General features: G+C 42.4%; 157 protein-coding genes, 1 long non-coding RNA gene, 1 other non-coding gene and 1 pseudogene across 245 annotated transcripts; 76 read left to right on the plus strand and 84 right to left on the minus strand.

Moving 5' to 3' along the window:
- The first annotated feature begins 13,043 nt into the window (after positions 1-13,043).
- On the plus strand, positions 13,044-14,058 carry LOC117140358. Its single transcript, XM_033303213.1, has one exon. It carries the CDS (start codon positions 13,150-13,152, stop codon positions 13,990-13,992), a length of 843 nt encoding a protein of 280 aa, XP_033159104.1. The 5' UTR covers positions 13,044-13,149; the 3' UTR covers positions 13,993-14,058.
- A 1,876-nt stretch (positions 14,059-15,934) lies between these two features.
- LOC117141853 lies at positions 15,935-16,325 on the plus strand. The gene has a single exon (XM_033305529.1). It carries the CDS (start codon positions 15,935-15,937, stop codon positions 16,274-16,276), a length of 342 nt encoding a protein of 113 aa, XP_033161420.1. The 3' UTR covers positions 16,277-16,325.
- A 27,008-nt stretch (positions 16,326-43,333) lies between these two features.
- On the plus strand, positions 43,334-44,632 carry LOC117140188 (5,10-methylenetetrahydrofolate reductase). The gene is made up of 3 exons (XM_033302963.1): positions 43,334-43,924; positions 43,990-44,090; positions 44,154-44,632. The coding sequence occupies exons 1-3, from the start codon at positions 43,417-43,419 to the stop codon at positions 44,592-44,594; spliced, it is 1,050 nt and encodes a 349-aa protein (XP_033158854.1). The 5' UTR covers positions 43,334-43,416; the 3' UTR covers positions 44,595-44,632.
- Positions 44,633-52,543: 7,911 nt separating this feature from the next.
- Positions 52,544-53,503, minus strand: LOC117140337 (androgen-induced gene 1 protein). The gene has a single exon (XM_033303186.1). The coding sequence runs from the start codon at positions 53,492-53,494 to the stop codon at positions 52,784-52,786; it is 711 nt and encodes a 236-aa protein (XP_033159077.1). The 5' UTR covers positions 53,495-53,503; the 3' UTR covers positions 52,544-52,783.
- A 9,152-nt stretch (positions 53,504-62,655) lies between these two features.
- Positions 62,656-64,045, plus strand: LOC117140160. The gene is made up of 2 exons (XM_033302933.1): positions 62,656-63,166; positions 63,230-64,045. The coding sequence occupies exons 1-2, from the start codon at positions 62,789-62,791 to the stop codon at positions 63,917-63,919; spliced, it is 1,068 nt and encodes a 355-aa protein (XP_033158824.1). The 5' UTR covers positions 62,656-62,788; the 3' UTR covers positions 63,920-64,045.
- Positions 64,046-74,331: 10,286 nt separating this feature from the next.
- LOC117141585 (ketohexokinase) lies at positions 74,332-75,725 on the minus strand. Its single transcript, XM_033305099.1, has one exon. The coding sequence runs from the start codon at positions 75,594-75,596 to the stop codon at positions 74,460-74,462; it is 1,137 nt and encodes a 378-aa protein (XP_033160990.1). The 5' UTR covers positions 75,597-75,725; the 3' UTR covers positions 74,332-74,459.
- A 51-nt stretch (positions 75,726-75,776) lies between these two features.
- On the plus strand, positions 75,777-76,918 carry LOC117141587 (ketohexokinase). The gene has a single exon (XM_033305100.1). The coding sequence runs from the start codon at positions 75,878-75,880 to the stop codon at positions 76,844-76,846; it is 969 nt and encodes a 322-aa protein (XP_033160991.1). The 5' UTR covers positions 75,777-75,877; the 3' UTR covers positions 76,847-76,918.
- Positions 76,919-80,873: 3,955 nt separating this feature from the next.
- On the minus strand, positions 80,874-82,650 carry LOC117141699 (probable fumarate hydratase, mitochondrial). Its single transcript, XM_033305306.1, has 3 exons — positions 82,446-82,650; positions 81,352-82,360; positions 80,874-81,295 (listed from the first exon to the last, which is right to left on the minus strand). The coding sequence occupies exons 1-3, from the start codon at positions 82,587-82,589 to the stop codon at positions 81,036-81,038; spliced, it is 1,413 nt and encodes a 470-aa protein (XP_033161197.1). The 5' UTR covers positions 82,590-82,650; the 3' UTR covers positions 80,874-81,035.
- Positions 82,651-90,551: 7,901 nt separating this feature from the next.
- LOC117140390 (V-type proton ATPase 16 kDa proteolipid subunit) lies at positions 90,552-91,278 on the plus strand. Its single transcript, XM_033303257.1, has 2 exons — positions 90,552-90,641; positions 90,691-91,278. The coding sequence occupies exon 2, from the start codon at positions 90,704-90,706 to the stop codon at positions 91,178-91,180; it is 477 nt and encodes a 158-aa protein (XP_033159148.1). The 5' UTR covers positions 90,552-90,641; positions 90,691-90,703; the 3' UTR covers positions 91,181-91,278.
- Positions 91,279-92,195: 917 nt separating this feature from the next.
- On the plus strand, positions 92,196-92,771 carry LOC117140408 (V-type proton ATPase 16 kDa proteolipid subunit). The gene has a single exon (XM_033303280.1). It carries the CDS (start codon positions 92,271-92,273, stop codon positions 92,745-92,747), a length of 477 nt encoding a protein of 158 aa, XP_033159171.1. The 5' UTR covers positions 92,196-92,270; the 3' UTR covers positions 92,748-92,771.
- A 17,094-nt stretch (positions 92,772-109,865) lies between these two features.
- LOC117139546 (protein charybde) lies at positions 109,866-117,780 on the plus strand. Its single transcript, XM_033301934.1, has 4 exons — positions 109,866-110,934; positions 116,337-116,979; positions 117,091-117,201; positions 117,269-117,780. The coding sequence occupies exons 1-4, from the start codon at positions 110,874-110,876 to the stop codon at positions 117,345-117,347; spliced, it is 894 nt and encodes a 297-aa protein (XP_033157825.1). The 5' UTR covers positions 109,866-110,873; the 3' UTR covers positions 117,348-117,780.
- Positions 117,781-122,098: 4,318 nt separating this feature from the next.
- LOC117140766 (salivary glue protein Sgs-8) lies at positions 122,099-122,490 on the minus strand. The gene is made up of 2 exons (XM_033303849.1): positions 122,434-122,490; positions 122,099-122,364 (listed from the first exon to the last, which is right to left on the minus strand). The coding sequence occupies exons 1-2, from the start codon at positions 122,459-122,461 to the stop codon at positions 122,162-122,164; spliced, it is 231 nt and encodes a 76-aa protein (XP_033159740.1). The 5' UTR covers positions 122,462-122,490; the 3' UTR covers positions 122,099-122,161.
- Positions 122,491-122,992: 502 nt separating this feature from the next.
- LOC117140976 (salivary glue protein Sgs-7) lies at positions 122,993-123,380 on the plus strand. Its single transcript, XM_033304224.1, has 2 exons — positions 122,993-123,066; positions 123,137-123,380. The coding sequence occupies exons 1-2, from the start codon at positions 123,039-123,041 to the stop codon at positions 123,331-123,333; spliced, it is 225 nt and encodes a 74-aa protein (XP_033160115.1). The 5' UTR covers positions 122,993-123,038; the 3' UTR covers positions 123,334-123,380.
- A 1,961-nt stretch (positions 123,381-125,341) lies between these two features.
- On the plus strand, positions 125,342-126,199 carry LOC117140133 (salivary glue protein Sgs-3). Its single transcript, XM_033302899.1, has 2 exons — positions 125,342-125,388; positions 125,463-126,199. The coding sequence occupies exons 1-2, from the start codon at positions 125,361-125,363 to the stop codon at positions 126,044-126,046; spliced, it is 612 nt and encodes a 203-aa protein (XP_033158790.1). The 5' UTR covers positions 125,342-125,360; the 3' UTR covers positions 126,047-126,199.
- Positions 126,200-126,485: 286 nt separating this feature from the next.
- On the plus strand, positions 126,486-131,589 carry LOC117141256. Of its 2 annotated transcripts, none has more exons than XM_033304625.1 (6): positions 126,486-126,645; positions 127,537-127,709; positions 129,856-130,170; positions 130,257-130,335; positions 130,392-131,159; positions 131,226-131,589. In XM_033304625.1, the coding sequence occupies exons 2-6, from the start codon at positions 127,560-127,562 to the stop codon at positions 131,531-131,533; spliced, it is 1,620 nt and encodes a 539-aa protein (XP_033160516.1). In that variant the 5' UTR covers positions 126,486-126,645; positions 127,537-127,559; the 3' UTR covers positions 131,534-131,589. The 2 variants fall into 2 exon arrangements, with proteins under 2 accessions (XP_033160516.1, XP_033160515.1); XM_033304624.1 differs by having other exon boundaries at positions 126,487-126,645; positions 131,217-131,589.
- On the minus strand, positions 131,587-133,606 carry LOC117141257 (putative alpha-L-fucosidase). The gene is made up of 6 exons (XM_033304626.1): positions 133,311-133,606; positions 133,120-133,261; positions 132,946-133,052; positions 132,329-132,805; positions 131,853-132,268; positions 131,587-131,787 (listed from the first exon to the last, which is right to left on the minus strand). Exons 1-6 carry the CDS (start codon positions 133,546-133,548, stop codon positions 131,683-131,685), a joined length of 1,485 nt encoding a protein of 494 aa, XP_033160517.1. The 5' UTR covers positions 133,549-133,606; the 3' UTR covers positions 131,587-131,682.
- Positions 133,607-133,747: 141 nt separating this feature from the next.
- LOC117141329 lies at positions 133,748-135,394 on the minus strand. 2 transcript variants are annotated; one of them, XM_033304732.1, is made up of 2 exons: positions 135,267-135,394; positions 133,748-135,179 (listed from the first exon to the last, which is right to left on the minus strand). In XM_033304732.1, the coding sequence occupies exons 1-2, from the start codon at positions 135,275-135,277 to the stop codon at positions 134,111-134,113; spliced, it is 1,080 nt and encodes a 359-aa protein (XP_033160623.1). In that variant the 5' UTR covers positions 135,278-135,394; the 3' UTR covers positions 133,748-134,110. The 2 variants fall into 2 exon arrangements, with proteins under 2 accessions (XP_033160623.1, XP_033160621.1); XM_033304730.1 differs by having other exon boundaries at positions 133,748-135,215; positions 135,267-135,393.
- Positions 135,395-135,577: 183 nt separating this feature from the next.
- Positions 135,578-174,680, minus strand: LOC117141324 (MOB kinase activator-like 2). 5 transcript variants are annotated; one of them, XM_033304719.1, is made up of 5 exons: positions 165,020-165,292; positions 154,177-155,245; positions 139,794-139,954; positions 138,234-138,330; positions 135,578-138,174 (listed from the first exon to the last, which is right to left on the minus strand). In XM_033304719.1, the coding sequence occupies exons 2-5, from the start codon at positions 155,070-155,072 to the stop codon at positions 137,142-137,144; spliced, it is 2,187 nt and encodes a 728-aa protein (XP_033160610.1). In that variant the 5' UTR covers positions 155,073-155,245; positions 165,020-165,292; the 3' UTR covers positions 135,578-137,141. The 5 variants fall into 5 exon arrangements, with proteins under 5 accessions (XP_033160610.1, XP_033160611.1, XP_033160613.1 ...); XM_033304720.1 differs by having other exon boundaries at positions 164,986-165,292; XM_033304722.1 differs by lacking the exons at positions 154,177-155,245; positions 165,020-165,292 and adding exons at positions 140,064-140,425; positions 146,908-146,922.
- Positions 174,681-175,052: 372 nt separating this feature from the next.
- On the plus strand, positions 175,053-175,879 carry LOC117141330 (mitochondrial import inner membrane translocase subunit TIM14). 2 transcript variants are annotated; one of them, XM_033304734.1, is made up of 3 exons: positions 175,053-175,155; positions 175,278-175,517; positions 175,653-175,879. In XM_033304734.1, the coding sequence occupies exons 1-3, from the start codon at positions 175,153-175,155 to the stop codon at positions 175,764-175,766; spliced, it is 357 nt and encodes a 118-aa protein (XP_033160625.1). In that variant the 5' UTR covers positions 175,053-175,152; the 3' UTR covers positions 175,767-175,879. The 2 variants fall into 2 exon arrangements, with proteins under 2 accessions (XP_033160625.1, XP_033160624.1); XM_033304733.1 differs by lacking the exon at positions 175,053-175,155 and having other exon boundaries at positions 175,212-175,517.
- Positions 175,880-177,084: 1,205 nt separating this feature from the next.
- LOC117141332 (protein new-glue 3-like) lies at positions 177,085-194,691 on the plus strand. Its single transcript, XM_033304736.1, has 2 exons — positions 177,085-177,117; positions 194,199-194,691. The coding sequence occupies exon 2, from the start codon at positions 194,205-194,207 to the stop codon at positions 194,490-194,492; it is 288 nt and encodes a 95-aa protein (XP_033160627.1). The 5' UTR covers positions 177,085-177,117; positions 194,199-194,204; the 3' UTR covers positions 194,493-194,691.
- LOC117141331 (protein new-glue 1) lies at positions 177,101-177,546 on the plus strand. The gene has a single exon (XM_033304735.1). It carries the CDS (start codon positions 177,124-177,126, stop codon positions 177,421-177,423), a length of 300 nt encoding a protein of 99 aa, XP_033160626.1. The 5' UTR covers positions 177,101-177,123; the 3' UTR covers positions 177,424-177,546.
- LOC117141326 (EF-hand domain-containing family member B) lies at positions 177,634-179,475 on the minus strand. 2 transcript variants are annotated; one of them, XM_033304726.1, is made up of 4 exons: positions 178,909-179,475; positions 178,677-178,850; positions 178,183-178,618; positions 177,979-178,118 (listed from the first exon to the last, which is right to left on the minus strand). In XM_033304726.1, the coding sequence occupies exons 1-4, from the start codon at positions 179,415-179,417 to the stop codon at positions 178,068-178,070; spliced, it is 1,170 nt and encodes a 389-aa protein (XP_033160617.1). In that variant the 5' UTR covers positions 179,418-179,475; the 3' UTR covers positions 177,979-178,067. The 2 variants fall into 2 exon arrangements, with proteins under 2 accessions (XP_033160616.1, XP_033160617.1); XM_033304725.1 differs by having other exon boundaries at positions 177,634-178,618.
- Positions 179,610-181,654, minus strand: LOC117141325 (EF-hand domain-containing family member B). Its single transcript, XM_033304724.1, has 3 exons — positions 181,027-181,654; positions 180,626-180,802; positions 179,610-180,429 (listed from the first exon to the last, which is right to left on the minus strand). Exons 1-3 carry the CDS (start codon positions 181,638-181,640, stop codon positions 179,625-179,627), a joined length of 1,596 nt encoding a protein of 531 aa, XP_033160615.1. The 5' UTR covers positions 181,641-181,654; the 3' UTR covers positions 179,610-179,624.
- LOC117141336 (protein new-glue 3-like) lies at positions 181,867-182,124 on the minus strand. Its single transcript, XM_033304739.1, has one exon. The coding sequence runs from the start codon at positions 182,122-182,124 to the stop codon at positions 181,867-181,869; it is 258 nt and encodes an 85-aa protein (XP_033160630.1).
- LOC117141333 (protein new-glue 3-like) lies at positions 182,963-183,226 on the minus strand. The gene has a single exon (XM_033304737.1). The coding sequence runs from the start codon at positions 183,224-183,226 to the stop codon at positions 182,963-182,965; it is 264 nt and encodes an 87-aa protein (XP_033160628.1).
- On the minus strand, positions 184,393-184,515 carry LOC117141338. Its single transcript, XM_033304741.1, has one exon. It carries the CDS (start codon positions 184,513-184,515, stop codon positions 184,393-184,395), a length of 123 nt encoding a protein of 40 aa, XP_033160632.1.
- LOC117141337 lies at positions 185,534-185,679 on the minus strand. The gene has a single exon (XM_033304740.1). It carries the CDS (start codon positions 185,654-185,656, stop codon positions 185,534-185,536), a length of 123 nt encoding a protein of 40 aa, XP_033160631.1. The 5' UTR covers positions 185,657-185,679.
- On the minus strand, positions 186,531-186,911 carry LOC117141334 (protein new-glue 1-like). The gene has a single exon (XM_033304738.1). It carries the CDS (start codon positions 186,789-186,791, stop codon positions 186,531-186,533), a length of 261 nt encoding a protein of 86 aa, XP_033160629.1. The 5' UTR covers positions 186,792-186,911.
- LOC117141328 (EF-hand domain-containing family member B) lies at positions 187,058-188,790 on the minus strand. Of its 3 annotated transcripts, none has more exons than XM_033304727.1 (3): positions 188,205-188,790; positions 187,967-188,143; positions 187,058-187,871 (listed from the first exon to the last, which is right to left on the minus strand). In XM_033304727.1, the coding sequence occupies exons 1-3, from the start codon at positions 188,726-188,728 to the stop codon at positions 187,097-187,099; spliced, it is 1,476 nt and encodes a 491-aa protein (XP_033160618.1). In that variant the 5' UTR covers positions 188,729-188,790; the 3' UTR covers positions 187,058-187,096. The 3 variants fall into 3 exon arrangements, with proteins under 3 accessions (XP_033160618.1, XP_033160620.1, XP_033160619.1); XM_033304729.1 differs by having other exon boundaries at positions 187,696-187,881; XM_033304728.1 differs by having other exon boundaries at positions 187,696-187,887.
- LOC117141323 (protein O-mannosyltransferase 1) lies at positions 188,815-192,376 on the minus strand. Its single transcript, XM_033304718.1, has 4 exons — positions 191,321-192,376; positions 190,633-191,195; positions 189,765-190,544; positions 188,815-189,705 (listed from the first exon to the last, which is right to left on the minus strand). Exons 1-4 carry the CDS (start codon positions 191,920-191,922, stop codon positions 188,984-188,986), a joined length of 2,667 nt encoding a protein of 888 aa, XP_033160609.1. The 5' UTR covers positions 191,923-192,376; the 3' UTR covers positions 188,815-188,983.
- Positions 194,692-195,303: 612 nt separating the features above from the next.
- LOC117141051 (protein new-glue 3-like) lies at positions 195,304-195,662 on the minus strand. Its single transcript, XM_033304338.1, has one exon. The coding sequence runs from the start codon at positions 195,641-195,643 to the stop codon at positions 195,359-195,361; it is 285 nt and encodes a 94-aa protein (XP_033160229.1). The 5' UTR covers positions 195,644-195,662; the 3' UTR covers positions 195,304-195,358.
- A 5,805-nt stretch (positions 195,663-201,467) lies between these two features.
- On the plus strand, positions 201,468-209,805 carry LOC117140192 (mediator of RNA polymerase II transcription subunit 15). 4 transcript variants are annotated; one of them, XM_033302974.1, is made up of 4 exons: positions 201,468-201,536; positions 207,298-207,901; positions 207,978-208,129; positions 208,198-209,805. In XM_033302974.1, the coding sequence occupies exons 2-4, from the start codon at positions 207,373-207,375 to the stop codon at positions 209,098-209,100; spliced, it is 1,584 nt and encodes a 527-aa protein (XP_033158865.1). In that variant the 5' UTR covers positions 201,468-201,536; positions 207,298-207,372; the 3' UTR covers positions 209,101-209,805. The 4 variants fall into 4 exon arrangements, with proteins under 4 accessions (XP_033158865.1, XP_033158862.1, XP_033158863.1 ...); XM_033302971.1 differs by lacking the exon at positions 201,468-201,536 and adding an exon at positions 206,082-206,153; XM_033302972.1 differs by lacking the exon at positions 201,468-201,536 and adding an exon at positions 206,104-206,146.
- LOC117140194 lies at positions 204,356-204,982 on the minus strand. The gene has a single exon (XM_033302975.1). The coding sequence runs from the start codon at positions 204,818-204,820 to the stop codon at positions 204,497-204,499; it is 324 nt and encodes a 107-aa protein (XP_033158866.1). The 5' UTR covers positions 204,821-204,982; the 3' UTR covers positions 204,356-204,496.
- Positions 209,806-210,392: 587 nt separating the features above from the next.
- On the minus strand, positions 210,393-214,056 carry LOC117140191 (OTU domain-containing protein 5-B). Of its 2 annotated transcripts, XM_033302969.1 has the most exons (9): positions 213,876-214,056; positions 213,271-213,783; positions 213,132-213,199; positions 212,258-212,789; positions 212,041-212,197; positions 211,742-211,944; positions 211,132-211,679; positions 210,853-211,067; positions 210,696-210,790 (listed from the first exon to the last, which is right to left on the minus strand). In XM_033302969.1, exons 2-9 carry the CDS (start codon positions 213,430-213,432, stop codon positions 210,696-210,698), a joined length of 1,980 nt encoding a protein of 659 aa, XP_033158860.1. In that variant the 5' UTR covers positions 213,433-213,783; positions 213,876-214,056. The 2 variants fall into 2 exon arrangements, with proteins under 2 accessions (XP_033158861.1, XP_033158860.1); XM_033302970.1 differs by lacking the exon at positions 213,876-214,056 and having other exon boundaries at positions 210,393-210,790; positions 213,271-213,432.
- A 475-nt stretch (positions 214,057-214,531) lies between these two features.
- LOC117141064 lies at positions 214,532-214,973 on the plus strand. The gene has a single exon (XM_033304352.1). The coding sequence runs from the start codon at positions 214,629-214,631 to the stop codon at positions 214,926-214,928; it is 300 nt and encodes a 99-aa protein (XP_033160243.1). The 5' UTR covers positions 214,532-214,628; the 3' UTR covers positions 214,929-214,973.
- A 223-nt stretch (positions 214,974-215,196) lies between these two features.
- On the minus strand, positions 215,197-224,899 carry LOC117141101 (mucin-22). Its single transcript, XM_033304423.1, has 2 exons — positions 220,752-224,899; positions 215,197-220,280 (listed from the first exon to the last, which is right to left on the minus strand). The coding sequence occupies exons 1-2, from the start codon at positions 224,897-224,899 to the stop codon at positions 215,270-215,272; spliced, it is 9,159 nt and encodes a 3,052-aa protein (XP_033160314.1). The 3' UTR covers positions 215,197-215,269.
- A 460-nt stretch (positions 224,900-225,359) lies between these two features.
- On the minus strand, positions 225,360-229,275 carry LOC117140727 (aldo-keto reductase family 1 member B1). Of its 4 annotated transcripts, XM_033303795.1 has the most exons (7): positions 229,175-229,275; positions 229,029-229,113; positions 226,864-227,006; positions 226,315-226,798; positions 226,046-226,254; positions 225,752-225,933; positions 225,360-225,492 (listed from the first exon to the last, which is right to left on the minus strand). In XM_033303795.1, the coding sequence occupies exons 1-6, from the start codon at positions 229,258-229,260 to the stop codon at positions 225,888-225,890; spliced, it is 1,053 nt and encodes a 350-aa protein (XP_033159686.1). In that variant the 5' UTR covers positions 229,261-229,275; the 3' UTR covers positions 225,360-225,492; positions 225,752-225,887. The 4 variants fall into 4 exon arrangements, with proteins under 4 accessions (XP_033159686.1, XP_033159687.1, XP_033159688.1 ...); XM_033303796.1 differs by lacking the exon at positions 225,752-225,933; XM_033303797.1 differs by lacking the exons at positions 229,029-229,113; positions 229,175-229,275 and adding an exon at positions 228,439-228,598.
- A 187-nt stretch (positions 229,276-229,462) lies between these two features.
- LOC117140728 (1,5-anhydro-D-fructose reductase) lies at positions 229,463-231,074 on the minus strand. The gene is made up of 4 exons (XM_033303799.1): positions 230,813-231,074; positions 230,514-230,656; positions 229,754-230,455; positions 229,463-229,683 (listed from the first exon to the last, which is right to left on the minus strand). Exons 1-4 carry the CDS (start codon positions 230,879-230,881, stop codon positions 229,635-229,637), a joined length of 963 nt encoding a protein of 320 aa, XP_033159690.1. The 5' UTR covers positions 230,882-231,074; the 3' UTR covers positions 229,463-229,634.
- Positions 231,075-231,435: 361 nt separating this feature from the next.
- On the plus strand, positions 231,436-232,719 carry LOC117140310 (PCI domain-containing protein 2 homolog). The gene has a single exon (XM_033303155.1). The coding sequence runs from the start codon at positions 231,482-231,484 to the stop codon at positions 232,667-232,669; it is 1,188 nt and encodes a 395-aa protein (XP_033159046.1). The 5' UTR covers positions 231,436-231,481; the 3' UTR covers positions 232,670-232,719.
- Positions 232,720-233,027: 308 nt separating this feature from the next.
- On the plus strand, positions 233,028-235,593 carry LOC117140311 (acyl-protein thioesterase 1). 3 transcript variants are annotated; one of them, XM_033303156.1, is made up of 6 exons: positions 233,028-233,139; positions 233,346-233,504; positions 233,566-233,597; positions 233,955-234,498; positions 234,592-234,609; positions 235,471-235,593. In XM_033303156.1, the coding sequence occupies exons 2-6, from the start codon at positions 233,457-233,459 to the stop codon at positions 235,525-235,527; spliced, it is 699 nt and encodes a 232-aa protein (XP_033159047.1). In that variant the 5' UTR covers positions 233,028-233,139; positions 233,346-233,456; the 3' UTR covers positions 235,528-235,593. The 3 variants fall into 3 exon arrangements, with proteins under 3 accessions (XP_033159047.1, XP_033159049.1, XP_033159048.1); XM_033303158.1 differs by lacking the exon at positions 235,471-235,593 and adding an exon at positions 235,233-235,464; XM_033303157.1 differs by lacking the exon at positions 235,471-235,593 and having other exon boundaries at positions 234,555-235,000.
- Positions 235,594-236,456: 863 nt separating this feature from the next.
- On the plus strand, positions 236,457-247,866 carry LOC117142044 (ATP-binding cassette sub-family G member 1). Its single transcript, XM_033305915.1, has 7 exons — positions 236,457-236,606; positions 239,599-240,135; positions 244,975-245,104; positions 245,631-246,169; positions 246,235-246,747; positions 246,807-247,063; positions 247,126-247,866. The coding sequence occupies exons 2-7, from the start codon at positions 240,045-240,047 to the stop codon at positions 247,465-247,467; spliced, it is 1,872 nt and encodes a 623-aa protein (XP_033161806.1). The 5' UTR covers positions 236,457-236,606; positions 239,599-240,044; the 3' UTR covers positions 247,468-247,866.
- Positions 247,843-251,079, minus strand: LOC117142042 (aminopeptidase Q). Its single transcript, XM_033305913.1, has 4 exons — positions 250,408-251,079; positions 248,977-250,339; positions 248,229-248,911; positions 247,843-248,163 (listed from the first exon to the last, which is right to left on the minus strand). Exons 1-4 carry the CDS (start codon positions 250,992-250,994, stop codon positions 247,914-247,916), a joined length of 2,883 nt encoding a protein of 960 aa, XP_033161804.1. The 5' UTR covers positions 250,995-251,079; the 3' UTR covers positions 247,843-247,913.
- Positions 251,080-251,163: 84 nt separating this feature from the next.
- LOC117142045 (serine/threonine-protein kinase RIO1) lies at positions 251,164-253,439 on the minus strand. Its single transcript, XM_033305916.1, has 4 exons — positions 253,342-253,439; positions 253,196-253,275; positions 251,814-253,136; positions 251,164-251,751 (listed from the first exon to the last, which is right to left on the minus strand). Exons 2-4 carry the CDS (start codon positions 253,253-253,255, stop codon positions 251,374-251,376), a joined length of 1,761 nt encoding a protein of 586 aa, XP_033161807.1. The 5' UTR covers positions 253,256-253,275; positions 253,342-253,439; the 3' UTR covers positions 251,164-251,373.
- Positions 253,440-253,685: 246 nt separating this feature from the next.
- LOC117142047 (DNA-directed RNA polymerase III subunit RPC8) lies at positions 253,686-254,723 on the plus strand. The gene is made up of 3 exons (XM_033305919.1): positions 253,686-253,892; positions 253,950-254,432; positions 254,492-254,723. Exons 1-3 carry the CDS (start codon positions 253,782-253,784, stop codon positions 254,618-254,620), a joined length of 723 nt encoding a protein of 240 aa, XP_033161810.1. The 5' UTR covers positions 253,686-253,781; the 3' UTR covers positions 254,621-254,723.
- Positions 254,724-254,796: 73 nt separating this feature from the next.
- Positions 254,797-284,780, minus strand: LOC117142043 (F-box/LRR-repeat protein 16). The gene is made up of 6 exons (XM_033305914.1): positions 284,416-284,780; positions 278,841-280,239; positions 272,983-273,156; positions 272,743-272,860; positions 258,910-259,105; positions 254,797-256,239 (listed from the first exon to the last, which is right to left on the minus strand). The coding sequence occupies exons 2-6, from the start codon at positions 280,053-280,055 to the stop codon at positions 255,942-255,944; spliced, it is 2,001 nt and encodes a 666-aa protein (XP_033161805.1). The 5' UTR covers positions 280,056-280,239; positions 284,416-284,780; the 3' UTR covers positions 254,797-255,941.
- On the plus strand, positions 256,250-258,569 carry LOC117142046 (mast cell protease 1A-like). 2 transcript variants are annotated; one of them, XM_033305917.1, is made up of 7 exons: positions 256,250-256,330; positions 256,514-256,704; positions 256,772-256,817; positions 256,972-257,126; positions 257,180-257,763; positions 257,822-257,861; positions 257,921-258,569. In XM_033305917.1, the coding sequence occupies exons 1-5, from the start codon at positions 256,287-256,289 to the stop codon at positions 257,659-257,661; spliced, it is 918 nt and encodes a 305-aa protein (XP_033161808.1). In that variant the 5' UTR covers positions 256,250-256,286; the 3' UTR covers positions 257,662-257,763; positions 257,822-257,861; positions 257,921-258,569. The 2 variants fall into 2 exon arrangements, with proteins under 2 accessions (XP_033161808.1, XP_033161809.1); XM_033305918.1 differs by lacking the exons at positions 256,514-256,704; positions 256,772-256,817 and having other exon boundaries at positions 256,256-256,330.
- Positions 284,781-286,382: 1,602 nt separating the features above from the next.
- On the plus strand, positions 286,383-288,175 carry LOC117139251 (general transcription factor IIE subunit 1). Its single transcript, XM_033301466.1, has 3 exons — positions 286,383-286,582; positions 286,655-287,761; positions 287,830-288,175. Exons 2-3 carry the CDS (start codon positions 286,666-286,668, stop codon positions 288,021-288,023), a joined length of 1,290 nt encoding a protein of 429 aa, XP_033157357.1. The 5' UTR covers positions 286,383-286,582; positions 286,655-286,665; the 3' UTR covers positions 288,024-288,175.
- A 262-nt stretch (positions 288,176-288,437) lies between these two features.
- Positions 288,438-294,636, plus strand: LOC117139250 (major facilitator superfamily domain-containing protein 6-A). Of its 2 annotated transcripts, XM_033301465.1 has the most exons (6): positions 288,439-289,082; positions 290,543-290,681; positions 291,202-292,033; positions 292,097-292,564; positions 292,624-292,810; positions 293,599-294,636. In XM_033301465.1, exons 1-6 carry the CDS (start codon positions 289,019-289,021, stop codon positions 293,670-293,672), a joined length of 1,764 nt encoding a protein of 587 aa, XP_033157356.1. In that variant the 5' UTR covers positions 288,439-289,018; the 3' UTR covers positions 293,673-294,636. The 2 variants fall into 2 exon arrangements, with proteins under 2 accessions (XP_033157355.1, XP_033157356.1); XM_033301464.1 differs by lacking the exon at positions 293,599-294,636 and having other exon boundaries at positions 288,438-289,082; positions 292,624-293,305.
- LOC117139253 (biogenesis of lysosome-related organelles complex 1 subunit 6) lies at positions 294,110-295,872 on the minus strand. Of its 3 annotated transcripts, none has more exons than XM_033301468.1 (5): positions 295,764-295,872; positions 295,496-295,705; positions 295,353-295,437; positions 294,705-294,791; positions 294,110-294,588 (listed from the first exon to the last, which is right to left on the minus strand). In XM_033301468.1, exons 1-5 carry the CDS (start codon positions 295,787-295,789, stop codon positions 294,493-294,495), a joined length of 504 nt encoding a protein of 167 aa, XP_033157359.1. In that variant the 5' UTR covers positions 295,790-295,872; the 3' UTR covers positions 294,110-294,492. The 3 variants fall into 3 exon arrangements, with proteins under 3 accessions (XP_033157359.1, XP_033157361.1, XP_033157360.1); XM_033301470.1 differs by having other exon boundaries at positions 294,519-294,608; XM_033301469.1 differs by having other exon boundaries at positions 294,532-294,618.
- Positions 295,873-296,097: 225 nt separating this feature from the next.
- LOC117139252 lies at positions 296,098-297,249 on the plus strand. The gene is made up of 4 exons (XM_033301467.1): positions 296,098-296,306; positions 296,368-296,827; positions 296,883-297,027; positions 297,080-297,249. The coding sequence occupies exons 1-4, from the start codon at positions 296,162-296,164 to the stop codon at positions 297,095-297,097; spliced, it is 768 nt and encodes a 255-aa protein (XP_033157358.1). The 5' UTR covers positions 296,098-296,161; the 3' UTR covers positions 297,098-297,249.
- Positions 297,250-298,568: 1,319 nt separating this feature from the next.
- LOC117140811 (2-(3-amino-3-carboxypropyl)histidine synthase subunit 1) lies at positions 298,569-301,437 on the minus strand. Of its 4 annotated transcripts, none has more exons than XM_033303914.1 (3): positions 301,339-301,437; positions 299,333-300,101; positions 298,668-299,267 (listed from the first exon to the last, which is right to left on the minus strand). In XM_033303914.1, exons 2-3 carry the CDS (start codon positions 300,095-300,097, stop codon positions 298,668-298,670), a joined length of 1,365 nt encoding a protein of 454 aa, XP_033159805.1. In that variant the 5' UTR covers positions 300,098-300,101; positions 301,339-301,437. The 4 variants fall into 4 exon arrangements, with proteins under 4 accessions (XP_033159807.1, XP_033159805.1, XP_033159806.1 ...); XM_033303915.1 differs by lacking the exon at positions 301,339-301,437 and adding an exon at positions 300,882-300,985; XM_033303913.1 differs by lacking the exon at positions 301,339-301,437 and adding an exon at positions 300,818-300,940.
- Positions 301,438-301,613: 176 nt separating this feature from the next.
- Positions 301,614-303,804, minus strand: LOC117139682 (dynein intermediate chain 2, axonemal). Of its 2 annotated transcripts, none has more exons than XM_033302165.1 (5): positions 302,609-303,804; positions 302,371-302,549; positions 302,080-302,317; positions 301,801-302,020; positions 301,614-301,716 (listed from the first exon to the last, which is right to left on the minus strand). In XM_033302165.1, exons 1-5 carry the CDS (start codon positions 303,677-303,679, stop codon positions 301,667-301,669), a joined length of 1,758 nt encoding a protein of 585 aa, XP_033158056.1. In that variant the 5' UTR covers positions 303,680-303,804; the 3' UTR covers positions 301,614-301,666. The 2 variants fall into 2 exon arrangements, with proteins under 2 accessions (XP_033158056.1, XP_033158058.1); XM_033302167.1 differs by having other exon boundaries at positions 301,617-301,716; positions 301,797-302,020.
- A 93-nt stretch (positions 303,805-303,897) lies between these two features.
- LOC117139683 (F-box only protein 32) lies at positions 303,898-312,975 on the minus strand. 2 transcript variants are annotated; one of them, XM_033302168.1, is made up of 5 exons: positions 312,793-312,975; positions 311,682-311,950; positions 305,905-306,194; positions 305,661-305,842; positions 303,898-305,597 (listed from the first exon to the last, which is right to left on the minus strand). In XM_033302168.1, exons 2-5 carry the CDS (start codon positions 311,786-311,788, stop codon positions 305,121-305,123), a joined length of 1,056 nt encoding a protein of 351 aa, XP_033158059.1. In that variant the 5' UTR covers positions 311,789-311,950; positions 312,793-312,975; the 3' UTR covers positions 303,898-305,120. The 2 variants fall into 2 exon arrangements, with proteins under 2 accessions (XP_033158059.1, XP_033158060.1); XM_033302169.1 differs by having other exon boundaries at positions 312,777-312,975.
- A 396-nt stretch (positions 312,976-313,371) lies between these two features.
- On the plus strand, positions 313,372-313,765 carry LOC117139686 (cytochrome c oxidase assembly factor 3, mitochondrial). The gene has a single exon (XM_033302172.1). The coding sequence runs from the start codon at positions 313,477-313,479 to the stop codon at positions 313,738-313,740; it is 264 nt and encodes an 87-aa protein (XP_033158063.1). The 5' UTR covers positions 313,372-313,476; the 3' UTR covers positions 313,741-313,765.
- On the plus strand, positions 313,736-314,957 carry LOC117139684 (dimethyladenosine transferase 1, mitochondrial). Its single transcript, XM_033302170.1, has 2 exons — positions 313,736-313,828; positions 313,891-314,957. Exon 2 carries the CDS (start codon positions 313,891-313,893, stop codon positions 314,881-314,883), a length of 993 nt encoding a protein of 330 aa, XP_033158061.1. The 5' UTR covers positions 313,736-313,828; the 3' UTR covers positions 314,884-314,957.
- Positions 314,903-315,780, minus strand: LOC117139685. The gene is made up of 3 exons (XM_033302171.1): positions 315,616-315,780; positions 315,400-315,540; positions 314,903-315,343 (listed from the first exon to the last, which is right to left on the minus strand). The coding sequence occupies exons 1-3, from the start codon at positions 315,671-315,673 to the stop codon at positions 315,066-315,068; spliced, it is 477 nt and encodes a 158-aa protein (XP_033158062.1). The 5' UTR covers positions 315,674-315,780; the 3' UTR covers positions 314,903-315,065.
- Positions 315,781-316,599: 819 nt separating this feature from the next.
- Positions 316,600-319,692, minus strand: LOC117141296. Its single transcript, XM_033304675.1, has 2 exons — positions 319,423-319,692; positions 316,600-317,230 (listed from the first exon to the last, which is right to left on the minus strand). The coding sequence occupies exons 1-2, from the start codon at positions 319,520-319,522 to the stop codon at positions 316,974-316,976; spliced, it is 357 nt and encodes a 118-aa protein (XP_033160566.1). The 5' UTR covers positions 319,523-319,692; the 3' UTR covers positions 316,600-316,973.
- Positions 319,693-325,407: 5,715 nt separating this feature from the next.
- Positions 325,408-327,809, plus strand: LOC117141251 (mitochondrial uncoupling protein Bmcp). Its single transcript, XM_033304618.1, has 5 exons — positions 325,408-325,671; positions 325,798-325,945; positions 326,480-326,893; positions 326,957-327,017; positions 327,074-327,809. The coding sequence occupies exons 1-5, from the start codon at positions 325,605-325,607 to the stop codon at positions 327,293-327,295; spliced, it is 912 nt and encodes a 303-aa protein (XP_033160509.1). The 5' UTR covers positions 325,408-325,604; the 3' UTR covers positions 327,296-327,809.
- Positions 327,810-328,137: 328 nt separating this feature from the next.
- LOC117141417 lies at positions 328,138-331,744 on the plus strand. The gene is made up of 10 exons (XM_033304844.1): positions 328,138-328,213; positions 328,272-328,719; positions 328,793-328,901; positions 328,973-329,096; positions 329,154-329,368; positions 329,451-330,000; positions 330,063-330,426; positions 330,482-330,888; positions 330,957-331,327; positions 331,382-331,744. The coding sequence occupies exons 1-10, from the start codon at positions 328,172-328,174 to the stop codon at positions 331,608-331,610; spliced, it is 2,859 nt and encodes a 952-aa protein (XP_033160735.1). The 5' UTR covers positions 328,138-328,171; the 3' UTR covers positions 331,611-331,744.
- A 57-nt stretch (positions 331,745-331,801) lies between these two features.
- Positions 331,802-333,180, plus strand: LOC117140570 (vacuole membrane protein 1). Its single transcript, XM_033303569.1, has one exon. The coding sequence runs from the start codon at positions 331,890-331,892 to the stop codon at positions 333,090-333,092; it is 1,203 nt and encodes a 400-aa protein (XP_033159460.1). The 5' UTR covers positions 331,802-331,889; the 3' UTR covers positions 333,093-333,180.
- A 2,047-nt stretch (positions 333,181-335,227) lies between these two features.
- Positions 335,228-365,630, minus strand: LOC117140571. Of its 2 annotated transcripts, none has more exons than XM_033303571.1 (8): positions 365,297-365,630; positions 358,988-359,475; positions 343,207-343,430; positions 337,401-337,545; positions 337,196-337,318; positions 336,891-337,049; positions 336,404-336,829; positions 335,228-336,321 (listed from the first exon to the last, which is right to left on the minus strand). In XM_033303571.1, exons 2-7 carry the CDS (start codon positions 359,256-359,258, stop codon positions 336,612-336,614), a joined length of 1,140 nt encoding a protein of 379 aa, XP_033159462.1. In that variant the 5' UTR covers positions 359,259-359,475; positions 365,297-365,630; the 3' UTR covers positions 335,228-336,321; positions 336,404-336,611. The 2 variants fall into 2 exon arrangements, with proteins under 2 accessions (XP_033159462.1, XP_033159461.1); XM_033303570.1 differs by lacking the exon at positions 365,297-365,630 and adding an exon at positions 365,044-365,265.
- Positions 350,655-351,839, plus strand: LOC117141455 (gustatory receptor 68a). Its single transcript, XM_033304909.1, has one exon. It carries the CDS (start codon positions 350,655-350,657, stop codon positions 351,837-351,839), a length of 1,185 nt encoding a protein of 394 aa, XP_033160800.1.
- A 1,035-nt stretch (positions 365,631-366,665) lies between the features above and the next one.
- Positions 366,666-370,928, minus strand: LOC117139106 (flocculation protein FLO11). Of its 3 annotated transcripts, none has more exons than XM_033301240.1 (3): positions 370,904-370,928; positions 369,737-370,846; positions 366,666-369,682 (listed from the first exon to the last, which is right to left on the minus strand). In XM_033301240.1, exons 1-3 carry the CDS (start codon positions 370,911-370,913, stop codon positions 366,912-366,914), a joined length of 3,891 nt encoding a protein of 1,296 aa, XP_033157131.1. In that variant the 5' UTR covers positions 370,914-370,928; the 3' UTR covers positions 366,666-366,911. The 3 variants fall into 3 exon arrangements, with proteins under 3 accessions (XP_033157131.1, XP_033157133.1, XP_033157130.1); XM_033301242.1 differs by having other exon boundaries at positions 366,666-367,963; positions 368,192-370,846; XM_033301239.1 differs by having other exon boundaries at positions 366,666-370,846.
- Positions 370,929-372,817: 1,889 nt separating this feature from the next.
- Positions 372,818-373,273, minus strand: LOC117139138 (mitochondrial import inner membrane translocase subunit Tim13). Its single transcript, XM_033301289.1, has one exon. It carries the CDS (start codon positions 373,168-373,170, stop codon positions 372,892-372,894), a length of 279 nt encoding a protein of 92 aa, XP_033157180.1. The 5' UTR covers positions 373,171-373,273; the 3' UTR covers positions 372,818-372,891.
- A 147-nt stretch (positions 373,274-373,420) lies between these two features.
- Positions 373,421-388,827, minus strand: LOC117139102 (phosphatidylinositol 4-phosphate 3-kinase C2 domain-containing subunit beta). 3 transcript variants are annotated; one of them, XM_033301235.1, is made up of 16 exons: positions 388,374-388,827; positions 386,012-387,078; positions 385,891-385,943; positions 383,235-383,948; positions 383,088-383,176; positions 382,393-383,026; positions 381,761-382,331; positions 381,057-381,696; positions 380,715-380,960; positions 380,217-380,653; positions 379,763-380,155; positions 379,505-379,705; positions 375,126-375,322; positions 374,974-375,065; positions 374,763-374,912; positions 373,421-374,702 (listed from the first exon to the last, which is right to left on the minus strand). In XM_033301235.1, the coding sequence occupies exons 2-16, from the start codon at positions 387,043-387,045 to the stop codon at positions 374,523-374,525; spliced, it is 5,631 nt and encodes a 1,876-aa protein (XP_033157126.1). In that variant the 5' UTR covers positions 387,046-387,078; positions 388,374-388,827; the 3' UTR covers positions 373,421-374,522. The 3 variants fall into 3 exon arrangements, with proteins under 3 accessions (XP_033157126.1, XP_033157125.1, XP_033157127.1); XM_033301234.1 differs by having other exon boundaries at positions 374,974-375,322; positions 388,374-388,498; positions 388,762-388,812; XM_033301236.1 differs by lacking the exons at positions 373,421-374,702; positions 374,763-374,912; positions 374,974-375,065; ... (8 more) ...; positions 383,088-383,176; positions 383,235-383,948 and adding an exon at positions 384,881-385,437.
- Positions 375,733-379,200, plus strand: LOC117139111. Of its 2 annotated transcripts, none has more exons than XM_033301248.1 (4): positions 375,733-376,063; positions 376,120-376,313; positions 377,022-377,115; positions 377,241-379,200. In XM_033301248.1, the coding sequence occupies exons 1-4, from the start codon at positions 376,036-376,038 to the stop codon at positions 379,133-379,135; spliced, it is 2,211 nt and encodes a 736-aa protein (XP_033157139.1). In that variant the 5' UTR covers positions 375,733-376,035; the 3' UTR covers positions 379,136-379,200. The 2 variants fall into 2 exon arrangements, with proteins under 2 accessions (XP_033157139.1, XP_033157140.1); XM_033301249.1 differs by having other exon boundaries at positions 376,123-376,313.
- A 245-nt stretch (positions 388,828-389,072) lies between the features above and the next one.
- On the minus strand, positions 389,073-392,073 carry LOC117139108 (trichohyalin). Its single transcript, XM_033301245.1, has 2 exons — positions 390,639-392,073; positions 389,073-390,573 (listed from the first exon to the last, which is right to left on the minus strand). Exons 1-2 carry the CDS (start codon positions 391,961-391,963, stop codon positions 389,118-389,120), a joined length of 2,781 nt encoding a protein of 926 aa, XP_033157136.1. The 5' UTR covers positions 391,964-392,073; the 3' UTR covers positions 389,073-389,117.
- A 288-nt stretch (positions 392,074-392,361) lies between these two features.
- Positions 392,362-394,263, plus strand: LOC117139117 (spliceosome-associated protein CWC27 homolog). Its single transcript, XM_033301260.1, has 4 exons — positions 392,362-393,000; positions 393,174-393,557; positions 393,628-393,834; positions 393,899-394,263. The coding sequence occupies exons 1-4, from the start codon at positions 392,411-392,413 to the stop codon at positions 394,224-394,226; spliced, it is 1,509 nt and encodes a 502-aa protein (XP_033157151.1). The 5' UTR covers positions 392,362-392,410; the 3' UTR covers positions 394,227-394,263.
- Positions 394,264-394,457: 194 nt separating this feature from the next.
- Positions 394,458-397,651, plus strand: LOC117139110 (kinesin-like protein Klp68D). Its single transcript, XM_033301247.1, has 3 exons — positions 394,458-394,540; positions 394,700-395,463; positions 395,522-397,651. The coding sequence occupies exons 2-3, from the start codon at positions 394,799-394,801 to the stop codon at positions 397,209-397,211; spliced, it is 2,355 nt and encodes a 784-aa protein (XP_033157138.1). The 5' UTR covers positions 394,458-394,540; positions 394,700-394,798; the 3' UTR covers positions 397,212-397,651.
- Positions 397,652-397,676: 25 nt separating this feature from the next.
- LOC117139122 (2-amino-3-ketobutyrate coenzyme A ligase, mitochondrial) lies at positions 397,677-399,653 on the minus strand. The gene is made up of 4 exons (XM_033301269.1): positions 399,506-399,653; positions 398,954-399,150; positions 398,031-398,892; positions 397,677-397,968 (listed from the first exon to the last, which is right to left on the minus strand). Exons 1-4 carry the CDS (start codon positions 399,540-399,542, stop codon positions 397,811-397,813), a joined length of 1,254 nt encoding a protein of 417 aa, XP_033157160.1. The 5' UTR covers positions 399,543-399,653; the 3' UTR covers positions 397,677-397,810.
- A 595-nt stretch (positions 399,654-400,248) lies between these two features.
- Trnaq-uug lies at positions 400,249-400,320 on the minus strand. The gene has a single exon. It is a non-coding gene; the product is annotated as a tRNA-Gln (tRNA).
- A 445-nt stretch (positions 400,321-400,765) lies between these two features.
- Positions 400,766-413,099, minus strand: LOC117139101 (cubilin homolog). The gene is made up of 17 exons (XM_033301233.1): positions 412,545-413,099; positions 412,093-412,199; positions 410,137-412,040; positions 409,789-409,973; positions 409,407-409,732; positions 409,236-409,348; positions 408,956-409,154; positions 407,574-408,891; positions 406,633-407,515; positions 406,419-406,576; positions 404,582-406,356; positions 402,158-404,504; positions 401,885-402,064; positions 401,692-401,833; positions 401,487-401,638; positions 401,129-401,426; positions 400,766-401,075 (listed from the first exon to the last, which is right to left on the minus strand). Exons 1-17 carry the CDS (start codon positions 413,097-413,099, stop codon positions 400,864-400,866), a joined length of 10,854 nt encoding a protein of 3,617 aa, XP_033157124.1. The 3' UTR covers positions 400,766-400,863.
- Positions 413,100-413,773: 674 nt separating this feature from the next.
- Positions 413,774-414,936, plus strand: LOC117139131 (alpha-ketoglutarate-dependent dioxygenase alkB homolog 7, mitochondrial). The gene is made up of 4 exons (XM_033301281.1): positions 413,774-413,909; positions 413,982-414,175; positions 414,244-414,411; positions 414,476-414,936. The coding sequence occupies exons 1-4, from the start codon at positions 413,849-413,851 to the stop codon at positions 414,818-414,820; spliced, it is 768 nt and encodes a 255-aa protein (XP_033157172.1). The 5' UTR covers positions 413,774-413,848; the 3' UTR covers positions 414,821-414,936.
- A 269-nt stretch (positions 414,937-415,205) lies between these two features.
- LOC117139128 (NADH-cytochrome b5 reductase 3) lies at positions 415,206-420,043 on the minus strand. 3 transcript variants are annotated; one of them, XM_033301276.1, is made up of 4 exons: positions 419,960-420,043; positions 416,454-417,107; positions 416,288-416,387; positions 415,206-415,535 (listed from the first exon to the last, which is right to left on the minus strand). In XM_033301276.1, exons 1-4 carry the CDS (start codon positions 419,981-419,983, stop codon positions 415,363-415,365), a joined length of 951 nt encoding a protein of 316 aa, XP_033157167.1. In that variant the 5' UTR covers positions 419,984-420,043; the 3' UTR covers positions 415,206-415,362. The 3 variants fall into 3 exon arrangements, with proteins under 3 accessions (XP_033157167.1, XP_033157168.1, XP_033157169.1); XM_033301277.1 differs by lacking the exon at positions 419,960-420,043 and adding an exon at positions 417,991-418,120; XM_033301278.1 differs by lacking the exons at positions 415,206-415,535; positions 419,960-420,043 and adding exons at positions 415,637-415,858; positions 417,991-418,135.
- On the minus strand, positions 418,474-419,983 carry LOC117139126 (serine/threonine-protein phosphatase 4 catalytic subunit). Its single transcript, XM_033301272.1, is given in 3 exon segments — positions 418,474-419,579; positions 419,582-419,597; positions 419,960-419,983. Coding segments are annotated over 3 exon segments (1,026 nt in total). The 3' UTR covers positions 418,474-418,593.
- Positions 420,044-421,150: 1,107 nt separating the features above from the next.
- LOC117139132 (60S ribosomal protein L10a-2) lies at positions 421,151-422,557 on the plus strand. The gene is made up of 3 exons (XM_033301282.1): positions 421,151-421,237; positions 421,547-421,702; positions 422,005-422,557. The coding sequence occupies exons 1-3, from the start codon at positions 421,233-421,235 to the stop codon at positions 422,495-422,497; spliced, it is 654 nt and encodes a 217-aa protein (XP_033157173.1). The 5' UTR covers positions 421,151-421,232; the 3' UTR covers positions 422,498-422,557.
- LOC117139119 lies at positions 422,547-424,498 on the minus strand. The gene has a single exon (XM_033301265.1). The coding sequence runs from the start codon at positions 424,067-424,069 to the stop codon at positions 422,642-422,644; it is 1,428 nt and encodes a 475-aa protein (XP_033157156.1). The 5' UTR covers positions 424,070-424,498; the 3' UTR covers positions 422,547-422,641.
- A 505-nt stretch (positions 424,499-425,003) lies between these two features.
- Positions 425,004-431,873, minus strand: LOC117139118 (G2/mitotic-specific cyclin-A). Of its 3 annotated transcripts, none has more exons than XM_033301262.1 (7): positions 431,202-431,873; positions 430,369-430,562; positions 430,046-430,295; positions 426,738-426,961; positions 426,472-426,676; positions 426,154-426,401; positions 425,004-426,080 (listed from the first exon to the last, which is right to left on the minus strand). In XM_033301262.1, the coding sequence occupies exons 1-7, from the start codon at positions 431,394-431,396 to the stop codon at positions 425,927-425,929; spliced, it is 1,470 nt and encodes a 489-aa protein (XP_033157153.1). In that variant the 5' UTR covers positions 431,397-431,873; the 3' UTR covers positions 425,004-425,926. The 3 variants fall into 3 exon arrangements, with proteins under 3 accessions (XP_033157153.1, XP_033157152.1, XP_033157155.1); XM_033301261.1 differs by having other exon boundaries at positions 430,369-430,565; XM_033301264.1 differs by lacking the exon at positions 431,202-431,873 and adding an exon at positions 430,783-430,866.
- LOC117139123 (RIB43A-like with coiled-coils protein 2) lies at positions 427,493-429,076 on the plus strand. The gene is made up of 2 exons (XM_033301270.1): positions 427,493-427,791; positions 427,848-429,076. Exons 1-2 carry the CDS (start codon positions 427,666-427,668, stop codon positions 428,865-428,867), a joined length of 1,146 nt encoding a protein of 381 aa, XP_033157161.1. The 5' UTR covers positions 427,493-427,665; the 3' UTR covers positions 428,868-429,076.
- A 1,189-nt stretch (positions 431,874-433,062) lies between the features above and the next one.
- Positions 433,063-435,251, minus strand: LOC117139121. 2 transcript variants are annotated; one of them, XM_033301268.1, is made up of 2 exons: positions 434,874-435,251; positions 434,714-434,806 (listed from the first exon to the last, which is right to left on the minus strand). In XM_033301268.1, exons 1-2 carry the CDS (start codon positions 435,100-435,102, stop codon positions 434,736-434,738), a joined length of 300 nt encoding a protein of 99 aa, XP_033157159.1. In that variant the 5' UTR covers positions 435,103-435,251; the 3' UTR covers positions 434,714-434,735. The 2 variants fall into 2 exon arrangements, with proteins under 2 accessions (XP_033157158.1, XP_033157159.1); XM_033301267.1 differs by having other exon boundaries at positions 433,063-435,233.
- Positions 435,252-436,561: 1,310 nt separating this feature from the next.
- LOC117139137 (BTB/POZ domain-containing protein 9-like) lies at positions 436,562-437,331 on the minus strand. The gene is made up of 2 exons (XM_033301288.1): positions 437,062-437,331; positions 436,562-436,993 (listed from the first exon to the last, which is right to left on the minus strand). Exons 1-2 carry the CDS (start codon positions 437,242-437,244, stop codon positions 436,658-436,660), a joined length of 519 nt encoding a protein of 172 aa, XP_033157179.1. The 5' UTR covers positions 437,245-437,331; the 3' UTR covers positions 436,562-436,657.
- A 392-nt stretch (positions 437,332-437,723) lies between these two features.
- Positions 437,724-438,199, minus strand: LOC117139275 (alpha-ketoglutarate-dependent dioxygenase alkB homolog 7, mitochondrial-like). Its single transcript, XM_033301501.1, has 2 exons — positions 437,972-438,199; positions 437,724-437,903 (listed from the first exon to the last, which is right to left on the minus strand). The coding sequence occupies exons 1-2, from the start codon at positions 438,077-438,079 to the stop codon at positions 437,724-437,726; spliced, it is 288 nt and encodes a 95-aa protein (XP_033157392.1). The 5' UTR covers positions 438,080-438,199.
- Positions 438,200-439,649: 1,450 nt separating this feature from the next.
- LOC117139280 lies at positions 439,650-441,587 on the plus strand (annotated as a pseudogene).
- Positions 441,588-448,294: 6,707 nt separating this feature from the next.
- LOC117139139 lies at positions 448,295-448,733 on the minus strand. Its single transcript, XM_033301290.1, has one exon. The coding sequence runs from the start codon at positions 448,617-448,619 to the stop codon at positions 448,419-448,421; it is 201 nt and encodes a 66-aa protein (XP_033157181.1). The 5' UTR covers positions 448,620-448,733; the 3' UTR covers positions 448,295-448,418.
- A 3,143-nt stretch (positions 448,734-451,876) lies between these two features.
- LOC117139107 (putative dipeptidase NECHADRAFT_87110) lies at positions 451,877-538,600 on the minus strand. Of its 2 annotated transcripts, none has more exons than XM_033301243.1 (3): positions 537,224-538,600; positions 455,608-456,236; positions 451,877-454,001 (listed from the first exon to the last, which is right to left on the minus strand). In XM_033301243.1, the coding sequence occupies exons 1-3, from the start codon at positions 538,598-538,600 to the stop codon at positions 453,104-453,106; spliced, it is 2,904 nt and encodes a 967-aa protein (XP_033157134.1). In that variant the 3' UTR covers positions 451,877-453,103. The 2 variants fall into 2 exon arrangements, with proteins under 2 accessions (XP_033157134.1, XP_033157135.1); XM_033301244.1 differs by lacking the exon at positions 537,224-538,600 and adding an exon at positions 463,714-464,862.
- LOC117139135 (mpv17-like protein 2) lies at positions 470,515-471,430 on the minus strand. The gene has a single exon (XM_033301284.1). The coding sequence runs from the start codon at positions 471,370-471,372 to the stop codon at positions 470,782-470,784; it is 591 nt and encodes a 196-aa protein (XP_033157175.1). The 5' UTR covers positions 471,373-471,430; the 3' UTR covers positions 470,515-470,781.
- On the plus strand, positions 479,084-481,161 carry LOC117139115 (E3 SUMO-protein ligase RanBP2). Of its 5 annotated transcripts, XM_033301258.1 has the most exons (4): positions 479,160-479,456; positions 479,511-480,164; positions 480,219-480,665; positions 480,717-481,161. In XM_033301258.1, exons 1-4 carry the CDS (start codon positions 479,222-479,224, stop codon positions 481,004-481,006), a joined length of 1,626 nt encoding a protein of 541 aa, XP_033157149.1. In that variant the 5' UTR covers positions 479,160-479,221; the 3' UTR covers positions 481,007-481,161. The 5 variants fall into 5 exon arrangements, with proteins under 5 accessions (XP_033157146.1, XP_033157148.1, XP_033157149.1 ...); XM_033301255.1 differs by adding an exon at positions 479,084-479,140 and having other exon boundaries at positions 479,202-480,164; positions 480,219-481,161; XM_033301257.1 differs by having other exon boundaries at positions 479,159-479,456; positions 480,219-481,161.
- Positions 481,379-483,554, plus strand: LOC117139114 (myosin-9). The gene is made up of 6 exons (XM_033301254.1): positions 481,379-481,457; positions 481,516-481,958; positions 482,038-482,732; positions 482,785-483,037; positions 483,102-483,357; positions 483,427-483,554. The coding sequence occupies exons 1-6, from the start codon at positions 481,388-481,390 to the stop codon at positions 483,552-483,554; spliced, it is 1,845 nt and encodes a 614-aa protein (XP_033157145.1). The 5' UTR covers positions 481,379-481,387.
- Positions 487,517-488,653, minus strand: LOC117139125 (peritrophin-44). Its single transcript, XM_033301271.1, has 2 exons — positions 488,624-488,653; positions 487,517-488,571 (listed from the first exon to the last, which is right to left on the minus strand). The coding sequence occupies exons 1-2, from the start codon at positions 488,628-488,630 to the stop codon at positions 487,547-487,549; spliced, it is 1,032 nt and encodes a 343-aa protein (XP_033157162.1). The 5' UTR covers positions 488,631-488,653; the 3' UTR covers positions 487,517-487,546.
- Positions 521,824-522,882, plus strand: LOC117139130 (thioredoxin-related transmembrane protein 1). Its single transcript, XM_033301280.1, has one exon. The coding sequence runs from the start codon at positions 521,906-521,908 to the stop codon at positions 522,725-522,727; it is 822 nt and encodes a 273-aa protein (XP_033157171.1). The 5' UTR covers positions 521,824-521,905; the 3' UTR covers positions 522,728-522,882.
- On the minus strand, positions 522,909-525,063 carry LOC117139113 (succinate dehydrogenase [ubiquinone] flavoprotein subunit, mitochondrial). The gene has a single exon (XM_033301253.1). It carries the CDS (start codon positions 524,982-524,984, stop codon positions 523,029-523,031), a length of 1,956 nt encoding a protein of 651 aa, XP_033157144.1. The 5' UTR covers positions 524,985-525,063; the 3' UTR covers positions 522,909-523,028.
- Positions 527,986-536,344, plus strand: LOC117139112 (T-related protein). Of its 2 annotated transcripts, none has more exons than XM_033301251.1 (7): positions 527,986-528,322; positions 532,364-532,712; positions 533,633-533,753; positions 533,907-534,050; positions 534,118-534,916; positions 535,236-535,620; positions 535,699-536,344. In XM_033301251.1, the coding sequence occupies exons 2-7, from the start codon at positions 532,369-532,371 to the stop codon at positions 536,000-536,002; spliced, it is 2,097 nt and encodes a 698-aa protein (XP_033157142.1). In that variant the 5' UTR covers positions 527,986-528,322; positions 532,364-532,368; the 3' UTR covers positions 536,003-536,344. The 2 variants fall into 2 exon arrangements, with proteins under 2 accessions (XP_033157142.1, XP_033157143.1); XM_033301252.1 differs by having other exon boundaries at positions 535,667-535,791.
- Positions 538,601-542,377: 3,777 nt separating the features above from the next.
- LOC117139134 (26S proteasome regulatory subunit 10B) lies at positions 542,378-543,859 on the plus strand. Its single transcript, XM_033301283.1, has 2 exons — positions 542,378-543,013; positions 543,086-543,859. Exons 1-2 carry the CDS (start codon positions 542,396-542,398, stop codon positions 543,662-543,664), a joined length of 1,197 nt encoding a protein of 398 aa, XP_033157174.1. The 5' UTR covers positions 542,378-542,395; the 3' UTR covers positions 543,665-543,859.
- A 65-nt stretch (positions 543,860-543,924) lies between these two features.
- LOC117139127 (peritrophin-48) lies at positions 543,925-546,550 on the minus strand. 2 transcript variants are annotated; one of them, XM_033301274.1, is made up of 2 exons: positions 546,142-546,550; positions 543,925-545,008 (listed from the first exon to the last, which is right to left on the minus strand). In XM_033301274.1, the coding sequence occupies exons 1-2, from the start codon at positions 546,143-546,145 to the stop codon at positions 543,993-543,995; spliced, it is 1,020 nt and encodes a 339-aa protein (XP_033157165.1). In that variant the 5' UTR covers positions 546,146-546,550; the 3' UTR covers positions 543,925-543,992. The 2 variants fall into 2 exon arrangements, with proteins under 2 accessions (XP_033157165.1, XP_033157164.1); XM_033301273.1 differs by lacking the exon at positions 546,142-546,550 and adding an exon at positions 545,071-545,482.
- A 1,350-nt stretch (positions 546,551-547,900) lies between these two features.
- Positions 547,901-549,469, plus strand: LOC117139120 (chondroitin proteoglycan 2). The gene is made up of 2 exons (XM_033301266.1): positions 547,901-547,975; positions 548,036-549,469. Exons 1-2 carry the CDS (start codon positions 547,954-547,956, stop codon positions 549,436-549,438), a joined length of 1,425 nt encoding a protein of 474 aa, XP_033157157.1. The 5' UTR covers positions 547,901-547,953; the 3' UTR covers positions 549,439-549,469.
- Positions 549,470-549,995: 526 nt separating this feature from the next.
- On the plus strand, positions 549,996-552,529 carry LOC117139109 (fibrillin-1). Its single transcript, XM_033301246.1, has 2 exons — positions 549,996-550,046; positions 550,105-552,529. Exons 1-2 carry the CDS (start codon positions 550,019-550,021, stop codon positions 552,483-552,485), a joined length of 2,409 nt encoding a protein of 802 aa, XP_033157137.1. The 5' UTR covers positions 549,996-550,018; the 3' UTR covers positions 552,486-552,529.
- Positions 552,530-552,691: 162 nt separating this feature from the next.
- LOC117139129 (chondroitin proteoglycan 2) lies at positions 552,692-553,673 on the minus strand. Its single transcript, XM_033301279.1, has 2 exons — positions 553,587-553,673; positions 552,692-553,531 (listed from the first exon to the last, which is right to left on the minus strand). Exons 1-2 carry the CDS (start codon positions 553,650-553,652, stop codon positions 552,758-552,760), a joined length of 840 nt encoding a protein of 279 aa, XP_033157170.1. The 5' UTR covers positions 553,653-553,673; the 3' UTR covers positions 552,692-552,757.
- Positions 553,674-554,597: 924 nt separating this feature from the next.
- LOC117139283 (chitin-binding domain protein cbd-1) lies at positions 554,598-557,043 on the plus strand. Its single transcript, XM_033301513.1, has 2 exons — positions 554,598-554,604; positions 554,660-557,043. Exons 1-2 carry the CDS (start codon positions 554,598-554,600, stop codon positions 557,041-557,043), a joined length of 2,391 nt encoding a protein of 796 aa, XP_033157404.1.
- A 91-nt stretch (positions 557,044-557,134) lies between these two features.
- Positions 557,135-557,984, minus strand: LOC117139140. Its single transcript, XM_033301291.1, has 2 exons — positions 557,907-557,984; positions 557,135-557,845 (listed from the first exon to the last, which is right to left on the minus strand). Exon 2 carries the CDS (start codon positions 557,783-557,785, stop codon positions 557,135-557,137), a length of 651 nt encoding a protein of 216 aa, XP_033157182.1. The 5' UTR covers positions 557,786-557,845; positions 557,907-557,984.
- Positions 557,985-558,706: 722 nt separating this feature from the next.
- LOC117139141 lies at positions 558,707-559,096 on the plus strand. Its single transcript, XM_033301292.1, has one exon. It carries the CDS (start codon positions 558,722-558,724, stop codon positions 559,094-559,096), a length of 375 nt encoding a protein of 124 aa, XP_033157183.1. The 5' UTR covers positions 558,707-558,721.
- Positions 559,097-559,146: 50 nt separating this feature from the next.
- LOC117139103 (collagen alpha-2(IV) chain) lies at positions 559,147-566,662 on the minus strand. Its single transcript, XM_033301237.1, has 9 exons — positions 566,591-566,662; positions 565,669-565,807; positions 565,371-565,429; positions 565,205-565,308; positions 564,979-565,143; positions 561,329-564,916; positions 560,729-561,269; positions 560,539-560,664; positions 559,147-560,164 (listed from the first exon to the last, which is right to left on the minus strand). The coding sequence occupies exons 2-9, from the start codon at positions 565,741-565,743 to the stop codon at positions 559,393-559,395; spliced, it is 5,430 nt and encodes a 1,809-aa protein (XP_033157128.1). The 5' UTR covers positions 565,744-565,807; positions 566,591-566,662; the 3' UTR covers positions 559,147-559,392.
- A 1,238-nt stretch (positions 566,663-567,900) lies between these two features.
- On the minus strand, positions 567,901-572,936 carry LOC117139105 (mucin-5AC). The gene is made up of 2 exons (XM_033301238.1): positions 568,106-572,936; positions 567,901-568,044 (listed from the first exon to the last, which is right to left on the minus strand). Exon 1 carries the CDS (start codon positions 572,911-572,913, stop codon positions 568,108-568,110), a length of 4,806 nt encoding a protein of 1,601 aa, XP_033157129.1. The 5' UTR covers positions 572,914-572,936; the 3' UTR covers positions 567,901-568,044; positions 568,106-568,107.
- Positions 572,937-573,023: 87 nt separating this feature from the next.
- LOC117139136 (peritrophin-1) lies at positions 573,024-573,741 on the minus strand. Of its 2 annotated transcripts, none has more exons than XM_033301286.1 (2): positions 573,691-573,741; positions 573,024-573,634 (listed from the first exon to the last, which is right to left on the minus strand). In XM_033301286.1, the coding sequence occupies exons 1-2, from the start codon at positions 573,695-573,697 to the stop codon at positions 573,105-573,107; spliced, it is 537 nt and encodes a 178-aa protein (XP_033157177.1). In that variant the 5' UTR covers positions 573,698-573,741; the 3' UTR covers positions 573,024-573,104. The 2 variants fall into 2 exon arrangements, with proteins under 2 accessions (XP_033157177.1, XP_033157176.1); XM_033301285.1 differs by having other exon boundaries at positions 573,682-573,731.
- A 905-nt stretch (positions 573,742-574,646) lies between these two features.
- On the plus strand, positions 574,647-575,795 carry LOC117139284 (endoglucanase). Its single transcript, XM_033301514.1, has 3 exons — positions 574,647-574,651; positions 574,910-574,935; positions 575,003-575,795. Exons 1-3 carry the CDS (start codon positions 574,647-574,649, stop codon positions 575,761-575,763), a joined length of 792 nt encoding a protein of 263 aa, XP_033157405.1. The 3' UTR covers positions 575,764-575,795.
- Positions 575,796-575,801: 6 nt separating this feature from the next.
- LOC117139285 lies at positions 575,802-583,702 on the plus strand. The gene is made up of 12 exons (XM_033301516.1): positions 575,802-575,816; positions 576,119-576,173; positions 576,233-576,498; positions 576,577-578,403; positions 578,523-578,687; positions 578,747-578,926; positions 578,997-579,164; positions 579,216-579,404; positions 579,472-579,654; positions 579,712-579,903; positions 579,962-580,711; positions 581,118-583,702. Exons 1-12 carry the CDS (start codon positions 575,802-575,804, stop codon positions 583,530-583,532), a joined length of 6,405 nt encoding a protein of 2,134 aa, XP_033157407.1. The 3' UTR covers positions 583,533-583,702.
- Positions 583,703-585,213: 1,511 nt separating this feature from the next.
- Positions 585,214-590,343, plus strand: LOC117140845 (anoctamin-4). Its single transcript, XM_033303969.1, has 13 exons — positions 585,214-585,233; positions 585,913-586,118; positions 586,181-586,362; positions 586,422-587,372; positions 587,428-587,573; positions 587,646-588,226; positions 588,282-588,499; positions 588,558-588,722; positions 588,786-589,139; positions 589,202-589,301; positions 589,364-589,760; positions 589,817-589,907; positions 589,972-590,343. The coding sequence occupies exons 2-13, from the start codon at positions 585,941-585,943 to the stop codon at positions 590,296-590,298; spliced, it is 3,690 nt and encodes a 1,229-aa protein (XP_033159860.1). The 5' UTR covers positions 585,214-585,233; positions 585,913-585,940; the 3' UTR covers positions 590,299-590,343.
- Positions 590,344-590,655: 312 nt separating this feature from the next.
- Positions 590,656-591,892, plus strand: LOC117141182 (tubulin polyglutamylase complex subunit 2). The gene is made up of 4 exons (XM_033304520.1): positions 590,656-590,801; positions 590,863-591,030; positions 591,087-591,355; positions 591,428-591,892. Exons 1-4 carry the CDS (start codon positions 590,729-590,731, stop codon positions 591,791-591,793), a joined length of 876 nt encoding a protein of 291 aa, XP_033160411.1. The 5' UTR covers positions 590,656-590,728; the 3' UTR covers positions 591,794-591,892.
- A 2-nt stretch (positions 591,893-591,894) lies between these two features.
- Positions 591,895-593,078, minus strand: LOC117141183 (viral IAP-associated factor homolog). The gene is made up of 2 exons (XM_033304521.1): positions 592,957-593,078; positions 591,895-592,790 (listed from the first exon to the last, which is right to left on the minus strand). Exons 1-2 carry the CDS (start codon positions 592,960-592,962, stop codon positions 592,074-592,076), a joined length of 723 nt encoding a protein of 240 aa, XP_033160412.1. The 5' UTR covers positions 592,963-593,078; the 3' UTR covers positions 591,895-592,073.
- A 394-nt stretch (positions 593,079-593,472) lies between these two features.
- LOC117140369 lies at positions 593,473-598,095 on the minus strand. Its single transcript, XM_033303232.1, has 5 exons — positions 596,992-598,095; positions 596,777-596,930; positions 596,351-596,715; positions 594,001-596,291; positions 593,473-593,939 (listed from the first exon to the last, which is right to left on the minus strand). The coding sequence occupies exons 1-5, from the start codon at positions 598,015-598,017 to the stop codon at positions 593,711-593,713; spliced, it is 4,065 nt and encodes a 1,354-aa protein (XP_033159123.1). The 5' UTR covers positions 598,018-598,095; the 3' UTR covers positions 593,473-593,710.
- Positions 598,096-598,379: 284 nt separating this feature from the next.
- LOC117141437 (CCR4-NOT transcription complex subunit 7) lies at positions 598,380-602,820 on the minus strand. Of its 2 annotated transcripts, XM_033304891.1 has the most exons (5): positions 602,502-602,820; positions 601,660-601,798; positions 600,683-601,023; positions 600,206-600,623; positions 598,380-598,937 (listed from the first exon to the last, which is right to left on the minus strand). In XM_033304891.1, the coding sequence occupies exons 3-5, from the start codon at positions 601,018-601,020 to the stop codon at positions 598,812-598,814; spliced, it is 882 nt and encodes a 293-aa protein (XP_033160782.1). In that variant the 5' UTR covers positions 601,021-601,023; positions 601,660-601,798; positions 602,502-602,820; the 3' UTR covers positions 598,380-598,811. The 2 variants fall into 2 exon arrangements, with proteins under 2 accessions (XP_033160782.1, XP_033160781.1); XM_033304890.1 differs by lacking the exon at positions 601,660-601,798 and having other exon boundaries at positions 602,502-602,819.
- A 287-nt stretch (positions 602,821-603,107) lies between these two features.
- LOC117141435 (sodium-independent sulfate anion transporter) lies at positions 603,108-608,302 on the plus strand. 3 transcript variants are annotated; one of them, XM_033304887.1, is made up of 6 exons: positions 603,108-603,230; positions 605,230-605,834; positions 605,893-606,168; positions 606,469-607,141; positions 607,196-607,375; positions 607,469-607,683. In XM_033304887.1, exons 2-6 carry the CDS (start codon positions 605,241-605,243, stop codon positions 607,483-607,485), a joined length of 1,740 nt encoding a protein of 579 aa, XP_033160778.1. In that variant the 5' UTR covers positions 603,108-603,230; positions 605,230-605,240; the 3' UTR covers positions 607,486-607,683. The 3 variants fall into 3 exon arrangements, with proteins under 3 accessions (XP_033160778.1, XP_033160776.1, XP_033160777.1); XM_033304885.1 differs by having other exon boundaries at positions 603,109-603,230; positions 607,591-608,302; XM_033304886.1 differs by lacking the exon at positions 603,108-603,230 and adding an exon at positions 604,183-604,506 and having other exon boundaries at positions 607,591-608,302.
- Positions 608,172-661,140, minus strand: LOC117141434 (protein TANC2). Of its 9 annotated transcripts, none has more exons than XM_033304881.1 (8): positions 655,783-656,009; positions 654,742-655,270; positions 628,599-628,781; positions 626,885-627,024; positions 612,885-613,368; positions 612,383-612,685; positions 608,834-612,186; positions 608,172-608,770 (listed from the first exon to the last, which is right to left on the minus strand). In XM_033304881.1, the coding sequence occupies exons 2-8, from the start codon at positions 654,983-654,985 to the stop codon at positions 608,453-608,455; spliced, it is 5,025 nt and encodes a 1,674-aa protein (XP_033160772.1). In that variant the 5' UTR covers positions 654,986-655,270; positions 655,783-656,009; the 3' UTR covers positions 608,172-608,452. The 9 variants fall into 9 exon arrangements, with proteins under 9 accessions (XP_033160772.1, XP_033160770.1, XP_033160771.1 ...); XM_033304879.1 differs by having other exon boundaries at positions 612,885-613,371; XM_033304880.1 differs by having other exon boundaries at positions 612,885-613,371; positions 655,768-656,009.
- LOC117141440 lies at positions 632,420-632,937 on the plus strand. The gene is made up of 2 exons (XM_033304893.1): positions 632,420-632,489; positions 632,541-632,937. Exons 1-2 carry the CDS (start codon positions 632,420-632,422, stop codon positions 632,714-632,716), a joined length of 246 nt encoding a protein of 81 aa, XP_033160784.1. The 3' UTR covers positions 632,717-632,937.
- On the plus strand, positions 640,441-643,879 carry LOC117141436 (trichohyalin). 2 transcript variants are annotated; one of them, XM_033304889.1, is made up of 3 exons: positions 640,441-640,737; positions 640,836-642,770; positions 642,827-643,879. In XM_033304889.1, exons 2-3 carry the CDS (start codon positions 642,129-642,131, stop codon positions 643,877-643,879), a joined length of 1,695 nt encoding a protein of 564 aa, XP_033160780.1. In that variant the 5' UTR covers positions 640,441-640,737; positions 640,836-642,128. The 2 variants fall into 2 exon arrangements, with proteins under 2 accessions (XP_033160780.1, XP_033160779.1); XM_033304888.1 differs by having other exon boundaries at positions 640,441-642,770.
- On the plus strand, positions 644,249-644,992 carry LOC117141439. Its single transcript, XM_033304892.1, has one exon. It carries the CDS (start codon positions 644,395-644,397, stop codon positions 644,761-644,763), a length of 369 nt encoding a protein of 122 aa, XP_033160783.1. The 5' UTR covers positions 644,249-644,394; the 3' UTR covers positions 644,764-644,992.
- Positions 661,141-666,917: 5,777 nt separating the features above from the next.
- LOC117139883 (semaphorin-5A) lies at positions 666,918-681,121 on the minus strand. Its single transcript, XM_033302551.1, has 12 exons — positions 680,661-681,121; positions 680,103-680,266; positions 679,260-679,359; positions 671,182-671,389; positions 670,905-671,078; positions 670,394-670,525; positions 670,126-670,328; positions 669,233-670,051; positions 668,260-669,170; positions 668,038-668,193; positions 667,767-667,969; positions 666,918-667,700 (listed from the first exon to the last, which is right to left on the minus strand). The coding sequence occupies exons 1-12, from the start codon at positions 680,663-680,665 to the stop codon at positions 667,482-667,484; spliced, it is 3,294 nt and encodes a 1,097-aa protein (XP_033158442.1). The 5' UTR covers positions 680,666-681,121; the 3' UTR covers positions 666,918-667,481.
- Positions 681,122-687,983: 6,862 nt separating this feature from the next.
- On the plus strand, positions 687,984-688,658 carry LOC117140345. Its single transcript, XM_033303193.1, has one exon. It carries the CDS (start codon positions 688,059-688,061, stop codon positions 688,425-688,427), a length of 369 nt encoding a protein of 122 aa, XP_033159084.1. The 5' UTR covers positions 687,984-688,058; the 3' UTR covers positions 688,428-688,658.
- A 30,849-nt stretch (positions 688,659-719,507) lies between these two features.
- On the plus strand, positions 719,508-721,419 carry LOC117141252 (trihelix transcription factor ASIL1). The gene is made up of 4 exons (XM_033304620.1): positions 719,508-719,859; positions 720,156-720,562; positions 720,642-720,769; positions 720,830-721,419. The coding sequence occupies exons 1-4, from the start codon at positions 719,632-719,634 to the stop codon at positions 721,237-721,239; spliced, it is 1,173 nt and encodes a 390-aa protein (XP_033160511.1). The 5' UTR covers positions 719,508-719,631; the 3' UTR covers positions 721,240-721,419.
- A 254-nt stretch (positions 721,420-721,673) lies between these two features.
- Positions 721,674-723,015, plus strand: LOC117141279. The gene is made up of 3 exons (XM_033304649.1): positions 721,674-722,030; positions 722,092-722,315; positions 722,376-723,015. Exons 1-3 carry the CDS (start codon positions 721,710-721,712, stop codon positions 722,944-722,946), a joined length of 1,116 nt encoding a protein of 371 aa, XP_033160540.1. The 5' UTR covers positions 721,674-721,709; the 3' UTR covers positions 722,947-723,015.
- Positions 723,016-723,570: 555 nt separating this feature from the next.
- Positions 723,571-724,721, plus strand: LOC117139896. Of its 2 annotated transcripts, none has more exons than XM_033302575.1 (2): positions 723,571-724,093; positions 724,148-724,721. In XM_033302575.1, the coding sequence occupies exons 1-2, from the start codon at positions 723,602-723,604 to the stop codon at positions 724,565-724,567; spliced, it is 912 nt and encodes a 303-aa protein (XP_033158466.1). In that variant the 5' UTR covers positions 723,571-723,601; the 3' UTR covers positions 724,568-724,721. The 2 variants fall into 2 exon arrangements, with proteins under 2 accessions (XP_033158466.1, XP_033158467.1); XM_033302576.1 differs by having other exon boundaries at positions 723,572-724,093; positions 724,160-724,721.
- Positions 724,722-725,515: 794 nt separating this feature from the next.
- On the minus strand, positions 725,516-728,676 carry LOC117139895 (Y-box factor homolog). Its single transcript, XM_033302574.1, has 4 exons — positions 728,224-728,676; positions 726,329-727,066; positions 726,161-726,258; positions 725,516-725,652 (listed from the first exon to the last, which is right to left on the minus strand). The coding sequence occupies exons 1-4, from the start codon at positions 728,396-728,398 to the stop codon at positions 725,605-725,607; spliced, it is 1,059 nt and encodes a 352-aa protein (XP_033158465.1). The 5' UTR covers positions 728,399-728,676; the 3' UTR covers positions 725,516-725,604.
- Positions 728,677-728,967: 291 nt separating this feature from the next.
- LOC117140357 lies at positions 728,968-731,040 on the minus strand. Its single transcript, XM_033303212.1, has one exon. The coding sequence runs from the start codon at positions 730,913-730,915 to the stop codon at positions 728,990-728,992; it is 1,926 nt and encodes a 641-aa protein (XP_033159103.1). The 5' UTR covers positions 730,916-731,040; the 3' UTR covers positions 728,968-728,989.
- Positions 731,041-731,538: 498 nt separating this feature from the next.
- Positions 731,539-731,943, plus strand: LOC117140849. The gene is made up of 2 exons (XM_033303975.1): positions 731,539-731,630; positions 731,687-731,943. Exons 1-2 carry the CDS (start codon positions 731,601-731,603, stop codon positions 731,903-731,905), a joined length of 249 nt encoding a protein of 82 aa, XP_033159866.1. The 5' UTR covers positions 731,539-731,600; the 3' UTR covers positions 731,906-731,943.
- Positions 731,944-732,940: 997 nt separating this feature from the next.
- On the plus strand, positions 732,941-735,260 carry LOC117140810 (larval serum protein 2). Its single transcript, XM_033303912.1, has one exon. The coding sequence runs from the start codon at positions 732,972-732,974 to the stop codon at positions 735,075-735,077; it is 2,106 nt and encodes a 701-aa protein (XP_033159803.1). The 5' UTR covers positions 732,941-732,971; the 3' UTR covers positions 735,078-735,260.
- A 455-nt stretch (positions 735,261-735,715) lies between these two features.
- On the plus strand, positions 735,716-737,389 carry LOC117140157 (differentially expressed in FDCP 8 homolog). The gene is made up of 2 exons (XM_033302929.1): positions 735,716-736,538; positions 736,591-737,389. Exons 1-2 carry the CDS (start codon positions 735,785-735,787, stop codon positions 737,307-737,309), a joined length of 1,473 nt encoding a protein of 490 aa, XP_033158820.1. The 5' UTR covers positions 735,716-735,784; the 3' UTR covers positions 737,310-737,389.
- On the minus strand, positions 737,325-740,253 carry LOC117140155 (protein KRI1 homolog). The gene is made up of 4 exons (XM_033302928.1): positions 740,074-740,253; positions 738,506-740,007; positions 738,280-738,443; positions 737,325-738,218 (listed from the first exon to the last, which is right to left on the minus strand). The coding sequence occupies exons 1-4, from the start codon at positions 740,189-740,191 to the stop codon at positions 737,432-737,434; spliced, it is 2,571 nt and encodes an 856-aa protein (XP_033158819.1). The 5' UTR covers positions 740,192-740,253; the 3' UTR covers positions 737,325-737,431.
- A 234-nt stretch (positions 740,254-740,487) lies between these two features.
- Positions 740,488-741,124, plus strand: LOC117141267 (autophagy protein 12-like). The gene is made up of 3 exons (XM_033304636.1): positions 740,488-740,646; positions 740,714-740,850; positions 740,908-741,124. Exons 1-3 carry the CDS (start codon positions 740,571-740,573, stop codon positions 741,028-741,030), a joined length of 336 nt encoding a protein of 111 aa, XP_033160527.1. The 5' UTR covers positions 740,488-740,570; the 3' UTR covers positions 741,031-741,124.
- Positions 741,108-742,076, minus strand: LOC117141266 (NADH dehydrogenase [ubiquinone] 1 beta subcomplex subunit 5, mitochondrial). The gene is made up of 4 exons (XM_033304635.1): positions 741,910-742,076; positions 741,609-741,838; positions 741,392-741,498; positions 741,108-741,333 (listed from the first exon to the last, which is right to left on the minus strand). The coding sequence occupies exons 1-4, from the start codon at positions 741,992-741,994 to the stop codon at positions 741,195-741,197; spliced, it is 561 nt and encodes a 186-aa protein (XP_033160526.1). The 5' UTR covers positions 741,995-742,076; the 3' UTR covers positions 741,108-741,194.
- Positions 742,077-742,438: 362 nt separating this feature from the next.
- LOC117139802 (rho GTPase-activating protein 68F) lies at positions 742,439-746,800 on the plus strand. Of its 3 annotated transcripts, none has more exons than XM_033302423.1 (6): positions 742,439-742,541; positions 743,613-743,763; positions 744,888-745,013; positions 745,078-745,113; positions 745,171-745,366; positions 745,433-746,800. In XM_033302423.1, exons 2-6 carry the CDS (start codon positions 743,727-743,729, stop codon positions 746,466-746,468), a joined length of 1,431 nt encoding a protein of 476 aa, XP_033158314.1. In that variant the 5' UTR covers positions 742,439-742,541; positions 743,613-743,726; the 3' UTR covers positions 746,469-746,800. The 3 variants fall into 3 exon arrangements, with proteins under 3 accessions (XP_033158314.1, XP_033158317.1, XP_033158316.1); XM_033302426.1 differs by having other exon boundaries at positions 745,081-745,113; XM_033302425.1 differs by lacking the exon at positions 742,439-742,541 and adding an exon at positions 742,585-742,661.
- Positions 746,801-746,842: 42 nt separating this feature from the next.
- On the minus strand, positions 746,843-749,253 carry LOC117139801 (eukaryotic translation initiation factor 3 subunit L). Its single transcript, XM_033302422.1, has 4 exons — positions 749,104-749,253; positions 748,154-748,632; positions 747,127-748,099; positions 746,843-747,067 (listed from the first exon to the last, which is right to left on the minus strand). Exons 1-4 carry the CDS (start codon positions 749,134-749,136, stop codon positions 746,933-746,935), a joined length of 1,620 nt encoding a protein of 539 aa, XP_033158313.1. The 5' UTR covers positions 749,137-749,253; the 3' UTR covers positions 746,843-746,932.
- Positions 749,254-749,656: 403 nt separating this feature from the next.
- Positions 749,657-759,483, plus strand: LOC117139262 (neurexin-4). 2 transcript variants are annotated; one of them, XM_033301481.1, is made up of 12 exons: positions 749,657-750,100; positions 751,955-752,071; positions 754,964-755,160; positions 755,322-755,463; positions 755,525-756,703; positions 756,768-756,893; positions 757,096-757,299; positions 757,359-758,288; positions 758,348-758,527; positions 758,591-758,935; positions 758,997-759,134; positions 759,194-759,483. In XM_033301481.1, exons 1-12 carry the CDS (start codon positions 749,995-749,997, stop codon positions 759,382-759,384), a joined length of 3,855 nt encoding a protein of 1,284 aa, XP_033157372.1. In that variant the 5' UTR covers positions 749,657-749,994; the 3' UTR covers positions 759,385-759,483. The 2 variants fall into 2 exon arrangements, with proteins under 2 accessions (XP_033157372.1, XP_033157371.1); XM_033301480.1 differs by lacking the exon at positions 754,964-755,160 and adding an exon at positions 754,343-754,539 and having other exon boundaries at positions 749,658-750,100.
- LOC117139263 (L-aminoadipate-semialdehyde dehydrogenase-phosphopantetheinyl transferase) lies at positions 752,300-753,472 on the plus strand. The gene has a single exon (XM_033301483.1). It carries the CDS (start codon positions 752,508-752,510, stop codon positions 753,378-753,380), a length of 873 nt encoding a protein of 290 aa, XP_033157374.1. The 5' UTR covers positions 752,300-752,507; the 3' UTR covers positions 753,381-753,472.
- A 670-nt stretch (positions 759,484-760,153) lies between the features above and the next one.
- On the minus strand, positions 760,154-767,245 carry LOC117139264. The gene is made up of 3 exons (XM_033301484.1): positions 766,962-767,245; positions 762,269-762,794; positions 760,154-761,481 (listed from the first exon to the last, which is right to left on the minus strand). The coding sequence occupies exons 2-3, from the start codon at positions 762,701-762,703 to the stop codon at positions 761,122-761,124; spliced, it is 795 nt and encodes a 264-aa protein (XP_033157375.1). The 5' UTR covers positions 762,704-762,794; positions 766,962-767,245; the 3' UTR covers positions 760,154-761,121.
- A 1,016-nt stretch (positions 767,246-768,261) lies between these two features.
- LOC117139992 (opsin, ultraviolet-sensitive) lies at positions 768,262-771,841 on the minus strand. The gene is made up of 3 exons (XM_033302702.1): positions 771,588-771,841; positions 770,684-771,009; positions 768,262-770,316 (listed from the first exon to the last, which is right to left on the minus strand). The coding sequence occupies exons 1-3, from the start codon at positions 771,818-771,820 to the stop codon at positions 769,424-769,426; spliced, it is 1,452 nt and encodes a 483-aa protein (XP_033158593.1). The 5' UTR covers positions 771,821-771,841; the 3' UTR covers positions 768,262-769,423.
- Positions 771,842-783,062: 11,221 nt separating this feature from the next.
- Positions 783,063-786,586, plus strand: LOC117141213 (carbonic anhydrase 2). Its single transcript, XM_033304571.1, has 4 exons — positions 783,063-783,365; positions 784,934-785,406; positions 785,467-785,694; positions 785,752-786,586. The coding sequence occupies exons 1-4, from the start codon at positions 783,308-783,310 to the stop codon at positions 785,998-786,000; spliced, it is 1,008 nt and encodes a 335-aa protein (XP_033160462.1). The 5' UTR covers positions 783,063-783,307; the 3' UTR covers positions 786,001-786,586.
- A 2,514-nt stretch (positions 786,587-789,100) lies between these two features.
- On the plus strand, positions 789,101-790,551 carry LOC117141470 (inositol oxygenase). The gene is made up of 4 exons (XM_033304933.1): positions 789,101-789,209; positions 789,275-789,449; positions 789,668-790,244; positions 790,306-790,551. Exons 1-4 carry the CDS (start codon positions 789,192-789,194, stop codon positions 790,412-790,414), a joined length of 879 nt encoding a protein of 292 aa, XP_033160824.1. The 5' UTR covers positions 789,101-789,191; the 3' UTR covers positions 790,415-790,551.
- A 1,395-nt stretch (positions 790,552-791,946) lies between these two features.
- LOC117140008 (esterase 6) lies at positions 791,947-793,719 on the plus strand. The gene is made up of 2 exons (XM_033302723.1): positions 791,947-793,375; positions 793,426-793,719. Exons 1-2 carry the CDS (start codon positions 791,995-791,997, stop codon positions 793,671-793,673), a joined length of 1,629 nt encoding a protein of 542 aa, XP_033158614.1. The 5' UTR covers positions 791,947-791,994; the 3' UTR covers positions 793,674-793,719.
- An 85-nt stretch (positions 793,720-793,804) lies between these two features.
- LOC117140007 (esterase P) lies at positions 793,805-795,593 on the plus strand. Of its 2 annotated transcripts, XM_033302722.1 has the most exons (3): positions 793,805-794,398; positions 794,519-795,253; positions 795,310-795,593. In XM_033302722.1, exons 1-3 carry the CDS (start codon positions 793,867-793,869, stop codon positions 795,555-795,557), a joined length of 1,515 nt encoding a protein of 504 aa, XP_033158613.1. In that variant the 5' UTR covers positions 793,805-793,866; the 3' UTR covers positions 795,558-795,593. The 2 variants fall into 2 exon arrangements, with proteins under 2 accessions (XP_033158613.1, XP_033158612.1); XM_033302721.1 differs by having other exon boundaries at positions 793,805-795,253.
- Positions 795,594-795,601: 8 nt separating this feature from the next.
- On the minus strand, positions 795,602-796,818 carry LOC117140010 (THO complex subunit 6). Its single transcript, XM_033302724.1, has 2 exons — positions 796,629-796,818; positions 795,602-796,573 (listed from the first exon to the last, which is right to left on the minus strand). The coding sequence occupies exons 1-2, from the start codon at positions 796,739-796,741 to the stop codon at positions 795,634-795,636; spliced, it is 1,053 nt and encodes a 350-aa protein (XP_033158615.1). The 5' UTR covers positions 796,742-796,818; the 3' UTR covers positions 795,602-795,633.
- A 4,039-nt stretch (positions 796,819-800,857) lies between these two features.
- On the plus strand, positions 800,858-802,133 carry LOC117141568 (brachyurin). The gene has a single exon (XM_033305079.1). The coding sequence runs from the start codon at positions 801,006-801,008 to the stop codon at positions 801,870-801,872; it is 867 nt and encodes a 288-aa protein (XP_033160970.1). The 5' UTR covers positions 800,858-801,005; the 3' UTR covers positions 801,873-802,133.
- Positions 802,134-803,430: 1,297 nt separating this feature from the next.
- LOC117140632 (adenylate kinase isoenzyme 1) lies at positions 803,431-807,168 on the minus strand. 2 transcript variants are annotated; one of them, XM_033303656.1, is made up of 5 exons: positions 806,769-807,168; positions 804,815-804,898; positions 804,425-804,547; positions 803,746-804,123; positions 803,431-803,682 (listed from the first exon to the last, which is right to left on the minus strand). In XM_033303656.1, exons 1-5 carry the CDS (start codon positions 806,769-806,771, stop codon positions 803,581-803,583), a joined length of 690 nt encoding a protein of 229 aa, XP_033159547.1. In that variant the 5' UTR covers positions 806,772-807,168; the 3' UTR covers positions 803,431-803,580. The 2 variants fall into 2 exon arrangements, with proteins under 2 accessions (XP_033159547.1, XP_033159548.1); XM_033303657.1 differs by lacking the exon at positions 804,815-804,898 and having other exon boundaries at positions 806,769-807,152.
- Positions 807,021-809,625, minus strand: LOC117140631 (adenylate kinase isoenzyme 1). 4 transcript variants are annotated; one of them, XM_033303652.1, is made up of 7 exons: positions 809,540-809,625; positions 809,372-809,487; positions 809,124-809,311; positions 808,321-809,064; positions 807,877-807,996; positions 807,677-807,819; positions 807,021-807,618 (listed from the first exon to the last, which is right to left on the minus strand). In XM_033303652.1, the coding sequence occupies exons 1-7, from the start codon at positions 809,599-809,601 to the stop codon at positions 807,324-807,326; spliced, it is 1,668 nt and encodes a 555-aa protein (XP_033159543.1). In that variant the 5' UTR covers positions 809,602-809,625; the 3' UTR covers positions 807,021-807,323. The 4 variants fall into 4 exon arrangements, with proteins under 4 accessions (XP_033159543.1, XP_033159546.1, XP_033159545.1 ...); XM_033303653.1 differs by lacking the exons at positions 807,021-807,618; positions 807,677-807,819 and having other exon boundaries at positions 807,905-807,996; positions 808,235-809,064; XM_033303655.1 differs by lacking the exons at positions 809,124-809,311; positions 809,372-809,487; positions 809,540-809,625 and having other exon boundaries at positions 808,235-808,326.
- Positions 809,626-809,869: 244 nt separating this feature from the next.
- Positions 809,870-824,855, minus strand: LOC117139080 (palmitoyltransferase app). Of its 2 annotated transcripts, XM_033301196.1 has the most exons (9): positions 823,650-824,855; positions 819,987-820,147; positions 819,216-819,400; positions 817,536-817,647; positions 817,313-817,467; positions 816,989-817,110; positions 816,728-816,932; positions 816,275-816,389; positions 809,870-811,581 (listed from the first exon to the last, which is right to left on the minus strand). In XM_033301196.1, the coding sequence occupies exons 1-9, from the start codon at positions 823,838-823,840 to the stop codon at positions 810,746-810,748; spliced, it is 2,082 nt and encodes a 693-aa protein (XP_033157087.1). In that variant the 5' UTR covers positions 823,841-824,855; the 3' UTR covers positions 809,870-810,745. The 2 variants fall into 2 exon arrangements, with proteins under 2 accessions (XP_033157087.1, XP_033157086.1); XM_033301195.1 differs by lacking the exon at positions 809,870-811,581 and having other exon boundaries at positions 812,537-816,389.
- Positions 824,854-873,179, minus strand: LOC117139081. 7 transcript variants are annotated; one of them, XR_004459356.1, is made up of 4 exons: positions 873,034-873,179; positions 871,008-871,292; positions 844,546-844,567; positions 824,854-824,939 (listed from the first exon to the last, which is right to left on the minus strand). It is a non-coding gene; the product is annotated as an uncharacterized LOC117139081 (long non-coding RNA). The 7 variants fall into 7 exon arrangements; XR_004459352.1 differs by having other exon boundaries at positions 871,008-871,297; XR_004459357.1 differs by lacking the exon at positions 873,034-873,179 and adding an exon at positions 872,970-872,984 and having other exon boundaries at positions 871,008-871,297.
- Positions 873,180-873,893: 714 nt separating this feature from the next.
- LOC117140388 lies at positions 873,894-876,143 on the plus strand. Its single transcript, XM_033303255.1, has 2 exons — positions 873,894-874,013; positions 874,113-876,143. Exons 1-2 carry the CDS (start codon positions 873,993-873,995, stop codon positions 875,553-875,555), a joined length of 1,464 nt encoding a protein of 487 aa, XP_033159146.1. The 5' UTR covers positions 873,894-873,992; the 3' UTR covers positions 875,556-876,143.
- LOC117140389 (delta-aminolevulinic acid dehydratase) lies at positions 875,884-877,710 on the minus strand. Its single transcript, XM_033303256.1, has one exon. It carries the CDS (start codon positions 877,621-877,623, stop codon positions 876,640-876,642), a length of 984 nt encoding a protein of 327 aa, XP_033159147.1. The 5' UTR covers positions 877,624-877,710; the 3' UTR covers positions 875,884-876,639.
- Positions 877,711-877,992: 282 nt separating this feature from the next.
- On the minus strand, positions 877,993-883,596 carry LOC117140532 (spermine synthase). Of its 2 annotated transcripts, none has more exons than XM_033303517.1 (4): positions 883,238-883,596; positions 881,373-881,484; positions 879,813-879,935; positions 877,993-879,375 (listed from the first exon to the last, which is right to left on the minus strand). In XM_033303517.1, exons 1-4 carry the CDS (start codon positions 883,520-883,522, stop codon positions 878,792-878,794), a joined length of 1,104 nt encoding a protein of 367 aa, XP_033159408.1. In that variant the 5' UTR covers positions 883,523-883,596; the 3' UTR covers positions 877,993-878,791. The 2 variants fall into 2 exon arrangements, with proteins under 2 accessions (XP_033159408.1, XP_033159409.1); XM_033303518.1 differs by lacking the exon at positions 881,373-881,484 and adding an exon at positions 880,319-880,427 and having other exon boundaries at positions 883,238-883,594.
- A 396-nt stretch (positions 883,597-883,992) lies between these two features.
- LOC117140909 (inositol polyphosphate 5-phosphatase E) lies at positions 883,993-887,847 on the plus strand. 2 transcript variants are annotated; one of them, XM_033304082.1, is made up of 5 exons: positions 883,993-884,079; positions 884,566-884,624; positions 884,691-886,214; positions 886,284-887,198; positions 887,259-887,847. In XM_033304082.1, exons 3-5 carry the CDS (start codon positions 884,995-884,997, stop codon positions 887,365-887,367), a joined length of 2,244 nt encoding a protein of 747 aa, XP_033159973.1. In that variant the 5' UTR covers positions 883,993-884,079; positions 884,566-884,624; positions 884,691-884,994; the 3' UTR covers positions 887,368-887,847. The 2 variants fall into 2 exon arrangements, with proteins under 2 accessions (XP_033159973.1, XP_033159972.1); XM_033304081.1 differs by having other exon boundaries at positions 884,566-884,620.
- Positions 887,848-897,301: 9,454 nt separating this feature from the next.
- Positions 897,302-902,336, minus strand: LOC117140360 (LIM homeobox transcription factor 1-beta). The gene is made up of 6 exons (XM_033303215.1): positions 902,079-902,336; positions 898,569-899,277; positions 898,167-898,381; positions 897,923-898,110; positions 897,588-897,858; positions 897,302-897,529 (listed from the first exon to the last, which is right to left on the minus strand). Exons 1-6 carry the CDS (start codon positions 902,113-902,115, stop codon positions 897,324-897,326), a joined length of 1,626 nt encoding a protein of 541 aa, XP_033159106.1. The 5' UTR covers positions 902,116-902,336; the 3' UTR covers positions 897,302-897,323.
- Positions 902,337-917,316: 14,980 nt separating this feature from the next.
- LOC117139034 lies at positions 917,317-917,487 on the plus strand. The gene has a single exon (XM_033301135.1). The coding sequence runs from the start codon at positions 917,317-917,319 to the stop codon at positions 917,485-917,487; it is 171 nt and encodes a 56-aa protein (XP_033157026.1).
- A 22,491-nt stretch (positions 917,488-939,978) lies between these two features.
- On the plus strand, positions 939,979-946,669 carry LOC117140679 (LIM homeobox transcription factor 1-alpha). Its single transcript, XM_033303734.1, has 3 exons — positions 939,979-940,967; positions 944,999-945,877; positions 945,941-946,669. The coding sequence occupies exons 1-3, from the start codon at positions 940,187-940,189 to the stop codon at positions 946,198-946,200; spliced, it is 1,920 nt and encodes a 639-aa protein (XP_033159625.1). The 5' UTR covers positions 939,979-940,186; the 3' UTR covers positions 946,201-946,669.
- A 690-nt stretch (positions 946,670-947,359) lies between these two features.
- LOC117140681 (U6 snRNA-associated Sm-like protein LSm2) lies at positions 947,360-947,962 on the plus strand. The gene is made up of 3 exons (XM_033303737.1): positions 947,360-947,432; positions 947,494-947,561; positions 947,630-947,962. Exons 1-3 carry the CDS (start codon positions 947,430-947,432, stop codon positions 947,844-947,846), a joined length of 288 nt encoding a protein of 95 aa, XP_033159628.1. The 5' UTR covers positions 947,360-947,429; the 3' UTR covers positions 947,847-947,962.
- Positions 947,963-949,859: 1,897 nt separating this feature from the next.
- On the minus strand, positions 949,860-958,607 carry LOC117140680 (gonadotropin-releasing hormone receptor). 2 transcript variants are annotated; one of them, XM_033303736.1, is made up of 6 exons: positions 957,671-958,607; positions 953,153-953,336; positions 952,882-953,087; positions 951,830-951,981; positions 951,663-951,742; positions 951,163-951,209 (listed from the first exon to the last, which is right to left on the minus strand). In XM_033303736.1, the coding sequence occupies exons 1-5, from the start codon at positions 958,442-958,444 to the stop codon at positions 951,685-951,687; spliced, it is 1,374 nt and encodes a 457-aa protein (XP_033159627.1). In that variant the 5' UTR covers positions 958,445-958,607; the 3' UTR covers positions 951,163-951,209; positions 951,663-951,684. The 2 variants fall into 2 exon arrangements, with proteins under 2 accessions (XP_033159626.1, XP_033159627.1); XM_033303735.1 differs by lacking the exon at positions 951,663-951,742 and having other exon boundaries at positions 949,860-951,209.
- Positions 958,608-978,745: 20,138 nt separating this feature from the next.
- On the minus strand, positions 978,746-1,001,796 carry LOC117141856 (solute carrier family 12 member 2). 5 transcript variants are annotated; one of them, XM_033305532.1, is made up of 19 exons: positions 1,001,694-1,001,796; positions 989,353-989,853; positions 986,655-986,834; positions 986,228-986,342; positions 984,534-984,792; positions 984,203-984,456; positions 984,031-984,145; positions 983,828-983,970; positions 983,603-983,768; positions 983,388-983,530; positions 983,217-983,326; positions 982,911-983,046; positions 982,038-982,848; positions 981,817-981,876; positions 981,320-981,367; positions 980,602-980,702; positions 980,304-980,533; positions 979,455-979,690; positions 978,746-979,334 (listed from the first exon to the last, which is right to left on the minus strand). In XM_033305532.1, the coding sequence occupies exons 2-19, from the start codon at positions 989,625-989,627 to the stop codon at positions 979,090-979,092; spliced, it is 3,627 nt and encodes a 1,208-aa protein (XP_033161423.1). In that variant the 5' UTR covers positions 989,628-989,853; positions 1,001,694-1,001,796; the 3' UTR covers positions 978,746-979,089. The 5 variants fall into 5 exon arrangements, with proteins under 5 accessions (XP_033161423.1, XP_033161424.1, XP_033161425.1 ...); XM_033305533.1 differs by lacking the exon at positions 1,001,694-1,001,796 and adding an exon at positions 1,001,085-1,001,316; XM_033305534.1 differs by lacking the exon at positions 981,320-981,367.
- A 2,410-nt stretch (positions 1,001,797-1,004,206) lies between these two features.
- Positions 1,004,207-1,009,726, minus strand: LOC117141855 (RNA polymerase II-associated protein 1). Its single transcript, XM_033305531.1, has 13 exons — positions 1,009,550-1,009,726; positions 1,009,169-1,009,476; positions 1,008,883-1,009,111; positions 1,008,381-1,008,822; positions 1,007,841-1,008,326; positions 1,007,472-1,007,781; positions 1,007,329-1,007,414; positions 1,006,288-1,006,525; positions 1,006,055-1,006,212; positions 1,005,462-1,005,999; positions 1,005,012-1,005,150; positions 1,004,514-1,004,926; positions 1,004,207-1,004,447 (listed from the first exon to the last, which is right to left on the minus strand). Exons 1-13 carry the CDS (start codon positions 1,009,674-1,009,676, stop codon positions 1,004,274-1,004,276), a joined length of 3,648 nt encoding a protein of 1,215 aa, XP_033161422.1. The 5' UTR covers positions 1,009,677-1,009,726; the 3' UTR covers positions 1,004,207-1,004,273.
- Positions 1,006,551-1,007,339, plus strand: LOC117141858 (general odorant-binding protein 69a). Its single transcript, XM_033305537.1, has 5 exons — positions 1,006,551-1,006,710; positions 1,006,772-1,006,850; positions 1,006,907-1,006,998; positions 1,007,061-1,007,163; positions 1,007,217-1,007,339. The coding sequence occupies exons 1-5, from the start codon at positions 1,006,579-1,006,581 to the stop codon at positions 1,007,315-1,007,317; spliced, it is 507 nt and encodes a 168-aa protein (XP_033161428.1). The 5' UTR covers positions 1,006,551-1,006,578; the 3' UTR covers positions 1,007,318-1,007,339.
- Positions 1,009,727-1,009,912: 186 nt separating the features above from the next.
- LOC117139281 (SET and MYND domain-containing protein 4) lies at positions 1,009,913-1,012,254 on the minus strand. The gene is made up of 5 exons (XM_033301508.1): positions 1,011,648-1,012,254; positions 1,011,246-1,011,588; positions 1,010,656-1,011,192; positions 1,010,375-1,010,596; positions 1,009,913-1,010,319 (listed from the first exon to the last, which is right to left on the minus strand). The coding sequence occupies exons 1-5, from the start codon at positions 1,012,216-1,012,218 to the stop codon at positions 1,010,001-1,010,003; spliced, it is 1,992 nt and encodes a 663-aa protein (XP_033157399.1). The 5' UTR covers positions 1,012,219-1,012,254; the 3' UTR covers positions 1,009,913-1,010,000.
- A 1,874-nt stretch (positions 1,012,255-1,014,128) lies between these two features.
- Positions 1,014,129-1,025,396, minus strand: LOC117139282 (probable calcium-binding mitochondrial carrier CBG00135). Of its 4 annotated transcripts, none has more exons than XM_033301509.1 (8): positions 1,025,271-1,025,396; positions 1,023,999-1,024,653; positions 1,022,884-1,023,010; positions 1,022,739-1,022,826; positions 1,022,564-1,022,675; positions 1,015,405-1,015,563; positions 1,014,766-1,015,339; positions 1,014,129-1,014,693 (listed from the first exon to the last, which is right to left on the minus strand). In XM_033301509.1, exons 2-8 carry the CDS (start codon positions 1,024,467-1,024,469, stop codon positions 1,014,458-1,014,460), a joined length of 1,767 nt encoding a protein of 588 aa, XP_033157400.1. In that variant the 5' UTR covers positions 1,024,470-1,024,653; positions 1,025,271-1,025,396; the 3' UTR covers positions 1,014,129-1,014,457. The 4 variants fall into 4 exon arrangements, with proteins under 4 accessions (XP_033157400.1, XP_033157401.1, XP_033157403.1 ...); XM_033301510.1 differs by having other exon boundaries at positions 1,025,267-1,025,396; XM_033301512.1 differs by lacking the exons at positions 1,022,564-1,022,675; positions 1,022,739-1,022,826; positions 1,022,884-1,023,010; positions 1,023,999-1,024,653; positions 1,025,271-1,025,396 and adding an exon at positions 1,015,742-1,015,840.
- A 193-nt stretch (positions 1,025,397-1,025,589) lies between these two features.
- Positions 1,025,590-1,028,107, minus strand: LOC117140977 (ADP-ribosylation factor GTPase-activating protein 1). The gene is made up of 5 exons (XM_033304225.1): positions 1,027,694-1,028,107; positions 1,027,081-1,027,628; positions 1,026,816-1,027,020; positions 1,026,499-1,026,558; positions 1,025,590-1,026,436 (listed from the first exon to the last, which is right to left on the minus strand). Exons 1-5 carry the CDS (start codon positions 1,027,751-1,027,753, stop codon positions 1,025,894-1,025,896), a joined length of 1,416 nt encoding a protein of 471 aa, XP_033160116.1. The 5' UTR covers positions 1,027,754-1,028,107; the 3' UTR covers positions 1,025,590-1,025,893.
- A 4,690-nt stretch (positions 1,028,108-1,032,797) lies between these two features.
- On the minus strand, positions 1,032,798-1,042,908 carry LOC117140867 (paired box protein Pax-7). Of its 2 annotated transcripts, none has more exons than XM_033304005.1 (6): positions 1,042,294-1,042,908; positions 1,037,762-1,038,016; positions 1,035,605-1,035,745; positions 1,033,983-1,034,438; positions 1,033,732-1,033,916; positions 1,032,798-1,033,556 (listed from the first exon to the last, which is right to left on the minus strand). In XM_033304005.1, the coding sequence occupies exons 1-6, from the start codon at positions 1,042,529-1,042,531 to the stop codon at positions 1,032,930-1,032,932; spliced, it is 1,902 nt and encodes a 633-aa protein (XP_033159896.1). In that variant the 5' UTR covers positions 1,042,532-1,042,908; the 3' UTR covers positions 1,032,798-1,032,929. The 2 variants fall into 2 exon arrangements, with proteins under 2 accessions (XP_033159896.1, XP_033159897.1); XM_033304006.1 differs by having other exon boundaries at positions 1,033,081-1,033,539.
- Between the last annotated feature and the right edge of the window lie 21,582 nt (positions 1,042,909-1,064,490).

Consider the following 1,064,490-nt stretch of genomic DNA (forward strand, 5'->3'; position numbering starts at 1 on the left):
GGATTGTTAATATGATTTTAAATATCTGACTATGATATAAATGTCATCATTGCACTGTTTTTGAAACTACAAAGTATAATGTTATATACCGATTTATGAGATGTAGTATCTTATATATGTCTGTATATCTACACTACTACATTTTTAGCTAGTTCCCGCTTGTCATCACTATCTGGGTTACCTTTGCTGAAGGTAAGGGAGTACGCACAGCAGTACAATAAATGATGAGGGACGGAGGGCAGGAGAGATGACGCTGTCTTCTCGGTCGCTGCTGGTACTTAAGTTTATGATATGAAGTGCCACGTCCCCTGTCCCTTCGGAGCCCCCTTCTCCGACTTCCCCCCGGGAACTGAGAATCAACCTTCGCATTGTTGTGCAACAAAAGCGTTGAGAACTTGTTAAAAAATGAGTGGAATTTCGCGCTGCATTGCACTTGGGGCACCACCGCCAGCGAAAAGGGTCTTGGTTGTTTATGTGGATGTGACCGAATCATGCGGGCCAGGATGCCAGCTGAGGCCCATCCAGTGGATGGATGGGTGCACTGGGGGAAAAATTTAAGCCTACTTTAGTACTATTTTAATGGTTTGTCTGAGGGGCAGAGAGAACAATTTGTTAGGAACACTATTCTTTACACCAATCTTAATTTGTTAACAACACTATTCTTTACACCAATCTTAATTTGAATAATTAATATTTGATATAATGATTTGGTTCTTGTTGCTCAGCTTTGATCTTTCTTTATCTGCATGGCTGTACACTGGATGTGGATATTCTCCGATCCCTTAAAACGATCCCCATCTGCACAAGCCGCTGTCATTGTTGTTGCAGCAGCTCAAGAACCCGAAAAGGGTTGCACCCCAGCCTGATGATACGGCCACAACCACGACCACGACCCATATAATAAGCTTGATAAAATCAACGCTCTTGTTCAGGCGCAGAGAAGAATAAAAAATGCAGCCATAAAGACAAGTAATCTAGAAACAATTACTAGGCGCACGGAATACCCATTAATAAATACGTTCATAAGTAGAGAAAATGGAAGTTATAAAATTAATACATTGAAAATGTGTACATTTACAAGAAAGCAACCATAAAGTTGTTCTTTTGTAAGATTGATTAGCAAAAAATAATAAATGCAGATTCAAAGTTAACAATGCTTAATATTTTTCAGAATTAGGTATCAAAAATATACCCCGTATTCCTTTGTCCAAATCCATTTACAGGGTAGGGATATAAAGCGTAGGATACAAATTGTTTTCATTGCGTACGGGAATTAGCCAGCGCCTGGGGGCAGAGGCTCTCGAAAATCTGGGGTGGATGAGGCGATGTCAGGACGGCGGACTTGTCTGTCGGCCCATGAAAAACAATTTGGAATTTAATCTGTTCCAGAGGAGCTGCGCACCGCAATGGCAATGGCAATCCCGCCGAATCCCGAATCCCAAATCGCGAATCGCAATCGCAATCGGCATCGACGTTAGCCTGTTTTGTTGCCAGTTTACTGGTGCTTTTGTTTGCTTGTTGTTTCGCTTTTATTTTTGGGTGGATGAGCCCCGGCTTATGTGCAGCCAACTTGAAGTTGAAGTGCAGGGAACTTGCAGCGGGATTAGTGTCACAGGAAAGTCGAGAAGAGCGCTAATAAGATGGCAGTTCCGCTCCCCAGCGACTTGGGCAGATTTGGCGCAGGAACTTTTGCCGGTCTAGGGGCGAAAGTTTGAAGGATTTGCGCAATTTCCTATAATTGAAGCAAGCCGCCGGTGGAATCACATCATCATCGTCCTTGATGCTGTCAAAGCATTCTGTGGCTTCCTCTTGTTCAGCCCGAACAGAAACTCCGCTCCATCGATGGCTTTGCTTGGCTGTTGGGAAAACTGCCAGAGTGGCAACTTTAATTGGATCCACGTGAATGGGCCGTGAAAGCAGACTTTTTCCATGGTTTCTGCCAAGAACAAAATAGAAAGTTCGCCATCAACTAAGATCAGCCAGATTGATAAGCTTTAAACTTGGGATGTCTTGCCTGCCATTCATTTAATAGAATATAATGGGACATACAAAATAGATGGGTTTCTTTCTGGAAAGGAAAATTATACCACTCAAGTCCGCCGAGCTTGCAATTTTCAAATAATCTCATTTTGAACAAAATGTGGTAAAAGTTTAGCTGAGGAGAGGAAAAATAATAACTTTTTATACTTTTTTATTTGAAAAAGATAAAATTTGTTTTTATTTAGTGATGAGAATTTAAGTAAGGCCGTTAAAGGAGCACATATTCGAGCATTCATCTCCCAATGACCCACTACCCACTTAACTGGGTAAATCTCGACCATATGCTCGAAGCCAACGCCACGGTCATCGGATCCACTGGCCATCAGCTGTCCAGAGCCCAGTAACTTGTTCTCGAAACGGGGCATGCATCCACATTTACCAGCCGGCCATCCATCCGTCCATCCATCCATCCATGCACCCAACTAGTAACATGGCAAACACTTCTTTAGTTTTGTGTACTTTTCGTGGTATGTTAATTTTGAAGAATGCCAGCGGTTGGGGTGTCTCCATTTCTGTGTTGCCAAGTGAAAAGAGCAGAGGCAAATACAAAAAAGAGCCAACGCACGCATAATATATTGTATTTTAGCCGTGCCCGTGACCATGTCCAGGGTCGTATCTTGTATCTCATATCTTATGGCTCGTATCTGTATCTTGCGGATCTCTCTCACACACACACACTCACACTCCCGCACACCCGCAGCTTGTGTGTAGCAGCTCCAGCCTCAGTATATCCGTTCGTCGTAGTCGTTAGCTTCTGGTATTTTATGCCCTCCATCGCCTCTTCCTTTCCAGAACACCTTGCCCTTTCTTTCCCAACATTTTCTGGCCTGTCGCTTGGACGGCTTCTGTTGTTAAGTTGGCATTAATGTGTAGTCGTTTGTAGTTAATTCGTTGCCTGTCTCTTGCGCTCCCCGCCCCGATCCACTGACCCCGCAACCTCAACCGCCGCCGTCCGGAACACCCAACCCACATCTACCCTCTTCAGCTGTTTGGCCGTTTGCGCCCGGGATGTCTGCACTGAATGACTTTAAATGTATCTGTCCGCTGCAAAGTACCGAAAAAATATATTACACTTTACATGAGTCGAAAAAAAAGAAATGTAAGGAACGAGCGGAAAAGACGACAAAAAACGCACCCAGATACACAAAAAACAAATGCCGAAAAGAAATAGATGGCAAAGGGGACATGATTATAGAGGAAACCTAAGAAATACACTGCAAAAAAATATGTATGGAATCAAGTGGGATATAAAAGGATTATAATATTATTTATATATATAATTTAAAGTAATATGTATTAGGAAGAGACAATAATAATATCTCTTACAGTACTGAATATTAGTAGAATTAGAATGAAATATTATACAGTTCCGAAAATTAGTAGAATTAAATTATTCAATTTTTTTTTGTTTAACTACAAATTTTTTTAGATTGTAAGAATTGGTATAGATTAATGACGAGATATATAATATAAGCAGAATTTAACAGATTGAATACTTAAGAGAAGGCCTCTCGTTAATAATTTACTCAATTGCACAGTCACTTTAGTTTCCCCAACTGACAGAGCTTCGATCATACCCACTGCCCACGCTGTCTCAAGGGTATATGGTACCTCTGACACAAAAAATAAAAACGATTTGCGACTCAAAGTGAAATTAAATGAAAACAGAAAAAAGCATTTCCTCGACCGGGGTGATTTGGTATGCTCGCTGTCCACCAGCTGAGACTCATTATATGTATATCCCATGCCATATAGTGCTGGCCAACTATCATTTCCACTTCCCATTCGTCCTCGTTCAGTTGACTAAGTGTACACAAATTAGAGCAGGTTTATCTGATAAGAGTCGGAAATTCTCCCCTCGCACACACTGACTGCAATCTATTGACGGACATTTAGCATTGTTTCTTTCGTTACCCCCTCTCGTTCAAAGTAGATTCCTTTCGCGTTTTTCTTTCGTTTTCGTGTTTTTTGGTGGTTTTTCTTTCGCCCCAAAAAATTTCGTTGAGCTTGGATTGCGTTAATTTGGTAAATGTTTTGACGTTCTTGCAATTAAAAAGGCACAGGGTGACTGGCGGACATACTGGCGAACGGACGGACGGACAAACGGACAAGCGGACGGACAGGGGCCCTTCCTTCCGTTTGGTTTACTTTGTTGAACCCGTGACACCGGGCGTCTGTTTTACTAATTAAAAGCAATGTTCCAGAAATGTGTTTACCTGCTGCTAATGAGTATCCACAATGAATTGCTGTCGTAGATAGTCAGTTCCTCCAACTTTATCCGCCGGTGGCCACCGCCAGGGAGTTTCTATTCTATCCACCAAATGTTTCGCTGCCGCATTGCGGATTTCATTCTATACAAATGTATATTAAAATATATACTATATATGTATGTGTGGTCAAGGAGCGTAACAGCCGCAGGACTCGTTTTTGCTGGCTGTGCTTAAAAGCGTTAAGATAAGGGCCAACACCAAGGGAAACGAGTTTTTTGCGCTAAAAATAGCAGTTACATTATGTAAGTTACATGGTAAACGCAGGCTGATCCGAGCGATCATTCCAGGTGGCTTTTTAACGGAATTATCTTGCCGGTTAATTTAATTATTTTTGCGGTTTCCCTTTTATCGAGCTGTGGTGCCAAAGGTGTAGTAATTTTCATATTAATGCGGGAATTAATGAATTGCTAATGGAGTTATTCATACAATCTTGTGACCTGATGACATGGGCTTAAAAATTTTGAAGGTAATGGAGTATTTTTATTGACTTGGTCACACTGACAACAGATTTTGTGATTAGCTTCAAGCTTTTGAGTAAATTTAAGTAAATAATATTGAATATCTGACCCTAATCCCCCCAAGTAAGGATCCATATACCATAAAAAACTAAAAAAAAGAAGGTTACATGTAGAGGGAGGTAAGAACTCTTGGCATATGTTATCCAATCTAAGCATCAGCAGATTCAAAGAAAGTTGCTGCAATTGTGTTGTCAAAACTAAAAGCACCCGTACATCCCGGGCACCATAACTTTGATATCTTATTGGCCCCGAAGATTATCTGTTACCTATCCAATTGTCCAACCCCCCGATGGCAGAATATCCCGGGCGAATGGTAAAATATTTACCCGGCAGCTGGAGCAGCTGTTTGAGTGCCAAAGTTGTCATGGGGAAAAAGTGCATAAATATAAAAACTAAGGACGAAAAGCTAAAGAAACGCTTCCACTCAGGTTGGCATCTTCATATTGGTTTTCCTCCTGCCGCTTGATTTTTGGTTTGTTTTCTTGGCTCAGTGCGTTTCAGTTGCTGGCGTTGCAGTTTCGGGTGCCAGTTGTGGTATCTGAAAGATACAAAATATGCTCAGCAATTTACCTTTTTCAAGTTTATTGCATCGCGTGTGTGTTTGTTTGTGTGTGTGTGGGGCAGCTTGGCCAGTGCCTCAAACTCGAACTCAAACTCAAACTCAGAAATCAATGTGTGTAACGAAAGGCAGCCGAAAATAAATGTTCTGTGAAGGAATTTCGACGGTTTTTGCTGCCGTGTGTGTCTCTGGCATATCCATTGCCATTTCCATTTCCATTCCCATTTCCCTTAGCAATGCCAAACCATTTACTCCGACGGTCTCGGTTCAAGCGGTTTCGGTTTCGGCCTTATTTGTTTGCCAGCTTGTGTTTATACCTTTCGACTTATTTAATGCCTTCACTTCAAATGGGAAACAGAACCTAAACGAACCGGCAAAGGGCAACGGGGAACAGACAATGGAAGTTGTTTTCTTTTGTTTTGTTTATTGATTTAAGTTTATTGCATGCACCCGAAGAAAAGCCCTTCAGGCGATTGTAGTTAGAAAACCAAATGGGGTATCTAAAAATTCATTTACCATTCTAAACATAATATTGTGACTATAATAATGCAAAAAATGAATGATATATCTCATATATGCCATTACAATTATACTAAAATCACCTATACCTCTAGTCTCTGTATTTTGATAACTAACTTTAAGTAAATAAACAGTCATATTATTTTCTGAATCAGTTTTTAAGAATGTTGTATCTCTTTATCTCAGCAAGACAATTTCCATATTTTAACCATTAGTTGCTACTACTATGTAAACATATTTTCTTTTCTCGGCAGATTCGTAAGATCTTGCCCTTAAAGTGTTGAACAATTTCAAATAGACCTTGTTCAACTTCCTTTTAAAAAAATACCAAGATGATGTCAGATAGTCAGTACATCTGTTTTCGGTCTTGTGTTTCCACGAAATGTTGCAGACTGACCCTAAAAATATCAAGCTTTAAAGCATACCGCTGTGTTAAATGTTTTTGACCCACAATTTCTCACAGTGTACGCATGAACGGACATCTACAGGAAATAGGTGTAAGTTTTCCTCTTCTTGTTTTCGTTGTTTTCCCTGTGTGTTTTTTTAGTGTTTTTTTTTTTGCCAACATTTCGTTATAATGCGTTTGTTTTGTCTGCCGGCCGGTCAGCGATGGGTGTGGGCAGGGGCTGGCGGGGGAGCTCGGTGGTGAAGGTTGAGGGGGCGAAGGACGGCCAGGGGTCAGTCAGGGGGCGGGGCAGTTGCAATTGCAGTTGCAATTCATGCAAGAACGACAGCAACACGACCGAGAAGCAGAACGAACTCAAATGTGAATACGTAAATGGTAATGGAATCATATGTTATGGGGGGCGGAAAAGTAACATGGGGGCGTGGCAGCAGGCAAAGCACACAGGGAAAAATTTCAGCTAACTTTGCACACTATTTCTTAACTAATAATAAAAAAATACTTTATAATAAATAAAAAGAAAAGGTGATAAAAATTAATAATTCATATGTTTCTTATTACATTTTTATGAATCATGAAAGTAAACAAATATATAATATGTTCTGATCAGAAAAAGTTATAAATATTGTTGCTGTGCAACTGGAGCAACACAAAAACACAACAGCAACAATCAGCGAACAAGCGCGCGAATAATAAGTTGGGAAATTCTGTGAAAGCAGCAGCAACAATAGCCCCAAATGCCGAATGCATAAAAGTATAAACAATTGACAGATTCATAAATATGCAATTTACTTCACTTTTTATTTCGCTTGCTGCATTTCCTGTTTCGGGTTGTGTTGCTGTTTCTGTTTCAGTTTCTGTGGCGATGTTGCTGTGTGTTTTGTGTGTGTTCTGTGTTTTGGTGGGCACTAAAATTACCCAACGGCAACCAAATGGCAACACATGCCCATAAATTAGCATTTAGAAAAAAAGGAGGAAAACCGAAATAAAAATGGAAACGACCAACCGACAGCAGCAACAACAACAGGCCAAAATGCAAAGAGAAATGTAATTCATTCCCCAGCAACAACAGCAACCAGAGCAACCAAATGGACCGAAAGGCAGAGGAACAGTCAGGAAACATGGGGCACAGTGGTTTAAAGCATGCTAGATATCATATATATTATATACATTTTTAATATGCAAATTAATACGAAAGGTGGCTTATTAGCAAATGTGTAACATATGCTTATCAATTAAATGTTAAACTAAATATTCATATTAAAAACACAAAATACCTTTGGTTATAACTATTTTGAATATTATTGAGTTTTCAAAATACTTATAATACTGCCGCACAAAGTTCACTTAGAACAGTGAGTTTAGTGTACTTGCACCACTGTAGATATCCAACTACTGGGCCGCACATCCACCGGCACACAGAGAGAAAAAGCTTATGTAGATTTAAGCTTAATTCGATTTGGTTTTGCTGCCTTTTTGTCTTCGCTTTGAAGTAAAAAACCAAAAATAAATTGGACTTATGCAGCAGGAGCGGCAACAAAAGCGGCAAGTTGGCCAATTTGCGGCAAGTTTACGTTGCCGGTGCGGCTCCGTTTCGTTTCGGCCAAAAAGAGATAAGTCGGGTCAACAACAACAAGGGGCCAAACTGCTGTGCGGTTTAACATGGCCAATTTGACTACGATTTCGGGTTTTGGTATTGGGATTGAGATTCAGATTCAGACTCTGGGTCGCAGGAGGAGAGTGGGGGAGAGGCTGGATCCTGGTCCGGATAATACTCGGGTATAATTTAGCTTACTAAATGGCCTTCTAAGTGCGATAAAAGGACTTTTTATTAAAATTTCAAACGGCTGTCCGGCAAGGACAAATCCGGAAAAACGAAGAACTTACGGGGGGTTGTGGGTTTGCCAATTGACTTTTATTAAGAGCCCCGAATCCCCCCCTACCCCCACTCAACCCCCTTCACATAGCCCGGCTATTTATTATGTCAAAGTTGGAAGCGCTTTTTAGTTTACAGCGATTGCCTTGTGTTTGCTCTCCGATTTGTGGCGATTTCTTGTGCCATCGTTTTAATTTTTTTTGGCTTAGAATTTTATACTTATGCGTATTTTATATGGACAAAGGGGGGATAACATAACATGCTTTATGAAGGTTGCTCATAGAAAGGATAATAACTATATTAAAAACACCCCAAGCTACTTTAGGTTTCAATTTATAAGATTTCTTATAGGAATTTGCTGATGAAGAAATGATTAAGGATGATTAAGGAATGATTAATCTATAACTTAACTTTCCTATTCGACAAATTTTAGTTTGCATTAAGTGTTGTATTTTATGCTATGCTATTACCATATAAAACTACAAGAAAACACTATGAAAAACTTGTTAAATCATATAGAATAAATTCACAGTATTGTGGCCAGCATTTTCTCGCAGTGCTGGCCTCGTCCAATTGGTATTCCATCAGGGCGTGCCATCATGCATTGTCATTACCCGAATCGCGGGGCCTTCACCTCGCCCGCGCCAAATCCCAGCGAAATAACCAAATTTAATAATAGCGTGAAAAAGCATTCACCTCTTTCATATGCAATCAGAGTCGGGAGTCAGACAAAAACGACGGAGCTGCAAAAAAGTAAACTAAATTCTGAATAATGATGGCCACGCGGAACTGAACTGGAACTCGAACTCCAACTGGAGCTCCAGCCCAATCCGAATCCCAAACCCAAAAGCCAGATCCAAACTCCGGTTCTCTACGCTTTCTGATTACGCCGCGTAATGGTGGGAGTGGGAATCGGTATGGAAATCGGAATGGAAATGGGATTGGAATGGAGATGGGGCTTGGAGGTGGGAAAGGAAGTGGGTGAAATTTCGCCAGCTGAATGCTGAATGCAAATCGTAATTTGGGGGCTTAACGTTTGATGGGTTTTTAATAAATGTGCAAAAGGCTGAAAGCGAAATCGCACAGATTCGCTTGGCAGTAATTTAATGATTGACCCCTGAACTGGCTGCAAAGGAAATGATCAAAGCGAAATTTATATAAAGTATGGATTTCAATCGAATACAACTAGTCACTTTGAAGTATTTATAATACCAATTAAAATGAGATTTTTGAAAAGCAGCACCAATGATAAATAACATATTTTAACTCATTAATAATGAGAATGGTCATTCTATTGTATTTTATTTTTATAATTAAAATTCCAATCATAATTCGCAGCTTACCACTTGATGTGCGTTTAATGAGCTCGTGAGAGTCAGCGGAGTGCCTCACTTGGAAATTTGTCAGCTAATCCAATGTGGGATTGACTTGTGACTGGACCCGAAACTCCTTGACTCAAACGGAAGCTGGCTAATAAGGGGATTCCCCGGCTAGCTGCGATTGTCTGTGCATGAATCATGCGCAGCTTTGACATTTATGGCCTCAATTTATTTGATAAATTTCACACGCACGTTATCAATTGGCAGACGACAGTGGCTCCCCTCGGTGGTGGGCAATAAATTTTGACGGATTAGTTCGCTTATGAGTGGCATCGGCAAAAGGACTCGAGGAATCCCTTGGCATCCAAAAACGGAGCGAGTGGGCGAAACTATTCGCCATGGGATAAACTGTAATAATGGCCATTATTATTTATTTTTATTTTCCTACCCGCTGTGTGTGCGGCGTATCAATTTTCATAAAATATCGATGCCTGGTTATTGATAACCGTGGCTAAAGTCATATTATTTCCCGGTGCCCGGTTCGCTGCGGACCGGATCCGGCGTGAAAAAAACCCTCGGATTGATAAATTTTCACATTTCAGGCCTGCTCAGGCCGTGCATTTGTCAATTTGGAAGCAGCTCGGTGGAGCGACTTCTGATTCCCCAGATTTCGATACCGGGAGAAGTCATCTATGCCATGATTTTGGCACAAATGAGATAGTCATAAAGATTATAAAATGGGGGGTGGAAATGGAGGTAATGCCATGGGATGGGATTGGGATTGTCAAAGGGAATAGATTGCACACATTTAAACTTTTAAGAAAGAGTCTTCTTGGAAAATAAATAACCAATGATAGATTCTTAAAATCATTTTATTTCTACTTCAATGGATTTAATATCTGCTCATTGAGGGGTATATCTCTTAGCTGAATAATATTATAAAAGTTATGATTTGAATACCATCATAACACATAGCTAGCTTTTAATGCACTTGAATATTTTAAGCGGAGCAGAGGAGTAAATAAACAATTAGTTATCCCCATTGTTGAATTGAACCCCTTAATGAGCATTTTCCAGCACACCATAAGCTGCGTTTAACCAAATCATGATAATTGCTCCAATCGAGACAATTTGCCGAAGCCAATTGATTAATTAATAAGGTGCTCGAGCTTATTCGAAGCTCGGAATAGAAACCGGGAAATGATTTTGGGTGTGCCGGCAGGCCACCAGTTCTCCTCCAGTTTCTGGGCTACCTACCTAATTTAAAGCTAATTAATTTTCCTGGCGCAGCTCATTCGAAATACATCAATCAAAATCCGAGCTGGGGGCTAATTGCATTTACCTGATGACGGTTTTCATTTTGGTACCGCCCCTTCTTCAGCTTTTCCATCAATTGGTGACAAATTATTCACGCTGTCATGTGGAACACTTTTCCTGTGTGTGTGTGTGTGGTGTGTGTGGTGTGTGCTTTGCATTGGTTTTTGGATTTGGCTTTGGATCGACTGAATTTGGGGGCACATTTGGGGTAGTTTGTTGCCCTCAAAATAAATAAATAGAGGTGAAAGAAAACGCTGATTAGGTATTATAATTAGTGGTTTGTTGGTTTTAATATTTCCCGTTTATTTGAATGGCATCAATTACCGAACACAATCAAGAAATTACGATTTTTGTTTTGACTTGATGTTTGAAGGGAACGTTGATGTAGACTAAAGCTCATTAACCCTTTAAAAAGGCGATGGGTAATTACTTATTTATTCTAAATTTCCTGTTTAACACAGTCTAGTAATTGTGATATTATTCCCTATATTATGTTTCCATATTAGTTATGCCTACAATGATGACATATTTATGCATGAGATACCATTCTTGGTACTGAACCTTATTTGATATGCACCTCAAATCCTAGTTCTTTTTTTTACACCTAATCCAAGTCATACGACCCTATTCAATTATTAATTTCGATGTGTTGCCCTCTGGTGACCCACAAAGAAGACGTCGAGTTAAGATGGCTTGTGGATAGATAGGGTCTACGAACGTGTTCGTCTGACCCCTCGATATGAGAATTATGGGACACGTTGCTATCGCCAAAATCTAATGCCTAATCCTCGAAATTAATTACCTTCGCTGCACCTTTGCCGCATTTCATTCAGTCTGTTCCTATGAAATTAAGCGAAAAGAAAGAAAATTCCATGTAGCTGAAAGCGATCCTAGTGCCCAGATACGAGTAGCTCTCCAGACACCGTACTTATGCCCGTGCACGTTCCGTGGTGAGAGCATCAAGATAGTGTGGAAAACAAAACGTGAAGGCGGAGGCCACTTGACGCTTCCTTCGTGTACACACTGTACTTGCACTGAAAAAAGAAATGTATGAATAAAAGAGGAGTTTCCTTTTTGCATAAGCTACGGTCTCTTGAAATAATTGCTACTTCTATGAGATATGGTAATTATAATAAATATATATGCAATTTATAAAGAAATTCCATCTAGAATAAGTAGAATTATAATTACGAGAATGAATGCTATTCAAAGTGTTAATGGTTATGATATAACCATGTTTTTGAGTGTGGATTCCCTTCGAGTGGAACCCTGTCTGTCTATGGCTTGGATTATAGATGACCCAGGCATCGTCAACTTCATCGTCATGTAAATTTTTGAAATATAATTGGCCTAATATTTTAGCCTGTCCGCTGTCTGTTGGTAATACCCGGTCCCAGACACGTACTACGAGTGTGGCCCGAGGCCCCTGGGCCACTCGCACTTGGCTGGGTTACTTGGTCCGAAAGCCCATAACACTCGTACTCATGCTGCAGGCCATGATTTTTATCAGTTTACCTTAGTTTGTGTTTGGCCAACGCACCCAATTTTCCACGGAATATGGGTGTAGCCCGTTGCCAGTTGCCTAATGTGGAAACCTCCTTCCATCCTCGCTCGTTTCAGCCCAACCCAACCCAGCAAACCAACCGTACCGAACCGACCAAACTAACAAACAGCAAACAGAAAACGACACAATCCGTGCATTAGCCAAACTCAAACTCAAACTACGACTCCAGCTCAACTCCATGCCACTTGTTTGCTGAACTTTTGATATTTTCCACAACCAACTCCGATAGTTGCCAGTTGGGATCCGCGAACCTTGGCATTTGTCTGGTCGATGGTCGATATATGTATAACTGAATCTGTGGAGCAGGTGCTCCACTGAATGCGATCCGCAGCCTGGGAATATTCAATCTAGCTTTTTGCCTGCTCCACCAACTATAATTATTCATTGACAGAACGCGAAAAATGCAATTTATTGTTCAAGAATTAAACTTATGCTGAGAAAATCACTGAATAGTCATATATGGATGGATAGCAATCATGATTTTATCCGGATTTAAGACATATCTTTCATTTGTAAGTCGAAGGATCAATAATTAGAGTTCATTATCACCGGGAAATATACACGATTCAAAAATATTCGCTTAATATAAAATAAAAATCTTCATAATTCAGTAACTCCTTTACTAATAGCTGTAATATTTAATGTTCAAATTGGCATTGCTTTTTGTAGCAGAAAACATTCCCAGTTTTCAAGGAAAATACACCCACATTCTCATTATATCAAAAATACATATATTCTTTATTTGTTGGTAACTGGTGGCAAAGATGTCCAAGTCATCGCGTAGCTTCAAGTTCCCACCAGTCAGCTCCTCTTCCGTGTCCTCGGTTTCCGGCAGCGAGTCGGGGCTCGGAGGATTGGAGGACATGTTGCACGTGACAAAGGTGCGAACTTCCCAGGCGGACAACGCAGAGCATTTCTTGTACGGCGATGGGCCAAAAAAATCGAATTCGGATCTGCAGAAAAAGGTCAGTACACCCGATCCGGAAGAGGAGGTGACAATGGAGCCACCATTTGTGGCATTGGTCAGCAATTTGCCAATGGAGTGCACTGAAGGCGAGTTGCGGAAAGTGTTCACTAGTTTTTCGATCCGTTCCCTAACCATTCCGAAAAAGGGAAAGCGACCCAAGGGATTTGCGTATGTGGAAATGGATTCCCGGGAGGATCTCATTCGTCTGCTCAAAATGGATAAGCTCAAGTGCCGTGGTCGTTGTCTTATGTCCAAAATAGGTCAATTGCCACCCGAACCACCGACAAAGGCAGCTGGAGATGGCTTTTTACTATTTACTGGACGTTCAGGCAGCCAATTTGATATAAACTCTTGCCACTATTCGGCCAGTATCAGTGATCTCAGCAGCATCGATTCGCCAATCTCAGCGAGGAACTCACCATTGTCTCCGGAAAGTGAGTCGTCCTTTTTCGGCAGGGATAATCCTATAAAAAGGATACCAAGTAGCACTGAGGAAGTGGAACGCCGCATGGAAATTCGTCTTCAGAAACTGGCCGAATTCGAGAATTCTCAATCGGAGAGAATTAAGAGTGAGTGCGAGGATGCCTTCATGTCCTGGAGCGATGCCCTAGACGAGATTAGAAAATCTGAGGAAATTTAGTTATGTTCACAAATTTATATCAGTTGAAACGGATTCCTCAAATCATACCGAATCCTAACAATAAAAGCATAATAATTGGTTGTTCAAAATTACAAATGTTGGTGTTTTTGTAATAATTGAACTTAAATGCACTTACAGAATATTTTTGGCATAGCCAGAAAAGTCATTAACTGCTGCTTATGAATTATTAAAACAATAGATTTTCGATTTATTTTCCATTTAAAACCTGAAGCCGGGAAACCCGTCCAATGTGCACAAGAATTATGGATCCAAAGTGAGCCAATTAACAAAAATGAAATGCTGTTAATGAGCGGTGAAGTGTTCATTTGCCCCTTGGCAACAGCTGCAGGTTACCAAAACCAAAAAAAAAATTAAGCGAAATTAAAAGAAAACAATTAATCAACAATATTGACTTAAAGCTGTCAACTGAATTAAATTAAACTGATTTATTAAGGTGGCGACAGTTGGGCGATCGAACCGCTGACGTCTAAAACGCGATGGTGACTGTGATTTCGACCCTTCGCCACCCAAAAGGCCGTCCTCTTTGGACCAACAAACAAAGAGCCAAAAACAATCCAGTAAGCATACGCTAATTGACCAACTAATTAGCGCATTTAATGGCTGCCATATAGATGTACTTTTTGGTGTATGTGAATAAAATACGGTCAACGAAACAAGAAAGACAGACTTGCTAATGAAATTAACGTAGCGTGGTTAATAGTTTTGCCAAATTTGGAAAATTGTTTTCATTAAATCGGTCGGCTTTAGTTTCCAGTTCTGCTCTTGGCGTCATCTTTCTCATGCATTATCTTTATTTCTTTATTAATTTTATTTGTCTGTTAATTCCCGGTCTGCACTTAATGACTCGGCCCTTGGAGACACGATTTTTGCCAGCGGAAATTTACTCATAGCCCCAGAGACACCATGGCGATGACTAACTTGGCGTCATAAAAATCCAGCCCAGTTTGAATCACCGAGAGTGGAAAATTCGGAGCTTGTGAATACATAGATAGGAAACTAGGCTACTAATTAATATGGGAAAAATTTTTCATTAGCTCTGATACGGTTCATTTTGGATGGTAAAAAGCCGAGTGGTTGCTTTACCTAAAAGGTTATTTTTACTAACTCGTTTGATTTACAAACACTGTTAATAAAACTATGATTGCTTTTCAAGTCCTTGGCTTATTTCACTTTAAGGGTGAATCGAATTTATATTCTGGCTTTAAGGTACCTCATAAATTTCCCTGCTCAGACAACTGATGAATCTAACTTATTTTCAATTCAACTTTATCTAAATTTATACGTTTCTCCGTTCCAGCACTTTTGTTGCTTCAATTCATCGACTAATTGCTTGAGTTCGCTTCAATTAGACTGGCCGTTCTTCTAACAATTCGGCCGGTTGCACATAAAATGTCTGTCGACGGCTTTCTCCCTTTTGGCCCCGTCTATCCTTTTTTCTTGCCCTTTTCTCTTCTTCTCTCGACCTCTGTCTCTTCTCATTAACTCAACGGTGCGGACAGCCCTTTCAAATTTGGTCAGAAGCGTGGCCAGAACCGCAGTGCCACTCTAAGCTTCATTTTTACACGGCGAAAAATATTGCAAATTAAAACCATAATTGGATAAATAAGATTGGATAAATATCAGACTTAAAAGTATTAAATCAAGCTCTTAAAATATATTTTAAAATTAAATTCCGTGGATTAAGTAAGTTCAAGAATACTGCCATTATAAATAGTTGTAAAAAGGGACTATAAATTTATAAAAAATATAATATATATGTTTTTCTCCTTGTGTACATTCAACTACCGGGCCAAAAGCCAGGGGCCACGTCCGGAATGCGGAATGTTCTGGCCATTGCCGTTGCCAATTTCCGGAAAATGGCAATGGGCATCACGAGCAGCAGAAGCGCCGGCCGTTGGGCGTAAATTAAAATTAAATTCAAATGGAAAAGTGTCGTCGCCGCGACCTGGACTCTGATCCGCAGTCGGAGGCAGGGACAACCGGCGACGGTGTTGGAACGGGAGGCAGAGTCGTGGGCATTGGCCATTGGCACGTCTGTCGGTTTATGCAACATTTTAGCAATTATATTCGCGTCGGGCGACATTACAACGGCAATTACACGCAGGAGCCGCAGAACATGCCCGTGGGCGGATGGCCACGGAGTTTGTGGAGGGGGTGTGGCACTCCGTCCGGCACTCTTGCATTCTGGCATTCCGGCTTACTGGCTTACTGGCATTCTGGCATTCCGGCGTCCCTGTCATCGTCACGTGGAGCGGCAACGTGATCAACTGACGCACGGCTCTGATGGAAGACAGTCGCCGCCGCAGAGGGTCCTGTCATTGGCAGACTGGCTAAATGTCTGACTGCCTGAATGGCTGGCTGAATGGGCCACCGGCCGGTTGACTGACTCGGATGACAGGACATGGAGTGCAGGACAAAAATATTTCAGCTTAATAACTGAAGTGACGGCACTGAGCAGTTCCTTTCGCACAGGGGAACAGTTTATATCTTTTAAAAACAAGTTAAAATCCCTTGAATGTGTATTAAGTTTATGTCGGTCGTTTTTGTATTCCATTAATAACGGATAATTATAAATGTATTAAAAGGAAAACATTTAGCATTCATATTAAAAAAACGCCACAATTAAATGTCATATGAATGGTTACTTTGTTGGCAGATAAGTGACGTTTTTATGAAATTCCACTTTAATAATGTTTATTTAATTATACCTATTCTAAAATTAAACCAAACACAGTTATTATTAATAAAAAAACGTTTTTCCAAAACTATTTAATATGATAGAGTATACCAAACAAGGATGTTCAAAAATATTAATTTCGCCCGTGTGGGTGTTTTTCTGTGGGGTTTGGGTAAATGAAATAAAATAAATGAATGGAAGCAATAACCGACCGACATTACATAAAAATCTACTTGGCCAGGACACATAATTTGTGTGTGTGCGACGTGGGCCTATTTAGGTTGGTTGGTTGTGCGTGTGTGCTTGTGTGCGGAATATGGCCGACACTTCCGTTCGACATGTTGCACATGATGCTCCCGTTTCCGCTCCGCCCAACTCAACACAGTTCGGCACAACTCACCTCGTCTAACCCACCGTCAACGCCCACTTTACACTCGAAAAAATATTACATCAATTGTCTTTTTTTTAATAATTATATTGGGTAAAACCTAAGAAAATACATTAATATATTTCAACTAGAACTTGTGATTACAAGTAGTATCTTTTATTTTAGTTTTTTAAAAATTAGTTTTTGGAGATGGAGTCCAATTTTTCCTATTTCTTCGAGTGCATACCGACCGTCTCATATAAAATACAATATTACTAAGTCGCCATATATTGTTGTTGTCGCTCGGGATGTTCCTGTAGTTGTTATTGTTGGTCACGCATGGTGTTCCTGTCGCTTGCTGTTTTTATTGCCCGGGCTTCCTGCCGTTCGCTTGTTTCATAATTAATATCCTTTCACACATTATTATAACGGAAATGAGTGGGGATATTTTTATTTTATTTTTGCACACACACACAAACACTTTTTCCATTTTATTTTCGCCCGTATGTGTGCCCGTGTAAGTGTGTATGTATGTCCTGCGGTCGGGCAGCAGGAGCTTGTTAAGCATTTTATGCGTTTGGTTTTTCATAAATTTCATTCCGACACAACCCAAACAAGAAGTGTGTAATTAAAAGCTCATGAAAAGTGATTAAAAAGTGAGTTGCGGCTTCGCTCGGTGTCATATATTAAATGTTTTCGCCTCCTCCGCCCCTCATAAAGTTGTCAAAAACACAAGCATAAAAAAGGAAAATAAAATATTACAATTTTTCAACCAGCTGATGCTGAGGTCAGAAAAGTCCAGCTTGACTTTATGGTTGGGGAAAAAAATGCAGAGTGATGAGTTTGATCGATAAAATCCTAAAATGTGTTTTTAACTTTTATGTAAACCAGATCTTCTCTATTACAAGGCCTTATTTACATTTTGCTCTCTGAAGTAATCTAGAAAAGTCAATGCCATCTTGTAGAGCCATTTATGGCGTTTTCTCATGGATATCAAACTGGTTTTTCCCCAATTTCCGTCAATCAAGAAAACAAGCAAAGCGTTTTAACGCGAATTGGGCTCTAACAAATGACTACCAATCAACTAACAGGTTTGAATCGAATTTGGATTTACAAGGGCGGCTGATTCTCATTAGAAAAAGAATGGGTAAATGTTACATTGAAAGAAAAAACCAGGAAATTAACAGTACTTTGTTACAGACATAGAAATGTCTTGAATTATCAAGGCTTTTCTTTCAGTGAGAATATATATATGTATATATATGTTGAAAATGTCCAGCAAAGTTGACCAGCTGAAGTGATTGATCCTTTTCCTGCCACTTACCGCAACCGCAACATTTCCCAGAGTTTCCTAGAATTCTCTAGGCTGACTCATATATTCTGGGACCTGTGACGCATTTCGTTGGGTGGGAATGGCTCTTTGGGGGACGACATTTAAGGATTAGCATTTAAGAACATATTTATGGTATGCATAAAGATATTTAAAGTGTCCTGCTGCTGGCAGGCTTTTCGGCCGATAACCGGCTTACACGCATGTCCCCGCCAAGGATGACGCATGACTTAATGCCACGGATTTCTGGTGGGGCAGGATGGTGTTTTCGGACTCCGTACGCCGAGCCACGGACTACGGCCAACGGAGTGCCGGATACGGGAACTATCGCACATGCAGGCAGGCACAGGGCACAGTAACAGGCACACGAAACGGAACGGAACGCATGAGTGGCATTCCCGCGTCATTTCCATACGCGACCACTTCGCCCGATTCGCGTGTTGCGTGCAATTTGCGTGTAATTCTTGAAAATTCTGGAGGAGGTGGTTAAGGAAAATGGATGGCATGGGGCGTTTTCAACTGCAGCAGTGTCCTTTCGCAGTGCGTGTGTGTGTGTCATCGCTACGCGCGGCACATAAATCATAAGCAACAACGCAAACTGCGTCGCTGCAAACAAACAGAGGCAGGGGAAAAGCTAAAAAAAATGAGTTACTGAAATACACAGGAACGCATCGACTATCTAATACCTCTCTCACGTTCTAAAAACATATGCAAAAAGTTATGATGGTAGATTATGCATTACGTAGTTAAAAATTATCATAAAAGTTGTATATATTTACCAATATATACTTTAAAGAGCAGCAAGTCAAAGAGTTATCCCAGATTTTGTACAGTAAGGTAAATGTAGCGAGCATATCCTTTTTACCACACGAACAAAGGGTATGAAAAAAGGACGCCAAAGTGAATTGCGTAATTTATGCTGCGCAGGACGCGCAAGGAAGTGGCAGAGTGCAGGGGCGGGGCGAGAAGGCCGGAAGGAAGGAAGTGAACACGGACGCACTGTGCCAGGGATGACTGTACCACCGGCAGAGCATGCAGTTTTCCACCCAAATGGAACTGCCTTCGGGAAAATGGCTATTCGAAGTTTCAGCTGCGACGCAATAAGGAAAACTGCGATTGTCTTTAACTCCAAAGCAACCCTCCTACCGAACAGAATCCCATCGCTTTGTACTTTCCCCCGGTAATCCAGCTTTGAATTCAATCAAAGGAGGGTGAAAACTGAAGGAAACTGCGCAGTGCGTCGAGGAAACTCCATCTCGAAGCCCTAAGCGGAAAGTTGCCGTGGAAATCCTGAGAAGTTACATATGTTGTGGCTGAGTTCAAGAGATGATCTTTATCGTAAATCCTTTAAAACAACAACCAGTCCTTTAGCAACCTTCGGGCCAAATGGGAGTTAGGCTTATAGAAATATATTTGATGAGATAAGAGGCTTGCAATTACTACAAGGTTTTTCCTTTATAACCACAATTTATTAATAATATTCTTATAATCTTACGACCTACAAATAATTTGTATACATTTTACAATAGTATGAATCCAAACTAGTACAAATTTCAGCTTAACTCTAACTAATTCATATAAAATAACCAAAAAATGTAGAACGAATTATTTAGAGCCCAATTCAATTCATTAAAGAATATAAAAATAAAGTTCAAAATATATGAACGTAGATGGCAAAGCTTTTGCTTTTGAAAGTTAAAAGCACCTTAAATAAGTGCCTTGGCCATGTACTTTGTTACCCACACATTTTTCATTACTTATTCTCTCCCAGTCCAATCCAATCCAATCCAATCCGATCCGATCCAATAGAGCCCGCCCCTTGGTTGCGTTTTATTTTCACATTTTGCTGGGGTCGCTCTGACACACACAATAGTGACAGGTCGGTCAGTGGAAAATATGAATACCACTTGAGCATGTTAACCCCGAAAGGCGTTTATAAAACTGTCCAAGGCTATTAATATCAAAATTCCGCACACAGAGCAACCGCCTCGGGGCGGCAACTGCGCAGTGTTTTGGTATCGGTCGGAACGGAGTCAGGCGAGAAAAAAAGTAAAATTGAGCAGGACACTGACACGGACACCCAACTAGCGAAGTCCTGGTCAGCCTATCAAGCGCAACGGACGGACGAAAGCGACAAACGGACATACGGACAAGCGAACGGACGGACAGATGGATAGACGGACGGACACGGACAGGCCGAGAGAGAGTGGCATGTTTGGCGTCCATGAGGCGGAAATAAAAGCGCCTGGCAACAGGGCGTAAGGGGGGGTTCTCGGTCAGTGGACGGAGGATTATCAACAGGCAAGCACACTCACACACTTGCCCAGATACCTAATAAAAACGAGAAAGAACGCAGGGTGCGGTAATTCGGCTAAAGGATACTCATTTTTCATCGAACTCAAAGTTATAAAATTTAAATCATACAACGATGCAATCCAACGTTGTAACTATTTGTGCATTTACAAATGCAGCACTTTAAAGTTCTTTTGAGACATTTTTCAAGAACTTCCTTAACAATTATATATATCCTTTTTGCTTGTGAGTACTGGGTATGAGCATATCCTTGGTCAACTCCGTGTTGTCGGGCGGAAGGCTTTTGTTGGATAAAGCTAAATGCCGGGCCCCTGCCGCCATGTGTCCATTGTTATTTATGATTAAAAGCGCAAGGACTTGTCGGTGGGCGACCACCATTGCGCCCCCACATATTTACATGCGAACCACCTCCTTTCCGAAGCCCGTTTGTGTATGCTAAACATAACGCTGCATGTGTCCATACATGTCCATCACTTAATCACGCCACCAAACACAACCCACCAACCTTGTTTTCTTTTTTTTTTTTTGCCAGACTCCCTTCTCGGATCGCGAAGGATATGCTGGAAACTTTGAGAAAAATATAAGGTTGTCCATTCTTGATTACTCTATAACTTTGATTTTGTTTAAGGATTTTGCATTTTAAGGATATAAGTCCTTTAGTTTAGATCCATGCTTCCATACTATTCATAAATTCGCTACATCAATGTAATTTTTAATGGCCTTTAAAGCATAAAGGTTCCGAATCGTGTCCGAATTTGAATATGTAGTGCATGTCAGTTTACGCTTTGTTAGTGAATCCTTTTTCTGTTTGAATGTTACCATCTCTGCACGTTTTTAGAAAATCTTCGGGATCTCAACCTAAGCCCGCCTGTCAGCCGAAGCTGAGTCCTTTTCTCGCCCGCTCACTGAATAATATGCAAATGGGTTAATTTTTATTTATTTTCGTTGGGCATTCCTTTTGCATTTCAACCGACTCGCTTGGATGATTCACTTTATACATGTGTATACGTATATGTATGTTAGGGTCCGCATCAACAGAATTTATGATGCAATCGCCTTACGCATTCCGGTTCTGGTCTTTGGGGCTCGGGAAACAGGACTTGGCAGGTATCCTGCCGCGTATCCTTGGCTTCAAGATTTCCCATTATTATGATCTCCTGCTTCGGCTCCTTTGGTCCTTGTGAGTGTTTTTTATGATGCCTGGAATTCCGAATGCGGAGAGTGTATATAAGGCTGGTGGCATCTTGGGCTTGATACGACTGTATATATAATATAACCAATTCTGAACTAAGCTTGCTTGGTTTGTAACCATCCAAGAGAAATAGTGGCTTCTGTACTTATTGCTCATCATTCCAATTGCTATGAGGACTGTGATTACCAGGTATCTACCAGTCGTGTCCTTCGATTAGAGGGTTCTTCCTTGTTTGGTTTTACTTTATTTGCAGCAGCAGCAGCAGTTGCCAGGCGGCATCTGGGTTGTCCTGCATGTCCTTCCGCCATTAAGGGTGGTTCTTCCGCCACAGGCGGTTAGTTAGGCTTTGTTCCCTGCCCGCCGCCGAATGGACAAAGCATTTTATTTGAGCTTTTTATTTTGCTCAATTCCCTTTTTTATGCGCCGCATTGCCAACTCCTTTTTCCAGTGTCTTTGTGTGTGTGTGTGTGTGAGTGTGGCCTTTGTCCTTTGTTTGCGAAATGTGTGTCAGTGCGTCAGTCGGTTGCCAGGCACTTGGTTCGACTATTTCCGGTTTCAATATGCGCACTGCCTTTGCTTTGCCTTTGCCATTGCCATTGTCCTTGCCGAGTGGTAATGGTACAGTAGGTACAAGTCCTTCGGCCCGCTTCCTCCTCGAATTCCAGTTCCAGTTCCATATCCAGTTTTATTATCCCTTTCATTGGCACAAATTAGAAGTGCCCCTTTGCCGCTGGCTACATGTTATTAACTTTTGCTATGCCTTGTCGACTTGTCGACAAAAAGGTGTCAGCGTTGTGGGGTCCTGATTTACGACCACAATATATATACATCGCACTTTGCTGGCATAAATGAATATGTTGGGCCAGGATCGATCCTCCTCACTTCCCTGCCACCACCCATCGAATTGACAGCTGGTGAATGAGTCCTTGCGATGACTTCAATCCACAAAATACGAAATTCAGATGTGTAATGAGCTGGAAAACTACTTTGTGCGCTGTGCTGAGGCACCATATGAATAAAAGGTAATAATTTCAGAATAACAAAAAGCTGAAAAACAAAAGACACGGGTTAACTTTCCGGTGGAGCGAGATCTTATTATTTTGTTTTTCTCGAAAGCATCAAACCAGTTGGGGAACTTGAGATGTTCCAGTAACGTGACAAGAAGATCGGTCAGGATAATTATTTGCCTGGAAGGCAGAGTGTTTCGAATGTTTCTTTGTTACGAACGTTGATAAATTAAGATTTCAAAATCAACTTCTGATACATCGTATAATTTAACTAATTCTAAGGATCAAATTTTCCTCTCTCAAGATCTGTCAATGCATATGATTACCGCGGGAAATTCATATTGCTCCGAATTCGAAGGAAAAGATTTATAGACCCGATTATACCGTCTATAATTCTAGCTTTCTTTAAGTCAATTCATGCTCATCGAATGTGAAAAGAATGAGCAAAATCAGAATCGAAAATCAGTCAACTAGACAAGATCACTTAATCAGCTGGGTTGCAATGAGATTGGAAATTGTGCAGAGCGATGCATTAGATGGGGCTCGAAATTGGAGCACATCGATCGATCCAACGATCACTCGATCCGATCCATCGATTCGTGGATCCAATCTTTGCGCCAAAGCGATTTCATGCACGACAGCCTGCGATCGCAGAGCGATGAAAAGAAATCATTGAGCTGGGGATCCCGATCTCTGGTTTGGGGATCGCAGTTGATTGCCTCGCCTGATCCAATGTCCACGTATCCCTCTGCGATTCCCCTCCGATTGTGCAGTTGGTGGGGCAATTGCCGGCATGCCATCAATTAAAGTAATTTAAAGGAATCAGTAACGAAGGCAGCAGCAGCAACAGCAGCAGCAGCAGCAACATTGTAGATAATGCTCGAACCGGCTAAAGAACCAATGCCCGTAACTAGATCCATAAGCTGAAAATCAATCAGGCGGAAAGTCAGACGGTCCCGCGGAAACAACAACAAAGCCCAACAAAACACAGAGCGGTACGGTGCGGCATAAAAAGAAGCCTATTAGAAGACAAGCGGCGGCCCAAGGCGAAAACAACAACTGGGCAGTCCGACAATCGAGAATAACAGCAACGAAACTTAAAATTGGATGAACTAGAAAGAAAAAACAGTAGCCACGAAATCGATTGAAGAGCTAAAGACTTGGCGATTGGAGCGCTCCAGCTCAAGCTCGAGTCTGGGCTCCATTTCGATGACGGGTGACGAAGATGTTGTTGTTGATGATGATGATGCGCGATGACGGTGCACAGTGGGTCAAACTTAGCAAAAGGAGGAATTCAAGTTATGAGATACACGGAAAATACTTCAAAAAATAGTAATCCTTCGACATAGAATGCAGCAACATTTAGAAAAATATATATTATATTGTTATTTATTTTTAAGATATCTCAAAATTTAAAACACTTAAATAATATTTATTTAGTTTTTTCTTTAGGCCAAGAAACTTTTTGATAACTTTTCCAAATAGACAAGACCCACTGTGCATGATGACGAGGGCTTTGCTTGCAAGGCATTTACTTAACAATAGCTGCAGCACTGTTGAAAAAAAAAAAAGAAAACAAGAGCAAAAGTCATCATTAACAAACAGTAGCCGAAAGAAAGAGTCGGGTCAGAAAAGCGGTTGTGGAAGTGGTTTGGTTTTCGGTTTTGTATATTGGATTGGGTATTGGAGATTGGGTCTTAAGTCTTAGGTCTGGGGTCTTCAGACCAAACTACGACGAATCAATAGACAGACACGATTAGAGTGGATAAGCGTGTCTGTCGGCTATAAAAGTGTAATATCTGTAACTCATTAATGACAGCAATTTTGGGCAACCGACGATACTCGGCCGAATAGCATAGACCACGGCATAGATACACACTCTGTGGCTCAGCTGGACCCGAAATTATTATGCTAAACTGCGAGTGTAAATCCGTGGGCAGAAACACAAAGCCAGCGACTTAAAGGGGACACAACTCTCGCTCGTCCGAGACCGACTGGTTCCAATCAACTGCCACTTAACTAAATGACTCTGCGTCTTGAAGCCAGTCAGTCGAAGGTGAAGACGAATTCGAAGAGCCGGACAAAAGACCAGACGGAGCCTCAAGACCCAGAGACTCAGAGCCCAGTCTGGGCCCAGGCCAAAATCCGAAAGAACTTGTGTCCCGGTGTGAGTGCTCACCGATTTTATCACGAATGACTGATGAATATGCCATTAAAGATATACGAGTTCGAGTACGGGTATGAGTATGAGCCCTCGACTCTCGATTCTTGACTCTCGATTCTCGAATCTCGAATACATATTCCTCAGACGCCGACAGATAAATGACCAGCTGACCGAATTGAAACTGATGTGTTATTGGTTCTCGGTCGGTTTCTGTTGCGGACCCCGTAATTGCGGACCCCGTGGGGTTTTTCGAAGGCCCTGCAAATAGAAATCTCTTCAATCTGTTAGAGCAACCCGTCCCGATTTGTGATTGTGCTGTTTTCTGAGCAAGGTGAGGTTGTTTGCTTTGGCCCAACCGCAGGCAAACACAGTAAAAACAACCTAAAGGGGAAAAACAGCGTCCATCCAGAGGTAAATGGAAATAATCCAAGGGGAAGTTATGGTAATCTATTCACTCTTCAAAAGCCAGGGTCAATAAATAATGCACTTACTTTGAAGTAGAGTCAAAAGCCAGGGCAGTACTTGCAGTACCATATTTATATCGTTCAGAAATCTTAAATTATTTTTACTAATATTATTTAAGGAATTTATTTAGTTATTCTTGAAACAAATTTATTTTTACAACATTTTTTTTTTAATTTATATATATTTTAAGGCAACCTAACCGACACTATTTGGAGTAGGGCATCGCATCTGCATCTGAATCCGCTCGTAAATCACTCGAAAAGTGAACTTAATATCGGGGCAACCGCAGGCCTCACCCTTCGGTCAGTTTATGATTGCTACACTAATCACGGCCCACTTCGATGGGCCCATACCTCCCTCCGATCGGGGTCTCTACATGTGGATGCACTCGGGAGGAGACTGGGTGTGGAGCTGGCTACCGTGTTTTGCGGTCCACCGCGATTGTCTATCAGCTCGAGTTTGGCTTTTCTTTTGGCCTGGGCCAACGCCTCCATTTACGAGGCACCCCGCCCCCCAAAAGTGAAGATTTAGGTTTTATTGTCTTGCTTTTTTGGGACCCGAGGGCCTTAAAAGTTAGAGTGTGCCATTAATTGTTTGGGCTCTGTGTTTGGACGGAGGTAACTTTCCAAAATTTGGTTAGTTTTTTCTTTGATAAATGCTCAGCTCTGAAATATTAATTACACTTGTGTTCGGGTGTTGAATTTGCTTGGCGGCCATTTCCTCGAAAATTTATTGAAAACAAACTCAAGGCGCGACTCTCCCTTTTTCTTGAGATTTATGCCATTGTTTTTATGTGTTAGGTACAGTCGCAGCGAAATTGGGTTGCATAAGCGGGGTTATCCATTAACTTGGACGACTGACTACTTAGCTCAGCTTTTCCGCCAGATGGCAGTTGATGCATTGCCTCCAACTGGCAACCACTTATCATAATTTTTCCTTGTTTTGGATGGCGAAAAGTACCTACGTTAGACACAGAGATGTTAACTTGTTTAGTTAAATATGATTTAAGGAATCGATGAACTAAATACTGTATACCTTCAGTATGTTAAGTTGAATTTGAGAGCTTGAATCCCATTTCCGATTCCCGACCAAATCACTCCATTAACGTTGACATCATCTCATGACTAACTCACTCGTTTGTGTTTATAGATCAAATCCAATTCCCCAACTTCGAAGAGAGACCAATAATGACTTAACTTATACAATAAACGCACAAAGCAGCGGCTCATGAATCATTTATCAGTCATCGGTTATCAGTGTAGTTCAAGTTTCGAATTCAGGCCTTGAGTTAAAAAGTAATTTTACTGCTCTGTCAGCTTCACGTTGCCAGCACTCCCATCGGGTTTACTAATCAATTCGGGTGGTTGGGGGCTATGTTAATAAAATTTCATTCATTTTGTGGCAGATTGGTGGAAGCCAGAGGATACAGTTGGGGAAATCGTACATCGACAACGTGTCAAATGGCGCAAGAGGATATTTAATGCCGCAAAGTCTCAACGCGTTTCTTTCAGTGCTCTAGTTGGCAGCATACAAAATGTTTATTAATGCTAATGAATGTCTCTCGGCCAGCTGCTGTCCTCTCATCTCATCATTCCTAGCCATTTCTCTGCACTGAGCGAAATAGTTGGGTTTGCCATTATAAATTATAGTCTTGCTATCATGAATTTAAAGTTATTTAAAGTTATATTGCATATTCTTCCAAAATTAAATCAATTTATCATTTAAGATACTTTAATTGTTACTTTGTTTCTATTTTGATGAATTTAATAAACAAATACTGTTGTTTTTATTTAGCCTTTACTCTCAAACATTTTTCCCAAATTTATAGATTTTTTCCAGTGTAGCTATTGCTGTATCTATGCCTGTCCTTCTATCTGTGCACTCGCATTTCGTTCATTTGGCTGGCTTCGTCAATCAAAAGTTTTATAAGCTTCAATGATGAAAGCACTCCGTTGGGGGCCGTTGTCCACTGTCGACGATGCTGGTCCTGCCTCCTGTTGCCAAGGTCCTTGGTGCTTGGTGCCTGGTCCAGGGTCCTTGCATTGGTCAATTACCAGAACGGGCTCCGAGGGCAATGGTCTGGGGGCATCATCGAGTATGCAGCCAAGTGTAAATGAGCAAAATATCACACTGAATTGCAGAATAGAGGCCTCGGGCTGCAAATGAGCTGATCTACTTGAAGCGAAGCTGGGCTGTTGCTTCCTCGGGGGTGGAATATAATTCCCAATTATGTGCACTTCAATCGAATGCAAAATAACGTTTTCAATTTGAACGCCTGCCGCACAACTCTTGACTGCTGACTAATTCGGCCCCTACCCTCAATTGTTGTTCCTGTTTGCCCCCACAATTGCCGCACTCTCCACGTCTTCCATGTTTAATTATAAGTTCAATGCAGAATGTTGCCGCCACCCGCCCAACCGAATTTCTGCCTGGGATTCAGCTCCTGTCTGTCAGTCAGTCAGGCAGTCAGGCTCTCCTGGAAAAGGAGCGTCCGCCTCCAGGGAAATTTACGGAAACTGCCGTGCTCAAACACTTCTAAAAAAATTGGGACAACATTTTGATGTCAAATAAGAAAAAATCTTCTTAAAAATTAAAATATTGCAATAAAATATAAAATAATATAAAATAAATATAATTTTTCAATACATAAATAAATACATGACAAATATATTTAATTTATAATCATAAATTGTTTTCTCAAAAATTTCAAAAAATTTTAATGCCAACCCTTTTTTTTAATATTTACTTTAATCGTGAACTTATCTACTCACAATAAAGTCAGGCCCACTGCTACTTAGATGTCCTCATGCCCACATCGCCATCTGCCTTCCACCGCCATCGCCCCACATCCTTTGAAGCTCATTTCGAACAAGGAGGAAATATGAGGAGATGTCGAGGACCTGGAGGGATGACGATGGCTGCCACGTTGACTGGCAAGTGTTTCGTCTAAATTGAATATTGATTATGAAAATAATAAGCAAAAATTGCGTAACTTTCCGCCTTGGCCTGACAACACGAGCAGGAGCCGAAGAGGTGGAAGAAAATTAGGGTGGTACAATAGAAGCATACGCCAGCTTCCAACTTCCTTGAGGGGGTGTTAAGCAGGGGGGGGGGGGGAGTGGGAGTGGGAGTGGTTCGCGAGGCGCTGCTCAAGTGTCCATTGATTGACTGCCAACATGGCGTATACGTAATAAGAGCGTTTTGTTTTTTTCGGGGTGGGCGGGGCTAATCAAAGAGTGTTAATTTACCCAAAGGACTTGCTAGAAACAACATATTCGAAACAGAGAAAAAAAAAATAATAAGGGAAATTATTTTAATAATTTTATAAATATTAAATATATGAATATTTATGAAAATGTCGTACTACCATTTGTTAGTAAACCTTAGTTGTAATGTTGAAAGGGATGCCCAATGATTAGCCGTACAAATTCGCTATTAAGTTCTTTAAGATATGTTTAAAATATTTTCTATGCAATTGCAGTATTCTTTTTCTTTGTGTATTAGTCCATCCCCGCCCCAAATTCGCCTCATTATTGTACTTATTCGGCTTTGTATTCGAGTTGGTCGAATCTCATTTCGGGGCGTGCCAAATTGACGTTTCGTCCCCGGCATAATTTCGTGATGAAAAACTAATTTGAGCCCGACTCCCGTTTTCACCCCACCCATATTGCCTTTTCGCAGAAGAGGCGACAGCTGCTTGAAGTCCCGCGTCCCGCTCCTTCGTTTGGCTATTAATAAATTAAGCAATTAAATGCGCCGAACGCTTTGTTTGTTTGTTTAATGAAAATCTAATAAATCGCTTCCGTGTCCGAGGAACTACTGCTAAACAAATGCGATTTGGCCCCAGTCACGTGCGTAGTGCATAATTCTCGGTTCCGATTTGTCCACGCCCGTTGGCCTCTTTTACCGCCTGGGATACTTAACTTTGATGTTATGGCCCCGGACATCTGTGGCCCAAGTTGATATGCAAATGCCTAATTAGCAGTATGGCCAAGAAGGTGGAGCCTTTGCTGGGGTACAGGTGGGCTGGGAATGGGTGGATTTTAATGAGTTATCTAGCTGGCAGATGGCTCCTTTATCGATTATAGATTAAGTGGTCTTCGTTCACCAATTCCACTTAAAAAGGATTTACGACTAATTTACACAACTTGATTGAATACGAAATGCGATTATTGTGTTTGCCATTTCTTAACGCCACTTAACCATCGTTTACTAGTTATTAGCTATAAATAATGTGCGTTTTGTTTATGTTTTTTATAAACGGCACGCAGTAATAGCAAATAATACACCTCTATTTAAAAAATGTATATTTTAAGCAGCATTTTTTGTTGGCTTGTTGATTTAATATTATGACATTGAGACTGACATTGAGCTCTTCAGTATGTTGAACTCTAATGTAATATTAAGAGCTCAAAACTTATGACTTTAAATTAATTATAAAGTTTGTCGGCTTGGCAACCAAAAATAATCTTAGTCAAGCCTATGAAGAAATAAATATCCTAAACTTAATTAAGAAACTTTCAAGGATTTCTCGGCTGCCTATGGAATCCTCGGCCAAATTGACAAATTGATATTAACAACCATCGGCAGCTCTCGTCAAATATTTTATGAGCATGTTTCGCTGTATCCAGCTTTTTATGGGTCGTGCAATGCTAATGGGCTTATGTGGGTGCTAAAAGCGACTCATCCCGGTTAATAGGCCATCCGAATAAGGATAATTAGATGACTGGGTCCCGGGCCTGGTCCTCGGCCTCGGCCTCAAACGGCTTAATCGTCTTGAGTTTAACTCGACAAATAACCGGAGGCCAAATGCCATAAAGCTTGGGTTTCGCCTTTCGTCATGTTATTTATACTTTTTTACAACATTTAAATTGCTACGAGCTAATTTCGAAATTGCCGACGTGGCAGCCCAAAAATCCAGCTGCAGGGTATTGGGTTCCATCGTAAATATCTCCTCATACGAAACGCCCAAGAAATTCTGAGGGGCGTCGGGGAAGAAAGTCAATAAAACTTTAAAATAATTTCTACTCAATTTGAAGCTCGGCAACTCTAGAAGCCCATTTGCACGGGGAATCTGGCAGGGAACTAAAATTCTCAAGATCTCAATTACCAGGAAAAGATATGGAATATGGGAAATCGTTGGGAAAGGGAAAATGTTGGGATGCAGAGGGGTAGGGAAGAGGGCGTTTTTAATGAGCGCGCCGCAGGGGAACAATTAAAAAAGCGTAACGTGATCAAAATTTCAAATGTCTTTTTGGTCCTTGACGTCTCTGTCGCCTCTTAGGCTTTTTTGGCCATGAAATTAGGCAAAGTGCTGTGGCAAAAAAGGAAAATACGGAACCCATAAAAAGAGAGAAACTGCTCCGAACATCAAGTTCGTAAAATTTTAATGAGTTTCATTTGGTTTTTCTCGGCTTTTAATGTTTTTCGCCCTCGCCCATTCGCGCTGCCTTCCATCGCTCCCTATGTGAAATGATGCGAAAAAATGTTAATGTAAATTTATATACGAATATAAAGCGTTGAGCAAGGAATAAATGCGCTTATAAATAAATAAATTAAGTCAGAGCGCAGCTCTAGTTCCACGAATTTATCTTTCTTACAACGAAATACAAATTTGTGGGCAGCGAGCTTATGGAACAATTTAAATTCTCATTGCACTCGTTTTTGTACAAAACCAAAAACACAGTCAAAAAAGTATGCCCATTTTTTGCTAGATCATAAACACAAGCGATATCAAGCATTTATGGATCACAATGGCTGGTAATGAACCAGGAATCGAATCGAATCGAATCGCAGTTAACACTCTTTCAGCTCCCTGATAATTTTCCAACCCCCCAAAGCAATTAGGGGTTAAGGGGTTATGTAGTAATTTGTTGTACGTGGATAATGAAAGTCGAGCAGCTTCGAGGGGCGGGACAACGCCCTCGTCAAATGTCAAGCGCATAATTAGCATTCGACTTTAGCTGGAAAATGCCCAAATGTCGGTCCGAGTGGTGCGACTCGAGGAGGAAAACCAGCAGGGTATGGTCAAAAAACGATGGCTACGTGGATGGGGGAATGGTGCGGAGTATGGTGTTGTGTTGATGTCACTAAATACAATGGGAATATGGGACAATGGACCGATGGGAGCTGGGGATGCGTTGGACCTTTTGACCAAAACTGACAACACACAATGACAGAGGGTGAGGGTTCGAGTCGGGTTCCAGTCCAGGGTCCGACAAATAGACCAAAAACGCTGGCCAAAATGAACAGCAACATCGAAGCAGCGACAAAGACAAAAGGTTAATTACAACAATGCCAGCAGCAACAATAACAATGGCAATCATGAAATGATCAAATTAATAAAGAGCAGCAAACAATCGAGAAACGGACCGAAGTCGCAATGCCAAAGGGGGTGATTAGAGCACTGGGAAATGGGTGAGGAAAAGTGTATGGGAAAATTGCAGTGGAAAAATTACAGCACAAAATGGAAACAAATGTTCGACGAAGTTGGCAATAGAGATGGTATGTATGTACATTATGTAACATAACCGCTTTTACAATTAAGACAGTGGTTTGTGTTTATTTAAGTAGCTTACTAAGAGTTAATAGCTTGAATAAAGTGACTATTTTAAGGAATCACTGGCAATTTTGTGTATATTTCTTTAATTTGTAAAGTGCTAATATTACAAATAGACATACAAATTAATATGAATACATCAAAGTTTGGCAATTCAGCATGTTCAGGATATCGAAATTGTTAGAAAATTGACAAAAGTCCCATCCCTAAGTGCCGGCGACTGCATGGAAATGAAAACAAACATAAATATAATTTATTTGCGTGTAATAAACCACAAAACAAAACTCAAGTCTCTAAGTGGCAGTCCCATCCCCATCCCCATATTGGTCCCCTTTCCGCAAAAGCACCGCACCATGCCATATACCACCTATCATACTCGTATAGCATCCCATCCCATCCACCCCGTTTCAATTTCGGACAGCTGCTCTATCCGTAGCCTGCAGCTCGGCTCGGGAAATGCGGTAGTCGAGTGGAAAGAAAATAACAAAAACATTTGATTGTGAAAATTAAAAAGATGATTTCTCACACGCGCTCCCTGTCGTTGGCAGCGGCATCATCATAATGAAAATCATCATTGCTGATGGGTTCGGGGATGACGGCGGCGAACGCTGATGATGATGGCATTGGCACAGTGGGATAGCCAAAGTGTGCATCCTGCATGGCATGCAAAGTGAAGAAAAGTCACAAGCCGTTCAAAAGTCCATTTAATCCAAGTTTGGACTTCTTCATAGAGCTCTTGATTCATAGAATACATTAAATGCTTTCCTGCATGGTCACACTTTCTCGAAAAAGGTGACCAGCTGCATATAGGAAGCAATCTTAAGAGGCTATAGCACGATTAATCATACACGTTTCTTATTTAAAGTTATAAATCCTTTTCGTTTCTGAGTATCCTGAAATTTGTGCAATATTTTCGCACACCACCTTCCACTGTGACTGCGATCCGATCCGAGTGGTCTTTGTGCAGCAGCCGACGCGAAAGCAAACATGCAGGGAGCAGCGTTGTGATGGCGATGGCGACGACGTTGCATGTTGACAGATAAACACAAACAACATTTGGGATGAATAGGTAACGGCCGTGGCAACGGCAACGGTAACGGCAATCCCGGCGAGCACCCCATTAATGCTTATTACACAACAACAGACGTCCGTGCCCGGGCCCGTGATTGCGTGCCAGAGCGATGGATTCCGGGATGTTTCTGCCGGGGATCTCGTCAGCTCTGCAGCTCTCCAGCCCGGCAGTCCTTTCAGGTACCAGGAGGTCCTGCACTCCTTGGGCGCCTCAAGTGTCGAGAGCGTGTCGAGCGAGTTCTTGTTTACCGCTGTTGCAATTGTTTTCGCCGTCATTATTATCGCTACGCTGCGTTGTTGTTACGCCATACCAAACCAAACCCAAACGTACTCCCCTCACATGGCCATAGTCATCCGGGGAAGGTCCTTCGCGTGGTCCTCGTCCGCATATTCATCGCCGTACCCCCACTCGTCATCCTCGTCCTGTTGAGCGCTCAAGTGCTGTGGCAAATTCGTTTTGAACGCCACTCCAGGCGCCCGTTCGGATACGTGAGGGCATCCCGCTGCACTCAAAGAAACTTAACAATTTAAATACAATTAATGCGCTTAACATTGCTAAGTAACCAATATCGCATTCTTAAACTGCTCAAAAATTACCATGGAAAAAATTACCAATCTATTTTCACTTTCCAGAAGATGCAGCAAAGTTTGTTTAGAGTTTACATCGTATCATCATTTAATGGTATATTTTATTTCTTAACTTACGAATTATGTCATGCATTTTTTTCAAGTGCACTCTCCACCCCTGCTTACCACGGTCCACCCTAAAATGTTCGGCTTGCATGTTGATTACACTTACTCCTGCTAGTATGCGCCCTGTCTCACACAAGCTGGCGAACTATGCGCTTTCAAGCACTTAAGAACAGAGTTGAGTTGCAGGGAAAATCGGGAGATGGGAAGTTTGGTGGGGATGGGGAGGTGATCCACGGGGCTTGCTGGGGGGAAAAACAGGGGCCTGCAGAGGAACGTGGGAATGGCAATGCAATTTGTCCCGTGTAGTCTCGTGTCCTTCGGCTGCAGTTGCCTGCACTCGAGTCCTTATCTTATGGGATTACATTAAAATGTCTTCGGGACGCTTGGTGAAGAATCTGAATTGGTGGGCGTAGATGGGCGTGAGTGGCGCATGGTGCACGGTGCTCGGTGCATGTTCCTCGTCAATCTTCATTTTGCCCCCCCAAAACTGTTTGCCGACAACACCGCAGCTTGTATTTCAATTCGAGCAATGGCCAGCTGGGATTAGAATTGCCAATGCTGGCCAAGTTAGCAGTTGGCATATTAAGTATACGTTCAAAAAGCTTCCATCCATCTGGATCGAGTTACTTGGGCACCCAACATATTTGGGCAAACTATCTAATAGCCTTTCCAGCTATAATTTAATGTAATTTCTTTCGAATTGAACGAGTTCATCGATTGTCTATATAATAATGTGTGAAGACGTATTTATATCATCATATATAGTAAATATTATGTAACATTTTCTATATATTGTACTTGTACGAAGTATTGTTCTTGTACTAAGTATCTTAAAGGGTAGACCTGTGCGTGATTTCATGCTTTTCTGTGGGATTTACTTTACTCCCACCCCCAGAACAGCCCACCAGTTCAATATTACCTGCTCCAGAAGTGGACATTTTACTCCTAATTGGATAGTTACACCCACACGGCGAACATAATTACTTTGGTGGAGCGGCAAAGGCTACCTGCAACTAATGTCAACCGAAATGAGCCGAACTCGAGAAGGAAATGAAAGTAAAAACGCTTTCGATTAGCTCTCATTTGGAGGGCCCTCATAAAGGTGCACCCAGGTATGTTTCGTTTCATTTCGTTTTGGGCAATTAAATGCAAAGAAGGCCGGGCCGCAGCCCAAAAAAGGTGTCACTCGAGTGGTTCGGGTCATTTCGCTGCCACAATGGACACTCTTCTTTTTTGTGGGGCGCAAAGAGGGGCAACTGTGGACGCAGGGAATGCCAAATTGGATCAGGCTAATGCTCGGCAACTGTCATGTGCAGTTAGGCAAACGTTAGGCAAAAAATACACACAGCTGCACTGCGAGAAACTACTATCGAAACTTGTAATTTTTCGATGGGAAAATCTGATCTGAAAATCTGACACATGCCCTTTAGTTCGAGATACTTCAATCTAAAACATATAGTGTAGTATTTTTTCTCAAGTGTATATGAACTTTTGTCCAGTGTAGCCACATACACACTGTGTATGACACTTGACGCTGAAAGTTAACGCACGCGACGCCATTAGGCGCAAGTTGGCTTGCAACGGCAAAACACCTAACCTCACTGCCCCGCCCCCTTATTGCTTGCCGCCCCCTGCCTATTTCTATTTCCATTTCCATCAGGCGAGCAATACGACAACAACAGCAATGAAAGCAAACCGAAAGAGCCAAACAACTTTGAACATTTTCGACAAACATGTCACACATTCATATGCGCAACGCACCGCCCCCGCCCTTTGGTTATAAAAATACGGGCGCGGCACAGTGGACACTAGAATATATGACAATAAGTACTTGTTATAGTTCATAAATATTAAGAAATATTGTTTTACTACAAATTTTCTTTCTCGTAATTCTTCAGCGAAATTCGGATAATGTTACTTAATATTTGGTTTACCTTCTTATTTATTTTTGGCCATTTTTTAATGTTTCTTGCCCCACTGTCTGAGCACTTGACACCACATGAACGTGAGCACTATTCGACCTGACAACAAGCCAAGATATCGCTGTCGTTCCTGTCCAGTAAATCCACTGGAAAATTATGCTCAGAAACGGTTTCAAAATATTACAAAAAATTTAAAAAGAAGAATTTTCATAAATAAATTTAAAACAAATTATAGTTTGGACATATATAAAATCGCAGCTGAAAAGTAGCGAGTTAAATTGGTATTCTTATATATATGCCCCATGTTTAACTATGCATGTTTCATATTTTTCAGAATATGTATTAAGAGTAATATCTTAACTTCTAAATCCAATCAATATCTCTAGGTGTACCTCTGTTTTCTAGACACTGTCGCGGCACCACAACATCGATCGAAATCGAATCATACGGCCGTGTATTTCTTGCCGTTGCTGCTGTTGTTGTTGTTGTTGTTGGTCGGGGGCCCTTCAATCAGCTGTCAAATGAAAATGTCAAAATATCAAAAGTGAAAAAGGCAAAGTAAACTTAGGCCCGGGGTCTCGAGCCCATTATTGTGTTTCTTCCTCTGCTTCTATGCTGCCAGCCTTTTAAGAGGTCTCCTGTTCTCTCGCCTTGTTGTTTTTGAGTGTCCATATGTGCGCTTGTGTATATCTCTTTTTGTTTTGAGTGTTTGGCATCGGTCGTTCCGTCAGCCGATTCGTTAGTTTCGTTAGTTTGTCATGCAATCAGTCAGTCATCCACTCGTCGCGTCATTCCGTCACTCAGTCAGTTCGTCAGTCAGTCGCCTCAAAGTGGCCCTAAAATGGGGGAGAAGCCTACCGCAGTGGCAACTGGCATTCAACAGTCCATCGATGACACATCAGTTGATCGATTCACAATCGGTGGTAAGTGTTGCAACAATAAAGAAAAAGTTGCAATAAATAAGAATCTTTTGAAACTTCAAAAAAGTTAAACAGTTATGTAAAATCTAATGAATCAACTTTTTTTGAATTATTTCTTTCAAATATAAACTTGTAGCGGTGTCGTTCTTATGTGAGCTCCACTGTATGTACCGAAAGCAGGCCTATACCTCAAACTGCAAGCAGGTCGTAGAAAGAAAAATCAACAGATAGAAACCAAAGACATTTCGTGCCTTTGCAAGCACTAGTACATATATGTGGGTACATATACTGGGTACTTTGTATACTTTAGATATATCTATATATATATGTACTTGATACCTTCGCATTGAGGCTAGCAAGTTGACGCGTCTCTGTGGTGCAAGGTGTTTGCCATTAAACGGCTGGATAAACAAACACATTCGAACTATTCATAGTCGAGTTAGGGAACCAACCGGGCTCACAAGGACACAAAGGCGCAAACTATCGTATCCTAATTGGGTTTTACGACTCATAAACAAAGGCACACTGGGGACACTATTTCACGTTACTTAGGTTCGGAAAATTATGTGTTTAAACGGTATATTTACGGTTCCAGTGTTTATTCATAATTTATTCGAGTTTTTAGTGTTGATTAATCTTCATACATATACTAAAAATATACAGAACCAGAGCCTTACTATTGAAAATGGTCTTGTATAGATTCTTATTCTATATCCTTGATTACTGATGTGATTAAACAAAGTCCTTTCAGATATTCTACCAACACCTTACATCGAATTGAAAGTGTTTGAAGCTAGATGAGTATCAAAGACAATCCGGTGAATAATGACGTTTGGTCTTTGGTGAAAACATGACCGTGACAATAATCGCATTTCCAGCGGCTGGCTGGCTTCCTTATAATTCGGCACACCTCACCAGCAGGCATCGCAAATCAATGGCTCCGAAGAAACTCACGGGCCAAATGAACCGTGCGAGCCGAAAAAACACAAACACAAACGCAAATGGCCATAAAAGCGCCTAGCCGTTGTGAGATTGTGCGGTTTGTGTGTTGGACACCATTTATGGGGTCTGCCCCATTGTACTATCAATATTTGTGGCTCCGGCTCCTCTTCGGTTTATTATTTTTGGCTTTGTGCATGGCATTACCACCGTTTTACATATTCGGGGCGTGTGGGTGTTGGCGCTGCTCGTGCTCTTAACGGGTTTCTCTGGCTTTAACGGTTACGGCCGCTCTTTTACGACACTTTTTATTGCTATTATTAATGCCCGAATCTTCCATTTTTGGGCGGTGCGATCTTTTGTGTTTGTCCGGGCTCGGGTGTTACCTTCAACTCGACTTGAATGTGAAGTAATAATAATCGACAGCAAGCTGAATGGTATCATTCGGTTTGTATCTTCAAGTGGCGAACATCCCTTGGATACAGATTTCTAATCGCTTTTTTTACACATTCAACTTTATTCGATTGGGAGAAAGAAAAATCTTCAGAATCGAAACCAGTTTGCCGCAGAAGTGGGAATCTGAAGGTTGGGTCGTTAAACAACCTCAGGAAAATGATATTTTAATGCTAAGAAACACCAATGATACATATGTATACCTACTTTATTTATCTAGTATACAAATTTATAATACGATATATATTTAAATTTTCAAATTTTTGAAAGCACACCAACACTTGCTCTTAACGAGCTTCATGCCATTTCAAGTAATATTTCAATCAAATTCGCGTCGCCGCTCCAAATTACAACATAATTTTCAGATCTTTTTGCCTTTTACAATTTCCGCATTACAAATTAATTTCTACGACCCTCCGACCCGCCACGCCCCTCTTCCGCCCACATACCCCAAAAAAATGCCGCCCAATAAACGCTGGAATATTAAAAAATTGAAATCTGTTTAATGTGTTTACTCGACCAGCGCAGGGGAAAATTTCATTAAAAGGGAAAGCTCCGGCCGAAGGATGCGAAATAGGATGTGGGAGTGGGCGTGGCGGGCCTTGATGGGACGGGGGGCGGAACGGGTCGGGGGTCAGGCGGTTGGGAAATTGTGGCGACTCATGGCGCAATCGTCAATTATGGCCAACAAGGAAAGCGGAAAAAATATTGTGTTCGATAATCAAACCGAAAATGTGCACAGCTTGAGTCAAAATAACGAAAGGGGGAAAGGGAATAGGATCGAAAGGAGCGGAAAAAATAACAGGACAACAAAAGGCGCAGAAAGCGTAGGAAAAATCGACGAGGGGCAGGACTTTTGAGCAGCAGGATATGCGTACATGCGACTTCCCCCTTTTCTTACACAACCGATTTAATGACCAGTACTTAAAAAGTGCAAGGGTATATGGTGTTTTCGGTCAACTTAATATATGCCGATATAAGTTTAAGTAATGGTGGAAAGCATTGATTTAAAAAAACTAGTTCTTATATATATACTTCTGAAATTATTCTTAAAGATAATTTTTCTTAGGCAATAGAATATCAACCTTTGATAGTATAGAGTATATCTTAACAGCTTTAAAGTTTGACATGCTTTAATCATATTGTGATTACATGGTATCTTATGGTCTGATCCCAGTACTTTATAGTTTTTTCGGTTATTTTCCCAATTTTTTGTATACGTTTTTTTTGGCAATTTGCCACCCGCCGCACGCGTCGCCATCGCCGTTGACTGAGTCGTTGGCAGGCCCATAATTAAATTACACATATTTTAGTTTGGTGCGTGTGTGCATGTGTGCAGGCCTGCTGACTTGCTTTTCCTTTCCATTGTGCGTCCTGTTTGCCGTTCAGGTCCGCCCGCCACCGCTTCCCTCCCCTCACCCAACTCAGGATCATTTGGGCATGACTTAGACATCCGGAGAAACCGAAAAGTTGGCCCTGAGTGTGAAATTAAATATTTTCCTGCGCAATGTTTGCGCACAGAAAAGTGTGTAATCACCGAAATGTGGCCTAAGTTATTTATGTAATTGCCACTTTTTGTTAAAAAGAATTCTATAACTTATAATTCTAACAGATCTAGGCTTTGCTTTTTACAAAAATTTTTTAGCATTGCCACCTTCCGCGCCGACCACTGGAATTCAAATTCCCAGAACTTAAAAAAAAAAACGATTCAAAGTTGAAAAAGATGTTGGCAGATTGGAATTTATGCAGAAATTGAAACTTTATTCATTTCGCCTCACATCCGCCAGCACATAAACCAAATTTGAATAGCGAAGTTGTTCATTTTAAAAGATGTAATAATTTAAAAGATTTCTGGTTATTTTTCATGACTTCTTTGTGAGCGTTATTTGAATTGATTTTGAAACAATAAACATACTGTTTTATAAACATAGCTTATGGGCTATACTCATTATTTATTTATCGACTACCTAATGAATGCCATTTCTCGCATTCGGACATTCTCAAGTGGTCCTGCAGTAATCTCTCCAAATGATCGATCCAATGGGTTAGGAACAGCTGCGGGCTGCGAAATGAGATGAAATCGAATCGCTGACGACTCACTCGACCGCAGCTGGAATCGGAATTGGATGTGGAATTGTGACCTTGAATATGCGGCACAAGCACATGGGCAGGAGCGGCAGGACTCGGATTACGAATGCGCTGCGCGTGACTTCCAGTTAAGTCCTAATTATGTCAGTAACTCATACGAGATTGCAAAGGATTTCTGGGAGGACGAAGTGGTGGGAAGGGGCACGGCTGCGTGCCTGACACGTTCGCCGCACGGCGGTGACGCAATTTCCAAAAGATTTGCAACCGTAATACACAAAGGTGGCCCGATGTCCTTCGTTGCAGGATACGCTATACTCGTGTGTGCTATACGCTCTATGTGCGCTATATGCTATATGCCGTATGCCATCAGGGGTTGATGCGCCACCCATTGGAAGCCATTTGAAAGTATCTGAAAACAACTGCGGCAGCCGGCTCTCGTCACTCACTCGATGCCCAAAACAGATTTTACACTGGAAAAAACTTTCTAAAGTGCAATTTCCATTTCTATATGTCATTCTTAGGTAAGGCTTTTTCCAAGAGATTATTAAATACACTCATTTGATTAAAATGATTTTGAGTTTGAATTTCTGTGGTACAGTATAGTGAATAAAATTTGATGTGAAAAAATTCCCGATTTCTCCGCGTGCACCTATTATAATGATGCGTTCCAAGCGGGCGTCGGTGGGCGAACAACCCCCGTATGAGCAGGACCTTCACTCATTCATTCATTCATTGTGGCATTCAGTCAGTGAGTCAGTGGGAACCCGGCCAGCCCACTCACCCAGTTATGAGTGTCCTGCGTCGTTTCGTCCTGGCCTAGCAACAAGCGAAAAATTCCACTTCGTGCCATAGGTAAAACGTAGTGGAGTGAACTGAAATCAAATTGGTGGTGCGTCCGATGCTCTGATCCCGAGATGCATCCCCCAAAATCGTCAGTGTTTCAACCCCCGATTTGATGATTCACAGCGGTTGCAAATGCCGTGGAAAATTCCAAGCGTCCTTAAATAAATACGCATCTATGTAATACGCAACCTTCAAATGCGGAAGTAGCTACAAATCTACTAAGCATTTTGATTAAATTAAGTTTTTGAAGTTCTGGTCATTTTTTAAATTAAATATTCAGTTTATTTATCCAGAATTTGTCGATTTCGTTTTCATTGAATGCACTTTCTTGCTATTATTTAAATTTAATCATTAATACTTTACTTATTTAAGCCAAAGCTAAGGAGATTATACCAACGAAAGAAATATTTGAAATTCTTTGTGGTGGTCGCATTGAGACAAGGATTCACCTGGGGAGTGTCCTTCGCGTTTCAGACTGATTACGAAACCAAGACGGAGGCACCTCCTCCACTCGAGTACTTTCTGTTACCATAATCATCTTAATAATTTCACAACTCATGTCTTTATTACATTTCCACCCATCTTCCGGCACCGCCACCGCAATATAATTTCCCAGCTCTCAGAAGAATTTTTTAATTTCAACACAGCAAAGTATCTTATGACGAGGAACCAGAGGCTCCAGAGGCACCAAAAACCCAACAAAAAAAAACATAACCGAAAGGGGAAAGAGAAATTGTATCTTCATGCGTGTGCCCCGCGACGCGTTTTCATTCCCTAAGTAGACGCATTTTATCAAATATTTTCCATCTCGCGTCTTCGCGCCACGTAGTAATTTAACCCCTCAGTGCTTTTCGTGAAAAATATGACTGGAATAAAGCAAGAACCTCCCAGCAGGTGACCCATCAACCATCGACGTTGAAAGGGCAGCTTAGCTAATTTCCAGAAGGACTCTCAATCGGGCGTAAGGATGAATATCAGTGCACGGGGCGGCACAATGTAATATCCCCTAATCCTTCCGAGGCAACAAATCAAGTCCTGTGTAATCCACTGGGGGTACGCCTTGATTGAAGTCTTTACTCAAAGACCTATGTACCTACAAAGGATCTAAGCCCTCTCGGTTTCGGCTCATTCGGCTCTCAATGAGCCGCAGTGAGAACTTTGATTGAGAACGCATATTACCCAGTTTTCTTTTAGATTTACGAAAAGAAAAAGGAAAAGCCTTATAAATGAATGGTTCAACTTAATGACTTTGTTTTAAAATCGCTTACTATGTGAGAAAGAATATTATACAAATTATTATATCTTTTATTGCACAGTCCTGACGAACTTAAAGATATTCCCCAAGCCATCCCCATTTGTATTTTATTATTTTCTATCTTCTGTCGATATATCATCCATCTGTTACCAAAAATACTTGTCGTTGCGCTTGGTAAATTTAAGATATGCTTATGTTTTACTCCCGATATAAAATTATTTCCAGCATATTTTCTCTGTCACATTTATGTGTTTCCTCTTAGTATTATGAACCAAAACGGAACGATGTTCCCCTAAAACGATTTCACTTTTCCGATTTAAATATAGAACGGCCTTCCAGCAAAACTAAGAACAGGTTCCGTGCTGCCCCGCACACATGTTTACGAGCCAAACTAATTTTAGGTTCCATCCAGAACGACGGAAACATTTGAAGGTCTCCATCCTTCATCCAGTGCAGCTGCATGAAATCTTTAATTGGATGGCGTTGGGACCGATTGCCCCGAATTAGAGCCCCTTCTCACAGGGGAAGTTGAAAAGGGTTGGATTGTGGATGCGATCCAGTCCCGATTCCCACGCATCCAAAAGTCCACAGTCGGTGTATGAGGAAAATAAGATTTTATTGAATTGGTTTGGCAATCAATTGTTAACAACTATCTTTTGTTAAACTCTTTTATTAACATTTCCAAATGGAGGATTAGCATTTGTTGCTAAAGAAAATTATGTGGAATATATCAAACTTACTACCACTTTTTCAATTTAAAAAAATTAGTGTATTTCCTTTAAACACAATCCAATAGTATATTATTATTTATTTTATTTGGCTTTATCTATGTAATATACAATAATAAAGTACTTTATAGTACTAACTTGATATACGTAAGTAAACATAATAAATTTGTAAGTATTAGCATGCCATATTAAGTGATTCATTGCCATATTGCGAATTAACCTTTGTCAAATCAATAATGAACTGAAGAAAAGGGTATTCCCAGATTCGCTCAACGAATCCAGTAGTTTCGTATCTGTTAGAAACCTTGCTTGTATTGAGATTGAGATAGATTGCTTATCGTTGATAACCCGCCTGGCAAATGACAACAGCCGGCAGTTTTAGTTGATCTGCCGTTGAGCGAGCGAGGTTCCAAATCGATGCATGCGATTCAAGTGCCCGCCGGAGGTTCGTCGCCTGCTGCTGCCTCCTACATTCCCTGCGTGACCTTTGCCCCCGATCAAAATGAAACCTCAGTGACGGAGCAGCGGATAGGAACGCTCGTGGCCGAGCGGACAGCCCAGCGACGCCTCTTCTACGGCATCGAGGTGATGGCCAGCGATCCGAGTGGCCGGCCAACCTGCCTGGACTTCAATCACTTCCTGCCGCTCCTGCCCACCTTCGTGAGCGTCGTCTGGCTGAGTCAGCGGTACTGGGACGTGCAGCCAGTGGGTCAGGTGGAGAGCCTTCATCTGGCCCACCACCTAGCCACCCGCATTCCTGTGCTGCCCCATGTGTCCGCCTATCGAATGAGTCGGCAGCGACTGGATCAGATTTTGGCCCTCAACTTTAGCAGTCTTTTGGCCGTTCGAGGAGATCAAGTTCACGAGGATCAGGATTTCTCGATTAGCTACCCCATGGTGGAGCACTCCAGACGGCAGAGAGGTGGTACGTAAATTACTATCTATCTGTTATCTTTAGTACAAAATAATCACTGAATATACTCGAAACAGAAACTATATCAGTCTGTGTGGGTGGATATCCAGAGGGATACACTAGTTTAGGCGACATACCACAAAATTCAGCTAAGAACATGGAGTTTCTAAAAGCAAAGGTGCGTTTTTGCTTGTGCTGATATATATATTATATATATTATATTATATATGTATTTCAATAGATTGATGCAGGAGCAGATTGCATTATCACGCAAATATGCTACCGTCCCGAGGTCATAGTGCAATTTGTGAAGGACTGTCGAGCAGCTGGAATCGCGGTGCCCATTGTTGTGGGACTGATGTCGCATGAATCCTTTCGCTCCTACTCAATGATCGAGCAAATAGCCGGCGTCCATCTGCCAGATGATTTGCGAGAGCAACTCGATCATCTGCATAGTGCCCATATGATGGATATGAAGTCTGACCAGGATCTGATAAGAAGGTTCTTTGTTAGCCTCACAGTCCGAACGGTTCGTCATGTTTTGGATGCCGATGTGGGGATTTGGGGCTTCCACTTCTTCACACTCAACCGCTTTAAGTCCGTCCAGGCTGTGCTGCAAGAACTTCGAGATCTGGATTTGTTAAAGGATGCTGAAAAGGATACGAAAGGCTACGAAAAGTGATAATTTGTCAGAAGCTAATAAAATTAATTTGCAAAATATTCTTGAATCTGTATATGTGTTCTATATAGTTCTTTGTTTTTAAATAAAAATCAGCAGAGGGTGACTTGGTGAGCCATTTGCCAGGATCTGCGCAGCTTCCAGCTCCAAAAAGTGCGTGCCACCCCTTTGGCTTGACCATTTACAAGCTGCAGTGGAACAATAGCCAATGATGCGACTGACATACCTAATGACCAGTGTTCGAGGTCTGCAGCTGGCCAAAAACGGAGTGTGATGAATGGATTGGGAAACCCTTTACCGCCTCCCTTCCTTTCATCTTTCATATGCGAAATTTTGCAGCTCCGGTGCGTCATCAACGTCAGTCAATGTGACAGGCGCTTCAAATCGCAGACCAAGAAATGCGTAGATATTTCTTGATGGTTCTCATCCGGAATAATAGAACTGTTGCGTCATCGCACCTTCCAACGGGACTTGCCATTTGGAATCAGGGGGTTGACGCCCCTCCTCCCCCCGCACAAAGACGCACTGAAAGGTCTTTTTTTGACAAAAGCAGCATTTGACATTTGTAACTTGCGGTTGATCGGCCATGGAGAAGGGATAAGTGCTAGAGGGTACACGTAGAAAAATAAGTGTAGTGATAATGTAAAATCAGACTAAATAATAATAATAAGTTTCCAATTTTATTAGAATTACGGAAACAACATCTTAAGAATTTGAAAAACAATCAAAGTCGCGAAACCAAATGTTTTTCGAAATGAGTACACTATTTGTATAGGAATTTCCACTTCGAATTACCTGATCTTTCTTTCAGTGCACTTCCAAGGGGTTGACTTTCACCGGGTGGCCCCCAGATGACACTCAGATGGAATCGGGGCTAAAAGGTTGTGCTGCCACCGCTTCAAATCAGACGTCTGCTTCTTATTTTCGCAGCTGTCGACTGGGCCTGAAAAATGAATTGCGAATGCGAATTTCCTTCCTTTTCTTCCGGCTTTTGAATTGAGTTTCTCGATGCCCGGGGGGTTGTGGGGGGGCTGTAACTCCGCTTTGCAATTATTTATCGGCAATTAAGCCAAACAAATGACGCCGTTAGAATGGACAATGCGCACATTGCGCATACGCCATGTCTGTCAGTCAACATAACTCTTGGGATTTTCGGTTCGTTTTGCCGGCTTTCTGTGCGATTTGAACTTTAAATTTGGCGAGTGCTTTAAAGAAAGTCTTACGATTGTGTACATACACTGTAAGGTGGTTTGTAATACATAAAGTATATGAAATAAATAAAATAATATATATAATAGTACATATTTATTGTTACTTGTTTGAATGCATATATATTTTTTAAATTTTTGATCACTTTATAGTATAAATATATATTTTTCTTTTCTTTTTTAATACTTTTTATAGACAACAAGTGCCGGTCATTTTGCTTGCAACTGCCCCACGGTTTGCGGCAAGCAAAATTGTATCTGGGGAATACGCTCGGATCGATCGGTGAAATGCAATTTGTGCGGCTCATTTGTTTGCCTTTTCTTGGCCCCCTTTTGTTTGGCCGTTTCTTCATTTGCCATGCGTCGTTTAATTTTATTTGAAAACAAATAAGCGTAAAATGGGGAAATCTACGATAAATGAAACCAAACAGCGAGCCTATAAATCGGTGTGTGCTCCGCAGCCGAAGAAAAGCAAAAGATCAGCAAAAAGAGGCAGCGAAAAAGATTGCCAGCGATGGAAATTGGATGAAATGTGCTTCGACTATGAGATATCCTATATTTTTGCATGCTACACTACAATCTATATTTTAGATTTAAATAAATATAATACAATTTTCTAATCAGTCGGATCTAGTCTATTTTAAAATTTAAATTGCTTAACTGTAGTTTATTATACTTTAATACAGATTAGAGAAGAAATAGCAATAAATAAAAAATAAATAAAAACCGGACGGTCACGTTTCTCTGCCGCAGTCGCAGCGGCCAGAGCTAGCGGCAGAGGAAGAAGCAGCGATCAGCTGGACGAACTGAGTTAAATTTTTTTATATATAATGACAAATTTAATCACAACCACATAGACATAGTTCTTGAGCGCTGAGAACTAAGAGATCGGCTTTCTCTTGAGTGATCGCAACAAACTCAAGAGAGTCAAAAAATTTCAAAAAAGAGAGCAACAATTTCCACTCAATTGCTCTTAAATTAGCGTGAAGATCCCTCAAGAGCGAAGTAAAGAGAGTAGAGTCGAATAAAACAAAAAGTACATATATGTACCATTCTACAATTCTGAAGAGCATATGGCTTGATATTAAAACATATGTTCACCAATTAAAAAACTGTTTTAACATTTAATTAAAATATATAAAAAGATACAATGTATATAATAAACATATTTCCTTATTTCAAATAATTTACAAAATCAAACAGTATTAATTGCTAGACTACAGAAGTTTTGTTACATGACCTTTGACCATTAATCACTGTTAAATATTTATGTTATTTATGTTTTAGTGTGCAGCAGTCATTGTCTTGAACATTGTGCTTGTTTTGCACTAGAAGCGATATCTTGCTGCACCGGCAACATTGCTAATTTGCGACCTGCCCCACCGCAATTTGCATACTCCGTGTGCGTGTTCGTGTGCGCACTAAATTCGCCATTCGTAGATACAGATACATTTGCAGATACACGAACTGAACGCATGCAGAGGCGAAAAGCTCAGGCAAAATTTATGGCGAATTGTAACAATTTTTAATTAAATTGCAGCAAGTCCAACATAAGGAAAGTGCCACACACACACACACGAACGGCGAGTAATGAGCCTCTGGAAAATCGGGTTTATCTGCGGACTCAACGTCAGTTGCCATGCGGAAAATTTAAGTTAGCTTAATTTAGTGGTTTATTAACTGCATAATTTAGTCATGCTGTAATAAAAATTTTGAAAATATCTGTGCCTATGAAAAATTCACCTACTCATATTTATTTGATTTTAAAATTAATATAATTTAAAAAAAATTGTAAGATAGATACACCAGTATTCATATTTATGTATGTATGTACATACCATATGTATGTACCGGCACTTGTCCGGCATAAAAGTGTGTAGATGCTGGTGGCAATATTTACCTTCTGTGGAACGAGACACGCACACATGTTCCGTTTGGCGGTATAATTTATGGCCAGACTCAAGAGCGATCAAAAATAAAATGATTATTTTCAGAAGGAAGCAACAGAAATAATAAAATCGAAGCGCTACGCAAATTATAAACAAACGTCAACGAAGAGTCAGCTACGAAAACATCAACAAGCTACGTAAGCAGCCCCATTGCGATCCTATAATATCAATTAGGATATACCGTGGAATCGCAAGGTGAAGGCCGTTGCTTTCACATTTCTAAAGAATATCTTAATTAGCTGCCAATCTATAAACATTTGGTTTTGCCTACACAACACTAAGAACTCACCCAAATCCAAATGAATTTCAAAAGTTAATGACAAGCTTAACACATGGCAACATTCAAATGAATTAGCATTTCATACAGCCCAATATGCCCCATTTACATAGTCTTGAAGGCAAGCAGAACACGATTGCAGTGCGCCTTTTGATCTTTTTTCTCTGCTGCATTTCACGGATAGTCAGATAGTCGGATGCCCAGATACTTGCTTCTACATATACGTACATGTACATACATATATGATATGAAAGGGGGCAGACTTGTGTGTGGCCTGTCAGCGGTGGAATTGGTAAGAGATATGCGGCAAGTGAAAGACGTCCGCAGAATTGGCAAACATAAACCGCAGGCGGCAGGCCAAATCGGAAGCTGCACCGAAATCGAAATGAGTGAAGAGGAAATCTCGACCCAACTTGCGAATCGTAAATTGAATTTGGCATTCGGAGCGTCCATTAGCTTTTCACACAGCCACTGACGCAATTCGCACCCCTTGCCACCACTGATTGGCCATATAGCTTTCGTTTTGGTTTAAATCTCGAGATGGCCGTGCAGCGAAACAGCTGCTTTTGCCAAAATAATTAGTTTCAATATGTGCATACAACAAAGGTAGCGATTTTAGAAAGTTTGGATATTCTGGATTTACAAAGCGTGTTCATAGTATTGTATTTTAAGTCTAGAAACTTTTAATTATATTTAGTTTCATTGGATTGTACCGGGTTTATATGGTCATGTCCTTGATGCTCGTTTTAATAAGCCGCTTGAATTCTGAAAAATTGCTAACATTTTTTTTCCATTTCAAGCGGAAACTGCAAGTCGGAAAAAAAAGCTTGCTGCTCAATATCGCGATGGGAATCGCCCATTATAAAATTGTAATTTCATTTCATTTTGCCGCCTTGCGCGCTTACGTAAGGCCCATAATATTCCCCTAACAACAAAGCAATATTAAAAGGTGCACCCTAGAGATGTAACTAGAATTTAAAAATGCATATGAAGCTAATAAAACTAGATAAGTTTAAGAAATTCCTATTTATATATACAATATTTAGAGCATAGCAGAATTTAAGTGGCATACATATCTTACATTTTTGAATTGCAAAACATTAAATAAATTTATTCAACATTAATCAATGTCGTGTTACGAAGTTCCAGGAATTACAGGATTTTCAGGACACCCTTTCTTTTAGCCAGCTTATAAAAACTGACATAGGTTTTAAATGAAAACCATGCACATCACTAGGGCCAACAGAGGGGGGTTTTCATTTGGATGGAGGGGGGATAAAACGACATTTGTGCCGCCTTTTTGCCTGCAATTACACGGCCAACAACTAACTGCAAAAGTGCTAGAGAAAATACAAAAAAAAGGCAGCAACAAACGCTAAAATAAAATCGCGCCAGACAAACTGACGGCACCGTGTGATTTTATACCCGCTGCGGTTGAACTGCCATGCATGGGCGTAGAAAGGGGGGCTCCTCAAAAAGTAAGTTGCCTGCAAAAGATAAGTTGGCAATGAACAGGGATTTTAAAGCTATACATATATATATCTTAATTTCCTTAAAAGTTGCAAAAGCTTATATCAATTTATAGGGGGTACGCCCATGTTGGCATTAAAAGGCGGTCTGTAATAAAGAAAATTGTACAGCATGTCAATAACGAACATATGCCCTACGAGAAATATTGGCAACATGGAATTACTAACTGATGTTGAATTTTAAATGCTAAGTTACTGACTTTATTACAAGCCTGCAAACCCCTTTTCATGGTTTCCACAGTCATAAATATATAATTTTTACATAGTATTTTTAAATAGCTTTCTATAGAAATTATAAAAAGTTAACTATTAATCTGCTTTGCAAACAAACGATTATTTTTTATAAAATTTATATTTAATGTTATAAAAACTACCATAAAGAAAAAATATACACTTATTTTTTAGCTCAATGCTCTCGATTGCCTAGCCCATTTAAAGCGAATATAGGGCATTTGATCTTCGGCTTGTGAGAGGCCATAAAAAAATCGGTCGAAAGAGCGATCAGATAGAGATCCGTGCAATTGCAGGCCAGATCGTGGCACTTTTCACAACATCGCATGATTGATGATTAGTCATCGACCGGTTTCTCGATCGCCGATCGCCCAGCAACAGCGACAGCACGCGAGTTGAAGGTTCGGGGCGGATGGGTGATTAACTGAGCCACAGCACCGGCCAGGCCAGAAAGTACTGTTACTCACCAGTCACCAGGCAACAGTCACCATTGCCCACAGCGATTTCGAATCGAAGATCGGCTGGCCACAGTCTAGAGTCGAACTATAGCCACAAATATCACTGGAGGCAAAAAAAAGAGCAAAAAAACAAATAACAAAAAAGATTGTAAATGCCAGCAAATTTTCGGCTCAAAGATAAGTGATCAGTTGATGATGATGAACAGCAATCTGTCAGATATATCATATATTTTTAGAAACTCTGTAAAGATTTTATTTCAAATCAAACCATTTTATATACAATCACGCTTTAAATGCATGCCGCTTTTGATATTAATTTATTTAAATTTAAATTTTCAATTTTGGATGAGTGTGCCAGCGGCGCCCACGTCATGGTGATTGGGAGTGACGCCTGATGTCTTTATCGATCCTTCCGGACATGTGTCGCTATAAGGCGGGGGATTCCTTTGACATCGCCGCCGAACTATGAACCGCACGTGTCGTCGTCCGATTTTCCGTTCTACGTCACGGTTTCTTAATGTTCCTGGGTTCTTTCAATGGCGACATCGGAGCAACGTGTCCCATTGCCATATGATATGGCCTACGTGACGTCTGCTACTACGTGTGGCGATCAATTGACCAATTTGGGGAATTGTACTTTATTCTAATTGTTGTATGGCTACTTTTGAATGAATAGGTAGCTGGAAAGTGACTCAAATTCGATCTTGAACACGATACAGCCAACTAATCAGACTATTTTACTAATCCTTAATAGTTTATTTATCAAGCTTAAAAAATAGTCTAAGCCTTCATTGTTTTACAAATGACCTTAGGCAAATCCTGATATTGAAATGATCTTAAAGATAGCTTACTGAAAATATATCCAGATTATAGATTCAGGAGAATATACCAAACCGATGGAAACCTCAAGAATCGTTGTCTAAAACAAGACACGATACAAGTAATTAAACAATTGCAGTCCAATTGATACACACGCTCATTAATTAAATTAAATTGTGAAGGAGCAACAAACAATGCACGCGAATGCGATGACTGATGTGAGAAGTGCGCACTGAAAGAAAAACTATATAAGTACTTACATACTGCTTATAATACTATTATAAATCGTATTTAACAATGCCAATGCAATTGTCGAACCTTCGGCAAAGTTTTGAAAATGATAATTTTTCTGTAATTTAAGCCTGCTTAGTGACCATTGTTTCTCTCAGTGTTGCTCTGTGCACCACGAGGAGCTCAATCAATCAGACCAATTAGTTTTAACGGCCCATTGCCCAGCGGAGTCGGCACGTCGTCTCAGCAATTAAAGCCAGTTCCCAGCCAATGCAATTGGAGCTCCTTCTGCCGCAGTATTCCTAGTGCGCTTTGGGGAAAGCTATTCAACTTTTTTTTAGTTATATACACATACTGTTAGTCACCATTTTAGCCATAATTTTCGGCGGTTTTTTAGCTGTCGTTGACCTTGGTTAGTATGCAACAACGATCTTCAAACGTGCTGCTCCCGAAAATTGATCAAACAATTCAACACAGCTGTTCGCGTGTGCTAATCGAAATTTAACGGCTTGTCAACACAATCCGGCTTCTGTTCAGCCTCAGTTAATATAAAGGTTTATAACCTTTTTAATAAATTCGTAGTCTAAATAACCTTTTCATTCGTTTGGATAGAGATAACCAAAGTTCCAATCAAAAGTTCATGAATATTTAAGGTGTATTTCTAGTTGATTATTGTTGTAGTAACATCTGTATTAACCTTTTTTAAATCTAATTTCATGCATTCTTACGATTCAGGCAACGCTACTTCAATAAGTAAGTAAGAAAGCAATAATTTAGTTATTTGCTAATAATGGCATACAACCAGAAGAATAGAAATGTTTACAACCAGACCGCCTTTAGAAAACACAAACGACTGAATGACAGAAATGGGCTGTTACCCATCTGCCCTTGCAGCAAACAATGGATAACTGTGCCATTCTTCTCTGAGTTTCGGCTGTCGGAGATCACTTTCGAAATATTGGCGCACAAGTGGTGTCCTGAAATATTCGAAATCGGAGAACACGTCCTAAGCAAACCGGAACCTCCCGCTGAAAGGATTGAGTAAAACAATGGATTGGTTTTCCAGAATCAGCTGGCAGCTGTAATTTCCGCACGTGACTATCATATAGTTGAATGAGAATAAGTTGGAATCCATATGGATTCCGCATCTTAGCAGCTGGTTTTTCGATGATAAAAACGCATTTGAAAACCAAAGTAATGTATGCAGAGCGATTTCCGGTTCCGTTATGTGTTGGAAAATTAGATGATTTTGACTTTTATATTGCAATTGACCTTCTTACCGGAAACATGTTTTATTACTTTCAAAATGAATTTTATGGTTTCTACAAAAATGTGAATTAGTTTTATTACTGTGTCTTTGTACGATTTGAATAGTTACATTGACTTGACTTCCACAGTAGTAATATTTAATTTAATAAGAAGCAAATGAAAAGTTGATTATCCTATATACTTTGTTTATGTTCCTATCCTTAAATTACCAGATGTGTTCTTCAATGGGAATCATTGCCAATCCACCTATGGGCACCAGTAGATCGATGCCACAAGACGTTATTAACTTGCTCGCCAAAGAGATAGTAAACGAATCCCAGGACCATGATAAGGACGAAGAACAGGACTCTCAGCTGCCAGGCGATGCCGCCCAGGAAGGGATACACCCAGATGCCGGTCCTGAACCAGACGATATGTATCCACACCAGGTATCCCACCATGAAGGCACCCAGTCCAGTGAATCCTCGACTGCGTTTCGGATATTGGTGTCGTGTGATACCCAACTCCACAAAGGCGTAGATCACGACGAAGGTGTGCATGGTGTGGTTCAGCCAATTGGGATAGACCAAGTCCAACAGCACCGGATATATCGATTCCCGATCGATGGCGAAGAGTGTCCAAAAGGTGAGGCCCACCGTGAGGGCCAGAGGTACGGCAAGGGTGGCGAAGATGTAGTCTCGCAGCTTCCTCAGAGATCTCAGTCGGAGGAGGTCACAGGTCAGCGCCAGCGTATAGTAACCCAACTGCAACAGGCCGCACAGAAACGTCATGTACTTAAACTTGCCCCCAACCGGTGGCTCCAGGCGCAGGGTCACCGCCACTTGTGGCAACTGGGCATACCGCAGGTCGAAGTAGATGGCGTAGCCCAGGTGAACGGTGGCGGACAGGTGGAAAAACAGGCGAGCCCTGCTCGACAAATTAAGTCGCTCCATTTCCGGATAGATACTAACGCATTCGTCGATGGAGCTATGCTAATGTGGTGCAAATCGATCCGGCATAGGGAAATAGCCTATGACCGAAACGGATTGGCTAGAAATGTTTTGTAGAATAGTGATGCAAAGTAAGCTCTTATTTTTAACAAGTTGGGTGAGAAATGTTAAATAAGGTTCATTTATATAAATAATAATAAATAAATAACATATGTTTCTATTTGTGTAATCTTTTTTTTAACTATTTGAAAGAAAAACATAAATGCAGTATCTAGAACTTATAGTTATACACAACGTGTCAATTTCGTTAGTTTAATTATTGACCCACTGCGGAACCGAAAGGTAATGCGATGGGTATTGACTCGAATGGAAATGGGGAGTTTGTTTTCCTTTGTCGGCTGTGCAGATCTCAGTGATAATTAGTCAGGCCCATCACCACCATATGGCCATCGAAAACCATCCGTAAATAGTTAAATTACCTTTTGCCAAATTCGATTCAGCCATCTGACGGCGAAAACTAGCGTAGGTAAAACTATTTGTTTGACAGCGACCTGATAATTACTAATAATACTTTACAAATATAAGTATATAGATTATAATTATAAGTTTTATCTCAGAAAACTGAATAAACCAGGAAGCCAAATATTATAACCTATTAGCATTGCAAAATTAAGGTACATTTTCAAGGACTTCAAGCTTGTTTTTTTTTTTGATTTTTTAATAAATCCAGCACACTTATCGCTAAAAACTAGCTCCAAAGTAAGTCGACATCTGTTTGATTAGTAAGTCTTTGCAGTTCGAATTTGAGTCTGATAGTTAAATAGTGGTCTGTTACTATTTATAAATTCAATTTAAGCGTCTGTCCATGGTGATAACCAACTGGATTTAAAAACGAAAGGAGTCGCAAAAACTCAGTGCCGTGACGCAGGTTTGGATCTTCGGATGCCTGCGAAATATATATACTATATAAGAACGTTGTGTGCCCATACAATTATGATCCGCACTGCCCAGACTAATTGGAGCAATGTTGTTAATTTTTTAAAACCGTTGTCCGACACGTTTCGCTACGGTCATTGCGACAGAGTTATTTAAATATAGGCAGACGTTTCTGGCCGATATTTTCGCACATGAAAACGGGTGTACAATATTTGACAGTCAAACAAATGTATCAATCCCTTTAGGACCGAGTGTTTCAGACTGTTTAGCACTGGTTTGAACTCTGATTTTGGTGTTTTGAGTGCAATTACACTAAGAAAAATCACTTCAGTTTCAGCAAAGAGTCCGTTTAATGATGAAAATTAAAAAATTATGCCAAAACTATATGTATTTCAAGGGCATACATATATTTCAAAAACCCCTTTACTCTGCATTTTAAAGGTTATCAATTTTGCATACAATTTCAAAGGGAATACCTAAACAAATTGTTAAAGTTCTTTATTTTGTTTACCCTCAAAGTTTCAGATTCGTACATAATTAATGTTGGATCATCTTTTCACTGTTCACAAGCTTTGTAAGCACTAACCTCAAAGAATTTGCCGCCTCTATAGAAAATTTCCAAAGCCAGCCAAAAACTGCCGCATAATATATGTATGTATAACTCAGCGACTTTGAGATTCAAATTCTGGGTGCAAAGTTCACCCAACCCTTTTTCTGGTCGCCAAGAATTTTCTCTAATGACTTAAACGCGGTAACCACTAAAACATTTACAGCGCATACGGTCCTGTTGTTCACTTCTCACCACCAAGGTAAAAACCACGACGCCCCATAACAACCCAACCACCACCCGTTTTCCACCCATTTTCCATTCCCCCTTCGGCACTTAAAGGTAAAGAGTCGCATTTTTGCGCAAATTTTCCCCGAAACCGCAAGTAGAAAACTCATTAGACGCAAAACGTTTTGGCGGAAAAGTAGGCTGGGAAATTACACGATGGCTATGCCATCGGTTGTGGGAGCAACTTGGCTGATCTAGTTCAGAAAATGTACATATATGTCGAATATAGAGGTGGTTTAATATTTAAACTAAGCTACAAATGAAAGAAAGATACAGTATAACTTATTTCCAGTCGTTTAGTTTTTGCAGTATATAACTAAGATATATAAAACATGCATGTTCATTAAAATACTTTTCATACAATCATCGGAAAATATACATTTTATTGAATAACTTTATATGTATTTTGAATTTTCCTCAGCCTTTACTTTTCCCTGATGTTTCATGAAAACCCCACACACGATTTTGTGTTGTGTGTGTATTTTGCAAATTTGTATCTTTTAAGAGGGCTCACGGTAATATTTGGATTGCGTGAACCTGTGTTGTTTGCTTTTCAGTCGTATGATGTTGGGTTTTGATCGGCAAGGCAAATGCTTTGCAGACTGTGGGATTTGCAGACTACATAGACACGTGTGTTGCCAAATAAATCCGCCATAAGCCCATTTTCCTTGTTTCTTTATTTTGTATCTTTTTTTTTTAGCGAATTCGACTTATCCCTTTTTTGCATTCGAGCTCGCATACTTAAATTTCGGTTGGAAATATTTGAATTTCGGTTTTTTCCCCTCGGCACATGTCGCCTAATTCCGCAGTCAGGACATCACTTTGTTGTAACATTCATGCAAATTATGTGCATACGCAATTGTGGCATGTAAATAAATCCCCAATATTGAATGCCTCCTATTGGTGGAAAGTTTACGAATTTTATTTACTTTAAAAGGAAGTCACTTTAATAATCCTGCATGCAACAATGGGATATTATTAAAATTAAACACTTAAAACATCTTGGAAATTCTTACAATAATTTTTACATAGATTTTTGTATTTACTTCATACATTTAATAAACATTCGATGTCTCAAGGCAAATTGACATGCAGCTTAAATTAGTTTGGCACTGAGAATCATTGCCGTCCAAGGAGCTTTCCAGCAGCCCTTCAAGGACCTGGCCAGAAGCCGGCTGCAGGATGCAGCTCGCAAAGGTCAGCCCAAGGACAAACAACCAGCAAGATGCACAAAAATCCTGCTTTCCTATTAAAATCGATATTTAGTGCCGCACGCAGTGATGCCAGAAACGAGAAGGAAACAAGGAAAATCCTACAAAAGGACGAGCTCTGAACCGGGGATAATAACCTAGCTATTTTCTAGCTAACACTTTACAGTGGAAAAGGAACCAAAATTTTTAAGGTTTTATTTTTATATAAATACTAGGTAGGTTATCAACTTTCGTGAACTATGTTGTAATGACTTAGAAACAAAAAGAAAACAGCTTTCAAGTAGCACATACTTAGGTTAAGATACATAGTTTGAAATACTTTATGGCATACATTTTAAATACCTTAATATTAATAAGTAGCATATAGCTAGGTAAACTTTTTCAAGAGCTTATTGATAATTTCAATAAGCTACTTTTGTATAATTCTTCTTCTTGGGATCTAAGTTACTTTTTCCAATGACAACACTGAGTCGAATCTGTGGAATGGGGCGTGGTAAGAGTATTTGCATTAAATTATGCGACGAGCTGCGGAAATGTTTGGCATCAAATGAAGAAGGACTGGAGCTGCTGGGGGGCAGATGGATGGAAAATCCGTGATGGAGGCAGCGTTGTGCTGCGCACCGTTAAGTGCGGCGGAAGCAATTTCACTCTTCAGAACAGAGGAGAAAACCAAAAAGGGAAATACAAAAATACAAGTAAAGCAGCCACGACATCGCAGGAACAAAACAAAAATATAATAGAAATCCTTCAAACATCTGCGAACCGCTCACTTCACTTCGCTATGTGAGCACCCCCACCAAAAAACACACAGCATCCTTTGGTCCTGTATTTGAATACACGCGTAGGTGGGCACTTGTGTGTGTGTGTGTGTGCGAGCATTTGTAATTGTTTCCTTTTTTGCTTTACGAGTTTTTCATGTATCGCACAATGTGTCACCGACCCAACCTCCAACTCGTCCAACATTTCACTAGCACAAAAATATTAGCCTTAAAACTTAAAGAAAAACATTTTTCAATTTAAGTGAATTGAATCTTATCTATGTTTCATAATTGGAACTCTGGTTTAAGTTGCTTCTGAGTTAGGTATATAAAATATAATGAAAAGTAAGATTTCTCTAAGTGTAGAACATACATCTGGCAACTGCCGCCTACCACTGCACTTTAATCGCTGTCATTAAGGCGGCACGTTGGGCGCCATTTACGTATTCATTCCACTTTACCCCACCGTTTGCCGGCTTTCAGTGTACAGTCCTTAAAAACTTGCAGGTTCCCGGTGCTTATTTTTGGACCTATTCCATAAAAAAGTACATATAATAAAACACATATATAATATATATATAGAAAAGACTAAACCTAGCGTACTTTTAAGCAATACAGTGAATAGAATGTATAAAATATAGAGAAATACATCAAATATACGCCGACAAAGCCATCTATTTGAATTTAGCAACTTATCTTCTTGTTATACAAACAGTGTAATTTATTTAGGAACTGGCTCTTTGCTAACTGAAAACACTGCTAGAACAAATGTGACCTTTTGATGGGCTCCCTAAAAATAATTATGTTCATTTGTATGGCCAAGCTGTTCGTCATCTCCGGTGGTCATTACACCCTTTCTCGGTTGCCATCGGCAAGTAATACCCTCGTGATGGCCGACATCCCAACATCCCAGCACTCTGGCATCCCACCTTCCGTCCGCTCAGTTCCGGGTGGCATTAAAACAAATCGACATTTTTCGCCAAGAGTAAACTTTATGGGGCCATCGGTGGATATTGTCCTATCGTCCCATCAGGACACTTGGGCATTCGGGTGTGCTCCAGCTCCAGCTCGGGACTCAAGAGTGCTCGCCCAGCGGCGACAGCATTTTTCTCTTGCGCTTATTAACATAATGACCAAGGAGATGAAAGGGACATAAGGCCAAATGGCCAACGCAGGCAGTGAACCAAGAACTAGGAAAAGTTGTCAAATAAACCAGAGCGAAGCGAGTGCTGCTCGGGCAATATTTCTACTCATTATGCTAATAAGTTCACACAAAAACCAAGGCTGGAAAAACGAAATGGTTCTGTGGCAGTGGACACAAATCTCAGGAGTCGTCTGTGGACTAAATCATTGGCTTAAGGATTTTAAGACCAGATTTTGCTTCAGCAAAGAAGGGTATATTGAATAGTATGGTATAGAAGAAATACAAAATTATAGAAGCTACATGGCTGAGTTTCTACCATTTCCATCTGGCCGTCGAATGTAGCAGCTGATCTTTGGCTCCCGATCTGTTTTCCATATGTTTTCACTTATAGCAATTCTTTCCACATCCCTCTTGGATTTCCATGAGGCAGCTGGCAACACATTTGCATTTGATTCCATTGCGGAGCATGATGTAACTACTGTTTATTGGACACAGGCCCCTAAATGATACATTTTATTAAACATTGTGACTTAAATTAAGCGGCCATACTTTGGGCCATTACGCACGTGCAGTGCGCAAAAATATAGATCCATAAAAAATATATTTTATAATTTTTCATCAAAACATCTTTAATATTATTTTGTTGATTAAAAGAATTTCAAAGGGGACTAATCTTATTAATATTTCAGTATTTAAGAGCCTAATTATTTCTTATTTATCTTAATTATCTTTTTTAATTATCAATTTTTTCAACAGACTGGCTTACATATTCTTCGAGTGTACTTTTTATAATGGAGAACACTTTAAAAATGTTTTATTCATTGCCTTCAACTTGATGATTCCAGCTATTTATTTTATGCTTTCTCCCTATCGAACCATTTTCGAAAACAACAAGTGTTTGAATGGGGGACCTAATCTCCCCAAAGTATAATTAAAGCCTCCCCAAAAGACCCAACATTTTTCGGTTCCGCATTCCATATGGACCGCACTTGACTGTATCGTTTGTACAAGATCATCAGGGATATTCATTACAAGAACACCAGAAATCGATTCACACGAGTATTGTATCATTGAATCGCATTCAAAATGTTAATTATTATTATTTTGTAGCCCTCTTAGGAGTATTAATAATGTTTCGAAATATTATTACAACTTTTTTTATGATTTCAATGACGCTGCCCAAAAACTAGCTGCGCAAATAGCAAACAACCAACAGTCGTAGGCGCTTTTTCTGCCGGCTGGGATTAACTTGCCATGAATTTCAATTAGGCAAAAGGGTTCCAAATAGGACAGTGGTTAAAAGGGCTCTGCAAATGGGAACTCATTACGCAGGCAGGCAAACAGCGGATTCGGATTCGGATTCGGATTCGGATTCTATGGGGTGCTCCGCAGCTCTGAGAGTTGCCGGTTTCTTCCCAGCGAACCGAGGAGAATTCGCTGTGCTTTGTGGGACAAAGAGCAGAATGAACAAACAAGTCCAGCGGTACTACTTGAAATAATAAAGCATCGCAGATAAAGACGTCGGGCTGGCGGGGTGGGGAAAAATAGTAGGCACAGCACAAAAACAATATCCAAATATCTTAAGCCCAAGAACAACCAAACAGGCCATCCAGTTTTTCTAGCCCAACCTTTTTTAAATCAAAACAAACCAGCGTGGAATGAAGAAATCCAAGCTAAACGTAAACAACGCAGCGGACGAGGCGTTAAAAAAATAAAAAAAAATATATATATATAAAAAAACTTAAGGGGAATGCCTGGGGTGTACGAGCGGTATTGAGTGTGTGTAACTCCAGTAGTGGGCCTCACCACACTAAAACCAAAAACAAAAAAACAAAAAAAATACGAAAAAACTAAAAACCAACCTCCGACAACCAGTTTGGCCAGTTTTGGCCTCTTCGCCTGCAATTTTCAGCACAATAGCCGACAATCCGCAGATCTGCATCTCTTAGCGAAATGTCCCATAATAGTTGGCTAGTCTTCGAAACAAGCTGATAGATAAATTAAGTTGGTGGCTTTAAACAATAAGTATCTACTCAAAGTGGTTGCAAGTTTCAGCCTGGCCGACAAAGTTTAACTCTTCCAAAGACTTAATATATTTTAGTGATAAGAGTCTAAAGATCCTGGAATGTTAAATTTCATTTAATTCTTAAAATCTATTAGGTATTATATTTTTAGTTACTGTATACATTTAGTATAGAGAACTATAACTAGTTCAACTAATATTACAAAAGTACTAAGCTCTTAGCCAAATGTCTGAAGAAATGTAGTTTTATATGTACTTATAGTTTTAAATGGCTGGAATGGAAAATTTTGGATGACTTGCTGGTTAATAAGAAGTACTTAAGCGTAACGTGTTCTGATTCTGGAGAAAGAAGTATGAAATAGATCGTAGGATATGTTATATCTACATATATGGTAAACTTAAGAAAAATGTTGCTAGTCATCATAGTACGGTTCATTTGTTTAATAAATTTTATAAGCGACACCGAAAGCCAAAAGAGGGTGACTTAATTTATGCTTTAGCCACAATGGGTACTGTCTAATGCCGATTGAAGTTGGTAATTTTCCATAAAAGTTTCACTCACACACCAGCAGCGTTTCACTGGCAAAAACTTCTCCGCTTTGCCAACAATTATAACAGCTGACTCAGCAGCTGACTGACGAACCAGACCGGGCCAAAACCAAACCCATCTTCAACCTCAACTTCAACTCGGAGCTGGGCTGTCAAAATCATATGGCAAGACCCGAACCCATCTGAATGCCTCTTTATCCATCCGCAACAGAGTTGGCATTTCGACTTTAAAATTTAAAAATAGTTATTTCTTAACTGAATTTAAGTGTTTTTATTTAAGTGTGAGATTTCCATTTGATAATAAATATCTATTTATGTTGCATGGCTAAGAACCTCAGCTGATAACCAATAGAAGTAATTTTTGAAATCCTTTTTTATTTTTTATTTATTATACAATTAAAGCTAAACATTTTATTGGTTATTATAAATTTGGCTAGCGAATGGAAAGATTTCTGGCCATTAATATTCGTCATCACTGGGCGGCGGTAAAAGTCGGTTTCTAGAGCCAACTAACTCTTACCCTGCCCAAAAGCTTTCCCCCGTGTCACGTCATGTAGAGAGCATAATGGCACCCAAACAGCGATTGAGGGGCATCGAATGAGTGTGGGACTGGGGGGCTTGGAGTAATTACCGGTGAACCCAACCGAACCGCAGCACCAAGACAAAACTCCACAGCTCCAAGTGATCTCCGCCTGACAGCTGACGCTCGTACCCAGAGCGTTGACTGATTTATGAAGACACTTTTGCAAGTCGCCCAACTTGATTTTCATAAACCGTTACGGCACTGAGTTTTTACATGTCTGATGGAGTCGCTTCGCTATGCCACGACGAATTGAATACCCTTACATTGAGAACTCAAAGGAGAGCTGCCGATTTATTAGGAATTTTTAAATATTGGAATATTCTAAATATTGAATATATTATCATATATTAGATCATATTTGTATTTATTCAATATTAATTTATAAATAATACTTAAAACATCACATTTTCCCAGTAATTCTTTCAAATTTTTGAAATGGAGTTAGAAAAGAGCATATGATAGTGACTATTGCATTTGAGTTGGCTTCCTCAATTTTTGCCTATTGTCGGCTTACGAATACTTACTGATGTGTCCCGTACATTTTGAGCCATGTTTGTTGCCAAGCACCAAAATAGCTGCCTGGCTTGGCTGGCTGATTGTCTGGCTGTCCACGGCTTTGTCTTGTCCCTGGTTGTCTTGTCTCTTCTCGACTTGGCTTGGATTGGTCTGGTGGGTCTAGTGAGTCTAGTGGGTCTGCTTGGCTTACCTCGGCTCGGTTCAGTTCGGCTTGGTTTGGGTTGGTTTGGTAACCATGATCGCTAGATCTTCCAGCTGCTTTCGAACGAACCATGATGGCCCAGTTGCCGGTTGTACTGTAGTTGGGGTCTGGGTGCGGGGTTAATCACCAGCGTAATGGTAATGATCGTCTTTGCTGCTCCAAATCAGCTGATTGCCAATGTCCGATAATGATGAGTAAGCGCTTTAAATCCGCTGAGCTCGCTTCCAAATCGCTTTTTACAATCTGTTCTTGAGTCTGCGGAATGGTTGTTAGAAATTGTAGCAATAAAACAGTCAAAGATTAAAGATTTCTAACATTTAAATCATTTACAATAACAATGAATACAGGTTTTCCTTTGGGTTTTTCCATGGGTTCTTTGATCAAACAGTCAAAATTATCAAAAAATTCAATACTATTAGATGTGTCAAACCAAATTCATATTGTTGCTCACACAAAAGACACGAACAGCATTAAACAAATTCTGGAGCTGCATTCAAAAGTAATTTTATAAAATTAACATAGTGTGTATATACGAATCAAATGCAACCAGAAACTGCAATGCCGTCCTCTAAGCTAAATTGCCAATGGAACCGCCGGCGGTATCTGCTTCACCATGGTGGTGACTTTTCCGATGAGGAGGAGGATCCCAGGCTAAGGGGCATCCTGCGGAGAACCAGCTGCCAGCGTTATCGTGAACGACTGCGTTCGAACCGCCTATCACAGCTCCTCCATGGACTTTCCATCGTGATGACGGTAGCACTGGGGGTTGTCCTGATATTCTTCCTCGGAATGAAGATGTCCACCGAGCAGATGGATTATCCCGAACCACGTGAGGAAGGCCTTTGGTTGGGTTTCCTTAGACTGCTTGGCTTGGAGCAGGAGGATTACCTCTCAGGAGACTTGTATGTGCATAATAAAGTAAGGACTTTGATACCGTTTACTTAAAATAAAATCATGTACTTATAATTCTACCCAACTTAGAATACTTTCTGCAGTCCCGAGGCTCTGAACTTGGAACGCATCTTTTGGTATATGGGCAGGGTGGTCCTGAATCAGGAGCAGGCACTGGCTCGCATGGAGAAGGCGCTGAGCGGTTCGGGTCGTTTCCGGTCGGTGGCTCTACTAGGACCTCCGGGCGTGGGAAAGACTTTAGCGACAGATACACTACGCCAGTGTTTTCCCTGGCCGAGAAATGCTCACTCCTACTCCTGGAGCACCCAAGTGCCGGATGAATCGAGTAAATTCCGACTGATCCGGCAGTTTGCCGATGGACTTTCCGAGTGCGGTGTGAATCTGCTGATCATCGACAATCTGACGACCTGTGATCACGGACTGGTGCCCATCTACAATCGATTGCTATTGGAACGGGAGGGCGAACCAAAAGGAAATCAAACGGTCCTGGTCATTTACGTCTTCAATCTGGAAACAAATCTGTACTGGGAGCAGTTCGAGATGCTGCAGGAACTGCCAGCGGAGACGACCATCGTAAACTTTCGGTTCTTCAATGAGTACGATCTTCTGGATTGTCTGGCCAGTGAGCTAAAGAATGAGCGCCGTATTCTTACCAGCAAGAAGGAGTCCTTTGTCCTTCAGGAAGCTATGAAGACCGTCCACAGTTCAGGATGCAAGCGCCTGCGATTGCTGATACTACAAAATGGAACAATGGCATAAAATTGATATCGTGTATGCACCTCATCTCTCAACCAGCGACATTAATACCTTTGTTTATATGTACATCGTATAATAATGCTGTTTCTGTTAACCTAAACAATATTAATAAACATGCATTGAAATAAATTAAAGTGACTTTAAACTTTTAATGAGCTGAATGGCTAAATTTTAGTTTGATTTTCATACCAATGGTCTTTAAACAATATCAATTTGCAAATGCTTTACAAACGAGAATCTTTTCTGCCAGCCCGCCTGCAAATTTTGAAATATGTGTCTCTCAGAAATGCAATGCAGATAATTATTTTAGCGTGAGACACACACGAGATGCATAAATAAAAGTACTGCACCCATTTATCAAAACAAAAAACTGGGAGAAAAATGCAAAGCAAACAAGCACCAAATTGCATTGCTGTAAAGCATGTTTTGTGTTTGCTTTTTTGTAGAATTTTTAAACAATTTTTTCTGTTTGGCGAGCAAAACTTCTAGGCCGTCGAACGATGTCGTTGCCTTCAAATTGCCAGTTTGAGTGCACTTCTCTACCGAATATAGTTTACTTTACATGAAGAATAAATAATGTATAACATAAATCAAAATATATAAACAAATTGTATGCCATTGTAGTAGAATATTTTATTATATTATACATTTTATAGAAAAAATAAGTAATTCAATAATTTTAGCTTTGGGCAAATAAAAGTTATCTTCTTGAACAAAATATGGAAAATTTCTTTTTCTAAGATGTTGAACTTAGGGAATTACCCAGTCGGCTATGCCTTACAATCAACTTCTGTTGCAATGCAAAACGCACACGTTTTCGGCGCAGTGCGTTTCGCCTTTGCATCCGAAAGATACTTTGATGCGAGTGCTAAAGTGTGAGTGCGGTAGCAAGAGCCAACAACCGCATCGAGGCCATGTTGCACTGAAACCAAAATAAATACAAATAGTGTACTTAAGTGAAATGCCGTACTTCCAGTTAATTATCTCGGAACTAGCTTGTCTTGATTAAATTCCTATGCGAATAAAAGATATTTTCACAACTCAACTCGTTAATTTTTCTAGAAAGCTTTTTCTAAAAGCTTTGCTAATTAAATCAGATCAGATGAATATAAGTGTTTTCAAATATCATATATTTTTCTCAGTGCTGTACAACGCTAAACGAAACGCAGCCAGCGGCTTTTGTAGTTCATGAACGGCCAGCGAACTCGGCGTTCAGCGTTATAATCAAATAAGATTCGACTGCTCAACAGTTCGTGGCAGTTCGACGGAGGAAAATGGCAGGTAAAGGGGTAGGAAAACCGGGAGGAGGGCTGTATCTGATATTTTGCTGTTTTTCTTTTTTTTTGCCGTAGACATTCGACTGGTCACGTAAGCAGCCAATTCATCGGAGCGGTTTTAGTTTTCGTTGCAGTTACATAATCCGCCGATTGATTTAGTTTTTGGCTAGGCGGAAGATGGGAAATATTGGATACCACTTTTGGGGAAAAATCGAAGGATAATGTCAAAAAGCTGTTTTCCTATCTATCAATTCGGGCAACATCAACCCAATCATATCGCAGAAAATGCTTCTCGTTAAAAATTTATATAGATATCTCTTAAATTTCTGTAATTGACTACCAGAGACTCCCCATCCATTGTCTAAAGTTTGCTAATAATAGTAGCGCTCATGGTTTCAGTTTCGAGCAAATTTTAATTGTTGGCAAAAGTGAGTTTGCATAAATCGGTCAGTGTGGCCAGGGTAGATGAACCACCGAATACGAACACTGTACTGTTGATCGATTGTTCCACTAAAATGCAACCCAATATGGCAGCCTTGGTTGCAACAGAAAAAAAAAGCTAAACATGCGAAAGCGCCCAAAGTGCTGCAAATGAATCGCAACTCAAATAAATTAAAGAAATGCAACAAGCCGACATTGTTAGCCTTCGACAGTGAGCTTCAGTTGGCTTCGATTGCAGCCACGTTGCATGAGGAGACAAAATAAATTAAAGAAAAGCCGACGACGGCGACAGAGTCGTCGACTGAGATTGGGATTGGCCCCACAGTCAAGAAAATTATCAGGCACTAATCAAATGAAATGATTTTCTAGCTGAGCATGTAGCCGATATTGAACTCAGATGATTCTAGGGTGACTCCTTGTTAAAGTAACCACATTTTCATTTAGTTATTAGTACTTTTTTTGAAGACTGAAATTGAATACTGTATGAATCGAATATTCACAGACCATTTTCATAGCAACTTATATTTTTTCTGAGTGTGGAATAGATACGCCGGCAAACAGGACTTCGATGGCGACAACGCTCCAAGCGCCAATCGCCAATTGCACAGCAAATACAACTGACCTGGCCAGTGGAGACCAGACCGGGCCAAAAAGCGGACAGGTAAGTGGGGTTCGAGTCGAGTGGTGGATGGGCTGCAATCAGCAGGCGGCGGAGAAAAGTTCTCAACTGGGCTGGGAACAAAATCGGAGAAGGGAAAGCTGCCACTCTCTGCATCCGTATCCATGAGATACTCAGGCCATTTAGCCGCACAAAATGTTTCTAATCTGTGCCGCCGTTGACGCTGCCGATAAATACATCCCGTGCTGCTGCTGCCTGTTCGCATTCCCATTTGTGCACAGAAAGAAAAAAGATATGATTACTAGCATTTAAATTGAAAATACTGCCAAGGGAAAAAGAGCCGAGCATAGGATGTGCTGTACTGCAGTCACTTAAGATAAGCTCATAATTTCTCACAGTGCACTCCCATTCCCAGTCCCATTTCAATTGCTATTCCCATTCTCATCACATCGCAGTACCGTCTTCGTCTCCGTTCGTGTTGGCTAGATTAAATTTCAATTAACACTGAAGATAGTCAGTCGTACGCGTACACGCACAAATGTGGCAGCCAGCAGGCAGAGTATCAGTTTTTCAATTAGATTTCGCATTAATTAAACGAACACAGCCAGCAAGAAGATGCTCGTTCAGTTTGAGGCAGAATTGCGATGGCAAAATGATGCTACGATGGCAGCCAAGCATCTGGAATCTAAATTAGCAGCAGGCTTTTTTCAACGCTTTTCCCGGCCATCGAAAACAATAAAAGTCTCGCCTACTAATTATAACTTGCTTTCATTTCATTTGTTTTTTTTTTTTCAGTTAAAGTATTCAAGCAACTGAATCAAAAGAGTAGCCAGTTTAAAAGCTATTTTACATACTCTGGGCTCTTAATTAAAGTAAAATCCTAAAATGGCTGGGTTGTGTCTCAAGTTAAACCAAAGCTCGCATGCTACGTTTACTTCAACGTCATGCGAGTTGACAACCCTGATGATTACATGTATTTGCTTACGGTAGCAGAGACACGCACATAAAGCATAAATTATACACATAGTATACCTATTTACTGCCAACAGTGATGCGCCACTAAAATGGTCAAAACATGCTTATAGACTATTAAATGTTAATTTAGTCATAGGTCTTGACCACAAAGTAATGGAGTTAAAATGTTGCACACCTCTTTTAATATTTATTCCATTCTATGCTATTTAACACCTTCGCATTTGACCCTCATCTCAATATATAGATCAATAAAAGTTGGCTAGGATCAGCACTGTGAGCTGGTAAAGTATATAATCGAAAAGGTGGGCGTAAAAGGACGAACAGTCAGTAGGGAAAAATCATTAAATTAACATGACAAATGACAAAGAGCTGATAAGACATCCCTGCATGCATGCATGACACCCACCCATATTTTTTATATATGTACATATATGTATATATTTTATCGGGCGCCTGGCGGTGGGTGCAGTTCCGTTGAATGGCAGTCAACACAATAATAAATCCGTAAATATAATGGCCAAGGATACTTTGGTAATTGGGCGAGCTTATGCTTAACGGCGCTTTAATTTATGCCCGAGTGTCCGTGTCCGTGTCCGCGACGTTGTCCGTCCGCCAAAACGCCCAATGGCCACACAACCGCCGGACCTTCCGCCGGCCATTACCATTAACCACTCGGCAAGTACATGGCTCTGGCTATAAAATGTCGCGGTCGCCGTCAATTGTTTACGATTATGACTGCGTTCTATATAGACCATACACATACATATGTACATATGTGCACACACATAGTCCTGTGTGCAAGAGGGGCTATGCTACGTGTATGCTCTAAACTTTAACGGGCATGTGTTCAAAAAATGCCGGCTTGGTCACCCACTTAACAGTGGGACAAATATATAAAAAATATATTAGCAAAAATAATCTAAAAAATCTAAATTTTGTTATAATTTTAAAAGAATTAATATAAACTTATTTAAATAAATTGAATCTTCCTTATTATAATATATATATTATATATATTTGGTTATTGAGTGTGTTTTGCCCACTGTCAATCCTTAGGGACAACCCGCCGATGCCAATGGCGAAGCGGAAACGGAAGTTGGAACACATTTTGTTGTTTTGGTGCTTGGTGGGCACTCGTCTTTTTATTAGAATATTTGCCGACGTAGTTGCCGTTGCGCTTTTTATGAATGCTTTGCATATCGTAAAATTAAATGAACGAAAAATGTTTACGTATTTTTGGACTCTTTTATTACACTGGTTTTTTGGAATGCCGTGGGGTGGCCGTGGTGGCACATTCTATTATCGCATTCCGGGTTGTCCCCGCTAATTTGAATATGGTGATAAGCAGGGTAAAAAGCTCGGCGGGATGAAATCTAGCATCGCCAGAGTTTTCCACCTTGGATTCAATTAAAAGTCACCATCCCACAGGAAAATCCATTAACCCATCCATCTGTGCTGTCGCCAATCCCAAATCCTCGTGGTCCCACTTCATCCTGGGCATTGTTTACTCTGAGTGGCAGCAATTAACCAAGAGTCGATTGCTTTATTACCTTGGCTCTAAAAACATCAGGAGTCCCTCTTAGTGATGGGAAAGTTTCAACATGTTTTTTTTACCTCAATATTCTGTGAGCACAATAGGGATTCATTCATTCATTAACATTCAGTCTGTAGTTTAGTTTATAATGTACACATAAATTAATAAATTTTAAAAAATATATAAAATTCATAAAGTATGTGGCAAGTACCCTCACTTTTCCCATCACTGATCCTTTTCCCCTTTGTACAACTGCCAGCAGAATGAGAGATAGATACTTTGTAAGTGCGCTTAGTAGTTTCGTGTTCATACATAAATTATGTTAATACCATCAAACGAGAGTAACTAGCCATAAAAACACCAAATAAAGCCCTGCAGAGCGAGCAGTTAGTGGACACCAGTCACCAGGTGAGGTGATGACGTACAAAAAAGGCCAACTGGAGGATGCGGACAACATGGCAAGCGGACAACATGGATGGGGAAACGCATCGCTTTATGGGGTCGTTAAAAGGTCCAGGAACATAAAACCCATGAAGGAAATTAAGTTTTGCGAGGCGGACAAAGTGAATTCCTGATCGACACTTCAAGCTGAAGCCGTTCCAGTCCATTGTACGCCTCTGATGATTTAAGTCCCTATTTAAATCATGTAATAGCAAAAGTAAAAAGCAGAAGCTTAAAAATAATGTTGAATTATTGACGCGCTTTTAAAAATGTGTAAGCAAAATCAGTAGCCGTTATATTAGTTGAAGTAACTTCATTAATGAAAGAGCCAATTTGCTTTTACCAATATTGCCAATTTCTGGATGGAAAATTTTACCTTTAAAAACTTGAATGTGCATTTTTGTAATTAAAAAAAATATTTCTAAAGACCCCTAATTTTCGTAATTTTGGAACAGACAAATGTTAGATTTTTCTTTAGGTACTTCTTTCTTAATTTTTGGAAGAGGGCTTGATGATTGATATCCTTGTTAGAGGAAACACATAAAAGCCTGAAAAATAGTACTTTAATGCATTTAAATGGCTTTCCTTTCAGGACATGCTCCTCAACCCAGATTAGTCGACTGCCATTTTTTTGTTTTGATTTTTCTTTTGCTCAACTCTTCGGCGATACCTTCATCAATCATTTCTCGCGAAAGCAAACACTGTCAGGTCCCGGGACCTGTGTCCTGTATCCTCAGTTCTGTGTCCTGGCTCCCGGTTCCGTTTTGGCCTGGGTTTGGGTCTGGGTCTGGGTTCGGGTAGCGCCTGCAGTGGATTAGGCAGCGACTACGACGACATCGGCGACGGTCGACGTCATCCTATCCCTTCCGGGTTAACAAATGAATTTCGCGCGTTGGCCTCTTGCGTCTTGAAAGGATTTCCACGCACTGAAACTCAAACGGATTGAACGGAAGTACATAAAAGGAAAGACCCCCGAATAAGACATACCCTGTTGTTTTGCAATAAGTCGTTGGAATGCAATACAATCAAGTTTGCGATATAGATATATGATATTATTCCAGGTCCTTCACCATTTTCTGGTGAAATCCATTGTGTATACCTATTTCGATATACCCCAGATCCTGACGAACACTGGGTACTAAAAGAAAAAATAAGAAAAACTGCGAGTAAAGGGATAACCAATGACTTTTACCCCACGTGTGTTACGCCCCGTACGTCCGTACTGAAGTTCATTTTAGTCGGCGAACTGTGAAAAGGCAGCCAAGCACGAAAATAATAACAAATTCCTGCACAAAGCTGAGTGAACTGAAGTAAAGTGAAATGTTTTTTTATGTAATGAGCGTAATAATCAGAGAAACATGCGAAAGGATCTGCCACGTTTTTGTTGATTGATTCGAGCACAACAGCGAAAACCTTATTAAACCTGAACACCCCAAAAAGGGTTTTCTTTTCTATCGTCCCCATCGCTGCAAAATCAAAGCAGAGTTAACCAAGACAATAAAAGTGGGGGAAAACCCATTGACGACTAGGTTTTAAGCCTTGTTAAAAGAAGGGGCGATTCCAGCCCATGATGGATGAGGAATGCAAACAGATTTGGTTCCGAAACCATTTTCAGCCTGTGTACTGAAAGTATTTGTTTTACAAAAAGCATTAAATGGCTTAAAGTGCGTTGAATTGAAGTCAAGTCTTTTCACTTATAAATGCCAGTCTTGCTATATTTAAACAGATTTCGGGCTCATGCTAATATAAATGGTAAGCAAACGTACTATGTAATATACGGAAAGGTTAATCCTCCAATGCCACTGAACTACTCTTTTGCTGCTGCGCCACCGATAAATAAGAATAATGTGCGGAATCCAGCAAAGGAAGCCTCCATAATGACCATGAAAGAACAGTTTATGGTTAAATAAAGGCACAGCGGCAAAACTCCATTTTCTAGACACAGTGTCGGGCGTTACTGTAACGCCCCCTTTTCCCTCCGCCCATCTATATGTATGTATAAGTGTGCCACCCGTCGGCGGAAGGCCTCCCTTGGTTATGCAAAGTAATGCAAAATTGCGATGGCGGCCAGCGTCAGCAGCGATTCAAATGCAAGTGGTCCACTTACACACGCCATGTGCACAGTGGTCCGAAAGCTATGAAACCAAAGTTCAATCAGTCCAAGCACCTTTTTTGTAGTCGAAAATAAGGTATCAAAAATATATATTCTTTTATTTAAAATTGTGAATAATAAAAAGGAATCTTTAAATTGTAACAGCAAACGTTAATATTATAAGGCAAACATAACAAACACATTTAATAATTTTCAAACAATTTTTCAGAACAATCGACTAATGCCACTGTGCAAGGTTGTTGTTGTTCCAGCTGTGCGCTGGGCTAAAATGCACGGGTATGTGTGTGCGTTTTTTTATATTGGCCAAGCTTGATAACGCATATTTTTGGCTTATTTTGCAGCTTACTGCTGCGGCAGCAATTTTGCACAACTCGATGTGTGTGTTCATTTCCTGGAGTCGCCAAGCACCAAGGAGTATGTTAGCTCTACATATGTATAAATGTATAAAGCAAATAAAAATCAATGGTCTAGCTCAATAAATGTATTCCGCGAAAACTTGAAAAATGCAACAAAATATATATAGAATTTACATTTCTTGTTTAATGACAGAAGATACCGTTTCAAGGGTATTTAATATTCGAGCTGTCTCCACTTTTGGCTCCTCACACAGTCATTTTTTGTCGCTGCGGTTTGCCCTTCGCAGCCCGTCTGCCGATAATCACGCTATTGCCCCATCAGCCGGAAATGGGCGCGCCGCCATCTTGTGTCTGCACTATGGACGTGTGTGCACGTGTGTGTATGTGTGTGTTCATGCTGTGTTCAGTGTGTGTGTGCATGCCCGACGAAATATGCGTGCAAGTGGCATAAAGTGGCAGCCGGGCGGCCATCTTTTGGGTTGCCAATCTGGTGCCAAAGTGCAGAGCGTATATTGGATTTGCCAATCATAAACTGAAGCCAACTGCATAATCTATGCACCATTGCAGTCACACACAGACATCGCAAATCGGATGCGGGCGTATGGAAATGGGATTGAGCAGTTTTCAAAAATACTAGGGACTCCAAAAAGCATGCAACTGAGTATGCTTTAGCATTCTAGAAGGTTTCATCTGAATCGATACATGGTAACTTTACTTAAATATAACTTCAGAAATCCTTAAAATTCAGAACCATTCAAAATAACATTAAGATAATGACGATTTTTAAAATGTTTTAGTTTGTATCATTCTGCATACTTATAATCATATTTATATTATACCGACTGCATTACCATTGTTCTAAAACGAGGAAATTATAAACGAAAGTCGAAACCAAGAGGCAGCTTTGTATTCTCCTATTTTCCTACCACTATTTCAGTTTCGGCTTGTGTGTGTGTAGCTCGAATAATAACAATAACTATCTTTTATATCTGCTTAACAGCCAATGCCGTTAAAAAAGCAAATGTTTTTCTCAATTGCCACGGCCATTGTCATGACTGTTATTATATTTGCAGCTATTGTTGCTGATTTTGTTGCCAGCGACGCTGCTGGATCGTTGGTTTTGAATAATTCCCTAAAATCTAAGTCTAATAAACCAAATAGAAGCAAAATATAAAAAAATATTTAAAAATGTATATAGTTTTTAAACGATTGTAGTTGATATTCATAGTACTTAGATTGCCGTAGAAAGATGTTCAGAGTAAGCTGTAAATTACAAATAAATATAAAGCCTAATTTTCCCTTTTTTATTGTGAATATTAATAATTGCTTAAGGGGAAAAAATTTGCAATAGTTTTAGAAAATCGTTTTGATTCCACTGGCTCGTAAGGAATAGGGTATTTTACAGTGCGGCACAAAAATGTGGTTTATGGATCCCTCTCCCTTTTTAGTGCGAATTTGCCGACGATGTTGCCTTGCCAAAAACAATTCCCACTGAATTTTTACTGCTGAAATAATTTTTAATTTACATAAATGCCGCTCGCTGTTCACATTGTTAGTGTGTGCAGTCGGTTTGCTCTTTGGCTTTTGCCGGTTGCATTCAACATACAGAAACGAATCCGGAAGGCAAATGAAAGCGTCTCCGGCTCGATCTTCGCCTTTTTCAGACCCAAATTGTGGGTGAAACACTCAGAAAATAAAGCCCAGCTGCAAAATAAAGCTAGCATGCAAAAATATATTATGGTTTTTTCATAAGACTAAAGCTTAAATTAAGAGTGCTCTACTACAATATTTTAAAAATTTCCTCTACTCTTGTGAAAAATATATTTTCTGTGGATATGGCGTTTTATAGATGATGATATGGTGGAACTTTAAGTGCAGCTCTCCCTCAAGTTGGCAGCTGCAATCTTGCGACACATAATTCCGGTTAATATTCGCATGGCGGCGACACAGCAGCCCCAAAAGGAAATAAGTTCCTGCGCTCCATGTTTTTATGAGGAAGTGTCATATCCAGATGCAGCAATTTTTGGAGGATGGAAGCGCTCCCAGCTCCTACCACGTCAAATGGTTGGACATTTATCGATTTGCTGGCCAAGGATTATTTGAGCTGCCTTGGCATCGCCATCTCTGGTAATCTGTGCTGCTTCGCACCGAAATTATCTTCATCGCTCATACGCCGCGTGGCCCGGGAAATGCATGAAAATTGTCACTTATATTCGTGGTAATTGTTGTTGCCTGCCAGCCTGTTGTCCGAAATGATAAATGACCGAGCAGCCCCCAGTTCTCCGCCATTCACAACATTTGTCCAACGCCCAACGTCTACATAAATGTATATCTATTAGCATTTATCTTGGTCTCGGACCCGGACAAGTTTCGCCTGACTCAAGAATTAATCATGTGGCAATTATGCTGTGGCAACAGTTCTTCCACAGCATCCATTTGCACACACATACACTATGAGGCTCCTTTGGCCATTTCCTCTAAGGGCTATCTGCGACATCGTCGAATTGCCACCCAGTGGGAAGCTCAACTAAATCATTGTGTCAGAAAATTATGCCATGCCTTTATAGCCTGCTTATTTATGTATCTAAATAAAGCAGCATGGATTAAATCAGGTATGCCAGCTCTACGTCGCAAAATCGATCCATACTTTTATAATAAATGCTCTATAAAATATTATATATATAAATGCTCCTAAACTCAAAGGTAATACACTTAGATTTATAAACCATACATTAAATGGTGCAAGTTTGCGGAATATTTTGGATGGGCAGTAGATGAAACGCTTTCCTAGCTAGAAGGTTCCGAGGTCTCGATCGGAACTTCCTTCTCAGTGGGCGCAATGGAGGACTTGTCAGGCAGGAACTCAATAGGGCGCAACAGGTGCTTCTTGCAGCTATTCAACTGATCGCCGTTATCCTCATCGTCGGAGGACACCTCATTGCCACACCTCATTCTGACGGGCAACTTAACCGCGTCAATTGGCAAATGACCCAGGCAATCGAATCCCACGTAGCCCAACTTATAGCTGGCCACGGCATTGGCGAAGTCCACGGCTTCGGCCAATCGCCTTTGCCTCACAAAAGCGGCATAAATGAATCCCGCCGTGAAGCAATCACTATCGCCCACCCGATCGATGATCTTTTTGGGCTTGTGGGCTGGCACTTCGAAGTACTCCCCTTCCGTCGTCATGCATCCTGCTCCCAGGCTGCTCCACGGCACAATGATGCAGGGTCTGCGGATCCTGATGTCCCTTGGCATGCGCAGTAGCCCATTGACACCCTCGCAGGCTTCCAGCGGCGACTTCCAGCCCCTGGACTCGGCTATATACTTGGTGACGAACACATAGTCGCACATGGCAATCAGATGCACGACCTGTTCGAAGGAGTTGAAAATCTGCAGCGATACCACTATCCGATCCCGCTCATCCCGCCCGTTGTTGTGATCGAGGATTAGGCGTATCATATCGCACGTTTCACGTGGACTCCGTGCCTCAAAGTTCACCCAGCCGTATTGATCGAGATCCAGTTTGCGGAAATCCGCTGCCGTGACATACGGAAATGGCTTGTCGCAATACACCACCGTGCAACGACGAGTCCAGCGATCTTGGACAATGGTGGAAAAGGGCGGGCTTTCGTCCGTAAATGTACAGTGGCTAATATCAATGCCCCGCTGCTCGAGATCATCCAGAATCATGCGATAGGTGGGATTACGGGTGAGCACACCGAACAACTCCACATTGGCGCCCAACAGACGCAGGGCCGTACTAACATTCGAGGATCTTCCGCTGCGCTGAAGCATTCCATTCTGGGTGCTGCACCTGTCGCACTGGAAGTCCACCTTCTCCATGGTGGTCACGTAGTCTACCTCCGTGCAGCCGACGCAGAGCACGGCCTTCATTACACTGATCGCACACCATTGCGTCATCCTGGCGATTGTCTATAGCTCTTATTTCGAATCCAGATCCACTTCTACTTCTTTCTTCGATTCTCTACCCTTAATTTAAATCGATCATAATTTGTTTTTTGAATTTGAATTACTCTTGACAAATGGTTGAATCGTTAGGTACGGACTTGTAGATCTCAGCTACAATTTGTTATTATTATGAAGTGGAAAGCATTTTTAATCTAAATTTCTGTATCATATCAGCCAGGTACTTTTTGGAAAACTGATTTTAAAAAATTGAAATTTTAAAAGCGCTATTCAATATGACTCAATATGGCCACAAACTGAGCTGGGCTGTTGGCAAAAAGACGGTGTTGTGCATCGGCACCACGACCATTGACTTTGTCTCGACCATAAAGCATTTTCCCGAGGAGAACTCACATCAGAAGGTCATTGGAGGATACTGGATTCGCGGTGGAAAGGCCTCGAACAACTGCACCGTTCTGGCGAATCTGGGGGTCAAAGTGGAGTTCCTAGGAATGCTGAGCAGTTGGAGTGTGTTTCAAGTTCTGGTCGATGACCTGAAGAGTCGGGGCATTATTATCGAGAACTGTCCAACCTGTGACCAGGGTGCTCCCTTCTCATCCGTGATACTCACCAAGGCGACTAAGACGCGGAACATTGTCTACTGCAATAATAACTTCCCGTACGTTAGCATTGATGATTTCCGGAAGCTGAACCTTAACCAATATGGATGGATTCACATTCGGGCACTATACTTTGATAAGTCGTTGCCAATGGTCAAGGATATAGAGGCATACAATGCGAACAGGAAGGACAAGATCGTGCTATCGATGGAGTTTGATAATAACCTGGATGACATGTGGCCTCTGATGGATTACTGTGACTATGCCGTATTCTCTAAGAAGCTGGCCCAACCGAATGGTTGGGTTTCTCTAGAGGATGCCTGCATGCAGCTGGACGAGCGATTGCGTATGCGTTGGGGCCTTAATCTCAAGCGACCGTATGTGGTCGTCCTTTGGGGTGATCAGGGTGCCGGCATCTTGGATCTCAATGGCAACTTCACCCACGTCAAGCCCCACAAGCCCAAACGCATCGTGGACGCCTTGGGAGCTGGGGACACCTTCGTGGGCGCCTTCATCTATGCGCTCTATATCCGGGAAAGATCCGTTTCAGTTGCCGTGGACTTTGGCAATCGCATGGCCAGCTACAAATGCACGAAAAATGGGTACGATCATATTGCCAATATTTTACTGCCTCCGATTTTATGATTGGGTCGAAATTGAATTTCTCATTTGGAAAATTTTGGAGAAAACAAAACAAAAGGCAGTAGTTAAAATAAAATACCCTCTTGGACCTCGTCTTTGTCTTATTTAATACTTTAATCTCAGCCAGCATTCAATGGAATGGAATTTCTGAAAAAGAAATGGCACAGAGAAACTATCGCATGCTTTTCACCCTTTTTTACCCAGTATTTATTACGTATCCGCACCGCTGGTAGATAATACAATAATTACCCTTGCAGACGCTCGGCCAAAAGTGTATCGACCATAAATTGTGGGATAAACACACTTTCGTGCTACCGCCTTTTTACCGGAATTTCCAAATTGATTGCAAAACGAACCTGCAATGTCATTTATTTTTCCTCGCCGAAAAGGGTTCAAAAGTTTTTCATTCATATACGTGTACCTTTTGTTGTCTACCCTTGGTCACTTGAATTATGGCCAGATTATTTAAATAAATAGGAGCCGTTCGTTCACCAAATGGGTCATTTCATATACCTGCGAACAGCAGGTGACCAAACTGTCTCTGTTTCGAGCCGATAAATAAATAAATAGAAGTAATGGATTGCGTACAGATTATGCAAATGTGGGCCAAGGCAAATTCTTAATTAGAGATTTACCGAGTCGAATTCAAATCAAAATCAATAAGCTCCTTGATTTTTGAACTTTGCTGCCGCGCAAAAAATGGCTGTTCCACAAAAATATTCATAAATATTGAAATGAAAATCCTCGCACCACAGCAAGGGAAAAAGTCAAATCGAATTATGTATATATTTCTATGTACAATCCCGTGATTTAAGGAGCCGAGTGGTCAAAATGGGCAACTGGCTGCCGTAAACTTCACTTTTGCCGCTTGATTGAAACTCATTTATCATCATAAATTAGAATTGGGTGGGGGCTTGGAAGAGATTCATCATACTCCCGCCAGCGGACTGTAATCTGGCTCAGATTGAAAATTAATGAGGTCATCAGGCTCTGTATACCCAAATAGCTGTGCCAAGTAATTTAGAGCGAAACGGGCGTTTCTCGCTTTTCTTCCTTCAAATTGTTATTTTTCTACCGTAAATTTTATGCTTTTTGTTGCCATTTATAAATTCACTTAACAGGGGGCCCAGGATTCAACCACCAGTAAGTCAAGTTCCGCATCGTATAATCATCCCCCTGAAGCCCTCTAAAAATCTGGCTACTGTGATTTTTTGTACTGAGATAAACCATTTACAGATTTATTTCATATCTTAAAAACAATTTCACGATTTGCTACTATAATTAATTGAGTATAATTTATTAAAAGCACAAAAGCTGGGGGAAATGAAATGTTTATAAAAAGTGGTTAAAAAACATTACTTCGAGATTAAGCATATTTTTCATGCCAAAACTGACTTTAAAAAAAAATTAAAAAACTCTTCAAATTAATAAACCACCCATATATGATGTAAGGTCATTGAAGGTCATCACTTACAATGTTGTCAAGTCCAAGAGCAGTTTGAAAAGCTCATTTTGAAAAGCTTCCGGTTTATTGGACAAATACGCAACCAGAGCTGTGATTATGCCGCAGTCCGCAATTTTTCAACATTTAATCAAAGAAAGGACATTGAGACCCCCGTCGATGGAGGAGATTGTGACGATGGGGATGCCATCCTGGGACTCTGCCCTTCGTGTGCACTGACCGGACACTTTGGCGATTGGGTGACTTGTTCTCCCCTGAATGATGAAAACCCGGTTCAATGTCCCCTATATGCTAAGCCCTAGCAAACTCTCAGCATTATTATTCATTTTTAGCCAGAGGGTGGCTTTCAATTTGATGCCAACTTGTCCTTGATTGAATAGCTAAGTTTTACTAGAAGTGCGTTTCGTTTTTCTTTTACCGCAAAATTCTATTATTTCCGCCTGAATTTCAGTTGGTATAATAATGCGATTGCTAAGCAAGTTAAATGACAGCAAAATGAAAAACAAAACTATCAGACCCGGAACATATTTTGATTATGTCAAAGAGAAAGGCAGCAATTTGGATTTCAAATGCGACCTTTGGGGTCACTACATTGCTTTTGTATGGCTGGTACTTCAATTTACTTGTCACATTTCCGCCAAAGTCTTGCCCAACTTTTCTCATTTCGGTTGTCGCTGTTGTGGATGCTGTGATTCATTTCTATTTCAATTGCTACATCAAAAAAAAGGACTTCCGTTTCCGCTGGCGCAGCTTGAAGCTTGCAGCCAAAAAGTTTACGAATACCATTTCTACGAAAGCTCCTTTAGCGGCGATCCACACAGACATCGTTGTTAAAAGAATTCGATTTAGCACCAGCAATATAAAAAGTGGTTTATTTCTAATTTTGTATACATATTATTTCTTTTTACAAAAAGAGTTGTTAATATTTTTAAAGATTAAGGGAAAATTCGAAGAAGAAGGTCCAAATAAGATTACAAACTCTAGTAGATCTCTTTAATCCGATTACCAAATTAAAAGTTGTATGTTTTTGAATCTTAAGGTATTTTCTTCTTTTTTACAAAACTTGTAAAACTTTTGTTACTTAATAGCCTTTAATTTGGTTTTTCGGAGAAACTACACTCTGTATCCTTGCCTAAAACCTAACGAAAGTATTCTAGCGGTCAGAAAGTCAATAAGATATCCAACCTAATTTGCATGCACGATGATTGTGTAATCCGAGCGGAAACTAAGCCACTTAAACAAAATGCTTCATTTGCCCACTACGTGGTATTGGGCCACGCTGCGTATACGTAATTAATGGCCCTGGGCCTTGATGAACATGCGTCAATTTACCCAACCTAACCATTTCGCTTTGAAAACTCTTGGTTTCTTAGCCCAATATTAATTCCGACTTGTTTGCTGTTGATTAAGGACTCTGTTGTCCACATCAATGAATTGTGGTAAAGTTTGAAACTTAATAAAACAGTGTAGAACTTGAATATGGCAAAGTTAAGATTGAAAACAGAAAAGGTTCGGTTTTTATGTTTTTTATTTATTTATATTAAAAATAGCTAATATTGTCGTGGACTTTTCTAGGAAACCATTATTTCAGCACAACTATAACCAGCAGTCCTTAACTCTTTGGAATGACAGTTTGCTTATGTAGTAGCAATTTGAAAGCAAAGTGGTAGCGGGTCTGGTAATATCCATTATTCGATTATAGGTAATCGTACCCCTGACTCGAAGACCCTTCCTATTCTCGGTTCGATACGCTACCCCTAGGTAATGATAAACACTGTGCGGATACGACGGCGGTTACCTGGGATGTTATTGCAGACAATTGTAAGCTATTGACATTTCAATTGTCTTTTATTATTGCCAGGACCGAGGACACAAAACTGGAAAAGGGAGTGATACCGACGACTGTCATTTAAATTACAAAAAAAAGAAGGGGGGGAAAACAAAGAAACAATGGGAAAGTAACACACGCATGCAATGAAAGCAAAAATTTGCATAATAATAGCAATTGCACTCGCTTCAGGTATTAAAGATCCTGTCCCCGACCAATCTTCAACTGGATTGGAAATGCGAAAAAAGGAAAAAGTAAAGCAAAAAAAAAAGGAAAATGCCAGGGAAGAGGGGGAGGTTGTATAGAAAGAAATAAGCAAAATGTAGGGAATCCAATTTTCACCTAATGTCGGTGGCAGCTTCAATCCGAGTACATCAACGTCCCCTTCGATTGAAACGACTGCCATTTCCATGAAATAGGAAAATAGTCGCAATTGCTTCGAGCTACTTTTATTTCGCTTTTGTTATTTTTTGTTTCAAAGTATCAATTTGTGTATCATTAAAATAATTTGATTTCCCTTCCACTCGACAAGAGTGCGACCCCAACCGAAAGGTAAGGGGTTTCGACTTTGACTTGACGACCTCATTTGGTACGCATTCAGCTGGCAGGGTTTCTTTCCATCCTCTCTAAAGTTCCCTTCCCATTATCTTCCTTCGATATTACAGAACCCTAATTAGGACCTTCCCAGCGGATATAGAAATGGGTTTTAGTGGCATCTTACGTTTTAAGGTGATTGCTATTTTTATTTGAAATTTAATTGGAACAAAAATGTCCACAACAATTTCATAACTACCTTGTGCTACCAAAACTGTTTACATCTTTCACTCGATTGTATTTCCAACGATTAAATTTTGCAATATGGAATTTATGAATGGGTAACACATGGAACCAGGGCGGAAAACCTAAGAAGGACCCAGCATCTTCTCGGGACGCACCCACTCGTTGAAGTCCTTCTCCGATATGCCGGCGTTCAAGGCCTCCACCTTCAGAGTAGTTCCATTCTTGTGCGCCGCCTTGGCGATCTGGGCCGACTTGTCATAGCCAATGTGCGGATTGAGTGCTGTCACCAGCATTAACGACTCATTCACGATCTTGGCCAGCTTCTCCTTGTTGGGCCTAATGCCCTTGACGCAGTTGCAGTTGAAGCTGATGCACCCATCAGCTAGAAAATACAGCCCATTAAACTATATATTTCCATTATTTTATATAGAATCTTACCCAGCAGCTTGATGGAACGGAGCACATTGGATGCAATCAGTGGCTTGAAAACGTTCAACTCGAAGTGTCCATTGGCACCGCCGACGGAGACGGCCACGTGGTTGCCCATCACCTGGGCACAGATCATGGTCATGGCCTCGCACTGCGTGGGATTCACCTTGCCGGGCATGATAGAACTGCCCGGCTCATTCTCCGGCAGAAACAACTCGCCCAGTCCGCAGCGTGGTCCTGATCCCAGGAAACGTATATCATTGGTGACCTTCATCAGGCTAACAGCCAGGACATTGAGCGCTCCATGCACCTCTACCATGGCATCTCGACAGGCCAGGGCCTCGAAAAAATTGGGCGCCACCACGAAGGGCAATCCACTGAGCTGGGCGATCCGCTTGACACACTTCTCGGCGAATCCTCGGCGGGTATTCAATCCAGTTCCCACGGCGGTTCCACCCAGTGCGAGCTGATAAACTCGCGGCAGGACCGCATCGATCCTCTGCAGTCCGTTGGTCAGCTGCTGGGCATAGCCACTGAACTCCTGGCCCAGCGTTAGCGGCACTGCATCCTGGGTGTGGGTGCGTCCGATCTTGATGATATCCTTCCATTCATTCGACTTGGCCTGCAGTGAATCCCGCAGAGCGGTAACCGCCGGTCGGAGTTCCTTGGTCAGCGCAGTGGCCACCGCAATGTGAATGGCCGACGGGAAGGTGTCGTTGGAGCTCTGTGACTTGTTCACATGGTCGTTGGGGTGCACTGGGTCCTTGGTACCAATACGCCCGCCCAGCAGCTCGATGGCCCTATTCCCGATAACCTCGTTGCTGTTCATGTTGCTCTGGGTGCCCGATCCCGTCTGCCAAATGGGCAGCGGGAAGTGACCCTCATCGTAAAGCTTTCCAGAAATCACATCATCGGCCGCATTCGAGATGGCCGTGCTCAGCTTGGGATCCAAACCGAATTCCTGGTTTGTTTCGGCTGCCGCCTTCTTTAGTATGCCCATGGCCTGGATTATCTGGCGCTGATCAGGGTAGCATTGGGTATCCAATGGTTAGGAACCATATGGATATAATCATATGGATTAAAAGGAGAACCAAGGAACTTACCGGCATTCGCTCCTCCTCGCCGCCAATGCGAAAGTTTATGAGGCATCGCATCGTCTGGGCGCCGTAATAGCGATCCATGGGCACCTCCATGGGTCCCAGGGTGTCGCTCTCTTGGCGCGTCTCAACCTTCTTGTTGGAGCTCATCCTGGTAAAATCAGATATTATATTTAGTAGACAGTACAAAAAATGCTCTGGTAATTTGACAAAAAACAAAAGGAGATTTCGTTTAGTCTCCTTAAGTTTTTAGTTCGTTGGTTTCTTCAAATTTGGCTAGTCATTATTATATACCTGCATGGCAGACTGGCTTGGATGCACTGGAAAAAACGCTAGAGTATATGTAATTTAAAAGAGGATTATAATAATTTAAATATTATTAAAAATGCTTATAGGTGATTTTGGTAAAGCAATACTCCAACTTATAGTTCCATAGAATATAGAGAAATTAAAAATAATTTTCTCAAAGTGTACCCCTTACATAAATTGCCTGTAGTTTTTTGTAACAATTTAATGGAAGGGTGTGTGAGTTTTCTTTGTTTGATTCTAGTGGAAACCATTATACTGGGAACACACGGGATTCTCCTCGAAAATACGTTATATCATCATGCATGGCACTGCGAGCAGTTTTTGTGTTTGGGCCATGGCTTAGACAAGTTGGCCTAGACAAGCAGACATGGCCGACAATCGATGTTGGTTCGAAACGACTTTGCTAGGCGGGTGGCTGAAGTGGAACAAATTAATTTCGTTCGTTTTAATTATTCCTCTTATTCTGTTCTGCTGCGAAACGCTCGATTCCTATTTTCCTGTCCGTCATACAAAGTTGCTATAATTTGAGGGCTATTAACTCGCCGGCTCTTAAGGTCAAAAGTGTACGCGGGAATCATGGTTTAATTATTTAAATGAATTCACGTTGGGATTTCGCTTTTCTTTTCTCACATTATCTGTCCCAAGTCCGTAAATCATGCACATCATGGTGATTTTTTGGTTTTTATTTTAGGTCTTGTAGTTTCTACTTGAAAGGATTTGCCCGCCCTTCGGAGTTACTCATCACTCAAGTTGGGTGTGGCTCCTGTACGTGTGGGGATTAGTATAAATAACTAGGGGTCTTAATATATGAGATATGCAACTAATAGGAAATATAATATTCAGTTCAATTTCTTATCAAGCCAGATGCATCCAAGTGAAGCAAGGCGGAAGTAAAGCATTCTGAGCTGTAATATTGGATTACAAGATATTTGTACGCAGTATCTGAAGTCAACTGTTGACCCCGTGGCAAATCGCGTGTATTCTGGCCGCTTGAAACTTCACACCCTGGCCGGGCACACGAATAGCCGGAGTCTCCCTGTTAGCCGATTTTCATCATGGTTCTTACCATATCCCTGCTGCTGTTTCTTGGGCCCGTCCAGCGAAGTTCTTTCCTTTCTTTTTGGTTTGGCGAACAGCACATGGGCACGCAATGTTTCCGCTGCAGCGGCAGTCTAAAGTGTCCAATCAAGTTTTTGAAATGAAACCTAAATAACATGTCATAATAAATAACCTTCAAGCGACCCGGGGGCCTGCCAGTTGACTCTGACTGCGACTCTGGTTCTGGCCAACGAAGAAATCCAAAATCCTGTAATTACAACGTAAATCCAAAATGTCTCAACGCCGCACAGCCGTTGCAAACTCACCCAAACAATCAAGCACACTCACACACACACACACATATACACACACAGACACACTGAGAGGGCCAAAGGAAACTTAATTCATATATCAAAAAGTTTTTCGGACCGACCAGTGGACGAGAGTAGCAATTTACGCGCAAGTAGCCGGTCTCCACTACCAAGACCAAAAACGCAGACCAAGTCCAAGACGAAGTCCATCACTGAGAGAAAATTCAAGAAGTTATGTTGGGTAATACAAGAAATTCAATTTAATTCCTGAATATATATATTTATACTCCGTGTAACTTGTTTTTAATATTTGGGCAGTAAATGTTGATGGTGTTAATAGTGGCAATAAATTAAATATTAAATTAAATTTGTTTTTTAATATATAAATTCATAAAGATAGTTAGTTATAAAGTTAGTATTAAATAAAGCACATTTTTAAGATTAATTATATTATAATTTAATTTATATTTAATTTAATAGACTTTGGCAAAAACTATACACCAATTTCGGTCAGTGTAGCATACATTGTTCACACTTTACAGGCAGCTCCTCGATTTCGGGCTTGGATTTCTTTAGGGCGCCGTGCGGGTGGTCATCCAGGATCCGGGGGATCTGGCCCAGGAAAGCCGTCGGATACGAAGGAGGCGGTTGGACTGCCTTCTGGGGTCTCGACCCGGTCCTACCACCACCATCCGCCTGTCGTGTCGAATGAGAAACACAGCAATTATGCAATTTGATAATACTTCATTCTCGGGTAATAAATATTAATTATTTTTTGCGAATGTGATTTCGTGTTTCGTGCCCTCACCAACCGCCCAACCGACCCACTGGTCGCTAGTTTGCTGAGATTTATGACCCGCCTGCCTGCAAACGTAATGAGACGGATACGTTTTCCATCTTTCCCCGATTCCATTCGCTCAAGATGATCGCCGGCAACACGGGCTTTCATGTCGGACACGGATTCGGATTTGCCTAAAGTTTCGTGTTACTACAATTGCACAAATGTACAGGAAGGATATTACCGATTCCACTAGTATTAGATTCCACGTTCTGTCTTTGCAGTGTCTTTTGGTCAGTGAGAAACTACTTTTATTTAAAAAAAATTCTATGGTAAAAAGATTGTTATACTGTTGGGGATATAGTACGATACCATAGCTATAACAATTTCGTCCTTTGGAAACTATTTACATTGCTTAATGTGCAGCAGCAAATATTTACTTTGTGGAATAATGCTAAGAATTCGGGTCAATGGGGCGGTATTATTGTAAATTTCTCTGGAGCATGTTCCGGGCTAATATACACATTTGGCGTTAATTAATTTACCCAGCTGACTTGGCTGGCTCCTCAAAGTCAGCCATGGTAACCATGCTACACTTGCGGCCCAAAAACATCCGTGTGTGCGGTTGGCCATATGTATGAGCCCGGGGATTGGAGTCCTCCTCCGATCTCCGCCCCTGGGCATGGATACATTGTCGTTGTCGTCTTTCGCAGGTTGGTTGACTTCCAGGCCGTTAGCTTTCATTTCATTTCGGTTCGGTTCGGTTCGTTCCATCAGAAATCTCTCGTGCATAAGGAACATTTTAATTTTGAAAGGAACTCCGACTGCTGACTCCGGTGGAAATTGCCATAACATCCACATATCACACTTGCACACAGACTTACCGAGCCATATAAAAAAAAAACATATATATATATATGTATAAATAAAAATAACAGAGCTCGGCTAAAGGAATGAAAAAGTTAAATTGAATTGTGTTGGCTCAGTATACTTACACACGTTCGCATTACTTTGGCTACTGCCATTTCAGTGCCAAACATTCCATTCTTGGTCCTGTTTATCCTGCACTTGAAGTTTACGCAACTTTTTCGCTTAGTTCTTGGCCTGTTTTTGCAGGAGCTGCGAGCAAACTGACAAAGTTCCTAGATGTGGCCAAATTGCTTGGGCAGCAGGCGAAAATTGGGCTACGAAAGTTATAAGAAATTCAGCAAAGGCAGTGTAATGGAATATATATTTTGAAACAAAGACTATTAGTTAAGATATGTTGATGGGAAAAACTGATCCTAGATAGATTCGGTATTTGTTTAGGTCCAAGCGTAGGTACTATACATAATCACTTCACATACACATACACACATATGTGTCTGTATCCTTTTGATGGCCAAAATAATTTCGCGTTCGTGGTGAAAGCAGCACAGTAATTTCCTACGCACCACATAACCCAAATGACCAAGTTGTCGCCAGTAAATGGGCCCCTGTCACGTCATAGGTCTGCCATATTCCCGTCTGGATGGTTCAGTTCGGGTGCGGTATAGTGTTTGGCTCTGGTTTTATGTTGGGCTCGGCTGCAGTAATCAATTTTAATATACCTCCCGAAGAGGGCACCAATGCTTGGGGCCCATTGTTCTGGGCCTTGTTAATAAGCTCATGTTGATATTGGTGGCCACATGAAGCCATACGTCGCCACGGCCGGCACATCAGTCAGTCAGTCCGTCTGTCAATCAATCTGCCATTCAGTCAGGATATTGTTGTGGTTTCTTTCCCTTTATCAATATCTGCTTTAGTGGCAAAAGGATTCCTTGACAGTTTGTCAGTAGCAAGTAGTCGAATTATAATTATGTGAAATTATATTGATAATTAATTACTTAAAAACTTGTTTGAAGAAGATGAATTAATACTTTTAGTAAAAGGAAATTTAGTTCAAAAAGATAAAAAACTAATACAAATCATAATGATTACAACTTAAAGATTCATTTGTATCTCAAACTGATACATGTAGTGCACTCAACTGGAAGTCATTGAAATTTATAGGGCTACGTATAGTATAGTATAGTATATAGCAAAGAACGTTTATTTTATTTTATGTCAAAAGTTTGGAGTCTTTGTTTGGTTTGATTTTTCTTTTCTAAACTCAAATTTAATGGAAAACCCTGAAACAAGTATATCGAATTGCCGAACGAAGAATGAAGTGGAAGCCGAGGAAAATATCTAATTCCGGCTCCGTTTTGGTGTGTCAGTGATGTGTCGTTAAACTGTGAAAGACCGTAAAAAAAGACGGACCATAAAAAAATGAATGAGTAGAGAATGGATCAGAGACTCCAAGCGATTGCCGGCCACAAATGAACGGGGCGCAGGCGAGTAAATCATTTTACAATGGGCCAAAGGCCGCCAACGGCTTTATGGCACCCATGAAGGACAATCAAGTAATAGCCGGCGATTTTTACGATGACACAGAACTACATAATAAAAGATATATCAGCTACTGTCCGTCCGCCCATTCAGTCGCCCGGCAAAAAGCGGCTCCGGAATTCAACAAGCTCTGCCTCCTAGTGCCTAAATCGTTACATTTGGCACGCCAATGCCGGCGATGCATGTTGGCAATCACTCTTCCGCCAGTTGGACTCCTCCGACATTTTCAATTTTCCATCCCGTTTCCCTGGCTGGTGCGTTTTCCCTGTCAGCATATCGAAATTGACGCACAGCACGCGAGCCAATAAACCCTGTCAGTCTAGAAACATTATGCATGGAATAAGTCCTCAAAATCACACGCCATCGCGAATTACTTTTGCGAACATTTATCTATTTATCCGTGAGATTGCTACGGAAAATATTTTAAAACTTTATTAACCTAAAGTTTTACTACAAATCTGGTTTAAGTAACATATCTCCTATTTTATAATAATTTTAATAATGTTCTTTGGGTAAGATAAAAGTAAGAAAACCTCCTTTAGTTCAGCAACGCAAATTATTATATCATATTATCAGATCATAGATATTTAAATATTAAGCAGACCCAGATATTATTCAACATCAGAAATACTCCAATTTGAAATAAGAAGTGACAACAATTATTTTCGGAATATATTCAAAACAATCGTGTGTAAGTTGTTGAACTAAAGAAATTAAAAAACTTCAAATTGATTTGCTACGACATCACGGAATCGCGCCTATTTTAAATGAACTTTTCAATTTGTCACTTGTTTGGTGCTTTAATGTTCTTGGTTTTTTGAGGAAAAACCTTTGGCCGACTTGATTGACAGTAATGACATTTTCACGATTCGCCGGGCGGAAAACACTGGAAAGCTAGTGCGCTAGCACGACAACCGACAGCTAGCAGCAGTCAATAATAAAAATTGCATGTTGAAAACACATTTGGGATTCCGAGAGTCACACACAGTCATTCTGTTGCCAGTCGTCCCTGTCTCCGTCGCCGTCTCCGCATCCCCATCCGTATCCGAATCCAAATCCGTATCCATATCCATCGCAGCGGAAGCAACAGCAAGCGAAGCGGTGGAGCGGAGCGCTTGACACTCCGTGCCCAGTGGAATCGGGATTGGGAAAACCCTTTTAGTTCCTCCTTTGGGGGTCGGGGGACTCCAGTTAATTTATTTTCGGTTAATTTCTTTCGTTGGTTATGTTAGTGCCGCCCGCGTTTCCGGGAAAACCCATGGCCCCTCATTTATTGCACATTGGCAGGAACTTTGTGATTTACTTCACTACAGTGAGCAAAAAAAATAAGAGCAAGGACATGCCAGAGGTTAATTCACAACTGGGCTTTTCCGGTGGCTTATTTAGTTAGTTTAGTTACTATTTACTTACTTTAAGTAAGAAAACATTATCTAAAAATATCCAAGACACAATGGCTTTGCCATTCAAATTGTAATGCCATTCAAGTACCCATTTCTTTTTTAGAGCTTGAACTATAAACTTAGCTCAACGCATCATCATCATATAAAACTTTTCTATCTTAGAAAACATTCAATGGGATATAAAAAAGAGCTAGCTTTATCCAAAACCCCAGCAGAAAATCAAATAAAGCATGAACAAAAAATAAGCAGAAAATATATATTAGCAATAATTCGAAACATACATTTTTTTATTGCCGCTCGCAATCATTTAATCATCTGGAGTCATCAGTTTACTCTGGCCAAAATGTGATGAAGTGGGGGGCAGCAACTGGGATTGGGTGGTGTCGAGTGGCGCAGGGTGGTGCGAAGCGCCCTTCGAAAGGAGTCTGAAGCCAGGCAGTGGGAATAGCACATTTTGTCGCGCTTCCCCATCGACCATTTGACACATGTGTCACTTGCAACCGTTCCGCTTGCCACTGAAGTGATAGTGCTGTCAGATCAGCAGTTTTCCAGTCAACTCTAGCTAGTTTTGCAGTTTAGAAAGAACAACTCCTTTTCAAAATGTATTTTTTGGGGCTACAAAAGCGTGTTAGTTTTTATGTTTATTGAAAATAGTATCCGAAAAATTATAAAAGCTATTCTACTTATTTAATTCTGAAGTAGAAGTAGGTAGAAAATTATATATTTTGGAAACTAGTCCCATCTCTATTAATTGTTATTTTAAAAGTTCCTGAATATGTTTTGGACTTCCAAAAAACTTTCAAGCCATAATTTAACCTTGAATATTTAACAGGCTTATCAAACAGTAAAACTTACCGTAGCCAGCGTTTAAAAGTGCTCACCTAACCTTTATCCATCTCATAACTTTGAAATGTTTTTATATAGTCATACATATCAGAGTTATGGTAAAACTTAAAACTAGCTATCTATAGTCCAGATTTGACACCGAAAAAAATCAGCGGCAACTCTGGCGACTGCGAATGGAACTCAGAATGGGCCTGTGAGTGCGACTGGAGCTGTCGCTGAGCCTTCGGTTGACAGCTGTCAGTGTCAGTTTACATAATTTATAGATTTCAGCGCATAAAAAAGTCATAAAATTTACAATGTTGCTTTCAACAAAAACACATTCGGGCGATTCCTCTGATGCCTTATTTTTATGAGGCAAGACATCAATTTTCGCACAGCACAGCACAGTCTAGCCTGCCTATAGCCACTACACACACACACACAACTATGCCATGCCCCATTTATATTTCTCAATTTTCCATTCCTCGAAGCAGGAGGAAAAGATTGTTTGTACTGCCATCGCCATTGGCATTCGAAATGCTTTTGATTTATTTGTATTTATGTGATTCCTTTCTCATACTCAACTCCAGCGATAAATTCTCGCACTCAACAAAATACATAAACGATTTATAGTTGCGAAAAGCGGACCAAACAATAACTAACAAAGCGCAGCGGCAGTGGCAACAATGGATTCGGATTCGGAATGGGATTGGGATACGGATTCATTCCAAGGCGACCCAAAAGTAGCTCGAGATGGCACAGAAGTGAGGATTTCGATGCTAAGTCCCTCAACGCGGCATAAATCTTTAATGGACAACCTTTCGCACTTTTTCCCGTTGGATGTGATTAAGCCGGGAATGGACTCTTTATGGGAATTCAGCGAGATATAGTAGCGAGTATGCAGACAACCATCTCAGTTCTATTACCATTAAACTTCTTTTACTGTATTAAATGTGACTATTATGAAAAATAAAAGAATTATTGAACTATATGATGAATCCCCCAACCAAAAATTGTTACAAATATAAGTTGGCGGCGAATATACAGTAAAAGACTACAAATCAAAAATCTGTCGAGCAAACGAATTGCAAAAATAAGGAAGCATTTCAAAAATAAGGAAGAATTTTAACTAGTAAGTTACTTGGAAATATAGCGCTGCAATTATCCCTTTGGCTTCTCAGAATCAGAATCAAAATGGCAACAGATGCAGCTGACAAGGATAAGCCGGCGTACTCGTTCTTCTTTGGTTCGATGGGAGCGGCCTCGGCCATCATCTTTTCGGCCTTGGGAGCGGCCTATGGAACGGCCAAGTCGGGCACTGGCATTGCAGCCATGGCCGTAATGCGACCCGAATTGATCATGAAGTCGATTATTCCCGTGGTGATGGCTGGCATCATTGCGATCTATGGCCTGGTGGTCTCCGTTCTGATTGCCGGATCTCTGTCGGATTCGTATACCATTCGCAAGGGATACATTCACCTGGCCGCCGGACTATCGGTGGGTTTCGCCGGATTGGCGGCTGGATTTGCCATTGGGATTGTGGGTGATGCCGGAGTGCGGGGCACTGCCCAGCAGCCACGCCTCTTTGTGGGCATGATCCTGATCCTGATTTTCGCCGAGGTCCTGGGTCTCTATGGACTGATCGTCGCCATTTACTTATACACCAAGTAAACTGCGAATTTTTTTACACTCAATAATGTTTTAGCCCTCTTAAATGGGCAAATGTAAACTGAAATGTTTCATAATAAATGTTACAAACTGTTATAGTATTTGAACACAACTAACTTGTTAGTTCATATGAATTTTGCTTAATAACCGGACTAAATCATACCTGTTTTCTAACCAAGAAGCAATCAAGAATCCCCTCTGCCACAGTCCTCATTCACTAAAGTCGCCTGTGACAAATCTGGGCCAACTTAACAATCACATCACACGAACGCAGAGCCACTGACAAAGTTACAAGCTCCCCCAAGGAATTTGCGGAATATGTATTCAAAATGCAAAGCAGCCGAGCTAGGGCCACAAATAAAAACGCCATGGAAAATGGAGGAGCAATTGAAGCCCCAGCCCCACAAACAATTCCGTCCCTTCCGCGCCAGCGGTGGCAACAAATTTCCATTTTAAGGAAAACGAAACAACATCGGGCTAAGGTTGGGGGGACTTTCAAAAGTGTCGCCCTTTTTAAGCTCGATAGTCGAGTCGAGTCGGGCTCATATTTTCCAATTTGTTTAATTGAAACAAGTGGAGGGTAACGAAAAAAGGCGCTGAAAGGCAATGGGGAAAACCACTCAAAGTGAATAAGCAACCGCAGGTTCGATTTTCAATACTGAGAATGGCTTTTGCGGTCCTTCGAGGTTATAAATATCCTAAAACCCGGAAAGTAAGAAGCATTTTCACAAATGTGTAAAGGTTATTTAACTTAAGAAAAATAAGTGCTTACTTTAAACAAGCGTTTAAGCAAACTTAGAATTGTATAAAGTAAAACTGCCAAACAAAATATGGTTAATTATCTTTTCGAATGCCAATATTGTTTATATAATTATGCATTTCATTGAAATGAATTATGTCTTAAAATATAACAGAGTTTTCCTTTAGCAAGGTTTTTTTTCAGCAATAATCAGAATTTATATAAATCTACCATAAATATTTCTGTAAACAAAAAACATAGTACGCCTTTTTCTGAAGTGCTTTGATTGGGATAACATTTACTTTTTCATTCTACATCTTTTCGATTGTTGAATTTCAATCCGATTGAAGCAAGATGGTTACTGCCGCTTTAAGTGAAGAGCCCACGTACGCCTACTTCTTGGGATGCACGGGCGCTGCAGTTGCGATTATATTCACGACATTGGGAGCGTCTTACGGAACAGCAGTTTCCGGTGTCGGAATCGCCAAGATGGCGGTCAACCGACCGGATATGATCATGAAGGCCATCATTCCGGTCGTCATGGCGGGAATTATTGCGATCTACGGATTGGTGGTATCCGTTCTGATAGCCGGATCGATTGGCGATGAATATACGATGGAAGACAGTTATGTGCATCTGGGCGCCGGTCTGTCCGTCGGACTACCAGGACTCACCGCAGGAGTAGCCATTGGAATCGCAGGCGATGCAGGAGTCCGTGGAACCGCCGAACAGCCACGCCTCTTTGTGGGCATGGTCCTTATCCTGATCTTCGCCGAGGTCCTGGCTCTATACGGCCTCATTGTGGCCATCTATTTGTACACTAAACTTTAGATACTTCCTACTTATGTAGCTTGTTTATATAACTTAATAATATAACATAAATTAAAGCTAGCTTGGAAATGAAATATATAACAATATTATTTATAATATTTAAGTCTATAAATATAATTTATTTCCAATTATTTGTACTTGTTATTATAAAATACACTTTAACTAACACGCCATCTAAAAATATTCCATTTTCAGAGCTAAATTAAAAGTTAAATTTGTTGGAAAATGAAATGAGATTTAATACATTCCTTTTACTCACAACCGATTTTTTTCCGTGTTAATTGAGGGAAACCATTTCCATCAGCCCATCAAAGGGCAATCAAATCAATAGGCTGGGATGAAATAAAACCGAATTTCCCTTCGAAGGTGTTGATATGTGAAAAGGTATGCGTTTCAATTTACATTTGAGTCGCTGGCAAATAATACGTTTTGTGTACGCACGTGTGACATTTTTGCGAACTTTCCTCTTCGAAGCGAAGTGTGTTTGCATAATAAAATATGATAACGCAAAATATCGATTCGATTCAACCGCAAATCCCTTGAGTTCCAGACATCGCAAGTAATAAACGAAAATTTGCAATTTACTTACGGATTCGGAGGATTTATGGTTCACCTTCCTGAAGATAATTGTTTTCACTTCCTCTGCCATTCAATGAACTTTTAATGCTGGAATAACAGTAAGTGCGTGAGCAGTGGGTGGCACTCGGGTTCAGTAGGTTGTTTTCACTGGGTGGGTGGTCTTAGGACCCGAGAAGCGGAAGTCCCTAACCCCCCAGTGCCACGCCCACTTCCCAACGCCCAACTGACAAAGTGCTTAGCGAAATGGGTTTATTAAGTGCAAACACTTTGCACAAATGGCTGGCAAACATAAATAAATATGTATTTAGGAAGTAATGTGCGGGGGGGAATTGAACATGTGGAGGAGGTCCTTCCAGGAATTATGGAAATGAGTAACTTGTTCTCGTTATAATTAAAGAAAACCTCGAGTGAAAACTCATATATTCAAAGTCCACAAAATAGACTTTCATTTATTTTATTAATGGTCAACGGAATCGAATTTCGTTTGTACAAATGCTGCATGACCTACATCGAATTTAAATATAAATCAAGAAGCGGTTTGTCAAATCCGCAGACTTGCCCAGAAATCCTCTCCTGTCATACATCAAACGTACATCAATGCCAGGGACTTTTGTTTGTGGGAAAATTTGGGAAAACCATTTGTAAGCTGGTTATGCTTGAGGGGCGCCGATTTATTATTGCCGAAAATGTGGTTTCCATTAAAGCCGCACACATCAATTGTGGTCGAGAGAACGGTCGAAGTGGCCAGAGGCCATTCGACTTTAATTTTAATGTCCCTGGCAGATTTGGCCATTTGCCTTCCATTTTGGAATCTTTATTCATTCATTCATTCATTCAGTGAAGCAAACACTCATTGACCAACTTGCTCGTTTTCGCATCCCATCATCATTATGATCAGCTTAATATGAATCGAGTTCTGAAGGAAAATGGGATTAGTGACCAAATTGAGAGTGTTGTGAGTTTGCAGTATAAGACGCTCTTTAAAAAATATTTCTTAAAAATGATAAAATTTTTTATTATTTTTAATGAGTGCTAGGAAAAGCTACTACTTATTTGCATTATTGCAGCTTCCTTAGGGTAACTAAGATTCGACTTCTTGGCGACTTTTGCCCTGAATGTACTAATTTCATTTTCGTATTTCTGTGGCTGAGTATCCAATGATTTGGAAACAATTTATATATTGTATATATGGCTGGAGTTTGGTTTTGGGGATATGGGGATGGTTATATTATGCTGTGCGGCAAGGACATTTATTTCTTGCTGATTTCATTTTCGGATTCCGACCAACTCCAACCGCTGCTCTCAATAAATACGAAATAAACACTAAATGTGTAGTTGGCTGCCTTCGCTTTTCCGGCCCTGCTCCTTTTCCTCCTTTTTTTTGTATATATATGTCGTGGCGAAAATAATGAGTATGCGTGTAGTCGCTGTTTACTTCTTCTCCAAGTTCCCTTTGCTATTATGCGTGTTCCTATTTATGAACACGTGGCGAAAATAATGAATGCGTTTAGTCGCCGTTTACTTCTTCTCCATGTTCCCTTTGCTATTATGCGTGTTCCTATTTATTGTCAATGTGTGAGGATGAATAGATGAATTATCTAGGATTTTGCAAAAACGAGAGCGATAGAGCTGTTGCTGAACGTGGCCACTTGCGCTGCTTGGTTAGAAAGGGAAAACTATATAATGAAAAGGAAATGCCAAAAATTGAGAAGAGACAAAGCAGGCTGCACGAAACGGGAGTGAGGGCATTAATCGTGGAGAAGCCAAAGCAGACGCAAGTGGACTCGTTGACTGCGCACAGCTGCATAAAAATTATATTGTGAAAAGAGTTATGAGCAACGCTGATATGGACGGACGGACGGACGGCGAGGCCCCTGATATTCTTAACCCGACATCAGAAGTGGGATCTGTGCCACACCCTGCATTTTCTGAGGATCAGTGGCGTGCAGTAGTGGAAATGCCAAATCGGAATTTTGCTGAACTTGTAAAAATCATGCAAGTGACGCCGGCACAGGCAGCAAAGTGGTGTTCAACAACCGATATAATTCTAACTGAGCACCCCCTTAAAGGAAGTAAATTGATCATCGCACTAAGTAACTGCATGGAAGGAACTGCATCTCAGTGGCTAACACAAATCTCGTACCAGGGTATGACTTGGCAAGAGTTCCAGGAATTATTTCTGCAGCGCTTTGAAACCGAAGAGACGCCGGCCGCTACGTTTTTAAATTTACTCAACAGCCGCCCGACTGCCGCCGAATGTTACGCGGTGTATGCGAGTCGGCTGGTGACGACGCTGACTACAAAGTGGCGGAATATGGAAATAGAAGAAATTGCCGTTACAACTGTTCTTGCGCATATGGCAAACATTGACAGTCGTTTGCAGCGCGTACTCTTCACATCCAATGTGCGTACCAGAAGTAAGCTACAGGCGGAGTTAAAAGCGTTTACGTTCGACAAGAAGCGACATGCTCGAGATGACAACCTTGGACCTGACCAGAAGAACCGTAAGGCATCGCCAGTTGTATGCCACTTCTGTTCAAAGCCGGGACATCGAATTGCTGAATGCCGAAGTAAAATGCGACAAGATATAGAGGCGAAACCGCAGCGTGAAAAATCAAATGTTACGTGCTATCGGTGCGGCCAACCGGAACATTTCTCCAACCAGTGTCCGAAAAACGGAAGTGCAGCCAAACAAGATGTGATTCAACAGAAGACTGTTAACCAATGTTGTGTGACTGAGCCAAAGGGAAGCTTGCATCAACGAGGTGAGATCTATCCAATTTGTTTCGATTCCGGTGCAGAGTGCTCCCTTATTAAAGACGACATTAGCAGTAAGTTATCTGGTAAACGTATAAACAATACTGTAATGATAAAAGGCATTGGTGGTGGCAGTGTGTGCAGTACATTGCAAATCTTGAGTGAAGTTACTATAAACGAAAATATTATGGAAATATTATTTCATGTAGTCCCGAACGAGCAAATGAGGAATGATATTCTGATAGGGCGAGAAATACTTAAACAAGGCTTTTATGTAATTTTGGCATCCGATAATTTTAAAGTTGTAAAATCAAAAACTGTTTTGATTGTTCTTACAAAGGCTGGTTTTACCTTTAACCTTGCTAAATGCAGTTTTCTCAAAACAACGGTTCAGTATTTGGGCTATGAAGTGCGAGCGGGAGAAATTCGTCCGAATGTGCGAAAGATAGCTTCATTAAGCTCCTTGCCTCCTCCTCAAACTGTCTCCGACGTTAGACAATTCATTGGCTTGGCCTCTTACTTTCGCAAATTCGTGCCTGGATTCTCGCAACTTATGAAACCATTGTATTCGCTTTCGTCTGGTAGCGGCAAGATTACATGGAGCGCTGAGCTGGAAGAGATCAGACTTAAAGTTGTGACGATCCTCACAAATGAGCCTGTTTTGGTAATCTTCGACCCGCAATATCCTATTGAGTTGCTCACTGATGCAAGTGCCTGTGGATATGGAGCGATACTTTTGCACCGTATAGAAAGTAAGCGCCATGTAATCGAATACTTCAGCAAAACAACTACCTCTGTTGAATCTAGATATCACTCCTACGAGCTGGAAACCTTGGCAGTGGTAAAAGCCGTTAAACATTTTCGCCATTACCTAATTGGCCGTGAGTTCGTTGTCTATACAGACTGCAATTCATTAAAAGCTTCTCGCACAAAAATAGATTTAACACCCAGAGTTCACCGCTGGTGGGCCTACTTACAATCGTTTAATTTCGAAATTCAATATAGAGAGGGTAAGCGTATGGCTCATGTGGATTTCCTATCAAGAAATCCTTTATCACCCGAACACATTTTGTCAATAAACAAGATTCCCGAAAAACGAGTAAATCTGTCTGAAATTTCAAGTACTTGGCTTCTTGCTGAGCAACGGTTAGACCTTGAGATAATAGAAATTGTTAACAAATTGGAGTCAGATGAATTGGCCGAAAACTTGGCCAAAACGTATGATTTGCGAAAAGGTGTATTATATCGCAAGGTCCAAAGACGAGGTAGAACAAGTTATTTACCAGTTGTACCCAGAGCTTTCAAATGGTCAGTAATTAACCAGGTACACGAGTCGATAATGCATTTAGGGTGGCAAAAGACACTTGATAAAGTGTACCAGTATTATTGGTTCGCTAAAATGAACAAGTATGTTCGAAAATTTGTTTCAAACTGCATAACTTGTAGATCAGTGAAATCATCTTCCGGGAAGGTTCAGGCGGAACTTCATTCCATTCCGAAGACAAGTATACCGTGGCACACCATCCACATAGATATAACGGGGAAATTAAGTGGCAAGAGCGATTTGAAGGAGTATGTCATTGTTCAGATCGATGCCTATACAAAGTTTTTGTTTAAATGTATCACAGATAGATGCCGAGAGCTGTGTTAATGCTATGAAATCTTCCATATCCTTATTTGGAGTACCAGATCGCATCATCGCCGACCAGGGCAGATGTTTTACTAGCTCTAAGTTTTCAGAGTTTTGCGTATCGCAGAAAGTTGAACTTCACTTGATTGCTACGGGAATGAGCCGTGCAAATGGGCAAGTGGAACGGGTGATGGAAACACTGAAAAATTTGTTGTCAGTGGTAGAATCAAGTCAACGATCGTGGCAGGACGCACTTGGCGAAGTCCAACTTGCACTGAATTGTACAATTTCTCGTGCCACTGAGGCAAGTCCGTTAGAAATGTTAATTGGTAAACAGGCTCGACCCCTTGGATTAGTCCCCCCATGTGAGACCGAATGTGAAATAGATTTGGCAACTGTTAGAGCTCATGCGACAGAAAATATGAATTCCTTAGCGTCTTACGACAAATCGCGATTTGATAGCAGTAGGGCAGCCGTTGACAAACACCACGTAGGTGACTATGTGCTATTGAGGAAGAAGAAAGACACCAAACTAAGTTAGATCCGAAATTCAGAGGACCGTTTTTGGTAACTGAAGTATTAGAGGGTGACAGGTATACACTAAAGTCGTTGACGAGTAACCGATCGTTCAAGTATTGCCATGAAGATATACGTAAAATGCCGGATGCAGAAATCCCGAATGAGTTAAACGAGAATGTAGAGCAATAGCTGAAATATAGAAACAGTTGAATGAAAAGAAAAGCCCGCCAATGAGTTCTTTTGTGAACGAGAGTTATCCGTCTAGGTGAGACGATGAATTGTGAGTTATCCGTCTAGGTGAGACGATGAATTGTGAGTTATCCGTCAGGTGAGACGATGAATTGTGAGTTATCCGTCTAGGTGAGACGATGAATTGTGAGTTATCCGTCAGGTGAGACGATGAATTGTGAGTTATCCGTCCAGGAGAGACGATGAGTTTGGATTGAAATAATAATCAAGTGTGTGTGAACTGGCGGAAGATCGATATATAGAAATCGATAAATGATAATGTTAAGATAATTTGTAAGCTGATGTATTACTGATCAATGGAACTGAATATGAAAATATAATAAGTTATCCCAGCAACCATGAAATAAAAGCTGTTTTGTTTCTTCACAGAATTAAGATTTAAGAAATACACCTAATAAAGTCAAACTAATGAAATTAAATGTTATTGAATAGTGGTGAAAGTATGTGATCTTGATATCTTGGTATCTCGGTATCAAAAGCTTACACGAGGACGTGTAAATGTCAGAATGGCCGTGTCGTGGCGAAAATAATGAGTATGCGTGTAGTCGCTGTTTACTTCTTCTCCAAGTTCCCTTTGCTATTATGCGTGTTCCTATTTATGAACACGTGGCGAAAATAATGAATGCGTTTAGTCGCCGTTTACTTCTTCTCCATGTTCCCTTTGCTATTATGCGTGTTCCTATTTATTGTCAATGTGTGAGGATGAATAGATGAATTATCTAGGATTTTGCAAAAACGAGAGCGATAGAGCTGTTGCTGAACGTGGCCACTTGCGCTGCTTGGTTAGAAAGGGAAAACTATATAATGAAAAGGAAATGCCAAAAATTGAGAAGAGACAAAGCAGGCTGCACGAAACGGGAGTGAGGGCATTAATCGTGGAGAAGCCAAAGCAGACGCAAGTGGACTCGTTGACTGCGCACAGCTGCATAAAAATTATATTGTGAAAAGAGTTATGAGCAACGCTGATATGGACGGACGGACGGACGGCGAGGCCCCTGATATTCTTAACCCGACATATATTTATACATATATATATTTTTTTTTGCTGATTGAAGCTTTTCCTGTTGGCAACACCTCAGAGGGCTGACTTTTGTCCTTTGCTCATGGCATGTTTGTCCTTTGCCTTTCCGATTCCACGCCCCCGAATTCCGAGCCCCGAATCCAAAGTCCTGAGTCCCATGAATCCCACTACCACTCCCACTCCCAGTGCCAATTCCATTCCCAATCCCAATCCCTGTCCCAGTCCCATTCCCATTCCCACTCCCCTTTCATTCATCAGCGCGTGCTTGTGTTGTGTTGTTTCCTTTGCATTGAATTATTTTCCTCCTGTCGCACAATTTTCCCAACCGCCGGCGAGTTTCCTCTGACCTCTGACCTCTGATATCGTCCGCCTCGGCATTCATATCATTCGCTTTTTTCGGGCGTGTTGAAGCGATGTGTTAAATATCTGCCAAATTGAATCGCGATGGCAACCAGCAGGTGGTCGTCGACCGATTTTGATTCAGTAAGCTAAACACACATGTCGAATATCTCAGCAAGTCCATACAAAGAACCTTAGCTTTCCTTATTGAAAAGTATCATAATAAGTGATATAAATATTAAGTGAAAATATTCTTAATTCCTTCGATAAGTTTAGTGGGCGACATTCACTCTAATGAAGTCTGAATTTTTCGTACCATTCTTGCGCAGCTTTGAAAATCTGGTGTTATAAATTATTATTACGTCAATACGATTTCGGTTTCTTTTGTTAAGGTCTTTGGGAATTTCATTTTGTCCCAGAATTTTCACAATGGAAAAGGTCAACCGAGCGGTCAGAGCAATACAGTGCAATATCCGTGCTCAGCAAAAAAAATGGAAAGCCTGTTCCAAATCGAGCAAGCCAAAAGTGATTTACAGTGGTGTCAGTTGCCCTTTGAAGGCGTTTAAATTTGATGAAATTGCAATAAGTAACTTAGCAGCTTTTGAAATTAAACAACTCAAGAAGAAGGATATTTTATCTAGATTTTATTAGGCTTTAAAAATCCTAAAATTATTTTTGGGCTTTTTGAAGTTGTGACAATTGTATTAGAATTTTAAAATTCTAAAACTATTTATGGCCTTTTTTAAGTTGTGACAATTGTATTAAGATTTAAAAATCATAATACTATATATTGTCTTATTGAAGTGACAATTTTATTAAGATTTAAAAATCCTAAAACTATTTATTGTCTGTTTGAAGTAGTGACAATTTCCACTTGATTTCTATCGCGAACAGCACTTGCATACTAAAATCCATGTGGAGCCAAATTTGCAGTCAGTAAAGAAGACAGTGGCTGCGAGTCAATCCAGGACGATTCGCTCAAAATCAAATTTATTTGCCAACCGCACAGAAATTATGAGACGGCAGCAGCGATGGTGCCCCACATGTGCGTTTTATTGCATTCGCTATGCGTTCCAATTGCGTGATTCGCCCGGAAAGTGGAACCCCCCCATATTCCGTATCCTGAACTGGGAAGGGCATATCCCCCTCCATAACTATTAAGGGGCTCCACGCCCCACAATCTTCGGCAGACAATGGGCGGATGGCTTTTGTACGTTCGAGTATTTTTATTCATTCTATTCCGTTGGCGTTTTTTTTTTATTTTATTTATTTATTTCGCTCGCCGCATGTCCACCCTCCAAACGACGCATTCGAACAAAAATAAGATTTTTATTTTATGCTCACAGTATGTTGTAAATCTTGTCGCTGCTGCTGATGAAACGAAACGAAATTAAGAATTTTTTTTTTTTTTTTATTTGCTCCTTCGCAATTTCTGTAATAAAAGAAATGCCAACCGGGATGATGACGGGGATAGCACAGGACAGGACAGCGCAGCGCAGGACGAAGAGGAGCGCCATGGAACAGGACGAGGACAGGACGAAGTGGGTTGTGCGCTGGTTTCTAGGCGAGTGCCGAATGCCATCCTGCCCGTTCCGACATTTCATTATGAAATCATTTGGTATTTATTATTTCGTTTATGTGGTTCCATTTGAGATATTGCCTTCATTTGCCGCGTTGTTAATGGCGACCGTTGAGAAATCATCGGAGCTGCTTCCGAAATTTCGAACCTTAAAGATGTGAGTAAAATTCCAGGCCTTAGTTGGAGGTCCTGACTTTCTTAATTTGTAAGGAAAAGAAATGAAACTGTTTTCTTTTTTATTAAACTTAAGTGGAGCATGAAATGAACACAATGTTGTAGTTGACTTTCTTGCGGTTGAATACCTGCTAGGGTAATTTTTTGTGTGTACCGTGAATGAACAGAATGCTGATGCTCAAAAGCATACTTTCGAATCGGATGTTAATTCAGGGAAACTACGGCGTTATCCTGCATACACAGGGGAATTCGCCTGCGCATTCCCCCCATCAATCTTATGAAATCCCGCATTCCCCGCTCTTAACCCTTTTCCTCGTCCATTAACCCACATTCTAGCACCCCACTATGCGCCGGGATCAGTCTAAATGTTTTTGTGTAAACACGAAAGTTCGACCAAGAGCTCCATCGTCCTTGCCCAACCACCCACCAGCCAGCCAGCCACCCACTCATCCCAGTAGTGACCCCAGTGGGTGGCGCTGGGCGGACACACTGCTCGGTAATTGTGTGCGCCTTTGTTGCCGTTGCAGCTTTTGCACTTTACTTCCTTCTTTCGGCTTTGTTTTTCGCACAGTGAGCAGAATAAGTGTACGACTCTGCAGCTGGAGGGGATTGGGGTTTTGGTCCAGAGATGCCCATCCTGTCGGCGAAAAGGTTGACTATATCATATCGTAGCAACGAGGTAAAAATCATTGATAAATATCCAAAATGAACATTCAATGTGTGATATCTTAAATAAATAGTAAAAAATATCTTTTTTTAAATGCTACATCTTAGTTGTTTATTTGAAATTTCTAGAAAAATGCATCTATAGTTCTTTTTGCTCTTTTATCAAATAGAAATCGCTTCCTTAGGGCAAGGCAGTATTGCTCACTCATTTGCCGGCTGGTATTACACGGGTTTACCAGTAGGCCGGCGGCATCACTGGTCGCTGGATCCGGGTGTTTGAACGGCGGACAGCTCCGGCTTGCTACTTGTCCGGACTTTGCTTGCCTTCCGTTTTGTTGGCGCTCCCTTTGTTGCTGCTGCCTTACACAATGACTTAAGCTGAAATGTCAATTGGATGTGCATGGCACGACCAGAATCATCGGGAGCGGGAATGGGAGTGGCAAAGGCAGTGGGCTTGGGATTGGCATAGGAATAGGGAGCTGGAGCTGGAGCTGGAGCAGAACCTCGCCGACCATGGCCAGCAATGGGAATGAGTATGATGAAAATACACCCCGGGGTAAACGGCGAACGTAACGCTGAAAAAGTGCTTGTGACAGCAAACTCTGGACCCAACCCAAGCCAACCCAAGCCAAGCAACCAACCCAACCCAGTCCAGTTAAGTTCCAGCTCCATCTGGGAGCCAAAGCACAGAAAATCCTTTCTTGAGCTAATAGAATTCAAACGCATGAAGGCTTTGAATAGGTTCGTTTTCGAAGGACGCCGCATTGACGCTGAGCTCCGGCCATTTTCCGAACGGCAAGTGGTCGGAGGTGGAAAAGTGAAAGTACGTGACACCACAGTGCGCTTGGTGGGCGAGGGTTACTCGGAAAACCCCATCAGTAAATTAGTAAATCACACATAATCACATATATGCTTTCAAATTGAATACATCTTAAAATTGAAAGAAGCATGCAGGTTATATTATATATAGTAAAAGATGCATAGCTTCGTTCTTAAGAAAAGGATTTACTTGTTTCAATTCTAATGCTAATTCTATATCCAAAAATACGCCTTAGAATGCTGCCCCTTAAAGACATAAACATCAAGATCTTGTATTTTTAGAATCCACCCTCGTTGGGCTGGAAGAAGATGTCGTTGACGTGGCCAGCACAGGTCGGGTAACTGGAGCTGAAGGCTGGACAGGATGGGTAGGACTTCTGTGGAGCCATCCTGTGTATAGTTTGTTTCATAAGTTTCGCAAAAACCATTAACGACGCTCCACAGCGCTCCCCCGGCAGCTACTTCGTTGAAATTGAAAAGAAACAAGTGAAAAGCTGAAAACTTTTAAAAGTTTGAATTCTCAGCGCTTTCGGTCGGACCCACCTCCTTTCTTTGGATACTTTGTGTGGGCAGAGCTCCGAGCTGCTCATTTGGTCAGCAACACGCGTTCTGGGGCTTGTCCACTTCTTGACGTGACTGGAACCTGAGCAAAATTGGCAAAAGGACCAACAAAATTTGGAATTCGTTTCCTCGTCTCAGCATTTTCTGGCCCAGCTAATGGCTGTGAAAATGACTAAGTGAATTTCCATCAAGGAGAGTGAGGTTTTGAATTCAGCACGGGTCAGGGGTAACTAATAGCATTCACCAGCGACTTAAGAAACATGAAATTTTAAGCTTAACGATGCGCAGATGGCCAAAAGTGGGTTTTAATAAAAGCTAGGGGCTCTATTAACATAAACTTTTAGCTTAAAGAACTTTCACCTTTCTGCACACTTAGTATTAGCACCGATTGGTATTAGCTGCATAGTTAAGTAGTATATTACTATTAATATTATTAACTAGTCAATAACAAGAGGGGTGTCTTGACAACTGTGGGAACCTGGCAAAATGCTATGTGCACTTACTTTCTTGGCCAAGATAAATAATGAAACGCATTGCGGTTTGGGCCGCCATTTGTCTCCGTCATGGGGAATGGATAATATGTAATGCAGTGGACGGTCGGCGCTGTTTGATTTCTGCATTATTCAGGTACAAAAGTATGGGGCTCAATTAAATGGGCGTCGCGGTTATTCCACCGCATTGTCATTAGCTTCTTGCTCTGTTCTGCATTTTCAAGTGAATATCGATTTAATCAAACACCAGTGAATAGAACAATATCAGAATTTAAGATACTAATATATTAACTGGGATTACAACCCAAATATCTACGCGCTTTAAATTATTATTAAAGAAGCGTTAAACTACTTACATTAAATTAAATTAAAGAAATACTTAATACTTATGATAATCAAGAGTAAGTACACTCCATAGAAGAGGTTGAATATCATAGGATAAGAAATTTAAGCAGATGGCATATATGAGCTAGAAATGCTTCTTAAATATGTACATGCCGTTCCATGATGCAAACAAATCACCATTTTTAGCCCGCCAGTAGTTTATTTAAATGTCCCAGCTCGTATACGGAATTATTAAAATAAATTTGTAATGCAAAAAGCCTGCAATAAATTTGGACACCCGCAAACACATAGCCATAGCGCCAGGGTTGCCATCGCCGCAAGCTGCAAAACAGCCAAATATAAATAGGTTGTGGGTAGTGACAGGAGGGGATTCGTGGGTTCGGCGGATTGGGAGGATTCGGAGGATTCGGAGGATTCGTGGGCTTAGTCCTGGCTGAAAGCGGTGGCTTTGGGTGGCAACTGGGCCGCTGATGTGTGCTTGTCGTCGGCACGGCAAAGTACTTGAAGAATTACACACAATGCATGCATTATTCATGCTTACTTCAGAATTTGCGTTACAAAGTAAAAAATGTTGTAAGGACACTTGTGCCATGCCAGGCAAGTCCTCCTGGCCACCCAAAGGCAAGCAGGCAAGCAATCCCGGCGAATGTGGAGTGCGACCAAAACACGAGCAGGAAGTGTGAATGAGAAAGCCGGGCTAAGGAGCACTCGTCGCCACCAAAAGGAAAAGTGCAAAATATTCGAGGTAAGCGCAAAGCGCACAGACCGCTGATAGATTAGAGTTGCTGCTGGTCGTTGGGCTCGTCGAGGTGCACTGGAAAAAATCTGGACCTCTCACATCAACATTGAAAAATTTTAATTTTATAAAAGGACTCCATTTGTCGCGAACATCATCTTTTCAATTCGAAAACCTATCAAAAAGTTATTCGCAACTGTTGTAAGGAGTATCTGATAGTCGAGTCACTGGAATTTAGAACTCGAACCTCGTTTTTTGTGCTGTCAATTAACTTCTTTCTTCTTAGTTTCTTAAAAGAAACTTACAAACTTGCAGAAAATAATAACCAAATTATGGTTGGTGCTGCTTTAAGCTACTAGTTTTTTTCAGTGCATCCTCTACATGGCATGTAAATTGCGTCAGTTCTTGCGGTGACTTGGAAGGGGCGACATCGCCAGCACCAGGGGACAAATGTACATAATCATGTCAGATGTCAGCCGAAACGAAACGAAATGAGTAACGAGTCCAGGAATCCAGAAATGCAGAAATGCCAGCAGGCCCTTTGATTGCCTTAGAGCACTGGCACAAATAAATGGGGACCATCACTAGATGGCAATTGCCCGCCTTGTTCTTCCTGCTCCTTTCGGAATACTTTACTTTCTTTGTGGCGGGTTTCACGGCTTCCGATTTGGAGAAGGAGAAGAAGCTCATCTTGTTCAATCAACTTTAAATTTGAATATTTCCATCCAAACACAAATTGACAGCCAAATGACACGATGAAAACGTCTTTCTGCTGAAGAATTTGGGCTTACTATTTGGTATATTTTGAAGAATTGGTTTTTATAAAATAACTATTCATTTAAAATTTAAAGTATTCTGTTTGCTGATGCAAAATAAACTCTTTCTGCGGCAGCAGAGATATCAAAGTAAAATACGATTTTGTGTTCCCCTTTAAAATAGGACTGTTTCCCTTTAACGTGGCCCAAACCGGGGAAGGCAGATGAAAGTCAAATGAAATGGAGCCGAATCGCTGGCGTCTTATCAAACCGCACACGCGCCCATCTTGTTCATCAGGAGCAGGACCACACTACCACTACCACCACCACCACCACCACTACCGCCGTCATCATCATCTTGGTGATGCTGCAGGAAAAGAAACAGAAATCTACTACATCATAAACTAGAAAGATGCGGTGTGGGTGGAGCGGAGCGGAGCTGAGTGGTGATGGCGATGCCTGGTGCGGATGGGTGGTTTTCGAAATTATGTTGATAACCTCGCATGATCCTGACATTAGAGCTGCTCGGGTGCTCGGCTGCTGTCGACAACGAGCGACCTGGGATGGAATAAGGACGGGGCAAGATGAAATGGTCCGGGTTGCGAATCCGAATGCCAATGCGGATGGCGAGGGAGCTGCTCCAGGGCTGCTGTGGATGCTGGGAGATGGAGATGTGCACGTACCGACTTAAGTATATTCAAGCATATGGAGGGAATCAAGTGAAAATCAATAAAACCCAAACACGTCTGCACAAATCACATGAAAATCGATGTTCATGGCAGTTACCGCTCCTCCGACTTTGCGCCAAAAACTACAGTGTGGAAAAATTTCAAAATTTTCAAACTATTTGTGAGAAAAAAAATGATAATAATATAAACAATTACTAAGGCATTTTTTAATATTTTAACCATTTAACAATCCTATAAATTGATCTACATTCGGAAACTCTCGCCAGTGTTGTAAACTTGCATTGTAGAAAAAACTACAGTGTGGAAAAATTTCAACATTTTCAAACTATTTGTGAGAAAAAAAAATGATAATAATATAAACAATTACGCAGGCATTTTTTAATATTTTAACAATTTAAAAATCCTATAAATTGAGCTACATTCGGAAAATCCATAACTTTCAGCTCTCTCCAGTGTTGTAAACTTGCATTGTAGAAATATCATCCAACTAATTAGGAGACTATTTTTTTTCTCTGTGCAGCGTTGGGCGCGCGAACTAAAAAGCCACTCTACGGCAGCTCCAGTTTCCTGCTCCCCGGCGATGTATCGAAGAACTTAAAGGATTGCCGCCCGTGTTGTTGTAGCTACTTTATTGGGAAAACGTGCAACGCATTAGAAGAGCCGGCTCCACAATTTCCTCCTGCGCCACAAAGGCTCACTAAGTGGTCCATTCGACGAAGGCGATGGCGATGGCGATGGCGATGGCTAGATGGTTGGATGGCATTGGGCATTGGGCGTTGGGTGTTGGGTTGCACGAAAAGGCGTTCATTTGTATCCCATTTGGAATCCCAGCGAAGCTTCTATGGTTCCGTTCGGAATTCGGAATTGGAAGTTTTGATCCTGCGAAGAAAGGATTGCCAGCCTAAGTGCCCAGCAGGCCGGGCTTTGGTTGAGGCTTTTAGCAAGCAATTCTTACGGCTCCCATTCCGCATCACATTTGTCCGGCGAAGTGCATTTGTGTGTCTGCAAAACGTGAAGGTTTTTCCAGTCGGCTTACCACCTGTGGAAAAGTTTCAAATCATGAGAAAACATCGCAACTAAATGGATATGCCATGTGGGTCTCGCAGCATTTATGGTTGAAAAGTTAGTGCTGCCAGCTATTTTGGGTTGAGAAATAATAATAATACAACCCTTAAGTTATTTCTTAACCCCACATCACGAAGTCAAGAAGCATTACGCTGTAATTTATTTTAAAACCCATTTCTTCTCGTTAGTACATTTTTAAAAAAGCTTTTTTGAACTATACTGCACTCTTTGTTACGAAACTACTCGCTGATTCCTTCAGTTGATTTTTCTAAAATAAACTAGTGCTGTAATCCAATTTTGATTAACGAGCTAAATTCTCTTGGAGCAACTATAATAGTAGTATTTCCGTAATCATTTGCAGATACTTTTGAAAAGAAAAAATGCCAGTTTTTCGTAAAGTAAACGTCTTTGAAATGCGGATGGGTCTATTAAGCGGACTTGAGTTCGGTGGGTGAGTTGTTAGACGCCCTGAACATCTCATTTGGGTGATTCCCGGCGGGACGTATTTAGGTTAAACTCGTGTGGAACTCACTCACATAAATCATGCATTTGATTAATTGTATGCCACTGACTTCTATCCTGTTCGACACTGCTGCAGTGTGGCAAGAAAAATTTCAAAAGAAGATGAGGGAGCGCTGGTCTTTAAAACTTTTTGGCATGCACGGAAAAAAATGCGAGGAAAATTACTAAAAATTATAAATCAATATATAAAGTAGATAGTATGGTATATGTGATTTTGTACCTTTTATTTTGGTTTAATTGGGAAACATATTTTATAGGCTGAATAGCTGAGTTCTTCTATAAATTCCTCCCCCTTTTTTTGGAATATATATATATATTTTTTTTCTCTGTACACTGGTGCGGCAGTAGCCCCATGCTGGGCACTGTGCCACTCCCCCGCGCCCTCCGCCAGGCAATTGTGTTGTGTAAACATTTTTTCAGCATTAACTGACATGTGTAAATCCCCCCAAACGCCTCACACAGAAAAAAAAAGCAGCAGCAGCTAGACAAGGGGAAATGCGGATGCTTTCTCCAAAGCTGATCCAATGGAGAGCGGAGGAGCACCCACAACGAGCCAGTGACAAATAGGAAAAGGGGAGTGGGTGGAGTGGGGAAGTGGGGAACTGGGGGATACGGCATAAGGGATAAGGAGGGGTGCGGGTGGGGTGGCCAAAAGGGGGCGGGTGGTGTCAGCCGGACTGTCCAACGCCAGCGGCGCCATTTTTTATTTCTATTAAGATGAATTGTTAAAACAGTGACAGGCCCTGTGTCCTGTGTCGGCGAAGCATTTTCATCCATTTTCTTGTTTTCCCCTCCATTCCGCTACCAACAGAACTGGAGGCGGTACAATGGGTCTTGTCATCCGGTAAAGGCCAGATATACGAGCATCAACATATGTACTTATGTATCTACTATATACATGTGTATATACATATATGTGCAGTCGGCATATTCCCAAAAAACACCATAAATTTTGTTACGAGATTCAAATGAAAAAGAAAGGAACAAACTAAAATGCCAAATTACAGAAAATCGCCTCCAGGTTTTTCTCTCGCAATTTGCGATTTTCTTTACAGAACTCTATACTAATATTTAGATACTTGGGTTCTTAAGCAAAAACCCAATCTTATTTGTATAAAGCCCTTGAGAAATATATTCGATGTTATAAAATCACTTTACTTTACATGCTCCATTTTTAATTGTAACAATAAGAAAAAACCATTTTCAATTAACATTTTATTATAGGTTAAAAGAATAATTGAATTTATATTTTTTGTTAATAAACACTACAAATAAAAATGTTTTCAAGAAGAAAATCTACAAACTTAATATAAGTAACAAATGAAATAGATAGAAGCAAAGAGAATTAACAATGGATTATAGACTCGCCAATTACTTTTGAAAAAAAAATGTACTCAAAGAGACCAACAGTTTTTGCTCAGCTCTCAAAACAAAAACACTCAAGAGAGCGAGCCGCTCTACTGCTCTTAAGTGTCTTCAACAACAGCTGATCGCCGGCTGCAAAAGAGCGCCTAGCCGCTCAAGAGAGAGTTCACGGCCAAGGAAAAGGAAAATGAAAAGCTGCGACGCCGGCAGCGCAGCCGGCGTGGAAAATTGGTATAAAAGCAGCAGCACGCGAGCCGGCCGGATAGTAGCTTTGGAAAACTGTTTGGAAAACTGCTCCGCTCCGCTCAGCTCAGCTCTCCAGCGTGTCCCGTTATCGAAGTTGTTGCCGTTGCCGCAGTTCCAGTTTTTCAACGTCCTCCTCTTCTTCTTCTGATTCAGCTATTTCCAAGCTCTCTCGCTCGCACGCACACAGAGCCAGAAACAGAAACAGCTGAGCGAGCGCTGAGTGAAAATTTTGTAGTACGCTTCACACGAACTTCTGAAAAAACCCGCAGTCGAAACGCGGCCGCCAAACACAGAACATCGGCACACGAGGGGCAGAACGAGAAGAAGTAGAGCCAGAAAATCGGAAAACCAGAAAAGAATAACTTCTACAAACGAAACGCAGCCATCAGCACTTGAAACTCCGCCATATGTAGGAAAGCAAAGCAAAGAAGCAAAGATAAATACGAAATTAAAATCTCTGTCCAAACAACAACAACAAGAACGTCTTGAATTAAATCAAAACCATGTGCTGTGCTTAAATTTATAAAGGAAACCAGACAGAGCGAGACAGAAAGGGGAAGCGAGAAAGCCCAGAGGAAGGAAAGAGCGAGAGAGAGCTGAACGGGGCGGCAATTTGCGTTGATTTTTTAGCATGTATTGAATTGAAATGTTTAACTAGAATAACAAATTTAGTTGTTGATACTTTTCCAATTGTTTGTTAAAACGCTGTCGCTGGAAAATCGAACTCTCCACCACACACACACACACAACAAAGTAAACACACAATAAAACAACCAACCACACGCGAAGTAAAATCAAATTCTTGTGATTAAAGTGCATTTCTATACGTACGTTAAACTACAACTATTCACACCCACGCAATATATTAAACGCATCGAAAGTCGGTCGAGATCAAAAGCCTATAGCCTATATAATCGCATTCGCATTCGGTGGCAGCAACAGCGGCAGACTTTCATTATAAATCCAACAATCGGCTGAAAACACACAAAATAGCAGTTGCAACGGCGGCTCTATTGAAGATGGAAGTGCTCTCAGTACAAAATCACATTCAGGGAAAATTCGGTGTTAATAAAATTAAAGGTAAGTTCACATACTAAATTTATCTAGATTGTTAAATAGGACAAGATTTGTGATCTATGAATTTTTGCTGGTTTTAATGTAGTTAAAAACACAAACCAAATATTTAGTTACTATACATACTGTGTATAAACGTCCAAGTTCCAAATTCTGAAAATGCTTTTGTATAGGAAAATTTATAAAGAACATAAAATTATTGCAATATTATAAACAATCACCCCTTTAAATAAAACAGTGTGCTGTTTAAGTGTTTATTAACAGAATCCACATATAGAAAAGTACCAAAATTGTTTAAAGAAAAAATCCACTTTGAGTTTGCCCAAAAATTGCCAAATCAAAGAACATTTTTTTATTAAGAAATATTAATATGAAGTGGAGCACAACCATAACAACCGAAATGATTTAAAAACGTACAGTTCGTTGTTATTCCGCCTGATTAATTTTAAAGCTCGGCCACGCATTTAAACTAAATTTAAGGTCGCTGTTCACCTTGTGAACTTACAAATCCATTCGGGTCGTTTCTTGCAAGAATTCTCAATTAAGGCACATTTCGGATATTTTAATGTGCCACGAACATTTTTATATTTCATGTTTATGGCCCATTATTTTGTTCGCTCTTCTTTTTTGATTCAATTAAATTTATAGCGTACGGTAACATCTCATTTGATGTCTTTAGCAAATTTTCCAGGGATTATAAAATTCATTTATTCAAGTTTTGCCCAACCAATGGAAAATTTCTATACAGTTTTCTATGCATTTCAAAGTGCTTCGCGTGTTTTTGAGTGAATTTTGATTTTAATCACTAGCACACCGACTGATAAAATGAGTACAATATATTCTGACCCGAAAATTGCCTGCATTTTTGCATCCCAATTGAGGTGCCCCATTCGGGGGTTGCAAGTATGTAAAGTTCACATTATGCATTGTGCACTCTGTTCCTGTCCGAAGCCAGGCCAGCGTATCCTGTTCATGTGTCTGGCGGGCGGATTATGCAACATCCTGTTAATCCTGTCACTTTAAACTTTGCACCAAGAAGCAGTTGAGTTGGGCAAATTAGACGGGGGACCTCCGTCTGGGCAGCAGGGAGGGATTCCATGTACATACGGCCATATAGCCACGTAGCACGTAAGCCAAAAAACAAAACAAAAAACAGCGAAATATGTAAAATCACCCGGAGGCGAACACAGCACAACAAGCGGCGGTGGTAGCGACATGCAACAACATGTCGCCTCGCATACATACTGTCGCAGATATACCGTTAGCCGCAGTGTTGCCTACTTTAGCGTGAATGAAAATTTAATTGTGCATCTTAATGGAAATCAAAAAGTTTGCTGAGAACGTAGTTTCTAAACAATAAATATTCATTGACTAAGAAAATTGTTGCTCAGTCAGCTTTTATCGGATCACTACATGTTTTAGTGCTACTTTTTTTTTTTATTAAAAATAGCTAAAAAAAAGAAACACTTTTTCCAATCAAAAGACCTAATGGTCTGGAATGGACAGATTTGGCGTAAAAATAGCTGAGGGGTCCGTATTGGTTACATTTCCACCGTGTTGTTCTGCTTGCATCGCGCTGAAAAAGCTCTGCAGACCCCACCAAACCCCCGCCCCTGCTCCACACCCCTTCCACGCCCCTGGCAACGTATGTATTTGCAGTCAATTTAATTTCATGACTGACTGAGCGCATGCAATTTTATTTTCGAAGGACATACGACCAGCCAGCCTCACCAACACTTACATGGCCATTATTCATTTTCCATCAAGAATATTTACCGCTGGGTTAAAAATAATATCAGTTGTGCACAAAGCACTTTTTTTTTCTTATGACTACTTTACAATTACTGAATAAAACACATAAGTACATCAAATGATTACTAGTTTGTTCAAGTTTTGTTATCGTATCTTTTCCATCTAATGTTTCTCAAATCAACTATGTACATCAACTTCCACACTTACATACATAGTTATGTATTTTCCAAGAAAAAACTTTTGAGAGGTTACTTTTTTTGATAAGCCCTTAAATATGCTACCATTTTAAGTAAAAAGGCTGAAATATTGTGCCTCTTAACGAAATTAAGAATGAGATTTATTTTAGAAAGTGTATCAAGATAATATGAGCCATAATTCCTTTTAAAATGATTTTCCTGTTGGGCGTTGCAAGAAGGAGTTATCAAGAAGTTGATATAATATTTATTAACCCCATGCGTGGGTTCGTCGAATTTATATTCGAAGCAATTTCCAAAGATTTCCGTTAGGGGCCAAATGCGAATGACTTCCAAAATTGGTCGCAATGAATTATTTATAACCTGCTTATTGATTCAAAAAAAACTAACATACACATGTATGTAGATAGCAAAAATCATACATAAATACATAGATTCATACATAAATACATACATTCATACATACATATGTATGAAACTCGGTTCATGGACTGTCTTTCAACCAATTTAACTCGATTAGCGACGTTTTATTGAAGATCCAAAATAGAATGGAACTGAACAATCAACATTGATAAGAGTACAGGCGGTTTACTTCGGTAATTAAGTGAAAGATCTAAAAATAAAAGCGTCAGAATTATCAATTCTCATGGTTTACAGTAAATATGAGCTACAGTAGTCACTATTCTGTGCAACAATGAACATGTTAAGTGAACATTGTTTTATAAATTAACATTTTTGCTTAACAATATAAGCCGTTTCAACACTCTTGAATTTGAAATAATTCCTGCTAGGCAGTGCGCACTGTAGGAACATGATTGCCATACCGAAGTGCACGAAAATTGAATCTCAAGGCCAAGCGACGTCACGCATTAAGAGAGCCAAGTAATAAGCCCGAAACTCACCCACACCCACCCTTTCCCTTTCCCACCACCTCTTCGCCAGCTCTGTGCGTCTCATTCACTCGCCCCAGCTGAACAGCAACTGGGAAACACAAGAGAACACGAACGGTCATGTTTGCGGTGTACCGTTAACTTGTATGGGGTGATGCTGCGTTGCTGCTTCTTCTTTCCGCAGGTATTGTTATACATTCTTGTGTTCGTTGTTGTTGTTCTTGTTGATTCCGAATGCACCAAATACACAACCGCAAAGGCTTCATATTGCTGCGGCAAGTAAGGCAGAGATACATATGTACATACATATGTACATACATACATACATACAAAGATGAAGGTTGCGGGTGGCAGAAAGTAGGAGCAGGGAGATGTCTGTTCATCAATATGCCCATCTCTCGTCCGAATGCAAATATGCATACAAATGCAAATACACCACCCACAAGATTCATACATACTTCTACATTTGTATGAATGTACAGAATGTATAGGTTCAATTTACATACATATATATGTAAGTACATACGGTGGCGGTTACAAAAACAATTTGTACTCTCATTTGTACATATTAACATATGTATTTACGAATAAACATATGTACATGCATATGTCCATAAATGTAGTGCGTATGATTTATAACGAATTATTATGTTTAAATATCTATTGATAAACTTACCTTTAAAATGCATATGAGATGTATGTACATATGCGCAAACATTGGTGCGATTTATAGAACTGTTTTTATTGGTTCGTTAAGATAACAAGATTTTATTCATTAATGAGTCGAGTTTTTACAGCTACTAATTTGCTCGCCGCTGTGGCAAAGTGTATCCATGCATCCATAAATACAACGCTCGCATTTGTTTGTGTGCCTTGTAATAAAGTGTGTGGTCGTTGTCTGTTTTTTTTTTATTATTATTCATTTGGTTCTTTTTGGCTTTCGCTTTTTTGACTTTGCACAAACCCTTTTGTGAAGACAACGGCACTTGACAAAATCCAATAACACATACGCAGTGGAAGCGAGATGGGAATATTGAGATGGTGGTGGAGCAAAAGGGAGACACACATATGTGGACACATGCAGAGCCGCAAACATGTGCCGTTAATTTCTTAATTACGCGGGTGTGCCAGGGAGCCAGAGCGAGATGGAAGACACAAGAAGATTCAGGGGGTAACAAAACAGCAAGCGAAGGAGAGTGAGAGAAAAGGGGTGACAGAGAGAGACATGCAAAGCTAACGAGAGCAAATTGTCCATTCAGCGACGTTGCAATGATTATACAGTGGGTGGCATGGGCTGACTTGGTTGAATAGGGTGTACGAGTGTACACTCGTAGTGTGAGGGAGGGATACCCCCTTTCAAGAGTTTCCGCGCTAATTACAAGACGCTGTCGAGACAAGCCAAGTAGTTAATTTGTACTCGCTGCACTGCCTTTCGCACATTATGCGCACAAAGTTTCACGAAAGGAGTAGGAAGTTGTTGCTAGGCAAAAGATCTCCTCGAAGGAAATCAAATATTCAAGATGTGATCAAAATAAATTAGGTTATTTGAAGAATGTTTTATTAGAAAGAATAGAAACTAATTAACTTTTTGTAGATTATACAAACTCCATTAAATCTTCCACTGATTTTCTTAGAAACAGAACAGAAATATTGCCTTTCTTTATGAAATGTACAATGTGTGCACAGTGCACGCATGACTATGCACGTAAGCCCTCAAATCAGTAAAATGAATTGCCTACTTATTTTACATGTTTGTACATATTAAATAAAGAATTTATTGCTTACAAATGTACAATTTCATTTATGTTAAAAATATGTCTCAGACAATTTGCCCCACTGTACCATTTAATTCCCAGCTCGGTAGAGTCGAGTTTTTGAGAGGAGTTTAGCTCCGCTTTTTATCGTCCGTTCTGTCGGGTAATAAAGTAACAGCAAAAGATATAAAAGCCAGTAGCGCAGAGAGGTGTTCGATGGGGGGAACTGAGGGGAAAATAAACTGCTGACTTGGGACACGGAAAGAGAGAGGCAGGGAGAGAGAGAGAGAGACAGAGAGAGTGAGCGTCAGCTGGAAATGGGAAACGGCTGATTTTCCAGCTGTTGTTGCCAGGTGATTTCCCCCGACCCGACACCTCTCCTCCGCCGCTGCCTGGAAGCGGAGTCTGCGCACATTACTCTTTCCGGTTTCCCCAAGCGTGGAACGTGAGTGTGGATCCCGATTTGCAGACATCAGCTGATTTTTTTCGCTTCCATTCCCACATGGAACTCTTTTGCCGGTCGATGTGCCATCCAAACTACAGTTGAACTTCCGTAACTCGAACTTTCGCAGCCGGTTTCCGCATACAGTGATGAAACTGCTTCGCATCAGTGCTAATTTGATAAGTTTTCTTTGAATGCTTAAAGAGCTTATCCAAACATATCAAACATTTACTGTTAGAATTCTGGTGATTCGCAAACTTAGGTACTTCAATATTACAAAATCAAAATATAATGTAATTATTAAAGTAATTAAATGAAATATACATAAATGTTCCACTTGAATCTTAGCTAACACCTTCAATTTCTTTTTTTTTAGACTGGCAAGCTTCGACGGCGCCGTTGGAGGAGGAGGAGGAGCTGAACGCAGGCGTGAACGGGAACACAGCCGCCGGCGAGGGCATTCTGGACGTCGACGTGGTAGATGGCCATCCAGCCTCTGTGCTCCACATGCGACAGCACCAGGCGCTCAACACCCGCCCACCGGCTACGCCTCCATCGGCAGGTGGCGGTGGTCCGTTGGCGGGTGTAGGATCCGTCGGTATGACCACTCCCAAACAGGCCACGTCGCCGGTGGCCGCGGCCAGTTTTGAGGCGCCCCTTAGCGGTGGAAGTGCAGCCGCCTACCATCACGCCTACATGACCAACGTGCTGTCCAGCACCGCCCAGCAGCAGCACCCACTGCCTGCATCGCCGCTGCAGTCGACCGCCGGCGCTCGGTTTGGGGCCGCCGACAACCTGGACGATGTGAGCGCCAGCGCAGTGCGGGAACTGTCGCAGCAACTGCAGGCTCAGCTGCGGGATGCCAAGCGTCGCCACCTGGCCTGCACCGAGGTCACGCTGCCCAACGACCTCACGCAGCGCATCGCCGCCGAAATCATCCGGATGTCGGAGCGGGAACCTTGCGGCGAGCGCGCCTGCACGCTCTTCATTGAGTTCGAGAGCGAGCCCAACAAAGTCAAGTGAGTGGTGGTGATGAGTGTTTCGAATTGCAACTTATTGTAACCTATTGCTTGTTAACCAATTCACGTATGGAACCCCTTTTATTAAAGTGTATTGTCTTTTGCTTACAGGCGCATTGCATACTTTAAGGTGGATCCGGACACCGTGTCCATCTTCGAGCTGTACTTGACGTTGAGGCAGGACAAGAGCGGCTGGAGCTCCTTGGTGCCGCAGTTTATTAAGTGAGTGTGTGCCACTAAAGTTCATTAAAACAGCATTACTAAATATATTTGTTTCAATCTCCGCCAGAAACCTTACTCGTAGCAATACCATCAACATCAGTCCCGACTTCACGCTGACCAAGAAAAAGCTCTACTCATCCGAGTGAGTCGCTCGACGGAGGAGCGGCATGGAGTGCGAACCAGAATCGCTGGGCTGCTCAGAACTCAATCCCTCCGAACAACAACAGTAACAGCAGCAATCGCAATACGAACATCTATTGGTTGTGCCTCCTTCGACGCAATAGCCAAGATTCATGATCTTCATTATGGAATATAGAGAGATGATGTTTAACCCTAGAGGCAAACTTTTGGACCACAAACTATCAACTTACTCCTGCAAATAACAAATCAACTCAACGCTAAAGCAAAAACAATTATTTTGGAACCTAAGCTCTAAAACAAAACCAAAAAAACCAAAACGAAAACAAAAACAAATCAACTGCAGTTGCAGGCAACTCAAAACTCTTATTGGACTGACTTTTTGGCTTAAACAAAAAAGGTACTTTTTGAAAAACGAAAAAAATCGCAAAAAAAAAGAAGTATTGAAAACGAGGATAGAGTGAGGAGAACACAAAAAACCATAAGGAATATTCAAAATATTGTAAAACGTTAAGGCAGACAAGCAGAAGAAAACTTCACTCAGTGAACGGTTGTCGGTGATCCGTTTTAAATTGAATACAAAAGGCAAAACCCCCGGATGGAAGTATAGAGTATTATCCCAATTTGTATGTATGGATGTGTGTACACCATCACCTTGTATCATCAACATAATCCAGGAATCAAATGTAGCTAATATATTATGTATAACTTCAGTGCATAATGTATGGCACATGTCGTTTGTCACGATTCAATTAGGCTATTACTTCTAAATGCATGCAAACATACAAACATACATACATCTATATACCGTGTATTGAGAAACAGAAATCCAACAAATTTTCTATATATATGAGAGCAAACAATAAGAATCGGAATCGATCAATCGAAGCAGTAAGAGGAAAGTTAATAATAACAAATATAAAAACAAAGTTGATGTGATATTATATAATAATTATGAATATTGATAAACGCATACACACTCACGAATACACTCACATACATAAAGAAATCAATTGCAGAAAATTTGAATACCATGGAAATTATTTCGAAATTTTGTTTTTATTTCCGACATTTGTCAGGTCGGTGCCCAGTTATCTTACAGAAAACACAAAATTATTGCTAGTAAAATAGATTCAAACAATTCTCAAAATATTTCCACCTATTTATGATTAAGCTCTGTATTATTATTTTAATTGATTATAATTATTTTCTTGTTTTTGTGCAGAGTTCCAAACTTTGCGGAGAAAATGTAGCCGAGTGGCTGAATACAATATATACATATATAGATATATATGAAAAATATTTCTAATATTTGATGTGTTTCTAATGTAAGATTTTAATATTAAACAAGCAAAACGAAAACAACAACAAGCGAAACTAAACTAAAATCCAGCAGATTTCATTCGATGTGCGTAGCTGTGTGTTTATCCGTAGATTAGTTAACAACAAACAAATGCAAACAACCAACCAACCAACAATAACAACACGATATGACAAACAAATTTGATGAGAAAGACGATGATTATCGATAGGAAGCGGTAAAAATATTTAACTTATATACACGAATGAATACATTTTGGCTAGTTAGTTGGCAAACAAATTGTTTTGATTAACGAATGATCTAAGCAGTAAAATTATTTATAAAAAGAGGAAGCGAAAAAATGATTTAAAAAATGAGTAACTATTGTGAAGAGGCAGGAGCAAAAACTTTCGGAAAATATAAAGTCATCTGTGTTAATAAATTTTAAAATATTTTTTAGCGTAGAATAACAAAAACAAGAAGTGAAATTGTAAAGCAAAGCAAAATTAATGAAATCTGTTGAAAATAACAGATCTCAAAAAGCTCTCACATAAGCCACAAAAAAAAAATACAACCGATCCCAAGTATTTGAAATGTTAATTGTAGATTTTATTCGTGCATAACCTACACACACACACACACACGCAGTGGCTAACAAGAATTTATTTATAAAACCAAGAAATACAAAAAAACATTTGCAATAATATAATTTTAACTAACAAATACTTTTTCCATCAATAATCAATCCCACAAAGATCTCGACTAATAAGATGAAGAACTCATTATATGATAAATGATAGAGCGGAAGGAAAATTACACAAGAGAAGATACAATTTAGGAATTTAACTTGCTTTAAACTTATTTAGGTTAACCAAGGTGTAAATGCCAAGAGTAAAGAGCCCTCTAACGAATAATAAATGTTTTAGCCATCTCAAACTCAAGTATCGACGTTTCCATCTCCATTCGATCACTAAACACACTCACACACATGAGCATATGCTATATGCATATAAATATATAGATATATAGTGTATGTAAATAGGGCCACCGTAGCAGCAATAAATGGAAGAAGAAAACAAAATCTCTAAATATACCTTATTAACTAACTAAATGTGAACATAAACAAAGCAAGTGAAGAAATAGAACCATGAATGTGATCTATTTAATAATAAACAAAGTAATATTAAATACAATTAAATTTGCCGAAAGCATGAACGAAATATTGAAATCATTTACTTTTGTTCCATTTACGAAATTATTAACCAAGTAGTTGTAGACGAATTTGATTTGTAGAATTTTCAAGATTATTTGCCCAACATTTTTCCAAAATAATTGGTTACAGTTTTTCTTCACAATGTTGCCAGCTTTGTAAGATTGTAGAATTCGCAACGCTTTCTGTGTGGTTTTCTTGAGCTTTTTTTTTTCAAATCGTATATCGAATATATTGTATTTTGAAGTAGTGTGAAACTATCTCCAGTTTTCGGAGGACTTTTCTGTTACGTTTTCCATGGATAAGTGTAAACTGTATAGAGATACAAAGAAGAAATGAATCTTAGATCTGTCCAGTGCTCCTCAAAGTATTTTGTAAACAATAATGATAAACCAAAAACAAAAGCGAACACAAAATCGTGACAAGTATCAAGCCCTTAGGCAAGTGGATATGAATATGTATTTTATGCAAGGGTTATGCGAAAAGTTCTATATATGAATGTAAAATAGATGGATATATCTATATATATATTGTAGAATTTTTACACATTCTATTACAGACAACAAAGTTATCGACTAAGGCAAATATTACGACTACTACTACTACGGCAGTACTAATTGTATATTTTCAATGTATGTGTGTGTTGTTTAAGGGAACCAATTAATGCATTCAAGAATCAAATTACAAATCAATTAAAAACGATCGCCTCAAATGAAATCGAAAGCAAATAACTCTAACCTACAATACTAGACGACAGCACCCGAACCCAAATTGAAAAAGAAATTAAAACAATTAAAACTGCATTCCAATTGCGACCGAAATCAGTATGGCAGCATCTTCGATTATCGATAGGAAGTTCAATTCAAACGATTATCCCACCATATGCAATCTGAGCCAGATTTCATTATCATTTTCACGTTCTTAAGTTCCAGTTTCAGAATCTGCTTTCATTGGCGGCTACGCTCAATCAGTATCAGTTATGAGGACTCTTAGAGTCCCATCGTAGAATCCCTCCCGAATTTTGTCCAGTTTAAATCTGCGCCTGTTTGATTTACAACTTAACGAAATAATATTCAAGGGAAAGAGAAATTGTTCTAAATACCGTTGAGGAAGAAGAAAATGTTTGACAAGAAGAAATGTTTATGACAATTTCCATTAAATGTATATGTGGCAGTAGGTCCATAACGAATAACAAGTCTAAAGCGAGATCTGAAACGAAAGAATGAGAAGGGAAAATAAAATATATATTATATATGTATACCATATACTACCTATATGATTATGAGTGTATGTAATGAAACAAATGAAAATAAAACAAATTTAAATTTTAGTAGCGCTTAACAAATTCTAGCAATTTAACAAATTTTAATTAATCAAATTAAACAACAAAAAACAAATGCAAAAATTGCAATTTAATTTTTTTCTCTGTGTAAAAGTTGATTAAAAAATAAAAAAATACAAAAAAACAATAAATTTTTTAAATGTGAACAAATGTAATGTGTTTTTTTCTATTGGTTAACGTGCTTATATAATCTTCTAGAATATTTCGAAATATTTTTTCCAATATTTTTCAGTGTCTTGACATTGAAATTCAATCGTCTTGGGTAAACATCATTGCATACTTTTTGGGGAATAGTTGAGAACAGTAACCTATTTAATTGTTGATATTACAAATATATCAACATAAACAGTCTTAGCTTACTGTTCAAACATTTGACTATTAAATTTTACTGGCTTTCGTGTGATTATGATTATGTTATGGGAAGCAAAAACCATAGCAAAGCGAATGCGGAAATCTGGTTGTTTTGCTATAAAAGCAGTGTGTATGATTTCAATTAATCACAACACCTGATCGTCCAATTCCAGTCGTATCGAAAAATCGAATCTTATTTCAAAATGAAGTACCTTTTCGTGGTTGCCCTTATTGCCCTGGCCATCCAGGTGGCTTCCTCTGCTAGTGCCACTACAACAACTGAAGCCACCACAACAACCTCTGCGGCAACAACAACCACTGCAGCATCAACCACGACGACAACCGCCTCTTCCACCCACAAAAAGCGTTGTTGGAGGGGCAACAACTGGTGCCACACTCGCATCCCCAAGAGGAAGTGCAAGCACCCAAGGAGGTGCCACAAGACCGTCGTGATTGTGACCCACAGGAAGAACTAGTTCCGACACTTTCCTTCAAATCCAACTCAAAATAAATACTAAATACTAAACATTAGAAAAGGACTTCGGGTCGTACGGGAATGATAACAGTTTTATTAGACAGCAGATAATAGGCCAATGCTGATCAGGTTGTGGGCACATATCTAGAACAGCCACATCTGCTCTCCGCAGACGCACTGACGCACCTTCCGCTCGAGATCGCGCATAATGCTGATCAGATCTTTGCAGAGGGGAACCCGTTCGGGGCACCCAGTACACGACTGGCCACCAGGTCCACAAACCACGCAGGAACAATCCTTGGTGCCCGCCGAGGCTAGATCAGCGAATCCGATGAGCAGGATGCACGCTGGGACAGAATGAACGGAAGACTAAGTGGACTTTGGGTCACACAAAACGGAGTACTCTTTGCACTTACCAATGACGACGACAGCGATCAGCTTCATGGTTGTTGCTTTGACAAATTAACTTTACCAGATGGTAACCGTTTATGAGCACTCTACCCCTTTTATAGCAAAACAAATGTGTTATAGGATCAATGGAAATTTCATCGCTTCCATCCAAAAATAAAATATATCGGGCTAACCATTTGTGCTTAAGCAAATAGAAACACGATATTGACCTTCGCCCATTGTTCTCGCCATTTTCTGAGTCATCTTTCAGATGTGCAACTAAAATGTAATATACTAATATAATATATCATTTTACATGTCCTTTTTACTAAAGAAAGTATTAAATCCAAATAATATCTGAGTTCTTTTAAGTAGCAAATATATAAAATGAATAATGAATCTATAAAAAGTTAATTCTATAAATATAGCGCCTGCTGCACAACAAGCCAAAACGTGTTTGGTGTTTTATTTATTTTAATACAATTGGTTTGTCCAGTACTTTTTATTTTTGGATGGGTTCGCTGAAATTTTCCATTGATCCGGCAAACTTTTTGCACTATAAAAAGGTGTCGATTTCTCTGAGTTGGTACCATCTGGTAAAGTAGTCTCAATCTAGATAGAACCATTAACCATGAAACTGGTCGCAGTCACCATCATCGGTAACTACATAATAAGACACCACTCTAATCCCAAACCAACTTCAATATCTCGCATCCTCGATATCCCTAGCTTGCATCCTGCTCATCGGATTCTCCGATCTAGCCTCGGGATGTGCCTGTGAGTGCCAACCATGTGGTCCTGGTGGAAAGGCCTGCAAGAACTGTCCAGAAAAGGCTCAACTTTGTCAGCAGCTCATCGGCGACATTCGCAATCTCCAGCTGAAGATCCGGAAGTGCGTCTGCGGAGAACCACAATGGATGATTTAGAAACCAATCACCAAAGATCGTGAAACTTTCCCTTAATAAAATTGTTATTACTGCTTCAAAAAAAAAGTACTTTGGGGTTATTTTTTATCTTTTATTTCAGTATTTCAGTATATGGTCCAGAAAAGAGCAAAACTAGTTCTTCCTGTGGGTCACAATCACGACGGTCTTGTGGCACCTCCTTGGGTTCTTGCACTTCCTCTTGGGGATGCGAGTGTGGCACCAGTTGTTGCCCCTCCAACAACGCTTTTTGTGGGTGGAAGAGGCGGTTGTCGTCGTGGTTGATGCTGCAGTGGTTGTTGTTGCCGCAGAGGTTGTTGTGGTGGCTTCAGTTGTTGTTGTAGTGGCACTAGCAGAGGAAGCCACCTGGATGGCCAGGGCAATAAGGGCAACCACGAAAAGGTACTTCATCTTGCAATGTGGTGGAATTTAAGGAGTCCGAAGTGAAATAATCGAATTTAGATGCTGTGTTCTGATTTTCTGAAGTTGGAATTAAGTCTTTTATAGGGGAATTTCTGTTTATTTCCTCGTTTTGCGCTTTTGAGTACATTTGCCAAATAATAATTCTAAAATTGATTTCCTTCCTGCAGACAAAATAAGTCTCATGAACTATATCAAATATTTGCAATCAATAAACGCCGATCGATTGGGTTACCAAAAAACTAAGCCAGCTGTGTAAAGGTTTATGATATTCATAACAATGTAACAAACCAAACATGATAGGAGTGGAAACTAAAAAGAGATTAAAAATAAAATAAAAATAGTTGAAATATTTAAGCCCGAATTCGATTTTTTTGTTTTACTTGTATTATAAATTTATAAAAGAAACGGATTATTGCGTTCTTCATGCATTCCTAATAGTTTTTTCCCTGAGATTTTTAATTACGTTAACATACGTAATGAAAGCATGATTTTGACCATATGGATTCATATGGAGGTTCGGGTCGAAAGTGATTTTTTAACAACTAAATGACCTTCAACATTGGTTGAATGGTTTAAGAACAGGAGCCTAAGCACTTAAAGCCTAAGATCTGTCATTTTGAATTATCGTTTCATTATATTGTTTTACATATTGTTAATACTTTAATATATATGTATAACTTCTATATACAATCGGTTTTTCAAATGCAAATATCAATATAAATTTAGATGATCTGGGATTATAAATCTTTGTTGTTCCTTTATAATGCAAATCTAATTATAAGTATATAGTAGTACTTCTAATGCATTTCTTACGAAACAATCAAAACCTTATTGAGAAATATTGGAGTAATAAAGAACCAAGCAAGGATTTTGAAAATGTTATTGCCTTTGAGTCTGGAATTCCATTTAGCTAAGGGTTTGTGTATCGGCTAACATGTAAGGAAGGCGTATGTAAATTCATTGAATCAATGTCAAATTTCCTGTCAAAGTGCAACCGAAGTACCAAAATGTCTATCCTTATTCTAACCCATATAATATATTTTTTGAAAGTGCAATGCTATAAGATAATTTCAATAAAACTCATATTTGTATTGACTAGTTGTATGAGCCTTTTTTTGTTAAGCTAAATTTAACTGTATTTGCATATATTATTATATTTACTCAGCCTATATTAAAGAAATATTATTTATTGATATTAACGCAGTTTGTCTGCAAAACAGCTCTACACACTTATTGATACCCGTTACTCGTATAGTAAAAGGGTATACTCGATACGATATGTTGAAAACAAGAACCGCCGAAATCGACTCCTCAAATTTTTATCGATATTCCTAAAAAATTTTAAAAATTCTAGGTCTCACTTGGACTAGCTAAGTAACGGGTATCTGATAGTCGGGGATATCGACTATAGCGTTCTCTCTTGTATTAAAATAAAGTCCAGGCGATCGAGTCGACCCAAAAGTATCAAACAAAGGGAAAAGGCTTGTGTTTGCATAATCGACACACTGACTCCATTTTTAGAATGGCAGTTTCACTGAAAACGTACCTATAAAAAGGTGAGGACTCCCCAAGAAAGGTATCAGTTTGTGAAGAATTAAGTGACAAACATGAAGCTGACCATTGCTACCGCTCTAGGTAGGTTTCACCGAATGCTCTTGTAATCGGTATTTTGAGCCACTGATGTAATCATCGGTTTTCCTTCTCTGCAGCGAGCATCCTGCTTATTGGCTTCGCTAATATTGCCAACTGTTCGGATTGTGGATGCCCCACAACCACAACTACCTGTGCGCCACCCACGAGACCTCCATGCACGAGTCCTACCACTACCACAACCACAACCACAACTACCTGTGCGCCACCCACGAGACCTCCCACCACAACCACAACCACAACCACAACCACAACTACCTGTGCGCCACCCACGAGACCTCCCACCACTACCACTACCACAACCACAACCACAACTACCTGTGCGCCACCCACGAGACCTCCCACCACAACCACAACCACAACCACAACTACCTGTGCGCCACCCACTAGACCTCCCACCACAACCACAACTACCTGTGCACCCACCACTCGTAAGACCACCACACGCAAACCAAAACCCCCCAAAACACCTAAGCCCACCACCAAAAGGCCGTGTGGTTGCAAGAGCTGCGGTCCTGGAGGCGAGCCTTGCAAAGGATGTGCTAAGAGGGATGCACTGTGCCAGGATCTCAACAGCTTACTCCGCAATCTGGAGCGCCGGGTCCGTCAATGCGTCTGCGGCCAACCGGATTGGTTGCTGTGAAGCGCCGAAGGAGCGCTCTACCCACTCCCGTACTAACCGATGTGACTGCACCCCAGCGAAATGCATTTTGTGGGGGAGCTCGGCCAGGACTTTGACTCCGCTTTGTTTTAGTTATCATCAATTATAAAAATAATAAAATTAGTTAGACTGCATTAATTTGAAAAGCATTTATTATTATTTTATTTGATTATTTGTATGTCGGGTTTTCTAAGCTTCTGGTTCTAAATTAAGGTTTGCCATCATTTGATCGCCCTTTTCGCCTGTATCTGTTGGCTTTGGCTCCTAGTTCTATGTGAAGTCTTAACTCTCCGAGCTCTTATGACTTGGCCAACTCGATCAGCTGACTACTGTTGGCTCGGGTTCGAACTTCGGTTTGGGCCCGACTCGAATCGGCGGCTTTTACGATCCGATCGCCACTCGAGTGCCGTTGCTTGTCGCTGGTGGACGCGTTTCGGTGGATATCGATTGAAATACCTACACACATGTTGAACCGGCGGCGTTTTCTTCTACCCCACATAAGTGACAAATAAGTGCAATTAAAGACGTGAAAATATTTACAGGATACAAAACAAACGTCCGCTATGTGCGATTTATAATTGGTGGGTGGTACATAGGGAACCCATATTGGCTATAACTTGTGCGCTTGTGTGTGTTACCTGATGTCGAGATAAATCTGCTTGCCTTCAAATTGTCAATTGCGCTGGGTTAATGGCTGTGCAATCTCAAGAATCGGCTCTTTTGTTTTGGGCTCCTTGGCAGTGAATAATATGGATATGGATATATGTATGTGCGGCAATGCTAAATGACTAAAAACGAACTCTCATGTAGATGTCTATCGCGGAGTTGGGCATGGCATTTAGGTTCCAGGTGCACTAATCGCCGGCAGACAATCGTCGGCGGCTATGGAGCCTCAGCTCCTCTTAATTGGTGGGACCCCCCCATTCAGGCAAACCCTTTGGCAACAACCACAAGGAAGCATTGTACTTGGTTTGCCTGGCACGGGGGATCCACCTATGTATTTGCCCCTTCGGTAAGCGGAGTTGCCACAGATTTCGCCACTAATCCAGTTGGAATCTCTCGGGGAATTGGCAGTGCCACCCGCATGCTCGCATGCCAAATATCGATCCCTATCGCAGTCATATGCAGCACATGTATGCAAAGTGTTCCAGCGAAGTCGACACTTGGTTGTCTTTTCGCCACGAGATACACTTGAAAAACTAATAAGAAATCGATAAAATTAAAGCCAAATTGGCAAAATTCATGGAAAGAATATATCCGCCGCTGTGGGCAATGAGGAATAGAATCAGACAACTAAGGGCCTGGCGCCGAAACCTGACCTCCGATCGGGTGTTAACCTTTCAAGTTGGTCAAAGGCCCCTTCTTCGCGCAATTCGCCTCGATTTTTGCTGAGTGGCAGTGGGATGAATGAGTCACGAGTCGGGCATTTCCATTGGTATCAGCTTGCGAGCTCACCTCTTCTCCTTTTCCAGCTGTCTTAGTGGTAGACCACGGCATGGAGTCCAGCAGCAGTGTCGTCGCGGAGATGGAGTCCTCCAGTCCAAGTGATCACGGCCAGCCCACCCAGATCACCTCCATCGATGGCTTCTTCAATCGGAAACGGGGGCGTCCGCCAAAGAATCGCTTTGTGGAGGTCTACAAGAGCGTGAGTATTTTTCGAAAATTTTTTTGAAATATTTTAGGATGTATTTTGAAAAGTTTTGAAAACATTATAGTTTATTTTGAATTTGGAACTTTTGTTGCTTCATATGGAATGTTAAGCCTTTTATTTAAACAAAAACATGATCATGACAAGTTTATATAATTATTAAATCATTAAAAAGTTCCTATTCCTGGAAATTTGCTGCCATTTTCCCATTTATTTACGAGCTTCTCGTGAAAATATTCGAGGTCTGATTCGACCCAGTTGCTCGGTTCCTTTTCGGTCTGTCTGCGATCCGATCGAGGCTCGATTGTAATTAGGAATTTGCGCCTATTTGTGTGCAACGTCAGCCATTCAGAGCCCTGCCCCACCCCCTTAGTACCCGCCAAAAGGGGGTAGGGGAGGGGGGCGGTGCTGCCTAATGTGGCATTTTGTGTGCTGTGCGTTGAATTGAGTTTTCGGATTTGGTTTTTGCCATATTCGTCATATTAATATTGACAACGAGTGTTTCCGCATTTATTTCACTTGCTGCCCGTCTAGCGACGTCGACGGCACTTCTCTTGGCACTACACCACCACCTGTCCCACCTGCCCCCCTGGCCACCCACTCCCCCTCGCAACCCAATACCCCCCCTCTGTCCAGGCGACGAGCGTTATGTGCTTTTAACTGTCATTTTCATAATTTCTACATTTTTTCGAGCCAAGCTCATGCACACGCACCACATCGCACTTGTGTGCTTACGATTACCCAGCCCACGCGTCACTCTCCTTGGTGAGCACAATGAACATGGACAGTACACTGAAAGAAATGTGGATAAATTACAGAAATGTTCGCAAAATACAGATTCTAAGAAACAACTAAGCCCTACGAGTTTTGAAATCATTATAACTTTCAATGTCTTTTTAACTACAAATAAATCAATTTATTTTATTTCAAAAAACAGCTTGAATAAAATTCAAAAAGTTTTGATAAACAACTTTGAATTGATTTTTAATATTCTTTATAATTCTAAGGTGTTTGTTATATATTATATGCAAAAAAAGTTGAATATAAAATTAAATAAATATTTATTTATACATATTTATAAATAAAATAAATAATTTAAATATGAACACAACAGTTTCGCCAGTTTTTCTCAGTGTACTTTCTGTGTGAATAAAAAGGCAAATTTGAATAAATATTTTGTCGATTGCCATTTGTGGCATTCTTTTGGGAAGTAAGCCGTGCCAACTCTGTGAGTAAAAGGGGGGCTAAGGTGACCCAAATCGAAGGCAGGAATCAGGGTGGTGCAATGGGTGGATCTCCTCTCGCACCGCCACCCACTCGAATCCCTTGGAACCCCTTCGATAATCCCCACTGCCGATGGAAAGCAATGATACACGGCACTAACAATAGCAGTAAAAATAATAATAATAATAATAATTCCTATACACACTTGTATCAAATAAGGTGTGTGTACTTATGTGTGTGTGAGCCACAACTTATCAGGCAAACTCGTTTCATTGTCTTTCAATATTTTCGGTGTAATTATTGTTATGGGTAAATTTAAGAGTGCCATATACACTGAAACTATTTGAATTCATCAAGAGTCGAAATTTGTGTAAATTGTACATAAGATTTAATTGTTTTTTATAGGACTTACTTCTACTTATCACCCATTTATAATATTATTTTTTTTAATTTTCCATATGCGCCGAAAATATTTGTTTACCATTTTCGTCCGCCTATTTATGGATTGCTTTAGGGTATCCATGAGCTGCACTTGTATTTGATATTTTTAATGGTTTCTCCATTGTTTTTGCTTTTGGCTTTTTCACTTCACTCGTTCTTTCTCTCTTTTTTTCAATTTTATTATTGATTTGATGCGTGAACAAAATTTAAATAGTGACATTTTGGGCCAACGACAAACATTAACAGTAATTTCGGAAATACGAGTAATAAACTGGTTGCGGCCGATTGTTTGTCATAAATCCAAAATGTTAAATCCGAAAACTATGACAATGACGGCAAGTACGGCCCTGCCATGCCAAAGTAATTTAATTCCATGAAAGGCGCCCACATAGCTGCGTGGAATATTGGACACCGATTTCGATTGTCAACAAATTCAGAAATGTACGCTTTTTCGATTTATTATTTTATCCCAAAACAGGCCCAGCACTCGCCGCAGGCCATCTTCACCAGCTTTAAGCTGGAGAGAAGCGAATACGCCGGCCCAGGAGCACCTGTTCCGAGTGGCTCATCGTCAACGTTGGCCACTGCAGAGGATCGTTTGTCTCTGGCGGATCACGATGGATCAGCCACTGATCTCACACCTAGTCGCTACCGGAAACGGGGTCGTGTTTGGGCCCCATCATCATCATCATCTTTGGAGCAGCCTAGCAAGAGAATCGCCAATCAGCCTACCCATTTTGCAGCGAGAAGTGAGACAGAGTCTCGGAGTAGCCGCCATGAGTCTTTAGCCCAGGTACTCCATTCATTCCATTTTCCAAAAATAAACTTATATTTGTTATTTAAAATATATATATTATATTATGTTTTATATTCTTGCAGCCCACCTTACAGCCCTCAGAGCCTTTAGAAGCAATCTCGTCGAAGAATTTATCAAGCAGAATTTTGGATAAAGTTTCAGGTAAGCTGGACTAGTTTTTGATATATGTACGAATCTTAAATGTATATTCAATATAGTTGTTCGTGCGGCGGGAACTTTTTATCCGGAGAATGCGAACTCAGCTGCTCAACGGGAAATGCCGGAAGTGTCTAGTTCGAGATACAACAGTCGCCAGGAGTCGACCGACTTGGAGGTGGACCAGCCGGAGGATCTGAGCATGCGTCCATCTCTGCCGGAAGCCACTGCCACACCGGCGGTAGTGGGACCAGCTCTGAATATGAATCTGTTGCAGTTTAAGCAGCTGATCGATTTGTACCAGCGACAGGTGCTGTTGCCCAGCTTTTTGGCGGCAGCCAGTCAACCGTTGGCATTACCGGGTTCAGCAGCAGGTCCTGGGGCTTCAGGATCCCTTCTGGACATGCGCATTTTGCTGGAGAATGCCGCTCAACAGAAGCTAATGCTGTTGAATGCAGCTGCAAGTGCAACGGCAAGTGCAGTGGCAGCCACAACAATGGACTCCGGTCAAAGGACTGCGACGAAAAGGATACGGGATCACGACATTCCGAGTGGCTATCTAAAGTTCCGCTTCAACGAGGACTGTGGATTCGAGAGGTGTGGCTACCGGAATCACCAGTCGCACTTCCACTGCAACCGGCGGGATTGCCACTATAGTTTCTGCGACAAGACCCGCTTTGTGCAACATACGGCGCGTCATGAGCGAATGGACACGTTGATGGGCGATGATTTCCGCCAATTCCGGGCCAACATGCAATGCGGAGTGGCCAGCTGCTCTTATGCCACTGCAAGTGGTGCAGCCACGGAGGGCAACCACCTAAACAGGATAGGTGAGTCATTCCAGCATAAGTAGAGAATTCCTTGCCTACAGTCCTCTAATTCTACAGATCCCACAGAGGCGGTTACGGCATCCTCCCGGAAAACTTCGCACTTTCACTGCCGCAAGTGCGATTATGTGTGCACGGATTCGAACAAGGTGGTGGCCCATCGAAGATTGCACCTTCGCCAGGACTACGTGCGGAGTGCTGGCTTCCGCAAGGTGGCCGGAAACGAGCAGTGCGATTCTCCCGGCTGCTCCTACGCCCAGCGGCACACCCACTACCACTGCGTCACCTGCGACGGCGGAGTCCTTTCACGAGCACAACTGGCAGCCCACAAACACCGGACAGGCTTTCCCAAACAGGAGGCGGATACCACTCCCTAGAATATCTTAGAAACACATCTAGACTCAAGGAAATCTGAAATAAACTAATGACATGAGTTGACCATGCTTTACTCTGTATAAAACGAATCGAAAGTAACTATGTATGGTTAATATTAATACATTAAGTAATAATTATAAAATGGCTATGACTACGTTATAGTTATTTTGAAAGTCCATGCGTAGTCAAGACCTCTTTTATCAATGTGATTTTTAGGAGGAAACACGATGTGTAGCCGGTTATGATCAGCAGTCCACTAAAGAAGAATGCAAAAGGACACAGTTATGTGGCATCTATTACTTAGTGGCTTTCGTTACGTACCTTAATTTTGGTGTCCTCCATGCCCAACATGACGACCTCAGTTCTTTGCTCATTCAGGATCTCTCCACCCGTGCCCATATCGATTCCAGTCAACATTACATTTCGGAATATATTGATGTCCTTGCCAAGCGGATAGATATCCAGTTCATTGGTGTCGTACGGATACTCCAGCACAAATGCGTATACGGTGATTTTTCCATTGGATGCCTCTTTTTGTCGGGTATACCAAACATTTCGGGTGATGGTATCATTCTGATAAATCCAGGGTACACTGCCGTAAATACCCTCACCATTGAACTTCAGCCAGCGACCCATGTCCCTTAGACGCTCCTCGAAAATGGGCAGTATGGTTCCAAACTTGGTTGGTCCAACATTGATCAGCACATTGCCATTACAGCTCACAGTGGTGATAATCTCTGGAAAGTTTGATAGAATGTAGTATATCTTAAATACTTTGTTGTATTATATGCACCCACCTTTAACTACTTCCTTGGAGGTCATAAAATCGGCCAACGAGACATCGAATCTCTGACCCCAGCTGGTGCGATCCAGGGTGAAGGCATTTTCCCACTTGTGAGCTTGCAGAACTCCGGGATTGAAGCGATCGGCACAATTGTAGAAGTCACCATGCATACACGCAGTCCCGAAGCCCCAGCGATCGTTGGTCACCACCGTATCCCTCACGGGACTATCATTATACAGCCAGGCGATGAACTCCTCGGAGCGCCAGTACTTTGCTGGAGCCTCCCAATCGCCGTCGGACCAGATGATCTCCGGCAGATACTGCTGCACCAGCTCCATTTGCTCCGGCCGCACCTTTCGCTCCACAAAGTGTTGTTGCATTAACAGATGCAGCTTGTCGTCGGTCCACAGTGGGTTGAACCATTCGAACAGAGAATAGTAGAGTCCGAAACGAAGATCCGACTCCTTTCGAATTGCGGCAGCCAGTTCCTCTGGGAGAATAGAAAATAAGAATGTATATACGTTTTTCAAAATATTTTGTATAAAGATGCAGAATCTTCCAAGCTTTTGCCTTTCTATAGATTTCCTTGCCTCTTTTTGTCTGGGATTATCTACTGACAGACCCACTTACTGACTATATCCCGCTTGGGCCCGACATCCATGGAGTTCCATCCGTAGCTGTTCTTCGAGGGCCACAGCGTGAAGCCATCGTGATGTTTGCTGGTGAGCACGACATATCTGAAGATTGTGATGAGGATTAATGATCGGTGGAATTGTACAGATAACACTATATATGTGTGAGTACCTGGCTCCGCTATCTTTGAAAAGTAACGCCCACTTGGTGGCATTGAATAGCTCCGCTGTGAACTGGCTCGCAAATTCCTGATAAGTGAAGTCGGGCTTGTAATTACGCTGCATGAACTGGACGTACTCTGGATTACGGAGATCTGAAAGAGAAGTTATAATACCATATATATGCCAATCAAGCATTCGTACTTTTCCAGTTGGTCCAGAACCACTCGGATCCAAAACTGGGCACCGAGTAAACGCCGTAGTGCAGAAAGATGCCCACCTTGGCATCGTCGTACCATTGGGGCAGTGGTCTCTGGTCCAAACTGGCCCAGTTGGGCTGGTATCGAGTCCGTGGACCCGGCACCTGTGCGTCGACCCCCGCTCCCGAAATCCACACGCAGATCAGCGCCACCAGAAGCGGCGTCCAAGCGGAGATTGCCATTTACTCAATTAGCCGGCAAACTGATTTTTCACTGACTGTGATGCGACCGCCTCGCTTCGTGATTGAAACTCAACTGAGAATTGTTTTGAGCGGAGAACGAGATTCTCTGAGATTGCCAAATGAATTTGCCTTTGTGAGTGTGAGATACAATCACTTTCACAGAGGAATACATCAGAAGTACACAGAAAAACAAATCAAGATCATTCATACTATTTATTTGAACAGAACAACAAGTTTTGAGAATGCTAAAATGGTGATAAAAAGCCAAATTTCTGTTCTCTGCCGATTTGTTTATCAGCATTACTAATTTATAAACACGTTTTGTAGGTAAACAATTTGTGTATTCACAAAAGATATGTTACATATAGATAATATGTACATATAGATAATTTCTACTTTTGCTAAAAGCATCGTGGCATTTATAGAAAAATTGCCTGCTTTGTAAATGAATTTACAGTTTTCATTCAGTTAATTGTAGGTCCTAGTAGTCCACAGCTAGAGAGAAGCTTCAAAATCATATTAAGTATACCTCGGAGTTGGTGCAAATATATATATCTCGAGATTAGACGTCACTTTGTGCTGACCAGGCGCGATATCGACGACTGGGTCGGGAAAGGTAATGCGGGGTAACCGTTGGATCTTCCCTGATTAAGCTGCCTCCCAGGTGAGCTATGCGTCGGGTTTCGGCAGGTTGGGGCTTCTGTCCCGTGGCCAATGCCACCTTCAACTTGAGTTCATCTTTGGCCGCAACGCAGTTCTTGGCGATTTGATACATATGCTCGTACTTCTCAGCCAGGCGAAGGAAATTGGATTTGCCGGGTCCATCGTAGAATTCCTTGGGTGAAAGCTTGCCAAAATCAATCAGTGCAATCAGATCGCTGACAACACTTGGGTTCTTATCACTGCATTCAGTTTCGAGCGGAGCGCAGCTAGTGGATGGCAGCTCCGATTCTTGATTTTCCACTTCGTTGGTGGCGGTGGTGGGTCCAGTTGCATCCTGGCTAGCCACCTGCTCCACACTTTCCGATTCCTCGATACCATTATATTTGAGATACATTTCCAGCAGGCGGAAGCGATCTGCCTCCGATATTTTGCTAGCAATCACTTCGATATAGTGTTTAAATACCTCGCTATTGAACTCGTATACGCCCGAGTGGTCCAAGGTGCTCTTGAAGGTGCACTTCAGCTCCCAGGCTATTTGGTTTATTAACGATTTGCGATTCACGCGATGGGCACACTGGAATAGACGAAGTAACTCTCCCATGTCAAAAGTGTTCTTGCGGATCAGCAGATCCTTCACACAGTCCTCTTCGAGGGATTGCACCAGATATTTGTTAGCAAACTCGCAGAGGCGAATCAGAGTATCAAAGTCGTACTTCTGCAGCTTATCGCTCTCATAGCCGTAGACGTAATCTCGGAATTTCTCAAATACATCCGGTTGTACATCGTTCAGTCTGACAACTCCGCTGGTGGACTCAATGTAGTCGCCATAGAGCATGCGATCGAAAGCCTCGGAGGCGCAGCTGAATAGCAATTTGTGGCAGGGAAAGGATTGATTGCCACCGCTGTCGTCCTCAATTATGAATGTGCAATCCGTGTGGCGATTGGTGCGACCGAGCTCCATTATGCAACTACGCATTTTTGAATTTGGCAATGTTCGAATGGGCCTGCGATTTAGTAATACAGTAATATACACCTTCCTCAGCTTAACCTCTTACCAGATACTCATCTCAGGCAAGGCGATCCAGTTATTCCCGATGATTTCGAACAGAAAATTTAGCTATTTAAATTTAGTATTTCTCTAGGAGTGTCGAAATAGTAGTGCCAACTGAATTTATATGTTGTTTGATTTAAGACTCCAGGAAAATTGATACTCCAACTTGATCAGTAATAAAACATCATATCTCAATTGAACATAACAGTTTATTTTATTATCTTCTCTCATGCTTTGCCGTGTTTGCTTTTATTTGTTTTTGCTGACTTAAAAGGTTTGTCTTTGCATTTAATTCCATTTCCACCTGTATTCTATTAATAACTCGCATACCTACATATAAATACATGTATCATTTGCCTTGTGTGTTTGTTTTGTTTCTTTTTTTCGAGTTCATTGCATCGCATTCAAAGTTCAACAGATTGAAAGTGTGTGTCGTTAAGAGTATAGTTTTGTTTGTAGCTTAGGCCTGGACAGCAGTTCAGTGAAACTGGAGTGGATCAAGTGGCAATTATCTACATCGGGACAGGTGAACCATTGTAATGCACAAAAATTGGCTTCTAATATTCTACGTCGAACGCTTCTGCTTCTAAAGTAAGTTTCCTTCATTGCCATTGGTTCTTGCTATGGGTCTAAAAAACACAACACAATACAGCACAACATACAAGTCCCTTCTGTTTAATTGTTTAGAAATCCGAAGCATAAATCTGTTATCTCCCTACGTGTTTTTATTATTAAGTGTTTCCAATCATTGCAAACTTGGTTTAAAATTGCCATACTTTAACAACGTGTGGATTGTGATTTATTTTCGGAGATTTTTCGGTGCGATTTGTGGTTGTGTGTGTGGGTGTGAAGTGTGGTACGTAAGTTGTGACATATTTGGTGCATACCGGTAGGCGCCATTCTGCAGCTTGTGTAGTTAACTTTTCGGTGCATACTTTCAGGCTGGCTGTGCCAAGTACACTGCATGTAAAATACGGGTGAGTTAGCTATTTTAAAACGCGTTTCACCGCCTAGTAGAATATGTGTGTCTATGTTCCTGAACAATTGAACCAGTACTCGCTCTATTTATAAAATGTGACTCTGCTTAGATTCGAATTACAACAAAATATATTACAAAATAATTTAGTTACATTTCCTTAAATGGCGAACAACTAATTGGCTGCCACTAAAACGCCTAATTGGAAATAAATACGAAAACGAAAGTCGCTACTGAAAGGTATGGTAAACGCTAGAAAATGCTACTTTTAGAAGTAATTATAATCATATAAGTTAGGTTTATTCAACATATATCGTGAGGTAAGTAATGTAAGAAGTTTGGCTTGAAACAATATTTAAAGAAAACCAAGTTGAAATTAAAGCATTCTGTTGCTGTATAATTTTTTTCAAGTGATCTTTTATCAACTTTTGTAGCAGTTCAAAACTCTTTATTATGGTTGCCTTGAAGGCGTTGACTTTGCATTTGCACTCTGGCTTCAGTCAGGACATTTTATTTGTTGCAGAAGAGAAAGGTTAAAATACGTGTAAAGCATAAGCACGCGACAACTCTAAACTCTATGCTTGCAGCTCATCTCTGTCGTTCTATACAATAAGTACATATCTAAATCAACGTTACGGAACTACGATGCCAACTTCGATTAGCTTTTCAATAACTTAGTAGCTGTGTGTCATTTATGTAATGCCTGCTTGTTGTTTGCAATTAGCTGTTTATGCATTTTAATGTTTTCTCTTTTTTTTTTTATTATTTTTACAATATTTTCAACTTTAGGATCATAGAAGTAACATTAAATAACATTTTTGCGTAAATCTAGTATTTCTAATGTTTTTTGTTGTTGCTGTTGCTGCTGCTGCTGCTGCTGCTCTCTTCGTAGCTTTCGCCCCACTATGCCGTGGTGGTCGAGGACGCTGCTGCAGTTGCTCCGCCCGTGGCTACCCCTGTTGCATTCCCTCCGCCGCCCGCCGCATTGCACTGTATGAGTCCACTGTGCTGCTGCTGCTGCGGCTGCTGGGCCGCATGATGGTGGCCATGGTGGCCGTGGTGGTGATGATGGTGGTGATGGTGATTCAGATTATGATTATTGTTATTATTGTTGCTAAAGTTTAAATGTAGTGCGCCAGCGCCGTTGTTCAATGCGGCAGCATCCGTGGCACCGATCGCTGCCCCACCCGCTGCTGCCGCCGCCTGAGGAACTGCCGAGGTGCAGTAGCGCGTTGTATCACCAAATTCGCCGCTGGTCAGGTCGCCCAGTATACCGCCCAGCAATCCGCTGCTGCCCGCTGGCTTGCAGCCCGCTCCCGCCTCTGGTTGCGTGCAAATGGGCGGCGCCACCGCATCGCCATCGATTAGGGACACCGATGCCGAGACGGATGTGCTGCCATTGTTGCTTTGTGAATTGACGTGCAACGCCTCCGCCGAGGAGGTGCTGTTGCTGCTGCTGTTGTGGTGTTGCTGCTGCTGCTGCTGTTGCAGCGACTGATGCTGGAGATCGCCGGAGTGGGAGTGGTCATGGACCGACGACGTCGTGGAGGTAGCATCCTGGCATCCACCGGTGTCGTCGGTGAGGCGCAGGGCCACCTCAAGGTCGCGCAGCACGTCCGTCTCCTTCTCGTCGATCAAATTGAAGCGCCGATGCAGTGCGGTGAGGTGCGCGAACGTCAGATTTAGATGGGTGTGCAAGCCGAGCAGCGCGATTTCTCTGAAATGCGCCGCATACAGATGCGCTATCACATGAAATTGCAAGCGTAGTATCTTCCGCGCAATCGACTCGAACGAGCCGGGGAACTCGTTGGCGTATTTGGTTGGGAATATCGACTCATCGCTGACCGTCTTCTGGGTGAACGTCATCACATAGTCGATGTACTGTGGTGCTGCGACGCGCGTCTTCTTGCCCTTCTCGTCGAACCATAAGTACGTTCTGTCGGAAAGATACACTTAGTAAATACAATTCAATCGAAGTATCTGATCAGGACTCACCTGTTGCCGGGTCCGGTCATGTCAGCGCAACCGGATTGTGTACAAAATTCACTAATAGTTCCATAGACCAAATTCACGTGCTCAAATAGAGCGAGGGCTAAAAAAGGAGGGAAGAAATTTATTAAAAGATTTCATTCCAAGACAATAGTTAATATAACTAAGACTTAACAAGGTTGGTTCGTGTTGAAATTAAAGATCAACAACCTGCTAAATAATGGCCAACTCTTCGGTTAATAATAGCTGGTGCACAGATTAATTTCAAAGCAGAAGCAATCTTATCATCGAAATGAGACAGCTGCGGGTTTTATTGGTTTCTTTCAGTGTCTGGTGATAACGCCCAGCTGTGGGCATACGATGATATATATTGAGCGGAACCACCCGGGGTAAGGTCAATGCCGACCCAATATTTGCACAAGTGTTCCCATTACGTCAGTGGAAGAAGAGCTGCAGTATTTTTAAATGCCAGCAGAATTGGAGCAAAATAAACCGATGGCTTAACTCGCTTTCCTTAGCCCAACCAAGTCCCAGTGCCAGATAAGCTGAGCAGGAGTCGTGGGTCTGTGCCTCTCGAGTCAGCAATTTCAAATATTAAATTTGCATATGAACTTGCAGCTGACGCCATCGGGCGACGTGAAATGACCCTGATCATCGCCCACGACAAACAGTTTGGCTTTGATTGTTTTTCCCAAACGAAGGGAGAGGATGATAATGAAAACGTTGGAGCAAATGGAGGGCTGAGGGATTGCTTCTGATGCCCCCGGGTGCTTATGGTGGCTACAATTTGCTGATACATTGCCAATTATTTGCCTCATTTGAGTCAACCAAAGAACTGTGTAATTTGCATTCTGCCACCCAGAGCACACAGATTATTTACAAGATGATGTAATTTCTCCAAATCGATTCTGTTCTCCACCAGTGATGTAACCAAAAAAGATCCCTCCAGGCGGTGGGGCAACCAGCCAATTAAGCTGTGACTCACCGTATATTGGCTTTAGGCGATGATATTAGACGTTTATTGATATGTAATTAAAGCACTGAGTGGCTTTACTCAGCAAGAAACAAACTCAAGGCTATTTTGCATGGATACACCATGAGGAAAATATCCTTTTATTTGCATTTGTAGTATACGAAGCCTTTGGAAACAAAGAAAACTGCCTGATCTGAAACTTTGCAGGGTACCCTTGCACTTCTTAAACTGCATGCAGATAATGCTATCGCCCAGTCTGAATTCTTCTGTTCAAGTTCATTGGCTGGACGATAATGTACATATAGTGCACCGTGGGCAGCGTTTCGTAAATCGGGGCACTCGAGCGTAGCCACTGGTGATTAGGAGGCTATCAAACTTTTGCCAAACAGCAGCTGACGACGCTCGTTAAACTCATTTGTAAATCACACGATAAAGCTGCTGCCAACAATGGAGGCAAATGACAGATGTGAGTAAATAATAAAGGCAATTTCGAAAGGAATCCGAAAACACAGAGAATCACGTGAACTTCAATTAGCCAGTTGTGGGTGGTAATGGATGTCGTTCTTCTGTATATTTAAGTTTTCGAAACTTACTGTGTGACGCTAGCCATTCATTGTAGTCCAAACCAGCTGGAAGATCCACTAGGGCTTTGAGATCAGCTTCAGGTAATTTACGTTCTAGGACACTTTCCTCCAAATACAATTTGGTGTCTGTTGAATTTTGATCGCCATCGCGTTCCTTGCGACGGGCCTTGCTGTAAATAGAAAAGTAAATGAATTACAATTAAATGATGAGTTTGGCAAGTAATTAGAAATACAAAGTTATATATATAATGGTTAAATAGATCTGTGTCGGAGTCTCACCCAGCTACGCATAGAAAACTATCAACTGAATCCTGAGCATAACGGTACAGGGTACCAATGGTATCACCGATTTTAGAGGGTATTGTCGTCACTTGCCACATAAAACGAGCGGTCTTCAACAGACATTTAATCACATACGAAGTTTGGGGCGGTGGGGGCGATGCGGTTGTTGTTGTTGTTGTTGTTGTGCTTGTTGTTGTCGCCGTTGATATTGTTGAGCTCGACGTTGATGGCGAACTTTTAAACTTTTTCTTTGGATCCGATTCAGATACAAACGTTACTCCTATTCTTGTTGGCACCTTTGAGCTTAGAGTTTCTTTCATTTTTTGGTATTTGTTACGTTGCTTTGGTCATCTTGCCTCCTGCGATCCGTTAAGGAAATTAGCCCATTTATTTAGCCCAAAAAACGAACCCAACCGATCCGAAACAAACCACACCGAAAGCTCCGTAGCGCCCAAGTGACTCGCTTCAAATGTTATCGCTTGAAAAGCATAACGCTCAGTACGCTCCAGAAAAAAAGAACTCGTGGTTTTTTGGTGGAAATCCGAGAGAGAGCAAGAAGACTCTCCCACGAGAACCAAGTCGCAATCCTATGAGCTACCAAACTTTTTCATTGATAAAGAGTTAGGAAGCCTTACAACATTACTATATCTTAAGAAGAAAAGACCTTAGACCTTGAAACTGAGAATTCGGTGGTATCAAAAGGAGACTTACAAATTGGTTGACATCATAATGATACATGATGTTCATAAGCCTTGAAATAATTAAAGGAAAATTAAAGCATCTTGTGTCCCAACAACAATAATATAAGATATAATAACAATATTTATAAGATTTTTCTGGATGATAAAACAAGGTAGTGGTACGCTTTCAACCATAATAACTAGCTGGTGTATCAAAAAATACATATGTATCGTATCTTTTGAGATCACGTGCCTTCTGCTGGTTTCAAAAACCCCTCAAGCCTCAAAAAGAATAAAAAGCATAACGCTTATCAAAGCTAAGAATCAACAAGTCTTTTCATATTTGCCTCCATATTGTTTATATTTATGCAAAGAGCTCGAAAAAAAAGTGCGTAGCCCACGAATGGCCGTGCTCATTGGGCATAACCGAGTTTAATAAACATTTATCAGTCGACCGGAGAGACGGTGGCAAATGCGACTCTTTAGGCATTTAAACAAATAAACTTAGTTGTGATTATAATTATGCCACCCACCCAACGGCGCCCGTTGTGCCCGCACGATATCGGTGGAGCGTGCTGATAAAACTCGGAAACCCAAACACATATAGGTAGATACTTAAATATGTAGGTACACATGCATTGAAGTATATAGTCATCGTGTGTACATTTGAATATCAGACAAATGTGCGCTTTTGTTCACCATTATTTGCTGGGAGGCGGCGAGGCGTGGCGCACAGGTAAACACCAGACAAGCGACTTTACCGTTCAGTTTTTCATTCAGATAATGCAAATCCACCAGCCCGCATTTAAGTGCCAGATGTAGTGGCATGGGGCATTAGCATGGGCATTAGCGGTGGCACTCTAACTAATAGTTATTCCATCAAGTGCCAAATAATGCCAAGGACCTCCACATCGCACATCGATCTGTGTGCCGCCGCCAACACCTTCGCTCATGTCGCCAAATTTGCGTGTCAGGTCAGAGGCGACGAAAGGTCGACGTGAATGGATTGTGCGCTCCGGTTCCAATTTAAATGGCCGGATGCAGTCTGGCACACTACAGATGGCACACTAAGATTGGGCGGAACTCAAGGCGCGTCGTACCCTGTAATCAAGGACACTGGTTTCGGCTGCAAATCCAATCCTTTACTCACGCCAACTTGTATGCGAATTATAAGGAATTTCTTTGCATAACTTTGGAAAATAGTTCTTTTAATTTGTTACAATTGTTACATTTGTTGATTACATTTTATAACATTTTAATTTAATTTTTAGAAGTATTCGAAAAGGGTTAAGTACATTCTGAAGAAGGAAGACTAGGACTCTATGTATACTAATAAGTAACTTAAAAGTGAAGGTCCTTATTGAAATTTCTACAGCCGTGTAACATAAAATCCAGTATAAAGCTACTATATTCGATTTGTAAACTTTTCCTTTCCAGTTCTCAACCTTTCCTTCCCTTTAGGTACCTCCTAACTTAAAAGTGAAGATCCTTTTTGAAATTTCCACAGCCGTGTAACATAAAATCCAGTTTAATCCTACTACATTCGATTTGTAAACTTTTCCTTTCCAGTTCTCAACCTTTCCTTCCCTTTAGGTACCTCCGTCAGTCGCCGTGACCCATTTTTCCAAGATGGTGAACTGTAAAACACGTTCACTTGGAAAAGCTCTTAGCCGATTACCGATTCGTGCGACGACTTTATTGCACCTCCGATCGAATGGGAACTACTGGCAAACAAACCATTAACCCACACACTCAATTCACACACTGGGCCAATCAAAGTGACGTGTTGTGTGGCGCGATAAGTCGACTTCTTTTCGGTTTCTTGCAATTTCACAAGAAGTTCCTTGGAAACGTCACATACAAGTCGCATAAAATGGGATGTTTAATGGGGTTTCCCGTACTATTTCTTCTATTTTTCTTTTATCACATAAACACCTCGCTTTCATATCGCAGAATAGGCCGCAAATATATTTGCACGTTTGGATTTTATAACGCATTTCGTGTGGCGTCGCTACGAGTCGAGCGAAAACCTAAAACTAAAGGCCACAAAAAAATCGAAATGGAAATGGCATGGCCAAAATGGGTGCATAAAAAATTGGTGATAAATAAAATTGAAATTCCAACTCATCATTTCCGTATTGGCACGAAAGAGCGCCTAAAATGTGGGTGGGTTTAGCTGTGGCTTTGACCTTGTCTCGTAGATAAGGCGAATATAGTTTGAAACATTCAGAGTTGGCCCAAAAACAATTAGCCAAAGGAGAAGAGAAGGCGAACAGAGCCAAGGGAATTCAATATATACATATACCATAAATGGTCGAGAACCTGACCTAATGTTATTTATTTATTACTGTTTCGATTCGAAGCATATGGCCCCCCAAAACACACCCAACACCCCAGGGAGGTGGCATTGTGAAGGGACTAGGAATTGGGCCATCCCATTAGAGTGGCCCTGAACACACATGTCCATTTAGCCCCTCTCCGCACCACAACTCCATAATTTTAGATAAGCTCACCGCTCTCGTGTGCCATTTACCCCGAAAAATATTGCGATAGGCCTCGCTCGCCATATGCTACGCACAAAAGCAATCATCGTGATATTGATCTATCAATTAAAAGGCTTTTGCTGTTGCCCCATCGCACCAGATACTAATTGTAAATAGGTAGGTTCATACACATATGCATATCATACTCAAAAATCGCTAGTCACTCGAAAATTGTACACAAAAAGGCAGTCGAGTTTCAGTTGGTTATCTCTGCATTTACTTAGCTAAGTATACATTTCTAGTTGGTTTAGCAAAAGCGTGACTTTGATTTACAACCATTCTTAGTATGAGCAGGTTATATATATATTTTTTTTTTTTCAGCTTCATTTGATTGAAATTGAAATTTTCTGATATTTCATAAACAACATAGAAAAGCAAATATATGTATATGTAAATTAAATGTAAACATTAAAGTATTTCAGCATGACAGGATTTTCGCAAACTTTCCATCCGTATGACACACATATGGTAGGCATAACAAGTTCTGTTTATTCTAACATTTCTATAACGAAATAGCTCTTTATGCTGATTATAATGATGATGAAATCGAGCAAATGGCTCGTCGTACTAACTGGGCTGATTATTGCAGAAGAACAGCGAACGAAATGGAATTGAAAATGGAGCTCATCGGGAGATGTAGTTGGAAATATTGCTTAATATCAAACAATGACTAAACTACGCCCCAGAAACAAAGGCACATCCACGACAATAGACAATGGAAGACGAAGACCCCTGTTTTCCCCGCCTTTTTCCCCCACCGCCCCCAGTGGTTTTCCATAACTGCTATCAACTGTGTGTAAGTATTTAGCTATATAACTGCCTATATATACATATATACGACTGCCATGTGGGTGTGAGGGCGGGTTATTGTTGTTGACGATGTCGAAAGTAACGGCGTTGTAAGTGTCCAAAGGTGTTGAAATTGCCATAACAACAACAACAGTGGCGGAGATATAGCCGAGTCGTACGATAAGTTAATAGCCAGAATGCACACAGCCAATGACAACAACAAGAAAAGAACCACAAACGACTGATAAGATACAGCGAAAAACGAGGAAGAACAACTACCTCACTAGACACTTTGCTATGCCACTTTGAATATGTTCTTCAAAGAAAGATACATTTCCTTTCATTTGAATAGAGCGTAAATAATAAATGAAACTAGAACCAATTGGGAATTATAAGTCGCCGTATAAGGAAAGTGATTCGAACTCTTATTGCAACATACAGGGTTCTTAAAGAAATATTATAGTAATATATTTACAAATTCTAGAAGTTTCACTCTAGGAGCTTTCACTGCCCGAATCATGACACGATGATGGGGATGATGTAATGGCCTGGCCATAACCACGGCCTGTCTAACTAGCTTCGTCTTGGGGTCTGTCTTCCATAAAATATATCTATGTATCTATGTATATTGTTGTGGTCTGACTCTGGCTCTTTGTGTTCAACACTCGCGGCAAAAAGGGCCCAGTTCAACATACAGAAACCGAATGAAAAAATCAACTGCCGAAATGAGCATGGAAACGTGACAGAATAATGGCATCACATAAACGTCTCATTGATACACGATAGCTCTGGGTGCTGTTGAAGTAAATGGCATACATAAAGGCCAGACACCACCGCACAAGCCAAATGTGGGCCAGCAACTCTTTAGACCCCACGACGCAAATGGAGCTGGGTTAAATTACACTGGAGTTTGAGATAAGTTGAATTAAGTATACCAAGTCAGCATTTGTTTGTTGATCCCCAAGCCTGATCTAAGTTAAGTCTTAGAAAGGATCTAGCTTTTGTATAGATAGATACTCGAACATCCAAAGAGTAGCCGCACATACTTTTGATTTATTCTCTGAATCAACAGCTTGATTTGCCCTGGGGGGATTTCACTGCATCAAGATTGACAATCTCAGCGCCAATTTGCCATTGCCATCTCTCAGATGCAATAGCATCTGAAAGTGTATCTGCATCTGAAAACCGGTTGGAACCGTTCACCCGCCAGATATTCATATTCATACAGAATGCATAATAGCGGAGGCGGCACTAGAGGCCACTCAACCGGGCGCAAATTACGTCATACGATCGAGCGGTGCACTTATCCAGTTGGATTCACACCATTCCGCACCGCACTCACCGCAACTGGACTGTTTACTTGGATTGCCACGGATGATCATTATCAAAAGCCCACCTTTGCAAACAGCGTAGTGTAAAAGCAAAAGTTGGTCAATTAATAGAATATCGAAAGGTTTCCCCAAGTGCGTATAAATTATCATGGCAAATCGGTCGCTTAATTAACCACAATTGCGGGCTGGGCAGACATATGTGCATATAGACACACACAAAGACTGGCGATGTGTCTGCCCTCCTTTGATCGATGTCAATTCGTGAGTCAACCGAATGCATGAGGCACCACCAAATGGAAAACGGGAAAAAGTGCACGGAATAAATCGTAGTAAAGCCGATTAAGAAATCGGTGAATGACAAGCCAACCTGTTGCCGATTTATCCATCGATAACGATCGGAATCGAATCGATGTATGCTTGCACATAAGTGGGGCTTATCAGTTTTTCATTTTTGTGTTATCACAGAGTAGCATAGCGTGAGGTCATTTCCGTTCGTGTATTAACTTACAGTTTCACGGATTGTGACTAAGTCTTTAATGATCAGCAGATGACTCATATGAACCAAAAACCACGACACGAAAAAATTCCAAGCCAATCAGTAAGTTTTTTATAAAATTAAATATTATAACATATCAATATTAATTTACTTTGGCGCCAATCATAACTATCAATCAGTGAATCAAGAGCTTTTTGGAACACAACTCAAGATAAGATTATTTGATTGCATGGAAGCTTTTAGATTGTTTACAGAAGCAACACATTAAGCAATTAGTATTATAGATCTACTTTTTATGGCATATATGTACATATATGTGTCACTATGCAATTGTCACAGAAGTGAAGTGGCGAAAAAAACAAACGAGTGCAAAGAAACTTCAAAAAAGAGACGATTTGGCGTCATTCGATGGCGGACTTGGACAAATGACAAACTCATTTGAAGGTTAATCGCGGGCGGGGGCCGGTTAATCGAGTGTCGAACGCGTTTTTCAAGTCCATTGAAACAATCGGGTGAAGCGAACGCTGGAGCTGGCGTTGACGTTCACGTTTGCGTTAACGCTAACGCAGACGCCGGTTGTGGTTCGTTTTTAGGCACAGAAAACAAATCTGTTGAAGCTGCACTATTTTAAATCATTACTTTCAAAATTATTAATCACAATTATTTGGATTTTTAAAATGAAAACAATTTGTTATAACACTTGATTGCTTAGAATGAACTCATGAACTCAAATCGTTCATTTGAGCCATTGAAAATGAATGAGTTCATTTTGGTTCATTTTTAAAAGTGATCACTATGATCAATAATTTGTCGCTGTGTTTTCCTATTTTGTTTTGCTTTGACTGGAAGTTCACCCAGTTGTGGATTTGAGTTGCTTTCGTTAGTTTGCTTCATTTGTTGATTATAACGCGTACCGTTAAACGAAGGCAACGAGTGATCTCTGATTGTTTTTCTGTGTATTATTTTGCGATTTTTTATTGTTTTATTTTTGGTTGTTTTTACTGGCAATGTTCATGGGCTTCCTTTGTTTTTGGTTTTTTCTTCTCTTATTTTTTTTTAACTGCGTGCGTGCGCCCGCCGTTCGGCAGCGGAATCAGAAGACTGTCCGTCTGTCGCGACGCGCACCTTTGGCGCGGCGCAGCGCGCTTTGATTGTGTGCGCGGGAGAGAGAGGGCTCGAGCCATTGCCATTGCCATTAGAAGCGAGAACGAGAGCGAGAGGGAGAGCAGAGAACCCACGGAAATCAGCTGTTCGGACGCTCTCCCGCTCACGCCATCTAATATGTAGCCAGCTCTCTCGTTCTAACGCTGCACTTTGAATGAAATTGGTAACGGCAGTTTGCATTTGAGCTTTCCTATCGCATATTGCACATTGCATATTGCGCAAAAATATAACGAAGCTCACATAAATTTTGTTATGCAAACAAACACGCGTCTCTCGGTTCTTTTCGCAGCCTCTTTCCCTTTCTTTTTTTTCAGCAGCGAATGACGCAGACGAATGTCCCAACGCGATGTCGATGATGAGTGCAGAAAAAGCGACAGAAACAGGCGAAGCATGTCTACAGTGGAACCTGGCTAACGCATCCCAGCATCACTAAGATTAATCGGCTATTAGTTAAATATACATAGCCTACATCAGGGCGCATTAATGCTTCTTATCTTTAAACTATTAAGAAAATAAATAAATAATAAATAATAAGTAATATAAATATATCACTATTTTTATGTTTATTAGGAATACAATTTTATAATTCGTTATGGATCTGAAAAAGCTCAAGTTGAAAATTTTGAAAAAAATTATTTGAAGGACTGTACTGGGCAATAAAACAGCTGCTTGCCAGCGAAATAAAATTCAAGTTGAGATACATAGATGGGCAGACAATGCGAGAGCGGGAGGGAGAAACGCTCGTCAAATTGCCTGTTTGCCCCATCAGCGCTTTCGTTTGCCTTTGCCAAGTTCAAAATTATTTAAAACAATTAATATTCATTTTGTTCCGTGTTGTTTTCAGCCTGCTCGTTGTGGCTTTCAATTAGTCTTGCTCAAACTGATGATCATTCCATCTCCCCCATCTCCCTCTCTTGATGAAGGTGTCACAAAATTGCAGCCATAAATTAATAAAAAGAATCAGAAACGGCCAAATGAGTCGAAATTTATTCAATTATGCCTGAGCAACATGAATGTATAGTTGAATATAACGCAAAGTTACAAGAATATTTCAAAGTGTTGGTAAATGTGGTATGATTCAGCCGAATGAAAGTCTTTTAAGGTATGCAAGTCTTTCTAAACAAATCAGAATAAAGCAATGCTAATGCTTTGACAAAATCCTTAAGTAATTTCTGTACTCATATGCTAAAAGCTCTTTGTTTCTACAAGTGAAATGATTAATTATATTACAAAAGTGCTAGAAATTCAAAAGCATTTGAAACTAAAACACATTGTGCGTCTATTTAAAGCCACATAGCTTTAGTCTGCAGTCTCTATACAGGGAAGTAAATTCCAATTTAATTATATTGTTTTTCTGCACAATAGCAACGGATTGCACATTAGCTGCATTTGTGGGGCAAATTGTGGAGCTTGGGGTTTTATTGATTTTGCATGTGGATGTGCTGATGGCGGACAATGGAGCAGCTGTGGCACAGAACAGCTCATGGCGAACGCATTAATCTATCAGAGCCACGCTCCATTTACGCGGTAGACAAGCTGTGGGAGCGGCTCCAAAGCAAGTTCCCCCCTCCAACTCATTACCCCCCAGCGACCCACTAAATGTGTGCCACAATTAACAATACAAAATTACGCATTAATCAAGCACAAAGACAAAACTTTACCGTCGTACAAATTAACAAAGATAAGTGCACTGAGAAAAGCAAAAGGCTCTTAACTATAAATAAAACTACTTTTTATAACAGATAACACAATTTATAGAGATTTCAAGATAAGTTATGAATACATTCTGCTGTACTAACTCCACTTTTAATAACTACTCGCTAATTTCTCTCTGTGCATCAACACGGACATGGCAAAAAGAGCTTAGGAAATATACATTTTAATTAACGTTATTTTTTTTCGTCAATGGCGGATGTCGGTATCCATCCACCCATGGACGGATGACTGAGGCGGGGATATGACAGTGGATTGAGTTTGGGAAAACGGCCAAAAGCGCCGATATGAATCAGCTTTTGCCGAAATGTGCCTGAATCCCAATCATGTTCCCTCTGCCCCCCATCTCCATCTCTTTCTTTGTGGCACAAGACAAAAGCCCCGCCAATAAATCGAAAAGTACCGTTTTGCCCGTTTGGCAATGCGGCACCCATTCAGCATACGAAACACATTCGCAAACAGTTTGGTAAAAAGTTGCAAACGAGAAGTACTTCGCACATAAGGTGGATATACATAAAAGGCATAAACATATATGTAGAAAGATCCTAGAATTAAGTTTAAATGTTATATTCGGCTTAATCAAGTTATCTAGATCTACCTCTTTCCTACTACTTTCTTATTAATATATGTATCCATAATGATCTTGACCATATATTTGGTGTTCTAAGACAAGCTTCTTATATGAACTTAGAGATCCATAACGAGTTCCCACAATTTATGTATTTGTTTTAATGGCTCAAGTCCAGTATGCCCCATTACATTTTAATAAATGGGTATAACTAGAATCGCCTGCTGGGAGAGCGACCAGTTTTCTTGCTGTGAACGGGTTGGGGTTCAAACTGTTGACTGGTAACTAGCGTCTATTGGCCGAGAGAAGACGGCTTAGACGAGTAACTCTCTCGCACACAGCTGACGACAGCAGCTGTCCAACGTGCAGCTGTGTATGTGTGTGAACTGGGTGAGTCATTTGGCCAAGACCCCACCTCACCAGCTCCCCATCACCCCACACTGGAGCCCCCTGGCAAACCATCGGAGGTGACGACAACTGGCATTAATGTTTCGCTGATGAAGACAAAAGCGAGAGACACACTAAATAATAATAATAATAATAATGGAAAGTATTTAAAAGAGCGACGCTTCAGCTGGACAGGTAGATGGATGGCGGCTGATGACGGGCAATCACATGTGGCTAAATGGATTAAAAAGCGGCCAAGAGAGCGAGCGAGAGCGCGAAAAGCTGGCCGGCCACGTAAATGAGCCACAGCCGGAACTTGGCTTGAAGTCAAGGTAAACCTTTATGGGCTTCGTTACTCACTTTTTCCGTTTCTGCAATTTTGCATGCGGGTGAAATTGAAAACACCATACAATACGCATACACTGTAGAAAACCCATAAAGACTTGGCTTTATGAGCTACCTGTATGTGGTAGCAATTACTTCAGGCAAAAACAAACGAAGATTATAAAAAAAAAACAATGACAAATGATGCTCTTATTTTAATGAACTTTAAAGGGGTCGGGGTTTGTCTCTAATTTTTTAGGTCGAACTTAACGAGGCTCAACTGTTTTTTGTAGCTATATAAAAACCTATATCCTCAACATATTACTAGCATATTAATGTAATTTTAATACGTTTGATTAAGTTGCTCTCTTTTGACCTATTTGCTGTTGTAAGAAAAAAGTTTGGAGGTAGTTTTCCCTAGAATTTTAGTGCAACACCTATTGTTTCTGTTCTTTCTTTTCTGTGGGCACACCTGCAATTATGTTGAAACCAAGTTCATGAGCTTTCCAAGTCGCCCATTGTCATCTTTTTGGCATCAGTTCTGGGAAATGGAAATTTCCGTTGACCTTTGCTGCTTTGGCATTGCTTCCCCCAATTTGACTCCAAAGTCGTGTTCCAAATCTTCAACATTTGCCATACGCCAGCTAATGGCCAAATAATTACGGCCCAGCATCTGGGCAACTAACGTTATCCACCGGCTACCGTTGCACAATTGTTGTCGGCCAACTGCGGCTGGGGGTCGAAATTAGAAGAACCCAGTTGGTTTAATGGCAATTGAACTAATTGTTCTCAACTTTTGATACTGCTGTCAAAGTTCCGTTGATTTTCAGAGTTTTTGGGTCGGATTAGAGGAGACGAATGAACCCAGTTGGGGTTCTTGACCAGGAAAGTGGTGCAATATTACTAATGGGTGGTCTTTATGAATATGCCAAAGAAAATATACTTAAATCCAGCCAAGCGCTTAATTTCTTATACGTTATACAATACACTTGTGTTTTTATGTGAGCCGTGACTTTAATTTGCAATGAGCATTTAAAGGTTCCTAACGCCATATAGCACCTAATACCAAGAAACCTTTGCCGGTTCTAATTCTTGGGGTCCCTGAGAGCTAATTGCCCGTTCTCCATCGCTGACTTGCTGGCCACCAGTCGGGCAATTGTAATGAACTCGAGCTGGATACCTTGATACGCCTGCTGGCTGCACTAATTCGAGCTTGATCCGGAGGCGCTTTGTCTTTGTCTCCTCGACAGCTGTGCCCTTTGTCAGTTAGTCGGTTAGTCAGTCTGTCAGTTAGCCAGTCTGTCAGTCATTAAGTGGTCCAGTGCGTGGAGTGTCAATGAACGGCGGCGACAGAAGCTTGCGATCGCCGGAGCACCTGTTCTCGTTTGAATACCAGCGCCCAAGGTGCTGTGACAGCTGCGGGTTAAGGCCCAGATGATTAGCAGTCACAACTAATGGATGGGAATGGGAAAGCTGCTCAAGTCTAATGCGCCATCTAGAATTATATCTGGAAAACTTGCGCTTAATCTCTGTCACTCTGCTAAAATTGATTGCTCGTAAATCGCAAATCTGCAAAAGCTAAATGGGCAAGCTATAAAACTCTGGCATACAAAACATATTAAACTGGGACAGGAAATTAAAACGTTAGCGACCAGCTGGAGCAGAAACGGTAACAGCCAACGGAGCTCTCCAGCCATATGATAAAGCCCCCAACTTGGGGCCAAACATGTGGAGCGAAAAACCCAACGAGCCAAAGTTGAGCAGCTGGCTAAAAGGGCAGGGGAAAAGTGGTAGCCACCAAGATTAATAATGCCCAGACATGGGGTAAGAAAATGGGAAAAAAGTGCAAGTAACATGTGTATGTATGATGTACCTTACTGGACCTCAAGAAAGGCATTTGTTGCCCAAGGGGAAAATAATAGCCAAGAGTTGGAGGCGGTGTCCACCTCCTTCGTTAATGAGGTGGTGAAACTCTTACAAGAAAGCAAACCAATATTTTAGCTTGCTAGACAGCTTTGGGAATGAGTGGTCAAATAAGGCTAACTTTAGTGTGACCAACAAATGGTATGATGCACATTGTACTTTAGAGTGGCCACATATCTTGAGTGATTCACCTGTGCTATGTACATCCTCCTTTTTTTTAATTAGCATATCGCAAATTGTGCGAAACAGGAAGTTTTGAGAGTGTAAATTGGATTCCTTTGTGTTCAATTACCTCCAAAGTACAGTTGGCCATAAAGAGGTCTTCGTCCAACCGAAAACAATATAACTCATTTACGAAAACCGAAGTTTTTGTCAGTTTTATATTTGTTAAATTTTTATTTGTTTACATACGTTTTTTTTATTCAAATTTTGGGACTTCTTGATGAAAACCAAAGCAAATGAGACAATCAAAACTTTTGAGCATTATTATTATGTAAATTGTGAGCTGAGAGATGGGGTTGTTTTTGGGGCCTGGTAGCTTAGTGTGCCATTGACACTCTCTGTGGGTCTGTCGGCCTGACAGGTTTATCATTATCATTTTCATAATGCGCCCCCTAATCCGGCAACGTCTCTCCCCCCACGAACTTACTTAACAAATGACTGCTGTTATGTATGCGGTTCTACTGCCTTTTCTTACTCAGTTTGTATGCCCATACTGTTAGTCATTGTTCTGGGGGGTTGGGGCTTTAGTGAGTATGTGAGTTGCATGCACAAAGACGACCCTCAAACAAGTGAATAACTTGTTACTCCACCCGCCACTCATGTCCATCTTTCCCGTTTAATATAGTATTCCTATTCTATTGCCATGGCACTTATGCATACTCATGTGTGTCAATATTTGGTTTCCTAACTAATTATCAGTTCAGCGCACTCTGTGAGCTCGGTGGCAGAGTGTCAACGCTTTGCGGTTGTCTCACCTCGGTAATTTGAGAGTTCGTTTAACTTTGCTTTTGATTTTCAAATAAAGCCAGATCACCAGCAAGCAGATAAAGCTCATTGCTGTTGAGAATCGGTTAAGTTTGGGCATGGTAAATAAGGAAATGAGGCAGCATCAGCTGTTGAGTTACAGTTGCCTTTTGCAGAGCTCTGCTGGCGTCGGGTCACCACCTAATTCTGGTGACCTTCGGGGCGCATTTTAGATGCCTTTAGGCCTAGCATATGCATAAATTTAGTTGGCCGCCTTTGTTTCGGTTTGACTGCTTCCAACTCTTGTGATGTTTTAATTGCCGTTTGAACCTTGAATTTGCACCACAGAGTGCTTTTAGTGGTCACCAAAGCAAAAAAAAAAAAAAAAACTACAAAAGCCGCTTGAGAAATGCTCGCAATTAAAGCCATAAAAATGAGTAAATACCACATTTATCTGTAGCTTTGCTCTGTTTTCTGCGTTCTTTATTGTTCAGTTTTTTCTTTTTCGGCTTCCTTTGTTCGACCTCTGACACGGGTATCTTAAGTATTTCCCTAATGCGGACAAATTATAACTTTGTGCAATTCTGCGTGACGTGACCTTAGAAAGTTGATCGCCGTAGAGTGAATGCTAACGAGCGTAATGCTAATACATTAGTGGTAATTATAAAAATTCAAATACTAGTGGGCATTCACAAACTGGATCATAAATCATTCTAGGGAATAACTATTAAGTAATAAACAGATCTAATAGGAAAACTAACGTAGTTCATGCTATAAAGAGATGAAATACCTATGAAGTAAGCAGTCTTATTATTGATTAAAATTTATAGTCGTAAATTTAGTTGTTACTATTAAGTAACAACATGACATGCAGATGACTAGTATAGCCTTTAAATCTGTATTTTTGATTCCAGTTTTTGAGATATGCTAATTGTTGGCAGTGGCTAGGAGCGTGCTATACGAAATTATCCCGAATGGGGTAATTAATAACACGGCGAACAATGTGATTGACGCAACTGACGCATTATAACTGGAAACCTTGGCTACCTAAATGGGCGAAAGATTGGCACGGCTGCCATAAGACCGGATTGTGGAGGGGGGTTACCCTCCGCAGCACTATGATAATCCCACCCGAATCACAAATCATATGGGTTTGTTCTATTGTTAGCCGATTATATTATAAATTCAACTCAAATGTCAGTTGGAAAGAAGGGGAAATAACTTACGCAACCAATCCGCCCAAGAAGGCAACTGGACCGCCGCCGATCAGTCGGATCTTTCGATGACAGGAATCGAAGAGGGAGGTTCGGGTGGGCGCCTGCGAGGTGGGTGACATGATGATATGGCCACCACTGTGGTTGTTGTTGCTGCTGTTGGTGATGTTGGTGTTGTTGGTGTTGTTGTTGGTGATGTTGTTGGTGTTGCTGCTGGGATAATTCCGATCGCTAATGAGCAGTTGTTGTGCTGCACTGGCTTTCCACGCTTGTTGTTCGCTTGTTTTGCAATTGTAATTACCACTGTAGTCGTTGTTGTTGCTACTGTTGTGTCTGGTGTTTTTACTGTTTCTATAATGAGTGTTGTTATGATTGTTAATGCAACTATTAGACAAACTGTGGCTGCTGCCACTGGTGCTGCTGTTGCTGCAGTTGCTGTTGATGCTGCGGCAACTGTCGTCGTCGTCGGTCGAAGTTGCCAGTTGCTGCTGCTGCTGCTGTTTCGGCTTCTTGTTGCGCCTCAGTGCTGCTGCGAAATTGTAGCTGCTCGGCTCCTTTTTCTTCTTCGGTTTCTTCAGCAACTGCTCAGAGTTTGAGTTCAACGCTGTGGCAAGATACAACAAACAATTGTCGCCTTGCTGATAGGAAGAAGTTTGCTGCTGCTGCTGCTGCTGCTTGAAGTAATATTCTGTGTCATGTGTTTGCTCAGCTGCCGCAACTTTTGGCAACTTGTGTTGCTGCTGCCGGAAGCGTTGCAACAGCGTTTTGCGCTGCTGCTGCTGCTTGCCGCCTGGTGTTGCTGCTGCTGCTGTCGATGTTGCTGCTGCCGCTGCTGCTGTTGTTGTTGTTGTGGTCGTCTTCGTTCCGAAGCCGATTTGCACGATGTGCTGGGTGGGCGCTCTCAACATTATTCACTGTCACTTTTGGCTTTTATTCATTTGTCACTATAATTCACTCATTTGTTGTTGCTGCTGCTGCTTCTATTGCTGCTGCTGCGACTGTTAACTGATTTTGCACACATTTTAATCTTATTCAGTTCGTTTTTTTCCATCTTTCACTCTTGTTTAAGCCCAACTTTCTTCTAAATGAAAATAAAACAAACATGGCATTAGGTTTCGGCCCGAACTTTCAACTTTTTTTGGCCATTCCCTTTTGCGTTGCTTTTGGCGAAATGGCCAAAAGAAAAGATTGTAAACTTCTCGTGCTCTGGGTGCTGGCTTGGCTAGTATGTGTCATTCATCGGCTTCAAATTTTTCCACAAGAACTGCACAGTGGGCACCAGCTACAGTGAACCTGTTTCGGTCATATATATTTATTTATATCTGTGGCCAAAATAATAAATAAGCCAGCGAGATGTCATTCTAAATATACGAAATCGATTTGACGAAAGTCTTAATCCATCTAATCCCACTGGATTCGAGTAGGCCGAACTAATTTTGTAATAAATTCTGGTTTCGGTAATCTTCCACAGTGCGATGGATGGCAATGCCATGCCATGTGCCATAAGCTCTTGTATTTATTATTTAGTTTTAATACATATAAATGTGCGCGCTTCCCCGGGCATAAATCCCCCATATATACACATATTTGAATATATATATATATTTGTGTGTACTCATCTAGATATATACATATATATATTTGGCGTTAGAAAACGCGATCGCGTGAGTTTTTCGACTCGTTGCGTAGTTCACACAGAAAAACAAAAACAAATGCAAACAAATTCGCAATGGTGAGTGATTTGAGTAGGCGCGTGTGTATTTGTGTGAGTTGCTAAGCTAAAATCCGCTTATATGTTAATTAGATTTACTAAAGAAATAAATTATAAGTTTCTTCCTTTTTGTGCTGGCTTGAACTTTTGCAGCTTATTTGTTTGACTTTTTCTCTTTCCTGCACTTTAATTAATGCAAATGCTTCCAACACTCGAGGGAACAGCAAGTTTAAAGATTTAATTGTACAAATAAATGGTAAAATAAAACAAACAAAACCCGTACGTTTCTGAGTTCCTTTTCGCATTCAATTCAAATTGTCTCTTATTTATGCGTTTTTTTTTAAGTCATACCTTAAGACTTTAACTCCGGCACAGGCCAAAAGAAAAAGAAAGTAAGAGGCGGCGTCATCCGCCGCTTACGCAATCGTTGGCAAAAAAAAAGAAGCGAAACGACAAAGTAAAATTAAAACACATCATTAAAAAAGAAGCCCGGGCCAAGAAATGGGCTGGGTCTTTAAGAAACTGGAAAACCTGATGTCTCAAAGACGAAGGCGAAAAAAAAGTAAACCGACTGGCGGACAGGCGGTAAAAAACAGGAGTCGGACAAGCGATAACCTTCACCCAAATACCCACATTTACCATAATGGATTGGGTCCACCCTAGTCGTGTTCAAAAGAGAAGGGCATCATCTAGCCAGGCTAAATAGATTGCTACTTGATTGAATGGCGGAACATTTGAAACTATTTGCTAAATGCAAATCGATACGATGATGATGGCAGTGCATTATCCATTATCCCAAAAGGATGTCCTGTGAAATATCAAGCAGCAAGGACGAATTTAGCTTGATGGATGTAAATTTCCATTTATGAATGTGAATGATTGATACTTTTAACATTGAATTTTGATATAAGTTGCTTTCTTTTTTTCCCGCTTAAATATTTATATAATGAATATGATATATTCCTATGACGATTCCTTTTAAATATTTTGCTTACTAATCCAAAGCAATACAAATTCGTTAAAAACAAGCAAATATATATAATAATTTGTATCAAAATTGCAGTACTTTTCCCCACATTTCAGAGATTAAGCCCTCTGCTGGACGTCAGCTAAGCATAGTAAGCCCTGCTCAAGTCGGCGATTACAGTATCGCGAGTGCACATATACGAGTATGACACATGGATTTCAGCTTTATGAATATGCCACAGAATTTCCCGGCACATGACAAACAAGAAAGAGCTTATCTGCCATGAGGCAACGTGCCCGATGAGCGAATTCAGTGATTCAGTTGGCACGAGACAAGCGGGATGACGACTTAGATACATATATACAGATATGGCATGGTATACAGAAAATTATCTGCGACTGAGCCAGCTTGGAAAAGTAAAAGAAAAAGGTGTGAAAAATAGAATGGCCTCGGTTTTGGCACCTCCTCCCCCCCTCCAAAGGTCTTGGGAACTTTCACAACTGGCGAGTAGCCGAGATTAAATTGGCTGGATGATGATGGGTGGTGCCGGTCAGCATCTGGCTAAGAAAATCGAAAGTACGCCCTATGGATCCGGCGACTGTAAGACACTTCTAGTCCACCATTGACCATGGAAAGGAAAACTTTCTATGACACTCTTAATTAGCAAATTACATGCATGCAATTCTGGAAACTTTTCGACCTCGTCATGATGCCATTTGTATTACCATTTTGAAAGCACGTTGTTGGCCATATAAATTGCTAGAATTAAGCCAAGCCGGCAGCCATGAAAGTTTCCATAGAAAGCCGAGTGCAAAAGCGTAAAACAAATCTTCTTTGCGCGATGTGGAGGTGATCACGATGATGATGACACTTGGGATTTTTCGAAACTCCTCTAACCGGCAATTGACACTGCGGGTTTTTTTTTTTAATTTTTTTTTTTTTTTTTTTGTGGAAAATGGGGCGGATAGTTCACTTGAGTGTGCGCAACACGCTTCGAGAATTTTAAAATGAAAGTTCGTGCCCGTTCACGGTTGACAAAGCATGCGGAAATCTCAAAGCCCAAACTCAAGCCAAAGAAATAAGAAATAAATCGCTTAGGAGCGAAATAAAAGTGTGAAGCGGAGATATAAGTCGGTATAAAAGTCTAACCAAGAAAGGAAAAACAAAAGGCAAAAAAAAAAAAAAATAAAAAAAAAATAATTATATTATTTTAATGTGTTTTCTCTGCTCTGAGTGATGCCTTTTCCTCGCTTTTCCCTGTTTTCCTCGCGCTTATCCGCAGAGCAGCTGTCGTTTTCTAGCTGGCATTACTGTGAATTTTCAATTAAGCCTGGCCAAGCTGCCACTGCCAACCATTCCATTCTCCGCCATTCCTTTTCAATCTTGCCACAACCTCTGCTGCACAAATCTGATGATGATGAGGAAAGCTTTCTCCACATTGCCCCTCGCCGATTCTTTGGATTTGGCCCTCGCTCGAAAGGGTTTCAGTCGGATACTCACTTGCTGGGATTGCTGAGTATGCGGTACACGGTACTTGGAACTTGGTACTCAGTACTCAGCGAAGCAAGAAGTGTCATGGAGTGGCAAGGTTATGCGCTGTGCATAAGCAATTAGCTTTGCGGTTTCCACTCTCGGTCGGATGATATATACTTCTATCTATTTATCTATCTGGAGAGTCGGCTAACCAGCTTTGGGGTCACACACACACTACATTATGTGGCTACACACATCAACTAGAAATGGAAATTGATTTGGCGCTACCACTTCGATCATTTACTGGAACAGGGGAATCCGCTTGAAATGGGCACAGAGCATTGCGTACTACATTTCCACATCGCTTGTAAAGTCCACATTTAGCTTTTCCACATTAATGCTGCAGTCATAAAATGTTGCAAAATCTACTATAGCATTTTATTAAAGATTTCTATTTTAAAGATTTCCAGCGCTTGGAATAGAAATCCATTTGTAATGGTTTATTTTCAAAGCAGATTGAATAATAGGTGATATATACTTATTTCTGTCCTAAAATACTTAGTAAAATGGATCACAGTTTATGTCGCTTTTAATCAGTGCAGCTGAAACGAATCTGATATTTCGACACACAATCTAATATTATAAATTCGCCGCAACTCAATTATGGCATATCATAAAGTGGGTTGGAAACAATCTGATTTGATGTGGATCATCGTATATTCTAAATTAGCTGAAGATGGTGATGGAAACCAATAGATTTTCTACAATTCAGTGGCAGTTGATTATACACATTAAAAAGTAGATCAAATAGCTGTGCTTTAGATAAAACTCTGACTCAAGCGCTCCATTGGACAATGGTAATCGGTTTGGAGTGCCTCCTCCATTGACCCTATCCCTATCCGATCGGTAGATTGGCCAAGCCCCCGTTTCAAGGGCTCAGTGCCCCCAGAGATGATGGATCTCCATCCATGTGGATCATGCGTACTTCGTGCGTTCAGCGATTGCAGCAATTTTCACACTCCGAAGGCCACACACAATTGACTGATTGACGCCGATCCAAGCCAAGCCAATCCAATCCAATCCAATCCCGATGTGAGTATCTGAATATGTGAGTATCTGAGTGAGTGAGCAAATGAGTACATGAGTATGCAAATGGGCCTGCGATTGCGATTGCAGGCGAAAGACAAAAGAAAAACTGAAAACGGAAAACCATGGATCCGTGGATCGATGATCTACGTGCTGCAATTGCTGGATCGGATCTCTCCGATTGAACGATTCAATTCGCAGCTGTCATCTAAAACGAAGCGAAACCTGAACGATTGCAACGCCGCCAAGTTCTCACGGCGAGTTACACAAAAAGCCGCACAAACATCACGTTTCCAGCATTAATGGGGTCCCTCGATCCGGATTGCCATACCAACTGTTGCTGCTGTTGCCGCCGTTACTGCTGCTTCACTGTACTCCAACCAAACTGAAGCTCCAAACTCCAATTCAATCCATTCACGACGGCGCTCTCAGGCTGCGCCATAAACTTGTACAGGGCCCAAAACGTGAGAGAAATAAGAAAGGCCAAAACCGAATAAAACAAAATAAAACGCCAAGAAGCGGCCCGTCGAAATTACCGAGGAGAAAAACAATAAAAATAAATACATAGACCCAATTAAATCGTGTAAAAAAATAAACCCGCAGTGGGGCCTCCCATAAATGCACACACTCATATATTTATGAGCGTAAGTCGCGCTAATTAAGCAAATTAGTAAAACAAAATGAAAATATGGAAAAAATTGTGCTGCGGTCAGCGGCGCGTCTGCTTTACCCACTTTTATGTTTTTTAATTTTCTTTTTATTATTATTTTTTTGTTTTAGATGGCGGCGCATTGTCAACACAGCTGAAATTTGACCCATAAAATTTCCCACAAAATTATAGTAATTTTGCTAACTCAATTTGATGAACGACAAAGAAAAACACAGGCCAGCAGCGAGATAAAATTATAGTAAAATCCAGCAGGCGCATTTCCAGGGAAATGCGGGAAACGGCCGACTGTGGGAGTCGATTGCAAAACTAGCCGAAAATTGTTGGCCGCCGCCAGGCAGCGAAAAGGGAAAATCGGGGAAAAAACCAAAACCAGCGCAATTTTCACCAGTATCCAGTTACCGCACTTCCTCACCATCTTCATCAACGGTTGAAGATGCCGCCTTATCCCCCGGAAAAGGGGCACCACTGGCGGGGGGTTTTGATCAAAGGGGCCCAACCGCATAATTATATAGCCCGCTGATCTCGGCGGCCATCATTGCGGGCGGTGGGCGGTCAATTGGACGACAGAAAAGAGGGCTGCATCGCAACTCGATGCTCTTTATATGGAAAAGTACGCTGGATCGCACTGGGAACTTACCAACTTTTACAAACAGCGGGTATAATTACTAATGGGTCTTAACTGGCACCGAAAATTGTTTCTATGCCTCAAAGAAACTAAAAGGTGCAGATGAAATCATGTCAAATTAAAAGCTGACCAGCATTTAAGTAAAAGTTAAATCTTTCAATTTGATTTAAGTATAATAATGAAATAAATACTTAAATCAGAGTAGATTACTAATCTTTATAATATTTTCCAGCTAGCCTAGGGCCTTTCTTAAGTTGAAACACTGACAAAAATGTCACTTTAAGATCTTAAAATATTTTGTATAAACAGTGTATTCAAATATTTCCTTAAAGCATACATAATATGACTTCCCTACGCCTATAAGAAAAATGTCCAGAATATTGCTGATCACCTAGGCTATGAAAATGCATCGGTAGCTTCCTCTGTAAAACATTTGATTACCACTGCTCAAAATGCAGAAGTTGTACAAGAAGTTGTTAACAAGATGCACGAACAACAGCGCTGGGGCAGGCAATAAGTCAAGTTGAACAATAAACATATTCATTTTTCATAGATTTTTATAGCCACAAAGACCACGGTGCCTCTGGAACGAGCGTCTTGGTTTGGTCAATGGGTATGGAGGCTTTTGACAATGTTGTGGGAGCAGAGTCTTCTTCACATACAACATCATCTCGAGTTGTCGAGGCTGTTACAAATCCTCAAAAAAATGGGCGGGGGCGTGATGGAAAAAAACACGATTGCAACACGGATATTTCAGCTGCTCGGTGGCGATTTAGCCCCCAAAATTACATTTTCTTTTGTCTCGATATGTTTGGTTTCGTTTTTTTTTATATTTTTTTTTTGCCGCCACAGTTTTAGCCAGACTAAAAAGTGACGGCTAGCAATTATTTGGGAGGCCTGGTGGCAAGTGTATAAATGTATCTCGAAATAATCTCGCAGAAATGGCTGCACACGCGTGCAATTAGCGGCGCGTGTTTTGCAGTGGGGAAAGGTGAGCGAAGGAGGCAAAAAGTGCCTTTTGTGTGACGGAAACATTTTGCAAATTTTCACTTGCCGCTGCACTGTGCAAATGTATGTATATACATATTCGCTATGTATAAAATATGAACACAGGCACATGTATTCGCGTTTATTTTGGGAAGCTTTTAGTGGCAGCAAGCACAAAAAAAAGGACTAGAAAAGCGGGAAAAAGGCAAACAAAAAAAAAAGGAGGAAAACCAAACACGGGCTGGGAAAATGCCTATGATGGCAATGCCGACAGCTGAATAATAAATTTAGCACGGGTCTTCGATTTTTCCGATTTCACATCGCTTGCTCGCTTTCGATTTGGTTCGCTTCGGTTTCGTGGCTAACACAACCAACAGCTGACATTGACACTTTTCGTGTGGCCTGGCGGCGCAGAAAAATCGTTTAAGGTTATTTATAAAAGCAAAAAAAATATCGAACAGTCCCGAAAACACAGAGATACATCAGCCAAACAGGCAGAAATTTGCCCTGTCATAGTTAAATATTCGCTTGAATGCGAATTTGCTAACGCACTGCAGCAGAAATTCATCTTAGCCAACTTAGTATTGTCATAATGTATCTGAGTAGATCCGAAATCATTGAAAATGGTATATTATATAAGTATTAAGAGGCACCACCATGTACTTTTAGAACTTTGATTTTCTATTGATATGAGAATTTTGTTACTTTCAGCTCAAGCTTGTTCTGTTATTAAAATAAATGTTGAAAAAATGCATTTGTGATTCAAAATTTCAACTTTACGAAACAAATATCCCAAGTTTCTCATGAAACTCTTTGGTTTAAGCTACAAAAAACTTTTAATTACTAGGAAGCCAATAAAATGGTCTGAAGTGCGTGCTAAAAAAAAAAAGTACGAAAATCGAATGATGACAGAAAAGGGGTTAATGCCTATTGTTTTGTTTATTCAGCTCGAAACCAGCTACTGATTCCAATATCCGAATGCTCAATTTCCGCGTCGCTGTCGCACTTAACCTTCAACTCGCATTGAAGCCAATTTGCTGACTCTGGTGTCTTTCCCCCCGAACGAGTATTTGTCTTTTGTGCCCCCCTTCTAGTTTCGTTTTCACACCTCCGCACACAGAACAACTGGCACCACATCAAATTCAAATTTATGATGTGATTCTAGCAACGCGACGACGACTGTTTTTTCTTTTCTTGGATTGCCCATTGCTCGCGTTTTGAATGAGCTTAATTGTTGCCGATTTGAGTGTGCTTTTCATGTATATGCAGCACACCCCGTTAAAGGTCAAACGAGCGATTGGCAAAGTCGAGAGAAAAAAAAAAAATTAAAAAAAAAAAATAGAAACGGAAACCGAAAAAGAAACCCCCTTCGCTCGCTAGAAAAGCTGGAGAATTATGTCTATGTCTACTAACGAAAGAAATGAAAACGAGTTCCACAACTGGCAAACGACGAGCGGGAAGGCGACAGCAGATATGGAAAGGGAGATAGAAGCTGTACGGTGACGTGAGATGTGCGATGCACATGCAATGGATGACATGATATACATAGTAGATAGGTGTATCTCCGTACCCCCACCACCATACCCCATGCCAAGCCGTACAAAACCCATCCATATATCTCCGAGCTGGTTTGGGTTGTTCTGTTCCGTTCGCTTCAGTTTGGTTTTGTTTGGTTTGGATGAACTGACCGGCGGGCAGGCAGAGCAGCATCGCATCATACGTACATATATGGCATAACGGTTCGGTGGAAAGGCGCAGAGAAGTTTTCGGGTCGCTAACTAACCCAGTTACCAGAGATTCATCCGACAGCGCTTATAACTGTGACTATCCTTTTCATATGGGTTAAACGATCGATTGAGATACACGGCGAAAATCGAATGGAAATGGGCCCACCAACAGAACCGAAATGCATATGTATGAACCCGATTAAATGCGCTTGCTTAGTTACTAAATTAGTATCTATACGATTTTGCTGGAATTGCTTAATGGGGAAATACCGTGAGAAAAGTGTTTCATAACGGGGGAAAACGTTCAATAGCAAAAGGTACACAGATACTATTAAATATCGAACTAAAATGGCTAGTTGGGATTAATATCATAGTGCTTCTTTCTAATTAGTTCCTGGCTTACGTAAATCCTTAACATCCGCAAGGCCTACACAGTAAACGAATCGAAATCGGTTAGATAATATCGCACCACAAAGGCTTGGATCAATTTCATTTCCTCTGCCTTCCGCAAAAATGTCCATGGCAATTCAACTATGGGAATCCGCAACTAATTCCAGTTGGTTTTGCAATTTTTAGCATGACCTCAAAAAATCGATGGATAGCCTAGCGCATTTGAGGACCCAAAGGGTTGGCGAGGGGCAGCGGTAGGGAGGCGGGGGGGCGCTCAACGGAAGGTGTGAGAAATAACAAGCTGCTGGTTGAGCCACTCGTAACTGTTGTTTTCTCAGCGTATTGAACACGTAGGCGTCAACGGGGTTGACAAAAAGTAGAAACAACGCAACCAGGATGTGCACGGAAAAAAGAGGATATCCTAAAGGCCCAATAAGATATTTACTTATTTTAAGATTTTCACTCTTTTTATTTTTATAAGGTTTTAAGAGGTAGTTTGAATAAGGATATATTGTATAAAAACCTTTCTTTAAATAGTTCTTGTAAAAACTATCAAATGAACCCTAACAATACCCCCATTTCTTGCTGTGTGGCAGAGAAAACACCTGACAATGAGTTGTGAGTGAGGGGGCGGCAAAAAGGGAGGGTTGAGGGTTGCTGGGCAGACAGCCAGACAGACGGACGAACAGACAGGAAGCCCGTGAGGAAGGAAGTTCCTGCCGCTGCGGCAAAGGAAGTGGTTAAAACAATATGGCAGTGGAGGAAAAAGTAGTGGTGGTGTGGCAGTGGCAGTGGCACACCAAGCAACATTGTGAATGCCCAATGTACCGTTGTTGTTGCTGCCGCTGCTGCTGGAGTAGCAGCATTGCTGCAGCGTTGCAGTTGTTGCTGGTGTGCCAATTCTAAGCGCTGCATTGGCAACAGTCGCGCTTCGCCGGTTTCGCAACTGAACTCTCAGCTGCTATTGCTCCTCTGCAGTTAGTTGCTGTTGCTTCTGCTACTGCTGCTGCTGCATTGCGCGTAATCAGTGAAGCAACAAACCGTGGCAGCTAGCTGCAACAGCAACAATAACACGCCAGCAGTCGCGGCTCTGAGGAAAAACTTGAATGCAGTTTTTCGCAGCGAATGACACAGTTTCACATACACACACAGAGAAGCACTTCTTTTCTTTCTTTTTTTTTTTACTTTTTGTTGGAGAACAGACTCCTTTTCGGCTTACATTTGTTCCCCTTTTCGGGATATTAGTTTGTATTGGTATGCGATTTTATTTCACAATCTAGCATAGCATTTCACGTTGGCAATCGATGTTGCAAATGTTGCTGTTTTGCTTTTAACTGCGACGCGATGCGATGCGGCGCGATGATGTGTGGTTGCAACCGACGGCGGCGCCTCGAAAAACAATGTCAAATAATGACGCGGCGACATCAACAGTCCACCATTGACGACGACCTGCAACCGCTCGAGCGACCAAGCGTGCCAAAGGAAATTTCTACACTGAGCCAAGCCGTCCGTCTTTGACTGACTGCTGCTCGTTCGGCTGGCAACAGCAACAGCAACACATACACAGCGGCAACATCAACACTCACGCAAGTAAGGAGAGAAAAAAGGCAGCAAAAAAGCAGAAACAGAAAACTGGCAACGAAAGCAGAGCACACAGTAAAGATGAAGTGGTTGCTGTTGTTGTTGTTGCTGCTGTCTCGCACACCAACAGCAACATTTGCTCTCCGCTCGAGCGGGAGGAAGAGAGATGGAGGTATCAAATACCAGCTGAGCGGGAGAGAGCAGCGCGTGTACGTGTTTTGCATACAAATGCGCCACTCAAGCGAGACACGCACATCCATACAGTTTTCGACCACTTGTTTGACTGCTTTGGCTTTAGACCTCTCTCTTCTACGCTCTCTCGCATCAGCTGAGCGCTCATGTGTTGATGCTCAGCAGCTGACTGCGCTGGCGTTGCCACATGGTCGGTAACAAGAGAACTCGGCCAAGTGGCAGTAGAATAGTAGCAGAATCTACTACTTTTTTTTAACACATTGAACAAACCAATAACTCTATAAATAACAATTAGAAATTAATTTTCCACGAAAAGGATAATTGTACTGTTTGTATGAAACATTTAAATGAATTTTCCATAAATATATGGCCATTGTTTATTCATTAACACATGGTTTTAATGATCACAGGTAAACGAAATAAATTCGGCAAATTTAATGGCTAACACAATTTCGTACAATTGACGCAAAACATCACATCACTTATGTACTTTTACCAAGAACGCTAATTGGCTTGATAACAATCGGTTCAACTAAAACATCATAGTATTGTTAAAGCGCTAAACATTTAGTTAATACGTCCAGTTGCGTTCACCACTCCTAAGCATGTTATTATTTTGTTGTCAGGTAAAATTAATGCTCTAATTGAGTTTAACAAAGTACCTGGGATTTGGGCAAGCTCCTTCAAACAGAAATACATAAAAACGTAGTTTGATATTTTACTCACCTGAAAGAAAACAGAAAGTTGAGGATTAAAGATATATTCCAATTTGTTATTCTCGAAGGTAAGGACCTCCAGCTACGTGGTTCTTATCAATGAAGTGACCCCAAGCCCGCATGAAATAGCTCCTCCTCTGACCATCAAACCTCTCCCCAGGGAGTAATTATCACGCTCTTTTTCGGCCAGGAAGAAATAAAATCGGTAATCAAATAGAATGGAGCGTTAGAGGAAAACCGAAGAACACAGGAACTGCATTTGCTGCCCAACTTACACAGAATCTAGACCCGAATAAGAAAACATAATATAAACGCATCGTCATTCTGCGTAAATAAAGTTGAAAACAGGAACACGCAATGCACTTAGAGAAATTTGGTGTTCATTAAGCGATAAACAAAAAAGAATGATTGACTGAAAACAAAACAGTACCAAACTAATTTTATATTTTTAAATCTACCAGCAAACTGCATGAATACACTGTTTTTTTCGAGTGTATCCCAAAACAGCTGTCCATTGACGAGCTGAAGAAAAACAAGAACAAATAGGACTGGGGGAGAAAAGGTGAGAAGCGGATAGAGGAAAAGGAATCTTGGCAGCAGAGAACGCGCACCTGTGACCGCCCGCAATGCAACCGAAACGGCGGCAAGTTCATTTGCACCACATCAAAATTTTATCCAAACTATGCTGCACACACACACTCATGTAATGAAACATCTGATCCGTACCGCCGTATCTATGGCCCTCTCTTTCCACCCACACAGCACCCATCTCACTTGCTCCAAGGGTGGAAACGCTCGGCTGCTTTCTAGCGGTCCAACTGCTGCCATTTGCCATTACTCGAATTGCTTTGTGCCCATTACTTATGGCAGCGACTGTTGCAGTCGGACAGCAAAAACGGCACACGATCGCGATCAGCGAATGTGCGGATGTTGCAGCAAGAAGGTTGGAAAATGCTAAATGGTTGTAAACAGAGTTTACAGAGACCACCAGGCTTCAAAACAATTAAATACAACATTTTATAGGACATTTGAAGACATTATGCATATGTTAACTTCTTTCAGAAGTCAGATGACAGTTTCGAACAGTTTGATACAAATACAAAGATAAATAACTTAAAACTAAGCCAAGTTAAAGTACCTTAAAATACAATTTCTATAATTGTCATGTGGCAGGGAACATATGATTTATACCTTTAGTAATATCGCAAAAGTTAGTATTTAGTATTTAGTATTTAGCCGCAAAAGTTCATATTTATACGAGGTACATAGAACAATGAAGATATTATTTTAAAGCAAAAATTGCATTTATATTTACGCTGGAGGAAGATAATTTAATGTTGATAATGATAATAAATAAGAACGTACGGCAGCAAACAAGTAAATGCTCTTTAAGTTAATTTAATTAAACTTAAACACTTCCATTCGTTTTATTTATAAGATATATATTTTATATATATTTATATTTATCATTTTATAAGATTATTGTTAGCATAGTATGGCAAATATATACTGATTTCCATAATTGCTGCATGCTTTTATCGTAGCCATGCTAATTTCTTCTTAATTGTTCAGAAAGTACAGAAAATATTTTTTATCCAAGTTGTACCGACACTAGCCTTCCATATATTCAATTTTCAGTATAAATATTAACTTGGCAAACACCACTTGGTTGTTGCTGCTTATCAATCTTAATATTTGATTTATGATTGCTTGCTGTTACTCCACCCCCCACAACTTCCCTACTTAATTGCAAAGTGAAAGAGTTAAGGAGATTGTTTCCTGGTGCTCGAGAAAAATAACAAACAAACAACACAGCTGCATATGTATGCAAAGAAAATACAATTGTTCAAACTATCGCACATTACACTGAAAACATATGTATCAAACTTGTCAAGAATAAAACCCAATAAATGTTTAGTTCTACATTTTTGGCAAAAATTAAGTTTTTAAAGTTTCTAAATTAAATAAAGAACTTAAGAAGATAAATAAATAAGATATGTGTATATTATTAAATATATTTATAAATTTTATAATTTACTGATTTTATTATATATGATATAAGCAATTCAATAATTCAGTTCAATTGTTCGTAAAAATTAAAGATGATTTAATTATATAGTAATTATTCGAATATTTCTCTAAATTATAAATTCTTGTTTATAAATTTTTTTTATCTGTGTACTTAGTTTAGTGTGATTTGTTTTTAGTGCTGTCGTGCCTGCGATGTTGTTGTTTTTGTTGTTGTTATTACAGCTCGCTTATACGTTTCTAGTTTCGCTTGGGGCTACGATTCGAGGGGGTTGGTGCGGGGGAGTGGCCCCACGATTTGGGCGGTGGGGCAGGGGGCGGGAGTTCCGTTTAGTCGGTCACGCCACCACATAAATAAGACGGAACAACAAAGCGTATCAAGATGTTGTTGCCAGCGTTACTGTAGTTACTGCGCTGTTGTTGTATCTGATGTTGCTGCTGCTACTCTAGTTGTTGTTGTTGTTGTTGTTAGTGCTGCTTCTGCGGGTCATGCGCAATGCCAATGACGTCAGATGTTGCCATCAAATTAGGAAATGCGCAAAAAAACAGCCACAAAAAATGGCAAAACAATGAATTTGAATGAGCGCCACATAAACGAAAACACATACGCATAAACACACAGCGGTAGTTAAATTAATAGCAATGAAACAATTGGCGCTCGTTTTGTACACTACGCTTGAACTTAAGTGGTAGTAAGAACCATAACAAATCTTTCCACTTAAAAAAAAAAAAATGCTTGGTCAGCAGAGGTACAAGATAAATGGGTCACCTTGATAAAAAAAAAGTCTTATACGTGATTAAAAAAATTTTAAAAATAAAATTTTCTTTTCCTTATTTTTTCTTTATTTTGGTGTGTAATTATAATCGAATTTAAGTAAACAATTTATATAAATATTTTTTATAGATCCTTATTAAAGTGTAATAATAGTCATAGTTTGAGCTAGCTGCTATATCCTACATGTCCTACATTTTAAAAAAGTGTCCTATATTTGTGCCCCCCACTGTACACTCAATATGCGTCTCGGACGTGGCGCTGTGAGATTTATGTGTCGCCGTTAAACGAAAGGGGGCGTGTGTAAATCGCGTCGGCGGTGGGCGGGGGAGGTTAATACCGAAATGCCAACAGTAATGTATATGCAGCAAACGTCTGGAGGTGTGAATCACCAGAGACCCAGCAGAGGAAACCTGCCTCCTGGTCGCGCCACCAAAGTTCGCCGGGGTTTCTCCGCAACATGGAAACCCTACAAGAACCAAAAACAAGCAGACCAAGGAAAACTGCGCCGCAAATTTAATAATTTACAAGACGGAGGGGTTGAAGTCGGGCCGGGAAATCCAATAACATAAAAAGAAAAGCGAAAACACCGATAGGCAGACGCAGAAATCAGCTGGCGAACTTTGCCCGCTGTGAGCACATGTGATGCGGCGAGGGAAACTGGAGGAAAATGAGCGAACTTCGAGTCGCAGAGAGTTTTCATCAAACGGAAAGAAAGAGAGAGAGAGAGTGAGTGAGAGAGAGAAAGAGGGTGAAAGTGTAATCATCAGCCAACTCACACACACACACCATTGCCTTGGGAAATTGCCTTGTCCCTAAACTAAACGAAGGCAAAAGAAACGACGCAGTTTTCGCGATTTTTCCAAGGCAATTAAGCGGCTGTCCAACATGAAAGAAAAACTATAAAGCCCGTCAAACATTTTGGCAGTTTCCATCAACCCATTAAGCAGAATAAACAATTCGCCATCCTTTTTAAATGGACTGCAAATCGAATGCAACAAAGAGATTTTCACATTTATCGAAATCATGCTATAAATATTTTCATTTCATCAAAATTATTTCTAACAATTTTCCCGGAAAAGCTCAATAAAAAGTGCGAAGATAAAGAAGTTTTGCATTGAATATTTACAACACACACTTTTTACTAATAAAAAGTGCGAAGATAAAGAAGTTTTGCATTGAATATTTACAAACGGCAAATAGAATCGGCAATAAATAATTCAAGCTGTGAACTTTCGATTAACGAAAATTCTGAGATAAAAGGGTCCGCTTCTTAATGGAATATTTAATTTCAAAGTGTTTGCACATTTTCTATTGACTAGAAAACGTTAGCTGTATATCATACTTTGTTTTGATTTTGTGAAATTTATTAGTGATACTATTGAACTTCTGTAAATGCAAGGGAAATTATTATGATATTTATTATTTATTTATTATATTATGCATCAAAAACTATAAAATTAGATTAGGCGAAATAATTTAATTGAATGCTCTTGCTGATTTGATTAACTTGTCTTAGTGCCCTATTAAATTCCATAACTTGCCACTTCTTACCGACAGAAGCACGTGACGGTCTCCTCAACGTCCAGCGGGAGTGACAGTGGTCCTGCAGCCTGCGCACCCGTGCCACCCGCTACCCCGCCACCCGCGCCACCACCTGCTCCAGAGGCATTTCCCTTCCCGCCATTCTGGCCATTGGCATTCTGGCGCGGCACAGCGCGTCCGGGAATGTGACGCGAAGACGCATGAAGGAAGGTGGCGGCGAAGGTCGACGACAGTGAGGAGTGCGAGCTCGAGGGGCGCGGCGTGGAGGCGGTGGGCGTTTGGGGGGCCGTCGAGGATCCATCGTTGGTGGCATCGGCCAGGGGAACCGAGGAGTAGCGAACGAGGATCGCACGGCTAACGCGATTGCCGCCCGTTAAATTCGAAATGGCCCAGTTCATGGCCAGCGGAGAGTTTTGGCCAATGGAGGAAAACTAACTGGGGGAACTAAACGCTTCCGGCGCTCGACTGCAACTGAGCTGCTGTTGGCCGGGCCAAAAGGCAAAAGGGCCAGTGGAATGGTGGCCTTCCTCGCACATACTAAACATACACAATCTTCGGTTGCAGAAAATTGGTTTTGCCTAGTGATTTGAAGCCACGCCCCACAACTTGGCCAACTGGCTGGCTGGCTGGCTGTCCGTCTTTCTGTCAATCAATGGATTCCCCGTTTCTAAGGCTGCAAAAAATTGGCCAAGTGTCGCTTTTCTCTCTCGCTATTTATGCCTTTCCACACAGCGCATTTGTTTCACACATTTTTGCTGCAGTTTATTTGTAATTTTCCTTTTTCCTTCTTTTTTCCCCCTCCCCCCGCACTTGCACCCGTTGCCGGCTAATTCAATTAGAGTTGTACTAAGTGCGCTTCAAGGCTGGCGGAATGCACACGCCGTCGTCAAAACAGCGAGGGTTGCTAATGAGGTATACTGCAAATTTACGACTACTTGCTCGCAATTACCCTATGCACATATACCATACCATATTTTTTTGCTTGTGCAAAATGCAATTTCCCGAAAGAAAGGCTTTAATTACCAAAGGTAAATTAGCAAAACAGAAACTTTACAAAGTTGTATTTATTTTAACATTTCATTTGCCTAATTTAAACAGCTGCCATACTAACAACCTTACTACTTAATTTGCTTTTATGGAATCATAAAGTTCAGTTCCATAAAGGTATTTATCGGAAAGAGCCAGGTTTAAAGCCCAAAAAATAGTTTTTTTTTTTAAATAAATATTTATATGCCTTGAGTGCTCGTTTTCCCCAGTGGATGTGAAAGCCCTACTCGCTGGTAGAAAATCGATAGCTTTCCTCTTGCCACATTTTTAATTGTTATGCCTGCTCTAATGAAACCTTCCTCCGCTCCATTGGAGGGCGATGACGTCCGGCCCAGTCCGCCCAAAAAAAAAAAAAAAAAAAAAAAAAGTGGAACCCTTTCCCCGGATAAGTCCGTGTATCTCGGATGATGTTGTCCTCCACCGGCAGAGCCATCAACTGATGTGTACTTTTCCCCTTTTTATTTTTATTTCCATTTTTTTTTTTTTTTTTGGTGTATGGGGTGTGACATGTGACACAATTTGTTTGTTCTTTGTTGCTCTCACATCGTTTGTTTTTTTTTGTGTTCCTTTGCCGCTTTGGATGCTGCGACGGTCCACAAAAGAGTGGCCCCCGTGTGTGTAAATATGTGCGGACATATATGGTATATATTGTGCCCTGTTATATAGATTCTACTAACGACTTTAGCATCTGGCGAAACACACACAAAAAAAAAGAGACACACGTAAGCATCAAATTGTCAGTGGGTTGTGCGGACTTAATTTATCTAGTTGACCAGGGAGGCTTTTATTATGCCCTGCAGCCACCAAATGTCTGTTCCTAATCAACTCGATTTCCGCAATTTGCCACAGCTCGATTTTCCTGTCTAATCACCAAATTGTGCTTAATTGTGTTTCTTTCTGGACTTTATGCCTTTAATTGGCGTTGTTTTCCAAGGGATAACATGCTAAAGACAAGGGTTGACAACCCCTAACGAAGATGAAGTCAAAAACAGTTGGCTATAATTAAAGGGTAAACTTAACAAGCTTATTAATAAGTAATCTATGTAGAAATGACAACCCAACTGCACGTCAAGAATTTTTGAATTATTTAAGTTACGCAATAGTAATGTGTTTTAGGATAAGTAGATAACCCATAATCTAAAAAGAACTATGAATTGTTAAAGTTTGAAAATCCAAATAAAACTCAATATAAAACAAAAAGGTTGAAGCCGCAAATTAACTAAAAAGGTTACCTGGGTAACCAGGGTGGAAATCTTAAAGTTGTTTCCAAAACTCCCAGAAAGGAACAATTTGGGGATTTTCAACAACCACCCCAACATCTTGACCGGTTTTTACCTTCACAACCCTTATATACAATCCATCTATTCTTTGAGATTTTCCTTTTGCCTTATTAAAATTCCTTTATTTTTCATTAGATCAAGGACTCAGGATGAAATCTTAAATAGTGGATGAATGACACAAAATGGTTTGCTATTTATATGTGATGTTTCTTTTGAAAACTATCTTCGTGTTTCAAACCAAACATCTTTTGTACATTGGAACTGTTTTTTATTGAATATAACCTAAATATATTTAGGCTGGTTAATCAGGCTACTTCATAAGTATTTTACATACTTCCCAAATATTTCACACTGTGTGTTATTGCATTCCACATTCTAGAACTAAATCGACGGCATTGTGGTAATGAAATTGGCAAGTTCATTAAACCTGCTCTTATCTCCAGAATTCCGACCCTGCTGCAAGGCATAAACAAAAGCAAAAGAAGAAGGAGGAGGAGGAGAGGCAGAGAAGAGGCGGCGAAGACGAGCACGAAAATAAACGCAGTGCAATGCAATCAAAGTGCAGCGATGGCCTTGCGACTCCGATTCGTGGGAAGAAGAAGACGCCGCGGAGGACGATCACGCACACAAGCACACCGCACACTGCACTCACACACACACTCACGCATACACCTATGGATTTTCGTGTGGAGTCGGTGGTCAAGTAATACGAAACACTTGCGACTTGGTGACTTGGTAACCACATTTGAGAAATCGATAAAAAGCCCATTGATTTTCATATGCCCCAATCATAACAAAGAAATGCCTGACATGTAACTTTTTCGTGGAGTGAGTGTACTACGTACTGTCTACAAACACCGTCAAAATAATGGATTATATGTGGGGAGTAGGAAACAGAGAAAGGGTTTTATGTAAGAGGTGCCATTGGAGCGTTACAGAAACACTAAATATAACACTATTTTATAGTGATAACATATGTACATATACTTAGACTGCTTGCTTGAGTTCCTAAGTGGCAGACAGAGGTTCCTTCCTTGGTCAGTTAAGGGCCCTTTGCAGGGTATTTGGGCTTCTACGCCTGTGGCAAGTGCGACGAAAACAGAAATTTTCTGTCGGCGAAAATGCGAAACGAGGCCAATTGGCAAAAGGCCAAATGGCGACGAAAAAGAGCCGCAGAGGCAATAGCAGACGGCAAAAATCAGAGGACATCGAAGACAAAGCGACGCAAGAGACCCACCAAGAGGTCAAAAAAAAAAAAAAAAAAAAAAAAAAACAGAAGAAATACCCTATATATCAGTTATTTTTTCGGGACTAGCACTTCGAGCCATAGATTACATTGTCTGCAGTGGTGTAACGGTACTCACCCCATAAGCCAATCGACAGTGTCGCGCAGATATTCCGGAATTCGCTCCAGTTTGACGGCTGTGTTTGTCTCGGGAACTGCTAATTTTCCAAAAGTTTTTCCCCAGCTGAGGAGCTAACGCACACACTCTCGGCGACCGACGGACACAGACACACGGCACGCACGCACACACGCACGCTCACGATTAGCGGTACGCTGACGATCATTCACGCACGCCACCACGCCACAAGGATGTGGAGATCACCAATTTCGTAACTCTTACTTTCGTCAATCAATATTATTTGGTTTCCAAACTTTGCACATCAAAATTTTTCCTGCTTCTTCTTCACTTGTTTGTGCACTTTGTTGAGTCCCGTTATCGATGCGACGCGATTGTTATCGATAGGCAACGTCTGCGCACACTTTCGATAGCAGATGCGCCGATTTTGGGAGCAGGGTCTCACCGAATTTCTGGAAATACCTGTTTTAATCAGCCATATTATGTATTTGCAGCTGCCAACTGTTGGTGATATATCACCTTCATATAGTTTTAACAACTGCTGTTCTGAGCGTGCAGCCCTGGTTGTTGACAATCAGCTGCTTGGATGCAGAGTCGTAGTATACGGGGATTTGAAATGTAGATATTAAACCAAATGATATAAATGCATCGTTCATACAATCTTATTAATTAGTATTTAAATATAATTTCAACAGCATTAAATTAAAATACCAATTAAATTAGCAATAATTTATTTGCATAGAGCGGCAACCCTGAGTCTATCGATAATCCAACAGCTGACAGCAGGCCATGCACTTCCACTGATTTACAGCTGTTAAAATTACATAAAAATGGTACTGTGTTAAATCACATTGTTTTAGGTAAAAACAAACATAAAATATTGCGAATCTCTTCTGTTTCATAATATCAAATTGTCCGTGCGATGACGACCAATACGAATTATTCCATTCCGAAGGCGAGCTCCGTAATTCTGGCGGGTCTTGGCGTGGCCGCCGTGGGATTCGCCGGAAAGCACCTGATGCGCCGCATGCCCCAGATGACCACCAAATTCAACGAGGCCCTCAAGAACCTACCAAAATTCGATGCGGAGAGCATGGCCGCATCCAAATACTACAAGGGCGGCTTCGATCCCAAGATGAACAAGCGGGAGGCGTCCCTAATCTTAGGTGTCAGCCCCAGTGCGTCCAAGATAAAGGTACAATAAAGCTTGGAATCTCTCAGGCTTATTCACATCCAAGGAACTTGAAAAACCGAACCTGTGTAGTTCCTGTGATCTTGGCTTTAAGACATTCAAATATACAAATATACTTATTCCAATATTTGTTTACAGATTAAGGACGCGCACAAGAAGATCATGCTGTTGAACCATCCGGATCGAGGAGGATCTCCCTATTTGGCGGCCAAGATCAACGAGGCCAAAGACTTTCTGGACAAAGCGAAGTAGTCATCCCTTCCCCGCCATTCGGTGCAAATAAAGTAGTAGTTTGTGATTAGCATGTAAGCTGAAAGTCTTATGCGTTTTATTACGACGGTTGTAAATTACATTTTTGAGAATTATGTCCTGCTCCCAAGGAGTTGTTACTTCAAAAAACAGGACACTTTTTAAAGTTTATTAACAGTTGAGGATGTTTGTGCATATGTGTTGTGGCAATAAAATAGGAGAAGCATATCCACATGATTATATATGAATGAAAGGACGCTTATAGATTTCATAACTTATATTTAAGCGTATCTGATGTGAAGACATCCATATCCGAGTCCCAAGTAAGAGTGATTCGGAAGACAAACGCACCCGTACAGCCAACAGTGAATAAACCTAAACTTACAAGTTAGATGCTCTCCCAAATTACAATCTAAAATACATGAAAATAAGTTTTAGTCCATGTTTTATATAGATACGTCTTAGGTTTGCTCACTATCACGCATTATTGGATTTTGCATGGCATTTGCCACATTGATAAAGGTAGCTAGAAAAATTATAGCGAACTTTGAAAACGTCTCCATGTGGTTTCTTTCGATTTCAGCAAGTGATTGGGTCTGCCTCCAACCATAAACTGATTACGTTTTGTTGGATTTTTAGAAACTCAATATAGTTATGAAGTTCTATTCAGTTTCAGGTGCAATTTAAAGCTTTAACGAAGTTCTAGGGAAATAAACATAGTAACGCGACTTAGGAAAATCGAGTCGATTGCATGTTCAACTTTTTTAACAAGAATTTTATTTGTAAGTGCAGTTCTAGTCCATTTTTTTTGTTTTTTTAGGTTTGTTTTTTGGTTTGTTTTTAGGCTGGTATTAAGTTAGAAAATAGAAAAAGGTCAGTGATGTGATATGATTTTAAACTAAATTTTATATCCATAACAAATTACTGTTGTACTTATGTATATGGTTTTTTTAAAATATGCTTCTTTTATTTTTAACATTTAAATTTAGTAGTCCTTGAAATAAGCTCACTTTCCCCTTACAGTTAACATATTTGTTTTCAGAAGTTTAAACAGTGTATTATTAAAAAGTACGTAAACCAGCATATGAGTGCAGAAACAATTCTTCTATATTTAGACAAATGCTTTCAGGTAAACTTAATTTTTTTTGCAAATTTTTGTTTACTCGACCCTGTTTTACTTGGTGTTCAGATTAGGTGACGCGTTAGGTTCTCACGCTGGTTAGGAAAAGACCAGACTTTCGAGAGCCAGATCATAGTTTGCTTATACCATTGTTGAGTCCGCCAGAAGAAGTATAAATAGTGCTGGCAAAGCACCAGAACAGCATCAGTTGATCACACTCACTTCCCAGTCATCATCACAATGAAGTACTCCTGTGTTCTGCTCCTTTTGGCCACCGTCGCCTGTTTCCTGGTGAGCCTGTCCAGTGCCAGTACCACGACCACGACCACGACAGATGCGACCACCACAACGACCACCGCCTCGTCCTCGGACACCACCACCACCACAGCCTCGTCCTCGGACACCACGACCACCACGGAAGCGTCCTCTTCCAAGAAGAAGAAGCACGTGACCCACTACAAGCGCAAGGTGCACCGCCCCAAGAAGATCAGGAAGATCCGCCGCAACAGGAACAGGAGGAACAGGAACCGCAGCGGTTAAACTGCTAGAGAAAATACACAACCCCTTCCCCGATACCCAAGATCCCGATTCCCGATTCCCAATTAGCTTTATAATTTTACCTTATTTGCATTATGGCATCAATAAAATGATACTTTAAAAAATTATTCTTTTGTTTTGTACATATATGGACCAATTTAAGGATCAGGTTCTCAACTTTCGAACATATTTATACAACTTAAATATTATGCATTTATTATATTATTGACTGTGAAAAATCATACCTATTTGTACAAATCGCTTCCAAGAATATAAACCCATATTGAATCCTTATTGCATGTTCTTCTTCATCTGAGCACGGAATTGTGCAACGGATGCCATTTCGTTTTGATCCTTCAGCTCATCCATTAGACTCAGCCAGATTGTCTGAAAGCCTTCCTTCGACACGATGTCCTTGAATATTCGTTCTATTTCATCCTTGCTACGCAATGCTTTGAAATCACTTGGCCATATGCCACATAAGGTAGGAAATTCTGGATTAATTACGTCGCCGACACGTGTGTCATCCATGTCCTGTTGAATGGGCGTCTTCTGCGAAGTTTTGTAGTCCCTGGACGGTGTTTCATCCATATCCTGTTGAATAGGCACCTTCTGCGGACTATTAAAGTCTTTGAAAGGTGTTGCATTCATGTCCTGTTGAATGGGCGCCTTTTTCGCAGTTTTGAAGTGCGGACCCTCTGGGGGTTTTTTCATCAAATCAGCACACAACTGGCGATAGGCGGTATCGTGGTTGTACGTCACCTTTGGCAGGGGTGTAATGGATCCAATAGAGGGCAGGGACTTCAGGATCGAAAGGAGATCGCATAGTTCCTCGTATTTCACCTTTTCCGAGCAGCATCCCTCGTCCACAAACAACTGAAAGTGGGAGGCTGCATTGCGAATCTTCTCCGCATCTGCCGGAATACTGAGCTTGTGCAACACCTTAATGACCTCGTCCAGTTGCAGTTGACGATGCCCCTCCGGATCCTTTTTTCCAAGAGCCGAGATCACCTGGTTCATATTGAAGTCGTCCCGCTCCTGCAGCAATTTGCGTAACATATTTAGGTGACTCACGGCAATGGCCAATTTCTCGGACTTTATTGAGGGTGAGGTGTATTCTAGCAGAGATCGGACATCGATTTCCCGAGGCAGCGTGAGACCAAAGGTAATATTCTCGGGTATCTGGTAGGGATACCAGCTAAAGTGATGGAATGTTTCAAAATAACCAAAAAAAGTAAGCTTTCCTTTAGACTTACGAATACTTTTTGCCCAAAGGTCCTTTAGTGCGATCTTCTATATCCTTTTGGGGTTTTTTGACTATTTTCAGGTGCTCCTCACCCTCCTCCAAGCAGTGTTTCATCTTGATACCGGACGGATCGAGAGTCGGTGGGATACCGAAAGTGTTAAATCGATTGAAGGGCTTTGAGTATCTAATCCAAAAGGTACAAGACATTATTCTATCGATTTGCAGTGAAACACTCAACCGACCTGCGATTAATCTGTTCAGCTGGAAAATAGTGATTATGACTGATAATGTGCTTATCGTGGAATTCGCCATACTCTCGATTGACCTGCTCGGCAGGTTTTGGTGGCAGAATGATAGAGTACAGGGAATCCTTGCAATCTGATTGGGTGATTTGACCAAAGGTGTGACTCAAATTGGTCACATAGCTCGGTTTTGATTTAGTTTCTCTTGCCTCGCCCAAACCGGGCTTTTTATGGAACATATTCTCGCGAAATTTATTCTGAAGCTCGGCAAAGAGTCCCGGGTTCTGATTGTTCAGAATGTCTCCGATTTGATGGGTGGGCAGCTTGGGAGTTCGTTTGGCTGGCTTGGGTCGGCTTCTCCGGCACAGAGCCCTTATACGATCCTCCGCCTCCTCCTCCAAACTCACGACGAACAGACAGTCCTTGGCGCCATTAAATTGCACGGTGGATTCCAATCCTGCAGCCCGTATTCCAGGATTTCTTTCTATGTAACGACCAACGTTTGCCATTTGTACTGTTTTAAAAAAAAGTCCAGTGAGTATAGGATACTTTTATGTGTTATGTAAATGATTTGATATATTAGAATGTGAATACTCAGATTGCTCTTTAAGCTTACTTCTTTCTTAATTTCAAACTCTTTTGAATAGTCATATGTTTTTTTTTTATTTTCTCACCTACATGATAGATAATATTATGGAAAGTAATTTCACATTTTTTTATGTAGAAGAATGCATATCGTAGGTCATTTCAGCACGAAACTGTGCAACAGATGCCAATTCCTTCTGATCCTGATCATTGGTCTTCTTCCTTGCCATTATACGCTGCCAAATATTTTCGAACGCATCCTTGGACACAATATTATCGAATATCCGCTCTAGTTGATCCTTGCTCCTTGGCCAACTCATGTCACTGGGTCTGAGGCCAACTTTAATGGGCAGTTCCGGTTGTATGACATCCTTCACATGTGTGTTGACATCGTCTGTACGGTGAGCACTCCGGTTGGGCCAGTTACATTCCGGCGACACAGTTATATCTTTCACGCGATCCTTGCAGAGTTTGGTATACGTAGTTTCCTTGTTGTCTATGTTATCCGGAATATGGCCAATACATCCGACATTCGGCAGCGGTTGCTGGACGGAGAGTATACGACAAAAGTGGTCGTAGTTCACCCGCTCCGTGGGACAGCCCTCGTCGAGGATCTTACCAAAGTGCGACAACATGGTACGGATTTTCGCGGCATCCACACGGATGTGCAGTTTGTACATGGTCCCAAGGATCTGCGAGAGGGGCAGGTGACCCGTATGCTCCTTGTCCTCTCTCTCCAGCGAAGCTATCAGATCCATCATATAGAAGTCATTCCGCTTGTGAAGACTCTCACGCAGCCGGTTCAAGTAGGATAGAGCCATCACCAAGGTATTGTCCTCTTCACACGGCCTAATGTCCTCCAGCAACATTCTGATGGTGCACTTGTCCGTATGGGGACGATAGCCAAAGAACACGTCCGGCACTTTGTCTAAGTATCTAGGTAAATTATATTACTCGAATAAATTAATGATATGCTTAGGCCTAATTTGCCACCATTTGCGCAAACAATAACGAACAAACTTAAGTCAAGGTTGCAAAAATTTACTCTCTGACGTAAGCTTTACCACATTTTTGCACAGTTACGATCGAGTGGAATTTGTTTTTAAGATAGTGAAAAACCCAGTGCTCTTACTTTTCATATTTTTTACCCAAAGGAGCTTTGGTTTTTTTAACATAATCCATCCACGGTTTTGAGACCACTGTTAAATGTTCGTCACCCTGCATTAAGCATTTCTTCATGGTCGAACCACTGTGCTCGGCGCCTTGCAAGACTCCATAGGTATTAGATCGATCAAAGGGCTTTTCATATCTACAAAATATTTTAAACTAGAATTAAAGCCAGTTTCGTCAAGCTGAAAATGTTTTATGCAGATAGCTTTCAAGCTAAGAGACTAACTTGTGTAGAAATGGACAGACGGATAAGATAAACGGACGGACAGAACTATAACCTATATTTTATGGTAGCAAGTGAAATGAAATACCCTCGCTAGGGTATAAATATATACATATCATGACTATAAACATACCACCCACCTGCGATTGATCTGCTCAGATGGAAAATAATGGTTGTTACTAACGATGTGACCTTGATGAAATTCGGCGTATTCGCGATTAACCTGATCGACCGACTTTTTCGGCATTATAGTGCTATATAGGGTTTCAGCTGGAGGATTGGCGCGTCCGAAAGTATGACTCCAATTGGTGACATCATCGGGCTTCGAGTGCGTTGGCTGTATTTGACCGGTTTTTCCAAACTTACAGTACATGTCCTCCAGGAACTTCTCCTTGAACACAGCCACACGCGACTTTTGGCCCTCACTGCTAAGAAGTTCGCCCATTTTGCTCTCCGGAAGAATTGGCGACAGTTTTCCGAAGGGCTGTGGCTTGTTTCTTCTGCACTGCAGCTCTATCTGATGCCGAATATCCTCCGACGGATGGGCAATGATCACGCAATCCTTGAAAGAAATCTTATCGTCCCCGAAGGAGGGCAATCCGGCAGCACGAAATGCTCCATTCCTCTCGATAAAGTGTCCTTTGTTAGCCATTGCACACGGTCTGCTTATGTTTCCTATTTTTTTTTTTATATCATGTATTGAGTTTTCTATGAGTGTCTTTAAATTTGTAGGTGAGCTTGTTTTCTTTGACATTTGGGATATGTTAAATTCAGTTTGGTAGTTTCATCCAAAAAGGGTGGCTTTGTATGTGAGTATCGCAAGTAACCAAATTAAGAGATATAGTAGAAATCAATAGTTTATGTGACTATAATCGGAAAGTTACTTTGGTTACTGAAGTAGTATGTATAAAAACACTAGTAACTGGATTATAGGTCTTGTTTATTGTTTTATTTTCTTCAAACTTGTTGATCTTAAGTCCTTAGTTCTTTCTGTGGGTCACAATCACGACGGTCTTGTGGCACCTCCTTGGGTGCTTGCACTTCCTCTTGGGGATTCGGGTGTGGCACCAGTTGTTGCCCCTCCAACAACGCTTTTTGTGGGTGGAAGAGGCGGTTGTTGTCGTCGTTGAAGCTGCAGTGGTTGTTGTGGTGGCATCAGTTGTTGTTGTTGTTGTACTAGCAGAGGTAGCCACCTGGATGGCCAGGGCAATAAGGGCAACCACGAAAAGGTACTTCATCTTGTATTGGGTTGGGATTTTTAGAAACTGCCTTATCAAGGTGGAGACAAAGGGTGTTGTGATCAACTGGAATGAATTAAAAGTCTTTTATAGTCGAATTCGGCTAACTTTGTGTCTTGTTTAGGTCTAGTAAATACATTTGCCAAATAATAATTCATGAAATGAATATATTGTTGTGAAGTTAAATATTTGTATTCCATATGGGCCCTCTTTCTATTGCTACCGAGATGTAAAGACAGCTGTGCCAACCCTACTACATTTTACCAATCCTCATCTGAAAATATAAAATGCCCAAATAAGTAATACATGTGTTGGATTTTTTTTTTATAAATTTAGAAGGTTATGGAAAATTTCGTTTAATTAAAGCCTGGTTCAATTTTTGTTGTAGTTACATTTGATTTATTCTTATTTTAAGTATTTTGCTTATGCCATGTAAACATACTAAAGAATTGATAAAAATAGCATTTCAGATTAAAAGGAAAGTATTATATTTATTTTATATGCAGTATTGAAGTTTGTAGTATTCGAAAGATACTTAGGTCTAGGATCCATAAAAATATATAGGATAGTGAAGTAGGCATATTTTAAGCATAATTGGGGTCATTTAAATTTAGAACAGCGTTTTACTTTAATTATGATCTTTAGATTGCCACTGAGCTAATATAAATACAGATAAATAGTTTCAGATAACCAATTCCATTTCTGAAAATGTTGCATCCAGAAAGTAAATACTCTGTTTATGGAAAAAACTCAATTTGTTGTACTTTTTTTAAGAATTTATTTTTATACGGAAAATATTGTTTTTATATCTGTTAAAACTGAATAGTCAAATGGATTTTTAGTTCTTCCTGTGGGTCACAATCACGACGGTCTTGTGGCACCTCCTTGGGTTCTTGCACTTCCTCTTGGGGATGCGGGTGTGGCACCAGTTGTTGCCCCTCCAACAACGCTTTTTGTGGGTGGAAGAGGCGGTTGTCGTCGTGGTTGAAGCTGCAGTGGTTGTCGTTGTTGTGGTGGCATCAGTGGTTGTTGTTGTGGCACTAGCAGAGGAAGCCACCTGGATGGCCAGGGCAACAAGGGCAACTACGAACAGGTACTTCATCTTGTTTTGTTGGAAATATCGGGAACTGATAATGGAATAAAAATCTTATCGCGGTGGTGCAAGCAAGTGTAGTGATTTACTGGATTGAGATTATGCTTTTATAGTTATCTGTTCAGTTCCGTAGATGCTGAAAACATTTGTACAGAAACATAAATCAAATTGATTTCCTCACAAAATGTAAACCTATCAATCAAAAGCTGTAAATATTTGTTACTTATATTTGTTTTGAAAACAGCTGCTTCATGAAAACGAGCTATCCATTTCTTGGCCAAACAACTTGTATCAAAAATCGGTCAGCTTTTAAGCTTTATTTTAAATTTATCATATAAAATTAAGCAATCTAGGTAAGCATACTTATTTCTTTATTTTTTGCATATCTGTTTCTTCATCGCACTTAAATTAGCTATAATCTTTGTAGAACTCACTTAATCAATGATTTTAGAAAATGTTTTACTTTCGACGGCTCAAGAGCTTATAGAAACTAAAGGTTTGTGTACCCGCTAGCAAGTAAGGTAAATTATGTGTAAAATTGCTGTATCTACTTAAAAAGTTTATTAAAAATAGATTTACACATCTACATGTAGCTGGATTACCATTATAGAACATAACACCATCTGTTTTTAATTCGTTTTCCTTTGCATGGACTTTTAATAAGTTTTTAAGTATCATCTCTTTACTTTTTGAACTGTGTTGTGCTATAGTTCAACTTGTCGACTACGCAATTTGTAAAAGTTAATTAAGATAGTAAATTAAACTTAACTAAATGGAAAATATATTCGAGTTAAACTAAATTTGCGTAAGATGCAAAACATATTAACTTTCCCAATCAAAGAAACAGCACTTATCATATACTTAGATTAACCAAGCCCACCAAGCCATGTCCTTGCAGAAGGGAAGACAGGACTCGCCAGATGTTGGGTGTTTTAAATCGAAAATGGATCGTTTTATCGACTCCTGTACTAATCAATGCGATTTCACCCCTGGAAACTCTATTTAAAGGGGAAGATCGTACAGTACTTTCATCAAAGAAAAGACCCTCTGTTTTTGCTTCTCCGAATTTCCTGACTTAAAGGTTCAGAAACTTAAGTTGGAGTCTTAATTTAGGTAAATAATAAAAGAAATATGCTTTTTTATGTGTTTATTTTCAAGGTATAGAAATGTCCATATTAATTTGCTGTTTTCCTGCGGGTCACAATAACTTTAGTCTTGTGGGCGTGTGTTGAATTGGTAGCTGAAGCCGCCAGTTGGATGGCCAAGGCGATAACGAGGAACACGTAGAGGAACTTCATTTTAAATGATCCTGGATATTTTTGATTACTTCTGAAGCTCAAATGTGGGGCGAGAAACTGTTGTGATCAAACGATTCGAAATCAAAATCTTTTATAGGTGAATTCCATCACAGTTGACTTCCTTATTTGATGTTAATACACATATGGAAACCATAATTAGGGAAATTGATTTTCTTGTTAACATAAACAGTTCAGTTACTTGGTATAGTGTCAATAGTACGATATCAAACATTTGCAACACAGTGGTTTACTGGCATGATAGCACAGCTGTTCAATTACTCAACATTTTAATCAATTTAACCTGAAGTTAAAACCGACCTACAGTAAAAAACATTTCTGATGTATGTAAATAATTATGATTTTTATATTGAATAAATATTTCAATACTCCTAATACCATTATATATAATTTATAATATTAAAATTAGAGAATATAACATATTTTAGTCTTATTAAATATTTATAGTTTCTATATATCAGCATCTTAATATTAGTATTCAATGTTAAATATTTTAATAATGTTTAATACTATTTTATTTTAATTTATTAAAGTAAATTTCACATTTTATCTGTAAATACAAAAGGTATTATCTTAAGCGAAATAAGTTTCTACAGTACGTAGAGTATTATATAAAATATTATTAATATTCTTTATGTATGAAATCCTACAGCTGTCTCATAAAAATCCAACATTATTTTCTACTTCATAGTTGTTATAACATATAAGGGAGTTTTAAAATCAAACTATCTTCTTTGTCAGCACCGAAAAAAATGTATATCTAATACTTAAGGTGTTCGCACCGTTGATCATATGTTAAAAACATTGAATATAGTTTATATTGACAGCAGCCTTTTTAAAAAATGTTGTTTTAATATATAGAACCGAATGTAAAGAAATAAATTAAAATTCTTCTGCCCCAAAATCGTGAAATAACATTTCACATTAGCCAACCAAAATTTAAAAAAAGGAGGAATGCATTTTTTTAAATGTTTATTTTGAAAGTGTAAATATGTCCAGATTAATTTGCTGTTTTCCTGCGGGTCACAATAACTTTAGTCTTGTGGGCGTGTGTGGAATTGGTAGCTGAAGCTGCCAATTGGATGGCCAAGGCGATAACGAGGAACACGTAGAGGAACTTCATCTTAAATGATCCTGGAATTTTTAGGTGATTCTCAAATGGTGGTAGAAACTTTTGTGATTAACCATTGTGAAACCAAAATCTTTTATACCTTAATTTTCTCATAGTTTTGTTATTGTTTGCGGACTGTAAGCACATATGGTTAGTAATCAGTTTGTAATGGTTTCCTTATTGAGATAATATAATATTAATATTAATAGTACAATAGCAAACATAATTAAACAGCTGTTTTACACTTTAAAGTAACCTAAAAATGAAGTGAATAGAAGTGGTAATTCTGATGCATTAAAATGGTTTATATTTGGTTTAGGTAATAAACAATTTAATGGACTTTTAATTTTCTTTTATTTCGATTTTCTTATATTTAGATTGAGTGTTGCCCAGAAAAAAAAAAAAACGTTAATGTTACTTCTACTTAAACTAAGTATTATTTATAAAATTCCTCTACACACATATTAAAATTCATAATAAAACAAGAGAAACCGCTGCAGTCCGTTTGCTCGACTATCAGATACCTTTTACTCAGAGCTTAGCTTGTGGAAAATCAAGTGGGTTGTTGTTATTCCGCAAATAAATGTAAAGACCATTTTTTGCAATTTAAGGGCGATGAAGTGAGCGTGGCCAAAATATTTTTTGATATTTCGATAGAAAATTGGCGACCGACAGACTAAATCGGCTATATATGTATTCTGATAAGGAATATGTATGGAATACAATAGAATCGAAAACTTTTCTAAGTGTTGCCAACGTTGCGTACTCATTATTATGCGAGTAAAGGGTACAAAATCCTCTTAAAATAATTTTACAGATTAAATGAAAACATTAAGTAAAATTCTTTTAAAACGTATTTCTTTATTTCAAAAACTACTATTGCAGATTAATTTTTTCTGTGGGTCACAATCACGACGGTCTTGTGGCACCTCCTTGGGTGCTTGCACTTCCTCTTGGGGATGCGAGTGTGGCACCAGTTGTTGCCCCTCCAACAACGCTTTTTGTGTGTGGAAGAGGCGGTTGTCGTCGTGGTTGAAGCTGCAGTGGTTGTTGTTGTGGTGGTGGCTTCAGTTGTTGTAGTGGCACTAGCAGAGGAAGCCACCTGGATGGCCAGGGCAACAAGAGCAACCACGAAAAGGTACTTCATCTTGGATTTGTTGTTGGTTAGTAGAAGAGCTGGCAATTGATATTAGACTTGGCTTAAAAGCGGCGAAGGCCTGTTGTGATCAACTGATGTTGGAGTCTCCCCATTTATAGTTCTCCAGTAATTTCCGGATTTAGAAAACTAGTATTGAACTGATTTCCTAACTGATCACAGAAATTTAAATATTTGGATGTCAGCTGAGGAAGTTTAATGCTGTAACAAATATTTGCTTCATACAAATGACCGCCCAAGCTTATGCTATAATTTATTATTTATTTATTTGTTTGTCGTGGTAAATTGTTTATGTTTTATGTTGATGTGGCCTCTACTTTGTTGTGCATTTCAGTACGAAACTGCGATACGGATGCCATTTCATTCTGGTCCTTGAACTTAGTCATTAAACTCTGCCAAATGGCTTCGAATTTATCAGTTGGTACGAGACTTCTAAAGATACGTTCGATTTCCGCTTTGGGCCGCAAACAGGTGAAATCACTATGAGTTAGGCCACGTAAAATGGCCAAATCCGGTGTTAAAAGATCCTTGGCAGTTGTTTTATTCCCTTCGAGATTCTGGTGTATTGCTCCCGTATCATTCTTGGACTTGTTTTGAAGATCGGCGCAGAGCAAACGATATGTGGTGTCCAGACAACTAACATCGGATACATTGGTCAAGTTTCCCGTTTTCGGCAGGGAATTCTGAATCGAGAGAAGTCGAAAGAAATCCACGTAATTCACCCGCTCCGTGGCACATCCCTCGTCCACAATCATCCGAAAATTGGACAAAGCCAGACGGATTTTTTGCGCATCCAGACGGATGTGGAAACTTCTGAAAATTTCTAAAATGCGTGCCAGTGGCAAGTGACCCGTTCCATCCGTGTCACTCCTCTCCAGCACTGAATTTAGTACGTACTTGTGAAATTCCAGCGGATTCCTCAAACTATGACGCTTTTTATTCAAATAGCGAATGGCATCTAGTAGCCGGTTGGTTTTGTCGCAGGGTTCGATATTATTAAGCAGCATCTTCACATCGCCATTGCTGCGCAGAGGAACACCGAAAGTTATGTCGGGCACCGCACAAGTGTACCTGCAGATGTCTAAAACTATTAATCAGAACCAAAAAATCCAAGTCATCCAATGAAATAGTTCAGATTTCAATCATCTATATGGCTAATGACTTACTTTTTGTTTCGCATGCCGAGTGGAGCCTCGTTTCGATCCATAAAGTCCACTTGTGCCTTGCCAATAACCTTCAGGTGATTCTCACCTTCCTCGAGACATCGCTTCACTTTCAGTCCAAAATCGCCGTGAGTATGAATATCTCCACAAGGTGATTTTCGATCAAATGGTAGGGCATATCTAAAAATAACTAAGACGTTCAATAAATTTGCACCATATTTGTAGTAACCAAAGGATTAACCTGCGATTAACCTGCTCCGAAGGAAAGTAGTGATTGTGGCTAATGATGTACTTGTCGTGGAAAGCCTCGTACTCCTTGTTAACTTGCTCCGCCGACTTGGCCGGCAATATAACGTCGTAGAGACATTCATTTTGGGTTGGACTCGATGGACTTCCGAAAGTTTGGCTTGTATTGGTCACGTTTTCCGGTTTGGAGTACGTTTTCTTGACCTCACCCAAAGTGGCCTTTTTGAAGTACATTTCCTCGTAGAACTTCTCCCTGAAGGACATAAAGCGCGACTTTTGCAGCTCGCTGGTGAGTAAATCCCGGATGCTGCTGCTGGGCAGAACGGAACCGGCTGGGAAATTCTGTGATTTTTCAACGATCTGCCCGTAATTGCGCCTCACTAGACTCTCAGCCAATTCTTCTGGATTGCTGATACTGAGACAAACTTTTACACCTTCCGCGCCATCTAATCCACTGGTGGACAATCCTGCAGTCGGAATATTCGCGTTTCTGTCTATAAAGTGTCCCTTATTGGCCATGTTTGTCAGTGTATTTATGTATATAGTGTGGGTTCATGTGTTTTCAGAGTGCTTATACATATTACTGAGTGATAAAGCAGGACTTCTTAAATAAATAAATAATTGTATTTATTGGTCTTGTAAATGAGTATGTTTACATGTCAAATAATTTATGGCTTAGTATTAGTTCAACTTTAGCTAGTCGTCTAGTCTATTGTACATGGTACTAGTACATCATTGCACGTCTCTCTGGCCGCGGAGATGGCATCTGGTTTTTCAGTACAGGTGGTGGTTTTTGTGCAGGACAAAGTCCCAGGTATCCTTCCATCGCAGACTGCGAACCTCATTTAAGGTCATTTGTCTCGCACCATAACTGAATGGTATGAACTTTGAGAAAATGCTAAGCACGCCCACCAACCACAGGATTAGCATGAGGCGATACAGGCGCACCAGGTGGACACCGCGTCCGGTACAGAAGCGCCTGAGCAGATAGTCCAGATGCTCCACAACAAAGCACAATAAAAGTAACTTAAACACAAAGGCTGGCAAGTAATTGTGCAGGAAGAGTGTACGATCCACACAGAAATACGGCAGATAGTGCATCACGTAGCCCATAAAAAAGGTGTCACCAGCTAATACGAATCGCTGCCACTCCTGTTCCGAAATATCAAAGCAAAGACGTTGGCGCCGCATGGCGTAGAAGGCGAGTAATCCGGCATAGACAAGTATTCCCATGGTGGCTGTGTACCAGAGCAGTATGTTTCCCAGCAAATAGATTTGCGCACTAGACTGTGAGTCCAACCAGTAAGCGATGCCCTTGTCCATCAGTGGCCACTCGTGCGGCATCGAGCTGTACATGTGACTTGGCACTGACTTCGATTGGAACAGCATCTTGGACTGCAGCTCCAGTAGCTTGGCCCAGAACGAGATGCGCGTCCGCTTTGTGGGTATCATCTCGGCGGTTAGCATCTGGCGCTCTCGCTCCCGATGGTCCTCAGCTATAAAGGATTCAGAATGAGCATAAAGTTTTTTTCCAAGTATCTCAAAGGCGACTTACTCTGCGTATAGCGGTGCTCCTCAACATTCCAGATGGCATCCTCATGTATTCCCTTGTCACGATCCGCCACCACCTCGTGCTGATTGAAACCCCAGTCGGGAAGTTGGCGGCCACTGAACTTCAAGCAGGCATCTGTGGACACGTGTACGAGGCGGACTTCCGACTTGATGGCGTGCCAAATGTCACCCTCCGAATCGCGATTCAGAATCTCCACGCGCCACAACAGCTCACCGGCCATCTTGATCTCGTAATCTATGTAACAGCTGACTTCTTGGCACTGCGGCGTCATTGCCGCAGCCACATCGTGTGAGTTCAGAGCTCGGCTCGTAATTCCATGGACCAACTGAATAATTTCACCGTGCCGAATGATATCCGGCTCATCACCCACCACCAGGTTCTCCTTTGTCGGTCGCTTAACCAGCCACCAGTTGTTCACATCCTTGAAGGAGTAGCAGGTGACCTGCTGCTGGTGAGAGGAGCCTCTCTTGTCCGGATACCGCACCGGATAGACAGCTGCATGCGAGTGCAGCCAACAGGTGCGTCCGTGGGTGTGTCGTAGTGTGATTTGGGATCCATGAACCACTGCCAATGGCTGTCCTTTTGTGATCGATGCCAGTCCTCCATCTAACGAGGCCTGAAACGCGCTAGTCATGATACTATCGTGCGGTCCAGCCCGGTGCAGCGTCTTAAAGTGGACGTAGAAGACTCCCACGTAGACGGCCAATGGAATGCCAACGAAGATTAACAGGCGACTTATGGCATGCATCCATAGCTGGCGATCTTGAAAAAAAATTGTTTTATTTTGATTAAAATTGCGTATACGTAACGTTAGAAAGATTTTTGAATCTCGAGGAAAAGGGTATCTTACCGGTGAGACCGGCGTCGTAGAGCTGTTGCCACAGGTGTCGACACATTAAATAAAAGGCTAGCCCCAGTGCCAAGAATCCGACGTACTTGACGGTTCCGGCGGCTCCCAAACAGACAGCAGCTGTCGTTCCACTAAAGAACCATTCCAGACTGCCCAAGCGACTACGTTGGAAGCGGAGCAGACAGGCGATGCCCACCGTGGTGGCTAGCAGTAGCATTGATTCCATCAGAACAAAACGGGATTGCGTCAACAAGGAGTTGTCCAGGACCACAAGCAGGCCACCCAAAGCGGATGACCAGCGACTGAGCTTCGCCTCCAGCAACAGATTGTAAACGGCGGGGGCCAGTAGACTGCCGCACATGGCTGGTAGAAACCGGAACCAGAAGATGGGCATTTCCGGGGAATAGGGCTCTCCAATCCGATTGAAGGTGTAATTGCCATCGTAGCCAGCCAGGCTGACCAGTCCGGCGATCAGCTGTTTGCCCAGCGGTGGATGTTGATCGAAGAAGAAAATATTGCGCATGTACATGGAAATGTACTTGCCATAGTGGAGTTCATCGAATCTGTTTGGTTGAAAGTATTTTATTATAATTAAATTAATAAACTAAATCTAAGACTTTGTTTTGTGTGTATTTTTCTCCCTCAGTGGCGACCCAATTTGCAGGTTTGTTATTGTTTTTCTACTCACACGATGTGCGGCGGCGTTGCCAGCTTGTAGAAACGCGTGCCGAAGGCCAAGAGAAAGAGTGTCCAACTGAAGAGATCGATGCTCAGGTTAACGGTAAATGGCTGCGAGCTCGCACTAGAGGTTTTTCTCTCTTCTGCGGATGCTGCGCCTGCGCTGTTCTTGTTGATGTGTTTTTGGCAGGAGAGCGATCGAGACCGAGACGGCGAAGGCGAAGGTGAGAGGGAGCGTGAACGATCGGATGTAGGCGAGGGGGAGACTTGTTTTGGCGTCGCTACCGGCGTTGGCGTCGCAGTTGGGGTCGGCGTTGGCGTCGTGTGCCGGTTAACGCTGCCGCGAAGCGGCGCATTCAAATGACAGTTGACGTCGACGCAGCAATTGAGCATTGTTAGAGCACGAGCACCGTTACAGCACAGTGGTGAAGGTGAGTTGCTGATTGCCGTGTGTTGTTGTTGCATCGAGTTTGTTGAACGGCTGCGAAAGTGAAGTCTTTCGTTTGACTCGCCGCTCAAATCGCTGCCCGTCCATTGGTGTTGTTGTTGTTGCTGCCTCACTTTGGCCGTCTTGCGGCGCTGTGTTATTGTATTGGTGTAGGTGGCAGACATAGCGGTTTCGTAGTTTTTGTTATTTTTTTAGTGTGCGATTTGCTCTGCGGAATTTAGCGGGCATTTCTTCCTCGCATTGTTTTTCTTACCCACTTTCACTGATCAATTAGCAATCGTTAAACATGAGATAATCACAACAGCGATCGGTTGTTTCACTTTTTGTTATGTAAATTTCTTATTTTGCCACGTTTTCCTGCTAACCAAAAAACTGGTTTTGCACTTTTTACACTCCACTTGTCTCGCTGGCTCTTCGCCTTGCAGCCTTCTTGGTCGATTTGCATTAACATACAAACGATGGCCAGCTGTTGAAGAAAGTTTCGATGCCGAATTATTCCCACAAACACACTCTCACGGAAGTAAAATAACTATCTTTTCCCGGTCGACCGCTTCTTGGCCAAAATCGCAACCTGCACGGTAAAGATCTCGCGACGCACTGACTTGGCTGAATCTGAATGGACTTGGACTGAATAGATCTGCGATGGCTCTCTTTCTTCTGCGCAGCCGCTGCCGCTGCCCTCGGTGCACAGTGGGTTGACTTCGCACAACTCGCTGCAAAATTACAAAGTGAAGTGCCTTTATGAAGTAAAATTTATTTATGATGCATATGCTCGCATAATATGGAAACAAGTAAATTAAACTACTTATGGTATTATTCGTTTGTTACAAAATAGAAATGAAATTAAATATAGTGTTTATTCTCAGAAGCAGAGACATGTTCGCAAACCATTTTTGCAGCGAATTTTTATAAGTTGTCCCATTGTGCGACTGCGCTGCCTGCGCATGGAATGCGGTTCGGCTGCTGGGGCCCTGTCTCTTTTCCCAACTTCTTTCTCCGCGTCCTCGGACGCCTTGATTCTTAACCCATTTCCCGTTTTGTCTGCCAAGCTCAGTGATGCTGTATTGCAAATGAAAAAAGCTAGATTATAAGGCTGTATCTAATATTTTTTTAAAAGGTATAAAAGTAAAAAGTTAAACCTTAAAATAAATGAATAAAATGAATGAATGAAAATTATATTTATATAGAAATAAGATATAAAATAAGATTACTGAAGAAATAAAGATTTTGTTAATATAAAAGACGCAGTTAAAAAACAACTGAAAAAATTGGTTACTTACCTTCAAATATATTGATAATTTTATATAACTTTGTAACTATAAATATTTAACTTTTTTTGGCTGTATTATATCCAAACCTGCAACACTGTATGTGCATGCAAAAAATCTCTGCCGGTTTCTTCTCTCTCTTTTTCTCTCCCTTGAGTGATTGTCGCCAAACGGAGTCTGCAAAAACAAAGAATAACAACATTACAATTAAACACCATTTATTGGCGGCATAAAAAGCGGTTGTTTGGTATTTAGCTGCTAAGTATGTGTGTAAGTGTATGCTTGTGTGTAAGGGGGGCCGTATAAAGCACGCGTCACAGGTGGAGAAGTGGAAAGGTGGGAACCTGTTCTCTTGCTTATGACCTATTCTACAGGCCATGAAACAAAGATGTGGGTACTCGAATGACCTATTGGCCTTATTTCGTTGCGTCTTTCAATGGATCTCGAAGTTATTAAAAAAATACTTTTTTGGCTTTGCCTCCGATGTATGACATCAGTTGCGTTATTACTGTTTTAATTCCACAGTATTAGCTAAACGGTTTGAAACTGGTTCTACATAATAAGAAATTCACATGAGATGGTGTGCTTGTTCTTCCCACATGGTATGTATGTATAAGTATTTATAAAAATGATACAAATTAGCATTGTGTAACATATGTAGATGTTATTTACTTATTTATTATTTGACCAAGCCCAATATGGAAATTTTGTAAATGATAATGGTAAGAATGGTAACTATATATGACTAAATATTTATCTATATATATTTAGAATAAATGTAGATTCTAGTTCTTATGTTTGGTACAATATATTTAAATTTACTGCACGCTTTATTTGCCGCCTTGTTTTCCCCTTGATATAATAATATATATAGAAAGTGTGAGTATAAATATAAACAGCTGAAACTCTGAAGCACCGTCAATGTGTTTCCATCTAAATTGAACTTCCTAAAATATCTTTAATGTTTGCCCAACTGTTTGTGGTAGGCATAGAAAAATGCGAATTATTATTTGATTGACCTGGTTTTTAAGATAGGCCTAAAGTTCCCACGCTAATGCAAACAAGCCCAGATCCGTCAGCTGTTGGATTTGTCAGCTCCCCCGAGGGATATAAATATGGCACGATTCAGACCAGTTTAGCATCAGTCATCAGATCATATCTAATTACCAGACATCAACATGAAGTACTCCTGTGTTCTGCTCCTTTTGGCCACCGTCGCCTGTTTCCTGGTGAGCCTGTCCAGTGCCAGTACCACGACCACGACCACGACAGATGCCACCACCACTACGACCACCGCCTCGTCCTCGGACACCACCACCACCACAGCCTCTTCCTCAGACAGCACAACCACCACCACGGCATCCCCCTCCTCCTCCAAGAAGAAGCACACGATCCACTACAAGCGCAAGGTGCACCGCCCCAAGAAGGTCAAGACGATCCACAGGAAGAAGAACCGCAGCGGTTAAGGATCTTAGATACCCACAGACCCGCTTCCAACTAACGTGAACTCCGACTTCCGAAGACAACTGCCATATCATTAAGAATACTATATTTATTGTTCTGCAAACCAACTTATATACTATTATTAAATACAAAGAAAGATATTCCAATATTTTACTATTAAATAGATTTGCCTTTGTTACGAACTCTAACTCCTTAAAGTCACTTATCGTGGCACTTACAAGATGTTTAGCTATTATAGTTTAAACTACAATATTTATTTATATATTTTTAAAACAACAATTTATATATTTCATAGTGATTAGTACTACTTAACTTAACGTTGACAAGCTTTACTTTCCTTAAAGATTATACAATAATATGGTAATTGTAAGCTAAATTTAATGAATGCAATTAAAAATCAGGAAGACCATAGATCGCGTCTATACTGGCATGCATCGACATATTTATTAAAAAAGTGTTAAAAACTAGATACTATAGTTATTTTACACGTTGCAATAATATAAGAGAAGAGAATTTCTTACGAAAATCATATCCACACTTGAGGAATCTCTAGAAACTTTGTGAGCTAGTTAAAATAGTCCTTAAGATAGGAAATTGTTTACTATCAGTTTGTTGCTTATTTTTAAAATTAGTACCAGCTGTGATGTTCATACTGCATTAAGAAATTAACGATTGGTGCATAGTATGGGTGAAGTAAATCTGAATCCAGTCCCCGTTTAAATAATAAAATATTGAATTATAAATTTTTAAATTTAATTATTAGTATATTTGCTCAATAATAAATATAGTATTCTTAATGATAAGGCAGTTGTTTTCGGAAGTCGGAGTTCATGTTAGTTGGAAGCGGGTCTGTGGGTATCTAAGATCCTTAACCGCTGCGGTTCTTCTTCCTGTGGATCGTCTTGACCTTCTTGGGGCGGTGCACCTTGCGCTTGTAGTGGATCGTGTGCTTCTTCTTGGAGGAGGAGGCATCCGTGGTGGTGGTTGTGCTGTCTGAGGAAGAGGCTGTGGTGGTGGTGGTGTCCGAGGACGAGGCGGTGGTCGTTGTGGTGGTGGCATCTGTCGTGGTCGTGGTCGTGGTACTGGCACTGGACAGGCTCACCAGGAAACAGGCGACGGTGGCCAAAAGGAGCAGAACACAGGAGTACTTCATGTTGATGTCTGGTAATTAGATATGATCAACTGATGCTAAACTGGTCTGAATCTCGCTATATTTATATCCCTTGGGTGACGTAGAAACACGAACATTTGTATATTTGTTTTAGCGTGAGAACCTTACGCATAATACCATTTGATACAGATCTTTGGCTCTGTTTAATTGGGCTAAGCAAATAATAATTTGCAAAGAACTTAGCTTACCACAAGACAGTTGTATCAACATTAAAGATATTTTGGGGACTAGAATCTGGCGCGTTGTGACGAATGTCTTTTACAGTACCTAGAATACTGGGCCTAACAAATACAATTATATAGGCTTATTATTTTAGCCTGAATTAAAATGATACGAAATTAATGGGCATAAACTTATTATTGCTGTTAATATTTTACATTATTACTTAGTTACTTGATATTTAGAACGACAGTTTTTTGAACTTTTAAATCAGTTGCAACTCTTCTTTATTTTCAATAATTCTCTGGCTCTACACAAACTTAACACAAGTCTCCTCTGTTAATAACATGATGCTGTGAAATCAATCCACTTGACTAACATAAACATGAGATAGAGTTACGTAGGGCGAGAGAGCAAGGACGAGATACATACATATAGGAAGAGAGCATATTGACAATACGGGTGTGAGTCCGAGCTCGGCACCAACCTGATGAGTGTGAGTATGAGTGGCACTGTGGATTGGTTTGTGGGCGGTTGGGTGTCTGTGGCTCGGGGAGTGTCTGCTCCACCACTGCAACTTGGAGCTTGGAGCAGTGCAGGACACACAGGCATGAGGAGCCCCCCCCCCACCCCTTAAAAACCACCGGAGAGGCGAGGGTCGTGATTGTGCCTACAGGAAGGTCCTTGCAACTGCAACAATAAACGGGGCTCAGATGCGGCAAGGCTGCTCTGCTGGCGGCGGATTGGTCGCCGGGCTTAGCGGTGTGGCTGTGAGTCCTGTGAATCCTGTGAGCCCCACCACCCACGCCCACACCCGCCGTTCGCCTCGCGGCCTGCACAAGTGCAAGGATATTGTCGCCACCGCCTGCTCTTGCACTTGCAATAAATTTTGATGGTTTTTAACAATAAAGTATTGTTATTTATGGTAATAGTAAATGCAGGACTCTTTTAGTTAAACTTTAAAACTACTTATTACAATAGAAACTAAACAAGTTACTATAAGTTATTTAAGATATTTTTTCCCTATGGAATACAATTATGAAATTTAATAGAATTTATTTTATAAGGATATTTAATATGGTACCACCATATTAAGGATAGGATATGACTTTTTTTTATAGATTTTCATCGCAGTTTTGTAAAGTTCAAATGCGCAGTCTGGCGTGGATTGTTTTTCTCAGTATCCTGCAGTTGCTGCATCCTGAACCTCCGGCAGTTCCCGTTTCGGTTTCTGTGCCTGCATCGTTGCAGCATCGCTGTTGCTGTTGTGTCTCGTTTTCGCCGGATGGATGGGCGATTGGATGGGTGGGTGCACGGGTGAGTGCTTTGGGTGGGTGGAGTTCACTGGTTGGGTATTTGCTGCCTGCCGTGTGCCACTTTGGCCATGTTCGTGGCCGTGGCCGTGGCCTCGACTCATGCGCTCGTTCTCGTTTCCCTGCAGCTTTCCCAAACACAACTCAACTCAACTCCAGCCAAGGCCAAGCCAACCGAGCCAGCAGCAGAGGACGACGTCGCCGGCGATAATGTGGCACAATGACATTGCCATTGAACTAGGTCGAGGACGTGGACGTGTTCCCTTTTGGCCACCGCCACCGCTTGTTTGGTTAATGTCTGCCTCCGTCTTCGTGGCATGTTTGCCGTGGGTGGCGGTGTTGGTGGCGCCACCATCCGGCACCCAAACCTCAATGGCCCCATCTTGCGGCGAAATGCGAATTGCGGTTTGGGGCCAGTGGCAAGTGGCAAGTGGCATGGCGATGCAGATACTGCGCTGACTTTTCAATTTATGGAGCACGCGGACTTTAGATACCACAGATTAAGGGTTGACTTAAGGAAACATCTTCTTATTTCTGTTTACAACAGTTCATTAATTAATATTAAAAAGATGAGACTTAAAAATGGTAGTTTAACAAGTAAGCATAACATTTATTAATATGTGGATTTGAATATTATATAGAATATATATATAACTATCCTTTAAGTAAGTTTATATTGAAGATAAGTACAATAATAACCGTTTTAAATAGAAACTCTATATACAAGTGGATTGTATTAACTTTAATTTAATCAACGCTTGCGAATAACTTTGAATTAAATGCCAGCTAAGATTGCAGAGGCAGTAAATGATTTCATAATCAGTTTTTCGATTCCTTTGAGGAACTCCATTCAGCATCTTGTTCGTGCAGAAAGATCCTGCAGTTGATGACATTAGACGGAATGTCCGAGTATTGCCGGAGATTAATGGAATTCTGCCAAAAATAGCGACGACAAAGACGGCTGGCAATCAATTAAAATGCATAGACTGCAGTCGGCCTAATGAATGCTTTTTCTTCGATGTCCAGACAGTTTCATCTGCAGCCGTGCCGTCCTGGGGAATTGGAAGTTTTGGTGCTGCGGACTGGTTGGAATCCGACTATTATGGATGTGTCTGCGCTTTGTCTAAGTTCTTGTTTTTGGGCAGACGCGTCGGCTTGGGGACGAGTTTTATTTATTTTAATTTAAATGAAATTTATTTTATGCACACTCGCACGCACACACAGATGCTGTTTTTTTGAGCGGCTAGTCAAAAGCTAAGGGTTGATTTTGTGCATTTATATATGCACATGGATTATGCACCCACACACGTTCGTGCCAAGCGATTTCATTTACGTGTAATTAGGGTGGACCTTCTAAATAACTAACTAGAATGCAAAATATACATTTTTATACATTTTAATTGTTAAATAGATTAAATAGATTGTAAAACGTAATTAAACTGTTTTAAATACATTTTGTATCTCACACGCACTACAGTTCAAAATGTAACATATATTACTCATACGCACTGTTGACGCAGTGCTACTTATAAAATTAATTTAATTTACCTTTATACTTTCTACAAAACTACAAAAAAAAAATGTAAATATCACACAGACTTTATTTTGGTATGTGCAAATCAGGTTCACTCTGTTGCGAATCTTCCATATAGAAAATGCAACTAAAATGTTTCACATGCAGTTTGTTTTTGCTGTTTTATGGCCTGTGTCTGGCCTGTCGCCCCAACTTCTCCACCCACCAACCAGCCCCTCAATCACCCACCGAGGGGGTGGGTCACCCGTTTGCGAATGTGGCAGACGGGAGATTGCAGTTGCAGTTGTTGCAACAACATTTGTTGTTGCTGCCTGCCTGCAGTCTGGCAAAATTTTTGCCATTTGATTGCATTTTGTTGGGCGGCGTTTTTGTGTAGAGCAGAGTTTGTTGCACTTCACCATGAAGTTAGGTGATGCAACACTCACACACGCACACACACACGAGTGCACGATGCAGAAAAACGCACCCACACACGCACACGTGCAACATAGGCCTTAGGATACTACAAAACTTCTACATACGCATTTGTCTAGGCGTACAAACTGATGCAATTGTGTGCGGCTGTGCGTTTATGTAAAAGTGTTTTTTTATTATATAAAATCTCTATACATATTTTATTATGTGTATACATAAAATTCCATTTTTTAGTTTGATTTTGCTTTCTGTCGTCTGCTAAAAATAATAACAAAATGGTCGATGAGCAAGTACAGTTGTGTGCAAAACGTCTCCTAGTGCAATTTCCTGTGTGCGAAATGCATTGCATACTTTTGGGCCATGCACAAGTAACACACATTTCGGGGTACAAGAAACTGAGGATGTTGGCCCAAAGGGGAGTTGCCCCGTAGCAAGTTGGTGCCACAAGGAACACCAAAAACACCTAGAGCATCACTACAGTCAAGCTTCTCTAAGTCATACTGTTCTCTTTCCAAGGAATTATTTCATATTAAAACAAAAACCATAAGAACAAGCATTTGCATTTTCCGAAAAAGTAGTGATTTATAAAAAAAAAATACAGTAATTCTTGAGTTTAAAGTAAAAATAACCTAAGAAATTCGCTTAGTCTAATTCATTAGTAACGAAATACTTTAAATTAAGCGAAGATTAAAGTTTAGTTAGAGACTGCAAACTCATTTGTAAAGAATCTAAGTTTAATTTACTAACAGTTAGTTTCTGTTTGAATCGTTTTGTTGAAATAGGATATATGTACTTGGGGTCATTTGGATAGTGGCCAACATGCAAGCCAACCATCTGTGTGCATCACCAAAAATTGTGGGTGTTTTTTTACGCGTGGCACACACAGTTGCCCAATGGCGGGGCATGCAGCAAGTGGCAGAGGAGCACCGGTCGTATGAGTTCTCCTCAGAAGGCCTCCTCCAGCCAATCTGCCAACTATCCCATCCACCTCCAACTCTAAACTGACTACTCCGCACACTCGGCCGACTGCCGACCGGTTTTGTTTAGAATTTTAGATTTTAGCGCGTTTTAGAATTTTATGAATGAATTTTTGGCGCTCGGCAGAGCTCCGCCTGCCTGCCGCCGGGTAATGCTCCCCTTTTTTTCCACACCACTGCAAATGGTTGGACCACTCCGAATCGTTTGGCTCGATTCACTTTTAGTTTTTGGTTAGTTTTCGGTTCCCCATTTGTTTTTTGGGGGTGTCGATGTGACCTTGCCGGGGTGTTCCGGTGTTGTTTAGATTTAGTTTCTATTGGGCTCCACTTCTGCTGGTCCGTTTTTGCAGTTGGCACAGATTGTGCATACACAAGTGTAAGGGCCTTAGACAAAAGTCGGTCCTGTGCCCGTTTTTTTTTACATAAGAATATTGATTTTATAGTAAATGTACAGATTACGACACTTTAAAAGGGCAATGGAGTTAATGTAAGTAAAATGTGTTAAATATGCGATTTGTATAATAATAATACTTTACTTAAATTGAACTTTATAAAAGCATATTTTTGGCTCCTGTTATAAATGCTTCTCGAATATTAAAAGTGTATTATTTTTTAAATACTGCATATTGCAGTATTAAAGTTGAAGCTACCAAATCCAACCAAACAGTCGTCGTTCTACAAAAAATGTATTAAAATGAATCATTGTTTTTCCAACAATTAATAAATAATTTCATTATTATTATTGTACGCTGTAGACAAAAGAAAGATTCGGCCTAAGCTTCTTTGGCTGCCGTCTATAAAATTTCCATATTCATATATCTACATCTGTATGAATATAATATATTAAATAAATAGAAGCAATATTTCAATACCTTTACATAAAAATTATTTCTTCGTGGTGATTTAAGATATGGCATTGTGTAAACATGCCTCTATGGGAAGAAAGATTGTGCACTCACCGTTGAGAAAAATAAATCAATTTCAGAATTTAATTGCTTGTATGCAGATAGGCAAAGAAATTCATGTATACATATATCATCCTAACTAAAGTTTAACACAACCCATACCCATCAGCAAAACGAACCAAATGCAGTTATTTGAAGACCGCCCTTAAAGCTAAACAAAGAGTGCTTTTTGTGCACATTCATATAAATCACATAAACACATAAGAGCACTTATGTAAATTCTTATGTACTGCAGTATTTTAGTAGGTTTTGTTAGATTTGATGCAGGCAAAAATGCCTATTAAAAATGCGTTTGAAAAAAACTGTTGCATACCTGACGGCGAGCGCTCAAATTAACTAACGGGACACTGAAAGTTGCAATGAGAGAATGTGCACTAAAGAGAGAGAGAGAGAGACGAATTTCAGAGAGCACAGCATCCTAGTGTGAGAGAGAAACCCGAAAGGTGCCGAAGTTAACCAAAGTGAGATGAGTAGTGACGAAAGGGAGGAAACAAGGGGATTTCAGCACTAGATGTAAGGTTATAAAAACGGGGGGGCAGAGATGAGGGGAGCATTCGGCACTAAGCCGGCGAGAGAACAAATACAAAAGCGAAAGCGAGTAGCCGGCATAGGTGCCCGTGTATGTGTTCGAGAGAGGGAGGAGTGTTATTCCTGTGTCTGTGCGGGTGTGTATGTGCACATACATATATTCACACTGATGTGTGTGTCGCCGTTGTCGGCAATTTAAAGAGTAAATAATTGTCTGCCGCCGGCAAACATTTGACCAAACTGCTAGTCCACCGAATGTGCCACGGTATTGGTATGGCTTGCTACTTTCGGCATCTGTATTGGTGCCGAGTATCGGCTCTTCGTCACCAAACTCTACACAATTTTAGGCGCCGGACGAACGCACTTTCAATCAGTTAACTTTATAACGTCAGCGCCGACACTACGTTATCCGGTTCAATCGCATCAAATCGAAACAAATTGAATCAAATCCGGCATTACGCCCCCGGAAAATACAAATTTTGCACTTGTATTCGTTGCCGCGCTGCGATTTCCGCGTCGCGTTGTTACTTTCACGCGACCAATCAACGTCAACAAAATCGCGTGAAATCGTGTGTCTGCTGAGTGTTTTGCAACCTGTATTTAGCATGTTCCTAGCGTGCTTTTTAGCCAAAGAGCCGGCAAATGTGAATAAAGCGCTGAGCAACTGAAAAACTGTGAGTACATAGCACTTTTCGTACGTGCAAATCATTTAAGGGAAATTAATCCAGCAATTGGTCATTTTGTGTAGCACCAAAGTTTAGTTTATTAAATGACTCGTGGCGAATCCCCATTGGTGTACACTCTGCAAAAAACTATTGGGAGAGAAACTATTAATACAAGAAGTTCAGAAGTAGGGTGTCTAGACTATCAGATACCCTATATACACTTAAGATTTATAATCTTAACCTTCCTGCTTAGAAAACATTTATTAACAATAAATTATGTTTGCAGATAATACTGCATATTAAGCCAAAACTTTTTGATGACTGATTAATTACTCCCTTATAAATCCCTTAAATATTTTAAAAACCTTAAAATGCTTTTAAAAAAATATAAACATAAATCGAAAGCCATAGATTCAATATCATGTCTGTAGTTTGTTTATCTTCGACTGAATATAAGTGTATAAAAAGAATAAAGGAATTTAAATTTTTTTAAGAATTAAGAAGTTAATAAAAAAGGATTATTTTAAAGTTTCTCTGTTCAAAATATATTTTTTTCCCAAACACATAACCATTTTGTTGGATATATTCCACTTTCGAAAGTCTGACGAACTTCTTAAATCAGGAAACGCACTTTCGTCAGAATGCCGGCTACTTAATGCGCCACGCAAACGGGCAATAAATCAGCATTTAATGTGCCTGCATCGAAATGCGGAGTCAGCCGACATAACGTCATCGACATCATATGACCGCGTTTCCGAATTTCCCCGAATCTTGTGTACGTGCATTGTGTGTCGGCCCCGGCCCCGAAATACGAAATACGGAATACGGAATGGAATACAGAATGCACGGCGCAGCACAGACGACGGGTCATGGCCACGGCCACGGCCACGAATATGGCATTTCGGCGACTCCGGTTGCGGGGATACAACAACGGCTCCGGCTGCAAACTCCCGGCTCTGCCGTGCGTCGCAGTTTCACTTTCACGGCGCAAACACAGCTGCGAGGGTGGCGGAGATCTGGGCCGTGGGAGTTACGGGTGTTTGGCGGGCGCGACTTGCACTCAGCCTCACAGTTCGTCTTTCCCAAAACGGCGGGTGCACAGCCACGGACACGGACACGGACACGGATACGGATGCGAATACGAATACGGACACGGTTACGGCCCACTCGAACTGCCAGTGACAATGGCCCACAGTGGGAAGAAACACATTTTTACTGGACTAAACTAAACTTTTTACTATCTTGCTAGTTGCTAAACGATATTTTATAGTGAGATCCATCACATTTATTAGAACACTCTGCGTATGCGCAATTTTATCAAGTATACGCCGCGTTAAATACTAAAATGGCATACGAATATATTTTTATCCTTTAACATTTGATAGAATTTAAAAGAAACGCTATTCACTCATAAAATTTATTAACATTTTATGGTTCACCGGCTTGAGAATAAACGCTCTACGTATGCGCAATATTATCAAGTATACGCCGCGTTGTATACTAAAAAGTATCCAAAAAGTAGGCAATCATTTTTTAATTTATCATTCAATGGAATTTTAGAAGGAATGTTTCGAGACTGAACTGCAAAATATAAATATTTTTAAGCTTCGTTTAAGAGTACTTCATATTTAAAAATATTTAAACGCTGTTGAGCGACATTGTCTGCCACTTGTAACACATTCTGCGTTATAAGAATGGAAATGTTGACTGTTTGACCGGCAGGATGCGTCGACTTGCTGCATGTTCGCTTGCCGCAATACCGCAATACCACCGCCATAACGACCACGACGACGATGATGATGGTGATGGTGATGGTGATGCAATGCCTGAATGCCGGAAAGGCGTCGAAGTGCCCACGCACACAATGCCCACACCCATCCACCCATGCACATCCACATGCGCATCAGCGAGTTGCACTAGCCGAGCACATCCGCATCGCATCCACCACCACCCCACATTTTCCAGTCGCCTCTTGCCGCCGACACTCTTACTCTCCGATTCAGAAATGTGCGAGTTCTCGGCGCTTACTCGCCACCGATTGCAGCATAGCACACTGCGAAAAATATTTTCAGAAACAGTTAACTGAAATATATTATGAGGCGTATATGGAAGTAAATTTAAATATTCCTAGTTGTTTTATTGAAATTATTAATACCCAACAAGTATTGTATTTGAGTTTTAAATGATAATTCGAAGTTTTATAGATTGCTGTAGCTTATATCTGACATATCTTCGAAAATGGTTAGCTAGCATTTGTTCGCCGTGTAGGACTGAGTGCAGTTACCTCTGCTTTTGGGTTTGGGAGATGTTCGGGAGTACGAGTGGGAGTGACAGTGTCTCCGGGTCTGGGAAAGCCGGCCTTCTGTGGTAGGCTGTGGCAGGCTGATTGCCGGGGGCATCGCATCGCAACGCTACGTCATCTACATCGCCATCGCCATCGCCATCGTCATCGCCATCGCCATCGCCACCGCCACCGTGTCGGGATTCGTGTGCGTGGCCTGATTTCGTCGATTGGCCTTGTGCGGGTTTCAGTGTCAGGAGCGCAGCATCTTTGTTTTGGTTGCACTTGTTGTTGCTGCGGCTGCTGCTCGACTTGGCCTGCATATATGCAAATCACGCATACACGCACACACACACGAATTGCAGTCCTCGGAGCAGGAGGTCCTCCATGCGGGAGCAGGTCCTTTATGTCTGGAGCACGGTGAAGTGGGCATTTGTGCGCCCTTGGTGTGTTAGATGGCCAAGTAAACAGAGTTCAAAACTGGGTTGGAAGTGATGCCAGTTGAAACGCTTTAATTTTTTGTAAGCCACTTTTATTTGGAGTCTTAGACAATTGTTAACCTTATTAGCAACGCTAATGGTCGCTATTAGTAATAGTTATTTCTACTAATGCGATCAGTGTTGCAATGAATGTATACCTGCTAATATCTTGTGTTTCGTTAGTCGGATTAGTTTTAGGTGGAAGAAGATATCAGAATGGTGAAATGTTAATCCCCAGCAGAATTGAGCTACAATCCTAACTATCTTATAAATTCCCAGAAAATCTCTATCAAGTTGTGGGCGTAGATTGTGAGGAAAATGAGTCAGTTAGTTGCATGATTATTAAATGCCCGAGTGGACAAGAGTGTCCGACGGCAAATTTCTGCTATAATCCCAAGTGCGTTTGCCGCAAAGGATTTCGGCGACTCAATGGAGTCTGTGTACCAAAACACGATTCTCTGCATCTCAACAAGGATACTTTGGAGGCGGCTCTTCTGGAAATGCCCTATAGGGAGCTCTAATGCTGAATAAACTATAAGCTAATAGAAATTATTATTCTATTTGAATTCGCACACGATCAAAAAACATATTGCCATAAGAAAACTTCTACTGATTTGGTTTTATTAACTAAGGTTTGCTTATGTCACAAAATATATCAGATTTTAAGTAACTAATTTAAAACATTTTTATATATTATTAAAAATTAACTAATATGACAATATCAATTCAATGAAATACAGTATCCGTATCTGACAACAGATTCATCCAACAGATACGTTACGCCAATATCCTTGCAAAGTGGCCAATAGAGTGTGTTTTTATTCCAGCCACTTTGCGAGAGTCCCAACTGTTGGCTCTCGCTGTTTATTCTCGCTCCGCTCTCTTCCGCACACGAGCGTAGTTAGACCAACTAATGCCAAATGGGTGGGATCCGACTGTGGGACTGGAGCGGGGTGGGGTGGTGCTTGGAGCTCTATTGTGGCCGTGTGCCGGCTGCGAAAAACCCGAGTGCCGAGTCTATATGTCTCGTGGCGGAGAGAAAAGTCGGAATACTATATCGCCGGGTCGGCGGCAGTCAGTTGTGAAGCTACGCCACATGCCGCCAGGTGGCTCCGTTCGTGGATGCGGCGGGTGTTATTCGCATGTGCATGTGCATGTGCACCTCAGACGGTGAGCGGTACGGAAAATGATACAGCCCCCCCGCCCCAGCCTCCACACACGGAAAAGAGCGCCCGAAAACCCCATCCGGAATACCACACAATACATACTTTTTTTTTTTGGCCGTACTTTTCGCCGCGGAGGAGGTGACCTCCAGAATGGGCTGGCAATGCAATTGGCTGCACTTTTCCTTTGTCAGCCCGCCTTGCGTTTTATTGTGTCACGGGTTCGCGCGCAGATGGGCAAAAATAAACGACGACGGTGTTTTCCCAAGTGAAAGTCTGCTGTTTAACAAGCCGGCGAGAACTGCACTTTGTTATTATTATTACAATTATAATTATGAACGCAACGAGAACTAAGTTATATGCGTGTGTGCTCAATTAGAAACGGCACTAATTTGCGTGCTGAGTGAAAATCGATATGGCGCAGCCTTTGGCTTTTGGCACTTGCGAGTCAGTTTAGAATGTCCCACACTGCGTATGCGTTACATTGTCGTGTTGATTTCCATATCGCGTCGCTTACTTATCACTTTTCAATACGCGAATCCCACGCACTAACGGTTTAGGTCAGCCCTAACCTAATCTTAATGTACCGACACACTAAATCGCTATATAGTGGGTCGACATCGACGAAATCCCCGCTAAAATTCCAGCCCCCTTCGATTTTTATTGCTCCCACCACGGCGCCTCCCTCCCTATGTCTCTCTCGCTCTCGCTCTCATACAGCGCGCAGGATTCGCGCTCTTTTTTTATCGTCACCTCCACGAATGCAAAGTGGGCGGTGGGTGGCAGTTTAGACGGCGGTGTGCGTGTGTGTGTGAGTGAGTGAGTCCTCCGGTTCGGCAAGTCAGCTAAAATAACAACAACTGCAGCGCTGTTTTCACTTTCCATTCAAAAGCCTTCTAAGCTTAAATTGTGCTGCAGTTTTTAGCAACCTTTGGTTTGTCTATTTTCGAAAAATCGACGGATTAATGGATTGTTCTTTGGTTGCCTAGTGTTGGTTAGACTCGTTTGTTTACATAGATATATAAGATTGACTGAAAGCGATTTACATTTAGATACATTTACATTTAAGATAGTTTTTAGTTGGTATATTTAAACATTTTATTTTAAGCAGTAAAAAATCTGCTTAAAACTAACCCAACTTTAAATATCTCATTCTAGTAGCCTGATTCTACGCGCACAAGATCCCATTAAGTTCCCCTGGAATCCCCTGATTAGCTTAGTAACGAACGCACAATGAACTTCACCCCGTTTGGCAACACCTTTCCCGGAAACATACCCGGCCTGCCGCAATTCACGACGAGCACAGCTCCGCTGGTTTCCACCGTTACTGCCGCCGTGACGGATGTGACAGTGACGGGCACCAATAATCCGCAGCAGCAACAGCAGCAGGATGCTGCCGGCAGCAGTAATCGCTACCAGCAGCAACAGCAGCAGCAGCAGGTAACGCATTTTGGCCAGGCCACTATGACTGCGGGCCAGGGCAGCAGTGGCAACAAGTTCCGTGGCGGCCAGGAGGATGCACTCCAGGGTGACAAGTACAATGGCCACTTGGTGGCTTCATCCCAGCAGCAGCAGCAGCAACAGCAGCAGACGCAATATGCAACTGTTGCGTATGCAAGTGCAACAGCGACGAGTGCTGCAGCGGATGCCCTGCAGGCGGGAACTTCCGGCCAGCAGCAGCAGCAGCAGATGCAGCAGCAACAGGTCACCGCACCGCAGGAACTTACCCAAGATCTGTGCAACGCCATCCTCCAGCAGCAAGGTGAGAGACAAATTGATTGAATTGCTTAGCAGCTAGATGAGATGTTAATTGATTAAACAAATGAAATCCTTTGCAGTACTCCAGAATACCTCGTGGCAAACTCTGACGCCGGGCACCACGGTGGCCGACTACCTCTCGCATCTTCCAGCCAACACGCTGCCCCTGTCGCTGCATCACTTCCTCAAGTATTCCGCGGAGACGATAAAGAAGGAGAACCAACAGAATGTGGTAAGTCACTGTAGATTATTATATTTAGGATGTGGAATAATAAGTGCATGGCTAACACTCATTTTCAGGTGCTGCAGGTGCAGGCGGGACCAGCCATTGGGATCAACACCCTGGGCACGACAACCATAAGTATACCTCAGCAGGCAGAGCAGCTGACGCTGCAACCGCAGCAGCAGGCGACGTTGCAGGTGCAGACGCAGGCGGCGGTCACGGCGACGGCGTCGACGGCGACAGCGACGACGGCCGGTGGATCCGCCGCCACTTCCGGCAAGAAGAAGAAGCGCAAAAAGCGTAGCAAGGACCGGAAGACGAAGCTGCGACCCGGCGAGATTCGCCTGGGCACAGCACTCGACGGCAGTCCGCTGTACATGTGTCCCGAATGCCATGTGGCGTATCCGGAACCGGAACTGCTCGAAGTGCATCTGGTGGGCCATAACCTGGAGAAGCGCTATGTCTGCGACATCTGCCAGGCGTCGCTGAAGCGCAAAGATCACCTCACCCGCCACAAACAGTCGCACAATCCGGAAAGACCCTACATCTGCACCGTGTGCCTGAAGGCCTTCAAGCGGAAGGAGCAACTGAGCCTGCACTTCGTCATCCATTCCGGCGAGAAGCGCCACCAGTGCGGCGAGTGCGGCAAGGGTTTCTACCGTAAGGATCATCTGCGCAAACACACCCGCTCCCATATCGCCCGCCGGGTCAAGGCCGAGCTGAATAGCCATGTGCGGCGTGAGAATGGTACCAGTATGTTGCAACCCGTAGTCACGGAGGCAACAACGGCGGCGCTGCAACATGCCAACCAGCTGGCCAGCGCACAGCAGCAGTTGCAGCAGCAGCAACAGCAGCAGCAGCAGCAACAACAGCAACAGCAGCAACAACATCACATTGTGATCACCCAACAGCAAGCGACTCCGCAGCAGCAACAGCAGACTTCGCAGCAGCAGCAGCAACAGCAGCAAATGATAAATTAGCCAAATGATTTTTGTAAAGTCAGTTAAAGCGAAATTCAATTTAGTCTCATCTGAGTCCTCAAGGACTCGGCTGCTCAAAAAAAACTAACAAATAACTCTCTCGGTCCACACAATTTAATTGACTCTCACAAATCGGATAATACAAACTGGAGGATGTTAGCTAATGTCTTCGAGGATTCTCTCTAGGGATCTCTAGGGAATTCTCAACGTTGTACAACTTTAATCGTAAGCTCGCGATGGAATAATGATGGGAACCTTCCACAAACGAAAGTACATTCACTGGGATAGAACTACATTCGATAGGATCTTTTAAAATTTAGCTTAATTAAATCTGAATTCCAATAGTTTTAGTTCCCAAGCAACTTAAGCTATTTATTTTAAAGAGTTATTGATTTAAACTTTATTGCTGATCTCAAATGTGTAACTCACACACACACAAGCCAATTTATAAACTATTAGTTTAGTTAAATAAACTTTTTACACCACGATTTCCTTTATATTTATAAGCAATAATTAAATATGAATCCCAGTGAGGTTGTCCGCCCCAAAACACTCCGTACTTTAGTTTAAGACAAATGTGCAAAGGAATAATAATTTTATACGCAATGTATTTTAGTGAAATGTATTTTTCTACAATTAGAATCAATGTTGTATGGTATGGTATGTATGTCGTCCATATGTACATACACTTGAACACTGTTCACTGGCAGCGAACTATATATTTATATATATATACTATGTAAACAAATGCAATTTAGATTTACACATACTTGTAGGAACAAATCTAAAATTGTGAATGTACGTATAACTTTTTGCTACACCGATAAAACAACCACAAATCCCTGTAAATAAGCAGTAAATTATATAATTTGATCTAAACCGAAGTAAGACTATTTTATTCTTTGATCACTTTTCAGATAAAAAGCAAGAAAGCTTCATATTTGGGATTATTTATTTGCTTTATTTAAAGTACTCATAAATTACGATTATTATGCACCATTTATTGTAGTCAATTAAATAATTAATTAGCGTTATCCGTATTATTATCTGTATTATGTATATGCCCATGTGTTAGTTTTATATCCATTATTTTATGTACGAGCAGTTTTGATTTACCGTCCATATCGTGCGTACTTCACTAAGCTTAACATTATGACGAATTACGAAATAGGCATTATTTTATGGGGAAAAGGAACGTGGCGTGGAGGGAAAATTCATTCATGGTAAAAAAACAACACGCTGGGTGGAGTTGTGCTTTATACACATTTGAATCAAAAAAATAAAAATGAACCTATTATGTTTCATTTTAATTTTGGTTCTAATGATTATACAACGAGGCCTTATTAAAAATATATGTTTATGATATTTATAGGGTTAGTGTTATGTGAGAATGTAAATGTGCAAAAGCGGGTGTGCTACGATGACCATTGCTCGAATCGCAATCTTCGCTTCACGCCCACTTAACATTCTAGATCGATTATAGTATGTAGTTTCCTCGTATCTCGTTTTTGTTTTGGTAAGTTCTGTTTCAGTTTTTTGCGAAAATAACTACTAAATCACTGTACAAAGAACGAAGCGTTTCTGTGCGGCACCGTCTACGGTCCGAAGAGAAACTTTCGTTTTTGGTCCTCCATGTAATCGCGTGTGGACATCTGGATGGCTTGCTGCAGCATCTCGCTCTCGTTAGCGCCTATCATCAATGGGTAGAAATGTTTAGGTATCTTATAGATATCACAGTTGATTCGAACTCACCTTCATTGGCGTAGGATGCCTCGAGCAGCTCCTGATAAAAGCTAGAGTAACTCTGCTCGCTAGGTGACTTGCTATCCCCGTTCTTCTGTGGCGAATGAGACGACTGCTTCGAGGTGGAGGGACGCTGCTCAGCATCTGGCGTGTTAGCTCGTGCCACTGATGGCGCTGAATCGCGCTTTGGACTCTTCCTCAGCGGAGCCTCCAAAGCCTCGGCGCTGCAAGGTAGGAAGGAACTTAAAACCTCAGTAAGCTGCACCACAAGTCGCCACGAACACCAACCTCTTGCTAGCCAAAGTCGCCTCGCGAGTTTCGTGGCGTCGTTTCTTTCTCAGGGCCGTAGCGCGACGCTGAGACTTGGATCCCTTGCCCGAACGTTGGCTTGCAGCTGTGCTCGGCGATGAACTGCCACCGCTGTGTCCCACCGAGCTGGTGCTACTCATGTCTGTAGCATCACTATCGTAGCCACCCAGCTCGTTAACCTCTTGCGGCAGCTTGTGACTAAACTGGGTGAGTGTTTTGGGTGACAGCGAAAACGCGGGACCGGCGCCATCACCACCACTACCGCTGGTCAAAGCCACAGGTGGATTACCGCTGCTGCCGGTGCCCCCACACACCGAATATTTTGAGGGTGAGGCATCGGAGTCGGTAAGCGCTTCGGCAGAGGTAACCGTCGAGGATGTGGCCGATCCTGCCGCCGTATTGCTGTTGCGCGAGCGTTGTGTATTCTCGCGACACCACTGTAGGTAAGACTCGCGAGCAATTTGCTCCTCAATGGCTTCGTTAGTTGCCTCCCAGTCTGTCGTCTTTAGTTTATCTTCAAACATGGTCTACAATTAAAAAGGGGGTGGGTTAATGGATGGTACTTAGAAATTTTGTTTCCATTACATACCTGCTCGATCTCCAACTGCTCGCTGAGACGCACAGCCTCTTTGGTTTGGATATCGGGCTTGTATCCAGCCAAGCCCAGGCCCACGCCAACGGTGGCGTTGTAGGGATCCAAAATAGCATTGTAGTGTGATCCGCGCTGATAGGATAAACGCAGCGGGGGATAGCCCGCCTGTGACTGTTCGGAGTTAAATATATTGATGGGATCTGGATATATTTAATAAATGAATATATATTAGTGTGTATATTACAAAATATATACATATTCTACGATGACATTTATAATCTTAGCTGACCACTTACTTGACTGGTAACAGTATACCTCGACGGTACGGCTGTAGATCTCGGAAATAGCCTGGATCTCAATGTGGTTGCCATGAGCATCACGGGCCCGTTTACGCTGTATATAGCTGTTGATGTCCTCGGTGACAAACTGACCGAAATATTCCCGATTCTCGTGCTGCATAAGTAAGCAAAATTGTTAGGACAAATTAAAAGCTGCATCAAGAGGAATAATTACAATGTAATCCATAGTGTGTTGGCGGATCACGTCGTGCATCTCCTCGTCGCCGTATATTTGAAGGGATATAGAGCGAAACAGGCAGGCGCCATCCTCTTCGACAGGCTTAAGTTCGTAGCCGCGCTGTTCCATACATTTGGCGAACTCCAGGTCACGGCGCTGCCACTCTTCCACTGGAATCAGTCGCTCTTTGGGCTGATGATGCTCATCGCCGCTATTGTAACCGGAAAGGGTTTCCTCCACTGTTTTTAACAAATTGGCGGCCGCCGTGGACGTAGACATCTGGACCTGAGCTGTAGGCACCGTGGTGCAGCCCAGACCCAAATGTTCGGGTGAGTTTCGGCCCACTGCCGACGGACTGCTACTGCCGGAAGTTGAGGTCGACGGTGGACTGTTGCACTTGCTGCCAGATACACCAGGTGCTCCACTGCCCGCCGCTACCGTCGGATGGACTAGTTTCTCGCGCTCCAGACGATCGCGCTTATAAAGATGTGCGTGCGCTTCGTGGTGTTCGCGACGCTTCGAGCGTGTGCTATTGGAAAGACAGAAAACCGACAATATTAAATGCCGAGCAAATATGACTAGAATTTTGAATTTTGAAAATCTGACTGCCAACTATTGTATTAACAAAATCATTGCATAGTAGATGTGACAATTCAAATGTCAATTTCTTTGTATAAGTATCTAATGCAGTCGTTTTTCGTTTAGGATATATGGCCATAAATTTACAGAGGAAACTCTATAGTAGATTTACCATAGGTAATGGTTTAGGAATGTTATGGGACTACCACCCATCAGGCGAGTTAACCAATTAAATGCAGTTGGCACAGGGCGCCACCCCGGGAAATCCAGGTGGCCCAATGCTATAACTTACCTCTTGTGTGGGCTGCAGCGATGGGTGCGTGCCAGTTCGTCGTAGACCTCGCCACGCCTCTGGGGGCTCTAGAAAAAGGGGGCGAAACGAAGGTGCATATTAATGGACAACTCCCAGAAGGGGCTTAAGAACCACGCACCTGCCCATCGATGACGACGTTACGGTGGTTGTGGGCATGGTTATGGGTCTGGCTGACCACCGACTGCTCCACCACAACCACCTGCGCCTCCTTGTTATCGGGATCCACATTTCCAGCCACGCGTTTCGCGCTCGGTGGGGCGCTCACTGGCTTGATTGTCATGATGGTGCGCTGCTATTTTTGTGTCCCTTGCTGTGCGCTCTCTCGCTCTTTCCTTTGTTATTGACTATCAGATGTCTTTAATTATTTGCTTAGGTCGAGAAGCGTGCGTCATAAAGGGACACCTCCTTAATTCTTAATCACGATCCACACAACGCACGGAAAACTATGCCTTCTTTGTCCGAGATGAGATGTCGTCGCAGAAATTGCGACCCCAGTTGGTTCCTTTCACCAACTGAAATGGGAGTTTCTCTTGTCTGCTGCTAGAGATATCGGTGCTCGTTTATCGTAGGTTTAGTGTGTTCTATAGCCAATTGTGGCAGTAAATCACAAAGTCTCCTGAGCAATACAAAACTACAAAAAAATACAATTTCCAGATTTTCATCTGTTTTTGTGCAAGTGTGTGTGTGCGCTTATGTGTGTGCGCTGTGTTCGCTGTTGCTCACCACTGTTTTCGTTGCCTTAAACTCTGCGATTATTAATGTCTGACTCCGGTATATCCGATTTACAGCGAAATTTTGTCAATGAATATAAAATATTTCGGGGTTTTATATTTTTGATATTCCCTTAGTTCGATTTTTTATTTTGTGCACGTTGTCCAGTGTTACCGCAGCTTTTTGCCGTAAAGATACCAACGTCGTAGGTGTAGCAGGGGAACGACGGAAAATTGAAACACAAAGCTATGAATTTATATTTTCTGTTAATATTAGGGCCAAACTAAAACAACAAAGATAAGGATAGTTTAGGATAGATAGAAAATAACGAATAACCGTACGTTTCTAATTTTCTGGTCTACAAGTATATCAAATATACACTCAATAGAAAATCTCCACACCCGGATTAAATCATGAGTTTAGCGAGGACATAAACAATTATGTAAAGTGTCCACTAAAGACATGACCCAATGAAAGATGTAATTTGTAACGAATGTTGATGTATTAGATCTGATAAAACTTTTCAACACTATACAATTCTTTACATACTTGCGAACTGCTTCAGTCCAATTTATATAAACTCCTTTCTGTTTTAAGTTCTGAATTTAAGTTTTTTAAATAATTTTGTGATAATTTAAATGTGAATTATATTATACGAACAACGCAAATCTTTAGTGAACCGCAGAAAATGTTTGTTTTCTTTCACGCCGTCTACTAATTATAGGTGGCTGACTTTTCGTCATTAGATATTATGCTCTGAAACACATGTGTAAATATTTATCGCGGGACAACAACATTCGATTTATTTGGAAAAGGTATAAAACATCTAAAAACGTAGCAAAAATGTTAGTCGACCAACAAACCGCGATGAAGACACAGGTTTTATTTATTATTCTGTTTTTGGCAATGGTGGCAATTTTGCCCGCCAACTCCGCAAGTTCCACAACTACTGAAGCCTCCGAAACCACGACAGAATCTCCGGCTGCTCCACAGTGGTCTTGGACGGAATTTATACGGTTTTTCAACAGCAGCGGAAGTGGAAACAAATTCTACTTCTTCTTCTAGACCAATTTGTACATTTCTAAAATTTATTTTCTGCCAATAAAATGAAAGCACCTCAATTTAAATGTTTTAGTTTTTAATATTAATTGCCCATCAATAGGTGAATCTCAATAACTATCAAAGACCTACTTATTTTTGAGCTTTCCCAAAGACAGTTTCGTATTTATAACAAAAAGTGCTAAAGTCTTTATGCATTTAAAAAGTAGTTTTTTCAGTTAGTATACATGTAAATAACCCAAAAAATGAAGACATTTTATAATATTCGTATGCATATATTTCACAATCGTGTACATTAAAGTCATGAGCCGTTTAATCTGGGCCCTATCCATTCACAAGGACGAACTCTAATATTGATTGTTCCATCCGCCCCAACCGCTTCCATAAGGACGCCATCCATATCGCCAACTGGGCCTGGCTCCAACACCCACCCAACGGCCGTTGCCCCACCAGTATGGATATTGTCCGGTTACACCGACAGAGCCACCTGGGATCGTAGTTGCCACACCACCGGAACTCTCTGAACCCTCCAAATTGAGACCATTGCCGGACATTGCTCCATTAGCCAAGTTTTCACTGCCTTGTGTAGCGCTTCGGGTCCAAGAATTCGAGTTTTGCGACTGAGCATCGTTTCCTGTCTGTCCTCTGGCCAATCGAATACGAATGTCCGGTGATCCCTGGACACTAGAACTGTCACCCGAAAATCCTGAACGTTGAGACCAGGATTCAGCAGATTGAGATCCACCTGCACCGGATCCAATAGAACCGGAAAGGGATGGACCATCGTTGGCATTCGTCTCGGCGCTGTTGGTGCTCCTCTTGATTAGCTTAGACCAGGAACCCGACGAATCTCCTCCGCTAACAGAAATACCTGCGTTAATGGTAGGTAGGGTTAAGCGAATGGGATTGGATATTTTCTTCGACGAACTAGACCAGGAGTATTTGGACTCTGTTTTAGGGACCGATGAAGTCTTCGATGTAGTGGTTGTGGTCGTAGTTTTGGAAGAGGAAATGGATTTCGGTGCTACAAAGTTCTTTGACGTAATCTTAATAGTTTTAGTTGATGTCGAACCTGTTATTCCGCCATCGATAGATATGCCGGCAGCAATTTTCGGTACAGTCAAAATTTTAGACGTTTTACTTCCTTTTGATGATGTTGTTGTAGTTGTCGTTGTCGATGTTGAGCTTGACTTTCCACCATTAACATTTAGGCTGCCATCCAGTTTAGGCAGACTCAAGTCTATCTTTGACAAAATGTTTGTATCTTTAATAGATGCTGAGCGGGACTCATCGCCGTTAACGCTTATGCTGGCATCAACTTCCGGTAGAGACAAGGATGATTTACTTCCCTTTGTGGATGTTGTCGTAGTTGTCTTTGTCGATGTTGAGCTTGACTTTCCACCATTAACATTTAGGCTGGCATCCAGTTTAGGCAGACTCAGATCTATCTTTGACAAAATGTTTGTATCTTTAATAGATGCTGAACCGGACTCATCGCCGTTAATGGCTATGCTGGCATCGACCGCCGGAAGAGTTAAGGTACCTGACTGTTTACTTCCTTTGGTCGTGGTAGTTGTTGTTGTGGTGGTTGATGACCGGGTGGTCTTTCCATCTTTGCTTAAATAAGTTTTCTTCGTTACTTTAACAACAGGGGAAGAAGGTACGCCGACTTGGTTCTCAGATGATGTTGTCGTTGTGGTGACCTGATTTAAGCTTTCAATATCGTTTTGTGGGATTCCCTGTATGATCTTTACAACAGGGGATAATCCTGAGCTGGATTGGCCCTGATCTGAAGAAGTTGTTGTTATAGTGGTCGAAGAAGTCTTGACCGATTTTCCACTATTGGAAGTTTTCTTTGATGAGCTCCTAACGTTGGGTGTTGAGGAAGTGCTTGTCGTTACGGTTTTTGTAGTTTTGCTAGAGCTTATACTCGACTGACCACCATTAGACTTGGGGACCTTGGAGGATTTTGAAGAGTATTTTGTTGTATTTTCACTTGATGTTAAGCTTGATTCGCTGTTCTGATTATCTGCAATAGTATCTACAACAGGAAGAGATGAGATAACTGTAGACTGACCCGAATTTCCCTCATTGCTTAAATCATTTCCTTGGGTGACAGCAACTCCAGCATCTGTTAGTGAGTCAGATGATTCCTGTACAACAATAGTGGAGCTTCCATTGTTATTTTTGCGTGATTTTTTAGTCCACCGCTTGGTCCAATATTTCTTAGACTTGCCACCATTATACGATTTCCTTGAAGAGCTTGACCACGAATATTTGGTCTGTGGCTTTGAGGAAGAACTTGACGTTACGGTTGTTGAAGTTTCGCTAGAACTAGAATTTAACTTTCTTCCTGACTTCGGAATTCTGATAGTTTTTGAAGAGTACGTTTTTGTCGTTTTATTCCACTTAGGGCTTCCATTATCCTTTAAAGATATTTCCTTCGTTGTTGTAGTGGATGACGAAGACTGAGTGGAGCTGCCATCGCCGTTTGTTCCTTGACTGACTTCCACAACGGGGTCAGATGAGCTGGTGGATTGGCCAGCATCGGAAGATGTCGTCGTTGTAGTGGTAGTTGTTGTCGAGGACTGGGAAGAGTTTCCATTACCATTCGAAGAGGATCCCTGAGTTACTTCTACGACAGGAGCCGAAGAGGAGGTAGTTTGGCCCTCATCTGAAGATGTCGTTGTTGTGGTGGATGACGAAGACTGAGTGGAGCTGCCATCGCCGTTTGTTCCTTGACTGACTTCCACAACGGGGTCAGATGAGCTGGTGGATTGGCCAGCATCGGAAGATGTCGTCGTTGTAGTGGTAGTTGTTGTCGAGGACTGGGAAGAGTTTCCATTACCATTCGAAGAGGATCCCTGAGTTACTTCTACGACAGGAGCCGAAGAGGAGGTAGTTTGGCCCTCATCTGAAGATGTCGTTGTTGTGGTGGATGACGAAGACTGAGTGGAGCTGCCATCGCCGTTTGTTCCTTGACTGACTTCCACAACGGGGTCAGATGAGCTGGTGGATTGGCCAGCATCGGAAGATGTCGTCGTTGTAGTGGTAGTTGTTGTCGAGGACTGGGAAGAGTTTCCATCACCATTTGAAGAGGATCCCTGAGTTACTTCTACGACAGGAGCCGAAGAGGAGGTAGTTTGGCCCTCATCTGAAGATGTCGTTGTTGTGGTGGATGACGAAGACTGAGTGGAGCTGTTATCGTCGTTTGTTCCTTGAGTGCCTTCCACAACGGGGTCAGATGAGGTGGTAGATTGGCCAGCATCGGAAGATATCGTCGTTGTAGTTGTCGTCGTTGTCGAGGACTGGGAAGAGTTTCCACTACTATTCGAAGAGGATCCCTGAGTTACTTCTACGACAGGAGCCGAAGAGGAGGTCGTTTGCCCCTCATCTGAAGATGTCGTTGTTGTGGTGGATGACGAAGACTGAGTGGAGCTGTTATCGTCGTTTGTTCCTTGAGTGCCTTCCACAACGGGGTCAGATGAGGTGGTAGATTGGCCAGCATCGGAAGATATCGTCGTTGTAGTTGTCGTCGTTGTCGAGGACTGGGAAGAGTTTCCACTACCATTCGAAGAGGATCCCTGAGTTACTTCTACGACAGGAGCCGAAGAGGAGGTCGTTTGCCCCTCATCTGAAGACGTCGTTGTTGTGGTGGATGACGCAGACTGAGTGGAGCTGTTATCGCCGTTTGTTCCTTGACTGACTTCCACAACGGGGTCAGATGAGGTTGTAGATTGGCCAGCATCGGAAGACGTCGTCGTTGTAGTGGTAGTTGTTGTCGAGGACTGGGTAGAGTTTCCATCACCATTCGAAGAGGATCCCTGAGTTACTTCTACGACAGGAGCCGAAGAGGAGGTCGTTTGGCCCTCATCTGAAGACGTCGTTGTTGTGGTGGATGACGAAGACTGAGTGGAGCTGTTATCGCCGTTTGTTCCTTGACTGACTTCCACAACGGGGTCAGATGAGGTGGTAGATTGGCCAGCATCGGAAGATGTCGTAGACGTGGTTGTCGTCGTTGTCGAGGACTGGCTAGAGTTTCCATCACCATTCGAAGAGGATCCCTGAGATACTTCTACGACAGGAGCCGAAGAGGTGGTAGTTTGGCCCTCATCTGAAGATGTCGTTGTTGTGGTGGATGACGAAGACTGAGTGGAGCTGTTATCGCCGTTTGTTCCTTGACTGACTTCCACAACGGGGTCAGATGAGGTGGTAGATTGGCCAGCATCGGAAGATGTCGTAGACGTGGTTGTCGTCGTTGTCGAGGACTGGCTAGAGTTTCCATCACCATTCGAAGAGGATCCCTGAGATACTTCTACGACAGGAGCCGAAGAGGTTGTAGTTTGGCCCTCATCTGAAGATATCGTTGTTGTGGTGGATGACGAAGACTGAGTGGAGCTGTTATCGCCGTTTGTTCCTTGACTGACTTCCACAACGGGGTCAGATGAGGTGGTGGATTGGCCAGCATCGGAAGATGTCGTCGTTGTAGTTGTAGTTGTTGTCGAGGACTGGCTAGAGTTTCCATCACCATTCGAAGAGGATCCCTGAGTTACTTCTTCGACAGGAGTCGGAGAGGAGTTAGTTTGGCCCTCATCTGAAGATGTCGTTGTTGTGGTGGAAGACGAAGACTGAGTGGAGCTGTTATCGCCGTTTGTTCCTTGACTGACTTCCACAACGGGGTCAGATGAGGTGGTGGATTGGACAGCATCGGAAGATGTCGTCGTTGTAGTTGTAGTTGTTGTCGAGGACTGGCTAGAGTTTCCATCACCATTCGAAGAGGATCCCTGCGTTACTTCTTCGACAGGAGCCGAAGAGGAGTTAGTTTGGCCCTCATCTGAAGATGTCGATGTTGTGGTGGATGACGAAGACTGATTGGAGCTGTTATCGCCGTTTGTTCCTTGACTGACTTCCACAACGGGGTCAGATGAGGTGGTGGATTGGCCAGCATCGGAAGACGTCGTCGTTGTAGTCGTAGTTGTTGTCGAGGACTGGCTAGAGTTTCCATCACCATTCGAAGAGGATCCCTGAGTTACTTCTTCGACAGGAGCCGAAGAGGAGTTAGTTTGGCCCTCATCTGAAGATGTCGTTGTTGTGGTGGATGACGAAGACTGAGTGGAGCTGTTATCGCCGTTTGTTCCTTGACTGACTTCCACAACGGGGTCAGATGAGGTGGTGGATTGGCCAGCATCGGAAGATGTCGTCGTTGTAGTTGTAGTTGTTGTCGAGGACTGGCTAGAGTTTCCATCACCATTCGAAGAGGATCCCTGAGTTACTTCTTCGACAGGAGTCGGAGAGGAGTTAGTTTGGCCCTCATCTGAAGATGTCGATGTTGTGGTGGATGACGAAGACTGAGTGGAGCTGTTATCGCCGTTTGTTCCTTGACTGACATCCACAACGGGGTCAGATGAGGTGGTGGATTGGCCAGCATCGGAAGATGTCGTAGACGTGGTTGTCGTCGTTGTCGAGGACTGGCTAGAGATTCCATCACCATTCGAAGAGGATCCCTGAGTTACTTCTTCGACAGGAGTCGGAGAGGAGTTAGTTTGGCCCTCATCTGAAGATGTCGATGTTGTGGTGGATGACGAAGACTGAGTGGAGCTGTTATCGCCGTTTGTTCCTTGACTGACTTCCACAACGGGGTCAGATGAGGTGGTGGATTGGCCAGCATCGGAAGATGTCGTCGTTGTAGTTGTAGTTGTTGTCGAGGACTGGCTAGAGTTTCCATCACCATTCGAAGAGGATCCCTGAGTTACTTCTTCGACAGGAGTCGGAGAGGAGTTAGTTTGGCCCTCATCTGAAGATGTCGATGTTGTGGTGGATGACGAAGACTGACTGGAGCTGTTATCGCCGTTTGTTCCTTGACTGACTTCCACAACGGGGTCAGATGAGGTGGTGGATTGGCCAGCATCGGAAGATGTCGTCGTTGTAGTTGTAGTTGTTGTCGAGGACTGGCTAGAGTTTCCATCACCATTCGAAGAGGATCCCTGAGTTACTTCTTCGACAGGAGTCGGAGAGGAGTTAGTTTGGCCCTCATCTGAAGATGTCGATGTTGTGGTGGATGACGAAGACTGAGTGGAGCTGTTATCGCCGTTTGTTCCTTGACTGACTTCCACAACGGGGTCAGATGAGGTGGTGGATTGGCCAGCATCGGAAGATGTCGTCGTTGTAGTTGTAGTTGTTGTCGAGGACTGGCTAGAGTTTCCATCACCATTCGAAGAGGATCCCTGAGTTACTTCTTCGACAGGAGTCGGAGAGGAGTTAGTTTGGCCCTCATCTGAAGATGTCGATGTTGTGGTGGATGACGAAGACTGAGTGGAGCTGTTATCGCCGTTTGTTCCTTGACTGACTTCCACAACGGGGTCAGATGAGGTGGTGGATTGGCCAGCATCGGAAGATGTCGTCGTTGTAGTTGTAGTTGTTGTCGAGGACTGGCTAGAGTTTCCATCACCATTCGAAGAGGATCCCTGAGTTACTTCTTCGACAGGAGTCGGAGAGGAGTTAGTTTGGCCCTCATCTGAAGATGTCGATGTTGTGGTGGATGACGAAGACTGAGTGGAGCTGTTATCGCCGTTTGTTCCTTGACTGACTTCCACAACGGGGTCAGATGAGGTGGTGGATTGGCCAGCATCGGAAGATGTCGTCGTTGTAGTTGTAGTTGTTGTCGAGGACTGGCTAGAGTTTCCATCACCATTCGAAGAGGATCCCTGAGATACTTCTACGACAGGAGCCGAAGAAGTGGTAGTTTGGCCCTCATCTGAAGATGTCGTTGTTGTGGTGGATGACGAAGACTGAGTGGAGCTGTTATCGCCGTTTGTTCCTTGACTGACTTCCACAACGGGGTCAGATGAGGTGGTGGATTGGCCAGCATCGGAAGACGTCGTCGTTGTAGTCGTAGTTGTTGTCGAGGACTGGCTAGAGTTTCCATCACCATTCGAAGAGGATCCCTGAGTTACTTCTTCGACAGGAGTCGGAGAGGAGTTAGTTTGGCCCTCATCTGAAGATGTCGATGTTGTGGTGGATGACGAAGACTGAGTGGAGCTGTTATCGCCGTTTGTTCCTTGACTGACTTCCACAACGGGGTCAGATGAGGTGGTGGATTGGCCAGCATCGGAAGATGTCGTCGTTGTAGTTGTAGTTGTTGTCGAGGACTGGCTAGAGTTTCCATCACCATTCGAAGAGGATCCCTGAGTTACTTCTTCGACAGGAGCCGAAGAGGAGTTAGTTTGGCCCTCATCTGAAGATGTCGTTGTTGTGGTGGAAGACGAAGACTGAGTGGAGCTGTTATCGCCGTTTGTTCCTTGACTGACTTCCACAACGGGGTCAGATGAGGTGGTGGATTGGCCAGCATCGGAAGATGTCGTAGACGTGGTTGTCGTCGTTGTCGAGGACTGGCTAGAGTTTCCATCACCATTCGAAGAGGATCCCTGAGATACTTTTACGACAGGAGCCGAAGAAGTGGTAGTTTGGCCCTCATCTGAAGATGTCGTTGTTGTGGTGGATGACGAAGACTGAGTGGAGCTGTTATCGCCGTTTGTTCCTTGACTGACTTCCACAACGGGGTCAGATGAGGTGGTGGATTGGCCAGCATCGGAAGATGTCGTCGTTGTAGTTGTAGTTGTTGTCGAGGACTGGCTAGAGTTTCCATCACCATTCGAAGAGGATCCCTGAGTTACTTCTTCGACAGGAGCCGAAGAGGAGTTAGTTTGGCCCTCATCTGAAGATGTCGTTGTTGTGGTGGAAGACGAAGACTGAGTGGAGCTGTTATCGCCGTTTGTTCCTTGACTGACTTCCACAACGGGGTCAGATGAGGTGGTGGATTGGACAGCATCGGAAGATGTCGTCGTTGTAGTTGTAGTTGTTGTCGAGGACTGGCTAGAGTTTCCATCACCATTCGAAGAGGATCCCTGCGTTACTTCTTCGACAGGAGCCGAAGAGGAGTTAGTTTGGCCCTCATCTGAAGATGTCGATGTTGTGGTGGATGACGAAGACTGATTGGAGCTGTTATCGCCGTTTGTTCCTTGACTGACTTCCACAACGGGGTCAGATGAGGTGGTGGATTGGCCAGCATCGGAAGACGTCGTCGTTGTAGTCGTAGTTGTTGTCGAGGACTGGCTAGAGTTTCCATCACCATTCGAAGAGGATCCCTGAGTTACTTCTTCGACAGGAGCCGAAGAGGAGTTAGTTTGGCCCTCATCTGAAGATGTCGTTGTTGTGGTGGATGACGAAGACTGAGTGGAGCTGTTATCGCCGTTTGTTCCTTGACTGACTTCCACAACGGGGTCAGATGAGGTGGTGGATTGGCCAGCATCGGAAGACGTCGTCGTTGTAGTCGTAGTTGTTGTCGAGGACTGGCTAGAGTTTCCATCACCATTCGAAGAGGATCCCTGAGTTACTTCTTCGACAGGAGCCGAAGAGGAGTTAGTTTGGCCCTCATCTGAAGATGTCGTTGTTGTGGTGGATGACGAAGACTGAGTGGAGCTGTTATCGCCGTTTGTTCCTTGACTGACTTCCACAACGGGGTCAGATGAGGTGGTAGATTGGCCAGCATCGGAAGAAGTCGTAGACGTGGTTGTCGTCGTTGTCGAGGACTGGCTAGAGTTTCCATCACCATTCGAAGAGGATCCCTGAGATACTTCTACGACAGGAGCCGAAGAAGTGGTAGTTTGGCCCTCATCTGAAGATGTCGTTGTTGTGGTGGATGACGAAGACTGAGTGGAGCTGTTATCGCCGTTTGTTCCTTGACTGACTTCCACAACGGGGTCAGATGAGGTGGTGGATTGGCCAGCATCGGAAGACGTCGTCGTTGTAGTCGTAGTTGTTGTCGAGGACTGGCTAGAGTTTCCATCACCATTCGAAGAGGATCCCTGAGTTACTTCTTCGACAGGAGCCGAAGAAGTGGTAGTTTGGCCCTCATCTGAAGATGTCGTTGTTGTGGTGGATGACGAAGACTGAGTGGAGCTGTTATCGCCGTTTGTTCCTTGACTGACTTCCACAACGGGGTCAGATGAGGTGGTGGATTGGCCAGCATCGGAAGACGTCGTCGTTGTAGTCGTAGTTGTTGTCGAGGACTGGCTAGAGTTTCCATCACCATTCGAAGAGGATCCCTGAGTTACTTCTTCGACAGGAGTCGGAGAGGAGTTAGTTTGGCCCTCATCTGAAGATGTCGATGTTGTGGTGGATGACGAAGACTGAGTGGAGCTGTTATCGCCGTTTGTTCCTTGACTGACTTCCACAACGGGGTCAGATGAGGTGGTAGATTGGCCAGCATCGGAAGAAGTCGTAGACGTGGTTGTCGTCGTTGTCGAGGACTGGCTAGAGTTTCCATCACCATTCGAAGAGGATCCCTGAGATACTTCTACGACAGGAGCCGAAGAAGTGGTAGTTTGGCCCTCATCTGAAGATGTCGTTGTTGTGGTGGATGACGAAGACTGAGTGGAGCTGTTATCGCCGTTTGTTCCTTGACTGACTTCCACAACGGGGTCAGATGAGGTGGTGGATTGGCCAGCATCGGAAGATGTCGTCGTTGTAGTTGTAGTTGTTGTCGAGGACTGGCTAGAGTTTCCATCACCATTCGAAGAGGATCCCTGAGTTACGTCTACGACAGGAGTCGCAGAGGTGGTAGTCTGACTTGAAAGTCCATCATTGATGATTTTGGTTATAGTGTTAGTAGATGCAGACTGATCTGTAATAGAGCTTCCATCTAAGAGTGGTAGCTGCTTTTTTCCATTGACACAATTCACATAATTTGGATTGCCGAGAAGTTCTCCGTCGTGCAAAAGAAGTAGTTTTCCGAAAAGCCTGTCCAGCAGCCACAAGCGTATATCTTTTCGTATTTCAATTAGGGTTTGCCGAACACTTTCACAACATGGCTGTGGCTTAATAACTGGAGTGGCCACTGCTGTTACCGTATTTGATTGCGATTGGGCCGCTGCGTAGGCCAAATAAGCGGCCAAAACCGCGACTAGGAACAAGCGCATGATCCTCCAAGAAACCGGGTGTCGGATCAATTAGATCTGGTGGCCAAATTTAAAATTTGAAACCTTTTATACTCTGGTACGGGGGTCTCGTTATTATTTTGACTATTTGCGTAGATGCTTGTCTAGCTTGCAAAATTTTATTTGACAAAGAACATTTGGTACTTCCATTGTTTTCACGAAAAATACAAAAACTAAGCAAATTGTATGAACTATACTATACGTCAAAGTAAATATCTTTTAAATACCTATTAAGAAACAACTGTGCAAAATATTTGTGCTCAGCTTGGCTTAAACACTTGTTAGATATTTTGACTTTACGTAAATCGTTCGCTCGTGGCAAATTTTTACGTCAGAGGTGCATTAACCGATTTTTTAACAATTCATTTAAAGCACACGAGAACCATTTATTTGGTCAGCCAGTTCTCCAAAAATTGAAACAATCAGGTAGGAGACGAGAAAGTTATTTGTATTTTTGTTTATTCGTACGATTAAAGATAAAATGATTATGCAACAAATTATAAATTTGAACCGAGCACTGTGTCGTTTTCTAGTATTCGTCCTTCTCGAAAGGGTGGTGCGGGTGACCGTATTGGCTGTAATTATTTAAAAACAAATTTGATTAGTATATGACTGTTAACTATAAACTATTTTTAAGCACAAGCTAAGGGAACAATTGGTTATCTATTGCAAACTACTACTGCCTAAGCGTATAAATTTGTTTAAATTATTAAAAGAAAGACATAAATATTGTTAGAGCACAAGCGGGGAGAGTAAAATAATAATAAAGCTAAATAAACCAAACTCAGTAAACACAAATATTAAAGAGAAACGAATATGCGCTTGAAAACATACGTTAAACTCATGTTTATGTTTATATAGACCAGTAAACTTTCTTGATCTTTTCTTCGTAAGCGTTTCCCCTTCCAATAGGTATAATTTTTCATTCATTCGAATTCTTCTTGCACTTCAGATATAAGTTTCTTAAGGCCTAATACTCGTCATGGAACGGATAGTACTTATGGGTACCAGCATCCCTAAATAAATACAAATAAATATGTGATTTTATCGAGTAAAATAACCGTAAGCCCACATGTCATTAATAATGTTAATAAATAAACATTACTTAAGGTGCTAGTAGAGACTTACTTGAGTAGGGGAACAAGGCGGCCGTTGCACTCGAAGCTTTCGATGATTTCGATTTCCTCAGGTGTCAGTTCGAAGTCAAAGACCTGGAAGTTGGACTCGATGCGGTCCTTGGTCACAGACTTGGGGATAACAATGTTGGCACGCTGAACCTGGTACCGAATAAGGATCTGTCCAGGGGTCTTCTTTTTCTTAGCGGCAATCTCCTTGATCTAAAAGTTTTAAAAATGCTTAAAGTTAAATTCAACATGTTGTTATAAAAGCAAACCAACCTTAGCCTCCTCTAGGATGACCGGATCACCAGCCTTGGCCCATGGGCGGTTGGGAGATCCCAAGGGGCTGTAGGCAGTGATTGTAATGTCCTTTGACTTGCAGAAGTCAATCAGCTTCTTCTGGGTCAGATATGGGTGGCACTCAATCTGGTTGGTTACTGGTGGAATAGTGGCCACCTCCAGCACGCGCTCGATCTGCCTTCTGTTGAAGTTGGAAACACCAATGGACTTGACCAGACCCTCTTGGACCAACTTCTCCATGGCCTTCCACGTGTCGACGTAATCAACCGGGGAGTACAGCGTCTTGCCATCCTTATCGGTGGGGAACAGATCGCAGCCCTCCTTGTAGCCCATAGGCCAGTGGATAAGATACAGATCGAGGTACTTCAGCTTCAGGGAGCTCAGAGTGTTCTCCAATGCCGACTTGACAAGATCCGGGCGATGGAAAGTATTCCACAGCTTGCTGGTGATGAACAGATCCTCACTGCAAAATTGTGAAATTCAGTACATGAGATTATCCCAACAACGTAGACCAAGTCTAGAACTTACCGCTTGACAACGCCCTCCTTGATCTTGGCCTCAACACCATCTCCGACCTCATCCTCGTTTTGGTATACATAGGCACAGTCAATGTGCCTGTATCCGGCATCAATGGCAACTTTGACAGCCTCGGTGACCTGACCCTTGGGGCTCTGCAAGCAAATTAGCAACATATGGTGTTAAAAAAAAGGCAGCAACTTGTTGGTAACATATAGATTAGGCCTATTCTAAGTAACATTTATCGCACAATTCTGTTATCACACGTTCTCTAATTGGCTTCCGCACTTTCAAGGGTTAATAAATTATTCGCTGGTAATTTTCGCAAGCAATGTTGTGTAAAGAAATGGAAAGAAGCATAGAATATTCGATGCTCTTAACGGAATTTCGCAATTCGTTATCGAGCAAAGTTTCAGTTATGAGGAGCGTGATTTGGAAATCTAAACTTTGAAGTCTCCCCTATCAGACACTTGACGTCACTTATCAGCCCCCTTAGTTCCCGCATCCAAAAAAAGTTTCTAATGAGATCATAAATAGGTCAGTCCATTTTAGTACATTCGAATTAAAAACGTGAATCTTATACTTTTAAAGGGGAACTTTTTGAAGTATACCCTTTAAATTGGTAATCGAATGCCACAGTTTTTAAAATTTGCTGATTTATGTTTCACAAAGAAGAAAGGTCAACGACTTTCATTAAGTTTTGACATAATAACTATACATTACGGCCACTAGACATTTGTAGTTTAATTTATGGGTTTGTCACCAAGCCTCTTCTATTTTTTAATCTACAAATAGTGCACGTTCACTAAATCAGATAAGGCGTTTTTAAAAATACCCTTATAATACCCTTGCTAATTAAACCCTCCTTATCAGCGTCTTTCCCATATTTATTTTTTTAAAAGCTTTTTCATCAACTTGTATTCTACTTGGACGCTCGTTTTCCGTTTTTGAGGGGCTTGTCTTTCACGATTGCTTACACCTTACTTTTGTAATACTTTAATATAAAAACTGGAACAATCTTGTCGGTTAATCTGCCACTCTAGATAAGAATATCAAATGCTGGTTATACATGTACCCACTATGTGCCCTAAATATATAAATGCTTGTGGAGTATATGTATTTGGAAATGATGTGGCACATATTGCGAAAAGTTTCCACTGCCCTAAGAAGGTAGAAAGGGTCACCTTGACGAAAGTTCATGGAGATCTTCAAATCGCAGATCTATTCACCATGGTGTGCAATAATTAACATGAAGGCAACAAAATATCGGTTATTTTTGTATTATAGCTGCCAGATTCGACGCCGCGCAGAAGATATATAGTATTACATGCATATGATGTATATATATACAGACTGACCGGCAAAATACAGCCGGCAAACTATCAGCAAAGCGACGCGTGTCCATTTTTTATCCCCCATGTGTGTATATTCGGGCATCAGTGCAAAACGAGCTGGGCAAAAAACGGGAAGTCGTGGGCAGCGGAAAACTACCCGATTGTGGGAAGCAGCACTCACAAACACAAATGCATTGATTTGCAAGTGGGGTATAATGTATAAAGTAGTGCAATCACTTGATATTCTACTTACGCCCCAGGTTCCCAGTCCAATGATTGGGACTTCCTTGCCGTTGTTGAATTTAACGTTCGGTACAGCCATTGCACTATATTTTCGCTTATAGTTTAAGGATATATATAGTTTAAATATTTATAATACAATTGGAAATCTTTACGATTGCCGCTACTGAACAAACTGAGCGATTCCACTCAGCTGTTAACCGCTTATATACGCACCGCGAAAGCTTGTTCGAAATTCTAAAAAGCTTTCGAGAACAGGGCTGCATAGTCGACACGCCGAACAGCTGAGCGATCGTCAGTTACGCTTAAATATTGAGTTCTCTTATACTCTCTATATAGCATAAAAGAAAATTGGTATTAAGCTTGAATCAATTAAAATAATTAATAATTTTTAATAAATGATACTAAGATGTTTCTGGCTAAATGTAAATGTAAATGTAAACTTAAATGTAATAATACTTTACATATGTTATGATCACTGTGAAATTGCAAAAGCTCTACAACCATTGACATATAGGCTCTTTATGATTGCTATGTAAAAAGGCGATTATTTATCAAAACTATAGCATAAATATGAAAAACAGACATTGATTTAATATTTACATTGAAAGTTCCGAGTCCAATTACTGGAATCTCATTTCCGTCCAAGCAAACCACTTTTGGAGCTCTAGCATACTCCTTCTGACACCTATTGGTAAAATTATTTTTTTAAATGCTTCGTTTGATTCGCATTTTTTCGAATATATTACCACATAAATCGCTCTGCTTTCCCATAATTCCTCAGCGTAATGCGAAAAACAGGCCTAAACAATTGAATTTTCATTAGAGTGTTCATCTTGCACGCCAGTAAATTTTAATTATTTGTATTGACTTCTTGACTGATGGAATGCAAGGACTACTTGGTTTTAGTATTAAAGCCTAAATGAAAAATAGCAAAATAAATGTGTATATAAAAATAAACAGCCACATTTTAAATACAGCTGAAAATGACAACCAATTCAAAAGCTACAATTCGATTATACACACAGCAAAACAGTTTAATTATATTATATTATTATATTGTATAACAATTATTAGTCTAGACTCCTCAGTACAAAGGAAGTACCTGTATATCATCAGTGTAACTCTGGAGATTACCGCATATAATCGTACTTATCACATTGAAGGCAATCAGTTTTATTAACTACTTGTACTTCTAATATTAATTATCTACTTTGCCTGTACGGGTTCAAAGGGATGATGAGGGTGTCCATAGGCCCTAGGAGAAAAATAGAAAGATTTGGGATATTAGAAGGAAATAAAAATAAACTTAAGTAAGCAACACCTACGCCTTCATGGTCATAAAACGCCCATTGCAGTCCAAATCGTTAATGGCCTGTATGTCATCGATGGCCAACTCAAAGTCCCAGATTCGCTTAAAGTTGTCCAACATGTGCTGTTTGCTTACAGATCTTGGGATGACGATTATACCCGATTGTGTCTGGTAGCGTAGGAGCACCTGTGCCGCAGTCCTTTCGTATTTCTCAGCTATAGCCAAGATGGTCGGGTGCTGGAGCAGTGGATAAGCGCCGGGCTTCTCGTAGGGCGTATGTCCCGATCCCAGGCAGCTGTAGGCGGTCACAGCAATGGCATTGTCATAGCACAGCGTAATCAATGGCTTCTGACTAAGGTACGGGTGGCATTCGATTTGAAGAACCACCGGTTTTAGCTTGGCCACACTCAGAAGTCTATTCATCTGCTGCTCATTGAAGTTAGACACCCCGATGGCCTGGACCAGCCCCTCGTCCACCAGATTCTCCATTGCACGCCACGTGTCCACATAGTCGATGTCCTCGAATGCGGCTTTATTGGTATCCGGACACGTGGGATACAGGTTTTCATTGCCCGACTTGTACGCCATGGGCCAGTGCATCAGGTAGAGGTTGAGGTAGTTGACTCCCAAGTTCCTTATGCTCGTCTCACATGCGGGGCGCACCAAATCCGGCTTGTGGTGTGTGTTCCACAGTTTGCTCGTGATGAAGAGTTCATCTCTGCAGTGCAATATATGGCATAGATAAGCGATTGATTAGGCCTAGAAGCACCACTTACCGTGTGACTACTCCCTCGTCCATTTTCTCCCGGAGGGCAGCTCCCACTTGCGCCTCATTGCCATAGATATGGGCGCAGTCAAAATGGCGATAGCCTATGTCAATGGCATCCTTTACTGCTTGGGTCACCACTTCCGGCGGGCTCTAAAATGGCGAATAAAACGTAAAAAGCTGAGGTGCAACAAAAGCTTTTGCTTGACCCCCAAGAGCTTTGACATTGACCGTGAAATATGCAGTGGAAATGCACATTTGAGCTGGCGATTATTTAATAACAATATATAAATGTGTAAAAGTACTTACCCGCCAAGTTCCGAGACCCAACATGGGCATATTTTTACCATTGCTCAAAAGAAAATTCGGTGTCGACATGATCGAATCCTTTTGCTCCTTGTGAAATATCTTGTTACACTGGCTTCGTTTTTGGAGAGCTTCAATTTGTAATTTACTAAGTGAACTATACTCAAAGGCCTATTAAACTGGCTACGAACAGCATGTCTTGTGACAGATGTGCAACTATATGTGCGAGAATTGTTTAAATTTAGAATCTTTTGGGCAAGCAAAAGACCTTCGCGGAATATAATCGATTCGCCGCAGAGGGAAATTTTAAAATTTAAAACAAGAAACCGTTTTTCTGCATTCAAAGGCCTATTTTATAAACCGAATATAAACAACATGTATTGAATGATATTGAAACCATAAAGGCCTTGTTGAAAACGATGCGATTTTTAAATAATAAAATATACATATACAAAAATCACAAATGGTGTAACAGTTACGCTCTCTGTTACACATACATTTTTTTTAATAAAATAAAATAAAATGTAAATAAAACTTTTGAAAAATACTCTTTACATTATCGCGTTATAAAAAAAACTATCGATAGAAGTTTCCGATGAAAACATGGCATTCGCAGATAGTGCCTGACCTACCTACCATCTCTAATTTTGCCGCCTGCGAAAAACACAAACAATGTTCGGCACCGTAAATAACTATTTATCCAGCGTTTTGCACGCCGCACAGGATTTAGATGGCGAGTCCTTGGGCACGTATCTCTCCTTACGAGACGTGCACGTGCAGAACCACAACCTGTACATTGCCCAGCCGGAAAAGTTGGTAGATCGATTCCTGAAACCGCCACTGGACGAAGTTGTGTCTGCCCACCTGAAGGTGCTGTATCACCTGGCACAGGAGCCTCCTGGTTACATGGAGGCCTACACCCAACAGGCGGCAGCCTGCGGAGCCGTGGTGAGGCTTTTGCAGCAGCTGAAGGATGAGAATTGGTGCCTGCCACTAATGTACCGCGTGTGCCTGGATCTGAGGTACTTGGCGCAGGCCTGCGAGAAGCATTGTCAAGGATTCACACCTGGCCACGTGCTGGAGAAGGCCGCCGACTGCATAATGGCCTGTTTCCGCGTTTGTGCCGCCGATGGACGAGCTTCCGAGGAGGATACCAAGCGTTTGGGCATGATGAATCTCGTAAACCAGCTATTCAAGATCTACTTTCGCATCAACAAGTTGCATCTGTGCAAGCCCCTTATCCGTGCCATCGATAATTGCGTCTTCAAGGATTCTTTTCCGCTGCCGGAGCAAATTACCTACAAATATTTTGTGGGTAGGCGGGCCATGTTCGACTCCAACTACCAGGCAGCCGTACAGTATCTGTCGTATGCCTTCAGCAACTGCCCGGATCGGTTTGCCAGTAACAAGAGGCTCATCCTCATCTATTTGGTGCCAGTGAAGATGCTCCTGGGATATCTGCCCAGCAAATCCCTGTTGCAACGCTACGATCTCCTGCTATTTCTCGATCTGGCTATGGCCATGAAGGTTGGTAATGTGAAACGCTTCGATGAGATTGTTAGGGACCAGGAGCTGGTGCTGATCAGGAGTGGTATCTATCTGCTGGTGGAGAAGCTCAAGTTCCTCGTGTATCGCAACCTGTTCAAGAAGGTGTTCGTCATCCGGAAATCGCATCAGTTGGACTTGGGCGACTTCCTCTCCGCCTTGCATTTCGTTGGCTTAAACGATGTTTCTCTGGACGAGACGCACTGCATCGTGGCCAATCTCATTTTCGATGGAAAGATTAAGGGCTACATCTCGCATGCTCACAACAAACTGGTTGTGTCGAAGCAAAATCCATTTCCCTCAGTATCCCTTTAGTGCATTTTGTAATTATTGTGAATTTTTAAGAGTAAAAGACTCCAATTTAATCAGTGTATTAGTTTACTAGATGGGGCTTGTGAATGGAGGGAACCAACGATGAGAAAAAGAACTGAAAACTTTAATTTTAATTTAAAGAACCTTCAACTCTGTTTGGTTATAATTTTATTAGGATTTTCGAAATCTATATGTATCAAAACAACTTATGAACTAATAACATTTTTTGTCATAAATGTTTATTTTTTGACGGTTTTAAAATAAATACCACTTTTTAAACTTAGTCGAACTTTGGAATTGATATATATCGATTTTTGTGCTCGAACCGATGTATCGACAGCGGAATCGGTTTCATTCGCATCTCTAGGTCCACCGACTATCACTCATCTCTGAACTTTTTGGAACGCAGCTGCAAGAATTGTCGTAGTTGAGCGAATTTAAACAAATTAACACAATACTTTTGGCATTACCTGGTAAATGATTAGAGACTCATTCGCGCAAAGTGTACAATAGACAAGTGGCGAAGATTAGATCTAGTTAGACAGTAGCCCTCTTTCAGCCGGCGACGTGTTGTCATTTTCGCAATCGTAAAATCAATATTACTAATTTTGCTTTGCGTTTACAACGTGACATAACTAAAACGCAAACTACAGAGTGTTTCTTTTCCACTGCATTGCAGAAATCCGCTGACACCGAAAAAAGCGACGAAAGCAGCGCCAAGTCGCCGAATCGCAGAGTACCTGGAATAGGAATAGTGCGTCCCCAGTAGAGGCTAAACTAAACAGCAGACATGGCTGCGCCGGTCATTGTCGAGGCCACGGTCAAGCAAACCGCCACGGTGAGTAGTCCGCGGTAGTCCAAATTCCGGAAGCCCTCGACTAATCACTTGTGTATTGCAGCTGATCTTCATGCACGGCCTGGGTGATACGGGGTAAGTGGGGTCATCCTCATTCAAAATAATGCTCCCAACGACTTTATTCACGAAATATTAAAGTATACGAAACTCTATAGAGTTCTACAGAAATATTATTTGTTCATATCAAAAAGTTCTTTAATGTTCTAATTCTCATGGGAAATAAAACAATTTATAAGTTTTTCTAGATTCAAATAACTGATTAGAAGCCTTCAGAGTATTCCCCAGTTAGTCGTTCCAGTTCTCCCTTTAAAAATGATTAGAAAAGTGCAAACAAAACTTACCCAAGTAAATTGAAGTTTTCAAGTAACTTTTTTGAGGGAAAGAGTTATGTAAAATACTTATTATCACATTAATGAATGCCTTTTTCAACAGTCATGGCTGGAGCAGTGCCCTAGCCGCCATCCGCCCACCTTTCATGAAAGTCATCTGCCCCACGGCGCCCACACAGCCCGTTTCGCTGAACGCCGGCTTCCGGATGCCGTCATGGTTCGACCTGAAGACCCTGGACATCGGTGGACCTGAGGACGAGCCGGGCATCCAGTCGGCGCGCGATAGTGTGCACGGTATGATCCAGAAGGAGATTAGCGCTGGGATTCCGGCCAATCGCATTGTCCTGGGCGGATTCTCGCAGGGCGGAGCCTTGGCACTGTACTCGGCACTCACGTACGATCAGCCGCTGGCCGGCGTGGTGGCCCTTTCCTGCTGGCTGCCGCTGCACAAGCAGTTCCCAGGCGCCAAGGTGAACAGCGATGATGTGCCGATTTTCCAAGCGCATGGCGACTACGATCCCGTGGTGCCGTACAAGTTCGGCCAGCTGAGCGCCAGCCTGCTCAAGTCGTTCATGAAGAATGTGACGTTCAAGACGTACAATGGACTATCGCACTCGTCGTCCGACGACGAAATGGATGACGTCAAGGTGAGTGAGGCACACGGAGCGCCATTTGGAATTCCCCTGGCTGAGAAAACGCTAAGAACTTCATTACGCTCACTCTGTTCTTCTCGATTACAGGACATCATCAGTAAATGGGTAAACTAACTTCCACTGAACCTTAGCACTCTTAGAACGTACGAAAGCCCCCGACCCAGCCCGTTGCATTCCAACTATTCACGCAATATGGAGCGCAGTAAGAGAGTCACACTGAGAGTTATACGAGTAGGCTCTCTCGTAGCCCAATTATGGAAATTATCACTGAAAATCAATTCGAAAAGCAATCAATTATTATACACACACGGTAGCTATACCTAATTAAATGCCAAAATACAAGCAATTTGCGAGGGAAATTCTCCAGCGCGAGACGTTTCAGAGTATAGAAGCAACTTACTTTGATATTTGTTCGCTGCTAATTATTTCGGTTTACTTATTTGGGACTTGTTCGTATTTAAATTGAAATTAATAAAGTTATATAATCGAAGAAAAACCACGAAACCTATAGCCGCAATCTGAATTGGATCACAACTGTTTCACCCAAAACCCGATTGCCAGAGGTTTTCAGCTGGCAAACGGGCGGCATTTCAGATAAAAATAAAATAAAAAAAAATAAATCGCACTTAACATTTGTTTGTTCGTTGTAGCTAACATTAAACCCGCCAATTCTCTCGATTCAATTTTGATTTGATTTCTCGTTTCTTATTTCATTTTATTTCGCACAGCAACAGGCAAACAATCATCTGTAGAGCCGCGACCCCACTGGCTATCAATTGAAATTCGCATTCTTCACTTGTTAAACCCAATGGCAATATACGAACCGGTTGTTCAGATTAAACGACTCCCTCGGGCCCTCAAATGCACACCCTCTCAGATTCTTTATAAACACACATATTCCACCTGCTAATCCTGTAGTCCTGCCGCACCACTCACCATCTCTCATCTCGATCTATATATTTGCAGACACAGTGGGATAGCCAGAACATGGCTAGAAAGGCGCAATGCTGCCAGTTATCGTAGTAGCATCCAGTGCTAGTTGTAGTGAAGGTTCCTTCCTCAAATCAAAGCTCCTCAGCCTAGTCAGGACGTCTCGGGCCGCACGAGAATTGTATTTTAGTAATTATTTTGTACATACACACGATGAAGTTGGTTAAGATGATGTTGGCTGTCCCATCACCTGGTGAAGTGACAGGCAATCCATTCGCCGCAGCGAATGGCCAATAAAGTTATTTGAAGCTCTCAACTGCAATCGGAACTTAATCCAGAAAAGGGGTATTTGTATCTGTTTTTTCAAGTTCTACTTTGAAATTTGCTAACGTAACTGATTTTTCAAATTTTGATGGTAGTGTTGCATAACGTTGTTAAATGTTCTTTTTTTGTAAGCCTTGGTATTATTTATTCCATCTAACTTTTATATCGATAACTTTGGCGCGCTGTTGTGTTCCATTTAAATTTGTTATGGTTGTGATATGTTTGTAAAAACCCTAAATTACGTTATTCAAGAATTGAATGTGCTGTTATTGGTTGCCCTTCTATAGTTTTGGATAAAACTATGCTAAGTATTTATTGAAAACTTGTTCATAAACGTTTTACAAAATTGTATTTCGTTTGAAAAACTTATTCGTTTATTGTTTCTGCGATTCCTAAATTGTTTTAAACTTAAATGATTATGAACTAGTTACATTTGTTTATATAAAATTACAAAATAAATGTATTGCTTATGTATGCAAATAAGGATCTTATTAATAGACAACAATTATACATTTTAGGTACTACTTATTCTTAACTCAGTTGTACGTTTAATCTTATTCATATTTATTTGTTCTTTTCAATCTGGTATATGCTAATTTACTGATTCACAGACGTAAGACTCGAGTCGCGCTCTGTACTGCGACCATCCACTGGCACTTGGGGAACCCGTTGGACTGCGACTCCAAGTGCCGACTAAGCGTCAGTTCAGTTGTTTTCACGCCGCCGTCGAGAGTGGACGCGGTTTCGCCAGCTCTTCAAAAATTTAAGTTCGCGTCGCTTTGTCCTCGGCTAATTTCAGCACATTTTTCGCGGGGAAATTTGAAAAGCATTACATAAGCCAAGCCAAAGTAAGGAGTGATCATAAGAAAAATCAATACTATCTAAATCTGGTGTGCATATGCCAATTAAATCAATTTTCGCGAGCAAGTCAATTTCATTGCGCTCTAGTTTGTTTTCGTGCTTTGTTTTGGATCGGCTCTGTCCACAAAGGGGAGCCTTTTGTATTGTGTTTGCCCAGTCGGATGTGCAACAATGGCATAAGAACTACAATAATCTATATGCTCACCCAAATAATGCACATTGCATTCTGTGGACTAGCAATTCATTTTGTGAGATTTCACTAAATAGATTTCCCGACGATCGTAACTTATCTGAAAACAATGAATTATTGAAGCTTTTTATGATTTCAGCTTGTATTGCATCGTGGAGAGTATTAAACAAAATAATGTATTTATTTCTGATCTTATCTGTTAAAAAAAAAAAACAGTATAAATATGGTGAAATAATACCAAGACCATTTTTAATAAATTCTTGCATGCATTTTAAAAATTTCGAATAAAAAGTACGTTAGTTTCAAAGTTTCAGTTTAAAGTGCTGCTCACTATAATATAACTATTGTTATATTAATTCGACATTTGTAGATGAAGCAACTACACTTCTTAACTTGATTTATATTTAATATATATTTAACCCAAATTCACGATTTAAGATAAGCAAGAATCAAGGAATTTAATTTCATAAATTTAAATATATAAATTGTTTCACAATTCACCGCCGCTTTAGTTAACTCAATATTGTTTCCCTAAATTCCCTCTTTTCTATTCCTGCATATCTTTCTATTTTTGTTGTCACTGACCTATGACTCCAATGAGTAATTAAAAGTAAACAAGTGATTAATCACTTTGTTCAAAGTACACGCGTTTCTTTGTTAATTATTCAAGTGTATGGATTGCGCTTCTACGTGACATGGTTACAATCCAATTATTATTATTATTTAAGAGGGAATTACAATGCAACATCCTTAATTGGCCAATCGGCTTGTTTAATAAGCTTATTTAGGAATATCATTATACATTGTACACTATACACATAAAGAAAACAAAATCGATCACCTCTAAAGCCCAACAATAATTAATGCCAAAAACAATAAAATCTGACTAAGAACGTTAATTAAATTCGGTGCTGTTTGTGGTTTGCTAATGATTGTTTTTTATTTTCTACACACAATTCGACTTTTTAAGCGATTAGTTAACTGTCAGGAATTGACGAATTATTCGAATCCAATTGCTGGTTAACCCAAGACTTTTTTTAGTTATGGTAAGTTTTCGATATGCTAAGCGCTCTGTCTGGGGTCAAAGGTCACGCCAATCCGATGTGCTTCCACATTCAGTTGCCACCTGACGTCACGGACTACAGCACATAGAATAGAATGTGAAATTAGCATAAGTTGAGCTGAGCTTAGTTAGATTGGCATGCATATTTAAGCTTTCAATTAGCTAATCTCGTATCAACACATTGGTTATTTCCTCGTTGTGATTTAGTGTTCCTTTGGGATGCACTTGGCCCCATCTTTGTTTGTATCCCTCGGCGTTGCTCCAGGTTTCGATCTCGAATGGCTTCTTCTCCAGAAACCGAAACGGGTTTTCTGGTTTTGCATTTAGCCAGTCGGCGTCTGTTAATGTCGAATATTCAGACGGCGCCGAAAGCATTAAATGTGTAAATAAGCCAAAAACATTTCCGATTTGGCGACCCAAAGATTTCAAAGTATGTTTGCCCAACAAACAGGAGCAATCTACTTAGCTGCTCGGAATGTTTTAGATAAATAATAAATAATAATAACACGTCTTAATACCTGACAGATCTTATTAAAATCTAGTATTGAGTGAGACACAGATGCCTGTTGGCGGCGAGACAGTAAATAGAATTAAATTTTATCTTGTGCAAGTTAAAAGTAATTGTTTAATTTAATCGGGCAAAGCGAATTGCAATTGTGAAAACGTGATAAGTCTGCGATTTGAACACTCAGCTCCACCCAGAAAGCGAAATGTTCGTGATCCGCCTGTCACTTTTTTTTTAAGTCGTCTCGCCGATCAGAACTTGTTAGTTGTGAATAATATAATAATACCCTATGGACGGCTTTTTAAACAAATTTTAACCAGTTTCGGTATACAAGCTTAATAACTTATAGTTTTTCCAAAAGCTTAGCTTTTTTTAGGTCTCATTTAAATATAGCAATTTGTTCTTTCTTATAAGAAATATATACGATAATATCTTAAGTTTATGACACATATAATATTCCCTTGCTACTTCTTTATATTTTTTACATTTTTTACGATGTGATAAAGAAGCGAGTGAGGAGCCTTCTGCTGCACTCTAAGATCTCTTTGGTTTTTTTCTGATTATCATCTGGTTATTTATGCACTTCTTTGTCGTTTCCATATTATGAACTCTATATACAAACAAAATTATTCCTGGATTTAAGCCGGTTTTGCAAAGGGAATGACGCATTTTCCATTCTTGTAAAAAGTGTGCATTCAGTAAGGATTATGAAGATGTTCAGCAAAATGTTAATAACAACTGAAGAGAAGGACTTAAAAGCTTATAAACATGCTAATCAGCTACATTACGTCGTATTCTAACTGAGAAACAAGTTTTTCTCGACTTTTACGATTGGCTCTGCGGGTCGTCGATCTGTTTGCCAATTGAAATACTTGAACTTGAAAAAGATCACTGCAATTAGCTTGCAATTCAAGTTCAAGTTTAAACTTTACCAGAAGAGCTAACTGGTACTGCAACAATATATTTAAACTTTTACTACAATGTATGGCTAAAACTGCTTAATATTTTAAAAAAACATTTGTGCAGTGCTGAATCTGTGCTGAATTGTGCTGAATCTAACAGCCCGAAAAAACCTTTATCAGATTGCTTTTTGAGCTGCGGAACTCAAGGCCACCATAAAAGTTGATAATCGGCATATGCTATATATTAGTTTTTTAGTTTAGCCACGCTTTTTCTTCGCACACATGTCAAAATCTATAATGATTAATTTTTTATTTGCAGCGCGTAAGACGCCAGTGCGATCAAAACAAAACGGGTAATAAATCTGCAATCACACGGCCATGCGTGCATAAAGAGGAACAATAACAAAATCAAAAGTCAAAAAAATAAAAAACACAACAATAATAATCGCGTAGCTGGCAAAAGTACAACAAAAAAGACAAGAGCGAGTGTAAAATAAATATAAATAAATAAGCCAGAGAGATCCAGCACACATTCCCATTCCAATTCCGACTTTGGTGCGGTAGGTAATGACACATTCGGCAGCCAGCACACGTATCTAGATGCGAGCGAGCATAGTACGTATCTGAATCCGTCAGTGCAAAGCCGGGGAGCCACCATAGCCACCATAGCCATCGGAGCCACCCTTGCCACCCACGTCGTTCATTAATATATGAGCTTTTGAAAGCGGCATTAAAAAACGATAAACAAATTCATCAGAAATCGCCATGGAACAGTCGCAGAACCTACTCGCCAAACAGTCCAAAGATGTGGAGTTCCAAGATGTGTACTACACCGTCAAGGAGCGCAAGAACTTCTGTGAGTAATAGTATCTTGCATACATCTAACTAGTATTTATGCAATAACTAATCATTTAGAATGAAATATTCAATCAGAAACAGTGCTGTAAAATGGAAATTCTGACATTTAGTTTGGCTTAGTACAAGTATCTATATCTGGCTGATATCCACACAGTGTATTACATCAGTTGAATAATTAAATTAAATATATATATCTATCTTTATACTAGTTTAACCCTCGGTTGATCGCAGAGTGTTGTAGTGATCATTTAAATTAAAATGGACCCATTTGCTTGCCGCTTTATGTTGCGTTTTATAAGCGTGTTAGTTAATCGAAGTATCTCCCTGCAGCACATTTAGTTTAATGGGTTAACTCATATTTATGCCAGATATAATAGTGTTAATGTGTGATAACGACACAAGTCCTTCATGGCTTGCGATTTCGCAACTTCTGCAAAATGCCAAATATTTGTATTGCACACTTCTTTTTTTTCTTTTTGCATTCGAGTATATGTATCTGAGCATCTGCGTGGACTTTGTTTTTATGAGCTATGTGCAATGTTTCCTCGACATCGCAGCTAATGGTCGTCTTATGGTCAAGTCGTTGTCTGGACAAGTGGCAACTGCTCCATAATCAACAGCTTGTGGGGGCCAGCTCGTTAGCTCTTTTGCTCTTTTGCCCTTTTCCTTGCCTTCATTTCTAATGTCAATTGCTCAAGTGGTTACATTTGTTACATTGGACACACTTGGCTGAAACGGCTGACGTTCTGGGCCACGTTTATGGCCACAACCCCTTCATTTGGCCAAACGAGTTTTTCCCCCCGCCGTGTTTGGGCGAAAGTTCAAACTTAAGTGCGGATTCTCTGACCATGAATGCCATTGACACAAAATCGAATGGATTGAATAATATAATGCATTCGGCAGAGCCCCAAGTTCATTTTGGTTGACTGAATCGAATGAATGGAATTAAATCTGTCGACATTTTGCAATAGTTGAAAGAATAAGTAATATATAAAGATCATCTTGAAGGAAGTTTGATTAAAGTGTCCTTATTTTGTATGCACAATTTTAAAAGATAAATAGTTAATAGTAGTACAATCAGTTTTGTACCTTTTCTATCATTTAATAAACCAACTTAAATATATACGTTTTAGCCTGCACACAATGTAAGATGTAAAATGTAAAACATGCTTACAAAATTATTATAACCCTATTAAGTACTTTATTTGCCATTTTAATACTTGTCAATCTTAGGGTGCTAAAATAGTATTGATTTGTTGTGCCTGATTTATTCGATATTGCTGTAATTGCCGGATATCTACTTTGTAAACCACTTAGCATTTTACTGTAGTAAAATATTTAAAAGAACGACACTAATATAATCAAAAGTCTAGAAAGCAATCCATAATATTAGCAATATGCCCTTGGAAGTATGTATACTCGTGCCATTTCAATTGCGATTTAAATTCAGTCCGTAAGAAGTGTGATGGCTATAGAGGGCATTTGCCAGACACTTGGTGACTTAATCAACAGTTTAATTGCCTGATTTTGAACCGCTTTCGACCGAAGGGGGAAATGCTAACGAAACTGCTCACCAATAACTTAGTTTTCACAGAAGTTGAGCTTCCTCATTGCAGAGTCAAACTCAAGTACGACTGCTGATTAATTATTGCTCATACGCCATGTGCAACGTGCAACTAACAGTCAGCAGCGAGATGTCGCCAAATCTGGTTGCCATGTGGAAATAAGGAATGATAAGCATGAGAACAGTGCTGCCCATGAATATATAGTGATATATTTAATATATCAAAATGTATAAAAATGTATAATCATTAATTCTAGATCAAACCCAAAGTTATATTAGTTATATTTGTAAAACTTCTGTTTTCTATAGTTGTTGTTTCATTTGGGATATCGCGACTTCATAACCCACTGTTTGTGTAAATATATACCCAGAAGTCGGTATGTGAGCTTAATGTTTTGTGTACATATCTATCTCGGCACATGCATAAGTACACATCGCAGATACATTGCGACTTCCTCGATGTGTGTGCCCCGCATCAATGGAAACTACAGTAGTTGGCGACCAAAACATCCACATCCACAACCTCATCATCAGCACTAGCATCACTAGTCCCACTATCATTATCACCATGATGATCATCATCGTGATCGGCAGCAGCAGCAGCAATTGCAACTACAACGACAGCAATATTATGTTGGCGCACAGTGAAAAGCGAAAATTGCCCAACATTGATTGAATAATTTTCCCCTCCAAAAGTCGTCGAGCTCGGGACACGTTTTCTATTTTATTTGTATTTTTTTTTTTATATTTTTGTAACTGTTCCGCGACATGGAGTGCGCTTTTCCATTCCAAGTCAGCAGGGCCATTTTGGATTAGTCAGCCAGTCAATGTCCGGGTTGCATTCATTCAAAGGGGTTCAGTTTAACTTAAGTAGTCAATTAAATTGAATGAATCTTTAGTTCTGGATTTAAGTTAGGGATGCATCTTAATGCAAAGCTATGAAGTTCTTTTTATAGCCTTTTTTCGGGGTAGTAAATTCAAATCACTGTGCGGTAAACCAATAGAAAATAATTAGCTGCCATCATACTATTAGTGCTATAAAGGGCACTGAAAACCAGATAAATAATTCAAACTTTGCAATTTGTTGCAACCAGTGTGATATAAGTTTAATGACTCAGAAGGGCTTGGAGTGGAGTGGGTGATGTTGCATAAGAGATCGAAGATCACAGTTTCCAGGGTAGCATTGTAACAGAACCTATTCCAATGGCTGCTGCTCAGTGCTGCATTATAAGTAGCATTTATCGGACCAAACGCGACGGGCATGCTAATGGAATTGTGTTAATTAGGTAGAGGCGATTCAATTGCATCAATTAGCGAACTCGCCGCCGCAGGGAGCAGTGCCACCTCCTCTGTCCACCCAGTGCCCCAAAAGGTGAGTCCACAATCGATCTGGCTCAAAACCAGAGATTCGTTCGACCAATCAAGAAACGTGTTTGTTTGAGGCGCAGTTTCATTTATCATATGGCATGGAATTTGTATTACGAATTTTGGAATATTTTTCGCTGACAGTTAACAATGTTTGCCTAGCTGGATAATTTGTTTATAATTCGAAAGGAATTTTCTGATTTAATTCAATTACTCTTTATGGATTCTAGTATTATACTATGAATATCCAACCTTAAACAATGAAGTTCAGCGCGTTACAATGACCTGACTTTTGTGGTCTAAATATATTATTCGTTGGATAATTTCCCCAGCGAATTGTCACGCCTCATTATGTGACTCACGTAGAATCGTGGGAGCAGCGGTTTACAATGTTTGAGGTGTTTGAGGTGGGGGAGCGGTACGATAAGTCAGCCAAGCCAACGTACTGTTGATTGTTGGTCGCCGGTTTTGCTGACAGCATTTTTTCGGATTTTTCAGTTTTTTGATTTTTTTCGGTTTTTTTTTTTTTTGAATGATTTACGATTTTTAGACGCTGCGCGTGCTCAGAACGTGGTGACCAGAATATGGAGCTATGGAGGCGTGCTCCAAAGGCAGTGGCAAATTGATATGGGGCTAATTGCTATGATAATAGGATTATCGACAGACTCCGACTTCTCAGTGACCTTCTTGAATTGCTTCGCTATCCGCGATTCCGATGGTTGTGCAATGAATTTTAAATGGCCACTGGCTGCTGTGTAAAAACTGGGTCAGATATTGACTAGATTTCTCATTTACATATGTATGTCAATAATGAAAAGACATAATTCTATAATTCAATTAAAAAAGTTTATGCAAGCATTCAAAATTCTATCGTTTCCTAGATTGAAAGTTTGCACTCTTGTTATCAACATAAATCAATGCTAGCCATGTTTCCAGACAGACATTGACATTGAACAACATGTAACTGAACTTTATGATAAGCTTATATGTTTTTTTGCAAGGCTCTTTTGTAGAATAAAGTGCATTTAAAAGATTAATCTACAACCTCATTAACCCACGTGAGTCGAACACAGACCAATCCTTCTCATTAACCATCCGCCCTGTTGTACCAGACGTTCAGGGAGAAAGTGAAACCTAGGCGAATCCCAAGAAGCGATTAAAGATTAAGATGCTTGATTACGACCTTCGGTAATGCCTAGTAGTATAGTCCAGCTGCACTGCTGATAAGAACGCCGTTGGCATTGGCACATATTAACTCAGTCGAGACTGACAGATCTGGAAGAATGCAGGTCAGGTTCGCATTGCGATAGTGCGTAATTGGCTGCAGGGTATATAAATAAATTGATTCCTTGTGACCACCAATTCCTGGACCTAAAATGGTACCACTGTTACGGATTTTTCCACACCCAAGTCGAATTTTAATTGGAATAAATTATGCCCGTGCGAACACCTATAATTGTGGGTTTCAGACGGACCTATGGAATTTGGTAGACAGACAGACAGGGCGGAAGCTGGTTTCGTTTTATGCCAGTCATGAAATCTTCTCAAGCCCGTCATTTGTCATCCACGGTATCTTTCCACTCCCAGTCCAGTCCATGTCACGAAAATTATTAAAAATATTTAACTAGATGCTCAGCTGTTCTAAGCCATTCTGAGCCCATTCAATGAAAGTGATTTTCCCATTAAAAACGAAACTTGATTTATTCAGTTTTATGTCATAGCCAATCTTCATTATTTCATCTGTCTTATTAGCAAATCCCCTAAACCAGAATCGCAAGCGTTCATACGTAATAGCTAGAATATATTAGCTTTATAATTTCTGTGACTCATTAAGCCATTGAATATTTTCTCAGATGAGATAAGAAATCGCATATACTTAACATATTAGTTTATTTTATTTGATTTCAGGGCGCGTAACCGGTGAGCGTCGAATTCTGAATGGAGTCAGCGGCAGTTTCCGGAATGGTCAACTTTCGGCTATCATGGGACCCTCGGGAGCCGGAAAAAGCAGTTTGCTCAATGCGATTTCGGGTTTCAGGTGAGAACAATATGCCAAACCAGACCCGACTGCATTCGTCATTATGGTTTAAGTGTAACAAAACCAAAAGCCCATATAATTTGATGGAGCCGAAAGCTAACCGGTTCTATGATCCACAGACTGGTGATTAAACGCTGACTTTATGCCAACTCAAATGCGAAATAACTACAGGGTTCTGTAGATTCTGTGAGGGAAGGGGGTTGAGATAAGCAAACAAATATCTCCAGTAACATGATGCCATTCTGGATCAAAACAAACTTTGCCTTCAAAATAAATGTCGTAGTTTTGAATGAATCGAATGCTTCCTCAAAATACGGCGGAAATTTACAGAACTTGCTACATAATCTGCAAAGTCACGAAACGTAGTTTTATAAATAATAATGTTGGAAAGGCTGTTCGAATTGTTTTTTGTAAAATTTTTCACAAACGAAAAAAGGCGAACGATAAGAAAAAAACAATAATAGGAAATTCATTTCCTTGTTCGATGCATAAATAATAACTTTATCTAACTTTTAATGACTTCCAGACGCGACGGAGTCACTGGGAACATTAAGATGAAGCGGGACAACGCCTGCTATATCACTCAGGACGACCACCACCAGACCCTGCTGACTGTCGAGGAGCTAATGAATCTCGCCTGCGATCTCAAGTTGAAGAATCGTCACAAAAAGGCGGAGATCATGACCGATATCCTGGAGAATCTGCACTTGAATCACCGGCGCAATGTGACGGCGGAGAAGTTGAGTGGCGGTGAGCGGAAGCGATTGTCCATTGCCTTGGAACTGGTGGACAATCCCAACATCTTCTTCTTGGACGAACCAACCAGTGGGCTGGATGAAGTGACGGCTGCCCAGTGCATCCGTTTGCTGCAGGCGATGGCCTACGAGGGTCGCACCATCGTTTGCACCATTCATCAACCTTCGGCCACGATATACAACTATTTCGATAGCATCTACGTCCTGGCCAAGGGTCAATGCGTCTACCAAGGCAGTCCCAGAGCCACCATTCCCTTCCTGCGACTGGCCCAGCTCGATTGCCCCAGGCATTACAGTCCTTCGGATTACAGTGAGTTTTGCCAGTTAATTTCATAATTTCTGGGTTTACTTATTAGGATATCTTTTTTGTTGCAGTTATTGAGCTGGTGGATGCGGAGGATGGACACCTGGTGCCAGCACTCAGCGACCTAACCGAAAATGGCAAGCTGATCTATGTGGCCAGTCAGTCGGATCAATTGGCAACTCAGCAGGCGGTCACCACAATGTTTCTGGAGCAACAGAAGCGCCCATTCCTGCCCGCGTTTTTCTCCGGCAGCGCCGCATCCACGGATGGAACGCTAATTGGAGGCACCAGTGCTCTGTTGGAGCAAGTGAAGGCCTTTTCGAAGCGACTCCATACGGATCGGCGGGATATATCTGGGCTGCGTCAGTTTATCGTCCTCATGCGGGTAATGCTTTTGAGGATAACGCGGGCTCGTTTGGCCCTGACCATCCAATTATTCCATCACCTGTTGTGCGGTCTGTTCTTTGGCCTAATATTCTTCCAACTGGGCAACCAAGGTGCCCGGATGTTCGATCATCTGAAATTCTGCATCGGCGCTGTCCTCATGATCGTGTACACCCAGGTGATGGTGCCCATTTTGAGCTGTAAGTGTTTTGGATTTCTATTTCCTACTCGTATACTTAATCTGGAGATTATCCTGCAGATCCCGCTGAGGTGAAAGTGGTCAAGAAGGAGACCTTCAATCGTTGGTATACCCTTACGCCGTACTACATGGCCCTCACAGTGTCGCGACTGCCAGTTCAAGTCCTCCTCAACATCACCTTCATGGCAGTCACGTACTGGATGTCCGGATTGCCCCAACAGTTCTGGCGCTTCTGCATTTTTGTGGCTGTGGGTTTGATGATCTCCTTGGTGGCCGAGGGAATGGGCCTGGCCATTGGAGCCACCTTCAGCATAACGGTGAGTTTCCAAACCGCACCTGAGGTATACTTTCGGGCTAAAACATATCATTCTCTTTGCAGAATGGCAGTGTGGTGGGTCCGATGTTAATAGCTCCTCTGATGGGTTTGGCCGTCTACGGATTCGACTTTGCGCCGCAGATATCCGGCGGAATGCAACTGCTGATGAAGTTCAGCTATGTGCGTGTGGGCGTGGTTTCTTTGGTTCTAGCCGTCTTCGGATTTCAGCGAGAGGAACTCGACTGTGATGCGATATACTGTCATTTTAGCGATCCTCGCGTGCTGCTCAAATTTTTGGATGTGGAAAAGGTGTCGATGCTGCATCAGTTCGGACTGCTGGCCATGCTGATGCTGTTCTTCCGAGTGATGATGTACATCAGCCTGCGAAAGCGATGCTATGCCTGATTTCGAAACCAATACTCCAGATGAATCTTATCCCTAGCTTTAGGCAATGTCAATGCTGTGATGTTCGATTTTAAACAGACAGATAGATACTTCCTGTACATACTTATGCACCATTCCCCTGAAAAAGAACAAAGGTTAACATAAACATAAGATAGCTTAAGTTAGGATATAGTTCACATACACAAATGCCTTTTTAAAGCCAAATTATCTGCAAAGAAACTTTGAGATTAGCCAAATGTATATTGATAACATTTCGGATAAAATCTAAATGATACGACAATCCCCAAGTTGTTTGTTTGCAAGGAGAAGGCGAGCACATTTTTTACATTTTTTGTGGTTAAAGTAATATCAATTCGAATTGTACAAGAATAAAACCCATGTTTTGGCAATTCAACATTATTTAACTTGTATTTTTATTGATTTAACAATTATTTTGAAAATAGTTATCAGGCCGAGTCCGAATCAGAACTGTTTTTGGGACCATCATCCAAAGTAAAATCTCGAATGGCTTTAAGCAGATCAAAGTACAGGTTATTTCGCCAATTAACTCTGTCTAAACCAGGCTCCATTATGGATGATAGACTAGAAATCATTGAGGATGGAAGGTTCCTGTGCAAATGATCGTTAAGCGCCGAAAATTCGGCTTTTGTAGTCATCGCATTGATAAACGGGCTTAGAATCAATTTAAAGTGCCTGCTAGAGTAGTTCGAATATTCATATTCAGAGTTTTAAAGTTATCTTAAAAAATTTTAAATACTTACCTGCGCAGGATTTCCTTAGAATTCTCGATGAGAAACTGTTTGCCCACGTAGTAGCCCAATGGGGATCTCAATACGGCGCTCAGGATACCGGCTGTCAACGTTCTTGGAACCTTTTTTGAGTCAAGGGCCCAGGTGAGCAACTTTTGCATCGCCCAATACTCCGTGGTGCAGCTGAGGGAATTTAGGAGGATACTCTTCTCCTTATCATTCTCGGACTCAAAGAACATGTCCCGCACCATTATCCAATGAACTTCCAAGCCGTTTCGAATGCCCCTGCAGAGCACGATATCCCGAATCTCCTCCGGTATGGAGGAGCTGGATTTCTGGTCCATCGCCGTTTCAAATCGCTGTTGTGCGTCCGTTAGGCATTCCTTGATTTCGAACTGACATGCCAGCCGGTATAAAATCGCAGACAACGACAAATCCGATTTACTTTCGCTTTTCGTGGAATCTGGAGATTTCGTGGTGTCCGGCGATTTGGTATTGTCCGGGGATTCCGTGTGGTCCGAGGATTCCATGGTGTCCGGGGATTCTGTGGTGTCCGGGGGTTCTGTGGTGTCCGGGTATTCTGTGGTGTCCGGAGATTTCGTGGTGTTCGGTGTTTCCGGACCAGTTCTGGCTTTTGTTGGAAGGGAATTTAAGGTTGCTTTAAAAGCAGGCTCAATAAGTTTCTGCATGAAAAGCTGTAAAGGTTAGGTACAGATTAAAGGTATATATTCAAAATTAAGTTGGATTTGGTAGGACGCACCTTAAAGATACGAAAACCCGTAGTCATTCGCATGATGCTCTGTAGCTTCTCCAAATTGAAAAGCGCTGTTTCCCAAACCAAAACGCTGGTCTCATTCGAAAGATATGAGATCACGTTTAAGGTGACGTTATACGGCAATCGACCTGACCACGATAGACTGAGGGCATCATCGACCAACTGGATGCGACTAAGCTCCGGAATCTGGGTGAAATCCTGACGCAGAGCCTCGCTGATCAGCTGCAAGTTGTATGAATCGTAGAAGACACGAATAGGAACTGCAGCATCCACATTTATTAATAGCCAATCTTCCGGATTAGCGACGTGGCTGAGTTCCAATACATCTGTATTATTTTTCTGACAGCCAAGCCACTCCACCTGAGGCAACGTAAGATTCCTGACGATGTAAGCGACCGGGACCCACCAGCAGTCATTGGAACTGTTGTCCATTTTTTTCTGATTATAGCGATTCTGCGTTATGGTCACCATTTGCTTCACATCGTCGCGCTGGACGGTGAGTATTGGGAAACCTGGTTGCTTAACCCATGACTCCATCACAGTGGGTAAACTCACACCGGTGGGCAGCTGGTGACTTCGGCGCGCTCCTCGCTGGAACTCCTCCCACAGTTCCTTGGATGAAGCAGAGGAGTTGGCGTATCGCTTGAAGAATTCTTGCAGTCCCTTCAAGAATAACTTATCGCCGAGGGCCACCTTTAGCATGTGGGTGAGCAGGCACATTTTCTTTTTTCGTTGCTTCTGGTGTCCGGATTCCTTCACATCGGAGGCGATCGATTTTACTTCGGCCAAGGAATCATAATACAAAACATCTTGACGCGTTCGTGAAAGGTGCGTCGTGTTATAGGCCTCTTTGTCCATGGCCATCACCTGGACGCTCAGATAGTAGTTAATGCCGTCCCGCATATATTCTTCATCCGAATCTTCGAGGTTCACCAGCAGTCCGTTCCATTGCCGTGCTACCAGCTCGGCCAGCGTTTCCTGCAGGCTTTCAGGTCCGTTTTGACCTGACTCCACCATATCCTCGCCGTACACCATCAGACCCTGGCCGCTATACATTTCCGTATATCTAGGCAACACTACATGGTCGACCTTTCTACCCCAATCCGGTCCTTTTGGCAATGGATATGCGAACAAGGTTTCGTATTTACTAAACAAATTGGGCGTAATTTCCGGCACTTTTGCCAGTTTCTCAGCCAAGTGCAGCCGTGACCAGACGGTGATATTCTCACCCGTAGCCGCAGGACCACTGTAAACTTTCTGTAGATGATGCAGTGTCCACATGACCTGGTGTGTGGCTAGCGGTGGTGAACCCATAAATGTCGTCGACACAAAGTTTTCAATCTCCTTGCTGCAAGTAAACAAACACATTCATAAGTTTCGTATCCTAAATGTGGTTTCCTTTGAGGATTTACTAACTATGGTGTCTCCCTTATGGGTGGCATATTGCTGAGTGCAACGTATTTCCGGTCGTGCACCAATGTTATGTTGTATGGCGTCCGGAAGCGTGGGTCATCAAAGCAGGGAAACACGGTGTGGGCATAGTCCGGCTCCAAGCGAGTCATGGAGTAGAACACCTTCGGCGTTTTGTCGTAGTAGCCGGCAAAGTAGCCATATTGCTGCCGCCGATCTAGGTCACCCGAGAAGAACATGTTGAGTGTGTATGTCTCGCCACGTCTGAGTGGTAGTTCCATTACTATCTTAATCAAGCTGGGCTTTTTAATATTTCTCCTTATCTGGAGTGCACCGATTTTTCTGCCACTGGCCCATCGCAGTATCCATGTTTTTTGTTTAGACATGGTTAAGTTCAGGGAATTTAAATAGATGGCGCGAGTGGGTTGTGTCGCTTCAATATCGATGGATACGATGCCTTCAAACTGGTGCTGCTCATCTTCACTCCCTAGGCGCGTAAGAATCGTCAGATTGTAGCGCAGTGGTTTCACAAAGGATTCTGCGACCTTTCCCGATAATAATGTGCAAAATAATACAAGTATTCTAAGCAACATTGCAATGGGAAAGACTGCGACGAAACTAAGCGATCCTTAACAACTCCAACTAGCAAATTTACCTAATTGACGATTTCACGCCTTTTTATGGATCCGGTGGTTCTTATAAGGCTGAAATAAATATGTAAGTCATTGACTTAAGATCTCCACTCGTAAAAACCAGCTATACTATTTATTTTACTACAAATACGAGTGAATACTCGTAAAGTAGTGGGTTTAATATTTGATTTATACCTGCGGCGATCCCCGCAGCCATTTGTTATAAGCTACATCGCTCTTTCATCTCATCATATACGATGCAGCTAAGTTACAAAACTTGCATAAAATATTTAGAACTTAAACTCACAGCTATGTATATTAATTCTATTCAGAAAAAATTCTATTTTTTCACGCTGCCCATTTTCTCCTTGCGTTTCTTCACGTGCTTTTTCACTTTAACCTTGCGCTGCTCGGCTTTCGCATCCTTGACGGCCTTTTTGCGAGCCTTTTTACTCTCCGGAGACTCCTCTCGTGGTCTTGCCGAATTCTTAAACTTTTTGGCATCTTCATCGTTGTCGTTATTCTGCGAGTCGTCTTCGTCCTCACTGCCGCTCGTTTGGGCCTCACTACCATCATCCTCTTTAGCGGTCGAGGATTGAAGCACGTCTGGCTTTTGCTGCACGTCCAGATCCGAAGTCAGACCAGTGATCTTTCCGTAGATGAGATTTTGCTGCACTCCTTGTTTGGCCTTGGCTACATCTCTCTCAAAATGACGCACCTAGAAGCGGAATACGGATTTGTAACGTGCCATTGGTTTTTAAAATCACTGCGCAAACATACCTCGTCCAACCTTTTGGGAATGTAGGTGTTCTGCCAAACAGCCTCATCGATCTTCTCCTGAGCCGAGATGGCGTCGAAATCGCGGTCCTTGATTCGCTCAGAGATGCGTTCCAGGCACTCCTCCATGTTATCTGTGGTTATAGTCTGATCGGTGATGAAATCAAAAAGTTCCTTTACCGTCATCGTTGCCACTGCCCGCTTTCGGAAGAACTCCGATATGTTGGTGCAATCCTTGCGCAGAAAGTCAAAGGAATGCGGATGATCGTGCTCCACTGATTGGCTTACATCGATAATGACCAGCTGACCATCCTGCAGCAGGATGTTAAACTCTGAAAGATCCGCGTGCACAAGACGACATTGGTTGTAGATGCGCCACATAATGACTACGCAGTCCCTGTACAACTCTCGAGCCTTTGAAGTGCTGAGCTCAACATCCTTAAGCTTTGGCGCAGGCCATCCGTCGCGACCGCAAAACCGCATGACCAGTACATGCGACCGTAGCAGGATTGGCTCCGGCACAGGAACGCCCGCGTTGCGCATTCGCAAGTAGTTCCGCATCTCCTTCTCCGCCCAGGTACGTACCATTTTGCGCGGATTGTGCTTGCAGTAGCCGTGCCGAAAGCGGAATTCGCCTGACACATATTTGTCGCGGTCCTTAAAGACCAGAATGGACGTCTTGTAGATCTTGATGGCGAACTCTTCTTCACCATTTTTTGAAACGGCATGGTAGACGTTAGCCTCTTTGCCCGTAGAAATGCAGCCGTTGATTTCCTGTATCATGCCGCGATTCAGCAGCTTGAAGAGTATCATCCGGGTACGCGGATCCATCACCTGTTCCGCAGTGGCTCGGTCGTGTTTGTCACGCACCTGGGTCCTATCGCGTCGATCGAAGTTCACCAGCCGGTTGGCCGCCTGCGCGCTCATATTCGTGGTGGGATCGTACTTTTCTACATTAATGCGGGCGGAGTAGCGTCGCAGCAGCTTTTCATTTGGTTGGTAGCTGCTGACGCGTTGTGAGCCACCAGATGCACCTCCAGCTCCACCGCCGGAGCCACCTCCACTGGCATTTGTTAGCTGCGGCTGGACGTGGAGCTTGTTAAAGCCCGTATAGGCCTCCTCATACGTATCGTAGTCATCTCCGACATCGTCGTAGTCCTCTTCATCGTATTCCTCTGGCTCTTCGTCCTCCGGCTCATCCTCTTCTTCGTTGGCGGTTGCTATAACTTGGGCCAGGTCATCGCAGTCGTCTTTGGGCGTCAGTTTAATATCTTTAAAGATCTCGTGCTTCAATGTGAGGTTCTTCAAGTCTTTTGTCCACTCGGACTAAAAAATCGAAAGGTGTAAGAAAGATTTCATTGTAAATTCAAAAGCACTTTGCTTACACTCCGCAGGTCTTCTTCGTCCTCCTCGGCGTCACTGTATTTGTGGCTGTCGTTGCTCATCGCGGGAAGCGCCGTAATTACTAACAAATATATAATTATTCGTTGTATTTATAAGGCAAAAGCTTTTAATGCGGTGCCAGACTTACATAAAGTTATTAAAGCCCAGAATTTCACAAATTTGTACAACCAGCCGCACGTGTTGCGAATGCCATTCACAAAGAAGCGTCGACATTGTTTTGGTATTTTCCTAAGATGGCTATATGCAGTAAGCAAATGTGCGTAAAAATATTAAAGCGATTTTTGTCTTGCCAAACGGGCTTATTAGCGAGCAAAAACATTATTTGTACTTTAATTTTTAACAACCAAATAAAAAGTAAAATAAAGCACTGGAAATCAGCTGGCTGAACAGCTGGCCGATAAGTTAGTTCGGGAGTACCCTATACGATATAAATTCATTTAATTAGTAGTTTTGGTATCTATTGCATGAGCATGTGGTCACACTACGGCTACACATGGTACTGCAGCTCACATTCAAAACAATGAACGAGCATTAGTTTGAAAGTGAATATTTCAACAATTTGGCGACATGTTCGTGCTGGCGGAGCTAAAGGACAATGTGAGGATTGCGCCGGACCAGTTCAATCTGAAGTTGGTAGACGCCGTGCGCGACGAGATCGACCGAAAGCTGGCCAATAAGGTTTGTAAGTTGTGACTTCCATGTGCACGTCCTGATTCTTGATTTTCTACGTGACAGGTCCTTCTTAACGTGGGATTATGCATTGCGCTGAAGGATATTGTTTCACTGAAGGATTCCATCATTCTGCCGGGAGACGGAGCCTCGCACACGGAGGTGCTGTTCCGGTATGTGGTCTTCCGGCCGATGGTGGGCACTGTGATTACCGGAAAGATTCGAAACTGCAGCCGCGAAGGAGTCCATGTGACACTTGGTTTCTTCGACGACATCCTCATTCCGCATGCTGCCCTGCAGCATCCCTCGCGCTTTGATGAGGCCGAACAGGCCTGGGTTTGGGAATATCCGCTCGAGGACGGTGCCAAGCACGATCTCTTCATGGACGTTGGCGAGCCCATCAAGTTCCGCGTATCACGGGAGATCTTCGAAGAAACATCGCCCATTGGACCGCCGAAAGCTGAGGCTCAGACTCAGCAGGGAGCTAGTACATCCGCTGCAGTTGCATCAGCTACCTCCCAAGAAGTGAAGACACCGTACAGGATTATTGTTAGTTATTTACCGCCCCTGATAAGAATCTGTATTTAACAAGTGCTTCTATCTTTTAGGGTGCCATTAACGAATCCGGCCTAGGCGTGCTCTCCTGGTGGGATCAGCAGGGCAAGGACGATGAGCAGGACGACGAGGAGGACGAAGAGTACGACGACGAAGATGGCGAGGGCGCATGCGAAGAATGATCCTGACGCCTAATCCATTGTATGATAGTTGCCACTAACATTAGGGTTAATAATTCGATTTAAGTTGAAGTCATGACTATAAAGATTGATTTAAGTCTGATTAGATCACAGCGTTTTTTTTTTTTTTGTTTTTTAGACTAGAGCAGATACCATACCATACCATAAAAACAATCAAATTCATTTTACCATTTATTTATTTTATCATGTACTTGTAGAGTTGTGTTCTTGTTGGTTTAAGACTGCAGTTTCCACCAATCGCCGTTTGCTTAATGTTCTGGATGAAACTCTCACATTGGAGTTAAAAACAAAGCATTTACATTAGGTTTGAGTGAGGGCTTTAGTTTAATGAGGAGAGCGGCTCTATAACGTAAGCTAGATATATAGAGTATCTTTTGACGGCCAGAAGTCGATTGTTTATGGTTCGCAATTGCATTTTGCAATTTGACAACAATTTGCTAAACATTATGTTAAATATTGACCTCATTGGTAGCGTGCTCATTATGTCACCTTAAAATACTTTCAGTAGCAGTAAGTTAATTACAGATTAGTCATATGGTACAATCGAAGTTAGGTTTCACTGGTCAGGGTATGCAAAAGTCTAGGATTTGTAAATTTCAATTGCAATTTCAATCTAAAGCTGATGGCAACTTTTGCACGTTTTCGCTAAACTCGTAAATATTTTCAAATATTCATCCTTTGTTGTTGTGTTGCTTCTTTGAACTAATGTAATTAATTGCATATTTTGATTCACTTGGTATGTTTTGTAATTTCTATTTGTTCTTTGTTCGTCTTTTGGGCGCAATGTTTGGTTTTCATTTTTTTTGACTTGGTTTTTCTCTGGTTTTCTTTGCTTTCAGTAGTATTTTACACGTAGTCTGCATGTTTAAATACAGCGAGAGTAGTAAATAAAACGTTCGTTAAAAACTACAATAATATAAATAATGTATATTTATAAATATAAATATATATTTATGTATATGTATATTAGACATATTGTATTGCATGTAAATAAATATCATCTTCGGGTCTTTTGTGGTACATCATCGTCTTAAACAGATCAACTTAACTAAGTTCCGTATCAAATCACAGCAGAAATCAAAATAAGTCTAAAACTATAAGGGATAGAGTACAGTGTTGACGGAAAGTTAAAGTCACATAGCACGCGAGGAACTTGCCGACTGGAGGTTAGGTGTACCAAACTAGCATGTTCGAGTGGTTCGCCGCATCGCTCCGAACCCGAAACCGAACCCAAACCGAACCGAACCGAAAATCAGTGCTCCGGGGATCCGTATCCGTCCATCCGATCATCTGCACCCATCGATTATTCGATGATCAGGCAGCGAGGCAGGTGCTCCTTCAGGTAGTCAAACAGCTCGTGCGACGCACCCGGGCAGTTGGTCAGTTCCAGCTCCTGCAGATGCCTCAGCTGGATCAGGCTGGACAGACCCGACGAGGTAAGCAGCGGACAGCCGGCCAGGGAAAGCACCTGCAGGTTCCTCATCGAGCACAGGTGCTGCAGTCCGAAGTCGCGCACCTGGGAGCACCAGCGCAGGAAGAGGGCGGTCAGCGATAGCATCGTGGAGATGTATCCCACGCCAATGTCCGTTATGTGCACACACCTGAAAGGATAATAGATAAATCTATTGTATAAATAGCTCGATGTAAAATGCGGAAACTCGCAGTTTTAGAGCATAAACAAAGGTTATACCAGTGAGTATATCTCAAATAATTAGATTAATTTATATTTTATATATGTATGCACATATAATACAAATACAAATGCTTGATAAATACAAAAATCTAAGAATTCGAATAACGAAACAGTTGATAAGAAATTCATATGAAAGAACCGGTCTCGCATTTTATGTTTCATTCGTTTTGTACCACGCGTAGAATGCAGTCATCTTTAGCTTGGATTCCCTTGTTCACTCTGCTCCTTGGCCACCTGGTTTCAGCCAAGCTTCTGGATGAATCCTGTGGAAATTCCAAGGAGCTGAGCAGGGCAGGATTACAGGCAGCTGCTTGGATGACAGCTGTCAGTAATGCCACGCATTTCCTGTGCGGTGGCACGCTGATTCACGAACGTTTGTATTAAATACATAATAAAACAATAAAACATTCTCAAATTTAATAATACAAATCCTTGATTAGGCATTGTTTTAACCGCTGCTCGGTGTATTGATCAACAGGTCAATCTGTAAGTATCCCCATATAATGTAGATAATGACATATTTTTTTTGAGGATTATCAGTCTTCGAAAAGCACAACTTTTATACCACTTTATCTTTAGTAAATATCAAATTTTAGTTGAAATTAAAGTTAAATTAAACTATTATTATTATTTATTTCAGATTTGTGGAATTGGGGGCGTACAATATTCCCGATGCTGACAGTATGAACTCTAGAATTCCGGTTTCCACAGCAGTTGTGCACCGCTTGTTCTCCAAATTACCCATCCAAAATGATATTGGATTGCTTAAGCTGTCGTACAGCGTAGTTTTTTCGGGTAAGTTGACAATTATATGGAATTGTGATAGCCGTAAAACCACTCATTCACAGACGACATTCACTCAACGTGCATAATTATGGATAAGAGAATCATGAGTTCCGTTCAGGCGATTCAAACCTTCAAGGCCTTTGCCTGGGCCCCAAAAAATCGAGGTTTGGAAAGCGAAAATCTGCACGCGCTTATCTTTCACAGGCTAAATCAAAGCGAGTGTAATATTAATCCCAGTTTGAATCAAATATGTGCTGGTGCCTCAGATGGAGAAACGAGTGGTCTCTATTATGGAAATCCGTTGACTAAAAGTGTCACTATTGCTGGAACTATCAAACGCGAAGTTCAGATCGGGATAGCGAGTTCTAGAAACCCAGACCGCAATGGACCTGTTGTATTCACAGACATTACATCCCATGTGGACTGGATTGCGGCCAATGTGGAGAGATTGAGTTTGGAGAACTCAGTGCAAAATGCAACAGAAGAAGCAGACATTTCAACCGGAAACTCAAATGCCGGAAGTCTTAGTAACCCGGACATATAAGTATATTGTATAAGGATTGTGGTGGCGATACCACAACATCGCTACAAATGGGCTTTGTTATTGGAATCAATTTCAACGCGAATGGAGTTTTTATCACTGAAAGTGAGTAATAGTTTCTAAAAATTAAAATAATTAAATTAATTGCCCTAATTTCTTCTAGATTTTTTTCTTACAATTGCCAGAGGCTTGCCACAAAAAGTGTAAGTAACATTAACTTGATTAATAAAATATGTAGACAAAGCTATATCTTTTTTTGTAGATATGTTCTACTGTTGGAAACAAATAAAACTATCAGCAATCGTCTTCCTGTCGATTCGATCATTAGACATGACAACTCAGGATATCATAAACATGATATAGCACTGCTCAAACTTAAGCAGCCAGTCACCTTAGGTAACTATTTCTCAGAAGGTATCAAGCCAATCTGCATGCTTCAGATGCTAAGGCATCAACTGGAGGTTGAATCTAGTGCGTCTTTAACCAGATTGGTACCAGAACTAAGTGAAAATCGCTTATTCATTACTGAGCACACTGTTGAGCTAATTAGTCACGAAGAATGTGCAAAGCAAATTAATGCAGAAATCGAACAGAATCAAGTTTGTGTCGCTGATTCTACCGGAAATACTAAGCCAAATTATTTGACAGGCGAGGTGTTGGGTAAAATTCTGATGTATTCGGCAAAGAAATGGGTTGCTCTGTTTGGCATTCTTAGTTATTCCACTTCAAATGTTCATGTTTATACAAATGTTATGAGTTATACGAATTGGATAGAGCAAACTGTGAAATCTTATTCATAACTGGCATTACCATTAAAAATGTTAAAAATGTAAAATGTAAAAAGCTGACTTGCTTTGCTTAGATTTTATTTGCAAAATGATAACTATTTTATTTGTACTACTTTACTTGGCAAGCGATGGAATAATAATTGTATAAATAATAAAATTAAAAATAAATATGTTTAAGGGTATGCATTTGAGATCAATCAATTGTTGTTTCTGATTTTAAAATAGTTCTGCTTTTTTTAGCGGCTGTGTTTATGGTTGCTCATAACTTAAGCGGGAAAGTCTGATGATTTTTTGTGTCTGCAACTCGCTGCAGTTTCCGAGGACTAATGGTTGCCCCTGGAGATGAGGTTGAGCTACTCGGCGACGGAAATTGAATTTTACTCATGAATAATTACGCAGCCGGTTGGTGAGGGGCAATGAGGAGACGCGACCTTGTGCACTGGCTCGGTGGACTGGTACTCACCTATCCAGCGTCAGCTCCTCCAGCTGGTTCAGATCACAGGCGATATACTCGAGCGAGGCGTCCGTGATGCGGGGACACCAGGACAGGTCCAGGGCGCGCAGCTTCTGCAGGTTCTCGGCAATCAGCTCCACTCCATCATCCGTCAGTTTGCTGCAGCCGGAGAGGCTCAGCACCGTGAGATGCGGCAGGGAGTGCACTGCAATTGGAGGAGAAAAACGGGCAGAGTTTGGCATTAGTTTTGGGGTATCAGCTGGGACTCCTTCGGCTCACGTAGACGCCTGCAGATGCTCCACTTTGCAGTGAGCACGTCCCAGGAAATGAGTCCTCTGGAGTTCGAATATAAGTATGTTGCTCTACTGAAGAGTTCAGTTGGCCCCCCCGTTTAAATCGAAATTTAAGTTTCACCCCGTTAAGTATACGCAGTGTTGGGTCGAAATGAAGATACATATAATATATAGTAATAAAAAAACTTAGCTGAGTGGTTGATAGAATAGATATGATGATAAATAGTTTACCCCCTGCTTAATTTAAGATGGCTTAAACAATTCAGCAGAACGTAAGCTTATAACTTATAATACAAGCGGAGTGGTAACTAGGCTTTGTGGTTACTCGGCAAAAACCAATTTACCTAAATCTGACTTGCTCCAGATTTGTTACTAAGCTGCATGCAATCTTGAGATAGACAAATGTGTCATGTATCTAATTACCACGGCTATTTAAAGCCCACAGCCTCGGCGGCTGTTCTACTTATTTAAACTGAGGCAGTTCCTCAGCTCGTTCCATTTATGTCGCCTTCGGTTTACCCTGTTCCACATTTTGCCATGTCATTTTCTGGCTTGTTTGTGCAGCTTTGCTCAACTCTCCTTTGCGAATCTGGGAGTATTTGTCAGTTCTGTGGATAAAGACACTACTAACCAGGTTTTGAGGGCTTGGCTTAAAGCATGAGAACTAAATTTAAAGAATATTCTTTTACAATATTTTTATATGTGGCCAGAAAGTCAAAGGGTTAACTGCGCCTGCTGAGCATGGATAACCAATAAAGGATAACTTGTGACCCATAAGGTGTGACGGTAGAACTGCAATTACCATCTGTAAGCCGCTTAGACTTTGCTAATGGGAATTAGCCATATTCTTTGGCCAAATATGTGAGGTGAACGAGTTTGGGGCACGTGCGGCGGCTGCGTAAACAAAGATAAGGCGCCCAAAGACAACAAACTTCCATGTGTTTGTGTTTGCGGGAAACTCCCATCCCCTTGCTACCCAAACACTTCATCCCTTGCCTGAAGTTAAAAGAAGTCGAAAAATGCATGGGTCCGGTTGACTAAGCCGCTTTGTATTCACTACGTACGAGTATGCAAGTGTGGGTGGGTAGTTGGCCCACTTTGGTTACCGACAGCTACTCAGAAACTTGGATACTTGCTAGGAGCAGCGGAGGAGCGCTCCTCTTGTCTGGCTTCTGACCAAAAAAACCACACGGCATACGCGAAGAGCTTTGAATTACAAAATATGCGCCAACTAGCGAATCCACACGAAGATAACCGCGATACTAGCTTCTGGGCCAAATGGAAAACTAACGCAAACAGCCATCTATGAATGGAGGAGGCCTATGAAAACTTAACACAAGCAACTAGCTCTGTTCGGCTGCTCTATTGACTTAACTATGGTGAAACGAGGCTTTTATGCGCTGTATATAAAGAGTTTTGAGTTTTTGGGGGAGTTTTGTGAAGTTTAAAAAGAACTGAAGCCCCATGATGGAAAAACGGATGAAAGGAGATTAATAGGCTATGCTTAATGCGGTTCAAAAACTGAATTCAAAGCTTGTTTGGAGTTGTTTTGCAGTACTTAAAGGGTTCTTTAATTGTACTAGTTAGTAATATTTTGAAATGTGCTTTCAGCATATATGTACATATACCATACATCAAGTTGCAACATTCTTGGAATTCCCTTTTCAAGGAGATCTTAGGTGGAGAAATGGAAAATCCGTTGCTCATGCATATTCAGTCGTAATTGAGGAGGCGGTGCTGCTGCTGCTGATGGGAGGGAAGCCACAGCAGTGACAATAACCGTAACGCTGACGACCAACTTGGCCAAGTTGCCATGCGACGCAGCTCCTCAAGGAGCTAACTGTAATTGTATCTATCAGGCGGCGGATGCAGTACAATCCGCAATGGCGAAGGCAACGGCGACGCCCCAAAAGCTAAAAACCGCAAAAAACATCCAACGACAAAGGCGCCTCTGTGCAAACAAACATCTAGTGCGTACAGTGCAGCCTCGGTAAGGTGAACCATGGACTAATAAATCATGTTGCAAAGCAAAATTCATACATTATACTGGGAAAAACTAAGATAACTTTAGGGATCGATACTGACTAAGCTAGAAGTTACCCAATTTGACTCTAAAGATAAGTGCGATTTAATGGGTTTCTACTGTACAACTGTTTATTTATACCCAGCACAGACGTAGCTACAGTTGCGATGCACTAAGTCGGCTGCCTCGTGATGGAAACTGTGATTAAGAGCCGCCGGCGACACTGGGCAGACCGCAATGCTGTGTGGGATTGGGGATAGTCCAGGTTGGAGCAGGGCGGGGCAGAAGAGGATCGATAGTGATCGCAGCCAGAGTGACATCGATTGAATTACACTCGGAGCGAGTTCAGAGCATGGGCATTAGCGTTAGAAGCCCCTCAGATCGCCCAGATCTTTCAGCGGAATCGTCGCTTATTTATCGCGCCTGCAATCATCGCTGAAATTCATTTCGTTATCAGCGCCCATCGATGCGCATCCGTCTCGTGATTCCTGATCCTCAGTTCTAATCCCTATCCGCAACTAGTTTTGAAACACCACCAAGTGCATTTTAATGTTAATATTGTTAGTTTTAGTGACAAATCCTGTGTTGCAGTTTCGTTTTGTGACCGACACTAACGGGTAATTGTTTGGCCAGCAGGATTACTCGTTTTTGCGATCACAAATCATGAAATTGCAGCAAAATGCAACAAAAATGTGGAACCAGTGAAAATATATAGAAAATAATAAGTTTTGTGTGCTTGCGAACTATAAGTTTGCATTCTAAGATGCATTAATCGAAAAAATTGTGAAAGAGTACAGTATTTATTAAATAAAGTTAAAAAAGAGTGCTGTCAAATTACAATAAATATTAAATACAAAGCAAACTTTTAAGGTATGTTGCATAATGTTATATATGTATATATTTATTTTTTATTAATTTGTATTTTCCTATATATAGCATTATTTACTGTGTGCAGTTTATTGATAAGGCAATTGAATGCCAAGCTAGTAAATATAAGTTAATCTTGATAATTTTACCCTGGCGAGTTCAAGAGAGAAATGCTGATTATAGAATAGGTCGTCAGAAATGAATGTTCAGTGATTGTAAGCTAGTGACGTTGGAACTTTTAACATGTAATCATGCCTTTAAATTTCATTTCTTGATTTCTTTAAATGATAACATTTCTATTCGGGCCAGTATCACAAATTCGTGGTAGACAGGAAAAACCAAATTATCAGCCGCCGAAGTTGGAAATGATTCATTCGTTCTATGAATAAATTGGGTTCATTTTCTGGGAATTTCCGGCGGATTAGGAGTTTGCATAGGCGACGTGAGCAGGGAAAATCCACCTGCCTGCTTGATATGGAAATGGAAATTCGCGCTTGACAAGACAACGCATCAAAAATAGTGGCCCAAATCGTGGGTTTATATTCTTCAGGCACACGCACTCGTTGAGACAGAGACAAGTGTCAATAGAAGGACATGGATGTGCGGAATGGAGCACGGAATGGAGAAATGTCAGGCAAACAACTTGTAACTTGTGTATCTATGAGATACATTTACATTTCCCATAACAACTAGCGACGTTTATGCGAGGCTCGTTTGCCATTCAGCCTCTGTTTTTTCAACTCACACTCAAAGCGCCACTTTCACCATTTTTCACACACAAAGAGTCATAAATATATATATATATATATATATATATTTTGGCTGTCCTTGTTGACGATTGGAACTTGGTTTTGCCCATTAACAAAAAGATTTCGACCATAAGGTTTCGATTGAACAATGGTTCAAACGATTATTTTTATACTTTTCTAAGAACCCATGTTCTATTATACAAAATATAAAGCAACCCAGTTCCAGTTTTGAAAAACCTTATATTCCTGGACTGGGACAACTCGCAAATTTCATGTTTATTGACAGCTCATGGCTCTCGACATGGCATTCATTCTGCTCATTTGGCGTGCCAACGATTTATATTGATTTTTTGGGTTATTTCACATACACATGTGGAAAGTTATGCTCACATAACGGTTAGCATTTGTTTATGACATTCATTTGATGATTGCTGATTTTTCAAATTGCCTCGTTTAGGTCCAATGGGGGAAATTGCATTTGCTCAAAGTTGCGTATGAGTGATATGAATATTGCGCATACGCACTGTATGATTGCACACTTATAGAAAAGTTTTTATTGCCCTCATTCATATATATTTATATATGGCTTTGGATTAATAATTTCAAATTTTAAATATGTTGCTCAACGAGATTTATTAAATAGGCCTTTAATGCTATAAATGAAATCTATTTAATATGTATTGCTTATTGGAGGTGCGAAGTGATTATTTAAACCATTTTAGGCCGAAGAAAATCAAATTTAAGCCGAATAGCAGACTCCGTCCAAGAAAATTGCAATTCATTCAAGCGAAGTCCAGCAAAGCTGCTTAAAGTTTAAGTTCAGTTGGCTGCCAGTGGCAGTGGACGTAGATGGCAGTCATTATGCCAATTACTCGGAAGTGGAGCAGGGGGACGGAGGTGGGGGGAATATGCCATGAAATTTCACTGTGGCAACAAAACTTTTACGAGTATATTAAATAAGGCAGCAGAACAGCAGAACCTGCAGGATGAAAGCATTTCAGCTTAATCTGCCACTGCTGAATCGAAACATACCAAAGTCGCTTTTCAGTTTCTCTGGAAATTTAATATTCGAAATGGTTTCTTCAAAGGAAGCGCAGTAAATAGCTCATTGTTCGGATACTTTGTCTCGAACACGATTTCCATGTCAATAAACACTTTATGAAATTTCGAATTGTTTATTTAAAATTATTCCAGGCATATAAGTCCGTCATTCATACAAAAGCCTGACAGAAAATTAATGAAAGATTCCTGGAATTTCTATTTGCTTCACAACAATTTCATTGTACTTTTTAGTATACTTTAATTTAAATTACGAATTAATAAATTAAATTAATAGACTTCGGCTGACAAGCGCGTTTGGAAGTTGAAGGTAATTAAATTAATTTTTCAGGGAATCCTTTAATGCTAGCAAGTTTAAGTTTTTCTCCACTAAAGATTGTAGGCAAATCTGCGCGGCTAAAATAAATCTTAACCAATTTCCCGGGCTGCCGGGAACTGAGGCTTAACCGCTTTGGGGTTTAAGTGGCCTGCCAATTACCGGCAAACTTTGAGGCCAAACAATGAGTGCGTAAATGAGCAGGGAAAGGTGGTACTGGGGTCAGAGGTCGCGGCTCGCGAACTGAGGCCCCTCGCGATAGGCAAATAATGTTCGAAACGTGCAGGCCTCATTAGGCTGCCACTCATTACTGTCGCCATGGAAATCGGGAAGTGGGCGGAAGGCGAAGGATGGGTGGGTGGCTGGAACTACCGCGAATCGAGATGAGGTTGCGCAATGGCAGATTAGCTCCCCTTCAAGTTTGCGGCTTTGAAGGAGTCAAGGGGTCGCAGCAATTCAAGAGACTGGAAGAATTAAAGCTGGCGGATTTAAAGGACCAAGGCAGGATTTTCTAGCATGAAATTGAAAGTTATATATGCTCACATAAACTAAAGAGAAGATTCCTGATTAAGGAAGCCCTAAGTTAATACGTAATGTAGTTGTTTAATATACTAAAAATATATATTCTTTAATCTTAACTATAAGCTATAACTGAAGCTTTTTGCTTACTAGTCCTAGGCATATTGCTACATATATATCCATCTAATGTGTTTCATAAATTCGGCTGATTTATTTCCTTCTAATGTTTTTATTTCTGCTATCTTTATATAACCATAAATCTCGCACTAATTTATGCAAACGATACAAAACAAATTTGCCACAAAGCTGAAGAAAGAAAATTGAAAGCGTGCCACAGCGAAATCAGCGAAAACAAGATTTAGCTATCATTGCAATTCTTTTGGCAAACTGACAAAACTCACTGCCGTCGAACGATTTCAATCAGAAATAATTTTGTATCTCTTACTTGCGACAAGGTTAGCTTGTCAAACCACTAATTGAGATAACTATGTTTGGGAAAATAAAAAAATATTTATGAATTGATTACTGGCTTTGAAAAAAACCTTAACAAATAAATGTAAAGAATTTATCTTCTTTGATTTCTTTAAGTCTGTAAATAGCAATTTTTTTGGCTATTGAAAACTCGAAATTTTAAATCTTTTAAGTAATATTTCTACTACTTGAACATGCTTAAAATAATAATTATCCTAAACTAAATTGACCTACAGAGACTTGTTTTGGAACATCTCCACTGAAGTGACTCTATAAAAAATGCATTAAAATCGCTCCGCTGGATTGTCGGCTAATGGTCCCCGTGTGCTGGATCCTTCCACAAGCCCCAGTGCTCTGTCAGCGAGAGTAGTTTTTCCCGCTTTTCCCACATTTTCCAGCATTTTCCACGCACAACATTTGGCGCAGACCACCGTGTGTGTGTGTGAATTTGATTGGCAGTGAGCCGTAGAGCTTCTAGGGTCCTCCCTTGTGACTTGGCTCACATCTTTTCCTGGCATTTGGAAAAGCGAAAAAAAAAGAAAACAGAAAATTGTTAACCCAGTTTCGTGCCCTGTTGTCTGTTCGCCTACTTTTCCGCTCTGCTTCTTGAGCATTTCCACTGAAAACTTTAATGACGTCAATTACTCCTGCCCCGTTGAAGTTAAATTGCTCCAGTTTGACTTAAGGATTGCCTCTTAATTGCTGGGAATCGGTGCAGCAGTTTAGTCCAATTTATTATTTGATAGCTAATTTGAGTTTGAATTTAAGTAAACAACAACTTGTAACTGCCATTATTTAGCACAATGCACTCTCTTTAACTCACATAAACAAATTTAAAACCATTTGTTTCATAAATGTAGTCGAATTTATTGCTATTTGAGTTGAATACTAAAATGAAAAGTTTTCCTGTTTTAAAGCCTTTTAATTGGTAGCTTGCAATTGGGTCAGCAAATGCCATAAATTTGTAGTCAACGCCTTTTCACCCATATAGCAAATGTAGAAAGTCTGGTCAAAATTAGCAAGTAGCATGTCCTGTCCCACTTTCCTCATAGTCCGGTGAAAGTGACACAAAGTCCCCTCCCAGATGCCACTTTCTCTGCAGGATGGTGGGCTAATCCCGCCCAGCAATGGCCGGTATAAATAGAGACTTGAAAGCAAAGTTGTCGGCGAAATATGACAACATCATCAACATGAAATTCAGCAGCCTGATGAGATGGCCACCACTGGGAGTTAGCTTGTGTGTGGGCTTTAATGCATTGACGGTAAGTAATTTTCCCTCATACTCTTGTGCTTGATTTTCCGGCTTGCGTCATTGCGTGCAAGCATTTCCCACGTAGTTTCGAGTGCGTGTGGCAGACTCAGCTGACATCAAATGCAATTAAAATTGAATTCCACTCAGAGCCCACACACACAAAGGCTTTTCAGCCCTTTTTTGCCGTCAAACTTGCTGCATGTGGCAGCCTCTCAAATCGCATTACATAAGCCAGCAATTATGTTCCTTGTGCGCTGGCCCTCAACTTTGAACTTGCATGTGTTTGCATTCAAGTTGATGTTATGTGCGTATACACTATACACTACCCAGTGTGTGTGGCATGGAAATTCAGGGAAAATCTTTCGGAAGCGAAGTGCAAAACAAAAGTGTCCTTGCCCTCCATCTCAGTCTATCCAACTCGGATGGAAATGCATGTGCATTTTATATTTATATTTCATTTGGTTTTGGGGCCTGCTCTTGGCAGTTTCATTAGTTATTTATTTTCCCAGCATGCTTCTATTGAATAGCAAATCTAAGCTGCTTACTGCTAGGGTTTTAGCCATTTAAATACATTCTTTGCTGTATTTTGATTGTGTACGGATTTTTAAACATTTTTTAATTGTATGTTTAGACCAAGTTTGCTAAGAAACTTATTTCAACTAAGTTTCAGACAGATTTCCGTAAGCTCCAAAAATTTAAGAAGCTGCATTTAATTATATTAAATTGCTGAGATTGCACTTTCTATATCGTATGCACTGCACTTTAGATATTCCTTAAATCGCGCTGGTTTGTGCGAATTACGTTAAGTTCAAGGTCACTGCCAGCTGACAATTGATCGACAATTTGGCCAAATACCCAGTGCTCGGGGGGGAAATGCGTGCCGGGGGAACGACGGCATTGCCCCCCAAAGAGCTTTCACAAAAATAAAGTTAATTAAAAATTGTTTAGCGCGAGGGAAAGAGAGAAAGATAAAAAGAGAAAGAGAAAGAGCGCAACACAGGAGCAACATCGAGTGCCTTGAAAATGCAAATGTAATTAAATAAACACGACACCCGACGGACGCCCATCAGCATGGGTGGCTCTTGGTCCCAACCGCGACTAGGATTAGATGGGCAAAGGCGAACCGGGGAACACGGAATTCCTACAGCATCGACCCCATCCCCAAAAAAGGGGAGGAGCTTTATCAATTTTAGGGTCTCGGGCGGACAGCTGGCGGATGCTGCTGGCTGAATAAGATGAACACGATGCCTCGGCGAGCAGGAATTTTGTCATTGCCAAAGGCAACGAGGGTAAGAAAATACGGCAGAGGTAAATAAAGAAATTCCCCCTGCTAACAAATTCAAGATTTTGCCACATTTTACTTAACTTTTTAACATCTAGAACTAGAATGAATGTTCAAAATATGTTGAAAGTTGGCAACAGATTCTCGCTAATAATAATTGCTAGGCCAATTATGAATAGTGGGGCGAACAAACTACTCAATATTATATTATTTAAATAAATATCAAGCCCAAATATTCTAGATCTGATTTTTACTTTAATATATAAACATATTATTTATATATAACAAATATTGATACAAATTGATGGTCTGCATCCCACTGTAGCTGCATCGTGAGCACTTACAAAGTGCTAGACAAACAGATTGAGTGGCAATTCACTCTAAATTTGGGGATGGCCAAAAGGAATCGAGGGGTGCATATGCTAGCTGCTTCTGGCTTGCTGCAGTTTGTGGTTAAATTGATGGACATGTCGCTTTCGCGTCGACAACTGCAATTGTTCAGGCGGGAAACGAACCGCAACCATTTCATTAGCAGTGCAACCAGCATTTCAGCCAAGATCCCAACATTCAGGCACTTGGCAATGAAATGGCTTCGACTCCAAAGGCGTCTTGAGTGGGGGTCAGGAATATATACATGTCAAACTTCAAATATAAGGAAACTTTACCGAAAGTTTAAACTTAAATCAATTTAAGAAAATATCAAATTTGCCATATTTATGTTTTATAATTTAAAGAAACTGGCATGAATCTGTGTTGTACGCTCGCAGCAATTTGTGGTAAATATTTAATTTGCATAAATTGTAGACCATCAATGAATAAACTACATTCGTTAAATATTCACATTGAACATTTGCCTGCTAATGGATACACCCCTGTTTTATTCACCAGCTGTTTATGCTATTCACATTGAGCGAAAAGCTTCTAGATTCAGGTACATGAATTTGATTTGTCGCCGGACACGAGGTTTGTAGTTGCCTCAATTCATTATTTCTTCGCGGGATCTGCTAAATGAAAGGCGGCATTTCTGTTGACACTGTTAATTAATGGGGGATTAACTTGTTCATTGTTTCGCTTACATTTCGCCACTCGCAATTCGCTATTCGCAGTGTTCGCTTTGCTCACGTGCGAACTCATAAATCACGCATACGCCCGGTTGAACGACCTCGTCGCCAATTAACGACGCAGCCAACAAGGGCGTCCTGTCAATGTGTCAGCCAGTCATTCAGTCAGTCAGTCTGCCAGTCGCGCTTCCGGTTCCGCCTGCGGAACGGATTGCGTGCCAAATGATGTGTCACCTCGCATTCAAATCCCGAAGTAGCAACTAAAGCCACATGTCCTAGCCAAAAAAAAGCGGAACCTCTCACGGAGAAAAATAGCAGATAAATTGGACAGCTGGTCAAAATTGGACAGCACCTATTTATTTTCTGTGCTCGTTATGGTGTATTGAGAAATATATGATAAATATATATTTTTCATAAATAAATATATACATTTTGTAGATATTTACCACCAATGAGCAATAAACATAAAGTTAAGTTACTTTTCCAGCTTTTAAAATTTGAAAGGTTATATAATGCTGTTAGCTTTTTATATTTCATATTAAATTCTGACATTTAAATGAACAAAATACACAATTTCGCTCCAGTGCTGGTCCATAGAAATGACATTGGCCGAGTGCCAACGGAGTCAGGAGACCTTCGCTGTCTGCTGTGAGCGGAGCCATCACTATCACTCCGTGCCAGAACCTGGAGCCTGGCCCAATTCAATTAGATGCCAAATGCAATTAGCTAAATGGCTTCTCGATGTTGTGATAAGCACCCACCGGCACTTACTCCCCGTTGGCTCCTGTCGCAGCAGTTTTCATGGCCGCCGGGCTGCGGAAGCGGAGGACTTGTGAGTTGGGAGTTGTTATTAAAAGTTTTGCCACCGCCGGGGCCAGAGTTCAGCATCAGGCAGCTGAAAACTGCAAAACTGAAAACTGAAAACTGAAAGCTGAAAACTGTTAACTGCGAACGGGCTTAGCCAACTTCTGACAACGGTTTACAACTGCATAAGGTTGCGCTTTAAATGCGAGTTCTAAACTTAAGCAAACTTTGGCTACCACATTGCGTCAGTCAGGCAATAAAGCTGGCTTACACTGTAATAAGATATATATAATCAAATATAGAAGTTTTATCCATTGAAAGTAACTTTTGCTTTAAAATTAAACTGAAATGTGCTGGAAATGCAAACGGAATTAATTATGTTCAACGATTAATGTGGATATAAATAAATGATTAAAACGTCCCTCGCGTATTGAGTGTTAAGGGTTTTCGAGGCCACTGAATGGCTATTAATTAAACATGCATTTCCGGAATGCGGTCACTTGAGTTAAATCGTAAAATAAATACTCGTTATTTTGTTCTCTTCCCTTTTTTCTGATTTTTATTTATGCTTGCTGGGCAAATAGTTTATGATTGGGCTGCAATTTATACAAAATGCCGCCATTAAATATGGCGCCTATTTGCTTTTGTCCTCACGATTCCTAAGCCACGCCCCCACCTTCCACAACGCCCTAAGCAAACACAAACAAACAGACAGACAAACAGACAGACAGTCAGACAGACAGACGGAACGAAGCCAATCTTTGGTTTACGGGGCGGATGTGTAATATGCTTTGCCTACTTTTGTTACTGGCTTTTTGGGCCTTTGATGCTCCTTCATCCATCAAAATGTTTGCAGACACACAAAATATGCTCAGCACAACGGTTGTTTACATGTGTTTTAATATTTTGTAAATATTGCTATTTCCCTAAGCTGGAATTTAGGCTGTAGTTATGCTGTTTATGTTTAAACTCTTTAAACAAGAAGCTTATGTTTATGATGGTAAGTTATTCGCCATATTAAAGGAGCTGACATAAAAGGACTAAAGGGGTAAACTGTACACAGCAAAATTTATAACATTTTTTCTTTTTTATATATGCCTAAATTTCATTTAGTTTAATGTAAACAAATTTAGTTATATTTTAGCTTGCACATTCACATGTTTTAAATCACCTTACTTATACCTTTCTCTTATCCCTATTTATATACAACATTCTGAATAGATTCCGCTGCATTTTCTTTCTAGGTGCATCTGCGCAAATCACTGTCAGTGGCATTATCCCACCATATCCTCCAGGGCAAACCTGCGACTGCCGCCGCATCTCGATGATCAGTGAACTGCAATAATTCGATTTCGATGCGCAGCTCTGCAGCTCTGAAATCTGGCTGGTTAACTGCTGAAGCCGTAGGAGCAGGAAAATGCAGAGGAAAGCCGGAGGGCGGGAAAACCGAGGGAAATCGAGGTGGCCCATCTACCTGGGGCGCCTGCATCAACCGGCATCTTAATTTGTGGCGCAATGCATGACGAGATGGGGGCAGAAAGGCTGCCATCGCCTTTGTTGATTGCGGAAGAGGCAGGGCAGGAATGGTTGGCAAAGAAAATGACGTGCCATGAAATTGATTGCAAAGTTTTCCCCCTTCCACCCGCTTCCCAGAAAAGCCAGCTCCCTTGAGCGAGCTGAAGAGCCAGCTCCTGGAACTCGGGACTCAGGTGGGCGTCGTCAAAGGTCAAAGCGGTGTGCATAGGCAAGACAGCGCAGCGCAGCCAGCCAACCTGCGACCCTTAACCCTGCTCAAGTGGGGGGAGGGTGGGGTTTATGTTTGCCAGCCCTGTCGATCGCATATTAAATGAGTTTACGTTCTGGCGCCTCAAAAAGCCCCTGAGCACGCCTTAAAATTGCTCAGCTCCGAGGCGATGTGCACGTCAATTAAAGTGGTTTACGGCCAAGTTTATCCGGAGGATGTGTTCCAAGAAAACGGCGCAAGTTCCTTGGGGCTTGGGAAAATTCCTACTTTACAGCATATCACACTCGCAAATATGGGCTGTAATAAAGGTGACTAGCTACAGCCTAGCATCATTTAATATTTGAACTTTAGAGCGACCTTTCTCAAGTGATATTTAATATGGTAATGCTATCTGTAATCACAATTGACATTAGGTGAAAGTTGGTGTGGATTTCACGCTTTAAAAATCAAAAATATGTAAAATATAATCTTCATAACTTTTCTTAGCTTTTCCGCTGCTTTAAACCAATTTTTATTTAAATTTTGTACTAAGCCGCCGCAAAAATAATTTCGTTATACAACTTTTCACATTTTGTGTTTGCTTTCTACTTCCTATGGCCAAAACGAGGAGCTCTTGTGGGGCTGGACCCTGCCAATTTGCGAGTGACAAGGGTTCTTTGGCGACGTTACGTCAAAAGGATGTAAAAATAGCTGCTTACTCTGTTGGCCAGGAAACAGAATCGCACAAAAAGTGTCCCACAAAAAGTTTCAATTAGTTGAGTGCAATGTTTAGACAAGATGACGAGGTCCCACAGACACCCTATATTTTTTTTTTCGGAAGCAGGACAATCCCGTGCGGACTAGGAGGACTCCCTAGCCCCCAGCACGGCCATTTTATTTGCAATATGATGTTCGCATTTCTCCTACAACTCGTGCTCCGTTTGGCATACTCCCGGAGGATATTCTGAACAGCTTTTTTGGAACACTATCAGCACGGCTGGAAGGAGCAACATTACTCGCCGCCACTCGGTCATCCTCAATGCTGGATTAAACATTATTACCGATGGAGGAGCTCAACCAAACTGAATTTGTTGTGTAACGAAAGGCTTTCAATTTCCCATCGATAATTAATTTTACGGATATTATTTACGAGCAACAATTACGTTATACGGTGCAAGACATTTTAATATATTTAAGCATAATTTCCATTATTTGTAGATCTTTTGTTTGCGATATATCTTCGAAATAATCCCCATTTCCTTTCGCCGAATTAAATATCATTCAGGACCCTTCAGAAACCCATGTGATATTTTTTTATAAAATTTTTGTCCGTGCAATTTGTGGGACAAATTGGATCCGCCCGCCCCCTCCATTCGATCCACATGTTATTTGATTAATTGGCAGGGGGCAGAGTGTCGCTTACCGATATTAACGATGCCATGGTTGGTTAGTTCCCAGCACGACTGCAGTCGCAGGATGCTGAGGCTGTGGCTCTGTTTGGGCGAGAAGTAGCCGAGTGCCGCATCCGTGACGTGGTAAGCCTGTTGAGGGGCGGAAGGAGATTCAATTAATTCGATACGGGGTGCGGCGGGGGGTGAGTGGGGGAGGGTGGAGGAGGAGCAGCTGTAGGAGCTGCGGCAGATCCCCATCAATCTGAACTTGCCTGCAGCGAGAACTCGTAGAGGGAGGGCAGGAGCTGGGCCACCGCGCCCACCGCCTCGTCCGCGATGTTGATGCAGTCCGCCAGTGACAGGGATACGATTCGGGGCGTTAGACACGCCCACAGTCCCGCCTCGGTCACCTCGTTGCAGCCAGCCAGCTCCAGTTCAAACAAACTCTGCAATTTAAAAGGAATTGGTTATTGCAAGGACACTGTTCGCAAAGGATTTTATTAAAAATATTACGCATCTACTCTAATATGTGTATTCAATTTATAAAGTCCTAATAAGTTCGACTAATAAGTTATGAATCGACAAAATAAATTGTGTGTTCCCTGAAATGCCATTCTAAATAAATAAAATTGATTAAATTAAGTCAGACTAATATAAACGATTCGATATTAATTCACATTACACAAGCGAAAACCAAAAAAAACCACTTGTAAACAAATGTTTTGCATGGAAATAATTCAAAAAACGTCCTTGAACTAAAGTTTTTCAAAATTCCTGAACAAAAATGTAATAATTCTTCAAATATATTTTCAAAGAACTTTTATTCAACAAGAGGTGTGTTGTTATTCTTGGCAATGAACTTGAAACCGCAAATATGAAAGAAAATTACTTAAGGAATTCATGAGTTTCTCTTAGTCTCAAATTCGATATATTCGTCTATAAGGGTGACTTTTCTGTCATGAAACCGTCAAATGTTTTTATGATCTGCCATATTTAATTCTCAAATAATTTTGGACATTTCACAGCGTTCATAAACGTTGACACTTGGCGAGCAGGAGAAACAAAATCCAATCGGAGGCGAGTGAAAAATAGCAAAACGAAAATACCTCTGCACATATATTTTTACATAAAACACCTATATATATATATATATATACATATATCAATATGGAAAACTTGGGCCTCAGGTGGTTTGGATTTTTAAGTATCTGCTAAAGAACATTTCATATTGCCACATCATTAAACGTTTCTTTCAATTCTCCTTGACGTCTACGAAAATCGCGGCCAATGAAAATATGCTGCTTTTTAAACAAAATGGAAAAGCAATCATTTTAAGTTTTTGAAGTTTAAACTAATCGGTGTGCTTAATTAAACGCCAAATTGCAAAAGGAATGTCCCAAAGCTAGGAACCTAATTGCATTTTTGCATTTACCCCATAAATCATTCGGTGAACCGTAGACAAAACAAGGAAAATTGCACTTTGAAAATCTCGCGATGTGTTGGATTGTGTGCGTGGAATGCGGGAAAATTGAATGGAAAAATAGACCGGAGTGATTCAAACAAATTACAGCTGCCACCTGGTGGGTGCGACGCGAATCCATTAAAAATGAAATTAAATTGCAGCACTGCCAACTTTTGATGCCAAAAATTTACGAGTCAACAAACTGGGCAAAACTTCTCTCCTAGCTGATTTTGCCATTTTTTTTTTTATTTTTCCATGCGTTCTACGAGCAATTTAAGTCCCCATAACAGGATTAACTTTGACCTTTTCAAGAGCAAAACATTGTCGACGAAGTGGAAGCGGGAAAAAAACACATAGCATCTCGATGGAGGCGACCCGATTAGAGTGGCAGACTTTGTGTCGGGATACAGGCGCCATTGCCATTGGATCCCTCGAATTCAACCCATTTGCCTGAAGTCCCCCCCCCCCTACCTTCTCACACCCTCCCAACAACCGGAAACACGGAAACAAAGGCGATAAACAGCAAATGCAGCCGGAAGTGCGATATAAAAAAAAAGCAGAATGAAAATCCCAAGGATGGCCACACAATTTTCCCGCTGCCGCGGCTGAACAACAATTACTTTTGTATTGTTGACGCAAAACTGGAGAAATAACAAAACGTAAACAGCTAAAACAGCAAGATACCAATTTAATCCGTATCCTTAATGCGAATACCCGTGAGTTCGAGTAATAAATCAAAATGAATCCATTCGACATTCATTTACTTTCGCAGCGAGAAGAGCAAATGAAATTCAGGGCAAAAGGTTAGTAAACAACATTAAAGATTTAGTTATAGATTTCTGTTTTATAATATATCTTTGAAGAGGCAAATGCACTAATATATCCTTTTATCCCTTTAGTATCCTAATTCTAATCGCATCTGATGTTCCAATTAGTGACCAGCGAAACATAGGGATCCAACTCATTAGCGAATTAAATGGTCTAATTACGAATGTGTTGAATATACATACATACATGGCTAGTAATTGGATTCTGTACATCGGTTAACTTGGCCAACAATCAGCAAAAGGAAGCCCGACAACAAGGAAGCCAAGCCTTTTGGCATGACTTCATTATGGCTGGTAAATGTTCGCTTGTTGTTTAGATTTCACCGCCAACCATTTTCCGCATTTCGTTTTTATGGACAATTGTGGAACTTTTTCCCCTTGGCTTGTTCAAACCGAACAACACAATACACGTAGCCGTAGCCATGGGAAACTTTTTTCGGTACCATGTGTTGGTCTCGTCGGGCAGGAGGAGTCAAAATCGATAGGAAAAGTCAGCCACGCAAAGGAGAGTTCCACATAGAAATGCTAATGGAAGCACACACACATGCCAGGATGTGTGACTATTTAGCCGGAAAAAGTTTTCCCGTGTTTTCGCCTCGCTTTTTTAAGTTTTTTCGCTGAAACGATGACAATTTATGAGTGGTCAAACTGAGGGAAAATATATTCGTTTGCCAGACTTTTAAATTAGGAACTTAACTGCTTACATAAAATATAATGTATTATGCACTAAATTATATTAAGTAGTGAAGTACCTCCTGCTTTTTTAATAACTTGATTCTGTTCAATTTTATTCCTAGTAAATACTTGGCTGCTTGCTGGCTGATATAATCCCTCAAACGAGCGATGCATTTTAAATAAATTAATAAATTTAATACTGCAACTGCTGGTGAAAAGGAATACGCATTTAAATAGCCAGAGGTGCCAGAGCGTAGCCTAAGTTTCTGGGTCAATGGGGTTGGGTTCAACGAGCTCCGCTCCGGACTCACTTGTAAAAACCCCCCTTTGAAAAGTCTGGAGTGGCAACTTTGGAGCGGCAATGCGGAAATCGCATATATATACACTATATTTGCACTCGCCTGAGGCGACTGCAGTGCATTTCCGATTAAATATGTATGGGAATGCAGGAAAGTCGCCGCATTTCCGCCGCTCATTCAGCAGCAGTAACTAGCATTAATTTAGCGCGTTGCATGTTCGTTCGCTTTTCCTGGAAAGTCAGTGTGCAAAGGGAGGAGTGGGGGGTTCAAATTCCATATGGGCACTTACCATACACTTTCCGCAGAGTCCCCAAGGTCAAATTCCTGAGCCCATTGCGGTTGATCCTTTCGCATCATGGCCAAATCCAACTTGTCCCCAGTGTGTCATTGTTGTTGACATTGCCAGCGACAACAATTTGCAATCAAACCATTTGTTAACGCTTCCTGGGCACCCACACACACACACATCCACATAAATACACACGCACACATGCGAAAATTTTATACCCTGGCAATGGAACTAGGCTCATAAACATGACGTGCACTCGCAGTGGATTAATTCTGACATCAGCACTCCGACGTATGACGTATGCGCAGCAGGGTGGACCTTATTGGTGGCAACTTAACCATAAGTCACTACAACTCTTCTATTTAAAGGGTACTTATTACTGTGAGCAAGATATCTTAGTAGCTTAGAAAGATGTGGATGTTGCAGCTAGACAATATTACCCATACGCAGTGTTGGCTGTTCATATTCAACAAATTTAGAAATATAGAATATGCAAGTGCAATCTAATATAAATCACTCATGTGTTGCTGTTAGATAAATTAAAATAGTAAATTACGAATATTACTACTAAGTAAATATTTCCGCATATGATAGTGAGGATCACCCTAGCAATCAAACAAGCTGAAAATCAAAGGGACTGAATTGTGGGGAAAAGTGATGCAGTCAACCCAATGGGTGTGTGACTGGCTGAGCTGACAGCACCGCAAATTCATGTAGAACGTTCCTTCATAAAGGACTTGGCCACAGCCAGTTCACCAACGTTATCCACTTTACTGGCTCCGCTCGTGTGTATGTGTGTGTGTGTTCTGAGTATTTGTATTTGTGTTGTCTCAAATCCCACTGTGTGTGTGTGTGTGTTTGTGTGGGCCATTTCCGGTCCCATGCTGGGCGCCTGGTGGATTAGGTTGCCCCAGATTGCTCGGGATTGGTCCATGAAATGAATGGATTAGTTTGCCCAGGGCTCTCCCCAAAACAGTTGGCCATCAATTAAGCTGCCCACTTGTTCGTCCAAATTCGATTGAGTTTCCTTGGGATTATTGAGGCAGTCCGGCAAACCGAAAGAGATGAATACAAACCGAGTGGAATGACCAAGGATAAAATGATGGCTTGTTATGAATGAGAAGTGTGAATGAGATTGCTGCGAAAGGAATACCAATCTTGGTAAATACATATAAACAATTTACTTGTTATATTTGGCTCATATTAAGTGGCCACTTTAAATAGTTCTCACATCCAAAAATAAAGTTCTTAAATTGTAAACTTTTATAATAAATTCAGATTTCCATTCACGTCTTCCTGCTTTTATTCTAATAAAATATGGAATTTTCTCCTGCCATCGGAGCGCAACTCATAAATGATTCACCTGGCGGCGCGTAGAAATTATGAATGCACAGTGAGTGTATTCGATTGAGCTACACTCGCACACATTTCGCACAAATTAGCGCAACTAAATAAAAGGCTAAATTAAATGAAATTTATGACGGAGCTTTGATGTGATTTGCATCTGAAATTGATCGCATCAATTCATTATGTGCCGGCCAGTCGAGTCGAGTGACGAAAGTGGAGGGTTTATTTCGGCAAAATTTCGCCAGCCGATGACACACTTTTCAGCTTTGACACGTTTCATTTCTCTGGCGCGCGGCACAAGTCCCGAAATAAAATGAAAATAGTTTTCATTTCAGCGCACAGATACGGATTCGTGTGCGAATCTGTATCATTTTATTTCGGATGTGCTTGTGGCTGTGGCCCAAAAGCGGGACTGACCACTGTCAACTTGCCGCTGCCACTGGCCAAAACTCGAAACGCCCACAGGCGAAAAATGCTCTCTTTCTCAGACATTTTCCGAAACCATCTCCGTCGGGGGTCCCAGAAAAAAAAACAAAAACCAAATCCAGTCGGATGTGGGGCCAAATGAAAGCCAGCTGAGCACCAAAAAGCAGAGATGCTGCAGAGCTGGGAGCACTTGCCCCGGGATGGGATGCCCTTTGGGGCCAGATTTCCGGACATTGCCGTCTGCCCATGGGCCAAGTTGTCTTGCATTTTAAACAAATGACAGCCCATTATTCCAGCTTATGTGCAGACGGCAATTTTGTTTACACATAAATACACAAGTAGTTTGCACTTGTATCTCAAGGGCGCAAAGATACGAAAGCCGTTTGCCAAACATTTTTTGGTCGGCTCTGTCTCACTTTTATCAGCGACATATCTTAATGAGTCGTATGGGTTGAGATGAATAACCATTTTAAGGAGATATAATTACAACTTATTCTTTTATTAAATTAATCTCTGTGCATCTAGGATTTTACAGCATTGATGGAGATTTAAGAGGAAATTTTAAATTGTTTTATGCTCATAATAAAAGCCAGATTGCCAATGCACTTTTATTAATTGGAAATTTCAAATAAATGAACGCATTCATTCGGAAATTGTAAAAACAATTCGTATTGAATTGGTCGCAGGTAAATTAAAGCCAAAAGAGAGAATAAATATAGTGAACCATTGGAATACTTTTTTAATCTACAAATTGTGTCAAGTTAACAAATTTATAAAGAAATTGAAGGAAAAGATTCAAGCTCACCTGCAGGTGGTCCAGCAGTGTCTCCAGTCCCCGGTCGCTGATCGAGGAGCAGCGCAGGCTGAGCGAGTGGACATGCTTGGCGGCGAGCGGGAAGGAGTGGACCACATCCAGGGCGTCCTCGTCGGAGGCGCCGACCAGTCCCAGGGCGTGGAATCCGCGCCGGATGAGCGAGTTGTAGAGCTTGCCGCGATCGCAGCCTGGCATTTGGCGCAGCTCGCGGCACTGCAGCGTGGGCAACAGGCCGCTCCAGTAGCGCGGACTGCGGTACAGTGTGTCCCGCCACTTGATGCACACCTGGGCGAGGATGCGCCGCTCGTAGGGGGAGAAGTACTGGAAGAAGCGGCTCAGAAAGCGAACGTCGAGCATCAGCTGCTCGATGCTGTGGATAGGCGGCGGGTGGAGCTGGTGTTGCATGATCAGCGGCGATGCTGTGCTGATGCCCATACTGCCATACGGATGGTGCAGGTGAGGATTGGGCAGCTGTTTCCGCAGCTGCAGCGGTGTACCTCCAGCACTGGCCGCCGCCTTCTGGGCGGCCACCATGCCCATGGTGCTGAAGGTGGGCGAGCCGGGATTTACTCCGCCACCCGGTATGGTTATGTTCATCTGCTTGGCAATGGACTTCACTGTCGGCGTGGGCGGGGCACCCAGAGGCATGCCAGTGGGCGGGACTGGACCCACCATCACATGGTGGTTGGAGTTGATCAGCGTGGAGGCCTGCAGCTGGAGATGCTGCTGCTGCGACTGTTGCAGCTGCATATGCTGCTGCTGCTGTTGCTGCTGCTGCAGGAGGTGGTGTGTGGAGTTCTGGACCTGCGACTGGCCACCTGGCATTGTGATACCGCCGGGACTGGGGCTGCTGCCCCGTGACGGTTTGTCCGGCGTCTGTGGAGGATTGGCGTTGCTGGCGGGCGAAGTGGCAGCGGTGGCAGCCGCTGAAGAGGTGTTGCTATTGGAGCTATTCGATCCTGAGTTAGAATTTGAGTTGCCACCGCCGCACAAGGCGTTCGTTACGCGCTCCATCACCGACGTCTTGCCGCTGGGCGCTGCCGGAGTGGGCGTGGCTCCTGCCGGGGATGCAGCATCGCCTGCGCCACCAGCACCACCGGATGTGCTGCTGTGATGGTGCTTCGAGCGCAGGCCCAGGCCATTGATCCGCTTCGACAACTCAGCAGATGCTCGCTCGACCACGCCCTGAGCCGAGATCGATGACATCGTGTGCTGGAACAGATTCACCTTGCCTCCCTGGGAAACGAAGCGCTCTGGAAAAGTGGAGTCCTTCGTCCTCTCCTCTCCGTCGTTTTTCAATCGCTTATGGTGTCGGCTTTGCTTATCCTTTACATCCCGTTTGCCCTGTGTATTGCTAACCTTTTTCCACCCGGCAATTAGCGAGTTTCACCTGCAACGAGGCAACACGATACACAATGGGGTTAATTGGCTAGTTTCCGGTTGCAAAGGTGGCTCAGCAAAGGGATCTCAGAAAATATGGACTTGTAAGTAATAATATTAATAGTATGGTTCCTATTTGAAATAACATATAAATCTATAGTTTGCTGTAAAGTATAGGGTATTTTCGGTCTACTACTGTTCATTAGCTTTTGAAGCTTTTAAAAGCAGCAGTTTAAAAAACCCATGAAACATAGGCAGTCATTTCCGGCAAGAACCACAGAAATTACATGATTTGTGGGAAGTTGCCATCTGTGGTTTGTCACTCCCTGTCAATAGTTAATAGTTGCTTGAGTCTTGCCCCATGTGGCATACGCGAAACTTTCGCGTGGCTCCGCAAGACATGACCAAATAAATGGAGGCCACAACCGGACAGATTTATGGCCCACTTTCGTTGGGTTGGCGTGCAGGCCGTAACCTCCGACCTCGATTCTTCCATTTTTGCGACTTGTTGTGGCTGCAGAAAGTTCGCCGATAAGGCAAACAATATTCCAACTGCAAACTAACTAAGCCAAGGTAATCCGCCACCAGGTGCAATGCCTTTTGAGGCGCGATTACGGACCGGAAGTACCTGGTCCCGCGACTTTTGGGCAGAGCCACTGGTCCCAAGGGGCTTGGCGGATTCACTAATGGATTATGGTCAGCATACTAAATAGTAACGTCCTTAGACTAAATCCCTACATTTGGCATGTTGCAAGTAATATGGATTTTCCACTCAACAAAAGAGGCAAATCACATTAATCTCTTTATCGATTTGGAAATCGATAGCCCATTGCTTTCATCCTCGAGCGCATAAATAAAAACTTAAATGGCCAATTAAAGGAAATGGCCATCGGGAAAGCTTTTCTTTGAGTTCGGCTTATCGAGAGGACACGTTGCCCCTTTGTGAAGAGGACCAATTTAATTGCCATAAATGCGCGGATTCGGCAGAGCTCAGTTCCGAATGAGGAACCTAAGCCTCAAGGTGAGCCTCCTCCGCCGAGGAGCGCTTATCGTCGGTCTTCGCCTCGCTGCATCAACATCCTTCATCCTTCGACGTCATCCTTTCCATTTAAGGGCTCTGCCCCAATCTTCGCAATCGTTTCTGCCTTTCCGTTTCGACGTGCGCCCAAACAAAAGGCAGTCATCTCGCCGCCCACATGGGCGTGGCAGAGACATTGACTGAGCTTTCTCTGTCATTTCCGGTCGGTTTAAATGCGGAATGCTTTGCCCAGCACTCTAAACTTGGATAAGAACTTCAACTTTCTCAGCAAATTACATTGAAATTTCATTTCATTTCATTCAAAAATAAGTTATAAGATCTATGTAATAATATAGAAACGATTTTAAAATGCTTTCTCTTCATATTCTCTAATTAATAGTAGGCTTAAATAAACTTTTCATATTGTTTTTAAGCTTGTTTTTAAGCTATTATAAGAGTATTCATTCTTTGGCTTGCCATTTCAAATGTGTCTGGTTTTTATTGTTGAGATTTGATTGTGCGACAAATGCAAATACAAATTTGGTGCTCGAAAGTTGGCATTACCCAAGCGGGCTTCCTCGGTCCTTCCGTCTGCCACAAGTTACACAATCCTCCTTGACTTTGCCAAAAGGACCCGTCGAGCGGCAAAGAAAAAGGGGAAATGGAAGTGGGCGGTCCTGGCGTATTCGGAATTGTGTTACTCGGAGTGGAAGCGAGTGTCCCGGTTGGGTGAAAATTGGCTTGATAATTTTACAAATCACTGTATATGTGCCTTCACAGCACACACTTTTCTGCTTATGACTTGGCTAATTCACGACAGATTTTAAGCCAGCACCAATTTAAGGGCATATGGTATAATTTGATTTGAATTATGATAAGGGATACTGCTCTCTGGCGTCATTTATCATAATTAAAACTTTCATTGCTGATGTCTATCTATACATTTATAGTATCTTTAGTCTCACGAGGAGATCTTTTCACTGAAAACCCTATTGCCCATATTATTTCAACTGTATCTAGCTAGTCGCTAAACTAATAAACAGTTTACCTTGCCTTAGTTGTCCCCAAATTGTTTAAATTAACCGAGCTTTCAAGAGCAATTTGGCACACAGGTGCAGAGCCACATCTTTGCCCTGCCCTAAAATGTTTAATTACAAGCTAAGTAATTTGATTAATATTCCGGAAAGTGCATTTTCCCACACAGTACCACGCCCACCACCTCCTGAAACTACATTTTGTAGAAACTTTGGCTGTTTTCGGGCGAACGACGAGCAAATTTGTTGCATACTGCGAGGCGCACTTGCAGCAAGAAAAAAACTTATATTTGTGCTTCGAAAGCAAAAATAATTTCTGAAGTAAATAACTATTACATTTAGGCAAAAAGTTATGGATTTTATTTTGGGCTAATTGTTTTAGATAAACAAAATAAATAAATTTATATTAAAGCAGAGATATTTTGTTTGTAATCCCATATAAATTGGTGCACTGCATCTATCTAACATATATCAAAAACTTGTTAAATAAAATCATAACCCTTCCAGTTTTTCGCTCTGTGTAGTAGTTAATATGGGTCTTTTTCTGGAGTATGCTCAAGTGCTTGGGGGTGGTGCTGTTTGCCTGCCAGTGTATTTCATTTTTGTGTGCCCTCCGCCTCGTGCGCATTTTCCGCAGCTTGGCTCCATGTCTATTTTTGGAGTTGGTTTGAGTTCGAGTTCGAGTTCGCGTGCTTATTGGATTTTCCACCAACCGCCCGCCACCGGCCACGCCCCCTCCTGTGTCCAGAGCCTGCTCCACATTGCCATAATGCACTCCGCGCCGCCTTCGCCCGAATCCGGGCTTCCAGGGTCCGGGTGGAGAGTCCGTATCCGTAAGCCTGCGTGCTGCCTGGGCAGCAGTATCGATTTTCGCCCCATGGTTTTCCCCGTGCTCTCTCTCCATTCTGCGCTGAAAACAAAACAAAGCACGGAGGAGACGGAAAGGAAATAGTAACCCACCCGAATAGCGAATGTCAATATTTTGCCACCGCATCCCGCTCAAGTTCAGTGTTGTACCATCCCATCAGCTGGGAAATCGTGAAAATGTGTAACAAGAATGGAGCGAACAAAACACGGGAAATGCGAAAATGTTGCACGTACATATATGTATATGTTTGGGGGCTAAAGTTCTTCGGAATAATTGTCGCAGCAACGGACGGACCCTTGGGATTTTGGGATGGGACAACCATTAAATAATTACGACAATGTTCTTTCGTAACTGGCAAATTTCTACTTCGATTTTAGTTTCTTTCTTGGGAAAAGTAGAAGTTTATATTCCAAATATTCCAAATGTATGTATAATTAATTATACAAAATATTAAATATTTTAATGAACATTTAATATTTGTATGAATATATTTTATTATTAAATTTGCTTGCATATTTTGGAGAATGCTCAAATTTGTTGCACATGGACTAACTGAGCGACGCTTTTAGTATGCCACGTATTTTCCAACTGCTTTCGATTTCAAATGATTTATTCCGATGGCATCGGTAAATGCCTCTCCACTTGCCACTTCGTTGCCATGCAAATTGAACTGGCTTATCCCAATCCCCAGGTCATCTCAATCCCAATCCCAATCCCAATCCGAATCCGAATCCCAGCCACGACTGGATTCGCCACAACTTGTATCCGTACGTCAGTGTTCGTTTCTGGGTCACACTGCAACTTTGACCTGATTTGCGGAGTAGGCCGTCTATATACACATCGACTATATGCACTATATAGCATAGAAAAGCCGTGATAGTTGATAGTTTTTCCAGATATCGAGCGTTATGCAAAGAGGAGTTCACAAAGGGAATCTGCAAATCAATGAGCTCAATTAAACGCTGGTGCGAGGACGCGCCAGGATGTCTAAGACCATTATTGCGATTATGCCGATGGGCGGCGGTTGGTGGGTGGTATGACATCACAGACGAGTGGGCGGTGGTGGGTGAGGGGTGGCGCCACCCCCTGGGGGCGGTTAGCGACCGGCTCTCTATCTTTCGAGGGTGAGCCGCGCAAGAGGGTGAAACTGGCCAACAACGGTTCACGTGCAGCCCACAAAAATGATGCACTAAGTCCAGTAATCTTATAAATTCTAAATATTTTTTAAGCACATTCAAATCATTCAAGAGGGCTTAGAAAACCAACCTTCTCCTTGCTCGATTCTTTATATAATGCCTGAACTCTGCGTCTCATACAATAAAAATCAATTTGGCAAAAGTTGCGGCGCCGCGTTTTCCCAATTTTCCTTTGTGTTTTTTATCGTGGCTCTTCCTTTTGCGTTCCGTATTCGCACACAAAAACACGGAAAGAAAACACACACGCGAACGGAAAAACGAAAGCCGCAAGAAAGTCCGCCGTCTCGCAGACAGCAAAGGAAACTGCAGTAAAACGTTGGGAAAGAAAAAACACAAGTTTTTTATTTGCACGCTTTTGTCGCCTGTAATTGTTGTGGCCGCCGTTGGAAAATTGTCGAGCGGAAAAGCGTGGAAAACGAGCGTTAGCGCGCACGACTCAAAATTCAAACTGCAGGCGGATGCCACCAGCGAAAGTGGGAAAGCCTGTTTCTGTTTTCCCCGCAACCAAAGAGAGAGAGAGAGCAAGAGCCTGCGCACTGTCCGCTGCTCTCTCCCTCGCGCGCGGAAAAGCTTTTCCCATGGACGTAGTGCTTTAGGGGCTCCATTGCTTCCTTTTCGGAAAAGCGTCCAAGCACTTTCGACCTACTCCCCTGTCCGTGTCCACTTCTCTCGCTGAGTCTGCGCCCTGTCCTCCGCTGCAAGGTAAACAAGCTCAGGTGGAGTTTCCGCGGAGTAGTTTCCCACCCTTCGAGCGACTGGGCTTTTCCGAGCCATTCAGCCAACTCTGCAGGCTGGACGCCCGTGGGTGTTCACGTGCTGCAGTTGGCACTGTAAACATTTTAAGAGTTTAATTTAATATTTATTTAAATATTTCAATTTGTACAGAAACTGAATTATAATAAGATAAAACATCTTGCAAATAATTGAAGATTTGGTACAGTAAAGATTAAGATGCAACAAGTATATATGTATTTAAAAAAACCCTTTTTAGGAATTTTAGCTGAGAAGAGCTACAAAAATTCAACATTAAACAATAAATGCAAAATTTATAGGTTTATATTTAGTTTTAATACTTTAAATGCTAATTTGATCATTAGTTTCCTATGAATCCATCAAAGATAGAATCTTCTTGATAGGATTTCTAGTTAAACACGAGTTTTTCTTTGAAAAAGTGATTTCTTTGGAAACTCATTCATCGTGTCCCATAAATTTGGCTACATTCTGTCTGTTGAATTGGCATTTGTAAACATGGAGCAGCTGATTCGGACTTAGCATTGTGCGTCCAATTATATCCATGACATTCATCGAGGACAACAGAAGTGTGTTGGCTGCCAAATAAACACGCAAGGAGACGTCTGCGCCCCCGACCTCTGACCCCGTGCAAAGTCCACCCCCGCGGCGGCTGCTTGGCTTCTGCTCCTGTAGCAGTAGGGATTTTTTGTGTGGGAGAGCCTCGTTCCGGGGGATTACACCGGAATGCACTCGAGCGCAAGGCGGAGTTCGCATTAAAAAATAGACGACCCTAGACAGCGGAGCATGAAATATTAAGCACTTCGAGCGGATAAACAAAGGCGGCGAGAGAACGACTTGTTGGATTATTTTCACTCATTTCTGCGGTCAAAAACATTTCAAAGCCAACTGCGCTCATATGCGAAGTTGTTAGTAAAGCCATTGCATAAACATGAAAATGTAGTGCGTTCAAATCTGGCAGATACCTTAGTAGTAAAAGTTGTTAAAGGGTCACTTGGTTTCTAAAAAAAGATTTTGAAATGTATGAACAAATTTTTACAAAATGTTATCGAGTTAACAAAAACATTATTGGCTAAAAGTAAATATAGCCTTCACTAAATTAATGTCACTAATTGAATGTTTTTCAACGCTACGTTTTTGAAATTAATTTTTCAAAAGTTCGGTATGGCAATGCCCTAAATTGTGCGGCCAAAAAAACGGTTTGAATCGTAGCTACCCTTCTAGCAAAGTGTTTCACCTAATGACGAGGCTTATTTAGGGTTTTTCTCATTGCTTCGAGAAATTTCGAAGTAATAACTTTGGCCACATTGCTGCACAAAAAAGAATTTGGCGGTGGAAATTTTACTTTAGTCGTGGAAAATCATACGAAATACGGTCAAACAGGGAGCAGATGACTGCCGGTAGACCCATGAAGATCCACGAACCCACTGCCTGCATTGAATAACCGCAAAGTGCTCTGCTTCCGGAGTTCCGGTTTCGAGAGACTGGTAAGTGGCGTGAGACCACCCGCAACAAAAGGAAAAATCAGTTTATATATGTAAATAATGCCGATCCTCCAGATAAACACACAATGTCGTCGACATCGACGGCTGCAGCGAACGCAGCGCCAGCGAAAACAGAGGTGCGGTACGTGACTGAGGTGCCCAGCAGCCTGAAGCAACTGGCGCGCCTCGTGGTCCGTGGATTCTATTCCCTGGAGGATGCGCTCATCATCGACATGCTGGTGCGGAATCCTTGCATGAAGGAGGACGACATCGGCGAGCTGTTGCGCTTCGAGAAGAAGCAGTTGAGGGCCCGGATAACCACGCTGCGCACCGACAAGTTCATCCAGATCAGGCTGAAAATGGAAACGGGGCCGGATGGCAAGGCGCAGAAAGTCAATTACTACTTTATCAACTACAAGACCTTCGTGAACGTGGTGAAGTACAAACTGGATCTCATGCGCAAGCGTATGGAGACGGAGGAGCGTGATGCCACCAGTAGAGCAAGTTTCAAGTGCTCCGCGTGTTCCAAGACATTCACGGACCTCGAAGCGGACCAGCTGTTCGACATGGCCACGCTGGAGTTCCGGTGCACCTTCTGCGGCAGTTCCGTGGAGGAGGACAGCGCCGCAATGCCCAAGAAAGACTCCCGCCTAATGCTAGCGCACTTCAACGAGCAGCTGCAGCCACTGTACGACCTGCTCAGAGAGGTGGAGGGCATCAAGCTGGCGCCAGAGGTGCTGGAACCGGAGCCCGTGGACATCGACACCATTCGAGGACTGAACAAACCCAACGCTACGCGACCGGACGGCATGGCGTGGTCGGGTGAGGCGACGAGAAACCAGGGCTTTGCCGTGGAGGAAACTCGCGTGGACGTCACCATTGGCGGCGACGATACCTCGGATGCGGTGATTGAGCGCAAGTCGCGCCCAATTTGGATGACAGAGAGCACTGTGATAACCGACACGGATGCTGCCGATGGCGCGGCCGATGCGGTGCAGACGGCAAGCGGATCTGGGCATCGCAACCGCAAGGAAAACGAGGACATCATGTCCGTGCTGCTGCAGCATGAGAAGCAGCCGGGCCAGAAGGAGCCGCACATGAGGGGAATGCGAGTGGGCTCATCGAACGCCAACTCCAGCGATTCCAGCGACGACGAAAAGGACATCGACAATTCCAAGATTCGTAAGAAGCACCAAACATTTCTCAATCTCATCTTTTATGGGTTCTAATATACGTTTTTGTGCTTGCAGCTGATGTCGACTTTGACAATTATATCAACTCGGATTCCGCAGAGGAGGACGACGATGTGCCCACTGTGCTGGTGGCTGGACGACCGCATCCGCTCGACCAACTGGACGACAACCTGATAGCCCAGATGACACCGCAGGAGAAGGAAAACTACATACACGTATATCAGCAGCACTACAGCCATATATACGAATGAGGGCGCCTGCAATTAGCCACGATTTCTACGTTTTCCACGAGTTTCCCATCTCACGCATAGAGTCATTGTAATTTAAGTTACCCATTAGTTCGAGCGAATGTGTACAAATGAAATGCGTATAAAAATGTGCATAAACAAATGACGAGTTGATATTGGAGAATGTTTTTTGCTAAAAATTGTATATTATAATTTATGGAAGCCATTGGAAGTTTTCAATAATCTCTATAGAATTTTGGTTTTAATGACATTTATTTTCAATGGCATGAATTCATAAAATGTAGCAAATAATAACAAATATCTGAACAAATTATAAATATTCTTAAATTAAAGTTCGTTATTTTCTCTTGTAAGCAAGTGTCATCTCTAGCTGGACCAACTCCCATCCCTAGTCGGTCCAATCAGCTGTGTTGGCCATTATTGTTTTTTTTTTAGGTTTATTTAAGTGTTGCTAATAAAAAACCGAGCGGCCGGGCGCCTCTTCTTGTTCGTCGGTGGGCGTATTCAGTTTATAATAATTGGTGTGCCGCAGATAAGGCGGATTCGTAAACAAACGACGGCAAACGCAAGCAAACATGTTGACACTCGGCTCGTAACGCCAGCGGCTCCATTCAGTCGTGTTTTGGATGTCCAACTAGCCGGAGCCCTCGATTTCCGCGGACTGTGCGTGGTGCGGCACTCGATTCGTGCTAAAAATGCGACAAGTTCCCTGGCACTTCGAATAGCCAACGAACAAAAGTGTTGATTCTTCGAAAGGAAAACGTATTGGACCAACTCATCGGATTCCAATTGGAGCAGAAACGTGATCCCGCGTGCAAAAACACACATGCAAAATAAATAACAACACCTGCTGGCCCACCACTTTGCATGTGTTAGTGTGCAGGCACATGCTCTTTCTGCTTGCCCTCGCATTTTTTGTGAATGAACTGGAAAACGCGCTAGTTTAGCAACGATAGTATTGATCTTTGTGTCGCGGGTCATAACGTAATTACGCCGAAATGAAGGCCACCATCGATAAGGAGCTGCTGCCCATGAAGGCGCACTACTTTCTCTTCAATGCCGGCAAGTAGCCCCTCCCCCTCCCCTTGCAAACCTATTAAGTTAAGCACCGCGCATCGCTTACATCAGCCGATAATGTTTTCCCGTTTTCAGAGGCACGCACGTGCTGCAGGTTATATGTATGTGTGTGTGCGTGTATGTTCATCCATATGTACATAAATTTAGCTGTTAATTGCGAACTTTTGATCTGTAGCTTCGATTTCGTCACTGGGCACTTATGCATTAATGAACATATAGAGCACCATGTTCGGAGATAAGCAAAACACCCGGACTAGAAACCATAGAGCAATGAAAGTCCAGTTAAATGGCGATAAGCTAATGCAGGCCGATTCGGGTTACGATTCGATTCTCATCGTATGATGTAGCACTTTGCTGGCTTTTAATTACAAACGGAGCAATTCCATTACGTTTACATCGTGTAATCGAAACTTAATTAGCTGAAACCCTTATAACTTTAAGCTGTTACAAAATATGCAATTATCTTTCAGTACATATGGTACATTTTTGTATTTTACTACTATTTAAACATTCATATTTTACTTGAAAGTACGCCCATATATGTACACATACGTAAACAGTAATTATAAAGAATTTTGGAATATTTCTCATATGATAAGTATTTTTCGTGGAAATAGTTTCCTATTCGGCAGTACCAGTGAAAAACACTCAATTCTCTATAAAATCATCGAAAAATGTTTATTTGGAATCACATCAATTAATATAACTTTTCCATGGAAACGGATGGAAAATTTGAAGTGTCTGTAAATGTCTGGTGTCCAATTAATCAAGCACTTTATTTGAGTTAAGACCACATGGAAACACAATAATACAATTTCCAATCTGGTGTCAATTGCCAGAATTGGCTGACACCATTCATTTTTGGTAGTTATGGGTAAACATAAGATATTATCCCACTGATATGATGATATTCGTACTTGTAATTAGATGTTTTGAAAATCGGGAAGATAGTAATGCTATAAAGCAGACTATTCTTGGCCATGCAAACACAGACGTGCGATAAGGTACTTTATACCCCGAGCTAGACCATGACTAAACCGTTTTCGAAATGATGAGCGCGAACTCAACGCAATTCCACTGTCAGAGGTGTCCAAGGGTTAGGAAACGAGATTTTGTGACAGCCCCATGGCCCAGAGACCTCCATGCCGCGCCCGAAAGTCATCAAAAGTTAAGACGTGCCGACAGGCAAACCACTTTCAGCAATTAAAGCTTTTACTTTTCAATTAAATTAACAGTATGTATGTTCTACTTCGAAGCGAGTCGACGATGTCTAGCTAGTTGCACTTGTTTGCGGTTGACTTTGCTTATCGGCGAGGGAGAAACACCCACTGCTTTCGAACTGCCCATATGCATATCTCCACCCACTCACTCACTCATCTATCTACTTATCAGCTCTAACGAGTCCGCTAGATAATCTAGTGTTTTTCTGCTTTATATTTATTTAGGCACCGCTCCCGTCGTCCCCTTCATGCCCACCCTGGCCGGCCAATTGGGCTACTCCCCCGCCGTTGTGGGCACCATGTACACCATCCTCCCCATCATCGGAATGCTGGCGAAGCCCCTCTTCGGATACATTGCGGACCGGTAAGAAAGATGATCCCTCTGACTTATCTGTCCATGTAGATCCCATTTCCAAGACCCAAACACGTTTGTTTATCACACTTTATTTAATTTTTTAAACGCAACGTCCTACTCAGCAAAATGTTACGTCTTTTTGTGATAAGTTTTCAAGTGAGCTATACTCATAAAGTGTCTATTTATGCATATCCCCACTTATTAAGGAAATTATCAAACCAAAAAAAGATAAAGCCACTTTAGAGTGGCATCAATTATATCTGTTTTACCATAGAATTTGAATATTAACTGAGTAACACTATCAATCAAAAGCCAAAGTAGAAATGTTCAATGACAAAGCTGATAGTTGATTTGCTAATTGATGGATACATTTATTTATTATCGGAAGATAAGTTCAAGTGCACTTGTACTTGTGTTTAGGTGTCACTTGTTGGTTGTCTACCGATTAGAAAATATTAATTCAATAATAGAAAAATAGGAAGACAATTTGAAGATTTCACTAATTAGAATGGTTTTCACCCATCTAAAGGTACCATCGCCATCGACCCCTTTTTCTGGGTGGCCAGGTCCTCACGGGCATAGCCTTTTTCCTCATCATGTTCGTGCCGGGAATGGAGAAACCGCTGCCTAAGGTCGAGTTCCACTGCCATCAGGGCGTATCCGACGTAAAATTCTGCTCGGAGTACGGTGAGTGCGTGGAGAGGAATCTTGAGCGGTACTACGGGAATAGGACGCTGCAGTGTCAACTGAACTGCGAGGCACAGCCCTTCATGTGGGACATTGTGTGTGAAGATTGGCTAAAGAACAACACGGAAAACTGTGTCGCCAATCGAACCAATAGCCAGCTGGAATTTGGAGCCAGCATAACTATGCAAAAGATTGAGAATGATGGCAGCTGCATGTTTTCCATGATTCCGCACGATCAAGGCCAGATTGCAGGCCAGAATGTCACGATGTACTGTCCAAAGGAAAAGGAATACTTCAAATCCAACTGCACCATTGACTGTCGTGAGGACTACCTCAAGGAGCAGCTGGCGGAGAGTGCTGTGATTAACACGAGTAGTGCCGTGACCATGCCGCAGTTTTGGCTGTTCTTCGGCCTGCTCATCTTCAGCTGGATCGGCATGGCGGTGGTGGTCAGCATTGGTGATGCCATATGCTTTGGCATCCTCGGCGATCGCCATCACCTGTATGGCAAGCAGCGTTTGTGCGGCTCCCTTGGATGGGGAGTTTTTGCCCTCTTGGCCGGCCTCCTTGTGGATCACATGTCGTTGGGTGAGGTGAACAAGAACTACACGGCCGTGTTTTGGATGGCTTTGCTTATCATGGGATTTGATGTGTTCGCATCATCCAAGCTGAGGGTAAGCATATCACAGACAGAAAATCCTTTTCTAAAACTAAAGTTTCCGTACTCCAAATTACAGCACACGCCAACACATTTGTCCTCCAACATATTGAAAGATGTGGGTCAAATGTTCCTCTCGGTGCGCTGCGTTATCTTTTTCTTGTGGTGCGTTGCCATTGGACTTGGAACGGCGCTGATATGGAACTTCCTTTTCATATACCTGGAGGAGCTGGACAAGGCGTTCGAGGGATGCGACAGCTCGATTAAGACCTTGGAGGGCTTGGTCATGGGGATTCAGTGCTTTGGCGGTGAGCTGCCGTTCTTCTTCCTATCCGGTTGGATTCTGAAGAAGATTGGCCATGTAAACGCCATGAGTCTGGTGCTTTTTGGATTCGGAGTGAGATTTATTCTCTACTCGATGCTGCAGAATCCCTGGTACATCCTGCCCATCGAACTGATGAACGGGGTGACCTTCGGTCTTTTTTATGCCACAATGGCCTCCTATGCGAGCATTGTGGCACCGCCAGGCACCGATGCTACCATGCAGGTGAGTTCGATGATTGTAGGGAGTGAGTCCAAGAGTAAGCCTTATTGTGGCCATTTCAGAGTCTGGTTGGAGCGATATTCGAAGGCGTTGGTGTGTCAATGGGCAGCCTGATCGGTGGACAGCTCTTTGAGTCGGTCACTGCACGCACCACCTTTGAGATCTTCGGAATTGGTGCCTTCATTATCTTTGTGATCCACGTTTGCATTCAGCTGTATCTTCAGCGCAACAGCAAAATCGACGAAAATGGTAAGGGTTCGGTCGCTTCTGCCTCTGCCACTGCCTCACCCTCTGCACCCTTGGAAACAGACATTCCTAAAAATACTGACCATAAAGACGGTGACGGGTTCCGCGAAGTCGACTTGAGTTGATGGTGACCGTGATCCTCTTCCTGAATTTTGAATTTTGTAGTCTTATGTAAATTGACGGATTTAAACTTATCTAACCAGAAGCTAGACTCCTTAAGTATTAACCATTCAGATGCAGTGGAGCCGGATACGAGTTCCACATGGCCATTGTACTTAAACCACCATATATTTTGTAAGATCTGCCTTAGATTTGATAATAGAATATTTGACGAAAACAGACCTAATAATTCTCAAAATGAATTTATAATATTGTCGTCCTATGAAATAAGCTTTGTAATACTGAAACGGAATGATGATGAGCCATATCATACTTTGTCAATTTAAATGTATGCGAACTGAAGAAAACTTTAACAAATAAAATGGGTATTCAATTTCTTTGAAAAAAGAAAAGAAAAAGTATTTCAACTGCCTATATGAAACCTAAATAATTTATAAGAAGTTAATACTCTTACAGTGGAAAAACAATGAACTAACATGTAGACTAACACTTTTGGCCAGCCATAATTAAATATATCTTTTTTTTTTGGCATTTTAGACAAATCGATTTAGTTCCTGTGTGTAATTTAAGTAGGGTGTTTGTTAGATTCAATCCCCTTTAGCTTTTACTTGTAAATTTATTATTTAATAACATAATATAAATGTTTCACTAACTCTTCTGAATATTTTTAGGCACTGTCAAGTATTTCGCACCGACAGATGCAATGCACATGCTGAATGATCAGGAGTATAGTAGAGTTAGCTAAACAATGTTTGTATTGGACGCATCACCACCCACAACACCAATCACCAACGAGCCAGCCCAAAAACAGCGGCGACAAGAGGCCACGCTTCTACAGTTCAACTGAATGCTGCACTCCAATATATTTCTACTCCCGAGCTGCATGTTGAATCGATGTACTACCTGTATTGTAATCGTGCTTTAATTAAGTAGTAACTTATCTCAGTAGCCCCACACTCACACGGATCGCCACCTACGTGCATGTCGCGTAAGCGAAGCTCTTCCTCATTTTCTCATTTACAATTGAAACCAATGTGAGAACTTAATTATTTGTAGAAATTCAAGCGCAGCTGGTTGTTTGCATGTTCTAGTAGTTAAAAACAATGTTTACCGCGAATTTTAGTATAAATAAGCCGCTGCCTTGGCGCTGTGATTGTTCAACTATTGTTTCTCCACACCATCTTAATGTTAAACATAAATATTTGTATATTTATAAATAATATTTGCAGCTAAAAGTATAGTAGTGTTTGGCTTCCCACACTCATTGGACGCATTTAGCTTATTTTTTGCGAACTCTCTTAAGTGCTTACTTAACTATACACAATATACAATGTAACTAATCGCAGACATACGATAGCCAGGTCTTATAACGTATACAATTACTATTATAGTTATTATTATTATTATTATGTATTCAAATGGTTTAACTTTTGTTCAACTGTTATCTGTTACAATATTGGCTTGTTGTAAACGGAAATCCCAATGTAAATGCGCCTTTACGAGGTGAACTGGTAGCTTGAAGATTCCGGGAGACACCTGGTTAGGTGTTGACTGATCCCCTGCTTCTACTGGCTGCCAATGAGCGACTCCTCGTGCTGTAGCCTCTCGAGCTTCCGCTGGTAGTCACGCTGCTTGCAGGCCGCCACGTTAGCGGCTCGTTTCTGTAATCAGCAATTCAAAGCTAATAAACACTTTAATCAACAGCGGGATTTTAATTTTTGATTACTTTCTTTACTGTTTTATTATGGGCTTTTTCTTTGCTTAAATCATTTCTCACCTTTAACTCTTTGGTGCGCTGATAGACGCTCTGCATTTCCTTCTTGATTTTTGTTAGCTTATCTTTGTATCGCTTTACATCGCTCATCTATAAAAATGGATATGGTAATTGAGCCAATTAATTTAACTCTCTTATGGCAAGTTACTTTGTTGGCTGTTTGTCTTTAGATTAGATTGTGATTCCAGACGTAGGACTGCACCCACTGATAAGATTTCGTTCAACTTAATTAGCTGAGCTATCTGATACTTAAGCTTTGCGATGGATAGTGCCTTATAGAATGGCCCTAATTGGTCAGAATTATTGATAGTGGCCTCGAAACAGAAGTAATATCTGAACGGCTTCAGTCGACTTGGGAAACTCGGGTATACTGGACTTTGTGTTTCGGTCTCTGATCAATACTTATATTTTATAAATGTGTTTTGACAAACTTAATACAAAATAAATATTGCCCTTTAACTTAATTGAAGGTTTTTATGATTTATAATACCTTTGAATATTCTTAAAATAAATACGATTTTCGATTTTCTACTACATATTTTTGTTATTTTAAAAAACGGGGCTATTCTACTGAAAGCCAAGTGAAAGTTGTCCAAAATACCTCACCATTTAGCTACCTAACACTTCCTGAGCTGGCCAAGTGGTACTTACCATGTCATTCAGTCTGGCCACTTCGCTGCAGTCCAGTTTATATTTCTCCTTGGACAAATCGATGTATGTTTTGTTCTGCCTACCGCTGAAATGAAATTTGCAGTTCATTAAGTGATCTTTAAAATCCGAACCACGGTGCTTACATCAATTCCCTAAGCTGGGTGCGCACATGATTTAGTGGAGGCTCCGCTATTTGCAGGACGCCAGCCGACAACTGCAAAGCGGTAAGACTGGCCATGACTTCGTTGTCCTGGGAGGAGCAACAGGTTTCCGCATCTTGTTTTGGTTTTCCATTGGGGTTAGATTGGGCGGTGGGATCCCTTGCTGACTCATTAGGGAGTTCGTTGAGCACACTACGAATGTCAATTTTACAAAAGCACAATGTATAATACACTCAATTATTTAGTTTACCTATTTATATTGCTGCTCTTCAACATAATATCAAATATTTGAAAGCAAAATCAAAACAAGCCAATAAGAGATTAAAACACAAAAACAGCTGATTGTTAAGAAATGAAAGTGTTATCGATAGGCTGAACAAAATTCGTATAATTTAAATGAATTACTGAAACTAGAATGTCATGTGCTAAATAAGTCTATTCTTTTTGTTGCTTAATCACAACTTGTTTTCCATATCCTTAAATAATAAGGAAACGATTACTAATTATCGAATACCCAATCATATCAAACTTATCCATTATCCGCTCGTTCAGCTAAGTTTCAAACCAATTTAGTCGTCACACAATTTACAGTTTGGTAGCCTGATAATCAGCTGTTTGTTTGTAATTTGTTTAACATAAAAATATTAAATGCGCTGCGCTGTGAAAAATTGCGGTAATAATAATCGCATTTCCAATAGAACGAAATGGCGATACTTTCACTTCCCCAAAGAACAGCCAAACCTCCAAAGGTGGATAGATTTTTGCCAGCGAGATAATATAAACCCCAACACAGGTATTGTTTAACAACAACTGTTTAAAAAGTTAACAAATTATATATGCATCTTTTCAAACAGCGTGCATTTGCAATGAGCACTTTGCACCCGATGACTTTGAGCGAAATATGCAGTACGAACTGGGCTTTAGCCGCAAAAATCCAACAAAACTAAAGACCGGCTCATTTCCGAGTGTGAATGGACCCCAAAAGTTGGCGAAGGAACTGCGAGGAAGTATCAAAAGGGGCTCCAAAAATGTTTTCTTAGCTGGGTCTACGAAAATATCCAACATAGGCTTTGATCTACTCCAGGAAGGAACGCAATCCTCGGAAGGCCACGAAACCATAGAAATCGAACTCTGTGATTTTAATACAGATTATGAGGGCTTCGAAGAAACCGAAGATGACGACAGTCTTTCAAGTTCCAGGCTCGTGGAAGTAGAAATATTGGATCCTCTTAACCCGCAGTCAAATGCCAAGGATCATGTGGAGATAATCGATTCGGAAGGGGACAACTATGTAAAGCACTTGGAGCTCGAAATGTAAGACTACATGTTTTTTGTGACATTAAATCATACATTTACTATTCGTCCTTAGATGCTCCTTGAAACGTGAGGTAATTTTCCTCAAAGACGAATACCAGAAGATAAAGGCTGAAATGCGTAATCTCAAGGACACAATTAAAAGATCAGAGGAACAACTCGCAGAAAAACAACTCCAAGGTGTTGTTAAAAGTATAAAGGTTTGTTTGAGATTTTGATTTATTCCTTGAGTAACGTTTTCTATTGTTTTAGAGGAAACCCCAGATTTGAAAAAGACCAGATATCAACGAAAACATAAACGACTGACCAGTTATTAAAAGCTGATATGAAGCGTAATTAGATATACATAAATGTAGAACAAAATAATAATATATTATGTATGACTTATCGAATCTGTATTTGAATCCAACAGAATTAAAAGTTATGAATACAACATAAAAATGTGTATGTTTTCATATTCGCTAAAAATTTGTATTTAATCTGGTGGATTAGGAAAGCCTTTTACTGAAAATATGGAATGCAGACGTCCCGTCTTGTGCGTCCTTAAAACATTTTTGTCTACCTACTTACCCACACCTTTTTCCTTTCTCTATCGACTTGAGCACTTTCCACAAAATCAGCGGGTATTCAAAAATGTTTTGAAGGTGTTCGCGCTTATCTTTCCTGGAAATTTTTGGGTAATCGCGGTGTGGTAATTTTTTGCCAAGGTCGAAGTCATTACAGCAGGCAAAGGACTCTTATCCAGCTGAATTCCCAATTTGTCTACCTGTAGGAGTATATAAAGCAGTGGTCGATTTGGAATCGACCTGCACTGCAAGCGATGTTCTCCGACCGACAACATCCACCGCGGACCGACGTCAGCTCCTGGCGGAGCTTCACGTATCCGGCGCTGGATCTCTGAAGAATCAAAGGACGAGAGCGACGTGGAACACCACACATCCTGGGAGCAACTCTAAGGATCCAATCTTGAAGACCATGCAGTGTCAGCAAATTAGCCGAATTTAGACAATTGTAAATTCTAGTTAATTGTATAGACCAATTGTACATTTTAGTTAATGTCCCATTTCGATTGTATATATACATCATCAACACAATTGTATATACCTAGTTAGTTAGCCAATTTAGTCTAAGTAGTGCAATTGTACATATCAACCTTAGCCAATTGTTAGCCAATTCAATAGACCAAATGTATATACAAACAAACTATAGATAATTTAACAAATTTAGTCAAATTTTTAGTTCAATTGTATATAATTTAGTAAATTTTCAAAATAAATTGTATATATTTTAAATATTTGTGATATTTTTGAAATAAAATGAAATTTAAAAGAACCCAAAACGGAATTGCTACATTTTTTAAAATTCAAATCTACTTTACATTGGACAATTTTCATTAGTAACAAAAACTTCTAAAAATCGAAAAAGATGCCAAAAATGTTATTCAGATAAACATAATTTGAAGAACATTTCTCTAGAAAACCAATTTTATATTTATTAGTTTTTAATAAAATATATCTAAAGAGCCTTTCAATATTGAAATATTCAGGTGTCGTTTTAAACATTATTTTAATGTTTAAAATTGTGTACATTGTTGCTGCTAATTAACAATTGCATCTCTGTTAAGTGTATATTGTAAATAAACTAAAGAACGATATTGCGAACGTAAAAATTATGAACCTATCTGTGATGAACACAAAAGATGCCCTAAAAGTAAGAACTTAAAAACCAAATTTGTACTAACTAAATTAGTTGGTAATCAATATATTTGGGCAGGCGATCGTGGCTGATCGATTGAGATGGAGGGCTCCGTGGGCAGTTGGAAGCGAGCCGAACAAATCGCTTATCCCTTCTTAAAGTCGAGAAGATCGTCCAGAGCCGCTAACTTGCCGGAATCGTCCTTTTCCAATTCCGCTCGCGTGCATCTTCCACAACAGTCAGCCGAGGGCTTGTTCTCACACTCTCCTATCGCTGGTGGCTTGAAGTTTGGAGTCCAGGGTCCCAGGCTGCCGCTGGCGTAAAAGTCCATCGGATAGGCGTTGTTGCGTGGCGACGAGTTATGCGGCGTCCACTCGACATCGCCCAAAACCACGGACAGCTCGTAAGGATTCAGCAACGGTTGGCTAAATGCGGATCCCCAGTCGATTGAAAGTCGCGGACAAGCAATCTGCACGAAGGCGTCGATGTCGGCGAAGAGAGCCAATTTCTGTGGGAAGATCTCCGACAGCAATAATGTGGTAGTTTCAATACCCTTGGCATGAAGTCGCTTCTCCAAAAACCGATGCACTCTTGAACTGCCCTGTCTTCCGAGTGTTCCAAGTATGATGCCAATGCGACGCGCCTTCTTAGCCCGCTGAACAGCGTCCAGGCGCAGATTCTGCATCGCCAAGTGGTCGTACTGCTCTGTGGTGAACTTCTTTTCATAGGGATCGTACTTGTAGGCCTAAAATAAACATAAATATATTATATAAGTAAAAAAAGAATTGGTTTTCAATGTATGATGCATACCTTTAGCAACGGGTTTGCTATCATTGCGGATTCCAGATGAAAACGTCCGTCACCCAAATATATAATCATCTTTGTGGTCTCTGGCAGCTGAGGCGAAGTGCACCCCAGAATCTCTCCAGGACTAAGTGGCTTGGCCTGTGGTACTATCACATCATAACCGGCTGCTTTAAGCTCAGTAGATGCAGCCTGTAGCGTTGTCACGAACTGTATTGTGCTGACTAAAGCTATTTGTCCCACTTCCGGGCGGAAGTTCAGCTTTACAGAGTCCAGGAAGTGCAGCGGATCGATTTTTATGTCCACAAAAATGTACAGCACCTTGATGCCACACGTCTGATCCACGGGAATGAGGCAACTGTGGCCGTAGTGGACCAGCAGATCAGCTCCCAGCGCCTTGGCAGTGTAGTCGTCCACGCAGCAAGCTCCATAAGTCACATCGCCCATTATCACAGTATCTGCGCTGGTGAATCGCTCCACAATGTCGCTGATAACCATGGCGTACATCAGCAGGCCCTCCGGCAGTTGCAAGGCCACACGCTTGGCCTTCATCTCCCGTATGCGCCAGATCGTCTTGTGCATCTCGAAGTTGTAGTTCGAGGGCAGGCGGTCGATGGCCTGCTGCAGCTGTGGATCATCGAGCAGCTCCTGGGGAATCCGATTGATGCGCGCCTTTGGCTTGAACACCTTCTTTGGCCTGGCTCGGACCACCACAACATCGGTGCTCTCGCTGGTCGGGAGGTTGCTGCTGGGTTGGATCACGTCCAACATGGTGCTGCAAGAGCATAGAATAATGGGAATATTTGTAATCGTATTATTTAAACCAAATTGACTTTGATGAAAATGCTTTCTTTTTTGCCTACTTAATTCTCCTTAAGTATTTATGTTTTTGTTAAAAAATATATTTAAAATACTATATTATTCCATTCATATATGAACTAGACACGTTAAGGTCAAGATTGTTTTGATTATTAGAAATTATGGAATCGTATTTAAATTTGTTTGTGCGGCGAACGGCACAATAAACAATAAACAAAGACACAGCGCATTATTTGAACTGGATTTGGATGATGCGACTGGCGTACGTGACTGCTGCTGAATAGCATGGAATGGGAGGACGTGGTCCGGCCCCCTTCGATTGCAGCAAACCGGAAAAGCAAAACCCGAATTCTTATAATTAGCCCACGCCAGGTGGGTGAATCACTGAATGGACAGCCCCACCTTGGGGAAACACTTTGGAACAGGCACTTTCAAATCGGAGCGGCCTCAAGGTCTGAATTAACAATTGTCAATTAAATGGCAAAACAAACTGGCGTTCTACTTTATAGTAAACAGCTTAGTAATAAACTAATATTGTTTAAAATACAGAAATTCATTCCGAACAAAGCACAGACTGATTTAAAAGTAGCACGAAAACTATTTAAACGTCAAATGTTTACCACTCTGTTTAAACATAACTATAGCAACTTCACTGGCTGGCCTTTGTCTTACCCGTTGTATTTGTTTAGTTAAGAAAACACTAATATTTAATAGTGGAACTCGGATCGTTCGATACCTTTATCAGTTGGACGTTAGACGCCGTCTGAGTTTCAGGGGTTGCGTTTGGCGTTTGCCGTTTGCTGCTGCACAGAAATTGGTCACTGAACTTTCCGTTTGCGTTGCGCCATTGATAACTGTTTCTGAGTCACGTAGGCCGCACACCATGCAACATGCAACGGGTTACTTTGGCTACCTGACCAATTGAAAGCCGTTTTTAGAAAGTCGCTTGCAACTAGCAGACCTAAACTCTAGCGCTGGCTTTGTTAATTCGCACTCGGGAACAACTATTATATCACTTGGCACAGATAATGGTTGGTCTATGGCCCTTGAACTTGTAGCCAAGTGTACTCCTGGCACGTTTACTCGCACAGCTGATGCGAAATTGTTGCTTCGCCGTTGCCGTTCTCAATAACACCGTCTTTTGATTTGTGTTTGAATATGCTTTAAGTTGGTCTGTCTTATAAGTTACTTACAATTTTCGTTCTTCAAGCGTGCTTTAAAAACGTTTTAGTTATATCTTTCCAATCCCGCGTGCGAATGTCGAATGACAACAGCTGATTGGGCCAATTGGCTCGTGAACTTGTGAGCCACAGCTGGAACTGACTCCGATCGGAGCAGAGAACTAGAAGCAGTTTTATCCAACACTGAAACTTAAAAGTGTTGTATAGCAAACACCGTTTTTAAATAGATTTTTAAATTTAACTTCTACTTATACTGAATTAATTAGTTATTTTTATTTCCTATACAAATTCCCTATAACGTGTAGATTTAACAAAGAAAGGACACAGTTCACTTTGGAATTTACAGCTTCGAGCTCTCCGCCTCGGACACATCAGCCTCCTCCGCATCCTCTGAAATGGAAGATTAAAGAACACAAATTAGTGGATACTCCCGGAATAGGGGTATACATTTCTAAACCGCCTTCGTTCACCTACGCTTTCCGCCGGGCAGCCGCCTTTGGCGTTCCTGTTCCACGGCCGCAAAGTATTCCGAGGCGGCTTGCTCGCAGGCTGCCTCAAATGGAGCCATGTTGATCTTTCCGTTGACCATCATGGTATCCCCCTGATCCTGGCCATGGTTGGCCTTGACCTTTAGCTTGCTTTCCCGGGACTTGGCCTCTAGGATCTTCTCACGACGGTTCTCACGCTCGAACATCTGCAGATGGAAAATGTGACTCAAGATTCTAGAATGCTGGATTCCCAATGGAGACTTACGGCTGTTAGTAGAGGTTTGTCGTTCTTGGCCGACATGACCATGTTGTCGGAGACCTCAATGAGAAAAGTTGCTCCCAGCTGGCTGCCACAGCTCACGAATTTGCCGTTCTCGTTGGTCCGGACACAATATAGAGGTTCATCGCACACCTTGACCGTGAGAACGGGCTCGTTCTGCTGCTGCAGCAGATCCCAGGTGTCCAAAACGCCATCCATGCGAGTGATGAAGAATTGGGAGACTCTAGAATTGATTATGGAGATTACGTTGAATACCCTTAACTTATGAATACTCACTTTGTGTAACTCCAAGCGCCATCGGTCAGCATAGAGCTGCTGCTCTTGGTCCAGATTATGGAGCTCTCTCTGCAATCCTCGGACCAGATCCGAGCACACCAGTCGCCCACCGTTAGGAAGTTCTTAACAAAGGCCGGATTTCGGGTAATGGCATACACCGGGCCGAGGTGGCACATCATCTGTGGGGTTGCAATACTAAGAATAGTAAATGCCCTGAGATTAAGGCCAAAGAGCATACCCGTATCTGAATCTTCTCCGTGGGCGTCTTGCCCTTTCGATTGCAGGAGAAGAGCATGCCCATCTCAGTTCCCGCCATGAATCTTGTCGGTATGGTTGTCTCGTACTCTAACACCGATATGCCGTAGGATCGGGAGAGATCCTGATCGTCACTCTTCACCGGATCCATGAGCAGACGGTCCAGCGGTTCGGTAAGCTTCCTGGTATCCCACCACAGCACCTGACCATCGGAACCGCCGGAGAAGAACTCTGTGCCGCTCTTGGAATTGTTCCAAAGCACCGAGTTAACCGGATCCCGATGGCACACCTCCCGTTCGCTGATCATAACTGGTAGTTTGCCATGCCGTGTGTCCCAGGCGGCAACCTGACCATTGTACATGCCACTCACGAGACTGGTTGGATCCTTCTGGTTGTACTCGAGACACACGCACGGCACCTTCGGTTCCAGGGTGAGGAAGGGTTCGTTGGGATTCTCCACCTCCCATATGTACGAGTTGCACTTCTGATTGGACTTGTCGCCCTGGAACCGCATGTCGCAATGGCTGACGGCCATTTTGATGCCACCATCCGGTGACCAGGACAAATGCTTCACTGGCACCTTTATGGGATTGGGATCCCGGTACACATTGACCGTGCGCGACTTACAAGGCTCGGGCAGTGGAGCTGGATCGAGATTTTCGAAGTAGTTCTCATAGATGTTGACCGCATTGTTTTGGTGGATGTAGTGCTCCATGGGCTTGGTCAGATTCATCACCTGGGTGATATAATTCTCGTCTTTCTCGATTTTCCGCTTGTATCGCACCGTCTGCTCCGGGTCATGCATGTTGATGTCCTTTGGCCATCCGCCCTCATTGTGGGTGATTCCCGTACTCTTGTACGTTGCCCTTTCCGTATTGGCCACACTCAGTGAGGTTTGTCCGGCGTATTGCGTCACCCGGTCCACGGGATTTTGGAGTATGTAGCTCTTGACTAGCTCCGGATTCGAGTTCTCCGTGAACACCACCTCATCCTTGTCCTCGAAGTGGACACGGGCTCCAAAGGAGCGTCGCTCCTTCTTGAATATATATTCCATTCCAATCGGAAACTTACCAAAATATATGACTGCTCTTCGATTTCACAGCCAGGGATATGAAGAAAATGTTGAGAACCTATAGTGAACCATTGATTTTATCCATGGCAACTGACTGCTTGGTCAATAGAAATGTCGCAATCAACGGCCTTCCGGATAAGCAGACACAAACATATGGCTTTTCATTTTATTCCTTATACTAAATTAAACAATCAAAGTAATCCACAATTATTTGCAATTTTTATTTTAAACATAAAATGAGAGACTTATTTCGCGTAGAAATGTTTGCAAACAAATGATTGAGAATGCTAAAACTTTCGTACTTACAATAGTAATAGTTATAGTAAAATTAATGTGATCAAACTGGTATTTTACAGGGAAATCTTGGGGCTTGGATCGGGGTCTCTACTAAAGGGCATCTATACACGTTAACAATATCTATATTTTGGAAAATACTTGGCTTCCAATCTGTCTGTGGGGTAAGAGGATTACTCTGCTGGCTGGTACGGCATACCATAAAATTACTCTTATTCTGGCGACGATCTCTAGTTTTTGTATATGTATAGCATTGCTTAGCGACAAATCGCTTGAAGATTTGTTATCGTTAGGTAGGTGTATTCGTTTCTAGCTTTGCTTCCTGCAACATCACATGATTTTCCCCACGCTACGCCTTCCACTCGGGACTACAGATCGAATCGGACTGGGTAACTACAAGAGCTGGTTTGATTTGATTTCGTTTGATTGGAACTTATAATACGATTTAGCACCAAAAGCAGCTGATACACGTTAAAGAAACTAGACTTAAACGCTACAATAGATCGCTCAAAAGTCATGCATAAAAGTGTATTTCTCGTTTTGTCTCAAAAAATGAACAAAACGTTAATTATACATACTGGTACATTAAAAATAGTTTCTCGATACACGTTCTGCAATAATCAGTTTGACAAAAAATAATCGCTTATTCTCGTTTTGTGGCAGTTCGTTTTGCGTGTCCTAAATAAGTCTATAACCACTCCGACCCCAAAGATTAGCGACCCAGAATTGGACCCTGGCAACAGACACGCGCGAGTCGATAGATAAATATGTATGTAGGTCTACACAACTAATAGTAATCTTCGGTCCTGCACAGATTGCAGATGTGGTAATACAACTGGTTGGCAAACAACTGAACTGAAACCACGTCCTTCACCGTGGACAAACTGCAAACCAATCGAAACGAGTCTGGCGATTTACGTATAAACGTATGTAGGTATAGATTAGGGATTTCTTTATCACTTTGCTTTTTCTGATCCGCTCCTCGACTATCAACTCCTCTCCTCCTCCTCTGCTCCTTCTCTCCTCTCCAAGGGTAAAACTTTAACACACGCATAAACAACCTATCCACTGGGCCGTAAAAATACTTTCGATCTATCTCTATCTCTCTCCCTTGGTCCGAACATCCGGCTTACAACGAGAAGTACTTAAGAAACTGGGCGGGCGGAACTGGTTGGGCCAGAGCCAACTGGCCACCGGCCTCCTCAAGCCGCTGCTTGTAGTCCGGACTCTGATCGACGATGCACGGGTGTCCATCCGACGGCCAGAACAGGCAGCAGCAGGAGCGGCACAGGGCCAGCACCTCGGCGAACTGGTAATCATCGTTGACGCCATAGGTGCGCCGTAGTTGATGATATATCTGCTTCCAGTCCTTGATCTCGCCCATCTGCTTGAACTTGTCCAGGTCGAGAATGGTGTGAATTTGGCGCTGGTTGAAGTGAAAGCGCGTCAGTTCGCGCCAGATGCGCTGCTCGGATACCAGCTTGGCCATGGTCTCCCAGGCCTCGGCGGCCGACTCCAGGTCCCGATGATCGGCTATGCACAGGATGATCTCCCGCACACACTCCTCCGGCAGTTCGTGCAGCTTTGGCTTGGCCTCCGGATCGGGCTAGGATAAGTTTATAGTGATAATGAGTAAAATCAAACTATAAATATAGATTTCGGCGCTTACCTCGCGGATTTCGATCTGGCTGGCCACGCGCTGGATGCGCTTGATGGTGGCCATGTGCTCCTTCCACAGGTACGTGCTGCCCAGCGGCTTGCCCCAGCACTTCTGGTTCTCCTGGCTGACGATGTGCTCCAGCTTCAGGGCCAGGCCGCGCAGCACATTCGGATGCTGCTGACTGTCATTTACTGGGTAATAGAATAATGTTATTAGTTTAGAATAGTTAATGGTTTGAAAATAGTTAGCTTACCATGCGAGGCCACCTCCTCGACCATTTGGAGCAGCTGGCGCTGAGCACTGCCTGGCAGACTGGCAATGCCCTTGTTGGACACGAGCAGCAGGAAGGCGCATATGTAGTGGAACCGCTTGCGATCCCGCACCGATCGCCTGAAATCCAGACGCTTCACAGCCTCACTGAGCCCATTAAACCCGGCTATCTCTCTGGTACACCGGATGGTGATGTGGTAATGCGGCGGCATCACCACCTCCTCCTCCGAACTGTCGCTGTCCTGGTAGCTGCTGCTGCCCTCTGAATGGTGCCTGCAAAAGGATAGAATATACAGTAAATTAGTTTCGTATATATCTGATAATCTTTAAAAAACTTCTGTATTCCAGAGACAAAGTAGCACCTTATTTTATAACTTCTTAAAGCACAAATCACACCACCTTTTTCCCCCAGTGTAAGCCCATATACCATACCATTGTCAATGCAACATTTCGGAAGTGATTCGGTACAACGCCATGGCACTCCCCTCAACATGGGGCACCATCCTGTTTGGCCAGTTGTGTGTTATGCCAACTCTTGCACGGCAATTGCTGGCAACATTTGGATTTGGTCGGCTTACAAGTGTTAAACGCTCGTGAGCCGATTTTCCAGAGGCGGAAGCTGGCCAATTTCCCACCATCTGATTCACGGCCCTGTCCGGTTATTAAATTAAGCAATTTGGAGAGGAAACCCAGCCGAGTGTCAAGTTTTTAGCCATGTTTAATGAAATTACAAGCGGTGGGTCGCGTAATTTGTGAAATTGTACACATTTGCAATTCCATTTCGAACAAAGTTAGGTGTCACTTGGGAAATTATGTCGTTTAGAAAATGTGTTTTTGTGCATGTGTATGCAATTAGATATGTTCTTCTTTACCTTACATTTATTTTCTATTTATTATCTGCTATATCGTTTTTTATTCAATATAATGCACTTAATGTGTTTGCAGCTATCAATTTTCCAGACAGATTCGACTTAAAATGCCATTAAGCCGAGCAAAACCCATTAACGACCTTGAATATCGACATTTGCAGCATTTGAAAGTTGTGAAAAAGCCCGGACTAAGAAAATGTAATTACAAGGCAATTATGGGGGGGAAAACTTCAATTAGACAAAGTGCAGTCCCAAGAGACACGAGAGCACAGTTTGACCCAGTTTTGGGGTAAATCAAAAACAATTTTACGGCACCCAAGGACAGGACGTGTCCTCGTCGAATCCACCAGCCGCAAATGGTCAAGGCGCATCGATTTGGCTGACTGGTATTTCAGGTGCCCGTCCTGCTCATGGTTGTCCTTCTCGCAGGCAGAACAAAATTTAATTCCACCCCAGAATTAGGTCCGTAATCAGTGGTAATCCACTCACGCTCCAACCAGAAGCTGCGACTAAAGATGCTCCAAGGAGAGCAACAACAAAACAAAGTGGGACGCCCAACGGAAAAACTAGAAAGGAAAACGCACAAAAGCTCCTAGGCGAGTCTAGAGTCGAGAGCCGAGAACCATCGTGGGGTTGGGTTGGCTTGGCCCGGTCTCCAAAGTAGGTCACCCGCTTTTATTGGCCAACGTTTCGTATACGTAATGGGGGAACGCTGATGTGCTGATGTGCATTGTACACCCATGTGTTGCTGCTATGATCTGTTATTGTTATGGTTTTCTTTTCCAGCTTTGGCACTGTATTTTCGCATTTCAATTTAAAACCAATTCAAATGACTATTCTACGCAAAATATATACATATATATCATTTATAGTTGTTAGATTGATGTTTATAACCATTGGGAGAGATAACTCCAAATCGACTGTTGCGAATCGCATTACTCATTATCATGGCTGATAAAAGAAATAAAGAAATCGGACCATTCCAGTCAACACTTTATTATTGCAATTTTCAACGCCAATTATTGTGTTTTGATTATTTTTCAGCGCTTTCCCGTAGTTTTGCTCGAAATTCGTGATGTTGTCGCTGCTCTGCCTGTGTTTTAGGATAAATGTGCAATTACATATCCGTGGATCTGTTTAAAAATAGTCAACGAACAATAAAATTGTTGCGCTTGCACGGGCTGCGGCTCTTGCTCCCTGGATTCCTCCAACTGCGGATCCCCGGCGCAATTGGAGATGGAAAACTCCGGCGGCCCTGCCCACAGCCATCATCCATCCAGGCAAGCCAGCAGACCGAATCCGCGGCCGACGACCACGTGAATCATATAAATCACTCAACGACGTCACCATCAAGCGTTCGTTTACCTTTCTCCAAGCGAATTAAACAAATGAATCGGAGTGCGGGGCCCTTTTCACTGGCTGACTTGAGTGGCAGGCAGCAGGCGCAGCGGGAAAAACTACGAGCTGCAGCGGAAAATTGCTTTTCTATTTATACGCCAGTGACCTTTTTCGACATAAATAATTGGAAACGGAGTTGAGGACCAGAAAGCGCTTCGAATGCTTCTAAATTTATGCTCGAAAATTGAAGGAAGTCACATTTGGGAATGGAAATCTTTGGTTGCCAAAGATATAATTAGGCCGGTGAGCATGTGGTGCGGTTGCATTTTATGCTAGAAATGCAATAAAATTAATTTAAGTTGTTAAAAGTTTGTATTTTTATAGCCAAAAGCAGAGCTCTTCAAAAAATAAATAAAAATGTAAAGAGAAACTAAACTGAGTTTCATCGGGCATCGTTAAGTTTAATAACTTCTTTTCGTGTGAAAAACATTTCTAATAAATATTATTATATTTCCAAAACTATTAATTTTAAAAGTACAGTTTAGATATAGAAAAACTTTTCATAATTTCATAAATTTCTGGACACATAAAAACTTTCGGAAAACCGCTCGAAATTCAAGTCGATTAATCACAAAAATTTTTAGCACTCATATGAGAGGCCATTTTTCGCGACCTCATGCATCTTGATCGAGTGGAAAACCAAAGTAAAGAAAAATAGCGAGAAAAATGAAAAGGGGAGCGAAAGACGGGCGGGAAAATCGATCAAATGGCGATCGTTTGTCCACAGATGTGCAGCGAAGAGTGCAGTGAAAGTGGGTCCGATTCCAACTCCGACTTGGTCTCCGACTTGGAGTGGCGTCCACGTCCGCGTGTGCACTTTGGATTCGCTTTTCCATGCAATCTGGCATTTCTAATTATTATTTTCAGGCATTATCTAATGGGTTCAGTGCCGGGCGACGACCATTTGAATTTTTAATTGACCAGAAAGAAAGTTGGGTAATGCTCAAAACGAGTGCTTAACACGGTTACGAAATGGACACGCAAGTTCGACAATAAAGCGTGTAAAAGCGTTTCAAAATAACTAGGAAATCTATATTGTAATACAATTTCAGTCACGTAAGCCTAGAAAAATGTGGAATGCTCCACTTCCCGAATTATGATCAGCGGGAAATAATAAATGAAACTAAAATTGATGTTTCAAAATCTGCGTAGCTGTCGAAATCGAAACCTTGGGTTGCTGATTAGAAGGCATTACTAAATCGCTTGATTTTGAACTCTAAAAGTTTATTTCCAGATAAGCCGCGGAGTTACATAAGACAGAGCATCGTAAAAACGACTAAAATAACACACAGACGGAATATTGTCAGGGGAAAATCGAGGGAACTTGAAGTGCACTTTTGACAACTCATAAAGAACGCACCAAAATCCATGGAGGGGGGCGATTATTTTTGGCTTTTCGAGTAGTCGTAAATGGGAAAAATGCGGAAATAACGCCGCCACTCATGATCTAGTCGACCCAAAATATACAGCTGAGGCGAAAACTATAGAACTACTATGTATTTGTACACATGAAAATGAATAAATATGCTCTAATCTGGGCTCATGTATCTAAATATTAATCTTAATTATATACTTTCGACTGCAGTTGTGTAAAAAATATAGTCGCCAGAAACTTAAAAGTATTCCAAAAATAGAAAAGCACCCAAGGTGGGCACCCAAATGCATAATAAGACCCATTGGAAGAACTTTAAGTGGCGGGCAGACATTGAAGTGTGACCCCTGCTAACTTCCAAGACCCCAAGGAACACCTATGCTAGTGCTAACCGTTCACCAACTAACCGTAGGCGGAAAACTCGGTCAAGTTTAGGCCAAACTATTGGGATTGTGAGAGAGCTTGCAAACGACACCAAAAGCTCAAGGTTCCGCACCGCCCACTGACGCCCACTTTCGACCTCCCAACTCCGCGTTTCCGCCCAACTTCCCCCTCGAATCGATTTGGTATATGTCAGTCATCAAACGGGTACTTTTCATAAATAAAGGCATATTGAAAATCCATCATCTTGTCAAATTAAAAATGCATTAAAGCTACAATTTGTACATTATATGAAAGATGATTTTTTTATATAAGGAAAGAAAGGAAAATATGTATTGAATTTAAGGTATGAGCATAAAACCTCATGGTTTTTGCATACCCCATTCTGACTCTCACCATCCATTGTCTTAATGTCTGTTAAACTTTTTGTTCCACTCGCAGTTTCCAATTGCATTCGAGCGGACAATAGCAATCAATCAAATGGGCAATCGATCAGATGGCTGAGATACAACTATCCATGGAAACACTCTAGATACGGAACTTCTGCTGCTTTCTCAGCCATTTGCAGTGACTCAATTGTTTTTGCAATAGGAACAGGTCACTGTAATCACTAGATACTCCATTGCGTTTTGAGGAACTTTAAACGTAGCTTCTCAGGGGCATATAACACCTTTAAATATGCAAGCATTGTCACAAAATTCGATGGCATTTTGCTGCCCGGGGGGCTTTAGTTTGAGAAATCATCGATTTGGCCAGCGAAGGGAAGTGGGCTCCATTGTCTGAGCCACAACAATTATTCGCCAGTTTGCTTTGGCCAACTTCAATGGCCCCACTGGGTATTGGACCCAAACGCAGGTCTATTAAACTGAATGATTTAAAGATTTTCGATATCGGCAGTGAAACTGCTAGACAATGGGACTACTAGATTGTCAATATTAGCTTTAAGGTTTAACGATAAGGCTAGCCACTTTCTGATATATATGATGACAATATAGGGAATACTAGGAAAGGTGTCGAGCTCAAATCAGTTCAAGGCAAACCTTTATCTCTGAGGAGATAAGATAATATTTCTGCACGGGGTTTTTGCATATACAACCTTGTTTTGCGTAAAAACATAAACAATACATTTAAAAGCCGAAATCTAGCCATCAATGACGATACGGAAACCATACCTTTGCTCTAATCTCTATAATATTTTTACTAACAGAAACGTGACTTGAAACTATGACTAACTTAAATGTCACAACACAATTTCAGTTCATATACGATTTCCATTACCTTCTGAATTCTATTTAAACAAGAATGTATTCTTTTCGAAACGCACTTTTGACATCAGTTACTGTAGTTTTATATATCTTATCGTAGTTCGAATAAAACTACGTAGTTTATTAATTGGCTGAGTGAGAGCTTACTAACAGATGCCCTTATAAGGAGCGATGAACGAAAGTGCAGTGTTTATCGCATCATACTATTATTATTTACATGGCTTAATGAATGATATAGAATCTCAACCGTATGTTCAGTTTAGCTCCTACATTATTTAACAGATAATAGTCATATCGTTTTTATCTATTTCTTTGAAAAACATCTAGTAGATTGAGCAAACGTTTAAAGAAATGCAAAATAGTGCGTTTAGTTTCCACAGCATCTGAAGATATTTTAACTATTTGGAAATCGCCAATCAAAGGCCTTTTGAAGAAGCTGCCTTGTTGGCCGCTTGTGGAAATGTTGTAAGCTTACCGCTTCCGCTTTCCGCCGCACTCCAGCACCTTGGAACGCTCCCAGCCGCCATCGGTTTTGATCCAAGTTTCCCCCGGCGACCGAAAGTCTTTCGAAATGAACGCCATCTTTTGTGGACCTGGATGCGGATTGAGTTGCCTTTGTCTACGTTGCACTAATTTCCGAACGATCGCTTTATTGTTTTTTTCGCGTGAGATTGTAGATTTGTATTGTTTGTTTACTTTTTACTGCCTAAGCGGACGGCGGTTGACGAAACGCGTTTTATTTAGCTGCAAGAGGGAATTTCATAATTAATTGCAATTTTCAGCTACCTAAGCTGTAACAACAAAGAAATTAGAGCTGTTTGATTGGAATTGAAACACCAAAGGAATAATAATAATAATAATAATTACTTTTTTTTAGTATTTCATTTTAACACACTTTCAAAAAACCCTAATTAAGCAAATTGAGATTAATACACTTTGTAGTGTTTAACGACAAATGAATGAATGTCTCCTTTTCAGCAGGAAAAATGAATATTATAAATTTGGCTACATTTAAGGTAAATATTTTCGCGAAAAACAGGAATTATAAGAATCACGCTTTTAAAAGTCAACTTAAAAGAAAATGAAACAATAATAAATAGAAAAACACACGATGAACCAGAAAAGCAAATCAAAATAAAAACAAAAGTTAGTCCATAAAAGGCGAGAACAATCAGAGAGAGAGAGGGAGCGCGAGAGAGAGGGCTTCGCGACCAGCTGTTGGGCTCCATAGTTGTGGACGGAGGGGGGATAATGGGTCGCGGGGCAGGGGACGGTTGCCCCTCTCTTTCTGTGGCTCTGGTTCGTCCGTAGGTACACAGCTGATTTCTGCAATTACGCGTTTGTTTTGCCTTTGTTGTTATTGGCTGTAAAATTTTCAGAGCCGTTTCCCCAGCACGCAACCGAATTTGTACTTTCATTTCCGCATTTCAAAGTCATCGCCATGGCTCTCGTTACCACATTGAGCTTAGAAGAATCACTGAACTGACGGATCTGCGTACGCTCTTGTGAAAATGGGGCACGTTCTGGTATTGCGGAAAACGCAGTTTTCCCCCGAGCTCTAATTACGCACTTTGCAACGCAATTACCGAGAAATTGCTGTGGCTGACTTGCAGGCAAGTAGTGGCGCACTGTGCCTGGAAAAGCGCTCTTCGCTGCCGCACTTCACGTCGCACTCGAGCCACCAACGAAAGTGAACTGCCAATTCCGCAGGGCCCCAAATCGAGGAAAACTAAACTAAGCACTCGTTGTAACGGACGCAAACGCGCAGCTCGCGCTGGAGTGACCGTACGTGGGGGCGCCAAAAGATACCACGCAGCCACGGAGCTGCAATGCTGCAGCAGTGCTGCCGGATCGAGCCAAAAAGAGGTTGATTGAAGGAATTTAAAACAGGCATTGCTCATTAAGTGCAAAGCATATTCTTTTTTATTAAGGATGAAGGAATGAGGGAATATTTTTTTAATTTTCAGAAATAGCGAAGTTTATCCATAATTTATTTTATCTTTTTAAATTTTGTTGATATATTGCAAAAGGTAACACAGTAATCAGACAATATAGCATTTGTTATTAACACAATGAAAATGACAATAACAGAAAAGTACTGTTCCCAGCAAGCTGTAAACTTAACAGTGCAAAGCCTTGTGAATTTTGTCAGTGTGACCGCTTGTTCCATCTAACGGTCAGCTGCGGCCACACTATTACAGTGCGACGGATTTCATAATTCTCAAATCGGCGAGGAAAGCACGAAAAAGGGCCGTTTAGCAGAGTTTATAATGTCGGCGTCGGAGCAGGGACCTAAGATCAAGTACGGGGAAAGCGCTCCGAAGCTGGACAAGGCGCAGCTGCAGTTCATGAAGCTGATCGAGGAGCAGAACCTGGACCGCGTGCAAAAGTTGAAGCGCATCCGCCGCAACAATCTACTGACCGCCGGCGCTTTGGGTGTCTCTGTTTTGGCCATCTACGGCTACTCCATCTTTTCGGTGCAGCAGGAGAAGTTCCTGGACGACTTCGAGGAGCCCAAGAAGGTGTCTTCCTAGCTACTGTCAGCGTTAGTTATTCCTAGTTCGTAAGCGTTTTCTTCATTTTACAACAGCTTTACACTTATTGAAGTCGTTGCACAACAGGGTGAGTCCGGATATCAGCCCACTCCATTCCATTTTATATTACTTTTTATAATACGCTTATAGATGGCCCAACCCAGTGCCCGTGTGCTCCAGAGCGGCATGCGCCTGCCACCAATGCCCACAATTCGGGAGTTGGTGAAGCTCTACAGACTTCAGGCCAGGAAACAGCTCAGCCAGAATTTCCTCATGGACGAGCGACTCACGGACAAGATAGTCAAGTCGGCGGGACGCATCGATCCCAGAGATTTAGTTCTGGAGGTGGGCCCCGGGCCTGGCGGTATCACGCGCTCTATTCTGCGTCGTCACCCAGAGCGATTGTTGCTTGTGGAGAAGGATCCGCGCTTCGGCGAAACACTGCAGTTGCTCAAGGAGTGCGCCAGTCCGCTAAACATCCAGTTCGACATCCACTATGATGACATCCTGCGCTTCAACATGGAGCAGCACATCCCGGACACCTCACAGCGGATCCATCTGATTGGCAACCTGCCGTTCGCCATATCCACTCGACTGTTGATCAATTGGCTTGATGATTTGGCCGCCAGGCGTGGTGCTTTCCGGCGCATCGACACCTGTATGACTCTGACCTTCCAGCAAGAGGTGGCCGAGCGAATTTGTGCCCCCGTAGGCGGCGAACAACGCTGCCGGCTGTCGGTGATGTCGCAGGTGTGGACGGAACCCGTCATGAAGTTCACCATACCGGGCAAGGCGTTCGTTCCGAAACCACAGGTGGATGTGGGCGTCGTCAAGCTAATTCCCCTGAAGCGCCCCAAGACGCAATTGCCGTTTCACCTAGTTGAGCGCGTAGTCCGTCACATCTTTAGCATGCGCCAAAAGTACTGTCGCCGAGGCTATGGCACCCTGCTTCCTCCAGAAGATCGCGAGGAGGTTGCTCAAAAGCTATTCGAGCGCGCCGAAGTACAGGATACGCTGCGTCCCTTTGAACTAACGGTGGAGCAGTGCCTGAGATTGGCCGAAGTCTATTCGGAGCATCTGGTGACGCGACCCGACGTGGCTGCCTATGATTACCGGGCTCCCAAAAATGCGGAGGTCCTTTAAAGCAACGATTTCACTCCTGTTTATAAATATGGTAAAATGTATTTAATTAGTTGAGTAAACACAAGACTCTAAAAGCTGTAGTCATGTCAAAAGGTTGTACAAAAAGTGTGGAATGTTGGACGGAATTCGTCGTTGCAGAACGAGTTAGTAAGGCACTTAAATTCTGCACTCGGGCGGAGATTCTAGCGTAGAAGCAGAGCAGGAATAAGGGTGAGAAGACCGATTACGGCAGACGTTTGCAGGCCACTGGCGCCATTGCATCGATGATCGAGGAAGCAGAAGCAGAACGTGGTGTCCGTGTAGTAGTCACGGCGCACGTCGTGCTCCTTGATCGTGTGGTTAACATAGTTCGCTAGCTTTTCATCGTGGGCGGCAGGACGACATCCTTCGTATTTGTCGGCGGGTATGTCTTTGCGGAAGCTCAGCGCGCTAAGGCAGTCACGTGTGATTGTTTCCCTGGCTGAAATTGAGTTTTATTTGTTTATGGAGCTCGGATCACAGAGGTTTTTCGCTTACCGCCGCGTCGTTCCGTCACCTTGACGCAAATGTCGTCCGGTTCCGGGCAGTGCTCGCCCAGGAATCCTATTCCCCGCCAGTTGAACTTCTCCGTACAGCCGGGCGTGGCCGAAGTGCAGCGGTAGCACCAAATTGCAGAGCCTGTCAACAAATTGTCGTAAGTTAAGCACATACATATGTAATCATTTGGATAAGAATTTTGAAAACACTACTTACCCTCGTGAATTAGAGCTGCCAGCAGCAGGGCTACGATGAGATTCGTCAGGGAGTGCATGTTTTGTTCAATAAAGCGGGGTTTCTTTTCAAAATAACACAAATACACAACGTAAATAACAAAAAAAGATACGCCCTAGAGAGCAGTGTGACCGCAAATGAGTCAACAAATGTAACCGTGTTGCTCAGATAAAAAATATACCAAAAAAGATAAAATGCAACACCAGTCGTTGCACAAATATACTAAATAAGTGTTAGTCAACACTAAAGTGTGAGCATATGGCGCCAATTCCAAATATTTAAAATACATACAGTCCTTTTTTACGACAAAATACGTTACAATATTCTATTTAAAATATCTAATTTGATTACCTAATTTTTATCTAATATGCTAAAAAATTAAAATTTTAAATGTCCCTAAAATGTAACAGCAAGAATAAAGTTAGAATCTTTGCATCAATTTTATTAGACGTAAAGTTAACACTTTCGCTTAATAATAATGACACATTTAAGATCTATTTAAGAACAGAACCCATTAAAAATAAAATGCTCACAAGCCGTATCAAGCAGTCGGGTTGCAATGGCTTTTCTTGATTGGTTTTAAAAGTCTAAGTTCAACTTCTATTTTCGTAACATCCGCTCATGACAACCTCAATTGCTAAGGCTCGGGCATTTCCTGTTGGGCCTCATAAACCGGGCTATTAACTTATCATTCACATCAGGCGCACAATCGGCAAACCGTAGGACTCTCCGAGCAATAAACTTTTGATCGTATTTGGATCTGCGCTGCGGTTCGTTTCACATGCGGCATGTGCGATGTTTGCCCAACGAGTGGTCCGCAGATGAGTCAGCCGGCTATAATCTCGTGGATTATTGACAAAGTCCAAAAAAAGAAGAGCGCGTAATCCGGTGGACAGCGCAAATAAACCTCAAATTTGGACATGACTCTGCCAATCACGTTTTCAAGTCAATACGTTAAAGTAAACATTTGCATATTTCTGATTTTTTATTACTTCGCTTAAATCTTATGGACTAAACATAGCTGGTGGATGGTGGTTAGTCATACTTGCAAATATCGCATACAGGGACTTTTGAATAAATCAAAACAAAATCGAATTATGTTCACATTTTCAAACATGACGGGTTTTTTAAGGTTTTATGCAGATAATGTGTTATTTACAAATTAAAATAAATAAATTAAGAATGAAACACACACGCACACACAGTCGCTCGCTCTCGCTTTCACTCCATCCATCGTTCTCTCTCTCTTTCATTCAGGTATTACAAAACTACGAATACATTTCATGTAAAATCACGTTTCAGTTGCGGCTATATAGGATGGATCCATACATATAGCCGATCTACAGCGAGACGATAAAGTCCTTGCCGGTCTTGAAGTCGACGCACTTGAACTGCGGACAGCACTTGGGGAACCGCCAGTTGGGGTCGCTGGGCAGCTCCTCGCAGCCAGGTGCCTCCACATAGGGACAGGTCTCGATGCTGATCTCGCGCGCCTCCAGGCTGCAAGTCATCGCCGCGCAGATGCCCTTCGGTTTGTACTCCTTGTCGGGCAGCAGGGCCTTGCGGGTCAGCTTGTCGAAGCACTTGCCAGGATGGGCTGCAAGAAATAGAAAGAAGAAAGGCAAATGAGTACAGAGGAATGAGGCAATTTTCTCCTATATTTCCGAACTAAGCTATAAACACACTACTTGCCATAATAAAAAACCACTTATGTTATGAATTTTCCTGGTGTACGGAAACAATCAAAATGTAATATCTGTTTCCAGTTTGGCAGGGTCAAGACTCTTAAGTTTAGTGCTCTTAATGCAAAAATAATACATTCCGCTGTGGTAAAGCATAAAAATTGTTCTCAGTTTACTGTGCTGCAAGCGGAAGTGGCCAGTCTTCTTTGTTGCTTCCCCGATGCTGTCGTAGTTACTGCGATTTATTTATGCGCTGTCCCCTGTCTTGCGAGCTCATGAGGAAGTGGCTATAAATCGTGATTGTGCCCGAACGAAATTTAAATATGTGCATATCGCAGACTGGACTGGGTTACAAAACAACAACAAAATACCGAAAACAAACCAGCTCAAGGGGGATTTCCGAGTTTAAAGAGTATTGAGAGCAAACAAGGTAATTCCATCCATATGTATTTTCTAAATTTAAAATGGTTTATGAGTTCAGCTGAAGCAATGGAAACTTTTGCGTCTGAAGAAGGGATCTATTTTTGTAACTATCCATGACTTGCACGGGCGGAGAAAACGAAAGACTTAAGGCACGAACTTGACAGTCATTCGACAAGAAAATTGGCACACAAGTGGCGGCTTTATGCTTGCTGGGATAAAAATACATCAGAGACAAGAGGAATGGGCAGCCCGCGGTTGTGGTTACGATTTGGCGCACCGGGAACTGGCATTTATTTTTAAACCTCGAGCACTAAGTCGAGCTGACAGATGGCGATGTAGCGCGCTCGGCGTATGGCGTACTCGTGCTTTTATTTATAACGAAGTGCCTGCGGCGGGGAATTGTTGAGTTGTTGGGTTCAAAAATAAATTACCGAATAGAAGGGTAAGTTTGATTAATGACACTCGCCATTAATTTACCACTCGAAGAGTGGAGGAACACGCATTCCAGCCAATTGTGCAATTAATCGCCGGCCGCGTGAACTCATCGCCTATTTTTAAGCAGTCCGCGATAATTTCTTATAGATTAGTAAGCCAGTCGCCTAGATGCCAGGTATTCCCAGGCCAAAGACGTCGGACGACCTTCACACATGAATAATTCAATGAATTCGGCAGCAGGGAAATATCTGGCGATCTGGCGATTTGGCGATCTGACCGGGGGATAATCGATAAGTTTTCTAACTTAAATCCGCATAGCGATGCAAATTAGTCGAGCGTTTGAATAATAACCACATCAGCACATTTCTTATGCTAATTTTTGGCAAATGCGAAAAACCCAAAAACACAAAATTCATATCCATCTATATTTGTATCTGTATCTGAATCTGTATCTGCTACACAACCGAAAGGGGGCCAATAACTTGACAAATTTCATCTTGTGTTGTTTTCGTTTTCGGCTTTTGCGTTTCTCGTATTTATTGTTTTCTTTTGTTTACCATTTCGATTTGTGTTTGTTGACGTCAGCGAAAGCAGCCAGGTATCACAAACATATCAACCCATAACTCACATGTCCGACATCCTAATCATAAACAAAAACTGCCCGATATCTGACGTCAAAGCTCTGTCTGTGCCCAAAATTTATTCTTGAAATCTTCTCTATGAGTCGATCCACTAGATTGAAATTCCAATTGAGTATGAGCTAACACTAGACCTCGAAAAATAATCGAAACAATCGTAAATCAATCACAAAATCGACTGACTATCAAAGTTTCCTTTTTTTATTGTTTTTCGTGGCTGGAAAAGGTCGCCAATTAATTAGAAACTTAATTGGAAAACTGCCTAAGCATGTATCAAGTTAATGGAATTTTCAATCATCTCAATTCGCATACAGCTTTAATCGAAACTCTAATGGAAAGCTCACGTTTTTCTCAATGTCGCAATAAAACTTATTGTCCGAACAATTTTAACAGATGGGGTCGTAGTTTATATATTATAGCTTTTAGCTTAATTGGTCATTAAATTGGCATATCAATCTGTTTATATGTTGGAAACAATAGCAACTGAATTTAAATGAAGTTAACTCAAACTAAGAGCAAAACAAAAAAACAAACTAATAACAAATTAATTCTGACACAAAAAAAGTTAATATTACAACGATCTCTACTTCATGAATAAATCAAATCCTTACCAGGATGGAAGATGGCGGGCTGGGAGTAAATTGCTGCATCCACAACGCTGGCGAAGATTGCGATGAGCGCGATGGCGGCACAAACTTTATCCACTTGCATTTTGCAGTTGAGTTATTTGTTTGTTTAAGGTTTAAAAAGAAATTGTATAATTGGGTGCGATTCCACTCTCGTATTTTTCTGCACTTGCGGTCTTTTGCGCGTTTAGCTTGAGGTGTTCAGGTTTTTTAGGAGCTGTGTACGGTCTGAGATTCAGTAACCAACTGAAGCTACCTCACTGGGAGCACCCATATTTAAGTCACTTGGAATCGAGAGGCGCAGAGAGCCCACGATCGGGCTATATCTCTCTCCAGATCTGGCTCTCGATACTTGGGCCCACAGCCAAGCACATGTTTTGCTTCTTTCTTCGACGCGGGGGCTTGGGATATTCCGGAGTTGGGCGAGCGCCATAAATCTCACGGACCTCGTCCCACTCCGTGGCTATGGTTTCGCTATAGCCTTTAGAGAGCTATCACCATGAGCTGGCGAAATGCTTTTACAGCTCCAATATGCCCGGCCATTGTTCTGCATTATTTTGCAGTTTTGCTCAATTAATTATGCGGCCCGTTTTGGGGCCTGGTGTCTGGGTGTGCCTAGCATTGGAATGCGGGGTCGCCCACTCCTGATCTTCATATATGGCAGTCCTCTTCGCTCGGCAAGACGAGCCCCACTTAACCGGCAATTGTCGAGGCGCATCGAATGGACGGACTGCTAACTGAGCGAATCACTGCTAAATGCGGCTAAGAGATCTTACCAAATTTGGCAAGTCGGTGCTTTGAAGATGTGCAAAAAGCTCAGGGAAAATGCTGACAACTGATGATGACCTGGAATGGTGTTGAAGATCGAAGAGTAGGAGTTCAAAGAACAATTGATATGTCTAAAACAAGCTAACATGGATTTCTTAAATATTTATTGTATGCAAACTTAAAATCGCAAGGTTTGCTATATTTAACTAAAAAGTACATTTAGCTTAATATATTAGCTTAAAAAGGGGAAATTCATCCAATTCTCTGCTAATTATCCATTGTTTATTGCATTTGGCTTAATGTATATATTTCGATAATTTACCCAAACTGTTTGCAATCAAAAAGGTATAAACATTTAGGTGTCAACAGCATTCTAAATGTTTGATATGAATTCCTCGTGTATTTAATTGCAGCTTGCTTAAATTGCCACACTTAAACAAAAGCCCTAAATGTATTGGAAATATTTTTCCCCGTAGGTTGATGAACCTGGCTTGGAAGCTCAAATTGCTGCTGCCGTTCTCATTATCCCATTTGGCTGACGCCAACTTGTCGCCGTCCGCCACTTTTTTGCGAACAGAAGGCGTAACTCTTAATGAAAACTAGTCGCTTCCCGACTTTTTAGTGCTTTTATTACAAGCTGTAGGCCTGCGCAACAGTCTCTGCAAAAAGTTTTCACACTAGGACATAGATCAAGCAAGCAAAGTTGGTCCTTAACTGGGTATGTTTCCACTAACTTCTGTACTCAAATGTCAACATTGCGTATGAGCAATATATTCAAACGTATACAAAATGACATGAAAACCTTCGGATTTTATAACTATTTATCTGTATAAAGAAATAAGAAATATTTTTCAATAAATAATAACTTACATATTACAGAAATGCGTCAACACTGCGTATGCTTAATATGCAATGCTCAGCTTAGTTATAGGTGCTTGCTAATATCTATCCTCTGACTATCTTTGCATCTATTAATCCGAATATTTTTTATATTGGAAAACTGGAAAACTGGTCAACTTCTCGATCAACCCAATTGTTTCGCGCGTTGTTTTGAAAACCAGGCAACATTTTTGATTAAGACCCCGTTGTTTGTGTTTGCTTGGGATCTTGGGGATCTGGGCTTGAACACTCGAACACTCGTACCCGTTTAACCCGTTTCCATTTCCACCGGCAAGCCTTGATACGTATGTCGCACTTGCCGAGGATCGCCAATATCTTGGGCCAGCGTGACGTCAATTTGTGTTTTGTTTCGTTGTTTCGTGTTTTGTTGTTTGTTTGGCCGCAGCTCCAGCTCCAGTCGAATCCAAAGAGCGAATCATCCAGCGGCGCACGCTGGAATTTATTAATTATGGCCGGACTCGGACTCGGACTGGCTGTATTCCGAGGTATTTGCTGATTTCTTGACACAGGGCTCAGGGCATGGCGATAAGGTCGTTCCCCAATGAACTATGCTAAAAATTCCATTCGTAGCGTCCGATTTGCGCTTGATTTATTGTTGATTCGTTTTGATTTTTATTGCCATGGGACTTGTTGGCCTACGTGCCATAGCCAACTCCGTGTCCATCGATATCCAGTGTAAAATATACAAAATATACATATGGTATCAGGCCATTCTGGCGGCTAGTTGGTTGGAGTTCAGCCGGAGACAAAAAGCCGATAAATATTTATGTGCCTTAGTTTTGTTGTTTTGACGCCGCGCATAATTAGTAATTAATATTGTCTTTTTCCACCTTCAGCCCAGCGGCGCACACGGTAGCGAGCAGGTAATTTCTGCCTTCAGCCAATAAACGATCAATTTATATAAAAATTAATTGTTGATTAATTGCCGCTGGGGCGCGATGCATTATGCATGAGTCCGTCGTAAACATTCACTTCGCTGGAACATGGCACAGGTTTTGGCCCATAACTGGATGGCCGAGGACAAGGGGTCTTAACGCCGTTTTATTGGCCGTCACTACACTTTCGTCCTTGCCATCGCATTGAGTAGGTGATAAATATATTGTCTTATAAGGGTATATATTAGAATGTACCATTTATAATGTCTATATTCTTGATTTCCTTCTTCTGCAGAAATTCATTGACCTTTGAGCTGTAGAAAGAGTATACTTTAAGATAAGTTAATATTACGATTATGATTTCCTAGAAAAAAGCTTGATATGCTAACTTATTCTACTCCTGATAAGACCTAGATACATATATATTTCATATTACCTTTGGGATTCCCGATTGTTCTACATTATGCTAAGGAGTTTCAAACCCTCATCTCCTACCATTGAATATGAATTTATGATGCGCGTATTGGGTTGGCATTTGCCATAAAATCTGTCAGATTCCCAAAATTTACTGTGGCGACTTGGAGACGCGACAGCAGACGTGGTCGCATCTGGAATTCCTGCATAATCGCCGTAGAATGGACATAGGAAAATAGACCGGTCCATCCGGCTATATCTCTATATATCCACGGCGACAGTAGCGAAGGCAATGTGTAATAAAATCTTCACGCCGATCGGCTGAGTAAAAAACATAGCCGTCTATACATATATATTATATACATATATATATCAAAGATAGCCAAAAATCGATTAGCACATGGAGCGGACGTGGAGCTCAAATAACTTGATGGATTGTTGGCAATTTCTTTGGCGCCAGACTCGACTCGATTCAAATTAGCTTCTGCTCGTATGCGGATTTCGATGCTCGGGGTTTTTACTCTCGAACGGTAAACAAAGCCATCGTGTTAAATATGCAAATTCGAGTCGAATTAATTTATCGAGTCTGGGATTAAAGAAATTTCTTTCCCTTTTACGTCGCTAGCCCACCGTTTTGGGGAATACCTGATAGAGCCATTAGCTGATTGATCTTGGATTCAATTTGCCAAATTGGGGCTGTCGAACTGGAAACGCCTTCACAATTGGGCATCAATCTAAATGAAAGTGCTCAACTATTTGCCATATTCTAAAAACCTACAGGTTTTACATAACATGTAGTATTTAAATAATATAGAATTCGAAACGCACGTTAAAATTCATTAAATATGTGCCGGTTTATGCAAAGCTTTCGGATTTTTTTTCTCTTTTAATATAACCAGAACGGAATTTAATTTAATTTGGAATCTAGACTGGAAGCGACTTAGTCATTAACTTTGAATTGGGATTGAATTTAAATCGAATTTTATCGTCTTAAGACCATTTTTTAGAACAGCCATGTCTCGTGATGCTCAAGATTTTGTTAATTTCATTGTTTGCATGGTACTTCCACAAAATAAGCTTCAAAAAAGTCATAAGGAAGCCTTTTCGACTAATTTAGTTATGCCATGACTAAGTTAATTAGATCCACCGCAGTTGAACAAGAATTTCGACATTCCTAGTAATTAACATTGAGTTTAATCTTGTCTTACAAAAAACTTATCTTTAATACTTTTGAAATGAGATATATTTTTTGTAGTGATATTTCGCTTTTGATTAAATCCCGGAATATTCGATTATGCAAAAATCAAATCAAATAAGGAATGGATAATTTTGGGGAATTTCCGCATGCCAATCATGTGACTAACAAGGTCCAAAAGCCGTCAACTGATATGCCCAAATAGGTGTGCATATCATGAAATATTGAATATCTGAGGCAATTTCGTGACTGGCACGCGCTCATTTATTCGTTGAAATTTCGACCAATAATTCAGAAATATTCGTAGGGGAAAAAGGAATTTTATATAAATGGAAAATAAATATGACACATGAATGAGTACCAATGGTGATTATATGCTGCTTAAATATCGAAAGTATATTCCCTTTGAATATTTTCCTAAATTCACCATTAACAATTGATTGATCGCATTCTACCAATGACGTTAATCCACTTTATTATCAAACCATTAAGCACATTCGCAAAAGTTGCTAGGCAAGTTTAGACTATTTTGTAATTTTTAATGCTTCGATACGCATTTTTGTTTCAATTAATCGGATAAGGCACTCTAGAGTGCCTGAATAAATCCGCTAATTTTATTTGCCCACATTCGAAACGCTCAATTTACGCGACGACTCCCCCGCATTTTGAATTTTGAATTCAACGCTCCGCTGGCAGAAATCACTTAGCGCAGAAACCGGCATAAAAGTTGAGAAAAAAATCAAGTAAGCTGGAAACGATTAAATTACATTTATGCCGGCGACTAACAATGCGATTGGGATGAAGAGATTTAAATTACCAAATTCTTTGTTGGCTTTGTTCGGCTCCATTTTCGGGTTTAACCCACTGGATCTCCCGATCTGGCCGGCGACTTTCACGATCCGGTTTCGCGGCAAGTGACGTGAATTAAACATAGAAAACTCGTAGTAAACACTGCCAGCGATTTTCGTTTCGTTTGCCGAAAACAAGCCATAATTATGCGTATTTGCCAGCGAAACAAACCAAACAAATGCCGAGAGAGATGGGCAAAAAGCAAGAGGGTAAAAAACAAATGCGAAATGCCATCTAAGGTCGTCGCCGGAGAACCTGAACCACTGGATCCCCAGATGGACCACGGGGCCAGGGCTATGGGCATGGTCACTAGGAATTCCCAGATCGCCGTTGCTCATACGACTTGTTACCGGTGGCGAATGAAATATTCATTTGAAACTCGTCGCACGACTGAGTTTCTTGGTCCACTTTTCATTTGGCTTGTGAATCGTGAACGATTTGTTTTGATGCTATCGCACCGTTACGATTAATATTTGTCACTGGCTAATCTTTGATCGGTATTTTATTATTATTAATTTCCGAATAAAATATACAGACTGGTCCATAAACTACAGAAGCGTATAATATTTGAATCTTTGGTTAATTCAATTAAATAAATCAGCATATTAATTCTATTAATACATATATTTATACCTGCAATTTATTTAATAATTATAACATAATGCTAATAACTTTAAACAAGACAAGTCCTAAATTTATTTAATATTACCGCAGAGACATTTGAATTCTAAAATTCAAAAATGTAGAATAGCTTATTTCTTGCTTAACGTTTTCCAACGCTAATAATATAGTAGTATTATACATTTAATTAAAATTTTAGTTGTAATTTTTCCCTGTGTGACAACTTTTCTAAAATGTTTTCTTTTTTCAAATTTGGCGGGAAATCCATTTCCCGCTGTTAAGTGTGACCAAAGAGTATTGGGATATGTAACGATATTTCGGTTGCAAAGAGTTGCGACCACACTGAATTATAGCCCCCAGTTGTTTTTGTTGTTTTTGATTGTGTCTCTAAACTTAAGGCAACTTAAAGTATTTACGCGATGGAATCACAATAAAACCGCTTGGTTATCTAATTCGTTGCGCAACAAAGCGGCGAGAGTGAGGCGCTTCCGTGCGGCAAGCGCAATTCGTTTCGATTCCGGACATCAACAGGTGCGGCGCCGGAAATGGGTGAAGTGAAGGATTGGCGGCCCTTCGTTTACGGCGGAGTCGCCTCAATCACGGCGGAATTTGGTAAACAACAAGTACATAGCAGGGCGTACAGCACGCCACGCCCCCTAACTGGGACGTCGGCTATATGCACTGGTAGCTGCTATCGCCGCGATCGAATCTTTGTAAACAAAATTCTATTCATTGCAGGCACCTTTCCTATCGACACGACGAAGACGCGCCTCCAAATCCAAGGTCAGAAAATCGACCAAACGTTCTCGCAGCTGCGATATCGCGGCATGACCGATGCCTTCGTGAAAATCTCCCGCGAGGAGGGGCTGAGGGCCCTCTATTCCGGGTAAGAATCTGTGGGGGTTCTCCGGTTGGCACGTTGTCAAAACATGGTACCATCATGCCATTCTTATCGCGCCAAACGTGACGGTCACGTGTTCGTCCGCTAGGGAGCATAATGAGTGCACGGACAGTAGAAACTCTTTATGGTGAACTAATGAATGAGTTATTCTAAAAGTCGATGAGAATTATACTTAATAACACATCTTAGTGAGCTATTTAAATGATTGTATCAGCATAATTGCAATTTCTTTAACTTTAACTAAACAGCACAACATAAATTGCATACGTAAGGTTTCAAGCTATTGAAATTGTACCGTAGGAGGCATGTATTGATAATGATTACTCACGGCCGGCCAAAAATAAATTGTTTGTTGGGGCGACACGTTTAATCAGTCGGTAAACTTTGCCCGCCAGCCAAATCATTAGCTATCTGATATTGATCCCAAGTCATAGTTCACTTCAATAGATTATATAGTCCTAAATCGATTTTTGCTACTGGTTTTATTGCATTTTGATAATTCTAATAATCTTGTTATAGTATTTGGCCAGCAGTTTTAAGACAGGCGACCTATGGCACCATCAAGTTTGGAACCTACTACACCCTGAAGAAGCTGGCCAACGAACGCGGTTTGCTGACCAACGAAGACGGCAGCGAGCGTGTGTGGAGCAATATTCTGTGCGCGGCGGCGGCGGGAGCGATCTCTTCGGCAATTGCTAATCCCACGGATGTGCTGAAGGTGCGGATGCAGGTGCATGGGAAGGGACAGCACAAGGGCCTGCTGGGCTGCTTCGGTGAGATCTACAAATACGAGGGCGTTCGTGGACTTTGGCGCGGTGTGGGTCCGACGGCTCAGCGCGCCGTAGTTATCGCCTCCGTTGAGCTGCCCGTCTACGACTTTTGTAAGCTGCAGTTAATGAATGCCTTCGGAGATCACGTGGCCAATCATTTCATGTAAGTGGCGTACAACAATCGCGAGCATAGTGCGCTTATATGCCTAATTTTCCTAAATTGCAGCTCGAGCTTTATTGCCAGTCTAGGCAGTGCCATTGCCTCAACGCCAATTGATGTAATCCGGGTATGTAGAGCCTACGGGCCTGTTAAACTTGAATGCTCATCTATTCATCCTTGCAGACGCGCCTGATGAACCAGCGCCATGTTAGCATAACTATGAATGGAGTGGTCACGGCAGCAGCCACACCAAAGCTGTATAGCGGCAGCCTTGACTGCGCTGTACAGACTATCAGGAACGAAGGACTACCCGCCCTGTACAAAGGTTTCATTCCCACCTGGGTGAGGATGGGTCCGTGGAATATCATATTTTTTATAACCTACGAACAACTTAAGAAGTACTAGTGCAGGAGATGGGAACGTCCAGGGAATTCAAGTACAAGACATATTTTAGCATTCAAACCAAAAAGATCAGATCTGCTGCCGGACTTGGCTTAACTTTAAGATCGCAGTCACTAAAGTGCCTGCCTCACAGCCCAATTGATAGCCCTTTAAATACCTGCTCCAGTGTCATTTTGCCTTGGGCAAGACTAAAACGGATTGGTCGCATTTAAAAAAATGTTGGCGTATTCAAGTATTTGCATTTTTGGCGATTTTCTTCACCAAAACATATAAGTTGTTGCTCTGGCATTTAAGTTGCAAAATTTGTTTTGATTTAAAGAACACTGTATTTACTTTAATTTACGCTTCTATTTTAGTTACATATGTACGTAGTGAACATGAAATATTTATAATGTAAATTTTGTATTATTAGCGCATTTCGCTTGCTCGAAGCTCAGACATTTTCGATCATTTTACATGTGCATCTTCGCTGTAAATATATGCATTTAGTAGCATATGCTACTGAATACAGAATGTACATTTATGAATATTTACTAAATAAACTGTTTGTTGGAAATCTCAACTTTGGATTTTATTTAAAAGGGTCTCGATTCGGGGAAAATATTTAAGGTCGATAATGATTTCATCTTCAAACGGATACATTACATTACAAGATCACAACCTAAGAATATATAATATGAATAGTTAATTAATGTACATGTTATGTTTTTAAATTTTATTTTGATGGTTTTGGGCGCCAAAAATTAGTCGATATCCATTGATCAAGCTCATCGATCGATTTTGATACCATTTTCAACACTGGCACTTATCAAAACAAAACGGACGCTTATTGCAAGAAAGTTTTTAAAACTTGGCGTCAGTTTAAGTAACCGTTTTAAAATGGAATTTGTAAGCGCCATTTCGACAGTTGGTAACACGGAAGTAAGTATGTGGGATTATGCTGTTTTATGCTTTTCCGTTGACTAAATGTGGAATATAGACAGTGGCCAGGGAATTCGCCATTGCCTTTCTGCAGGCCGTGACCTCTGACCCAGATAACTGGATTGTGAAGGTGTCACACCAGTTTGTGGGCCAGTGCTTCCGCGTCCTGGGCCTCAACTTCAACGTGAGCGTCCATGCCTTCAGCCAGACGCAAGATCATCCTTATCGCGATGCCAATCCCAACTATATCTTCGATCCGGTGCCACTGGTTATGACCGAATTGGATAAGTTCCTGGATCGCCTGCCCCGTTTGCTGGCCCAAGTCGGCGAACTGCTGGCCAAAGATTCCCAGGGCACCAAGTTCGATCAGCTCACCCAGCCGATACCCTGCTACCTCAATCTGATTCTGAAGTGGATCAAGGTGGTGCAGGCGATGTACAGGAACATGCAGCTCAGCAACAGCACCTCCGTGGATAGATATATCTGCGAACCGCTAGCCAGAATGTGTAGGTTGTATAGTTATCATAGAGTCCAATTCCATATAGCTGTGCTGTCTTCCCACTCGAATACCTTTTCCAGCTTTCAGCATCCTTGGCGGACTGGCCAAATTGCTGCCCAAATATGAAAACTTTTCGGGCTTCAAGGGAATTTGCCTAGCGCTCGCCGTGGACGTTCGCTATGGCATTTTGTAAGTAAAATAAATTTATAAGCTAATATAAATTAATATTGACATTCCTGGTTATATTGATGACCGACTAGCTATCAGGAAACCTGCGATGTGGTGGTTCCGCCCATGCTGGACATTTTCCGGAAGCACTACAAAACTTTCTGTGGCCCCGAGAAATCCGCGTTGGATTTTGTATATTGCATCCTGACGGTTGTGGTAATACTTGCTCCATTATTTTTATCAGTAAATCCATTAAATATTTTATTTTAATAGATGTCCGACGAGGATTGCTATATTAAAGCTTACGAGTTCTTGGAGTCAATGATTAGGAAGTTTGCCGAAAGCCCACAACACAGTCATCATTTGCGTTGCTTTACCAATGAACTGATTACTGTGAAATATGTTGTGCTACAGTTTGAAACCCTCAAGGACAGCAATTCCAAACCCTTGCTCTTGGCCACTCTGAAGTATTTGATGACTCTTCAGAGGTATGCGATCATATTCCATATAATCATAAAATATTCTTTAATTATATATGATCTGTTTACATGAACTGAATCTTCGTTGTAGAAATGTAGCCAGTGCAGAGTGCTTCACAAAACGTTTCCACGAGGAGCTCCTTCATCTTGTCCTGCGAATGTCAGTTTCGTCGGCGACTGTTGCTTCTATGGCAGCCAAGGTATATATTACACTATCCCAGCGACAGCACCAAGAACAGGAAATAGAACAGCACATTCTGGAGACCTACGTGAAGATCCCGCAAAATCCCAGAAAAAATATCACCTACGAACAGTTTCGAAATGAACTGACGCGCTATCTAAAGACGCTCATTCAGTATTTTCCCGCGCTACAGGAGTTCGACTTCTACGCCCGCGTGCTCACTGCTCGGAATGTTCGTATGGAATTGAGTCTTATTGCTGCGCAATGTGCAAGCATTATCTTTGAAATGCATATGGTAGAGTATACCTCCCTGCCTGTGGCTCGTGACCAGGTCAACGAATTACTGCGAGTCTGGCCTCGGATTTTGAAGGCCTCATCAAAACAAAATGGAACTCGACCACTGATCTACGGTATTTATGATTTGATCGATTTTGACTCAGTAGCAGAGTGTGATGCTGAGGTAAGCTATAAAAGTATTCTAAAAGCTATATATTGAATACTTATCTATTACTTCTATTCCAGTTGCTTTTAAACTTGGAGAGCAGCTGTCTAGAAAATTTTCTAAACGATGACACCATCAATGAGTCTGAGTTCCAAAGGCTCTATGTGAATATATCGCGCTCTGTGGATGCAACAGGGAACATTCAGATACACACTACTACGTCGAGGGCTTTGCGAGATGAACAAGCTGCATTGCAGCTCCGGCTGAACAACACCGACCCCGAGAGCCCAGAAATGCAGGAGCTCTTGAAGGAATATGCCTTTAGCTATATGCGCATTCATGCTGTCCTAATGGTTAATAAGCTTCATGTCCGCTATGTGGCAGACATTTACGAAACACTCGCCAAATTTGTGCTAGAAATGCCTACACTGAATGAAAATATAAGTAAGGTATGAAGATTATTAGAAATGAACGCTTGAATAAGGTTTTCGAATTTTAGCTCTTTATGGCTCCGAAAGTTTGGCTGCCACGCTGGTTCTTTTGCACGGAGATCTTAAGGATTCGGACATCGAGATGATCGACAAGATATCTGCATTGGTAAAGCAGCTGCAAGACTTTTGCGTTTCTGAACTGAGAAGGGAAAACATAAACTTAAAAACATCAAAGTTTTTTGTTTGTTCTACTCTCATAATGCACATCAACCAACTGCCATATTTAAGCCTGGACTCCGCTGCATATGACAAGATTTTGGAAGTATTAACCTCACCACCACGTGAATCACCGCCTGAATTAACTTCAAATACTTATTTTGCCGATATGCACTATATGTTTCGTCTTCTCATAAAGACGGATCAATTCGACCTTCCCACCAATCGAATATGGAAGTTACTAATGCAATACAAAATGGTAAGAGTTTCTTTTTTTATGAAATCAAAATGATAAGTAAAACTTTGTTATCGTTTGTTTAATCCTAGTCTTCAATCAAATCTTTGGACACCGAGATAGAAGAGCTTATAAATGTTTTCATAAAGTATCGGATTGAGAGCTATATCCATTATATGTCGGTAATTCAGTTGCATATCTACAAAGATTCCAACGTGAACAAGAAGGGTTCCATTGCCTTGACTGCCCATCTTCGACTGATCGATATGAACTGCAGTGCTTTGGACTCCTGGCTGCTGCGTTATATTATCTTTAAAGAATCGCTTAGTCTCTTGATCAGAAACATGCGTATTAGAAGATCGGAGGTTACAAGTTCAAGTCAACGGAATCGTCTTCTGCCATTGAAGTATATTCTAAATATGGTGGTCAACTTGCGTCTGGATGAAGCCCAATTTTTAAGCATGTGAGTATATAATATTCAGTTGCAAACTCTTATTAACCGGATGATTTTATGCAGTGCTAAAATGCTGCACGTTTTGAAGGACGAGACAATTGGGCCGCAAGAGAATTCGGAAATCGAGAACTTTATCACTCAGATCAGTACATATAAATATCGGGCCGAGGATGAGCATTTGGAGGCTACAAAAAATGAGTACTTCGAGGGTAGGCTAACACCTTTGCCCGCTGGTCCATTGCATCTTTGGCAGCTTAAAACTCTTTTTAATACAATAGATTTAACTGATTAAGAAATCCACATAATATATTCTCATAGACAAAACCTCTACATACGATATAGTAAATTGAATGCAGAGGCTCAACATATGTCTAAAAATACCCATTTACTTTCGACACAATTATGAAAATTATGAAAATATCTGAATACAGAATGTTATTTTAGTAATATTAAAGAAAAACAATATCAAAGTCGACTTTGCTGCTATGGGTGAATATTCTTATCAAAATCTTCTACGTTCTCGATTCAAAACACGATATATATCAGTGCCTAGTGCGGAATAGAGTAAATCATGGCTGCTAGCAACGTCTCTGAAGCAGGAGACACTTCATTGGCTGAACTGGTACAGGATCGGATGGAATGGAAGTCCCTGGTTCTTTGGCGTCGCCCTGTACAGACTTTGAAGTATGGTGGCCTGGAGGCCGGTCATTTGTTGGTATCCTTCACCGCAAAGCTGTTGAATCTGTGGCTAGTGGGCGGTCTGCTGCTGTTGGGCATGTTTTGTTTACTGCCCGGACCTCATGCAGATTTCGTGATTTTCTGCCAGCAGAGGTTCGGATTTGCGGTTTACTGGCTTGGCCTGGGCGTGCTCTCATCTGTGGGGTTTGGCACCGGGCTGCACACCTTTCTGCTCTACCTGGGCCCTCACCTGGCAGCAGTCACTCTGGCCGCCTACGAGTGTCAGACTCTGGACTTTCCCTCTCCTCCGTATCCGGACTTGAAGGTCTGCCCACAGGAGCCGTACAAGCGCAATTACCCAGATGTGTGGCAAATTTTGGCAAAGGTGCGTCCGGAGGCGCTACTCTGGGGCATTGGCACTGCTCTTGGTGAGCTGCCGCCGTACTTTATGACACGTAGAGCACGGCTCTCCGGCAAGGAGTTGAATGGAGCGGAGGAGCAAAAGTTATTAGATGAAAAGCGAAGGTGCGGAAAGCTAGGCATTTTCGACCATGCCAAGCTGTTCATGGAACGGGCGATGCGAAGAGTGGGCTTCCTGGGAATACTATTCTGCGCCAGCATACCCAATCCTCTGTTCGACCTGGCCGGCGTAACGTGCGGACACTTTTTGGTGCCCTTTTGGAAGTTCTTTGTGGCCACCCTGATCGGCAAGGCGTTGGTGAAGGCCACCATACAGCAGTTGTTCGTTATCGCGTCCCTAACCGAGAGTCTAGTCGATAGGTTTGTGGTCGGTCTGGGCAAGCTACACTATGTGGGACCACCAATGCAGCGCATGATCAGGGAACTGCTGCGGTCCACAAAGCAGCAAATGCATGGAACAGTCAATTCCGATTCCCTGGCCTACCTCAGCCACCTGGTTCGGGCGTTCGAGCTGTGTGCCCTCATCATGGTCACCTGTTTCGTAGTATCCTCGCTGAACTGCCTCGCACAAATCCATTGCAAGCGCAAGCAGGAGAAGAGGCGCAAGATGCGAAACCTGGAGATGATCCTCTATGCCGAAACGGAGGCATCATCGTCGGAGGAGTTCAGCGTCTAAGCAGCAGATACTGCTATGAAGCTAGAGATAGCTAATCACTGAATTTGTAGACCTACGTCTTGTAATGTCCTATATCCTTAATCATCAGTCAGAGAAACACTTGAATTTAACGTTTTATATTCTTTATTTTAATATAATTAGTTTCTTTTGGATTTGGGTTCTGTTTTCTGCATGGTTCTGATGTCTGGTGTGTTCTGTGGATGATCTGTGTGTGTGAGTGTGTTTGATGCCATCGTAATTATTATCATTGTACAATTACATTTATATTCAACAGCAATTTAACACAAAGCTAAGCATTACTTTACGCGATCCCCTAGGCTCATTCATTCGATTTTTTGGTTTAGTATGATCTCCCAGTTATTTCCCTCGCTGTATGCAATCATTTTAGTTTGTATTTAACCCAAGGCAATAAATCTAGAAATTGTGATCTTTCTGTGTTTGGAATGCGTGCGGTAAATGAACTGAATCGAGAAAACTCCCTAGAGGAGTTAAGAATCCGGCATTGGTTCTATGGCAAATTATTGATATTGACTAACATTTGCACTACGATTTGCTGTCCGTGGCTCTTCTGCGGGCTTAGACCTAGTCAATCTATGCTTTAAGTAGCCTTTAAGCCCATAGTTATCCTTCGAGGGTACTAATTCTTGGCCATTCCACACGAAAAGTACCTAATTTACATGGATTGCCATCGAACTTAAAGGATTCGTTAGTTATCTGAATCGTGTGTGGATGTAGCAGGAGACTTTAAAATGACATTTTCGGAATATTCGGTTGCTATTACTTGGGTACATACACACATGTACCATACATTTACATATACTCGTAATAATTAGAGTTAGACTAATTGCGGCAAAGTCTTTTCGAGATTGAGAGACAATAGAAGGTAGAAAATGATTCTTAACACATTGTAACACTTACACTGGGAAACGAAAAGCTCTCCCCACCATCCCCAACCATCCAACCATCCATCCAAACTGGCCTACTACTCGTACATATCTTTTACAAATCATCGCGATCCAGCCTGGTCTACAAACTACACGGTATCGATTGCCGTGCCGATTGAATTGTATTAAGGTAAATATGTATATTTTAACTACACTCATATACGGACATGATCTATAACCGATTTTCACCAGTGGGGAGTAGGCATGCGATTACGAGTACAATTACGATTAGATATTACAATACAATCTTGCCTAAACGTTTTATTCACGCATAATTTTTTCAGTATTTCAATATTCCTGTATTGCATAAATTAGCTTTGTGGTTATTCAGTTATTAATTAGTATCATTTATTATCATCGTTTTTAAGTAATTAAGATTCATTTGTTGCCATGCATGAATGCGATTTTAGCCCATACACATAACATATATATCTTCTATTCAATGGCTTTCATTCTCTTCTAAAATTTGACGCCTAATACAATTTGCTTATAATTTTGGTTAAAAATTCAATTTATCATAATACCATTTTCCTATAATTTATGATATAGTATAAGACGCTTGTAGTTTGTCAAATTAAAGAAGGGTCCAAAGAAATGTGAAATTAAATGATATAAATTCAGCGCAATTTATGCCTAGAAGTTAATTAGTTAATTTAGTTTTCGGGTGTTCCGTTACTGCTAAGTACAAAACTAATTTAATTTGACTTAATCGCATTGATCAGGTTGAACGTACACCTAACGCTCTCCTCTCTTCATTTTTATATTTTAAATTATTTACTTAATTTGATATTCTTGTTTCTGGCTTAGCAAAGGATCAAATATTGTTGAATTTCGTTTATTATCTGGGAAATGAAAATTTTGGGAGCCACAAAACTGTTAAACCTTTAAATTAACCCGACCTATGGAAGTATTTCGAAAGACGAACTTTAGCAGCGGAAAATTCTTACTTATTGCTTCTTAGTTTAAGTATTATTATTAAGACTTGCATCTGTATTTGTAGTATGTACGATATATTAAAAAAATATTAACGGCGGGAAGTACTACAATCGTTTTGAAGCATTTTAGTTTGGTTTTTTCTCAAGTTACTCGTACATATCATGTTTCCTCACACACATCGTCGTCAATATATAATAATAATATGATCGTTATCATTCGATTTTGTAGCAAAATGTTTCAACTCTGTTTATGGTGTTTTTTTAGTTTGTTCAATTTTGTGTAGAATTCCATTTGGTTGATTGTAGAAAATTGTATTTCGGACACTTCTTCAGTAGGTTAAAATGCATGCCGCGACACCTTCTCAATTTGGTTGTATCAAAAGCAAAAGATTTCACTGTATTGTCCTTAATGTCTCAGAATATTTCCGTTTAGCATTGGTTTGTTTTCTCGGTTCTTTGATGAGGAATGAGTCTCTCGGCGAAATGTTTGCTTCTATCGGAGATTCTGGATGATCCCCAGTTGATCCGATGCTGATCATCGGGCAAGCGCAGACTTCCAAGTGGACGACAATGGTGAGTGGTAGGTGAAATTGTATAGATGATGACAGTTGCGTTCGAAGTTTCCATTTATTATTATTTTGGTAAGTATATTGTCGACTACTTATGTACATCCCTTGTTTTTGTTGATCTTCTTGTGTCCATTTTGTGATTAGAGTTCAGCTTAAGTTCTGTAAAAACGCCCTGGCCAACAGCACTGCCAGTTGTGTATCTCAAATTTGTAAGATTCGGAAGTTGTATATTAATGACAGTTATCGGTTATCCTTGTTGAGCTTTAATACTTCTTTCGGTTTCTGTTCACAATTCAATTAAATGCTTACGATTGTTTCGCTCAAATGTTAGTTTACCTCTCTGAATCGGCGACTACATCTGATTCGTTATACAATTACTTTGGGTTATCTTAATCCGTGCTATGCCAACTAACACAAGTGTTTAATCGAAGAGCATTAATTCAAATCTAATTGCCATCTAAACATATGTAATTCTCTAAATAAATGCCAACATACTTGCACAAAATTATGATTGAGGGAGGGGAAATCTTCTGTATTACATATCCTTTTCGAGGATATTTGGATTGTGGGATCTTGTGTAGCCAGCTTGTTGTTGTATTGATCAGCCAAATCAAAATGATATATTTATAAACTATTTACAAGTGCATTGGTTATCCGACAGAACTGGCAGGTTCTGCCCAATGCGTTCGAGATTCTGCTTGGGTACGAGTAGAGATCTCTATATAATACACCCTGCGCGGTGATGTCCACACTAATTGTTGTTAATTATAGTCTTACAGTCCTGGAAAGATAAGTGGATTGATCCAATAAAATATCATAGTATATCATATGGTATAATGACTATCACTTAAGCTTCTACTCACTTCATTTAATGCTCTGCAAATATCCATAAATTTACTTAATAAAGTACAGATTATTGTGCTCAAGTCAATCGGTCCTTCCACAGTGTTGCCTGGCCCTAGACGAACCACTCGTCCTTCTGCGCAGCGCCGACGGCGTTGGCATTGGGATGTCCAGTTCCGGCGATATTCGTCTGGCTGAGCCCGGCGGTATTGTGGGAAAGATCTTGACCTAATTGACGGAATTTGCCAAGCACCAAATGGGACGGACTTTGGTGGCCATCTTCAAGTAGTTGTGTGGAGTGCGGTGGTACCCGGATGGTCCCGCAGGGTGATGCCAGTTTCCCGACGTCGGCAGTTGGGTGTGCTCCCGCGTCAGTGTCCCGCCGACACTGATGCCGTGGTAGTGCAGATGTTTCGACGACCCGTTCGTGTCGGCCGTATGGTGCACTGAAAGAGAATCGAAAGGGTCATATATAAGTGGAAAATGATCCCATATACCAGGACTCACCTTGGAGCGCGGTGTTCTGGTTGGCGGCATTCTCATCCTGGCGCCGGCACACACAAATGGCCACTGCCACGATGAGCGCACTCAGGACGAGCAGGACACCCACGACAATGAGGACGAACCAGGTCATGTCCAGGCCGAAAACCGTGCTGCTCGTCTCATCTGCAAATTAGAAGGAAATAATAACCAATTAATGTATATTTTGTTAATAATAAGAAATTTAATGTGTATTTTGTTAATAATAACAAATTGTTTTACAAAACTAAAGGGCATTGTTTTAAATTGCTTAAGGATAACAGTGTACTCACTCTGGCACAGATTCTGCACGGATTCGTCGGAGTTGTCGCCGCAGTGGTTGATGCCATCGCAGAGGAGATCGGGATGGATGCAGAACTCGCGGGTGGCGCAGGTGAAATCCTTGCAGGTGTGCTCTGTAGGGAAATGGAAATGGGTATGGGTATGGGTATGGCAATGGTAACCGCAATGGAGGACTCGTCCTCCGCCAGCACTTACTGGGATCCTTCACCGACGTAATCACCAGCTTGAAGCCGTTCGCATCCGTTCCCCAGCCATCGGTCACGTACTTCAGTGTCACAAAGTTCGTGCGCGTCAGGAGCGCGTTGACGGTGTTCTTTGTGTTCCGACAGGAGATGTCAATCTGCAAGCCAAGGTATCCACAAATTAGTATTTGCTGTCTAATCATCAATTACACTAACGAGCAATATTTACCATACTAACTATGGAATTTGCCTATGATTAATTTATAGCTTGCCATTTGGCATGAAAGAAATTCATATGCATATCAAGGTTGAAGCTTAATCATATGTAATATATAGAAGCAGGGAAAACTAGAGCATCATTTTTCCCAGTGAATGAGCATTCAGAAGCCATCGGTGAATTGGCATCCAGCCGGCAGATGCAGCAGCATGATTCAGAGCAGCAAACCCGCTTAAACTGCGGGCCACGTATTGATGTGCTCTGATTCTGTGGTTAATTTCCCATCAGCAGATGCACCTGCACAGAGCACTGCATTCGGAACAATGAGAGGTGGGCTGGTGGAGGGTGTAGGTGCACTCGAGTGGCATCACATTCCGCTCCCACGACACCTGGCCTTTTGGGCCCGCATGCAAGTGTGCAACAGTCTGCGTGGCATAATGGAAATTAAGACCAATTTACACCCAGGAATTTGCATGCCACACACACACACACTGAAGATTACTTTCAATCGGATATATTATTTTATTATATATTTTCCACATATTATGTGTCCGTAATATAATATAATACAACCATATGACAGCAATTTTGTGCTTTGAAGGATGTTAATTTTTCAAGTGAAAGAAATACATTTTTTCCAGCGAAATATTCGCAAACTTTTCGCACACTCAGGACATTGCATTGCCTCATTGATGAGCCACAAAAGGCATTTAATTTGATTCCGCAATTAAATTGCAGAGCTTGGCAAACTTTTTCCACTGTCGTCTGCTGGTTGGTCACGTTATCGGCATCCTCATTCCCAGGCTCAGTGGCGCCCTGCCACTGCCGCAAAGTGCAAAATGATGATGATGTCGCCGCCTCCTTTGAGGTCCTTGCCACACCCCGGTGCCCCACCGCTTGGCACGTGTATGCGTCACGTCGCCTGGTTCATCACCAGGACCTCCTGCCCAATCCGACCACTCCGCCCTGCCCACCTCCCGCCCGCAGCTGTGTAAATTTGTAATGTTGTTGGCTTTGGCTCATGAAAGTTCCACTGGGGGTTCATCAACGTCCTGCCAGCATCTCCTCCCCCGACATTTGTAGGCTTTGCTGTGGCTGCCTTTCTTCACACAGCAGCATGGTCTTGGTCCTGCCTCGTCCTGTGCCTCGCCCCCCTGTCATGTGTGCTGCTGCATCTTCGACGTGCCGCGCTTTGTGGCATATTTTAATTTTGTTGCAGCCCCGAAAATGCAAACTTTTGCTTGCCTCTTTTTGTGTGTGTGCTGGAAAATTTTAATTTTGGATTTTTGCGGCCACCGCCCAACTTGATGCAGTGACAACTTCTTTTGTCAAAAACTATTTACATATTCGTAACATTGTATTCGTTTCCCCCCGATCTTTTGACCTTTGCTGTGGCCAGCGTGGAGCGAATTTACATACTTTTGCCACTTTGCCACTGCCCCCGAAGTGGCAGCAAGTGGTGTAAAGTGGTCCCAACTCAAGTCGAATTCATAAATCCTGGCCATAGATCCTAGCCCCCCCGCCCACCGAAAAGGGCAGACAACTTACAAAGCTGCTTAGGTAGCAAATACCGCAAGTCGTCTGATTCCCAACTTGTGAATCTTCAAATATGCACAGAGGGACTGCAAAACAAGTCACTCGAAAAATATATGTATCCGCCGAGGTACTTATCGCAACCATTTAGATGCCAACTGAACAGGTGAAAGGATCCTAGCAGGCTTATTAAAAATATGATGCTGAAGGAAATGAGCGAAGAAGTCTCTGCTTTTCAATTTTTAGAGCTTTAACTTTAACATTGTTGAAGAACTTTTATAAATTAATTGGTACCAGTTGGAGTAATGTTGGCTGTATGGCTTAAATAAATTATAATAAATTTATTATATTACTGCAAATATATTTATTGCAGTCGTAGCTGGCAACAAATTAATATCGCTGTTGCTCGATTAGAGTGTCTTCATTTGACAGGCGGCACTGCATCCATCTAATGGCCGAATGAGGCGATTCCGGTGATTCAGTGCCTCATCCATTCTCGTTGTTTTGGCCATGAAGGCGTACGTGCGTGCTGACCTTGTTTGATTTAAGGTTGTGGCCCCGTCCATTCCCATTGCCATTCCCATTCCACCGTGCGAATCCCTCGTTCCCATTCCCATCCTCGTTTCTGGCCCATTGAGTGATGGCGCCTGTTGAGCTCGCTTGTTGTGGTCCTTTTCCATCGGCGTCGCTGATTTGGCAGAACGATTTTACGATACTTTCGCTTTTATGGCCTTCCATTCGCCTGCTAACTTATTTACGATGGGTTCCCTTTCAGTGGAGCGAACCTGCTGGCAATCACTGTCCTCCTCCATGGATAATAACTGTCACATGAACACGGCATCTCGAGCACTGAGCCCTCATAATTAAGGTTAATTTTGTTGCCATCGATATTGATGTGGCATCTTCAAGTGCTGCTCAATAATGTTCGAAGATGGCTCTTATTTTGTGGATGCAAAAACCAACAGAATTACTTTCCTTTACGACCTCGTTTGAGTTGCAATTTCGACTTGCTTCTTAGCTTTAGCTTTTGCAAGAATTTTATTTCGGAAGTTTTACCATATTTTTAATATGCTGCTTTGGATTTAGATGAAGTCCAAATTACGCTCATTGCGAAATATTGATTAAGACGTTTTTTAGTATTGGCAATGATCTATAGATTACTTAGTTAAAATAGGCAACTGTGCGTATACGTAATATTCTTAAACAAATCAGTGTTGCTAACATGGCGTATACTCAATGTGGATTTCTTTAAAGTTCTTCTTTTTTAAGGTCTTCAATGTTCTACGTAGTGTTTTCATTTATTTGAAACTCTTATATTTTCACTTATTTAAGATATGCCTTTGTGCTTTGAAAAATCCCTTAAGCAACATAGTTTTCACCCCCCAATTTGAACAGCCGTAGTGTTGGTTGCACTCAATCTTTTCCCTGGAAGATGACAGCGCTTTGGCAGTGGCCCAGTGTCACTGGCTCCGAAGTCCGGACAAGTAGCCCTAGATCCACGAGAACCACCACTAGAACCATCAGCCAGATGGGAAATTGGGTCGCGCGCCGCACAGGCGACAGAAAGCGGCTGAAACATTTTTGTTTTCAGCTTTGGCACATGCACTTTCAAGGTTTTCCCCAGAGAAAAAATCCAGATAGAGATAGAGAGTGAAAGCGGGCGGGGGGCGTGGCGCTGCCTTGGCTGGCATTTTTCTAATTTTCTAGTTGAACATTTTTTATGCATATTTTTTAGTGCCACTGTCGCAGCTTCCTTTGGCAAATAAAGGATTTGGCTTATGCGCGCTCTATTTGTGGCCACTTTCCTTGGCTCACATTGCACACAAGCCAAGAGCAGTGCATTTGCCATTGCACCCAACCCAAGACCACCCCCACCTACCCCCGCAGACCGCATTAAATAATGCAGTGAGTGGGTGGAAAGGGGGTGAGGGCTGGTGGTGGCGAATGAAAAATGGAAATTGTTGCTGATAAAATCACAGAGCTATCAGCAGAAGAAGCAGCGCCACCAGAAGCTGTTGCCGCATTGCAGCCGCAGTGGTAGCCAAACACCCATCCGCCCAGCCACCCACTTTTCCAACATCCTTGCTGGCTGTCATCATTGCAAATGTTGCAGCGACAAAATTATGCCTGCATGTGTGTCCGGGTATGTGGAGCATCCCATGTTGGCTGAGCGGAAGCCCCACAGGGATTGAACCTAAAATGTCAGAGGCATCAACGTGATCTGGATAATGCGGTGGCTGCGGCTGCCACGCCCCCAGATCTCCGCCTGCTACCCCCTCTCTACCCACAACAAATTGCACTGGATTCATATAGCCGGCAGACCACCCAATCCACCCAAACCGCCTTCGAGTGCCGCAAACTAAGCAATGATTGGCCTTAACTATCGACATGTGATGCCAGCGCATATTTGCATATACGTAAGGATGTGCGGCGACATTGGATTCCTTAAACGTTGCTTAACCGGGATGCAGCTCCAGGGATGTGGCATGTAATCGATAGGGGAATGCATCAATGGGTTCTGGGTTCTCCCTGGCCAATTCCACGCAACTTTGACAAGACATTACCAAAAACTGAGATGTAACTCAGACTAAAACTCAGCAAGGAATTGAGAGATGATCTCTTCAAACAATGAATACATGGATGTGATTGAAGCTGTAAGCATTTTTTATATTTTGTTTTAAACGAACAAATATGTTATGCTAAAATGCAGAATATGAAAATGAGTTTTTTCTGCACATTTGGCCAACAACTTTTTTTTTTTTAGCGCAGTGCATGTATATTAGGCTATTCATGTTTTTATACACACACCTACGCGAAAGCAAATGATTCCATAATGAAAGTAGGTATGCAAATATATGTATGAATATGCGTGCTGATGGCCTGGATGGTATCTTTTCCCATCTGGGACAAATTAAATATACATTACCCGCTCCATGTAAACACATCGGTGTTTCCGATGTTTAAACAAACGAATCAAAAATCTATAAATAAATATTTATATATTTCTGTGGGCTGCTGTTCATTTTTATTGACACAAAGTGAGATAGATGGTGGGCGAAATGTGATTTGCACACTATGCTGCAGGAGAATCAATGACTTTTATTTGATTTCGAAAATGGAGAAGCAACATCACTTAATTCACTTAGCATATATATCCGCATTTGCATACATATCGTTCTGCCTTCTGCCACGAGTGATTCAAATTTGAATTGCCTGTTTCACAGTTCAGTTCCTAATAATTCAATCTACTGTAGCACTAAGCCCACATCCACACATCTCCTCGTATCCATCCAATCCCTCCCCCTGCATATGCACATAATTACAGCTCCGCGCAGATTTCCCATCCTCGAGAATCCGCCGCCCAGGAATTCGATACACATGTACATAGAAGGCACATGTGGCAGGAACTCCGACTGCGTTCCTGCCGCAATTTAATTGTTCACACGGCGTTGGGTGACTCACTCATGTGATTAGCCATTTCCAGGCGAATCAATAAGCTGATGGTGCATCCGTACACTGAGAAAAAACAACTTTGAATAGTTCTCAGCGAGAATTCTGTGGGCAAACTATAAAGACCACCTTTAAACTAGAATCCAATTCAAGGATAGTTAAGATTATGTTTGAATGAATTACCTTGGTATATCAAACTGAACTATCCTTGAAGTTGATAATATAAATTTATAATTATTATGATAATAGTGTTGGTCTAAGAAATCCTTAAAGCCTTTTTCTTATTTAACATTTCGCCATTAAATATAATGAAACCAGCTTTGCAATTTCCTTGAATCAATAACTACGTTCTCATAAACTTCCCCTAACATCTTTGATTATTAAAATTTTCCTTAAATCTACTCATCTATAACGTCATGGGTGTAAAATGCCGCCGAACAGATTCACTTTGCCTTTTCGATTTGCATATGCAAATGCGGAATTTTGCTAATAAAAATGCGGGGCACGTATCGCATCCACAGGCGAGTTTTTCACATTCTCCAAAAGGCAGATGCCAATGTCGGCATAATTACCCCACCAAGAATAAAGGAATTGAAGTCCCTGAAAACCATGTACTCACCTTGGGCGTGGCGACGGCGTGGGCGCCATCGTAAACCAACAGGTGATCGTTGCAGTCCAACTGCAGCATGTCGAAGCGGAGCATGAAGCGCTGCAGCACCGAGTGCGTCTGGAAGGTAATGATGCAGTCCAGATTCCGCTCGTTCTGTGACCAGAGCACGGCTCCATCGATCTTTCGGTACAGCTGCTGGAGGAAGTGGTTCTTGCACAGCGATTGCATGTAATCTGCAAGGAAAGGGAAAAGCATTAATCTTAGTATCGCGAATATACATAAAACTATTAAAACATTAGTAAGATTAAAAATTAGTCAATTAGTTACCAAACATATACATATATAAACATATATGAAACAGTCTATATGGAGTACTCATAAAATTCACCTGTAATATTTATCTCAAAACATTCCTCTTCATTTGTTTAATTTCATGTTTTTAATTTGAAATGTGACCTCTGCACATTGTTCTCATTTACATCTCCATCAAGCTTTGTTTTACATATTTCTTTAAAATAATTCCATAACCCACATAAAGGATAAACTCGACTGCTCCAGCTAGGACCTGAATGAAACCCACCACTTGCCACAGAAATCTGCAGGACGTCTCTCCGTTGGCAACTTCCTTTGGCTTAATGGCGCTGCGGCGTCTCGTGCGCTGCGCCGGAAAATGTGCACTTAAATTTTAATGGAAGGATGAAAAATTCATTTACGCTCCGCTACGCGTATTACTTGCACATGTTTCCGAGCTCACCAGTTGCGTTTATTATGCCCTCCCAGACTGCAGTCGACTGCAGTTTGGCAACTGGATGCGGTGGATTTGCATAATGCCTGATCAGGAATTCAACGCACATGTTAATACCTAATGTACTCGCAAGGGGAACTTAAAAATAAGTGTAAATATCTTTTAGATGTTAGCGGAAGTATTATTTTTCCATCAATCGTCAGTCAATGAAGAAAGCCTTTTTTAAATAAATGAAATAAGGATAGCAAACCCGTTTTTAATTGGCACATATAAAGTAAGTTCGAAGCTATAAACTAATGGAATGGCTTTAAAAAAGGAAAAGTTGCAATGTTTTTCCCCATTCCACTTTTGGCCAGAGATATTCCTATCTTATGATAGGAACTTTTCCCCACTTTTAGTGATAAGTTTGAACGGTCCAAGGGGGACAGTTTTCGCTGCTGAACTTTTAATTTGCCGCGGCTCAATCAAAACGACCTCAACGACCCGAGGAGAGCGCCAGAAAGTCGAAGCCAGCTGCAGGCTGGCAGTCAGTCAGGCAGTCTGGCTATCTGGCAGGCGGCAATGCGAAAATAATATCGCATTATTTAAGCAACTTTTAATTAGTTTGATGGCGCAAACTATGGCGCTTAAGTGCCAAATGCATTAACATGAAACGAGAGCCATTTGGAGGAGCTGCTCTCCTCCGGACATCGTGGCATGCAAATGAACCAGCGAACCCCCGCATCCCACATGCTATGCCATAAAACCAACGCAGGACATCGGCCGGATTTTTAATGAAACACAATAATGTTACTGTGTGTGTGTGGAGCAAGGGGGGAGTGGTTGGTTTGGGACTGAGTTTAAGTGGGACACCCCCCAAGCTTACGTGCGCCTGATTTCAGGCAATTTCCTGCCTAGCAACCGCTTCCGCTCCCGCCGCCGCACTAATTCAATTTCGGTCCCAATAAAACGCACACGAAAAGATGACGCCGCATCCTGGGCAGCTGGGTGAGATGTGGCGTAGCAGCAGGAGCAGGAGCAGCACGCCCAAGGAATTTACTACAAATTCGTTTTACGCCCTCAGTCGCAGGAGGCGGATGATGATGGGGCAAAAAGGACCATCATGTGAGCTCCTGGCTGGTCCTGGCTGCTCCGCCCTGTGAATGCCTCATTTTCGGTCACAAATGTTGTCCTCGTCGCGTTGCCAACTTCAAAATTGAATTCACAATTTGGATGGAATTGCTGACAGACTTGGCTGCCCATTGTTTTAGACCCCATAGCTTTTCTACACAGAGCGAAATTACAAAGGACTGCCAAACGCTCAGTCTATAAAAATATGTAGCATACTTTTTGGGGCACACTGCTTTGTAAACTTTGCTGACCATAAATGAACTTTAATGATGATGTGATATAACAATGCCCCACTTAAACTGAAATTATTTTATGCAACTTATCTAACTTTGAATTTCTTTCTGTGCTTTTCTGCCAAATAAAACGGATCCTAACTCCCTGACTAGGTAGACAGTTTCTTTGGCTTTATATGTAATTGGCAATTTCGTTACACATTTCGCTTTGATCTCCGGCAAAGTAAATAGCCGAGTGTACCAAAGAGCTGAACTGGGCGTATTGTGGGTGGTGGCCAGGGGGCGGGGCGTGGCGTGTTGCCGCCCACCACCTCCTTTGCCACCTGCACAAATTGGCCGCAAGCCACTTGGTAAGTAATTTTCCGTGGCCTTTTCGGTAGTGGAAATTTTTGGCGGTAGCTATTCCGCTTGTGTTCTGTACTTTGCTCAACATTCAACATTCTAGTGAATAAACAAGCCAGAGAAAATAACTCACGAGTCATGGCCCTAACGAGGGATTAACAGATTAGCGTTAAGTAATGGTTAACAATCATGATACGAACGAAATATGGCCGTAACATAGCGGTCAGTTTGTTTTAGGGCTGGCTAATGGCTTTTTCATTACGATTTAAATAAATAAAACAAATTACTTTAAGAACAAGCTGTGCACAATATAAATGAAAGTGCTTTATAACATTTTATTCAAGGAATATTAAGGTTTGTAATTCCATTGACCAACTAAATTGTAAGCTATTTTGATTAGAGTTATATGTATCTATTTTATTTGAAAGAGATTTGAGTTTAATTGTAATATAACAATAGATTAGTTAGCATCATATACTTTCACAGTAGTTAAAAACATGTGAGATAGTTTTGAGAAATTACACGACTCTGTCGAGAAATCTCTGAATATGTATATCAGAAGTTATGCCATCGGAGTTCCTTCTTCGTCCTGATAAATTCACTTCCAGCTGCTGCTGCTTGAATAATTTCACTCTGGGAGTGGAACATCGACAGCGACAAATGGGCCAGCACCGAGATCCATGTGCATCTGTATCTGTATCCGCATCCGTATCTATATCTGCATCCCATACGGCAGCTCGAGGGCGATGGAGGTTTGAGTGGGAAATAGAAATAGAATTTCTGCACAATTTGCCATTGAGATATGTGGGGTCGGGGATCGAGGGAGCGAGGGACAAAAGCACAAGGAAATGAACCGGCAGAGACAATTGTAAAATATCAATTACGTTGTGTGGAGTGAAAATGGAGCGCAAAGTGCTCGGTTGCCGCTTCCGTTATCATTGGCTCCTAGGCGGCCAGAAATCCCTCAATCATTTCTGGACAGGATTGCGAGGCGTGCTGCAGAGTGAAGTGGAGTGGCGTCGAGCTGGCTGTGTTTACCCCCCCGCCATGTACGTATCGGGATTATCATGCATCTGCGCTGATCCCCCCCGGGGATGGGAGATATACCGGATAGATGTGGGGGGCGGCAACATTCAGTGGGTGTGGAAGTGGAAGTGGGAGTTGGGCGAAGGACAAGAGCAAATCGTGGCTGCCTTCGGGCTGTCGGGCTTTCTGTGTGAAGTGAAAGACAAACGAAAGCCGCGCAGGACGTGTGACATTCATGGCAGCCACGGGATGGAGATGGAGTCGTTTCCCATCCAGCAGATACATTTTCTATAAATTAAGGCATTTCTGACACAAATGCTGGCAGCTTCAGGGAAAACAATTCCATTTGCCGAGGAGGCGGCGTCGCGGATCTGTTGGCTGAAATTGCAACATGCTTCAAGTTCGGCTCGTCCATGAGCCAAAGTGCATGCACTCAGAACAAATTAGTACCAACAAGCGGTAGAAATTGAAATATATTAGCAATATATTAACTTTCTGCCTAAGAGTTTCGCAATATTTCTGGCTTTTTAAATGCATTAAATTTCAATATAACCATAAAAGCCTACGTATTGAAATTCTATTAATAAATTATTTTTTTAATATTTTTTTTCAGTGCCCATTCATATAGATATACACACATAAGTATGTTTATCTTCAATTTGTTTATGCATTCGCAGGGAAAAGCGGCAAAAAATAAATGGGTAGCAGCAGAAAACAGATAACGACAAGGCACAGAGCGGGCATAACCACTCGGATCTGGGATGGGATCTCGGACTGGAGGGCAGGGATTAGTTTTGATGGCTGGGCAGCCAAAAAACACAGGAAAATGGCCTGCTTGAAATTAGGGATAAGGCCCGGCTTAAATCCTGAGAGCGTCCCACATCAAAAGGGAGATGGCTTACAAGGAAAAAAAATAAGAAAACTGTTCAATCTGGACGGCGTGTTCATGAAAATATCAAATCCAAAACTGGCTGAGCCTCATCTGCCAGTGAAAGCCAATTTTTCAGTTAATGGCCGGGATTACCCGGTTGGAATGTCATTTGCTAAGACTGAGCCACTGCCAAAAGGAATTAAAATTTGTATAATTAATTTGACAGCTTTGTCGCCCGCCTTATTAATCGACTAATAATGTTTTTCCAGAGTCGTTTAATGTTGCCAATCGAGAAACCTTTCTTTGCAGCTCTTTTGAAAGTTATCGCGATGGCTAAAATCCCTCAAATTGCCAGTGGCAATTCGCAAACAATCTGCAAACGTCCAAGTTGCGGGTCGTCACCATAACTCGCGGCACTCGGAATCGCATTGGAAATGGCCCTTGCTGGCGGAGAAGCCATTCCGCAGCTTAATGCTTCCGGTCGGCGATGGCGAAAGGGATGCCGGAAGTGTTTTGGTCGTCCTAAATGCGTTTTGGCCCGGACCTCTTCGTGCATTTCTATCGCCATTCGCCTCCCTGGACACTAGATGTCTTCGTTGACTCTGGCTGCAAAATTATGTTTACTCTGCTTTCTAACTTTGCGCTCCTCCCGTTTCCTTGGAGCACAGTCACACGCATGAACCGACCTTCGCAAATAAAGCCATCCCCAGTAGCACAGTTGGCGAAACTAGAAAGTTTTATGGACGCTATATTGTAAGGAGCTGGAAACGAAAGACACTGAAATTTCTTTACGTGTAGCTCAGTGCCGTTTTCTCCTTGAATACAAGTCATCGCCAATGAGGACACCTTAAGAGTATCGGCAAATATGGCATATAGAAGCTAGGTGCTTTGAAGGCGGAGAATTATTATATTCGTTGACACGAGTAAACAAGAGAGTTCCAGCTAACGCATTTCCCAAAGGATATTCCCAAGGATAATCACTGAGCATTGCAAATACGCTAGCAGGTGTATGGCATACTACAGACGATAAGTTTATTTGATGAAGTTAACTTTGTGCCGAACTGTGATTAGAGAAAGTTTCGAAGATGCTTTCGCAAATATTTCGCTGGCTCGGCAAAAGTTCGGTTGGAAAAACAAAATATATGAGTAGAACTTCAATATTTATTGACTCTTCATGTTTTAGTTGCGCTAGTTCAATAAAGTGGTTAAATCAGTTTTAACTTTTTCGGAGTCCTCACTTGAATGAATTTGAAAAGTTTTTCAGCTACTTTAGTAGTTGTGCTCTTGGCACCATAAAATATATTCAGTTCATTACTTAATCTATGTTGAAAAGCAGCTAGACAAGCGCTAGCAACATGACGTATACTTTATATTACGTATCCGCCCAGTTTCAACAATCACAGCGTCAACATCTCACACAGATCCAAATCTCGTAGATACAGGCTGTTATAGCTTTGGGGCTTTTATTTATTATAGTTCATCAAGGGGTCTACTTAATTAGCCTTCTGCCCCAAAAATTTTCCCTGAGCCCGGTCAGCATGGTAATGCCTATTTAAGGGCTTATACTTAGCATTTCCTGCTGCTCAAAATTCCCAGACATGGTGATGCAAATTTAATGTAAATATTTTATACTAATTTTCAGTGATTATGCAAAACCACAAATAAATCTGCAGCAATGGAATAAACGAGAGGATGCCCACCGTAAACGTTGGATTTTGGCTGCTGGATGGTGGATGCCACAAGGAGCAGTAGCAACAATGGATGGCTGGCTGGTTGGATGGCTGGAGGTAAAGTAACCGCAACCGAGGCAAGCTTAGTGCGTGCCCCAAAGCGAGGATTGGACGAAAGTTTCGTGGGTGGGTTGCATGGTGGAGATGGTAGTAATGGTAGTGATGGGTTTGAGGGAGGTGGTTTTCGGGGGTCAAAGTTGGTTTTGCTGCTCTGCTCGATGCAGAGTTGTGGCAAAAACTTTGGCCCGAAATCTGTTCGGTTTTCGATCATACCCGCCCACCAGGCCGCCGCCTCTTTTACTCCGGATGTGCCCGGCAACTTGGCTGCAACAAAATAATTTCGCTGGCTCGTTTGTCAAACTAATGGCAGGAATTTGAGCAATTTAAGCAACAAAGGTTAAACAATGAATTTCCTGTGCTCCTATATTGAATTTTACTGGCCCTCGAGTGACCCTCGACGTTCGTGTAAAGTCATTGCCCCCACAACTATACACTGTGGCTCTAGAAAAAATGGGTATGAAATCAAAAAAAAAAAAGAAGAGATTCATTACATGGAATACAAGCTTAAATGGATGGGCTTCAATTTGAAAATATCAATCCCTTTTATTTTCAGCTAAATTTAAATTTGAGAATGGTTCTATAAAGCAATTCAGACACTTGAAAATTGTTTCCAGTGCATTGTGGCACAACCTACGCTCCATCCAGTTGACTAAGCTATAGCTGCTGGCATCGACATCTGGTGCCGGACTCACACGCTCCATTAGCGCCACCAAAATTCGATGGCATCTTGGAGGCACTGGCGATGGCCTGCGCCACAAGGATTCCCAGATGACGCCCCTGGTCTTTGTCGCTGCTGTTGCTGCTTTAATGAAATAATTGAAGTAAATGCCTTTCGCCTGGCCGACTTCGTCCATCCAGCTCATCCATCGAAGGCGTTTGCATAATGAGCATAATCCCCATTCACTTTCCCTGCATCCTGTCGTTTCCCTTGGGCTCCCCGGAATGCCCGTGTCCGTGTCCGTCAAACCATTCACGTGGCCCATTGAGCTGCGTCCGCCGCCGGCGGTTTGTCAAAGTAATTGGGCTATTTACGTGGCGCATTGGACAGAGCTTTTAAGTTTCGCGGATATTTATGTCAGTCGGCAATTATGACAGGTCGCATTAGCTTGTAATTACCCAATGATTGTATTGCTGCCATGCGAACTACTTAGCCCACTCATCAGTCATGATTTTGATCAAATAAATTGGACACTGACCAAGTTAATACGATAATGATGATTTTTCAGCTGTTTATGACAGCTAATTAAAGGTACTAAGAGAACAAGCCTGCTACTCAGTTAATGACTGGAGCCACCAAATTGTTTCATTTCAGTTACTGCCACAAAGCACACCACATCGATATGAAGATCTACCAGGACATTTGGCCTATATCCAAGCCTTCACAGATCTTTGCTATACTACCATTCTATAGCGGAGACGTTGAGGATGGCTTTCGCTTGGGAGGATTGGGTCGCTGGTACGGACGTCTGGTGGCCCTGATTATACTGATCGGTTCACTGACATTCGGCGAAGATGTGCTCTTCGCCTCCAAGGAGTACAGATTGGTGGCCAGTGCCCAGGGTGATACCGAGGAGATCAACAGGACCATCGAGACGCTTTTGTGCATCATCAGCTATACAATGGTGGTATTATCGAGTGTGCAGAATGCATCCAAACACTTTCGCACTCTTCACGATATTGCCAAAATCGATGAGTATCTGCTGGCCAATGGATTCCGGGAAACCTACAGTTGTCGCAACCTGGCCATTGTGGTCACCTCTGCAGCAGCCGGTGTCCTCGCTGTGGCCTTCTACTATATTCACTATAGAAGCGGCATTGGCTCCAAAAGGCAAATCATCCTGCTCCTGATCTACTTCCTCCAACTGCTATACTCCACTCTGCTGGCCTTATATCTGAGGACACTCATGATGAATTTGGCACAGAGAATTGGATTTCTTAACCAGAAACTGGATACGTTTAATCTTCAGGATTGTGGCCACATGGAAAACTGGCGTGAGTTGAGCACGCTTATAGAGGTCCTTTGCAAATTCCGCTACATCACCGAGAACATTAACTGCGTGGCCGGAGTTTCGTTGCTGTTCTACTTTGGCTTCTCCTTCTACACGGTCACAAATCAGAGTTACTTGGCCTTTGCCACATTGACAGCCGGCTCATTGAGTTCCAAATTAGAAGTGGCTGATACCATAGGACTATCGTGTATCTGGGTTTTGGCTGAAACCATCACAATGATTGTGATTTGCAGCGCATGTGACGGCCTGGCATCCGAGGTGAATGGCACGGCACAGATCCTGGCGAGAATTTACGGCAAGAGCAAGCAGTTCCAGAACCTCATCGACAAGTTCCTAACGAAGAGCATCAAACAGGATCTTCAGTTCACCGCCTACGGATTCTTCTCCATTGACAACTCAACACTCTTCAAGATCTTCTCGGCTGTTACGACCTATCTGGTGATTCTCATTCAGTTCAAGCAGTTGGAGGACTCCAAGGTGGAAGACATTAGTCAGGAAGACATTAGTCAGGCATAAGAGCAAGTTTAGCTATAACATTGTTTTAATTTTAATTAATTTAAATGTATCTTAAAATATTTGCTTCATGTATTTTAATTAAAAATTTCACAACATTTTTCTGCCCACAAGGATGTTAAAAAATTGGGTCTCCCTTCTATGGATACCAATACCCCATGTGAAGTGCCCCATTACCTACACCATAATTTGTCGGGATAGCTCGTGATGGAAATCAATTTCAAGCTGACAGCAGCAATATTTCCAATGATCCTGCTCTCGGTGGTGAAACAAACATTGCAATGCGTACAGCTCATCAAATCGTGGGCACGCGGTGGATGCCAAGGGGCATGCCACGTGCAACTTAAACGCATCATTAAACTTTTGTTACTTTTCAGAATGTGGCAACCTCAGACCAGAGGCACTCGAGCGTGCAGCCAAGATGAAGTGCCAAACTAATGAAGGAACTATGGAGCGACCGATGGGGGCGGACCATCCACCAACACGAGCTGGCGAAAAGGACATGCCCCAAATGGGCCAGACGATAAGATTCACCCAAGTCGTCTGCCTGTCGCTCGTCCTTTTCCTTCCATTCCCATTGCAATAATCAAGCGAATTGTCGCTTGTCAAAATGTTTGAATAGTCAAAAGTTTCGGAATTTATATTTCACCTTCTTTTTTTTTCTTTCTTTTGTCCTGCGGCACAGTTCAGCTCCGATAGCTCTGACTTTTGAAGTGAAATTTTATTAAAATCGATGGTAAAACTGAAAAGTTCCGCCAAATGACTCTCGTTAAACATTTAGTTTTGCTACTTCAAAGATGCAGTTGCAAACTAAAACTTTCTGCTTATATCATGATATTAATGATCTACTTTTGATATCAAAACTTAATACATAAATATTTGTTAAAATTAATAAGATATAAGCTAATATTTTGAATATTAAATTTAATTTTTATAAAGAACATTTCTTAATGATTTCCATTTATTTTCGATAAAAAGCATCCATTTCTTGAAACAAAACTATCCTTGCATTCAATCGTCAATTTTTGCCCATTTTTTCCCCGGATTGCTTAAGTTTTCTTTCTGATTGAGTAAACTTTGAGTTTAATTGTGCGCGCTTTTCAACTTTTCATTAAGAACTTGTCAGGGAGCTATCAACTTGTCATGCAGCCATCGAAGGGCTGCTCAATCTACCGCGGAGCAGATCATTTCCGGAACGAGAAGGTAAGCCCAGATGAGCCCCACCGGATATCCGGTTGGATGTACGGTGCAAAACGCCGGCGGGCCTTTTGTTTGTTTATTTTAGCCCTCTCGCAAATTCTTAATTAAATTTCGCACTGCCCTTGTGGGCCGGACTTTGGCTGGTCTTAACTGGCCTACGTACATATACATATATATTTTTCGAAAATCATTTTTCCTCTTATTAATTCCATTTTTGCTGCTGCTGCTGCGAAACAAAGCGAAAAGTTTTTGCATAGTTTTCCCAGCGAGCTTAGCCCTACCGTTAGTTTATTACGCCATTGTTGGTGCTGCGTCTTTTCTCTATTATTTTTTTTTGTATTTTATTCTATTTCATTTAATTTTTTTTTCTTGTTTTTTATTATTGTTGTTTACTTAGTTCGGTGCTATTGTCTAGGCGCTTCTTGTAATATTTTTCCTTCAGCCACCGGCCACGCCCACCGCCCACCGGAATCTTGGCTGCGGAAGATAATTTCGCCGCTTTGTTTTTTCGGGCGGCGCGTGGATTCGCCGTGCAACGCCTAAGTGGATCACGCGCACACTAACTTGGCTAAGGATCCAGGACACAGGACACAGGACACAGATACACACACACCTATATATATATGAAAGTATATCCCTGGCCGAGAATACCCCGCCGATACAATGCCCATGATGACGACACGAAAGAGGTTTGGGACTCGTAGTGGCTTTTTGCTTGAATAGAATACAATTTTCTGTGCATTTGATTACAAAAGGGATTCGTGTGCTTAACTGAAGGCACAATGCCCGGAATGTTCAACTCATTTTATGCCCCTTCGTGGCCCGTTTCATACACTTTCCCTCCATCTTCGTTCCGCCAGGATTCGGAATCCATCAATGCAGCACTCAAGGATTGTGGATGGAGCTTTAAGGTTTCCAAATTAGAAGGCGAAACTGGTTGATCGGATTTTCTGCAATCAAAATCTTGTAAGCTATTGCGATGGCAAATTTGCTCGAGCTTATACAATTTTTTTCTATAATAAATTCCTCAAAATCAATATATATTTTTTGGGATTTACCACAAACATTTATCACTTTAAAATCATTTAGAGTTTATTTGCACCAACATGAAACACACAAATAAATACTGATTGCTTGACAAAAAGTAAGCCTTTTAAAGCCAATTAAAAATGGGTCAAAAGTTTGCCAATTCCCCAAATTCAATTTGTCAAACCCAATTCCCGCAATTGACAGAATGTGTATTGCGCTACCGCTTTTTTTTCTGTGGTAATACATAAATTAAATTTGGAAATCGTTTTGGTTGGAGCAAGTGGAACACGGGTCCGCACTCACTGACTGGCACATATGTACATGTATAGTCGTACATATATGTATTGCATTTATCGACCGATTTCGCATAATAAGCGATTACCTACTACCGATTCCAGCAGCAGAGCGGAAATATTGATAAATGATCCGCCCACGTTCGTGGACAATTTCACAAAACCAATTCGCAGCGAACGAATTCATTGTTCGCTGTTTTGGGGCTTCGCTGCTAAAATGCTCCAGTGCTCCAATGCTTCAATGCTCCAATTGGAAAATGGAATCGGGAGGGGCCTTTTTGGCAATGACACCATGCCGCGGGATGCCAACGCATCAATACTCGATTTGGCATCGCTCCCTCGCAAACTTCGAAATTCGAAAATTTCGCTCCCAGTTGCGAACTACAACAAATGGAATTTATTATGCGTTGCCTGATTTCTATCCGCTGGCTGCAATTTATCTTCCATAAACATTTATCTGCGCATTTGACTGTGACCTGTCCCATTTCTCCAAGGATCGCTGAGCAGCTGAATCATCGCCACTCGGCCAAGATTTATTATTATTATTATTATTAGTGGAGCTGGTCAAAGGTGGCACATAATAATGCCATTTTCAAGTCTAAAGTATGTTAGCTTTAAGTTAGATTCTAGCTTTTATATTAAAGTAAGTCCTTAGATTTTAAATCTGGCATAAAAGGGGTTAAGCGTGCAAGTCAAATAATGCCACTCACAATTAATCAAGATCTGCCAGACAATCATTTCCTCACTTAGGGAAGTTTTTTAGACAGTGAAAGGAAAGCGCCGCCAGATGATTGCTGCGGCTTGTTACAAATCTCATTTCGTATGCGCAAGGATTTGGGGAAAATTAAAATTTATTGCCCATGGAAAGTCCTTGCTCCTTGCCCCGTTTATCCCCTCACCCCTACCCTTATTTCTTAGCCCTTTTGCCTTTGTGAATCCAAGCGCTGACGTGGGAAGACCGCATTGGACTCCTCTTTCTCGGTCGAAACTCATTTTGGAATATTTGTATGTAGGCGACGGGTTGGAGCGTTCTTGCCGCAGTGGACCAGTTGGTCCCATTCTCGCCATTCCCATTCCTATTGCCACTCCCATTAGGATGCTTCTGCTCCCAAGCCTCAAGTCCAAATCCGTTCATTCATATTTATGCCACACAAAGAGCAAAAGTTTTATGCCACTTCTTCGTCCTGCTCGCCGTCGACAGTTGTTTTTCTCACAAATTTATTGGCAGTTGGCCATCAGCTACTGTTTGAGTTGGATTCGGGTGAACATTTTGTGGATCTGGGATTGGATCACGGGCAACGTGACATATTTTCAAAATTGTATAATGTTCGCATTATTGCAAGAATCGCACAATTGGATGCGAGAAATGATGAGGGATTGGGCATCATGGACAAAAACGCATGACAGTATCCCTTGTCAAAATATATACGCATTTTAGCCATTTTCAAAACAATTTTTACATTAAAAAAGTAAATTCTTTTAGGAGTACAACCTTTTGGTTTTGTTGTATAAACCATGCTATTATTAAGCAACATTTTCAATGTTTGTGTAGAAATGAGCTTGAATTAGCTTAGTTCAGCTAACCAATTAGTAAATGAATTTAATTAAAGTGCTAACAAAATGCATTAAATGGCAGAACACTATGTTTTTCCTACTCATCAAGCCCGATCAATGAACGCATGCCCAATTTGACTAAATTGAGAGCAATCCAATTATCAAAAGTGATATACTTGTAACTACATACATACATATATGGTGATATAATTACGTGCAAATATTACGCACATAATTGCAAATAGAGGCCAGAGTTCCGGTTCGTTGACAGTCGCAAAGTTTTTGGTAGATACACCATGAAGAGCTCACACAAAGTAATTATGCAAACCACTTGCAAATGCCTGTGAAAACCCCACAAAAAAAACATCCTTTATATCTATATGTATATATGTGTGTAGGCAAATATCTATATGCCTGAGTACACATTTACTTGCGAAAGTAAGCGCTTGCAAGTGTTTTGCCAGAATGGAATTTGAGTGAGAGCCAAACAAGTTCGTCCCCCGACTGACTATCCTGCCCGTGCGACTCATTATAAGTTACGCTAATCAAGTTGAACGTGCGACCGCATTCAGTGGTGAGTTGGGTGAGTTGGGGGGAAAGGGGTGGAAATGGGGGATAAGGGGGCGGCTGAAGGATGTGGGAGTAGCTGGGCGTGGCCACCAAGCGGATGCCTGGCAGACGACACCAAAGTGGCTGCTTCGAGAGCCGAAGAAAGGAAATGACAATTCAAATTAAAGACACCAGAGCAGGATACTATATTTTTTTTTTTTTTTGGGCCAGGATGGAAAGATGGTAAAATCCAGCAGTAGAAGAATGGGGCTAAATGGAAATATGGGCTGGCTGGGCATAACCACGCCCACCACTCGCATTGCCACTTAACATGAAATTAATTATGAAACTTTTGTGCAAAATTTTGTTGAACGAGTTGAAAAGTCTTCAATGCTGCTGCTCGACAGCGTAGTAAGTAGGGGGTAAAAGGAGTTGGCAGCCAGCAGGGGGGAGGGGGAGCAAGGGAATCAGGCAGTAAGTATGTGGCCGGTAAAAAAGTTAACGGCGATGAGCATGGGAAATTAAGTACACGCCACGTGGGCCACAAGTCTGCTGGGGACAGCGAAGGGATGCCAGGGGAGGCGGCACTTGCGGTTCGCGTTTGTGTCTGCGTTTGAGTTTCACTTGGAGTCGGGGTGTGTGACCACAGCAAATAAGGAGCAGCAGGCGCAGGATCGGGAGCAAAACAAGGAGCAGGACGTGGAGCAGGAACTGAAGCAACAGCGAGTGCAGCTAAGCGTCGCCCGGAAATGAGCAGGAAAAACGACCTCGCAGGGTTGCACAGTGGCACGCGGTGCAAAAGTTTGATGGGGCAACTAAACAGGTTATTAAATAAAATATCTTATGCTTGCAATCCTTTCTAAACTTATTTTTTAAATAAAATAAACTTTCTAGATGTTTCAGCAAATACTAGATATTTTTACCTTGTCTATGATTAATGTAATGCAATCTAATGCAAATTTTACGATATTTTTTTGTATATACCCAAACTAGAGTGTGTTGAATGTGCAGACATGCAAATGCTAGTTAGCATCGACACTTGTCACCCTATATATTCCAGCGGAGGCTGCAATTAGGCTGCGTTGCAATCGCGTGGAGGAAAGTGCGGGAAATGCTGTGCAAGTGGCAGCAGCCGCGTCAGCAGCAAACCGGAAACGGGCCCAAATAAGTATCCAACGAACTTTTTCAGCGCCCTCGACTGGCAAACTTTTGCAAGCAACTGCGTCTGCGACTCCGCGTGGCGCAAAAAGATGGAGGCGGCGCCCCCAATTGCTGGCATGTAAGTTGTTTTACTTCAAATTTTAATTATGATTTAATGCTAAAATACGGAAATAATTTGCGCCAACAACGTTCGTCGCCGCAACGCAAACTGGCACGGGTACGCGGCGCATGGAGTCGCTGCGCCCGAGTAATTCCATTTCATGGGTCGGCAATCGCGGTCACCATTCTCTGTTTAGCCGTATCGGGGAAACCATATATACACCGCTACATAATCGGACTATTTCCGTAGCCAGGCTGGTTAGGCACAAAATACTTTCCTGACGAGACGGACAATATTTTATAACTTTAAGTTTGTTATGTTTAATGGAAATGAAATAGCTAATGTCTCAAGCAACTTGTGTTCGTTTTAAATCTTAGTAGTAGCTATCTGTACCTGTGTAATTTCTCAATTTCTAATTTAGTTGTAGATCCATTCTTATCAAGCAAAAATTCTTCATCCAATTTAGGATGCACATAAAAACGATTGGCCCAAATATGTATGTATATATGTCTTCGCACGTGCTTTTGTACACATGTAAATACTTCAGTGTTGCACGTTGACATTGCATCGTAAAATTGTGTATTTATTTTCTGTTTATTTGCCGCATAAACAATATATGCGGAAAGTGAATGAATTACCACACAATGTTATCGCACCCACCCACATATATGAATTTATATACATTTGCGTGAGTGCGTGGTTTTTATATGTTTATAGTTCGAGGATTTACATTTCTTTTCGGATTTTTTCTTCCGTTCGGCAACATTTAAATGCACTTTTATTACATTTGCTCAAACGAATTTTTTATTGTCGAGCAAGGAAATCGCACAAAAAACATAAAACTAAGCTGTTCACAGATTTCATTGTACAAGACGAGCAAAGTTTATGGACGGTGGATAATGTTCTCTTTGTACATATGCTCGCATAAAGTTTCGAAATGCCAATGCCAGGATATATATATATCTTTTTGTATTTTGTAGCACATATTGGTGATAAGCAAAAAAAGACTACATGGAAAACACTTGAGAGTTGTTAAGGATATTAGTAAGTAATAGTTTAAGAAATAGAAGATGAACAACTTAACAAGTTAGACAGAAAATGTAGAAATGTAGAAAAATTATATAATGAAGTAGTTTTGAAAGCAAAATTTTTGGGAATATATCATATATATATCAAATATCCCGGGGGTATTTTTTCAAATTAGCTTAGCAATTAAGAAACCATAAATCGATTGTCTCATAAATATTTGAAAAGGGTGTACTCACAGTGTTTACTCTTCTCGGCGGCCACCTGGCTGCCTGGTGTCTGGGCGAGAATGGCGAGCAGTCCGATGAGGATTAGCAGCCATTGGGGAATGCCCGACCCCGAACTTTGCCTTTGGGTTAGGGTCCCTGACCGCCGGACCGGTTCATCATCATCTGCCGCTCGCGTGGGGATGCGGGCGCGTTTGGGGCAGGAGGAGGAGGAAGTGGGCAAGGACATGGGGCCGTGGTCGGTGGGTGGACCCGGCCCACAGGATGTGGGCATCAACAGCATCGCCGAAGCTTCGGTGGCTCAATTTTCGTGGCTTTCGCTACTGCTTTCGCCGTCGGGCTGCCTAAAAAGTTGGCTTCGCTTTTGTTCGCTCGCGATGATTTCTTGTCGCGTTTGTCATTCTCCGGCAATTAGAAGCTTTCATTTATGAATTTTCCTTCCCCCGGATGTGTCGCCTCATTGGAGATTAACGGGTTTCGGCCAGCGTTCCAATTTCACTCTGCAAACAAAAAGTGCATTTGGTAAGAAAAAAAAGTGCTATTTGGTGTCTGACAAAATTGCCAAAGCAATTGGCAACAGCTTGCGGCCAACGGATGATATTGGATAATAGTCGGGGAAATTAATTTTCCACTGCTTTGACACTTTCATTTAAAGAAGCCGAAGAAATATGCTGCCATATATATCAAAACTATATTTTTTCTTGGGAATATACAATGATTTCTAAGTAAGAGATCTTAAAATCTGATTATGCTAACTTTCCCCCTTTCATCTTAATCCCCCATCGCAATGCCCATTGGATTGGGTCAATATTTGAAAGCGTTAAGACATCTCATAAATCGAGGCAATCAATGCATAAATTTTGCCACTGGGAGTGCAAAAGCAGTGGCTCGCACTAAAAAGTGCATGTAAAGTGAAATATTACGCATACGCCGTGTGGATGGGTTTATCATGGCAGCGCAGGCCATGAATACATTGTTGCCCCATGCAGATGCCACCCACACGCAAAAGAAAAAAAATAAAGGACGTGTGTGCTGGTGTTAAAATGTAATAAGGAGCTGGCGTTGATTCCCAAGTACTGCCCAGCTGCTCCACTTTGTTCCTTATCCGCTGGCGAATGGAAAACGGCAAAACGCCATGGGGCTTCGCTGGCAAGTTTATCACACTTAGAAATCGTCGCCAGCTGCTCCACATAAAGCGAAATAATAATGAGAAATCAGAGGCAGCCTGCAAAAAAAGAAAATGCAACACTGGGACGCATCCATGGACTCCACACACACTCTTATACTTTCATAGTGGAATGAAACTGGGAGCCGCACTCAAATCGGAGGACTTGGCCAGTGACCGTGTCACACACATTCTGGCGTGCCTGACATCCAGCCAACGCTCCAATTTCGTGTTTAATTAAATCTGATTATAGCTTTTCACTTTGTCCTCCTTTGTGAGCCACTTTTTTCTGTGCCTGGCATCTCCCCACGGGTGGCTTTGTGTACAGCCAGGTCCCATGATGAATTTAATTTCTATAAATTCCAATGCCCAAGCCAAACATCTTGATTTTGTGTTAGACGAGAGCAACAGACATGGGAATAGTTTAATTTCAGAGTAAAGAATCGAAATACTCTAGTGTACAGTTTCTCTAGAAATTTACAGGGAACATATTTTGTATGTGTCCCTAAAATATTGTCAAATTCAACATATAAGCTGTAATTATATTTGAAAACAGCCAGAATTTTAAAGAAAACATATTAAACTAAGCGAAACAAAAAGTACTTTGCAAAACTTTCAGTGATTAAAGTACGATGTGTATCCAAACTTTTTACGAAACAGCAAACAATCGAAAACAAGCAACAAAATGTTGGGCAAGGAAAACTACAATTAATAAAATACCCAAGCGAGGAAATCCAGCTACAGCGATTCGCTTTTCAGGAAAAACACACACACGCTCACACACACACACATGTGAGTGACCTAATATTCACACTTGCACACATAAAAGGAGGTGTATACGAAATACAGGCACATGTATTTCCATGGCTGCTATTTTCCTTTTTTCCTTCATTTTTTTTTATTTGTGTTATTGTCCTGGCCGCCATGGCAACCAATTTTCTGGGCAGTTGAGAAAATCGCTTTCGAAAGGACATTAGAGGATACATTTTGCCAGTTAGCGACGACCAATTTTCGTGCGAAGCGAAATAAAAGTTTACGCTTTGATTGCCCTCTAATTTACAAATTCGGAAATCGGAAAATACAAATCAAAGCGAATAATTTTGACTTGGCCGAATGGAGTTTTTTCCACCGCTCCCTTGTTGCACAGTGGAAATGGTGAAAAATGTGGAAATGGTGGAAAGTGTGGGGGAGTGAGTGGGGTGAGTGAAGCCGCATAAATTACCAGCACTAGCAATTCAACACAAAGAATGCTGAAACGCAACAAAAGCCGCTTTGCCGGGCTCCGGCTCCCTGGAAACATGGCCAACAGTTCCAGCAGGAACAATAACAGTAACAACAGCTGAAACTATGGCCAAAATGGCCAACACAACGTAACTGTGAAGAAAAATTAGGCGACATACAATTAATGGCCCTGTGGGGTTTCATCGTCAAATCGCTTTGGAGCCCACATTCGTGGGGATTTTTTTTATTTTTCTACTTTCTGGATATATGTACAATCTTTTGTTTGATTTTGATGCCCGAGTGCGTCCTACTATTTACCATATTCTATGGAGCCTTTCTAGAATGGCCTAAACAAAAGGATTTGGAAGTAATGATAATATGAATGGAAGGTTTTCTAGGCCGAAGTTGGCGTTGGCTGTCAGATCCATTATTATTTTTGGCCACACAACACAATGGCGATTTGTCATTAACTTTTATTGAGATTGAATTCCTTTAGATAGTAGCCTTCGAAGTATAGCCTTTTGGCACCATTAGGAATAGGAATCCACTAAATATTTAACCCACAGCACACTTTGAACACTGTTTAAAATAAGTTTTGCACGCTTCATTTTACTAAGTTCGTTACTAACTTCGTTCAGCGACATTATTAATATTTGTGCACAATGCATGACATTAAATCCTGTTTGCTCCACACCTGAACCATTTTGGACAGTGCGGTAAAAGCACACAAAAAACGCTCACTTTGGCTTTCAGTAAATACGACGTAGGAAAACATTGGCAGTGGGGGCGGTAAGAGCGGTGGCAACAATGGTCGAAAGGGGCTGTTTCGAGGGGATACCCTTTGTTGTGTTGTCCTGGGGCTGAAATCGCGGGGGGAGCATTCGCCGACACCTCGGCAACACACACACATACACACACACACAATGCAAATGTATTAACTGCAGGACGTTATAAACAAAAGAAATTACGTTATGGCGGCGAAGTGTTTTATGTTGGCAACACTTCGCCAACACCCGCCATCAAATGCGAACGGATTTCGCATTTTTCTTCACCCGCATACACAAAGAGAAAAGACTATCTAATATCAATTTCATTTGAAAAAGCTAAAAAAAAATCATAAAAAAGCACAAACTTTCTTAACAAGGTTAATAAAAGGATAACACTTTGTTCTTTTGTGCTCAGAGCTAAAAAAAAGTTGTTATTATACAATTATTTAAGTCTATAACATTGCCCTACTATATGCATTTTTCTTGGTGCATGCATGTTTGCCAACCGCTTTTCACCCTCTGTCCGCCTGTCCGCTCGTCCCTGGCCTCCAGTGTCCGTCCGTGTCCGTCCGCATCCGCGTCCGTGTCCGTTAGTCTCCGTCCGCGTCTGACTCACGTCTGCAGGGGGCATGTCTATTTGTCTGCTGAAAACGGAACCGAGCTGCCAACAGCGACAGCAGCAACAACAACAACAACAGCAGCTCGAACAGAAACACGTCACTATGGGTAAGTGCAGTCGTGCTCCACGGCGTATGAGTAATTTCTGTGGCATGAAGCGGTCGTTTTTTTTTCGGAGCGGCAAGGAGATGGCCGCATTGTTTTGGCCATCGCTTTCGCTTAGCTCTTTTGTGCGGAACATGCTTGCGTGTATTTTTGAAGTCATTTTCTGCTGCATTTAGTCTTTTTATGGGTTTTCCATGATGTGTCTACAGGATCATTTTACAATGGTTCTTTGCACTTAAATTCAACATCACATGAAAATCAAGCGGGTTTATACGGGTTCGCTACAATTTAAAGATATTCCGGCTGAATTTTCATTAAAAAAAAGAGCCAGAAAACCAAAATATCCGTTCATCAATAAGTATACTTTAAAATTAAGCTTTTAAACAATTTTAAAAGCTATTTTAGAAAACATTTTTCCATTTTGAACGCCACAAATAGCTTTTATGGTGTGTTAACAAAACCCTTCACTCTGCCACTCACGATGCCCATTTCCTTAAGCTGCGAAAGTGCCAAATCATGAGATTGCGCTGCCATGGCGATTGCGATGACAAACCGTGAATGTTGCGGACTGTGGGTAGAATGGAGCCTAGGACATGGCTTACAGGACGGGTGTTGACAAGAAACCCTAACGACTGACAGCTGAGACAATCCCAAGACGCAAAAAAGCAGCCACAATGATGACAAGAGCAATCGGAAGCCGAAGTACGAAAAAATCAAAGCCCTCGATTTGCCTTTTGGCCAAATCCCAGCGACAGATTAATGGTGGCCACCATCCCGAGGGCGAAATTCACGACCAAGACCAGACAAGAAACCGCAATCGCAATCAAATTTATTTATTTATTTTTATGTTTAGCCGTTGGCAGTTTTCTCATTTGTGCCCAGCGCAGCACATAAGCTGACAGCCCCATCAACTTGATTTCGCCATCGGTGGGGCGATGGGGGTATTCTGGGGCTGGTTCCAAAGGGTCGAGGTCAGGCTAATGATTAATACGCCTGGCTGGTCCAGGCACTTGGAGTGGCGTGTCCACCACAACAGCACAGTGGCGTTCTTCCGCTCTGCTGTTTAAATTAAACTATCCGGAATTTCCTTATCACCAAAGAAGTTTGTGGAAGGCAGCACGATAAAATATCTTTACTTTAAGATATTCCAAATTTGCATTTATAATCCATTTGCATTTATAATATAAAAAAAAACATCTCTGCATTTAAACCAAATTAGGAAATAATAAAAATATCTACTTTTTTGTATATTTGCTATCCACTACCGTTCCATTTAATGAATCCTTACTGTTTTTTGTATGGGCCCCTCGAGTTGCGGCAGGGATTACGCTTTGTAGTGAGAACTACTGGGCTTTATGGAGTGCGGACAGAAATAAATCACCTGTCGGGGAGTCATGGCTAAGACCTGGTCGAACAAAAAATATAAATTAGAAAATCCAAAACGGAGGGCGGTTGTGGGGCAAGCAACAGAATAATCCTCCATTACCACACTTCCTGACCTGACCCTGGCATGTGCGAGTGTGTGCGTGTGTGTGTGTTTGTATGTTTGTGTGTTCGATGGCACTACTTTCACACATTCGCCTGCTGTTATAGTATGTACTCCTGCACACGCACACATGTGCATATAAGCCAGGGATATGCGTGAAGGACCTTCGCCATCGACCACACCACAGCAACGGGTGAGCGAGCGAGACAACAGCATTAACAGAAGTCCTTGTGCGCTCACAGAGGCAGCGAGAGAAAGAGACAGGGCAGGCTCTCGCAAAGAGAGCACAAGAATACTACTCGCTCGTAGTACTCGCAGTCGGGGGCGTAAAATGTGTAAAACTCAACATGACGGCTCCGTTTTGCGGCTCTCTGATGAATGAGATTAACCGGCGAGCCAGAAACCACCCCCTTTTTGGGCCTCGCGACAAATGAGTGCAAATGACCTCAACACAGGACGGGGAATACGGCAGCAGCAACCCTCGATCCTGTTCTTATTCCCGTTACCGTTACCGTTCCCGCTTTTCTGCTCCTTTTAAAGCGGTGCCCATCCGCAAAACTCGTCCTTTTTTGTCATTTTTACGACACTGTAACTGAATTTATTATGCACTTGGCTTGCGTTGTTTATTGGTAATTCCGTAAAATTCTAGGCAGTCGCCTTTTGTTAAATCGCATGATATTTTCGCATACCATACAGAACTACTCACTCAATCAGTTAATCACTTCAAATGCACAATTGAACCATTCACTGCTTTTTGTGAGAAATATCCAGCGGACAATTTAGCAAATCAGCTTTGTACATACAAATTGAATAATAAGTTTCATTTTCGATAGTACATTTTACACAATTGCGGGTGTTGCACAGCGCGACGAAAAGCTCCTCACTCAACGTTTCAACTGCGACTGTGACTCGTTTGTGTTTAATAGCGAATATTTTGGCGTCTCGCCTTAAACTTTTACCTTCAAGCACTCGCCGCCGAAAGCTAACAGCTAGAGTTAACAGCTGTCAGCAAGTGGACAGCCCCGCTGTTAGGCTTATCGATTGCCAAGCCGTGTGCGAGCGAGACGGCAATGCAGCTCCACTGAGACTCCAAAAAAAAAGGGTGGACAGCTTGGATTTTTGACTTGGCGACTGGAAATGTTTATTGTTCGCGTAATTATCACTGCGAATTCAGCGCATTGAATGCGTCTTTGGAGTTCCTTTGTATTTGTTTATATTTTCAACGCACTGGCTAGGCACATATTTTCCAAACGAATCATCGTGGTAACCGGAACGGAGCGAAGTTGACGGCGAACTGAAGCCGGCGCCATTGGTGGTAGAAAAAACCTGCCACCTAAAATCAACCACCCCATGCGGCGCGCTCTCTTAGCACACATTGCGAAACTCCCCCTATTTTCTGTCACTCTCTCCCTTAGGCACAGTTCACTGTACTCAAATTTGGCGCCCTATCAGGGTGAAGTTGTTTTTCTAAGTGCCATATAAGCAATACTACATAATTGGTACTAAAACTTGGCACCCGAACGGGAATCATTTTAACATTCCTTTGATTTTCATTCACTCCCAATTAAAAAATATAAAATAGCCCCGTAAATACAATCATAACTTCACTAATAGTATTGGCATAGTTTTTACCCTAAGTGGATCATCTTACTCAGGATTCCACAATTCCAGCTCTGGCTAAAAAGCCACTGAAAAATGGGTGGGTGGTGTCGTGAGCTCTTATCAGATGGCGAGTGTAACATGAGACTGGTGCGTCTGCTGTCTGGACTTGCCTTGGAATCAAATCGATTGCGAGGCCGCACCACCCCCAATTCTACTATCGATGAGTTGGCGCGCAAAAGGAGCCGTGTCCTGTAATTTGTCGCCGCACGACAGTGACGCAAAGTGCCTGTCAGTCTGCCACGGCCACCCACAGAAGGTTCCTCCACCCTGATTCCTGGACAATTTAATTATACCCGAAGACGGAGCGCAGACGGAGTCGGCTTTAAGGTAACCGGAGCTGGAACGCTCCCTACTTTCCGACGCAGTCGAGCCTAAAAGCGCCTACGTCAGAAACATCAGAAACATCAGAGACAGCAGAAGCACGCGTTTTATCTCGTAATTAAATTTAAATGGGATAACTTTGTGGCCGGGAGTCACTTCCGTAGCACAAAGAAATTAGCGACTGTCTGGCCTTAGCCACGCAAAAACACACCAGATAGCGAGTCTGAATTATAATGGGCAGACCTTACTTGATAATCGCATTTCATCGGGCTATTCCTGATTTACCAAGTAATACACTATATTCTTTCCTTACAACTGAAAAACAATAATGAGAATTATTTAAGATTAAATAAAACATTACTTTATTCGTTTTGTATATCCCAGACAGATAAAGTAATTTATTGAACACTTCAACTGGCTAGGTCGTATTAGAGTCTGCTTGTAACTTCTGTGTCAGTAACCACTCTAAAATAGTATAATGCAAGTAATTTTACCCATCAACCCATTGTATATATATACTTATATTCAAAACCCTTTCACCGCATTTCTAAGCCTAGATTATGGATAATGCCTCTAATATGTAGCGAGTGCTTAGGTCACCTTAGCCAGGCGCTGGTCAACGCATTTCTGGCTGCGAAGGTCGAACCAATTTCCCGGACTGCAGTAATGCAAAACCGCTTTACCATTCAAGCAAACATAATACTTGTTATGCTGCTTGACGTCTCCAAATCGTGTATCCTCTTTCACTTTGGTGCAGTCGGGGACTCCCTCCGCCAGTAATGCTCCGTGTGCATCAGCCTGAGATTCCACCAAGGAGCACTGCACCAAGATTGGGTAGTTACAAAAGTTGGATTTTATGTCAAAGTGTAGACCCTGGGGGCACTGTCGAGGTATTGCCCGTCCATTGGCGCAAACATAAAACCTGCTACATGACTTTGGATCTCTAACATAGGCGCCATTCCGCAAGGACTTACAGTCGGGAGGCGATTCGGTGTCCGAGGGCTTTTGAGTTACATTTTCTGGGGAGTCATCGAGTGGACAATCCACTAGACTGGGAAAATTGCAGACTTTCCTCTTAATGTCGAAGTACAGATTTCTGGGGCAGTGGCCAGCAATTGCTTTACCATTTAGACATACATAATATTTATTGCATGACTGTAAGTCCCGCAGAAAGACTCCATTCGGCATCTTGCTACAGTCAGTTCTTTCCTCTTGATGACCAGGGGTCGTTCCAGTTGGGGGTTTTAATGTTGAGGTTCCAGATTTATTACCCTCGGTTGTATATTTTGGAGTCGGATGGGCAGTATACGAACTTGTGGTACTCTTTATTGGTGGATTGGGCGTAGATGGAGTCATGCCTGCTGGCGGAGATTCCGATGAACTGTTTCCGGAATCTCCAGGATTTTCCGGGGCACTTGGCGAGGGCTTAGGGATTGCTGGATTATCGGTCGTATGCGGAGCTCTACTAGTGGAAGTGATTCCGCTTTCAGACCCACTGTTTCCGGAGTCGTCATCATTTTTAGGGGTACTTGGCGAAGATTCTGAGCTTGAGGGATTATCGGTGGTACATGGAGCTCCACTTGTGGAGGAGTTTTCATTCTCAGATCCACTGTTTCCGGGGTTGCCATCATCACCTGGGGTACTTGGTGAAGGCTCAGAGCTAGAGGGATTATCGGTGGTACAAGGAGATCCACTAGTGGAAGTGATTCCGCTTTCAGACCCACTGTTTCCGGAGTCGTCATCATTTTTAGGGGTACTTGGTGAAGATTCTGGGCTTGAGGTATTATCGGTGGTACATGGAGCTCCACTTGTGGAGGAGTTTTCATTCTCAGATCCACTGTTTCCGGGGTTGCCATCATCACCTGGGGTACTTGGTGAAGGCTCAGAGCTAGAGGGATTATCGGTGGTACATGGAGTTTCTCGCGTCGAACTGTTTGGTAAAGACTCTGTTGGCGATGGCACCTCTGTCACTTCTGTAGATGACTCGGTAGACAAAGGACCTTCAGTGCTGGAGCTACTTTCTTGGGTCGTACTATCTTGTGAAGATTCTGTAGAGGAAGATTCATTAGCTGGTTCTGTAGATGATTCAGTAGATAAAGGACCTTCAGTGCTAGAGCTACTTTCTTGGGTCGTACTATCTTGTGAAGATTCAGTAGAGGACGACTCATTAGAAGGTTCTGTAGATGATTCAGTAGTCAAAGGACCTTCAGTGCTAGAGCTACTTTCTTGTGTCGAACTATCTTGTGAAGATTCTGTTGAAGAAGACTCATTAGCTTCTGTAGATGATTCAGTAGACAAAGGACCTTCAGTGCTAGAGCTACTTTCTTGGGTCGTACTATCTTGTGAAGATTCAGTAGAGGACGACTCATTAGAAGGTTCTGTAGATGATTCAGTAGTCAAAGGACCTTCAGTGCTAGAGCTACTTTCTTGTGTCGAACTATCTTGTGAAGATTCTGTTGAAGAAGACTCAGTAGCTTCTGTAGATGATTCAGTAGATAAAGGACCTTCAGAGCTAGTGCTACTTTCTTGGGTCGTACTATCTTGTGAAGATTCTGTAGAGGAAGACTCATTAGCAGGTTCTGTAGATGATTCAGTAGTCAAAGGACTTTCAGTGCTAGAGCTACTTTCTTGGGTCGTACTATCTTGTGAAGATTCAGTAGAGGACGACTCATTAGAAGGTTCTGTAGATGATTCAGTAGTCAAAGGACCTTCAGTGCTTGAGCTACTTTCTTGGGTCGTACTATCTTGTGAAGATTCTGTTGAAGAAGACTCAGTAGCTTCTGTAGATGATTCAGTAGACAAAGGACCTTCAGAGCTAGAGCTACTTTCTTGGGTCGTACTATCTTGTGAAGATTCTGTAGAGGACGACTCATTAGAAGGTTCTGTGGATGATTCAGTAGACAAAGGACCTTCAGAGCTAGTGCTACTTTCTTGGGTCGTACTATCTTGTGAAGATTCTGTAGAGGAAGACTCATTAGCAGGTTCTGTAGATGATTCAGTAGTCAAAGGTCCTTCAGTGCTAGAGCTACTTTCTTGTGTCGAACTATCTTGTGAAGATTCTGTTGAAGAAGACTCAGTAGCTTCTGTAGATGATTCAGTAGACAAAGGACCTTCAGAGCTAGTGCTACTTTCTTGGGTCGTACTATCTTGTGAAGATTCTGTAGAGGAAGACTCATTAGCAGGTTCTGTAGATGATTCAGTAGTCAAAGGACCTTCAGTGCTTGAGCTACTTTCTTGGGTCGTACTATCTTGTGAAGATTCTGTAGAGGAAGACTCATTAGTAGGTTCTGTAGATGATTCAGTAGTCAAAGGACCTTCAGTGCTTGAGCTACTTTCTTGGGTCGTACTATCCTGTGAAGATTCTGTAGAGGAAGACTCATTAGTAGGTTCTGTAGATGATTCAGTAGATAAAGGACCTTCAGTGCTAGAGCTACTTTCTTGTGTCGAACTATCTTGTGAAGATTCTGTTGAAGAAGACTCAGTAGCTTCTGTAGATGATTCAGTAGTCAAAGGACCTTCAGTGCTAGAGCTACTTTCTTGTGTCGTACTATCTTGTGAAGATTCTGTTGAAGAAGACTCAGCAGCTTCTGTAGATGATTCAGTAGACAAAGGACTTTCCGTGCTTGAGCTACTTTCTTGGGTCGTACTGTCCTGTGACGGTTCTGTCGACGAAGACTGGTCTGTCACTGCTGTTGATGATTCGGTAGGCGAGGGACTTTCAGTGCTACTTTCTTGGGTCGTACTATCTGGTAAAGATTCTGTTGACGAAGAATCATCTGTCGCTCCTGTAGATGGTTCGGTGGACACAGGACTTTCCGAGCTTGACCAACTATCTTCCGTCGAACTTGAAATAATGGGTGTTGATGATTCCGTAGGCACGATACTTTCAGAGCTCCATATTATATCATCTAAGGATGCTTCTGTGCTTGAGCGACTTTCTTGTGTGGAACTTTCTTGTATAGAATCAGTCGATGAAGCATCTTCAGGCACTCGTGTGGAGGATTCCTGCGTCGAACTATCTGTTGCACCATCAGTTGAGTATGAATCCAAAGAGCTGAATTTAATATCCTTATCCTTCTCAGCAAGATTATCCTGCGACAAAGGTTCAACTCCAACGGCACTGTTCATAAATTGGAAATGGGCAATTGGGTTGGGTTTCAAGGGCGAAGGCGTTGCCTCATGAGAATTGCCCCACAGACTGGCGAAGAAATTGAAGTTTCCGAAGATGTTGAATATAAGGGGTCTATCCACGCTGATATTTTGCTTGATGTTTACTTCCTTCTTATTATCATCTGATTTTTTGATAGATTGAGTTGCATTGTTCATAATCACACATCCCTGCGTTTGAGCATCGAACAAGTATCCATTCTTGCAGGTATTTTTTATAGGGCCAATGAAACCAAGGCAGAGGTAATACGATTGGGGATCTGCGGAGTCGACTGCTCTGGATCCAAACGATTGCCCCGCACAGAAGTCCTTTCCCAGGGCCTTGGGAAGGATCCAAAGAAAAGCCCAAAGGACTTTCACTGCAAAAAAATTCTTATTAAATATCCGTGGGACTTCTAAATTCTACAATAACGTACCGACTTGCATTTTAAAAGCACATTGAAGAAAATGCAACGGCGTAGAAGAATTTCATCGTTTTTATACTTTAAAGTTCCGCAGAAAAAAACAAGAAAACAATCTCAAGTGGTATGTGTAAGTAAAATGTTAAGTACAAGTATTTTAAATAAATTAGACACTTACAAAAACAGAATGGTTCTCGGTTGCTACAGATGTTCCGTAATGGAGTCGCAAATACATACGTAGCTCTCAAAAAACCGTAAACACAATTCTTGTTTCCAAGAAAACCTACTGATTGGCCATTATTATTTTTAGTTAAATATGGATTTGATACTTATACTTAAGACAAACAGTTGCAGATACTATCTTGTTAAATTCTTTATCAAATGCCTAGCTCTATCATTTTAGAAAGCTTAGCATAGAAATTTCATAGAACAACTTTTTCAAAGATCATCATTAGCGATTATATTGTCTTCTGAATGTTCTCCTAATCTGGACGCAAAATGGGGCTGTCAGCAAGCCTTTATCTCGGCTCACCTTGCGTGGCCGCCAATGTCGACCGTTGGAGGCCTGCGGACGATAGTGTAACGGCTGCCACAACCCACATGGGGTGCCCCCTGTGTGCCCCTTTTGGGGCGAAACCCCCGGCCTGCACCTACATAGGTGGCAGCCCACACCCACCGCCACCCAACGTCCCTCGGCGGGCCAAACATTTCCGATTAGTTGTACAGATAAGAGGGCCGTCTCAGCACTTATCGTACCCGTATTCTTGCAATGATTACTCAAAACCCCGGGGCACTTGCTGTTGTTGCCATTTGGGAAGGGGCGGGACAGGTGGGCGTAGTAACTATTTTTAGAATGATAGAAAGCTCGGGGCGGCAAGCTCCGAACTCCGCACCATATAGCATATAGCAGTGTTTTGGCCCGCACTCTTATCGTAACTTGTGTGGCTTCGAATGTACCTAGTTGAGGAAAAGTCCCGTGTCGGATTTTGTTACCTCTGGTATTCGAGCCAATAAGTTCGGCCACGAATTCGCATTTTATCTTTTTTTGCATTTTTATTATTTTCGATTTTTTGGTTTTTTTTTTTTAATAATTTTTAAATCACCTGCAGCGTATCATTTTTTTTTGGCAGTGCACGGGGTCACCTGCACCCACTAAATTTGCCATAATTTTCAATGTCCCTACGTTCACTAGCAGCGATATCAGTGGATTTTCTGCTTGGTTCTTGGTGAGGTTTACCACTTGGCCCACCAACAAAATTTAATGCAGTCAGGTTAATTTTGATTTAAGTGGCCTTAAATCGGTTTGCCTATCAGGAAGTTGTGCTTGTAGTTTCAGACCTGGGATCTCATGCTTATATGATTGAGGTAATGTGTGTTTTTTTCGTATGACATAATAAAATACAATCTGTAATAATCCTTTTTTGAAAATCATATACTCAAGGGTATTTTACGAAAAGAAGAATGCGAAGAATATTGGCCTCATAAACGTGAACGTGCATTTGTTACATATAATCCTGGTCAAATCGCCAATGTCCAATCAGCAAAGTAAGAAAAAACCCAATGGAGTTGGCAAGAAAATCGAGATGAATTTGCATATTGTGGAAAATGCTGCAATGGATTAGAGTGGTCTCGAAACTACACATTTCAGTGCATGGGCAACCGGCGTATCCGGGCAAACTGCATTTGGGCCAGTGAGCCGAGCACTTGCTCATCCGTTAGCTAACGAGACCATTCCAAACACGATAACGATCAGGAAAAGAGCTCATATCAAGCTGGAAACTATCGGCTTAGATCCATGGACAGCACCCCCAACCCCCGGCAGGGTCTTCACTTGCAATTGCATTCCCTATAATCAGCCAGCTATCTCCTCAGCTGCGATAAGCGTGCAGTTAAGGGCTGGACTGTCAGTAGATTAAAAGCGACTCGGAATTGAGTTGAGATTGGATCACAAACAAAATAAATTCGATTTTAATTGCAAGATGAGTGCAACCTAGCTGCTAGTCCTAGCTGGTCATCTCCACCGATTCCATGCTCCTGTACTGTTCCCGCTGCAGACGATTGCCATAGGTGCGCGACACCAGATTCCAGGCGTCCATGAAGCGATCCATGCACTGCGAAATGCATCGCTGCTCGGTGGAGTCCAGTGATTTGCCCGGCTTCTGGATGCACTTCTTGAAGCACTTCTCCGTCATCTTCGAGAGCATCTCCTGGGCATTGGCCAATGCGATCTGTTGTTTCACCTGGTTCATCAGCTCACCCTTCTCCATGCTGGCAGCCGCCATTTCTCGGTGGCTTGCTCGTTAAACAATTTAAATTTAAAATATCCCAAAATTTGAACGAGCTAAGCCTGTTTAAGTCCAAACAGGGAAAACTCGGACAGAAGGAACACAGCTGACTGTTTGTCCAATATTACAAATGTTTCAACAAAAATAATGCTTCTGCGATTCGTTTTTGCTTGTTAATGTAAATAGGAGAATCAACAGTCTTAGGTAATTACAAACCCACTTTAAAATCAAAACTGCATTGGTTGCATAAATTTTTTATGCTCATATATTTGTGCCAAAAGTGATTACCGCCAGCTAACATTTTTACGATTCCTCAACACTTACAGAAATTTGAATTTTTCCTAGCAATTTTAATTTTATGAAAACATTAGATACCTTTTAGGTAGTTTTTAATCGGTATCAAAGTACTATTTCAAATGCTCAGGCAAATGTAGCTCTTGAATGTTTCTTTTTCTATAAAAATATAATTTGTTATTTGCTGTGTGTGTGTGCTCTTATTATATATTTTACAATATTCGTTTAATTTGTTAAGACACTTTTAGTTCTTGTTCTCTCTGATAGTAATTCCCTATAACTTTCTAAATTTGTTGTTATCAGTTAAGGATCGATTGAAGACCCAGTCAGGCGTTTGCTTTGGACGCCATCTCATTGAGACACTGAAAGCAATTCGGTGAATATTAAGTGAGAAAAAAAATACAATCAGAAAGCATCTGTATCTGTGCGTTATTCTGCTTGCAATGCCTAATTTCTTTAGGAAATTGTAGTTCTCTATTTACTTTAAGTAATTAGAAAAGTGAAAAAAAGTTAGTAATGATTATTCTTCGTGCAAGTTTTAATTTTAGATATTACAGACCAGCGAGCTGCTAGAAGGTTTTTAATAATCTCTTATAGAATTTTAGCCATAATACTGAACTTTTAACTAACTACTTCAAAAGAACAATTGCCAGGTGACGACAACAGAACGATACAAACAAATTACTAATATATTTAATTTTCTGAATTCCAAAGGTGCACAATAAAATTGATTGATTTTTAAATTTATGTGACCAAATGCATGTGCAAAGATATAATTTATAGTTATAATTACATTTAGATGTCCAAAAGAATGTTGTTTGCGGTCGTTATAAAATATTTACATCTGAGGCACACATTTTACGAAATAATACTACTACTGTTTTGTTATTTATAATATTGGTATATGGAATGTACAATCACTTTGAGTAAGTAAGTATTATTGCGATCGAAAGAAGACAGGCACAAACATATATTAGTATTGCATTATCCTAGGCCTGATTGTCGGTAGGCAGAGTGTCCCAAGAGGTTCAAAAGAGCTCGTCCCTCGGATCTGGTCAGTTCCTGGACACCGAGCCCAGGCGATGCCAGTCGACTAGCTCCTGTCGCAGGTCATGCTTCGACAGATCCAGTTCGAAGCCTCCAAGCAGCTCGTTCTCCTGCAGCGTGTCGTGCGACCAAACCGTAACCTGAAGGCGGCGCTCTTGAATAATATTCAGTGGCATTCGGTACTCCAACTAAAAAGATTTATAAATACAAATTATAAAGATAATCCAGGATAATCTGCCTCTGCTTACCGTTTCCATGAAACTGGGCACACAGGTCTTGCGCACCACTTTGGTCTTGCGTTTGGTCTCCTTTTTGGGATCCGGTTTTAGGTAGCACTTCACATATGTGTTGGGCTCCTGACCGCCCTGTAACATGGGCAGTCCTTTGGCGTGGTGTATCTGCAATACATATACGCTCGATTAATATTGATCAAATTGGGGTTTATCTACCATCACCCACCATCACAGTAAGTACGCCGCGTTGATATTGCAGCGATAGTCGTAATTGGCCAATCTCGTTGGGATTATCCCGCGACGGTTGTTGCTTCACCTCTGCAAAATCCATATATAAATATTGCAATTCAATTTGGAAATTAGTGCATTGTAATTTACCCTTTATCTTCGGCATTCCCAGCTTGGCTTCCTGCTGATCGCGCAGCAGCGGGTGAAAGAATGTATAAACGAGCTCGGAATGGGCTATTTCCTCGGACGCATCGAACAGCGATTTCAAAAATCGCTGTATAAGAGGTAGTCGTTTTTCTGCCACGGATTTGATGTTGGAACGGCCCACATGCACACCAGCCGGCAGACTTAAATGGATTGAAAAGATTTAAATTCAAATGTAAGAAAAATAATTATAAGCTGTTCCTTACATTAGAAATAATTAGAACTTGATACTCTGTAATCAAATCAAAATGGTAGTGTAAGCCCATAATTAAATGTTTACACTATCAGATTATTCCCAATTACAAGGCGACTTTTATCGCCGAAAATATGGGGCTGCAGCTGTTAATGGTCAAGTTATTATTACATTTCATGGTGTTTATATAGTCAGTGGTTTGTCAAGGTGCGTTGACAAATCATAGTACAAATTCGCGATTGCTTATCACTGCCGAAGCCCATGTCACTGAGGTAACACCGCTAATAGCTGATAAATCGACGAATGAAGCAGACTGATTTCACCAAATCGGAGAATGGTAGAATCGTACAATCGGAGAACCGGAGAACCAAAGAGCCCGAGAGCAGCAGATACCATATAGTGGGTGAATGAAGAGCGGGCCGAGTAAACGATATCGGGCCGAATCGCTCCGATAAGCGGCGACTACGCTGCCAAAAGCGGTAGCGCCAACGTCAGCGCTCAATCAGTCGACGAGCGAGCTGGTTAGCGGAGCCGAGAGCGGTCCGATTAGCGACGTGGTGAAGTTTCATTACACTTTTGGCCACAAAACAAAGGGCGACTGTGCCAACCAGCGACTTTATCCAGAATGCCGAGCCAACAGATTTGCTGGTGAGACACGCAGACATGGCCCAGCTGAAGAATGTGGGCCAAGGTAGGTGGCCAGCTCGAAAGATGCCCGCACTTTTCACCAACCCCATCATTCCCCAGCAGGTCAACAGGCCGTTGTTGTTGGTCCACTGATCGCATCGGCCATGTTGCTCATGGGGCTGATATTCGCGCTGTTGGGGATCAAGTTCTTCGGCTTCCGGCGGCGGCTGACTTTCGAGCGATCGCAGGTGCAGCGGCAACAGCAGCAGCAACAGCAGCAAGTGCCGCCACGTTACGCAGCTTTCGAATCGCAGGTGCGTATGCAAATCAAAAGAACTTAACACCCGATGCACGCAGTTAATAAAGGTTAATGTGATACCGATACCACCACAACTGAAGCTATACCCATACCAATATTCATACATATGTATATCTGTATGTTCGATTCACAGCGATCCAGCGACGAGTGGTTCTGATAAGGCAGGGCAAATACAAACACAAACATTCGCAGGTGTTGCGTTTATATGATTTTAGAGAGTGTGTAAGTTGGGGATTGAAGATAGCGATGGGGGCGTGAGGAATGCAAATCGCAAGCTTTCACTTATTTGGATCTCAGGTAGAATGGGTGTTCTACATTCAAATTCTTAAGTGTTTATAGTGAGGTGGAAATCGATTGAATAAAACCAATAAATTATGTGCAAAGAGTAAAATTGTTAAATGTATCTTAAGGGAACAGGGTTAGGACGACAGTAGAATCTAAGTTCAATAATTAATGATTCATCTATGAGAATATATACTTAAAGAGAAACCAAAGGCTCCAAAATCTCCTCTTATCATATGAACGTGTTTTAATAAACGTCTGAGCTGGCGTGTCTGTGGTCATGTGTAAACCACTTAGAACGTCCACCGGTGACGCATGCAAGTGAACAGCCCAAACAGCTGTATCCACAGCTGATGTGCTCGATGTTAATATAATTCCGAGTATCGTAATAGCCTAAAGTACAATTTGTGCAACTCCCCAGGTTAACGGCACCGATACCGCTGTCCATGGAGTGTTCCGACGTCGCAATCTCGAGGAATTCGAAAGCCCATGGCCATCGGCATCAGCAACGACAGGTGAAGATAGCAAATGGAAACCATTCAATTGAAACTACAGTCGAAATACTCTGACTAGAGATATTGAATGGTTCGACGACCTTTCACTTTGGAAACTATTTTTTAAACAAAATCCTACCCTGCAGGAAACAACTTCATCAGTGGCAGTGTTCCAAATCTGCAGCTATATGGTGCCAGCCCAAGACAGCCCAAATCAACGGAAGAATCACCAGTTTCCTATCGAGAGAAGTCGGCGGTACAACGACACCAACGACTGGAGGTGCACAGTGAGCACTATGAATTCTATACCGCTCCACCTACCCGCAAGCCACCTTCTCCGCCAGCACAATCAGAAGTACTAGCTGAAACTGCCTCGGTAGTTTCCCTACCTAAGATACCAGAATCCTTGCCTGCTCCACCTCCTAGGACCATGAGAGGAGCTGCTGCATCCAAGCCTTCGGGAGCTGCAGCTTCTGTCGACACAGCTCCCGAGCCTCCTAGCGAACTGGGAATGCCCAACTTCGATCACTTTGCTGAAAAGTACGAGTTGTTTAGTGTAAAACCAACGACTGCGGCCACTAGACCAACACAGTTGCGAAGCAAAAACAGCGGCCGCTACGTGAAGTTCGAGCCAGTGGATGATGTGCCGGAAATTCTCACTCCCGAGGATCCCGTTCCCGAGTTACTGACTCCAGATGACGGTTTGGGAGGAGCGATGTCAGTTACCGCTGTGGTACATAGGGGAGCCATACCCAAGGAAGAAACGGAATCGAAAGATGAACCGCATACACCAAATGATCCCGATCCCTTCCGGCGACCCAGCAATACAGACTCAGCTTTTGTCGTGGAAATCATAGCAGGAAGTCCCGAAGCGGAAGCGACTCCTAGTATACAGTCCACCTTTCAAAATGGCCTATTTGAAAACCTTGAATTACCACAAGGTGAACAGGACAGTGATTTCGTGCGAATACGTTCGTCATTTGTGATGAACGAAGCCGACATCCTGGATTTGGATCAGCTGCAGCTGCCGGCGGCCAGTAGTCCACCAGGATTTGGTAAAAGCATCGACGAGGACTGGGAGAACTTTGCCAACCTAGACGGCATGGTGGAAGTGCCAGAGCCCAATTGGTCCCTGCATCCGAATAGCTTAGAGCAAGTGCCCACTGTGGAGGCGACGCTAAATGAGGCTGCCGTCAGACTGGACAATGTGGAACAGGTTGAGGGTCTGTTCCATCAACTTGAGCTTATAGAGCCGAGAATGGATATCTTCGAGCCTGAACCGCCAGCTCCCATTATAGATCCACCGCCGTACGATCCTGGTCTGCCCTACCTACCAGATTACGAATCCCTAATGCGACTGGATATTGCCAAGAGCGGTCAGAAATTGCCCGACTACACCGAGGTAATGGAACAAAGGTCCAAGACATCCAAATTTGTAAACAGCATTGAGGATCTATACGCGGATCTGGATGTTAATGAGGTGGAGATAAACGGTTCTCAAGTCAATCAGACCAATGAAATCCACAATTTTGAAGCCTTGTGCCAGGAAATGGCTGTGGTGGTGCCATCAGAGCGTCAAGCTCCTCAGCCCGCGCCCAGGTCCACCAAATCAGCCAGATCCCTCAATGTTCGTGGTAGTACTTCTCCCCTTGCGTGCTATCAACCTGAAGAGCTACCCAGCTCCAGTTCCAGTGATACCGATGGGGAGGAGGGAGCACGATCAGCTCCAGAACCTGCCAAACGAGATCCGAAATCGCTCAAAGTCCGCTTTGATGTGGATAATCTGCAGTACTACCAGTCCGCCGAGGTGGTAACATCAGGTGATGAGTCTGAAGAGGATGAGCCAATGCAACAGCCAACTCCCATGCAGCGTTCGATCATTTTTGAACCGAGGAATACTGGAGTGCCCACCCTATTCGGATCCCAGGTATCCCAGGAAGACAGTGATGACGACGATGGCTTTGGACGAGCTATCAGCCAACATCGCTCCATGACTGCGACACTTAGGACAAACGCTGTTAGAAACCATACCGATGCCTAGTCCGAAAACAGGAAACTGCCGCAAGTCTTGACTTCCTTAGTAAATACAGTATTCTATGTGTTAAATTTAGCCAAATGGCTATGACCTATTTATGTACATACATATCACTAAAAAATTGCCATATCATGTTGACTACATAAAATAATAAAGTAATAGCAGGAAATCCATTAAAGATAAAAATGGGTTCAAACTCTCCAATGGGAAGTGAATCAATAGCGAATCACATTTTTGCCATTATTAAATGTCTAGATAATGCGCCTGATAGACACAAGACGTCAGCACGTTGTCATTGTCTTTTGTCTTCTTTCGAAAGCGAATCAAACGAATAACTCTACTTGTAGTCTAAAAAATAAACAAACTAACACTTACCTGTGCAGTTTAACCAGCGGGAAGTGCATGCATAGCTTCTGATGGAATTCGGTGAATTCCCGATATGACCGGAACAAATGTGTCGGATCGGGCTGTCCATGTCGCGTCACTTCCAGAATATACATATAGAACTTTTCCATGCTGTAGTGCTTCTGGAAACACACCACCTTTACAATCTTCAAGCGACCATCCTGCTGCATTCTGCAATCGGAGATATTTGTAGATAAAAGTGATCAACTTAAGGATATAAAAACTTACGTATATTTTCGAGGCACGAATGAAAGCAGCTCTCCTGATCCCTCGTCTGGGGTGAAACGCATCTGGGCCAGATTGTGTAGAAAGAAATTGAATTGCGTGAACCAGCTTTTCAGCGAGGATTGAATCATCTTGGCAAACGTGGCCGCCGCCTCGGGATTCGATTGAGATGGCAATAGCGCGCGACGTACATATTGCACAGCATTGGAGTTAACTCCCGGCATGCCTGCTGTAGCCATGTGGGCCAGGGTGTGCAATAGCAGATCAGCATTTTTCCGCACGATATTGAAGGCTCGACAACATAGGTCCACGAAATAGTGAAAGTGTGTCGAGGGCTTATCGCCGCCATTTATGACATAAGCCATGTCGGAAGTCAGGACAAATGGGGTGCGATCTCTGTGAGAAGAAATAATATGTATAAGGCTTTAAGAATTAAAAATACCATCAATTTCAATACCTCTTGAAGTTTCCAAACATCTGGGCATCGCCAAGAAACTTGCCAAAGTCAATGTGAAACAAGTGACCCGAAGTCTTTAACATGATGTTGTCATTGTGACGATCACAGATGCCTAGCACATACGTGGCCACACTGTATCCAGCACAGGATAGCGTAAAATTTCGCACCGCACTTTGGTACTCGAGCGGACTGGGATTTTGCTTGCCTAGCCACTCGGCAATGGGGCGATCCTTGAAGGACCCCGTCAGACCGCACTCTACTTGAATTTTTCTCAACGTTTCCGCCTCGCTAACCAGCTCAATCATACCGCTCTTGTATCCCGTTGGCACACAATTAAAGGTGACCATCTTCAGGTCCAATCGTTCGGCCAACCACATTTTGTTCATAATCCTAATTAGCTGTATAGTTAACTGATCCTGCTGCAGGTCATCTCCGCACTATGAAAGGTTATAGTTATATATACCAGTTTATACATATAATTTGTAGATGAATATTTACTTTAAAGATAGCCGGTAAGGACTCGGCATCTGGTCCCACAAAGTTGATCTTCAGCGGCAGCGTGTTGGAGTTAAAGTAGCTACAGTTACGCACACTCACTCCAGATACCTCAAGTTCTGGTCCCAGCGGTAGACAAGTGGGCTGCTCCAGTAAGTCTTGGTGAACCTCGTCCATGCCTGCGGCTAGGCTTTTTTGACGCATCGACTCCTTAGCCTCTTTAACCGACTCCGCAATAGTAGTAAGTTTCTGCGAAAGCAAAACATATAATTAATAATCACGAATTAAACAAAGAGCGCAGACTGGTCTCCGTTTTTTCTTTGATATTCTTTGAAATTAAGTTACCTGACACATTCGGTGCTGGTACATAAATCGCTGGAGCATCTTCTCGCCACAAATTGCCATTAAAGCACGCAGCATCATTTTGTTCCGGCGGTAGTAACGGACCTGGGTAACCTGAGACTCGTCATACTCCTGATCCACCATTGCTGCTCCAATAGAGTTGTGAGGATCGTCAGGCAGACTGTGCACAAGCAGCCAATACATATGATGGGCAAAGCGCGGTGACTCCAGGCACTTGGACAGCAAGAATCGAGCCATTGCCGAGCCTTCGTATGTGTCATGTTTCAAACTTTGCACTAACTGAGGCAGAAAGTCGACGAGCTGGTCGTTGGGCATCTTGGAGATCCACTCCACGGCTTTCTCGCGAACCTTAGCATCCGGATATCGTGGCAGAAGTAGCTCCAAGGACTGCAACGGCGAGAGTGGTGCCCAGGAGTGTAGCAGGGCATGCAAATCAATCAAATTGGCATAATCCCAACTGTGGGCGGCATGAAGAACCTTTGGCAGGGCATTGGGATAGTTCTGCAGGTATAGCCGTTTTTCCCAGAACACTTCACGTCGTTCTGTGGCTCCTGTGTAGCCCAGCTCTGCGGTGTCCAGCAGCTCCTCTTGAAGATTGGCATCCAGAGAGGCAAAATCGTAGCTGGCGAGGATTAAAAGATTTCGTCAGAACTATATTTAACCATTTATGTATATTCTGTACTAACTGTGGAGCAGGTTTTGGCACCTCCTGGTGCTCGGGAAACTCAATGCGTCCTCCATACGGAGGTACCTCAATGCTCAAAACAGGGCAAAAGTCGGGTTGCGGATGACAGCCTCGCGCTGGAGCTGGTCCAAGCATTTTATCCGTCATTGGTGGCCATAAAGACAGTAAGTAGGGGCCGCAGATCATCACTCGCTTAAAGTCAAACAGTTGGATCGAACACCAACCCAGTTCAGTGGTCACCTGACGCCTCTCTCCATTCTGTTCAGCGTTGGGTTCGCCTTCACTGGCCGCCTGTTTTCCATACAAGACGAACGTAAGGCGGGCCTCCCTGGGCAGAGTGCAGATAGGATGCTGATCGAAAGTCAGCCAGGCACTGAAGTTAAGACGTGGAAACAGGCCTCCACTTGTATCGTTGGAGCAGGTCAGCACATTCGGCTTCGACAGCAGGCGCGTTCCATAAACGATTTGTACGCACAGGGAGTAATCGTCGAACTTCCAATTCGGCAGCGGCCTGTGTAGGCAGCTAATGCATACCACAATTGGCTTGGACACACAGGAAATGGGTATGGGTGCTGCAAGAGTACGTATAAGTTAAGTAAACAAAGTAAATTAGTTTCCCATCGGCACTCTTACTTGTTGAGTAATCGGGCGTCTTCACAGAGAATGCCACCCGGAAAACATTCGCGTACAACTCAACCAGCTCTTGCACTGCGTCTCGCAGCTCGTTGCACTTGACCTTGATCTGCTCCAGCATGGAGCGCGGACGGAGTACAACTTGAGCGTAATCACCGTAGTCACTCACAATCTCTGGGTTGCTAGCGCCCGTCGAGTACTTCTTTTGCTCCACCTCGCAAATGCGCTTCAGATCGGCAACGCATCGTGCAATTTCCATTGTGTCGATTGAACCGAGCAGTGCGCATATGGCCTTCACTGCTTGAACAACTCCGGAGCAGCTCACGACACTCCGTCCGGGTACTCCGTCGGCCGCCGATTCCAGCTTGTCAATCTCCATTTCGAGCGTTTCGATGAGTATCATCATGTTGTCGTAGGTCACAATCGGCACCACCTCGTTGGGAAGAAGATGCTCCGGCAGCAAATCCGCATCGTGCTCATCATCCCGCTCTGTCCGTGCAATAGCCTGCATGTTTGCCGCCGTACTAAGGCACAGGCCCAAATGTACATCCTTCTCCAATTGGAAGCTATTGTGGACGCACTCTAGCTGACTCAGTCTCGAGGTGGGTGCCAGCCACTCCAGAAGACCAATGGGCTGTGGATAAAGAATTATTTCAATTTTAAGTTTGCAAAAACCTTCGATCTAATGTACCCACCTTGACGGCATAATCTGTGACGGTACCCTTGACTTGTCCCTCCAGCGAGGCCAAAGCTTGTGCCACCACCTGTGCCACAACCGAGTCAACTTTTGGATAAAATTCAAACATTAAAGGGGCATCCAAACATTTTAGTATCATACTTACTATCGCAAGTGAATGTCACTGGCATTCCATACCCCTTCACCTGCTCCTTGCCCATGGACGCAGCCAGGACGTTTGATTGCAGTGTGTTTAGAGCCGGATGCACAATCACTTTGATGCTGGTGTCCATCATGTAATGGTAATTAAACTCGGCGGCCACAACATGTCCCACATTGGTGGGCGCATCGTCGTGCGGATAGCGCGCCCTCACCTCCTTTACCATGTGGTAAAATTCCAAAAGTTCGGGATCATCAGTGCGCTGGTCGCTGATCAATTCGTACAGGCGTGTACAAGTTTTCCGCCGGTCCAGCACCACGTTGGCCGGAATGCTGGAGGTGTAGCTGTCCGTCAAAACAGAAGACTGAGGAGGCTTGGAGACCGGCATGGGTGCCTGGTTTGATTCATAGCACTGCTGGTTCCTGGGCGGCAAGGGCGGAGGAGGCGAGATACTTCCAGATCCGTTCTCCGCAAGCTTCAGACTCTCCTCTGGCGGCGCAACACCATATTGCGATAAAGATGTAGATGGCTTGCTCAGAAAATCTTGGCGCCAACCGATCAGACCGACATTCGGACTCACGGTGGCCACAGTTTTGTCCCACCTGTTGACTGCTTCATACATTGGATCGGAATATTGAGTTCCTGCATCTCCGCTGTACAGAAAGTCAAAGGGATCGTATTCCGCATAGTAGGAAGTGCTGTCGGAGGCGGTGTCGTTGCCTGCAAGTAGTGAGTGCATGATCAGTTCCGGGTTAAATCCAGTTCCCACCGAGAATATCGCCAGTAGTTATGCAAATATGCTCGAGAGCCGAGGCCTACTACTGCGAGAATCCGGGCACATCACATCGTGTGGCCAAAAATAAATGAGACGGCCCCTAAAGTCGCAGCAGTGCGATGTGGATCGGTTGGACTAGCACCACTGGCAATGCGAGAACGCTTCGCAAATCTACGCTAACAAATCCGAGGCGAGTGCCATCGCTAAAAGCTAATTGTGATTGCTGTCATTCGTCGCCCACGCTGACCCAGTACAGTGGAACCAATATCATTCGATATTTGTTTTAAAAATAAGGTCGTATATCGAAAGCACAAAAAGAGTAAATCTAAAAAATGTTAATGGCTTGCTAATTTAAATTAATATCAAATCTTTAAAGAGAAGAACGTATGTGCTAACAATGTATAATCACTGTACCTAAGTGTGTATTTTTAAATCGCTTTGTTTATATTCATTCTAAATCTGTCCCCTCTGGTGCCCATACATCTGTTTCATTTGCCACAAAAGGGAAAGCTATTTGCTAAACACGTCGTAATTTTAAAAGCGTTTGGTTAATACATCTGTTTGAAATGCATTGCTACTTTTGGGGGAACTTTGAAAGCCAGCAAAAATAAGGGTAAGCGTACAAGTAATTTGACAAAAGTGCAACGACTTGAATGCAAATCATAGTAAAGAGTTAGTTGATTTTCCAATCTCCCCAGAATGTAATAAATAAATACATACATATGCTCGAAAAGCTCAAAATCTAATGTCAATTATTAGTTAGAGAAGCGTGAATGTGCGTTATTTAATCTTGTAATGGGAAATAGAAGCAAGCGAATAATAAAACAACAACAGACTGCAATTTGTTTAAGAAATTATTTATTTGTTCTCTCACAATGGTACACGATAGAATTAAACATATGTATGTATTTATTTTTTGTATATAAGTGTATTAATGGATATATGTAGCAGCAAATCACAATGTGTTCATTTCGTAATACATGGTTATAAAAAAGAAGTGATTAAATCTTCTCATTTGATCACTTTTCACTTAAATGACAGTCGATAAATTCTTTTAAATTTTGAAGTTTTTAGTCGCGGGAATATACATAAAAACCAATTCCAAGCATTGCGAACTAGTTTTGAACGACATTTTGGACATCGATATATATGCTGACTTCAAAATTGTTCCGGCAATAGCGGAAGGCACGAATTTCGATATGAGGGCACATATATGTATATATATTTCTTTAGTATTTTCGTGTAATTAGGTGGTTCTAAGTAAGTGCTGTTATAGACACTAATCTGTCTTTGCCTCCGAAACGAACCAATCTGACCCGAAACCCTTTAGATGGTGTAGTTGTTGTGGGTGTAAAGTAGTTGCTTTTTTGAATTTTTGGTAGTAGTAGTACTGATAGTAGTAGAGGACAATTAAAATGGATTACTTTTTCGACACTGCAATATAGAGAAACGGAAACATTCAGTTTAATTCTTAACTAAAAGCGAGCGACAACTTGCTACGGGCAATTCTAAAAATTATCTCCTACATCTAGCAAAACTAATTGTTGCAAAACAAATAATGGGATAAATATAAAATTAATAAAACCTATTAGTAAATACCATACAAATACAAAATCGTGTGTTTGGTCCTATTCAAGTCTTTGGTAGAATGTTTTGTTTCAGTTCTTTTCAATTTATTATTCCTCTATCCTAGAGATTCAGTTGAAAACCAACTAATTTTATTATGCCAATCATTTTTATTTGCAGCTCAAATGAATGCTCTGGCCAAGAATCGCAACACACGAGTTTTCGACTGTATTTCAAGTTTAGTTTACGGTGCGAAAAATTTGGGGGGATTTCAACGAGGACCGGGAGCTACACGTTATTTACAACATTGAGGCTGCTTACCAGTATTGTCGTTTAGCAGGGGATCGAATGCCTCCAGCACACTCACACGGGAGCTGCAAAGCAGGATGTACGAATGTTAAAAACACAAACCAATAAGTTGCTAACGCTAGTGGATACATACTAGTCCTCGTGGTTGAGGTCGATCAAATCGTTGCCCCTGCGTGGGCCAGAGGAATGACCATTGTTTCCGGTGTGGCTACTGGAGCTAACACTACCAGTCGAGAGCACTTGGCGACGCGCCTGGAATGCTACTCCATTGGCCTCAAAGGAGGAGGAAGTGGAATGGTTGGACGGTTGGCTGTGATGATGACTTGTTGTCGGTGCTGTTTGTTGAGGAGCTGGTTGCGATTGGGGTCGTCTTAAATCCATGTGCGTGTAAGCACCTCCAAAGCCATATCCCTGTGCGGGATACTGCGGCGGCATAAAAGCAGCCGATCCGGGAACTATGGGAGCCGTATATGGTGTAACCACAGCTCCGGGATAGTACATATAGGCGTTTGGCTGCGGCACTGGAACCACGGCCATTTGAGCGGGCATGCTGTACAGCCGCTGGAGCTCCTCGTTGTTTAGTGGCCTCTGTTGCTGGACAGCTGGTTGGTAAGGCACCAACTGCAGGTCACCGTAAGCAGGTCCACCCACAACTCCACCTGCCACCATACCGTACGGTGTCGGCTGAGCAGTTGTTGGACGTTGCTGGTGAGGTGGAAACCCGTATTGAGAAGGAATTGAAGCCGACGCAACTGGACCCATTGGCACCAGGGCTGACTGCGGATTGGTCGGCTGCATCCGCTGCAGATCCTCGATAAGTTTGCCAAAGGGACTGCTACTCTCTGGCTGCTTGCTGGTGGGACTTGCGAAGCAGATCAGATCGTTATCCGTCCCCTGGGCCGGCGGTGTGCGCGATCGTTCCACATTTTCCGGACTGATGGCCACCTGATGCACCTCCGAGTGCCGTCGTGGTTGATGTAGGCTCTGACTACGATGCGCCGGCTGGTAATCTCGGCTAGCAAGGGTGGAGCTCTGCTGATACCCGGAGCCGTACTTCTTGTTTCGCCTGTAGTCATCGAGGGCATGCTGCTCCAGACTCAGGGCGGTCGCCTTGGCCAGGTCATCCTGGAATTGTTTGTCGTAGTCGATATGCGCTTGATTTGACATTATCCCCTCGTCTGAAGCGTCCGGTCCGTTGAGCTGCGAAAGAGAACCAGAACAAAATGTGAGCGCTTTCCAAATTTTGTTAAAATTATTTTCGTATTTTCTTTTCCAATGCCTATTTGTTGTTCCCGTGGTGAACAAAGGTGTTTGCTTTTCGGATTGCTTATCTCTGCGATAACGAACAGGCGGTGATAAAAGTGATTATGCAGTGTAAATGGCAATGGTACTATATGAGTACCTGGACGAAGAACAGGTGAGATACCATTCGATGGGGGGAAGACCATTTGCGACAGAGTGGGGGTGGCTATCACTAGGTTTTTTTTAATAAGTTGCAAAGGAATATTCGCGATCGATAATGAGCCGGCGGGCAGTGATGATTCAGAAAATAGGGAAAAACAGATTGATCGCTTTAATAGTTTTGCGAGCTTCTTAGTGGTTGAAAGGATATGATGACTACATTTAAAACGCAATTACTAGGATTTTGGATAGCCAAGGCAGGAATGAGAATTAACTTCCTATTTAAGAAGATAGTAACTTCTACTAGAAAAGTTCGAACATCATTATGTAAGCATGATATTAAGTATGATAAGCAGAGTTTCGACATTCAGTACAAAAATCGGCAAAACTATGTATCTCATTGTTTGTACATACAAATGTGTTAAATACTTGTGTACTTTGCACATAGAAACCATATCCAAGCGCTCCAAATTTGCGATTGCGATACAGCAGAGTGGCGCAAAAAGGCGCAATTGAGTGCGCGATTGTAAATAAATAAATAAAAACAAACAATAGCGGCGGCATCAATTTGCGTGAATGAATGCTGCGAGTACTGATTTCCCAGATTTTACACATATTTACATATATATGCGATATAAACGTACATATATATGTCAGCAAGAAAGCGTTTTGATTTTTTTCCCATTGAAGCCATTCTCGTATGCAGATAGGAAACAGCTGTTTAATATAAACACACCCACAAAAGCACTAGTGTGTGTGTGAGTCCGTGTCGCGAACGGGGACGGAATGGCAGATAAGAAAATGCGAACCGGCTAGGAATGGGAAGCGAGGAAGAGAGAGCACGAGAGAGAGTTCCTTGCGGCAAAGGTTAAGGTAAATCAATAGATTGCAAAAAAATATATAATAATATTAGTGTTATTCATAAACAATAAATGAACCCAATTGAATGCCAATTTATTCCGGAGAACGTAAGAATGAAATTTAAAAACAACGAATATCGGGGGAAGGGCGAAAGCAAATGATAATGGAGATAGTCATTAATATGCAGACTTGACTTCTGCTTTGTGATTCTCATTCGCATATTGCCAACTTACTTGCTTTTTGAGGTGTCACCTCCGCTGCTTTTTATACCCGTTTCTAGTTTCTTTTTGGTTCAGGTATTCCCTTGATTGGGCTACGAACATAGACCATCCGGTAATTAGTTTTTCACTTTTGTCCCCTTGGTTGTTGTTATATTTGACGAATAACAATTGTTTAAACTTAACCAAAGGTTTTTTTTGTTTTTAGGAGAGTTGTCTTATCCTCCTACACACCTATACACCTACACACATACATGCGAAACGAACATACACGAACACATAAATACGAACAGAAAACAGTGACAAAAAACGGAATAGACGCAACACCAAAATACTGAACAAAACGTTATTTTCTTAGATGTTCTTGCACCATCACATATTATGTACAAATCCGTTAATTTACAATAAAAAACAATTCTCTTGTGCGCAAGAACTTCATACACGAACGGCACGAAATAACACAAAACGGAATGCAACAAGCAGTAGCGATGGTACACGAATCGATATTTTTTGGCAACTATCGATACATCGAACAGATGTTTGAGTATTGGCTAATCATTTAGCCGGTTTTCACTTTTCTATGAATTCAAATTTTTTAAATTTGTAACGAATAAAAAATCTACTTAAATTTCGAGCGAAATGCAAACTTGTATCTTCTTAGTTTGTTTATAAAACATATAATAATTGGCAAGTAATACATTTATTTATCTCAGTGTTTTATTGCCTTTATAAATGCTTCCACAAATGTTTCCACAGTATCTACAAAAATGCCTCGTCGAGATTCAGGCCGTGATCCATGGCCACCTTGGAGTCGTCGTCCAGCCCACCAGCCAACGTCAATAGGTAGTCGGGATCGTCGATGGAACTACTGGGCGGCGCATTGTACATCCTGCGGTAGGAGGCTTCGATATTCTCGTCCAGCATTCGATCCACAATGTCACTCTGGACCTGTCCCGGTTCCTGGGACATTTTAAGCAGCAGATCCGCATGACTGGGTGTCATTTGGGGCAGTTGAAGATCGGTGGCTGCTGTGGGATTTCCATTTGCCCTTCGCTGGGCGATTTCCGCCGATTCCGCGCCCATTTTGCAGATGGCACACCTGCTACGAGAAATTCTCTTCTTCAGATTGACCAGTGCCATACGATCCTGCGCGACCAGCATTCGTTCGTGGGCCAGCTGGGCTTCCTTTTCGCCGATCTCCTGGCCCCGCTTGGCCATGATCTTAAGCTTGGCCTGGAGCAGCTGGTCCGCCTCCTTAGCCTTCTGCTCGGCCAAGTGTTGGCGACTGGTGGCCAGGCGATAGGCGCCGGTGGCTTGGCCCAGTTCGTCCTCCTTGAGATTCAGGGCGTTCTCCTTATCCAGAAGATGGCGCTTGCGCTGCTCCATTTCGCGCTGCAGCTTGTGGTAGCGATCCCGCTCCTCATCCGCCCGCCGAATAGCTTCGCGTGCCACCTGCAGTTGGGCCTCCAGTTCCCGGCGATCTCTGTCTGGGTCGCCGTGCTCATTGAGCTGTTGTCTTAGCTCCATCTGCTGGCGTTCCACTGCCAGTTGATTGCGCTCCTGCTGGAGATCGTGGTGTAGTCGGTCCATTTCCGCAAGCTGCAGGGCTTTAAGATCCTCCACACGCTTCTCGTCCCGCTGCATTTGCTCGCGATGGAATTCCTTTTCGCGCTCGAAAGCCTTGCGCTCCGCTTCCAGACTGGACATTCGCTGACGGAGCTGCCAGTTTTCCTCGGCGGACTCCTTGGACAAACGGCCCAGCTGCAGCTCCAAGGTGCTCACCAGTTCCATCAGGCGGCGCTTCTCCTCGTCGGCCGTCTCCTCGTCCATCTTTAGACGCCTTTCCTGGTCGGCGAGGCGACGTTCTCGCGCCTCCAACTGCCGTTCCCTTTCCTGGTTGTCACTCATCCCGTCACGAAGTTCTTGAAGATTGCTGGACGCCAGACGCAGTGTGTCCAGATAATTTCCATGATCCTGCACCGCCGACAACTCGACCATTTTGGCCTGACGAATACCCTCGAGGTCCAGCTCGTGGGATTGACGCAGCTTGCGCACCTCATCCTCATGATCCTGTCGCAGGCTGGAGATCTGCTCCACGTAGTCCTCCTTCTGCTTCTCCAGTTTTTCGATGTAGTACTGCCGTAACTCGCTGTTCTCGTCCTTGAGTCGTTTCTCTACGACGGACAAGTGCTCCTCCAGCACCTTGATTTGTTTTCTGGACATCAAATAAAATTCTCTTACTCATTTGCATTATTCTTCCAGCGGCTGCTTAAAACTTACTTATATGAAGTATCTATCATTTCGATCTCCTGCTCATAGTTGACCTTCATGTTGGCCACCAGCTCATCGAGTCGCTGTTTCTCCAGTAGATTGCGCTTGGCATCCATTTCCAGCAGAAGCAAATGCTCCTGTTCCTGACTGGTCGCCTTGTGGGGCTCCTTCGTTTCCGGTTCCGGTTTCTCCGCGAGCGGCGTTGCGGACACCACTTCCTGGACACGCACTGGCTGCGACATCATCAGCTGGAGGTGCATGTTGATCCGCTCCTGCTGTCCTTTTATGTGCTCCTCCATTTGCTGCTGTCGCTGCAGCTGCTGTTGGATTAATGCCTGGAACTTTCGATCCTGATCCTCTTGGCGACGCTGCATCTCCAATAGAGTCCGCTCTTGACTCTTCATTTGGGCGGCAATCACCAATTGTGCCTCCTGCTGCTGCAAGGCATTGAACTTGTGGCTGCTCTCCAGGTTGAGATTGCTCAGCATGAGGATATTTTGGGTGGCGGCAGTGACGACGGATGGAGCGGGCACGGCGGCCATTTCCGCCTCCTGCTCCAAATCGTTCTCATCGGAGTCGGGCAGGCGCAGGATGTCGGCTGTATTCTTCGAAGGACTTTCACTTGAGGGCTGTGCCTTGGCGGTCTGCGCTTTAGGTGTAGTTGGTCGCTGATCCGGCTCCTGCTCCAGACCCAGCCAATCCGCGGTGACTCCCCGTTTCTTGGAAACGGGAGTGGACATTCCCGAAACAGTAGCATTCGTATCCCTGCCAAAGAGGCCCAACGGATCGGCATTCATATTAATGGTGGCCGATTGCGCCGAGCTTCTTCTGCCAGTGGAAGTCTTCGGCCTCGCCTGCGAGTTGTCCGTGGTGGTGTCCGTGGATTGGCGCGACATGGATGGTTTGCTAGTGGCCGGACGTTTGACGGCATCGCCCGCCAGAATCTCATCGAAAATGTTCTTCTTGGGCTCCGCGTTGCTGGTCAACAGATCATCGAAAAGGTTCCTCTTGGCGCCGCCACTCTTGGGTCGCTTGGGATCGAAGCCCAGGTCATCGTCCTCGACCAGATCATCATCCAGTGAGATAGATGGCTTCTGCTTCACAATTCTCGGCGTGCTGGTGGCATTGGGTGTCTTCCGGGCACCAGTTCCCTGACCCTGCACATCCGCCTCCGTCTCCTCCTGAATTCCAAACAAATCCTCCAGTTTTCCCTTGGGCTTCGCCAATTTGGCTGGTTTCTTGTGACCCACTCCCGCTGGCGTCTCAAAGAAGTTGTCATTATCCAGGCTATTATCGCTGAGCAGTTCAGCCAGCGGATCGTCGTTGAAATTCATTTTGGATTATAACCAATTGTAAAAAGTAAGGACTATTGATATGAAAACGATACGGTTGCCTAGTAACGTATTTTAAATGTCTACAGCAACGAAAATAATCGAACAGGACATAGTAGCCTTTAATATTAACTAAGGGAATATCGTATAAAAATGTTTTAGGATTTCTATAACAACATTTATTTTAAAAATACGTTTAAGTCAGGTTTTACTAATTTTCTTTTCATGAGAGATTATAGCATTTTTAATGAAGGCTTACAGATATGAAACCGTAGAATAAAAAATAAAGTCAAACTAGCTTCACATAAAATTGTTTTATTTTAATTAAAATTATCTTTTTTATTTATATAAAATATTTAAAAAAAAAAGTGTTCGAGTATTCGTTGGTATTTTGTAAAGCGTGGAGTGCGGTCACACTGCCGTTGATATTGTTTTGATTTTTGTTAGAAAATGAGCAATATTTACATCCAGGAACCACCCACGTCGGGAAAGGTGCTCCTTAAGACCACTGTGGGCGACATAGACATCGAGTTATGGGCACGGGAGTGTCCGAAGGCGTGCCGCAACTTCGTGCAACTCTGCCTAGAGGGCTACTACAAGAACACCGAATTCCACCGGCTGGTCAAGGGCTTTATTGTCCAGGGAGGTGATCCGAATGGCGACGGCACCGGCGGCGAGTCCATATACGGGCAGCCCTTCAAGGATGAGTTCCACTCCCGGCTCCGGTACACGCGTCGTGGCCTTGTGGGCATGGCAAATTCTGGAAAGGATGACAATGGCTCGCAGTTCTTCTTCACATTTGCTCCGACGCCGGAGCTGCAGAATAAGAACACGCTTTTCGGCAAGATCACCGGCGACACCATCTACAACATGCTCAAGTTGGAGGAAGGCATCGTTGATCACCAGGAACGACCGATGCATGCCCATCGCATCGTTTCTACGGAGGTCCTCTCGAATCCATTCGATGATATCGTTCCTCGAATTCTCTCCCAACCTTCCACGAAGAGCAAAAAGTCCAAGAAGGAGCGACAAGGAGTCAAGTAAGATTTACGTTCTAAATGGGATACCACATTGTTAACATATTACTGAGTGGAAACAATTGATGTTGGCTTTGTATACTGCATAATAATGCGGCGTATCTGTAACGTATTGATTTATTTACCATATACTGAAGTCTGTAATACCATTGCTAACGCTTTAATATAATCAACAGAAACTTCGGCCTGCTATCTTTTGGCGAAGAAGCCGAAGGTGACGAGGAGGAGACCAACGTCTATGTTAAACAGAACGCCGGTAAGGCGAAATCCCTGCACGACGTCGCGGATGATCCCAAGCTGAGCAAGGAGCCCATTCGTGTACCAAAACTAGAAAAGGCCGACATCAAAGAGCACTTGTCCGACGATTGCCCTGAGGACAGTGTCAAGGAAAAACCGTCCACTGCTAGTACGGATCTCATCAAAATGAAGCTGTCTAAGAGATCAAAGAGTGGAGCAGACAAGAAAGCTCAGCCAGTTGAGGAAAAGTCTGATTCTGAGGATGACGAGGATGTTTTGTTAACACGGGAGGAGGAACAAAGTCGGAAAGTCTCGGAGGAAAAGTGAGCTATAATAAAATAGGTTTTATCATGTTTCATATCATAAATAAATCATATAATTTATGTATTTTAGATCCAAGATCCGTGAGGAAATCGCTTCTCTGAAAAAGCAGTATCAAATGGATAAGCAGAGCAAAGACAAACTAGTTAATGGACAAGAGAAAGCAGCAAAGTCCACCGAAATCAAGGGGTCAAGCGAAAACCATTACATTAACGATTTTATAGAGTCTAAGGAGAAGTACACCGCCAAAGTAAAGCTTCAACCGAAAGGGCAGTCAAGGTGGGATATATATTTTATTCTTAAACCGCTTTTAAAAGATTTGACAAATTTATTGAAATTGTAGAGAGGCATTTACACTGAGCCTACTCTCCAAATTCCGAACGAAACTGGACAACTTGAAGCAAAAGTCAAGCTCTGATGATGGCGAACCGGAACCGAAGGATATAGACGATCGCGTAGTGGAACAGGAAATAATCGGCGACGATTGGTTGTCCCACACCCTAAACTTTAATAGTACGACTCCAGTTTTGGCTAAAGATGCCAATAAAAAGGGCGACGATTGGTACGATGCCTACGATCCACGAAATCCTCTAAATAAACGTAAGCGGGGCGAAACTGGCTCCAGTAAATCGAGTTCGGGTAAATCAAAAAGCAGTAAACGTGACTTGTAAAGAAAAAAAATAAAAAAAAAAGAATGTTTCCAATACATATCGATGTGTTTGTATATATTACTATCTGCTAAACTGGGTGGGAAGTTAATGTTTTGTACATTAATGTGTAGAGTCATATAAACCAATTTATATTTACACATTTGTGTGTCATTTTAAATTGCGCGGTATTTTATTGGGAGTACCGTATTTTCGCTCCATTCGGTGGTGCAGCGTTGGCCAGCCTGGGCACACTGCACGTTTGAGCCAGACAAAGTTAACAGCAGCTGAGACAAAAAAGCAAATTCAAGGTGAAGTAATTGGCTTCAAAATAACAGGTAATAGCAGTTGATTGCCAAATCGGCTTGCTCATTTGCTCGAGTGGCTGACTAGCTTCAAATTGTGCGTGCAAATCGAGCACAGAAGTGCCCAAATCAGAAGGTTGCGTCAGGAAGGAATTATTGATTTTATTCGTCATTTGTTTTCGGTCGCCACAGCTACTCGACTTTGTTTTTGTTGAGGCGGAGCTGCCTGAGTCACCACCGCAAAAAAGAGCCCAGTTAACACGGACCTTGTGGATCTCCGGATATTTGGAGATGAGTGCCAAGAGCAGGAGACCTGGCACCGGCGGCAGCCAGACGCCCAACGAGTGCGTCCAGGTGGTGGTCCGGTGCAGGCCCATGAGCAATAGAGAACGCTCGGAAAAATCGCCGGAGGTGGTCAACGTGTATCCGAATCGTGGCGTTGTGGAGCTGCAGAATGTGGTCGATGGCAACAAGGAGCAGCGCAAGGTTTTCACCTACGATGCCGCCTATGATGCGGGTGCAACGCAGACGACGCTCTACCATGAGGTGGTCTTTCCCCTAGTCAGTTCCGTTTTGGAGGGATTCAACGGATGTATATTTGCCTATGGACAAACGGGCACAGGCAAAACCTTCACCATGGAGGGAGTACGCGGAAATGACGAACTGATGGGCATCATACCGCGCACCTTCGAACAGATCTGGCTGCACATCAATCGCACCGAGAATTTCCAGTTTCTGGTCGATGTATCCTACCTGGAGATCTATATGGAGGAGCTGCGTGATCTGCTAAAGCCCAACTCCAAGCACTTGGAGGTGCGGGAACGTGGATCAGGCGTTTATGTGCCCAATCTGCACGCCATTAACTGCAAGAGTGTCGAAGACATGATCAAAGTGATGCAGGTGGGCAACAAGAACCGCACCGTGGGATTCACCAACATGAATGAGCATAGTTCAAGGTGAGTTTGGGTTCGGTATAAACAGAACTTTAGTTAATAAGTTAAATTTTACTTGCAGATCCCACGCCATTTTCATGATCAAAATCGAGATGTGTGATACGGAAACGAACACCATCAAAGTGGGCAAACTGAATCTCATCGATTTGGCGGGCAGTGAGCGGCAGTCCAAGACAGGAGCATCAGCGGAGCGCCTGAAGGAAGCCAGCAAGATTAACCTGGCACTCTCTTCGCTGGGCAACGTGATCTCCGCCCTGGCAGAAAGTTCGCCACATGTTCCGTATCGTGACTCAAAGCTGACCCGATTGTTGCAAGATTCGCTGGGTGGCAATTCGAAGACCATTATGATCGCCAACATTGGACCATCTAACTACAATTATAACGAAACGCTGACAACGCTGCGGTACGCTTCACGGGCCAAGTCCATCCAGAATCAGCCGATCAAGAATGAGGATCCACAGGACGCCAAGTTGAAGGAGTACCAAGAGGAAATTGAGCGACTCAAACGGCTTATAGGTCCACAACAGCAGCAACGCAGTGAAAAGCAGGTCACAGCCAAGAAGCAGCGCGTCAAGAAGCCCAAAAAGGAGCCCGTATCTAAAGAGATGTCGGACTCTCTGCAAATTTCAACGATTGAACAGCCGGTGGAAGATGACAGCGATCCCGAGGGTGCCGAGTCCGAATCTGATAAGGAAAACGAGGCGGAGGTGGCCAAGTCCAACGAGGAACTGGAACGGGAGCGCGTCGAGAACTCAAAACTGGCGGCCAAATTGGCAGAATTGGAGGGTCAACTCGTTCGCGGCGGAAAAAACCTGCTGGACACGTACAGTGAGCGCCAGATTGAGCTGGAGAAGAAGCTGGTGGAGATCGCTGAGCGCAAGAAGCGCGAAATTGAGATCCAACAGCAGCTGGAACTGCAGGAGGAGACCACTCTGGAAATTCGCGAACGGAATGTTTCACTCGAACAAGAGGTGGAGCTCAAGAAGCGCAAGCTCTCCAAATGCTATGCCAAATATTTGGCTCTCCAGCAGGAACTCAACGATTGCAAGTCCGACCACAACCAGGATCTTAGGGAACTCGAGATGGCTCAGAACGAGCTGGTCAAGGAGCTAAAACGCCAGCTCCTAATCATCGACAATTTTGTGCCCATCGAGGTAAAGCAACGCCTGTACACGCAGGCCAAGTATGACGAGGAGCAGGAGGAATGGAAATTCTCTTCGATGTCGCTGCCCACGCCTCCTGGTGGTGATGGCAAGTTCAGCAGCAAGCGACCGGTGTCGCATCCTCAACGCAGAAGGCCCACCTCCGAATACGCTCTGCAGGAAGCCAAATCGAATTCACCGAGCTCTCTACGCTTCAAGAGCGAGAACATCGTGAACTACGAGCTGGAGATGCCGTGTCGCACCACCCAGGAGTACCGTACGCCCAAGGTGTCCGCCTCGCTGCAAGCGGTGCTCGCCCAAGCCATGCAAACGGGCGGAGATGATATCGACATCGTGGATTCGCACACAAACTCACTGCGCAGCCGTCTAGAGAACATTATCAATGCGAATGCCAATGGAGGAACTGGCCCAGGTGCTGGCACCGCTGTGGGCAGCTCCATACCCAATGTTCGCAACATTAAGTCGAGCCGGGGGCTGCCAAGTGCCGCCTCGAATCTGGACTCGAACCGCCGTCCGCCCACGGGCCGTCTGCCTGCAAAGAAGCCAGCTTCGGCGTATCCCAAAGCCCGCGGCCTGGTCAACAAATAATCACAAACGATTTTAATCGAATTGAATTGCATCTAACCATTGTCGTGCAAACACAACACTAACCAAAGTATTTCATAGTCATCGCAATATGTACACCTCGGTACTCTTAGCCCAATCTACTCACATTTCACGCTTTGTAAAAGTTTCCTTTTGTTTTAAGTCATCTCATGCAATGACCCCTAGAACTATCAAGATTTTTTATTAGCCACGTGCTTTGAGTGACTTGGCAAGCCGACCCCACGCTTCCTTAATTATTTTTATGTTTATTTGTTACTCGACTCGAATTATTGTTATTGATTTAATTGCAAACATACGTACGTTTTGTGTTCGATTAAGTGCAATCTAAGCTTAAGTTAAATCCAGCTGCAACTGTCTATTATTTACTTAGTAAATGATTTTTAGTTTATATTATAAACCAAATAAAGCAACTCCGTAAACACTGAAAGACCTCTAAGGTGATTTCTTTTTGGGGATTGAAAAACTCATAACCTTAACTTCACTTTGTGATGGATAAGAACTACAAAGTTTGTAGATAAATGCAGTTTCGTTTAATATAAATGCAATATTCAAAATACTGGACTCAGTTAGATATCCATTTTTCACTGGATTACTTTCAAAGAGCGACCCACTTCGATGAATGCATTAATGGCCCGATCGATTTCGGCTTCCGTGTGGGCAGCGGAGATTTGGACACGGATGCGTGCCTTTCCCTGAGGAACCACCGGATAGCTAAATCCGATGACATAGATGCCACGGGCTGAAATTAAATATTAGTTTAATATATATGTATATAAAGGTATGATTAAGTTTTCAACTCACTTAGCATCTCATCGGCAAACTTGGAGGCAAGACGAGCGTCACCCAGCATAACAGGGCAGATGGGATGGTTCTCGCCGGCTATGGTGAATCCAGCCTTTGTCATGGCCTGCCTAAAGCGCTGCGTGTTGCTCTGAACGCGCTGGGTGAGCTCGCTGGATTGGAGGAGCATGTCCATTACCTTCAAGCCAACGGCAACAACTGCTGGCGGCAGGGTGTTGGAGAACAGATACGGCCTGGATTTCTGGCGCAGGAACGAGATTAGCTCGGCGGGTCCAGTGGTGTATCCACCGGAAGCACCACCCAGTGCCTTGCCCAGTGTGGAGTTTATGATGTCCACCTCACCCATGACATTGTCGTACTCCTCGGTGCCACGTCCAGTGGCGCCAAAGAAGCCCGTAGCATGGCACTCGTCCACAAACACCAGGGCATTGTATTTCCTAGCAAGCTCAACGATGCGGGCCAGTGGTGCGATGTTGCCATCCATGGAAAAGACTCCATCGGTGGCGATCAGCTTGAGCCGAGCATCGCTTGCCTTCAGCTGCTCCTCCAAGTCGCCCAGGTCCCGGTGCTTATAGCGCTGTTTCTTCGCCTTGCACAGACGGATGCCGTCAATGATGGATGCGTGGTTTAGTTCATCGGAGAACACCGCATCCTCCGGTGTGAGGATGGCCTCAAAGATACCGGCATTGGCGTCGAAACAGGAGGCGTACAGAATGGTATCCTCGCGCCCATGGAACTGGGCTATCTTCTTTTCCAGCTGCTTGTGTATATCCTGCGTACCGCAAATGAAACGCACTGAGCTCAGACCCGCGCCGTACTGCTCCAGCAGCTTCTGGCTGTGCTCCACGATCTCCGGATTGTTCTGGTGGTCAAAGGAAGCTCGTAGGAGGACATCACTGGGATATTGCATCAAGTTCACTTACCGCCAGTCCCAAGTAGTTGTTGGCGCAAAAGTTGAGTATCTTTTTATCGCTGCCTTGCACGGTTATCTGAGTGCTCTGCGAAGATGTGATGATTCGCTCCGCTTTGAAGGTGCCTGCATCCATAATCCCGGCCAGCTGGGTGCCCAGGATCTCCCTCAACTGAGCCTGAGCCGCTGCGCTATAGTGGCGTCCTCCCACTGAGAATCAGTTTGAAAATATATATCCTTATTATATTAAAACAATTTATTTGACTATTTAAAAGATTTCGTAATATGTTTAAGATACATTTTTTATGTACTTAAGGAGAATTCGTCAAATGTTTTCACGTTAAATTATGTAAATATTAAAAAAATTTCAAGGTGTACAGAAATAGAAATGCACATGTTTCAGACACATAGAATAGATATATGTTTTTCCTATTTTCTTATCATTATTTTTCAAAATTAAAAAAATATAAATGGGGCTTAATACGAGTTCTTTATTTGTTTTTTGGAAAGTCATTTAGAAACAACCATATGGAATAAACGAGCTATATACGATATACTGGCTTACCCCCACGAAAGAGCAGCGATTTGGAGAAAATTGACATATTTTCACTGATTTTTCCCACACTTTTCTATTCGCGAAAATGTATTTCTGGCTGTCTGGTTGGTGTCCAGATCCGCTCGACGACTCGTCTGGCTCTTGACTGAATAATAGCAACCAGGCGACGTGGACGGGCATGGAAACTAGTCTCCCTAGTTGGGGGCTCGAACTGCAAGCAGCTGATTTTTGTTTTCCACTTATAAATAGTACATACATATATATATATTTACCTCCCTCACTAGCAAATACATGCCGGCTTTCGTTCAACTAAATTGATTTAATTTACTTTCACTCTGGTTGTCATGGGTGCCATTTAAATAGCATAAACACAATGAGATACTTAGGCGCAAATGTATCTGATATTGCAAATTGCTTCCAAGGTCATGAGCTTCAACTAAATTTAAGTCGAATCCAATTCAAAGATTAGCTGCTAATAGTGAGCGAAGCTGATAGTGTAATGAAATAAATAAAAAAAATAATAGTTTAATAACGCTTCTATAACAAATTATTGATATTATATTTTGATTTTATAAATAAAAATCTCTTGAGTAATTTCTTAAGTCAACCTTTAGAGTACATTTATCATACATTTATTTATATGCACGAAAATTGAATTTAGGGCTTAAATTCAAATGCAATTATGTAATAATTTTTTTAAATTATAGAAATAAATTGATAATAAAATTTCAAAATAAAATACGAAAGACGCTAGGTTCTACCGAGATTTGAACTCGGATCGCTGGATTCAAAGTCCAGAGTGCTAACCATTACACCATAGAACCTTTAATAATTCTTTGTCCAAATAAGCCTATAAAAATAATATATATATAATATATTGGAAACATGTTAAACACAAATTGTTGTTTAAAAACATTCGTTATCAGATTAATGTAATCTAAAACGGGCTTAGGTCAATTTAATTAGATGGAAATGTCAATAGGGGGCTGATAGATGCTTGGTTGCTATAATCTGGATTATTTGAATTTTTATTTGAAATAATTAGTTAAAAAAATAAAAAATAAAGACCTCCAGAAATTAATGGCATTTGTTTTTGACCAATGACTTGTTTAAATATTTCTCCCTAGCACCCTAGCTAAGTAACAGGTATCTGATAGTCGAGAAATTCGAGTTTGGCGATCTCTCTTGTTATATAGAACATTAGAAATCAAAAAGTTATATTTGCATATATTCACATGAATAGATTTTTATTCACAAGAGCATCGAAATACATGAGTAATTAAAATGTAGTATAATGAATTACTTATAACCTGTTTATTATCCGTGATCATGAAACGAAACATTTCCCGAAATAAATCTGAAAGACTTTAGCCAATTTCTTTTATATCCATCCTAAATCCTAATCCATCAAAGTTTTGAGATTTTTTAGCAACTATAATAACGTTATTTTTGGGTATGGTAAACATTTCTGGAATCCTTGATCCACATATTTTTTTCACAAGGCTTTGGTCGTCAACAACGCTGTCATAAAATCGCACATTATCCAGATCACAATTGCTCTCCGAGCCCATGTTGAATTCTATAAGTGAAGCAATTAGTACTGTAACATAAAATCAATGGATAATTATATACCTGCGAAGCTAAATCGCAGGCTTCCGCCGGCTGGTACGGATATTTTCCAAGTGCACAGGGAGCTGTTGCGTCCTTCGTAGGAGGGATTCTCCAGATAGCTGCCCACCGACCCACCAACGGCTAGATCACCACCACATCCACCAGGAAACTGGTTGCTGGTGGAAAAGTAGAAGAACTTGAGGGACGATACTCGACGGCTTTCGAGACGCAGCTCGTTGGTAGATGTAATCAAAGCTTTCGTTTCCCATTGAATGTCCGAATTGGTGTATACGGTCTTGTTCGACTGTACATCTATTACCTGTGCGAAAGCGAAGTGTATCATAGATTTGCTCTTAATTCGTAGAAACCGCAATCATACCCTAAAATAATTATTATCCAAACTATCGAACAGCACAGTCATCACGTACAGCGTTATGCTGTAACCTCTTGGAACTCGGATATAATCCGTGCAGTTGGTAAGATTGCTGGTATCAATCACCTGACTCGGCTCCGTGTAGTTTCGATTGCAGTCTGTATGGAAAATGTTTGAAAAATTTGTTAACCAACAAATAGGGACTACATACTTGACTTTCGGCGTATGATTACTTCAAATCCTTGCGACTCCTCGAGACCGTCGCTGTGGAAATCCAATTGTAAGTTGGATTCATTGACTTCTTCGACTATCTTCAAACTTTTGTCGTGTTGTCCGCAATATGATCTAGAGAACTGCAATAAGATGTTATCAGTGGCGATTTCTTATAAAACGATCTATATTACATATGGTTTGGACAGTTTTATGTAGTCCGTGCATTTGCCTGTCCGCTGAGATATTTCCTTAAGGCGAAGCTTCCGGAAATCTAATTCCACATCTCCTTTGTTCTTGATTATCCAGAGGCACTGAATACTTCCCTCGTAGAATCTCGTGCTGTTGTCATACTGCATACCCAACGTAATAGTCTGTCGGAAAGAGTAAGAAGTAAGTAATGGGTATAGGGTACATTGATATCAGTCAGAAGTTTGCCACATCATAATTTGTTCAGGAAATCCTACCTCATTCAACCCCAAGTCGTACTCCCCTTGACCGCAGACAGTGCGCTCCATTTGCAGGATTAGCTCAAAGCTGATGTTCCTCTGAGCCTGTCTGGTATTTGCGCTCAACTTGAAGGACATGTCCCAAAAGGAACTGAACACCTTTGTCCTATTCGAGGGTTCATTGCCATTTATGCCACCAAAGTACTTGCCAAGATTCTGGCCTTCGACATCTTTGCTGTCGTGGATTTCCAAGTAGCTGCAGGTACGGCAGACGATATCGTTTAGCTGCAGCTTGCGCACCTCCAGAGAAATGCGGTAATCCGGCGGAGCGCTGGCCTGGAAGATGCACAACAGTGGTTCGCTAATATTGACCGCGTATTGTCGCATCACGCTCATGCGGGGTACTTCCAGATCTAAGGCCACATGCTCGTTGCAATTGGGGGTGAAGCGCACACTGGCCAGGAAGCCCCGGTAACTGTTCGAACTGTCCGTGGACAGGACAATGAGAGCTTCATTGCTATTCACCATGATAGTCGCAGGATTGGTCACATTGCCGCATAGGAGGTCCGTTCTCTGCTCCTCGCTAGCCACATGGCCACGATAGATGGTTAGACTGTCGAAGCCACAATTTCTGTTCGACTCCATATCAAAATACTTGAACTCTATTACGACGGCATGCTGTGGAGGCGCGGTGACCCTCCATTCGCATACCGTGTTGTGGGCATATACACCAGAATCCTCATTCTGCGGCGGGCGCAGAGTAAAGGATTTGCTGTAGTTCCCACCGCATTGTATTAGTTGGTATTGCATCTCGAACCAACGCGACAGTTGAGATACATAATGCAAGCGAACTCTGCCATTGCCCTTCACCTCGAACTCGGGACAAAGCCTGCCAATGCTCTCCTCCACAACACCATCGCCATTGCCGCGACGATAAGCCTCGAAGTAGGATCTGCTGCAGGCATACGACGCCCATGGACGTCCTCTGGTCCTCACACTGACCACCACTTGGTGGTGGTCGTCGTGCGCCAAGAATGTGTAGCTGCAATTGAACTTCTGTCCGCGGAACGCCGCCCAACTGGGACTGGCCAGGGTTTGGATCTCTGCTCCGGCCAACAGTAGGGTATCACAGCTGGGAAATACTTGGAAACTGAAACCATCGCCCGTTATATTAGAGTTCGTTTGGAATATCACTCGCATCCGGTCGGATGGCACCAGAATATCGTTAGCTGTTTGCCTGCCGCACAGGCTAGTCACCTCTATAAACTCTTCAGTCGTCCGATCGTAACGCTCCACCGTCAATCGATCGACCGAGCAGTTTGGTGAGCTAACAATGAATATTCGTTCCAGGAAATGTAGCCTCAAAGATAGACCATCATTGGTAACAAACTCCCATATGCGTTGCTTGCTCTGCAAGTAATTCTTGCTACTAATCGTCACCGGTGGCGAAGGTCGGTGGTCAATGCGAACCGCATTGCCAGAAGAGACTGATTTCCATGCCTGGAGGATGAACTTACTCTGCTGAGGGAGTCGGCTCTCCGAATGGTAGAGTATCGTGGAGAACGAACGCTCCAGGAGCGTGCTTTTCATGGCCATACCCCGGCATATACGACCCACTTCCGACTGTCCGCTAAAGATCACAATGTACTCCCGGTCGCACCGATCCGTTAGTGTTACATTGCCCTCCAGCACATAGCCGTTGCTGTTGCTAAGCGTCCACAGGCACTCAACTTCGCCGTAGGCATCATTCAGTGTTGTCAACAGATCCGGTGACTCGATGGTAACTCCCTCAGCCGCCTGCAAACGTCCGCCGCAATTGTGTCGTCTGTATGTGGCCCGGAAGCGTCGCAATTTGACGTTTTTGCTATTCAGAAGCGTTACACTTCCAGCTGAGGTGACCACGGAGACGAAACTATTGGTCACATTAGCGTACATCGCCTTGACCGGAATATTCGTAATGTCGTCTCTGAACACAACTGCTGGGCCGCCGGCTGTTTGGAATAGATACTCCTCCACCTTGAAGGTGAGCGTTGCACTGGCAGTGCCCACAAATTGAATGGAGCAGTGGTAGCTGGGCACTTGTCGGAGACTTTGGATGGAAATCGAGCCCGTGGCCTGATCTCCGATATTCGGCGGGCAGACTGTTGGTTCACTGGAACTGTACCGAGCTCTCAGCGGGGTGGCACTTAAATCCAACTGGTTGGTCATGACAACGACGAGCATAAAGTTGTCTGTGGACTCAATAATTCCGCTGCCGTTGTAGCCACCATCGATCCGGAACTCGGTGATCTTGGATAGTGAGTTAGCGTCGTTGTAAAAGGAGAAGTGCGCCATACTTTCCAATCGAACGATTTGCCTGAAGGATCTGAAATAGGTTTTGTATTTTGTAATATATATATCTATATTGTTTGTTGGTAATAACTTGTTTATTTCCGTTCTTACCGGTTTGTGTCGTTTCGCCTGACAACGCGAATATTAGCCAGATTGAGAAGATTCAGACGTACCCGTTGACCCTTTGGCACACTGATCCTCAAGCGGCAGAATCGAAGCCAGACCGACTGCGGCATTGGCGGAATTATGATGTCCCCTGAAGCTCCATTTATATTCCTTGAGCAAGTTCCCACATACCGCTCGTATTTTATCTTGAAGCCTCGATAATTGTTCACATTTTTGATGGCAACGAAGCGAATGGTCGCCGCATTTCTGTTTAGAGTGAAGAGATCAGAGGTTTTTGTGCTGCCATCCAGCACCAACAGTGTTTGAGTTCGATCCTCATAGTCAACAATTTCCAGGCGATCGCTGGTGCTACTTGAGGATGTTCCATTTGCATCGTAGGGCAAGTGGAGATCGGTGATGTTTAACCGAATAAACATGTTCTTGGGTAAGAGAATGCTATACTCACACACCGACGGCTTGGGATATCCACCCAAATGAGGATAATTCTCCGAGCTGATGAACCCAGACGATGCACTGAACTGGCCACCACATGTGCTTAGTGATAGGTTCAACCGAAAACCTCCAGTGGGTTCATTGAGCTGCGATTGATAGTGGACGAGAAGCAGATTGCCAGTTGTGCGCACCGTGGTCTGCGGCTTGCGACAGGTGCGGAGCAAAAGGCGGGCCAGTTTGGTGGCGCCATCGAAGAACTCCACATTTTCCTTGTCGCAGTGGCGGGCACTCAACTCGAATTGCTCATCAAAATCGACTGCAATGGTCTCACCCGGCGGCGCCATGACCAACCACGTGCATTCCGCGTGGGGATGCGGCAGATACGGATAGCCCGGAGACATAATCGTGTAGTTAGGAGCCTGCTGGTTCAACTGAATCTCCTCATTGCACTCGTTAAACTCTCGGTATGTGAGATTCCAAAGGCAAAGGCCGTTTATTCCTGAACTGCCGATATGGTATTTTATGTAGGCGTGCGAGCCGCTTGTTCGGAATAGTGTCGTTCTAATGTCCTGTTGGTTGCCAAACCTGCTATGTCCCAGCAAAGATGCATGTTCGTCCAAGCCATCGTAGATTAGACCGTATGCCTCACACTTTGCTGTTGGCGGCATATTATTATAAGTAATTGCAATGTCGATTTTTCGTCCTGGTCGGACGTCGATGTGCCAGGCACACTCATCGAAGAGGTTGTCCTGCGGAATGGTGCCTACGATACCCGTCATATTGGAGCCACAGGATGTACGTAGCTTCGCCCGGAATCCAGTGCCGTTGATGGATACATCACTACGGAACTGTAATCTTAGATATGGTGTTCCGTGAACTGGGGCAACCTGTGATGTCTTGCAAGCGTGCAGCTCGTTGTTCCATTTGCTGAGATCACGTGAACTCTGGATACGTAGATAATCGGCACTACAAGCGGGATAGTCCTCGAGATCCACAATTATTGAATGGGCGTATATATGATGTGAAGGGAACTGTGGCTTAATGGTCCATTCGCAATTTAAATTGGGTGTGTAGCCGTGTGGATATCCCGGCGAACTTATCTCAATGTCGCCATGATGGCTTAACGTCAGCTCCTTTATACAACCAGCGGTGGTTAAGCTGAGATTACTCTCCACCAAAGAGCTGTCCAGCACGCCCCACTTTAGTCGAAAATGAGTTAGTGCGTCATTCACAGTCTTTAAGTAGACCACATTGCTGCTGGAGGTAAACCTCCATGGACTGAAGGGGATATTGACCGCCAAAGCGTTATCATCATAGCCATCAAAGAGCTGGAAAAGGGTATGAAATCCATTTTTCATGGGAACTTGTCATCTGTATGATCCGTACTTACTAAGAGGCCTGAAATATATTCCTCAAACTGCAACGCAAAAACCTTCCCGTAGTCCGTAAAAATGCGCCAGGTGAAGGGTTGATCCTCGTTCCTAACGAAGAGCGGCGGAGGGGGCTCGATTGTTCCATTGATGCCACTAGTAATCTCGTTGTTGTGCACTGCGAGTGGGTGTAAGAAGTGATATTAAACAGATTCCTGTTGTCCAGTAACATACCGTAAGTCCAGCGGAGACGGAAGCCCCCAGCGGTGTTGCCTGGCCTGCTGCGGAATTTGATCCATAACCCAGAGTGGACCACCAAGGGAGTCTCTGGGAGCTTCTTGTCGCAGTAGAGGGCCAGTAGTGGACCCTGGACACCAGAGCGTATCTCTAAGAAGTCATCGTTGCAGTGATCGGAGCGAACAATGTCCATGGCCTCAAAGGTGACTTCCAAGGCATTTCCCGGACGTGTCTCGATGGACCACACGCACTCAATGTTGGCCGGATAACTGTCCGGATAATTGGGTGAACTAAGGCTGCCGCGGGCTGATGTGATATTCCCGCCACATGAGTTCTCAAAAGTGCTAAACTGCGCCTGCAGCCTTATTCCGTGGGTCAGGATACGCACATTGTTTGCGGGCACTATAAGATTGGCTGGATGATCGCGACACATTTGGTATAGTAAAACCTGGTCATCGTCGTTGAGCAGCTGCAGACCCTCCGAGCAATTTTGCGAAACGGCAGTGCATTTAGGGCACTCCAGCTGATTAATGCTAAGGCTCAGTTTGCTGCCCTCCGGTGAGGAAACCAGCCAGCTGCAGTCCTCGTCCAGGCGGGATTGCAAGTATCCCTCGCCAGTGGATAGCGGTCCACCACACTGGCGCTCAAAATACATGATGAACCTGCCCCAGGTTCCGGCCTGGGCTTTGAAACGGACTCGCAGCTTTTTTCCGTGAACTATTCGGATCATTGGCGAGTCCTCGCCGCAGGTCTTCTCCAGAAATACTTCCTTGTTGTCCGGTTCCAGTTTCGTTAGTTCCACAAAGCTATGTGAGCAGTTGCCTGAATCCGTAAGGTTAAATTGCTCAAAATGCGGCCTAATGCCATACCCATTAGTTACCTGAATGATTGTAAAAATGATCGGACTTGAATTATTATTCTAATTATTAATGACATACCTCTACAGTCCATAAGCACTCAATGTTGGATGTGTAATTAGCCACGTTTGTGCTGTCCAGGCGATTGTGGAATCCGGGGGTGGTCAGCACACCGCTACTGGCGCTTATGTATCCTCCACAACTGGCTGGCACCTGGACAAAGCTGGCCTTAAAGTACTTCCTAGACGGCGCCGAGCTGCTCACAAAGCGAATCACTAGCTCATTTCCCGGCGAGGTAAAGGTTTGCGTTTGCGTCTCCTCGTGACAACTTCGGAACAGTACTACTGAGGAGTTGTATCCACTGGGTGCGGATACGGAGAGACTAGATTCCGCATCGCGGCACTCGATCTGGGCCGCCTCGAAGTAGACTTCATGGAGTAGGAGCCGGATCTGATTGCCCTCCGATGCTGTGATAACCCAAACGCAGTCCATGTCCACGCTGAAGGGTGCATTCGGCGATTCAAATCTTCCGCCTGATTCCCGAAGGTGCTCTCCACATCCAATGCGCTTGTACTCGGCCCGGAAGCCTTGCATCTGCACCGAAGTATCGCTCTTAAAGCGAAGAAGCAATCGATTCCCGACGGTGGTGATGGGGTCCAAGCCATTGTTGGTGCACAGATGCTGCTCGCTGAGCGTTTGGTCGTCCAGCATGTCGATAAGGGACACATAGTCATTGTCACAAATGGAGGAAAATTCCTCGACTGACAGGTGGGAGAATATGAGCTGTAAATGATTCTTACGCCCACCAGCTCGAATGTCCCATTCGCAGTCTAGGCCTGGCGGATAGTTCTCCGGGAAATTGGGCGTTTCAATTGCACCCTGCAGGCCCTCCACCCGAACTCGACAGTTTGTTTGGTAGTCCAGCATGAAGTCGGTGCCGTCAGGTGCATCATGGCCAACATCGTAACGTACAAGTACTCGATTTCCGGTCGACTGTAGCGGTTGGGCAATTGTTCCATTGCAACGCATCACTATTGGACTGCTGGCGGTGGTGGGTCCATCGTATAAGGTCAGTTGACCACTACATATACGGTTGTCATTGCTCCGCAGTTGCAGGCTTACTCTGGATCCCTCGGCGACGATGATCTGCCAGTCGCAAGCAAGGATACCACGATTTCCCGCCAATAAATGCGGAGAATGAATGGTCCCCGTGGATGAGGTCAGCTTGCCGCCGCATCCGGCTCCGATCTGCTGCCAGCTTAAAAAGAAACCCTTCTGCTCCATGGTGCCATCTGACTTGAACTTAAGGTGCAACACATTTCCGAATGAGGGAAGCCTGCTCGGAATTGCAGTGCCGCAATAACGTCCAATCAGCGGTGATGATTCAGAGTCGCCATTCCTAAAGTTTAAATCGAAAATCATAAGGGTATTAATTCGTATGCAATACCTTTGCATCGGATTACCTTATTTCCAGCCAGTCTGTCCAGCATCCAGTGGAACTATACTCTTCCTCCAGCGTAAAATTGTGCACCACCAACTCTATGCGGTGGCCAAAGGGTGCTCTTAAGATCCACTCACACGTTTGAGATTCTCCATAGTTCTTCGGCCAATTTGGTGATTTGATGTAGCCAAAGCGGCCTGTGAAGGTTCCTCCACAACTATCTATAGTAATTTAATTTAAATTTCGGAAAATTACTTACCATTACATAAAAGTACATATTAATAGTAAATAGTATTTCCTACCTTGTTTGGCAATGTCAAATTGAATTAAATAAAGTTGGAGCGCGGGCGAATTTTTAAGTACGTTTATCGTCAACAGATCTACATCGAAAACGTCAGCCACATTCCCAGAATAACTGAAATAATATTATTATTATTAATAGCTACTCTTGTTTTCAGATTTTAAGTATCTACCTATTTATTAATTTTCCTGGACTTGTGCTATTATCATATATGGATATACTTCCCGATGTCCCCAATGCATAAATAGTGATATTTTTCCTTCCGGGAAAGTCAATGAACCACTGACAAAATGTACCCCGAACGCCCTGCATTAATCGCCTGCCGGGCTCGTTAAGAAACCCGCCGCACTGATTGGGAACAAAATTGTATTCAAGTCGCATTCCACGACCTCCACCGGATCCGTGGAAGACCAGACTAGCCCGATTGCTATGTGACAACAGGACGAGGTTATCCGTTGATTTAACAATATGCCGCTTTTGATCCGCCGATAAATACACCTACAAGATTGAACCGTGGTGTAAATATATAGTACTGGTTGACAAATATCACTTACGTCCAAGTAAGATGTTTCATTTTCATTATTGGCAGTGCCCAGTGATAGGTCAGTGATTCTCATTTGAACAGCCGTATCCAGTGGTCCGGTCAAGTTGTAAGTACAGGTCATGTCATCGAAATATGGACCCGGATAGTTGGGAGTACTGATTATCCCGGAATTGGTGTTGAAGTTACCAGTGCACACTGGAAAGTAATGACATTTAGCTTTGTTTCGAAAGCACTTTTTGAAAGTATAACTTAACCACTAAGTTTAATTCATAGATTTAATTAGTGACTGCTGCCGCTAAATTGAAGTCCATTTATCTTGAATAAGTAAATTCATATCTCTAGGCTTTAAATGCCTTACCTCTTGTGTAAGTCAGATCAAAACTTTTAGTCAGACTCACGCCACTCAAGCCGTACACATAGCGCACTAGAATCACATTTCCAGTGGATGTTATCGGCTCCAGTTCACTTTCCTCGTGACTTCCGCAGATGCGCCGCATAAGTGGCGCGTCAGTTGATCTTCCGTCAAAGATCTCGATGCTCAGATAGGAACAGCTCAACAATTCCAACAGTATAACACGATCGATCACCAGCTTCACTTGCGTCCCTCGTGGCTGTTCGATTAGATAGAGGCAGACCTCGTAGTTCATGTAACCAGAGATGCGACCCCGTGGCTCCGTGTACACTCCTCCACAGCCGGGCTGGCCCGGCACCACTTCATAGTGCATCTGAAAGGAGCTATCCGAACGTATGGCATCCGTGTGAAAGTCCAGGCGCAGGCTATTTGAGGAGCTATACAGCGGCAGCGGCTGAATAGACTGACAGGCGCGCAGCAACTGGCGATCGGAGTCGTAGACAATGAGTGAGTCCTGGCTGCAGTTCCCGGCAGATGATTCGCTGCTGCCCAGCGATATGTCGTAGAACCGAAGGACCAGCCGGTAGCCAAACGGCGCCGTCAGTTCCCAGCGACAGTCGAGTTCCGGTCGGGCCTGACCAGGATAGCCAGGAGATCGCACCACGCCGGTCTGTGTCGATGTCAGAGAAATAGTTTCGCCGCAGGAGAAGGGCAAGGAATTCCAGATGACATGAAAGCCCTTGCCTTGGGTCTCGTTGTCGGAGCGGAACCAGAAAAAGACCTGCTCCTGAGTGGTGATAACGCTGCCATTTGTCATGGGCAAACGAGAGCCGCAGAATCGACCAATCAAACGGGAGGACAGGGAGTTGCCATCGTGCAGCTGCAGAAAATCGGCAGTGCAGTCGGCACTGTCCTCCAGTTCGAACTGGGTGAAGGTCAGGTTGAGCACCAGGTTTCGATTTGTGCGTATGATGAAAGGACAGCGCTCGTCGGCCTGATAATCGCCATCAGCTGTGTTGGGTGGGTAATGCAACTGTCCTGATGGTCCACGTATCGTGACCCCGCAAAAGAATCGCTGATGGGAGCAGGTGGTGCCAGTGTAGCCGTGTGGGCAAACGCATTGGTACTTGGCATCCGGTAATAGGCGGCATGTTCCACCATTTAGGCAGGGACTTGGGTGGCACGCATCCGACGAGCTGCACACAACGCCGGTATAGCCAGGCTGGCATATGCACGTGGTTCCCCTTCCGTTCTGGACGCAGGTGCCGTTGTTCTGGCAAGGATGCTGGTCGCACGGCAGTCGACTGGAGTCCGCGGTGCATCCATCAACACCATAGCCATGTCCAAAGCTACCCAATGGGCAGGTACACACCACCATGTCGGATACATACTCGCACTTGGCCAGCGGATGGCAAATCCCCTCATTGTTGCACGAGTTAGAGTCCGATGCTGTGCATGTTCGTCCATCGCCCGTCCAACCGGCTGGACATCGGCCACAGCGATGTGAGCCCTCTGTGTTGGTGCAGGTTACCCGTGGCTGGAGGCTACAGCCGCCATTATCCTCGGTGGCACATTCGTCTATATCGCGGCAGAAGCGCCCATCACCCGTGTATCCCGTTGGACAGGCTCCGCATCGAAAACTTCCCGGCAGATTAATGCACTCAGCATGGCAAGGATTCACGCGCGGCTCACACTCATCCACGTCGCGGGAGCAGGCACTTGGGCTGGCGGTGGTCACATTGGCATCTGCCCAAGTCCATCCCTGATCGCAGATGCACACATAGCCAGCGGAATTGGCCGCCTGGATGCAGGTGCCATGTTCGCCGCAGAGCTCCCGGGAGCCGCCGAACAGACAATTGTTGTGACGAAGACGACAGTGGGTGCCAGTGAATCCATTGCGGCAAACGCACCTGAAACGGTACATATTTCATTGCCTGGACGTGGAACATCTCGTCAACTTACCGGTAACTTCCTGGAGTGTTAATGCACTGGCCATTGTTTAGACACCCATCGAGATCTGTCCCGGCCAAGGTGAAACACTCGTTTACGTCGTCCTCACAAGATTCTCCCTAAAGATAGTCGAATTTACTAATTCCAATAAACAAAAAAGCTAGAACTATGTAATATGTACACAGAGTGATAATTCTAACCTCAAACCTCTCTTACTTCTTTGCTCATGAAACGCCCCAATAACTGTATTCCAAAGTCAAAGTGTGATTTGGATTTTTGGCTCTCTTATTTATCGAGATCTCGACGTCCATACGGACAAACGGACAAACATGATCAAGCATACTTTATATGGTTTCTTTTGGTATATAACTTGCATTGTAATTAAACCATTCCAGTCATATAAGTTCTTCTTCCAAGTGAAAATACGCCCCATAATCTCTTGAGAGACGCCCCCGCTTACTCACTTGCCAGCCCGCTGGGCACTCGCACTGGAATCCCTTGTAGGCATCGTGGCAAGTTCCACCGTTTTTGCACGGATCGGATACGCACTCGTTTCTGGCCAGGTTTCCCGCGAGGGTCTGCAGTATTCCCCTGACGCGTTCCACGCGCTGCAATTGCCGGCGCAGGATGCGTTGATTGAGCCCACTTCTTTTCGTAGAGTTTCTCGCACTGAAAATCCTTCGTTGAATCCTCGTCATTTTACGCTCCACATCCTGGAACATATCCCTAACGGCCTCCACTTGCAGGGGCTCCCTTCGAGCCGCTTGGCGATCCGCAATAATCCTTTGGCGCCGCCGCAGCACCGTCATCATGTCTACATCATTGATTGTCACGGTAGCGGATTCACCCATCAATCGCAAGGAAACATTTCGATCCCAAGCCGGTTCGAGAAGAAGATTATCGTTCGATTGTCTCACAAGATGGGCACGTTTTTCTAGATTGTCCCGAGATGCATCCGACGGAGGGAATAGCAAGCAAAACACGAGTAAGAATGAACATTGTAGCGACTTAATTAACATTTTTCTTCATAATTTTCTTGCGTCACAAGTTCTCAATAAACGATATTCTTAAGATGTCACACTTTAAACATATAACTGAAAATGAAGTCACTATTTGGTCCGCACCACTGGCAATATCCACGAAAACTGGCGCTATATAGGCTTGAGTCTCGCATTTTATACTGCCAAAAAGTGGGCGTCTACGATTAAGAATTTCAGATCATATTTATGTATAACCGCTACTCGAGTAGCTGAGGGGTGTAACAGATTTGTTTAATATTATAATATTTGCTGACCCCATAAGGTATATTTATATTTATGATTAGATTTACAATCCGAGTCGATCTATCCATGCGCCGGATAAGTAAGTCTTTATCTTATTTCCTAACGCTCTTATAAAAATATGTTATTAAGGTCTCTATTTAAGTATATTCGAATTCATCTCTCAACGAACCAACCAAGCCTTGAAATGAATCCCTCATGTGTGGTAAAGGACGACGCGGTGCCGGATGTCCTCACCTTGGTATAACCGGGGTATAAAATAAGAAAAAAAAAATTAAATTGTTCAATTTTCAATTCTCCCGCCGACTAGTCACTTTATTTCAGTTTTTAACGCGATCACTGTAATCGGAGAACGTGAATGATTTACTATCGATAAGTCAGCGATTACTAATAAGAGTAGACCGGGTGGCAACGCCAGGAACAGCTGTTTGACTGTTGCTTATTTTCAATTTACACGTAACTTTCAAAACAATCAAATTGCTTTGGAAATGATTATCCAGAATAGAAGTCCTCTAATAGGGCAGATTTTGAGACGATGCCATCGACAAGGTAAGTAGATATATTGTTTTCATAAATCAGCTGCCAATTTGAAGTGTCTTTACAACTTTACAACTCATTAAGCGGTGGAAAACAACGCTATAAAAGCCAATTTAACAGCATATTTTGGAAAATGGCCCGAAACGGAGCAGAAGGAATTTCGCCAGCATATGCGCATCATCACGGATTTCATTAGTGAGCCAGAGGAACAGCAGCTGCACGAGGAGATCGAGCCCTATATGAGTCGTCTGCGCTACGAATTCGATCACTGGGACGATGTGGGATAAGATAACGAACATGTATGTTTGCATGGATGACATCCAAGTTGATGTTGACCGTCTTGCAGGCCATACACGGTTTTCGGGAGACGGAGCGGAAGAAGTGGTTCCCTAAAAACAGAGAGGTCCTGGAGCGCGTGCGCCAAGTCGCCTTCGATGGAGCAGTTATGCCCTATGTCCACATCCTGGATCTTGCACCCGATGGCGTTATCAAGCCCCATGTGGATAGCACGAGAGTAGGTCCATAATTGCAGTGATAACACCAGAAAGGCTTATCAATACTTTCCTTCATCCTATTAGTACTGCGGCAACACCATCTCTGGGATCAGTTTACTTAGCGACAGTGTGATGCGACTTGTGCGCACGGATGAGCAGCGATATCAACAGCAATCGTCGGGAACTGCAACGGATCCGAATTCGCAGGGGTCAGAACCCGATGCAGCTTATCGCCATCAGCCGGAGGCGCCTCTAAAGAACAACTTCTACGCTGACATCCTGCTGCCACGCCGCTCCTTGTACATAATGAGCCACACGGCTCGCTACAAATTCACGCACGAGATACTAGCTAAGGAGCACTCCCAGTTTCAGGGTGCGCTGGTGCCCAGGACACGTCGCATTTCCATCATTTGTCGCAACGAACCCTGAAGTCTTTTAAATGAAAATTAAATTATTATTTACTGCAGTTGCAAAAAAAAATTTTTGTAAAAAGTAGTTTGTTAGCATAGAATTTGTTAGTAAATTTTAATACAATTTCAAGCGAACTGAACGTTTTTATTTGACTGAATGGCCATTAAAAAAGAAGTGAGCACAGATGCAGCAAGAAGTTTACTTCGCCTGAAAGATCCCACTCCTCCTGCGCCGACTTGATCCTTTTTTTCCTGGACAAGTTGATCCTTTTTTAAGCGGCCATATCGTTAAGCATCAATGTTTAGCAACATAAATGTTTAGCGACATCAATCAACAATGTTTGGCAACATCTATGTTTTCTATGTTTCAAGTCCACAACTACACTGAACATAAAATGCTTTACACTTTAAACTAATTAATGTTTTTATTCGCTTGGTTTTCAATCACATTGCCGAAATCTGGGCGAACTCTTGGATTTTGATGAGCTGGTTAGAGACAACAGATAAAAAAGGAATATTAACAAAACGAAAATGCAATTTCGTCCCATAATGTCCAACATTTTAGTAGGCAAAACGGGTGTCCGGATGGTAGCCAAGCTTGTCCAGCGCCGGATTGCAGGCAAAGTTAATCATGGGTGGTGGGCCGCAAAGCAACACAATGGTATCGTCCTTGGCCGGAAGTAGGTGGGCGGCGATCATTTCCTCATTGATGAAGCCAACGCTATACTGCCAACCTAGATGCAAAATATGAAGGAATATCAATATAATAAGCAACATTTTAGGGCGTACAAGTGTTCTTAGCAAGACCTGATGCACACAATCTTTCCCACTGGCTCAGCACTGTTATGGTAAATGAAATCAAAACACTGGCATAGTATCAACTCCTAATAGCTGAACCGCTGCTCGGCCCTGTGACCAAGCCGCTCCAGGCCCGGAATGCATGTATAGTTCACCATGGGTGGAGGACCACACAGTAGGCACAGCGTGTCCTCGCCCGGCGGATACAGATGCTGCTGCATCATGTCATCGTTCACGTGGCCAGTGGTGTAGGACCAGGCTACAAAGCGCGCGTTTCCCATTCGCGGCATGCGTTTGATAGCAGCATGGTTCAAGGGGCAGAGACAAGATTCTTAACATAATAGATGCTTGGAAAATGTCTGAGTGATTCTCCGGATGGTGATGGGATGGCTGGGATGCAAGGGAAAGATTGGTGCAGCCTAACATGTTCCGTTCTGAACCTACTCCAAGTGGAATATTCTTGAATGTTGCTTGACAAAATGAGTGCATGAATATCTTCGGAATGAAAAATTAAACCATGGTACTAAATCCTTTAAAAGGTTTTAAAGTTCTAACAATAAAAGAATTTACATAATTTTATGTCCTATTATATTCTAGCGAATTTTTGAATTGATCAAATGATACGATCTTATGAAGACGTGGATGATCTATGCATGACCCATTTGGCTCCTTTACTACTGCAACTCACCTTCGTTTGCCTTGTCAACTGTGTACCAGACCTTGAACTGGTCAGGATGCTTCTGGGCCAATTCGTCCAACTCTGCACGCAGCAGAATGTCCTTTTCGCTCTTTAATGCAATGAAGTAATACAACCATGTTAATTAACTTGGCTAGCTTAAGTGCTCGCTAATTACCTGGTTGGCGAACAGCAAAGCCAGTTCAGTCTTATCCTTATCGCTGCGCTTGAGCACTTCCCTGGCCAATTGGAGCATTGGAGTAATGCCAGTGCCGCCGGCAATCATGTTGACTCGCTTGGCGGTCACGTGCTTGGGCGGATCCTTGCGCAACTTTTTGATGGAGAAGGTGCCATTGCCGAGATATTGCAGTCTACCCGAGGGACCACGGAACGAGATCTTGTCCCCCAACTCGAGCTGCTCCAGGTGTTGCGTCATTTTGCCGCCGGCGGGGAACTTGGGATGCGTGTCCTTGAAGTACACCTTGACGACCAGGTCCACATAGCCCACATCCTCATCGGACGATATCGGAGTGTATGGCCGAATTACCAGCTCATTGTCGATGGTAGCGATCAGATGAATGTGCTGGCCCACGGGGAGGCCAAGGACATGCTGCTTGGAGGGCAATCCGAACCGGAATCGCCTAGTGTCATGGCTCAGATTCTCCTTTTCGATGAGAGGCAGCAGGTACTTGTCGTTGGGATCCACAAGCGTGCGCAGCCGAGCGGTGCGATTGGGTTCCCGGCGTGGTTTCGTGGACTTCTTATTCAGCAGATAGTGGACGATCAGGGCGCCGGCGAGTACGGCGACCACACCCACGGCGAGTGGCACAAACTAAAAAGTAATAATATAAGTAAGACAATTTAATCACAAAATGTATACGTAACTTCAATTTATTAGTTGTCATTGTTAAAATCGAAATAAGTGCAGATTCAATCAATTATTTGGCCAAAAGAAGTAAACTATTTCGGTCTATAGGCAGTTTATTTAAAGCTGATTGCACTGACTGGATTTTTATTTTAAATATAGCATAACAACAATCTAATCTATGAGACTTCAACCAACTTAATCTTGCAACTCTGTTTACGTAATTATAGTAAAAACTAATCTTTTGAAATTTTGAGAAATGGAAATATATATAAATCTTTTAATATATGTACATGGAAAAATCGTAATATAATACTTTATTACATTTGAATGGTAAGTATTAATTATAAGTATTAATAATAATCTGATATTTAGTTGAGCCAATTTTTAGCCCCGTGGTGGATGACCTAGCACTTGGTATTGCGTTTGGTCTTCCGATGGGCTGATACTCGTTTTTATGAAAGGTCACTGCGTCTGGTGGAAACTACCGCCAGTGATAAGAAAGTCACAAAAATAAAAAAACACACATCTCGCATACAGATTATTCGCACTCAAAACTGATATTTGCGATTGCAAAGCAAAGGCGCCCTTTAAAAACAAAAAACAGCTGCTAATTGGGGTTACTAGCTTGAGACTTCCAACTTTGGCCCCATATCAAAGGCGACCTTGAGCTTTCCATTAATATGCATGAGTATATATTTTTTTTGCTTTGGCAACAAGTCTGAGACCCATTAGCCATGACGTCACAGCACTAGCACTGCTAGATAAACAGAGAGCCCGAATTGTAAAAGAGAAATGGAATGGCAGTAGAAAGAGAGGGGGAAAAGAGGCGGCTTGCACTTGAACTTACATCGAATTCCGTCATATTAACACAAAACACTTGTTAAAAACTGGCTAATTTCCGATTTGAATTGCACACCGTACTCGTAAGTTATCAAATGCGTGCGACCGCGTGCCGTCGATTCCAATTTCCAATTGAAATGAAGCCAAGTCGTCGCGTGAAAAAGCCGCTGCAACTACAACTACATCTACAGCGATGACTCTCTCTCTGTTTCGCTCTCTATTGCTCTCTGTGATAAGATGCAGAGTCAGCACGAGTCAGCACAGTGGCTGCAAAAAATATGGACTCACTTGCTTAGAAAATAAATGCAGTTAAGCAATGTACATATACAATTTTACAATTTCGAATGAATTGTTTTTTAAAGTAGATGTTCTATTCGTGCACTACTTAGTTGCATTTCAAATGCTGACTTGTAAGAACCATTTGAACATTCTGCAGCTTTAAGATCATTATAACCTGCATATAAAGACCGCCAGAGTCAAAACGTAAATCTACTAGGTACATGTATTTTATTGATTACGAAATTAAGGGTATGATGAGTATTTTGGAATGGCAAAGGTCGCTTTGGGAGTGATCGGTAATACTTGGGATAAGATTCAGGTAGCGATTAAATCATAGAAAAAATTGACGACAACGCTTTTTCAGTTTCCTTGGCTGCGGTTTGGAGTGCAGCGCCTGCGCTTCGAACACTTCAAAATCGTAATCGCCAACAGAATTTAAGCGCAGAATTGCCGCTTTGTTGCCGCAGCGATAGCAATAGTTGGGGGCTGACCAGATGGTAACAAGCAGTTGGCCAAAATGCCAACGGAAGCCATCCTTGGCCAACTGATGAGCCCGGCATATGAGAGAGATCCCATTTGCGCGCGTAAACTCCTCAACGACATCGCCACCGAAGAGTTTTCCATGTCCACGTGGCGACGCCGCCCATCCAGGCGATTCCTGGGGATCGCTCCAGAGGAGATCAGCTATAACTCCCCTTTCGGGTATCTCGAGGCAGCGATCCAGGCTACGTAAGTCATCCAATCGTTGCATATCCGGCGACAGGCCGCCATGAACGCAAAATGTGTTGCCATCAATGATCGCCGCCAGCGGCAAGAGATCGAAGACACGGCAGCACATCCTCCAGACATTCGCAGAGCCGTACCGTGAAAGGCACTCCTCGTAGAATCCATAGGATCGAGTGGCACTGCGGCACTCGTGATTGCCCCGTAGCAGGCTAACCTGTGCCGGATGACGCACCTTGAGAGCAGCTAGCAGAAGAAAGGTTTCCACGCTGTTCTTGCCCCGATCCACCAGGTCACCCAGGAACAAGTATCGATGATCCTGCACCGAACCGCCCAATTCCAGCAGGTGGAGCAGATCCTCGAACTGACCGTGAATGTCGCCGCATACGATCTGCGGACTCTGCAGGCTCAGTAGATTTGCCTCGCCGACAAGCAAGTCACTCAACGAGCGGCACAGCTGGCGAACCTCCAACTCCCTGGGCAGGCGGACCGGCACATGGCGCAGATTTTCCACCAGACGATCCGCATCACTCATTGCCTCGGGGCACAAGGCAGACATCATCTCTATTCTTAAGTCGGCGACGTCACTGGGCAACAGTGATGGGAAGGAAACTATTTACAAATTGTGTTAGTTTATGAGCCAATAGATGAGTTAAATGATCAGGTGACTGGGGTACAAACTATTTCTACAGTGCAAGCATTTACTTCTCTCAAGGATTCATAATTTCAAATAATAACACGGATAACAACTGGGTACTAATACAGACAGTTCCCATCACTGTTGGCCAACAATTTGGGAGAATGCAAAACCACCGAGGCATTAGGCATTTGGCCAAGAGAAAAATGATCATCGCTGACAACTATGAAATGTGAGGGGGGATGGCACAAGATTTATGTGGGCGGGGCAGGTGGTGATGCGAATCGAGGAGTTATATAAACATACCAGCGAATGGAATTAGTTGCATTTAACTTACATTGCTCTCTACGATGCGGGCCATGGCCAATGGAAAATCAATGCAGTCGCGGCTCAAGTCCCTTATATAATCCGCGAATTGCAACGACACCACGCACTTACTTTTTATCTAACGAAAGCGAAAAGCCGACTAAACTGATATGCAGACTAATCGGCGAGATGGTGAAAGCAATGTTTTCATTTCCACGCACTCTCCGTGTTGGGGAGAGAGCGCAAGAGAGTTTCTCTTTGCCTCTCTTGAACGGGCCACTATGATGTCACCTAAAAAGTAAAGAAGAAAAAGTAGAATGCCTATAATCAACAGAATCTTCAGACAGACATTAACTAACTAGTTGCACATATATATTTTAGAGAGATCAAGTGCAAATTTTAATACCAATATTCTCGGCTACAAACAAAGCCGCAGTCCCAGCTGGTATACTAATAGTAATAAGAACCGGTTGGCAGTCCACAAAGTATCGCCAAATAAATGGAAGTTGTTATTAGGGTGATTCCTGCTATTCAAACGCTACCAAATATTATATATATTCTTATATTTGCAATATTTATTATTATGATTTGTGACCTTGGCAGCTATTAATTCAGGTGCTCCGACTCACTACAGTCCGTTATATCTAAATTTGTAACATTAATAAAACAAAAAGAAAAAAAAATCAAACATAAAAATTTAACAAAAATGTATTGAAACGTCAGTGCCTAATTGTTACCATACCATTATTTCTGTTCGTTCCTTTGAGTTTTGGATAACATTTTATATAAAATTCTGAAAATATGCGATTTCGTATGTGTACTAAATTAACATATAATACAAGGCGATTAGTTTTAAGCATTTTATAAGCAATTGAACAAATTATGATTCAGCATTAACATTTGTAACATTAATAAGACAAAAATAAAAAGAATAACACATAAAAATTTACCAAACAGTGTATTAAAACGTTAATGCCTGCTGACCCTCCTTGCTACCATACCATAATTTCTGTTCGTTCCTTTGAGTTTTGGATAACATTTTATATAAAATTCTGAAAATATGCGGTTTTGCATGTGTTCTATATTAACTTATAATACAAGGTGATTAGTTTTAAGCATTTTATGAGCAATTAAAAAATTTATAATTAATTTCTCATTAATTTCTCGTGAATAGCCCTACTATTGAAATGAATATCGATATATAATCGCACAAGCACACGCGGCCACGAAACTATCGCCAGAGGCTTCTCACCTCTAAAAACCGATTTCCACTTCCTTTCTAAATCGCACGTTGAGCAGAAAAGATGGCGTAAGTGTAAACCAAAATTTTAATATGTAAAATAAAGTAACTAAACATTGGGTACATTAATGAAATTCGAATTCTATGCGATCCTGTGATCAGTGGCAATCAGAAACCAGCTTTTTAGACCTTTTCCATGTCCATATCAGTTTGGAAATGATTGCAAAAGAAAAACGTGGTTTTATGTGCCAAATAAGCAACTAATATGTGGGCTGCCTTCATTTGCGCATTAGTCCGACAGTCAAAAAAGAATAAACACCCAATGCTAGTAGTGTTCATTTGCCTTCCATTTGTCTGATAATTGGTTGAATCTTGCAGGTCGAAGGTTTCGCGTGATACGCTGTATGAGGGCGTCAATGGACTCCTGGAGGCTTCGGCCAAGAAGAAGCGCGGCTTCCTCGAGACGGTGGAACTGCAGATCGGCCTGAAGAACTACGATCCCCAAAAGGACAAGCGTTTCTCCGGCACCGTCAAGTACGTTGGCTAAGTCACCTGTGCACGTGCTTGGAGAGAAGCTCCCATGGGAGTTGAGTCCATCACGTCATCAGGTAGTCGAGGACATGTGGCTGTCACATCTCGACGGACCTGCACTCAGGGTCTTTAAAATTTGAGTAGGTCTCCAGTAATGGACACCGAACCCCCATTTTCTTAATAACTATGAAAACGTGCTCCTCTGAGGGCCTTGTAAGTTTTCCATGCGTCCCAACTCATATCTACATCTATTTGATTCCACAAAACCCTGTCTAATTGATGGTTATTTTCTTGTCATCCCGCAGGTTGAAGCACATTCCTCGTCCCAAGATGAAGGTGTGCATCCTTGGCGATCAGCAGCATTGCGACGAAGCCAAGGCCAACAATGTCGACTTCATGGATGCCGAGGCTCTGAAGAAGCTGAACAAGAACAAGAAGCTGGTGAAGAAGCTGGCCAAGTCCTATGATGCCTTCCTGGCCTCTGAGTCGCTGATCAAGCAGATTCCCCGTTTGCTGGGCCCTGGCTTGAACAAGGCCGGCAAGTTCCCTGCCCTGCTGTCGCATCAGGAATCTATGATTGGCAAGATCGAGGAGGTTAAGTCGACCATCAAGTTCCAGATGAAGAAGGTGCTCTGCCTGTCCGTCGCCGTCGGCCACGTTGGCATGAAGTCCGACGAGCTGGCCCAAAACGTCAACTTGTCGATCAACTTCTTGGTGTCGCTGTTGAAGAAGAACTGGCAGAATGTGCGCTCCCTGCACGTCAAGTCCTCCATGGGACCGCCCCAGCGTCTTTACTAGATGCGCATACTTCATTTTTCGTACATCTTGAAATAAATAGGATCCTACATTTCTATAATGTAACTTAATTTGGTTTTATTTTAGTCATTATCTCTACAGCTTTTATGTTTATGAGGATGTCGGTTGCACACCGATTGGTATGCCTTACATTTCAGTGGAGCTTATGGTTCTGGCTAGGAAATCTCTCACTTCTAGCGCCGCATGAGACTCGGCGTCCTCGCTGACTGAATCTGACAGCGGCTCTGCCCGGAATTTGGATACGTCCACCGAGTTGCCCCACTCAAGCATGTGTGGTTCGCTCAGTTCTTCCAGTAGATTGTGCAACACTGCGGCTGCTGTGATGATGCACGAGGCCGTATGGAAGCTAATGTCCAGGGGTTGGCTAAGGAAGCTCCAGCGGGACATGAGGCGATGCAATGCGCAATCACTTAACTCCTGCAGATGCTCGGCAACCTCGTTAAAGTCGTGCTCGTGCGGAGCTATCGGATCAGTAAACCGCTGCAAAAGCCAGGGACGCAGTGGATAATTCTGGTACACCGGGGCCAAGACAAAGGCCGGAACTAGTCGGGAATTAATGCGGAATTTAGGGATTGCGGTGAGAGTATTGGGTGCGTGGGAAAACATGGGTCCCAGGGTGGCCCGCAAGCCACATCCCAATTGCAGCTCCCGAAAGAGCATTCGATCGTCCAGGAGATACTCCATGCGCAGTATCGAGTTCTTGGCCTCGCCATTGGACCGGATGGGAATGGAGCAGACGCCAAGGACACCAACGAGTGCGGCGGGCATGTTGCTTTCACGCTGGAATCCCTCGGCCACACTATTGCAGTCCACTGGGTTCTGTGGCAATTGGCGAAGCGCCCGGCCCAAAGTGGACATCACGGCGTTGCAAAAGACCTTTAAACACTTGATGGTCCTTGGACGGGGCAGAGAAAATCTCTCGGCAATCAGAGATAGCCGCTCACCGCTAGCCAGGAAGTTCAGGGCCAGAGCCACACACTTTTCGGTAGAAATTGCTGGCTCTCTTTGAGTCAGTTCATCCGAAGTCCGCAGAGTGGGAGACAGCTGCTTGCACAAGGTCTCAAAGGTTCCCCGTGTCACATGGAGTGTGTTGAGAAAGTCCTCCTCGCTTAGCGCGGGAATCACATTCTCAAAAAAATGGGAATCGAAGCTGGGAAAGGTTCCCTGCACGCCAAACTCCTCATGCGGTTCTCCATCGACATCGCTGGTTTCCGAGTCCGTGTCCACGACTTGGGAATGCTTCAGGCGCAGCATGGCGTACGTGTGCAGGTAGTTTGAGTGCATCTCCATCATCTGGCGCATAAAAAACGTGCGCAGCATCCTAAACCGACGCCTGGTCCTCTGCTGCGTCCTCCGCCTGAGCAAGATCACAGTAGTTTCCACGTGCTGCAAGTGGAGTCGTATCAGGCGGGCCATCTTTAGCTTAAGATCCTGCAAGTTATTGTGTTTGCTGTTTTTCAACTTGGCCAGCGCATCGTTTAAATTGCGGTTGATTAATTCCAGTTCGTTATCCATTTGTGATTTTTCTACACCACTCGTATTAGGGCAAAACATTTATAATCGATAGTTTTCTATCGATTTTCAAGCAATCGCTGCTTTTGCTATCACACTGCGTTATATTCTCTGTTCTTTGCTTAGAACAATTAATAAAAAGAAGCAGAAAATTTAACAATTTAAAATTTTTGTATTATTTTATGACCCAATTATTGGGGCCCAATATATATCGATAGCCCACAAAAATTAAGAAATTTTTTTGCCTTCTTGCTGTTGTTTTTGTTGCTGCTGCTGTTGTTGATTTCTGCTTCTTTCTGAGCTCAATATAATGTCTTGATGCAAATCCAGGAAGGCTGAATCCAACTCTTCCTTATCCACCATGCTCTGCATGAGGCTATAAGTCGCCTTCAGCCATTCCTGGAACGACATAGTGGGGCTGATAGGGTCTGTGTCCACTGGCGGGGATTCGCGTCAGCTTAATTAAGAACTGTAAATGGTAGATTCATTAGAGATGTAAGATATACTCACAAAATCCCGATACATGAAGTTAAATTCGCACATATCGGTTGTTAATTTTCCGATTCGCTATTTTTGAAATGTGTAGCGTTTTCGAATGACTATATTTAATTTGTTTGCTATGGCGAAATAAAACAAATAAATGGTTAAAGCGGCTATGTTTAATAGTTCTTTCAAAAATGTAATGTATACAATTGAAATACCGAATACTACTTCTGGGCTTATGTATATAAATTTGAATTTATTATTTATTTATTTTGCTTGACCCGCCGACGTGACCCGGTCGCAGGTGTGTCCCGCAGTGTCCAGACATGTCGGGAGCTCCACCGTTGAGGAAGGGGTGCAGAAGGAGCTGAGATTTGGTGGGATCTTTGTTTATTTAATTTGCTTTTGTTGTTTTATTTATATGTTTTCCCTTTGCGGTCTGTGGCCAACGAAATAGTCGTACCCTACCCACAAATAATGATACAACCACACCTTTTGCTTGCATCTTTCAAAGTTTTATTGAATTCTTAATATTGGATATTTAGGTAATATTCGGCTGGCGAGCACAAAACACTCGATGGTCAATGGAATTATCAAACTAAATGGATTAGTTAGCATAAACCTAAGTGTAAAGTAAGACCCATCATCTGGCTGTATGCATTTGGGCCGCGCTCTATTCTAGCTATATGGTCGTAAGATGGTCTAGACTAAGTTTAGTAAACATTTAGTAAGCGTATAAGATTATAAGAACAAGACCTTAGCAGCATTCCGCGGCTGCCTGCATTTGTGAGCAGTTCAGCACGATCAGTGTGACTTTTTTATTCCGTCCTGGCTGGGCGGTAGGTGTCTTTTGTTAAAATGGTGTATATATTTGTTTTGCAGTTCACAGAACATTCACGAAGTAAATAGTAATATATAAATATGGTAAAATAATTCTCGAAGCTAGCTGTTTCTGCTTTAGACACATTGTATACGTTAGTATGGTTCAATTTATAAACACGAAAACATACAGAGGTTGAAATGTAAAATATCGGTAGCCTGAGCAGCACTAATATGTTGTGTCCGGGTGGCTGCCTCCATTCCAATTGGCTAGTCGGATAGTTTTAAGACTGCCTAAGTTCCTACTGCTCACGCTTGGCTTGACAAGCTCTCACCGTGGACAGACGCGAATGTTGTTAAGCGTTTTCGTGCGCGTATATTTGGCAACTATCTTTTATATGGCTCACATATAAAATTGTCCGGAACTTGCAACGGGAGCTTGCCAAGCGGCCAACCAATTCGAAGCTTTTATACGACTGCCTGACTGCAACCGAACTGCAATTGATCCATTGTGTACACTTACAACTAAAACTACATAATGTTACATGGAAACACTAAACTAATATACAATTTGGCCATGGCAGAGGCTCAAAACACTTAAAACTTATAAAACAAATTCACGTTCGATTTAGTATTAATATCCGGCTGCTGGTGCTCATCCTCTTTCTGCTTGCCATTGTAAGCCTCACAGAGCTGATCGAAATCGTCCTTGCTCATCTCAACGGATTCCATCATAGCCACCTTCTTGTAACTGTTAAGAAACACATTGGGTCAACACGGGCTCCTTCTTCGGCTATCTATCTATGATAATGTTTGCGACTTACGTGTCTCTATTGTACTTTTCCCGCATGGCCTGCGTGTTGAGCTCCTTTGCCGTTTTGTGGGTGTGACACAGATGCAACACAACAGTTTTTAGGTCCTCCAGCTTGTAAGTCGTGATCTCCTCCAGCCGTGGCGACCACATCTCCATGCCCAAAATGTGACGCGCCAGTGCGACTGAGGCGGATGACATGAGTGATGGCAAATATTGCAAGTACGTTTCTCCCTCCATGAGCGACAGCTCAGAAATATACTGTGTCAGGTAAACATTAAGTTAAGTTTCGACTTTGTTTCTGTTTTCTTTAACATTCGCAATAGCTTACCAGCGTCATGAACTTCAGCTTCTCAGGCATGTCGCAAAGTACAGCATAGGTATTGATGAAGACGTAAGCAGTCGGTGTGCACAGATCGAAGGAGAGAATCTTCAGGATAACCTGCTCCATGCGTAGCACTTGCGCCTTGGTGTAGCTGTCGTCGGTGAGGAAGACAAACTCACCGACCTCTGGGGGATAGATTTCCTCGTATTTTCTGAAAAAATAAACTCCATGAATACACACACCATCATTCCCGGACTGTCAAGACTACTTACGCGGCAATATACATAGCTGCTGTGCCCACCAGCTGCAACTTGGAGCGCACCACCGCCATTTGGCTCAAAAATCGATCTAGATAAAAGACCGAGAGATAGAGCGTCTCCGTGTCCAGTTTGTACTCCTCGGAAACCTCAACCAGCCAGTCTATCAGGATGGAGCGCATATTGTGGCTGATGTCCTTCTGTCTGCGCATATAAAGTGGCTTGGGGCGATGCTTCTTCTGAAAGATGCAAACACAAATGATTAGAAACCGATTAGAATACCCGGCCTAACAAACGATCACAACTACTTAGCAAAATATATTTCTAATGCCTTTTCTACACTCTAATCTGGCAACCAACTACCCGTTTGGTTTCATCTTAAGGTGTCAAAAATGTACAAATTTCACGGGAGAAAAAACCGTCCAGTCAACAACTCAAGCGTATAAATACCATAGGTGAAGTGTTAAACAAAAGCTGGGAGAGGGAGTTAACCAATATTTTATTTATTTATTAGTTATTTCGTAGTACGTGAGTCGCATCGAAATTACCAAATTGCCAAACAGCACATGTATATGTATGTACATATATGTACATATTTATGGGCAATATGTACATTAGGTGATTATTTTATGGTCGCTTTAACGATTATTGGAACCGTCAAGCGCCTCGAGCTGCAAAAATTAAAGAATTTGATTGGCATGAATACATACATCAACATTTGATTTATATTGAGGCAGTTAGTCCACATGAAATTATTATAGATATATGTATATAATCTGTATCTAGTTCTTTTAGTAGAGGCAAACAATAAACAAAGCACCCAGCAACCGGGCAAACAAAGTCAACCGGAACTCAGGCCAATATCCACATCCTACTAACAGGAAAAGTCAGACATATCGACCTCGAATACAGTTGAACATATTTTATAACTAACTCCGGCAAAATGACGCTCAAAATCGGTATATGCACCAAGCAGGATCTCGACGAGGCGATGAAGCTGCAGAAGCGGGAGCAGTACGAAGATGAGCGGAAGCGGCGCATCTTTAATGCCAAGCAGCGTCTTTACGGGGTAAGTATGCTTCTGCAGACTGGGTGAGCGTCATTGTCGAGTATTCCTATTCACAGCTCGATCTCGAAATGCTGGATCGCCAAATACTTGAGAAAAAGAAGCAGCGAACCGCCCAGATGGAGTGCGACAAGAAATTTGAAGAACAGGAGCAGCTGCAGAAGCGTCTGATCCTGGCCCAGGAAATGGAGTTGGAGAAAAAACAGCGTGTGGTGGACTCGGATCTTAACTATTATCGCTGCCGCTATCAGCGCAAGGAGCAGCGCCGCGAATTCGACCTCAATGATCCAAATTTCTTAAAGAAGGCACGTCCAACAAGAGTCGCCGACAATGACATTTCGCTGGGCGTGTCCAGTGCCCAAATCTTTCAGGGCGAGGACCTCTATAACTCTGACAGGAAGCAGCGGCAGCGGGAGCAGCAAAGGGCCTGGTTGGATCAGCAAGTGCAGGAGCGTAAGAGGGCGGAGGATGCTCGCAAGCAGGCCGATAATGTGCTGATGGACAACGTTGGTTGCAGAGACAAGCATCTGCAGGAGATGGCCAAGTCTGATCACCAGATGCGCAACCAAGTGATCCACCGTGTGCGTCAGTTCAACATCAATATGGCCAAGCAAAAGCAATTGGACCGCGAAAGGGAAAAGCGCGAGAAGTACGAGGATGACATGGCCGAGATCTACAACATGCTCTCCAGCGACATGTTAACTGAAAATCCGGATGTGGCTCAATCGCGCACTGATCCAAACAAGAAGATTGCCTTCATGTATCGCGGCATGACGCCCGAAGAACTTCGCGTGTTCCGGCTTGGACAAGAGCAGCAGCTTCGTTTGTCTATTCAGCGCAAGACGGAGGCCCAGATGATGGACAAACAGTGGGAGCAATACTCCATTAATATGGACCGCACCTTGGTCCTTCACCAGATTGAGGACGATCGCCGACGTAAGGCGGAATTCGATGAGCTGATGCGGGCGAATTCCAAGTTGGCCGTGGAGCAGGATCGCCAGCGCAAGGAAGCCCTGGTGGGCTTAACCAACGCCGTCTCCGATGACTTTTACGATCAGTTCAACAAGAACTCACGTTAGTGGAATTGTATTGAAGTTCCCAACCAAGACGATTCGAGTATAATGAGCTGGATGCGATTAGAAAGCTGCCTCACATTTTTGTGCAGCAACTTTCCACAGGCATCTAGAACATGTACTATTTCAAAAATACAATCTTTGTTGGGAATCTTTACGACGAAATTATAATGTTCATCAATGTTGGAAACGAAGCAATTTAAAATATTAAAAAATTTAAAAAAAAAAAAACTAAATTACCAGAGATGGGTAAAAACTGAAATATCAAGGAAAATAAAGAATACGACCATTCTGACCCAAAACTAATCTTATTGTTGTTGTTTTGTATTTTAACTATTAATTTTAAAATATTGTAAATTTTTTCTTTGCCTTGGTTTTAAAAATTTATTTAGTTTTAATTTTTTTTAATTATTCAATTTTTTAATTTTTAAAAAATTTTTTTTTTAATTTTTTATAATTTTTTTATTATTTTAATTTTTTTTATATTTTTAGTTTTTTAAATTTTTTATAATTTTTTAAAATTTTTATAATTTTTTAAAATTTTTATAATTTTATTTTTTCTAATTCTTGTATCGATTTAAAATTGTTTAGTTTTAAAAATTGTTTGTTTTAGTTATAAATTCAACCTCCCCCTGCAAGTCGAATTCCATTGGTCCCCGAGTGTTCAAAGACTTTGGACGAATAAGAAGAGAACGTAGAGTCAACAACGACAAAGGATGAGACGGACGCAGACGAGCGTTTCGCTTCCCGCCCAACAAACATGTGCCCGCGAGCGGGAATAAGTGTACCCATGAACCCATAAAGAGGCAGCGTTGCGTGAAGGGAATGCCAACGGAGGGTGCCACTGGGTCCGACTTCCCCTAAGAAATTACGTGTGCCTGCGTCTGCACATAAAAATACAATGCACATGGCTAAATAGGTAGTAACACATTGAAAACGCAAGATACCTTGGGAAAAATCCCAAATTTATGACAGAAACCGGGCTGCAATATGCTCTAAGATAATCAAGGAAAACTCAACTTGTCAATTTTAGTTATAAGTTAAAGAACATCATTGTCAAAGACAAGAATTACGCGATGAAAGAGGCCAAAAAGTTAATTTGAAATACTTGGTTGAGGAAGTCATCTAAGAATATCAAAGTGAAGACTATGTTTATGTTTAGCTTATGCCCCGGTTTAGCTTACCTCGCTCTCCCGGAAGTATTCCAGAATGTCCATCTGGTACTGAACCACTTCCAGGAACCGCTGACGATCGTTGCGCGGCGGCAGCTCCTTGACTCGTCCAGTTGGCGAGGCTCCCGTTTCAGTGCCCTCTGCACTGGACTGGATGACACCGAGAATGGAGCGGTCCACGGACATGGGCGACTGAACATCCGTCACGGACATGGGTGTTGAATCCAGATCGTAGTCTACCAGCTCCTTCTGCCCAGCACCGCTGAATGGAGTGAAAAAAAAAAAAACAAACAGAAGTTTACTTGCGGCTTACCAAGGGGCAGATGGAAACTTACAATTTCACGTCATATTGGTTCTCTTTGTCGACTAGGGAGGCCAGGGATTTTCCGGATGGCGCAACTTGGGTATCGTTGTTGTCCTCGTACACGGAGAAGGTCTTGAATTGCTCCACCACGGGCACCACATTCGATTTCTTGGCGCCGTACTCCACATTCTCATCAACATTAAGGTTTCTGACGTCACGGAAGACCTGCTGGAAAGAACAGAAGACGAGGTTCACCAACGGAAACAATTTAACAATATGGTTAATTTAATACATTAGGTAATATTGCAGTTAAGAAAAGTACTGAATGTGGCATTATAAAAGTAAAAACACAAAGATAATCCCTTTTACATATGCATCCTTAATATAGTAAGAAAAAAAAGAAGAGAGTATATTTCAAATGATTTTTCCCATAAATCCATCATACTTTTAGTTGCGCGCCTTTCCCTGGCTTCCCGTATAGATCTTGTGTGTATGTGTATGCACTTATAGGCATGTGTGCGTTGGCTGTCGCAATTGCTTTTGCTCTCCTTGCTTCGCTTTGTTGCGAATCATCAAAAAGGCGCGTAATTGCAGGCCTGTGTCTTTTTCTAGGTTAGTTTAGGTTCTAGGTTAAGCGCAAGTAAGTGCATGGGTCTATTCTAAGAGAGTAACGTAAGATGGAGAAGTGAGAAGGATGGGATGGTAGGGGAGAGGTAAGGGAGTGAAAACCACCACCACCACTAGGAGCTCTCACACATGCGCGCGGGCGCAGTGGTGTGACGATCCCACCACCATAAAAATATAAAAAGGCAGCTGCATTGGAATTAGGCACTGGATGTACGGGAAATCGGCAACGGTACTTACAACTTTCCCGGTCGGACGCGGCACATTGTTGTTGCCATTGAGCACGGCGAAATTGGCCCGCGGCGCAAGCGCATTTTTCTCCGCTTTTCCCCCAATTACGGCCAGCGGCTGCTTGGCGTTCTTCCCTCCGGCCGGGATCTTAATGCCCGGATTCTCCTTGTTGCTCATGTCTTGGTGGATCTGGAAACTGGCCATCGTGCGCTCCTTTCTATTCCTTTTTTCGCCTTGTAAAATGGAGTCCGATTATGCTCTGCTCTTCCCTTCCTTCTCTCTTTCGCTTAGCGTCGTTGTCTTCTTGCTGTTGTTGTTTTGTGCTGCTTTCTTATGCTCGACGCTCACACGGATACGCACACAGTCACAGGCTCATATGCTCAACGAAGACGCAGACATGTGTACATTAGGCACAGGCAAATTTTATCATCGACAAATTGACGCTTGAATTACACGCACACACACAGTTTTGTACAGAATTCATTTGACTTTCAATTTCGTACGGAAGTTTGTGTCACGGCAGCGTTGGAATTAATTTCCTTGTTTGGCTACGCTTGCACGGACTTATCTAATTTTAGGTGTTTTACAAACTCCGTACTTGTTCAGTGGTTCGTGGTTTAAAAGCAATTGCTGGCTTCTTTTGATTTTTTCCCGGTCAACACGTCGTAAATGTTAGAGATGACACTGTCCAGCTATCGATTGGTCGTCGCGTCTATCGACGTTTGCCGCCAGTGTTGCCATATATGTCAGAAGTTTTTTTTTAGGATGCTCACGCTCAAAATAATATTGGCAACTCCAGCAGTGCGCAAAATTTAAAATCTAATTTATTGTTTAAGTCCATTGATATTGCATAGTTTTTAAAAATGAGTGCATATTTATTCTAATTTATTTATTCTAAGCTTCAGAAATCAAAACAAGACTATAGGTTTATAAAAAATGTTTGGTACAAGTTCTTCATTGTTTTGTAGTTAATCGAATATATACATATGTACATATGTGTTATATGTTATATATATTATTTAGATTATATATGGGAATTCAAAGCTGTCTACGATAATCTCTTAAGTTGATATTACTTTTGCTTTGATTAAGATTTAAATTCACTGCAAAAAAAATCAATTAAACAACTGTTTATCAAGATATAATAGAATATAAAGCGTGATGTTTTTGACCAGTTTTTTAGTTATTTGACGTATTAGGACACTTAGAAAAGTGTTCAGGTTACAAGTAACGAAATGGCTAAACTTTTGGACTTTAGGTCTCGAGTGGCTCCAAAAATAAAAGTAGCAGGTGAGTGGAAAAAAACTCCATTCATTCCTTTTCGTTTTGTCCTAGAAACAAATCGAAACAGAAAAAAAAATTTTCCCCTTTTCGAAAGTCCTTTCAAACAAAGTGGCCGCTCGAAGTTTTGAACAAATTATCAACTGCATGCAACAGAAAATACACAATTAACAAAAATCTCCGCGTTAAATTTAAGAGCAGCAACTCTCTAATTAACTTTGCTATTGCGATTATTATTATTTGGATGCCAGTGGAAATCCTCAAAAAAGTTAAGCGAAACTTTTCGTTTTCAATACGCTTAACCATTTCATAACTTCACATGGTAAAATTTTGAGCCCGTCCAGAGATGCTAACCATTTATATCAAAAATAGGTTAGTGTAAAGACAGAAGTGTATTTATCAATTCGGATGACTTTAACGAAACATAAAGATATAACGAAAAACGCCATACGTCTTCCCTATGAATTTATTTATTTATATATATAGATATTTATAAAAAAATACAAATATAACATTCCTTAAAATAAATAATAGGCGAATTTGTTAACAATTATGGTGATTGTTTTAATTTCTTATCTTTATAAAAAATATGTGTCCTGACTTTTTAATTTTTTGTTTAACCCTTTTAAATTTGAAAATATTACATAACGTGGCTTAATATTTACAGCATATTTGTTATAACTATTAAATATATATTGCTTCTTACAAAATGTTGACTTAATTCAGCAAATATGTATGACTATTGCCCCGAATATTTTGTGCATGTTTTCTAGAGCAGCTGCGACGCCCTAAGATAATAAAGAAAAGGTGTATCGGATTTTGCATTGTTTTGCACGAGACATTTCGCAACTGCCGGCCTAAAAACGAATTCAGTTAGGAACCCAAAGAAGTACGAACACAATGAGCTAACCATCATTGTGATCCTGCACACAATTGCTGACCTTTGCGATCTCGATGTCCTGGAGACCAGGTAGCATTCTATAATATCGTGAGCCCCGGCAGCCTGTAAATGTCATCATCTCTGGAAATATACATAGAATACCTTATAGGGTTAATTAATAATAAACTGGAATGAATCCCGTTCGCCTACATCATATCCATTTCCTCCGTGCTCCGCAAGAAATAAGGCATAAATATGTACATACCTTACCAATATAGTAGGGCAATATTTGGCAAAAGCCAAACGTTTTTTTATTAACTAACAAAAAGTTCTGTTCGTTTGTATTTAGCCGTTGTTAATCAATATGGGACTCTTTAGATAGCCGTTTATGAACTGAATGTTCGTATTGCCATTCAGAACCGGAAGATGAAGAAGGCACCAATCAACAGATGACTCATGCAAATATATTTTAATTTTTCTGTCACTGTACAAACTTAAAGCTTTTAACACAAATTCAGAGGTGACTAGCCTGCAATATCGGACACCAAGTACGTTTAAAAGAGCACATCCTTCCAGAAGCGCAAGCAGCTCATCGTTGCTGACATCTGACATTTTCACGTCCAAGATTTCTAAATGCTTCAGACGTAGAAAACTTCTTGCTGCATCTGTTCTGCATGCGACAGACAGCTCCCGAAGTGAAGATATCTCGCAGATATGATATACTTGTTCCGGTTCCAGGGTATCTCCCACCAAAATAAGACTTTCCAACGGAGTGCCCGGTTTTTGAATGAGTTTCTCGATGAAACTGGCATTAATGTCCCAATGCCACAGCTGCAAGTGTTTCAATTTGGGAAGCTGGTGGACAGTATCGTAGGGTACATTTTCTTTCAAATGTATTATCGTAAAGGCGAGCCTTTCCAGATTGTGGCCCCTTCTTACAATTACCCGAAAGTCTTCCCCTTCCAGGTTGGCGGTGTTTTCACCCATGTTAAGGTGGCACAACTTCTTCATTGTCATGCAGCACGAGGCCAAAATGCTGGCATCGAATCCATGCTGGTTGCCAATCTCCAGGTACTCCAATTTATCCAGGGCATGTAGTCCGTCGCCCGTGTAGGATGTCGCCTCCAATTTCAATTTCTTCAGGTGCGGCAAAGCGCTTAGGCTAATTATAAAATTCTTATAAAGACCAGCATTCGAGAAGTGCAGGCTAGCATGTAACGATGTTAGATTCTTCAATTGCAACAAATCGTGCCATCGGGGGCGTCGAAAAGACATTTTGAGGTGTCGCAGGTTTGGGCAGTAGTCCCGCAACATCCACAAATGCCGATCCTGCCCAGAAAGCGGATCCAATGGCGACTCATAGCTGATCACGTGCTCTCTGACTATGTCCAGTAGTTGTTGCAGCTCCGATTCGCCGATACTTCCGGTGACGCTTTCTTCAATGATATTGTACCTGTGTTGCAGCGATTCGATAAGCATTTTTAGCTGATGACTTAAGGCAGCGAGATGTAGTTGCTCACTCAGGCTCAAATAGGACAGTATCATATCCCAGCAATAGGTGTTTAGTGCAAAGATTGTGGTGGCTGGATGAGTAGTTGAAGGTCCAGCTGAGCAAGTTGTCCGATCCAATTTTGCGATTTTACGCCCCTTGAGTCTCGACACTTGTTCACCAGCGCCTCCATCGTTACTTCTCTTAGTGCCTGCGGTAGCATTAGCTATTGCAGAAGCTTCGTCGTCTATCCCACTCATTTCTGAATGTTCCGAGCTCCTATACGCGGCGCAACTGAGACCGGATTCTTATGTTGGCCCATATTTGCGCAGAATGTCGGGAACTCCCTCATAATAATACATTTGTAAAAGCTTATCAGCTTCAACCACTGAAATGCCAATAAATGTATATGTGTGTGTACACAGAGTGCAGTAAATAAACGTTATCAGAAGTGTTCTTATCAGTGTACCACCGCTTCGCTTATTAAAACAATTTGTATGAAAACTAGCGATCATTTTAAATCACAAAAACATCGATAAAACATCGCAAAATCGTGGGTCGATTCACATCACAGAGAGCTTTTGATTTCAATCTTAACCAGAATTTGAAACTACAAAAAGTTGTGCAGATTTATTTGAATTATTATTATTAAATTTTAGCGAAACACACATACATACAAATTCTCGGTCCCGTACCCGGGACCAGTATTCACACTATGGCTTGCATATAGTTGATAGTGGAAGCCTCCTGTCACTTCCTTGTAACGTTTCCTTCGACGCGGAGAAGGAGTTTTCTTGGTGAATGCACATTGCAGACGGAAAACAGGAAAACTTGTTGATAGTGCTGGAAAACCGGTCCAACTCATTTTTTTTTTCACTTTTAAGTGCGTAGCTGTGAAGTCCTAAGTCGCTGGAAAATTACCATCACAACAACCAGGCCAAAATTGTGAAATTACCAGAGCTGATGGTGGCATGTGTCCCCCAGTTTGACGTGTGGACGTGTGTCCACAGGCGATATCAAAGCAGCCAAAGGCGTGGCATGTCGATGGACTGATTGGCATTGGCTGTGCTTAAAATCAACAATTTCTCATAGGAAAATGAGTCGAAAAGCTTCTATTGCTTAACGCACACGGATATTGATACAAAAATATTAAACATTTCATAAAAAATTAAATAAAATTACATAATGCAAATCTATCAGAACTTCAAAAAGCGATATAAACTGCCATTGAACTCGAATTCGCAGAGGGAACTTGTTTGCTTTACGTTCTGCTCGGTGAAAACCAAGCAGAAACGATCGATGTCGTCCTGAAAGCGAAGTACCAAGTAGTTGCTTTCTGCATTTATTTCGTATGTCATCTCCTCCACTTCTTTCATGTACAACATGGATTTGCAATTTCGCATCTTCAGAAAAACCCCTTGATGGAATCGTAGCGCTCCTTCGGCGTTAAGTCAATGAAATTAATGTTCTCCATTTCGAATGTGGTTTTATGCTTTGAAGTTTGCAATATAATTTCTTTGCTTTGATGCCAGAAAATGGCGCGATGGGATTTAATAGAGTGCCCAAACTGGATTAGAGTCTTGTTAAAAAATGACAGCTACTGAGTGGCAACACAATGGATTCGATATAACATTTATCGAATATGAATTCAAGCAAGGAGAGCATTAGCTTAACACACGTGTTTTGTGGCTGCTGCACTGCTGCGTCCCTCATTCGCTGTGTAGCGTGTGCCTACAATGCGGATATAGACCACTGGACGCAGAGTGAAGAGGAAGTTCTGCCAGGAGCGGATGCTGTCGTTGCGGCGGTCGACGATCATCCAATCCTTGCGGTTCGTCGAAATTTCGATGTAGAAGCTGTAGTTGCGATCATCGAGGTCCCCAAGCAACTCCTCATTGAACCCAAATAGTAGGGTTGGCCCAAACTGAAGAAGAGCACACCGCTGCGCAATTGGTGGCAAGTATACCCCGAGTCCCAGTCGTAGTGCAGATAATCGCCGTTGATTAGCGCGTGGCGGGTGCGACTCACGCCTTCCGTCACAATGGCGCTCATCTCGACGGTGGCCACGTTCGTCTTGGGCGCCACAAAATGTTCAACTAAACGCTGCAACTTGGCCGTGTGCTTGGCTTCCAGACACACCACATGGAATACCTATATATTAATGGAAAGGGAAAAAGGTAAAGAATGGGGAAAGTTCGAAGAGATCACTGCTGACTTACCCGGTTCAAAGTGTTGTGGGTGGTCTGGTCGCCGGACACCTCAACGTAGTAGGAGTACGCCCGGCTGTCTCTGTCCCAGAGCAGAATGCGGATGTGATTGATCATGCAGAACGTGCCCAATTCGACCACAATGCCCACATCTTTCCAGTCCGTGATGCAGTGACGCGTATACCCATTCTCCATGTCATAGGAGGTTACATCTCCATCCAGCAGCGCGTCGCGACACTCCCTGGATGCAGCGCGACAGAAACGTCTCTTGGTCCCGTACTGGTCCCGTACTGGTCCCGAACTGGTCCCGAACGGTCCCGTACTAGTCCCGTACTATTTGCATAACAGGCAGAATGTGTATTGCGGAAAGAAAATGGCCTCTTATCGTTATCGTAACAGCCTCGTGGAACGCATTTTAACGGCGAAAGAGAAACTAACAGAGAGCTTTCAATTTCGAGCTTAACCAGAATATGAAACTTCAAACAGTTGCGCAGATTTATTAATATTATTATTATTATTTAATTATAGTGAAACTATGTCAAAAACACACATCAGCGAGTCAAGCAGTTAGATTCAGAGTTTCTTGTATTGCTTTCTTAAATTCAATTTTTGCGCAGGGATTTCGCAGTATGTCTTCAATCTTCTCTGCAAACAGCCTTTCCGGTGTTATGCAATTATGGACCTACTCTCGTGCTATCCACATGGGGCTTGATAACACCATCGGGTGCAAGCTCCAGGATGTGGACATAGGGCATAACTGCTCCATCGAAGGCGACTTGGCGCACGCGCTCCAGGACCTCTCTGTTTTTAGGGAACCACTTTTTCCGCTCCGTCTCCCGAAAACCGTGTATGGCCTGCAAGACGGTCAACATCAACTTGGATGTCATCCATGCAAACATACATGTTCGTTATCTTATCCCACATCGTCCCAGTGATCGAACTCGTAGCGCAGACGACTCATATAGGGCTCGATCTCCTCGTGCAGCTGCTGTTCCTCTGGCTCACTAATGAAATCCGTGATGGTGCACATATTCTGGTATCTGCTCCGTTTCGGGTCATTTTCCAAAATATGCTGTTAAATTGGCTTTTATAGCGTTGTTTTCCACCGCTTAATCACGTTCAGTTGTAAAGACAAACAAAAAACAGAGAAGACGTAGACCATTGCACTTTCCCATTAACTTTCTCTGTATCAGAACAAAATCACGAACCAAAATTTAAATGTCCATTAGGACCCTGGTGAAATTTATTGGAAATTTTTTTATACAACGTGGTTGGAAAATTTTTGCTTCGCAATGTCGAATAAAAAAGGCAATTTTTGAGGCAAAGAAGTAGTGCATAAAAATTTGGGGGCGCGCAACAACTGTTGCGGAAAGTTGGTGGGGATTTGCCAACCGTTTGCCGAATCGGCCGCAAAGTGATTTAATCAATGCAAATGACGGGCCGACATAAAGCGTTAATGGAGTTTCCACCGAGGATTTTCTAGCCCCGGCAGCCAGGAACAATCAACCCATCACCATCATTTGGCCAGTGCTCGGACTGTTTGCCCGTGCGATGGTGTGTAAATGATAAATGAGGGACACCGTCGGTGGCTATGGCACCGCGTTCCACTCTTCCGGCCGGAACCACCGGCAACACCAACCCAGCAGCACCACTAGCCTAACACCACCGTCACCACAACGCACCATTAGGTGCTATTGTCCTTTTTTTTTTGAGCTTCGTGGTCCCTTTCCTTTTTCGCCACCGAAAAGTGGCTCCTTAGCCATCGCAACGGCTATTGTTGTGTCCTGGGACCATCTATTGTTGCCACGCCCATCCTTTGAAGTCGTAAGATGAATATGACCTGGCATCCAGGAGTCATCAGTTACACGGACATCCATTTCGGTTGAAGTACGTGGATGGCTTCGGGCACGACTTTTATTATCACACCAGCGATATATGCATACTTAAAATGACCCTTGGAATGCACTCTAATAAATAAAATTCAGTTGCTGGGGACTTTGATGAGAATTTTCGAAAAAAAAACGATTTTTTTATAGATACAAGTATAGAATGAAGTGTAATTAAATTTTTGTGATTTTTTCTTGGGCGAGCCCTTCAAAAAGGATGTGAAGCAGTGAGCTCACTGCATCTAAAAAAACAATCTTATATTTTTTTACACGGACAACAAGAAATGTCAAAGGCATAGTCTTAAAATCTCCCTGTGCTGAAAGCGAACTTTAGATTTGGTCGAGGAAGCAGAGCTTATGATGAGATTTCAGCTGTGTCTGTTTCGGCCAAGATTTGCTGCGTATTCTGGTTGCTTTGGCAATGAGAAAGCCTTTTGAGGATTACGGAGCTCCTGCGGCAGGCCCTTTTTGCGGTCGAAAGTTTTGTGCTTGGCCAAAGAGCTTTAAAGTTGCCACAGGATATGGCAAAACAGCGAAAAGCAGAGTTGGCAGTTGAGTTGCACAGAAAGCTGTGCAAAACAGATCCAAAAACACTTCGACCAACTTGATTTCAAATCAATATTCCAAAAGCGAGAGAGTATCGAAAAGGAATCACTATGAAATTACTCAGTCATTTTCAATCTCTTTAGTTTTTCACTGCCAAGCTGAATTGTAATGGACACTGTGTCGCAATTTGGCACGTTTCTGCCTCTGTTCGGTAATCAATATGCGAATAATTAAATAGTAATTAATTCGTTTACGCACATCGATGCACAGAAAGCAGCCGCAGCCAATACTATCAATCATATTTACTGCCAAAACATAACATTGAGCCTGAATTGACAGCTGTGCTGGGGCTAGCCATTAATTACCGGTCACCAAATTGCGCTGCTTCGTAGTTTAATACAGTATTTAATTATTTTATTGATCTTGTTAATCTTGCCTTAATCTTCGCAGCACGCAGCGAATACTACCGCTTGAGGTGCCGCCAATCAGTATGGATTCCACGATCTGAAGATGGCCATCTCGAATTATTTGCGCCAGTATCTGGCCTTGTACAATTTCTGCATGATTCTTCTCGATGCGCGTCTCTACAATCTGGAGAAGCTCACCGAAGTGTGCCTAATGTTCATGGATCGCAATGCCGACGATGTGCTGCTGCACGACACCTTCGATACGCTATCTAAGGTAGGTTTAAAACCAATTGGTAAAGTTGGCACTAAGAGTATGTAATGCTTGCAGGAATCGCTGGAGGAGGTACTACGACGTGACTGCTTCTTCGCCCCCGAGGTGCAGATCTTCTCGGCCGTTTGGAAGTGGATCCGCTTCAATAGCAACGTGGACTTCAAGTCCGTGGTCAGTTATGTCCGCCTGCCGCTGATGACCCTCGAGCATCTTATGCAGGTGGTGCGTCCCTCGGGCATCCTGGATCCCGACAAGATTCTCGATGCCTCCTATGACATGGAGAATGGGTATACGCGTCACTGCATCACGGACTGGAAAGATGTGGGCATTGTGGTCGAATTGGGCACGTTCTGCATGATCAATCACATCCGCATTCTGCTCTGGGACAGAGACAGCCGGGCGTACTCCTACTACGTTGAGGTGTCCGGCGACCAGACCACCCACAACACTTTGAACCGGGTAAGTCAGCAGTGATCTCTTCGAACTTTCCCCATTCTTTACCTTTTTCCCTTTCCATTAATATATAGGTATTCCATGTGGTGTGTCTGGAAGCCAAGCACACGGCCAAGTTGCAGCGTTTAGTTGAACATTTTGTGGCGCCCAAGACGAACGTGGCCACCGTCGAGATGAGCGCCATTGTGACGGAAGGCGTGAGTCGCACCCGCCACGCGCTAATCAACGGCGATTATCTGCACTACGACTGGGACTCGGAGTATACTTGCCACCAATTGCGCAGCGGTGTGCTCTTGTTTAGTTTGGTCCAACCCTACTATTTGGGTTCAATGGGGAGTTGCTTTGGGACCTCGATGATCGCACCTACAGCTTCTACATCGAAATTTCGACGAACCGCAAGGACTGGGAGATGATCGTGGACCGCCGCAACGACAGCATCCGCTCCTGGCAGAACTTCCTCTTCTTTCCGCGTCCAGTGGTCTACATCCGCATTGTGGGCACACGCAACACAGCGACTGAGGGACGCAGCAGTGCAGCAGCCACAAAACACGTGTGTTAAGCTAATGCTCTCCTTGCTTGAATTCATATTCGATAAATGTTATATGGAAACCATTGGGCTGCCACTCAGTAGCTGTCTTTTTTTATTCCATTTTGCATTCTGTTGGTGGCTCGCATGCAAAGAATAAACGGAACAAGAAACCAATGGTTTTGGCCCAGAAGAAAACCAAATAATTTCCGATCTATAAAAAATGGAATTTTAGGTTTCTGTTAAAATGTTTTTTACGCCACCATCTGGCCTTATATTAAATATTTACTTGCATTATATAAGCTAAGATGAAAAAAATGAATTCAAGAAAACCAAACAAGAAAATATTAGGAAAAAAAAGACAGCTTCATTTTATTCATACGATTGTTAAATGTTAACGACATTATTAAATGAAACCGCCTTGAAAAGTGCGATGTTAAATAAATAAATCTCCACAAATCAGAAAGACCAAGTCCATAGCTTCCAGTCGCGGTGTAATATCCAGATGATTGTGCTTGTGGTTGGATGTGGGCGTGGTGTCATTTCCGCTGGCCATCTGCATATGTGTGCGCATCGGTGAATTGTTAACGAGTCTCCACTGTGTGTTCAGATCAAATATAAATTATCACAAAATCTGTTTGCTTTACTGGAATCGGTGCTGAGGACTCCAGAAACCACACACACCACCATCCATGGTGTGTCAAAGCCATCACTTCCGTTTCCGCTAAGATCCGACAGTATTTTGTACATACATCTGTATGTATGTACATACATCAGTTTTGTGCTCACACAAAGATCTACTTGGAGTCCTAGACAATTGAGCGACTGCATTGATGGGCAGTGACCAACCAACCAGCCGTAAGTAATTAGGAAATTTGCAGAAAATTTGCATTCGCCAAACATGGGTCCTTGCTGCCAGTTTTCAACGTTGGCAACCGCATTATGCACACAAACGAATCTCATTTCCCATCAAACACTTGGCCATGGCCTGTGTGCGCCAGACAAATTTCAGTTAATTATTACACAGCTCGTTCCTAATCCATTTAGTACGAGTATAATAATTCATCTTGCTCGGCCATTGCACACTTGGTATTGCTATTGATGTCTATTTGCCCATTGTCTCTCACAAATTTGCCCACAGCATTTGGTTGTGGGTTTACAAATGATGTCCATTTGCCCAATTGGCAGCTACTGCCTAGGTTTATATTATTTATATAATAGGGGATTATTGATATTATCGTGTTTCTAAAAAAAAAAAGCAAAAAACTAATGCAATAACAACAAAAAGGAAGAAATAACAGTTGAAATGGGATATAAAAATAAGTATTTTTAGGATTATCAAATTGAAATTCAGACAGTTTTTAAAGATGACTATAGGAAAAATATACACTTAACTTTAAATATGTGAATATTTATGTGAACTGGCTATCAGTTACTCACGCTTCCAAATGAAAGTACGCACGCATCTGAACTTCCAACGCCCATGAACAACCATTCGAATTTGATTTACTTTTGCTGCAGCCCAATTCAGTACGCTCATTTGGCCTGGCCAGCTCATGGCTACTTACAACTGGGCTTGTAAGAGTTGGCCAACAAAACACGCTCGTAATTAAGCGCTGCCTTGTCCCCGGGGTGCAGTTAACGTTGTGCTGCCATAAATTTGACTTCTGCCTGTGTTCCGATGTCTGTAAATTGGGTTATTTACGGCCGATAGCTGCATTTGTCAGGTGAAAAGGACCAAGAGGTGTGGGCCAAGAGCAGCGAGCCCAAGGCGTTTCCATATTCAATTTGGCACACACTTGGGCAAACAAGTTCCCTCTGCGAATTCGAGTTCAATATCAGTTAACATTCTTTTTGAAGTTCTGATAGATTTGCATTATGTAATTTTATTTAATTTTTTATGAAATATTTAATATTTTTGTAACAATATCCGTGCGCGTTAAGCAATAGAAGCTTTTCGACTCATTTTCCTATGAGAAATTGTTGATTTTAAGCACAGCCAATGCCAATCAGTCCATCGACATGCCACGCCTTTGGCTGCTTTGATATCGCCTGTGGACACACGTCCACACGTCAAACTGGGGGACACATTCCAACATCAGCTCTGGTAATTTCGCCATTTTGGCCTGGTTGTTGTGATGGTAATTTTCCAGCGACTTAGGACTTCACAGCTACGCACTTAAAAGTGAAAAAAAAAATGAGTCGGACCGGTTTTCCAGCACTATCAACAAGTTTTCCTGTTTTCCGTCTGCAAAGTGCATTCGCCAAGAAAACTCCTTCTCCGCGTCGAAGGAAACGTTACAAGGAAGTGACAGGAGGCTTCCACTATCAACTACATGCAAGCCATAGTGTGAATACAGAGAGAGAAAATTCATGCGAACTTCTAAATAAATCTATAGTAATCATAATTTAATGCCCTTTCAACTATTTTTGTTTAAAGTTTTCAGAGGATAAGGAATTATAATTAATATGTTTATTTTTCACAATACCCACACATGTTTTTGTATCCGTCTGACTGTCGACTTGTCCATCGGCCTTCTTGTTACATCGTGAAATATGACAATCTGCAGCGAAGTTGAAACGCAGGTGGAAGGATGTCGAGCTGGAGGACCCCGGCACTCAGGTGTGCACGTTTATGGACACCATAATGGCTGAATCGAGTTGGGCGGCGAAAGGATAAAGACTTACATACATATATACAAGCAGGTGAGAGACGAGCTCATGGAAATATTCATAAGGAAAATATTAAAAATGAATTACCAGGTCTGACAGACGCAAACAAACGCAAACTCTCGGAGAAAAGTCACAAACCTGGGAGCTACCTAAGCCCGGCCATCCTCCAATCTCACCCAGAATTGGCACATGGGATGTAAGGTATCTACTTTAAACAACCATTCGTACATATTTAATCATACATATTTATTATATTCACAGCCAGTTAATGTGTGCTTGCTTGGTGTTTTATCTTTAAAAATTGAATATCATTTACAAAAGGAAGATTGCTAAAAATGTGTGTGTATTTTCTAAATTTAAAATGCTAACTTTAAACCAATGAAATATCGTTCGTATACTATGAATTTTCAATTAGGCGAACATCAATGATTCCCCCCCACAAACCCCACAAAGCAGATAACACGAGCAGGCGCAAATTGAGAAACCCATCCGCGTGAAGTCGGTTAATTTGCCCATCTTCTTCTGGACGCGTTCGTGCACCCGCTGCTCATCCGGCGGAGTATTGTACCATTGTGCACGGCCGTAGTCCGTGTGCCTTCGTTTTGGCGTTCATGCATGAGCAGCCCAGTTCCTTGCTGCCTCATTCGGTTACATTGCACAGTGGGCACAAAAGCCAGTTTCGTAGTCAAAATACATCATTCACAGATACTATAAACTGATATAGTTCGCAAATACTATAAACTGATAACAAGTAACAGATACACATTAAAATAATTAAAAGTACAGCATACGGTGATCAAACTGTTCTTTTTTTCGTTTAAAAGAATCAATTAAATATTGTAGAATTATTTTATTTATATCCCAGTGTTCGAAAAAATACCAATTTCCAGACTCTCCGCATCAGTGTGCTCGCTTGCATTTCCGCTTCCTCTTTTGCCAACTCAATGTCGCCTTTGGGGCTCCTTTGGAGACCGGAAAAGGGCAACATTTTCGATTCGATTCTTTTTGCCAATTGCCCGAGACTGTGTCCTGTCGGCATATGACGAATACGTAACGTACGTGACGGCGACGTTACTCATACGCACCGTGGGTAGCCGCAGACATCTCAGCTCCCACGTTCGCGAAATATTTCGAATTCGGCTCCCTGGGCGATATTTGTTTTTCGCTTTTGCATATTTTGCGGGCAATTTGGGTAAAAGGATTTCCGCACTCTGCGACGCCGTCTTCAGTTTGCGGCTTTCGTTTATTCCCTAGTAGTTCGACACACATTTTCCTCGGCGTCTCGGCAAATCGCTCACGTAAAATATGCATATGCGTTTCCTCGGCGGTTTTGCGCTCTCAAGTGCCTGCAATTCAATTACATTTCGATTGATTTTCATGTTTGGCCCCAAATCGAGGCAAAACCTCTTCAGTCTGGTTGTGCATGGAACGTGTTTTTGGGGCGATTCATGTTTGCCTCATCCGTTTAATTTAGCCGGAAGTGTTCCAATAGATGCCATATCACAATCGACTTAATATTTTGTTTACGTGCAAGTTTTAATGGAAACAGTTTCTGATAAATAAATATACATTTTAACTTAGAACAAGACTATCCAGCTGAAAGACAGTTTCCTTTGGCGTTAAATTAGTCAATAAAATTCGTCGGCAATCACATCTTTCGATTTTGTTATGGCACATCGTGCGACAGTTGAAATGAAAAGCTGAAATCAGTGAAACCCCGAAAAAGCTGAAAAAGCCACGGAAATTGTACAGATACACAGATACGCAGATACGCCAGCAAATGTACAAACAGATCTGTATACATACATTTAGATATATATGTAGCTACTCACTTTTGTTGTCCTTCGCAGATTGTTCCCTTTAAGCAAATAAAAAAAGTTGGCACCACGCCGAAAACAAATAAAATTAAATGGGGAATCGAAAATCCACAGTGAGCCAAAGGAAAATCTATACAAGAAATTAAAAGAAATTCGAATATTTAGGGTATATTTATAAATGCAGTGTTTATCCATATAATCAAACCACAAAGGCCCTATGAGAAAGCCTATGTAATTTCTGCTGAGCATCGCCTTTCCTTTCACATGAATTTATGTATTTTAATCAATTTCCCTCGCTGTGGCAGTGAAATATCGTAGATTTGTCCAACGGAATTGATGCTTCAATTATCCGAATGACGCTGGCACATGTTTAATGGGATTTCGAGGAATAAATAGCAAGCATTCACAAGACAAACGCCTCTGTATCCATGCTCATTATCGGAATCAATTAAAATTTCAGATGTATCGTTAGCACGCCCAATGCCATGTCAGCACATCCACGGGATTCGGAAAGAGTCCTTCAAAATACGCCCACGGGACCCATACACCTCCGAAATGATCCAACATCAATCCCAATCCCAATGTATACTCATTTACGTACCTTGTGCCATGGTTTGTCTTTTCTTGGTCGGCGAATGGGGGTTACTGCATCCCATCATCCTTGGGTGAAACATTTGACGAGCATGTGGAGGCAGGTAGTTTGCATCCTGCACACATTCGTATAGAAAGACAACATGAGCGTATGCATATACAATCGGTTTATAGATACCCAATGTGTGTATACTCGATGTATCTTTTAATTCCCATTTATATTTTTATTTAGTATGATAGAAATTTTCACTTTTCATTTGCTTGAAATATTTAAAATTCATAAATACGTGTCTCTACTATGGAATAATATGGAACAATCATAAAGTTCGAAAAGTGCGTCTTTTGCCGAAAAGGGCGATTCAAAACTCAACAGAAAAAAATGTGAAAGGAAGCTGCAGCTGACAGTCAAAGGACTCGGAACGGCAAATGGGAGGTCATAAGATTATTTTTACTAGTGACCCGATGACCGTAAAAATGAACGCCCGCAGCAGAAGTGGCGAATCTGCGGTCGAGCTTACTCGCTCATGCGGAGAAGAGGACATCCTGCAAAGGGAACTGGAGTTCCATGTCCCGGTTGTCCACCAATTTGCTTTGTTGTCGCAGCCCGTCTGCCGTTTTATGAACTGCGAACTTGTCATCCGCCTTCGCCCTTTTATTTCAGAACCTTCCCTCATTTTGGCAGCGGAGTGGGCTTAACTTCCCGGCGATGATATGAACGAGGCTGGGATCATAAAATTTTACGGGCTGCTTTGGATTGCACGGCGGTATCGCCTCGAGTGTCATATATTGTTGAACACTTGAAATTAATGCGCCATTGACACCTTCAAAGCACTTCAAAAAGACGCCGGAAATTACAAAATTTAAGACTTTATGTATGACTGGGGCACGTACATATATACATACATACGTGCACCCATGTTTGATATACATAAAACAAGCACATTCAATTTTATACGGTTTAAGTTTTTCTTATCGGTTTCTGGAATGTAGACACTGCCACCGCCATGGAAAACCAGACGTCACATCTGATCCCTGCCACTTTGCTTCAACACTCGGTTCGCTAAGATCGGTTCGCGATCTTATCCGTTTCGTGGACATCTTGAAAGTCTGGACAAGTCTCGGCGAAGGTTTCGGGATACGCTGGCCATGATTTCCTATAAGTAAATCAATTCGATATAAACAAATGTACTGCTTATAGGCTCTCAGAAATTCCAAATACGAATCTACACACATTCAAAATTAAATGTACCTCAGTGAAATTCACTGGCGATGAGAATAAAATGTAATCGAGCCTCGCAGATTTCATCTACCTGCCAGAGGATATATGCATGTATGTACATATTGATGTATGTACATATGCACATTTATGTGGTTATAAAATGGGGACAGAAGGCGGGACGGGGCTGCTTTTCACCTCTGAATTTAATGAGCTCTCACGGCACGTGATTATTAGGCGAACGGTCGTACGTGTGGGGTTCTTTGCCCAAAGTTACCATCCCATCCCGGTTACAGGTGCTGACAATTTCCCAACTTCACGGATCCGCGGCTGGAAAAGTGTTTTTCCTTCGCCGCACTCACATCCACGTGGGTTTCTCCAGCAATCCACACACATCTTCACATATTCCAAATTTTTCCCTGCTCCTTTTAAGGCGAAACATAAACAATTTTTCGCGACGCTGAAAAACTTTTAACTCGCTCTGTCCGTAGATTTTGCACACGTGCTGATGATTCGCGCACCACCACCTACGAAACTATATGTACGTACATACATAACATCAAGGCAGGAAAATGTATGCAGAGTTGCCTTGCTACAGCGAGTAATTTGAGACCCTTGAGGGCAATGAACAGGATGAAAAAATACTCGTATCTTTAAACTAAATGAGAAATTGTCAATCTGAAGCAAGTCTTTTCTTTCCAGTTATGAATATTTGCTTTTCCCCTAATGATATTTGAGCTTAAAACAACATACATGTGCATAGTTTTCATATGTCCGTCTTGAAATAATAGGTTAGGTTATTATACACAATTTTAAGCACATTTGTTTCGAAAATTATTAAATAACTACATCACTCCCGGACGGAAATAGGTGTCGCCGACACGATCAGTTTATTATAAATTATAGTTCAAGAGATTAAATTCACTTAAATCTTGAATAAGTTATTGCATTTTAAATTTGGCACGTAACGCATGTTAAGATCCTTAGTGCCTTCGTCTCGGCTTATACGACTTGTGGCTATGTTTTCCGTCTCCAATATTTTCATGCGCAATGGCGAGCTCGGTTTGCGAATTGATCACCGCCGTCAGTTCATCGACGATCTCGTCAAGGGTGAGCGGGTGTCCATTGGCCACCATAATGGCCAGGATGAGGGGCGCCAAGATGTCGTTGTGGCAGCCGTCCATTGTGTATTTGAAAGTATTTGAAAATTAAAAAAAAAAATACAACACGCCAGAGCTCAATTTTGAATATTCGATCTTTGTGCCCGTGCAAATTTATGACATCTTGGTTGACATGACCATCGGGGACTACTTTGAAAATACATACATATGTATGTACGTATATGTGCACACAGCTTGTCGGGTTTTTCCAGTGGAGTTGTGCAGTTGCTGGGTGGGGGGAATTTCAATTGGAAAAGTGTCACTTGTCAGTTGGTCACTGTCCATTGTGTTGCTGCCCTCGACATCCATGCTGTGCATTTTTGGTTGCGATACATCAATACGCCAGAATGAAATGGTTCATGGCGTAGTGGGTGGGCTTGCAGATATGTATATTTCGTATGAAAGTCGGAGACTTGCTCAGTTGACAATAAGAAAACGAGACTATTAGATAATCTAGTTTGATATAAATATAAAAAAATTCTCAAACCATTTGTGGACTTGGCAGTTTTGGGCAAATTTATAGAAATGTACAAGACTAAGAAAAATATGGAAAAATATCAAAAGAATTTGCAAAAACTTTATGCGGTCGAAACCGCTTTCTTCTGCCTTTTACATACTTTTCAACGACATTTAATGCAATGTTTCAAGCGAACTACGTTGTTTTTGTTTTGTGAAAAAGCATACATACATTTGAAAAGAAGTTGATGTGTTTCCACATAACAGCTTGTTCACACTAGCATTTGGGAATACACTTTTATAGCTACAATATGGGTAAGTGCTACTTTTAAAAATGTAGTACATACGGCTTATCATCAATGAAATATGCAAATTGGGAGATATTTTTTAGATGTGTGTGTTCAGATTAGTGATGTGATTCTATACGTCGAATCGGTTTTAAAATCTTGTTTTTCCATCTCCAAGGCTTCACTTTGTGAATTTCTAACGAATATCGGATCGGAGTGACATAAAAAAAAAAACAAAATGTGAGTTACATATTTTTATAAGAGCAATCCAAATACGAAATTCAAAATAAGTATTCAATAGGTAAAGCTTACTATTACCAAAGACATTAGAATGTTCTAGTTAGAATATTATAGTATTTCAGTGTCTTTGCTCTTACTCATACTATGTAAGCACGTGCAATCTATATAATAGTTAGTGGTTTTTTTTTTTTTAAGATCATGAGGAGAAGTTGTCCCACGGAAATGAATTTCAAGGAAACACTGCTCCTAACTGCAGATGTCTTCGAACGGTACTTCATTGCCACCAAGGGGTGCTTGCCTGAGATCACAAGGTTCAAAATGGCGGAGGCTTATCTAAACCATAATGGGTACAATAAGTCGGTAAGAACAACATCTTCTGGAAAGCCTTCTTGTGAATGCGGCAGTCAAGAAGAGAAGAAAGATGACTTGGACTCATCATCTGTGCCCATCACAGAAGATTCAAATGGTTTGAGGATCAAACATCAAAAATACATAAAAAATCTATTGAGCCATATAAATTTCGTTAAAATTAGTCCCCGCGATTTTTACCATGTAGTCGGCCAGTCTGCTTTGTTGAGCTACCAGGAAAAATACAAATACTTCTGCTTAATCAATACAAGACTTCATCCACAAGAATATTGTTGAGTATGTACATTTCATTTTAAATAAAGCTTTACCTTTGACCTTGTAAAGAAAGCGTTTCATTCGGATCGGATACTTTACTCTGCGATTTAAGCTTTTACTTATGCTGATATTAAAACTTAATGAAACGACTGAGAATGCTGCTGAATTTTATGGTCACATGAAGCGAGTTTCCACTTATCAACTGCAACACCAACAAAAGGCGCGAAAATCAACAAAAAATTGTGCTCATTATAAATGTCATCAGGCATTATTTTGTCCATCAACTCGTCGCAGTTGTCGCGTGGCACATTCTTTATGGCTTTTTGCCGGAGTTGGTCCGGTCCGGAGTTGGCGGCTCCACTGGGCGGCCATGTTGAGAGCCATTTATAATGAAAGGAAATATGATGAAACAGGAAATTGAAACCGGACTGGCGTGTTAATGAGAATGCGATGCCAGGCCGCTCGTCTCCTTAGCGGCCAGTTCTTAATTTTCGCCTGGGGGACGTCCATTCTCTTTTAACAGCCTCCACCCAACTGCCAGTGGATGGATTGTCGTGGCTGTTTACGCCGTGAAATTGGGCAATTACTTTTAATGGCCAATGTAACCGTTAACGCAGTTATGATGATGTCCAAAAGTTACGGGCCCTTGACTTTACTTCCTAGAGCTGCTGCAAAAATTTCATCTAAATATTAGAGTTCAAATAAATCAACTAGCATTGGAGACCGCAAAACCAAAATATGCTTTGATTACGCCGCATTAAATAAACAAATTCAATTTTATTTTGCAGTCTAATTTAACCGGTAAATGTGGCTTCCTTATTAATGCCACATTCTAACCCATAACTTCCATTCTAAGCATTTTTCGCAGACAATACTCTTGGATACTTCGTGGAAGCAAAAAAAAAAAAACCAAGAATATTAAAACTTGGTGGTATCGCTTCCAATTTGTATGGTGGGCGCTAAGTTTCATTAAAATTTAAGCGAAACTCAATGGACTGCAAATGCACGAAATTGGATTGGCAGTTGCCCACAGCAAGGACGATGCTGCTCGTCGCCAATTTCCGGATCCTTCGGGAGTTCCTTTCTTTTGGCCTTAAAGTATCTGAAAATAAATACCGGGGAAGAGGACAATAAGACTGAATTGGCAAAAGTACTCCGTGTCGTCGCAAAGTAGTTAAGGCAAGAGGAACTTTGCGAACTTTCCCATTCTTGAACAATTTTGATTTACGACCACTTAACGTTTTTTATGTTCCCCAGACTCTGCGATTGTATAAGGACTCGCGTGTGTTTGTACTACTGCTATAGCTAAGCTGAACTTAGTATATATACATACATGCAAGTACTTATAAAAACTAAAGTATCCAAAGGCTTTGATTGCTTGAGCATAAAAGATAGTATAGGTAGATGTATATGGTTAGCATACATGTTAAGACTGCATTCTTTTCAAAGTGCTTATGATTTGATATTGCGAAATTAATTACATATTTAATTTCATTAAATTCTAACTGAACAAAATTACGTTCATGATTATGTGCATTCCTTAAAATAGCATTGGTAGAAAAGTTGAATCAGTTTTAATGTATATTTACCAACTTATAAATTGCACACAACCAGCCCAAAATACGAATGAAAAATAAACTGTATTTTTGTAGGATTTTTCTTTTATTTCCGGTTTATTTTTATGGAAATGCGTGTCGTTCTATTCGAGACACGCATTGCTTTTGCTGCATTTTACTTTTATTTTGCGTTTTTTTTCGAGTGGTATATATGTATATATGTAGCTATGCATACACGAACAACATTTCGTTTTTTTGATTTTGTTTTGGGGATTTTTCATTTGTGTTTTGTTAACTAACCTAATACAGAAATTCAGATGGATTCACATGCAGCCAGGGTGAAAAATCCCATTTTAATTGAATTGCTGGCGGTGCTTACGACTGATTATACAGTTGTGCATGTTTTTTTTGACCCCATGATCCTGGCATAAATGCCAACTGTGGGAAATCTGCTGCAATTAATTCGTTTCGATGGTTAATACGTATGTTAATCTGTATGTGTGATGTTTGTGATTAAATATATTGCGCTTAATTGCGATAATTTGCGTGAATCATTGATGTGTGCCCTACATATATAATACAGTCACAGGCAAGCCAAGAACGATTTCGGTTTGCGGTTCGGTGCTCGCTGCGTCGCGCATACGCCCCGTGGTACAGCAACATCAATAAGTATCCGCATTGTGCATAAATTATGCATTGCCACAACACCAAATAAGTATAGCTGCAAACAATTATGGGCTAAATACTAGTACATTTATTATTATTATTTATTCATACGCCTATCAATGCATCCTATGGAAGTAAATTACGAGTACACACTAATTATTCACGAGGTTCGCCACGACAGTTCTTCGTTCACTTTTCGACCAGAGGAGGGGCAGTGATGGCAGCACAAAGGATCTAGTTTATGTACATATTGGCTTATTTAACGAATTTCCAATTGAGTCACCAATATTTGGCTTTATCAAAATGTGTTTCTCATTCCCAAAGAAAATAATGAAATATTGAATATCTAAAGAAAAATTATTCCCTTTGAATTGAACTGTTTTAAAGACCCTTTCCGGGTTTTCAGTACCTTAGTAAACGCCCTCCATTCCCGAAATCCCGGCGAGCCGAACCGCAAGCCAAAATCCCTTGCTCTAATTCCAGTTTACTGAAGCAGTTCGCTGACCGTAAAACTCGTTGTCGTGGCCGCGATGACCGCCGGATTGGTGCGATTGGTGACGGAGTCCCTCGACTCCGGACCGCGTTGCCAGAAGTGCTCCCCCGTCAAGGTGGCAGTGGTGCGATTGGCCCGCTCCATGGGCGGCTCATCGCGTCGCTGCCTCACCGCCTGCGCCTGCGGTCACGAGGACATGTAGGTGCACTGCGTCTTGGGCTGGGGCTCCGTCTGCTCAATGGGCTGGATGGCCGCTCGCTTCCAGTAGTCCCGCACCGTTTCCACCGTTTCCATGATGCGCAGAAAATTCCTGCCCGCGAGCATGGCCACATCCTCCTCGCTCCAGTTGTGATCCTCCAGCAGGGCGGCCAATAGCTCGGGATATTTGGACACATCCTCCAGTCCCAAGGGCGGCAGCTCGATGCCATCGTATCCGGCTCCCAGTCCAATGTGCTGGATGCCGGCAATGGCTCGCACATACTTAATGTGCTCGATCACGTCCTGTAGGCGCGCCTGCCGCCCACAGGCCACATCCTCGGAGTCAAAGCTCAGCATGATAAGACCCCCGTTCTCGGCCACCAGGCGTAAGATGTCATCCGGCACATTTCTCGTCGAATTGCACAGCTGGCGGGCGGCGGAGTGCGAGAAGATGACCGGAGCGCGGGTCACCTGAAGCACATCCCTGGCCGTGGCATCCGAGCTGTGCGACAGATCTATCATCATGCCCAGCCGGTTCATCTCACGCACAATGGCCTTGCCAAAGGGCGTGAGTCCCTGTTCCGCCGGTGATGCACTCGATCCTGCCCATGAGACGTCACAGCGATGGGTCAGGCTGAGATAGCGTGCGCCCAGTGAGTAAAAGGATCGCAGCACTCCCAGGGAGGAGCCAATCGTGTGGCCACCCTCGACGCCAATTAGCGAGGCCAGCAGTCCCCGGCGATGTGCATCGACAATGTCCTGCGAGGATGTGGCCAGCACCGTTTCCCGGGCATACATGTCCGACAATCGCCGCACAATGTCGATCTGCTCCAGAGCCAACTGGACCGCGTCCAAGCCCTGCGCCTCGCACGGCACATATGCTGACCTGCAAAAGGACACGGAAAGTGTAAGAGTTAGCGCACTTTTGCCATGAGTTACTGTGCCAAAACAAGAAACATATATGTACGTTTATAAATAAAAGGCGCCTCGCAATAAATGGTACTTATACATATATAAATATTATTTATATATTCTATATTCTATATTTATTCACTAAATATGTATATTTATTTAACATTATATTTACTATATATACTATTTTATATTTATATTTTATACCTTCTATAATTGAGAAATATTTGAAATTTAACTGTAGCCCTTTTAGCACAGCTACCAACATTGCCTGCCATCCGCGACTGCAGTTTTATTGTAAAATGCAAATTGAAAGTGCCAAAGTGGTTAGTTAGCATTTTAGTTGCCATTTGATATGGCAATAAAAGAGGGAAAACTTCGCAGAGCTCGGCTAAAGTCCGGAAATCCCGCTGATTTTGCCCAAAACGAAGTTCAGCAAGGTCGTTCAGCGAATTGAATCGCCAAATTGGCGAAAAGTTACGCTTGCGCCATCTGGCGGGCGCAAAAGTAGACTGTGGATGGTGGTAGTTATATCTACCAAAATGAACTCAATTCGATTGCCCATCAGCGTTTTTCCCATACTCCACCTGTCTGCTGCCTGTCAGATTGTGCTCCTCCTCCCTTTTTCCATCAAACAAATTCGAAAAAGGACATTAAGTGGGGGTAGGATACACAGAGAAATAATAACAATACCTAAAGATTTCCTCGATAATTCTTCGGAATTTTCTTGAGAATTCCCAATACAGCTAGCCTTATGTGCTAAAGGGTAATAACAACTTTAGTTTTCACCTAATTACATTCAAAAATGATTTTGAATCAGCTCCATTTTAAGAGTCTCATATGCCTAAAAATCCAAAAATGCATCTCTTATGATCTATTTGGTTCGCATTTTCTCCCAGTGTATTTGTGTAGGCAAAGTCTGAGAAGGCCGAACTGCAGACAGGTTGGCTGCTTGCCCTGGGGCATCCAGCCGGTTGCCAAATTTTATTTTGCAGTCAAATTGTTGGCAGCTTTTTATTGCCTCGCGCGGGAGCTGGTGGGTATATAGTGGAGTTCATGCAAAGTGGGCGGCTGTTTGGATGGCCATCGGTGGGCGTGGCAGCTGGCTTTAGTTGCCATGTTTTGTGTGGGGGGTCAAACCTCTGACCCGAGTAGTTGTGTCGCATCGGCCTGATTGCGGTTCTATGTGACTTTTCAATTTTCATGACTGGGGCCCCCGGTGGGTTTATTTTCATTGCGTATACGCCCCGTTGAATGCTGTTATTATAATTAAGGCTCGATTGTGCTGGAATCCTGTCACTGGCTGTAAAATGATTATATTGGAAAGGTAGTACTTAATTTTAGCAATATATTTTGAAAACCCATAAACAAGTGAGGATCCTGACAAAACATAACCATCTAATCTTAAGCCTTAATCTTAATCATAAAAAATAATTAAATAATAATACCTCAAGTTTGAAATCAACCATTATTTTTCTTAGCTTTGTCAATTCTACTTTATATCAAATATATATTATAAATAAATTACAAATAAATATTATAAATAATACTGAGAATTTGGCTTTCATAATGCAACTTACCACACTTGGACGCTGACTAATCCCTGCTTGAGTCGCTCCATGTCCGTTTGCGCCCACGCCGGCCGCGCCCACAGTGACTTGTGGTCCACGTCGTGGCTGAGATGGAGTTCCAGGCTGCTGTGGGCGTACTTGCGCACATTCCAGGCATAATTGTTGTGCCCGTCGACCAGCGGCACCTCACGCAGGATTCGACGAACGATTCTCAGTCTTTGGGCATGGGAATTGCGGCTGGGCGCCATAAGGAAATGCTGGTAGGCCAAAGTGGCGGCGATGGCCAGTAGACAGATGGCGCTGACCAGGGTGATGGCCACCAGCCAGGATCCTCGCCTGCCCTTCTGTCCGCCATCCGGTCCGGCATTCGCTTTCCTTGACGCCTTTCCCTTCGCTTTACCAGTGGCGCCGGCTCCAGTCGTGGAACCCAGCGATGTGGGCGACTTGGCGTCCAGACCAACAATATCTCCACCGACGACTACGCCGCCGGCGAGGGGATTGCCAAAGTTCACCTTCGACTTCTGGATGCTGGCTATCTCGCCGCCGGAATCGCTGTTCGAGATCGAGTTCTGGCGGGACAGTGTGCGGCGGATGTTCGAGTGCTCTGTGACGTCGGGCAATCCACCGAAACCAGTCGTCTGAAATTGAGGTACCAATTACTATTTGAAAAGCAACGTAGGATCAATGGGTTTGTTTTCTTAAACTTTTAAGCTTAAGCTTAAGCATTCTGTCCGCTGTGTCCGTCCGTATAATGTCCGTTCCGTTAAAGCAAATATTCGATATTTGTCAAATATATGCACTTAAGTTAATACCATTGAATTCCTTTCTCGTTTGGCGGTTAAATTCGTTTCTTTACCTGGTCTCATAGTCTGAAAATACAATGCCGTAACTTCCGAAGTGAGAAGGTGGTAAGGCGTTGACTTCAGGGTGATACTACCGTTCGTCGAAAAGTTGCTTCATTAAAAGTGCGTCAAAGTTTCTTCGTTGATTTTGTGCCCTAATTAAAACTGCAGCAGAAGAAGCAAACTTCGAGCGTCTTGCTATATTCATAACTTGCATGAAACATCAACACGATGTGCGGGGAAACTTTTTAATGAACCGAATAACCATATCACAATCAATGTAATGGCCCAGCCACGTTCCTACGTTCCTACGTTGCCCATCCAACCCGATTCTCCATACTGTTCTTTATATTCAGTGTGATGAAATCTTGCCTGCCGCCGGGCTAATCTTGGCTCGACATAATTAAGCCTCAGTCATAATTCATGGACTTGGGCCACATGTGTGTCTCCAGGTCCGAAAAGCTAACTTCTTCGACCCACGCACAATCCCTTGGGGGGCGTGGCAAACGCCCAGCGTACAAAGGACCAAATGGAGAAACTTTGTCGTGCGAAAGTTGTGACAGAAAGTTTGCCAGGGGCAGGCAATGATTTGTTTATATTGCGACTGCCTGAGGAATTATGTCAAACTGTGCAAAGTACAAATCAAATCCAAATGCGCACATTGTGGAGCACAAGTCTCTCTTGTATTAGATTAGATTGAAAGCAAACTTGAAACGTTACAAACTAGTTTTGATCATGCATACATATGTATAAGTAGTCTAAGTAGATGGTACATAGAATTTAGCAAGATATGATTAAAATAATAATTATTACTCTCCATTCACTTAAACCAACTGAAATCAAGTGCTTATATTTATCCTGAAAGCTTAATTATATGCTATATTCAATTTTGTTTTATTAATGAGATGCAGGTTGTTGAAAGCTGGCCAGTCGAGCATTTTTGTGAAAAGACAGTGCTTTACAGAGTTTTCACGAAGTTTTTCGCCCGGACTGCAGCTAATTAGCTGGAAAATCGGCACCACACGGCGTATGAGCAACGAGCGTGATGAAGAGCTGTGCTCCGTTTTTGCTGGATTTCCGTGCTCGAAAATAATTATATTAAATTAAATACAACGTTGCCGCAAAGGGACCACGTGGGCTTTGGCCACTCGCCGCATTTTCAACTATTTTTTAATTATGAATTTCAAACATCACAAAGCTGGCAACATTTGAAATTAACTTTTATAAAAGGCAACAAACTTTTGTGCTTCTCCGCGAAAGTAATAAAACGATAACAAGATGACGGAGGGTAGAACTTTTGGCTGGAAATATTCATCTCAATTTATTCAATTTTTAATAAAAATGCAAATATTTTACGTGCTTCCGCTATCGCCGTGGCACCCTCGCTGCACTGCATCCACAACATAATAGCATCATTTTTTCCCCCTAGATTTTGTGCGAAAAAAGTAAAAATCTCGCGAAAAGTTAGCTGCTTAAAAGGCGCTTCATTGTGCAGTGCACTGCACTTTTCTGCATTTTTTTTTGGATGGGGTTTGGTTTTTCCGGGACAGCTTGGTGTGACGCGAAAAGTTTGTTTGCCAACGGAGGTCGCATCATCGTCATACTCATCCTCATCCTCGTCGCTGTTGGCGGCATTGCGGGAGCTAAAGCTGTAATCCGGCCACCAGATTTGGTCACATTTTCCATAGACTTTGCTCGCCTTTTTGGCAGGCGACAGAGCCGCCCGAAAAATGCATGACCACGAGGACACCCGCAGCCATGGGATGTGACCCACAGGTTTGCCTTGGTTTCGTCAAGTTTATAATTAGTTTAGCCCGGGTCATGACCTCCGTTGACATGCCACCAAAGAACAAAAACAATCGCATTTATGAGAGAAACTTTAGAAGTTTGTTTTTGATGGGGCGACTAAAAAGGCTACCATTTTACTAGCTCTTAAATGGCTGGAAAATAAGTTGGCCAAGCTAAACACACATATGCTTAAGGTAATGAGTAAGTAGAAATACAGGAAACTAGAAGTTATCTGAACATAAAGTTCGTTTAAGATTCAAAAAGTATTATTCATTATATTAGCTCGTCAAATTCCTTACAAAACAACAACAGTTCGTTGCAAAATGTTTTAGGTGAACTATTAATTTGCTAATATCTAGTTTACAAGTGCTAGTGATTATCTTTGCGGAGATCTAATTGAGCTCACTTAGCAGTTGATTCCCAACCATCTGGTGCCCTCACAGTGAGTGGTATGGTTTATCCTGATGATGGCTTCTTGTGCGTCAGTCGGACTCGGTACAAATTGGCTCCATTGTTGCTGCCTGTTGCCTGATCCTCCGACCCGGGGCTGAAATTCGTCCAATTGAGTTTTAAATAAAAATGAGCAGACGATGCGGCAGCAACAATAGGAACAACTCCGCTCCTTCCGTCAGCAACAGCAGCAACATGCAGCACGTCAGCTGCAACATCAGAGCCATTCAGTTCGCACAAAGGGAGGGGAAAGGAGGCGCAAGGAGGCGGCTGCAGGACCAACGTCAACAAGGACAATAACAATGAAAACGGCAACGGGCGAAAAATAGAAACGGGAGCAGGAAAAAAAAGAGGAAAACTGTTACGGAATGCTTTATAGTTTCCGCCATTATTTTCCCTTTTGCAGCTGCAGTTTTTAGTAGAATCTCCTCTACGATATATACAGCGTATATATGGGCGAGTGTGTGTGTGTTTTTTTGAGCAACACCCGGACTGAAAGAAATTTAGTCCGAGACTAAAAACAACTAAAATCTGTGCCGCATGTGCAACAGCCAAAGGGGCTCTCGCAATGGGCGGTGGACAGGAAACGCTCTTTGCTGTATGCTGAAAAGTATTTGTCATGCTATATCTCATACCAGCCATGGGGCATATATCATGTTATACGCGGCACTCGTGGGAAACAAAGCAAATCCATTCCATAAATAATCCCCCAGTGGCTCCACGGTGAAATTTTGGGGGGATAGGAAAATGGAGATGTAGGTGCGAGTGCCAAAATATTCGCACTTTCTAGTAGCACTTAGGGGTAAAAAAAGAAGAGGAATGCTAAATTGCTGAAATAACTTAAATCCTTTGGCTTAATACGCTACTTTCCTAAGCTGCTGTCAATTTTATACTAATTTTAGTTTGTTAGTTTTAATAGGAATACTCTACTTTACTTTACTTTCAGTTCCTTCTATCAGCCAAGTTAATTCAACTTGATGGTTCTTTTGCTGTTTCTGTCTTGCTGCGATGTTTTGGGGATTTTTGGCGCAAGACAACTTTTCTGTGGGGCCAAAACTTTCCCAGACAATGCAATAAACTTCACCATATCAATTTATCGGTTTTGATTATGATTGATTCGGCCATGAAGCGAACGTAATGCACAAAGAATTTGCGGTCAACTTTATCAATACGGTCACCATCTAAGGAGTACGGAGTCCGGTGTCCGGATTCTGGATTCCGGAACCCAAGGACCCCGGAGAGTGCGCAGCAGGCATGTCGACAGTCCAGAGTTGTCGACTGCGCTCCTAGCCAGCTGCTGTTCCTGCTGCTGTTTTTAGTTTTTCAAATGTCATTTGGCCATTTCACGCTGATGGACATCAGTCTCTGTGGCCCCCCGCTCGTCGCTCCACACGCCACAAAATTGCCTTGTGGCTGCCACGTAATTTCTGCCTTCCGTACTGAGGTTGCCCCGGCAACAGTCCCACATTCAAATGTTGCAGTCCTGAAGGGCACAATCGAAACCAAACCCAAACACAGTTGAAAAGTACACTAGAAAAAAAGGGAAGTCACTAATATAATATGTCATAAAAATGGCAGCAAAAAGAGTGGCTGTGGTCATCATAAGAAAACAAAGCTGTTTCCAAATTATTTTGAAAAGCAGCTAACTCCAATGTACAACAAATAAAATGGAATCCTGAATCCTGAAGAATAAAAAATATAATATTTTTAATAAGATCAAAAAATATAATTTGTGAAAATAAATATGTGGAAAACAAAACTTAAATATTATTGATTACACGAATTACAACTAAATATATATATATTTGATATTGCTTTAAGAACTGATTATTTTTTTGCAGTGCTGACCCAGGAGATTGGCCCGGAGGACAGCAGACTGTTGGCCGTTGGCGTTAGCCACAATGGCTATGTTAGGGCCTCGCATTTTGTTTGTTTATTCTGCCGTCCCATTGCGACCTATGTGGGCGATGACCGGCGAATGTCCGCACCCCAGTCCACCCACTTTTCATCCGCATGTCCTTGGGAAGATGTGTTTGTTTTGTGCCATCGGAATCGGAAACGTTCTAAGTGTTCATTAAACAATTTAAAGTTGATTGGCCCTGGCTGGCCGACACAGTAATGCAGGAATGTGTGTGTGGTGAATGTGTTGCATGTCTCAATGGATTTGGCCTTAAATGTAATTTGGCTGCTGATTGCGTTAAGCGGCTGAGCACTTTCCTAATTGTAATGCATTGTGGCTGAACTAACTAATGCCTTATCGGAAACAGATTGATGTGCGTAATCAGCAAATGGAGTTATCATTCAAAGGATCAAGGTACCGTGAGTTATGAAAGTTGTGCGGGCTACTAAATCAGCAAAGTTTCATGCAAGAAACTACTTTCAACATGAACAAAGGAAATGGTTGTGTCTATATAATTTTGATTATAATAATAATAATCCCAGTGCGCCCTTAGTTCGCTGATTGTGCAATATTATTCTCAGGAGTCATGTGCACGGCTCTCTGTGTTGAGTGTTTCATCAATTTCGCATCGCAATCCTGGCTACTGGCGAACCAGGGAGCAGGACAATGGCTTTGGAGTGCCTGGACCTGGCGAACTTGACACGCAACCACCATGTCCATCAATCAAAACTCACTTGGAGCTGCGGTGGAACAGGGACTGAACAAAGTTCTAGAATGGCAGCTTTTGGCCAAAAACTATTTGCACACGGAACACAGGAAACGGAAACGCTGGGCGGAGTGAAAAGTTTGAGTGCCAGCACCAACGAAAGTGTGGACTCGACATTTTTGGGCGGTGTCAATGGAAAGGAGGCGGAGTGTTGGGGATTTGGCAAACTATCGGCAAACTCAATGATGGGGAGCATTCAAGCGGAGCAGCCGACACGGATAGGGCATGAAAAAGTGCACAGAGAGAAATGAAAGGAACTCGCATTTTCAATTGTTACCTTCATATTCAATACTTCAAACGTTTTAGTCCATGTTTAAATAAAGTCAATTATTCTATACGAAAATGTATACATCACTATACACTATAACGGAATTTTTCACAGTGTTTCCGTAGATCCTGAAAGTGGACAAGGCAACAAAGCGCGAAATGAAGACGGGAGGTATGAGACTTGTGGGGGAGCTTGAAAATAATGGCGATTTTTATGGCTTTGGCGGAACGCATAAAAAACCCAAGCTCGGAGGAGCAGAAGAATCTCGAGCTGGACAAATGCCCGGTCCGCTGAAAGGCAACTGAAACTGAAAACCGAATCTGCAACTGCAACTGCAACAGAGCGACATTTGCAACATTTAAATTATTATACAAATGTGAACAAATGGCGCCAGCGACCAAAGATGACAGCGTTTCCCAGTGAATAATGCTTTCGAAGGACAATTGCCCCGGTCCCAGAACTTTTACTCCTTTAACCCCTTTAACCCTCTTATTCCCCTTTATGCGCCCAGCAGTCCCCACTTCTCGGGTTCTTGAGCTTAAGTTTGCCAGTTTATTGTTGGCTAAGGAATCGTGTCCTGGATTTGATTCACCCTAGTTCGCGGCCCAAACAAATTGAGTTACATGCAAATAATCGTTGGTGCGATTTGGTCAAAGGATGTGTGTGTCCCATGTATGTAAGTGGTATTTATCATGTTTGGATCCCTTTCGTAGATCTCTTTATCTGTCGAATCTTGACAGCAAAAAGATAATATAGCAAATTAAACTGGAACAAATGGCTTTGAGTTTTTAGTATTTTACACAATTTTTTTTTTATAAAATAGTTAGGCACAACATTTGCTCATTTTTTTGCCACCCAACTAAAAACAGCAAAAATGGATCTTTTTTTACCTATCGAAATCAATGCAGCCGCAAGTAATTAAATATTCATCTGATTCGAATGGTTTAAAATCACTTCAGTTTACACAACTTTTTGGCTCCACACCTCAAAATTCAAATTCAAACTCAACATCTGTCAGTGGCAATTTGCATATTTCAGCATGTGAGCACTTGACCAACTAAATAAACCACTGCAAGTGCACTTATCATCGTATGATAAACATGGAATATATTTGCATATATTTTAGTTGCTATTTAATTTCCGCACTTTAGTACAGACCATTATTTAGCATTGATTTAGTTTGGGATAATTTCCTCTTTGCTATGCTTAAAAATATTGATTTGACCTAAAATCGTAAAAGGCATTAAGAGACCAAACAATCTGAAGTCGCATTTTCCCCTGATTTAGCGATTATTTGACCTCTCAAAGGCCCTCTGTGTCGCCTCCAAATCAAATCAAGTGTGGGTCATATCGTTTAATGTAGGGATACGGATATGTGCGGCATAAAAGTATACGAGCTACTTTATGACGGAATCTGCATAAGGGCTTGTATCTGGCGGAAAATAAAAACGTCACATCTTCCATTGAAGGCCAGGTCGTTTAATTCTGTTAAGGCAGAGTCAATGTACTGGAAAAAAAATACTTTTTGAAATCAATTATATGGTTTTTTTTTGTTTAGTGCTTAACTAAAAAAGCCAGATGAGTTACTTGCACCTGCATCGAGCTTAAAACAACTTTCCAACTTTGACACCAAATTATTCTCAGTGTGCGTTTGGTGGCGACAGGCTGCGGCATCAGTGAAATCGCGGCACGAACACAAAGCGCCGGCAATAATCGTAAATGCTTCCCTGTCTTCATCCAATTTCTGTGGGATAAACGCCATGAATGCCAATTACAAAGGCGGCAACGGTCTTATCGTTATCAGACTTCCGCCCACCTTTCAGCTGCAGGACTTCTATTCTATTCCTCAGTTTCAACGCTAATGGCTAAGTTAAAAGAGCTCTGTTTTAACTTAATGACATCTATATGGTATTTTTATGGTAATAACCATTTGAAGTGCAAACGAAATTTAAATTTAAATTTACCTCTTGCATACTCTTCATAGGGAAGCAGTTAGTCTATCTATATACCAAACATTCAGATACTTTGTAATAGAGTTATGTTGAGTGCTGTTATTCCCACTTATCTGCATCTTTGGTTTTCCCCTGACTCATCCACCCACCTGGTAGTCCATGTAGTTGTCGAAGTGCATGTAGGAGCAGCTACCCGCATCTCCCGGTCCACCCGGTATGGGCAGCCCATTCTCATCTAGCTCAACGGCTGGTGGCGGCGGCGGCGACGGCGGCGGCAGGTTGTCGTCCTTGAAGGACACCCGCTTAGGTTTGCCCTGCCCGCCGGCCAGACGACGCCCCCGGCCCAGGGTGCCAGAGCCCATCATATAGGCCAGCGAACCACAGCCCACTACTGCATCCTGCTGCTGCTGTTGCAGGGACTGAAGGCCGCACGCTCCGAAGCGGAAGTGCGGAATGCAGGTGGTGGTCATGCTGCCCGCACCGCATTCACTGCCCTCGAAATCCGACTCGACGTCCGTAACGAAGGCGGCGGGCTGGAAACCGCGCGGCAAAGTAGCCGCCACCGAGGGATTTGGATTGGGATTTATGTTTGGATTATGCCCGCCACCACCCGATGCCGGCATCCTTTGGCGTCCCAGTGTTCCGGTGCACAGGATATTCATTTGCTGTGGATGCTGTATGCTCGGATGTGGAATCTGTTGCTCGCCTTGCAGGAGCGCCAATTCGCCGGAATTTGCTGTTGCTGTCGCCGTCGTTGGCAACGACTCGGCTGGCAGGAGGTGGTGCGTGGGCTGCAGCTGATAATAGTGCTCCACCATGGCCCCACCGCCAATGCCACCACCACCAGGAACTCCTCCGCCCGCTGCCCCGTCGATGGGAGCCGGCAGCAGTGCCGTGGGTATCACCATGATGGGCATCATGGCCGGCGGAGCCGAGGATGCCGTTGATCCGCCGGCTGCCTGGAGCAGCTCCATTTGGCACATCTCCTCGTAGCTCAGCGGTCGCAAGTGCTCCATGTCTGGTTTGTTTGGTTTTTGGTTCTTAGGGCGTGGTTAAATTACTTCACTTCACTTCACTTTTGCCTCAACAATCATACAACTTATAGATTTCACTGCCCGTTTCCTTGTCTACGCTTTTCCACCTGTACGGCGTACAGATGCTACCGATACTTTTATTTTCGGGGGGGTGGAGTTGGGTGGACTGGGTGGGAAGTTTTCGCGCGCGTTCCCTAGGACTTGCTCACATCGCGCCGGACCGGAAAAAAACGTGGAGCGCCTTCGTCCTTGCGACAAACTTGATTCCGCGACAGTCCTGCGGCAACTGAGTGTGTCTGCCAATCTCTGGAGATTTTTGCGCCACCAATTCGCCGGAGTCTGTGCAGCCGGAACGCATGCGCCGCCCGGAATCCTCTGGCCAGGCTCGGCTCTTCGCCGGAGACGCGAACCCCCTTTTTACCCCCACTTGGCGGGTTTTGTTTTGATTCCGTTTCGTACAGTCGGAAAATTGACAACAAAAAGTACCCAATGGATTCATTCATAAGATGTTTCAACTCATCTAAAAAACAAACCAATTCTTTTATTTAGTATTTAATTTACTTATTTGCTTCTAGGGAAGGAATAAAAAATAGGAATTATACATAAATAATTAAAAATATATTATCAATATTAAAAATATGTGGTAAAACTAACTTGATAAACCACGCGTAAATAAGTACATAAAATGTAGTATATTAAATGAATATGTGTAAATGGGAATTAAATATTAAAAATTGTGTTTTTAATGCAATTTGAAAAGGAGTACGCTTTATAAGTTCAATGCATTTTCTCTCAGTGTAGGCTTATCTCGGTGCTGCCGGAGTTGATTGCTCCCGACGTCTGTTTTGAAGCCATGTTGATTTTCGTACGTCGTGGGAAATTAAAGTACTTCCCAGCTGCGCCCGCAACTCGAATACAAGATTTTAATTGCCGCTTGGCGAGATGTGCGGCGTGGGAATCCCCGAGGAGTAGTCCTGTGTTCGTCCGGTTCGTTCTGTTCGTCCTGCTGCATTGCGCAGATGTGCAACCAACTGTTGGGCTAGAAGTGCGGCCAGCACCTGCAATCATATATATTTATGTGGATGATGATGAGTGGTTTGAGCCACCACCCGACTGCCACTGCGAGGGAATGACCCGGCTGAATGGCCGCTGATTGCACGAAGGTGGCCTGCAAATGACTTTTTGATATGGCCAGCGAAATATTGACACACACACAATCCCACTGCCTTTTTCAAACTCATTGGGGATTCCGAATATTATTTGCTGCCGCGCACTGAGCAAAATCAATCTGATTCAGACGTTGATGAAAAAGCTGGATTGCCATTTTTAACAAAAATCGGTCAACAGCAACGGTGCAATGGCCACCATGGCGGATGAGTAATGTTTAATACTTTTTCATACTTGAAATATCACTCATCCGCAGTGAGGATCCCAGAATGAATATGTGGCTTGGTTATAGTTGTATGCCTTATGGTGTCCATATCCTAAAACTATTTAACATGTAGGTATCAAAGGATCTGTTCACTATTTTCACCGACATGCTGGACAAATGTAAAGCCAACGGGTATGTGCCAAAAACATTTGTATCTCGACACCTTGGACGACCGGAGTACGTAAATTTGTACTCCAAATAAGTGAATTCAGACAGCATCCAGATAGCTTAACATATTTGTCATAGACGTTGGTATCCCACATGGAAATCCAGATACGGCAAACTTTTCACTACGTTTGGGAGTTACCCTGCCAACTCGAATAAATCCGTAGCCACGCGTCGCGAATCCTGTTCCTTTTTTATTATTTTTCTTTGTTTCCTACGGACACGTCACCTGCGGCGATGTTCCATTTGGGACACAGAGGGGGCAAAGAAAAAAAAACCCAGTTGGAGATGTCCTTAACAGATTTTTGAGTCAACGTTACTGTGCTGCGATTTGCGTTGTGTGTTCTTTCCTTTTGTTAATATTATTTCGTTGTATTTTTTTGTACACACTTTCCAGCGCTAGCTGGAAGGTCCCTGCTTCATTTACATTTGCTTCATCCTATTATCCTGGTTAACCGGCCCGTTTCCAGCACTCCGCTCCAATCCACCGTCTCCAATCCACCGTCGTGCCATTTGTCAAGTTATGCTACCAACTTCAGCCCGCGGCTTTTTTGTAATTACACAACTCGGAGTGCGGGAAAAACAAAGGGGGGAGTGGTGAGGATTTCGAGGTGGTTTTGGCCCGGGTAAATGAAAGCGGCTTAAAAAAGCAGAGCGTTCGGGGTTTTGTGGTGCTCGTTAAAATTTGTTGCTCTCATTTCGATTGTTGCTGTGGTGGTGGTGGTGCTGGAATTGTTGTTTGCGCCGCTGTTGCCGATTTTAGTGCGATTCCATTGCCGGGACAGGCATAAAAGTTATCCGGGTATTCAGGGATTGTAGGTATTATGGTTAAATATGCGAACCGGATTGAAAAGCTCGCATGAAGTTGCCCGACCACGATTCATGATACCCGCACCCCACCCTTTTGGTTGGGCCCTTTAATGCTCATTCAATTTTCCAGAGCCCAACAATTAAGAGTTTTTAATCATCGACTAGTCGGCCACAACAGCAGCAGCGGAGGCCCAATGGGGCCCAGCTGGATTGTTGGCCATCGGATGCTGGATGCTGGATGTTGGATGTTGGATGGCCTTTGTATGGCTCCATTATGCGGTTGATTTACTACCCAAACAGCTGTGAAATATCATGGCCCTCCACGAAGCCTCTTGACCGATGCCAAACGGAACGGAAACGGGTCAAAGGGATTCACCATGAGCATAGTTGCCTTCAAAGTTTTCCATCAAACTTTGAGCACTAGGGTTTTTGGCGGCATATTAAAATAATGAAAACAATTGGGTGGTTGATATCTTTACTTATGCATACATTTTTTTTAAACCAAAGTTTGTTAAGCAAAAAAAAGGTAACATGATAAGGGAATAGAAGGTCTCATTCATTGTTGAAGTAGCAAAATAATTTTTGTGAAAAAAGTATGTTTCGATAATGGAATGTCGAACAGAACCCTCTTATTTCCTTATTATACTAAACTACTTTTTAATGCTTTCCAAGTCCCCTTGAAATGACTGCATTTATTATCCATTTACTGTAGCGATTTACCATAATGCCCTGATCCTCCCCAGCTTATCTTTGCTTGAACGGAGCAGCAGCTTGTTTACACCCATATTTATCAATGCTGTCCGCAATAGGACTTTGGCGGAGCAACGAGATGCCCCCATCCTGGACAGAAAGTTTTGAGCAACTCAGCTAGATAAATCAACTGGCATTAGAACGGGGTTATGGTGATGCTGCTGCTGTTGCTGTTGCTGTTGCTGCTGCGGCAAGATAAATAAATTAACTCGTTCAAGTTGGCTGACAGATGGACTTAGGGCCATCATGATGGGACAGAGCCATCATTGCCATTCCATCGTCTCGTTCCCCAGGCGAACAAACAAGTCGTTAAAAACGCGTGAATCTTGGCTAATTTATGGCTAATTAAGTTGACGCAACTTTTGTGCGGGGTAAAATGGTGGGGAATCCCCGTCATCAGTAACATATGCCACGTGTTCTCAGTTATGGCATTTTTGTTTGAAAAGCCGTTTAAATCCATTTGCCCCTACACTCAGCGAAACAATGGGCGAGTCTAGTGCTTGACCATTCTCGTGAATATCTCGTTAATTAAGTAGCCTGTTATGGGCAGCTTACCATCGTAATGCATTTTTATGATCGCAAATGGAATTATAACTGCTGGGCATGTGGACTACACAGTGCTCCACTTCCTTTTATTTTCAAGCTTGTACTCATTTTGTTTGCAAGTAGCTGAAATGCACTGCGAAAAAAATCGGTGTCTTAAATAAATAAATTAAATGGAAACTGTGAACAGTTTGCTAAGCAGGAGTAAATGATTAACAGAATCATCAATGTATTTAGGTATATTATAATTTTAGTGCCAAAACAGTTTGTTATGTAAGTTTGACAAGCTTTTTTCTTGCTCTGTATTTACACAAGATGCCATTACAAGGGCATAGGTTATGGTCGGATGGGCCAGTCTACCCGTAGACAGACTCCGTAGTCCCGAGGATTGTACGGGAACCTCCACCAACATACAGAGAGCTTGGTAGGGACTGCGTAATATAACCGTACATCTCTGCCCTCCAGTCGGGGTAATTTCGTAGACAAACATCATTGGCATTTCTGTTTGAGGGCTCTGAGTGCCAATTAACTGAACGTGGCTGCCCCACCTGAACCCGATGGCTGGGGTGGTCGGATGAGAGTACTCGACCCCCAAATGACACAGAATCCTCCATGTAAATACATACATATGTACATATATAGTAGATATCGATCAGATCCCTTACACAGGCTTTCAATGGGTGCTTATCTAGTTGCTCACAGCAGGTGTCAACATTTTTATCATGCCATTAAATCAACTCGAGTTTTACGCGTTTGAATAGATGGGTAAATCTTATTCATAAATATAGAATATTTAAATAATTACGTTCAATATTTTTAATAACCTCAATAACAGCTGATTTTATAATTAATTAAGTTATGAAAATCATCAAATAGCTTCATTTGAAGTCCTGGTTTTTTGACAAACTCGCTCATCAACACGTAGTCTCATTATGGGATACTTTAACCACGCACACAACTCATCAGGGACCCCAACTGAGTTGGCTGGCCACGTGCCGAAAAGCCCCAGGATCCACCCATTCCTCCTGAAAAGGATTTCGCTGGGTGGGACTGGAACTGAGCTTTTAAATTAAATCACAAAATGAGGATGGAGCGACTAAGGCAAGCCAGTCCGCCGCTAAACCAAATAAATAAACCCTTTGGCCGCAGTCCTTGGTGTCCTTGGGGTCCTCGCTGTCCTTGCCTCTTAAAGGAGCATCCTCCTTGGGAGAGATAACAGTGAGGACAGGAAGTCAGCTTGCCAGTGGGAAGAAGGAATGTGAATGGAATGCACAGTGGACCAAATGGGACAATCGATGGCGAGTGAAGTTGAAAATCATGTAGAGAAGTTCTTAAATATTTATCAAATATTTAATTCATTAAAAAAGCAGGCTCCGCAGTTATTTATTTAAATTAAATGTATATTCCTCTGCCAGTTTCAATAGATTAAGAGTAACTGACAAATAAATCCTTTGATTCATCCACTGTGGATCGAGAGATGACATCTCGTTGCGCCTGGCAATTCGGTAGCCAAAAAGGACACGAGGAGACCAAAAGGGATAATGGCATAAAATCCAACAAAATGAAAAGAAAGCGGCAAATCATGTTAAGAGATTTAAATTGGATTAGTCGACATGTGTGTGTGTGTGTGAGTGGATGTGAGTGTCTATCCTTGGTGGTGTCAACTGGCGGTGGCCGTGAAGCCCGCTTCTGCGCCCCCTGGATGTGGATATCCTGGCACGGTCGGCACTCGCTCATCTTGACATCAATTTTGTCACTTGATTTCCCTTTCTTTTCGACATTTTTTCATTCGTGCCAGGCCTGGGTTTTTATTTATTTTGTATGCTTGACACAATTCCACGTAAAGGACTTACGGCTCGAGTGTCTCTCTGGTCCTTGATGCCATTCACCCAGAATTCCGCCCAGAATCTGCTCTTTCGCAGTCACCCCCGACACAAAAGTTCCGCCCACGTTCTGCATTTGACAAGGAGTCATCCTTCCCCAAAACGGGCGGTCACCTTTCATCCTCGGGAAACAGGAGGACGACCAGCTTGACATCCGGAGACATGGCGTCAAGTTGAGCCAGCGTCAGAATAAGAATAAAATTATGTATTACCTGGACAATTACAATAAATTATTTTCAGATCTTAACGCCAACGATCTTGTAATTGAGCAATAACTGGAAAAATTGATAGTAAAAGCAACTATTTTCTATATAAGAATTTTTTAATTGTTGAAATAATCCGTTGTACATGGAAATTTCTTTTAAAAATATTTGCTAACACAGCAACTTTAAGTAATAATAATTTTGAATTTTTCTACTTTGCTCACTTTCTTTAAGGAAGAATTTTGTTCAAGGACACCCAAAATTTTAGTGCCAGGATCTAAGGCATTGGAACGGCATAAGTAAATGTGTAACAGAACCTGCTATTGTATAATTTGCAGTGGCAGTCCAGAACAGTAGACAACCATATTAAGGACTTCAGATTTGAGCTATATTCCATTTACGAATTATCCTTTGGCTCCGGCTTCTTACGATACTTAACTTGGGACGTATAGACATCGTAGCCCAAGCTGATGGTGTTGTCATAGAATACCCTGTACTGCGGCTTGATCAGCAGAAAGTTGATGAACTGCGCCAATGGCCACACGGTCCACTCAGCTGCGTATAGTACTAAGGCCTTCTCCCTAATCTCCTGCTCCAGCTCCTCCCATGTATTGTCCTCCAGAATGGCCATTGTGAGGAAGAACACGGCGATGTAAAACGGTGAGCAGATGAACTGGTCCAGCAGAATCTTGACTACAACCACCTTATAGGTGCGCTTCGGAAACAAGTAGTCCAGGTGTTGGTACCAATAGTGGCACACCAGGCCCACCGTCAACCCGGATATGCCCATCCTAACGGTACGTGTCCGGTTCCAATCCGGAAGCTCCCCTATGAGGCGCTCATAGGACTGCTCCATGGTGTCGCCCACCATGCTCAGGCCCACAGAGATCCCGATGTTGGTATATAGGAGATACTTCGGGCTGAAGGCCACCTGATGAAAGCGGTCCATGGCATTCGTCATTCGCTTCCATAGCACGCGTAGAGCCATCTAGGATCCCCTGTTCCTGGTGGTGCCTCCCCCTATTCTAATCATCTTGACACATTTCTCAAAGAAACTCTAATATAGGGGCCATAAATAATTAAAAAGTGCGTATGAAATATTTGTTCAGTTTATTATAACTAGATCCTATAAATCATGTTTATGTGTTTTCGGTCACTAGTACCAATTATATTCTGTATCATTTGCGTTGTTCTCATAAGCCTAATATCTGTTTCTAATTTGTTTTAATAAATACATTTTCCTTTATTCATTTCTAATTTTGTATATCTTAATGCTTATCAAAGATATTTGAAATGAGAATTCGGTAGCAATCAAAGTTTTAATCAAAATGCCGCAGGAATGCCCTTATATATTTGTTAAAGATAAAGGCGAAACCGCCACTAGAAATAATTCCCTACCAAACAAAAGGATTCGAAAAGGATAGAGGGAATTTTGGCATTTAGCTGCGAAAACAGAGCACAAACCGGCAATGAAATCAATTTGGCGCCAGCAACACGAAATGAGTTTTCGCAGGATTTGTTGAGGTAGCCTAAGCGGGCTCCAACTTGTATCTAACGCCTGAGGAGAGGAGCTCCAACCGCCGTTGAAAGGACCCAAAAGGGTTGCCCACCCACACGCACCGAATCAAAAAAAAAAAAGGAATCGCTTTGCTCGGCATTCAAATGAGGCCTTCTCCCCGCTCGGTAATCCCCAGCCCACATGTTGCTCCACCGCATCCCCCCTACTTTATGGGTTTGAGTGTTTGGGGTCTTGACGCCTCCCGGGTGTCGGTGAGTTAATGCTGCCAAATCATTTGCACGCGATTCCCAACCGCAGAATCCAAATGCAACCTCTTTGCGCCCCTTTTGTGCCCCTTTGCGCCCCTTGGGGAAATCACATGTGCCAACCCTTCGTTCCCCCACCACGACCCGGGTTTTGGGGGCCAGTGAATTGAAAAATATTTACGGCCTTCTACGATCTACGCTAAAATCCAATTTTATTTTTATATTCCGTCGAAATCCGCCATAAAACCGTGTTCCACCAACGCGCCTGCCCCGTTTTCAGTTCCCCGTTTCCGATTGTCGATTCAACCGTAAATTCAGCTTTTGCAGTTTTTGGGTTTTGTTTGCTGGGTGTACTGGGTTTTCCGAAATTCCTCCCCATATCAAATGATTCTGACAGCACCGGAGCTCGTGGGGTTTTAGGCATTTGTTTCATTAGCACCACTATACACAGATGTATCTACTGTTTTCCCAACATTCGCTGCACTATTTGCCGCCGTTTAATATGCGCATTTTGGAAAATGCCAGAGTGTCGGTTTGGTCCACAAAGGCATAGAATCTAAAATAATAAACGTTAATGCGCAATCGAAAATAATCAACAAAAACGTGTCAGTGTAAATTTGTGGAGAAATAATTGGGATAGATAATTGGCAGTGCAATTTTTCCGTTCATTTTCAATCGAAAAGCTTTCCATAAATCTCCTGTTCCATGGAATTCAACGCATTTGAACATTTTTAATCCCATTTAATATTCATTAGTTCATTTCATTAGTTCATTTCATTATTCATTTTACAAAGAGAACTTTCTACATGCCATGATAACCATCGAAGGTTTCTATCTCAGTCCCAAACTGTGTAACTCGCTAACAATAAACGCTGATTCGGTTAGATCCTTCGCAGGACCTGCCGCACAAAAGCCTTCTAGGTCTAATTCATTGTGCAAATGTAATGGGCTTGCAGCACTCGGCTATTTACATACTGGCACTTCCAACCCGTAACCCGTAACTTTTGGGAGCACCGGAGAGATATGGAGATGCTATATTGTGTCGCCTGTCCCGAGCTCCATGGACACACGAGTACGTCTAGCTGGATGGTAGCCAGGCTCCTGAAGCGTGGCGAAAAGCTACAAAAAAAAACTCAAAAAATAGAGAAGGAAAATATAACAAAAAGATACAAAAGTGAAAGCGGCCATGCATTTTCATAGTTTTTCCCACTTTGTTATGCTGATTTTTCACATTCTCGTTTCCTTTCCTTTCGTTTTTCCTGCCAGCCAGCGCGTTTGTTCCGCTCTCATATTTTTTTCTTTTTTTTTTGATGATGTTGCCGGGTTTTTAAGGGTTTTTGGCTGCCGAGCTGTGGGGTTCCGAGCATGTGTGCATTTTAATTGAATTTTTCATTTCGCTCAATAAAAGCAAAGGCCGAATGTGCAGGCAGCGAGCCGCAAAAAGTGTCATAATCCTTCGCCTAGTGTCCTTGGACCCCATCATTTAAAAGGACCCCGGACCAAAATTCGAGCGATTTGGTTGATTTACTTCAGAGTGGCTAAGCATTTCATTTCGTATATACATATATCATATATATATATTGCAAATCACTCTCTAATTGATTTCGAATCGATTTTGAATGGCGCTTTAGTTCATGTTTAGACGGCCATTCGGCTTCATTTTCCACTGGCTGCCTCGACTTCAATTTATGCAAATTAAATCGAAATGTGATTTTAATGATATTTTCGGCACGGCCAGACCCAAATGATGATGAGTGTGTTTGCAAATAAATGGAAGTCGAAAAGTTAAGCCATCTCTGTGTGCAGCATTTCGTGCCACGCGGAATCCATTCCACTCCGCCGAACCAAAAGGAAGCCAACTATAACCGCATGTTCCGTTCCGGAAAACTAACTTATTCAATTAGTGGATGGGAAACTTTGGCTGTTTACTGTACACTTCAAATAAAATCTGCCCGTCGAGGGCAGCCATCTGTGTATGCTTCACTTCTTTAAAAAAAATAAGTGAAATCCACTAATTTAATTTGAAATTTTACAGGTGTTCTACGTGTTTAAGGCAACTTCTTCATTCATTTTGCGCCATATTTATTCCAGGATCATTGTCACATTGCTACTGATAGTAAAATATTATAAAATGTTAGCCATTTAATCCACTTCTTTTATACGAAGTATGGATTGCATAAATAGCTTTAAAAAAATGTATTTCTCTATTTTCGGGCTGACATATTCTCTGAGCCAGTGTGAAAAACATACGAAGTTTTTGTTCGATTCCGATTTAAATGCAAACATATAAAAGTCAGAGATAGCATTGCAACAGAAAAATAAGATATTTATACGACCAATGTGTACCAAAAGTATTTAATCAATGTACAAAATGGTAGTATACATTTAATGTTCCTTCCGCAAAAGAGAGATATTTCTGATTATGTCCATCTGTCTAGTTGAATATTTGTTTTTAGCTGCGAAACAAACGGAATTCAAAACGGAATTCGAAAGGATCAAAGGTCAATTCACTTGACTCGTGCAGTCAACCGGTTGCGGGTAAAGGAACTCCCGGCATATTTGAACTGCACCGCCGAGGAAAATAAGTCAGCTCACCGTTAACGTAAACGAGCAAATAGCCAAACATCCAAACAGTCAACACGTCGGCATCGTCGTCACCCGCCAGTCGTGCCAATTTCGTTAAAGCAAGCGAAAACAAACAACACAGCACCACCCCAAAAACCAGTCACCAATCCTCCAACCCCAACCCCAAGCTCCAACCCAATACAAATACAGCCAGCCCACTTTGTACAGGCTGTCTGGACGATGCACAAAAACAAAAGAGCAGCCAGGTGAGCAAAGGATGACAGGTGTCCTGGTTCGCGAAACATGAGCACTCCGAAAAATATTGCCTAAAATCCACCCTTTTATTAAGTTTTTCTTTCTTTTCAATTATGTGTTAATCTGAGAACGAAGCTTCAACAATTTATTTGTTAAATATTTTATTTCTAAAACTAGTACCTAACATTTCTCTAAGTGTAAGTACCTTATTACCATGGGTGGAGCACAGCTGTTTATGAGGCGCAAAAATGTCATACATCATGCTACACGCGATGTCGGGCTGCGAAGACATGGGCACCAGGACTCCGGCCGGAATCGGTGTCCGTCCGTTTGGCTGTCCGTACATCTGTCCGTCCGTCCGTCCGTTCATGACGCGGAACGAGATGAAATTGGCGGGGGTCGCGTAAGCGGCAGGCATGCAGAAAAGAACGTCGCGGATTTGTAACTGAGAAGGATCCACTAACGCCAGAAACGAAAAATGAGTGCTGGAAGTGATGGGGATGCTTTCTCCGGCAGACAGACTGCATCATCACCTCCATTGCCACCTCCTGCAGTACTTTACCATTATTATCAGCAGGATTGCACGGTCGATGAGTGTGTGCGGTGTGCGGCAACTCCTGGCTGCTTGCTCCTCCTTAGGATAGGCATTTACGCCCAGCTAAGTGGCACACGAAGCGTTAAACTATTAAGCACATGTTGCCACTCGGCGGGTGAATCATGTAACGGGATGTGGCGGAGCTGCGTCACGCACAGGAAGTGCCATCGCCACCGCCAACGCCACCGTCTTTGTTATTCAGCTTAAGATAAATCATGTACATAAGTTCTGGTCCATGTCGCCATGCCGTGAGATTACTACATAAATTCTGGCTGCCATCACATTTAAAAATTTCATTTTGGCACAGCTTTAGAAATTTTTCAACTGACGAAATATAATGTATATATATTTAATATAAAGTGCTACTACTTCCTGAATAGTTAATAACAATTACAAATATATATACAGGCATATTGCTGTACGCCATAATAATAAAACTGATTTAAAGATCCTTGCAAACAACACTAGCCTAAAAGAGGGTAATTGACTAAGTGCTTCAGACTCAATTTAAAATCAGAAAGGTAAATACATTTCACTCGAAGCTTTTCCATTTGCACACACAGGCGCACACATAAGCTCTTTGAAAGGAGTGTAACTGCTGGTAAACTAAAGTGCTTAAAGCCAGAAAAATAACAGACAAATTAGAAACACACACACGCACAGGCGAGTCTGTCCCACTCCGTGTCCAACTGAACTAACTTTTCAAAGGCACTGTAAAGGATATCATAGCGCTGCGGGGAGGTGGGGCACTCTAATTAGAATAATTTTGCGCTGCGTTGCGCTTGACAGCGCTGCAGATGTGGCGCCATCTGGCGGGCGATGGCAGGAGAAAGGTGATGCCTGCAGGACCCACACACACACATACGCACATACAGCTATGGCATGATGCAAAACAAACAAATACACTGAGCAAAAAGGAAGTGCCAGCTTAGAAATGAAATATTTTTGCATCCTGGGGTTAAATAGATATTTACATATGATATTCATATGTAAAATGTCAAAAACTTTTACATAAATATTCAAATTAAACGACTAACCCAAAAAGCGAATTGAACTAATTGCTTAAATGCAAAGAGGCATTTTGAGTTATTCTTTATTCGTAAAATTTGATTTATTTTTTAATGAAATTTTTTTGCCAGTGCACCAAAGGCACCTGGACCTGGCCTGCATTCCTTGTATACCGAGCAAGTGTCAGGCCGAAAGGTCAACGAACGCAGGTGAACAGAAAGAGAGACCGAGAAGTGATACAAAATATAATCAGGATGAAAGCATCACACATACGCACTGTGGAGCCGCAGGAGTCGGCGATGCCAACGGGGATTGCCTTAAATTACGGAATTTAATTAATTTCGCTGAGATTTTTCATCGGCCTCCGCCGCGCACTTGACTTTGTACATTTGACTCATCTCCATGGCTCTTTTTTTGCCTGCCACTAATTTCCCCATCATCTGCGGTTGAGTCGTTTCCATGTGGATCACCCAGGACTTCAGTTCGCCGGGCTCCACTTCCATTTCCATTTCCATATCCATATCCACTCCCATTTTAATTTTAATTAATTTCAATGTGCATGTGGCAGCTGTGACTGTCGCTCGCCAGAAGTCATGGGATGGGTTTCCCGGAGGCAGTGGAGCAGCAGCCAAAATGATTATGAGTAATTAGTTTTAATGGGCTCGAAGCATGTCCTGGCAGCAGCAGAATGTCACACTTACGGGCCAGGTACCTAGGTTACCTTACTTTCGGCCAGGTGGTTATTCTGGCACACTCTGGAGATGAAAGTTAACTCGAGGGCCTGGGTAACCATGAGCTAAATATTTAAGTTGGTTTCTGAAATTACAATATAATGTTGCCCCTCAGCTACTCCACTATGTACATACATACATTCACTTTGCTTGGCTAACCAGCCAAATTAATGGCACTTAAACTAGATACTCACGTTGAAGTGGTATGCTAGTTACTATGCGAATATTAAATTAGGCTTAAATGTCACACTTTAGAAACAAGATTGGTCACACTTTCATGGTAAGCTTCAACTTGCAAACTAATTAAATAAATAAATTTATCTTTAAACAATTGCAACGATGTACACAAACGGGCGGAATACCAAATTAAAACAAATCATAAATTCGAATTAATGACCTTTCTACGAGGTAAAAATTCAGTTTACTATCTTTATTATTGCATATTTGATCAGCTAAAAAGTGTACATAATTCATAAATATCTGTGTATTCATAGACACACTAATTAATATTAAACAAATGGTAATTTATGACAGCCTCGGGCGCCAGCTAACTCAAATAAGCAGATATTAATTAATTACGTTTGTTTTTCATTTATGATAAATTTAAAAATTTAATTAGATTCAGGCGAGATTTAAGGCTAACATGCACCGCATTTAATCTGCTTTGTCGACGAGTTTCGATGCGACTAAAGCTGGATTTGCGAAAACAATGTCATAAATCAAAATCAATTTGAGCAACAATTTGGCTGACATTTCGCAGTCTCTGCGCTCTGATCGCTTTTGCAAATAGATGAGTGTCAACAAAATATTTACGAGGATGCCAAAAGCATTAGCTGCAAAAAGAAGAGGAAATTCAGACGATGCTTTGAACATTGAGCAGAAAGTCAATTTGGAGCACATACAGGAAAGCGAGTTTGTCTGTACGATGCGGGATAAATGAGAAAATTGCGAAAAATTCAAGAGGAAACTGGGAAAACTTCGGTGGAACGAGTACCATACAAAATTTAATGGTGCGCAAATTTTGATTGTTTTACTTTGAGGAATGGAATGGCAGGGAAGTTGCCTTGCCCTCCTTTTGTTTTCATCATTTTTTATTTTTCACTTTGTTTGCATTCGCTATTTATTTATTTCGCCAAGCTTTGAATTCGTTTTTCCACACTTTTTATGCATATTTCAGATTCAAATATTTTCCCAGCGCTATTTGCTTTGACTGGTCGCTGGGCGTATTTGTTTAGCTGCGGGCTTACATCCATATACATTCACAATCCTCATTCTCATCTCACGCAGAAAATAATGTCGAAACTGGGCGATGTTTTCACATTGGCCTTCAGGTGCTTTTGTTTCCATTCTCGTTCTCCGTCCGGTGAAAAGCTGGCGAAAACTTGTTGTCAATGTAATTTGATTCCCACTCCACTCGGCGGACCATTCCATATGCCCCAGCTTCCTTTTGCCGTCTCTATGATTACGCATACGCACCGTTGGACAAAGAGCAAATTGTAATTAGACACAGGGACCGAATGTCCCATGCGTGTGGACAACAATGAACGGAAGTTGTTCCTAGAATCAGATGTATCTTGTTGTTTTCGAGCGATGGAAACGCCAAACTGTCCCTTCTGCGATGATACTGATGACAATAAAAAACGAAACTATGAAACACTGGAAATGAAGAACAGCACATGAATGGAGACAAAGAGCTCTCAATGATTGAGATTTGTATTTCAAAAGAATCTTCTCTTTTAATTTGATTATTGGTGCAAAACAATACAAAAACTTTTTTAGAACATGCTTTCAACGTCAAACTAGAATTTGTCTCACATAGAATCAACACTCAATAAGCTGTAAGTCATTTGTGTCTAAAATTCCAGTATAATTTGTATTTACTTAAATTTCATTCCGTAGCTAGATATTCAGCTTAAACCATGTTGCACTGCCAAGTGGAAGGGGCGAAAGCAGAGCAATGTGAGTGTCCTGTGATGCACTCAGAGAATTCGGCGGAAACTTTCAGTTCGGTGGAACCCCAAGCTAGTGACCGTATCCAGCCGTTGGAAGTCCAAAGTGCAAAGCGGACAACAAACATAGAAGAGTCCTTTAAGGTGGACTGTAAGCTTCCGCTGAATACCCTTCTGTCACCTATTAATATCACCGATCCATTGCGTAAGCAAATCGATTTTCAGTGTAAATTGGGTGACTTATCCTACTTTGGACCAGTCATGTGTTCTATATCAGAGCTTAACAAAGAGGAACAAGCTATGGAGCCGTATTTTATTCCGGAATTAGATATGGCTTGTGCTGGCCAAGAAGTTGAGCGAGTTGCGGAGGAAACTCTAATCGAAACTGGACCAGAGTTGAAGCTACCGGAAAATCAACCTATCAACGATTCGATAACAACAGAAACTAATGAAACGAAGTTTCCGCCAATGGAAGCACTCAATGTTTCAAGCTTAGCAGAATTCAGTGAACCAGTGATGGAAAAATCAAATATATCCATTGAAGAAGTCAATCTCAAAGGAGCCGTAGGAATAATTGAACCCCTAAGTGATAAACCAAATATCCAACCAGTTAAAAGTGCTGAAAAACTACAGACAAAATCACTTGGAATTCAAATACCGCCTCTAAAGATCGAAGATTTGATTTCTCCATTGATAGAAAAACCTAAGATAGCAACAAAACTGGGTGTGATTAGTTTCTTGACGGGAAACAAGTTGGCTTTAACGCCCAGTGTAAGGCTCTCTTTTGGCGATAGAGTAACGACCAGGAGAAACACAAAATCCAAGGAGATCATTCAACAGCAAGCTTCCAAATCATTAAAGGCGCTAATTTCAGTTTTAACAATGCAAAAAAGGCTAGAGGCATCTCAGTATGGTAAATAGTTAGGAACTTACCTAGTGCACTAAGCTAATCAAACATTACTTTCAGATAATTCCAATAATAGCCAAACGAAAAGATTTGAACAACTAAAGAGCTCTTTATCCTTTTCAAGAGTGTTTAGGCACAACATCTTTCAGTCAACTTCGGAGATGGAAAACCGCCAGCTGAATACCAATGGTAACTCACTGGAGTCTGGGGAACCCAATTTTAACAGTCCAAGCGAACACAAGGAACCACTTCCCATACCATACCGACTAGATGCTGGCGAAGGACTAACTTGTAATGGCTTGAATGTGAGCAAGGATTCAGTTTTTAGTGAGGTTTCCGAAAGTGATGTATCGGAAACGCAGAATGAGTTATTTGCTATGAAAAAACCGCAGAAGGGGCTTAAATCGATTGCCAAACTAAGTGACATTCTGAACAATGGTAGGGTATTGTTCAGCCAGCCCGTAAGACTATTCTGTTTTAACAAATTGAAGGAGTGGAAACGGCAAGGTAAAGTACCACGTTCCCATGAGAGTCCTTACCGTTCCCCCTCCTTCTCAGGCGAGGGTCAAATCGAGGTGATCGAGCACGACGGATCATACTACATAGTACTCCATGACAAGGTCAGCGGTGAGCTGATCATCTACATGCGGGTGGACGAGAGGTGGCGCATCGACTACATGACCAAGAGTTCCTACAGCTGCCGTTGGACCAATATCAACTACGCCAACTGCCGCGATGGCATCCTGGAGAGGATCGCCTGCTCCTTCCGTGAGCCCAGCCACGCTGCTGAGTTTGTCGCCCGGGTTCGGAATAGTGCGCTCCAATCACGCCTCGAATGCAGTTCCTAATTTGTAATGATTTCTTTTCAATGCCTTCTAGTTGATTTCCTTGGGAATTCCTTGGCGTTTCTCGCATTCGAGAGCGTGCTTAGCTTAAATTATGTCCATAAATTATTGTGCGATCCTTGAATATATTTTGTAAATATTGTGATTTAAATATTAAAAAATTGTAGCTAAAAACAAGTTGCTGCATTCGTATTACTACTATATAACATAGTTATTTATGTATATATATATTATGTTTATGTTATTAGGAAGCGTACGTAGTGGTTGGTAACCAGCTAAACGTGTTGTTGCCACAACAACATTCGTATTGATTTAACAACCATCAGTTCAGAGAGCACGATTGCTGAAAACTAATTTGCAAAGGTAAGCCGCTCAGATGAAGTCATGGAATCGGACAAGTTAAACGAGTTGAACCGACAAATAAATGAGATTAAAAAGCGGATTTTATTGGCAGGTAAGTTCTCTAAGCCTCAAAACTATCAAAGTAGCAATATTGAGGGGAATCCTTACAGAGGGCCAGAAAACGGCAAATGCGGGCGAATGGCAGAAGCAAAATCGGATTAATTGCGACACAATTAGCTCGTTGAAAAAGGACATTAAGGAACAGACTATACGAGCGAGTCGACTGCGGAATCCCCTTCAGCGCCCAGTGGTCATCAAGGAATCCACGGGGGAGTCCCGAAGGGCACAGAGCTGCACACCCACAATAATTGTGGGCAAGGCCACCTATCCGGTGGGTGCCAAAAACGCCGATGATGCCATATTCCTCACCGACCTCAAAATCACGGAGAGTCGTAAGCAAATGGATCTGTTGCGGCATCGTTTTAAGTCCCGTCAACAGCATTTCAGTAAATTGGTGGAGAAATATCGAGGATTACTGGCCAACAAGGAGGCACAAAATCAGAATATGGGTGAGAAGCCACCAGAAACTCTAGAGGAGGATGCCAACAGGAAGGTGAGGAGATTACTCCTGGAAACCGCAGAGAGGCAAGGTGTTCCAAAAGAAATAGTGTATAATTCCTATTATTTCACAGCTCGTATGCCAGCTAGAAAATGAGATCCACCGCACAAACGTCCAATGGATGGAGGCGGAGCACATTCGAAAGAAGTACCGCTCCATTGAGGCATCCTTGATGACGGATGCGGAACGTTTCGAGCGTAGTCTGCGGGAACTGGAGGCCTCACTCAGCGACCAGAAGGCGGAAATCGAGCGACTGCAGCAGGTGCACAACGAGGCGGTCGAGATGAGGGACGCGGCCAAGGTGATCCTGCAGCGGCAGGAGCAGCAGGCCAATCTCTCGCAAAAGACCAGGGAGCGACAGGCTCTGGACTTCCGCAAGCAGGTGGAGGCGCGTAAGCTGGAGCTGGAGAGGATTGGACGCAAGTTGTTTGCCGAGACCAAGACACTTGTCCATCAGGATAGCGTAGGATCCAGTTCGGGTGACCAGCACACCGCGAAAACGGAAAACGGCGAGGAGGAACCGGTGTCTCAACTGGAGAGTGTTACCAGCGACATGGAATCATTGTTCAAGCAGCTTATGGAGGCTTCCGGTGCCACATCGCCATTTGAGGTCTTCGAGAGATTCAGCGCCCAGAAGGAGTCCGCAGCCCGTTTGAATTACCTAAGAAAGGCGGCGGAGGCGGAAAAGGCCAATCTGGAGGCGGAACGAGAAGCTTTGAGCAGTGAACTGGAGGCCTCAAAGTTCTCGGATGTCAAGGAGAGTGAAGTGTAAGTATTTTAAGATAATTTAATATTTGTTTATGCTCACGATCCTTTCCAGAAATCAAGAGGTTATTGAACAAATTAAGAACAGCATTGCCGCCAAGGAGCAGGATCGCAAGCTGGACACTGACGAGGCGGGAAAATCAATGGGAGTATTGAAGTATCTCAAGGAACGCATCTGTGAGATGATCTTCAAGGTGCAGGAGGTGGACGAGAGCAACATAGAGATACCCGAAAGAAAGCTCCATGTCAGCGTTGCCGAACTACCTAACTTTTTGGCCCATACTGCCGAGGACGAGGATATGATTGAGGTAAGTTTACACTCCTCCAGTTTTATAGTCAGAATGTTACTCATTCATACATCTTCTCGAATAGATACTCAAAGTGAAGATCAAGCGCTGCCAGGAACTGAGCAAATCCGAGGATGTGCCACCGTTTGAGATACCCAAGCTGGACATCGTCGACGAGGAGGAGGAGGAGATGTACAAGGCGGGGCAGCCCAAGTCGCCATCCATTCAAGAGGGCGAGAAGCCACAACCCATGCCCGTTTGCTACTACAATCTATTCGCTGGTCGGGCACAAAGAGCTGCTGGCACTTCCTCATCCTCTCCAGAACAGGCTCCAGCGGCGGGTTAGTTTCAGTTCGTTATAGCCGAATCCGTATCAGGTCTTTAATATTTCGAAAATACTTCATCCACAGTGGCCACCGCAGACGATGACAACGAAGTGCCATCCCGCAACTTCCTGAAGCGACAATCAGTGCTCATTGTGGATTCAAAGTCCCGGCGAAAACCATTTAGACCCACACCCGGTGGAAGACGCAAATAAGTTGGATCAGCGATGGATTCGATTATATTGAAAACATTTTATAAGCTTAGTAAAATCCAATCTGAAATCCTTAACTGAAGGGGTTTACATGCCTTTTGCGGTTGCCAACTTTTGTGGTTTCATTTCTTCGAGCTAAACTTTAACAAATGGTCTTTCGTAGAAGAAGTGAAGCAACTTTGAGAACTTCCTAACTACGAACCTGAAATAAGATTTATTCTTCAACTTGATGTTTTTGATTTTGCCAGCAAACAACATGTAATCAAAGTATGCAGACTACAACAAATATCTTCTTGCAGTAGACTAATTTTAAATAATGAATGGAGTTTCTAGAGGGGCCATTTGCTCATCCATTCTTGTAGTTTATGGACGCCACATTTTCAAGGCTAGAATATCCAACTAAAATTCCCCCCAGTAACTTATCGCCTGGGGGCGATTTAATATCTAAGGCAGCATCTTCTGAATATTCCTTCCGCTTGCTGCAGTTTCTGGATAAATGTCACCAGCTTCAGTCAAACGACATAACAAATAGCTGTCCTGGCGATGCATCTACTGCAAAGACAAGGACAACGCAGTGGGTAAACAGAATTTACTGCCCCCGAGGAGGACGACTTGGTCGAATGGATTGGATGCCGTCGACTGGGAGGAGCACTTTTGGACTGGGTGGTTGGATGGTTGGATGGTCGGTTCGGTCTGGCTGGTAAATGAAGTGCAAAACGGAACAAAATGCGGACCGCGACTGTTTCAGTCGAAATAACCTCTCAAAAATTGTTTACAGCATCGACGTACAGTGGGCAAAATGGGCGATTTCGTAAATTCCATTTACTTTAATCATAAATCAAATGTGTAATTGTTTATTTCTCACACGGCTAAGAAATTATGTGATGTTTTATTAATTTTTATGATTTAATGCTGCTATACAAACGGAATTACATTTCAATGAATACGAATTGATTTTTCGATGTGCCCATCCCCTGCTTTGCCCACTGTAAGGGCGAAGGACATTTTAGAAGGCAGGATGGACGTCCTGGCTTTTTCTAGTTAGCAACAATAAAGCGCACCAGCTGACGATGAACAATCAGGATGGCCGCCGCAGAGGCAGCTGCAAACTTCAGTGGCGATGTGTAAACAAAGACGCCGATGATCCATGGCCAGGGCCTCCAGCCGGAAGTCCACGGCCAGGACGAACAGGACGAGCTGTGGGTGCCAAAGGGGCCAGGGGAGTGCCGTGTTGTGTGTGTCAACTAAATGTCAACAACGAGGACATAAACCACAGCAGACGACGCATACAAACAAACCCGGCAGTAAGATGGAAAATGCTGGCCCAAATGAAGGAGGCAAAACTGCGACAGCATTTCCGAAGAAGGTGGCACGAGTCAACCAGTTGGAAAAACAAAAGCGTAGCCCTTCTTTGCCGACGGCAGGAAAACGGAGAATCCGCCGGAATGGCAATGGCATTGGCCCTGACTGCATTGAATAAACCCTCGACTCGAATAACTCGAGGGTAACTTAGGGGGTCTCGACTTTGTGCGGTTTTCACTGCCATCCAAAGGAAACGCTTTTCACACTGGAATGTCGCGGCCTGCGGTTGAATTGCACTGCTTGGCCCCACCATCAGCACCATCACCAACACCCATCAACACATCGGTGGCTCTCCGGATGGCTCTTTGTCCTGCTCTGCGATGTAATTTACCCCTTAAATGAATATGAATTATTTTTTAAATGGAAAAATGCGAATGAATGCTGGCGTAGAACAAAGGAAATTCATTGAAAATTGTTTTAAAACGCGCTGATGAATGGAAGGAGGTAGATATTGAAATGAGGTTTAATCATCCTCTGAAAGGAAAAACGTTTATGAGGTGAAATCAATTTACTTTCGCAGCAATGCTGGCCTTTAAAGAAGTCGATTAAAATATTAAAGGTTTCTTTAATAAGGAGAGCAAATCAGGACAGAAGGAAAATAATGCCTCAATTTTTATTTGTCTCTGCAATTTTTTTCAAACAAGGTGTAAAAAAATAAAAGTGAGTTCTCTACACAGCGTTATGCTTTTTAGTACCTCATCAAAAGTTCACTTTTATTGAAATTAATTTCCGAGATAAGAAGATAAGTGTAAGTGCGGAGTTAGATGGCAGATAACATAAATACTGTCATTACGTTTCTCAGCCTCTTGCTGTAATTTTTTCCCCCATTTCCCGTGCTCTGCGGCGGAAAAAGTTTTTCCAGCTTGAGCGAGTCTAGGCAACTTTCTTTTGCCATTCACTCAATGCTTTCTCTCCAGTGGGGCACACATAGCCGAAAAGTCCTTTATAGCAATTACTAAACTCTAATCCCCGGAGTGCGCCATCGGGTAATCCCCGAACCACAATTGAGGCCGAAGACCTTAAAGGGAATTAGCTAATTAAAGGTAAGTAAGCCGGCCTGCATCGTTTGTAATTGGATAGTCACGACTCCTATCCTGCCATCAATTCCCATACCAGACCGTGTCCTGGCAGTGCCACACCCACTTTTAGGGCAATTAAGCTGGCGCGACCGTTAATCAAACGCCCATCGATTCGCAAGACAACGCCACTAATTTTAAGCCCATCGACTAAAGGTGGGCGTGGCCCGGCCGCCTGGCAGCGGCAAACAATAAATTTGAATTTCTGCTGGCGTCGCGGAAAACTTTTTAACTGTGCACGAAAACTGCGGTGGAAAAGCATCAATTTTCGGAAGGGGCACACTGAAGAAACAAATATACATAAATGTTAATTTTAAAGTGTTATAATATATGTGTTAATTTTTAAAAATATTTAAATAGACTTAAAAGCTAATTCAAATGTATTCATTTTTATAATAACTATCGAAATTATAGTGCTCATTATAATTTTTAAGTAAAATATATGAGATTCATTGTACATATTTCTCTCTTTGCATCTGTGTGTGTGTGCATGCGCTTGACAGTGTGGTAAATAAATGAGCGGATACGGAAACGGTTTGGCATTCGCCCCGTCTCTTTCTCCCTGTGAATGTGTCCCTTTCGCTGGGTCGGCACTCTGCGAATGATAAATAACGTAATTTCTTTACAACTTTTCATTCAAATTTTCGCTACTTTTAACCGCACTCCGGGCTGCGAACGCAGCCTGTTGTTAAGTAAAATAAATTGCGATTCCGTGTAATAAAAGTCAATCATAATAATTCAATGACGCGACGTATTGTTGTGCCTCGTCATTGGGCTGCCTGCAGCCATGCCATCGTGTGCCATAGCCACCCAAGACTGCCACCCATTGAAGGTCGTTTACTGCGCCACCCACCACCACCCACTCACCCACTGGGCTTTCATAAATACAGCTCTCGGGGGAATATTTGAATTTTTCGTTGATTCATTTGATTTTCTGGCACGAAGACTTCAACTGAAAGATGTCTCTGGTTCAAGTTGATTCTTCACTTGTGCTTGACTGGTTGGAAAAGCAGGAGGAGCAGCACTTGCCATAATTAGTTATCATTAGTCAACTGATCAATCACTCGTGACATGAATAGCATTCATTGAAGAGCAGCATTCAGCAGAAAGAAAGACAAACACAGAAATCATGAATCCATGCTCAATATTAGCAACCTGGTCTGGTCACCCAATGCATAGACGCCATGGAGTGGGTTTGCACCCATGGTGATCATGAGCTCGGTGAGTACAGCTGCGGATATCGAGTTCTGGAAAATAATCAGCCGAATTGACGACGCTTTTGATAAGCTCATGTTTTGGTGATATATCAAGATAATCTACGAAGTAGACGGCATTTACCCGAATCATTCAAGACTGCTCTTTGATTTAATTATGTTGCTAGGAGCACTATGAAAACACAAATTAAAATATCGATTATACATATAATATAATATGATTAACAACTCTTTTCGCAAATTCAAATCGATTTTCGTATTCCGTTTTGATAACATCTTAACTTCCTTATTATTATTATAATTATTAGTGGAAGATTATTAATTTGTAATAATTTGATGAAATTTATCCATCCATATAGCACACCCTATGATTGGGATATTTATCGGTGCACTGTCCCAATAGCTCATTGAAATATGGATAGTCGTCGGGACACTTTTGCGAGCTCATCGAACGATTATCCTGGCAGATCGTGAATTCCCTGCAGTTCGTGTTAATGGTGGACACCATTAGTTGGTTCCTATTGGCGCAGCGATCGTAGGAGCAGCTATTGTCCTTCGGCGAGGCACACCGCTGGCTCCACCACTCAAAGTGCATTCCCCAAGGACAGCTGCTCCACTGGCCCACGTCGAACTGGGAGGTGCAGGAGTAGTATCCGTAACAGGTCATCAGATCCGGCAGGAGCTGCACTCCATCTCTATCCCGTGGATAATACTTGGAGCAGATATTATGGTCCGTGGATGGTGGCGTTAACAAGTTCTCCTCATCATCCTTGGAACAGTAATGCGGCACCCAGGATTGGCAATTACCCGATTTACGGTTAAAGTATCGCCCAACGGAGCAATTCAACAGTGTGCCAAATCCATTATGGCATTTGTAGTAGCTTTGACAGCTCTTGGGATCGCCCACAAAGGAGCCATCTTTCATATGGGAGCAGATATTATCCTGTGGACAGCCGGCAACCTCCTCGAGGCAGGTCTGCTTCTTGTTGCTAAACACCTGGCCCACACCACAGTCGCCCCAAGTGGGATCATCCAAATCCGCGCACTTGACGAATCTCCGACAATCAGCCGGATTGGCCACGTAATTCCACGGCTCGAGGCTGGCGCAAATCTCCGAGAGCTGGGACTGACAAATCGTATCCGATGCCCTCTTGCAGGTGCCATTTCGGAAACTGTATAGTAATCCTTCAGTGCAGCTACGCCTATCGATGAGTTTGTTGTCCTGGCAATATCCCCAGGCCTGGCAGTCACTGGGATCGCCAATATAGCCGGTTCCAGCCCACAATTTGCACTTGTCCTCCATCGAAAATCCTCTAATCTCCGCGAGAATGGCCAAAACGACACCCAAGTGGAATCCACATGGCGGAACTACGATGAGCTATCTTTAGTCTCTGGTCATTCATGACTCCGCTTTTAGTACCTCTCATTTTGGTAAGACCGCCAACTGTTCCGGAACACAACGCGTACTGTACTCGTTTCCCAATCTATTGCTACATTTAAGTACAGCCACTTATCTTGGATTTCTGTCGTGTCTTGTTGGGTAGATATCGAAACAAGCTGATAAGGGCGAACATATTTGCACAATGAAATTAGAAATGTTTCGGATGAGTGACAAGCGGATAAGAAAGGTGTCGATTACCCAAAATGTTCTCGCCAAAATCGTTTTTGGGAAACCCTTTCATAGCGCTTGCTCAATTGATAATGTGTAGAGTTAGTGACGTGAAGTTACAAAACTTGTGAGTATGTCACTTTAAAATGCTATTAAAGTCAGCAGTTGAATTTAATTTGCTTTAAACTAAATATGTACGTTTACGCAAGTTGCTTGCCATCAAAATGTAACAAGGTAGAAGTGAACTTAGGTACAGAAAAAAAAAACTAGCATATTCTGCAACGCCTTGACTAAGATGGTAAAATTCAGCAGAAATGTTGATATAAGTTGGCAAGTCAAACAAGAAAAATTACAAAAGATATGTACACAGTGAAAAAGTAGGAATTTATTCACTTTTGTCGAAGAGTAAAAATTAATTTTTAAAATGTTTCCGTTTTAAAAGTAATATTTTTCCCTTGTTTTATTTAGATGTCAAATATAATGTATTTTTTTCAGTGTAACTTGCAAGCAAAAATTCGCATATCCAAATACGATTATCGGAAAATATGAGACGCATGCATAAAGATAAGTTTGAATGTGTGTGTTAGTGGGTGATTGTGCTTTTCCGTGTCCTTTGCATTGTTAGCGCAGTTCCTGCTGGAAAGTGGAAATGTCGAAGGACGAAAAGGACTCGGAATGAGACGGTGCCTCAGTGGCTTGTCGCAACTTAAACTGCTTAGCATCGATTGGCTGCACTTATTGACATTTTATGCTTAAGGACATGCTTAATATCCACAACGTGCCACGCGAACTGCTTCTCCTCTGCGCCTTTAAAGTCCTCGGGCTGCTCCAGTGTCGGCACAGTGGAAAAATCAAATGATTTTGGCTTCTTATAACTAGAATGGGCTTATTACAAAAATACTTTGGAAATTTTAACACAATTTATGTGTAAACGTTGTCAAGTATCCCCATTCTTCGAACTTTAAAATCGCACAATATTCAACTATCTGAATACTGGGCAAGCAGCAGACTCGAGTTCGCTATTTAATTTGTTCTAAGCTGTATACGAGGTATACTTCCACTTCAAAGTGGTTTACAAACTCCACAGTAAATGTGAAAAAGAAACCTGCTCTGTGGAGCAGTGGGAAACAGTTGCCATCATCATACATACGTATCTATGTGTACTCCTAAATGCAAATGGCTGGCAGCCGTGTGCTCCCGGTCCTTTGGCTCTTACCACTTCCGGAACTCAAGGCCGCTGGTCCCAATGGCGGCGCCGTTCGCTTCCGTTTCCGCCCGTCTCTCCGCAGGACATTTATGCTGCTCATCAGCAGCGCTGTCGATGCGGAGACCATCTGGCGGCCACCCAACCGACTACTTGCCGTAATTTTCTTTTCAATCAGTGGCTGGCTGCCTATCCCCGAGGGCAGGAGCAAGGCTCCATATCCCCATGTCCCCATATCTCCATCCATCTCCTCCATTCAGCTACACTACAGTGGCAAATTGTGCGACTGAGACTGAAGCCGAGCACTTGATAAGTTTAAGCAAGTATGGTACACACAAAATATAGGTAGTGTAAAATGTTAATATGGATAAAATTGCACAAGCTAAATATAAATACGTAGGAAAACTCAGTTTTTACACATCTTAAGTATAAAAGGTTTCTGTTTTAAAAGTGGCCGAAATTAAAAAAAGTAATGTTTTCATTATTTTCTTTGTGTATCCGTTTAAGATTTCGTTATTTTGTCGAGGGTCCTTCTATCAGTCCATCTATTTCCCACCTACCATTTTCCCCTATTCTGGATTTTCGTGCGCCTTTTCCGAGCGTTCTTTGTAATTTTCCCCACATGTTCACGGCTTGAATATTTTATGGGCTTAAGTACTTTCAGTTAGAGCCTTTGCCTGGCCTTGTGCGTTTTCACCTTTCACCCCGTACATAAATTCATTAGGTTAGTTTGCTCTTGGCTTCTGGTCATTGTTTGGTGTTTGTCGGGCAAGGAGATTCACTTGTTGAGACTGGGGTTCCACTAACATACCTGCAATGATAAGAAGCGGGTGAAAAGTCAGTTTTGGGCTTATGTTGATGATATCACAGACCCAAAGTGGCCTGAGTAAATTCGGCGTTATTTTCACTCATGAAAGTATCGATTTAAGTTTATGTAAATTCCAGCTTAATTGAATAATAAATACATCACTATATCGGAAATAATTAAAAAATACACATGCCTCCATGTGTTTATTAAAAAATCAATTAAGCTCCAGCAACAATTTTCATGGCTGATTTGTGTGACACCAAATATTAATTTATGCTCAATATTAAGCAATTATCTGTGCATTAACTTTTGGTCTTGATAGTTGGTTTGCTACTAAAATTATTCATAAATGATTTAAGTGCTCGCTTTTTTAAAGCTTCCAGCAAGTGTCTTATCTTTAAAGACATAAAATATTAATGCACAATTTTGCGAAGCTATAACCTCAGTAAACGTTGAAAGTGGACGTTAAGCATTTTGTGTTAGCGAAACATCTTCAGCAGAAGGAGCCACTTGGGCAGCAGGGAAAATGAGCTCCGGCAAAGTCAGCAGGTCAAGGATTAACACGCTCTCTCCCACCTGTCTCATATAACTCATTTTAATTAGGTTAAATATGCAATAGAAAAATGAAAAGTGCCGAGCGAGGCAAGGCAATGGAAAAAAATGAAAAGACACAAGCCCCCTGCTTTTGGCCCTTGTAACCCCACCGAGATTCCGGAAAAGCGTTCGGCGGATGGTGCTGGGAGGTGGGTGGTGGATGTTGTTCATAGCAGGCAACCAGCTCAATGAGATGCAAAGGACGATAAACAAGTCCGCCAGCAAAGAGGATGCTCCGCTGGCGAAATAAGGTCACGGGTCCTCAACTTGAAGGCGAAGACACGGCGCTCGGCGGAAAAATGGCCGAAGGAAAACTGCACGGCCAAAAGGCGGCCACCAAGTCATATTTTCCTTGGCCCAAATGAAAACGCCAAACAAACACGAGCGAAAGACCCGCAGCCAAGCAAGCTGAAAGAAGAATTATGGTGGCTTCCCACCCAGTCGAGATGGAGGAGTTCAAAGTGTGGTTCCGTTCGGTTCGGTTCTGGGTGGGCCACGTACTTGGAGTATTTTGCCAAAATTAAAATTTATGAAGAGATAAAAAAGCGTTAATGGCCACTCGCAAAGGTCACGACTGGCTGGACATACCGTGGGTCAAGATGGCAGGAATATAGGATAATAGGATTTTTATAGCACTATCAAACAACATTGTTAGAAATTTTTCTACACTGCTGAAAATAAGTATGACATACTTTTTATCTAGTTAAACAAAGGTATGTACCTCTATTTTGTTTCCTCTTTAGAATTTAAGTACACATTTAAAGAACTAATGCCATCTTTTCATACATCATCCCATCAGTTAGATTTTTAAAAGTATAACATCTTAAATACATTTTTTTTTATCATAATGCTTATTTCTTGAATAATTCACTTGCATACCAATGTGCCCGTTTGGTGTTAGGGTGTTACAATTTTCCCCCAGAGTGGCAGATGTAGCAGAGTGGACCCGCCACGCGAAGTGGAAACCACAGCGAGGCAACGACAGCGACCGGCCATAAATGTTGCATTTTTATCGCACGGTCTTAGAGAATTCTAGGTATGGTCCAGATGGGCACCAAAGTGCTACGCCCCCACATTTGGTGGGGCATGTTCTGGGGCATTATAAGGTGTAGGCACTTTGCCAGAAGCCACGTGTTGACTTAGTGTGGCGCCACCTGGGGAGCGGTGGCGGCAGCTCAGCCATAAGTTATCAGGGTCAAAGTGCATGGGTGGTGGTCGCAAAATAAGACAATAAGAAACATGAAGTACTTAAGGTTATAGTCTGCCTAATTCTGGCATTGTACACGTGTCTGCCAGTGAATTATTTGGAATAGTTGCTGGAATTTTTATACCCATTACTCGTAGCATGGGCCACCAGGTGGCTAATATCCGATTTTTCAAGCGACATTTGAATAGCAAGTTTTGGCCGAGCACGTTGTAAATTAAATACAATTTGATTTGTGATGTTTAATGGAGTTATACAATTTTTTTAATTTTTTTATTTTACAAAATATGTCTTCTTTAAAGGAGAACATGAAAATCTTCCGCTAAATAAATGTAAGAACCTTTTAGAGACCTCAATGCTGCTACTCTACCATCTAGACATGAGTGAAGTTTCCATTTGGGATATTATACACTTGCAATGTGCCTCCATAATTCAAGTCCGTGGGACACATGTCTAACTGGCGTGCACAGGGGCGATGGATGGGTCTGCAGATGGGGGTGGTGGTGTTCAAGGCTCCAAAGTCGCATTTCTCGCTCTTGAAACAATGTCGACTCGTTGACAAGCTCCTCAAGTGCACCTTCGCACACTCCCCAGATGCTTTGTGCCAGGGCCATGGCATCCTCCATCCAACTGAACGATGCTAATGGCATTCGCCAGTTGTTGCTGTTGCTGACATTACTGATGTTGCTGCTGCTGCTGCTACTTCAAACGCTGCTGCTGCTGCACTCGAAAAAAATATGAATAAAAGTAAGAAAAAGGGAACGGACTACGCTTCACAAATATGTGATTTCTCAGTATTACATTGCACTTAAGTTCTTATTTATAATACTGTACTTAAAAATCCCACTACTGAACCTAAGAATTAATCAGTTTTCAATACTTAACTAATTATATATAAATTATATAATTAAGTGCATGTTTTGATGCTTAAGCATTAAAGAAAAAAAGCAAAACTGTATGCCCAAAAATTTAAGTACGTTTGTATTTTGAGACTTTTGGGACTATGCTGCTCCAAGTGTCCTTTCGCAACCGATTTTTCCTTTTCCCCGATCACGCGCTGCTGGATGAAGGGCCCCAAAAGGAGCACCACGGGCAGTGGAGGGGCAGCCACTTTGGCCAGATGCAAATGCACGTGAGTGGCGCCTGGGTCAACATTTCCATGGGACGACTGGCTCCCTGAGATGGGTCTTTGGTGGATACTCGGAGCGGTCGTGTTGTGTTGGTGGCGTTTAACGACCTTTTAAATGTGCGTCTAATTATGTTTACGTGCTGCTCCGTGCGACACCGAAAAACGCCGAGAATGGATGGCTAAATTGCCGGGCGAATGGCTGAAATGGGTTAAGCCGGTTTTTGTGGGCATGGCTAGAGGGGCGTGTTGGCGTGGGCGGGTTGACTTGGCACAAATCCATTTGCTCACAACTTGTTAATAATGCGAGTTTACGGTCACTCGTCGTCCCAACGTGACCTGTCCTCGGCGAAAGTATTGTTTAAATTCGTAATTGGATGTGGACCCAAGTTAGCTGAAATATAACCGGCTTCAAAATTCAGGGTCCTTGGTAGAAGAACCTAAAAACACTTTGTTTAATGCCGAAACTTTACCTATAATTTATTAATTGTTGTTTTTTAATTGCTCGCTGCTTATAACTTTTTTGTTTTAACTGCAAATTACAAGAGAGGGGATTTCTTAACCCGTGATAACATTGTGTGAATAACTAATTATTTTGATATTTACACTTACTAAAGGACTAAAGGAGTTCGCAAGTTAGTTATTTATTCAGAGGTTAGGCCAAAAATTTTATTTAATCCATTAAGTTTAAATGAGTGAAAGTTTTGCACAGACGGGAATTCCCTTGAAGAAATGCACTTTCCGGTAGAGCAATTTTATTCGAGATATTCGTGGAAGCAATAAAGCAATTTCTCCTGGTCCTTCAGAGAATGGAGACTTAAGTTTCCCATGGACCTGCTCTCGTTCTTGTCCAATGAACTAAACAAAACGCTATTAAATTACGCTTGGGGGTCGAAAAGTCCTTCACGTTTCGTCGTGTATCCTTCCACCGCTCCACCTGGCCTCTCACCTTCGCCACGCTGAGTGGAGCACGGGCTGACCTTTGACCTTCGCAGCAGCAGCTGGATATTAATTTCGTACTCTTAAAAGCGACCCTGCCAGCTCTCGGGGGTTTACTCGATACGCGGATGCTTTTAAAATAATTATTTCCCATATTGCCATATGCCATGTTGTGTAAATTAATAATCTGCATATTGGGCGTTTGGGAGTGGTGGATGGGTTGGATACTCAGCCTTTTCGCAATGTTATGAGCACAGGTACACACAAAAGGAAAGCCCGCTTGAATGAATAATTCATAAATTGAGGACGGCCAGGGCGTAATAACGCTTTTTAATAACCAGCGAATTGGGCAACGCCGAGCTGCCGATAAAATCGAATCCTTCCCTTATGCCAGCGCCGAAAAGCATTTATCTTGTGCAGTGTCCTTGCCACCGGGTGGCGCAACCCCCCCCCTTTTAATGGGTCTTTCGGCGAATATTCAAGCATGAATTGTTGGTTTGGCAATATGGGAATGAAACGATTGCAGCGCGTTTATTGCATCGCCCGCAACAAAATGTTTTATTCGCCAGACAATAAACCATAAATGCAAACATGAAACGGAATCCGGCAAATCTGTGTGCTCGCATAAAGTGCAAAAAAGCTGGAAGGATACTGCGCCAGGATACACATTTCATTCGCTCTCTCCGCGGGTAATTAGAGATACACAGTTAATGGAGCGCATTAACTTTATTGGCTCGTCTTAGTCAGGCTTCTTCGGATCGCAAACAAAGTCGAATGTCCGTAATTAACACAACGATTCCACGTGCTTACGATTCGCTTGAAGTTCATTTAAATTGCACAAACATGTTTTGCGAATTAAATGTTTATGATTATAAATAATAAAAGCAAATGCATTAGCAGCCAGAAGCGTAAAGTCAAGCAAAAATAGATTCAATTATAAAATATGGCATTAGTTCAAGGCAGCAACACATGTTTGTAAGTCGACGTACTTTCACCATTTACATCTTGGCCAAAACTTCCTGGAATTAATATTTCTAGTATAAAATACGAGCTGCTGTTCGTAATAATACCATCAAACAGCAATCCGGAGTGAAAGTCCCCAAAGTAAGAGCGCTGCTCTAATGAGGGAAACTCATTTGGGTAAAAGCACAAAGCAAAGCATTCCGCCCATTAAGAGGCATAATAATAAATACTTATCACCGGTGGAGCTCAGCGGGGGGTAGTGGGATGAGGGGGGAAAACGCAGCGAACATATTGTCGCCGCACCACTGCCCACAAACCAGCGAGCCACCCACTTTCACCCACATTTCTCACTTTTCTCCGCACGGAGCACAGATGTGTGGCAGCAAATGCCGTAAAACAAATGTAAAGTGAAATTGCTTTCGCTGTTGCCAGCAAACAGCGGCCACGCCCACCGACCTGTTCACCCCACGCCCAAAACAAAAAATGAATGAATTTCTGGCAGTGTGTGTATTTGTACAGAGAGAAAAAAATGTGGGACACAATTTTGCACTTAATATTAAAATGCATATTTAAGAAACATATATAAGTACAAAGATTTCATTTGATAACTTTTTTAAGCTAGTTGTATTTATTATTTTTGCTTTCTTATTTATGCCAGCTGTTTTTTTTTGTTGCGTGTAAACCCTGCATGTGTGTGAGTGTCGACAGACGGATGCGGAAACGGATGTGAAAAGTGCAGTCATAAATGCGCGCCGCCCTCTCCGTAAGATGTTAATAATTGCCGACCAAAGGCGCTGCGGTGGTTGTTGGTTGGTATCATTTTGGCCCTGTAAAGCAGCCATGCCAACGAAACGGAGATGAAATTTTCAAATTTGCGTATTTTCTTCCCACTTTATGGCGTTTCGCGCAGCTCCTCGTCTTCCCAGGGGCATGGCTTTGTAATTATGACAAATGCCAAAGTGCGGCGAGTGTGTGTGCGAGCACATATTTGAGTCAGTGTGTGCGGGGTCGCGCGACGGGATTTCTGATTTTTTGCATTTCCTGTTTCTACGACGAATCTTGCGCTAAGCTCCACAGTAAATATAAAAATCCCCGGGAAATCCCCGCAGCTACGTAAACTACTAAATCAAAGTGCAGATTCGCCTGGGAGGTAGAAAGTAATTTGAAAAGGAATTGTTATGTATGAATTTGGAATTCAACTGGACTGCAAAGCATTTGTTGTTCGCCTTTTTTGCAATTCCAAATCCCTTGCTCAATTGCTTTGCTTTTAATTGAAGAATTCAGTTGGGCTATGTGGGGTTTAAACAAGCTTCATAAGTAAGTGGTAAGTGTAATGAATGTAATGATACTTTCAATTTGGCTTGCTGTTGCTATTTTATCTTTTTAATTCGCACTCAATACTGCTTGCAATGTCAATATTTACGATATCCTTCGGGCCCGTCAATCACATCCATTTCGATAAAGACACACCATTCGGATGTTGATGGCCGGATATCAATTTTCCGGATTTTATCGAATGGATCTATGAATTTTGCATCCGCTTGCTTACTGTTTCTGACTTGGCTGCAGTGAAACTTTGCTCTCAGGCATAATAAATTTGCCGTGTCTGGAATGCTCTTGCGTCGGATGGAAAACTTGTTCACAGTTCAATATTTTCCAATTACATGCACGTATCCCTTGGCACTTGGCCCAATGTACCAGTAACTTACCCACTTTCCCATTTTCCACTTTCCCACCTCCACGCAAACACTCTGGTGCGAATGCTCGGCATTGAAATACGAACTTTAAATTGAATTTTTGCGGTTTGTCATTGTTCACATCCGGATTCTCTGTATGTAGCTTGCATCTCCCATCAGGACGCGACCCACATATGAACAGCAATAGGGATGTGATGGTGATCGTATTAAATAAGATCCGATGTTAAAAAAAGAATTAATACATTGAGTTTTACACGCAAATCATAAGAAATCATTAGATCCCCTATAAGTATGCAACACTTTTTTTGAGTTTCGTTCTGTACGAGTATGTACCTAGATACAGAATACTTTAGATACTTTTAAATGGATTTTAGAGTTCAAAGGATTTGTGGATAAACTATTTAAAGGTTTATCCAATAAATATGTAAGTTTCTAAAATTATTTTTAACCTATTATATATTAGTCTCACTAATCTCACACGTCCAATTTAAGCCAGCTAAATTCTTCCATATCCATATCTGGCCATCACTATTTTCCGCTCACTTTTGTTCGTTAAAATGCGTTTCTAATTCAATTTGCTGTCAACGCGGTGGCCAAACAAAAAAAAAAGGATTCCGTCCATGCCAGTTGCATTTTCAGCGGACAAATATCGTGTGGGCGTGTCATGTTTGCTTTGCCACCCCGCCCACCGATGACTAACTTTTTGCGGTTTGGAAAATTATTTTGCTGTAAGTGATATCTTTTAATTTGCGGAAATTGCACCACGAACTGTTGCCGCTGTCACATGGGACATGGGACTTTAAAAGCCATCGACGCTGCCATTGATGTTGGAATATGTTTGCATTTAGCGGATTGCGATTGCGAATCGAATAATGAATGGGTCCTCGTGGTTGTCGCTCCCCTAGTTTAGTCATGTAATGCGATTTGCCGCCATGCCAGCGAAACAATACGAATTTAATTTGAATTTTGGGTTATATAACTATCGCAACGATTTATGGATTAGAAGCCTCGCAGGGATGCTAAAATATTGAATATTATGCAAGCCATTATACAACATGCTAGATATTTAATAGATCTTTTGGCAAAGTAACCCAATTAAAATAGATTAGTGCAGCATTTCTGAAAGAGTTCTCAACTCCCAACTTTAAAATGAATAATCGAGCTGAAGCTCTAGTTGCCATTGTCAGTTGGCAAGCATTTACCAAGTGCTTAGCACACACTCACATTATGCTTCGCTTATATCAGCCATCGTACGGCCAACGCTGCGTATGCGTAATTTTGCAGTCAACTCGACTGTTTACAGAGCAATTTGCATGTTAAGCAAACATTTTCAGCCGCAGGCCAAGCATTTATAAAACGGGATTGCCCACAGTAACGTCATCCGCAGCTGACAACTTTTATATGTCAAATTAAAGGACTCGTAAGGAAAATGATCACAATTATATTAAAATAATTGATCTCGAAGTTTGAGAACTTGAAGATATATGCACATTTACGGCAATGGGATTTTCATTAACTCATTTCTGTCTTACTTTCGAAGATGCTTCACTTTAAGATGCTTTAATACTTCGCTGAATGGATTTTAAGTTCATTGATTTCTTTCTTAATCACAAGGAGGCTTTTCTTATTACGAAAATGGTTAGAAAGTTGTTAATCTGATATTTGATGTATGTATCTTTTTTAAATTTTATAGGATGATTTGCAGCGGAATTTGAAACACGAAATTGAAATATATCATAATCCTTTCACCCTTATATTCAACACACAGAAAGAAATGTTATGAAATGTTTTACATACTTTTTTTACTAGCTTTACAAATTCATAAAAAATTATTGAAAAATATATATATATTGTAGAAATATTTAATTGAACTCCAGTACTTAATATTTTCTTATGAGAGCCATTTGATAATTTTCCGTGTATTTTTCCCCAGAGGTCCTGTCCATTACCACCTTTTCAGCGAACCTGAAAGAGTTCTTCATCAATATAAATTGCAGATATTCAAAATGCAAATGAAATTCGCGGAATTAAGGCAAGAAAACTTCTTCCTCAGACCTGTGGCGTCTGGAACGTGCCCGCAATTGAGAGATCCTGAATTTGAATTTCAATTATATTCGGTTCGTCAATCGCCATTTGAATGCGATGCGAATGTCTGGCCCACGCGGGGCGAGTCGATGCCATGGCAATTAAGGAGCATAATTAAGTGTATGCCAACCAACAGCATGGAGTTTCATCACGGACGTATCGCCCCTTTGCTGTTGTTGTTGTTGTTGTTGTGGCCGAGTTGATGTCAATTTAAATGCAAAAGGCCTTTTGAGCCACTGCGAAGGATGGCAGTCGAAATGTGCCAAACTGGCAGTTTCACTAATTGCGAGGTGAGGCAATGCGAGCTGAACAGGACATGGGCACGACTTCTGGACGAGTCAGCAGAACAATCGCACCTAAGCCACTGGCTGCACGCAAAAAAAATAGAAAATGAATTTAAATAAATATCTCTTCATACTATATGCCTGCTAAAAACACTCTTAAATAAATATAAAAAATAACTAAAATTTAAGAAAGATATTAAATATGTTTTAAATAATATTGTTGCTTTAAATATCATTATTAAATGTATTGTAAATTGGCTTGTTTATGGATTTCAATTTATATAATGATAATATTATTTTTAATAATTATTTATAAATTTCTCCCAATTTTTTTGCGTGCATAATAGAATGCTACGTTAGTTTTAGGAGGCCTGCATACACTGCAAAAAGTGAATTAAACGGGCATCTGGAGTTGCCAAAATTCGGTGACTGGTCGCCACGGCTTTTGGCCACTTGAGGCTGCAGCTGTCGCTTAAATGGCCAAGGACCTTGTGGAATTTTGTAATTAAAACGACGAGGATTACATTAGCACGTACTCGCCAAGGGCGCCCACTTACACACCCACACACTCACACACACACGTGGGACAGCAGCAACTAGTGGTCAGTGGTTAATTAAAGAAGGGCAGTGGCTGGGGGTGGGGTCGGCAGGAGCAGTGGAGCGGTGGGAGCTGGCCAAACAATGGGGATGCCTCGTGGACCACAGGGTCAAAGTTGTTTTCTATATGAAATATTCGCATTGACAGCCTGCTGGCCGCAGGACATCGGCCAACATGTCCTGCACGCAGGACAGCGAGGGTCGGCACAGTAAACAAACGAGAAAAGGGACGAGCTGTGTAAGCTTTCACTTTGTAAATCAGCCAACGTTTACACATCGCAGGGGTGGCAAGTTTTTTGCGAAATGCCATTAGCTTGGGCGTAAAGTTTACCAAAGAAATAAAAGCATTTTCAACAATTGTTTTGTAAAGAATTAGGCTTTGTTTGAAGTGTGCTGTGCATTTTTAGGCGGCCACTTTAATGAAGTTTGTTGTGTATTGTTAAATACCTTCTGTGCTTTCATTCATATTTGTTCTAATTTTCTGTAGCATTTAATTTCTTAATACTTAATGCATTGTTGCTTCATTGACTATCAGTAATAAAATAGTTAAGATAATCCAATTTAGCTTAAAAGTATAAAGTTACAATTTTCTTTTAGAATACCTCAAACTTCCTTATGAGTGTGCACATTCATTTTCATGGAAAATATTTCATTTACCAACAAGGTAATTTCATATTTTGTGGCAGCAGCTAAGCGCATTACAGTCAATTAGCAATACTTTCCGAGCTGCCCTCGCAAAGCTGCTGCCCAGTGACCTTTGCCTTTGGACAGGTGTTGTTTTTGCTTCGCCAAACTGTTGTGCGTGTGTACTGGTTGGGCGGGCTGCCACGCCCCCAGCTGCAAGGATTCACACGTCCAGGATCCCACACGTGTGTGTGTATGGGTGCACATCCTTGCACGCTGCAGCTGCTGTCCATAAGTTTACCTTTCAGTGGAAGTAATCGTCAGAAAGCTGGCATCCGACATGACATGCGATCTGCTGGCTATATATATCGAGTATATACCATATGAGTGTGTACTGTACGAACTTCTTCTGTCGACCAGCAGATAAAAACGTCACTGCCGATGGCGGGAAATTGAAAATGCTGCACGTCCGCTCATCTGACGATTCACCCAGTTCAGTATTCAATATTCCACAGCGTCCTTTGAAAACGATGCCTTCACAAAAAAGGAATTAATTCTATGACATTTTAAAAAGTCATGTCACTAGGCTTCGCCATTCACAAAGCTCTTGAACGCACTTGAATAATGCATTTCACTGGCAAATGTTGTATTCACAAATAACTCAGTAATTTTCTATATTCAAAACATATAATATTCTCTGTGACGCAGCAACAAAAACCTGACATATTTTCATTGCTAAAAATGTATTGCATGACTGTAGTATCATTTGGCAAATATTTATAAACTATAAAACAAAGTTCTATCCGCGTTTTTTCCATATTACATCAAAAGATTTCTTCAAAGTATGATATATTTAGCTTGTTGTCTAGTTCCTATGCTAAAATACAGATCAATTCCTTAAAAATTACCTTTTAAAACTGAATAATAGCTTAAGGTTAAGCTCCAGATTAAATGCCATGTGAGAAATGTAGCCACAACTGCCGCGACTTATGACTTCATATGCTAATCCCGACTAACTAACCGAATAATCACATGTATCTACATACGGAGCACGTGGCCCGTGGCGAAACTGTTATTGTGTTTGTCTTATGTAGCAGATACATTGAAGGTCGGGTTCACCCACCGCAGATTCGGTGGCAATTTAGCGCGGTGACAACCGTAATTAATTCGAGGAACACATTTGGCCTGTGGGCCTCTTTGACTTCACTGTTGACATTCGGGAATGACAGACAATCAGAACAAACAAAATCAGAATGTGTACCATTAAATGTCGAAAGAGAAGAGATGTTTTCAAGATGATATCAAATGTGGAAAGCACAACGATACACGCATGTAGAACGCAAATAATTGGGAAACCTGGCAAGCCACAATTCTAACCAGAATTTATACATTCACAGCGGTGCAAGAAAGATAAACAAAATACCTGTATATATGCATAAAACACTTTGTTTTATTAAATGAAGGGGCGTGCCATATGGGGATAAAGGTCATCCACAGCATGTCAATAAATCAAGTATAATACTACTGTTTTGCTATTTGTATAGGAGTTCAAGTAGTATATTTTACTGGAAGTGATAATAAACAAAAACAAATTGGCTAGATTTTCCTGTAAGGACCACACTGCGTATGAGTGATATAATCTTGCATGTTTTGCATACTTGTATATGTTTGCGTACATTAAATATACAGTAATTACTGATTACTGTTTTAAATGAAAGTAAATTATATAAGAAGGAAAAATCTATATATTTATATATATTACCCCCCTTTTTCTACGTCCATGTTCTTAGTGCAAAACGCGAACGTGAATTGTACTTGGCGATAAGTACATGAAATGCCTGCGTGTGTGTGTGTCATGTGCGGTCTTGAAGCTTTGTAAGTTTAAGTGGTAGATATTATTCAAAAGGAATTAAGACTGAAATGAAAAGCTTGTCGACGACGCACAGCTTGGGGGGGGGAAAACGGGGGAAAGTGGGCGAAATGGGAAGTGGGGATAAGCGGGGTCTGCCAACCGCAGGACGAACGCTCTTAATAAATATGAATGCTGCTTGCATGTGTGCGTATTTTGCGACCGAGTGTGCGGCTGTCTATGTTTACCTTTTGTTTGTCTGTTGATTTTGTGTGGCTGCTTGTGATGCAAATGCCGAAGGAAATGAGCAACAGCTGCCATGGAAGGAGGGCCAAGGATCAGCAGAGTGCAAACTAGTTGACTAACTTGTGTGTACACACAGAGTAAATTGGGCTAAAATATGCTCAAATTAAATGAGTTCTTAGTTAGTTTCAGATTCATTTATAAAGTTCAACGTGAATATTGGTTAATATTAGGAAAGCGAAGAGCAACAAGTTAGTTTCAGAGTATTGATCGTGAAAGAGCAAATATATCTCTATGATATCTATATGATATATTTAAATAAAACACCTTCATTGCATAAGTAAAACTAATTCAATTTATTTTATTGTGTATGCTTGTGCGTCTTTTTGAAAATGAAAACCGCCGAACCAGCGAAGTACAAAGATGTGCGGTACGAATTGCGGTGCTCCTAAATAACGAAGCCAAGTGTCAACAGGATAAGTTCATGCCAGCGGAGAGCGGGGTCGCCAAGTGCCACCAAATGCGATTGTGGAGGACACGGACATGGATGCACTGCCATTGGCACTAGCAGAGCCACCAGGCGAAGCCAATTTAAGGACAAACAGCGCCGACACACAGCTTTGCCTATTGCAGGAGCAGGACCCCCGTGGGAATGCGGGTCAAAGGATCGGGGTCAGGTCGGCGGTTGGAGGTTGGAGGTCGGTGGTGGGTGGTCGGGGGTCGGGGATCGAGAGTTGGGCTATGTGAGCTTAACCGGTAATGCGGCTCAGTGTCTGGCCACATATTCGCCTCGCTGCGTGCTAAATGAGTTTAGATTGCTGCACATAAATTACCATGGACTGGCGAAGCGACAATCGCAGGCACAGCCATCGAATCAGACATGGACGTAGACAACAAGGAGGACATGGACAGATCCAGAGACAGAGACGGAGACTCCGACAGAGACAGAGACAGAGAGCCCATTAAAAATGAAAGTCGAGGGATGCACCAAGTGGCAAGTGGCCATAGCAGATAAGGTCTGTACTATGGGCAATATTATTATTAACATTTTATACATCAATTGTTCATTTGTATGTGAATCTCATTCCAAAATAACTAACGAGATTTTGACCAGTCACTGTTTGCAATGTACAAATTACGAAACCATCTTTATAAACTAACTTTGCTATTTCAATTTGCGGATGTCAGCCCAATAATTAAAAGCTAACAACTGCAGCAATCAATTGATTTGCACAATTTAATATAAATTACTCTAATCACTTTAGTAAATCATGATTAGTAAATCCAGCAGCGTTGAATATTTATTACTGTGCAATATATTTTCAAACCAAAAATTCAATTCAGTTGCATCTGAAACCGAAGATCAGGAAATATTTTCATAGACTGCTGCTCCATCTAACTGCAATTTAATTCTGTTTACTTATCATTCGCCACATATTGTTAGTATTTACATCTAATTAGCTCACATGGTTTTGGGAAGCAACAATGAAAATAGTAGGAATTCAAATCTGTGTATACGTCTGGCCGTAATTGGTTGCTTGGCATATAAATCAATGCTGGAATTTGCGTGATTTTCTCCATCCCAACCCCACTGTACAGCCGCAAGATGGCTTTCCTTCCTGCGAACTGAAACACACATGGAAAATCTGCTCAAATGCCGAAAACTGGTAGGACAATACAAATAGTGCCACACGCATCCACCCACAAACACTTGCACACACTAGCAATTGGCACAAGGTTGCTCTTATTTACACAGTGGGCGGTGGGCGGTGGGTGGTGACTGGTGGGCGGTAGTTGATGGGTGGTGCAACTAACAAACTGCAATCCTGTCAGGAGCATAACCCACTCATCTCAATTCATTACGAACTAAGATAAACTGCCGGTGTCCAAATGGGAGCTGCACACTAGGATATAAATCTTTTGAAATGGTGGGCGGACTTTAAGAACTGACTTTAAAGGATTCTACAGTGGTACATCCAAAGCTATATTTATAAGTTATTTCCGCTCTTAGAAAGAAAAAATTACAAATTTTTCTAAGTGGCTAAAACAAGCCATCATCTAGTGTAGTTAATTCCATTTGTGTCGCTGCTGTTCGTGTTGTTGGTTTTAATTTGTTTTTATGGCACCCGATGCTCATTAAACTTTTACTATTTTTAATTATTTAGCACTTAGATATATTTCCCTGTGCAAAATGACATGGGAATCATAAAACCGTAAAAAAAAAACGTAACCCATTTTATTGCCGCCTGATTTTGTCGGCAATGGGGCGAAACTCAGTAAGTTTGGAGTTTTTGGTGGCCAACCGGCTGGCAAAGTCGTTTACACGCCTCGCTCTTTAAAATTCGATCAACAGTGCGTATGCGCAATGCTAGTCTGTCAATTACACTCGGCTGTCAAATGTACGAGTCGCGGCAGTCACGAAAATCAATTCCCCCGCCTCCGTGTCGCCATCTATGGCACTCAATCAATCATAATTAACTTTCGAGCACTTTCGCTTGAATCGCTTTTTAAATTGCCCTCCGCCAAGCATTCAAACTCAAACTGAAACTCAAACTCAAACTCTTCTCTTCTAAACTGAACTTGGTGGGTGTTTGTTTCGGGGTTTTGGTTTAGAACCTCCTGAAGGTCGCAGCACCGAAAAGGGTTGCCATATCATGCGCAGGGCAATAAATCTCCATGTAATAAGATTAAATTAGAACAAATGAGTTCATTTGTTACCAGCGCCAGCTGACGCAGCGCGAAAGTCCTTTCAACTGAAGGCAAATGGCCAAGGTCGAGCCTTTTGAGGGCCTCTTAACGGCTTGGATAGTAAGCAAGTCCTGAAATGGTCCATTTCACAGGTCAGGACTTTAGCTGCAGGACTCTTAAAGTTGCCTAACTCAAGGGAAAGAAATTACTCAAGCTCTTTTGAGGCACATTTACTCGACTCAAATCCAATTAAATTCTGTCGAACCTCCTAATTGGAATTTGGTATAAAGAAATTGTCTTGTGAAGGAAAACTTGAGCACACTTTCCCAAGTAAAGCTGAACACATTTTGCATTAAGTTAAAATTTCAGCCAATCATGTGCCAAATCTGAAATAACTCGGCAAATGTTGCCGATGGGAAATAATCGGTGGGTTGAGTTCGTGGACGTGTCAGCTGCAATGTCGATAAATTCGCATAAAAATCACTTACAGATTTATAAACTGTCATGAATATGGCAGTGGATCGACCCTTTCCGTTGGAGTATTATCCCCTGCCGACATATTCCAAGTTATTCATCGTTGTGGTCATGTGTTAGTCAGCTTGTGCAAACTGAGTTATGAATAATATGTGTGCGATTGTGGATTATTGACAACTGGGGAAATTCATTGGCATCGCCTAATTTCATTAATTTCATGCGCATTCAACGGCATCTGCAATTTTCACAGATTGCCAACGTTTCCCATTTTCCCTGTGGGCCAGCAAATAGGAAGGTAAATACAACAACCGCCTCCCATATTTTCCTGAAGATTTATGCCTCTGGTTAGGCGGCGGCATTCAGAGCCATTTGACCGGAAGTGACAAGTCAGCAAAATTGGCTCACTTACCTTTGGGGGCTGGTGTTTTTTCCACCCATTCCCCCCAATCGCAATTGACCTGGCAGTTGGAGCGAATACATAATGTATGCCCTGCGTGTGCGTTGGTGCCTCTGCCTAATCATCCATGGAGGCAACCAGTGGCAAATGTCATACGAGTTATCGCAGTGTCCTTCGTGGGATTGGAAGGTCCTCGTTGCTTGTTTTGCTTGTCTCCTACTTTGGCATACATTAAGGAATCGATTCATTTCGATTCGGTTCGGGGCAATAAAAATTGAACATTAGGTCGACGTTTCCCTCCTGGTTTCCCTCTGTTTCCACTGAAGTAGCAACGTTTATTTGAGGCGATTTGGTTGGGGCACGTTTATGATTTTGATTAATGTTCTTTGGTAGCTACACAAATGTTTCTGTCCATCAGCATAATCATAATGTCGTAGCTAATGTTGATTTACATTTAATGTGTTGTGCTCAATTTTTTGTAGCATTTTCGTTTACTCATGGCACCTGCCTCACACCGCAAAGTCAAATGTGGATGGATGGTTTTTTAAAGAGGTCTTGCTGCAGGTTGGGTAAAAGGAAAACCAATACAATTTTACTAAAATGTTGGGTAAAAGTTGGAGAAGGACCACAATCACTTGCATATATGCCAACAAATAAAAATATAAGTCTTAAAGGGAGCTTTAAACTATTTTACCTTGCCGAGCAGACTAAAATTAAATACTCTAAATACTTAAATACTTTATAGACTTATGAAACAAGTTTATTTGAATTGTTATTGCATTGCTGTCAGGTTGCACTTTTCCAACAAGAGTAAGTTGACAAGACGATCAACATCCTGCCATGACTGGCGATTATTTTCTTTAACTTTTTCCCAAGAAAGCAAAAATGTCACCGGGTATGATAATGTTTACTGTTCACTTCCGTTTTCCCACAGTTTCAATGGTATGATTCAGGGGCGTGGTCCTGGCCCCAGCCCCCTTATTTCGCCTTTCTTGATGTTTGACACTTGTCCGACGTTGGTTAACTTTTTGTTTTGGCCTCCGTGGGAGTCGCCTCCGCTTTTTGTCGCTTACCCCCATCTTGCGGCACGTCCACGCGGACAAACAGGGCCATTGTTGTGGCATGTCCTGTACGTCCTTGCTGCAAATTGTTGTTTTTCATATTTCCCGCACATTTTTTGCATCGTTCCAATTTTTCTTCGTTCCCTTTATTTCGCTGTTTTTTCTTCATCCTTTTTTGCCTGTTCCCATTTATCTTTTGGGGCCACGACAGCTGCCGGAATTGGGAACTTTAATGGGCCAAAGAAGGTGCAGAATCTTGAGGACTCGAATCTCATTGACAGTCGAGTGCAGTTTTAATCTTCTCGAAGTAAATAAAAAGGATTTTAGCAGTCGATTGCTCGCCCAATTGGGCAGCATGCCTTGCTCTCATTAAAGCGAGACCTTGTAAAGTGTTTGCAGACAACTACACTGCGAGAAAGTGTAGATAACTGTGCCAGAAAAACCTTTACCACTTTGGTTACTTTTATTGTAAATTTCTTTCTCTGTGCAGGACCTGTTCGCCATCTCGAGGAATCCGGACAGCCTGCTGGGCACCCCAGTCGACCCGGCGATTAATCAAACAAATCAATAATTCATCAAATCAACGTCAAGGACGACAATCAAGCGGGTCCTGGGAGGACCTCGTCGGATCGTCTGGACATGAAAAATCGAATCACTTGCATTTTCACATCAATTTGCTCACTTTATCCTGCCCAGCAGGCTTTAGCACCATGGCTTGCCCTCAACAAACATTTGGAATACGTGCACACACATTTCAAAGGACCTAATTGTTAGGGGGACTCGAAGGATTGTGTGCATCCAGCAGATGCAATCCTTCTTCGTAGAACTTCAACCCTCCACATTCGAGTTACACTGATTGATGGGGCGTACTCGTATCTTGTGACTGATACAAGAAAACTGATTTCAGCATTTACATTTGTTATTTATTTCGTTTTCACTCCATCATCGGGTTAACAAGGATTTTCAATTTCATTGACTGCAGTCACGCGGTCGGCAATTGAATTTCAAATCATATTTTCAATAACTTTGTGTGTTCAGCGGTTTGTTGGGCAAAAAAAAAATTCAAACAGCAGAAAGTAAAAGTCGTATAAAAAACAAGGTTTTATGGAAAAACCGTGACTTGACAAGGGGCGGACTGTTTTCATAACTTGGTTTCCCCGTGAGGGACAGTGGGAAAATATCAATTTATTGGAAAATTGTCATAGGAAAATTGTTTATGTAAAAATTATGAAAATATATAGAAACTATAGATATATTTGTAAAATACACTTTACCTTACTAAGACCATTTTACATTTAAACTTTAGCCATTTTCGAGTATTTTCCTTTTGTTGGAGCACTTTGGGCAAAAGTACCAAGTCAATTTGGACTCACTCTTCTACAATAAGTACAATATTATTCTGTTATTGCAATCACAAAAACATCCACTGTTCCTCGCTGTTTGTGTTCAACAAAACGGAACGTGAAAAATGACTTGCAATGTCTGCCAGGAGGCAAAGTTGTGCGCATTGTTGTTGCCCCTTGATGTTGCACATGCAACTGCACAGAGATCTGCGTTGGCCAAGGAAGGGGCTTTGTGTGGAAAAATAAAGGGGATTCCTGGCGAAAAGCAGGATACATGGCACATCGTTAAGGGGGAAAATCAATTCCACGGCAACCTGCAACTTTCGCGTTGAAGCTTGCAGCCTTTCCCCGCATTGCAGCCAGCTCCTGATGATGATGATGCTAAAGATGGTGATGCTGATGCTGATGCTGATGACTACGGCCACAGCTCCAAAGGCACTACTTTGTTTGCGGACAGTGACAAAGGCGGAAATTCTTACAATGGGGATTGGACTGCCACAACTCAAAAATGTTTCAGTTCAGTTCCTAACTCAGCAATCCAGAAACTGTTTTTCTTCGACAATTGGTTTCAGTTTAGATCTTCACATACTAGTTGCTTAACTTGTTTTAAACATTTACTGCATTTTTACCATTTTGATATTATTTTCATTATAGCTACTAACTTAAACTCAGTACTGATTGTTAAAAAGTGTCAATAAATACTTTTAAATCAACATTTAAAAACTAGCAAAGCCTTGCAACTGCAGCAGATCTACTCATACTTTCCAGTTGCGCCACTGCTGACAGATGGCAAGTTGATGCTGACTTGCAAAATGTTTGCAAATTTATGCAACACTCACCTGTTCCGAAGCTGTAAGCTGAATTACGTTAAATACACACACACATTTGCACCGTCCACCATCACCACCGCACACAAACAAACTCACACACACACACGTGCTTTGCAACATGATTACAGTGAAAACAGAATAAGGACGCGCAGATCGCCGGGGGGAGGGTTCAATCCGCTTACATAGCGAAGCCAGAGGAAAGAGTTCCCACACTGGGAGAAAAGGTGGCTCCGAAGCTGGCCAGGATCTCTTTCCTTTTACAGTACAAACTAGGCTTAATCTTTCAATTATTAAAAGTAATAATGATGTATGATGCATTAAGTATATGTAAACTATATGTAAACCATCATCAAAATTTGCGAAAAATTGAAAAATTCTATTTTTGGCAAAAAACTCAATTTTCAATTTGGCTTTTTTGGCTATAACTTGACTAAAAATGGTCACACAGCAAAAATAATTACCATTTTATACTCCTTATAACCAATACTAACCACCCCCTTCACTCTTAAACGGATTTTGTAAAATTAATTTTTGGCCAATTTTTCGCATTTTTTGTAAGGGGTACCATCATCAAAATTTGCGAAAAATTTAAAAATCACAGAATTCTCAAACTTGAATGCAAATCGATTGGTATTTAAACAACGAACTCAGCGAGGTATGACATTCTTTATTTGGGTAATTATTTTCAATTTTTTGATCAAAATACCGGTTATTTTTTTCACAAAAAAACTGGAAAACTATTTTTATCAAAAAACTCAATTTTCAATTTGGCTTTTTTGGCCATAACTTGACTAAAAATGGTCACACAGCAAAAATAATTACCATTTTATACTCCTTATAACCAATACTAACCACCCCTTTCACTCTTAAACGGATTTTGTAAAATTAATTTTTGCCAATTTTTCGCATTTTTTGTAAGGGGTACCATCATCAAAATTTTCGAAAAATTGAAAAATCCTAGAATTCTCAAACTTGAATGCAAATCGATTGGTATTTAAACAACGAACTCAGCGCGGTATGACGTTCCTTATTTGGATAATTATTTTCAATGTTTAGATCAAAATACCGGTTATTTTTTTCACAAACTTAAGAATCCTCTGCATACTCTGTACCTAGATCATTTTTGTAGTAGTGTATTACCCACCCCCCGGTTTTCCACCCACCGGCCCACTTTGTGGGCGGCAATGCCTTTCCAGCAGCTGTAAAAACTATTATGCAAAGCTATGCAAACGTAAGACATTGCCACGCACCGCACGCCTCTTAAATGCGGCAACAAAAAAGAAGCCACAGGAATGAAAGTGAGGTGAAAGTGTGGAGAAAGGCAGCGGAGGTAAAAATTTAAATTTCATTATCCATGAAGGGAAGTCAATTCATAACGGACAAAGCGTCAAGCATCACAGTGGAATAAATCCAAACTAATGTTTAAATAATGATGCAACCAATTAAATTTAGCTATCAGCTGAAAAACTTTTTAGTTTTATTCCAAATTATCCTTTAAAATTTTAAATAAATACAGCCTATCTTGCGTAGTGCATTATTCAGGCTCATTAACTGGATAAGCGTGATATGTGAGAGCTGAGCCCAGATGGCAGTAAATAAGCGAGAACTCCATGAATATTTGTGGAAATGCACAGCATATTCGTACGAAATCTTCTGCCACTTAAGTTTTCCCCCGGCTCAAGGATGCTCCACTCAAAGGATCCACTCGAATATCATGGCATTGTGCACAATTGTTGTCTGTGAAGAGCTGCGCCCGATACCGCAGTCATTCTTATTATCCTGCCATTCCGGCCGAACGGGCTGTGTTGTTGGCAAATATGCCGACCAATTGAAGGAAAAAGCCTCGATGGCCACTTCACCGAACTCGAGCGGCGGCCGATTTATGGGCCAGCGGCTTCAAGGGGTTGAAAGGACCCCGTGGGCAGAGTCCTTTGGCTTCAGAGTCGCCGTCTTCGATACTCACCAGCATTGATTTTCAATTTGTATGGCGGCACGTGAAGTTCTTCCGCTTCATTTGCTCCGTACAGACAAAGCGACGGATCCGGGGAAGTTGCCTAAGTGAGTAAACATGCCCCGTATATCTCACTTCGCATCCTGCAAATACTGCTGCCCATTTGGATTTTTTCCACACTTTTATATTCTATGGGTTTAATTTTGGATCCTGAGGTAATATTATAATAAGTTTCACGTATACATTTAAGTTTAATATGCTTTTCTAAATATTTATTTTTAATAATATTTTATTCAATAATATTTCCTCCCAATATTATTCGATCTCTCCAAAACTTGGCAGCACTGACTTGCAAGCCACAACCATTTTGTGATTACAGTGAAGCTAGTCGAGCGGTGATTCAAGTCCTAAGCCAAATAGCCGCCTATTATCCGGAATGCGGAGCACGGAGGATACGGCTTCAGGTGAAATTGAATTAATTTGCCGCTTTCACTGAGTGGCTGCCGACCACGGGCACTGTTTTTCCCCGGAAACGGAAGCCTGCATGCAAAGATCAACAGGAAAAAAAGCAAAAGGCAAAATGGCGGCTCGAGCGCCCCAAAAACTATGCAATGCATTTTTATTTTCACGCTTTTCCGCAATTTCATGCCCACATGCACACGAACGGTCATGGCTCTTGAAATTGCATTCAAGCGAAAGTGTAAACAAAATGCTGAAAAATTCGGCCACCATTCCCAACATTTTCTACGTTACTTAATGAAGTGTAGAGCCACTTAAAATACCACTAATTTTGGATTTTATCCCTTTAGTTGGTCGTTTGTGTAGCACGTCTTGCAGCCATTAAGAGCTTTTACTATGCGTTTGACGTTTAATTTGTAGTACTTTTACAATAACCACAAATTAAAGTAATAAATAAAGTAACTTGCAACAGAAACGCATTCAGCGAATTTCAAATGAGAAACACTTCAGCGATATAAATTACCAAACGGTGAATGCAAATTACACATAAATTGATAATTATACATTGTTCGAACAATTTTCCCGCCCTGCGCTTGCGATTTAAAGGGCATTTTCCATCAGCTTTTGGGATCGAACGATGAAAAACTCTTTCAGAGTTGCCGGGAAGCCGGCAATTGTCTGTCACATTCATTCCGGTTTTAATTGGAAACCACATTTAATTTGCCCGTTTTCTTGTTGCAGCTGGCAGCGCAGTTACAGATACGTTGGCATTGGTTATTGTTTCATAAAATATGGAATTTTCACATTTAATATGTCGCTGATAAATGGATTTCATCGCAATGCCCACACACACACCAAAAATAATTATGTAGCGGGTGATATTAAATTGAGTCACTCCATTCTACTATTTTGTTTCATTTGTAAGCTTTAACCACAGTGAAGGTTTTTGCCCGATTCTGAATGCATCTGTATATTGCTTATGGCTGCATTTAATTTTTAATTGAATTATTCGACCAAATGGGCGTCAAATTAATGCATCGATGATCAGCAATTTGAATTAAAGGCCCTTCCAATGAATGCTGCTTGCACTTATAATTAATAAATTGTACCTCTGACGTAAGAGATTAAATGGAAAACCAAAATGAGTCGGCTAATACGAACCACTTAAATTAAGTGAATTAGGAAAATATGCAAACTGCTGGACAGCTAAGAACTGAACTTAAATTAAATTATTGAAATAATTGCATTCTATCCAACGGATAGTTCAGTTGTTTGGATACCAATTTGACATTATTGAATTTATTTTGCCATAGTTTTATGAAAATTTCTCTTCATTTAGTTTTAGTTGGCCAACAAAATTCCAATCAACGCATTCCAGTCCAGGCTCAAAATGCCCAGCAGTAAATACTTTCGATTACAAAATGGAGAAGTGCTCGAAGGGTCCTTCGGTTTCAGGACACGCTTGGCTGCGAAATCAATTGACAATGAACTTTCTGCCCGAACGACAGTTTCAAAATATTTTCGATGGCAACGAAATTTATAAATATAATATTTCATCTTTCGCTTTCCTTTCACGCTGAAATGGGTTTTGTCCCCAAAACGAAATGGCAAAAGGGAAAAACAACAGCAGCCACTTTTGGTACCGATAGTTTTCCACTTTCTCATTCACCTTTTTCTTTTTTCTTTGTTGCCATTTTCCATTGTGGGTCAAGAGCAGAGTCCTTTTTCCCGTCCTTGCTCCTTTCCCCTTGCCCCGTAAGCATCCCTTTTACAGTCTCAATTACGAAACTAAGCACAAATCATTAAACAAAATAATAATTTCCGCAACAGAGGACCGAGGACGGGCGAGGTCGAGTGGGGAAACTGACAAATTGCACCACCCACATGGCCATGCGGATGCCGGAGGGTGGTCAGAGTGGTTGGCAATGGGCTTCTCCGGACACACCTAAATCGGATGGGCAGGCCGGGTCCGGCCGAATGTCAAGAACAGGGCATTAAATTGTCGCAACCTGAAAGGCACACTAAGCCAACTTCAAGGGTTAACGCAGAGTTTTAATTCATTAAAATATATAATACAAAATATTTCTACAAAAGAACTGAACATGTGCCACTTGACAGAGTTAAAATAATACATAAATGATAGCAGGTTGATAAATAGTTAACTGCATTAAAGCTTTTATTGTTATTAATTGGTTTATGTAGAGTAACTACTCAGAATAACTTAATTTTAGATTTTGCTTTAACTGAAAATGATAAACCATAAAAAAACTAGCTTTATATTTTTCTCAGTGCATAACTAAACACCAGAAGGATGTGATGGGCACTCGGCCCCGGGACCTGACGTCTGCTCTTGGCCTGACCAGCCTGCTCCGACTTGTGTTTCCTGGGTGGTGAGGGATATGCAGGAGGAAAATGGCTGGCGAGGAACATTAATAATTTAGCCTACTTTTGTGCGCACTTAGGTCCTCTTTTCTCGCAGTTGCCCCAAGATGTGGCAAACGAGGATTTAGGAAATTGTCAAATGTGTGAAACGCAGTGCCAGCGAAAGAGCAGTGAAAAATGTGAAAAACTTTTCTAATAATTTGCATACTTTTCGACGCGTCGAGCAAAACTTTCCCGCACGCACGATTTCCAACTTTTACACTGAGTTTAAATTCTAATGTTGAGTGGCGAAATTCTGTAGATTGGTCATCATTTTCAAAGAATGTCACATGGATAACAACAAAATGTTTCAATCGCCAAATTCTTAAAAAAAAGTTAAATATAAATAGGAAAACTATAGTTTTAAATAAAAGAGTTAATATATGAAAATAACACTTAAAGATTTAGTAAAGAAATAAGTATCTTAGGGATATCTTTATATGTGCTCTAAGTAACATATTAGAAAGGCTTGAAGTAGTTTAGTGATATGTTTATATACCAATGTTTTGTTGCTTCTGGCCACAAATATAAGTATTTTGTTGACTGCCAAATCAGTTCAGCCCGTTGCACTGTACCGAAGTGCTCTTGGCCACAGAAATTAGAGCGGGCGAGGGCTTAGAATAAATTTTCGCACTCCTCGTGAGTGCAAACAAAATTAACGGGCACGCAAACGGCGAACTTTAAGGCGGCGAACCAGCTGCCACGCCCCCCCATTTGCACGCCCTATCTGTTGTGCGGTGTTTCCACCATAAAATGCAGTACGGTGCACAAAAAGTTGCACGAATGCAAAAACCTTCTGCGAAAATGTCACAAAAAGCAGCAGCGATGGAAACGGCCGGTGCCGCCAAGTTCAAAGCAACAGCAACCCGTAACCAGGACCCCCATTTTCCTTCCATTTTCCCTTCCCCCACCGCTGTACGCTTTTCACGCTCCGGAGTCCGGACAGCGACAGCATTTTTACGGCAAAGAGCGCTCTTTTTCACCCGGTAGCCGGCGGGCGAGTACCGGCACACTCTTTGTTGCCATTTTCCCGATTTTCCTACCTACCTTCCATCCCGTGCTGCATCTTTCCCAAGGAAAATATATACTGGACGGATAACAAGTTAGAGCGCTTTAATGGTGTGAACCGACTACAAGATTCCCGCTACTGACTCGCTAAATATTTGGACTACCTCACGGCGACTTGCTGGATGGCTTAAGATAAAGCGCATTTCACATTAAATTCCGGGCAAAGCATTTAAGCTAGGTTCTCATAAGTGCCACTTAAGGCTGATCCAAAAAAAAAGTTCCTATACACATATGGCATATATTAAAAAAAACCAGACTTCAGTCTAGGTACTTCTTTTTGGCCACATTACAGCGCTAACTTGGCCAACTTTTCAGTGGTCAAGTCCTGGTGGTTAGGTGGTTTAATGGGTGCTTCTGGAGAATGAATGGGATGTGGGTTAAAGGAGGCACAACCGTGGACAGAAGCAGCTTGTTGCTTCTTCCCTGTGGACAAACTGCAATTAGCAATACTTTCCCTTGTCCCAAGCAGATGCCCAAATCTTGAGCACACTTTGCTGGCTGTCCGGTTTTTGTCCCTCGAAAGTTTCTCAGTGGAAAGTTGTTGGAAATAATGAACAAGCACGCAGTATTTGATGGTGCTTAAGAAGTTACCGAAATAACTTTCGGCGGAGTTGAAATGTGAGCTCCAAAGTGTTCGATCTACTGACATGGGGTATTTAAAGTTTTCTAGGAAGTAATTCAAACAAAAAGCGACAACAAAATAAGTATTGAAACTCAGTATTTAAGAGAAAATGAGCAATATATATGTTGAGCATACCAACATTAAAAAACTGATTAATCATTTAAAATAAATAGGCTTCTGTCTGGTTTAAGCTATATAATTTGTGTGGTCAGGCAAAAAACTTTATAAAGCAATCAGAGCGAAGCTAAAAATATTAATTTAAACTCTAACTCCTTCAGATGGCCCAATCCTTATCCTGAACCTACATCCCAGGAGTAACCATGAGTATCCTGAAAGTATTGCACCATTTCCCCGCACTGCAAAGCCCAACAAATACCCAATTAATTAGTTGAAGCCCACAAAACTTGGTCATCGGGCTTGGGGTTTTAACTTTTCCGGAAACCCCAAAAATATTCGACGATAACTTGGAGAATGAATTTCGCTTCGCGTCGCTGGTGCTCCCAAAACTGTTCTAATACGAGAATTTTCCCCTTGGCTTTCTGTGCAAAATTATACATACACATATCCATATAGTTTGTATTTGTTGCTGCGGTTGAGCTGGGTAAATAAAACGGAAAACAAATGAATATAAATGTGAAACAACCCAAGTCCAGGGCAAAAAAAGGGAGTCCTTTGCAGGACGAGGGAAATGAAAATGCAACGGAATTTAGTTGTCCACTGCACAGAAAATAATAATAAGTTAACTGTAAATTATTATATGCAATTTCTTGGATGTTTTATTTATTCTTAGGTATAATACCACAGAGTATGTGTGTAAAATCTTAAAGTACTTCCGAACTAATTTAAAGAAATTAAATTTTTTTGTGTTTACTTTCTGGGTTGGTTGTTCAGTGTGCTATCGTTGTCCGAAGTTTTTCCTGTTCATATTTGCTGCCACAGAGCTGAAAACAAAGGAAAACAGGCAAGGCAGCCGGGTGACCATTAATGGAAATCTGCTCAACGAAATTCGCATTGCAGAACGGGTGTTGTAATAGGGAAACTTAAGGCGAAAAACAGGTCGACAGACAAGGCAGCCGAACTTCAATTCTGAATTCGAGTTCTGTGTGCACAATGTGCTCGCATTACTCATGCGCCCCGTTGGCCAGCACGTAATATTCGAAAGTGCGCAAGAAAACAAAATGGCAGAGTTGGAAGTACAACTCCAGCCATTGCCTTTGCCATAATAAAATGATAAATGAGTACGTGCACTCCGAGCTAAACGTATTTTAATTTGAAAAACGGAAGCAAACTCTGCTGCAGGAAGTACAATGTGGGCAACAAAAAATAATCTGGAATGGCCGTCGAGGGCCTGCTCATTTTTCCTGCTTCCCTTAATTATGCATTCCCATCTGGAGCCCAGACCTGATTCTTGTCCAGGCAAAATAATCTGTGTACCTGGTACCTTGCAGTTAGAAGGATCTATTGTTCTTCTCAGGATTTTCGTAATGAAAAGTAAGGCGAGTAGTTTCAGCTTGACATTTAACGTAATTTAAAAGGTTTTAAAATTATATACAACTCTATTAAAAGTAATATGTATAATACATTCTTATTCTTTAAATTCGAGCAATATGTTAAATTACATTTAAATGTATAAAAAGCAAAGTTTCCTCCTATAGGTGTATCATTCTTCATGTCGGTGCTCAATATTTTTATTTCGCATGCATGATACCGGGCAACTTCTGGTCGAGCCAGTCAACTGTGGCTTTCCCACTTGTTTTCCGAGCAGCAGGTGGCAAGGGACTGGTGGTCGGTCGACAATGTTTGTTTATGCAAAACTCATTTGACTCCCGAGAGCAAGGCAAACGCAATGTATTTCGAATAGTGTCAACTCGATGTGTGAGTGCAATCATCTGCACTTTCCCCAGCCACTTTCCCAACAACCTTCGCCGGCCCCCAAACATTTGCTCTAGGAAAATGTTGTCAGACACAAGAACGAGTCCCACATGGGCAGGCCTATTCAAATTTCATGCCATCTGCCTCCCCAGAGATCCTGCCGCCATTCCGAGTCCTGGTGCGACTTGTGAGCCGAGGAAACTGCCTGCCCATCACCCACTTTCAAGTCGGTATCGACATTAAATTCTTGATTGACTGTGGGATATGGCGATAGGACAGGAATTCCTTGCAGCTATCAAATGGTTCTGACATGCGTTTTTGCTTTTCTAGTTGTGGTCGGGAAAAATGTGGCATTTATAAGTTAGGACAATATTGTCAATAACTGGCTTATAGAAAGTGGCAAGGAATCTTCTTCGACGAAATGCTTTTGGCATCGAATATTTTTGTGGCTATAATGTAGTGCAGCTTTGATTGTCTAATCAACGTTGTATTATTTCAAAATTTCACAATATAAGTGTGATGCCACAAATGGCGTCATCACACCTTGCGTCACCTTACAAACGCATATGCCTCATATTTTCTGGTGCATACTTTGCTGCATGCAACTCATGAAAGAAGAATTATTTTCCTGCAGCGTTCTTTTGGGCTGGATTAAAAAAAGACAATTTCCAATTTGTTTGTTTCCCAAGCATGCACTCAATACGTTTTATATTTGGCCATCAATTTAGGGGAAAACATATGTAAGTATCCAGTTGCACAATGGAAATTCAATTTGTCGTACATGTCTAGTGCACCAGCTTACCTGCCCCCGGATTTGATGCACTTTCCACGCCCGGAAAACTCACCTGCAAGTATATAAATGGAAATAGAAATAAATTTTCAGTCTAGTGGAGAGTGTATAATTTATTAATAAATCAAATTTGTACGGCCCAAACTGTTTGGGAAAAACACGTTCACCCCAATAACCAAACCCAGAAACCATTACCCCAAAACAAAACGAAAACAAGCCGAAACAAAACGAACCGAAAATAAAACAAGGGAAATAGATCGGCCCAGAATGCAGTTTAGTATGGCCAAAATAGTTGGCTGCCAAAGTGGTCAAACTGGCCAGCCGGATACGTAGGCTGTTGGGATAATGGCTGCCTTTGACTCGGTTTACTCCCGGGGCAATTCTAATGGAAATTATGGTGCTCCTGCTGCCTCCGAACGAGCAGATGATTGAGTCAAAGGCTCGAACTCAACATATAAATGATGGCCCAGTGGAGCGCCTGGGGCCACGGAACAGATATATTCCCCCACTCGTGTCTCTCCGGCAAATCCTTCAAATGCCAAACTCGATAACGAGCTACCAAGCAATGCAGCATCACTCGGAAAAACGAAGTATATCATTGTTGAAAGAAGATACAATTCAAATGAAGATACAATTCCAATGAATGCAATAATTTCGCAGTGGAACAGATATACAAATTCAGAATATACAAATTGATGTACCTGTACAATATACCATTATTTTTCTCCCTGTCATATTTTGTGCATCAATTAAGTGTAATAAATCTCTACAAACATTTTTAATTTTTCTTTTATATAAAATCAAATATATATGCATCTGAGGTCAAATTATTTTGCCTAGTACATTCAATTTTCGTGTAGCATCTTGCCTCGGGACGGGGCAAGTCCACTGCACTTGTTCGCAAACTGAAGTGACTGGGTAAAAGCTTAAACTGAAACATTTTGTTTTGTTTTCCGATGAAGTGCAGAATCAACTTGCAGAGTTGCAGCAAACTTGGAGTCAAAACACGAGGGGAAACTAAAGAGCTAGACAGCAGAGTAAAAAGTCTCGAGCGCCACAAGATAGATTGCCGCATGAAAATAGATTTTAAATATTAAATAAGTAATACATAAAAATTGTGCAGTGTATGGCTTGATATTAAGCAGGACGTCAATATGAAAGTTTCGATCGAAAAACAAAGTAACAAATAAATAAAACCCATTTCTTGTTACAAACCACATGCCTTAAGAAGTTTGTTCGCACCCAAAAAGTTCAAAGCAAAAAGTTTGTTTTTCAAATTAAATAAATAAATAATAAATTCAAACTGCATATTTCCTTGCACAGAAACGAGTGCAGATATCATATACCCCGTCCTTCGTCTAAACACTTACTTTAACATTAAAATTTATTACAGGGCTCGAGCTGAACTATTTAAACTATAACTTTGGCCAAGTACTTCAAACTTTCCCCTAATACAGAGGCAAAAAGAAAGTTGTGCGTCGCATAGATATCAGCAAAGTTATGAGGACAGTTTTAAGTTTTCAACCCACGCGAATAAATACCTTTAATACTTTTTAAGAAGCCAATTATGGGTTTTGCATAGAAGTTGCCAATAGAGCGGGCAAAATATGGTAATTTTCCATGTTAAACGTAATGACATAAGAATGAGCACCATCAACTTAGAGGAGATTCAACACAACATGCCACTAAACGGGGCGGCCACAGATTTCCCTGCCATTAGGCCCAGTCTGAAATAAACAAATTCAAAATCCTGGAAAAAAATACATTCTATCCAGTAGCATGGAGTCCTCTTTTGGGCCGTAGTAACCAACATTTGTTGCCGCAGGAAAGTTGAATCGAGCGAACTATTTTTTATGGCCCATACTGGGCGGGCATTCATGCAGCATGTGGCGCGGGGAGGGAGGGGGCGGTAAAATGGTAAATGGTAGATGGGAAATGTTGCTGTGGGCCGAGGGGGGTGGCATCATAAAAATAAATGAAAAGGTCACTTTGTATTGGTTGTGGGACAATTTAACACAGGCAAATGTGTATGCAACTGTAATTTTTCCAGCAGCAAAACCATATGAAATAGCAACAATTCTACCCACACTGGCACACGAAATACATACCAAATAGTTGGGGCATGTCCATGTCCTTGGTGTTTGGCCAGTGGGTGGTGGTACGTTGGCTGGACGGGAAAGGTGTCCCTGCAAAGTATTCCTGTGGTTCGGTTCTGTTCTATTCTGTTCTGTTGGCCTTTCATTTTCTGTCCCCCACACGCACACAAGCATTTTACTCATAAGCCCTAACAAGCGCCATTATTATTGGACACACACACCCCAACAATTTCCCATTTTACCCCAAAACCCAGCCATACACACACACACACACATATGTGGCCAAATAAACATGTTAAGTTTTCAACAGCTATAAATTATTTCTTTACCAGCCACTCGGCTTTTTCTCTATGCTAAATGCCCCTAAATGAAAATAATTTATTGTGGTCATTAGGGGTGGTCCTCCCATCGGATCCTCCTGTTACCAGTGCTCCTCGCATAACCTACAAGTTATCCCTGCGCCTGGTAATTATTTACACTCAGCCATCGGCAACAGTCGCTCGAGAACAGCATCGGCAATCGAGATGGACTGTTACCGATAGCCATCTCATGCTAATGACCTGTTAGTGGTTTGCGGAGGCAACTGTACTACTCATTTCCATTTCGTAATAAAATCGTATCTTAAAGGTCAATGCAAAAGTGATTTTATTTAGTAGATTTCTTAGTAAGTTGTCAAATATTTTTTCATTTCGCCTGGGCTCTTTTAGTTAAACATAGTCTGAGACATTACAGTCATTTATATTTTATACGGAAAGTCGTACGAAAAAAAACTCAATACAAAACATTATACATTCCGTTGGGAGGATGACGTCAAAGCTAATTCTTCTTCTATCGGTATTTGGGGTTATTCCAAACGCGATGCTCCCGAAAAGTCCAGTCAATATCGACGTATGTCCCCGATCATCACGGAAATCAGAGGCTAGATATATGATGGCCGAATATGGAGATGGATTAATTACTCGCATTGATGAGGGCAACTGGAAGGAAGTGCTTTCTGGCGAGTGGCTTTTGCTACTCTGCTCGTCACATCGGCCGAAGTGCGGAGATTGGAAAGCGCTCCTATACCAGCTGGCGAGCACCTCAATGGGTTGCCTCGATGTGGACTTGGCTTTTGGTGATCTCTCCACCGATTTTTGGCTAAGAGGACGATTTTCCGCCTTCCGGGAGGCTAACGTATACCATGTGCTGGATGGAGAATTTCGGAGACTGAGCTCCAGCCAGGACACTAACTCCCTTCACAATCTTTTGCTTCTGCGCAAGTGGTCAGAGATACCTCCAATGTCACTTTGGTTACATCCGACTTCCAAATGGAGCACATTCGCCGAATTTGTTTTAAAGACAACCATGGATCTAAAGCACTTGGATATTTTTGGGCGCAACGCTTGGAAGACCGCCCTTATTCTGGACTTAATTTTTTTCATCGTAACACCGTACATTCTATGGCTTACTATAATGACAAGTACGGAGAATATGGTGGTGAATGATGAAACTTTATACGAATTTGAGCTAGCAACTACCAAAACTAGTATTACACTTTCGATGAATTCGATTTCTAAGGTCAAAAGCACTCTTATACATTTAAAGGAGCTTAGACAAATGAGAGAATCTAAGCTCAAAAGTATTTAAAATTTATATGTTTCCTTTAACGATTTTCCTTTACAATTACCCAAAAATAAATCGAATGGTCATTCAATATCACATTCAACAACATTCTAAATGACTGTGAGTTGGGTTAGTTGGTTAGTCAGAAAATCGTTTAAATTTTTACAATTAAAATAGAACAAGAGAATACCATTTTTTTGTTGTTTTCATCTTATGTATTTATACAAAATGGCCACATTTTTATGGTCCATATATGTTATCATTTTAATATCCCAGAGAATGTAAGAGAATGAAACTGTACCAGCTCAAAACTACACATAAATGTTCAGTAGGTGCGCGGAGCAGGCGGAATGGGTGCAACGGAGCTGTCCAAAGTGGTGTCCACAACCGGGCGATATTTGATCGAGGCACATCCTTTGTTACCCAGGGCAAAGGTCATGGTGTGCTTGCGCCAATGCTCCTCGAATGGTTTCTTTTTCTGTCCCGCCAGTGGTGCTCCGTAGTCCAGCTCATCCACGCGCGTCTTGTAATCCTCGCGAGCATGGGAGCCCCTCGACTCCTTGCGATTTTCCATGGCTGTAATGATGTGCACCGCATTGGCCAGCATATTCTGCAGCTCCAGCGTTTCAACTAGGTTGGAGTTCCACACCATCGTACGATCGGTTGTCTTGATGTCCTTGAACTGTTCGCACAACTCGGCCACTTTGAGCAGACCCTCCTTGAGCAGTTTTCCCTCCCGGAAAACAGCCGCATGTTTGGTCATGGTCCGCTGCAGTTCCATTCTCAACGCCGCTGTGGGAATGCATCCGTCGGCGCACCGCAGGCGCTTAAAGTTATCCAGCGACTTCTCCGTGGCCTTGTCCTCCACCTGGGGCGGCTTATCCCCCGGACAGCTGTTTGCGGCAATGTCCAGGGCACAGACGCGGCCAAAGATGATCAGATCCAGCAGGGAGTTGGCACCCAATCGATTTGCTCCGTGTACTGAGGCGCAGGAGGTTTCCCCGCAGGAGTACAGCCCCTTGACCACCTGTTCCTTGCCATTCTCATCGATGGTGACCACACGACCCTTGTAATCCGTTGGTATGCCGCCCATGTTGTAGTGCACAGTTGGCAGCACTGGTACTGGTTCCTTGGTCACGTCCACTTTCGCAAAAATCCTGGCGGTGACCATAATGCCCGGCAATCGTTGCTTGATGATCTTGGCGTCGATATGGTGGAGCTGCAGGTGCACATGATCCTTGAGCGGACCACAACCATTGCCAGCAAGAACCTCCATGGTCATGGCTCGCGCCACCACGTCCCTGGATGCCAGATCCTTGGCCTTTGGGGCATAGCGTTCCATGAAACGTTCTCCCTTGCAGTTCAAGAAGAAACCGCCTTCGCCCCTAACTCCCTCGGTGATAAGGCAGCCGGCTCCGTAGATGCCAGTGGGATGAAACTGCACAAACTCCATGTCCATGAGCGGCAGCTCCTGTCTGGACACCCACGCATTGCCATCGCCGGTACACGTGTGTCCGGCGGTCGTGGAGAAGTAAACTCGACCACAACCGCCGGCGGCAACAACCGTATTTTTGGCCAGAAACCGATGGAAGGTGCCATCATCCAGTTTCCAGGCCAAACATCCCACACATGCACCCTGCGACATGATCAGATCCAGGACGAAGTAATCCACAAAATAGTGGCAAGAATCCGAGTGCTTCAGCGTTTGTCCGTACAGTGTGTGGATGAGGGCGTGACCCGTGCGATCTGCACATGCACACGCCCTCCTGGCCACACCGCCCTTTCCGTAGTCCAAGGTCTGACCTCCAAAAGGTCGCTGGTAGATCTTGCCATCGGGCTTTCGCGAGAAGGGCATCCCGTACATGTCCAGTTCGCAGACCGCCTTCTCCGCCTCCCGACACATATAATGGATCGCGTTCTGATCACCCAGCCAATCGGAGCCCTTCACCGTGTCGTAGAAGTGGTACTTCCAGTCGTCCTTGTCCATATTTGAGAGGGCGGCATTAACACCACCCTGGGCAGCCACCGTGTGAGATCGGGTGGGAAATAGCTTTGATATAATGGCCGTTTGGAAACCCTTCTCCGCCAGGCCAAATCCAGCCCGCATTCCAGCTCCACCGGCACCAATCACAATCGCATCGAACTTGTGGTCTATCAACGAGTACTCATCCTTGCAACACGCATCTCGAACGCAGGTCACTTGAGGCAGACGACTAGCATTTGGACCAAAAAGGCTCCTGGTTACATGTTGTCCCGCCCTTCTGACAAACAGGCGATTCATTTTCAATGGCGGTCCAGTATTATTCAACGAAATAGATGTAGTTTTGCGCTTTTAAAATCTAAGTGTATTTGAGTTGGGATAGAAAACACAATGACTATGAGACTATCGCAGAGGTCTTCTCTTTAATCGGATATATAAGAAAAATTATGCACTTTAGATTTGAATGCTACCGCATATATTATTTCTTAATTATAAAAATTATAAATCATGAAAAGTAGCAAATTTTATCGTAGCACTTTTAAAAACTTCGACCACATAGCAGCGCCTATTTGGAAGCGGACTTCATTTGTCTCTCACATCTTTTGTTTGTCGAGTCACGCCATTTTTAAGTTTGAAGCTCGTTAAAGCTGTACATTTCCACGAAAATCCTGCAGCGGCATCGAAGAGCAAAAAGTGGACAGGCGGCAAACAGGCCAAGATGGTCAAGATGGTCAAGATGGTCGAGATGGTCCAAAGCAAACACGGAGAGATCGGGCCGGGCAAACATACTTAAGCGCAGCGAAAACAGCAGAAAACGAGCAATATGTAAATGAGTCTGGGTTTTGGGTATGGGTCTGGGTATGGGTCTGAGTCTGTGTTTGTGATTGGGTTTGCGATTGGGACTGGGTTTGGGTTCGAGCAAACAGACGAGAAAGGGGCGAACCCATGGGCGGAAAGCCAAGAATGGCGAACGAAAGACTTCGGAAACGAACTCGATCGCTGGGTTTGCTCTGGGTTCGCTGGACAGGGATTTTCCCGCCGGCTAATTGCGCTCAAAGGACATGCGCATTTGCGTGGATGTCCTGTGCAAACGGAATGCCTGCCCCGAATTCTTCCTTTTTTTTCCTCCTTTTTTTTGCCGGCTGCCTGCTCGGCGTTCGCACTCTCGCGTGTTTGCTTTATGAGTTTACAACCTCAGCCTAATTGAGGCGGGGAAATTCGCTTAGGCGGCCATAAAATCGAATTGTTTGCAAACACACAAGCAGAAAGGATTGGCCATAAAGCATCTACAATGCCGTGCGGTGAATATTTAGGGCAAGGACGCTCTCGTCCTCGAAAGGATTGAGGATCGCGCTGGGAGGGTTCGCCCTCATTTCCGCGTACTCCTCCTCCGCGCGGCGCATTCTTAATGAAAACGTGCGGCACCTTTAATGAATGACCAAAGGGAACTGGAATAGGTAGCCCAGACATCCGTCACGGTTGCGACAACTACATGGCGATCCATTCGATTCACACTATCCGCCAGATACATTTCTCCATTAGCCAGCGCTCAGCCCTCCGGATTCCCCTCCATTTTCATTTCCATCGCCGACTATTTTATTGAGTTCCCTAGTCTGTTGATTTTTCTCATTTACTACCGACGGTTGTACTGTTGTACCAGACCTTTAACTAATGGCCATCGTTGGCCGCGAGCTGTTTGTCTTTCAGCGCCATAGAATGCCCAACTTTTTGACCGTTCCCAGCCCCCTGGATAAAGTCGGTCCATTGACACGCGGCGATGACTTGGAACCGACTAAAAAGCGAGCTGCGATCCACGAAAAAACACAGACAGTCGATGCAAGAGGCGCGTGATCTCGAAAAAATCACGGAAAAGCTATAAATAGTTGGTGTTTCGAGTCTCGCAATATACAACTTTGAAACAACCCAGCAAACTTTCATTGAAACGCATTATACTGTAGTATTAATATTTTATTATATTTATTATATAAATTAGTGGATAATTAAAAGATATTTTTAGGTACAATTCATTCTACTTTGTCTTCGATAATAAAATCGTATATTCGAAATGTGAAGTAAATATTAAACTGATATGCCATTTTAAAGTGTGATTCGCTCCAATGTGGATGCAAAATTTCAGTTGGTCATGTGTGGTCACGCACCGCCCCAAAAATCCAGCAACTCCGCCCCGGGGCAACTTGTATTTTGGCCACATACACAAACTGACGCACCAGAGTCAAATGTTTACAACTCGAAATTCAGCTGAAAATTTTACCAAAAAAAAAAAAAAAGAGTGTTGGATCGGCAAACCCGTTTTGGAGAGCAAAAAGACCCCGTGGAAAAAATACAAAGTTTTAATTGGTTGGACAAACAAAACTGGAAACGAGCGTCTAAACAAATCAAAGCCACTCTGCGGCGAACAACGAACAACGTACTGTGAATCCAAAGCTCAGACACACCGAAAAAAACAACTCGGATTTGCATTTTAATCTCAGATTATCTTAGTTTTATGGTTTTTATCAGTGAATATTTTTTAAAAGTCTTGTATATTTGATTTAACTAACCACTATTCAAAGATGAACTCCATATAGTGACTCAAATAACATGATTATGTATAGTAAACATATACTGAAAGAAGTTTCAATAACTACGGATGGGACATAGAGATAAAATACTCCTTCAGCTTCCAATCTACGACAGAATCTTTTGCCCATTTAACAGGTCAAAAGTATAGTGCCTTTAATAAACATCACAAAAGATAAGAGACTTTTTCTCTCTGTGCAACAAATGTGAGCAACTGAAACACGTTACACTTAATTTTTGGCGCATGCAAATTGAACGATTAGCCACGGGGGTTACAGCAGGGGTATAAATCGTATAAATCCCGCCTAGGACTCCAATTCCGGGCCTTCCTGAGAGTTAGAGGTGTGCTCGCCCTGAACGATCCGACCCACCTGAGAGATCGATGATATGGGGGCTCTCTACCTGTTGCCGGGTTCTCGATGGCGATGGCCGCGAATTGACCAGCCGGGTGAGCGAGCGAGAGGCGAGATACCGCAGCTGTCTTACCTGTTAGAGGGTGTGGCCTAACCAACCGTCAGCCAGCCGATCACCGATCGGGCCAAAACGAGATGGCTATAGGGACCGGCAGAGAGCTAGCACACTAGCCGGCCATCATATCATCCGTGGGCCAAAACAAGAAAACAACAACGATGCCACGATGTCGATCGGCTGGCCAAAGACGAGAGATGAGAAAAATAGAGGAACCGAAAGCGCGGCTTGTGATGGTTGAAAAAATTAGCACCGATCGTTGATCATTAGCTCGGGAACGGTGGCAACGCAAACACACGATCGCCGGCAGCGCTAAACTCCAATCTCGAATCTCGGCTCGAATCAAATATCTTGAAAATTTGGAAAAAATTTCACGCGGCTGTATCTTGCTACTTCAATCCGAACTCATACGACAGTGATCCTTGATAAAGTGAACCCTCGAGGGAATTAGTGCTATAAAAGTGCGTGATTTGGCAGTGTTGCGTATTAAACTAAAATCTAAATCTAAACCTAAACCATCTTCACAAGGAGTTTCCCACTGGATTATATCAAGAGCGCCGAATTTCGGCGTGAAGCAGGTTACCAAATTGGTAAGTTAGTTGCACTTTAACCTTATCGTTGGTTTAGAAATTGTAAGTTTAAACTTCATAAGAGGTTTTATCTTTATTGAACAAAATCGTTCACAGCGTTAAATTGGGATTTTATTACAAGATACGTTTATATTTCTCCTTACAACATGTTCTTTTTCGAACAGAAGTGTTAAATACATCGTTTAAAATGCTAATAACAGCTATTAAATCTTGCAAAACGATGACTTATCCTTTTAATATTCAAGAGCAGAAAAAACGGATATTTTTACGATTTAAGTAGACTGATCCGTCCGCAAAGGATATGTTGTACTTTTAAATATACATTTCGAAATAATTAACTTTTTGAAAAGGAAATGTAAAACATTAAGTAGAATTGTGGCAGATACAACACTGCTGACCCCGAAACAAATGGCTCCCAAAAATGCATATGATCATAAAGTTGCTTCTCCGAATCAAGAGTTTGGATGCCATAAAATGCGAGTGTTTATTCCTCCATGTGACATATGACCATAAACGTAATCAAATAGCAAATTGGCAAACCTATTTAAACGAACGTGTGAAAATCAAATGCCGAAGCCAAACAAAACCACCAAACAGACACATTTTGACACTTGGCCAAAAAAGATTAAAAAAAAAACAAGACGAAGTGTTGGCGGCTCGCCCGAAATCCAACGGGCAAGTGACAAAATCCCCCATTAACGATCCTAATAATACCTCTAATGACATAAAACAGCAGCCGAGAAAGGGGCGGGAGTGGCCGTGGGCGTGGCCGACGTTCACACGCAAATTAGTGGGGACATAAGAATTTTCAGACATGCGTCTGGGGATTGCCAAAAAAACACCAAGTTGGATCGATCTGAGGCGTCCAATTACGACGCATGTGAAAATTATCCTATTAAATGCAAATCAAAGAGGCCCATAAACAGACCCGAAGGAACCCCCCCTTCACCGCCCACGCAGATCGTTTAGTACTTGACAAATGCTTACTAATTAATTACAGTTTGTACAAAATTTTAGTACGCCGCTCATAAAAGTGCGCCTACCACTGTGCCATGGAGTGCTGAAAACAAAAGTGTGACAATCGGGGTGTTTAAAGAAACGCCCACAAATCGCCAAAAAAAAATATAGATATATATATAGAGTGTATCCTGAAGGGTCACCAAGTTCTCAATGGAGCAACCTCTGACATTGTCCTCCGGAAATATTATTGATTGCATTAGAATCGAGCCAATTCGCGGCTATTTCCATTTCAGTTCGCCCACGCAGTATCTAAATTTAAATTCGGTTTATTTTCACGCGAAGTGGTGTGTGAAATTTAGCAGATTCGGTTTAATCGCCTCCAACTGGCTACCAGTGACTTGTCGTCAGCCATGCCACCCGCCAGCATCCTGAGCAGGTGCGAAATATTGTCCTTTTCAACAAAGTGCGAATGGAATAAGTCGATCGGAGTAGCGAATAAACAAACACAGCATTTATTATTATTACACGTGTTAGATTATCTGGGAGGAGGGCAATTGCTTTGAATTATATAATAGATACACGGGTTTTTATATTCTATAGGAAATCGATAGGTTAGCCACATCATCTCTAAATAATTTTAATACATTTAATATTTTAGCATTTATGGAATTTCATTTAATTACAAATGCAGTTTATAAATTTGTTTAAATAGTAATGCAGCGTGGCATTAGTTAAAGTTAAACTATTATAATAAAATACTGCAAATTTAACATGATTTTTAGTGACTTTAAAAATCATTTAAGAACCATTAGAGTAAGCCATATTTACGAATTTCTCGCTGGCACTCCCTTCTTCAAAAGTTAAAGCTGAATACATCGAAATGTATCTATGAGATTCGCCAAATGTGTTTCCATCGACGACCATTAGTGCGTACCTGTACTTTGAGTACGTAAGCGCCATATTACCAAAGGTTCGCTTCGATTTTGAATAGCGCGCATATTTCATACGAAAAAAATAGGAAAAAAAAATAAAAACCCCTCAAAGCGTCTGAGTAAATATCAAAGTCACGAAATGATTCAAAAATCAACAGAGCCAACAACAAAGCGGCTGGCCCGAGATGGGGAAAGAGTCCAATGCAAACCCCAAGCCCCAAACCCCAACCCAAAACCCCAAGCCGAAAACCCGTCATGGCTGCCATCAAAAGTCAAAGTATATGCCACATATATACACATGGGCAAACAGTCACACACGCTTCCTCCGCCGAGGAGACAACACACAAAAACAGCTTTTCATTAAGCTTAGTGATGGAGCCGGAGCTGGGACACCGCGTCTTAAAATCATGGTGCTGGCTGGAGTGGCGCGGTGGTGCGGATCGATGTGGAACACAAACACGACCATGAGACGAGCCATGTGGGGAAGCAGCGTCATGAAGAGTGAATTTTTATGATGTCGTCGATGTCGCCTATTGGGCACATGGGAAAATCGCGTGAAAATTAGGATAATGCGGAGCGAGCACGAGCTGGGAAAATCGGAAACCTTTGAACCTTCAAAAACTGAATATAACTTTCGATTGGCGGCCCAAAGTGGTTGAACTTTTCAACTCGGCCGATTGAATTCGAATTGAAACTTTTAATTGGGCGCAGCTTGTGGTTGAACATTTCGGGCAATCAGTTGTCACTGGTTTGCTGACTAGTATGTTATCACAACTATCAAAGTTGGTATCTAAATTTAGAATTAAAATTAATATTTACACAATCACAACCATGACCAAGGAATTAATGATAAATGTATCTTAAGGGTACTGATTTGATTCCTTGTCAACCCCACAACGAATGTGCCCCAAAACAGCGCGCTTTGATTGATTCGCTCTCCTTACTTTATAATTTAATAGCCTTCAGAGAACACACACATATGCATCCGCTGATTGATGATTGATTTGATTATATGTGTTGGTCTCACCTAGAACCCGAAGGAAAACCTGTTCGCTTCACACCATCAAATTAAACGGTTGACAAATACGAAAGACATAAAACCGCATACGACCATTTGCCATTTTATGACGCAGGATGGGCAAAGAAATTTCCAATAAATCAAATCTGGATGCAAGAACAATCAGTCTTTGGGAATACTTTTTGAGTTCGTTCTTCCATAAAAGAATCCTAGGCGGCGGCACTTGGCCCTCCAATTTCGTGGCCCAATAAAGACAAACAAAACAATTAATACATTTTGTAAATTTATGATTACAAAACATTGCGAGAAACACTTTCGGTGGTGGTGGGACTGGGCTCACAATATAGATATCACCCGACCGAACCGGCACATCTGAGGGCACATCTTTGGTAGGCAGGCAGGCATCCGATTCGGAATACAAATGACCCTGGTCCGACGCAAAACAGAGGTGTTTGTTGCCGCGGCCATAAATAAAAAGGGTGCCCGTTGTTTATGGCCAGCCAGCATCTCAGCCAACTCAATCCCAGTCCCATTCCCAGTCCCACTCCCAATCCCAATCCCAATTTAGAGGCCCAGACCCACTCGCAGACGAAATGCCAGGCATGGCTAAAGTGTGCAATATAATTAAAAGCCGACAAGAGAGCTCGACGAGCATTCTTCTAATGCTCCTGGGACAGTGCTGTAAACGCATAAAGCCGACACTTCGTCGGCCAGCCGGTTGAGATTGCTTTGATGTAATGCCCATCCATCCCATCCGCGCTGACCACGGACACGATTGTGTCTCGAGAAGACCATGTTTTCACTTCTGGATTCCCCCATATTCAGCGGATGAGTCAAGGAATCTACCTTCAGGTGGTGCCTCAATCATTGCTCACTTGTTTCAAATCATATTTTATGTCAAAATATTTATAAACGAGATTGTTAGCAATATAATAAGTTGAAAGGTTCAATGAATAGCAATGACAATTAATCTTGACAAAAGCATAAATATTTAAGTTTAGTTTGCAAAGTGAAATGTTCTTTGGGAAGTTGTGTCTTTATTTAGACAATTTCCTATTGCAGTAAAATGTTTTAAAACTCATTGGCCACCTTTATTATAAAACTGATTAAATATACTATTTTGTATTGCAGCTGACATGACCACATCGCACATCCTGTCCGCCGTGGATCCAACAACCGGACTCAGTGGCAATGTTTCGGGCGGAGGAGGAGGTGGTGGTGGTGGTGCTGGCACCGGTGGCAGTGGTTCGCCACAGCATGTGACCCACAATGGACACGGGCATGGTCACGGGCTGGGGGGCGTGGCAGCGGTGAGCGGAGGCGGAGCCAGTGTATCCGGAAATGGAGGCCATCGCGTCGTGGGCGGAGCAGGCAGCCCCAATGAACTGGACCGCAATCTGCGCATCTCCCTGGACGATCGGGAGCTCTGGCTGCGTTTCCAGAATCTCACCAACGAAATGATCGTCACCAAAAACGGCAGGTGAGTGAGTCAAATTGATTGGATTGTATGTTTTTTTTTTATTTTTATTTTTTGTGAGGGCTGTTCGAATTTCGAATGTGTTAAATGGCGACGGCGGCGCATTTTGTTTTCCTATGCAAATTGGCAATGGGGTTTTGCGCTTTTGTTTTTGATGCATCGCTTTTCCACGGTTTTCATCTCACTGCTCGCCATTTGCAAGTCATAATGAAGCGTTAACGTTTCTCTAGCTCAGCCTACAGCCGATACACTCGAAGAAAACCAGTAGCATGTAGTATGAACAGTAGATAAATCATAAATGGATATTATCAATTGATGATTAATCTTGAAGATTAAGTTAATATCAACTAATCTCAATCAGTTCAGACTGATCATAAAGCATTTATGACTCGAATCACGAAGGTCCTATAAGGTATAACTCCTATTTCTTCGAGTGTAAAGACCCATCCATCCGTCTGTTTATTTACATGCCAGCATTTGTTGAAATAACTAAAAATATTTACCAATTTACGGGCATATGTACATACATATGTATGTACGAGCGTGCGGAGGTGAGTGTGTGCGAAACGCGCGTTTAGAACTTGGAACCGGGCCGAGAGTCGGGTCTGCTGGCCTGGTCAGGTGCTAATTAGCGTGGCCCGGCAACAGCCGCCATCTTGTACTAATTGTTGTGGAACAGAGCCCGCCTGAACGTTCCAATATTTGCCCGCAACGCAATCCCTGCCGTCTCCGCTCCTCCGCCTCCTGCTCCATCTCGAGGTTGGAGGTTCGGATTCGGCTGGAATTTCGGTTGAGGTCTGGGCCAAAGGCAATGGCATAGGTAAACCATTGGCGCTCACTATTTGCCCAACTATTACGAATGCAAGGGCCATTGTTACATAACTGTTATAATTGCTAATTGCCAACTCCGTTGTCACAAACAGGCGCATGTTCCCCGTCGTGAAGATCAGTGCCTCCGGTCTGGATCCCGCCGCCATGTACACCGTCCTCCTGGAGTTCGTCCAGATCGACTCACATCGCTGGAAGTACGTCAACGGTGAATGGGTAAGTCTACTCAATGATCAGAAAACCCTTTATGTTTTAAGACATAATTAAAGATCAAAGTTTATGTGGCATTACATTCCATATTCCATACCATATATTCCGTTACATTCATATTGTATTTTATATTTTTTAACATTATTTTAACCCACTTAGGTTCCTGGTGGCAAGGCAGAGGTTCCCCCGTCAAATCCCATCTACGTACACCCAGAGTCACCCAATTTTGGAGCCCACTGGATGAAGGAGCCCATCTCGTTTGCCAAAGTAAAGCTGACCAACAAGACCAATGGCAATGGACAGGTGAGCAGAGCCTCTAAGATCCTTACCATCAAAGCAGCAGTTATACTTAAACACAACTATCTTACAGATAATGCTAAATTCGTTGCACAAGTACGAACCACGTGTGCATCTGGTTCGCGTGGGCTCCGAGCAGCGTCACGTGGTCACCTATCCATTTCCGGAAACGCAGTTTATCGCGGTGACGGCATATCAGAATGAGGAGGTGACCTCTCTGAAGATCAAGTATAATCCGTTTGCCAAGGCCTTTCTGGATGCCAAAGAGCGACCGGATACGCTGTATCCACACGACACCCACTACGGCTGGCTCATCCCACCGCCCACACATTATACGGCTGCGGCGGCCGCCGTGGCAGCACCTCCTCCGTTGTCCATCGCCCAGAGTCACGGCCTGGTGGCCTCGTGTCCCAGCGTTTCCTCAGCCGGATCCGTGGGTCCATCATCGGGCGGCAGCTGCGATCGCTACGGCAGATCACTATCCTCACGCAGTGTCGCACCCACTCGCACCACACCGTACAGTCGACCCAGGGTCGTTTCCGGATCCGGATCGAATGGCAGTGCCGGCAATGCCTCGTCCACATCGCCGCAGCCGCCGTCGGCTCCGCAGACGCCAACCAGCCTGCACTCCACGTCCACTGGCTCCGTGAGCACCAGTGTGAGCAGCTCCAGCGGCGGCGGCATCGGATCTGCGCCGAGTACTGGTTGCTTCAGCAGTTCCTACGCCCAATCCGGCTTCATGCCGGTCGAAGCCAGTCCCACGGCGTCCGTGTTCTCCTATCCCAGCAGCTGGCAGAGCAATGGCAATTACTGGAACGCCACCAGCGTGCCGGGACCCATGCCCATGAACGTGTGCAGTGGCCGCAACATCTGTAAGTACTCCATGGAGGGCAGGAGGAGATGCTTTTGCTTATATCTTGCCAAAAAATACCCGAAAGGCTAACTAAAGATACAATACTTTCGCTAACAAGCTACGTGACCTTTGAACTTTCGAAACGGAAATTTTTTTAAAAAGTACCTAGTGTTGCTCTTAAGTTTTCGCCTATTAAAAGTTGTGAGCTCCTTGCTTTTGAAATAATCTAAGAACCGTGACAGTTTTCACTTAACAATTCACCATTAAAGTAAAAAATATAGAAGATAGGTTGTTGATTGTGTCAAGTTTCAATTTTACTGATAAATTTAATTCTGTAGCCTCTCATAACTCTCCGTCGCCGACGAACGGATCCCCGAGCTATACGACCTCCTCGCCCAGCTACACCATCCACCACCTGACGCCCCACAGTCATCAGTACAACATGGCCCAAACGGACATTTATGGAACCGGAGTGGGTGTTGGCGGCGGGGCAGGAGCAACGGGATCCCCGCAAGCGGCATACGGTGCAGCTGCCCACCAGGTGTACCATCCCACGCCCACCTCGCCCACCCACCAGCTGTACACGAATGCAGTTCTCAATGCGCCCTCGGCGCTAAGCTATTCCGCCGGTGGTTGGCACAACGGATCCGGGGCGGAGTACGGTCTGTACCAGAACGCTGCCGCCGCATACTACCAGCCGGAGTACATTCCCCTGGAAATCGGGTAGGTTGAATCGGTGGGGAACTGTGCTCACTTACCGCTAACGTAGCTATCAATGATTTCCCGCCACCCGCCTTCCAGCTATGCCACTCATCCGTTGGAGCCCGTTGATGTATCAAAGACACTGGACGACCCCCAGGCTGCCATGTACAAGCCGAGCGACGAGCAGGGCTCGGTCATAACGCTGGAGTGCGCCAGTTCCTCCCTGAAGAGCTCCCACGACATTAAGATAGAGTCCTCATCCCTGGAGCACGCCGGGGAACGGGGCACCGTTGGCGGTGCAGCTGCAGTAGTCTCGGTGCCCACCGCCGTGGTGAATGGAGCACCGGCCGTTGCTGCCGACACCTGGACCCCGCTCACTCCGCCACAGAGCACGCTGCAGTGATCGGATCATCCCACGGATAACCCCACAGCCTTTAGACGCATGACCCCCTGGATGTTCGATCGAGTTAGAAATAAACGCCCTATGTTAGTAACGCTATTAGTAAAGCACTCCCAATCGCAATCGCACCTATTGTAGAACTATCTGTACGCTGTAAACAATCTCCTATAAAGTCGTAATCAAACTATACAACTGGCTAGAATTCTTTCATTCCGGTCCTAACTATCTATGCAAATACAATGAGTGCAATGAGAAAATATTTCCTGGTTGAAGACTCCTGTCATGCTTAAGTTTTCCAGGCCGTTTGTTCCTGATTATTGCACAATAAAAGTCTTACACCCCTAAGGGCCACATAGAGTGAGCCACTGCATCCTTGTGGTAAAACAAAAGATAAAGTCTTGAGTTTTCGAGGGGTCAGCCAACAGACTCCAGCTCTATTTGAAATGGCAGCTATTAAACCTAAAATCGTCTTAACAATTACAGACAATAACGATGTGAGGAGGGGTGAGAAACCCATCTGTGAGCTTAATCCCGCCAAGAACAGGCACCCAGCTCATTGTCGGATTCAAAGGGGTATTCAATTTAGTTTAAAAGTTGAACCCATTCCATGCGGGCCACTCGCAGCCAGACAATGGAGTACTTGGCAGCGGCAGAGTCAGTGCCCCGGGGCGATCTCCAGGCGGCAATCTGCCAGGACCAATCCAGCCGTGAACCCGGAATGCCCACAAAAGGCCTCGCTGATAATGAGTTCGGGAAATGTCCGTGTGTTGGAATCTCCGCCAGAGTGCATTAGAAGCTGGATGGAAAGTGGAGGACCACTAAATGTGCCGCCATTCACCTGAATTGCCGGACACCCGCACTGCAGATGTAGTTGCTGCAATTAAAATTACACGGCGCCATCATTTGTAAAGGGGCTGTGCACGGCGGGAATTGGGCGCGGTTTTGGATTAAATGGGCAAACAGGAAACAATTAGCATTCCACTAAATTGCTAAATATCTAAAATTTCATTAACTAAAGCCATTTGCCAACCTATGCTGATAGTATAACAATACACCGACATTAATAGACAATATAAGCTTGGGAAGTTACAATTTGTTTATTATAAGATTCTTATTTGTCATTTTTTTTAATATGCATTATCATACCATTTGTAGAATGAATTCAAAGAATTCTTTTCAGTTTTTATTTGTTTTAATCTCTTTTTGAACGTAGTTTTGACTCACCTGATAGTCCATTGAGTTGCCATAGCCCATGTGGTTGCAGGAGCAGGAACACTGCTTGATGTGCTGCTCAAGATCGTCATCGATGACGGTGGCGCTGGTTGTTAGGTGTCCAAGCGCCTCGTGATGGAAGTGGGCGTGCTCGAGATCCCAGTGATCCCTCTGCCGAAAGCGAATGTCCTTTCCCTGCTGCTCCACCAGCTCCACATGATTTGCAGCTTGATGTGGCTGCGGGGATAGATGCTGCTGATGCTGTTGCGCTTCCCCGGGCCAATCCAATGAGCAGGACTTGAACACACGCCTGCCACTCGTTCCGCCCAGCGCTGTGGATTGTGTTTCCCTGGCGGGACTGTTCTGCGGACTGGGGCTCATGGCATTAACTTTGCTGTTATCGCTCTCTTGGGCTGTTAAGCTGCCGACTCGCAGGAGAGCGCCGCGCTCGAAGCTTTTGGCCGCCTGGTGGAAAGCTCCGTACGCAACAGTTTCGTCCTCCTCAACATCGCTGGCATTCTGGTAGCGACGCATTGGCGGGGCGCCACCAGTTGCTCCGGCCACGTTACCGTTGCCAATGGCAGCCGCCGTTGGCGTCACAGTCACCGCCGAGCTGGCCGCACTTAGCATTAGGCGGAGTATTTCATTGGTGTCCTTCGACGGCAGCGGCACACTGCAGGAGCCCGTTTCCGCCTCGGAGATTTCCTGGGGCTCCGAGTTCAGCTCATCCGAGCCGTTGGACTCCTCGCCCTCGATCGGTTGGATTTGGCGTGCACGTTGGCCCACTATCGAGGCGGCCGTGGAGTTGGCTCCGTACTTCCAGTACGTCTTTCCGGTGCCGGCGATCCTCTGCAGGTGACTTCCGGCCGCCTGACGTTTTCGCTCCTGCAGCTGTTGAAGATTTTTGAAGACTTTTCGAACCGGTTGCGTGTGATGCAAGGTGGCACATCTTCTCATGGGCGGCGGCGTATATACCGGGGAAACACTGTAGCTGTGCGAGTGCCGACCGGGCGATAGTGAGCCACTCGACTTGGCGCCCACTAAGCGGGCTTTCAGTTTACGGCCAAATCCCAGGCCACTTCCGCCTGCCGTACCACTTCCGGTTCGCGAGGTGAGTGAGTGGGCGGACAAGGAGAGGGCACGACTGAATCGCAGGGCCGCTGATCTCTGCTGCTTGACGGCCATCAGCTGGCACTCGTCGATCGTCGGCAGCTTCAGCAGGTGAGGATGCAGCTGGGCATAAGTCAGTGAAGGCTTCGCACTGGTGACATCCGCAGAGGGATTCGGCAGCGGATCGAAGAGGTTTCTCTGGCTGAGGGCTAGGAACTCGCGCTGTTCCTCCTCCTCGAGCGCCTTCAGGGCCCGCAGGTCCCACTCGCCGGAAGACATTGTTCCCTTTAGTAACTCATGGATTTGGAGTTCCTTCTTAGGAATTTTAGTTGATATTTAAGTAATGACACGCGAAACACTTTTATTTATGTTACAGTACCATCACTTTTTCTGGGATATTTACTTTTAATTTACATATCTATGAAAATAAACACATTTTTGCTGGCCTTACATCATTTAATCGGTAAAAATTGGTTCTAGTATTCATGGATACAGCAATATAAAGGAGGTAAAACTTATTATATAATCTATTAAAAGCAAATAAAAAAATTTAATGCAAATAATAAATATAATATACAAAAATAATTTTTCTATTATGTAAGTGAAAGTAAATGATAGGATAGGAGATATAATAATCGGATTCCAAGCAGTACCTATTTTTACTCTTTCAATACACAATGTTAAGTTTGTTATGATTTTAGAATATCACGGTGTTAACTAAAACAAATAAATTATAACACGTCAATCCCGCCAATTTTCCGTCACATTTTCCGTTGGATAAAACCGCTAACACTACCCGGTTCAATTCAATTACCGTTGCCACGCGGCGCTGCCAACACACTGGGCTCTTTAGTGCTGCGGTACCGTTACTTTATAACGGCACTGCTAACAGCAGCAGCAACAGTTTCCGCAACGAGTACCCTCCATTCGGAGGAGGCTGTGGATCGTAAGTGACCTGGCCCAACAAAAATGTATGGCAGTGGGTCGCCATGTTAACTGTATGTAATGTTGAGTCAATGTTAATGAAAAGGTAATGCTTATCTGAAAAAAGGAAGGAAATATCCGTTGAAATCATGTGCAAATTAAAAGAATTTAAAAACCTTCAAAGTAGCGCTTTGGGTTGTAATGCATCTTAATAATTTTTACAAAACAGAGTTTTTCTATTTTATTTACCTCAGCCTATATCCTTCCTATTCTACATGCCACTTCTTCGAAATCATACTTACGCTTGCTGGTGGCCATAAAGCCAAAGTCTATTGTTTTATGATGTTACCCCAACTTGGAGCCAAGAGTTGGCCCAAAGGTGATTCCGCAGGTGAAGGGGCGGCAATGAAATATGCAAGTGCATTCATTTGGCATCCAAAGCAATTTCGCAGTCAGCAGGACGACGACACATAGCCATTTTTGTTAACCTCAACTCAAAATGTTCACCGACCCTCAAGCCAGCACTTAGAAAAATATAGTGTAATGGTGTATAGTGTGTACAGTGTATAGTTTTTAAATTCAATATAAAATATTTAAACGAACAGATAGAAACCATATTATGTGTACATTATTTGTAGAGATTAAAAATTTAAATTTTTTTGTAGTGTGACCATTTCTTGCAACTTGACAGCGTCACCGGTTAATGTTACAATGCACGGCCACATTTCTGCACACCTGTACCTGGGTACATATGTAAGTACTTGCTCATGGCACACACATACTCTGAAGTGCTCATCCTTCATCCTGATGTATGGCCATCAAGCATCGGATGGGCTGAGTGTCGGAACACGGAGGGGAAGTAAGTGTGTGCACCGCTGAATCCCGAATCGTGTTAATGAAATTCAAGCTGGGTCAAAAATTTGCATTAGCACATCCGGCATCCATATGCAAATCATATTTCAGATACGAGGACTCACATAATTAACAAAAAGCGGATCGATACGACGTTCTTAAAAACAAAAAGGCATAATTTTGTGGATCCATATACATTACATAATTTACATCTTTATTAATGAACATAAATTAGGTTTATATGTATTGTAAATTCCTCTCCCTAATAATAAATTATATTCTTCTATGGCACAACAAACGTTTCATTGCATAATTACTATTTGTAAATAATTACAGGAAATATCTAGTAATTAAGCGTTAAAATTGTTTTAAGTTAAAGCTCTGACGTAAATATGAAGGCGTTGTGGTAATAAAAAATATATAAATATTCAGAAATATTCCAATGTGGATTCCTATCGTTTTGAAAAACAAACAAATATTTATATTGAAACATTCAAATTCCCGTGGGAATTTTGCTGTCTTCCAGTTGAATAATTAATTTCTAAACATTCTAGAAGGGATTCTTTTTTATTTAATGCTTAATATTTGGAAAGGCAACCAAAAGTTGGCCCGTAGAGGGCTCAACAATGTCGGAGTCAAGCCATAATTTTCCGTGAACATGTTGGCCAGCCACGCCCATGTCCTCGACGGCAAATCCCTGCCACAGAGGATGTCAGAAGTCAAGATCGAAAACAAGTGAAAGTTGCAACAAGCCATTCTGTTTGAGGTCTGCGAATAATTTCTCTTATGGGGACACTGTAGCAAGTGAGTCGAATTCGAACAGGACCTCTTTCCTTGACCAAATAACGAACTTTGGCTGGAAGGTCGGGAACATCTGCGCCACAAGTTGCGAGCCCACAAAGCCACCGAACTTTATTGAATAAAAATTCGGTTTCGTTTCCAGAAATTTCATATTTCTGTAGGTTGTTGTTTCTTCCCCCGCATGAGATACTTTTGCTGTCTTGCGGCGATTTGGTTTCCAACTGTTAACCCTACCCGTTTCTTAAACATGAGGCCTCGTCGTATCTTCTCAACTTTCCCAGAAAATGGTGAAGCCAAGCACCAGAAAGCCACAAACTTAAATAAGTATTTTTCATATACAATTTATTTAAGATTTTCTAAACACAAAGTAATTATTTGTGCATACAATAATGGTTCTGAACGAATGAAAAAGTGTTTCACTTTCAAAGACCCACAACCGGAGCCAAAATACTTGGCAGCAATTGGCGCTGCAAGGCGTGTTCAAATTCATTAGACATTTGCAAGCTGCATATTTGTCATGGGAACCAAATTCGGGGCATTTCGACCCGTGGATGCAGTTGTCCCAGTGGATATCTGGATATTTTGGTCGTGGTAACCACACCACTCGAACCAGCTGGACCCGCGCAACACAGAGTGCTACAAAATGGGCTGATTTATGGCCCCGGATGCCGTACTGACATTTGGTTCCCGGCCAGCACCTTCCGACGCATTCGATGGCATTCACGTGCCAGCGGACTACTAAAGTCAAAATCACTGGCTCTGTACAATTGTCGATTACTGTTTAAGTTTGTGGACACAAAATGCAGCTCTCAATATCCGTGTAATAGGTGACTTTAGGCCAAGACGATAAAACAGAATAATCCCATCTTAAACTAACCTCATAAACTTGCCTTGTAAAATTCTTAAAATCCATAAATATAAAATTCCAAAATTAAACCATATTTCAATCTTTTTTAAGATTGTCGCTAGTCGTTTTATAATTTGTTTTTATTTTTTGTTTTCAGTATTCTTTCTGCACAAAGTGGCGCCATCTGCTTTGAGGGAAAGCTTTCAAAGCTTTCAACTTTTGGATAAATGGCTTTGAGTATATAACAATAAATAGTTTTAACAATAAATTTAAGTAATTAAGTCATCTTACCTTTTTTTTTGTAATATTGTTATACAAATATGTATTACAATATTCTTTTAAATTTAAAATCGAAATCTTGTTTAATATTTACAGGCATTTTATAGGTATCTAAATTGTTATATACATCTATTGCTTGCAAGAAATAAATTTTTCTTAATATATAATTGTTCTGTTGTTCTAAATTAATAGTTCTCTTTACGTTCCACTGTAGTGTTAATATAACTTTTACAGCAATGTTAATTTTCTTATGAACCGGTTCATCGCAGTGCTCTTCCTATCGTTCCAAATTGACAGACGTCAAAATCTCCACGTGAGTCTGCACAAATTTGAAGTCACTCGGTGTAGTTAGGAAGAAATAAAATTCGAGAATGGCTGCTCCACCTGCAAATCCCCCAATGGACGACGAGCGAGTGAAGGCGCTGACCAATTACCGTGCCAGGCTCCTGCAGCACCGCGAGATCGAATCCAAATTGAAGGCTTTGCGGGACAAGTACAAGGTGGTGAATGCCCAGTACGAGAAGTCCGAGGACGATCTGAAGGCTCTCCACAGTGTGGGTCAGATGGTCGGGGAAGTTGTGAAGCAGCTCACCCCGGACAACTTCATCGTGAAGGCCTCGAACGGACCGCGCTACGTGGTCGGATGTCGCCGGCAGATTAACAAGGTGAAACTAAAGCCCGGCACACGTGTCGCCCTGGATGTGACCACTCTCACCATCATGCGCTATTTGCCGCGGGAAGTGGATCCCCTGGTGTACAACATGACTCATGAAGATCCCGGAAACGTGAACTACGCTGAAATCGGTGGACTTGGTCAGCAAATACGCGAGCTTCGCGAGGTCATTGAACTGCCGCTACTAAATCCAGATATTTTCCTACGCGTGGGCATAAGTCCGCCCAAGGGATGTCTGCTCTACGGACCACCTGGCACCGGAAAAACTCTCCTGGCCCGCGCCATCGCCTCCCAGATGGACGCCAACTTCCTGAAGGTCAGTGCATTAGATTTTACATTACATTAAGTATTAATATTTTAATATTTTTCCTAAAAACCTTACCCGAAGGTCGTTTCCTCTGCAATTGTGGACAAGTACATTGGCGAGAGTGCCCGACTGATCCGGGAGATGTTTGCCTACGCCCGTGACCACCAGCCGTGTATCATATTCATGGACGAGATCGACGCAATCGGTGGTCGCCGCTTCTCGGAGGGAACATCCGCCGACCGAGAGATACAGCGCACGCTGATGGAACTGCTTAACCAGATGGATGGATTCGATGCCCTTGGCCAGGTGAAAATGATCATGGCCACCAATCGTCCGGATACACTCGATCCGGCTCTGCTGCGTCCTGGGCGACTTGATCGCAAACTGGAAATTCCGCTGCCCAACGAAGTGGCGCGCATGGACATTCTCAAGATTCACGCCGAACCACTGAACAAACGCGGCGAAATCGACTATGAGGCGGTGGTTAAGCTCTCCGATTTGTTCAATGGCGCCGATCTACGGAACATTTGCACGGAAGCCGGGCTCTTTGCCCTCCGCTGCGATAGGGAGTTTGTCATTCAAGAGGATTTCATGAAGGCCGTCCGCAAAATAGCGGACAACAAGAAGCTGGAGTCGCGTCTGGACTACAAGCCTATTTAGAAAGCTCAGGAGGCCAATAGGTGTTAACAATTTTATATATTAGCACATTCATTTATGCCCATTAAACCATAACACCCCAAAGACTTATATTATGATGATTATACATATATAAATTCCTAACTTAATCCTAATTGATGAAAAGGTTCAAATTTTGATAGTAGAGGGATGCGTTTCCGACCCGATAAAGTAATATATATATGTGACCAGAAACACTAGCCGTACGATTAATGGATATCAGAAAGTTGAAAATTTCATGTATGTACACTGATATAGGTTTTTTATTTGCAAATAATTAATACTTTACGAACAGCTGGCAAATGCCCAGCAGTTAAGAGGAACAAGCTCCATAAACTAAGTGAGTTGCGCTGCAGTTTTGCGTGACTACGTCGAAATACTTATCCTCACAGCTTATGGGAGTGGTTTCCCGGCCATCGACGCATTCGATGTAGTGGTGGCATCCATCGATTTCGGCCACTTCGAAGCCATCCTTGCGACCATCACATCTATCGTAGTCGCATTTCTGGCTCTCGCGCGGCATGCACGCCTGTCGCTCCTGGTTGAAGAAGTTGTTCTCGTCGCACTGCTGGAATATGGGATCGGTATCGGGGATACCGGAGCCCAAATCGCGGCAGTAGTAGTATCCGCGACATGTGGCCATATCCGAAACGAATTTGTTGCGCACCGCCAGTTTCTTGTTGCCACACACCTCATCTGGCAGCGGATGGTTCTCGCAGATAACATCCTTTTTCTGCACACAAGTTCCGGTGGCCACGTTGTAATACAGTCCATTTTCGCATGTATTTACCACCATGCCCTTAGTGCTGCTGCACGTATAGTACTTGTGGCAGTTGGCATCATCGCGGAATGGTGTGCTTGAGGGCGCAACGTCGCATATCTCATATTTGGCGCCACAAACTGTGTCCTCCGGATAGACGCACCTCTTGCTTACTTGATCGAAGTGCATTCCCAGGTTGCATGTTCCTTGGCCCAACAACGCATCCGCATCACAGTAGTACCAGTTGGCACAATTTATGGTATCACCAATATAGCCAGTTCCAGAATTCTTGCATATTTTGCTTGTATCGCAGTAAGTATCCGCGGACGCTTGGCATGAACCCTTGGATTTACTGTAGTACGGCTTAGAGCCCGAACACGTTGTACCTGGTGTTGATTCAAAGTTTTGGCAAATGATCGATTCGCTGCAGGATCCGGGCTTCAAGAGTTGGGTACCATCCTTGAAAAGTCGACAGATATCGTCGGTGGCGTTTAAGTAACGCGTTTGGGTGCTCAGATGAACCATCACGGCCAGCAACAAGGCTTGAAGGACCACAGAACTAGGAAGTCCTGCAACATTTCACACAAATTACATCCGTTTCTATGTTTTAACCGAATGGTCAGGGGACTACCTCGCATTTTGAAATACCTCTTCCGTCACTTTAACTCAGATCAATTCAACTAACAATTGGCAAGAGTCAGCTGTGCCTTTTATAGTCGCAACTACAAGATTAACCCATTTGGATGACTTTAATTTACTACACCGAAATATGATTAGATTTGGCTCTTGTCACAAACAGAGATCACTGGTTTTTCAATTAAATTTTTTGGTGACGGTCTAGCACACAGTACCTTCAATAAGTTTACGTCTGCCTGAAATACAATCATTTAAAGTAATTCCTTTCCAGAAAAAGGGATCATATATATAGCAGCAATGTGGAACAAAATGATGATTACAACTTGCATATTATTTTTGTTTTATTTGTATATACCTTCACTGAAACGATAATCTTGTTAAGCAACATGGATGTTAATTAAAGCTTAAAAATATAAGCCAACATACTGAATCCGAAAAAACAAATGGCTTATTATTATATGACCAAATAATTTTTTTAACAAGCAAGTTAATTGTTCAATGCTTTAAAAAAAAGGTAGTCGATATGGCGACTCAAGGTCAGGTATTGGTACTCCCTTAGAGAAATATCACGCCCAAACAGGTGGCAGTATTTATGGGCGTCTTTTGAGATAAGAATGCTATTAATGTCAAATTACTTAACCGTCTATAATATATATTCCAAAAATATTTTTTGTTGCAGAGATAGCTGAGGGCTAGGAATCTTAAGGTGATCAGTAAAAAATGTGACACATTTTGTCAACATACTTTTATAGCGTTTACCTACGTTTATAAAATATATATCTATTGCTTTGAAAGTGTTCAGAATCTCATATATAAAGCTTCGTTTTCAACCTTTTAATGAATGTTTTTAAAGGATTTACTTGATGTAGTTAGTCCGCTGTACTTTTTAGACAAGAAATTCGAGAAGGAGTGTCCCCAGATATAATAAATTCCTGGATCTACAATAGGTGTCTGATTGTGGGAAATCAATAAAACGTTTGTGTCAACTAAGAAGTCGTGTCACACTTTCTGCCATATCAGCGATAAGAAATCTATTCCCATTGATGACACAGCAATTGTTGTTTACTCATTCTGATCGGTGACTAAAGACCCGGTCAACGAGCTGGCTTGCACTTCATTGGCTTCTTTCGGCAGCGCGGTTGCAACTTGGCACTCACTGCACATTCATTTGAGTTAATGTTTTTGCTTAAAATTCGATTTTCGAGTGTTCCGATTGAGTTATTTAACAGCACATTTGAAGTTCGCTTCGATTTGACACTTCGCTGATTGTTTCTTATCAAAAGCACTGATTTCGAATGGTGCTAGAGTTGAATTGAGTGGGTTTTCCTGATATCTATGCACCAATCGATCTCAGTTCTTCGATTCGAAGTGGCAGGGCAAGTTGGTAGCTCCTGTTTCCGATCCTGAACCCTTTGGACTGAAGATACCGACTGAGAGCCGCCGTACTAACAACGATCGCTTGCGAGTCAAGTCGAGTGCCTCTGATGACTGTGTATAACACAGGCGCGACCTCTGTTTAAATCTGAGAAACCTGTTACACCTGAGAAGATTTTTAAAATAGAGGCTGTATGGGTGCGATGTCAGATCCACTCATATTTCCGCTGGCCCGTCTTTTGTTGTCCCATGTTGGCCTCAGACGCGCCCTGAGCACAACATCTCCAGTGTAATGGACACCGAAGAGTCTAAGCCTTTCCAACTCAAGTGCCTAGGCCATAGAAGCACTTTTGCTCTCCTTTCTTCCATTTAGGCCTCCCCAACTTTGGTAATTTAATTCAAGCGTACTTGGCTAACGTTTGAATAATTAGAATTGCATTGTCTTTAGTTTCATCTGGAGAGTCGTCGAGCAGGAAGCCTCTCACCGCAGTCTTCTTCTCCGGCGATGCGTCGCCGGTTCTTCTAAGCCCATAACAGTACTTGTCATGAACCGATTGCGTTGCTGTGACAAATAGACTTCCATGGCCAGACCCCCCGGCGATTGGAATGCTCGAGTAACCCGAGTGAAATGACAGGGAAAAGTAATTTTCGTCATTAAAATTGGCAAACCAGCTAAATACGCATCTCCCGGCGAAACGACAAGTAGAATGCTATTTTTGAGTTCTCGATGATTTTGTTATCTACATACTTGAACCGTTGAGATTGCATTCAATTCCAAGAATTTAATATGTGTATTCGGTTATAGAAGATCCTAACAATTGACGAAGAACTTTTGATATAATTAAATTCAATTTAAGTTGATAACATTTAGAAATAAGCAATTTAAAGTTACTCAACTAAAACCATTTTTTAAATATATAATTTAATTTTTTTACTGCCAAATCTTGAATGAAAGTAGTGAAAGCCATGATTAAAGTACAAAGTATAGCAAAATCGATCCTAGTGGTTGGTTGTTGAACTTTTATGCTGTATCTGGCACTTCATTTTGAGCGACAATAAACGTCATTTAATTTCAAGTGTCAATAAAGCGAATCGAGTGATTAGGTATACGTTATGTGGTTATCTAGGAGTGTGCGACAGAACGTAAATTAGGCAGACGCCGGGGCGGTACCCACCCATTCAGCAGTCGAGAATCCGTAGACCTATGCCAAAATATTTGGTTTCTCTCCGGGTTGGAGGCACTGAGGTTCAGGTCTTGATAAGGCAACCCGGCCCGAATCCCAGTGCCGAGCTCCAGACACACACACCTAATTACACCTGCGATAGCGTTGTGGCGCAAACAAATCATTGCCGAATTAATCGAGAGATTCGTATGGTGATTGGTATTATCAGAAGATTGACTACTGATTTGGCGCACTCATGGCAGTTAAATGGTGCTACACGGCCTGGTTTGCCACTTAGTCGTTCGCGAAATTCGGACTACTTTAGAGGTGATCTCGGGAGAATGCGTCCAATTGATTTTGGGGGTGAGCTGGTGAAGAGTTGGCTACCCAAGTCTAGTAACTTATTTCGGGTTCGTATCCTAGGTCTCTGGACCCTTCTGCTGCTTATCGGAAGTCTTCACACTGTGGTTGCCCAGTTGACAAATGTCTGCCAGAATCAGGAGGATGGCACTAGACTTCCGTTGGCCACCCACTGTTCCCGATTCGTGGTTTGCCAGAAGGGAGAGGTTTCCATTATCGGCAGCTGCCCTCGGGGACTCCACTTCAATCGGGAGCTGAGTGAGTGCGACTTCCAGTGGAGAGCTAATTGCTTGGGACTCTCCGCCTTTGCCGGAGTGGTTGATCAGTGTACCTGCGATTGCTGTGCTGAGGAGTGCCAGGATCCCATTGACGATGTCGATGAACCTACCACGGCGGTCACCGAGGACTGCGATCCGGATACCACCACTTCAGTCACGGATCCCTCGGATTCCACGGAGCCGACGGATGATACAACGGCTTTCGATGACCCCAACAACTCATCCAATACCACGCCTTCGGGTCCAAGTGTGGTGCCCTCGTATTGCAAAAGTTCTCGCACGGATTGTGTAAATCAGAAAACTGGCACCTATATAGATATGCCAGGGATCTGCGTGAGGTTCATACAATGCAACAATGGTTGTGCCGAGGAATTGCAGTGTCCTTCCGGTCTGTACTTCAACACGGCGATAGACGATTGCGATTACTGGTGGAATGTGGACTGTACCCCCACCGCCGATGGCTCCACTGAGATCGAGGGACCATCGGGCACCACCTGCTCCAGTCAGGGCGAATGTGCTGGCAAGAGAGATGGCTACATGATTGCGGACCCCAATTCGAATGGATTCTTCGTCTGCCAATGCCAGTGCCCCATTGCGATGCCCTGTTCCGAGGGTCTGAAGTTCAACGAGACTGCGCAAGTGTGTGATTGGATTAAGGACACTAGTTCTGCAGTTGTTTCCTCGGCGGTTCAATGTTACGGTGACCTCGTCTACAACGCCACCTCGGACCAGTGCGACTATCCTGAGAACTATGTGCCCGCGGTGGTCTGCAATACCACCAGCACCGTGTGCCAAAATCAGCCGGAAGGAGAACTCTTTCCGGTGGAAGGCAAGTGCAACATGTTCTACAAGTGTAACTTCAACTGCGCCGTCGAGCAGTATTGTCCGAACAACTTGGTCTACAACCCAAATACCGAGGAATGCGAATACCCACAGGACTATGATTGCCCGTGGGAGTATACCCCGCCCTCTGGTCCAAATGCAGGACCTTCGGGAATCGCCTGCGAGAGTAATGGCCGTTGCCTGGGACAACGTGAGGGTACCTACTTCAAGTCCACCACAAATTGTGGCAACTACGTCGTCTGCCAGTGCGAATGCGAGGTCGAGATGGAGTGCGCCGATGGCTTGTACTGGGACGAAAGCTTGCTGACCTGCAATTATAAGAATCTAGTGACCTGCACTCTATAAGTGACCGATTGGCAAATAAAGAAAGTGATTATCAAAGCAACTAGGATGTGGTCAGTAAATCATTTTTATCAGTTTTGTGGCGGGAACTTGCCAACAGGTGTCGGCACTCAATGAGATTGGCATAAGCTTATCGAACATAAATACCCATTTATTTTTCACTGTAGGATTTTGTAGCTGTTGGAAACATTGCTATCACAATATTAAGCTTTAAAATAGTTATTTAGCATAGGTAAGTACCTATCTGTAGTTGTTCTTCTTTATATACGCACTATGGGGCATTCAAATTTTGATTCCAATCGATTGTTAAGACTTCTCATGAGCATCTTATAGCTACTGAAGTAATTTCTTTTGGACCGTTTGAATTCGCGGATTCACAATGAACCGCTGAGTTTTATAAATAGTGACAATATCGATTGCTTGTATTACTACTGGAAATATATGCTGATAGTATCACGGATGTTTCGACATTATCACCGCCACATGCAGGAAGAGACATTCAATTATTTTAATTGCCGGTAAATATAAAAGGCGATATCGAGCGAAGATTCATCAGTGAGCGTTCGATACGCGGAGTGCAAAGATGGCCCAATCCAGAACTAAACACTATGGTAAGGACGGAGCAATGATAATTGTGAGGATGATTGTTGATCCGCGGTTTTTACCCAGGAGTGGCCCTGTGCCTAATAATTTCCCTCTTCGTGGGATCGTCAAGTGCTGTGTGCTGCTCGGAGGGCGACACAAAAGTGGATCCGGATGATTGTACCAAGTATCTGATTTGCTGTCACGGCGAATTTGTATCCAAGTCGTGTGCAAGCGGATCCTATTGGAATTCGGAGATAGAAATCTGTGTCGTGGATGATGGCCAATGTAGGCCTCCATCCTGTGTGGATGGCGAAATTACGCCGAATCCGGATGACTGTGCCGGCTATTTAGAGTGCGTAAACGGAAACGAAGTGATCCTGACCTGTCCGGATGGCGACTACTTCAATTCGACCCTGAATCGGTGCGTTGAAGATACCTGCGGCGTGTGCATAAGCTGCACCGAGGGCAGCAAAAAGGCCGATCTCAACGATTGCTCCAAGTTCCAGATATGCGTCAACGGAAAGTACGTGTCTCAATCTTGTGCCGCCGGATATTACTGGAATGCATTAAACAAGGAGTGCGAAGTGGATGATGGTCAGTGCAACGGAAATGGAACGACATGCACTGATGGCGAACTTAAGGTGGACCCCACCAACTGCGCAGGCTACTTGGCTTGCTCGAACGGTAACTGGGTGAGCAAGCAGTGCGCCGACGGAGCTTACTTCAATGTCACCTTGGAGTCTTGTGTACCAGACGACGAGGGAATATGCGTCAACTGTAACGAGGGATCTACAAAACCCTTGCCCGACTGTACCATGTATGAGATCTGTTCCGGCGGAAAGTATGTGACCAAGTCCTGCAACAGTGGTTACTACTGGAACAACCAGACAGAGGTCTGCGAAGTGGATGATGGTCAGTGCAACGGAAATGGAACGACGTGCACTGATGGCGAACTTAAGGTGGACCCCACCAACTGCGCAGGCTACTTGGCTTGCTCGAACGGTAACTGGGTGAGCAAGCAGTGCGCCGACGGAGCTTACTTCAATGTCACCTTGGAGTCTTGTGTACCAGACGACGAGGGAATATGCGTCAACTGTAACGAGGGATCTACAAAACCCTTGCCCGACTGTACCATGTATGAGATCTGTTCCGGCGGAAAGTATGTGACCAAGTCCTGCAACAGTGGTTACTACTGGAACAACCAGACAGAGATCTGCGAAGTGGATGATGGTCAGTGCAACGGAAATGGAACGACATGCACTGATGGTGAACTTAAGGTGGACCCCACCAACTGCGCAGGCTACTTGGCTTGCTCGAACGGTAACTGGGTGAGCAAGCAGTGCGCCGACGGAGCTTACTTCAATGTCACCTTGGAGTCTTGTGTACCAGACGACGAGGGAATATGCGTCAACTGTAACGAGGGATCTACAAAACCCTTGCCCGACTGTACCATGTATGAGATCTGTTCCGGCGGAAAGTATGTGACCAAGTCCTGCAACAGTGGTTACTACTGGAACAACCAGACAGAGATCTGCGAAGTGGATGATGGTCAGTGCAACGGAAATGGAACGACGTGCACTGATGGCGAACTTAAGGTGGACCCCACCAACTGCGCAGGCTACTTGGCTTGCTCGAACGGTAACTGGGTGAGCAAGCAGTGCGCCGACGGAGCTTACTTCAATGTCACCTTGGAGTCTTGTGTACCAGACGACGAGGGAATATGCGTCAACTGTAACGAGGGATCTACAAAACCCTTGCCCGACTGTACCATGTATGAGATCTGTTCCGGCGGCAAGTATGTGACCAAGTCCTGCGACAGTGGTTACTACTGGAACAACCAGACAGAGATCTGCGAAGTGGATGATGGTCAGTGCAACGGAAATGGAACGACGTGTACTGAGAATGAGGTTAAGGTGAATCCTGCGGACTGCGCCGGATACCTGCAGTGCATAAACGGAAACTTTGTGGCCAGGAAGTGCTCCGCTACGCAGTTCTTCAATGCCACACTGAATGAATGTGAGGTCGACACACAGAATGTGTGCATTCCCAAAACCTGCGATCCCGACTGCTGCGATGTGCCCAACAATTCCATCTGGCCCGTGGAGAAAAATTGCTCCGCCTTCTACCAGTGCGTAAATGGTAACAAATATGAGCAGCGGTGCTCCAACAACCTGCAATACAATTCATTAATAGAGCAGTGCGATTATCCTGAAAATGTTAAATGCGACGATGGATCTGCACCGCCGAGTGGTCCGAATGCCGGACCCTCGGGAACTTATTGCGAGAGCCACGGACGATGCGTTGGCCAGCGGGATGGTACCATGTTCGCCGATGCCAGCGGATCTTGTAGTTCCAATTACGTAGTCTGCCAGTGCGAGTGTGAGGTGAACTTCACTTGCTCCTCTGGACTTTTGTACAATTCGCAGGTCAAATCCTGCGATTGGCCCGATAATGTTAAGTGCTAAGTGGTTTCAATAAACAATATTTAAAGCAGAGTATTAAACGAAAAGATTTACGTTTTCCTATAGATAAAAACTACTCATATTAAGCAGATAATGCCATATCTATAAGTCAACGTTGATTTAATTTGGCATACCTTATCGTTGACATTACTTAACCATAGAGGATATACCCCTTCGTAGTACTATATGATGAGGCTAGTTTTCTCTGTTTAAGCTTTGAACTACTAAGAATTATTATAATTCAAGCACTTTATTGGGGTCTTAAAAAAATATAGTTAGAATCGACGTTTTTTCGACTTGCGCACAGGTTTCTTAGACTTGGATTTGCTTTCATTTAGCTTCGTCTGGCATTTTGCAATCTTGGGATAATCGCATCGTGATGTGGCTATATTGAAATGCAGGCCAGTTGGGCAGTCCATTACCAAAAACATCATGTTGCTGCACAGCATAAACTTGCCACAATCGCTGCGATGAGCAACAAGGGAGTTTTCCTTCTCATCTGAACACACTCCTCCCGTGATGGCAAGACCATTCGATTCTTTATTTTCCTGGGATCCAACCGAACACTTGGCTTCTGAGGCCTTCATGCAAATGCGACGCGTTGGACTAAAATGTTGTTTGCCAGGACAAGAGCGTAGATGGGGTTTTTTAGATTTGCAGACGTAATAATCCTGGCAGGACCCGTTCTTTGTAAGCATCACTCCATCCTTCTTGCCAGCACACATTTTGTCAAGGATTGTAGGACGCGGCTTTTTCGTCGGCCTGACAGTAACGGGAGGATCAGTTTGGGCCATTTCCTCATCATCGTCTTCATCACTTTCAGAACTCGACGTGTCGTCATTAACATTGTCCTTGCCATCGAAAATGCAATCGACATTGTCAGGATCATCGCAGTGCAACGTTAAGGGATTGAACAATGTATTCTTTTCACAAGTTCCGGTCACAGCGTTTCCATCAGCACACACGTAATATCCTTTACAGGATCCAAACATGGGCAGGAGTCCACCATTTTTACCCTCGCATAAGGACGTCTTGAATGCAAATCCGTTCTGTGAAAGTGAACATTCTTATTTCTCATACTTTTAATGGTGTTTTCCAACATACTTGTAAAACAGCCAGAGTACTTTCTTGAAGTACTAACATTACGCAGAGCAGTCCAAATAGCTTCATTTTGTGTGATGCTATCGAGTGTTTTTTTGAACTGAAACTTTCCATTCATTGAACTGAGTTTTTATAGACTAGCATTAATGGGTAATTTGCATGATTTGCTAGTATGTAAAATGCTGGAATCTGATTGTACTGTTCATATGATAAAGGAACTCGAATATGAGTACTATCTTTATCATTTTTCTTACTGAGAATTGATAAGAGTTCATACAAAACATATGTAACGTATGATCAAAAGTGGCATTCCTACATATGAACGTGTGCCCAGGTTCAAGACCATTTTTGTTTTGGGTCGACTGTTCTATCACAAAATCTTTCATACTTTAGTGAATGAAAGGTATCTTATTTCTAAGAAATCCAATCGACCACTTTAGATCTATCTAGTTGCAACTTTTTTACCTGTCTTCTTTAGCAGGTAAACTAGGCCAATTTACCTAAAAAGATTTCTTCAATATACATTATTATCATTATCTTCTGATTACCATTATCTAATGAAGCCTAAAAGTAGGTAACAATTGACGAACTAAAAACCACGTTCTTCATAAGAATGTAAAACATTGGGTTCCTATCTGTTGAATATAGAGATTGGAAGGCTTACACTTTTCGGGGAACTTAATTGTTGTCATATCTCACCGAAATTAATTATAACGAAAACAAAAGTGAGAAGATCTTTATCATCGGACATTATTAATAAGCTATTGCCTACTTCCTTGACCAATAGAATGTTATCTGTACTATTAGTCATTATCAGCGGAAAAATGTTATTGTTGAAAGTGCCAAAAATGTGATCCCATTTCAGTTAATTCCAAGACTTTGGAAGATCGACACACAAACTTAACCGCTAAGAAAATATATTTAACTTTTAAACTTAAAAGTTTTCCGTGATCATTCGTAGAAAAGTAAAGTCTTAATAGTAATAGTAAAGTTTTTAATCACTTAGCACACACAATGAAAGGTGAGTAAAATACAGTTCTCTGTCCAACAAAAAATTAAACAAATTATTTTTACAGTGTGTGTGGTTGTCCCGTTTATTCTTTGGCTATTGGGAACACCTGGCGTGGAAATCCTTTCAATCCAAGGATCGTATGGTGTTGGATGGAATGATGTCAACCAAAATGTCATATTATCTTTTTCGAAACGCAACTCACATGAGTGCGTAGAATCTTCGCAAGCAAATTCTACGTACTGTGAATCCTTATCGAATGGATTTTATGAATATCCTTACAACTGCAGCGCATATATAACGTGTTATGATTCATGTGCCGATTTGGAGTACTGTCCCGACGGAAAACTTTTCAACAGTCCTCTGCAAATCTGCGATACACCAGGAGCCGTCGACTGCGAACCATTGCCATATCCAACACCTTCACCCACAGAATCACCACCGGAAAATCCTTGTTTGGGCATAAGAAACAACACTTTGCTGCCCTCCGCTGAAAATTGTAATGAGTTCTACTTGTGCGTGAATGACCAAAGTAAAGTTTATCGGTGTCCTAGTGAGATGCTTTTCAATCCGGATTTGAATATTTGTGATGATAAGGATAATGTGCTGTGCTATGGTGACCGTACTACTCCGGGACCGTTGGATACCACAACGCCTGCTGAGGAGTCCTTCACGAAGTGCGAGGATCAAGAGCAAGGAACATTCTTTCCGGACCCTGAAAGCTGTCAGCAATACTACTATTGCTGGGGCAACAATTCCTACACAATTTTACCTTGCCCGGTTGACAATTGGTTTAACCCGATCAGCGGCAATTGCGGTCCCGATATTGACCCAGATGCTTGCCGAGAAAACGCTCCAACCTCGACACCAACTATTGCTACTTCAACATCAACAACTGCAGCCCAAACATCGCCAGAAGATAATGCTGGTAATCCATGTGCAGATCAACAACTGGGTGCCAGCTTTCCCATAAAATCCGACTGCCAGTCGTACCTTCTCTGCCTGAACAATGGTGAATCAACGACTGCAAAATGCCCATCGAACGCATGGTTCGATCCAAAGACTGGAGATTGTGGTCCAAATGTATCACCCACCGCTTGTCTTGAATCCTTCGAAACCACCACGACTGCTGCAACAACACAAGCACCGAAGGATCCTTGTGCCGATCAAGAACTTGGAACATCATATCCACTCGTCACAAATTGTCAGCAATATATTCTCTGCATGGGAAACGGAGAGTCCACCATTGCGAATTGCATTTATAACTCCTGGTTCGATCCGCAAACTGGAAATTGTGGCCCCGATGTGTCTCCGACAGCGTGTAAGGAATCTGGAGTTACCACCGCATCCTCCACCCCCACAAGTCAAGCCACCTCTCCGCTCACAACACCATCGCCCACATGGCCGACGTTGCCTACAGCAAGTACCGAGGAAACAACTACCAATCCTCCGGATATCTTGGACATTTGTTCTGGAAAGAGTGATGGTTACTATGCCACGTATCCCGAGGTATGCAAGAAATACATACTGTGTGCTAGTCCTGTTCCCATTGCATTTTACTGTCCAGAGAGCTTGTTTTTCAACGAGGCTCTGCAGAGATGCGTAGAGTGGGAATCTAGCGATTGTTCCAATGGAGAGACCACAACATCATCGCCGGGACATACAACTCCTAGCCCTGATACTCACATTTGTTCCAATAGCACTGGCCTAAATTTGCCTTACAGGGAAAATTGCCAATGGTATATTTATTGCACAGACGAGAATTCCTTTATGATGGGTATATGTGGCAATGAGGAATATTTCGATCCGTGGACTGGGAAATGTGGTTTTGATGTTTCACCCGAAGCATGTCGTGAAATCCAAACTACATCCCCGACAGTTACAGATAGCACAGAAGGTCCAACCACGGTAATAACACCAACGACTCCAGACTCACAGCCAGATCCGTGTGATGGAGCTCCTGAGGGAAAACTAGTTCCCTATCCGGATGACTGCTCCAAGTTTATACAATGCATTCAACCCGATCCAATCGTTTATGACTGTCGCGAGGGTCAGGAATTTAGTGCCGCCTTGGAAAGGTGTATGGCTCCTTGGTTTGCAAACTGTTCTATTCCAGCTACAACAATCCCACCCGTAACTATTCCTACCACCACAACAACCACCGAGAAGCCTTCACCGAATGGAATTTGTGCGGATAAGCCCGAGGGATCACTGGTACCCTATCCCGGGAACTGTAGCAAGTACATTGCTTGTGAAGACCCCATTCCGGTGGGCTATGCGTGCCCGGAGGGAGAAGAATTCAATCCCACGATTCTTACCTGTACGGATCCTCACATGGCTGGCTGCAATCCTAGTGCTTTGCACACTTCACCGAAATTCAAATCAGATAATTTGGGCTTTTCTTTATGGCAGTCCTTAAATGCGATCGCAAGTTTCGTTACAGAATTGTAATCACAATTTCTTTTATTGTATGCTTTTGTAAAAGTAATTATTAAAATTTTGTATCTTCATGTCTTCTGTTTGATTGGGTAAATATCTGGTTTCAATTAAAAGAAGACTGGCACCCATTGCTGGAAGTGGTGCACGCACGCTGGGCAGGATTCCAATTCAAGGAGTTTGAGCATGAAAGAATGGTTGCTGTTGGTCCGCAATGTATAAACTTCTTGCAACTGCCCGGATAAGGAATGTACGCATTGGGAGGACTGTTATTGCACAACGATTGGACATCAATTGGCAGAGGCAATGATTCCATAGGAGTTACAGGCGGTGGAGTACCAGCGGTGGGCATGGCATCATAAGGTGTCACGGTTGCGGGAACGGTTGGAACGGCTGGATACGTGGGCAATGGGGTGAAGGGAACTTCGGGTGGCAAGGTCACAGGATAGCTCTGACAATCTGACAATCCATATTGTGGGGCAACGCATCTCTGGTATACTGAACTCCACTGGAGGTTTTGCTCACAGCGAAGGATACGTGTCTCGTAGAATCGCCTGCAATCTCCGGGATATGCAGTGAATATGACCTCAACATCATGGTTGGTACTTGGAATATCCGAGTTGCAGTTGGAGTACTCCTTGTAGTCACAACGGTAGGTCAGCTGGCTCCAGAACAAATTCACAGGACACTGTTGCTCATAGGCTCGTCCTTTATGGCATACGTAATACTTGCGACAGTCGTTGGGATATGGCAACATCACATTATGGTTGGGATCGTCAAACGGTGGGCATTGTATAGAGTGGTCGGTTAGTATGGACTATAAATATAAAAAACGATTTTCCTAGACATTATACTTTTTAACCGGTCATCACACTTACCACGAGATTATTGTTTTCCTGGCAATCGACAATTGCAATGAAAGCAAACAATCCTAGGCAGATAAGAACAGATCCTTGCCGCACTGCAAAAAACAAAATTAACTTAACCTTAAGGGTTCAAGATTGAATGCCTCTTGTTACTTTTGATGTTGTTTGATGAGAGGGCTCCAAGAAAGTGGATGCTACAACTTGGAAAAACTCGGCCTTTTATACCAGCAAAAAGCTAAATATCTTTATCAAGTTGAAGTGCTCAACACTTATTTATCGAACATCCGTTTGCGTAAACAATGAAAGTCAAATCTTAAAAATATTTCCCCTAGATATGCTATGTGTACATATGGAATTCTTACTGTCCAGGTTCTGATCTTCTAAATTACCATTCCCGAATAATGTAAAATCAACAGACATTTGGTTTTATCCAAATTAATCATTTTCCAATTTAGAGTACTACCAATTACTTATATATGTAGGTTCTTGAATTTGGTGAGCAACAGTTAGTACTGATCTTACGGGTTATTTCACCTTCCACTTGACCGGACAAGCTTATCTTTTCAAGGACAGCTATGATATAAAAGCTAATAAATAAAATTCTCCTGAAGGCATAGTATCAATTTGTCAATAACTTGTATTTACTTAGCAATGTTATATAAAAACCCAGACACATCGGATCGGTATCAGACTGAGAAATCTTCGCGAGGCAGAGAGAAAAGTACAAGCTTTAATATTTTAGTAACATTACTACATTTTAACTTTTATCAGTGCCAAACCAGATACCACTGACTGTTTTACTTTGTGCTGTGTTCTATGGATTTTGCATGGCCCAAACTGTGCAGAGATGGCCGTTTCCCAATGACTGCCATCGGTACTACGAGACCCGATTGCTTGACTGTCCTCCGGAATATTATTGGAACTCACAGCTGCTACAATGCGATTCGCAGACTCCGGTTGGCTGTTCCTCCCTAGATCCGATACCGAATTGGAACTACTCCAATCCCAATCCTCCACCGATTACAGATCCAGAAAATTCCGATCTTTCGAAACTATGCGAGAATAAGCTCAACCAGCTAATACCCTACCCAGCGGATTGCACCAAGTTCATTCGATGTGATTACCTGCCCTTCGTAATGTGCTGCCCGCATTATCTCTATTGGAACTCCAAGCTCCTTACATGCGATAAGATGTGTGTTTAGAGGGTTTCTGAAACACAAGCAGTTCCGGAATTAAGATATCGAAACAAGTCTCTTTTTCATATTGTGTTTTGTTATTAAATATTAATTACAGTTGCAAATCGTACGAAATATTCAAGAATTGGCAGTGAAACCGTTTAATTATATGCGAAAAAACACTTAAGTGCTCAAGAGCAAGCTGCATCAAAATACAACTGGGTGGTTTGTAGATGGCAGTTGGTTGAGCTGTTCTAAAATTGAGCCCCTTTGGAACTGATCTACTATAATATGGGTGGGTTGGGATGTGTATTAGGCTATCCCTAGCATTTTCCATTGGTGGGCGCCTTGGGACGGCAGATCTTGCTCCTTCCATTGGCGCCGTAGACAATGTTGCAGGAGAAGGTGAAGTAGCCGCAGGTCGAGGACTTGGTGTAATAGGTGGACTGGAAGTTCTTGTTCTCCTGCGGTGGGTTCTTTGTGTTGTCCATGCTGCCGGTCACTGACTTGGTGACGGTCACGTAGCTATCAGGAGCACGCCGCAGGGGCTTGTCACCCCGGACTGGACCCTCGTCGCTGGTGTCGGGTGTGATCTCCACTCCCTTGGGAGCGTGCAGCTCCAGGGCCTTGGTGTGGAACTTCTTTTCCACATTCACGGTTCCTCGGAATCCCGGTGGTATGGCCTCGGTGGTCGAGGGCTCAGCATTGATGGTGGCCTTACCGTTCTGCTTTTGCACCACCTGATATTTTTCACCCGGCACCGGCACCACGACTGTCTGTTGGCTTTGCGTGGGTGACGACTGGTCGTAGGTCTTGGGCTTAGGTGTTGCTTCGGTTGGCGCCACTATGCTGGCCGACTTTGGGGTTTCCTCTAGCTTCACTGGCTTCTCGTTGTAGTACTCATCATCATCGTATTCATCAGGTTCGGCCTCATCTTCATCATCGTACTGAACGGCCTCCGGCTGGTCTGGCTTGCTCACTACCTGCTCCGCTTCCTCCTTGGGCTTGGTGGACTTCAGTTGCGCCTCTGGCACTCTGTCGGACTCATCGGTAAGCGCGGGGCCACTGTAGACAGCATCAGCGCGATCAGTAACACTGCAAGTTAAAAAGTTAAAGAAAAGGAAATCAAATACAATCGTATAAATATTACAGAAGCACGCACTTCCCATTTGAATAGTAAGTAAGCAAAAGTAATTAGAAGTTTTTAAGGATTTATTTGTTTAAGTATCCAACTTAAGTAACCTCGAAATGTATACAAAAATGAATACATACAAATAATGAATAAGGAATTCTATTATGGCATGGCAGTTATAAAATCACAATAAATTGATTGAGCTAGAGCGTGTAACTTTTCAAAATCAATTTTGAACATTTTTTGCCAATTTGAAAACCACAGGATCATAGTTTATCCCTTTTGAAATACCCCAAAACATGTTTTTCTTTCTTTCTTGACTTTTCCGACTACTTACGCATTCCCGTTGTTGCCAAACTGACTGATGGTGTTGAAGAGTTCCCTGTTGGCTTCCCTGTAAGTAGCCACCTGCTCCTTGGTTCCCGACGCGGATTGTGCAGCACCATGGTAAGAAACACCAAAGCTGAAATACAAAACCGACAATGAATGACTAAAGTCTATAACCAATAATTCTCTAGCTCTATTACCTGGATGTTCCGTGAATCTGCGAGCTACTCTGACTAGAGTGAGTGCCAGATGAGGACGATGCCTGGCCGCCACCATTAGCTGCTGGCGGATTGGCCTCCTGGCCAGGTCGGAAGCCGATCTGGGCCTGGGAGGAGGTTTGTCCGGGTCCGCTCGACTGGGCGTCCGCCAGGCCGCCCTTGTCATTGGCGTGCACTTCGCTCTGGCTCTGTTGGATGATGCCGCCGCTCTGCGACGAGGCCTTGGTGCCGCCGTCCTTGGCCACCTGTACCTGGGCCTGCGACTGGGCAGGACCTCCTGATCCCTGCGACTGACTTACGGCTCCATCAGCATTTCCGGTAACCTGGGCACTGGCCGCACGATCAGCATCGGACGTCATTGCACTGGCGCTAAAGGTTCCGCCGGAGCTGTAAGTTCCCGACACCTGAGTCTTGGCCGTGCCTCCATTCTTCTTGCCCTGAGCACTTGCCGAGGCTTGTCCGTCGCCAATTGAGGACTCGGCTTGGGAGAAGGCATCGTCAGCTCCGCTGGTACCGCCAGCACCTAGAAAACGAACAATTAAAAACATTGTCTTAGATTCCGCTGCCTTGATAGCTACTTACCAACTCCACCGGTGCCAACAGCACCAGGTACAGTTTGACTTCCATCTGTATATCGACCTGGTGCCCCAATTTGTCCTGTCTGAGTTCCGTATCCTGGTTGTCCTACTCTGTCTCCGATCTGTCCGGGCTGCCCTCCAATAACTCCAGTTTGGCCGCCACCTCCTGGCTGTGTTCCATAAACTGGCGCTCCACCGATTCCGGGTTGGCTACCGTAACCACCTTGTCCACCTACTGTCTGTCCGCCAATTCCGGGTTGAGATCCGGTTCCGTATCCGGGTTGGCCAGCCGTGGCCTGACCACCTGTTCCAGGTAAGCTTCCGTATCCGGGTTGCCCGGCTCCGGTTTGTCCACTAACTCCAGGTTGAGTTCCGTACCCGGGTTGGCCACCGCTAATTCCTGCTTGACCTCCAGTTCCTGGCTGTGTTCCATACCCAGGCGATCCACCAATTCCAGGTTGACCACCGTATCCGGGCTTTCCAGCGGCGGTCTTTCCGCCAATTCCAGGTTGGCTCCCGTATCCGGGTTGTACGGCTCCGGGTTGTCCTCCAAAACCTGGTATGACACCGTATCCTTGTTGTCCGGCTCCAGTCTGTCCGCCAACACCAGGTTGGCTTCCATATCCGGGCTGTCCGGCTCCAGTCTGTCCGCCAACACCAGGTTGGCTTCCATATCCGGGCTGTCCGGCTCCAATATGTCTGCCAATACCAGGTTGGTTTCCGTATCCGGATTGTCCTCCAAAACCTGGTTGGGCACCGTATCCGGGTTGTCCGGCTGCGGTCTGTCCGCCAACTCCATGTTGGTTTCCATATCCGGGCTGTCCTCCTCCAGTCTGTCCGCCAGGCTGGCTTCCGTATCCGGGCTGTCCGGCTCCGGTCTGTCCGCCAACTCCAGGTTGGCTTCCATATCCGGGCAGTACGGCTCCAGTCTGTCCGCCAGCACCAGGTTGGCTTCCGTATCCGGGTTGTCCAGCTCCAGTCTGTCCACCAATTCCTGGTTGGGTTCCGTAACCGGGTTGCCTTCCACTGGTTCCAGTTTGCCCTCCAATACCAGGCTGAGCTATAAATCCATATCCCGGTTGGCCGGCTCCAGTCTGTCCGCCAATAGCAGGTTGGCTTCCGTATCCGGGCTGTCCGGCCCCAGTCTGTCCGCCAATACCAGGTTGACCACCGTACCCGGGTTGGTTGGTTCCGGTCTGTCCACCAACTCCAGGCTGAGTTTCGTATCCGTAATGTCCACCAGGGACAGCGGTTAGTGCTCCAATTCCTGGCTGAGAGCCATACCCAGGGAATCCGCTTATTGCAGCCTGTCCTCCGTATCCTGGCTGTCCACCTCCGGCCTGTCCACTAATTCCAGGCTGGCCGCCGTATCCTGGCTGTCCGGCTCCCGTCTGTCCGGTAATTCCAGTTTGTCTACCGTATCCGGGTTGTCCGACACCGGTCTGATCGCCAATTCCAGGTTGACTTCCGTATCCGGATGGTCCGCTAATTCCAGGTTGAGCCCAATATCCAGGTTGTGCGGCTCCTGGTTGTCCGCCACTTCCAGGCTGACTACTGTATCCCGGTTGTCCGGCTCCGGTCTGACCGCCAATTCCTGGTTGAGTTGCGTATCCAAATTTCCCTCCAATCGGTTGTCCGGCTCCAGTCTGTCCACCAACACCAGGTTGTGCTCCATATCCAGGTTGTCCGGCTCCAGTCTGTCCACCAACACCAGGTTGTACTCCGTATCCAGGTTGTCCGGCTCCGGTCTGTCCTCCAATTCCAGGCTGGGTTCCATATCCGGGTTGTTGACCTCCGTAACCTGGTAACACTACACTGGGACCTGTTTGCACACCAGTTCCTGGCTGATTTCCGTATCCAGGCGATCCTGCAACCCCTGGTTGGCTTAGGTACCCGGGTTGACCTGTATGTCCGCCTCCGTAACCAGGTTGCCCTCCACTGACCCCGGTCTGAGCTCCAACTCCAGGTTGGCTTCCATATCCGGCTCCAGTCTGTCCGCCAATTCCAGGTTGGGTACCGCCGGGTTGTCCAGCTCCGGTCTGAGAGCCAATACCAGGTTGGCTACCATATCCGGGCTGTCCGGCTCCAGTCTGTCCGCCAACTCCAGGTTGGCTTCCGTATCCGGGCTGTCCGGCTCCAGTCTGTCCACCAATACCAGGTTGGCTTCCGTATCCGGGTTGTCCGGCTCCGGTCTGAGCGCCAATTCCAGGTTGGCTTCCATATCCCGGCAGTCCAGCTCCAGTCTGTCCGCCAATACCAGGTTGGCTTCCGTATCCAGGTTGTCCGCCACCGGTCTGTCCGCCAATACCAGGCTGGCTTCCGTATCCGGGTTGTCCGGCTCCAGTCTGAGCCCCAACTCCAGGCTGGCTTCCATATCCGGGCTGTCCGGCTCCAGTCTGAGCTCCAACTCCAGGCTGGCTTCCATATCCGGGCTGTCCGGCTCCAGTCTGTCCGCCAATCCCAGGTTGGCTTCCGTATCCGGGCTGTCCGACTCCAGTCTGTCCACCAATACCAGGTTGGCTTCCGTATCCGGGTTGTCCGCCTCCAGTCTGAGCCCCAACTCCAGGTTGGCTTCCATATCCGGGCTGTCCGGCTCCAGTCTGTCCGCCAACTCCAGGTTGGCTTCCGTATCCGGGCTGTCCGACTCCAGTCTGTCCACCAATACCAGGCTGGCTTCCGTATCCGGGTTGTCCGGCTCCAGTCTGAGCCCCAACTCCAGGCTGGCTTCCATATCCGGGCTGTCCGGCTCCAGTCTGAGCTCCAACTCCAGGCTGGCTTCCATATCCGGGCTGTCCGGCTCCAGTCTGTCCGCCAACTCCAGGTTGGCTTCCGTATCCGGGCTGTCCGGCTCCAGTCTGTCCACCAATACCAGGCTGGCTTCCGTATCCGGGTTGTCCGGCTCCGGTCTGAGCGCCAACTCCAGGTTGGCTTCCATATCCGGGCTGTCCGGCTACAGTCTGTCCACCAATACCAGGTTGGCTTCCGTATCCGGGCTGTCCGGCTCCAGTCTGTCCTCCAACTCCAGGTTGGCTTCCGTATCCGGGCTGTCCGGCTCCAGTCTGTCCACCAATACCAGGTTGGCTTCCGTATCCGGGCTGTCCGGCTCCAGTCTGTCCGCCAATACCAGGTTGGGCACCGTATCCGGGTTGTCCGGCTCCGGTCTGAGCTCCAACTCCAGGTTGGCCCTGAGCGCCAACTCCAGGTTGGCTTCCATAACCGGGCTGTCCGGCTCCAGTCTGTCCGCCAATACCAGGTTGGCTTCCGTATCCGGGTTGTCCAGCTCCGGTCTGGCCGCCAACTCCAGGAAGAGCACCATAACCAGGTTGCCCGGCAGCGGTCTGACCTCCTAATCCAGGCTGGCTTCCGTATACAATTTGACCGGTTCCTGTCTGTCCACCAACACCAGGTTGACCTTGCACTCCAGGTTGACTGACTCCGCCTGCTGGTTGATTACCTCCCAACTGACTTTCTGATCCCGGCTGTCCGGATACGCTTCCAGCTTGCCCTCCAATTCCTGTATAGCCCGGTTGCCTTTCTGCTGGCCCCCCAACACCGGATTGAGTTCCATATCCAGGGCGCGCTCCACCGATTCCTGTATTAATAATTGGCAGATTGAAATATCAACTGTATACATTTCGAATAGATACGACGTACCACCTCCGGGTAAGCTTATAATGGAATCGGGTCTACCGATGCCTCCGGATCCACTAGCATCGACAATTCTGCCTGAAGAAGGGTAGTCCGTTTGGTAGCCAGAACATCCATTGCAGTCCCCTGATGAGAACTGGCTCTGAGCCTGACCCATTCCATGGGTGCCAGCTGAAAGAGGTCAAGAGGTCAATGGAAAAGTGCTAATGGAACTCATCTAAGCCGTACTCACAGACAGTGGAGCGAGATCCATTTTCGGTGGCCTCTGCCTCGGCCTTTCCATCCTCCTCAGGCTTACCGAAGTTTAAGTACTGAGACTGGGTTTGTCCCCTCGAACTGCGGATAAACGTGGAATGGATGTAAGCCCAGCTGGCCCAAACTAGTTGTTAACTACTTACTAGCCTCTGCCGCTTCTCTTCTCCCGCTGCAAGTCGTTCAGACCAGAAGCCTCATTTTCCTGAAAGTTAATACATCGATTTAAATTCAATGCTAATGTCAGTCTAATCTATATTCATTCGAAAGGGTCTCAGCTAGTGTGCCCGATTAGATGCTGCTTGTAAGAACTGACCTTGGTCAAATTATGTCTTATCGCCTACTTTTCGAACCGAGTTCATTTACATTACACTACTCTAGTTCCATTCAAAGGCACAGAAGCAACAATTCTCGGCGAGATTCATTAACGATTCGGAAACTTACGATGGCAGCTCCATTTGCGCTTGCCACGAACAGCACGGCGCCAAGTAGCAGCAGGCCCAAGCGAAAGGGCAACATTTCAATAAATTAAGCCCTGAATCCAATTGAAAGGCGTCGACGTCGCGGCAACACAACCAGCAAACTGTAAGATGAAATTGAATTGTATTATCAATACAGCATATAGATGCGTGTTATTATTAGTTTATACTCCTTCTCTATAATTCTGGTCCGTCACTTTCAGGGGTTATCACTTTTCTTTGAAATGAGCACGCACGCTGTGCTGTTAGATGCCAAAAAAAAAGGCAATCGATCTTGAGTTATATGTTTCAGTCTTGCGAGTGATGTAATCGCTAATGTTAGTTTCGAATTTTAGTTTTTGAATTTGTAAACTGAAATCATGCATATATCCTTTTTGATATCTCTGGCTTTTTACATCTTTATTTTGAGTTTTATATGTCAAAAAATACAAGCAAGTCACTTTACACTTCGAAAGGATAATTGTGTGATTATCCTGTCGAATTTAAATTGTTACAGAATATGTACCATATATGTACTTGAATATAGAAATATTTAATATATTGTGGAGGAAAATGTAATCTTCACATAATTGTTTTTAGGTGTTGTGAATTTGATTCAATTTATACAAGATTCTTATTTTGCACACATTATAATTTACACACTTCTTGTTCTTTTAGACCATTTACTAATGATATAAGTCCTGTATTTTGGCTTGATTTCAATTTCACTGAATATTTTTTCATAAGTATAGATTCACATTTCGATGTTACACAAGTAAAAGTACTTATACAAGTTGTGCACAATTAATAGGATGTTTTGTTATCTTATTTCTTCACTAGTCCCTTGTCTTTGAGAGCTATTTTTGCTCCATGTCCTTGCTGCGAGAGCACACATCCTGGGCACATACTTTTTCGGCTGCGTGTTCTGGGAATCCAAGGGAGATTTTCCGATTTGCTTCCGATCGCGACAACTGCTGGATTGCGAATAACGCTGGGCTGTACGAGCATCAAAACTCTAGAGCTTGAGCAGAACTCAAATTCATTGAAGGCGAGCAATTTCCAATACATTTGCATTTGGCCAGCATGAATATTTATGTAGGATCCACACCAGCGCAGAGCGCTGGTATCTGTGAGGCGGATCAGGGCACTTGGAGCCCGAGCTGGGAGCTCGTCGCCAGTGCTATTCAGTCGAGTGTCTATTCCATTACGTATCAGCGCTTTGATCGTGTCAATCGATCACTTGGTCTGGCTGGCTTGGCCTGCCGATGGAAGGGGAGGCGCTGACGTCCCCCTCGACAAATGAGTTTCTATGGGCATTACAACATCGTAGTCTATGCCAACGGATGGGGGACTCTTTTGACCCATTTTAGGGAAATGTACTGGCATTTATTAGCATATAAAGATACGCAATTGTGTATCTCTTGGATACATTTCAAGTGTGTGTCCCTGCCCACACCCATTCACTTGACTTGTATGTGCTCTCTTTGCATCTGGCGAAGGCTTTATCGATTGGACTCTCGATTTCCCAAGCCACTTATTTACTTCTACAAATCAAAAATTGGCGGAAGTAATTTAATCAGATAACCTTTGAGACTAATTATTTGCTTTCGCTTTCTGGTTAGACTACACATCGTCATATCTATATATAGAGCCAGCCCCCATTCAATGTTGAGTTCGGCTTTATACCCTTATCTGCCAAGAGCTTCTATGAAACCATGTGTTAAATTGAACTGAAGCATTAAATTTTCAATTTTTAAATACCCATCGTCTGTATGGGGTGTGTTTCAAGGCTAGTAATATTTTTAATTGAAACCTAGATTGATAAGATCTACGAAAAAGGCCTAGGAACTGTGCAAAGCAAATAAGCCGGCTATAGCGTACCCATTACTTATTTTACTAGATGCAATTGCACTTAAAATTATCTTTAAACTTGTTTTCCAATTTTAATGGGAACAAAGTGCTATGAAATTTGTATTGCATCGTAATAAGAATTTATATTGAGACCAATTTTTTTAACACCTTCAGATGAATTTGAGAATACCTTTTGTTTCTATAACAATAGGGTACTTCATTACCAAATTGCCTCCGTCTATTGAAATAAATTTGCATGCATCCAAAAATATCTATTTAGATCATCTCAAAAAACACCAGTGAAATAAAAATGCGATTGAATGTGTTCTTTTTATATACAACAATAGGAATTTAACATTGAGTTCTGTTTCATTATATTAATAATTTTGCTAACTTTATTTAATCGATTGGTAATTTTCACAGTATAAATAAATTTGTTATAATTCGACCTATTTTTAATTAATTTCTTAGGTGTTTGGAGGGTCCAATGAAGAATGCCTTTTCACCGCATCTGAAAGATAAAGTATCTGCATGTTATTTATTGATACTTTGTCTAGTTTAATTGGGCTTACTTTTATGTGCAGAACCGCCTGGACTTTTCGCAGGCTTGACTAACGGGATTCCAGTAAAGTCCTGAATTACAGCTCATTACAACACCTCTCGAGCCAAAACACTTGACGTATTGGGAGCAATCGCTTTGAAAAACGTCAAAATTCATGCCCGCTGCGCAAGAAATCGATTGACTCGCCCGAAGATTTGTGCAGTATTTATTGGACCAATCACATGACTTTATCTCCGGGTTCCAATACAGCGGATCTGGACACTTGCGCTCCAATGCCACGCCATTACTACACTGCAAATACATGGTGCAGTCCGTTGGATGTGCAAGGAAATCCACTCCAGGTCCGCAAACCTTCTCCTCTGGATTGGCATTTTCATCGTCGTTGTAGCAAACACCTGAGTCTCCACTGCAAAAAAATTTGTGATAGTCCCAATAAAGATTAGCTGGGCACTCCATAATTAGTTCATTTCCGTTGCTGCAGTGAATATATTTGTGACAATTTGTTGGGTGGGGTAAATATTGATACCCGGTACTACAAGAAAATGGTGGTAAACTTGAAGTTGTGGTGTCAGGGGATGAACTTGATGAGGGTTCTAAGGTTGTAGATCTTGAGGAAGATGGAATTGGACTACTCGTAGTATCGTATACTGGCGTGGAACTTGTGGAAACTTGTCCTGCAGTACTGTTTTCCCCAGGTGATAGGGTAGAATCGTCTAACGTTGTGCTCTCCTTGGGAATATTCGTCGTACTCACAACCGTGCTACTTTCGTCTGTTGTTGTGTCCTGGGTTATAGTAGTAGATGTGTCAGGAATCGGTGTAGTAGTATCATCCTCAGGTTTTTCGGTGGTCGTCTCGATTGTAACAGTTGTGTCGTCTTCACTCGTGGTGCTCCCTTCAGGATGATTAGTTGTGTCCTGGGGGACAGTGGTAGATTCCTCAGGAATCGGTGTTGAATCTTCTACTGTAGTATCATCCTCAGGTTTTTCGGTAGTCGTCTCTATTGTAACAGTTGTGTCGTCTTCACTCGTGGTGCTCCCTTCAGGATCATTAGTTGTGTCCTGGGGGACAGTGGTAGATTCCTCAGGAATCGGTGTTGAATCTTCTACTGTAGTATCATCCTCAGGTTTTTCGGTAGTCGTCTCTATTGTAACAGTTGTGTCGTCTTCACTCGTGGTGCTCCCTTCAGGATCATTAGTTGTGTTCTGGGGGACAGTGGTAGATTCCTCAGGAATCGGTGTTGAATCTTCTACCGTAGTATCATCCTCAGGTTTTTCGGTAGTCGCCTCGATTGTAACAGTTGTGTCGTCTTCACTCGTGGTGCTCCCTTCAGGATCATTAGTTGTGTCCTGGGGGACAGTGGTAGATTTCTCAGGAATCGGTGTTGAATCTTCTACCGTAGTATCATCCTCAGGTTTTTCGGTAGTCGTCTCGATTGTAACAGTTGTGTCGTCTTCACTCGTGGTGCTCCCTTCAGGATCATTCGTTGTGTCCTGGGCGACAGTTGTAGATTCCTCAGGAATCGACGTTGAATCTTCCACCGTAGTATCATCCTGACGTTTTTCGGTAGTCGTCTCGATTGTAACAGTTGTGTCGTCTTCACTCGTGGTGCTCCCTTCAGGATCGTTAGTTGTATCCTGGGGGACAGTGGTAGACTCCTCAGGAATCGGTGTTGAATCTTCTACCGTAGTATCATCCTCAGGTTTTTCGGTAGTCGTCTCGATTGTAACAGTTGTGTCGTCTTCACTCGTGGTGCTCCCTTCAGGATCATTAGTTGTGTCCTGGGCGACAGTTGTAGATTCCTCAGGAATCGACGTTGAATCTTCCACCGTAGTATCACCCTCAGGATTTTCGGTGGTCGTCTCGATTGTAACAGTTGTGTCGTCTTCACTCGTGGTGCTCCCTTCAGGATCATTAGTTGTGTCCTGGGCGACAGTGGTAGACTCCTCAGGAATCGGTGTTGAATCTTCTACCGTAGTATCATCCTGACGTTTTTCGGTAGTCGTCTCTATTGTAACAGTTGTGTCGTCTTCACACGTGGTGCTCCCTTCAGGATCATTAGTTGTGTCCTGGGCGACAGTTGTAGATTCCTCAGGAATCGACGTTGAATCTTCCACCGTAGTATCACCCTCAGGATTTTCGGTGGTCGTCTCGATTGTAACAGTTGTGTCGTCTTCACTCGTGGTGCTCCCTTCAGGATCATTAGATGTGTCCTGGGCGACAGTGGTAGACTCCTCAGGAATCGGTGTTGAATCTTCTACCGTAGTATCATCCTGACGTTTTTCGGTAGTCGTCTCGATTGTAACAGTTGTGTCGTCTTCACTTGTGGTGCTCCCTTCAGGAACATTAGTTGTGTCCTGGGGGACAGTGGTAGATTCCTCAGGAATCGGTGTTGAATCTTCTACCGTAGTATCATCCTCAGGTTTTTCGGTAGTCGTCTCGATTGTAACAGTTGTGTCGTCTTCACTCGTGGTGCTCCCTTCAGGATCATTAGTTGTGTCCTGGGCGACAGTTGTAGATTCCTCAGGAATCGACGTTGAATCTTCCACCGTAGTATCACCCTCAGGATTTTCGGTGGTCGTCTCGATTGTAACAGTTGTGTCGTCTTCACTCGTGGTGCTCCCTTCAGGATCATTAGTTGTGTCCTGGGCGACAGTGGTAGACTCCTCAGGAATCGGTGTTGAATCTTCTACCGTAGTATCATCCTGACGTTTTTCGGTAGTCGTCTCGATTGTAACAGTTGTGTCGTCTTCACTTGTGGTGCTCCCTTCAGGATCATTAGATGTGTCCTGGGCGACAGTGGTAGACTCCTCAGGAATCGGTGTTGAATCTTCTACCGTAGTATCATCCTGACGTTTTTCGGTAGTCGTCTCGATTGTAACAGTTGTGTCGTCTTCACTTGTGGTGCTCCCTTCAGGAACATTAGTTGTGTCCTGGGGGACAGTGGTAGATTCCTCAGGAATCGGTGTTGAATCTTCTACCGTAGTATCATCCTCAGGTTTTTCGGTAGTCGTCTCTATTGTAACAGTTGTGTAGTCTTCACTCGTGGTGCTCCCTTCAGGATCATTAGTTGTGTCCTGGGCGACAGTTGTAGATTCCTCAGGAATCGACGTTGAATCTTCCACCGTAGTATCACCCTCAGGATTTTCGGTGGTCGTCTCGATTGTAACAGTTGTGTCGTCTTCACTCGTGGTGCTCCCTTCAGGATCATTAGTTGTGTCCTGGGGGACAGTGGTAGACTCCTCAGGAATCGGTGTTGAATCTTCTACCGTAGTATCATCCTCAGGATTTTCGGTGGTCGTCTCGATTGTAACAGTTGTGTCGTCTTCACTCGTGGTGCTCCCTTCAGGATCATTAGTTGTGTCCTGGGCGACAGTGGTAGACTCCTCAGGAATCGGTGTTGAATCTTCTACCGTAGTATCATCCTGACGTTTTTCGGTAGTCGTCTCGATTGTAACAGTTGTGTCGTCTTCACTTGTGGTGCTCCCTTCAGGAACATTAGTTGTGTCCTGGGGGACAGTGGTAGACTCCTCAGGAATCGGTGTTGAATCTTCTACCGTAGTATCATCCTGACGTTTTTCGGTAGTCGTCTCGATTGTAACAGTTGTGTCGTCTTCACTTGTGGTGCTCCCTTCAGGAACATTAGTTGTGTCCTGGGGGACAGTGGTAGATTCCTCAGGAATCGGTGTTGAATCTTCTACCGTAGTATCATCCTCAGGTTTTTCGGTAGTCGTCTCTATTGTAACAGTTGTGTCGTCTTCACTCGTGGTGCTCCCTTCAGGATCATTAGTTGTGTCCTGGGCGACAGTGGTAGACTCCTCAGGAATCGGTGTTGAATCTTCTACCGTAGTATCATCCTGACGTTTTTCGGTAGTCGTCTCGATTGTAACAGTTGTGTCGTCTTCACTTGTGGTGCTCCCTTCAGGAACATTAGTTGTGTCCTGGGGGACAGTGGTAGACTCCTCAGGAATCGGTGTTGAATCTTCTACCGTAGTATCATCCTGACGTTTTTCGGTAGTCGTCTCGATTGTAACAGTTGTGTCGTCTTCACTCGTGGTGCTCCCTTCAGGATCATTAGTTGTATCCTGGGGGACAGTGGTAGATTCCTCAGGAATAGGTGTTGAATCTTCTACCGTAGTATCACCCTCAGGTTTTTCGGTAGTCGTCTCGATTGTAACAGTTGTGTCGTCTTCACTCGTGGTGCTCCCTTCAGGATCATTAGTTGTGTCCTGGGCGACAGTGGTAGACTCCTCAGGAATCGGTGTTGAATCTTCTACCGTAGTATCATCCTGACGTTTTTCGGTAGTCGTCTCGATTGTAACAGTTGTGTCGTCTTCACTCGTGGTGCTCCCTTCATGATCATTAGTTGTGTCCTGGGCGACAGTGGTAGATTCCTCAGGAATCGGTGTTAAATCTTCTGTCTTAGTTTCGATTCCGGAACTATCTTTTCTAGCGCTTTCTACTTCAACCGGTGGCGATTTGGTTTTTGTTGGATTCGTTATGTTTCTGTGATAGTAGTATGGTGCTCCAATATTCAGCTTTGATGCCGTGTCATCGTTTTTGTTTAAATGGATGTGGTTAACTTTTTCACTTGTCCGAGCTTTTATAAACTTAGTACCACTGTCGTAGTGATTACTTTGCTTTTGTAATGACTGTTGATGTTCTGATTTTACGTGCACTATTTTTGTAAGCACTACAGTCACTGCAACACATATTACAAATTGATTAAAATTAAACTTTTTATTCTTCATCACTACCGCCTTACGTTCGAGTTGCACAGAAGCATTTGGTGAAATGATACCTGTGCTTTGTGCATTCATATTTATAACCCCAATCGAAGCTCATTCACCATCTTATCTGATCTTTTTCGCGAAGTCCGTTATCTTCAAGAGGAACTCAATTGTATGCCGTCTGGTGAAAAACAATTACGTTGTATTGCTATTTCTTTATTTTGATTAGTATTAATGTACATTTTTGGGTGTTACAAAATACTACCTCGTCAAGTTGGCGGTTATTGCACCTGGTGGGCACCAGAGAACTCAATCGCATTATCGCAGGTATAGTCACACGATTGAAGAGGTTGGTTCCAATTCAAACCACTCGGGCAGCTCAGTTTAAAGCCAATGTTGTAGACACACTGGATAAATTTAGTGCAGTCCGGTATATAGGGCAAAAATGGTAGCCCGGATGCGCAATTCAAGGTCGATGGTGTAGTGGTCTCGTTCTTGTCATCAGCACAATGCTGTGACTCCCAGGAGCACACATTCAGCTCCCGATCCCAATAGAGGCCGTCCGGACATATCTTCAAAATTCCCTCACCGTACAGGCATTGATAATACTCTCTGCAGTCGGGTGCTGGGAGAAACAGATCTTCGTCAGCACACAGGACTGGAGGTGGTAGTGTTGTGGCTGGAACCTCCGTGCTATCCTCCACAGTGGTAGATTCATCTGTTGTTAGATCGATGGTGGTATCTTCTCCAGACGAGGTCGATCCACTTACAAGGAGTGCAAACAATCCAAGTAATCCGATAATCTGAAAACCTTAAGAAAACTACGATATTGGTTTTCAGTTCATTGTGTAACACTACCTGAACTACCTTTCATGTTTTAAAAATTACACTTTCCGACAGAATAGAACTTTCAACTAGGGTACTGTGCTTATATAGCATATTCCTCAACTTTATACTGAACTAATCGCCTCTTGGTTATCTGTGGAATCTGCTTCATTTACACGTGTATTGACAGTCATAAGTCATACTAAATCAACTTCACATCTTTTGATAAATTTATTGCCGTTCAATTTTCTATAAAAAGTGGATCGAAACGAATTTTCTCATTGCACCTCAATAAAGTGAATACATACATATTTTAAAATAAATGTTTTTTCAACAAGGCAGACAAAACTTTACCTTACTGTTCACAATTAGAAGGATACCATAAAATGTTCATCAATAAATTTGTTAATGTTAATATTGCTAAGTATTTACTTGTCGATTCCTTGGTCTTTACGTGTCGATTCTTAATTAGTACGCTTTATCAGTATTGACCATACTTAACTACTAACGCGTGTACATTAAGTGTTCTGGGAATATAATACTTCTGTCCTAGATACTTCAAGTGCATCCGGAAACAAATAAACTGCGATTCGCAAAAAGCTTACTGTATTTTATTTTTACAATTATATATTAGATTTTATAAAGTTGTGCTTTAAATTATCAAGTTGACTTACACGATTTACTTTAATATGATTTCCTTCCATTCGATCTTTAACGATAAGAATCACATGACAATCAATTTATTAATTAAAATCTGTACGGAATAATACATATATATTATAAAGATATACAAAATATAAAAAATCCTCGGAAATTAAAAGCAATAAGAAATATATTTACAATTTCAACATCCATTTATGAGTCTTCTCGATTCTGTGACTTACCTTTTTTTTTTGCCTCCATTATCTTATCGCGAATAATTGAAAAGTCAATTACTTGTTCTTGATAACCGGAAGTTCAAGGGTTACGCATTACCATGTATATTGTAACAATAGAAAATGGAGTATTCATAACTGAATTAAAAAACATTTAAATTCGATTTTGTGGATTTTACGATATTAACCAATTTTATTTTCTTTAATGAATAGTTCACATTCATTATCAATCAAGTTATTTCAGTCTTATCATGTTTGGCCAAGATAGTGATAATGAGAACACTTTAGTGACTTGTTGTATGCTAATTAAAGGCTGAATGAGATGCAGCTCGGAATGCTATAAATGCACCGCCTACTGCAAGTTATTCATTGGTTTTGGTTTGTAGATCACCGATCGTCGCTGCAATGAAGTGTAAGTACCTGAAAAGAATATAAATATTATTTTTTTAATATTAAAGACAAACGGTTTTGGCTTTCAGTGGTCTGGATGTTGATGTCCTTGCAGCTTATGCTTTTGGCAACTGCTCTTAGTGCCAGACAATGTGTCAAGCCAACTGCTTCGCCAAAGCCCCCTGAGGATCCTGACGATCCCACTGATGATCCCTGGGATCCCACAGATGACTCATCGGAGGATCCATCTGATTCGACCGATGAACCATGGAAGCCCACTGCTAAGCCCACAGAAGTACCAACTGAACCGCCCTCGAACATCACATCTACTGAAAATCCATCGGAACCAACTGAAAATCCATTGGATCCCACGGGAAATCCCACCAACGAACCATCGGAGCCAACCAAAGAATCCACTGAAAATCCATCGGATCCCACAGGACAGCCCACTGGAGAAACGTCTAATCCCTCAGATCAACCCACTGACAGTCCAACAGATCAGCCGAGTAAAGAACCAACTGAAGAGACTGAGATACCGGGGGGAGAAACCACCACTGAAGGTACTTCGGATTCCACTGCAGAGCCCACAGGAGAGTCATCAATTCCCACGCATGAGCCAGAGGAATCCTCGGGCGATCCATCAGGTCCGACAAGTGCTACCACCGAGACAACTCCCAACGTGGATGCAAACGCCTCCTGTCGAGCTCATCAAGGTGTCCAATTCCTGCCGCATCCGTACGATTGCCATTTATACATACATTGCGATGGGGATATTGGATTCGTCAAGGATTGTCCAAGTGATCTGTACTGGAACTCGGTTAACCAGACTTGCGACAAGACCTGTGCCTAAGCAAATAAAGTAAAGTACATAAAGTACAAATAAATAGCATGCTCTCAAATAACGTTCTTTTACCTAGCTGGGTTTTCTTTTAACTTTTTTGGGATCTTGAGGTGGAACAAGACCTTGTTCGTGACATTCATTCATAACTTTGCGAATTCCGAACACCAATCTTTGGGGAGTGTCTACATTGAGATAGGTGATGACTTCCAGGAATAACGATTCCCAAAGTTCACACCTCAATTAGACCGACATAAAAGGGCCATGTCTAACATGATCAGCATAATTGATAGAGATAAGGGTCACTTAGAGTCAGCTAGTCGAAAATAATGTGGTATATAAAAGGCACCAACTTTTTGGCAATTAGGCGGAGTACATCTCAATCGTCACAAGAGGAATAATAGAAGTGAACAAGATGAAAGGTGAGAGTCTGCAGTACCCTAGCAGTAACAAGGACTCTAGTTACTTTTCTCGTATCCAGCTACTCTGCTCACTGTGGTGGCACTCACTGCAGTGGCTGCCCTAGTTGGAGCCGCCGATCCTGAATGCATATACCGGAGAACTAGGAACCTCCCGATGCACTGGCCGAAACCCCTGAACTGTTCCTCCTACTACCGTTGCACCACCAAGAACGCGGTTCGCACGGTGACGTGTGCACCCGGCAAGGAGTACAACCCCAAGAATGGCAAGTGCACGATCGCAGGACGAAGTCTCTGCAAGCTGAGTCTTCTAGCTCCACTCGCTGAGGTAGGTTCTAGATTGGCTTTTAGAGTTTGATAATGTCCCATTCATCGCAATCCCTAACTTTTATCCGAACTTCTGTAGGCCACCAATGTGTGCTCCACCGAGGTGAACGGAGCGTACATAGCCAATAGTGGTTCTTGTGGCGAGTTCTTCATCTGCGACGAGCAGATTGCCTATCCACAGAAGTGCGATTTAGGAAGCTTTTTCAATGAAACCCTGGCCGCCTGTGTACCGGATGCAAACTCCACGTGCTGGCAGAACCTGTGCATCAATAAGACCAGTGGTGTCTATTTGGAAAATGAGGCGAACTGCGGTAGCTACTACGTGTGCTCCGCTGGAGAAGCCACTCTTCAGACTTGTCCCCAGGGCAGCTTCTTCAACACCTCAGCTGCCGCCTGTACTGTCGATCAAGGAAACTCACAATGCTGGGTTAACTACTGCATTGGACAGGATGATGGATCCGCTGTGGCCGACAAGTCCAACTGCTCCGTGTTCTATGTGTGCTCCAACAATACGGCTACTGCTCAAGAATGTCCCGAAGGAAGCTACTTTGAGAACAATAACTGGGGTTGTGTTCCCGGCACTTGCACCACAGAGTCACCATGCGATGATTCCACAACCACCACCACTGAACCTTGTGCTGAGGAGACAACGGAACCTCCGGCATCCTGCGATTGCGGTGATATAAAGAACGCCGACTTCATTCCCGATGAAGAGAACTGTCGCAAGTACTTCATCTGCATTAATGGTGTTCTGGTGGCCGGAGATTGCGGCAAGGGTAACATGTTCAATGCTAACCTCAGTGTTTGTGAGGTTGATGCTGACAACACTTGCTGTGTGGCGGATTGTACGGATGGCGAGGCTAAAGTGGATCCCCAGGACTGCACCAAGTACTTCAAGTGTCAAAGTGGCGACTGGACTTCCGTTTCCTGTGATAGTGGCAGTTATTTTAATGAAACTCTGAACTGCTGCCAAGTGGATGTGAATAATGTGTGCATTGATGCCAAGAGCACTTCACCACAGACCCCGACAACCACAACCGTTGAAACTATTTCTGTCAACAAGTGCAATGCAAGGGATCCTCCAGCCAGTGGAAAGAACTGCTGGACATACCAGTCCTGCATCAATGGCCAGTGGGAGGATGGCACTTGCCCCAATAACACCTTCTTTGACGCCTCCATTGGCATTTGCCGCGATGACACCAAGAATGTCTGCCCGGAAAACAGATCGAGCGGATCGCGCCAGAAGCGAAGTGTGGAAGACTGCACCTGCGAGGGAGGCATCGCGCAGGGAACCATTATAGGTCACTCGACCGACTGCGATAAGTACCTGATCTGCGAGAATGGTCAGTTGGTGGAGGGTGTGTGCGGCGTGGGCAATGTCTTTCAGAGTTCCAGCGGCATCTGTGTTCCAGACACCAAGGCCACTTGCTGGGTGTGCTCCAACAAACCGAATGGCTACCAGATGGCCGATCCGACCGACTGCACCAGCTATTTGACCTGCTGGAATGGCCTGGCCACAAAGCACACCTGCGGCTCCGGCGAGTGGTACAATGGCGATGGTAATTGCGTCATCGATGTCAATGCCAAGTGCATCAACCCATGCACCTGCGGCAATGGCAACGTGGCCCATCCCATCTGCACCAAGTACTTCCAGTGCACGGACGGAGTGCCCCAAGTGGAGCAATGCGTCGTTGGAGAGGCCTTTGATTCAGCAACTGGTCAGTGCTCCACGACCGTGGAGTGCTCAGCCAAAAACTGTGCCACCGCCAGTGAGGGCACCACCTACCCTGTCGCCGGAGAAAGTGGCCAATTCTACGTCTGCCTCAACAACGAGGCCACCATTCAATCCTGCCCGGTCAACACCGGTTACTCCGCCGACCTGGGTATATGCGAAGACCAACCCAGCGTAAGTTAAACCAATTAATTGAGATCAACAATACCATTCGAAATGAAAATAGATCGATAAGTATCACTCTTTCTATATTTAGTTAATCCAAAATACCTCCTTGTTTTCATCAAATTTAGCCCGACTGCGACCAGACTGTTTGTAACAGTGCCTCTGTGGACTCGACGTATGCATCTAATGGCAAAGACTCGTCGACCTTCTGCCTGTGCAAGGATAGTGGTGCTTATATTCAATCCTGTCCAACCGGATTGTTCTACGACGCAACTGAACAAGCCTGCACTTTCGTAAGTAGTCGCCAGGAAAAATACGTAACGCCTTTCCAAAACCTATCCCTTTATTACAGTCCGGAAACTGCGATCCTCTGGTCTGCAATGACCAGTCGGAGTACTTCGTCTCTCCGGACTACGAGGACCCGAACAGTTTCTGCTTGTGCCGCGCTGGCGAACCCATCACTGTTCCCTGTCCAATTGGCTACACTTTCAATACCGAGACGCTCGAGTGTGTTCTTATTCCACTGCCAGATGTGAGCCATTAAATTCCTTCCTGAAGTACATTGAACATGAGTTGATAATGTATCCCAAATCCTCTTACAGCCCCGCTGCTGCGCAAATGGCTGCGTAGGAAAGACGGACTTCTCTACTTTTCCAACTATTAAAGGTACCGATGGCTTCTGTGTTTGCGTAGACGAAGTTCCCAAGTACACCAGCTGTCCGGAAAACTCCCAATTCGATGTGGAGCTAAGTGCCTGCGTCGCCACTGAGGTAGGCATTAGTTAGAGCTGTGTTCCAACCATATCTAATTGATATTTCCAGGAGGAAACCACATGCCCTGTGAACGCTTGCACTGTCGGCATTTGCGAGAACGCTCAGGATTTCGATACCTTCCCTGTTCCGTGTGAGCCCTCCGCTCTTTGCTACTGCCTCGACTCCTGCCCCATCTATGAAACCTGTCCCGAAGATATGGTCTATGACGAAGATATAAAGATGTGCACGGAACCAGAGGTGGGTGGTGCCAGTTTGGAACTTGCAATATAAAGATTATCCTCAATAACTAAAATTTACCCTTCAGGATCCTTCTGTGGTCTCCCGGTGCAATGCTGAAAAATGTGACAGCATTCCGGATTTTACACCATATGCGACCATCAAAGGAGCGGATGGCTTCTGCTATTGTAATGGCGGCTTGCCCGTTTTTCAGGAATGTGAACAAAACACGGAATTCGATCCCGCCCAGGGAATTTGCCAAAGGGTTGTGGTAAGAAATTACCGTGAAAAATCAAGTGATTTTAGGTTAATGTCGTAATATTATCAGGATCCCTGTGTGACCGCCTTGTGCGATGCTAATCAATGCGCCACCTTGGGCAATTACGTGCCCTTCCCAACAAACACGGCCAGCGATGACAGCGATGCCTTCTGCTACTGCGCGGATGGGGAGGTAGTCTTGGAGCAGTGCAGCCCCGATATGGTGTTCAATGCGGACCTGGGACGATGCACAGTTCAGGCTGTAAGTAGAAGGATACATCTTCTGAAGACACACTGCTCACATTCTGAATGTTTCGCAGGCACCCGAGTGCGTTTGCGCGCCCGGCAAGTGCAGCAGCTCCGATGACTACGAGACATATGCGGCTCTGAATACGAATGCAGGCTTCTGCCTGTGCGTGAGCGGAACTCCTGTGTTCCAAGAGTGCTTAGATGGCGAGACGTATAACAGTGTCCAGGGTGCCTGCTTTTCGAGCAGCGCCAAGATCAGTGCCTCCGGCCTTTGCGATGCCAGACGATGCCACAGTCGTGCCGTTGTGGATGCCACTTTTGCGGCAGTGAATACGACCAGTGGATATTGCAGCTGCCAGGATGTCGGCGTGTCCACCTTCATCAATTGTGCGGATGAACATGTTTACGAGGAGAGTGCGGGAACTTGTGTGGTAGGGGCCTGCGATTACACCAGCTGCTTGAACCGAATTGCCTTCGAACCCTTCGAGGCGAAGAACACCACCGAAGGATTCTGCTCCTGCGACGGTGTGCCCAATTTCCATCACTGCCAGGCGGGACACGTCTTTGACAAGGCGCAGGGTATATGTTTGCTGAAGGACGCCATGGCCATGATCTCTTGCAACCTTAGGGAATGCCTGAAGCGAAGCCAATTCGAGCCATTTGCCGCCGAGAACACCAAGTCCGGCTTCTGCTCCTGTGACGATCTGCAGCGCGTTAGTGTCACCTATCATCCGTGCGGTGAGGGCGAGATCTTCGCTCCGGAACTCGGCATGTGCACCAGCCACAGCATCCAGAAGCGTTCCGTGGAGGCGGAGGAAAACGTAAGGTCCCTGAACTTGTTCAAGAAATTCTTCCCAAAACTCTTCTAGGCCAGCCTTGAGCTAGCTTTCTATATACTCTTATATACACTATCCTACGACCTTAGTTGTTATTTATGAGTTATGTTTTATGTGAATGAATGTTCCGCTTGTTCCACTTCTATACGTATTAAATACCCAATAATGTACTCTAACCATATATGCGCTACAATAAATTCAAAATAGATGAATTACAAACATTTCGGCTTTTTATTATGTGTGCCTATAGAATGGAACATGTGGATATGGGCTTTTTCAGAAATGAAAGTATAACTATGATATATTATATTATATCATATTACATTATTTAGTCAGATTATGTGGGACAGATTATATTGGTTAAAAATAATACTCCTTCCTTCCGTTCCAGATTTGTATCTCGAATGAAATGCGCTCGGTACCAGCGAACTGTTCCCAGTACGAGCTGTGCATCGATGGTAATTGGCGGCGACGCACTTGCTCTGACCGGCGATACTACAATCCGGAGCAGCAGAGATGCCTGGAGCCGCGAGATGACTTAGTCTGCGCCTACGCAAGGGTATCGAATGTAACGACATGCACCACCATCAGCGAATCCCTGACTATTCCCGCAAAAAGTGGCAATTGTATGCAGTACTTCCGCTGCTCCGGTGGCAAATGGCGTCTGCGCAACTGTCCGAAGCAGCACTACTACTCCCCGTTGATAGGATCCTGTTTGCCTTTCCCGCGGGGTCATGAGCAGGACAGGAATCAAACTATTTGCAGCTGGGCGATGAGCAAGCTGGCTGGTAATACCTCAGAAGATTGCCAGCACCTGGCGGTGCGTCCTTCTTTGGCGGGCGGCTGTCAGAGCTATCTGATGTGCCTGGACAACTCATGGTGGCTGCACCAGTGTCCCTTGGGCATGTACTTCAGTCGGGAGCACAACTATTGTCTGCCCAATGATGCGGGGCAGTGTATCCTGCCGGCGGAGCGGAGTGGAAACTGCTCCAACGGAGAGAGCAGATCCGTGGTGGGCAGCTGTCACAGCTACGAACTGTGCTCGGATAATGGCCAGTGGATGAGGAGGCGCTGCCAGGAAAGGGAACAGTTTGAGCCCGTGCTGGGCTGCGTGCCCAGTGATGGAAGCTGTCAAGACAATGGGATGCGACGCATCTGCCGGGAGGGGGAATTCCAGGCTCAATTCGGGAACAACTGCTCTCAGGGATTTCTGTACTGCGAGGCGGAGGAATGGCATCTGGGTAGCTGTCTCAAGGGGCACAGTTTCGCTAGGAATCGCAATAAGTGCGAGTTACAGTCACAGTGCCAACTCCAGATAAGGGATCTCCCAGCGGACAACCAGTGTTTGGGTCAAATGGATGGCCTAAGTGTCGCCGATCCCACAGATTGCACACGATTTTACCTGTGCCTGCAGCAAGTGCCCACCATCCTGCAGAGCTGCTCCTCCGGCAGCTTCTTTGACTCCACCCAAGGATACTGCCGACCGAATGATGGCACTTGCCAGCTGGCGATTTGTAACGGACTAGAAGATGGCAAGCTGGTGGCTCATCCGGACGATTGCCGCTCCTACTACAGCTGCTCCAGCCAGAATGGAACTAGTCTGGTGCAATGCGATGAGGGTCAGTATTTCCATAGCTTGCTTTCAATTTGCCGAGTAGATCACGGCCAGTGTCGAAAAGTTTCCAATCAAGATGACCCGGAAACTGCACCCAGATTGTGCTCCGGTCTTCATGGCGTTAAACTACCTCACGAGCTGTACTGCAATTTGTACTACGCCTGTGTCAAGGGACTAGCTATACCCGTTGAGTGTCCAGTCCAACATCAATTCAATCCGGTGCTATCGATCTGCGAACCGGAATCACAGGCCGTACAGCCGTGTCCAAACGGTCAGCTGGATGGAAACGTCAGCTACGTTTATAGCTGTGGAAACCTGCAGGACGGCACCTTCCTGGCCAATCGGACGGACTGTACTCGGTACTTTATCTGTGCCGGAGGAGTGGCCACTGCTCAGCGATGCGCTGCAGGCACCTTTTTCGATCCGGAGCAATTGCTCTGTCTTGCGGACGACGGCTCCTGTCCGCTGGTGGAATCAGTACCCGATGATGATGACAATCCCAATAACCAGCACGTGCCACCAGATCCGGTGGTTTGCGAGGGCAAACATGGTCATCTAATGCCCGATCCGGCCAACTGTAATAATTTTTATCTCTGCGTCTCGGGAAAACTCCGGCATGAGCTTTGCTATACGGATAACTTCTTCAATGCCTCCTTGCAACAGTGTCAGCCCTATGAGGTAGCCTCTGATGGGAATAATCAGACAGAAAGTCCATTACAATCGCGACAGTTCGAGCTTGGAGGTCAGGAAAAGGCAGTGACAAATGGAGTCTGCAAGGATACACCCACCTCTTTTGCCGGAATTTGTGGAGTCATCGGAAATGGTGCCTCCGTGGCGGAACAGGGTGATTGCCGAAGATATACCAGTTGCGAGGACGATGAACCCGTTTCCCAGCGATGTCGCAATGGCGAGAGTTTCGACAGCCTTTTGGGCATCTGCCGACAAAGCGATGGAACCTGCCTCTTGGAGAACGGCGTAAGAGTGGGAGTCTGCAACGGAAAGCACGGACAACTGGCCCGGGATGCGGACAACTGTCGCGGCTACTTCACTTGCGTTCATGGCCAGCAGATCGACGGGGAGTGCGCCCAGGGCGAGTTCTTCAACCGGCTGACCAACAGCTGCGAATTGGATGTCCTGCAGCAGTGCAAGAGTGACACAGACGACGTGATCATCGCTGACAATCTGGGTTAAGTGAATGATTAGGGTCGATGTGGATCTAATAAGTTAAGTTAAACGTATGGTGGTGGTTAAATACATATACTAGAAAAGCAACTGCAAGAAGGAGGACTGGGCAGAGCACTTAGTATCCAAGATTTCTAAATAGTATGTTGCTATTGGAGGCCACAAAAATTGACCTATTTGAGCTCATGACGCAACGCAGAAGACAAATAAATGTCAATTGCCTACTTCAATTCTTGAATCTCACTTGTGTTTCACTAACTAAACGATATTGTCAATCAAAGACAATGGAGACCGACAAACGTCGTAGTCAGCACGCACTTACCCCCGAAAATAACCAAATGAGGCAAGGGTTCTGAAATTATTAATGACGTGCATTCAATCAAAATAGATTCCCAGCCAGGCAATAATAGTACTTACACCACACGGAGTAGCCTCTCTATTTTTATGGTCACGAATTTGACCGAGTAATCATGAAAAATGGTGCGTGGCTTAGAGTTCCCCTGGGATAGCTTCATTCGAGCCTCCAATAAATGTTGCCTATAGGTCAACCTCTATTCCATGTATGGGGAGGGATTCATAGCGAAAGCGCCATGACGACCAAAGGACCCCATGGACAACTGACGTCACTCACAACTATCAATATTGTGGTCAGGATACGCTGGCCTGATTTAAAATTAGAAAGTCATCACGAAGAACCTCGTGTAACAGCGAGTCAAATACCATATTAATAGGATATTCGTGTTAAAAGTGAAGTCCGTATATGCCACATAGCTCTTTAGAATGGGTGTGAACTTTGGTTTGGTCAGTGATGGGAAAGTGCAGATTATAGTTATTGTCCTCTAAATGGCGAAGGTACTGTATTCAAACTATTAGAAGGGTCTATATTATAACTTTGCTTTAGCTTACTTTTCATTATAAAAAGCTTTATGGATACATTACTTTCTGTCCAAATAAACTGGACATAATATTTTATCCCAGATGCATTTCCTAGACAAGGAGGATTCAACGGAATTATAATTTAACTCAACGTTGAAAAGTCCCATAGGACCCGGACACTTAATATGCGCCTTTATGGGTTTCCACGTAGGTACAATCAGTACTCCTCCCACAGCTGTCCACCACCCATCGAGAGAGCCGCGACCACGAGTACCACCGTGATTAGCTATCTGTCCCTGAGTGTCACTGTCCTGGCCAGAGGGTCATAGCTCCTGGTCGGTCAATCGGTCGGGAACCGTCGTGGTGAGCGGTACGCCGTAGGCAGAGCGTACAGTTGGATCTGGTTTAATGGCCATTAGAAGTGCTCAGGATGGACGTGCGAGCGTGTGCTTGAATAATGTGAACCTTGATTGAAAGATAATAATTACAAGCCACACAAAATCAATAAAAGTGGCCCAGTTCGAACTGTGAATTCTGTGAATTATAGTGGAGTGACTAAAGTGGCTGGCAGATCTGCAGTTTAACGATCTTTTTTTTTTTTGCTAAAGGGCTAAAACGTTAGCAAACAATTAAACTATTGCAACCCGAAGTGCATATGAATAGAAACCGCAATCAATAATCGATTATCCATATAAGAGTAGTGCTTGAAACCGACGGGAGCGAATCAATAATCCTTCAATTGTTGTGATTACTTCAATGGCATGGGACTTTTCACAACTGCCAACGAACGCTGACATTTCCAGGACGTCCGTCGCACGCTTATTAGTGATCCAGGTACGAGTTGGATTTATTTGTCTGTCGTCCAGTGGCAATCCACTGGCCAGCACCACCCATTGCCATATCCACACATGGTACTACACACATATCCCAATACCAAATCTAGGGCAATTATTTAGAACTATTGTCATTCGGCCGCCTGGGAAAGTGGTCACCACTCGTAGCAACAAGTTTGCTTCTGCCCCACTAAGGATTTTGCGATCCAACTGGACTCGCTCCCACAGTGCACTAACGTTAATGTGAAGGCATTAATCCCAATGGCTGTAGTTGTGCCCCCCACTTGCTAACCCAATAAAACCCTTGTCGAGCTATCCAAACACCTTCCACGGGTCAATGTCAAATGCGTGCCCGAGTTCACCTTTTGATTGGAACGCGCTTGCAAATGAAGATACAAATACTCTTAGGGGTATAAATTAACGCCCTGCCCGAGGCCAGTAGTATAAACATAAATGAATAGTTAATGCACCCATTGTACCCATTGGACCCACTGGAATATCGGGGGATAAAAGTATGATATGCGCAGCTACGACAACTCTTGAATGACAGTCCACGAATCGCTCCCCCGCAAGTTTCCGAACTTGTCACTTTAAATAGTTTATCATGGGTAACGGTGCAGGTGCTCCAAACTAGGCCAAATTAGACAGTGGCCCCATATGACCTGCCGCCCCATCCACAGAATTCCTTGACGCCATAGAGAGAAGACGATGAGCAGTCAAGAAGGAAGGTCCGGCGAGAGGTCACACATCTTTCAGATCCGCATCGATAGCGTCGAGGATGAGAGCACCGCCCCCATAACGGAGGCCAACTCACGGGAGGATCTCATTGGTAGTGCAGCCCGGGAGGGCGACAGGATCAGCGAGCAGTCGGTCTTTCAGTTTCCAAGTAAGTATAAAGGATTATTGTTCCTGATTGGGTTATTTAAATTTAACTTATTCCCTCCTCAGGATTCCTTTCGGTGCCAACGCTGCGAAGCCCACGACAATCCCCGGATCCCTCCAACACCAGGCAGGTGATGTCCAGTCCCGCCAAGAGCGAGCGCATGAGCCGCCGAAGTCAGACAAAGCTGCGCCCACGGCGACTTAGCCAGGATAGTGGCATTGTGGCTGGCAGATTAATAGGATACGGGGTGAGTTTGGAAACGAAATAACAATTCCAGGTTACTGAACCGTCAATATGTAACGACAGGAGGGGGCTTTAATTGACTCCGATCTGCAGCCAAGACACGTCGAATCGGATCCGATAGATAGCGTTTATAGCTGCCAAGGGAGCCATAATGTTCCTGTGGAGAACCCGAACAAACCCGCCACTCCGATTCCGCCCAAATCCAAGCTAAGTGCCAGTCGGGCCCGTGCCGGATCGGCTGCGTACACGGAAAAGTGGCTCAACTCCTCGGTGATGCGGACCAGCAATGGCAATCCCCTGTTCCCCAAATCCAACTCGATAGCCATGCCACTGCCCACGCATCTGGAAGCTGAGTCCGCGGAACCGAGTCCCACGCAGGCCTTTGGGCCCAAGATAGTTGGAAATAATGATGAGGATATACCTGGCACCGCCATGCGTAGGAGCTTGGGTCTAAACTTGAGTCCCACGCTGGGTTCCGCCGACCGTGTGAATCAGTCCTACGAGGTAATGGAGTCCTCGCACTCCAACGTTTTACCCGACCAATTCGGCTATAGACAACTCATTCCCACGGAAAGAAAGGCTTCGGACACAGCGAGTTCCGTAAGTGGAAGTTACTACGGCAGTCGAAAGGCCAGCAAAAGCAACAGCCTGGGCGGCGAGTCCGGAGACGAGAGAAGGGTCAGTAAACAGGACAGAGAGGGCTTGGATCCGGAGTCACTGATGTTCCGAGATGGCAGGCGGAAAGTGGACATGGTGCTGGCCTGGGAGGAGGAGGACCTGGGCGTTATGACTGAGGCAGAGGCCAAGCGTCGCGATAACCGACGCTCTTTTATGGAGAATCTCATCAAGGAGGGACTCGAGGTCGAGCTGGAGGACAAGTCGCAGTCCTTCAACGAGAAGACTTTCTTTTTGAAGATCCATCTGCCCTGGCGGCTGGAAACACGACTGGCTGAGGTCATGAATCTGAAGCTGCCCGTGAAAAGATTCATCACCATATCCGTGAAGCCATCTTGGGTGAGCATATCGGTATGATTATAAGTTAAAAATCTAAATGGTTCTATTTTCAAAGGATGAGGAGAATGTTGTGCTTAGGAATATGCAATATTGGAAGGATGTGTGGCAGCGCTTGACCAAGAAGATTCAGCTGGACCAAACCCTGCTGGAGGGAGAGACTACATTTAAGGCTGCAACATCTAATGGCAATCCGGAGGAGCAGTAAGTAGAATCATATAGTTTCGGGAAAAGAACTTAGTTCTTAAAAATGAACTCTATTTTCCTGCACTCCAGGTTTATTGTTAAGGATCGGGCCACTGCCTTCACCAGTGCCCAACGATCACTGATGGTGATGCAGGTGCTCATCCGGACACCTTTCGATGAGAGCGACCGCAGCGGCATCCGGCGGCTGATGAACGACGGCACCTATCTGGGCTGCTTCCCGCTGCACGAAGGGCGGTACGATCGCCCGCACTCCAGCGGAATCTCGCTGGACCGCCGGGTTCTCTACCAGACGTGGGCCCATCCCTCCCAGTGGTACAAGAAGCAGCCGCTGTGCCTGGTGCGCAAGTACTTCGGCGACAAGATCGCCCTGTATTTCTGCTGGCTGGGATTCTACACGGAGATGCTCGTCTATCCGGCCGTGGTGGGCACGCTCTGCTTCATATACGGACTGGCCACTCTGGAGTCGGAGGACAATACGCCCAGCAAGGAGATCTGCAATGAATATGGCACGGGGAACATCACTTTGTGTCCACTTTGCGACAAGGCGTGCAGCTACCAACGACTCTCGGAATCGTGTCTCTTTTCACGACTCACCTATCTCTTTGACAATCCCTCGACGGTGTTCTTCGCCATCTTCATGTCCTTCTGGGGTAGATCGCATGAAATCCTTGCAAATGCATGATTTTTATTTGTATCTTTTGTTAGCCACCACTTTCCTGGAGCTCTGGAAACGCAAACAATCGGTTCTTGTCTGGGAGTGGGACTTGCACAACGTCGATATGGACGAGGAGAACCGTCCAGAATTTGAAACGAATGCCACCACATTTCGCATGAATCCTGTCACGCGGGAAAAGGAACCCTACATGTCCACCTGGAACAGGTCCATAAGATTTGTAATCACCGGTAGTGCAGTGCTTTTTATGGTGACTTATTCAAAGTAATATTTAATTTTACAATTATAGAGTTTCAAACTATTTGTAGATCTCCGTGGTCCTCTCTGCCGTGCTGGGCACCATTCTTTATCGCATAACCCTGGTGTCTGTCATTTATGGAGGAGGCGGATTCTTTGTTAAGGAGCACGCCAAACTCTTCACCAGTGTCACGGCTGCCTTAATCAATTTGGTGGTCATTATGATACTAACACGAGTAGGGTTTCTTTTTTGGATTGTGCAATTCATAGCTTGGAAATAAACCATATCTACCTTACAGATCTACCACCGCATGGCCATCAAGCTGACCAATCTGGAGAATCCCCGCACTCACACGGAATACGAGGACTCCTATACTTTCAAGATATTCTTCTTCGAGTTCATGAACTTCTACTCCTCGCTCATCTACATTGCATTCTTCAAAGGGCGGTTCTTTGATTATCCTGGAGATGATCAAGCCCGCAAGAGTGAGTTCTTCCGGCTGAAGAATGATATCTGCGATCCGGCGGGTTGTTTATCCGAACTGTGTATCCAATTGGCCATCATTATGGTCGGCAAACAGTGCTGGAACAACTTCATGGAATACCTTTTCCCCAAGTTTTGGAACTGGTGGCGTCAACGGAAGCATAAACAGGTGGGTAGTGCAATCAAGGATTGAAATACATTGAAACTCATGTTGATCATAATCCATTTCAGGCCACCAAGGATGAGTCGCATTTGCATATGGCCTGGGAGCAGGACTATCACATGCAGGACCCCGGACGCCTGGCCCTGTTCGATGAGTATCTGGAAATGAGTGAGTACCTCATGATCTTATCTTATTATCTGATATTTATATATAATTGTTAAACCCACCAGTTCTTCAATATGGCTTTGTTACTCTGTTCGTGGCTGCATTTCCACTGGCACCGCTCTTTGCCCTACTAAACAACGTGGCCGAGATACGTTTGGATGCCTACAAGATGGTCACTCAGGCCAGACGTCCTTTGGCGGAGCGGGTTGAGGACATTGGAGCTTGGTACGGTATCCTTCGGATCATCACGTACACGGCCGTCGTATCGAACGCCTTTGTGATTGCCTACACAAGTGATTTTATACCCCGAATGGTGTACAAGTTTGTTTATTCCGAAACCCACACTTTGGCTGGCTACATCGAGCACTCGCTGTCCATCTTCAATACCTCGGATTACAAAGAGGAGTGGGGTGCCTCGGTCAGCGAAAAAGATCCCGACACTTGCCAATATCGTGGCTATAGGTATGTTTCTACAACTCCTCTTTTGGTTGTGCACCACTTCATACGTATACATTCAGAAATGGCCCCAAGGATTACGAACCCTATGGACTGAGTCCCCATTACTGGCATGTCTTTGCTGCCCGCTTGGCATTTGTGGTGGTCTTCGAGGTGGGTATAATAAATAGCAATTATTTTATAGCAATGATAAACTCGAATAATCTCGACTATGCAGCATGTGGTGTTTGTGATAACTGGCATCATGCAGTTCATCATTCCGGACGTTCCATCCGAGGTGAAGACGCAAATGCAGCGGGAGCAGCTGCTGGCCAAGGAGGCCAAGTACCAGACCGGCATCAAGCGTGCTCAGGGCGACAGCCAGGACATTATGAGCCTGTTCCGGGACACCAGCAACCGGGCGTCGATAGCCGGAAGCACGGTGACGACCCGAGGCAGTTGGGCACGCCGCTTCAGTCGTCTGAGCGATGGACTGGACGCCCATGTGGAAGTGGCCGCCCGTCCACGACGGTCTGTGGAATCCACGGTTTGGGAGGTTTCCTGACACGAGGAAGAGGCCGAGAGTGAGGCCCAGGATCAGAGCAAGAGATGAGGCGGCAGCAGCAGATTGTCCTCATTCAAATACCAATACTCGTCTCCTTTAACCAATTCATGTAATCATGTTATTTTATGTGTAATTGTCGTTAAAGCTCCACAGTTTATAATTGTTGGTTAATCGCAAATATAAGTAATGTAAATAAATTATTTTCAATGTTGTCTGAAAATTAAAATTGTTATTTTTTCATAATCTTTGCTGTTTAAGTGAGTATTTAATATGAGCTATCTTTGAACTCGATGGCATCAACCATCCGCTCCGTTGCCACAACAACCAATTCGATGTGACTTTGTTTATGCCGTGACAGCTAGTCTATACATGTGGAAAACAGTCTGACGTATAAATTTAACAGAATTTATTCTGAGGCATAAATTATTTGATGATGAACAAGAAGCTCTCGCCAGAAGATGCATTTTATGAAAATTTGACCCTTGGTCTGATAAGAACCCTCTGTGAGTATGAAACTAACAAAAGATTGAAGTCCTGTTTGAGTGGATCCTCTCAAACATGCAGCCAATGTGCCAAGGGTGTGTAATGTGACGTTGGAGCGACGACAACCTCTGAATGCCTGCCAGGTGGTGAATTGGGAGCAGAGGCACTGCGTCTACCTCCCGGAAGATATGAAGAAGTTCTACCTATCTTCAGATGGTTTTATCCTGAACTGGAGCTACCAGTATGCTCGTGAGTGGGGTCTCCGTTTAGTTTCCTGTTTGTTTTGTATATAGCTTTGATTCCAGCTAACGATATTAGACGCGTGGGTCACATCCACTTTCCGCACTTGTTGCAGGTGACCCTGTTGCGGGAGAACATAGAAACCACAACGAGTCACTCCAGCAATTCGACGGCTGTGTGCAATAGCAACTCGGATGTTGTGGGAGCAATCGGGAGCTCACAATCCATTCCAGCTCCTATTGCCGCCGGAAAAGACAAGTGGGGCAATGCCACGCCTATTATAACGGCCAAGTCAAAAATATTTGAGATCAACAACGTGAACGAGGTGGCCAAGGTGTGTACCTAATCAAAGTAGTCCAGACGCAAGAGAAGGCTGATGATTAATTCCAAAATACTCCTCTGATAGGTGTGTATGCTGTACGAATCCACCAGTTCCAACAATCCCAAGTTCTATCTGCTAGAGCTGAGCACCCTAAGCTGGCAGTTCTTGGCGGACACCTTTAGTGAATACCTTCGGATGGCCATCGCGCACTTGGGACTGCCGTACTGGGAGCTGTGCTTCTCCACCTGCGGCCTGCCCTCTTGGACAGAGCAGCTCTTTCTTTTGCTAGCACCTCATCTCCTCGAGGAGCACGAGCCACGACGTGGACGAGTACTGAATCCCGCCTGCGAGCATCCGTACAATATCATTGATCCGAACATTTTTCGGGGTAAACCAAAAAGCGTGGCAAAAGCAACGGCTACCAGCGCCAAACAAAATCATAATAAGTGACTTTCTGTAGAAAAGTAAACAATTTATTTATGAGGGTACATAAAAGCCACAAAACAATGAAATGAAAACGTGCAAGGGAAATTCCTGAGGACTGGGTAATATATATGTAAATCAATAACGTTCAACTTTGCGTTTAAATGTTTGATTTGTTAGTTAAGTGAATCCGCATAAAAGATCCGCTTGCCGGTTGTAGATTGGGCTTTACTTGATGATTCATCCTAAAAATATTTACCCACCCACTGAACTTGAAGTTGGATGAGGGCTATGATTTGGCTATGACTCAGTAGAAGTCCGAGCTTTTGTCCTCCAGATCGGCGAGCATCTTGTCCCTGATCTGCGGTCGTGGATCCTCCTTGATCTCGGTGGGCACTGCGCCCGCCTGTCCCAACATGAACTCCAGCTCCTCAGCGGTCAGTTTGTCGCCGCGCAGCTCCAGTGGACCTATGTACTGCTTGCGAAGCGCGCCCTCGTGGTAGATAAAGATGGTGGGCAGGTTCTTCTCGGGGAAGTTCGGTATGCAGGTGGTGGCAACGGAGCGCACGAACTTCGTCTGTGGAAAGCGGACGGCCAGCTGTTGCATGTGATGGTGGATCAGTGCGCACAGCGGTACGCCGTTGGCGTACAGGTGGAGTACCACCCAGATGCCCTCGCCGGCCTTGGTCACCTCGTTCACATAATCCTGCCCTGAGATCTCGCGCACGGATCCAAATCGCGCCTTTTCGGCGGTGGCCCTCATCTCCGCGATGCGTCGCTGGCGATACTGCTCTAGAACAGCCTCGTCCTCGGAGTCCTCCAGTTCGTCGAGTTCGTCCAGCGACATATCGTCGATCTTCTTGTCCCGCTGTCCTTCATTCAGTGGCAGATCTGTGCGCCGCTGGATGGCATCGTCCATCAGCTTCTGGATCTGATCCTCTGTGATCTCCGCCTCCTTTGCCTTGGGCCCAATGATTCCCTTGGCACGGAGCACATCATTCCACTCGGTATCTTCATTTGGGTCCTACGGATAACAAGGCCACGTGAGTTTTATTTTATTCATGATATTCAATACCAAATATGGAGTTTATTTTTGGATGCACCAAAACACTCCCACCATTACCGTTTATCGAATTGAAAAAAATAGATTTTTCGGATAAGTGCAATTTGCTTATGATATTCCATCTTACCTGCATGTTTTTTGATTAAAGTTCGATGAAATAAATTACTTAAAAATATAAAATTCTTGATCGCGTGCAGCGCTTTTATAAACTAAAAATAAAACTGAATTATTCTACATGAAGTGACTCATGACCAGGGATGGAGCGAATACCGATACATCGTACGCGCACAGTCACTTAGAGATGGTAGCGTAAGCGATACGTGCGAGAAATTAAAATAAAATCTCCGCCTAATTAAAAAATATCTCTAATTTGTCAATAATTTTTCAATTAAAAATATGGTAAGACATATATAAATAAGCACATTTATTCATAAACTCGAATCAACTGTTTCAAGAAATAGACATTAGTTTCATTACAATATTTAACAAGTACTTTCCACATTATTAATTTTTTTAAAAGTTTTTCTTAAATATTAAACACAAATCTATTATTGATATGGAAAAGTATTCAAAACATTTTTTTCAACATTTAATCCGAGATCAAATAAAAAAACGATTAAATGTTATGAATTAAATTATTTTCTTTTAATTTTAGCCGATTATTTAAAAATTAATAATAACCTAACACAACAAAACTGTTAATCAAAACTAAGGAAATAGTTCTAAGAAATAACTGCCTTTAAAGCTGAATTTCTTCACCGAAGCTTTACATTTAAGAGACGCCATGCATGCATTAATATTTTAAAATGTTCTAAGCTCAGCTTAATGGCAAGAGAAATTCCCTATCTAACAATTATTGGCTAGCACTTTTTATCCTCCATTTAGGAACCAGTATGGTTCCCAGATACCTTGTAGTAGTTGTTAAAGTTAATAATACAAATCAGGTCACCGATTTCCTCCTGATAACCAGAAGCAGCCGCCTTGTTTCCCAAATAGATGAGATACTGCACGAATTTCTCGAACTCAGCCTCCTCCTGCTGAAGGCGTTTAAAGCGAGGATGCACAAAGTAGTTATCCTGATCCACAATAAAGGACTGCGACTGAATGACTCTGAAAACCGTTTAAATTAAAAAATAAAATTAAGCCGAGACTTTTTAAGAGATAAACTCACTTGCAAAAGCGCAGTATAATCACTAGGATATTATCAATGGTTTCCTTGACCTTCGCACTGCGTCGATTTAGCAGTGCTAGGAAGGCCACCCGCTTCAAGTAGGCAACATGTTGCTTGTACAACGCCTCAATGGAATTGGCTGCGCACAGCTCCTCCTTGAAGCTCTTCCAGGTGGACAGCAGGGCTTTGGCCACCAGATGCGTTTGAAACGAGGTCATGAAGTGCGACAGCTTGTGGCGCATCATCTGCATGTGTCGGAAATGAGCACATGTCCGGAGTTCCGGTCCCAGAAGCTTGGCCATTTGCTGCAGGTACTCGTAGGTGTCATCCAATACGAAACTAACGTGACGAAGCTTCAGCAGGTACCCGAAGATCTGGCCATATTTTGAAATCGTCTCCGAGCTGATCACCATGTTTAAAGGCCAATCAATCTTGCAGTTCAGCTTTATCATAGAAGTTGCTTCCACGGACAGGAAGTTCAGCGTATCCGGGATGGTGGTACAGTTGAGAGTAAGGTTCTCTGATACCGTCGTCTCATCCGCCGAACAAGCCGCCAGCGCATTGGTCAACATGGTATCAAGGATGCCCTTCTGGCTGAGACTTCGTGGCCCAACGCCCGCCTTTATTCTTCCTAAAATTTCGTTCGTGAGTGTAGCTCCAAACTGGCCGTCCACTAGGAAAAAGTAGTTTCTAAGCTTGCGGAAATGCTCGTAGATACGCTGCTCCTGGAAGATCCTCAGCACTTCATTTCGGAGTAGTACGTAGTATGCGTTAACGGGCGCCATTACGGAAAGCTGCAGGCAGCGGCGGGCCATAAACGGATTGCAAGCCTCGGGCAAGGGGTCTCTGTCCTGTTCCGTCTCCTTTTCCTCTTCCATTCCAAAATCCACTTTCGGCAATAAGCTGGTTGGTTTGGTCTTGCGATTGCTAAGAACGGGCTTTGGCAACTCCGGAGACAAGCTCCCACTAACATTATTATTATTAACAGTGTCAGCTATTTCTGGTGTTTCTCTTGGCGACGGATCACCGAAATCCACATCGGAAGTGGTGGACATTGGAGTTGGCACCGACAATGGAATTTCGACGTGAAGCTTGTCGAGTTCCAGAGGCAGACAGGGCGTGGCCTTTGTTTCCATTTCCGTGTTCTTATAACCTAGACCGAACTCGGTCTCCATAACCCGAAGTCGATTTCTGCCACGTTCCGTATTTGAATTCAATAGGGAACGCAATCGATGGGTGTGCTGATCTTCGCTAGAGTTAAAACTGACAAAGCCGTCATGATGCTCGTTGCGCTTGCGATTTCGCTGTAGTTCGGTCAGCACCTTCGTGTCCGGGCAATTGAGATTAGCATTAATGTCTGGAGGAAGTACAGCGTGCAGTCCTGCACTCGTGCTGGCAGCGGTTTTAAGTAAGTGGGATCCTTGCAGATGTACCGTGGCATGACACTCTTGAAACTGGTCGGAGGAGAGACCATGTTGGCGGTTTCGATTGAACTCTGTTTGGGTTGTTGGATGCTCGTTGGAATTTATCACGTCCGAGTGACTCCGTTGATACTGAACCACATTGGGAAGTGAGTCTTTACCACATGGTTGGTCCACATCTACATTCGCTTGATTTTGTGTTCCTTCAGCTCCGGGCTGCTCCAATGGAACATATAAAGTCGCATCCACCTGCTGCTCCAATGGAACATATAAAGTAGCATCCACCTGTTTCGTTGCCTCTTCCTCTGAATTGTCTGTATTTGCATTATCTTTGTCAGACGTTGATTCTGCTAGACAATCTGGTTCCTCAAGACAGGATGAAAAACTGAGATCGCTGACTGTGCTTCGGTCAGGACTGGATGGCAGGACACCTGCTAGCTGCACCACTTCCTTTTGCAGCTCTTGCTTTTCCCGCTCCAGGCGCTTATCCTCCATCCGTTCGCATTCCCGCTGAAATGCAAGTTCATTAACGATGTCCTGACGCCGTTTCTCTAAGTGATTTTGCTGGATACGTTCTTGCTCTGCGTTTAACAGATCGTTCTGCAGTTTTTTCTGGGCATTCGCTTTGATTTGGAGTTCCCGCTGCTTCTCCGCCCACGCGTCCAGATGGGCCTGCGTTCGCTTCACCATTAGATTGGCAAATACACGCTTTGCCGCCATGCGGTCCTCGAAAATGCTTTGCATGCTGCACCATCCGAAACGTTTATAGATGATGGCATACTTATCGGCCAGGTTGCGCCGCATATTTTTGAGCTGCTGCTCCGTTAGGCAAACCTCAATATCCGGGTACTGCACTTCAAAAACGGGGTGCTAAAGAAAATAAAAAATCATTATATATGGATTCTAGTTTTGAATAATCTTCTGCATACCCTAGCGTTATATGCCTGTAGCACCAGGTTGTATTTGCCACATTGAAGAATTTCCTCTTCGCAACCGACTAAAAATTCTGGAATTGCCTCGTTGACAACTTGGTAGCTTTTGTCAAAGAACTCTTTGCTGCACTCGTTTGTAAAAGACGGTGAAGTGTTCAGACTGCGGCTGATGAAAATCTCGTTGACCGGCTCGTCCAGTTCACCATGGTAGATCCATCTCTGTAGCTGAATAAAGTAATTGCGGGATATACATCGCAAGAAATAGATGAGCAGCTGCAGGAAGTCTTTGTTTTCGCAGGTGTCGATGGCCAGCCAGATGGAGCTCAACAGAAAGGAGCCAGTTATACCAGTGTTCAGGTTTACTGCATTAATGTATATAAAACAGATTAATTTTGAAATATATTGGCGGTGAGGCATTCTTACATCTTGGTTCATTTTCGAACATCCTATCTAGTTGGCAGAGTAACTGCATTGCTATAGAGGAGTTGTGCAGCAGCTGGAAAAGGCTATCGACTTGCAAGGAGAGCAAAAACTGCCGAGTGGTGCTAAGATAATCCATAATCGTCTCTCGCATGGCCTACAAGAAAGCATGGGATAATTGAACATACCACTACTGGAAACAAGGTATTCAATCTCACTCGAGTTAGCGGTCTTTCCAGCCGCATTTCGGTGATCTTGCTCCATTTGGTGCGGGCACTCAAACGCAGAAAGGCGCAGCCGGCACGAAGGAAGGGATTTGCAAAATCCGACAGCACCTCCGGCAGCAAAGTGGGTAAAGTTGTGTTGGGCCTCACTCGCAACTCAAAAGTATCTGCCGTCGAACTGGGAAACGTTAAAGATTCAATACCACACGATGCTTTCTTTAGATGATCGATTAGGGTTGCTTCATCTAGGTAGTTCAGCACCAGGTTCTTGTTCTGGAAGATCTTAAGTTCGTTGGTTATCAATTTATCCGAAGCGAAGTGCTTCTGCGGTCCAGGCTGGGCCACAAAAGGTGGTTCATCCTCTAGTGTAGCTGCAACTTTTTTCGCGAGCTTTGGCAATGTGGGTGGTGGATGCATTGGTTTCTCCGATTCATTTCTCATGCGTGCTATGGACTCTGCTAATCCCGCGCGAAGTACAGTAGATGGTGTGATCTTGGGAATTAGCTTTTCTGGCGGAAAGTTTCTATTCAGGTTACTCGTTATACGAATATTGGAGTATGGCTGTAGTTGCATCGGTTTTAGGGCGCGATTCATTTGATTGATGTCGGGAAAGGCTTTTGGATGAAGTGGTTTCTCCACAATCTCTATGGTTTCAATCAGCTGCAGTGGGCCTGGCTTGAGACGTTTGATCAAAACTTTGGAGTGGTTTTCCGCATCCTGGTCCTCTGTTATCTCCGATTTTTCCTTATCCTGTCCTTCCAGCAGTCTTTGGAAGCTGAGCAGCACGTCTATCCGGTCTGGGTTCTTTGCCACCTCGCTGCACACCTGGTGGAGCATTTTTAGCTTGTCCTCGGATGACATCGTTTTACTGTAGAGCAGAGATTCATAGATTTTGGACCGCCTTTTGGCCACCAGAACAGCTGTGGGTTTATTTGGCTTCATCTCATAGGCGACCAGCATTGTGGACATTTTGGTGACCATGTCGAGGACGCTGTGATTGCATTCAGCCTCAGTTGCCATCGATTTGGCTTTTAATACTCAGAAACTAAAAGATATTTTCCATAAACAAAACATAAGGACTAGAGCTCGGTGTGACCGCACCTCAGTTTCACAAAAAATCCGACTATTGCTACTTTGGCTTATTTCCGTTATATTTTGAAAATACCGTTTATATGTTTATTAACCCACTAATGATATTTAACCCTAGAAAATTTTGTTTTCATCTCGGATTCTGGTTTCTCTTGATTCTAAAACATTTGATATTTTTTTCTACAGGTTCCCCTCCTTTTTCTACTAAAGTGAACCCAACATCTCGATTAGTATTCCCACTTTAAATAAAAACACGTTTTCGAAGTGTACACTAAATTAAAAAGTTTTAAATATATTGTTTTTTTGCTGTTTTTTTTTACAAATACACAATATTCTCTGTTTCGCTTATTGGCTTACAGTTTTAGCTTAATTACATACCTTAGTTTTGTATTCGTAACACATTTAAGACATGCAGAACTTGAAATTGAATCTATTTTAGTTTTGCCGGTTTTTTCATTTCTATGCGATTTACAATTAGTTTATGCCATGTTATCGTATCAAACGGTTGCCTTTTCATCCGAACTTGCGTGGGAAACATTAAGAAGTTAGCTTTGTGGCTATAATGGGAACGATCTGTGTCGGCTGTCGACAGATTACTGCATTGGTGTTGTTGCGGCTAGGAGCAGTTGGCCAGGTGGTGTGGCCTGCACAGATGCCGACGGACCCGGTGATTCCTCCTGCTCGAACTTCCTGTCGTGCACGACCACGTTCCCCATCAGTACGAATCATGAGGCGCTGTTTGTCTCACCGTTGCTCTCATGGAAGTTGGTGCCATTGACGATGAAGGAGGTTCCGAGGCCGTACAGGTGTCCGGAGTACTTCGCATGGTCGATGTTGTCCTCAAAGAACATCTGCAAAGAGTATAAGTTCCATTAGGCAGGTACAGAACATTGGATCGTGTTTCGAAGGGGACAGCACAAGTGGGTTACAAAGCAGTTCATGGTTAAGTATGATGAGTACGGGATATATCTATGCGAGCAACTTTAGTTGGGAGCTACAAAGCGTATAAAGCACACATATGTCTACGGCAGCAAAGTCTTAGATAGTAATCCCAAGATGGGTGGCTCCCACTTGTAGATAGGATTTGTTACATACCGTAATTGGGCGTAATGATTGGGCGAGGTTTCAATATTAGTAAATTTCAGATTTAATGAATGTTAGTATGGGATGGGATTTACTCTGCAATATTCTTGTTATTTCAAAACTATGCGGCAGTTCTCTAGAAGATAAAGGTCTTGGTACGCTGATACACACAGTAAACCGTGTGGAAACATATGTCAGCAAAGCGCTTAAAATTACAAAAAATAATTTGTTAATTCGATATAAATGAAGAGCGTGAGCTTAACATAAATTAAAATGAACATAAATACAATTAAAAAGATGCCATATGAAATCAAACAAGCAATGATATGCATATGCCATGCCCAAACACCAAAGAATGCAAATAAACATTTAAAGAAAATTAATTCCAATTCATTTAATTTTCCATTCGAATCCAGCACGTTTCTCATTTCAATTCGTATCGCGGGCATTACAACTAAATAAACATGTTTGACATGGGTTTAACAGTTGTAAACTAACTACTAAGAACACTTCAAATTATGGATTTCATTCATAAATTCTGGGTCACTGGCTCTGCAAATTGTGCACAATAACTAAGTACATAGATGGGTTATGTATGAAAATGCGTTGTGACAACCATGAAATACCTTAAACCTAAGGAATAATGATTATGATGGGCGGAGGCAAGTTACGTTAGCAGTGGCAAGTGCACGGCAACACCATCGTTCGAGCAGTCTAATTATTCTAAGCTATTCCAAATAGACGCATGGCGATTGGACAGCGATGCGGCATCGCTCTTAGCCATGCCGGGCGTATTGGGAGGTGTAACCATGTAGGCGCTCGAGGTGAGCTGCTCGGAGGAGTTGGTGTTGCCAGTGCCGTTGCCACTGCTGATTATCGCAGATTCGTCGGGGGCAGGGCCCCCATTGTTTGCCGGACGGCTCAGCTTATGGATACAGCTGATCGTCGGCTTTAAGTTCATGGTGTGCACAAGCAGATAGCGAAAGAGTACATCGTGCGCCAATGGTTTAATGTGCAAATCATTTGTGTGCTGTACCTCACGCATTTTGAAGAAGGCCATGCCCGTCAGCAGAGCATCCGAGCCGGCCTGATGCTGGGGGCCCACGCGCCGCAGTTCCAACTGATCGGCCACCTCCTGCAGGCCGCCCTTCAGGTTCTTGCACGACTTCATCAGATACTTGATGTCGAAGATGTTGGGAAAGTAGATGTGCAGCAGATCGAAAAATTCAGATTCGTCCGGGGGCAGGTTCTGATCGGTGAGCAGCTTTAGAAGGTAGCCAAAATCGTAGCCGGAGTGGAAGCACAGCCACTTGATGTTTTCCACCAGCACGATGCCGGAGCTCATCAGCAGTTCGGCGAAGTCGATGGGATCGATGCCATCCTCCTCGTGCTTCTTGAACTGAATTCCGGAGTTCTGCAGGAGATCGATCGAGTCCTGCGCATACATGTCCTCGCTAGGGAAACAAACGATAATGTAGGACCCCCCATTAGAGCATAAACAAAACACTTTTACCTTAGATTGAACTTGAAGTTAAACTGCCAGGTGGAGTAGCCGGGTGGTGTCTTTCCATCGTCGTCCATGAAGGTGAGCCCCAATTGGATGATCCGCAGCAGATCGACATTGCAGCGCAGCAGCTGGTAATGATAGTCCGCCGTGGACCGGAACTCGCCGACTGGACGTGCTACCACGCCCGGAAACTCGGTGTCCATGGCCACATAGTGGTACTTCTGCACCACTTTCCGTATGGTGCGGAACTCCTCCTCCAGGTTTTGCTTCCACACATCGCGGATGCCGCACTCCTCGTTGCTGGGTATGTGGGCATGTGGCGCGCCACTGATGGCCGAGGGCATTGTCTGGGAAAGGTATCGGTTGTGGGTCAAACTACTTGTAATGTATACATATTTCAGTGTATAAGTGTGTATATGTTTGTGTTTGTTTAGCCCTAATTTAAGATGTGGAATATTAGTTTTCGCCATCAATTCTATGATTAGTTGATCAAGTCCTATCCTTTTATGAAGCATATTAAATGCTCTACAATGCAGATATATAAGACACAAAGAAACTTAAAGAACGTTCTACAAACTTTATGAAACCTTTGTTTATAATGATGGTTTAAAAATTGTTCTTCATAGTGCTCAGTTATCGAATTTGTTTAAAAATCAGTGTACGGTTACCGATATCGAATATTTCCATAGATAAGGACTTATCCCAGTGTCTTGTGTTTTTGTGTATTTGTGTGGAGGTAAGAGTTAGCAACATAATAAAATAGCTGGTCCAATTGGTTAAACACGATAGCGCAACTAAACAGGAGTTGACAATTGAAGATAGGCCAATTTCGATGTTAGAAGTGCTCGAATTTTGCTGCTGATACGAGGAAACAACATAAAATCAAATAATATCGAAACAAGGCAAGTGAAGGTAACAATTTTTTGGAAATTCGCTTGGAGGTGGTTACTGGAGTGATGGGGTTTACGATGGCCGCTACTTACATCGTCGCCGGACGTCGCCTGGTGCGCACCTTTCGCCGCCGGATCAGCCACCTCTTCGCACTGACCTACAACCAAGCCTCAAGCAACAAGTTCCACCTGGATGAGTGGTCTTAAGCTCTGATTCGGGGGATCAATGCTCCTGATCGAATGCAGGGGTATCGGAATAATAATTCAATCTGCCTTTACAGGATTATACCTATTGCACCTATGATGTATCTCGCATGCATTAACACACCTTCAGATACCACTGGGCAAGTTATTCAAAGCTGATGCTGCAATTAGACAGCATTAACATGACTTAATTTCTAACTACAGTGTCAGAAACATTTCCAGTTTCAGTTTAAGGTTTTGAAAGAGGCAGAAAAGTTCTCTACCCTTTATATGTTGTATTAACTAAGATTTGGTATGCTTAACCAATTTTGAAGGGCGTTTAACATAAAATATATGATTTTAAGTCACATCATAGCAAGTCGGAAATTTCCATACGTTTTTGAGCATTTGCAAGTGACACTGAAGATTTGAGGGTGTGAATTTCAATCCATTTCGAAATGGGATTCACAGTGCAGGCTGGGAGGAAAATCAGACAAACACGAAAAAGTGACTATTTGCGGAAAATGAAGAAACCGTAAATAAATAGCAGTTAAAACGCCCTAAGAAAACTGCACACACACACACACACGCTCTCAACACACCGCACACACACACACACTTGCAGCGGCATTGAAGATGCATTTGCAATTGCAGTTCGTTTTCGATTTGCGCCATGGAAACGCAAGGCTGTGGAAATTGGCCCAACGGTGTGAAAATCCATGGACCCACTCGTGGTTACCCTCGCAGCTTACCCATTTCATAATATTTGATGGCCGACCGTGTGGGTTTCGGCTATTTGCACAAATTAAATGTTTCTATCGGCGTCGCTTGTGGGGTGGGGTGATGGGGGAGAAAGCGGCGGGAAAAATAGCTGTTATTGGGACACTTCTGATTCCTGCACGGCGATCGTTTTAAGCGTACACTTCAATTGGCGGAGTCTTCGACGTTCGGCAATAATTTCCAATGAATTTTAATCAACGAATATTGTTTGTGAGCCGCGCAAGTGCCATAATAAAAAAATGTTCCCGATTGCGGCAGTGAGGGTAAACGTTCGCTCTTCCATTCAAGTGCTGGAAAACGTGTAATAGCTACAAATATCGATAGGATGGCCATTTCAGTGGTGCCCACTTCATGAATTTTTAGTTTCTGTGCATATGCAAAGTGATTAGAAATCTAAAATAACAAAAATAAATGGGTTTTGTTGAATTTACTCAATAGGCACTCAGTCACCTTAATGCTGCCAATCACTGCTATTGCAAGTCAATTGACTGCTATTGACTTGCAATAGCAGCCGCCTAGAGGGCGCCAGGGAAACTATGAAAATTCGTGAGCGGTGACAACTCTAGACTTTCAGCTGTTCGCTGGCAGTCAAACAAATATATTTATTTCAATTTCACCGGTAGAAGTGGTAGCTTAGTGATTTTTTAACTTTAATGTTAAGTGTTAAAAGTTGATACAAAAATATAGATCATAATAATCAAGTAAGAAATGTTACTGGATTAATGGTTTTTCTTTTTACGTCTGTCCCACTTTCCTTTTAACTTGACCCATTTGTTGTTGCAAATTCTTGAGGAATTGGCTCGCGTTATAAATAAACAAACAATACTAAACAATTGAATCAACTGTTTTCTCAGTTTGTTTACGTTTATACCAATACAGTGCCAAACTAGTTTTTTCACAAATGCCAAAGTAAAAAAGGAAAGCAAATAAGATAAATAAAGCTCGCCGTCTGTCAACAATCGGCAATTATGTTTATACATACATACATACATGTACGTACATCGGTACATAACGACTGATCTCTCCAATTATTTTGGTTTCGTGGACCCTCAAAGAACGGATTTCTCCAGTTTTTTCAAAGGGTTAAAAAACTTTTCGCACGTTTCGCATTTTTATGCTCAATCCGGTTACAAAATGCTGATAAAACCACTTGAACTACACGTTTCCGTACTGATAAGGACTTTTCTTCTTATCTGACCTCTGGAATTCAATAGTTTATGAACCTACAAGGTCGGCCGGTAAGGGAACTTTATAGATTGTGTTGCAAAAATGTCAAATTTATTTAGTTTCTATTTTATATTTAAATATTTACAAACCGATCCAACAAGAACGTTCCATTTAAACCTCCCCTTTATAGGCGTTTTTCGAAAATCATTCTAGTCGCTCTAATCGGTCTGATTATTTTGAGATACATTATATTCTTTAGTTATTTCACAATGCTACCTAATAGTTCACTAAACGCTGTTAAATTGTTGACTGTTGATTGTGTAAATCGCATTATCATTGCTTGGTGGAACTAATAGCAATTCTAAACTCCTCATTCTTTCCACAAGCGATTGGCAAATATTTGCCATTGTGGCGTTTGCAAATGATATAACAAACAAACAATTTCGCCATAATTATTGGCTCTAAATTGAAGAGAATAGTTTGTAAACAAAGCGTAATTCAATTAAAGTGCACATCGTATCTCGTGCCTTCCATCGAGCAATTTGATCACGTTTTAGGCGACCCGAACCAATACTTTCAACTTCGCCAGTTGTTCAGCTAATTGAGCTGGTCGTGTGATCACTGATCAGGAATTCTTCGTTCACGCGATCGTTCTTCAGTCTCTGGCCAGCTACCGAACCGAACTGATCTTCCCCAGAGCTCTCCGTTCCTTCTAGAATTCTAGAAGAATTCGAACCGAAAGAGAACTCGCATTTCGAATGGAACGCGCCCTTCAAAACGACAACAACATCAAAACATTTGTTTAAATACGTGAGTTTTCAACCAAATTCAACGAATTGCGGTTAGATAGACTTTTTAGATTAGATTGTTTTAATTTGGATGAAATGCCATATTATGAGTGAAGTAGGATAGCCATGAAAATAGCTAGACATGTAATTTATATCAAATATAAATGTGGTAATATCCATTTCCAAAGAATCTTTGCCATTATTACTATATAGATAAATATATAGATTTAGATGGATAGAATTCAGACAACTTATTTTTAAAACTGATAATATCGTTGATTGTCATTGGATTCTTGCTAATTTATTGTGACATTTCTGTTCACTTTTAGTTCAAAAAAGATGTAAAACATCACAAACCTGTTTTCGGATAGCTTTGTTTAATTTATACCATCTAGTTTACTCACTGAGCCATTTGTAATTCTGGCATCTATTCTTTTTTATTTACCATAAACTCGTATTTCTTCTATTGTTTTGAGTTCTAGACGTTTATTTATGACTTGCTTATTGGTAGTAAATAAGTTGATGTCTTTCTATCTTTCTGTCTGTCACGCAGACGTTTCATAATCAAATGTATAATTATGCGAAATTGGAAAAGTCGTTGAACCTGCGATCTTCAATATATGCGACGTAATTCTATTTTAATCTTGTTGAATATTTTCTATTCCCTTTTTTGGTAATGAGCTGGGAAGTATGTTCTTATGGCTCCAATACATTACTCATTCTTTTTTTTGTATTCATCCCACAGAAATAGAAGCCATGAGCCTCAGGAAGTGGGGATACCGCCTGCTGCCGGGTCTAAAGTGGCTGCACGGTTATACTGGCCAAGATGCAGTTTCGGATCTGATAGCCGGAGTGACGGTCGGCCTGACGGTGTTGCCCCAAGGACTGGCCTATGCGACGCTAGCCGGATTGGAGCCACAGTATGGACTGTACTCCGCCTTTGTGGGCGGTATTATATACGCCATGCTTGGCAGCTGCCGGCAGGTGACCATTGGACCCACGGCTTTGCTCGCACTGATGACCAGCCGGCACACGGGATTTGGACTGGGATCCGGTCCAGCGTACGCGATACTTTTGTGCCTCATCTCTGGTGTTGTGGAGCTGGGTATGGCAGTGCTGAAACTGGGTGCCCTGGTGGACCTGATATCACTGCCAGTTACCGTGGGATTCACCTCGGCCACCGCCGTCATCATTGGCACCTCGCAGCTAAAGGGTTTGCTGGGTCTGCGTGGTGGATCCGGGTCTGATTTCATAAATACCATGCGCTCCGTGTTAGGAAATCTACACAAAGTTAGAACTGGTGATTTTACCCTTGGTTTGACTTCCATTATAGTTCTGCTACTTCTGCGGGTAAGAGAGTCTAAAATATCCTAAGAAAGTATTTTATAAACCCACTCAATTCCTTTAGAAACTAAAAGACGTAAAGTTGGATGGTCGAATCCGGAACTTGCGAACACAGCAGCTTGTAAGTGGTAGCATCTGGGTAATAGCCACCGGTCGGAATGCGCTGGTCGTACTGGTGACCAGTGTGCTGGCCTACAGCACATGTGAGCAGATGGAGAACTGCCCGTTCATCCTTACTGGAAAGGTCAAAAGCGGTCTTCCCAACGTTTCACTGCCAAAGTTTGAGACCACCATACTGGACAGGAATGGCACTGAGATCAGACAGAACTTTGAACAGATGGTATGTGAGCACAAGTAGACTAATTAGCTTTTTTTGTCACCGAATTAATTTATCATCAAGCCAGTCTGCCTTGTCGTTGCTTTGTTTAGGATACCTTTTTCTTGTTTTTAATTGTCGGTTGGCTTTAGAATAAATCAAAAAGAGTTTAATTGTATTCCGCCCTCTCTGGATTTTGTTCCAATTTTATAAAGTTAATTGCACCTTTTTAATGAAGATGAAAATAGACAGTAGAATTCCACGATCGACAAACTTCCTGATAACCGAAGAACTTTACTATAATGTTTTTAATTATTTTTTCAGCTCTCGGAACTGGGCCCTTCCATGCTAATCCTACCCATTATTGCTGTGCTTGGAAATGTTGCCATTTCGAAAGCCTTTGGAGGAGCTGGACTGAGTCCAACGCGGGAACTGGTTGCACTTTCCATGAGCAACATTTGTGGCGCGTTCTGCAGCTCCATGCCGGTGACAGGATCCTTCTCGCGCAGCGCTGTTAATCACGCCAGTGGAGTAAGGACGCCGCTTGGAGGCTGCTACACAAGCGTGCTGGTTCTGTTGGCACTCGGCCTCCTGGCACCTTATTTCCAGTACATCCCAAAGGCTGCTCTCAGTGCGGTTATCATCTCGGCGGTGATATTCATGATTGAGTTCGAGGTCATTAAGCCGCTGTGGCGGTGCAGCCGGCGGGAGCTGCTTCCAGGTGCCATTACATTCGTAATGAGTCTGGCTGTGGGCGTCGAGATCGGTCTTCTGCTGGGCGTGAGTACCGATGTGGCGTTCCTGGTCTACCGAGCCGCTCGACCCGTACTGAGTGTCTCCAAACTGCAGACCAGCAATGGCATCAATTACATTCTGATTCGCCCGAAGCACAGTTCACTGTACTTCCCGGCAGTCGAATGGGTTCGTTCGGGTATCTCAAAAGCTCTGACCATTCATGGAACCGCACCTGTGGTCTTGGATTGCGCCCACGTGCATGGTATGATTTACGATTTACTTTTTGCTATAGGTTTTTACATGTGCTGTCTTCCAGAATTCGATTTTACGGCAGCTCGCGGAATGGGCTCACTGCAAAAGGAGCTCGCCAAGGCGAATGCACCTTTGTTTCTGATGAGTGCGGACAAGACTATTGGTGTGATCCTCAAGGAGTCGACTAATATTGATTTCCCCACGATAGACTGCCCCGATGATCTGGAATTGCTTTTAGAGCAAAGTGAGAGGAGTTTTTAGTAGAATATTCATTTACACGTATCATCAGAACTGCTAAAAATCTCACGCTTTTCGTTTCCTCCGCTTTCATCCACAGCTTGTAACCATGTTTGATTACTCCCAAAACCACATGCCACATCTAGCACATTTCTATTTATTTATTTCCATGTAGTCCACCCACTTTAAGCTCTTGGCGTAACTGAAACTTTGTTTTTCCAGCTGCCGACTACGTTCTGCATTTGCAGATTTCAGCGCCGCTCGTCGAGTCCCGCTTGGTGCATGGCGATGGTGGCGAACCAACTGAACTGAGTAAACTTAATGGAAAATCATCGTAGATACAAGAGAACTACCATTGTTAATGTTATATGTACTTAAGTATACGCTGGAGCACACTAACTTATTTATGAATAGTTAACCCTCATGCTAGTATACAAATTAGCATTTAAAGCTCTCTAAACTTCCTATTGATTAATTTTTATTTTAGATACGCCCACATTTCACTTCCAACTATTCCATTCCTATGTTTTATTCTACCCCCAAATGTTTAAGCTTTAATTGTACATACACACACATATATATATAAGTTCACATAATTGTTTTAAATGTGAAAATTTGTAATATATTCTGCAAACGTTAAAATGTTTGCCATTTATTTCAACTCCCTTTGCGTTGTTCAACAATATTTTATTTAAAAACAGCTCAAAACTATGCACTAATAAGTTAAAGAATGTTTTATAATCTTAGCCCAGAGTGCCCGAGCATATCCCCAAAAGTCTGCATCGAATATCAAAATAATAATGTGTTTATTAAATCTTAAAAGAATTCGAATTTATTTAATATTCGTTATGGATAAGAACTGATGCCTATGCTAAATCAGAGTATAAAACTAATTTTTACATGCGCAGATACAATTAAAAAGACAATTTTAAAAGAAATTACAAAGATAGTTTCAGTGGGTTTAAATTAAAAACATTCGAAGGCAATAAATAGCAAAAATTAAGGTCTAGGGTAGCTCTTAAGTAGGAATAGTGATTAATTCGAAGGGTATACGACGAGTACAACAATACACAACAATCGACATTTACAAATCGGTGATCTCATGATGAGATTCGTATGTGACGGATGCCCCGCCACCGATATTCGACATCCTGCCGGTCTGATCCTCGCTGCTGATGCTGATCCGCGTGAGCAGCTCGGTCTGGATGCGCTTCAGCACCTCGACCACTTCGCAGAGCACACCGCTTTGGGCGGCCTGCTGCATCGCCTCATTGGCGTCCACAAGTGCTTCATTCAATGCACCAAGTTCCATGCGCGCCTTTGCCCTGGCGTAGTATCCTTCGTAGCTGTGCGGCTTCTGGGCAATCGCCTGCGTGGCCAAATCTATGGAGGCGTCAAGTTCCTGCGAATTACAGATATGGTTAGTCAAGTATCCAGATGTCAACTCATATTTTTGGGTACTTACATTCAGTTTTCGCTTGCAGCGCGACAGATTCAGCAGAAGATTGGTCCGCAGCTGGGCGAAGATGGCATTCCTTTCGAGTAACTGCTCCAGTCCGGAGATCTTGCGCAGGGCATACTGATAGCGATGTGCCGCCTCCTGGAAGCGGTTTTTCCTATACAGCACATTACCGTCCTCCAGCAGCTTGTTCAGTAGTATGACCAGAATCTCCGGCTTGCCCATGGCCATGCTCCAAGTGGTCGGTCCCAGTTTGGCACCCTTGCGCAGGAACACCTGCACGGCCTGGATGTTGCGGCAGGCAATGGCCCTATCCAGGGGACGCATTCCATGGACATCGATGTGTTCCAGATTACCGCCCTGCTCGAGGATATAGAGCACCAGGCTAGCGGCTCCCTGATAGGCTGCCAGATCCAGAGCTGTGCGTCCATTGTGATCCTCGTGGTGGCGATTACAGCCGTGTTCTATGAGCGTCTTGGCCGCCGCCAAGTGGCCACGTAAACAGGCCCAGCTGAGTGCCGTGAATCCCTCGTGATCCTGCGCTTCTCGTTGCGCTCCCCGCGCCAGCAGCAGATCGACCAGCTCCAGGTGTCCCTCCTCCGCCGCAATCATTAGCGGCGTCTTGCGCGTCTGTCCCAATGGTTCATCTAGCAGGGCTCCACGTTGCAGCAAATGCTCCACCACGCTCCAGTGACCCTCCTTGACAGCCAACCAAAGGGCCGAGTATCCCTGCCGATTCCTTGCATCGATCTGAGCGCCACGGGAGATTAGGATTCCTACGACATCAACGCATCCGTGACGTGCTGCGGCGGTTAGCGCCAGTTCACCACTGCTTGGCTCCATGCCATTTACGTCCAGGTCAAACTCGGTCTCATTGAGATCCAGAAGATCCTCCAGGATCTTGCAGTGAGCCTGCGCGGCAGCTCCAATGAGCGCCTGCTGCAAGGCCACCGATCTGGTGACATCTTGCGAGTGCGGTCGTGGAGACCAGTCGCAGGCGAGCAAGTATTTGACCACACTGAGGTGACCCATCCGGGCGGCATGAACTAGAGCACAGCGCTGCGTGATGTCCAATTGACCGAGGCTGCTGCCGGCGGCTACCAATGGACGCACTACGTCGCAGTGACCCCGCATGGCGGCCAGTATCAATGGAGTACAGCCCTGGCTGTTGGTCAGACCCACGTCGGCACCGAATTCCAGGAGCAGGCTAACCATGGGAAGGATTCCCTCATGCGCAGCTATGCAAAGGATCGGAGCTCCACCCATGTAATCCGTGCGGTGATTCGGTGAAGCTCCTGCCAAGAGAACTAGTCGGGAAACCTTTAGGTTCGGACTGTAGACATTTCGCAGGGCGCCCAGCGAGGAGGAAATGTTATCCGCAGCTCCCGCCAACCAATAGGATTGTAAATCCCGCGGAGAAAGCAGCGTCAGACTAGTTCCTCCGTACAAATGTGCTTTCAGCATGTGGTGACCCAGTTCCAGTGTGAGCTGAGGTGACAATGGAGCCTGCAGGCGGGATAATCGGAAAGCGATTCCAGCGTGACCCAGCCGGGCGTCGCAGAGAAACTTATTGGACTCCCCCTCATCCCGACGCATGAGCCACTCCCTCAAGGAGCTGTGAAAGAACATGTACGTGTTGTCCAACCTCTTGATTAAAAATCCATCCAGCAGCTTAAAGCGTTGCATGAAATCCGGCCAGCTTAGTGCCTCCCGTCCGTGACTCAGTGCCTCCATACTGTAGTAGATCTCGTCCAGCGTCAGAGGATACAGAGCAGCAAGGCAGATATTAAGGATTGGAGCAGCCTGCTCAAAGCTACGGGCGGTGGGAAAGCGCAGGTTGAAGTGCAGCAAAAAGATCTGGGCGAGTGAGACCGGCAGCACTTTGTAGCTGGATGACTTTATAACCAACTGGCCGCGTGCAATGAGATCCAGGATGAGCTTGGCGTACAGCATGGAGCCCCTGCTCAGGGACTGAAGATGGGACACGAACTTCGTCTGCGGTTGGCTGCCCGACTGCGAGTTCTGGCCTCCTCCGCCGCCGATGTTCATTCGAATTTCCGGACTATCTGCCAGCCGGGCGCCTACGTAATCCAGCATATCCTGCTGCAACGCCTGGCTGCTAGCCCAACTGTCCAGGGTAAGCTGTGTGTAGCTGGGTGCCTTCACCAGCTCCAGCATCTGGGTCCTCACAGTGGCTACCAGCTTGAGCCAGGCTGGAAAATGTGGTGTTAGCTGTGCCAAGAAACTAGCAATGGTGTGACCATGATCGGGACGATGGTACTCCGCTTCGCACAAGGCATCCACCACGATGACGGCCACTTTGGCTGGAATCTTTCCAGCCCGATGAAGGTGAGCCAGTGGCTCCAGTATAGCCAGCTTCATCACTCTCTCCGCATCTGCGATGCACTCGCGCACACTGAGAATGTCCTGGAGATGCGGCTCCGAGAGCAGATAATCCCTGTAGGCGGTTAACTGCGGCGCCTGACACAGTTGGGCGGCCAGAGAGTGCACGAAATCGGGCACCTGGCAGGTGAGATTGGCGTCCGCCTGGCAGAAGTGATAGCCAACCATGTGGGAGGCCAGTCCGCGCATGCGCTCACAGTGGGCGCCCAACTGAAGCTGGCTGTAAATGCCATCGGGATCATCCTGCATCTGCCGGCGGCCAAAGCAGGAGTACTCCACCAGCTGCAGGCAAAACGCAGTCTTTCCAGTGCCCGGCTGGCCGTTAATGAGCACCACCCGTGTCTCGGTGCCAAGCAGGATGTTGGACAACTGCTGCACCAGCCATTGGCGACCCACATATGGTGGATCCGGTTCCTGCAGCGGCACCTCGAAGAACAGTGGCTTCAGGGCCAACTGCACAGCCGCCAAACTGGAGGCTGTCACCCGGGATCCCACTGCTGATGCCGCCGATGCGCTCGAACTGGATCCCTGCTGACCACGCGTCGATCTTCGTACATTTCCCTTCCGACTCTTGCTGGGCAATGCTTCGTAGACGTGCAGCATGGAGCAGCCAGCCTTGAATTTGCCGCACAGACTCAGTGCATCCTCTTTGACCCCATGACTGGTGGCCACCGACAGCTGGCTGCCACTGAGCATTCCGGCTCCGCTGGCCAGCGTTTGCTCCGGACTGACATTCTGCGAGGAACCGCTCGTGGTGGTGCTGGCCGCTCCCACGCCGCTGCTGCTCGTGGTGCTGGTGGTGGAATGGGCCGAGATGGGTTCACAACCACTTCCGCTGCTGCTGCTGTTTCCATTGCTGCCGGGATCGTTGAGCAGCAGACCGAGACGGGCGTGGAGCTGATCCTTCTGCAGCTTCTCATTCAGGAAGGAGGAGTGGTGGTCAATAGCGTCGCTTCCTTTGAGAAGAAAGACAAAGAATTAAATATTAGATATGTTGAGTAAGGAAATTATTTAATTTAAAATACAAAACATGCAAAATCTTTAAAAGAATTAGAACAAAAACTGGATTAATGATGATCGACAATGAGGATGCAGCGTGCAAACAGAAACGTTGGAATTAGGAGGATGCACGTAAGAGGATCGGATCCATGCCTGCTAATTGATTCAGTCCCGCCTCGCTGGAATTGGAGGAGTTCACGCTCCACAGAGACTTGATCTTGCCAAAGACCAAAGAGGACAAATGACCCGCATAGACGGACGTTCCGGCCAAACTGAGCCTGTTCAGGCGATTCTCGCTACTTGCTCCATGGCGGGCGGAGGTCTTCAGGTTGTGGTTGCTCACGTTCTTACGCCGCCTCCTGGTGACTGCCGAGTCCGAGCAGGTGGATGTGTTGAGGGCATTGGTCTCCTTTCCCTCCGGCTGATTGTCGCGGTGATGATGCTGATGAGTATGATCTAGTGATGGATGCGCTGGGTGAGAATTTCTTTTTCGAGATTGTTTTGTGCCCCTAAACTTTTTATGTAAATGAAGTGATCTTTATGTTATGGGAATGCCATTCCTTTCCAGACCTTACATTGGCTTTCCCCACTGTTTTCATGTTTTGAATGCCACCTTTTCAACCTGACCCACACTTGAACTTCATTCTAAACTCACCTCCGGACAGGATTGATGCTGTGTCAATGGGACAACCCCCATTGGAGGCAGTGCGTCGATGGCCGCCGCCCACACCTCCAGCTCCTCCCACCCCACCGCCGACTCCCGATCCTCCGCCACTTCCTCCAGTGAGTGCACTGCGCAGATTCTTGTGGTTAAAGAACCGCCTACGCGTCGGCGGTGTGGCAAAGGCCGGTGGTGCGGCACTCAGCTCGCTGTAGGCCGCCGCATGGATGTTGTGGCTCAGGCTGCTGCTGCGACTGTGGCCACTGATGCCGCTGCCAATGCCGTTGGCCATCAACTGCTTGGCCGCGGCGGCGGCACCTCCTCCTCCGCCGAGCTGGTGATGCACATCCACTGTGACCGTTTGCGTGGTGCCGGTGGTAAATCCATTGCCATTGGTAGACAGTGCCGCCGCCCGGGGCAGCTTGCCATTGCTCGCATAGCGATGGTGGTAGTCCGGCGACTGCGACTCCTGGCGGTGCTGCTGCAAGAAAGTAGATGTATGCCAATAGAGTTCAGACTTATCAACGATGAAAGTTAATATGCAGAGAAAATATTATGTTGGGGTATTTATTGCCTAAGAGTATCAATATCGTATTAGACTACTATAAACTTTTTAAATAGTAGGGCTTTTCTCTCTGTGCACATTTCGAACGGCATTCGTCAAAGTTGATCAGGCCCCAAAGCAAAGGCGTTAATTTTCATTGGTCACATGTGTGGGCCATCCCAAGATGAAAGCGTTCAAATGGCCACAAATTTAGAGCCAACGAGGTGCTGCTCCTAGGCACAAAAATCCCACCTCATTGTGGACTCTATGCCAAGGAATTGTCAGATTTATCAAGTGGATAGCATTACCACCCGATCCAGACATAATTATCATGTCAAGATCAGCCTGGATTGGTGGGCACACTTTGAAAAATTTCCATTAGGAAGTGCACTTGAAGAAATTATGCTATTAAACTGATATAAAGACCTGAACACAAATACCCAAATTTGAGGTGAAAATGGTGAAATTAAGGATCAAAAATGGTTTCATGGGTAAATATCACATCTTTTTTACAAATCATTATTTCGGATATAAGAAAGGCTTGTTTGGAGCAAATAATAGATTGCTTGAGAGCTTACACATATTTTTTCTCAGTGCAGCTGCGCCTTTTAAAGCCTACTTGCTGTCCAGCTTGTGAACGTTGTCCTCCGATCGTGTCGGGACTCAAACCGAAACCAATTTCATTCACATGCGCCACAAAGGCAACTCCAGCGAGGTCTTAGTCATCGTCTAGTCTCCCCTGGCTCCTTTTGGATCGGGGGGTTTCGTCTTAATGAACTGCAAATCATTTTCTGTCTGCGTTGGTTTTCGCCTCCGATATACTTTGTGTTTTTTTTCGGGTAGGCCGAGGACTGGACATGGCACAGAAACGTTCAGAAACGTGATTTCCAGGCCGGAATGGGTAGCAGAAACAGAAACAGAACATGAGAACCAGTTTCTGGGTTCTGTGTGGGATAATAAGATGAAATTGGTATTGCTTGGCTCCGCCAGACGAGGATGGAGTCGGAGGCCATTAATTGACGGGCAGGTGGCTGGGACCCAGGATGGAGCTTTGGACTTTGGAGCCAGCCAAAAGGACCAAAAAGGGTCGGCAATCGATGGTTAGGATGTTAATTGAAAGCAACGAATCTCAAGGGATCGAACTTTTCTCAGATCATCGATTAGAGGTTTAACAAACTTGCTGAAATTATGGTTTGGTTAGCAAAAAAGAGTGCAGATTCTGGTGCTTTTCAATTTGGACCGCTAGATGATTGTGATTTGGACAAGTCACCTAACTGACAAGTTGGAACGCCCGCGGATGTCTGAGTGCTCTGGTTCTCTTCCTCCAGCGGATGTGTGGATGTCTGCAAGTTCTTGATCTTTCAGTCACGACCACGAGTCGCCCACTTCCGCTGGAGGATCCAGTCTGCCCACTGTCAACCGTCTGACAACTTCCACATGCCTTTTACTACTTTTTTAGATGTTGAATATCAAAATAGACATAAACTATTTCTTGTTTTAAATTTAAATTAAAATGTATTGCTTTTGTAAGCAAGTCAGTTTTAATCCATTTTGAATGACGATTTCATTAGTGGTGTGCCAACTATTTTGCGACACTCTAGACTCTCCTTTTGTGGATATCTCTGATCGGCAGGCTTCAATCTGGGAATTTCAAGCCATCGGGATCAGCTGGGGAATTCCGTGGCGCTGATCTGCTATCCATCGATCTGCGGATCTATTGATCCGTGGGCTGAGTTCCGCCTCGATCTCATCGTAATTAAGCTGCGGTTCGCTTTGGTCCATTTCGATGCGCTTCACTCAAACCCAACCCAACAAAATCCAATCCAATCGAATCCAATCCGAGACCAAGACCATGTCCCCATCCAACCCCTCCTTTCTATCTTTCACTGGTGGAAAGGCTTTCTTTAAACTAGTTCGTCGTGGGGTCTGGGATCTCTTATCGCTTCCCGCGGCGGCGTTTTAATTGGCCCCATCACTTTGATTAAGTTGTAGCCGGCGCACGAGCTGTGCTTTGGAAAATAATTAACAAATTATGCCTGCCATACATGGGGGCTGTGGAAAATTTGAAAATTGAAAAAAAACACACATCTCTAGAGGTGATTTTCACTTTTGCCCGCTCGGCAATTTGTCCACTGTGCAGAGGAGTTGCCATGGTGGCTACCGTGAAAAAAGCAACATAAAATTTGCACCGCTGGATGGAGATGATCGCAGTTGGTGAGATGGAAACAGGATGCCATTAAATAGTGCAATTTGTTTGGGAAACACAGGTCAATGGCCATTACAAGGTATGCGATCATAATGTTATTGGACATGCTTACATTACTACTTCAACTTGATAGGCATTTTTCAGATATCATAACAAATTGGTAAGATATTTTTAGGATTTTTATGCCTTAAAGGTCATTTGCTTTGTATACCACATGATCAATTTAAATCTAGCGTAATTGCTCAATATATATTATATTATATTATGTACCAAGTTCAATTTAAATTTCTGCCTAATTACAATCGTGAGAACACACCAACATTTCGATTTTTTTTTTGAAGAAACAAATCATGCTGGAAAACTTATGAACTGTCAACCGTTTTGGCTGAACTTTGGCCGCTCCCAGTGGCTTAAACAAATGAGCAGAACGGGCCAATTGACCGACCCACTACTAGTCAGAAACCATATCGCGTTATGGAGTTAAAGCCGCCAATACCGAACCGGATCGAAATGGCTGGAACCCCAGGGGGAGTCCCATTGAGGCGCAGGTGTAATAATGCCAGCTGCCACAGAGCCGGGCCAGAAAAAGGCAGTAATTGTAATATGACAAACCCGCATTAATTTGCTCGCAAAAACTAAAGCGAAACCGAAACTCCGAAAATCGCAGAGGCAGACAACGAGGCTCACACAGAGAGAAAAATGTAGCTACTAACTTGGGCTTATAAGATAACAAAATTCAATTATTTTGAGTTTATATCTGCCAAAGAATGAGAAATCTAGCTGAAGCTCTTTCTCTTAAATTAACCAATATGTTGTTCATATGTATATAACATTTTTTTCCAGTGTCTGCACTGCAATTACAGCGGCGGTATTTAATGACCGGCTCCACCGAGCTGGCAACAAGATTAATGGTTCATTCAAGAATTCGATTTTCGGCCATCGGAGCAACAACAAAAGCAGGTTCATATCAAAATGCATGCCTTTTTTTGGCCAAGTATTTTGTTTTTTTTTTGTTTTAAATTATGAAAAATAAAATATACATCTCGTGTTTGGCTGCGGGGCGTTTTGCGAGAACAGCAACAGTGTCGAAGAACTTGGCGGTCCCAGACATTGTGACACCAGCAAAATACAGCACCACCACCAGCAACTCCAATCCCCCAATCTCAATTGCTCTGGCCAAGACTCGTTTTGGCCACTTGCACACCATGAGGGTGTGGGCCCGGCCAAATGGCTGCTTGAATCAAATGATATTTCAACAACAGTTGCTTGTGCTGAAAAATAATTGTTTAAATGTCATAAAATAAACAACGCAAACCCAGCGGAGGGTCAGCCAAGTGTGGATACCTAATGGAAATTGCATTGAAAGCTGGCCAAATTGAAAATAGAGACGAAAGGAGTTAAGATTCCATTTTAGATTACTTAAATTGAGGAAATTATTAAGATCATACTGAAGCTAAGCATTCAATAAGGCTATAATTATATAAATTAAGACAATTTATTTAAGCTCAACTAAGAAAACGTGAGCCATTTAGATTTAATTAAATTTCAATAAACAATCATGGTAGTTAAGTTGTAAAAAAAAAAAAATCAAGTGAGTACGTAGTATTAGTAATAAATCGTTTTAAATTGTTAGCATTAAACTACTTCTTCAGATATCTCACATAAATTAAGCATCGCCAATTGAACCGCCCTCTAAACCTTGAAATCATTACAAAACACACCACTCAGCATTATTCATGCATGACAAATGTTTATGATCACGAATCTAGCATATGGATGAATATATTCGAGTATCATTTAGTTGCCAACATTAGCGAATCGCATGCAAAAGTTTCGGCGCGATTTTAAACGCGCTGGCATTTCAAAAGCGCCCGCAAAAATCGCCCACTTTGCATTTGGCATCTATCTAATGGAAATCGTTGGCGGTTTCAAAAAATAGTGCCCATAAAATCTGGGGCCCAGCATTGTTGGTACTTTGGATACCTAATCTTATGCAGCATTTTGGCTAATGCATGCGCATTCGATTGCCAAATTTTCTGGCTGGCTTTATTAAAGCATACTTCTTGTATTGTAATCATACTTAGAATGTTGGCCAAGTGCGAGGTGTTGGCTCAAATTGGTTTTCCTTGTCATGCACGCTGCACTGGGGAAAATAAGCATTAAGAAACTGATGGCAAATAACACTAAATCTAAATGCCTTTTTTTTTGTTCCGTGTGAGATTGGTTCAAGCCAAACACTTGAAGACCAAGTGATTTCGGCACTCAACAGACTTTGTTTAATTAAGAGTTTTTGCATTCGGTTGTCTGAGCTGGCCGATGTCTTCAGCCCAATTTGAATACCAAATTTTGTGAGGATCAATTGCAATTGCTGTCAAGTGAAAGCCATCGCTCTGCTACTGGGTAAGTGGAAAAGCTTGCCTAACAATAAACAAGAGCCGCACATTAATCAGTTGGGTAAACAAATCGAACTGGCTATAAAGAGCCGATTTATATATATATAGAGTGGTTGCGCGGAAATATGTCAGCCATTTCGACAATTGCCGCCGAATTGAGTGAGAAATTAAAGGCCACAACATCTACATGGCCATAATTAATTGACAAGCTGGGAATTAAGTTTTCCACTGGGCAATATAAATCAATGCTGGCCGATATACAACCAAATATTCACAATATTCATGCTGAGAGCCTCCTTACTGCTGCAAACATGGCCACGAGCGGTGAGAAAAATTAATGCATTTACTTAACGATCGATAAATCGCGTCGAAAAAGCCGCTCGACGACAACCGAATTGCGCAAAAAAATATTATGACCATCGTCGTGTGGCTATGCTGGCTGTACATATCAAAGGCCTCCGCCAACTCTGGGCCAAGATAATCCAATCCAATCCAATCGAATCGAATCCGGCCAGATCAACAAGACCGAACACACGACCTGAGAAATTGTTTCTCAACATGCAAATGCCGTGCGATTTATTTGAGGAAGCGGCTAGCATGCCAAAACCCCAAACCCCAAACCCCAAACCCCCCAAACTTCAAAAACTTCGAAAAACACCCAGAGATGGAGATACGGGTAGATAAGCGGTTGAGATATTGAGACAGCCACCTGACTCGGTGAAATGGGTGAGAAAATATACAATATGCTATATTCATATGCTCGGCAGTATGCTAAAAATGCAAATGCGACGGCGAAATTAAGTTGTTATTTACCTGGCTCATTTATTTATGGCATTTCGAAAGTTGACAATCCTTTCGCTATCTGTCATCTGACCCATCGTACTTTGGACATCCACTGGCTACTACTACAACTACCGTCTTCCATCTCGGCTCACCACCAATTGAGTTGCAAATGGATTTTCCCATCAGCTTTCTCATGAGCGGACCAGAATAATGGTGCACTTAGCATAGAGTGAAAACTGTGCCCCTAGTTGGGCGCCAATTTAATTTTCGGGAGGAGGTTGGCTTTTCACAATGGGCCATAAAAATTATAACTACGCGTAAGGAGGCGCACACAAATCATAAAGCAGGGAGAAAATCACATAAAAACGTATTTCGGTTTATGCGCTAATCAATGAGATGCGAGGCATTACCATAATTGGACACAAATCCAAATTGTTTTCAACTTTTCCTTCTTAGCTATTAAATCTTAAGTGCTATAGTCTCTCTTCTTTTAATTATAATTTATTAATTATCATGACTGCATAGAGTTGTTCCCTGGATTGGCTGTCAATCTAGCCGAGTAAATATTATATAATTTTGTTTAGTGTAAGACTTAATTGCTTATGATTGATTGGAGCAATGGGTACTCTCGCTCGCATTCATCAGGGACGCGGGGCGTCTTCAATATCACGGCTTTATTGATTTCTGGGAAAGTGAAATGCACTTTTGAGCGCTTCAGTTGGGCTCGGCGGCTACGGATTCGAGGCACTCGAAGAAGCGTTAACGTAACGAGAACAAGTTGGGCATAAAATGCATTGCATGTGCACTTTCTGAGGCGGCATTCGGCACTAGGCTTTCGGCTTTCGGCTTTCTAATGCCTGAGAGCCGTGGTCAGGTCGGTCATTTATGACCCTGGGAGTGTGAAACGTGCTCGGCATGCCGAATGCAAATGGTAATGGACCAGACCAGACCAGACCAGGCGGCACTCGCATCCATTTCCATTCCCATTCTCCAGCCGCCTAAGTACTCCACTTGAGCCCGGCTTAGTTGAGCGTAAATAATCTTGAGATGCAGGCTGCCACTATTGACTTATGGGTCAGGTGGAAAGAGTCATTTGGCCAGCTCACGCATGGTAAAACTCACTAAGGAGTGCAGAGAGTGCGATTCTAATGATGACAAATGGTGTCGGGGGTTAATGAATTTGGGGGAAATTTAAGATTAAGCTTGAACCAAATACTCTCATTTCACAATTTTATAACTTTTTAATCTGCCCTCTTTTGAGCTACACTCGCAAAGACGCCGTAAATCAACAATCCAGCGCATTTCCCAATTTAATTAGCAGCATTTTAAGCAAACAAAACGCCGAAGACTTTAACACCTTTTTTCCAGTCGAATCCGGAAACGAGTGAAGGGCCCTTGGGTTTCTTATTTACCTTTTTGGCCAAAGCTTAGAAAGTGAAAACTTTCATGATCAAGCCGAATTACAAAAGGCCAAATCGTTGATTGCAGTTCGTGGATTGCAGTTTTGTAAACAATTTTAAGTTTCAATTGTAGTCGTTTTGAAAGTATCTCAATGTTGATGGTGTTAAATTAACACTATAAATAGGCCATATGTGGTATGCTAATGAATGTAATTATAAAACATCATTATAAACACATATCATTAAAGAAAAGTAGTTACAAATGCAATTTATTGCATTTATCCATTTTTTTCTATTAATAATTAAGGCTTTCTTCTTAAGACCTTAATTAATTTTTTAAGTGTTGCTTAAACTTCATTTTCTCTGCATATATTATGCAAATATTTTCACCCATTTCGCCGGCGCTCCATGAAAGCCGTTTCATCCAAAAGTGTCTGCATGTTTTATCACTTTTCGCAGTCAAATTAATTTCAGTCAGAAACTTTGGCCCAGCCCTTTTGGATTCATTTTTTATTATATTTTTTTTTTTGAGTTGGGTTTTGGGTAGGTGTGTTTTAACCGCTGGCTCTTTCTTCGCCCGGCTTAATGATTAATTTGGCCACATGTATCCGTATGTTTTATATTTCGCATTTATTGTGCTTTGGCTTTGTGGCAAGACATCTTTTACCGCTTGTACCTCCGACAATGTGGCTCATATTTCTGCTGACAAGCCAACTGATGTCCATGTCGTGTCCCTCCTTATTTCGCCCCTCGAAAGTCACTTTCTTTCCATTTATCTTGGTGGAAGAATTTTAGCTTTGGCCTTTTGTTTTAATCGCTAATTGCACTTTGTGGCAGGCCGCAATTTACTTGTTGGCAAATTGAAATTTGGGCCAATAAAGATAAGCCATGTAATTTGTTTTATACATATATATTTCTGCAGATTTCGGATGTGGGCAGTTTTTGGTTTATTTTCGATTTTAAATACGGGCCAGCAGTCAAATCGAGTTAATTTGATGTGGGTGTGTTCATGATACGGCATGGATTTCTTTTTATCAGAATTGGTTCGTAAATTATATTTTGCCATTAATTGAAAATGGCATACAGCGGCAATTATTTTTATTCAGTTTTATGACTCAAGAAACTGGCAGTAACGTTGGATAATCTATTACTGACAATTTAGCAGTTTCTTAACTGGATTTCCTCATTAAGATAAACTATTAATTACAGTATAAATTCGAGAGCATATAAAAGTTTACACATGAAATTTACAAGGTTTTATATCGATGTATGAAAATAATTTTGCTCATGATACGAAGCTATTATATAGTTTGAGTTGGTCAAAGATATATCTTCCGACTTGACCCATTCGATTGGATCAGACATTAGTGCCACGCCTCCGTTTAGTGCAAAATAGATAAATGTCAGAGAGGCGGCTAATGAACATATTTCGCGGCATTTATTGAACAGTTTCAGCAATTTACGTTTATTAGCGGCCCACAAGTAAGTCGAGAAACTCCGCGAAGCCTTTGACTCATTTGCATTTTGCATGCAAATGTGGTCAAAACACACAAACTAAGTGATTTCCAGTGGCTCAGCTGAAGCCAATTAGCAACTTATAGTGCTGGCCTTTCAATTGACTCCCTGGGCAATTTTCCAACTACAAATCGCTTTGGCAAAAGCTAAAAGTTCTCTTTGTGCCAGCCTTAATTAAAGTCTAATTCTGATTGAAGATATTATGAAAATTGATAAATTGTCGGTTAGGACGGACGTTTTATGCGGCGCCCAGCAGGTGGCGCTTGCGCGCGTTTTTTGTCGCCCGCAAGTCGCGCCGCGAGTTCAATGACGCGTTTGTTTGTGGCTTTGTGGAAATAATCAGTCGCTTGTTCGACATCGGATTATGGTAGTAAATGATATGTTGGCTATGGCCATTCTCAATATGCATTTAAGCCTGATTGCAGCTATTGTTGTTAGCGTAATTAAGCGAATGATTGTTAGCAGAGCGAAAGTCAGTGTGCAGTTTGTTATAAATAGCGGCTAATTAATGGCAATACATTCTAGTAAGGCATATTATCAGGAGATAGATAAATACATATCGAAAAAATGGATTGCAATTTTAATAAATGTGTAATTATTTACTGAAATGAACGGACTTACTTTAATGATATTTAAATAACTTTGTATAAAAGTTAATAAAATGTAGAAATAATATTATTATGTATTGTATTACAGATAGCAATCACTTTGTATAAAAAATATTATAATTTCTTATCTTATTTAGTATACGATTAAACTTGTTTGACTGCCATTTTCCAACTTAGCTTAATTAAATCTAAACTGAATCTCCGCATATCTCCGCATTTCTTACTGAAATCGAACGAGAAAAAGGTTGCTTGCATTCGAGTTCCTGGGTCACACCCTCATTCGATTCAACTTGAACCCATGAATATTTGCACACATGTCACAATCGAAAGTCATCGCGTTCAGTAATGAATAATTGCACAGCAGGTAGCAGGGAGAGGAAAAAACCAGACAAAGAAACCTGTGGTTTCACACAATCGAAATCAGTTCGAGATGCTGGGGATTCAGGCAGGTGTCGCAGTATGCCAACTAAATACATAAATCTCTTGCGAAACCGAAGCAGCCGCTTTTAAATTGAGCTAATGATACACGGCGACTGCCACACATCCATCCAATCGAATACCAATTACAATGCTTGACATTCCGCAAAGTAAAAGATACAGACGCGTACTCAAGGTGCGCTCGATTTGATTGATTACCTTCCCCAGCTAGCTAGTTTTGGTTTTTTTTTTGGTTTTACTAATCATTAATACGTGATGCTATCGAAATTGTGGATAATTAACGCCATATTTGTTGCCAGCAGTGGACAATTAGACGAGGCACAGACCAAAAGTTAAAATAAATTGCATGCGAGATAAAAATCGCGCTTGCCGTTTGCTGCCTCGCAATTTTCCTTGCGTTTCAGCGGTTTACAGCTAATGGCTCGAAAAACGCGTTGGAATCGCTCGCGAATCGCTGGTCGATATCGGCTTTATTTGGCGCTTTTAATGCAAACTATTTCGCATTTGAATCACTGGCATTTTCCAACTTGATTTGTCGCCTGTGCATGTCAATCACAAACATTGAGGTATACCTCTGATTTTCTTGCGCCTGGATAAGTTTGTGTACACACAGCAGTGGGCGAAAAATTAGGTATGATCCTAATAAAATAAAAATATTAAAAAAAAAATAATAACTAGGATTAATTACTATTTGTTAAGCCTCATCGCAACATATAGCTTAGTTTTTGTATAACTTATTAAATTAATAGCACTACAAATATTTATTTATAGTGGAGATTTAACTTTCTTTTGGATTTTCCGCTAAAGAAACAAAAACATATAAATCTGCTCATAGCTGTTCGCTACTTTTTTTTCGTCGATCAGCGCTTATAACACGATTTCCAAACGATAATTAGACAGAGACCACGGGGCCAGCTGCCACTTAATCTAATGACAGTTCTCAGACCGCAGCACACCTCACTTGGTAGCCAACTCCCATCTTCCAACTGCCCGGCTGATCGGCAATTGCCTAAACGGCTTCTGGTTTGGCTTAGATAGATAGTTATGTAAAGTGCTCGTTGGCTGGCAAACGGCCACTATATCAAGGCGCACCGATAGCTGACACACTTCCGACATACGGGTATCACCAGTCCAACCATGTCCACATCCATATCCATAATCATCGCGGAGAAATGGAAAATCAAGGCAAGACGCTCCAGTTGTCGCTGGCCAAAAACAGTGAAGTGGCACTCATTCTCCGGCCATAAGCTCAATTCGCATCAATTGCCTGTCATTGAGCGAGTTTTTCCGGGCGCATCTGCACTCATCACAAAATCAAATCAAATGAAATCAAATCAAATCAAACCGATACGAATAGTATCGCTATGAGTCGCATTAATCAGGCGCGATTGTAAAAGGAAACTTTCTTTCTTGGGCATTTCAAAGACTGCGACTTGTTTGTGGATCTTGACTTATGGTAATGGCACCTAGGTGTCGAAGATTTTATGATTTTACGATCGATGGTGTTATATGGCGCTGTTGATTTGTCCAGGCGAATTGGGGAAGGTAACAAATGTTGCCTTTGTTCGCAAAGCGTTATCTAGATGGGTGCGCCAATCCTATGTTTTTTGTGGAAATTGTAAGATATGAGTATCAATCTTTAATAAATTCCCCATTTGAATAACCTATTAAATGAGGTTTTCCTTTCTCTGAAACAAACGCTAATCCCATAATTACTTTGCAACTTTCGCGAACACTCAAATCAAATCTTTTGGCCCCACAATATGACAATGATTAGAAATCAATTTACACGTCGGATTTGAGATCACCGCCAATCTCGACCGGGGCTGGTGGAGCATTGTTTGTCTAGCCCGTCCTTTTCGTCTGTCGGATCAGAGTCGGCGGCCAAAAATTTACATCCATGTCCATGTCATGTGTCCAAAAGACTTGGCACGTTTATGTTTGCTTATGTGCCAGTATTAAAGTCTTAAGTGAAATCCCATGTCACGTGTCAGAGAGCGGTCCGAAAATATACAAGCCCAGCCGAAAACGAAAACTGAAAACTGAAGCTCAGCCCCCCAAAAACCGAAATCAATTGAGAATCGCTGCGAAATAAATACTTCAGCAAATTCGAATGTTAATAAATATGCTGCAAAAAGTTAAAAAAAAATATATACAAATACACACAGAGGAAAAAATAAACCAAAGTTTTGAATAGTTCTTTTGAAATGATTTTGAAGTTTTGAAGTGCATAAGCTTGTATTGTTTTATATAAACGTATCTTTTGAAAATGTTTATAGTCATTTGTAATTTGCGCTTATTTGGTTGTTCTGAGCCTTATTTTTTTATAGTGCATTGTGAGTATTTTTGGCCTGGCTTAGAAAGCAGAAGACACTGGACGATGTTTTGTAGCCTGAGGCGACGGCCGTCCGCCGGAGTGACCCAGTTTCCCTCCATCGCCAGAGCATCTCTCCAACTCCATCTCTGTTCGGATCTACAGTTGCAGGCCTACAGATGCTGCTGCTCCTCCTGCCACAAACGGCTACCCAACTTCGTCTGGCGTCGAGCGGTGGAAAAACAAACTGTCAGTTTAACCATTTGACAGTCGCTTTGAGATACACAAGCGCAGATATGAGATACGACTACGGGCTCGCGTATCTGCAGCTACTTCTGCGGCGACTGCATCCTGCCAGACAAGCTATCTGGCACTGGCGATCTGCTCCAGCCCCACTCCATCCCATCCGCATCCATAGCCCCATCCTCATAGGCCCCCATGATCTTCCCAATCCTCGAGAATTGGCTCCCAGCGGCGCCCGACAATTGAAACTTTTGCGCCGTTTTGGCGTATTTAAAGTGACATTTGCTGACAGTCGGTCGGCGATGATCCCGATGGAAAAGATTGGAGAGGATTCGTGGAGGAGGTACTGGTGGCGGAGGAGGTGGAGCTGCCTGTGATCTACGATACAACCAATGGTTGATCTTTAATCGACCAGTCGATCAGTTCAGTGGGAAGAGTTATTATCGTTATTGTTAAATCAAATGCATTTAATTAGGAGGAAAGTGATGGCTGTAATTGTTTTGTAGATTTATGGCCGAAGATAGTTGATTTATTTTAAATTGACGATGCTAAAGAGCTTTGGTCATTTCAACTACACTATAAATATTAGTTATACTAACATTTTACTACAACTTAACATTAAGATGGTCAAATCCATTTATGTAACCTTTATTTTTATAGTAATTCAAAAGTTCTTAGCTAAAATTTGGTTTTATTTCCCTAAAAGCTTTCTGTTACCACCCAGAAAATATTGATTATAACTTGAGCGATTTCTTAGAACCCTATTTTACATAAAACAAATGGTTTCACACTCGTTTATGACTTGATTAAATGCAGATTAAACCGTTTTACGATCAGCTTTGCGCTTTGACATCATTTTAAAGCTCCAAAAGAGGTGTTTCGCCCACGATTTCATCCAAATTTCGTTGAACGGGAACTCTTTTTTCAGACATTGAGCCAAAGTGGCGCTGCTGATAGCCCAAATGGGCGACAAAAGAGCCGCTTAGAAAAAGATGAGCGGAAATGGGAGTCGTCGATGAGATACATATACACTGAGTATAACAGAAATATCAAAAAGACGCTTCGCCGCCAGTTACAAAAGAGTCTTCTTTCCCTTTTCCATTCTTCTGCGTTGAAGAAATCAAGCTTTTCTTTTTCCCCCCCAACTTCTCCATTTCTTTGATGGAGCCTCTTCATCTCTAGTGGCAGCATAATCAAGAGGCCATTAAAGTAAACACACTAAAGACGACGCCGATTCCCCTCCACCATCGCCAACTTCAAATGCCATGAGTGATATGAAAAGGTACTATTTCCTTAACGTGGGCAAGGTACAAGATAAATACCAATAATTTGCTTGGGTATTATTGTACAGTTTTCTACTTAAATAATATTAAATGCAAATTTGAATCATAGTTTGTGTACAGATACAAAGATATAGTGCTAGTATCTACAATTATACGGGGAAACCCCTTGAATGTGCTCAACCAAAGCAGATACTTTCCACCACTGTTTGCCCCATGCTGCACCTGAGCATGATGCATTTCGAAAAGTATCTTAGAGTACGCACTCACCTGCATGTAGCGCGCCAGCGCCGCGTTCCGTTGCGCATGCGATCTGAGCTGCGGCTGCGGAGATCCAAGAGGACTCACTATCGTCGATGTGGAGCCACCGATTCCGGTGTCATAGCCCTGGGCATTGGCGCCATCAACATCTGTGGGGTTGGCAACAGAAATAAAAAAACCCAAACGATGTTAGTAATCAAGTCAAGAGATGTTTGCACAAACGCACTCGGGGGGAAAAATGCAAAGTTTAATTGTGGAAATGTGTGAGTGCAAAAAGTCGTCTGAAAAGTGGCACACATATGCATATGGATACGTATGTGGCCCTTGAGAAAGAGTTTTTCCTGCCAAATGCATTGGGTCAAAGATGACTGATGTGGGTCAAGAAGTCATCGGGAGTTCGTGGATCTTTATTGAAATTGAACTGGTGGGAAAAGTAGCGTGCTAAATTTCTCTGCTAGACTTTCAATTAAGCAAACAAACATTAACATTTAGCATTATAAATTTATTAGAAATAAAAATATAATACCTTAGCATAAATTATTAAGTTATTTTTAAGCCTTACTTTGTTTAAGCTTCAAGTTTGCAACCATTTCTTCGAGTGCCTTTTTCAGTCGCACATAATTATCCCATCTAAATGCCGTAACAACAACTGGTTGTAGGTAGGTAATTTCCATACCACGAACTGTATCACTTAATTAGCTATGCAAATAAAGCAGAGCCCTCATCATAAATAAAGCCCAATCCACCGAAGTTCCCGGCGAGATCGTAAATTCTCACAGCCAGAGGTCCCAAAAGCAGGTGACACGATCGTGTACGATTGGCAGCTAATAAATCCAGTGGTAAGATGGGAGTTGGAAGTTGGCCCATGGAATCGTGTCAGCAGTTGGCTAAGTTGGCTAAGTACGGCCATAACTTTCGGTTTTCATGGGCATGTAACCAGTAGGAGTTAAAGTCCCCACTTTGTGCAGACTACTGCACCGCGAGCTTCTGATTTTTATGAAGTTAACCGACAATACGAACTCTGCATGCTAAGCAACTTGTACTCAATTTGAATATTAATTTACCAGAAATGAATGGTGAATATGCCCAGAACAGGTATCGCATATTCAGTGCTGCATTTGCAAACTGAACCGCTATTTGAATGACACAATAAATTGCCAGGCAATGCAAATTCTTGAGTGTTCATTTTGTACCCATGTATCTGCAGGCCATTACCAAATTAAAAACTAAATTTAAAAAAATTTATAAAATTAGAAGTCTGTAGAGAGAAGGCTTTCACTTCCGCTGCAAAATATTATTTCGTTCTTTTCAATTTATTTAGCACATTTTTTAGTAAAATCGCCCGCAAAGTTTTGAAACCAGTTGGCTATCATTTTTTTTTTTTTGCTATCTTTTTTCGCTCCACTTTAAAGATGCATCTTTGACCACTTAAATAGCCATTTGTTTCGGAATTTTTTACACAACACATGAAACAAAACACCGAACATTATTATGGTGGCAGTGCAATTTCAGCGGCATTTTGCACTCAACATGTAACAAAATATTTGCCTGCCACATATGGCATATCCGAGAGATATGCGCAAACAGCGACGAGATACACAGTGCAACAGCATATCTGGATACTGAACACTGAGTACTGGATACTGAATACTGAATACTAGCTATTGAATACTGAATACTGGCTGTTGAATACTGTTGGATATTCAGTGCTGGATGGACTCACCTTTCAGCGAGCTGTTCATGCACATGGGGCACTGGTCGTTGCGGAACATGCAGGAATAGCACCGCTCGTGGCCGCAGGTGTCGATCAGTTTCCGTCTCTTGCCCTTGTCGAAGGATATGCGGCAGGAGGGGCACACGGATCCACTGGCATCGTGCTCCAGGAGTCGTCGAATGGACTGAAGATCTGCAAAGGGAGATTGGCAAACAGGTTAGTCCATAAAGTGAGCAACCATAAAAACGCGAAACAGTTTAAAGCGTTTCGAAATGGTAATGAGCAAATTACGAAAAGCCCTTCAAAGGTTTTCCACAAGCAGGTGTTTATTTATGATTCCTGGAATCAGGATTAGTCCGGCAGATTATCATTAGCTTATAGCTTATAAATGGAGGCCATACAAATAATTTTATAATGGCAATAACACTTGATATATATGTAGATACATACAAAAGAATAGTTTTGTTAACTATAGGTAAGATATTTTAAGAAAATAACTCGAGTGCATTTAACTATTTTAATTAACTAAATTTTGATATCACCGAATTATGTAGTTTTATTTCCCTTCTTAGTCGTTCAGTTTAAAGTCAATTTTCTAGTTTCCACTCCTTGCCAGTTCAAACTGCCAAAAAAGTAGTAAAATTCGTATCTAAATACACAAATCTCGCTGCACTTGTCTTATGGCCACCGTTTGCATAAATTGATTCTGTCAATTAAATCTCGTTTGTGCAACTGTCAATTGTCTTGGACCCAAACTCAGTTCAGCATTTTTTGTTTTTAGGATCGTTTATCGTTTGTTTGGTTTTTTTTTTAACCAACTGCACCTGCTCTCCTCCTTAGGATTTTTTGCCCCACAAACTGGCCATTTAAACCAATGCCAATCAGCGGAATTCTTTACTCGACTGCACTGGCATCGTACTCGTAATTGATTTAATCTACGCCGCCTGCCTGGTTTATTATTTCTATTAGCACTTTGTCTTTCTGTGTCAATATTATGTAAAAATACCGGCCACCAAACGTCAGCGTTTTAATTTGCTTGGGTTTTTTTCTTGAATTTTGTTTACAAATTTGGAGTAAAAAACTGCTGACTGCTGATTGGATTCCTCGGAAGCAGAAGCAACGGGAATAAATGATTTCTTAATTGTTTAAGCAATATTCTTGAGAATATGAAAACTACATAGCTAAAAAACTAATATTTAAGCAAAAACCAAATGTCAGTATATAATTTTATATATTTTTTGTGTTTTTCCATCACACATGCTAGAGAAACAACCCTCTCATCCAATTTGTGGCTTTAAAAAGCGAATGTTTTTGCTGTCATCTGATGTTTTGCATACTACGCTACCCAATTAGTTGCACAATTTGAGGACGTCAGTTGCAGTTGCAACCCCAACATGCAGTTTGCCACCCCTGAGAGATGAGGTTTCCCTCGCTTTTGTGGCATCTGGTGCATTGGCTGCTGTTGCGCCTGCGCACACGACATGCCACCGCATTTTCACTGGCATTTGCTGCAGTATGCAAATTGCGAATTGTAAATTGCCTTTTGTCTGCGGCCAAAGAAATGTCAGATGGGGTGCACTTGTTGATTCGGAACATTTGTTCATAAGTGCAGCCATGTGCTGGCTGGCAGGGGATGGTCAATATGGTACGATGTATGCCATCATCATCCAACACGCTGACTTTGCCAGCGAAGTTCAAAGATAGGCCAATCCATGTGGGCTGTGCTCTGTGGTTACCTAGTCCTCCTCGAAATCCTCCCATTTCCAAAAGCCTTCCTGCAGAATCCTCTTCGATTCGGAGGACTGGCAGCTGCGACAGCCCACGCGGGAAATGCAAAGAACTGCGGCTTTTGATTTGCAATAAATAATGGAGAAAATGGTTGCCTGCTTTGGTACCCTGTTAACCCAAGGCGAATGGGTAAATGCAACTTTTGGAAATGATCTTACAAACATTCATTATCTAGAAAAGAAGACTTACACTTCCTATATTATCACAAACGATCTAGATTGTTTTAAGCAACAAGTTGTATATTTTGTATAATAAAAGTATAGGGCATTCCCTAGTCGAATCGTTCGTTTTTCACGCTCTTTCTCGTTTTTGTCAAGTGGGCTTGAATGGCTGTGGATATGGAAATGGAAGTTGGAGTTGAAGTCGAAGCCCATGCGCTTGTAATCCACTTTGCCCGCCGACCGGACGTGGTTCTCGTTGGCGGTTGGTTTGTCGCAGTCGTTGTTTCCCACTCTCCAAATCCCCGAACAGGAATCGCAACGCAAAGCCTTCCACTTGGTCTGGTCATTTTGGCCATGTCGAGCCATCTTGGCCAGCAGAAAGCAGACTGACCGACGACCATTTGTACTTATGCAATCGATAAAGTGTTATCTTGGAGTCCAAGTCAAGTCACCTGCTGGACATGATGATTTGTTGGCTGTCCTCCCAGGTTACAGTTTTCTGTGTGGGCTTTTGGGGCTATCAATAGTAAAAGGCCATCGAATTCCAGTCTTGCCGAGGCATACGACTTATTTTGCTCATGGGAATCATGTATCAGTACTTTTTCATGGATGATATATAATAATATAGGTATTAAGCGAATCAGATATTCTATATAAGATATTTAACTGCCTTCAAATTGATGATATCCTGCTATAATATAGAATATGTAATGGTTTCCTGTTGGCTACAATGTATTCTACGCTCTTAACTTCTGCAAGAAAAGGCAGCTGATAATTCGGACTTGATCTGATATAAAGTGTGGGCTGCCCGGAGGTACTTACTTGTAAAAACATTTACATTTTTATATGCATTTATCAGGCTTAGACACGCACCTTGTTCTATAGAGCGTGGTAATATACTTAATTTCATGGGTATTAAACAAATTAATTGCGTGGATGCAGTTTCGCAATTCTTGGCTCGTAAATCATGGCCCAAATGGGAAAGATCTCAGCTGCTGCTGATTTATGGAGCCTGTTCTTGGGGCCAATGAACTGCTCTCTTGCCTCGCATTTGAATGCAACAATGGAAAAACCAAATCTAAATTGCTAAATTATGCGAGCTTAGCTACTGAGATCGCCTCCCCCTCGCAATTTTTCCATTTTTTTTTACGCATGCGCGGCACAATTCTGGGCTTCATTGGATTTATCCATTGCGGTCTGCGCTAAATTGATTTGAATTTTCCGCCGCATTTTCCTCTCTCTCATTTTTTTTGGTCACAAATAAATGCTGGTGGCATGCCGGTTTGCCCCCTCAAAGCTTCCAAGTTTCTGCGTCGCATGTGGGCGTTTTATTTCTGCTAAATTGGCAAACCGCATCGCACGGATCGTACGACTATATAGTCGGCGTGTGGGCGATATGTGTATCTGCGTGTCTGCATCAGCGGGGTTGTGTTGGCACTTGTTTTCCTTTATGTAATTTCTTTGCAAATTATTTTCTTAATACCCAACTTGGGCCTAATTCAATTTGTGGTTTCTTCGACCCAAACGAAATGTTCCCAGCGGAATGCCTTTTGGAATGCGGAACGATGATAGCCGTAGTTATGGCGGGTTAACCACAAATTCAAATTTCTAAGTGCATAAGTAGTAAAGTGGTTAGGTTCTCAGAGGAATGTGGGAACCCTAGAATGCGAATGCTCAAAGTTCAAAACGAAACAATTGAAGAAAGAATGCGAAAATGCATCCTGAAGCGGCTTTGAACAGCATATACACTTTTTAATATGGTGTACTTCAAGTTTATATAGCTTTTTAAATGGCAATTCTGATTAAACTGTATCGAATCCTATTTAATTCAATTTCATACACTCATGCTTCTACTTCTACTTTAATGCATTTCATTCAGAAATGATTTTGTTACGCTTCGTACTAAGCTTAGTGCTCCTCATAAATACCACAAATTGTTCTTTTCTAAAGGGTAAATCCATTCAAACCACTCATTACTGTTTATGAATATTAAATCTCTTAGGTTGCAATTATGGTGGATCCTGCGTGGATGAGAAATGGCGAAACGACACTCATTGGAATATCATTTGCATGGAATGGATGGAACTTGACGAAGGTGACATTGTTACCTGTCCAAAACCCTGGAAATGCTGCCATACTACGCAATACGAAAAGAAGATTCCGTATCCAAAACACTAACCGTGAAGCCCTAAACTCAAATTCAGCTACAATAAATGTGAAACTGGTTTCTCATTTTATGGGCCAATAAAATAAATAAAGTCAAAACAAAAGGGCACGCGCTTCTCTTGTTCTTCAGTAAAACAAAGGCTATTCACAAAAGATTATTCAAAAACGTGCCTGCGAATTAGTTAGAAATGTAAAAGTGGCACACCAAATAGTAGAGAAAACTATCTTTAAAAAAGTAGAATAAATGGTATATTTCATTGTTAACTAAAAATTTGCAATTATAAAATTCTTTAATAAAATGCTGGTTTAAAAATAAAATGAAAAAAGTGAACCTCTTAATTGTAGGTCTATTTAAAAGTATGATTTTTCGAAATATTTATATACAATTGTGGTAAAAGTAATCTTCTGTTTGGCAGGGCAGGTCAGGATTTTTCTAAATGGGCTTTTGCCACATCGATTGGACAGCTCAGGGTTAAGTGGAGAAACCACTGACCCAGCGAGGGGTGGTGGTGGTGGAGGCGGGGGGATAACACTCCCGCCGAGCTCCAATAGAAAAATGCGTATTCATTACAATTGATTGACAGACGAACTGGACGCGGACCCAGACCAAATCAATTCATGCCTGAAGTGAGCGCCCAACGGACCATGGACCATTTACCATTTACCATTGGCCACCAAAGAAAAAAAAGCCAAGCACCACTGACCACCAATGCGACCACAATCGACAGCTTTTTGCAGCCTCAATTAGATTTCAGCAAAAAAAGAGCCAGAATAGAGCTCACACTTGGCTTAAAACTTGTATCTTTCAGATACAATTTTACATATCTCAAGCTTAAAATTCCAAAAAAAAGATATGGTATTGGTATTGCTAAAATATGTTGTTACTTTTTAATAATAGCAATAACTGAGTTATTACTCAGCCTTATATATTTCACTTAAATATATTTAAAATATTTCTCCGAGTGCACTAGAGATGATTCTTCAGTTATATGAAACATTATCTTTCCAGCACGGCGGTTTTTCATTGTTCAAAGTTAGAGCAAAATATTTTTACAGTAAATTGCTTTGACTTTGAATTTGGTTTTGTTTATGTTTAATTGCTTTTATCATAAATTCTGCATTGTGTTTTAAATTTGGTCGTTTTGAAGGGCTTTGTTTCGATAAAACATTTTCAAGTTCACTGCGTGGGTAGAAAGTGTTGTGTTAAATATTTTTTTCAGATTGGTAGTTTATTTTCGCCTTTTGTTGTTAACAATTTGCGTGGGTCATGGTTGGCTTTGTTGTTATGTTGATGTGTGGATAGTGTTTGTCATCGTTGGTTTTTTTTTTAATGAGTCAGCTTCCCGGCAGTCGGAAGTGAATCGAATCGAAGCGATCTATAATTACACCGGTATTCCTGTGCACTCAAATTTGCATTATTCTGATGAAAAAGTGGGTATGTAAAGGTATACATGTTTTCTTTTGAAAAAGATGACAAAATAAAGGAAAACAAATTCGGGAAGTGAAAGGTGCTGCTGGAGCAACAATATGATAAAACAAACGAAAACAAATCAAATTAAGCGCGAAATTGGATGTTTCTTCTTTATTCGCTTCTCGTTGCTAGCAGTTAAATGCGTTAACGTTTTCATTTAACCCTCTTTTTTCGAAAGGCTTGTCCAGCGAATTGTTAAGTAAACCCAGAAACGAACTGCTAAATGTGTCATAAAACCGCGAGAGCTGTCCGCTTAAATGAGTCGCAAACAAATCGGCGACCATAAATAACCCAAATGGCCGCTCGAATGGCAAATTTCGTGAGATTCTGCACTTTGATGCGCTCACTGGCAGTTCGTGAAAACGTGAGCTGAGTTCGACTGAGAAGAGTTACCTAAGCGTAGCCTGCGGGAAAATCCAAAAAAAAAAATTAAAGAAAAACAAGGAAAAACGAAAAAGTTGGGCAGGAAAAACGAGGCGTTGCCAACTGGCCAGCGGAAAAATCTATGGACCACTGCGCTTAGGGCTGAGCTCACTTTTCAGGGAAAACCTCATGACAAACACAAGAAAAGAAGGTTTAACTTTGTTAACCATTATTTATAGGTATATCAGAAAATAATATAATATAATATAAGCTTAAGTTTCAATTTATTTTAATAATACGGGAAGGGTTTCTGTAATTGAAATATTAAATAGATATCTCAGAGAACTATTCCTAACTCAATTAAATGTTCCTCAAACCATAAGTATCTAGAAATATAATTACCAATAGAGCTATAGATTGTCTTTCGAATAAGAGCATGGTTCTTTGCTCCCCTTTACAACACCATTTTAAGCACCTTTTCTGCAATAATTTCCAGTTTCTACAAGTGTTAAACCTGAACTCTCTACTTCTCTGCACTCACTTCAAACTCATATGTCTTTTCTTTTATCTACCATTTAGCATTGACCCACATTCCTGGAAAGGCGGCAAAAGACAAAAAGTTCAGGCCATATGGGGTCATATGTATAAGGCAGCATCTTGAGTTGGATCGTTGAGTGAAATGTCACCATTAGTCAAAACCGAATCAAATGAATATGGCGGCGGTAAATGAATATTTATGGCACTTCCAAGTTGTGCGACACATGCAAATTCGAATGTGTGTCAAGCAGGCCGGAAATTTGCCAACACACACACAGATATAAAATCACCCAATGCGAATAAATCAAATGCCACTTCCGCTGCAACGTGGGCAGTAAGGCAATATAATTTTTATAGTGCCTCAGAGCAGAATTCGAGTCAAATGAAAAGTGACAATTTCATTGTGGAAGAGACGTCGAGTATCGAGTCAATGCCGCGCCGGGTATTTCGTACTTGTGAACAATTTTTCCATTTTTGATTTTTTTTTTTTGCAATTTCAATTTCGGGGGAAGCCCACGCACGAATGTCTCGGGCCCAGACAAGTTGGCCACCAGTCGTCTGTCGGCTGGCTAACTCATTCATTTCCAATACGCCCCAGCTGCAACACACTCACAGCTGATTCATTCACTCGATCACTCCGTTTACGTTCCCATTCATAAGACATTTTTTTTTTTGACAAACAGTTTTTTGGAGTCTCTGGTGCTTTTGTGGGTCGTCGCATTCATCGTGGTCGTATCGAATGCAGCGGTTTTAGCCATGGTCCAGAGATCGCTGACCATAATTGGCAGCGACCATCGATCGATCAGTCGCACTCACTAATGCGGGCTTGTAGGCTGCATTTAGCATTTAGCATTAGGCCAGCCAATGGATTTGAGTTCCCAAAGATTTAGTGCATCGCCTTCGCTGCGGTTTATATGGCCAAGTAGGAGTTGGGCAATTTGTTTGGCTATAATTGCCAGCATTATGCGGGTTCGAGGTGGGAGTGAAAAACAGGTGATAAGAGCTAATAAATCTTGGATTTACATTTTTATGGACTCTTAAGCTTTCGGTTCTGAAAACATTGATGTGTGAGTGATACTATAATAGCATAGATAGATATATAGATACTATATAGCAGATTTTTTGGATTGCAAATTTCAAAAGTCCGCTTTCTTTGCTTGCTAATGAAAATAAACTATTAGCATAAGGAGCATTTAATTCCATTTATTAAACAATCAAAAAACTCTTAGTTTCACATTCCGTTCCACAATATCCATAAACCACTGATATCTGCAATCAAAGATCTTTTTTAAACGCATTTCATAGAGAAAACCAAAACATTCCAAATAGATACAAAGGCAAGTCATCGCTTAAAAATTCATTTCAATCGATTCAGATTAACTTTCCATCAACAAAAGACCAACACACTAATCCGACCTTGGAGCATTAGTCTTATGCATAATCGGTGGGTCTAAAATGCATAATTATGCAGATGAAATATCATCTGCCCAAAAATCTCTTCGTATATCTGACTAACTAGTCGGTCGGCTTTGGACTTGTATTGCCCCTTTGGGGTTAATAATTAGACTGAAATTAATTAAATGAAATTAAGTGGCTAGTTTTGAATTTGAATTTCTTTAAAGTTAGAAAAAAAGAAACCAAACAAGCCGCCCATATTAATTACGCATTTTCATCGAAAACGTATTAATTTAGTGAACATGATGACAGTAGAAGAATAACAAACTTGCAACATACAAATAGTAAATATATTAATATATTTGTTAGCTTAACTCTAGAACTCTTTTTGGGTCTTTTGTTTGGCAATAAATCTGCAAAAATTTGCTTTGCTAATGATATGTCTAAACATACATTTTAGATGCTATCTTAATAGTTTATAAACGTTGCTAATGTGCTAAAATCATTTTTGTTTATGGTAAATTCGCAATAATGTGAGAAAAAAAAGAGAAGTTAGGATATTAAAAATTACTATTTAAACATAACAAATATGAAAGTATCGAAGAAGCTTGCGGGCATTAGCTTTTTCTCATTAATACATAAACTTTTTGTAATATAAAACCAATAACAATCTCATTAATATGCTAATAGTCATCTATATTATTATACTTATATCTATCTATTTAACTTTAAGTGCCCCCTTGGCATGGGTCTTCTATTTTGCGTCTATCACCATAATTTGTAAAAACAATATTTCTGTTTTGGTTGTCAAACATTGTTGGCGACATTAGCACATCATTAGCGATATATGTTGCTACTTCTGGCCAAAGTTTTGTGTTTTTTTTCTGTCATTTCTGGTTTTGGCTACTGATCTAAGATCCTCCTTCTGGCCAACATTGGTCCATTATGCTAATGGGCCACAAGCGACTTGCAGAAGTGTATAAAAAAAATTATAAAATATTTCTCTCAACTGGAATCGGCATACATTTGCATAAATTAGCCAACTGGGAACCTTTCATATATATATATCCCCCTCCAGGAATTGACAAGTTTTCAGCATTTGTCTGGCGCGTTACGCGACGCCATCGATGGTAATCTGCCACAAAGACCGCGAAGGCAGCATACCAAATGAGGATGGCCATCACGTGTGGGCGCCACATGGAGTGGATGCCACACACTGGACATAAAAATTAGTCAAAAAATCAGAAAATAACAAGGATTTAGTAATTCCATTTACCATACAAAATATTCTAGAACTTAAATGTCCTATTTTTGACAGTTGTACGCTTTATTATAATTTTAAAGCATTTACATAACAAATTGATACTTAGGGCTTAAGTCTGCTCTATTCTTATAACCTTTTTCTCTCTGTGCATCACAACACATACCCTATTTGTATCTTTCTCCTTTACTGGTGTTTTTAATGTGTGTAAGATTTAATTTCCCCCTTCGATCGACTGCCGTTTATTGTGGCGTTTAAGGCACTTTCTCAGCTTCGTTCTGAAGATCATTAATCAAATTTTTCTCTGGGCGGGGCTGGTAAATATTTTGACCAATATTTGTACCAGTTTTATTGTTTTTTGTTATTTCTCGTTCGGCTTTTGTTTTTGTAGTTTTCTGAATTTTTAATTTGCTGTAAATAGAGCGTGTGATTGGCCGCGCCGTCGATGTCCGACTTGATTTCAACTTTTTTTCTTTAGTTTTTGTATCTCAAAATAGAGTTTTTAATGCCTTTTGATTGATTGATTTCGCTTTTTATTTGTAAGAATCGAAAAGAATCAGCACGCTTAGTGCTTTTTATGTGAAATCAATCCCTAAGATAAAATATTCGGTTACACTTTCGTAATTGTTTGATTGACAGATTGAATTGAATTTTTAAAGATACTGCCAATGTTGTAAATGAATCATCAATTGGTGGTTGAACAGATGGGCCGCTGGTCAGAGATCATGGAACTTCAAACGTATTATTGAGCTAAAATGTAATTCCCTCTAATAACTGACCTTGCCAACAAACAACCCAATAATTACACGGTTAACTCGTCTGTAAAAATCTGAAATATTAGCTGCCCATAGTTATAATACCCCCATGATTAATGGAGCAGCATCTATGGATCACTTGAATCACTTCAAATGACACTGAAACTCAACCAAACCCAACCGAATAAACCTCAGATTATCGGCGAACATGAGCACTAAGTGCGCTAAAAAGAAGATCTAATAGCTCAACTTACGACCAACATCGAGTGGTTATAGTTACCCAATCGCAGTCTCAGGTGTTCCGTTTGTCAATGGATGACAAAACCAGTGTAAAACCCCATGTAAGTCCGATACTTGGGCAATTTGCCACGCTCTTTAGAGTGTATCAAATTCAAGAAAAAAAAAATAATAATCCACCAACAAATTGCCTCCAAAAACGTGATCGAGCTGACATTGAAATGTTGTTTTGCTGGCAAACTGGCATGGAAAACTTAATAGCTTCGCCACACATATCGCCCTATGAAATCAGCTATTCTATAATGAACCAAACTGAATTGGACTGTCAGGCGTATTTAAAGTGAAAAGAACGGAACGCTTCAATTGATAATGAAACTACACAATTAAGAGTTCAACTGATTTAACCCCACCGAAAATTGAAAAGTCTCGCTTCAATTGAATTCGTTTTTTTCGAACAGCTGAAAATCGGGCACAATCTTATAAGTTAGGTGTATACATATTTTTCTAGTTATAACCACAAGATGACATAAGACTCGAAAGTATTTGGCACTTATTGTTCTTCACTTTGTTTGTAAATCGTTTGACCGACAGGTTAATAAATCAAAACCACAATTCCAACTTTTAACATGGCTATAAATGCTCCGTTATGAACTGATCTTAGCTCTCAAGATCATAGACAAGAAATGGCAATGTTTTCTTATATAAGATATCTATCGAAACCGTAAATCAGTTGCTTAAAAAAAGAAGCACATGATAATGTTTGGAAATAGAATTTAATAGATAATTTACTGGGGAACATATAAAATGAATGTTTCAATAAAAAAATTGGGTGTGTGCCTTGAGTCAATGGGTATCTGATTGATGACTGATCGTATGCTGAAGTTCTATAAATTATAAAGAACCCACACATTTTTCACCGCTTCTGTGCGCAATTCCATTGACATAAGAATCCAATCAATTTCCTGTCCAAAACTTTCTATATATATACGATGCTGCTTAACGATTGGAACTTTATAATTAGAAGCTTTAAGAGAAGTCCGATCGGCTCATCAAAAGTTGTACCCAGCCACCGGATAAAGTGTTTACGATGTCTTCTTGGCCATGGCTCTTGAGATTGAAACGTCTCTTAATTGCATGTTAATTGCTCTAACCACCAGAAGAAAGAGCCAAGAACTTGCAGATCGACGGAAGATTCTGACACAGACACAGTCTACGAAGAAGTCACTGGGGATTGTTATGTATTTTCTTCAGTTCAGTTCAGTTGTATTCTTTTCTTTTCTGTTCTTTTCAGTAGTTCTGTGTAAACTGGACTGCAGGTTCGGGCTAAAACAGTTGCACTCATTTGTTGGCCCAGTCGTTCTGGCTGCTCTTGATCTTTCGTTGTGGTTCTTCAGTTCTTCTGTTCTCCAGTTCTCCAGTTGCCCAGCTTTCGAGTTCTCAAGTTGCCGAGTGCAAGTAAGTACCCACTTGTGCCCGTACCCCGCTGTCTTCTTGGCCCCAGCCTCTGGTGAAACAGAGACAAAGACAAGTTTTTCAAGTTTTCCGACGACGGGGGCACATGAAGTCATTCAAGTGGAAGCAAAAGCAACGAACTGGACGGTAGTCGTGGACAGGCGAAAGGCTTGTGGTCTCTGGTCTTCGGTCTCTTGTCTTTTCTACTCCGTGCTGTCATTCGCACTTGAAGATCAAGTGATATATGTCTGGCTGTCTGCCTATATGCGACGTATGTGAGTATGTACCAAGTAGAATCACTGGCAGTCGTATATTTACACGGTATCAGGCAAAGTCTATGGGGAGCCAATAAGTTTCGATTAGATAAGAATCGGGTACTTGACGCACTCGCAGTCTCAGTCTTCTGTCTTCTGTCTGCTGTAAGGTGTTGTATGTGTCGCTGCTATTCAGATGTTCAGTTGGTGTAAGTGAGCAAGTTATAGACCACTTCACGTCACAGGCATTGGGAAAATGTGAAGTGCTCTAAATGCTACAATAAGTTGACTAACAGTGTTCTAAAGTGGTAAGAAAAAGGGGTCAAAGGGGTGTATTAAGTATAGCAAATGTAAATATTTTGGATATTCCACTTGTAAGTTTAGAATTTAAAACTCTCTGTTATAGGATTATAATAAGATACTAAAAGCCCAAAGAAGTATGATAATATCCACAGTCACCAGCTCGAGCACTAAACTTAATGGCCAATGAAGTTTCATACTTCTAAGAACTTGGGGTTAGTAACTGACCGCATTGTAACACCTTTAAAGTTTGAAGTGACTTGCCCAGCGATAAAGTTTGTACTCATATAACCTGGATTTTGGTGGAAATAGTTGGGCATGCCCCCTCTTTATCGTGGTTTTGTGTACTTTGTGTGGCTTTGGTTAGATATGTGAGTATGAATAAAAAAAAAGGGAACCCAACGACGAGCGACAAAAGCGGAGCACTGACCCAATTCAAAATTGAAATGAATATTCCTAAGGCGTGTAAACGGGGCATTGTGTCGGCGTGTTTGTACGGATTCGCAGTCAGGTGTTAATTAAATTTATTTAAACCCTCTTGAGCTAAATCTACGATTTCAATGCAACGATACGAGCCAAATGAAGCGTGCCCAAATGGTTTTGCCCTTTGGGGCTTGGCTTTCAGTATGGAAAATCAAATGCGTTGACAATTCGAAGGGGAGCCCCAAAAACCAGAAATCTTACCACAGCGGATTGGATCGGTTCGGCTTGGATGGCCATCCAGCGCCCACAAAAATTGTGGCCAAATGTAATTGCCAAAAGCACATCAACAACTTTTATCACAAAACCTGTCACTTGCGCCGCCGACTCTGCCAAATGGCCTCAACTTTTGGACATAATTAAGCCATCAAACCAAAATCTTTGCCATTTGCGTTGACAGTAACTTGTCGCTGTGTTGGACAACACAGTGCGCACTGCGAACACGGCTCGCAAAACTAATTAATTATAATGAACTACTCAAAATGTTGGCAACACTCGGCAATTTCGGTTTTGGCATTTTTGGTTACGACATTTTTGGTGTGATGAGTTTGGATGATTTAGGCGGAATTAAGCGATAAAATCAAGCATTACCAAATTCATTTGGCGTTTTTACGGTTAAATACAATTTTTATCTGATCATGGTATGACTTTTTGATTACTTTCTTATGAATTTGTTTACAGTTTTTAATTCTTTTAAGACATTCATAGATAACTAGTTTGAATTGGCAGATGCCATAACATTCAATTCCAAACTTATAAACAGGAGTTTGTGGCTTATTATAATTTATTCCCTGGGGATCCATGGCTACCACAAGGCTTTTCCTTCAGCTATCAAACAATACGAAGATCCATGGAAACCCAACAACTCCTCGACACAATACCCAACCAAATAGTTCAGTCAATGGGTAATACTTAAACCATGCAGTACTGCTGGCTTCCACAGGAACGACGTGAACCCATTTTGCGGGAAAAACCACCAGTGGTCATCTCAAATAAGCGATTCCAGCGCATCCGTGCTCATGCTACACAGGCGGCCAAGCAGGAGCAATTACATCAGCAGCAGCTTCGTGATGAGGCGGATGAGAAACTTCGAATCGGAGGCGAAGAACTCCTCCGAAAATTTGCTGGTCGGAATCTCTGCATCACGCGGGAGGAGGAGTGCGCACGGGAACTGAAGCAACTGCAGGCTGAGCAACTGGAGGCCAAGCGACTGGCGGAAGAGGAAAGCAAGGCAGCTCGCCTGGAGCATCAGAAAACGAGGAAGAAGCGCATCGAGGCTGCCCAGAAACTCCTAGAGCAACTGCGTCCTGGTCCGCGGGAATTACAATGCGCGCGTCTTCAGAGCGAAGTTATGCGAAGTGTCAATGTCCAAAGGGAAGTGCAGGCGGAGTTCGCCAGGGTCAACCAGCAACAGAAGGAGCTGGACAGGAAGATCTTCCAGGAGCAAGTGCTTCGGGGTTTTGAGGAGGCCCAACAGCGTCACAAGGAGCAATGTCAACAGCTAAGTGATCATAAAAAGGATTTATTGCACTTAATTGCGGAGAGGGAAAGGGAACGCCAGGTGGGTTTTGTATATATTATTATTGAATTTAATATGTATAACTATACTACCATTAGGCCACCAAAGCCAAGGAATTGGAGGAGGCGCTCAAGGAGCGGGAACGCAATGAGCGCATGATGAAGGATCAGCAGACCAAGGAGAAGGAGCAGCAGGCCGCCAAGCAAAGCATGAAAAAAGATGAGGCATTGGCCTCCTTGGTCATGTCCGATCAGCGCCAGAAGCGACTCCAGATGCTGGAGGAGATGGAGCAGGTGCGGTGCGATATCCACAACAAGGCCAAGGGACACTTGGAGCAGCTGAAACGGGACAGAGCCAAGGAGCGAGTGGAGCAACGTATCCGGCGAAATGAAAAACTGGCCAAGGAACTGGCTCCTCGCCTCCACTACAGTGCTCGGGAGGATGAGGAGCGCCATAAGCGTCAACTGGAAGAGATGCGAAAAGTTCACAGTGCCGAGCAGGCCAAATGGAGAAAGTCCAAGGAACAGGCCAAGAACGCCCGCTTGGCTGTGCAAAGAGAGGAGGAGGAGCTGGCCAGGAAGAGCAGGCAAAAAGCAGAGGAGGAACGCAAGCTGGCAGAGGAACTGCGCCTGCAAAACGATCTAACCAATGTCCAATTCAAGCGGCAGCAACGGGAGGAGCATATTCAAAGGATAAGGAAACTCCGCCAGGATCTCGACGAACAGGTTAAGAAACGCACCGAGGAGGAGACCCGTCCAGGTACCAACTACAACAGGGAGGCCCAATTGCAGGAACTGCGCGAGGATGACTTCTTCTTCGACTACGCCCGTCAGCTGATGGATGAAGCCCAAGCCAAGGGATGTCCCCTAAAACCATTTATCCGCGCTGTGGGTCAGTACAAAAACGACAATCGGATAGGAGCAGAGATACGGATTCCTCGTCACATGGTCACTCGATTGCCCATGGGCAGGAGAACTCAAGGAGATAGCCAAGCGGAGGGAAAGGAAAAGCCATTGGACAAACAGGAACCCAATTCCGAGGAGTTGAGCAAAGAGGAGAAGCTTTTGAGGCAGAAAATCCAGGAGAATCTCAAGAAAATCGACGCGTTAGTTTTACAGGAGGGCAAGGATAAAGATGATCAAAAGAAATAAGCTTTTAAACTTTTAATAAAAACTACAACTTAAACCTGAGTAAACAGAAATAACCTGCAGTCAACTTAAACCGAATTGGTTGAAACTAAAACCCCTAACTTGACATCAATTGTGGTCAAATTTGTAGGCTGTAACTCGAAGACAAAGTATTCGTAAGATATCCATTACAATGGCAACTGGAAACTCCTCATCAAAAGTATTGAATTGCAATTAAAGGTGCGAAATTCAATTCACTGCCGTTCGATATCCAGTGCCATTAGTCACTTTTTTTACTTATTTTCTTACTTTTGTATGATAATGGTATGAAAATCAAAGTAATTCCCATTTCCATAGGCAGCATGCTTGGAAAAAACATTTCCAGCATTCAGTTTTATAAAAATCGTTAGAATAACCAGTCGCTCTAGATAATTCCACAACAAAAAATACACCCACACATACAAAATTCCAATCTTTTCCTAACAGGCAGAAATTTTTAAAAATATCACTGACGAAAATAAAACTAAATTGCAAAAGTAATGGCATCTAGCGTTCTTACACTGAACATCAATGATCTGAGGAAAATAGTTCCTCCTGCCGAAATCGAGGTGTTGGAGCAGAAGAAAAGCTACGAGGATCAGTTGAAAGTCGAACGTGAATGCATCCAGTTGAAATTGAACAAAACGCTGCATCGTCTCATCCAACTGGACGACGAGATGAATGAGGAACGAATTAGCGACCAGGACTACCGATTCCTGGATACCCTAAGGAGAAGGCTGAACCTGCGGCATCAATTGCTGGCCGAGAGACTGGTCCGCGTCGGAACTCAACTGTCCAGGGCCAAGAATGAACTTAGAAGGCTTGAAAGCGACCTTTACGAGGATCTAACCCGCAGGGGATTGATATGAAGAGGGTGCCAACATACAAATGAAAATATATTTGTCAAAATTTCAAGTAAAAGTGAGGATCTTAGTCGGGCGAGCTATTCAAAATGGATGCATACTCTTCCGAAACATTTTATATAGTTTCAGTGAATACCCTATATAATATCTATGAAGTTCTGAGCCCATTTGGTTAACCCTCACAATTGAATCGACTAATGTTTTAGAAACTTTGTAATACAATTTTGGAAAATTATTATCACAATCTAATTCCTGAAGTATCTATTAGTTTTCCGACGAAATCCAACACTTTACGATGGAAACTTTTGGCCCGATTTGGTTATTGCCACCCCCAAAACCAAATTTTTTCAGAGCTGTTCAGTTTTTGGGTTTTGTTTGGAGTTCTATTTACCTTCTGAGCAAAGGTCTGGCAATGAATGGGGAGCATGTGTATTGGTGCTAGTGCTCTTGGTGTTATTTTTTCAGTATCTATCTGTATTTGCCCGACGCTTAAAAGTTTTTATCTTTTGTGTTTTGGCTGTTTGGCTTGCGATGTCGTCGTGAACTTGTTGATTTTAGATACAAACTCGGCCCGTTGTCGCTGTTGTCAGGCGTTGTAGTCGTTTTATTTGCGCAACCAAACGACAAAATACATTTCAGAAAATTGTCAAAAAAAAGTAATACCAGCGAACCCGACTTGAAGGTTAATGTGTTGTAGCTTCTTCCATGCCTCGTGCACTTTTGTGTTTGATTGCAAATAAAGTCGAAACAATAACGAAACTTCAGCCAAAAGGAAGTGAGTTTGACTTGAGCTTCGTTTTTCAGTCGCCAGACCTTTTGCCAGACACTTATGAAATATTGTGTCCACACACTCGCTTCTCGGAATTGATGTTTGAATTATGAATTTGAACTGACACAGGTAGAACTCCTTTGTTCTTCACTCGGCTCGCCAATTAACCGAAAGGATTTGCCAGCCAGGGAAACGGGTTATGAGATCATATCGTGTTTGCCGTCTAATTATGTTAAATGATTTGGCAAATGAAGCGTTTATGCTTGGGTTTGTCTAATGGAGTGTGTCGAAAAAGGTTTTACAACTTATTAAATGAAGCTTATTCAAGTGAGATCAGTGCTCGAAAATAGATAATCCATTGTTATAGCAAAGTATTTCATGTGTGCTAATTAATAGCATTAACTTACAGATGTGCTAATCAATGTAGTGTGACCTTAGACGCCAATTAACATCAAAACTTACCTGGAAAGAAAAAGAAAAACACTATTAGCTTTGTTGAAAACATGATTTTTTAACGATTGAATATGGGATTACAAAAATCTACATAAATAGAACTGATCTCATTATACCCGCATTAGTGGGAAGCGGCATAAAACAAATCCTCTTCATAAAAATAAACTTGTAATGAATCCTGTTGGTGGTTTTCTTGCATGGCAATTTGCTCTTACACATGTACTACAATTCCCCAAACATTTTAATAGCTCATTAAAACAGCTCATTTCACGGCAGTTCCGTGAAATTTAAGTGGCACACAGAATCATTAAAAAGCAAACACACATGTGACATCAAAAACATAATGTCTCAACTTCTTGCGGCAACGCGGCTATAAAGAGATACAAATTTGTATCTATCGCAAGTCGATTGGAATTAATTGTCTTGACATTCCAGTGGATAACCCCTTCTACTTTACAAATGCTATGCCAATTTAGGGTTTTGCAAAACACTTGACAGCAATTAAGCGTAAGTACAACTGACATTACTGCCCCCATTGTCACTTGAGATTTTAGCTACGACTTGCAATCCATGAGATACTTAAAGGGCGCCAGACCGAAGAAGGCGCCACACCTGGTAATTATACAATCTAGGTTTACATATATACAAAGCACTCGAAGTACTTGTAATTCTTAAGGTATTAGGCTACAAACCTACCCTAGTTTATTTCAAGCTTTTATATAGTTCATTGCCACAATCTTATTACATATGTATATATATATATTTAATGTGCATTATGAATTCTTATCTCGTCTGTGTCACTTATTGCATTCAAGTTACAACCATAAAAATTGTTTCCTAAGCGATTAGACATTTTTATTGATTCACACATTTGCATCAGAGGAATGTAATTTTCAAATGTCAGTGGTGTCAGTGTCATTTAAATAATGCAGAAACCTTCAGACTAACAAATAATAGAACAACAACTGAAGAATCGTGGTTACAGCCAATCACGAAGCCCACTTGATTGCGGCAATAAAAACAAATTCGAAATAATACAGAAAATTAAGCCTGAAAAATGAAGCAGTGAACAATCGTAACAAAATGGCTGTTGTTGTTGTTGTTGTTTTTGGTCTTAGCCCGGTTGGATCAGCAAGTCTTCCGCTTTGTAATTAATCAATTTCAGCCCCAATGCAATGCATACAAAATAAATCGCGCGCATTGTGTGAGAAATCAGCAGCCATGCCGCTTGGTTTTATAATAAAAATGTTCGAAATTTACGAGACAAAGGCGAAACATTGACGGCGGCAACATGTATCTGAATCTGAATCCGACCACTTCCACTCCGCATCGCATCTTATGGCATCGAATTGAGCTCCACAGCTCCAAGACTCGACATCCCAAGAGACCCAACATCCAACATCCGCAGTGCAGGGAAATTTTGCATTATATGGCTGCCGAAGTTCCTGGGCATGTGTATTGTACTTATGGACTTTCGTTAAATGTTTGCCAACATTATGAAAGTAGTGGGAAAGGCGAAAAGTGCTGCCAGTGAAGCTGCTGCTGCTGGGAAATGCAAAATACGATGGGAAAATTGCGGAAAATAAGACACAGCTAAAATAACATTAAAGTTCATAACATCCATAGCCAGTTATATTTAAATAAGTCAAATAAAACATGCTCACATTTTTGTTAAGGGAGGTAAAGGTAATAGAGAAGTACCATTATTCAATGTATCTTCTAGATAACAGAATTTAAAACTTGAACTGAAATTGTGGGTTAACATATGAGAGGGCTATTTTCTAGAACGTCAAATGCGAATGATTAATTAATGATTTATCAAGATTAGTTTCATCCAAATCAAAACGAACATATAGAATTATATTTCCAAATCTTAGTTGACTCATTTGCGATCAGGAAATTCTGCGTAAGAGCCTACGTTATCTTGAATTTCCCTTGATTTTCCACTGTGCCTGGCTGTTTGGGCCAACAGTTTTCCTACTTAGCCATGGCCTATAATTTATGTTCGGCTGCGTTTAACCGCCAGGCAGAGCAGCGAGTTGGCCAGCGAGCGCATTTGGTAGTCGTGCCGTTTTGGGCCTGGAAATTTGACTGCGGCTATACTTCCTTTTGGCCCGGTCGTATCGCCCATTGAGCATCGCAACGCATAAATCAAACTTTGGTCGCGCCAGCGAGGTTTTCCTCGCCAGAAATTGTGGGTATTCCGAAATGTTTGGAGCCCACTTCGGCTGTATCAAGTTGCCAGCTTCTTGGAAGTCGAATGGTCCAGACTTTGTTTCGGCCAGTCAGTTATCCCGACGAATTTACGGCCTTTTAATGCAGCAAACTTTTCTCTTGTGGCGTTGACATTGTAGCGGTAAATGTTGATAAATTAATTCGCTGCAATGTTGCAACTTTTGCAGGTTCCTGCGGTGAGTCAGCCAAACTCGAAAAGGGTTCGACAACGGGGCATCCCGAAAATGTCAAAATAACGACAGGGGTTTCTTAGTGAAACAGGGTTTTTGTAAAGCTAAAAATGTAAGAAATTTTCGGTTGAGGAGAGTGCACAGCCTTCCCAGAAATCTTCACATCCATCAAAATCAAAATTAAACTGCCGTAATCCGCTTTTGAGGTTTCAGGTGTCAGATCATTTACACTGATTGCCAAAATTTTTATAATGAGCTAAGATTTGAGATTACAGATTCACTGAGTTCACGAAACTTTTCTTGTTCCGCCCTTTTGTTATTGTTATCTTCTAATTAAATGAAATGTTTAGTCATTAGGCCGTAATTTCACTTTGGCGCGGTGAAAGTCATAAGAAGAAGAGGACAATCGGAGGAAAGGCAGAAAGTAAAAGACACTAAATCATCTGAGCGGCAATTAAAGAGAGTGAGAAAAAACACTTAATAAATTACCGCAATGCGACACGCCCACTTTGTAAAAACCAAGCATAAGTTTATCTTTTTGTTTTCGACAACAGGAAACAATAAGTGAATGAATGACAACACTCAAAATCCCATACTCATTTGGTAAAAATTAGTCAGCCAGGGTTTCCAACTCGAAATAAGCCCAAAAAAAAAAACAAACAACGATATTATGACAGCAACGAGCTTAAGTGTAAATGCACTTTACATTTTGGATTTTTTTTTATTTTATTATAAAAAATATGGAAAGATGATATGATATATGTATATGATATGATAAATATGAAAAACTAAGAACTTGATGCAGATCTTATACATTTAAACAATTAACCAAGTGGTATTAGTATAAAGTACCTATTCCAATAGTATTAGCTTTAACTTCTCATTGAAATGGAATTTGGCACGCGAAACATTTGAACCTTTTGAGATAAGATATAGCAGTGATGTAGTATATAGTAAGTATACCACATGTGCAACCCTTAAGTGGTGTGGTTCGCACCTCGTCCGCTGGATGGCGCACCTGTTGCCATATCGATAAGGTTGTGGTTTATTTCGGTTTTTTTTTTGTTTTTGATTTTCTGTGGGCGCCAAAAGTCGGTCGTACATTTGAAATATTTACAAATAATTAAAAACGGTAATTGGCTTTGCCTGTTGTTGTCGTTGCCTCGCTAAGCTCTAAACAAACAATTTTCGCCGCTATCTGAACGCAAAAAGTTTGCTTGGCAAATTGTCGCGGCGCTCGAAATAAAAAACAAACCGAAATAAATAGTTGAAGTTGAAGTAGAGCTGCTTTGGAAATACTATAGATGATGGCTTGGGTTTGCAGTGCAAATATTATAGGTAAATTTGCATTTGTAAACAAAAGTCAACAAATGTTAGTTAAGCGCTTTTTTGCACGTCTCGTTATTTGTACGCTGGTTTTCTATTCAGACGATCTATCCATCCGCATGTTGATCTTAACTTCGTAGAAATCGTGACTTTTGTGGCAAGAGTTTTAAAATGGGCCAGATATGGGCCAAACTAAATGAAGATCGCAAGGTCTGATAGGGCTATGTGCTAAATGCAAAAATCAGTTAGACTTTATTAGGCCGAAGTTGAGGCCAAATTCCATGAAACTCCTCAATGAGTTGGAATTATTATCCATAAATCAACACTATTCCGCTCGAACACATTGTCCCCACATGCTTAATCCATTCAAGGTTCTTTCCCATCGCCAATTAAATTTCATGAATGTAATTGCGAATCCATTGAACAGATCGCCACGAGATACACAATTTTGTATCTCCTCGCTACTTCTTTTTTGCCACTCCATTTGAATTCGGCGGCCATGTCCTCGGCTACTTGTTCACGTCTCTTTTCGAAACATCAGAAAAAGATACCGCCAGTCCCGAAGACATCGGCAAACTACTCACGCCTACAACTTCTCATAGTGCACGAGTACAGTGAAAAACAACTAAGAGGGAAGCTAAAATTATGCTTAAAAAACATGCCAGTTAAACCATGACATTTGAAATATATCTTAAATCATTTCAAAAGGGTGTTAGATATGTTTTGGTACTTCCAAGTATATTTTTATTTTCTTATGTATCATTACTAAATAATATTCACTGTACCCACTACAGATGCGATGTGAATAGTTTTTAACTGCCGCGTTTTTTATCTCAATGTTTTGGTCGCCTCACTACAACAAAATGTTACGCAGCTAAAGGCAGTGGCAGTTGTTTTTGTTGTTCCTTGAATTTTGCAATCAACAAAATAAAAAATAAAAAAAATAACAGCCAAACCGCCACCGCAGTTAAATGGGCAAATAATTAATTGGTTTTGTGTTTTTTTTTGTGAATGATTTCTTCAGCATTTAAGATAAAAGTTTCACAGACTTAACCTTAGATCCGAATAAAGTTTTTGTTTTGTTTGCAATTTTATGCGAAAAGCGGCTTAAGACTACTGATTTTTTTATGAATTTGCTAATTTTGTGTTTATGGGTGTGAATTCGATTGATATGTGCGGTTTAGTATCTGCAAAAGTGGCTTCCTTGTGAAGCTACAGATGGAAATGAAAGATGTGGCCGCAATTATTGATTGCATCAATTAAGAGCGGCAAAACGGCTTCTTGTGCCCAATTGCGGTAGCCAACAATTCGTTTAAAATTTTAATGCATAAAAGAGTGCCCAAGTACTTAATCAACAACCGAGGAGGGAATGAGTTGTGCAAGCTGTGCACTTGCAACAGCAGCAACATCTGCAACATGTGCAACACCGGCAGCAGCAACATTTGCTGCATTTGCTGCTGGCGGTGCAGGCAACTTGTCAGGTTGCAGAAACTTCTGCAACACGTTTTGCTTGCCGGGCCAAGTTGATTTCAAAATAATGAGTTAATAAACTGCTGGAAGAAAGAGCGATGGCGAAACACTCAGAAGGGGAAAGATGATATGCGCCAGCAAAATGTCAAATAACTCAAAATGTCACAGCAAACTCAAAAGCAAATGGAAACTCATTTTTTCACCAACTGCGGACATGTTTATGCTGTTAGGGAGCAGCCAAGATGGCTCACTTGGTGAGTAATAAACTCCTTTTTTTTTTAACTTATCAATTACAAGATGATGTGAGATGCTTAAGACAAACGGAACCATTAATGTGTGAAAAGATATATGAGTTAAGGCATACTTTGCAACAACTGTAACTGTATCTGTATCTGAAAAAGCAATATGCAAAAAGCCAATGTTTCATAACATTTGACACATATTGTTTAAGAAAAGCAAAAAAAAAATGAAGTAAGACTTCTTCTAGCACCCAATTTGAAAAGAGAACAACTATTTAGCACAGTTTGTAAATTACGACAGCGGAATGGCATTTGTATGGGATTGGAACTAAGTTAGCCGCTTTTTGTTGGCCTCCTGCTCATTATTCATGCCCATCGGCCCTGCCATTTGGCCACACATACCCATTGCAATCTTGGCCAGCTTGGTCGACACCTTAGGCGCTCATTTGGCAGGGCAACCCGCAGTGCGGCTGCTGTTGCCGCCTCGTCAGCCCCTTTCGTCCTCTTTCGTCCCCTTTCGACCCCTTCACCCCCTTCAGCCCATGAAGCGTTTTTTGACCCCCAGGGTTTTGCATTTCCAACTAATCCGCCGGCAGCTCGCGGCTCGTCTATAAATCTCACTCGGAGTGCAGCTAATGAGGCCCGAGGGTGTGTTTTGGCAGCAAATTAACTCATTGCCACTCACAGCTCGCAGTTCCTCATCTTCCTCGCCGATCTCCCTTTCTAATTTGGATGGAGTGCACATGGAGAAACCAAGTTACTCACAAACTATACACGTTTGCACTTCAAATATAGCTTGCAACTAAGTTTCTTAAGAACAAATATTAAATATCTAATTGTAAACAAGAAAATCAACATATTGCAAGTTTTATTAGCTGATTTGAGCAATATTAATCAAAAACAAATTTATAGTGAAAGGCGGAACTGTATGGATAATCGATTTCAAATCAATCGAACTATTGGCGCAGTGTACATCTGACATTGAATACGATCGTCTGCGAATGCAAATGTCCAGCTGGTGGATCTAAAAATATGCAAGATATTTGCTCCTCAGCGCAGACATCGCCTTAATTAGACTCGTTATGACTGACTGCCTGGCTGGCTGGTCGGTCCGTTTTGCAATTTGCAATTAAAAACTAGGCAGCTGAATGCTTCCACGGATCGTGTGGCAGTGTAAAATGGAATTGGAGGCGATTGGCGGAGTCTGGTGCACCACACGCGTCGAGATTCGGAATCGGATTCAATGGGGCTAACTTTGAAGGCTGTTTACCACATCGAATGGGATTGAATGAATTATTGGTTAGTGCTGTGCTGTATGAGGAGTTAGTTAACTGGTTCTAGGGGCTTTATAAATCATTTTATCGGCTCTAAAGTGTGCAAAGCCGGGCTTATCTGAGTTGAGATTTTAAATGCTCATCGCTTGTCAGTGTTAGGAGTTGCAGAATTGCTTTATTTCAGAAATTTCCTTGAAACTTTTTGAATTAAAGTGTGTTCAAATGAAGCGCAATTATAGGTTTGCAAATCCTGTTCCCATCCTTCAGACTTTGAAACCCGTCAAACGGCTGTCAAATTGAAGAACACTTCCATTCAATTTCTATGACTCAAACGTTATCCTGACCGCTAAACCTCTGCGAAATCCACTCCAACAAGAGAACTCTAATTCTAATTCAATCGAAAGGCTTGAGCTCCTCAGCTCAGCTCAACTTTAACCTTCAACTTGAAGTCTCTGGCTGTGAACAAAGCCGATGGAGAAGAAAGGGAGCTAAGCCAGCAAACACTTGATACACTTCATGGCCCAGGCCAAACAACAAACAAAAAAACACACAATGTTCCCTATGTCTTCGGTTGGATCGCTTCTGTGGTTGTTGCTCTTGTTGTCTGCTTGTTAACAAATTTCGAAGTAAAATATTTCTGGGAATTCTTGCAAGCGCACAGCAGCAATGAACCCACTACACGGAGAAAAATGTTTAAGACATTGTAAATTGAAGAACAAGACTGCTTATCAAAAGTTATTATCTCGTCTAGGTAAAGCAAAGCTATGTGGTTTTATATTTATACAAATTTATATGTTTACAAATTCATAATTTCTCTCAGTGTTTTGGCAAGAGACAAACAAAGCGCATGTGCCGACAACCTCTGCCCCACAACCTCCTTTTCCACATGTGTATGTGTATTTGCGCATGCGCACTGAAAAGAGCGCAGAAAAACGCGAAGAAGCTTTTTGGGATTGCGCAAGCGCAACATAAGAAGCAGAACAAGGAAGTTGAGGTTAAGCACTTCGAACTAGGGATACCCAGTAATTTCCTTAATACATTACGAGGAAATTAAGAGAAAGAAGTTAATAGTATAAGTATTTCAGCACGTTAGGTGTCTTTTGGCAGTAGCTGCACTTTAATACATGTCGTGAAATTTTTAAATTAAGATTAATGTAATAAATCCTGAAATTATCAAAAAGTTAACATTCCAGCTCTTTTCAATATAAATAACATTTTTTTAAATCAAGAATGCAAATATTTCAGAGCTCCGCGAATACCCCGAAGGCCCACAAAGAGGAAGACAGACTGGTAGACAGAGGAATTTTTATGGCATTTCTCATGGTTCAAGCTCACACTTACACTTCCTCCCCCAAAGCACACACACATACACACACGCACACAGATACAAAGCCGCCGAGTCGTGTGTGATGATCATCACAAAAGATTTCCATTGTCTCCCCAGGCGATTTTGTGGTCGAAGGAGCGACGAACGGGTGGGGAAGGGGGGTCTGCATTTTCCACTGTAATCGGCGGCGCGACATGTAAATTAGTGCAAAGTATTTGCATTTTAATGTAAAGACAACAACAATGCCGCAAATGGGAACCAAACAACCAACCAACTCAATTCGAACAGAAAATTGCAATTAATGCAATTTGCATTGTAAATTGTTGCTAAAAAAAAGGGAAACCCTTTAAAAAAGGTTCGCGACACAAGAGCGACAATACGGAAAAAGGTAAATGCGATCTGTGAAATTGCAGTCATTCCAAGGAAAGAGATGCGATGGTCATAAGATAAACCTCAAGTGATCAAAGAGGCCGCCTTAATCGAGATCGTACGAATAAGTTTTTAAGTGCAATGGGCCGAGTCTTACTAATGGGCTTAAATTTAAGTGAAATTACTTGGGTATTGTGTTAAATTTTATAAAACGGAATCTTAATATTATCCTTCACATAGTTGGCTATAAAAATTGCAAAACTTTTGTTGTTGTTGCCTAACTAGTTCAGACTGCCCAAATATTCGAAACATTCAGTCAACGGCACTTTTAAGTGCTACAATTAAAATTTACCTAAAAAACTGCAGCTATTCCCATTGCCAGATCGACGACCGGTTGTTTTATTGCAGCTCCAATTATTTTCAAAATTTCCTTTATCCTTAGCGCTGTTTGTGCCACCAAGCTGATTGTTGTTGTTGTTGTTGTTAATATTGGTGGTGCCTCCGATTATGAAGCTTGTGGTCTGGTTGTTGTTGTTGTTGCTCGGATTGTTGTTGGTGCGATTGCCACTCGAAGAGCGGTTGGTTAGTGGGAACATGGCATGTATCTTTTGTGGTTCGCAGGCTGCCTCATGTATGTATCTGTATCTGTATCGGCACTGGTATACGGTATATACACATGTATCTGGATCTGTTTCTGTATCCGTATCTGGATGGATGCAGTTCCAGCTGCGAATCCTTTCAAGTCGATTTTGTCCAGCTTCTCCAGCCGAATTTCTCGTTCGATTTGCCCTTCTTTTGCACTTTTTGGTGGCACGTACTTTTGTGGATTTTTCCTTTACACCTTTTCGTTAAATTCGTTTTCGAAATACATCTAAAGAGCGCTTTACAAAACGAGAAAAACCACACTTATTTAAATTTATAATTTTTAATTTCTTCACACTTTACGACCAATGAGTTTGTGTAGGTTTTTGTTTCGTTTTCTGGGTTTTTGTGCAAAGAGAATTACTTGTTTACCAATTGGATTTGTCACATTTACACCTGTTGAATAATATTTTAAGCTTTTAAAGCAAAACATTAATTTGTTAGATCAATCTTCAGTTTTAAGAGCCTGGATTTTCAGCGTTGTATTTGATTTTTTAAGCTTTATAATCTCAAATCAAAACGTTTTCATAAATTTGCGAAACTAAAGTAAACACCAATGTATAGATAGTGTGTCATTCTTTATCTAATCTCTTTCTGTCTTAATCGTGAGTCAACTGGGACTCTTGGAATTTCGGCATGTAAACATTAAAAAACTTTGCACATTTTGCAGACGAAACAAAATTCCTAGACAATGACACACACACACACACACATTTATATAGTCGTATTTATATACAGGTAAATATATTACTGTAATCCGCACTGTGGTCACATTACGCATACGTCCAATGGAAACTCAAAATATTTGCAATTTTCGCACACTTTTCCAGGAACTTGGCACGTTTTGCGATTTGAAACCGTATCCAGAGTGGCGAACAAGAAAATGCCGGCTAAAAGATTGTGTATCGCGATAATATTTGCCGATCGGAGAATGCGTTTTCCGATTCGCGTGCGGTACGCTTGCGCGAGCTTTGAAGTTCGTTTCGAAACTAAGCGCAAAAGCCAGAGAAGTGCCGGAGAGCCGGAGGTCTCCATGTTTGAGAGCGCAACTCTCCAAAACACAAATTTGAGCCAGCTACTCGAAGTCTACACACATACCGGTTTTCCGTTTCCAGCAGCGCCGTCTCTCTATCGCTATCTCTTTCGCTCGCCTCTTATCAGTTCCACTATCACTATCACTCTTTTTTCAATTTGCGCCGAGGAAATTCATTCACGCTTCGCTGTCCGTTGGATTTGTATTTGTTTTTCGTACCCCTTAAATGTGAAGAAAAGGGTATATCGATTCAAATGGATCGATTGCTTAAGGAATGCAGTTTTGGATTCTATAGAGTGCATCTTTTATGTGTTCCCGTTGATCTTGGAAATCTTACGTGCTATCATTACCAATTTTGGTATGCAGGCACAGATTATTATTATATGTATTTTCAATACCTTCAAATAATTGCCATACATCGCCCAAGTACCAGATATCATTTAGTCTTTACACTTATTAACACTTGTACCACTTGTGAATGTTGTATTTGCTCTTCCTGGGTTTTGACTGATTGAGGTGCTGACTGTATGAACTGTCCCTTCTCGCGTTGTCAGTCCGAAATAGCAAACATAAAAGCCGCAGCCGGAGGGTATGGTGTATCCCTTCTTCAGGCTGAGCTACCTAATGACGCAAGCGTACGTGCCTTTGGTGTCGCATTAACCCATGATACACTATTCCCTCAGCGGGGGTTATCTGCCCGATAAGCCAGACACTTATAGAGAGAGGGTACACACAAGGATATTGTCCCTCGAATCGGTGTCCGAGATTTGAGGATATTGCCTTCCAATTGAGTCATCATTCACACCAATTTTGGGAACCTATTAAGTAAGTTAACAATAAAGTGGTTGTCAAAGGTCTAAAAGTGCCGTTTTAGATTCGAAAGCAGGCTACTACCCCAATTTATGTGCAACAGATTTATTCAACCGATTGGTTCGTATCTTGGCGATCCCATTACCCATTTAAAGGTATTGTTGCAACTTCATCAGCAATATCAGCTTGGTAATCAGCAATTCTGGTAGCTTTCGAGCCCATTAGCAATCACGCTGCTGTTGCCCAAGCCCCAAACATTTCGATAAGCGAAAGACGGACACTGTTTCAATTGCATTAGAATTAATCTACTCATTAGCGGGGGAAACCTACGAGCACGGGGCTCACGTAATAGAATGCTACCGCTGGCAGTTAACATCGGTAATAGTTTGTAATCGCCCGAATGTTCCAAATCCCCACAGACCCTGGAGTCGATTTCATGTTGAGCCCCCAAATGAGCTAATACCTTTGACACAATCTTGATTAATGGTCGTCGATAAGGGGAGCGGGACGAGCTGGCAGTGTATATGTTGGGAAATCTGGCCCAAGTTTTCCTATAACTTGGTCAAGAAAATCTGTGCTGGGCAAAAACACAGAAATGACATTTAATTGCAAGCGTTTCACTTGATAAGAAGGCCATAAATATGGTAGCAGATTAGATTGCTAGAAAATAATAAAAAAAAGATAGGAAATTCGACAATTGAAATTAGAGAACAGAGTCTTTTATATTGGATTCAACAGAAATTTAAACCAATTGGCTTATATAAACTATGCTATTCTCCATAGATCTTTCCTTTTCCCTTTCATTATCGCAGGCCAAGAAACTAACTAACTACAGCGTTTATCTCATAAATACTGAGAGAGCAATTTCGAATTCAGATTCAAGTGCAGCGTCGATTGTGAGAATTTGCCGACTCGCGTTTTATCGAACACAAAAAATGCATTCGAATTCGCCGGTGCGTGCGCGGGAATTTTATGAGGCTCGTATCTGAATCTGCGACTGGGTCGGAGTCCCGGGATCCATTCCAATAAATAGTTGGTTGTCCGAGGAGTCCATGCTGTGCCCACGGGCAACAAAGTTGCATTTGCAACTGCGCTTGGTGTGGAGCTTCAGTCGAAGTCCGTGCCGATTATCAGTCAGATGCAGATACAGTTGAGCTTTCCTAACAAGAACCGTTCTTTTTACAACTTAGTATATGGCATATCTTTAGAGGCGTGAGATACTTTTTCTTCGAAAGTCAGTTTTTAAATTTCACAAATCTTATGATCTTTCTTTGCATCCTACTTTAGTAATACTTTACAAACTTGAATTTTGTTTGTATTTTTATGTATCTTATGAAATTAAAGTAATGGATATGCACTGTACTTCCCAGCCGGTTTGAAGTTTGTTGTCCATTCATGGCAACTACCGTTTGGGTCTTTTGTTTGACTTTGTCTTGCGGCCGTCATTCCGCTTCTATTTGTAGATACAAGCCCCCAACAACTGCTCCATTCCCCATCCTCACCGATCCGCAATTCTCGCAGCCCCTTTCTTCGCCTCGGCGGATCTTTGTGTTTTGGGCTCTTCTTCTGCAGAAGAGGTACATTGTATACCTGTTCGTAGACGCGTCTTCCAAGCGCTCTTCAGCTTTGGTTTGCCCACCGCGCTCGTTCTCGGCGCAATCTCAAGTGTTTTTTAAAAGTTTTCCAGCGATAAGCCATGTTACTTTATGGACCCATCCAGTCGCATATGCGATGCCCCGGCTGCTGCAGCTCCATCATCATCATCATGATCAACCATCCTAGTTCGCCATGGTCGTGTGCTGTGGTTCGCTTTGGTGTGATCATGATGTATATGATTCATGACTTTTCACTTTTCCAAAGACGCAATGCAGCAGCACAATGGGTTGGAATGGAAAATCTTTGAGACTTATTAGAAACCCATAACTAACTAAATAGACATTTTGGTTCGTTTTATTCAAACTAGGAACTCCATTTAGCTACCTTTTACTCAATTTTAGATGGATTCAATTGGATAAACAATTTTTGAAAATATACAAGCCATGTGTAGTACTAACTGCATACAAAATATTAAACAATTTTTGAATGTATCTAAGAACGTCAATATATCTATTTATTACTCTGAAGGCATTTTAAGTAAGATGATGATGCCCAAAATGGTTAAAAGCATTTTAATGGCCGCAGTTGGCGAAACCACCCACTATGCATAATTTGACGAGGCTGACACTTTTAACCCTTAGCATAAATTCTCATCAGCTTTGTGGCATTGGAGGTGGCACGTAAATTACTGTGACATTGCACTTTGCAGCATCATTTGGCAATTTGTTGAGCACTTTTTTTTTCTTTTTTTTTTTGTGTGCCAGTTTATTGATTGGTTTTAAATTAAAATGGAAGTCAGCGGCGCGTGCATAAATCTTGGCCAATTTTCCTATTAGAAACTGTCAATGTCAGCGAGTTTTCACCCCGAGGATCTGTTCGATCGGCGACTCGGTCATATGCTAACCAAATGGAAGATGGATAAACGCGGTGAATATATATCCATTTGGATGATTTATGACCCGGCCCCGCTTGTTAAACATCTGTGTGAAATGGGCAAAGTCTGGCCACTTGTTTGGCTTTCACTGGCTTTGTTTACTCTATTGCCAATCGAATTGTGTGCACTGAAATCGAAATGGCCCAACAACTTTAAAAACCTACTTAATTTTACTGAAAATGTGCTGAATGTATCTACAAGATACTATGACTAAACTTTATAGCTTGTCAAAAATTAAAAGCTTTATTCTATAAACCTGTACCTAAATTTTTCTGAGTGCATGTTAACTTCCCCACGGCCAATGGATGTTTGTTAGTTTTTCGACCGAGGATATTGCTGATGATGTTGCACTTGGAGATTGGGGATTACGGGGACTCAGGAGACTTCGGGGTGATGGTGGTGCCCCCTAGATACTTCTGGGGAAGGAGGATGTGGAAGTGGAAGTGCTGGGGGTCAGTTGCCGCCTCGCGGGCTGCCTTTCTAATGGCGAGCAGAGCGAAATGGGTCCGCTGCGAATGGGTCATTAAAACGGTGCGCCTGTTTGCATGTCCGGTAATGAAGGATTGTAAATGAGTTTAATGCCCTGCTGCCTTGATGGATGGCCATTTCGTATAAAAGAAATCATCAGAGAAATAGACACAGTGATCAATGGGTGAATGAATCCCCATATAAACGGATTTATGGGCTCCGCCTAAAGTTAAGGCTGCGGTTCTTGATTTAACGATTGTATTCGGGTTTTATTTTTAACGTGTTATTAAATGTAATTATAATCGCTGCTTATATTTATTGCATTTATAGTGTACTTACCACTTTCCGCTGCACTCAAGCACTTGGCGGCCATTTCCTCGTTGAGCTCCTCGGCGGGATTCCCATCGCCGGAGTCCAAAACACAGCTCACACTGGCAGATCCCCATTCCAGGGCACTAACTCCATCGCTGGACATCATGGACAGGTCCATTGGCGGCACCGAAGTTCCTCGCAACGTACTGGTTCCACTAATGCCACCACTGACCAAGTCGCCACCACCCAGGGATGAGTACTTGAGGTCCAGCGAGGAGTTCATAGATCCGCCGTATAAGGAACTGGTGAGCGAGGCGCAGGTGGAGTCGAAACTCCGATTGCTGGCTCTTCGCTTTTCCGGCGTGGCATAAACGGGTTCCGCCTCCTTTCTGGGCGTGGCACATTCGGAGTAGCCCGGCGTTGCAGTTGAAGACACCTCGCTCGTCAACGAGCCATTCAGAGCTCCATAAACAGAGGTCATCATGATGTCATTCCGATTGAAGCTCGGCTGCCAGAAGTCCTCCTCCACATTGCCAGAGTCGACAAGATCAGAGGATTCCTCCTCATCCTCGTCCTGCTCCTGCAACTGCTCCTCGGCCACGAGCTCATCCAGATAGTCGGCCTCCAAAAGACGCGATTCATCGATCATTGCGATCGTATCGTCCATGTTCTCCAATCCCCCATCCTCGCTGCCCGACTCGTCCTGCTCCTCGTTGGCATTCAACTTCTGGAAGGTCTCGTCCGCCTGCTGCATCATATCGTAGGCATGTGGAATGGACGATCCGTGCAGCGAGTCCGAATCGTTCTCCTCGATGCAGGACAAGTGCCGGGTGCGAAAGCCATAGACGATTCCATTGGCCATCACCTTGGGCGGCGGGTTGATCGGCAGCGGCGGTGTCTGTAGCTCCGATTGGTCGCCTTCCATCGCGAACGCAATTTGCTGCAGCGAGGGCATACTGTAAAATTATTATATATATATATATTTTTTTTATTATTTAAAAGTATTTCAAAAATGGGGTTAATGTTTACCATAACCATAAAAATACAATCTTAAAGTCAACAAGAAGTATGGCAAAGTAAATTAAAAAGTATCTTTGTACGGCTTTGAGCTATAAACGGTAATGCTTTCTTTGCAGCTCCCCCCATTTACGAGCACAGTAGCTTCTCCAAACACCACTGTACCTGACTAATGCCGCACATTAAACATAATTTGACATATGTAATTTTGGGGCTGTCTTGATTTTAACGATCCTCCATGAAAACGCACTCGAATATGGGGATTTCCAGCGGAAATGAGTTCGGATCAGTTGAGCTAGGTGGCAGATAAAAACACGGAGAAATACTTAACTCTAATCTACAAAGTTATCTTATCAGATACAATCTGATTTCTCTGCTAAGTATCTGTATCTCTTCATATGAATGAAATATTTAAATGTAAAAATAGAATAAATAGGCATAATTTGCTTTCGGGCTTTAGGATCTCATAATTGTAAGTCTGTAATGGGTTTTCAGTTTAGAGCTCACTTCAGCTTGTGGCATGGATTTCTCTCAGTGTATGTGCATCTTGAGGTGCGAGCTTGTGCTTGTGAGAGCGATAAGCCGGGACAACTTTAATGCCACTTAATGCCCAGCGAACAGTGGGACGTGAAATTGTCCCAACATCAATCTTCGGCTCCAGCAGTTCCCACATGGAAAGGGGAGGGAGGCGGCCCGGGGAAATGGGGCACATGGGGTACTGCGGTACATGGCAACTGCAGACATGCAGGGTACTGCGGAGCACACTGGAATGGAGACGGAAGTGTCCCCCAGGCGATAGACAACGACTTCCCCTCGTTTTTATGGCCACATGCGCATCTCGCTCACATTTGGTGCGCGTGCGTATCTTTCTATCTTGTTCTAGTGTGAGGGTGCCCCCTGCAGCGATTCTGGTGTTTTCCTCAGCTGCTTCTTCCTCGGTGCAAGGAACTCCGGGTACAGTGGAGCTTACGTAACATTCAAATGTATAGAATGCATTTTCCAGGAATATACGAGCTCTTCCAATATCTATTATGTTTTTTAACTATATATGATTTTCTTAGAAATGAAAGTTGGGCTTAGCGACGTTTGACTGTAGTTCTTCAGCAATGTCATCGGCCTCTTGACATATCCATCCCCCCTTCGACTGCTTCCCCTGACTTTCCCCTCGACTAGGTGTTGCAATAGTTATTGTTGCTGCCTTTGGCTCCCCCATTCCATTATTTTAGATTCGCTGGGGAAAAACTAACGTTTGGCTTGTGCCACTGCCACCAGAAGTTGCAAGTTGACTTTGGCAGTGCAAAGTTTTAAATAAACATTGTCATCGGTTGGTTTGGGGGCAAATTCGCTTTAGTTTGGTTTGCAGTTTGCTTAGGTTTGGCGAATCTGCACTGCTTTTCTTCGTTTGTGCAGTTTTGTATCTCAGAAATATCTTTGAATAGCGACACAAAAATATCACCTATATCTATTAAATTTGTTGAAATAACAATAACTATCTAACGGCAAGATAAGTCATATTTACTATAGGGAAGTAACTTATATGAATAAATATATCTTATCAAATCATTATCCCTTCATGCTCCTGTTGCGTATATAAATCTTACATATATATATAGATTAGCTATTACTTTTTTTGCAGTGTAGATTTTCAACAAAACTAATGCAACAAACAAATTACTCTAGGCGACGAAAAACTACACATCCCTAAGCGGTACGAAAATAGATCGGCCAAACGATCGGCGGCGGAAAACTGAGGTTGGCGGCGCGCCGTGGTTGCAGTTGTTGTATTTGTAGTTGTTTGTCGTGCGCCAAGGGGCGTGGCGCGAAAGGGGGCGTGGGGGTGGAGGGTGAGGGGCCTAGGATCCCCAGCAAACTGCATTAAACTACTTTCCGTGCAGTTTATTGCTTCGTCTGCGCGCGTTTCTACTTTTAGCTATGCCACAACTGAGTTTGTGTGCGTGTGGAGTATCTGTGAGAGTCTTGAACTTGTGCTTCTTTCTTTCACTCTTTTTGTGTTGTTTACATCTTATTTTTTTTTTCTTTTTTACACATTTTCGAGCCAATGGGCGCCCCATCGAACATGCGACATTTTTCAGTTGGTTCCCAATTTAAATTCAGCTGCCTTTGTTTCGGCTCGCCGCTCCAGACATTTCCACATTTCCACTTAAATGCTCTGGGATGTGGTCACTGAACGATGCTCCCTTTTTAGGACCCGATCCGCAAGATCGGCGAGATATTGCGCATTCCACCAGATACTAGGCGACATCGAATTACTTGGGCATTACTCATCTCACGATTATATTGAGCTTTTATAAAAAACTTAAGCAACTACCAGCAATAATTTAAAGGAAATTCTTTGAGAAATGTACTATGTAATAGTAAATTGAATGGATCTTTATGCATTTTTAAAGTCAAGCTGATGTACTTTATATCTGCCAAATGATTGAAGTGCCATTTTGATCATTTTAAACTTTAATAATATTAATAATCAAAAAAGTATGCTACAATATATGCATATACATTTTTAATACAAACCTTTAATATCTTTTACAATTCCTCTGCTTGTACAAGATGATAAGTTCTAGTTGGAACTATCCTGGAATTTCAGATCTATCTTACAGATCTTTATAGATCTACCGCACAGTGGATGTTTATCAATATATATTTTAGGAACTTTATGCAATCACGATTTAGGTTTTTCAATAGTTGTGCCACTTTTGTCAATATTCTTTCACATTCACTTCATCACTGATAATCCAATGTGGCAATTAATCCGATTGGCGCTGCTGTATCCGTATCTTGTGTCCGCCGTAACCGAATCCGTATCCGTACCGAACGCGCGCTGGAATGCAATTGAGACGAGCGGATTGCCGAGCTGGCGGCAACTGCATCCGATGGATGCGCAACGGAATATCAGAAGTGAGGCAGCGCAGCCGCAACAGCGCCCTCGGCAACAGGAGGATACTATATACTATGCGTAGATGCTCAGATACATCCGTGCATTCGGATGTACGTGTATCTGCCCCAATGCTAACTAGACGGAGAGCCAAAGACGGGTCTAAAAATAGTCGCGGGTGCTGAACGTGCAGTCAGCGCCGGTCCATCACTTTTGTTAGATTCCGTTTCCAGAGCGGGGTTGCCCATTTGGACATTTTCCAGCCAGAAGTCAGAAATCAAATAGAATTATTACATCATATACTTAAATATATACTATAATTTTACAGAAAATAGGTATTTAGTTTTCTTTTATTAGCACATTTAAAGTGATTTTTAGTTACCTTTATTTATTATATTATTTTAGCTACATTAATATTTTATTCTGAACATCTCTGGCTTCAAAAGCAGACGTTGCGTCTGATCTCGCTGCACCCCGCGAAGTGTTCTCGGTTTCTAATGGGATGTGCCCCATCTTTCCCCAAGAAAAGGGGGTGAGTGGGGTTGGAGTGGAGCGGAGCGGAGTTTGGCAGCGAAACCAAAGTGTCGCTTGCTTGGTTGCCATTTAATTGCACTGAGATCTCGACTGTCGGACTTTACTCGGTGTGTTTAGGGGAGTGGAATAGTCGAAGTATCCCCCAAAAGATTTAACTTGGCAGAATTATGACTAAGTTTATATATCTTCGGTAAGGGAAAGATGGGAATTGCAAACTTACAAATCTCTAACGGGCGACATAAGTAACTTTAACTATAAGATACATTTTATATACAATGAGATACATATGTAGGTTTTATTCCAATTTCAGGTATTTTCGATTCCCATCGATTTTTCATACATCGATTTCAAATGTATTTTAAATTCACTATTTCTCTTTATTGTAAACAATTTGTACATTTTTGTAAATTGCAATAATGCAAATCCTTTAGGAGTGATTAGCAAATGCTGTCATTGGCCACAGATTACGTATTATTTTTTCTTTTTTGTTCTTTTTTAATTAGTCTAGATCCCGGTGACTGTACCTGGGAATCCAGATCCACCTCAACCACAACCCCAATAAGCAATCCTGAGCCGGAGTTCAATGCCCATAGGGTGAGATTTTCCAGCGCAACGGCAACAAGTCTGCCGCTCAGGACGGGATACAATTGCAGTTCGTTCAACCCGGAGGCCAAGGATGAGCCGAGGTGAGCACATGGGGCTGGCATCCATGGATCTATGCGACGGAAATGGACTAATTTTTCATGTTTTGAAATTGGATGACAGCGACAGGAGGACACACTTCCCGCGAAGGCTGCGACGCATGCGCAGAACGGAACGCAGTTCGTCGACCTCGCGGATCGAAGATACAAGATGCATCCGTGTACTAAGTAGTTATAGTTACGCACGGATTGTATTACACGATAGATGAACGCTTCGCTGGAACTGCGCTCAGGCGCTGGAATTTCGGTGATTTTTCCTAGCAACTGTTTCAATTTCTCGCTTTCCCCGTATTTATCTTTGCCCACTTTAATATCACTTCCACTCTCCACCGTGCGACTCCTATTCGTTCTCGTTCCCTTGCCGTTTGAATGATTTGTGACACCTTCCTGATGACTCTTGATGGTGTCGGCCTGCTCAAGAAATCCTCTTAATCTTGGGAGATTACTCGAGCACTCTCCGTACTGATAAATTATTGTGGGAAACTCACATAAATTTTGGAGTTCATGAGGATTTGTTGCAATTGAACGCTTAGGTAATGAATGGAGAATATACCTTTCTAATGTATATATTTAAATGTGTGCTAAAATCGAATATCGTTGAAATACATTTTAAATTTCAATGTTATTGCTATGATGTGGAACAAAAGCAGACTTGCCATATCGTAAGTGGCGCCAAAAAAGTGTGTATTCTGTTCGTTAAGTGAACTACGACCATTGGTTGCTGACCTGGCTAATAAAGGCTTGTGTATTGGCTGACGTGGGAAATGGACTAAAAACGAAAGAGGCCTAATCTTATTTTTATTGCTTATTATTAATACAGCTAATTGTATATATATTAACTTTTATTTATGCCATGCACAGTATTCTGATATATACTTGACTCTACTTTGTATGCTCGATAGCCTGTTCTCCAAAAACGCCAGTACCATTTCCATCCACTTCATTAGATCTTCCTGCCGTCGTTCGATATTTTCCAATCTGTACTGATTTTTAAAAAGTAAGTCAGCTTGGATATTTAGGCTCAGCTTTAGATTGTCCATTTGATCAAAAACTGGACGTAGAGCTGTTAGGCAGAATGCCCCGCATTGTGTAGGCGCATCATTTAGAACGCACACAGAACTCGTGTCCTGGAAAGTGTCCTGTGTTCTGGCCACTCCAATAAAAATGAATGCATACAACAAATTCACAACTGAGCTTAACATTTTAAGAGTATAGAACTGGTGAAGTCGAATAGTTGAAGCAAACTGATTTTCAATTTTCCTGCTGATTCTTCAAGAAACTTTTATGAGCTCATTTGTTTTACGGTAAGAGGAGTATAACATATAAGTTATTTTTATATACACTTTATTAGTCATAAGCCTTTTATAGCGAGCTCCTGGTAATTGTTACGTATTTCTTTTTCCATTTTATATTTTATGCCACAATTTGTTCGTTGAGTATGAAGGGTATGTTAGATTTCTTGAACACCATGTAACGCGAAGCGTTATCAGGACACTAGTCGAGTCGATCTAGCCATGTCAATCTGTCCGTCCGTATGCCTGTCCGTCCGTTAGTCCGTATGAAGATCTCTGGAATCCAAGCAACTGTGTCGGTTAGTAAAACTGTATTTATTTATTTACGTATCTTAAGAACTATTCTTAACATGATCGACTATGTCAGTTCGAATTCTATAAAATATGATAAGTTAAAGATATGCTCTGAAAATAAGTATATTTAATTTAGTTAAAGCAATGCTGCTTGCTTTAATTTTGGGAAATTTAACAATTTTGTTTAGACAATCATAAACGGTCAGTCTCGCTGGTTGGGCCATATCATAAGCTTACGCGATTTATACAACAATTTTTGATGGCAGTATCTACAATACTAAAAGCAAAAGTGGAGATACGTTTTCTGCACTCTGAAATTTAGGGAACCAACTAAAATACTTTTTGAACATAGCTGTGGGAAAACTTAGTGTGCTACAGATTACATGCTATAACTACTTAGGTCGATAACCACCTCAATTAGCTTAACTAAACGACTCAATGTGAGTCAGTCAAGGAACATTTTGCAACTGCATCGCTTTGGCGCAAAAATAAAACTTGTCTCCCTCGTTGTAACATTTCCATAGTCAATAGATGGCACTTTTGGATATCGAAGATCGCGGATTCCCTTAGAACTTCTCGTCGTCGATATTACTGCGGCAATTGTTCAGCGCCGACTGTCGTTTCATCGTTCCCGATTCGCAGTCGATATAGTTTTTGGCCAGAACTTTGGGCGTATTATTTTGGTGCATGTTGTTCCGGTTGAGGGTGCCATTGCCGTTGCCCAAATTACTGGTCTTGGCCGGCATCCGGAAGCTGGACTGCCGTTTGGGTCGCTGATCGTAGTACTGCAAACAAATAAGTTCATTAATTCCCCTGCAAACGTACTAAATTATAAAAGTATTTTCACTTACATCCTTGGTGGGCAGACTGGAGTACTGATTGGGATAGGTGTCGAAACTGGCTGTTGTCGTCGTGGTTTTGTTTAGTGCCTCCTCAGCACTTATCATGAAGCGTTTCTTGGTGAATCTGTAGGTGGCCAGGCAACAGGCCACAGTGAACAGCAGGCCAACGAAGATCACGATGGGCAGCGTGGCAGTCGAGGCAGTTTGGGTTTCTGCAAGTGGATTAAAATTTAATTTATAATTTAATGGATTCAATAAAATGAATCAAAGGTTGACTTACCCTCGCATTCATTGGGCACACAGGCGGTCTTCTCGAACTCCGCACCACGGCACTCCATCGAGCCGGGCTGCTCCACCAGGCAGCGGCGATGTCTCAGTCGGATGCCATCGCTGGAGCAGCTCGACCACTCGCTCCAGGCGCTCCAACCCAGGAAATCTAATCAAAAATATCAATTATATAGTACGTTTTCTGTGGAAAATGTTATGTTTAATGATGACCCACCTTCGCATGGCACCATTTCACACTTCTGTTCTTCGAGGGCACGACCCTGACAAAGCCTGTCGTGACCCGCCAGGCAACGACGCGTCCTCCTTCGCAGTCCCAATCCGCAGGTCACCGAGCAAGCAGACCACTCAGACCAGCAGCCCCACTCGCCGTGTTCCACCTCGTTGTCCAGGCTATTACTACTCAGCTGTTCTTCCGCCGGACAGGCGTGTATGTTGCATACCCGACTCTGGCTGCCACGACCGCGGTGACGTTGCTGGACACCACCACCGCAACTGACGCTGCATGGTGACCAGTCCGCTGCATCGGAGTCCGCGGAGTCGTGATCGACCTGCCGCTGGCAGCTGCCATCAGCATGACAATTGCGCGACTCCTCCTTTGGCAGGCCAACTCGGACGGAACTCGGATCCGGACTGGTGGCACGACAGACGAACCTGAATCGCCTCTCCGTGTGCGGTTCACTTGAGTTTCCGCTTCCGGTCACCGTTAGCCACGGTGTCCAGGCACTGAGTTTGCGCACCTCCTGACAGCTCTGCATGTTGCACTCCTCGTAGTCCAGTCGACAGCCCGGGCACTCCATTCCGCCATTGAGTGGAGCCGGATCGTTGCACTCACGTCGACGCATCCGGAAGCCACCGCCGCACTGGGCACTGCACTCGCTCCACTCGCCCCACGGTCCCCATCCGCCATCCACGGACTGCGGCTTGGCCACCGGGCACGGTGGCAAGTGGCGGCAGTACATCTCCGACTGCTCCGATCCCACACAGGTGCGACCGCCGAATGCCGGACGCGGATTTCCACAGGTGCGTCGTCGGATCTTCACGGCAATGCCGCAGGTCTGGGAGCAGGGCGACCATGCTGACCACTCCGTCCATCCTCCGTGCTGCGTGCAGTTTGTCACTTGGGTGCTGAAATAAAGGAAATATATATATTAGAGGTTTCTTAACTCGAAATTCCTAAATTCCCATACCTGATGCCCTCGCAGGTGGCGCCTCCATGTTGTGGCTGAGGATTGTTGCAACTGCGCTGTCGGCACTGGCAATTGCTATCCGGCTGCTCGTGCTGCTGGCAAACGGCCCAGGGACTCCAGGTGGACCAACCGCCATCGATGGGGGCATTCAGCACAGGACAGGTGATCTGTGGCGCCTGATGCCAGTGCTGCAGTACAGATGAGTCCTGTGGCTGGGGCATGCAGCGCTCGACCAGTTCGTTCCAGCCGCAGTAGGGATCCATGGAATTCAGGCAACTTGACTGCGACACATGGCGACTGCAGTGCTGGGCGGGAATACGGGTGAGGGCCAAATCGGTGCCCAGATAGAGGGAATCGCTGACTTTCAGATAGGCCATATTTAGTAGGCTACTAGTGCCAGTATCGTCCGCCTGCCAAAGTTCCACCAGACATGTCTGAACTCCATCGCCACCGTACTTAACGGACAATTTCTTGATGTGATTCTCACTGCTGGCCACGAAGAGCACGTGCACCTGTTCCGTCTTTGTGTTTATGATGTCCAACGCCAGGCGGCCGAACTGTTCCAGTTTGGAGTGATACAATGGCTCTGCCCCAATTGGCTGCACTGCCTCATCCATCAGTTGGTAGCGTGAGCTCTCCAGCCAGTGGCCAATACTGCTGCCAATGCTACTCGTTCCGCACTGGAACTGACTTCGCTGATTCGTGTTGACCGTTTTCCAGGCCGCATCCGCGTGCTCCTGCTGCTTGAAGGGTCCATCGAAGGCCGCGTTAATGGAGCTCAGGTTGTAGGCGCAAACAGCGGAGCCAAATATGCTGGATCTATATGATTACAAAATAAGGAAAATTATGAGTTTTGCTTTAACTAAAGGATATAGAAGTTGCACAATACATACCCCGACGTTCTGAAGGTGGCATAGAGTACGGATTCGGATTCGGCGTACGTCATGCCTTGGATCTCATCGAAATAGTAAGGATATTCGCCAGGCAAGGAGCAATTGAGACGAGCCTTCAGGAACGATGTCCAATTGTCCCTTAGCAACTGACCACCACCGCCCACATCATTCTTGCACACCCTAGCAATTCTGGAGTATATCACCTGAAAGTGCATAAATCTCTTAGCTCAAAAAAAAAAACTTTTATTAATTAAAAGTAATCACTCACCTTGCCACAACTCATGTGCTCGGCTGCCGATTCGCGTAGCAGAAAATATACAAAGTTGCCAGCCTCGAAGCTTCCCACGAATTGGGCTCCACTCAGCCAGTTGTTATTATATTGCTTGGTGCGGAGGAAACGCTGGAAGATCGATAATAGAACCATTAGAAGTGTGGGCAGGGGTGTGTCTTTACTACGCCAGCATATGGAACTCACTCAACTGCTTTTTATTGTTAAAATTTATTAAGAATCAGCAAGTCTATTTGTTAAAAAGCAGTCAAGTTAAAAATGGTTTTGTCCAGTTACGTTTGCTTCGCTGCTCAAGAAATGCACATAACTCATACGCCGTGTGGGCTTACAAAAAATTATTTTCTTTTAAATAAACTTTTAGGTTGAATATTAAAAAATAATTACAATTAAAATTGTCATCTAAATTATAAATTAATTGCTTAAGTAATGATTTTACTATATTTTTCCAAATATTACTCATCCGCAGTGTGTGACAGTTTCAGTTACCCACCTTATTGGACTCCACTCCTGTTCGCAGGATGGCCACATCGCTGCCCGAGAAATCGGTGGCGGTGCCCACAAAGAGTTGTCCATTGGACTGCAGCAGACTGGTGCTGTTCGCCTGCGGATGAAATGGACACTTGACCACGCCGCTGTCCACGCCGGTGACGGTGAGGTTCTCCATCTGCAAGGGGCACCAAGGGTTGGGGTAAATGGCGCGTCAGACTGGCGACTCCAAAGAGTTGGACACGAATTGGTCGACTTGGGCGACTTGGACGACCACTCACCTGGCGCCACGAACAGCTCGGCTGGAAGGCGTTCGTCCCACACGCGTACAGCTGGTTCTCACCGTAGCTGTGGAGCACGCGCACATAGTTGCGACACCATCGCTCCGACTGGCCTTTTGCCTGGCACATGGCGATCTCCGACGGCGTGGCACCCCAGCTGGCCCGCTCCAGCGGCTCCAGGTCGAAAGACATGCGGTACAGGGTGTCCCTGCAAGGAATCAAATCAAATTTATCAGTTATTCTGTAAAATGGGATAGAAATCAATAGAGATATGTGGCTATTACATTGTTGAAGTAAGTGAAGAATACTTAGATAAGATCAATTCTCTTCTCTTTAACATCAAGTACAATTATCATATGAAACTTATAGCCCAAGTTAAACTATATATTCTAGCATATACCATTGCACTTAAAATCCAAAAAGGACAGAGATTTATGTCCAATTTGTTTGCAGTGCATGACCGTTGAAAGGCGACCGATTGGCCAGCAATAACAGTTAGAGAGGCGGCCCACAATTGTTTACAAATAAGGCTGACTCCGGCTCCAGCTTCAGTTGCCACCCCTCCGCACTCCCCCCTGACCATCAGCTGTCATAATTTTGAACTGGTTGGCCGCCAGTGCATTGAACTGCAAGGCAAACAGGTAACAAAACTTGGCCCCACCACAGTGGTACCCACTTGCAATGGATTTTAGCATTCTAAAACTCATGCAAAACTATTGTGGGCGAAGATTCGAAGGCTGAGCACTAAACATAACATATAAGCTGAATTTATAAAATGATAATAAATTTAGCAGGTATAGGAAAAATATATCATTGTTTTTCTAACATAAAGTGTTATATTTTTGTGATTTGCTGAATTTGCTATATATTTCCCATTTATTTCATTAAAGTAATTTTGTAAGTTACCACTGTACCCCGCTGATTTTAGCAATTATTCCAACACAACCACTGTGCTACGCGCTTTTGGCGAAACGAACACGAAGATCAATAGATCAAGTGCAACCATTTCGAATGCGCGCGAAGCAATTGCTAAATGGTTACATCTCGACTTGGACAGCGGCATTTTTTCCAGCTAAGAGGTGGCTTTGGATGGCGATTGGGATGCCGTTTGGAATGGAATGGAGAACTGTGAACAGAGATCGGAATCGGAGAATGCCGCCGTGCTTGGGCTTGAGAAGGAATGCCGCCGACCAGACGTCGCCAAAGAGCCGGGCGAAAAAAAAAATATATTAAAAGAGATCACTGCCCACAGTCCGGCCATCTAATGGTCACTTGCGGCTGTTTAGCGGCCTTAGGATATAAATTGAATGCGGAGCTGCACAGAGCAAGTACACTCGGAGAAATTAGTATTTCAATTGGCAAAAAAAATAACTCTAGAATTCTGGGAAGAACAACTAAATAGGAACTTGCTTATATTCTTGCAAAATAAACAACTCTTAGGAGAAAAAAACTTGATAAGTACAATGCAGCTGTGGGCTATTGATATTTTAAAGTGTAACTGAATAGCCATGCGTGAATTTTTTCTCAGTGCAGATACTGGATCGTCAGCCAGATCGCCCAATATCAATCATTTGGATTGCAGCTGGCACAAGGCGCGTGGCACATCGGCCCCCGTGCAGTTGTAACTCAGGTAAATATCCATATATATATATGCGTATATATACCGCTCAGGTGTAACTTGAGCTCCACGCGATGCTTGTGCGTCTTAAGCGGTACGTGATGAGGTAATAAACACGCCAACTCTTGCGAAAAGCGCAGCTCAGCCATCGGCAAACATCATCGCCCTTCCCAAAACATTCGAAGTGGGACCCTAGGAGGCAGCTGTCGATATCTCTGGATGTTATTGGCTAAGTGAAAAGGTGTATTTAAGGTGTTGGCAGATGCAAATATTATACGGCTTCCATGGTTGCTACACGCTTGAATTACTGCCTTTGATTAAGTGATAATTAATTGATCTGTCATGATATCTACTGCAAAATGAATTGAAAATATATTATAATGATGAAAAAATGTTCAAACCTATTTAAGACTATTCATATTCATAATTGCAATTTTAATATAAATTCGCATCTTTCGTTAGATTCCTTCTTTTTTCAGTTTATCCCCGACTTATATTATTTGAACTTTATTTACAACTTGTTTAGTACTTATTGGCCTTAAAGTATTGACAAGTTTTCTAGGAACTTGAGATTATTGACCGTTGATGGGTTGGTTGAGTAAGGTTGTGATAGCTGAAATTGTGTCAATATAACAACTCTCATAAATACGCTTAAGCTTATAGAACCATATAAGTCGCAAAATGCATTGAGAGCCCAAGATTATAACTTACGGTTCTTAGCCCCTAAAAAGCTCCTATATCATTCGATGGGTGTATCTCAAGCTTTTGCAAGCCATTTAGTGAGGCGTTACCGGAAATCGTATAACCAACACACCGCGACACTAATTCATTCGAATATCCATGTGAAAATGACACGACAAAAGCCGGGGAATGTGAATGGAAAAATGCAAAAAAAAATAAAAAAAATATTTAAAAAATAAATGGCATTTACTGGCATGTCGTGTGTAAAAATCTCGCCTAGACTTAACGGCTGCGAAAATTAATTACTGCTGATTGTGCTCGTCACAGTCTAAAGTTCTTCGTAAGTTGAGAGCCCCGATGAGTTGTGATTACATTTACAATGCCCACTTATTGGAAAGCAGGGAAAAATTATCAAAAAGTTGACATAGCTGTTACTGCTTTCAATTCAAAAAAAAAAAATCAATAAATTACAAATGAGCAATTTAAGCAGCCGGCATTTTATAGTCCACCAGGTTTTCTAAGTTGCCAACTGCTTTATCACTTTGAATCCAAATAATACGTAAGATATCATATCAATAAGTAATAAGACGTATTTTTAATGCTTTTGTACTTAGAAATAAAGATATATATATATAAAATACTATCTGACTATCTACTAAAAAACCATCATATGCATCTTCTACCTTTGTATTTATGTTTTAAAATCCAAAACAAACCGCAACAAATTCTAAACAAGCGTGTCTAATTCCTAAAACGTTTTGTTAATTTCATACACTGTAAAATATGCAATAAATAATAGTTTTCAAAAACTTCAAAGATACAACGTTTCTGCTTTCTCAGTTCTTCAATGTCTTTAGAAACCATTCGATTTTTTTTGCGTATCTGTGAAGTTCAATGTGCTGTTTTTTATTTCTGAGTGAGAACAACAAAACTGCGCCCAGTGAGCGATAAGCAACGGCCTTGTCAATTAGCATTGGCTTTCGAATAGCTAACCCCCGCATCCCCCTTTTGCGCACTCATCATCAGCCGCCTCACCTGATTTTATCATTCGTTTCACCTGGCGGCAGCGAATTCCGCTTAGGTGTGAAAAAAGGGCGATACACATGTACCGCTTTTCTTTCTGTTTTCTATTTTTTATTTATTTTTTTTGTATTTTTTTTACTATTTCCCCTCGTTTTTGGTCGCAATCTTGTGTGCTGTTTTGGTTTGTTTGCTTAGTTGTTTAATGTGTATTTGTCATAATTCTTTGCCATTCGCTATCTCAACGGAGCGCGTGCGTGCAAATATGCCAAATTCGCACATGGAAATGGTCGGATGTTTGCCCAATCGATCATCATATGGGGTATCTGCTGTACCTGCTCAAAGCTTACCCGCTGCTCTTAGAAATTCTTTACATATTTTCTGTTCTCTAACGAGAATTTAACTTCAAAAGCTCTTGAGATTATTAAACTAAACAAAAAACAATCTATAAAACTTTAATCTAATATCTTTAAAGTGGCTTCCAGAGAGGTAAGTACTTGAAGTTTAATATATTTCCATTAGTAATATGAAGATCAATAAAATCATGCCAGCTGTGCAGCTTAAACTTGTGCAATACTCAGGCGAAAATAAATAAAATAAAAACATTAAAAATAAACCCATAAAAATTGGGTAAACTGTAACGCTGTTAAACTCGCCATGACCCATTTGCACCACACCACCCACTTATCCGCACAACAGACCACTAAAATGATCTACGTGTAATGTATCTGTATCTGGAAGTATGTATTTTCGTATCTATATGGTCGAGTGTGTGTGCACGCCTGAGCATTCGCAATTCGCTTATTTCGCACACCTTGCGCCGCCGCCAACTTTTATTTGAGTGACAAGCGCGACAAGATAACAAAAAGGCCTCTTTGTAAGCGCAGTGGAGCAAGTGAAGCTGGAGTTGGAGTTGGAGTTGGGGCCTTAGATACCAGATACCAGATACGGATACATGCGAGTATTCGACTCTCTTTCGATCTGAGACTGCGACCGAGACTGGGGCTATTAAAAATGCAGTGTCGCCGCCTGTCGCCTATTGCCAGTCATTTGGATTTGGCCAGGGACTAACTATACGCTATAGCACCATGCCACATGTTGCCCAAGTGGCCGCCGGTGCGCCAGGTGCGTGGGCGTCCTGTCCGCCGCTCCACTGGCGGCAAATCACGCTCTGGCCGGGCTTAAATGGGTTACTTGTAATTAAAATTGCCGTCGCACTGGCCGCCACTAATCTCGGCTGAAACTGCAGCACTCACAGACAAGCTTCGAAAAATGAGATTCAATATTTAATAGTGTTATTAAGCAGTAAACTAATATATAAATTTATGTTTAGTAGTTGCAAAATTCGTAAAAGTCCAGCTTGTAAGCTTATATATGGTTATATATTCTCTATTTTCTAGGGGTAAGCTTGTAAGCTAGAAACTACAATTTCTACGTTGCTCAGCATGTTTCTGCTTAGGCAGGTATGACTGTGCCACTTTTATGAGCTCTGCCTACGCTACCGCATTCCTGGCTCTCAATCTCAATCCGCGTTCGAATAGCTTTGTGTCAGTCTGGAGCCGCTCAAGAGGTTTTTAATAGAAATATGCAAAATGCTTGCCAACAGTTCGCAGAACGCCCTGCACCTCCCCCCACCCCCTTTTTTTGCATACGAGGGGGGTGGGGGGTGCTGGTGCAACACGGTTTGATTAATTTTGATTTCAATTTCGGCATCCGTGTGCTCCAGTAGCCGTCGAGTTGACGTGACTGTCACAGGTGCATTTTTGTATCTTGTAGTTCAGAGATTGAGTTGCAAGTATTTTGGGCAGTTTGGGTGGTTCCCAGCCAACGATCATAATGATTTATTACACAAATGTTTATTTTTTATTATTTAATATTTAATATTGTACAGTCAGACACACTGCGCTCGCATAGAAATAAAATCCCTGACGAGGCATTGTCCACTCCAAGATATTCGAGTGGAAAAACAATATTATGGCTAATGCACAACACACGAAAATGATTTCCTTGTTTATATAACATTTTGTTTGGCCATATGTATAAACATTTGAAATGCTTCCCAGCAGGTCATTTGCATGCTCCATTTGCGACAGGCCACAACATAAAATACAACGCTTATGCGACCCCTCCGAAAAATAATACCTACATATGAAAATATGTACTGGTAATGTAGGAACTGAATTCATACAAAAAAAAGGCTCGAAGGCAAGCGAACGAAAGCGAAAACAAAAGGCAATATTATTTTAATGCAGTCTATATCAAATTTCGGCCAAATGCACTGCAATGTAAAAGATAAAAAGTGTTTCATAAAAATTAGAAAACTACATGCCAGTTAACATTAACAAAGCTAGGAATTGAAAAGAACATATAATTTTTCCACATATATCCTAATAATTATATTTAAAAATTCAACTAGCTAATTTCTCTCAGTGTGCCTATATCCCGCTCCATTTTCCTGTTCATGACAGAAAATTACGCGACGGTTACCAACCGAGCAAGTTGCCTCGTCACTCGTCATGGAACACGGGCAAAAGACTGGAGGAGTCCCATATCCATGCCCATTCCAGTCCCGATTCCATGCCCATTCCACTCTCGATTCCATTCCCATTTTCCAGAGCCGAGCCCGTCAACAGGCGGCTGGCAGTAATCCGATCTTGCAGTCGTGTCAAGTGTGCTGCAGTCCAGATACAAGGAGCATGCACTCACCAGCACATCTGCACACCAAATACAACGCACAGATACAGATACAAATACAGATACTATGTAGAACCACTACCAGTTCATTGGCAATTGCCCATCTAAACCACAGAAATCATAAAAACCATTGTTCGACTGCGTAGTTTAGATGTGTTCGAGCGGATTGCCACAATTAAAATGCGGTCTGCGATTAGAGATGGTTTACGTTGGGGGTTTACTTCGAGGGTCATTCGGTGGGTTTCGACTTGCGGGTCTTCAAAGCGAGCTCCATACTTCTATTTTATGCGAAGGAAGCCTTATCGAAAGCGCTTTAACAAGAATGATGGTTAACCTCAGGTGGTTTACTAAAGATTAGAACTGAAATTGGTAGAACACCAAAAGTGGTGGCACTTATCTCGTATCAAATTAAATCGCTACGTGCAATCTAAGGTGGATTTTGATTTAAGATTGTAATATATTCTCAGCTACAACTGGGCCACATATAATAAACATAATATTCTATAACACAAAGGTAGTTCCAATATATACTTCAATAAGTTCATGTAAGGACTACTTTATATTTCTTTGCAAAAATTTAAGAACACACTAATGATTGATAAAAGTCACTAAGTAAGACTTGTGTCAATCGAAGTAAAGTCTTTAACCTATATATCTAATCAAGACCCCCTTAACTTTCACGAAATAAAAGTTTATCTCTCATCGAAGCAGCTAAAAGTATTGAGCACAGACTCAAGGTAAAAAGTTAAAAGAAATCTCCAGAGACTGGTGCAATCTAAAAACCCGTCTAGTCCCTTTGCTTAGTTGGCTCTATCAACTAAGCCCACACATTATAAAAATAAATTACGTTTTATGTGGTTAATAAAGCCCACTTGCCTATCTGGCCGCCTACTTACAGGCAGCACCATAATTCCCTCGATATGGAGCAACTGCCCTTCGCTACAAACGGTTTTCTGTTTTTTTTGTATAATATCAAGCCGCACTCTTATCATTATGCCATAATTCAGAGGTTGGTAAATAAGAGAGTAACAAAAAATATGGCAGAGTGGAGTTATGGTCGAAGTGAAAATCGTAGGCAATAAATAATAGAAAAGGCAACTGAAAACTGAAAAGTATGACAAATGATTGACGACAAGGGAGCATGATAAACGACTTCCCTTCGGGCAGCAATGGGTTAAGGTGGGTTTATCAACATGACGACACTATAGACACATGCGTCCATGTGTGTATCTTATCGGGTTTTTCCGCCAGAGGTGGAGAGCTGTCGCATCTATATCTATGCGAGGCAGAAACAAACAAACTTCAAGACGCGTAAATGAAAAGCAAACTACAAGAACCGAGTAACCCGGCTAAGGCGACAGATACTTTTGTATCTCGAAACGCGTATATTAAATTGCTCAACAAATAAACGGAGTACTCCACTTCTCTCTCGGCGCTGCAATATTATTATTTGGTTACCTTTTTGGTTATTTGTTCCCTTTCCCTCTTTTCTTAATTTTTTATTCTTTTTTTACACTCAATTATCTTTATTTATTCCCTTGCGCACAGCAGGTACTTGAGATAAGTTCTCGACGAGGGTTTTGGTTTTTTTTTGGTCGAGCTTCGTTGATATGTAAAAAATCTTTGGTATACCAGTGCGTGCACTTTCATTTTTAAACACTGTTGTTTTTTTACTTGCGTAATACGCTAAAAAACCAGAAGAAGAACATAATCAGTACCCGTTTTACGTACGCAATGCATCTGTTTATTTTCTTCTGATCGCCGAATTTTACGTAATGCCTCTCTGCTGATAACCCAAAGTTAACAAACGCTTAGTGGAGATTTATTTTCGGGGGTGTTTTCCCTTTCCATTTCTTATCGCTATCAATGCCCAAAATAATGACCCACTTATCGGCGCGACTAATTAAAAAGCAAGTCCTACGAAACAGTACATATCTTTGGGGTTTTGACGCAACAGGAAAAATAAAAACAGTCATAATGACTAGGTAGTCGGCTTAACCGTGACTCAATTGGCCGGAAACAAAATCTATAATAACTATAATAACAATAGGCTCCTGGTTTTTACCTGGCGCCGACGATCACTTGGTTCCTGGCCACGTCGAACAGCATTTCCGAATACCAGGTCGTTTCGGGATCGTAAAATCGTTTGGCCGTCGACATTAAATCTGTTAAGAAAAAAAAAACAGTCTTGTAAGAAAAAGTTTACACAAAATCGTAAAAAAATACTAAGCAATTTAATTGAAGTTGTATTAGCAATTACCATATATGGCAAATGTACTATAAAATGTTGCCTTACAATTGAGTTCAATTAAATATTACCCATATTTTTCAAGGTTTTTACAAGTTTCACTGATTCATTGGTAAAACATATACTTTTCATTATTTAAGTGTGACTGCGTGCTCTTACTTTTCATGGATGAACAAAAAGTTTCCGCGAATTTAAATATTTAACTTGAGGTAAACAAAATTAAAATCATTGTCAACACAACGTTGAGCTGAGTTCGCATTTTAAGACGGACTTCGATATACATTCCAGTGCAAAAATCACAAAAAAAGAACAAATATTTAAACGAAATGCAAAACATGAAGCTTTTTTCTGATTAAAATCAGCAGATACACGGATGTCATAAAAGCGGTTTCTTGGGGAACTCGGTTAAATCGAGATCATTGTTGACATGCCGTGCAAATACAAACAGTTGGGCAGATGGGTGTATTCGTTGTATTCGAAATGGCACCTGTTGATCGAACCGAACATTGTGCAATCGATTGCAGCAGACTCTCGGAACCACTTAGAACTTTGACAGACATCAACCCAATTTACAGTTTCGAGTGGCCAACTTGATTGATTGCCGTGCAATTGACACAGTTTCGAGTAATTTTTGATAATCCGCCCACATTGAGAACCCACCTTGATATGAGATGTATCGCGAATCGTTTTCCAGCAACTCCACACTCGATTTTGTCGTGTAACCACTGCCCGTCGAGGGCTGTGGGCCTTCTAGGGTTAAGAGCGATAGAATCAGAAGAAGCCACAGTTGGCTAAACATTTTGGGTACTTTCAGTATTAACATGCTGCAAAAAGAAAGAAAAATAAGTTGTAATGTGTGTTGTGGATATAATATATTTTATTTTTTTAAATTATTTACTGATTATCGATTTTCAACAAATGCTACCTCAATTTCTTCTTAAATGTTATTAATCCTCTTTTCAACACAGAAATAAAAGTTCATTAAATTTTAATTTACAATTTTCTTATAAAACTATTATACACTTGCTTTAAAGTAAGTTGAAATTATATTTTATTTTAAATTGTGTTATGCCCTTGAACAGAAACCTCTGACTAAATCTACTCTGAAGATCAGTAATAAATTTGTTGTTGCAACACTTTACACTTCCTCAAAAAATATTACAAAAATTGTAAACAGCAAAAAACGTCGATTATACAGATGAGATATTCGAAACTTACTTCATTTAGTGTCACGTTTCGTGCGAAATAAAAGACTAAAATTTATTCCATTCAACTTTAGCGGCGAACAGATTGTAAAAGACTGTTGGTAAATTGTATAATATAGGCATGTGCCTGATAAGCAGGGGAGAATCGAGTAAGGCGCGTGTTTCTGATTCTTCAGATGATCTGACCGTATCTGATGTTCACTTTGCACACAACACTCACAATTTTTCAATTTTCCATACGATTTTCGTATTATTTTAAAGAAATTTCCAAAAGAAAGGCGGATTGGCTCCCCCTCGAGTGGAGTTGGGTTAAAAACATTGACAAAAGACACAGATAGACACCAACAACACGGTCGACGAATATAGCGAGACGGGTTTTTACTTCTGCCTCGATTTCCTACTCTTATGATTATTCAGATACGAGTTATACGGACGCGCATGCCCGACCGATCGGCGAAGTTGACCGCGCAAAGAGTCGCAAGAAACTGAACCATGGATTCGGATTCGGATCCATAGTGAGCCGATAGAGAGAGAAGAGAAGAGAGCGAGACAGAGAGGCGAATGGAACGAAAACAAAAACGTGAAAACGAAGCACGAACGCAAAATAAACAAAAACGGCGAAGCAAAGAGGAGAGAACAGGCCAAAACGCCGACGAAGATAACCGGCTCAACTTCGGCTTGAAGAATGCACTCGGAAAAAATGTGCAATACAACAGGGAACGATAAAAATATTGAAAATTTGTTTTGTTTAATGCATTTTAAAACGAAAATATATTTTCTATAATTAATTCAACAAATTATTTTCAGAATTTTGTGTATGTTCATTCGTCTTTGATGATTTTCTGTTAGTATCTTAAATGTTCAAAACTTTTCAAGCCTTAATTCTTACAATTTATAAGTACACAGAAAAGCAGCACAGAATGGTAGCATAGTTTTGAGGATCTTACCTATAAAATAATCCAACGAATTAACAAATATATAAAATAAAATTAAACTGTACACATATTTTATAATATAATAAATAAAATGAAATATGTTCATCTTTATAATTTATTATTTTAACTGATCTGGTTGTTAATTCGAATAATTTAAGAGCAATTCTCTTAGATAGTAATATATTTTCAAGTTATCTCACAAAATTAAGTACGAATTTCTCTCAGTGTCTGCTTGGGAGTTAAGAGGCGCGGCTACGGCAGCCGCAGCAGCAACTGGGCAGGGCGCTCATATATCATGCGACAACGACAACGAGAACGACTCTTCAGAATCAGAATCTGAATCTCCGGGATCGGGATCGGGATGTGCAGCTCCGCGAAGAGGTATAGAACCCACTGGAGGGTGGGACGGGCACTTGCTGTGCCTCGATTTGGTAGCCTGACAAATTGACATTAGTATTGCCGACGTCGCGGTTCGAGGACACGTGATATATTCCTCCAGACGAGGGATCAACTGATCCTATCTTTTCCGCCTAGCGACGTTTTTGCCCATCAGCAAAGAAATTTGATCAGCAAATCATAGAAATGGCGCCAAAGCAAATGATTTAATAGATTCTATCCATTAGATATGTTTCAATCTTTTATTTCAAGTCACTAATATTCTATATAGATAGATATTAGATAGATAGTAATATATTTTTGATACAAAAGTATGATTTATAACTTTCTGAATCATTTCTTTATCATAATAAAGTGTAAAAGGCTTTTTAATTCTTTTTGAGATAAGAGAAAGCACAACAGTTTACAGTTTACAACACTCATCTCAAGTCCAACACCATAAAGTTCTTATTTAAGGAACAACAACAGATATGACGCATTTTCCCGGGATTAGTTTTGCTCACTCACCTGGTGGGGCTTTGTTCTATTTTTTTAGTGTTCCTGCCAAGGTTTTTCTTTTACGCCAGACATTCAGATCTTTGTCAGCCTTGACTCCAGAGTAAGTGTGAAAACACAGCTGGTCGCGGAGAACAAATACGAAACCATCAAATGGACCGTCCCAAAGGTGCAGTAACCTCAACTTGAATGCAACTGCAACACGATCCTCCGATTTTGTTTATGCCACAGCACGAACCCGAGGGATACACAAACATGAGGACCAATGCCATCCGTCCAATCCGTTTCGATTCGATCCGGGAGTTAAAGTTGAGTGTGGGCAGACAACGATCGACATTAGCATAGGGCCAAAACATTGCCAGCCCATGACAATTTACGGCTACCTAAACCATTGTCAGCCCGGCCCGCGTTTCTTGTCTTGGCCGAAAAGACACAGTGGCCAAATATGCTAATTTTGTTGGTAGTGATACGATAGACCACTTCCCCGAGAACCCCGATAATTTACGGCTTAACTTTCCGACCGACAATTGTAATGTTAATGTGCCATCGGCTGGTTCCGTCAGGTAGGTCTAGATGTATCTTCTTTTGTTAATATTGAAATATCTTGGCTATCTTGACTGGTCTGGCTACCGTAAATCACTTGGGTCGACATTTTGGAGAGAGAGAAGCGTCCTTATCGAGGGCATATCCTTCAAGCGGTCGACTTCCTCTTCCGGCAGAGGGTTTAATGGTTTTCACCTGTCAATATTGTTATTAACCCACAAAGGGTTTCATTTAGCTGCATTTTGTGCTGAGATAGGGAGGGTTTTCGTATGGGGAAGATTGACTGTCAGTTGGTTCAGTTGGGTCGTTTGTCAATATTTGCATTTGTCATTTGTTTGAACCAAAAGTGAATTATTATGGCTTTGACAGAAGATAAGGGGTGAGCTGATATCTAAGATCACTGAAAAAGTGGCTAAGTTACTGGAATAAAATGACATACATTTATTAACAAATATATTTTAATTCTGTTGTATTTATTATATTTGATTTATGCATACCATTTACCCTTTATTAATTTTAATATTTAATGTATCAATCGAGAATTTGTTACCGTGTATATAGGCTGTTCTATGTTGTTTGCTCCCGAATAATCTGTTTTTATGTTGGGCTTCGAAGTTCCTTAAATAAATTGTGGTCGCAACATATTTATGAATTATTCAATTGTTAACAGAATTTTCAACTACAGAATCACGAAATAAAAAATGTCATTGTTCCCGAAAATACAATCAATTTATTAAATATTTCGCGTAATCTGATCCGTTTCAAGATCCAAACTAAATGAAAATCTTTGTTGCCAGTTTGGAAAAGCGAAAATAAATAAAATGCTCCACAGGAAATCTACACTTTCCAGCAATAAAATGCAGCTCCCGGCACATAAATTCATAAAAAAAAAATTGAATCCGAGATCTGGAAAATATATAGTCCAAATGCGAATGTGTCTGCCTGGACCAATCAAATTGGCTGATGATCATCGATTGGGCATGCAAATTGAAAAGACCTTAAAATAGAATTGAAGCCAATGAAGGGGGACTCGAATCACAGTGCGAGTGCATTTCGATTTCCATTTCCATTCGATTCGATTTGAATTTTATTGGGGACACAAGGCGAGTCATAAATTGTGGCTCGTTGGCGAACAATTAAAATGCGTTGGTGTTGCACGGTTAATTTTGGGGTGATTAAAAATTGTCATGGGGCGAGGCAGTTAAAGATGAAAAATCGAAAGACGAGTATGCTAAGCAACTTTCCACGACGGTCAGAAAGTAATAAAATGAATTAGAAATCTGTTTTATTAGCACCCAAGAAAATGCCATTAAATATTAGAGGCCAGAACAAAAAAATACGATTCAATTGCGCGACCCTCACGAATTGGAATTGAAAATTAAATCAGCTTATCTGCAGTCGAAAACTATTACAAATATAAGGTTCAAGCTCAAGCCAAACTATATTTTTCACAAAATTTATGACATCGCACGAGGCGATAAGCTGGGGTCATCCAAATATTCCAACTCGAGTTCAAACGACGGCGGCATCTTTGGAAACTGTTTGATTTGAATTCGAGTTACATTTATCATTTCGGGAATTGTGTAAATATTTCAAAACGATACAAATAATGTGTCGAAAATAAATAAATAAAGCCAATATGGTAATGAGCCACAGCCGAGTGATCGAAATAACCGTCTTAAAAGCTCAGCCATTAATTTGTGATTTTTTTTTGGTCGCTTAACTTGTAAATTAAGCGAATAAATAACGTTGAATAAGATTTTATTAGGGGAATTCCGGTAAATTATTTAACATAACATATATATAATAATAATATTATTATTAATATCATTTCTTAATACATATTAATAATATTATTATTTATATAATTGCTTAATAAAAGATTTTTTAATAATAATTTTGTTAAAATACAGCCTAAATCGTTATTTATTAAGTAGAATACCCTTTTTAAACTCAAAAAACCAACAATTTCCATATTAAACAGCTTAAGCCGTGATTTCATTTAGCGCTCGATTTATTGCAATAAAACAAATTTATTATAACCTTTGTGTGTAACGCTTTTGACCATTGAAAATTAATAAGTTTTAACACAATTCCTACTGGATGGTAGCAAGATGGTTTTGAAAATATTGGCGGGGGGGTTTGCCCTATGCAAATGTTTCGCTTTAGCATTGGTAATTTATGAAAACATTCAATTCGACGAATTCCACCTGCTGTGGCTCCTAATGATCTCAGTTCGAAAATTATATATTCCGATCATGCTGCGAGCCAAAAAGAAAAACTTTGCAGCACCGAAATGTTGGAACTCCCCCTACTAAAAATGGAAATATTTCGCCTAGATTTATTACACAAAATGATCCATGAATGATTTTTATGCGTTTGTTTAATGCTCGCTGCGAATTTATAAATAACCCGAAATTTAGAGCGAGCTGTCTGCCATATTTGGTGGCAAATCAATTTACAACTTTTGCCCCGACTTCGAAATGAACACAAAATGTTCGCTTGATTTCGCTCGGAACGTTCTTTATTTAGACAGATTAATGAGTGGCCCGGTCTGGTCTGTTGTCATTTCATGCCTCTCAGTTGTCAAATTAAGGCCTATGCAATATGTGTTTATTGTACTTATGTTTAAGTGTATAAAACTGCAAGTGTCGCGTCGTCTTAATGGTCGCACTTCAGCTTTTCGCCCCAAAACTGACAGTCGTACAATTGGAAATTAGCTCGAAATTTGCGTATCTTTTTAAGTGCGAATTAAACGATCTCAAGTGCCGAATGAGGCAATCACTCTATGAAAGCATAAAGCATATATGTATAAATATTTGTCTTTGTAATCTGAAGTAATGGTTGCCCATATAAAGTGGATTACTTTATGGAACTTCAATAATGTATTATCTTTTGGATTCATGCCATGTGGGCGTACCGTTCTCTTAACACCCGGATATTGGCATTGGAAAAATGTTAAACTTACAAGTAATGATGCTGTTTTTATAAAAAACAGTAAAGTTCAAGTCTGGCAGTCTTATAATTACCCCTAGTAAATAATCTAATTGCGTTATTGCTGCTATTTCCGCTTTAAGCTTAAGCACAACTGCGAACTTCCTTTAATTGTAGTGTTGAACAAGTTCACAAATCAAGAAAATTTTTATACTCTAACAGCAGTAAGAAAGTGAGTTAAATCCAGTTTCAGCCACATTCTATGGAGAGTGTTACATTTTAGTGGAGCAGCCTCAACTTTCTGGGGGACACTTCATTTGACTGGCCGGCTAATAGATTTGTGCCAGATTTTAACATTTGCCAGACCAACCGGTTGAACAGTAGCTCAACTTTTACATGGGTCGCTTTATGTTTTAGTTGTAAAAAAAAAATAAAATACAATCCAACAGAGTGAAGGTAAGTTCTGTAAGATGGTAAAGGTTTTGCCCTTTTTGGGGAAAAGAAAAGCAAAGGCCACACACGTTGAAGTTTTGTTTTTTTTTGGGTTTTGTTTTTCCACTTACAAGTACAACGAAATTAGAGAAATTTTCTGAAGAGCCATACAAATGTGTAAATGTAAATAGAAACAACTTTCGCGTGGTAAAAGCCCTGAAAAAATCGGAGAATTTACAACGGCTACTTATGGCGAGGTCGAGCAAAAAAAATTGAAAGAGTTTCTTAGGAGGTGTGGCGGATTTGACTAATCCAGAAGCCACATCAGTTAATATATAAAAAAAAGGACGGACAGCAGAAATTTACATAAATTTGGATTTGGCACACCTTGCCACACATTTGAATGTCTTCATTTAGGTTCAATTTTCACTGCTGTTGTGGGTGTCGCACTCCAAAAATTATACGTATTTATGTGCGACAGTGAAAGCCATAGAAATATGATCATATAAATCAACCTGAATGCACACCCTTTTTTTTATGATTTTCTGACATTATTTTTTTCATTTTTGGGTTTCCGCTTGATGTTTCAGTTGTTTTTGGTGTGGTGTTGGCTATTGTTGGGCTGCCCAAAAGGATTAAATGCTCATAAATGGCACCCAAAACGCGTGTGGTCTTTTGGAATGGCCGGTTATGTGAAATCGGAGGGCAGGAGAACTTGTTTCATAAATGAAGTTCAATTCCATTGAAATGAACTGGGAAAGTTCAAGGAACACTTGAAACTCGCCGACATTATATACAACTTGTATGCACATTGTAATCATTTAAAGAAATCAAATCAAGTGGTAAAAATGATATGTTACTATGAAATTATATTTATTTAAAAATATTAGAAATAAATCTAAGCTGAACTTCCATTTCAGGCATAAACAAATATTTATCTAATTGCATTCGAAGAAATGCTCAGCAAAAAATTCGTGGAATTTTCTCAAAAGATTTGGCAACCAAAACAAATTCATAGATGCATTAAAAAACCATTTGTACAAGTGATTCCCCCCCACCCCGCTGATGTCAGCCAATTCCAACTAATTCACAATAGTAAAAATTCCAATAGACTCGTGGAATTTGTACTGCCATTTAGCACAGTGACAGAGTCAACAACAAAAGGCCATTAAAAATAATTTGAATAAATCAAGGGAGGGTAGCGTGAAAAATTAATGTTTAGCCACTGCAAATGTCCAGTCGTGAATCAGGCAATAACAATATTCTCATCTACAACTAACTCACACTCACGATCAAATAATCAATAGATGCGAGTTTCCAACCGGAGGTGCGGATAATTTATGAATGTGATTAGCATTGCCATTGTATCCGCAGAAGATCTCATGGGCCATCTTTGTTTTGGCCAGATGAAATCATAATAGTTAGTGGCTAACTCGGAGGTGTGAAGCGGCATAAAAAGATGAGGGAAAATATGAATACATTAGGTTACATTCGAACTAATTTATGATGGGTATATTTTACTAACAGAACCACTTTCAAGAACCACTGACATGGCATATTTGACATATTTCTAAATGTCAGGTTCAAAATAAGTTTTTTTTGTTTTTTCTATCAAATTGAGCAACTTTTAAAAATTCACTCCCTTTAAGACAAAATTTATATTCGGTTAAAAAGAAATGCTAATGGAGGAGAGCACGATCCCGAACATTCCCAACGAGGTCATCAACTACGTTGAGGAGCAGCACGCCCGGCACCGCGAGTTGACCAAGCAGAAGAAGAGCCTGAAGAAGTGCATCAAAAAGGTGCAGGGCATGCTGAAAATGATCGAAGGTCGCAATGATGGACTACCGTGCACAATTGCCGCCGGCAACATCTATCAGCAGTGCACCGTGCAAGAATTGAGGCTAAATCTAACCGCCAAGCTAACGATCTACGTGGGTAAGTTCGTCAAGGTTCACCGGAAGCTATTGGGCATACATTGGGATCTCAGCCAGGATTACGAGACGATCTGCGAGAACGCAAACAGCATAGATCTAGTCAACTGAATGAATGGATGATGTATGCTATAAACATCTTGTAATACATACATATACTCGAACTCACAGATTGCATACCGGAAATATCTGCAAGCAAAAGGCATACAGTGGATACGGATACGGATACCTACTATTTCATTTGTAGATACAAATATGATATGTTACCATAAATCACAATTATTTAATAATCAACATTTTACACTCCTCGAAACTCATGTTCTTTGCGATTAAATCAGGTATTTCCCAGGTATTTCACTCACTCACTGATGGAGTTAGATAGATAGTGCTCCCCAAAGACAATGGGGAGTCAGCGGATTTCAACTTGAGCGACAACTTGGATCATTAAAGGCATTAGTGTCGGAGGCAGCAGAAGTCAGCAGCGGGCCAAGCAACCGAATCAAATTTCGTCTGAATTTTCATAGTTGAATTTCCCTGCAAAGTGGAAAAGGGGCGGCCAGGTGGGCAGTGGGGATCAGAGGTGGAGCAGCAGAGGCGTAGCCGAGTCACCTTGTCATAATTAAATGTGTAATGTTTGTCTTCGCTTTCAACACCCTTCCCGCTTCCACGAACTCTTCGCAGCTCAACTCTCATCTCTACCCATCCCCAAATAGACCCCAACCCCCTACCCCCCCTTCTCCGCTTAACGCCTCCACAGATGATGTTGTTGCTGCTCAACGAGGCATGGTCTTCGAAATGGGGATTTCTTATGATCCTAACTCCGACAAAGTGCAATAACATTTTTCGGTGCTTAAAAATGCTAGAAAATATAAAATAATATATGTTTACTAATAAAAATGCAATGCATTGAAAATCAATGCAAAAACCAAAACACCAATTTAAGTTTTTGTACTTAAAATCTGTAAACTGTTTATGTAAAACCAGATCTATAAACTATAAGACTTATAGCTCATTACTATAATATAATTTTAACGTAATAAAACCTCGATAAATGTCTTTATTTAGTTTTTATGGAAATTGTTAAAATGATATAACTTTTTGTACAAGAAAACTGCAGCTATAGAAAGATCGGGGGGGCTTTTCCCCAACTTTATGGATATGAAATAAACATGTAACGCGCTAGGCGTGAATTGGAAAAATCATGGGCATTTCATCAGCTTAAAAACTCTATTTCTTTTTTATATTTCCGAAACTGGTTCCGCTTCGCTCGTCTCAAAAGCGAAAAGTGCGTCGGCTTTGGAAGAAAAAACCCCCTAAAAGTCCCGCTCATCTGTGAGCCCCTTTGGAGCCATTGTTGTGTGTGTGCTTTGTTCGACTTTCTTTTGTGTGTTGCAGTTGTAGCTGTATTGTTTGGCTGCATTTCGCTTTGCACTGTGCTTCGTTGCTGTTATTTTTGTTGTTGCTGCAGATGAGATTGTTTGTTGTCGCTGTTGTTGTTGCGCTGGCACGTGCGTCAAAAGCGTGCCCATGTGGAAATTTACTGCTGCAGCTTGTTACCAAAGTGGTTAGTGGTATAATTAAAATAATGTTAGTTACACGATTTTACGCAATTAATTTAAATTCAATTACTAAAAGCAGAATAAATTAAACATCGACACCTTTTAGACAGTTTGGAAACTCTTTGATATAGTACATATGTAGATATAAAGGTTTTTCATTCAAATAAATTTAATAATTTTTTTCATATACTAAATAAGATATTTCTCTAGCACGTAAGAAATTAAATAGATTTTATTGCGATTAAACAATTTAATAAACATTTAAGATATTAAAGATATAATACTAAAACGTTTTTTCCAACACTTAAATATTTTGTAAGCTGCCAAATCTTCTATTGCCCAACTCTGTTTATTTCCCATTGGGCATCCGAGCTTAAAAGCCCCTACATTGATTGTTTTGTTTGGGGCCTTTGTAATCTTTTGAACATTTTTCTCTCTCGTATTTAATAATCCATCAATTTAAGTTACGAAAAATGAAGTAATTTCGGTGCGACTGCTGATTTGTTTGGCATTTACGGCGTGGACGAAATCGGAGGCGAACCCTCGCGACTCGTGCCCAATGTTGTTAACAAGTCTGATTAATGTCCCCGATTAGCATAAGTAAACATTAAGCAAATTATGTATGTATGGTACATACATACGTACATTCATTTGTACATCGGGTTCGGCGGGCGGGTTCGTTTCGTGATTCAATATTAGATTTCTTGATTGGCCGTCTATTATTTTACTTGTGCCTTGATTTTTTGCGCTAATCAGTAAACAACCGAGCTGGCCCAAAAGTCAAATAAGTGCTGGAAAAACTCCAACACCAATAACGGCTGTAAACAACCTTTAGCGTTAATTAAAAGTGTACACAGAAATTTGCATTCACGACAAAATTGGTTAACGAAACATTTATGCTACAGTGGAGCATCAATAAAAATATTTGAGTTAACTTTTATATCCATTTGCCCAACAGAAATTGAAAGATCTATCAGAACCTAACGTGAGTTTCACTCTAGACAACAGTTTACGTAGTGACGAAGCACACCACGCAATATATCTGCATAGTTTTATAAACACATATTAATTATTATTAAAATTGCATCAGTTTTGTTGCCAGTTTTAGATAGCCAGTGTGCCCTGTACCCGTAGCATACACATAAAAAATGAGCTAGGCTGGCCAGTTCGCCTTTTTGATTGAGTTTGTCGGCGGATTTATGCGCTGACCACTGCTGGCGGCGATTTGGCGGTTTTGGTTTTGGATTTCGGTTTTTGAATTTGGCGTGTTGAAGCTGAGCGCCGTCCCAACTGTCAGCCGTGATAAATGCCCCTGGATATAGATAGGAATTCAGTATTGGCCGGCATAAATAATTCGGATGTAATTGGAAAAGCCGCTGTGATTATTTTGACATTCGTGCCGGCTTGCAGGTGAATAATTTCTGCATATGCCAGAATCGAAAAAATATTCAATTAACATTTTTCCTTTATATATATATGGGTTTTCCATGACCTTTACGTTGATAATTGCTGTGGCAATTAGTTACTTTATGATTGAAAAGCTTTTTAGAAGCTCTGATAAGATTAGTGACTTAATTCAGCAATTATTTGCATTGCTTACGTTAAATGGAAATCAATTTCCTGTAAGCCGTGTTGTTGAATAATTTAAGCTCATATTAGCTCATGGGAAGCAATTATTGAAAGCCATTAAATCATTAATTAATAAATATTTTGTAAAAGGGGTTATATGCATGGGTATAATATAAAGAAATTCATATTTAAATCTTGTAAAATAAATATTAAATTCTTAGTAACTTCAGATATGTAAAAAATTGGCATTTGTTATGCTAATTTTTTAAGAACAATAATCAAAATAACAATAGCACCCCATAGAACATATTTATTATCCCATCTTGCCATCATGCGCACAATATTGGTCCATATTTCATATGATACCACCTATAAGGAAGTTGGCTGCCCACTCACAAGTCAAGTTCAATGGCAATCGGTAGTTTGAAGCATTCGTTATGCTGTCACTCACCTTTCTCTACCACTCATTCATTAGCAATATTAAATTGCCGTTTTTTTTGTTTTTTTGTCGATTTTGGTATTCCCCGCGAATTTGTTTGGCTGTAACGAAATGAAGCCAAAATAAAATGTAAAGCTGTTTGATTAATGGCATTTACCAACTGGTGAGCAACACTTACGATAATGATTATTGTTCGAACGATCGAGCGGGTTGAGAATAGCTATGGTAAATAGATGGACTGCACATGGGGGGCTATTAATCAAAACCTTACACAATTGGGAAAAACAAAAGCATTCGAATGGGGCCAAAACAAAAGCCTATGTTCCATCTTCGAATCGAAAACCAAAAACCAAGGCGGCACGTTCTGCTCGTGCGACACTTGCCAAGCGCCCCCATATTGGGGATAGCTTATATATTTATGCCCATTATAATATAGGCACGATCCCACTCACATTATAATGATTGCCATGATACCGCAGAGGTGGCATTTTGATATGCGATGTGCTGCCAACGCCAATGACGCCCCCATCGCTCTCGAGCCTGGCCTAATCTTCTGTCTTCTGGCCATGGCTAGGTCTGCGGATATATATGGCTATAATGTTGAGACAAAGCTCTTCGATTCCGCATCGAAATCGAAATCCACAAGTTTTCACATCGCTCCGGTGGCGTTTTTCGTGCTAAGCGTGCGTCTGTGCTCATTAATAAAACCACTGCGATCCTATCCCATCTGATATATATATCCATTCACACAGATATATATATTCGTCGCACTGTGGGGCCAATGAACTTAAAAAGCGCACCGATTACCCGTGCATTGGAAATCTGATCCCGAATGTCTAAACATATTCCTTCGCCATAAAACGAAAGTGAAAACCCAGCTGGAAGGTAAATGATCTAGTTACAGAATTGTGAAACTACTGAATAGAATTTCTAGGCAGCCAGACAAAGGCAATATATACAAAAAAGTTATATTTATTAAATTAAAAAAAAACTTGTATTTCTATGTAATCAAGAATTTAGATTTTCAATAACTAGTAATTATCAAACTTCCTCTTATCAAATTTTTCAAGTTTTTAAAAATATACAGATCTGAATAATAAAATATTACAAAATAATCCGAAAGTGAAAAGCTGTAAATCTTAGTTTGAAAAACTAAATCTGATACCCATAAATCATCGCTTATAGTTATTAATGGCTTAGTGCTTCCAAAAACACCAAAAAAGTGTAAATCAACAGCGCCGTGAACTCTCCGATTTCATCCCATTTCCATTAGTTATGCATCCCACTGTGCCGCCCGCACACTTGGCCGAAAAAAAAGGCTTTAAAATAAACTCCAACTTGAGGCCAACTTGCGTTGGTGTTGCACTTTTTCGATTCGGATTCGGATTCGAGTTTGAGTTTGAGCTAAAGATGGAGCCTGAAGTTGGAGGTGCAGTTGCAGTTTCGGTTTTCAGCGATTTTAAACGGATTCATACGGCGAGAGTCGCCAGTTTTCGTGGCTTTTCTGTACAAATTTCCTAAAGGGTTTAGTTTTTGTTTCTGCCTGCACTGCAGTTGCGTGGGCCATTGAGCAGCGTCTTTTTCTCAACTTTTTCATTTTTATTTTTTTTTTTCGATTTGAGCCGGCTGCTGCTGTTGTGGCCATAAATTTGTTGGTTGAGACTTGGGTTTTTTTTTTGTATTTTGTGGCTGCCGTGAAAGTTGCGTAAATCAGCGTGAAGTAGAAGAAAAGTTCAATAGTATTGAAAATAATTGTAGAAAGTTTTTATTTTTTATTCGCCCCCAACTTCGCCCTGCCGGCCGCAAAGTGTTTATTCAACGACCAGATACATAGATACATAGATAGATAGATACGCTCGAAGGCGTGTACCAGCCGTAGCAATCGAACCTTAATTGACTTTCGTTTGTCTCGCCACATTTTTTTTTTTGTCAAGTTTTACATAAAACACTTGAGATTCAAAACTTCAATCGTTTCTTTTGTTCTCCGCAGGAAAAATTTTGCGACACCCATTTCAACATGACAATCAATGTTAATAAAAATCAATTAAATAATATGAAAATAAAAATGGTTTTAAACCCATTATTGTTTTCTCATTTAATTCATTCTTCTGTAAAAGTACAGTTGCTACTCAATATGTTAGTCATTGCCTCTATTCATGTTGACATGGTAATAACTTAATTCTTTTCCAAGGCAATTAGTTTCGATGCATATCGAATCAAAAGATTATTTTACAAAGAACTTGTCTGGGGCAAGATCTAAATTCTAAACCTAGGCGCCATGTCAGCCGGGAATCGTTTAACATGCATTCATATATGGTTATGTAATTTACATCAGGTTTATTTATTCTGAAATCGTATCGAGCTAATGGCTAACAGACAGATATGATAATTTGTTAGTTGTCTCAATCAACTTGGCCGACCTTTGACGAGGTCGGGTTATGTATTTTAGTTTCAGGGGTTAAAACAAAGATCTCAACTAAGATATCTGAAGGTTTAAGGTTACGGCACTGTAATTTGATATGTTACTTTTGATTTTAATCTAGAAATAATAAACAATATTATTTCATAGTGTAGAATTTTCATAATTAAAAAAATCCCAACAACTTGCTTGTTAAAATTAGATTTACACTTTGTATCCCTATTTTGCAGCTTCACCTAAATTTTTTTAATATGGGTATTGTTTTCCAGCGAAATTTCTCCCCTTTTTATAGCGCACATGATTATGGGTTTCGCCAGATAAACTCATTAATAAATCCAGACTCTGATTCGAGCACATTAAGCTGTCCATTAGCGTAATACATCAGCCGTCGACGGTCTGTAATTTCGATCTGAAATTAATGTAGGACAGAAAGTTCCAACGTGGTCTCGACTCGTTTCATATTCCCCAGCGATAGCTGACACCTCTTATCCAACTCCCAGTTGGTGGACCACAAAACCGGCAGTCATACATACGTGTCCGACATCCAGGCATTAACCGTGTAAGCTTTAGTTACCGATCCACATCCCAGGTGCTCCAAACGCAATCCCAGTTCCCAAATTCAGGCACATCCGTGGTCAGCCAAGTGTCGCAGCTGACCCACATTCCTGTGGAAAAAACGAGCCACCAAACTACTACCCAAATGAAATGTTTATAAAATGAAATCAACAAAAAATAAATTACACAAAATGGCAAAAAGAAAATCCCAGCCTCGCCTCAACTGACTGACAGAAACGGTTCGTCGTCGTCGTCGATGCCAAAAAAAGGAAACCAGTCGACAACTTTATGATGGGAACAAACCGAAACCGAAATCGCCAGCAAAAACAAAAAAAATATAAAAAACAAGACAAAAAAAAAACGGTTTTGAAAATCGAAAACTGCGTTGACGTCCGGTACAGGAGCAATTAGGCAGCGGTCTTATCAACGTCGCTCAGTTTCGTGAATAAATCTCAGCAGCCAAGTGTTGGTAAGTAAATTTCGTCGCAAATTTAAAAGCAATTAAGTGGCGAACAGATCGAAGTCCTAATGCTCTTTGTTAACAAACATAAGGTATTTTATTATGGAAATAAAGGAAAATATTTAAGCCTAAATTAAATGCAGAGCAGTCATTAACAGATAGTTTTTTTAAAGTCCCTATAAACCTATTTAAAATCCCCTTAAGTTTTCCTATACTTCTTTAATTAGTTATAAACAACTTTTAAATATGCTTAGTTCTGATTATTAGAGAATATATTCAATTTTTAAAATCACATATCACCCAGATCTATAATATTTATGTAGGCCCAGTTAAATGGTTATTACTTAAAATTGTCATTCCGAAACAATATTGAATAGATATAGTTTAGAACGTGGCTTCCAGAATTTAATTAAACTCACCATCAAAGGAAACTTTATAAAAAAATCTCTGAACGTCCTTCGAAAAAACTTCTGAGAACTTAAAAGTAACGTTCAATAAAACGACAAAAACTCATACGCCAAACATAAAAAAGAAAACATAAAGTTTGCATTGCCTTTGAACGACCTTCGCCATTATTTTTGTTTCGGTTGTTTTCTGATCGGTTACCTTTAAAAGTATTTCGCTGTTGTTGCTATTTTTTCTCCAGCACACAAGTGGCTTATATACACAGCTATGTACATATAGACATATACATATATAAATTTGTTGCGGATGCATAAAACATGTTACCGATCTCCACGGAGTTGCCTTTGCCTCCAGGTAAACCCAACTCAAATTAACCCATTTTTAATGGTTTGCAGGCAACATTCAAACAAATGTTAAATAAGTTCTCAGTGTATAAAATCTGAGTTTAATAAAATAAAATCATTTTAGAAATAATTTGGACAAATTTGCCTACAAAACTAACTAAGTAAGCATACTAAATAGAAATTTAAAAACATTTTTAAAAATTGTTTGTTTTGGTTTAAATCAATGTATTCTAAAATGATGATGTAAAATGAATTTTATTATTGTTACGATACTATTGCTTAATTTGTACGTTTTCTTTCTTTAAGTATTTGGCTTATTTGTGGCCAATGGTTGTCAATGGGTTAAGATACCTCCAGTCAAATGAGCTCAGCTGACGGTGCGTGTTCATCCGTTGGGCCAAGTTTCCATCAAGCCGGGCTTGCAGCATGTAGCCAAGAAGATTGGCAACACCGCTTCCTTGTTGCCAATTTCCAAGAGTGGCGTGATTTCTCTCCCCCAAATGCGTGTGTGTTGGTGAAGCATTTGAAGGTCGCACAATGTTTGCTAGCTGTGTGAAGAGGGGGTGGGTTGAGGTACACTGAAGAAAATATTCAAAAGGCAAAGTTATTTAATCAATCTTTAAAAATTATTCAATTTAAATAATAATTTCATTTGAAATAAGTGCATATATCTGATTGGGTTATTTTTATACCAATTATATAGACCTTTTTAACTTCTTAATGTAAATAAAGATAAACTAAAATTTTCCGCTTATAAACCAAAATTTTCTCAGTGCATTAAAAACGCGCCAAAAACTTGGGAGCACCCGAAGCCGCTTTCAGTTCAATTTTCAGTTGCACCTAATGAATCTTGAGATTTATGGCCTTACGTTGGGCTCCACATTTTTTGTCCGTTTTGGCATTTGGCTGTTTTAGATCTAAGCCAAGTTTGGGATCTTTCAATCTGATGATTTATGCATTTGGCAGCGCTTCGAGCGCATTGGAAATTGCCTTGATTGATGCTGGCAACACTTTTCTCTTAAAAAAAATGCCAGAAGAAAAGCGTATGCTAAAGAAATTGGCTAATCTCTACGAATTATCTTGATCGGAAAAAGTGTGAAATTGTATGCTTTGGGATATTTTTAATTTCCATCAATATTGTTCAGTTTATTTAGCTTGGAAAAATCGAAAAACTTTTAAAAAAATTTGATGTTTAGAAGTGTTTAAAAAATGTTTTCGAGTCCCATGTATTGTTTAATAAGAATTCAAGTTTTTACTTATTACAAAACATTTGTCCTTGCATTGTAAACTAAGCCTATTATTATTATATTAGTATCTTTTAGGCATTTGAAATCTTCCGTATTTTTAAGCCACCATGCACTTTGTTTTGAATAAATGATTGATATACTCAACTTGTCATTTAAGCGCCGATCTGGGATATTTATGCGTTTATTTATTCGATTCGAGTGGCAAGTGATATGCGTGTGATTGGAATCCATCGCAATGCGAATTGACACCGCCTTTGCACTTGGCTGCCACAAAAAGTTGCTCGAGTGGCCAAAACCCCCGTGCATCTCGTATTCACATGGCCGCTGCATTCGAGCTTGGAAGGCGTATCGGGTTTCCACTTCGCCTTCGCTGCAATAATTTTCAGCTCACTTCCAGTGTATCTCGGCATGTCAATTTGTATCTCAACACGGCTTGGCCGATAAAATGTTCAACTAAGTGACAAGCGCTGGTCAAAAATGCAACAATTATGAAAAAAGATGAGAGGCAGAGGCGCCCCAGGGTCATTCACTTGTCTATCGCTCGCTTTATTTGGTCATTTTTTGGTAATCCAAAAAATGTTTCGGCTCTCTGAACACCAAAACAGCCGAAGTAGCCCTTCATTTGCCATTTAAGGCACAGTTTTGTGGGCTTTCTGAAGGTCGGATGGCAGTGCTTCCCATGTAAATTATGTCAATTACTACGCTCGGTGGTCTTTAAGCTTTTGCATTAACTTCAGTTGTCACGACCTTAGTTATCACCCAAGCACACTCGGGTAAAAAAGTGTTAAAAGTTAAGTTTACCTTCTGGTTTGGCTGGCTTTTTTGGGTTTACCACTGCGCTCTTACGTGCATATTGTAAATTATGAAAATTATAGCAAAAAGTTACAAAAGACCAATATGCTAAAAACAGCCAACAAACTCACGAAAGCAGGAAAAAGAATTCAAGCGAAGGTCGAAAAGGTAAAAGTTCTGCAGTTATCAATAAGACTTAAACTTTATCTAAATTATAGAGTGATATAAATGAGTTAAGTCTGACTTCTTAATGTGCTTTGTTGATTTTTTTCTACCCTAGCTCTTTAAAAATAATCCATCTTCTTTTGAATATATTAAATATTTAACAAATGTTCACACAGGAAACACCATTTCACATCTCTGGGTTAACACGACCTTATAAGCTCTAGAAACTGCGATCTTTTGCGCACATATGTGATGGATTTTCTGTTGAGTTTAAAAGATGTTTTGTTTTACATTCGAAACAAAGCTGGGGCATTCATTGAATAGCAAAAGTGGCACATAGATACGAAATACGCGCACTATTTATACACATGATGGTATTTATTCACAAGCTGAGTGTTATTAAAGCGGAAGTGCAGCGTATGGCAACATTTTAGTCCATCTCCGGGCCAATTCTGCTGAGGCAGCAAATGCGAGGAGGCATGCTGCCAGATGATTTAGTAGGCGTTGCAAACACTCGCCATATGCGTGCAGCATGCGGCAGGCAGCCACTTAAACTTCACATCTCTCATGCCACGGAAAACAACAAAACAACAAAAACACACAAACAGAAACAGAAATCAACAGCAGAAGAACAGCGCGACTTTCCTCACTTCCCTCGACTGCTTAAAACATTTCGCACCAGAAGTTGGAAAAAAAGACAGCATTAAGTCATAAAATATATGTAAATTGAACTCAGAATTAAAAAAAAAATATTCTAAAAATGTTTATTTAAGAAAAACCTATTTTTTATTATGGTTAAACCACAAGATTCTTTTTTATATCTATAGTTACTATTTTAATATAATAGAACATTGATAGATTTATTCTGTAAGGATGTTTTTGCATATATTTTTTTTTCTCTCTTAATTTTTTAAGCTTACCACTCCCTCGTTTTTTTCAGTGCTTCATCCTGTTGGATTATGTAGACTGTCCCCTTGAGGAATCCCTTTTTGCAAGCCCCTCATCTTTCAGTTCGGGCTCATTGGAGGCAACGCATGCGCAAATTGCTCGCCGACTGCTCTGGCAATAAATTCATAAAAAATCATTAAGCAGAATTTAAGCATCCACAAGATGCAAACTTCTTCGCGCATGTGAGCAGGGATTGGCAAAGGGATTGGAACCGAGATCGGATTGGGATCGCCATTCTGGATGGAATGGGATGGGCTGTAAGAGCTCTGTAATATCGATGCCGGAGCAGCCGAGATGTCGCATTAATTTCAAGCTTAAGCAATCCACTGTTGGACATCTCCCAAACCCCCATATCCCATATAAATGGTATCTGAAGCACATGGAACACTCGTAAATTTAACGCAGCAGCAGAGGAACGAACCATCCACTTGGTGGAAAAAACAAGGTGACTCGCGGGATAAAGATGTTAGACAAACCCATAAACTATATTAAAAGTGTGCCATTACGGCTTCTTGATGTTATGGCCTTAAAATTTTGTCTAAATGGATTTTTAACATGGCACACTTAAAAAAATCTGTTCACTATTATTAGAATGTGAGGTAAGTCAACACTTGTGCGTTATAGTTATAAACAACTTTTAAATATGCTTAGTTCTGATTATTAGAGAATATATTCAATTTTTAAAATCACATATCACCCAGATCTATAATATTTATGTAGGCCCAGTTAAATGGTTATTACTTAAAATTGTCATTCCGAAACAATATTGAATAGATATAGTTTAGAACGTGGCTTCCAGAATTTAATTAAACTCACCATCAAAGGAAACTTTATAAAAAAATCTCTGAACGTCCTTCGAAAAAACTTCTGAGAACTTAAAAGTAACGTTCAATAAAACGACAAAAACTCATACGCCAAACATAAAAAAGAAAACATAAAGTTTGCATTGCCTTTGAACGACCTTCGCCATTATTTTTGTTTCGGTTGTTTTCTGATCGGTTACCTTTAAAAGTATTTCGCTGTTGTTGCTATTTTTTCTCCAGCACACAAGTGGCTTATATACACAGCTATGTACATATAGACATATACATATATAAATTTGTTGCGGATGCATAAAACATGTTACCGATCTCCACGGAGTTGCCTTTGCCTCCAGGTAAACCCAACTCAAATTAACCCATTTTTAATGGTTTGCAGGCAACATTCAAACAAATGTTAAATAAGTTCTCAGTGTATAAAATCTGAGTTTAATAAAATAAAATCATTTTAGAAATAATTTGGACAAATTTGCCTACAAAACTAACTAAGTAAGCATACTAAATAGAAATTTAAAAACATTTTTAAAAATTGTTTGTTTTGGTTTAAATCAATGTATTCTAAAATGATGATGTAAAATGAATTTTATTATTGTTACGATACTATTGCTTAATTTGTACGTTTTCTTTCTTTAAGTATTTGGCTTATTTGTGGCCAATGGTTGTCAATGGGTTAAGATACCTCCAGTCAAATGAGCTCAGCTGACGGTGCGTGTTCATCCGTTGGGCCAAGTTTCCATCAAGCCGGGCTTGCAGCATGTAGCCAAGAAGATTGGCAACACCGCTTCCTTGTTGCCAATTTCCAAGAGTGGCGTGATTTCTCTCCCCCAAATGCGTGTGTGTTGGTGAAGCATTTGAAGGTCGCACAATGTTTGCTAGCTGTGTGAAGAGGGGGTGGGTTGAGGTACACTGAAGAAAATATTCAAAAGGCAAAGTTATTTAATCAATCTTTAAAAATTATTCAATTTAAATAATAATTTCATTTGAAATAAGTGCATATATCTGATTGGGTTATTTTTATACCAATTATATAGACCTTTTTAACTTCTTAATGTAAATAAAGATAAACTAAAATTTTCCGCTTATAAACCAAAATTTTCTCAGTGCATTAAAAACGCGCCAAAAACTTGGGAGCACCCGAAGCCGCTTTCAGTTCAATTTTCAGTTGCACCTAATGAATCTTGAGATTTATGGCCTTACGTTGGGCTCCACATTTTTTGTCCGTTTTGGCATTTGGCTGTTTTAGATCTAAGCCAAGTTTGGGATCTTTCAATCTGATGATTTATGCATTTGGCAGCGCTTCGAGCGCATTGGAAATTGCCTTGATTGATGCTGGCAACACTTTTCTCTTAAAAAAAATGCCAGAAGAAAAGCGTATGCTAAAGAAATTGGCTAATCTCTACGAATTATCTTGATCGGAAAAAGTGTGAAATTGTATGCTTTGGGATATTTTTAATTTCCATCAATATTGTTCAGTTTATTTAGCTTGGAAAAATCGAAAAACTTTTAAAAAAATTTGATGTTTAGAAGTGTTTAAAAAATGTTTTCGAGTCCCATGTATTGTTTAATAAGAATTCAAGTTTTTACTTATTACAAAACATTTGTCCTTGCATTGTAAACTAAGCCTATTATTATTATATTAGTATCTTTTAGGCATTTGAAATCTTCCGTATTTTTAAGCCACCATGCACTTTGTTTTGAATAAATGATTGATATACTCAACTTGTCATTTAAGCGCCGATCTGGGATATTTATGCGTTTATTTATTCGATTCGAGTGGCAAGTGATATGCGTGTGATTGGAATCCATCGCAATGCGAATTGACACCGCCTTTGCACTTGGCTGCCACAAAAAGTTGCTCGAGTGGCCAAAACCCCCGTGCATCTCGTATTCACATGGCCGCTGCATTCGAGCTTGGAAGGCGTATCGGGTTTCCACTTCGCCTTCGCTGCAATAATTTTCAGCTCACTTCCAGTGTATCTCGGCATGTCAATTTGTATCTCAACACGGCTTGGCCGATAAAATGTTCAACTAAGTGACAAGCGCTGGTCAAAAATGCAACAATTATGAAAAAAGATGAGAGGCAGAGGCGCCCCAGGGTCATTCACTTGTCTATCGCTCGCTTTATTTGGTCATTTTTTGGTAATCCAAAAAATGTTTCGGCTCTCTGAACACCAAAACAGCCGAAGTAGCCCTTCATTTGCCATTTAAGGCACAGTTTTGTGGGCTTTCTGAAGGTCGGATGGCAGTGCTTCCCATGTAAATTATGTCAATTACTACGCTCGGTGGTCTTTAAGCTTTTGCATTAACTTCAGTTGTCACGACCTTAGTTATCACCCAAGCACACTCGGGTAAAAAAGTGTTAAAAGTTAAGTTTACCTTCTGGTTTGGCTGGCTTTTTTGGGTTTACCACTGCGCTCTTACGTGCATATTGTAAATTATGAAAATTATAGCAAAAAGTTACAAAAGACCAATATGCTAAAAACAGCCAACAAACTCACGAAAGCAGGAAAAAGAATTCAAGCGAAGGTCGAAAAGGTAAAAGTTCTGCAGTTATCAATAAGACTTAAACTTTATCTAAATTATAGAGTGATATAAATGAGTTAAGTCTGACTTCTTAATGTGCTTTGTTGATTTTTTTCTACCCTAGCTCTTTAAAAATAATCCATCTTCTTTTGAATATATTAAATATTTAACAAATGTTCACACAGGAAACACCATTTCACATCTCTGGGTTAACACGACCTTATAAGCTCTAGAAACTGCGATCTTTTGCGCACATATGTGATGGATTTTCTGTTGAGTTTAAAAGATGTTTTGTTTTACATTCGAAACAAAGCTGGGGCATTCATTGAATAGCAAAAGTGGCACATAGATACGAAATACGCGCACTATTTATACACATGATGGTATTTATTCACAAGCTGAGTGTTATTAAAGCGGAAGTGCAGCGTATGGCAACATTTTAGTCCATCTCCGGGCCAATTCTGCTGAGGCAGCAAATGCGAGGAGGCATGCTGCCAGATGATTTAGTAGGCGTTGCAAACACTCGCCATATGCGTGCAGCATGCGGCAGGCAGCCACTTAAACTTCACATCTCTCATGCCACGGAAAACAACAAAACAACAAAAACACACAAACAGAAACAGAAATCAACAGCAGAAGAACAGCGCGACTTTCCTCACTTCCCTCGACTGCTTAAAACATTTCGCACCAGAAGTTGGAAAAAAAGACAGCATTAAGTCATAAAATATATGTAAATTGAACTCAGAATTAAAAAAAAAATATTCTAAAAATGTTTATTTAAGAAAAACCTATTTTTTATTATGGTTAAACCACAAGATTCTTTTTTATATCTATAGTTACTATTTTAATATAATAGAACATTGATAGATTTATTCTGTAAGGATGTTTTTGCATATATTTTTTTTTCTCTCTTAATTTTTTAAGCTTACCACTCCCTCGTTTTTTTCAGTGCTTCATCCTGTTGGATTATGTAGACTGTCCCCTTGAGGAATCCCTTTTTGCAAGCCCCTCATCTTTCAGTTCGGGCTCATTGGAGGCAACGCATGCGCAAATTGCTCGCCGACTGCTCTGGCAATAAATTCATAAAAAATCATTAAGCAGAATTTAAGCATCCACAAGATGCAAACTTCTTCGCGCATGTGAGCAGGGATTGGCAAAGGGATTGGAACCGAGATCGGATTGGGATCGCCATTCTGGATGGAATGGGATGGGCTGTAAGAGCTCTGTAATATCGATGCCGGAGCAGCCGAGATGTCGCATTAATTTCAAGCTTAAGCAATCCACTGTTGGACATCTCCCAAACCCCCATATCCCATATAAATGGTATCTGAAGCACATGGAACACTCGTAAATTTAACGCAGCAGCAGAGGAACGAACCATCCACTTGGTGGAAAAAACAAGGTGACTCGCGGGATAAAGATGTTAGACAAACCCATAAACTATATTAAAAGTGTGCCATTACGGCTTCTTGATGTTATGGCCTTAAAATTTTGTCTAAATGGATTTTTAACATGGCACACTTAAAAAAATCTGTTCACTATTATTAGAATGTGAGGTAAGTCAACACTTGTGCGTTTATCTTGATCTAAGATTACATTCAGCAAAAAGCAAGCATTTATATATAAGTATAAATTTAAAGTTAACATATATGCAGACCAGTAATTCATTGCATTAAAAATTACGCATTTTAATAGAATATTTAAATATAATTAATGTATTTTTAAACAGCACTGTTACGTATTCTATTTGAAGTAATATTATTGTTTCGATTTTGTGAATTTGTAAAGTAGTACCCTACCCGATTGGAGGTAACCTCCTAACCGTTTGGAGTTTTACAACTAAAGCGTGATTTTTTTGAATTGAAAAACAGAAAATTTGCATGCTGGGCATGAAGAGGATTTGAGAAGAAGAGTCAAGGTTCCGCAAGAGACAACAAATGACACCACAAAACACAGGCGGAATGAAAACAAAAATTATTTTAATTTTATGCTACGTTCTGTGACGCTTTTTTGGGTGTTGGTGTTTTATTTGTTATATTTTTTTTTTTTGTATTTTTTAAGCCCGGCTTGGGTAGGCGTCAAGCGAATTGTTTGTTTATGCGAGTTGACAGACCAAACAAACCGAGGATAAAATTTGAGATGAGCCGAGGGAGTGGCCAATGTGCCGGGTTCGATGCAGAAAAGATACCGCCACGAAAAGATACAACTTATAGAGATAATAAATGTGCATATGCGAAATTTATGCGATATTCGCGCTGTGAATTAACATTCAGACATCTTCAAATTAATGTTGACACTTGTCTCCTCCCAAGATCTCTTCTTCGACCTTCCCCCCCTGACCACTAGATTTTATCTGCCCAAAAGAAGACTCATTAGAATCCCCTTTCCAATTTAACTCAAGGTTAAGCCCGCTCGTCCTCTGCAAATTTATTATTTTTTTAATTTTTACCCCCACTTTTTCCATTCTTTTCTTCCTTTTGGTCTGCGGTCTTTCATGTACAGAAGCTTCTCTTCCAGATCGAAAACAAAGGAAATGAATCCCAGTCCGATTACTCTTTTCAGCTGCTCCTGTTTTACTCATTTATGATGGAAGATTGCTTTATTCTTTTCGTTATTATATTCACTGTTAAAAATATTGATAATTTTAGTTCACTGCTATTTTATATATATAACTAACTATTTTTTCACTTTAGCTAACATAGGTTCGTTCTTTAACTTAAGTACCTCCCACTCCCAGTGATCCATTCACTCCACCCTTTTTAACACTTCTCTTTAAAGATTTCCCCCGTTGGTTTGTTTATGCCACACCATTTAGGTTGAACCAGGCTTTGTGACGCAGATCTTGTTGCCTGCACACTCTCTCTCTCTTTCTTTCTTTGCTTAAGTGGCCGACGTCATCACTCCACTCCGATCCACTCGCATCCAAGCCAATCCAACCGACCCCAACCCATTCCATCTGATCCGATCCGATCCGATCCTATCCCATCCCATACAATCCTATCCTATCCGATCCAAACCGACCACATGTGGAGTTTGTTGTGCACACACACACACCATGGGCAGCTAAGATCACCATGATCATGTCGGTTTTTTTAGTCACACTACACTGAGAAAACACTCTCGATGATTAATTTAAAACTAAAATATATATTTAATATTAGGCAGTAGAATTCTATTACTTACGAATTATAGATTATGATATTAAACTTTTTATATTTTTTAGGACTATTACTTATGTATCACAAATGTATTCAATGCAACTTTACCTTGCTTTATTTATTTTATGATTCCTATATGTTTTCTCGCAGTGTACTTCGTGTTCTCACAAATGTTTGCCATTTGCCACCGCAGTCGCTCTCTTGCGAGCAAAATCGCGAGTGCCGATCTTCAGAGTAAGACAACATTTCTATTATTTATACCCGTTCGCTGGCTTTGCAGATTTTCCTCCAGTTTTCACACTTTCCTCGGGCTCTGCGAAAATCGTTGCTGTGCTGCATGTAGCAATTAAAAATAATTTGTTTAGCTTGTTTTGTGTCAGAAATCATGAAAATACATCATAATAAAAGTAATGTTGTTATCAAAGGTGCGGCTTTTACACTGATAGATGCGATATCTGTATCTTTTTTTTTAGCTTGTTCGGCGAATGGCAATCATTTGTTCAGTGAAATTCGCTTGGAGAAACTATTGAGATATGGGGGATATTTGCTAAAATTAAACAAAGAGGTGGTATTCATATTTTAAGATTAGGCAAGCTAAATGCGTGATATAAATCATGCTATAAATAATACTATATAATTAAGAAATGCAGCTTAAGATATATATATATATCCTCTCAAATCTATCTACATTCCCCCCTTAATGGATTATATAACTTTCTGAGCTCTGACCCAGACCTTCGCTATGAAATCCGGAACTGGTTTACTGACTGCAAAGTCGCACTGAAGTGCCATTGAAGTGGCATAAAAAAAAAAAGAAATATATATCAGCAAATTCAGCCAAATGTAAACTTATTTCCTTCGCCCGAGTGGCTTTGATTGAAAGGCAAATAAGCTGCCGGATTCAATGAAAACAGAGAGACTGCTCACTTCATCCATGGAAGATATGTATGATGGAAATCCGTTTGACGACGGCGCTGACAGCAGGAACAACAACCACATCGTCGAGCATAAATCATTTGCACAGACAGAAATGCAAATCTTTGCAGATTAAAACAAAAACAAGGCGACTGTATATAAATAAACATAAGGCCAGCCAGCCAGACACAAAAACCTAAACCTGTCAAATCGGCGATATCGTGAAAGATAAACCCCAAAGCCGGACAGTTGCCCCTTGAGTGCGTTTTCCCCAGCCCGTAATATTTGTTTTAATTAAATGCCAATCGCCGATCGTAATTGCGGCACATTAGGTAAAAATCAAAAAAAAACTTCAAAAAAATGACCAACAAATCACATAAGATATTTTGAGAAATATCTCTCGACGTTTTATCTGCTCAAGTTGAAATCGAAGCGGACATTAATTGACCAGTGGAGATTAGCGACTCGAGAGCCGCAGATACCATCGACCATATAGAGATGGTGGGGCGAATGGCCAATCGCCAAAACTGACAACGCTCAAAAGGTCAAAAAGATTGAACAGCCGAACAGTAATGGGAAAATTCAAAACGAAGATGTCCATAAAGTGCTGTATTTTTATCATTGACCAAATTTGTATATTTATGAACAGTAAAAAGTGTGGGAAATGTACAGGAAATTACAAATTATAGAATGTTGTAAAAATTCCACTAAAAATTGAGTAATTTCTGTATTATATGATACCACTATTCAGCAATCTATCTTCTGTTTAAAGGTAATAGAATACCTATAGTAATCCAAACATGTCTTAAAAATTATAATACTTCACAATTGCTATACAGCAAATAAGACATATAACAAGTGATTGCTAGCAACCATAAAAACCAACAATAGATGTCAATTAAATTTGCATTCCTTCTTAGCTTTTGAATATGTTTTAAAAACAACATACTGATGTATAATATCCAATAAAATTCTAACAGTCATTATCGCAAACTTTAATAGCCCGAAAATGTATTTTCGCTCTGTTATTAAATCCAATAATTATAATAATTATTGTGAATGGCATGGCGGCACAGAAAAAAAAACAGTGCCGAATGCACCCACAAAAAAAAACATATATATATTGGTAAGTAAACTAAAACCTTGACTTTAAAAACTGTTGATCTTTTGCATAGTCTTGATCCGCAACGATCGTATTATAAAATGGCCAATTGAAGGTCCACCAAACGTAACAAACATAAAAGCCATATTGCCATTGTGCCGACTTTTGTTTCGAGGCAATTAGGCGAGAATATATTTATTTGTTATGGTAATTACATTTGCCGCATTTCACATGGCCAACAAACCCAACAGCCATGGCAATATTTTCTTGATTTCAGCTTGAAGCGCCAAATGTCGAAAAGTTCAATGATGAACAGGGCTTGAAGTTGATTTTTTTTTGGGGCGTCACTAAGTGTTTTCTAATAATCAGTTTGAATCGTGCTGGTAGAAGGTTGTCTTAGATTTTAAATAAATGTACACATTTCTTAAAGAATGTTCATAAAGTGCATGCGACAGGTATCTGTTAGTTTAAGTAAAGACTTAAATGTATTCAAGCCCTATTTGTATTCATAGCTCTCTCTCTATATCACAAATCAAATAAATCTTTTCTACGCTTATAAAAAATGACTTTCAAAGCAAACTCTCTTTTTTTTAGCCATTTCAACTGAAACAAAGTGCTCTGTATGCCCACACACAATCTTTCATTATAACTAATGAACGTTTCGCGGCGCATTGACAATTAATCAAAATTTAATTAAATAGACAAAATGCCGCATTAAAGTATGCACTTTACATTGTTGCTCTTGCCATGGCTGCTAACAATTTATTGTGCTTGCAAATTCAAATGCAAATCTGTCGCCAACGTGCAAAATGGTAAATTGTTTTACCAGCCACCGGGCAAGGCAAGTGTGTACTCATACTCATACTCATACTCGTATTCATACTCGCACTCAAACTCGCACTCATTTCATTGGTGAGGCTTTTGGGTCAGGTTCGGTTGCTGTGTGGGCCGCAATTAGCGGAGAAGGCTGAATGTGTGCGGGCCAAAGCCAATTCGAATGACAGCCAAGTTGACCAGAGCGACTTTTTGCTACCAGACTTAAATTAAAAATTTTATATATGCCACAATGTTGATAGAATAATTTAATGTAAGTTTTAAAAATTTTATTTTATTGTTAAATTAATAACTTTTGCTTTCAATCTGCAATTTCCTAACCTTACTTAAGCTAAATGTTATTAACAGTGAATGAAAGCTTAAGCGGCATTCTGTTAAATAGTCTGTAGATATTTGTAAGCTAAAGATATTGTATCTAAGAAGTAGTTCAAACAAAATGAATCAGTAGCTCTAAAAGCCAAGGCACACATCCACATGGATGTGAGTTTAGATGCCTCCTGTGAGCACATATACTCATCCATATCCATGGCCAATGACTTGGAGCTAGAAGAGCATTTGGAACAGCGATCATTATCAACGACATGCGATCGAAGCGTGCAATTTGAGAATTTATCGATTTCCAACACTCGAATGCGATCTGCATAGGAAAATACTATAGATGGGAGAGGGGAAAGGGGAGTGGCTAGACTTGGCCGGAGCATGCAACGTTTCATGCAAGAATTCTCAAACATGATTTCGTGCTCTCGGCCAGATGCATTCATTAATGCATAATTATAGACAATTAAGTGCTGGCCAGATCGAAGATGCCGATGAATGGATGGGGTTCGCTAATGGTGACGCTGGAAATTGCCGATCGCTGGAAATTGCAACAATTCGATCGTAGCCGAAAAAAAAGTGTCTCAGATGGACTGCAATCGATAGTCGAACGAATGTATCTTTGGATGGATGAATAGCCTGTATCTTGTATCTTTTGTGGTTTTCCTTTGGCAATTCATGCAGAGCGTGAGCGATTTGCCAATTGGATAGTTTGGATCGATGCACGTGAAAAATGTAATAATTTGACATTTTAATTTTTTTAAATATTTATTATAGGATTTTAATTATCTGAATAATTTATACAATACATATGTATTATTTACAGGAGCATTCTTAAAAATACATTTTTTTAAAAGATCCCATATCAAGTGTCATAGTAATACTTACATATACAAAATTAATCCCATTTCTTCCCGTGTCTCTTGCTGTTTGTTTAAGCTTTTAACGCTTTTCAGCTTGACTTGATTTCGAGGCGATGTCGAACTCGTTTTCCCACGTTGGAAATTCTTCGATTTGCGTGCAATCGCAATCTCAACTGACACCTTTTCAGATTTCCCCCTCGCCAGTACGTTCTCCTTTCCACTTGAGATAAATACCTGGCCATGTAGCAAAAGATATTTTGTAGCCACACATGAGCATAAAGGAAATTCTTCGCCAATCGCTCACTTACAAAGCGATTAAGGAAAAGAATTGCAATGGAATTTCCTATATGCAGGGTAAACTTCGTGGCTAATTCCAGTAGAAATATCTGGTGAATATTTTGGAGACAGCAGTATTTTGCACTCGCCAACTCTCTTATTTCTTCCCACACTTTTGCGAACTTTTACCGAAACGTTTTTTGCAATACCAAACAACGCAACCCAAAGCTATCTCACGTTCCGAAAAAAAATACTAAACACCAAAATAGACAAAGTCCCCATGATTGTACAATGAGTATTAAACGAAACAAAAAATGACAAAATCATTAAGAAAACAAACGAACCGCTCTTTCACACATAAAACAATCTCAAGACGTAAAAATAACAAAAAAAAAAGAAATGTAAAAAACAATTGCACAAAATTGGTAAGCAATTGATGAGAAATCACGAAATCGGTGTCACTAAAATGACAAAATTGCGCAGGGAAAAATGTGAAAAAATAAACAATTGGCATACATTTGAAATGCGAACATCCCATTGGCGATTAGATATGCCAAGATCAAAGAATAAATCTCTGCCATCGCAGGTAATCAATTTCAGAGGGCTTTCTATTATGCAAATAAGTAACTGACTGCCTTGAAACGACTTCCTGCTGCGGATTATCTAAATCCGATCAAATATTTCAACGAAAACTAAAATATTCTCATTTTCCAACACAGCATTTTTTCGAGTCAAAGTATGAACAACTTGTTTTAACTTAAAACCAACTTCGCGTGCTTTCAGGTTCATTTTCTGGGTGCCCCGAAAAAAAAAATAGTGTTAAAATAGGCACTAGCCAACTGACTCACTAATGAATACACAATGAATACTAAATGAATTTTTTTTATAATTCTCAAACTCTGCGCTTAATTACCGCGAGTGAGTTTGCCTAGGCCTAAAGGCTTGTATGCATACCATAATCATGAGCTCAGTTCGGGTTCACTCAACTCTGGCCAAATAAATTCATAATTATTTGATGAATGTCTTGCGGTCCATTAAATTGGGCGGCACATTTTGCCGGTTTTTTTTTCAGCACATGTTTTCGAATAAATATTCAAAGTGAGAGTGACCGTGAATTTTTTGTACGGTTTTCGGGCATTTCGACTTGTGGTTCGTATGATTAATGTTAATTAGTTGCCACAGGAAACTATGCAAATTAAAGCCGAAAACCCAAAAAGAGGCAATAATTAAGTTGTATGTAGAAAAATTATGATTTCATTTGCAGATAATCCCATTTGTTGTAAGTTTTTTTCTTTTGCGGTTGGGGTCACCTGGTGGCATAATCATCTATCTTAAATGGGTCTCTGCTGGGAAGACAAAAGACGCGAAGGCAGATGATTTATGCTGGCTAGCGAATTTTTTTGGTTTTTGTCGTAGATTTAAAAGAAAATGGGTTATGTTATTAATCAATGCTTAAATGTGGGTTAAATTGAGAAAGTTTTGAAATGAAATTGGGTAACAAACACGTGCTGCTCTATGTGGTTTAAAAAAAGACGAAAAAGAAAGAAAGTAGTCAATCTACCATTATTCGTAAATAGAAGTAATCACAAATTTTCTTAGCTTATTGTTAAAATAAAAACTTACATACATACAATACTAGAGATTCTCTTATTGAGTAAACCCCGTTTTTAGATCCACAAATATTTTAAATGCTTTGTCGTTCCATAGACTGATTTTGAAAATTGCTGGCCTGCAAATTGCAAAATAATAATAATTGCCAAAGCGAACTCATCAGCATAATTAGGGCCTCGATAAACGATTCATAGACTGGACAATTTATGTCATTACCCAATGATCAAGGAAAAGAGAGCTTTAGATAACAGAACGTTAACATTCGATAGTTTAGTATTCCCTTTTTAACATATTAGTAGTAAATCAACATTAAAAGATCTATAATTTATATAGCGTTCCAGTTAATAATAAATAAAATATGAAGGCACATTTATTTTAGTTTCAAAATCAAAAAGTATTTCTTATGGTCAGGTCCTATTAAAATAGTAATTTTTTTTAAGTTTCTGTTGGGACTCCTATTTTTGTGACCATAACTGTTTGGAGGCCACTGCCATCCTATATGGCGTTGCATAACCGCCAACAATGTGCACCGTTACCCGGGTTGCTAATGAGCAGACGTGGGGAGGTGAAGAGGTGGGGCGGTGAGTTACTGGGGACTGAGAAGAAAGCTGCTCGTAAGTAAGCAGCGCACGTAAGAGCGCACCGCGAACTCCGGAGATCCAAAAGAACCAGAAGCACGAAGAAGAAATGTGCATATTAAGATAAGAATGCAATGGTCAGCCGGAGAATTCGAGACGCTGAGTTACCGACTGCCCCAAAAGAATCTTTCCAGGCATGTATCGGCTGTACTTCACTCCGATGTTGCAACATTCGCACAAGTCAGTGCAACTGGCTGAGACTCACCTCCCCCATCGCAAGCGAAGATTCTGCTCCCCGTCAGTCGGGTTCTGGTTCTCCTCTCTTCCCCATTCCCTGCCGCTACCATGCCGCATCTTTTGTGGCATCGCCTTAAGCTCCGAAATGGGTCAATTTAGTGACAAGCGATGCGGTGCGATGCAGTTGCACAAGTCGCAGTGACAAGTCGCCGTCTCCGGGCGATTGAACTGCACTACAGATGACATGCCACATGGGGCACAGAGAAAAACTAGTCCGATTCGAGTCTAGTTATAAGGTTTAAAGATTGCATTAAGCATAGGTATAAATTCTTAAAACTTCTTCATATAAATGCTTTCTTTTGTAATGTATTAAAACTTTATTATATAAGAAATTCGGATTATTTTCTGTGCAGGCATCAGCACCATATTAGTAGCACATCATGTTGGGGCATGTGGCACGAACTTTCTCTTGTCCAATAGCAAATAGCTCAAGCAGATGCAACATCAAATGCTAGCATGGGATTTGTAAAAATAGTTTATTATAAATGAACCACAAATTTATAAAATATTTAAAATCAGTATACTATATATGTTATATCAGTAACATGTGGCATGTGGCAATACCAGCGGAGTAATTAGTTTCCCATAAATTCCCCTAGCTGATATTAACAAAAACGATTATGTTTGTTTACAGGAAATAAATAAATATATTGTTTTTACAAAAGTCGCTTTAAAGTTCAAGTTCGCTGATCTTGAAACAAAGAAACCAGAAAGCGAGATAAACCAAATTGAAAACCGAGAACTGTCGCGCATTTTAGGAAGTCGAAAGATATAGACCTATATCGAAAGCAGATAATGTGGAGGTTTCTTTTGCATATCGCCCAACACTAGTCCACCCACCCATCAACATACCTGAAGTTAATCAATTAGGCCCGAGAATTCGAGAATTATGGGGTCAGTACATGCCAGACTACTGGTGGTTTACGTGGGTGCCACTTTTATTATTATGGGGCTTATTCGATTTTATGGCGTTCTGCTGACCAAAAAACAAAAGCCAACGATAATGGAGGGGGGCGGATACATCAAGGCACAAATAAATTAGACCAACTTTGTTGGCTCTCAATTCGCTGCCAACTTTATCAATCGAACAATTATATCTTCTGGTGCCGCGAACTTTTATTTTTTTTCGGCTTTGTGGCGGCGCTGCACGCAAAACGAGTCACGATTTAAGACGGGAAAAAGGAACTTTGCAGTCGGCCAGAGATTGGCGAACAGCCAGCCCCAAAAGATGACGCCAATTTCAGCCCAAAAACTGAACCGAAACCGCCTAAACTTATTAATTTAACCCACTTTTCCGCTCGTGTCGCAGCCCAATAAAGCAGCCAAGAGAAAAGATTGTCTAAGTAGATCTGGGATGCTTTCAAATGATGGCGACAAGAAAAGAAAGTCTAGTTAGGTCATCGGGTAGAAGGAAAATGGGAAAATCTTGCGGAACATTAAATTCAAACTGATATATCATAATAAGAGCGTAGGAAATGATATATCTTGTTATTGTCATGAAAACGAATAGATTCTTTAAATTAAAAAAAAAAACATTCTATACTTTTTTCTTTAATTCTTAAAGATTACCATTTATTATATATTGTAGCAAAATATAAAATCTATTTATATATTATATAAATATATTTATTAATTTAAATTTATTTATTCATCTTGCTGATGAATAAAGTGCAACATTTTGTATCTACTTGAAAACGATCCAAAAATGTTGTCTAGGTCATGTTTTTTAATTGTTAGGCTAGCTCAATCTTGAAAATCTTTCGTATAATAGAAATACTAACGTAGTTACATTTGTACCTACACTTTTAATTACCTTAAATATTTATGGATTTTATTCTTGATTATCCAAATAGAAAATATAAATTTTCCAATAATATAAGTTTGTTTTAAGTTTTAAGCTCTCTTAAAGCCCAGAGAATAAGCAAAAGAGAACAACCGCAAGTAAGTCTTTCCACTAAGAGTCTTCGCGCAAGAGAGTCTTTGTAGAAATAAGTGTTTGTGTGTGTGGGAGTGTAAAACCAGTTTGTTTGGCGGTGCTCCATCTCTTTTCCCCCCTTATGTTTTATGCACTTATGCTGTGCCAGCAACTTTTAAATTAAAAGCCGTTGTCGCGTTTTCCATCGTTTTTCTTTCTTCCTCTTCTGCGGCTCCTTCTTCGTTTTGTGTTCTTTCTTTTCTGGGTCGCTGTCCTTGTCGCGCAATCAAAACAAACGCGCTTTTCGATCGTTCTTTGTTTTTGTGTTTGGAGTTCTTCTGGTTCCTGTTGTTCTTTTTTTTTTTGTTGCGGTCGATTTTGTGGTTGTTGTCGTTGGGGGGTTTTCTTCCTCTTTCCAGCTCATTAAACTTTTAACGACTACTGTTCCCTTGTCGCCGACTATCCCCCTTCCACTGGCACACACTTTAAGAAAAAGTTATTCTTATCGATTAGATACATTGACTTCAATTATAAATCCAAATCATAAATCCTTATAATTGCCTTTAAAGTAAATAAGTTTTACTTTACTATTTTTTTTCGCTCTGCAGGTTAAAATCTATAAATTAAATATTGCATACTTTTAAGCGCATGTATATATGATTAACAGTTAATAATTTAGGAAATAATAATTTTTTTCTTAACTTTTATTTTCACGTAATATGTGTTAATATTTTTGAGAAAGAATTTAAAATTTTTTCCAGTGCACACACGTAATTAATTTCAATGGCCGCGAACTGTTTGAGGCACGTTCAATCGTTCTGATAAGCCGTCTTATTGGTTTTGTGTTTTGAGCGGGTTCTACGGTTAATTGACTTTCCTTAAAATCAAATTAGTTTTTAGGGGTATTACTGAAAAAATAGGAAACAAAATTTTAAAAATATTACCTAAAGTATAAAAGCTTATTTCAATATGTCTTTCTATCTTGTGGTTCTAAAACAACTTTTTATTATGCATGATATTATTTAAAAAAAATAATTTATTAAGAAAACTGCTAATAAAAAGTTTATAATAACATTGGTATATTTTGGAATGGAATGGTTTGTCTTCTATAATACCAACTTTAATCCTAGGTATCCCAAAGTCGAGTTTCTAGCACAAGTTAAAAACTAACCGCAGTTGATTTCTTAGGGAAGAATCTCCACTGAATCTCCACTGAATCTCCGGAAGAATCTCCATTGGTTATCTTCAAACCTGACTTTTTACATAAGGCGGGATAGTCTCATTTAATGTTGTTCACAGTTAGATTGAGTTGATAGCCCATAGGAAATTATTTGTTATTCTCTTTTATTCCCAGAACTTTTAGGCCACCTCAAGATGGTTGGGTAAATTGGGTTAAGCTCAGCCCACGATGTTAACTGATTTTGGTTGGGCTTGTCCGCCTAATTGAAATGTATGTCTAACGTATGAATAAACTCTGGGTGTAGCTGCTATCTCGAAAACAACTTCATCCTATTGAAGTGAAAATATAATAAATTTAGCTTGAGATACTAATTACGTTTGTGAATAAACGAGTTGCATAGTTGTTTAACCGACAGCTCAGTATTTGTTGTTATGAAGACTGCTAGTTGCAACAATTATTTAAAAGTTAAAGCTATCTGATATCTTCGTAGATCCTTGATATATTCACTTAAAAGTTTGTTTATACCAGGTTATGTTTACTTAAATTTATAATAGATAAACATCCTGTTAAATAGTTGGTCATGTGAAAGTAATATTCCGCCTTTCTGATTGTTGTGAAACCCGTGGATTTTCCCAAGTCTGCGGTTTCGGCGACTTCTTTGGGCCAAAAAAAAGCACTTAAGCCTCGTTTGGAACGCTTCAGCTGTGGCACATTTATGCAGATTTTGTTCGGCTTAGGCAGGCATATGCACATATCTTATCTGGCTGCACCACCCACCCACACACCGAGTGCACCACACACAGTCCGCATAAGTTGTGTTTCTTTACGGCCAGACTTGTGTCAATATAGTTATGAAGTGCACCGAAAAAAAATGTGTCTAAAATTCCCATGGTAAAAATAGTAGTTCTATAGTGAAAGAAATGGTATAAAGTTCAAAATTATAGAAACGTAGCATTTGGAACATGTTGAAGCCATACTACATATATTGAAATATTGAATATTGAAATATATATAAAACTTCACCTACATGTATATATACCTATTATATATTTCCCTATTCTATTAAATATATGTTTGATTATATTTTCTGTGCATGGATGCCACTCTTGGTCGCCAACAGAGCTGTTACCATGATCTGAAGTCGATTTAAAGATGCAAAATGCAATAATATAATGCAATGCAGCAAATTGTGGATACACCCATACCACCCTGCCATCCTGCTGATCTGAAAACCAGTTGGAAACACTCACAGAAGAACGGACCGACATCGACCCACGTCAAGGAAAGGGACATGGCCAACATAAATGCAATTCGAGAGATACACACTGCGATCGCTGGGGATCCCATAGGATGTGGGGATATGTGGATATGTGGGGATACGTGGATTTGTGCCGTCTGTCACTTCTGACTGAATGGATGCGCGTCGAGTGCGCCGAGCCCATGACAACCTGCAATCAAGCGCCAGCAGGCATATCCAACGGATTCGGATTGGGCCAAGCCATCAGTACACTCACAAAAATATGTCATTTATGAGAAACAAGATCTTGAACATAACTCAATTGTGTCATAATTCTAAAACTAAAGTTTTGCAGAGACAAATATGGTATATTAACTCTTAACTTATCAAGTAGTTTGATCCTAAACTATATTATTACTTATGTATTTACATTATCTTTCTTATTCCCTTGAATTATATGTTGTGCATGCTAAAATTTATATTCATTTGCATTGAAAATGAATAAAATGAATTTCCGAACCTTCTCCGTTCGTTAAGATGATCGCATGAATCCTCATTTCATTTAATTGTCTTTTTCTGCCCATCAATTGCTAGCAACAAAGCGCGTAGGCCAGCAACAACGACCAGCGACCAACTGGCAACATGCGGCATGCAACTTGCAGCATGCAGCATGCAACAGACAACGGACAACATTCAACAATGCGACATTGCACGGGCCTTAACTTAAATTATGCGCCAAACAAATAAGGTTTCGCCCAGTCTCAACTTCGAAGCCCGTCTCATAATGATGCCATGGGGCCATCGGCACATTGTTAATGTTCGTGCACTGAAAAATATATTTAATATTTAAATTAAATATATAATAGCGTAGCCTGTATTTAGAATCATTTCCTTGCATATTGTTTAAAAATTAGTCATTTCTATGCAACCTAAATGCTAAATACTAAATATTCAAAACTTCCAGTGCTTGAAATGTTTCGTACTTGATTGAGTGGATTTTTTCTGAGTGTGGAACAGTGGCTGTGTGATGTCGCCAGTTGCACAAAGTCATGGCCACAGTTGTCGGGCTTTTTCCTCCAAATGCGATGGGGTTGCCGAGCGGATGGCAAAAAAGAAACAATGTCAGCAACCGCAAGAAACAATTAAGTTGGCTCGACACAATGAGGAAAGCTACGATCAACAAGACAGTTGGATCACCGACTTTATGTGCTGCTGCCTGAATTGGACTGGGATTGGGATCGGGATCGGTACTAGAATGGAGTGGAATGGATTGGTATGGTATGGTATGGAGTGGATTGGAGGGAGACGTGGCATCATAATTGCAGTCCCAGTTGCAGATTTCCTATGAAGAAAATTGTTACACGTTTCCAGGTCGTAAAATTAAGAGTTTTGCATTAATGCGATATAAAAAGTTATATAACACATTTGATGATCGGCTCAGATATATAACTTCTTCAAGCAAATGAAATTGTTCCACCTTTCAATATGGCCCTGATATTCCTTCTTATCTGGGCCATCTAACAGTGGCCAGCCTGAGGAACCTTTTGCTCCAACAGCTGCTGCTGCTGCGGCACGAGCCAAAAGTCATTAAAAAATAAAAAGACTTCTCGATGGCAGAGGGCAGCTTTTTCGATTAAGTGACAGGTTAAATGCTAAACCATAAGTTTTGGCCACAAGCAGCTGGCAATCACCGAGCACGAGCCAAAAACTTTTGCAGCCGGCCGAAAAGCAGGAGCCAGGAGACTCCACTGAGAAAAATAAGCATAATCAAATTAAATAGAGCAGTTTTCAATGTATCAATCTGTGGAAAATTCTGAATTCTTTCCCAAATGAATTGTATTGTTTTGAAGAATGTAACACATTGAAATATTGACAGACTGAAATTGTAACCCAATTGTTGGCCGGATTTGTTCACTTTTTCTCCATGTGGGAACGGCAAGAGTCGGTAGACAGGAGAATCACTCGAAACCGGTTGCAAGTCTCCCACAGGCACCTTCTGTCTGATGCGACGACGTGCGTCGGTCCAACTGTAACCATTAGTCGCAATCTTTGGGCAATTGTCGCTGATTGCCGTCGTCCGTTGTGCCTTGTGCTTTTTCCAGATACAGATGCAAATGCAGATGCAGATGCTGTTCGCAGTCGCAGATGCAGATACATTTGCTGCGGCAAATGCCGGCTGACCCAGCTTGATTAGCTAAAAGTGCGTGCGAAATCCACATAGGATGACATCTGTGGTAATTGTCCCTACATCAATTCATTTAAATTAAATGGTCGTTATTGTATTAGGAGGCAGTGCCTAACAAATATTAATGCTAACGCAAATGAAATGCACATTCATTTGAATTGGTAAAGTCAAGAAAATAATTGATGCAAGAAAATACGTTTTAAAGAGATATATTTTTGTTGCAACACTTAGTTTTATTATTGAGCTGTAAGCCAAACAAGAAGACGTTGATACATTTAACTTAAATCACGTTTGATTTGCTGATAAAGGTTACTTTTACATTATCCAAATTAGAAATATTTGAAATCTAAATTAATACCAATTTTTAAATTACCCGCCATTTTAACCAGGGCTGCGTATTAACGTTAAATTATCGATAGCCCAAGCCCATAACCAGTGTTTAGAAACTTCCCTTACTGCAACAATCGATAGTACTGCACAGATATCGACTCTTGTTGCATCTCTAGTCACGGCAACAGCAATTACAAAAGACATTTTTTGCAATTATCACAATAAAATCATAACAATTCACGCTATCTATCGCTGGACAAGAAAGGGCCCAACGTAATGCCGTCCAGAAGTATTGATGATGCCGCCGGAGCCAAGGAGGTGCCGCGAAGTACACGGAGCACTCTGATCGGACCAAGGAGCAAACGAATCGCACTAAACAGTCGCAATCAGAGTCTTGCTGCCGCCGAAAAGAAAACTCAGTCGCAGCTGTCGTTCCCGCCAAAATCGGAGTACGAGAAGTTCTACGAGACCGTCTTCCTGGCGGAGGATTCGCAGCCGGAGGAAGTGAGTCCCTCGCCCCACATGGGTAGTTGGGGTAGTTACCCGGTTTTTCCGAGTACAGCCACACACCAGATATCTTGTTTACCAATTCCACATGGGCGGCAATAGACTTGTTTACCTTTTCATAAGGTTTAAATGTACCTGTTCCTTTATCAGAACAGTGTGTATGTGATAGGATATCCAATTTGACCTAATTTCTGTATGAAGTCTACTTAGCCTAACCTGGATAACTAGCAAATATACCAAAATTCTATTTAAGCCCTTAGTAACCATGCTTCTAAACCAACTGACTCTTCTAGAATATAACAGCAGAACGTCGTAAGCCAGGGCCGCGCATGAGGAGCTCACTCCAAGCCCTGCTGAGCGATGAAGGATCTCCGACGGGACCCCAGCGAACCGCCAAGATAAACGTTGCACAGAAAATTGTCGTTGAGCCAGCGATCCGAGCCAATGGCATCTCGCCACTGCCCAAGAATGTTGGGAAAGAGGAAAAGTTTGAGGACTACTATACGAAAACGGAGCGACACGTTTGGAAAAAGGATGCGGAGAAGATGTTGCTGCAACTGTGGGCACAGCATTTGAAGGATTTCCGTGGCGAGTCCAAAAATGTGCTCATCTACCGGCAAATGGCTAGGGAGATGAGTCAATTTGGACCCAGTCACACGGAGCTTAAAACCAAAATGGACAATTTGTCGCGAAAGTATAGGTGCGCTAAATATATCTTATATTTTGCATACCAAATGTTAATAAGTATAGTATGTTAACTTTTATATTGTTATTTACAGAATAGAAGCTGAGAGGGTTCGAGAAACTGGAGTTCCATCCAAGTGGGAGCACTTTCATAAGCTTCAAGCACTTCTGATTGGCACAAAATCAGTTGATGTCTTCGAAGATATTACCGCCGAAAATCCAGGTAAAGTCGTACTGCAATAAACGCTTGTTATGATATCTTAAAAATACCCGTATTTTACAGCTCAAGCTCTGTTCAGCGATGAGGACTATGAGCCTGAGGAATTGGCTTCAATAAAAGACGATTCTGTGGCCGGGGACCATGGGAATGTATTTGAAAGTGATTTGGTTGCTAGCAAAGCCAAGAAAAGAACGCGAACTCCCTCTCCCAGCATTCCGGAAATCCCGGAAGACGACGACGAGGAGGAGGAGGAGGAGGATGATGATGACCACATGAAGGATCTATCCCCATCGCCAATTTTAAAATACCAGACAAAACGGAAAGCATCGATCGGCCATTCGGACAGACTTCTTGAAATAGAGGAGGAAAAACTGGCGATCGAGCGAGAAAAGCTGCAGGTTATGAAGGATGCACTGCTGGAGCTAAACGCATTTCACAAGGATATCGTTTATTTGCTTAAGCATAAGAATTAGAGTAAATATTAAGTGTTATACGTAGAAGTAGCATTGTGGTAATTTTTTAGCAGAATATACAACTAAAACTAAAACTAAAAGTGAATATTTAATGTAATATTGCTTCAACTTTAAATTAATCTAAATATATATATATACTGTAAAAAGCAAGAATTTGTAAAAATAAATGCAATGAAATTATATTTAACTCTTATTTAAGCAAAACTTTAATTACGACTGTCTTCTTCTAATTAAAGGACTATTATGAGTTTATTTACTGACCATGCGATTTTAACAAATTATTCGTTTAGCTTCTAAATTCGTGAAATGTGTTTTTTTAATTAGAATTTCGTATATAATTTAAATCGATATCATAAACTATCGATAGCTATTTGAAGTCAATACCAACCACTGCTGGAAGTCGCGATAGAAAAATCGATATTGAGCTGCTGCCCATCTCTAGGCACGTTTTGTTTATACTTTTCGAGCGTATGGACGAAATGATTGAGGCCCGCACGATGCAGGACGTATCAAAATTCGAATCCAACCAGGTGATCTCGGCGAAGGTACTCCGCGGCGAGTACCGACTACTGCGACGCAAGCAGCGCGGCTCCGTATGGAAGGTGTATCGGGAAATCGTGCGCACCGATGGTGCCATAATCAATGGACTCTACTTCTGCACGGGCTGCAAGCGCGTCATGCGATCCTTCAACACGTCCAATCTGCGCACCCATAAGTGCCATGTAGACTACCTGCGCACCGAGGAACTTTGCGAGGAGGGTATCGCGGAAATCCATCCACCTCAGCTAGACGTACGTACAACGACGCCATAAGAAGCCAATAGTAGTCCAAAATACCATGTCTAACTTGCAGGATTCGTTGGAGCGCCGCCTTAGCTGGAACTCCTTTCAGCCATCGGAGTGGTCCTTCCACGCGGTCGAACTGCTCCTCGAGCTCTGGGCACGTCACTGCGTCGATTTGAGGGACTCACGCAAGCGGGTCAAGATTATCTGGAAAATGACCGGCGAAATGAAATCACTGGGATTCACGTTCACGGAGATCAAGAACAAAATTGATGACATGGGCCAACAGTATCGGTAAGAAGAGCATATACTTATCTTAGCATATTCCTTATCTAATATTCCAATTTATTTCAGTCGTGAATCGCACATGGAAAAGACAACTGGACACAAATCCGAGTGGGAATACTTCGAGACCCTAAAGATGATATTTAGTTCCGATCGTAACATAATTGACAACATGCCTCTGGATAAGTCTGGAAGTGTACCCAATACGAACAGCGTACACAATTCATTTGGCAGTCAACTTGACGAACCATTGATGGATACAAACTACCTAAGGTCGCAAAAAGAACACCCTGGAGAAGGGGATAGCTTCGATATAAACGAATATGCGGAGGAAGCACAAGAAGACGTGGATGAACTGCGTATTCTGAAGGATAACATAATCAGGGAAATCGAAGAGTCTTCCACAGTTCATTCCCAGGAGAACTATGAAGACGAGCTTGATCAACAGAATTCCAAGACCGAGGAAATGAAAATGGCTAAGCGCCAAAGAGCCGCCAGAATAATGGAAATTGAGGAGGAAAAGCTGGTCATAGAGAAGAAGAAATGCAAACTGATGAAGTTTTTCGTGCGAGAGATGTCGTCGTTTCATAAGGACTTCATGGATCTTCTATCTAATCCCAAAGGCGGCGCACATGCATAAATACCTGTTCGAAATTTGAGTGATTGCACAATAAAGTTCATTTTGAATTTCCACCATTATTACCGTAAACTTAAAAGGCATCACATTCATCGAATTTTGTCAGAAATCATATAGCAAAACGTTTAAATATCTCATTTTGGCAGTCACTCATTTTTTTATTTCAACTACGATTTAGTATAAACTGATTTGTGATTTATTGCGTACAATTCAGCATATATATTTAAGATTTAATAAAATGAAGTCGTAAAAATATCTTCGCCAAAATTTACTTCAATTTATTTTAGGATTCAATTATTGTACCAAAGGTTTATAAATTGTATTTATGTAAAACGTATGTATATCTGAAAGTTAAAACGAAAAATTGTTTAATTTTTTTATAATATATTATACTTCAAAGTAGTGAAATAACTATTAATTTGATTGATTTTAGAATATTTGTTGTAAATGACATTATATGTATATATGTATGTATATGTATTATATGTATATATATTATATTTTTTAATTGAGTGGTTAATATTTTTTAATATTCTCTGAAATTAAATTCGATAAATTGGAATATCTGGAATGTCGATATCGATTGTAATCGAACATCGAAACCAACTCCACGGTGCTGCCACCTAGTTCGGAGCTCAGTGTTTTTAATTTTTTTACTATGACCATAAGGATTGCGAGGAGAAATATGTTTTTCATACACGCCCCCGAGGAGGAGAAGTGCATGGAGGCGCAGCTGGACATCCTGATGAAGATAAACTCTGGGGAATATCGGCTGGTGAAGAAGAACAAGCGCAGTTCCGTTTGGAACGTCTACCGGGAAATCGCTCGTCCGGACGGCACCAAGTTGAAATGGCGATACTTCTGCATGGGCTGCAAGCGTGTAATGCAGAGCACCGGCGGCACCACCTCCAATTTGCGCATCCACAAGTGCCACGTGCGGTATATCAAGCAGAATGGCCATCTCACCGACGGCAGTCACTCCTACGGGCATGACCCCGCGCCACCAGCTAGCCAACAGTCGCAGCGCGTCCAGAAAACGAAGACCATGCGACCGACATCCTATGCTACGGGGTGTGAGCAGTTCTATGAGGTCACCCAGTACAGCGATCTGGAGGATGAGATTGAGGGTTCTTTGGAGGAGGAGCAGACTGTAAGTACTGCACTTTTATACCCATAAAAGTCAAGCTGAAACTACATTATTTAGATTATCCTGCAGCTGAAATCGAAACGTGAACTGGAATCCTCCCACTCCAGACCCCTGCTGAAGCTCTTTTCCGAGGAGAACTTGTCGATTGAGCCAGAGGAGCGGGATGACGAGATAACGATTGTGGAGGCGGAAGATCATCAGGTGCCCATCGAGCTGGACCTATGTGACATCCAGCATACTTCCTCCGATGCTAGCGAAGAGGCAATCGAGCCCAAGTCTACGGAAAGTGTCGTAAAGTTCGATGACAGTGCCATTTCCGAAGCGGAATCCTATGCCAAGGCCTGGGCTCACGCCTTCCTGCGGCTGAACGAGGACCAAAAGTTCTACGCCAAGCGCTCCATAGATGAGCTTCTGGTTTTGGGCCGTCTGCAGCGACTGAGCATTTCCACGGTCACATCCTTGACCACAAACCTGTAACATGTAGCTCCTCACCATGCCAATACCATATATTGAAATTAGCTTAAGAATTTAGTTTATATTGCAGTCTCGATGATTTACTCACTTAACGTAGATCCCCAGTAAGTAATTAATATAAATATTAAAATAAATATATAAAATAATATATTCGATAGCAATTTGAGTTTAGAATTTACACAAATAAACAATGCCAAAAAGTGTTTTTCAATTTTTTTATTTTTTCCAATACGTTTTTAAAGTTTTTTTTTACTTTTCTTTTGTTGCCATCTTGCGTTTGTTGTATATTTTTGCATCTTTTACAGTTTTTTTGTTTTGTTTGTTTGCTGTGAATTACATGTTTTCGTTCTCCTATGTTTGTTTGCTCTGCTTTGCTTTCATTTCTTTTCGCCTGATGGCTATATGGTTCTCGATTTCGGATGATGCATAAATGGGACAAAGTGGTGGTGTGGTTATAGATATAGGTATACGTTTTTAATGATCTTTAAAACGAGTAACTTAGAGTTATGGGTTTGCTTAACGCACAACGGGTAACAATGCTTTCAAGAATAAATAAAAAAAAGTGTAATAATCATTAAGGTAAATTGTATACCCCGGCGCCATCTGAATTGCAGTGTAATTGAAATTTATTTATGTTTTGGTGTTTGGTTTGTTGGTTCATACAATAAAATTCCACAATTATGCAATTTTTTGACGACGGCCAGGCTTGATGGAAATTTGATACAATTTTTTGTTTGTTTTTGAATTTGATTGAAATTTTGAGGATGTTAGTTTGGTTGTATGAGTTGTACAATTGATTCTCTGTTGCCCTACGAAACAAAACAAAAAGCAAACAAACCGAAAAAACGCGGCGGCTCATTTAGCAAAATTTGCTGCAATATTTGCTGATCTTGTTGCACCATGATGTTGCAGTGGTCGCTGATGTTGAGGATGGGCTGCTGCTGCTGTTGCTTTTCTGCGATTGTAGTTTTATGCTGCGGCTACTGCTGATGATGTTTTCTTTTTGTCGGCTGACGATGGAGATCCTTTCGGATCCTTTTCTATGCAGTGCTCTCTGTGGTTGTATTTTGCAGCTCTTGACCGCCGTTCTGGGAATTTGAACGTGGGAAAACATGGCGAGGGGTAGAAATCATAAACGTAAGTACAACTTAAAGAATCTCGAATGGTTGAAAGCAAAATGCGGGTTTCGGTTTCAAATTAAGTGTGCGCGTGTGTGTTGTTTGTTAGCCAATTAGTCACTGGTTAGGTAGATAAAAACTAAAAGTATTAGAATGTTATGTTAGACCCAAAGCCTCTAAGTTAAGTGTAAAGTGTTAAATGTTAAGGTTTCTCCGCTCTATCGCTGTTTTTCTCTGCTTTTGGTGTCGGTTCTGGTTGTTAGTGGTTATTTACGAATGCATCTGCTATGCACTTTAGTTAGTTGTTCAGTTTTCAAGACGCCTCCACCATGTTATTATTGTAGACCTTGTTGTTAGGCTTGCCGCTGACTGTTGCTGTGATGTTTACTAGTTTAGATGTTGTTATCGTAGTTTTGTTTTGGCGAAGATGTTTCAGTTGTTTCTGCTGTCGTGGTGGTGCTGGTGATTAGTTCATTACCTGCTGTGGCTGCTGCTCCGAACCACCGCCAGGGCCATTTGGTTTCCTCTGGCGACGTGGACGTGGCTGTTGAGGGCGTGGCGGTCCCTGGCCTTGAACTGCAACAGAATAATAATAATAAATAATAATATATACCAATTATCTAATAGTACAAAGTGCACCACTCACTGTATTCTCCGCCATCGCGGCGTGGTGGCGGTGGACCATTGTTGAAGTTGCGTCGGAAGAAGCGCCGCTGGGGTCCGCCCGGTGGGCCGCCACCGCGACGCGGTCCCTGACCCTCGCCGCGCTGCAGACCCTCGGGATTCTGATCGTGGACACCGGGCTCGGCGCTGCCGTCACCGCCGCCCAGGCCGCGTCTCGGCTGACGCAGATAGTAGTTGTTGTAGCGCCGGGGGCCACCGGGGGCTCCGCCAGGCGGTCCTCGGGGGCCACCTCGAGGTCCTCCGGGCGGTCCACCGGGTGGTCCTCGGCGGAAGTTCTGTCGTGGTTGACGCGGGCCGGACTGCACCTGCTGCTGCGGCTGCCCGTCAACGATTGGTGCCGCCTGCTGCTGTTGCTGCTGGGCCGGCGATTCTGGGTCTTCGCCTTCCACTTCGCCATCCTTGCGGCGATTCTTCTTCATCCAGGGACGGAAGTTACGGCGCTTGTCCGCCGCAAACTGACTGCCCCGCACCGGCTCACCGGAGGGACCGGTCACGTTGGCCGCCTCATTGCCCTTCTCGCCAATGACCACGTCGAACTCAACGACCTCACCGTCGCCCACCGAGCGGACCGCCTTCTTGGGGTTGTTCCGCGCAATGGCGCTCTGGTGCACAAAGACATCCTCTCTGGTGTCGTTGCGGTTGATGAAGCCGTAGCCGCTCTTCACGTTGAACCACTTGACGGTGCCGGTGACTTTGGTGGCTGCAAATTATAAACAATCGTGAATAATAGTATATTATAATAGAATAATAGTTTGGTGGTACTTATTCCTCAAACTATATAAAACATTTATTTGATTTCAATGGTGTAATACTTGTTTGGGATTAGTTGCACTAATTCTGTACTAATTATCCTTTAAACAATAAAAATTCAACAAAAATATTAATGAGCAATCGGGATTCTCAGCGAGCTGACTTCTAAAATACAAACAATTCTACATAAGAAACTTAAAATATTATACAGAAGGGGTAGTTTTGAGATAATACTTTGAATTTTTTTTATTATTATAAAAAAAAAACGCAATACAGCTGAAACTAAACTAATACGCAGTTTGTAAACTCATTGAAGCGTGCGAAAACATTGAAAGAAGTTTTATAACCACAAATTATTGGTTAACAATTATTTAGAGCTAAGCTATGGTTACCAAAACTTCAAATAAATCATTTAATTGTGCAAATAAGATATTGATTTAAGCGAAAATGGCATCCCAAATTATTTGGCAATAGATTGTAATAGTCGCCGAATATTATCGTAACTTATTGGTTGCATTATGGTCTCGTGTTTTGGAATCGCCTTATAGCCATGCTTCCATGCGTGTGGTTGTGTGTGTGTGCAAATAGATGTACCAAAACAATGAACACACACACTCTCACCCGGCTGTCTGCCCTCTCGTTCGCACTCCCGCTGCGCGCGCATTAACAAATTGGGTTGCCCTGGCTCGCTCTGCATGTGTGTGTGTCTGTGTGTGTGTGTACATCTAGGGGGGGGGCATTTTTTAAAGGGAAGAAGCGGAGCGTAGCGGGTGGGGTTGGTGGTTGGGTGGGTGGATAGACAGACGACCGGCAAAAGGCAGAATTTTCAATTTGGTTAGCCGGCGGCGCGAGCATTCGTGCACACACATATATACATGCGTTGCGTTGCCTTTGGCCGCACAAAATGGCCGACGCGCGTATATTTTAAGACTCAAAACACACACACGCACACACACACATAGAGAGCGACGAGCGCAGGGAGGCATGTTTCTTGTTCTTTTTTTCCTCCTTTTTTTCATTGCTATTTTGGTAGCAGCCGCCATGTGTTCGCGGCACATGAATGAAATTGGTTGGGAATTGGGTTTAACATGCGAGTTTCAGCCTTACCGATGACTTCCTTGGTGGGCGGAGCGGGCTGGCCCTGCTGTCCCTGCAGCTCGTCCAGCGGCTCCTGCTCGTGATCCTGCTCCTGCGGATTAGGCGGATTCTGCTGCTGCTCCGGCTGCTGCTGCGCCTGCTGCTGTTCGGCGGCCAGTGGCTTACTCTCCGCGGCATCGGCCATCGTTTGTCGTGGTTTTGTTATTTGTTGTTCGGCGACGACGAAAGCGAAAAGCGGGAAATGCTGCTGCTGCTGCTGTTGGTGATGGTGGTGCTGCTGCTGCTGGTGTTGTTTGTGTCTGCCCGGCTGGTATTCGGGATCTTGGGGCACTCTCTCAACTGCCACTAACCACTTTGGATGTTGTTTGTGAGTGTGATCTTAAAACACTCGCCACTCGCAGGGTTTTCTTTGCCTTAGCGATTCTATTTTGTTCGCAAGCTCCGGAAGTGAAACATGACAGCCGGAGGCAGGGTTGCTGGTGCTCGGACTATCGATGGGTGCTATCGATGCTCTCGTACTGAGGGTATCTAGCGTGCTGTTATGCGCTGAATGTTAAACCATAACAGCACAAGAAGCCGTTAAATTTAAATTAAAAAAAAGGTTAATTCGAATAATTGGTTAAATTCATTAAATGATTAAAATCATCGTCATTAAAGCGTATAAAAAAATTGTCCCCATAAATAGCGGAGAAATTCATTAGTAATTTATTTTAATGTTTATAGAAACACACATATACATTTTACTTAGTAATTTTAAATATTTTAAGTTAACTTCTTATCTTAAATGGATTCGTAAGTCACTTCTAGCTTCTGCCGCATCCCGAAGGGTCTGTCTCCGCCAAAACCAATGAGCGTGCTCCACAGCAAATCCAAAGCAGCTAATGCCAATTCCCACGGACCAGAGATAGAAGGCTCCCTGCAGGATGTCCAGGGTGAGGACCACCTTCTTGTTACGGATCGCCAACTCGTTGGAGCCGGAGTCCGTGTCCGTCTGGTCGCCCAGATCCTCGAGAAACTCCTCGGCATCCGGCGACGCACCAACCCGAGTGATCAGATCCATTTGACGCCAGTGCTCAAAGAAGCCGTGCTCGAGGAAGCCACTGTACAGGGATTCCAAGCGGTGCAGAAACGGTGATCCTCTCGGCAGGATGTAGGTGCATATCATGGAGCGCAGATACTCCCGGGCGATGTGGTAGGCTGGTCGCTCCGCCTGCGAATCATAAGTGATGGCCAGAAAGTCACGGGCGTGAAAATCCCTCATGATAAAGGCCGCTCGTCGATCCCTGCGCCGTACCACCGGCTGGTAATAGGATGTGGTTAATCCCAGGGGCAGCTGGCGACTACGGTTCTCTAGCAGACCGTATTGGTACTCAGTCAGGGCACTCCTAACTGCATCGTACATCGTGGTCACCGCATAAATGTGCACATCCAAATGTGCCAAATCCTCCACTCGGTCCACCTGCTCCTCGTAGCTTGGTCGCACAAATCCGGACTCCAGTTTGGCAAAGTAGATGGTGGACAGGACATAGCTGAAGAGAATCCAGCCCATGAGGAACGTTCTCATCGAGCTGAAGGAGGACAGCCTGCCCGCCGGTTCACCCACATGTGTCTTGCCGAACATCTCGAGAATCTCATACCAGGTTGCCTGAAACTGGGTGACTCCGCGACGTGGAATCCTTCGCTGCAGACGCTGCATCACCCAGAAGACGAGCACCACAACCAAAAGGGTGACCAAGAGCAAGTACCACACGGTTCGCCGAAACACACGCACGAAGATCAGGTACTCTGGCTGAATTTCGGAGGCGGGCACGACCAGGTGCAGGTTGCGACGGGTATAAGGATACAGCACCTCCACCGCTGGCCAAATGCAGTCGAGCACGAAGCGGGAGTTGGGTGCAAAGTGGGTGTGACCACCGACTATGTCGCTGACCACGCCGGTGAAATTGCCATCCGGAAGGCAACGACCGTAGGATTCGTTGTCCTCCGGTAAGACATATGTTACGGAGGCATTCAACATCTCGCCTATAACTCGGGCCGCCACTCCATCCACTGCCTGGTAGCCGGCGGTCTCCACAGGACTCCTGGGCACCGCCATCAACGGATCCGTGAACATGGAGAACCGCAATGGGTAGCCCCGCAAATCCTTCATTTTTCTTGGGTAAGACACTTCACCATCCAGCCGCTGAACCACCTGAAGACCACCCCATGCAAAGGGATCGAAGTCGAAGGTGCCATTTTCCCTGCCGGTAATGGCCAATCCGTAGAGCAGCTTCTTGGCCCAACTGCCGCGGAAAAGTCGCAGTAACCGATGCCTTCCGGCATCTGGCCAAATGAACAGATACTTGTGCAAGTGCTTGCGCCTCTGGCGAGGATTCAACATGTCCAGGATGCGGCGTACCAGGGAATCACCCTTTTCTGCAGCCGGAATTTGGAAGATACTTAAGCTGTCCGTTCGTCTAAATGGTTCCAATTCATGTGCTTCGATGTTTCGTGTGATTACGGGCAGTCTACTGCCCACACACCGATAGAGATCCACTTCCAAGGCAGAGTATTCCGCATCCAAGGATGCCGGGCAGCTGGCACAGCGGTACAAATAGGTCACCTGGACATTCTGCTCCACGGCTATGCGACAGGCAATCCCGGCCAGGGCGAAAATCCCAGGAAGATACAATTGGAGCAGCAATACAACCAAAAACTTCATGTTCCACGAGCAGACTAACCAGTGATATATCCTTTGGGTGACCACAACCTGTGGAGGATATCCCACGGGAGCCGTAATTCCCAATTAGGAAAAGCATTGCGTGAGCAGTTCATTAGTTGGCTAATATTTTTGGGGTAACTTGAAAAAAAGTTCTCAAAACTTGATTTCTACAAAATAAATATAAAAGGAATACAAATGAAGAAACTAAACGAAAGCTTTGCAATATATTGGATTTTTTTAATTTTATTTTCATTAAATTATGCATTTATAAAAAAACGCTTTTTTCTTTTGATTAGCAACTAAATACCTGAACAAAATTTTGGATTAATGTATACTTCTAATGATAAGGTGTTGTTTATTCTAAATCGGATGAATCATATTTTAAAGACTTTGCGAATGACGCAGCAATGTGGTCACCTTGAATAGACGAGACTTATATGTTCTCGAAGTCTGAATAATATAGGAATATATACTTTAAGAAAACATGAAAACATTAAACTTATTGTATAAACCTTTCAAATCTTAAAAAAAAGTGTGCCATGATTTTGGTTTCGGGTTTTCATAAATTATTATCACCCGTTTCGGTTAGGTTTCTTTTCCGATCTTTCGAGTAACCGGACAAAATCATAGACAAATTTCTAAATTTTCCAAATTTGTTAGTTTCTAATACAAAAGTTTTTTAACCATGGATATGGGTACGTCTTCAAATCAGCTTGTAAGTAATTCATTTTCTTCTTAGTCTTTCAAATTTATTTCCTTGCTTTTCTGCAGATCCTGACCACCTGTGAGATGTATCCGCGCAGAAGGAACACGGAGTTCTACAGATCTCCGGAACCGAGAGTCTCGTGCCAAAACCAACGGGCGGAACATCCGGGGCAGATGCTCAACGTGACTCCCGACGAGAATCGGGAGGCCGCACGAAGACTTCCACGCATTCAGCCGCCAAATAATTTGGATAGTGTTTATCTACGTAATGGGTACTTTTCGTAAAATAAATTTTGTAGATTCTGTGTAAGCTTTTTATGCTCTATATGTGGTATTAGTTGGAATATATTATATAAAGATATGTATAGGTAGTTATGATCTATACTAATGCGATCCTTTGCATTTGCATATAACATCATAATTTCCTGTCCTGTAATCATACATATTTTTATTTTGAAGGACATTTAAGAGCTGTATTACATAGATAGAATGAAATCTGAGGAAAGAAATGGGTCTGATTGATTGATATGTTCTCCATTGACCTGCGGGTCATCCGATGGTCCATTGTTCTTTGTTGTCCGGGATTTGTTGTCGCAGCAACATGATGCTCCCTCCGTGTTTTGCAATTCGGAATATTTTTAGCATTACTTGATAAAGAATCGATGCGGCGAACAAAGCAAACTTATCAAGGAGGCCGCCTGGTAACACCTCAATTGACAGGAGATCAGGTGGCCATGTAAACCTAATCACTATTTTAAATAGGTTAATCAAGGGGGCCCGTCATCCACCTGTTGATATGTGCGAAAAAGCACAATCATCAGTTTGAAATGGAAAAATGGGAAAAATGAAAGTCATTACACGGCGAGAAAATAGGTGAACCAATTGCCATTTTCAATGTCATGTGCTATGAACTTTTGAAGTTGACAATGCAAATGGAGTTGCCTATAAATAGTATCCATGTAATCGTGCTATTTTGGGCATTCCCTTTTAAAGACTCACCTATTTGGACAGCTGGAGAAGGTGTCTCTGGAGCGAGGAAATCTGAACTGGATCTTCCAGCTGCTGCAGCTAACCACCAGTTCCTAGTGGCTCACTCTTGAATTTAGATAATGATGTGGGATTGATCTTGGTATGGCCGCCCAATCGGCGGTCTTATCACCTGCAATTATGGATGCAGCATGGGCGCTAAGATTGAGAGCTCCGCGGGTCGTTCAGATCCGGCGATGGCGCGGATCAAGGCTACGGATGCGACCGGTCATTGGCCGGATTGCAATCTGCGTATCGCCGATCCGGGGGTATAAATACTGGCTACCGATCATTGCAGCGTTACGATTCGAATCGACTCGAGAAGATGAAGTCGTTCACGGTGATTGCGGTAGCTGCGGTGGCATTGCTGGCTACTCTCGGCCAGGCCAAGCACCTGGACTCCAAGGTGGCGGACAAGGACTTTCTGGTGAAGCAGCAGTTCATGTTCCACATCCTGCAGCACATCTACCAGGACGATGTGTTCACCACCCCATTCGGGGGCAGCTACGTGGAGTACAAGCCGTGGGAGCACGTGGCAGACTATGTGCACCCGGAGATGTTGGAGCACTTCTTCGAGCTGTGGCAGCACCAGCCCTTCACCGATGACATGGTGTGGTCGGTGATGTACGACAAGCACGAGGAGTATGTGGTGGGTCTGGTGCGTCTCTTCTACTTCGCCAAGAACTGGGAGACCTTCCAGCACGCCGTCTTCTGGGCCCGTCAGCACGTGAACAAGCAGTTGTTCGTGTACGCCGTGACCATTGCCAGTCTGTTCCGCGATGATATGCAGGGAGTCGTCCTGCCGGCCCACTACGAGATCCACCCATGGAGCTACTTCGATAGCCAGGCACTGGAATGGGCTGAGCACTACAAGATGCACGGCTTCCATCATGTCAAGCAGATGGACAACATCTACAACGTGGTGATCCGCACGAACTACTCGAACGTGCACGGCTCCCTGAACTACGATCACGATTTGGCCTACTACCTGGAGGATGTTGGCTTCAATGCCTTCTACTACTACTTCAACCTGGACTATCCGTTCTGGACGAAGGGCGGCGAGGAGCATGTCCTCAACAAGGATCGTCGCGGTGAGCTCTACCTGTACGTCCACTGGCAATTGCTGGCCCGTTGGTACCTGGAGCGTCTGTCCCACGATCTCGGCGAGGTGCCCGCATTCAACATGTATGTGCCGACCGAATCCGGCTATGCCAGCAACCTGCGCACCTACTACGGCGTGCCCCAATGGCACCGGGAGAACCACCACAGCTTCTACCACGAGCACAACTACGAGCACATCGAGCACGTGGAGATGTACACGCAGCGCGTGATGGACTGGATCCACAAGAACGAGAAGTTCGATGTGGAGACCATCAATGTGCTGGGCAACATCATCCAGGGCAATGCGGACAGCGTGGACAAGAAGTTCTACGGCAGTCTGGACAAGCTGTACCGCTTCATTGTGAACGAGGGCCACCACTACGGCCATGGTGACGAGAGCTTCCCCGGCCTGTTCATGCACTACGACACCTCCATGCGCGATCCCATCTTCTACGAGGTGTACAAGACCATTGTCAGCCACTACTGGCATCTGATGGAGACCTATCCGGAGTACCACAAGAAGGACTACACCTTCGAGGGTGTCCACATCGATGCCGTCCACATGCCCGAGAGCCTGACCACCTACTTCGAGCACTTCGACTCGGACATCAGCAATGCCGTCAACGTGGAGCCCGCCGTTGAGGGATCCACCGATCCGCTGTACACCTTCGGCAGGAACTCCCACTACAAGGGATCCAGCTATGTGATCAAGGCTCGCCAGCAGCGTCTCAACCACAAGCCCTTCGAGTTCACCCTGGACGTGACCTCGGACAAGGCTCAGGATGCCGTGGTCAAGGTCTTCATTGGACCCAAGTACGATGAGCACGGACACGAGATTCCACTGGAGCACAACTACCAGAACTTCTTCGAGCTGGAGCACTTCAAGGTGCATCTGGAGGCGGGCGTTAACCACATCAAGCGCGCCAGCGGTGACTTCTCTTTCTGGGTGAACGATCGCACCACCTACCTGGAGCTCTACCAGAAGCTGATGGACGCCACCAACAGCGACTACAAGTTCAAGCTCGACCAGTCGGAGGCCCATTGCGGCGTGCCCAACCGTATGATGCTGCCGCGCGGCAAGAAGGGCGGCCAGGTGTTCCAGTTCTTCTACATGGTCTACCCGTACCACCACCCCGAGGTTGCCCAGTTCACCGGCTACGATCCGGTGGTCAGCTGCGGTGTGGGACACGGTTCCCGCTACGTGGACGCCCTGCCCTTCGGTTTCCCCTTCAACAGGCCGGTGAAGCATGACTACTACTTCGATGTCCACAACTTCAAGTTCGTCGACGTGAAGATCTTCCATCGCGACGAGCACACCAATGTGGTCTAGATCCTGGACCCAACGAATACGAATCCCAAAACGAACCAACGATAATGGATAGATTATATATGTTTTCCTTGTTATAGCTTTGTCTGCATCCACTTACCCCATAGAGATCGTAATTTAACTCAGTTTTTCCCAGCTTGTCAGTCCACCTTGTGACCATCGAACAATAAACGTATTCAACACAGTCACCCTCTTTTCAATTATTTAAAATATATTTTTAGTTTTCTAGTTATTTTCTTCTACTTGCGAAGTATAAATAGAAGGAACAAAAAAATTTCCCTTTATTCATGTAGTTTTAAAGTCTACCGTCTTTAGTAAACGAACTTTTAAGTTAAACATTTTTTATTACGTTAGTTAAACAAGAACATACATAAAAAATTATGAGAATTTCTAAATTGCAATTAATTATGAAATATGTCAAGGTAACAAAAATATTCGCTTTACATAATATTTAACATCATATTTTCAATTTTTTTCCAGTTGTATCATTATTTTATAATATTTAATATTTAATTAATTCAAAATATTTATAAATAATTTAACTTTACATTTTTTCTCACTGTATTAAGGTGCATTCCAGGGATGCGTACAACCACCTGCAGTTTGCCCCGTGAACGGTAACTAGTTCGCTCATCTGCACCACTTGCTCGCATCCCTGGTCGGTAAAAAAAAACAGACACAAAGACTTGTTTTGTTGTTCTTCCCCAAAAATGAGCTCCTGGAAGGACAGTCTCACCAGCATCCCGGGCACGGTGGCGCAGTTGATTAACGAGAGCGCCAGCAACCTGTTGCACGCCTCATCCTCGCTGGGATCAACAGTTGGCCTTGGAGGCTCTGGCTCCACTGGATCTGGATCCGAGGGCGGAGGCTCCGAGGAAAGTGGCCCACAAAGTGCGGAGTACAGGGCGTTGCCCATTCCCGCGTCCTTGGTGCGCGAGCAATGGCGCCTGATCTTCACCAGCGATGCCAATATCCAGGATCTGCAGGCGGCCATAGCCCATTGCAGGGATCTCGTCCTGCTGAGCGAGGAACTCAGCGAGGAGCGTCGCTGGTTGGTGCGGCACCTGGTAGATCTGCGCTACTCACTGCAGGAGCTGGAGGAAGCCCAGGAGCAGCATTCCCTGTCCTCGGACATGGTCGTCATGAATGCCATACGTTCTGTGGTGGGTCATCATTTTGTGCCCCACCACCCGCATCATGGCAAACGGAATCGCCTGCAGGCAGCCGCCAAGAGGAACTACTGTGACCACTGCACCACCATTATCTGGAGCGTCGTGCAGAACTCGTACGTGTGCAGCGATTGCGGATTCCTGGTCCATCAGAAGTGCATCGATGGCGTGAAGAGGGTTTGTGCCCATGTACTGGTTTCAGAGCGGCAGCATCCCATTTCGGAGATATGTCCAGAAATCGGACTCGCCTCCCAGGGATACAAGTGCGCCGAGTGCGGAACGATGCTTAATATAAGTAAGTTAAGGCTGCTCTTTCGCTTCCAAATAATTAGACTCCTTCCTCGTAGAAAATACCTGGATTGAACCACGTCTATGCGACTACAGTGGATTATACTACTGCCCTCGCTGCAACTGGAACGACAGCAACTTCATACCAGCCCGCATTATCCACAATTGGGACTTTTCGCCACGCAGAGTGTCGCGCACAGCGCTTCAAGAGATTAGGTTGTTCCTAAACAAACCGCTCATCCGATTGGAGGAGGACAATCCCAAGCTGTTTGTGTTCGTAGAAAAATTGTGTGCGGTAAAGAAACTGCGGCAGAATCTGGTGCATATGCGCCACTATCTGGCTGCCTGCAAGATTGCCAGCGAGTTGAAGCTGGTGGATCAGCAACTGGGTGTCCGGCGACATCTGGCCCAGTCAAATGAGTTCTATTCCCTAAGTGATCTCAGCCAGGTGGAATCTGGAGCGCTCAGCGAATTCCTGCAAGGAGTTTTCAAGGCATTCAATGATCACATACGATCCTGCCCCATGTGTCTTGCCCAAGCGTACATCTGCGAGATTTGTAGCAACAACGAGGTGATCTTTCCCTTCGACGATGGCTGCATCAAATGTGATCAGTGCAATTCCATCTTTCACCGAGTTTGCCTCACGCGCAAAAATATGATTTGCCCCAAGTGCATTCGCATCCAAGAGCGGCGTCTTCAATTGGATCGCATGAAGAGCACCGAGGACGATGATGATGATGGAGTGGCCACCGATGATGAGGTGACTGCCGCGGAATAACTGATCAAATCAGAGTTCAATGTGCTGTGTTGGTTTTTAATATGTTATCATATGTACATAAAATGTAACTGTAAAATGTATAACTATATATCAACTTTTATTCTTAGATTTATTATAACTCTTCACTTATCCTTCTTTCCATATTTTTCCCGCTTGTGGAACTTTCTGGGATTTATGCCATATGCCTTTAATCGATCGTCGGTTATTCCACCATTGTTACTTTGCTTGTTTTTCGCCTTAAAGTTGTTAGTTTTCTTTGTTGGAAAGGGTGCACTTAGCTTTTCGTTTGATTTCTTAAAGGGATTGGGGCCGTTAGCGTTTCTCGGTCCCTTTTTGTTTCCACCTTGATTTTTATGAATTGGTGGCAGCTCCTGGCTCTGTTGGGATTTCAATTGTGGCTTATTGAAAGGGTTATTTCCATTTGGTTTTTCTGCGTTTGCAGGCGCATTCACCGCAGTTTTAAAAGGTTGGTTCGACTTTGTCTGTGCACTTTTGTTTGTTTGATTTTGGGGTTTTTGGAATCCATTTTGCATGTTTTTAGGCTCTTTTTTGTTATTTTTAAAGGCATTGTTGTTTTTCGTTTTCTCCGTGCTTTGTGGATTGTTTCTAATTTCCTGGTTTGCGTCATCTTTGCCCTTTTTAGATGGAGTATCGGCATTTTTCTTGGAACCTTCGGCCTGGACATCTTCTGTAGATCCTTCCGCTTCCTTTGGATCCTTGGAGACACTTTCCACTTTTGGAACCTTAGGGGCGCTGGCCGCTGCTGCGGCAGCCTTGCGTTTCAGGCGTTTCCTCTTGGATTTGGACACACCTTCCGTCGAGACTTGATCATTTTCGGCTGGAGCTGGCGCATCAGCAGCTGGTGTCACTGCTGGTTTCTCTTCTGCTGGCTGCTCCTCATCGTCAGAACTGCATGAGAGTCACGTTTTAATACACACCCGATCGAAATCAAAAGGCTATTTAAAGTTACCCTTCTCCATAAAGACTCTTGAATATCTTTCGCTTTAGATCTTCATTCTTGGCTTTCATTTTGTAGAGACGCTGCTCCTTTTTCTCTACATGTTCCGGTCTGTTTTGGACAGCCTTCTTCAAGCTAGCCCACTGGTTAAGCTCCTTGTTCTTGGCCAGCAAGATCTATTCAACAGAAAATATTAAATATCATTGTTCAATTTTAACCAAGGCAATTTAAAATGTACCTCTTCTATCGTCAAACCAAAATCGTTTGGTGTGGTTTCCACATATTTAAATCGACACGGCTGATCTCCGATTATGTCCTCGCAATCCATTTGGTAGTACTCATCGATGTACTCACTGTACGTCTTTTCGTCCTCCGGATTGAACGCAGGCTTTTCGGCCTGAATCATCTCCATAAAGCGATTTCGTCTACCCTTTCGTCCTTTGCGACCACGAGTGTTTTCGATGAGCTCTTGTTGAAGTTGCTCCTTGGCCTTGGATGGATCGTAGTCGCAATCCATGTTGAAGTCGTCGTCTTCGCAGTGTCCTTCATAATCCTCATCGCCCCCATTGGCGTGCTGTCTGGGATCGTAGTTATCCCAATCTTCCAGCACCAATTCATCGATGTCCGAGGGACATTCTGGTTTCTCCTCGCCTTCATCGACATTGTAGTACTCATCGTCGAAGAGCTCCTGCATTCGACGATCGTGGGCAGCCGGGTCAAAGTCCTCCTCGAGTTCTTCGTCCCGGAAACCGAGCTCATCGTTGCCCGTGACCGCTTTTAATTTGCGTATCTTTTCATCGATCTCCTTACGCTTCATTTCCTTGACCAGCTCCAACTCCTTCATCTTCTGCTGTTTCTCTTGATCCTTGCGCTCCTTGAGCTCCTTACGTTTTTCCTTCCTCTTGTCATCCGTGCGACGCAGGGATTGTTCGATGGTGCGGGGATAGCGCTTTATGAAGTCCGCATCTGGCTCCTCAAAGCGGAAATTGTACTTGTGCTCAAACTCTGCCTGCTTCTCAAGTTCCTTCTCATCCTCCGAGAGCGGAGCAGCTTCGCCCACGATCTCATCGTAGGTGGGAATGGCGGACTCATCCGTGTTTGCGTAGCCCTTGTTAAGGATGTAATCCCTGAGGAAACTCTCGCCCTGGGTCAGCTTGTTGCTGCTCCAGTACTGTTTTAGAGGCTCCAACTGCTTCTTGTCGGTTTCCTGAATCTCAGCTTGTTTTCCCGCCAGCCATTTGGCAAAGTCTGCCTCCTCGGCAGCTGTTTGCTCCTTGGTCTTGCTGCGTTTCTTGAATATACCTCCGAATTCCTCATCCTCACTGTCGTCTTCCTTGTTCATCACCTTCCGGAACTCGGCCTTCAGACGGCGCTCCTCCTCCACGGCGCTTGGTGATTGCGCACGTTGGAGTTCCTCGTGCTCTTTTTCCTGCTGCTCGTCATCCGAACTCTCGAACTTGCCATTATGCTCCAAAATTACTTTTCGTTCGTAGTCCTTCAATGTGACTGGCTTGGCTTTCTTCTTCTTTTTCGGAGACTCCCCATCCTTATCATCTTCATCGGCGGAGGACTCACTGAAGAATTTCGTACCCTTGTCGTAGATACGTGGATCTTTACTTTTCAGCGAGGACAGAGTCTTGAAGAAGTCCTGGTCAAATTTGGGGTCCACCTCGTCCTCCTCGGATGACGAGCTGTCACTGTCGAATTCCGATTCGGAAACATCCAAACCACGATCCTTATCTGAGAAATATTAAGTAATCTAATTAACAAATGGCAAATGATCGCAGTACCGGATTCTAAACTTACATTTTTGTAAGAGCTCTTTCTTGCGCAGGATGTTGTAGGTCTTGGCATAGTCCTTGTTGGTGGACAGCTGCAGATTCTCCCCATCGTCATCGGAACCCTCAAAAAGATTATTATTCATAGTTTTGTTTATTTTCCTGGATTGTTTTATAAACTCCACACGTGTTACAATAACAGTCAAATGTAAAATAACAGCCGCTGGTATCGCTAGAGGTGGAACATCTTATAACGAATTTTGAAAGTCTCAAAGTGATAGATAAATATAAAAATATGTTTAAATAAAAAAAAAATTACAAGAAAAGGAGTAAATAATTTCTTACAACAGAATCTGATGATATCCAGCATATTTTACTTAAATAATTAGCTGAATCCCTTATCTCGTGACACCTATCGATATTTTCTTCATAAAATTCTGATCTCTAACAGATTGTATTTTATTTACAATTGGCTGTTTTAATTCATTAATTAGGAGCTATTTGATTTAGTTACATTCCGAATAAATGGCAGAGACACCAGAATCCCAGGCGGCCCTGAGCACTTCCTCCTCCACACCTGCTGATAAGGATGGTTCTAAGAGTGAGAATCAAAGCCAACTTCATATATTTTGCAGTCGTTTTATCACAAAGACTTGCTTTCTTATCAGTTTGTATCCTTCTGAACGCCACTGGCAATGTGCCCATCATCAAGAAGCGAACTTGGACCGTGGATCCCAACAAGACGGTCAGCTGGATACAGAAGTTCATCCACAAGTTTCTGAAACTCGATGCCAGCGAGCAAATAGCAAGTAGTGAATGAAGTTCTGGAGAATCCTATCTTATTTATGATCTTAATTTTTAGTTCCTGTACGTTAATCAGACATTTGCACCTGCCCCGGATCAGATAATCAAGAACCTGTACGAGTGCCATGGAACCAATGGGAAACTGGTGCTCTACTACTGCAAGAATCAGGCGTGGGGCTAAATCGATACGCACATGACTTTGCTAAGTCTTAAGTATTTATTCGACTACTGTGTAATTTGTATATTATTAAATGTGAATAAGCTGATGTTGCGAAGTCGATTTCACACTTTATTTCCCACAAAACGGGAGCCTAACAATGGTATTTAAAGAATATTACAAGGGTTCTAGTCTCCGCGCAGAGCCTCCAGCTCGTCAGCAGCCTCTTTCGAAATCCTGTGGTATTTGGCCACCGATGGTCGGTAGTAGTAGGCCTGGTAATCGTTGCGCTCCGACATCTTGCGACGTACTTCGTCTTCAAGGAGCCTGAAAGGAAATATATTGGTTTAAAATGGGATATAACTTGGTTGTATCATTCGCCTACCGAATCTGGGCTTTTTCGTTCTCCTCGTAGAGATAGTGCAGGGATTTCTCGTAGTTTTGCTGCTCCGAGTTCAATATATAGCGGGAAATAAAGCGCGTGATGGGGTGCTAGAAAATAAAGAGATATATTGAAAATACAATCATGTCAAATTTAAGAAAGCGATAGTTCAGGCTTAGTATCTTAGCAGCGATCGGTTGCCGTTCCGAGCCCATCATACCTTCTCGTACTCCCAGTGCTTGGGCTCATAGCCCTCCGGAATCTCGGCAAGCTGCGCGGGTCCCACAAAGATGTTTGCGTAGAGAACCAATGCGGTGACTGGGATGACGCCGAGCATTACGTAAAAGTGTGTCAGATCCTTGAACTTGTCCCACTGGAAACGGGATGGCTTGATGATCATTTGGTGGTGTCCATGATCGCCTCCCATCCTGCGCAGCTGTTGCTGCAGGGCTAGAAATCCAGAGTATATGGTTGCGTAATGAGAAGTGTGTTTACGGCGGATATTTCCACGAAATGCTCACCATTCCGGCACGCGGGCTCCTGCAGGACAGCCCGGTAGCTGGCGAACTTCGCCGCCGGCGACAGCAAACGGCTCCAACCGACCATTTTTTAATAGTTTTGCGTAAATCTCACGATATTTTGGAACTGGTCGTGTCAAAGTTGCGAGCAGCACGGCAAGCGGTCACACTTTTCGCAGACCGTTTGTCTGTTTTGATATATCGATAACAGCAGAGATGGCAGAGTTAGGTGATTGTTGCTGCTCAAGCACTAAAAATGTTTAAAAAAATAAACAAATTGTTTATGTTAAGAAGATGTGGCGAACAATAGATTAAAATATTTCACAACGACTATTACGATCTAAATTTTTCTATATAATCCACTTTGTTATTCGTGGGAAGAAAACTATAAGCTTAAAATTAGACATTGCCAATATTTATCAGACTAGAAACTAGTCAATATAAAAATAGTTCTTAACGATATTTCGTGGTGCTTCGTGACACGAAAAAGTTTTTCTGGTGTTCGTTAGGTTTGTGCTTTCTTGCACCACTAATGGGCTCGCCAAACCTAAGTTTGCCATCACTAACCATCGACAAAAACAACGTCGTCTGGCAGTATAAAATTAGCGAAGATTTTTTTCCCGTACTGATAAAAGGTACTTTCCTGCTAAATCTGACTCAAAAACAGATTAAATACTTAACGGAAATGAGAAACGCAAGCGTGATTAAAACAAATTCATCATTGGTATAAAATGTGATGTTTTCTTGTGACAGAAGTTCGTAACATAGTATAACAAAAAAAGTAAATATCATTTAAGAAGGCTAGACACAAATGCGCAGTTTACTTGCAATTAATCGGTTATTGTTGCACAGAAATTGCGTTTTTTCCTACACGAAACTTGTGCAATTTTTATTCAACTCCTGCGTGTGTGTATGTGCAAACAGTGGCGGGACAAAGGAGCCTACTCCCTTTTACAGTGGTGGCCTAAAGGATTTGTCACCCTTTAAAACAGTGGTGGCAAAAAACAGGAGACGTTACAGTGGTGTTAGAAAGGATGTGTACTAATCTCAGTTTACACTTGAAAATTAATAATTTATTCCCCAGTTAAAAATCAAATCACGTATTTGAAGTAAAGTCATACAAGCTGTATGTACAGTGCACTCTCCCTAATGCGGACACCAATTTATAAATTCATAGTAATTCTTGTTAATCCCCAGTTTTTCGAGTGTAAAGAATTTCCGCTCCTTTATATACTCAAGTTATCACAAGAATTTATCGCGACAATAATATAACCATTTTTAGCGTTTCACTTAAAATTGTGACTTTTCTATGTGCTTTTGTGAAGCTTTTTGTCGAAATTGCGATAAGCAGCCTCTGTGTTTTTGTGTTATCTCTTCCAAAAACAATTCACTTTACTTGAAACCACAGTCGTGGCCACATTAAATGTCCCCACTGTATGTATGCATGTTTGAACATGAGAAATGGAGGCGGTGGGCGTCTTTCAGGGCCAAGTTAGCACTAAGACTTCGGGCAAAACCATTGATGTGAATGAATGTGAATCAGCAGTGCCATACAACCTGTACTATATCCAATACCAAGAAATAACCATCGAACAAGCAACCCAAACAACCAAAACAGCCAAGAAAACTACATAGCTGGCTAATGACGTCATCGATAGAGTACTGGTACAACTGCTGCTTTTGGCTAATTTATTCTCACATTTCAGCCGCATACATTCTACATGCCAATAATCGAGCCCAACGACTGACTGAGCCACGTCCTGCGTCATCGCGAGTATTCCAATCACATCGAATCCGCATCCACCTCCACCTCCACCGCCATGGACGCCCATTCGCGTTTCGCGCCGAGATTACCAGGTAAGTCCGCCGGCCCATCGGCCAAGTCATGCTTTTCGATTCGAATATATCTAGTTTTGATCTTTGGTTCTGTAACTGCTTAGCATTGCCAATGTCCAGTGATTTGCATTATTTGAGCGTTCAGAAATAGTTCCCAAATACTAACTACATACTCTAATTAAAGACTTCATTGTAAAACAATTCATACTTATCTGTTTGATTGTCTAAATATAAAGTAACTAATTGTGGGTACACCATATGGAAACCCATTTTCCCATCTTTCTCTTTTAACTTTGAGCCCACAATGAAGATTACAAAAACGGGCCTAAAAATATATGAAATGAGGCCAGGTTTTCTACAATACCTCACCTCCAATCTGTGTTTCAAGTTTTGGGAGTCATTTCTTTGCGCTGCTTTATTTCGTTGTTTTCATTGCCGTATCGTAGTTTCTTTGAGGGGGGAAGTGCCCTCGTTCGAGAACAAACAGTTAAAGCCAGCAATTACGACTAATTTTGTGCCCCGACCCCTTGTGCCTTGCCTAACCCCCAACCGCCGCCCGCTAACCAAGTTCTTTGTTTTTGGTATCAAGTTGCGCTAACCCTACTAACACCATTTCAAACTGCATTATCCAGCCTATGTGGGCAGCTCACCGTCTCCCTGTACATACATAACTTGCATTTTAAAACTATCCAATGTGGTTTGTTTGCTTGGTTTGTTGTGGATCCTATTTGTTAACTACTTTCCGCTAGCTGTGTTGTTGCCAATGTTTGTTGCCCGGTGTGGTTTGTGATCGTGTGTGTGTTTGCCCTAGCCCTTAATAGCCTTACTCTATAGTCTATAGTCTAATCGCCCTAGCTTAGAGTTTCCTAATCGTCTCTGTTCTGTTCTGTTCTGTAATCGTCTGCCAATTATATCGAAACCGTAAGACTGTTGATTATACAATCAGATGCCAATGTACTTAACAAATGAAATTTCTCTGATTCATGTCTATTCACTTACTCAAACTCAATCCGAACTAAACTTGTTGCCTCAGGCCGTCAAAATACTTAACTGAAAGCATTACTTGTAAGATTACGTTTTTGGAATACCAGTCCGCGCCAGGGAAACCTACGAGATTTATAAATGCCTTCCTCTCGCACCCCAAGGTCCCGCCATCAATCCGATCGTCGATAACTCGGACGAGCCCCAACCCAGCCTCTCCGATCTGCACGACTTCGAGCCGAAGTTAGAGTTTGATGATACCGAGCTGCTGGCTCCATCTCCGCTAGAAAGTAAGTTAAGGTCGCTAAGGAATCTACAAAATCATACTCAAACAAATTCTTTGATTTTTCCCAGAAGATGTTATGGTCGGTGATTTCGTTCTGGCCGAAGGTAAGTCACTGAATCTACTCCTCCCGGCCAATGAATAACGTTTCGCATTACGCCTAGATCCAGAACTTGAGCCCGAGGAAGATGTAAATCCGCTGGAGGACGACTTCGAGGACCAACTCAGGGAGCAGTCTGAAAACTTTCAGACTCCCAGAAACAAATGCGATTTCCTGGGAACCGATAAGCAGGGTCGCCACATCTTTGGCATTTATGCATCCCGCTTTCCCGAAAAATCCCAACTGGAAGGATTTGTGCGGTAGGATTCATATTCGAGATCATTTTTTTGGTCAAGCATCCAACCTATTTTCCATTTGTCTATCAGGGAAATCATCAAGGAGATCGAACCGTTTGTGGAGAACGACTACATCTTGGTTTATTTCCATCAAGGCCTCAAGGAGGACAACAAACCATCCGCACAGTTCCTGTGGAATTCGTACAAGGAGCTCGATCGCAACTTCCGCAAGAACCTGAAGACGCTGTATGTGGTTCATCCGACATGGTTCATACGGGTCATTTGGAACTTCTTTAGCCCCTTCATCAGCGACAAGTTCCGCAAGAAGCTAGTCTACATCTCCAGTTTGGACGAGCTGCGCCAGGCGCTCGGCCTGAACAAGCTGAAGCTGCCGGACAACATCTGCGACCTGGACGACAAACTGAACCCCAGCCGGAAGCCATCGACATCGCCGCCCAGCAGCAATATAAATGCATCCCGGCAGCAGCAGCACAAAATGGCGACGACGCATCAATTTGGTGTGCCCCTGAAATTCATTGTGATGAACAGTCCGTGCTTAAACTCCATTCCGCCAATTGTGCGCAAGTGCGTGGACTCGCTGTCCATAACGGGCGTGATCGATACGGAGGGAATATTCCGTCGATCGGGCAATCACTCGGAGATCATGGCGCTAAAGGAGCGCGTTAACCGCGGCGAGGATGTCGATCTGAAGAGTGTGAATGTCCACGTGATAGCCGGCCTGCTGAAGAGTTTCCTGCGCGATCTCGCCGAGCCGCTGCTCACCTTCGAGCTGTACGAGGATGTGACCCGTTTCCTAGACTGGCCCAAGGAAGAGCGTTCGAGGAACGTGACGCAACTGATACGCGAAAAACTGCCAGAGGAGAACTACGAACTGTTCAAGTACATTGTCGAGTTCCTGGTCAGGGTGATGGACTGCGAGGATCTCAACAAGATGACCTCCTCCAACCTGGCCATCGTGTTCGGTCCGAATTTCCTGTGGTCGCGCAGCACCAGCACCTCCCTGGAGGAGATCGCTCCCATCAATGCTTTCGTCGACTTTGTGCTGCAGAACCACAAGGACATCTACTTGATCGACGTCAATCAGCGCACAGTGTCCGTCGACTAACGACTGGCCCGGCCAGCAACAAGTCCGTAATTGTAAATTGTTTGATTTTAATGTTAGTCGTAAGTGAACCAATGGTTAGCTAAAGAGAGAGCACACAAAACGCAACAGAAACTAGAGAACCGAAGGCAATGTCGTGTATAAAGTGTACTTTACTCCTAAGTTGAATTTTAAACTGTGTGTATGTGTGTGGAACTGCTTGTAGCCCCAACTCCACGCCAACTCCCCAACCCCCCAAAATCACAATTATTTAAACCCAATAAGCGCTTAATACGATTGATTTACCAAAGAAATTTGCTCGTGTTCGCTACGCGACGAACAGGAGAGAAATTCTATATGAGATGTTATTATTATACTACGTATTAATTCAACGCACATTCCCCCATAAAGCGATTTTTATTGATATCAAAACACATCGGTCCAGTATGGAATATTAAATTTATCATTAAGGGTCACAAGGAGTCGGCTTAAATGTTGATGTTCTTCAGTTTGCGATTCAGATCGTTGAACTTAAGGATTTTACGCACAAAGAAGTCGCCATACCGATGTGAAACCTTGGTGTCGGCTATGTGAATCATGTCGTCGTCGATGTAGAAGTCCAACTAGAATATTAATGTATATTTTTATATGTACCATCAGAATCTTTCCATGTAAAACTCACCTCGGAGCCAGACTTGAATGTGCCCTCCAGGCCGCTGGGTCCCTTGCTCCACACCAGGTTGCGCATTTTGTGCTTGAAGCAAAGCAGGCGGATCAGCAGCTTCGACACGTCATCCTCGCTGGCGTTGGGATCGATGAAAGATGCCAGTTTGGTCAGCGGCAGGGTGGTGTACAGCTTCAGATACGAGCGCGTTGTGGGCAGATCCTTCTGTTGGCGCACCTCGTCCATGAAAACCAGCAACTGGTGTTCCATCGGGTCCTTGACGTAGTCGTCCATGGGTGCATCTACAGCTGGCGGGCAGGGGCTCACGAAACGTGGGCAGGCGAAGACAAAGAAGGACTTGAAGACCTCCAGATCACCGCACTGCATCTTAAACATGGCGTCGTGGTAGTTCTTTTCCCTGAGCACCTGCTGGATGGACTCGTCGATGCACTGGGGATGGAGCACCAGGCAGATGGCCAAAAGATGGTACATCTGCTCGGCCTGCTTGTTGATTTGATCGTTTTGGTATGAACGCGTGCTGTACAGCTGCTTGGTACGCTGGATGTACAGGAGGATATCAGAGAAAGTGCGAATGGCATCAGCATAGCGGCGCATCATCATGTAGGCGAAGCCCACATAGTACGACGTCGAGATTTGGCAGGCGGGGATGTGCGAGTAGGCGGACTTCTTGTGGATCTCAATGGGCTCCAACACCTTTATGGCCTGGTAGTAGTCACCCAGCAGCGAGTGAACGCGCAGCAGTCCGACGAGGGAGAAGTATCCCAGCATCTTGTAGAAGGACAGTTTGCCGAAGTCACCGGCCACGGTCTGGGGATCAACGCCCTGCGAGATGGCCTCCAGCTGCTTCTTGATGTTCGAGATGTCCACGAGGGAATGCAGAACGTTGAGGATGCAGAGAATGCTCCACTCGTTGCTGTGGTTCACGCACAGCTGCTGGATCTCATCCTGCGATTTCTCCGTAAGGCGGGCGCTGCAAAAACGGAAGGTTAATCAAGTCCCACAGGCTGCAGAAACAGCTACATACCGGTACTGCGCAAAGTTCTGGAACTGATACACGAACTCATCCACCAACTCCCACAGCCAGATGTCGGGCAGCTCCAGCATCACTGGGTTCTGGGCCGAGATGATCAGGTTGAAGAAGTCGCAGTAGTTGAAGAACGAGTTAATCCTCTGCTCCAACTTGGGTCCACCGGGGATGCGTGCGTGGATGTGGCGATAGTACAACTCCTTGTATAAGATCAGGAAGACCTTGTCGTTGTCCACGATAGCAGCCACCTCCTGCTCCTCGGGCCAAGCAGTCTTGTCGAAGTGGTGGTCGCTGATCTGCGGGAACGTGTTCTCGTACATGTTCTGGATGTCGTACAAGTTGCCCTCCTTGATCGCCTGGCAGAAGTTGATCAGGAAGTACTTGACGTTGTCCGGCATCCGGGCGGCGTAGTAGTTCCTCTCGTACTCCATGTCCAGTTGCGGGTCTCCGGTATGGGCGTAGTCATCGTAGTACTCCTGTAATATGGAAAAAACCCAATCAGTTTTTGGAAGCGGAATTTCAGGAAATATAGATCTACGACTCTCTGCATAAATGAGCTATTAAATAGTTAATCGCTTTAAGTGGATGGATTTGTGGATAGAATATTCATGTTCCTCCTTCTAAGGGTACACACAAATCAAAAAGGTAGAAAGCTATTAAGTGCACACCGATACCAATAATATACCACATGGCGCCGGAGCTTCAACCGGAATGCAGGATCCGTTTCCAAATAGCAAAGGAACTTGTCAAAGGGGTTGGCCACGGATTGCCAGTGGGTAATGGCCTATGATGATCTAAACACCAACTATGCCAAGTCGTAAAACGACTTAAAATCATCACAGTGAGTTTTGTATTTGTGCGAGGGCAACAAAAGATGGGTTATGTTGTCGGCGGAGTCCGGGGATTGGTTTCTCGAAAATGAATCATTGCTCGCTGGTTGCACTCACCGAATTGGTTGCGTATTCGTCTCCGCCGTACATTGTCGCTGTTTTATCCTTTCCGGGTTACACACAAAACGAAAAACCGATCAAATCCTTAGGAAATTGACAACACGCCAACAAATTTTTGGCGAAAAGAGGGCGAAACAGTGTGACCGACTATCGATAATGCTGCAGCCGAACTATCGATACTTTCAAGCCCCTATCAATTTGGTATTTTAAATAATTTTTTGTAAAATATGTATTTTAATTCGAATTTCTGGATAGATAAGACAACTAGATTCTGTTTTAAATATTTTAGAGTGGATTTGACTTATTTGCCATTACATTTTTAGTACTGTGCTTTTATGATTAATTTTGCAATGATATTACATAGCTCTAAAATTTGAAAATCGAATTAATATAAATGTAAACGGAAAGCTATTATTAGGCTCCAAATTTAATTTCATAGTAGCAGTTAAATTAAATAATTTGTAAATACTTGATATACTTAATCACACGATAGCTTAGCTCACGCGATAAGCTACCAGTTGGTGACTCCCTAGGTATCTAGCCACGTTTGAGTGATGGTCACTCTGGCAGCGAGGCATTCTGTTCGTGTGTCATCCGCGTTGCGATAATTATTTTCTTAATTCAAACGAAACTCATCCGAAGTGGGCGTGATCTGCTGGAGCCGTACACCCAGTGGATAAATTACATAAATTCAAAATCGATTTAAAGCGGATCGTAAAGTGCAGTCCAACGTTTTTAACACCGCGGACGCGTTGCCACAAATCATCAGCTTTTCACGGTGGTTTTTCCAGCGGAAAAGTGCATTTTGGTGTTAAACTTCTTCGGAAATCGAATATAGATGTGTTATTAAATCTACTAAGCGATAGTGTTTAATTAACCGCCTCCAAGATGAGGCCGCCCAGTAGCAATACGAAAGCAGCATTTTCCTCGCTTCAGTTTGGATTGTTATGCCTCCTATTGCTGGTCAATAATGGCATTAAATCGGTGCAAGCAGGTAAAAACCAGTGAATTCCATTGAAAAAACCATGAATTCAGATCCTTTCGGTTCGATTTTCCCAACAATATGTGACATAAAACGTCGATTGTTTGTAAGCCAACTTTTTGGGCGTGTTCCCCAAAGCTGAAGACTCGCTCTTCCATTTTCCTTTGGCCCGTTGTTCGCTTTTTAACTCGCTCTTTGCGATCGCGAGAGTTTCGGAGTGAACGGGAGAGCGCGGAGAGCGATCAAACGGTTGCTTACGAATAGCGGTGGCAAAACAAAAATGCCGCTTAACAACGCCCGTTTTTTACTCGTTCGTTTTGAGCAAAGACATTGGGGCTTTAGATTCTCGATTTCCGGACTTTTTATGAATCTTCCCGGGGGAGCAATGACCAAATTTGCCGGTTGCATCCCCAGTTGTGATTGCCTTTATTATCCGGCTTTTCAAATGCGCATGCGGCAAATAAGAAGCATCTGCTGATTGATGATGCTGTGTGAAACACGTGATTTTATCATTATCCTTCCATATGTCAACAGACTTAAGCGCTTTTCCCCACAAATTTCCACATATCTTGAAAAATAAACAATCTATCGATGATATGCAAACATTTTTATGACTAAAAATAAACAATGCCGCGCAATTAATTTGCCACTTTCACGCCTTGAAGCGTCGAAAGCAGACAGCCGACATATATCCTCCCAGACTTTGGTCGATTTCCATAATTTATTTCGGTTCTTATTGCCCCGAAAATAGCATCATTCGCACTTCGAGTTTCCCCCAGATGGACGGAAATGGCCTTTCAGACCTCGTCATATTTGTTTCATTTAGAACATTAGCCAGATTCTATGTATTTCGTTTTCCTTCTAATCACCATTGGGCAATTATGTAGCGAAAAAGTAGTTCAAACTGGTTATATACCTGTGTTATTTACCAGAAGATTGTCATGCGTGTTTCCTCGGTTTCCTTTCGAGCTTATCAGGTTGATTCTTACCACTCCACCCAACGCTCAAAGTCAGCTTAAAGTGCCCACGAACTCCGAATGACCTCGCAAGGGTTGTTTTCCCCCACTCCGCTAAGAAAATGCCAGTGTGCTGTTTGCCTAGGAGGAGCTACTGCTGCACCCATTGTAAACAATTCCTTGGGGGTTGCAGCAGACAGGGGCAATTGTCTGGATTTCCGACACGACCTGGCCCCCACATCCGCACGCTTTTGTCACGGATTCTAGGGGCCAAAAGACTCTCGTCAACGGAAAATATTATGATGCAAATATGAGACAAGAATCTGCCTCTTGGAACAGTAGAACCTGCTTATTAGGGAATATATCTAACTAGTGATAAATATTTTATTAATACATCGAGCTAGATACATGTTTAAGAGTAATATATTCCAAATAAAGCGACTTATTACATCTGGTTATATCCAATTTAATGCTGATTGTCTTAATTCATTGGAATTCCCTTCGGTCTTCATGTGAAATTTAAAGATTCAATTGTATAGGTTCTATTTATATGATATTTATTCATTACAAGCAAATTCAATCGATCTTGTACGACTTCATTTACCCAGAAAACAGAGAACTAAGAACTCTTAAATAAAATAGCAAATATTTACCCATCAGTCAATTTGTTTACTTCTTGCTGCCTTATAGATGTGGCATTCTTTATGGGCCCATAAAAAGGAGGCCAATGATTATGTCCCGGCTGAAGTACTTCAGCTTATTGGCCGCCATCCAAACAGATTCTTCATATCTCAATTTTAATTGCGCCCGTGACAGTTTGCGTTTCACTTTTTCGCCCAACAATGTACACTCGTACATATATGGGTCATGGAATTCCGGATATTTATAGATCGATATTGCACTCTTTCAGACGCCTTCACGGACTATTTCTCCGACTACGATTGCAACCAGCCGCTCATGGAAAGAGCCGTCCTCACGGCCACATCATCCTTGACGGAAAGAGGACCCGACAAAGCCCGACTAAACGGTGAGTAATATTGATTTTTAGTTGAAAGTTATTCGTTCGAAAGTTGAGTTGCCTTTCAGTTGTTCCATTAGCAATTATTATTTCGAAATGCTGCGCCAAAAATTCATAGGATAATATGTTTTTATTTTAATAGAATCATTTTAAGTACATATTTTTATAGATATACCGTTTATTAGATCGTTTTTTGTAAATGCCACATATAGTTATCCCATTTTTTTAATTTATTTCTCAATTTTTTAAATTGAAAATGGGAACAACCCGCATTTGGTGGAGCAGTATATTTGCAGTATATTTATAAGGCGTAATCGCTGGGGATTTTTACCCTCTCCACTTCTGGCCATACTGCATCACAATAGCGAATTAAAAACAACGCAAAGCGCAAGGCCCCGAAAACAATGATTATAAAAGCAATTAGATAGTTACAAAACGCATCGAAATGAGCAAACACATCTGCACCCGCTGGGCCTTTGACCTGGGCAGCTGGAGGCCCACACTACCTCAACTGAGCCAGGCGGTGGCCTCAATTCAACCGGAGGAACGAGCTCGGCTCATGAAGTTCCACTTCATCGATGACTTTCTGTCCTCGCTAATAGGCCGTCTTTTGATGCGAAAATATGTGAGCACGTGCAGCGGATTGCCGCCGCCCGAAGTGAAGTTCGCCCGGGATGTGAGGGGTAAACCCTACTGGGTGAAGGGGGAGGACTACGATGGGCCACCTCTGAGCTTCAATGTGTCCCATCAGGGAAGCCTGGTACTTCTGGCGGGCATTGCGGGAGAGATTAGTGATCCCGACTTTGGAATCGGCGCAGATGTCATGAAGATCGAGTACAGTGGTGGCAAGTCGCTGTCGGAATTCTTTCGCCTGATGAAGAGCAAGTTTTCGACCGAGGAATGGAGTTATATTGGAAGACCACACCATGATGAGCGGGAGCAGGTGAAGGCCTTCATGCGCCACTGGTGTCTCAAGGAGGCGTACGTCAAGGAGTTGGGTGTTGGCATCACTGTGGATCTGCAAAAGATCAGCTTTTCAGTGGACACTACTCGCAGTTTGGAGACGGAAGTTTCCCCTCTGATCGGTACCAGCCTGCGTTGCCACGACCAACCCATGGACAATTGGCATTTCGAGGAACATTTACTGCAGGAGGACTACTGTGCGGCCATTGCATTCCGGAATTGTGTGCCACAGGAGCATGGAAAGTTCAAGTTTCTTCAAGTTGAGGAACTGCTCGTGAAGAATGAAGATTCGGAACTGGAGGATGTGATCAGCTACTGCCATAAGGCTCTTCTTAAGCCCTACAAGCGATCATGATGTTTAAGAGATATAAGGAAACTAAGCCAAGCAAACGTAGCTTCTAAAAACATCGTTATCCCTAGAATAAACATGCATTTATATTTTCTCAATGGTTGTGTGCCCGATTTGGAATAGTTTGTAATCCTTGTGTTGTCATGTTGCGCAGCGCTCACACCCCAACAAAAAATCGTTTGTTTTCCTGGCACTGGATAAACAAACGCTACGAAACGAAGCCGGAAATATGCTTAAAAGGCCATAAACCGAAATTTAGGAACCCGTAAACGGGACGGGACTCAGACAGGGGCCAGACATTGGTTTTGGTTGAATTTATGCGCCAACAAGGATAACCATCCGCAAGGGTAGCACTGAATGGCTCGTTTATTTGTATTATTTTTGGCATTGCCGAAAGTTTTATCGATGGGAACACGATGGCTGGCTGATATGCACGTTGCCAACGGCGGACAAAGGCAACTTGAATGCGACTTATAAAAATATTGGGGAATGGATTGTGCGCTGAGAAATCTCTGCAGTCTGGACTTTCTCACACTATTTTGTCACACCTGCTTGCAATTTGGCGCGCTGAGCAATTAAAACAATGGCACACGACTGCAATTGTTTATGCTTAACCATTTGCGAACTCTCCCATTTTGTGTTGACACCACCAACTCAACCCTCGGGCTACCCAAATCCTTTTTCACATTTTTGGGCAGGGGTTGATCCTTGTGCTGAAGGACTTCGACCACTTGCAGCTGTCAATCGCAATCGCGCCTAAATTATGGTTTATTAATTGAAAACACCCCCTGCTGCAGATTTAGCGTAATTTTAAACCCCTTAGTTTTAGGCAATTATAGAGCGTAGAATTCCCATTTGTTGTATGCTACCCCCCACTTTAGGTTTATTTTATGTTGCCTTTGTTTTGGTTTAAATTGTATCATTTTTATTTTATTGCCCATCATCCCATGACCATTTGCGAACCCCAGCTGGCACCTCGTGGTCCGCGAAGAACTCGGACTTCGACCAGCGTCTGATTATTGACCTGGGCGTGGTGCGGAACGTGACGCACATCGCGCTGCAAGGACGACCACATAGCAATGAGTACGTCACCGAGTACACCATTAGCTATGGCATAACCGATCTAGAGTTTGCCGACTATAAAGAGCCGGGCGGCAATGTCAAGGTAAACAATTGATCTCCACATACAATTGGAAATGTGTTTCGCTAATCCTAGAGAGAATGGATCGCTTTTGGTGGTGGTTTATTGCACAGAAAAGAAACTAGTATGGATTTATATGTTTCCATTAAACACTTCCCGTTCATATTTCATATCGATGAGGATACATATTAATTTTTTTCTCTGTGAAAATCAATGGTGGTTGGGTGAACCCTGAATCTGCGAAAGCGGATTATCCTTACATAAATTCATTAACACTTTTGCTTGCTTTTGTGCTTGGTTCTTTTTTTTTATGATTTAATTCGTCCCGCATGCGTTTGTTACTCATTTGGCTAATGGTTCTGTAGATTACTTCTGTTACGAAACAACCACACACTTCTCCACACTCTGACACTGCGACTAACTAGATTGGTAAATGCACCTTGTGCAGGTAACGCTGCTTGGACACCGGTCGAGAATACCTATAACCACTTTCTAACACTCGACCTGGGGGATCCGCGCACGGTGCGCAAGATCGCCACCATGGGACGCATGCATACGGATGAGTTCGTGACGGAGTACATTGTCCAGTATTCGGATGATGGCGAGTTCTGGCGCTCCTACGTGAATCCCACGAGCGAGCCGCAGGTACTGTGACTAATCCTAGAACTAAGACTACACTTGAAACACAACTAATCCTGGCTTAAAGGATGGCGATGGATTAATGCTTCAGACTCTAGCTTAGCACTACTCTTTTTTGGTTTGTTGATTATTTTAATATTAATATATATGTATGGTATCCATCATAGATGTTCAAGGGCAACTCCGATGGCAACTCTATTCACTACAACGTCTTCGAGGTGCCCATTATTGCCCAATGGGTGAGGATCAATCCCACCAGGTGGCACGATCGTATTTCCATGCGTGTGGAGCTCTACGGCTGCGATTACAGTAAGTGTTGAATGGAGTCTTTGATATTGCTATGTTTCTAATCCCAAACCTTTTATTCCAGTCTCTGAAAACCTGTACTTTAATGGCACTGGCTTGGTGCGCTATGATCTGAGGCGGGAACCCATCACCTCCACCAAGGAGTCCATCCGCTTCCGCTTCAAGACGGCCTTTGCCAACGGAGTGATGATGTATTCGCGTGGCACACAAGGGGATTACTATGCCCTGCAGCTTAAGGACAACAAGATGGTGCTGAATTTGGATTTGGGATCGCGGGTGATGACCTCCTTATCGGTGGGCAGCCTGCTGGATGACAATGTGTGGCATGATGTTGTGATCTCAAGGAATCAAAGGGACATAATCTTCTCAGTGGATCGTGTCATCGTACGAGGACGCATTCAAGGGGAGTTCACGCGACTAAATCTTAATCGGGAGCTGTATCTAGGCGGTGTGCCCAACGTACAGGAGGGCTTGATTGTCCAACAGAATTTCTCCGGCTGCTTAGAAAACATCTACTTCAATTCGACCAACTTTATTCGAGTGATGAAAGACAGCACTGAGCTGGGAGAGGGATATCTCTTCACTAGGGTAAACACGATCTACGCGTGTCCTTCGCCTCCGATTTATCCGGTGACCTTCACTACCCGATCGTCGTTCGTCCGTTTAAAGGGTTATGAAAACTCCCAGCGTCTAAACGTCTCCTTCTATTTCCGCACTTACGAGGAAACTGGAGTAATGCTGCATCACGACTTCTATTCGGGAGGTTACCTAAAGGTCTTTTTGGACTTTGGAAAAGTAAAGATCGATCTAAAGGTCAAGGACAAAGCGCGAATTATTCTGGACAACTACGACGATCAGTTCAATGATGGCAAATGGCATTCGTTCGTTATATCCATCGAGAAGAATCGCTTGATTTTGAATATTGATCAGAGACCGATGACCACGACGAAGAGCCTGCAGGTTGCTACTGGAGCACAGTACTATATTGCTGGTGGAAAGGACAAAAATGGATTTGTCGGTTGCATGCGCTTAATTTCGGTGGATGGAAACTACAAATTACCGCAGGACTGGGTGAAGGGCGAGGAGGTTTGCTGTGGCGATGATGTCGTCGTCGATGCCTGCCAGATGATTGATCGCTGCAACCCGAATCCTTGCCAGCATAAGGGTCTTTGTCACCAAAACTCCAGGGAGTTCTTCTGTGATTGCGGACATACTGGCTATGCCGGAGCCGTTTGCCATACTTGTGAGTTCTCACATGTTTTCAGCTCGATCTTGTTTTTACATATTATTTGTATTTTCTTATTTAGCAAACAATCCATTGTCCTGTTTGGCTCTCAAGAATGTCCAGCATGTGCAGCAGCGTGTGAACTTGAATCTCGATGTGGATGGCAGTGGTCCGCTGGAACCTTTCCCAGTGACCTGCGAGTTCTACTGTAAGTAGATATCACTTGAATTGTATAGAACTCCTACGCTTCCTTGCTTATTCCTTAAATTGAAAGTTGAAAAATTACCATCAGTCAAATTATTATATCATCTATAATATGTCATACATATTATATGGTTTAAAACATGTGTAGGATACTCCTTAAAGTGTGTAATTTTATAAACTTATGACATTGATTGATGTTTTTGCAGCGGATGGACGCGTGATTACCACCCTCAGTCACAGTCAAGAGCACACCACAACAGTAGATGGTTTCCAGGAGCCTGGCTCCTTTGAGCAGTCCATCATGTACGATGCCAACCAACTGCAAATTGAAGCTCTGTTGAATCGCTCTCATAGCTGCTGGCAGCGCCTGAGCTACTCCTGCCGCTCCTCTCGACTCTTCAACTCGCCATGTGAGTAGTAATGCGATTCCTTGAGTTGATTCAGAGTTATAATGGAATTTTGTATCCAGCTGAGGCCGGAAATTTCCGTCCCTTCTCTTGGTGGATCTCTCGCCACAATCAACCGATGGACTATTGGGCTGGTGCTCTTCCTGGATCTCGTAAGTGCGAGTGTGGAATCCTGGGCAAGTGTCAAGATCCCACAAAGTGGTGCAACTGCGATTCGAATAGTCTGGAATGGATGGAGGATGGTGGTGATATCCGGGAGAAGGAGTACCTTCCCGTGCGAGCTGTGAAGTTTGGCGACACTGGAACGCCCTTGGACGAGAAAATGGGTCGCTATACTCTGGGACCGCTGCGCTGTGAGGGCGATGATCTGTTCAGTAATGTGGTGACCTTCCGCATTGCCGATGCTTCTATTAACTTACCACCATTCGATATGGGTCACTCCGGAGATATTTATCTGGAATTCCGCACCACACAAGAGAACTCTGTGATCTTCCATGCTACCGGACCTACAGATTACATTAAGCTAAGTCTCAATGGCGGCAACAAACTGCAATTCCAGTACCAGGCGGGAAGTGGTCCACTGGGCGTTAATGTGGGCACAAGCTATCACCTGAACGATAACAACTGGCACACGGTGAGTGTCGAGCGCAACAGGAAGGAGGCTCGTCTGGTGGTTGATGGTTCTATCAAGGCTGAGGTTCGAGAGCCGCCAGGTCCAGTGCGTGCCCTTCACTTAACTTCGGATCTGGTGATTGGCGCCACCACTGAGTACCGCGATGGTTACGTAGGATGCATTCGTGCACTGCTGCTGAACGGAAAGATGGTTGACTTGAAGGATTACTCCAAGCGTGGATTGTACGGCATCAGCACCGGTTGCGTGGGTCGCTGTGAATCAAATCCATGCCTAAACAATGGCACTTGTATCGAGCGATACGATGGCTACAGCTGCGATTGCCGTTGGAGCGCATTCAAAGGACCTATTTGCGCAGATGGTGGGTAATTGGATACTGCAGTAATTGCATCTTATTCAATTTGCATTTACTTATTGCAGAGATTGGTGTCAACCTACGCTCCAGTTCGATTATTCGCTACGAGTTCGAGGGTTCCTTCCGCTCCACAATTGCCGAGAATATTCGCGTCGGTTTCACCACCACCATTCCGAAGGGATTCCTGCTTGGCTTCTCTTCCAACCTGACTGGCGAATATTTAACTATTCAAATATCGAATTCTGGTAAATTGATTGGCATACACTTTTGAGTGTGAACCACTTCATATTCAACTCGTTTTCTTTCAGGCCACTTGCGTTGCGTATTTGATTTCGGTTTCGAGCGACAGGAAATCATATTCCCCAAAAAACATTTTGGCCTGGGTCAGTACCACGACATGCATTTCATGCGCAAGAATGGTGGATCCACAGTGGTTTTGAAGGTCGACAACTACGAGCCGGTCGAGTATAACTTTGATATCAAGGCCTCAGCGGATGCTCAATTCAACAATATCCAGTACATGTACATTGGCAAAAATGAATCTATGACAGATGGCTTCGTGGGTTGTGTGTCGCGAGTTCAATTCGATGATATTTATCCACTGAAGCTGATGTTCCAGCAGAATCCTCCCAAGAATGTCAAGTCTTTGGGCAGTAAGTAGTTGCTGTTAAATAATAGTTAGTAGTACAATCTAAACGTAATCGTATGTTACAGCTCAATTGACAGAAGACTTCTGCGGAGTGGAGCCAGTTACGCATCCGCCCATTGAAATCGAGACTAGGCCACCACCCTTGGTGGATGAGGAGAAGTTGCGCAAGGCATACAACGAAGTGGACTCTGTGCTGCTGGCATGTAAGTGAAACTATTATTTGCCACTTGAAACAAATTAGTAATCCAAAACTTAATTTCAGGTCTGCTTGTCATTCTCTTCCTGCTGCTGATCCTTATGTTCTTCCTTATCGGTCGCTATTTGCACCGACACAAAGGCGACTACCTGACGCACGAGGATCAGGGCGCCGATGGAGCTGACGATCCAGACGATGCTGTCCTGCACTCAACTACTGGCCATCAAGTCAGGAAGCGAACAGAGATCTTTATCTAAACCAAGGTCGCAAGAATATGCACATAAATCGTTTTTAAATCGCCTTAGACACGCAACAGCGACCACTCAGACACACCAAAAGATAAAAAAAATAGATGAGAACGAAGTGAAAATCAAACAGACACGGAAAAGGCTCACCCACGTATTACAGACATAAAATACTTTTCCACGCACTGCCAATTGTTTTGCGCAAGTGAATGCTAAGATTTGATTTATAATTGGTTGGCTACATTTTGCAATTATTATTTTTTTTTATTCTTTGGTCCTGTCTGACGGCATTAATGAAATTTCTTCTATCACAGAATACCGTCCATTTTTAGTTAATTTTATGAACTTTTTGTTTGCAAAATTAAGTTAAAAACTTATTTAAGGGAGCTGCCCGGGAGTAGCTCACCAAAAGCCGCCTATTTTATGTATTTCTATTGCGCGAGTATGTAAGAACGAACATTCCATTATTTTTAATATGTTTTCTCGCTTTACGTTTAATTTAAAAATGTCTTCTACTTTACACACAAAAGAACATGAAAATCATTTTGTGGCTAAACAAAATCGGCTACTTTAGTAACACAAAGCATTAAAAACAAATTGTATTTTTGGAAAATGCATTTTGAATGTCTTGACTTGAAATTTTCAAATATACATTAGCATGTGTATATAGATATATATAGCAATAAAAAAATATATATATAACTACAAAAAAGAGACAATGAAAAATTAAAATTTTTATCTTTCAATAAAAGAGAACTACAAATAATTGAAATTGGTTGTGTTGGACTCACCGTTTTTGGCGCTCTAAGGAAACTACTGAATATTCAGTCTCTTAAAGTTTATTCAATATAATTTTGTATACTAAAATATAAATATATATATGTGTATAAGTATAGGCTATTCCAAATATTAATATCTGCATGTTTTTGATTTCCTTGATGTCAAGTCAATCGTAACAATATAGTATAACGCTAATTTTGATTACTACGATTTTGGTTTTGTGTTATTTGTTATTCGTTTGTGGTTTATCTACTAGATGTACTGGAATATTTTGGTTTGTCACGATGAACATGTATAATATTGTTATTATCTAACAACAGTCTAAGTCACATGTAACTTGTTAAGGTAGTATAACACTGGGTGGGTCTCCACTTCCGCTCCACTTCCACTTCCACAATCCACTATCAATATTAAGTATCGGCATCGTTGTTCCATAACTAATCTACACATGTGTTCATGCCTGTAATAACTGTCTATCGTTGTGACTATGGGTGCTATACCCTTCTACTCGTAAGTTCCCGGGATGTCCAGGAATGGATTTCACTACATCGTACCTAAGTTCAACTATGGGTTAATAATGATAATGCACTTAACATCGGTATCGGTCAACGGTTCTAAATGGAAGATTACAGTTTGTTGTATTGATTATGTACCATCGTAGGTTGATAATTATGCTTATCGATATGGTCGTCGTCCGCTCAGTTTGTTTCAACAGAAAATAAAAACTATCACAAACGTTAAATGAAAATACGAAATTCTACAGGAATACAGGATATTCCACACTTACTGCTGTGGCAAGTGCCGCTATTGTCCACCCACAATCCGTTCAGTACCAAAAAGCAATCACCTTCAATTGTGCACATTTCCACTGGCCAGCATCCGGTAGCGATTCAGCAGCTGAACAGCCGCATCCTGCATGGGCACTACCTTTCCGTATCGTTCCTCGTAGACCTCCAGCATGATCCTTTCTCACAAAACCGTGCAGATGACAAAGAGCAGCGACACCAGGCACAGCATCATCACAATATCCCGATGGAGTTTCCGATCTCGGTGGAAGGGTCGCGTGGTATAGCACTCGCGACGTGCCTGTCGCAGCAGCCAAACTGGGACGAAGAGCTGGAGCAGATCAGGCACCATGAACCCAATGTCCCGTACTATCTGGTGGGCGTAACCCTCGCCGCGCACCACATTCATGAAGAACTGATCAAAGCTGCTGGCCAGGATGTGCAGCAGGGCGATGCCGACGATGCAGAAGACTTTCTTTGGCGTGACCACGTTGGTGGTGTTGGCCAGGTGCATCACTAGCACCGTTGAGAACAACTCGGTTACCTGGAAGAAATGGAGTATTAAAGATTGCAGCTTTAAGATGGGAAAGGATTTAGTTAGTTGATATTTCTGAACGATGATATAGATGTGCTTTAGCTATAATTATTACTCTGATTAAAGTAATTAGTTTAGGGCTTCTGGTAAATGAAAAAAAAAATAAATATAATTATATTTCTTCCCGAACTCGTGACTGTATAATTTTAGCGATTGGCCCTTTTTAATTTCGCACTTTTAGGGCAGCCCACTCATTAAAACTTTGGTCGGATGGATGGATTTGCTCTCGAAACTTATTACTCTGCCATACTTCTATTTCCATGAATATGGCCATGTAGACTTGGGCGGACTGGACTGGTGGGCGGTGGGCGGTGGGTGATGGGTGGTGCGGGAAAAGTGCGAAAATTGTGCGGGAAAGTGTTCGAATTTGAGCGCATATTGTGCAAGTTTTGAGCGCACTCGCGCAGGACGAACTTTCCCAATAAATTATGGATGGCCAGTTATGGCTTAGGGCACAAACATATGACGGCACGTAGTTGCGATATTTGACATTGACTTGTAAGTTGCAATCTGAACTGGTACACGTTGAAAAACTTTTCAAATATCTAATTAGCTTTTACTACCGGCCATCTGGTTCGGAAACATTTAGATACATTTTTAGAATATTTGTTTCAAAATTTATACCAGTACTATTCAAACACATAATGTGAAATACCTGAAGATATATCTTATTACTTGTATATAATTTTCCAGTTATGGACAACCGTTTTTTTCAGTGTTCTAGTCCTTCACTTACCGTGAAGAAGAGCTGGTGGTTCCACTGATTGTAGTAGTCATCGTTGTAGTAGTTGATGTACGCCCACCAGGCATAGTAATGCGAGAATATCGAGAGCAGGAAGAGCAGCAGCATGGAGTACCGCACGCGCTGCTGGAGGATCAGGGCGATTAGCCTCTTGATGCACTCGTACAGGGCAATCACGGCGAACACGGTCAGAATCCACATCTTGAAGCTGTTGGGCGTGGCATTGAAGTACATGTGCTTGTAGGCGGCCACGCCCGACTCGTAGGGTCCCTTGAAGACGGTGTCCCAGCAGGAGCAGGTGCAGAAGTGCCTGTCCACGTAGCGTGCGTAGTTCTCCCAGAAGTACCACAGTATGACGATGTGCGCTGGCGGGATGAGGGCCGGAGCCAGCGATCCGCAGGCGGTGGGCAGCCAGGTGATGTCGAACATCTTGCAAAAATACTACGTACTTTAAATGGCTAATGATATGTTGGTTCCCAAATCGTGTTTTTCCTCCTCAAAGTTGGCGAGTCATAGCGTTCTGGTTTAAAGGGATAAATTGCTAAGTGAATAATATAAATGTTTAATTGTTAAACTATATATTAACAAGTGCAGGTCAAAGCAAAATTAAGCAGAATTAGTGCATTTAAGTCATCTAAAATATTTCTACAAATATTTAAATATTTTAAGTGGTACTGACATTTTAGTAGGTTGTAAGGAATATACATTCAGAGTTTTTTCTATAGCTTGTGCTATAATTAATTACAATTATAAATCAGCTAATTATATCTATTGGTAAATCGAATTCACGGGGATTTCAATTTTGCAATGCATTGTTCGCGTATCAAATACTCAATTGACAGACATGGGATTTTACTTCAAGTCATTCAAAATCAACTTGAATTGCATTTAAGTATCTAATTGCCAATAATCGTATAATAATCGCGTATTAATTCACTATTGTTTAAATAACTTTAATAAACACCTATAGATGGTTAAGCAGTCAAGAAAATATTATAGTTCGCAAACAAAAACATCAAGTCCACTATTAAATGTCAGTTTTAACAAAGAAGAATGTGCTTTAAATTGATAATCTGCGAGAGAAGGAAGAATTCTTTGTATTTATTTGTAAATATTTCAATATTTCGCTTTTGGCCAGCGTGTTATTTCTGTTTTGCATAGTTATGAAAATAAACAAAAAAGGGGCGCCCAGCACGAAATATATGCCGCCCAGTGCATCGGTGTGCCTTTTTCAATTTTCCCCGAAATTTTCCCCGAGAAGGCCTGCCAGTTGCCACACACGGCTTTTCGCGGACTCGCATTCACAATTTGCATACAACTGCGATTGCGAATGCGAATACGAATGTGAGTGCGAATGTGAATGTGAATACGAAAGCGAGTGCAACTGCAGTCGAGTGACCGACTGAATGTCATCCTCGGCTACATTGGCGTGTCCAAAAATGATGCAATTATAAATTCATGTGCACCAGGAGCGGGGCAACCAGGCGGCCAAGGGACGCCAGCCTCTACGCACGCTGAATGGCATTCCAAGCGGTGGCACGGCTGCCAAAAAATCAAAAGGCAAAGCGAGCAGTCATTAGCACGGACACGATGAGCCAGCTCCTCAATGGGCAGCTGAATGGGATGCGGGAATGGGTGGAGAGTGGGCCATGGGTACATATAGTGGGCATGCCGCTGGGCAACTGCAATTGAGCCAGAAGAGATGGGTGCTAATGAATAAAATAGGGGCAGCTTATATATACGAAGTTTTAAATACCCCTTCAGTGAAATAGTTCCTATGGGAATGAAAACTTAAGAGGATTCTCTAAGATCAAGTGTAAAAATAATTAAGAATAAAGCGACTAAAAAAGGCATATCCTTAAGATACTTAAGATTTAAGTTCTTAATTTAATAAATTAAACTAATAATTTAATAAATGTATATTTTCTAAAGAAGCTTTATTATTTCTTTGGTTTCAACTGCTTTTATAGCTTTTTGCAAATGTACGAATGTTTAAGAATTTTTCAAATTCTCTAACTATAAAACACATATTAAATTGTATCTTTTTAGTTAATTATTTTTAGGACAGTCCTGAATGGTTTCAGTATTACAATAAGTTAAACAAAAATTTGTATAAATTAATAAAATTAAATTGAAACATAATCCTGCAACTAACAAACCTAATAAACCACCTGACTGCTGTTTCATGGCTAATACTTGTGAGTGAGATTAAGCCATAAGATTGCAAAATCTCTAGATGAGCTTATAAATAATATACCCCTTGTGCCTGTAGGGCACTCATAGCATAGGATAAGTAGACCTCGAGTGCACGGTGTTTCCTCCTCAACTTAATTAATACATATAGCAGCTGCCAGGGAAAAACTATTTCGATTTGTTTTGATTGCCGATGCTTTTCGGCTCCTGGCTTTCGCCTTTTGTTGCGCCACAAAAGCAGAAAACAATGCCAAATGGAAGCAACCATGCACGAATGACGTCACGCTGGAAATCAGTAGCATTTTATTGAAAACTTGACTGAGCATAGGAGTGGCACGCAGTGCAGCATACGAAATGAATTTCAAATGGAGAACGTTCCCTGTATCGTATAAACAATACCCAAAACTTTCAGCCAGCTGCTTCTGAATTTATGCGGGTCTTCCGCTCACAACTCCTGAAGTGACCAACAAAATGTGTCAGGAAAACAGTCTCTGAATAAAAGTGAATAAATGCGAATAAATGTGTGTGAGTGCGGCGAGTGTGCGGGGCAGACCCTTGATTTGTCAAAGGTATGAACTCATGCGGAAGGAGCCAACTTTCATTTCCTATTATATCAATTTTTGGCTAGGGACAAATCACAAAATTTAATGTATGCGGTGGCAAATAAATTGAGTATATGCACTAATTTTGAGGGAATTTTATTTATGTGAATCTGTTTGTTCAGATGTTACGTGTGCGTGTGTGCGTGTTTGCAAAGCCCTCGAAATTTATTTTATTATATGGAGGACTTTCACTCGGACTTTAATCGAATTCGGCGGGGGAATAAATTAGGGCAAGCTTTATATGCTGTCAATTTATGATTTATTTAAAGCATATTCTTGCCTTTTTAGGTACAAACTGAAGTAGGAAAAGTACTTGGAGGCAGCATAGAAGTTCTGAGCGATGTTCTCACTGCATATTAAAGAAGATTGAATCAAACACTTGCCATTCGGAACGAGCATTATCCGGGATAGTTGCCCCCTTTCAAATCGCGTGCACACATTCACAGTTATTTGAAAAGGCTGTGGGTGTGTAAACAACACCTTGGGCGGTGGAAACAACAAGCATTCCAACTGGAGAACCAGCGAAGTCGGTCTGAGTGACGCTAAAGCTGTCAACAGTCAGCGGCGCGTCGTCACTTGAGCCGCATTGTTGTACAAGTATTTTGTCGCACGGGCAACGCGTCGTATGAGTAATGTCTGGGTGCATGGATGGGTGGATGGGTGGGATATCCCCCACCCACTCTGCCAGGAGAGAGAGAGGCGTCTATGCAGTCGAGTGGCGTTCTTTGCATGCTCATTTGTGTCCCTTTCAATTGTCATTCGGGCTGCAGCTGTTGATGTTTTCGTTGTTGGCATTTGTTGGAGTACACCAGACACTTTGTCTGCCAGTCTCCAAGTTTGTGGTGGGGCGGGGGCGGGATGTTGGTGGTTCGTTTGTCATGGAGGTGGAAGTGAGGAAGCCCAAAACTTGAGAATACAGTTTGGAAGAGGCACACGACCCTAATAGCCGCTGCAATCGCCGGTGATAAACGAACCAGTGATGAGCATGCAAAGCAGTCGAATGTCGTAAACACGCAACACTCGAAATGGAATTGTTGGTATCTAGACGGATATATAAACACATAAACACGTGAGCACAGAGACATGAGCATTTTCATATTGTTTACATGGCGAGAAACAGAAATTTCAGATCAATAAAGTAGATATATGGCTTTGCGTACAAGTCATTGAACTAGAATTGCTTTCAAAATAGTTCAAGTTGAGCAACATAAATGTGATAACATCGAGAAAAAGTTATTCAAAAATAATCAAAATGGGCAAATGAATTCTAAATAATGAAATAAAGAAATAATATTAATATTAAAAAATAATATTAAAAAGATTGCATATTTTTTAGGTATTTATAGCGTTGTTAAAGCAGCATAACCTTCTTAAATAAATATTAAAAGCAAAAAGCTAAAAAACATAACTCTTAAACTTAATTTGAAACTGCATATTGTTTTTGGTACAATAAATCAATTTTGCAGTAGTTCTCATAAGAGTTAGTTTTGATCTGCTTTATTTTATCATATCCGACTGTAATTTTTTAATTTTTAGTTATAGCATGCTGATTTTTTCGCAGTGTATCTCCGCCTGCTAGTGTGCATGCCTTCAGGCTGCCTTGTAAACGATGTGGGTGGCTGGCTGGCTGTGCACTGAGATAAATCGCAAGAAGCAACATCGCCCGCCTGCAGTTTGTTTAGTCAATATTTATTTGGGCATCAGGCGAACACACACACACATGCTACGAATTAGTACGAATTACAAGGAATAGATGGAAATGCAATCGAACAAATACAGTGAAATACAGTGGCAAAACGGAAGTAGGGGCTCTTTCCGGTGTGAAAAAGTAGTGAAAAATCGAAATACAATTAGCCAAAGCGCTAGAATGTGTACATAAAAGCGAACCGAACCTAATGTTGAAAGTTCCTTGGGCTTGGTTCGCCGGGATGCTGGCACTCGTTATCCCTTTATTCCGCCGGCTTTTCCGACTTTTCCACACTTTCCCAGCCAGCAAGTGGAACACTTTCAGCGATATGTGTATACGTTTATCACACGATTGTTTAAACAATTCCCCGATTTAATGTTTTATTTGTGTGTGTGTGTTTTTCTTTTTGTTGTTTGGAAGAAAAGAAGGAAAACTTTGTTGAAACAACAACCGCGGGCAGGTCGTGAAAAACGCGACTGAAATTATTGTTATGCTGCGTGTGAAATTTTGCTCTTGTCTTTGCAGCCGGCGCCGGCGTCGTTGTCTGGCCAATGTTTCCCGACCAGAAAATAGGGGGAAAGCTCTCAGCTGACGAGAGTTTTCCGCAGGCCCCAGAGCTGCACGAATGTCGCGCACTGTAGCCGGCTGGCTCGCGCGCTCTCTCTCGTTCGCAGCTGCGCTCTCTCTCTCTCTTGGCCAAAAAGGTGCGCTGAAAATAGTGGGAAATGATGCGGCTTCTTCGTTCGTTGCACATTAAGTATACGCAACGTGGCCGCTCATTGCATTATCAGCTGCCAGCAAAAAAAATGGCAATGCACTCACGTGGATCGTCCATTCATACAAACCCAATATTTATTTACTTTTTATACTTACCATTTGGTCAGAACTACTTTCGTTCTTTTAACACCTGTTGGCATGGCTTAAAAAAGAGTTAAGGTTTTAAAGTTTTTGCACATTTATTTCGAGTTGCTTGGATTTTTAACATTTACCGCCATAACAAAAACCATAGGTACTGCATGTCAAACAATTACTGACTTAAACTAATTTGAATACAAGCTGCTTAAGTGAAACACGCACACACACACAATGCACACACAAAATTGATGTCAAAGTGCATTTTAAATATGCTAATTAAATGGTTTTTCCCCCGCTCTCTCTTTGTTTATCCCCACTCCGTGTCGTCTTAGTAAGTATTTTTCTGCAATTTCATTTTGAGCACAATTACAAATAGCAGGGTCCATTGTTCGTTCACGTAGTGAAGGAAATATACAAGTTTGTCGCAACAATGGCTTCAATTTGTGTTCTAGTAATTAAAATGCTGCCCGAGACTTATTCAACTGGGGCCACCATTGTTCTATGGCCCATTGTGGCCAGTTATCCCCGATATACATGTACATACATATGTATATAAAATGATACGGCTAAGTATCAAGAGTATAAATTCGTTATATATTTGGCTTACTAGCACTTTCGTGTTTTTCTTTTTTTTTGTTGTTCTTACATTTCTTACAGGTACAAGTACTCGTTGACTTTATCAAAGTCGTTTGCTTAGTTAGATTCTTTAGAGTAGACATTGTATACAATCTATGTAGTATACCTATAAGATACTAAGAGAACCATCGGATTAGACATCGAGACATAAACGCAATTAGCTTAAGTTGTCAATAACTTTTGAATGGGGGCCATCACAATGCTCCATTTCAGAAATACAAGATGTCCGCAGGCTGCTTTGCTTGTGAGTTATCCCAATATTAAACTACAATGCAAACAATCTGCACATCCAATACCACGGCTTGACCTTGGGTCCGAGTGACTTTCCCTGAAATTATGTCTAATCTGCCTATTGAATTTCCACCTCGGCCCCTAACCACGCCACCCACTATCTTTGTACTAATTTCGGCCCCGCCTCTCTAATAGGCCTGCTATCCTCCGATGTCTTATACATATGTGTGTATATATATCGACTAACTAATCCATTCCCTGCTCCGATCGCCTACTGCCCCTGTCTAAACATCACATAAGCTCATTAAATATGTTTACTATCACCACTGTGTCGTCGTTGTGCCTTGTCAATTTCCCACTGCTCGGCGGATTTCCCTGCTTCATTTCTATTTATTATTATTATTATTATTTTCATTTTCATTTCAATTGTAGGCCCATCAATGACAACGCATTCAGTCAGAGATGAACAATCCCATTGGCATATATCATTGCCGAGCGAAATTACTTTGCTGCCATTGCTGATTTCAGTTCGGTCTATTATTTCTACATACAAATTAGTTTAGTCCAACAATGAAACTTGAGTCGATCCATTCAATTTGCGATTATTAATAGCTTCCATTTTGATATGCCTTGCAGTGCAGTGCACAAACATTTTCAATTAACAGCGAACAGTTTAGTTTTTGAGATAGGAAAGGTTTTTTCTAAATTACCTGGGCAAAACAAAATTGAAATTTTCAATTGGAAGAAAATGGAAATCAAGCAGGCGAGTTTCAGCTTTTCCAAGCCAAGTTTTCAGTATCATCGTGATCATAAGTTTGACTCATTTTCAAATTATATAATATTATATCTGTACTAAACTTAAAACTAATTAAAAATGGTTATGTTAGTAGGTTCGTAACAGATTGACCGGATTTTCGTTCTCTTCACTGGCACAATCGTCATCCTTCAGAACTTACTCTGTTCCATGACGCTGCTAACCGAATTGTTGATCTCGGCCACCACGACGATCTCCTCGTTCTCCTCCGTCTCCTCGGGCACCATCATCAGATTGTTGTTCATTAGATAGTTCTCCATGCGATGATCACCCATTCCACCCTCACCGGTGGTGCTCGTCCTCAATCGGTGGGTGAACGACGATCGTGATCGGGTCATGTACGATGACCTGGTCGTGGAGACCCTGCGCAGCACTCCGCGTCCGTAGAAGAGCATTCGCACCTCGACACGAAACCGCGGATGGGTGGCCGCATACAGGTAGGGATCCACGCAGGCAGCTGTCTTGCAGAAGAGCGCGGGTATCATCGATCCCAGTGGCGTTATGTGCCTCTCCAGGCCGAAGACACCCATCATGGCAACGATGGCGTACGGTGACCAGGCCAGGAACCACAAACCAATGATGGCCGCCACAATGAAGGCCAACTTCTGCTCCGTCTTGGCCTTGTCCTTGTTCGATTGTATGCGACTCGCCGTGAAGACCACCTTCAGTATATAGAAGTAGGAGTACACAATGGAGGTCAGTGGGATGCAGTAGGCAGCCACAAAGAACAGTGCCATGAAAATGCGAGCTGGCGTCTCCTTGTTCAGATAATCGAAGCTGCAGGTGGTGAGGAAGCCCTCTGGCACATAGACAGATAGTCCTATGTCCAGGGCCGGCATCACGGCGAACAGGAAGCTGTAGCACCAGATCAGCAGGATGATCAGATAGGATCGCAGGCGGGAGCAGCGTCTCAGCGGCTGCAGTGGATGCACCACCACATTGTACCGATCCAGGGCGATGGCGGTGAGGGTACCGATGGCACAGGTGCCACTTAGGCCACCCACAAATCCATAGAGGCGACAGGCTGTGGAAAGTCAGTGGGATTTTTAATGAACCCCATTTTGTGGTTGCAAGGCAAACAAAAGGCTTGCTGAAATTTTAATAGCCTGTACATTCTGGAATATGTTTTTCATAAACCAAGATGTGTAGGCTACAAATTTAACATTTATTGTTTCATTTAAATTCTATTAATTGCTTTCGGTGAAAGAGAATCGCACAAATATGGTATTGAATTTCTGCAAGAAACAGCAGAAATCAGTCCAAGGAATTTTGGAGCCAATTTAATATTATTTATTATGTAGATTGCTTTTGTTGATAGATTTTTGATATTTTTGAATAAATTTTATTTATATAAATATTTAGTTAGTTATTTTCCCAAGTTTTTAGCTTACCAATGTCTCCTAAAGCTGGACCCTCTTTGATGTTATTGTATATGGCAATCGGGCATTTGATGAGCATCAGAAAGTCGCAGATGGCCAGATTCATTACCAGGATATTGGCAGGAGTCCGCAGAGATTTGCGGTTGGCAAACATAAAGATGACGAACGCATTGCCCACACATCCCACCACCGAAATCAGGCAATACAGGGCGGCCATAACCAGGAAGGTGCTCGACTTAGGTGGCTCGAACTGCAGCCAAAAGGGATTCACCTTGGCAATGTAGCTCAGGTCGTACTTGTCCCTGTAGTGAATGTAGCTGGGGTAATTACTGTAATTGCTGGGGAAATGGGAAAAGCGAATGTATCAATTTATCACTTGGTCACTTATTCAATTCAAATTTATTTCAATGAATTCGGAATTTTGTTAAGATGGCTCTAAGCTATGTTTATGAAAGTCATATGATATTTTCCTCCTTGCAGTAGTGTAACTTATGTTTAAATTTATGAATTAAATATTAAAACAATATAAATAAATAATTTTTATTAAATTTATTGTTTCAGAACTATTAAACATTGTATTGAATATTTTTAGAATTCTTTTTGCAACTTAATATGCCAAAATTCTTATAAATTTTGTACCCAAGCTGATGATCCTCCTCTTTTAGTTTATATACTTACTTTTAATCCATTTGTATTAAATGGATTGTATTGACTGTTCTAAGTAATCTGATTACTTTTACTACTTGCTAGTTACATATGTAGTGGAATTCCAAGCACATTACTTGAATGCATCTCCTGGAAAATGAAGCTCAGCTTATCGCGATGACTTGTTGAGCCCGCATTCATGAGCTTGATGGAATCTGTGTGTGTGTGTGTGTTGCCGTGGAAATGGAAAAGCCTAGGCACATGCATTCACCTTAGACCCGTGGAAACGCTGTCATTCACGTGCTTGTCGTGGTCCTTGCCCACATTCACAGCGGATGATTCGGTGGCCGAACTCCCAGCCGACGAGGTTGTGCTCCCAGTGGAATGGCCGTGGCTCGAGTTGGCCAACATCTCGGAGAGCGAGAGGGCACCGGTTAGCCAGAAGCTGCTGTCACCAGCATCCGTTGTCAGGTTGGGCAGGGTCGTCATGATGATGGCCTCCATGACTGACTTGGCCAAATATTTACGAGCTACTCCGAACAGGAGGTAGTGGTGGTACGTGCCCGCAAAGGATTACGCTTATTTACTTGCCAGCGCCTCGCATTTGGCCGCATTTGGCAAGGATTCCGTGTGTCGCCGCCACTGGGATGCCTTCAGATTCGGTTTCAGCGATGCGGATACCCTTGCTGCTGCTGCTGGAGGTGGAAGTGGTGGCGCTGATGCTGCTGGCGGTAGTGGTGCAATGTGGTGGCAGCGGTCACGATGCATTTTCCGTTTGCCAAATGCCAATGGGGTTAGCTGCAATTAGCTGTCCACCGGGTGACCCTAAAAGTGGGACAGATAAAAAGACAGTTGACTTAATCGATGCTCTTATTTAATTAAGCACCCACGGTTTGAGTTTGAGCGGTCTGCTTAAAATACATTTAGTCACCGTTGATGGGATGGGTTTTTTTTCAACCAGCTTAAATCTGAATTTTTTTAGAACTAAGTGATGCTATAAATGAAGAGCTATTTTTTGCGCAAATGCAGCAATTGATGAAAGCAGCGTGCAACCAATAAACTTGAGCCAAACTTTTTTTCCTTCATTTTTTCCGACCATCGAGGAAAATAACTCAGGTTGTGTGGGCATCGAAAGGGAAAGTTATTAAAAGCAGCGGGTAACCAATAACACTGTGTTAACTATTCGCTTAAAGTTTAACACAATGTCGAACTTAATACATATTTTGCCTGCTCGCTGCTGATTATTAAACTTTATAATGTATTTTGCAAACCAAACTCGGCTGAACCGCAACCTGAAATTAATTCAATTGGTGATAAATGTAGCAAGTGCGGCTGGCTGGGAATACTTTAAGTGTTTGGAATATTTCAATGCAGCGTGCATAAATTTGTAATTACTTACTTAACCAAGTTAAAGATACATATATGTATCTATAAAATAAAGTTCGATAAAGCTTCTTCTGCAACAAGGAAACTTATAGTTCTGTAAGCAACAGCTAATGGATTGAAACCTTGTGTGCATACTATACTTCTTCATTTTATATCAAGCTATAGTTTTTTTGTAAATTCTAGAATATATAGAAAGTTAGTGACATATACATTTCCTATATATTTCAGCATTATTATATGGACCAAATACAACCAGTGAAAACCAATTTTCAGTTCATGGAAGTGACGTAAAAGCGAATTTCATAAATACAGTCACCAAATCACGGGCTTCTCGCAAAAGCGCGAGAAAATGTAAAATTCCGATTCCTTTTAAATTATTGGAAATTCGATTCCCCCTTCCCATGTGAGTATGTTTAAAATTGCAGAATATTGGATTCCTTCATGTTGTCAAATGAGCTGTTGGAACTCAATATAAATCACGTCAAAGTCGCTGACTAGTTTGATTAAATATATTTTAAAAATACTTCTATAAATAAGTGTTATTTCCCCTTATTAAGGAATTTTCAATATCAAGAGTATACCAAGTGCGTTGGCCGAAGCTGACCATTTTAGCCATCATGATTTGTTAACAAATGGCAGCCAGACGCAAACCAAATCAAGTTTCCGAAAGCAATCGGTCTGCAAATTTAATTAACGCCGCAATGGAGGAAGACGCTCGGCGTAGATTACTTATTATGTAAATCTCTGCGAGAATGTATTTAATTAGGGAACTTAATTGCTTATTAAATAACTAGGAGGACGGCCACGTGAGCCCGCCGGGCTGGCAGAATTTGAAGATCTGCCGCAAGTGCCTTTCCACTGCGAAACTCAAACACCAACTTTTGCCCAAAGAAACCGAGCGTGAGCAGCACTTGGCCAAAGACAAATTCTTGGCCAAGAAACTAACTTTCTGGCAAACAGGAACAACAAGTGCAGCTGGAGCAAAACTTGAGCAGCTGGAAAGGAACTCAGTGCAAAAGGTGACCTATGGAGCTCTCTGCGAAATTTGCTTATTACATTTACAACTCGCGGAACTTCAAAAACAAAATAGTTTGGCGCTTTTGAAAACGGCGTAACTTGCCATTTAAATAGCACTAATTGGCCAATTGAAAATTGTCTTTTCACAAAAGGGTAGCACTACTCTTTGTTTTCACTTTCATTCCGACTGAATGCCAAACGAAATTTCGTTGAAAATCGAATAACAGGGACATTCGCAATTGAAGCCAGTCCTGGTTTTCCATTGGCAATAAATCATGCAAATAGGAAGTTGTTTCCCTTCCGGTACAAATTTGTCAGCTTTTTTTGGCTGCCAAAGAGCTTACAGCTTTTTTGAAATGGGCACAGGATGCCTTTCGAATGCTCGTTAAAAGTGCCAGGTTACCAAGATCTGAAAATGTATGTCCTTTATCAAGATGGAATCAACAAAGGCCAGGACATGAAACGTCAATTCGCATGGCATTAATCACGATTTAATAATAACACGCATTTTTGGTTGGTTACTGAATATCAAATTACTCGACTTATTTGATTATTTTCGCTTTTACTAAATGCCACAAGTTGCACAAATTTAATTAAACAATTGTTTTGGCGTTTGACAGGTGGCAAGCATGTATATTTATATAGTTATTATTATGCAGTTTTGTCACAGCCCTTTTAAATTCACAGTTTAAATTTATTAGTAAATTATTTTGTATATCCTGTATAATTTAATATAATATTAGTTTCTACCATTGCTTTATTGAATTATATAACTGCTTTCACCAAAAACCACAAGCTGCGCAATATTATTAAATTTCATGGCTCGACATAAAGAAATGTATATTTTTATTTATTTACGATTGGATAAATCTATCAAAAATGTTGAGTATTAAGGCACACATCTTGAATATTGCATCACTGCATCAGTTTTTTAGCTCAAGATAAATCCTCTTATCCGCTTTAGAGCCACTCATGAGTATTTTTGAATGAAGTACTCACTTTCAACACCGATGGATTGATTAAGTAAATGGGCAACCTGTTGAATGTCGAGATGTTTGTGTTGTTTTACTATATTTAGAAAGGTTCAATGGGTATAAACTTTCCAATGGCAAATACAATTTGGATATCAAACGCGTTTCTGCTTTTTGTAATATTCGAAATTAGCGTACCGTATGACATTCATACTATGCTTCTTAGAAACCGATTAGGCCAATTGAGTGTCATTCAGGATCTTCAAAGGACCCAGCTGAGCAGATAGAGAGAGGGAGGGATGAAGAGCTGTTAGCCTCTTGTTCGCCGTTCTTTGATGAAATGCGCAGGCAGGCGTGACTTGTTTGTGCCCATTCTACATTCATTCGATTAGGCCAGGTCCTCTTAACGGCCAACTACGAGTCGGGCCGACTTCTGCGATTCAAACACGCCATGCACACCACAATACAACCCATACTACACCCACTATCAGCCTCAAATGCGACAAGGCCACTCACTAGTGAGCACTACTAAACAAAAGCGGAACCCATCACTTAGACTCGTATTTTTACAAAGCGGATATGCGCGATTTTTTGCTCTTTTGCATTTTGGTTTTTTTTTTAGTTTTTTTGCTGGCTTCACAGATGCAGATGCCGCCACAATTTCATCCGCTCTCAAAATTTAATTACGAGTGGAAATGGCTTAAAGTGCTCAGTTCTGTTCTGTTTCGGTGTTATCCTGCGGCAATGGAAGCCGCGGGATGATTGCGCGGATACAATTATCCAGCCACTTGGCTGAAATGGCGGGAAAACGCTAACAACGGCTGCGAAAAAGAGCATGAAAACAATTTATTAAAATTAAGTTTCAATTTGAGCTGTTTTTTTTTTTTAATTTTGATTCACCGGAAGAAGCTGCCGCAATAATCATATTGCGAGTTTTTGCCATTTTTAGTGGGCCGAGCAACGGGAGTGTGCGGCATAATTCTAACGAAACATGCTTGGCAAATAGTTTATCATTTGGGTTAAATTAGTTTCTTTAGCCGCCGTTTTGCGAATTTTTATGTAATAAACTTCAGGCAAGCTTAAAACTTGCATAGCAAAGTGCACTTAATTAAATGTAAGCTATTTCATAAGATATTTTGGAATTGAAAGATCAGCATAGACGCTAAAATGGATGTAATATATGGGATTTACTAAGAGCTTATTAAGGTAATTGCATAGTTTAGCCAAGTTTAAAGACCTTAAGTTGAGGAAGATATCAAAATGGGTTACAAGTGGTTTCTTTAAAAAGAGTTTTTATTAAATAGAAACATTGCAAAGTCACGAAATCACGTTCATACACAATATTACCAATCGAAGTCACATTTTCTTCTAATCAAATTTTTCCGAGTTGGCTCAATCCTGCGACCCACGCAAGCAATCATCACATGTGTCCTGATCCCACCACTTTTGGCGTGTGTCCGGCATTCAAAGGATAACACCAGCTGATTTCGGAGCATGGAATACAAGTCGCTAAACCTGAGTAGGGAGCACATTTCCCAGCTGATATATACATATATATATACATTTTTTTGTTGTTGCCTGCCATGGGAGCCCATGACCCCCCTTGGGTGTATTGATTTATGCTCGCGCTAGTTTTCATTTCACAATTTTCACTTATGTATGGCAGTTTATTGCAGTCCTCATCTGCACTCAGCGCTTTCGTCCTGCCACGTCCTTAGCTTCCACACAACCCCCTCACCCCGCGGACCGCACGTGCTCGGCTGGTCTCGTTTTTCCACCAAATGTAAAGCCAGCAGCCCAAGGCTGTGACAAAACAGAAAGTTCCACCATGCCGCCATCATCAACAGGCTCTTAACGGCCTAAACATGCAGGAAACAAAAAGGGGGGAGCATTTGAAAAAAAAAAATCAGAAAAATCCCAAAGGACATTTTAATTTAGAGGGATTATGAAGCTCTGCGATTTATGATGGCTAAACAGCGACACCCGGTGATTGCTTTTCAAAAAAGAAACAAGAAATTGTATTCGTTTCCTTACAATCCTTTTTAACGGAAATCATACTCTAAAGCTATAAAAGCTCTTTGATATTTTATAACTTAATATTTTGACTTAAATATTTGACAGTGTAGGTGACAACATTTTAATGACCTGTCATTCTCGAAATTGAATTTATGATATCATCCAACGCGTCAGTTGGATAAACTCAAATTCGACGTTATTAAAGTCAAAATTTTATGTCATGTTATGTTCCATCAAAGTGATATAATACTTAAATAAAATAATTGAATGCATATCCTTCGATTGGTGGCACTTTTTTTGCTCAGTGCAGTGGCGATGAATGCTAATTCATGTAACTGAGATAGGGAGAGCACGTTGCAGAAACTGAGATCTGCGCCGCATTAGAGCATGTCAAGTATCCAATCTGGCCTGAATAAAGCCACGGCGCCTTTAAGCTGCGAATTCCCATTGTGACCAGGACGAAGACCGAGACCAAGATGAGCACTAACCGGAGAATGGTTCTCCATCAACCATCAGTCGGTGCAGTGGCCGGAATGTAGGCAAAAACTGTGAAGAGCACTCATCGTTTCATACGGTTATGTTGGCCGGGGAAATAAAATGGAATGGCTAGGATGAGCTGCATATCTCCAAGACATCCAAAGAGGCCATCTCGGAGGCCAAGCGCTCGAGAAGCGAGCCCCCAAGAAATGCGGCTGACTGGCTGTCCACTGGAGAAGGCCACTTCATGGGACTTACGTTTCGGGCAACCAAATGCGAGATGCCGGCTTCCATTTGTTTGGGAAAGTGCCTGTGTGGAACATAGCCACTCAGGTGTGTCGAGCCGAACAAAGAGTGAAGGAGATGGGGGCCCAAAGGAGCCAAAAAACGAATCCGTCGAAAGGACGCAGGATTGCCAGAAAGAGAGCAGCCCGTCCACTTGGTCACTAATTCCTAGGCATTCCACTTATTTTCCATTAGGCAAAAGCCGCTTATTGCCAGCTAAGGCCGCCCTCAAGTGTTTTGTTTGAATTTGTTCTGTGGCTTATAAAAATAAGGCCCTCTTCAGCAGACCTCAATCAAATTAACACATAATTATGCAGACAAATCTGCGCTTATCGCTTACAAACAATTACCAAGGCATAAGTATTATTTAATTGGTATATATTAGGTGACAGGGAATAAGCTTTAATAAAGGGATAAACCTTAATGCCTAAGAACATGAGAATGGTAATTTTGTTGAAATCTCTTTCAATGGAATTTCATAGAATTTTAATCATTTTAAGAGCAATCTAAATGCTTTTGATATTAAAACGGACAGGTTACAGTTCGTTGCACTGATTAAAATTTAGTGTTTGCTTTGCTTTGGATAGATCAAAATGTTGTAAATCGTTAACAGATGTATTAAAAGTAAATTTAGTTTTTAAATCGAATTAAACAAAACATAGTCGTTGAGTTGGCTGATTGATTCGAAAAGTTGGGACAAGAATAAACAATCGTTTTGTTGCCCAGTAAATAAAGTAAATAAAAGTAAATAAAATGCATCTTATTCCAAGTTAAATATAAATTTGCTGAAGGGCACAAACCGTTTACGGAAATATGGTAAAAAATATTTAAAAGCAGTGGCTCTGCTCACCTGCACTGCTGGTTATTGAGTTATTTTCTGTTTTCGTAAACTTGGAGGTCACTTTGCTGATTTTCCATTGTGCATTGCAACTATATTTTTTTTTTCACCAAACTGTGTCCTTTTCAAATCAAAATTTTTTATTTTTTTCCCGAAACACTTGAATTTTTTGTAAGAGCTGAGTCTTTACAAAGTTTACTTTTCAGTTTGTCATAGTTTGGTTCGGAAAGTTGGCCAGCACCAATTGCCAACTGGCGCCAACCGGACACAAAAGTTTAACTCAATTTCCGTCGATTACCCGGAAAATTTATATATGTATAGTACGTAAAAATGCAAGTGGCGTTTTAAGCCCTTCCTTTGACGACCTAGTGGCTTTGGTCAAGCAATTACTTGGTAACACGCGGCGTATACGCAATTTCTAATAAGACCGCCAAAGAGCTCGGGGATTTAAGGCATCCGCATCCGCATCCGTTACATCCCAGAGCTCGAAACTGACTGACTGAGGACTCGCGTACGACTGAGTTTCAGGACCCAGCAGCTGGTGTTTTTATCAATGAAAATTGTTGCTTGTCGGCATCCTTTTTCCGAGCCGAGGCTGCGAAAGAGAAAGCCAACGAGCGAGCAAAGAGCAGGTCCTTTTTCGGCCGCTCTTAGCCGTGTACTATGCGGTTGGCTATTCGGGACCCATCATAAGTTGGCTTTCCGGACTCATGTTTGCCAAGGCTATTCACATTTCATTACGGCCACTTGTGTGTTGTTCTTGAACTCGGCAGACGAAGAATCTCCCGAGATGCTAGTGGGTGTTCCTTGGTCTGCCGGCCATTCATTGGCTTCTCCGAGTTCGGGTGGTGCTGGCCACTGGACTTGGGTGGGTCAGGTGCTTGGGCCCCCGAGTGGGTGTGGCGGGTGTTCATTGATAAGTCCAATTGGTCTGCTGAGCATCACGTGTGCGTGTCCAAAGAACCGCAGCCCTATGGATAGGCGATATTATTTTAATATGACCGAATAGCAGTATGATGATGATGCGGTGGAACAGGAGCAGGAATTTAGGCCTGGCCATGGTAACATAATGGGTAACAGTTAGGCGTACTATTCTTACAACTTGTAAGAATTTTGATTAAAAATTATTATTAGCTCTTTATTATTATTTATATTTATAATATATGAGTTGTCATAGGCTATGAAGTAATTTAAAGGTCAAGTTTATTCGAAGTGAAATACCAACTAATTTAACATTTTGCCAGTTCACTCTTAGTTTTGGATTACCTCTTAAATTAACATTAACTTCCTTTAGGAAATTATCAGATATGTTATTTTAATACAGAATAACAGATACCATTTTTTTACCTATTACCGTTTTCCCACACATAAATCACAAATAATAATTACACAGTATTAATAAACTCATAAACACCTTGGTCTATGGTTTTTCGAGGAATTTTTGCGCTTGACTGCGGTACAAAATTGTCGAGTTCGAGCGGCGATGACAAACTGGTGGCATTTTTCTGGTTTTCTGGCCTGGCATCGTCATGAACTATTTGAGAGCAAACCCTGTAAATTGAGCAAAGCCAGCCGCAGTCGGTCGGCAGTTGCACTTTAATTAAAAATAAATACGATTTCCCCCCACCCAACTCCGTTCCATTGGCAGCCCCCTTCCCCTCCAACCCATCACTTGGCAAATGCCAACGAGTCCAAGTCTAATGATTATTGATGTGGGGCTACTGATGGCTTGACTGCTGTTTGCAGCCAGCTTTTTGACCCGTCCAACAAAAAGGTTGTGTTTTTTGCGTAGATTGACCTACGACGGACATGGCCACAATTACGGATAATGCTCCGGGTTTAGCTTTATAATTCTACCGATTTGTTAATTTGTGTACCTGCACCTTTTACGTGCTTTTTTGTGGCCTTAACTTGGCCAAAATGGGGATCTAAGTTCTGTCAATCAGCTATTTCAATACTCTTGGAAGCTTAAAAGTATTTAGGAGTCTTTAGCCAAAAATTCCTCAAAATCTTGGCTTTTATGCACTAAAATATTTAAAGCAAAAACTGTTTAAATGGTTGCCTTAAAGTAAAAATACAAAATGAAAACAACATTATGATTCTTATGTTGAAATGTGAATAAGAGCGGCAAGGACAGCCACTTTTTAGCTGCACGAATCGAATCCCTTTTAAAAATTCATACATACAGGATATTCTTCTTTTACGACTATGACCCCTTAAAAAATAAGATACCATTTGTGACATTCGTCCAAAGGGAGTTAAACAAAAACGCCTTTTGTCGCAGACATTTCCTCATACATAGAGCATGTGCACACCACTGAACTTTTGCCGGCTGACTTTCCGGTTTAGATATTAAAAGTTTTGCTTTGTGGCACTAAATTATACGACATTTACGCATTCGCCGCCGGCTGTTAGTACTCACAAATAAAAAATATACGTACAAACATATATTTTTCATAGCCTGCATTTCAAAGCTAAAAAAAAAGCACTTACTCTTTCTCTTTAATAATAATAAAAAAAAATAACCGAGCAGAGTAAATAGTGACTTGTACAAAAAATGGGAATACAAAAGAGTCTATTATAAACATGGGACATGCATAAGTGTAAGTGTTCTATGCGCAAGTTTTTCCAGATTTTAGACTGATTTTAGCTGCTTGTGGAAACAGACATTTATGTACATACATACATTTATGCACATATAAATAAATCACGGAGGTCGTTTTAATACACGCCTTACCTGATTTTTTTAACCCTCGTTTTGCCCAGATGAACGACAATGCAAAGTGCTTAACAGCCCAAGTTCAGGTGAAAAATTTCCATTGCCAAAGCCGAACTTTGCGGGATGAGTCAGTTCATAACTGGCCTAAAAAAGTTACCCAAAAAAGTGTAGAAAATAAGCAGCAACCATACTCTGTGCGTATTAATATTCTGTTGGATTATCTGCTTGCTACTTGTTTAATTAATTGTTTTATTTTTTATTGATCTATTCGCTTGCAATGCATTAATTAACTTGCAATTCTTGATTGTATTACACTTTTTTGCCTGCAATTAAATCCCTACTATTTTGCCATAACACAACTAATTGTTTAAACAAAGTTCCCTTTGAAGTTTTCACTAGAGACAAGTTAAATGAAATGACGCAAATAATATATGAATATGGTTAACATCGAAGACATATAAAGCATTGCTTTGTTCAGATCAACTATGACTGTTAAATCTGATTGACTAGGCTGGTTAGCCCACTGAATTAGCCGAGATATGTGCGCGTTTAGACAACCTATCAACAGCTCGAAAACCGGAAATATCCCACTCCGTTTGTTTTCCGACCCCAAATTAATGTAATGGCGTTGCGTTAATCTGTTTGCCAGTTTTAAAGGCAGTGGTCACAACTATTGATTCGTTTGAGGGATTCGATGGAAAAGCCATGGCTATCGATGTCGGGGGAAATGGTTACATTGTGGCAAGTGGAAAACAAACAGGCTGCACAATGCGATTAGCATGCAATAGTAATGCCATTTAATGTGCACGGTGCATTTGCGACATGTGATGCAAAGATAAACAGCAAAGCAATCAGCCTGAGTATCGCACAGATATGGAGATAAGCCCCCACAATTTCACCGTACATTCGTACATAAATATGTATGTATGTATGTTTGAACAATACTCTGAACTGTCGATCAATTGGAGCCCGAGGTTTTCGGGTTTGGTAACCCCCTCAAGTCAAGACCTAACTCTCCTCTTTTCGAGTGTTTTCGACTCGACTCGAACAATCGAAAATTGACTTTCCAGTCGCGTCTTTCGGTCTTCCCCGCCATGGATTACCATCTTTATCGCAGTCATCTAATTCGGCGGTTACTCATCAACAGTTAAGTCCGGCACGCACACCATTAGTCATTCGGCTATAAATTAATCGCCGGTTTCTTTTTTGGCCCTCGAATCGGGCATACCCTGTGATACCTTAGATTGCCCGGCATATAGAAGCTATCAAAGAGACACTATGACATAAGGTTGAACTAAACTAACGGAAACTTCAAAAGCTTACGGCGATAGTGTAGAAGTACACCCAAGGGTGACTCGCTAGGAACAGAAACTTAAAAATCCCCATAAAATATGATTATACTTTACTCTAAGCTATACGAATAAATTATTTTATTAAACAGTTTAATAGTTTAGTACCCCATAATTTGTTTAATGCCAGTAATAGCGCTTCTATTATTTTATAGCGCTAAAAAAAAACTTTATAGTTAAAGTGAAGCACTTAAGGGGCACTATTAATTGCCGTACTGTTAATTAAACAGTGTAGCCCATAAACAGTTTGTTATTGTAAGACTTGGATAGTAAAAACTCATTACTGGGGGATTTCTCCATTGGGATTTCACTCAAAACAATACCACCCATCGAAGAATCCAGTTGAGTGGAATATTTTCACAAGTAAGTCAAAGTAACCCAAATGCCGCGATTCAATGGCAAGGTTAGGGCAACCTAAAGTCATCCGGATGGTTAACCTTTTAAATTCCCATCGACACCGGAATGTGGCTGGCGTTTTGGTGGCTTGGTTTCCCTCGGCTTGGCTTGGCGCCCAAATAGGTCGCTTCTCCAGCTCTCGAGTGGATAGGAAAGTTCCGCCAACCACTGGGCTCCAACTCGATTGGCAGCTACGAAAATATACATAAAAAAAAAAAAAAGTGAAAAAAAAACGGAAAATAACACAGAAGCACCACAAACCCTCGACGAGGCTATATAAGTTGCGGTGTCGCCGATTCCCTAACCGCAGTTGTGTGACCGCGTTCGGCGGGTGAGCACGGATAGTAAGACAGTGACTCCGCTGTCATTTGGCCGGAAAAGCTAAAAACCGTTCGAAAGCCACTAGATTTGTGTGCCCCAGTGCCGCAAATAGTTATACAGTTCGTAAATTAGTCGCGACTGGTGACAGTGCCCAGTAATTCCCGATAAGGGCAAGTGTGTTCCGCGTGAAAAGTGAGTCCGCGGCAAAGTGAAACCATGAGGAGGTGTCACAACACCCCGTTCGCAATTGTCATTGCTCCGATCTTGATTTGTGGTGAGCTAAACTATACGCTATATAGTTTTATTTACATACATACATACATTACATTACAAAGGTGTAACCCGATAATGTGTAACTGTTGACAAAAGTGCGTTAATCAAGATACGGGGATTGCAATTAGGCTCTTTGTGTGCTATCATCTCTTGCGGCAAAGTGTTTACTCAGCTAAGTGCAGCAAATATTTAAACAATTGTCCAGGACTTTGTTGCACTACAAGGAAATTAAAACGCTCTTATTTGCCGTTTTATCAAGCGCCGTTTTAAGTGGAGGGTTTTTGTTTTATTTCTTCAACTTAACCTCCAGAGAAAACCAGCTACATTTATGTTAAGATATGTATCATAGTAACATGTTGGTTTAAAATAAAAAAGAAAAAATATTAAGGATTAAGGATAAACATTTAATAGTACCTAAAGAAGTATAGTTTCGTTTTAAATAGTTACAAATATTTTGTTCAGATACATATAAATAAAAACCATCTACTTAGATGGATATACTAGTTATATTAGGTTATACTACTACCTACAAGTTATACTAGTGATCATCATCATCATTACAAAGCAACTCGATTATCTTGGTTATAAATCTGTACAAAAATTTTTATTAAATCACAGTATGAAGCTTTTATGATGGTACTATATAGATATAGATCAAGATCCAGAGTAGTTCTGCAATGGGGATTGTATAGTTATTTATAGCTTACTACGAGCTGATCACGTGATTGATCTTCAACCTTCCACCTGCCATTCGGGTGTCTTGACCATTCGTCACCATTGTGTCCACGATGATCAGACCAGAATGAGACATGAACAGACCACATGATACCCATGTCGTTAGGCAATCAGAATGTCTAATAAAAGGGAACTTTTTGTTTGTTTTTTTGTGTATTTTTTTTTTAATTATCCTATTAAGATTCACTTTGCCTAACAACGGTGTGAGCTTAGTTGGGAATACTATACTAAACGCGCTGCTAATAGAATTTGTATCGTATTTAACTTAAATTTGGCAAAAATTAGGCAACTTGTTAATGAGAGATAATTTGGGATAGGTGTTCGTTCTGCTAAATTTGCTATCATTTTCGGTGGCCCACAAATTGGCCAATAATCGTTGGGTTATTGTATGAAAAATGCAGCAAATTAAAGATTTTATTTACAATTGACTGCTGCGCCCTTCTCTAGGCAAACTGAAATAAACTTTACACGCTTAATTGTTAACCGATTAATGCTAATTGAATGGCCAATTAGGGCTGTCTAGATTTTAGAACTGTCTGAACTGCTTGTCAACGAATAAAAAGTGTGCAAAATGTATAGGACACACAAATCGCATATTTATAGCTTTCGCTGTGACCAAAAATAGCTGATAGATTGCTTAAACAGGTATCGCTGATTACACACCCACTCGATGTCACGAAATGTCACCGACATTATCATTTAATTAGCACCTGGCTGGCTCGATTAACTGTCTCTGTTTGTTTGTCCCCATTGAAGAACTTAACATCTATATTTTGACGCACTTGCGAGGAGATGAATTTGCCATTTAAATCAGTAAATTGTATAATTTTTCAGCTTCTTTGGTCTTGGCCCAAGATTTTGGCTACGAGGGCAGACATGGACCCGAGCACTGGAGCGAGGATTACGCACGCTGCAGTGGAAAGCACCAGAGTCCCATAAACATCGACCAGGTCAGCGCCGTGGAGAAGAAGTTTCCCAGGCTGGAGTTCTTCAATTTCAAAGTGGTGCCCGACAATCTTCAAATGACGAACAATGGCCATACGGTGCTGGTGAAGATGAGCTACAACGAGGACGAGATCCCAAGTGTGCGCGGTGGTCCTTTGGCGGAGAAAACTCCGCTGGGCTACCAGTTCGAGCAGTTCCACTTTCACTGGGGCGAGAACGATACGATTGGCAGTGAGGATTTGATCAACAATCGTGCCTATCCCGCCGAGTTGCACGTGGTATTGCGGAATCTAGAGTATCCGGACTTTGCCAGCGCCCTGGACAAGGATCATGGCATCGCCGTGATGGCCTTCTTCTTTGAGGTGAGTGCTGAGTTGGGAGCTTAAGAAACTAGATACTAATATAGGAATCTATTCCATTAGGTGGGCGACAAATCAACTGGTGGCTACGAGGGCTTCACCAACTTGCTCTCGCAGATTGACCGCAAAGGCAAGAGCGTTAACATGACCAATCCACTGCCACTGGGCGAGTACATCTCGAGGTCCGTGGAAAGCTACTTTAGCTACACTGGTTCTCTGACCACACCACCTTGCAGCGAGGAGGTCACCTGGATTGACTTCACAACGCCCATTGACATTACGGAGAAGCAGGTAAATAAATATTTTGATGAACCTTAATGCTATATACTATATACTCCTACCTCACAGTTGAATGCCTTCCGTCTGCTGACCGCCAATGATGATCATCTGAAGAACAATTTCCGACCCATCCAGCCGCTGAACGATCGCACCTTGTACAAGAACTACATAGAAATTCCGATTCACAACATGGGCTCGATTCCACTAGTCAATGCGGAAAATGCGGCTGGCAAGTGGAGGGCACAAGCCGCAGCAGTGCTGTTGTCCCTCGTTGTCCTCGCTGCATTGTCAAGGACCTTCATTTTCCGGGGTTTTTAATTAGAGTTGTGCGGTGGTAAATCGAAGGTTAAATCGTTAAATGCCTACCTGGCGCTTAGGCGCCCAATTAAGCGCTGTAATTTACATTTTCCGCTCTTGTTCGCCGTCGCTGTTTGTTGTTCAAACACGAGTCCCGGTAATTTCCTTCGGCAAGGACTCAAGTGCCGTCAGGACATCCATTCATACCCACACACACACATATATTTATATATATATGGTATATGGGCAAACAAACAGGCGGACGGTGGGCGAAATTATTAAACCCCAAGTGGGCGGAGCTTCGGCTGGCACGGAACCCTTACTCATCAATTATGCAGCACCTCGCACAGCGACTGTCAACCGAATCGTACCCCGTATCCGTATCCGTACCCGTTCCCGCTCCCGTACCAGTATCCGTATCCGTATCCCCGTATTCCCCCATCCGTCCAAAGAGGCCCGCCAGTGCGAGGGGAGGGAACCCCCTGGTCGTCCTCGCTATTGCACATTGTGATTTTAAATGCTTGGCACAAGCAGAGCTTTTTATTCGTGTACCTTAGATTTAAGTTTTGTAAACATAAAACCGTAATAAATTTTATTGTTTAAATCATTTCTGCTTGCCTTGTGGAATATTCAACATCTCATTAAAGCGTTGTTTTAAAATGAGTGAACTCTTTTGGCAATGGGCGATAAATACTTTGTATTTATACAAGCAAATACAATAATTATTTAATATGTTTAAGTCGGGAAATAATTGAAGTATACTTTTTGGCCAGGCTTAGGAATATATTTCACCCTTAAAAATTTACCAAATATTTTTAGACAAAGTCCTGCTTTCACGGACTTCTTTACAAAGCAAGTTTGGTTTGATTACTTGTGTATTTGATTTAATTGTCGCATTATTCATAATAATCATATCAGTCTGCGAGAGTCTTGTGCCGGCTGATGACCTATTGACCCCACCTGTCAGCCGAAGACTAATGAATTATTGCAAGCATGTGCAGAAATCTATCAGCGAAATATCAACTTTTGTATTCAAGTCGAAGAGTTCGTCTGGCGAAAGTAGAAATGATTTATTCAAAATTACTGGATTCCATAGTAATACTGTGGGGCCTTCCTAAAGTAAACTACATTATAAACCATTAGATAGTGGAAAAAAACGGAATCTTGTAGGCAGCGGGCTCTATACTCTTTAAAACGGATTGTTTGTCATTCGGGTCCATTTGATGCCAAATAGCCTTGTCCTTTTGAACCTGCGAACTTTACGTATGATCCCTGCCTAATTATAGAATTATTTGTGGGTTTTTAATGAGCTTATCATGGTTGTTATTGAATGTGATCGATCTGCCTGATATAAGTGAAATTAGGTTTCAATTAAAAACAAGAGAGAGTACAATAGCAGAGTTTCTCGACTATCAGATACCTAGTTAGTGGCATAACGATGGAAATTGGCATGAAAAATAATAGATGGATCCTGATCAAGAGAATATATTTACTTTATTATAGAGTCAGAAACGCTTTTATTAAATCGTTACAAACATGCCAACAAATCTAGCATACCCTTTCACTCTACGTGTAATGGGTATAAGAACTTGGCTACAATGCAGTTCTATCTAGATGCGATGCAAAAATAGCAATACAATAAATAATATTTATTGACTTTCAACTCTCTCCGCCCGTGACTGCATTCGCCGGCACGTTTTTACTCAATTGATGACACCAGCATTGGCGTAAAATAAAAATATTATGAAACTTTTCCATTGCCGCCCAGCTTCCCCGATGTACAACATACATATTTCTGGGCGAAATGAAACGCTCCCCTAATAGGTGATAAGGTTTATTGACAGCGATCGTTACAAACTGACCTTTGATGGTGACGAACGGCGATACTGCGCCTCGGGAAACTTGGAACAAGCCCCTCCGGCCCAGATCAATATGGAACACCATACCCATCCCCATCCCCATCCTCCATCCCCATCCCCATCCCCGTCTAAGTTTAGTCGTGATCAGTCCGCCCCTTCGTGGGCAGTGTGAAATCTCAGCTTGTAGTTCGCACTTGAGGCGTGTGTGAGCCCGGATCGGATCAGATCGGATGGGATCGCATCGACGTCATGTAGACGACTGATAACTTTTCTTTAGGCAATCCCCCCCTTGATGGCACATTAAGCTTCAGCTTGATGACTGTGTACCCAGATTGCGGGGACTTGTTGCTACTTTTAGACGTTCGAATGATCGCTGGATGTGGAGCGTTGGCTTTTGGCTATGGATTAGTCCGCCTTCCTGACGGTTGTTCAAGGTTAGAGACCACATTCTATGGTAGGAATTTTTTTGTGGGTCTTAAGCCCCGAGACTTTTGATCCAGGGTGGCAAGCGAGATTGCTTGAACTTCAAGCATCCTCAAAAGTCATATTCAAAACAGCTGTACCAAAAAGGGGCAAGGAAAACATTACGTATAGTTAATACGAATTCTATTCCCCTGACTACAAATTTTTCCTAGAACAACTTATCTAACTAATTAGTCTAATGGATCCCTTGAACCAAATTCTAGAGTCTCACTTTCATTTAAGTGGATGGAAACCTTATTTAATATTAATTATTATGATTTTTTATTTATTCCCCGCTAATATTCTTATCATTTCCCACACTGCATTTCATGGGTCCTCGTGCAACGACCTTTACAATCAGACTCGTAACTCAATGCCGTGGCCTTGCACTTGATCCAGATGTAGGATGTGGAGCAGATTCATTGTGGTACTTTTTCATAGCCACCCTTTCGATGTTATCAGTCAAGTGCAGCTTCCAGTTTCATGAATTGATGGAGAAAAAAAATGTAATGCAGCTCCAGATAAGTTGGTTCGCCGTCGTGTAGGCGTCCCAGGCTCCTGATAAGGGGCAATAAAATCCAAGTGTTATATGGTAGTTAGATCATTTGAGCCCGGTTTCCGACCTAAAATTGATAGTGATTGGGAGAGGAATCGCTTGCGCCGCTTCCCGTGTTTTGAAAAATATGAAACATACTATAAATCATTTTCGAGTACACTTAGAATAGAAGAGAGTGTACTATATGGAATGCGATTGTGAATTTCCGATGGTCGGCGGACTATAAAAGTCGGCGATCTCTGCGTCCAGCGATTCATAAGTGTTTGCTTCGCTCAAGTGCGCGGTTACTACCCGAAAATATTTTTCAATTTCCAAGTTCCAAGTAAATCTTCAAAATGAGAATCCTTGCGGAGGTAACGATATTCGGGATCGACAAGTGTTTTGCCGTGGCTTATACGTTTGTGAATTTAATCCATAGAACCATGTCCACCTCTTGGATCCTTCGGAGCTGATGCGCCCAGAGCCCACATTCGCGGACAAGAATCCCTCCAAATTCCGGGACTACAGTGTGGACACCACCGATCCTCTAAAGGAACGCGTACGCCAGACTTATCGTCAGATGCATCTGAACCAGACTGTGGATTTCGTCAAGGGTGAGTTAGAAACAGTGTAAATTATATAGTCTATTATAAAGATCGTTTCAAGAAGGATTGATCCTATAAAATTCGTTAAATGACTTTTTTTAATTAGTGAATAAGTGTGAAAATAGAAAAAAAAGTGATTAGATTAGTCAAGGCTCTAAATTTGTTGTGAACAATGAAATGTTATTTTTAATTGGAAATCCATTTTTGTAAAAACTCAATCTTATTAGGTCGTCGTGAGCACTGGCTGAAGTTCAACACGATTAAGATGACTGTGCGCGAAGCTTTGGAGAAGCTGAACGATCTGGTGGACGAATCGGATCCCGACCTGGATCTGCCCAACATCATCCACGCATTCCAGGCCGCTGAGCGGGCACGTGCCGAATTTCCGGAGCACGACTGGCTGCATCTCACGGCGCTCATCCACGATCTGGGCAAGATCATGGCCTTCTACGGCGAGCCTCAGTGGGCGGTGGTGGGCGACACCTTCGCCGTGGGCTGCCGTTGGGGCGATAGCATTGTGTACCGGGACGAGAGCTTTGAGGGAAATCCCGATGGGGATAATCCCGCCTACAACACCGAACTGGGCATCTATCAGCCCAACTGCGGAGTGGACAACCTGCTGATGTCCTGGGGCCACGATGAGTACATGTATTCCGTGCTGAAGCACAACAAGACCAAGCTCCCCCATGTGGCGTGCAACATCATTCGGTTCCATTCGTTTTATCCCTGGCACAATGGCGGCGACTACAAGCACCTTGAGGCTCCCCAGGATGCGGAGACCAAGAAGTGGGTGCTGATCTTCAAGTGAGTTTATTTTAAACACTCATACATATATACCCAGTTACATAACAAATCCTTCTTGCAGTCGCTATGATTTGTACACCAAGAGCGAGGTGGTTCCGGATATTGAAGCCTTGTGGCCATACTACCAGACCTTGATCGACAAATACTTACCCGGAGTCTTGGAATTCTAAGCGTACTTATGTTCAAGTCATTTTTAGCTTTCTGAATGATTTTACTTTATATATAAGACAACATTTATATCTGTAATATAATATAATGTATATGCGCCATATATGTATATCACCATAAATATCCCCAAATAACGTGAAAAACAAAACACTTCTCTTGCTTTTTTTAACGAATTCAAAAAAATGAGTTTTCGAAAAGGACTGCATACTTTTTGGCAGGGAACTTTTTGAAGTACTAAGAATTGGAGTTAGTACTGGTAGTAACAAAATCGAAAATTATTCTAATAGTGCTTCTGATTAAACCATACCTTCCTCGCGTGGAAAACTCAGGGGTGTTTCTTGATGAATTAGGAGTTCACTTCTACACCTCCAATGCTCCACCTAGCGGCAGTTCGGAGCACTTCGAAAATATGCCTTGAAAGCTTGTTTACAATGCAATAAATATATATCTACTTAGACCGAATTTTAATGATTTTCCCTTTCCTAAAACTTACACAAACATATAACTAATACCTTACACTGAAACAAATGTTCAATTCACTATGTACTTATTTGTAGTTCTTATAAACCTTGTTATTAATTATTACCTACGAAAACAGGAAAGAAAATAAATATCTAAAAATTGAAATAATGATGTTTATACGGTCATGCTCTAATGGAAAGTGATTATAGGTACAGTAGGGCATTTAGCGAACACAATTACACCAGTCTTTTACTAGCAATAAATTTTCACCCATACCCCCTTTTTCACTAGAACTATCCTTTCCTGAATTTATATATTTAATTCTATTTTGTCGCGAGCACGCTCAATTGATTGATCTTTTTTAATAATGTTTGTAGCGGAAACGGTGTAGCTGTACAGGCAAGACCACCGCCCCCCACCTCCGACGAACTACAGCCGGATTCAAAAGCGTGCACCCGCAAGTGCATACCTTCCACCATTTTATTTCGATACACGTTTTGGTAATTCGAATTAGAATTTTTTAAATGGGCTAATTGTTATTCAAAAAACATACATTTAAACTTAGGACACATGTTCTGAAAGCGGAATAAGTACATATTTATTGCGAACCTTAAATCTTACTAATTAACGTGTTTATCTATAATCAAAAAGCCTACTCAATTATTAAATGGTTTCGTTTTAAAGTGCAGTATCAAATTCATCTGTATAAACATTCAAACAAAATTGCATGCACATAAAGTAATTAATCAAGTTGACTCGTAGCGATTGTGCAATAAAAGTCTAACCTGAAGTGGGATTGGCAACTGCTTGGGATGCATGTCGAAAATCTATATTAAGCCCAGTCAAATATTTTAAGCGTAAAGTAACAAACCTAATTTGTATACGGCTATCGTTTTAATTCGTACACGCCTATCAACTGGATGTTCACACTAGAGTTACTCCCATTTCCAAGCCGGGCATTAGAAAACTAATCTCATGGCGTGCCCAGATCTCAATTGAGACTGGTTGACTGGTTGTTCAGGTGGCCGGGTGGCGATAAGCCGATCGATGGAATAAAAGGGGCCGCAATTGCCGCATCCCAAGATAGTTGCGGTCTGAATTCGCCGGAGTGAGGAGCAACATGAACTACGTGGGACTTATCATTGTGCTGAGCTGCCTTTGGCTCGGCTCGAACGCGAGTGATCCGGATGACCCTCTGTTGGTGCAGCTGCCCCAGGGCAAGCTACGTGGTCGCGATAATGGAAGCTACTACAGCTACGAATCGATTCCCTACGCCGAACCGCCCATTGGCGATCTACGATTCGAGGCTCCAGAGCCGTACAAACAAAAGTGGTCGGATATCTTCGAGGCCACCAAAACGCCGGTGGCGTGCCTTCAGTGGGATCAGTTCACGCCTGGGGCCAACAAATTGGTGGGAGAGGAGGATTGCCTGACCGTCAGCATCTACAAGCCGAAGAATAGCAAGAGGAGTAGCTTTCCGGTGGTGGCCCACATTCATGGAGGCGCCTTCATGTTCGGTGCAGCATGGCAAAATGGACACGAGAACGTGATGCGTGAGGGTAAATTCATACTGGTGAAGATAAGCTATCGCCTGGGGCCATTGGGTTTTGCGAGCACCGGCGATAGGGATCTGCCCGGAAACTATGGACTGAAAGACCAACGGCTGGCTCTCAAATGGATTAAGCAGAATATAGCCAGTTTTGGTGGAGAACCGGAGAACATACTGTTGATTGGTCACTCCGCTGGAGGAGCTTCGGTCCATCTGCAGATGCTTCGTGAGGATTTCGGCCAGCTGGCCAAGGCGGCATTCTCGTTTAGCGGAAATGCTCTGGATCCATGGGTTGTCCAGAAGGGCGCAAGAGGACGAGCCTTTGAACTGGGACGCAACGTGGGATGTGAATCGTCTGAAGACTCGGCCAGCCTGAAGAAATGCCTTAAGTCCAAGCCAGCCAGTGAATTAGTCACCGCCGTCCGTAAATTCCTCATATTTTCCTACGTGCCCTTTGCTCCATTTAGTCCTGTGCTGGAGCCATCGGATGCTCCAGACGCCTTTCTCACCCAGGATCCCAGGGAGGTCATTAAGAGCGGAAAGTTCGGACAGGTTCCCTGGGCTGTTTCCTACGTCACAGAGGATGGTGGCTACAATGCCGCCCTGCTTTTAAAGGAACGGAAATCTGGAATAGCTATCGATGATCTGAACGATCGTTGGCTTGAGTTGGCACCATATTTCCTATTCTACCGGGACACGAAGACCAAGAAGGATATGGACGACTACTCGCGGAAGATTAAGGAGGACTATTTAGGCAATCAGAAATTTGACATCGAAAGCTATTCAGAATTGCAGCGGCTGTTCACGGATATTCTCTTCAAAAATAGCACGCAGGAATCATTGGATCTTCATCGCAAATATGGAAAAAGTCCTGCCTACGCGTATGTCTATGACAATCCGGCCGAAAAAGGAATCGCACAGGTCCTGGCCAACCGAACCGATTATGATTTTGGTAAGGAAATCGTACTTATTAATGAACTTAATTAACCATTAATTTTATAGGAACTGTGCATGGTGACGACTACTTTTTGATATTCGAAAATTTCGTTAGAGAAGTGGAAATGCGTCCAGATGAGGAGATAATTTCGAGAAATTTTATCAATATGCTGGCAGATTTTGCTTCGAGTGATAATGGCGTTCTAAAATATGGTGAATGCGCTTTCAAAAATAACGTAGGTAGTGAGAAATTCCAATTATTAGCTATTTATATTGATGGATGCCAGAATAGGCAGCATGTGGAATTTCCATAAGTTACATGAATAAAATCAAATATTTTTCGTTCTGTGTAATTTTTAATTATTTGCTTATTCCCAACTGGCTTGAAATATCATATATACAAAACGCGTTTGTCGCATTTTATTTTTGTTTTTGTTGTTTCTTTATAAAGAACAATAAACGTTTGTTTATCCGCAGTTTGATTAGTACTTTGTGGAGTTCCAGATCATGTGTATACTCACAGGGCTGTTGTGCCTGACTTTGCTGTGGATAGCAGCCGCAGAATCTGAAGCAGATCCATTGATTGTTGAGATTACAAATGGAAAAATCCGTGGCAAAGATAATGGACTGTATTACAGCTACGAGTCGATTCCCTATGCCGAGCCTCCAACTGGTGCCCTCCGTTTTGAAGCACCTCAGCCGTATAGTCATCATTGGACTGACGTTTTCAATGCCACGCAGTCTCCAGTTGCGTGCTTGCAGTGGAATCAGTTTAGAAACGAAAACAATAAGCTGATGGGTGATGAGGATTGCTTAACGGTAAGCATCTATAAGCCAAAGAAACCCAGTCGGAGCAGCTATCCTGTCGTAGTCCTCCTGCATGGAGGTGCTTTCATGTTCGGTAGTGGATCCATATATGGACACGACTACATTATGCGTGAGGGAACATTGCTTGTGGTGAAAATAAGCTATCGTATTGGACCACTGGGTTTTGCAAGTGCCGGTGATAGGGACTTGCCTGGAAACTATGGTCTAAAGGATCAACGTCTGGCTCTACAATGGATCAAGAAGAACATTGCTCACTTTGGTGGAATGCCAGATAATATAGTGCTCATTGGTCACTCTGCTGGTGGTGCTTCGGCTCACTTACAGCTGTTGCATGAGGATTTCAGACAGCTGGCCAAAGGAGCGATTTCGGTGAGCGGCAATGCTCTGGATCCTTGGATCATACAGCAGGGTGGACGACGACGTGCATTTGAACTGGGTCGGCTAGTCGGTTGTGGACACACAAATATCTCCGCAGAACTCAAGGACTGCTTGAAGTCTAAGCCGGCTAGCGATATAGTCTCTGCTGTCCGAAGCTTCCTTGTGTTTTCCTACGTGCCCTTCAGTGCTTTTGGACCTGTTGTGGAGCCGTCAGATGCACCAGACGCCTTTCTTACCCAGGAACCAAGAGAGTTGATTAAGAGCGGAAAGTTTGCCCAAGTCCCTTGGGCTGTGACGTACACCACTGAGGATGGGGGATACAACGCTGCCCAGCTGTTGGAAAGAAACAAAATAACTGGCGAGAGTTGGATTGACCTACTCAATGATCGATGGTTTGAATGGGCTCCATACTTGCTTTTCTATCGCGACTCCAAGAAAACCATTAAGGATATGGATGATCATTCATTTGATCTCAGGCAGCAGTATCTAGCAGAACGGCGATTCAGTGTGGAAAGTTATTGGGACGTGCAGCGAATGTTCACTGATGTTCTTTTCAAGAATAGCGTGCCACGTGCAATAGATCTTCACCGAAAGTATGGCAAAAGTCCGGTTTATTCCTTTGTCTACGATAATCCTACCGATTCCGGAGTGGGTCAATTGCTATCCAATCGCACGGACGTAAATTTTGGTGGGTACACACTTGCGTTTCAAATACTTAACGCTCTAGCTTTCTTATTATTAAAGGTACTGTCCACGGAGATGACTTTTTCTTGATTTTCAATACAGCTGCATTCCGAACCGGCATTCGTCCGGATGAAGAAGTTATTTCAAAAAAGTTTATAAGGATGCTGGAGGATTTCGCACTCAACGACAAGGGAACATTGACATTTGGAGGGTGTAATTTCCGAAATAATGTGAACAGCAAAGAATATCAAGTGCTGCGTATTTCACGAAACGCTTGTAAGAACGAGGAATATGCTCGATTTCCCTAAGGAATAAATGCATATAAAGGATTTACAAAATGTAAACAGTATAATAATGTAATTAAAGAACAAATTTATTAAACCTTTATGCCGCCTCAACTGTCAGAGGTTTTTCAATAAGTTCGTCTTCCTCCTCCAGGTCGTTTTCCTCGCCCTCTACATTGCCATACATATCAATCTTGCTGTCCAGGAAGCGGAAATCCTTGAGGATGTGCAACTTGTTGCTGAAACCAGCAATGGAAATGAATTTAATGGGCGATGTTTGCCAAACAGCAGAGTAGCAGGCAGTGTGCTCCACGGGAATATTGGCTTGCAGTACTCCATTTAGGGTGTAGGACTGCACATGATTGTGCTCGCCACCGATTAACACACAGTCGTCCACAAAGTCACATAGATGCACGCGTCCGGGGAAGTTAAAGACACATGTGCTTTCCAGGGAACGCAGGTGGAAAATTGATGCTTTGGGTCCACCACCGCAAAGCAGCCAATCCTCGTTGACAGCCACAGCTCCTATCCATTTGCCCCAATCCGGACGCAACAGATTTGGGTTCTTGTAAGGCTCCAGCATTGAAGTGTGCTGCTGCTGCTTGGTGCTCCACACTCGCACAGTGCCATCCTCGGCGCCAGAGAAGATCTGTCCTTTGGCATTGCCCACCACACTGTGCACGTAGTCTGTGTGTCCGCGGTACTCGCGCTGAATGCGTCCGTCCTCCAAACTCACTTGGTAGATCACTCCGTCGCCACAGCCAGCGAACAGGATGCTGTTTTCCGAGTCCAGCCACATGGAGTTCACATCGGGCACCTCGACGGCATCCACTTGAATGGGTATCTTTACTTCCCAGGAGCGTTTGGTGGCCAGGGATTCCTCCTCCTCGTTCCATTTCAATCCGTAAATAAGACCCACTGCACCCACTATCAGGAAATCGCGATGGAAGGCCAGGTAATTGATGTCCACATCGCTGCCCTGCGGGAAGATCTTTAGTTTGCCAGGTGGCTCCTCGGAACCCTTGTCCAGTTCTTTTATTCTTTAAAATAGAAACACAATTATTTAGGAAATTGCGCCAAATTAAGGATTCTCACCTGAGTACGAAAATGTCGCCAAAGAGATTGCCCGCAAATAGGTACTGATTAGAGTCGGATATAGCCTGTGCCAGGACATTATTGTAAGCCCGTTTCAGATCCTTTTGTTTCATATTTTTAGCTAATTTAATTAATTTAACCAAATTTTATCGTTTTGTTTACGCCGGCTCTGTAGAGTGACCGTTCCTGAGCAATATACCAAAACTAATATATTCTTCTTGAAAAATATACTTAAAAGTGCGTAAGTATATAACGTAGCATTCGCTTTACGTTCAATTACGTTAAACCGTTAGCCAACGTAACGTGAATTTGGAATTTACGAAATAACCTGTTTTCAATCATTCGAAATTCGTTTGATTTCGAGGAAATACAATTGAATACCAATTGTAATTGCAATTACCTGAACAAAATCGTTCGCCGGTGATTGCAATTTGATTTCCTCATAAAAAATATCATTCTCCATGTGTCTGCCACAAATTATCGTGTGTGTCAGGAGTAAGAGTGCTTACCGTAAATGTTTATTTACGATTAATCTCATTAATTGTAAGCTGGACAGCCTTATGCGGCCTAAAATCGGAATTTCTGCTTTAATCAGACATAAAGTTCGATGGCATTCAGCTAATTAAATATTTTTTTTGCATTGTCACAGTGAGAGCCGATGTTTAAGAAAGTCTGAGACCTTTCAGACAGGCGAAATACTAGTTACGTTGACTAATCGCCTAAAAATATGAATTTGTAAACCCACCGTGACGTTTAGTATTGACTTAACAAATTGGATTGAAGTGAATCATCAGATGATGGAAAAGTCTTCAATATGACGTCAATTTTTGGGGAGATCTTCAAAGTTGAAGAGCGTGCTCGTACCCATGTTTGCCTATAAACAAATGCTGATTGCCCACTTATGATGGGAAAACAATAATGGGCAGCTTCAAATTAAATGGCTATCAACATCAGGTTTCCGTTGTTTACCAATCAAACATAACATAATTTACCTGAGCTTTTATTTACCTTATAAATTCTACGATTCTATGGCTTCATCAAAAATTCCATGTTGATGATTAAGAAATACAATACAATCTAGATTAAAATTGACCTAGTCGATGTTATTTTATTGAAATTAAATGTTCCCCATTTAATAAAATACTCTTCCCCTATTAAATATTAAGATTAATACAGAAGTCACGTATCATCGTAATACAAATTCTAATGTGTGTTGTTGATACACATTTTTCAGCCTGTTGTTCTCGGCCGTTCTAATCGTTCTAATTTATATGCAAATACCTATGGCTTATTAATGTCGAGACAGTCGATTTAAAATTAATTATTTTGGCGCCACAGAGCTGTTCGAACTGTCGCAGCATAATTCACATAGTCGAAAAAAAAAAAATCAAAAAAATAACATCGAAAATTCCCCAATTCCCATTAAGGCCCAGAACTTTTGTGGAACTTCTCGTTGGGCGTTTGAAATGCGGTTTTCCGGCTTAATCAATTCCTTATCTTTGGCCAAAACATATCGAGTTTTTTTTTTAAACGTCTGTAGCTGCGCTTCATTTGGCAGCATATTAATGGCATGTAAATTTAATTTGACAACTTGACGTATTATGCCAATTCGAAACGAGATTCCAAGACGATTTGTTTTTTGACGACTTTCTTAGGTTTTTATTGGACCATTTGGATTGGCATTTCGCACGTGTTTTTTTTTTCTTTCTGGGAATTCCAGTGTGCTCGGAACCGCCAACAGATATATTTTCAAGTCTGGCTTACTGGCGCCAAAAAGTTTCTTTCAATTTGAGTAACGGCTGTCGAGCGATCAAGCGATCAAACGATCATCTTTCTTTCTTTTTTCACCCCGACTAATGATAAATGCCTTTGATGAATTTTAGCAAATTTTGTTTGCTACACAACAGCTTGTGATGTAGTCATGGGAGTTTGTTTTTGTGGCCCAGTATTTGGTTGTATTTTGGGAAATCCCCAAGAGCCATAAATTTCTTCTAAGCGGCTCTTTCTTCTTTCTATCTAGCTTATTTTTGTTTGCCATATCGCGGGGATTCTCTTGCCCCCTCTCCGCGAATTAAATTAGATCCAACCGGATCTAGTTTGTCCAAATCTCTCTGGGCCTCTGTTAGCTCGAGAAGATCGTTAGCCCTCGGGAGGAAATGGAATCGCGCCGGAGGGAGTGGAACTTTTACTGCCCGGCGAAAAGTGGTATGGCGACTACTGGTTCTACGCCGTTGCATATTAAAAGCTCATTCGGCGACGGGGTTTTATACATTAATTATTTTTTTTTTTTTGAAGAAAACGATACAAATGGTGTTAGCTGACGTCAACGGCCGATTTGATGTGCCCATTTCGATACGGCAGCCAGAGATGTTGGTCAATGCACTCGACATGCGCCCAATTAGACACCAGATCGATCCAAAATCGGCTTTCTACCTATGATATATCCACGATTCGGAATTCCGTCAAGGTCAGCTACTTTCTCGGGCAAGGTAAGCAACATTTGTGGCGCCAGCGATGAAAGCCGCTGAACTTTTTGGTAAAAACAACACCTTTTTCTTGATATTCCCGAGCATCAATTTACAACTCGGATTCCCGGTCGGGTAATTTAAATTTTAATTGTTCAATAAATCTTGCCGGTTCTTCGCGTAATTTATTCAAAGCATTATGAAGAAAAATGAAATATGCATTCGAGGGGCACTAAAAACTCAAAAGTGGCCCCAAAAAGCCAGAAAGTAAAGTTTTATTCGAACCTGTTCCATAAACTTTGACGATGTGCTGAAAACTAATTGGGAAGATTAGCCTGTCCATCAATAAAAGACACCTCCCAGAACGGGAAGCTATCCGTATATGACCTACACGTGCTGCTCTTGGCCTTCTGAAGGGATGATCCGAATCAAAATCGGGGAATATAACACCTCAAGTAGCAAGTGTTTTGCACCTTCATGTCCAATTAATTTTATTAGTGTTTGCGTATTTATAAACTTGAACTTGCCAATGAGTAATGCAAACATTACGATCGTGAGGATCCAAAAAATTCCCGACTTTAGAATGCTCTATAGAGTTATAAATTGGGCAAAGATGCATCTGAATCACTTGGCTATATGCACCTTAATACTTCAGATTAACAATTCATTGACGTACTAAAAAAAACAAAGCCATTCGCTGGTTGTTTTTACAATTCGGCTGCTAATCAAGTAAATAAAATTAAGGCGATCGCTAATCTCCGTTGTTTTCATTAACAGCCCAAAAATCACTGGCGCCAAGCAAATTAACTCCCATTTTTAAATGATTGTTTTTTTATTTTAGTAAGATTTTGGGAGTTTTTGCGCAGATCGTGAAGAAAACAGGAAAATGCTAAGAAAGCCTTAGAACAATAACAAAGATTGAGTCAGCATTGTTGTGATTTCGATGTGGAGCGTAATCTACATATTAATTTTGTTTATGATATAGAATCAACAAACTTGATTCATCACCGTTGTTCTCCCGAAATTTGGCCAAAAAGTTTCGCTTGGAATTAGCAACATTTTTTTGGACTTTGAGGCGTAGATGAATAACTTATTCGAGAGACGAACTTTATGGCGCCAACGAATCGAACTGAATCAGAAAATAAATATTTCGGAGTCCCCCGTTGTTTACGGATCACGAAAATGCCAATGGAGACGGAGATGGAGATGCGCAAAAGCAACTTTCATAAACGTCAAAAAATTCCATCTTTTCAGTTGAATGAAAACATTTTCAACTAAGCCGAAAGGAAAACGAAAAACGAGTCTTCTTCTAACGAGAATTCGATAATAGTTTATACATAATTAAATTCGTATTTGTCACCTGTTCTGTTCTCTGCCAACTGTGTCTTTAACTCTATTTTCTCTCTTTGCCAAAAATACTATGAAATTCGAGGAAATCTCTTTAGATTGCCGAAATAATTCATATTATTTTATTTCGGGAATAGATGCTATCAATTTAGCACAATTCCACTTCCGTTTCCCATTTAACATTTGAACTTTGCCTTTGGCTAGGCGCGCCAAAAATGAAAATCTGAGATTCGGGGAGTCTCCGCGTCCAGCGTTATAAACGAGATTTTACGACCAGCTGGCTGTCATAACAACAGGCTACTGGAGAAGCCTCTGCCGATCTGTCCAGTTCGGAGCGGCGGAGATAGCCGGCGAAATATGTAGATTTTTGCTGAGCGCGAGCGACGAGGTATAAAATATCACGGCTCCATCAGAATCGATTTAGATTGAAGCGAACATTCAAAGCGCGCAGAACTCAGAGAAACGCAAAAAACGTTATAACAAGAAAAAAAAAACCGAAAAGACTCAAAATTTCAAATTCGCAAAACGAGACTGATTCAGTGACAAGTGCAGTACAGACAATAAAATGATCCACAAGAGCATAGCCCAACTGCTGGGACTGGCAGTGATCATGTTAATGATGTGGAAGCCCACACCCACGGAAAGCTACGCCGTGGGACAATCGAAGTACGGGCGGATCGAGAAGTTCCCCTACCAGGTGATGCTCATCGGAAAGCAGCTGTGGCGCAAACGGATTCTGTGCGGCGGCACTCTGCTGGACAGGCGTTGGATCCTGACAGCTGGACACTGCACCATGGGCGTGACCCACTACGATGTGTATCTGGGCACCAAGAGCGTGGAGGATACGGAGCAGTCGGGCGGTCTGGTGTTGCGCTCCAACAAGTTCATCGTGCACGAGCGTTTCAATCCGGAGACGGCGGCCAATGACATTGCCCTGGTCAAGCTGCCGCAGGATGTGGGATTCACGCCGCGAATTCAGCCCGCCTCGCTGCCAAGCAGATATCGACATGACCAGTTCGCGGGCATGAGCGTGGTGGCCAGCGGCTGGGGCGCCATGGTGGAGATGACCAACTCGGACTCGATGCAGTACACCGAGCTGAAGGTGATCTCGAATGCGGAGTGCGCCCAGGAGTACGATGTGGTAACGGCGGGAGTGATCTGTGCCAAGGGCCTGAAGGATGAGACAGTGTGCACCGGTGACTCTGGCGGTCCACTCGTTCTCAAGGACACACAAATAGTGGTGGGCATAACCAGTTTCGGGCCAGCCGATGGTTGTGAGACCAATATACCCGGAGGATTCACCCGCGTCACGCACTATCTGGACTGGATCGAGAGCAAGATTGGTGGCCATGGCCAAGTACATCAGCAGTACCTGCGACCCCAGCAGCAACATCACCATTCCCATCAGTACAGTGATAACAATCTCATTTAGGATGCCTCATTTTGCGGGTGGAACATCCCAACAACCACTGACTGAAACCTTATAGCTTTATGTTTTTTAAAGGAATTCTCCAATCTTGTGATATCGTAGCTCTCATTGAAATCTGCACATTGTGCATAGCTTTAACTATTTAAACATCTATATTTATTTTAGTTGTAAGAGTGATAGCGGACTCGCAAACAAAAAGAAAGCAACAAATGTTGCAAAATCTAAAGAAATTGAATATGAAGAAATAAAAACAAAAATCACACATATAGTAGCACAAAAAAAAACTGAAACCTGATTCGGCTTTTCTGTCTGTTTAGTCATGCTGATTTTTGTGGAATTGGAATTCCCGCATTTCGTAGGGATCTCAGATCTCGGCCGATAAAAGTGATAATTTCTGAGCTGGGTTAACTGTTTCGTTTTCTATCCACATTGTTAGCTTGGGCTTTTCGGAATCCCGTTCCTCCCCAGAGATCTTTACATAATTTACGAACCCCATAATTGCTTATGGAGCATCTTCCGAAAACCACTTACTTTACATAATATTTCGCTGTTGACTTTACACTCGACTCGACTCGATCCGATCGTCGAGAACTCGAAGCCACTCCAGTTGGATGGGTAGCTCCACATCCACACGATGACGTCTGGTATTTAGTTCCGTGATAGATGGACGATTCTATTACGACCAGTTACCAGTTTCGAGATTGGAGAGTAGCCCCAAGATTTTCATTTGTTCGAATTGTGTCAGTTCTATTTTGCGTTCAAATCGAAGTTCGTGACGCACTCAAAAGAAGATTCCTTTCGATGGCAGATTTATCACAAATTGATATCATCTTATGGCCCAAAATACTTTTCTGATTTAACTGGGCTCAGCAAGAAATCCCCAACGGATATCTGATCAATTAATCCAATGACTCGATCTGATTTAAATTCGCTAGCAAAGTCATATAATTTATTATGACTGGAGCAGTGAATCGGGTGCAACTTGTTAATGTGTAGCAAAGATACATATATGCACAGAATTTGGAAAGTGCCTCTATAAAATGACTTCTTCGCCATTTAACATTTAACTCCTTATAGAGCAGCAATTAATCAGTATTCGTTCACCACGAAAATCCTCATGTAAATGAGATATTTGGCAAGGTATTTTAGATAAATTCGTTCTACTGGACTCCCACATTTAAATGCTGATAGCAAACTGGTTCAGTGAACAAAATGTAGTCTTGTAGTTTTCGATAATAAATCACGTGGCACTCACAACATTCAAGGCAATCGTTTTCGAATGTTTTCCATTCAAGCACACGCGCCCTTGGATCATTCAATTAGTTTATGAATAATTAGCTAAATTAAATCCCTAAATCGTGCCTAGTAGAGATTAGCATTTTATGGAATAGCTGGGAAAATGCAAACTATCAAATTGCAGTCATTGCTCAATTAATTATTAACTTTTTATGATGTGAAGGGTACTAAAGTTGATTCTAAACATTCCATTTATATGTGTAAATTTATTTAAAGCACTAGATCAATTATTGCTTGCCGCGAATTAAAGGATAATGCCATCAAGTATGAGTAACATAACATAGATTTAGACTAATTTATTTGGTGTTTCGCTTTCATTTGTGCTCAGCTCTGAGATTGTGTGATTCGCGCTAAAAAGTGCACTAGAAATGTTGACTTTGGTACCGGTTTCCTTCCTAATGGATTAGCATTCCTACTAGCACTGGGCGGCGGCGTTCTGCTGCTTCTTCTTCAGCACACAGTCAATGGCCTGGACGACTTCCAGAAAGATGTCGTCCACGTCACGCTCGGCATTGATCTGTGATTAAAACGAAAGAGTTGCTAATTATTTCCATATTGAAAATGCATATGCGATACTAACCGTAAGGGTCTTAGGCTCATACAGTTCCAAAATGGCATTGGTGTTCTGCTTGAAGGTCAGGAGGCGTGCCCTAATGGTCTTCTCGTTGTCATCGTCCCGTTTCACCGACGAGGCAGCGGCACGTGCCATGATGCGCTGCACCATCGTGTCCTCGGAGCACTCAAAGTACAGCGCCAGATCGGCGGGTGCAATGCGCGCCTCGAACTCAATGCCCTGGTTCTTCTGACGCGGATACCCATCGATGAGGAATCCCTTCGAGCTTCCCTTGGCCCGCGCGATGGCGTCGTTCAGCAGAGACAGCACCTCGTCGTTGGACACCAGGCCACCGCTGGCCATCACCGCCTGCAGCTGACGACCCTTGTCCGATCCAGAAGCCACCTAAAAGATTGAGGCATATTATAAATGGGTAATCACTTATTAAATGTAATGTTCTATTAATAATGAAACAATTGATATTCAAAGCTAATTTGAATTGAAAGTAACCTTATAGATTATTATTCTTTCAATACACAAACGTGTAATTATCTCAATAGTTTAAGTTCGCATCGCAATACTTCGGGTAATAACAATGAATGTTCCGATCCAAATATAATCATTTTCCAAAATCGCAATACACCCTTGCCATCTGCAAGCACTGGGTAGATAGCACCGACTATTCCAGTATTTCCGCCCAAATTACCTCATTGCGCAGCAAATCGCCGCTGCTCAGATGTGTGAATCCGTATTTTTCCACGATTTTGGCGCACTGAGTGCCCTTGCCGCACCCGGGTCCACCCAAGATCCAGATGATGGGTATATCAGCCTGTAAGGACAAGATTTGGGTTAGCAGGCACACAACACCGAGGCATAGGAACATCTACAATTAGCTGGTTTAGTGGTAACACGTACGCAAGCTTAGTTGGATTAAGGGGCATGGCATGGTTTCAAAAGAGGGATTTTTTTTCAATATTCTCGGATCGAAATTCGTTTGTTTTTTTGGTGAAGCGGCGGCCAGACAGTTAACATGCCATACATCAACTAATCCTAGTGAGTAGGATCTAGTGCCCATTTACTCGGATGGGCTACTTACGGCGGCACGTGCCCTACGGAGCTCCTCGGCTTTGAGCTTCTCCTCGGCCTCCTTCTTCATAACCCTTTGGTGACACATAAATAACTACACAATCGAGACAGTTGGTGAGGATAGTTAGATATCTCCGACTTATAGTGTTATTGAACTACATCCGAGATGTATTTGGCATAGGTTAATATGTAGTTTATTAGTAGTTTGGGCGCTTTGCCAGCAAAAAATAGTGTTCTTACTACGAAAATGGGAACTTATATATACGTAGGTTATACATATGACATTGATCTTGAACAGAATACCACCGCGTCACACATATCATTTCAATTTGGGGTAATTTGGGGCAATTGGCACCTCTGCTCCATTCACACAAATGGTATTGATAATGGCTTGATCTCATCAACAAAAATCTAGATTAGTGTAAACAATGCCATCGCTCCCGTTGTCGGCCCGTGACCATATAGATATATAGATAGATATAGCGTGTGTGCAGATCAGCTTTTGATATAGTATTTTGTATTCGGAAGGCCCCCGCCGATTTTCGCCTGTTCCGCATTGTCGCACCCGTCGAAAAATGGGTAAAAAAAAAAATTAAAATAGAATATAGAAAATGAATGAATTCGGATTCGGACAGCTTGATAATGCCCAGGTTGTTTGCTGGCTGCCACCTATAGATCTTTCTATTTTTCTCAGAGCATAAACGCGATGCTTTTCATTCTCGCAGTCGTTGTTTTTCACCGACTTTTCCTATGGCACATTTTTACGCATTTAAATTGTTGCGTGTGAGAATTTATGATTTTCAAGCTCATTTACGTAATATCTCTTCACATGTATATAGATCGTGTAGTTCAGTGACTTTTCAATGTCATTTCCAAGGATGCGCTGTGGTTAATAATTCAGAACTAACCTGTACAAGTGTCGAGGTTCCCAAATACTTAAAGGTAATTATAGAAAATTATAGCAGCGATGTCTCAAGTGCTTTCTGTTCAAATGAATCGAAGAAACTATCAAGCTAACTCACGTGGATTTTTGATATTTTTTTTTATTTTGATATATCTTTGAGGTTGCTTATTCAAATGTATATTGTTTAGTGATTTAGAACTAACCTTTCCATGTTAGTTATAACAATAATTTCCCAGCAAGAACTTCACACATGCTTTCCGTTCAAACGGAACTAAAAAACTATCCAGCAAACTTAGAGGAATTTTTATGGAACCCGCCTCTTGATTTTTTATATGGTGTTCTTTTTATTTTATTTTTTTTTGCTTTGTTTTCACAATTTAATAATGCGACGCGACCAAGACTAAAAAACCGGCATGACTGTCTAGTTCGAGTAGCGCCAATAAACACATTTAAACTGCTTTTTGGCGACGAGGCTGGGGACTTGCTAATGAATCAAGCCCCGCCAGAAATTCCTGTGTGCCGAGCAACTGGTCATAAATTTATTCAAATCGGGATTTTGACGTCAAAATTCGTTTGGTCGAGCTTGGAATGTGAAATTTCGGTTTTTATTTATTTTTTGTTTGTTTGTTTCTTTCAGTTGCTAATTTGTTTTGTTCGGGTAGGGAATTTCACAGATTCGTAATCGTTGGAATTAGGAGAGGCTCTATTTATACCAAAACAGTAAACATGGAACAGCTGACCGGGAGCTTCTCATTCTCATTCCTCATTCTCGGCTTCAAAAAAAAAAAGCTGAGTAAGCTTGTGGCCCCAAAGTTTCTTAATTGCAACGCTGGGCTGCAAGGTCAAGTGCAATGCAAGTGGCTCAAGGTCGATTGGACCGCTCTGAATCCTCCATTTAAAAGCCACTGCTTCACTTTCCCCGTTGGAGTGCAAGGCCGATTTTTAAATCAGAGTGAAACATTTGGGGTGTGTGTGGGGGTTACAAACAAATAAAAATAAATTGGGCATTAAGCAGAAACGAAAACACAAATCACAGCACCCGCGCACTGAAAACACTCACCATGATGATGATGATGTATACTAGATATACACGTCGCTGCTGCGGGCCTTTGGCTGAAGAAATCGCGAGATATTCGGTAGTTTGTTAGCCGGATGCCTTACTAGCCTTCCCCTAGCGCCACTTGGTCGGTCGATTCTCGCCCAGATTCTCGATTGCTCCGCCCGACGAATTTCCACCCACCCTCTGTGCTGCGTGAGTTGAGAGTGACTGAGTGAATGAAAAGGCTTTCGATTCCGATTTCTGATTCGTTTCGATTCGATCCGATTCGGCTAACGGTTTCACTGCGCACAGACACGCGAGCTTTCCGCACAAAGCTTTCCGAGTAACAGTGCTTTTGTTTTGGCCGTTGCGTTGACGAGTATAACCCGAAATGGTCAAAATTTGAATTTTTGAGGTGGTAGACATTAGACTCCAGACTACCAATTCTTATTGTCATGATCAAATTCAAATTTGATTTATTGTAATACGCAGGCTGTAATCCTTACTTATGTTCTCTTTTTCTATATTCATTTTAATTCAGTTTGGGTATGGCCAATTAGTAAGGTATCTAACTCTTTAACGAGCTATTTCCACTTTGTGATGACGTTTAAAGATGTTATCCATATTTAACTTGATTTCCTGAAACATTGTGTCCGGCTCTTGGCTAGCATCGATTTTCAAAACGGCCTGCGGATATCTTTCCAAAACCGCTTTAGAGCTTTCTATGTACATTGATAGACTTGGGCGTGGGGCGCGACTGGATGAACTGCGTGTACTTCCGGTTGCCTGATCCAAATCCAGCACAATAATTAAGTTCGGCGACCCGAAGCCATCCTCTAATATTTCAGCCTCCTCCAAATCGGCAGGGTATCTAAAAAAAAGGATGTATCTTTACGAATTTTGTGTGTCTAAATACTGGCCTGACTTACCCGTCAATGACGAAGCCTTTGAGCACTCCACGATGGCTCATCAATTGTTTTTCAATCAAGGGTACAATTTGTGGTAGGGGTATTGCAGTTCCCGCTGATAAGGATTTTTGAAATTTTTGGCCAGCCGGACTTTTTGTTTCTACCTGTCATTGGGTAGTTAGCACACAAGTAGTTAATAAACAAATGCTTATTTTCATTACCTCCATTTCGACCAATGCGATGGGGTCAATATGCTTGAAGCCATACTGCTCTTGAATTTTCTGCGCCTGAGTTCCTTTGCCGCTACCCGGACCGCCCATAATCCACACCATAGGAACCTCCTGTAACATATTTGCATTAGATTTATACTGTTGGGTATAACTAACAGCCTACCATAGCTGAACACAAATTGTTCAAAAACAATGCCTGAATATCAAAATAAATACATTTTTCGGCACGAATTTTGATATTTTGACAAGTTTTGCTTGCTCTTTTTGTTATTCTCGTGCCGGCATTCTTTATAAACAATGCCGCGTAAATAAAATAAACTTTTCGAGCTTTTAAAATACTAACACGTACAATTTATTGAGGTGGCACATCCGCAGTATGGGCAATCATCAACTAATATAGTACAGAAAGGCCTGTATCTGTTTGGATTCGCTTACGGATATGACGAGCAGTGGTGCGGTGAGAAGATTTTGATGTTTCATCTTGGAGATTTGGTCGTGGGTGGGAAACGCCACCTGCGTAGGAAGTATAACTACATTAAAGTTGGGCGCGTTGGGTGCACTTTTTTTGAAACCCTTGTTGTGCAGATGTAGATTAAAGATTATCTTCAAGGCGGAGGGAGTATCTAATTGGTCTTTGGTATAATCTTGGCTTTTAAGTTGCACCATATCGAATTTTTCAAAGATCTCTTCAAATTTGGCATATGAAAATTCGCATTTTAGTTGATCCACGAGACTTCGACCCGTTGTGGAGAACTTTTCTTTTTTACTTGCAGGTTCCTCAGTTGGTTTTTCTACAGCCATACGTTTTCGTTTTTCGAATTTCAAATCAATGGGATCTACAACAATATTAGGATCTTCTGCCTTTTGAGATATTATAGGTTCCTTCACATCTTCCATACGCTTTTCCGCGATAAGGTAAAAAGGTGAAGTTTTGATATGATGTGGTACTGGCTGATTTTCCACTTTTTCCTTCAGCAGTGCCCAAATACAATCTGCACTCGTAACTTCTTGGGGAATTTCCTGATGAGGCGCATGCTTTACGACTATATAGCCAGATCGGGATAAAGCCGAGTAAACTAGGTAGTTGGTGTACCTTTCGCTTTCCATCTCTTCCAAAAGGAGCACATAAGCTTGCTCGATTGAAACTACGAAACCACAGTACTCCAGTTGTAAGCGTCCCTGAAAAGTACATGTTCTAAATATCTTGATTGAATTTAAAGGGCGGGCTAATATCTTACAACTTCTAGTAGGAACATCGCTTCGTAGTACTCCAAGTAGAGTACTCCCTGCTCGCTGTATCCGAAATTTTCGAATTTCCCATCTTTGCGTTTGACTTCTGCCACTTGTTGCTCCTCGTGCCAAACGGCAAGAGCCCTTCCTCCGAGTCTTTCTATCCGAGGCACTGACAATTGAGCCCGCAAATACTCTAAAATGTTATAAGCATAATTATATGTATTGGTGTTAAATATTTATAACAAATTCTAACCCTGCGCTCGTTTAAGCTCCTCAACTTCCGCTGCAGTTCCCTCATTTTTAGTTCGTTTTAGACCTCCACTCGGAGGTTCGAATTCAGTGTGACGATGCGCAATGAGCTCCTGGGCACTGGAATTAATTGATTTTAAGCTAAGGTATTCATATCTCAGTCAGAAATTACCTTAAATAGCTAATTTTTGGATGAATTTCCACAAATTCCGAATCTTGTGTTTTGGTGTCCATGTCAATGTGACCAAGGCCGAACCATTTAAATATACCAGCATGTACAAGCTTACCAATTTGTTACCGATGAATCGATTACTTTTGGCGGGCTGTCATCGGTCTTGAATTTTACTTAACAAAAACCTATCAAGACACTTAACATTTTTAGAAACCAAAAGTTTTAAGTTTCGGTTTGCATCATTTTTATTCAATCCAACACGTAGATAACCTTTTTGCCCTTCTAATGCCGTAAATTTTAGACAATTCCCAAAAAAGCAATATACCAGTATTCTCTATTTATAAATCTTTATTCTTTGTATAATTGTAGTTTTGTTAGTTTCGCATAACATACGCTTAACATTTGTTGCCCTCTCATGCAATGGAGCTTGTCGAAATCTCGAACTCGTTTTAATTGATGTCATATAACATTTTACACCTTGAAAATACACTTATTGGTAGATTTATGAACATTTAATACACCACATTGTTGCTTTTAACTCTTATGCTGTTAACATTTTCTCATCGACTCGACAATTTCAACTTCACGTATATTGCAGGATATTTCTAGTTGGCTTTCTTTTCTTTGTTTCTTCGGTTTCTGGCTACACCGCAAATGTTTTTTAAACTCTGAACTGCGAAACGACCCCCTTTCGGTTTCTGCTGTTTGTAAAAACTTAAATACAAAAATTATACACTATAACTAACCGTACATTGTATATTGTTTATCATTATGTATATGTTACCTATAACTGATTTATATGTATGCGTCGTGTATTGTATAAACAGTTTCTCCATAGTATTGGTTGCTCCTTTAATTTGTCCTTTGTTAATGCCCTCGAATTGTTAACATTGTTCACCACATTTGTATTATACATATGCATACATAGATCCGTAAATGCTTTAGTTATTATCATCTACATATATGCATAGATATATTTCTCTTTCTGTTTCAAATGCGTAACGCTTTAAGGTAATATTTTTTATCTGCCTGCTGATAGGTCGTTTCATTATATTCCCCCTCTCCATCGAATCACCGCACCCCCGCCCCCCACCACACATAGTAAGTGGAAATGAAAATCGCTTCAGTTAAAAGTAGGGAAAACTTAACAATACTCTCCCCCTTGACATGAATATCTACACTTATGTACAGGACAAAGAGGACCGCTTAGACTATGGCCACGTTCGTGGTCACGGAGGTGGCATTCGGTTTGCCCGACTTCACCAGGCACGACTGTGAGTTGTTGCCCATGCTGGAGCCATCCAAGCTGTCCAGATCCAAGGCCGTGTCTATCATCGTGTTGTCGTGCAGCATTCTCAATCTCTCCGCCGACTTCACCTGCTCGGCTCCATCGCCCAGGGACTTTCTTTTCACATGACACGAAGCACTAACCGGATCGTCCAGGTCGAGATCGTCGCAGAGCAGAGTGGAGGACAGCACATTGTTGGCCTGCTCCTGCTGCTTGCGTTCGTCGATGATATTGGAGTACACATGCAGCGTGGAATCCGCTGGATCCGTATCATTGTCCACTGGCAGCACATTGCTGTACATGTTTTCCGTTTTTCCACTGATGGCAGCCGCCAATAGAGCTGCGCCCGCAGATTGCTTCCCGGAACTGCTAGCTCCTTCACCTCTGACATGGTTATCCGCCAACGAGGAGTTGACCAGTGCCGCCTCGAAGTCAGCATCGAAGAGATTGCTATAGCTTCCGCTGCGGTTGCGCATTTCCCTTGCCTTATTGGAGGCTATGGCCGCCACGGCTGCCACCACTTCGGGACTGCCCACGACCACAACATCAGGATCATCCAGCTCATCCTCGCTGCTGGCGGTGGCCAACTGATTCTCGTAGCTAACAGTGCCGCCATTGGATATCTGGCGCTGTTTGTGATGACGATGGCGGTACTGACGCGCCTGGGTGGCCGTTTGGTGGGTATAAGCCGGAATGTCCATTTGGGCCAGCGGTATCTCGTTGTCCACCAGCTGAGCTAGACTATTGGAATTACCTGCAAAACGAGACGGAAAAAAGGGGAGAAGGGCGCAACGAAAGCGCGTGATTAGTAATTGGTATTTAATTTCGTTCTATTGTATGTTTAATTAATGCACGTTATAATTGAAATGCTCATTACAACAAATTTGCCAACTAATTTAAAATTCGAATTTCAATTTGGAGCATTTGTATCTGGTGGTTTTATTGCTCTTTTGCTAGTGGTCGTTGATGGTTTGTTTAGGTTCGATATCGTTTAGCTGTGGCAAAATAAAACTATTTAAATATGCAAATAATCATAAATGCTGAAAAGGGCGCCAAATTAAAATCGTAATTCAATCAAATGCGGGCGAGGGGTTGTTTTGTGTGTTCAATCGAACTAATACACGTGTAATTGCAATCTGAGGAGGAACTGCCTCGGAACTGGGCGGAAATCAACTTAATTCGAAACTCATCAGTTGATAAGCTCCTAAAACCGAATAAACAACAATGATAACTGAAAATTGAATGACAAACGCCGCGTAGAGTATGCGCAAATAAAGACGAAAACTGGACGCTAATTAATGGATAATGGATTCAGTGGTTAAGTCGGTGCCAATTGAACAATTTAAAACATGCTTTCAAAATGTTGTGAGTGCAATTAGTAGCTAGCTTGCCAATAAATTACTGCTAAATACCATATTAAACTTTGACTTTTGGTGTGTTGTTTTGGATGGTTGTTTTATATTGAATGGTGATGACTTTCGGGTTAATGGTGGAAACAAATCATCGGCATGTGCAACATAAGATAATATCAAACGAATATTATGTAATTGAGCTATTTCGCAGCAGAAAATCAAACTCAAGGGTTAAGTATGCGATGGTGTAGCTAATTTCAAACGAAACTCTAAAGCTTTGATTAAATTTCGGTATTTGGTTATTTTTATTTCGGTACATACAACAATCAAATGTGTTTGCATTAGGAGAGAACTCACCCAATTAAGGCTTAAAATGCATTTTTACTCTAGTCTTAAGCGGCCCTCGACAACTTTCGCTCAATTGCAGTTTTTGTTTGGGTCATTAAATAGTTACAGACACAAATTTGTAAATATTGTTTGGTTTTTTTTTTTGTTAGTTAATCCCAGAGTCAAGTTGAAAGATACAGAAAGAGTTTGACATTAGTGTGCGATAAATCAGGAGGAGGGTTATAGCATTTCTTTTTTTGTGTGTCAAAACCAAAATCAGGGAGCCTAAAGGATAATGGATAATGGAAAATGTAGAGGAGCGGAGTATCTGAAGCCTTCATTTCGTGTCTATGTGTGTGTGGATGATGCGGCGGGGGCTACATATGCATATATGGTTCCAATAACCGTTCAGGATCGCAAGTAGGTCTCACGATCTTCCTGAAAGGATGCGATACGCTTCAACATCGGGATTAGTACTTATAGATAGTTATGGATCTGCTTTCGATCCACATTAAACATACGCTAGATACACGTTATTGCCCAACATTTAACCATACATATGTGTGTGTATATAAGTACATGTATAAATTTACGTTTTCATCAGTTAACACTCGCTTTCATATATATATATAATATATATAACTAGCTACAACTTCAATTATCTGGCTAATGCGCATTACACTTGCAATTAATTATAAAAGGAACCCATAATATTGTTAATGCTCAAGATTTAAAGCCTTGTAGGCGGCATTTGAGCCGCAATTATGTCTTTAAGCTGGCTTACATATATAACCTACGATTTTCACCTCCACAAAAGTCCAGCAATCTAGTGCCCGAAAAATGTTTGCCTTTCAACTATTACGAACTAGGTATAAATATTTGCAATTTCAATATTCGTTTTCATTTTCATATTTTCATTTCAATTTCAACATTTCGCACTGTTCGGTATTTTGTTTATTGCTAATTATTTGCAGCAGTCACTTGGCAATGTTCCAATATTCAAGATTAAGACATATTCGATATTTGATATTCAATTCGTTTGCAACAATTTCTCGTTTTCCACTATTAGTTTTAAAATTTTCGACGTTCCCTTAGCACTGATACATAGTTTATCAAATTCTTATTGAATTCCATTGTTTAGTTTACGTTTACAATTAATTTTAAATTTCATTGTAAAAATGAAAAAAGTCCTAACAAAATGTTGCTTCGATAAATGGCAGTTATTTTGGCTCATTAAGTTTTTGCTTTTATTTTCTTTTCGGTTTTAATTGTTTTTTGCTAATTTCACTAATTGCAAGTTAAAGTTTTCGTTCATAATCCATGTTCGGCTGAAACCTTACAAATTAATCGAGAATTCAACTGAAGGCCCAAGTGACTGCGATCATTTACAAAAATCTCACAAGGTTCCCAACAAAAAGCAAAATCATTAAGCACTTTACCAGGCGAACTTACACAAACATGCTTGGCTGGGGATGTTGGTTTACTAGTTTACTGGTTTACTGGTTTTTTGGATCTTTGGTTTTCTGGTTAGTAGGTTGTTTGGTTGCTTGGTTAGTTGGTTAGATGGTTAGTTGGTGTCTTCACTATTGGAGGTGGCGGCGCTGGGACGTAGACCAAGGTGGATACATACATACACGGGTGGCATTTAGCGGCCCCTGGCGCCGAGTCGCCCCTATTGCAAACGCATCTTGCAGCAGGAGGGATCCGACGCACCTAGCCTGGGAAGCAGGTGCTATATAAACGCAAAAGTTTCTATGAACCAAGTTTTTCGGGGGACTGGAACTGGAACTGGAGGTGGAACGTGGAGCGTGGGGAAGTCTACGGCAAGGGTTGGTGGTTTCAAACATTAAACACAAATCAAATACAAGTTCGACTTCTACAAAAGGGGGGCTAGTGCAAACACAAATGCAGATTCGAATACGAATACGGATACACGGATACAGATGCGGATTTTCAGGCTGCAAAAGGGTAGCAGTTACATTGCACTAACAACTATGCGCATCCTGGAAGCCAAGTGAGTCTCACAAATGTGCCACATTCAGACTGTGATAGATTCCCTCAAAGTTAAAATCAAGGCTGCAAACTTTTAAATTTATTCGCTTCGTTGCTTTGGCTCCGAGTTTTCAACACTCAGTTGAGCAAAATATTTGCTTGCAAATCGAAATCAAAGAAATCACATTGATAAATGGTAAATAGATGGTGAAAAAATTACCCGGTTATATGGTTTTAAACTTAAACTAACATTTCGTTTTGAATCTTATAGTGAAAATAAGCAAGTTATTCATTATAAAATAAGTTTCATGGATAAGTGAAAGCAGGCCGAATTAAAAATAAACCCGAACCGTTTCAAAATAGTTCGGTCAACAAATGGCTTGCAGCCTTGATTAAAAAATAAATGTATGTACATGGCAAACTATTCAAAAAACTTAATCAATGCCTAGTCAAGCCCTTATATTAAATCCTAAACGAAGTCCTAGTTATAGCCATAATCAGAAAGCTGCTCTCGCTCGAGTCTAAAGCTAAACAGAGTAGCCCCAAATAAGTGGGGCACATTCCGGAAAACTGGACCCGATGTGGCGCCTTAGCAAAAGCGTGGAAGCATTAGGAATCGGGCTGGCCAGGGCCCGGCCTTATGTACAGCGCCCAACAACCGATCGAGGAGGATGACCAGGAGACGGACCAGCCCACCGATGCGATGGACGTGACCGTGGCCCATGGCGGCGGAGCAGCGGACTGCTGCTGCGTACTATGACGAGTCACTGCCCGCCGCATCCTCGATGATCGAGTTGAGATCGATGTTGAACGAATACTCGTAGAGATTGGAGTAGCGGTCGCGCTCCTTCCACGGCGACCGGTGATTCATATAAAGATTTCGTTTACTAACACGAAAGATCTGGCTGTCCTTGATCGACTGATCGTCATCGCAGGGTTCACCGCCACCGCCAAAGTCGCACTCGCGAATCGTCAGCCGGTTGGTCGGCGACTTCAGTTCGAACATCACCTCCTGGTGCTTGTACGGTTTCCGCATCGGCAGCGGCTGATAGCCGGCTATATTAACCTTCTGCGAGTCCACCGACATGGTCGACTGGCGGCGCATTCCGCGTGCCGCCTTCGGGAACGGATAGTTCCTCATCAGATTGGAGTCGGTGCTGCGTTGCGGCGAATAGTATTTGAAGTCCGTGGGCGCCGGCGCTTGTGGCGCCGTAGTGTGTATGGTGGTCAAGGTGCTGTTGCTGGCGGAGATCGCTCCGCTGGCCTGCAGCTGCAGCGTCGACGGGCGTCGTGGCGCCAGCGGCGGTGGTGCCGTGGCCAACGACACGGACACCGAAGTGGGTGCGGTGGTGGTGGCGGAGGAGGAGGAACCACCCGTACCAGTGCCGGTACCGGCATGGGTGCCGCTGGCGCCGGATGCCACTGCCGCTGCTGCTGCTGCCACTGTGCCAATGGCTGTGGTCTGCTGGGCATGAACGTGGTGATGCAGCAGCGGGAGCGGCGAGTGGCGGACATCGTCGTACGACGGTGTCAGCGGCAGGTGCAGCGACCGCTTGAGGTTCAACCGGTAGGAGGAGGACGTGGCCGGCGAGCGCAGTAGCGAGGGCGAATTGGGACCCGGTCCTGGACCGCCCTCATGTTGCTGCAACTCGGCGGCCACCAGGTGCTGCTTCAGTTGCTTGTGTTTGTGTTTGCTGGCCTTGAACTGCTGCTGGGCACTGGCCGGCAGCAGGGTTTGCAGGGAGCAGCGCTGCTGGTGATGCTTGCGGGACTTACCGTTTTGGACCAGGTCGTAACTGGGCGGCGGATGATCGAAGCCGTTGCCATGGCCATTCCCATGGCCATTGATGGCACCTCCGTTGCCCTCCAGTGTCGAGGAGGAGGGATTGGACTGGTTATCGTGGTCGTATTCGTGGTGTGATTGTGTCGATTGTGGTGTATGATTCGAGTAGTAGTAGTAGTAGGTAGTAGTAGTAGATTACCAAAAAGAACATTGCATAGAACACAAAAAGAAAAAATTTGAATTACAGATCGTCAAAATGATGTGCACAAAAGAGTTCATCGTACGAGAGTTTTGATTTGATTGGATTTGATATATATGTATATATATATAAATATATAAAGGAGATCAAGCAAGCAGTGTGCTCAGACATTTAGATATTTTTAGATTTCGGTGGTGAAAGGGTGCTCTTGGATTGACTCAATGTGGCCGCTGGATTGGCCGCTTACCTCGTCGTAGAATCGGGGCTTCAGCTCCGCTCCACCAATGCTGATGCCGCCGCCGGCACCACCGATGCCACCACCACCCAAACCGCCCATCATGGGCTGCGAGGTGGTGACCATGTGCGAGGCACTCAGCACATCGCTCAGTGCGTGCCGCGGACTCGACTGGTGCTGCATCTGCTGGATGAACTCGTCGGTGGCGATGCCGCGTCTGTCGGTTAATCCAATTAGCATAATGCTCTGGAACTCTGCTCACTCTCCACTTACCTATCGATCAGCGAGGGCGTCATGGGTCCGCACAGGATGTGACAGCAGTTCAGGCAAATGTTGCCCCGCGAATAGGGATTTTGGGTGCGTGGACCGCCTTTGGAGGAGAAGGATCCCTTGAGCTGTCGAAGAGAGCAGATTTCAATTGTGTAAACAATTTAGTGTTTAATCAAAATGGTAAACATTTGAAAATTTTATACATTTCCTAGAAATCTTCCTAAGGAATTTGTGTACTTTCATAATTCCTAATCGTTTATTTTGGTAAGGGAAGCTTGTGCCTGATTTAATAGCCTATATATAATATATATGTTTCTGTGTACTTACATCCTCGTTGGTTGTCTGATCGCTAGTCGTCAGATAGGTATGGAAGCCGGCCAGGCCGATCACCGACCATATCGAGAAGAAGCAAATGAACACAACAATCACAGTGAAGGGCGCCGCCTTGATTACATTAAAGACCTCGTGCTCCTTCTTCATCACTGCCGTTGGTACAAACAAATCAAATATCAATCATATGGTATATGAATCGCTATTCCCATGTACTCACATAAAACTAAATGCGTCACAGAGCACGAGAATATAAATACAGCTAAAAATGCCAATGAGACTAGAAACAAGTAAAAGAACCGATAATTCCGCTTGCCCACGCAGTTTCCCACCTGCAAAGAGAGCATTAAAAATGGTTTGTAAACACACTACAGACGCCATAAAGTTGGTAAGATATCCTGGCAAACTTAATGAGGTTAATTGCATTTTCACGAGATGTGTGGCATTACCAAAATTACGACCGAGAAAATGCCTTAATTTCCAGCACCCATCCTCCTGGCCAACAACCCCTTTTTTTTGGAGCCGCGAACAGTGAACCAAATCCCCAGAAGGCTCGAGTCGACCTTCAAGCCGTCAAATGCGATTGTGTCCGTACTTTCTCTCCTCCGGGGGTTTAAATTACGCCGGAGCCCCAGTAAATGAAGTGGGGCGATGGCAAAGCCATGACAGCAACACTAACTGGCAGAGACTTTGAGTTCTACCAGACCGAGTAATTTACACCCTTTCAGTAAGTAGGGAATTATGATTTATTTTATGTGATTTTTTGAACTAGGAAATTTCGTTTCTTAGCATAGAAATCAAATTTAAATGAGCATTTCCTTAATACCAATTATAATATTTTAGAGAATGTCAAAAGTCCTTGTAAAAGTGTAAGAGTGACAGCCTAAGTCGAAATGAATGCTCAGCTTAGTGTAAATATTTAATGACTTAACTGACCTTCCTCAAGCCAAATGGTTTGCGGGTCAAAATAAATTGATTGTGAATTGCGAAAGCTAAAATCAAGGTGAAAGGAAAATTTTCAAATCAATATCATCGTGGGAAATTAAATACGAATACAAAGCAATCAATTAGGGAATCAAGCACTAAATGGTTTATCTTTTGGCTTAAAAATACAAGTGGTGTGCGAACAAAGCACTCAATTAGTGAGTATGAATATTTAAAAAGCCGAGGAGTATTGGAACTCTCAGTTGAATGTTAAGTACATTTATCCGTAAGGGTATGTGCGATGATTTGAGTCTCTCGGGGATGTGGCGACCCCATCCCAGAAAGTATGCTACAATACAAAAAAAAAAAAATAAAAAAAACAGAACCACAGAAATATGAGTGTGGCTACTTAAGTTAGTGTGTGCATGAGTGTGTGTTTGTGCAAGTGTGGTTTGTTTGCTTGGTCCTGTCCAAACACACACATACACACACAAACGCGGAGAGGGAGCCACATCTTGTTGCATCAGCGCGTCGCTGGCGGGTAAAAAAAAGGGGAGAAGCAAAGGATTCGCAGGGAGTCCGTCCGAGTGCGCTTTTTCTTTTTTTTAAACGTGACGTGCGCTCGGCTGAAATTATTTTTGCTAAAAAATTAGCAACCTCAGCGGTTGCCGTTGGAATTGGGTTAAAGTCAGAGACGACGAGAGGCTGTTGGTTTTGTGGCCCACTTTTCGCCAGAGCCTCTAATGCGGCTCTCGGCTCAATGTCAGTTGGCCAAAATGGGGGCCAGGATGGGGATGAGGATGACGCTGGAGAACGGGTGCTTTGGGGACAGCCAGACAGCCAGCAAGTAGGCGGTTTGCTGGGAAGTGATTAAAAATGCGCCACCGCTAACGAGGTGCCGGGTGTCCTTGTCAAGGACCCACTCGGCAAACGCACATTACCCAGCAGTGCCACCATCACTATCATCACTACTCACCCAGGGACAGTGGTGATCGAAGCGGTCCACGCAGTTGTCGCACAGGCTGCAGTGCGAGGCTCTCGGCGGCCGGAAGATCTTGCAGGTGAAGCAGTATTTCAGCTTGACCGTTTGTCCTTTGACCAGGACCTCCTTGGTCCTCGGCGGCGGTCGATATGTGGGACTGTTCAGCGAGTTTGGCACCTCTACTCACGTCGATTTGGGTTATCCACACATATTCCCGGATTCATCCAGAGCGACGCAGAGGAAATGCAGCATCAGCAACATCGACAATGTTGACATGCACAAGAAAAATGAAAAAAAAAAAAATTGGTGGAAAGGGCAAAAGTTTTCTCATTTTAAATATTTTATACAAAGGCAACAACAGCAACTCATTAGTGCAAAGGCAACGCAGCGTTCGCCTTTGATGATTTTTATGCGGAGCATATATATTTTCACATTTTTTTAGCGTTTTTTTCATTCTATGTCATGCCACGCTCATTACTTTTTACGTTCCTCCCATTTGCTCTCACACACACACACACAAGCTTAATGAAGTGAAAACAAATATATACGCAAGTGTTGCCTGTGTGTGTGTTTGAGTGGGCGAGTGTTTGGCAAGTAGTAGGGGTGGTAGGGGCGTGGCAGATGGAGAAGAAGGATATTCAGGCAACAGGCAACGACCTTGGCCACATTTCCTTTTGGATGGACGCGAGGACTTCGACTGCGATTGCCACTGCTGTTGCGATTGCTATTGCTATCGCGAGACTACGGGGCGGATGAGTAACGTACCAATTTGCTTTTCAATATAGGCGGCCTCATCGTTGGAGGCTCGCGGTATGACGCCCGGATCCGTGAAGGTTGTGCGCAGCAAGGAGCTCATCGTGAAGAAGTATAGTACCGCTCCCACAATCGGAATGGCCGGATTTATGCTGTCCGCCAGAAAGGGACAGCTGCAAGAAAGGACGAAGAGCAAAGAAATATATATCATTAATATAACGATGTTTCTGTCATTATGGTTTATGGCAACATCTTGATTTGAGCAGACTGTTTCGGCAAATGGAGTAATAAACTAGGGGCATGTCAATAAAATAAAATAGGTAAATTTGATAATAAACTAGGAATATTCAAATAATGACTAAAATATTATGAGCTTGCAAATAAAAGGTATATTACAGCAGCTTAACTCCTAAGAAGCTTCAATGACTATTATCGTTTACTTATATAATATAATTATAATTTAATGAGATTTTAGAGCCCTCTCTTGTTAGGAAGTCAAAAAGTAGCAACTCAGCTCTTTAAAATGCCTTCAATCTCTCTGATTGAACAAAGCATGACTAGAAAGAAAGCCTTTCAAAACTACTGATCCTTGGATTCTGTCTCAGCTGCAAGCACCCATTGAAATTTGATTTCGTGAATCTCCGACTTCCCTGGCATCCGGTGCATGCAGTGCATCCAAACGGCAAAATTGCAGGCAACGCTTGCCATTGGATTTACTGCCGCATTTGGTGGGCGACGAGTGTGGCATGCCCTGCTCAAAAATGCATGCAAATGTCCCCGGTGATTTGGCAATGCCCCAAATGTGTGGAAAGGCCCGAACAAATATGGCACCAAATTGGGGCGGACTATCTAACCCAGCGGGGATAGCTGCGATGCGAAGGACTAGCGGCTGGGGGATAGGACAATGTTCAGCTCGGCATTGTTACTTAATGCCCGATGCGTGCCAACGATTTGTGAATAGCAAAAGTCGCCGCATTCACCACTCGCAGGAGCAACTTTCACTCGCCATCAATTCACAGAGGACACAGAGTGCTCAGTGACAATTATGTGTGACAAGTCCCAGATGGACGTGGATGTAGTATGCCTCATTTTGGGAACAGTCAGCAGAGCACCAACCGAAAATAGTTAAATACATTTGTCATGACAACGCCGATTGCGCTCCAGGCGCCCAACCCCATACCCTACCAGCCATAAAAGTAAGGCTTAAATAGGAATGCATTCAAAAAATGCTTTTCTCGCATTCAACTGGCAAATCGCTGACAATGCCATAGAAAATAAAATAGAAAATGGGGAAATGCGAAGGAGGGCCCCTCCCTCATGCATTGTGTGCTACCTTTTAGCGATTTGCATTGCCGGGGAGCGTCGAACGAAACACAATTTGAGTTTGGCCCACACATCCCCCGGGCTGCCTACATGCAAAAAAAAAAAAAAAATAATAAATATATATATTTGGGATACATCTATCTATGACTGCAATCAAATTTTGTGTTCATTTAATTCAGGGACACATACATTTCCACGTGCAAATTAAAGCCTGAGGCACTATGCGTGTTTTGTAAATGTTTTGTTTCGGTTTAATTCTATTTAAAATCCGTTTTGGTATAAATAAACTATAAATGGTGAACTAAATAAAAGCTACAAAAATAGATTTAAATTGCATTAAATCAATATTTGTTTGAAAATAAGTTATAAAGTAAATATAAAAGGATTTAAACCTAAATTCATGAAGTTGTCTTTAGCTTTATCATGAGAAACTTAAGTAACTTCCTAAGAATTGAACAGCCTTCCTGTTTCTGATCAAATTTCCCGATTTTTTCGCGTGCATTCGTAGGATATGTGCGAGTATCTGCAGGAATATCTATGGGAGCACTCAAAGGCATTGCAGATATTGTAATGCCCATCCATACTGGGGCGCCTTCCACTCGACTGTGCGCTAATGTAAAGCAAGCAATGAAAATAAAATCGCGCTGCAGCCGCTTTTCAGCAGCGAATAAATTTGGAGCGCATAAATGGAGGAGCTGGAGGTGGTGGAGCTGTTGCAGCTGGAGATGTAGGCGGTGCATATATGTATATGGTTCCTAGGCATGGGAATTTCAATTTCTTTTGTGGGAAACACAGCACCTCCGCACATGTAATTCCTTTCTGCGCTGCTAAAATGATTTCGTGCAGAAAATGTTGAGCATAATTTCGTCTAATCGCAATGTCGAATGGCGAATGGTTTGCAACTTTAACGTTGCGTTCTATTTGTATTTGCACTACGTGTCGTATGCGTTATTTTGGCCAGTCTACGGAAAAATGAGGGTGGTTACGCCCATGTGCAACCAAATTGAATCTAGTTAAACGTTTGTGGCCTGTGGGTTTTCCAGATGCTCATGCCGTTTAGATATTTATTTAGTTGCTATACCGACCAAATTGATTGCACGTTTGAATTATTATTGAAGCAACGTGATAGCAGCAACCGAATACAATATTCTTGGAAAATTCTCGTTTATTTCACTGTGTTGTTCCACAAAAAAGCAAGTCCTTATTGCTCATATTTACTGCTTACTATGACAAATGAGAAAAGCAGCTTAAATAAGAGGGTACGCAGTGGTCGGTTTGGTCGAATCTAAATGAAATATTAATAATTCAGAAACTTTAGTTTTCAACCATTAAACACCGCCATCAGAGTTTAATAGCGGAAAAGTTTAGCAACAGGAAATAGAAATGTGTTCCGGACGAAAGAGTCTGAAATGAAAATTCAGTTTAAAACTGAACGGGGATAATTTTCCTGTGGTTTGCCAGTGGGTCGGACTAGTAGCATGAACATATTTGAATGCCGGACAACCATCGGATTGACAAATCAAAAGCTGAAACTATTCACCCACCCCCATTATGCAATCCACACGGATACCCGTAATTCAACGGATTCATCCCGGACGCAGATATCTAGCTGAAAAAGTAGCAGCTTGGATAGCCCATGTCCTTTGCCAGCTCAAGCATAACGCATACGCCACGTTGCACAGCAATAATTACAGACGGACAGCAGGGGGCAGAAAAAGAGTCGGGAATGAGAAACCGGATGAGAAACCCGTTGATACCGATGAAACCAGAGCAAGAGTCCAAAGTCAGAGACCATTAATGTGGGCGTAATTGGAAATCAAGCATGACCCGGTGGAATGGATGGTCGGTGGCATGGGGTATCGTCTATCCGTTGGCCCACCGGAAAGGGTTACTGGGCAATGCTTAATTAGCAACGTATACATTTTGCACACAATGCATCTGAAGGGAGGCCAACTGCTCACTGACACTCCTACTGGCACACTGAAAGGAAATCTAGTACTTTAAATTATATACTGATTAGTTATATATCAAGCGCCTACAAGTAACAAGATAAATTTGGGTATCTTATCATATTTCCTTTTATCGCTATTTTTATAAATGACTAAGTATAAGTATACATATTAATTTTTAAAGAATTAAGAACTTAATTACTTAAGATTGTATATTTTTTAATCGGTACCTAGTTCCAAATGCTTTAAACTAAACTGGCTTTAATGTAAAACTAGTGTATAGATACAGATTATACTTGAAAGAAAACATCAAGCACTAATATTTATACCATATACCATATCTACATTTTTTCCAGTGTATCAACTGACAAATGGCTGAAATGAGCACGGGGCGTATACTCACTCGAAGGCAAAGAAGAGCGCACTGGTGCCGGTAATCAGGATGCACGTCAAGTAGAAGACGCCTGTGTGCGGTGCGGACATTAGCAATCCATCGCAGTAGAATTTATTGCGTCCGGCAAACAGTTCCCATTTGCGTGTGACGCGCTGGTTTGGTGCCATGTTACTGCAACAACAGCAGCACAGCAGATTCATCGGGGCGGTCGTGGCGAATGGGGATTAAGTTTTGGATAGGATGGTGTTGCTATGCCAGGTCCTGCTCCTGCTGCTGCTGCTGGTTCCCCCGATTCTGTTACTTTTCCTTTGCTGACAACAATCGCTGACTGTGACAGTGACGCCTTTCCTGACTCTTCTGCCGCTCCTGCCGCTGCTGATGATGTGGGCCGGGTTGGGGATTTGGGTTTGGGGTTTCGGGATCCTGGGGAATGGTGGGTTATGCTCTGGCGACGACAGTTCAAACGGCTGCCGTTGACGAAATTATGCTGTTTTCCTGGCGTCCTGGCGACCGACGACGCCTCCCTTCGCTCCGCACCACCTCGTGTCACAGCGACGTGTTCATGTGTGGCTGTTGCAATGCCTGCGGCACGCAAAACCGACTTCCACAAGATGTCTCCTGCTGCTCCCGATCCTGTTGGCTGCTATCTCCTGTGAATTTCATGCACACCGCGCCGCTGCTTGAATTGTTCACTTAAAGTTTGATTTAGCTTTATTTTGTAGTTTGTAGTTTTTGTCGTTCGTTTGTTAGTTGCTATTTTGAAGGCGAATGTTCTCACGTGAATTTAATCAAAATGAATGCCTGGTCCGCTGCTGCCGCTACTGCTGTCCACCTCCAGTGGTATCCTGTAATGTTCCAAAAGCAATTTCGTCCACTTTGTTGCGTTGTCCACGGTCCGCGGCATCAGCCACATTGCGTTTCAGTTTCCTCCTTTTATTGCAGCGCACACTTTCGGGCCTCACGCCCACACGCCCACGTCCCGGCTTCAATTAAAGCAGGACGGCTGTCATTTCCCTGCAGCCGCCTTCGTTTGCCAGCGCTGCTGCCACTCCTCTTTTTCCACCCACCGGAAATGGGGTGGGGAGACCACGTTCCGTGCGCGCACACACACACACACACAGACTATATAGCAATTATTTGCTCGGCTTTGTTGATCCTGAATTCTGGATCCTTTTGGGTGGCCCGTCCGTGTCCTTTATGATTCAATTATTCGCTATTCGCTGCTGGCGCCACCAACAGTAGTTAAAATTGGCGTCGAATTGGTTTGGCTGGTTCTAGTCCTGTTTGAGCGGGTCAGTCCTGAAATGGTAACGAGAAGATGTAGAGAAACTTGTGAAAAGGAGTGAGCAACTGTGGAATTGCAAGCAAATATAATCATTAAGTTATTTTGATTAAGAACTTTTGTACGGGCGACGACAAGCGAAAAGGAGAAACTTCTCATCTCTTCCAGGGATTCCTTTATTCCCACTTTATTATCGAATTTTAATCGCATTTCCCGCGTACTGTAAGTTTGGCGAGTGCGTCCGCAATGGGCCAATTCATAAGATAAATTTTATCACTTTTTTATGCCAACACAATCGAGTTGTTATAACTTGCAGATAAATTTTCATTCCCAATTGTCCCACGGAAGTTTATGGCATTTAAGCCAAACAGTTGTGGTCACTAATTTATGACATTTTGGTTTGGAAGCTCCTCTTTTATCAGCACACAATTTAAATGACTGAGTAAGACTCTCAATTAAGTTCAATTAAATTGTGTTTTTACACATCTTAGCGGTTGTTATTGATTGAGTAATTTGACTAATTAATTCGAATTTAAATGGTAAATTGGTTTTTGTTTGTGTTGTATACAAATCAAGGATGTGCATTTGACATATAATTGATACTTAAACATCGAACATCGAAGATACCAATTTATTAGATTAGTTAATTCAAATTTAAGATTAAACTCTTGCCCATTCAGCAGCTTCTGCTTAAAAGCTTCCCCAATTCAAAACGATCTAGTTAAGCTCCTGCATCCTTGTTTTATTCCAGAGAGCTCAGTTAATTTGAAATGCGCAGCGAACATAAATCCAGATCGTTTATTATTTATGGCTTGGCATAAACCGACTAAAGGATTAAAGCGGCATGGATTATTAACAGCTGAAATGCGCTAATTTGCGGTTTTATGAGAGACGACTACTGTCGGCTAATTGGCGCTAATCAAGTTAAGCATACGCACTGTATGCCGCCCGGCGACAGCAAGTTGTTACTCCTCTGTGGCAACTGCGCTGCACGGTAACTTTATGTTCCTGTGTGTTTGTGTGTGTGTGTTGCAACATGGTTCTGGAACCCAGAACCCGTTATCTAAGGCAAACAGGCGCACTTTGTGCGGCAATAAACCCAGTAGCAACACAAACACAAGCACAGGCTCACAGGAGCCTCCCGAAAACGAGTGAATGGCTTTTGCATTTGCAATTTGCGTTAATTGGGCACACGCCGCCCCATTTAAAAGGGACTCAGGGTTCGCAGATGTTGCCTATTTCGGCTATTTCTCGGGCGGTGAAAATGTTTATGCAAATTGTGTTGCAATTATAGCGCGCCACCGAATGCTCTAATATATACTGACTGCGATTATTTGCATGCATTTCGCCAGGATGAAAGGAAATGGTATGGCATGGCATGGTAGGGGAATCTACCTCCCCCCTCACAATTAACATTAGCAGCAGCTGATGACATGCGCCAAGAAGTGCCAATTAAAGGCACACAAGCGTGTGTTCAATAAACTCATAAATTGCCTGAAATGACGCAAAGTGCCAGCAACAATGACAACAACAATGGCAAAAGAAAAAAAAACAATAACCATAAAGTAGCGACAGCAAAAACAAAACACAAGAGCCAACTTTGAAGTGTGCCACTCAGCGCAAATATGTAAATAAATGGCCACTTACGGCAATTCAATGGGTCGGCAAAAGAGTGAAAGTGAAAGAGTGTTTGGTAATTATATATATATACTATCAAAATGTGATCTGCAAACAAAAGAAAGCAAAGCAAAGCATGTGTTGGTATTTAATAAAATGCAGCGACTAACGCACATTCTATCACTTTTCTCAAATCGCTGAAATGTTCTATGTTTATGCTGAATTCATGAATACAGTATGTCAGAAAATTATAAAATGACTTCTATAAAATACCTGGAAAAATATAAAAAAGATTTCTATAAAATACTTGATTAATATTTGAATATTTTATTAGGCTTAAAAAAACAATTTATTTGGCCCATAACTTAGTATTTCAGTGGTTCTACAATAACATAAATTCTTGAACTTGTTCTTGAAATCCTTCCGCATAAACCCCACAACACTCGCACTCACTTGGCGGATGTGAGTGTGAGTGAGCGAGAGAGTGAACCAGAAATACCTAACCGACACTTGGCATTGTAATTGTAGGCTGCGGTTGCGTATACGTATTTTGTAATACATCAAACCCTTGAACATCAGTGCTCTTGACGCTGGCCCGCTTCACCCCCTTCACCCCTTCACCACGGCAATCGTAGCCACAACTGCCACTATCACGCCCACGCCACCCACTGAAACCACCCACTTCAGCCCACTCACCCACACTCTCACTATCGTTACTCATACGCATGCATGGCGAGCACACTTAACATTCAAGAGGGGGGCGGAGGGGGCGTGGCAAGTACTCCGCCAGCCATGCGTGCACGGCGGGACTACACCGATAAAAAACACTTGCCATTATTTTCGATTTTTGCAATTTTTGATATAGTAGATATATTATGTGATCATAGTAATATTTGTAGAATTGCAAATAAAAGATTTAGAAAAAGGTATGAAATTTGAGACATTATAATCGAATACTTAGGATCCATAATTGATTCCTTATCGAACCCAACTACAAAGTTATTATTAACAAAAATTAATTTTAAAATCAGTTAACTTTTGGTATTTACATATAATTTAAGTTTGAAATCATACCACTTCAATACTCCGAACTTTCGGATGAACTTTTTACAATGTGATTTTTTCTCTCAGTGCCGGCTTAAGTCGAGCCCCTGGCTGTCCCCCATGAAAGGCGGCTCAGTTCGACTCTACTCGACTGCGATCATTCATTTACGCAAACGCCCCGCTTGCATTCGCACTCGCCCACTCGTTCAGCAAACGAACAAACGAACAAACCAGCAAACACATTCTCATAGGCATGAGTGCCGGACTGCATATGAATAGTGAGTGTGAGTGTGTGTATTTGAAGTCGGTTTGGTTACTTTGGCTTACTCCAGAGGATGACGACGAGTCCAGATTAGGAAAATGCAGGACTGTAGGTGTGGATTAACATCAGGTGAATGAGTGCAGTTGTGTTATATTGGAACTAGAAATTTAAAAAATATACCAACGTATTTTACAACGACTATTAAGTTTTTAATATTTTCATATAGAGACCGCAAAGTTTTTTTCATAATTTCCTCAATTAGAATTTGATCAAAATCAATTGAGTAAATACCTGAACCAATTTTGATTTGTTTTATCATAAAAACGAATTTACTATTTTCCAATAATGCAACAAGCAGAAACGCCAATTTTGTAACTCATAACGCAGTTGTTTGTTTACTCCCGTGTTGACCTGGAAACTTTCAATTAAACATAATGTCACAACCATAATTTCCAACTCATATTCCAATTAGTTTTGATTTCAAAAGAGCGGCCAGCTGGGCAATAACAATCGCCGATGCTCGACAATGTCGTTCAACCTACTCTTTCAAATGTCAATACAATTTAATGGTTTTAAACAGTCGCCCAACTAATAGACCACATATATGGTTCTGTAGAGCATAAGGGAAACACAAACACACGCAAACACATTTTCTCGGCATTGCCGTTACAGCTACACGAACATTTCCTCAAACATCCGACATGGCGTCCATTTCCGTTACGGCAACAAAGCAACGCACGCACACACATGCAAGGCACAAGTGTGTGAGTGTGTCCTGTTTGCCTTAGCGTTTCCCTTTGCCGCTGTTCGTGTAATTGCTGCCGTCACATTTACAGTCGCCGACGCCGCCGAGGACGTCAAGTCGCCGTCTCTGTGACAGTCAAACCGAAAGTCGCCATCAACGATTGCTCCGCGATTCTCTGACATTTTATTACAGACACTCAGAGAAAAGAAGACCTTGATTTGGTATTTTGGTATTAATTGTTCGGTATTTTACATACCACATATTTCGTTGCATACTTTCTAACAGCTTTATACGTAATTTTAAAATTCTTGTTTAAGATCAAGATTTTTTTTTATTTCTTTAAACTGGTTTGATTAACACTTTTTAAATGTTGCTAATGTGTTAAGTAGGAAATGGAATTTTTAAAAATTCCTATGAAAATTGCAAACATATGTTTACTTTAGGTAAATATTTTAGTTGTGTGCACCCAGAGTAGCAAAACTATGGTCACCATTGTCATCATTGGAATGTGAGTTTTATACGTTGCTTGTGTCGGTAACTGTTGTTAATCTTTGCTCATTGTTTTGGTTTAATTTATAAACTCCTGTCCATTTGGCAGATGCCAACTTTTGTTTTGTTTTTTTATTTGCCATTCGCTGGGGCTTTTGTATATTTTTGTATGCTTTCGCTTCGTTGTTTGGTTTCCCTCTCTCAGTTTGTTCCTGTTTCAGTTTCTATTTCTATTTTCATTTCCATTTTTATTTGTATTTTTCTATTTTTGCTTCAGGTTGAGCTCTGTTTTGGGTTTGCTTTCATTTGGTTAGTGTGTGCAGAAACTGTTCAACTGTTCCTGCTGATGAACTGAGTCAGCATTTGATTTTTATTTGTGGAAAGTCGACTTGAATGCGACCACCGTCGTCCACTGCAGCGGGCAGTATTAATTGTCGTTTGCTTTGCCATTTGCCATGTTTGCACAGATGCAGTGCAGCAGTCCATGGGGCGATTATGATTTGCACAGTTTGAACTGAGCCACAACCTAGCCCAGTACGACAATTATTATGACAATCACTTATAAGTGTTGGCCAAAGTATTGTGCAATTGTTGCCCTACAAAACATCAGAGCAAACAATTTGCAAAGTGCTCAGAAATTGCTATATTTTGATCTAGTCTCATTTTTAAAGTTGTCTTTTATATAAGATTTCCCTATCTTGCAGCTGAAATATTCACAAAATGTAGTAATTCACCTCCAAATATACATTAGTTTTGTAGTTCTTAATAATCCAAATGATATATTGATCGTTAAAATGTGTCAGGCATATATAACAGATTGTTTATTTATTTTCAAATTTTTAAGTTTGTCCACCTTTAGAACTTTATATTTATTACCTACTTTTTAGAATACAAAGATTTCATTTTCATGATTGTAGTGCACAATTTGTTGTTTATAATCCGTAGAATATTATTGATCGCAACGAATAAAAAATACCTTATTCATGTGAATATAATGGGGCAGGTCCTGATTACAGATAACAGATTCTTTATGACCCCACCAATAGAAAGGAAAACAAGGCAGTTCCTTGAGGAAAACATATTTGCCACCCGCATTCAATTCACCGAAAAAACGCCCCAGTGAAACTGCTTATGATGTATAAATGCGAAACAGTTGCCCCGATAAGAAAACAGACCCCAAAACGATTTATATTATGTACAAATGTTTATTTTGACCGGGCCCTTTCCTTTTTGCCCAGCCTTATCTTTATCTATTCATTCCACGCCCATCGCGCACGACTTCCAGCATTTTCCTACATTTTTTTTTTTTAGGAGGGATTATTGCTTATTCGAAGCATTTATTTATCTTCGATTTCGCATCGCATCGATGTGCAAAAGTTCTGGTTATTGCCTCGCTTATGCTCGACTGCTCCTGGTGGAAATGAAATGGCCAAATGGCCAAATCCCGTGGGCTACTTTCGTGGTTGTGGTGGAAAATTTGAATTATGATCCAATTGAATTTCAATCGAAAATTAAATGAATTGCCAATGTCGCAGACACGCATACTTTGGGAAAGTAATCATGATGGGCGGCGGTTGTTCGTCATCATTGTTTATGGCCCCAAATTCGGTGTATAATCGAGAACTGTGCTTTTACATGGCGCACGACACACATGGCCCGAAAAAGTATGCTACCGAAAATTGCAAAAATCAAAATTGCAACACAGACAGCCTGTCTCGCTCTCCCTTCTCCACTGTCTCTCTCTCTTTCTCTGTGTGTGTGACACAAATTGAAGGGGACACGAAAAACTGCCAAACATTTCAATAAAGTTGCGCAGCGCCAACGGCGGCAGCGAAATCCATAAGATTGCCAAACGCAGATTGTTTAGAAATTTAGTTTTATGAGCGCCACGATGCACTCACTCACACAGACGCCGCTCTAAGGACTCGGAGACACGGATACGGACATGGGACACACGGACGCTGGGACTCACGGAATGACAGGAACATCTGTCCGACGGATTGCGCCACCAGCTGTGACCAACCAGGCGCTATTTGTCAAGAGTTCCCCATAGAAGTCGAGGCGATTGTTCGCCTGGCTGCTAGTTTGCTAGTTGGCCACTGCCGTATTGTCGGATTGCTGGATTGCCGGATTGTTGGATGGCCGGATTGCTACTGGCTACTGGTCTTTTCCCAACACACACAAAAGCCCAACCGTTGCGGAGGAGCATGTGCAGCGGACAGCGGCTTCTATTGTCCGGCAACTTGTTGTTGACAGCTTTTGTTTTGCCGCTTCAACATCAGCAACATCTGCATTTGCAAGTGGAATGGAGAAAGTCATGGCACACATTTGGAAATGAGCATCTCGTTGTCAGTGTTTAGGATGGAAAAGCCAATGGTACTAATGCGATAAAATCCAGATTAGACTGGGAAATTTAAGTTTTGGGATATGGTATTAAAGCTGTTTCTTTCGCGGTTACAGGTTATTCAACTTATACACAATTGATATATTTTTTAAATAAATGTAGAATGCGACTTCTTCTATTAAATATTAAATAACTCCTTGAAGGATTCTATGTAAAGAACGATTATTACTTGAATGTAGCTTTACCAACTAAACAGCGAGCTGCACTCCTGCAAATTGTCCGAAGTATACAATTTTAATACTTCCTAAACTCAACAAGCAACTAAGCCAGTGCTCTTCCAAAACATTACATTTAACCTCCATTGGCGGCTTGACTTCCCCGTAGAGAAGACCACAAAACGATAACTCACGGGAATGGCAGAAAATTAGACTTGCTTATGAGGCAGCTTAAAATAAACGAGCTCCCGATTTGTGCTGCCCATTTGCTTGATTAAGCCGGTGCGCGGAGCTTGAGCTAGGTCCTGATCCAGGATCCTGTAGCCACTTTCCACTGCCATTGCTGTCCTGACATGATTTACGACCCAGTCACTCAGCCAGGGAGTCACGATGGAGGGCAGGAGAGCAGAACCACTGGCGGCGTGCTACGCAGCTAATTTGCCTAAACGGACAGCGGGCTAACCTTTGGCCCAGGTCATGCCCCCAAAACTCCACCCAAGCTTTGGGTTTTTTTTTGGCAACAGCAGCAGCAATCGCGTGGCACAGTGAAAGCCACTCACGTTTAACCAATTTTGACACGCGCCGCGCTCACTCGCACACAAACACATTTGCAGCGGCATAAACAAACAGCAGAAGCCCGCTGAAATTGCTCAAATGTGCGCATCAAACAACTCGCACACATACACACTTCAACACACACACCGCACACACACACACACACATTGAGGGGGCGAGAGGGGCGTGGCGGCGTGTGACGTAAACAGACAAAAAGGGCAACTCTTTGAAGGGAGCTCCATTTGTTATGATGCCACTGTTGCTGGCGCGGCTTTTATTGTTGTTGCCGCGTTTTTTGCTCGAAATTCGCGCAATAAAATTGTAGAACAAAGTGGCAACACTCAAAAATCTATTGTTTTGCTACTTTTTTGGAGCACCGAATGTGGTATGCGCTTTATATTTATTTTTTAACCAAGCGCATAAGTCGAGGTTCAGAGGTGAAAGACTATGTTCCTAAACTTGTTTTACTTTTTGGATACACATGGCGTATACGTAATATTCTGTGGTAGGCAATTGGATCTGTAATAAAATTCGACGAGCTAATAGTTTTGAACCTGAACCTGATTTTAAAGTTTGGGAAAAAGTATAAAAGAATTAACATTAACTTTGCAAATCAATCATTAAATAATAAAGATCCTAAAAGAGTTTTCCTTCTGCAAGGGTATTTGAATGGTTTTTGTGTCGTGTTGATTTCGTTTCTTGAATTTATCAACGTAAGTGTATGCGTAATTACATTTTGCAAACATGTTGAGCTTACCCAGCAGAAATAAAAAGGGTATACACGATAGGGAGTGAGGGCGAATAACGAATATACCCAGCCTCATCATGCTCGGTTTTTGTGCACGATGAGTCAAAGGCGCAAGCCGGCAAAATGTAAAATGGCAAAAAAAAAAAAGAAAAGGGGCAAAAACGTCAAGCCCGTCTCCTTGTTGTTTGTTATTGTTGTTCTTGTGGGCTTCTTTTCCTTTGTGGCAACTGGTTTTCAAGGAGTGGCGAAGCAGCGGGGCGGTGGAAAACCACTTCGTTAAACTCATGAAAATCACTTAACGGCAGCACGCACGTAAAAACCGGGAAAAATCCAAAGCGGAGCAGCAGTTGAACACCACCAGGGATGCGGATGCGGATGCGAGCAGAAGAGAGACGTCTTGGCGCCCATTTTCCCTTTGACTGACGCTGGTTGGGAAAGCCAAAAAGGTGCTCCAACCGCCGACAGCTGGCAGAGCTTAAACAGCAAATTGATTTAGCGCGTACAAGCGGAAGCAGCTGTGCCCCGGACGAATCAGCTGGGTTATGCTGGTTAAAGGACCTCCAGCGGATTTACAGGAACGAGCATTAAAAAAAAGAAGTTAGAAAGGTTCCGGGAAAGAATGACTAGGACACGGAGAAAAAGCGTTCTAAAATGCCTAAGCATTATAGTTTTTAAATGACTAGAATGTCTATTATGTCACCTTTAAACATCAAAAATACAAAGGTATTATTTAAAAATTCAATTATCCTTAGAAACTTTTGTGAATGTTATGCCACCTCCACGTGTGTTTTTAATAGAAAGATAAATATAAGTGTTATGATATTAAATACAAAGCTTTGAGGCGTTGATAGCATTTAGGTTTTAATAATGCTTTATTTGCTGTACAAACAAATATATTTCTCTCTGCATTTTTCTGCAAAAATTAAAAAACAAAGGTGGGGTAAGGTTGAAGTTGCTTGTAGAACAAGCCAGGGCAATGAAATGAGATTAATGCAAAATCGCGTTCACAGGCAATGTAAAAAAAGAGCAGGGCGTAGCGAAAAGCAATGGCTGGAGGAGGAGGAGCACACGGCAAATACGACTCCAATGCATTGCAGGGAGCTGGAAAAATGAGAAGGGTGCTGGAAAATCCGTGGTCCAAGGGATCCGAAGGAGGAGTTGCAGGAGGAGATGGAAAAGCAGAAGCTGGGCGGCGACGACACTCAGCCGAACAAACAGAGAGCGCCGCATGGAGAGGCGGCGACTCACTGGCATGGAAAATGCAATTTATTATGCAAAATGAAAAACAGACGACGAGAAGAGAAGGGGGGAACACAGCAGACAGAGATCATGGAGACATTGCTATAGAGTTGGACAGACAGACCGACAGACAGACAGAGCGACACACTCGAGGAAGGCAAACACAAAGCGCGCTATTATAGAGCCAACAATAACAGCAACTGGCGGATATAAACATAATTCAATTTTTATTTAATTTCGCACAACAAACACAATAAATTCAGCACGACTGCATTGGCGGACGCGCAATAACCCAACCCACCGCCAACCAGTCCACCCACTTTTATGCATTGGACGGGTTCCAAACGCATTGCATTGCATTGGATTCCGTTGCATACTTTCAGGCGTCAAGTCGACTCGAGCCAATTGGGAAAATCGCAGGCTACCACCACTACAACTACCATCACTACCACTATGGAGCTACCCGGATGGTGTTTGAGTAGCCGCCCCAGAATTTCCCACGATGGCCACAAACTGTTGACTCATTTGTGTGTGCGGACGGACTGGCTGGATGTGGGGGAGTGACCAAAAGTGATGTGGGCAAAGTGCAAAGAGAACTGCGATTCTTTGAGCTCTTGGCCACCAAAGGGAAAACACTCATACGCAGTGTGGTACTGATATATGCACGGGGGGATTCAAGTTGGATGGACGTGACCCAAACTTGGGGCCTTTTTAAGCAATTTGGTGTGCTACACATGACATCTTGAACCACTGAGCGACGATTGACAGCGGATTGAAAGTGAGTTGGAATGGCGTGCAAAGTTGATCTTTGGCCTTTACCGACTTCCGAAGGTTCAGTGTCAAGGCGTTTGGTTGCGAGTTACTTTGAACTTACTGGCAATTACATGAAGCTTATGGCAACAAACATGTTTGTCACACATCCAAACGTTCAAACAAGAAGCAATTTTCAAACAAAGTGTGCCTGCAATCTGCAAATTAAGTATACGTAGAAATTTAAATAAAACTGGAGAACGACAAGCCTTTAAAGAAAGAAATGACCCACCAATAAGTTAAATAAAACACAAAAGGCCCTGTTTTTCACAACTGGCTAAATTTCCAATTCGATGGCATTAGCCAATAAACTGGTTTAACAGCACAGCCAAGCCACCAAAAGCCATCAAGCCATTAGATTAATACATTTCAACAAAATGGGATGGCCGTAAAAGGGACGGGCGAAAAGGACGTAAAGCCTTCGCTAATTGCCAAACTCAAATCAAGAGCTGAAGCAGCGAGTCCTTTTGGGTCGCCCAAAATGGCATAAAATATTTACACGTCAAGTGCCGCGGGGCTAAAGGCGAAATGTTTGAAATACATGCGATGGAACCCAACCCAATGTTGGCTAAAATTGTTTATTTTTAGCACGTTTATAAGGCCATCGGAAAAGGTTAAGTCAGCGAGAGTCATGAAAATGTGGGGAATTTTGCCCGTTGCCATTGTTGGATTAGGTCACATTTTGCATAATTAATTCGGGAATCTCTTTAGCGGCCAGAAAAACGAGCAAAAAAAAAAGAAACCAAACCCAATTCAAAGGACCTCTATGCAAAGCTATTTATGCGTAAACACACGCCTTTGACATGGAAATTTGTTAGCGGCGAATGTCAACAATGCGAATTCGGCCAAAGTTAAATATTTGCCAATGGGCCGACCGCTGCAATCCTTTCTGACCACAGAAACACATTCGCGACCTTTCTCTCTCTCTCTCCCTCTCTTTCTGCCTCTCTCTCACACACACACACCAACACACACTCGACGTCTAAATAAATTGTTGTCATTTTGAAAATTTCCCCAAGGTGGCGTGTTTAAAACGCTGCGTGACCATTTTGGTTGGCATGGTGTTAAGTTGGGTCACAGTAATGCCAATTTAACTATTTAAGTATGTCAAATTTACATATATTTTACATGCATATTCAAGGTTGCTACCGAAATTAGTTTATAATGTTATTTAAAGGCACATAATTGTTTTCAGTAAGCTATGGTTTTGAGAAAAATAAGTTATATTTTGTGTTTATGCAACACAACATTTTCAGTAGCTTTATAAGTGTTTTTACGCAGAGGTGTTTTGAGGGTTGCCACCAATATTTAGTACAGCTTTTAAAATCTTAAAAGCAGTTACTAGAACTAGCCGCATTTAAGCTGATTTTGCCAGATTTTAAAATGAGTCTCGGGCATCACTGTTGCTCTGGGTTCATGTGTGTTGACTTAAGCTTAAAATCAAACCATTTGTCAGGGGCAGCAGGCAGTAAAGGCAGCAAGTTCCAGACAAGACAGCGTTGCATGTTTTACACATTTACCCACACTATCGCACTCGCACACACACACACACATACTGTCACCCGGGGGATTGTCACCAGTGTGTGTGTGTGTGTGTGTGTGTGACGCATGGAAGCAATTTGGTTGCATGGCCTCCCGGCTAGGCTGCTGCACTTTAACCGCAACATACGAGTGCAATATTTCAGGCATGATTTCTTATACGACTTACGGTGGCCCGTTGGTCTTGTCAACCGCCCACCACCCAAAAACTCCTGCTTTTCTACGAAATCACGGTGAAAAATTATAGTTAAGTGAATTATGCTGTCACCTTATTAAATGTAAATTAAAACTAAATGTTATTTATAACTCCAATGTAAAGGTTTTAATTTCTTATTGAATATTGTAGACCAAGAAATGTGTAAGAGGTATGGTACTATATTTATTATCTATTTTTAATAATCTATTATTAATGGATGTTATTGTTTCTAGCTTCTAGATCTCAAATACATCGCTGCATATTTTTAGACACCTTTATCATTTACATTCAAGCCGTAGTGAAGCCATCAACTTTAAAGACTCATATTATACTGTTGCATACTTGTAGACAGTTTTCGAAGTGAAATGGAAGCCGTACTGATATTGCTGCATACTTTTAGAAACCTTTATATATATATAGAAATGGAAGCCGTAGTGTTTCCTTGTCGCCCTCCCACATATTTATTGACCAATTCGCTTATAATTTTCCCCAAGTGTGCTCCACATTGACCCTCAAACGCTGGTAGGCGCTGCAGCTGCAAATGCAGCTGAACCGAACCGAACTGAACTGAAAGGCAGAAGGGCTGACTGGCTGGCCGCCCTTCGTTGCCACGGCTCTGGGTCAAAGCGAAAGTGGCACATTTTGGGTGAAATTTTGTGGAGCTATCTAGGTTACTGTGACAGTGTCGTTGTGCCGAGCTGCTGTTGCCTCAGCCTCAGTTATCTGTTGTTGTTGTTATTAGTGTTTTTGTTTTTACCCGTGCTGCAGAATATGGCCTACACACATACATGTATATGCATATATATCTAGATATATATGGAAAGAGATCGGTGTGCATACGGCAGAGGCAGACCCAAATAAACATTTCAGGTCCTCGGACGACTCACGTGCTTCGAGTTCTGAACTTGTGCGCCATTTTTATTGCCGCGCTGCCTGCACCATTGTTTCAGCTGTCTCTTTCGCACAGCCTCGTTGCCTCTCTCTCTCTCGCTTTCGCTCTCACGCTTTCTTTGTTTTTCCTCTTTTTGTTGATGTTTTTACTTTCACAAGATTTCCCTGCTCTTTCAGCCAGTTTCACTAGGTTCCCGGCTATCTGTAGCCCCCCTTTTATCCTCACACCTTCGCAGGACTTTGGTGCTTTTTGTTTATCTGAGCACTTAAACTCTTTGCTGTGGGCTAAAAACTTTAAGATAAACTTGCCAACTTCTTAAACCAATTAATTGCAATTTCATGCGTAATTAATTTGAGCTGCACAACGTGTTCGAAAGTTTCTTACATTCGAGTGCTTTGCTCTCTGTGGCTTCTGTTTTTGTCAGACAAAGCCTTGTTTTTCTTTCCATGGGAAAAGTCGGACTTATGGAACGGATAAGCCAGATTGGATGCACTAAGGCTCCTCGAAAGGCGAAAAAGGGAAGCCAGGTTGGGGTTTTCGTAAGCAAACCGATTTCGATTAAGCTCCATGACCCACTTTGCACAACTTCAGCCCCAATTCACGACCCACAGACCCACGTCCTCTGTGTAATTTCCAATTGCCAATCGAATTTCCTCTAATTTGCCATCAATTTGGTTGGCCTTATCGCTCGTTTCGGAATTTTCCACACTCCTTTTATAGTTCGGCAAACTCATTAAAAAGTGAAACCCGAAATTAATCCATGTCCTTATGGCGGAAACGAGCGAGTGAGTGTGTGTGTTTTGTGCCCGTGTGCCACCCGCCCAAAAAGCCGAAACGATTCGCTTCGTTGACCGGAATGCGGTCCATAAATTGGGTCATTTGCCAATAGCAGTAGAAAGTCACTTGCACTTTCAATAGCAGGTCGGGTCGCCCCTGCAGTCACGTTCCATACCAGCCAACCCAGCCAACCAGTCAACTCAGCCAGCCCATTTGGCCATAATTTCGCTTTAACCTTATAAATTGGAGGGCGGTCGATGGACGGTGGACTTGCAGGCAGCTCGATGCCATAATTTTGCAAACTTGCGTGCCACCAAAGAGACAGCCAAATGACACCAGCAAGGCGAACGGCGTTCGTACATCCGCAGCCAGTCGGAACCCTGATGTCCTGGGCTCGTCCTGCCCTCCGCCGCCAGTTCCTCCTCATTCGTCTGCCACCCACACGAATCTCCTGCTAGACCAACAACAAGTTAAACTGACAAAGTAGCAGCCAGGGCACTTCCTTTTGTTTAAGCTGCCTGACACTGGTCCTGAGCATGGAATAATGGCGGCATGCACATCGAAATTACACTGAGAGAAAATCATATTCAGACAAAATCATCCCATACTTTAAGGGGCATAAAGAAATGAATTTAAATGAACTAAATATTCCGATGCTATTCTTTACAGGCTATCGATGAAATCATTGGTACCTTCAAATCAATAATTAAGACATTAAAAATTAAGCTGTGTTTAAAGTCTAAGATAATCTAAGATACAAACGAGCGTGTTACGCATTGTAAAAGTATTGTTGCGTACTTTTAAACACCAGCAATTTACTATTCAACATTTTAAGTTTCTGAGCATAGTATTTTGTTCTGTTTTTAAACATAAATTACAATTTGTATGTGTTTTTATATAATGTGTTCTGACCCGCACATCTGCGGCAGCCATTGGATTATACTGGAAATTTTTTTTAAATATATTTTAATTTTAATATATATTAATATTATTTTCTCCCTGTGCACATAGTTTTCTTGCATTCTCTTTGCAACACCCACAATTGCCTGGTGGTGCGGCAGCCTGCTCGTTATAAATTGACCGCATTATTTTGCTCAATTTAACTTGAGTTGGGCTGCATAAAAGGCAAAGGCTGCTGCTGCTTTTACTTCTGCATCGGCAAAGACACAGAAGTCGGCCAATGTTATGGGATGAGATCGGGCAAAGTTCTCAACTTAATATCTCATAAGTGCCGAGTGTGCATATCGGCCAATGGCTGCCGCCATTTCATAGTAGTTCGTTCGTTTTCCCCTGCTCCTTGCGATTTTCCCTGCCGTCGGCTCTTAAATTTTCACAGGGTCAAGCCCGCTCCCATTTCCTTCACTTTCGCTTGGCATAATTTTTTTATTAGGTCACACCAGGGCGACCACTGCAGCAACAGAGCGGAATGCATCCGTGGTGGGAGGGGGTTAATTTACCCCACACACAGCGATTTTCCGCATCCTTTCGGAAAAGTTTTTTATTTTAATAGCTGAAAGTATTTAATTGCATTTTTCGTGGCACCGGCGTGGATGTGAGTTTATTAAATAAATGTCTATATAGATGACTGCCATATACACAAGAGGAAAATGGCGAGGGACCGTCCAGAGATCGCATAATTACATTTCGAGAACACTTAATACAAAACTGCAGGGCCGAAACTCATTAAGGGGAAATGTGCGCCAGGAATAGAAAAAAAGAGAGGTCCTGCAAAATTTAGAGCACTTCAGCCCGGCCATTAATTTGTGAGCCACCAGGTCAGCGAAACCTGTCAGCCGGGGCACGGGCCTAAGCTCGACCTAACTAAACATTAAACGAATTTAAGAGGTCAGTCAAGTGCTGCCGGCCAGGGAAGAAGAAAAGCAGGGTGGAGGAGGAAGGAGGAGGTGGTGGACAGGTCAGAATGGGTGGAAAATCTCGCAAGAGGGCTTGGAAAATGGGTGGAAAATCAATGCGCAGAAAGGCACGTAGTCCAGGCTTTTGCTTGTCGCTTTGTTTACTCGCAACGAAAAAAAGGGCTTTATGGTTATTGAAATGATGTTTAGCATTAATCCAATTAAAAACCTAATGAAGCATTTAAGTATACAGCTAGTGCCCTTCAATGTAGAGTATAAAGTAGAGTAAAGGGGTTTACTCGATTGGTTGAAAAGTATGTAACAGAAAGGAAACACTTCCGATCCTATAAAGTATAATGTATTCTAATCCATTTGACCATGTCCGTGCGTTTGTTTGTCCGTATGTGATCTTGGGAACCATAAACATTAAATACAATTACGCACCGAAGCGTTTAATAGCACTTCTCAACCTCAACTTGCCAGTCGGCAAATGAACTTCGGTGCAACTAATGCCAAAGATTAGTGTCGCATTACAAACGCCTTTGCTCCCAAGTCATAGTTTTCACTCGAAATGGGGAAATTCAGCTGATATCCCCACCACTTTTTGTGGGCGCAACAAGCGCACACTGCAAATAGCCTTGGACCTTAAGCTGGGTCGCTTTTTTTGGGAGCGAGAGAGAGGAGTTCATTCCTGCAGGCGGAACTGGCTATATACTCGTAGTTTGTTAGCCCCTTTTCATATTCATCCGTTTTAGCTGAGCTCTTCTTTGTTGGCCGCCAGATAATGAAAGAAAGCCAGGCAAAGGAACACACAGCCGAAAGTTTTTAATATAATTTGGAATTAGCTAGAGTGGCAGATGGTTTGGGAGAGAAGTAGACTAGCCCTTCACTTAGTATTCATGCAAGCCCTGCGGGCGTGTGGTAGTTCCTTTGTTGCGTATACGCAACGTGGTACAAGTTTGCCCGAAAGAGCAGGGCCAAAGTTTGTCCCACATTTCAGAGGAACAGAACAGCAGAGCACCAGAGGAAGGAACAGTTTGTCATGTGAAATTAAAAGTGCGGCAAGGAACGCAAAGACCATGGGCCGCACATAAATAACTAGGCAGGGCCATTCATCCACTGGAATATATAGTTGGAAATACCATGGATCATGGACACCACAATCTGTTCTTCATGCAAATCAAGCTGAAGTTTTCCTAGGACTCGGACTCGGATTCGATTGCCATCCGTACCGATATCCTGACCGACCGCCATTACATAGGCGCTAGTTTCGCTGGGTATAAAACTTCGACTTCCGACTTATCTGTTAAACCGCATAACTTTGCATATATATGAAGCTATTCAGCAAAAGTACGGCAAGGCAATAAGCTCGAGCAACTGCCAGCAGCATAAATACATTAAAAACTGCCCTAAGACCCCGGAGACCCTCTTCGGAATAGAAGAAAAACTGCTCCGATGTCAACGTCGAAAACAACAACAACAAGGATAAAACGGTTAAACTATTGTACGCACTTATATATGCATGGGTTCGCGGCAACGGGAATCCCATTTTATTTATTACATTAATGACGGCAACAAAAACTCCTGAAGAGGAGGCTTAAAAAGGAAATCGAATGGACTATATGCTACCCTGGCTTAAATTTAAATTTATATTGAAATATTCCTTCCTATTTGCAGTCTTTGTTCAACTTTAAGAGAACAGAAAATAAAGACATAGAGCTGCTATTGAACATTTCTTATATGCAAATACCAACTCCATCAAATGCAAATCATAAACTTTAACATTTTATGCTGAGACAACTTTGTTTAGTTTAGTTTTCCATTTCTGCGCCCAGAACCACATGGCAAAACAAGAAGAAACCGAAATCAGAATACCAGATTCGATGTGTTCAATTCAATTCCCAGAGTCTCGTGCGAGAAAAACGCAAATTGAATATACACTTTGCTCCCCCCTAACAATTGCGGAGGAGCATAAAACTATGCAGCGCCGCCACTGACAGCCTCAACTTTCCCGATGACGGCAAAACTTTAACAGATTTGCATAAATTATACCCAAGCAAACAAAACGTAGCAAAACAAGATGGTGGAGCACGAGCCACAGGCGGACGAACATCCATGTCGGCACTCTGCAAAAAATTCTAGACCTTTTTCATAAGTCAATACGGCAGCTGAAGCCACACATCCTCTCTTAAAAAAACATCGTGCTAAAATCAATTAACTTTTTTTTAGGTAAATAAAACAAATTGAAAAGTTATCAGCATTATAGCGAAGAAATGGGTATTATTGGATTCATTAAAAGTTGAATTCATTTGTCTTGGCTTCAGTTCTTAAAACTTTAACTAGAGCATATACAGCATATGTTAAATTTATACCTCTATACATAAACATAAAGATAGAGATACTACGATATCAGCAAATATCTCTATAAATACGGCTAATTCTGTTGTTTATGATACAAATAGAAATTGTAAACAATTCAACAATAATCATAATAGTTCGAGGACTTTGCTACACATATTTCAGGTGCATCAATTAAGTTCGATTTTTCTGAGTGCACAGGCACCGCAGCAGGAACGGCGAAGGAGCTCAAGGAGGACGCTCCTCGATTCCGGCCATAGCATCGGCATAGCCATCGACTACGGCATTGCCCCCATAGTCATTCATTTAACTGTCAATGCCGTTGTTATGCTGTGGTTGTGGCCACGGTTTTGGTTGTGGCTGGGAATGCGGATGAGGATGCGGATGAGGATGAGCAGGAGGATGGACAGGCGGAAGAGGGTGAGCATGGCGGCGGCTGCTCGGCGAGAATTTATGAATTCATAGCGATCTTATGTGTAAGCACTACGTATAAATTTAATATATTTTTATGATTTTTTATGGCCACGCGTCGACGTAGACTGAAAGTATAATTTATGCCCCCCAATGTGCTTGTTTTTTCTATTTTTTTTTGTCATTCTGCTGATGCGATTTTCAGGGAGCTACAGCGACGACAACTTATCGATAAACTTCGACACAAACAATATTGTTCCGCCCCCATGTAAGTTGTTGTTGTTGCTGTTGTTGTCGCTGTTTTTGTGCAACTGAAAAGTGTTTTGTTTTTCCACACACACGCACATGAACCCGGTGGTTCAAACATCCTAACACACACAACGACTCCAGCCCGTGATATACTTCATTTTATCTGGCAGACGCGAGTCGAGATTCGAGTGGCAGGCAACCATCGGATCCATCGTCGTCAATATGTTTGTCTGCCAGTAGTAGTCCGCTGACTGCGGTTGACATGAGAGCTTTTTGGAACGCCACTATGTCGTGTACCGCCTGTCTGCGGACCTCCCCTGCCCCACCGACGATCTTCCCAATTGAGGGTTATTTAGTTCATTGGCCGCCAAGCTGACACTCCCACGAGAGTCTAGAGTGTGCACTGTGAGAAATTGCATCTAATTTGGCCAGTAAATATAATATTTCCAAGTGACTAAGAACTATTCAGAATGGATTGCCTTTATCTGTTGTCTCTAAAGTATATTTATTACTAATTATTAATATTAAAAAAAGTAAATAGTTAGCCTAGTATCCCCTAGCCTAGCCTAGTTCTAGACACCTCTAGTATTTCGAATTATTCCCTAATTATCCTTAGGGAGGATTCTATCAGATATTACAGTGTTATGTAGTGCAATGTACCTAAACTATATGCTATCTTTGGACAATAAATACATTATTTATTGCCTTACAAATACTCATATTCCTTGCTTGTTTGCATATGACATAGTCAATTGGCACTACATTTGATTTTGTTAAATCCCCAGAGATTTCAGCATATCCCCAAAATATGTGCTCTTCATATTAACACTTTCATAATGTTCGAACTGATAAGATAACGCTTATTTTTTTTTGGTTATGGCCAAAACGTTATAGCCAAATCGATAAGATAAATCAAACCGTTATTTGCTGCTGGCTTTTCTCTGTGTGTAAAGAATCCTGAGCGCCGTCACATGTCGTAGGTCGTACAACAAACTGTTTGCTGATGTTGTTGACGCTCGGTTATGGATTTATGGATTTATGACACTTTGGTCACTGCGGTTGTCAGTTTTCGTTAAAAGTTTTACTTTGCCACTGGCTTACGTGCGGGTTGGTCTGCAGGCCATCGGGTCAACTGGTCAGTGGAGTGCCGCCGTCTCCACCTGGACTAATCATGCCCAGAAAACCTGGTGGGTAGATTATGCTTGTCCGCCGATATGCTACACTTGTCAAATTCAACACGCCCGGGTTGTAAATACCAAGGGTTTCCCTCGTTTGTTTACCTTTATCCGCCTGCTCGCTGAACTGCAAATAGAGACAAGAGCAAAAACAAGTTCACATAATTAATGATCAGGACGTGACATCAACGCACAAAGCACAAGCAAGCCCACATCTGCTGGGCCATATCATTTATCATAGAAGTATATACACATAGATATGTGTGACGGGAATTTCAAGTGGATTTCCGCCAAAAAGCGGAAACGCCGCCCTTCGGTTCGCATTAATAATGCAACAGCTGAAGTCCGCATGTCAATATTACCTAAAACCAATTATTCAGCCGGGATAAGGCTATTAAATTACGCAATCAGTGGACAACGAGGCATTGGAGCGAAAAATGCAATTATATCAAAAATACATTTATGCACATCCTGCTGTCGCGTGTGTAAGTGGGGCTTTGATTTCATAAATTTCACGCTACGATTTGCACTCTCATTAATGCACCATATCCACGTTGGCATGAAAATGGTCCATGCCATGGTATATAAAATGGGAAGCAGAAAGAAATTGGCGAAAATTCAATGAACTCGAAATGTTATTGAATGTGCTGGCCGAGCAGGGCAGCCAACAGCGAAAGGATATTGCGCCAGGACCATCATCGCATCGCAGACAGTCGGACCATTGGATCTGTATCTCTGTATGCCACTATATCCGTATCTGCATCTGTATCTGATGCAACTGTATCTGCATCTGTGTATCGCTCCGTTTGTGACGTTATGATGGCGGTTATTCAGCCATGGCCAACGGCTGTCGTTGACGGCCCAGTCATACTCGTAATTCGCGGCATGAGCACTCGCCATTCGCCATTCACCATTCACATTCACATGTTTACTACGAAAATATTTACATTGCTGGCATAAAAACTGCATAAATGTGATTATATTTTCATTGGCCTTTATGCCTTATGCTGTAGTTTCACCGCAGTTTCACTGGCCGGGTAATTCGATTGCAATTTCAATTAGCGTAAAATTCAGAGCAGTATTACCAACACGTTCACTCAATGCACTATGGGGCATTTGGCCTGTTTTTTTTACAAAAATTAATAACTCCTAAACTATGGGAGATATTTGGATGAATTTTTTTTTATGTGTTACATATGCCCCCAGGAATATTTTGGAAAAGTGGGCGTGCCCCCAACTCCGCCCCAATTTTTTATTTTTATTTTTTTTTTTAATATTATATTTTTAAAGTTAAATTTTTATTTCAATATTGTATACAAATTCATAATCGTCTTCGTCTTTACAATCAATAGAGTCTGAAGAATCGGTGTCAGGTTCAAATTCGCAAGCTAACATTTGAAATTCAAATTTTGAATGACTTCTGGTGGAAGAGATAGTCGCTTATGTTTTCGAACGCGCCTCTTTATATTTATTGATGATATTATGGGATATTATTTATATTTGCCTTGGCTGGGTTCAAAAAAAGAATTTTAAGTATGTCTGCAAGATCCAGCAGGCCGCGCTTCCGTGCAGGTAGCATTGCAGCTTGACCCAAAAGACGTTCGTTGTGGTTCTGCGCCCATACGAGTTCATCTACTTGCTGTCTTCGGCCACTCAAACTTTTAAAATAATATGACGTTTTCGGGCATCCAGCTAATTTCCTTTCCTTTTTATTTTTCTCTTTTACCTTCAGGACTAGGTGATCTTCTAACCACTTTGAAAAAACTTTCATATATTTTTCGATTGCATTTTCTCCAATTTCGGAAAAAGATTGACTGAAAACATTCGTTATTATTACTATTCGTTAATCATTCATTAAAGTCTAGCTTGCTATCAGAAAAATGCCCACTAATAAAAGTGCAAAAAGAATTTTCCTTTTGACGAACACCCTTTTGCTTGCGCCACACTTCCAGCAGGGCAGCATTGGCAATCGAGATGTTGTTCCCTAAAAAATGAAATTTCTCAAAAAACCGCAAAAAACGCACATAGAGACTACCTGATATGAGTTAGGAATTGAACACACTACAACATGGATATAAACACATACTGAACAAATTTGAACAAATTTTTATAGCTCTATTCAAAGTTGAAATTTTTTTCTAACAGCTACATGTTGACCAGAGAACTGCAGCCCGCCACTGGCACTCTACGTCCACCCGATAAACACTCGGTACTCTAGGCACCCCGTGTTTTTTGACACCCTACTTGCGGCAACACAAAATACTCGAGTGTTTTACCAACGTGGTGTTATTGTTACGAGTAAAAAAACCACCCGAGGCCTGCTGCGCAATCACCGTTTGGGTGAGTGGACGCACAGTCAACGATCGGCCGCACGTCATTTTTTGTATGCGGGCTGCAGTTCTCTGGTCATTTTTTGTACGCCTAAAATTTGTATGGGAGGAAGCGTGACGGGTATAAGAAATGAAGGGTAAAAGGGAATACCCAAGAAAATTTTTGTGCTCATGTCTTTGCTCTTTGATGGACTCAATGGGTGCCACCCGTTTCGAATCATTGCCTTATTAATTTTTCACACGTCGCTAGCTGAATACTCTAATGATAAATACTCTTACATAAAGTCTTTTTTGAAATGAATTTTGTGACATTATGTACATAGATTCGGCTATTAGCATTATTACTATTACTATTATTTTTACTATAATCTATATTTAAATAATAATAACGTTAATAATATATAATAATATTTAATAAAATATATATAATATATAATAATATATATATATATATAATAATTAAATTACATATATATATATATATATTAATAATATATAATATAATAAAATATAATATAATATATATAATTATAATAATATATAATAATAAGATGAAGGGCATATTTTACAAAGTATTCGACAAAGTCTAGAGCCACGCCGAAAGAATAGTGTGTAAACGTATGGAGTGTAAAACGTATGGAGTTACGCATCTTGTCTGTGACTCGACTACCTACGAGACCACTCGAGTATTTTTGGAAACACCCGAGTATTTTTGGAAACACCCATGTGTTTAACGGTATACCCATAAGTGTTTTTCTCACTCATCCCTTTTTAGGCAGTGTGTGATCGGCACCCGCGACGCAGAGCACCGTATTGATTCGGGTGCGCGCACAACGTGGTGTCTTGTCTGCATGTTCAGATTTATACTGTGTGTTTGTAAGTACCCGCGATGTGCGTGGCGGGTAGCACCCGCACACAAAATTGTAGGGTGTGAGTCGAGTGGTAAAAAAGTGCCACCCTTGCAGTTCTCTGATGTTGACACCACTTGCTAAATGTACAAATTGTTAGAAATAGACGCACACAATAAACAATATATTAATATATATACATAATACAAACCTGAATATTGATTATCTATTTCAAATTTTACTCTTTTACGATCTTCTTTTAAAATTTTAACACTTTGAAAGTTAAGCTAAATTTTGCGCGTTTTGCAGCCACCTGGTATATGCTCGCAACAGCCGACTTTAACAGCTGTTATTATAACAGTACACTGTTAAAATTACTTTTTCCGGCTAAAACATAATAGTCTAACGTATTTCCAATGTATTAATACTAAAATACTTCAATTTTGCATACTTGTGAAAAACACATTTTTGCAAAAAAAACAGGCCAAATGCCCCATAGTGCAATGTCTAGATGTTGCGCAGAAAAGTAGGCAACAATATGTCCTTCTTCTATATCCTTGTACCGAAATTAATCCAATTTCCAAATTCAGAGAGCATTCAATTAATGGCAGAAGCAGCTATAGATCAACACTTGCAGGAAATTGTTTGTCAGCTTGCCGAATCGGATGTCAAGAGTGTTCGACTGAGTGAAGCTCTTGGCTAATATCCAATAATTAAGCACTTCCGCAGGGAAATTGGTTTTTAATTGAAATGCGGAGCAGTGTCAACTTGACACACCCTCCTGCTCACTCCCATCCAGATTTCTGAGCTCCTTAACTCCCGGGACTTGAATGCTGACACAATGGAGTCTCCCTAATTGCCGTTTAATTGACTGGCGGAAACTTTTCCGAGACATTTGTTTATAAACCGCACACAGGACGCAAAGGAAGTATGGACGGAAGAATGCCAGCAGACAAAGGCACAATACAACCACTTATAAGATCATTACAAATTGATGCTATCACCCTCCGGTATATAAACTATATATATAGTATATCTATATATGTATTGTGTGGGGAGCAGTGGCAGCTTAGCAACGCTTACAGCACCCGCTCCATTTTGCTCTGCTCTGTCATCGGAATGCCATCTCCTACGCTCCAGTGAAAATCCGCTATAGTAAATGTTATCTCTGCAAACATTTGACAATCAAAAATGCTCGGGCCATTGTTTAAAGAAAAAATCGAGCAGCAGTCGCACAAACAATAGTCACACAGTGGTCGGTCGCACACAGATACTATATATCAAAAGCAGATAAAATTCCATTGAGCTGAGAAATCATAGAGCCATCTTTCAGAACAATTCAATTCTTTTTTGCACTCAGAAAAGTTGTGGTCACAAAGTATTGTAGGGGTATAATGAATCTTCTTCCGCTTTAATACTTATTGGGGTTCAGCTAGAGTAAGTTTTTTAAAAGTTTAAAATGCTTTGTCTTCGCTATTCTTAATCGCCGTGAATTTGAGCTTGTTTTGATAATTTTCCCAAAAACAAAGAGCAGTTAAAGCATTTGAAGAGAATCTTTGTTGAAATCTACCACTTAGCTAATTTAAAGGTAATTTCCCATTTATATCTCATTTACTTGAGACCCACTGTGCTCCGCCGGCTCCAAATGGCTGCTGTTCCTCTGACGACAATGGAATGGTAGGGACAACAAATGGGCACAGCCGGGCGTCATCGACGACGACTCGATGCCATCATCCTGGCATCCTGGCAGTCGAGGTTAAGTTGACAAGAGAATGAGATTGCATTTTGCTGCTACTGCTGTTGCTGCTGCTTTTGCCGCTGCCCGAGTTCAATTCATTTCCACTTGAGCAAATGCACGTCTTCTAGACGTCGCTACACTTTTCTTTTTTTTTTTTGTGCAATCCGTTTTTCTTCTTTTGGCCATAGCCAAAGGATATGGCATAGAAAGGATATGCGGGGGTGCAAAAGTAGCTGCAAAATGTCGCCCCGGGGCGCACCTACTAGGATGTTGTCAATGTTTCGCCTTGAAAGAGCCGAGTTCAGTTGAACTCGTCCTGGGTTTTAACTCGACTCATCTGAGAATGCAGCTCAGTTCGGTTGTTTGTTTTAGATTTGGATGCGATGGAGAATAGATCCCCTTCCTCGGCACAGCTGCTGTTTTTCTGGTCCTGCTGCTCCTGCTGCTCGAGCTGCTGCATCATCAAATTTCAGCTACATGTCCTGCTGCCTCGAGTGGAGTGAAGAGCGCAGCGAAGGATGCTCGAGGGGACTTGCTGACACTGTTGACATTTTACAGTAATGAAAATGATTATTGTCAAGGGTCGTCAGAGCCACGAAGAGGTCGGCAAGGAATCTCTACCCCCGCATATAAATGCGGTCAACATAATATTGTATTGCACGGACTAGAAGCTTGTTTTTCCACACTCATCGACCACTAACACCAAACTATATTGCCGGAAAATATTTTGCCTCGTTCGGTAAACAAGTTAAGGAAAATTTGAGGGGTTTAGATAAAAACCAGGATCATACTTTGCTGAAGGAACATAGCTTTAATTTACAAAAGACAAGTTCATTAATGTTTTCCGTTAATCTTCCCAATCAGTCTCATTTTCATTTAATTAAATCAAAAACGTCATACAACACAATAGAATACAATACTAATTCTTGCAAAAATAGTCCTTACTTCAGAAGTAATATTTTCAAGAATAAAACATATGTTTTCCTTCATTTATAGCGTTTAAATGGCAAGAGATTTCTGTGGACTTGGCTGAAATCAATTCCCTTGCCAATTCCCTCCAGCTTTTGGCAGAAGCCAGCCAGCAGCTCTCAACAGCTGGAAAGTGCTCTCACACTAATCAGAAAGTTATCCAGCCAGTCACCTGCGATGGTGGCTGTCAGCTTCCGTTTGGAAAACGCTCCATCTTCGTTGGGCATCTGATTCGCCGACGACTTCAGCTGGCACATACGACGACTTCGGATGACATCCGGATTCCGGCATCCTGACTGCGGGTGGTGAAGAAGGGGGAAGGGACGAGGGCGACGACTGTCATTGGCCGTGCCAAAATCGCAAAGACTAAAATTTAGGTTAATTGATAATTGATAAGAGAGCGGCGTTGCGCCTGCAAGTGGGCTGGTGTCATTTAACTCGACTTCAACTCTGGCCCATGAATATTTAATGGGGCCTTTGTGGGCACATGCCATTCACTCAAGTGGGGCAATGAAAATTAGCAAAGCACTGCAAATAGTTTGAAGAGCAGTCGCCGCAGCAGCAGTACTGCTTCGTTCAGTTCCCATGCCCTCGCTCCGATCCCAAATCGAAATGCTGGCGGGTTAGGGTTTACGGTTTAGGGTTAACCCACAAACGAGGTCACACACCAACCAGTTGACCCATAAACGCGTGCCCCATCGGCCTTCTGGCAGCTAATGAACACGCAAGGCAATGCGAAGAGGCAAAAGGCACACAAATCATTTATAATGCATACGACAACAGACGACTGACACAATGCGTTGTAAATTAATTGACGTAACTATTTAAGCCAGACACACTCAGACAAGGACGCACAAGGACTCGCATTCAATCGCATCGAACTCGAGTCGTGCAATTCCGCAAATTGAATGCCATTATCCATCATCTCGCAAATGCCTCAAGTCAAAATACATTGCGGAAATGTCTGTGGCATCCGCACTGCTGCCTTTCTCAAGTCACACACAACAATGTGTGGTCTGGAGCACAGTCGATCAAATATCCTTGCGCAAAAAGGACACGAGGGAGGATATATTTGTATTATGGCTTATACGTTTTGCAGCATGAAACTGCGTTAATCCTGCGAATTTGTATAAAAGAGGGATTTCCTTTGAGAGATTACAACAGCTACTAATGCCTATTTACTCAATATCAATATTGGCTTTTAATAGGGACCTTTATGTGAGCTATCTGCTACTTGATGCCTAGCTAAATTCTACATAAAATTAAGACAATAATAAAAATGTAATTCAAAGGTATAAAGTTGAATTCCATTGCTGCCTACACGTTGAATGAAGAATGAATCCAACAGAAGCGAATCGCATCTTCTGTCCAGGAGTTTACACGCAACACAAAAACTGCATTAGTCATCGAACAGTTGGATGCAATGGCCCGAAGGGTCGTTGGCATTCCATTCCCATTGACAAATTGCATCTCAGCACGGGCAATTGAAAGGCTTAAATGTTTTACCATGGCCACATACGTACATATGTGGGTGTGAGTGTGTGGACTGTCAACAAAGTAAAGTTGGCTTTTAAAACAATCGAGTGACGACATGGAAAATTAGTTTACGCAGCCAATGCCAAGTGCTGGTGAGGATCTATCCATTTATCGATGCTGGCCAATAAAGAAAATGCCGTGAAGAAGAAGCTGTGCTAAGTCAACTCGATGCAAGTCAATCAGGCGGAAGTCGGGGCGAAAGTGGTAAAATGCCACTAAAACTTTGCCAGCTCACGTGTGCTGGCGAGGATTGGGGCACGGATGATGGTGATGGAAATGGGTAGAGCTGGGAGGAGTCCTGGGAGCAAGGACAGTGCCAAGAAAGTGGCAACTTTTGACGGGCCAGCTGCTTCAATTGTTGGCACTCAAGTTGCTACCGTCGTTGTTGCTGTTGCTGCTGTTGCCTTTCTTGTTTCCCCATTGAAGTGGATTTGCTTGCTTTATATTTTCGCTTCTCGATTTTCCTTCCTTCCATCTTTCTCACCCATTTGCGCCGAGCGAGAAAATTGTTTTTCCTTAGCTGTTGCTGGTAAACTGGCAAAGAAGCCGCCTTCATCACGCACTTGCTGCAACTCCCGGGCACAAGTCACTTAATTGAGTGCAAAGCTGGCGATGCAGTGCGCGGATTTAACTTTGGACAACTTGAATTGATTCAAAACTTTCTTTGTTCGCTTAGCGCATAATAGGGGCGGATTTATATATATATTTGTATCCGTGCAAACGGAATTGAAGGATGGGCCTGCTATTGACAGACTTTTCGGTCTCCGCCAAGTTGATTAATGTCCGGACCACTGCGCAAATTATGAATGGAAATGGAAACAGCAGCAGGAGCAGAAATTGCAGAAACAGAGCTTACATATTTTTTAATGGCCGGCTAATTAGCGAAATGCCTGCGCATTTAGTGGCCGAGGATAAATCCTTTCGGCGTTTCGGGATCCAGTTTACGGGCCCCGGACCAAGTTAAACGATATTTCAAAGCGACAATCGCACGGCAAGCTGGCGATTTATGGTTATTTGGCCAACACACACACACACACTCGAGTGTTTGTGTGTGTGTGGGTATCCTGACAGCTCAAAAAATTTATCGATGTACAAATTAAACTGCAAGTGGAGCAAAGGGATGCCGATGGAGAGTGCAAGTTCAGAACATAAACCCAAGCAAATAAAAATACAAACAAGAAGGGTCCAGCAGTACGTGCAGTGTTTAATTTTGTTCTATAAAATTCTACAGTTCCAAATACACAACACGAACTTGAAACTTGCAATTGGAATTGGAAAGGAAAGTGGTGGTGGTGGTGGTAGTGGTAGTAGTAGTGGAGCGTGGGACCTCAAATGAACAACTGGCCAGCATTTTGCGGCCACTTTCTAGTCTGGGTATATATTTGTCAGACGCCCAACCAAATTGGTTTAGGAGGAAGGGATTACTCCTGCTACTGCTCCTGCTCTAGCCTGAAAATCCAACTATTGAAATTGGAATTACTCGTCGATGGCTAATCAAATGGCTTAGCTGGTGGATACCCAATACTCTCAATATTCACTTCTCGAGCGGGCGAAGGGAATCGAGGACGATGGAGACGTCTGGCATTGAGTGGATTAGGGCCAAGTGTGTTGGCTGAGCACTTGGCTCATTAACAGCTTCTGGCACGCACAAACCTTTCGGCTCCTCAGCCAGGTCGAAGTGAATGGCCCGGGTCCATAAATAAGACGTCAATAAATAAAAATGGGAAATGGCAGCAGCGGACCCCAACCATTTCAACAGTCCAAATTAGAAGATTCCCTGGAGGATGTATCTCAAGTTACGCATGGCTTAAAATTCAATGGCGTTTTGTGTTGCAGAAGATGAGGCTTTAATTGAATGTTCAATCAGGAGTGGGAGTTAGGACCAACAAGTTTTACAAGACAATAGAATGTTTTATGAGAATTTCTGTAATTGGACATTTTGTTCATGGTAGGCGCTTTAAAGGAACATACAGAAATAGTACTAGATTAGTAACACCACCCAACAGTTAATGAAGCTACGCACATCTTTTTTATCTTCCTGCAGTTAAATGTATTCCCCAAAACATTCTTTGGCTCAATTAATACCCAGAGAATATGGGTTAGCACATCGTCAACACATTCCTGGCATCATCGACAAAGGAAATCCCTAATGACGCTGTGCAGCCACAATTTCGACAACGTCTACGGCCCAAACATGGAATTACCCACACAAAATTAAATAACGAAATATTTGCGAGCAGGACCCCCAACTACGTCGGCTTATTTTGCTCAAGGTAAATAGAATTCTTGAAACAGAGCTTTCTGGGCTGCAGGACCCAAACAAATACCAACACAAGCCCAAAACCAAAAACAAAAACATGAACAGGAAGAATAACATTGGCCTGCAGCAAAACATAAATGTCCTTGTTGCGGTCGGCGGTCAGAATCGGAAACTTTTTGCGCACGTTTGCCCCGGAAGTTGTGATGGGGGTAAAAAGGACGAAAGGACGAACCGGGGGGGTGAGCGAATTGAAAAGGGGCGGGGCCACAGCGAGGCGGCCAGGTCATTGCAGGCAGGCTTGGCTGTAAATCACAGTGGACACTGCAGCGCCCGGAAAATTGGCGAGGCTCCGTAAGGTGGCCAACCGAAAGGAATCTCGGAAACCTGCAGCGTCTATTTTCTGGCCCAAGGTTAAAGTTATAAATTATTATCGCCATGGCTGCTTGACTTCTTTTGGGGGTTAGATAAATAATAATTTTAATTTAATACCTGCCCTTTGACATTATGTATTTCCGCTTAATAAAAATGTGGGATCATTGAAATGGGATTACAAGTTGAATGAGACTATTTTATTATTCGCACCATTTATTTTCAAGTTTAATAGTATAAATGGAATTCCAATTTGACTGATCCAGGTCCCAGTATTAATTGAATTATTTTGATGTTCTCACCATATTAATTCATTAAATTCAATAGATTGTAAAACTGGTTTATTTTAATTACCTGAAAAAAGAAAACAGAAAGAGAGCTTTAATTATATTTTAATGGCATTTCAATTGTTCTAAAATAATGAATACTAGATAATAAATTACTAGAGTTACAAAAATTGTTTGTTAGTTGCAGCTATGCTAAACTTTCCTTTCACTGACTTTATCTAAAATTTCCCAGTATTTAATTAAATGAATTTTATGTTCTCACAATTTAAATTCCATAGACTGTAATTAGAAAATATAATTTCATTAAAAAGTATATTAATATTCAATTAACTGAGACTCTAATGATTTGGATCGAAGTTAACACGCTCCCATTTCGTTTCTTAATATTTTAAATATTTTTACACGAAATATCCCAAGAATTCCCCAGGTTTCGTTACAAAAATTACCAAAAACTCGATAAACAATTTTAATGCAAATTCCGTTATTTTTTTCGGTTCCCCCAGGACGAAGTAACTTGCTTATGGGGCACAAAGTTGCGCTAATAAAAATCTGGCTAGCACGTAAAAGTCATTGACACGACACAGCAAGTGTTCAAACATTGTCGCGGCTTATCTGCGTTTACAGCGCCTTCGGCTATCTCCGGAGAATTCGCAGCCGAAGGATTCTTCTCTAGGATTCTAGGCTGGCGAAATCCAGTTTGCGAAAGTATCTGAAATTTGCATGTTAACTCGATGTGCGTGGGTTTCTTGGTGGTAATGCCTTCCGCTGCAGCCTCCTGCTTTGCCGGGAAAAAGCAAACCGAAAGCAGGTTTACTTGCCGAAAAGTTTTTGGGAAATTGAGCAATAAACTTTGCGCGCACCCCTCTCACCCGCATATGTGAGTTAAGCAAGCGTGACTGTTTGCCATTTTGGGTGGGTGTGGATTTTCGGGGCAGGTAGGTAGTTGGGTAGCCAGCCACTCATCGCCAGATGCGTCCTTACTTCTGCCGGAGGAGTAATGAAAGAAATATGCAAATATTGCGGTTTAATTAACTCGTCTTTGTCCCCTTAAACCTGCCTCATTCACCTTGCTCAAACGATTTTAATTGCCGGCCCACCTGGCGTATGAGTGATGGCGATGGTGATGGTGATGATGATGATGCTGAAGGCGGCGAATGCCAAAGTCAATTATAAGAATACCGGTAATAAACTGTTCAAATTGCGCATACGCCGCGTGTGCCATACAGACATTTGAACGCAACGCATAAATAATGCTGTACAGCAAAATACGTAAGTCGTTAGCCGTAAACAGCAAAACAAGACACTTGCGATTTGAGAGTGGCACTCTGGAAAATTCTCAACCTAATTTCCGACAGGAAAAACAGCCTTGAATTCTAACAATTAGCGTGGCCAGCTAGGAAAAGTAATTTCCCCTCATTCTAATGCCTTCTCTTCTCACGCCAAAAATAAAAGTGCAATGCAACACAAGGAGCGACAGATGATGATGAAAATTGCTTTGCAGTTGAAAGTGTAACCACAAATGGCAAATGCCACAGACGCCTGGCTACGTGAGCGCATTTCGAGAGGGAAATTAAATTGAAATGAGACGCGTTGCCGCGTGCGGAAAATGGAATGGAGTTGGGAAGGGATGTGATGGCGTTGAGCTACAAGTTGTTAAGACTATGGCTGCAAACAGCACAACAAACGAGAGCAACAAACAACAAATAACACTGGGGAAAAGCGGAAAATGCCGAGGCAACCGAAAGGAATTAAAAACGGAGCTGCCGAGCGGCGGCGGCGTCGTCAGGCGGAAATTAAGTTTACGGTGTCGCCTTTCCTTTGCATTTTCACGACCCAACTGATGTGCAAGGACATCGCGGAAAAATATGCTAAATAAACGCGAGTGCATGCAGAAAATTATATGAAAACAGCAACCGTATGCCCGAGCCACATCCGCAGTGAATCCAACTTTAAATTCCCCAGCTGCACTTGCACTTGGATTTCGAAATTGAAAGTAATAAGATTTCATTTTATGAGCAGTGTTTATCAAGGTAGTAAACATGCTTTACGGCCTTTAAGTCTACGATTTATAAAGAAAAAAAATGTATAAAGAACGTTATTGTTAGTCATAAATTAAAAAGTTATTTATATGTCAATTTTATGGATTTCATTTTCGTTTTAATCTTGTCAGACTAAACTTGGCAAATTTAATATGATATTTTAATAAATAACATTTTAAAATAAATTATATATTTTTCCAAATCACTATATTTTATTACGCACAGCATAAAATAATAAATATTGTCATTTCAATTAAATAATTGATTTTCGCTCAATTAAATCAACAATTTTCCAAGAGAATAATCAATGCAAAATATTACAAAATAACGTGTTTATTTAAGGTGTTTTTTGGACATATATTTTTCTATTTTTTATCTGGCTACCACAGTTGAAAATATTTTCTCTTGCATAAATTTGCAGACAGCCAGCCGACGAATTCAGTTAAAGCGACTGCATTAATGTGAAATGAAGTTGTGCACTTTGCCCGACTTGTCAGTCCGTCAGTTGGATAGATATATATACAGATATATATACATATATCCCCTTGACACGCCCCTTTTTTCCGCATTTTCATCTCCAGGGGAAGGGCGAGTGTTTAAGGCAACATGTGAAGTGAAATGAAACGAAACGAAACAAGTGCATTATTTGCATTAAATTATGCATACGGCGCAGGTAAACGAAGGTAAAGGGTTGAGCGGAAAGAAAAGTGTCAGCAGCCGCGCGATTTCACACGCAGGTGGGTGGCGATGGGTGGTGCTGGTTGGGTGAGAATGGGCGTGGGAAATCCAATGGGTGGTGCTTGTTGGAGGGCCGTCCGCACAAACAATGCGAGAAAATAAAAAGCAGATCGCGTGAACCACTGCGGGCCCACAGACCTCAGAGTCGAGATCTCGAGGGGCTCTCAAGTTGATGCGCAGAATTTGTGCAATTTAAATTGAAACTCGAGCGGAGGAGTCACTTATTCATGGCGACAGGTGGATAACTCGGCAAAAGAGCAAAAGCAGCAGGTCGAGCGGACTGATAACGGAAATTAGATAAAAAAAACATTTGAGGAAAGCGAGATTTAAATAACAAATAAGGCTATAATTTCCGCTTTTACTCTACACCAGAGCTCAGCAACTCAGTTTTCACACGAAAGCGAATAAATATTTCAGAGATACTCGCTTTTACTCAGCTCGGGAAATATTTTAAAAATTTATAAACAGGCTAAGTAGTTGAGAAAAAAGTTGCATTTCATTAGACTAAAAATAGATATGAGTAATATATATTTCTGCATATTGTTAAAAGCAGGGCTTTGTATCCCTCATTCATAAAATTCATTAACCCTGTATTAACATTAAATAAGCTTGATATTTTATTCCATTTAGGAATATTTGCAAAGACTTCTGCTTTTGTTTGGCATTGCGATTTCTTTCTACCATTCATTGATTAATCCCCCTTTTAGCTGCAAGTTATGATACCACATCCCGAGTACATAAAGCATGAAAATGTGCAATTTGTCATGCTCTGGGCTGCCTTATCCTTTTACTTTTATGTCCAGCTGCATGACAATCAAATTAGTTTTGTTGCACATCCAAAACCGTTTCCTTCGGGTAACCCCCGCATATGTTTGCAAATCCCAGGGAGTCAAACAGTGAGCATTCAGCAGACGATGGAAAATGGGTGGCATCTGTTCGCTAAGCTGTTGCTTTTGTGGGTGACCCAGGATGGTGGTTAGGGAGACCAGAGAAGGACCACGAGAATGACCACTGGCGGTGGCTCCTTCGAGACTCGACCAAGTTACGCCCAAAGGAAAAGCTGGAGCCGGAGCTAAAGAAATCGCTTGCCTTTTCCGAACGACCACAACAATGGCTGCTGACATGCAGCACATGCCATAAAATGCAATGGCCAGACATGGCAACAAATGTCCTGCCCCTTCCAATCTACTCCACCCCACTCCATTCCATTCCCTTGACTAGACTCCACTTCCTCTGGGCTTCCCCTTCCCGCACTGATATCATCCCCCTGCTTTGCATAGTCAACTGATTTTGATGGCATTTTCGCACAGCTTAAAACAATTTGCCATAATGCTTTTACTGCGTAGCGACGTCGTGATGTCATCGCCAGGGGCATAAGATTGTGATGGCTAAAGCTGCCGGCTATAACTGCCGTGGTTCGTTGCTTTTTGGCCAGGAAACAGACGAAAACTGAAAATGTGAGCAGGGAATCTAGTGATTTTAAGTGGCTGCAAATCAAATAAATAATATTATTATTTATTATTCTGTTATAACAAGCATTATTATCTTTTATTGTTATAACTTAAATATTATTGTTTATTATTATGTTACTGATTTAAATTTATATATTTATTTTCTTATTTAAATAGCACATTTCTAGCACATAACTTTAAAACCCATAGCTCCACAGAGTTGCATTTAAATCGCATGAAACATTGATTTGCAATCGACAGAGGGGCGAATTTCCCCGACAGGGGGACCTTAAAATTGGTCGAAGTTCGCCACCGAGTGAACCATACCCATAAGGACGTCCAGGCTCCACATCCGCTGTGATTACACTTAACTCCGCGAAAATTGAAACGGCTAGAGGGAAATAAAACGGTTACGTCGTGGGCGCGCAATAAATGCTCGTAAAATAAAGTGAAATGGCTTTCTCTTGCCTTCTTGACGGCCACTGAAAATGCATTTCCGATAGCCATGTGTGCCTGTCTGTGTGGCAGTGTGTGTGTGTGTGTGGGTTTATGGGGGCGTACCCTTGTGTACGTGAGTATCTGTGTGAGGGCGTGACTCCCCGGCTGCAGCAACATGCAACGCTAAAAGCCATGACCGTCGTCGTGCTGCACGCAATCATCAGGAGTTCACGCCAAATCTGCAGATACTTTTGTTTAAGAGCTAAAAGGTTCCGCCAAAATCCCCACCAGATTTTCCAGGCAAAGGAGTCGGCGGCGGATTGCACACGCATCGAACATGGCTGATATAATAATAATAATAGTTAGGAGCCCTCTGCTGCCTCTTTCTGCCGTTTTGTTAGTTTGGCTGTTTGCCGACTTTTGCAACTTTTGCGAGCCGGTAACAGGAACTTTGCCGTGTGGAAAATTCAATGGGGAATCGGGCGTTGCCTCGTTGCCACGTTTCCACGTTGCAAAAGTTATAAGCAGGTCAGTGCCGGCCAAATCAGTGGCAGCTACCGAAGTGGAGATGATTTCGAAATGTGCTGAAAACTACTTAAGTTCGGGGCTTAAAAACTATGGCATGGCCCGCAAAAAAGGAAAAGAAAGCCTTTCCGATGGGCGGGTCAACGGTGGAGGAAACGGGCCAGGAAACATCTACCAGCAGTTCGAACTCGACACACAATAACATAGATAGTTTATGGATTCGCTGCTAAATAAAGTTTTGATAAAGAGCTTATAACACAGAAGCTATCGTGTTGCTGTGCAGCAAAAGTGCCAATAAAAATTGCACAAAAACAGGGGTAACAGATTTTGTTTGAATGTTTTTAAGAAACTTCCTTATTTCTAGGAACGAAATCGAACTAAAATGAACTTAAGTTGATAAACTAATTTGTAGTACAACACAAATCCTTAACTACTTTTAGACCGCATTTAAGTATTTTCTATATTCAAATATTAAACTGACTAATCCTTTTAGGTTATTAATCAAAACGTAACAAGGCCTCTGAGTATTTTTCACATTTTAACGATCTCAAAAGGAAGTCAAAAACTAAACTAGGCTACTTTGAAACTTCTCCGCAGATAAAAGTGATGACAGTGAATAATAAAATGGGAACACTAGGAGCAATGCCAGTAGTAGTCGCCAGGCAAATGTCTGCGGCTCACGAATCACTAAAAATTTTAACAAAAGTTAAACTTCCGCTTCCTGGCTCCGCTGGCAGCGGAAGTGAGTAAAGCTTTTCAACATTAAAAAGATGTAAAGGCACCGCGACAGCGCCAAAAAGCTGAGAAAAAAAAGTCGCAGGAAGGAAAGTGGGGGAAAGTGGCGCTGTGGCAGCGGAAAATTGTGCAAAAATACTTATAGCTATGATGATGGCAGGCCATTCGTGGGGGAGCAAACATGTAGATAAGCTGCGTAGATTCTACCCAGGAACAGGATCCTCCCCTCCCCCATCCACCAACCAAATATGCCACGAATATTCAAAACATGCGCTTAAAAGTATGTATTTTCGAGCACATGGCATCAGCAAAAAAAAAAAAATAATGTGGAAATACCTCAAAAAAAAAAAAAAGAAATGGAATGGAATGGAAAACCTGACGAGAAAGCCTCCGGCAAAAATGTGCAGCATGCTTAGCGGGGCAGGCGAGTCACGTGCTGACCTCCTCCGTAAGGATAAACTTTTTGCACAAAACCAACCAGGTGGCATGTGGCACACCAGGATGTTTGCATATCGTTTGTGGGCAGGGCAGGATTTTCCTGCTACCTTCGCCGCAGTTAAGCCAAGCAAATTACAGTTGATGGACCAAAAGAGAAGCAAATCAGTCAATTGGAGTTTCATTCGCTTCCGAGGAATAAATAAAAATATTATCGTAGTTATATGTTTATAGAAATATGAATAAATTAGGGCAATGAAAGTATACGACATATATTTAAAGTTCATTAAATTAAGAATCAGTAAATATTTGATTGAGGGAATGAAGTGCTGATGCGTTTAATCTCAAGGTGGCAATAAAATCCGCGTATTAACAAACATTTTATTATTTATTTTTATTTTGTTCTCTGTAGTGTGGGAAGTACTGAAAGCAAACCTCCGGAAAATGGAGAAAACCGAAAGCTGCTTCCTGCCAAAGCTGAAGAAAAACAGCCTAGAGCGAGTGCAGCAAAAGCAAATCGCCCAGAAAGATTCAATCAAACAAACAAGCCCAAAGGCATAGTTTCGTTCGGTGGGTGAAGGCAGTGGGTGGTGGGATAAGGCAGTGGGGAAGGTCAACCGCTGCTCCACCTTCCTCACTCCCCCATCAAGCCAATGGCAGGCGTAGAAGTATAGAAAAGTAAGTGAAAGATGGCAAAGTACTGCTAACAAAAGCTGCAAACGTGACAAAATTAGTGAACAATGGCCCGCAGTCTGCGGATGAGATGAAGAAGGAACTGCCGACGGAAAAAAGATTGGTGGTCGGAGGTGGAAGGTGGGGGGATGCCCGTAGAGGTTGGGGTTCCGGGGGGCAGTACCTTATGAACTCTCAGTAACGACGGCAGGATGTGATCCTCAGCCACAGGCATACAACGACTAAATGTGGTCAACGATGGCGAACAAAAGGAAATGAGAAGAGGTAACTAGGACGATGGTGTACCGACTATGGTATACCTTCTAATTGGATTTTAATTAAGAAATGCTCATATTTATTAGCAAAAATATAATAGCATGCTAATAAATAGTAAACAAATAGTAAATAGTAAACAATATACAAATATACAAAGTAAACCAATAAAAGTCACATTCTTTCTCCAATTTATATTCATTCAAGTAATGCAACTAATTGTCAGAGCAGCTATAGAATTCTCCCTTGAACTTTTTGGCATTCCATTTAAATGAAATCGCATCTATTTAAATTTCTTTTTTGAATTTTAACCAGGAAATACTACATTTTTCGAAGATTTTGAAAGGTAATTAGTTAAGTGTGTATTAGTGTATTTAGTCTATCGGTCATACCCCTTATTCCATAGCGATAAGCGGTATAAAAGCATAAAGACGCATCGTGCAAACAAAGGCGGACTAGTGAAAATGCACACATAATGGCCAGAACGCACACAATGCCATAGGCCAGCCAGTGTGCGTGGATATGAATGTGCGTTTTCCGAAAGCCAGAAAAGTTCCTCGCGCGGGCAGGGGAAAATGATGGCCGGCGGAAAAGTGTGTAAGAGATTGACGAACGCCTCAGTCGATGGTCGACTGTCAACTGGCCATGGACAATTTGCACCCTGGCAAATTGAAATCGAAACGAAACGAATCGAATCGAAGTGAAGAATGAATCGCAGCTAAACGAAGCCAGCGAGCTAAATGTTTGACTTTCGATGACTCAATCGGAGGGCGCAAATATTTGCCTTGAAGCCTCGGGGCGAGGATGAAACTTAAAGGTTGAAATAAAATGAAGGGAATGAATACCGGGCCAAATGCATTCCAGCTGCTCTCGCCTGGAATGAAAATGTTTGTCAGGCCAAGTTCTCAAGCGAGAAAAAAAAAGCGAAAAAGACAGATATAAAGTGAAAAGTAGGAAGTTGGAATGGTTGGCATAGCGCACAAGTTGCTCAGCTAGTGGCACCTTCCACTCGCTGTGATAACGGAAAAATCACAACACTAGAGAAATAGTTGAGCCAACTAACTTTCAAGTAACATCAGAGTTCAGGTGATGTTCCGACCTCACCCAACTACCCATCCCACCCACCTGCACTCCTCCTCCTTCTCTCTTCCCTCTTGCCGCCCGAATTTTCATCCTGACTGTGACACAAGTATGTCAGGACATTATAGGAGACCGCTCGATACGGGCTAGAAAATATTTCAGGCACGCACACAGCTCCGGCAAAATATGCATTAGAAAATGTCATAACATAAATTTAATAAACCATGGCAGCCAATCTTTGGCTTCAGTTTTAGCTTTGGTTTTTCCAATGCACAGGCAGAAAAAGTTGTATCGGTTTTACTCAGAAAATATGTAATATAAAAAATGTAATAATATAATAATTAAGATATAAGATAAAGATATAGCAGGCATAAGATATAATAATTTTAAACCACTTTTGTTTAGCTTTTAGGAGTTTTTGAAAATAGGAATATGTTATTTGTTTAAATTTTAAACTGAAAAATAGCTTCTTTTACAATACAAACAAATCAAAAATCGATTAGGACTCCTCGTGTCATTTTTTGTCTACGTGTGTCATGTTCTTCTATATCATCGGCATGCTGCCATGCCGACTCCACTAAGCCGGCGAAATATTGCGTATACGCAGGATGGGCTCTGTGCTGACTTAGCAGCACATCCCGATTCGAAACGTATGCTTTATGATGTGCATGCTAGTCGGGTATACTGGGTACTGGTGAACCAAAACACACAACTTTATGGAATACATGGCTTTTATAGATTTCAACCAGCACATTTGTCTTGCTTATCAGGGAGCCATCATCCATCCAACCAACCCGAGAATCCATTTTCCCGCCCATGTGCCGACGTAATCGCTCATGTCGTTTGGCACATGAACGATTGGATTCCAGGAGAGGAGTTGGCCAATTTCGTTGGCTCAAATCCGATGGAGCTCAGGCTCAGCTTGTCGGGCAATTGCTGCATAATTTGCACAAAACATACGTTCCATTTATGGCAGCTAATAGATATTTAATCATATGCCAGAGCGTGAGTGCTCTGTGCGTCAAGTGAGTGGTCCGAGATTAGATTAGATTTATCGGATACCGGCAGCGGCAGGAAGCACAAGGATGCAGTGTCCCAGGACATTAACATAGTCGTCATGATAAAGCCGTTAAATATTCACTACTTTCCGCTATTGAAGTAATTTTAATTTATAATTTATTAATATCTGTCAGTATTTGTTGAACATTTGCATAGCCCACAGTGAGGTCAATTAAAAAGTGCATTATTCATAAATGCTTTTTGTGTAATTTTAAACAAATTAGCTTAAATTAATTGCAAACTAATTATACATACTTTTGTATTAATTTTTCAAAGAACTTATGTAAGTACAAACGTTAATGCTTAATGAAAAAAAAATATATAAAATAAATATTAATTTCTGACAAGTACTTTATATTTCCGAAGCAGTGTTGTGTTTTGGAATTTTTGAATTAAGGTCATTAATCAAAATGTATTTGCTGCCGGCAAATTGATTAACATTTTCCGAGTGTTGTAGACTGCAAATGGGTCTCGGAATTGGCGACCCAAGTCGACGGGGGTTACTGACTAACTGCCACATAAAAGCGGCTTATCGCAGCTCTGCTTTGTGCCTGGTCATGGCATTTTGTCAACTTAATTCTGGCACTGATTAGTTACCGATGACTGAGGCAGCTTTCCTCCACATTCACATCTACATCTACGTCACAGCGTGTATTCATCGCTCAGATTTTCCTTTAACTTTGTGGGTGCGGCAAGGTAAACAAGATAAACGACCAAAACAATGAAGCAGCAGACACACAAAGGCCGTAGGTAAAAGAGGCAAGCTCTGGGCGAAAATGTAAAGAAAAATGAAAAACTCTTGGAAATTGCACTACTAAATTATTTCAATTAAGAAACTCTCGGCGCACAAAATCAACTTTCTCTCTTGAGGAGGAAAAACAAAAAATAAAAATAAAAAGAAACGAGGGTGAGCACAAAATGAAATCTAATCAGCAAATTGTTGAAATAACAGCGAAAAAAAGCACAGAGCCGAGCACAAAGAGCGGTGGCATTTTGGGGCCAGTGGGGCGGAGGGTCATCTCATTCAATGCCCGATATGGTCTACGGTCCCTCGGCGAATACGGAACCCATATATCGTGGTGGGTGTGGGTGCCATTATCAGCACTGCCGATAAGCATGGTGTTTATACACTCGCTCTATCGCAAAATCGCAATATCAGACCATCTGACGATGTGAATGGGGCACGTACGTACCTGGGGGCACCATGGACACCATGGCCATTGGTTGGACAGACGATGATGGCCAAGTGTCGAGAGCGGAAAACGAGTTAATCAATTGCCATTTGTCGAGGACTCGAAATAAATGCATATTCACATATCATTGAGCGACAGGAGTCACTTCAGCCAGGAGACAGCTGGTAACAAAATGTTTGCTCAACAATGCTCTCGAATTTAAACTACAGACGAAACAGCATACATTGAACAAATTGATAAAAATACTATTAAAATTTCAAGGATGTGATATATAATAAAACTTGTACTTGAACTTGGAAGAAACAACTTTGGATTCAGATTTTATATTTTAATATATGTATATCCGCAAGGGACTTGATAAGCACTTTTCTGATTCATAGAAACTACTCAAAACACAAAATCATTTTTTCAGTTGTCAAGCATGTAAAAGATAAAAACGAATAATTTACAAATCTCCATTAAAACGTACGTATAAAAAAACATTTTTGTATGAAAAAGTGAACAATCAAAGCTTTGATTTACCAAAATCAAAAAGGACAAGTGCCTATATAAGAAAGTTGAGTATTTTAATCATTGAATTTTCTTAAATAAATGTAAATTCGACTTAACGAAGCCCGACTGTAGAACATGTAATGCACACATGGCGTATGCAGAAATATGCAAAAAGGGGAACTTCACATTGCGTATACGCGGTGTTGGGCTGGCAACCGAGCGCAAGTGGAAACACAGTCAGTTGGGCAAACCCATAGATAGAACCATGGATAGAAAGATATACCGGGCGGCAGGATAGACAAATACCCGTGCGAGAAATCAATCTCAGATAGACGGATGGATGGAGCAGCAATCGACATGTGAATTTTTGTGCAAATTGAAACACGCTTCTGATACGTGCAGGCAAATAAAATAGTTCACGGCGGCCAGGAAAGAAATGCAGCGGGAGCACAGGGGATTGGGCAAACAAACAATGGGAACGCAAACAAATCTGTTACTGGAAAGCACGCAATAAACTATGCAATGGGAAAAAGGGTGGCATTCCGGCCGCAACTGGCCAAGTGACCCTCGTAACTCGCAACTCAAAGGGGCGACAAACAAAGGTGTGCGATCACCGTTCGACGCTGTAAACATTTCAATTATTCTCGTCTGTAGATACTTTAGTGATATTTTTTTTACTTTGCGTCTGCTGCTATCTTAATTAAATTGATAAACACAATCTGCCTGGCTTCGGAAATCTGCGCTATCAAGCATTGCAAACGTCTGTTAAAGTCATTTTCTTATCTTTCATCATAAAATTGCTTATGACTTTGCTACGATATACACTCTTTCGATTTCACAATGATTAAGAACATAATATTTTTCTCAACAAGTTCTTTAATTGAAAATTAAAAGTTTATATATTACTATGAAGTACTATATGATTTTTCGGGAAACCTCAAACTTGAACTGAATCAATAGAAGTAAAAGTGAGTATATTCGATTTTAAGTGACGTCTTTTAGATTCGCCTTATCAAGTGGAAACCTTCACTAAAAAGCACCTAAAAAATGTGTATAATTTATAATTGCCATTTCTATGACGTGTTGAATTAAAAGTTAATCGTCACTCGTGCCGAATGAGTTTCTATGCCAATTTGCCTGGCAAACGAGAACGAATGCTTGATCCAGTGTTTTCTACTTTTTTTCAAACCGCCTGTGTGCGTTGCATTTTTGCCCAAAAGGTGAGGGTTTCCCACAGCTAGTGATTCATTCATTTCATTGGCCGGTCATTCAGGTACCCTCCAACCATCAATCATTTTGGGCATTTTGGGAGGCTATCGCAACGCTGGGACCGCATTGCCATGGCCGTGCATCAGGATGGCAGCCAAGCGTTTGGGCCTCGTAAAAAACCAGAAGCATCCTACGAATTTTGTTTTCATCTCCATCATATTTTTTTTTTTTCGAGGAGCCGATGGGGGCAAGGTCGCGGGGAGCTGAAGAGCGGAGTTCGGACCGAATAACAACCAATTTATTTGGCCACGCTGCAAATTGTTACCCAACTCGCATTCGATCACCATCATCATCGTCATCATCGCCATCGTGGTAGAGGTCCTGACCCACTCTGCTCCCCTACTGCTCCTTAGGCTACCCCAGTGCTCCTCCTGGTCGAACAGTTCTCGTCGTGGTCGTCGTCATCATCAAAAATCGTTGATTGCAACAAAACAAATTGCATTTTAAGGAGATTACTTGTCGGACCGTCTGCTCTAGATGAATAGTCGAGTGGTGCTCCTGCCGTCGAGTGGGTTTCGGTCCATGCTCCCTGTCCATTTCAACCGATGGCATCCGATCCGATTCCCCCAATCAGCAGCAGTTCGCTTGGGCATTCGGTCATGTGTGCGGTGGAGTGGCCGATTTTTTAATAAATCATGGCGCATTAGTATTGGCTGCACAAAAAATGCACTTCTATCATTTTTTTAGCATCCGGATTTCCGTAAATCGGCTGGCATCAATCGAGTAGAGTTAGCCAGTAGTTTGGATAGGTCACATATTGTGCAGCCTGATAAAGATAACGAATGATGGTCGCGCTGATGAATTAGAAAAAACCTTAATTGACAATTTCCCAAACAGGATGCCAAGAAACGTTTTGAATAAATATGTCGCTACTCAAAACCATTCATTGAAATCTAAAAACAATTTGCGACAAATGATGTCAAAACAATTTTGGGGAATCAAAAACCAATCCATCATTTAAGCTTATAACACAATGCTTAATATCAAACCAGATTTATATCGATTATCTTTGAATAAATATAAAAACAAAAGGCACAAGTTACTTGGCTTTTGTTAACCAACTTAAACAATTACCTTAAAAGCAGAGTAACTAAAACCTTAACCAAAATTTACAATAATGTGCGTTGAAAATAAGTGTCCCCTTGGTGTCGTGAAACCATTTGAATTTGGTATTATGATCTGTGCTAAAGCTGTTTACAAAACGCCCGTTGGAGAGCCGCTAATAAAAGCAAATCCACGCCCAGCTAAACGCATTCGCTTCGAGGGGGGAAAAAAGGCAGCCAATAAAATGCCAGAAATGTTAAAAAATGCATGATTCAAGCCATAAAAACAACACAAAACGACCGGGACAGCCGTCGTCCTCGGGAAAAAGGACAACGCGCCGTACATTTCCATGAGTCATCAGCTCAGCTTGTTTTTTTGGCGTCCTGTTTTTTTACGTTTTATTCACGCACACGCGAAGGTAACGCTAGAAACGCTAGAAAGCCAAGGGAAAATCCAAAAAAAAAAAAGCAAATATATATGTATATATATAGGAAAAAAATCGGCTTAGAATGGGATACGAATTTGGAGAAATGGTCGATTTTCCTAGTGGGTTGCAGCGCATAAATTGGCTAAATAAATGCAAATGCCTGCGTGAATGTGGCCTAGTCGCGGACAACGCGGCGCATTAGTAATGTAATTTGATTTGATTTTTATGTTCTGGTGCTTGCGGGCAGCCGGCATTGAAATGGGCTCCATTCTGGGCATTTCATTTCCGGCAAAACTGGATTTTTATGTTCCACTAATGGGCATAAACACACACGGACATACGGACACACGGTCATACGGACATACGGACACACGGAATTATCGCAGCTGCCATGCTAATTGTGAACAAGTGATTAAGTTTAATTGCGGGAGAGATAAAAGTATATAGCACTTGCCGTCCAGATCGAAATGTATCGTACATGTATACATTTAGCCCATATCTGTTTTAAGTACAATATATGGAAAGCCGCAGCCCATCAATCATGAATACAAAAATATGCCGCTCGGCACTTCGGGGCTAAGCGGCTTTGTTATGCAAATTTTCCAGCTCTCAGTGGGAAACTGGAGTGTCCGCAGAGGTCAGGGGTCAGTCAGATGTTAGCCGGTGATGGGGGGTGAGGGGTGTTGGGTTGTAATAAAAATTCACAAGTCAAAAGTCTGCAATTGGCAAACGGCAAACATTTCGAAAGCCACTGCAGCAGCAGCACGGGATTAAATATCAGAGTGCACAATTGCCAAAGTTATTGCAAAATATTTCTATGCACACAGAGTGGGAACATCTAGCTTACAATTAAATGCAAACATTTCTAAATAGTTTTGTTTCACTTGTGTCCAGTAGTTATTTACAATTAAACTGGCCATGCATATTTCTAATTTATTTTAGCCGCCCGTCCAGAATTCTGGGCCCAAAAATTGTGTGAATCAAAATATTGCACATTGTTCATTCGATTTGATTGCGCAAACTGAAAAATAATTTTGCAAAAAAACATTCGGAAAACTGAATCGGATGGCAAACAATTGGTTGAAATTCTAGAAACTCTGACCCCGTCGATATCTCGATGGCGTGTGCAAATTGAAACTAATTAAAGCCGAGTAATGAATTTATATATATCCAACGGACGGACAAACGAACGGACAGATAGCTCTGCAATTGTTGAATGTGGTTTGGTTTGGTTGGGATTGGATTGGATTGGTTCGGATTAGTTTCGATGGGATTTCCTCCTCCTCAGACAGTGGGACAGACAATCAAATTTGCAGTTGTTAAAGCGGTTTCGATTTCAATCGATTTGATTAATTGCATTGTAACTAGCAATTACAGTAAATTTAATAATTGCCACTCAATGCAATTCAACGCATCTTCGATGGGAACTCTATTACGCGTGTCGAAATGAACCCATTAAAACAATTCGAACAAAAGGAATACCTATGTGTACTGCGCCGCCATGTCGCGTTAAGTGCAGTTAATATGCATTAATTATCGACGGCAACAAAGATGCAAAATTAACGTAAATCAACCGAATATTGCAATTTTCGCAACAGAAATCGAATGATAAATAAAAAAAATTAAGAGTTAAATGCTTGCTGAGCTCATTATTTGCGAAATGGAATTTATTAACGACTTTTATTTGCCCGAGCATTAACAAATAAATACTGTGGATACATCATTTATTAATTTACATATTTAATGCCTTACTTATAAGTACATTAGAACTCTCCCTTGAAGCTAAAAAAAATGTTCAATGTCTAGAAAAGTTAAGTAAGTTATCTGACATGGTAATCTTGATTCGATAAGAAGTAAAACATAAATAAAAACTGAGTAATAAAAAAGTGAGATTGATAGCAACATTGATAGTAAAAATCAGCTTTCAAGATTTAAGGCAAGTTTTCAACATTTTCATGCAGAAAGCTGAAGTAAATATGTTAAAATCCAATAAAAATTAGCCTATTGATATAACCAGGCAAATAATCGCGTAGTTCATTTGATGTATTTGCTTTAGTTAGTATGTAGAAAATGTTTAGCGGCTCCATTCAAGTTGCTTTATGTGTGTACTTAGCCCACTTGTATTGAACTTACTCATCGCACAATGTCGACAATATCGCAAGTATTTCACACGATTTCACACGATTCACAGACAGATATGATATAGTGGTAGAAAAATATACAAATATAGAGGGAGTTACGAATAACTCTCAATGGGGCAGCAAATACAAGTGGGCGGTGTTTCGAAATACTCCAAAATAAGTGGGGCCAGGGTCAGGGGTGTAGTATGTAATATATATATATATCTGAATAAAACTCACCTCGCTGCAGATTGTGTACTTAATTTAGGCGATGAGTTGCCAGCAGCAGAAACAGAAACATTGACCTCGGAACACTTTTCGACATTCGCCTTCGATGATGATTAAATACTCGAACGCTTTTCGATTACACGCGTTAATTTCACGAAATATAGTTTTATAGACTTTTTTTTACAGATTTTCGGTTAAAATAGTGGTGGATTATACAGTTTTTAAAATAATATACAGTAGATATTGGTTTGTCTTCACTTGGTTGTCGTGTTTAATTTGTAGTTATAGGTGTTTTAACTGTGCTGTTTTAAATGTTGGAATATTTAATATTTTCAAAAATATTCATATTTCATATTCATATTTTACATGTTTATTTTGCCTATTTTATGGGTTTAATTGCTTTCCTTAAACAATTCAAAATTCCAGGAATATAAACAATTTTCGGTGGCTCATTTGTGGATGTTTATAGACTTGATTTTAATAATCCTACTATATTTCGCATATTTACACTTCTGAATTTTCGTTTCTGATAAATATTTACGCGATATCTTGAAATTGCCGAAAGTGTAACAACATTTCGACGACCTACAAAATGCGGGTGAAATAAAAATGATTCAATTTAGTGGGTTAGTCGCAGCGACTAAATGAAAAGCACCGCGATTGAGGTGTAAAATGAGGTAATTTTGAATTTAAAAATCCGGAGACCAGGTAAAAAAATAAAAGAAAAACAAAACAAAACAGGTTTTTAGCGATGATAACGAGATGGAAGCAACAAAAAAGGTGGAGAGAAAAGGGAGAAAAACCGGAAAGCTAGAAGCGATAAAAAAAAAAGTTAGTCAAGAAAGCGAAAAGCAGCAACTAACTGTATTCCTATAGAGCATATTTTAAAGAAATCAACCCGAGCACATGTGGTTTTAAAGGCGACAAGCAAAGAAACATACGTACACAACCACATGCATCATCTGTTTGTAAAATATTCAATGGAATCCAGTCACGACCCGCCGACGCAAAGACAATTTGCAAAGACAGTCTCGCAATCGCAAAGGCAGAACGACGGCAAAGGCAGTGGAAGGAAACACAATCGAAAGAGCAATAAAAACAATGCCGACACAAAACCAATTAAATATAGTTGCAGTTAATTAATTATAAACCGTTTGGCGAAACGAAAATAAAACACTGGTGGGCATTATTGATATTTTTAAATTTTTTGGCGTCACTGACACAATTCGCGCTCTCTCGCTCTCTTTTATTTGCCTTTTCTTTTGTTGCTTTGCATGTGTGTTGTGTGTTCCCTTGATTTTTTTTATTGTTTTGTCTTGTTTGTTGCTTCTTTTTACGCTTCTCTCTCTTTGGCAGGAAGAACGAGAAACAAACTCAAAATTCTCTGAATATTTCTTTCTTTCGGTTTTTTTGTGTCTGAGCTGCTGAGCAAAGAAAAAACAACAACAACACAAACGCCAACGCGCCTTCACACACAAACACAATCAGACTCGCACACACATGCACAGTTCAAATTAGTTGGGGCAACAACAATAAGCGATGACTATTGTTATTTAAACACGGCTGCTTTTTTTCTCTCTCTGCTCATCGCTGCACAAGCCACGCGACAATTGTTATGTTTCAACTGCATTTGAGGAAATAATACTTTAAGAACGGTACATTAAAAACATTTAAATCAGCACAGTTTCGCGAAGCAAAGGCAATTACAAAACCAAACACTTGAGGGCGCCGCGACGCGTGGAAAAGAGACGGCAGAGCCAAAGACAAAGACAGCTGAGAAATACGTGGAAGCGGTGATTTTCGATTTGTTTTGCTTTTGCTTTTGAACGTAAATTCTTATTTAATGCTTTTATGCTTTAAATCTATATTTCAACACAAAAACATTGTTTTAAATACGTTTATAATAATAGTTGTTTTTGAACACTATCAGCGCCAAAATTTCTTCATATTTTCCCGGCGATTTATCGGATTTACCGATGTATTTTCAACACATGTGCGAATCGTTTATTTTTTTTATTGGATAACCAAAATAATTTACCAATGTTTTTCGTCTTTAAATATTTGAACGGTTAACGAAACAGCGTGCGCATTCAGCGCTCTCCCGAATTTAATTGAAATGCGCGCCTCCGGTGCGAAAATTGGAGTGAACCCGACGCAAAGTTGAAATGAAAACAAACTGACGACGGTGTGTCCGAATTTCGGGTATGTTAAAAAACCTCTGCATTGCTAACAGAGCTCTGTAACGGGGATTGTTTTGCTGTTGTCATACGGTCACACACTTTTAAGCCGCTCAAGTTCTTGTGACACTACCTTTTAAATATAAATAAATTTGTTTCTATAGAGCTTAATTTATCATAAACTAGTTCATCCTTGCTATTTGGTGCATATTGTTTTCCACAACAAGTCTGACTTTTGCAATTTTAAAACCCAATACAATCCATTGTACTGGGCTCCACAATATAATGTCATAGTGGTATAAGTATGATCTCTCTGTTAAGCGCAGCAACAAGGTGGCAGCGCTGGCACTTCCACTAACGGTAAATCTTTGAACAACCCGGCAAAATATTTACATATATTTCAAAATTTAATTATTACAACACAATAATGTTTTTCATCAACTTTAAGGAGTTGCTTTTATTATAATGGTAGATTTTGCTTATAATTTTGTTGTAAAAAATTAAGAAATAACGTTAGTGAGGAAAAGGAAAGTGTTTTTACTAAATACAACTTTACCTGAATCTTTTGCATAAAGCCAAAATATTACATAAATATGCAATATCTTCTTATCAAACATGCGAATTCAATTTTCCCGCAAATTGTAAAGTGTGACCAGTCATAAGTATCAGTGCTTGTGAGCCTCTGGTATTTTAATAGCTAAAAGTGGCGGGCACTCCGCAACTCAGCTGATCGATCAAACAAAAAATATTGATACACAGGAATTTATGAAAAAAAATGCGTAGCGTTTAGAAGGAGAAAGTATTTAGTAGCACGCACGAAATGGACAAGAATCTGGATGAGGTTTGTACTTCACTTTTCTTATACTCAGCCGCCTTAAACCGAATGGACTGTGTTTTGGCTACTGTTTACTGATACACGCCCCAATTTTCCATCGCCTAGGTCAAAGACACCGTACAAAAGAAGTTCAATGAAATCCGTGCTGCGTTGCATATGCGCGAGAAGTTGCTGCTCCGGCAACTGGAGGTCATAGCGAACACGCGACAGCAGCAGCTGCTGCTGAAGAAGTCACCCACCGAAGTGGAGAACTCGAACTCGATTGGCAAGAAGGATCAAAGTGGTGTGCGTTTCATTCCCGGAGAGAGCGAGGATGCGGAGGAGAAGCTACTTACCGCCATCCGAAGCTTCGGACACTTTCTGCTGGACAACAGCGATATGCAGCTGGCGCTGCAGGATTACCGCACCACGGGCTTGAGGAACGAGGACTACATAGAGCCTCTAGATGACCACGAGACCATGTACAAGTGCCTACAGGATGGGCAAGTATCGTATCTCGATCTAGACGAAGACGGCACCGCACCAGAGGCCATTGTTGTCGACTTCTCCCGCAACAGAAGTCTCGTTGAAGACAATGCCAAGCGCTCCATTATCAACATTACACTGCAGGAAGCAAAGGATCTGATAAAGAAGGCTAAGATCAAGAGGGATACGTATGTGCCGCCCTTAAACTTGGAGGAGCTGGATGACGAGCTGGAATCTTCGATTGCCGAAGCCGTTTCCAGCTTGGGGCGAGAAACCTCTGCCAAATCAAAGAGCAGCGTACAAGAACCACCGAAATGCAAGGGTCGCAAGCAGCGCTTCAAGCCAAAAATCACCATCAACAATTGCAATGGCACCATCAATCTGCGCAACATAGCCAGCCTGACCATCAACTGCGCCAGCGAAGAGGCGGTGAGTGCAGAGATGCCCCTGGCCAAATCCGCTGATTCCAGTACCACCGAACCCTCGAACTCCACGCCCACCACCACCGCCTCCAGTTCCAATTACTCCAGTAATGCCAGCTCCCGTTCGCAGTCCAAGAAGCAAAAGGCGAACAAAAAGCTGGACAAGATCGAGCGCGAACCCAGCTCGGATTCCACTCCTACGCCTGGACAAGCTCAGCGCTACGAGGAGACCGAGATTCACGATGTCACCTGCGATTTCTACAATCGCCTCTTGAATGAAATCAAGAAGAGCATGGTGGAGAAGCCACGCAGGACGTACAACCAGGTGGCAGAGCCCGTTCAAACGTCGGCTGCCGATTCCAGTTGCGATGCCAACTCCAATCCCAAGCAGTCGGCTGCCAAACAGGAGCCAGTTTCGACCACCACATCGCTAACGCACAGCGAATCGGGACCACAATTGCAGCCGGGCAAGCGGCTAATCCTTAAGAACTTCGAGAATCTCAAGATCATCCTCGAGGCAAACAGCGGCGATGAGGACTCATTCCATCCCGTCCAGATCGAGCAGTGGCTGGCGGAGATTATCTCCGAAACGGATCTGGAGCCCATGCAGAACACGGATATCTTGGAGCACAGCCGCATCCACAGCAGCGAGAGTCCCTAGAGCTGCAGTCACGCTGTATTCCAAACTATTTATCCTTAGTGCACTCAGTATTTTCTGTTTGTTAATGATTAGCTATAGATTCCTTAATTTGTTTTTAGTTTACATTATAATCTTAATTAGTTTTGATTTCGTGAAGACACTTGCAAATGTTTTTATATCCAATTTAAACTGAAATTGGCCGCACTGGAGCTTAGGTAATTATATTATATTATATAAAACAGTTTTAATCGAAATCGCTGAAGTTTATACATTAATGTATAAATATATAAATATTTACTAGAAGTTCAAACATCACCATATTCTCCCGCGAAGTGAAAGTTGTGAAATGTTTAGGATATGTAACCATATACATTTATTTATCAGATAATCTTTTTTAAGAACTAATAGTACCCAAACCTTTTTGCTCAATGTTCACCAATTGTTTATGTACTTAATGCATTTGATTTTGTGATTTTAATCTTTTCGTAAGACTCGAAACTGGTACCAATTTAGCAAGTAAGCTCCAGCCAGTGTTCAATGCTCACCGTAGCCCATTTGTAAATGCAATCGAGAGAGTTCCACATTAAAGTGTTAATTGCCATCACAAAATGAAACATTTTTTGGTTTCTGGCTACTGGATCGACCGGTTCGGTTCGTTCGCTTGAATTTCGCCATGCAATTGAAATTCGAAATGTACCCTGGGACATTAGACTTCCAAATCCGGACGATAGATAAGACCATCGAAATATACATTCTAGTTTGGGCGTGCATGTGAGCGAGGCACTCCAAAAGCACTAGTAATGGTGATTCGAGATTAGAGTGGACTTCTTTTATTGAATACAAATGCTAATGTGTTAAAATAACTTCTATATTGATGTAAGTAAAAGCCGTTGAGTCTTATTTCCTGGTCCCTGAATACAAGTCAATATTTATTCTTTCGCTTATTAAAGTATAAAGTATGGAGAGCTCCGTATAAATAATTCAAAAATCCTACAAAGATTGCACTATCTGTTACAAATAGTTCCATTTTCCATTAATGGTTTCAAGAGGTGCACTCTAATCTACGTAACATGGTATTAAGACATCGGACATGGGAGGTAGACCATTACTTGACCTTTCCGATAATGTCCAGCAGAAAGGGTGTGTAGTAGGTGATGATGCAATCGGCACCAGCTCGTCGAAAGCCCTTCATGGCCTCCAGCACGGCATCCTTGAGGTCAAAGGCGCCCGCCTTGGCGGCATGATACAGCATAGCGAACTCCCCGGACACCTGGTAGACGTACAGCGTGTGATACGGATAGGAATCCTTTGTGGATCGTAGGATATCCAGATAGGGCATTCCCGGTTTCACCATCAGCATGTCTGCTCCCTCGGCGACATCACGTTGAATGGCTCTCATCGCTAAGCTTCTGGAGCCACTGGGCAGCTGATAGCACCTCCGGTCACCGAATTTCGGTGCGGATTGTGCTGCCTCCCGGAAGGGTCCGTAGAAATTGGATGTGAACTTGGCGGAGTACGCCAGCAGGGACACACTGTTCATCTGGGCATCGATGAGGGCCTGCTTGATGGCCTTCACCCGGTTGTCCATCATGTCCGATGGAGCGACAATGTGGGCTCCAGCTTTGGCATAAGCCACGGCGATTTCGGCTATCCGCTTTATGCTGGGTCCGTTCTCCAGCCCGGTTTCGCCCAGCAGACCGCAGTGACCGTGCGAGGAGTACGGGCAGATGCACACATCACAGGCTATCAGCAGATCCGGAAACCATTCCCGGAGCTTCGGCAGTGCGAGAACTACTGGATTCTTTGCTGAATCCGCATTGGAGGCCTGCTCATCCTTCATGTCCGGCTCCACGACGCCAAAGAGCAGCACCGACGACAGTCCCTTGGCCACCAGCGGCTCCAGGTGCTCCTTCAGGCGATTCAGTCCGAATCTCGAGATTCCCGGCATGCTGGCAATTGGCTGGATATCGTCGTCGTTGCTCACGATGAACACGGGATACATGAGATTGTGCGGCGCTATCTCGCAGCCCGACTCCTGCAGCTGCCGCAGCGTGGCATGGTGCATTCCACTGTGCAGTTTCCGCTCCATTTTATTATGTTCGCTTAGCTCCGGGTGAAAATTAAAACCAACGTAACAAGTGAAACTAACGTTCAACTGCGCGCGGGCATATTTAGTGCGTGCTCTATTGCACGGTTGTCCAACACTGTGCCTTGAGAGGGTAGGGTGGCTCACGATAAAATTAAAAGTATTATATTTAAAAACTTAAATAATTTTTTTTTTAATTTAACGGAACGTTGGATAAATCACTCATTTGATTTTTAATTCATGTTGATTTAACATAGGCTAACACTGCGTATGCGTAATATTACTTGAATATTGCAATTGAATTTTTAATTTATTGTATTTCATCATCTTTTACCATTAAAATAACCGGTCAAATAATGAAAACCACCTTAATTATTTCTGCGTACGACTATTTATTTAACTTTATTAGTTCTCCCGTTTAAAATGTTTGGTTTTAATCGTTATTACAGCAATAAAAGTTGGTGTTCCTGCTACGCTTCCTCACACCAACATGCACACATCCTCGATCCTTGGGCCTTCCCCGCTCCACTTTGCTTGTTAATGGATAACTAAACATATGGTCTACAATATATAGATACACGTTATACGAAATATTACAAATAGTTGGCCAACATTCTATGCTTAGGCGTAATTCAAATAAACACGAATACATAAGTTATTTTAGCCTGTCCTTGCTTAAAGGTTGTACTTTTGACTTAGTTTTTAGCATCGAAATCAGTGGACGAGAAACGGAACTAAAGCCTAACTTAAGCGTAAACGAATTGGGTTCAGTATTTGGTTTGGTTTTCAATTGTAAGTAACAGCCATTGGAAGTGCGTGTTTTCTTAGGTCTTGGGTTTTGTTGCGATGGTTTCGATGATGGCGATCAGCTTGTGCATCGGACTCCGTGTTTCCTGGACTAAGAAACCAGCGTGTGGTGGTAGTGGACACGCTTCTTCTTACGACGCCTTGGTCGCGGTTTCAATTGCCCCACGGCTCCGTTACTCATATTTTCCTCCTCCTGAACTCCGACTGCTGCTCCATGGATAGTGACTGTGTAGGAGTGCAGCTGGAGCATCTCTCCGACGGTTCCCGGTTCCCGACTTATGCTGTGTGATGCTGGTGTGTGACTGGCGGTTGGTGGTGCGCTAGAAGTAGCTACTGCTGCTGCTGAGGAGTCTACCTGAGCTTGTCAGGCGAAGGTCACTTGGTAGAAGAGCCACTCTTCCATGAACGACGGCACAAACGCCTTGGTGGTGGTGAACTTCACCTTGGGACGCAGCAAGTTCAACTGCTCCTCGAACAGACGCAGCTGCACCTTGCAGGTGGACCCATTGCCATGAGTCAAATACTTTCCATCGGGCTTCAGCACCTTGAAGGAGTGTTCGAAGATGGTACGAATGAAGTCCCAAGTCTCGCCCTCCGGCGCATCGGTTATGGGTATATCCGTAAGATCCCCAAACACATAGTCGAACTTGCGGCCCTCGGCGATGAACTTCTTCAAGTACTCCACACAGTCACCCACGATGATCTCGTACTGGTCGCTCTTGCGTTTCTCCAGCACATCGCCGCAGATCACGTTGAGGTATTTGTTGCAGGTCTGCATCACAAGCTCATCGATCTCCAGCATCACCACGTGCTTCGGATTCTCCTTGAGTAGCTCGTACAACAAGGCGCCATCGCCGCCGCCCAGGATGCAGATCTCCTTGCCCTCGTAGTTCTCTACGCCGCGACACATAAGGGTTTCCGTGTAGATCAGATCGGATTCAGCAATGTCTGCAGTGGGAAAGTGGAAATATTAATCTTTTATATTTAAAAAAGAATTAAAAGACCTAAAGTTGATATTACCCTAAAATACCTTTTATAAAATTCTTTTTAAAACGTTTTTTATCCATTTCAAGGGTTATTGCTTTTAAACTCATAATCTTCTTTTAATCTATTAGAATAATTTTTTCTATTAAGTTAACAAGCAACTAGGTGTTCGTGATATTAAATAATTGTCGTGTAATACGACATTAGCATCTAGAAAATGCCAGTGATATGGAATATTTACTTTTGTACATTATGTTTATGTGCATCGACCTTTTTTTAAACGAAATTGCACGTGACCTTTACTGCGACACTTGCTTTAATCGATTGATGACCCTGACACCGTTGGCGCATCCATGTGTGAATGTGCCACTTATTGCCTAAACTAGGTATGGTTTACTTACTCTGCAGCTCGTCCAGGAGCAGCATGTTGCCCAGCGTCTTGGAGTGCATGATTTGAATCTTCTGGAAGGGCGAGCGCGCCTCGAAGACCACCTTGTCGATGTCGTACTCGATGATGCGCTCATCTGCGGAAGATGTGCCATGGATTAGTGTTGCCTTATTAGTGGTCGTAATAAGTGCGATATTGATTATTACTAGTTCTGATTTCGGCTCAATTGTTAGGCGGCGCATGCAGAGAAACAAGTTTAAGACCAACGAAATGCACTCTTACGGAAAGTAAACGAGATATATATAGAGAGAAGGCGGAGAAAATCAGAAGTAAATGACTGAAATGATCTATCATGCTGGGTGCCACTAGAAGAACTCTGATACAATCAGCTCGATGGTGCTGCATACGCTCAATGGTCATACGATCACACACATTTCGGATGACATACAGTAGCGGTAGTACGAGTAGTAGTTGCTCTATTTGCAATATGGTTAACCAAACGGATTGGGTTTGCCTTACCTGACGATGGGAAGTACCTGGAGACATCGCCGCGCTTCAGCGTCGGCAGCTTCTGGGCCTTGATGGCCTTCAGTTTGATTGCCAGGACATTCTCCAGGCTCTTACCGCTCTGCGGATGTCCGTTCGATTTTACATAGTAATATATTGTGTTATTGATAGTTTCGTGTTGTTGTAGTCGATTGTCATTTGTTGAGGAACCAATTTATGAGCGAGCGTACGACGTGGATTTCGATTTCGAGGCGGGGCAGGTGACACATGTGCGTTGGGGCGTAAGTATAATTCAATAGTTTACACATTTATTCACAAGTTCGTGGTAATTTTGGTGTGTAATTTGGTCCAGGAGATGGTGGCAGCGGTTGTTCATGATGATCGATGGATCGGTCGAGTGTCGATGGAATAGATATGAAAATAAAACGTAATTTAAATTAAATAATAATCTCAGAACAGTGGGTATGCTAAATTGCAGTGATGCCAAGGAGCTGCTATAAAATCAGCATGGATATATTATTCAAAAATAAATAAAACATATAAAGGTTTAAAGAGATTAAACCCAGTACAATAATATGAGCAACTTGGCACCACTGCTGCAAAGGTAGAAGGCTCCTTCCAAAGATTAGACAAACTAGCATGCAGGAGTGGCCTGGAAAAGTAATCCCCTAGGAGGTAACACGCTAGGCTAACATGATCGGTGGTTTTGGAGATGTGCAGAGCTTGGGAGGCGGTTCAAATTCTGGGCTGGAAATGACAACTCGGTGAATTTACATCAGCTGCGATACGGTGTCCAATTTAAGTCATGATGGGATTTTTTTCTAATTTTATTTATTTTCTTTGCGGTGGCTGCAATCGGAAATACTAGTGGAAAAACTGCACAGGTGTTCTAGATTCTGCAGTGGAATTTTGATAGAGAATTTCGGCATAAATTGCAGGTTGTTGTATGTGAAGTGAGTTCGAGTAGATACATAGAGTTATATATATTCATTGCAAATGAAACTAGCAGGAACTAAACTGGATTTGGTTGATTGTACATATGTAGATTGCATTTAGTTCGACCAACCTGAGCTAGTCATGTATATGTCGATATATCCACCGCGCTTAATCGGCGGCAAGTACTTGGACCGATCGGAATCAAATTTCTGCCGCAAAATCAGTTCCATGGTGCGCATGGTCTGCAATGGTAATTCCATTATTTAGGTCCTTGCTGCAAGGGCGTCGGATGTACATATGTGCATGTTGGCTCGAGGGGGGGCTGGGGCACTCAGTATGAATAAATTATAATAATGGAAGGTGACCTTCATCCGCCAGGCGCGGAAAACTCTTCGAACGACCCACCACTCACACCAAACGGCGACACACACAGGCAGCTCGGCCCAAGAAAAATACTATTTTTAGGCCAAATACTTGATACTTATGAAAAAGGAAAGTGAACAGAACGAAACGAAAAAGGGAATATATACCTATACCTAGATATAGCTAGTAGCCATGCAAGTCTGTGCAATCTGGCGACACATTTTTTTAGTTGCATGTGCAGCAGGCATATGTTATTGCAAAATCGCAGAAATCACAATAGAAGGCTTAGCCACATGCGGCTTGCGAAATCCACAGGCCAACAGCAAACAGTCGTAAGCAGAAAAACAATGCCGGCTAGATAAGAAAAGTTCCGCACTTGCGAATAAAACAGTTGCGATCAGCAACATATAGCATTTCAAATGATACGAGGAAATTATTATGGGTCTGATAATATTAGATACAAGTATAGAAAAGTTGGTTTCAAGTGATTTCATTGCTAGATTACTTGATTAAAGTAACCGTCTTATTTGTTATTTTGGTTTGTTAACAAACTTAATCATTGTAAAAACTTATAAAAATGGTTAGTTTTCTTTAATCATTTTATAAAAATTTGATTTAAAATATTAAAAACTCGAAAAAGTGTCTTAAGCTTTTGTTATCGTTATAGAACAGGAAAAATTGTTCGAGTCATTAAAATTTTATTGATGCTATTTAGCTAACCTTAGCTGTAGGCATATGTAATGGGCCTTATTCTCTCGCATTTTAAATGTACTTAAACAAATGATGGCAGAAATTGAAATAATTCTATCAAGTTTTATATTCTCTGTTGTTTTTTACAAACAAATACTGGTTGTCTTTTTGAAAACCCAAAGATTTCTGATATCAACAGTCATTGTGTTGACTTAGGTTTGTTTATATGTGCATGCATAAGTAGATTAAAATGTTATAAGAAAGTTTGAGTAAGCGTAAGTATCAAATGAAATAATGCGTGCCTAAGGGTGTAAACTGAAATCTGGTTTCTGTAATAAGGGCCGTATATTCTGGGTGTTTTTCGTTTTTATAGTATGAGAACCATGCCCCAAAGGGGCGCCAATCAATAGATCGCGAGTCGAACCCAACCCACGTGCTCCGCCCAAATGCGAAAAGCATAGAAACGGGACCGGAACGGCGAGTTAACCTATCAGAGCCCAGCTGAAATCGCTATGTATGTGATGTGTGCTGTAGAGGTGTTAGATAATAGAAACTGGGGAAAGTGCTGGGATGGGGGCAGCCATCACTTGAGGCCAAGGACGGACGAACTGACCCTGACCAAGTGCCGGACATTTGAGCTCGCCGAGTGGTCAGGAACACACTCACTCACACACACACATAACCAATCAACCCACCCAACCCGGTTGCCCACTTGCCATGCACACACCCACATTTATGTATGATGAACCAACAACACTCGGGTCCAAGTGCGCGGAAAATCAATTTTACCCGGTGGGTGGAAGACCCTTTCCCCAACTAATCAGCCGCGACACGGAAACTGGGTGGGCAAGTAAGATGTGGGTGGTGGTGGTGCTGCTGTCGGGTGTTTGCTTGCTGGTTTTTTTGAGTTTTTAAGGAATCTAGATGGCACTGACTACGTACGTCGAAGGATATGCTCGGCTCCTTGCCGTCGGGCAGGAAGTACTCCACGTTGAGTGTCAGCAGACCGTGCTGGAAGATGCGGCAGGTAATCACCGTGTCCTTGTTCTCGTGCAGCACCGCAAAGTAGCCGTTTTCCGGCGACTCCATCGAGTAGGCCAGCTCCAGCTGGGGGAACAGCTGCTCCAGCTCGTTGCGCAGGATCTTGGCCACCTGGAGGCGCGCCTCCTCATCCGCCGTCTTGTCCTTGTCCAGCGTGAAATCAAACAGTATCGTCTGGGCCGCCATCGTGCTAAACTTGCGCTAATCCGTTGAACAAAAACCCTGAACCGCGTACCGACCGAAACGAAATACTAGTGATGCGCCTTACGAGCACCGATAGCAAGTCGATTTCGATTGCACTTCCAGTGTGGCTGTTCACCGCAGTAGAGCCGTTAGTTACTTAAATATATACTTAAAATATAATTAACGGTATTTTAGATAATAATATTAAAAAATAATACAAATATAATTCATTTCTTTAAATTCATTTATTAAAGAATACTTGGTTGACAATTTTATATTGAATACATATGTAGAGTGTTTGCCCTGTTTAAAGAATTTAATTGTAATCTTAATCTATACTACATCCTTTAATGTTAATAAAATATGTATTTGTATATTTGTATTTTTTTTTATATACCTATTGACTCACGAGCCAGCAACTGAAACACCCCCGCACCTATCGAAACTTGCTCCCACTTATCGGCAGTTGGCTGCCCACTTTTGCCACCCCTAAATCGCAGTTCCCACGGCACGGTCCGCACTTGCTCGGAGTTTTTGAGTGTAAACAACATTGGAACGCGGTAAATCATACAAAAATTACATAAATCGCATAGGTGACAGCAGCGTGAAAGGATAGTGCGTACCAGTGCGGAACATGAAAAGCACACCAAGATCGGAATAAATGTGCACCTGAACCTGAACTTGAATGTCGCATGTGTGCTATGTGTGTTGTGTTGCTGCTTTTATGCTAGACGTAGGCCAACAACACAAGAACAACAAGGCTGCGCTGGCGGGAACAATGGTCTGCTAATTATAAATCTCTCGATCCCAGAGAATCGAATCAGCAGACGACGGATATTGTGCTCGTGTTCAGACGTTCAGATGCTGAGTGCTCAGTGCTTGGATGTGTGGGCGCCGCAGCATGCCAATGTTGTTACGTCGTCGCCAAAGACCACCCTTCCGCGACCAACCACCCCCCAAATCGCCCACAATCCTCCCCATTTTATATATCGCGGCGGTGTCGCCACAGTTATTACCCAGCATATTGATTTTCTGAATCCTTTCAGCTCTCTCGCCCCAAAGGATCTGCCCACATATGTGTTTTTTTTTATTTGCCTGCAGGTGAGTAAGTGTATTATACCCTTGCTATTACCAACCCGCCTAAATGTTTGCCTTCATTAAAATCTTACAGAACCGCACACGCAATCGCCGCCAGTCAGCCCAATTAGCCTGATTTCGTGTACGTCATCGCCGGGCCCAAAATAATTTGCATTGCGACCAGCCAGAACGCCGGACCAAAGTCGCATTTGCATTGTGCTCGCTCGATGACGTCTGGCTTTACTATTTATATGGCCGGCAGCCAGAGGCCATCGCACAATGAGCTCGGTTCGAGAGATCCGAGATAGAGCAAATTAACTTGACAAAAGGCGGGCATGATAACCACTTAGCACCTTCACCTTAGATGATAGAATCATTTCGGTCGGACTAAAGCCAACATGCAGCACAGCAGCGCGGGAAGTGAAGAACGGATTACTAGTTCCACCAGCAGCCCCAGATCTGGTCACAAGTCCGCGAGCTCCCTGTTCGGTTTGCTGAGCAAGCGACCCAGTAAAGTGGAGCCACATCCCGTGACACCCGAATCGCCAAGATTACAACAGAGACCCGTGTCCGCCTGTGGCCAATACGATGTCAGTTTCGCCAAGTGCAATGCAGATACGTCTGCAAACCATGTCAATAATAATGGCAGCACCCTCAAGAGCCAAACCCTGCCGCTGGAGAAGTCGCACAGCGGGCTGATCAGCTTCCACAGGCGTGCAAAGCCAAGTTCCTCGAAAGGAAAGAATCACTCGCACCGACACAGCACGGATGCGGGCTCCCAAAGCGATGGAGGAGCCGACGTAGTGATGCGGCGCAAGTCGCCCAAACACCGCTCACCCAATCACAATAGATTTAGTCACCAGTTCAGTCTGTGCTGCAAGGCGGAAAAGAAACCGATGACGCCGCCGGTGACCGTGCGCTATAACTCCATACCGGATAGCAACAATGTTCTGCGCCGCGATAACCTCTCGCTAAGCTGGAGCATGGTGGACAACAACTCGGGCTCGCTGCACTCCAGCGAAGGATCCTCACACCGACCGCGTCCGTCCAGTGAGTGTGCCAGTGCTCCAGAATCGCCGGTGGCCAGCAAAACCTTTTTTGCCCAGTGCAGCCCTGCGGCGGCCAGCGCTTCTGTGGCACGTAGCGAAAGCCTCCAAAATCGCTCGCCCATTCGACCCATGGCAGTATCAGCCTGCCGATCCCGACTGCGTTTAAAGCTCTATCCACCTGGACAAGAGTTACCTCCTCTTCAGGCAGCCACAGAACCTGGTGACATTAAAAGGGCCACCACACCACAGCACATGTCCTCGCCCAATATTGCTACTCAGCCAGATGGAATAGAACACATAGAGGAGCAGCCAGGCGTGAGGTTTATGTCGCACGAGAACATGACACTCCAAAGACAGGGTTCGGGATCTAATCTGGCGCGCCAGACTTTAATGGCGGCACATGCATTGAATCTGATTCCGACGGATAAGGCTAGGGAGCGAAGTTTCCTGGATGGCAGACTGGGATCGACTTCGCTTTTGGGTCCCAGTGAACTAAGCCGCGTGCTGCCGCAAAAGGAGATTACCGTCTTTGTTGGTACTTGGAATATGAATGGCCACAGTCCACCCAAGTATGTAAATTTAAGACATTAGGTCCAAAAACTTCTGATTTCATACTTCAATTATTCCTTTTGTTGCAGACAACTTAATGATTTTGTGCTACCAGCCAATGTGGAGCACGTGCCCGACATTGTGGTAATGGGCACACAGGAGTCCACCCCAGATCGCTTCGAGTGGGAGGTCACCATTCAGGAGACCCTAGGTCCCTCTCACGTGCTCTTCCATGCCACAACTCTGGGTACCCTCCACCTGGCTGTGTATATGCGACGGGACTTGATATGGTACTGTTCTGTACCCGAGGATGCTTCTATGTCGGTGCGCACGGGCTCCGCCTTTCGGACAAAGGGTGCCGTGGCCATATCCTTCTGCCTGTTTGGCACTTCCATGCTGTTTGTGACCTCGCATTTAACGGCGCACCAGCAGAAGGTGAAAGAGCGTGTGTCGGACGTTAAGCGGATTATCAATGCTCTGGACTTGCCTCGCAATTTGCCCAATCAGAGGCATAAAAACAAAGATGTCACGCAGAACTTTGACAATGTCTTCTGGTGCGGCGATCTTAACTTTCGACTGGGTGAGCCGCGTGAAAAGCTGCTGGAGTGGATTCAGAACACCAAGTTCCCGCTGCCGTCGCACTTACCGCACGGTTACATGCACACGGATCAGTTGACTTCCGTTCTGGCTGATGGCGCCGCCTTCCGAGGATTTATGGAGGCGAACATCACATTTCCACCCACGTACAAGTACGACCCGGGCAGCCAGAACTTCGATACCTCGTCGAAGCAGCGAGCGCCGGCCTATACGGATCGCATTCTCTACAAGTACCGCCAAATGCAGGGACTAGTCATCCGTCGGCAGACCCTAGTGCCTGGTGTATCCACACCCACGCAGCCCCATGTTCAATGTCTGCTCTACGACTCGGTGCCATCGATAACCACCTCGGACCACAAGCCGGTGTGGGCGCTTTTCCGAACACTCATACGTGCAGGAACCGATGCGTGAGTAATTGGAATTATTACAAATAAAATATAATTCTAATGAACTTTCGTTTTTTTCAGAATTCCCTTGGCTGCTGGCCTCTTCAGTCGCGACATTTATCTGGAGGGAATGCGAAGACGCTTGAATAACCAATATAGCGGCGCCTCCGCCGTTTGTGTGTTACAGTAAACTACTGAGATGCTAACCAAAGCTAGGCTTCCTAATGGCCGCCCACCCATGTTGAAATCTATTTAGTCATTTACTCGAATCTCAAAGTGCTAGTCAAAGCTTTCCTACGGTTGTGCGACGCCTTTGTATTAACCCGATTAGATTGTTATCCAGTGCGCTGTCGGATATCGAAGTAACGATATAACCATTACTTACCCTGCAATGCTGCGGTAGATCTTAGGCGCTGCCTTTCGCCTCGAGGCCTTAGTCGTAATACGTTCCTTATGAGATTATCTAATACATACTCGTGCAACAATTCTGTACCTCTACTCTGAAGCACAAGCTTAGTTCGTAGTTAAACTAAATCTGATAGTTAAAGTTTAGTCAAATATTGAAATGAAATCGAAATATGAATTACTTTGAATGTGTAATGTTAACTAGCAGTAAATATATTTTATGCATCTAATGGAAGAGCTTTATTACTTGTTGAAATACTCATTACTATTTATTGTTAGTCTTATTATTTATTACTATTATTATTATTTAGTTTTTATAAGAGTTATTGTTGAATTATGTATAGTGAAGTTGATTACTTTTATAATTTGCAAACCAAATGAAGTTTTTAACTTTATTTCAAGCAAGCTCCAAGTTTTTGTTTACTTTTATTAAACGATTAAACGGTTGAGCTGCCCGTTCGCGTACTTAAATTCCAAAATTGCTGGGGCAGGCCACTCGACAAAAACAAAAGCGTATATGCTGCGGGGTCGTTTATTCCCCGAAAATGCGCCAAAAACGACCGGAACGACCAACTGCTCTACCCCCCACCCAAGCCTTGCGCCACTTGGACACACACACGCAAATATGTTAAACTTTTGACCAATTTCAACTTGAGTTGGTTGCCATCGGACACACTCCGGGGCAGCAATTTATTGGATGGCCATGGCGATTGGATGGCGCTCGATGGCCATGCTGCAGTCGCACAGCCACTGGCACCGCCACTTGCCACTTGTGCGCCGAACAAGTGGCCTCGCGGTCTCCTACCTCGATTGCCCCACCACCCAATTACCCCACCAATCCCGCCCAGCACATGCAGGTCCACCCAGAAAAGCTGGTTGCCATTTGTGGTTGCTGAAAATGCGTGTGAGTGTTCGCCTGCCGAGGGTCTATGGTGAAGTTTTAAATATTTTATGAAAAGTTGATTTTAGATTTTAAATGTTTGATTTATGATAAAATAGTTTCGAAGAATTGGCATGCAGCTTTCATTTACAAAATGAATTAAGTGCCAAACATTAAAGATCATCATTTATTTAGTTCTTCATTCTTCGTTCTTAACTTAAATACAATTAGAAATATATTTTCAATATGTTTGTCTGCCTTTTATTAAAGTGGCATAGTTCACTTCTTATTTAGCCTTAACCATTTAACTTAGCATCTAAAATCTATTAACCTCCCTCGATTCTGTGGGTATCCATCCATCCAAGTGTTCCAACCACTTGTCAAAAATCCGTTTTCGAAAACGATTTTGAAGATGTCGTTGATTGAAATGCCCCTGTCAGACGGACGCGAATGTGTTTGTATTGGCCATTTTCGCTTTGAGTGCCCCCGCGGCAACTCACCAAACTCTTTTTTGTTGGGGGCCCGGGAAATATTTGTTTAAAAAAATAACGAGAAACAATTTGGGATGCAGTTTTTTCCGCTGCGGTCAGCGGATGGCATTGCTGAGTATTATTGTTTTTTCTGACGCTGCTGCAAGTGCTGTAATTCATAAAGTTTTTGGTGCAATGCATTCACTTTGGTTTTGCCACGGGCATTGGATGAAATTAGTTTGCGGCGACTTTGCGAAATGATATTGTAAATGAAAAGTGGCCAAAAAAGGCAGAAGCTCATTTCCTTTTCCGGCTGCAGGGCCGGTGCGAAAATTTAACCACAATATATACATATATGTGAAATTATATTAGCATTGGAGTCGTCCAACTTGGCGAATATAAAAACTATGCCCCCTCCATGGATGGGGGGCAAGAGTGTGTCTGACTGGGTGTGCACTGAACATTAATATCCTGTGCGCATTCGTACGTGTTAATATGACTTTATGACTTCATATGTGTCCATATTTTTGTCCTCGCCGCTTCACACTAAAAAGTTTTATTGTTAGTTACGCTGCTGCTGCTGCTGCCGCCATCAAAGCAACCATTTTCATTCACAGCGCCGGAGATGCAGAAATTATTAAAAATTTTCCCCATCTCGTATCTCAGGCACTCGTTTGCACCGTCACAGACGGAACTTTTTCATATGTAACTGCGAGATGCCACGGATGCACCACGGAACGATGGATGGGGGGTGGGGAGAGGGATGGAGCCGGCGGCCTGATGGATGGGAGTCCTTTAGGTGCTTTGCGTGGGCATCAAACAGTGGGCAACAGTGCGGATGCGTAATATGGAAAAGGGCGTCTTTGAATACTAAGCCTTAACTTTCCACCTAAAATATATAACAAAACCAATCGACTTGAAGCCTAATAATCTATCTTTCTATTCTGCCTTTAAACTGGGCTCATTCAAATTATTCTTTTGTAATGATTTTTATCGCATCTTTATTACAATTTACTCACGATATTTATGCATTTCATGTATTACCTATTTTGGATACTACTTTTTTAAGATTGAAATGAATTTGAATGTAATATACGTCCCACTTCCTATCCAGTTTGCTCGGCGCAGTTCTGGCTCCACATTAACGAAAGTTCCCATACGCCATAAGCCCCATCCTCAAGTCCCCCTTTTCGGGATAAACCCCCTTGGAATATACCCGGCATTCGGCGAAGCCACTTGAATGCTTATTGTACATTTCAAACAACTCTATTACGAATATTTTTCATATTTTCTTCGCAAGTGGGGCACGGAAAAAGTTAACATTAAAAGCGATGGCGGTGCCGAAAAGGCAGCCGGAGTGACTTTTCCCCATCGCAGGAGCAGGAGTGCGCCAAAGGATGGGGGCAGCTGAACTCAAAGCAACCAATTCGCATGCGGCACGTTACATTTTCGCAATAAAAAATGAAAACCGCTTTGCATGCATCCGTAGGAGACTGCGCACTTGCTTCTGTGTGTGTGTGTGAGAAGGGGAAAAGTAATAAATGTACGTGCCACACTAACAACAACAGCCGGAAAAGCAGAAGGAAAACTCTGCTCGTGTCAATTTAGCGCGAAAAAATGAGGGAAACTTCGAATGGTCGAGTCCTTAAATATCCTTCGAAATAAATATTTGGTGCAAAAAAGCTAAATATAGTAAAGCTTAAATTGAAAATAGGAATTTGGCTTTAAAGCAGTTATATCTTTAAAAATCTTTAAAATTACTAAAAAGAAAACTAAGTGTTTCTTTATCACGCTTTCTAAAATAATTGAAATAATTTTCATAATAGGAATACTTTTTATGAAAAAGTAATAAACTTCTTTTAAGGACATTGGCGACGATCAGGATGCACGCAAATGCATGGTAACGAGTGTGGGTGTTGAGAAATGGGAGTCCTGGAATACGAGTATATGCAATAAAAATAAACTACGATTTAGTTTGACTGCTTTGGAGTCCTGCACCATACCATCTCAGCCAAGACACTCTTTTGATATCCCCATACCCCTCCCAAGCTACTGCTTCTATTATGCGAATATCCTGGCGTTTCTTGGGGGTGTCCTTCCTCCTTTCAAAAAAAAAAAGAGAAGATGAAGGGAGTGAGCTGCAAAGGCGGCGTCTGCGGCGACGGGTCGCAACTGCTTCGCACGCACCACTCTCTCGCGTTTGAAGTAGCTTTGGATTGTATAAAAGTATCCATAGCTACCATAATTTAATGAAAACATAATCTGCATTCAGCAGAAAAAGAAGAAAATCGGAGAGCCAACGCCGAAGCCGGAGCCCGCGAGTGGAAAGCGCCCAACAAAGGGAATCTCGGCGACAAGGAGATCCTGCTGAAAAATCGTATTAAATGGCGACAGGTCTCCTCGAGGGCTTTTCAGCGGCTTTTGTTGGTCGCCAAATCCCTCTACCCGATCTCGGATGGTCTTCTTAATTTTTCGAGAGCAAGTGGCTTGCCAATATTTCAAGCGGGTCTTAAGTGTGGCTATAATTGGCCAAAATGTGGCGGAAGCTTTGCTAATTAAAATCATGGCTAAAAATATTCAAGCCGCCAACAGCAAACATGGTTTTAGTAACTATAAGTAAATTTTTTATATTTTACATTAATATTATTTTATTGCATGCATATTAGTTACCAATTCAGTTAACTCATGCCATTCGAACCTTAGCTACTTGAATGATTTGAGCGCCAGTTGATATATTAAACTTACTACCCGAACCGCGGGGCATTGGCAAGTATCTGGTTGCGTTTTATTTCCCATCCGCATTTTATTTAATTTTTTTTTTTTAGAATTTCTGATGATTCCCTGGCTCGCAGCTTCAACCGACAACTTGAGCAGCGACTTGAGTAGCTGGCAAGGAAAGTTTCCTAGACAACTCCTTCAGGTTCGCGGATGGCAAGGCAGAAAGAAAGTCGAGGGACTTCTGGCTAAATATCCTTTAGCCTTTGGGAAATCAGTAGGACTCGGCTCGGAGGACCACTTGTGAATACGCTTTGATGCGCGTGGCTTTGTGCGGCTGATGTGACTGATGTTTTTTTCTATTTTATTTTTTTCCCCGTGTTCAGTGGGGTTTCTATTTATACGCTCCATGCTTTATGGTGGGGGATCCATCCAGCTACTGCCCTCTTTATTTTTTGTGTGCGCCTTGATATTTATTTATTTTGAGTCGCTGCCCGCTTTTCAAGTATTTCGTGAGTAGCGTAAAATACGCTCGCGAAATGTAATAAAAACATTTTTTACCAGCGGCTGCAGCCGAACATCTTATTCCTTCCGTATGCTGCAGCCGATTTCTAGTGGCGCAGACTCAACTTCTTGGCTTTGAGCTACTGAGCTCGCAGTTTGCCGCTTGCAAAGTATCTACAAGATATTTTTAATACATGCTCGCGTAGGTTCTTCACCCACTTAGAACACTCATCCGTACTGTCGGAATCCATTTGATGTTCGCTAGCTTTTCTTTCTTTTTTTTTTGGCTTTATTGGGCAGCATAATGAAAAACATTCCAGTCATATGCAAAAATATGCGATGCATTTTTGTGTATTTTTTTCATGACTCCATGTTTAGCGAAATTACGGACGACTATGAAAATGTTGCAAGTGGAAAGTCCCTTTAAAAATGTACTCAACATTTGCATATTAAGCGACTCCCACTCATTTGCATTCGGCTTTTGGGCTTTTTGACTTTGGCTTTTGAGACGGCAACACCTTGCCTCGAAAGTCAATCTTCGTGCAGCTGGAGCTGCTACACATTCATTGTCTTGAACTACGCCCCTTTGCTGTCTGCCCTCCCTGTCAACTGGTCCTGTCCGTCGTCCTGCTCCTCGTCCTGCTCCCAGTTTCTCATTCCGATCCTGCTGATGATGACTCGCCTGCCAAACTCAGCCGGCAAAAGGCGACGATGTAGAGGAGTTGGATTGGGGTTACCACACATTCTCGTAGTTCGTGTTCGATTCGCCAGCTGTCGAGCTTTGCAATTCAAATTTTCCATCCTCACTTCATGGGTGACACCAACCAGCAAAGGGCGAGTATCTAAAGGAAAATCCCGAGACAATTAATTTGGGCAAGGGATACCGAATTGGGCTTACAAAACTGTTGCTTAGTTGGGTTTGTTAAATCTATATTCTGGCATAAAGTCGTATATATTCCAAACTTAAACTGAGAATGAATACATATTAGCCAAGTTAAATTAAAATTAACCGACCAACAAATTAGACGAGTTTAAAAAGTAAAGCTATATAAATTTCAAATATCTGTGTTGATTACTGCGGCATATGGTCGCAGCCCCACTCTTTTTTCATTAGATGCCAATGCCTGTTGAAGATCCGAAACAAGCTGTAGGATCCACTTTTAGGCCTATTAGAAACTCATTAGTCTGGCCCAAACCGGCCAAGTTAGAACTAATAATGTGGTGGTGGCCTCGACTGCTGGCCAATCGAAAGAACTTTCCAATTTAACGGCAAAGTGTGGCGCCGGCTTTGCAGCACAATGGAAATCTCCGGGGCACCGAAAGAGTGGCAAGTGGCGCCTTCTCTGCGGTTCGACGAGGATTCGAGGAGGCGGCCAAGTGGCCAATTACGATTCCGAATGCGGCACACAGGGCACCGAGCAATCTCAATCTGTGGCATCAAGTAGACAAATATAGACTATTGTATGCCTATGCACGTAATGCATTCCCATCCTGTCTCCATTTGGCATTCAAAAACTGTGCGTCTGTGCGATTTTGACGCATATTTGCCGGGCCCAAAACTACCTCACCCAAACTGTCGTTCGCATTGATACTCACATGGGTACACGGAGAAAAAAACAGGGGTATTTATAGTTGCATTTAAATTTATTTAAAATGATCCATAAGAAGCTCTAAGCTCTGTCTTAAGTTTCTAGTTGTTGGTCTGAAGATTCAATTACCATTCAGATTGCTTGATCTTTTTTCTTGTAATTTCCTTAATATGAGTAGTTTTTTTTTCAGTGCTCATTTTGTATCTGTGCGTGGCAGCAGCAGGCTGAAATGCACAATTGCTTCATTTTGCAAAAGGATTTTATTAAACCCGAAGCCGAGTGAAGTTGAAACCGAAGCAAAGTGTTGGTCGATAAAGGCAAGTGGCAGGCTGTTTGGCGATGGCAGGCGTGGATCGAAGGATGTGGGAGCGAGTGTCCTGGATGCTTTCCCAAGGATACCATGTCATACCAATCGAAGTCGATTTGCCTTCGAGCACGAGTGCATGACTGTATGTGCGTGTATTACGTATGTGCGTGAGTGCGTGCGTCTGTTTGCGTAGTTATGGTAAATATTCATATTTGTAGCGTGTGCGCAATGTGTTGAAATTAGCATTTATGAATTTTGTGCCAAATGTCGAACTGAAACACTTACGTGCCACGTACATACATACGTACGCACACATGCACACTGCTTGGCAATCCCAAACGAAACTACATTGAGTGACTGGAGCCAGCGCACCCCTTCCTCATTTGGAGCCCCACTTTGGTGTCCACTCTTGGTTTCTGTGTATTATGCGAGAGATTCCTGGTTATGGCTTTGTGGCTTTTTGGGGGGCCAGCGGCTCGCATTTAGTCATTGGCCGTCCATTTGCATTTAGATTGCGCCCCACTCCAGGGGCGGCCAGCATCCACATCCACCAATCCCCCAAAGCTGGCTAGCCCGCAAAACCCCTTAACCCAATAATGCCAAACAACTGGCACAAGTGACTTCTTCGAACTGGTTTTGGTCAGGAAAAGGCCAACGAGTGGAGTGACATCTGCTGCTCGACAATTTGTGCAGCCCTCTGCGGTGGGAAGTTCGTGTTCATGGGCACCGATTTACATAATTATAAGTGGAAAGTTTGCGACGAAGAATCTGCGTTTTCCTCGGTTTCCCATCGAAATAGTTTCACCAACTGCTGGTATTATTACTCACCTTTTACGGATGTTTTTCTAAAAAGTTCTAGAAGCTTATAATATTAATAAATCAAATTAGAAGATTAGATATATCCATTTCTATTGTGCCCAAACTTAAGTTTGCCCAAAATTGATTTGCCATATCAATCGTCTAATGTTTTTGCCATTTATTTGCCAAATATCAATCCACATTGATTTTCATTTTCCTACCTCAATATCGCATTTTAGCCTTTGTCAACACATGAGTCCTATGAAAATAAAAGCAAATGCACATTTATTTACCCGTCATCCATATTGTTTATTATGCGATTTGCCACTCTTTGTGAATTGAGTATTGTGATGGTCTTTTATGGGAACGCAAAATTGATTTTTGATTTTTATTGTTTACATAAATGCTGAAGGCAAGTATTACGAGCTGGAAATTCATAAGTACCATATAAAAATGTAACTTTTGTCAACGTTTTTTTTTAGAACTGATTCAATTTTAAAAGCCTTTCTCTGGCTGATTTTCCCATAAAAGTCATTCTGCAATTTGAGGGACATTTTAGGGGACACCAAAGTGGTGTTTGATTTGCTGTTTGTAAAAATTCAACAAGAAATCATCTTTAGATTGCGAATTTAAAATTGAGTAGTCTTTCCAATGATTACCTTGTATTTTTAGGTAATTACTTACAGTCAATTCTTTAAGAATAAATAAACATTGATATATAGCGGATACTACAATTTTAAAATAATGAAGTAGTAATTAAGTATACCTAAAACTTTCCTGAATTTAGTCGTTGCAAAATTATTTTTTTAGAAATATATTATATATATATATATATATTGAAATCCATTTAAAACGTGACCTCTCAAGTGAAAGAGCATTTGAATAACTTTACCATTCATAGCAGTCACAGTAATTAATTGTGTAATTCACACATTAACGAGCGGAAAAAGATCATTCAGCGGAGGAGCACGTGGTTGAAGGTGGTGCAAGTGGTGCTCTCGATGGCAAAAGCACACTGCAGAAAGGACTTCCAGGACATCGCTTCGTCATTCTTGAGGGCAGTTTTTTCCGAATGGGCAATGCACTTGTTTGGCCTTGTCCGCTTTTGATTAATGATGCGGACACTGGATCTCTTTTTTACGGCCGCAGTTAATGCGTGTATCTGCAAACGACTTACACGGATATCCAGCAAAGGACATGGGGTGCGTGCAGATTCCTCGACGATGATGATGGTGGTAGTGCTGATAGTGGTGGTGGTGGTGGCAGTGCCAAAACTCAACGGTGGTTGAGTCCGGGCTCTTTGTTTGCCCACTTTTCCAGCGACCCCTACCACAAACATCCCCTTCGAGGACCGTAAGGATATCCTTGGCCGTATCGGTGTCGCGATTGGGGTTTAATCTGGTTAACGGCCCTGACGACGATGACGACATCCGGGGAGGCGGCACAAAAACCGGATACCCGGCGAGACGGTGACGTTTAAGCACAATTGCTGTGGCTAATGTGACACATATTGTGACAAATTGCACGAACTTGTACGGAACTTGGCGGAGTGACGGGGTCCTTGTTCCATCCGCGGCGGGGTTGGATTCATCCGGAGTTGTGTAAACACGTGTTGCAGTTCCTCGTAAATCAATTAGCCACCGATGGTCCAAGTGTTTTTCATTCGAGTTCTTAAATTCTAGAATCGGCCTAATCTCGAAAGGTTAACAATTATGCAAAAGTATGGTATTCAGAGTTTGATTGGCTCGATTAACAAAACAAATCAACTTGAATTTCATAATTATTAATAGTTTGTCTCTTTTTTGAAGTATTTTCTATACAAATTTGACTAGGATAATGAATTGAATTTTTTCGTCTGCTTTCAAAAACCATATTATACTTAATATAATAGAAACATTTTTTTTTTATTTCCTATGCTTTTTGAAAGGATTTTAAGGATTGACCCCCCAATTTGTCTTCCATTTTGGACTTGGAACATTCCGATGCAGTTCCTCCACTCAGGCAAAACGAAAAGCCAGGATGCTAGTTAAAAGTGCGGTCCTTGGGCGGCATTCGCAACGCATTCATGTCGACGCTGTCAAACGGCTCGTCATCGTGGGGAGGATACGGTTCCGGATCCCTTCGTTTCCGAGCCTTTGAACTACGCATGACGAATCGGCATTTTACGCCCATTCCGAGCCGAAGAACGAATTCAGCGGGGTTGCAACTGCTGTGGCAAATGCTTTGTGCCTGTCAACCGAGCGGAACTAATTTCGAGGCTGCACCTGCAGAGCCACCAACATAGGATGCACCACCACCAACCCGGCCGGTGGGTGGATTGCGCAAGTGGTGCAGCTTCCAAAGGGAGTGGAAGGGGAGTAAATCTACTTAGCCGGAGGCGGGGTGTTTAAGTTCGATTGCTAGCACATTAACATTCTTTTATTTTACAAGGTCTAATTTTGATTTGGGCTTAAAATTCGATGGCCTCCGCCGGGCGGACTAGTGATCCATGGAGTCCTTGACGCCGCATTCGCCATAGGATTGCAGCTCCTCCGGCCGGAAGTAGGAGCTTTGCATACTATATAGTCGGTCGATCGGATTGATCATGGGCGTCTGGGCAAAGGGGCCCATTAGTTGCTGAAAGGTGGCGTAGCTCAGACCCAGAATGGTGTTCAGTATGGGCTCGCTGTTCTTGTTGCAGTTCTCTGTAAATTGTATTGTATAATCCTTGATGCAGAAGTATCCTTAGAGGGCACAACCCACCTTTATTGGTCTCCATGCAGTTGAAGGGCACTTGCTCCTGTTCGTCCTTAATGGTGCATCGCATCCGGGTCAGTCCTTCGGAGGTCGTCGAGTACGGCGATTCCAGCTGTGATTCGCTGTCGCTGTGCGCCTCGTCCTTGATTTTGGTGGCCAGACTGCTGTCCAGCGACTCCTGCGAGTCCTGCGAGTCACTGGCTCCCTTGCTGGGCGGCTCCTGCTTGGCCTTCTTCTGAATCTTTTTGACCTTGGCTCGCTGGTTCTGAAACCAAACCTACAAAATAAGAGATTTTAATAGTATAATGTAATAACTGATCCATTTGAACCTCCTTACGCACCTGCACAATTCTCAGGCTTAATCCAGTATCCTTGGCCAGATTCTCTCTCACTTTTCGACAGGGTTTCGGTGAGACTTCGAAGGAGGCCTTGAAAGCTCGTCTTTGCTGCGTGTTTAGAATGGTTCTCGGTCGCTTGGGTCCTCTTCGTCCGTCTAATTTGGGCGGGAAAAGCTCATCGCCATAGAAATCTACATAATTATATGATTATCATTGGAAACCGATTTCAAATAGAACTGTTACCCACCGTATCCCTGTAGCATCTCCACTTCCTTCTCGTAGTCGAAGCGGCAGAAGAGCTGCCCCTGCTTGACCACGTACTGCTCCCCCTTCTTCAGCAGAGCTCCACACACCACACAGGCGAAGCACTTCAGATGGAAGACGTTCTCGTGGCATCGCATCACCAGCTCATCGGCGGCGATTTTAAGGCCACAGCCAAGGCAATGATTGCGGATGTAGAGTCTGCGGTGGAGCAAGAATATAAATATTTACTCAAATGGATTAAGATAACTCATATTCTACAAATATTAAGCTGTTTCCATGAACGGTACCATTTAATAAACACTACCATTTTAAAGTAACTGCAACGCACACGGATTATACTGTTTTAAGTGCCCCCGCATGGCAGAGTTCAGTAATCAGGACTCACCTCTCGTAGTCAACGCGGCAGTAGAGCTTGCCCTCCCTCGCGTAGCAGGAGTGGACCAGGTGCAGCGAGCAGGCGGTGCACTTGAGGCAGCCCTCGTGGAAGGAGTTCTCCACCACGCGCATGATGTAGCGATCGCAAATGGGCTGGCAGCAGTGGGCGCACTGGCTCAGCTGCGGCGGTGCCATGGCCAGGCCCAGTTCCATGCCCATGCCGGAATTGGAGGCCATTCCCAGAGGCGCTTGCGGTGTGTTGGATGCCGATGGAGGTGCTGCCGGCGTGGCAAAGCCGTCCATTCCATTGAGGCTGCACTCGCCCAAAGTGATGCGGTTGCAGTGTGTATGGTTGGGTGGTCCTGGACCATGTCCTGTTCCTGTACCCATTCCGGTTCCTGTGCCCGTACCCATGCCCATCGGTTGCTTGTTTATGGCCATGTTGCTGCTGTTGGTGCTGCTGCTGTTGCTGCTGCTGCTGTTGTGGTTACTGCAACTTCCGTTGACATTTCTGCTGACTGACGCCATTTTGTCATTGTGGGCTACTCCGGCTTTGGCACTCGCACTCCTTCCGGCTGCCACCATCACCGATGTTGCTGCTGTCGTTGGTGTTGTTAACATGCGTTCATTTCCGTTCAACAGCAGTTGATTGAGGCCCCCGGTTTGCGGCAGTTGGCCAGCACCCAGTTGCTGCTGTTGACATTTTATGTCCATCGGAACTATTTTGGTTTTGCGGTCGTGTCGTTGGTCCAGATCAGCCCACCACCGCCCCAAAGGAACATGCAAATGAGAAACATTTCAGTTATTTTTATTTTCAATGTGGCCGAGAGCTCCCCTCAATTTACAACTATGGTCCGGGCATCAGGCATAAAAAGGGTTCCCGTTTTTGCGGGCAGGACCAATGTCCATCTGCCTCGCACTGTGACCATAACCGTTTCGAGTTGTAGTAAATTTGTGGTTTTGCAATTATTGAAATGACTTTTCCACCAACGAAAAGAGTGTGAGTAAGTGTGCGACTGCACTCGAAATTCCCCGAAATGCCATGCGAAATGTGGCATGTAAAAAATACGACCAACGTGGCGTATGCGTAACCGATGCGTATGTGCGATTGTTTGGCTTGGTGGCAAAAAATTACTGTACATTTGCGGTGCTGACTGGTTGGCTTTTTGTGCCTTGTTGTCTCAATTTATGGCAAATTGCTGAAATTTCAACGTAATTTGTTTCGAGCTTCCAGCTTTTGTGCTCCTCTCTGTGTGTGTGTGTGTGTATGACGTTCATTTTGTTTGGTTTTTCCCTTGTTTTCACTGGTGTGCGTTTCACATGCGTGTGTGTTTGTCATTCCGCATTTGAGTGATTTAAATGTGTGCGTAATTTCATTAAATGTTTGCAAAAATAATATCTGGTATGCCAATTTATGCCAGAAATATGCCCAGAATGTTAAAGTATTCCAGCCATCGTTTACATTAACAATTTTGCTACACCTCTTGCACTGATTGACGTGAATTGCTTTAGACCAGCTTGCACTCAGTTTGTTCTGCCAAATGGCAAATAAATGCGAAAATAGTCGATTGCAGCTCTCAGTACATTTAATTGGACTGCATTTAATTGCCATTTGGATATGGAAAAACTATGCAGAAAAAATAGCTGGGAAAATGGAAAGCAAATAGTGTTTTGTCAACCAATTAAGCGATTTATAAAATAGTCAGCAAATATTTTTGTGACTTTAGTACGCTAAATGAAATTCAATACTGTTTTTGCTTGATTTATACAAAAACTTTACAGAGTCAAACTTTACTGTTTTGAGAATCAATATGATATTGCTCTATCAAAAAACATTTAGAAATTGAATTGTAAACTTACATAAGTAGTACTAACATTTTTTCTTTTTATATATTTAATAGTGAATCAAAATTCATTTATGTATAACAAATGACATATGTTTGTATTATGCTCGTGGGTTATTTTGGCTTAATAAACTTTTCAATATGCTACTTATTCATAGCAACTGAAGTCTCCAGCAGTGTTTAGTCCATTTTCCAAAGGTCCTGATCTCCCCACCCCGATACCCATTAACTTGTGTCACTTGGAACTGCGGGGAGCTATTTCCTAAGATGTGCAGCGGAATAATCCGCTCAACAACCACACCTGTTACACTTTTAGTGCTCGGTCATTGCCATTTGACATTCGAAAATATTCCAACATGTTTGCCGGACATGTCGGAGAATAGAGCTCGAGGATTTTGGGACGACAAGTGTAAAGCCGACATGGATAGCACTTCCACTTGCCCACGCTCTAATTAGATTCTAATATGCAGTGGAAATCGAGGGGCGGGTTGGAAATGCCACCCCTTGCAGTGCTCATAACTATGTAGATTATAAACGAATTTCAATGAATCCGGGGGCTAACCGAGGGCATTTAGCTGGCGGATTTCCACCCTTACGGAAAATATGCTCGGGCTTAGCAAATAAGCATGAGGATGAGGCTGCTGGAGGGGATCAGGATTTCGGTTTCGTCGGCTGGCGGCTGGCTGCTGGCGGCATATGTTGGCAGTCGACGACAGTGAGTGGGTGAGCGGAAACCCTTGGAAATGCTTGCCAGGATGTCGGCTGCGCTGCCAGGATGCTGTGTGCTGCCTCCGCATCCGCTGTCAGTTGCCAGCAGTTCGCTCGGCAGCAACTGACAGCGCTTTATTTAATCGGATTTCAGCAGACAATAGAGTTATGGTGCCATTGCCGTTTTGTTGTGCCAGCAATCGCAGCGCAAATGCTTTGTTTTGGCCTAATCTCTGACAGAAGTCAAAATTTGCTTTGCTCTGGAAAATATGTTGTAATTTTCATTGGCTTTCAGCCAGTCGGATTCGAGTGGGCGTTTGTGCAGTCGGTCATATGCATACTTGCCACTCTGGGTGCTAAATATCTATCTTTGAAGGCAGATTGCAACAAAAGTGTTGAGTTGCAATGTTTAAACTTGGGATTTGTGTGGTGTGAAGTAGAATTTAGTAAGAAAATGGCAAATTTTCAGACATTATTCATCTTTGGTTTCTTATAAATTCATGATAAAATGTGTAAAACTTATTTATGCTATTAAGTTAGTATATTTAAAGCCTATTCAGCTGAATACATATCATATGATGTGTGCTGATATCCTTGACTGTTTTAAATCAAAATCAATATATGGTAAGAATAAAATCCGCTTTAAACCTTTTAAAAATGTGCAATTGTGATTTAATTGTGATTTAACATGATGGCTTATACCTAATTCACTTATCTAAGGGTATTTGATCTGAGCTAATCACTTTCTGCAAATATTTAAACTATGATAAAACTAGTGTAAAAGTGAATGAAATATGTGCACTCTTCTACTTCAATATATTTATATTCCATAAAATAAAGAGCACTATTTAACATAAATAACAAACTGATAGAGGAATGCCGACGGGATTGGGAATGTTGGGCTTGAAAAGCCGTCGGTTATTGGAATAGATTCAAACTTCATATTCCTTGGGCATGTCCATACTTACACATTCCAATCTGCATGGGATGATGTTCGTCGATCATTTTGGAATCGTTCAGTTCGGAATAGTAAAACTATATAATCACGTTCACAGACATTTATGCAATTTTCTCAAGGCTTTTCACGCGTTTTTCCTACGTATCTTTGCACATTTTATGAGCACAGCTATCAGGACGCCTAAGGACACGTTTGGGGACTCGAAATGCAGTTGGCAACTGTTGTTTTGGGGCGGCCAGTATCGGACTTCTGACCTGGCCCTGTTACGAAACGCGATGCTTGAATGATTACGGACCTCTGATGTTAATGAAATTTGTTAAAAATCATTTGCTCTTCTTTGGCCAAATGCACAAGCATCTGCTGCCGAGATAGGAAATTCTCTCCAACCCGAAGGAGAAGTGCCCACTGTGCGTCTGTGTATGTGTTTGTGTGCTTGTGCGCCATTTTATGGCACATCCTGTGCTCCCATATCCTTTTTGGCTCCATCCCCCTTGCAGGCCATTGAGAGCCAGCCATTTGCCTTTCCCCAGCTTCCGTGAGATTCGCCAGCTTTTGGCGCATGCGTTGATCGGAACCCCCATATCATACCATCTCATCTCATGCGATTTAATGCCGATTTCGAATCCGGGTGGCGCTTCTCAGTTGTTTTGGCTTTTTGTGTTTTGCTGGTTTTTTTGCTGTTGTTTGATTTTTCATTTTGCACTTTTGACTTTTGTCTTTGTCTTTGCTCGTGGGCACTTTTATTTGTTTTGTTGTACGTACGTATTTTGTATTGACAAAAGGATGTTTGGCTCGGCGATTTCTTGCTTGCTTTGTCGCCTCAGCAACAACATCCCCCCCTCCCCAAAAAATAAAACAGGACTCTCCCTCAATGGCTGGAATTTTGTTGTCCTTCTTTTCTTATTTTTATTTTCACCGTGTGATTGAGTGTGTGTGTGTGTGTGTTTGTGAGCTGGCTAGGATTTTATTCCCTTTTCCCGCAGTGGCTTGTACATTTTAAATTTATTGATTTTCGAACGCTATAAAAAGGACTAAGCTTAAAGACCAGTCACGTTACTTTAATTAAGGTTGGCGGACCAGTGTCCAGGAGAATTTTGGGCCAACGAGCTAGCTGTTAATGAGGGTGGCCGTTGGCCCTTTAAACTTGGCCAAAATGAAAATTTTCTGGTCTATTAAGCCGGGGCGCCAAAAACTTTAATGTCTAAGCACTTTGCCGGCTGACTGCATGTCTAGCTTCCAGTTCAGAGTTCCCAGTACCCAGTTGGCGAGATGAGGACTTGTCTGGCCGAAACTCCTGGCTCTTGGCCTCTTTTCCGACGAAAATTCCCAGAAAAGTTTCGTAAACGCGAACGTGTTACTCACAATTAGTGTGCGGGCGAACCATTTAACTGCCAACCAGCCAGCCAGCCACCTTTCGCTTTCCCCGCCCACTTTCCCAGTCCACTTTTCCCAACTCCGACGATGATAATAATTATGTGCGGTAATCTTTGCGATTCATAATCAGTACACGGAGCACGGGGATGTGCAGGGAATTTAAAGGACAATGGAGCTACATTAAATGCTTGATCCTGGGGGATTTTGGCGATGGGTACTTCTTTTGTTGTTTCTCTTTTTTATCAGATGGGAAACATTTAATTTCTCAATAAAGGAGTGAAAATAAATGTTGGCATTTGTATAACTAAGTACCAAAAACAATTAAGTCGTATTAATAATATTTATTAAATAAGATCCTAGGGAATCTATACATGTAGCTGATGATGGGCAGTGATTGCTGTAGGTTTGTTGTGATTTTGATATTTTGATATACATTTCTCTTCCCCCCTTTCAGTTTCATCTTGCTTCTAAACTTTTGGCACTTTGTCTACGCGTAGCCTAGACATGGAAACTCAAGGGCGGCGGTTTTTGAAGGCACCACCGCCTCCATCCCTGCATCCATCCATCCATTCATTCCTCCATTCATCCCGAAATCCCGATGTCATCGCCTGTGAGGGGCCTTGAGATCGCATACCACTCGACACTTGCAGTTGGGCCCTGCTAATGACAAAGATTAATTTGGGTCACTGTGTTTCCGACGGCATTCCGATATTGGGGCCATTTGCGAGGGATCCGTATGAATTGGCTGAACAATGGGGGTCAGAGGGCACAAACTACACATATACTACACATATATGTATGTATGGATATTATACGCGTGCCTTTTGCAGGAGTGAGTGTGCAGCCAAAGTGCATGTGTGTGTGTGTGTAGGGAATTTGGCGGCGTGCAGCGGAAACTGAAATTGTTCGGGGTTAATTAAACACGACATGTGTGGCATTGCGTGCATTTGTCGGCGGGGTGGGGCGATCCCGACCCGCAAGTGTGAACTGCGAAATGGGGGTCAGGCGCTAATCAATGCGCCATAATAGACAAATGACCCAACGGCCTGGCTTTGAGTTCATTATGTTCGAATTGCCGCCGTGCCGATGCGTTTATGAAGTCCCAATTGCAATGGCACTCGCTATTTTGGTGACCAGATAGCGTCATCAGTTCATCAATTATGGGCAGCAGTTCCCATAATTAGCATGCGAAAGGGGTGCATTTTTCTTTCCAGTGCTTATCTATTTTTATATACAAAGAAAATACCTAAAAGTTTATAATATCATAATCTTCTTATAATTATATAACACTCAAATAATATTCAGATAAGTCTTAATCCTTGACATCGAATGCAATCCATATATTTATGTTATACATTTCATTACTTACATTTCAATAATTTGCTTAAAATTGAAATTAATAAATAACCATATTAAAACTACGCAAAACTAAACATTTACTTAGTACTCGGCAAACACGACATTACAGATATTAAACTTCATGGATTCAGATATTATATTTATTCAGATTAAATAAATAGCGATTTAATTCAGGAAATGAAAGTATAATTTATTTGACCATTTGACAGCAAAAAGCTTACACACAATTGACATGAACAAATTGTGCATATTTTCCGGTAAACTGTGCGCCACTAATGGCGTGATAAATTTCTGCGCCTCGACTTTTCCGCTTTTCCCCGGCTGCATTTGTATGCAGGAAGAGCCTGGCCATAAATGTCCTCACATGGTGAAGGCACCACCCGCAGCTCCGGATCTGACCTGTTGAGCCAATCGGACCGACAGGGCCAAAAGGAACAACAAAAAAAATAAGTGCACAAATATGTATTTATTTATATGGCCCAAGGAGGCGGCTCGGCAAACGCAGAATGAATAAAATATTTGGCATTACAAATTGTTGCGATTTTTTGTTTGCCCATTTGGGGCCGAAAGGGATGCGGATGCGGACTGCGGATGCTGTAAGCTCAGTGGGTGGTGGATGTGGGTGTGGCCATGTGGCAACAGAGTAACGCTGAATTATGCGTTGACCAGGACACAGAAAGTGAGGAGCCAGGACCAAGGACTCTGCGCCGCTGGCGACACTGTTTCCATTACTGTGTGGCTGGCGACAGGCCTAAAAAATAAATAACACAATTTACCTTGGGCATAATAAAAGTTCATGGCTGGCAGGGAAAGAAATGGGGAAAGTTGCCAGGGTTGCTGTCCTCAGCATACAGTGCGAAAATAAATCTATATTTTAATTATTTTATATATTAAATATCTTAAAAAAATCCAAAAAGTAAATATTTGGCATTTGTGATTCACTTACAAATTAGAAATAAGTAGTGGATATTAATGAGAGTTTTAAATTCATTTTAAAATGAATTCGACACTATAAACTGTATATTATACAACTTTTTCAACTTGATAGTCTGATTAGAACTGCATCATTTTTCTCCGTGCACCAGAATTACCGAATGGCAAATAGCAACCTAGCCAGACATAGTCAATATTTGATGGCCATTTTCGGCTGCGTTTCCAATAACCATTACGAATGGCAGATAGCCGGGATTGGCAAGCATTTGGCTGGCAGCGCCGCACAGCGGGTTAAAACAAATAGTTTGCGGCACTACAAATACAACACTTCCTTTGAGGCGCCGGAGATCTCATATCATATCGGCAACATGGACTCGCAACGAAGTCGCAATGATGTCCCGCTGGCTCGCAGCGGGCGGCTTATACGGATCGTGGATGGCATCCATTTCACAATACTTTAAAGCCTGTCGCCCCATTCCCATGTTGCCACGGACATGGACACCCCCCGAGTGTCGCCCACTCCGATTAAGACCCATCTTTGTGTGGCAGCTCCCAGCTCCGCACCCAGCAGCCATCCTCGCAGAAATTCCAAATCCGCTCTTAAAGGATTTGTGCATCATCGTTTTGTGCGCTGCGCTCATCATCGTCAGGATGGCATCACAATCACCATCACCATCAGCTCCTTGGGCATCCTCGCCATCCCATGCCGGGAATCAGAATCTGGATCTGACTTCAGAATGAGGCGTCAGCATTGTGCTCCTTTTATGTGGCTCACTCTTTTCAGATTACACGGCATTTGGCTACGACTATGGCTATGAGTATGACGGACATTCAAATCTTTTTTGAGCTCAAAACTGTTTGCTGATTGCGCCGTTTCCATTGTGCTGCACAAGAAGTGATTCTGGGGGATATGGACACTTAAAGGCGATTTATGTCCTGCTTGTAGATTGTGCTAAATCTGCATTTAGATGCCAGGATTTTTTCATTTTTTAAGTTTCTTTGACTTTAGGGTATTCTAGAGTAGAACTAAGAGAAATAGCTAAGGGATGTAAATTTTGGAATAAGAATAGAACGATTCAAAGTTGGCTAAGTACTATTATTATTACTATTCTTACATTAATTACTTTTGCTTATGAAACTTAATTGGAGTAGAGTATTCATACAGTGTAGATAATTCTTGTAATAAGAAACTACCTAATAAGTGTAATTAACTAAGCCAGGGTAAGAAACTGGTACAGCTTAAGTTATTCTTCTGTTAATATTCATCATACTAGTTAAAGCTTTAGTTTGGTATTTGGTAGAGATTTTACCTAGAAAATACTTATAGCTCTTCTTGAGTTGCGGACTAGTTAATCTTAAGTTGCAGCTAATAAATAAGACCACGAGTTCAACTTAGTACTCACTTGATGCGAGAGCAAACTTTAAAAGGCGAACCGGACTGCTGGCTACTGTTTGCAAATGGATCAAGGATATTTACCAGAGGCACGGGCTAGATATTCCTGAGAAATGTAAACAGCGCCAAATGCAAACAGTTCCAATCAAATAGCACACACACACACACACAAGCGAGTTGGGAAAAGCAATGCACATCCACATTTAGCTGGCAACATGCGAGCGAACATTTCTGCAAACAAGCTGGCAAAACGGCAAAATGGCAAAATGGCAGAATGGCAGGATGGCAGGATGGCTGGATGGCAGGGCGCAAAATGAGCAAACGACTAACCTAAGGACAACAAAATAAACATTTTGAACTCGACTGAAGGCCCCAAGGACACTTGGAGCAAAAAAGCAAGACCCCACCCACCCACTGGACGGACAGCCAGCTTCATGATGGGGCGGCTAGTGTATGTATAGCCCGCTTTTGGGGGCCAAAACGAATCCCCCAAAGGCTAAGCGCAAATATTACAAGCATTATATGAATGTCTATGCTTATGCAAGTGCCAGTGTATGCCTCTCTGTGTGTGTGTGTCCATGTATTTAGACGCCAGCAACATGATGAGCCAACTGGAAGGGCAACCGGAATGGGCCGGGAACGGGAGATGGAGAAACATTCCCCCGCACCTCGGGCCACACAGCAAATCCGGCCAGGCACAAAATCCGAGTCAGCACTTTCGGAGCAGCACAGTGCACCACACAGACCGACTTCGGCCATAGATCCTGCTCCATCCATTCCTGCCCTGCTCCTGCCCTGCTCCTCCGCTCCATTCGCATCTCCATCTTCGAGGCTCAGCAAGTCATCAGCACACATTAAGCTGGCAAGATTATGTGGCCCACGGCAGTGGCAGCCGCACCCATTTCATGCACTCGCAAAAAATAGTAGCGGAATTAGGATAAACAGATAAATGTTGAATTTTCAAAAAGAGATTCCTTAATTGTGGTTACCATTTTCTAAGTGGTATAATAATAAAAAGTGTCAATAATTTCAGTTTTAAGCTTATAAATAATATAATACAAGACTTTTAAGAACAGGGCTTACTATACATGTATGTTTCTTAATTATAATGGATTTTTCTTAAATATTTATTATGTAGTTGTTGTTAAAGATCTTTCAATTTTTTTTTAAATCTTAAGAAAAATAATATTATACATTTCCATTCAAGTATTGTCTTACTTAGTAATTAGTGTGGTAACAAGACAGTGATTTCTCTCAGTGTTCGCCTCCAGCGGCAGTGCCAGCAGGCAGCGGAAGTGATGTGATGTGATGCATGGTGTGCGGTCCGCCGGGAGCTTGGGACCGGAGTTACGCTTTGGTTGGGCTGGGTTTGGTTTGGGGTGTTCACAGTCCTGGCATCGCGCGCTGCGGAGTTCGGAGTTCGGGGATCCGTCTGCTGGGCCAGCGCCGCCATGAGGTTGCTGGGATGCCGGGCTGTCGCTGCGGTATTAGACGACAATAGCTCGCCTTTTTGAGCTCGCAGCCCGTGACGTTTGACGCCATGTTTGATGGATGAAAAAGCCATTGATGTTACCAGCTGGGGCGCAAAGGTTGCCACCGGAGTGTGTGTGTGCCAGTGGGTGGATGGGTTTGGTTCGCTGGATGGATGGGTGGGTGGTTGGTTGGTTGGATGGGTGTACAACTGGTTAGACGCTCCAACGGTTCGCTGGGCGTCTGTATGCAAAGATGGCGCATGGAGTAACCGCCTCCTGTGGCGTAACTAAATCCTTTGGATTTGGCCAAGCCGGCAACAGTTTCGAGCTGCCGAGCTGCGTGTGTTTAATGCGCATTTTATGAGTGAGCAAAGCTTCGTTTTGGAGCAGGAAAATGAGCAGGAGCCCGAGAAAAATACTGTGAAGGGTGGGGGGTAGTGACTGCGGACAGGGGCTTTAAAGTGCAAATGGGCGTGTTAAAGTTCGTGGCGTTTGCACCTGGGGGTCGTTTCTCTGCTGCTAACTGCATGCTGTTGCCAAAACGGTTGACATTTGGCCAAATGCCCCCGCAGCTTCGGGATTCAGCAGCCAGCAGTCCGGATCCCAGGTTACCCACCTGGCATTAGCATAATTTTGCATAGCTAGCTGGCACTTTTGGCTTTGTGGCGCATATTTCACACAAGTGCTGCATATTTTTGGGGACCACTTAAAACGCAAAATGAAGTCGCTGCTTTGGGTTTCCCAAGGACCCCCACTTCATGCAAATCCGACGTGAGAAATGCGTGTATTAATAAATGTGCAGAAAGTCGACCATTTCGTCAAGCAATCACAAAAAGAAAACTCATTAGTAGGGCTAGCACAGTAATAAAAAATGCTGTGTCCCTAAAATCAACTCAAAAATTACATTAAAAAAATTTAAGAAATATTTTGTAAGGTATAAAGGTTTTGTTTTACTGATAATATTCTGTACTGATATAAATGGAAAATACTCTAGCATGTAAGCTATTTTTGGGTTTTCTTTTAAGACTTTTCTGTGTATGAAACTGAATTGCATTTTTTCTTCAAGTGCATTCATTTGCCTTGGCTTGGCCTTTTTTTTTTTGGGGCATTTGATTCTTTTATTGGCCGCCGCTTAGCGCGGCAATTTACATTTCAAATTAGCAAGTTCATTGCTAAGAATTGTGGAATTACTTTTCATTTTCATTATACTCTCGCCGGTGGCTAAAACTTTTTGTGTCAACTGCGGCGATTCAAGTTACGGCTAACACTTAGCTGCGCTTTTCCTATGCTAATAAATTAATATAAATTCAAATTTGTTTGCCAACTGCTGCCTGCTACGGCTGCAAAGTGTTTTGTTTGTCACAGAAGCAAAAAAAAAAAAGTGGAATAAGATGGAATCCCACGCAAATGGCCAGTTCAATTTGCCAGTGGACAACATTTTTACTAAATGGCTGCCAGAAAGTTTCATAAAAACCGCCAATGAAACAAGGCGCTGCTCCATCGCCTCCGCTTGAATATTCAATGCCCGACTTCCGCCCTTCGACTTGGAGTAGCACTTGGGGTCGCCAAGAGCGCTTCCTTCCATCGAGTGACTCGAGCAGCTTAAGAAATCTCCCCTCGAGAGTTGTAAATACGGAAAAAGAAGTGGGAAAATGGGGAACCCCCCATGCGATATCGAAAATCAAACTCGCAAACGTTGGAAAAAATGTGAGCGCATTGCTAGAAAATGCTTGGAATGCGATGCGAAAACCCAGGCTCACGGATCCAAAACAACCCTTGCTAACTGAGCGGAATAAAAAGGGATATAGGGAAAATGGATGGGGAGGGAAATACAAGGTCGGGAAAACCAGGGGGTTGTTCCAGCCAAGAGCATTAGCCACGCGCATTTACCCGGCAATCATTTAACAATTTACAAATCGATGTTTAAAGACAACTTAAACGGTCCCCCGAGGAATTCGCATCCCTTTTTTTTTGGAAAAAGTTTCCTTTAATGTCCTGACTGATTTCGAGCTGTGCGGTCGTCGAATGGCCTCCTTGGTGTCATAACAACAATAACTGCATTTTTAGCACCTCATTAAAAAAGAGTTCATATCGCAGCATTTTGACTGAGTCGCCGGGCATTTGGGCCATTCCGTCGCCGGATTTCCTTTTAACTGGCCAGCCGTTAACTTTAATGTGGAGCAGTCAGCGGCGAAGTGCACATCAATTTTTACAACAATATTTATTTACCATTTTGGCTTCGACCAGAGCAGATAAAACGGGCTTTTCATAGAAGCATTAATTGCGGGTACTCACTTTTTGAGAATTGTGTTAGCTAAATCGGCTAAGTAGAATACACTAAAATAAAAAATAAACAATTAAGATTTTATTATTACATTACATTTTGGGCAAAATATGAAGGTAACGGTTTTGTATCATGTACAAGAAAACATATGTCACTGTGGACTGCAGTCCACGTAGTGACGAAGCGCACCAGCAGCTTGAAGTATCTCTCAAAAATACGCATTAAGCACTTAATTCTAATTTATTTCTATATTAACTATTCTTTATATGGAATGGAATGTAAGGGTTAGTTCATATTTTTAATCTTATTGTTCTTCTATTTAATGGCGCTACTTAGCTTCTTTGCATATTTGTTTGTATTAAACAAATAAAGCGCTATTTTTTCACCATTACATTTTTCACTGTGTATTTTCTTCATAAAAACTATTAAATATAATAACTATCTAAACTGCAGACTGAGTTCGTTATTGATGATATTTTTCCCGAGGTCACTACTCGATTCAATATGCTGGGCATAATTTAATCGCACCAGGCGCAATTCTCAACTAAAAACCTCATTTGAAATCTGCATAACAAACTTTGCTCCGTCGAGATGAATCGTCTCTTCTTTATGCAGCTTTTATTCTTTTCAACTTTCAGTGTCTTCCTCGGATTTAAGGCATTTATTCCCGGGGAAAACGGATTCAAGGGATCCAAGATTCCGGGGACGAGGGTGGTCTTTAGATGGGCCGCATAAACAAAGGAAGTCTGTGTGCAGCTTTTGCTGTCTTTAAGTTTGACTTTATTGTGACAGTTAAAAGCGAGAATAATAGCAGTTAAAATCCCATAAAATGCGTCTTAATCATAAAAATGCGATTATAAAAATGGACGAACCCGGACGGAGAACCCTTGCCCCTTTCCCCTTTTTCAGTTTCGCTGTTCGCTGTTTTGTTTGTTGCCTTTGGCTTTTTATGAGCTGCGCTTATGGGTCGTGGATTTGCAGCTTACGTTATTATGGTTTCAGCTGTATATAGTATCTTTTACCCTACCCCCCGCCCTCGTGCCATTTCTAATTGTTTATCATGTCGCGGTTGTGCAGCTCCAAGCATTGTGGCTCTCTGGCTCCCCAGTCAAGTGATGGCTGCGATTCTTTTTTTTATTAATTGCCCCAGCTCGTGTTGTGCGTCTGCAACTGTTGGAGCTATTGGAGCTGTTGGCCGAACCCCAAAAACGCAAATCCTATAAATTTTTTACTACTTATTTACGCCACTACGGGCATTTAGCCATGTCAAGCAATCGCATAGCCCAGGTCGTAAAAGCCCAGACCTCGACCCATTCGATAACCGAATGCACAGAGAGAAATTGCGGATTGCGCTTAAATGGAAATATGTTTTAAAAACATCTATAAGCCTTCTAATTTAATAGATAAATAATAATGAAGAACAAACTTCACTATGATAAAGTAACATAATATATAAAGATTTTCCTAATACAATATAATTGAATTATAGATGTAATTTCTCCATGTGCCATTGCCCATTCTGGTTGTCACTCCGGGGTCGTGAGTCGTTTGTCGGCCAGGAACCGTATGGGTGAGAGCTTTTATTTTTGTGAAACTTCATCACGTTTTTATGTTGTGACCACGTGACGCCACTGCCAGTTCCAGTTCCATTGCCTCAGCCGTGACTCTGTTATCCTCGCCCTCATCCCCATCCCCAACCTTCACAACGTCCTGCCAACTGCCTGGCTATCTGGGCCAGGGGCCAAGGACGAAGGACGGAGGACGGAGGACTGGCCGCCACACACCTGCTGGCACGTAGAAAATGGAAATGGCACAGAAGTCCGGCTGCGCAACCAGAAGTCAAAGTGTCAGTGTGTAAGCTTGTAGCATTTTCTTAGATTGCCGCACAGCCTCTGCCAGCGCCAAAGGTCCTGGCTTTCCTCTCGGTTCGTCCTGTCCTCCTGGGCCGCTACTTGAGCTACATATTAAGTGTGCTCGTTACGGGGCGAAACAGGGTGATTAGACAGCATATTGATAGAATAAATAATATGTCTTTAATCTGTTTTCTAACCACATATAACTAAAGCGCACTTTTGTTGCTGCGATTGTGCATTAAATACACTTCTAGATACAAGATACAGATACAGATACAGATTCCAGCAAATGAATGCTTTTTCCTTTAAAAGTTGCAATAGCAAGACCAGATTTATTCAAATTATTTAAAGAATACCCTGTACAGAAAACAGGCTTAGACGTGAATTAAAGGATATAGTATAGTATTTATATAGGAGTGACGCAGAGTCCGACCCAGCTGCCAATATGTTTCCATTGAACTGCAAGCGGCGACAGATGTTTCCCCAGCGTTCCAACGTAGTTGTCGCAAGTAAAAATTGACGAAATTTATGTTGAAATTGTCGAGGCAGAAGGCGAGCTTGGGTTTCGTCAGCTCCCCGAGATACAAAATGTGGATGAGGTACGTGTGGATTCGGATATGGAGATGGAGATGGGTGCACGTGGAAGTGTGGAAGTGAACCATAGTTACAGCCCATCCCTGTGATGAGGACTGCCTAGGTTGTCCTGGCTACATGGAACCCAAGACCCATACTTTCCTTAATTTTTTTTTTGTCTCGATTGTTTTCCATTCTATTCGACCGCACAACGTGCAATTGTCAGCAGAAACAGCGCCATAGAAGTACTTTATGCACTTTCATTTCATGGTCAGTTGGGGTTATGGTTTCGGGTCGAGCAACATGTGTGGCCAATGCGATTGTTTGCAGTGTGGGCGGATGCGGATGTCACCACTTTCATTCCCATCCCCGGGCAAAAGGTTCTTTGGAAAAGGGCTAACAAAAAAAGGTAACAAATACATGGCTCAATATTCATATCAGTTTGTTGAGAAATGGCGATGGGAAGGGTTTAAAAATAAAAAAAACTATACAAAAATGCATATTAAAATGTAAGTGATAATGTAAATATAAAATTGTAAAGTTGGAAAGTACTTAGTAATCTGAATGATATAGGGAACAATATATTATCTGAATATAAGTATTCTAATTTGATCCTTATTATATCTTTTAACCCATATATGGTTACTTTTGAACTTGTACTTTTCACACACATAGTCTTAGCTGCTAATATCTGATTTATTATTTAGTTACTATTTAGTTAGCCGTTAAACTGTCTGTCCTATTTATAGAGTGCCTAACCACTATCCACATAGTTCCAGTGGGCACCACAGACGAATCGCTTATTAAGCTGCTGATGGAAGCCGCTTAGTTTGGATGCGTAGGTGGGTCTTTTTATTGCACAAATATTTGCTGTTCGCGTACAGGATGGCAAACAAAAAGGCACGCGACTTTGTGCCAGCACCGAAAGTATGCAGACAATGTGCAAACACACACGCGCGCAGATCCATCTATCTATGTGTGTGTGTGTTTGGAAAAACTAATTTTTCACCAGCAAAATAAAAGAGAAGATTGGGTGTGTTTGTGTGGCGAAATAGCGGCAAAAACAGGACTGCAGCTTCTGATGCCACGAGGAGGAAAACAAACGATATTTTAAGGCCGCTTTGTAAATGCGCAAATTTTGTAACAAATAAAACAAAATGGCGGAAGTATCGATGCGTGGCCAGCAGTCCACGCCCCTTCCGCTTGGCACGCCCCTTCCGGTTGGCGGGTCCTGGGATCCGCGTTTTATGCAACACATATTTGAGTCTATTAAAAATGCGTTTAAAATGCTTGCTGTGGTTTTACGGTTAAATTGTTAAATTCAAATAAAATTGATTTTTGTTGGCTTACACCACGATGAGAGTGTGTGTGTCTATATGTATCTGGTGTGTGCGTGTGTGTGAGGCCTGAGTTCACGCGCATATTGCGAATTTTTGCCTGAATGCATAGTTGGAAAATTAAATGCAAAAAGGTTTACAACTAACCGAGCTATGCGGCCCAACAAAATCATTTGCAAAATGAGGGCTACATGTGATCGAAATGTTTGCCCCGGCTGCAAATTCTTTCGCCGGTATGCGGATTAGTCGAAATCGTTTTGCTTCACCCAGGTGCACGTAATTCGTGGAATTACTTTAAATTTTCCAAAGAAAAAGTTATATAAATGATTGAAGAATGGTACACAACCTATAAGCAGATCAAGGGGAATGAATAAAAAATTAATCTTTATATAGAACATATTTCTATAAAGTAAAACCATTTATATATGGAGGTTTTATTACGAAAAACTCACTCCAAAAAGCGTAGATTGAAAAATGCTCGAAGATAGTTTTGTTAATTTGTGTCGCATGACACATATCACGTATACGCCATGTCATCTCAAAAAATGTTAGTAGCTCGAATGCATGGCTGCACATTGGCGACAACGAGCTAAAATGCCAGACGATAAATGCCTTTGGAAGTCGTGTAAAAAGTGCCAGCCAATAGCTAACAGCTGCACTTTGGTGGGCAAATGGTGAATGGGTGGGTGACTGGTGACTGGTGACTGGGCTTCCTCAATGAAACATGCAACGTAATTTCCATGTGGGTAACCAGCAATTTCTGGCATGTAACATTTTTCAACATCAACAACTCCAGCAATATGGCGGCGTTTCCGGTTAGCAACTTCCCCTGATGTCAGATGAAGAAAAAGAAAGAAAGATGCAGTCAAGCGCAAACACTACAAGAAAAATTGTAAGTGAAGCGAATAAAATATTATTTTCTAATGCTCGAAGACACAAACAAAGCCAGGAAACGAAGGCAAAAAATGGATGGCTGTTCGGTGAAAAAAAATACAACAAAAAAAAGAAAACGTGGCAAAAAACCGGAGGGAAATCAAGAAAAATTGTTTAGTTCTTTCGCTCCACTCTTGAGCTTTCAGTTACCAGAGAATAATGGCCTGGCTGCTCTACTTGGAGCTTAATCCATCTTAGTCTAGTCACATCCACTAAGGATATGGATGAGAATGGGTATAAGGATATGGCCAAGGATAAGGATGGGATGGAAAGTGGGTTGTGGAATGGGTAAGACGACAACGAGGACTTTGAAATGTTGCCGGAGCAAATGTAAACAAAAAACGAAATTATTCTGCAGCATTTGTTCGCCGGGCTACAGTTTTTTTTTTTATATTCTCTCATTTTTTTGTTTAAAGCGCTGCTTATTTTTTGTGTGTTTTTATGCGAAAGCGCCTTAAGTTATGCTGCCATTTTTTTCGTTTCCCTTCTGCAGCTCTCACAGCTTTCTTCTATTTTGAGCAATATTTTTTGTAATAATGTTGCCTCGCAGCGAACGCCGCTAAATGAAATGAATTGTGAAAAATGTGCTCCAGCTTCTTTCTTCGGCTCCTTTTGACTGGGCGGACTGGGTGGGTGGGCTTTTCTTACGCTTTTCTTTATTTCTTTTTTTTCATTTTTGCCTCAGTGGTTGAGCTGGTCGCTTTCGAACTCAATTACATAAGCGCAGCCAGCAGTTTGGCAGTTTGTAATTTTCGGCAAATGGCAAGTCACATAGTCGTGCAGAGAAGGCGAAAAAAAAAAAATAAGTGGATCTTTTGGCCCGGCTCCAAAATCACGTAAAATGTCAAATTGCAAAACGTCAGGGAAAATGGCGCGTTTGTTTTGTCGTCGTTCTCTCTTGTCATTCGCCTTATCTACTATTTTAACGCTCAAGTATTTCTGCCTTTCGAGCCCCCCATTTTACCAATGGTGCCCCCTTAGCCACCCACCCCACCCCCTTTGGCATTCAAAGCACACAACAAAAATGCCAACAATCCAAAGTTGAGTTTTCTTTGGAATTTCTTGCCGTTTTTTTTTTCGCTCCAGCTTGGCTCAGCTTTCTTTTTTTCCGCTTTTTTTTGACATCTCTGCTGGGGAGGCAACATGCGCGCGCCACAATGACAATTGCTTATTTGTGCTGGTGTGCGTGTGTGGGTGGTGGGTGGTTAGAGGTTGATGTGGGAGGTGGTGGTGCTTGCGGGGGTGGCACTGCCACAGTTAACATGTAACTTCAACGTCAAGTCAAACGAATGTTGTCCCCGTCCTAGTCGCCATTTTGTTTTTTGCCAATGGCACAAAGAGAAAATATTGAACAAATCCGCTGAAAATATTTAGAAGTTTCGAAAAAGAATATAACCTTAAGTATATACAACTTAAGTACTATTTGTTCAAATGCAAACATTCTATAAATCTATGTAACTTAATGCGAGCTATTAAACTAATAATTGAAAATTATATATTAACTGTTTTTTCTATCAAGCTACATTAAATATATTATATTCAGACAATAGTATAAAATATAACATTTTTATGATTTAACAAATTTTCTGTAATTGTAAAGACAAAATGTAATCAAATGAATATGCAAATTTCAGATTTGTGATTTTTTTCTACACATTAAGCCCACATTACAATTTCCATTTGATTGTTTTCCCATGTTTTTTTTTCGAATTTCTCTCAGTGCACTGCCGCTTTTTCATGGCCTTCATGACTGCTGACTGCTCTCGTCTTGTCTGTGACTCTTATGGCCCTGTTTTGTATGTTTGCGGAGCTGCGTTCTGCTACGCATTCCGTTGGTATTCTACCATTAATACTTGTCTACTTAACGGTAAATTACAGACATTAAACGCACGCACACACGCACACTGAGTTGCCCATCCTGGCCAAAAAGAGTGTGTGCGTGCCTTTGTATTCGTGTGTGGGGTGAGCGGTTGGTAAGACACTAGGATGTGCTTATTTGTTGTCAGTGCGCGTCAAACATTTGAAAACATTTATTTTTGGCCCGTACGAATGCTTCAATACTCGCAAGGCTTGCCAGTTGCCAGTTTATTTTTTGCCCATCCTCTGAAACAGTTGTGTATCCTGACAAATGGATCTCAATGGGAGTCCTCTGCTGTCCCCATTCCATTCGCAATATATGAAAGCCACTGTCGAGGGAAATATCATAAATATGTAGAAAACGAGCGAGAAAGTTATTACGAGCTATATAGAAACAAGTATGAACCTTCGGAAAAAGGATGTTAAATTACAAAATTAAATCTCAATTAAGTATATTTTGAAACTAAAATTTCAGAGAAAGAATACAAATTTAACGATTGCATACTTCCATTCGAAAATTCCCCAAAAGTGCTGGCCAGACCTTTTTTTTATTTGATTCAACTCGACTTTGCTTTTCTGCGGGCAAGGACGTAGAATCAACAAAAGTAAAACAATACCAAAAATCAAACACACAAAACGACTGAAAGGTGATGCACGATTCCATCCTCTGGGTCCTGGGCAGGACCGAAATCGGGATTTTGGATGAAGGGAATGAAAGGAAAGAAGGCGGGCGGCAGGACTTGTAAAATACTTTTGTGTAACTTTGGCTGAAAACTTTATTTTGTGTATTATATATCCTGTTAACAATATACTTCAGTGCCGTTCGGAGCTGCTGCCGCTTCAAAGGACCAACAAAGCCCAAGAGTCACTTAGCACTAGAAGGATATATATGTATATGTTTGTGTATGTGTGAGTCTGCGGGGCGTGTGTGTGAGTGCGGTTTCCGTTAGCCAACAGCCTAAGTTGGCTTGTCTCATATGAGCAGCGCCGAATGCTTTCAGCTTTCTTTTGTTTAAAATTTGGTTTGTGTCAGCAACCACACAAACGAACACGCACACACACAGACTTACGCACACATACGGTGCACACACAAACAGAGGCATACAAAGCCAAATTGTTTTAAAAGAAAGTCAAAGGTCCTTGCAGACAAACAGGAAAGATGGGCGGCATGGCAAATAGGTGGCTCGGGCGGACAAAACTTTTTCAAACTAAACAAGTCATGCACATTTTTCGGCCCCGCTCTGTGCGTGTGTATCTGTTTGCCTGTGTGCGGTTGATGTACGCCGGTGCTCGTGTGTGTGAGTGAGTGAGAGTGCTACACACTTCCGTTTCCGCTGCCTGGCAATACAAGTGCAAAAGCTACAGCTCACAAGTACACATACATACACACATATGTACGTATGCTAATTTTTTGCTGCCTCGCATGTTCTGTCGGTTATTTTGAGGAAATTTACATTAGTCCTGCCGGAAACTCGGCGCACATTTACATATTTCTCTTGAAAACTTCTTCGGTACAGGGAAACCCACACTTCCTTCTTGCATTTATCGTTTAACAGGTCCCGATTGATATTCAAACCTTTTATGAAGGGATCATTTCTGACCTTTTAGGATCCTAAATAGTTGTAGCAAATGGAACAGCTTAAAAGCGTTCGAAAATGTTTTACATTTATTTGAATGTAAATATTATAAATATATTAAGTTAATTGAGTTAACAATTATCTTTATGATCCAACACTTTCAAATACTTTTTAAATATAATTTTGCTTTGGCTCTACTCCCATAAGTAACCTTAGTATATTTATGCCTCTATAAATTGCTTGGAATATTTTAAGTATGTCTTTGTACCGAAATGGCACTGTAAATAGTTATTAAATATAAATACCATTATGTGATTTTACTTTGTCTAGAATACTTAGTTAATTGAGCTATAAGAACGCTCGTTAATGCGATTTCTCTGCTTTCAACCCTCTGTTTTAAGAATGCCGAGGATGTCTTTGCTTTAAGGAGTGAACACAAATCACTGAATGGGCTAGCCGGCAAAAGGCCATAAATACCAAATTGACACTATTACACGGCCATTCACAGCAGCATCCCCTTTCGCCACGCCCACTAAGTCGCCCGCCCTTCTCTGCGGCCACCACCTTACCTGTATGTTCAGTTTTCACAGCCGGCGAACGCGTGTCTGCCTTAATGGACACCTTCCAGATTAATTGCTCCCGGCCAGGACGGAGTAACGACTATGGCGACCACATGAACCGCAAAAAGAACAAACCATTAAGCCCAGCTCAGACCAAACTGGGTCGAAGAAAGGGGAGGGGAGTAGGGGAAGGTCGTGTGTTTAACCAGTCAAAGTCACGTGTCAAATAAAATGTCAACAAAACAATTGAGTTATTTATTTGGGCATCATTTCGCCGAGGGCGGCAGAGCATTTAATTTTGGCCCACCGCCCACCAGAGGACGATCCTCGGAGCGTGTGCTGGGTATTTAAAAATCCATTGGCGGTCATTCGACTTAAGCCGAGAGTTACTTTGTCAGTCCGCCGGCTCAAGTGTTGAGTTCATTGCAATGCAAGGCCTGCGACAGTTTTCGGGTCGGTCTCAGTCACCCCTGCACTGCGAAAAATATTTGAAACAATAGTGAAAATATCATAATGTGATTTTGGTATAAGGAAATAATTATTGAGCAATATATATGCTGAGGATATAATTAGCAACTTAGTTTTTCAAAGCTCGAATTGATTACTAAGAAAATTTACGAATGAATCTATGCTGTTTATAGATTTATATCTAAGCTAATTGGATAACTTCGAATGCTAGAAATGTATGCAGCATAATATGTATTGAGCATTTCTGTCAGTGCACCAGGACCTTCAGGTTAGCTCAATCGACACGTGCCGGCCGCATCGTGGAGGATGTGCCCACACTGGCATCCTTGTGGGCTGCTGCTAAATGATTTTCTAGTTGCCAGGCAGCAGGAGCAGCGGGATTAGCCGATGACGGGAGTGTCGCTGGAGGTCCTGGAATGGAGACGGAGTAATGCCCTAAGCCGAGATGCTCAATTGAAACGAAAATGATATTTGCACAGGCCATCCAGGCCAGCCAGGCCAACCAAGCAGGCCGCTGGCTGTGAGTCCTGGGAGCATCCTTTTCGGGGCTCGCTGCTAAGCAAATACAAATAAAGACCTTTGATGTGAATTTATTGGCAATTGCCAGAGATGAGAGGTGGTTGCACTGGAAGGGGGGTTCCGGAATTCTGAAAGGGTGGGCAGGGCAAGGTCGTGAGAAACATCCCAGGGAAATTTGCACAACAAATGTTTATGAATTTTGTGGCGCGTCTAAATGCATAAATAATGCATGCGCCATCGAATGGCCATTGAATATATATTCGCGCATTTATATGCGCATAAATAAGTGCTAAGCATTCCATTCAGCGCTGACAATGGCCACTGACGAGCTCGGTGTTTCATATTGTAATGTTTCTCATTTAAAGTGACTTGGCCATAAAACCTCAAAGTCACTCACTCACTCGCCCGTCGCCACGTGGAAATTATGAGAATTATGAGAAGGATGTCATAAAGTGAGATATGGCTTTCTCCAGTCGCCACTCCTTTCGCCAGGCGGCATAAATTATGCAAATGCCGGATGGGAAAGCTGCCTCAATCCGGGCATGGCATGGCTATATATCCGTACTATTAGTGCAAGTCGGAGGTCGACGGTCCATTAGGCTCACCACACGCTCTGCCCGCCGGAAAATCCTGGCCCTCAACTCACCTCACCACATCACATCACACCCGCCCACCCAAAAAGGACCTCGATTCGGTGCTCCAGAAATTTCGACAACATGTTGCGGGCCGGGGCCACAAAAAAAGGTCAACATTTTACGGTTGATTAAAGTGCGCCAGGCTGCTTTTCCAGCTTTTCCAGCCTTCCACGCTGGGGGGCTTCAAAATTGCTGAAATATTTAATGAAGTGCACAAAAATAATTTGTACAAATATTTTTGGTGCATTTGGGTTGGCAAAAGATTGAGCATGTGCTGCCCATTTTTGACAAATATTTTTCTGTGCAATTTATTTGTAAAACCGCCGATGGGCAATTTGCGCATATTTGTTAATGGAAATTTAAATGGCTTGAAGTATTTGGCCAAATAGACTGCTGCTGCTGCCAAGTTGGTCGGGATCGGGGAATTCTGAATCCAGTATCCTGTATCCTGTATCCAGAATCCTGAATCCCGCGGCGTGTCCATCGTAATTGAGTGAGGGAATTCGGGTGTAACAAAAGGTCAACTTTTTTGCATGCACCCACATCAGCGTGCCCCCTTTTTTACCCAAAAATTCATTTAAATGTGCCACACAACTCCGGCTGAACTCATCCCCTGGCCAACTTTCTCGACCTTGGGTCTTTTTATTGGAGCAAAAAATATTTCAATTATTTGCCGGGTTAAGCCCAGCCAGACTTAGCAAGGTGTTAATTTGGCTAATTTCACTGCGGGCTCGAATATTTCGAATTATTCCATATACAACAATTTGCTACCAAAGGTCTACATTTTTCGTAAAAATACCACGATTTAGTGAGGTATGAATTTGTATAGAATTGTGCTTAGATGGGGATGCGTTTTTTGTTAATAAAGAAGTCATAAAGTAACAAGTGTATTTGTTTTAAGTAATTGTATTTTAAGCATAACAGCTATAGATTTATGTTACTATTTTAATGATTAAATTTAATTGTATTATAATCCATTAGTTCTTATTTGTTGCACTCGTTTTTAATAGTATTTTCTAGGCACCATGCTTTATATTTTTTAAAATTCTTTCTCTTTTTGGATGTAGTAATACATTTTTTTAGAATTGCCATATAAAATCATGATTGTCCTTTTGCTCATTACAATTCCGCTGGTGACAGATTGCGTCGCCTGACAAGTCCGATTTCGGGCTTAATTTTCAGCGTCATCCCGAACATCCTGAAACATCCTGAAACACCCGGACAAAACCCATAGCCAACCCCAGTCCAAAAAATCCGAAAATTCGAACTCGGGTGGTTGCAGTTCGCATCGTAAAAAGCGTAGCGCATAAATGACAAGGCTGTTTCCAGCGGGACAGTGCGGAACGGAGCTGTAAGGTCGGGGGCGATGAGGCAGCTTGTTGGACAAGTGGCGCCCTTGTTTTGCGGAGAGCCTTGTTTCTCTTTTTTTGCTGGCGAGATTTTATGGCGCAGAAAATTGAATGATTGATCGCCAAAATAGGCGCAACTAATTAATTTTGCGCCGCCGACAGTTTGGGGTGTTGAAGGGGGCGTGGCTGCATCGATGATGTCAAACCGGTGGCCACCTGCAAAAAGGACGATTCCTTCCCCTTATTTTGTATTTACCAAGTAAGGGCGCTGAGCTGGACGTTCTACATTTGCATAATTTGCAACTTAATTTAAATAAATTCATCAGGTTATATGGAATATGGTGAATGCTTGGGATTTTCACACGTGTGCCGCATTTTTTGAGCTTCGAGCCTGCCACGCCCACTTTATCGAACCGCAATGCCACCTTTTGCGGTTCACTTCGTTTTTGTCATTAACTTGCGGCACTGTGGCAATTGCCCAACCTCTGTGCGTAGCAACAACGCCCCGCCACGTGGAGATGATTTAAGTTCGGATGCGGACAAGATTGTAGTTTTCCACGCAGTCACATGCCAACTAATTTATTCATGACATCATCATTAAGATGTCGTGGCACCACGAATCCTTTGAAGCGCCTCCTTTGCTCACCTCGTATTTGCTTAATCGGAGCTCCGTGCGCTTCGCCTTTCCCAGCATCCGTTTGCTCTTATTTATGTTTACTTTGCGTCGAGCCAAGGCAACTACTTTGTTTATGTTGTCTTCCGTCGAGGAGGCTTTTGGGGGTTTCCCTCAAACGGAGGACTTTCCGAGTCGTTTCGGTGCTTGTATGAATTTTAATAAGTGTTGGATTGCGAAACGTGTGATGTTCACCAAGGTGTTATCCTTCGAGGGAAAGTAGCAAGTAGCTTGCGAAGTTGAACTCACTTTGCGCCTAGCACCTAAGTATCATCCTTGATGACAATAAGGTGTGCTGGTTATCCTTAAGATGAAGTTTTCCGACTAGTGAAGATTTTAAAACAGTATTCGATTGAAGTTTGTTAAATATGCGATGTTTACAACCGTTGACTTTATATGAAACTTATTTAAACTCAAGCATATTCCAACCAATATAGAAAACAATTGGGCGCATAAAGGATTGACTTCCGGACAGGCGAATCGTTGCCGTAATAACCTGCCGATTCTGACGAATGGCCAGCAATTTGCGAGTCCTTTGACAACCTGCGAGTGCATCTGCACTAACCGAATCTGGAGTCGAGTTGGTAATTAACTTTGCAACACTTGCAGTGGCCGTAAAAGTGGCATAGGACATGAATGGCAGCCTGGGCCACACGCAGCATGCTCCATGCCCCATGCTGCATGCACCATGCGCCCAGTTTTCTGCGGTGGCCGTGGCAGGAGCAAATATGTGTGTCCTTGTCAGCCGGCCGGTGGTCAAACGTTGAAATGTCAACAATGGCTAACGGTTTCAACTGCCCCCCTGCCCTGTTCTACGCTTGCCCCCGCTGACGTCATGCCTGCACTTCATCACGGACGGAGTCCCGAGTCCACCGCTCCGAGTCCAGAGCCCAGAGTCCAGGATCCAGAGTTCGGAGTCCACCACAGTCGCAGTGGCAGTCACAAAAAGGCGCAAATTTACATTTACATTGACTGAATGATGCCGATGGGCTGGGCGTTCATGGAACATGTCCTGCTCACAGAGTTTGATTGATTTCGAGTGCGTGTGCAGACACAGAGAAAAAGGATATATGTACATATCTTCCATATCCAACAAATAAGCCCAAAACATAAATCATTTCAATACCATATTCATAAAATTTATTAAATGAATGAAGTAGGGTTATTATTTTTAAATTTAATAATGCCCTAAGCTAATGTTTAATTTTAAAAGTATTACCTAAATATATCGAATATTTAGTTACTTTTTTGGTCACTAATTTAATATATACATAATAATTCAAAAGGATGCCTCACTTTGCCTGTGTGTATTTCGCTTGAATATATATCCTTTCTGATGGCCGGCAACGAGTCTTGCGTAAAAACCACGAAACATATTTGGTTTGTCATTGGAGGCAGTGAAGCGTCCACCGAGTGGACAGTGGGGATGGTTTGTGGTGTTTCGAGCTGGAGTAGGAGTAGCTCCCGGGGTCCTGAATCCTGGATCCAGGATCCTGGAGCCACGGCTTCTGTAATGCCGAAATGTAACCAGCCATATTGACATGGGACGCACACGAGTGTCGGTGTTTCTTTTCATGTCCGTACGTGCATGACAAGTGGAGCCTCAATTGGTTGTCCTGCAGGCAGGACACACACACACACACGCTCACATATCCCCACTTACACGTACACCCACCCACACAGAGGCAAAAAGTCATGGCCGTTTAACTGATTTTCCAGTGAAGCCATGTTGGTTTTTTTCACTGGTTACACTTCGTTTTGCTGGGTTGTTGTTTGTGTCATTTGCCTGCCATGCGGTTGAACGAGTGCTTTCGTATCGGTGTGCCTTGCGGATGCAGCTGTGCGTGTGTGTGAGTGCGAGAGTGCAGGACCTTTATATCCTTGTGTGCATGCATGTGGTGTGCATGCAATGTCCTTGTGCAAACTTCCCGCACTTTGTCGTCGATGCTTTCGTTTTTGTTGTCGCCTGTCGCTGGTCTTTTATCGTTTCCTTGTCGTCCACGTCGTCATCCTGCCAGCGCATCCTTGCTCCTTTTGTTTGTGCTCGACTCCTTTTTCTTATTTCTCTTGCGGCTGCGCCAGTAGTTTGGCTGGTTTTTTCAGCGTTTCCGTTTTTTAATATGTTTCGGGATCTTGAAAATCAATTTTGGTAAAGCGATGCGACACTTTTTTTGATGGTCTCCTGGGTACTTTTTATAGTTATCTTTCCACTATCGCTATTTACACTTAAAACTGGAAATTTAATATGCCACAACTAGTTTTCTAGCTTAACTTGTATAGTAAAGTTCAATTTCTAAAAGTTATAGGACTCCCTATTGCATAAATCATTTGAAAATAGCATTTGTAACTCATCATAAGTGCGATTTGCAAATGAATAAAAATTGGTGGAGTGGCTGTTGTATAATGCCATTGTGGCATTGTCTCATCGCGGTTCCCTCACGATTCCTTTTCCCACATCCTCGATGACGGGGCCACTTGTTCTCAAGGACCTCGAGGACTACACATGTCAGCACCGCACAACTTGAACTCTTGATTAGCTCTTTGCATTTTTTATCGCTGCGATCGGCATCATCTACACCATCCGCTCAATCGAGCATCGAGTGGCGGGTATCTATATCAATACTCCTTTATTCGCGTCCATATCTGTGCAGTGATATCGCCCAATAAAAAACTCCCAGGGGCAGGCAAACACACTCGAAACGTGGCAGCGCGTGTCGCTACTTAATTGTTAAACATTTTGTAACATTTCGCCGAGATTAGCATCGCAAAAATCGAAAAATCCAGAGGGGAGTTTTAAGCGAAAGCGGGGTGTGGTCTTCGCAAGTCAAACAGGTCCTCACAATGGCACCGGGATTGGTACTGGGAACTTGGAATGGAACTGCGATGCGGATCCGAATCCTCAGCCGCGGGTTGTTTGTTTGTTGCTGCTGCGATTGTGATGCGCGGATAATCTCCGGCGAGGCACGTGGGCACTCTGTTTGTTTATTTGTTCGCCGGACTGGCTGCAAAGGCGCTCCTCCTCACTTCTCGATTTTGTGATTTCCCGATTTTTATGGTGCCCACGATTGGAAAGGTGTAATATGTTAAAGGCAACAACCGGCAACAAGGAGCGCGTGCTCGGGACACGCGGCACAGATTTTTCACATGGATAAGCTTGCTGCCTTTGCTGTTGCAGAATTTCCCATTTCTTGTTTCCATTTCGAAGGTCTAAACTTTGCGGAGCTGGCTAATATGGAATCAGACAGTGGGGACTTGCTATGCTTCATCATGCTTTCATCATTGCTTTCATTATTGTTTATCTGATTTAACAACAAATTATATTTAATTGATTATGAGTTCAATTGAGTCATCTTGGTTTGCATGGTAAATATACATATTTTAGGTACCAAACTAGGAAAGCAACATGTTTATTTTATTTGTAAATGTTTTAAACATTAAAACATTAAAATACATAAAATGTTATGTATGTTGAACTATTTGAGTGATTAGTTGAATAAAAATAAAATAATAAATATAATAAAATATTCCACGTATCTTACAATAGTTTAGATACTTAGATTAGACTTGTAGCTATAGTTTAATACTGCAGTTAAACTTAAACTATAAATTAAATCATAATAATATGATTTAAAATTACGATAAATTGAAATATAATATGATAGGTTCCCCTTTAACTAGCCACTGTAGTTCTCAATTTTCGGTGGTAGTTGGTAGCCATTTGGCTAAACCTTTTGGCATGTCCCTATGACCATTACTGTGTTGCTTTTGCGGATGTAGCGCCTTGTTCATATGGCTTTTGCTGGTGTGTGTGTGACCACTATTGCTGCGCTGCCATTTTGGCCAGCGGACTTTTTTCCTTCTAATATTTTTGGCGACTGCTGCCGCTTTTGGCGCAGCCATTTTGTGTTGGATCTCCGCCCCCTTTGGGGCAACTTTCTACGCCGCCTTTCCCTTTGGCACTCGACTCGGATCGAGTCGCTAGCATTTTTCGCTGGCATCGCATTTTTTCGTCCTGCTCCTTTTTGCCACTATCCTGGTGCTGCCAAAAACCATATCCTGTGCGCTATTTGCTTTCCTCGATTTCTATTTGCGCCCCAGGCGGTCGTGTGTTGGTGTGTGTGTGCTTGAGTGTGTGTGTTAGCCAGTAGTGAGCGTGTGTGCCGGAGTATTTCTAAGTATGCCGAGCATGTAGCTTTTGGTATTTATGACTATTGTCGGAAAGCAAATATTTGTCTGCAGCGCATAAAAACAACAGTTAAACGAACGGGCTACGTATACGGAATATGTATGAGATGGAGCCTTGCAGTGTGCGCTTGTGTGTGTTTGAGTGTGTGTGTGTGTGTTGGCCATGTATTGGTATTTTTTCTGGCCATTTCCCCATTGCTTTCTTTTGCACTGAGAATAATAATAAAAACAACTCCAACAACCACAACAAGTGGTAACAACGGCCAACGGAAAACTACTACATACTACCGAATGTGTCGTCGTTGGTTGGGTATTTTTCCCTTTTTTTTTATTGTTTATTCACTCTTGGTCAGAATTTTTATGCTTTTGGATTTTCATGCTGACCTCAAGCTGGTTTTGTTCCTATAAAATTCGCCTAGCTAGCCGTATTGGCCATATTTGCAGAGCACCAGACGGCTTGGCCAGGAGTTGCGAATAGTACAAGATTGGGTGACCATCTACATATCTATCTATCTATCTAGGTTTTGGAGTATGGCATACCAAAAGATTGAAAAACCTATACCAAAGATACATCGGCATTCTATATAAATTATGCCTATTTTAAGGGATCTACTTGCAGCTTAAGGTATGATTTCTATTCTTGTTTAAATAAAGTAGTAATGATCTTGATGGTGCAGTTCGTTAAGAAATATATATAGTCTTGAATTAATGTGTATATATCATATTGTAAACTCCATTTACTAGTAGTATGAACTGTCACAGGATTGATAGTCTATCTTTCATCTGAAAAGATCATGCCACCCATGATCAAAGGGATTGTTTTGAGAACCGTGCCCCCGCGACTTTCCTCCTCATTGATGCCACACTAAACAAACCTCGAAATCGTTCCCATGGGCCGAATCACACACATTCGGGGACAGATTGAAATGACAACTTTTAGTATCTGAGATTGGCCATGAAGTACGGTTAACGGCTGGGCGGGCACAGATGCGATTCGTATCCGAATTCGTATCCGTATGAAGGCAATTTGTGTAAATATTGAAACGTTTGAGCTGCGAACGAGTCGCAATCAGAGATTGTGCGGCTGATTGGAGTTGGCAAACTAAACGGCCGAATAGGGCGAGATTTTTGGGGGAGGATTGGGCTGTGAAACTTTCAAAATTGCCCTCCTGTTTGCCAACGCTGCCATTAATCCCAAAGCGATATAAACTATTTACCCAAAGCGAGTGAATTGTATCGCACTAGATTTTCCCACTCGTAAGCAGATAACCTCTGTCAATGGAAAATGGAAAGTGATGGAAAGTCACACCAATTCCTGGGCACATCTAATGACTGACCACTGACCCAAGAAATGCGCAAAATTCAAATATTTCTCAAATTAAACTTAAAACACTTTGCGCCGCACCAATTTGTTGTTCTCCGCTTTTTGGCATAAACGCTTTTTACACTTGACTTCAAATCGCTCAAAGGACGCGTTTTATGCGTTTGCGTTTTGGCCAGAAACGAGATAAAAAAATCCACAAAAAAAAAAAAACACAAGTATCAGGAAGAGGGAACGCAAGGATGGAGATCCAAAGAGTGGGTGGCCAAAGTAGGTGGCTGGAGGGCATTTGTCCGGGTTACGCATCAAAGCGTCCGTATGAAAAATGGCCAAAGCGCGATACGCCAAATTGAAAGCAAGAAAAATATGGCTGAAATGTTGCTTTTTCAAAAGGCCAACTGGCTGCCCATGATGCTGCTGTTCCGCTCCTCCTTTTCGTGTGGTATGGGGTTGGGATTGGGGGTAGGAACTGGGGGTGATGGTGACGATGATGGCGATGATGCCAAGCCTGCAACTGATGATGGCGCCCTGCCAATGATGAATGCGTCCAAAAGCCCGTTCGCGCTCACATTCCGCGTTCTCAACGCAAATGAAATTGGAAAATGTTCTGGCAAGCAAAAAGAAAATTCTGCCCCACCATCGGTGGGGGGTGGTAGTTGGGAGAAGGGGGGAGGGGCAGTGCTGCTGGATCGGCGACTAGCAAAATGAAAAATAGTCAAGCAGGAGCAGCACGCAAACAATTTGCGGGACCATCGATTCAGATGAGAACAGTGCTCTGAATAGATTTTATTTTTAATTATTTTTCGAAAAAGTTCATAAACGTAAAAGCCTGAATCTTTATGCTACTGAATTATATTTTGAAGTACTTGGACTATTTTTAAACAGCCAATTGAATAAATAAGTTTAAGAGGTATTAAAATAGGAAAAAAAAAAACAAATCAAATTTATTGAGACATTTTACTAGATATTTGTTTAGTAATTTAGCTAAATATATTTATTAATAATAAGTAATTTAAAACAAAAAAATAAATGCAATTAATTTTGTTTTCTGGACTTATGATCTGTGAAGTTTTATTTTTTGGGTTACATCAAAACGAAGTAAGGAACTAAAATGACTTAATATTTAGGAACTAATGTAATCAATACCTTAAAGTGTATCATAAATATTTATACTTTTATCAGCTAACAAAAAAATTAGGATGTAATAATTAAACTTAATAAAAAAATCCATATTTTTGTTTCATAAAATTTAGAAGTAGAACACGTGAATCACAGTGCCCGACTGCTATTGACGTTGGCTATTTGGAAATATAAGTTTTATGGCTTATGCTGGGCGGCTCTAAACACGCGTATGAAAAGCGCACCAGCCCTGTCAGCCCCATCCCCCTCCCTCATCCTCACCAGCCCCACCCGCCCTGCTGATGCCCCGCCCCCTGACCTTTGACCAGCCCCCAAAATCTGGAAATCTCCGGCGTAGCCGGTCACTGGCAGCTGAGCAATTTATTGCCGCTCCAGCGAACGCCAAATGAATATTGGTTTCGGTTAGGCCAACTGGTGGGGTTCTATTTGATTTTGGCTTTAGCGTATTGCCAATATTTGTATTTGTCTTTGGCGTTTGTCGTTGCCCGAAAACTTCAAAGTATCATTTTCATTTTGACAGCCCAGGATGAGAGAGGGCCACAGACGAGAAGGCCCACAGGCGCTTAAATATTTGGGCTAAAAGAGAGTTAGGAATCAGGCAGGGATTTGGAACCTCACTTTGGCCACAGATGGGAGTTTGCAGAATTCAAAAATTTCACACCATCTCACAACTGTTTGTTTTTGCGCTGGAATGCAGTTCGAATGTTATTGCAAAGTCACTTTTCTGACTCACACTCGCAATTCCCAGCCTCATTAAAACGAAGCCAGAGTTTCGTATAAACATCTTCCGCAGTCGTTTGATTCCCGATTATAAACAATGCCTGCGAGCAAAATCCAAAAGACAAATAAACCACAATGGCCAATAATAAACGGAGAATCAGTGGGAGTCATCATGGTAATTATGCAGGGATTTGGATTTGAGCAGCTTGGACTGTGGACCGTGGGGCAATATCAAACAGCACTAAAATTGACATTGAACAAACATGGAATATTATTCGAAAAGACAGACGAGATATTCAAAACTAAATTGAGCACATGCTGCGCCCCTTCACAGTCCCAGACTCCACTTGAGCCCTGACTTATGCGTCTCAGGTCCATTTTTGGCCTGCCTGAGTTCCCCCATGCCAGCGTGTCCTTCAGGTCCTGCCTGTCCTGTTATGAGTGAGGCGAGACTACATGTCTGTCAGAGAGTCCCGAACCCGAACTCTCGACTGGAATCCGGGGGTTAGAGGCTGGATGTGGATATGAATGTGGGCGGGGGCGAAGGTTGTTGACACAGATCGGCGCACCAGGCACAAAGTTATTGGGCTGAGATGCACTGAAAACAAAGTCAAGTTCTGCTTAGAACAATGCTGGTAAAATGAGTTTGTTTAATACAATTGTGTATGTTTTTAAGGTCATTAGGGCTGGCTAGATATCTTCTATCTAGCTTGCTCTATAATCTTCAATAAGTATATTAGAAGTCTGTAGAAGATTCTAAAAAGTATTAAGATACTGCTTATTATGTAAGTTACTTTTTTCGCAGTGCATTTGAGCTGCAGCGCGTGGAGAGCGAAATCTAAACATCTGCAAAATTACGCGCATAAATCCTTTAACACTTTTCCTTCGGCCTGGACACTAGACGACCCATTGTTGGGGTTGCATTTGCCACGCGGGGCACCGTCAAATTAGCCCACTTTAGGGTCGATCCAGCTGCGTGTCCTCTGCGCGCTCTCTCCCTCTCCTCCATCGACTCGGGACTCCTTTCTCGTGGCGGGTGCAGTGCAGCATATCTCAGGCCCATTGTTTACACACTTCATATTCGGTGGAGGGAGTGGGTACACATTAAATAAATAGTATGGCAAACTACTATAGGAAGTTAACAACGATGTAGTTGTTATGCAACCTAAATAGAAATTACTCAAACTAAATTGTATTTAATACCTAATCTTTCTACTTATAAAATGTGCATTAAATCTATTAAATCCCCTACGAATACCCAGAACATTTCATTTGCTTATGTGCTAACAAATTTAACCAAATGCCATACAAGTCATTGCAATATTTTCGCTGCGTGTAGTAGGCGCGTGTAGTGTTGACAGTTTGCGCAGCATCTTAGTGTCTGTTGAGCAGCTGCAGAGATGTTCTTCTCGTGGCTGGGATGCCTATGAATATGCCCTGGTCCTACCAGGTCCTTCGGAACCTATCCAACCTCCCTGAGTGGCGAGCCTTGCCAAAACAAACAATTACACCACCCGCTCCATCTGGGCGCTTTCCCCTTGACTGGACGCCAATAGTCGAGCTGTTGAGTTAGAGTAAATGTTTCCATCTAATGACCCCTATCCCGAACTCCTAACCCATGCTGCTTGTGCTGCTGGGATGGTGGTCCTGCCTTCCTCGAGGTCCTGAGGCATATTTTCAAGGAGTCTTGTGCGGTTCCTTCGACTGGATTTTCTTTCTTGCCGCACGGCCACTTACCACTTACTACTTACCACTTTCCAATGCCAATGTCTGCGCCTCTTTAGCGCTTATCATGCTCAAATGGTAATTGAAGGGCCATAGAAGAACTATTTATCCCGAGGCTTCCGAGCGTGCTCTCCTCGATGTTGTTGCTGTTGTTCTTGTGGTTATTCAATATAACTCACTCGTTTGCCATTGATAAAAGAAGAGCAGGAGGCAGGGGAGAGGTGAGCGGTTCATGCACACAATGGATGCATTGAACCCAAACCCGAATCAGAATCTAAATGCCAACCCAAACCCAAAATAAAGCCAACCCGATGAGCACGACTACCCTTTGCCATTTGTTTTCGGTTGTTTTATTAAATTTGTTTCCAGTGCCCTGATATATCATCATCCCCAGTTGGAAATCCTGTTTGCCGTCGAGTTTTATGACAATTTCCACTTTTTGCCATTGTCGGTTTTGTCGGCCGACTTCGAACTTATCGAGTGCATAATATTGTCATCATTATGATGACGATTAGTGGATGGGTTTTGGGTTTTGTGTTTGGTTTGGCGCACAGTCGCCAGTTTGCCAGTTGTCAAGGTTAATTGAATTTTCCCTGTTGCCATCTAGTTGATATGGCAGGGAATATATATATATATAAGCCAACTACTCGTGACTATCTTTATTGGGGGGCACCAGTAAACCATAATTTCGCCACAGCAGTGGCCAGGATACTAGTGGTGGGATGACCCTGGCCATTAACCTTATCTCCAACCGATTTCCCCCGTCCAATGGCTTTTACTGCCAAGGATTAATTATGCACACGCCTCCGAATTTTTGGTCTATTGCCGTCATAAAGTCAGTCATTCGGACTGGTGGACTTTGGACGAATAAAGTTGAGTGATTGCCGTGAAATAGCCGTAAATGTTTTATTTGGCCAACGGTGGATGGCGTTCTCTGATGACATTTTACGTTATCTCAGAGAATTACCTATTGTACCATATTGTATTAATTGCCTTAATAATTTGATACCAATTTTAAATTTGTTAAATTTATTAGATACTGTTTTTTATCATATTAACCTTTGATATTTATTTTCCAACGACTTTGTTTTTCCCCTGGTTCCCTGCTAGCGTTTGATGCCAACGATTTGGATTCAGATCTCGTTGCCTGCCGTCCTAAACTTCTAATAATTGCTTTAAATTCAGCGCACACTTGGCAGCGACTTTGTTCTGTGGATACGAAACGGAAAGCATTCCCTTCAGATTGAGGGAAATTCGTGCAGCAGCAGTAGCAGATACTTTTCGCCGCCTTTGTTATAATTCCGCAGCAAGTGCGCACATTGCTGCTGCTGCTGCTGCTGCTTCGGTGGCCTTTGTGCCAGTCGAATTCGGTAAATAAAGTTTTCAAAGTTGCACAAACTGGCAGCAACAACAATCCACAGAGGTGAAGTGAACCGGAGCGACTGGAAAGCGGGAAAAACAGGGCGAAAAAGCAGCAAGCCATGCCGATTCCTTGTACAAGTGCCGCTGCTCGATGCCAACAAGTTTGGCGAAAAACTCTGCCACTTGGCCAACTGCTACGCCCACTGCGTCTGCTTTCCCAGGTATCCATGCTAAGCTACGGAGCACATATCCAGCGTAGGCGACTCCTTGATCTACAATTTCCACGCCGGGCGGCGGCAGCCCGCTGAGCCAAAGCCTAGTCTTAAGCCGAGGCCCAAACATGAAGTTACTGCCAGGCGATGGTGTGGTGGCCCAAAAGGGGGCCAAGAATTCGAGCTTCGACTCCAGAAGTAGCGCCAAACTTTTATGCACAGCACCATGTTTGGTTTGTCTTTCCAGCTTCCGCTTTTCTTCTTGCCGCTCGGGTTTCTCTTTCCTTCATCCTTTCTCATCCTCGGTGCAAGTATCTGTGCATCAGTGTGTGCGTGTTTGCGGGGGCGGATAGTTGGGCTTCGGCCTCTTTGGGGGCACCGGAAATGGGGCTGCCTCCCAGTTGTCGGTAGGGTTTTAATGCTCATACAGGGTGACATTGCCACTTCCGCTTTAAATCACTGGAAATTAGAGGGGTATGAGCATTGAAAACTCAAAAAATTAGGCTTAAAAGCAACTTTTACTAATTTAAATAAAATTTATGAAATCAGTCTTCGACTAGCTCTTGTCGAACGCGGTTGTAAAAATTGAACGCTGCGATCGTTATCTTCTGTTCTCTCTGAGAACATTTTGGTGTACATTAGATATTTTCTGTTTTCTTCTTTAATTGTGATATTCGCAAAGGACTACAATCAAACGTTCAAGTGATGCAATTGGTGATGCTGAAGCATCTGCCGTTGAAAAAATGCGTACTAAAAGGAATAAACCACTAGTGGAGCGCCAGAACGAACGGGGCTCCAAGCAATTTACAAATTATTTTCGTCCACTACAAACTTTAGACGATGATAATGATGATAAACCTATTGAAACGGACACACTTGATGAAATAATAATCAAACCACCTCCTATAACATTAATTAAACAAAATACAAAATTTGTACACGAGCTAATGGCTAAAATTAAAACTGATGATTACTTTATTAAAACCATCTCAATTGGAATTAAAATATTTTTACCAAATATGGACTGTTTCAATGCAGCTTGTAACCAACTCAAGGAACATAACTGTGAGTTCTACACGTACGATACTAGATCAAACAAGCCATACAAAGCCATTTTATCCGGGCTGGATAAACTACCAATTGAAACTGTCAAATCCATGCTACAAAACCTAGGATTACAATGCACCGAAGTCAAAATTGTGGAAAAGAAAACTAAGTCTGATCATGAATTATTACTGTACATTGTTTATTTCGTTAACAAAAGTATCACAGTAAAGGAACTGCGCAAAAACTTTATGTATGTCAACCACACTAAAGTACGCTGGGAGTATAAAGTGAAATTGCAGAATAAAATTACTCAATGCTACAATTGCCAACTATTTGGACATGGATCAAATAATTGTTCAGTTAAAACATCATGTGCCCATTGTGCTGGATCACACCAGACTGCCGTATGTATGGACGTAAACAACAAAAAATGCGCTAACTGTAAAGGCGACCATCCATCGACAGAACTGACATGCCCATGCCGAATTTCTTATCTCAATTTACTTTCCAAACGCTCATCACAACGCATTGGAAGAAATAACTTGGAAGCTCATGGAATGAGGAATTCTAAGCAACACATCGCTCCATCTGCTCTCTTTGGAAATCAACCCCAGATCTCATTGCCTACTCAAACTAAGAGAGTGCAACAACTCAACTTTGGTAGCTATAGTAATGCACTCACCAATATTCATACTTTGCCTAATCCCAAAGCAAATATCACAAATGAAACTAATCTCTTTTCATGTGAAGAGATAAATTCTCTTTTGTCTGAATTAATAACAAGACTTAATGAATGCTCCAATAAGGGAGAGCAATTTCAAGTAATTTCTCAGTTAGCGATTAAGTATGTTTACACAAACAAATAATTTTATTGATAATTTGAATATTATGGCATGGAATGCTCGTGCCGTTAGAAACAAACGTATAGAACTGATCAAGTTCTTAGAAAATAATCACATTCACATAGCACTTATAAATGAAACGTGGCTGACTCATAGTGACCGTTTTAATATACCCGAATACACTATATACAGAAATGACAGGAAGGAAAGTAGGGGAGGCGGCGTTGCCATTGCAGTTAGTAACACATTGATACATGAACAAATACCCTGCATTAAAAGTCATGTTATTGAAAATGTAGGTATACAAATCAACACTGACTCTAATTCCAGTCTAAAAATTTACTCTATTTACTTTGCTGGAAATACTTCAAAATGTATTCCTAGTTCATGTGATTTATCTTGGGACCATAATCATTTAAAAAGTTTGTATAGATCTGATCTCCTTAAGATCTCACAAATAAATGGAAATTTTCTAATTTGCGGGGACTTCAACTCGCGCCACAGAGCATGGAAGTGTACCCGAGCCAATGGTTGGGGCAAAATTCTCAATGAACTTTCAGACCTGGGAAAATTCAGTATTTTGTACCCTACGCAACCCACATATATTCCGCATAACCATAAAGCAAAAGCATCAACATTGGACCTATGCCTCACTAATATCCCTAACCAGCTGGCTAATCCAGCAGTAATGCAAGAGCTTTCCTCTGATCACCTACCAGTGGTTATTAAATACTCTACAAATTTTATGCGCAATGTAAAAACATATCCGATTTTGGGAAGGGCAAATTGGGCGCTTTTTAAGAGAATTATAAATGAAAGGCTGATGGTTGAAGAGGTGGTTGTCAACTGCTCACAGATATCGACTTTGGATATTGATAATTTAATCGGCTCTTTCACTAGAGTAATCAATTATGCCTTTCTTAAAGCAGTCCCTCATAAACCTATACATCACTCCAAGCTTACACTCCCTGTACATATAACTGAATTATTTAAAACAAGAAATATTATCCAAAGACAATGGTTTAGGTCACGTCATCCATTACTAAAATCAAGATGTGATCATTTAAATTACATCATACGAAAAGAGCTTTTCATTTATAATAATGCAAAATGGAACAATAAACTTCAAAAGCTGGATAAATGCAGCAAACCCTTTTGGAATATAACCAAAGCAATTAAAAAAAGAAAACAAATTGTTCCGTGTCTAAGTAAAGCTGATGAAATATACGCTTCTGGAAAAGAAAAAGCGAATATTCTTGCTGATGTCTTTCAACTGAAGCATAATCTGACACATTCATATTCAAACCAAAATACAATTGACCAAGTCAAAATATCTTTACAATCTATAGCTGAAACCCCAAACAACATCGCAGAAATTTGTAGAGTCACTTATCCAGAGGTTTTTTCAATTGTAAAAGCTCTCCATACTAGAAAATCTCCTGGAATTGATGGAATACCTAATATATCCTTGAAAAACCTTCCTACAAGCGCCATTAATCATATTGTTAACATTGCCAATCACTGTCTTCAGGCAGGCTATTTCCCACGGGATTGGAAGATAGCAAAAATAGTTCCAATTCTCAAACCAGGAAAACCTCCTGATAACCCTGAAAGCTACCGACCAATAAGCCTATTAAGCGGATTGTCCAAGATTCTGGAAAAATTAATTAAATTGAGATTGGTGAAATTTTTGGACATACACAACACACTACCAACGGTACAGTATGGTTTTAGAAATGGTCTAAATACCATACTGCCGACCTTAAAACTAAGAAATTATATTAAAGAAAGTATCCAATCCAAACAATCTGTAGGGCTGGTTACACTTGATATTGAGGCTGCATTTGATACTGTATGGCATGACGGACTGTTGCACAAACTAAAGATGATTGGAACTCCCATATACCTCATTAAAATAGTTCAAAATTTTTTGACACATCGATACTTTAGCGTTAATTTGGACAGTAGTCAATCTGCTAGACGAATTTTAAATGCAGGTGTGCCACAGGGTTCTGTCTTAGGACCTACATTGTTTAATATTTTTACACACGATATTCCACAAGCTACAAACTGTGTACTTTCACTGTTTGCTGACGACGCCGCTGTCTACAGTGCTGGTTTCTCGTACAGCGAGATAAATCAATCCATGCAGAGTTACTTAAATGAATTAGACATATATTACAAAAAATGGAAAATTAAAATTAACCCTAATAAAACGAATGCTATATTTTTTACAAAAAGAAGGAAACCTCGTTATCTTCCTGATAGACAGTTGCGAATACTAGACTCTCCAATACAATGGGTTGACAACATTCGATATTTGGGTATAATTTTTGATAAAAAACTAACATTTAAATACCACATCAACAACACAATTATGAAAGTTAATAAAATTATTTGCACACTGTACCCTCTAATAAATCGTAAATCTAAATTATCAATATCCAATAAGATCATAATTTTTAAAACAATTTTTAATCCAATATTAATGTATGGGTCACCTGTTTGGGGTAGATGTGCTCAAACTCATATCAAAAAACTTCAAATATGCCAAAACAAGCTGTTAAAATTAATAATGAACTTACCTTATTACACAAACACTAAGTACCTACATATAAAAGTAGGTGTACAAAAAGTTCAACAAAAAATACAATATTAACAATCTTTTGTTTCAAGTCTTAGTTTTTTTAAGTTAGTTGTAAGTCAATTAAGGTTTTTCTTCTCCCTTGTTTTCCTTAATAAATAATAAATATTGTTATACAAAAACTAAAAACAGGTCAACTAGACATAATTAATAAATATTTCAGATGAAAGCCTTAGCTAAACACTGTAAATACCAAATTATACCATTAGCTTTAATGAAATGTACATATATATATAAGGGATAAAGCACAAATAAATTAAAATTAAATTAAATTAAAAAATTTATGAAATATACAAATTTTATAAAAATAAGAATTCCATAAAATGTTCTTAAGCATGTAGGCTCTGTACAAAGTAACTAATTTTTATGAAATCTTTAAATTTTGATAAGTGCTTAAAACAATTTAATTTTGAAATTAAATAAACAAATATCTTATTTTTAATAAGATAACACTTACACTTATTCATTTGATTAACTACAATAAATAATGTCAGTAGATTTCAGTCTTAAATCAATCATGAAGAGATTATACTTCAGTTTTATTAAGTTCTTTAATAATACTATACTCACAGACATAAAGACATTAATGGAATTAAATTTAGGAAAATCATTATCCAGAAATCGAAAATTTTAAAAACTTTTGTTGTGAGAAATTAGGTCCTTAAATAACCTGCCCAGGGTATTGAGAAGCACCCGTTCCCATCTTGTTTATCGCCAACTTTTTTCACCCGCAAAAAGTAAAATGTAAGTGCAAAAAAGCGTAAAAGAAGACAAGGCCATTGTTTTTTTCTGCCTCTGCCACTGCTGTGTTTGTTGCCTTCGTTGTTGCTGGCATTCTGGTCCAGTCGTGCCACTCAAAGCGCCAACAGCAGCAGCAGCAACAACTCAAGGAAATTGTCGCCGTCGAGCGGCAAACACGCCAAAGTTGCCGCGAGTGCAAGTGCAAGTATGTCTTTGTGCCCCATCAGCAGCAGCGGCAGCAGCAGCAACAACACCAGCAACAACCAGCAACATGCAGCTGCCACACGCCCACCGATGGCCGCCCACAAGCCAACTTGGCCTAGCATTAAAGCCAAGACATCTACGAATATGAGAAAACCAAAGAAAAAAAAGAAAAGAAAAGAAAAACCCGCACTTCCCCTGCGCACATGCGCCGTGCGGCAAAATGGACGCCGGGGAAATGGCCAGCCAATCGCAGCGAGGATGAGGTGTGGCCAGCGATTTGCGAGGGACTTGCTCTCTGCCAGAATTTCCCTCGCTGCTAATAATCACTTGAGACATGCGCACTGCCGGGGCAGAGAGGGGGTTGCTGCAACCCTTGCACCGATACAACCCCTGGCATCACGTGCAACACGAAGCGCTGCTGTTGTTGCCGCAGGCCAGGCGGCAGTTGTTGCTCCGCAGCTCCGCAGCTCTGTCGCTCCGTTGCTTTTGTAAACAGGCGCAGGCGCAGTGCGCGGGGGTACGTTTCAGCTGGGATTTTTTTTTTTTTCGGGAGGGCAAAGTGAAATGCTTTGATTTCGCTGATGGTTCGATCACACGCCAACTGACAGCGAACGCGGCTGGTTGTCCTCGCATTCGGCAGCGCAAGTATAAAACACAGAAATCGAACTCTAATTGAAACTGAATAAGAGCGTAGTTAAAGTTAAAGCAAAGGCAATCGAGCGTCTTGTTTGTGTGTCGCGTGTTCTTTGTGCGGTGTTGCATGTGACATTTACGGAGACTCGAAACTAAAAAAGTAACAGCGGTGTTTTGTGGCAACTCGTATACGATGCTGGAGTTCTACCCAATGCCCACGAATCTGAATCCAGTCGGTGGCAGCTTGTACTCGCTGCAGCAGAATCATGGCGGCGCGCGATTCCTGGACAATCCCAATCCCGGCAGCATGACTGCCAGCAGCGGCAACTCCCTGCATCTCAGCAATAGCAACAACAATCTGCCAACAAGCATTTCCGGCAACAATAGTCCCACGGCAACGGCTTCATTAACGGGGCAGCATCAACAGCACCAGCAGCAGCAACATCAGCAGCAGCAGCAACACCCCCACCAGCAACATCAGCAACACCAGCAGCAACACGCTGCCTCGACCACGCCAGTGCCAATTAACAGCTGCCCCACGCCCACAGGACACAGCCCCCTCAGCAGCAGCAGCAGCAGCAACCACAACAATAACAACAACAACAACAATGGGGGCAGCAGCAGCAACAACCTCCACTCAGCCTGCAACACATTAACAGCGGCTGCTGTTGCCGCTGCCTCTGCCGCTGCTGTGGCAGCTCCATCGGCAGCAGGCACCTCAGTAGCCACCTCGCAATTAGGCGGAGCAGTTGCTGCGGCGATTGCTGCTGCTGCTGCGGCGGCTGCCGCTGCGACGACAGCAACATCGACGGGGCCAGCGGCCACAGGAAGCGGAAATGCAAATGGCAGTGGCAACGGAAACGGAAATGGCAATGGCAATGGAAACGGGAATGGAAATGGAAATGGAGGTGTTGCAGCAACGGCCTCGGCAGCAGCGGCATCCAAATTGTCTGCCGATTGCAGCGGACGCACAGGTATGTTCCAAAAGTATTTTGCACCGGCAGTCGAGAAATTTACCGGCTCGTTCCTCTTCTGGGGTTTTCACGCTTTTCGTTTTTGGCATACTTGCGTGTGCCCGGCCTGCGTGTCCGTATCCGCATCTGTATCCGTGTCCAGGTTCGGTGCTCCGTGAGTTCCAAGTTGGTCGGACGAGGCTCCAGATTGTGTACAACCACCCACACCTGAGTATGCCGGCAGTTTGCGTGCGATGTGCTCGGCTTTTCGGGGCCCAAGGAATGCTCCTCTAGGGGGAAATATATAGATATTCGTTGTTTTTCCTTGCGGATAAAGTTGAAGTGCTTATTTCAAAAGGTGTTTGCTCCTACAACTTTTCTTGAAGCTGAATATATATGCATATTTTTTAAGCATTTGTTGATTACTTTGAGAGGGCCTGTTGGCAGTATTAATGCGCGTATATATCCATTACATTAAATCATAATCTAAATTGTATATAAATTACTAAAAATCAAATTAAAAGAATTAAAAATACTTATATAATATCTTAATATCAACCCTCATATTAATTGTAAATAATAGTTTAACATAAATTTTTTTTTGTTAAGTGTTTCCCTTTAGGGAAATTGGTAGGATTTGCCAGAGCTTTTGTTAATTATTATTGTATCAATATTAGCATAAATCCATGTTTAACTTGGAACTTAATTGCAACTCAGCTTGCAAAGAGTTGGATTTACTTTTTGCAACTGAAATAGCCCGAGGTAGATTGTCCACTTAAGTAAAAACAAGCAAAAGCAAATGCACAATTTCCGGCTAACACGTACATACATATATTGACAGAGGACAATAAATTATGAATTTGTAGTTGTGATGGCGCACACATGTTGTGGATAGTTCAGTGGGCGGATGTGTGGCAGGCAGGGCGAAAGTATTTCCAAAAGTATGAACGCAAGTTGACCACAAAATAATTTTGACAATGAACCTGTCTGACATCCGCCCGGCACGGCCAAAAAGGGGCGTGGCTCGACCAATAAAAGGCTATTAAGGCATGCCACACACTGCCTCCTCTCTCCCACACACACAAACACACACACTGATGCGTTGGCATGCAGGCACACATACACACACACACACACTCGCCTGCATGACAGCCTCAAAATAGGCAACACTTTTCAGCTGAGCTGCAACGAAAGTGTTGCTGGGGAAAACTTTTGCGAATTTCCCTCCGAAATGCAAAGTGTGCAAACAATGTGTGTGATGCATATGCAGACCAGACCTCGTCCGAGGCTAAGTGGATTGTGTTTTTGGTTTTTTAGTGCCCCTCATCCGCCACTCAGTCGCCCACAATAGCCGTGCTCTCTTGCCGGCCAACTTTGCATTTGCCTATGAAATTTCTATTAATGCTCGCATTCTGCCATTTGCTATTTGCCATTTGCCATTGCCCAAATGGCAGCAAATAGTTTCCGTTTCCGCCAATCCACACACCCCTCCTCCATCCATCGCATCCAAAGCTCCATTTTCCTCGGCAAACACTTGGCTGCCGACTGCTAAACTACTATCGGTGGCCCACACTTTGCAGAGGTCGAGGAATTTCGAATGGGCTGCCATTGGGGGTGGTGTGCACTCGGGGGCAGACCACGGAAATGAGCACACTCAGTGTCAGGTATTCCACCGAGCGTATCAGCATACATATCTGGCTTCTGCGGCGGCTCCAACTTCGTCTTCCTGTCCTACCCACACCCCCCACCCATCCAATCGCCAGTAGGTGTGCATTTGTGTGGCGGAAGTATGCGCCATACGCATAGTTCCGTGTCACTTTCCGTTGAGATCGAGCTACACTGAAACAAAACTACTATTCAAGAACTAAACGGCAAATCCACAGGAGCACACAAAGAGCACTACATTTTTGAGTTTAGAATACAAAAGTCAATATATTTTGCAGTCTATATTCTTAAAGTGGTCAAATCTGTATCTTACATTGATAAAAATAGTTTTTTAAGTTCATGCCATTTTTTACAATCTTTAATTTATGATTAATATTAATAGGCTTATTGTTTAGCCCCATTTCCATGGTGTAGATAGAGGCGAAGAGTTTTAAAAACCCTGTTTGCTTGTCAGCCGAAATGAAAGCTGTCGAATTATGAGCTGCCTGTCAACGACGAACTGCTGCCAAAATCCGCGTGGCACGTGGACTGGACTCCAGTTAGTGGCCGAATTAGTGCCAGAAGTTGGGTGCTGTCTGCCGATTTATCTCCATATAACCCCGCCCCGCTGTCAATGTGTCAATAAATGCACCATTTAGTGCGACAATCGAGGGGCGTTCGGGCAGATAAGCCCCTTTATCGCCGATAACGACGAGGACACTTTCCTCTATTAGTTCTATGTTTATCGTCGAGTTGATTTTGGATTTATCTGCTGTTTAATCTATGTATTTGACATGAGTGTGCCGCACTTGTTCCGACTGTTTGCGCTTGTTGTTTGTTGATTTTTGGACAAGTTTCGCCCAGGCTTTACCATTCAAGCCCAAAAACATACACTCACTCAATGAGGAGTCCTTTGTTGGCCAAAAAAATGCAGAGAAATCGGGGAAAAAAGCTTTCATAAAACTGCAGCAAAATGCCATAAATTTCGATTAGATTACACAAATGAAATCCCGTCACAATATCGATGCTCAAAGCTCTAAAAAAAAACAAGCGGCCAAATTCAAAACGCAGCGCCCCTCTGGGGTTTATCAAATGAATCATTCTCGATTTTTTGCTCGGCCCAGGCAAAAAGCTTTATCGCCAATGCGATTGGATATGGATACTGCACAATAGGATGAAATGCAAGCCAAAAAATAGGAAAAAGAAGCGAATAGGAAAATGCCCGAGGATATTGTCAACTTTCCGCTGCACTGGCTTAGTGGCCCCTTACATAGGGATTTTCCTCCCTATACCCAGACTATATATCACCCACACAGCCACATCCGCGTAGATATGGCGTCTGTGTGTGTGTGTGTGTGGGGAGGCCATTGTGCCAACCATAAATCATGCACATTTTTCTGCCACTGAGCCACAGCCATATAATATAACACTCCACTTCCATTGCCAGTTTCCCTTCGCACTTTTCCTCCACTTTCCCAACTCGCTGCTCATTTTTCAAATGCTTCCATACATTTTTTTGTGGCGGTCGTCATATATTTTTTATGTTTACTGCAGGCAGCTTTTGTTGTGTTTTTCGGGTACTACTTTTTATGACTGGTTTACAGTTTCAAGAGCTCCGTCTACGGGAGGATTAGGTTCGTTCTACTTTGCGAAAGGCGAGCTGAAATCCAGTAGCTCCTCAATGGGAGATTAGCATTTTTTAAGAGACTTTGTTTAGGAGTTAAGACTTAGCTTAAGTTCGATGGTATATACAATATCAATTGAGCCATTTTCTGGCGTGTTTATATACATTGATAATCGAAGTCGAGATGGGGAGCTGTTCAATAATACCGAACAAATAGGGAAAACTTTACGTTTCAATTACGCATCAATAAGCTTTCAATACAAGCTGTTGCAGTCCGACGACAGATAATTTTTTCCAGCGAAGAGTTTTCCTTCTGTTTTTCCACCGAAAGTGCGAAACAGCGAACGGAAAAACAAGAGAGACGTTGAAGCATTTTCACACGATTCGATTGTCAGCGCGCTCCTTGCTCCATTGGCAGCACATGTCATGATAATTTCGCAGCGACATGTGCCGCCATCACGTATACGCCACGTACGCCCATCACAGGAGGGCTACGCGGAGTAACGAATAAGCAGAGCTACACTGGAACAAAATTACTAAAGAATTAGGATAAAGGATTAGGATTGGAAAGATTTCTGGTTTCAAGAAAATGTTTATTAATTTTTAGGTATTAAATCGATTTTTTCATGATGATGTTAATTTCGGTAGCTTTTTTCTATAAATTAATTTTTATATACACATCAATTTGTTATATTTTAAACCTCAGTGTATAAGTTACTCGAAATGTATTCTGCGACTTACTAACGCAAGTTTTCTCCCCCATTTTTGCTTGTTTCATCCCCAGAAGTGGGCCACATCAAGTGCGAGAAGAACTTCGAGCTGTGCGAGGGCTGTGGCCAGAAGATCCATGACCGATTCCTGATGAACGTGGGCGATGCCAACTGGCACGAGCAGTGCCTGGCCTGCTGCTACTGCGGAATGCAGCTGCACCACACCTGCTACGTGCGAAACTCGAAGCTCTATTGCAAGATGGACTACGACCGGCTGTTCGGTGTGAAGTGCTCCTCCTGTTGCCATGCGATCCTGCCGCAGGAGCTGGTGATGCGACCCATACCGAACTTTGTCTTCCACCTGCCCTGCTTCGTGTGCTACGCCTGCCGACTGCCGCTCCAGAAGGGTGAGCAGTTCATGCTGCGCGATGGCCAGCTCTTCTGCTACCGCCACGATCTGGAGAAAGAGATGTTCCTGGCAGCCGCTGCTGCTCAGCACTGTGGATTCGTTGGCCTGGACGAGGAGGACTTGCTGAGGCCACGGGATGGAAGGAGAGGTCCCAAGCGACCACGCACCATCCTCACTTCGCAGCAGCGCAAACAGTTCAAGGCCTCCTTCGATCAGTCACCCAAGCCATGTCGCAAAGTGCGCGAAGCACTGGCCAAGGACACCGGGCTATCGGTTCGTGTGGTCCAGGTGTGGTTCCAGAATCAGCGCGCCAAGATGAAGAAGATTCAGCGGAAGGCCAAGCAGAATGGTGGCTCCGGCGGAGGATCGGGCAGTGGGCGTGGCACGGGCAGTTCCAGCGCCACCGACGATAAGGACACCAACGACAAGGAGGACAAGTGCGTCAAGCAGGAACTGGGAGGAGATAGCTCTGGTTATCTGGGCGGATTGGACAGCACTTTCGCCAGCCAACCGCTGAATCCCAATTTGCCCTTCTCACCGGATGGTAAGTTTGACTTCGTCAAGCTTTATAATACAAGTATGGTACTAATGGCTTGCTTTTCAACAGACTATCCGGCCAACTCGAATGACAGCTTCTGCAGCTCGGACCTCTCGCTGGATGGGAGCAACTTTGACCAGCTGGACGACGATGCGGACTCGCTGTCGCTAAACAACCTAGAGCTGCAGTCCACCAGCTCGTCGGGCAATCAGCACTCGCACTCCCACTCGAATCCCCACGACATGCTGGCCAACCTGAACAACAGCCTGATAAACCCCATCGACAAGCTGTATCTCATGCAGAACTCGTACTTCAGCTCGGAGCATTAGATGGCCATTGGCTGGGATGGCATGGGAGCACCGAGGCGATCGCGGGATAGAGACGAATTTATTAGCGTTAGAGTGGCAGGATCCGATCGAAAGGGACGCGAGGTCCTTGCTGTTACTTTAAAACGTAGCGCGTAGTTGGCACCTTCCGCATTCGGCGCATTAAGTTGGAGTCGTAGAACCAGATACAAGATACATCAAATGTGATTTTTTTAAGCTAATTGAAATTTTAAGATTCTTGGCGATTTGAAGGCGCAGAAAAACGGGGCGGGCAGCACATATTTTTGTTGGGTTAGACTCTAGAGGAAAACCATAAAAATGTAGAGCTCCTTGGGAAATGGTAAAGTGGTCAATGCGCCCCTTATGTTTGTAAATAGTTTTAACCACCCGAGAAAATTGTTATTAAATGTAATTTAAAAGTCAATAATTGTATTAGCAAGTGCAATTTAATCTGTTCCCCTAAAATATACATCTTAACCGAATTCTTGCAAATGTCTGTGGATCTTAAGTGGGTTGGGATTGGCTTGCTATTTTAAATATTTTTATTTCGCATGATTTGACTTTATTTCCTATTTTGTATCCTTCGTCTTGTATCCGTAATATCCTCTCTTTAAAAAAAAAAACTAAATTTTGTATTTAATTGTAAAAATATTTATTTATTTATTTTGAATTTATTTACGCAGCCTCATTTATTTAAAATTTTTTATTTGCCGAATTTTCGGAAAATCCATTTAAGATGTATTGATGCTTGGTAATAAATAAAATATACAAAAACTTAAGCTAACATTGATTTGGATTGCGAATATATTCTTGTTTTATGAATACTGTAAATTCCGTAGTAAAGCTTTATACATTAACCGAAATACATTATTTCAAAACTAGGTTTTAGCCCGCCAAAAAGCTGTCTGTACAAAGCTGGCGTCTATGAAACTCAACCAACAGCGACGAGAAAGCATTGCCACATAGATAGAAATAATAAACAGATGGCATCTCAGCTACTGCTAAATTTCTTTTAGCCACACAGTTTTAAGATTTAATATAGATTTATTTTTAATAAAATGTATTAAAAGTAATATTTGTAAGCCAAATATTAATAGAACATTGTTACTGACAATCACACGTGAAATTTATCGATATGTTTTTTTTAAAGCAACTATCGATAGTTTTTTATTTTTATACCTCACATCTCTAAGAGAACAACGCGTTCGTCGAAATTGCAATAAACAATAACAATGGTACAAAACAGAAATTACTGTGAATTTAAGAATTAACATTAACGCTTTATGTAATCTGCAGCTCTTTTACTCCTTCTTCAAGTCGCTGGTGGGCAAGGAAGTCGTCGTGGAGTTGAAAAACGACCTTAGGTGAACTTCGTATATATGCCGGCAAAATATGGAAATTTATTTTTAAGACTTTGTTTATAATTAAACAGCATATGTGGCACCCTGCATTCTGTGGATCAATACCTGAACATTAAGCTGACGGATATCAGTGTCACGGATCCGGACAAGTACCCCCACATGCTGAGCGTCAAGAACTGCTTCATCCGTGGCTCCGTGGTGCGCTACGTGCAGCTGCCGGGCGACGAGGTGGACACCCAGCTACTCCAGGATGCGGCGCGAAAGGAGGCTGTTGTGAGCACTAGATAAGGATACCAGTACTAGCAGTCCCATTGGATCTACTCATTGCTTATTAATCTGTCCTAAAAACCTAAGTGAAATTCTGTTAAAGCAAAACCAATAAGAGGAATCCCCGTAAGAAGTCGCTATGTACGTTATTTACAGCCCATCAGTTTTCGATGAGTCAGTCTCGAGCTTACCGTGGGTGCTGCTTCCTCCGCTTGCGTACATGTCCCTGCTTTTATCGCTCCACGCTTGAATGGAGCGAGTGGAGCCAAGTGTGGATTGTGGGCCAAGTTTGTGTCATGTTGATAATGGTCCATAAATTTGTATAATTGCTGTAACGATGTACTGGCTGTCTGAATGTCTGGATATCTGGATGCCTTGTCTACACATCACCGGATACACGGACTCATTCATACAAGGTTTCCACAATGGGTTGCTATTTTACACGACTATACTCGTATGTACTTGCAGCCCGTTTTACGATTGCGATTGCTATTATGGCCCGGCCCTCGAATTCAACCTTTTATCCGCAATAAAATGGAGGAGCCTGGCGGAATGCTTTTAATTTCTGGACCTCGACCCGCTCGTTAAGTGCCTCTTCGCCATCCGCCATCGAATGGCTTTGTTTGCTGGAATGCGTACTTAAAATAAAATACGCATTCGTGGAACACTTTTCGCTCGGCATTTACATTTCGGAATGGCCAGGGAATCGCGTTCTAAACTTTGGCAGTTGGTCAGCGGAACATCACGAAATATCGAGCCATTAAAAGTTGAAGGGCTACAGGCAGAAAAAAAGCCTAGCTACTTTGAATGTATTGTTCCCAAATTTGATTTTAAATAGACTGTTTATAAACAAATTTTTGCCATCCTAAGCTAGTTAGCTTAGCAACATATATTCTTTTCTTAACTTGATATCAATAATTTCAAAAAAATAACTTGACATCAGAATCTTTACCATCTAATATTCCATTTAACTTAATTTAAATGGTACCAGAAAGGTAAAGTTTATACTGGAAATTTTCCTCCTTTTATTATCATATTTTGGAATTTTTATAGCCAGACTTTTTTGCTCAGTGCTAAGGACTCGTAGCTCGTCTGACTGCGCATAATTGAAGGGGGAAGTTAAGTCCAGCCCAGCGGAGTCCATCTTTCATTATTTGTGGTAATTGGGTTCCTGTTTCCGGCGCAGCTTCTAAATTGAGATTTCAAGGCGCATTTTCGGACGCATTGTTCGTCCGACTCCGGCTCGCAAAGATTGTTTTGCATTTCGGGCCGGAAAGTTTTTCTCCTCCGCATTGGACTTTCTATTTTCGGGTTGGGTGGCATTGGCAAGGGGGGAAAGTGTCCTCGTTTCTGGCCTATCGCGATGGGCGAGTGGGTGGGCGACCTCCGTCTGTGGCGCCCATAAAAATTTTGTAATATACCCGTGCTCCGACGGGTGGACTTGAGCTCTGGGGGATTTATGGGGCACATGCTGCAGTGCGTCCTAGTTCATCAACGTGTTGAGCTGTGCGTGGCGCGTAAAAGTTGGCTCGTAAAGTTACGCTGGGATCATTCTGATTTTATTAAAAAATAAACTATACAAATTTGACACAGATTATTCATACATAAGTACGCACCAAAGTGCGCACATGAATATGCAAACGGGATGGAAGCTAAGCCGTTCCGAGGGATACGCAGCATGCACTGGATTCCTCTAATGACACATGTGTGTGCGTTAATCCTGCGGAATTTCCAGAATCATCCGTACATCTTCTGGGGCTTTTTGGCCAAATTGAATTGTGATGTTTGGTGGAATTAGACGTTTCCATTGACATTTCCAGATGGCCGTAAATTATGGATTCCTTTGGAAGAGCGCCGTTTACAAAGGAAAAAGTTCGATTCAGATGGAAGCTTCCTTGAGGTTTAGGAAACGGAAATCAACGGAAACTAATTGTAACTCAGGTACTAAGATATGGACATGAGTTTGGATATGGGTTTTTAGAGTCTTAAATTAATCAAAATAATTCCTTGTTTCGTTGAACATGAACTCATATTTATTTTAAACTTTACAATCATTTTTTACAATATTCTTCTCAAAATAATGAGTAAATGTATTTACAATAGTTAGATTTACCCTGTTTTTGGCTGATTTCTTTTTTACACAATTAGAGAATTGATTTCTTAGTTACTTGGCTGGTGGAGCAAAATAAAAAACTGGAAAACGCTGTTAATTAACTTTACAAAGTTGCCCTGACAATGAGAGAAACTCATTTGAAGTATATATTTATAGTCCAATTAAGCAGTCATTTAAGCTGAAATTGTAAGTGACTCTGATTGCACATTGATTATAATTGTAATTATTGTTGCTTATATCGGATTACACGCTGGCGAATTCGCAACATTTGAAACATTCAAAAGTTAAATCTATTTTCTTCACAACCAGATTTAATTGCAAGTTATAAGTTTTATGGGCTGTAAATACATATTATTTCTTATTTTGTATCCTTGTTGAAGTCAAGTATTGGAACATTCAGAGAACATGCAAAGTGACCACGAGTTTCTCCCAGTGCAGGACAACCACTTCGTACGGACTAGCTCTAATCCTACGCTACCTCTAAGCACACCCATTGTGTTTGAAGACTTAACTCTCGATTAGCACTATCTAAGCACATGTTGCACGCCCCGGTGATCTGATCATCGACGCCACTCCACGTTGACCGAGGGAATCGCTGGAATCCCCAGCTCCGGCCACTCAGCCAGCCGGATCAAATCCACTGGCAGTCGCCTCACTGCACTGGAAGCACTTGGAGCTCCAACTGCCGCCGCACCAGCTCCCTGCTCAGGCAATGGCAGCAGGAGCAGGCGTCCTCCGTCGCCATATTCGCATCCGCATCCACTGATGCCGCTGCTGCTGCTGCTTCTGCTGTGTCCGGTGCATCCACCGCCACCGCCGCCGCCGCTACCGCCATCGCCAGCTGCTCTCACACGCTCGACACCCGCTCGTTGTTGTCCAGCAGACCGCTGGCCACGCCCACGCCCACTCCGCCCCGCTGGCTGTCGTAGCTGAGCACCAGGGTCGAGGGCTTCTCGTGCAGCAGCAGGCGCTGCTGGTGCTCCTGCTCCCTCAGGCAGCTGGGATGTCGGGCCAGCAGAGCCGAGCCCTTACGCATCAGCTGCGGCGTGGCGCCGCTGGAGACGGAGCCACCGGGCGTCCCATTGCCGGGACCCACGTGCAGCAGACCCACCTGCTCCTTGAAGGGAGCAGCACCCGGTCCGGCTGTGCCGTTGGAGGAGCTGCGGTAGTAGCTCTGCTGGCGGAAGGCCCGCATCTGGCGGGAACTGCCACCTGTGCCGTCCACCTGCGTCACCGCCGTCAGCATGGATGGTGTGCGCTGCGAGTCGCCCCTGCGGATGGAAAGTGGGCGGGGGAATGGACGATGCGGTGAGGTGATAAAAACCAGACGGAAAAGAATTTATCAGTTTATTGCCAATCACGTTGTGTGTGCTTTTTGCGTTATCAAAACAATCATTGGAAGTGTGACAAAATCATAGCAAATCATATCTGATCCTGAGATAGTTCGCTGCTTTGGCAGCTGTTTAAAATAATAAACAAATACAGAAAGTGATGTTAACTAGCGATGAAACAATGTTTTCCATTTGCATAAAAAATAATATTTGCAAGCATTTAGGATTTATTTTATAAAAATTTAAAGACTGCAAAACTGCTATTAAAAAGCAACGCTAGTTTAAGTAAAATATGTTTTAATAGTTACAGATTATACATTGATTTTTAGAGAAAACTTTCTACTATTTTGCTTAAATTTACAATATCATTTACGCTTAAATGTGAAGTATTACCATAAATAAAAACTCTTTAAATTCAGACTTCAAAAGCTTGCTTGGCTGTCTTAAAAGTGTACTGCTTGAGTGAAAAGTAACTATTTTTTGACACGATAAAAGCGCAAAAACAAGTACGAAATGTAGTGGTTAATAGAATTAACTTATTCTGTGGGCTCACCACTCACCTGTTCAAGCTGTAGGCGTTGTTGTTGCCGCCCCCGCCGCTCGACTTGCCCCCTTTGCCAGGACACAGGTGGAAGGCACCGTAGATGAGTGGGTTGACCAGGCTGTTGGACATGCCGAAGAAGAAGATGGCGTCCTGCAGATCGTCGCCCAGCTACAAGCAATCCGTGAAATTCAAATTAATTTCCTTGTCCTTGCCGCACCCCTTTCCCCTTTTTTCCCACTACATTCGAGTGGGCGCATTGTGGGTCGAAATGAGGCTCAGGTCGCCTCCGGATACACTGCTCTAAAAAGCTGGCTTCCAAATTAATTATTTTGAACACTGCCATGTGAATGAGTAGGAATTTCAGCGGAAATAAATGTGCAATTGCATAGTCTAGCATTAAAACTGGTCAATTCCAATCCATTAGGATGTGAAATTCCGTGTAATCGCTGGACAAATATCCAATTCACTTAAAAATAGTGACAGCAAAAATGATTTCGCTTTTGTCTATTATATCACATTTTTAAACTTAAATCTGTGCTATGAACAACTTTGGGAATATTTCCTACTCATTCATTTTCCCCTACTGTACAAAATGCTTTGTAGCATCGACCTTGTGTTCCTTCTGCCCGGATTTCCCCGCCGTAATCTTGCAACTTGGCCAGCTTTTACGGACCATCTCTGGCAAGTCATCAAACTTGGGTACGCCGTTAAGGAAAAATTGGACCGTGTGGTCGGTCGGGTGGCGTAACGATTAATTAAAAATTGAGCATAAGAAATCATTTTTATGGCTGTGGGGTATGGCCCCAAACGGATTTGCCAGCTGCGACTAGGTCGTATCGTATTCTCGATTTTTTTTTTTTTTTTACTCGCACAACGACGGCCCCAAGCCGTAAATTTGGTGGGGAGCAGGACAAAGGATTCGCCCAAACCATGCGCTACAAACTGACAAATCGACTGCTGATTGATACGCCCTTCGGTATCAGGAATCGCTATCTGCTTGTCATTCAGTTTCAGCTTCAAATTCGGCAGGGGGTGGGGGGTGGTGTGTGTTCAGTCGAAACTACTCACCCTTTTGTCCGGATTGAGGAACATGAACATAATCATCATGACGTAGTAGGGCGTCCAGCAGATGAGGAACGCTATGATGATCACCACGGATATGCGTAGCGACTTCATCTTGGCCTTGTGTATCAGCCTCTGGCGATTCGTCTGCGTGGGCAATTTGGCCGTTGAGTAGTTGGCCAACTTTGATCCTTGAAACATCTTTTCGCTGCCTGTTCGATTATCAAGTTATCAGTTTAGTTCGGGCATGCAAGCTCCTTCTGGCTAAAAAACTCACTGGAAATGGTGCGGAAGGTGGACATGTAGGTGCCGAACAGGATGCACAGCGGCAGCAGGAAGGTGAAGACCAGCGTGAAGGTGGCATACATCTGCTCCTGCCAATCCGCCGTGTAGAATCCGTGGGTGACGCACTGGTAGAACTCCTCCACGAAGGGGCCACGCGCCACATGGAAGATGAAGAACTGAAAAGTACATGCAACATAGTACACAATTGAAGGTTAAAACACATGGATTGAACTTGAACTTTATAAAAGCGATTCCTAAGGATATTTACCTTCCTATCAATTTATGGCCTGTTTCTAGCAGGTAAATGCAAATTTTTAAAGCCCTATATCTTGAATGTGTTATGCAAATAAAATGGTTCTGTAATCAGATTTTTATTAGCAACCCATCCATGTCCTGTTTGCACCAAGGAGTAAGTACGGGCATGTTCTCATGGAAATATCCACATGCGGTCCATGGTAACAAACTGCTGACTCAAAACGATGTGGCTTTGATCTACTTTCCATTGTGAGTGGCAGCGGTAAAAAGTGCTTTGGCTTGGTCTCGAATTATTTCCAAAATTGATAGAACATTTTTGGGAAGTATATACAGTCTGCAGACGCATACTCCATTGTTGAAGTCTTACCGAGTTTAGCAGAGTGCCACGTAGAAAGGTGGAAATTCTCGTAGCAGGAAAAGCTTCTCGAGCTGGAAAATGTGGCCAGGACTGATAAAGGAAGTGTAGCATCTTAAATACACCAGGGATGGATGGGATGTGTCTACGCATAACTAATACGCTAAAAGTATTTTTACTTGCGCTTTTTATGGGTTTTCTGGCGGCCGCTGTGTCAACAGCCAACAGCTGACCCAAATGAAGGAAATGGGAAAACTTTCCGCGCTCCGCCGAGTGGCATAGTAAAAACTACACAAAAACCCGCCGCGCAGAAATAACGAGAAGCGGATAATCGTCTAATGGTTGAATTTTATTAATTTCGCACATTTATAACTTCCAAGCCATTGCCTTCCGCCAAAACCCAAAGTAAATTGCCAGTGGCTTTTTTATTAGATATATACATGTATTTTTATAGGTCCGTGGCTACTAAAAGAAAGCAGATGTAAGCTGTGGCTTTCAATATTCTTCCTTCAATTATTTCTAACATGAACTTTTCAAGTGTTTCCTTATTATTTCCATGTTGCTATTCATTAAACATGCTCGGAAAGTTTAAAGGGCGTTTCACGCTAAAACCATGCAACACACACAAGCAAGTTTTCAGCAGTATTTGCGGAAAAGTTACACAAGTTGCAACTTTAGACAAAAACTTGAGAAAGTAAAATAAAACAGGATTGATTCGTGGTGAGGGAAAAACTTGAAGAACTTCCGTTCTAACAAAGTTCGTAGTTTTCACACGTCAGCCAGATGCTTGGCAATCGTTTAAAACGTTTGCAAAACACTCAGATTGTTTAAATATATACATGTTTGGTTGTTTTCATATTTGGCTTAAAGGCACGTTTAAATTGACCATTTAACAAGGATTGTGTTAGAACTCATTGACTTAGTACCTGTGAATTTGTCAGTATTACTAGAAATTATGATTTTGTCACCTAAAAAAATTAATCCAGATGAGCTCACATTAAAATATTAATAAGATTTCATTTTTTCTCTAAACTTTCTTCTAATATCTGTCAATATTGACAGATAAATATAATTGAAAAATATATAACATTATGATTTTGTCACCCGGAAATAAAATCCAGATATGCCCACTTTAAAATATTAAATGAATTTACTTTTTTACCCCCAAACTGAAGTTGAAATCGCCAAGGGACTCCTGAAATATTGACTAGTTCCCTCAAATTTGTAAACAATTCTACGAAATTATAAGGCTGCTGAATTTGATGTAATGTCGGTGAAATTAAATTCGCTATAATACTCTGCGGAGGACCTGTGGATAACCTTTTGTTTGACTTTATTATGGCGGCCTGTTTTCATTGTGCCACAATTTTGAGCTCACACTGCGAGTTGTTGTGGCAGGATTCTACTGTGTGTGTGTGGAGGAGGAGGAGGTGGAGGAGTTGCTGTCGATAGAAGTGGAGCCAAATAAATGCTGCTGTTGAAAACATTTGTTGTTTATTGGCAGTCGAAGTGAATTTTCATTTCGCTCCTTTATTTGAAACCGACGAGTTCAGCGGTGCGTCTCATATTGGATTCGATGTGGCTCCTTACCAACACATGTGCCACTTGGTTGGTTGGTTGCCTGCTCCATGAACGTGTGACATGGGAAAAGTTGTCCGGAAAATTGTTTGAGATGATTCCCTCATTTCCGGCGGGAACGTTTCGACCGTCACGTCTGTAAGCGGCATAAATTTAATGTCGCATGTTCGAGTAGAACCAAAATGAAGAAAGTTTCCCAGGACGAGGGATATTGGCGCGATGTCGAAAAGTGGACCATAAAAATGGGCATAATGATTGCAAAGTTTCTTTTAATTGGGTGCCAGTGGCCATCCATAAATGCTTTCTGTCATATCATCGTAATTTGTGACGTTCGTCAACAAATATTGACACCCAAGCTGGAAAGTTCAGCAAAGTCTGGTTCTATTTTAAAAATTCAAAACCAATACATTATGTCCTTTCTATTATGGGTCGGCTGGACCAAATGGCCAAATTTTCCGCTTGACATCGAGTGGTAAAAAACATCAAAATGTAATTAAGCTCAGCACATTTTTTGCGGCATTTTAACAAGTCAGATGATTTAACAAACTGACTCGCACATGCCTTCACACACAGCAAACCCACACACATTTTGGCCCAAAGTGAGCAAATATAATCTCGCCTCGATTTTTGCGGTACGTCTGTAATTATTGTTCCACGCAATACATTATTCAGATAAAAGGAAATGGCGTCGGTTTGCTTGGCTCCCTAATTAAATGGGCTACATTTTAGCATACATTTGCGGGCGAGCAGGGGAAAGTGTGCTAGTTGCATAACTAGCGTGGGTAAATCCACTTACCATCCACTTTCCCTTTGGTTCTTTTATTCATCTATTCTTGGCATCTCTCAGGTGCCAAATTTGGTTATACAGCGGGTTTGACCTTTGTAACCACTTGTGCCAGTTAACCAGTTAGCCAAATTCTGCGAACGATATTTATGACCTATGACCTGAGTTACAAAAAGAGCAGTGGAAAGTTTGGCGTCACTTTTCAACTATATTACTAACCCTTGGCAACTTTGAAGTGGGCCTTTCGTGCTAATTACCTACCTTAGTGACAGCCTAAACTGAAGTGTCCACGAATTTCCACTTCAAGGAAAGACACGTGCAGGCGCTCTTAGCAATCCAGCTAAAGATTAACTGAATTCGAGAAGTGAAGCGCCTCACCCGGGGCCATAAATCAAGGACAGACCAGGCGAATCCAGTATGAGATCGGGATGTGGAGACACGCGGCATACAATCAGGGTGCCGGAAATCTGGAGCCGAGCCGTAGAACAAAGTGAGTGACTCCCATTCAGGCTTATCCGCCAGCTGACTGCCAGGGCAAAGGAATATATCAACCAGTGTGCCTATCTGCGCACAAGGAACCGAAATCGGGAATATGAATAATGTCTGTCGTCAGGCAGAAGACACACTTGTTCGGACCTTTTTTTTTTTTGGTCACCCGTCGCACAAGCGAAAAACCCAAAAGAAAAACCAAAAGAAAAAAACCCTTTGTTGGTCGGACGACCAGAATTCGATTGGGTGTCCCCATCCGCCCAACCCTACGCCCATTCCTACGCCCATCAGGACGCGTGTGTGTGGGCGTGGCAGCGGCCTAAAGCCACATTTAGTGTACACTTATTGTGCGAAAGGCAATCATTTTTAATGTCTGCACACATTCTGGCGCCTACTCAAGACTATTTGCACTGTGCCACGGGGCGTATACGTGTTATAAAGTAAACATATTACTTCAAATTCATCAGCGCGAGCGTAAGGATCAAATGGAGTGCCAGGGGTAGGGGAAGGGGAAGGGGCAGGGGCAGGGAGCAGGTGGATATTACCACGGCTAAGTCGCAGCTTTAACTTAGCGTAATGGAACGCCCAACCAAAAGTGACTGGATTATTTTCATAAGCGTGTCTTCTTCGCACTTCACTGGAAGTGCCATTTTTTCAGCTGCAGACGCTTTAATTTTACCCTCTAGCAAAATCATTTTAAATAGAATAATATTTTTACGGGTCATGCTAATTTTAAAACTCAAAAATATCTGTGCCCTTAAGGCTTACGCATTTTCGTGGAAAAGAAATTTGTCGAAAGGGTGCATAAATTAAGAGGAGGTCTTAAAGTTTCTACTGATTTACTAATCAAAGGGTACCTTTAACCTTTTTCCAGTACCTTTTCCAGATTTAAATTATATAAATATTTCTTATCTTATTTGGTATTATAAACAGTTTTATTTAACTACAACCTTGCTTAATTGTGTCACTATCTTAACTGTTTGTTCTAGCCAAATGATTTTTTAAGAACTTAACTGTAAGATACTTATTTTCAGTGTATCATCACTTACCTGTGGCAAGCTGAGCACCAGCGACAGAATGTAAGTACCGCCAAGTAGTCTATGACACCTCTTGGCCATGTTGAGTGACTTCATCGGATACTTGACCGCTATCCAGCGGTCCACTCCGATGAGGACCAGGACATAGGTGCTCAGGTAGAGGCTGAACATCTGGAAGAGCTTTACCAGCTTGCAGGTGAGCTCATTGGCCAGCCACTGGACGGTGTAGCACCACGCAGCCTCCCCGATGATGCAGAACCAGGTGACCAGGACATCGGCAATGGACAGATGGAACATCAGCGAGTAGATGGCGCTCCACGTGTGCCGGGAGTTTCTTCTTGAGATGCGGGTTTTGTAGATATTCCAGATGGTCAGCAGGTTGCCCAGCAGAGAGAACAGTGCCATCACCGCCAGGACATACACTTTCAGAAGCCCGGATCGGGATAGTTGCGGTGCGTGGTCCATCACGTGCTCCGGAACTTGCTCTGCCATCGGTGGTGCTTCATGGCGACTATTGGTGTGCGCCAGCGAGGAGCTATTGGAGATTGCGTAGGCGGGCAGGGGCGTGGTGCTCACGCTCAGATTGGATATATCCGTGGCCATGCCCACACCCACGTCAATCATGTTGAGCGTATAGTTGACGATTTCAGGAGCGGCACCAGCCACAAGTCGCGTGAAGTTGGCCAGTGTGGACCAATTGCTGACCACCTCGTTTTCCGCCTCCAAATCCGTCGAGGCACTCGGAACACTGGGCAGGCGATCGAAGGAATCCCACTCGTCCTCCATTTTCTATATATTTTTCTTTAAATAAGTTATTCAATGGGTTTGGACGGTGGTTTAGGGATCTTGGGAGCACAACATCTTAAATTGGTTACTTAAGGAATGAACTCCGTTTCCACTTTCGTTTTATATGTCACCAGCATTGCAGCATTTAGTTGGCTTACGTTGGAGAAATAAACTGCAAATAGAAAGAAAAAATCAATAGATACATGTCTAATTAAATTTGAAGCAAAGAAAAGGGGAATTTCTTTTTTCTTTGTGAGTAATGTAATTAAATATTAAAGCTGTCTAAGCTAAAAAGCTTCTGTTTTTCTTATATAAAACGTTGTACACACAGGACTTGAAATCGTATTAAACATGTATTACTCGCAACTTTCTCTGAAAACCGGTTTTTCTAGGCAAGCAAATGTGTGGTTTCCCGGTTCAGCAGAAAAATGCCCAAATGCTAATTAAATTTAGATTAAAATCAACCTGTATGCCATGTGCAATCGTTTCAAACAATAACTCAACCTTCAGTCGACATAAAATGTGCACCCATGAAGCTTAAGTCTTTCACTCAGCTGTCTTGTTTATTTGATTGTTTTGAATTTGATTGTTTTCAATGGAAATTGCTTTGCCTAGGTGCAATTCAGCAAAACAATTAGCCACATCAGTTCGATGGGATGGACACTGGAATTGCTATAAAAAGCCTTTTGCCCAATCTATTATGCAGTCCAATTAAGTGGCAAACATTCGGCAAATTTCACACAAATAACTATTAGTCTTATATTGTTTCTGGGAAGGAATGGCAAGTCAACTTGCTCTCCGAGTTCATGACAGGATTTGACTTAAGGAAATAACATTGCACATGTCGTCGAAATACTCGTCTTTTGGGCTAAGACCCACTTAAGTTAATCGGACTTGGGTCGAATGATTTTATAGTGCAACAGTATAATGACGCCATGGGTAGCAAACTCGATGACCTGAGCTCAGTTGCAATTACCCGGCAGCAATTATTCGCCTTGAGTATTTGCGATTAAGTGCAGCTAACGCGGAAAATCTGCCCCCCTTTACCCACCCCTCCCCTTTCCCGCGACGAACTCAATTTAATTTTAATAGATACAACAACGATGGTTTTGCAGTGTCGCCTTCGATTTTGAGCTCGACTTTGACCGTTTTGCAGTGTAGTAAAAGTTCAAAGTAAAATTCCATCAAATTTCATTTTCCAAATTAATTTATGTTCATAAATTAAATTGGACGCTTGGGTTTTTGCTTCTGGTACAATGCTGGGCATGGCGTTATTTGCCCGAATGCCCAAATGGCCCGGCAATAAAACCAATTTAGCGAAACGCGTGTGAAAAAATACACTAGTATGTCGTTTGAATGTAACAAAACATTTAATGCCAATTGAAATCAATCGGGGAATGAATGATAAAATATTAAACGAACCTTTTCGCATGTGTGTGGTTGCCAACTAATTACCCATGTTCAATCTGGACCACTCGATTAAACCGGATTAATAGCTCATGACCTGAACTGCTCGTTGGCACTAGAGCAATTTGTATCTGATTGGCCTGCCCGCATCTGAAATCTCGAGTCTCAAGTGAAATTACCATCTCTCGCAGGCGGTTTAATCAGCGCGATTAATACACAAATGCACATTTGATTGATCAGCAGACGAGAGCGCCAAAAAAAGAAAAAGTTCAAAAAAAGTGCGAAAAAAGCACATCTGTGCCATGTTCTTGGGTTCTGGATCATAATCCCCTTGGCGGCGACAGATGAGCTGGCTGAACTTTTAGCGAAAAGTTTTTAGCCAACTGCTTGCACGCATTTTGATTGATTTGCATTTCTGCAGTAAAAGCGAAAGGAAGCTGAATTACCCCTGTCCAAAAGGATAGACAATGGCCTTTTTTACGTATTTTCTATGGCAAGTTCTTAAATGTAATAACCGCCTTTTTTCCACGGTAAAGGATTTTTTAAGTACTTAAAAAACGGGGTATAAAAAACGTTAAAATTCGCATTTTCTCAGCAGTTATGGTAATTGAAGCAATATAAACGATTTCCTTTTAAATGCTGCTGGGTTAACGATTTAATTTGTAATTTCACTATTTTTTTTCAGCTAATTGTGCAAAGTTTGGCAAATGAGTTCACTTTTTTCGAATTACTTTCACGTAAACTTTGTCCATTAAGTGAAATTGTATTAATTCCCGAAGCAGTTTGCTGTTATTCTTACGGCGCTACTTTGTAATTATTTGCTGAGTTCATAAACTGTCCAATGGACTGCGGCAGACAGACAATTTCTCACCCAACCCAATCGAAAATCAGGAAAATTCACAGCAACAGTGTCCCCCAAAAAAGTTTTCACGATAAGAAGCCCGCAGATACACAAACAGTGGCACTAACACTACCACTACCACTTCCATTTGCTGTGGTATTTGCATTCAACTCGGCTAATACTCTAATTCAAGTCGGCGTGGCTGTTTGCATTCACATTTCACATTTATTTGGACACTTTGGGCTTTGTCTAAGCCGAGGCTGCGATATTTGCACAGTTGTGTGGCTTCTCCAAATACAGTTGAGATACACTGAACTCCGCGGGCTACTTGTCTTGCCAGCCCGCACATCGATATGCCATGTCTTTCATATTTTGGCAGCTCTGTCAGAAGTCGAAAACTCTGCCGGAGTGTTCAAAATTTCCAAGTAAATTAATTTACATATGTATGTATCTGTGAGTATGTCAATGTATCTGTATCGGTGTATATCCAATGTGTCCACAGTTCACTGTTTGCTCAACATCACACAGCTTTCATGATTCCTTGAGCACTTGATGCCATTTTGATTATTGCCCTGGGTTAACCACATAGATAAGTCCGCGAACACACACACACACATATAGGCAGGCATTAAAAAAAGTCATTTCGGCGTTTGATCAGATGAAAAATGTAATTGAAATTCATTTCGGCACTCTGACAATGTACTAGATTAAATTGAATGAAGCAATTAATTTATTTGCAGAACTTTAACGCATTCCATTTTATTTGCAACATTGCTAAGCTTATTAAAATACCACTTTATTTTGCATTGTATTGAAATGCATTATGCACAATTAAAACATTCCAGGTGGCAGAAAAAACCACTTTGCTCTCGATCAAATTTATTTTGAATAATTTACCCAGTTTGTAAAATTTTCGTAACAATTAGTGTAATTAAACTTGCCTTGCTTGTAATATCTCTATTTAATAGACTTGTTGTTGCTTTGGTTTTAAACTGTTTTCACCAGTTAAATGCACACTTAGACTGTTGTATTAAATAGCTGGATTAAATTTAATAATTAACATAAATTCCACTTGGATCGTATTTTCTGTGGCAGCACGAAAAATGCACTTGGTACGCCTTTGGCCTCTATTTGCCCTTTTCGCTGGCAATTTTTCCTCAATCTTATCACTTTGCTCCAGCAAACTCTGCTTTTCACTTCAAAATCCCAAAATCCAAGCGTGAGCGAAAGTGCTCGGCATATATGTTTTCCAATTTTCCGCGCTTTTCAACCGCTGCGGCACGTCGAGTTCTGGCAACTGATTTTGAAAAACCGAGGCGGCAAACTCAAATCATCGCGCAATCGGTTCGAACCGGGCTCGATGCGAGCAGCGAACATGTTGCAAGCGGATTCATTCATAAAACGAATGCCACCTGATGGAGCGACCCTCGCTCGTGCGACTTGCAACTTGTTGGCGTCTCCTTGTCAAGGGCAATGCGCCCGATGGACGCGCATAACTCATACGCAGCGTGGGCTTATCCTGGCTTCGCGACCATAAAGTTCGCCCATTCCTGTGCTCCTTCGGGCGACTAAGTAGTTGCGACTAGCGTGCTTGGATTTAGTAAGCAGAGTTTATCTTGCTATTATGGCCAGCATATTTATTTTATTTAACCTAATTAGCTCATTTACGCACATGCCCCAGCACAACCCTTTTAATCGTAGTAAATAAGCAGCCGCATTCCATTTGCCGCCCCTAATTGAGTTTCCACAAAGCAAACAAGTAAATGCCCAGCTCTCAGAAGGTATAACAAAATCTGACGTACAAGAAAAACAAAAAAAAAAGCATGAACCCATCTGTGGTTTTCGCACTGAAAGCGAGGCATTTCCGGTTACCTGTCATTAGGCCACAATGGAGTACATTTTGCAGCCACAGCCAGACGGAACGAAAAAAACCTACCAACTCGCCTGAGGAACTTCCATTTAGCAGGATGAGCATATGCGAGTAAATACCGCTGGCAGGATACAAAGCAACGCCACATGACAAATGACGCACTGAATGCCAGTTCAGTCACGTGTGATGAACCGACAACAATGTCGGCCCAAAAGGGAGTGGCAGTGGGCCACCGCCCCAAAGAAAACCCCCCGAAAACAAGCTCTAGCTCCCGCTGTCTATTGTTTTCCAGACACTTATGCGAGCAGCGGATATCGATGGCAGGATGCCAGGACTCGCCGTGGCAGCTGTCAGGAGCTTGGAGCCGGCTCTTCAGGTTCATTTCGTGATCTCATCAAAGGAGCTGCGACAACTGATGACTAAATAATTTCACCTTCTGCCTGGGCACAATGTTTGCTCACCGATAAACAAAATATATCGTTTGCGTATACGAGTATAATGGAAAATGATTTATGCAAATTGTGTGGGTGGGGGGGTTAGCATGGCAGGCAAATACCCTGTAATACCTTATGACCTCGATTCTTACAATTGATTTCACCCACTGAGCTGCCAGCTTAATTTCCCCCAAATGGTATTACAAAATTGGCACGAACAACACTTTTAAACTACTTCAGCTGCCAGCTGAAATTTTCGCTTGAAAATTTTCCCATCTTTTCCGGCGCTTTTGCCAAGTATGCAAAAATTACAACTTTCCCTTGGCTGAGGAATAATTGGATTAATACTCATATTAACTATCATGCACGCGTGCATCCATTAACCCATGCGTGCGTATGAGATTTTGGGCTATTTTCCGGAAAATCGTCGTCCCAACTTGAGTTGAGTAATCCCCGCAAAGTGCATAATTTGGTCCCAGAAAATTATGGCATCGAGTTTCCAGGACTTGCCCGACTTCCTGTTTCTCCCGGTGATTTATATCACTTTTGCGCCAAGCTGTCATGGAATTCCGTTCTATGTGAAACATGTATGCTACTGAATTGCTGACTTTCGAGGGGCAGGCCTGCGGGAATTTCATCCGGCGACTGGCAAAACTTTGCGACTGATGCCAAAATCTTTCGAGTTTTATGTAAAGCATGTCTCTTTGCATATATGTACGTGTGCCAGTGCCCCAACTCGACAACAATAAGGGAGGCCGGCTTAAAAAGTGAAACCTCGTGGCTTCCCGCCGGAAGAAGGAATTCCTACTGCCGAGGAGCAGGTGAGGGGAAGATTCCTCTCATCATTAGCTCGCTGATTACACGGAGTCAGGAGACAATGTGCAGGAAGAACCAAAACGAAAAAAAATAAACAAACGTTGCCCAATATTTGGCCAAGTCCACGTCGTACACGTGCCATCGACTAATGTGCTGCTAGAGTGTGCCGCATAAATAATAGAGTTTATGAGCAGCGGCACGAATGGCACCCAAATCCCGATACCGATCCCGAAATTGGCGAAGATTTAAACGGAGATGGGACTCCGGTTTAGCCAATAACTGACAGTGAGCTCCATTGACCCAAATCAGAATTTTGCATTGCACAAATTAACTTTGACCTGCCCCGGTCGAATGGCAATCCCATAAAGAACACATCAAAGACACGGACGTTAAATGCAAATCTTATTAGCCAACTTACGAGTTTTATGGTCCAGCAGCGTTCGGACGCTTTTGACCCACTGTGCGGGTCCCGGGTTTGTCAAACAAATTGATTTTCAGCTAGCCTTGGTTGCGGCGTCCAGCTTTCGGCGGCTGTGGCTTCAAATTCGACCGGATCCGGCACTTGAGTCTGTTGCCCCGAACCCGGAAAGTTGCTCCTGATTTTCCGTTTGCTTTCCACTCCGCTTTTTCCATTCCTTTTGCCCCACACAGCGATGCTCATTTTGCAAAGTATTCGAGCGCATTTTTTATGTTGCTTCGACGTGGGCATATGCCGGCTCTCCGTTTTATTTCCGCCTTCTTTTCCCGCGGCTGTCAGTGTTTTTCCGAGCTTTCGGTTTTTCCAGCGCTTCAAACTACTTTATTTGGCCATCTGCCCGTTTGAAGTGCTGCCTGTTTTTGCAGGAGCGCCTTTAAACCAACGCAAAGGAAGCATTTTCGAGGACACATGGCAAAACGGGAGCACTGAAATTCCCCTTCGCTGGAATGCTTGATATTGCAGTCCTCCGGGGGGATGAGATGTAAATATGCCAAGTTTAATAAGTACCTTGTTAGAAAAAGTTTATTCCTCAAGCCAAATCTTATATGCGAAGGATTTTTATTGTAGATATACATAGGTTATGTTCTGACTAAATAAATTTACTTAAAGATAGTGCTTGTTTGCATGTAATATGTCAGTTCAGTTTGTTGTACACCTCTATTCTATAAATATACAGACAAGTGATTATATAAGGTACACAATTTTAACATGCAACAAAGCATGTTGTTCTCCTACTCAATGTCTTTACTGCCATAACAACAAATTTCCCTTTGTCAATCTGATTTCAAAACTTTTTGCAGGCACTGTACGTTTAATAAGAGTATAACAAAAACTTGCTTATGCAAAATTAAAATTCATACAACAAAGTAGTCTCCTTGGCTACTATTCGCCAATTGAATGGAATTTTGACCACCAATTTTTATATGCAATTTCATATAATTTGTCAAATGCATTTGAATTTGTTTTTCAAATGTAATAATATGTGCTGCTTTGTTCTGTTCACATAAAAACATGCAATTAAAAATTATTCAGCTAAACAGCATCTGCATAAAAGCACAATTACTTGGTGTACATGTTTGTTATGACTTTTTTCGGTCCCATGAAAACATTTGCCGAAATTACTTGTGAAACGCTAATTAAACATTTTTACGAGCCTCGAATAAAAGAGCCATAAACGCATGCAAATATATATTTTTTTGCCTTGGGCCAGCGGAATTCCAGAGTGCGTGCCCAGATTCCAAGTGACTAATTGTGCCCAGATATGGATACTCCAATACTTTGGGACCCAGTTCCCCGCTGGGAAGCGTGGATGGTTGCCAGTGCGAATGCCAATCTGGATTTTGATGCACGGCTGGCCACTGAACTTGGCTATCACTCAGACGGTCCACGTTTAGGCCATTGACAATCTTGTTGCCATAATTTCAGTCTGGGCCTCATTGACCCTTTCTGCACTTTGAAAGCAAACGACAAGGGTTTAGATTTTTGGCAACTAGATAAACACAGTGCCCTGCACTTTCTTTCATGAAATCGTAGCCACATTAATTGTAATTAAATTGATAAATTAACTTACCACAAATGCTGAAAATTCCAGTAAAATCTTAAGAATTTCAATAACTCTGTATACAGCTAGATTCTCTGGCAGATGACAGATTTTTCGAAATATTTGAACACTGTGCTATACTTTATTAATATTGCTTGAGTGTGAGACGGGCTGCAACAGCATGTTTTTATTACTATTAAGAAGAAAATTCAATTTCTCAGGACGAAAAGTGCGTGATTGTCAGTGTTTCTCTATTTATTTATGTACTTACCCCGGTATTTTGCGAAGAAGGAATAATACACTTAGGAAATATCCCCATTCAAAAGTTAGAGGCTGTCGTTTCGCCTCGCGTTCTGAGCATTCATCAAACCATGGAGCTCCTGCCGGGGGAGCAGCCTTCCCGCGCTATGAGTGTTTTTATTGATTTAATCAAATAAACACGAGCCAGAACAGCGTGGAGTCCTGGCAGAGTGAGCAGCCCAAGGAATTGATCCTGACTGCTTCTGACAGGCAGCCTGGCAGCCAGACAGCAAATGAAACTGCCTTTGCGGAGAAGATTTACTCAGCTGGCAGGTGTGTGGTTTCTGGTCTATGCCACGGATATGAAAGGCTGGGAAAAAAAGGGGGGTTGGCCAGGAGTTTAGCCCAAGGACATCCTGCCGCGACAACTCAGGCGGGTTGGCGTGTCAAAAGCCATGCAAACAAGGCGCAGGACATGCTGCAAATTGCTCAACATAAAGGAAACAAAGAAGCGTCGCACTCATAAAAGCCGTTCGCACGCCAAATTTCCGTTTCGAGGGTCGTAAAAGGAATTGGTCTTTAAAGGCGCAGGAAGCCATTAGGCATTCGGTATAATTAAATTTGAAGTTCCTCCTTCTTTTTTTTCTCTGCCAGCCGCAATTAGTTGGATTTCCCCACTTGAAATGTCACACGATGCGCCGATTAATTAGCCGACCCTACTTTTTCCCCTAATATATAACAATTATTAAATGCCACAATTAGCTCGAAATAATAAGCACCGCCGGCCATGTGTACTAATTAAGCAAAACCGCTGTCATTGGGCCTACTGTTTTCTACTACCAAAAGGCATTGTTGAATGAATCCTTTTGTGCATATTTTACGAATATGATTTTTTTTAGGCTCACATAAAATTAAATGCTGAACCTATATAAATCTGTTGGCCACACATACGTTTAGCTGGGCCGATTTTTTTTTTCCTCGCACACGAATGGCATAAATGAGCCGGCTTATTGGTCGGACATCATGACACCAGGACATCTGGACACTAGGACATCAGGACACTAGGATAATAGGACATCAGGACACTGGGACACTCCCACACAGTCCAGCGTAGAACAGCACAATGAATACAAATTTTATTCACCCACTACAGCAGTCGATGTCGAGCACCATTTGAATCCTCTAGCCGTCTGTATATGCATCACGTGCTGCCCAATGTAGCAGAAACTAACCGAAAATTCCGTCTACCGGCTTTCCTGGCGATAATTTTGGAACACAAAATGAGCCGCAACCGAATGACTGCGGCTTAAATCGCCAGCTGGCTAGTCAAAACTTCTTGCCAAATGCAAAACACTTGGCCAAAAGCGGACCCTCTGGGTGAAAATAAATTTTTATCTGCAACAAAATATATACAGAGCGAAAAATATAGGAATTAATATTTCTTTATAGTTGTTTTTTAGACTTTACCATTTTATACCTGTTGGAAAATATGAAGAGAAATCAGAAGTGCTTCTGAAAAAATGCTGCCATTTTTATAGAATTGTGAAGAGTGTGAAGAGTCGAATAATATTTGTTTATATCTTTCAGCGTATATTTGTTGACGCAAACAGTTGGATAAGCACACACAATGCGTATAGGTTCATCAAGGCAAAAAAAAGGAAGCACCGCGTCAGCAGGATGTGCTCGATTCACATAGAGAGGGAGAAAGGATCTGGCCTTAATGCGCTTAAAAATGCGACTGTTCGAGGCCAAAACGCGTCAACGGTCAATTCGACCAGTAAAAAAGGAAATCGGTAATAGCATCAACTTTTTGTCTGCACTCCTGAGCTTGGATTAGCCTGTCATCGCCACCCAAAATCCTGGTATGAGTCCTTGCCCCGAGGACATCGCCGGTTCGCAGGTGTTTTTGGGTCACAACTGATACACAAATGTTGTTGTACACGCGCCTAAGCCGATTGTGTTTAAACAAAAAAAAAAAAAGGAACTCAAGGGACAAGCCAAAAAGCCTTTACATAGATAAACAGAAACTTTGCCCCCATGTGATTGACACACTGAGTGGATGGGAAAAAAACCCCCCGACACTTAAGAACTTTGCCCACTCCAGTTCAGTCCGAAAGTTAATCTAGTACACGTTTCCATCATGGCGACACTTTAAAACAAAATTGCCACGGGATACTATTATCAGCAGCCAGCAGGTAATACAATTTACAAAACATTCTTAACTTGGCTCGAAATCAAAGCGAATGGATTGCCGAGAAAATTAATGGCGAGCGGGTAGGCGTTCTTTGGTTGTCCAATCAAAATCAATAGACTTGGCAAATTGCTGATACATTAAGTATACGCCGTGCGGCCACGTCCATTACACACAATCAATTGGCCCACGCCCCAACACTTGGGTCCCCGCATTTCCTATTTTCGTAGTTGTAGCTACTATTTCAAGTGAACTGCTTAATCAGCAGGCCTAGATCCAGCACAAATCGAAAGGTGTTTCGTTCCGAAATTAGGGTAAAGCCTGTTAGAACAAACATTGCAGATTTTCTCCCCCAAACGGAAAAACCAACTACTCTGTCCTGTGCGTGTATAAATAATGATGGAAATGGGAATTTGGCTACCCGAAGACCCTTCAATGGGAGCAATGTGCGGAAAACAAACACGCTCTGTCGATTCTGTTTTTATATATGTACATACTCTATATATATAGATGTTCGCATTTGCAGGTATGGCAGCATCATTAAAATTATAAATCACCCGACCACGCAAAATTCCCGATTAAACGAGTGCCCAATGAAGAGCGGATAATGAATGGGCGGCTGAATATTTGGTGTGGGTGCCAAACTCAACCAAAGCACCTGTAAAGGTGTTAAATCAAAACACGGAAAACGGAAAACGTATACCTAAAATAATAAAGCAACAGTCAGCCCCACCTTTGGCCCATGGAATGGCCGGCAGTGGTGTAAATGTGAGCTGAATACAAGACCAGGTATTTTCCAAGCCCAAAAACATGCGCTCCCAGTACTTTTGTGGGGAAGGGGCACATGCACAGGTGGCTGGCAGTCTATTGATTTTGGCGTTCTTAAACGCAAAACATACATGCCAGAACAAGGACATGCTATCATATGGGTGGCGGGGATGTCTAGTTGGTGACCAGTGCAAACAAACCGATGAAATTTCACAAAACAGCCAGGTGAGCCTCGAACACAATGAAGGGGCGACAGAGGAGGGGACTCGTACGTGAACATCAAAGCAAAGTGTGTTTCGGATACATAAACCATATACCATGAATATGCCAAGTGTCAGCAGGTTGGAAGGGGAATCACCTCTGTTGTTTATGCCTTCCCAGCCAGTTCAAGGAACCCAAGCTGCCAAGTTCAGGAGCAACTGCAAAGGCAGGGGTTATTTCAGTGTCACTAAGTTTGCCGTCGAAGTAAGCAAATAATGGAGAGTCACGACAGGCGGCGAGTGGAAGTGTCTAATCACCACTGATAAAATCATTATAGAGCCGGCTAATGGAGTTAAACACTCTGAGGTGTCAGTCGAGACAATTGATTTCTTTCGTTCTCTCTGATTCAAACACTTGAAGTCAGCTCAAGAGAAATCGTTTTAGCCACCACACACCCACACACACACACGTACAATTCAATTAATTACATGCTTTTAGTCATTCCAGGCGCCCCAAAAAGTATGCTATGCTTTATTTTACAGCGTAGCCTGAGGCTAATTTCCCTGGCACAATAAATAACGGCAAAAAGGGCTAAGGAACTCATTCGTCAGGCAAAACAACAAGCCGCAAAACGTTTATTCGATGCCAGGAGCAACCGGCGACCAAAAGGTGAGAAGCCACCTGACAGCCAGTGGAAAACAAAGTCTGGCAACCGCCTGTTTACTTATTTTAGTCGGATTGTTGTGCTTTTCCCCGACAATTTCACCTGATTCACATCTGCCCCATGCGAGGACTCAAAGGGTTTTAATGCCATGCTGAGCAGTGCAGCAGCCTCGTGAAGAGTCAAGTTTTTATCTTTGTTGCGAGCGAAAGCTGCTGCATTATTTTTCCAGGTGGGTGGGTATTTTATGAAAGAACTTGCTAACGTTTCTCATTTAAATTTATGCATAACATAGCACGGAAAATACTTATGTTTTAATGGTGGTTTTGTAACAGCTAAATCCTTTGGCATTCATGTTCATTAAAATTAATTGGCGGAGCTCAAGGAAACTGTAACCATTTTTTCTATTGTGCTTAGAAAAGCTGAGAGAATTCATAATCCAAAAATTAAAAGAAAATAAAAAAACATTTAACAAATAACATTTAAACAAAGCATATGCGATATCTTATGCGGTAAGCACTCTTCTCAAAAAGGCGAAACAAAATAGCCTTGAGGTATTTTTTCTAAGAACTACAACGAAATAAAAACGAAAGCAAATTATTACAAATAAATTAATTGCAAAGAAAATACCATTGTGCCTTAGGAAACCAGACAAAATATTCGCTTTGTAGCCTTTTGTTCAATTTAATCATTATTAATTAATTAACTTAAAACGCTTTAAGTTAAAAATCATATGTGTTAACCAAGTAGCTTAGAATTATTTCCCTAAGTTGCTCTATTTATGCTAACACATAAATATTTATGCTTTTATTTAACTGGCATTAACTTTATAGCTCAACCTTCACAAATCGACCAAGTTTTCCATTTCCATTTGCGCAAACATATACGAACTAAAGGCAAACATTTCGGTGAGCTGGGAACACGTGTTGCGGTCCTCAGCCCGAATCCTCGAGAACCGCAAATTGTGATTAGCCGAGCTAATTAGACAGGAGCATAAATAAGCCAGCAGGACGAAGCTCGCGGGATAGCTGGCCATGGTCAGAGCAAATAACGATAACAGCAAAAGCAAGGCAATACATTTAATGCAGCGATTTAATTAATGGAATGTACGCAATTCCAACGACGGCGGCCCACAGTCGGCTACGTGATTTATGGGCGGCGCTTAATTATTAAGAAGTTATGCAGAGTTTAAACATTTATTGCAAACAAAACGGCGACAACGCTGTGCATACAAAGTGGTTTAGTGGCTTTGCCAGCTTTTTCGGCACCCTCGGGCCATTGGCCAGTGATTCACCCGAAATTCACCCATTGGGTATCGCCTATTGGGGTTTTTATGGCTTTCGTTTCGGTATTTTGCCCACTCTGGTGACGGCCCGAAAGTCTGGCGCTCTTTATGAACCTGGCCAGCCATAAATATTTTATATGCCTTTTAAAAACTCCTGGCCACATAGCTTTCCGAGAGCCACTTTCGGTAATTAGTGGCGTTTAGTTATAAAAGGCAATAAATACCTTTTGCGAGCCGGATTCAACGTGATTTATGTCCCAGTTGTTTCACTTCATATTCAAAGCTAATTAGTAATCAAAGTCACCCCAAATAGTTGGGGATTGAAAAATTTCAATAAATTAAAGCAGCATTTCCTCAGGGCCACATTCGGTTGATCGCAGTTTTAAGGATCAGACAAGGCCAAGTGCCTGCAAATTGCAATTAACCAAGAAGCCAAGTGATTACGCTGGGCATTTACAACGCAGCAGCTGGAAGGAGGTGCGGAAATGTGAAGTTAAGACTCTTCCATTATGCGCCTCCGCAACGGAAATTATTATTAGGGCCGAAAAACGGTAGCACTTTAACGGCCGCCGCTGGCCAAAAGTAAGAAGCGTCTTATCCGCCAAGCCTGCCAACGGTAATTAATTTACATTATTATCATAACAAACTGCTCGAGAGGCACGAGGAAGTGCCCACTTTATATGGTGAGTGTATGGAGCGTATGGGTGGCCAAGGCCTCTGGTTTCCGAAAGCGTCTTCATTAACAGGCTAGTCGATTCAATTAGGTTGCATGAAATGTACATAAAATGGTCCATTGTTTGCCGTTCGCTTTCAAGGTCATTCCCGCCGAATGGTTTTGGTAATTTCATTTTTGGGTCCACCCGACCCAGCTTAAAAACTAAGCCAAAAATAAAGGCAGCTCTCGGCCGAGTGCCATGATTTATGCATCACTACTTTAATACACTAATTCTTTAATACACGAGGATGGGTAAGGGAAAAGCATGTATGTGTGTGTTGCGCAAAGTTTTCCCACATCTCACATAATCATTACCGAATAGTTACCCCTTTGGGCTCATTAGCACATCATCATCATCATCATCGTCATCAGGCAACATGATGTTTTAGCATGGGTCGGGGTAATATCATCACGTGGGTTGGATATGGTGTAGCACTATTCTTAAAGCAATTACTTTGTCATTAAGCCGAAAATGAAAAGCGACTTTGCTGGAATTCATGGGGAAATATCTGTGGATTGAGTGCAAATAGACCATGGTTACGTGTTCAAATATGGGATTCATAAATTTTAAACAAATTCACTAATAAGTTTGCAAAGAAAATGAATTTGTTCAATAAATCCGAGTTTCTTGTTTGTTTATGTCTAAAGGATGGAGGGGAGGGGAGGAGCTTAAGTTGCCACAAGCCAAATAAACATTTCATGTGCACGATACCTTTTTGGCCACACATGTTCTGACCATGAAAGCGCTCTCCGCCAGCTTTGAAAAATGAATGTATCATCAAAATTGTTGAAATCATGTCATAGTCTTGTTGTCTGCAGATGGAGCAGATGGGCCTGCGCAAAATAAATGGCTCAAAATGTGAACGAATTTCTGGTTGTTCGTCTCGCGGGAGTGCTAGTGGTTGCGGCCAAGTACGGAGCACTCGTACTTAAGTATAAATAACATGCTAATGCCTCGTGTGAGACTGAGTTCCTCTACGGATCCCCGGTGGATTGGAGCGGAGTGCTTCTCCACCGTTTATTTTTCCGGCCTGGAGCCCGTATTTACATCCTGCGCCTTTTTCTAATTCCATTCCAGGAGCACCCATCTCACGCGAACACGACAAATTCCAGTCGTTATAAATAAGCTCGACAATTTATTCTCGCTCAAGCGTTCCTGCGGGCTCGTCCTTTCGGTTTTAAAGCCCACACGTGACACTCTATGGGTCGAGTTTGGCTGAAAAGTGTTCCCCGGGGAAGTCCGACGGCACGAGCATTCGATTTCAGGCTTCATTAAAAATGTTTAGTGCTTTATGCACGCATCTGCAAAGCGGAAAAAGCCAAGTCCACAAAAAAAAACATGGAAATGGGCATCCTACCCCAATGTCGCAGTATAATTATTGCACTTTGACCCCACGGACTTCAACTTTAGCCGCAGGACATTTTAAGCTGGACCAGAACTTTTGTCATCTGCTGACATAAAGCGAATATTTAAGAAGATATATACAGTGTGGAGTAGACAATTTTCGTTATATTTTCTTTTTTCACTGCTGCCAGTCAGGAGTCACTCCACGGCATCCTGTGGGATCAGTTCCGCAGAGGAGTGCCCTGTGACCCATTTGTGCGCTTTTCGTTCATGCAAATTTATTTAAAACAACATTTCAGTCTGATGCCAACGGTTGTGGGTGGCAGCAATAAAATTGTTATTATATACTTAGTCAATTTTGGATACCTCGCCCTAAGCGAAATCGTTTAAGAGCCTGTTCGATGAGATTTGCCAACTCACTGAATGCCAATTAATAGCAGCCCCAAAGTATTGGAAACTTTCCGCGAAAAGTTTAGCGCCTTTTCAAAAGTCATTCCCCGAATTTATTTGCATTTAGTCCGTAACTTTTCAGACTGCTTTATTTAATTAAAAAGTATGAGAAGAAATGTTGCACATACGCCCCGTTGTTCCAACTTCCTTAACAACAAATAAAATAAAAGGCGGAACTTTTTGTTATTGCCGAAATCCATTGACTTTTCACCCCGTGTTTGGTGCGTGATAATTTTATGAAATTGCGGTCACATTAATGGTTCGCATTCGGTTTGATTTAGGACTCAAGTGCGTGGCATGGAATTTGCAATTACACCGCCAAGTGCCCCGCCCACTTCCGGTCCGGTCCTGCACCGCTGACAGCTCAACTGCGAGCGGGCCGCCCTTAACGGCGATGGCACGTGTTGTTGTGCGTGTGATTTATGCTTTATGGGTCCCGCCCGCAAAAGTAGGCAACACTCCCACTGCCAGGATGTGCCAGGATGTGCGTGCTGCCAGTTTTTAATTGCTTTCCCGTTGACGGGAGCGCAACTGAATTATTGATGTAGGTCAGGGAGCAAAGGGTATTGCCGGAAATAGCCTGACAACTGGAAGTAAGAGTCGGGATCTTAACGGAATGTGGTTGGGACCATGATGTATCAATCACCTGGTGCTACTTGACTTTGGACACTTTGATAACAGTTTATTAATTGGTTATGTGTGAATTATTTCTATCGAAATCACTACTCCTTTCTATAGGTAATCGAATTCTCTTTTCTTCATTTTCTTGGAACTATTTATAAAAATTTATAAACCAGCAGCATCATTTCATTCAAGCCGCTTGACAAACGCTTCTCGTTGACTTCTACGATTTCAAATCGAGAAAAATGTCAAAGTAAAGTGCTTTACATTGAAGAGGTGCACTGAACTAGAAAAGTTAAATTTCTCAGCCCATTTAAATATAAAGGACACAGGAATTTTCTTTGCCTTGCATTTCAATAGGGTTTTTTATACTGTAAGATAGATTCTAGCTTCTCAGTTGAAGCGGCACATGGATGAAAATTGCCAAATTGAAACGGAGATGGTCAGATGCTATCCAGATCAAGAATATATATACTTTATAGAGTCGAAGACGCTTTCTTCTAGCTGCTAAATCCTTTCACTCTGCCAGTAACAGGTATAAAAACGGCATTTTGATTCCAGTTTGAGTTTTTAGTGACTCAAAGTGAATCAATTGAATGCGACGATTGTTAATTGGCTTTTCAACCTCCTTACCCCCACCGCATTTTCACCCTGAAAATCCATTTTCAATTGGTTTAATGGCTTGAGAGGGCAAAATATGAGCAGACTGGGTATTTAATGCTATTAGCTTCGAGCCGATATCTGTCATTTCGGCATTAATAATATTTTAAAGCGGCTTATCGAACAAATTGATAACAACAGGCAACATCCCGCGACAGCCATCCTTAGGCTACTTACAAAGGATTCCCCTGAAAGAGGCTCAGCAATTCCATTTCTCTTCTAGGAAAATGAGAAAAATGGCGCCGATAATCAATGAATCAGCTGCATATACATATATGCCTATATGGCATATATAAAATTACGACAAGGACCAACCTTTTCATTTAAGAGTAATGAAAGACATTCTGCTGCCAAAGTGAAGGAGCAGCAGCAAAGTAACATTCTCCGAAGCACTTCACAATGTTCATCTGCACCACACATTCAATTTGGGGCCAGTGATAAGATTTATGGAGCATTTTCAAAAGCGGGCTGCGAACTGCGGAGCAACTGCTGTTTTCCAAGCGTGGATCTCATAAAACAGACACTGACAAACAACGACATGAACGCCAGAAAGTACAACAGGCGTAGGGAAAATACATACACAGCAACACTGAGAGAAAAAAATGTGGTACATAGGTAAGCAAATCTAAGTAATCAAAAACAGGCGAGAGAGAAGTTTTATAGAATTTGCATGCAGTTTCATAAGGCATTTAAAAATTATTATGTTTGAAACATATATATACATATATATATATACATAGCTAATGATCAACAAATAAAGTACATGAAAAGTAAATATTTCAGCAATTATTATTTCTCAGTGCATACCCACCTCTTTGCATAGAAATGTTACGTTCCTACAAGTGTTCTCTCATGGAAACACTTCTTCTGCTGTCACAATCAGCATCTCAGTTGTGCAAAAAGGGAGAATTGTATAAATTGGTTGGAATTGAACGTCTGTATGTGTGTGTGTGTGTGTGTGCCCCACTTCCTATTAGTTTCCTGCTGGCGTGATCCAGATCCATCCTTTGACATCCTGCATATGTAGCCCTAACCCGATGAAGGACCATCACAAAGTTTGCGGCCAGGGGGCAACTTATTAAGAAGAGTCCGCAATGTGTTGACAGGCCTGGGCAATCAAATAACAAACTTTTACTACTCGTGACATTTGACCCCCTTTTCCGAGCGACTAAACATTGGTTTTGATGAACGAGGTCGTATGTTATGGCGAACCAGCATCCGTCACGTCAGCCACCAGCGTTAACTGCATCACGTAAAGTGCTTAATCGGCTGCCAAGAGGATGAGCTGGGTCCTCTTCCCGGAGTCCCGATCCTGGCTCCCAGCTCATGAAGCCCACACAAAACCGCTGGGCGACGCACGAGTTCATTTGTTGTTCCATCAAAACGACTAATTGAATTAACCAACGCACTTGCCAAGGTAGCTTTTTGAAATGTTTGTGGTATTAACTGGAATCCCTGGAAATGGGAAAAATGATGGAGAACAGTGTAGTCAGATTTAGACTACAGAAGTAATTTTCTGAACTCTAGGCATTCATCTGTGAACTTGGATCGTACTATTCTCACTACAGATTGCCATATTTATTTAATATTTTTCCTTGCTGCAAATTCGCCATAAAAACGCATTTGGATTAAGTCAGAGAAATATTTGAAATGCAAGTTAATTGCTTCTTTTAAAAGAGTCAAAGAGATATTTTCAGTTGAAACCTTTGATAAAAAGCAATGCCTGCAGCTTCAGTTTCGAATAATACCTCTTTTTATAAATCTACTTTGAAAGAAGTCCGCAATGACATTATACAACTTTACTGTATTTTGTTTACCTGCATTTGAATGCAATGTAATTTTGTTATCTTCTTTGCGCTACCAGCTAGATAATCAATGTTAAAGTATGCAAGGATTTTAAATTATCTTTAAATAAAAGGTTCTGTATGAGTGAACTTCCATTCGCTGACTTAATATTCAAGTCACTAGTAAGCCAAGTGAAAAGGATACATATGTGTACGTATGTAAAAGTGGACATTCCGTCGAATGACCGACCAAATGATGTTTACTATTGAACACAGAGTGCAAAGTTCTCGAAACGGACCACGTGTTGGCCAAAAGCAGAGTTTGTTGGCCGCTTGAGACTCGATGGACGCGATATCGATACTTCGAGATATTTTGGCTCCTTTGTGGTGTCGTGCGAATGACAATGGCTTTACTCGTTAAATATTTATTTATGTTTTCACGCTTGGAGCACAAGGAAAACACAGCTAGAAATCAACAAGTTTTTTGTCTCCTCGGAGGGTGACCTTCACTTATGGCCATCCAAAAACAATACCCGCTGGTCGTATTGAAACATTTAAAATCGCAGGACTTAGTCAAGTACTTTATGGCGGTATATTGAAAAAGCGATTTAGGTTGAGCCGCAGGATAACCCCGACCTGCCATCAAAGTTCCCCCAGGTAAGCCTTTAAATGGCATCTCCCTCTCGATTTGCGCAATACTAAGCTCAAGGAAAAGCATTAATATTAATGCCGCTATTGCGATGTTTTATGTCAATTTATAACAATTTAGTCAGCCCCCGTGCAAGTTGCATTTTAAAACGGCTAAATGTCCGTACCCAACTCATCTCAACCGGAGAGGACATAAAGTTAAGCCCTAATATTTCACCAGAAATAAACAATGTAATGCTGGGCAAAAACGAATTGCGTTGTGTCACCGAGCGACCATAAAACTTAGCTAAACAAAACCCCAAAAATAAAGAAAGGAGCTTTAAGGATAGCAAACGTACTAGGCCAAGGAAGTAGGCAAAAAAAGTCAAAAAAAAAGTCGAGTGTCCACTAGGAAAGCCATCATTAATAATGGAAATGGTCTTCATATTTGGCTTTAATGAAAACACTCATTATAGTTTAATGGCCAGGCCATGAACCAAACAATAAACGAAGCTATGTGTTATTACGCGTATCCTCGTATGAACAACTTGGTTACAACCAAAAAAAAAAACAAGTTATCAAAATGCCTTTCAGGCGTTTCCACAGCAACGTATGTGTAGCTGCTTTTTTGGGTACAACTATAAGAAGACGAACTTTGTTTGTTTGGGAGTTTCAGACAAACTACCAATTTGTATCTAAAAGAAGTAGCTAAAGGGAATTTTTTCTAACTAATTGAACCTATGTAAGGTATTCCTTTTTCAATTAGTGCTAGTTCTTTGAACAAAATTATTTTTATTTATGGAACTCAAGAATTATATATATAAACGGTTCTACAACTTTAATTATAGCCTAGGAAACATCAACCAGGTTTAAAAAACTCAAGTGAAGGTAATATATTTAGAGTCTAATAATTTACATTGGTTATTTTCAAGCAAGGCTAGGATATTAAAATAATTTCTATGACTTCACTTAAATCCTTTAGCCAAGGATTCTACTATAGTCCTCTAGAGATGTTTATCTTAAGACTCATGTGGCCTCATCCAACCTCATGGAACTCAAACATGTTGCAACAATTCGGAGTTGAACAGAAAAACCCTACTTCTATGTGAACTATGAAAAGACAGACACGTAAATTGACAACATGAAGGTTGACAATGATTTGATGGATTTGAGAAATAACGAGGGGATTTTGCGGTTTCATAGAATATATGTAATTTAAACCTTCATCTCCGCATTTACATATGTAGAATGTATGCAAAGAAGTATTTTCTTTTATAACCATAGTCTTAATAATTACCAATATAATTTCTTTCGACTATAAGTCAACGTATAGTCAAACCAATTTATGTTTCCCAAATAAAACGCTATTTTAAAAATTATTAGCACTGCATTTAAATATGAATTTAACTCGACTTCTAGAACAGTATTTATATTGACGACGCAGAGATGGACCGGTGAAGGCATCCATCCACACTTGTGATGGACCAACTGATGATGATTCCTGATCCCTCTGCTGATGCCAGTGCCTCTGTGCGTTTTGTGGGGTGTCCCTAAATTTATGTACATGGGTGGTACTTCTAAGAGATAAAATACTCGTTCGCCTAACGATAACGGTGAGTTTGAGTGTCTGTAGGTGTAAGTAGAATACAATAGATCCGATCCGATACGATTCGATCCAATCCAATCCGACTGGCAGGACCCGCGGGTCCTTCTACGAGTAGAAGGTCAGCACACTCGTCTGATTGCCGCGCACGAAAAGGAAGGGCGGCATGTCACGACTCAGACTCTCCAGCCAGGCCATGTAGAGCGGTGCGGAGACGATGTTCTTCCGGGGCATCGGCAGGGTCATCACCACCAGGTCCGACTTGGTCGACTGCTCCCGCAGGTATTCCCGCAGCCGCAGGTACCGATTCGTCTTGTCCTGCACCGCCAGCAGATCATCGTCGGTTATGAGGGCTGAAAGAGTCAAATGTAGTGGCAATGTCAATATACTCTTCCTTGATTCAAAAATTGTATAAATATATATATATATAGTTTGATTTTCCTATAGGATATTATTATCCTATGTGAACTTACCATCGTCCTCGTTGAGAGTTGCCCTGCTGCTGGTGCCATTCTCGCCATCCTTTTCGGTGACAACAAAGTCCTTAATCAGCTCATTGAAGAACTGCGTGGATGTCTCCTGGGGCTTCTTCGTTATATCCGGTATCAGTGTCAAATCGGAGTAATCGATCCGGAACTTTGACAGCAAACTGGCCATTGAGCGCTGTTCGAACTCCAATTCCGAATTTTTGTTAGCCAGCGCGTAAACTCTACGGGTGGACAATTGCAAAATTACCGCATTGATTTGAAATACATATTTGGCTTTGTGGATTTTTCGAAAAACCACATCATAATTAACAGCCCTATAAGGCTTAATTAATTCCGACAACTGCGATGTTTACGTTTGAATTTGTTTCGAACTGGAAACAAATTGATTTAATATCTTTAAAGAACATCCTCTCGAAGTTAAGCAGTTTATGAAAATATCAGCATGTTGTATTTACTGAATTTAACTTTAAAACGCATCACCTAGAAATTATGCAACTTATACAACTCGTTTTTCAAAGGAAACTGATATTTCGGTGCAGCAAATAAATATGAACAACATTGCACGAGGCAAAAAATATGTTTACTAGTGAAAAAACATGTGTAAATAAGTGTGAAAATGAACAAAAGTAAAAAGCATATAAACATGAGAAACGGGTAACACCACACTGTCGAAAAAATACATAGTATAAAAACAGAAAAGTTGCCTTAAGCGTGTGCTCTTTTTGATAATCAGGATATCTGCTCTCCAAGGAAGAGAGCACATGGCTGAAAATCCCCGGGTGCAAATTACTTGCCCGTTAGCTAGCATTTCGCGGTAATTCGCAATATACCCACCTCAATTTGCAGGATTGCCAGGTGCGCCGCGTACTGATGATGTAGGGCAGCAGGAGAGTGAGTCCTCCGTCGTCGTACAACCACCAGACATCGATGACGGCGTGGCTGCGTTTTCTCGTGAATTGGGTAAGGTCCGCCAGGACCTCCTTGGGCAGCTCAGCGCCACCAGGACCCTTGTAAAGGGAAGCCGGATCATCGTGCTTTAGCTTGGACTTGCGCAACGAATTGCTCTGCAATGGTGATCGAAAGTCAATCGAATTGAATGCAATTGCTAATTAAAGGACTGTTCAGCAATTACCACAAGATTGGTCGACTTGGATTGGTCGAGTGGATCCGGCATGCCGGAAACATCCTTGGATTGATTGCCCGCAATGAAGGACAGGTCACTCGTGCTGGAGGCTGAATGCGAAAAATGAAGTTGGATTGTAGAAAAAGTAACAAACTACAGGCAAACAAAAAATCTTGGCAAAACAGCAACATCATTTCGTCATTCGGGACATGCAGAGACAACAAACAATGCAGCAGAAATTCAGCAGATTTCCCATTTTCCGGCGTATATATACGTATGTAGATATATATTCAAAACATACAGCAGTCCCTTTGGGCCAAATAGGGTGAGATTCCAACAGCGAGGAGAGGAGCGTGTGTCCGGCAGGACATTGTGCGAATTTAAAATTCAAATTTACAAGCATTGCTTTAATTTTCGGATCCAAAAAGGTTTCCAACATGCACAGATGTCGAACCGCCGCCAAAGGGGAGGCCGGAAAAGCTGGGATGAGCTCGGTGTTAGTTTGGCTATAAAATTTCGTTAATTCGCTGGAAAAGTTTATGGCTTGATTGCGGAGCAAGGCCACATGCTGCAGCTGACATGCGTGATAGTGATTGTTGGTGCGCCATAATGTGGTGGCTTGGCAGCCCATTCGTATTCATATTTACCTACTCAGCCTACAACAACTTCACATTCCATTCAAGGCTCTATGCTATCACACGCAATCTTAGCAAAAACAAAACTTCACCTGCACCTGGCCACGAGCGCATTCTCCGCAGGCCCTGCTTGAATCGCACTGCGGCTCCCCAGAGGATACGAAATTCGATGATACGAAAATACCAATTTAATTGCGAAGGATAATTGGTTGGGATTCCGACTTGCCGCTCGACAAGTGGGTAGGGTGGACCTGCGTATTGCTTTATGTATTCGGTCCTACCAAATTCACATTATAAAAAGCTGCTTACGGGTCGTATGATTAATATTTCGGTATGTTATACATTGTGTTGTCGCAATATTAATTTAAATAAACAACTAAATTAAAATTTGAGTATATATAGTGCACAATTATTTAAAGATATTCTCAAAAGAGGTACTTAAGCTTGAAAATAGTTCTTTGCATATTAATTTTCAATAACAAGGGGATTTTAAAATATTGTCACTGGAGACAACAGAGCAAATCCGTCTTTGTAACAGCAGGTCCACCCTAATGTTAACCTTTACAATTTCACCGCGCATGCTACTCACATTTGACTATCTTCAGGCTGTTCTGCTCGCTGTGGACCAACTGGTTGCGGTTTCGGTCTTCTACGTGTTTGCAATTGTGGTGCAGAAGGTGCAATTGAGTGGGGTGGTGCGATTTCAAGGGGGTAAAGAGAGAGAGACATGCGGAATATAATCGAAAGATATAAGTTAATTAAAAAATATCATATAGCCCATCTCGTTCCAAGTGGATTCCTGTCCCTTACCTTGCGATACATTTCTGCTGAGGGAGTCAATGCTGCCACTCAAACCGTTCCTGACACTACTGTCCACCGCCTGCAGATCCCCGGAACTCTCGTTCGGCTGCAGGGTTCTCGGCACATCCGATATGGTCTTCCAACCATCCTGCGAGCCCAGCACCTGAGAACAGTCCAGACCCTGGGGCACACGCAAAATGGCCACGGATAGGTACATGTCCAGTGCCTTGTGCATCACATTGAAGTACTGATCCAGCTCCTTGTGATCGCACGTCTGCCAGTCAGTCTTGTAGCCCATCAGGATGATGTTCGGCTTAAGTTTTCCAATACCAGTTGCTTGCATCAGAGCCCGAGTGCCCGACTCAAAGTCCTCACCATCCACCAGGGCATAGAAGCCCTTAACGCGATGCTTCCGGAACCAATTGGCTGCTCTTTCCTGCAGATATGTCCGATACTTCTGCGAGCTGGAACCTTTCAGAACGTGACCACAGACAAGCAGAGATAAATTCTTGGTTAGCATGTAAGCCAAGTCGACGAGCACCGGCCGAGTGTTGGGCAAACCGGAAAGAACCAGGATCTGTGGCCGGTAGTTCTTCACGTGCTCCTCCACATTGTTCAGCTGCTGCACCGACATCAGGGCGTTCTTGTACGTCTGAGCCTGGGTGGTGGAGCCCCAGTTGACATCCGGTTTCCGGTAGGCCACAATTAAGTACAGAGCCAGCACGGCGGCAAAGGTGATGAGTGCAGTGGCCCACGAGATGAGGAACATGACGGCCACACAGAGAATGGCGCCCAACAGGCTCAGCCACATATTGTAATACTAAGTTGATTGCGATTCAAAGTTAGCATCTACTGCCGGAGGACTTAAATCAATTTGCTCACCTTAAAGGTCGGTCGCCAGCCCACTGGCTTGGCCAGACTGGCATGGAAGGTACTGAAGTTGATCAACATGTAGGCGGCCAGGAAGAAGTTCGATATGAGCGGGGCAATCAGGTTCAGTTCGCCAATCAAAATGAAGCTAGAGGGTCAGAGGTGAAAAGTGCTTAGTCCTTTATGGTTTATACCAATTTAATATGGCCTTTTTCAACATTAAGGTAAATGGATTATGATGGCCATTGGCCACTATATGACATTACTTGCCTATACTTATAAATAAATTTAGCTTCTTATTTAAAGAAATCTACTTACGCACAGGCGATGATGAAAGTTAACACATAGCCACGAACTGGCTCATTATTCTTGCCATAACCCTTGGCAAACCACACAATCTTCGGATACAGCTCATCCTTGCACAGAGCCTGTGAATAAGAATATACTTATTAGACATTTGACCTCGATACGGCAAATGGTTTATCCCACCTGGAAGACCTTCGGAGCAGACACCAAACTGGCCAATGCCGAGGATAAGGTGGCAGCATAGCAACCGGCGTAAATCAGCGGGCCAAATGCGGATACCAACTCAATTACTTGAAATGAGTTTTGCAAGCCGTAATTGCATTCACCTGGTTGGTTACGAAACAGTTGCAGTTTAAATTATGTTTTCATATAACAATCTCTGAAAATCGATTCGTTACCAGGCTGACAGTCGAGGAATGCAAAGGAGCCGTTGACGACATCTGTAAGATTCCCCGTGGCATCACGAGCCACTGTGGCACCACACTGGAGTACCATAATCAGATAGGTTCCGGTGGTGATGACGATGGCCAGGATCGTGCCTTTTGGAATGGATTTTTGTGGGTCCTAGTATTTAAAATATTTTCATTTATTTTGTAAACATCTTATTTAGTTCCAAAGATTACCTTCAGATCGCCCGAGATATTGGCTCCAGCTAAGATGCCCGTTGCGGCAGGGAAGAATATAGCAAACACTGAGAAAAAATCGTGTTGAATGCCTCCCTTTTCCGGGCGATAGTCCGCAAAAAGGTTGTTCTTAAACAAAGTGGCTATGCAAAAATATAGTATGTTATTACTCTATGCAATTGTATACATCTCTGCCCACTCACCATTATATCCCAAAAATCCCTTGGCCATTTCCGCATCGCTCTTCGGTCCGATAAAGCTGCCAATAACAAAGTCTCCAATGGCCACCAGCAGGATGATAAGCAGTCCGATTTGCGCCTGGTTAACCGGAATAGAATTAGGTTCATAAATATATTGCATATTACGCATACGCACCTTGGCCTCCCACTCCATGCCGACGACCACAATGATGAGGAGCAGCAGTATGGTAATGCAACCAATGATGCGCACATCCTGAACGCCACCATCTATGATTTCCCAGCCAAAGGTCGTCATCATGGCCAACATGGACTCGCAGAAGCCGACCACATACATGGCACACGCCACCGCATTCGCCAGGGAGAATATCAAACCGATGGATCCGCCGAACTCCGGCCCCAGAGACCGGGATATCATATAGTATGTGCCACCTAGGCGAAAGCGTCGAAACCACTTAGAGCCGTTTAAAAGGCGGCCACCTGGGTAGGGTGTGGGTGTAGGTACTCACCCCCTTTGATGACACCATTAGTGCTTATCGCCGACATCGACAAGGCCGTGATGGTCGTGACAGCAGTCGTTGTCAGAATTAATACGAATCCCTCGATGACTCCCGCCTGACCCACCACCCAGCTGAGACGCAGGAACAGCATCACGCCCCAGATGTTCAGCAGGCAGCGGACGAGCACACCTTTGATCCAGCCGAATTTCAGGACCCCATTCAGGATGCCCGACTCCGGGTCCTGATTACGTGTCAAGCTGTGCGTGTTCTAAGTTTGAATACAGAGAGCGAAAAATGTGTTGATATCTGATATCTATTTTGCATGCTAAAATCATGAACCTAAGCTACCTCTTCATGGCTTGTACATATTTCATTTCAACATAATATATTGTTGTAAAAATTATTCCAAAATTATTTTGATATATTTCTTTCTCTGTGTTCGTGGGTGTAAAGTGCAAAGGGTAGAGTGTTCTTGAGAAAATTTCAATAAAGCTGTCTAGTGTTGATAAATGATTTGGCAAACAACGTGAAGTTGGAGGTTGGGGTAAATATGTTTAAATTCTTGGTAATTTTCGGGCCAGGGAGGCACATGGAAATTTTTAAGGGACCTAAAAGAAATCCCGCTGAAAATAGATGACTTCAGCCACGGGGAATTCTGGGCAGCCGTCATTGCCGCATTCAACCATTATTAATAGATTAATCATACGCCCCCGAAACCGCAGCACCCGTTGCGCCAATTGATCTTGTCTTCAACCTTTGCACTTTTTAACGAGACCCCATCTTAATTGCTTATTATTACAAGATGCCCCAGTGGCATTGAGCACGTTCTTTTTTATAGTTATACTTAATTACTAAGACTTGCTCATCAACCCATTCATGTGGACTCCAGCTAACACGAAAAGAGCTTGCCACATGGCATGTGATATTGTGCAGCGCATCGCATCAATTTCTCAATGGACCTTCGGATGCAGCTCGTAGCAATTTAACTTTTCATTTCTTATTGACAATCATTTGCCCAGTCAATTGTGAGGCAAAAACACAAGCAATTAGTCTGAAAAGTGTGGAAATCAATTAGTGCCAATTGATGGCTATGGATCTTTGGGATCTATTGAAAACTTTTTGAAATGATTCACAGCAAAAGCAAGGGCTTAGAAGTCAAATGAAAAGTCAATGGACTTGTCAGATTTAATAGCCGCACAGTCCAATTTAATCGGTTAAGTCTGCCAAAGTTATGCTATTTTCGGTATAAATTTCGGGACCGCACGAATTGCATTCGACAAGCAATTTCCCAGGGATTTCCCAGCCTGCAGTGCCAACGACCGAGCAATTTGACTCCTGGCGGCACTCGCAGTCACGCTTATGTGCCTGCGCAAAAATGAAATTGGGAAATGGGAAATGCCAAGTGCCAAATGGCTTTCTGGCTTTTTGGATCAGACGGGCCGTCTATTTGCCGTCGATTTGACACTGCCGGATCCGGGTCAATTCCCCCGTAAAGGGTATTGAATTTACATTTTTTTCCCAATTTTTTCGCGGGGGTGTATGAGCGTAAATTTCAATTTGTCTTTCCCTGCGACTCGTAAAGCATTTATGGGTCCTGTGAATTTGTTATTTGTGGTGTTCGGGTCTGCAGCATCTTTACGGCTTGCGCGTTATTTGTCATTTAGTTAACCCCATCCGAAAGGAAAGCGGAAAGTGGAACTCACCTTGCCCACCAGCGTGGCGTTGTGCAGCTCGTCGAGCGTTGGACGGTAGGCCGCCTGGATGGACATCATGTTGCGGTAGTTGTCCAGGCGGGGTAACGCCTCTCTGGTGAAATGCCTGTGGAGAGGAGTCGGGTTTTAATTGGGAAGGTTCGACGGCGAAGCAGAGAATACACAGAGAAAAATAATCACAAGCAAGCCTATCGAGAAAAACATTTCAAGTTATTTTGTTACTTACAGCATCATGTATTAGGTATTTTTATATGAATATACAAATTTGCAAACAAAATATAGACAGCTTGACATTAGGTAGTAGGTAGTTTTTGAGTTAAACTTTTGATTAATTATTTAATAATTTTAATATTTGCAATGCCAATAATTCTAGCTTATTTTTATCTGTGTAACAAGGTTGGGAGCAATGCAAACTGACCGGAAACTTTTACCATATTTTGTGTCGTACTCGTTGTCCAGCAGCTCGCGCTCCTCCTGCGAGTCATTGGACTCATCGGACTCCTCATTTTGGGGGTCCACCTGGAAGCGGGTCGTCGTCTGCAGATCCTTGAACCTTGACGGTTTATCCTTGTCGCGGAAACTGCTTTTGATTGATTGCCTAGGAATGAGCGACAAAGATACGATATTAGAAGGCTCATTAATTTTACGTTACATCTCCTTCCCAGCTCAGTCCATCGTTGCCCCCGGTTACCACTTTAATTGGGAGTTGAGCACAAAAGTTCGGGATTAGATTTAAAAGCCCATTCGCCCAGTGAACATGGATTCAATTTGAAACTCCGCTGCAAATAACTTTCATTATCAGCCAATTCAGTTCGACGAAATTAAATTGAATTTATTTCGATTTAGTTCGTTCCAGCCCCCCAATCCAAGGCCTGCACTTTCTGATTGCCGCCCATTGTGTGATTTTGTGTGCCCCAGATGATTCCTGCCAGTCTGTGAGCGAGCAGACGGCCCCAGGACACGCCCACGCGCCTAGTAGGACGTTCAACCCCGATCCTCCCGCCCCCCGCAACCGATTATGCGCTGCATGGACGCGCGTCTGACACTCTGACATCCTGGCACCCTAGTGGTTGCACCCGTTAATCGAATCGAGCTGAAGTACCCATGTTTTCTACGCTGGTATGTACCAAAACTTTGATAAACTTTCAATGAGCAACAGCGAAGTTAAGACTCTTTAAATTATGTGAGCTGCAAAGGAGCAATAATGTTTAAAAACATGTTTTGCGCATCGCAATGCAAATTACGATTTTCAGGAAATGCAATAAAATAAGAAAGTAAAACGCAAGCAACACAAGTATAACATGAAAATATTAAAATGAAAATGCTGTAAAATGTATCTTGTAAGCTTTAAGTTTAGAGGCAATTAAATTAATGGATAATAAATTCAATATATCACAGGTAAATTAAGTGCTTCAGCGAATTTTATGTTTCAATTATGTGCAATTGCAGAGCACTTTACAAATATTCAGTTAAATTACTAAGTAAAGTTTACAATCAGTAGATTTTTGAAGGATGCCCAATAGTCAAATGAATAAGTATCCTCTAGTCGAGTTAGCAGTTCCGCTGGCGCCTTCAAATTTACCAAACGTCTTTGCTCTATGGCCTCTAGATATTTATATGATATATGCTCCATTGTCGGAGAAAATATTTATGAGTGGCTTGTCTGCTGGGCTTTAAGGATTGCCTGGCAGCCGCGAACGTGAAAAGCACTCAGAATGATGATCCAGTCGATTGTTCTCAATGAGATTGATTTAATTTGCGCAGCGGTTGGAGGTGAGGAAGCCCAGAAAATATCAGGAATTAATTATCAATCTGGGACGGTGAAAGCAGGCGATTAAAACTCGAGAAGACCCTTAAGTAAGATTATCATTAATTTATGCAGGAACTCGCTGCTGCCAATTTGAGCCGATTAAGAGGCATTTTTTTATGAGAAAACGCTGTGCTTGTAGTGGAAATTCAGTTGCCCTGGCTTTTGCCGCGCTCCTTGAAGGCTGTGGGCTATGAAATTTTCATAAGCCTCATTACAATAACTTGGTTGGCTTTTTTATAATGTTACTGCTGCGACATATCGAAACAAACATTTTATAGTTGGCAAAGTGCAGACAAAGGACTTGTGCCAGCCAATTCCCCGTCGAAATTCCCAGGACTATGCAAATTGGCTGTCCACGGTGCGGATGGGGAATACGAGCGTAAATGATGGTTATTACTTTAGTCTGTGATTGGTGGTATTGTTTGATTTCTGCAGGCGATTGTTGAACCTTTCGCCCGTCGAGTGTTGAACCTGTCTCAGGTCGCCAACTTTGTGCTGTGTGATAGATGAGAATGGTCGAATTCGAGATATTCTCAGGGAGTTCTGTAGAATTTAATCAATTTTGAGTGATTGCACTCGAATCTGATGGACTGAAAATTACAGCTGCAGCAAATGTGGCGTGAATGATTAAGAGGCATCTTGTTCAGCTGGTATATGGCTAGCTAATTTAGATACCAGTTCCTTGGGCTCCTCATATCGATTCAATCTGCATTTTCGGCCATATTGTACCCAAATGGTATTCACGTTGGTTCCTCCCTGTTAACTCGGTAATTGATTCAAAGGTCCTTCCTGACGCAGCGATAATTCTCGAGCTGCTTGTCAACATTCCTTGTGGAATCATTGGGGCTCAGGATCTTTTGTAACCGGATGGAACCAGGGCGGAATTTTAACGCCATAATTAAGCGAGGACAAAATACAGGAGGCGACAAAAGCAATCCTTGTTTGATGAAACACTAAACAATTACCAGAAAATGAAAAATTCAAGAAATTTACATTCTGCACTAGACAAAGAAAAAGGTCGAATAGGACGGAACCCTAACAGCCGCAACCGTTCTAAGCCCCAAGTACACTTGGAAAATAAAGTGAAAATAAAATTAAAAAATATCAAATTTCAATTTTTGACTTTTTACAAATACCAATTTAGAAGCAGATCTAGAAAATATAATTTTTGTACATATATTAAATGCTTTTTTCTTTTTGGTAATATCTTTAGAGATGCTTTTCTTAAAATATCTTTAATGCTCTAATTTCTTGGCGTGCTGTCTCCCCTGCCCTTTGACCCCTGACCCACACCCAACTGACTCACCTCTGCTGCCTGGGCTGCCGTTGGTTGAGCATTTGTGTCGCATCGAATGTGTCGTCCTCGAGCAGCTCGCCCTCGGCGTTTGTGAGTCGGCGGTAGACCTCGTGCGGCCCATCCTCCCCAGTTCCTGCTCCTGCTCCAGCTCCCGCTCCTGATCCGGATCCTGGGCCATCCGCTCCCTGCGACTTACGACTGTTGCCGTTGACCGGGTTCACTTGAAACCTGTTGGGGGGCCGGTCGGCCGCTGAGCCCAACTCGAAGGAGATTGTGTCCGACATTGGGGCGTCTGTTTTTGTTTTTGTTTGTTTGGCCGGTGCTTTTTGGGGTCCTCGCCCCGGGAAGATTTCGCCGAGTGCTTATGCGGTTTCCGTGTGCGGGTCGCAACTTTCAGACCCATCCACTGTGGCTAATTGTGTATGTGTATGTATGGGTATCCCTTCGCCGGAAAATCAGGACATCCGTCGCTGATGATTAAAGTGGCACTCGGTCAGCGCTTAAAGATGCCTAAAAAAAGAGGAGAAAAAAAGGAAACCCATAAATCAAGATGAAGTGAAATAGCATCAAAAAGATTCGAATTCGCTGAATCAGTAAGTGTGCCACAAACGAAAATATTTCTCCTCATAGAAAAACACACTCGATTATGCATTGGGATACTTGGGGCTGCTCTGGCGACCCATGCATACACAATTAAACATAGTTTTGTAATCCCAGTCGTGGTGTCCTTTTTTCTGCTGCTGCTTTTGTTGTTAAGGACACTGAAATGACAACCTTTTCTTGTTATCGCCGACAACAACGAAAATACAACACCGCAAGCGTGTCTCATAAGTTGTCTGAAGTTCGTGGCGTCTGCCCTGACCAGATGACGAGAATCCCACAACCCTTTTGGTTGGCCTTTTGGGAAAAACAGCTGAATGTTTATTTTTCCACATCGATGTTTGAATATACTGCCATACAGAATAAATACACAGGAGTATTTGCTTGAAAACCCAAACAAACCATCAATCAATCGGAAGTTCAAATTACGCAAAAATCAATTTTATCCGTAATTAAACCAGTGTGTATTGAAACAACTGTCTTTTTGAATGTTAAGAGCCAATAATTGGAATAAATTTGTTAAATTTAAAAGTTACCTTAAAATATCACTGGCTAATAAGCTGCACAGAGTGGACACAGATTTGGCACAAGTGATTTATTTCATTTAGACTACCAGAAAATATTGAATTACACTACTTGATTTGAACTCTGAAATGATATCAGACCATCGAAATACATCAATCAAGCAAACCCGTTTCCATTGACATGATGATATAGGAGGTATTTGAATTTAAAAGTTCATCAATATAGAAGTGCCCCGATTTGATTACCTGTATCCAAGTGGCACATATCGACTTGGCATATATATGGCATATATCGACTTTCACCAACAACCAAGTGTCACATATGTGTGACGAAATGCGAGAAAGCCGCGCTGGCATTCCCGTGCGGTAATAAAAGACCTCCACTCGAAACGATTAAGGCGGCACAATGCAGCCGACGACTAAAAATAGCAGCAACTCAAATTGATGCAAATTAATCATGATTAGTCGGCCGATGTGAATGCCAGGTGGAAAGAATGCGCCATGGGAATCCCTTTTTATACACCTGGCGCCACCTATGGGGTAAATGGAGAAAGCGCCAAGCGGAAACGGAAGGCTAACTGGAAAGGGGTAAGCGGAAACGGAAGTGACAAAGAAGTTGCGTGTACCAGCGGCCATTTGTCACAGGTTTTGCATGCCATGACAGCATGTGCCATGTTTTATAGGTCAAGTTGAGAGCGACAAGTGCGAAAGGCAAACAAAGGCGGACAATTACCATAACAGAATGGCCAATCCAATCCAATAGCACAATGGAATGGAACTCAAACAGAGGCGCCGAAAGAGACCGAGATAGACTGCGAGAAAGAGATTGCAAAACGCTGGCTAATTACGCCAATTACGACATTTTACACAAATTGTGGGAACTTTGCTCAGCTGGGCTGGGCTTCGCAGAATTTGCACGAATTTATTTCAGGCAATTAAGCTCTTAATTCAATGAACCCGCTCCCAGTCCCATTTCCATTCCATCCTGGGCAGGTGCATCGAAACTTCTGGCCAGCTTATCAGCGTGAGACACAAAGGACAGCTCTTCTTCAACCCCTTGACCCTTGACCCTCTCCAAACACATCCAACACCCCCAGCAGTTGGCAGTGGGGCAGGAAAATGCTGCATAGTTAAAAGTTTCCCAGGCGACAGCTTGAATTCGACAGAAGGCGAACAACTTGAGGTCCCCTGATAAACAGACGTAAAAGTTGGAGTCCAAAATAATCATGAGTAATTTCTGTGGAAAAAATTAAAAATCATTTAGATATTATTCATATAGTTTGTAATTTCTACGAAACTTCGAAATTCTTTAACAAAACGAAAGAAGTATTTATACTTTATGAAAAGTTTCTTTTTAAGCAAGAAATTTTTTTTTAAGAAACAAATGTTGTTGATGTAAGAGCACCTTAAGATTTCAAATGATGCAATCATTTTACAACAAAGAGTTTAATAGGTCACATTTATTTTTCTCGCTATGTATAAAGTTAGAGCCACTTTTCAACGACATTCGGCTGATTTATGACCCCATCTCTGATTAATTGGCCATTTGTGGGGCTGGGAGCTGCCGAGCTCCCGAAAATGAAGCGTTTAGCAAGCTTTTGGCCATGAATCTGGCAACAAAAAAGGAGAAGCACTGGCGGACTGGCTGTAAAAAACATATCAGAATAATAATTGTTGACAGTGCCACCGTCATTGGGGACCCAGTTGTGATTGCCACTGCGGTTCCCTCTTGTTTGTAAATTTTATTTGAAGCGGCGCCCACTTTGCTTTTCATTACTCAATTCCACGCCCGTTCGCCATTCAATTGCCACAATAAAATACGATTTTTACAACGTCAGTGGTATTTGGCAACAATTGCATATAAAGCTTGGCTCTGCCCCAGAGCTATTTATACAATCGAATTAAATGCTTAGATTTAATGGCACTTTTTGAGTTCCAAGGGATGCAGAGTTCTCAACTCTTTGACGGCATCAGCTGAAAAGTTAAAGCCTTCAAGGATATAACTTCGTAGACGAGCAAGTGAAGCTTTTAGGTAGAACAGAGGAAGAATCCATGGTCAGAGGTCATTAAATCACAAGTGCCCGGGAATTTTATTATTTTATTGTACGACCTCAATTACAAGATGCTCGAGGCAGCAAAAAGCAATGGCCGTAAAAGACTGGCTGGTCCGGAGGAGCCAAGTAGGATCTGATGACGGGACATCACATGTCACGTGTTAGTCACCATTGCCCCCGATATTGATATCAATCGTTTTTATGCGCTTCCCCACCTCCACTACATAATCCCAAGCGGCAATCAGTGATGTGGCACGCACAAAAAAAACACAAACTTTCAGACTGACCGATGTCGGTAGTATCCGTTCATCAGTGGATGACAGGAGGTCATCTGGGCAGAGCTATATACATGCATACATACGTATATACCTATTTCCCAGATAGGCATCAAAGCGGATTAACAAACCAAGACCAAGAAGCTGGGACAGAAGTTGGCGGGGGAAAAGCGGAAAAACGGAAAAGCCGGAGCAACAAAGTGTCAAAAGCACACAGCAGAAGTTGAGCAAGTCAAGCGTGCTGATCCGCATTGTATTACATTATTTTACGCCCACCGAAATGGCCAAATAAACTAGCAACTAGCCAGCAAGAAATGGAAGAAAAAAAGCCAAAGCGAAAGTCAAAGCCAAATAAAACAAGAAAAACTAAGCAGAGTGTAGAGGAAAAATGCGAAAAAAATGCAAAGTAGCTGGGGGCAGGGAGAATGCGGATGTGGATGTGCCAGGGACAAAGGGACCAAAAGCGGAACGGAATCCCGCTTTAAGCCAAAAAATGCAAACTGTTTGGTAATAAACAAGAAAAACGGAAGTCATTTTGGCAATCGGGCTAATTCTTTTGGCCCACATTTCATGTCTCTGAACAAAGGGTTGTTGGATTTGTTGCGTTGCTGGGGAATTTTTACCCCGAGCTCCAACCGCTTAAGCGATTAAGGAGCTATGCGACTGACAGGCATTGGGGCCTTAGCTTCCATGTTGTCAGTCCTGAGAAATGAGGCAACATCACTACTCCCTCCACCCACTCATTCCAGATCCTTTCCTGCTCCTGGATCCACGCACAATTTAATGGCATCTCTGGGAAAGAAAAACATGCTCGGCGTGAACTGCATACCCATGTGGACATAAATCCTTGCAGGAAAGGGCCACACATTCGTGAAAGCAGAAGGAAGTCCCCTCGATGGAAAACCCAGACAACGTTACTTTTATTAATTCAGATTTTTCATCGGCAAGTATTCCTCTTTGTGCCACTAAATGTATGATACTTATACTCTGATTGAATATCTAAGATTTCAAGTGAAATCAGTTCATTAAGTTCGATACTAAGTCATTAGCCATCATCGAAAAATACGCAAAATCTGCTATTGATTTACCGCATTATCTAATTAACATTTTACAATACTTATGCTCATTCTGATTTTGATTCTCTAATTAACATTCTAAACATTAAGTGATTCATTATCTGGCAATGAATTTGTTTTGTTTGCATATGTTGTTAACTTAAAGTGCGTGCAATGCTTAAACTTGACACAATTTCCCCAAAAGCAGTTTTCCATAAACGAAAAGTAATTTAACTATTTTCGCAATCAATTATTTATATTTGGCTAGTCTACATATCACCTTAATCGTGTTTTTCATTTGCTCAAAACAAATTGCTATCCTTTCCAATAGATTTGGAGCAAATAAAGAAATTTTGATTGACTTGTAAGCTAAGGGTAATAGTTTCCTTCAGCTATTTATTTATTCATCATTCATCTTCATAAAAGCTTACATTTTGTTTTTCGTAACTATTTTTAGATTTTAGAGCACCCATAAAGCTTAACTTGTAAGCCATCAGAAAGATACAAAATATGCATTCTTCCAGTTTCCATTTTTTTTTGTCAATTAACTTGAAATAATTAATTAAGTTTGAATTAAAATTGATTTTTTGTTCTAAAGTTTCACGCTTTTAAATTAAAAGTTTGACTGCATGAATTTTTTTTGTGTTTTATAATGACCTCCACTTAAACAAAACGCTAAGTAATAAAACATTTAATAGCTGGTAAAAAAAAACCTGTGACTGCCGTTCTCAGAAAAAGTCATATTAAAATGCAATAAAATCTTAATGGCATGCCTTTCTCCAAAAAACAACTATTTATTTAGCCTCAATTATTTTATTACTTTCGTAAAAATTAAATAAAAAACATTGATGGTGCATGTAAGTACATAAAAAAGTTATTTTTAACAATTATTTTCATGTAAAGTGCTGATTTTTTGCCGATTTGTAAACGATGCACTTTTTTCCCGGACTATTTTCATGTCGTTACATATTTTTGTAAAATATGCAACAAACATGAATGCACTTTAAATATTGTTCGGAATTCTGGATCAGATCGAAATCTGGCACATTTCCATGGCCACTGGAGCCAGTTGTTGAAGTTAGGACAGCATAGTGACGTGCTCACATAAATAAGCAGACGGCGAGTGGCAAGTGAAATGCTTTAAATAAATAAGTAGAGTAACGAAAGCAGCCACCCAAGTTTGCGGCTCAGGAAAAGCGTGAAACAATAAAATGTTACAAGTTCTCTGGGGCACCGGGGTTTGACCTCTCCCAATGCGAAAAACCGGATCCGTGGCCCAAGGAAAAAGTTGGACATTTGTGAGTGTGCGGCACACTTGCTTATTTATATCATATGGTTTTTCGGTTATAAATTTCAAATGAAAATAACCATAAATAATATTTCGCGGTCTTTACGGCCCAAACAGAAGCCCCCTTTTTTTTTGAGAGAGGGTCGGTACTTGTAAGTGGGCATGGAAGTGGGTTAAGAAACTGAGGGTTCTGTGTTTCTAAGGGGACAACCGACGACTTTTTATGATTTAAAGTCGTAAAGTGCGGGGAGCCAGCAAGTATTTACGACTCGGAAATGGAAATATCATGCCATTTGGTAAGTACACCCCACCCAGCTGACTTTGGATTCGACGCCCAAAAAAAGATGCGAGTTGGGGAAGTCCACTGTTTTTATTTCGCCTCATTTGTGGCGGCATAAATTAAGTGCAAAGGCCCACTGACTAAACAGCAGAGGAACGTACAAATCACACGCCTGCAGGGGAAAAAACAAAAGCTGCCGAATCGAAATAAAGGTTAATAAAAATATATTGCAATTTCTCCGGCTTGTGGGTTATTCATACTTATAAACATACTGTGTATGTTGTAGTATGTCCGAGACGAGGAGGAAACTTGGTACGAAGTGAAGAATGCTAATAAACGCTTTTTCGCAGAAAAAATACTTTAACATGAGCTGATTGAAATTTCAGCGAAAAGAGTCGTTAAATAACCTGTTAAATAACCAAGTTAAGTAATTCGAAACACCAATAAGTAATTCCCAAAACACACAATTATTTTAAACAAGTCGGTTTGGTTAATTCTTGATACTTTCGCATCATGTTTAAATAAAAAGTAAAAATTAACATAAATACAACCAGTTTTGGAAATCAGGCATTATTTGAAAATGTAATATATTCCCATAAAAATTAATATATTATCGCAATAATATAGCATTCCTGGTAATATTGTAGGTTTTCAATGAAATATACGATGCCCAAGACAGCAAATAGTTGCGAATATATTACACAGCCTTCCTACTCTCGTCTACACACATAACTTGAATTGTTTAACTGGCAGATGAACTGGGGAAATTCGAATGTACATAATGTATATGATATACTGCGATTCCGCTGAGGCAGCGAAAACGATCTGATATGGAGGTCCAAAATCGTGCTGATTGCTCAGTTTTTTTTTTACCCGCCAACAACTTATTAAAGTAAGCACCTGCTGCAAGGCTGGAAAGCTAGACGATATGGCATTTATTATATGGCATACTGAATCGTAAAGCCGAGCGGCGTCCCATATGAATACGAGTGCGAGTATAGTCTATAGCCTTAACCGCAGCTTAATGACTCTGGTTAAGTGTGCAATAAAAATGGATATGGGTCATGTGGCATGTGCCAGTGGCTGCACCTTAAAGTATCGTATCAATTCCTGGCTGCCAGCCAGTCCATGTCGGAATCACATGACACCAGCACAGACACCTACACTTCATGGAATGAAGTCAAAACCATGTGCGATATATACAAATTGTGAATTATGCATGTTGGCATTACATCAACCCGTTCATCTTTGTTCTGAATTGAGGCACGTACTGCAAGGATTGCAGCTCTACTCTACCAGCAGAGTATGCCCATAGTTGATAGTGTTATTGTAACTTAATTGTAATTTAATTAGAATGTGTGTGCCGCCTTACGAAGATTTTATTTAAGCCCAGTGATGCGAGAACACTACGCCACTAAATAAGCCTGGCTAACACACCTTTGGCAATTGCTAACTTGTGCTTAATGGAGAACTTCGACTTTGGGATTTCTCGTGAAGGCACGAAATCAAAGTGGCCTTTGGGTCATTTGCACGTTCTTGCTATTTACATTGATTGGATGGATAGTAAATCCCTTGGCAGCATAACTTTGCCTGCCAATTAGCCAGCAACTAAGCCGCAACTAATCAGCAACTTGCGCAGTGCCCAAAAACCCGTCTAAATTTCAGGTTTGCCATGCAAATCGAAATGAGCAAACACTGGCAGTTAATATGCAAGTTAAACAAAATATTGATTGTTGGTCGACGGGTTCCCAGAAATTTCCAAAGCGAACCCAGTTAGAAATACAATAAATAGAAACATTCACACGGCCAAAAATTAGTGAATATTTCCAGGAAGACTAAATCTACTTGAGCTTCGAGTGGAGCCCTCGGGAATCCCACAGAAATTCTGGGGGAGGGATAAGCCCATATAATGCTCATAATTTCACAGGTCATTGCACGAATTGTTAGAACCGGCGTCAGGATGATTCAGTAACTTTTGTTAAGAGTAACCTACACTATTCGGGACTCTCACCGTATATGCCAAATAATACTATATACATATAGCAGTGGGGGCACAAAGCGAAATATGATAAATACGAGCCCAACAGATATGTCTGTGAAAATTCAAGTTTGTGGCCCTCGAAAACCAATAAGAACGTGAAAGCAAAACGGAGAACCCAAAACCATTTACCTGGCCAATTGGCCATGGCTTTTTGTTCTTCACTGTTCTCAGTTTGGGCCTGTTCTTTGCGGTTCTGGCCAAACAAACCGATTGTTTCTTCCCCGACTCGCAGCTGGAATTTAAATATATTTCGGACGGAACCCATTCGGATTTTAACCCATTTAGTGGACGGCCAGCAGGCAACATCAAAGCCAAACTGGCTCTAATCTAAAATAATAATAATATAATGCTAATGCACACGGGGTATTTCTGTACTGCTGGCAGGATGGCTAATTCCTATTAATTGTGCGCGTGTTCAACTTATGAATTACATTCCGCGGAATGGAAGATGGACTGGGCATCACATCACTTTGATTCGCGGATTTCTTACGCAAAAGTACACATCTCGCTGGACGCTGGACACACGCCCACGGAATCGCTATCTCGGCATGAATCGCTCCGTCAATTGCCGTAAATCTCCATTAAATCGCTGCAAAGACAAAAAGGCGAAAGGTGAAAATTGTCAACGCGGTGGCTACTTGGCAACTTGGCGACTTGGCGACTGCACCGCAACTCGGGAATTTCGTGACTTGGCGCTGTGATTTGCATAATTTTCAACCATAGCCCAGGCAGCCCATCATTCTCATTCTTATTCTCAGTCGCATACACATACACATACCTAATCCCGTTCCCATTCACATTTCCATTTCCATTTCCGCCGTGGACTGCAATTTCTCAGAGCACTGAGACAAATTCCAGGAAGCCCCATAGATACATAAAACAATCGAAAAGATACTAATACTTTCAATTTAATGTTTTACGTCTCTGAAAGTAAGTTGTGAGAAGCTAGGAATATGAAAACAAAAGATTCTATGGTAGCGCACAATAAATGTACAGATACTTTCTTTGTATCTTCAAGACATTTTCTTTGTTTTCTAGTACGCAGTTTTTTATCTTGAACATGCTCATCGAGTATTCATTTTCGCAAGAGTGCTCGTATATTTTCGATATATAATATATAGTCTTCATCGTGTGCTTGGGCAATCGAGTTTGTTTATAAATTCTTATTTAAGTTTATATGTGAATACCTTATGGATGAAATATTGATTGAATTGATGAAAGAAGTCTAGAAGCAAGAGTTCTTATTTAAGAAGATAGCTCAAAGTGGCAATAGAACAAGTGCCTCTTTTGAGTTTTTTTTATTGTTTTACATAAATTTTGAAATATTTTTTTTTAATTTCCATTATATATTCCATTCTTTTGAGTGCCTCGCGTCAGTCTATTCACCAAATGGCAGCGGTGCACTTTCTGGTCGACCGCCTTTGTCAAGGTTCGCAAGGTCAATGATTTATTAGTTTATTTGTTCGCCATTGCGTTGCGTTCTGTTGTGATCTCCGGTTCGTTGTCCGTCCATCTATCTGTCTGTCTGTCTGACTTTCTCCGGACTTTTTGCCACTGGGTGCGACGTGCTGGAGCCGAGTGCCTATTGTCCATGGCTGACAGGCAAAGCTTGGGGATCAGGCGGCTTTGGCGCCAGTTGAGCCGCAAATCCGACGACCCCCAGCCGCTCCACCGCAGTCAGCCTCAAAAGTCGGTCGAGAATCATTAGGGGGAGCAGTGACAATTTGAGTTGCATTTCCATTAGCCGGTCGGTGTGTCAATGGCTTGGCAAATGGACAAGTTAATCGAGGCATGTGCTCGGTTCACATATGTATGCACTGCGACAGCTCAAACCAGCTAAGCTCCATGGCATCCAGTTCATTTTCAACATCTAAACATCTAAGTAGCTATACTCGAAGATGTGCCACGACCTTCAAATGCCACCCCATAAAGAATGTCGATCGATGATCGGTCTTTCGGGGTGGAAGGAGTGCAACCCCAGGATCTGGGTTTCTGTTGCCAGGCGCACTTGAAGCCAGTTATATGCAGCTGCATTTAGTTTCTACAGGGTTCTTTTTTCCTTGAGTCGGTTCAAAAGTTATGCAATCCTATAGAAGAACATATTTCCATCAACATTTAACAAATTTGAATACAAATTAACCTCATATTTTGAAAACCCCTCAAATGAATATTTGATTCTGTTTGTCCAGGAAAATGTCGAGTTTCATGGTCATTTCATTTTGATTAACTATTAAATATTTAAAAATGTAATTTTCCAACTTCAAAGCCAAGGCTTTAAAATAAATTAAATTTATGGATTTTTTAAAGAAGATCCATTTTATTGTTATTGGCCTTATCAATTAAAAATAATTTATTATCTTTGATGGATTCTTTTTTGCTTGATTACAGTTTGCCAGCTTATAATCGTAAACCATTGGAGTGTTGCTCACTTTCATGCAGTTTTTAGAGCAATTATAATTGAAATTCTTTTTCAAATTAAAATGGATTTGAAAAACCACTTGAAAGGCAATGATTACTTATGTGAAAAAATTATGGAAATTATGAACATTTTTTGCAAGCACTTCAAGTTTAATGCTGTGGAATTTACATGGCACTTCACAAACAGAAAGTGGCCAAACTCAAATAAATATTTAACTACTTTGAATATGAATTAATAAATTTATCATAAATAATTAATATATCAGTAGCGACATTGACATAATATGGGAAATGATTCACAATAACCATTTTTTAGCAATTTTAAGAGGAAAAGTATTTTAGAAATGTATAAATTAAAGAAATATGATTCCTCTTCTGCTGCTTTATGAATTCCTGACAGTTTTTAGATATAAAGTGACGTAGCTTTGAAATAGCATATGCTAGCAACTACAGATATGCAACCAGATATGCGAGTGCACCGCAGCAAATGACAACTGACCGCAATCCTGAACGCTGAATGATTCTAGTGTAGCGTCTTCCAGATTGTCGTCATAGAATTTCAAGAAGACAGACAAATGCACCGGTAAATTTATTACCCCATTTAGTGGCACAGATAAATGGAGATGAACTGGAGAGCACTTGCCAAAGATAGACGAGACCGGACCCGGAAAAACTGGTAAACTGGCTTTCAAGTTCAAGTTCATGGCAATCGCGCGCAAAGAGGCTGAAAAAATGGATACTTGGAAAGCATATCTGAGATATTTTTAACTCGAGAGTTCAAAAAGTAGCCTATTGAAACAATGGAACCCTTTTTGTTAAGGGCTTTTAAATGAAATTCACCGCCGCTGGGCATGTGAGGTTTATTAATTTACTGCAGGGTGCATGTATACAAAGATATCCAGCTTAGCTCACTCGTGCATAAGTACATATTTATGTACAAATTTATGAACATATGTATATACAAAGCCAACACAGCTGGCCAAACGGAAATTTATTAAATACGATTTGGCTTTGCAAACTCACTGAAACGCACTAAATTAATATCCAACTGGCAGGCAGGTAATTGATAAGTTTTTTCTATGAACTTCGAATTTGCAGCAATTAATGTAAAAATTCTCACTGCACTTTGCTAAATATTACATATATTTACCCGCAAGAGTGCAATTCGAAAACGGAGTGTGGGAATGCGAAGAAAACAAAACTCACTTATGGGTATGACAAATAATTATTTTATTATCTGCGCTGCCTTGAGCTTGCAATCCATGAGCACGAACTGGGGAGCACTTGAGATACGGCTGATATCCAAATGCGAGCCACAAGCCACCCACTTAAAATTCCCCAAAAGCACTTTTGCACCGAAACAACAACAAATTGTGTTTGTTCAGAAGGGCACTTGATTGGCTTTCACACACACACACACACACACTTCTTCAGATGGGCTTATTGCATACACAATATGAAATTTAAACGATGTTTCGCTTTCTTGCACTGCAAAACGCTTTTTCGAACCAATTAATTGTGTTCCAGTAGGATGAGCAGCAGTCTACGATGGGCTCACTAGGCGGTACAGCAGATACGGTACAAAGCTCTGCTTTGTAGCTGACAGATACTTAGATACTTTTGTATCTTTTGGGAATATTGTAATATGTTTCAGCCTTGCTGATACTCAAACGTTCAGATTCTATTGCAGCTTGCACGCTTTTATCTTTCAGATACTTGTGGTATCTTGCAGATACTTGAACACTTCAACACTTGCCTCTAAAAGGGGCGCGTTTTCGAAAATAAACATCCAGCACCGAAAATAAACGATCTTACTTCGAGTTCAAAACGTGGCAGCTGATCCGACAAACGATTCCGATTCCGATTCCGATGAGGAGCTATGGCTATAGCTATCCAAACGCACGTGCAGAGAGTCGACGACTGACTGAGGCAAACTCGGGTGGCGATCGCCACAAAATATCAGAAGCGATTGCGGCGAATTCGGTTCGCGTTCGCTCGAGTGCGGCGAACAAACAAATGTGCCTCGCGAGGCACCAAACCAACCGACAGCATAACGAGCTATATGGTATATAGGGGAGATATATAAGCTATATATGTACACATATAGGGAGATCGAACGAACCCAAGTTGCCCAAATGTGCGGCATAAAAATTCCATTTCACACACGCGCGCGCAACTGAAGTTGTGTTGAGTGAGTTTGGCTTCCATGGCCATGGCTTGGTTTCTGTGAGATTCAGATAGCTGACTCGGGGTTACCTTGGTGGTGGCTTTTGCACCCCTACGAGTGTTAGAAACATCCGTATCCGAAACTGCATGCCATCTGAATGAGTTGAAATATGACTCAGGCCAGCGAGTTGTTTGTTTGCATTTCGATACGCTGCAGCCGGTGAAAATTCAAGTTAATCACCGTTAGAAAAATAATTAGTACAGTTTTAGAAGGGTTGCACACAAAATGTTTAATACAATACTTCTTAAACTTCCTCTTATACTTTCCATTAAGGTGCTTATATATATTTATTATATAAATATTACACCTTTCATAATTTTAAAGGTTTTGATATTCCTAAATAGCCAAGAAACATTAAACTGCCTTGAATCACTTTCGAATCTCAACTTGGAGAAGAGAAAAGTGCCTATTGAACGAAAGACTCAAAAAGTAATTTTTCAAAAATGACAGTTTCTTCTCCGCCGCAACTTATTTCAAATATTTACCAGCTGCTGGCAAACACAAGTGACAGATATGACTTTTTCCACAGCTTCGCTTAGGTGGCGATGAAGGGGCGCAAATATTTTGCCAAGGAACCCGCTGACAATTGGGGGATTCCCAAAAGGTAGGCAGCAATCAGAACCGGTTTCTTGGTCAAGTGCATGCAATGCAAATATTTGGACGCAATGAACACCAACTGTGCCCCATAGGTTTTCATTAGCCGGCGAGAGCCCAGTCATATCGAGTGCCTCCCATAATTGGGAGCTCGCTATCTACCGTTTCGAATGTTTTTATCAGAGATAAGGGGCGACTCCGGATACCGTCGAACATACACAAATATCTGGGAATTTGGCCGACAAACCGCCAAGTGGGCAAATGTAACTCTGCTGGGACCTTGGCTGCGTATCACAAAAACCATTGGCCCACTTTATTGATTTTGTGGTGCAAAGCAAACGCCATTTGAAAAAGTTCAAAAATATCTACAAATATATAAGTGCTCTAGAATCCTATCGAAAGTTTAAAAAGTTGTGTCATACAGCAATGCGCCCAATTTTGGTTTACAAACCATTATGAGCAAAAAAAACAATTCTTTGCCCATAAAGAAGTAATTAATTTTCAAGGAGTCGGCGATAGCAATGCAATTAGCTTGGAAATCGTGTATCTATGCACCCCTTTCCGTATCATTTTCAAGTGGCAATCAAGTTTGAACTGGCTATTAATAGACCATTCGATCGAAATTTAATTTCAGTTGACTTAAAAGATTAGCGTTGCTTAAATTTATGAGGTCTGCGCAAATAATTACGGAGCGCGCTAACATCCCGTAGTTATAAAATAATTAGCGCCCATTTAAAGGCAATTATCACATAAACACTCATAGACCAACGCCTCGCGGTCCTGAATTCTTCGATCTTGATGGGTGTAAATCATGCGAAAGTTGAACTATGTGGCCCAATGTTGCGCATACGCCATGTGTCAAACGAAAGCCCCGTGACAAGTCATTCGCCAAGGCATATACATACATGTGTGCTTAGGAAAATGGAGAAAAACCAACATGCACGAGTACTTAGATCAAATGATTTAATTAGCACTGGCCCCTCCAATTGCGTTCATTTTAATTACATACATTTTATCAGCCGTCAAAGCTTACGACTGCGAAGCTGCAAGGAGGAGGCAAGTTATCGTGGCCCATGTGTCAATAAGTCAAACGATGTTAATTAATTGAGTGCGATAGCAAAATGCTCTGCAAAACGTTGGCCTGTCACACGCAGTTTTCGTTGGCCCATCGTAATTAGCCCAAAAAGCACGGTTACACAACCTAGGAGTTCTCTATCCGAAAAAGTAATTATTTGCCTTAGCCAAAGTGCAGTGCAATATTTGATAAACGACCAGCCTGCTGTGGAATTCCCAGTAATTAGCTATGCATTCAACTGGAACTATCTCTTAAGCTAGGAAAATATATAGTGTACAAAATAGGAGGTATATGCTAAAGACACAAATTTAGTCAACAGTTGAATGGACTTAACTCAAAGTAACTGCGAGGCAGCACTTGAAACAGGGAGCAGATAAACCAAAATCAGCTTGCTTTATAAATAGAGTATTGTCACATGAAAACGACTTTGGATTCCGAAATTAAGTACGTTTATCGCAGTCTCGTGAAGAGCTCCTATCAACAATTAATGTTCAGATTATCAAAACAATGTGGCCTTATGCACCGACGACGAGTGGTTGAAGTGGTGCTGGGCTATCCGATAGGCAATGCTGCCAGGACGAACCATCTTTTGTGCCAATGCATCGCCGTACAGCTTCACCAACGAAGGCTCCTCCTCCACAGGCTCCAAATACGCAGACAGTCCTCCCATTAGCTGCAGAAGGAAAATCAAACCGATATATAGTTCAAATTAATTTCAAATTAATGCATTTGCACTTACCATAGCTTCATCACAGTTTATGAAACGCACAGCCTGAACATGCTCCGACCAAAGACGCCTTCGCCACTTATTATCATATTTCTGTGCCAGAGGCACCAGCACCAGAGAACTGAACAGTTCATCACCATAGCTGGCCGCCTCAAAGTGTTCAACAAACAGATAGTAGAGCGGTTCAAATCTCGCCTTATCCACAAGTTCTGCATCAAAGTCGAATTCATGGCCTGCATTCTCCCTGTAGAAATCCATCAGGCAATCACGAAGCAGCTCATGCAAATCTGGAGCCAGGAACTGCGAGTCCGGGCCCATGAAGGCAATCATCAGATACATAAGCTTTTCAAGCGGGCTAACAATCTGCAGTCCCTCTCGTTCCAACTGCCGAACGAAAGTCAACGTCATGCGGACCACATGGTTTTCTGTTCAATAGACAGAAGAAAAAAAAGGAAAAAGATAATATGATTTATCCCCAAGAAAAGCAAAGTTCGAAGTAAGCATTCTCACCTGAGTGTATAGCCGCTGGACGCTGCTGCACATTTTGCAAGTAATTGCTGAGGATAACCCGGAGCTGAAAGAAGGGCCAGTCGGCGGGCAGGATGGGCGCTTGTGTGTAGCTCAAGGATAGCGACGGCTCCGAGTTGTCCTGTTTGAAGAAGTCAAAAAATCAATAAATATGCATTGAAAATGTGCCATTGTATGACGGCGGCTCCGAGCTGGGAAATTGAAATTGCAAGTCATTCGATTTCATAAGTCTGTTATCTTTTTTACTTAATTCTACTCCTGAGTCTGTTGACGCTTGTGGTTTGTTTTCTATTTTACTTTAATTTATTACGTGAAGTGCTTCCTAGTTGTTAAAAAGAAGATAGTGAAAATTAAATTTTCCTTCAATCGAGCAAGGAGCCACGAATGCCATATCTACATTATGAAACTTAAATTGAGGATAGAAATACTTACAGCTATGATGTGAGGATACACCATCTCCAGACACGATTGCTGCAGCAGTTTCAGACTAGATTCGTCCAATTTGACAAAGTCGCCATTGAAAATGAAGCGCTCAAAGATGCTCTTGATCTGCGTGGCATGGGCAGTGGACAGGCAGCACAGGTAATTGTACACCAACTGCAGCATCTGCTGTCGCTCCAGATAGATCTCGATTCCATCTGTTGTAAGCAGCTGATGGATTAATCTGAGCTCGCTGCGGGCAAAGAAGTTGGTGGCCAGGACGCGATTCAGCTGGGTGCTCAGCTGGCGCAGATATTCGGCCAGAGGCTCGAGCACCGCCGGTTGTATAAGCGCCGCGAACAATGGCTTCTCGCCGCTCTCCAGCGAAACGGCGAGCAGGGCCCACAGGTTACTCAACAGGTGCACCGGATACGTCTCACTGACAACCAACTGCGGCCCGTAGTCGTGCATCAGCACTGCGCCCACGTTAGGCAACGCCGCATGCACGTGGCGCCGATCAATGGGGCGTCTCAGCATTATGGAGCCCTTGCTGGAATATAGCAATTAAATTAGGTGTGATTTGAGGTCTTGCACGATCAACGTACACTAGGTCATGTACGCAAGCTATAAATCCGCTAGATTGTACAAATTTCGGAAGTATGCTGCGCAGAAAAGGCAGGAAACTGGTGGTTCCCAACAAGCTGTTCCGAGAAAACCAGCCTACAGCGTACAGAGCAGAGCTCAGAAGCGTCATCTGGCTGAACTAGAAATACATATTATTTCAAGGAGTTAGATTTATTTTAGTTTATCATAGCAGAATGAATATTTAGGCACTTACATCTTTGATCTTCGCAACGCGGGACGCAGCATGCATCCAGCCGCAGCAGCAGTTGTTAAGCGGCTCCACGAGCAGCTTCTGTCCCTCGACGTCGCATGCTCCGCTCTCGCCACTGGCCACCAGTGCGACCAGCAGGGCGGCTGCGTGTTGGCGCACCAGCCCGGATCCGCCCACTCCATCGAAAGCGCAGTGATTGCCATGCCAGTCCAGTAGCTGTCGCAGCGCGGGCAGGAACTGCCTATAAATTATCCAAAATCATAGTTATTATTCCTACTTCGTTTGGCTATAAAAATGAGGCGCAGCCTAAAAAGCGCTCAGTTGAACTTTAGCAATTTTTGGGGAGAAGTAAAAATGGCTGCAAGGCATTTTAGTCTTCTTCTAGCACTACTCATGCTATATGATTTAATTCCTGGTAATCAAGGAGTAAGTATTTGCTGACACGCAATAATTTGAAAATTAATTTAGTTGTTCTCCCTGTTATTAGGTGGAAATTAATCCTATGATCATAAAGCAGGTTAGAAAACTGCGAATACGATGTTTAAATCAGACAGGAGCTTCTGTAGGTAAGTGACTTTTTTTGCAACTTAAAACAAAATGATTTAAATACACTACACTACAGAGATAATTGACAAGTCGGTGAAAAATAGAATACTACCGACAGATCCTGAGATCAAGTGCTTTCTCTACTGCATGTTTGATATGTTCGGATTGGTTTGTGACCCATACAAAAATTGGAATAATTTCCTATTAATGAAAAATTACTTTCCCTATAGATTGACTCACAAAACATCATGCACTTGGAAGCTCTGATGGAGGTTTTACCCGAGGAAATACACAAAACTATTAACGGATTGGTCAATTCGTGTGGAACTCAGAGTATGTAAAGTGTTTTTAACAATTTGAATAAATTAAAATGTATATCTTTTCAGAGGGAAAAGATGGCTGTGAAACCGCCTATGAAACCGTCAAGTGCTACATCGCTGTAAACGGAAAATTCATATGGGAAGAGATAATAGTGCTACTTGGGTAGTGCTAACCAACCTGAATATATCCCGATCCACGATTCCCAAGAGCAGCAAACAGCGCAGGATGCGCAGTGCCTCGATCTGAACGCGCACCATCTGGACCTACCAAAGAGACCCCCATCAATAAAATCACTTACACAAAAGCAAACGCATACAAACCTTATTATCTTCAAGGAACAGGTATTGTTGAAGTCGCCCAATCAGGACTCCTTTGGAAATACCCTTAGCTATATCAAGGTGTTGGCAAATCAACACTCGAATTAGTTTTAGAAGTAGAACTTGAGGCTGGCCATAAAACTGATTTCTTCCGCTCGAAGAGGGTAGAAAAGGTTTAAAGAGTGTATCTATAAGATGGCTCTCATTGGCCAACTGACGAGCCACTTTGGTACTTGTACGAGCTATCCTTATAAGTAATTTCAGACAGGACTCCACAGTGCTATTATCTGGCTTCACAGAGTCCAAGATGAATCTAAAAACAGGTGTATTATTAAAAATAGCTCTGTAGCTCTAAGACATTTCACTGCTTACCGAATCCTTTGCAATATATTTGTTCTGAGCAGGCAGTCTATGAGATCTGTTTCAGCCAGTTGAAAGTCATCCATGGACGTGCGACTCTCCGATTCATCTTCATCCACTTCTGCACGCACAGATTTACTGGTGGTCAGTAGCTTCATGTAACGTTGCAGGAATGCTATGGAGTTGGTATCTGTATCTTCCCCTTTGCCATCACTGCCGTTCCCCAAAACCTCTAAGGTTGGTTGCCAATGACAGTAGGCATTGTCTTGAACGTGATCGAGAAGCACTTCGTCGGTTTCGTTATAGAACAGGTTGGATAGAGCTCGGCTTACAACCTCAAGTTGTGCAGGTGCATTGTCATCGAGCCCAAAACGCAGTAGAAAGAATATTTTTGATATGGGAAGAGACAAGACTTGATCATAGAATCCCTGGTTATAGATGCTAAAGATCCCAGCTATGGCTCCAAAGGCAGATAGTCTTTGCTGTAAGACGGTGGATCTAAAAAGTAAAGAGATAGGTAAGAAACCGATCTAGCAAATATGCGATGCTCACCTGGCTAATCGAAACAGCTCTTGTAGTGCGTAGCCAGGACGATCTGCCTCCTCGCCGTGTAAATAAAGTTCTCGCTCATCGATTTGTTTCGATGCATCCTGATCCTTGAGCGTGTGAGGCAGGAGCACACCTTTCCAATCAAAGCGAGCATTGAACTGCTCTCCGGGCTTCAATTCACTTATCTTAGCGGGAATATCCCGCATCCACGCCAATTTATGCTCCTCGACGAGATTGAAATTAACCCAATTTCCTTTATCGCTCTCTTGCAATAGCTCAATTGCTGGATTGCCATCGGTTAAAGAAGACATTTGTGGATCTTGGGCTCTTGTAGACTGTGTGGGCATGGGTGGTGCTTCTATAATCTTTGGTGAATTTGGGTTGGGCGGTTTGGAATTTGGCGTGGCTTGTCGTTTCTTAGACAACAAAGCTATCAACGAAGGATCTGCAAAGCAATATTTACAATATAAGAGAAATAACTTTTTACGGAAAAACACTCATTTACCCAAAGAAGCCAGCAATCGTTCTTTCTCTGCCAAAATATCTTGTTCATTCATTTGCTTGAGTACATTTAGGTTTTCCTGGTGCAGTTCCTTTCCCAGTTTAGCATCTTTTATTATGGAACTTGTGTCATTTCTTGGAGAATCCGATTCTTTCTTTGATTTTTCTTCATTTACAGACTTTGCACCTAAAAGTTTTTTGGCGAAAATGCTAAGCGGCTTGCCGGAATCAACCTAAAGCAATAAGAAACATTATTAATATGTATATGTATAGACCAAAAAAAATAATACCTTCTTGGAATCTGGGAGGGCAGATCTCCTGGTTCCTTCAGTTCTTTCTACCAATTCGCCCAGCACATTGCCTAGGGAACTTGGATCCATCTTGCTGCCCTTCACATCGCCCAGAATGTTTTCCTGGATTTCATCGAGAAGAACTTGGCTGACATGCGTTCCACGTTCTTTTGAGACACCTGTTGGAATCTCTGGGATGATTTCTTTGGGAACAGGTTGAATTTCATCCTCTGTTTTCGCCGTTGAAGAGGTAACACGTCCCAATTTTGCCTGCTCTCGTCTTTGGGCAAACATGGACTTTTTAGGAGCTACATGTGTGAAAAAAATCAACAATAAATATACTTTATAAATCTTTGGTAAGCAGAGGGAATCTGGACGCACCTTTATCCATGCGCACAAAAGCCGCTGCAGGCTGGAAATTGGGATCCTTCGCTTTTTCTGCATTGAACTCTGCTGCCATTCGCAGGACATCGTCCTCACTTTCACCTGGCTTGAGTTTTTTAAACATTTTAGCCGGAAAAACAAAACCAAATAAATTTCAAAACAATTCAGCTGCAGTGTGGCCGTACCTTTAGAAAATACCACGAACATTCGTTTCCATTAACAGACACTTATCAGCGCAGCATTTACAGAGCTCTGTTATTTTAAAACCATTTCAATTGGAAAATTCCAGGTAATGGTTCCAATTAGATTTCAGTAATGAGAAAGGCGGGCAATTTAAAAATTACATTTACACCAATGAACTACATCATTAAAATAAAATTTAATTTGCATTCAAGTAGAAAAAACGATTTAATAATACATGCGCACAAGCCATTATCTAGTTTTTCGTTCATTTCCCCTCCTTTTTAAACGTGGTGCCAGTATCGGACAAACACTTATGGAGCGATTGCTGCGCCACTATGGTGTCCTTGTGAGGCAGTGCAGCCACGTGGAAGAACATCTCGAGCGCCTCCTTGAAAAGTTCTACGGCCTCTCCGGTTTTCTGGGCCTCCATGGCTCGCGCAGCGTCTCGATACAGCTCCTCGATCTTGATCATCTTGGCTACGCTCTCCTTGAGTGAGATGTTCTTGCGGCAGCGAGGACAACGCACATCCTTCGCCAAGTCCTTGGGGAACTTGAGCAAATTAGAGCAGTTGGCTGAGGTGCACCTTTAATAATGAAAGATGTTATAGTATATCGATTGATAGCGAGGCTAGTACCCACCAGAATCGCACTTGCTTGTCCAGTTTCTGGAGCAGTGGCCAGTTCTCCTGGCAGGCCATGCAGTTGCAGCTGAAGGAGTAGCGTCCTCGCAGGGATCGCTGTCTCTCCTTCAAGTTGTTCTTGATGAAAATGGGTCCGTAGTTCACGGCCACCAATTCATTGGCACGATGCGGCCTGGTGGCTGTGAGGACCAGCTTCTTGCCAACAAAATGACAAGCGGTGCTTAAATTAAAAGAAGAATCCTTAATGATCTCTATAATATTTAAGATAATAAAACCCACCTGGGCCAGCACTCGTGATTGAAGTAGGAACCAGTACCATAAAGTCCAGCGGCCAGATACACAGTCTTACTCCCGTCGAAGCGATGTTCCTCAGTCACTTGTGTTTGATAGATCTGATGGGCATTATACTGGAGCACCTGCAGCAGGCCCAGCAAAGCGGTGGCCACCTGCAGCTCCACCGCAGTGGGATTGACGCCCTCAGTCTTGCGACGTCCGAAGTACAGCGACTTCTGGAGAATGCGCAACAGGAAGCCAGACATCAGAGCTCGCCGCAAGTAGTCGTCCGGCTGGCGATCCTCCTCGTGGGAGCACAAGTGCTCGAAGAGCAGATTGGCGGTGGCCAAGCCCTGCTCCAAGCTGGGCGCCTGTGTGAAGATGCGCAGCGCGATGAAGCACAGGATGGACATGCCAGAGCCGATCATCAGATCCATGTACTCGCACTCGAAGCGATGGTAACTGGAGCACGCCTCGCCCATGCACTGGGCGGAGCAGAAGGCGATTCCCGAGCAGTGGAGACAGGAAACCGGCGTGCGCAGCCTGCAATTTATGGTAATTATGTACAGCTATACCAAAGATTATAAATCCCTTACCTCTTGAAGCAATGATGACAATGAGTGCCAAAGTAACTGGGCTCCAAACAGGCGGCCACTGGCTCCTCGCATAGCAGAACATCACCGGTTCTCAGACCCTCGTTGGCCACCACAAAACGACCCTTGTCCTTGGTCTCCACCAGCCTCACCACCTTGGACGCACCAACTAGTTCAGCACTCTCGCCATGTGCCAGTTGTGGTACCTGCTCCGAGGTGGCTTCCTTGGGCTTCGGCTTTGCAGTAGAAAGTTCCTTGCGGCACAGGGCGATGTGGGTGGCATCACAGCCAGGCATCTTCTCGGCTATCTTCAGAGAGATCTCAGCGCGGGCAGGTTCCCCCATGACTGAAAATAAAAGGTTTTTCATAAGCATGATACCATCGGTTTGCTCCTGGCTGACCCACCTGCATACGCTTTGGCCATCTTCAAGTAGTAATCCACACTGGACTTGAGCTCCAGTCCAAAGTTGATGGCCAGCTTGAGGTCATTCAATGCCGCCTCCCCTTCGCCCAAGCGGATCAGTATGGAAGCCCTCGATCTGTAGGCCAGTGCCAAGGTGAGGCCCTCATCGAGGACAGGATCTGCATTGCGGTCGGGAGCCCGCATCACGGCCAGATTGGCGGCCATGAGAGCCTGCTGCAGCAGCTCCCTGCTCTCCTCACCATCGCCACTGCCGCTCATCAGGTAGAGCTTATCCGCCTGGGCACGTCGCTGGGCCGAGAAGAGGGCATCCTTCTGCTTGAACACCGGCTGCACATGCTCCAGGACACCCAGCACTGGATCACACACCTCGCGATCACTGAATATGGACAGAACTCGGGCTGCATTGGACTTCAGTTTGCCAAAGTAGTTGCGCAGCCACTTGTCGCCACATGCATCCCGCACGTCCACGCAGAACTCGTTGAAGAATCCCCTCCTCTCCGACTGGACCGTCTGCGCGGAGCAGATCTCGTGGTACGTGGCGTCGAACTCCATTTGGACTCCAAATTATGTAAAATCTAATTCAGATTTTCGGTGCAACGGCTGAAGAAGTGGGAATCGTCCGCGTTTTCTGATCACCACACTGAAACCGCTGAGTATTGGAAACAGCTGGCGGACGTTGCTACTCCAAAAATAGCACCGATCTTTCAGTTCGGCGGCGCATTATAAATATGCCGTATTGAGTTCCGAACTAGTACTGGTTCACTTTCGATACTTTTTTGAAGAATTTATTGATTTTCGAAATAATCAGAAATATTTACATTGGTTTCGCCTTTGACACTATATAGTTATTAACTTTATTTCCACTTAAAATGCAAGCGATCGATCAGTTGTAATAATTCGCATTTTATTTGTAACTGGAATCGGGCTTATAAATCACATTAAATAATTTATTTAAAAATTAGCTAAACGTACAAAAATATAACAATATGTATATCAGAGTATTTGTAGTTATGTATATATATTCGTAGTTAAATATGTTAAGTATATTTTCATCGCGTGGAAAATACTCAAGTTGATTTCAAACTCTCATTAATATTTAGATTTGCTCATGGACTAGATAGACTTTGTCAACCATTGTTTATCAGTTTATCATCTTGGAAAGACCTTAATTAAGTAGAAGAGTATATTTTGTGTAACATTTTTGCGTGACACTCATTAATTTTGGTTCGCCATAATGTCAAAATGCAGGGAATAAACTTATAATTATCAGAAAGTATATACGAATATCCTGTGGGGAGATAAAAACATAAGACTAATAAATTATAAACAAATTTTGTGGCAGATTTCATTATAATCTTTGTATTTATTTACTCGAATAATGATTGCGTGATTTTTAAATGATCAAGTCAAATGATTCAAGTGTGTTTGACTTCTTAAAAATGCGGTGCTGTGGTAAAGCGTTTTTTTTTTTTTTTTGTTTTTTGGGATAGTGATAAATCATATTTAAAAAGTCATTTTTTTCACTACAGTCGTACAAAATTCAATTTGGCTAATTAAGAGTAGGGTACAAATTATACATATGCTTTTAAATTCAGAACCATTACAGTGTGTATATAAAATAGGATTGAACTTATGAATGGTCGGTTTTGCGATCGGGTTCAGATTCACATGATATATCAAATAAATTACATGGTGTATGGGTATTGTGTTGGTTTTGTTTTGTTTGTTTGTTTGTTAGCTTTCGTCACAATTAATCTCGTTGGCTTCAATTGCAATACGATCTAAGAGAAAGTGTTACTAAACTTAACAAATAAAATGCTACAAAGTTTTCAGCCTCGCCGCCGAACTTGCTCAAGAGACTGCGACAGCTGATTGAAGCTTACAAGTCGGTATTTTAGTAGGTATGGGTATAGTTATATGTATGTATATGTGTATATTATAAACTATTATCATCACATTGTAAACGTTAAGTGTTTCTCATTATTTTGTGTAATCGATTAATCTAAGCAAAAACGAGACGAGTACATCGTAGTTTTAATGTCTTTTGTGTTTAAGCTTAAACGCTGCCGAGTATCCGTATCCATCCGTCTGTCTATCCCTAGATTTCAGATACCTGATTCCCCCTTGCAATCCGCCTGCCTGGCTCACTCTGACTTACGCTAAGCTAATTCGCTTTCGAAAGCAGTCGGATGGGACGAACTAAAAACCCGTGAAACTCTTCGAAGCCGGTTTCCCTTTTTTTTTTGGTATGTGTGTTTTTAGCAGTTCACTGAGAGCGATGGCCCTCAACAAAGGTGGTAGCCTACGTACAATTGTAAATAAATTAGCTCTTAAGAGATAGAGTGGCCTAAACCTACTTGTAGGTCGCAGGATTGGTGGCCTAAGAAATGTTTTGGGATTAGCACACGCCACAATGTTGCATTTTCTCCTTTGCGTTTGGTTTATAAATAAATTAGCCATAGTATCACTTATTTTATATTTTAAGAAAATAACCAAAAACTAATTCAACTATAAAAACTTAAAACGGATAACCCAGAACGTGGAAGAGGCCTGCTTTACACTTAAGGAAAGAAGCAGCACGAGACTGTCTCATTGCGGCAGAGAGCGAGTGGCGACCACCGAGCCGACTTAACCTAACGCTACTACTATACAAAATGGAGCACAGCGTCAGCCGGATCACCAGCCGCACTCCCGACCGCAGCCCGATCCGCCCTGCAGAGCGGGGCCGCACAGCCGAGGTGGCCGGGCCGAGCCGAGTTAACCTGATTGGAGCGAGATTAGGACAGACATCTCACGACATCTTAATGCCCAGGGCGCGACTCGTATACTCGTACACCACGTAGCTGATGGACACCGCCGGCAGGACCTTGAGGAAGTTTGGCGTTATGCCGCGGTACAGCCCCGTCAGGCCCTCCTGTCGCACGATCTTGCGGAACAGGCCCGTCATCGTCTCCTCGCCGCTGTGCGCGTCGCTGCTCTTCAGGGGTATTTGCGTTTTCCGCTTTTGATTGGCAATTGTCTCGGCGGCTGCAAGTGGAAATGGGAAAATTATTATAGCATTACGATAGAATCAATTATGACCCTGAATGAAAGTCTCACCTTGTGCCTGTAGCCGAGTGCGCACCAGGGCCAGCGGGTAGGAGCAGAGCTGACCGAGTGTGCTCGATGTACTGCCGCACGCCAGGAGCACTAGGAAGCTGGGCTGCTCGTTGTTGTCGTGATTGGCAATGTACCGCCTCTTGAGGGTTTCATATACCGCCAAATCGATGCCGGCATAGGGCAGAATACCCAGGATGTTCGGTACATAGCCACGGTAGAAGCTGCGCACTCCTTCCTGCTTGTAGATCTTGACCGCCGCATCGGCAATGCCCGCGTACTGTCCCGTTCTCCGGAGCGCCAGGCGCGTCTTTAATACTTCCATGGGGTAGATGATGGTCTGTGAAATTCCGCCTGCCGCTGCGCCCGCATAGAATCGCTCCACGATGCTCATCTGGCGGCTGCCATCGTCACCGCGAATCAGTCGCTTCATCTGTTCGTAGGCAGCGAACTTGAAAGCAGTTTCGGGGGCAATCTTCAACACATTGATGCCATTGCCTCGCCACATGCTCCGCGATCCGCCCTCGTTCAGCATGATGTGCATACACTCTGAGATTCCCATTCTTTGTGTTTGTACCTGTTTGGGAGAATTCGTTTGTTTAGATCTCAAGAGAAATGTTTCCTGTGTCGAGGTAGACTCACCTGCAAGTACACTTTAATCCTGTCCAGCGGCGCTGTGCACGTTCGGGAAACTGCTCCAGCTATGCCACCGGCCACCAAGTGTCGCCACCAGAGGCCCGTCTGCATCTCTTTCTGTGTGAAGTCATCAGGTACGTTCATATCCTCGCCAATGTCGAGGTACTGCAAAAATCCAAAGGTAAGCGATTAAAATACTTGTGTTTTGGAATAGCGATCTGGGATTATGCTAGTCTATTTTAAAGGAAAAGGGATTGAACATAGCTGATTAAAGATTGAAAAAGGTTTCGAGTTCCATTCCTTCTAGCGAGTAAATACAAAGCATAAGTATGCATTCATTTACGTGAACTACTACTTCCTCGGAGAGGCAACAATCTTCGACATCATCCACAAGGTTAACCAATTCTTTGAGAGCCTTCAGCGCCATTCTAAACCAATTTAGCACCGACTGCTATCTCTATTTGCCAAACAAACAATGCAACCAGGTGCGGTAATATTGAATAATAATGCTGGTTGCTTATGCAGAAAAAGCAAAAGAGTGATGTGATGCGATGGGCGGACTGGGCTATCCACACGCGCCACTAAAATCCCCATCGCCCGATGCCCAGTGAGAATTGCGGAAGCGGGCGAGAAAGAACGATGCAGAGCCGTAAACAAAAGTTATATCATTCACATTAGTTTTGCCATTCGTGCAGGAACACATAGACACAGCTGCATATATGTACGTATATCTGGTTCGTGCCGCAACCATGTACTTTATTTTCTCGATTTGCGGATTTTTCTTCAGACGTGCGCCACCCCGAAAATAATTATAATTGGCTCGCCTGCCTTTTGTCTGTCGCCAATTGGTTGTGCAATTTAAGGGATCTTTCGCTCTCCCTCCTTAAAAAACTAACGCCAAGTGGGCCTGAATGAAGTGAAATATTATTTTTGATTTCGTATGAATTGCACAGCTTTTGGCTTTAAATCGAATTAATGCCGCTGATAGCCGGAAAGCTGTCTGATATTGATAACAATTATCAAGTCTTGTGATGTGCGAAGCTTTCGTGCGAGCAAAAAATCCAACTGAATCCGATTGATTCCCACTTGCAGCGTTATAAAGTGATTTTCCAGAACCTCAGGGCGAACATAAAAGGTTATTATACTTTTTCCCACCCCAAACGGCCTGTGCCCGGTGTCATTGAAACTAATTTGGACAATAGACATGCGAATAACAACAGAAGCCAAGTGATTTGTTTATCTATTTAGCAGAGCAAGATATATCCAGTGCTTCCCGGTGAAAACATCCGCTTTAAATGTGCCAAATCATTCGGCGTGTCTGTCACATTCACACACGGTGGTGACACTTTCGAGAAGTCTCCTCGCGGAATGCGAGTTCTAACCTCTGGTAATGATGCCAAATTTAAGGCTATAAGTTCAGCGAATGGGTTAAGTGTACTTAAGCATTTAAACCGACTTCAGTTTGCACTCACAATTAGCGACTTGCAATCACATGGGGTTTCCTTTCAGAAAATTGTGGGAATTAGTTGGCCAATTAACGAAATGGAATATTAATCCGGCGCAAAAAGAGCGATGGAAATTTTTACGGAATGTAAATTGGCCTCTTTTAATGCAACGTCATTACTGATGGAATTTATCAACCCCGATCTTATATATCTATATATTATATATAAAAACCGAGTCACATGAGTGCGAAAGAGCTTTTTTTATACACAATGATCTATTTATAGATTAGCCGTGATTTTGGCGCACAAACGTGGAAATGACCCTGAAAGCAGACTACTCTCTCGTTGGCAAAGAAAACAGGTTAACAAACGATTAACCTGGCTTTTCCGCAACCATGAATGGGCTATCTTTGATCACAAAGAGCCACTTACAAGCTTTTAAGCGCCTTGGACTAATGAACTAACATGAATTCAAGGCGAATACGCTTGAATGGCCGATCAAGCAAGATAGTAAGGCTGTAAGCCATCGCAGTCTAATATCTGGATTTTTTTCAAGGCATATACATAGGTAGGGTGGATCATCGACCGACTTGATGAACTTGACTCATGCCCGCAGAATTTGTTGCGTTGATCTTGACGTGGGTTGAGTTCTCCCAAACCGACGTCAGCGAGTTTAAAGTAAACATCAGTGTAATGTAAATATCAACACGTTCGTAAAGAGAGAAAAGTGCTCACGTCACACAAATTGTGGGGGCTTGACCAAATTGTGGATAACGAGGCAGGAGGGAGCGGGTCAATCACATGGCGCTGAGTCAGTCACTCGCCCACTGTGCGTATACTTGTTACACTCATATGTACTATGCTGAGGCGCGTTAACACACATACGCCCTGTTGGCCAAGAGCACAAAACCGTGACGTTTGCAGGCGCCTAGCAACAAGTTGGCAGAAGTACACAAATACACGAGAGAGCAAAGAAGAGGGAGAGCCACGCGAAGCGCAAATCTTAGGCCAAGTGCCATGTGTGTTTGTGTGCGTTTCTGAGTAAAGTATGTCGTCTTCGCCGATCGTAAAAGTTAAAGACTGCCTGCTGTTGGCGATTTCGGGGAGGGGAGCAGAGCAGACCGGTTCCATATAAGCACGTCACCCGACGGAGCTCGCTTTTGGCCCGCCAGCCAGCGAGGGAACGTCTGTTGCTAGGCGACTTGAACGTCCATGGGGCAACTTAAAAACCCGAATACCAAAACCACGACGCGGCACCAAACGAAACATTGTGTAAGTGTGCACAAGTGCAGCGAACAATTGCAACAGCTGCGAAGTTGAATGGGAATTCAATCGCAGACATTTTAGAGTATATTTTTAGATGCACAACAGGGAGGAAGTAGCGCGAAAATAGCACACACGTGTGGCATTAAAGTAAGAGCGAAGCAAAGGCAATGCTTCTCCAAGAGATCATTAATATTGCCACTCTATTGACATCAAACTGTTTCCCTTTCCCCGAATTATTGGGTAAGTCCCATACAGCAGAGACTGCCTTATGGCAATCCCCGTTGAAGTTCCAGGGAAAAACCACACGAACGATAAGATAATCACAACAAATAACTGGCGAATGAGTCAGCTTCCGCTGCACTGGGTCGCATAAAGTATAATGTATCGACTCGAAGGGGGAACTTTGGCCTACAAAGGGTCATAAAAGGGGCCTGTCAGCAACGTACCCGTCCCATCATATCGCGAAATATGACCACAAAGTCCTCCATCATGTCGCCAGCGACTGCCATTTGCTGAATATTGTGGTAATCGACGGGCAGATTGTACTGGTAGGTGCTATTCCGCAACATCTTGTCCCGTTTGCACTGTTTCACTTCCGATCTCGAACTCCGATTTGCGTTTCCGTTTCCGCCTATCTTAGCGGTATGCGGCTTTCACTGTTCAAAACTGACAATTGCAAACTTTCACTCGCAGTCACTACAGTTACAAAATATGTGTGATGATGCAGCTCTCTTTGGCTTTGCTATTTGATTTGATTTCTTGACTTCGCAAGATACACTACTATCTTGTGGATGCTGTGGCCCAATAAAGCGGCCAGACTTTGCTCGATTCGCTTGATTGCAATTGTGCACATTCACACTTGTCGCGCTCGAGCTCAATTATATAACTACGCTCCAGAGGCAAGAGGCCTTTAGCTTGTTTCTCGGGTGTAGAGGGTATAACGCGCGCACAACCAACGCGGGAGCCAGCCGACTGAAGACTGAACCCGAATCCGCATCCGAATCCAAAGAGCGTCGGCGATCGCAGCCGAAGCTCCGCGATATAGCTTCCCGAGAGCAAAGTACACCTCTGTGCTTTTCGCGCCTGCCCCTCGCTCTTTTCCCCCACCGACTTCGATGGGGCAGCGCGCGTGCGGCCTCTGAACAACCCCTACCATGGAGACTACACCCCAACCCCAGCCAGAATCGGCTTCTTGCCAATTAGCCATCATTGCCTAGGCCTGCTTGACACGCATTTCCCACACCGCTCGACGGTTTTACCCGCTCTTTTTGACAGCCAAAACAAATGAGTAGAGGAAGTGAGTGTCTGGGAAAAAGGTATCGAAGATATGGATACCCTAACTGAAGTATTTGAAGGCTACTTCTCCAACCTCTTCATTCATTATGCATTCCCAGAAACTAAAGAAAAAAAGATTTTCATTGAAGAATGAGTTTATGAGAAGTATGGATCACATATTTACAGAATTCTGATAAACGAGCTTATGGAACTTGGAGCAAATACACTCCATGTTTTGGTATCACAACAATGGGTCGCGAAAAGTGGCTACTAAACGACACCCTTGGTCAATGGGCCAGACACTCTTGGCATTTATTTGCCTGTTATTGTTTACACGCTTCGATTCTTTATCACAAAGCGACTTTTCGCATGGCAAAACCGGATCGGAGCGACCAGCGCCATCATCTCGAGGGTCTGCCACCCAGTTGATAGCCACATGACGGGCGTGTGACTTTATTAGCTCCTCCGCGCCTGGATGACGCTCGCCACGGAGGTGATCTTAATTGTTTACAGGCGGTGGAAACTTTTGCTCCACTTCATTACCATGCAAACGTCACTTGTGTAAATAAGGTCTCTGATTAAAGCGAAAGGTTCGGGGGAACTTTTCGCGTGTCGTCAACAGAAAACATGTTTAAAATTAAATATAAATTATAGAAACGCAAAATAGAAATGGCACACTCTTATCAGCGAAACAACAAGCTGGTCACTGAAAACTGAGCTCTGACCACAAGATTCTAGACTATTGGCCCACGATAAGAGCGGAAAAGTCGCAAAACACACCCATTTTTTAGGGCCTGTCGCTGGCGGAGATCGTTCGTTCCAGTTGCAACTGATACCTTAACCAGCTGGAATTGGTTTACGATGTCTAATGAATACAGATGTGGTTAGGCTGCATCGGGCGTGCTACTCAATTGCCTACTTAACGAGCCCCCCAACGCCATTAAATTGCCAATGTCTCGAGTAATGAACAACACAATTCCCAGAAACACTTGAATTGCTCGATATGATGATAGTCATGCAAGTATCATCCGCCCACTTGGGGAATTGAGTTGTCCAACTGCTGACTGCGTGTCAAATCGCAGGCACAGAGCCATAACACTATTTTGCCCCTAAAACTTATACAATATTTAATTTGTTAGCTCACTGCGAGAGCTCGCGAATTCAATCACTGCTTACAGCTGCCTCTGGAGTTCTCGAATGCGCGACAGTTACAACTTCTAGACTGCGGACTTTGGCCAAGAGTGATTACAGCGCGCAATTGGCGTACAAATTTTTCGCAACATGCTAACAACAAAGCAAATACTATATGTATGTACATGGGTCTTATCGCCGCGAAAGTGCGTTCAATCAATCATGGTTTGGCTGGCAACTTAATTAGAGCCCACCAGTTAGTGCGCAGGCCTCGCATTTGCCCACTTTTCACTCGCTCATCGGCCTAATGCAAGAGGATTGCTATTCCGCGGACCTGAGTGCTCATTGGGATTCCTAAAAATAGCAACCGGAACGGGACCTGTCTAGTCGGGCAGTAGTAAGTACTAAGTCAGATCCAAGAAACCGGCTGCCGAGAAACGGGCCTCCCCAAGTCGGCTTGGCAACAATCTCCTGGAGCCGGTTGACCTTAAGATTTCGAGTCTGCACAAAGCAAAAAAGAAAAAAAACAAAGAAAAAACCCGCAGCTGATAGTCTGAAATTTTAAAAAGTTGTTCCAGACGATCGACGAATTTTGGGGGATTCATCTAAATGGCAAGTACTTTTTGTTGGCGGGGCCTTCATTTGATATGATTCTCCAGCTAGTTACATGGGATTGATATAAATTGTGGAATTCAACAGTGACAGAGAGCAGAAACGAAAAAAAAAACAGATAAAAGTAAACAAAATGATTACGCAGACAACAAAGCGATGACATCGTCACCTGCCACGGAACACCGAAAGAAATTATACAATGCGGTGATATTTGGAAATAGCTTCAGCAAACAACTTATCAACATTATAATGTACTATCAAAGGAATTCATCTAATTACGCACAAAGAAAGCAATGGTACTTAGACTTTTGGTACAGTTGGTAACTGAATTTAAATTCATTTAGAGCCGTTAAGCTATTTTGGCCCTTTTTAAGGTTCTAATGATTAAGCCCAAGTACGAATCATTCGACTAACAAATTAAACCTAAACCAAATGAAAGTTGTTCTTTTAACTCAAGTTTAAGGACTGAAAATACGAAGTAGGTTATTCATTCATGGATTTTCAGGTGCGTATTTAACAACGCAAGATCGAAGATCGTTACAAATGCACTAATGCAAATTCAAGGATTGACTAAATATGTATTAATCAAATTGGAATGAATTTGCCTTTGGTTAGTTATGAAACTTGTTCGCTGTGTAACGCAAACTGCTGCATCTTTATGACAATGTGAAATTTATCTCGAAAGCGGTCGGAACGATATCAAAAACGGACTTCCCATAAAGCGGGCGTTTAAACAGTCTGATGAAATAATCATAATGTTTACGTCAGTCCCGACTAAAAAAAAAAAAGAGAGTGATTAAGAGAGTGGACATGATATGATATGGCTAAAGCTCCGTCTATTGGGCGCTCCGGTCCTTGAAAAATGGTCGCTCGGGTGAAGGTAAAATACTACGAGATAATACGCATGCAGGCAATATAACTAGTGGCTGATTAGCGAATGGGACTGATGATAAAGCCTTTTCTCCCGGTGGGTGTGACGGGGTGTGATGGTTGTGATGGGTGTGTACAGTGTCCGGGCGTTGGTACGTATGTGTTCCCGAGTGCCCTGCTTCTACGTGGGAGGGTCTACAACAATATCAATGGTAATCGTAATATGTAACTTGACGGATATGTACCTTCAGATCTTCCTCAGTTAGTCAGGAGTAGTGTGGGTGTAGGTACTACATTCGACATTTTGGTTAGTTGGTGTGTGAAGTGTGTGTTTGTTTTTTCGGTTTAATTTTGTTTTTGGATATGGGCGAGGGGATAAGAAGGGTAAAAGTTGGCAATTAGTTAACGTTAAACAGCTACAGGTATACTAGTGTACATAGATATATTAAAAACAAACGCGATAGAACGAAAACTAATCCAGAGAGGTAGTGGAACACCTCCGAAGAACCACTGTTCTCTGTTTTATGAATTCAGCAACTTGCACTACGTATCTCTAGTAAACTCACAGTAGAGTGCCGCCAAAATTTAATCAAGTCGTGAATGTCCGTTGAGGGCGCCAAGAGCATGAAGTCCCGCCACTCGTTAAAGCTAATGTTCAGGCTGCCGTCCTTGTCCATTCTGCAAGGAAAGTCACGCATATCAACAAGTGCACTGAGAGAGAGTTGAGGTTAATTAACCCACCTGGTGAGCAGATTTCTGGCCTCGTCCAAGTCAATGTCCAGGCCCAGGTCCTTGAACGCCGATATCAGCTCCTCCAAGTCCACTTTGCCTGTAATACAATTCACTCATTGAAACTAATCCAATTAAGGTTTAATCAATTACCCACCATCGCGATTTTTATCTAGGTGCGAGAACTGCAGGACCAGGTTCTTCTCATGCTCCCGCACGTAGTGCAGAAACTCGGCGAAGCCCACGTTGCCGCTCTGATCCTTGTCCGACTGCTGAAGGAATTTCTATAATGGAAAGCAAGTGCGGAATATTACTAGCGTTGCTCCTGGAAAATTTACTAGATTCACTGCCGGAATATTACTGGAAAATTAGTGTCGCGCACTCGCAGGCCTTTCGCATAATAAAGAGCCGCTGACTAGAGTATCGACCTGAATCGAGAAAGCAAATCAATTTCTCGTATCATGCAGGCTTCGCCGGCGGAAACCATATAAAGCTCCTCAGTTGTCTGCACATTAACCCTCTATATACCATCTAATCCAATTCTGATTGCTTTCGGGCCTTGTCAAAATACTTGTTGCATGTAATTTCACAATGCGGCGATTTGTGCAACATAAATAAACTAATATAGGATTTCAATAGAAGTAGAATGTAAGTCCCAGGATAAAAGTAATAGTTTAAATTAGTTTATATCTTCATGGCCAATAGCTACTAGTTTGTTTTTGCTAAAATGTAAACAAAGCTGCTAATAAACCACAAACAATATCTGTTAGTCAAACAAAGAGATTTGTATGCGAAATAATATTGTGCTCATCTAAAAATAGAATATTCTCCTTCGCCTGGTTTGCCACATTTCTCTTGATTTTATAAGCCCTTTTTTGGCAACTGCAGATATGAAAGGGTCAAGCTGCCCAGGGTCAGCTGCCGTGCCAAATGTTTCGCCCTGATCAGAGCTAGCAAACAATGCACAATGTATAAATTAAGATTCTCAGATACTTTTGCCCGTCAAGGCCGCATATTATTGATCTCTACCGTCAGCCGTCTGTTTGGCGAAGAATAGCTAATAGAAAGGGGCATTGTTAGTTCCCTGAGAAAATGGCGAGCCCCGGGCACGTGTAGTTCAACTATGCTAATCAAGATTGCTTGTTCTCTACCCAAAGACACTTTTGTTAAAATCATGGGAGCCTCAGATAGGTCCTATCCATGGTACATTTGGTACAGCTAGCTCAGATGTGATAGCTTCCATATATCATCCTATAAATAGGCTTTGCTCACCTCCGCGTAGACGCTCGACAATCCGAACTCGTGCAGTGCCGCCGACAGGTCGTGGATATCGATCCTGCCGTCGCCATCGCGGTCCAGCTTATTGAAGATGCGCTCCAGCCGCTCCTCGTCCTCGATGGGTATCTCGGTGGGCAGGATGGAGCCAGAGCTGGCGACCTCGTACAGATCATAGGGCAAGGGCGTGTTGGTGGTGCTGCTGGTGGCAAGATGGGCATTTTGCAGGCCGAGATTTTGGCCGTGCTCATAGCTGGCGGCTAGCGTGCGGGCGGAGTAGTTGGCCTGCGCCTGCTGGGCGAAGTTGAAGTTGCTGGCCGGATCGGGCGTCAAGTCGATGTCGATGTGCTGTTGCTTTTGATCCTTCGGCTTCTGATCCTCTGGCTTATAGTCCTGCTCCTTTTGATCCTGCTGCTTGCTTACTGCTAAGGATGCACTGTTTTCGATTCCAACTTGCTTTCTGACCATTCTCCACACTCGTGTTTACAGTTTACCTCGAGTTTTCTGTTCTTTAACTGGCAGCTGAAGGATTTCTCTGGGTTTGCTTGGTTTCCGATTCTCTGGGGGATTACGTGTTGGGCTATCAGCTGCTCTGCTCTTATGGCCGGCTCATTTTGCACTCCTTGGCAAGTCAAATGGAAAAAACAGTCGTCTGAAAGAGGTATCAAGTATTGTATACACATTAGTTTATAATGTTTATGTCTGGGCGAAAGATAAATAAACCAGTCTAACGTATCGAATTTCCCCGCGATGAAGTCATCCACTTCTTGGCTGGAAAACTACATATGTACGTTGTAGGTGCCAATTTTCAGGACCCCGCGTACATCCCACAATCCATTGATTTTCGCAGCTAATTTTGAAGGCCAGCGATTTTCCGGAAAAACCTTGAAAAACCCACAGCTTCACGCACACGCACGCACATGTCTCCAAAAGTGCAGGGAGAGGGGGGAAGTGGAGGGAAAAGGGAGACTTTCCCCCAGCAACTCGAACTTTCTACTTTGGAAAGCGTAGCTTCAACCGAAGAATTCTTCATGCTCTCACACACTTTATACATTCTTTTCTGAATTCTCCGGCCATTTTCCAGACAGGTGTGACTCAAATTTCTAGCGAAACGCTTGCAAATTGTTGCCAATTTGGCAAAAATTATTCTGCACTCTATTTTCATGCACACACACACACACGCACATGCAAGCGAAAGGAATGTGGATATGCAAAAGAAAGTGACAAACTTCAATTGCATTTCCCACTGTTTCTGTGGCCACTACCTACTGGTCGAGCTATTTAAGAGTTCGTCTGCTTTTACGCTATTTCGGCGACTTTATGGTTTAAAGCGATTCACGCAGAACTCTTTAATTTTAATTTTTTGGGTTTGCCAGTGTGACCACGAACGTTTATCTAGATATACTTCTTGTGTGGTCGAAAATACCCCAAGATGCATAGCGTCTCTACTTAGTCATGACTCAAACCTGCTTGTATATTTTTACCTGTTGGGTTGTAGGGTAACACTATTCATTTTAAATTTAGTTTTTGAATTTTCAAATATTTATATTTTTTGAAATTAAAACCGCCCATTAAAAAAACGAACGTCTACACTTGTTAACATAATATGTATTTTCTCATCTCGCATCCCTCGCAGAATCCTGGCATACACTTTAAGCTAAGTAATTCGTTAGTTAAGTAGATCTATACAAAATTGGTCTAAACTGTGGAAATAATCGGGAATAGTTGCACTTTATGTTTGAAGTCGAAGAATGAATACACAATTCAGTTGGGGTTACATTAAATGCGCGCATAGCAGCCTCGGGGCCAGACATCAAGAGACACATAAAACAAAGGAGACACAACTTGACAACCGAATGGAATACAATCGCATGAGCTGCCCGCCATGGCTTCTACTTCATCAGCAGATCCCAGGCGTCGTCCTCGGCAGTGCCTTTGTTGCCGGACGAGGCCGTTGCCGTCTTGGACTTCACACTCTTCACGTCCAGGCTCTCGAAGCCCTCGCTCAGCTTCTGCGATGTGTCCTGCAGCTTCATGTTGCGGCGCGCTGTCGATCCGCCGGACGGAGCGTTCTGGTAGGAGGTCTCTGAACTCTGGTAGTTCGTCGCCTCGAAGCCCGACCAGTCGGCGTCGCGGGTGAGGCCGGCGGAGGCGGTACCGCCGACACCGCCGCCGCTGCTGGTACTCAACTGATTGTGGTACGAACTGGAGCTGGTCATGTGCGACTTGCTGTTGCCGTTGTCCTGCCAGCCGCCCCAGTCGCTGTCGGTGACGCCGCTCTGCTGGCCCAAGCCTCCGGCCAGATTGCCGCCCACCGAATTGGAGCGCTGGTAGGCGCTGCTGTCCTCGAAGTTGGGATCGTTGTATCCGCCCTGCGGCGACGAAATGTTGCTGCCCGCCAGATTGTTCCAGCCTCGTTTGCCCATATCGGTGACCTGCGATCGGTAAGTTTGTGTTAAAATGATGTGGGTTCACAGAATGATGGGGAACTACAGACCTTGCTGGCCACATCGGTAACTCCGCTTTGTACGGAATCTAGCAGAGTTCCCTCTTTAATCTACAACCAAAAAAAGGATGCAAATAAATAATACAAATAATAAGTTGTACTAATTAAACAAGCAAATATGGGGATTAACTGAAGGGATTTTGCTCTCTTTTGATGGGTTTCTAAAGCTTTAAAGTATTTACAACTAATCGGCAGGCTAACAATAACCAAAAGAATACAAATCAACATAGTATTGAACCAAATCGAAGAGAATAGGCAAATAAGGAATCAAAATCTGAAAGATATAAGAGCTGAGGCGCAGGACTCACCTTCGTCGAGGCCAAATTGACTGTGGTGACGGCCTTCTCCTTGGCGGTGCTGGCCAACTTGGAGGCGTTGGTGGAGAAAAGGCTCCAGCCCGAGGCCAAAGTGGACAGCGTCGAGTCGAAAAGCTCCTGAGATTGCGTTTTCGGTGGTGGTTCGCGTGTGAACCCGAAACCTGCATATTTTCCGCCCTGACTCGGTGGCAAGTTTCTAAAACAATCAGTTCAGATAAATCATATGTAAAAATCAGATATGCCATTTAGATCCTACTCTGGCCTGGAGGCATTCTCCACTTGGCGTCGGCTGAAGAACTCCTCCTTCTGGTCCTTGAACTCCTGCGTTTGGTATTGCTGATAACCTCCAGGTTCGGCGCCTCCACCATTCTGATAGCCTCCGTTTCCGCCATAACCTGTTGCACTGGGTCGTGACTGGTAGCTGCTGTTGCTGGAGCCGCCTGAGCTGAAGCTATTGTTGCTGCCCACGCGGCCTTGCGCCTCCTTGAGATCCCAGCTCTTGCCCTGGGCCAAGGTAGCTATCTTATCGCGGTACAAAGCTGCCGCCTTCGAGTTGTAACGCTGCGTGATGGGCGCCCGTTCGTTCCAGTCCTCCTGATCCTCCAGAAACTCGCGGGCATTGCGATTGCCACCCGCCTTCATCTTCTCCAGTTCGATGTCCTTCCATTTGTCCATGGTGACGGAGCGCACGAAGGACAGGTGCACGCCCAGACTGCGATGCTTGCCGGAGCACTCCAGACAGATCCAGATGCCGTAGGTCACGGACACCCATTGCGGATTGTGGGTACCGCACTCGAAGCATTTCTAGTAATTTATAAACAAAGAAATTAAAGCTTATCTAGCGTATGTGGACAAGGGAGCAAACCCACCGAGTTCTCATCCTGCGGCTTCAGTTCCTGGAGCACCCGCCGCGTCCTGGGACTCGCCATGGCAACTAGTTTCTATGGTTTCTGGCCCTGCTCTGGCGGATTGCCCAACTCTTGGCGTTCAGTTGGCTTCAGTTTCGCAGCTGATAACCGAGTTGCTAATGAAACTTTTGCTGACGCTGGCGCTGATTTGGGTGCAATCTTGGCTTCGAGATGGGCGATTTTGAGCTCTCACAGTCGCTTACGAGCCTTTAAAGTCCACAGATCGCGACGAACGCCTGGCCAAACACATTTAACAGAGTTGCAAATTTTTTTGGGTCAGCTGGGACGCTCGCAATTAATGGCAAATTGGCAAAAAAAAAATTGTTAAGCGTGTCCCACTTGGAATTAGAGATGAGCTCACCACTCACGACAGCATCGATATACCGAATATTTCATGGAAAACCAAAGAGAGTTGTGCATATTATCGATATTTACCCAGCTCTAAGTTCCACTTGGATTTTTATTTTGCAGAGTGACCAGAGTGCAACCGTACTGAATTGCGATATATCGATAGTTGATTAATCTTGAGCGGGCTATTCAAATATCTTAAGCAAACAAATTTAAGATATTAAATTTTGTTTTTGATCAAAGAATGCAAAGAAATTTTTACTCTTTCAATATGCGTTTTAATAAAAACAATAATGTCTGTTTTTGCTTAAACTCTTAAAAGCAATTTGCTTTACCGCTGTATTTTGTTAAAAGTATATAGATTGCATATAATATGTTCGAGCTGGTCATTTACTAAATATCTCTAAAAAAGTTAGTTAGTTATCACAAATGCATAAATTTCAAATTATATAAATTAAATTGGACATATAAAAAACTATATATGTTAATATACACATATATGTGTATGCTGGCTAAATATTGCACAAAAATCTCTGCCCGCTGTCCAGCAAATTCAATTAACCCAACTCGATGGCATCGCCTTTGTTGCGAGCATGCCGAAAACCCTTCAACAAATTATACATTATCACGCTGATCTGATTTCCAGATCTTCAGTACTCGTGCGGCGACTGGAGATGCAGCGCCGCCAATTTCGCTGCGTCATCTCGAAAAAGTTAATAAAACAGCGATTTATCACACTCCTAACAGTAATCAATCTCCTACCGACTGTCGGTAGATTTTGATTCGATTTCGGTGTTTTGAATCCCGGACAGGGGAAATTACTTATGATACATGATCGACTTCAATGCAAACAGACCGCGGGTGGCAGGGCCACCAAAGATGAAAGGGAACTCAAATCTAAGGCAGTTTGGCGCCGCCTGAAAGGCATTTCCCTTGACTTTCCCCATTTTCCAGAGCCCCTTGGAGGAAAAGTCCCAAAGGTAGGTGACCACACGCGGCTGCACATAATTCAATGCCACTCGGATTAGCATATAATTATGCACAATATTTCTGCAGTTCAACTGACTCTGCCCACCGCTAATTCCCTTTCAATTTTCAAACTTGCGCATTTATTTAAGTCAGCGTCTTTTGGCATCTCAGCGGATCTATAATTGCCGTCGCACGCCCAACGAGGGGGGCGTGGCAGATCGGATCTGGATGCGAGCGGCAACGAGCATATAATTGCCGCGCCGACCGCAGGATGTGTTGAATTGAAAAGCCTGCCGGGTAATCCGATCGATCGATCCGGCGATCGCCACGTCCCAGCCAACTTACGACTCCTGCCTCCGCTAAGTGAGCCGATGAGCCAGTGAGCCAAAGAGCCGGGCGTTCCTGGCTGGGCACTCGCTCGACGCTTTCAATAACTACTTGTCCCGCTGCCGGAGCGGATCCAATGCACTGAGAGAAATATCAGACGGACTGGCAAAGGAGAAAGTAGCGAACCTCTCTTTAGTAAATCACAATTTTAAGCTTGTTCAAAATTGGTTAAATCTTGAATATTTGTAGCATTAAAAGATACCATTATCTGTGTTTAAACTTCACTTATGCTATGTTTTTCCCTAAAAAAACACAATTTTCATCTGAATTTGGTTGTCTCCAACCACTTCTTCGAGTGTGCTCCGCTGCTGGTGGTCTTATCAGAAGCCGCGGAGTACTCCCCGATCTGCCAGAAATGGCATTGCTGCGCATCCATTATCGGCTCTGTCACTGCTCTTGCTGGGCGCAGCCACGCCCCCAAAAGCGCCACTGGGCATTTGGCAGTGCGTTGGGGTCCGTTTACGTCCCAGCTCGCAGAGTCCAGGGTTGGATTTTGGGCTTATGGCCTGAGTTATTGTGTGGATACGATCAAATTATAGGCTTAGGCTTGCATTAAACTCGCATAGACGTCGTCGGTTGGTCGCAGCCAGAGGAGGAGCAGCCATGGGTTCGCGGGTTCTGGAGAGGATGCGCATTTTATCATCGGGGCATCCGGTCGCTGCTCCTCCTATGCTTGATTTTTGCCCCCCTATTTTTCTTCTCTCTTGGATCCACAAGCCCCTCGCAACTTGTCAACACGTGCAAAACAATGCTCGGAATCGCATTCGCATACGGATTTGCATTCGGTTTCCCATTCCCCAAATGACGTGCAAATGAATTTGAATTTATGCAAATGAGCAGACTGTTCGCACGCCGCAGCCACAAAGTCTGCGCAGGCACAGGTGATCTCTAAGGTGGAAAACAAGAAAAAAATCATAAAAAAACTCTGGCGAAATAAAATAAAATCGCTCGAAATTGCACCAATTAAGGGGAAATGTATGGAGAGGATCGTTGAGGACCAAGCGAAAAATAAAAAAAGAACAGAAATCGAAGGGAGGGGGGAATGCAGATTGGTCTGCATTTATCAGCGATATTAAAGCGTTAAGTGAATTACTTATTCTCCTGGTCGCAGCAATGCGTTACCTTTCATGTCCTCCTGTCCGGAGGATGCCCCGCTCCAATCCCACCTGCCCTCTCACCTTTCCGAGTTGTCAATGCCGATGTCGATGGCCGCGATCTTGCATGCGACAATTATATGGGCCCTGTGCTGTGCGACGCCAGTTTGGCTCCCGATCTCATGGCCAAAAGCGGCAGCTCTCTGAAAAGAGGGCCCACATCCAAGGGGAGGGCGTATGGGCTGGGTGCTGAGGAGCCAGGACTAGTGATCCGGCTACCGGAGACGCAAGGCTTTGGCCATTCTGGTGCCGCTCCGCGCCGCTGATCGATTCGCAGCCAATCGATCGGCAGCATCATGCAACCGCGCACAGCCTTCAGCTTCAGCATTTGGAGTGGAGATCGGAGCACAGAGGTGGATCCAAAGGGGGCTCCATGGGGCTAACGGAACTCACGAAAGGGAACTTTGCTCTCAGTCATTTTCTGGCAACTGCTGTCCTTTTGACTAAGAGAAGCTTTAGTTAGATGACTTAAAGTTAAAAATTCTTGTGATTTACCTTTAAGCACCCTTTTGGGCTTCGCCCCTGTGCTCCAATCCTCAACTGGGACCCATTCCTGCTCCTTAGCTTAACAAATCGTGCCAAATAACACAACATAATGACAACAAAGCAGACGACGACGACGACTCCGAGTCCGCAGACGATGTCCACTTGGCTGCCTTTGGTCTGGGATGCTGGGATTTTGGGTTGTTGGGGAGCTGGGAATCGCAGGTCGGTGATTGCCATTTCAAGATTTCGCCACTCACACCAGCACACAACGTGGGGATGGCGAAAATTAAGAGATATTTATAATAAGCACGAAAACCACTTAATACTAACGCCTTTGGCAATTAACAGGTACAGGCACAACGGACAACGGCTGAATTGGCGGCCAGGATGCAATCGGAACTCGGGGATGATATGCAGTCCACTCTCGCTTGGATACAGCAGCTCCATTCAGGGACACTGGCTGCCACTAAGAAAATAGAGCGGCACATTTGACCCCAAAGCGCCACTTTGACCACAAAAGGTAATTTCGGGGAAAAACTATTTCAATCTGATAGATTCACTGAGATAAAAGTGGATACTACAACTAATGATTCAAATAATATATAACAATAATGGATCGTTTTATAACTCATAGCGTCTATTACCAACAAGATGGTTTATCTGCTTTAGGATTTTAACAACTGGCTGTAAAGTTGGATCGACATTAACTTAGAAATATAAGGACATAAAATATAAATATGAGGAATATATAGTTATTTTCTATATTTTGTATGTCAATTTAATGGCGCCTTGATGAGAAGAGAGAGATTTCCTCACCCCTTGTAAGCAGCGCATGTCAAATGGAATTTTGATTGTATTTTTTTCCGGTGTAGCGCTGTCTTGTGGAGCACAATCCATTTCGACGACTCATCGAAAGCCGCAGGTATCCATCCAGGTATGGAGATTCAGGCATTAATTGTTTCGCATTCCCCTGGCTGGCAGGCGGGCAGGCGGGCAGGCGTCTTTCTTTCATCAAAGATCGACGCTGGAATTGACGCCTTCGGTGGCTCATTACAATCCGGACAATCAATAATGGATGGATGGATGGATGGATCGGTGAATGGATGGGGGATAGGAGAAATAGTTGGCGCATAGCCCGATTGATTCTCACCGATCGGCGATGAAATGAATAACTGTTTTCGGGTGCTGCCCCCGTGGATCAACTTGAATCAACTCGAATCATCTCTTGAGCGAACGATTATGGCAGTGGTTTTCTGATTTGACAGGCGTTAAATTAAAATTTAATTCGGCCATCTATATAATTATAGTGATCCATCCGAGCATACACATTGACGACAAAAACGAGGACGGCGACGACGACTACTCGCCAGCGCATGTAATTAAAGCCACATTAATCACCCGGCTCCAGCGATGGATTCCCTCCACATCCCCTCCAGATCCCCACCAGATCCCATACCCATCTCTCGCCAGGCACTTGAGTTGGTTGCTGTGGAGCTGAAGCCTGTGTGCCACTGGGACTACACCTCTGTGTGTCTGCTTTTCACTTCGCTTTTGGTAGCCACAAAATTGTCAGATTTGTCCACTTGAGTTATTTTCGAAAAGACTCTTTCGAGATCTCCATGCCTCCCCCCCAAAACCATTCCCCCCTCGTGTTGCGCCAGGTGTGTCAAAGGGTGTCATCTTGTGAATTCCCAAACCAATTATACAAAACTCGTGAGAACTTATCGTTTCGATTTTATTTGTTTATTTGTACTCAGCACGCGGTTAGAAGTTTTGTTTGCAGTGGTAGAAACTGAATAAATTATGTAAAAATTGCACTAAATTCTCGATTTAAAGCGATAGGAATGAAATGGTCACTCGGCGTCGTGCTCCACATTGATAACCTCCTCCTCCTCCTCGTCCTCATACTCCCGCTCCTCCGACTGATGATCCCGTCCAGACTGCGCCCGGATTGGTAACGAATCATGGCCCAGATTCAGGGGCGTGCCCATGTACTTGGCTATGTACTGACGGGCAAAGCTGAGGGCAAAGGCCGCTGCCGATGCCGTGGGCAAGGTCATGGGCATCGGCAAGGTCATGGGCAGGGCGCGAAATGCACTGTTCTCACCGCCCATTGATAATGGAGCTGATGCTGTGGGTGAGGCAGTGGCCACCGCCGCTGCTGGCTCTTCCATGTGCTGGTTGCTGCTGCCGCTGCTGGTGTTGCTGCTCATGTTGCTGCCGGGATTGATGGTGTTGCACGGTTGAACGTTGCTGCTGCTGGTGTTGCACATGTTGCTGGTGCTGTACGGATATGGCTGCTTCTGTTGGCCAGTTTCTGAAACTGCAACTGGAACTGGAACTGGGATTGGAGTCACCGGACTGACCACCGGATTGACCAACGGCGTGGGTGAGCTCGATGTCGAGGGCGAGTCGCGCTGCTTGAGCAAGTTGACCCGCTGGTGGCGCCGCCATTTCGCTCGTCTGTTGGAAAACCAAACCTGGTTGATCAATCGGTGAAGAGACAATTTGTTAGTCGATAAAAAAAGAGACGGGGGATTCGCTGTGTGTTCATCACCGGAGCTGATAGCTCCGTCTGTGTGGTTAGTAAGGGGGTGTTCGAGTTGGGATCTTGTTGCTGGTATGCCAATAATAATGTAGGTTCTATCGACTCACCTGCACCCTGGCCTCGCTTAGCGCCGTCCGCGCGGCCAGTTTCTCGCGGGTATTCACACAGGGATAGTGCGACTTGTCGAACTCCTTCTCCAGCTCGTCCAGCTGCTCCGGACTGAAGGTGGTGCGATTGCGCCGGAACTTCGGCTGGTCACTGTCCTGCGACTCGCTGTCCTCGCCCTCGATATCTGCAATGGTATACATGGTATATGAATCAAGAAATCCGTCTGTAATAGGTGCTTAAGTTGACTCACCTATCATCCGATTGGCATCTGCGTCTGGGGAGCGGCTGTCCCTGCTACCGGAATCCGGCGAAAGTGCCGGCAGGGAGAGGCGTCCACTGCCGGCACTACTATCCCCGCATCCACTGCCGCTGTTGGTATTGTGGCCATTGCTGTGGGTGGTGTTGCTGTTGCTGCTGTTGGGATTTGAGCTCATGTTGCCATCACTGCCGTAGCTGCTGCCACTGCCGCCCGGCTGCAGTGCACCACCGGCTGCACCAGGTGGCGTGGCCAGGGGCACGGCTCCCCACAGCGGATGATGCGCCGGCCAAGTGGGGAAGCTGGTGTACGGATGCGGATGTGTGGGATGGATGGCATAGCCGTAACTCGCCGCCCGGGCAAATTCCGCAGCTGCCCTTTCCGCCGCACGATTCCGTAATATGCGATTGATGCTGCTCACCGAAGGAGCAGTGGCATTGGTGCAGACACCTTTGGATTGGAATATGGAATAAATATATATGACTATTTTTAAATGATTTTCAAAAATATTAGAAATGTCTCAAATACCTAAAAGAAGCATCTCTTGCTTGCTCTTGCTGACTAATCATTTGGTCACTTAACATAATCTATTGTATCATATATGTATACTCTAATTTTACCCCCCAATTCTTAAATCTTACAGCTTAAAATCAGTTCATTTCAATGGTTATTCCCAAGATTGAAAGAAAAAGGAAACTGATTTGGATACCCATCTAGTCGCTGTCTCCTACACCGGATGCTGTGCATCATGACCTGCTGGTGACCCCGAAATGAGCCGCAGATTGACTGTAATGAGCGGAGCGATTGCCATCTCGCCATGTGTGTGTTCGTGCGTCTCATGCGAGAGATGGCTATCGGATCGATTCATTGCACACTGTCCTCCTGTGCCCAGTGTCCACTGTCCCCGGTTCACTGTACACCGTCCACTCCGCGCTCACCCCTGACCATGTTCCACTGCCCACGGGGGCAACTGTCAACTGATGGACTGGTTGCTGAGTCGCCGATTGGACTACTTAACTGGCTCCTATTCTGGCCGCGATTATCTCGCAAACTTTGGAGCAGGGAGCCCGAAATGAGTGACACAAATGTGAGCACATTTACATATCAATCGGACGACTCGCAGCGGATGTTCATAAATTAGCCAATCGATAAATCTAAATCTGCCGCAGTGGAACAATATACACAATATATACAATATACATACATACATACATCCTACCGATTCCTTACAACATTAAATGAGCCCTCGACGGGCAGTCGAGCATTACGAGCACCATAAACACATCAATCCAGTGCCGATGCCCGATGCTGATGGCTGCTCCTTCCAAGCTCCTTCTGTCAATCTGAGGGTAGAGCTGCAGGAGCTGGAGGAGCTGGGATGCTGAAGAATCTGGAGAAGCGCGTAAGCGAGTTGGAACCAAGTCCAGTCGCCTGTCGCGACCGTTGTCATTTGTTGGCCAATTTCGCTTTCGGGGGTTCCCTGTCAGTTAATTAGCCCAGCTACTCGCATTGTCTCCCTACCCATTCGATGCTCCCTACTCACTACTCCCTACTCAATATTCCTACTTGATAATCCCAATCGGTATCGTCCTGGTCTTTGTATTCCATTCACCTACCTTCGGTGATCAGTCGCTCGCGGATTTCCCAGGCGAAGATCGTCGGATTCTCGCGCTTGTACTGCTCGATCTTGGAGACGACAGTCGGGGTGGCCACCTTCGGCTTGGAGCCGCCAATTAGGCCAGGTGGTCGCAGGGTGCCTGCAAGATGGATAAATTGGGACTTAAACTATATATACTATAGTAGTTGGATCTTAAATAGTAAGGAAGTTATATCAGAAGAGCACAACTGATTTGATCAAAACTAGTGAAATATAAAGTATATATTTAGTGTGGTTTTAAGTTTAAGTAAGTACTAATCTTCCAGTTTTAAAGATTGAAATCAGTAAGTTTCTACCCAATTTAATATTATTCAAATTGATATTGATTTATGTTTGATCATCGAAAACAACATTCGTTTTGGGAACAAATTTAGCCCTGATTGTTTGTGATAAATGTCGATAATTAACCAAATGAATTTTGGTAGCCGGGAAATCTGTTCGCTTTAAGGGCGTGTCCGGCTGTTTAAACTTAAGTAGACACATTCCCCATCCCAGTTGTGCAATCAATTTGACTGTTTCATATTCTATTACCACTTGGGCTGACTTAGGTGCCTTCGGGCTTGAGTATTGTGAATATTGTGAGTATTGTGAGTATTGTGCGACTCGCATAATTTTCACATTGTTCAAAGCTGGCGTGGCCGTGTGGGCGTTTCGAATGGGTCAAAAGCCCGGCGGGCGCAGTGCATTGTATCGCTTTTGGAGGCTTCCACACACCAGTTACTAGCTACTAGCTAGTATCTGCCAGATACTTCCACACATAGCAGATGCGAGATGGAATGGCAGATACCTGCTACCTGTTGACTGCCTGCTCCGAGCCACTAACTAACTAGACAATTAAGCCAGCAGCCGGCGTCCATTCAGCGTAGCGCTAATTTGAATATTTGACAACATCAGCTCAGCGGCCCCAGACTCCAAGTCGCAGTGGCAGCCAGCCGAGTCACCAAGTCACCAAGTCACCGGAGTCATCGGAGTCACAAAGTCGGCTCAAATGATAATTCGTCGGAAGCAGTTGACAGGCGGGCGCGTTTATCTTGTAAATTGAGCTCTGTCGCCGGATTACACTGGGAGAAAATGCCAGGGATAATCACTTTAGATCGCAGAATTAGCTGGTATTAACTTTGATTCGAAGTAATTTATGACGCATCTCGTAGATACTGGCTCGATTTGAAACAAACACTTTGCTTTTATCGCATTGCCAGTCGGGTTTTTTTCTCGGCGCATTCGGTTGCCTTAAATTAATGAATGAATGGGCACAAATGTACTTGCACATTTGTTTTCTAGCTGGCTTTTTGTGCAAAACGGAAATTATTTACACAATTTCAATTGACTGGAATGGGAATGAATGGCATCCACACAGATCGGATGCCGCGATTGGAAGCTACGCTAGTGAGTATCTGTGAATGGGCAGATTTATTTGGCGTATCTACTAAACTAGCTAGTGACAAAACAGCACTTCCCTAGTTAGTTGCCATATCATTTGAATTGCGGTTTGTTAACTAATTATTGTATAAAATGTATCTCATTTATCAGAAAGTGCCTTTAAAAATTATTCGTTGTTTTAGTTCAATTAGGGGAAAATTACTTATAAGCTTGTGATCCAAAAATGATGATAGACATTAAAGTAACAGCATTTAAAGATAAAGATATTTTCATTTAATTTTATACTTTTAAATACTATTGTTATGTTATTTGTTTATGAGGAGGAATTATTTGTTTCCGGCTCAAGATCTAAGCTTGCAATTCAAATTGGCCGTTTCGAGTGCAGATGTGTGCAAATCGAGATTGACATGGCTATGTGTTCTGGCCACAGGTGGCAACAGGTGTGCGGCTGCTGCAGACTGCCTCGCGAGGAAGGCGAGAGGACGAGGAGGGCGTCCAGGTGCAGGTGGGGGCGATGGCGATTGCCAATCGATTTGTCGTGTTTACGTGACCCCAACAAACGGAGCCGTGCAAATCGATTGGGACGCTTGTGGACACTTGGCAATTGCATTTGGGGCGCGTGTTTTGTGGTTCCGCTGCGGTTAATGCCGCTGATCGCATTGGTCAGGGTGGTCTAGACCACGTCTGACTTCCTGCTTGCCAACTGCCCATGGCAACTACCCCCTACTTTACTCACCCAGCAACTTGGATACGGCTCCTTGTTGGGATAGCATATGCTGCGCCAGATCATATCCACGCAGTCCGAAGCGGGACAACTCCAGTAGTCGATGCTGTGAGGCCAGAGCGTTGAGATTCGTGGCCGCCGCCGCTGCTGCTCCTGGTCCCGCTGCTGCACTGCCTCCGCAGAAGATGCCGCCCAATGCCGCAGCAGGGGGTGCTCCTTGGGTGAGGATGGGCGTGGAGGGGCTCAAGCTGTGCGGTTGGGCGAGAACTGGAATGGGAGAGCAGAAAAGTAATCATTAGAACACAGAGAAAAATTTGTGCATAGAAATTTATAAGTATGCATAGGCATACTTATAGATTTGATCTGATATTAAATTTAAATATAGTACAATTTTATGCTTCAAGTTTAAGATCAATTAGACAATCAAAAGTAATTTCATCATAAATAAACAATTTGTATTGCTCATTCTTTTGTATATACTATTTTTCTTAGTGCAGGATCGCCAAATCATTAAACGTCAATTGGAATTTAAACGAAGCTGTTGCCGGCATTCCGCGCGTGACACAGAAACACCAAGAAATTTGTAGCCCGATCATCTGGAGAGACTGCGGCTCCAATCATTTTGGGGGGCAGCTGGCATGGACAGTGAACAGAGATGGCTGGACAAATTTCGGTGTGTTTTTGATCGACGACGTCAAAGTCAAAGTCGAGCCAGGAGGAGCTGCTGCGTCCTCCATGCCCCCGTTCAGTGGCGGAAGTGTCAACGTTTATGGGCATAATGGACGCGGTGTGGTCCATTACCGCTGACACCGACTGCTGATTCCAGTCGGAATTTATGAAATTCTCGCTGGCAATTTGTACCTCAGAGCTGGAACTCTGAAACTCTGGATCTGTGGATCTCAGTATCTCTGTATCGGAATCACAATCGAAATCGCAGAATTGCGGAATGGGATGGCAGATCGCTTGTCAGCGGACTGGCAGCAATTGGCCATTCCTCGGATGTAGAAGCTTTTATGTTCATTTTGACATTTTATCTGATCGCGAGAACTGCACACATTTTAACACCTCTTTTTTGGTGCGATCGAGCTCCGTGTGTGGCGACGACGGCATGCCATCGTGTTCCCAGTATGCACTTCGATTGGGGCATCTCCTCCAGCTTCGCCAGCTACTGGGCTAATTAAACCCCATGCAGATGGGACTGCGACTGGGACTGGGAGCTGGACCTGGACCAGCTTACTCCATTTAAAAGTGCCCGGCTGCAATTTGTTGCACTCGCATGTTGCGCCAATTGTTGTGGCCGCGGTTATGGCCATGCTTGATTTATGCCGCCGCAACAGCCGGCCAACTTGGATGTCAACAGGCGGTGAGTTTGCACCCGGATTGCCCCAGTCCCGATCCTGTTGCCTTGTCGCAGTCACAGTCCAGATTCTATGGATCGACCGATGATTTACTACGCAATGCGACAGCTCCGACTGCCCTGCGATGCGCCTCAGTCAATTGCAAAAGCGGCTTAAAATCGCTGGAACCACGGCCCAAAACCAAAGCCACTCGCTCTTCTTCTACATACTATACACTGAGATTTTAAGGGGGTATTTATTCCATATAAGGATTAATATGGTAGTGCGATGCTTTCATAGTATAGCTATATAATTAGATGAGCGTTTAATTCGAAATTGAATATTTTGTTTGTTTTATGATAAATATATAAATATATATAAATATGATGGCTTGATTCATATTAAATCAATTATTATTATAGTAAAAGAAGCGAGAGATAATAATTTAAAGGCCAAATTATAGTTACATTGGTATTGGTTTATATACAATATAAATGGAAATGTCTAGATATTAGCTATTGCTGCTTTAAATATATCTGCGTTTAAATGAGTGCTAGATATTAGATCCCTAAAAATCGTACTCATTTTTTGGATTCAGTATGCATTTTTCTCAGTGCATTCGTTCGCACGTCACCGTGCGACTTATAACAAGAAGCGATGCCGATCGGAGTTGGACTGAAGCTCGAACTCGAACCGGGGATCGCAGCTCGCCACAAGTGATGATCGCCTCGGAATTCAATTGATAGTTTGATTTATTGCTACCGGTAACTTTTTGCCGCTTCGCCCCTAACCCCTCTCCCCCTCACCCATCCTCCCAGCCAGCCAGCGCATATAAATTAAAGTTGCTCGCTTTTTATGTGGCTCCTCGACGCATCCCCATCCCGATCTCCTAACCACATACCCATCCCATCCCATCCCATCCCAATCCCAATCCCCTTCAGTTAGTGCTCGCTGATCTTGTTTGTCGCGCGCAGCGCATTACTCGTCCTCTGGAAAGCGAAGCTTCTGGTTTTTACTGCCAGTGCGCATTACTGCGATCTTCGCACATTTTCCTAAGCTCCAAGAATTTCGCGGCGGAGCGACGTGCTCTTACATAAGTCACTCTAATTTTATGCCATCCTTTATTGGATTTCATTGTACGGCTCTGGCTTATGGTCTATGGCTATTAATTGTGGCTAACCAGTATGGTGCAAATATGCAAATTGAAATAAAACACCTTTATCTTCTCACAGATGCATAATTGCTTTTTAATTGTGTATCTAATTTTGTATGTTTATCTTAAAGATGATAAAACGTAGCCTTGGACAAATCTTTTGGGACCATTAAATTGGATTGAAATAATAGTGGAGAAACTATGTTCGATAGTGTTCCGTATCACTTAAAATTCCAAAATCCATAGGAATATTAAAGAAGTAAGATGTGGTAAGGAAATTAATTATTTGGAGATCTTTACATTGTAAGCTATACCAAATAAAGATATGTTATCCAACACTGAAGTTGGCACACTTAAGTAAGTAAGTACTAATATTTACCTTTAAGCATATTGTTAGCAAAGTGTCCAAAGTGTCCTTAAATGGTGACCCCGATTCCTTAGCCGGAAGAATCGCCATCTGGGCTGACACACATATTCGCCAACGTAACGCAAGTGGAGAGTAACGTAAGGAGTTCGGACCATGTGCATACGAAAAGTCCAAGCCTAACCATACCAAAAACCGTACTACATATAAACCAAAACCGAGACCCAGCGAAACTGAGGCACTCCTCGGAATCATTGTGCACACCTTTTATACGCTTGGCTTTCTAAGAATAATGCGAATACACGCACCACGTAACCTGAGAGCCCTAAGTATGGTTTCTGCCCTATGCTTAAACTTCAATGTATGCCATGTACCTTCTACCACCCCTCACCCCACAACCCCTTCGATTCAGCCCCCCGTTTTGGTGTCTCTTTTTCAGTGAGTCTCTACCTCTCGGTGCTCTTTTTATAATTATTTATTTATTGTGCAACTTCCAACACCTTCCAGAGACAAGTCAAAGCTTTGCTGTCCGCTGCGTCCCGCTTTTTCCATCCGGGGAATATACTCGTACTCTATGTGTGTGTGTATCTTGCAGATACATTCGATGGCCGACGACGTGAACTAATTTTATTTGACAACCCATACTTGTGCAAAACAAATTGCCACTGATGTGCGAAAGACCAAAACAGTTGCCACAGCTCAGTTGTGTCTTGCTGCGTGTTGCTGCTGCTGCTGCTGCGTTGCTGTTGTGAAATTTCCAAATCATTGCACTGCTCCAGCAGGCATTTGACTAGTGCCACCAGTTTCTGGTGCCCGCTTGGCTTTTGTTTTAAACTGTTTCGGGACCCGATTCCCGATTCCCTGTCAGTTCACGGAATTCGCCCAAAACTTGCGGCTCACATGGAGCGTGCAGCAATAGCAGTGCCACTAGGGGCAACATTAGTAGTAAAATCAACTAAGAAGCCAGCGAACCTAACTTAAATGTTAGTGAAGATAAAACATTTGTAGTTCTCGTGTGTAATAAAAAAACAATCAAACAAACGGAAAATCAGTGAATTTAAAAGGCTATTTAAGTTACTTTTAAAGCTTTGGTAATAAAAATAATAAGTCAAACCCGTATTTAAAAATTACAAAAAATATTTGCTACATACAGCAAATTCTAAAATAATGCAAAAGTTTAAAAAAAAGAACTATTCAAGATTGGAAATGTGAAGAATTTAATTGATATTTGATACATTTAATAATCTGGTGACATTAAGTACAGCTTATATTTATAACCCTTATTTTGTAGACTTGTTTTAAGAAATATAATACCCTTAGTCACGAAAAAAATGTTTAGGAAGTTTCTCACTGAATAGGTGATCATTAATAATAAATAGTGGGATTTTCAAATATATTATTCTTAAATACCATTTTATGGTGTTTCAGTTCTGATTTTCAGAGAATAATACATTTTCATTTTATTAAAACTATACCAAGATTTAAAAAAGTCATCATCTAAAATATTAAAAAAAAAACTTAAGTCTTTCTAAATTCAAAATGTAGCTATTCTGTCTGCTAGTCGATAAAGTCATTAAAAAGGTTTTTGTTAAATTAGAATGGAGCGTTTTGTTCCAATTTAACTCGCAACAACAATAAATTAAAATGTGCTAAACAAAGCTTGTAAAATATTAACTATTTTACCACTCACCTGTGGTGGCTGCCGTGGGCGAAACGGGCGTGATTGCCGCCGGCTGGCCGACGCCTCCGGCGGAACTGCCCAGCAGTTGGAGATGCGACGGCAACGGCACGGCGGCCATGGGCATGATGGCGCCGGGGGATTGGGAGCCGGCGGTGGCGTTGGCGGGAATGGCGGTTGCTGCTCCTGGCAGGGAGACTCTAATGGCTGCAGTTGTCCTTGTGGGTCCGGGTGAGGTGCTGGTTGCCATGCCACGCTTCCAAAATTCTTCAAACGCCAGCAATGCAATTCGAGTTTTGGTTATTTTTTTTCTCAGTGAACAACAGGCGGCATTTTGTGGGGCTCTCTGTGTTTCACCGACGGTTTTTTCGAAAGGGATTATTTGTGAACTTTTTTTTTGATTTTTGGCACGCCACTCGAAAACGCGCACCGGAACCGCTCGCCTGTGTTGCTGTTGCAAGTTGCAAGTTGCTGCTTCTGTTGCTGCTGCTGTTGCGGCTGATGTTGCTGTTGCTGCTGCTACTGCTGCTGCTGCTGCTGCTCAACCAACGCTCGCTGACTCGACGCGCACCGCACTTCGCACTCAAACTCAACGCCCGCCGACTCGCTGAATGAGACTGAACTCGGAGCCACCGGCAGCGCAATATCTTACTTGGCCAAAACCTGGATCGGGTTGCTATAGCTGTTGTGTTGCTGCATTCTGGTTTGCCTGTGCTTGTGGTCGGTTTGCCACTGAGCATTCAGCCGTGTTTTTTTTTCCGCCTCTGAGTGTGTGTGTGTGTGGGGGTGCGTTAGTGTGTGTGTGCTCGCTTTGAGCGTCGCCCCATTGAGCAGTTTGCTTTGTGGAAATGAGAGGCAAAATCGGAGGTGAAAAAAATATGCCGAGAAAAGCGAAGCCGTTGTAAAAGTTCAATAATTAATTACTCGGGCATTCGATTTCAGTGCATTGTTTATCAAAAACTTTCTGGCCCGAGCTGCGCTACCAGTTGCTTTTGGCCTTTTATTTGAGCGGCGATTTTGTTTGGTAATACATACGTGGTGTTGGCCAGTTGGAAAAGTTTTTATATGGAAATGCCGACACCACGAATCGGCTGTCAATCATCGATCACTAAAGGAAGCACTGAGAGAAACACTCGGCTGCTTTTTGTGGGCTTTAGTGATTTTAGGGAAATTAAACATGATATATTACCTAATCCTTAAATAAAACTATATCTTAAAGATGTAATATTAAGTTTCATATTAATGTGCCAATAATGTCATTTAATTAATTTATTTTTTCTGACTTTCGTATTGATGGTGGTATTTATGAATTGATGAGATAAACAATCAAAGGGCTGTTGGCGGTAAACAATTTATTAGGTAATGTTTGCAATTGAAGACGTTTATATGATGGTGAACATTTAATTTTTAAGACATTATAAGCCATACTTTTATGATGTAGGTCTGAGCTAAGCAAAAGTTATAAATATATATTAAAGATATATATTACATATGTAAATTCTACCAATATTCAAACTTTTTAAATTGTTATAGTATGAAATGATATAAATTTTTTCTGCGTGATTCCCAATATCCTTGGCTCCCGTACTCCGAACTCCTCTGCTTCTTCCCCAATAACGGGGATGCGCAAAAAGCGCATTACACGGGACATTGGCGGACATTAGTGACTTGGCCGGACGAGAAACCAATGAATCCGCGTTGGACGCGACTCCACTCGTTTTGGCCAACCACCGATGTGGTTACTAGCCAAGTGGGGTGTGCAGTTTGGGTGGCAAGAAGGTGGTAAGCAGCGACGTAACCGATTAACTAGGTGGAGAGAAAGAGAGCGAGATAAGGCTGCGCAGCAAAGTAGCTAGAGCGAAAGGTAAAGCGCAATATGCATTGCGACTGCAGTGGAGTGACAGGACCGGCACGAGGTGAAGATGGGTCGGCTAATTGATTTATTTCGCCCACTGTTCCCCTCTCACTCCCACTTGTTCGCTGGTTGGCTGAGTTACAGAAATCAGGAGCCGTGTAATAATGGCCGCCAACTTTTAAGTCTGTGTATGTACATATGTATGTATGTGTGTTTGGGCCCTTTAACGTGAAGTGATTTTTGCACAGCCAGAGGTGTTGTTATTGCAACTCCCCAGTGGGTGTGACAGAGAGGCGGCGAACGGGCAACCTCCCACACTGATAATAGAAAATAATCAATTTTAATGGCCTATAATTTGCCAGCGCAAAATAACAATGATTCTATGGAGATAGAGAGGCACAAGTTTTGCCATTCAAAATGCACAGCCATGCACGCAGCGTAGAGAACTTTTGCCAACGCAGGCGTACTAATTTATTTATGTTGATAGAAGACTAGGCAAAAGTTGCTTCCACTAAAAAATATATGTATATATGTATGTATGACAAAAATGAAAAAAAAAAAACAAATTAAAAGAGAGGGAGAGCGCGTTAAGCTCGACTCACCTTCACCTTACATAATTTGAGACAAACTCAAGCTGGCTGGCCAACTGAGTGAGAGCGAGTGAGAGGCGTGTCTGAAGAGCAGACGCGCAGCTGCGCACTAGCTGTAGAGTTGTCTCACTCACTCTCTTGGTAACTATAATATCTAGTTATGCCCAATGAGCGAGGACTAAGAAAACTCAAAGAAAGCCAAAGAGTCAGGGATTGGATGGAGGGGGGTCTGAAAGGGGGCTTAGTGTTGATCGGATGTTAAGCAGCGGAATTAGCTCGCGCTGCCCAGCCCCTCCACTTCCCCCCTCCTGATTGATTTCGGCCTGCATGATTGATTAGATTAATAACGCGGCTAATTAAACATTTATCACTGTATCTAACAAACCGCCCGAGGGGGGCAAATTAACCCTCCAAAACAACACAAATTATGCCTGCTGCTACAGGCCAACTTCTTTAAATACAACCTTGTTAATTAATTAATTTAAATCTAATAATATTTGTAAATTTAAAACTGTTATCCCAATAACTTCTTAATAAATTTGTAATACATTTAGTGCATTTACCTTGTTTAAAATAAATGGTAATGTTAAGATAGGATTGTCTTTCAACAACAGTAAACCCATTTAAATGTAGTTTCGAAGAAAAAAGTAGAAATAAGAAAATAACGCATTCAAGCATTTCTATTTAATATAATATCTCTTGTTAACTAAAATAAAACTAAAATAAAAGCATTGTCTCAAAATAACCTACAATATTAGTCGAAAAATCATGTTTTATTTTAAATTTATTGTTTATATAAAAATAGAAATTCCATTTAAGGGCGTTCGACTGTGTGTGACTATGTGCCTGCTTCTAATTGCGTTTCGTGCAACTTTTTCGGGGATGGGCGCATTAATTATGGCCGCCTTGGCTAACGCCTGCCGGCCGCCATTATTTCGGCAGCAAAGTGGCCAAGTTCCAACCAGATAGCCATCTAGTATCTACATCCCAGCCCAAAGTTACCCAAAACTAAGAGCCCAGCCCCGTGTGCCGTGAATATTTGTGGTAGCCACGCTTCCTGTTTTTGTTTGCTCGCCTGTCCGTTTGTCCGCCGTCGGTTTGTCCGTATGTCCGTTGTCCGGCTGAAAATATTCCAAACAATGTAGACAAGAAGTGCTCAGGCCGGGCGGAGTTTTTGTGGCCGTGGTTAGCGACGCGGTGGTGTTTACCCACATGTAGGCATATGCATATGCTGATTTCCACCAAGGCGGGGGTCATAGTCTTTTTTTTTGAGGGGGGCTTGTGGTGGAGGAGTGGGCCGCCAGCTTGGTGAACCGTGAAAAACCCTGGGGTAGAACACTCCTCCAACCCAAACAGAGAATAGGAAATTCGTAATGCTAACAAACTAATAAAAAATAACTTTTAAGCACAGCACAGAGCTTCCTCATAGAGAAAAACCTTTCGCTGGAGGTTCTTTACACAAAGAGAAAACTATTGCAATCCATAAGATACGAATATATCTTCTATGTATACAAATGTCTTGTATATTTGCCAGCTTAAATTTAATTGAAAAATCAAGCTTTCTTTACACGTTTAGAACTTATCCTTTCAAATACCAATATATATTACCCTTATAATATGCATAATAGAGGGCATCTTCGGAAAAAGCTATCTTAGAAGTAGTTTTTGTATTTCTTTCTTCTGTTATATACAATGTAATAAAATATATTTTTTCTCAGCGCAAGACCTTCTTTCTAGATACCAAATCCAGCGGAAATATGCTCAAGTGTCTGTTTTTGTTGGTCGGAAATGTTTAGCGCTTGCTCAGAATGATTAAAGTGTCGTTTTTTGTCTAGTTCCAGTTGCTTTTTCCCATTTGCATACAAATGTTCGTCAAAATCTCGCTGAGTAATGCGAAAGCAAACAAATCTACGTACTTCATTGTAGGTTAAATTGCAACAACTTCCTGATTGTTCTTAAAAGTTGGTGTAACCGCGAATTAGATTTTGAAATGCCATTAACTCTGACATTCTGCGGGTTTTTTTAGGGCTTTCACCAATCTCTTAGAAAAGAGGGTATCTTTATATAATATACTATATGAATTAAGAATTAATAATAATTATTTTGTAACACTTTCTGATTTAGTTATGATGGCGTTATAATCCCTTAATCCATTTCTCGGCTCCGTCACTCAGATTTCGATACTGAAATCGGCGGGCGGCTGAGTCATGTGCTCCTCCTTCGATATCACGACGAGCACGCACCACTCGGCCGGCGGAATGTAATGATTAACTCTTCGCAGTTGCTAAATTAAGTGAGTTTTTATGGGGGATGTGGGGGAAGGGGATGGTGGCACAAGGTGTTTGGGGAGTGTCGCCCAGCCGTGGATACTGCATCATCGACTGCAGTCAACTTGCAGTTGGCCAGCTGAAAAGTGAGCGGGCTAAGGGGGGAGAGCGGAAGATCACATTGCGTGTCTGGGGCCAGAAATGATTTCCACATACCACAGCAGTTAAAGCCCTTAAGTCAGGGAGAAAATCCAATTAAATTCGGTAGCGAAAGAAATAAGTCTGAACTGTCGGCAAAATGATTCTACATACACGTATTTGCGTCAACATTGATTTCGCAGCAAACAGAAACATCCAAACAGGGATTCGCTCTGCTCGGGACTCCTCGCCGGATTCGGGGGCCAGTGCGGACAACGAGCGGATCCAAGACAAAGACGCTCCAAGACGAATGTAGTTCATGTGCATGGCGATGGCGTGATTGAGGACGAACCCGAGGACAGCGGCACCAGCGGCAGCAACAACAACAGCAGCAGCAACTTCAGCAAAAACGGGAGCAGCGGCAACATCAGCAGCGGTAGCAATAGTACACATAGAAAAAATACTACACATTAATTTAGTTAAATTAAGATTAATGAGTTACTTAACTGTCATTCTATAAACACTATGTTATCATTATAAAAAAAATTAGATTTATATATACTCTAAAGGGTTTTATTGCATATATACTCCAATCTGGCTTTTAGCTGATTCATGAAAAGTTAGATTCCACTGGTATGCTTATAATTCCTTATTTTTCACCGTGCAACATCAACATTAGCCGCATGAGGCAGCCACTTGAACTCGATTGCTGCAACTTGGTGAGGCGTGATTTGGGCTTAGGCGGCTGCCCGAACTCGCATTCGATTTGGCTCTCTCGGTTTAAGTTTGAGTTCTTATAAAATCCTTGCCGCAGACCGCAAAACCGTCCAAAAGTTGCGTGCCCATAGGTCTTCTGTGTAATTGCGCAACAATTGTCAGGAGCTGTAGCTGTAGCCTCCGCTGGCCCCGATTTGCGTCGATCCCCTCCTGAATGAGGCTCCTTAAGTAGCAGTTGGCGCTGTTTGTGCCCCCTTTCGGTTGCCTCTTTTAAGGGCAGAAACCGCAATCAAGACACGGACACGTCATGCAGCTCAAAAAACTACAGAAAATCTCGAGAGAGAGAGAAAAAAAGGCATGTATATGTATAATACTCCTCCAGCTAAGTCGATTGTGCCGACTACCTTCGTGTCTGCGTCAAACTTGCGGAAATCTGATTTTAAAATTATTAACAACATGCAATGGCTAAATAGTTTTGCATTCGATAACAAAAGCCGCTCCTCCAGAGCCAGTTTCGAATAAAAAAACAAAAAACGTATCCAAACTGCATGGCCTGAAAAGTTGGAAAAATGCTAAGAAATGTGGGGAAAATATTCGTGTTTAGTGACCGCATCATATAATTCACGAATTCAAATGCAAACCATCGAATGGCTAGCGAACCGTTATAGGGTTAATTAAATGCAGATACAGTAGCTCCCGTTTCCACGACGGTTTCTCCACATTTCCAAGCTCCAAGCTCGGAGCTCCAAACGCCAAGTTCCAAGCTACAAGCTCCAATGCAGCTGCAATTAGAAGTTGCACAAAAAGCGCAATAGGAAAAAAGCACAACACACACGGTGGAAAACTGAAAATGAAAAACATGGAAAACAAAATGGCGATAACTACCGCAATTTGCATATAAATGGACGTAGAAACGTCTTTAGTCACCCGAATCTTGAGCAAACCATAGGAGCGATTAACATTGTTGTCGACCGCCTGGAGAAGGGGCAAGGGTGGAGGGGGCGTGGGAGGCAGAGGCGCCACAGGGGGCAGCTCACAACTCGCAACATCGCAGCCAAGTGCAGTGGCAACGGTAGCAACAGCAAAATCGCAACAAAATGGCGGAACAGCCGACAGAGCGTGGCACCAACACCAGCCTGGATTCCCAACCCGAACACTCCCCCCACCCCCCTGGCAACCGACTTTCCACTCCCCACTTCAACACCAAAACCAAGCCAAAACCAACACCCCACCATGGGCAAAGGTAATGGTGATGGTGATGGTAATGGTGGTGCCATCAAGCGTGTTGGCTCGGTGGGCAAGGAACTACTACTTCTGCTACCACTACTACTACTACTACTGCTGCTGCCAAGCAGATGGCCTCGACCTCCTAGTACAGTGAGAGAAATTATTAGGATATGGCAACAAATCAGAACAAGAAGAAAGTAAATGATATGGTAAATAGAAAGTACGATAATAAGGACTTCCTTCTACTTGTCTGTTGATATATTAGTTGCTTACATTTTTCTAATAATACTTTCTATACAAGAATCTATCAAATGTTGCAGTGTACCTAGCTTTTTAGCTGATGGTGTTCCCAGACCTCTTTAAAGCTCTTTGGCCACCGTTTTGAGGCGAAGCGACCAACTCTCGTATGGTTTGGTAATTGCGATTGTTTTTGTTCGAGTGGCGGGGCATTGGCTGCAGAAACGCGACCACCCGCGTCCCCCACCTCCGACTGCCGCCCACCTGGCACCCCCTCCGCCACTGCCACCCACTTCCTTCCACTGCCCACCCACTCCTACCCCACAGGCCAGCTCATAGCCAGCATTGATATCACCCATTGTGCCGCCGGCACGGCTGTTATTATGCAAATGCCATTCACAGGTAATTACCACGCTGCACCGTTATAATTGCACTCGAAGCCCAGCTAGAAATCGCGATTGCAGTTCGCAGTTTTCAGCTTTTCACCGTTTCAGCTTTCCGAAATGGGGGAAAAAACCGAAAAAAACAAACGTTGGAAAATCGAAGCCGCCAACAAGATGTTGCTGCCACTAATTGCGGTAGCTAGCTGCTCAGTTGAGACTCCCTTTGGCAGCCCAATCCGCACATCGCAGATGCGAAATCCACCCGACTTGGCCATTTCGAAACTTCGTTCAAATGGCAGACACAAGCCGACACGATTGTGGCTTTTACAATCTTTTAAAGACTTACAATGGCCACTTATTGCAAATCTATACGAACGCCAGACTTAGGCCAAAATTACTTTTTCCGGCAAGAAAAAGGTCATTTAAATAAAGAAAACTTATTAGGCAAATATTGGGCATACATCATTTCCTTTGCCATAAATGTGTTTTGCTTTGCCTTTAAAACGATGAGTTAGTTATGCACAAGTTCAAATTTTCTTGGAATTTTACTTTCACTTTCCATAAGCTGATAAGGCTGCAATCGTTAGTTGATTGTACTATAACAACATAAAACATACAAAGTTGAACAATTACCTTTAGTTACCTACATTAAAAAGGCATACTTTGTTTAACTAGCTAGCTGTCATTGAAGGTCCACAACATCTAAATTTGTATATATTTTTTTAGGGACATATTGTTCCATCGATTTGGTTTTCCCATAAATTGATAAGCTGCGTTGGATTTGAATAAATTGGTCATATTAAGGTGGCTGTTGCAATGGCACCGCCACAGATGCTTATCTCGAACCTGACCTGTTACCTGAATGCTGTTCCAGCACCTGGGGGCATCTCGGCACCCTGGATCCAATGGGACACTTATGTGCCGCTGACACTTCTCGAGACATCTTGGACTGAGCCAGTGGAGCAACATCTGCAGCGGCGGGCAAATTAGAATAACTTAAAGACACGGCGGCACGCATTAAAATCGACTGCAGGCGATGCAATCTGCGGAATCGGCATCTTCAGCTCCTTTCGATTTCTGTTGCTGGTCAGTTGAGTTCGATTCGGTTCAGTGTTGTTCTTTTGATTTTGTTTTACTGACTTTTTACGCGCGAATCCTTTACACTCTGCTCGACTCTCGCCCGCTATCAAAAAGTAATAAATCTGCCGCTGATCCATCGTAAATCTTTGCGTTCCCTTCATGATTTACCCACATAAATCAAAATTATCGAGCCTCCAGACTCCGGACTTTTTACTTCGTTTTTGAAGACCCAAGAATGGGGGGAATTGGGGGTATTGGGTATTGGGCGTTAAGAACTTGGCCTGTTAACTGCTCGAAAGTGTTAAATGCATTCAATCTGCGAACTTGTCGCGACTGATTGGGCAGTTTGCGTTGAGTTCGAGTCCCGGGGATCATCATACTCCATTAGCTCGGGTTTTTGTGGACAAATCTTGGGCTTGGGTTATGGCGAGTCTTTTGGTTATTGCATTTAGTGCCTCAATTATCACCCCAAAGAATTTCCAGCTGTCGGTTCAATCAAACGGATCACCCAGCCACAAACCAAGATACCACAAAGTTTGGATGTACATATATCTGCTCACGCACCTTTCTCGCCGAAAGAAAATTCGTCACATGCTAAGTTAAATTACCTGTAGGGCTAATTTCATTTAATTTTCGGCCACTCAGCCATAGAAAAACGAAAGAAGATGCGGAGCGAGCGCTACAATTACAGTATATTTTCCCCAATTAATAATTAATAATTTGTTTGGGTCACGAACGGTTCAACGTGGCTCTGTGAACTGGAGGGCAACAGTTTGTACACATATGTATATTTTTTTGGTTATTTGGGTGAAAGAAGCCAGGAGGAAAGGAAAGGCGACCTGACCCGCCTCCAGACGGAACAATCCGGCTGACTGAGACGCCTAATTGCTGTCACAAAAGACGGGCTCGGAATCGGAATTGGAAGTGGTTGTGCCACTTGGTACTGGAGTGCAGGTGAAAATCTTTTGTGGCCAAGACAAAGACCCACCTGGTGGAACACGCAAGGTCAGTCAGAGGTGCAGAACACATTTTGTGTGCGATCTCCGTTTCCTTTCCGTGAACTTCGTGACCCCCGACATGGCTAATTCATCCGTCAGTTGGCTGACATCGAATCTGAGCGATTTCCTTCTTGGCCAGATTTCACTGCTCCGTCAGCTGTTGCTGCATGGGAAAACCTGTAGAACCTATGCACTCAGTGGATTTAATTATAACTATTTAGGCATTAATACTTATGTGATTTCAAATTTTAGAGGGATTTTTAAAAGTTACTTGTTTGAATACATGTTTAAATCCCCAACGTTTTAAGACCTGGTTTAGTTTTAGAAGCACACATTACCCATTGAGCACATTTTTCTTGCAATTTTGTTCCCTGTGTTTTTTGTTTTCCGCGAATTTCCCCCCTTTTCAGCTGGTTTTGCTCCAATTCAGCCTCAATTTGTGCGTTGCGCATAGCCATAAATTAATTGATGCCCTGGCCAGCTAGCTGAGTGATAACCATCGCTTCCTCCCGATCCATCGCTCCCCGATTCCCACTCCCTGTTCCAGATCCTGTTCCACCATCGCATTCCCCTTGCATTTGAGCTTCGGGGAAAACTGTGCGCAGCTTCCCTGATTCTGCGGCCAATAGAGACATCACCATCGGCGTTAAACCCATCGCAATCCCTGCTCCCTTTTCCCTTTGCCTTTTCCCATGAACCCACTTTTCCCACTCTTGCCGAACCACTTGAGTTATGTGTGTCTCGGGCTGTGAATGAAGCGATGTGCGACCAGGATTGGCTAATGTACTGGATTCGGGCTGTGTCCGCTCCGTGGCTGCCACTGCCCACTCAGTCGGCCGATCCCATCCCATCCCATCCAGAACCATCTCGCCCCAGCTTGTCCCCCTAGTCCATATCATCAAAATTGTCGTTGGCTCGCAGTTAAATTAAGTCATAAATTCAGTATTTATCTGCTGAATGTAGTTTGTTGTCCGGTCATCACTTCAGCGTCAGCCTTTGTCGCGGCTGCCCAACCAAAAGCCGGTCGTCCCTCGCACAGTGGGTGCGATTCGAGTTTGCAAGTTAGAAAATCAAAGTTTAGTCAAGCCATATATGTAGTTTGTCTATAAACCGAACGATCGTCATGTCATGTTTAATATAGTGATCATAAAAATTAAACCAGACAAGAAACCAATGGCTAGTTAAGTAGTCCTACTGTAAAAGTCTTCTTAGAAAATCCTATTACACTCAGAATTCAAGTTTGGGTTAAAGACTTGAGTGTGCCATCAGCATTTTTAACAATTATTGAAAATATGAAATATTAAACATACACATATACATGTACAAGCCCAAGTCATACAACTTATATTAATAACTATTTATTTTGATGTTGTTCCTAGCGAATCCGGCCCACTGTGCTGTGCCCCGTGAAAGCCGCTCTTATCCAGGTTGCTGTTGCTGCTTTTATGGCAGCAGATAGCTCGCATGTGTCACCCGGCGCGGCGCCCCCTTTCAATCCACTCGCCTCCTTGGCTTTTTCAGCATCTCTCGATCCAGATCCTCGATCGAGCTGGACATTGGCATTGGTTCCGTTCCGTTCCAATCCAATCCGATCGCATCCAAGTCCATCCGATTCGCTCCGTTCCGGGGCAGCGGCTTAGCCCCACTTAACCGGCATCTTGGGGCGTTGCGAGTAATTGGATTGAGTTGGCTTCTCTCCATCGAAGAGCCTCATTCGCACTGCCAAAATATCTGAAAACATGGCCCCATGGGAACCACTCACACTCGCTCATCGCACTCCGAATTTCAGATTTATTGGCGCACATCAATTAGCTGACACTCGGTATCCCAGGATATCGAATCAAATACCGCCGGCAGCCAAAGTGGCACAAATCATTGATAATGCAGATCAATACCGACCTGTCGCCAATTAGTCACTCTTTGTCACTCGTGACGCACTGCATCAGGAAATCTAGAAATGGGAATGAGAATGGGTATCAGTACCTCGGGCTTTTTGGCTGTTTACTATTTGGGCTATTGTCCTGCAGGCCATTTATTGAAACATGATACGTATAACGCATTATGGTTATTTTTAAATGTCAGCCCAGATTGGATATGGATCGGCAGTACTCACCTGTATGCCACTGGGAGTCGCACAGTTGCAGGTAGCCGAGTGGTCGGCAATTGTCATTGTCGTTGTCGCTGTCACCAGTGGATATTATTATTATTATGGCATATTGCCGCCGTGTGACAGCCAGTCGAGATATAGAGACAGATTCCCGATGACACCGAGTCTCGCACAATCCGGCCAAAACCCAACTCCATCTCACGTGCGCCCCTTACCATATCTTTTTTGGGTTTCTCTCCCTTTTTTTTTACTCCTCTGGCGGCAGCGTGAAATATTTTGACAAATCGCAGGCCACTTAATCAAAAATCATCAGCATCGCAAAGGGATCGATGTTTTGTATTGAGGTATCATGGCATCGTGGTAAGAAGGTATCAAGGTATCTGGGTATCTGGGCGCATAAAGGACGAGCCGGCGGCGGTGCCTGTGTGGGTTGAACAAGAGATTTCCGTCGAAGCCGATAAAAGGTTATGAACGACAGCCCGCTGGGGTGCAAGATGCACTGAGGGAAAAGTTGTGAACTAATAATAGCAAGGCATATTAAAATTATAAATAAATGAGTAAGATTTTGAAATGTACACCCAGCCCATTTAAATGAACTCTTAAGTCATTCTAATCCAACCATAAAATGACAGTTTAAGTTGTAAGAACATGAAGTAAGAATAAATAAACTTAAATATCTTAGAAATATACATATCTGCACCATTTATTTTTTTGAAAATTTTCTTTGCTCTTCAATCTTTTTCTAATTTAAATACACCTTATTTAAGCACCCCTTTTCTCCCAGTGTAAATACACAAATTTGGAAGCTTCACAGTGCTTGTGTGTCGCACTTGTCGCCTGCCTAGAGGTGAAAATTATGAGTATGGGAATGGGTATGGGTATGGGAAAGCCTCTCGTACACACACGTTTTCCGTAATGACTGTTCATTTGTGTTAACACGTGATTAGAGCCCGAATCAATCTTAATAATGAGCAACGTGACATCGCAGGGGGTTACAGCCAGGGCTAACTATCTGGTAAATTATAGATTATAGCCGTGGCAGCTAACCGATTGAAGTCGCGCGCATCTGACTGCCTCATATATTCTCATATATCCATGTATCCATGTATATATATGTAGCTTCGCCTCTGGGCGATCAGCCATATAAATGGCCAAACATTTATCAATAAAGTGCGACGTGACCAATTAACCGTTTCTCGAGTCAATAAAACGCATCATTTAAAGTGTTTGCCTAGCAGACAAGTCCTCGGTTAAACAAGATGAGACGCACATGTGACTCCATTCATCGGCATCCTTGGATAATGATAGCCGAATAAAAAATAAGCCATTGAAAACATTGCATTGACATAAACAGGTGATAGATGCACACACATCAAAATCTGTTTTATTTTATTGTGCGGCAATAAATATAAATGCTTTGCGAGCAGGTGTGTCAACTGCACTGAAAAATAAGTCTATACTTTGTAAATTTTAAAGATTCAAATGTGATCCAGTAAATGAAGAAAGGTAAAGAATTAACCATGAAATAAATATAAAATACATCAAATTGCTAAGAGGTATGTAAATTTAGTCAGATACTGACTAATTTACAGATACAATATCTAGCATACTGAAATTTAATTTCTATATTTAAGAAAGAAGTTTTTGGCATTTATTTCTTACTTGAAAGCACATTATTATATATTTTTTTAATAATAATACAAAAACTTGAATTGAATATGATAAATGTATATAATTTGCTATGTATTATGTAACCAGGAGTGAAGTTCAAGTTGATCATCTTATTGAACCATGTGATGTTTCTTAACATTAATGATCTAAGATATTTCCATATCCGCTCTGAATATTGAGTCCAAGCACACGCACATTAGAATACTTATGATGTACCTGCCCATATCGGGGTGCTCCAATTCACTGGCTCCGATTCGGATGGCGTACTCCAGATGCTGCGATCGACTGAGTCCGTAATTAAAGTCGATCGATCAGGAAACAAATGCTAAAATCACGCAACTCCAAGTGAGTCAAATGCGGCGGCGGCAGCTGAAGGAGCACGAACTGCGAAAGGTCGATTGCGATTGCTTCATCCGACAGCCAGGTGATGAGCCATCATGCGAGGCCAGTTCTCTTGTATGGACGGATACCTGTATTAGAGCATCGATGAGAGAAGTCCAATCGGTGAATTGGTGAACTGGTGTATCCAGCGATCTGACGATCCGAGGATCGAACTTGATGGGCGCGCACGCGATTGATTAAAAAACCACCGCGGAGTTTGTTTGAAAGTGTGGGCTAATTTTCATAGACAGCGCACGCTGGACACGCGCATGATGCGTATCTGGGATCTCTGGGCTACCCGACATCACTTTGGGTGCAGAACCCAGAGGAGCTGTCTTGTCGTGCGTCAAAGGCTGAAACTCACCTGTCTGCTCATCGGCATTTCCGCCGGCTACTCCACAAAAAAATGTAGAAGCTATAGGAACGCACAACAACCAAAAAAAAATCGAATGTTGCATCATTATCGAGAACATTTTTGTCCAAATTTATTCCATATTCAACGAGTCCTTGCACACATTGCTCTAATTTTTTCCGCTGCTTATCGTCCTTTTTGTTTTAATCACCGAGTGCCTGGACCCCTTTTCACCTTGCGATGTGGAGTGGACCCTGTTTTGATGAATTGATGATGGGGTCTGGATGCGTTGGAAAAACGCCTAGCGAACGAGGAACCCTTTTTGGTTTTTCTTAATTTGGAATTTATTTAAATCCACAATGATCGGTGGAAAGGGCAGGGAGGCAGTCATTCAGTCAGTTAGTTCGAGGTGGTTCGTCGCCCCCGTTCCGATGTGGCAGGTGCAGTTGCAGTGCTGCTCCTCCGATCGGTGGCATCATCATTGCGATGACCCTTTTCTGCCGCGATGCTAATGCATAAATAACACGTTCCCGGCTCTTTTTTAGTTCTTGGCTGTGAACTCCCAGCCCTTTTGGCTGCCAGCTACTGCCATTACAGCGGCCACTCACCGAAAATTTTTAAAAGGCGTTTAGCTTGTTACCTTTTAATAATACCATTTAATTCCCCGTTGTTGCGGCGTAGGCGCGGAACCATCAATCAGACCGTGCAGATAGCGCCGCATTCGAGGACCGGACACAATGCTCTCCACTCCTCTTGACCGGCAATTCATAAATTATTTGCGTTTTTGTCCATCACGTTGGCTTCATTTTTTAGCCCGTCACTTGCCGATGGACAGCTGGAGATGCCTGGCTGGCGAAGAAGCCCCCCTTCAGCCTGAGCATACCACTCCGAACTCCCTGTTCTCGGGAAAACTGAGTGGCGGGAATGTGATCGTGTCCCCAGAGATGTCAACCTATAGATGGCTTCATCGAACACCTATCTATTCAAAATAGCATGTTTAAAATTTTATATTAAAGCATACTAAACTTAGGGTATTCATTTAAGCATGCACTCTCTTACGTAAACGAAATAGCTTGACTCCTTAGTAGTTCACTGGTTTATGACCCATGAAAGTGGGCAGATTGAACATTATCCAATAATGACCACCAGCAGTGGGGTTGGCCAAAGTGGATACTTTCAGCCCCTTCAGCATTGGCACCACAAATTCCCGTGGACATTGCAATGCCAACATGAACATGGCCGACTGACGCACGCTAATGGGCGTCACCCGAATCCGCTCCCAACTCACCCAACTCTATGGATATGCATATGGAACAGCCCTCAGTGCTCGAAAAATCCATGGGGTGAGTGGGTGCCGCCAAGTGGCTACTGGTCGGCAGTAGCCATCCATCCATCCATCCAGCCATCCACTCATTCATCCACATCCACAACCATCCATGAGGGGGTGTTTGTGGTCTGCTATTTTGACGTGGCTGGCAGGCCAGCTGGCCAGGCTAATTTACGAATAAATTATGTGACACTATGCGGGCGGAGTGGCTGCAATTCGACGGCCATTAAAATCGCCAATCACCGGTAGTCAATACCGGCTATTTGCGCTCGCAATCGGTGTTGCAGTGAAAGGCGGCGGGTGAGCATCGTCCAAAACAGAAGTGCACTGGGAGAAATCAGCCAGAACATCAGACCAATATAATACTGATTAAATGGAGGCACAAGGATTATATTTGATCAGAATCTATTACTCGTTATATCAATTGTTTTAGGATTTAACATCATTAACTATCAGCTACAAGTTACCTTCATATATATCTATAAATATATTCCTTAAAAATTAAAAAAAATACATTTGATTGCATGCTTTAAAAGAAAACTCTTTACAAAAAGTAAGTGAAATAATAAATATTTCTTAAAAAGATTGTAGCAGTCTTATGAAAGACTGACTTTAGTGCTTCTTTTTCTAATCTAAGTTATTTGCAACCGAAAAATTCCTGTAATAATTCATGTAGCTAACAAATTTTGATTGCTTTGTAAACATTTTTTTCCAGTGTACGGATACAAATTGAATAATGCTGGGCAGTGTCAGGGTTCGAGAGCTTGCAGGAAACCGAAGACGCAAATTGCAGGGTAGCGCCATTTCGGGCGAAAGATCGGCGGGCGGATGAGGATCTTTTGGAGCTGCAGTGGGGTCTGGAACTGGATCAGGATCAGGGAATAGGTCCAATGATTGGGCCAGGCGTGTGGAGCTGAAGTCTGCGTCTGCAGCTTTTTGTGTTTATGAAGTTGCGGATTTTTCGCCGGTTTAATTTTCGAGCTGACTGCAATTACAAGCCGTAAATTTGTCATGGCGCGATAAATTGGATGGTGGCTGGAGCTGGGATCTTGGCGGGATCGGGTCGGGGGTGGAGTGGCCAGACAGCCTGGGCAGCCTAATGCATGTAATCTGCCACTCAACACCCTGCCAGATCGTCCGGTCCGCGGTCCCGGATTGAGATTGGTATTAAGTCTGGACTCGGCGCTTGTTAACCAATTTGGCACGCCTGCGCAATGGGATATAGGAATCTGGAATATGGGATCTGAGATGTATTATCACCGTTGGATGGATGCACTGGATCCCGGATGGCTGGTCAGCCATTTTATGGCCCATAATCAGCAACAAACTAAATAGGAGTCCCCGGTATAATCGCCGCTGGCCAATTCAAGCTCACATTTTGGCCTGGTTAATTAAATACGGATTTCGCTTTAATGGCCGATAAAACTTGATGAGAAATTTTAATGGCGCGCCGCGAGGCGATCGCCTCAGGATCGCTAAATCACCGTTAAAGCGATAACGCCCTATTCCAACCATCCAGCCAGCCAACACAAACCATAGTCCGTAGTCCGTAGTCCGTCGAAATATCCATTTTACGATCCAATTGCCAGCGAAATCCCACTTTCAATGCCATTCTACGATCCTGGTTCCCACTTACTTTGTTGCCGAGGCGCACAAAATTAACTGCTGATGAATGGCGACGCTGGCAAGGCACTGGCAAAAATCTATATTTCAGTCCCTAAATATTTTGAAATAATTAAATATTTAAAAAACAAAACATGCATATATTACTTAAGTATTTAAGTGAAATCAAAAACAACTGCCATTGATTCCCCTTAACATTCGTTTCATGTCATTCATTCATTTGATTACCACCTTATGAGTCTTACAATAATTAGTTTTTATACTTAAAAATGTTATAAATATTTTCTATAATTTTTCCAATTCCTTCTGTGCACTTGCACACAAAAGTCGACCCAGTCGGATGCGCGTAGACATAATGCCCCATCCATCCAATCTGGAGCTCTGGTTCAAAGTCACCAAGTCACTGACAAAAATGTTGTAAGCCGCTCTTAACCAGCCGACTGTTGTGCGATTTTTTTAATGCCTCCGCCCGCGGTCGATGTTGCACTTTCTGCTGCTTTTGCTGCAGCGGCTTACAAGTTGCAGCAGTCGCAGAATGGGGCATTCGTCCGCCGGACGGGGCATAAAATTAAAATGTTGCATGCTCCACCATCCGGGTACGAATGTTTTTGAGTGTATGTTTGAGTGTTGCTGTCTTCGAGTCTTTTGGCGACCCGGCGCGCTCATTAAAAACGCCATAAATGCAATAAAACGTAGAGCAAACATCGATTAAACAATATTTATGGGGCTTCACTTGCACATTGTTCGCTGGCTACGCGCCCTACGGCTTTTGCGGCTTCTACGTGGACGCAGCCGCGATTCCGACGCGGCAGCCACAGCTGGTCACCCTTTTTGTCCAGCTCTTGCCACCGATCCATCCGACTGGTTGGTTACCCGGCCAAATCCGGCCCAAGTTGGCCAGGTTCTCGGCTGCTTTTTGCCAACCATTCGGCCCCCATTTCACAGCTATTGCCACACATTTGTCACATCTTCATGCGCCACCAACTTGGCCGGAAGCCCATGTTGTGAAGGACTTTTGCTTAAGCCGGTGCTTACATGACTCGGAATTACCTTTTTGGATTTTAAACAAAATTGTATAGTGCTGGAAAAATTGAAATAAATACTTTAGATATAAGCTGTAGAATTATATATGTTTTAGGTGATTTTATTGTGAGATTGAACGGAGTTCTCTTAAGGGAAACAATTAATGGAAAATAAGTTAGAATCATAGGATTTCTTAGTATTTAGTGTGAGCTTCTATAATATTCATTAAATTATTCATTATAATCATTGTTTATATCGAGACTCTCCAACTATTAGGAGTTCTCCAAAAGGTTGCTTAACAGTAGGCATACATTATGTATAATTGGTGTATAATATATTACCTAAACTCTTACAACATAGTCTATAATTTAGTGTCATCCCATGGCCAATCAATTAAGACGCAGATGTGTCACTGACATCTTCATTTGGAGCATCTTGTGTGCGGAAGATTATGGAAATTACTGCAAATTAAATAAACATTTTGGATACGAAGCGGAACATATCAATTTTGGATCGCAAAAGTGAGGACCTTTAAAAGGCGAGCAAAAATATGGGCAATTTCACGAGTCCGGATCTTGTGGTTTGGGATATTAGTGAAAAGTCGAGGGATACTCGGAACGAGGGCAGCTGTTTTGGCCCGAAAGGTTCAAGTGTTAAGACAATGGCACTGCACGGCGCTCAATGAATAACAATTACAGCTATTAATCTTGGCTAAAACGGCTGGGCTGGTCTGCCAGTTTCGATCCGGCAGTGTGGTTAGACATTACGTCCTGCTCCTTTTTTTTATACATACTTTTTTTTTTATTTTGCCTGGCAATTTGAGGAGCATTTATTTATTTGTTAAGTGGCCATAAAAGCGGTCACGGCAATACCAAATGCAAAAGGCAAAAGGCGAAGGCAACTGCAATGGCCTTTTCTTTTTATTAATTTATACATTTTGTATATGTAATAATTGTGCGGAAAACGGAAACAATGGAGGTTGTGTAATGCGGCCCGGCCACTCGAGGCGGTAAGGGGCGTACATGGTGTGTGCGGTATTAAAAGTGGGCGTGGCACTGCCGGACCATCTGGCGCTGGACAAGTCAGTCAGGCAGCCTGTGGCTCAATGGAAAAGGAGTGAAAATTGCTCGTAATTACCCAGTCACACACACGCACACGTATATGTATGTATATATAGATATATGGTATATATCTGCGTATGTGAAGTGAATGCAAATGGTAAATATGGTCATTATCTGGTCCAAATTCGAGCACCAGGCAACCACTAACCGGCGCACAACGCCTTTGCTAGACGAATAGCACTCGAAAGCGCGACTTGGTCCGCCATGCCGGTTGTCCCAGAACCAGACCCTCCTCCTGGCCAAAAAAAAAAAAAAAAAACTGCCCCATGGCCATCTATATACACATACCCCCCGCCATGGCCACTCATGTGCACAGGAAGCACTCGCGATGGCGATCAGCGCACTTACCAACGCTGCTTACGGCCATAACCATCCGGAGTTGGCTTCCAGGGAATGGAGCACACGGTGGACTGCCACTGCAGTAGCCATGCCATTATAATCATGCACCACAGACAGACGGACCACTTTCTTGGCCCGGCTATCTTTATTTATTGTGCCTGTCTTGCTGTCCATAAAGTTTGGGAAGTTTCGGCGAAGGGTGGATTGGATTGGAGGGGCAAAGGTGCGGGAAAATGGCCAAGAAAATAATAATATTCAAACGGTAATACATTTGAGACGCCGCCAAGACGAATAACCAGTAGTTAAGTTTGTCATTCGCCGTATTTAGGGAAAGGGTTTGGTCTACAAAGGTTAGACAACGATATATAAGCAAACTTTGGTAGTAGATGTTATATCTATCTATATGCTATATGGCTAAAAATGGAGTTCTATTGGAAGAAAGTTGGTTAACAGAATACACATCCTTCAAATTCAACATAATCCAATTAATACAGTCCGGAAAAGGTTACCACAAACTCTGTTCATTTAAGTGGTATCATATTCCCCCAATTTCGAGAGAGCATCTGCATGTAATATTTGTTATTTTAATAACCACTTTGCATCGGTAATGACTCCTCGAAAATTAATTCTAGAGCATTTCAGTAGGTGTAACCCATGACCGAAAGGGTAAACCAACATCTGACCGAGTTCCGGACTTCCAGCTCTCCTGCCCCATCCTCGATACCATACCCATTCCCACTCCCAGTTCCATTCCCAGTCCCTGTTCCATTACAAGCCAAGCGTATAATTGAGGCAATGTCGATGAGGCAGTGAGTCAAGAAGTGGACTCTCATGGAGCAACCACAAGTCACATGTTGACCGCAGAATAAAAACCTCTATTCGAATTCGATTAATGGTAATGCCAGGGAAGTGGCCACAATTTAATCGTAACAATAATTTGCATTTCGAATTGAATAATTTGCATTCTGGAAATCAGACCAACATTGGGCTGAGCATAAAACATTCAAAAAGGTTTCGCCCCCACTAATTGTTTTTTCGGCTGGGAGGTACAATGACCCAGTACCATTTCTTTCGTTTTCGGCCAAGACCAAATAATACAAATTAAATGTTGTGGCTTAAATTGCGGGTTACTTCTGCGGCGGGACACACTCAACTGGTCGCCAGAAATGGGTTGACTGACTGACTCCACGGCACGATCATTAGGGTTAAGAAGTTGTCCCAACAAAGACCAAATGGATGAGTCACCCCACAGGTTGTGGTGCCATCTTGGGTTGGCCTGCTCCAAAATATAAAATATCAAGTATATGAAGCAGCGGAGTGGGCATTTTCCCATGGATATCAGGATTACGCGGATGTCATAGATTGCGACACGGCTGATCCGCTCAACTGAACAATTTCACAATATTTGGGCAATGCTTTTGCTTCCAGGTAAAATCCAGCGAGCCAGGGAAAATGACAAACATGATTCGCATATCGCAGCGAAGATTTCAAGTTCGATTTTGATTTTGTTTTTAATTCGATTCGTTTCGATTCGATTCCGCCTAATCCAATTAGGATAGCCAGCCATTCCGATGGGTGCTTCGCTGGCCAAAGCCCTAATAATACCCAAATTATGGGAAAGCTTTTGTCCAACCCAAAAAAAAACCAACCAGAAAAAGGGAGCCGCTTTCCGCCGGGGCACATATAACATATTTAATAAACAGTGCCCTCATCATTCAGCTTCAACTCGATCATATATCAGTCGCATGAAGACATCAGCGGACTGAGGAAACTTGGAAACCTGGGGTCAAAGCCTGGGTCAGCTGCCCTCTACTAACTGGTTCACTGGATTCGATGATAAAACAACGAACACAACTCCACAGTTGGCAGGTCACTTGAGGAATTGCAGCGCAGTACGCATTTAATTGAATTAAATTCCAATTCCGTTCGCCGTTTTCTCTGCCAACTATCGCTTTGATCAGTCAATCCAATTATTTGCAAAATTTTGTCACATAAATAACTAGGCGATCTTTGCGGGGAGCACTTCCTTTCGCGTATCACCTGTCGTAGGATCGCGACCACTGAACCACTTCGCGGTGGTTCTCCATCGTGGTGGTTCTTGGTGGTGGTGCTGGTGCTGGTCTGGTGGTGGTCACTCTTCCGCCAGCAATGGCATTCGGTGGCCACGGAAGTTGCGCCGGCGTGCCGATTAACACACAACTCTGGCCAGGAATCTCCCGCTGTGAGGGGGGAATCTAGATACACTCCAAAAAATAGTGCATGAGTTGTATATTCACTATCAGATATTATATTCAAGGGTATCAAGTTTTCTATGGATTCTGATCGAGGATCATATTATATTATCATATCATATATATATTATCATATTATAGCACGATTTGTTTATAGAACTATGACTTATAAAAGAAATCTATCCATCTATTTTTTTCATTTTATAAATTAAATATAAATTAAATATAAATTTCTAAATATTCTGATACTTTTCCGTCTAGTTATTGACCTTTTTGGGGAATATTCCGGTTATTTAAGTCTAGAAACTGCAGTTCCTAGTTTTTCCAAGTGCACACTCACTCTGCAGTCCCCTTGCTACATATATGCCATATCTTTTTGAACAGGGGTGACGAAAGAAAGGTTAAGAGTCCTGCGTGTCGGGGTGCCCAACTTATCCAAGTGCCAGGCTACCCAGCTATCCAGCCATCCAGTCATATAGCTACCGTGCTCAGCGTTCGTGGCCAGATCGCTTGAATGTTTTGTGTCGAGGTGTTAATTGAAT

Source organism: Drosophila mauritiana, chromosome 3L (assembly GCF_004382145.1).
Source record: "Drosophila mauritiana strain mau12 chromosome 3L, ASM438214v1, whole genome shotgun sequence".
Classification (NCBI taxonomy): Eukaryota; Metazoa; Arthropoda; class Insecta; order Diptera; family Drosophilidae; genus Drosophila; species Drosophila mauritiana.

What these genes read in the sequence shown, in the direction of transcription:
- LOC117140358 (XM_033303213.1), top strand. Translation starts at nt 13,150, where the DNA reads ATGTCCAAGTCATCGCGTAGCTTCAAGTTCCCACCAGTCAGCTCCTCT.
- LOC117141853 (XM_033305529.1), top strand. Translation starts at nt 15,935, where the DNA reads ATGGAAAAGTGTCGTCGCCGCGACCTGGACTCTGATCCGCAGTCGGAG.
- LOC117140188 (XM_033302963.1), top strand. Translation starts at nt 43,417, where the DNA reads ATGCATGCGATTCAAGTGCCCGCCGGAGGTTCGTCGCCTGCTGCTGCC. An exon ending in CTCCAGACGGCAGAGAGGTG is followed by an intron (nt 43,925 to 43,989) that starts GTACGTAAATTA and finishes TACTCGAAACAG; the next exon opens with AAACTATATCAGTCTGTGTG. An exon ending in TGGAGTTTCTAAAAGCAAAG is followed by an intron (nt 44,091 to 44,153) that starts GTGCGTTTTTGC and finishes GTATTTCAATAG; the next exon opens with ATTGATGCAGGAGCAGATTG.
- LOC117140337 (XM_033303186.1), bottom strand. Translation starts at nt 53,494, where the DNA reads ATGGAGCGACTTAATTTGTCGAGCAGGGCTCGCCTGTTTTTCCACCTG.
- LOC117140160 (XM_033302933.1), top strand. Translation starts at nt 62,789, where the DNA reads ATGCAACCAGAAACTGCAATGCCGTCCTCTAAGCTAAATTGCCAATGG. An exon ending in ACTTGTATGTGCATAATAAA is followed by an intron (nt 63,167 to 63,229) that starts GTAAGGACTTTG and finishes TACCCAACTTAG; the next exon opens with AATACTTTCTGCAGTCCCGA.
- LOC117141585 (XM_033305099.1), bottom strand. Translation starts at nt 75,596, where the DNA reads ATGACGCAATGGTGTGCGATCAGTGTAATGAAGGCCGTGCTCTGCGTC.
- LOC117141587 (XM_033305100.1), top strand. Translation starts at nt 75,878, where the DNA reads ATGACTCAATATGGCCACAAACTGAGCTGGGCTGTTGGCAAAAAGACG.
- LOC117141699 (XM_033305306.1), bottom strand. Translation starts at nt 82,589, where the DNA reads ATGAGCTCCAACAAGAAGGTTGAGACGCGCCAAGAGAGCGACACCCTG. An exon ending in GCGAGGAGGAGCGAATGCCG is followed by an intron (nt 82,361 to 82,445) that starts GTAAGTTCCTTG and finishes TACCCTGATCAG; the next exon opens with CGCCAGATAATCCAGGCCAT. An exon ending in CCGTTCCATCAAGCTGCTGG is followed by an intron (nt 81,296 to 81,351) that starts GTAAGATTCTAT and finishes TGTATTTTCTAG; the next exon opens with CTGATGGGTGCATCAGCTTC.
- LOC117140390 (XM_033303257.1), top strand. Translation starts at nt 90,704, where the DNA reads ATGGCAACAGATGCAGCTGACAAGGATAAGCCGGCGTACTCGTTCTTC.
- LOC117140408 (XM_033303280.1), top strand. Translation starts at nt 92,271, where the DNA reads ATGGTTACTGCCGCTTTAAGTGAAGAGCCCACGTACGCCTACTTCTTG.
- LOC117139546 (XM_033301934.1), top strand. Translation starts at nt 110,874, where the DNA reads ATGGAAGTGCTCTCAGTACAAAATCACATTCAGGGAAAATTCGGTGTT. An exon ending in CGGTGTTAATAAAATTAAAG is followed by an intron (nt 110,935 to 116,336) that starts GTAAGTTCACAT and finishes CTTTTTTTTTAG; the next exon opens with ACTGGCAAGCTTCGACGGCG. An exon ending in AGCGAGCCCAACAAAGTCAA is followed by an intron (nt 116,980 to 117,090) that starts GTGAGTGGTGGT and finishes TTTTGCTTACAG; the next exon opens with GCGCATTGCATACTTTAAGG.
- LOC117140766 (XM_033303849.1), bottom strand. Translation starts at nt 122,461, where the DNA reads ATGAAGCTGATCGCTGTCGTCGTCATTG. An exon ending in GATCGCTGTCGTCGTCATTG is followed by an intron (nt 122,365 to 122,433) that starts GTAAGTGCAAAG and finishes ATTCTGTCCCAG; the next exon opens with CGTGCATCCTGCTCATCGGA.
- LOC117140976 (XM_033304224.1), top strand. Translation starts at nt 123,039, where the DNA reads ATGAAACTGGTCGCAGTCACCATCATCG. An exon ending in GGTCGCAGTCACCATCATCG is followed by an intron (nt 123,067 to 123,136) that starts GTAACTACATAA and finishes CGATATCCCTAG; the next exon opens with CTTGCATCCTGCTCATCGGA.
- LOC117140133 (XM_033302899.1), top strand. Translation starts at nt 125,361, where the DNA reads ATGAAGCTGACCATTGCTACCGCTCTAG. An exon ending in GACCATTGCTACCGCTCTAG is followed by an intron (nt 125,389 to 125,462) that starts GTAGGTTTCACC and finishes CCTTCTCTGCAG; the next exon opens with CGAGCATCCTGCTTATTGGC.
- LOC117141256 (XM_033304624.1), top strand. Translation starts at nt 127,560, where the DNA reads ATGGAGTCCAGCAGCAGTGTCGTCGCGGAGATGGAGTCCTCCAGTCCA. An exon ending in GCCATGAGTCTTTAGCCCAG is followed by an intron (nt 130,171 to 130,256) that starts GTACTCCATTCA and finishes ATATTCTTGCAG; the next exon opens with CCCACCTTACAGCCCTCAGA. An exon ending in AATTTTGGATAAAGTTTCAG is followed by an intron (nt 130,336 to 130,391) that starts GTAAGCTGGACT and finishes TATTCAATATAG; the next exon opens with TTGTTCGTGCGGCGGGAACT.
- LOC117141257 (XM_033304626.1), bottom strand. Translation starts at nt 133,548, where the DNA reads ATGGCAATCTCCGCTTGGACGCCGCTTCTGGTGGCGCTGATCTGCGTG. An exon ending in GCCCAAGCGGGATATAGTCA is followed by an intron (nt 132,806 to 132,945) that starts GTAAGTGGGTCT and finishes CTATTCTCCCAG; the next exon opens with AGGAACTGGCTGCCGCAATT. An exon ending in CTCCAAGGAAGTAGTTAAAG is followed by an intron (nt 132,269 to 132,328) that starts GTGGGTGCATAT and finishes CAAACTTTCCAG; the next exon opens with AGATTATCACCACTGTGAGC.
- LOC117141324 (XM_033304719.1), bottom strand. Translation starts at nt 155,072, where the DNA reads ATGTTGAGAGCGCCCACCCAGCACATCGTGCAAATCGGCTTCGGAACG. An exon ending in TTCTTGGGCGGATTGGTTGC is followed by an intron (nt 139,955 to 154,176) that starts GTAAGTTATTTC and finishes TTCTATTTACAG; the next exon opens with CAAGGCCCGTCGCAAGGAAC. An exon ending in ATGACCGGACCCGGCAACAG is followed by an intron (nt 138,175 to 138,233) that starts GTGAGTCCTGAT and finishes TCTTTCCGACAG; the next exon opens with AACGTACTTATGGTTCGACG.
- LOC117141330 (XM_033304733.1), top strand. Translation starts at nt 175,245, where the DNA reads ATGACGACCAATACGAATTATTCCATTCCGAAGGCGAGCTCCGTAATT. An exon ending in CCAGTGCGTCCAAGATAAAG is followed by an intron (nt 175,518 to 175,652) that starts GTACAATAAAGC and finishes ATTTGTTTACAG; the next exon opens with ATTAAGGACGCGCACAAGAA.
- LOC117141331 (XM_033304735.1), top strand. Translation starts at nt 177,124, where the DNA reads ATGAAGTACTCCTGTGTTCTGCTCCTTTTGGCCACCGTCGCCTGTTTC.
- LOC117141326 (XM_033304725.1), bottom strand. Translation starts at nt 179,417, where the DNA reads ATGGCAAACGTTGGTCGTTACATAGAAAGAAATCCTGGAATACGGGCT. An exon ending in GCTGAACAGATTAATCGCAG is followed by an intron (nt 178,851 to 178,908) that starts GTCGGTTGAGTG and finishes CTTTTGGATTAG; the next exon opens with ATACTCAAAGCCCTTCAATC. An exon ending in CCTTTGGGCAAAAAGTATTC is followed by an intron (nt 178,619 to 178,676) that starts GTAAGTCTAAAG and finishes CCATCACTTTAG; the next exon opens with CTGGTATCCCTACCAGATAC.
- LOC117141325 (XM_033304724.1), bottom strand. Translation starts at nt 181,640, where the DNA reads ATGTCAAAGAAAACAAGCTCACCTACAAATTTAAAGACACTCATAGAA. An exon ending in TCTGAGCAGATCAATCGCAG is followed by an intron (nt 180,803 to 181,026) that starts GTGGGTGGTATG and finishes AATATTTTGTAG; the next exon opens with ATATGAAAAGCCCTTTGATC. An exon ending in TTGGGTAAAAAATATGAAAA is followed by an intron (nt 180,430 to 180,625) that starts GTAAGAGCACTG and finishes TAATTTACCTAG; the next exon opens with ATACTTAGACAAAGTGCCGG.
- LOC117141336 (XM_033304739.1), bottom strand. Translation starts at nt 182,124, where the DNA reads ATGAAGTACCTTTTCGTGGTTGCCCTTATTGCCCTGGCCATCCAGGTG.
- LOC117141333 (XM_033304737.1), bottom strand. Translation starts at nt 183,226, where the DNA reads ATGAAGTACCTGTTCGTAGTTGCCCTTGTTGCCCTGGCCATCCAGGTG.
- LOC117141338 (XM_033304741.1), bottom strand. Translation starts at nt 184,515, where the DNA reads ATGAAGTTCCTCTACGTGTTCCTCGTTATCGCCTTGGCCATCCAACTG.
- LOC117141337 (XM_033304740.1), bottom strand. Translation starts at nt 185,656, where the DNA reads ATGAAGTTCCTCTACGTGTTCCTCGTTATCGCCTTGGCCATCCAATTG.
- LOC117141334 (XM_033304738.1), bottom strand. Translation starts at nt 186,791, where the DNA reads ATGAAGTACCTTTTCGTGGTTGCTCTTGTTGCCCTGGCCATCCAGGTG.
- LOC117141328 (XM_033304727.1), bottom strand. Translation starts at nt 188,728, where the DNA reads ATGGCCAATAAGGGACACTTTATAGACAGAAACGCGAATATTCCGACT. An exon ending in TCGGAGCAGGTTAATCGCAG is followed by an intron (nt 188,144 to 188,204) that starts GTTAATCCTTTG and finishes AGTTATTTTTAG; the next exon opens with ATATGCCCTACCATTTGATC. An exon ending in CTCGGCATGCGAAACAAAAA is followed by an intron (nt 187,872 to 187,966) that starts GTAAGTCATTAG and finishes AGACATCTGCAG; the next exon opens with GTACACTTGTGCGGTGCCCG.
- LOC117141323 (XM_033304718.1), bottom strand. Translation starts at nt 191,922, where the DNA reads ATGTCTGCCACCTACACCAATACAATAACACAGCGCCGCAAGACGGCC. An exon ending in GCAACGCCGCCGCACATCGT is followed by an intron (nt 191,196 to 191,320) that starts GTGAGTAGAAAA and finishes TCAACCAAACAG; the next exon opens with ATTCGATGAACTCCACTATG. An exon ending in CTACGACGCCGGTCTCACCG is followed by an intron (nt 190,545 to 190,632) that starts GTAAGATACCCT and finishes TTTTTTTTCAAG; the next exon opens with ATCGCCAGCTATGGATGCAT.
- LOC117141332 (XM_033304736.1), top strand. Translation starts at nt 194,205, where the DNA reads ATGAAGTACTCCTGTGTTCTGCTCCTTTTGGCCACCGTCGCCTGTTTC.
- LOC117141051 (XM_033304338.1), bottom strand. Translation starts at nt 195,643, where the DNA reads ATGAAGTACTCCTGTGTTCTGCTCCTTTTGGCCACCGTCGCCTGTTTC.
- LOC117140194 (XM_033302975.1), bottom strand. Translation starts at nt 204,820, where the DNA reads ATGCAGGCCAAGTCGAGCAGCAGCCGCAGCAACAACAAGTGCAACCAA.
- LOC117140192 (XM_033302974.1), top strand. Translation starts at nt 207,373, where the DNA reads ATGAACTTCACCCCGTTTGGCAACACCTTTCCCGGAAACATACCCGGC. An exon ending in CGCCATCCTCCAGCAGCAAG is followed by an intron (nt 207,902 to 207,977) that starts GTGAGAGACAAA and finishes AATCCTTTGCAG; the next exon opens with TACTCCAGAATACCTCGTGG. An exon ending in AGGAGAACCAACAGAATGTG is followed by an intron (nt 208,130 to 208,197) that starts GTAAGTCACTGT and finishes ACTCATTTTCAG; the next exon opens with GTGCTGCAGGTGCAGGCGGG.
- LOC117140191 (XM_033302970.1), bottom strand. Translation starts at nt 213,432, where the DNA reads ATGACAATCAAGCCAGTGAGCGCCCCACCGAGCGCGAAACGCGTGGCT. An exon ending in CGCTGCAGCCCACACAAGAG is followed by an intron (nt 212,790 to 213,131) that starts GTAAGTTATAGC and finishes TCTTTCCAATAG; the next exon opens with CACACGCTCGAAGCGTCGCG. An exon ending in GGCATCCTACGCCAATGAAG is followed by an intron (nt 210,791 to 210,852) that starts GTGAGTTCGAAT and finishes CATTGATGATAG; the next exon opens with GCGCTAACGAGAGCGAGATG.
- LOC117141064 (XM_033304352.1), top strand. Translation starts at nt 214,629, where the DNA reads ATGTGTAAATATTTATCGCGGGACAACAACATTCGATTTATTTGGAAA.
- LOC117141101 (XM_033304423.1), bottom strand. Translation starts at nt 224,899, where the DNA reads ATGCGCTTGTTCCTAGTCGCGGTTTTGGCCGCTTATTTGGCCTACGCA. An exon ending in GGCGATAACAGCTCCAGTCA is followed by an intron (nt 220,281 to 220,751) that starts GTCTTCGTCATC and finishes CGGCGATAACAG; the next exon opens with CTCCACTCAGTCTTCGTCAT.
- LOC117140727 (XM_033303796.1), bottom strand. Translation starts at nt 229,260, where the DNA reads ATGAACACTCTAATGAAAATTCAATTGTTTAGGCCTGTTTTTCGCATT. An exon ending in TTGGACTCGGAACTTTCAAT is followed by an intron (nt 227,007 to 229,028) that starts GTAAATATTAAA and finishes ATTTGCTTGCAG; the next exon opens with AGCCCCAAGGGTCAGGTCAC. An exon ending in AAGGAGGGCGTTGTCAAGCG is followed by an intron (nt 226,799 to 226,863) that starts GTAAGTTCTAGA and finishes ACAATTTTGCAG; the next exon opens with TGAGGATCTGTTCATCACCA.
- LOC117140728 (XM_033303799.1), bottom strand. Translation starts at nt 230,881, where the DNA reads ATGTCGACACCGAATTTTCTTTTGAGCAATGGTAAAAATATGCCCATG. An exon ending in GACGAGGGAGTAGTCACACG is followed by an intron (nt 230,456 to 230,513) that starts GTAAGTGGTGCT and finishes ATTGCACTGCAG; the next exon opens with AGATGAACTCTTCATCACGA. An exon ending in CGTTTTATGACCATGAAGGC is followed by an intron (nt 229,684 to 229,753) that starts GTAGGTGTTGCT and finishes TTTTTCTCCTAG; the next exon opens with GGCCTATGGACACCCTCATC.
- LOC117140310 (XM_033303155.1), top strand. Translation starts at nt 231,482, where the DNA reads ATGTTCGGCACCGTAAATAACTATTTATCCAGCGTTTTGCACGCCGCA.
- LOC117140311 (XM_033303156.1), top strand. Translation starts at nt 233,457, where the DNA reads ATGGCTGCGCCGGTCATTGTCGAGGCCACGGTCAAGCAAACCGCCACG. An exon ending in CGGTCAAGCAAACCGCCACG is followed by an intron (nt 233,505 to 233,565) that starts GTGAGTAGTCCG and finishes TGTGTATTGCAG; the next exon opens with CTGATCTTCATGCACGGCCT. An exon ending in CACGGCCTGGGTGATACGGG is followed by an intron (nt 233,598 to 233,954) that starts GTAAGTGGGGTC and finishes CTTTTTCAACAG; the next exon opens with TCATGGCTGGAGCAGTGCCC.
- LOC117142044 (XM_033305915.1), top strand. Translation starts at nt 240,045, where the DNA reads ATGGAACAGTCGCAGAACCTACTCGCCAAACAGTCCAAAGATGTGGAG. An exon ending in GATGGTGCCCATTTTGAGCT is followed by an intron (nt 246,748 to 246,806) that starts GTAAGTGTTTTG and finishes ATTATCCTGCAG; the next exon opens with ATCCCGCTGAGGTGAAAGTG. An exon ending in GAGCCACCTTCAGCATAACG is followed by an intron (nt 247,064 to 247,125) that starts GTGAGTTTCCAA and finishes TTCTCTTTGCAG; the next exon opens with AATGGCAGTGTGGTGGGTCC.
- LOC117142042 (XM_033305913.1), bottom strand. Translation starts at nt 250,994, where the DNA reads ATGTTGCTTAGAATACTTGTATTATTTTGCACATTATTATCGGGAAAG. An exon ending in CGGGTTTTCGTATCTTTAAG is followed by an intron (nt 248,912 to 248,976) that starts GTGCGTCCTACC and finishes TAACCTTTACAG; the next exon opens with CTTTTCATGCAGAAACTTAT. An exon ending in TCTAAGGAAATCCTGCGCAG is followed by an intron (nt 248,164 to 248,228) that starts GTAAGTATTTAA and finishes GAACTACTCTAG; the next exon opens with CAGGCACTTTAAATTGATTC.
- LOC117142045 (XM_033305916.1), bottom strand. Translation starts at nt 253,255, where the DNA reads ATGAGCAACGACAGCCACAAATACAGTGACGCCGAGGAGGACGAAGAA. An exon ending in ACGAAGAAGACCTGCGGAGT is followed by an intron (nt 253,137 to 253,195) that starts GTAAGCAAAGTG and finishes TCGATTTTTTAG; the next exon opens with TCCGAGTGGACAAAAGACTT. An exon ending in TTCCCAAAAGGTTGGACGAG is followed by an intron (nt 251,752 to 251,813) that starts GTATGTTTGCGC and finishes TTCCGCTTCTAG; the next exon opens with GTGCGTCATTTTGAGAGAGA.
- LOC117142047 (XM_033305919.1), top strand. Translation starts at nt 253,782, where the DNA reads ATGTTCGTGCTGGCGGAGCTAAAGGACAATGTGAGGATTGCGCCGGAC. An exon ending in ACCGAAAGCTGGCCAATAAG is followed by an intron (nt 253,893 to 253,949) that starts GTTTGTAAGTTG and finishes TCTACGTGACAG; the next exon opens with GTCCTTCTTAACGTGGGATT. An exon ending in AGACACCGTACAGGATTATT is followed by an intron (nt 254,433 to 254,491) that starts GTTAGTTATTTA and finishes TCTATCTTTTAG; the next exon opens with GGTGCCATTAACGAATCCGG.
- LOC117142046 (XM_033305917.1), top strand. Translation starts at nt 256,287, where the DNA reads ATGCGGAAACTCGCAGTTTTAGAGCATAAACAAAGGTTATACCA. An exon ending in TGGCACGCTGATTCACGAAC is followed by an intron (nt 256,705 to 256,771) that starts GTTTGTATTAAA and finishes ATCCTTGATTAG; the next exon opens with GCATTGTTTTAACCGCTGCT. An exon ending in GTACAGCGTAGTTTTTTCGG is followed by an intron (nt 257,127 to 257,179) that starts GTAAGTTGACAA and finishes ACTCATTCACAG; the next exon opens with ACGACATTCACTCAACGTGC.
- LOC117142043 (XM_033305914.1), bottom strand. Translation starts at nt 280,055, where the DNA reads ATGTCATCGATCTCGGCTCAGGGCGTGGTCGAGCGAGCATCTGCTGAG. An exon ending in CCATGGCATCGTTAATATCG is followed by an intron (nt 259,106 to 272,742) that starts GTAAGCGACACT and finishes CTCCAATTGCAG; the next exon opens with TGCACTCCCTGCCGCATCTC. An exon ending in GAGGAGCTGACGCTGGATAG is followed by an intron (nt 256,240 to 258,909) that starts GTGAGTACCAGT and finishes TTATCCTTTCAG; the next exon opens with GTGTGTGCACATAACGGACA.
- LOC117139251 (XM_033301466.1), top strand. Translation starts at nt 286,666, where the DNA reads ATGTCGTCGACATCGACGGCTGCAGCGAACGCAGCGCCAGCGAAAACA. An exon ending in CATCGACAATTCCAAGATTC is followed by an intron (nt 287,762 to 287,829) that starts GTAAGAAGCACC and finishes TTGTGCTTGCAG; the next exon opens with CTGATGTCGACTTTGACAAT.
- LOC117139250 (XM_033301464.1), top strand. Translation starts at nt 289,019, where the DNA reads ATGAAGGCCACCATCGATAAGGAGCTGCTGCCCATGAAGGCGCACTAC. An exon ending in TCGCATCATCCAAGCTGAGG is followed by an intron (nt 292,034 to 292,096) that starts GTAAGCATATCA and finishes TCCAAATTACAG; the next exon opens with CACACGCCAACACATTTGTC. An exon ending in GCACCGATGCTACCATGCAG is followed by an intron (nt 292,565 to 292,623) that starts GTGAGTTCGATG and finishes TGGCCATTTCAG; the next exon opens with AGTCTGGTTGGAGCGATATT.
- LOC117139253 (XM_033301468.1), bottom strand. Translation starts at nt 295,789, where the DNA reads ATGTTGAAGAGCAGCAATATAAATAG. An exon ending in AAGAGCAGCAATATAAATAG is followed by an intron (nt 295,706 to 295,763) that starts GTAAACTAAATA and finishes TGACATTCGTAG; the next exon opens with TGTGCTCAACGAACTCCCTA. An exon ending in ACCCAGCTTAGGGAATTGAT is followed by an intron (nt 295,438 to 295,495) that starts GTAAGCACCGTG and finishes ATTTCATTTCAG; the next exon opens with CGGTAGGCAGAACAAAACAT.
- LOC117139252 (XM_033301467.1), top strand. Translation starts at nt 296,162, where the DNA reads ATGCGCTGCGCTGTGAAAAATTGCGGTAATAATAATCGCATTTCCAAT. An exon ending in TAATATAAACCCCAACACAG is followed by an intron (nt 296,307 to 296,367) that starts GTATTGTTTAAC and finishes CTTTTCAAACAG; the next exon opens with CGTGCATTTGCAATGAGCAC. An exon ending in AAGCACTTGGAGCTCGAAAT is followed by an intron (nt 296,828 to 296,882) that starts GTAAGACTACAT and finishes ATTCGTCCTTAG; the next exon opens with ATGCTCCTTGAAACGTGAGG.
- LOC117140811 (XM_033303916.1), bottom strand. Translation starts at nt 300,097, where the DNA reads ATGTTGGACGTGATCCAACCCAGCAGCAACCTCCCGACCAGCGAGAGC. An exon ending in TAGCAAACCCGTTGCTAAAG is followed by an intron (nt 299,268 to 299,332) that starts GTATGCATCATA and finishes TGTTTATTTTAG; the next exon opens with GCCTACAAGTACGATCCCTA.
- LOC117139682 (XM_033302165.1), bottom strand. Translation starts at nt 303,679, where the DNA reads ATGGAATATATATTCAAGAAGGAGCGACGCTCCTTTGGAGCCCGTGTC. An exon ending in CGGAGAAGATTCAGATACGG is followed by an intron (nt 302,550 to 302,608) that starts GTATGCTCTTTG and finishes GCAACCCCACAG; the next exon opens with ATGATGTGCCACCTCGGCCC. An exon ending in GCGGCTGCCCGGCGGAAAGC is followed by an intron (nt 301,717 to 301,800) that starts GTAGGTGAACGA and finishes CTTCCATTTCAG; the next exon opens with AGGATGCGGAGGAGGCTGAT.
- LOC117139683 (XM_033302168.1), bottom strand. Translation starts at nt 311,788, where the DNA reads ATGGCGTTCATTTCGAAAGACTTTCGGTCGCCGGGGGAAACTTGGATC. An exon ending in TGCGGCGGAAAGCGGAAGCG is followed by an intron (nt 306,195 to 311,681) that starts GTAAGCTTACAA and finishes ATCCTTTTGCAG; the next exon opens with GCACCATTCAGAGGGCAGCA. An exon ending in GCCAGATCGAAATCCGCGAG is followed by an intron (nt 305,598 to 305,660) that starts GTAAGCGCCGAA and finishes AACTTATCCTAG; the next exon opens with CCCGATCCGGAGGCCAAGCC.
- LOC117139686 (XM_033302172.1), top strand. Translation starts at nt 313,477, where the DNA reads ATGTCGGCGTCGGAGCAGGGACCTAAGATCAAGTACGGGGAAAGCGCT.
- LOC117139684 (XM_033302170.1), top strand. Translation starts at nt 313,891, where the DNA reads ATGGCCCAACCCAGTGCCCGTGTGCTCCAGAGCGGCATGCGCCTGCCA.
- LOC117139685 (XM_033302171.1), bottom strand. Translation starts at nt 315,673, where the DNA reads ATGCACTCCCTGACGAATCTCATCGTAGCCCTGCTGCTGGCAGCTCTA. An exon ending in GGCAGCTCTAATTCACGAGG is followed by an intron (nt 315,541 to 315,615) that starts GTAAGTAGTGTT and finishes ATTTGTTGACAG; the next exon opens with GCTCTGCAATTTGGTGCTAC. An exon ending in GGTGACGGAACGACGCGGCG is followed by an intron (nt 315,344 to 315,399) that starts GTAAGCGAAAAA and finishes ACTCAATTTCAG; the next exon opens with CCAGGGAAACAATCACACGT.
- LOC117141296 (XM_033304675.1), bottom strand. Translation starts at nt 319,522, where the DNA reads ATGCAAGTGGATAAAGTTTGTGCCGCCATCGCGCTCATCGCAATCTTC. An exon ending in GCCCGCCATCTTCCATCCTG is followed by an intron (nt 317,231 to 319,422) that starts GTAAGGATTTGA and finishes TATTTCTTGCAG; the next exon opens with CCCATCCTGGCAAGTGCTTC.
- LOC117141251 (XM_033304618.1), top strand. Translation starts at nt 325,605, where the DNA reads ATGGGTGAAGTGAAGGATTGGCGGCCCTTCGTTTACGGCGGAGTCGCC. An exon ending in CTCAATCACGGCGGAATTTG is followed by an intron (nt 325,672 to 325,797) that starts GTAAACAACAAG and finishes TATTCATTGCAG; the next exon opens with GCACCTTTCCTATCGACACG. An exon ending in CGCCAATTGATGTAATCCGG is followed by an intron (nt 327,018 to 327,073) that starts GTATGTAGAGCC and finishes TCATCCTTGCAG; the next exon opens with ACGCGCCTGATGAACCAGCG.
- LOC117141417 (XM_033304844.1), top strand. Translation starts at nt 328,172, where the DNA reads ATGGAATTTGTAAGCGCCATTTCGACAGTTGGTAACACGGAA. An exon ending in CGAACCGCTAGCCAGAATGT is followed by an intron (nt 328,720 to 328,792) that starts GTAGGTTGTATA and finishes TACCTTTTCCAG; the next exon opens with CTTTCAGCATCCTTGGCGGA. An exon ending in GAAGCCCAATTTTTAAGCAT is followed by an intron (nt 331,328 to 331,381) that starts GTGAGTATATAA and finishes GATTTTATGCAG; the next exon opens with TGCTAAAATGCTGCACGTTT.
- LOC117140570 (XM_033303569.1), top strand. Translation starts at nt 331,890, where the DNA reads ATGGCTGCTAGCAACGTCTCTGAAGCAGGAGACACTTCATTGGCTGAA.
- LOC117141455 (XM_033304909.1), top strand. Translation starts at nt 350,655, where the DNA reads ATGAAGATCTACCAGGACATTTGGCCTATATCCAAGCCTTCACAGATC.
- LOC117140571 (XM_033303571.1), bottom strand. Translation starts at nt 359,258, where the DNA reads ATGCTGTTGATGCCCACATCCTGTGGGCCGGGTCCACCCACCGACCAC. An exon ending in CGCCGAGAAGAGTAAACACT is followed by an intron (nt 343,431 to 358,987) that starts GTGAGTACACCC and finishes CTTTCCTTGCAG; the next exon opens with ATTACATGCAATCGCTGTGC. An exon ending in CCAGAACACCGCGCTCCAAG is followed by an intron (nt 336,830 to 336,890) that starts GTGAGTCCTGGT and finishes ATTCTCTTTCAG; the next exon opens with TGCACCATACGGCCGACACG.
- LOC117139138 (XM_033301289.1), bottom strand. Translation starts at nt 373,170, where the DNA reads ATGGCGGCTGCCAGCATGGAGAAGGGTGAGCTGATGAACCAGGTGAAA.
- LOC117139111 (XM_033301248.1), top strand. Translation starts at nt 376,036, where the DNA reads ATGGCCCAGCTGAAGAATGTGGGCCAAG. An exon ending in ACGCAGCTTTCGAATCGCAG is followed by an intron (nt 376,314 to 377,021) that starts GTGCGTATGCAA and finishes GCAACTCCCCAG; the next exon opens with GTTAACGGCACCGATACCGC. An exon ending in ATCGGCATCAGCAACGACAG is followed by an intron (nt 377,116 to 377,240) that starts GTGAAGATAGCA and finishes CCTACCCTGCAG; the next exon opens with GAAACAACTTCATCAGTGGC.
- LOC117139102 (XM_033301234.1), bottom strand. Translation starts at nt 387,045, where the DNA reads ATGTCAAATCAAGCGCATATCGACTACGACAAACAATTCCAGGATGAC. An exon ending in CCTGCTAAACGACAATACTG is followed by an intron (nt 383,949 to 385,890) that starts GTAAGCAGCCTC and finishes CACTACTTGCAG; the next exon opens with GCAACGACACCGCCTCCGAC. An exon ending in CCTTACCGGCTATCTTTAAA is followed by an intron (nt 380,654 to 380,714) that starts GTAAATATTCAT and finishes AACCTTTCATAG; the next exon opens with TGCGGAGATGACCTGCAGCA.
- LOC117139108 (XM_033301245.1), bottom strand. Translation starts at nt 391,963, where the DNA reads ATGAATTTCAACGACGATCCGCTGGCTGAACTGCTCAGCGATAATAGC. An exon ending in ATGATAGATACTTCATATAA is followed by an intron (nt 390,574 to 390,638) that starts GTAAGTTTTAAG and finishes TTTGATGTCCAG; the next exon opens with AAAACAAATCAAGGTGCTGG.
- LOC117139117 (XM_033301260.1), top strand. Translation starts at nt 392,411, where the DNA reads ATGAGCAATATTTACATCCAGGAACCACCCACGTCGGGAAAGGTGCTC. An exon ending in AAGGAGCGACAAGGAGTCAA is followed by an intron (nt 393,001 to 393,173) that starts GTAAGATTTACG and finishes TATAATCAACAG; the next exon opens with AAACTTCGGCCTGCTATCTT. An exon ending in CAACCGAAAGGGCAGTCAAG is followed by an intron (nt 393,835 to 393,898) that starts GTGGGATATATA and finishes TTGAAATTGTAG; the next exon opens with AGAGGCATTTACACTGAGCC.
- LOC117139110 (XM_033301247.1), top strand. Translation starts at nt 394,799, where the DNA reads ATGAGTGCCAAGAGCAGGAGACCTGGCACCGGCGGCAGCCAGACGCCC. An exon ending in ATGAATGAGCATAGTTCAAG is followed by an intron (nt 395,464 to 395,521) that starts GTGAGTTTGGGT and finishes TTTTACTTGCAG; the next exon opens with ATCCCACGCCATTTTCATGA.
- LOC117139122 (XM_033301269.1), bottom strand. Translation starts at nt 399,542, where the DNA reads ATGTCAATTTTCTCCAAATCGCTGCTCTTTCGTGGGG. An exon ending in ATCGCTGCTCTTTCGTGGGG is followed by an intron (nt 399,151 to 399,505) that starts GTAAGCCAGTAT and finishes ACTGATTCTCAG; the next exon opens with TGGGAGGACGCCACTATAGC. An exon ending in GTTTGCCGATGAGATGCTAA is followed by an intron (nt 397,969 to 398,030) that starts GTGAGTTGAAAA and finishes ATTTAATTTCAG; the next exon opens with CCCGTGGCATCTATGTCATC.
- LOC117139101 (XM_033301233.1), bottom strand. Translation starts at nt 413,099, where the DNA reads ATGTTAATTAAGTCGCTACAATGTTCATTCTTACTCGTGTTTTGCTTG. An exon ending in CCAGGAAAATTAATAAATAG is followed by an intron (nt 409,349 to 409,406) that starts GTAGATACTTAA and finishes ATATTATTTCAG; the next exon opens with TTATTCTGGGAATGTGGCTG. An exon ending in CCGTCTCCGCTGGACTTACG is followed by an intron (nt 406,577 to 406,632) that starts GTATGTTACTGG and finishes ACCCACTCGCAG; the next exon opens with TGCACAACAACGAGATTACT.
- LOC117139131 (XM_033301281.1), top strand. Translation starts at nt 413,849, where the DNA reads ATGATTATCCAGAATAGAAGTCCTCTAATAGGGCAGATTTTGAGACGA. An exon ending in GAGACGATGCCATCGACAAG is followed by an intron (nt 413,910 to 413,981) that starts GTAAGTAGATAT and finishes CAACTCATTAAG; the next exon opens with CGGTGGAAAACAACGCTATA. An exon ending in CCCATGTGGATAGCACGAGA is followed by an intron (nt 414,412 to 414,475) that starts GTAGGTCCATAA and finishes TCATCCTATTAG; the next exon opens with TACTGCGGCAACACCATCTC.
- LOC117139128 (XM_033301276.1), bottom strand. Translation starts at nt 419,983, where the DNA reads ATGGCCCGCATCGTAGAGAGCAAT. An exon ending in CCCGCATCGTAGAGAGCAAT is followed by an intron (nt 417,108 to 419,959) that starts GTAAGTTAAATG and finishes ATTACTTTTTAG; the next exon opens with TTTGTGCCACTCGCCGTGGG. An exon ending in AGTTGACAAGGCAAACGAAG is followed by an intron (nt 415,536 to 416,287) that starts GTGAGTTGCAGT and finishes TTTTGCATCTAG; the next exon opens with GTTGGCAGTATAGCGTTGGC.
- LOC117139132 (XM_033301282.1), top strand. An exon ending in CGTTTCTCCGGCACCGTCAA is followed by an intron (nt 421,703 to 422,004) that starts GTACGTTGGCTA and finishes GTCATCCCGCAG; the next exon opens with GTTGAAGCACATTCCTCGTC.
- LOC117139119 (XM_033301265.1), bottom strand. Translation starts at nt 424,069, where the DNA reads ATGTTTTGCCCTAATACGAGTGGTGTAGAAAAATCACAAATGGATAAC.
- LOC117139123 (XM_033301270.1), top strand. Translation starts at nt 427,666, where the DNA reads ATGACGCTCAAAATCGGTATATGCACCAAGCAGGATCTCGACGAGGCG. An exon ending in CCAAGCAGCGTCTTTACGGG is followed by an intron (nt 427,792 to 427,847) that starts GTAAGTATGCTT and finishes TCCTATTCACAG; the next exon opens with CTCGATCTCGAAATGCTGGA.
- LOC117139118 (XM_033301261.1), bottom strand. Translation starts at nt 431,396, where the DNA reads ATGGCCAGTTTCCAGATCCACCAAGACATGAGCAACAAGGAGAATCCG. An exon ending in CGCGTCCGACCGGGAAAGTT is followed by an intron (nt 430,566 to 431,201) that starts GTAAGTACCGTT and finishes TGTTCTTTCCAG; the next exon opens with CAGGTCTTCCGTGACGTCAG. An exon ending in AATACTTCCGGGAGAGCGAG is followed by an intron (nt 426,962 to 430,045) that starts GTAAGCTAAACC and finishes TGCATCTTTCAG; the next exon opens with AAGAAGCATCGCCCCAAGCC.
- LOC117139121 (XM_033301267.1), bottom strand. Translation starts at nt 435,102, where the DNA reads ATGAGTGGGATAGACGACGAAGCTTCTGCAATAGCTAATGCTACCGCA.
- LOC117139137 (XM_033301288.1), bottom strand. Translation starts at nt 437,244, where the DNA reads ATGGAGAATGGGTATACGCGTCACTGCATCACGGACTGGAAAGATGTG. An exon ending in CCCACAACACTTTGAACCGG is followed by an intron (nt 436,994 to 437,061) that starts GTAAGTCAGCAG and finishes ATTAATATATAG; the next exon opens with GTATTCCATGTGGTGTGTCT.
- LOC117139275 (XM_033301501.1), bottom strand. Translation starts at nt 438,079, where the DNA reads ATGTGCACCATCACGGATTTCATTAGTGAGCCAGAGGAACAGCAGCTG. An exon ending in AGTTCGATCACTGGGACGAT is followed by an intron (nt 437,904 to 437,971) that starts GTGGGATAAGAT and finishes ACCGTCTTGCAG; the next exon opens with GCCATACACGGTTTTCGGGA.
- LOC117139139 (XM_033301290.1), bottom strand. Translation starts at nt 448,619, where the DNA reads ATGGACGGCTGCCACAACGACATCTTGGCGCCCCTCATCCTGGCCATT.
- LOC117139135 (XM_033301284.1), bottom strand. Translation starts at nt 471,372, where the DNA reads ATGGCTCTACGCGTGCTATGGAAGCGAATGACGAATGCCATGGACCGC.
- LOC117139115 (XM_033301255.1), top strand. Translation starts at nt 479,222, where the DNA reads ATGTTGCACTGCCAAGTGGAAGGGGCGAAAGCAGAGCAATGTGAGTGT. An exon ending in GCTAGAGGCATCTCAGTATG is followed by an intron (nt 480,165 to 480,218) that starts GTAAATAGTTAG and finishes CATTACTTTCAG; the next exon opens with ATAATTCCAATAATAGCCAA.
- LOC117139114 (XM_033301254.1), top strand. Translation starts at nt 481,388, where the DNA reads ATGGAATCGGACAAGTTAAACGAGTTGAACCGACAAATAAATGAGATT. An exon ending in AGGAGGATGCCAACAGGAAG is followed by an intron (nt 481,959 to 482,037) that starts GTGAGGAGATTA and finishes ATTATTTCACAG; the next exon opens with CTCGTATGCCAGCTAGAAAA. An exon ending in GATGTCAAGGAGAGTGAAGT is followed by an intron (nt 482,733 to 482,784) that starts GTAAGTATTTTA and finishes GATCCTTTCCAG; the next exon opens with AAATCAAGAGGTTATTGAAC.
- LOC117139130 (XM_033301280.1), top strand. Translation starts at nt 521,906, where the DNA reads ATGACGTCAAAGCTAATTCTTCTTCTATCGGTATTTGGGGTTATTCCA.
- LOC117139113 (XM_033301253.1), bottom strand. Translation starts at nt 524,984, where the DNA reads ATGAATCGCCTGTTTGTCAGAAGGGCGGGACAACATGTAACCAGGAGC.
- LOC117139112 (XM_033301251.1), top strand. Translation starts at nt 532,369, where the DNA reads ATGACCACATCGCACATCCTGTCCGCCGTGGATCCAACAACCGGACTC. An exon ending in ATCGTCACCAAAAACGGCAG is followed by an intron (nt 532,713 to 533,632) that starts GTGAGTGAGTCA and finishes TGTCACAAACAG; the next exon opens with GCGCATGTTCCCCGTCGTGA. An exon ending in AGTACGTCAACGGTGAATGG is followed by an intron (nt 533,754 to 533,906) that starts GTAAGTCTACTC and finishes TAACCCACTTAG; the next exon opens with GTTCCTGGTGGCAAGGCAGA.
- LOC117139107 (XM_033301243.1), bottom strand. Translation starts at nt 538,600, where the DNA reads ATGTCTTCCGGCGAGTGGGACCTGCGGGCCCTGAAGGCGCTCGAGGAG. An exon ending in GCAACTCAATGGACTATCAG is followed by an intron (nt 456,237 to 537,223) that starts GTGAGTCAAAAC and finishes CCTCAATTTCAG; the next exon opens with ACGACTGGTTTCGGTGGATT. An exon ending in TTAGTCAGCGTCCAAGTGTG is followed by an intron (nt 454,002 to 455,607) that starts GTAAGTTGCATT and finishes GTCCTTTTGCAG; the next exon opens with GTCAGCATATGTGCCGTGCG.
- LOC117139134 (XM_033301283.1), top strand. Translation starts at nt 542,396, where the DNA reads ATGGCTGCTCCACCTGCAAATCCCCCAATGGACGACGAGCGAGTGAAG. An exon ending in TGGACGCCAACTTCCTGAAG is followed by an intron (nt 543,014 to 543,085) that starts GTCAGTGCATTA and finishes CCTTACCCGAAG; the next exon opens with GTCGTTTCCTCTGCAATTGT.
- LOC117139120 (XM_033301266.1), top strand. Translation starts at nt 547,954, where the DNA reads ATGCGTCCAATTGATTTTGGGG. An exon ending in GCGTCCAATTGATTTTGGGG is followed by an intron (nt 547,976 to 548,035) that starts GTGAGCTGGTGA and finishes TTCGTATCCTAG; the next exon opens with GTCTCTGGACCCTTCTGCTG.
- LOC117139109 (XM_033301246.1), top strand. Translation starts at nt 550,019, where the DNA reads ATGGCCCAATCCAGAACTAAACACTATG. An exon ending in ATCCAGAACTAAACACTATG is followed by an intron (nt 550,047 to 550,104) that starts GTAAGGACGGAG and finishes GTTTTTACCCAG; the next exon opens with GAGTGGCCCTGTGCCTAATA.
- LOC117139129 (XM_033301279.1), bottom strand. Translation starts at nt 553,652, where the DNA reads ATGAAGCTATTTGGACTGCTCTGCGTAATGTTAGTACTTCAAGAAAGT. An exon ending in GTACTCTGGCTGTTTTACAA is followed by an intron (nt 553,532 to 553,586) that starts GTATGTTGGAAA and finishes TCACTTTCACAG; the next exon opens with AACGGATTTGCATTCAAGAC.
- LOC117139140 (XM_033301291.1), bottom strand. Translation starts at nt 557,785, where the DNA reads ATGTTGCCATATCCCAACGACTGTCGCAAGTATTACGTATGCCATAAA.
- LOC117139141 (XM_033301292.1), top strand. Translation starts at nt 558,722, where the DNA reads ATGGCCCAAACTGTGCAGAGATGGCCGTTTCCCAATGACTGCCATCGG.
- LOC117139103 (XM_033301237.1), bottom strand. Translation starts at nt 565,743, where the DNA reads ATGTTGCCCTTTCGCTTGGGCCTGCTGCTACTTGGCGCCGTGCTGTTC. An exon ending in GCGCAAATGGAGCTGCCATC is followed by an intron (nt 565,430 to 565,668) that starts GTAAGTTTCCGA and finishes ATTAACTTTCAG; the next exon opens with GAAAATGAGGCTTCTGGTCT. An exon ending in CAGATTCACGGAACATCCAG is followed by an intron (nt 560,665 to 560,728) that starts GTAATAGAGCTA and finishes TTTGTATTTCAG; the next exon opens with CTTTGGTGTTTCTTACCATG.
- LOC117139105 (XM_033301238.1), bottom strand. Translation starts at nt 572,913, where the DNA reads ATGAATGCACAAAGCACAGGTATCATTTCACCAAATGCTTCTGTGCAA.
- LOC117139284 (XM_033301514.1), top strand. An exon ending in GATCGTCGCTGCAATGAAGT is followed by an intron (nt 574,936 to 575,002) that starts GTAAGTACCTGA and finishes TTTGGCTTTCAG; the next exon opens with TGGTCTGGATGTTGATGTCC.
- LOC117139285 (XM_033301516.1), top strand. An exon ending in AGAAGTGAACAAGATGAAAG is followed by an intron (nt 576,174 to 576,232) that starts GTGAGAGTCTGC and finishes TCTCGTATCCAG; the next exon opens with CTACTCTGCTCACTGTGGTG. An exon ending in AGATGTGCACGGAACCAGAG is followed by an intron (nt 579,405 to 579,471) that starts GTGGGTGGTGCC and finishes TTTACCCTTCAG; the next exon opens with GATCCTTCTGTGGTCTCCCG.
- LOC117140845 (XM_033303969.1), top strand. Translation starts at nt 585,941, where the DNA reads ATGAGCAGTCAAGAAGGAAGGTCCGGCGAGAGGTCACACATCTTTCAG. An exon ending in GTAGTGCAGTGCTTTTTATG is followed by an intron (nt 588,500 to 588,557) that starts GTGACTTATTCA and finishes AACTATTTGTAG; the next exon opens with ATCTCCGTGGTCCTCTCTGC. An exon ending in CGATGAGTATCTGGAAATGA is followed by an intron (nt 589,302 to 589,363) that starts GTGAGTACCTCA and finishes TAAACCCACCAG; the next exon opens with TTCTTCAATATGGCTTTGTT.
- LOC117141182 (XM_033304520.1), top strand. Translation starts at nt 590,729, where the DNA reads ATGATGAACAAGAAGCTCTCGCCAGAAGATGCATTTTATGAAAATTTG. An exon ending in CTGGAGCTACCAGTATGCTC is followed by an intron (nt 591,031 to 591,086) that starts GTGAGTGGGGTC and finishes CTTTGATTCCAG; the next exon opens with CTAACGATATTAGACGCGTG. An exon ending in ACGTGAACGAGGTGGCCAAG is followed by an intron (nt 591,356 to 591,427) that starts GTGTGTACCTAA and finishes CTCCTCTGATAG; the next exon opens with GTGTGTATGCTGTACGAATC.
- LOC117140369 (XM_033303232.1), bottom strand. Translation starts at nt 598,017, where the DNA reads ATGGCAACTGAGGCTGAATGCAATCACAGCGTCCTCGACATGGTCACC. An exon ending in TGGAAAGACCGCTAACTCGA is followed by an intron (nt 596,931 to 596,991) that starts GTGAGATTGAAT and finishes GCTTTCTTGTAG; the next exon opens with GCCATGCGAGAGACGATTAT. An exon ending in ATTATACTGCGCTTTTGCAA is followed by an intron (nt 593,940 to 594,000) that starts GTGAGTTTATCT and finishes AACGGTTTTCAG; the next exon opens with AGTCATTCAGTCGCAGTCCT.
- LOC117141437 (XM_033304890.1), bottom strand. An exon ending in AACTTCAAGTTCAATCTAAG is followed by an intron (nt 600,624 to 600,682) that starts GTAAAAGTGTTT and finishes TTGTTTCCCTAG; the next exon opens with CGAGGACATGTATGCGCAGG. An exon ending in CCTTCTTCAAAATGCGTGAG is followed by an intron (nt 598,938 to 600,205) that starts GTACAGCACACA and finishes TACTCTTTGCAG; the next exon opens with ATGTTCTTTGAGGACAACAT.
- LOC117141435 (XM_033304885.1), top strand. Translation starts at nt 605,241, where the DNA reads ATGAGCCTCAGGAAGTGGGGATACCGCCTGCTGCCGGGTCTAAAGTGG. An exon ending in GACAGAACTTTGAACAGATG is followed by an intron (nt 606,169 to 606,468) that starts GTATGTGAGCAC and finishes TTATTTTTTCAG; the next exon opens with CTCTCGGAACTGGGCCCTTC. An exon ending in GGAATTGCTTTTAGAGCAAA is followed by an intron (nt 607,376 to 607,590) that starts GTGAGAGGAGTT and finishes TTGTTTTTCCAG; the next exon opens with CTGCCGACTACGTTCTGCAT.
- LOC117141440 (XM_033304893.1), top strand. Translation starts at nt 632,420, where the DNA reads ATGATTTTGTTACGCTTCGTACTAAGCTTAGTGCTCCTCATAAATACC. An exon ending in AAATTGTTCTTTTCTAAAGG is followed by an intron (nt 632,490 to 632,540) that starts GTAAATCCATTC and finishes TAAATCTCTTAG; the next exon opens with GTTGCAATTATGGTGGATCC.
- LOC117141436 (XM_033304888.1), top strand. Translation starts at nt 642,129, where the DNA reads ATGCAGTACTGCTGGCTTCCACAGGAACGACGTGAACCCATTTTGCGG. An exon ending in AGAGGGAAAGGGAACGCCAG is followed by an intron (nt 642,771 to 642,826) that starts GTGGGTTTTGTA and finishes TACTACCATTAG; the next exon opens with GCCACCAAAGCCAAGGAATT.
- LOC117141439 (XM_033304892.1), top strand. Translation starts at nt 644,395, where the DNA reads ATGGCATCTAGCGTTCTTACACTGAACATCAATGATCTGAGGAAAATA.
- LOC117141434 (XM_033304875.1), bottom strand. Translation starts at nt 661,139, where the DNA reads ATGCCCTCGCTGCAGCAAATTGCGTTCGCGATGGAAGGCGACCAATCG. An exon ending in CTTGAGTGCAGCGGAAAGTG is followed by an intron (nt 628,782 to 660,211) that starts GTAAGTACACTA and finishes CTCCCTTTGCAG; the next exon opens with ATCTTCAGTCCATTCGACGA. An exon ending in AGCATCAATCCTGTCCGGAG is followed by an intron (nt 612,686 to 612,884) that starts GTGAGTTTAGAA and finishes ATCCATCACTAG; the next exon opens with ATCATACTCATCAGCATCAT.
- LOC117139883 (XM_033302551.1), bottom strand. An exon ending in GCCACCTTCAGAACGTCGGG is followed by an intron (nt 670,052 to 670,125) that starts GTATGTATTGTG and finishes GTAATCATATAG; the next exon opens with ATCCAGCATATTTGGCTCCG. An exon ending in TGAAATGGTGCCATGCGAAG is followed by an intron (nt 668,194 to 668,259) that starts GTGGGTCATCAT and finishes ATTTTTGATTAG; the next exon opens with ATTTCCTGGGTTGGAGCGCC.
- LOC117140345 (XM_033303193.1), top strand. Translation starts at nt 688,059, where the DNA reads ATGCTAATGGAGGAGAGCACGATCCCGAACATTCCCAACGAGGTCATC.
- LOC117141252 (XM_033304620.1), top strand. Translation starts at nt 719,632, where the DNA reads ATGCCGTCCAGAAGTATTGATGATGCCGCCGGAGCCAAGGAGGTGCCG. An exon ending in AGGATTCGCAGCCGGAGGAA is followed by an intron (nt 719,860 to 720,155) that starts GTGAGTCCCTCG and finishes TGACTCTTCTAG; the next exon opens with AATATAACAGCAGAACGTCG. An exon ending in TATTACCGCCGAAAATCCAG is followed by an intron (nt 720,770 to 720,829) that starts GTAAAGTCGTAC and finishes CGTATTTTACAG; the next exon opens with CTCAAGCTCTGTTCAGCGAT.
- LOC117141279 (XM_033304649.1), top strand. Translation starts at nt 721,710, where the DNA reads ATGGACGAAATGATTGAGGCCCGCACGATGCAGGACGTATCAAAATTC. An exon ending in TCCATCCACCTCAGCTAGAC is followed by an intron (nt 722,031 to 722,091) that starts GTACGTACAACG and finishes TCTAACTTGCAG; the next exon opens with GATTCGTTGGAGCGCCGCCT. An exon ending in GACATGGGCCAACAGTATCG is followed by an intron (nt 722,316 to 722,375) that starts GTAAGAAGAGCA and finishes AATTTATTTCAG; the next exon opens with TCGTGAATCGCACATGGAAA.
- LOC117139896 (XM_033302575.1), top strand. Translation starts at nt 723,602, where the DNA reads ATGACCATAAGGATTGCGAGGAGAAATATGTTTTTCATACACGCCCCC. An exon ending in CTTTGGAGGAGGAGCAGACT is followed by an intron (nt 724,094 to 724,147) that starts GTAAGTACTGCA and finishes TACATTATTTAG; the next exon opens with ATTATCCTGCAGCTGAAATC.
- LOC117139895 (XM_033302574.1), bottom strand. Translation starts at nt 728,398, where the DNA reads ATGGCCGATGCCGCGGAGAGTAAGCCACTGGCCGCCGAACAGCAGCAG. An exon ending in GCCCACCAAGGAAGTCATCG is followed by an intron (nt 727,067 to 728,223) that starts GTAAGGCTGAAA and finishes TATAATTTGCAG; the next exon opens with CCACCAAAGTCACCGGCACC. An exon ending in CGGAGCAGCAGCCACAGCAG is followed by an intron (nt 725,653 to 726,160) that starts GTAATGAACTAA and finishes TCAAATTCCCAG; the next exon opens with AACGGCGGTCAAGAGCTGCA.
- LOC117140357 (XM_033303212.1), bottom strand. Translation starts at nt 730,915, where the DNA reads ATGAAGTTTTTGGTTGTATTGCTGCTCCAATTGTATCTTCCTGGGATT.
- LOC117140849 (XM_033303975.1), top strand. Translation starts at nt 731,601, where the DNA reads ATGGATATGGGTACGTCTTCAAATCAGCTT. An exon ending in GTACGTCTTCAAATCAGCTT is followed by an intron (nt 731,631 to 731,686) that starts GTAAGTAATTCA and finishes GCTTTTCTGCAG; the next exon opens with ATCCTGACCACCTGTGAGAT.
- LOC117140810 (XM_033303912.1), top strand. Translation starts at nt 732,972, where the DNA reads ATGAAGTCGTTCACGGTGATTGCGGTAGCTGCGGTGGCATTGCTGGCT.
- LOC117140157 (XM_033302929.1), top strand. Translation starts at nt 735,785, where the DNA reads ATGAGCTCCTGGAAGGACAGTCTCACCAGCATCCCGGGCACGGTGGCG. An exon ending in CGGAACGATGCTTAATATAA is followed by an intron (nt 736,539 to 736,590) that starts GTAAGTTAAGGC and finishes CCTTCCTCGTAG; the next exon opens with AAAATACCTGGATTGAACCA.
- LOC117140155 (XM_033302928.1), bottom strand. Translation starts at nt 740,191, where the DNA reads ATGAATAATAATCTTTTTGAGGGTTCCGATGACGATGGGGAGAATCTG. An exon ending in GAAAGAGCTCTTACAAAAAT is followed by an intron (nt 740,008 to 740,073) that starts GTAAGTTTAGAA and finishes AATATTTCTCAG; the next exon opens with ATAAGGATCGTGGTTTGGAT. An exon ending in TTGGTTTGACGATAGAAGAG is followed by an intron (nt 738,444 to 738,505) that starts GTACATTTTAAA and finishes TCTGTTGAATAG; the next exon opens with ATCTTGCTGGCCAAGAACAA.
- LOC117141267 (XM_033304636.1), top strand. Translation starts at nt 740,571, where the DNA reads ATGGCAGAGACACCAGAATCCCAGGCGGCCCTGAGCACTTCCTCCTCC. An exon ending in TGATAAGGATGGTTCTAAGA is followed by an intron (nt 740,647 to 740,713) that starts GTGAGAATCAAA and finishes CTTTCTTATCAG; the next exon opens with TTTGTATCCTTCTGAACGCC. An exon ending in TCGATGCCAGCGAGCAAATA is followed by an intron (nt 740,851 to 740,907) that starts GCAAGTAGTGAA and finishes CTTAATTTTTAG; the next exon opens with TTCCTGTACGTTAATCAGAC.
- LOC117141266 (XM_033304635.1), bottom strand. Translation starts at nt 741,994, where the DNA reads ATGGTCGGTTGGAGCCGTTTGCTGTCGCCGGCGGCGAAGTTCGCCAGC. An exon ending in GGAGCCCGCGTGCCGGAATG is followed by an intron (nt 741,839 to 741,909) that starts GTGAGCATTTCG and finishes CTGGATTTCTAG; the next exon opens with CCCTGCAGCAACAGCTGCGC. An exon ending in AACGAAAAAGCCCAGATTCG is followed by an intron (nt 741,334 to 741,391) that starts GTAGGCGAATGA and finishes ATTTCCTTTCAG; the next exon opens with GCTCCTTGAAGACGAAGTAC.
- LOC117139802 (XM_033302423.1), top strand. Translation starts at nt 743,727, where the DNA reads ATGGACGCCCATTCGCGTTTCGCGCCGAGATTACCAG. An exon ending in GGCTCCATCTCCGCTAGAAA is followed by an intron (nt 745,014 to 745,077) that starts GTAAGTTAAGGT and finishes GATTTTTCCCAG; the next exon opens with AAGATGTTATGGTCGGTGAT. An exon ending in TGATTTCGTTCTGGCCGAAG is followed by an intron (nt 745,114 to 745,170) that starts GTAAGTCACTGA and finishes CATTACGCCTAG; the next exon opens with ATCCAGAACTTGAGCCCGAG.
- LOC117139801 (XM_033302422.1), bottom strand. Translation starts at nt 749,136, where the DNA reads ATGTACGGCGGAGACGAATACGCAACCAATTCG. An exon ending in CAGAACTTTGCGCAGTACCG is followed by an intron (nt 748,100 to 748,153) that starts GTATGTAGCTGT and finishes CCGTTTTTGCAG; the next exon opens with CGCCCGCCTTACGGAGAAAT. An exon ending in CATTCAAGTCTGGCTCCGAG is followed by an intron (nt 747,068 to 747,126) that starts GTGAGTTTTACA and finishes TTAATATTCTAG; the next exon opens with TTGGACTTCTACATCGACGA.
- LOC117139262 (XM_033301481.1), top strand. Translation starts at nt 749,995, where the DNA reads ATGAGGCCGCCCAGTAGCAATACGAAAGCAGCATTTTCCTCGCTTCAG. An exon ending in AGGACCTATTTGCGCAGATG is followed by an intron (nt 758,289 to 758,347) that starts GTGGGTAATTGG and finishes TACTTATTGCAG; the next exon opens with AGATTGGTGTCAACCTACGC. An exon ending in GGACTCTGTGCTGCTGGCAT is followed by an intron (nt 759,135 to 759,193) that starts GTAAGTGAAACT and finishes ACTTAATTTCAG; the next exon opens with GTCTGCTTGTCATTCTCTTC.
- LOC117139263 (XM_033301483.1), top strand. Translation starts at nt 752,508, where the DNA reads ATGAGCAAACACATCTGCACCCGCTGGGCCTTTGACCTGGGCAGCTGG.
- LOC117139264 (XM_033301484.1), bottom strand. Translation starts at nt 762,703, where the DNA reads ATGTTCGACATCACCTGGCTGCCCACCGCCTGCGGATCGCTGGCTCCG. An exon ending in ACCACCAGCTCTTCTTCACG is followed by an intron (nt 761,482 to 762,268) that starts GTAAGTGAAGGA and finishes CATTTCTTCCAG; the next exon opens with GTAACCGAGTTGTTCTCAAC.
- LOC117139992 (XM_033302702.1), bottom strand. Translation starts at nt 771,820, where the DNA reads ATGGAGGCCATCATCATGACGACCCTGCCCAACCTGACAACGGATGCT. An exon ending in AGCGTTTCCACGGGTCTAAG is followed by an intron (nt 771,010 to 771,587) that starts GTGAATGCATGT and finishes CCATTTCCCCAG; the next exon opens with CAATTACAGTAATTACCCCA. An exon ending in TCCAGCTTTAGGAGACATTG is followed by an intron (nt 770,317 to 770,683) that starts GTAAGCTAAAAA and finishes GACTTTCCACAG; the next exon opens with CCTGTCGCCTCTATGGATTT.
- LOC117141213 (XM_033304571.1), top strand. Translation starts at nt 783,308, where the DNA reads ATGAGGAGGTGTCACAACACCCCGTTCGCAATTGTCATTGCTCCGATC. An exon ending in TGATGGCCTTCTTCTTTGAG is followed by an intron (nt 785,407 to 785,466) that starts GTGAGTGCTGAG and finishes CTATTCCATTAG; the next exon opens with GTGGGCGACAAATCAACTGG. An exon ending in TTGACATTACGGAGAAGCAG is followed by an intron (nt 785,695 to 785,751) that starts GTAAATAAATAT and finishes CCTACCTCACAG; the next exon opens with TTGAATGCCTTCCGTCTGCT.
- LOC117141470 (XM_033304933.1), top strand. An exon ending in GACTGTGGATTTCGTCAAGG is followed by an intron (nt 789,450 to 789,667) that starts GTGAGTTAGAAA and finishes CAATCTTATTAG; the next exon opens with GTCGTCGTGAGCACTGGCTG. An exon ending in AAGTGGGTGCTGATCTTCAA is followed by an intron (nt 790,245 to 790,305) that starts GTGAGTTTATTT and finishes TCCTTCTTGCAG; the next exon opens with TCGCTATGATTTGTACACCA.
- LOC117140008 (XM_033302723.1), top strand. Translation starts at nt 791,995, where the DNA reads ATGAACTACGTGGGACTTATCATTGTGCTGAGCTGCCTTTGGCTCGGC. An exon ending in CCGAACCGATTATGATTTTG is followed by an intron (nt 793,376 to 793,425) that starts GTAAGGAAATCG and finishes TTAATTTTATAG; the next exon opens with GAACTGTGCATGGTGACGAC.
- LOC117140007 (XM_033302721.1), top strand. Translation starts at nt 793,867, where the DNA reads ATGTGTATACTCACAGGGCTGTTGTGCCTGACTTTGCTGTGGATAGCA. An exon ending in TCGCACGGACGTAAATTTTG is followed by an intron (nt 795,254 to 795,309) that starts GTGGGTACACAC and finishes TTATTATTAAAG; the next exon opens with GTACTGTCCACGGAGATGAC.
- LOC117140010 (XM_033302724.1), bottom strand. Translation starts at nt 796,741, where the DNA reads ATGAAACAAAAGGATCTGAAACGGGCTTACAATAATGTCCTGGCACAG. An exon ending in GGCGACATTTTCGTACTCAG is followed by an intron (nt 796,574 to 796,628) that starts GTGAGAATCCTT and finishes TCTATTTTAAAG; the next exon opens with AATAAAAGAACTGGACAAGG.
- LOC117141568 (XM_033305079.1), top strand. Translation starts at nt 801,006, where the DNA reads ATGATCCACAAGAGCATAGCCCAACTGCTGGGACTGGCAGTGATCATG.
- LOC117140632 (XM_033303656.1), bottom strand. An exon ending in TCCGTAGGGCACGTGCCGCC is followed by an intron (nt 804,548 to 804,814) that starts GTAAGTAGCCCA and finishes TTGTCCTTACAG; the next exon opens with GCTGATATACCCATCATCTG. An exon ending in ATGAGCCTAAGACCCTTACG is followed by an intron (nt 803,683 to 803,745) that starts GTTAGTATCGCA and finishes TTTTAATCACAG; the next exon opens with ATCAATGCCGAGCGTGACGT.
- LOC117140631 (XM_033303652.1), bottom strand. Translation starts at nt 809,601, where the DNA reads ATGGACACCAAAACACAAGATTCGGAATTTGTGGAAATTCATCCAAAA. An exon ending in CGATGTTCCTACTAGAAGTT is followed by an intron (nt 809,065 to 809,123) that starts GTAAGATATTAG and finishes TGTACTTTTCAG; the next exon opens with GGACGCTTACAACTGGAGTA. An exon ending in AAAGGCTTCGTCATTGACGG is followed by an intron (nt 807,619 to 807,676) that starts GTAAGTCAGGCC and finishes CCTTTTTTTTAG; the next exon opens with ATACCCTGCCGATTTGGAGG.
- LOC117139080 (XM_033301195.1), bottom strand. Translation starts at nt 823,840, where the DNA reads ATGAATCTGCTGTGCTGCTGTTGTTGCAGTAACATGGCACCAAACCAG. An exon ending in GCGCTCTTCTTTGCCTTCGA is followed by an intron (nt 820,148 to 823,649) that starts GTGAGTATACGC and finishes CCTTTCTTGCAG; the next exon opens with CTGTCCCTTTCTGGCGGACA. An exon ending in CTATATTGAAAAGCAAATTG is followed by an intron (nt 819,401 to 819,986) that starts GTACGTTACTCA and finishes CGACGTGAGTAG; the next exon opens with AGGTGCCAAACTCGCTGAAC.
- LOC117140388 (XM_033303255.1), top strand. Translation starts at nt 873,993, where the DNA reads ATGGACAAGAATCTGGATGAG. An exon ending in TGGACAAGAATCTGGATGAG is followed by an intron (nt 874,014 to 874,112) that starts GTTTGTACTTCA and finishes TCCATCGCCTAG; the next exon opens with GTCAAAGACACCGTACAAAA.
- LOC117140389 (XM_033303256.1), bottom strand. Translation starts at nt 877,623, where the DNA reads ATGGAGCGGAAACTGCACAGTGGAATGCACCATGCCACGCTGCGGCAG.
- LOC117140532 (XM_033303517.1), bottom strand. Translation starts at nt 883,522, where the DNA reads ATGGCGGCCCAGACGATACTGTTTGATTTCACGCTGGACAAGGACAAG. An exon ending in AGCCGAGCATATCCTTCGAC is followed by an intron (nt 881,485 to 883,237) that starts GTACGTAGTCAG and finishes TTACCATTGCAG; the next exon opens with ACCATGCGCACCATGGAACT. An exon ending in CATATACATGACTAGCTCAG is followed by an intron (nt 879,936 to 881,372) that starts GTTGGTCGAACT and finishes CATCTTCCGCAG; the next exon opens with ATGAGCGCATCATCGAGTAC.
- LOC117140909 (XM_033304082.1), top strand. Translation starts at nt 884,995, where the DNA reads ATGCAGCACAGCAGCGCGGGAAGTGAAGAACGGATTACTAGTTCCACC. An exon ending in AATGGCCACAGTCCACCCAA is followed by an intron (nt 886,215 to 886,283) that starts GTATGTAAATTT and finishes CTTTTGTTGCAG; the next exon opens with ACAACTTAATGATTTTGTGC. An exon ending in ATACGTGCAGGAACCGATGC is followed by an intron (nt 887,199 to 887,258) that starts GTGAGTAATTGG and finishes CGTTTTTTTCAG; the next exon opens with AATTCCCTTGGCTGCTGGCC.
- LOC117140360 (XM_033303215.1), bottom strand. Translation starts at nt 902,115, where the DNA reads ATGATCGACGAACATCATCCCATGCAGATTGGAATGT. An exon ending in GGAGATGCTACAGGGATACG is followed by an intron (nt 898,111 to 898,166) that starts GTGGGTAACAGT and finishes ATAATTATGTAG; the next exon opens with ATTTCTATGGCGATGAGCTT. An exon ending in TAAGCCTGAGAATTGTGCAG is followed by an intron (nt 897,859 to 897,922) that starts GTGCGTAAGGAG and finishes CTTATTTTGTAG; the next exon opens with GTTTGGTTTCAGAACCAGCG.
- LOC117139034 (XM_033301135.1), top strand. Translation starts at nt 917,317, where the DNA reads ATGGCCTTCATGACTGCTGACTGCTCTCGTCTTGTCTGTGACTCTTAT.
- LOC117140679 (XM_033303734.1), top strand. Translation starts at nt 940,187, where the DNA reads ATGCTGGAGTTCTACCCAATGCCCACGAATCTGAATCCAGTCGGTGGC. An exon ending in CGATTGCAGCGGACGCACAG is followed by an intron (nt 940,968 to 944,998) that starts GTATGTTCCAAA and finishes TTTCATCCCCAG; the next exon opens with AAGTGGGCCACATCAAGTGC. An exon ending in TTTGCCCTTCTCACCGGATG is followed by an intron (nt 945,878 to 945,940) that starts GTAAGTTTGACT and finishes GCTTTTCAACAG; the next exon opens with ACTATCCGGCCAACTCGAAT.
- LOC117140681 (XM_033303737.1), top strand. An exon ending in GAGTTGAAAAACGACCTTAG is followed by an intron (nt 947,562 to 947,629) that starts GTGAACTTCGTA and finishes ATAATTAAACAG; the next exon opens with CATATGTGGCACCCTGCATT.
- LOC117140680 (XM_033303735.1), bottom strand. Translation starts at nt 958,444, where the DNA reads ATGGAGGACGAGTGGGATTCCTTCGATCGCCTGCCCAGTGTTCCGAGT. An exon ending in TGGTGCTCAGCTTGCCACAG is followed by an intron (nt 953,337 to 957,670) that starts GTAAGTGATGAT and finishes TGTACTTTTCAG; the next exon opens with TTCTTCATCTTCCATGTGGC. An exon ending in CACCTTCCGCACCATTTCCA is followed by an intron (nt 953,088 to 953,152) that starts GTGAGTTTTTTA and finishes ATAATCGAACAG; the next exon opens with GCAGCGAAAAGATGTTTCAA.
- LOC117141856 (XM_033305532.1), bottom strand. Translation starts at nt 989,627, where the DNA reads ATGTCGGACACAATCTCCTTCGAGTTGGGCTCAGCGGCCGACCGGCCC. An exon ending in GCATGGAGTGGGAGGCCAAG is followed by an intron (nt 984,146 to 984,202) that starts GTGCGTATGCGT and finishes CCGGTTAACCAG; the next exon opens with GCGCAAATCGGACTGCTTAT. An exon ending in CTGCTCCGAAGGTCTTCCAG is followed by an intron (nt 983,327 to 983,387) that starts GTGGGATAAACC and finishes TCTTATTCACAG; the next exon opens with GCTCTGTGCAAGGATGAGCT.
- LOC117141858 (XM_033305537.1), top strand. Translation starts at nt 1,006,579, where the DNA reads ATGAGGCGCAGCCTAAAAAGCGCTCAGTTGAACTTTAGCAATTTTTGG. An exon ending in TGTTTGATATGTTCGGATTG is followed by an intron (nt 1,006,999 to 1,007,060) that starts GTTTGTGACCCA and finishes CTTTCCCTATAG; the next exon opens with ATTGACTCACAAAACATCAT. An exon ending in CAATTCGTGTGGAACTCAGA is followed by an intron (nt 1,007,164 to 1,007,216) that starts GTATGTAAAGTG and finishes ATATCTTTTCAG; the next exon opens with AGGGAAAAGATGGCTGTGAA.
- LOC117141855 (XM_033305531.1), bottom strand. Translation starts at nt 1,009,676, where the DNA reads ATGTTTAAAAAACTCAAGCCAGGTGAAAGTGAGGACGATGTCCTGCGA. An exon ending in ACGATTGCTGGCTTCTTTGG is followed by an intron (nt 1,008,823 to 1,008,882) that starts GTAAATGAGTGT and finishes ATTGCTTTGCAG; the next exon opens with ATCCTTCGTTGATAGCTTTG. An exon ending in GAGCTGTTTCGATTAGCCAG is followed by an intron (nt 1,008,327 to 1,008,380) that starts GTGAGCATCGCA and finishes TTTACTTTTTAG; the next exon opens with ATCCACCGTCTTACAGCAAA.
- LOC117139281 (XM_033301508.1), bottom strand. Translation starts at nt 1,012,218, where the DNA reads ATGGAGTTCGACGCCACGTACCACGAGATCTGCTCCGCGCAGACGGTC. An exon ending in GATGGCCAAAGCGTATGCAG is followed by an intron (nt 1,011,589 to 1,011,647) that starts GTGGGTCAGCCA and finishes TTTTATTTTCAG; the next exon opens with TCATGGGGGAACCTGCCCGC. An exon ending in GACAAGCAAGTGCGATTCTG is followed by an intron (nt 1,010,320 to 1,010,374) that starts GTGGGTACTAGC and finishes TCATTATTAAAG; the next exon opens with GTGCACCTCAGCCAACTGCT.
- LOC117139282 (XM_033301509.1), bottom strand. Translation starts at nt 1,024,469, where the DNA reads ATGGTCAGAAAGCAAGTTGGAATCGAAAACAGTGCATCCTTAGCAGTA. An exon ending in CCTAGATAAAAATCGCGATG is followed by an intron (nt 1,022,827 to 1,022,883) that starts GTGGGTAATTGA and finishes ATTGTATTACAG; the next exon opens with GCAAAGTGGACTTGGAGGAG. An exon ending in GGATTAAAGTGTACTTGCAG is followed by an intron (nt 1,015,340 to 1,015,404) that starts GTGAGTCTACCT and finishes TCTCCCAAACAG; the next exon opens with GTACAAACACAAAGAATGGG.
- LOC117140977 (XM_033304225.1), bottom strand. Translation starts at nt 1,027,753, where the DNA reads ATGGCGAGTCCCAGGACGCGGCGGGTGCTCCAGGAACTGAAGCCGCAG. An exon ending in GAGAATGCCTCCAGGCCAGA is followed by an intron (nt 1,027,021 to 1,027,080) that starts GTAGGATCTAAA and finishes TGATTGTTTTAG; the next exon opens with AAACTTGCCACCGAGTCAGG. An exon ending in TCAATTTGGCCTCGACGAAG is followed by an intron (nt 1,026,559 to 1,026,815) that starts GTGAGTCCTGCG and finishes TTTTGGTTGTAG; the next exon opens with ATTAAAGAGGGAACTCTGCT.
- LOC117140867 (XM_033304005.1), bottom strand. Translation starts at nt 1,042,531, where the DNA reads ATGGCAACCAGCACCTCACCCGGACCCACAAGGACAACTGCAGCCATT. An exon ending in GCCCACGGCAGCCACCACAG is followed by an intron (nt 1,038,017 to 1,042,293) that starts GTGAGTGGTAAA and finishes CTCCCATTCCAG; the next exon opens with TTCTCGCCCAACCGCACAGC. An exon ending in CGAGCGACTGATCACCGAAG is followed by an intron (nt 1,034,439 to 1,035,604) that starts GTAGGTGAATGG and finishes TCCAATCCAAAG; the next exon opens with GTGTCTGCACCAATGCCACT.